At 42.1% G+C, this 1,124,137-nt stretch overlaps 14 protein-coding genes, 1 long non-coding RNA gene, 1 other non-coding gene and 1 pseudogene across 48 annotated transcripts in view; 8 read left to right on the top strand and 9 right to left on the bottom strand.

The window, feature by feature from the left end:
• Window positions 1-18,912: 18,912 nt before the first annotated feature.
• On the top strand, window positions 18,913-43,789 carry Traf3ip3 (TRAF3 interacting protein 3). Of its 8 annotated transcripts, XM_048357024.1 has the most exons (17): window positions 18,913-19,211; window positions 19,914-20,228; window positions 20,398-20,500; window positions 22,953-23,368; window positions 25,903-26,050; window positions 26,172-26,235; window positions 26,779-26,803; window positions 27,049-27,078; window positions 27,163-27,258; window positions 32,912-32,983; window positions 36,711-36,851; window positions 37,057-37,194; window positions 38,544-38,679; window positions 39,245-39,307; window positions 40,519-40,575; window positions 41,647-41,795; window positions 43,491-43,789. In XM_048357024.1, exons 4-17 carry the CDS (start codon window positions 23,012-23,014, stop codon window positions 43,581-43,583), a joined length of 1,569 nt encoding a protein of 522 aa, XP_048212981.1. In that variant the 5' UTR covers window positions 18,913-19,211; window positions 19,914-20,228; window positions 20,398-20,500; window positions 22,953-23,011; the 3' UTR covers window positions 43,584-43,789. The 8 variants fall into 8 exon arrangements, with proteins under 8 accessions (XP_048212981.1, XP_048212985.1, XP_048212982.1 ...); XM_048357028.1 differs by lacking the exon at window positions 20,398-20,500 and having other exon boundaries at window positions 19,914-19,962; XM_048357025.1 differs by lacking the exon at window positions 20,398-20,500.
• Window positions 43,790-43,824: 35 nt separating this feature from the next.
• Window positions 43,825-46,117, bottom strand: C11H1orf74 (chromosome 11 C1orf74 homolog). 3 transcript variants are annotated; one of them, XM_048356911.1, is made up of 3 exons: window positions 46,079-46,117; window positions 45,783-45,896; window positions 43,825-45,248 (listed from the first exon to the last, which is right to left on the bottom strand). In XM_048356911.1, exon 3 carries the CDS (start codon window positions 45,200-45,202, stop codon window positions 44,378-44,380), a length of 825 nt encoding a protein of 274 aa, XP_048212868.1. In that variant the 5' UTR covers window positions 45,203-45,248; window positions 45,783-45,896; window positions 46,079-46,117; the 3' UTR covers window positions 43,825-44,377. The 3 variants fall into 3 exon arrangements, with proteins under 3 accessions (XP_048212868.1, XP_048212867.1, XP_048212866.1); XM_048356910.1 differs by lacking the exon at window positions 46,079-46,117 and having other exon boundaries at window positions 45,647-46,044; XM_048356909.1 differs by lacking the exon at window positions 46,079-46,117 and having other exon boundaries at window positions 45,783-46,044.
• Window positions 46,118-49,207: 3,090 nt separating this feature from the next.
• Irf6 (interferon regulatory factor 6) lies at window positions 49,208-67,844 on the bottom strand. Of its 3 annotated transcripts, none has more exons than XM_048357112.1 (8): window positions 67,762-67,844; window positions 63,136-63,312; window positions 58,366-58,570; window positions 57,207-57,335; window positions 54,725-54,898; window positions 52,785-53,177; window positions 51,697-51,815; window positions 49,208-50,317 (listed from the first exon to the last, which is right to left on the bottom strand). In XM_048357112.1, exons 2-8 carry the CDS (start codon window positions 63,307-63,309, stop codon window positions 50,093-50,095), a joined length of 1,419 nt encoding a protein of 472 aa, XP_048213069.1. In that variant the 5' UTR covers window positions 63,310-63,312; window positions 67,762-67,844; the 3' UTR covers window positions 49,208-50,092. The 3 variants fall into 3 exon arrangements, with proteins under 3 accessions (XP_048213069.1, XP_048213068.1, XP_048213067.1); XM_048357111.1 differs by having other exon boundaries at window positions 67,505-67,810; XM_048357110.1 differs by having other exon boundaries at window positions 67,598-67,810.
• Window positions 67,845-91,228: 23,384 nt separating this feature from the next.
• On the top strand, window positions 91,229-114,924 carry Utp25 (UTP25 small subunit processome component). Its single transcript, XM_048357181.1, has 12 exons — window positions 91,229-91,415; window positions 92,221-92,260; window positions 92,918-93,164; window positions 96,426-96,596; window positions 97,361-97,449; window positions 98,677-99,087; window positions 100,998-101,217; window positions 102,689-102,891; window positions 105,172-105,354; window positions 105,482-105,594; window positions 106,487-106,732; window positions 113,245-114,924. Exons 1-12 carry the CDS (start codon window positions 91,309-91,311, stop codon window positions 113,486-113,488), a joined length of 2,274 nt encoding a protein of 757 aa, XP_048213138.1. The 5' UTR covers window positions 91,229-91,308; the 3' UTR covers window positions 113,489-114,924.
• A 60,451-nt stretch (window positions 114,925-175,375) lies between these two features.
• Syt14 (synaptotagmin 14) lies at window positions 175,376-297,546 on the top strand. Of its 3 annotated transcripts, XM_048357682.1 has the most exons (9): window positions 175,376-175,408; window positions 185,669-185,716; window positions 213,435-213,599; window positions 221,065-221,280; window positions 264,313-264,584; window positions 267,439-267,888; window positions 293,246-293,435; window positions 295,948-296,004; window positions 297,233-297,546. In XM_048357682.1, exons 1-9 carry the CDS (start codon window positions 175,396-175,398, stop codon window positions 297,544-297,546), a joined length of 1,725 nt encoding a protein of 574 aa, XP_048213639.1. In that variant the 5' UTR covers window positions 175,376-175,395. The 3 variants fall into 3 exon arrangements, with proteins under 3 accessions (XP_048213639.1, XP_048213640.1, XP_048213638.1); XM_048357683.1 differs by lacking the exon at window positions 295,948-296,004; XM_048357681.1 differs by lacking the exons at window positions 175,376-175,408; window positions 185,669-185,716; window positions 213,435-213,599; window positions 295,948-296,004 and adding an exon at window positions 216,517-217,579.
• LOC125359802 (zinc finger CCHC domain-containing protein 9-like) lies at window positions 284,208-285,072 on the bottom strand. Its single transcript, XM_048357684.1, has one exon. The coding sequence runs from the start codon at window positions 285,043-285,045 to the stop codon at window positions 284,230-284,232; it is 816 nt and encodes a 271-aa protein (XP_048213641.1). The 5' UTR covers window positions 285,046-285,072; the 3' UTR covers window positions 284,208-284,229.
• Window positions 297,547-347,325: 49,779 nt separating the features above from the next.
• Window positions 347,326-358,960, top strand: Sertad4 (SERTA domain containing 4). 2 transcript variants are annotated; one of them, XM_048357760.1, is made up of 4 exons: window positions 347,326-347,647; window positions 352,752-352,943; window positions 354,156-354,271; window positions 356,388-358,960. In XM_048357760.1, the coding sequence occupies exons 2-4, from the start codon at window positions 352,769-352,771 to the stop codon at window positions 357,147-357,149; spliced, it is 1,053 nt and encodes a 350-aa protein (XP_048213717.1). In that variant the 5' UTR covers window positions 347,326-347,647; window positions 352,752-352,768; the 3' UTR covers window positions 357,150-358,960. The 2 variants fall into 2 exon arrangements, with proteins under 2 accessions (XP_048213717.1, XP_048213718.1); XM_048357761.1 differs by lacking the exon at window positions 347,326-347,647 and adding an exon at window positions 351,613-351,646.
• Window positions 358,961-415,708: 56,748 nt separating this feature from the next.
• Hhat (hedgehog acyltransferase) lies at window positions 415,709-629,740 on the top strand. Of its 4 annotated transcripts, XR_007212567.1 has the most exons (13): window positions 415,709-415,763; window positions 425,864-425,996; window positions 435,672-435,739; window positions 447,041-447,154; window positions 455,619-455,813; window positions 460,221-460,436; window positions 469,089-469,260; window positions 488,183-488,333; window positions 511,216-511,251; window positions 562,534-562,735; window positions 583,595-583,739; window positions 627,327-628,004; window positions 629,008-629,740. XR_007212567.1 is itself a non-coding variant. In XM_048357272.1 (12 exons), the coding sequence occupies exons 2-12, from the start codon at window positions 425,906-425,908 to the stop codon at window positions 627,404-627,406; spliced, it is 1,470 nt and encodes a 489-aa protein (XP_048213229.1). In that variant the 5' UTR covers window positions 415,709-415,763; window positions 425,864-425,905; the 3' UTR covers window positions 627,407-629,740. The 4 variants fall into 4 exon arrangements, 3 of the variants coding, with proteins under 3 accessions (XP_048213229.1, XP_048213230.1, XP_048213233.1); XM_048357272.1 differs by having other exon boundaries at window positions 627,327-629,740; XM_048357273.1 differs by lacking the exon at window positions 460,221-460,436 and having other exon boundaries at window positions 627,327-629,740.
• On the bottom strand, window positions 437,416-437,531 carry LOC125360309. The gene has a single exon (XR_007212700.1). It is a non-coding gene; the product is annotated as a U5 spliceosomal RNA (small nuclear RNA).
• Window positions 629,741-635,903: 6,163 nt separating the features above from the next.
• Window positions 635,904-937,862, bottom strand: Kcnh1 (potassium voltage-gated channel subfamily H member 1). 2 transcript variants are annotated; one of them, XM_048357386.1, is made up of 11 exons: window positions 937,608-937,862; window positions 913,699-913,822; window positions 908,132-908,238; window positions 894,442-894,570; window positions 887,591-887,709; window positions 857,442-857,915; window positions 810,784-811,213; window positions 723,660-723,859; window positions 715,794-716,046; window positions 699,188-699,384; window positions 635,904-637,303 (listed from the first exon to the last, which is right to left on the bottom strand). In XM_048357386.1, exons 1-11 carry the CDS (start codon window positions 937,684-937,686, stop codon window positions 636,449-636,451), a joined length of 2,967 nt encoding a protein of 988 aa, XP_048213343.1. In that variant the 5' UTR covers window positions 937,687-937,862; the 3' UTR covers window positions 635,904-636,448. The 2 variants fall into 2 exon arrangements, with proteins under 2 accessions (XP_048213343.1, XP_048213341.1); XM_048357384.1 differs by having other exon boundaries at window positions 857,523-857,915.
• On the bottom strand, window positions 647,413-647,580 carry LOC125359590 (mitochondrial import receptor subunit TOM7 homolog). The gene has a single exon (XM_048357387.1). The coding sequence runs from the start codon at window positions 647,578-647,580 to the stop codon at window positions 647,413-647,415; it is 168 nt and encodes a 55-aa protein (XP_048213344.1).
• Window positions 937,863-955,896: 18,034 nt separating the features above from the next.
• LOC125359960 lies at window positions 955,897-960,530 on the bottom strand. Its single transcript, XR_007212627.1, has 2 exons — window positions 960,487-960,530; window positions 955,897-956,111 (listed from the first exon to the last, which is right to left on the bottom strand). It is a non-coding gene; the product is annotated as an uncharacterized LOC125359960 (long non-coding RNA).
• Window positions 960,531-961,935: 1,405 nt separating this feature from the next.
• Rcor3 (REST corepressor 3) lies at window positions 961,936-1,013,739 on the top strand. 11 transcript variants are annotated; one of them, XR_007212520.1, is made up of 12 exons: window positions 961,937-962,401; window positions 962,834-962,890; window positions 971,882-971,959; window positions 974,639-974,691; window positions 976,147-976,308; window positions 977,920-978,044; window positions 978,701-978,779; window positions 988,118-988,336; window positions 993,576-993,653; window positions 996,075-996,136; window positions 1,001,156-1,001,213; window positions 1,011,177-1,011,261. XR_007212520.1 is itself a non-coding variant. In XM_048356856.1 (12 exons), exons 1-12 carry the CDS (start codon window positions 962,233-962,235, stop codon window positions 1,011,519-1,011,521), a joined length of 1,665 nt encoding a protein of 554 aa, XP_048212813.1. In that variant the 5' UTR covers window positions 961,943-962,232; the 3' UTR covers window positions 1,011,522-1,013,739. The 11 variants fall into 11 exon arrangements, 8 of the variants coding, with proteins under 8 accessions (XP_048212819.1, XP_048212818.1, XP_048212820.1 ...); XR_007212518.1 differs by lacking the exons at window positions 996,075-996,136; window positions 1,011,177-1,011,261 and adding exons at window positions 1,010,128-1,010,261; window positions 1,010,483-1,010,625; XR_007212519.1 differs by lacking the exon at window positions 1,011,177-1,011,261 and adding an exon at window positions 1,010,128-1,010,625.
• Window positions 994,911-995,028, top strand: LOC125360271 (annotated as a pseudogene).
• A 5,917-nt stretch (window positions 1,013,740-1,019,656) lies between the features above and the next one.
• On the top strand, window positions 1,019,657-1,061,806 carry Traf5 (TNF receptor associated factor 5). 4 transcript variants are annotated; one of them, XR_007212539.1, is made up of 12 exons: window positions 1,019,657-1,019,794; window positions 1,044,498-1,044,716; window positions 1,045,987-1,046,044; window positions 1,047,231-1,047,332; window positions 1,049,789-1,049,953; window positions 1,050,978-1,051,055; window positions 1,051,373-1,051,447; window positions 1,052,585-1,052,677; window positions 1,054,005-1,054,145; window positions 1,055,824-1,055,992; window positions 1,056,590-1,057,267; window positions 1,061,786-1,061,806. XR_007212539.1 is itself a non-coding variant. In XM_048357038.1 (11 exons), exons 2-11 carry the CDS (start codon window positions 1,044,499-1,044,501, stop codon window positions 1,057,165-1,057,167), a joined length of 1,677 nt encoding a protein of 558 aa, XP_048212995.1. In that variant the 5' UTR covers window positions 1,019,657-1,019,794; window position 1,044,498; the 3' UTR covers window positions 1,057,168-1,057,270. The 4 variants fall into 4 exon arrangements, 3 of the variants coding, with proteins under 3 accessions (XP_048212995.1, XP_048212997.1, XP_048212996.1); XM_048357038.1 differs by lacking the exon at window positions 1,061,786-1,061,806 and having other exon boundaries at window positions 1,056,590-1,057,270; XM_048357039.1 differs by lacking the exons at window positions 1,019,657-1,019,794; window positions 1,061,786-1,061,806 and adding an exon at window positions 1,020,605-1,022,735 and having other exon boundaries at window positions 1,056,590-1,057,270.
• Window positions 1,061,807-1,072,804: 10,998 nt separating this feature from the next.
• Rd3 (RD3 regulator of GUCY2D) lies at window positions 1,072,805-1,075,201 on the bottom strand. 2 transcript variants are annotated; one of them, XM_048357826.1, is made up of 2 exons: window positions 1,074,906-1,075,201; window positions 1,072,805-1,073,096 (listed from the first exon to the last, which is right to left on the bottom strand). In XM_048357826.1, the coding sequence occupies exons 1-2, from the start codon at window positions 1,075,199-1,075,201 to the stop codon at window positions 1,072,805-1,072,807; spliced, it is 588 nt and encodes a 195-aa protein (XP_048213783.1). The 2 variants fall into 2 exon arrangements, with proteins under 2 accessions (XP_048213783.1, XP_048213784.1); XM_048357827.1 differs by having other exon boundaries at window positions 1,072,905-1,073,101; window positions 1,074,981-1,075,201.
• A 45,185-nt stretch (window positions 1,075,202-1,120,386) lies between these two features.
• The window catches only part of Slc30a1 (solute carrier family 30 member 1), a 7,473-nt gene continuing 3,722 nt past the window's right edge, over window positions 1,120,387-1,124,137 (bottom strand). Inside the window, exon 2 of the mRNA XM_048357002.1 lies at window positions 1,120,387-1,124,137. This exon is cut by the window's right edge and continues 916 nt beyond it. The gene's annotated coding sequence lies outside the window, so the exon portion shown is untranslated.

The following is a 1,124,137-nucleotide window of genomic DNA, read 5'->3' as shown; positions in this document are numbered from 1 at the left end:
ACTGATTTTAATACCCTGGATATTGTATATATGTGTATTGAAACTAGGGGAGGGAAAGGGAATACCAAAATCAGGAGACAAAGGATAAAAAGGACAAACTAATGCAATAGCAATACTTACAAAACTATATGATGTAAACCAACTGTACAACTCATAGGGGGAGAGGGAAATGGGGATAGGGGAGGCAGGGGGAAAATGAGGGAGAAGGTAACAAGTTGGATAAGAAATGTACTCATTGTCTTACTATGAAACTGTAACTCCTCTGTACAACACTTTGTCAATAAAGATATAACAATAATAAAAGATCAGATCATACAGGTCAGCTTCTCCCAATACCAAGCATGATTGCAAAGGGTGGAAAGTATACTGGAAGGATCCATGGAGTGTGTGTCTACTTACATATCCAGCATGAACTCATCACTCCCAAAAATAGGGCTTCCTTGGTGAGTGATGCGGGAATGTGGAAGCGTGGGGAAATCTTTTACCACCTGGAATGCAGCCAATTATGTCAGAGCAGGTTGAGCTGCTGGCCACATGGACAAGGAACGAGATCTAGGAATGTGAATACAGCTGGAATTTTCTTAGACATTCCTCAGCTAAGTGTGGTGGTACATATATATAAAATAATCCCAGCACTTAGGAGACTGAGGTTTGATACTAGCTTTGGCTACATATCCAGATCCAGCCTCAAGACAAACAAACATGAGAGGAAAGAAAGAAAAAAGGAAGAGAAGGGGTGGGGTGGAAGTGGAAGAGGCAACTAGCTCACAGCACACAGTTCTGCACGTAAGTAAAATGTGGTCTGATAGAGGCCTCAGTTTCTAACCAATCAGATTAACATTTGCAATCTTTAGAAGAAATGAAGTTCCCCCTTTCCTTTGGGAGACAGAGCACAGGGACTGATTTTCTAAAGGGAGGAAAAAATATTAAAGTGAACTTAAATTTTGTTTGGAAACAAGTGAAAATGCTTTCTAACTGAAGACTTTCCCCAGAATCTGAAGAGAGGAAGATCTCCAAAAGTAGGTCTGAGAAGTGAAACCATCTACACCCACAGAGCTTATTATCTTCATTAACATGACATTAAAATTCCATCGTCTTTATCAGTCTGGCTTTACTATTCCAAGAAAGTCTGGTCCAAGAAGATAAATGTTGCAAGTCTGGTTTAAAATGCTCAAGTTTTCAAAAGATAGCATCAAATGATTGCTACTCTTTGGAACCCTCACTTCAAAACCCTGTTTGCTTTGTCTTTACCAATCCCAATCTGCTGTGTACAATCCTTTGCCTGTCCTCATGAAGCCCCTCACTGAAGCCTGCCTTAGTCTAGACTCCCCACACTGAGAGGCTAAGGGGACTCTATTCAACTCTATTCAAGGTAGGGTCCCCTCATCTAGGTAAGTTATACCCTTGGTTTGATCTTATGAACAAATTACTAGAATATGCGCTGTACTTAAAAACTGATTTGTTGAGTCAGATGCTAGTGGCTCATGCCTGTAATCCTAGCTACTCAGGCTGAGATCTAAGGATCGTGGTCCAAAGCCAGAGTAGGAAAGTCAGAGAGACTCTTATCTCCAATAAACTACTCAGAAAAAAGCTGGAAGTGGTGCTGTGATTCAAGTGGTAGAGCATTAGCTATGGCCACAAAGAGGCTTAGGGACAGTGTCCAGGCCTTGAATTCAAGCCCCAGGACCAGCAAAACAAACAAACAAACAAATAAATAACTGATTTGTTGAATGGTAACCCCTTTGTCCTACCACTTAAAGATAATAAATATATAATATTTTAAGTTATTTGACACTCTTCTTAAGGAGGTCCTCTTCAGGGCCCTCGTTCATTTCTAACCTTCTCTCCAGCCCCTTAGGTATCTGCTGCTTTTCTCTTAAGTGTCAGAGGTTACAACAGCTGGAGCCAAGCTCCAATTTCAACATTCTTTATCACTGGAAGAGAACCACTTAAAAGCAGCTATCCTAATTCATTTTGTCAAGGGCACCAAGATATATACCCAGGATGTCTCTTCAAACCACATGTTGGCTCTTGAGAGAGTAAATTAGTTAGGACCCAGGATTTCTGAATAGCATCTTGGCCTACAACACAAAAGCCATGAAAAAAAGGCAATTGTTTCAGAACATCTTGTTTCATCCCTTCCCCAGTCCCTACTATTTTCCATAACCTTCCCATGACCTTGGGAAGTGGCTATGCAAAGGAAACCTGATTAGGAATGACCAACCAATCAAAACGACGTGGGGCCCAACCAATAAAGTGTACCTCTCAAAATACATAATTATTATGGGGACCACTAACCAGAACATAAAAAACCCTAGACTCAGCCACTGGGACACACACACACACACACACACACACACACACACACACACACACACACACACACACACACAGAGCCACCTGGGGAAGATAGGATAGGAGGGATTAGAAAGAGAGGATACATGGGGGAAGAGAGTAGCTGAGACTTCATAGAATTCCTGAGACAAGAACCTAAGAAAGCTGCAGTGCTCAACAGCCGAGCTGCACCACTAACAGGCACACTGAGCTGCAGTAATAAGCAGCTGTTTCCTGCTATGGGGCTGCAACACTAATGGTGTTTGCTGGCTGTTGAGCCAGGAGGGTAGTCTGGGCCCTGCCTACCACAAGCAACAGCAAAAAACATCTGTATCATTCTAACCCTCACTGCCGTGGAACTCCCCAGGCACTGTGTGTTATCCCAAAGTAATTCTGCTCTTACTGAAAGTATTAGTGTGCAGTGAAGCATTCCCCAGCCCATCAGAGGGAAGGTAGAGTCAGTCAGATAAGAAGTATAGCCAGGAGGAAGCATTTTGAGAAAAACTTGGCCCCTGAGAAATTTCTCAAGTGATGCCCACACACTGCCTTAAACACAGACTCCTCCTCCTCTCCCTCTTCCAGCCCTACTTTTTTTTTTTCTGGTTATTTGGAGATAGAATCTAGCAAAGTTTTCTGCTTAGACCAGCTCACACTGCAATCCTCCAGATCTCAGCCTCCTGAGTAGACAGTATTACAGGGAGGATCCAGCAATGCCCATCTTATTGGTTTTTTCTGAGATAGGGTCACACTTTCTGTTCAATCTGGATAGAACTGGGATCCTACTCCTTTCCCACACTGCACCTGGCCTTGTTGGGATGACAAGTGTATATATCTATCCACACCCAGTCATTGTGTTTCCCTGGTAGCTGGGATGACAGGTATCCAACATCATGCATAATCTTTGGTTGAGATGGAGCCTGCCTAACACCTTTGGCCCAGGCTGGCCTCAAACCATGATCTCCTGATCTCTGCCTCACAAGAGTTCAACTACCTACACCAGCTCCAGATATTCTTATATACAGTTTTCTGGTTAAACCAAAGTCATTTGACAAACACAATGATTTATCTTTGACTATCTTTGATAAAACTTGGCACTGACTACCAAGAAAAAAATAAGCCTAGGAGAATATTATTAAGTCTAACTAAGACTATTATACAAACTGGGTTCGTCTTGCTCATATGGATTTTGTTTTTGGTATTTTCCTTTTTAACCTTTGTACCTGTTGACTGACAAAACTCCATAGCTGTTGCATTCACAACAAAATAGTGGTGGCCTAGCTTTAAGGACACCTACAGAATACAGAGAACCAAAGTAACAAGGAATCTCAGGTGTGGTTAGCTTAGGCGCCAGGTGTAGTGGTTTCCATCTATAATCCCAGAAGCCGGAAGGCTGAGGGAGGATATATACATCAGCTTGCACAAAAGTTACCACAACCTTATTGGAAAAAATATTACTTCTCTAGAGACATGCCCCTAGCAACTGTCTGTTCAACCTCAGACTGAGACTTGCTATTCATCTTTGCTAAGGAGTAATGTTCAAAAATATCTGATGTAATCCTCCTTAGTTTTTGCCCTAAATAAATTGCCATTGCTTTAATCTTATTGAATACAGCTACAGTTTACTATGGCCTGCATAATCCCATTGCAGTGCCCTGCTCTTTCCATGTAAAGGTTACCTTATTCTTTGGAGAATCACTGTATTCCATTTTGTTAGTTTGCTTTTTAAGACCGAAATGTACTGTCTCAGCAATCCTCTTACCAGGTGTATTCCCAAGGCAATTAAGTCACCACCTGGTAAACCCATCTGCACCCCATGATCACATGCTCACCCTGTTGTAGAGCTGACTCCATCTTGATTAGGGAAACATGGTAGGAAATGTTGGGGGGAATAGAGCTGACTCCATCTTGATTATTAGGTCAACCTGACCCCAAAATTCTGCTTCTGAAAATGGCTTGCTTAACTTGTTATTTGCTCTACCCCGTGTCAACTTCCTACATCTGTGCCATGCTTGCTTCACTTGTTGTTTGCTGTACCCCTGCATCAAGCCCCTACATCTGTGCTACGCTTTTACATTTATAAACCCCAATTTGAGGACTGCTCGGGGGCACAGTGGCAGCTCTCGAGTCTGTGCTACGCCCCTGGCTAGGCAGTTGGCTTTTCTGCTTCCCCAATAAACCCATCTTGAGACTGTCTCTGAGTGGTGGACTCTTGGGGGGACGTGGAACCTCTCCCCACCCCCAGACCCCATAACAACACCAACATACACACACACACACACACACACAGTATGTAACATTATACAATGTATACAATAAAATATGTATTATAAGCAATAATGTGTATTACGTTATATATATTAATATGTTACATAGTATATAAATAGGATTTTATTCAGTCTTTAAAATAAAAATCTTGCTATTTGCAACAACATGGATGGACCTAGAGGACAGAAAGAAAAACACAGCATGGTCTCAGATGTAGAACCTAAAAATGTAAGTACATAAAATCTCAAATATGTCAAAACAGGAAGTAGAAACAGTTACCAGTGAGGGAAGGAAAGAGGATGAGGAGATGGAAGATAAATGGCACAAAGTGTCAGTAGGACAAATAAGTCTAGAGATCTAAAGCACAATGTACAAGTGCTAAAACCCCATCTTCACCCTCTTGAGATCCCTACTGGGATCAAGAATTTAACTGGTAGGGGCTGGAAATGTGGCTTAGCGGTAAAGTACTTGCCTACCGTGCACAAAGCCCTGGGTTCGAATCCTCAGTGCCACATAAACAGAAAAAGCCGAAAGCGGCACTGGGGCTCAAGAGGTAGAGTGCTAGCCTTGAGCAGAAAGAAGCCAGGGACAGTGCTCAGGCCCTGAGTCCAAGCCCCAGGACTGGCAAAAAAAGCAAAACGAACAAATAAAAAAATTAAACTGATGCTAGACAGAATGGAGTAAGAAAAGGCATTGTGTTTAATATAAGTTTTGAAACTAGTTTTAGGCTTAGACCCCAAATCCAGGCTTCCTCATGTCAGGTCCAGCTACTTGCCCCAACATATCAAATAAAGAGGCAATCATTGGTGAAGAACAGAGGAGATTTATTAAGCATCATGAGCTACCTCTAGAAGACAAGATTTCAACCTGTTTTCAGCCACTACAGGGTAAAGACAAGAGCTTTAGGGAGGTTTTGTTGGTTTGGGGGATTTTTGTTTTGTTGTCAGTCATGGGGCTTGAACTCTGGGCCTAGACGTCCCTGAGCTATTTTGCTCATAGCTAGTGCTCTACTACTTTGAGCCATAATTTCACTTCTGGTTTTCTGGTAGTTAATTGGAGATAAAAGTCTCACTGATTTCCCTGCCTGGGCTGTCTTTGAACCACAATCCTCTCAGATCTCAGCCTCCTGAATAGCTAGGATTACAGGTGTGAGCCACCAGCGCCCCGAAAGCTTTAGGTTTAAGGATGATCAATCACAGTCACTGGTATGGCTGGGTTGAGCGTCACCTTAGTCCTGGTTCCAGAAAGGGTTCTGGAAAAGTTATCACTGTTCTCACCCGAGGGGAGCACTCTGGTCAAGATTAACCAATCTTTGTTGCCCTGCAAATGAGGTTCTGCTGTTCCTTTCCTTGGGGGCAGCTTTCTCCAACTTTCTAGGTAAAGACATAGTCCCACCCTTCCTTCATTCCAAGGTGGCTTAGAACAAATAACACAGATATGAAAATGGAGGCAAGATTCTAGATGTTACTCCTGCTTTTAATTATTTCATGGGCCCAAGTAAGCAGTCCGTACTTTTCAACAAAAGTAGTTTCAGTGCCTGATACAGTTTTGCATGGCACAAGAGCCCTCAAGAAAACAATAACTCAAAAAGGCTGCTAGAGAGCAAAAAGAAGCCCGAGACAGTGCTCAGGCCCTGAGTCCAAGGCCCAGGACTGGCAAAAAAAAAAAAAAAAAAAAGGCTGCTAGAGTAAATTACTTAAATATTGAACACAAAGATTAGTAAACTGAAAAGGGTTGGGCCTAGGTATTTAACTGAAGAGAAGTAACTAGAAGGATAAAGGTTAGTTAGCAAGGTAGTTTTGTACAGATTTTCTTGGCCTCCATTTTCTGTCCCTGAAGAGAAGAATGTTGGTTTATGTTAGCTCAGGGAGAATACTTTTCATATGGGAAGTGAAGCTTTCCCCTTTAAGAAAAAGCTCTGGGATCAGAGTAATGTCCCTGCTATTTTTGAAGTGCCTTGAACCTAAATAGTCATTATGCCAGAATAGCATCACTTTAATACCTTCAACAGGAAGACATTAGCTAATAATTGTATAGTGGAAGTTTTGCTAAGGGAAATTTCAGGTTCTTTAAATACACACCAAAACTATGTGAAATAATGGATATGTTCATTAGCTTAACTGTAGTAATCCTATATATAAACATTATAACTTACAATTATGACTCTATTATGCATATTTTACAATATGTATCATATTATAAAATATGTATGATATAATTATAGAACACCATACATTATAAGGTACAACCCGTTATATTTTACAGATAGTGAAATGATAGTATTTGTACATGGTACATAACAATAATATATAGCTATCAAATATGAACACATTCTTTTAAAAAGTGCTAGATGGGCAGCAGCAGGTCATACAAGAGAACCCACAGGTACATTGCATAATGGAGAAGCAGAGGCTGGAAAGTAGGGACAGGTCCAAAAGCCTCACAGCCATATGGGCTGAGGCCCAAAAGCCAATAGAAACAGCAGTTGCCATGTGTCTTTTGTGCCAAGTCACCGATTGGCTAATAAGAGACCACTGGAGTGGCATGTTTCAGGGCTCCCTTACCATGTCCTTGGGCAGTCCTGATACACTCTGAACTCCAGGTAACAGAATGAACCCAAGAGGTACCCAGCCCATGACCTAAGAGCACAGACTACCCCAGACTTCCTTTCACCACCCTCCCTCCCTATTTGCCCTCAGGGATGGCAGCACCTGCCACTAGCTGAATGTAGGGGGAGGGGCACCGCACCACACAATTTCTTTCCCAATTCCCGCTCAGGGTTCGATTCCAGAACTACCACACGTGTGAGCCTCCAAGTCAGTCATTCACACTCTGGCCCAAGAACCAGAGGTAGAAGAGGCATGGCATCTGGGACTCTGCCCTGTGCCTGCAGTCTACTGTTGGCCTTGAGCTGGTCACTCTCAAAAACTGGTGCACCTCAGGCAGAAAGAAATGACAAGACAGCAGGAAATCAGGGCAGAGTCTCAGATCTGAATAGAGGTTAGGTTATATTCAAAGCTTTTCTTGACTAAACATAGTTCATAGAAACCCAAAACTCTTTGCTGCAAAATGACCCTGGTAACCTCTCTAGCCATATCTCAGGTCAGGCCACCTGACTTTCTCACTGCTTACTCAGTATTTACTTCCTTAGTCACTTATTGAGACAAAGTCTCAATAAAAAGTTCAGGCTGGCCTTCAACTTGTAATCCTCCTGCCTCAGGCATGTGCCACCATACCCCAGTTCCTATTCCACCATTAAAATGGCCCCATTATTGCCTCCTGCAAGAAAATACTATTCTCTTTACCCTATCCAGGGTTCCCAAGGTTAGAACTGATGATACATGCGAACTCTTCTATCTCTTGCATCTATAATTTTTTATCTGCCTATTCCTAGAATTACCATACTTTAAGTTTACCTTTTAATATTACTACTTGTGTCTACGTGGAATTATATGAAGGTCCTGCTGTATATTACTTAAGATTGCATCCTTGTACTAAATGTAGTTCTTGGCATGTATGAACTATTTAATGTTTGTGAAATTAAAGATGCATAGGTCCTCATACTGAGAACAGCTTTAGTGGAAACCGACCAGGAGAACAAAAACAGTTTGTATTTCAAATAGACAATAGATGAACAGATAGATAAAACTGTTCTTCCTGAATTCTAACCATTGCTCCTTGTACCCCAACATCTTGTTTTCTGCTTCTATTGGTTTGACTTTCTTTAACTTTGCAATCAAATTCTTAAAAACCATTCAGAAAGCATTCATACTTTACAATTGTTAAATGACGTATTTGTATTATAGAAGATACAAGAAAACTTACAGGAAGAAAAAAACTCTCAAACTATTCCAACTACTAAAATAAGAAATACATGAATTAAAAACTGAGGATCTTTTGAGGTAATTCTAGGGTCTGAACTCAGGGTTTCATTCTTACTAGGCATGCATTCTACTGTATAAGCCACATCCCACCCCCCTTTTTTTGCAGGGTGGTGGAGGAAAGAAAGATCCTATACTTGATGCTGCCTCCTCCTCCTCCTCCTCCTCCTCCTCCTCCTCCTCCTCCTCCTCCTCCTCCTCCTCCTCCTCCTCCTCCTCCTCCTCCTCTTCCTCCTCCTCCTCCTCCTTCTTTTCCTCTTTCTTCTCCTACTCCTCCATCTCCTCCTCCTGTACTCCTACTTATTCTTCTCCTCCTCCTCTTTTTTTTTCTTTTTGGCCAGTCCTGGGCCTTGGACTCAGGGCCTGAGTACTGTCCCTGGCTTCTTTTTGCTCAAGACTAGCTAGCACTCTGCCACTTAAGCCACAGCGCCACTTCTGGCCGTTTTCTATATATGTGGTGCTGGGGAATCGAACCCAGAGCTTCATGTATACAGGGCAAGCACTCTTGCCACTAGGCCATATTCCCAGCCCCTCCTCCTCCTTCTTTTTGCTTTAAGTTTTTTTTTTTTCCAGGTAAATTCTCCTATTTTTTCCTCCGGTGCCGGCCTCAGACTTCTATCCTCCTTACTGCATTCTCCTCAACCACCAGTATATGCTACCATGCCAGGTTTATTGATTGATATCTTTTGCTCAAGCTAGCATCCAACTTCCTTATCTTCTCCATTTCCAACTCACAAGTAGCTGGAATGGCAGGCATGAGCCTCCTGGCCTGTCCACATCACCCTGTTTGGCATCTTGCTAATGTACAGCAGCACTGAGACGGTAAGTTACTGGGAAGGCCACATACCTCTGGGCAGCTCCTGTGGACTTGCCAACTCTACCAATCTACTAAACCCCAGCTCAATGTCTTCCCCACTTCCTGAACAACTTTCTTGTGAGCACTAAACTACCTCTTCACTAAACTGCTCCAGCAAATCTAGTTCAGATCATTACCTTATATATATACACATATACATATACATACACACACATTGCTACATAAATAAATGTATCCATACAGGAAGATGATCTATTGCAGTATTCTCTATAAAAGCTAAAATTTAGAAATGTCAGATATCTTCATCCAAATAATTAAATTCCCCAATATCACTTCCATATCAACAAAATTATTGATAACATCATGCAAAAACTATCACATTTGAGCAATTGTGTTTTTACTTCATTTTATTAGCAAGCATATACATAGAAATTACTATATTCAGGCACCATTTTACTGTAGGAATGTTAATGCCTATAAATCCACTAAATAGCCCTAAGAAGTAGGTGTGCCATTATGATTCCCATTAACTGCCCTAGGTCACATATGGTTTGGTCTGACCTGAAACAGAAGTCCTGTGATCTACAAAGCTCTTACACTTAGGGTCACTAAGAGGCACTTCAAACATTTTTTCTCCCATATAGAATAGTGAGGCACATGTTATTGGGAGGCTGAGGTCTGAGGATAACAGTTCAAAGCCAGCCTGTGCAGGAAAGTCCATGAGACTCTTTTTTGGGTTTTTTTTTTGCCAGTCCTGGGGCTTGAACTCAGGGCCTGAGCACTGTTCCTGGGTTATTTTTTTTTTTTGCTCAAGGCTAGCACTCTGCCACTTGAGCCACAGCGCCACTTCTGGCTGTTTCTATACATGTGGTGCTGAGAAATTGAACCCAGGGCTTCATGTATACAAGGCAAGCACTCTTGCCACTAAGCCATATTCCCAGCCCACACATGTTCTTAAAAGATCTTGGTCCATTGAGTTGTGTTACATGAACTTAAAAGGCTACATGTTGGGGCTGGGAATATGGCCTAGTGGTAAGAGTGCTTGCCTCCCATACATGAAGCCCTGGGTTTGATTCCCCAGCACCACATATATAGAAAATGGCCAGAAGTGGCGCTGTGGCTCTAGTGGCAGAGTGCTAGCCTTGAGCAAAAGGAAGCCAGGGACAGTGCTCAGGCCCTGAGTCCAAGGCCCAGGACTGGCAAAAAGAAAAAGGCTACATGTTTTAACTTTTGCCATCATTCCACAAATAGAGAGGTTCTATGTGCTTATTCATTTTGTCCTATGTCCTGTAGATAAAATTATAAAGTAATGTCAGACAAAATATACTAACTCTCTGAAACTACTTTCCTTTCATACAGCTGTAGCTCTAGATGAAGGTCTGTTTTATCATAACCATTAGGCAGATGTTTCCAATTGCAGATGTTGCTATAGCAATAGTGATAGTTAATGCATATTGCATGTCGTGTGTAAACCTAAAATACCCTGCAGAGCAGGGATGCCTCTTCGTGGTAGGAATCAAACTCAGGGCCTCACAGACAATAAACACATACTCTACAACAGAGCAAAGCCCCCATGATGTTATTGTTACAGCTTTCCACAGAAAAAGAAACTTAGATGCAGCTGCATGATGGTGGCTCCTGACTCTAATTCTAGCTACTCAGGAGGCTGAGATCTGAGGATTTAAGTTCAAAGCCAGGCCTGGAAGGAAAGCCTAGGGGGCTTATTTCCAATTAACCAGCAAAAAAAAAAAAAAAAAAAGCAGAAGTGAAACTGTGACTCAAGTGTTAGAGCACTAGTCTTAAACAAAAAAGCCAAGCAAGAGCATAAGGCCCTGAATTCAAGCCCCAGCGCCAGCAGAAGAAAAAAAAAAATTAGAAGGTTCAAAGTTAGTCCATGAGACTTTTATCTCCAATTGTCCACCAAAATTCAAGTACAGAATGCTAGCCCTTGAGGATAAAATATATATATATATGTATATATATATATACACATATATATGTATATATATATATATATATACATATATATATATATATATATATGCTAGAGGCCTTGAATTCAAGACCTAGCATGGGGACATAGTAGCCTGATTAAAACATTCTATGACATTCCACATAGAGATGTAGAGGACAGGGACCTTCAGACAGAAGCTAGCTGGTGGTAAGACTATCTCTTTACTTGAATTTAATTAGGTCATTCAGAGCTTTCTTAATCTACTTTATCTACATTTTCAAGATCATTACCATAGTTATATGAATGACTCAAGTTACTTCAATTTTCACTCTACTATAGCTGAGGTGCCAGACTTTGAAGTCAGGCCCCACCACGTGAACCCCATTTTAGAATCGAACCCTGAGCCAATCAGATTTGTACCTGTGTTCTAATCTTGCTTGCACAGCTGATTGTTGTAACCTTGTTCTTTGCCTTTATAAACCCTGTGTAATCACAGCTCGGGGCTTCCTCCTAACCTCCGCTGTGTCGGTGGGTAGGACGAGGCCCGAGTTGGCAGCTCGTTAAATAAAGCCTTGCCTTGCTTTTGCATTTCGGAGTGTCTGAATCTCGGTGGTCTTCTTGGGGGTGGTCTTGCAACTTGGCACAACATTTGGGGGCTCGTCCGGGATAGCCCCAGAGACCCCGAGATCCCAGACTCTGAAGGTAAGAAAACAGCACTGTTCATTTGTCTTGTCCTGTAATTTGTCTGTCTGTTTTGCTTTTGCTTATACTTGTAGGGCGCGAGTCAGTTTGGTTTTTGGCCAGAACTGACCAGGAGGGCCTCCTAAACGAGACTCAACCCGCCCACCTTGTACTTGGGTCTGCTCCTTCTGCTTATCTGGCAGGAGGTTGTGGGCCAACTTGGGTCCACTCCTCCCGTACCCTGGCAGGAGGTTGTGGGCCAACTTGGGAGATCTCCAACTCGTAACTCGGGTCCACTCCTTCTGCACCCTTGCAGGAGGTTGTGGGCCAACTCGGGTCCACTCCTTCTTACAGGAGGTTGTGGGCCAACTCTGGTCCATTCCTTCTGCACCCTTGTAGGAGGTTGTGGCCCAGCTTGGGAGATCTCCAACTCATAGCTTTTCTTAGGCCTGTGTGTTTTCCTCCTTTTGTATTAATTGTTTGTTTCTTGTAGCCTTTTGGACTGAACATCTGATCAGAGCTATAGATAACGTTCTATCTTGAGGACCTCCATCTAGCCCCCTAGACTTGATCCTAGCTCACTGGAGGGAGGTTAAGGAGATAGCTCAGAACCAAGGTGTGGCCCTTAAAAAGGAAAAGTGGATCACCCTGTGCAAGTCAGAATGGTCCACCTTTGAGGAAATTGAGGGAGCTTTGACATAGGGAGGAAGCACGGAGGAGGAAATGTTTCTCGCTCCATACTCCCCATCCCAGTTAACTCTACAAGAGGAGGACTCTGAGGAAAATGTTTCAGCTGTGCCCTCCGCTCCGGAGGGTCCTGCCCAGTCAACTCGCTGGCGCCGACAGCCCAGGACACGGACGCATCAGCCCCAAGTCCAAGTCCTGACCCGCAGCCGCCGACAGGGTGGATGTAGGGCTAGCCCAAGCCACCCACAGGTGGCAGGGAGTGACCTCACCATGCTGCACTGTCATCTCTGTGTTGTTTGTAAGTCTAACAGTCTCTTTTGTGTCAAACCTGCATAGCTCATTGGAAAGATGTACAGGCGATGGTTCACAATCAGAGTGTGAGTGTCCACAGAAAGAACTCTGGGGGGACCCCCACCCAGCCTTCTTAAGCAGAAAATTATTTGGTATGCTAAAAATGTTTAATTAAAAAAATCAGAGCTAAGTATCAGAAATTTGGATTTAAAAGGATATATATTAAACTAATGGCATAGAAGTAAACTCTCATTAACTCTATGTATGTAGGAAGAAATGGCAAAATGGGCCAATGTTTCTCACTAATATATTGGAAAGCTGAATGGATAAGTATTTCTAATTGTAATTCTTGCATTAAGGAAAAATTGTCATTTGAGTTCAAAGGTCTTCATGCCATGCAGTAACTGGGACTGGAAAAAAAAAAAAAAGAGGCTCTTTTGAAACAAGCAGTCTGTAGGCAAAGGGCGGCACCTGGTTTCAGAATGCCTGTGAGCTTCAGTTTTTCCAAAGCAGATAAAAGCTAAAGTGTTGGGTTAGTAAAAAGGCTTTGGAAATCAAGAATACATTTCTAGATAAGAAATTTGGAAGTAAAATTGTCCTAAATAATTATCGCAAAGTGAGAAAAGGAGAATTATGGCTACCAAAATGTTTAATTGCCATTGCAGCTTCTTTGTAGGTTTTTTTTTGTAACAGTTTCCAGCAAGCCCACAGAGAAGCACAGGTGATTCCTACAAGTTTGTCAAGATCTAATACTGACCCTTAATAAGTTCCAGGTAAGAGAGCATGCTTAAAAACTACTTCTGTGTGGACCACCTTGTTGCTTATAATTGGAGTAAAGTGGCCCCTTATAAGACTCATTGATCTGAATCTGCGGTTCGAAGCCAGCCCGGGCAAAGAAAGGTCCCTGTGAGAGACTTGTCTCTAATCAGCCAGCAGAGTGCTGGGAACAGAGTGGTGTGGAGCTCAAAAGTGGTACGGTGCTAGTCTTGAGCTGGAGAGCTGAGGGACAGCACTCAGGCCCTGAGTCCAAGTCCAGTGGAAAGTCACTCCTCCTGGGACAAAAGTGATGGAGCATCCAGAGGCAGTAAGCCACTGCTTGGATGGCAGAGATGGTGTCAGATCCTAGAGTCACTACTGTTGGCCTTTCAAAAGTTAAAGCCAGGAAGTCCTAGAAGAATAGATCATAAGCATGCCTTTCCAATGCCCATGTCTGTCTACTGGGCAGGAATTTGCCAGTCATATGTGATAGTGGTTGGTAAGGGTAAGTTTGTTAAATGAGAGGATAGATTAAAATCTCACCCCCTGCATTTACTCAAAGCCCTGACTGGCAGTAAGAATTTTAAGTTGATACATCTGTTTAGGAAAGAAAGCTTGTAGACCTGAGATTGTGTTGTGTCCTTATTGAGATCTGTTAAAGGCCTGTCAGCTTGCCAATGCCCCCAATCAACAGATTAACCATGGTGGAGGGGACCCTGGATGGCATCGCCACTTGGGTTCATTGCTTCCATGCCAGGCCAGCTGACCCCTTTGCCCTGGATGACAACTACCGTGATGGAACATGGGAGGTCTCCAAGCACCCAACTCAGCCGCTTCGCCTTCGCCTCAAGAAAAGAAAGTTAGACTGAATATTGTTATAATTTTCTTTTTGCCTTCTTTCCTTACTACCCTGGCTAGTGTTAATCTTATTTTGGCAGCTCACTCCAAAGTGAGGTGAATCCTGCAGTCCCTTGGTAAAGTAGACTAAGGTTATAGGTTCCTGGCTAGGTAAGGTCAACGCCCCTGAGTCAGCCTGAAGAAATTACAGAAGATGGATGATCTTCACCCATCAGCCCCCCTTTAAAACCGAGGGACCAGAGTTATTTTCGGATACTACTTTTGGCCCTACTGACCCATGCCTTACCTCTATATCATCCCCTAGACATGCAAGCCATTGAAATGGACAGAATGGAGCCATGATTGGCTCCCAAGGTACCAAAAAGAAAAAGGGGGAAATGAGGTGCCAGACTTTGAAGTCAGGCCCCACCACGTGAACCCCATTTTAGAATCGAACCCTGAGCCAATCAGATTTGTACCTGTGTTCTAATCTTGCTTGCACAGCTGATTGTTGTAACCTTGTTCTTTGCCTTTATAAACCCTGTGTAATCACAGCTCGGGGCTTCCTCCTAACCTCCGCTGTGTTGGTGGGTAGGACGAGGCCCGAGTTGGCAGCTCGTTAAATAAAGCCTTGCCTTGCTTTTGCATTTCGGAGTGTCTGAATCTCGGTGGTCTTCTTGGGGGTGGTCTTGCAACTTGGCACAACAATAGCCACTTCCCATATAATACGTCTAAAATTTTATTGATGCCCTAATTATTTTTATTGGTATTGATACTTTTCCCCTCAAAAATGCACATATGCAAGAAGAGGCTTCTGAATTTACTTATCAAGTCCACTTGGGCTTCTAATTTATTAAACTATTTTCTTTTTTTTATTTTTTAGTTTATAGATCCTTTCCTTTTTTCTGACCATTTTTTAGAAGTTTGCTTGAAAATAATTGGATAAGTAATTTTTACTCTTCATTATTTATATAATAACAATTATTATAGCTATAAACTTCTCTTGGGCTATACACTAGCTGTACTACACATATAGTTGTCTTAATGTTTCAATTATCACTATTTTCCATGAATTTTTATTTGTTTTTTGGGGTTTTTTTGTTTTTTGGGGTTTTTTTTTGGCCAGTCCTGGGCCTTGGACTCAGGGCCTGAGCACTGTCCCTGGCTTCCTTTTGCTCAAGGCTAGCACTCTGCCACTTGAGCCACAGCACCACTTCTGGCCGTTTTCTCTATATGTGGTGCTGGGGAATCGAACCCAGGGCCTCATGTATATGAGGCAAGCTCTCTTGCCACTAGGCCATATCCCCAGCCCCATGTTTTTTGTTTTTGATACAGAGTCTTGCTATATAATCCAGGCTGGCTTTGAACTCATTACCCTCCTGCCTCAGTTTCCAAGTGTTGATATTATAGTTATATGCTACCATGTCAATAAATTCTTTTATATATTTTTTTCTTTATTGTCAAAGTGAAATACAGAGGAGTTATAGTTTCATGTGTAAGGCAGTGAGTACATTTCTCATCCAACTTGTTACCTCCTCCACAATTCTTTTTTGTTTTTGTTGTTTGGATTTTTTTGTGTATGTGTGTGCTGGTCCTGGGGCTTTAACTCAGGGCCTGTCCTTGAGCTTTCTGGCTCAGTGCTAGAGCTCTACCACTGAACACAGCTCAACTTCCAGCTTTTTTTGTTGTTTATTTTTGGTGGTTAAAATAAGAGTCTTACAGACTTTCCTGCCTGAACTGGCTTTGAATCATGATCCTCAGATCTCAGCCTCTTCAGTAGTTAGGATTATAGGCATGAGCCATTGGCAATCTACTAATAAATTCTTTTTATTTAATGTGAATGAATTCTTAGCAGTAGATTTGATAACCTATATATTTCAACATTAAATTGGTGGGAAAATTCTAAGACATTAAAAATGCTCATTGCTTCCAACTTCTGCTATTTGTCTAATTTTGTTATACTATGCCCAGATAATCTTATTGTAAGCAGATAAACTTTTTTTTAGCAGTTCGCTTTGGGGGGCTTGTTTTTTTATTAGTATGATTAATTTTGTAATGCTTCATGAACATTTGAAAGTAAATGTCTTTCTGCCTCAAAATAAACTGATAAATAGGTGATGACAAGCTCATTCATTGTTTATTCTCAAGCTCTGATATAAAATAGCCCTTGCAGGGTTGGGGATTTAGCCCAATCCAAAAGCACTTGCCCAGCAAGTACAAGGCCTTGAGTTCAATCCTCAGCTTGGGGTTGGGGGGAAAAGCTATAAATAAACAGCCCTTGCTGTGATCCAGAGCACATGATTAAAGCCTGCAACTCATGTGAGATGCACATAGCATCTCAATTTGTGCTCAAATCTAAAAGAGATGTTGACCTTTGTACAATTTCTTTTGGAATTTAATGGAGTCTGAATCATTGGTCTGAAGAAATTCCTATTGCAATCTCCTGTCCTTCCCTCTGCCCTAAACTCCCAGAACCCTCTCATTCTTCTAGGCCAATAAAATTCTCTAACTTGGCTAGACACCAGTGGCTCATGCCTGTAACCCTAGCTACTCAGGTCTCTGAGATCGAGAGGATCAAAGTTAGAGACCAGCCCAGGTAAGAAGAGTTAGGGAGACTCAATCTCCAACCAGCAAAATGCAAGGCTAGAGGTGTGATATAAGGGGTAAAGCATCCGGCTAGCAAGCATACTGCCCTGAGTTCAATTCCCAGAACTACTGGGGAAAAAAAATTATGTTGTAGCTAGGCATCAGTGGCTCATGCCTATAATCCTAGCTACTCAGGAGGCTGAGATCTGATGATCATGGTTCAAAGCCAGCCAGGGCAGGAAAGTCTGTGACACCCTTATCGCCAATTAAATCACAGAAAAAGCCAGAAGTAGCACTGTGGCCCAAGTGGTAAACTACTAGCCTTGAGCAAAAGGAGCTCAGAAACAGCACCCGGGCACAAAGTTTAAGACTCAGGATTGGAAAAAAATAAAATTAATAATAATAATAGTAATAATAATAATAAATCATGGTTTTGTCCACATTAAACACACCAACCCCTCTGTCCTCTACTCACGCTTACTCTCATGTGCCAAGTTCCACATTCAGGGTTGTGGACAAGCCCAAAGGAATGTCCTTCATCTCACATTCATGCCTAACTGTACATACTTTCCCTATTCTTTGTGGGTTTTTTTTTTTCTCCTTAGAGAACAGAGGAAGTGGCAGCAGTCAACAGGACTGAGAGGCCCCACATGCTCACGAACATTACACAACTACTTGAAATCTCACTACCTGCCTCAAATGTGTCAAACCTCACGATTCATAGAAGCTGCATAAATCATCCAGCCACCATGCTGTGGGATTCATTCCCATAAGGTCAACTCCAGTTGCAAAGCTGCTCTCTGCACTGGATTATTGGAATCATAATCTGTACTCTTACCTTAACTTTTTGGGAATTTCCCAACTAGAACATTTTGTAATCATTTCTTTTTAATAGAGACAAGTAAGGTCCCTTTCATTTTCCCCCAAATTTCCTTACTTTTTTTTTTTTTTTTTTTTTTTTTGCCAGTCCTGGGGCTTGGACTCAGGGACTGAGCACTGTCCCTGGCTTCTTCTTGCTCAAGGCTAGCACTCTGCCACTTGAGCCACAGCGCCCCTTCCGGCCATTTTCTGTATATGTGGTGCTGGGGAATCGAACCCAGGGCCTCATGTATACGAGGCAAGCACTCTTGCCACTAGGCCATATCCCCAGCCCCCCAAATTTCCTTACTTAACAGACTAGAATAATTTTTGGCAAGAGAAGACAGATCTACTCTTCCTCCCTCTATCTCCCAAAATCCCAAAGTTGCTTTTTTTTTTTTTTTTGCCAGTCCTGGGGCTTGAATTCAGGGCCTGAGCACTGTCCCTGGCTTATTTTTGCTCAAGGTTAGCACTCTGCCACTGAGACACAGCGCCACTTCTGGCTTTTTCTATATGTGCGGTGCTGAGGAATCGAACCCAGGGTTTCACATATGTGAGGCAGGCACTCTACCACTAGGCCATATTCCCAGCCCAAGTTGCTTCTTTTTGAAGCTACTCCAGAACTGTCCTTGGCCCAGAAGTCCACAAAAGACACAAGGTGCTTCAGAAGAGCAGGATCTCTTCCCAATCTCAGAATCTGGAAGAAGTAGCTAAAGGATAGGGAAAAACCTTACACAGAAAACTACCTGATACATGTGACAAGGCTACACTGAGGATGTCTTTTATGTCTTACTATCAAAAAAGCATTTTTTTTTCTTCTCATAAAAGCTGCAAGGTTTGAGTCTGACCCAGAGGCCCATCCTTATCTAAATCTAGAAATGGATCTTGACTTGAGACTGTCAGAGGGCTCAGACCAATTTGTAGTAGAGGAAAGGGTGACTGCGGTGCCCTCTGATGGGAGGAGCTCCTCAGCCCAGCCCTTGGAGGCCCCATTCTTCAGGGGCCCACTCAGATCTGCAGAGAGCAAGAGAGAGGAACTGGGGTTTGTGAGCACTGTGGCTTGATCTGCTTCCTGTTTCAGCACGGCTGCTTTGCAAGAAAAAAAACAGTATCAAGAAGGGAAATGCTCAGGAGGCCCAGAGCCATGGATTGAGCACTTGCTTCACCCAGACACATCTGTGCTACACCTGAGATCAGAGCCAAGATCTTCCCAGGGGCTGGAATGCTTTACTGAGCTGCTGAGAACAGAACCTGCGACCTGGAGGTAACTGGCAGAAGGATGTCTTGTGTCCAGGTTTGCTACCTTTGACTTTGGGGTGGGTCAGAAGGAACTGCACTACTCAAGTTTTCCTGGGGTAAAGGAGGCATAGAAATTAGATGTCAGAATTTACTAAGAGTGTCGAGATTTGGCTAGCCAAGAAAGCATTCTGTGTTGGATTCCTGCACTAGCCAGGCACTACGAAACAACGCCCATCACTCCTCTACTCCATCCATTAGCTTAGGTTTGGGGTGAGCCAAATGGCTTAGGGTTCAGGCTATTTGGTGGCAGGAGCATGAATTAAATGCCCTTCCATGGTTTTCTTCAAGGTAGCAATTCCCTTTGCGCAAACCTGTCTTTCCCAAGCTAAGGGGCAGATCCCTCTTCCTCAGCTCACACTCAGAGCTTGAACTAGGAAGGACAGACACCTGCAGGAAGCCATCTATCAATCTGTTTCCCTGCCAGGAAATGGCAAGTCTAGAGACGTAGACAAACAGTGAGTGACAAGTCACTGTCAGGTGAGGAGCAGCAGCCTGGTCTCGCTGTGGCAGTTAGGAAAGCCTCCCTCCCCTATACCGACTCTTCCTGAGCTTCCATTGGGCCCTTGCATTTTGCCCAGGGGTACCGCATAGATGCCAGAAAGCCTGGGCAGTGTCTTCATGACCGCTCTCTGAACCCCCCCAGGGATCAGTTCCTTTTTTTCTACAGCCTCTCCCTGTCCATCAGACATCTCACAGGGCTTCTTGATTCTAAGCAAGTAAGTATAGTCAAGACAATTCAGAAGGCTGGTATGGTTCCATTCAGTGGCATCACACTAAATCCTACCTGATGTAGGGAGAAGAGGATATGGAGACATGCCCTTCCCGACAGGGGCCATTTCTACAGAAACTCCGCTGAGTAATAAGACTTGATGTCTGGCCCTAGAGCAGCCACATTTAGTGGCTGTGTAGGTGGAGAGCTCAGAGGTACCTCATCTCAGGCCTGCCTTCCGCTCCACAGCCCTTTCCTCTTCACAGACAGAAGGTAGGAGGACTCTCGTAGCTGAACAGAGAGGGACCTCACACATTTTAATGGTGTAATGTGGGCACACTGGATGCCAGTTTTTCACTCTCACCTCTTCTTTGCCTTTCCGCTTGGCCACATTAAAATGGTGATTGTGTCGAGACTACAGAGAAGTCCTTTCTCCTTGTAGCCCAAACCCAGAGGTCAGAGAAACTGGAGCAGTAAAAGCGATTTCAAGCTGCAACTACTTTGCCTCCATTTGGAAAACAATGTTCCCCTTCAATGAAGAAGAGGTTAGAGGAATCAAAAGAAGAAATCAACCATTCTTAGTCCTAGGAGTTCCCATTTAGCTTGGAGATTTTATCTTATACACCGTCTTAAATATCCAATATCACAAGGATAATAATATATATTTATTGATTTATTTGTTATAAAATGGACATGTGTGCCACGTGTTAGATCTACGGTATGTATTTTTAAGGTAGGTTTTAGCCTCATTTTATAAATGAGAATACTGAGGCTTAGAGGTATTTACTAACTTGTCCAAATAACATCCCAGTGACAAAACCAGGATGTGAATCCACAGAGCCTGTTCCCAGAGCCAGGGTTCTCCTCCTTCATCAATGGCAGAATAGCCAGGAGTAATGGCCAGAGCTGCCACAAATATGGTAGGGCACCAGCACGCACCATCATCCTGAATCATTTATAACTCAGTATGAATGGGTCTCTTTGCTCCTTTCCCAAGTTTGTAAACAAAGAAAGTGACAGGTGGGAAGTCTAGGCATCCCCCAGGGAGTGGGAGTGAGGTGAAAAGTCTACAGAAAGGCAAGAACCACTCAGAGATGAGATGCAGAGGACAAGCACTGACAAGTCACACTGTTCTTCTGGGGCCAGCACTACCCAACACAGAGTAAGCTTCTCCAACCCTCAACTGTCAGACATCTGAGTGTGCACACAAGGCCCCTCCAGAGTGAGAGGTTACCCCAGCCACATCCCGTACAATGAGAAGTGTGAGGAGAGTGCAAGAATCCTGCACAGACTTAGACTGAGCATGGCTAGGCAGCAAAGGCCCAGCAAGGGGGCAGATAGGCTTGTCACCTGTGGAATCTGTTTAACCTATAAATATACCTGAGGGGCCAGAGATAACAAATGCCAGCTGGTTGTAGAGGCTAAGATATCCTCCTCTGGCCTACCCGGGAACTAAGCTGAGTGGGTAGTGAGGTCATAGGTCAGGGAGAAGAGGCAGCAGCTGTGAGGAGGAGTGCCTGGTCTGACTCCAGTGTGCAGAGGAGGCAGGGCCCAGAATTCCCCAAGCTCAGAATCCTGCTCATCCAAGTCTGAGCCCAACTCAGCATAACTCCCAGAGAACTGTGGGAGAAGGTAGGTGTAAAGGTCTAGGAAAGATCGAGGCACAGAAGGGGGAAAAACAGATTAGGGTTGGAGTGCTATGTGGACATCAGGTAGGCAATACCAGGAGCATGGAAGGATGGCCTTATTCCCTGGGAGCTTTTGGATACTATTTTTGCTTGGTTTTTTTTGTGTGTGTGTGTGTTTCTTTGTGATTGCAGGAGCCTTACTGAATATAAACCATACACTTGCTGATATAGATGAGACAATGTGGACCAAGGAAATCAGACATGGCATCAGACTTAGCTCTGACAAGAAAATTATTCTTTAAAAAATAATTTAAAAAACAAAAATTCTCTTCTCTGAGAGCTATTGATCCAGATACTCTGAGATGGGTTTGGACCAGCTATGGGCATGTGGCAGATACGCAGTCAATAGAGGTTTGGCTCCATCAGCAGCTAAGAGTCAGAGTCTAGTATTAAGCATGAAGTATGTGCCATGGGAGGTACCAGTGTGTCAGGACACTGTGAAGGAGGGGACCAGGGCAGGTTTTTCTCCTAAACTATGTCAATCTGGACCCATAAACTGGCTGCTATGACAAGCCCCGTCACTTCCTGAAAGGGATACAATCTTCCTGAAAGATCCTCCGGGTCTTGAGAAGTGTCACACAACGGTTGTATTCACAACCTGGGCTAAAAGAGAAGTAATGATGCTAACTTTCCCTCTTCAGTTGGGGCAGAAGAGGGGTCGCAGGAAGGATGTGATGGCAATGTAATTATTTCTCTCTAAGTCTTAGTATGGAACAAATGCATGCCATTCAAACAGCTAGATGCTCATTTTGAGTGAGGGGAACACACCAGGGAGCATTCCAGGACCTGAACTCAGAGCCTCCAACTCTTGCTTACAACTGGTGCTTTCCTACTTGAGGCACACCTCTTGTTTAGCATTTTGCTGATAGATAGTCTCATGGACTTTTCTTCCTGGGCTGGATTCAAACTGCGATTCTCAGATCTCAGTCTCCTGAGTAGCTGGGATTACAGGTGTAAGCCACTAGCATTCAACTTCATTATGGGTTTTCTCAACTATTTCTTATGTCCCCTTGACTTAGAGACATGGTTAGTTGTTAAGACATGAAAGAAGTGGCAGCCAGTGAGACCCTGCGTTTTTAGAGAGTGTGGATGGAGACTAGAGAAAATCAGGGACTGGCTTTTATTGAATTTTGTTAGTTGATTAAGGATTGAGCCCAGGAGTCCTGGCTCCCAGTTTGATGTGGTGGCATCCTGGGTTTTCGTGGGTTTTCAACCCATCTGGATGGATCATGCTATTTCTGCCCCCTGCCCTGGGGAGATGGTCATTTTTCTGCTCAACTTACAACTCCTCCCTCTTGGCATCTGGCAGATCCAGGCAGCTATTCGAGGAGCTGGAAGCCAAACACAACAGGTGCTGGGGAGGTCATCATGATCAGCCCAGACCCCAGGCCCTCCCCTGGCTTGGCCCGGTGGGCTGAGAGCTATGAAGCTAAGTGCGAGCGCCGACAGGAGACCAGAGAGAGCCGTCGCTGCCGCCCCAATATGACCACCTGCCGCCCGCTGGAAAAGGCGCTGAGGACCCAGCACAGGGAGCACCTCCAGAGAGCTCGACAACAGCAGTTCTTCAAGAGAAGGAACCTGGAAGTGGAGGAGAAAGGCCAGGCCTGGCATCCTCAGGCCAGGGAGCAAAGTCCCTCCAGGAGGCCAGGCAGAGGGACAGGCCAGACAAATGCACTCAAGGAGCTACTGTTCTGTGTCAACGGAATCTCATCTTCTGGACAGCAGGTGGGTCACATCCAGAAACATACTATGCTATGGCAGTAGAGGGAGCACCACAGCGATGGATAAGTTCAAGGTCACTATCAAGGGGCTGGGGATATGGCCTAGTGGCAAGAGTGCTTACCTCGTATACATGAAGCCCTGGGTTCGATTCCCCAGCACCACATATAGAGAAAATGGCCAGAAGTGGTGCTGTGGCTCAAGTGGCAGAGTGCTAGCCTTGAGCAAAAAAAGAAACCAGGGAAAGTGCTCAGGCCCTGAGTCCAAGCCCAGGACTGGCCAAAAAAAAAAAAAAGAGAGAAGGGTTTGACAAGGTCACTATCAAGTGACGTTAAAAAAAAAATCCCTTCTTGTATAACCATATATTAATATATTATCACTACATTTGCATATCTTAATGTAGTATATATATTAGCTTATAATGTTATAATGTTAGCATATAATACATATATGGATATGTATACATATATAATACATTAGCAGCTGCTAATGTATTAGCATATTTATATCGTAGCATATATTACTATGCTATAGTAATCTGCCATAGTGCCTACAAGTTAATAACAAGCCACAGAAATATATTTTTAAAGGCATTTTTGAAACATCTGTGGAATTATAATGATTCTACAGATTCTAGCCACTTGCTCATTCAGAGGACATTGTTGTGATGGTTTTGTTTGTTTAGCACTTTTTTTTTGTTTTGTCCTTACCTTTAGGAGAAAAAAGATAATTACAAAAGCAATCTCATTGCTATATCTAGTATACGCTCAAATTTCAGCCATCTATACATACCTCCTGCATATCTTACAGTATTCATTCAGGTCTTATCCATCAAATATTAACTGAAGGCTTATTATATACCAGGAACACAGTCCAGTCATCTTGACATACCTTACATACACACACACACACACACACACACACACACAACTTGTTCTGTAAGGCTATAGCACCCACTCATCTTCTCTTTTTCTTGCACCATTCCAGCTCCATTACACTGTCTGGCCCAGGAAGCCTTGCCTGGCTTCTCCAGGTCACCTCTGCCCAATGTGGACCTGTGAGATCATAAATCCTCTAAGTCTGTGTAACACACAGGGCACACTAGTGTGGTCCAGGAAGGAGCAGTATTGGCAAAAAGCAGGATATGTCAAGACAGCCTCAGCCTACAATCCACCTGCCTTTCAATGTTCTGAGTGCACTGATGGGAGGAATGAGCCCACTGTATTCCTTAGAAATGCCTGGCATTGTGCCTTACCCAGCCACAAGGCCATGGATTTGTTATACACAACAGAAGGTACTTTTCAGAGAAATTACCCTAAATCCTAATTGTAAACAAGAACCAACAGTCTACTTTTTAAGGCAAGAAAAGTTCCTGAATGTTGTTATGGGGGTGGGGGGTGGGAACAAGGAGAAAAAAGAACCAGCAACATACTTAAGAATTCCACCTCTACCTATTAATTCTTTAAAATTCCATGAAGATTGAATCAATCCACATGACTGATTCTTCTTAGCTGCTTAGTAGTAGGTTACCAACATAGACTTCTAAAATTTGTTCCAAAATGACCATAAAAAGAGCACACTGAATTGTGACAACCCTCCACTACTGCATAACTCCCTACTTTGCGTTCTCTTCACACAAAACCTCAATGATTCTGCAGCTTTGAGCAAGGGGGAAGGAAGCAGCTTTCAATCCGCATTGCACTGACAGGGAACTGAGACAGAAAAGGCAAGATCTGAATCCAGATTGTTCATTTGCACCTCAGGCTAGTTCTCTTTCCTTATCACCACACTGGCTGATGCCAGAGAGTATAACAAGATTTGAGCCCAGCTTCCTATTTACCTGCCTGAGGAGACCCATGTCCACCACCCAGAGCAAGAATGTACAAGAGCAAGGGTAACACTTCAAAGACTTGAGTGGACTACTTTGTTTTTCTGGGATAGAAATATTCTCAGATCATTCGGGTTACTATCACACATTTCCATATAATAGGGTAGCTTAAAGAACACAAAGTAGGGCTGGGAATATGGCCCAGTGGTAGAATGCTTGCCTCACATACATGAAGCCCTGGGTTTGATTCCTCAGCACTATATATATAGAAAAAGCCAGAAGTGGCTCAAGTGATAGAGTGCTAGCCTTGAGCAAAAAAGAAGCCACGGACAGTGCTCAGGCTCTGAGTTCAAGCCCCAGGACTGGCAAAAAAAAAAAAGAGCACAAATTTATTCTTCACAATTCTGGAGTTTGGAAGGTTCCAGCAGATCTGAAGTCTGGTGGGACACTTCCTTGTATATACATTGTGTTCACTCAGTGTGGGAAGCAGGCAAGGAAGGCAAGCAAGCTCCCTCGTGTCTTCTAACATACAAATCTCATTCATGAGGGATTCACTCTCTGACATAACTATTTCTCAAAGGCTCTGCCTCTTAATGCCATCACATTGGGAGTTGGACTGTCAGCCAACAGGATCACCGGTTCCTCTTTAGAAAATCATCTGGAAAATCTGCTAAGTGATTTTTTTTTCAGCATCTCTCGCTTGCTTTCTAAGGTGGCAGGAACCAGCTCTCAGGTGTTGCCAATTCAGCATCACCCTTCCATAAGCATCCAGGAGGATCTGGCTACTCATCACTCCTCACAGACAGAGGCCTTTCTACTGCAAGCCTCTCCCACCAAGAAGCCACACAGACACCACCGGGGTAAGAGCAGAGCTCCCTCCCTCTGGGGCTGGTGGAGAATCCTGCCTGTTAGCCCAGCTCATGAGCAGTGGAAAGTCCCTGTCCCTCCCCACTCTGAATCACCTTATCCTCTATCTCTCAGGCACTCAGACACCCACAGAAAAGGCACAGTCAACAATTAAGAATGATGCCAGTCAGCAAACCAAGTGAGTTCCGTTCATGTTCCTGACTCCAACCTTCACACATCTCATCCATTTCTCTTTATGTGTCTGTGGGTGTGTGCACGCGTGCAAGTGCATGCATGCATGCGTGTGCACGCCAGTCCTGGGGGTTGAACTCAGGGCCTGGGTGCTGTCCCTGAGCCTCTCTGTGTTCCAGGCTAGGGCTCTACCACTTGAGCCACAGTGCCATTTCCAACTTTTTCTCAGTATTTTATTGGAGATGAGAGTCTCATGGACTCTTTTGCGCAGGCTGGCTTTAAACCACAATCCTCACATCTCACCCTCCTGAGTAGTTAGGAGTACAGGCCTGAGCCACCAGCGCCCAGCCCACCTATCTTTTTTCACCTTTTACTTCAATTTCTCCATCTAGTACATGGAGAGAGGACATAATGAATATCCACATCCACTTTAATTGATGAAGACAAGGCCCTTCATCATCCTACTTGCTCTCCACAAGCAATTGCTTCCTAACTTGCTTGATTTTTTTTGGACCATCATCATGTTTTTCTTTTGTTTTTCTCTTCCCAGTTATGGAGTTGCAGTTCTGGATAAGGTAAGAAAATCCTCACTATGAAGAAGAGGGGCCAGATGGCATCCAAGCCCTGACATTCTGGTATTCCCTGATATACTCAAGATGGGATGGAGGGGCATCTTCCTGAATGAGCAGAGGGTGTTAAGCACAGAGGCAAGCACCATGTCATACTCAAGGCAAAGAGAACTGTTCCCCACAAGCCAGCTACGACTCTAGTCTATGTTCTAGGATTTCAGAAGACTGAGTCTTTTTCTCTTTCTTTCTAGGAAATCATCCAGCTTTCAGAGTACCTCAAAGTAAGTGGCCTGGCACATTATTCTTCCACATACCCCATCCTTCCCCTCCATGTTAGTCTTATTCTCCTGCATTTTGTACTTCAGGAGGCCCTACAAAGGGAACTGGTCCTAAAACAGAAAATGGTAGTTCTCCAAGACTTGTTGTCTACCCTGATTCAGGCCTCTGACAGCTCTTGGAAGGTAAGTGATAAAATAGTTGGACAAAGTTAATGGACTTCTTTTTTTTGTTTGTTTGTTTTTGGCCAGTCCTGGGCCGTGAACTCAGGGCCTGAGCACTGTCCCTGGCTTCTTTTTTGCTCAAGGCTAGCACTCTGCCACTTGAGCCACAGCGCCACTTCTGGCCATTTTCTGTATATGTGGTGCTGAGGAATCGAATCCAGGGCCTCATGTATACGAGGCAAGCACTCTTGCCACTAGGCCATATTCCCAGCCCCGTTAATGGACTTCTATATTACCCACATCATCCAGCAAGAACAGAGATTGTCTTACAACTGAAAAATGTTCAGAGAGCCAGGCTCCAGTGGCTCATGCCTGTAATCCTAGATAATCAGGAGGCTGAGATCTGAGAATCACAGTTTGAAGACAGCTTGGGTAGTAAAGTTTGTGAGACTCTTATCTTCAGTTAAGCACCAAAACACCAGAAGTGGAACTCAAGTAGTAAAGCACTACTTGAGCAAAAGAGCTCAGAGACAGTGCCCAGGCCCTGAGTTTAAGCCCCAGGACCACCACAATAATAATAATAATGATAATAATAATAATAATAGTAAATTATGATATACTAAAATACTTTTTCTCCCAGTACTGGGGATTGAACCTAGGGCTTAGCAAACATTCTACCACATGAGCTACACCCCATCTCTTGTGTTTTCTCTCTTTTTTGTCAGTCATGGGGCTTAAACACAGGACCTGGGCACTGTCCCTGAGCTTTTCCACTCAAGGCTAGTGCTCTATCAGTTGGAATCACAGTGCCACTTCTGGTTTTCTGGTAGTAAATTGGAGATAAGAGTCTCAGGGACTTTCCTGTTCTGGCTAGCATTGAACCATAAATCATGATCCTCAGACCTTAGCCTCTTGAGCAACTAAGATTACAAGCATGAGCCACTGGCACCTAGCTATCTCTTGTATTTTCATTTTGCTTTTGAGGCAGTGTCTCATTACCCTTGCCTGGACTAGCCTTGATCCTCAAGAGCCTACCTCTGCCAAGTAGCTTGGATCACAAGTATGAACAACAGCTTCATTCTGAAAAATAGATGAAGGGAGTATCACTGTTCTACATTTTTTCACTTAATATCTAGCTGAACAAAAGTCTGCTAAATTCTCCTATTTGCACACACATTCAATTTCTTGCAATACATTCCTTTGACATATGTGAAGAAAATTTGGTCACAAAGACATTAAGTTCTAAAAGGAAAGACCTTGCAAATTGCTTGAAAGAGTCTCAATGATTCCCAAGAGTCTTCAGACACCATAGGAAACAGGTATGTTCATGGTTACAAGCAGAATGGTGCTACTATTGAGATGATATAGTAAGATGCAGCATGAAACCTGCAAGCCCCCATAAACATTGTGCCCTACCAGGAGGAGGCTATGCTTAGACAGTGGAACTAGAAGGTAGAAAACAGAGACAAGAAAGGTACAGTGATATTTAAAAGACTTCTCTCTAACTTCAGTCACTGGACCCAGAGTTGAGAGGAAGTCATGTACATTGCAGAGTAGGAGCCTGAAGCAGACAGCAGTGTGTGCCAGGTGGTTTCTGGGGCCATCTACCTTAAGTTCATCCACTCATTTGTACAACAGACATTTGACAAGTTCTAACTTGCTGCTGGACCCTGTGCTTCACAAGTAGAGTCTTTGCTCTTAAGGAGGAAGAGAGAGCTATATAAAATGTAACTCCAAAAGCATATGATATGATTATGACCATGGTAGCCGGGCGCTGCTGACTTATGCCTATAATCCTAGCTACTCAGGAGACTGAGATCTAAGGATTGAGGTTCAAAGCCAGCCTGGGCAGGAAAGTTCATAAGACTTATCTCCAATTAACCACCAGAAAAACCTGAAATGGCACTGTGACTCAAAGTGGTAGAACACCAGCCTTGAGCAAAAGAGCGCAGGGACAGCACCCAGGCCCTGAGTTCAAGCCCCACCACTGACAAAGAAGAAAGGCTATGACAGTGGGGAAGAGAGGGAAGAGAGAATAGTTCTGCCTAAGGTAGAATAGGGAAGATAGGGAAGACTCTACTAGCAAGAGATCATAGTAGCTGAGTCCTGAAGGATGAGTCAGTACAGAAGTAAAGTTATAATGGGTAAAAGGAGTAAAAAGGAGAAAAGATGTTTAAAGAAACCAGATTGCTTCCTTGCCCAATTAAGAAAAAGCACTGAGTGTAGCAGAATGTGACTGAAATACCATTGTACTAAAGAAACCTCTTTAGGATTATGGGACTGGAACTTTTTCTGTTGAACAGTGTTTCAAATTATTTTTATATTTTTATTATCTTTAAGTAATATACACAAGATCATGTTTAAAAGAATATATAAAGCCCCTTCTTAAAGAAAAGAGACATTTATATGGGTGTACACACTCGTAAGTGAATGGGTATGGCTGCAAACTTCTTGGTCTCATGAGATACATGCTACCTCTGGTTTGAGAAACGCTGCTCTAGGCAAGAAGCAGGCCAGCAATGGAACTGCACCTGATTCTGGTTGAAAGTCCTACTTTCAGCACCTTTCTAGGTGCTTAACTCTTATCTGTGAAACTAAACTGAAAGTTAATGATCAGTAGTGAGGTTTGTTGGTTTTCTTGTTGTTTGTTTTGGTGCTGGTCCTGGGCTTGAACCCAGAACCTAGGTGCTATCCCTGAGCTTTCCCCAGCCCCTTCCTCATCAGTTGTACAGTTTGAAATCAGGGCCCGGGTACTGTCCCGGAGCCTCCTTGTGCTCAAGGCTAGTGCCCTACCACTTGAGCCACAGCAACACTTGCAGCTTTTTTGAGTAGTTGATTGGAGATAGTCTCACAGGGACTTTTCTGCCCAGACCTGCTTTGAACCTTGATCCTCAGATCTCAGCCCCCTGAGTAGCAAGGATTGCAGGCGTGAGCCACTGGTACCTGGCAAGAGTTCCTACTTTTCAAACGTGACAACACAATTCTATCATTCTATGGAAGCTTTGACTTCAATGAAGGGACGACCCTTCTCTGTGGTATCTGGGAAAATAATTAGATGAATGTGGCTAGAGCCAGGACTTGGACATCAGCCTGGTTCACACTTCACTTTTTCCATTTGGCCTCCCTGATTTGAACCTCCAACTTCCCATGCAGAAATGCTCCAATTAAGCTATTAGAACCTCAAGGATAAACATTCTGTTACCTCCATTCCTAAATGGACTCTGGACCTTTTGGATACCCATCAACCCTGGAGTGCTGCTGAGAACCTTGAACTGGTTACAGCCTTTAGAGTAGAAAGCATTCAGCAAGTTGATAAAAGTTGAACCAACATTGGGCAATATAAAAACAAGAACAGGATACTCTTGGGTTTTAAGATCCGAAAAGTAGAATCAAGATCTTGAGATGACAGAATGGCAGGGGAGTGGCTACAAGCCCTGTGCAAGCTCCACTAGAGCAGAGATGAGCTGTGGGCTGAGACTTCTGTGGGGAGTCGGTGGTGTTTCAGAGAACAGATGAGAGGCTGGAGGGGGAAACTAAGCAGAAGCAGGAGCTGAAGCCCTCAGACCAGCACCAGGTGTGTATAGCTTCCATTTTACTCCCTTTCCCACGGAGGATTAACTGTGTCCTCTGAGCCCTGGGATCTTGGGGTGTGACTGCCTAGAAGGTGAAAAGCAGCCCTGTAAAAAATGCATCTTCCCACATACTGTAACACTGGGCTCCAGTGCAGAGACAATTGGGGCTCAGATCAGGAAACTACATGCCCCATTTGCAAGAATTTGGCTACCAATTTCACGCCTGCTCTGGGAGTCTGAGAAGACAGAGCTGTGTACAAGATTTTGTTCAAGCCCCAAAACTTGGGTGGCCCTTTATCTCCACCAAAGGGACTAAAGTGAATTGTCTTTTATTGCAACATGAATGGAAAAGCAATCTAGGGTTGCACTAAAATATAAAAGCAGCTAGATGAGGCAAAATGCTGAACGAAAGCTATACTACAAGATGGGGAAGGGAGGAAGCTATTCAAAAACTGATCGGAGGCTGCAGAAATTGTTCAATTATTGCTTTGGGGGTCCTTTCCAAGCTCCAGAAGATAATTCTTAAGCTTGGTGGGTTTGATCACATTCTTTAGAAGAGTCCAGGCAAAGGAAAATGCTCAGAATTGTTAAATCTGAACCAGGGCAGGTGGGTGTAGCACCAGCTGATTTCAGGACCTGAGGATGAATAGGCCACTTGGGGAATGCAGCCGGTTTACCACTTATCCCAAGGCTCAAACAGTAGAAGTCTTTGTCCATCTCTTTCATCTGTCCCCAAACCCTGTGGTTATTACAGATGCCAAATCTCTGGCTCTCCAGCTCTTTCTCTCCCATGAGACATTGGGAAAAGCATTAATAGCAGGAGGCCCTTTAAAAAATTGTTTTTGGCAAAGTTTTTTGCTTTTGCAAAGCCAAGCTGAGTAACACAGGAAGCTGAAAGGGTGGAGGCAACCCCTCCCCCCCTTAGTATACACATGGTTAGAAGAATTAGTCAAACTAGATCAAAACAGGAGCTGTGCTGTGTGTTACCACTTCCTGCCTCCCCAAGGCACCCGGACACCCATCTAAGGAGGTAGACTTAAAAACAGAGGCCCCCTCTGCTACATCTAGACCTTTACAGACCTCAACTGCCATGAGGGTTGAAAACATCCAGGCCTCTGAATGGTAGGATCCACAATATCCCAGGTCAGAAGATAAGTGGAATTTCTAGAAACCACAAGCATTCCACAAGGCTTGGATGGAAAAAGTCAGAGAAAGAATATGAGAACCAGTTCCTGCTGAAGAGGCCCATGGCTATTTCTGTGGGAAACTTGCTACTGTTGCATCGCCTCAGTCCCCTGACCCCCAAAGCTACACCTGAGAATAACAATGCTACTTGGTAAAAAGGGGGGATGTCTACAGGTAGACTATAAATGGATAAAGGGGAGGGGCATGATTTTGCCACAAGGAAGAAACAAGAGAGAATCTCTATTCTCCCAGGAAAGGGGGACTGCTCTTCCCCCATCCCCCTAGCTTTACTGACCTTACTGGCCTTTTTTTTTTTTTTTGGTGCTAGTACTTGGGCTTAACCTCAGGACCTCACACCCTAGCTTGACTTTTTCCCCTCAAAGCGGGTGTTCCACCAGCTCTAGCTGCACCACACCTCCACTTCTGACTTTTTAATGGTTAAGTTGGAAATAAGAGTCTTGGATCTGCCTACTGGGTCTGGCTTTGAACCATTATCCTCAGATTGCATCCTCCTGAGTAGCTAGGATTACAGGGTGAGTCACTGGCAACTGACTTGACTGGCCTATTTGTTCTGTATAATAGAGGGGTTCTTTACAGATGATGGGTACAGAAGTGCCTACAGAAGAAGGAAGGACATCATGGAGGTAGGTATTCCTTCCAGTGGCTCTCTATTATGATACCTGAGCCATCTGCTAGAGAACCTCAAGGTAAAAAAAGGACTTAGGAGGCCAGTGTGAATCACCCTTGTCTCAGTCCAGAGCCTCACTCAAACATCCTTTGTCATGTCTGCCCCCACTCACCTTCTGAGATAAATGAGTAACATAAGCATTTGTGGCAGGCATGGGCTGGCAATAGAGTTCATCTCTTGGCAGATTACATTTTGTTACAGGCTTATTATCTCATCCTGTTTTCTCTAGGGCCAACTTAATGAGGACAAATTGAAAGGCAAACTAAGGTCCTTAGAAAACCAGCTCTACACTTGTACTCAGGTAAGCAAGCCTGCTGGAGGATATTTCCCACTCATGAATCTAAAGGTAAAGAGTACACATGAGCCTTAATCTCACTTTCTAGAAAAATGCTACCAGATAAGAATTAATACACCTATTCTGTTTGGAATTTTTTACTTTGGTCTCTATTATATTCGTATCTCCATCCTCCCCTCTTTCTCCTAGTATCCTTCCCTTTGCACCCTAGGAAAGAATCCTAGTTAAAAAAAAAAAAAAAAAAAAAGAATCCTAGTACTAAAAATGTTGTGGGCTACTGGGAAAGCCAGAAAATTCCTACATCTATAGAGAGTGACCTTTGATAAATATGTGTAGCATCCAGCTAACGCCACAGGTCCCAGTGTTTGACCAGATTCATTGGCTGTTACAAGAAAGTCTTGAAAAACTAATTTTTCTTCCTTGGGTAGTAGAAACTTGTAGAAGAAGGGTAAAGTATTACTCTTGGGTTTTTTTTTTCTGGAACCTTATATAGCTTCAGTAATCTCTTCATTTGACTTAATCTGGTCCTGCAAAAAGAATTAAGAAATCTGATTCCACACTTAAGAAGCGATAGATCCCCGACAGGTGAAGAGATGCAAAGTAAGAAACTTGGGGAAGAGGAACAGCAGGCGGACTTCACTTATTTGTCTTGGCCTCACCATTAAGAATTTTGCAAGAGAACAGTTTATAATATGACCTGCTTTGTTAGGTTCTTATGAACTTAACTTTGCTAATCAGGCTTTTTTTAATGTTTAATACCTTTTTATACTAAATTGTATAATATTTACAAACATTATAACAGAAACAAAAACAGAATAGTAGAGGCTATTTTTGAAAAGCCTGAGATAAGAATGCAATTTAAAAAAAACAAAGAGTACAATGAGAGGAACATTTTTTTCATGTAATCTACTTGCCATCAATTAGCTCCTTGGTGTTAAAAATCTAGATATATAAGTGCTTGCATTAGTACTGAGATATTTAAAAGGTCTGTTTGCTTCTATTGTTTTCAGTATTGTCACTCTTTATGCAGTTCAAGGTATTGTAGTACACAATCTGGAGCACTTTAGAAATCCCAATAGTGTAATAAGCCAGAACCTTGGTACTCTTCATGTGGTCTTCAGACCATCAGCAATGAAAGATCTTTCTGGAAACTATTAAAGCTAAAGGGAAGCCTACTGGTAGAGTGCTTGCCTAGCAATTGTGAGGCCCTGAAAAATAATAGTAATAATTAGAATTAGGGAAAGGAGGACATCATTTAAAAGCCTTAGTTTAAAAAAAGTAAATGTTAGCTGGACACTGTTAGAAATAGACACTTAGAGGCTCCACTAAGACTTACCAAATTAGAATCTGCATTTCAACAAGGCCCCCAGGTAATTTGGCTACCCATTAAAATCTAAAAGTTGTAACCTCTATGGTAGAATTTATGCTGCAAAATATGAAGTATAGGTAGTATTGCCCTAGTTCAGAAGATTATTTAGAAGGAAAGAAAATGAAAAAGGAGTTTTCATTTTGAGCTTCTTGGAAAAATAATTAGGGGCTTATTAGTAGTAGTGAAATCTAGCTAAGAAAATGAACTAAGCATAATTATGAAATTAAGCCAGGAATAGGAAATAAAATAGAAAGGTCCTACTAATTTCATAGGATTGTAGTTTTGTTTTGTTTTGTTTTGTTTTCCAGTCCTGGGGCTTGGACTCAGGGCCTGAGCACTGTCCCTGGCCTCTTTTTGCTCAAGGCTAGCACTCTACCACTTGAGCCACAGGCCACTTTTAGCTTTTTCTATATATGTGGTACTGAGGAATTGAACCCAGGGCTTCATGTATATGAGGCAAGCACTTTACCAGTAGGCTATATTCCCAGCCCCTCATAGGATTGTCTTCCCACTTTCTATCCTTTTAAAATGTCTTCCTCATAATGTCACATTTTAGTATAAATGGTCAAAACAGCACATATGTATTACCCAGTTTGGATGGTCAGTCTTGGCAACATAGCAAGCCAAGTACTTAGAGAAGTTAAAGTGACAGGTCTAAAGTGTTAGGTTTACCTGCACTTAATACTTTCTTAGCTTTAAGGGTAACAAATGCCAACCAAGGCTCTAAGAGACTAAAATATAATCAATCCAGAGGGCCATTCAACTCATTTTCAAGTGAGGATGAAACTGGCCAGTAACCAGTTTGGTTAAGTCTATCTGCCATATTATGACCTCAAAAATCACGCCTGGATCTGTTGTGGTTTTTTAAAACAAAAATTCCAAATAAGCTGGGCACTAGTGGTTCACACCTGTAATCCTAACTACTCAGGAGGCTGAAATCTGAGGATCATGGTTCGAAGCCAGCCCAGGCAGGAAAGTCCATGAGACCCTATCTCCACTACAACTACCAAAAAAGCTGGAAGTGGAGCTGTGGCTCAGGTGGTAAAGTCTTGAGCAAAAGGATCTCAGGGATAGCACCCAGGCCCAGAGTTTCAAGCCCCAGGAGCAACACCATAAAAAAAAAAAATCCACATACATAATACCTAATTCACATATAAATACAAAATTTCAGATGATTTCAACACTAAATGGAAATTGTTTCTATTGATTCCTAAATTTTCATTATCTGGATTACTGCTTACTCTGTGGGCTATTTAGAATTGATGGCAATAGCTTCTTGCCTTCTCCAAAGTTACAGGGCACAAAGATGAAGAGCATAGGTAGAACATGACTCCTAGTGAGTTAGCAAATCTGTTTTTTTGTCTCTTTTCCCTGTTACTGAAGCTAGGAGGAATATTAAGAAAGCATTTGTTTTAAAACATTAATTGAGTTTACAAAACATTTCTAAGTTCCCTGAGGCTCTAAAGCTTATGTTTTAAGCAGCAGAAACAGCATGTTCCCTGCTCTAAAGCTTCCAGATCAGTAAGAGAGAAATGCTCTATTCTCGGTAGAGCAGAACAATGGAGGCTTGCAAGGTGCACTGTGTGATCGCTTAGAAGAACCAACTCATCCATAAGGAATTAGGAGGATGGATGTAGTTAAGATCTGTCAGAACTGACACCACTTGAATCTTGAGCATGAATAAAGTAGGTGAAATGGGTAAGTGAGGAGCTCTAGGAAGAAAAAGCTATGTGAGCAATGGCAGAGGCCAAAAAGCATGGTGCTTGGGGAGATCTACCAGCCAGCAGTTCAGCTTGGGTGAAAGCAGGACAAAGACTAGCCTAGGTTGTAAGTTGCCAAGTCAAGGAATTTGGACCCGCTCCTTAGCAAACAGCAAGTAGCATGATCAGATCTGCACAATTACAGATAAGGAGACGATTCCATTAACCTATATATTAGCGTCACTGGTGTCTGAACTACGGAATTAAATGAAGGGATGAAGCGGAGACGGGTGTCAACTGTTTAGGAAGTTGATTTGATAAAGCTCAAAATCAGTTGATTTCTGAGTTAGGAAGAGAAAATTTAATGATGACTCTCTTGGCTTAGGGCTTAAAAGACTGGGTGGGTGATGATGCTAGTCATTAAAAAGAAATCACAGAAGGAATGAGTTAGAAAGGTGAGTTGTGTAAACACAATGGATTTCAAAAGCCTTTGGAAAGCCTAGGGTGCAAGGCCCAGGGTGCAGTGTCAGAACCTATGACACTCACCTCTTGTGGCCGAGGGGATTCTCCCTGGAAAGAAGATGCCTATCAGATCATGGTCCAAATTCTTCTCCTGTCTGTGGAGGTTCAATGAGTATTTGTTGAATTGCATCACCTTTTGTAGAAATATTCCCCTTGGGGAATGAAAAAAGTACTATTAGAGATGGAAGACCAGAAAAATAGCTATGAGCAGAAGGCCAAGGAGTCACTGCAGAAAGTGCTGGAGGAGAAAATGAGCGTGGAGCAGCGATTGGAGAGCACACAGGTGAGGATGCTGCAGTCCTGGGGCTGAGGACCTCAGGGATAGCTCTGGGCAACAAGGAGCCAGCTGCACAATGACCTGCAACTTCTCATCTAATGCCTTGAGTATTTGTTATTTGAATAAAGACAAAGGATGGGATACACTAGGCTTTTTCACCCTTCCTCAGTGGGGAGGCTTCCAATAGAACCCCCTCTCTGATCTTCCTCAGCGGTCCCTAGTCCTAGCAGAGCAGAACTGTGAGGAGTGGAGAGGCCAGTATGAAGCCCTGAAGGAAGCCTGGAGGACCTTAGAGATCCGGCACAACGAGTTGGACAATCAACTCCATGTACTTCAGTCCAAACTGCAGGTACCAGGGGAGGAGGACTAGGGTGAGAAAAACTGCAGAAAGCACTGAGCTTGGGGCTGGGAATATGGCCTAGTGGTAGAGTGCTTGTCTCGTATGCATGAAGCCCTGGGTTCGACTCCTCAGCACCACATATGTATTAAAAGCTGGAAGTGGCGCTGTGGCTCAAGTAGTAGAGTGCTAGCCTTGAGCAAAAAGAAGCCAGGGACAGTACTCAGGCCCTGAGTTCAAGCCCCAGGACTGGCAAAAAGCACTGAGCTTTTAGTACCAGACTGTTTTTAACTCTGAAACATAAATTTGAGGTTAGTAACGATGCCTGACCTGCTCATGCAAATGAGCTATTCATTGAAATGGCACTGTCCCTACACATAAAGCAGCCCAACCCCCTTTGCATTCTCATCAACTTACTAATGTCATAACAAATCTACTACAAGAACACTCTCTCAGTAAAGTATCAGTTTAGAATTGCACAGAACTATTTGTATACAACAATACCACTAATTTGCTTGTGAGGTATTAACACAGCCTAGCAATGTATTTTTTAAGAGATTACAATGGACTCTGGGCACCAGTAAAGATCCCAAGATTTCTAATCTGTTTCCTTGAAAAGTTAACCTCTTAATCCTTGGTTTCCTCATCTTTTCAAATAAAAGCAATAGAACTTATACCATAGGATTTTTGTATGGATTAAATATAGTAATCCATGCAAAGGACTTGGCATAATGCCTGGCACACATAAGCATTCATAGTATGCATTAGGTGTTGCTTTATGGAGATTTCACTTACATGGTTTGGATCTTTGATGATTTACCCTCAAAACTGATCTTTACAATTTTCCTAATCAGGGCTATAATAGCCTACTTGCTAAGAGAAGGTATGTGAGACTTTGCAAAGGAGGGAACTTCACTGGCCACTGTGCATGACATGAACATCTCAACTTTTGTCCTTTTCTTCCCACCACCTGTAGGGCAATTCTTAGGCAGTTGTTTGGGGATTTTAAGCTTAATTGTTTGTGGAAATGGCCCTATTCCCCCATCCCCAATTGATAATGATACAAAAAAAAAAAAAAGTAAAGAGAAAGCGAAAACAACTAGAAGTTATATTTGGTATGTCTTAATCTGGAAATTGATCAAGGTGTCCTTTGTGAATGAATATTAAAAACCGAATGCACTGTTATAAATGCTGAAGGATAGCAAAAAGACGGGGGTGGGGGGGAAATCTCCTGTTTTTATTTCCCTAACATTCTTTCTCTAAAATTCAACTATTTTCTGTAACTTTCCTCTTCCATGAGACCTGCTCGCTCCCTCTATGATCCACTAACCTGCTGCTGTGCGGGCCCCTCCTCCTTGCAGGGCGCTGACCGCAGAGACACACAGCTGAACCAGGCTCTGCGACTTTTGGAGATGGAGCACCAGGAACTGCAGGCCAAGATCGAATGCCTACAAGGGGACAGAGACTTGTGCAATGCCAATACCCAGGACCTGCAAGGTACCCTCCTCCTCAAAGGCCTCAGGAGCATAAGGAACCATAGCCAGTGAGCTCAGAGAAAAGCTGAGTGGAGAAAAAGCTTCAGCCTTCATTTGTTTGTTTGGCCTTATGATTTTATTTTTCCTTGAGGGAAAGGCAAAGCTATGTTAATCAGCCAAGACAAAAATTTATTTTGCTGCACTAGAGGTTCTTGTTGTATGAGCTCTCTTCTCCAGCCCATCCCTCTGTCTAAACTACAGCTGCTCCCCTATTAGTCATGTGTCAAGGCCACATTCCTAATTTGAAAGGGAAAAATCAGTGGAGACACTTGGCAGAATGAAAGCCTGAGTCCACTGAGAAAAAGAACCAGAGTATAAATACAACCCTTAGTTCAAACCCTGTGGTGCAGACCCCCAGTTGTTGAGGTACTTGGTTACTGTCTCCTTCTTCAAAACTGGGACAAGCAAATTCCACATGACTGTATCAAAGACCACAGACAAGACAGCACCTATTACTGATTTCCACCCTCAGGTTGTTATGTTCATTAAGATGGCTTCTAGTTTGGTTTGCACTGTTTCATTTTCAGATCAACTGAAGAGGTCAGAGGAAGAAAAACATGCTCTCATGACCAGAGTACAACAACTGCAGGGTAAGTTTCCTTTCCAGAACCTCAAACTGGCACAAGTGCCTTTTGAGGTTTATGGGGTTCCAGGCCCTCAAAGGACATTCAGAAGAGGGAGTAGAGACCTAATCTCTAACATATACTCTGGTTTCTGTGTCATATTCATAGCTCTTCATGAGTTATATCTTAACTTGTTGTTTTGTTTCCTTTCTATTTTTAACCTTATATGCTAATGATAACCACTTGCATTTCTATCTGATCTGCACATTAAAAAATATATTAGCAAGCCAAGCACTGGTGGCTCACACCTGTAATCCTAACTACTCAGGAGGCTGAAATCTGAGGATCGAGGTTTGAAGCCAGCCTAGGCAGAAAAGTCCCCATGAGATTCCGATCTCTAATTAACCATTCAAAAACCGGAAGTGGTGCTGTGGTTCAAGTGTTACAGTGCTAGCCTTGAGCACAGAAAGGCTCAGGGACAGCACCCAGGCCCTGAGTTCAAGCCCCACAACTGACAAATGATTAAGGCTGGGTCATACCTGTAATCCTAGCTATTCAGAAGGCTGAGGTCTGAGGGTCATGGTTTGAAGCCAGCCCAGGGAGGAAAGACAGTGAGATTCTTATCTCCAATTAACCACCAAAAAGCTATAGTGTGGACTTCTGGCTCAGGTGATAGAGCACTAACCTAGAGCAAATAAAGTTCAGATAGTGCCCAGGCTCTGAGTTCAACCTTCAGGCCCAGCACAGAAAAAGGAAAAACAATCCTAAATAAGCTATACGGAAACATGCAAGATCTTTGATAGCCAGATATCATGATGCACACCTTTGCTCCCAGATATCAGGAGGCTGAGGCAGGAGAACCTCAAGTCCAAATCAAATAAGGTTGGTCCCCTCTGAAAGCTTTGAAGGAAGGACCTATTCCAAGCCTCTGACAGATGACCATCTTCTCCTTATGTCTCTCCACATATTTTCCCAGAGTATATGTGTTCAATTTTCCCCTTCCTATAAAGACCCCAGTTTCATGACTTTATGTAATGAGGGCAGACTCTTATCTCCTAGGACGACAACATTCTGAGGTACTGGGGGTTAAGACTTCAACATATTAAATTTATGGGACAAAACTCAATTGTTAACAGATGGGAACATCTTTAGCAATTATGGTTCTATGCAAAAATCTGACAAGAGACTCTTGGAAATAAATCTGCTAGCACAGACAAATTCCTTGTGTTTTCCAACAGGTCTGCTTCAGAATCAATCCTTACATCCTCAAGAACAGGAGAAACTAGCAAAGAAAGGTCAGCTAATTTACTATCGCAAATTCTAAGATAATAGCTCTTTCCTTGCCTGCCCAGGGGCAGGGGGACTGACTACATGGTATCTCGGTATCCTGTCCAGTTCTGGGAGTCTCCCTATGGCAGAGATGTAGAGGACTCTTAAGGAATGATCTAATCATTGGCCCTGAGAACACTTTAACTAGTCACCCTTCCATTCTGAGAGATACATAAGCTGTGAAAAAGTACCTTCTACTTTCTCTGAAAAAATTTATGTTTATGTTAAACATTTCAATAAATTAATTTTGAACTCAGGGTTTCATGTCAATTTTTACACACTCGACTATACACATCACAATTGATTTCCCAGGCCCAAACCATTAAGTATTCATGTCATCTCGGTTTAGCTCTCAATAATCTGTTGCACATACACCCTGAAAAGAATTCCTCACTCATTTGGAAGGAACAATGGCTCCTCACTTACCACAACACGTTTTCTCCTTACCATCACTGGATATAACATAAAAGAGAAGTTACTATGCCCACATAGGATGGATAAGAAAATGATGGTTTCTGGTCATATGTATGGGTTAAAACAGTAAGGATAAAAACAAACAATAATCCAGAACTTCTGATTCCTGGTCCAGTGCTCTTTTCATGGAGACTAAAACTATCTTTAACCACATCAGATAAATTCTAAGATTTGAATGCCATCTTCAGAAATTTGAAATAAAAATACAAGGGAAACTGAGTAATACAGACACATGTAACAAACTTACTTGATACACAACCAAAGAAAATCAATAAGTATTCACCAATATCAGACCACACTGGAGATAAGCAGAAAAATAAGATGTCAACCTAGCCCTCAAGGAGATCAAACTCCAGTTATCTGTTTAAGTGGGCAGGGAAGGTCCCAAAGGTGGGGGGGGGGGGGGTTCAAGTCAGAGAATGTTTTTTTCTTCTCAGTCTAGCCAAAGGCAGGCCCACCCCAATTCCTCCCTATCCAGACTTCTGGAAATTCTCACTTGGTAATGAGGCCCCTCCACACAGGGGTGGGCCTTACTATCTCTGAGAATCTGGCTGCTTTTTTAGATCAGGCTTTACCAGAGTGGAATTCAAAGCCCTCCCACAAGGAAGTGAAGCCTGAGGGCACAGAGGAGAAAGATCTTAGAGACCAGCTGCCAAAGAAGACTTTACAGCCCCAGGCCCAGGAAAAGGAGTTGAGACCACATCCTAGGACTGTGAGTGGCTCTGGGGAAACTGATGGGAGGCAGGCAGAGGGCAGGGACTTCAGTTTAAATTGTGACTTAATGCCCAAAGGTACATTCATTTTCCCTAGAAAATGGCTTTGGATTGACTGGTCAATTTTTCTCACTTCCTTATTTACATAAACCCGTATCTAAGGTCTTATTAAGTAGTTTCCTTAGAAAGTCATCTTAAAGTCAAGCACATTTGATAAACAAATTAACTTCTAAAACTCATGCCAAATTGAATAAGCTTTATATGGTGTCTTTTAAATAGCAAAAACTTTTTCCTCTGTACATACTCACAAATACTGCAAACGTATCCCTGGAAATACTAATAAGCAATTAGGTTTTTGGGGGGGGAAATTGTACTAAAATCACTTCTGGGTCTTTTATGATATAAAAACTACATTTTGTGGGGGTGAGTGGAGTGTAAACCCACAAAACACTTGCACAGACACTGTTAATAAGAACATATATACATGTATAAAATGTAATATATGCAATATAATTATTCACTGGACACATTCCATTCCAAAAATAGGTAAGATAGCAGAAAGACAGACTGAAATCTCTGAGGAAGACTGGGAAAGAACAATGTTCATTCAAAAGAAGTGAAAGGAGTATCTTATTCAAGGCAGTCTCTCATGCCTGGGTCTATCCCAGACAGAAGGGGTAGTAATGACCTTGTTGATATTCTCCCCAGTGCAGAGAACTGCATTCAGAAGAGTAAGCTCAGCACTGTGAAGAGCTGAGCCACAGCCAGAAGGTCTATCCTGCACAGCCCTAGACAATGGTGGAACACAGCCTCCTTTTAGCCAAATCTTGTGGATAAAAGTCATCAGCCCACAAGAACATAGTCAGCCTGTACTACTCCTCTTGGGTTTTATACTATGCTGATAGGAGAGCAAGCATGAAAGAAACACTGGCTAATGCACCCAAGCCCAATTTCCATGAAATTCTTAGCATGAAAGTAGCAACTTACTACAAGTCTGATGTCCCTATCTAAAAATTCAAAGTCTAAAATGCGATGAATCCAAAACTTTTTACTCACTGACATGATGTTCAGAAAGTTTCAGACTGGGATTGGGACATGGTTCAAGTGGTAAAACACTTGTGTTGGCATGTCCCTGAGGCCCTGGGTTCAATCCCCAATTCTGAAAATAAATGAACAAATGAGTTAATGAACAAAGGAACAAAATTTTGGATGTTGTAGATTTTGAAATAGGTATGCTCAACTGGTAAAGCCTATGAAAAAGTTACAAAATGTGAAGAAAAAAAAGCCTAAATCTGAAGTATTCTTTGTTCAAGCAATTCAGATAAGGGATACAGAACCTGTATTAGCTCATATAAAAAAGGGTGTTCTTTTAGGCCTCAACGAAGGCAGGGACAGAGGGAGAAGAGCAAAAGTACTGAGGTACATGAACAGAGAATATAATTTTCCTGAGTTATCTTCCACTCTTAATTGTTCACATCAGTATTCAAGTGTCTAGCCCTTACATATAATTTAGTGTGACCCAGATCACTAGTGAAATGATTTTTATCAAAGAGGAAGTAGAACAGACACTGACGTAAAAAAACTTTCCTTTCCTGCCACCAATCCAAGGTTTTTTACTGGGCTACAACAGAGTTGTTTTTGCCCTGTTTTCTCCAACTCACTCATAACTGCCTTCTCTTGTCTTCTCTCTCCAGGGGCAATGTGACCGATGGCTCCCAGTGCTGATGGTGGTGATTGCTACAGTGCTAGCAGTGATCTTAGCCAACAAAAACAACCTGATGAGCTGACTGGCAGCCTGACTGCTGCCTGGGATTACAATCAAAAGCAAGAAACTCAGGTTTGGGTAACTTCATAGCTTGGGTTTTCCCTCCAAATGAAGTGGGATTTCTGACTTAAAAAAAAAAAATGTGTACCGGTTCTGGGGCTTGAACTCAGTACCCAGGCACTGTCCCTGAGTTTTCTTGCTCAAGGCTAGTGTTCTACCACTTGAGCCACAGCTTTACTTCTGGCTTTTTGGTGGTTAGATAAGAGTGCCTGCCCAGGTTGACTTCAAACCACAATCCTCATCTCTCAGCATGTGAGTAGCTAGGATCACAGGAAGCACCCACGTATTTTTCAATCTATTATAAATAAATGTCACTTTACCAAATTGTTCTTGGAATTTTCAGTTTATTCCTGAATGTTTTACAAACATGACACTTAGGTATCCCGGTCTACTCTCCTTAGAAATAAATAGGCAGAAACATCCATACTCCTTCTCCATTCTAAGACTACCATATTGAACAGGCTACTGCACAAGAGTATGTCATCCACAACCCTTCCTTTCCCCATGATTTCTTTCTACTTCTTATCCAGTAAAAACTAGAGACCTCTGCTAAGATGTCCTTGTGAAGAAATCACAAACATGTACTACCAATACTGTCATCACCACCACCCATTCCTATACATGACCAATTGATTACAGCAGTCTCCTTTTGTGTTCTCAAAACGCTTAAAACTGGCACTTTTTAGTCCTATTTGACACTGATAAACCAGAGGTGATTGTTGACTAAATACCTTCTACATGGAAGGAGAATTAAAGTCAGAGGGCCACAGCTGGCAGTGTGATTATCTCAGAAGAGATTCTAAGATCAGCAAAGTCATCCTGAGTCCTAAATCGAGTTCTGAGATCCTTCTCCCAGGTATTTAGAATATCACTCAAAGCTGGGAACAATCTCTCCGGGATACTAAAGGAATAGAGCAGGATTGGGGGTTGATCTCGCAGCCATGACATCCGGGCAGTGAATACTCGTAATGGAGTCAGGGCTAAACAGTTGTCATCAACTTGGTTCACATGAAAAGTATAAGAGACAGGGTAGCCCAAGAGGATGCCAAATACAGTACAGAGATTCCACTGTGAGGAATGGAGCCTGCTGTGGGAGGCTGCTAAGGATGGGGTTTTCTGCAGCCCCTGCAGATGTGTGATTATTTCGGTCACAAGAGCCTTCACATTCTGAAGCTGGTCCAAGGAACAGATAGAAGGGTGAGGCTGGGAACTGGAAACATCCACGAAGGCTATGGTCCCAAGGAGCACCTGCTCCAAATGCTGACATGCTTGCTTAGGATCCACAATTAGGCTGTTCTCTCCAATGTCAAGAATGTGAAGTCCTGAGGCCAGGAAGCCCAGTTCCTGCAGCTTCTCCAAATAGCTCTGAAGCACCAATACTCCTGCAGAGTTGCAATCATAAAGTACAGCAGGCTTCAACCCCTGGACCACAGCCAGTACCTCTCCAGCTAGATGGAGACAGGTAGATCGAGGTAAACCCTTTCTCTTTCCCATGCCCAAGGTCTGCTGAGCAGCTGCCACCAGCAACTGAGGGCACAGTGTTGACATGGTGTCTGGAAGCACCATCAAGCATGGTCTCATTGGCTAGACAGTTTCTTTTTCTGGGTCCCGACCCTTGAGGAAGAGCCTAGAAACAAAGTGGTAGCAGGGAAAATTATTAACGTACCAACAGTTTGGGGCAATTATTTTCTTCTTCCCTGTGATTTAGAAGATGGGGGTTACAAATGCTACCTGGTTTCTCTGGCTGATTTAGTCTTAGTCCCAAATTCGTCTTTCTAGCCTAATAGCCAGATGGGTGTTCTCTGGTTTCTATTCTGAAATTTTGTCCGTGGCAAAAGGACGTTCTATGATGAAAACCTTCAGAAGTTTGGACAGTGGAGGCAGCACAGCCTCTAGAGTTCTAGGACACAGCATTAGGTGCCAGTTGTATTCTCTCCACTGCCAGCTTCCCCTTCTGCTCCCGCCAATCGCTAGAATAGGACTCTCATTAAACTTTCACAGGAATGTAGCTAATAATCATCTCACCCTGGGTCAGAAAAATAAAACGACAACGGCTAGAACCGCAGGAGGATTTTATTTCAGCCTCCGCTGACTCCTCCGCCTTCCCGGCCGGGGAACATTCGAGACCTCTGGGAAGAAGTGTTCGCGCCAACACACGTACCGCAGGTCTGAGATTAGAGATTAGTTAAGGAGGCCGCGATCCCTCTCGCCGATGTTCGGCCTGCACTTCCGCTTCAGGGTCACGGGGGCTCGGGAGCTCCTTCCGGTGTCCTGCCTGCGGCCCGGAAAGGCAACCAGTGGCTGGCGACCCATCACAACACTGGGAATCCCGCCCGTGCGACCTCCCCGGCAACCACCTTAGTTCCGGAACAACCTGCTCAGCTCCAGGTTGGCGAAGTAAGCCTGAGGCAAACGAGCACCCAAGCCCGCCCCCGCCCGGCCAGGCCCGGCCTCTACCCTCTCCCGTGACGTCATCGCGCTCACGCTAACGCTGTAGATCGGGCCAGACCGCCTCACGGCTGGCCGGAAGTGAGCGCCGCCCCCGCCCCGCCTCTTCCGGTTGTACAGACCGCGGCCCCGCCCGTCCGCCTGGGGAAAGGGGCGGGGCAGAGTTGGAGGAAGGCGGAAGAGCCAGGGCTCCCCGGCCCCTTGTGCTGTGGGCTCCGGTGACCACTTGACTGAGGGACAGCGAAAAACAGAGTACACCACCGCATTTAATAAGGATGTCTTTAAGCCGGGGGGGGGGGGGGGAGGGGGGCGGTGAGTGAGGTGATGGTGGCAGGTGGCTCACGCCTGTAATCCGACATACTCATGAGTCTGAGATCTGAGGATCTCGGTTCAAAACCAGCCTTGCAGGATAAATCCGAAAGACTAATTAACCAGCCAAAAGCCAGAATTGGAAGTGTGGCTCGTGGTATATAGCCTTAAACGAGGAGAGCCAAGAAAGAATGCAAGACCCTGAGGGACCTGAATACTTGGGACTTGTATCTGGGGAAATGATCTTTTCCTTCAAGACAACTTGACATTTTTTGCAGGATATCCTCACCTGTGGGTGGTGCTGTAAAGCTTGTTTTTTTTGTTTTTTGTTTTCTTAATTTTGATGTTCTTAAATCCTAAATAGGTTGAGTTCCAGGCGGGAAGATGTCCAGCCCAGGTGGGAAGGTGTTGTTAATAGATGCTATGTATGCTCCTAGGCTCTGGAGGTGTATTATTGTACAAAACAGTCAGTAATCCTGTCTTCATGGTCAGGAGTCATTTGCAGATTTCCAGTGATAAATGATCACGGTTTTAGACCAGGTCATTACAAAGGAAAAGTTTTATTTGACGTAGGGTTTAACATTTTTATCTACCAGCAATTCGACCACATTCTATGAAGGGAAGGAGTTTGAGAAAATCCAGTTTGTGGGGAAATGGCCCACTAAAGGGAACTGTGGGTACTTAATTTTAGAATGGTTCCTTGATTCCCTTTGGAAATTAACAACAAATCCTCAATATGGAAGCCTTTCTTTGTTCATTCATTTATTACAGCAACAAATATTTGAGAACACATGGTTGTAAGATACTGTTGTAAGGACAAGGCAACAAATTCTAAGACAAACAACTGTTAACTTCAGTAAATTGGTAATCCAGCAGGATACAGATGCTAATATAGTTACAACGAACATGATAGTTCTGAAAGAAAACTTGAGATGCTATGGGAACATATATCAGGGAGTTAATTATATGAAGAGGCGACCCCAACCAGATTCAACATTGTCTCCCACTTTACCTATATTGGGTTCTTTATAACTTTGAATTCATCTATCATGATGGGTTGCACAGTGAAGAAAAGCCAGTGCTAGTGATAATCAAATTCCTTTCTTAGTCTTAAGGGAGTAGAAGACACCTAGTGAGCCACCCAAAGGAGACAGAAGACTGAGTGCCCAGGAATCTATCAAAACTAGAGGAAGAATGCTAGAGGTCAATCAGGAGACCTTTGCATGCACTTTCCCAGCATTCTGAAAAAGATTTAAATCAGAAAGAGTAGTGGGCTAAGAGCACATAAAAACCAGGCTGGGTGCCAGTAGTTCAGACCTATAGTCCTAGCTACTCTGAAGGCTAAGATCTGAGAATCCCAATTCCAAGCCATCCCAAGCAGGAAAGTCTATGAAGTTTTTGTTTTGTTGTTGTTGTTTAATCTCTAGTTAGCCACCAAAAAGCCAGAAGTGGAGCTGGAGCTCAACTGATAGAGCACTAGGGGGAAAAAAAAAAAAAGCCCAAGAACAATGCCCAAGCCCTGAGTTTAAGCCCCAAGACCAGCACCAAAAAAAAGTCCATGGGCTGGGAATGTGGCTTAGTGGTAGAGTGCTTGCCTAGCATGCATAAAGCCCTGGGCTAGATTCCTCAGTACCATATACACAGAAAAATCCCGAAGTGGAGCTCAAGTGGTAGAGTGCTAACCTGGAGCAAAAGAAGCTCAGGGACAATGCCCAGACCCTGAGTTCAAGCCCCAGGACTGGCAAAAAGAAAAGAGGAAAAAAAAGACATACAACATTCATCTGACACGTTTGTAAATTTCATTATATTCCAATACTAAAAGCTTGATCCTTCTTGGCATTTTATCAGCTGCTTATATCTTAAACTGCCCTTGCCCATTTAGATAGACAGCCTTGTTATCATTTCACGGGAGAAATGGAATCAGCCATAAGCACCAGTTGCCCTCTCACTTTAACTGCATGCTCAGCCGGGGAAGCCAAATATCAAGACCTAGTTCCTCCTTCCACTCAAAAAAATAAATAAAATGACAAGATAAAAAAAAAAACAAATGAAAACTAAAATTTTTCTCCCTTGTATAATTCTTGGTGTCTAAAAGCCCAACTTTTTCTTGAAGCCAAGCACTTGGCTTGAGCAGGTTCCACTAGGCCTCGGAAAGACCCTTAAGCCAAAGTTTGACTAAGCTGAGCTTTTAGGTTTTTAAGCTATTCCAACTCACAATCATTTGAAAAGCAGGAATTGGTTTCTGTAACAGATGGTTTTCCCTACTATGACTTGCCACTTTGTGGCAATCAGTATTCAAGAGGATTGGGGCTGCAGCCAGAGGTTTAATTTTCCATTTAGGTCTTGGAGCTTAAATTGTGTATGATTTCATTTTAAAGAGAAAGAGAAGGGTCAAGGCTGAGCACTCCTAACTAGATGTAAGACCGGTTTGAGGCAGTTTGAGACAGCTTTAACGCTCTACCCCACTTCTACCTTCATAGTTCACACCCAAATACCTCCTCTAGCAAAGGAGATGAGCAGGTTTGTGCCAAATGAGCCTTTTCCAGAAGATCACTGCCCAACCCTACTTCACCCTACCTTTGCTTAACACACCCAATACTTAATTCATCTCAACTACAAAGATTCAAGTGACAGGAAGACCCAAGTTAAAACTCCAAGCAGCAAAGCACTGTGGTACCTATGTGTAAGCTCAACGCTTGGGAAGCAGAGGCAGGAAGATAACAGGTTTGAGAGGAGCCTGACTTACAGAGCAAGACCCTATGTCAACTGTCCCCACCCTAGCCAACCCCAAAAAAGTCTACAAACAAGAAGTGTCCTTTTTGGGTTTTATATTCAGTATATTCTAGAGGCCCAGTTTCCTCCCAAGTGTTCCTCAGTAAAGGAAACAAGAAAAAGAGATCCTACCTCTGACCCGTACCACGGAGTCTTGTGTTCATTTATGGTACACAAGGTGAACAATGACAAGGTATCTACCTGACAGTCCATTCTTTCACAGAATCTCTTAAGCTTTCTGTCACCAGCTTTCCTTTCAAGGCTTGATTTATGAGTTTTTACTCCACAGGTCAGGTGACTTTCAGACTTTGGCTCCCATTTCTATTTAGATATAAAGCTTGGTTCCCAAGCAACCAGTCAGCTCCTCTCCTTCCTTCCCCCGTCAGGGAGCAAAATACCATACTAGCAGAACAGGTCAAACAGAGCTCAATCCTGAACAAATCAGTGCTTGAGGGAACTTTGAAGAAAGAAAGAACAAAAAATGTGGTATAAGAACAATTCAGAAAGATCTTGTTCTGGGCAGTTTTGCATATACAAATATAATGAAGTATTCTAGTCAGGCTTTAAAAGCTGGATGCAATTGTGGGTATCATTCTATTCTTTATTTATTTACAAGTATAAATGTGAAGCCCACACAAGGTCACACTTGAAGCAAAGCTGCAGCTAGAACACTGGTGTCCAAACTCCCAGATCAAATCTCCTTCTACTACATCATACTACCACTAAAAGGTGTAAAAAGAAAAGAAATTCTGACAGGTGATTTTCCATAAATTAAATCAACTTTTAAAAGCTCGGCATATTTGGATAGTCACAAAGTTCTATCAATGTAAGAGGAAAGAGATCTAAAAGCTGGTTAAAGCTGAAAAATAAAAAATATCAATATGTACAATATTGTAATAAAAAAAAGTAGAGGAGGAGGAGAGAGGAAGATGGCATTTGTGATTACTGGGCAGGCAGGGCAGGGGGCAGTTGCATGCTGGGGGCAGGCTGCATGGGCTGCCAGCTTTCCTGGGTTTGGAGGATGCGGTACAGCTGCTTGAGTTGCGTGACGATGTTATCTTTGATATCCGGAGTCGAGATCTGCAGGCGAACACTACCACTGTCAAAGGACCGTGTGAAATCACCAGAAAACATCTCGTAGATCATCCGAGCCACCACTGGTATGACCTGTTCAGGTACAGAGCATGCAAGGAGCCACTGAGGAAAAGGTTTTCCGTGTTTATTTGTTTGTTTGTCTGGTTGGTTTGGTGTTTGGCAGTACTGGGGTTGGAAGTGAGAGCCTGGAGCTTATAGGGCTTGCTTGGTCAGCTGGAGCTATGCCTCTTAAGCCATGCCTTCCAGCAGAAAAGGTGGGCTTTTGCCGTTTTGTTTGTTTTTTTGCAAATAAAATTCAGAGAGACTCTGAATTGTAGAGGAAGCAAGCAGATCCTGGGGAAGTCACCCACTCTAAAATCTAGATGCAATACACATCTTGACCTCTCATCATCCTGCCAAGGTTCATTTTAGAAGTTGGCTCGTCAGGTAAAGAGTCTAGATGTGGCATCACACCATATACCTAAATAAACGACTGCTTACCTAGCAAGAAAATTTTAAACCAAGTGTCATCTATTGCCTGCCTCGTTGTACAACTCTGAAGCAACCCCAAAACTTTTCTACAATAAGGTAAAAGAATATAACAACAGGCAGTGCTGGTGGCTCACACTTGTAATCCTACCTACTCAGGAGGCTGAGATCTGAGGATTGCAATTTGAAACCACTATGGCAGGAAAGTCCATGAGACTCTTATGTCCAGTTAACTATCAAAACAAAAAATCCAGAAGTGGCTCAAGTGGTAGAGTTCTTGCCTCGAGTACAAAAGTTCAAGGACAGTGCGAAGGCTCTGAGTTCAAGCTCCAGGACCAGCACATGCACGTGCGCGTGCGCACACACGCGCACACACACACACACACACAGTAACAGCAAAGTAAAATACAACGATAAGGTTATGTTCTTTGTGGTGTGTGTATGCACACACATGAGCACACTGGTCCTGGGGCTTGAACTCAGCACTGTCCCTTTAGCCATTTTGCTCAAGGCCACCACTCTACCATTGAGCCACAGCTCCGTTTTCAGCTCTTTTAGTAGAGATAAAAGTCTTACAGACTTTCCCGCCCAGGCTGGCTTGGAACCTCAATCCTCAGATGTTAGCTTCCTGAGTCGCTAGGATTACAGATATGAGCCAAAGCCACCTGGCTAATAAGGTTAAATTCTTTAAAACCTCCCCAAAATTTCTAAACAAAACTAGAAAAAGTCCCATTTCCTAAGGTTTTAGCAAAGCTTCAATGTTAGTAACAGAATGGAAGATAAGGTCTCTAGTAAAGCAGGTGCCCATTTTAACGATCTTGCATTCTCCAGCTTGATCCTGTATATAAGGCTTGTCTGATACCTCATCTGAAGAGATGAGAATACACACAAGTGAATAAATGCTAACTCAGAACTCAACCCAAACGTAGGGGCTGAAGCATTAGAGAAAAAAAAGGGGGGGGGGCACACCCTTAACTCCTCACCTGAACCAAGATGAGTTTCCTTTCCAGAGGTTTTCCATCTGGCCATTCTTCCCCAAAGCATAAGTAGATCTCAAATGGTGGCTGCTTCTCTATCTGTCCTTTCTGATGGGCAATGAGCTCTGCAGAGGATAGAACAGCAAACTTGCTACACTGGATCAATCCATATCCATTCAGCAAATACCATCTTTCATGCTGCCCAAGAGAATAGCTACTAGTCACATTTCAAATTAATTATAATTAAATAGCTCCTGTGTTACATTGGCCATACTTACATACTCAATCACCATGTGTGGTTAGGGGTTACCGTATTGGACAGCACTAATAGGCAATGTTTCCATTTTTCTCAGGGTTCTACTGGATATGATTGATCTAGACTTGGAATTCAAATCACATTGTGAAGTGCATATCTCAATATTCTTCCTAAATTATCTGCCTCACTTCAACACTCAAATATTTGGGGGAAAGGAAAAAAATGCAGGGATTTTGCTGAGTGTGATGAACAGGATCACCTACAAAAGTGAAGTTGAGGTTGGGTGCCAGTGGCTTATGCCTATAATCCTAACTACTCAGGAGGCTAAGGCGTAGAGGATTGAGGTTCAAAGGCAAAAAAGCTCCATGAGATTCCATCTCCAAAATAACCATCAAAAAGCTGTGCTGGAGGTATGACTCATGTGGTAGAGCCCCTGCTGTTCAAGCAAGCCACGCAAGCATCAAGCCCTGAGTTCAAACCTCAGAATCACACATATACATATACACACAACAAAGTTAAGCTGGTAATATATGGGGAAGTAATAGCAAAACTGACTCCTTCTTCTGCCACTGAAGGAGCCATAACCAAACAAAAAATAAGTTTCAAGCACAGAGCCTTGGAGCAGAGCTTCCTTCTTCATTACCTAGGTCGTGTGCATTTTTTCATAACCAAAATTCTGTTAGACCTTGACCTCCTCCAAAATAAACTTTTAGGTTAAGATCTTTGGTGGGCCCAGAAAAGAGGGAGGTGAAAGGGAAAGATATAAACTTATAGGGAACAATGTCCACCATCAACATTCTGAAAAAAAAGAAGAAGAGAAAAAAAAAAAAAAACTCACCACTCAAAAAGGTTTCCAGGCAAAATAGCTTGACCTTCTTTTGTCTCTCAATCAGGTTGGGAGCAACAAGTGATGGGGCACATGGCCCAGACCAGTATACTTTGCACTGGCACAGCCTGATGGCATAAATGGCATGACCACTGACCTCCAGGATCAGTCCTCTGTCCATGACATCCAGTAGCTTGCTAGTGAACAGCTTCTGCTTTTCATTGGTAATATGCTCTGGACCTGGGAATTTGACCTGCTCAAGGCTGACAGGACCAAAGAGCTCTTCCTGGTCAGGCATGGGACCCAGGTCTCCATAGAAGAGCCGGCAGCCTTGGGGGTTGCTTACAGTCATGGTCTGCCCATATTCCTTCCCACGGTACTGAAACTTGATGTCCAGGTCAGTCACTGCAAGGTGAGAGACAACAGTGAATCCTGGATCCATGTGTCTGCCTCCCCAGCCCTAAGGCACATATAAGTCCATCAAGATCAAGCCAGGTTTCAACCAACATTCACAAAAGCCATGGCTGAGCCAGGAACCATTGGCCCATGCCTATTAAACTAGTTACTCAGGAAGCTCAGATCTGAGCATCATGGTTCAACAGCAGCCCAAGCAGGAAAATCCATGAGACTCTTATCTTCAATTAACAACCAAAAAAGCCAGAAGTAGAGCTGTGGCTCAAGTAGTAGAATACTAGCTTTGAACAAAAAAGCTTCAGGGACAATATCCAGTTCAAGTCCCAGTAACAACTCCAAAAAGAAAACAAACAAACAAAGGCATGGCCATGCAACAAAAGGAGACAAATCCCAGGAATAGTTACAAAAAAAAAAAAAAAAAAAAAGGCTGCCTTGAGGCAAAGGGCTTAAGATCAATAACTATCTCCCCTCAATCACCATACCCTAAGAGCTAGAATTTCACTAAGTAGTATGGTATCCCATATTGTATTGACTAAACGTTCAAATATAGCATTGGAGGAAACTAAAAACTTAAAAATCTAGTGTGTATCTCAATTTTGGCTCCTTTTTTAAAAGAAGCTAGAGGAATAAAAAGAAACCCCAAGCCATCTTTCTGAAAATCACCCCTTTAGCACACACTCAGGGCCTGCTCTAATAAGATGCCATAAAAGGACAGTTTGCAGCAAAGTAAATTTTCACTCACCAAGCCTCCATTAATCTTGTTAGGCCTTTCAAACCCACTAAGCCTCTTGAACCAGACTCCTGTACTCACATCCTGGTCATGTATAATGCAAAAAGGGAAAACAGGGCAATGACATCAATTCTTCAAGATAAACTCACTGCTGGATGCCAGTGGCTTACACTTGTAATACTAGCTACTCAGGAGACTAAGATCTGAGGATCATGGTTCAAAGCCAGCTGGGCAGAAAAAGTCCATGAGACTCTTATCTCCAATTAGTTACCAAAAAAGCCAGAGGTAGAGCTGTAGTTCAAGGGGTAGAATATTAGGCTTTAGCAAAAAAGAAAAAAAAACTCCAGGGCAGCACCCAGGCCCTGTGTTCAAGCCCCAAGACTGGCATAAAATAAACAAAACGGGTACCAATTTCAAAAAGAGATCCTAAAGCCTTTCAAATTCAAGAGCCTTGTCACTAAATCCCCTGGTCATACCAATGGTGAATAATCTGGAGCTCTAATCAATCCATATATGGACAAGTAGGTACAGACCAGTTTCTTACTTCCCTGGTGATTCATTGGACAGCCAATAAGCAGACACAAAGTACCAGTAGGTTAAGTAACTATGCTTCATATAACAAAGAGGAGGCAGAGGGGGGTCTGAGGATACAGCTCAGTGGTACAGTGCTTAACTAACAAGCCAGGAGGCCTTGGATTTGATTCCTAGCACTAGTGAGGATAGATGCACAATGGAGGCAGAAGGCATGACAGGACAGGGACTACAAAGGGAGATGAAGCCTCAGCAATAGAGAGCAGGGCTTACTTACTTGGGAGAGAGCTGATCCACAGCTCTGGAGAGCTATGAAAGGGCTGAATAGGTGCCTGGGGCACTTCCATCTCCAGAGGCTCCGTTTTGGGCCACACTGCTTCAGGGCTACAGTTGCCCACACTGCAGTTGCCCACACTGCAGTTGCCCACACTGGCTGGTGCCATGGGAGAACCTAGAAGAGAAGGATGTGGTGAGCAGGCAGGGATCCCACACATGCACTTGGTTAGAGGCCCTTAAAAACTAACAAGGTCTGCAGACGAGAGTCAGCACTACTAATCCAAGACCTAATTTGATCTCCAGGCCCATCAATGATTCCTACAGCTCACAATAAGAAATATGATTCTGCTTCTAATCATATTATTTCTCCCATAAACCCATGGTTCTAAGAACTTTTTTTTTGCTAAACATTAACCTACAGACTGTTGCCTCTGGAGTTAAATTAGAAAGGGCATGAGGTATTTTGCTACAGAATTTGGTCCCACCAATTAAAGAGAAGCTGGCTGTCTTCCATAAAGTGAACTCAACTGAATTAATCACTTAGATTTAAGTATTCAGGTCTAGGAATGCTATTAAAAGAAACAAATACACTTTCATAGGCCTAAAATGTTTGGACGCATACTCCAAGAACCAACAAGATTGTCTCCACCATGAAAACAACTAGAAGGCCCAAGGACAAGTCAGAAAGAAAACCTTTCAAATGATTACCTTCTTGTACCATTATGAATTTTACACCATGTAAAAGTATAATCATTCAAAGGTATTCAATTGAAGTTTTTGCTTAGAGAGTAAAAACCTTACTCCTACTTCCCTATTACTGTGAAAGTTTATTCATTGCAAAGTGAACAAATCTCTCCTTCTAGTCTATTCTTCCATAATACTTCTTTCTCTGACTCAACCATGTTAAAATCATGGAGGTTAATATTTCTTTGAATCTTTGTGATCAATTTGGCTAAATCTAGGTATCTGGTTGTATTTTATGTAATATGTATATAATTTTCCAACAGTGTTCTAAGGCAACCCAAAACATCAGGACACATAATATTAGTTTTCACAAAATATGAACAAAACCAGGAAATCAAGATTCTGAATTTGTGTGTGTGTGTGTGTGTATGAGAGAGAGAGAGAGAGAAAGAGAGAGAGAGAGAGAGAGAGAGAGAAGAGAGAAAGAAAGAAAGAAAGAAAAAAGAAAGAAAGAAAGAAAAAAGAGTGTACTGGGAGTTGTAATCAAGGACTTGCACTTGTTAGACAGGCACTCTACTACTTAATCTATAGCCCAGCCTAAGGATGTAACCTTTTAAGAAGTAAGAATAACAGAATGAGTCAGGGGAAAGGATTTCCATATGTCCAATTCTTAAAACTTTCAAGGGGGAATGTAGCATGCCGCAATACTTGCCTAGAAAAAGTCATGAAATTTTCCTTTACCTAGCACTTGGTTCCAAAGATCTAAGTGGAAGAGTAAGTGGACAGACAGTAAGTGTTGTTATTTTACCTATAGTAAGTACACTACCCCAGAATTCTAGAGTCTCTCGATAATACTAAGTTTTCTAGGTGGGAAAAGTTATTGCACATGTCCCATACAATCCAGATGGAACTAAAAAAAAAAAAATCTTGAAAATCCACGGAACTAGATGCAAATTATTTGACAAGGATCACTTCAGTGAAGAGATGAAGATAAAGTACAACAATTCTACAGCTGTGTTCAGTGTCCTCAGAAAATGCATTAGGAGACTTCATTCCTACTGTTACACAGTAACTCCCACCCCCCAAGCCATCTTGCTTGGTGAATTTACAAGTCCATAAAGGGAAAGTTTCTGGCAGATAAAGCCTAGCACAACCTAGAATCAGCTAGAGAAACCCAAGTTTTCCATAATTTAGCTTAAATGGAATGGTCCTCATTAAGTAAGTAATACAGCCAGGCACTGGTGGCTCACACCAGTAATCCTAGCTACTCAAGAGGCTGAGATCTGAGGATCACGGTTCAAAACCAGCCTGGCAGAAAAGTCTGTGAGATTCTTATCTCCAATTAATCACCAAAAAAGCCAAAAGTAGAGCTGTAGCTCAAGTGGTAGAACAATAGCCTTGAGCAAAAAGTGCCACAAAAAAGAGTAATACAGAATTTATTCCAACAGAAATACTAGAAAAGTCTGCCTATAACATAAAAATGACATCTGTGCTTGCTCTGAAAGAAACTTGGCAAAAATAACCACTTATATGTTCATGTATAAGACTGAGAATTAATTTTTCATTTTTTCCTTTCTTTGAACAAGATAGAAACATAACACTCACCACACTGTATTGGAATCAATAAGACAGCAAAATTCTCTTGCCTGTAAGTTCTGCTTGCTAACAAACAGCCCAGCAATCTAAACCCAAGGCCCAATCGCTGCTCTGAAGGCAGTTGTGGACAACAGATCAGTATTCTGAAACCCAAACTCCTAACATCCTCCTTATCCCTCTATCTCACCTCCCTCTCCACTTACCATTGATGTTCAGAAAGGGGAAGGTGTCCTGGATGGGAACATGGTGTTGAGACTGATCGAGCTCGTCTTCCTCATCTTCTTCATCCACATCATTATCTTTCTCATCCCAAGGAGCAGACCCTGTGGATCCTACCCAAGACACGCAAGCCCACAATCAAGCAATTCAAGTCAATCAAGCAGTGCAAGTCACATTGCAGCTGACTCACCACAAGCTAAAGATTGCTAGCACACTGCATCCTCAAGGTAGTGTGCACCCACAGGTCCTAGCTAGAAAGAGTGAGAGAACCAAAGGTGTATGAACTCATAGTTCCAGCTCCTCCTACAGAATCCTAATGCAGCTATCTTCTCTTCCTCTACTCAGAACCTAAAGAACCCAACTCCCTTCTCCTAGAAAAGCCTGCACATGGGTATAGCTACACATTGACTTCCTGCACCTTAGTACCTCTTGTAAGGACTCAAGTTCAACTTCTCACCTTTATGAATTTAATGTGAGGTAAAGATCCCCTTCCGCATGGCCAGGCCTTACTGGGTTTACTGGACTTCATATCTAAATTATCTGGCTCCTATTATTCATTACACCTTGAGTAAACAGGAGGATCAGGTGGTGTTCTCGAAGCAAAAGTAACCTATCAATGAAACAATCTTTCATCTAACACTAAAAAACATACACAAAAAACTAACGTCTTTTATTTGTCATGCCAACTACTTACAGTAGCCTTTGGAACACAATGTAGTTGAAGAAACTCAGGTGCAAGAAGCCCAAGAAGTTGAATCAAGTCCCACAAAAGAGTCAAGTTATAATAGCCAGGTTTAAAACTCAAAACCTTCTACTAAGTTCTAATGCCTGCTTCACCTCCCTCCTTCCACCCCACCTCCTTCCCCGGATGGCTTCTCAATTTCTGAGAGGAGTGGTTTTACAGTAGAACTCTAGATTCTTTCTACTTTCTCAGTCTGTAAGAAGTCTTGGTAATAATCATTTCTCTCAATGAACAGGAAAATTTTGCTGAGTTTATACCACGTGTCCTCTGAGTTCTTAAGGAATGGCTTTCTTATTTTTACCAATCTTAAACTTTGAAAACTAGACTGCTTTTCAATCCATTTTAAGAGTGCAGCCTAGAATCTGGCATGATGCCACTTCTCACAGGCATCTCGGCCTCACCTGGGTTAATGATCGAGCTCTGGGGCTGAGGGATGTCACACACTTGATATATCTTCACTGGGTTCATGGGCACCTCCTTGGTGCCATCATACATCAAGTTGAATTCCCTGCTCTTGTTGAGAGCACAGCGGAGCTGGGCCTTCCATTTCGCTGGGTCTGGGTCATCCACCCCTTCCTGGTACTTTCCTGTCTCTACAGCCCAGGCCTGAGAAATCAGAAATGGAAGTGAGTGCTTACTATTGTCCAAAACTACAGCAAAACATATACACACACAACTGTAACTATAACTCATAATCTTGACCTTATAGACTTTTCCCCAAGCAATATTCCCCTAGAACCAGACAAAGCAAGGCCAAAGGAAAATTAAACTGTGTAAATGCAGTCTTTTGAAAGAGTCTTATCTCAAACTTTAGTACTAACCTGCCCAGACAACAATCAAGAGTTGAAAATGAAGAAAGGTTGGGGCAAAATATGTGCTGAAATATTCAGGGTAACTCTAGATAGCAGACTTCAGACAACACACACACAAACACACATACACACATATGTATACTGTGTGTGTGTTCATGTGCATGCACACACAGATGCCCATCCTGGGGCTTAAACTCAGGATCTGGGTGCTGTCCCTGAGCTTCTTTTGCTCAAAACCAGTTAGTGCTCTACCACTTGAGCCACAGTTCCTCCTCCAGCTTTTCTGATAGATTACTGGACCTAAGTGTCCCTGGGCTTTTCCTGCCCTTGCTAACTGGCTTTGAGAACCAAGATCCTCAGATCTCAGTCTCTTGAGTAGGAGGATAACAGACTCAAGCCACTGGCACCTCATTTCCTTTTATCTTTATAACAGGTTCTTAAACAATAAATATGGCAAGGGAATGGAAGAAGATATGGAGAGCAGGGCTTATTCTCCCTCTTTGCAGTATTAATCTGATATATAAGGGAATTGCAACAACCAAGTGCCTTTAGGACAGGAATCACAGTGTGAGGGTTCACCACAGCCCTATGTCTGAGGCCCTAAGTTCTAAAAAAAAATACCTATACTCTTCACCTCTCCTCCTTCCTTGAACTCCTACATCTCCTGTGTCACTGGGAAATTTCATGCTGTAGCCACACAAGTGGCCAGTGGCATTGGATTAAACCCTCTTTGACTCCGCTCTGGTTTCCAAATATAGGAACTCACTGTGCTATCCCCAGAAAAGAGGAATACGTCTCCCCAGTAATGAAAAAGGAAACCTAAGGTGTTCATTCTATAGACTATATTCCTCAGGAACAAAGCAGGAAGTAGAAACTCAACCCTACTTCCAAGTCCAATATGCATTTGTTTCCACTCACAGGACACCTATTTCCCTGGCTGCTAACATACTCTGGTCCCTAAACTTTCTTCAGGAGTATGACCTCCTCTAAAGCAGAAAAAGGAGCTGTCATTAAGAGAGAACTCAAGACAGGAAGCACACACTAAACTCTTTCAAGCCAACAGGGCATTCTGCCAACTACTCCCTGCCTTTGATTCTGACCACAGACTTCTTTCTCAAGCTGAAATTGAATTCTTCTACAGCATCCTTTAAGATCTGTAATCTCCCTCACTTACCTGCAAAGCCCCACAGTCATGAGAAAGATTCTTTCCAGAGTTAAACATCCCCCTCCAACTCTAACGTCTCCTCCTCTTCCTCCTCCTTACAGTCTTCCCAGATTTGGGTTGCGATATGGAATGAATAAGAGCTTTTAACAAAACTGTGCTGCCTTGGGTGGCTTAGCAAGCACCAGTGCACCTAACTGCTGCTCCATTCCATTCAACCCTAATGGAAGACTTCAACTTCACTGGCCCCTAGTGTTGGGGAGAAACATCTGCAGTTACCTGGTGTACTTGGCTGCTGCCTCCTCTATGTCTCTTCTATTTGTTAGGTCTTTATGTTTATGCTCACTCTGGCCCCACCCAGCCTGACTGGGAATGTGCAGATTTTGGCAGAAGCGTGTGAATTTCCATGGTTCCCACTACAACCCTGCCCTTCCATAGGGAACAGCCAGACTAACCCAGCCACAGCCCAGCTCTGGCTTACCACACCCAGAATGGTTATTCCAATGACATTAGGGACCCAAGGATAATGCAGCAGAGGGCCACAGCCTTTTACAAGTGTAACTTAAGAATCAAGGAAGGAGAGCCTATAAGATAGCACATGGCAAACACAGTGAATTATAAACACTATTTGTCCAAACTCATCCTGACTCTTGCTTCGGAGAGATTGTGATCACTGTGTAGGTCCTTGTTTTTCTTCCTAAAATGGAGATACTCCCTGTATTTTTATGGTACTCTACAAATCCCTTCCCATATTTTATTTCACTATATTCTCATAAAAATCCTAAGAGGCAGGCAAGATTCACTTCCTCTTCAGTTCTCTACAGGGGACACTGAAGCCCAGAGAAGTTATATGCCTTGCTCAAGACCACACAAGCAGATGATGGTTATATGGGAATTCAGGTCAGATATTCCAACTCCCAAAGTCAGAAGGGGAAGCATTAAGGCAGGAAGTACAGTAGGGGAAACAAAGACATGGGTTCAAACCTTGAATCTACCTTTTTGTGTGTGTGTGTGTGTGTGTGTGTGACTTGAGCTAGTTACTCAGCCCCACTGAGAGTCAGCTTCTACACATACATGAAAGCAGTTTCTCCCTTACAGGTTATAGAGAGAATGAAATGAGATTTGTGGACACAGGTACCCCATTCCATGCTAATGGCTCACTTGTGTATCTTGCTAAAGGCTCAGTTTGGGATCTGTAAATATCCTCCCTCTTCCCCCGACTTCCTTGTTCCTCCCTCAGCATTGTGCACACAGATACACAGATGCAAAGCTTTCCTCAAGCCAAGCATACAAGTCACCCTCAGGTGTAGTGCTCTCAGGATCCAGCCTTTTCCCCGTGAACAAACAAAAGCTTCGACAGGAAACCCACTTTCAGACCAAATCTCAATTGAAATCCATCAATTTTAGTTTCAGGCCACAGCGAGACGGGCTGGCCCATTCCCCTCACAATGCGAACCACAATAACTGGTGCTGGCTTACAAGTGTTGTCCTTAACATTTTCATACCATTATATGATATATAAAATAGACCTTATTATATATAATACATTGTATTATAAATAGATTATTTATATCTAAATTAACAGTGCTCATTTATATGCCTTCAAAATCACCTCAGACCAATATTTTATCTGCCTTTTCTCTTTTCACCTGACATAACAGAATCATTCAGGGACCACTGCCAGTATGGCTTTCCCCCTAGCTTTGAAACTCTCTCTTTTCAGCCCTATACTGATCCATTCTCAGCAAAAACTTGGAGGATCTACCTTGACAGACCCACAGTCAGGACAAGCTTACATGTTTGACTTCTAGCTAACTTTTCTGTGTCTTGGGCTGCAGGAACTAAACTACTCCTGTGATGAAAAGGAGCCAGCAGGGAGAAGTTGTGGTGTGGTGTGAAAATGTGGTCCATGGAATTACACTAAGCCTTCTCCCACAACCACTGCCCACCCACCTACTCCTGTCTGGAGTCAAGCTTTGGCTTCATATAAATTTTGTAAGATGCTTTGTGATCAAGTCTTTGCTTCAGTAACATAAAGTCACTATCCTATCTGAGCTACTCTTTTGTTAAGAAAGCATAATTAAGGCTGAGGATGTAGCTATGTGGTAAGTGGAAGGCCCTGGGTTCAATCTCTAGCACTGAATAAAGGGAAGGGGGAAGAAAAAGAAAGATTAAAGAATAAAAATTTGTAATCAAATCACATTTAATTTTTAAGCAGAGGATATAAATAGGGAAATATTGTTTTGTTTTGTTTTGTTTTTGCCAGTCCTGGCCCTTGGACTCAGGGCCTGAGCACTGTCCCTGGCTTCCTTTTGCTCAAGGCTAGCACTCTGCCACTTGAGCTACAGCACCACTTCTGGCCATTTTCTATATACGTGGTACTTGGGAATCGAACCCAGGGCTTCATGTATATGAAGCAAGCACTCTTGCCACTAGGCCATATTCCCAGCCCAATAGGGAAATATTTTAATACCAAAAGAATAACTTACTGAAGGCCTCTATACCCTCTATTAGGAGCAAACTAATACCTAATAATTCTGCCATGGTCTGAACAGCCATCTCTAAGCCTAAGCACTTAGTGTCAAGGGCTTGAGTGAAGAGTCAACCACTGACCTTTGGTAATTTTGGACAAGCACATCACTATAAACACTTATATAGGTTAAACTTACCTTGGGTCCTGTGATACATCAACTGTGTATCATTAACCAATGGAAAAGAATAAAGGGAAAAGAACACACACACACACACACACACACACACACACACACACACATCACAATGAGAAATTACTATGCTTGTTAAGTTTGGGTACCGTCATATATATTCAGCTTCATCAGAGCTTTGGATTTAGAGAAAGAAAAATAAAAGAAAGAAAAAAGCAGCTAGGCGCTAGGTGCTGGTGGCTCACACCTGTAATCCCAGCTACTCAGGAGGCTGAGATCTGAGGATTGTGGTTTGAAGCCAGCCCAGGCAGGAAAGTCCATGAGACTTATCTCAAGTTAATCACCACAAAGCTAGAAGTGGAACTGTGACTCAAGTGATAGAATATTAGCCTTGAGCAAACAAATGTTCAGGGACAGCACCTCAAGGCCCTGAGTTCAAGCCCCAGAACCGGCACAACAACAGCAAAGTAAGAAAACAAACAAATCCAAAAAGGTCTGAGAGAACTTGGAGAAAGAACAAAGAAAGTCCTTTACCTTAAAAATGGTGTTTTCTTCCTCTTGTTGGGGGCTATGCCGTGTAGCATGCTTCCAGGGAATCTGAAAGCGTTTGGAGTCTCTGTGTAGCCAGATGAGCCCGGGGTAGAGGCCACTATCCACCTGGGCCACCAGCCAGGGCTTCAGCCGGACTCTTCGAGGATGAAGGGCCATGGTCTGGAGGATTGAGGGGAGGGGGAGAAGTGGAGGGAGGACAGGAGAATTAGGCCAACTACTTCTGGGAACTTTTCCCAGCTATCATTTCTCTATGCTAGAGCTACAGTTTCACTCGATTACAGCAAAGAAACTAAATATGGGAATGAACTGTGCCAGGTGGGAAAGAAAAGAGGTTAAAAGGTTCTTTTGATTCTTATTCCAAAGCCATTTATATACTTCATGCCCTAGCCAAATCAGACTTATCAAGCAAGAAGATCGCATTTCTTCTATTTAAAATCCTGAGGCACAAAAAAGAAAAAAAAAAAACAAAAAGGTGATGTCATCTCCTGGGAACAGTCCTTCCTCAAGGGCTTTGGAAGAGAGGAGTAATTGCTCTTTTCAACCTCACCCCCGAAGAGGGAAGAGAAAGTTAGGGCAACAGGAAGGAGACTGGCAGAAGGCTAAGCTCTTTTTAAACAAGCCAGCTAAAAAGGAGTGGGAATGTTTTGGTAAGAAGTGACACCATCCTAAGAGAGAGAAGGAGATGAGTTGTTAAGTCCTGGGTTCCAAAGTCCTCACATGGGTGAGCAGGCAGACAGTCACCCGGATCTGAAAGGCTGGGTGAAATCAGCTGCCCTTTCTTTCTCTTTCCTTCTTTCTATACCAAGGGGGAGGGGGGAAAAAAGGTCTCCAGGATCTAAGTGAAGGCTTGGGGGACTGTAAAGACCAAGGCTTTGCGAATACCTTCTTTGCAACTGAGTCTGAGAAAACTAAGCCCTTCAATAATCAAATCTCACAGTTCCCAACCTTAGCAAAGAAAAAGCAGTCATAAGATAAGCTGTGCCCAGCAAGGCCAGCCTCCTCGTTTACTTCTGTTTATCTCCCCAGAGGCTGGCATGAACTGATTGGTTATAGGCGCCAGCCCGGGTAAAGTCTGCAATTGATTCTCATAAAAATACATGGGCATAGCAGATAACATTCGACAGCAGCTGGCACTCGGCAGAAAACAAAGACCTGCCCAGATCAGTTGCCTAAAGGAAAAAAAAAAAAAGCTCACTCACTAGAAATTATTTGCCTAGGATCTTATACTTGGGGCTTTTTGTATTTTCTTTTTCTTTAACATGAGAAATGGATGCCTGGAAAAAATAAGTTATTCAGCAAATATATTTTTCTCCAGCTACTGTGTGTCAAGCACTGTGATTGTTACTAAATAACAAAGTTCAGTGTTTTCATTAGCTATCCTTTCTTGAAAAAAAAAAAAAAGACATATCCCTTCTGGAGAAAATTTACATTGGAACAGAAAGCCTACAATGGCTTGAGAATAAGTGACCTTCCTATCTGGTTCTGAAATCAAAACCAGTTAAGTCAGCCCAAGATGCCCAAGACTCAGAGAGGCTTAGCTAAGGAGTGACTCCTGACATTTCTCCCCCCCGCCGGCCCCAACCATGTTCCCAGCAAATGCAAAGGACTGAACTCCAATTTAGTCTCTGGCACTTTAAGAGCACGGTAGGTCCCCTTCACACCTGAGCCTTCTGACCCAATTACTGAGTCCGGCAACAGTGGAAACCTTCCCCCTGGGAGCTCAGCTCAGTTCAGCAAGCAGGCTTTGCATGCTAGGTCCAAGTGCCCAGGTTCTTGGCCTTGATTTGGGGTGGTTGGTCGCGCAGCATGTGAAGCCATCAAACCATGGAGAATATATACACCTTATGTAAAAAAGAAAATTTCTTCCTGGGGCAAACTCTACCTTCTCTTCCCTAGTCTGAGCCCCAAAAGGTAGATGGGCCACCAAAGGAAAAAGATAGTGGAGAAACAGTAAGCCAACCAACCTAGTAAAGTTTGGAGAATTTCTATTGCAGTACTGGTTAAATGCTATACCTAGGCCAGTCACATACATGGAAGCCACCTCTTGACGGATCATGGACTTAACTGGTGACCACCAGGCCGCTTCAAGGAGCTGAACCTTCTGATAGGGTAGGAGGAGCAGCCACTCAAGAGATCAGTGATTAAAATCTAGAGTTCTCAGTGTTCTCCAGAGTGGCATTACACATGAGCAACTCAACTCAACCCCAGGGGATAGAGCCCCACTCCTCAGTCCCTTACCTCCCTAATTGCCAATACTCCCCACCCTCTAGAAAACAACCAAGAGTGCCATCACCTGCCATCTGGTAATGAGGACTCTTGGAACAAGTGAAGAGGGGAAAATGGAAAACAAAATGAGAGTGAAGAATGGTTTATTAAATCATATCCACAGGCTGCAATTTTCAGCAGCTATTAATGAGTGTCAGAAGGATTTCTGTTAGATTAGGGGAAATATTTACAATATGAATCTAAGGAGCAGGAATGCAGTATGATCTTGTACCTCCTCCACTCTATAACATAAACTGTTGTACATGTGCAAACTCACATAGACATGAAAAGCAATATACCAATGCAGTGTATTTGTAATGGTTAGCTGGGAACAGGACTATGGGCACTTATTCTTTTCCTATATACTTGTACAATTCATTCACATTCTCGAAATCTCAACTTTTTTAAAACACATTTCTTATGAAAGATGAAATGAACAATCTTTATATCTGTTTAGCCTCTTCAATTTCCTGTATACATGACATGCCTGGTTTCATCCTCAGGATCCTAGAAGTGATATTATCCTCATTGTACAGATGGATTTAATTAACATCACTGAAAAGTTAAGTGCAGTATCTGGGGTTCAGATCCCACGATCCCAAAACAGAATGCACTGTTCCAAATCCTGCCACTGGAGTCTTGAAGTCCAAGTCTCTCCAGGTTCTTCTACACTGAGAGAAAAAACAAAACCAACAGAGACCCACCCCCCCTGGAGGACCTACCAAGTGAGTGGGAAGGAGAACACATGACCCCCTACTCTCAAAAGCACCTAATTCAGAATTCTAAGTGTACTCCCCGCTCAGCTTTCATCTAGTTGAAATCAGCTGGAACTCTAGCTACCACCAGAGGAAAAGTTCAACACCCGTGTCTCTAACCGTCCAAACCATCCAAAGAACAAGGTCTTAACCATCCAAAGAACAAGGATGCCACTGGTCCCTTTCCCACACTGTGAACAAAGATCAGGGACCCATTAGGCCTCCCCAGGGAACTGTCCTGCATCACACCCCAGTTCCAGGAAGCAGTCCTCCATAAAAACCCACCACCACTTATTTTCACAATTCCTGCCTGAGCCACTTGCCAGGGCCACTACCAACTGAAAAGTCAGAATATGGTTGTTGATGGCTCCCAAACACAGCTGCCATTTTCTGCAGATAAGTCTTAGGGGCAGTCTCATTTCTTTTCCTTCCCTTCCTCCTACAGGGAACTGAAATGCCATTTAAGTGCCCAGGCTTCCCTCCATTAGGTTTGGTCCTGTTTGGGGGTAAATTCTGGGCCTCTAGCCCTAACTCCACATACACACCTTTCTTCCCCAGTGCACCAAAGTTGGAGGGTGTTAGGGAGCTGTCAAGCACTAGTATTATATATACACATTAAACTGCACCAATCCCTGTTCCGGTGCCTTTCTTCCCTGGATTCCACTCTTGATACCCACCAAGACAACAACAGGGTAGGGGCCTGGTGCCCCCTTTACCACAAAGCAGGTGCTAGGTAAAGAGTGGCACCCCAGGCCTCCTTCCCAATGGAGCCTGGGAGAGACTTTCTCCCTTTCCACGCACCGCCTCCAGCCCCTTCAGGCAAAGAGGGCCTCACCCCCAGAGCAGCCACGCCTGGCGCCACCCTCCCCAACACCTAGCTCGGCTACTTGGAAATCCAAAGGTGTCTCCCAGGCCCAGAGCTGTGAGGCCTGACTGCTACATAAATTCAGGGAAGGAAAACAAACCAATCAAAGATACAGATAGCCCTCTTTTACGATTTTCCCAAAACATGCCGGACCAGGGCCCGAGGGACTGGAAGTTCCCACCTGAGCCAGAGGCGAAGCAAGTTGCTCACGATAGAAAGAGTGCGGGGGATTGGGGGGGAGAGGTGAGGGGAGCGGGGTGGGGGCGCCCTTAGCTCCATCCGACGGAAAAGTGCAGGCGGGGGTGGGAAGGAGGGGGGTGTCAATTCGGCTGCGGTGGGAAGGAAAGCCAGTCGGCTGAGTGTCAGGTCCGGAGGCGCCCAGCACTGAGGAACCACCTGGGGATTGACAAGCACCCCAGCCTGGATAGGTTATCAGCCAACAGACGTCCTAAAGCCACGCTCCCATCTCCGCACCGTCCGTCCCGGACGGGCCCTTCCGCGTCCGGAGGTGTCGCCCTCTCTGCAGGTAGGCTCCGAGAAGTCGGCGTCCCTTCCCTACCTCACTCCCCAGCCGGCTCTCACAAGCAGACGTTCCTCCGAACCACGTCCACAGCTGAGATCGCCGGTCGCCGACGCGCCCCTCGACGGCTCGGCCCGGGGTCGTCGGGCGATGCGCCACCGGGGACTATGGGTTCCTCCTCCGGGTCCCACACCAGCCCTTACCTGCCCAACCCAGGTGCGCCGAGCTCACGTCAGCTCCCAGCCCCGGAGCACCCCAGCAATCCGCGCCACCTGGCCCCGCCCCCTCCAGGTGTGGGCCACGCCCTCCGCCCTTCGCGATTGGGCGGATGGCAAGAAATGTGATACTCCGCGTTCCTGAGCTGGGCAGCCCCGCCCAGCGCCTTCCCCACCCCACTCCCCCGCTTCCAACCCGGGCTAAGAAAAGTCCCAGGCCCCGGCCTCGCCCTACGCCTCAGGGTTGGTGGTCCTGGGAACTGGAAGCATTTGGGAGGTCAAATCTAAGTCGACTGGGTGTCTCCCAGCTTGTACGCCCCACAATTAGCCCGCGGTGTAGAGACAAGCACAAATAAGGGTTTGAGATTCTGAGTTGGCCCTGCTTAGGACTCCTGGGCCTGAGTAAGTGGAGTTTCCTGTGGGGAAGGGACACAAACTAGGTCTTCCCTCCCAGGACCGAATTCTGCCTTTACTGGAATTCTGCCTCTTTACCCCCTCCCCACCCCTCACCCCGACTTTGGGTTAAGTTGCTTCGTTTCTTCATTTCAATTTGTTGTCTCACCTATTCAATGGAAACAATAATGATTTTTTTAAAAAAACATAGCTCTGGATCCAACAGATGTTCAAACCCCAATGCCATCAGGTACTGCCAACTAAAGAAGGGTGTGTGTGTGTGTGTGTGTGTGTGTTTACCAACTAAAGAAGGTGTGTGTGTGTGTGTGTGTGTGTGTGTGTGTGCCAGTACTGGGGCTTAAATTTAGGGCCTTAGTTTTTTCTGCTCAAGGCTATCCCTCTGCCACTTGAGCCACAGCTCCACTCCTGTCTTTCTGCTGGTTAGAGATCAGATTTGTCAGCAAGCACTGACTTAGACCCATCATCTTCAGATCTCATACTTCTGAGTAGATAAGGTAAGCTTACAAATTTGAGCCAGGGACACCCAGCTAGAGAAAGTTTCTGATCTCTGGGTTTTCGTGTCTTGAAGGAAAAGGAGGTTAATAAGGTACCTGCCTCATAGGGGTGTTACGGAGGTTCAATAAATTATTAAATATAAATTACTTGGAATAGTACCGGATTAGGGTTACAACAGCACCTTATATACAGTGCCTTGCAGAATAAGAGGACATTCTTTCTTACTATCTGAAAATCAAGTGCTTATCCTTTCCATTCCTCAGCCATACAAAGCATACACTTTCTGAGAGCTCAAAATGAAACATATTCTCCACCACCAAGCACAGGTGAGATGAAGAATGGGTGAGAACGCTTATGTTTGGTTATTCAAAGTAATGAGGGAAGGTGAAGGTGTGACTCAAGTAGTAGAACACCAGCCTTGAGCATAAAAGCCAAGTAAGATTGTAAGGCCCTGAATTCAAGCCCCAATATAGAAAAAGAAAGAAAAAGAAATATGAAAGAAAGAGAGGGAGAGAAAAAAAAAAGAAAAGAAAGAGAAGGAAAACAAAGGGCAAGTGATGAGGAATAGCCTAGCACTCAGAGGCTGAGGCAGGAAGATCAAGAATTCAAGGCACGGGGCTGGGAATATGGCCTAGTGGCAAGAGTGCTTGCCTCCCATACATGAAGCCCTGGGTTCAACTCCCCAGCACCACATATATAGAAAATGGCCAGAAGTGGCGCTGTGGCTCAAGTAGCAGAGTGCTAGCCTTGAGCAAAAAGAAGCCAGGGACAGTGCTCAGGCCCTGAGTCCAAGCCCCAGGACTGGCATAAAAAAAAAAAAAAAAGAATTGAATTCAAGCCCAGCCTGGGCTACATGGCAAGTGCTTGTCTGAAAACAATGACAGTAATAAGTGACAAGGGATTATGGGGAACTGATATTATGGACTGAAGTGTGCTCCCCCCATCCATATGATAAGGCTCAGTCTCTAGTGTCATATGACTGCTGTCCTTTTAGAGAAACATATTTCAACATGCATGCATAGAAGGAATATGATGCAAAGAGACGATACGGGAACTTTGCCATCTACAAGTCAAAGACAGAGGCTTGGAATAAACAAATCTTTCCTCACAGTCCTCAGATCCTAATAGCACTTTGACTTTTTTGAACTCATAACCTCTAGAATGATGAGACAATAATATTAAGTCACCCCATCTGTGGTACTGTGTTACGACAACCCTAGTAAATTAAGAGAAGTGGGTTGGAGAGCCCCAGATTGGTAATAATGTGAGCTTGTTCCTAGCCTCAACTCAGCTTTGGGATGTAGCCATGGAAGGCCTGGGAAGGCAGTAAGGCCCTGAGGCCAGACTCAGCCAACCTGAGTCTCAACCACTGCCTGTGGCCACTGTTCCTCAATTCAGGGGAGGGGCTGGCTCATCCACCCAGCCCACAGTGCACTGCTGATGAGCTCATGAAACAAGCTGCATCTTCCTTCTGGCCCAGGTCTGGCTGCTAGACCCAAGTACACAGTCCAGCTTGGGTGTGTGTATGGATGTGAAGGAGGACCACCAAGAGAGTGACATTTCAGGGGAGCCAAAAACCTCATGGCATACAAATATGATCCCACACACAGGCTTCTCCTTTTGCATAAGCTGAAAATCCCGTGACTAAAGTGATTTCTTGGGATCATCTTTATAAGACATATTTTAGAATCAGGGAAATTCAAGTTAAGCAAGTTCTAAATTATCTGGGGGTAAAACTGGCTTAGAGATGTTTGACAAACATAATATTTTAAATATCAGGGGAATTCAAATAGCCCCACACTGGTGGCTCACGCCTGTAATCCTAGCAACTCAGGAGACTGAAATCTGAAGATTATGATTCAAAGCCAGCCCAGGCAGGAATGTGTGAGACTCTTATCTCCAATTAGCAACCAAAAAAAGCTAAAAGTGAATCTGTGGCTCAAGTGGTAGAGCACTAACCTTGAGCAAAAAACAGAGACAGCACCCAGACCCCGAGTTCAAGCCCCAGGACCAGCACTAAGTTTTTTTTAAAGGTTCACATAAACAATAAGCATCCAAACTCCTAAATTGTTGCATCCTCTGGACACCCTGGCCAACAGCTCTACCTGCCAACAGCTGCCCATTCATTTGGAGGAATCATTGGAGTAACCCCATCCTATTGGGCTCATTCATCTATTTTTAAGTGTCTGGCCTTGTAGACATCTGAATCTGAGTTCCCACATTGCACAGATGAGAAAACTGAGGCCCCAAAGAGGTCAAGTAATTTGCTCAAAGTTACATTGCAAAGCAGCCCCCCAAACCAGACTAGAACTCATACACAGAGCTTTTTCCACATGGACCCTGCTCAATATCCCTGCAGAATCTATTCAGACTGGCAGTGTACTGGTTGTTGGCTATTAAAACCCACCCACGGATCTAGGTAGGCACAGTTGATGTGCACAAAATGAAATCCTAACTCTCTGCTAAAGAATAAATGAAGCTGGGTGCTGGTGGCTCATGCCTGTAATTCAAGCTACTCAGGAGGATGAGATCTGAGGATCACAGTTCAAAACCAGCTCAGTCAGGAAAGCCTGTGATACTCATCTCTAATTAAAAAGCAACAAAGGCGGAAGTAGAAGCATTGCTCAAATTGTAGAATAACAGTCTTGAGCAGAAAGAGGTAACAAATAGCACTCAGGCCCTGAGTTGAATCTGAAGTACTAGCACAGAAGGGGGGTGAAGAGGAGGAAGAGGAGGAGGAGGAGGAGGAGTAGGAGGAGGAGGAGGAAGAGGAGCAGGAGGAGGAGGAAGAGGAGCAGGAAGAGGAGCAAGAGGAAGAGGAGGAGGAGGAGGAGGAATAATGAAAGGGGAGAAAGCAAGAACAATTCAGGTGGACATCAGAAGAAACTTCTGGGCTCTTCAAATAATGAAATCTGGTAATAGGCTAACCTCAGCGACAAGACTTGCCTGCTCTGCTTGGGCTGAGTGATAAGGACATTCTGTAAGCCTCTCCAAGGCCCTGGAGGAATTGGTTCTGTATTATCAAAAGAGCTCGTTCTGAGTGCAGACAGCCCTTGTGTGGCTTTGGCCTGTGATGCTGCTCTCAGTTTCCCTTCCATCACTGCTCAGGTGGAGCTCTGCTGACTCACCTGTGAGTCTGAGTTTCAGGTAGTGGGATGTACACTTCAGCAGAGAAGTTCTGATTCACAGCCACTGAGAACTGGGAAATTCCCCTCTGCTGCTCAGTCAGCTCTAATTTTGTGGGGAGGGGTCTTTTAGCTGCCCAGAAATTTTTAACTTGTGTCATAGCAGACATGCAATGATAAATCTATGAGATCCAAATCCTATTCTCTCCTAAATAAAGCAGAGGGTGTGGTAACTAGGAATCCAACCAAAGACTCGGGGCAATGGAGACTTCAGTCTTACTACAGTCCGTGATAGTTAATGATCACTGAGGCTAGTGGAGTTGCTGAAGACTGAGTGAAGGCATCAAGCTAAACAGTCTAGTTCGCCACCCTCTCCAAGGAAATCAGACTCCAACAGCCTTCTGGAAAGCATTCTGGAACCCCTGAGGTCTACTTCAAATCCTTTCTTGTGCTGGATTTATTTTTTACTCCATACAGGTATTTCAACCCACCTGGGCCACAGATGTGCATATTTCATTACCTAAACCACAGCCTGAACAGCAATGTACATTGCTTGTTGCTCCCTTATTGTTACTTCCTCTGGTCCCTTAACCTTCTGTGCATTGTATCCTACAATACACTCCAAATCCTAGAATCAAGAACACAGGGTAGGGCTGGGGATATGGCCTAGTGGCAAGAGTGCTTGCCTCGTATACATGAGGCCCTAGGTTCGATTCCCCAGCACCACATATGCAGAAAATGGCCAGAAGTGGCACTGTGGCTCAAGTGGCAGAGTGCTAACCTTGAGCAAGAAGAAGCCAGGGGGGCTGGGGATATACCCTAGTGGCAAGAGTGCCTGCCTCGGATACACGAGGCCCTAGGTTCGATTCCCCAGCACCACATATACAGAAAACGGCCAGAAGTGGCGCTGTGGCTCAAGTGGCAGAGTGCTAGCCTTGAGCGGGAAGAAGCCAGGGACAGTGCTCAGGCCCTGAGTCCAAGGCCCAGGACTGGCAAAAAAAAAAAGAAGAAGCCAGGGACAGTGCTCAGGCCCTGAGTCCAAGCCCCAGGACTGGCCAAAAAAAAAAAAAAAAAAAAAAAAGAACACAGGGTAATGTAGCAGGCTGGTGACAGAAATGTGTGTGTGTGTGTGTGTGTGTGTGTGTGTGTGTGTGTGTGTGTGTGTATCTTGTCTTCCAGCCAAAGTGGGACTCTAGTAAAACTCCTCACTTTAGTGTTCAGAGTTACTCATTGATGACTCCATTTTTATCCTTGAACCAAGCTGAGCACTGACAAGTGTTCTCAAACAAGCATCTCTATTTCAAAGTTGATCAATGTGGGAAGAAGAGGAGAAAAAAACAGGTGAGGAAATCATTTGGAAGTAAGCTCTCTCTCCCCATGCCAGGGTTCTTCCATCTATTCTTCTTCACCTTCAGTACAAATCTGAGAGTCTTTTGCCATATAGACTGGCTTGGGGAGTTTCCATTGGCTCTTTATACAAAATAGCTGAACAAGAAATCACAACGATCATGCATGTGTGATTTCATAGGTTTGATTGAAATAGTAGCCTGTGTGGACAGAGCAGTGGCCTGATTCTGGCTTCATGATCAATACCAAACAACCTACCATGTGATTCTAGGCTGCTCTGAAATGAGGTAATGGACAAAAAAGTGCTTTGAAATAGAATGATGGATGTAGTATGTGGATAGTAGCAAGTGTCACTGCTGTCACCTGTGGTGATTCCTTTGGGTAAATTATTCTCTGCAGGTCTCCATCAAGTCCTTAAGAGCAACCAGATAGGAAATCTTGTAGGCTTGGAGTTTCTGGGACAGTTCTGAGCTCAGACCCAAATGACAACCTGGACAGTTTGTTGCCTTTGGAAAAATAGGTTATGTATGTGGATAGAGACTCTTCCAGGAAACCAGTGTAGCAAGAAACTGGACAGCTATTCCATATGACTGGTTAGACTAATTCTTTCTACCCAGACCACTTCAATACAATGACAATAAGGGAATAATGGAATGTGTGTGTGTGTGTGTGTGTGTGTGTGTGTGTGTGTGCACAGATTAAGATAGGGCCAAAAGCATGGGAGGGAGATAAGTACATGCAAGGTATCAACAAAAATATTAGAAGCTACAACAAAGGAGGGCACACAAAGGGAGGGAGGAAGGATGAAAAAATGTAGTCATGCCATTCAGTATACACTATATAGAAAATGAACTATGTAACTTTGTGGGCTGGAATGAGAGGGGAAAACTAGGAGAAAGTAAAGGAAGGAATGACATTGTCCAAAAAAGAAATGTACTCTTTATCTGACTTATGAAATGGCAGCCCTTCTATATAACACCTTACTAATAACAATAAAATTATATTTTAAAAGTATTTGAGGACAAAATATGACAGAATTAAAGACTATGGAATACTGTTGTTGTGGCTGTATATTTCAGTACTACTTGATTTTAAAAGCAAATATTAACAAAATATTTTTATAATTACCTTTCTCTGTGTGTGCTGACACTAAGGCTTGAACTCAAGGCATGGGAGCTGTCCTTTAGCTATTTTTTTTGCCCAAGGTTGGCATTCTATTACTTGAGCCACAGCTCTACTTCCAGCTTTTTGATGGTGAACTGGATATAAGAGTCTCACAGACTCTCCTGCCTGGGCTGGTTTCAAACTTTGACCCTCAGATCTCAGACTCCTGAATAGCTAGGATTACAGGTGTGGATCACCAGTGCTCAGCAATAATTACATTTTTTGGTCAGTCATGGGGCTTGAACTCAGGGCCTGGGTGCTGTCCCTGAGCTTTTTTAGTCAAGGCTAGCATACTACCACTTTGATCCACAGTGCCACTTGAAGTTTTCTGGTGGTTAGTTGGAGATAAGAGTCCTAGGGACTTTCCTTCCCTGGCTAGCTTCAAATCTTGATCCTCAGTTCTCAGCCTCTGAGTAGCTAGGATTATAGGCATGAGCCACTGGTGCCTGGTGTGTAGTTTTTTTAAGGAAGAAGAAAGAATCTGTGAGGAAGCAGAGCAAATGCCACAGTCACCTTCTAGTTCCAGCCCGTTCTGGCTCTGTGATTTCTACGCTGAGACCTTCAGAAAAACAGATTGTACCTTGGAACATCCTATCTCAGATTTCCCTGCTCTCATTTCCTAGTTTTATGAGCTATTAGAGCCTCAGTTTACTCATCTCATAAATGACTAGACTGCCTACCTACTAGGGCTGACAAGAGTATTTAATGACATAAGTAAAACAATAATGGGCTTCAGAAAATGTTATATTCAATACTCCCTACCCACACCCCCACATCTGTCAACAGTGACATGACACAGCTCTGGGGACCTAGTATCTATTTGGTGAAAATCTGTGACATTCACAAATGTGTTCCTATATATTTATGTGTGGGGGCAGAAATAATACGAAGCATCTCCTTTCTATTGGCTAGACTAGGAGCAAAACTCAACTGTGTAAGCCAGAGCTTAATGAATAATTCCCTTGATGAAACGTGTCTTACTAGAGAGAAAGGAGGGTATAATCCTTTCCTGTGTTGTTTCACTACCCTTACTTCTGCTCCTTCTCTGTAGGACATTCTCTTAATGTAGTCTATGTGTCCAACCTCAGCTGAGATTACCTCCCTCCCAGCCCATTACCCTGTGGTTCTGTAGAAAAGGCAAAGATGATATCTACAGAAATTTCCCCTATCTAGAGTAGCTCTAAACTGGCCAAAGAAAGCCTATAGGTTCCCTTTCATCCTCATTTCCCCATGTAGCCTAACACTTTAGTTGCTTAGAATTCAAAGAAGTCATTTGATCTAGTTTTCATGCTTAGTCATGCTAACCCAATATTTTCCTCGATTTATATCACTTAAACTGCAGCTTGGTATAAGCAAAAGTGATAAGATCCATAAAACTACAGTACTGAACTCATGTAATTCTTGGCTGGGGGAACCCTCAGGAGCAAAACAGGCTAATTAGATTTTTCTAGTACAGACCCAGATCAGATCTCTGGGACTATCACACATAAAACATCAGCATTATTACTCCATTCATCCTTTAGTAAATGTTTATTGAGCATCTACTGTAAAACAGAGAAAAACCTTGACCTTTGGAAACATCTTGCTTCCTATTAGCTCCTCCTGTGCCTATCAAAGTCTCTGTTTAAACTTCTATTTCTATTCTTCTACTATTGCGATGATCACCTAACACAGCTCCCAATCTCATTCCAGTTTTTCCCTTTCTGAAACAGCAGCCTGCATGAGCTCTTATCTGCTCCTTTTCTCTTTCTTTTTCCCTTCCTTCCTTCCTTCCTTCCTTCCTTCCTTCCTTCCTTCCTTCCTTCCTTCCTTCCTTCCTTCCTTCCTTCCTTCCTTCCTTCCTTCCTTCCTTCCTTCCTTTCTTTCTTTCTGCCAGTACTGGGCCTTGGACTCAGGGCCTGAGCACCATCCCTGGCTTCTTCCCGCTCAAGGCTAGCACTCTGCCACCTGAGCCACAGCGCCCCTTCTGGCCGTTTTCCATATATGTGGTGCTGGGGAATTGAACCAAGAGCTTCTTGTGTAGGAGGCAAGCACTCTTGCCACTAGGCCATATTCCCAGCCCATTCTGGCCATTTTCTATAAATGTGGTGCTTTCTATATATGTGGGCTTCATGTATATGAGGCAAGCACGCTTGCCACTAGGCCATATTCCCAGCCCTGTCTGTTCCTCTTTGTTCTCAAGAACATCCTGTAATTTCCTGAATTAAGAAACTTTATCTACTTATGCAACAAATGTGTCTCATTCATCTTTCTACCATGCGCCAGGCTCTGTCCTAATGCTGAGGCTACAGCATTGAGCAGTAAAATAGATAACAATTTCTGTGTTAGCGGTGTTTGTATTCTAGTTGGGGAGGACCAACAATTAAAAAGATTAAATAAAGCATGTTAGGTAGTGGTGTGAGGTACAATAAAGAGAAAGACTAACCAGGAAGATATTTGAATAGAGACCTAAGACCTAAGATTGAGATAGATAGAAACTGTGTGGCTATCAGAGAGGGAGACTGGCTGCGAGGCAAAAGGTCCCTGAGACAAGAGTATGTTTGCCTGTTAGAACAGTCAGAGAGATTAGAGTTACTACAGCAGAGTAAGGAGGATACAAACGTGGTAGGCTATAACCCATCGGAGGCTTTGAGCAGGAGTGATAGGCCATAACTTGTTGGCAGGCTCATGGCAGCTGCTTTTTTAGAAGGAAGAAAAGGACCAGGCAAGGAGGCTGATTGGAAGACTCTTATTTATTTGTTTGTTTGCTTAGTGCCAGTACTGGGGCTTAAACTCAGAGCCACCATGCTTCCCCTTAAGTTTCGACTGGTACTCTATCATTTGACCCATACCCCCACTTCCAGCCTTTTGTAGTTAATTGGAGATAAGAATCTCTCCGATTTACCTGCTTACACTGGCTTCTAACCTTGATCCTCATGTCCTGACCTTGTAGAAGAGCTGGAATTACAGGCCTGAGCCACCAGTGTCCCACTTGGAAGGTTCCTTTCTGACTCTGGTTGCTTTTCCAACCAGATTCCTTTTGTCCAATCATACTGTCTTCCTTGAATATACTTTGCACCTGCTGATCATCTACCATCTTTGATGAAGTGCCCACCAGTCAGAATAGCTATAATAAGTAGAATGACAGCTACTTCTTATTAAGTACCAACAATTCCATTCAAACACTGTTTGTGCATTATCTAATTTCACTTACAGACAATACAGCATGCAGTGTTCATGTTTGGTCTTCATGTATTGGGAAAACTGACGTGGTGTTTTTTTTTTTTTCATTCAAATGGTCATTAGTTGAAAGGCTCTTGGCCCCAACTGGGGTGTCCTGTGGGACCACATTCACCAGGGGACCATGGGACTCCACCCATATCCTCTTAGGAATCCTTTGTGAAAAGGGGAATGGTGCCTAAGATGTTGCTTAAATGTCAATATCAGAGTTTTGGATAGAAAATGGAAGGAAAAAAACATGTCAAGTAAAAAAGTACTATTGTGGCTCAGAGGAGACTTGTGGGATGGTCAGGACACTGCAATTAGCTAAAGTATTTGTATGGTAGAACTAGGAAGAAAAGAAATCTGGAAAGCCTTCCTTGAATTAAAAAGCTAGATTTTTGTCCTATTTCCAATGAGGAATCATAAAGATTTTAGGTTAATAAAATACAAACAAAATGCCAGACACCAGTGGCTCATGCCTGTAATCCTAGTTACTCAGGAGGCTGAGATCTGAGGATCATAGTTCAAAGCCAGCCTGGGAAGAAAAGTCTATGATACTCTTATCTCTAATTAACCAGCAAAAAGTCAGAAGTGGAGCTGTGGCCCAAGTGGTAGAGCACCATCCTTGAGCCTAAAGGCCAAGTCCCCAGACCCTGAGTTCAAGCCCCAGTAATGGCACACAAACGAAAAATAATTGTGCAGGCAGAGCAAGGGTAAGTGGATCTAGAAATGATGACAGTTATGGCTCCTCAGAATACATACTTTCTAAAAGAACATACCAAGCTCTAGTTGATTATTGTCATACATAAATACAGATCTAGTTTTACCACTGGGAAATCTAGGCTTACATGTAAGACCTACCAAGTTAATTTTTTTTATAGATTTGCAACAAATATGTAAACACAGGAATCACATAAAATCCCTGAAGGAAAAGGATGGAGTGAGGATGATCCAAGGACATTAGATATATAATCATAATGAAACCCACCAAATGCCTTTTAAGAGTAAAGGTAATGTGGCAGAGAAGGTGAATTTGTTTGAAGTGCACTGTGCGTATGGAAATGTGACAATGAAACCCACTCATATTACAAATGTATGCTGAGTCAAACGTAAGGACCCCACAGGAACTTCAATCTTGGAACATGTCTTCTGGGGGATAAATAATCTTCTAGAGAGATAGGGATGGAGCCCAGTAATAGAAGACTTGGTTTTGCAGGCCCAAGGCCCTAGGTGCCACTCCAGTGCCACTATAAATAGATATTCTGAGGGCTCTGTCCTCCTAGTTTTTTCCCTGTGTTCTCAGCGTCTGGGACACAGTGGGTTTGTAATAGATCTCTACAAAATTAGTGGGTACAGGTTACTAACAGCATTCCTATTTTATACCTGAGGAAAACTGAGGAGCATAGAGAATAACCTCGACGACTACATTGAAAGTGGTTATGGTCATAATTCAGGTCTAAATAGACAAGTCAACACAACAGAGCTGGAATATGAGTAGTAACAGTTCTTTATCGTACACATACCCCACCTCCCAACCTAGGGCTGTCCTGGGCTCGGCTCCAACCTCACTTGAAATCCCCAGGGAAACTTCTAATCTGGACTACTTTTTCTCTATCTTATGTGGTTCAGTCCTAGGAATCAGAAACTGGACCGCCCACATACCACCTGTCCCTCCCTTGCACAGAGCCATCTGCATAACATTGAACTGCTAGTGGCAGTAGTTGCTCCCTGGCCTGTTATATCAAAAAATAAATAAAAATTTAAAAAAAGGACCCAGTGGGCCAGGCCTATGCTGGTCAGGTGCCTGCCAACTAAATCCCTTGGGAATAGCCAGGAACATTCAAAGCTCTATCTGCTCTAGTTCACTATTTATAAAACGTTCTTAGCAGAGCTTGGTGTGGTTGCTGCATACATAGAAATAGAAGACCATGGAAGAATTACAATATCAGAATTGAAGTCATCAAAAATAAATCAGAATTTCGACTAAGATCTCAACTGAAATAAAAAAGACACTTTCTTTCTTTTCTTGTTTCCTTCCTTCCTTCCTTCCTCCTTCCCTTTCTTTCTATCTTCCCTTTCTTCCTACTTTCTCCTTCCTTCCTTCCTTCCTTCCTTCCTTCCTTCCTTCCTTCCGTCAGTCAATAAATATTAATAAAGACTCTAAGTGTTCTTTATGCTCCATAACTGGCCAGTAATGATTTGACTGATGCCCGTAAACAGAGTGTAGCACACTTTAGTCTTATGCACTTTGATGGAGAAGGGAGCATCAGAAACACTGACCTTTTTAATAATTACGGAAATTCATGGGATTTTTCTCCCTTGCAGAATTCAAGTTAATATTTTATTGTAAAATGTGTTGTTCCATTTTTTTTTTTTTTTTTTGGCCAGTCCTGGGGCTTGGACTCAGGGCCTGAGCACTGTCCCTGGCTTCTTTTTGCTCAAGGCTAGCACTCTGCCACTTGAGCCACAGCGCCACTTCTGGCCGTTTTCTATATATGTTGTGCTGGGGAATCGAACCCAGGGCCTCATGTATATGAGGCAGGCACTCTTGCCACTAGGCCATATCCCCAGCCCTGTGTTGTTCCATTTTTATCCCCTAGCCAATTAGAGTGTTTTCTGATTAAAAATTTAAAATTTATATAGTAGGATATATTAATTGTACAAAATAATAGGTTCCATTATGACATTTTCATACATGAACATACAATACAAATTTATTGTTGTATTGGAGAATACAGTTGTCTGTGAGTAATTTTTACCAAATGAGTTATTATACAATCTTCTAGAATCCTGCCCGTTGGAGAATGGATGTGGTAGATGATGCTACCCCTCTACATAAGAACCCCCTGTACTCTATGTTTGGCCAGTCAGTCAGGTTCATCTTGGTTCATCTTTTTCTTAAATGTGTTTTGGTTTTTTTAGCACTTCAAGGGAGCTTTTTAAAAAATCAGTTTTAAAAAGAATTCTGTTCTAGCTAAAGTAAGCTGAGACCTGAAAAATCTTAAGTTTGAAGTCTGATCAGGCTTCAACTCCAATTAATTGCAGGCTTCATCTCCAATTAACCAGCAAAATGCCAGACTGGAAGCATGGCTCAAATTGTAGAGTAAGAAGGCTGAGGGTTAGCAAGAGGCCTTAAGTTCAAGCTCTGGAACCAGGGCACATATATTCTTAAAAGAGAAAGGAAAGTGTGTGTGTATGTGTGTATGTGTGTGTGTGTGCCAGTTCTGGGGCTTGAACTCAGGGCCTGGGTGCTATCTCAGCTTTTTCCACTCAGGGCTGGTACTCTATCACTTGAGCTTCCACTTCGGTCTATTTTGGTGGTTAATTGGCTTCAAAACAGGCCATGAGGGGCTGGGGATATGGCCTAGTGGCAAGAGAGCTTGCCTCATATACATGAGGCCCTGTGTTCGATTCCCCAGCACCACATATACAGAAAATGGCCAGAAGTGGCGCTGTGGCTCAAGTGGCAGAGTGCTAGCCTTGAGCAAAAAGAAGCCAGGGACAGTGCTCAGGCCCTGAGTCCAAGGCCCAGGACTGGCCAAAAAAACAAACAAACAAACAAAAAAAAAACAGGCCATGAGCCTCAGAATCTCAGCCTCTTGAAGTTAGGATTACAGGCATGAGCCACCAGCACCTGGTTAAGAAGTTTTATCCACAATGGCACAACTTGTAAGCAGGAAGCGGAAGCTGATCTGGTCCCATCAGGCTGACGCCATGCCTTCCCATTAGGTCATGAGGGGAACTGGAGGAGAACTGAAGTTTTGGACTGTTAATCTTACCCAGAGGCTTGAAGTATTATCCCAGGATGTGAATGTGTATGACCAGCTGTCTATCCTGGGGGTGCAAAGAAGGGGACTGGCTCTGTCTGTGAACATGACGGAGCCTGAAGGGCTAGGGCTAGATCTGAAGCTTTCAGAGCCTGGGAACTTCTCTGCGAGTCTCAGTGTCTGGAGGCCCCAAAGAGTTTCGCTCTGGCTCTGAGCAGACAGACATCGCAACCTCCCAATACCATGGCAAGTATCAGCTTGTCTTCTCTTCCCCGCCCAGCCAGGGAAAACTGTGGCATTTCTAGTTCAGGCCTAGACCCGTCCTGGCAGCCCGGATTCCAATGCCTAGGCAGGAAGCTGATCTCAGCCCAGTAACCATTTCTCTCTGGTTTTTGTCAGGCAGGAATTTCTATTCTAGCAACTAGGGGGTGATAAGGGGGAGAGCCATACGTTTCTCTCTTATACAGAGCAGTGAGTGAATAAAAGAGTATGGAGAAGAAGACAGGGGAGAAAGGGTAAACGAGCAAGATTGATTTCAGAGACTGCTTCATCCCCAAATCCTAAAACAAAGGAAGGAAGGAATTGGGGAGGCTGAACTCTCTGTCTTGCTATCTAGCCCCTAAGATGCAGCCCCTGGAGCAGGTGAGAAAGAGGCTGGGCCTGGGCAGATCTGCAGTCTTTGCTCCCTGGGGCCCCAAGGGAACACACCTTGATTCCTTCTATCAGGAAGGAACCTGTGTGTGTGTGTGTGTGTGTGTGTGTGTGTGTGTGTGTGTGTGTGTGTGTGAGGAGCATTAGGGCAGGGTTGCCAGATTTAGCAAAAAACAATACAGAATCCTGTTACATTTAAATATACAAATACAGCACCCTTGATTTGACCTGGCAATCTAAATAGAGGAAGTCAGCACTCAAGAGAACAGGACGGAGCCTGACACTCCATCACACTGTCCCTCCAATCCCAGTGAAGGACGGTCCAATTTCTGGACACAGATCCTTATCTCAATCAGCTCTCCACCGGAAGGCAAAAGAATTCCTTGGGTACTGGCTTTGCAGGCCACCGCCTGGGGCCCAGCCCACACAGTTTGGGCCCCTCTGACATCAGTTCTTAAACTCCAGACACTTTCATGTCAACTGTTACTATTCCACCTGGGAGCCCCTTTGAAGATTAAAAAGCTCCCCTGAGAAGTCAAGTGCTCTGTTGTTGTAATTAACATAATTAAAAGCATTTTCTCCTTCATGGTCCCAGAGAAACTTCACTTCTTGTAAGAAATACCTAACACATTCTCCCAGGAGATGGCCAGCCCATTCTAATCCAATCCCAGATGTGCTGTGTTCCCACCCTGTGCTTCCTTAGACTCAGTTGTTTTGTTTCACCTTGTTGAGAAGAGGCCCACACTACACAACCCTCTTCTGGGACATATCCATGTTGGAAACATGGTTTCCAACAGGTTGGAAACACCAACAGAACAGAGAACAGAAGATGAGGGCTACCATTTCAGCCCTAGCTCTGGCCCCCAGCAGAAGGGATACTATCTTATCTCTCCCTCCACTCAAGAGCCTTGCCTATGAGGAGCAAACTGCTTGACTGCCCTGTGAGGCTGTTACTGTAGTTTCCCTGTAAGCATTTCTCTTCTAAGTAGCCTGTCACATAATGGTAATCAGGGTAGCTAAAGGTTATGCCTAGAGGCTCTGTACTGAGGAGTCTGTCATCTTAATTATTTCTAGGATGTGAATCCTTCCTGATTTCCTGAAGGAGTCAATAAACTCTTCCATAGGAAGAGCCAAAGCATTCCATTCCCTAAAGGTCTAGTACAAAGGAGATGTTCATTGCTTCTAATTGGGTTGTGTCGAATTAATATATTAGTGACCTGCCATAGAAGCATCTCTGTCTCCCTCTGGATTCCCAGGGTTCGTAGTAGACAGCTGTAGGACTTCCTGGCATGCCTGCAGTGTGACTGGTATCTAGCCAAGACTTAAAGAAATATTCTATGTGGCCTCTGTTGGCAGTACAAGGTTTCTGTCCAAATGAAGTGCTCAAAAAATTTTAGACTATAAGCTAGGTGAGCTAGGAGCTAGAGGCTAGTGACTATAATCCTAATGACCTAGGGAGGCTGAGATATGAAGTCTGTGGTTCAAAAGCAGCCTGTGCAGAAAAGTCTATGAGACTCATCTCCAAATAAAGAGCAAAAGCCAGAAGTGGAGGTGTGGATTAAGTGGTAGAGTGCCAGCCTTGAGCAAGAAAGCTAAGAAAAAGGGCCTTGGCTCAGAGTCCAAGCCCTAGTACTGCTACATGCACACATGTGCACACACACATTTGAGACTGCAGACAGATGATAATAAATTAGCAAATAATTATTTCCCTCTCATCCTGAATCAATTTTTAATATCTTTTATTGGTCCTATCCTGAGTTCTCTTAGGAAATCACAAGAAAGAGCCTTGGGGCTCAGAGGAATGTGATCTCAAGACCTAGTCTTCACCACTCTTCTCCCCTCAACACACACACACACACACAGAAGCACTCCTGCACCCACACCCACCATGTGCACACACATATCTGGCAACAGCAGAGCCAACTCTTCTCCACTCTTCTATTTCACTGAATTTAACTTAATAGGAAAAGTGCTTACACAGCAGTGCCAACAATATAGTTGCGGCCCATATTGAGCACTCCTGACCCAGTGTCATTCAGCTTTGGCGTTGTAACATACCAGATGGAATAAGAGTACCCAACAGGCTCCATGACAAACAGCAACTACAAGGATGTGAGCTTCCTCTCAAGAAAGGAGAGGCTGTGCTGGTTAAAGGTCCTGAGCGTGCTCTAGGGCACAGCTGGATCCAGGGACAGCATGAGGCTGATGCTGAAGGCTCCTTCCAACCAGTCCCTTGACACCATGTGAGGCCTACACACATGGGTGTGAACATGTGAACTGAAGAGCTTGGACCTGAAAGAGCTACACTACCCGGAAGTAGTTCTGATGTAGCAAACCTGAGGGCTTAAGGAGTTAAGAGAAGGTGGGGACATAAGGAGAGACATGAGGGGGGTTGATGGGGAGACATCTGCTGTTGCCACCTGCCAACAAATTAGAATTCAGTAATGACCACCAAAGATGAATGGAATCAGCATCTTTGAGTGACTCTAGTAAACCAGAGAAAGAAAGAACCTCCTGCTAATCAAGTCACCTCCACCCCCATTGGAAACTACCTGGGCCACTGGGCACCAGTGGCTCATGACTGTAATCCTAGGTACTCAGGCTGAGAACTGAGGATTGTAGGGGGCTGGGAGTATGGCCTAGTGGCAAGAGTGCTTGCCTCATATACATGAAGCCCTGGGTTCGATTCCTCAGCACCACATATATAGAAAAAACCAGAAGTGGCACTATGGCTCAAGTGGCAGAGTACTAGCCTTGAGCCAGGAACAGTGCTCAGGCCCTGGACTGGCAAAAAGAGAGAGAGAGAGAGAGAGAGAGAGAGAGAGAGAGAGAGAGAGAACTGAAGATTGTAATTCAAAGCCTACCCTGGAAGAAAAGTCTATGAAGATTTTAGTTCAAATTAACCACCAAAAAGCCAGAAGTGGAGCTGTGATTCAACTGGTAGAGCAGTAGCCTTGAGCAAAAGAGCTTAGAGACAGTATCCAGTTCCTGAGTTCAAGGCACAAGTCTGGCACAAAACAATAATGATAATAATAATTCAGAGGGAGCAGATGAGAATGATAAAAGGATGACATTGATCAAAATGCATTGTGTTCATAAACAGCTTTGGTGAATGGCAATGCTTTTGTACAACTACTTAAAAATAATTTAAAAAATTCCTAAAATACTAATGCAGTCCTTTTAATTAAAAGCTAAAGCACAGGGACAATTTCTAGAAAGATTACTCTTCAAAACTGTACTTACTTAGGAAATAACTTCAACTGGCTTTTTTCTGCGAGTATTTTTCTTCAAGTATTTTCATTTTAAAATCAGGAATACATAATTCCGTAGCAATTTCTTTCCATTTTATGATACTTGGTATTCTAAACATACTTAGGTGTTACAGGCACAATTCCATTCAAAATTGTAATTTTTCTTTTGATTGTCTTGAACTCCAGGTCTGGGTACTGTCTCTGAATTCCTTTGCTAAGGTTAGTGCTCTACCACTTTGAGTCACAGCTCCACTTCTGGTTTTCTAGTGCTGACTTGGAGATTAGAGTCTCATAGACTCTCCTGCTAGGACTGTCTTTGAACTGTGATCCTCAGGTCTCAACCTCACGAATAGCTAGGATTACAGACATGAGCCACTAATGCTCAGCCAGGATTCTAATTATTAATTTATTTTTTTTAATAGCAGCAGCACAGGGCTGGGGCTGTATGTAGTAGCCTGATGGTAGAACACTTGACATTTGCTTCATATGCATGAGGTCCTGGGTTTGATTGGCAGCACCACAAAAAGTAATACCAAGTATGAGCACAGTGGGTACCTTGAGAAATAGTTTCCCTTTCTTTTCTCTAAGAGAAAATAATTCTCATAAATCATTACATTGACTGATGCTACTTAGAAGAGTCTTGATTTTCTTAGGCAAGATGGCATGGAGAAGAAGAATAGGAAATCACTCCCTCCTCTGTTCACCCGGTGTATGGCTCATAATTGCATGCCGTAATTTGTCACATAATAATGTTGCAGAGAATTATCAGTTTCTATTATAGTTTCAGCCTTTGTGTTTTGTTTTGTTGGGGATGGGAAGTCTGCTAGTCCTTGGCCTTGAACTCTGAGCCTGGGCACACTTCACAAATGGTTTTTGCTCAAGGCTAGTGTTACCGCTTGAGCCACAGCTCCACTTCTGGCTCTTTTGGTGGCAAATTGGAGATGAGGGTCTCACGGAGTTTCCCACGTGAGTTGGCTTCAAACCATGACCCTCAGATCTCAGTCTCCTGAGTAGCTAGGATTACAGGCATGAGCCATCAGCACCCACCAAGTCTTAGTGCTTTGTTTTTTGTTAAGTCTGTTTTACTATATAAGCCAGACTGGCCTCAAACTCACTGTGTAGCCCGTGTTGGCCTCCAATTTGCAGTTCTACTGCCTCAGTTTCCCCAATGCTGTCATGTAAGTGTATACCACTATACCCAGCTACTTTGGATCTTAAATGTACCCTGAAAGCCCATGAGTAAAAGACTTCATCTCCAAACTTTGTTAAATGATGGGAATTCTATTGGGAATTGGTGGGGACTGTGTGTATATTTGTGTAATGTGTGTGTGGGGGGGGCAGTGTAAGTGGGGATTAGAGCATTCTGGTTGCCAGGCAAGCATTACACCAGATCATTTTTTAGTTCAGTATTAATTATGTCAATGAATAAGCCTCACTGACAAAGGCCCAGCCTGAGAGTATATGGGGGGCGGGGGGCAGGAGGCTGGGAGGGGGAAGGGAGATCCTGGCTGCTTCTGTAGCCTTCTGCCTCAATCAGCTCATCATTTACCACAGGCTACTGGAAGAGATTGCATCACCATCATTCATACCCAGACAAGGCTGTGAGCTCTTTGAGTAGGTTGGCACAGATCCTATTCTCTTTCTTAGCTTCAGCTGTCAGCCTGGCACCTGGCAAGTATTCAGTCAATAACGTTGGAATGAATGGTAAGCTGATTTTATACTTTTATGAGTTAATGTGAGATTGTTTTTCTTTCTTTTTTTTTGTGGTAGTGCTCAGAGAGAGGCAGGATCACTTTGGGTGTGTGGAGAGGCATGCAGGTGTGCATGTGGTGAGAGAGCTGGTCTTGTATGAAGGAAGCTGTCTTCCAGAAGACCACTAGGAGGAGCATACGTAAGTGCTCATGAACCCTTGCATGCACACATACGCATGGGAGCAGCCGGCTCCCTAGAACTATACCTTTAAGTGTCTCACTGTCAGAGTTGCCCTCGCTATTATATTTTACCACGTTTCAAATGTCAGACATCCCCAGTATCTGAGATATGCCCTCCAATTTTGCTCCTCTCAGCTCCAGTGAGAACATCTCAGATAGTCTTCTGTTTAGTGTCTGTTCTTTGTAGCAGAAAATGGTTTGCCTTTCTGATAAATACATAGCTATCTATCAAGGAAGCTCATTCAAACCATATGCACAATATTTTCAAGGGATCAAAACACATCAGTGTATATAATTCACTAAGCTCATATTGGGATTACTACAAACAAAAACATACACTTGAGTCCAGCACCAGTGGCTCACACCTAGGATCCTAGCAATTTAGGAGGCTGAGAACATGAGGATTGCAGTTTGAGGCCAATCTGGACAGAAAAGTTCTTCGGACCCCTTCTCAAGCTGCATAGCCGGGAACAGTGGCATACCCCTGTCATCCCAAGCTACAAAGGGGGCTTGGGAAAACTGTAGTACCAAACCATCTCAAGCAGAAGAACGTGCAAGACTGTTTCTATGGAGAGAAGTGGTGTACACCTGTGATACCAGTGACTTCAGGAACTTTAAAAGGAGGCAAATTGCAACTCAGAGTGTACCTGGTATGACGTGACACACTATCCTAAAAATAGCCTAGAAGGAAAAAAAAAACAAAAACAAAACAGGACCAGAGGCATAGTTCGGTGGTGGAATACCAGATTAGCAAGTGTGAAGGCTGGAATTCAAATGTCAGTACTGTCACACATGCGCGTGTGCGCGCACACACATACCAAATTTGATTGGTTATCATTAGAAGATTTGATGCCAAACTCCCTATGTTGAAAATCAGTAATGAAAAAGAATCAAGCATTTTCCTTTCCTTTATGGACTGTATCATTTGGGAACCAATTGTAGGAAGGGGAAGTGAAGAAATGTTAGAACCTTAAGCCCTAAGATAGAATGTATTCATGAATTAATGAAACAAGATATTGCATGTTGATTTTTGTAACATCACAAAAAGCAGACATCGTAGGCCTCATGAAGTAAATAAATGTCAAGAGCTGGCAACCTGTTCATGAGAAATATGCAGAACAGCAGAACACATGAAACCAACAAAAATTCTTTAAAATAATGACATGTGATCATTAGAGAAATGACCATTAACTGGATAGATCATAATATTAAACAGTTGTTACTTTTTTAAGTAATTTTTTTACTTTAACAAAGTTTTAGTAAGGATTCCTTTTATTATAACAGGATAAAGTTTGGAGAAATAGAAAAGAAACTCTTCCTGTTCCTCATGCAGGAAAGACTCCTACTACTCCTTCCTTCCTTCCTTCCTTCCTTCCTTCCTTCCTTCCTTCCTTCCTTCCTTCCTTCCTTCCTTTTTTGGAGACAGTCTGCCTATGTAGATCAGAATGGCCTTGAACTTGAAATCTTCCTGTCTCAGACTTCTGAGTACTGGAACTAAAAGTATGTACCACCACACCCAGCTATTGTTGTCTGTGGAAATGATACGATGTATGGGGGTTGTTTAAAAATAATGCATGCAGCATGTTCAGGAAGAGTGGGTGGGTATATATCTAAAATAACATAACTTGAGTTGATCATTAACACAGTAACAGGTATGTGGAGTTCATTATTCCATTTTTTTCTAGTCTTTTATACATTGTCCTTGAAAATTTCCATATACATTTTTCTTTTCAATTAGTAAGAGGTTCCTCAGTATTCTGATATTCTTGTCCCAAAGGATAACCATCCATCTTCTGCCTCTTGAGATGAGTCAAATACCCCATGCAAAGCAACTTAACAATCCATTAACCTGCCTTTTTACATAAGCTAGTATAGAAGATTATTTCCTGGACTACCTCTAACTCTGCAAAGCTGTGAGTAGACGTGTAAAAGAAAACCTTAGAAAAAAATAAAGGGAAAATTGAGAGTAGGAGGAAGAAAGGGGAAGAACAAATTGTGTCTTTATCACAACTTCCTTAGGGTTCTCAATTTGGGTATAAATCTTTGTGTGGGCCTAAGCAATTCCCCTTTGGGTATCTAAAAGTAAGGTTAAGTTCTCGCTAATGGGTTAAACTTTCACAAAGGAGCCTGTGCTATGTTCTTGAAAGCTAATACAAATTTGGAGGAGAGAAGAGGCTTGTTTTCTATTACTCAGTAAGCCAATGATGAGAGCAAGGGTCCCTTTTTGGACTAAGCTTGAAAACAATCTCTACTTGTACACTGGATGACAAGGACGTGGAAACCAGGAAAGAGTAAGAGTTAACTTGAGTGTTTAAGAGATCATAGCTTTTTATAGACGGTCTCTGGAACAATACAAAGCAACTGTTGTCTCAGGAGAGGGAAGCTGAGGTATTTGGACTATGGTGAAAGAAGAAAAAAGTATGGTTCTTTATTGTATAACCAGGTTGTACTGTGGTCAGTGCCATAAAATGATATGATGACATTTTGTAAACAGCTGTTTTATGGAGCTAAGTGACTATATCTTTTATCTTGAAACCAGATGTCTATTTATAGATTCCTTGGCTGAGACAGCTGCTAGGCACTACTTGTCCTGTTTGCTTATGTTTACATCTTCTCTTCTCCACACTGGCCTCTCAGAATCCAAGTAGGTATATACTCCTAAATTGACAATAATAATCTAAAAATTTTATTACAACATGGATGGTGTGGCATGGAATTGATGTTTCTCTAAGAGCATGAATAAACACTCTCTTTTATGGATCTTGTCTTACTTTCAGCATTTGAGTGTGTTACTGCAATCAATAATTAAATACTTGGTTTTTATGGAACATATTGTGAATTACTCTTAGAGGCAACTTGTGGTTTCAAGCACCCCTGTATGTCCTGAGGCCAAGTCTGGTTTTGTTTGTTTGTTGTTTTTCTCTCATTTATTTTCAAAACAAGGCCTTGTTGGGAAACCCAGAATAGAATGTGCTTGGTATCCCAGCCTGGCCTCAATGATGAGATCCTCCAGAATGCTGGGATTACAAGAGTGCACTACCCAAGTTAGTTTATTTAAATTTCTGCCACGCCAATGATCAAACCCAGAGACTCACACATGCCAGACAAGTATTGCACGGCTGAACTACACACCCATCCCCCTATTTAGGCTACTATTTACACTCATGTAAGCCCAAACATTTAAAATGTACAGTTTGATCCATTTTTGGTAACATTCATTTGGTAACATACAAGATGTTACTTTTCCTCTCTGGATGTATTTCTACTTTTGTCAAATGAGGAAAGGTCTAGAAAAGATTCTGTTTGAGGGGCTCTACCACAACAGAAAAATAGGAGTGGAGTAAGGAAGGGAATCTGTCAGGCGGCCTAGCTCTTCATGTAACACACCTGGGTGTAAGATCCTTGAGGGTAAGCGCACAAAACACTAGAAAAAACCTAAGCTAATTTAAATTCTTTTTTTTGGTGCTGAGGTTTTCATTAAAAAAAAATTATTCTATTATTTATTTATTTATTCTTGCCAGTCCAGGGCCTTGGACTCAGGACCTGAGCATTGTCCTGGGCTTCTTTTTGCTCAAGGCTAGCACTCTGCTACTTGAGCCACAGCGCCACTTCTGGCCGTTTTCTGTATATGTGGTGCTGGGGAATCGAACCCAGGGCTTTGTTATGCACAAGATGTATTTGTCATGAGATGTGCCGACACTCCCCCAAAACAACATTTACCCTAAATGTTGGTGGGTGTTCGGTATAGTATGATGTGAAGTCTTTCCTATTAATTATATATTTACGCAGGCTGATTCCCACAAAGGAGAGGCGCAGAGCAAACGCCAACCCTACTCTATCCACCCCCTCTTCCCCCCCCCCCCACCCCCCAAAAAAACCTCCTTCCTGCAAGCCCATGCTGAACAAGTTCTGGGACTACGAAGGCAAGCGCAAGTACGCATGTGTAAGTACGCATGCGCAGGCACGCCTGCGCTTCCACAGAGCCCCGGCAGGGGGCAGAATCCCTCCCCTTCAGACGTTCTCACGCACTGTCGTACGGGCACGACGCAAAGCGGTTCTGCTTTACGGCACGGGGGCTTCCGCCGTCAAGGGCCGCTGCCGCCGCCGCCGCTGTCGTCGCCGGCGCCGCGGAGCCCACGTGCGTGTGTTGACTTCCGGGTGGGAATTTTGGTTTCTTGGCGTTCTCGCCATGGGCAAACGCCGGAGCCGAAGCCAGAGCCAGCTGCTCAGTACCCTGACGAAAAAGCAGAAGAAGCATCTTCGGGATTTTGGCGAGGAGCATCCCTTCTATGACAGGTAGGCGTGGAGGGGCGTGGCCGCGGCCTGCGGGGCGCCCGCCGCCCCGGGCTCGGTTGGCGAATCTCCCCCGCGGGGCTCCGCGCGCGCCTCGCCGCGCCCTTTCCCGCCTCCTTGGCGGGCCGTGTGGGGCCCCACGGGTGCCCGGCTGTGTGGCGCGCATCCCGGGGCTCCTGCTGGGTGGACTGTGTTCTCCCTGTCCGGGAGGTGAGTGAGCCCGGAGGACCCGCCCGCTACACGTGTGGTTAGGGATCCAAGGTCGTTTCCGCTTCGAGGCCTGCGGTGTCACGCGAGTCTCGTCCCGTTCCCCCCCCCCCCCCGTTACCGCGGCAGTGCGGACGGTGGGTCGTGGCTTCTGCTGGATATGCCCGGGATCCCTTGTGATCTGGGTGGATCTTGGTGTCCACCCCTGTGAGCTGCTTCTTTGGCCGTCTACGGGACGCTCGCTCTCGTGAAGACACTTGTAGGAAAGCCGGCACTAGGCAGCCTGGGCTTTTTAGCCAGACCCTGTCCCAAGCAAGAGGGGAAAGATTGCTAGCAAGAGGTGAGTGGCCCTGTGGCCCAAATGGTAGAGCACTATCCTTGAGCTGAATTCAGAGCTCAGGGACAGCGCCCAAGCCCAGAGTTCAAGACCCACGACCGACCAAAAAAAAAAAGGTACGTGCATCCCAGGACTCTAATTTGCTAGGTTGTAACCTTTCAGATGAGAGAGTCAGTTACTGTGTGACCCGTTTTTTTGTCATGTGATGTTCTTAAACTCATTTGCAAGTTATTGACTTGACATGGATCACCTGTTTCATTTCAGAGTTTCCAGAAAGGAAGCAAAACCACAGATTTGTCAACTGGTAATGCTTTATGTCTTTATACTAGATGAAACTGGGTTATTACCTTTAAGTTATATATAAAAACAAAGCTTGAATACAGCTCCACTTTTTTCTGTTTCAGATATAAACTTTTAGTAATACTGTTTAGTTTTATGTGCACATGTCTATAAAAAATTCCATTGTGATAGTATAGAAGCCAGAGCTGCAAACTATCCCAGGATACTAGACTGTTAGGCCTGTTGGGGAGCTCTAGGTGTATTCTAAGGGGCAATGTCTTTTTGTATGTGTGTGGGGGGGGGGGTTGCTTAGCATTAAAAAAATAAAATAAAATAAAATAAAGATCTCATTGTATTACAACAAACTCAGAGAAACTCCTCTTGTTCTTTTAGGACTAATGACTGAAACATAAGTTGTCTCATTATGACCTCTCTATGTTTTATTCTATTTTATTTTCAGGTAGACCATTAGTATCCAGAAGATGTAAGATCTTCTCAAATTGTGACTTGATTAACCTTAAGTAAATCTAGTTCTGGGCTTGGTTGGATAGATGATGCTGCATAATTGCAGAACAACTTTTGTATTTAGGGACGTCTCAATTTGTTGTCTTGATTATAATCTTAGGATTGATGATAGGAAAAGTACTCTGTTTGTTTGTTTAAATTCCCATTTTCCTTTAAGTCAGAGAGCTCAGATTCTTCAAATTCTGAGAATGAGTCGGACAATGAGCCAGAACAAGTTTCTGGGTACCACAAACTGCTTGCTACTTTAACACATGCTTCTGAGGAGGAGGAGGAGGAAGATGATGAAGAAGAGGAGGAAGATGAGGAAGAAGACGATGTTGTGGATGATGCAGATGTTAATGATGAAGATGACGGTAGTGATGTCAGTGTGGAAGAAGAAACAGAGTCCACTGAAATACAGGAAGGTAAGTGTTGGTTTTTGGCTTATGGATACATTATGGACACAGCCTTATGCAAAGCCTTATTATGTCTAAAGGGACATGGTGTCATGTGTGCCTTGAATGCTGACCTGTGAAGACAAAGCAGACATTTAACTTTGTTTGGTTTGCTTCTATTTTGAGAAGGTGCTATGAATGAAGAACACACACAGCAGAAAAATGCAGAAATATTATTTGCGCTATTTTAGTGATCAAGCCTAATCTCATGAGGTTCCCTGACTCTGAGGAAGATCATAATTCCAATATTATGGTTTTTCAGTATATTGAAGAGGTAACTACCTACTGTCTTAGGGTAACTTAAGTTTGATGGCAGACAGACATAAAAATATGTGGAAGTATTCAAGCAGTAGCTCAATAGATGGTGTTGAAGAGATGTAGAGTGATTGCACACTGCCAAGGCATTTAGGTAAGACATTAAAAGCTCAGAATTACCCAGATTTATAGGTGACTTTAACTGTAGAATCACCTTCATTAGGTGTGTTTTATATACAATAAGATATTCCTAACATTATATGATTTGATGAGTTTTGTCAAATTAATTCATTTATGTTGTTACCATCCAAATTAAGACAGAATATTTCCATTACCACCAAAATGTTCCATCTTGTTCTCCTGCTGTTAGTTCTGCACCCCAGACAACAGGCAACAACTGACCTGTTTGTTTCTCAGTATTATGTTGATCTCTTACATGAATTCATGTAAGTGGGGTCAAACAGTAAGAATGATTATGCTCTTCATTTGCTCTCTATGTTGTGATTCATCTATGCTCAAAGCCCAATCTGAATATATCTGGGTAACTTTTTACATCTTACTATGTTAGTTCCTAAGGTCTATTTTCCTTATATCCTCTTTTTCCCCCTCTATGCTTTAAGGTATGACATATCATTCTTATTTTAATAGATCAGTTTTTCTGGAGTAAAAATTCATTGCCTCAGATTTGGTCTTCAGTTTTGGTTTGGTTTGGAAAACTCTGTTGTTCAAGTTCTTCTTCTTTTTTTTTTTTGCCAGCCCTGGGCCTTGGACTCAGGGCCTGAGCACTGTCCCTGGCTTCTTTTTGCTTAAGGCTAGCACTCTGCCACTTGAGCCGCAGCGCCACTTCTGGCCATTTTCTATATATGTGGTGCTGGGGAATCAAACCCAGGGCTTCATGTATACGAGGCAAGCACTCTTTGCCACTAGGCCATATTCCCAGCCCTGTTGTTCAAATTCTTAAAATAATATTTACTGAAAAATTTTAGGAGATAGAACCAGGTACTGGTGGCTCCACCAATCATGGCACGTACTCAGGAGGCCAAGACCTGGAGGGTTGTGATTCAGAGCCAGTCTGGGTAGAAAAGCCCCAGAGACTCCAATTAGCTGGCAAAAAGCAGGGTTGGAGGCATGAATGGTAGAGTGAAAGCTGTGCAAACAAGCTGAATGAGTTGCAAGGCCCTAAACACTGTTACTAGCAAAAAAAAAAAAGTGTATGTATAATACATATTCATAAGAGCGTAGCTTGTATATTGAGTGCAACTATGTATGTGTGTGTAATGGTTTTAGAAATTTCTCTTAAGTTTTTTTCTGTACTAATGTGCCATGAATCCTTTTTTTATGTCTAATGGGAACATATGTTGTATTTCTGTGTCTTTTTCTGAGGATTCACATTTTGCTTTAGATGTAGCTTGAATTCAGGGTTTGTGCTTGCTCAGCAGGTGCTTTGCCACTTGAGCCATGTCTCTACCTTTTTGGCATTAGTTACTTTTCAGTGAGAATTTCAAGTTTTTCCTTGGACACTGAATGATCCTTATGCCTCCCAGTGGCTGGGATCACAGACACATGCAATTGTACCCACCTCACATTACCTTTCTCTTTTCCCTCCTTCCCTCCCCACCCCCTTTTTTTTTTGGCCAGTCCTGGGCCTTGGACTCAGGGCTGTATATGTGGTTTTCTGTATATGTGGTGCTGGGGAATTGAACCCAGGGCCTCATGTCTATGAGGCAAGCTCTCTTGCCAGTAGGCCATATCCCCAGCCCCCACCCCCTTTCTTTGTGGTACTAGAGTTTGAACTCAGGGCTTTGACACATGCTATGCAGGTGTTTTACTACTTGAGCCATACCTCTAGCCCTAGCTTCTTTTTTTTAATGCCAGCCCTGGGGCTTGAACTCAGGGTCTAGATGCTGTCCCTGAGCTTTTTCACTCAAGGATAGCATTCTACCATTTGAGCCACAATACCGCTTCTGGATTTGGGGTAGTTCATTGGAAATAAGAATCTCACAGACTTTCCTTCCCAGGCTGGCTTCAAACTGCATTGCTCAGATCTCAGCCTCCTGAGTAGCTAGAATTACAGGCATGAGCCACTGGCACCCGGCTATAAACTTCTTATTTATACTGTATTTGGTTCTAAGTGATTCAGTATCTATTTAATACCCCGTTGGTATACATTTCTTTTTTTTCCCAATCATTGTTTATCAGGATAAGTACAGCTTTTAACATCATTTCAGTTGCATCTTTGTGTACCATTTGAAAGGAAACTACCAGAATTGGGTACATTAGAGTTCTCCAGAGAAGCAGATCATATGTGTGTATAGAAGGATATGTGTCTGTGTGTATAGTATTTTTTTTCTTTCTTTATTGAGATTAAGTAACTGCATAAGTTTCACAGTACTTTTTAAGGAATTGGTAAATGTGATTGTGAAGGCTTGGCAGTTGCAAAATACCTGATGGGGAAGGCTGGCAGTCTTAAGGCTAAGGAAAGTATTATATTTCAAGGCTATGGCCCACCAGGCAGGCAGGAGGCCCTTGAGGAGCCACCATCGTTGCAATTGAAGTTCAAAGGCATTTGCTACAATTCTGCTCAAGGGAGATGAGCCTTTTCTTTTGTTCTTTTTAGGACTTCTACAGATTGAGTGAGCCCCATCCACATTATGGAGAGTAACACCTGCTTTACATAGAGTCTATGAACTTACATATGCATCTCATCTAAAATCATTCTCATAGGAACATCTCCAGTAATGTTCAGCCAAATATCTAGGTGCTGTGGCCCCAGCAACATTACAGAATTAGCCATCATACCGAGTCAGTAATCAAGCTTAATTTTGATGTCTGAGCCTTCCACCTGAATTATTTAAAAACTAAACAATGGCAACGATTGTCAGTGTTGTAATAGGCTAAAGAATTTGAGTTCATATGTCAAAAGAATCATAATTATGTTAATGAGTAATCCTTACAAAATATTTCTCAAAACGATAGATGTGGCCGTATCTGGTAACCCTGAAGGGAAAGATGGAGGAGAGCCGCCTGGGGCATCACAGAAATCCCCAGAGGAGTTCACAGATGGAAAACACGAGGCACTGTTCAGCCTGGAAACCAATTTTCTTGAGGAGCAAAGTGGAGACAGCTGTTCTCTGAAGGCATCACAAGGTCAGGGCACAGCATGTGGGGTTTGGATTCATAGGTGCTTAGTGCATAAGCACTGATCCGTGCACAATCTTCCTATTCAGGGAGGAAGAGCAGTAAACACAGAGCTGGAAAGCTGTATGTCTCAAATATACTTCTGGATTTTCAATCGTCAGCCAGTGTTGAGGACCATATAGTTCACAAGTTGAAATTACAACATGCAGTACCCTGAACTCCAGGCAGGAATATAGTATCTTGTCGTGCAAAACCAGTCAGTCAAGGAGCCTGACCTCAGGGATCTTGCCATCTACCAGATGAGATACTGCACATATGTGTATGTGTTGGGATAGGTGAGTGGGGCAGCATAGGGACTTGTGATGAGAAGAGTGAAGAGTACCTATAGGGACAAGGGCAGCGAACGCAGTAGGCCCTGGGAAATACTTGTTAGGAGTAACGTTATGCTCATACTAATTGGATGTGCAAAAATAAGATTGGAAGTTTTGGTTAAAAGGCTGAGAGACAGAAGAACTGGAGGACCATTTAGTTAGAAGCTGAAATTACAACATATAGTGCCCTGAACACCAGTGGGGAATGTCTTCTGAGGGTGAACGGGGAAGTAAGATGATCAGAGAGATGCTTTAGGTAGACAAACTTCAGTGAAGCTTTGGACTGGCCCAGGATCTGGAGGAAGTGGATGGCACCTTGAAGAACAGCGTATCATTCGTCACGGAGAACTAGGAACTCCCTGCCATTTGCACTGTGTGCTGACATTCTTTATTCTAAATCAGATCCGTTTCTGCAACATGTGAACAAAGAACTGAAAGAAAAAGAAGTTCAAGCTGTTGCCACAAACCCCAAAACTACCCACCAGCTAAAAGTAAGTGTTGCCTGGTTGGCCCATCAGCACCAGGTTTCTCCCGATTTGTTCCTATTCAGCAGTGTGTATTTAGTTCTGCACAATTTTATGTTTGGGATCCTGGGTCTGCCAGCTCCATGTGCATCTCTGTTGCCCTCTGAAAACCACATCCACCTCTGCACCCCTTCTTCATGCCCAGCCCCGGCTAACCTGCTACTCTGTCTCTATTTCTGTAAATTTATGTTGTAAAAAAAGTTAGTTAATGGAACCTTACAATATATAACTTTTTGAGATGGGCGGTTCGCTCAGTCTTAATCCCTGGAGGGCTATCCAGAGTTTTACAGTTGTCAGTAATTCCTTTCTTTTTATCACTGAACTTAATCTACTTTTGGGTCAGAAATTTTCCTACAGTGAAAAAAATTACCAAACTTGTATTGTGAAATATATTCCTAGGGTTCTAATTGGTGTGTCTCAAAAATAAGAAAAGAAAAAAAATTAAAAGGAAATTATTTTATGGCCAAATAAATTTGGACGACTGGGATAAATAAAGCAGATAGAATTTGTGTTTGTAACCATTAGTACTTAGTGTGTATTGCAAATCTACTTAAGGAGGACTAATTTCTATGAGAAACCAGGATTTGAAATCACAGCCTTGCGTTTTAAGCTCTTCCTCTCCTTTGGAAAACACCTTTTTTTAAAATGTAAAAACAGAAATTCCTTTTTTTTTTTTTTGCAGTATAAGGGCTTGAATTCAGGGCCTCAAAATTGCATAGTTTGGTTGATCAAGGTTGGCACTCTACCTCTTGAGTCATGCCTCCACCTTTTTACTCATTAATTAGAGATGGAGTCTAGACAACTTTTCTGCATGGCTCGTCAAGCTGCGGTTCTTCAAATCTCAGCCTTCTGTGTAGTTAGGATTACTGGCCTGAGCCATTGGTTCCTGGCTTTTAATTACATTCCTTATCTAAAGTTTTTACATTTTGGAGGCATCAAAATTCTTCAAAAGTTTTGATATTCAGTGGTGCTAGAGTATATAGTTAAAAAGCATTTAATTTCTAGCATCTCTTTTTGAGCTCAGCACTTCCTATGCTTGACTAGGAGTATCATAACATGTACTCTACAGTTTGGAGAGGATTAAATGAGATGATCTTTAAATCGTAGAACTTCTTGGTACATTATAAAGTACTGTGTACATGTCGGATAGTGTTATTCATTTCTAACTTAGCTCCTGATCTGTCTCTCCCCTAGTGGCCCATCCTGGGCCAGCTTGTCTTTTCATCCAAGTTTCAGAAGTTGGAAACATTTAAACCTCCAAAGGATATTGACTTACAGTCACTTCATCTCCAAAAGCCTCTGGAATCCACCTGGACCAAGACCAATAGTCAGTTCCTATCTGGATCTCCAAAGTCAAGTGGTTCCTTCACCCCTCTCCAGAAAGAGCTCTTCTTAATTATGAATTCTTACCGGGACCTGTTCTACCCAGAGAGGACGGCCCTGAAGAATGGGGAAGAGATCCGTCATGTGTACTGCCTGCATGCGATCAATCATGTCCTCAAAGCCAATGCCCAGGTGCTTGGTAACAACAGCAGACGCCGAAGCCAGAAACTTGGGGTGGGTGATGACGATGACTTCAGAGACCAAGGGCTAACGAGGCCCAAGGTGAGTGGCAGCAGGAAAAGCTTTATCCTCACGAAGGAGGCTGCAAGGCACTGTCATAGGTGTTGGCCCTTGGCAGACACATGAATGATCATTGACTGGAATAATGAAGGGATCCAAAAGTGAGGACTTGGAGTGGGTCATGTAGTAGCAGAGCATTGTTATGGCTAAGTGCAGTTTCTGACAGTGCAAACTAAAGCGCTACTTCAGGATGTTCTTCTCTCTCTTCAGGATGTTTCTCTCTCTCTCTCTCTGTCTTTCTCTCTCTCTCTGTCTCTCTCTCTCTCTCTTTTTCTATCTCTCTCTTAAGTAATTGTACAAAAGAGTTACCATTTACCAAAGCAATCTATTAATACAGTATATCTTGATCCATGTCACTTCTTTCAACATTCTCACCCATCCCTCCCCAGGATGAACTTTTAAAGGTAAACTCAGAACATACATAAATAACACCCCATTGCACATCTCTTCCTTATGATTTTCAGAATTTGATGTCATTTGTCCAGTCTCTGTATATCATAGCTGTAGACAGAGGGCCCAGATTCACAGAACGCCCTGCTTAAGGGAGAGGCAGACATGGACTAGAGTCAAGGATTCTCTCACTATGTAAACTGCTTCATGGGCTTTGAGGCTTTAGGAGAAAAGCCTATTAATTCTGTCTCCATTTGTCTTGGTGCTGTGGAGCTAGACTTGCTAGCTGATGTCTTAGTCTATATCTGCCCACATTGGAAAAGATTCATTTTTTTTCAGATTTCTCTCATTGAGCTTAATAGGATTCTAGGATTTAAATATTGATGTGGCTCTTAGAGACTTCTTAGTCCAACTGTTTTGTTGACTATCTGGGGAAAACAGAGCCTTCCCCGTAATTTAGTATTATAGTTGGGATAGTAACCTAGCCCTCTTAAGCCTTGGCATCCAAGCCTACAGTGCACCATTGGCTGAGGTGATTGCTTTTCTAGGGAGCTACTCCAGAGACTTGAACATCAGATTAATAAGGTATTCTGTTTTAATTCAGTGGCATTTCATAGACAAATAAGAGGCAGGGTACTGTGAAGCTCATTTATTATGGTGAATGACATGATTTATGTCCATTGATAGTATTGTGAACCATTAGGTAGTTAGAAGTCAACCATTTATTAACCATCTTTTGGTTTTGCTCTTGACAGTACTAAAAAGCAACTTAAAAAACTGCCAGGTACTGAAGGGTTGTGGTTTAAAACCAGCCTAGGCAGAAAAGTCTGTGACACTTATCTCCAAATAATCTCTAAAAAATCCCAATGTAGAGCTATGACTCAAGTGGTGGAGTGCTAGCCTTGTGCAGAAAACCTCAGGAATGCTGGGACTATGGCCTAGTGGTAAAGTACTTGCCCCCATACATGAAACCCTGGGTTCAATTCCTCAGCACCACATATATAGAAAAAGCCAGGAGTAGCACTGTGGCTCAAGTGGTAGAGTGCTAGCCTTGAGCAACAAGAAGCCAGGGACATTGCTCAGGCCCTGAGTTCAAGCCCCTGAAAAGAACCTCAGGAACAGTACCCAGGCCCTGAGTTTGAGCCCCAGGACATACACACACATGAAAAAAGCCCCGAAACAAAAAAACTGCTAAGCTCTGTGGGAGATAGAAATGAGTGCCACCTCTTTCCCTTAGAGACCTTGGCACTTAGTTCTTCTGAGTTTTGCTGGGAAACACATCTGTTACAGGCTAAAAGGTATTTGTTGATACCCAGAAGTCTCCATGAAGCCATGGAACTCATATTCCTTCGACATGGTACTATGTGTACAAAAGCTAGGTCCTGTACAAAAGTAGTAACATACACATGGTCCCTTGCCGGGGTCCAATGTTATGTCCAGCACTTTTGAGCTCCATTTCCTTCCCCTTGCCCACACCAAGGCTGCCATGGCCCTCTCCGCAGGTGCTGATCGTGGTGCCTTTCCGGGAAGCTGCCTTGCGGGTGGTGCAGCTCTTCATCAGCCTCCTTGAGGGTGACAGCAAGAAGAAAATCATCGTAAGCAATAAGAAGAGGTTTCAGGGAGAATATGGATCGGATCCTGAGGAGAGACCACCCAACCTGAAGAGGCCTGAGGATTACGATGCTGTGTTTGTGGGCAACATCGATGACCACTTCAGGATTGGTAATTTCTTCTTGTTCAAGACTCACATCCCATGGGACCCAAGGTAGAGCTGGAGCTGGGAAGCTTAGAAATGGCCATTCTCCCACCGGGTCACTACCTCAGCCTCCAGAGAGAACCAGTATACATTTGAATGTCCCTTGGCAAGGAAAGAGAGTCTTGTCCTGGCCCATGTGGTACACACCTAGAACCTGTATGACAAGAGTCTGCTGTCATTGCTGTCTGTACTGAGTGAAACCTGAGCAGGGTTTGTTTAGTGAGTTACAAGGGAGGGTAATCAGAACAGAGGGAAATGTTTCAGGCAGGATCCCACAGAGGTATTCGGGTGGCTGTGTACAGACAAACTAGAATTCACACAGACTTCGGTATGCTTGTAAGCACTTTGCTGTATTTGCCTAACACTCAGGAAAGAGATGTGAACTGGAAATAGAAATTTTTGTGTGAAGGAGATGTCATATAGGGTGAGCCATGGTCAATGAATAAATTACCCAAAGCTTTATAAGAGAACTGACACCAGTGGCGTATGCCTGTAATCCTAGCTACTCATGAGGTTGAGATCTGAGGATTGCAGTTCAAAGCCAGCACAGAAAGAAAAGTCCCCTAAGACTTTTTTCTCCAATAAACTACTCAAAAAGGCAAGAAGTGGCACTATGGCTTATGTAGTAGAGTGCTATCGCACTAAGAGGCACAGGGACAGTGCTCAAGCCCTGAGTTCAAGCCCCAGGACCAGTAAAAAAAGAGAACACGCTGAAAAGTGAATATAGTCTATGTAAAAGAGGTGTTTGGATCTAGAATGATAGGTAAGGATCTGATCAGTGATTAACAGTTAAGCGTGGAAGTCCTGGAAGCCATTATCAAGAAAGAGCATTTCGGGCTGGGGATATAGCCTAGCGGCAAGAGTGCCAGCCTCGGATACACGAGGCCCTAGGTTCGATTCCCCAGCACCACATATACAGAAAACGGCCAGAAGCGGCGCTGTGGCTCAAGTGGCAGAGTGCTAGCCTTGAGCGGGAAGAAGCCAGGGACAGTGCTCAGGCCCTGATTCCAAGGCCCAGGACTGGCAAAAAAAAAAAAAAAGCATTTCAGAGAGGGTGTGTTTAAGATGCATCTGTGCATTCTTGCCAGTGCTCTGAAAGTGTCCCTCAAATTAGTAACTGAGGGCTGGTGGTAATCTTAGTAAAGGTCATTTCAGTGGAGTCCTGACATTCAGACCAGCTAGCAATAGACTGAAATGTGAATGAGAAGCCTGACTGTAGAGAAAATTTTCTGGAGAAGTTGATTTGAAGGAATAGAAGAGAAAGTAGGAGCTTGGAGAGACTAGAGACAAAGGAAAGATTGTTATTAGTAGTACTTCAATCCCTTGGAGCACAGCTGTATGAAAGGGGAACATGGAGATGGGAGGCTAGGAGGAGGGAAGGTACTGGCCTCATGGTGACTAATGAGTTTATTTATGTGTCCTTGGTGTTTTCTGTAGGTGTGGCAATACTTCAGAGAAGCATCCGACTCTATGCCCCCTTTTACTCTTCCGACATCCTCATTGCCTCCCCTCTTGGCTTGAGGACCATCATTGGTGGAGAAGGAGAGAAGAAAAGAGATTTTGACTTTTTGTCATCTATTGAGCTGCTCATCATTGATCAAGCTGACATTTACCTGATGCAGAACTGGGAGCATGTCCTGGTAATGCAGTCTTTCACATTTAGAGTAGGACACTAATTCTTGTGGTTCAGCTTTGTTTTTGTTGTAGTGGAACTGGGATTTTTAAACTAAGGGCCTTGTGCTTGTTAGGCTGGCACTCTACCTCTTGAGCCATGGGCAACCTGGAATTCACATAGGTTTCAGAATAGCTGTAAGTACAACCCTAGCCCAGAGGAATATTATTTTTATTTAGAGTGATGAGAAATCCAGTGGTTGCAGTCTATAAGGATGAAGTCCAGAATACAACTCAGTTTGGAAACAGAAATACTCCACATTTTCTGGTTTTATCTTCTTTTCTATCCACAGAAATAGGAATCATTGCTTACTCAGTGATTAAACTATCCAGAAATGAAAAACTCCTTGTCAGCGCTTTCAGATCTTAGAAAAGATTACTTCCTTATAAGTCTTTCTTTGCAAAGAGAGGGGAGAAGAGAGTAGAAAAATCCTCTCAAGAAATCTCTTCACCTATTAACTTCTTATATAATTTATACTAATTCTCTTCTACCTGCCTAAAATTTTTTTTCTAATTTTTATTATCAAACTGATGTACAGAGAGATTACAGTTTCATACGTTAGGCATTGGATATATTTCTTATACTGTTTGTTACCTCTTCCCTCAGTCCCCCCTCTTTCCCCTTTCCCTCCCCCCCCATGAGTTGTTCAGTTCATTTACACCAAACAGTTTTGCAAGTATTGCTTTTGTAGTTGTTTGTCTTTTTTTACCCTGTATACCACTGTTTACCAGTATACACGGTTTCCAATATACTCAGATAAGATACAGAGATAGTGTAGGTACAACCACAGGAAGGGGATACAAGAAGATCATCAATAATAGAAGCTACAGTTACACCTAGCACATTGAAAGTAGTTACAACAGTGTATAACAATCGTTTCCATAACATGGAGTTCATTTCACTCAGCATCATCTTATGTGTTCATAAGGGCATAGCTATTGGGCTCTTGTGATCCTCTGCTGTGACTTGCCTAAACCTGTGCTAATTATTCCCTATAAGGGAGACCATAGAGTCCATGTTTCTTTGGGTCTCTGCCTAAAATTTTTTAAGCGTGCCATTTTGCTTTACAGCACTCTTTTATCCTCCTACCATATATGTGCTGTAAGTTTTGTTCATTCTCTACATACTCTTCTTTGAACTATCCTGACCATAGAACAAGGATTATTTTTTTAAGGCAGGTGGGAATTCACCTTAACTGCAATCCTAAGATCTGGAGCTGCCTTTTTTCTTTTCCACTTACCTTATTTTTTAAGTTACATTTAAATTTTTTTTTAGTTAATAAACTTTTATACTATGAGAGGGGTTTCATTGGGATCATTCCATATATGCATTCCATAGTATACAGTTTGAACAAATTCACACCTTCCACTATATTCTCATTCCTCTCTTCTCTTTTTAAACACCGTTTGGGTGGGTTTCATTATGCTGTGTTTTCATGTGTATATGTATGTGTATGTATATATGCACACATACACATATATGTTATACCCCTAGATTCTCTTCATTCCTCAGCATCCCATCCTTTCCCCCCTCCTTGCTCCGACTGATCTCTGCTACACAGTCCCACTTGTACATCATGTTCTATTACTATTACTGTCATCATCATCATTTTAGGTCTCCATTCATTGGTTAGTTGAACACTTCACCTGATTTCACAGATCAGCTACAGGCAGAGTTGCAATAACAGAGTTATGCAGCGATATCTTTGTGATTTACTTTCCTTTGTGTATATACCCAAGCAGGACTTAAGGTCTCAAGAAAGTTGGGACACTTGAAGGGAATAAAATAGGGAATAAACTTAATGTTCAATACTCTTCAGTGTATATTACCAGATGGAAATTTAATTAAAAGTCACATTGATGATTGTGATATTCCTTCATTTGAGGAAAGGTGGATGTAGTGGTTCTAGGCCCTTAATGAGAACCAAGTCATTGAGGGAAAGCTCTGTTTTTCATTTTATTTCTTTCCTTGTCTAAGTCTGTAGCTGAGGAGTCCATAGAGTGGCCAGGGTGGCATTTTAGAAGTTTCCTATAACAGGAATATTCCAATTGGTGTTGTTTTGTAAAGGTCCATCCAGGAACTGGCCAGTTTCAGCAAGTCACTCCCACCTGAGCTCAGTTTTCTTGCAGTAATTTGGGAGGTGTTAGAACATGGAGTTAACAGAGTTGACAGGCTTGTAAAATGTTTAGCCGTTCCCAACACATAAATGCTCAATATACATTAACTGACATATTATTTTTGCTCAAAGCATCTCATGAACCACATGAACCTACTGCCTTTGGACTCCCATGGAGTAGACTTTTCTCGAGTGCGGATGTGGAGCCTCAATAACTGGTCCAAGTACTATCGCCAGACATTGCTGTTTGGGGCCTTGCAGGACGCCCAGGTCAACTCGTTGTTCAGCCAGCACTGCAGCAATTTACAAGGCCAGGTGGGTTCCCTCCAGTGTCCTCTGGATCTTCCTGAAGCGCTGGTTGCTGCTTGGATGTGGAAAGGACAGGATGGGGTTGTGGCCAAGGGGCGACTTGCCTCCTAAAGTTCTCATGGACTCTTGGCAGGTGGCAGTAAGGAACGTCCCGATGACAGGCTCCATCAGCCACGTGCTGGTGCAGCTTCCGCACGTCTTCCAGAGGATGGAAACTGAGAACCTCTCATCAGTGATTGATGCCAGGTGACCTACCTCCCATTGGGCCTTTACAGAGATCGGACTTTGGTGTTCCAACTTATAGTAGGGTCAGGCATCACTTTTACTGATTATTGTTTACCAGATGAAGTAAGGTAACTGAACTCAGTCATGACCTAGGAGTTAACTGAAGCCCAGAGAGGCTGCGAGTTGGCCTGGGTCTTGTGTCTGCCTGCTGCCTGCTGGCGGGGTTGGCACAGTCAGTCAGGATTCCTTCTTTATTTCAATTCCCATCACTCTGCTTTGTGCCCCAGAATGGGCCATAATTATAGGCCCTTTAAGCAGCACTAATTTCCTAATTCTGTGTTTATTTCCTTCCTTTCTTCATTGTGTTTAGTTAGAGGATGGTAGCATAACAGTGCTTAGCAAATGATAGATGTTCTGGGATTAGTAGTTGACTGACTAAATGAACAGTATACTTCCTAGAATAATTATTCAGGATACAATGGCATTGTATCCATTTTTTAAAAATAGAGAATTGTATTGTCACTTAACTTTTTTTTTTTTTTTTTTTGGCCAGTCCTGGGCCTTGGACTCAGGGCCTGAGCACTGTCCCTGGCTTCTTCCCGCTCAAGGCTAGCACTCCGCCACCTGAGCCACAGCGCCGCTTCTGGCCGTTTTCTGTATATGTGGTGCTGGGGAATCGAACCTAGGGCCTCGTGTATCCGAGGCAGGCACTCTTGCCACTAGGCTATATCCCCAGCCTGTCACTTAACTTTTTAATGTACTTACCAAGTCTTACCGTTATATAATCTCCTTGAGAGGAGATAAGTCATATTAATCTCAGAGGAGGTAATCTCTTAACATGATACTGTCTGCTTAGTGAATGCTGTAGACTCTGCTCTAAATCATTACCTCTGTCCTTTGCCTTTTCAATCAGGTTTAACTTTTTCATAAATAAGATTTTGCCTCAGTACCGTGATGCCGTCATGTCCCACACACTCATCTATGTCCCTTCCTACTTTGACTTCGTGCGTCTCCGGAATTACTTCAAGAAGGAGGAACTGAACTTCACTCACATCTGCGAATACACCCAGAAGTCTGGTGTCTCCAGGGCTAGACATTTCTTCCTTCAGGGAGAAAAGCAGTTTCTACTCCTAACGGAACGCTTCCATTTCTACAAAAGGTAAAGCAGTGCCATGCTCTGGCCTCCTCTCTGAGGGGAGCAGTGCGAATCACCTGCTTCTCAGCTGGGGAGGTTGTGTGGCGTGCTGTCACGTCACATCATCCCTTCCCCTGCTACGCTAGCAGAGAAGTCAGAGGAGCTTGGGGCTGCCCAGACTCTTCTGAATGTCCAGTGAGCTTCTTGGTGGGTTGGCTGGTGGGAAGGTGGCTGTGGTGTGTGCCCCTGTTGACATGACAGGTTGCAGTCAGGGAGGACCTGACCCAAGGGTAGATAGACACAGGCCTATGTGTATTCTGGGCGGTGCGGGCTGAGCACAGCGCCAGGGCTCAGAAAGTAGCAGTGTTTCTGAGGCGGTGTGGGCGGTGATCCCCTTATCGTTGGGAACCAGGACTTGGTCTCCTCATGTTGACCCATGAAAGGAAGGTTCAGAGTTGTGTTTTGAAGATTCCCCACCCATTGACTTTGACCAGATACGTTGAGAGGGCTTTTTTTTTTTTGGGGGGGGGGGGCCAGTCCTGGGGCTCGGACTCAGGGCCTGAGCACTGTCCCTGGCTTCTTCTTGCTCAAGGCTAGCACTCTGCCACTTGAGCCACAGCGCCACTTCTGGCCATTTTCTGTATATGTGGTGCTGGGGAATCGAACTTAGGGCCTCATGTATATGAGGCAAGCACTCTTGCCACTAGGCCATATCCCCAGCCTGAGAGGGCTTTTTGTTACTCATTGTTTTAATTCCAAGTAGATAGTTAGTGATACTAGTTTGCTTACTCTGGAAGGAAGCTGGAACCTTGCTGGCCTCAGAGCTGTATTTATTGTTTTGCTAAGGCTTTCTCTGTTACCAAATAGAAAAATGTTTTTCTACCTTATCAAGATAGAGACTGCATTCTTTTTTTTTTCTTTCCTTCCTTCCTGATTTCAAAATGACATCAGGTGAATTTAATTTCTCAGTTTACTGTCTAACATACAAATGAGGAGTGCATTTTCTCTGAGACTCCCATGCACCTAATTAAAAGTCTTTTCTGTTAGATGATGTGCCTCAGTGTTGGGTCCTGTTTTTGTTTATTCTGATATTGGAGTGCTCTGCAACCATGTTCGGTTTTCCAGGAGGGTGAGGGATGGATCCAAGCAGCCTGCTTGGGCTCAGGAGAGCTGGCATGACCTGACCTTAGATATGCTGCTCACTAGCTCATCTGAGTAGTGAGTTGAGAAAGGACTAAATTTGTGTTTCACCAGTTCCATCCTTGGCAGACCAGGCTGCTTGGCCCAAGACTAATGACTAATGCTAATGACTGCTGGCATCATTATTTGCTTAGTTCTAATAAGTTGTTGTATCCAAGTTTTAGGGGGGAGTTAAAAGCCCTTGCCTTCCATTAGTTTGACAAGTGAAAGCAAGCCCTTAGAATGAAATGAAGAAATTGGAAAACCTCCCAGTGTGATTGTCTGTAGGAAGTGTGAACTAAGCTGGACTGAGAATTGCTCTAAAATATTTCAGCAGTTTTGCAAAGAGAGACCGTGTTGTCAAAGGAGCCTTTGAAGACAAGACAGCTGCCTCACTTACCCTATTTATTTACAAATGATGTTGTCCTCAAAGTTACTATAAAGATAAATCTCAGCATGTGTCATTTGCTTTTCCTTATTCCCTGGACCAAGTTAGTGGGTGTTTTCCTGTTTGTTTTCTTTTTAAACAACGCCCCCTCCCATGGTAAAGAATTTGAACTCGGGACTTTGCACTTACCAGGTAGACACTTCACCACTTGAGCCACTCTGCCAGCATTGAGGATTTCTTTTGCTGCCAATGAATGAAGCACAGTAATGTGCTTCAGATTTCCATATAGTCCTTAGTTTTAGGTCCTGTCAGGGGAGGTTGTTATATCTGTGATGAGGGCTCACTGGAGCCTTTGAAGCATATATGAAAGAAGAGGAAGGCAGTACGGGGAAGGGGATTCAAGATAGGAAGAACCAGCACTAGCTGCACCCTCTGAACAGGCCTTAGTCACAGTGTCTGAAGTATCTAGTTTCCATTGTGAGAGATCTAGCTTGCTTATTTGTGTTTCTCTCTATCTCTCTCTCTCTCTCTCTCTCTCTCTCTCTCTCTCTCTCCACTCTCTCTCCCTCCCTCCTCCTCCCCCTTCCCTCCCTCTCTCTCCTTTCCTCCTCTCTCTTTTCCATTCCTCCTTTCCTCTTCTCTTTTTCAACTTCCTTTCTTAGTACAAAGTGTAATGGTCTTCTTGTTTTATTTTCCTGATTATAAGGTAGTGCACAATGATTGTGGAGAACTTGGAAAGTGCAGGTGAAAAGGAGGAACATGTAATCTCATTGCCCAGGAATAAATAATCTTCAGTATACTTTTTCGTCTTTTACCACTGTGAAAAATAAGTGTATACTCGTGTGCATGCATGCAAATACCAATATCCAGGAGATTTTTTTTTTTAATACCAAAATTGGTGTGTGTGGGGGGGCGTTGTGTGTGGGTATGCATGTGTGTGTATCTGGATCTGGAGATTGAACTGAGGGTCTTGCACTTAATAGAAGAGTCTACCACTTCAGCCATACTTTCAGCTCTTTTGCTTTAGGTAGGGTATTTTTTTTGCCTAGGCTACCCTCAGACCATGATCTAGCTTCTTCAAACATGCCTCCCAGCTGGGATAACAAGCATGAACCACTATGCTTGTTTTGATTTTTTTTTTTTTTTTTGGCCTAGGTTGGCCTCAAATGGAGGTCTCCTATCTCTGCTTCCCAGGTAGCTAGGATTGAGAGCTTTTTTTCCCCCACATTTTATATTTTATCTCAAATGTTTTATGTGCTAATTGAAAAAGAAATTCTGGCTGGGCAACATGGCTCCCAGCTATAATGTCAGCTGCTCTGGAGATGGAGATGAGAGATTGGTCTTCAGCCCTGGCAGAAAGTTAGCTAGCTCTCAGTAAGCCAGGTGTGGTGGTGCACATGTGCCATCCCAGCTGTGCAGTCCAGTAGGAGGAAAGCAGTTTGAGACTAGTTCCAGGCAAAAATGTGAGACCTTACCTGAAAAGTAAAGCAAATAATGGGTAGAGATATGGCTTAAATTGTTAGCACCTACCTAAAAAGTGCCCTAAATTGAAATCCCTATTAAAAATAAAACAAGTTGCTGCTGGGCACAGTGGCTCACACCTCAAATCCTAGGTATGCAAGAAGCTGAGATCTGAGGACGGTGGTTTGAAGCCAGCTTGGGCGGGAAAGTCCCAGAGACTCTTACCTCTAATTAACCACCAAAAAGCGGAGCTGTGGCTCAAAAGGTAGAGCACTAGCTTTGAGCAAAGGAAAGCTAAAGGACAGTACCCGGCCCTGAGTTCAATGTCCACTACCAGCACAAGCAGACAAAAAAAATATTATATTGCAATTTTCAAGATGCCTCACCCCTGAATAGCTCAGCATCTTATCTCCTGAAAACAACAGCTTGCGTAATCACCACTCGTTACTACAATAGACCAGACTCCTGTGCGTGGTGAATATTCCGGTTCTTCTAGCTGTCTCTGGAGTGTAGCTTTCCCCAAGTCTTGGATCCAGTGAAGGATCACTTGTGGTTCCTGGTACACTTGTTTCCTTTGCTCCTGAGGTCTAACTTAGTCTCAGCCAGGGCAGTTTGCTCTGCGAGGCATTTGGCATTATCTGGAGGGATTTGGGCTTGTCACATCTTGAGTGAGTTGGATCCACAGGTGCAGTTCAACCCTGACAGTGTACGAGTCAGCCAGCCTCACACCAGAGTGTCCGAGTGTTGAAGCCCAGAAACCCTGATCTCGAGGAATCCTATTCTTGAAGGGTCCCCTCTAGTTTTCTGTAGAATGTTCCATGATTTGGGTTTGTCTAGGTTTGGGTTTTGTTTTGGTGGTAGTAGTATGGGTTGAATTTAATACCTTGAGCTAGCAAGGCAGGTGCTCAATCACTTGAACCATGCCTCCAGCCTTTTTTTGTTTTCGTTATTTTGGGATAGGGTCTTATGTTTTGGTCAGCGGGGAAGACCTTGATCCTCCTGTTCATGTTTCTTGTGTAGGTAGAAGGACCACATCCACTTTGCTTAATGGCCTGAAATTGCCAACTTTTTGCCCTGGCTGGCCTTGAACCACAGTCTTCCCAAACTGTCTCCCCAGTAGCTGGGATTCCCTGTGTGAGCCACCACACACAACACCCCGAGGCGCTTTGAAAGAGCCAAAACCCAGGCCACATCTCAGTATCAATTAGGTCACCATACCTAGGGATGGTGGCTACCAATAAATATTGATAAATAATTCAATGGTTTTAACATGTATCAGCTTGGGAACTATGAGTGTGAATTAAATTAAGTATAATTTAAAGATTAAGCCAGATATCAGTGACTCATGCTACTTTGGAGGCTGAAAACGGAAAGACTGAGGTTTGAGGCCAGCCTGGGCAGCAAACTTGGCACAACCCCCTCTCTCAATCCATAGCCAGGCTAGGCACTGTGGTACATGCCTATCATCCCAAAGTATATGGAGGACTGAGATTGAGAGGATCACAGTGCCTGGCTAACTCAGGTAGAAGAGTCTGAGAAACTGTCTTTAATGAGGGAAGCTGGGTGCAATAATGCTGCGTGCCCGTGATGTCAGCGACAGGGGGAAGGCTGAAAGTGGGCAGATTGCTGCTCAGGTGCTCACACAGGCAGGAAATGAAACCCCATCCTAAATAAAACTAGTGAAAAACTCAGGCTGGAGGTTTGGCTCATTGCTATTACACCAGCCTAGCAAGTATGAGGCCTCAAGTTCAAACCCCCAGTACTGCCAAAATAAAAAGAGTAAATAAAAGAGTAAGAACTTACATGAGAGTATTGTGTAATTCTCTACCTAATCTCACCAAGGAGTCACATAATACCAGTTTATCCCACTTTTGTGATGCTCAGTCAGCAGAGCCACCCATTCAAGGTGGGTCTGCTGCAAGTCTCCATTGTGAAGGTGCCTTTTCTGTGTTGCTCACAAGTAGCCTGTTGGGCGTGTAGCAGCATTTGCAATGGTCACATAATATTATATTGTTTGGTTACAGAATGAATTCAGTTTCCTTCTATTGAGCATGCCGTTGCTTTTCATTTTTGCTTTTAGTATTTGGCTCTCTATATCCCTGCATTCCACATTCACACATTCAACCAGCTGTGTTTTGAAAAATATTGTAGAGGGCTGTCTGACTTTCTGATATGTGTGCTGGAGTGGTTTTATACTCTTCTTCTTTTGTTTATTTGAGACAGGGTGTCACTGTGTAGCCCAGGCTGGCCTCACACTCATGATCCTCCTTTCTCGGCCTCCTAGTGCTGAGATTGCTGGTTTGTACCACTGTGCCTGGCTTTGGCATGGTATTCTCCAGTTTTCTACATATTAACCAGAGTGGAACGCAGTGTTGGCTGTGATAGCTAGTGCATAGAATTCCTTCTTTGTGGAAAGGTAAACCATAGAGTGAATTGCAATGGCATTTTGAAAGAGGATGTTCTCCAAGGAGATCCTGATGAACCATGAGATAAAAAGACAAGAAAAAGTTAACCTCTGAATGAAATAAAATTCCTGTGAGAGGGTAACACCATCAGTGTAGGAGAGACAGACTAGGGAGAAAAAAATCGGAACCTTATCATTGTAATCTTTTGCTTTGGAGTCCCTGAGGGAACATCTGACCTTGACTGTAGCCAGACGGTGAGTCCCTGGGGTCCCCACCCCCCAAACCCCACTGCAGCAGGGAAAGAGGTGCAAGTGCGGAAAGCTGTAGAAACTTAATTGCTTCCTCCTGATGCCTAATGGGACCTCAGGCAGGCTCTTGATGAACTTGAGACATCTGCCATGGAGTTAACATTTCTGCACAGTGACAAGAAAGACTAATGGGAGTGCATTTACAATTTGTGCTGTTTGTGTTATCTGCTGGGTCTGACCTCATCTCCATTACAGAACATTCTACCATAAAGCCTGAAGATGATGTTGATAATAAAATTAAGTTGTAAGTGCTCAGTTTCCTGGGACAGAATTTTAATCTTTGTCTGCTACCTTCTCTACTTGACCTCAGTTTTGCTGAGTAGGCTTGAGAAATACACATATATTTATTTTATTGTTAACTTGGCGTGGGGTGAGGTTGGGGGGTTTGCCTGCCTTCCAGCCAGTACTAGAGCTTGAACTCAGGACTTTGTGCTCTCACTTAGCTTTTTTCACTCATTGCTGGCACTCTTACCACTTGAGCCATATTTTCAAGTCTAACATTTTGCTGGCTAATTGGAAATAAGAGTCTTGAAGACTTTTCTGACGTGATTGTTTCTGCACCAAGATCCTCTCATCTTAGCTTCCTGAGTAGCTAGGATTACAGGCATGAGATTTTACCATTATCTTAGGCTGAACGTTAGGAATTTAAATATACATAAACTCTGGCTCTAACTAGGATAGCCTTTGCTTTGTGTGCTGTTTATTCCATTATTTTCCTCTTGTGGAATGAAACTGCCCTGTGAAAATCTTGGGTAGCTTTTCAAGGGAGTTGTTTCTTCTGCTCCACTCTGACAGGTATACCATAAAAGGCATCAGGAACCTGATATTCTACGAACTGCCGACATACCCTCACTTCTACAGTGAAATCTGTAACATGCTGCAAGCCACCAACAGAGGAGAGGAGGCCACGTGGACTTGCACCGTGGTCTACTGCAAGTACGATGCCCAGAGGTTAGCTGCCGTGGTCGGTGTGGAGCGGGCGGCCCAGATGCTGCAGTCCCAGAAGAATGTGCACCTCTTTATTACTGGAGAAAAGTGAGCGTGTGTTGGACAGCACCGGACGAGGTATTCAGTGTGACGCATTGGCCTTGTGCCCCTTGGGCCATTTCTGAGGACTCCTCCCAGGAAGGGTGGCTACAGGGATGAGCTCTTGGTCGTGTCCTGTTACCTGATGCTTGTGTGTTTTCAGATGATGTCCCTGGAAACTTCCGTGGCCGCCAAACTTTGTTAAATCTCAGCTTTCAGAGTTCCTAACTTCTACCTTTTTTTAAAAAAAATGTGGTTTAGCTTCTAATTTATTTCACTTGGAAAATTCTCTCAGATTTGCCGTTTGTTTTGGCACTTTCTTAAAAGTAAAGCATCCACGTCACAGCTTGTGAATCTTGGTGAGAAATTGGAACACTTGTCAGTGCTGAGTGTCATCTTAGTTTTCGATGGCACAGATTGTGGAAAACTGCTATTTTTTCCCCAGCCAAACTTTAAAAAAAAATCTTATATAAATATTCTATTCTACTTTAATTCAACATAGAAAAGTACATTCATTCACTGATCTTTTCAGAAGCTCATAATGGTAAAGATATTTAATTTAGTTCAGATATGTTATATAAAGTAATATCGCGGCCTCTAGAGTAGCTAGGTTTACAGATGTGAGCCACCAGCACCAGCATTGAAGTGATTTTAAATGGATTTTTAAAAAATTACAGATATGTAACCTGAACTGTTTGAGTGAGAGTAGGCCGTTATTCCCAGACTCTCTTTTTGGAAATACCAGGGTTTGAACTTAGTGCCTTGAGCTTGCTGAGCGGGCTCTCTCATAACTTAAGCCACCCTCTTACTCTTTTTTGCTCTTGTTATTTTTTACATAGGGTATTATTTTTGCCCAAGACCAGCCTTGGGTCCACAGTTCCCTCTACATATGCCTCACTGAGATGACAAGCATGCACAGTTAATGCCCAGTTTGTTTTGTTGTTAGAGTGTCTCAATAACTTTGTACTTATCCTGGCCTCAAACCTCAGTCTTCCCAGTCTTCATCTTCTGAGTAGCCAGGATTACCGGAGTCACTGGCTCCACCCCAGATTGTCCTTAGTGTGTATACTCCTCCAGTATCTCCTAGGACAATATCCTATGTAACCACAAAACTACCATACAAACCAGAAACTTATCCCCCAATACACTATGGCTGCCTACTACAAAGCCATTGAGGTTTTGCCAGATGCACCAGTCATGTCCTTGCTGGCAGAAGGATGCAGTTCAGTTACCACTGCCTCTCCTTGTTTGGTCTAGTGTCCTTCATTCTGAAATAGAGCCTCGTTTTTTCTTGGTTTCCTTGACCTTGACACCTGCAAGCATGACGTTTTGGTAGACTTAGATGAAGTGAGGCGGGAGCCGCACAGAAGCACTGTGAGTCCTCATGGCACCGCACTGGTTTCCCCCATCGTCTGCCCCATTATTGACACTTAACAACGACTTATCACACACGGCCTTTGGCAGACTTTTCTTATAAAGTTACCATGTACTAATCTATATTAGGGTGGCTGTAGTTCCTTTTTTTAAATTTAATCAGTCACAATCTGTTGCTATTATTTTTTTACTTACTGCTTTTGGTGGTACTGGGATTTGAACCCAGGCCTTGCACTTGCTAGCCCTAGCCCTGGTGCTTGGTATCTGATATTACTAATGGAAACACCTTAAAGCTGGATTCTATGTCCTCTTCAGATGACATCCTTTTACTTGGGCATTTTTCTGTATTACTTGGACATTGCTGTATTTTCTGACAAAAAGACATTCTAGGTTTCTCCACACCAACCTGCATTCCCCTCCCCCTAAGGCTTTGCACATGCTGGGCAAGTGTTCCATCACTGAGCTCTCTTTTTTGTGCCTGTCCTGGGGCCTGAACTCAGGACCTGAGCACTGTCCCTGGCTTCTTTTTGCTCAAGGCCAGCACTCTACCACTTGAGCCACAGCAATGCTTCCGGCTTTTTCTGCTTATGTGGTGCTGAGGAATTGAACTTAGAGCTTCATGCATGTAGGCAAGTACTCTACTGCTAAGCCACATTCCCAGCCCTCCTTGAGCTTTTTTGCTTAAGACTGCTAGAACTCTACTACTTGAGCCACAGCTCTACTTGGAGCTTTTTGGTGGTTAATTGTAGATCATAGTCTCCCAAGTGGAGATAACACTCCCAGACTTATTTTTCCTAAGTAGCCTGAGACACGACTCTTTTTGTTTGTTTGTTTTTTGAGATAGGATCTCAGTATATAGCTCAGGCTGGCCTTGAACTCATGGTACTTTTACCTTTGCTTTCCAAGTGCTGGGATTACAGACGTGCTGTCACCCCTGGCAGTCATACCCTCTTTTAGTGAGAAATTCTTTGGAAATCTACATTTGGATGCTTACTGTAGTGGTGCCACTCACCTGGCCCAGTCGTCAGAGCTTGGGAATATTTGCCACGTGTGCACATGTGAACAAAAACATGAAGTCACACTAGTGCCTCCAACTACAGTCTGAAACTAGAGGTCCTTTCTAATTTTCTTCCTTCCTAATTTGCAACTTCTCAGACTGTGGTTCCCTTATCTTCAGTGTAATAAGCCAGAGTTGGTATGTATTTTCTTACACCTAGATACACTTAAAATTGCTTATAAGAAAAAAAGTGATAACCATTGGGTTTTAACATCACTTAACAAAATATTTTAGCATTTGTGTTTCTTTTTTCTCAACATTCCACAGAGTTAAATTTTAGAAGATTTAAGTGATAAATAGAAGCCAACCAAGCTCATACTATTAGGAACATTCTAGGCCAGGTGGGGCACACATCAGTAATCCCAGTTACATGGGAGGCATAGGTAGGAGATGGAAGTGTTAATTAGCATGGCCCAGGCAAAAGTGAAAGACCCTATCTGAATGGTAAAGCCAAAGGGCTGGAGGCATGGCTTAAATGGTAGAGTGCTTGCCTAACAAGTAAGGACAGGGCCCTGAATTCAAACTCAGTAACACAACACACACACACACACACACACACACACACACACACACACACACACACACACACACACACACACACACCTTATACATGCCTTGTGGCTATTGACATCTTTGTGCTGCTGTTTCCCATCCAGTCTACATTATGAAAAAAGAAATGAGTTTGAGAAGTAGGAGGCAAGGGGACGGTGATTGCATACATCTTCTTGTTCTGTATTTTTTCCCCTGTGAATTGTAGCTCATCTCCTGTGGAGAATGATCACAATTCACAAGGCCTCCAGATCTTCAGTTCCTCTGGCTCTCCACACATCCATGCGCCTGGATTTCAAGTCCACAACGGTAGCTCTAGAAATCCACGCTTTCGTAAGCAGCCCTAGTGATCTTCACGTTGGCATGGCACCACACACAGGTCTGCTAGCCTGCAAAGCACACAAGGTGCAAGTGTGAGTCACGTAGTCCTCTCACTTTGTTCCTGGCTCAGCACCTGGAAAGAAGATGCTTCCACAGCAGCCCTGCTCCCGAGTGGATTGGAAGTTCAATCTCTGCAATGACTGCATGAAAACAATGCTTCACATCTGGTATCCTTACACCCACTAAGAGTGTGAGGAGGTCCCAGGACCGTGGGTGGTAATGCATGGCAATTATGCAGGACTGGAATGACATGCCATCTTGGTATTTTTGCTTTTTGAGACAGGATCTCACTGTACAATCCAGGCCGTCCCGCAGCCCACAATCTTCCTGCCTCAATTTTGCTTGATTATAGATGTTACTGTCATATGGGTGACATACTTGCAATCCTAACTAGGAAGCTGAGATCTGAGGATCACAGTTTGAAGCCAGCTCAGGCAGGAAAGACCATGAGATTCTTATTTCATGAGGCTTAGCAGCAAGTAGTGCCTTCAGAGTGTAAACAAAACAACAGCAAAGAAAAATAGAACAGACAAAAAGAATGGTCCTGATCGGGGGAAGGGACAGAAGTACTCAGAAAGTAAGACTTTCAAACTTTGTTTTCTTTCCACAACTTTTCTTTCTTTGAAGGGAAGGAAGCTTTGAGTTGTGAATGCTGTTCACAGCTGGCTGCACCACGTGCCATATTCAAACAACAAGAACAAGCTAATCACAGGGAAACCGCGGCGGGCGGGCGAAACAGCCCTCTGCTGGCTCCAAAGGGCTTGTAATTGAGTGCAGATGGCCTCTGTGGGGATCGCGAGTGTGTCCCCGACGACTCCTCACACCCCGAGGACTAAGTGGGGCTCCTGAGGTCTCAGCCCTGATTGTGCCCTTGTGGGGGCTAGGAGCAGGGACGAGGGAGGGGCAGGTGGTGCCGGAGCCTGCCGAGTGCCTTCTGCCCAGCCTTCCCAAGGCCACGTGAGCTGGGCTTCAGGCGGCCCAGCTTAAGATTTGACGCATGTGGGGTGTGAAGCTTGCAGAAGGCCTGGGGTGAGGGAGCAGCAGTTGTAAGTTCTTTATAATTGGCAGAAGAGCTTCATCGTGCAAGCTGCGGGGCGGGGGGGCGGGGGGGCTGTGAGACACCAGAAGTTTCCTGGAGATGCAGCCTGTTCCTTTCAGGGTGCTTCCTCCCAGGCACGGGGCTCCCCCGCTAGCCTTCCCTGCCTTTTCCCCTTCTCCTGTTCCCTTTCCCAATTTGTTTTTCCTTGCTGGTACTGCGGCTTGAACTCAAGGCCTCACACTTTTTTTTTTTTTTTTTTGTATATGTGTGCCAGTCCTGGGGTTTGAACTCGGGACTGTACACTTGTCTCTGAGCTTTTTCTTTTCTTTTTTTTTTTTTTCTTAAGGCTCACATTCTCGCACATAAGATGCAGCTCCACTTCTGGCTTTTTGATAGCTAACTGGAGATAAGAATCTCATGGTCTTTCCTGCCCAAGCTGCCTTCGAACTGTGATTCTCAGATCTCAGCTTCCTAAATAGATGTGCAAGTACTTCATCATCAGACTCCAACTCCAGACCCCTCACTTTGGAAGCATAGTTACATAGAATTCTGAACACATTTCAGCCTGCTCACCTCCTTTCCTCCCCTCCCACCTCCCCCCTCTTTCTTCCTTCCCTCTCTCTCTTTCTCTTTCCCTCTCTCTCTTTTTCCCCTCCCTCCCTCCCTCCCTCCCCTCCCTCCCTCCCTCCCTCTGTGCTCTTCCTAGGGTATGAACTTAAGGCCTGAGCACTATCCCTAAGGTCTTTTACTCAAAGCTTGGCACTTTGTCATTTGAGCCACAGCTCCACTTCTAGCCTTCAGACTTTCCTTCCTGGGCTGGCTTTGAACCATAATCCTCAGATCTCAGGCTACTCAGTAGTTAGGATTATAGGCATGAGCCACCAGCCCCCAACATCAGTTTTGTTTTTGTTTTTATTGCAGTCTGAACAACTAGTGGGTATGCAGCTAATCATAGTGAATGTAGTTTCTGCAAGGTGAAAAGAGCTTGCTTCCCTCCCAAGCCTCGTCATTCCTTCCTGAGTGGAGTGTCAGCTGAAAGGAGAAACATGCTTTTTTCTTAAAACATAGATTGTGAATTCTATAGTGTGTGCTCTAGCCAGAATTGCAATAAAACTGCATTTTGCGTTCTGTTTTAAAGCAGAAGATGTATTCCCATCCACTCACCACCTTCCTGCCTTCCTTCCCGAGGGAAACCGTTAGCTCTGCTCGCATGATATGATGTGTATTGGGGTGCAAGCCTCAGGGGCCCACCTATGTTCTGGGCACACTGCTGTCATTCCTGTGGGAGGGGGTGGGGAGCTGGAGGCCTGGGCTTGGAAGTCAGGTCTCAGCTCTGATGGTCACAAGAGCTGCATCTTGCTCAGGGATCTGAACCTGCCTCCGGCGGGCCACCAAGTCCAGCTGTCCTCTCACTGCCTGCTGTCCCCTCCTGACCCTCGCGGATGTTTTTTGCTGCTTCTGGCCAGGTTGTCGTGGCCCCCAGTTGGGCCTCTGCCAGCTGGCTGTGACCAGTGAGGCTCTGTAGCCTCCGGGGCACAGGGAAAGCAGGCCTTCTGCCGGTTGGCTGACTTGGGAGCTACTCTCAATTCCTGCCCATCTGTTCTCCCAGCTGAGCCAAGGCCAAAGCTGTTAGACCTAGCTGCCAACTGGAGAATGACACGAAGCACATCACCGAGGTATCTGTTCCAGTGGCCTGCCCTGCTTGTCCTCGCTGACCTCTGCAGCCCCTCCCACTGCCGGTTTGATTCTCCAGGGAGGGATGGCTGCTTAGGGCTCCCAGCTGGAATGTGTCCACGGATGTGCATGGCTTTCTGCCTTTGTGTCCTTTGTCATTCAAAACTAGTCCAGAGCTGGGTGTTGGGTCCTGCAATGCCCCTGATACACATGGCTCTGAGCCGGTCCTCATTGCTACTTCTCAGTGTTCTTGTTTTTATAAAGTAGGGACTGGTGTGTGTCAGCCTTGAGAGAACTGGGAGAGAAAAATGGAAGACCCATATGGCCTGCCTGGGATCCAGGTATACCCGGCTGCTCAGTAGCTAGCAGTATATATAGACCTTTCCTTCCACATAACAAAGCTAAAAAAAATGGAAGCATTTAAAGATTCCACTGTTACTTTATAATTATTACTTTACATATGTCAGTAAGTGATTTTGAGAGTGCTTGGAAAAAAGCTGTGGGGATTCACTCAGCAAATTCCATCCCTTAAGGATAAAGAAGGCTGAAAGTGTTATGTGCCATGAAACACCAGGTGGCGCTGTAGACAAATGCAGGAGGGATGGCTGCCCGCCCTCCCTCCCCCTCAGATTTTCCTAGAGCTCAGGAGCTGGGAGACCCCGAAACCTAGGACCCTGCCTGCCTGCCTGCCTGCCTGCCTGCCTGCCTGCCTACTTCCTTCCTGCCTTCCTCCCTCCCTCCTTCTATCCCTTCTCCTCTCCCTCTTTTTCTCTCCTTTTCTCTTGTTCTCTTTCTTTACATCTCTTCTTTTTTTTTTTTACTTGTTTTCATTCTTCATGTTTTTAAATAAAAGAAAATTACAGAAATGTGTGCTATTGTTCATAACGCCTTATTTAACTGTTCATGTTTGGTCCAGGAAACTATTGTTATTTTACCTTTGTTTTTGTTTTTGTTGTTGGTCCTGGGGCTTGAACTCAGCACCTGGGCACTGACCCTGAGCTCTTTTGCTCAAAGCTAATATGCTACCACTTTAAGCCACAGCATCACTTCTGGTTTTCTGGTGGTTAATCGGAGACAGCGTCTCACAGCCTTTCTTTCCGAGGCTGGCTCCAAACCATGTTCTTTAGATCTTAGTCTCCGGAGTAGCAAGGATTACAAGCACGAGCCCCCTGCTCAGGAAACTTTTTTAAAATTTAATTTTATTGTCATGGTGATGTACAGAGGGGTTACAGTTACCTATGTAAGGTAGTACATTTTTTTAAGAACTTGCAGCCTACTAGTTTTTTATTTTAAGAGTGAATTAAATTTCTTATCAAACATTGTTATCCCCTCCCTTGTTTAGGAAACTATTTTTATAGAGTAGTAAATGTTATGCTTTAAAGAATAGAAAATCGGGGGCTGAGGGTATGGCCTAGTGGGGGAAGGGAGAGAGGGAAAGAAGGAAGGAGGGAGGGAAAGAAGGAAGGACGGAAGGAAGGTCAGTCGGTCTCTGGTGCTGGTGCCAGTAGCTTATACTATAATTCTAGCTACTCAGGAGGCTAAGATCTGAGGATCATGGTTTGAAGCCAGCCTGAATAGGAAAGTCAGTGAGACTTTTATCTCTGATCAATTACCAAAAGGCTGCAGGTAGAGCTGTGGCTCACATGGTAAAGTGCTAGCCCTAAGCAAAAACGCTCAGGGAAAGCACCTGGACCTTGAGTTGAAGCTCCAGGATCAGTGTATGATTGTTCATTTCATTTTCTGATTCCTGAGCCAGATGGTGCCCCCGCACCCCCTCCCCTCTCAGGCTCTGGCTACTCCATTTCTGGAGGGAAGAGATTTGCTACAATCCTAACTAGTGGTTGTGTTTTTGTTTTTGTCTGGGTTTTAGTGTACATTAGTCATGGGGGGGGCGGTGTTCATGGTTACATTTTCTCTTTCCCCCTTCCCAAAACAGTTTCAACATCATTATTCTATTTCACAGACACAAACAAAACAATCTGCTCTGACCAAATTCATCCTTTCCCCTTTAGTACCTCTTCCACACACAGCTTATGTCTCCCTCACATTGACCAACAGCCTTCACCAAGGTTCTTCTTGCTATTTTCATTTATAGTTGCAGTGCATCTCAAACTTTGATCCTCTTTTCTCCCTTCCTCATTCCCTTTCTCTTCCTAAGCGTTCCTTTCGTTAGATTCATGTTCTGTGTTTATCCTTGCAGTCGCCTCCTTGAACCTGTCTTCCTGCCGTACCTGTGCTGCGGCTGGCATCCTCCTGACACTTCTTCCTCTTTGGTCCTCCTAAGAACACTACTTTCCAGGCCAAGAGACAATGGAAACCATAGGAGAAAACAATGCACTGACTCCTTACTCAGGACTAAGGCTTGGGTGCTTTGTGTGCACCATTTCACACACGGCCCTTGAAGCCAACTTAATATTTGCCACTGGTTTGCAGGGATAACAGATCTCAGACTAGTTAAGTAAGTCTTCCAAGGTTGAACAGCTAGTTAGTGGCCCAGGCCATAACCTCATGTGACTGGTTGTAGTGTGGAGGGGAGGGGGTCAAGCCCAGTGCTAGGATGGAAATGAGTCTGCCAAGGGATTTCTCCCTTTCTGCCCATGCCTAGACATTGTCAGTTTCTATCAGAGCCCTGCCTGTTGGCGCTGAGCTCATCCCTCCAACTCCCTTCTTGTTGCTTGCTTTTATTCAAGCCTTTCTGAGTCTCCTGGCAGAATCCTGACCTTGTAACCTGCCAGTCTTCCTAGCTGCACCTTTCCTAGCTGCACCTTTTGCCATGCATGTAGCCTTTGGAAAGTGGCTTGTGTTTTCCTTCCTTCCTTCCTTCCTTCCTTCCTTCCTTCTTTCCTTTCTTTCTTTCTTTCTTTCTTTCTTTCTTTTCTTTTCTTTTCTTCCCTCCCTCCCTCCCTTCCTTTCTTTTTCCCTTTTTTTTTTTTTCAGTCATGGGGCTTGAACTCTAGGCCTGGGCGCTGTCTCTGAGCTCTTCAGCTCAAGGTGAGCACTCTGTCACTTGAGCCACAGTGTCACTTCTGTTTTTCTGGTGGTTAATTGGAGATGAGTCCCACGGACTTTCCTACCTGGCCTGGCTTTGAACTGAGATCTTCAGATCACAGCCTCCTGAGTAGCTAGGATTACAGGCGTGAGCCACCGGCACCCAGCAAGGGTGTGGGTACGTTTTCTCTATCTCACTTTCCTTCTGGTAAGGTAGGGATGATGACTTCACGGGGGGTGGGGGGATCATACTGAAGGGATGAAGTGAGATGACGTATGTGATTTGGGAGTTCATTATTGGAGTTCCCTCCCCTTGGGCTGCCCACTGATTCATTCATCCCACCTTCGTGTGCTGAGCACCGCAGTGTGACAGGAAGTATTTTGGGCCCGTTGGACCCTGCAGTGGATGACAGACGTGTTTCCTGTACTCAGAAGAGTTTGTGTGGGAGAGGGAGAAAAAAGAAACAACTGAAAGCTGGACAGAAATACAATTTTAGAGGGTGTGAAATGTAGGAAGAAAATAAGATAAAAGAGCCGAGACCTCTCACCATCTTGTCCTTACTCAGCATCCTGAGTCCATCCCTACACCCACTGAAGCGTGTGCATCTCCTGCACATGGCAGTCTAGGCTTTTCTATGGGTCATCAGAATCTACCCTGGGACAGAACAGTAGCTGTGATCTTGCTCCTCGGTGCAAGAAAAGCTCCTCAAGTATACTGAAGAGGAAAGCTGACATTGTCACCCACACAACCACCTGACATGCCGTTTGGCAGGTGACACATCTTCACTGTGGATCTGGAGAGGGCAAAGGACACTGTGTGTGTGTGTGTGTGTGTGTGTGTGTGTGTGTGTGTGTGCGTGCGTGATGAAAACAGATGGAGGGAAATATCTATAATTTTTCAGCCAGAAAGATCTGTTCCCTACCACCACCCCCCCCCCCAAAAAAAAAATCCAAGGAGACTTCATGCAGGAGGCTGGACTTCTGGGAGCCACTTGGAAGCAGGTATTTTGTGTGAGGCCAGGAAGAGACCACACGAGGTCAGCTGGCTCTCCCTGTCCTGATGAGCCATCAGCCGCCTGCATCTCCCATCACTCGGGCTCCACAGTAGCAGTTTTCGTGCTTGTTTTCCTGCGGTGCTCGGCACCCAAGCACAGACTCTCCCTCCAGTCCTAATCACTTCCCAGAAGGTGGCCACCTCACACTCTGCAATTGGAGGTTTCTCCTTCCCGTCTCCATCCTTTGGCGGGGAGAGGTGTCGGCAGGAGGGGAATGGCAGGAACACCTGTCACAGAGTCCTTCCGGCCCCTGTGGCTGTGCAGGGAGGTTTCCCTGTCATTCTGTGTGAGGTGAAACCTGAGGCGAAGACTAAATCGAGCTGCATGAATTAACTCTCCAGGGTTGGGAAAAGAAGCCTTGAGGCTCTTGGGCTTAGAAAGGAATGAAACCCGGTGGTTATAATTTAAAGGCTGCCTTAGGCCCGACAGGAACCTGCACTAGAGGAAATGGCAGGCGAGTCCTTGCTCTGTCGGTGACAGAATTCCAGCTGTATCACCCTAGAAATCTGGCTCCGAACGTAGTAGCAGCCTTCACTCCATCAAAACAAAACAGAGTGATTTACTGAGACTAATCGAGGCTGTTTTCGTTGCTGTAGACATGCCTACAGATTTCCACCAAGAAGTTAACTAGTGCTCCTCTTGCCTTGGAGAACTTTCAGGGAGGAAGTAAACCATTTTTCAGGCCAAGAGAACTGGGTTGGCTTCTCCTGGAGGTAGAGAGGATGTGTAGGGGAGGATTGGAAGAGCAACCAATGAAAAGATTGAGCTTCGAGATCGGAAGGACATTGCCAATCCTTGGGCCCAAGCAGGGCTCAAGAATAGTGACATTGCCCTTGTTAGAATTCACAGAAGTCCTGATAACAAGCAAGTGATCAGAGGAGTGGGATGATGGAAAACGACCAGAAGGCTTTCTGAAAGGATGCAGACTTGAAAACCTGCACGAACCTGGAAGGGCTGACACTGTTTCTTGTCTATTAGGAGAAATGAAGTGCCAGGCAGAATAAATCTGCTTTCAAGAAACGAAATGAATGAGATGTTGCTTAGACTCCTAGATTTCCCAGCGCAGGATACATACTAGATTCAAAGTGTGAGTACAGCACCACTCTTGGCCTACAGGGGAACAGAGAGGGAAGCAGGAGGAAAAGGAAAACCCCACCTGGGGCACTGGCCATTCGAACATTGCACAGCCCTGGGTTGGAGAAGGTAGGTGGGTAACTGCTATGCTGGATAGTATATTGCTGTTAGCTTGGCCAGGGCTGCCATAGCAAAGAACCCAGACTCGGTGGCTTTAATACCTGATACTTTTCATTTCTGGAAGCTCAGGGTTGGAGCTTGGTCCAGGTTCTAGCCCTTGTGGCTACTTCTGGGACCAATCTCTATGGCTTGTCTGTGGCCACTTTCTCCCGTGTCTTTACGTGGCCTTTTCTGTGTGTGCCTTCATCCTAATAGTACAAGGACACAAATCATATTGGCTTGGGTCCCATTATAATGGCCTCGTTTTGCCTTATGTACTTCCTCCCTCTTGGCAAGCATTCTACCACTTTGGGCCTTCACCCTGCCCTACCCCTCTGATTTTACTTTTTCAGGCAGGATCTTGGCAATTTTTCTTCTCTTTCTCTCTCTCTCTCTCTCTCTCTCTCTCTCTCTCTCTCTCTCTCTCTCTCTCTTTCTCTCTCTCTCTCTTTCTCTTTCTCTCTCTCCCCCCTCCCCTCTCCTCTCTTTTCTCTCTTTTTTTTTTTTTTGCCTGTACCAGTCTTGGACTTGAACATTCCTACTTCCACTTCCTGAATAACTGATTATAGGCATGTGCAACCATGCCCAGCCTTATTATTTTACCTTTTTTGCCAGTCCTGGGGCTTGAACTTAGGGCCTGGACACTATCCCTGAGCTTCTTTTGCTCAAGGCTAGCACTCTACCACTTGAGCCACAGCACCACTTCCAGCTTTTTCTGTTTAGGTGGCACTGAGGAATTGAACTTAGGGCTTCATGCCTGCTAGGCAAGCATTCTACCACTCAGCCACATTTTCAGTCCCTTATTTTACCTTTTTAAAGACTCCCTCTACAAATATGGTCAAATTCTAAACTCCTCTGGGGGCTGGTGTTTCAAGACATGGATTGGGGGCAGGGCATGACTCACTATATTATTATATATTATGAATATCGATTGATACTCATGCTGCCATTCTGACCAGACCTCATTCCAAATGCAGATTCGCCAGTCTATCCAGCAAAAGGCCAGTGAGGAAAGAAGCCACACTTCCAGAAGAAACCAACAGGCCAGGAACAAATACAGGAGGTGTAGTTGCCAGAAAAAAAAGTTGAAAATTGGCCTCTTACCAACCTAGGTTTTTTTTTTTTTTCATTTTAGCATAAGCTTTGCTACCTTGTTCACTTGCCCTGCCAAGCAGCAGTACCTCCTGCAGCTGAGCCCCCGCTCCTCACCTCCCCCCTTCCCCCCCCCCCCCCCCCCCACCGCAAGCGCCGGGAGAAAGCATGCCAAGGTTTAGTTTTCTTCAGCCAACATAGAAGAAAGTCTGTGGGGCTTCCTCACAGAAGGTTGCAAATATTTTGCTACAGAAAAGTACCCAAACCTCTTAAGAAGCAAAAAGCCCTTTAAAAAAAAAAAAAAGTCCTTATTAGGCCACTTAGAGGGAAAAGCCCAGCTCTAGAAGAGTGTCCCTGTGGTGGGTCTGCAAGGGAGGGCAGCACAAAGGGAAGGACACACTGATGCACATAATAACTTCGCCATCTTGCATGGATACCATCTAGGGGTGCCTGGGGCTTCCTGTGGGGTCCATCAAGGAGAGAGCCCCGCAGACAACGCTGACTGCAGGAGGCTCCTTCCCTGCTCCTCCACTGCACTAGGTAGTGGCTGCTCTTTCTCCAAGAGAGATACAGCTTCCTGCCTTGGCCCGCCGGGCACTCCAGACATGGTCAGGTTTCCTGACCTGGCCCGGTCCTCCATCCTCATTCATCTCTCCTTAATAACGCATTTCACGGTGCCAGCTCTTTCCTCCCAGGACCTTGAACTTTTCTATGTGCTAGGTACTGCTAGATTGTTGTTGTTGTTGTACGTCATAGGGCTTGAACTCAGCGCCTGGATGCGGCCCCTGACCTCTTCTGCTCAAGGCTAGCACTCTACCCCTTGAGCCACAACTCCACTTCTGGTTTTTTTTCACTTAATTGGAAATAAGATTCTCATGGATTTTCCTGTCTGGACTGACTTCAAACTAAAAATCTCAGGTCTCAGCCTCCTGAGTAGCTAGGATTATAGGCGTGAGCCACCAGTGCTGAGCAATACACATTCCTTTAAAAAGAAGTTTTTTGAAATGTCATTTACATACAATCACCCATGTAAAGTGTACAAACAGTGGCTTTTAGAATATACACACATGGAAGTGGAGGTGTAGTTCAAGTTGTAGAGCACCAACTCAAAGGGAAAAAGCCAGTGAGAGTGCTAGGCCCTGAGCTTAATCCCCACTCCTGGCACAAAAAGGGAAGAAAAGAAAAAGAATAATCACAGATATGAGTAAACATTACCATAATCAATTTTAGGACGTTTTTCTTTTCGTGGCACTGAGGTTTGAACCAGGTATTTACATATGCCAGGCTAGTGTTAAACTATACCATGGCCCCTTTGTTTTTATGGCTGGTCTTGAACTCTTCATCTCCCTGTCTGTCCCTCCCAAGTAGCTTGGATTATTGGCATGCACTACTACACTTATCCTAATTTTAGAGCATTTCATCACTTCAGGAAGAAACTTCAAATCCTTTAGATATTACTCCTCCTTCCTCTCACCCTCCTCTCATTCCAAAGGAATCTAACAACTTTGTACATTTCCCTATTCTGTCTCTTACATATGATGAACAGTACAGTTGAGTGGTTGTTTAGCCTCTTCCACGTAGCCTGCTATCAAGATCCTTCCCTGTGACTGTCTATCACTAGGACATTCCTTTCCAGACTGGTTAGTATTCCGCAGTGTGGATAGAGCAGTTTGTTTGCCAGTTGAGGGCCATTATGTTGGTTCTACCCCTTGGTTATTATGAATAATGCTGCTATAAACTCTAAGCACAAGATTTTGTGTACACACGTTTTTCTTTTGTGCCTTTACTGAGCAGTGGAATTACTGACATATGGTAACTTTATGTTTAACTATTTCAGGACTTGCCAGGGACTGGGTTATAGCTCAGTCATAGAGCATTTATCTAGCAGATGTAAGGCCATGAGTTCAAGTGTGGGACATGCCAGGGCATGTTACATCAGAAAGAGGCAACTAGCTGGCCCTGCCTGTCTTCCAGCCCCGGGGTCACATGTGGCTATTACACTGGAACCCGGAAAGGCAGTTCTACCTGGCCCCGTCTCCCAGCCTTGGGACCACGTGTGGCTAAGATGGCGCCTGATGGTGAACCCGGAGGCGGTCCTGTGGGCTGTGATGTAGAATTAGGCTGCCTCTTAGGATTGGTCCCGGGCCTTTCCACCCTTGACGGACAGCTCAGGCCTCCCCTCACAGTCCCTAGATAGGTGCACGTACACCCCTCCCCTTCCTGTCGATCTTTGACCTGATTGGCTCCTGTGCCTTATTTAATAGCAGAACTTCCTCAATAAACCGAGACCTTGCGCTGACTCGGCTCCCAGGCTGTCTGATTGTCCTCCGGTGAGGGAGGGCTGGGTGCGGGCGGTCTGTTGACCCTTTCCTTTCTTGGCTCGTCCAGTTGGGGCGTGCCTTCCCCCGTCTCTCCCTCAGGTCAGGAGAGCGCAAGGGGGACTAAAAACCCCAACACACACACACACACACACACACACACACACACACACTCACAATATAGTGCTCAAGACTTGGTCAGACCATTCTGATTTTTTGTTTTGTTTTTGGTGCTAGTACTGTGGTTTGAACTCAGAGCCTCATGCTGGCACTCTACCTCTTGAGCCACACCTCCACTTAGAGCATCTTTCATATGCTTATTGGGACACAGGTCTCCCTTTCTGCTCACAAGATAGCAGGAGACTAGGCAGGTGCGCTATGTCTCCACTTTATAGAGGGGTGGAGGGAGGCCCCGGTGAGGAGATGACTGCTCTCGGAGCCAGCCAGGGCTGGACTAGGATGCAAGCTCTCACAGTGGGCGCCATGCTCCTGAATATTGAACCCCACTGTTCTTGAGTGACAAGATGGATTGGAGGATGACAGAACAAGAAGGCAGAGTGGACAGAGTACCTGGTGTGTGTGTGTGTGTGTGTGCATGCACACGCACCAGTACTAGGGTTTGAACTTCAGGCCTGGGCACTGTCTGTGAGCTTTTTTGCTCAAGGCTGACACTCTCCACTTGAGTCATAGCTCCATGTCTGGCCTGTTGTGGTTAATTGGAGATTAGAGTCTTACAGACATTCCTGCCTGGGTTCGCTGAGGTCTGAGGATCGTGGATTACAAGCGTGAGCCACTCCACCAGAGGACTTTTTTAAGAGAAGGAAGATCTACTGCTCAGCTTTCTATAGATTATGTTGGTTGCTGCATTTAAATCTCCTACCTCTCCGTGTGCAAATGGTTATTTTGTGGAAAGCGAGGAGAGGGCTAGGTTCTCTCATGTGTAAGTAAAAGCCTGAGTGAAAATAAAGGAATAGTCACAAGCTACAAGGCCAACAAGGACTCTCTCTGCTGGGGAGGAAAGCGGAGCCAGAGCTCATGGAAACATGCAAAGGCATCATAATCCACAGTACAGGAGCAGCCTGGAGCTCGCCAGCATCCGCATGGTTCAAACCAGCTTTATCTAGGGGCTGGGGATATGGCTAGTGGCAAGAGTGCCTGCCTCGGATACACGAGGCCCTAGGTTCGATTCCCCAGCACCACATATACAGAAAACGGCCAGAAGGGGCGCTGTGGCTCAAGTGGCAGAGTGCTAGCCTTGAGCGGGAAGAAGCCAGGGACAGTGCTCAGGCCCTGAGTCCAAGGCCCACGACTGGCCAAAAAAAAAAAAAAAAAAAAAAAAAAAACAAACCAGCTTTATCTGGACCTGGGGGCTGGAGAGCCCAGCTGCTTAAGCAGAATTGTGGCCAGATTTGTCCCCATGTCTTACCCATGCTGCCCCTATTCTTGGCTTTTTATCCAGAGAAACATGCGGGTCCCAATCATCCTTTGCTTCCTGTATTAACATTGAACACCCTGGCCTTTGTTTCTGAGCCTGAAGAGAGAGAAAAATCAATGTTCTCCAAAACAGTTCATCCACAATGGGCCTATTGGGATCTACCAAAGTGAAGAAGTGAAGGTAACGAGGAAGGCTGCAGGCCTGGAAAGCAGGCCTACGTCCTGCGTTTCCATTCTGCACCCGCAGCGTGTGTGGGCTGAGGGCGTGTGTTATCAAGAGGGCCAGAGATGGTTTAGGAGTGATGGACAATCCTCTGAGGACACGATGCCAGAGCATGATGAGCAGAAATGCTGAACAAGGTGCTGGCTGGAGGGAAAATCAATCTCCCAGGCAGATTACTTTGGGGAGAAGCCAAGAGAGGCTGAAACTGTCAAAGCCACAGTCATCTATCTTTCTTGCTGCTGCTGCTTCTTTTTTTTTTTTTTAGACCCTAGAATAAAATCAGATTAACCTCAAAGCTCGAGGTAGCAGAGCAACTCAAGCAGACCATGGCGATGTCTCAAAGCAGATGGTTCCTACAAAGCTCACGTGTTGTCTCCTCTTGGACTGTAAGTTTCTTAAAGACAGGGGCAGTGGCCTTTCTTCTGGAATTTATGGAGTAACAAGCTCAACATTGAGCCCCCAAAATCATCAAGCAACTTCCTGAAGTGAACTGGCTTAAAGCAGATACGAAAGGAAATTGCTTTTGTCTTTTCTACCCATTCTCCTGCCCAACCCCCCCCCCCTGCCCTTTTTTTTTGGTCCTAGTCCTGGGGCTTAAACTCAGGGCCTGAGCTTTTGTGCTCAAGGCTAGTGCTCTACTACTATGAATCACAGCTCTACTTCCAGTTTATTAGGGGTGGGGGGAGTGTTAATTGGAGATGAATCTCATGGACTTTCCTGCCAAGTCTGGCTTCAAACTAAACCTCAGATCTCAGCCTCCTGAGTAGCCAGGATTTTAGGCCTGAGCCACTACCACCAGCCTCCCCCACCAAACTCTCCCCCGCCTTTTTTCATATAAGCAAAGAGACTTTTCCTAATCTTCCAGCTGATAAAAGAAAATCAGATGAGTCCAATTCATTTCAATTCATGTGGGGTGAGATGATTACTTCTAAACAGAGAAGCACAGTGAATTTTGGAGAAGCAGTTGCTATAAAATGTTCAAAATAAAATTCTCCTTCCAGTAGACAGTCAAAGATTCTTCTAACTCATTATCTCACCAGTAGGCAGAACGAACCAAATCAAAAGAGAAAACAAGCTGCTAGTTGTTTTGTTTTTCTCTTATTGAAACTAAGCATGTGAAAGGATTCTTGCAAAGCTAGAAGGAGCTGTTGAGCAGTTCCAGGCCGCGTTAAGATCAGACTCTTTGTGGTTATGTTTCCTATTTGACAGAATTCATTTGCATTTCTGCTGCACAAAGTCATTTTCAACAGAGCAGTCAAGTTAATGTCTATCCTTAATCATTAGTGTCTAGGCCTTAATCATTAATGTCTAGGCCTTAATCATTAGTAATTAAATCTAATTAAGTCACTTCTTTTACCATTAGATGACCCTCAGATAGGCTTGTTAAACAATGACATAAAATGGCACATGGGACAGTTTTGTCCTGAGTTTCATGTGATGGATAATTTTTCTGAACGTACAGCTTCCTTCCAAGTAAGATATCATTTGCTTATCATATATGTATATATACACAATGTCATCAATGCTGAGCGTGGTGGTGAATGTTCAGAATCCCAGTGCTTGGGATTCTGAGCCAGGAAGATTAAGTGTTTGAGGCCAAATCTGGGGCTACACAAGGAGATCTGGTCTCAAAACCTAAAATAAATACATAAATAAAGTCATCATATATGCTCACACATAAAATCAGAAAAGTGTTTTTGGGGTAAGCTCATCCCAAGCCGCAAACCCTAATTGGGTTTTGTTGTTATTATTGTTCCAGTCTAGGAGCTTCAACTCAAGGCCTGGCTCCAACCACTTGAGCCAGACCTCCACTTCCGGCTTTTTGGTAGTTAATTGGAGATAAGAATCTCCTGAACTTTCTTTCCTGGGCTACCTTTGAACCACAGTTGTCAGATCTCAGCCTCCTACATAGCTAGGATTACAGATCTGAGCATCCAGCACTAGGTTCTACCCTGCTTTCTTCCCCTTGTTCATTTACTATGTTCATACCTCCTAATAAGTTCTCTTACTTTGGTGGAAATAACCATGTAGGTGAAGTGAATAGACTTATTTCTCTCTATCTGACTTATTCTAAGCCCCAGTTTTATAAGCCAACATTTCTTATGATGGAAGAGAATTCTAATTGTTCAACAAGTTCTTGTTTTGTTTGCTTTTTCCCTGGTGGGTCAGAGCGATTTCTCTGCATCTCCCCGCAGCTTAAATTGGCTATGCCAATACCATCAATAACACTCACTGTATTTATAGGCAAGTGGCATCTGACAGCAGTGGAATTGCTTGTTGAATGGCTTGGACTATATTCCTGCCCTACTGAACCAGAACTAAGAAACTCAGCCATGGAGTTACGGGAGCTTTCAACCCAGAGGATATGACTTAGGAAGAAGAGCCGCGTGTCTCGCTGATACCTTAAAACTGGCAGAGGCAGGTGAGAGGTGAGCACTTGTAACCATACCAGCCCAGGAGCAGGCACAGAACATTCCTCTGCTTCAACCCTATTTTACATGTTTTCCCTCCTGGGGGTAGGACACCCCAAGCAGCATTTCCCACAGGGACACAGGAGGGTCCTCTGGTTACTCATCATGCATTGTGTCTCTCCCATCCTGCCTTGGCTCGCAGTGCTGAGTTCTATGCTAGGAATTCTGTGTCCCCCAAAGGCCACCTGGAAACAACCACAGCATTCATTGCTGCCAAAGCTACTGGCAAGACAGCCACAGATGCCCGGTGCTGTCTATGCCCACAATGCCCCTGCTACGTGCTGTGGGGTAGAATAACCCACTCAATTCTTTCCGCAGCCCGGTCCTTTCTCTCACTTCCCGTACTCCTCTCACGTAGTCCCTGAGTTGCGCAACCCCTTCCTTGCTCCTTGCAGCCCTGAAATCTCAGCACTCAGGCTGAGGCTGGAGGATCCTGAGTTCAAGGACAGCCTGGCAAGACCCTATTTAAAAAAATATTTTTTTTCATGAATTCTTTCCAGAGTGACTTGTAGGAAAGGCATCTAAGAGGCCAATGCCATGATTTTCCCAGCATGCCCGGAGTCTGAATGCCACATGAAGCCAGCAGTCCTCAGGCGAACATGGCAAGAAGGCAGGGCAGGGCTCTGAAGGGGAGCTCGCTGCCTTTTCCTTAAGGCAGAGAAACACTGGGGAAAGTTGCCTCTAAATCAAATTTTCAATGTGGACTCTTGTTATTCAGAGGGAGAATACTCAAAAAGAGTGACCGGACAGCAGAGCCCTAGAATAAGACTCAGCTGTGTGGTTGATGAGTCCAGGCAAGTCAATCTATGCCCATGCCTCAGTTTCCTTTGTATCTATCACATGAGAATGGTTCTCTACAGCAGGTGTCAGAAGACCTCTTCAGTAAAGAGACATTCGGAATTGTTTCAATCTGTGGGTAAGGCAGCCTCAGTCACCACTACTCTGCTCTGCAGTTGTAGTACAAAAGCAGCTGCGAGGTGCGAGTGATTTTATTTCAATAAAACTTGACTCAGGGGCTGGGGATATGGCCTAGTGGCAAGAGTGCCTGCCTCATATACATGAGGCCCTGGGTTCGATTCCCCAGCACCACATATACAGAAAATGTCCAGAAGTGGCGCTGTGGCTCAAGTGGCAGGGTGCTAGCCTTGAGCAAAAAGAAGCCAGGGACAGTGCTCAGGCCCTGAGTCCAAGCCCCAGGACTGGCCAAAAAAAACTTGACTCAGCCAGGCACTGATGGTTCACGCCTATAATCCCTGCTACTCAGGAGGCTGAGATCTGAGTACTGTGATTTGAAGCCAGCTGGTGTAGGAAAGCCCATGAAACTCTTATCTCTATTAAACTACTCAGGAAAGGCTGTGGTGGAGCTGTGGCTCAAGTGGTAGAGCATTAGCTTTGAGCAAAAGTAGCTGGGGGACAGCTCCCAGGTCCTGAGTTCAAGCTCCAGGACACCCCCCCCCCCAAATAATAATAAACTTTATTCAAAGAAACAGAAAGTAGACTGGACACACTACCCAGCTTACCAACCCTGGCCTTCAATGCCCCTTGGAATATCAATAATGCTTTGAGATTAGGAATAAACTTTTAATGGAAAAAATTACATAGACTTAGAAGCGCTCAGAATATTAACCAAATAGCTGCAATTTTTGTTTTTGCATGACAATTATATTTAGTTAACAGCAATTATTTTGGCTGATGACAACTGAAAATGAGAAAACTCCCATCCCCATAAGTAACTAATTTGTGCCATGAACCAATAAGAAGCTGCTTTGAACTTCCATGCCTGTTTATAACTCCTCTCTAGTACCAGGCAATGTCAGTTGCTACTGAAAATGCCCCAGAGACAGGGCCATCAAATGACACAGTCAGTAGTGTATTCATGATACAAAAAAGTTGTCATTTAAAAACTAATCTTAGAGAGCCTTCTTTTTTTTTTTTTTTGCCAGTCCTGGGGCTTGGACTCAGGGCCTGAGAGCACTGTCCCTGGCTTCTTTTTGCTCAAGGCTAGCACTCTGCCACTTGAGCCACAGCGCCACTTGTGGCCATTTTCTGTATATGTGGTGCTGGGGAATCGAACCCAGGGCCTCATGTATACAAGGCAAGCACTCTTGCCACTAGGCCATATCCCCAGCCCTTAGAGAGCCTTCTATTTCAACTTTTTTTTTAATTGAGAAGGAGAGTTGAGCCAGGTGCTGGTGGCTCATGCCTGTAATCCTAGCAACTCAGGAGGCTAGAATCTGAGGATCTTTTGCCCATGCCAGCCTGAGCAGAAAAGTCTATGAGACTCCTATCTCCAATTAACCAGCAAAATGCTGGGACTAGAGGTGTGGCTTAAATGATAGAGTGTCAGTCTTGAAAAAGCCAAAGAGAGCATGAGGTCGTGCGTTCAGGGCTTAGTACTGCGCACGTGTGCATACACATATACACAAAGGAGTTGTATATATGGGCGTTGCATGTTTTATAGATAAGATAAAACTATGCTAGAATCAATTTACTCATCTTCTTTTTCTTGCTCTTTTCAGCCTTGACAACGCATAGCTTGGTAGGCAGCAATATGCTTCTGGTATTTTCCTTTTACTTAGACTACCTGACATCTGCCACATCTCTCCCAGGTTCTTTGCAGCCTCGCTGGTGACAGGCCAGGACGGTCTCCTTTGATTTGAGAGTGACACTTGAAACGGAACAAGAAGAAAGCTAAGGGAGGATCCTTGAACAGCTTTTTTTGTTTTGTTTCCCCTTTTGACGTGAAAAAAAAACAAAGCCTTTTCTGAGTCTTCACATTTTCCTTACTCTCTAGCAGACATACCCTCTACCTCCCAGAGCCCATTTTAGGAAGCTCCAAGGAGCCACTGGGTGCCTCTTCTTTTGCTCCTCCTGGCAAGTTTTTAGACTGATGCACATGATGACATTTTGCCTCTTGGTGACTTAGCGTCAGCTCCTTTGCCCGTGTTTCTTTGTTTTCCTCATAGACAAGGGTTTCCCAGGGCCCTTTTGGCTCCCACCAGTCCCTGCGCTGTCTCCTGGAGCTCAGTGGGCTGCTATGGCTGTCCATTGAGCAGGTACAACCTTCCTACTCTCCACCCTGTAACCAGAAGTAAGCTTGCATACCAAGTACACAGTTCATTTAAATGTACTGATAATAAGCACCATGATACTGGCAGGTATGCTGTAGATAATCTGCTTTTCTTCTCTCTGCCAGAGATAACTTGAATTCCAACAACATTTACTGAACACCTAGCATATGACAAGGATGCTTTAGCCCCCAAGGCATCTAAAGATGCCTATAAACAAACTGTGCGCCTCGATTCTTTCACAGGGTAATGAAAGAGACATTTGTACATTAATATGTCATTATGAACATCGCAGTAATTTTCTACAATCAGGTTAAGATCCACTATCGAGATTTAAATTCTATTACTTGCAAATTTTAAATGCTAGAGGCAGCCACGTTCAAGGATATTGCAATATAGCATGAATATATAGGCAGAAGATTGGGATGGGCCTCTCCAAAGTGCATTTCAATGAGAATTGATGCTTATGGTTTCTGTGAGAAGTGCGGGCTCAGACTTGGGGACTGGTGCATAGAGCAAGGTCAGGACAAATGGCCATCCATGGCGAAAGCCAAACCCTGTTCACCTGTAGAGAAGTCAGGCAAGGTGTGTGGTGCAGAACATGGAACGGGGTTTCCTATCTTGGGAGATGGCACCGGCCACTACTCCATAGGAATGGGAACACACCCCAGCTCTCGTCAAGGCATCCTCCTGCTGAACAAAGTGTTCCACATCTTCTTTTTTTCCCCCCATGGAGACTGAGGAGAGGCTTAGAACAAAAGCTCGATTTTTTTTTTTTTGGTGTATGTGTTAAAATTCTGTCTTTGATATATTTATTTCTGAAGTGTCATCATGAATTGATACACCCTTTCCATAAAACTTGAGATAAAATTGACATTCTCCTGACAATGTACCAAGATAGATCAAGAACTTATCTCAGTGTAATCTCCAGTAGCCACTCAAATGTCCTTGGAGAAACAAGGCAGGGAATGCGAAATGCTTCCCCCCCCCCCCCGCCCCAATGTGGTACGCTCCATCCAAAATAATTTGTCACGTGATCAGCCGTTTCTAAAATTGGAATTCTCAAATAAATTTACTTCAATTACTTCAAAACTACCTTCAACTCATTTCGAGTTGGCTTTGGGATATAGTACATCTAGACAGGAATATATGTTTATTTTCCATATTTATAGGTTCACAGGAGCTTAGCATTTTACCTGAGGCTTCCACTGCACAGATGAAAGGGGTGTTTAAAGAAGGAAAATGAAGCACTTGCCTAGGGTTGCATAGTTAGCTAATGGGAGAACTAAAATTAGAACTTTTTTTCATGCCACATTTCAAGCTCTGAGAATCATTGTAGAAATCCATTTAACTTTGGCACCCACAGTGTGTTACAATGGTAAAACCAGTTCTCCCCTCTCCTCCCTTTCCATTCTCCTCCTCCCTCTCCCTCTCCCCCTCCCTCCCCCTCCCCCTCCCTCTCCCTCTGCCCCCCCTCCTCTCCTCTCTCCTCTCCCTTTCCTTCTCCCTCTCCTCTTCTCCCCTCCCCTCTTCTCTCCTCTGCTTTTTTTGAACAAGGCTAGCACTCTACCACTTGAGCCTCAGCTCCATTTTAGGCTGTTTTGGTGCTTAATTGGAGATAAAAGTTTCACAGACTTTCCTGCCCTGGCTGGTTTCAAACTGTGATCCTCAGATCTCAGATCTCAGCCTCCTGAGTAGCTAGGATTACAGGTATGAGGCACCAAGCACTCTGCTCCACTGACACTTTTCATAAATGAGTACAAAGAACTTATGACTTTTGGTCTTGGAAAAAATATGCATAACTAAGCCACAAATCTGTCAAATATTTTCAAGCAGCATTCAAAATTTACCTCCGTTGGGTGCTGGTGGCTCATGCCTATAATCCTAGCTACTCAGGAAGCTGAGATCTGAGGATTACAGTTCAAAGCAAGCCTGGGCAGGAAAGTCCATGAGACTCTTAGCTGCAATTAACCACCAGAAAACCAGAGGTAGTGGTGTGGCTTAGTTGGTAAAGCACTAGCCTTGAGCTGTTGAACTCAGGGATGGCTCCCAGGCCCAGAATTCAAGCCCCATAACCGACCAAATAAATACATTTACCTTCTCCATCAATTCTTTTTGGACTAAAGAAACACATGGTACTCTGATCCTCTCAATATTGATGCATTTTTTTGCAAGAATTCAAATAGTTTTCCTTAACCTCATCCTATCCCTTTCTGTCTGGGAAAATAAACAACAACAAAAAAATCCCACTGGCCTCTGGGAAGCTCTTACCTTCTCCAAATCTGTAAGGGTGAGGACTGAAAGCTCACACTGTCGGTGCTAAAAGATTGCATATTTGAGTGTGAATGCAGAAAAAAAATAAAAACCAAATGACACAAAATGAAGCTGGGTACTGATAGCTCAAGCTACTCAGAAAGCTGAAATCTGAGAATCATGATTTAATGCTGACCTGGACAGAAAAGTGAAGTCCTCAATCTCCAATTAGCCAAGAAAAAGCCAGAAGTAGGGGTGTGGTTCAAGTAGTAGAACAGCAACAGCCTTGAGGCCTTGAATTCAACTGCAGTACTAGCATACACATATACAAAAGGGAAAGAAAGAAAGAAACAACCAAAAAACAATCCCGATACGAAATGGAAATTCTACTTCTAAAAAAAAATCGATATTGAATGCTTTTTAAGAAACTTTCAGCCTGTGAGCAGCATGGCCCATTTGCATCCAACCTCCTACTTTTCCTCCCCTTCAAACATCCTTAGGAGTTACACAGTTCCAGCCAGTTTCCCTTCGAAATTCATTGTTTTCTCAGCCTCCAGGACTACAAGAGGTTGTGGCTGGAGAAGGAGTGTCAGAGAGCCAGACACACAAAGAGCCAAAGGCTAGGAACATCACAAGACAAATGGGAGCATCCCCCTGAACCCCAGGGCCTGCTGAGCCTCCTTCCAGCTTAGGCATGGTTTTTCCCAACAGGATTTCACTCCCTTCCTTCCGGAAGAGGTGGCAGCAGAAAGGAAGGAGGGGAAGTCCGAAGAAAGGGAAGCTCTTCGCAGTGGCTGCCTGAGCCTTGTTCTGACAACTGAACTGATGGGGAAATTGCTCCTAATTAAATCACTTCATAAAAACAAAAAGACCCCATTTTCCATCTGAACGCATTTGCAGTTCTCACAGTGGGTGGTTTGTTGTTTGTAATGAGTTGGAATGGTTGAATTCCAAGTTTGTAGCCACTGATGGTCCACAGAAGCGGTGACTGTGTCTTGGCAGGCCCTACTCTGGAGGGTTAGGGCCCCAGGCAGGCTAACATGTGGCTGCTCTTTGTATTTCCATTCCCTGGGAGACTTCGAAACCAGAATGATTCTTAGTTTGCAGGTTTAGATCATTCTAAGCCAATAAAATAAGCCAATGAAAAACAGTAACACCTTTAGTTAACTGAAGAACCAGGCAAGGGAAGGCATCCTTTTGTGCAGATCTGCCTGTGATGGGAGAAGGGGAGTGGCCTCCGGCCATTGTTTGAACAGACCCAAGAGAACCATCTTCCTTCAGAGAACGATCTTCCTTCAGCGGTGGTTGCAGGGCAGCCAGGGTAGGTGGTGAACGTGAAGAATAGTAGAGTGCCGACAGCCTGGAGAAAACTTGTACTAAATGGCAGAGGCGCTCTTTACTGTCTTTAGAGATGAGGAAATGGAAAGTTAAGAGAGATGAAGAAGCTTGACCAAAGACCTGAAACCAGGGAGTGGGTGTGCATGGCTTCTGTGTGGCTAGAATTCTGTGAGCTGTGGTTTCAGTGTTGGTGTAGATGGAAACAACTACTTGAACTGAGCAAAATGGTTTTCTTTCTTCTTCTTTTCTTCTTCTTCTGTATTGGAGTTGGAACTTGGAGTCTTACTAGGCAGGTGCTCAACCACATTAGCCACACACTCCACCTGGTTTTATTTTAGTTATTTTTCAGAAAAGAGCTGATTTTTTTTTTGGGGGGGGGGACTGGGGCTGGTCTCAAACTGCCATCCTCCTACCTATGAGATTACAGGCATGTACTACAATCCACAGCTGAGCAGAACAATTTCTAATGTGCCAATCACTTTATACGCAGCTTAAACACCCCGAGATACATATTGGCCTGAATGGTCCCAATCCTTTTTGGTTTATAGAACCAATCTTACTCAAGAGTTCTGTTGCTCAAGAGTCCCTGAGCCCACATCTTTCACATTCTAGAACATTTGGTCTCTTGGGTTCTCTGTAGCCAGAGCCTGCTCCTGTACTTTCCTTCTTGAGCACCTTAAAAAAAAATAACAAAACAAGATGTGTCCTCTTATTTCTTGAGACCCTAGATAAAATTGACGTACTGCCTCCACCTCCCTCTCAAGCTTCCAGTTTAGTTCGACTTCAGTGGAAAATTCCACTGCAGCTTTCTATGTACAAATGAAAACTCTAATTATATTGAATCTACAGAGATCCGTTTTCATGGTTCTAACTGAGTTAGTCTCTGTGTTCCTGAGATTATTAGATGATGATGGGCCCCATTCTACTCGGTACAGTGGCCCCTTGAGAGAGGCAAATGGACAGGGGCCAATCATCTGCCATGAGTCAGAAATTTATGGCTTTGATCAATATTATCCCTACGGGCTCAGCATCTTCTGCCTCTTGGCTTCTCTTGCTGGCATTGAAGCAGTGGTAGCTTTTTCTTTCTTTCCTTTCGATTGGGAATAAATTCTTCCTTACTACAGTTTCCTTGAAGACCTTCACTGCACAAGAAACTAGAAATCAAACCGTGATTTGGCTTCTCTTCAGATATTTCTCATTTGGATTTCCTTGCTCTCCTCTTGGTTCCTCCTTGCTTACCTCCCAGCTTTTCTCTCCTATCGTTTCTCCCCAATCACATCCTTTGCTCTCCTACCTTCTCCCCCAGCCTCCTGTCCTCCCTGTAGTTAAACATTTTTCCTAATTCAATGACTATTGGTTGGGATAGATAACTGAGCACCTAAGATTGAAATGGTTTTTGTTCCCTTACCTAACAACCTAGTAGAAATTTCTCCTGTGTTGTCTTCTTTCCCCTTCCAATGCATACAGAGGCCTAGAAATGGAGGTTTCATTTAGCATAAGGAAAGATTCTCTCACAAACAGTAAGAAACTCTTTGAGGATCCCGGTTTTGTCATTCACGCATTAGTGGAAACTAATTCAACAAAACGACTTCTACTCTCATACTTAGCTAAACAACTGCCCTGTATAAGTACAGAATCTGACTAGAGAATGAGAAACTCAAAATATGTGGCAACCTCAGGGGAGAGTAAGAGCAATGTCCATCAAAAGAGAGTCTTAGCACCATGCCTCTCTCTTCCATACCTCTGTGACCTAGGCTGAAGCAGAAACTTTGGAGGGTTTGAAATTTTATTTTTCCAGCTGGGAAAGTCTTGGATCTCACTCTCAGTGACACTAGGTTAAATGTTTTCATTGAATGTCTTCCTCACTAGATAGAAAGCTCCATGAGATTAGGATTCCAACGTGTTTACAAGTGCCATCTTGGCCTGGTTGATATACAGTAGTGGGTAATAGATACTTAATAGATGGATAAATGAATGAGCGAGTGAATGAATAGTCAGATGCAAAGTGCTACAGGGGTAGCTATAATCTTAGCAATGAGGAAGAATGATCTCAAGTTCAAGGCCAGCACTGGCAACATACAGAGTTTAAGTCAGCTCAAGCTACATAGTAAGACCTTAGTTGTTTGATCTCAAACAACCAAGAAACCAAGCAACTAACCAAATAAACAAAGTTAATGGGCAAAGGTTTTAAATGATGAATTGAAGGACTGTTTGCCCGGAGCTTGAGATCAACCAAGGTAGAAAACTACTTTGCTGAGAACCAGTAGGGAGCCAAGCCACTTGGAGCAATGGCACTTCAAAAAAGGAATGAGTGTTTTCTGGCAGGAAGCGTTCCTTGAGCACCATGGCAAGCACCGTTGTGCTGTGCATGCTGGGTGGTGGGAGAAATTCTCCTTTCATTCTGAGCAGACTGGGAGCTGGCCAGGAAAGAGATGGTCAAGAGAGCTCTCTGCCTGTGATTGCTCAGGGTCACCTTTTGTTCCGCAGGACAGCGCCTTTCTTGAGAGCTTCAGTGGATCACTGGAGTTCTCCAGTAGGACTGACTGCTTTTACCAAAGGTTTTACTCACAGAATCCTGGGACTTTCTCCAAATGTGCTTGACAGTGTGGTGCCTATTCAGAGCAGTGTCTTTTTAGAGAAGTGTCTAGGCACACAGGCTGGCATGGTGTTTATAGGGATGATCTCCAAGGTAGGGAGGAGCCTGAACATCTCCCAGTGATCCCACAGGATCTGAGAAATCTGTGATAACTGTGTATGAGTGGCTACACAGGCTGACCTTATCTCAGCTTCCCTGGTTATAGCAGGTGGGGTTACTTCAACTGTCTTTCATCTGCTACTCAATACCTCCTTCCCCATCCCACACCCTGTACCCTTCCTTTCCCGGCATCCTCTCTTTTTCCTTTGTCTTAGAAGTAACAAGGAATCACGAGTTTGCCATGCACCAGCCTCTCTCTGCAGCGAGTGGCAGCTTCTGATTTGTGGGCTGCCACAGGAACAGCAGGAGGGCCATGGGAACCCTGGCCGTTCTGCCTGGCAGCCTTGTCATCCCCGGGCAGCCGGGGTTCTATCTGTGTCAACAGGAATCTGCCTGGGTATTATTCACGGAGCTGGACATAATGAATTCTGCTGCTTGCTAGGGCAGCAAATGGTAATTTTTTTTTCCCTTTGGCCAGTGATATTAGGATCAAGCTGAGTAATCGGATGTGTCCATACCCAAGTAATGTCCATTTATTAGCTTCTGTGGGAAGACGTACATTAGGAAAATCATATTTTGTGTGGCTCTGTAGCTGAGGGAATGGCTTGTTAAAAATTTCCACTCAAGCAACCTCGAGCGAAGGATTTATATTCCAAAGAGCTGGATCTATTTCACCATAAGTGTTTACTGGAGAAGTAGAAAAATCCCACAAGCGCAATGAGCTCAAATGACTCTCTCTTATGTCAAATCCCTATGGCAAAGTTAACCTTAGAGGGGGCGAAGAGCTGGGGGGTCTACAGAGAGGGCCACCCAGGGGAAAAGGCTAATACAGGCTGTCTTTCGACAGAATGTCAACTGGCTTTTTAAAATGGCAGCCTGGGATTGACTGCCATTGCCTATGAGGCTGCACAGGGGACACGCGCAAGCTTCTAAATCATTGGGAGAAGTGGTTACCCACTTAATTTCAGGGAGGGGGGAAGGTTACCTTAGTTCTCCTCAGAATTCGTCTCTCAGCAACTCAACTGTGACTGAGATCTCACCATTTCACAGTTGCTTCTTGGCTGGTGATTTGCATCTTTCCATGGTAAGATGTCACTAGAAAACCCTACACATTAACCCTTTGTGCACTGGATGATGCCAATCTGCTAGATCTGGTGCCCACCCCCCCCCCCCCCAGCCCCAAGCATTTTCAGCATGAATTATCTGAAACCTCTTGTTTGAATGAGTTTTCATGGGAAGCGGAACCACTGTGAGGCTCTGGGATGCAGTGGGGGTGGGGGATGGGAAATCAGAGGCAAGGCAGAGAGGGTAGCACCAGAAGGGCAAGAAGAAGTGGGTCTGAAAGCACATTGCATACACTCCATTTTTAATCCACAGTCTTGTAAGGGAAAATTCAACCAACAACAGTTCCAGTGTTTGTCATTTGAGAATTTATAAGCCTTTGGTCTCCACAGAGCCTCAGTGATATGCATAACAATGTCTTCCCAGCCTGCTTGCTTCCAGCTGTGGAGGGAAAGTGCAGAAATGAAGAGGAAGGTCCTGAGGTGAGGTGAGCCCACTATAGAGCTCCCAAGGTAGGCCTCAGTGAGAAGCTGCTGTCTGCTCCTCCTCCTCTGTTCCTCTCTGGGTCAGCTAAGCATGTCCAACACAGAAAGAGTTGCCCTTGTCACCCATCTGGCTTTTGTAGCTGTCAGTTTAGTGTGACCTGGTGTAATCCTTCATGTTTCCTGGATGACAGGAAGGCAATGCCTTCCACCCAGACAACCAGTCAGGAAACACAAGGGTGTCTTGCCAAGGAATCGCTGCTCTCAGCTCAGCCCCAATGGCCTTGGGTTCCCTCTGCCATTCCCCAGGTTTCCCTCCAGGGATTGGCTTGCTTCCCTTACCCTTCACAGATGTCCCTCCTGCCTACTCAATTTTTTTTTTTGGCTCTCTGTTTCCTCAAGAATAACTTCTGCCTAGGTTACCAGCTATACTCCTCCTAAAAGACAAACGCAGTCTGCCTCTTTGCTCTCCTCCCTGACTTCCCACCCCACCCCTCCCCCCCAAAAAAACCAGCCAGGATATAAAGATAAAGATGGATATAAACCATGGACAGAACACACAGTTTCCACAATTTTTACTTATTTCTTCTCATCACTGGTCCTCATTAGGGGCAAAGCTGATGCCAGTGTGGTAGTGTTTTTGGACTAGATCATGGTTCAGCTCTTGCCACAGTCTGAATCTGAAGTTTCCTTCAAAAGCCCATGTGTTTAAAGTCTTAGTCTCCAGCTTGGTGCCTATTGGTAGATGGTGGAACCTTGAAGACATTCAGACCAGTGGGAAGAAGTAGTTAGGTCATCCCGGGGAAAGGGATATCGGGACTCAAGCCCCTCCCCCTTTAGTCCTCTCTCCTTCCTTTCTGGCCACCATACGTGTGCATCTTGCTCTACCACATTGTCCCCCTCCCCACACCGCCCCCGCCATGACTTCCTCCCTCACCAGAGCATGATAAGCTTCATGATGTTCAACCCCCCCCCCCAAAAAAAAGGATTGTCTGACCATGAACTGCAGCCTCTGAAACCATGAACAAAAAATAAACGTGTCCTCTCTTTTAGCTGATTATCTCAGGGTTTTGTTTTTGGTTTTTTTTTTTTTTCTGTAACAGAGAGCTAACCTAATTTATTTCCTTGATACAAGACCAGTTCTCATGTATTCTGTTACAGCAATAAGAAGTGGACTAAGGAAGGTGCCAAGAACAGATGTAATGGTTGCAAGCTTAGGCTGGCTGCCTTGTGTTCTTAGAATGCAGCTCAAGCTTGTTAGAACAGCCTGTGAGATAGACATTAAGGTAACTGCGTAACTCCCCATTCTTTTCACTCTGTTGAAGCTACACGCCGACCTCATCCTCCTTCCCCATTACCATGTGTCAGGCCCATGCACTTCTTACTGTTTCCATGACTTATCTGTGGTGTGCCCTCCAGCACTCACAAGCCCCAGTGCTATTAAATCACCTTTTCAAATGGGCTTCCTCTCTAACAGGTGAAGCCCATATTTGATTTAAGGAAGAGTGATAACTGTGACGTAGATGGCCAGTACATCAGGACAATTTAACTATCTTTTCAATCCCAGGACGATTATAGTAATCTGACATGATGAACACATCCTGTTTCTTTTTCAAAAAACTTTAAAATCTTTTGTTATTATAAAGATGATATACAGTGGTGTTATAGTTTCATAAGACCGGTAATGAGCACATTTCTTTTTTGTACAATGTCACCCCTTCTTTTGCTCTCTCCCAGTTTTTCCCTCCCATCCCTACCTACCAGTTGTATAATTCATGTTCAATATAATGTTTAATGAGTACCACGGCTGCATTTATTCACCCTCTGTCCCTCCATATCTGTGTTCCCCCTTGCCCTCTGAAAGACAGATACATGAACAGGACAAAAAAACCAAAAGAAAATGAAAACAACAAAGAAAAAAAACTTCTTGTTTCCATTTCCTGAAAATTTGATGTGATTATCCCAGATTCTGTCACTTGACTCTGAAAAGGCTTTAGATGCTACCATCCAGATGGATACTAAGAAAACACTGCTTTAAAAAAAATTATTTTCATCTAAATTGTTGCTGTGTGGTTCATGTTTTGTTTTTGGTTTTTGGTTTTTGCAGGTGCAACCACAGGTGGAGTTGCGGGGAGAGACTTTTAGCAGGTAGGCTTAAAAAACTATTGAGCAGAATGGAAAAAGAAAAACAGGGAATTTGTCTAGTTTCTATAAAAAAAATCATAATTTTCCAGCTGAATAGGAAGCATCTTCTAATGGGAAGAAAAGAGAAGAGGAAGCAAATGAGACATCTCATCTCTTTTCTCACAGTTACTGTGAGATGCTCACCCAGTGGTTTGTAGTCACTCTAGCATCTGTCACACTTCAGTGACAACTAAAATGCCTTGGAGATAAGACAATGATGATGAGACCTGGGAAGAAATGAAAGAACACCCAGTTGCAGCCAAATAGCCCTGCCATCTATTAACAAATTATTACAGGCTGAAGCTGGCTTTAATGAGATTTTAACAAAAGAAATCTAGTCGTGTTCCTCTAGGGCAAAGAGATTTTATTATGGTGTGAATGATGAAGCGGGGTGAGAGGCCCTCTTTGGGAGTCCCAATAAAGAGGAAATGTGTGAGCCCTGCCCCTGCCTTGCCAAGGAGCTCTGACTCTTCCAGTGAGGGATTCACACAATAATGCTCCAGAAGAAGGCTTGGTTTGGGACATGGCTTAGAAAGCCAGGCAAATCTCTAGGAAAATTGTGTTGGACTTTTGTGTAGGAAAGCCAGGAATCTGTCATGCTTTGGCTATCCTAAAGGTCATCATGGAGTTTTCAGGAGTTTCTTAAAGCAGAGGACATAAATGGGTAGTACTCACCTGGAGAAACAATAGGGCTAACTAGAGTGAAAATCTGCCTCCTGCCATCTTATAAAAACCACTGGACTAATGATACACATCTAATGTTTTCCATGCATGGAGCAGGTAAGAGGAAGAAGGAAGAAGGAAGACAGTTGGATGCTCTAGACCTCCTGATGAACTGGATTTTCCATTTTTGTCCTCTCACCCCCTCTCATCTATGCACTAAATAAAAATATACAAGGGAGCCCATTACCAATGGCTCATGTTTGTAATCATAGCAGTTGCTACTCGGGAGGCTGAGATCTGAGGGTCTCAGTTTGAAGCCAGCATAGGCAGGAAAGTCCATGAGACTTGTTACTCCAGTTAATCACCAAAAAGCTAGCAGTTGAGCTGTGGCTCAAGTAGCAGAGCACCAGCCCTGGCACATACACAAAAAAAGGGACAGCACCCAGGCCTGAGTTCAAGCCCTCGTCCTGGCACTTTCTCTATATAATCAGGGAATTACAAGTTAGTAACATTTCTGTTACTCAGACATTCATTTTATTTGAAATAGGAGCTCCTAGTACTTCACTGAAGAATAAGGAATCTGAGGTGGTCCAAGAATGCCTGAACTGTTAGACAGTGTCATTCCTGGACAAGGGCCCCCCCCCCCCACCTGCAAGAGGATTTTAGAAGGTCAGTAAGGCGGGGTGAGTAAGCAGTCTGTCAGCTGATGATGAGTCATTGACTACTGACCCCTAGCCGCTAGAGTATGGTGCAATGTAAGATGAGGTCACATTTTGTGGTAGAGTAACAATCAGAATAACTACATACCATGCTGCCTGTGCCTCTCTTGAGACCAATGGCAGACACGAGCTGTTAAAATATTTAGTGTCTGATAAATGGGTGTGGAGTAGAGCAGCACTTCCTCTAATGGCTCACACTGTGAGAAAGATTTAATAGAATCGAAGATGAAGTTAAAATGACATTGAAGATAAATCTCAGGGGCATACATCTTTGGGATAGAAAGCTCATTTTGTTAGAATATGGTGCTATTATTAATATTAGCTAACATTTATTAAGCACTAAGTGCCTAGTACTGTTTCAAGTGGTTTACATATCTTAACTTAATGCTTCTCAGGTTATCTGTGATGAGCCAGTATTTTGTTTCTCACTATCTGTCATGGATAAATGCTCCTCCTCCTCCTCCTCCTCCTCCTCCTCCTCCTCCTCCTCTTCCTCCTCCCTCTCCTCTTCCTCTTCCCTCTCCCCCACCCCTCCCCTCCCCCTCCCTCTCCCCCCCCTCCTCCTCCTTCTTCTTCTTCTCTTTTTGGTGCCAGTCCTGGAGCTTGAATTTAGGGCCTGGGTACTGTCCCTGAGCTTTTTCACTCAAGGCTAGTGCTCTACCACTTGAGCCACAGTTCTACTTCTGGCTTTCAGGCTGGTTAATTGGAGATAAGAGTCTCACAGATTTTCCTGCCCCGACTGTCTTCAATCTTTGATCTTCAGATCTCAGCCTTCTACATAGCTAGGATTCTAGGTGTGAGCCACCAGTGACTGAAAGATGTTTTACCAAAGGTGCTTTGGTAAAATTCAAAATAGAGATTCATTACTAGACAAGCGAAAATAAATTCAAACTCAGGTATTATTTTGTTTCATTACTAGATTTAAGGCAAAATTACTCGGGCAAGTTGCTGTAAGTTCTAATGCAAGTTTCTAGATGCATATTCTTTTTCTCTCTGCTCATACTGGGGTTTGAACTCAGGCCCTTTGCCTGGCTCAGCTGGCATTCTGTCACTTGAACCACACCTGTAATCCAGATTTTTGCTGGTTATTCTGGGGATTGTGTCTTGATTTTCTGGCTTCAAACTCTAATCTTTGACTCAGCCTCCTAAGTATTTAGTATTATAGGCATGACCACCACTAAATACACATTCTTGCTATGCTTATTTCCCCTTGGACCAATAACTAGCCTTCACAGACTAGTTAGGGTCTATGGGCCATAACCTGATAAAAACGTTCATTAATTCATCTAACCCTCATGGAAAAAAACTCTTCCAATGTAGTAATATCTCCATTGTGCAGATAAGGAAACTGAGGCACAAAGCAGTCCTCTTGCCACTGAGGCCAAATCAGATCTACCAATTAGCCTTGTCAGGAGAAAAATCTCCATTTCCCCATCATAAAAAGGTGTCTGACTTAGCCATTGTAAAATTCAGAGTTGCTTAAGAAAAGTAAGACTTAGTGAGTAAGAATAAATACAGAGTGGCAACTCAGTATAGGAGAACCAGAAATGAGAAAACCACAAAAGAAACAGGCCACACTTGGTGATACATCAAGAATGACACCTTTTCTGTAGTGAAGGGTTTCAGATATGGGTTGGGAGCTGTCTGAGCTGGCTTGAGCCACCCACTTGGTATTTGAAAGCTTTAGTTGCTGCTTAAAAGGATGGATGGGAAGGATTAACAGTATTAGTCTATGTAACAAATGCCTAGCACATTGTAAGTGCTCTTTGTCTATTATTATATATGCATATGAAAAACAATTCCTTGCAGTACTTTCAGATTCCTTAATTGCTTCAATTTCTCTTGGCCTGACATTGACTGAAAGTCTAAATTAGAGGCACTGGTTGAATCCAGCAATGCTACAGTGGCTATAGCCAGGCCCCAGGTACAGAGTGGAGTTTATCAACCATGGCACTATTGCTATTTGGGGCTGGGTAATACTTTATCTTAGGGGCGTTGTGTGTATTGTAGGATAATGGCATTCCTGCCCCTCTATCCACTAGGGACCAGTTGCCTCTTTCAAGTTGTGATAATAAAAAAAATGTCATTGTCAAATGCCCCTATAGGAGGCAAATTTGGTCTCAATTTGAGAACCAATGATACAGAGAAAAAAGTATATTCATAGTATTCACTTTTACTTTGATCACTTTTCAGTTTTAAAATGTTTCTGCCTATTTTAATTCAGCTGGGAAAAAAGGAAAGAGGGAAGGGGTTAAAAAAAAAATCAGAAGGGAGCCAGGCACTGGTGGCTCACATCTGTAGTCCTGGCTACTCAGAAGACTGAGATCTGAGGATCGTGGCTTGAAGCCAGCCTGTGCAAAAAAAGTCTGTGAGACTCTTACCTCCAATTAACCGTCAGAAAACTGGAAGTGGAGCTGTGGCTCTAGTGGTAGAGCACTAGCCTTGAGCATAAAAGCTCAGGGACAGCGCCCAGGCCCTGAATTCAAGCCCCACGACTGAAAAAAAGATTATGTAGATGCATATATATATATATAATATGTCATTATATTGTATCATATATGTGATATATATCATAATATTATGATCATGTACATATCAGAAGGGGAATCGAAAGAAGAAAGAAGGCAAGGAAAGAGAAAAAGAAAAAAATACAAAGAGGACAGAGGACAGGCATGCAGTAGACATGACAGGGACTAGACAGATGTGTCGTCTCCATGAGTACATCTCCATCTGCATGTCCTCTCTGCACCTCTCACTCAACACCATCCAAGCGGAACTCAGCATGTGTCCCCCAGAAAACTTTCTCCTGCTTTGTGTTTCTAGTTTCTGTCACTGACCTCATCATCTATCTGATACTCAGGGTCTACAAATGTAAGTCCTTTGAAATGGGCACCCCTTATCAGCCTATCTCAGTTCCCAGCACCAACTTAGTTATTGGGCTTGCTGTTTGATGGTTTGAATCTGAAATGCCCCTCCCCTCCCCCAGGTTTTTGTGTTGAACATTTGGTCACCAGATGGTGGCATTATTTTGGTTCCAGAAACTTTAGGGGGTGGAATCTGTGACAGTAAATATTTGCCCAGTATACATAAGCCATATAAATGATATTAATTATGATGTTAATTATCATATTTATTTTCCCCTATGTAACTCCTATCTAGATAAACTCAACAGTGGTTCAAACATACACACACGCATGCACACACAAATACACACACATACACACCCTAAACTAGCAAACTAGAGATGCATGAAGAGAGCCCCCACTGAAGGAGAAATTCATAGAGAAATCTATGTAAGTCAGAAGTTTGCATTATATGAATAGCCTGGTGTGTGTGTGTACGTGTGTGTGTAAATGTATGTGCATGCATACATGTATGTGTCACACAGCAAGACAGTGATACAGTGTTCTGAAATCTTACTAGATTGGTTTCCAGTTCTACCTGTAACACTTTCTCTTCTTTGGCTGGTGGTTCTTATATTTATTATCACACAGTAAGATTCCAGAAGAAAAGTGAACAAAGTTTTGGGACCAGAACCCCTGACTACTTCACCAGGTCAGTCAGTGGCTTTCTATATCTTGTTCTGTTCCTCATTATTGGCTAGTTTTTGTCTAGGGTCCCAGGACTCAAAACTAAAATTGGCCTATTCTAATTTTGTCACAATTAGAATGCAAAAGTTAATTCTGACGAATACCCATCTAGGCAGATTTATTTGTATTTCTACTAACCATCTTAAAAATTAATTTCTGGCCCCATCCCATAACAACTGCCTGGTCTTCTAGACCTGGGCTTTTCTTTGGGGCTACCGTGTCCTCATGTGAACAACGAAGGTTTTGATTCAGATCAGTTTTGACTTCCCCTCTGCTCCCCTATTCTGTAGGTTCAGGCTGGCTTCGGCGTGTGTTTTGGTGCTTCTGAGGGGCTGGGGCCAATGACTGAATCAAGAGGAAAGAACATCCAATGAGTGAAAAGGAAGACATTTGCCAGATGCCAAGTAGGAGTTTATTCCGGCATATTAAATTATCATGAAGCACATCTATCTACATTTATGAAGAACAGGAAACACAGCCCTGCTTGCCTAAAGCTCTCATTTCTAAAGCATTCACCAATTATTCATTTCCTTCGTGAGTTCTTTAGTCCTTGGGGTTCTTAACACCAGGAATTTGACCGTGTTATGACATCCTCATAACGTGTGATAAAGATATTAAATATTTTACTATTAAATATATTACTATATAATTGGGCATGGCTTGTGGATAGTCACTCATTTATTTTGCTTTCAGCACAATAGTGTAAGACTTGGGTCATTGTTTGTTTTTCAAAAACAGATGTCTCAGATTTGCTGCACTTTCTTAAAGCAATACCACTGACCACAGAGCAAAACGTCATTCTCCTTTTATGCAGATGTTGTCAAAGAATACTGAAGGCAGGCAGATTGATTTTCTTAGCCCCTTAAGAAAGCGTTGACTTAGAAAAGCCTTATCACACTGTTTAGCTGACTACCTGAGTTAGTGTTCAGCCACTTCTTAGTGAATTATCACAAACTTAGAGGCTTAAAGCAACATAAACACATTAGTTCACTCTCCTACAGGTAGAAAGTATATGCCTGAACCCAGCTGGGCTCTCTCTATAAGATCTAGCAAGGCCCAAACCCAGCTGCTCTCCATCTGGCTCTTTTCTGGAGAACATTGGGGGTAAGGGCAGGGGTTCCTACCTCCTATCCATTTCAGGCCCTTGGAAGAATCCCATTCCTGAGGTAAGAGGATTGAGCTCCCATTTCCTTGCTGGATCTGGGAGGAGAGGCACTCTTAGTTCTTGGAGGTCGTTTACATCCTGTGACACAAGGCCTTTTCCTTCTTTAAGTCAGCAGTGGTGCACTGAATACTCCTTGTGTTTTGCACCTCTACTTCCATCTTCTAACTAAAGAAAAGCCTCTGCCCTTAAAATGTTTCCTCTGTTGTGTATGGTCCACCTGAATCAATAGCCTCTGAAGAGTCCCTTCCCTGCATCACCTAGATTTCCCTTTCAATAACCAGGAGCCTTGAAGGGCAGTTTTCATAATTCTGTCAACCCTAAGCTCTTACACAACTAAGCAAGTTATCTAATCTCTATTCTGTTTCTTACAGCTTTGATAAGTAGATCTAACTTTCCATTGTCAGACCACAAAATGAAACAACAAACGAAACAGAAACAAACATCTTTTTAACATGAATGAAACATAATAGCATCTAATTAGTATCAGTCTTGTTTTCCACTCCTTAGAACAGTGTCTCATTAAAAGAAAAAAGCAGAGGCTAGGAATGTGGCTTAGCTGTAGAGTGCTTGCCTAGCATGCATGAAGCCCTAGGTTTCATTCCCCAGCACCACATAAACAGAAAAAGCCGGAAGTGGCTCTGTGGCTCAAGTGGTAGAGTGCTAGCCTTTAGCAAAAAGAACCCAGAGACAGTGCTCAGGACCTGAGTTCAAGCCCCAGGACTGGCAAAAAGAAAGAAAAAAGCAGATAAGGTCTTGCTACATACCTTAGTAGCCTGGAGCTCTCTGAGACTCTAGAGGTACACCAACATACCTAGTTTGAAGGAACAGTTCTTGATGGGTAAATATAAATACTATCTGGGCCAGGTGCTGCATCTCTGTAGTCCCAGCTACTTGGGAGACTGAGGAAGGAGGGTCACATGAGCTCAGGATTTCAGGACCAGTCTGGGCAACATAACAAGATTCTGTCTCTTAAAAACCAACCAATGAATATGCATCTTGATTACAAAAAAAAAAAAATGAAGACTTCAGCTGGGCACTGTAAGGTTTGCCAGAAAGGAATCCCTTTAAGAGGTCCTGGGTTTCGGCATCGGATGTCAGGTTCATGGAAAGGAAACCCGCCACATGGTTCAGGCAGATAAGTTTATTGGGGGAGAGCAAACTGCAGGCTCCTAGATGGAGGCATGTGGAGACAAGAAGAGAAGGAAAAAGTGGAAGAGAAGAAAGAGGAGGGGACTGGCGTTGAGCTGGATTATATAGGGAAAGGCAGGAGGCACGACCTCAGCAGATAAGGAAGCGACCTCAGAGCCTGGGATCCTTTGCTGTCTCAACCAATTACCCCTGTGCCCCAGTTCCGCACTTCACATGAAGGGATCATCAATAAGCCACATCTGTGCATAATGCTTTCTTATACCCTTGCTGGCTCCTTGGACCCTAATTCTTCACAACCCTTCCAAGGGGGCAAGGTCTACTTACCTCATCAACTATATTTTTCTGCATCCTAGTGTTAAATGGAGGTCAATTATTCAGGATAAAACCAATTGCCTGCAACTCCATTGCAGTGAAGCTGTTGGTTTGCAGCTGTGACATTAAAAAAAAAAAAAAGATTGGGCTACAGGGAATCTGGTGCAAAGGCATTCTGACAGCATAAATTCCACAACATCAGTTTTACTGTCTCCTATGACTGGCTGATCCACCTTGCAGTCTGAATCAGCTGACTTATTCTCTAAGATCTTCGGAGTTACCTACCTGTTTGTGTGCATTGCTGAGAACACAAAGTCCTTTGAATCAGCGAGCTTGGATTTCAGAATTGTCAAGTTTTATGCCAGCCTCAGCTTCTATCCCTTCTATTACCAGGGGTAACTGGAAGCTGAGCATTAAGAATTAAATTCATTAAACATTCAGCAAACATTAACAACCTAACAGGAACTGAGTCACACCTGTAATCCTAGCTGCTACTCAGCAGGCTGAGACCTAAAAACCAAGATTCAAAGCCAGCCTGGGTAGACAATCTGAGATACTTTGATATTCAATTAATCACCGAGGAGCTGCACTTGCAGCTGTGGCTCAAGTGGTAGAATGCCAGCCTTGAGCACAAAAGATAAGGGGAAGTGCCTAAGACTTGAGTTCAAACCCCAGTACTGGTATGATCGCGCGTGCGCGCACACACACACACACACACACACACACACACACACACAGAGAATCAAAAGTGTGTCACTATAGGATACTCATAGTATAGAGGGGTATTAAATCATGCATACATCATTACTCCAAAACAATAATTGCAATCATACAGGTATGTGCAGAATTATTCAAACTAGAGACTGTACATTTCTGATGGTATAAAGAGAACACAGAGGACTTGGGTGGACAAGGGTCAGGACATGGAAGATGTATACATGAAGCAAGGCTAGACAGGGAAGTAAGTTGTCTATATTTCAATCTTATCAGTAATATTTGAGTGGTATTTTAAAATGTCATGACAACACATGCTTGGAGTGGCATTATTTGGGTCATACCAAATGATGACTAGGGGAGTTTCCACCCCTTTGCCCTACTTTTCCTGAAGCATCAACAGAGATCTGCAAAGAGCAGCTGAAAGATGGTCACAGTGTATCACGATGGAGCTTTATTTTTTTGCCAGTCCTGGGCCTTGGACTCAGGGCCTGAGCACCATCCCTGGCTTCTTCCCACTCAAGGCTAGCACTCTGCCACCTGAGCCACAGCGCCCCTTCTGGCCGTTTTCCATATATGTGGTGCTGGGGAATCAAACCGAGAGCTTCATGTGTAGGAGGCAAGTACTCTTGCCACTAGGCCATATTCCCAGCCCCACGATGGAGCTTTGATAAAAGATTCCATGCTGTGCCAAAGCTGGCCATCTTGTCAGCTGCAAAAAACCATGTTGCTAAGGCTGGGAGCAAGAAGCAGAAGGAAGCACAGCAGGGCAAAAGGAAGAAAGGAAGTGTGTGTGTGTGTGTGTGTGTGTGTGTGTGTGTGAGAGAGAGAGAGAGAGAGAGAGAAAGAGAGAGAGAAAGAGAGAGAGAGAGAGAGAGAGAGAGAGAGAGAGAGAGTATGTCCAGGGCAAGCTGCTGGCTAGAACTGTGTTTGTAGCCTGTCATTCAGTGTTCATCATTGATGTTTCTAGAGGAGCAAATAATTTAGTGGAGAGAGCTCATGTGATTTGCTCATGTTCCTGGGAGTGACGAATCACAAAGAAGGAGTTGGAGGCTGAGTAGCTTCTGTTAGAGACTGGGACTAGATATGCACCTCCACACTTACAGTGCCTAACTTTCACTGGCATTGCTCAGAGCAAAAATATGAACATTAGTACATCCAAGATAAGCCAGGATGTTTGAGGTATCAAAGGAGATTTCATGGAATTTGTAGTAACTGCCTCTATGATGATCAGATAAGTCCTAGAGGAATTACATTGCTGACTTCCTCCTATTGAATTTCAATTGTAAGTCACTAAATCAAAAAGCATTAAGCATCTAAACTTCTTTGGTAAGTATTCTATGTTTTTTTGTAAAGATCTGTATTTATATCCCATACTACCATCACTTACATCATATATTCTAAATCTACCACAGCCTCAACTGCACTTAGGAAAAGTTACTGAGCAAATAGTTGATGTTTTCCTAGATGTCAATAAAATGATTTGATCTGTTTAACATGAGTGTCTGTGATTGCTGAAGTTATTTTTGTAGCCTGGCACAAAGCTACTAGAAAGTTTTAATGCAATTATACAATTGCCTAGATATGTGTATTTTCATGTAAATAGTGTGTTATCACTGATGTCTCCCTTTCCCTCATCTCTGATAGGAGTCAACATTATATATAATCCTTGAGTTTTAAAAAATCTTTTTCAAATGATTTTTATATCTATATTTACTATTTTATTATTATTAGTAGTAGTAGTATCAGCACAAGTCCTGGGGCTTGAACTCAAGGCCTGAGTTCTGTCCCTGGGCTTTTTTTTGCTTAAGACTAGCACTCTATTAGTTGAGCCAGAGCTCTACTTCCAGATTATTTGGTAGCTTGTTGATAAGAATCTCACAGACTTTCCTTCCTGAGTTTGCTTCAAACCACAATCCTCATCTCTCAGCCTCCTGAGAAGCTAGGGTTATAGGCATGAGCCACTGGCACCCAGCTATCCAATTATTTTTATCCCAACCATTCTAGAATACAGTGTATGTCCTTTGCTATTACAACTGTCATCCACATGTCTTCCGGCCCTTTATCTTCCCCATTGGAGTAGTCATAAATCATTTGCCAAGCAACTATGAATTTTATGAACAGTATCTTTCAAAACAACAATCCCATGAGGCAGATAATAACTTCATTTTACAGGTGAGGAAGCTAAACTGACCCACTGAAAATTCAGATAACTGCTGAATTTACATAACCAGTAAGTAGTAGAGTAGAAATTGTATTGAGGCTGACTGATTTCAAAACCTGTGTCCTCCCTGAAATATTTCCCCACTCAATCTCTGAACCCTTCCCATGAATTCTGTACTTGTTATGACATCATTTTCCTTTAGCTCCAAATCCATTCATTTGCACTTAGCTTTGTGGTGCTAGAGCTGGAACTCTGCAAACTGTGTTCTGCTTTGCCAGCCGTCTGGGTGTTGGGCTTTGTTAACAAGATTACTAGAAGAATAATACTGGAGCCTGAAGGAGGGAGAAGAGACTTCCTGTGTGCTAAGTTCCTGTGAACATCATCCCTGTTTTTTGTCTCCCTGGCAGCAGCAGCTTTTCCCATCACAGCAGGTAAATTCGGGTTGCTGTGTTGTGTTTCATTGCATGCAGTGGAAATTCCATCACACTCCCTTCCAAGACCCAGCATCAGTGAACTGATTCAGACCCTAGCTAGCCCCTCCTCCTAAATGCCCTCATCACGTTTGTTGCTTCTTAGGACATCTATTCAGTTTCAGGATTTAATCAGCCCACCTCCTACTTGAGTTCCTCTAGGCCTTGGGGGTGGGTGATGGTTAATCTTGATTGTCAGTGTGATTGAATGGAGAGACACCTAAGAGATTACTAACACACACTTCTGGGTATGTCTGCGAAAGCATCTCAAGAGATGATTGGCAGGTAGGACAGTAACTGAGGGGGAAAGACTTGGCCTGAGTGTGAATAGCATCATTCAATAGGCTGGAGGCTCAGACAAAATAAGAGTAGAAAAAGGAGGAAGCAAGCTGGGGGGGGGGGGACGGTGGGGGGCAAACTCCACTCTCCCAGACCAGCGCCATCTATTGCTGCTGCCATCTACACGCCAGCTGCTTCAGACTTTCAAGGCTGATTCAGCCCAGTGCATCTTGGAAGCTTCCAGGCCTTCAGCCCGCAACTGGGACTGCACCATTAGTTCTTGTTCTGAAGATTTCAGCTCCTCAGACTGAGCAGCTACTGGGTTCTCTGTCTCTTCAGTGTGCAGAGAGCCATTGTTAAATTATCTAGCCTCCAATCACCTAAGACAGTGCAACATAACAAATCACTGTTATAATTACATCTGTTTGTTTTGTTCCCTTGGAGAGGAACAAAGAATGCTAGCATTCTTTCCTGTGGTTAACTTCATCATACCTTAGAAGGTGTGTGTGTGTGTGTGTGTGTGTGTGTGTGTGTGTGTGTGTGTGTGTGTGTGTGTGTTAAACCCTTCCAAAGTAGCTATTTGACAACTCTACACCTCATTAAAAATTCTGGAGAAGCCGTTGCTAAGATGCTTAATGAAGAAGCAAATGAATCAGCGAGGCCAGGAGTGAGACCTCTTGGATACTGGACTGCTCTACTTAGCTTTCCTCTTGAGGGCCAGAGCTGGGGGCATGGGCTGCTAATGAATCCTGACTGCAACCCCCTGGGGAGTGCCCTCAACTTCCTGGAACTAACTCAAGGTTCCATCACTTGTCAGTAATGTGGCCAATAGATAGGAGAATGAAGGGATATAAAAAAATGCAACTCTTCTTAGTGTCCTCCAGGTTCAGGAGGCAGATCCTGAGGCTGGCTCAGGGCCCGTCACTTTCTCCTTCTGTTCCTCTTGCATGTGACTCCCTTCTACAGGCAACTCTCCAACTGTCTTTTCCCTGGCATCTCCAGGAAGCCACTAAACTAGCAAGGCCTGGCTTTGGGATATGCAAAGATTCAGGTGGGTGGAAATTGACCTGGGGAGGGTAGAGGGCTAATACTGAGAGAAAGCTATAGCTAGAGGAACTGCCATTGTTTCTACTTCCATAAACTCAAAGCAAAGCAAAAACAGTCTACAAGGCTGTTTTCAGGATACAGTTCCTAAAAAACTAGTCCAATGAACACACTGGTTAGCAACACCCCAAGAATATTTTCCAAGATATTTCTGTTAGGTATTTTTTACCTAGTCTTTAGCTTTAACATGTCACTGCTCTGAAGCTAGTTTGGAAATCAGAAGCAACAACGGCACTCAAATTCAGCATATTTTATTTTCATTTTCCACTGAACTATAATTCTATAACTGAAAGGAAAAAGCATGAAATTACAACTTATCTTTGATTTACATAATAAAACTTTTAACTTTTGAGGAAAAGTTGTTAAATAATTAAAACCCTAAAAAGACTAATGAACAAAATAGTCATTGCCCATAACGTTCTGTATACTTAGAATTTGCTACTTGAGGTTTCGAAGACTTACTTATGGATACATTTACTTGTAAAGAAGTTTAAGTACTCATAAATGCCACTGGTACTATATCCTATAGTTTTGAAATAATAGCCACTTCATTTTTAATGAAAAAAAATTATACAATGAAAATCAAATATTCTTCAGTTTTCAGTATGGCTTATATTTGAAGAACTGAGGAAAGGTACTCACACATTTCCTGAGAAAATGGACTGCTTTGGGTTTATTTAGTTAATTAGTTGCTGGTATAAGGGCTGGACTCAGGAATTTGTGCTCTTGCTGGGCTTTTTGGCTCAATGCTAACCCTCTACCACTTGAGTCACAGCTTGACTTGCAGCTTTTTTAGCCTTTCATTGGAGTTGAGTCTCACAGACTTTTCCTGCCTGGGCTGGCCTTGAACTGTAATCCTCAGATCTCAGCATCCTGAGTAGCTAGAATTAGAGGCACGAGCCACCATAATCAAACTTCCCTCCATTTCTTATTTATCTGTGTGACGTTTATGAGGGAGTAGAGAACATAGAATAAACAAAAAACTTGATTCATGGTTGAAGAAGCTTAATTCTAAGCAGGAAGAAATCCACTGAAGAAACGACCAAGTCAACTTATTTTAGCAATGTTGTAGAGAAATAAAGAGCACCTGCTTTTGTAGTTCTCTAGGCTTCTAGCAAGTAAGTAACTTGGTTTTGCTGATCTTCCATTTCCTCATTAGTAAAATGGGCAGTAACAATAGCTATGCAGTGCTGGGACAGATGCCAGATTTTCCATAAGTGGTAGTTATATTATACCCAACTTAGAAAGCAGAACACATCTTCACATGGTCTAGGGCTCACACCAATGGAAGGACTATGATCAACAGGAAAGATAATGATGTGCATTTGTTCAGGTTGTCATGAGTAGGACTATTTCACTGAAAAGTGAAGTGGAACTTAAGGACCAGGGATGTAGAGCCAATTAATATGATGGAAGCCTTTCTGATATTTTATCCTCGTCCCAGAATACTGCTGCACATATTTGGAAGACAGATTGTCACACTCCCCTGTGACTACACAGTAGGGTGGATTTTGCTTCATTATTTCTATGGCAAAACATCTTACTTGTACGTCGTCTTCTATTTATAGGCATATTTGCTGGAGAGCTGTAAAAGTTTCAGGATGAAGAAAATGGGGAATACTTGGCATCAACATGTTCCGATTTTCTTGGAGTCAGTATAAATTGCTAAGAGAAAATGACAAAGACAGTCTTTCAGGAATATCTTAATTTGTAGGTTGTGGTATATGATAACAGCAGGTGGAAAGGCTACAGGTAATTTGAAATTTTTTTAATCAACACAGAGTGTACCTTGATGATATGTTTTGCAGTGACCATTACTTACATAATTCTTTGTCTTTTAGAGAAGCTAAGGGGAAAAAATAGTGTACTTATAGATTTTGTTATGTTGTTTAACTCCCATATTTTCTTCCCTCGTCCCTTCATGATGTTTTAAATCATTTCTTTTATAAAATAGGTAAGTTGTAATTAAGTGCATTTATGGGGAGTATTTTATGGAAACATATCTGGAAAAAATTCATAAAGAGAACTGAAAAGGGCTGACAGCTTTCAGGAGCTAAAATGTCTGACTTGTGGAAGGGTTTTGTGGTCTTTCCCACAGGCCAGAGGTGTCCCCTGAAAAGCATCTCCTGCATCTCCTGGCCGCTAAGTTGATCACTAAGCTTCAATCCCAGCATGCTCAGCTCTGGACATACTAAATCAGAAAAAAGGAAGGAAAGAGATTATGCTTCAAAGAAGCGGCAAGAAGTAAGTTGTATATACTTACAGGAGCCAGGGTACTTATTCAAAGAAGCTAGAAAATAAGACTAAGCAAGAATGTGTTCATTCAGTCATACCTACATTTAGAAGAGGAATAGCCCCGAGAAGCCTGGAGAAAGTAATGGTTCATATTATGTGAGACAGAAAATGCTTGAATAGCCAGGACAGGTAATGGCAGAAGGAAGTCAAAGGCATGGAGAGATGGGCATGCTGGAATATATATTACGTAATGTCAGGAAGCTCAGCAGAGCTTTCAGTAGGAGGACTTAAAGCCACAATGAGGAATGTGTTAATGACACATGTACCAGCACCACCAGGAAGATTATTATTGGCTCTTTTCTGTGGGCTAGGGCTGATGGTAGGAGATGTGGTCAGAACACCAGGCTCATCTTGAGCAGTAAGATAATGAGGTTCTGAGACACATAAACTAGTTGTTGACCCCTAACTGCAAGAAGCCATGGAAAAATCAATTATAATATTGATTGTTAAATTTGTAGAGACAGCCAACAGGATTTAACTTACAAAGGAGCTATGGAAATAAAATGGACATAACATCCCTGAGAAAAATAAATGGAAAACCTTCAAAAAATCAAAGTAAGTATGAGTAGTTGAGTGCTATTTCTTCAGTAAGAAGTTATAAGCATGTGATCCATTCTAAACTAAAGGATGGATTGTTCCTCAGGAGAAGTATATAGGAAAGATTTATCCAGACCATAGGTGACCATATGCTAAATATGGAGAATGCCCAGGCATTTGGAGAACTGTTGGTCACAGGAACTTGGGTGAGCTGGAAATGTAAAGTCACCATGGCTGCTCATTACAATGGTAGGATCAGAATTCATCCACTATGTAAGAGACTGTGGAAAATCAAGGAAACAAAATGATTTGGCCAGTTGCTATTAGCTAGCTTTGACCAATGATCATGGTGGCAGAAATAGCATCTTTGATTGAGGTCAATAACATGGAGTTCCAACTGAAAAGCCCTATCTAGTATTATCTGTAAATGTTTATCTTGTCAATCACAGAGACCAACATGGAGCTCACATCTGGCATTATTCTGTGAGACACCAACTATCCACTTGATGTTAAGTTTACTACACTAGATCTCTCCTATCTTGAAAAGGGTTAATGATTTGGAATCCTTAGCAGTAATATGAAAAATGATTATCTCATAACACTGAGAAAGCCCAAGTACACTGCCTTCCTTGATGAACAGATTTAACATTCCAATTTATATGCTTGCTGTATCTATATCATGTGCCTGAATCCTCTCACTAAAATCTTCACTGTTTTATTAGCTTCAAAAGGATACATTCAGTTTTTATCTGAATATGCTGCTGTGACTCAGTCATTTCCAATAAGATGTTTCTCACGCTCATCTTTCTGTGAATACTACTATCATTTTTGTCTCTTGTGCTTATATTAGAACTAACACTATTCAATCCTCTGTTTTGCCACTGTGTATATTAGGGTTGCAAGCGATAGAGTTTCCTACTCCAATTAGCGTAATAGGAAAAAAAATTACTACATGTATGCTGAGGTAGCTGACAGAATCAAAGAGCTGCAGAAGCTAGAGCCTGTTTAGGAACCCCAGGAATGGAACTAGCAAACTGGTGCCACCAGAAATGCCTCTTCTGTATCTATCTAGATGAGATACTTCCTTACTATTTTCCACAAGGCTCAGATCCTAGTAGCAGATTAAGGTCCCACCCTTTTACTAGATGCACTTTCAAAAACGTATTCTTCCTTTAGTTTAAATGCCAAGGAGGCCTTGCTATTGGTCTAGTTTACATCACATGTCAGTGTTTTAGACCAATCACTGTGAGTGGTAGATGTTGATGTTGTATTATTGCATTGGTCCAGCCTAAATCATGTACTAATATACTGTGTGTGTGTGTGTGTGTGAGAGAGAGAGAGAGAGAGAGAGAGAGAGAGAGAGAGAGACAGAGACAGAGACAGAGACACAGAGACACAGAGAGACTGGCTATTATATTAATCTGGGCTTCCCCCGCCCCATTTGTTTGCAGTTCATTTTTTATTCTGATTATTCTGGCTGAAAGTTCAGGAGGTCTATGGTCTAGGGACCTCATGTGGTGATTGATTGCCTTCTTGTTTGCAGCGTCCTCAAGGTGCCACCAAGCATCATACAACAAGAGACAGGGAATGCATGTGTGTATATGTGTCTGTCTCCTTCTTATAAAGCCACAAGGATCCAGTCATGGAGGTTTTACTTTTCTGAACTTTCTTCTCCCCAAAGACACACTTCTAAACAGCATGAATTGTGGGGAGGAGGGTGGTAAACCACATTCAAACCATAGCGGCAGTTGTACTCATCCATGTATTCTCAAACCCAGATGACAAGGGGGATCAGATGTATAAGAATTTTTCTGGGCATGATGATGCACACCTGTAATACTATTCATCAGGAGGTTGAGGCAAAAGGATCACAAACTGGAGGCCAGCCTTGGTTTCATATTTGTACTCCATCTTAAAAAACAAGCCATCTCTAAGGATTTTGTGAGAGGAAAGGAAATACATAAGCACAGAGCAGAAAGGTTCTGGAAAACATCAGACTATGATGCAATCTGACCCTGAGTCAAAGAGAAGGAGACTGGGCAAGTGAGAGAGAGTAGCTAGTGTTCACCTTGCCATGAAGTCAGTGGAAGGTTTGACAGAGTTTTTGCGTCATTCTGAGGCAAAGTTGGTTGAAAAATAAATATCTTTTCCCCATGGGATAGATCTTGTAACACTTATGACAGTCTTTTGCAGAATCAACCTGAAGGAACATGATGCTGGATCACCTAGAGCGGTACCTCGAGCCCTCAGGTGCTTGTGCAGAGTGCAGGGGGAAATCTCATCACCCTCATCAGTCCCATCTACAAACAGATGGCTGCCATCGGAGTGGTATGAATCTCCAGAAAGATGGGGTATATTGTTCTGAATAGATAAAACCAGAGCATCTAGCACACTAAATACTGTCACGATTCTACCATACCTCTCATCTAACTCTTCCTTTTGATTCCTACAGTTACTTCCATTGTCTATGCTTTCTCTATTTTATTCTTGGAGTACTCCAGCATCTTCTTATTAGCTTCTTCTTTTACTCAACACATGCTACACTCCACCTTGTAATATTCTGCCTCACTTTGAACATAACATTTTCTTAGAAGACTTTGGGGGAAGTCAGTCTGGCATTACAACTCTTTTAATATGACTCTTACTATTCCCCAGTCTACCCCTTTCCTCTTGAAGATCTCAACATCCTTCAAGAACACCATCATCCGTTTTTTGTTTGTTTGTTTTTTTATGCCAGTCCTGGGGCTTGAACTCAGGGCCTGGTTGCTGTCCCTGAGCTTCTTTTGCTCAAGGTTAGCACTCTACCACTTGAGCCACAGCGCCACTTCCGGCTTATGTGGTACGGAGGAATCGAACCCAGGGCTTCATGCATGCTAGGCAAGCACTCTGCCGCTAAGCCACCTTCCCAGCCCCCATCATCTGTTTTGACCCCAGCTTGTCTGGGAACCATAAAATTATACAAGGGGAAAGTCTCTATAACTAATGAGAAGATGGGCTTGGTGCTCAGAATGGAAAGAAGGAGTGAGAAGAGCACCGTGATGTCCCAGAGAAGCCAGAGCTAGCACACATGAAGGTCAGGACTGAAAATGAAGTAAGTGAAGCACTTAAAGAGTGTAAAATTCAAATGGGCTCTCTCTCTTTCTCTCTCTCTCTCTCAATCTCTCACTGTCTGGCCCCTTCTCTCACTCTCACCATCTCTCTCTCTCTCTCTCTCACTCTCACTCTCTCTCTCTTTCTTTCTCTCTCTGACTGTCTGTCTGTCTATCTCTCAAATATGCAAGTGCAGCAGACATAGAGTAGTATTCTGGACTTTTTTTTTTTTTTTGCCAGTCTTAGGTAATGAACTCAGGGTGAGCACTGTCCCTGGCTTCTTTTGCTCAAGGCTAGCACTCTACCATTTGAGCCACAGCGCCACTTCCGACTTTTTCTGTTTATGTGGTGCTGAGGAATTGAACCCAGGGTTTCATGCATTCTAGGCAAGCACTCTACCTGTAAGCTACATTCCTAGCCCCCTGGACAAAAATTTTAACCAGTTTGTTTTATGGCTTTAGATAGGCTGAAAACATAGCTCTTATAGATTAGTGCAGACTTTGTACAGAATACTTGGAAAAATTATATATTCTGCTCAAAGGAATATATATACTCTTATTTAATAAACAGTAATTATATGAAATAATGTCATATTGAGAGAATTAAGAATATTAACACTAGATTTAAACTGTGAAGATGGTTCATGGTGTAATCCTAGCACTTAGGTGGCTGAGGCAGGAGGATAATGAATTTGCAAAACTGTCTCATAAATAAAAATAAAGCAGAACCAAACAAAACAAAAAATACTGGATTCCTAAGGAGAAAGGGAACTGTTGTCCCCTAGTCTGTATGAGTGTATGCTAATGGTTTCCAGGGGTCCAGGGATCCTTGTCTAAACTTTTCCTAGACAAAATTCTGATGTCTGCAGAGATATGGTTCAGAATATGAAGTGACTCACTAGTTACTAGCCCCAGTAGAAAAGACCTATGGAGAAAACTTGGAGAAAACAAAGAGCTTCAGCTGTGATTATATAACTAAGCCTGAGACATCAAAGGAAATAAAGCAAAAGGAAATGACGCCTAGAAGACAGCAGAAAAACCCTTACAGGAAAAGAGAAGAGAAGCGGGGGAGAGGGGGAGACCATACAGGCCATGATGGGTTGAAAATTCACCTTGTTCCCTAGGCTGGGTTGTAATGTCCAGCTTAAAGAAATTCTATCTGAGGAAGTCTCCACTTCAGTGTCCTCTGTGAAAAAGGTCTTGGGGGTTCAGTTTAGGACCCATTCAAGTGTAAGGAGGCACACAAAATTCTGCACTATATGTACACACAAAAATTTTTAAGAGGGCTAGGAATGTGGCCTAGTGGTAGAGTGCTTGCCTAGCATGCACAAAGCCCTGGGTTCAATTCCTCAGTGTCACATAAACAGGAAAGGTCGGAAGTGACCCTTTGGCTCAAGAGGTAGAGTGCTAGCCTTGAGCAAAAAGAAGCCAGGGACAGTGCTCATGTCTGGAGTCCAAGCCCCAGGAATGGCCCCCCCCCAAAAAAAATGTTGTAAGAATATTTATTTGGGAATTGTGCTGGAGGAAGGAACTATTCTAACCTTCATTTCAGAATATAATTGCATATCTTAAATATTAAAATTACTTGTGAAAAGTCCAGAAGCCTTAGATAGCTAAAATATAAAGCATTTGGAGTAGAGAGGTCACAGTTCAGTGGCTGAATGTGTAGCTAGCATGTGCAAGGCCTTCATTTTGATTCCCAGTGCCACAACTGAAAAGCAAAATACAATTAAAAATGAATAAACAAATGAGGAAATCTATGCTTCTGGCTCCCAAAGGGAAGAACTGTTAGTAATTTAGGATAAATCCACCCAAAACTCTTATGCCTTAAAAATTGTTAATACATTTCTCCTCCTCCTTCTTCTTTCTTCTTCCTTTTCCTCTTTCTCTTCCTCTTCTCCTTCTCCTTTTTCGTTGGTCATGGGTCTTGAACTCAGAGCCTGTGTATTGTCCCTGAACATTTTTCTCAAGGCTAGCACTCTACCACTTTGAGCCACAGTGCCACTTCCAGCTTTCTGGTAGTTAATTGGAGATAAGAGTCTCACAGACTTGAGCCACAGCCCCATTACCAGCTTTTTTGGTAGTTTAAGTGGAGCTAAGAGTCTCATAGACTTTCGTGCACCCTTCTGAGTAGCTAGGATTACACCTGTGAGCCACTGGTGCCCAGCTGGTTAATCTTGTAAACCCGTGAATCCCATAGCTTCCTTTTCCTTATATCTCTTTCTCATCTTATAGGCTATCTCATTTTTTGTTGTTGTTGTTGTTTTGCCAGTCATGGGGCTTGAACTCAGGGCCTGAGCATTGTCCCTGGCTTCTTTTTGCTCAAGGGTAGCACTTGAGCCACAGTGCCACTTCTGGCTTTTTCTATATATGTGGTTCTGAGGAATCAAACTCAGGGCTTCACGTATGCAAGGCAAGCACACTACCACTAGGTCATATCCGCAGCCCCGGGCTATCTCGTTTTCAAAAATTTTTAAAGAATAAATGTGGATGAGAACAGATTTTAAAGCACATTTATTCATGAAATGACTATTTTTTTTCCCCATTCCAGATTGAATCTGGCTTGTAATCATGCTTCTCTCCATAGTCCTTGTGCCATTCTGTTCTCACACCCACTTTGTCATTGAGATTGCAGAAGCCAAGTTGAACCTCATTCTTGGAGTTGATTTTTTTTCTTTTAGCTTTGATTTTGCATTTTTACATCTCTGGAAGTGTTCAGAAACTTCAGTTGTCCCAAATGTTCTAAAATTCCATGGGGGCTGTCTCAATGTGGGCCTCTTATTCACACAGCTTGTTTAGCTCTTTTGCAATGCTCTTTCCATCTCAAGTTTGTAAATTATTTTTTTCTTGTGCTGGTCTTGAGGCTTGAACTCAAGGCTTGGGCACTCACTGTCCCTGAGATGTTTATTTATTTATTTGCTCATGGCTAACACTGTACCACCCAAGCCACAGCCCCACGTCTGGCTTTTTGGAAGTTAATTGGAGATAAGAGTCTCATGGACTTTCATGCAGGGGTTGGCTTCAAACCACAGTCCTCAGGTCTTAGCCTCCTGAGTAGCTAGGATTATAGGAATGAGCCACCAGCACCTAGCTTGAGACTTTTAAAGAACAGACCTGGGAAACATATTTGTTTCTTTATATTTTTCTCTGTTCGTTCCCTCTGGAACACTTACCAGCTAAACACTAGATGCCTAGGATTGCTGGGTAAACTTTAATATTTTCTTCTATTTTTCATCTGTCTTCTTTTCTGTTTTCTCAGTGTATGTTATTGATACATAATTAATTGAAAACAATAACTTGCATGTACTTGATGTGTGGTGTGGTAAATTCTGATTAATATAATAAACGTATGAAGCCATTGAAACAATCACATTAATGCACACCCCATGTCTCCAAGGACGTTCTTCCTTCCCTCCTAGTCCTACTTACTTCTCCCCATGCAACCATTCATCTATGGTCTGTCACTATAGATAATTTGTATTTCATACTCATATAAATGGGATTAGAGTCTTTGTTTTCTTTCTTTTTCTCACTTAGCATAATTGTTCTGTGATTCATCCCTGATGTTGTGGGCATCACTAGTGTTGTTTCTTTTAATGATTGGGCATGCCACAGTTTGTTTATCCAGGCAATGTTGATGAATATTTGAATTATTTCCAGTTTGGGGTAACTTCAACTCAAGCTGCTATGAACACTTACATACAAGTCTTTGCATGGACATATGCTGTCTCTTGCACAGATATCTAGATGAAGAATGACTGTATCTTCATATGGTAGGTGTATGTTTAACTTTTTATGAAACTGCCAAACCATTTCCAGAGTGTTGGCACTATTTCCATCCTTCCTAACTAGCAGTTTGTTTCAACAATTATATCTTCGAAATTTCAATAAATCTTCCTTATTCTTGGATTTCTCTCTCTGTTTTCTTTCAATAGCAGTCTTTGTTTAATGAGCTCTCCACTGTGATGCCAAAAGCAATGAGGACATTGATCATAGGCTTGAACATAAGCCCAAATACCCCTTTTCTCTTTGTAAGTTTATTTTCTCAGATATTAGTTGTAGTACCTAAAAGGTGACTAACATAAAAGTGGAGATTGCCATTAGCCAAATGGAAGTAAATTGGTGCTTAAAAGGTTTAGAATTATAGCCCAGGGGAGATTTGATGCAGGCATTACAAAGGGAAATATATTTACTATATTCTAGACTGAACTTTAAATTTAGGATTAAAATAATGTTGAGCTTAATTAGATCAATATTTAGTAATATAGGAATGCATTCAATAGAATATATTTTTGGTCAGGGGAGGAGTCTGAGAGTAAAAGCAAGACATGACTTAATATCTTGAATAGAACTCATTCTCTGCCCACACCTCTGCCCTCAAATTGGTTACAGTAAGATGCAAAGAAGAGAGTTAACATGTACTATATTATTTTAGTAAGTATATCTACTATGTGTCATACTTCCTATTGAAAGCCAAACAAAATATTTAGGTAAGGTGTTTTTTTTTTTTTTTCTGGTCCTGGGGCTTGAACTCAGGGCCTGAGCCTTTCTGTGCTCAAGGCTAGCACTCTACCACTTGAGTCATAGTGCCACTTCTGACTTTTTCTATTTATGTGGTACTGAGGAATCAAACTCAGGGCTTTATGCATGCTAGGCAAGCACTCTACCACTAAGCCACATTCTCAGCCCTATGCAGATAGTTTTAGAAGAAAAGTTAGATTACTTAGATATTCCTAGGAAATGTCATTTGTTGTTTTTGTTGGTTATGGGGCTTGAACTCAGGGCCTGGACACTGTCCTTAAGCTTTTTTGTTCAAGCTAGCATTCTACCACTTTGAGCCATAGTACCACTTCTGGTTTTTGAATGGTTAATTGGAGATAAGAGTTTCATAGGGACTTTTCTGCCTGAGCTGGCTTTGAACCACAAATCCTCAGGTCTCAGGCCTCCTAAATAGCTAGAATTATAGGCATGAGCCATATATATGTATATATATTATATATATATATAATCATTATGAGACCTAGTGTGTTCTCAAATTGGAAATGATCCCCTGTCAGCCTCTGGAATGCTGGGATAGCAGGCATATACTACCACACCCAGCTACAACATAACAATTGAAGCATATGTTGTGTTCAGAGTAACACAATTCCTAAGCTTCCAAGTTTCTGAATTTCAATTTGAAATGTATCATTTCAAATTCAGAAATTATGCCCCTACAAATCATTGTTCTAGAACTGATTGTTGAGGTTGAACTTTCGATATCCTCAGGAGATATCCCATAATTCTTCAGTAACTTGTTCTTAAAACAATATGGAAAATTATATTCCATGCTAAAAATTCCCTTTCCATGCTGAATATTTCCCTTTCATCCATAAGGATAAATAGTTAAGTAAAAAGAAATTATGCATTAGAAAAAGAACTACTAGGGAGATGATAATGAGAGATGCTAGCCTAGATGAAAAGATCTTAGTTCACTTTTTACAGTCACCAATGACTATCTGATTGTTGTGCAGATATTTTATACACATCAAAATTTAAGAACTACTGATACAAGGGATTCACAACACATTGGTCTATTGCAATTTATTCATTTAAAATCTATTGAGGGGAGAATGAGGGAGGAGGTAACAAACAGTACAAGAAATGTATCCAATGCCTAATGTATGAAACTGTAACCTCTCTGTACATCACTTTGACAATAAATAAGAAAAAAATCTATTGAGATTTTATTTTGAGCCAAATAATAATGGTCAGTGTTCTTGTATTAGATAAATGTAAGCAATAAGGCTTTAGTGACCCTCATAGAATTTCTCCTATGAGTTGGGACCACACATTTATAGTTACAGAAGCTAGAGCTATGACTGACTTTTTTCAGTAGCAGATTTTTTTTCATCTAACTTGGATTATCAACTTATTTTTGCCATAGAGTTCAATTTCCTTCTCATCTGTGTATAAGTGCTTCTAAAAGTTACTTCCTGCTTTCCACGTAAGTGGGTACATCGACTGTGGATTATGTGTTTATGTTATTTTTTTAAAGTTTATGGCATATTTTTGACCTTTGTGTGAAAATTGTTACATAGATATCACTTTTCATTATCGTGGAAACATTTAGCTGTGGGGGGAAAGGATTTAAATACAATCAAATACTCCTACTTAGAACAAATTAATATGCTTCTTTGTTATGAATAAGAACACTTAGCTACAGGATTTTTTTTAATCCTAGCAGGCAGTACTTGTCAATTATGTTGGGTTAAATTGGTGTATGTATTTGGAAGTTATGTTCAATCTTCCATGCTGACATCCCAATATCATGCTATATTATAGTTGTGGCTAATCAGATGGCTGGAGTCCTTTTTGTTACCCAGATAGGAATTATGGGTAGGTCAGGAGAAGCTCCTTTAGTGTTGGCAACCCAGGATCCTTGAGTGTACAAGGCCTGCAAGGACAGGACTGGCAGACCCAAAGATTTATAGTCCAAACCCAGAGAGCTAAGGGCCAATTGCTCCAGGCCTTAGAAGCAGAGACTTATGGCCCTTGGCACTCAGGTTGCAGGCTGATTTCTCTGAACGTCAATCACCAGCAGCCCAGACACTTGGCAGCTATCGTTAACCTCAGCTTCCAGCCATGGTGGGCAGTGGTGGCAGGCAACAGCAAGCAGCAACAGGCAATACCTGCTTGTACAAAAGAACTTGAAAAGGCTTTGGTATGTCCACAACCCTATAATGGCTAATATTATAGCATTTGGTCCGAAGTATTTTGGGACACTTGGCCCTTAAGTCTTAGGACAATGATGAACTCTTCTCATTACCAAGGCCCCAAATTCGTTGTCTTCAGCTCTTCACAGACTCACTGTCTCCATTATTTCTACCCAACTCTTCTCTGGAGTTCTTGAGCTGCCATCCATGATTGCTGTTGCCTCTACCACTGCTGCCACTTGTGTTACCCTCTTTGTATTACTCTACCAATGATAAAAATCACAAGTAGGCAAGCAAAGACTACTTGAGACAGATCTTTCATTTGGCCCAATACTGCAACATCTGGAGATAGCCTCACTGGGAGGGTACCTCCCCTCATAGGGAATAATTAGTACAGGTTTGGGCTAGTCACAGCAGAACATCACAAGAACCCAATAGCTGTGCCCTTATGAACACATAAGATGATGCTAAGTGAAATGAACTCCATGTTATGGAAACGACTGTTATATCACCGTTGTAATTATTTTCAACATGCCATGTGAAACTGTAGCTTTTTTTGTCGTTCCTCTTGTATCCCCTTCCTGTGGTTGTGCCTGCACTATCTCATCTGAGTACCCTGGATACTGTATATACTTGTATTAGGACTAGGGAAGGGAAAGGAAATATCAAAATCAAGAGACAAAGGATAAAAAGAAAAATGACTCCAAAAGCAACACTTACAAAACCATTTGGTGTAAACCAACTGAACAACTCATGGGGGGAGAGGGGAAGGGGGAGGGGGGAAATGAGGGAGGAGGCAACAAATTGTATAAGAAACATACCCACTGCCTTACGTATGAAACTGTAACCCCTCTGTACAGCACTTTGACAATACATAAATAATGATTCAGAAAAAAAAGCAATCTAGTAGCTATTTATATAGCCAGTAAAGGAGGTGTGGCAAGGGTGTTTGCACCAATCACGGCAAACCTTCCTGCAAAAGTAAGTCTGTGTTTGTGCCAATTGCAGGCTTTCTGTTGGGATACTAAAGGATGTATTCCCCCTCTGGCCTGGTCAGAAATAACTCTCAGGTAATGTTGAATTTGCGAAGGCACTGATGACACAAAGTCTGGTGCAAGCTGTTTAGAAAGCATCATGGTTGGGATGGTGCCTTCTGCAGCTGGAGTTGTGCTTTGGCAGCAAGCAGATGCACCTGCCATGCAGCTTGCTTGTGTTCTTGAAGTGCTCTGAGCAGTTGTTGTTGTCAGGAGGGCAGCCTGACTGGATGTTTGGCTGATAGTTTTCCACTTAAGGCAGCCAGATCACTAGGGGAATTATCTAAAAGCAGTCAATTAGAGAGTCAAATTGCCCCAGCCCCCAACATCTTAAGCTAATTGAAAAGGAAACTAAACATTAAAGGAGATGCGACAATAAAGACTTCACAGTCACAGTGGTTTAACAGTATTTAACAGAGGTTTAACAGTGCTTAACTTGTGCCCCAATATACTAGAGAGAGTTTAATTCCTCTAATCTGTTTCATTGTTATCTGTGTAGGGGTTTGGGGTTGTGGTGGTGGTAGAGTATTTTCTATGTATGTGTAAGACCCTGGGTTCTACCTCTAGATGCAATTTGCTGCAAAAAACTTAAAAGTGAAACTGCAGTGTCCTGCTCTGTACTGTTAGCCAATAGCAATGACCTCATTGAACAGTAAGAATCGTATAAGAAAGACTATAGAGGACGAACATAGTAAAATTGATGGAGGAAAGGGAAAGAAGTATAGGTAGCCCTTTGATCTGCGTAAAAGCCTTAAAAGATGTAAGAGAAGGAAGTATAGAGTAATAAGTTAGTGACTGTGATACTTGATCTCTTCATTATTTGGTTGACCCAATACTTCTTTAAAAAGATAAAATTGTACATACTAAACAAATTACTACTGTTCTCTCCCCACAAAGAACCTAGGTTATCTCATCAAATACCTATTAAATAACCTTTAGTAGTCCTTGCCTGAACACTATCATGTCATGTCATGTAGCTCTAAGGCTACGCTGCCCAATAAAACATGCATTAGTCATATGCAACTCTTTAATTTCAAATTAACTCAAGTCAAATAAAACTAAAAATTCAGTCCACATGACATTTCAAGTGCTCAATAGACTTCTGTGCTGAGTGGCTTCCACGTGGCTATAAATACAGAATATCTTCCTTGCCATAGACAATTCTTTTCGACATTGTGATCTAAAGGAACTGCAGTGAAGTTGCTGAGTTAGGGAAGTTCTTTGGAAAGAGAAGATAGACATGCTGAGACAGATGTCTAAGCGACAGATGTCGCTTGAGTTCTTCTACCTGGCACTCTCTTCTGAGTACTATCTTCCTTCCCCAGTTCATTACTATTCTGTGATTCTGTTATCTGGGCCTGGCAAGGATTAATTTTAGTGTCTGGCCTCCTGATTGGTCTGGAGCAAGGTATTTCACGTAAAATGACATAATATACCACCTTGCCTTTTTTTTTTTTTCTTTTTCGAATGTACAGACTTGGGGCTTCTGATTGTGTCTGGGGACTGATGTGAACCACCAATGATCTTGGGAGCCGGGTCGCTTCCTCCTAGAGACACCTAATCACTCTCAGCACACTCTGCTCTGGGCAATAGCCCTTCCTTAGGGATCCCTGCTTTTCAGCTGGAGCTCTGCTTTTTTTCAGTGCTGTTTTTGTTTCACTTCTTTTGTCCACAAACTCACTCTTTGACCCCCAACTAGACAAAAACCAAAACCAAACAAAAAACCCCAAGGAAATGAAAAAACAAAACATGCCCTCCCATCCAAGTGTTTTAGTGTTTTGGTCAATGACATTGCAATTAGATTTCAGCATGGATTTGGTGGGAAGCTGAGTTATCCATATGATATCCAACATTAGTCTAATACAAAATTTCCAACTAGTATTTGGCGACCAGATGTATATTATATATAGTTATATACTACATAGTATAGGTACTATATAGCATACATACTATAATACTATTTATTATGTATATAAATACACAGTATATTATATATAATTATACTATTCATGCTTTATGCTATATATTATTATATTTAAAGACAATATTTGTAGGAGGAATTGTGCATTTTAATTCAAGGGAAAATGTAACCAATACTGACTCATCTTAGAGTCTTGGTCTGAGTTCCCAGAGTTGACAAATCTGAGGCTCAAATTCATATTTCCCCAGCCTGATTCTCTAAACTAAAGATGGTGATATTAACCTGTGTTCTTCGAGTTCACATAACCTTGCAATATATGTAGCCACTTGTGTAATTGCTGGTGAAAGGATGAATACGTTTTTCTAGTTTTCAACATTAAGTTGGTTTTTTTTTCTTTTTAAAGGTTAACAATTGGATTTCTTTAGAGTTAGCCAGAAACCACAAACTATGAAATGTGGTTTTGAGTTCAAACCAATGTTTCAGAGGTCAAGCCTGTTTTAAACAAAGTTGTGAGGGGGAAAATGTCATTAATTAAGCATATTTTCCTTGCACCCCACAGATATCCATGGCGAACCCCCACAAAAGCCTCCACTCACACACATTTCCTAGAGCAAATTGACAGCGTTTTAGTGTTTAATGAATAGAATATGTATTTTGTTTGATCCTTCAATAACAATTCTGGTTTGTAGTCAGCTTTTGGCACAGTGCTGACTCAACAGGTATTCACTGAAGTAATAAAAGTGGATGTCTGTTGAGCTAAATGGTGACGGAGGGACAGGTTACATAAAAGCAATAAAAGATAGTTTCTGTTCTAGATTGCAGTCCAACCTCACTTACATAAGCGCAAAATATTTCCTTCTTTGTGTCAGTCCCCAATATAGCTCCATGGCTGTAGAAGTTAGCATTTTCTCCGCAGGGAAGAGTCACTAACTTTCCATTCCTTAATGTAGATCACACCCTCGACTACTTGCCAAGTACCAAATGAACTGGAGAGTTGGGTAAAAGATGGCAGGGAGTACTCAAGTCAAAACCAAGTGGCCAGTTGTTGTTGCTGTTGCTCAGGGTTTAGGTGGTTCGTGGTGGTTCCTAATGCTCATGGGTTTGCAAAAACAAAGTATTTTTAATGTGCATTGGACAAGTTTTTAAGGCCCTCTGCCAAAATGCCCGTCTGACTCCTTACCTTTCTGTGGCCTCAAATGTGTGTTTGCAATATGCAGACATATTTCAATTCATATTTCCAAGGAGGGCACCAAGGTCAGGGGCTTCTAAGCCTTATCGGTAATGAGGCTGTGTGTGTGTGTGTGTGTGTCTGTCTGTCTGTCTGTCTGTCTGAGAGTGAGACTATGTGTGTTAGAGGCAGAGAGAGAGAGAGAGAGAGAGAGAGAGAGAGAGAGAGAGAGAGAGAGAGAGAGAGAGTCCTCAGTATCCCCCCTCCCGTTGGTTTTGCCAACTATCTGTCTCCTTGCCCCATGGCGCAGATCTGAGGCGAGGATTTGCTCGATTCCAGGCAAAAACCCAGACCGAACCCCGAGAGAGCTTCAGGTTACCGGGTCCGAGGGCCGCGGTTCCGGAGGGGGCCTGGAGCCCCGCTGCCGGCGGAGCCCCGTCCGTCCCGGGAGCCGCGCGCTGTCCAGGGTGCTGACCACATCCCGAGCTCCCGCGCCGGGGCCGCGCCCGCGCCGCTGCGCCGGGGCCCTCGGGTGACGTCGCCCCCACCGCCGCCGCCGCCGCGCGGACCCCGCACTGGGTTTTTGAATCCGCGCGCGGGGCGCGGGGCGCGGGGCGCGGGGCGCGGCGGGGCGGGCGGGGCGGCGTCACGTGCCGCCGGCGGCCCCCGGAAGGTTCCATTTCTTCCCCGGCGCGCACACTCGCGGGGCGCCCGGCCCCCTCCCCTGCCCGCCGGGTCCTCGGCTGCCCTCGGGGCCCCGCAGCCCCGCCGCTCCCGGCGAGCCCCGCCCCGGCCCCGAGCCCGCGGCCTCGGCGCGGCCGCCGCCGCCCCCCCCACCCCCCGCCCCGCCGTCCACTTGGTGCGGTCCATGGCGAGCACATCATGGCGATTGAAGGTAAGTGGAGGCCGGCGCGGGGGCACGCGGGGAGGGGCGCCCAGCCCGAGGGGGCCCCCGCGGGGGCCGGGAGGCCGAGGCGCGCGCGGGGCGGGTCCGGGGCGCGCGGGGGTCCGCAGCGCGCCCCGGGAGGCGGCGGGCGCCCCGGCGCCGGGGGACGCGGGACTTCGGTCGCGGCGCGCTCCGGCCCTGGCGGTTCCCGCGGCCTCGGCTCCGGGGCCGCGCAGTGTCTGCTCCGGCCGCGGCCCTGCGGACCCCCGAAACCTCCGGGGCCGGCTGGCTGCGGGGAGCTCGGGGCTGCGCGCGGTACCTCTCCCTTTTCTGGTCGTCCTTCCGCGACCCCGACCGACCCAGCGGGGTCCGGCTTTGCCCGTCCCCTCCCCGACCCTTCCCCGCCTCCGCGCGGTCCGCTCTGCTGTGTTCGCCGAGGTGGGAACCTGGAAACCTGGGGTGAAGTTAATTTCCCCAAATGTTTCCCCCTCCCCGCCCGCACCCCCCCCCCCGCCCCCAGATGCTCAAAACTGCTGCTCTCAATGAAGGAGGAGTAAATACATCACACACACACACACACACACACACACACACACACACACACACACACACGAGATCTTGCAAATGTCAGTGCTTTAGTGCCATACTGCATTTTCAAAAAAGTAGCTTAAGTTCCTGGATGAGGTGGGTGGCACCCAAGTGTCTTCTTTTTGTCTTTCTCTTGTTCCAAACAAAATTCTGGAACTGGGATGAAGTGTCTATATTTTGCCTTTACAAAATTTTTTTTTTGGAGGAGGATGTTTTGAAAAATAGTATCACACACCTAGGATACTTCTATGAAAGAATATCAGGTTAACTCCAAGTACATTGGTAAACCCTGTGTGTGTGTGTGTGTGTGTGTGTGTGTGTGTGTATCCATACAGACTCGCAAGTTACCGAGAGCTGTGTGCATCATATTGTCTACACTGAACGTGCGTTCCTCCAAGTAAAACTTTTCAGTGTTCCCATCCCCGTGATCTGTCACATACTGGGAGTTTCTGAACCCCACACTGATTCATCTCATTTAAGAGACTAAAGTATTTATTGTATATGCAAGATACACATGAAGTCAGTTGTAAATGTCTCCCTTAGCTAAAGTGACAGGGAATAATATCTGCCTATGAATCTTTGACATTTCTGTTACCCAGAGTGGTCTTTCCCACACAGTACTCATTTCTAGGGTTTAAAAGTCAGGAAACCACATCCACTGATTAATGTACTATATTTTATTTTCTAGACCAACATATAAAGCAGTAAAGGTGTTTCTTGTAAATTGGTAAAGGTAAAAAGATTTGTGCAGAAGGCAAGGAAGAATGAGATAACATTCAGGTTTAGTCCTAAAACTGGTACTGGTATTTTGCAGTTTTCTCAATATGTCCATTCTTTCCTGAGGCAGTTAAATGTTATTAATTCCTTCCTCATGTCAGCTGTTGGTATTTTACTCTGTCTACTACATGTATGTTTAAAGAATAAGATTTTTGTAATCCTTCTATTCTAGAAATTCTTCGTGTGTGTGTGTGTGTGTGTGTGTGTGTGTGTGTGTCTGTCTGTCTGTCTGTCCTAGAGTTGAGCCCTGGTCATGCCAAGCTGTCACTCTAACACTGAGTTGTACATCCAGCCTGGTCTGTGTTTGAGGTACACTCATAAATTTATGTGTTTATATTTTGTTTTAAGGCTTCATGCTGTAAACCACTGTGCTGTTGCAGTCTGGCAATTAACATAGTTAATATGTTTCAAATAAAGATATCAAGTCCAGTGATTCTGCTTCTCAGCTTTTCATACACACTGTCTTCAGGCTATATGATGCAGTTTACTGAGCTCGAGATGTAGGCTGTCCTAGAGCTGTCTTAGAATTTTGGTTGCTCCAGAGTGCATTGTATCCAACATTTTTTTTCTCAATGAATTGGTTCTTAAAACCACTCGAAATGGCTCTTAAACCATTCATTCTTAAAAACAATTTATGCTTCATTCATCCAATTAGCTATATACTCTATATGTAGTATGCTTGACTTTGTGGAGCCATTACGGTGGGCAAGATCACGTTTTTCCCCTCAAACAGTCCAGGTTCTAGTATGTGTGGAGGGAGACATAATTTCAAAAATGCAGTTACAACTATGAAAATGGAACAAGGAAACCTGATGGGGATCCTTTTTTTTTTAGCCGATCTTGGGGCTTGAACGCTGGACCTAGGTGCTGTCCTTGAGCTTCTTTTGCTCAAGGCGAGCGCTCTACCACTTGAGCCACAGTGTCACTTCTGGCTTTTTTGAGTAGTTTATTGGACATAAGAGTCTCATGGAGTTTCCTGCCTGGGCTGGCTTTGAACTGTAATCCTCAGGTCTCAGCCTCTTTTGAGTAGCTAGGATTACAGGTGTGAACCACCAGCACCTGACTGGGGATGCTTCTTTTGGGGGTAGAATGAAGCAAGGAGTGCAATAGAGAGGATAAGAGTGATTGGACTACAGTGTAAACATGTGTGGAGATCTAACAATGAAATTCATTCCCTCCTCCCCCGTATAACTAATATAAACCAATAAAAAATAACAGTGTAATGTGAATGCAGGGAGATAGATGATTCTTCTTTGGTATGAAAATATTCAGTGATACAAACAATGGTTTTGAGTCTGATTGTTCTGGGGTTTTTTTTTATTGCTCTTTGTTAAGGTCTTTGTATTTGACCCTGGGTCCGCCATTTGGTACCTTTTATCTACCCACCCTGCTTTCTGTAGCAATAATTAAAGGCCTGCGAATTTCTTTGTACAGGACATGCTCTGTTATGTTTGAAGGTGACTGTACAGTGTTTTTCTTTAGTGCATATTCAATTTCCTACTTTGGAGAATCTGTAGTTGCATGTTTTAATACTTGGAATATAGTACTGGACCATTCCATTTTATTCAACAGCTGTACTGTTGAAGAGCATACAGTAGTAACCTTTGCTATTCTATCCTAGGTTTGTGCAACATCCTGTTGATGTAGGTTCACATTAGTATGTGCCCCATGAAGTTTCATTTTGGTACAAGGTGAGGTTGAAATCAACTCAAACCAGTTTGTTTTGCCAGGATTAGTTTCACGTGTCTGTAAAAGCACAAAACCAAAACCTCCAAACACTCAGGTCATTATTATTGGCTGAGCCAATTCTTTTTAGTTTTGTGCAACAGTTTTACTCCTTAAAATGTCATACTAAGACTTATTTTGACTACCTTCTCTTTATAAAGCTTTTATTTTACAGCACCAAATTATTTCTACCACATCATTATTCATTTGCTTTTCTTTTTTTTTAAAAAAAAATTAGGCCTTTCGGCAGTTTTGGGATCTGAACTCAGGACCTCATTCTTGCTAGGCACACACTGTGCTTTTTTTTTTTTTTTTTGCGCCAGTCCTGGGGAAACTCAGGGCCTGAGCACTATCCCTGGCTTCTTCTTCTTGTTTATTTATTTATTATTAAATATAATTTTATTATCAATGTGATATACAGAGGGGTTACAGTTACATAATAGTGCGTTTCTTGTCATACTTGTTACACCCTACCTCATTTTTCTCTCACCTTCCCTCCGTCCCGGCCTGCTAGTTGTGCAGTATTGTCTTATGAGTTTCGCTATTGCATTGGTTCGCCCTTTTTTCTTTGTCTCACCATTCTGATGCTCTCATTCCTCTCCCTAATTCAGATAAACATAGGTACAACACCCAGTGTACCAAAATCATGTACAGTAACAACAGGGGATAAGCCATAGGAGATTCACATAGAACATTTATCCCTGGCTTCTTTTTGCTCCAGGCTAGCACTCTACCACTTGAGCCACAGAGCCACTTCTGGCTCTTTTTCCCATATGTATATGATGCTGAGGAATTGAACCCAGGGCTTCATGTATACAAGGCAAGCATTCTACCACTAGGCCACATTCCCAGCTCCTGCACTGTACTCTCGAGCACACACTCAACTACTGAGCTAAGCCTCCAGCCCCATCCTCATCAGTCAGACATGGGATTGATGATGGTGACCTTTGACAGAGGTAAAGATGATAGTGTTTACCACCCTAAGTGAATGTCACTATTCAGATGAAGAAGTTGGTCCAGTGTTAAGGACAGGGGAACTTTCAAAAAGGTATTTTGAAAGATTGAACAGATAGCAGATCCCTGTTACCTAGCTGTCTGGTGATATCAGGGTAGGAATCATTGTTTTCGTAGCTGGTCAAGATATGCCATTATTGTCTAAAATACTAAGTTTACTAGTCAGGCTGACATCGACTTTCTCCTGGTTTTGAATTTTTCTCCTGTTGCGTACTTCTTAGTCTTCATCTACCTGGCCAAACGTTCTTTGTATTTCTAATCTCAATGTTGTCATTTGCCTACTTCATACCTGCTCTACACATTGAACGACTTTGTATCAGTTATTTGTAAACCTATTTTCCTAGTCCGATTGTAAATTCCCAGAGGATAATGTCTTACTCGTTTTTTGTATTCCTTATGTTTTTGTGTACTACCTGAGTATGACTTACATTTGTTTCTGAATTGTTTCATGGAATCCATACATTATCTTCAGCCCATAAAGATGTTGGGGTGTGTGTGTGTGTGTGTGTGTGTGTGTGTGTGTGTGTGTGTGTAACTTATGGTATAGCCTATAGTTTGCTACACACTTTCACATATGTTTTAAAAAACATTATTAGAATTCTAAGATTCTCATTAAAACTTGTTTTGGCCCTAAGATTTCTAAAATACAATTTGGATTTTCAGAAGCTGTTTGTGATACTGAATTAAAAACAAAACCGGTAGAAAGATGTTATTAGTCTTGAGTAAGAGCATCATACACCTTTTCTGCTCTCTTTTGTTATTGTTAGAGATATCAGTATTATATATACTGTATATCCTATATATTATATATAATATATATATAATTAGACATTACACCTATCCAAAGAGAGAGGTAGCAGAGAGATAATTTATTGGACATTTTATGTGTGGAGAAATTACAGTTCAATTTAATCTAAAAGTGATACTTTGACTTATGGCAGAGATAAAATTAAAAATTAATAGTGTTTTATAGCCATTTAAGACATTTGCATATTTAGGTAGGTTTACTTAGAGAAATCTGGACATACTTTTGAGTAGTTGATAGTTCATTCAAGCTTCTTTTTCTAATGTACTAAACAAAATCAGAAGCAAGTAGCAAAAACAGTTTTCATTTCTGGTATTTTAAGGTAGTAATAGATGTAGTAGTTCATGCTAATGGGAAAAGCAGAAAATGAGAATTGGTTTGATATATACAACGTGATGACTAATACCGATAGCAATTACTTCAAAATGATTATGTTTGTTCACAGTATGTATCCACAGTAGGATAGCATATTTTTTTTTTTTTTTGCCAGTCCTGGGCCTTGGACTCAGGGCCTGAGCACTGTTCCAGGCTTCTTTTTGCTCTAGGCTAGCACTCTGCCACTTGAGCCACAGCACTACTTCTGGCCTTTTGTATATATATGGTGCTGGGGAATCGAACCCAGAGCCTCATGTATACGAGGCAAGCACTCTTGCCACTAGACCATATTCCCAGCCCCCAGATTATCTTCTTAAATTGGACTTTTAGTTAGATGACTTCAGTAATACTTCCTCTTCCTTTGGCCTTTAATAATGAGAAAGTGCAGATATATGGATAATGTAAGATTGAACAAACTACTCTAAATAAACCATTTCAAGTTTTTGAGTAATATGATTGCATGCAAATTTTATATGCATGTGTATTATGTGCTAAAATAATATATGATAATATTTTAATTAAAAAATTAGAATCCCTGAATCTATGGGGCTGGGGATATAGCCTAGTGGCAAGAGTGCCTGCCTCGGATACACGAGGCCCTAGGTTCGATTCCCCAGCACCACATATACAGAAAACGGCCAGAAGCGGCGCTGTGGCTCAAGTGGCAGAGTGCTAGCCTTGAGCGGGAAGAAGCCAGGGACAGTGCTCAGGCCCTGAGTCCAAGGCCCAGGACTGGCCAAAAAAAAAAAAAAAAAATTAGAATCCCTGAATCTAATTCAGAATAATAGGAATTGTTAGGAATTTAATTACACATAAACTTCTAAGAGCCATACATATATTTTTATACATATATTTTTATATTTTTCATTTTTTCACATTTTTAGACTATACTATTTTGAGTTATCATTAAGTAGATATTAATGAAGTATTGAATTATCTTTACATTCTGAACTTACTAATGGAATAATGCACATTTCTAGTTTTAATAAGTTTTCTGGTATGGTCAAATGATTTTATTCTATATTCAGTTTAACTACAAAATTCAATTTAGTGGAGCATTTTGTGTAAGTATGTACTTTCTGAGTGATTTATTCTGTCATGTTAATGAGTTTCTCATAGTCCAAACATAATTAAAATGGAATTAAAAAAGTAACTCAACAGTTGGGAAGTGTATCCGTTCGTGAACAGTAAATTAGATTTTACATAATAAAATTTATACCTCCTAGAAAAATGATTGAATCGAATGCATAGGAGCTTGTCTGCATTGGATGAGATACTGCACTGAACATGCTTTGCAAATAATTAAGTACTCTAAGATAAGCTATTGCTATGGATAGAGATGCACTCATTCAGTCTGTGTGATGAAGTTATATTGGGGCATATCAGTCCCAAAGTTTAGTCCTGCTAGTATATACAAATATTATAGACAAAATGAATTTGTAAACTGATAGAGAAGACTTTCAAATTATTTTAATTCTACAATAACTGCATAGCAACAACCAAAAGCAAATGAATTTCAGTTTGGGATGATAATTCCTAGAGAGTTGGAAACTTCACAACTTTCTTTGTCTGTGTGTCTACCTATCTATACACTACCTAACTCATCTTATTCCTGGAAAAAATGGCTTAATTAGGGACTAATCTAGCCTAGTCTTAGGGCTTAAACTTTGGGCCTGAGTGCTGTCTCTAGCTCCTTTTGCTCAAGGCTAACACTCTACCACTTGAGCCACTTCTGGCATTTTCTATGATTAATTGGAGGTAAGAGTCTCATGGGCTTTCCTGCCTAGGCTGGCTTTGCACCATGATCATCAAATCTCAGCCTCCTGAGAAGCTAGGATTGCAGCCATGAGCCATTGGTGTCTGGCTTGAAACTTTGAACTTTGAGTGGGTTAAGTTGGGGTTGGAGGTGAAGCTTGAGTGATCAGTTGCTTGCCTAGCATGTACAAAGAGGCCCTGAATTCAATCCTCAGTACCACAAAAACAAACAAACTGAGTTATGTTGTTCGGAGATCTGGGGGTAGTTGACAGAATCAACTGAAGATATTTATAGTTTCATCTTTCATTATGGATAGGTATCTACATAAGAGTTAGCTATCACAGTGTAATTACTGTGATCTAGAGGTTAACTTCATGGCTGTGACTGCATTAATGGATGTATATTAGAAAAGAATCTTTAGATAAAGTGGATTTTAAGACATTGATAAAATAGCTTTTCAGTGTCAGGTCAAGAAGAAATAAATAGAAGGTGATTGATGGAAAGGCTGACAATGACCAAGATGCATTGTACATGTAATATGACTTGTGGAATTGAAATCACTTAATACAACTACTTAAAATAAGAAAAAAGAAGAAATAAATAGTTTGTAAGTTGTGGGGATGTAGGCTAATGGTCAGAATATGATAAATAAAATTGGAAAACGGCCCTCAAAAGAACTAAATCATGGGTTTAAGTCCCTTTTCGTATACCTGGATGTATTATAGTGGGATTATAATTCGAGTACACATTTTCCTTCTGTGAACATGGGGAAAATACATGTTTTGTAAGGATTTCTTTTCCCTTAAAGCATCCTGGTTACCCGATACATTCACAATTAAGTTACATTCATACACACTGTTAATTAATACTGTACATACATATACACTGCACATGATCATAGCACATGTGTGTGAGTGCCCCAGATATCTGCTTCCTTCTGTTCTCATTTACGCCAGCTGTACAGGTCTGTGCTAGTTTACATCGTGTTCTGTACATAGATTTGACTGCAGGAAAAGATGGTAACTTTGCGTAACCTTGTCATTGCCATGTTGCTGAGTTGATTGTTTCAAGAGGAAAGCCTTTGCAAATTCACTCTGTGTACATTGCCTTACCCTATAGAAAAATAATTTCATATTTTTTCATAAAATTGAGAAAAATTCGCTTTTTACTTCCTTAACTATGTTAAACATATTTGAATCTTTTTCTCCTGACAATTAATTAGTGTCATTGGGCAACTTTAGCCTTTGGTATCTCCGTTTGTACTGTAAAATAATAAGCTTGGTTTCTGAGTTCTAATCTCTCTCTCTCTCTCTCTCTCTCTCTCTCTCTTTGAGTGCTAGTCCCTTTGTTAGTTGTGTGGTTTAAAAATAAATTTGACAATTATTAATTGACTTTAAATTTAAGAAATAGTCTTATTTGGCTATCTTTTTATTTATGATGTTCTGTCAGTCAATACAGATTAATTTTATATTATAAAAACAGTGTTTATTTCCATTGTCCTTAAGCAGGTTTATTTTGTTATTGTTATGCTAAACCTTGTAAAACCACTGTTATATTTAAGATTGGCTATAGATGGTAAAGCCTAATCAATTTATGTTACATAGGTGAGAGAGTCTAGCTTTAACCTCAGACATTAAAACATACAACCTAGTCAACATGAATAAAGTACAAAACTCAAACTAATTTACCAATGTTGACTTCTAAAGAACATGCCTTAATGAGTATACAGGGGAAATACTTCTAAGAAGTAGCTTATAAAACACCATTGACTTCCAGTTCTATTATAGTTATTCTTATCATTTGATTCTTCTTATGTCTTGGAAATGGTTTCTTATAACTTGGTGTCTAGTTTACCAAATGGCAGTCATTTGTGTCTCCTCAGTTTGAAAGAGGTGCAGTATATAGGTGTATTTTATAATAGCTCTTCAATAAGCAATCCATGGTTGCTCATTGATCATATTCTAGTTAAGGTCATGTTTTATTCTGAGATTTTGCTGAAAAGTAATTCTTTTATGATCATAACTTTGTGATAATTAGGGATTGGTTTATACTATTGATAATAAGGAAGCAATGGCACTGTTAGAACCAAGTAAGGCTGTGGAACTAACCTAGTTTAGTGATAGAAAAATTACTTTCTAGTTTTTTAGCTTGGATTCTAGATGACCTACTTTTTAAAGTGTAAGACTTTTTCTGTAAGACATCTGTATTTCTTATAACTGGACTGTTCATAATAAGTTCCTATATCGACCTAAAATGACTAAATCATTTAATATTTTTATTATGAAAAATTCAAAATAATTCACAGTATAATAATGTCATATAGAACACTCCAAAATTTTATTTGGCTTACCTTAGAGACATGTTTGTAAGTGAAAAAATATATGTTTACATAGTGGCCAAGAAAATAATTCTTACAGTAAGTGTCAGCATATATTTATGGGATATAATGTGGCATTTTAATGCATAATACCACATTATACACGTGAAATGATTAAATTAATCCATTTAAATCTGTTACCTCCCCTACTTATTTTTTGCAGTGGAAACATTTAAACTAGAAGTGATTTGTCAAGAATATAATCACTTAGTATTAACAATATGTTTTACAATAAATCACAGCAACTGATTAATCTTGTCTGATGCGAACAGGACCACTCCCTCCCAAGTCCCTCACTCCAGCCTCTGATAACACCATTCTGGTCCCTGCAACTAGGAGTTGACCTTTTCAGATTATGGAGTTGAGATTGTATATAGTGTCTTTCTGTGCCAGGCTATTTCACTCAGCATGTTCTTCATATTTATTTATGTTGTTGCAAAAAGTAGAATCTCCTTTTAAAAGACTAATTTTTGGCTATATGTATTAGGTTTTTAAAAAATCATCATGCTCTATTAAATCTAGTCAGTTGGAATTAAGACTTTTGTGGACTTTTTTGCCTGGGCTGGCTTTGAACGTCAATTCTCACTCAGATTTCAGCCTCCTGAGTAGCTAAGATTACAAATATAAGTCACTGGTGTCCAGTTCATTCTAGAACTTTAGCAAGCCTCAATTTCTGGGTTATTGAGGAAAATTCTGAGTATCTGGCTGTCATATTTAATGAGGACTTAAGAGAAGAATTGTAAGCTTTTTTTTCTGAGATCATTCCGACCTAGAAATATAAATGCTTCTTTGTAGCAGTCAAATTCAAGGTATTTTCTGTGCTTTTAAACTTCTAATTTAATTTTTTAATAGGTGGAGAGAGGACCTGTGGAGTACATGAACTTATCTGTATTAGAAAAGGTAAATTCAATGCGCTGCATGGATTTTTTTTTTAACACTAAACGAACACTGTTTAGTACATAATGAACTTTAGTAAGATAGCAGATAATTTGGACTTATAAGGTGTACAATTCAACAAATAATAATATTCATTACTTATTATAGAGATGTGAACCTACATAAACTATATATTACCTATTTTGTGGCTATTGAGAGTTGTCACCGTATACTTAGTTTTGATGGATCAGTAAAGCTTGGTGTCTAGTATATTAGTTTATTTTTTGGACATGGTGATGAGGCAAAGAATGGAGGGTTTGATTTTTGTTCCCTTTCAGAATCTGGAATCTGAGTGCATGCTGATCTCCCATTGACTTCTGTTCTATTACTGTACCCCATCAGAGAGATGTGAGGAGTTGGTTGAAATTCAAATCGGGAGCATATCCAAAGACCACAACATCCTCTGACACCAACAGCTGTCTATGCTTCCTTAGAAGGAGCCACCTGACAACTGGGTGGTTCAACAAGGTGGCCCCAGGCAAGGTAATTCAGTTACTAGGCGGGAGGCAAGGAATCAGCTATTTTCTAGATTGGAAAGGGTCAGGAGAACCTTGGGAGTCCCCACAACTCTGCAGAAGTAATCACAAATCTGCAATGATGCACAGAAAGGAATGGATAGAGCTGGGGAAGCTAGGGGAAGAAATCCTCATACCTTTACGACTCCTGTCTCTTTTCAAGCTTGGAAAGTCTCTTTCTCTTGCATCTCTCTTGAAAACCGGCCTGGCCTTCCTGAGCCTGGGCGCCAACAAGCACCAGTCCCTACTCTGATAATTTGCCCTCAGGCGGTTTGGAGCAGTGCCAGTGTTTGTGAAATGCTGAATGATTGGCATGCCAGGGATATGGCAGCCTATTTTTAGTAAGTTTTTGACATCTCTGAAGAGTTTTAGAATCTGTAGAATTTTTTTTAAAGGTCCTTTTTAGGTGATAATATGTATTGTTGACATGGTCGTGCTAATTTTTATTTGAGTGTGTGTGTGCGTGCATGTGTGTGGTTTGGTCTCAAGGCCTAGGCAGTGTACCTGAGCTATTTTACTCAAGGCTAGCACTCTACCACTTCAACCACAGCTCCACTTCTGGCTTTTTTGGTGTTTGGTTGGAGATAGGAATCTCACAAACTTTCCTGCCTGGGCTGCATTTCAATCATGATTCTCAGATCTCAGTCTCCTGAAGATCTGGGATTACAGAAGTGAGCCATGGACTCCTGGCCTGTCATGCTAATTTATCTGAGTGTCACTGTCTGAAATTTCTATTTATTTAAAAACAATGTTTTCCTTATCAATATTTTCTTTATCAGCCTTTTCTCTGGCACCTCAAAGGAAGAAATTGAAGTCAGCTTGTAAACTGATTTCAAAATTGAGGTGGGAGGGATGATGAATTTGTACATTGTTTTTTTCTCTCTGTAAACATTTTTAGTCTTGTACTTTGGTATTTTAATCCAGAGCTACAGAAAATACCTTAAATACTGTTCTAGTTATTACTTTGTCCCTGTGAAACTTCTACAATCTTCATTATATGGGGCAGCAAGAGACACTATACAAACTGACTGTAATCAAAAGGGTTTAAAGAAAGCTATAGTCAGGTGAATCAAGAATCAAGACAAGATTAGAGACAGGTAGAAGGAAGGAAACTAAAATGTGCAGTTTGTCCTGTGGCTAAGAAAATAGGATATAAAGATAGGTGATGATCTGAGTATACATTTTTAGGTATGGCTCTTTTTGCTATTTTTCTTTTATTGCTATTTCCATTCCTAGTCAGATAGTTATTAAAGTCTGCCTTGTCCATGTTTCTCTGTATTAGTCTAGCTTTTTTCCTCTCCTCCTGTTTCTCTGTACAATCCTTATTCTATGATTTAAAAAAATGTAAATTTATTCACGTTCTTGGTCATGTCATAGAAAAGTGTCTAAAGCTATTTCCTCGGAATTTAGTATAGTGTTCTGTTCTTGTAGCTGTTTCTTAAGTATTTAAATATTTCCAGAGTTGAGGCAAAGGCTAAGACTTTTGTATTTAAGCTGGACTTTCACAGAGCAGAGAATATGAATGTTACATAAAGTAGAATAACTTAGCACCGATAATTCAGATAAAATGACATTTTTGACTTCACACTTTCTTTTCAAGCTGTCTGGAGTTTCCTTCAGTATCTCTTGCTTGCCTTTCTCCTCTGTCAGACTTACAAATATGGAAAGTACTAGGGCTTGGTCCTCTACTTACCTCAGTTTTCTTTCTTGTCTATTTGACTCATTTAGTTTTGCTCTTTGGAATTCCCCCTGAATTTATAAACCCTGTCCTTGAGTTCTTTATTTTTTAAGTCAAACTAAGTTATATTTCTATAACAACTTGACCTACTTGAAATTCAACTCTTTATTTTTCACATGCAAATGTCATCTTCTTCAGGTAAGTTGTCCGTTCTACTTGCAAAGTGCATTTCACATACATCCTTTTTTTGTCTGTTCTGCTCCTCTCATTGCAAATCTAAGTCTCTATTTTCTTTTGTCTAGACCACTTTAATACTTTTTTGTTTGTTTGTTTGTTTGTTTTGGCCAGTCCTGGGGCTTGGACTCAGGGCCTGAGCACTGTCCCTGGCTTCTTTTTGCTCAAGGCTAGCACTCTGCCACTTGAGCCACAGCGCCACTTCTGGCCGTTTTCTGTATATGTGGTGCTGGGGAATCGAACTCAGGGCTTCATGTATGGGAGGCGAGCACTCTTGCCACTAGGCCATATTCCCAGCCCAGCACCGATGACTTTTGAAAATGGAAATCATTTCATATCACTTTTGCTTTCATATCCACTTTCCTCTATGGATTCCCATTATGCCTATAATAAAATCAAGACTGCTTCACCCTGACCTATAAAAGTTTCATATGATCAAATCAACTCAGAGTCCAAATGTCATCTAAATATCATCAGCTCAAAAGTCTCGTCATGTAAATCATAGCAGTGAGAGTCTGGGTATGATCCATCCTTATTCTTCCTTCCTTTCCATTTGTGGACCTGTGGCACTAATAAGTGAGCTACCTATTCCCAGAGTACATTGGTGGGGGATATGCACAGAACAATAAATAGTTACAGGCATTATCGTTGTCAAAGTGAGAAAATGGAAGGAAGAAAGGAGTCATTGGTCCAAAGTAATTTTGAAATTCAACTGGGAAAAAAATTCTGCTAGATTTCAAGACATGGTAATATATGTGGCTTTTGGTTTCAAGACTGTTCTCTGAGTTTAAGAGTCTGCCTTTGAAGTTGCACCTACTGCGTTGGCAAGTATCAAAAGAGGAGAGACAGAGAGAGAGAAAGCCAGTGAGAGGGGCTGAGAGAAAGACAGAGCGTGAGGGAGCAGCAGCGAGGGAGTGAGCATACACACACACACACACACACACACACACGCACACACTCACAAGCATTAGAGAGGATATGGGGGAAGTGTAAATTCGTATAGCCATTATGTAAAATGGGATGTTTCTTCAAAAAATTAAAAATAGATACCATATGATTCAGCAACCTTACTGTGGATATATAATTCGCTATGGGAATGTCAGGGAGATAGCTACACTTCCCATGCTCATGGTGGAATTATTCACGCCCAGATACAGATAAGGAAAAATTCGCATCTGTACATAATGGGATAGTATTAAGAAAATCCTAAACCTGGAGGAAATTCTGTTAGGTGAAGTTAAGTCAGGAAGATAAATTTCTGCTTTTACGCTGTGGAATTTGAAACAGTTGAACTCATGGAAATACAGTGGTCTTTACTAGTTGAGGGTAGAGGTTGTTGATATAGCCATTTTACAATGCATACATATTTTGAAACATGTTGACTACTCTTATTTTCAAGTTAAACAAATAAAGCTTCAAAAATAAAAGGCTAGGTTCTGAATTCTGGCATGTTTTATTTTGTTAATGTATATTAAATACTGCTAAGAGGGCTACAAGGACAACACCCAGAAATGCTGCTCTTCTGATTGCTGATAAAATAAGGTTGCGAGACCTTACCCTCTTCAACGATTTAAAGTAGGGAGGTCAGTGGTAGTTACATTTAGGGAATGTCAGTGAGGGAGTTCATCCATGCCAGAATCTGAGGGAAGAGCGTGTCAGGCATAAAGAACAAGTACAGAGATGCTGAAGGGAGTGAGTACTTGTTTGGTTTGTCTGAAGAGGGCCAGTAGGTGGCTGGAGCAGAGAGGAAATGAAAGGGCTGGACAGGTAATATGAGACTAGATGGTTCTGGGTCTCAGCTTCCTGAGGAGCTAGGATTACAGGTATGAGCCACTGTTGATTAGCTTGGTATATACTTTTAAAGACTCCAACCTAGTAGATTTTAGATTGTCTCATATTTTATTTGATAGTTTATATGCAATAATGTGGACTAACTGTATTTATTCATATTTGTCCTCTTCTACAAAAGATAGTATGGTGTATACATTGCTTTGTAACTGGTTTAATTTAAAAACCTACCTCCTAGAATTCAATTCATATCAGTAGGTTGAGATCATTTCTTCTTTCTGTGTGTATTTTCTCCTAATACGTGAATAATTTACTGACTTAATTTCCTAATAATGGAATTGCTATGTTTAAATTTTCTGCGATTAAAATAATGCCATGGCAAATAAACTGTCCAGTACTTACTAGTGAAGGTTTGTTATTCGTTAGATTCTGAGAACTGAGATTGCTTTTAAGATTAAAGGGAGATTATTACATAAATTGTTTTAGAAATTGCAACGTTCTTCATTTTATGTATTATGCTCTTTTGTATTACCACTGCGGACATACAACTCTATCAGTAGAATATGTATTAAACTTTTGGGTATTTTTGTTGGCGTTGATGATGATCTGGTAAATAAAAATTGTAGTTCAGTGTCATTCAGATTTTCATTTCATTTTAGTTTCCATCATCTAGACAAGGAAATAACTGAGTGTGTTGACATGGACCTCTAAAATAGCTTCTTTGTGGCTTCTACTTCTGTATTGCACTGGAACTCATCAACTTAATATCAGGTTGAATATCTCTTTAAGCTCTGATTACAGAATGTACAAATACTTCTTGATATAATTTGAAGGGCACCAGAAAAACCTGCTTTTTCTGAAATGTCTCTCATAAGTGTTAGGTGGTTCATCATGTTTTGACACTTACTAAATTGAGATCCATTTAATCTTTAGAAATTTGTTTCAGAAAATTTACATGGAAAAAGCATTGTCAGAGTATATCAGATTGTTTCACCATCACTATGGAAACCAGGAAATTATGAATTTAAGGCATGATACCTGGAACAATGTGGTATCTGTGGGTAAGATAGGTGGGTAAGAAGCAGAAGTGGTACAATCTAGGACAGTATCCAGAATAGGCAGATCGGAGATGCCAAGGGCAGACTATTTATAGAACACTGAAAACAAATTGAATCTACTTTACAGTTCTGGTGTGAGTTGCTTGGCATTGTCTCTACTTTTTCCTCCCAAATGTAGAGAAGACCCAAGCCCCAGTTCCTCTTCTTCTCTTGAGATGAACAAAGCAGTCTGTGATCTGGAGACAAAGGCTATGTTAGTAAGATGGTCTTACTAGGTAAGGGATACTAGAATTCCTCCAACCCTTTCTCAGTAAATAACTCATAAGTTCAAGACCCTAGGGTTGAAGATGGGGCATGGCATTTCTTTTTTAAATTTATATTTATTTGAAAAGTATGAAGTTTGGCCAGTAAAGGAGCTGGTTTAAAGTTAGAGACGAGGAAGATATAGTTTTGAAATAAAGTAGAGCCAGTAGAAAGAAAGAGTCCACTCACTTTGCACTCGGACAATCTGAAAGATGCCTTGAGGACATCTAAAGAATTGGCTAGGTCCCACCGACCATAGGACTGAGAATGTCAAAGGGTAAACACATTTCAAAGACTTTCCTTTAAGAAGAGAGTGCCTCTGGATCACCTACCTGGACCAGGGCTCCTCAGGGAGTTGTCTCCCCAGGGATCTGTTCCACAGCGCTCAGCCACCCAGATACTAAGATGCTCCTCTAGAAGTGGTGTAGAGGGATCCAGCTACTGGTTGAGCTGTTGGCATACCTGGCTCTCGTCTATACGATCCTGACAGTTGTGGGCTCGTGGAGACACCCATTTTGGAGGACCACCTGGCACTGTGGAGCAGGGTCAGGACCCCCAACAGAGTGATGTGTCAATCTTGTGATTGTTATTATCTGCTAGGGCACATCAGTCTTATTTTTCTTCTTCAGTGATGCTTATCAATTATTTCTAGGCCTTCAATTTTTAATGTCAATTTTAGAATCAGCCTGCCAAATCACTTAATAGCTCTTTGGGGAACTGATTGGGCATGGCATTGAATCTTTAGATCAATCTTGGAATCTTTAGACTTGTTGAACTTGACATAGCAAGATATTTGTTTGATGCTTTTCAGTAAAGTTTAGACAGTTCATTTTTTTAAAGTTTTTATTATAAAACTGATGTACAGAGAGGTTACAGTTTCACACGTTAGGCATTGGTTACATTTCTTGTACTGTTTGTTACCTTGTCCCTCATACCCCCCTCCCCCCTCCCCCTGTCCCCCCCTGAGGTGTTCAGTTCACTTACACCAAACAGTTTTGCAAGTATTGCTTTTGTTGTTGTTTCTCGTATTTTACCCTTTGTCTCTCAATTTTGGTATTCCCTTTGAATTTCCTAATTCGAATACCAGTACACACTGTTTTCCATACACTCAGATAAGATTACAGAGATGGTGTAGATACAATCACAAGAAGGTGATACACGAACATCATCAATAGTAGAAACTACAGATACACATGGGATGTTGAAAGTAGTTTCAACTCTGATATAACAATCATTTTCATAAAATGGAGTTCATTTCACTTAGCATCATCTTATGGGATCATAAGGGTATAGCTATTGGGCTCTTGTGATCCTCTGTTGTGACTTGCCTAAACCTGTGCTAATTAGTCCCAATAAGGGAGACCATAGAGTCCATGTTTCTTTGGGTCTGGCTCACTTCACTTAGTATAATTTTTTCCAAGTCGTTCCATTTCCTTACAAATGGGGCAATGTCATTCTTTCTGATAGAGGCATAAAATTCCATTGTGTATATGTACCACATTTTCCTGATCCATTCGTCTACGGAGGGGCATCTGGGTTGGTTCCAGATTCTCGCTATGACAAATTGCACTGCAATGAACATTGTTGTGCTGGTGGCTTTACTTTGATTTTGTTTGTAGTTTTTTTGGATAAATACCCAAAAGTGGGGTTGCTGGGTCATAGGGGAGTTCTACATTTAGCCTTCTGAGGAATCTCCATACTGCTTGCCAGAGTGGCTGAACCAGTTTACATTCCCACCAACAATGAATTAGGGTTCCCTTTTGGCCACATCCCCTCCAACAACTGTTATTGTTAGTTTTCTTGATATATGACATTCTTACTGGGGTGAGATGGAATCTCAATGTTGTTTTGATCTGCATTTCCTTTATGGCCAGTGATGTAGAGCACTTTTTCATATGTCTCTTGGCCATTCTCATTTCCTCATCAGAGAAGTCTCTTTGTAGGTCTTTAGCCCACTTGATGAATGGGCTATTAGTTCTTTGCGGTTTTGTTTTGGAGGAAAGTAATTTTTTTAGTTCTGCATATATTTTAGATATGAGGCCTTTTAGACAGTTCATTTATAAGGGTTTTGCAGATCTTTTTGTTAGACATGCTTATATATATCATTTTTGTTACTGTAATAAAGGGAATATGATAGAAATATAATAAACTTTCCATGTATTTACTTTATAGATAGCCATATGGATAAACCATTCAAAATTTCTTTACATATTTTACTTTATCTGTGTAGGTAATCATACTATCTGTGGAAAGTTTCAGTTTTAGTTAATCCCTTCCAGTTACATAATTTTTGCAGCTTCTAAGGAAAAATAAATAAAATAGAAGCCAAAGGATATTCATTAATCTTTTTCTAAATGCTTGACCAAAAGTAACTTAAAAACTGTAACAGTAACAAGTGTTAGCAAGGATACAGAGAAATTGGAATCTTTGTACATTGTTAGTACACATGTAAAATGGTGCAGCCACTTCAGAAAACAGGCTGAATGTTTCTCAAAAAGCTAAACATAAAGTTACTATCTAACAATAATTATGCTATGATTATGCCCAAGAGAATTGAAGAGAATTGAAATCACATTATTATATAAAAACTTACTCATGAATGTTCATATTGCTGCCTTATTCATAATATTTAAAAAAGTCTAAATTCCTATCACTGGTGAATGGATTAAACAAAATATATCATCCATGGAATATCTTATTCATTATTAGGAAGGAAATGTGCTCTTTGCCTGACTTATATAACTGTAACCCCTCTGTTTTTAGCCTTTCCAAATAAAAATAATAAAAATAATTAAATTAAAGAATAGTGTTGATTCAAACAACAATATGGATTAGCCTTGAAAACACATACTAAGTCAAAGAGGTCAGGCTCATAGAACCACATAGTATATAGTAGCGGTAGACTTAAAAGTTACGGGGTTAGATAGATAATATAGCTTGATAGTTTTTTCCCCTTCCCCTTCAAATGTCTTCCAGCCCCTTCTCTCTTGTGGAACTACTGAGAGGAGGGAGTAAGAGACCACCTATCTGGAAATGTAGGTGATACATTTTCATATTAAGTTTGTGAAGTTGTAGAATTATGTTTGATGGTTGCAGGGCTGGATACAGATGGAATTGGCTTAGTGACTAAGCTTTCAGGTCTTTCCTAGTTGTAATTATCTAGAGCAGAAGAATAGTAAAGTACACTTTCTTCTAGTAGTCGGTACAAAGAATATGGGAAAGTTATGTAAATTTATAATTAGCAAATTCAGCCTTCTGAATGCATGGATTGTATTTTCCTATATGCTTCAATCAGGCTGGACAGAGGAATAAGTGGCAAATGCTTTGCATCACATTTCCCTCCCATGTGAAATGGTGCTGCTACTTATATTTGTCAGCTTTGAGTTACTTGAGGCAACTCATTTTCCAGTCAGAGGCTTTATTTAGCTTACTTTTGGAGGCTTAGAATCCTAGGTTAGGCTAATCCCAGACAAACCCTTAGTTTTTCCCCTGGTAAGGAGAGAATACAGTGGCACATGATGCGGGAGGACCTTTTGGTATGAGTGGTCATGTCTCTGCCTACAGCAGAGAGGAAGAAGGGGAAAAATGAGGTCCCAAAGTCTCTCATGAGTTCCATTTCCCAGTGGCCTAAGATCTTCCCACTCGACTCCACCTCCCCAAATTTCCACTACTTTCTAGTTAGCACCATTGTAGAGAGCAAATCTTTACCACATGGCTCTTTGGAGGTACATTTAGGATCCAGACCATATTCATGTCATCTGTGTTAACCTTGCAAGACTTCTGGCAGGACCAAGTGAAGTAAAGTACCTTTGTAGTCAGTCGGTAAGGTGGTTTATATGAACCATACTTAATACCTTAAGGAAAGCTAAGAGCTGCGGTGCATTGCTGTAGTCTCTGCAACTTGACAGGATGAGGTAAAAGTTGCTGGAGCTCAGGTAGAGATGGTCTTGGAACTTAACAGGCTGTCTCAGAGAGGAGACCTATTTATTGACTATATATGAATTCTGGAAGATATCTTCTAATTGTTTCTACTATACATTCTTTCAGTGATATGGTATTCAGGATTTTGAATGTATGAAAATTACTAGTAAAGCCGGGCAACAATGGCTCATGCCTGTAATCCTAACTACTCAGGAGGCTCAGATCCAAGGACTGCAGTTTGAAGTCAGCCTAAGCAAGAAAGTCCACGAGACTCTTACCTCCAGTAAACTACTCAGAAAAGAATGGAAGTGGCACTGTGTACTCTACTACTTTTAACCAAAAAAGCCCAGAAACAGAGCAGGAGTGACACACAAAAAATATTAGTGAGTTGCTAGCATAAGCCTTCTAAAATTTTCAAAAGTTCATTTAAATGATGGTGAATGTTTATAAGAAATATTTTGCTGATCTCTGAGCAAGTGGCTCCTAGTATGGAAAATGCTGATCCTTAATCTTTAGATATTGGTTAGAGAAAGTCTTCTATGCCATTTCTATGCAAATCTTCTGTTTCTGGATCAATGTTCAGCTGTAAGTGCTCTGCATTTTTTTTTGCAGTTTGATGTTGTATAGTTCCTATTACTTGTGGTTAAATAAGGTCAGAAAAATTATACTCTGTCTTGAGAAGTGTTATAAAACTTCACCATCCCACTTTGTGCTGCTCTGAATGTGATTCATTTGTCTGGCATGTGCATTCTGTATAAGCTGCCCATGTTATTCACTTAGGAGCCTGAGTTTCCAGATTGATGGATACATGTGTGGTGTTGTGTTCAAGGGTGGAAGGTGGTTATGCATAATAGTATTGTGTGGTATCATCCAAAATAGTTAGAACAGAGGATTGTGAATGTTTTTATCACAAACATTTGATAAATGTTTGGGGTAGTGGCTAATGTAAGTATCTTGAGTTGATCAATACATAGTGGATAAATGTACAGAACCATCACGCTATACCTCGCAAATGTGTACGATTATCTGCAAAATTGTGTTTTGAAACTGTAGTATAGTTCTCCCTTATATATTATTTTAGATTTTTCTGGTTCTTAGATATAGTTCCTTTTGGTGTAGTTCAGTGACTTCTAGGCAGTGCTAATAATAGATCTTGAATTGAAGGGATCTAGAGATTTTTTGTGACTGCTTTGTTGGCATACATTTTAAGCCTTTTTTTCCCCCTAGTTCAAAGAATTTCAATTAGGCCAAACATTTATAGAGCTTGATGGTAGCAAAGAATAGGGCTTTTGCTACTATAATTAAAATGACACTTTCATTTACAATTTAATAGAAAGTGGAAATCATGGAGCTATATTTTCCTTGATTCACTCTTATCATCTTTGAACTTCTTAATGAGAGATTTATGTATTCCCAAGGGAAAGAGCCTACCACATGGACTCATGCCCGTTATTTTTAGTTTTATATTCTAAATTGATGCTGATGTGTGTTATTTATTGTAGGCACTCACTGAACAAAGCAGACCCTTAGCATTTGAAGGTGAAGTGCAGGAGATAGGAAAAAATAATAGTAAAAGAATCTTGAGTAATTCTGATGAAAATTGACAGCCAACAGGTGAGGAAAATGGAAAGCCAGTCTAGCACCTCACTATACCCTGCCTTTCTCTGAAATACTACTATCTAAATGTACTATTTTCTCTTTTCTCCCTTAACTTATCTTTCTAGTGGCTGAATCACTTGTGAGTTTTCTGAATATAATACAGAAGTGTTTTGCACAATGTCTGTAAACTAACTTCAGAAAAATTTATAGCCTGTTTAGTTTTTTCTTTACCCATTTGCATTAGCTCAACTGTTACTTAACATTTTAACAAATCACAGTGATAAGGAATAGAAGTCCATATACTGTTATTAGGATAGAAGGGTGAGAATGTTTGTATCTACACAGTCCTAAGGAAAGAGCCTAGGCAGCATGCTTTTGCTCAAAATAGATGTTGCACTGTTGTACCAGTTATTTCTTTCATTTCTTTATTTTATCTCAGCTATTGCAGCTTTTATCTTTCAAAATTGGATTTAGATTTCAGAATTTGACCTTAAAGTATTTCCTTGTCTCTTCTCAACACATTCCGTTGTTCCTGTTGGTTTTTGGACCCATGGAATAATATAATTGTTAGTGTTCTTGTCTAGCAGTTGTATCCATTTCCTGAGTCAGTTTTGATTATCACCCCCTCATTTGTTTGTTTTTGCCTCATTGTATGACTGGTTAGTTTTTATTGAATGCAGGGTATTGTGTAACTTCCTTTGTTTAATGTTGGATAACTGTGGGGAGTGGGGAGTCCTGGGGCCTGAATTCGGGCTTGAAATCTTCCTGAATTTTTCTGCTCAGTGCTCTACCACTTAAGCCATACTTTCACTTCTCCTCTTTTGCTCATTAATTGGAGATAGTCCTCTCATGGACTTTGCTTTCCTGGCTGGCTTTTAACCATGATCCTCAAATCTCAGCTTCCTGAGTGGCTAGGATTACAAGCGAGAGTCACCGGTGCCCAGCTAATGTTGGATAATTTTGACTGGTTCTTAAGCTTTTCTGTGACAGTGTAATCTACCCCAGAAGAATTTCTTCCTTTTGGTCTTTCACATCTATTGTAGTTTAGATGTGAATTGTCTTCCAAAGGCCTTGTTGCCAGCTTGGGGCATCATTGGAAGGTATAGAACCTTTATTTAAGAGGAGGGGTTTTGGGTGGGAGACACCTAAGTTAAGCACAATGTGGCTGAAGTGGTTAAGCACCTGACTAGCAAGTAGAAGGCCCTGAGTTCAAACACCAATACTACCCCCTCAAAAAGAAGAACCAAAGAGACGAGATGGGGCCGAACTGGGAGGAAGTTAGGTCTTTGAGGGCGAGTCCTGGAGGGAATATTGAGATGCCGGTCCTTTCCTGTAGCTCCACACCCTTATCAAGATGGACTGGGTTGCCACAGGTCCAAACAGAAGGCCAACTGAAATGGACTGAAACCTAAAACCATGATTTCGAATAAACCTTCCGGTCTCTTAAGAAGTTGATTATCTCAGATAATCACAGTCACAGTGATGGACACTTTACAAAATCATATCCTACAGTTATTTTTCTGAGGTAAGATTTTTCAGGTACTCTATAAAGCTAGATAATTTTTTTAAAATTATCTGTCATGGGACTAGCCATTGTTTCTCACTCTATGTTAGATGTGGTTGCCTTTCTTTCTAATCAGGGTGCCTTGAATGGGCTTTTTTTCCCATATATTTTGTTCTTTTAGTCCTTAGGTAGTAAGAAAATTCTAATCCTTGTTACTCTTACCTGGAAGTAGAAAAGTGATTATCAGAATGGGGTCATGCTTGGTATTTAAATAGACTACAAAATATCTAGAGCAGAGATTTAAGGAGACTTGGAAACTACAAAGGATACAGAGACCTGGATTAGAGAAAAGGATATGACAGAATTTTGCTAAGAATAAAAAATAAATTTGTTTATTAAAAATTAAAAATTGGACAGTGTAGATTTATGAACGAAAAGATAAAAATCTGAGGAAAGCTATCCATTAGCCATCTATCTGATAGTTAAACTTTTGAACAGTTTATTTCTGAATGACATTAAAGTTTTAACAATCTAGAACTGACACAAATGTATTATTTTTGTATTATTTTTCATTTGAAAACAAACCAATAAGCATGGTTGTGCTGGTGGCATTAGTGTGAGCTGGTTTGTGGTTATTTGGGTAAATGCACAGTAATGGGATTGCTGGGTCATAGGGGACCTCTATCTTTAGTCTTTTTAGGAACCTCCATACTGCTTTCCAGAGTGGTTAAACACGTTTATACTCCCACCAACAGTGTAGTAGCATACCCCTTTGGCTGTATCCCCACCAGCATCTGTTATTGTTTGTTTTCTTGATAAAGGCCATTCTAACTGGGCTGAGGTGGAATCTCAATGTTGTTTTGATTTGCATTTCTTTCAGGGCCAGAGATATTGAACATCTCTGCATGTGTCTATTGGCCATTCTTATTTCTTTTTTGAGGAAGTCATTCTTTAAGTCTTTAGCCTACTTATTAATTGTGTTGTTGTTTCTTAGAGAGTTTATTTGGAGAGATTTAATTTTTTGCACTCTAAGTATACTTTAGATATGAGGCCCCTGCCTGATGTATAGCTAGTAAAGATTTTCTCCCATCCTGTGGGCTTTCTGTTTACCTTGCTAGCTATTTCTTTGCCATGCAGAAACTCTTCAGTTTGATGCAGTCCCATTTATCTAGTCTTTCTTTGATTTGTTGTGATTCTGGATCTTTACTTAGGAAGTTTCAACCTGTGACAAGGAGCCCTAGAGTTATTCCTGTCCCTTCCTGTAATATTTTCAGTGTATCTGGTCTACATTGAGGTCTTCCGTCCATTTGGAATTTATCCTGGTGCAGGGTGATATATAAGGATCTTGCTTTAGTTTTCTAAATATGTATAGCCAATTCTGCCAGCACCATTGCAGCATTGTTTACTTTAGCGGAGATATGGAATCAACCCAGATGCCCCTCAGTGGACGAATGGACAAGAAATTGTGGCATATATATATACAGTGGAATTCTATGCTTCCATCAGAAGGATGACATCGCTCCATTTGTAAGGAAATGGAAAGACTTGGAAAAAAGTATACTAAGTGAAGTGAGCCAGAACCAAAGAAATAGGCTACATGGCTTCCCTCATTTGTAATAATTAGCATGTGCCTATAAATCTACAAGTAAACCCAATGAATAGTAAGAGACAAAATAATTACCCCTGGACATGATTAATTAAACAGCATTCTAAACATTCACACAGTGAGAACAAAGGATATTATTCTCAGGAGAGGATCACAAAGGCTCAATAGCTATGTGCATATAACCACATAAAATGGTCCTTTCCCAAATGAACTCCAATAAATGGAAAGAAGAGGGTTTTTTTTTAAATTGTACTATTTGCAGTTCTTTTTCTCTCTCTCTCTTTCCTTTTTTCTTTGGTTTATTCCCTTTTGTCCCTGTTTTAATTTCTGTACCCTTTGCCTTATATATAGGTTTATGTGATTTGGGGAGGGGAAGGGGAAGCACAGAACCAGTGGGACAAAGGGTGAACCAATTCAGCAGATACTGCCTGGATACTACATTGGGAATGAACTGTACAGCTCGGAGTGGGGGAGGGGAGGTAACTGGGAGAGACAAGGGAGGGATGGCACTGTTCAAAAGGAAATGTACTCATTACCTGACTTATATCACTGTAACCTCTATGTACATCACCTTTCAAGATTAAAATTTTAAAAACCAAACGAATAATAGTAAACGGCAATATATACTCTATCACATAAAGGAAAACCAATTTTATATTACATTCTCAGCATGTGGGAGAAACTAGAGTTTCGTAAGGTTATGTTAACTAATAGATTGATGGTGCCATCTATTGGCTAATATGAAAATGTTAGGTAAATAGCATAATGCTTTCCACTGTGTGTGCAGATTAAATTTAATTCTTGAAATTTTTATTGCTTTAAATTCCCATAGAAATCATTTAAAAATACTAAGGTATGTTTATATATCAATGAATTAATGGATGCTGTCCCTGAACTTTTTTGTTTTTTGCCAGTCCTGGGCCTTGGATTCAGGGCTTGAGCACTGTCCCTGGATTCTTTTTGCTCAAGGCTAGCACTCTGCCACTTGAGCCACAGCGCCACTTCTGGCCATTTTCTATTTATGTGGTGCTGGGGAATCGAACCCAGGGTTTCATGTATACAAGGCAAGCACTCTTGCCACTAGGCCATATTCCTAGCCCATGTCCCTGAACTTTTATACTCAAGGCTAGTGCTCTACCACTTTAGCACAGTTCTACTTCCAGGAGCAGCAGCTCCTCCTCCTCCTCCTCTTCCTCCTCCTCCCCCTCCTCCTCCCCCTTCTCCTCCTCCCCCTCCTCCTCCCTCCCCCCTCCCCCTCCCCCCTCTCCTCCTCCTCTTCTTTTTTGTTTGTAGTAAACTGGAATGTGAATCTCACAAACTTTCCTCCCTGGGTTGACTTTGAACTGCAGTCCTCAGATCTCAGCCTCTTGAATAGTAGCATTACAAGCATGAGCCACTGGTGCCCAGCTTCTATTTATATTTTATAGTTAAATTTTCTCTTTGCATCCCAATTCATTTAATTTACCTATTTTTTTCATATAGCTTATATATGACAAATGTATTTCCTGATTTTAAAGTAAGTATATACTCAGTATCAAACATTTGGAAAACAAACATTAGGGAAACAATAAAAATCACATTGAATCCCTATACTTAGAGCCAACAGTACCATTTATTGAATTTTTTTAATTTATTTTTTCTTAACTGATTTGAAATGCCTTCTTTTTCATATATAGATTTATTGTATATACCAGATAACAGTGAACTTATTACTCTATATTACTATTGCATCCTTCTTGTTAATATCATATTTTTAATTGCAGCTCTGTAATACATTTTAATATTTGATTTGGTCTGGTCTCTTTTTTTTTTTGCCAGTCCTGGGGCTTGGACTCAGGGCCTGAGCACTGTCCCTGGCTTCCTTTTTGCTCAAGGCTAGCACTCTTGAGCCACAGCACCACTTCTGACTTTTTCTGTTTTATGTGGTACTGAGGAATCGAACCCAGGGCTTCATGCATGTAAAGTGAGCACTCTACTGCTAAGCCATATTCCCAGCCCTGGTCAGTTCTCTTATACAGCTTTAAAACATTGTCTTTCTATTCCTTATTATGAATTCCTATCAACAAATCTCTTTATCTTGACAAACACACCTTCATAGTATCCTAGATGAATATTTTTCATCCCTATCAGCCATTATATGTCTGTCTCTGCAATTTAATAATGTAAGGGATGTTATCTATAAATAGAACTCATACTTGAGATCTATCCAAGTTATTAGGTATGAGGTAATTTATTCTTAAGAGTATTCCATTGTATGAATGTAATTTAGTCTGGCTATTCACCCACTGATGGACATTTGTGTGCTTTCTAGTTCTATTTCTGATTGATTACCCACAATACTTTTATTTACATTTATGTTCAGATTTTCGTGTGGACATTGTGGTAGTTAACCTTATGTGTAAACTTGTACCAAGTTATTTGGTCAAATCCAGGGTATAAGTTGCTATGCAGTATTTCTTTTGTGTGTATGTGCCATTACTGGGGCTTGAACTTAGGGCTTGGACACTGTCCCTTAGCTTTTTGCTCAGGTCTGTCACTCTGCCACTTGAACCACAGCTTCACTTGTGTCTTTTTGCTGATTAATTGAAAATAAGAGTGTCCTGAACTTTTCTGCCTGGGCTAGCTTTGAACCACGATATTGAGATCTCAGCCTCTTAAGTAGCTAGGACCACAGGCATGAGCCACTGGTGTCTGGCTGCTATGTAATATTTTTGAGATATGATTTATATTTAAGTTAGTAGGTTTGAATAAAGACAGTTACCTTTTGTAATCTAGGTGGGCTTCATTTAATCTGTTGATTTAATCTGTTGAAATGCTTAGGATAACAGCCTAAAATGCTCATAAGAAGGAAGAAATTCTCCTTCTATACTGCCTTTGGACTCAAGACCACATGAACTGTTCTCTTAATCTCCAGCCTACTATCTGTTCTGAAGATTTGGGATTCACCAGCCCCCACAATCACAGGAGCCAGTTACTTAAAATTATCACTTATATTTGTATAACAATTGATTCTTTTTTCTTTCTGCTGTATATGTCCATTCCATTAGTTCTGTTTTGTTTTGTTTTAGCCAGTCCTGGGGCTTGAACTCAGGGTCTGAGCACTGTCCCTGGCTTCTTTTTTTTTTTTTCTTTCTCGAGGCTAGCACTCTACCACTTGAGCCATAGTGCCACTTCTGGCTTTTTCTATATATGTGGTGCTGAGGACTCAAACCCAGGACTTCATGTATACGAGCCAAGCACTTTACCACTAGGTCATATTCCCTGTCTATTGGTTCTGTACTAATGCAGTTTTGTTGTTGTTGTCCTCAGATTGGTTCTAGAGAAACAGAATTTTAATGTTTTCCCCACATTTGTATTAGTAGCAATTAGTTTTACACATCCAAACTTTCATTTTGGCATGTCTATATGTGCACACCAGTGTACCTTAATCAGATTTACCACCTCCATCATTCTCCCTTATTCCCTTTCCCTAAATCCCAGATCAGTTTCCACCTGTTTTGTTCTAGTTCTGTACATGAAAATCAAGTATTTTGACCATAGCCCTCTCCTCCCTCCAACTAGTACATGGACAGGGCCTGTTTTAATTACCATTGTTTTATTTTTATAATGTGTGTTAATTGTTCAAAGAGATTTTGGAACTTTGGACATGTGTACACAGTATTTTAATCACATTGACCCACATTGGTATTCTCATTTCCCCATCCCTATTACCCCCTATAATTCAATAGCTTTCAGTGAGTTTTATTTCCCTATCTTTACTCATAAATGCACTATAATTTATATTCACTTTCTTACATTCTCTTTTCCTTTCCTCAGTCTTCTCAAATAGCCTCAAAATTACAAATGTGTTTGTATATATGTAAAATATATAATACTGTCATGTACAATGTGTATATATGTATATATAATAAGATCCTCTGTGTACATGCTTCCCACATATGTGGGAAAACGTGACCTTTGACCTCCAAAAGTTAGCTTACATAATTTTATTCCTTTGGCCAAATAATGTTCCATTGTGTGTATGTGTGTGTGCATGTGTGTGTATGTGTGTGCACACATGTACCTATGTATTTGTGTGTATACACATACAGTTGTATAGCATCTGGGTATTTCCACAGGTTAGCTGTTGTAAATAGTTTTGGAAAAAAAAAGTGCAAGTGCTTCTATTTTATCCTGACTCATATTCCTTCAGCTATGTGCCCAGGAGTAGCACATGGTGTGTGTGTGTGTGTGTGTGTGTGTGTGTGTGTGTGTGTGTGTGTATGGTTGTTCTACTTTCAGGTTTTTAAGGAATGTTGATTCTGCTTCCCATAGTGGTTGCACTAGTTTATATTCCCACCAGCAGTGTGTAAGAATTCATTTTTCCTCCTATCCTTGCCAGCATTTGTTATGTTCATGATGCTAGCCATTCTGACAAGGATACAGAACATTTCTTCACCTGTTTATTGACTATTTGTACTACTTGTGAGAACTGTTTAGCTCCTTTGCCCATTTACTAATTGGGTGTTGGTTCTTTAGGCATTTAGGTTTTTCTTTTATAACCCTTTATATTAATTGCTTGTCAGATGAATCTGTCAAACATTTTTTCTCATTCTATAGGTTGCCTCTGTAGTCCAGTGACTCTTTTCTTTTCTTTTTTTTTTTTTTTTTTTTTTTTGCCAGTCCTGGGCCTTGGACTCAGGGCCTGAGCACCATCCCTGGCTTCTTCCCGCTCAAGGCTAGCACTCTGCCACCTGAGCCACAGCGCCCCTTCTGGCCGTTTTCCATATATGTGGTGCTGGGGAATCAAACCAAGAGCTTCATGTGTAGGAGGCAAGCGCTCTTGCCACTAGGCCATATTCCCAGCCCAACTCTTTTCTTTGTGATGTAGAAGCTTTTTAATTTGATGCAATCCTGTTTGTCAATCCCTGTTCCTGAGCTACCAGAGTTCTATTCAAGTTTCTATCCATGTTGATAGATTCTATTGTTTTCCTTATTCTTTCTTGTTGCAGTTTCAGGTTCAGGTCTTACATTAAGATCATTTATCTATTTTGAATTGCTAATATGTTGGGTGAAAGACAGGATCTAGTTTCATTCTTCTACATGTGGGCATCCAATTTTTCCAGCACCTTTGTTGAAGAGGATGTCTTGTCTCTAGTGTATGTTTTATTCTCTTTTGTAAAAAACAAAAAGAAATGGCTGTCACTGCTGGGTTTATTCTTGGGCCTTCTTTTTTGTTCCATTGGTCTTTCTGTTTTTTCATGTAGGTGCACAAACCAGTACCATGTTGTTTTTACTACTATGGATCTGCAGTATAGTTTGAAGTCAGTTGTGCTACCTACAGGTTGCTCTTTTCACTTAGAAATCTGAGGTCTTTTGTGTTACCAATTGGGCTTATTACTTAGGATTGATTTTTGTTTTTAAAATCTCAGTAAAAAATGTTATTTGAGTTTTAATTGGGATTGCAATGAAATGTTGATAGCTCTGTTTTAATTGGGATTGCATTGAAATGTTGATAGCTCTGTTTTAATTGGGATTGCATTGAAATGTTGATAGCTCTTGATAGTATAGCCATTTTCACATTGATTGTACAGATTCATGAGCTTGGGAGGCCTTTCCATCATCTGATGTGTTCTTCAGTTTCTTTCTTCATTGCTTTAGTTTTCATTGTAGAAATCTTTTATCTTCACATTAAGTATATTCCTAGGTATTTTATATTTTGTGAATGGGTTTTTTTCCCCTGATTTCTTTCTTATCCTTTGTTGGTGTACAGAAAAGCTACTATTTTTGTATGTTAATATTATGCCCTCCTCCTTTGCTGAAGCTGCATATCAGATCTAAGGGTCTTCTGCCTGATTCCTTAGGGTCTTTTATGTGTAGGATCATATCACCTGCACGCAGACAGCTGGATTTCTTCCTTTTCTATTGTATTCATTGTATTTCTTTATTTTACCTTTTGTTCTGGCTAAGTCAAGCACCCTATTGAGTAAGAGTGGGAACAGAATACTCTTGTAAAAAATAATCCTCTAACAACATACAAATAAAAAAAAAGGAATGTGATGTATACACTTCTAATCCCAGCTACCTGATCAGGCAATGGAGATAGGAGGATTGTAGTCCCAATCTAGCCTGAGCAGAAGTTGTCGCCTTACCTGGTAAACTAAAGCAATAAAGGGTTAAGGGCATGATTCAACTGGCACCTGTCTAGAAAGTGCAAGACCCTTACTTCAAACCCCAATACTAACAAAAAGCAACCAATCACTAAAACAAACAGCAAAGAAAGCCCCAAAAGATTTAAGATGAAATTATGTTTTCATAAGATTTCAAAGAATCATTCAAACTTATTGATACTAGGAACTCAACATTATTGAAAATCTGAGTATATAACTAAAGCCTTTATTTGAATGTTTAAACTATAGAGGAATGGCAAGCCCATTTCTTTTTAACATGACATTGTGAAACATTGCTTTTGAATTGTAATGTATTCTCATTAGTATTTCTTGCTATATGTTTTAGTCATTACTTGTTTTCTTTCTTTCTTTTTTTGACCAGTCCTGAGCCTTGGACTCAGGGCCTGAGCACTGTCCCTGGCTTCCTTTTGCTCAAGGCTAGCACTCTGCCCCTTGAGCCACAGCGCCACTTCTGGCCGTTTTCTATATATGTGGTGCTGGGGAATTGAACCCAGGGCTTCATGTATAGGAGGCAAGCACTCTTGCCACTAGGCCATATCCCCAGCCCCACTTCTTTTCTTTTTGAGATAGACTCTTGATACGTTGCCAAGGTTAGTCTCAAACTTGTTGGCTCAAGTAATTTTCTTGCCTCCATTTCCCAAGTAGCTGGATGTGGAAGTACAGGCACAAGCTACCATGAGTGACTTGGTCAGTCTTCTCGATGGACAAAGAAAGTTACCTTCCATCCCACATTAGAACAGTTCTTTTTTGTAGACAGGAGAGTGTGTGTGGCAAGGGCTTTTGCTATATGCTATAAGGGTAGCCTTGAATTCGTGATATTCCTGCCACATCCTCTTTTTTTTTCTCAAATTTTTATTATCAAACTGATGTACAGAGAGGTTACAGTTTCAAATGTTAGGCATTGGATACATTTCTTGTACTGTTTGTTACCTTGTCCCTCATGCCCCCCTCCCTCCCCCACTTTCCCTCCCACCCCAGAAGGGGTTCGGTTCACTTACACCAAACAGTTTTGCAAGTATTGCTTTTGTAGTTATTTCTCTTTTTTTACCCTGTGTCTCTCAAATTTGGTATTCCCTTTGAATTTCCTACTTCCAATACCAGTAAACACGGTTTCCAATATACTCAGATAAGATTACAGCGATAGTGTAGGTACAACCATAGGAAGGTGATACAAGAACATCATCAATAATAGATAACTACACATACACATAGGATGTTGAAAGTAGTTACAACTGTGATATAACAATTGTTTCCATAACATGGAGTTCATTTCACTTAGCATCATCTTATGTGTTCATAAGGGTATAGCTATTGGGCCTTGTGATGCTCTGCTATGGCTTGCCTAAACCTGTACTAATTATTCCCAATAAGGGAGGCCATAGAGTCCATGTTTCTTTGGGTCTCTGCCACATCCTCTTAAATTCTGGGATTAAAGGCTTGTGCCATCATACCCAGCAAGAAGTTTTCTAAACATTATTGATACCTGTTGAAATTAATTTTTTGCCTTCATTGAAAGGTTGTCTTTTCTCCTATGGCTTGTTAGTGTGATGACTTGTATTAATTGATTTCCTAATTTTGCATCGTAGAAATCAGTCTAATTTTTTCTTGCTGAATATTTCTCAATCCATTTCTGGATTTAGTTTTTAACTTTCGTTTGTTCGTTTTTGTTTGTTTGCCAGGCTTGGACTCAGAGCCTGAGCACTGTTCTTGGCTTCTTTTTGCTCAAGGCTAGCACTCTACCACTTGAGCCACAGCACCACTCCGGCTTTTTCTATATATGTGGTGCTGGGGAATCAAACCCAGGGCTTCATGTATGGGAGGCAAGCACTCTACCGCTAGGCTATATTCCCAGCCCCAGTTTTTAACTTTTATACTTATGCTTATATTCATAATTATATATTAATGTTGCTGTTACTATAGAAAGCTGCGTAGAAGTTATTCCAAGGCATAGTTACATATGTTAATAAGCATTTCTTTCACAGAACTGAGCAGAGATGGTATGGATGTGGAGGAAAGGGAACCCTAAGCATTTGAAAGAAATTGCTTTAGGTACAATGGAATTTTGGTGGTTTTCATCTCAATCCTGAAGTAAGCATATCTGAAACTGTGGTTATATCATGAACTGACTTTACTAGAATATTCTCCTTCAGTCAGTACTGAATTTTCAGTCTTACTTGTAGTATCTTAGCTTCATAGATCTTAATGGAGAAGGAAACAATCATTGAAAGAGGAAAGAATGACCCTAGACCTAGTCCATGCCACCTGTCATTTAGAGAATTTTGAGTAGGAAGTAAGAGAATTTGAACAGCAAACCCTAATTTGCTCAAAAAGAATGATATACTGTTTTATAGAAAGACTTGCCAGGAAAATACGTTTATCTTTATCTAAATTTCATTGGAATTAATTTAAAGAAAACTGTCCATGAAGAAAATCCCAGGAAATATTTGAAAGATTATTATCTGGTTTAAATATGTCATTATGAAGACATTATTAAATTGGAGGACTAAAGACGTCATTTTTCCATACTTCATAAATGTATTTTCCTAATGTTTTTCAGGATGGACTTGAGATTTTATTGTGATCTTTGAATGGAATTTGAACTTATAGCACTGTACATGTAGGAAATATAGCCCAGTTTGTTGATGGTTTGGCATGCGAAACAAGTGGGTGGTATCTGCTCCTCAGGCTGTCCGGGCAGCTGGCTTTCACAGACACAGTGTCTAATATTCTGAGATCTTAGCTTTGCTCATCAATGCTGCCTGTTCCTTTCCCTCTTGTAGTCCTGAGTTATTCAGCAGTAAATCGCATCAGTAAATGCTCTTTTCATGTTTTTAAAGTAAAATCCGGAGTTAGTAGTTCTATTTTACTATATTTCTTTTTTAAGTTTATAGTATCACCTTTACAGTTTTGCATCATTTTAATCGTAATATAAAACTTTCAAAGGAGATATTATTTGGGCAAGTGTTTGTTATAAAAGGCAATTTAAATAAATCAATTGCTCTTATCCCTAAATTGTCTCAGAATCACTGATAATTCTCTAATTATGTCAGACCAGAGCAAAAAAAAATGTAGAATTTTTCCAATTACAGTGAGAAAGCATATTTAAAACTAGTTAATTAGAAAACTAGTACTTCTTTGAAAATGAAAGTCGACTTTGCCAGTTCACATTTTGGTCAAGAGATAGAATTACATCTATTAAATGAATTATTAAAGTACCCATGACATAGAGTGAGAGGACTAGGGTTTCATGCTCATCAGAGCAAATCAACAAAACATCCCTTGTAATGCAGATTGTAAGTTGTCCATTCCATTTTTTTTGTCTTAAGGAGTTATAAAATATAAGCCTTTCTTAAAATTTTCACTAGCTATACAATGTGTAATAAGTAGTCTTAAACAATTACTTTAAAAGTTGTAATTTGTTTTGAGGTAAATAAATTAGAGTATGGTTGTGATACCAGTAAATAAAATTTAAGATGTAGTTTAATGGATAAATTTTTCTCTTAAATTTAATTATTTATATGAGTATTGTAGTATCTTTCTCAGAAACTACTGAAACATTTTCTTTGTAACAAAATGTAAAGTAGAATTTGAGTATATTCTTTTACATGTTGAAAATCAGAATGTATTTGCTCTTGCCTTAACTTTTATTAAAGTATAATTAAATCTCTTTTTGAGTGATCAACTTATCTGTAGAAATTAAGATGAATTTTACTATTACTGAAGCTTGAGTTTTTAACAAAAGCAGTAACTTTTAAAGTTTTTTGTAACTACATATTTTCATTTCTAAGTGTAAAGATATTATCAAACTGACTCGTTTTATATAGTGTAATCTTAAAACAAGTAAAATTTCTGTATTGTTCTGATCTTTTTATGTCCTTTTTTTACTTTGAAGAATGGTTTTTGGAAATGCATGTAGAATATCATGTGAGTAGTTATATTCTTTATTGAGCGGTACTAAAGACTATGTAACTTACTGTTCTAAAGAATATCTTTAGGTTAAAATTTTGGGTTTGTTTACTTATTTGAGATTGTTCTCAGTATGTAGTCTAGGATGACCTTGAACTCATGATCCTCCTTCCTCAACCTCATGATATGCTGGTCTGTGCCACTATACTGGGCTAATTTCTGTTTATTGAATTTTAAAATTGACATGTAACATAAGAACGTATTATTGCTGCTGGCTTCTAAGGGTAGTTCTAAAGTTAATTTTAAAATATTTTCCGAAATATCTTGAATATCAGGTCATTTGAAATAATAAATATAATTTTATTCCTGAAATAGAGATGAAAAATAATGACCCAAAGTTATTACTATTATTACTATTACTATTATTATTACTATTTGTTATTAGAAATTGTTACTTAATTTCTTGTCTACCACCATACTATTATTTAAAATAGTAAAGTCATATACATATGAATGAATGTTGTTTTTTTAAATTTCTACACTAGGGCTTGAACTCAGGGCCTATGCTTATTTGGCTGTTTTTAATTTTTTGCCAGTCCTGCAGCTTAAACTCAGGATTTGAGTGCTATGCAGCTTTTTGTGGTTAATTGGAGGTAAGAGTTTCATGGTCTTTCTTGCCTGGGCTGGTTTCGAACCGCAATTCTCAGATCTGATTTCCTGAGTAGCATTATAGGTGTGACTCACCAGTGTTTGGCTCTCACTTGGATTTTTCCAATAGTGGTGGCTGGTATTCTCCTACTTGAACCATGGTATTCTACTTGAACCATGCCTCCAGTTCTGACCTTTTTGCTGGTTAATTGGAGGTAAGAGTCTCACAGATTTATCCTCCTGGCTGCCTCCAAACTGCGGTCTTCCAATCTTAGCCCCCTTAGTAGCTGGGAAGGTATAGGAAGTAAGATTTTTCACTCACAATGTCTGTGTCAGCTCTGCGGTGCTGTGCGAGGTGTACTTAGGAGGCCCAGGTGACTCGGTAGTTGGGGTTGTCACTCGTGTGTGCTTGTGGAATGCCATGGTCATTATTTCTTTGGCCATGTGCTTTTATCTGCCCATTCATTGTTTGTAGCATTTCTATTAGCCTGTTGTCCTAAACACAATTATATATATCTTTTTCTGATCCATTTTGTGGCTTTTTCTGGTGATGATTCTTCATGTTCCAGTAATTTACACTAATATCTCAATTATAGTGCTTATTTCATATTATACTTGTTTATAGCTGGTATTTTCAGTACATTGAATTTTTTAAAACAAGGAGGAAGACAAAGGAGTAATATATAAATAAGCATTGAGGCAGAGGACAAGAAAAGTCAAGAGGAGAAAGAAAACATACAACAGTAGCTGGATGGGGTTTGAATTTTGCCTGTTCTGCTTACTAGCTGGGCACATGGTTTCATACTTGTGTTTCCCAGTTGACAATGAGGATGATGCTAGGATATCTGTGCAGATGAATGGTACATCATATATGCTAGATACTTTTATTGCTAACCTTCTTCACCTGCACTAGATTTGTCTCTCATTTAGTTTTGAAGGGACCTCAGGTTTTCAAACTGTGTAATAACTACACCTAGGTAACTATTTAAGGCATTACATTTCTGAGTATGTTTTGGGTATGGCTACGAGGGCAATTCCTATGTATATTTGATATTTGCAATATAGTTTTGAGACACTGCTCTCTTTTGCGTCTTCATGCTAGACATTTTACTTCTCTGGAAGCTACTGGAAATGCTGGTGATAATTGTTTAGTTTTCTTTTTTACTTCAGTTTTTGGTCTTATTGCACATTGCTGTTTTTATGTAATGTGCCACACCTTGTTTTATTAAAATACTGTTTTCTTTTCAGGCAATATGCTGGTCTAAGAACAAGACAGGCTGGACTGATATCTGGGTGTAACTTCTTAATTCTAATAAGGAGTTCTGTTTCTCAAGACCAGCCTGGCAACAAGCTATCAGTCCACTGTCTGTGCCCCTTCCTTATCTCTTACATTGAGTTTCTCCTACAATGTCACTTTTTCTTCATCTTCTTCTGCAACATTATTGACCAGCTTTAAATAGACTGTAATAACATAATTGCTTCTCCTGCTGGTATGCCTGTCTTTCCTAAATAATGAAAATCTAGATTACAGCATCAGTGGGTGACCTCATTTTGAACAACGGGTTAGGTGCTAATTACCATGACTTTGGGAGGAGACACATGGTAGGTGCTCTTGAGTGGTGGAAGAAAATAGAGTGGCTTTTAGATTGTAGGGTATATTTGAGGCTTAAGATTCATTCTTCACTAATACTTGTGAGGTACTAGAGACACAAAAATGTAATTCCTGGTTAGCCCCAAATGACTGATGTATTAACAATGGAAATACTGAAAGGAAAGAGAGATCGCTAGAGACTTCAGAAGTTGAAGAAGACTTTATCTTTTCTCACTGTACCAAAAAATTTCCTTTAGTAGTTCCACATCTTCTCTTGAGACTAAATGTTGGTAGTTCACTAGAACAAAGTTTCAGTGACATCTTGTCTGTAGGACTTCACACATGTCATCCCTTCTGCCTTGAGCAATGTTAACTTGCCTCATTCCTGTTAGATCTTAAAATATAACCAGAGCATGATACCTTTAGCCAAGCTTCCATGAACTTTCACCAATGGATGAGGTGTTCCAGTGGTGTTCATAGTTCCTCTTCTTCCCCATTCAAACTTTTATTGCACAGTATTCTAACTTCCTTCACTAGATTGTTCAAGGAAAGAAAAAACAAACAAAGTAGGAGCTGTGTATCTAACAATGCCTGATGCCCCCGAAATATTTGTTAGTTGAATGAATGAGTGGGGTATGTTAGAAAAGTTGACCATTCTAAATAAGGAAAGGAGAATGAACAAAAATAGAATTGTGGTATTGAATATGATTGATTCTTAGGCAGTGGAGTAGAATCATTCGACTGGAGAATATTTTGAAAAAGAGAATGGAGAGAGTTCAGAATTTAATAGGGAAAGGCCAGAATTTGGTAGGTAAAGGTCAATGAAGCAGGGAGATCAATAATAATAATACATGTCTTAATGAATTTGATAATTCTTATGCATGAGCAACAATTTTTCTAAATTGTGTTACCATTTTTAATACTTTTCAATGTATGAAACACTTGCTAACTGCTTATTTATAATAAACCTTTGTAAATTTGAATGCTCTTGAATATATTGAACAACTCATTAAACTCAATTTGCTTTTTATGAACTATTTTTAAAATAAAACATTTTAAAATAATTAAAGTAAGGCTGTAATCTAACTTATATATGGGAGATTCCTTCTTGCTTGTAGCTTACAGTAAAAATGCTTACAGCTGTGACTTTTTTTTCTCCAGTATCTCCAGAAGCAGTTGGATTTTTGTCAGCTGTTGGGGTGTTTATTATCTTGATGCTGCTCCTTTTTCTCTATATTAATAAGAAGTTCTGTTTTGAAAATGTTGGAGGGTTTCCAGATCTTGGTTCAGGATACAATACAAGGAAGAATTCACAAGATAAAATGTGTAAGTAACATGCCACTTCCTTTTGATCTGTACTCTGCCATATTTTAATTCATACAATGACATGTTGTGGGACACATAGTAAGCTTGACATAGTAAGCTTATATTTGAGTCACTGTTCTGTAAGAATGAAAGCACTATGAAGTAAACTCAGATATTATTCTGTGTCCCACAAAGGACAAAGATTCTGCATAAAAGTAAATTGTCTACTATCACAAATTAATGTTTTTCATCTTTATCATAGGCTTTTGAGCCTATAATATGAACATATATGCTGTAGAAAGAAGGAAATATCTTGGTACTTTATACAGGTTAAACTCATTGTCTGAGAGCTCTCTGAAAAGCTCCCTGCCCATTTCCCTCAAAGGCCTTTACCCAGTGGATGGCTAATTGTATTGCTTGGGGGAGGTATTTTTTCCCCTTGCAATTTAGTGTATAGATAAATTCTGCATCTAAAACGTAATGCTTCACTCCCTCCCATGACACCATCGGCATTATATTACCTAAGATTGCTAGGTACTAGGAAAGAAAGCCATGGCACTGTTCTTTTTCTTCCTTAGGAAGAAGACATTTTTTTTGTCACTTGTGGGTCTTGAACTCAGGGCCTGGGCACTGTCTCTGAGCCTCTTTGTGCTCCAAGCTAGCACTCCACTAATTGAGCCACAGCGCCATTTCCATTTTTTTGAGTGGCTAGAGATGAATCTCACTGGGACTTTTCTGCCTGGGCTGACTTCAAACCATGATCCTCAGATCTCAGCCTCCTGAGTAACTAGGATTGTAGGCATGAGCCATGGTGCCCCGCTGTGTTGTGTGTTGTTTTTTTTTAAATTATTACAGGAGTTTTTGATTGGTTGTTTCCAAGGACTGGGTCATGAAAATGTTACCAGGAGCAAGTTGGAATTTATGTAGGTGGTAACTTAGAAGAGTTTTGAGGAATAACAGCATAGGAACTTTGTCCTTTTTTTAAATCTCTATATTCATGTATTGGAGAAATTCTTTTCTAATAACGGAAAGGGTGGGTGATAGACCTATTACTTAAAATCCTATGGATTACTAACTTACATTTCCGATCTTTTGTATTGGAAACACTACTACTTTATGTGGTTTGGGCTTAGGTAAATTCCATGTTCCTCATAGTTCACTCCAGGCCGACTTTTTCAATCATTTATGTGGAATGAACTAGGTAAAGATGTCTTTATGAGCAGCCTTCAGTAATTCTCTGGGTCAGCATTCCCATTTGTCTAATTGCTCCTTAACAGTTTCACAATAACTTATAATTATTTACCATCCCAGAGTTTTTATTTATGTGAAAAAATATATAGTATTTTATTTGAAAAAGTAAACATTTTTATTTCTTTTTATTTGTTTATTCTATATATTTTTATGTTTTTATTCTATTTATTTATTTTAGTGAGGGGTTCTGGGAATGGGAACCAGGGCCTTGCACATGCAAGACAAGTGTTCTACCACTGATCTACGTCCTAACCCCGTGTGTGTGTGTGTGTGTGTGTGTGTGTGTGTGTGTGTGTGTGTGTGTATGTGTGTGTGTTGGTCCTGGGGCTTGAGTTTAGAGCCTGAGTACTTTCCTTGAAGGATAGCACTCTACTACCTGAGCCATGACTGGCTTTTTGGTAGCTAGTTGGAGGAAACAGACTCACAGTCTTAACTGCCAGGACTTGCTTTGAATGTCCATCTTCAGATCTCACCCTTCTGAGTAGCTAGGATTACAGGCGTAGGATAAGAGGAGTGAGCCACCAGCACCCTATTATGGTTTTTTTTTCTTAACAAGCAATAAAAATTTTCATATGTTAATGTAAGTAACATTTTTAAATTAGAAAAAAACTGTATTTTCCAATCTGAAAAGTTTGGGAAGAAGTGTGACAGTGTTTTGTTTATTACTTTGCAAATCTTTTTAATGATAGATGTCGAGCATGCAGCTAGATGCTAGCATTTGCTTGAACAGTCAGTCTAGACACTTGAAAACCCCAGGTTGCACTTCTACACAGAGGAGTGAAAATGTTACCACTTCCCTTATTTTTACTATTAAGCTAGTGTGACCTTGAGGAACCTATGATGTTACAAAGATGTTACTAAATTTCTGAGTCTTGGTAATTTTCATTAATTCAATAGAATTAACATTTACTTATAGAATTAACATAAAATCATATCTATTTTTTAATTTAATCTTTTGGCTGGGCCTAGGCCTTGGACGCAGGGCCTAAGCACTGTCCTTGTCTTCTTTTTGCTCAAGGCTAGTATTGTACCTCTTGAGCAATAGTGCCACTTCCGGCTTTTTCTGTTTATGTGATGCTGAGGAATCGAACCCAGGGCTTCATGCATGCAAGGCAAGCACTGTACCGCTAAGCCACATTCCCAGCCCCTCATATATGTTTAAATGCATCGGTTATGCCTTGCACGTGTCACTCTGCAGATGTCCATACTTATTCTTCCTTCTTCTTTCATCAGTGCCAGATTGCTTAGTCTCCTCTTAATTTCTTTATGTGAAATTAAATTGGTGGTCTGTCTACAAGTCATTTTCTTATGTAGACTTTTACTAAGTAAATTAAAAGTACATAATAAAAGTATTTTTATACTTCTTCTTTCAGGTATAAAACTTAAAAGAAACAATAGTATTTGAAGGGAAACGTTGTCTTGCTGCTGTTATAGTTACGGAGTGGGAAAAAGTGTCATTATGTTTAAGCCAAGTGGTTTGATTTTTGTTTTTTGGGGGTCTTTTCGGAAGAGTCTTTACTTCAGCTTATTTCTCCCAAATGAGATTAAGAGCCACAGTGTGAAACACTAATATTCAGCTAATGAATAGCAACACTTAACTAAATGTTAAACTCAAGTTCCAAAGTAGTGGCTGCTTTGAGAAGAGAAAATTCTGTGATTACGCCTGTTATGAGCAAAGACTTGGAATATGGCATTTTTCAGAACGTTTCAGCAGAATCTGCCTTCGGTGTCATCCTTGGTGGACACGATTAGCAGTGCAGTGGAAGATCTGACCACTGCCGTGGGGGAGGCCAGCTATGCTTTTAGTGACTCGGTTGCTGAGCAGGTGACAAGCATGATGCATAGCTTTCGCCCAGAAGAGGAAAGCGGCGTAGCACAGGAGGCAGCCACTTTACCAGAAGACTCCAAAAACACTGCTTGTCAGAAAAAAGCACAGTCCAATTTAGAACCCAGAACAAAGCAAGTCAATGGCGGTAGCACTTCAGCTTCAGAAATGCAAGTTCAAAGAATGCATGAGGGAAGATCACTCAGCTGTACTGATAGGCAACAGACTCTGTTAGATGATCAGGACACTGATAATGCTTCTGCTTTGAAAGGCCATAGGACAAGTGATAGAGTGTCTATTAGCAAGCAGAGTAGGAGGAGTGGGTTGGCTTGTCACGAACTTGAACTTGAACATAATGACAATTGTGAAACAGTTAGGTTGGTAATCTCTAGTAATGAAAAAAATTATTTAAAGCACTCAGGATACCAAGAAATGAAAGGAAATCAGAATCCCACCATTGACATAAACATACTATGTGAGCAAAAGAAGTTTATTGCTACGGATAATAATGAAGGAGAAGAGTATACTCAATCTCAACATGTATTTGTGGGAAAAGATCAAGAGAAAATGAGGTATTTCAACAAAGCTAAGCATCTTACTGACTTAGAGCACAGTGATCATTTAAAGAAAGCTGAAAAATACACTAAAAGTAAAGGAGTCAAAGGGAACGAATGCTCAGATAATGAAGGTTCTCCCAAAGAGATTTTGACAAGCAACAAACATATGATCCAGAAACCAGTTATGAAAGAAGACCCGAATCTGGCACTACCAGCTAAATTTCCGGGAAAAATCAAAGAACAAATGAATCCAACAAAATACTACAAATTGAAAGGAGACATAAAAACAAAGAAAAATGAAGCCAATTCTGCCAAAAAAGGACCAAAGAGTAAAGTTGAAAAACATTGTAAGATAACACTAGAAAAAGGTGAGGTCTCCTAATGTTAGCTTGAATGATGGAATTTTCTCTAATTTTTTTTAAATTAGGGAAACATCCAAATCTCTCAACTTTCCTGTTCGTGTCTGTATATCTAATTTAAGACTTTCCTGAGTCCTCTGACTTCAAGACATTTTTAGAACCATTCAGTTTTTTTCTACAGAACTTATAGATAATTCATACATATGTAGACTTCTGTGTATTGCACCTGATTAATACATAATTTGACCAATTTTTTGAGGAATCCTAAGTTTTCTTAATTATCATTTAATTTATAAAGAAAACTATGGTTTTCCAAAGTAGTGTGTCTATTTTAGTTGGAGTTTATTTGTTGAACTATACTTGCATTTAAAATTTTTGTATTTGGGGCTGCAGGTATGGCTCAAGTGATAGAATACCCTGAACTCAAATTCCAATACTGCCAGAAAAAAAGAAAGAGAAAAGAAAAAAATATATAGTTGTTTTCAACATCATATATTCAACATTGTTCTTCAAATCTGCCCATATTTTTTTCATAACATGCTTCAGAATAGCCTTATTTATTTAATCACACAATGAAACTTTTTATATAACTGTTCAAGTTTATTCTGAGTGTGCATAAACTATATTTCAGTTCGTGTTGTTAGTGCTTACTACTGATAATCCTTAGTCATTTTTAGTCATTGCTAATCTAATCACAAGGCCGCAAGTATACTGGCGTTTATTTATAAGATGTGTAAGTGACTTTTCTATAAATTCAGATTCTCGTAAAATAGCAAAAAATTTGGTTAGCAGCGGAAATTGAGGAAAGTATTCTTTAGTTCTTCTACATGACTCAAATAATAGATAATAGTATTTATCAATTATATGAAGGTTTTTAAAATGGAATAGAAGAGGTGGATCCTGGATGGATGGGCTCACTAGAAACAAATGTCAGTTTGTGAAAATGTATCCATTTAGAGTCTATCCTTATGGCCAGATGCTTTTTTTTGGGGGGGGGGTCAGATTCAGTATGTTTGGCATCCTTGGTTTAGTTCTGGTAGCCTTATTACTTAAAGTAAAGAAATAAAAATACAATTAAGCAACATAGTTTTTTTTCATTTTATTCAGCAAAGAATAGTAAGTAGCAATATAGGGTTTTAAATTTTGTTTTGCTTTGTTTTCACTAAGAAACAAAGTACCTAAAGAATGTACCTGAAGAAGAGATTACCTGTGAAAGAAGGAGTGGGTTGGAAAGGATGGGCGAGAATGTTGAAAAGGGTGACATTGATCAAGATGCATTCTGTTTACAAACTGCTTTGTTGAATGATAACTGTTTTGTACAACTACTTAAAGATAGTATATATTAAAGAAGGAGAAACTTAAATATCTCTCAGGTATTAGAGAATATAATCAGTACTAAACATAAAACACACTATGTTTCAAAAATTATTTTGACTGTTTTTTAAATAATTGATATTAAAGTGTTGCACAGAGGGGTTACCATTTCATAAGTCAGGTAATGAGTACATTTCTTTATAGGGACAATGTCACCCTTTCCTTCTGTTTCCCCCTCCCCTCCCTGCCCACAAGTTACATGGGTCATGTTCCACATAGTGAACACTGACTAGCATGATTGTGTTTGTTTACCCTCCCTCTTGCCCCCTCTTGTCCCACAGATGAAGCCTTCTTCTAGGTGCACTGTAATATCACTGGAATGTATGTTCTAGGTTCTGATACAGGAGTTAATAAGGTGTAGAATGAGGACAAGAGTTTCCTCTTCTATTTCAGAATGTGCAGCTTCTTCAGGTAACCCTTTGTAAGAGCTGAGATTTGAGTGTAGAGTGGGTACCCTCAGTGAGAAGTTGCAGCCTTCTGGCTGCTCTAAGATTACATAAAATATTCAGAGCTCTGGACTGGGGTAAGAAGGCCTTGTCAACCAGCTCTGCTATCATCTCAGTGCTGTCTAGCAGAACTTTTGATGGCCAAGTTTTATTGCATTGTTCTATATGGTGACCACTAGCCTCACACACTTGAAACTTCAAATAGGCTAATAGCACAGGGAATTAACCTTAAATTCTGTTTCACTTAAATTAATTTAAATAGACAACATGTGACTATTGGCAACATATAGTCCCTTTGTGACATACAATGTAGTGATTTATAACTATTGCTTGTGCTTTGGAAAATGATATTAAGTTTATAACTCTTAAAATTTGTTTGAGGAAATGGAGAGAATAAAAGTTCAAGGCCAATCCAGGCAAAACATAAACCAGGCATAGTGCATTCCTATGGTTTCAGCTAAGTGGAAGGTATAGGTAGGAGGACTGAAGTCATAGGCTCTGTGAGACCCTATCTAAGAAATAACCAGAGGAAAAAAAGGGGCTTATACATTAAGGAAGTGGAGGAGCACTTGCCTAACCTAACTTGTGAGTCCCTGAGTTCAAACTGCCAAAAGAAATTATTTGAAATTTAGGCATATTTAAATAGAACTTTCCACTCATTCCCTTTCCCAGGCAATACATGTTAGCAGTTTGGTATATATTGTTGCATAATATACTGCATATCTGTGTGAATATATTACATGAGGTATATGTATTTATCATGTAAATATAATTATACCTTGTATTTTATAACCTCTTTTCTCTTAATGTGTTGCCTGTAATTGTTCTTCATTGTGAGTAATCTGAAATTCATATCATTGTGTAGGTGTAGCAAAACTTACCTAACCAATTATTTACTACTTTCGTTTTATTTTGCTGTAACATGTATCTCAAATATATATCTTTGATTACCTGTCATGTATTTTCTTAGGCTGAATTCTTAGAAATGAGCTTGGCAGCTTTCTAGAAATGGATCAAGACTGCAGATATGCTTTGCCAATTTACTCTCTAGAAAATTTGTAATTAAAATTGCACCAAGATTGCTCACTTCTGCTTTATTGTTAGCACTGAACATTGCCAATTTTGAAAATAAAGGCCAAAATGAACATTCAAAACATATCTTTCAACACAAATTATTTGAATCAGATCTGTATGTCTTGGCAGAAAAATGCTTTGTTTGTATGTTACCTGTTCTTTAATGGCAAGAATTATAATTTCCTATGTATGCAGCAAGGTGGCAAAGCCCCTGTGACTAAGACAATATAATCAGAATATAGAAATTGACTTTTTTTCTATTAAAACATGAAAATTGTTTCTCTAAAGCTGAAAATGCAGGTGTGTGTATACATATACCTATATATTCTGCTATGCTTTAAATGTACTTGAAGGAATTTTCAAGAATTTCAGTCATCCTAAGGATTTTTTGGTTGTTAATTGGCTTTATCCTGTGTGATGATATATGTGTGTATATATACCTATATATGTTTCTGTTTGAACATGTGTTTATATGTATATGTGTATATATCTATATAGATATGTACGTATGCATATGTATATATGCATAAAACATGCATATATATAAAAAAACTTTGGTATACTAAAATAATAATTTCCTCTCCCTTTCATTCCAAATAGATAATTCCTATATGGATAAAGATGAGCATGGCTCATCCTCTGAAAGTGAAGATGAAGCACTGGGTAAATACCATGAAGCCTTATCCAGAACACACAATTCTAGACTACCACTGGTTGATTCTAGACAAACGAACTATGGCTGGGAAACAAGGCAAAAGTACAGTCCTTTATCTGCAGAGTATGATGGATACAGTAGTGAAGCATCAATAGATGAAGGTAAGACAGTTTATTTTTTAACGACACATCATCAGATTATTTGAATCTAAAATTTAAACACCTTTGGCTGAACAAGCGAGCACATGCAGTAAGTGAAGTCATATGTCTAGAATATAATTCATTCAAATTCAAAGTTTGGGTTGAAGTCAAAAATCTAAACCAGTACCAGAACATTGAGTGATTTAAATAATGTCATGATTGTAGCACCTGTTCCACAACAGGTGATATGTGAGCCATATGAGCAAGTGGGTCCTTGGTCTGTGTAGAAAAAACAAACAAACCAAGAACAGCAAAAAAAACTTGAACAGAACAGAAGTTCATTGCAAGGTGAAAGATAAAGCTGTCCGGGTAGATGGACAGGGAGCCGGGACTGGCTGCCCAGTCTCACTGCTCTGGAGTCTCCCTTGGTCCCCTCTTCAGGAATCTGGGGCCTGGGGAAGCATTGGGTTTTCTCCTTTCCCTTGTAGGCATTCCAGCTGGCTCCTGGTCAGGTGGGAGTAGATAAGCTTTCTGGAGGGATAGGTGTTTGAACCTCTGGGGGAAGGAGTAGCACAATTATCCTAAGATAATAAACCCACTGACTGCAGCTATCTCGCCATTGAGGCACTAACTGGCTATCTTTCCATCCCAAGCCTTTACCTAGCATACAGGAGGTGAAAGATGAGAATCTGCTGTACTCTCAGATGACATCAGTTCCCAGATACCTTTTTAGGAAGCCGATAGGGACTACGGGTCACATGGTTGAATTCCAATATGTAAATGTATACTTTTTCATTCAATATGGCCTCTTAATAACAGCCAAAGGCTTCACATGGCACACAGCAGAAGACATGGGATCTGTTTTTTGTGGGAGAGAAATATTGTCTGAGGTAGATTTGTTGAGAATTGAGTATTACAATATTCTTCAAAAACAGTTTATTGGATTATCAAGGATGTCAATAATTCTAAGGATAATTCCATCTCTAATAGGTTTCACTTTCTTTGCTGACATGGACTTTAGAACAAAACTTACATGGGAGGTACAAGTCCAGGTACATGTCCACATCTGTGTTTATATGTTTCTGTAGTGGATATGAAAGGTTTACCATTAAAGCATATTTATTCCTACATTTAAGTACATTTCTTACTTGATAAAAGACTCATAATTATCTTTCTACCCATATATGAAAAAGGACAATATATCATTTTTATTATATATAAACACCAACTATCCTTACTTGATTTTATAGCTATGATTTGTGTTTTAGTGTCTATTACTATTGATGCATTGAAGTTTTACCTAGTATGTAAGTTGTCAAATGAGCAAATTATCTATTTCAGTGTTTGGCTTCATACTAAGGAAACTGGATACAGTTTTCATGAATACCAAATGGTGTATGTGGTACATTTTTTAGAGAATATTTGGCACCTGATAGGTAAGTGACCAGTCAATGTAGTTGAAGATGAGAATTGTGAAAAACCAAGTGAGGATTTGGAACAGGCATGGGAGTCCTTAGTTTGAGATTGGTAACCAAAGCCACTTTCTTTCTACAGATGTAGTTTAGGCATTGTCTCCATATTTGCTCCTTTCTCCCTCCTTATACTGTGTCCCTCTGCTGTCTTGATTGTTCTTTCCCTGTAGTCTTGTTATTCTAGCATGGGTCCAGTAGTCTATAGGAAGAACAATGAGGAAGAAAGTATAAACTCTGTGGCTCTTGTGTTCTTGCCCTTGCCTTTGCAATTGGTATGTGTATGAGAGTCAACTTCTTATTTTGTTTTATGCACCTATTCTGCACTTTTCTATACATATCTGCTCTAAATTATTAGATAAAACACCATAGTGGATTGATTTTAGGCATTCTCAAGTTAGCTTTATATTAAACCTACCTTATTCAAAGAGTTATTATTTACATGGAGTTTTGACCAACTGCTGGCAAAAATCAATCAATTAATTAACAAGTCAAAAGAAATTGGGTTTCGTGTTTTAGCCAGTGGGAATTTACTGAAAGGTTTTCAGCAAGAAATCATAAGCAGATTGTGCTGTAGGAAGATGAATTTAGCAGCAAGAGAATTATTGGAAAGGATATCAGTTAAGGAATCTTCAGAGTAGCCTGTGAAAAATGACAAAAACAAAACAAAACAAAACCCTGAATCATAGTATTGTCAATAGGAATATATGAGGACAGGAGAGATAATACTGGATTTGGGAACTGAATATGTATTGGACATTAGAAAATTAGGAAAATCAAAGAAAGCACAGGTTTCCCTCATGAATGACTAAGAGAATGATGGAATCATTCATATAAGCATGAAATGTGGAGAGAATTTGTGGGTTTTTTGTCATTGTTGCTCTTGTTGGATACCTCATTTTACATATGTGATAAAAACAGGATATTTAAGCATTTGGAAATGGTTATCAACCATGCAATCTTAAATGGAGTTGGGAGGGAGGTTCTCAGACTACATATATTTAGAGATAGAAATGATGGGAGTAGGTTACATTGATAAAGAATGTATAGAGAAAAAAATGTTACAAAAAGAAGCATAACAGATGGCAAAAGAAGACAATTGGGAAACTTGTATTTTATTATCCATGGAAGGAGAATTTTAAGGAGGGTAGAGAGATAAATGATTGTGAGAATTCAGACAAACCCCTTCTTTCAATAAGGGCAAATCAATACCTTTAATTTGAGTTTTTTTGTTTTGTTTTGTTTTTTGTAAAATAGAGTAGTGAAGAAGCCAGATAGTGGTGTTAAGGGGGAGAGTGTATGTAAGCTAATGTACTTTTTTTTATTCCTGTGGTTTCTGGGACTTGCACTGAATGTCTGGACACTGTCCCTGAGCTTTTTTGCTCAAGGCTAACACTCTACCATTTTGAGCCACAGTGTCCCTTCCAGTTTTCTGGTGGTTAATTGGAGATAAGAGTATCACAGACTTTGCTGCCTGGGTAGCTTCACACCTTGATTCTCAGGTTTCAGCCTTCTGAATAGCTAGGATTGCAGGTGTGAGCCACCAGCGCCCAGCTCCAGACATCACTTATTACCACTTCTTCATTTAAGTTGAAGGAATTTGTAAACCTTACAGTTCACTTTCTTCTTTTCACCTATCAATAGTTACCCTCTTTCTGCATGTATGTAGTAAGGAGGGGATTTATTTCTTTTTTTTTCTCCTTATTTATTGTCAAAGTGATGTACAGAGAGGCTACAGTTTCATATGTTAGGCCTTGGGTACATTTCTTGTACTGTTTGTTACCTCCTCCTTCATTCCCTCCTCCCCCCTCCCCCTTTCCCTCTCTTCCCATGAGTTGTTCAGTTGGTTTACACTAAATGGTTTTGCAAGTATTGCTTTTGGAGTCGTTTATCTTTTTATCCTTTGTCTCTCAATTTTGATATTCCCTTTCACTTTCCTAGTTCTAATACCAGTATATACAGTTCCCAATGTACTCAGATAAGACACAGTGATAGTGCGGGTACAACCACAGGAAGGGGATACAAGAGGATCATCAACAATAGAAGCTACGGTTTCACATGGCATGTTGAAAGTGATTACAACAGTGATATAACAGTCGTTTCCATAACATGGATTTATTTCTGATACACACTTGCACCATCTGGTTGCACACCTGTGTTACTACCTCTACACTAACACTTCACAGCATCAGACTTTGACTAGGTACGAAGAACTACCATTTACTGAGATTCTACTGTGTGCCTGACTTTTAGTTTCTTTACCCATTGTCATTGTAATTCATTGTGGTAGGCGAGATTATCCCCTGTTTTAGAGAAACGAAGACAGATTTTTAGGTCAGTTACGTTACTCCAAATTGCACTTTTCAGGTTTACTGCAAAGCTAACATTATTTGGTTTGCGCTACTTTACTATCTCCATAAGTTTGTGTCATACAATGTGATTTCTTCAGTTGGACGTTGTATTGCTATAAATCTAGAGAACAGGTATTCTAGGAAAAAAGAAAAAAAGAGATGACATACTTGTTAATCACACTTTTTCCTCTAGGTGGCCATATTAATCTTTTAGTTTATTTTGAAAATACAAAAAGTGGTATCGTTAAGAATTTTGTAGGAAAACTCAACATTAAAATGTTTATTTCAAGGAAGTTATCAAATATATTTTGTTCACGGTTTTATTTTTACCATGTCACTATAGCCTGTCTTATTTTAAAAGAACTATCAGTTAAAATGTGTAGACATCTTACTTAAATTGGTCATTTAGACTAACCTCTAAAATTCCATTCTGGTTAATTAATACTTTCCATTTTTATATTAGATGGAGAATCCTAATTATGAACTTCATATGAAGATTGAATTTAGTCTTAAATTGTTAGAGCATTTTTTTTATTATTTAGGGATTTTCATTCTTACTTTACAGAAATTGCAAAGCTATATTGTTTATTATGCAAAGTTAAGTTATTAAAATTGTAAGGTGTTATTTGGGGATCAAACACTATTAATAATTTCCAGCCTCGCTTCTGTCTTAGAGTGTATAGACTACATATGCACAATACACTTACCCTTGATTTTCCCCTTATGGCTACACCAGAAGTTTGATGTGTTGATTTTGATGTTATCTTAAAATTAGAGCCACTAAAGCATAGTTCTCTGTTCCTTTAACTTTTTTTTTTTTTTTTTGGCAGTCCTGGGGCTTGGACTCAGGGCCTGAGCACTGTCCCTGGCTTCTTTATGCTCAAGGCTAGCCCTCTACCACTTGAGCCACAGCGCCACTTCTGTATATGTGGTGCTGGGGAATTGAACCCAGGGTCTCATGTATACGAGACAAACACTCTTTGCCACTAGGCCATATCCCCAGCCCCTCCTTTAACTTTTATTTTTATTTAAATTTTAAAAAATTTGCTGGTCCTAGGGCTTGAATTCTGGGCCTGGGCTCCATCCCTGAGCTTATTTTGCTCAAGGCCAACACTCTGCCACTTGAGCCACAGCTCCACTTCTTTTTTCTAAGTAGCTTATTGGCAATAAGAATTTCATGGACTTTCCTGCCTTGGCTGGCTTTGAACCATGATCCTCAGAGCTTAGCCTCCTGAGTAGCTAGGGTTATAGGCATGAGCCACTAGCACCTGGCAACGTTTTATTTTTAAAATAATGTAGTATTTAATATAAATTCTTTGTTTAGTTCTATTTATGTTTGTTTGAGTGACATCATGAAGATGTTGCTGTTAATCTTCACATTTATGTGTGTGTTGTGGGGCTTGAACTCAGGACCTGGGTGCTGTCTCAGCGCTCTTTTGCTTAGGGCTAGTGCTCTACCACTTTGTGCCACAGCTCCACTTCCTGTTTTTGAGAGTTTAATTGGAGTCTTACAGGGACTTTCCTGCCCTGGCTGGCTTTTTTTTTGGCCAGTCCTGGGCCTTGGACTCAGGGCCTGAGCACTGTCCCTGGCTTCTTCCCGCTCAAGGCTAGCACTCTGCCACTTGAGCCACAGCGCCGCTTTCTGGCCGTTTTCTGTATATGTGGTGCTGGGGAATCGAACCTAGGGCCTCGTGTATCCGAGGCAGGCACTCTTGCCACTAGGCTATATCCCCAGCCCCCTGGCTGGCTTTTGAACCATACTTCTTAGATCTCAGTGCTTAGTAGCGAGGATTACAAGAATGATCCACCAGCTCTGGCTCACAATTCCTTTTTTTTTTTTTTTTTTTTTTTTTGGCCAGTCCAGTCCTGGGGCTTGGACTCAGGGCCTGAGCACTGTCCCTGGCTTCTTTTTGCTCAAGGCTAGCACTCTGCCACTTGAGCCACAGCGCCACTTCTGGCCATTTTCTGTATATGTGGTGCTGGGGAATTGAACCCAGGGCCTCATGAATACGAGGCAAACACTCTTGCCACTAGGCTATATCTCCAGCCCTCATAATTCCTTTTTGAAGGTGATAAGTACTTTGATATAAAATACGTTAGGGATCTAAAATACTAAAATTAAAGATAGTACACATTTTTGGTGTTTCTTTAATTTCAGAGTTTTTGTTCATTAATGTTTCTTCTGAAAAGTTATTTGTTGTGTCTATGTTTTTACACTATGACCAGTTTTCTTTGTGCCAGTACAGTGGCTTGGACTCTGTGTCTGAGTGCTTTTCCTTAGCTTTTTGCTAAATATGACCCAGTGTAAGAGGAAGTTTTCCATCTCGAAAACGTTTTACTGCAATGATAGTATTTTGGAGATATTTTTATGTAATGAGATTGATTGCTCCTGAGAGGGTAGAATTTTTTTAAAGTTTATATTTCTTTTGTTTTTTACTGAAGTAAAAATACATAACATACAACCGCTTAAATCACTTTTAATATACAGCTTTGTGGAATGAAGTATTTTCACAGAATTGTGCAACAATCACTGCTAAACATCTCTAGGACTTTTCATCATCCTAAACTGAAGGTCTGTATTCATTGTAACAGCCTGGCCCCGGTGGCTGACACCTATAATCCAAGCTACTTAGTAGGCTGAGATCTGAAGATGATGGTTTGAAGTCAGCTGGGGCAGGAAAGTGTGTGAGCCTCTTTTTTTCCAATAAATTACAAAAAAAGGGGGGGGGAGAAGTGGAGCTGTGGTTCAAGTGGTAGAGCACTAGCCTTGAGCATAAAGGAGCTCAAGGACAGTCCAGGTCATGAGTTCAAAACTCAGGACTGGGGGAAAAATGAGTAACTCTCTAACTCTATTATTTCCCTTTCCCCGATGACCAGTATTCTACTTCCCATCTCCCTTAGTTGGATTATTCTAGGTACTAATAAATATCTGAGCTGTTGTTTCTGGCTTATTTCACTTGGATGATATCATCAAGTTTTATCTCTGTTAAGATAGTTCCTAATATTACTGGTTTGTTGAGTGTTTGTTTTTAATCATGAATGGGTGCTTAATTTTGTCAATTTTTTTTGCCTCAATTGTAATATTTGGTTTTTAAATTGTAGTTGCGTTAGTCAGATTTTCCATCACTGTGACAGAATGCCTTCAAAAAACAACTAAAAGGAAGAAAGATTTATTTTGACTCCTGGTTTTGGAGATTCCAGTGCCGTTGCTATGGACCTGTCCTGAGGCGTTCTGTGCGGAGGAGGTGGCTAGGCAAAGCTGCTCACCTCCTAGCAGCAAGAAGCAGAAAGCAAACCTAGAAAGTCGGGATCCCCTTCAACATCTGTTACATACCAGTCATAATAGTTTCTCATTCATTCTGTTGATGTGGTTTATTATATTGATTGCATTTTTATGTGAATATCCCTAAATTCCTAGAATAAATCCTACTTGTTCATGGAGTGAAATTCTTTTATAATTCTGCTGAATTCAGATGGCTAATATTTTATTAAATATTGCTAATATTTTATTTATTTTGGCATCAGTATTCATAAAGGATATTTGTCTCTAGTTTATTTTCTCCTTGTGCTGGCTTTGGTTTTGATATCAAGGTAATATTGGCCTTACAGAATAACTTAAGGAGTGTTCTTCCAGTTCTAGTTGTTTACAAATGTTTGAGAATGATCAGTGTTAAATCTTCTTTAAATGTTGGATAGAATTCATTGGCGTAGCCAGTATTTCCAGGACCATTTGTTGTGAGATTTTTCATTACTTCCTACTCAATGGCTTTATTTAATCTATTCAGAACTTCTCTTTTTTGGTACATTCCTTGTTATTTGTTGCTTGGAATTATTTTTGTTTTTGTGTGTGTCAGTGCTTTGTTTTCACAGTGCTAGGGTTTGAACTCAGGACTTTGTGCTTTGGGCTTGGAGCTTAGGCTTTTTTACTTTATTATTACTGGGAGTCCGAAGCTGCTTATCACAGAGTGTTGCATTCTGGTATGTACACTCTGTAGACAATGAGGGCTGGGCCCTCTGCTGAGGTCCTGAGCTCCTGAGATACTGAGGCAATCCAGGAACTGCCTAGTAGCCTTCTTCAGGGGCAGGGATGGTAGAAAAAAAATATATAAATCTAGTTTTACATAATCAACCAAATTAAATTTTAAAACGCAGTCCATAAGACCCAATAGCATAATAAAAAAATGAGCCTAACTATACAAGATAGCTTCACCATTTAGAATGTTGGATTTGTATATTTATGTACATATGTGAAAGCGGATTCAGATAACTTGAGGGGATGGGTAAGGTTGGGAGGGACAGGGGGGTGGGGGGGGAAGAGGGGAGAGAATGATGGAAGGGGTGACACTGCCCAGGATGCAAAGCACTCATAACCTGACATGTCCAGTTGAAACCTCTTTGTACATCTCCTTAAACGTAATAAAAAAATTAATAGGAAAAAAAAGAGTGGAAGGTAGGTTAATTGGAGGATATTTTGATGGTAATATAAGACTTTGTTTATCTCCACTGCTTTGGCAGCAGTAGGAGTAGAAAAACTGGAGCTATGGTTTGAAACCAGAATCAACAAAATTTGAATTCAGTATGGGGCTGACACAAAGTAAGAAATGTAGGGTAGGTTTCCTAGGGATTTCATTAACATGATATGATGAAGATCCTTATTAATCCATGTTAAAAACTCATTAACATGGTAAAATTAGCATAGGAATGCAGGTTTTCTGAACATTCTGTGACATCTTTGAGGTATAATATCAAGTTGGGAATTCACTGTGAAAGTATGGTTATTGAAAGGAAATCTATGGGCTAGAAAGAGGAACTTGGGAATCCTAACTATGTAGACAGTACTTAAAAACCATATATACAAGTTTCTAAAATGGTAAAAAAAAAAAAAAATGTGAAATTTACCTCAGTGGTGTAACTTAGACACCAACACATTTCTTTGGTAAATTAAAAAGTCTTGTCAAACCACAATCCATTTATTCAAAATAGTGCTAAATAAATGTGTAATGGGGCCTCCCCAAGGCAGGGGATCACAGTGTAATGGGGTTCGTGGGGGGGGGGAATCCCCCATCCCTCCAAGAGTCCACCACTCAGAGACAGTATCAAGTAAAAAGATGTGACCGGCAGGGTCACAGCCCAGACTCCAGAGCTGGAACCACAACAGTCAAAGGCCCACTGGCTGGCCAGGGCCAAAGCCCAGACTCGGGAGCTGGGACCGTGCACCCCGGGCCACACTCGGGGTCGGGTTATAAAGGCAAACACCACATGGTCAAGCCTGCCACACGCAGGTGGCCAATGAGGTTACAACACTCACAGAGCACGCCAGGTCACAAGCAGGTGGCCAGTGGAGTTACAATCTGCCTCATGGCAACTGTTTGAATCAACCTATCATTCTAGTTAGAATTGGTTCATGGATTTGCGGGGCTCACATGATGCAGGTGGATACGCCTACTCTTGGGAGGGCACAAGTTTAACCTTGAACGTTCCTTGAACCTTCCACACCTCAGGTGGTCAAGCAGTTTACACAATCTTATCACAGCCAAGGGACACTTCCCTGGATAGGGTGGGGGAGATCTTAGTGAGGATGGAGTCGGCTTCTGCTCTCTAATCTGAGATGGAGTCAATCTGACACCCCTCAACAGCCAATGATGGCGCTGGCCAGATCTGACCTCTGTATTATAAAATGGTTCCCGCAAATTAATTAGATTTTATAAAAATATATAAAATGAATTGAATACACTTAATTTAATTTGGAATTAATTTATTTCAGTTCTTTACCTTTCAACTTAACATGTCACATATGTTTAGTTTAGTATACTTTACACAAGGACACATTCTTTCTCTCTTCCCTTCTTGTTCTTCATGTAAGTAATATGAACTCTGAGAATTCTTGAAGGAATACTCTTTTCTGTGAGGTTAAGACTGGAAACAGCTTTCCTCTCACCATTTCTTATCTCTGAAGTAGTATTGTTATCTTAATAAAAAAAGAATCGTGAGTGGAGAGAGGCAGGATTCAGTCAGTGCTTGCTTCCTGCACATGTGGAAACTAATACTTAAAAGTAATACATGTTAATAAAAATTAAAAATACCAATAGATATAAATATGTCCAGATGGAAAAATGAAAAACCAGGGGAAAAGTACAGTATGAATTACTGGTAGGATTCACCGGTAAATGTACATACTTGGGGGTGGGGCAAGCCCTGGGGTTTGAATTCCAGACCTGGACTCTGTCCCTGAGCTGTTTTGTTGTTGTTGTTTGTCTTTTCTTTTTTGGTACTGGGGATCGAACCCAGGACGTTGCACTTGCTAGGCAAGCACCTTGCCACTGAGCTACATCTCAGCCCCCCTGAGCTATTTTTACTCAAAGCAAGTAGTGCTCTACTACTTGAGCCACGCTGCTTCTGACCTTTTTTGAGTAGTTTATTGGAGATGAGAGTCTCATGGACTTTCTTCAGATCTCAGCCTCCCGAGTAGCTAGGATTATAGGCATCAACCACTGGCACCTGGATTACACACTTTTCTAAACAGGAAAACTTTTGTAATATACATAAAAAAGTTAAATTATGAATTTAAAAACAAATATTTTAATCCAATGATATGCAAATTCTCATCTCCCTTTACTGTGGTGATTTTGAAGATGTGTTTGTTCATGATAAATAGTAGACTCTTCATAGAAAATTTTAGCAATAAATGAATGAAATTCTATTTTGCTAAACCAGAGCAGATTTTTGTAAATCATCAGGAGATATTTCATATTTCTTGTTTCTATTCTATGTGACTTTAGAACTAAGTTGAGGGAACTCAATATTTTCATTAATTCTTAAATATTTATTAAATTGTATTATATGTTTATTTGTCCTTGAGAAACTTATTTTTCTTGATTATATTTACTAATATAAATTGTATATTACAAAGAAAATTGCTAGAGTCTTCCTTTTTACTATTATCATTAAGGAGTTGTACAAAGGGACTATAATTCCATAAATCAAGTAATGAGTACAGTTCTTCTTGGACGATGTCTTAATAGTTCTTTTTTTTTTTTTTGCCAGTCCTGAGGCTTGAACTCAGGGCCTGGACACTGTCCCTGAGCTTCTTTTTGCTCAAGGCTAGCACTCTACCACTTGGACCACTTCCAGCTTTTTCTATTTTATGTAGTACTGAGGAATCGAACCTGGGGCTTCATTGATGCTAGGCAAGCACTCTACCACTAAGGCACAAGAAAAACCCCTTGTTTCCATTTCCTTGAGTTCATTTCAATAAATATTATTTTATATGATCAGATGCACAGGCATTGTGCCTTTGTGTCCCTCTCCTAAGAATGAGTAATTCATAGTAATTGCTAACGTAGCTTTTTTTGTTACAGTGTTAGGCATTGAACCTAGGTCCTCATGAAAGGTAGGCAGGCACTCTGTCACTGAGCCACATTCTCAGCCTCTAATTTTAAACACATTTCTTACTGAGTATTTTTTAAAGTAATCTTACTGAGATATATACATATATATTCAAAATTTTATTGTAAAGGATGTACAGAGAGGTTACAGTTATATAAGTCAGGCAAAGAGTACATTTCCTTTTGAACAGCGCACTAAGAAATCATACTTAAGAAGTCCAAAAGTAAGGAATCAGTGGAGCTTTTAAATTAGGAAAATCAAGTTCATGACTTTGTTTCAGTTAAATCAAACAATGATTGGCACATTAAAGTTGTACCCGGTGAGCACTATGCAGATACTGGGAATTTACAATGAATTAAAGTGAAATAAGCTAATGTATGGCCCCCAAAGAACACTCAGAGCCAATGAGGGCTGCTGATAATAGTACTTGCTGTATAATAACACTGCTTTAATCTTTTACTTACCTTAGCTGATTTAAAGTCTGGGCAGATTTATAAGCTATGTATGGACTACTAGTAACTCTGGCTTACAAATTAGAAACTTTGGCTATAGACATGAGATTTGGGTTATTCTTGTGAATAGAATTTTAAAATGTACAATCTGAGATCATTTACTAACAGAAAAGGACTAGGAATGGATGAACTCTGCTTTAATATCCTATTTAATACAGAATGAGGGAAATTCAATATCATACAACTAAATTATAGCAATTAGAATAAAAGTTAAGCTGCTTGCTCCACTGAGCTGACTTTAGTAAATTCCTTAATATGATTAAATTTAATTTCAGTTTTAGTATACTTATAATATATGTAATACTTAGAAACTTATATAGTATACATATAAACATATAATAAAGTAATAGCTATATTATATTCTGTAATTAATGAAGATCAGCATTGGACTTATGTACATAATGTAATGTTAGCAATTTGGTAATTAAGACTGCTTAAGTTCATCCTTGTTAGAGTAAGGAAACTGATACATACAGAATGTATACATATTTCAATATGCATACAATATGCCAAGTGTCTCCAGCTTATATAACAGGGTTACATTAACTATTAACTCCTAATTAGTGAGTGCTAATGTAAATAATTCTTTGAAGTATTTATTAGTTATTAAATTGTCCAAATGTCCAAATGTCTGTAACCTAAACATTTAAAGCGTTTTTGGATTAAAATGTAATAGTTTTACATATTTTGTTTTTGTTTTTGTTTTTGTTTTTTGGCCAGTCCTGGGCCTTGGACTCAGGGCCTGAGCACTGTCCCTGGCTTCTTCCCGCTCAAGGCTAGCACTCTGCCACTTGAGCCACAGCGCCGCTTCTGGCCGTTTTGTGTATATGTGGTGCTGGGGAATCGAACCTAGGGCCTCGTGTATCCGAGGCAGGCACTCTTGCCACTAGGCTATATCCCCAGCCCAGTTTTACATATTTTGGAGTAGAGTAATATTCCAGCATATGTGTTTAGCATGTGTAGATTAAATCAAGATGATTAAGTCTTCTATCTCTATTATTATTTTGTATTTGCAGCCTTTGAGTTTCTCTCGCTAGTTATTTATAAAATACATAGCAGGTTCTTATGAATTGAAGTTCTCCCACCCCCACAGTGTTGGTGAATACTAAAGTTGCTTGTTTCTGTGTTTGGTACCAGTTCCAACCTCCCACTGTCCTCCTTTGCAGCCTCTAGTAATCAGAATAGTATAAATAATTCTTAGTAGTGTCACCCTGAGCTACTCAGCTACTGTATTTCCCTTTCCTTCTGTTTCTGGGAGCTCTCACATGATGTCATGCAGTCACTCACAAATTAGGCCAGGACTACCACACTATTTTAATCTCTATTCCAAGCTTTTCCTTTGGTCAGTTCTGCCACCCAAGACATAATCAGCACTCATCTAAACTGCGCTACTTGGACTCTGCCACTATGACCTTCAGTAATTGATGTGACTGGTTCCTTTGCAAGTATGAGAGGGAATTGTCCTTTTGCATTATACTTAATTTGGAGAATTCTCTCCAACTGGATGCCTTGGGTGAACAGAGTTTAAAGGTAGTATTAATGATGGCTTTCTTCTGGGGACTATAGATGTTCCCAAAAGCACTTTGCAGGATGGAGTCATTTACTAGCCATCACTGGCACTGAGGACCACTCTTTTTCTTACAGAACACATACAGGACCAATTTGACCAACAGTGTTATCTGTAAGCTCCCAATTAAATGCAGGTCTTAATTGATAAAGGTATCTCAGATTTTTCTACTTTGTCATCTGAACATATGCCTTCGCTGTCTCTGTAAGAAAACTGAAAAAAAAAAATCCTTTCTGTAGCTGAACTAGATTCTGTCTTCACTGAATGGACGTCCCGTGCTGTCGCCATTTCCCAGTGGGCTGCGATCTCATCTGCGTTTCATTGCCTCAGATACCGTTGGATCCTTTCTCTCTACCCCATTAATTTCATCCTTCTCATATTACTGCGCCTTGATATTAATGGACTGGCAGTGGAGAGGAGATTATATTTGTAATATTATGCCTGTAATTTTGAATAGAACTACTATGAAATTTTCCTAATTGCGATGAGTTGGATGAGCAACGTTGCTCATATCTAGAGGGTATTTTTAAATGATGAGCTAAAGTTGAAGCTTCTGGGAAGAAGAACAGTCAGGAGATGCACATTTACCCTTGCTTATAAGAGTTATAAGCCGGCAGCTAATAGATTATGGGCCAAGGCACAATTCAAGTTATTGGTAGACATCTTGTGTTTTTAGTAGCCTCCAAAACAGACCTTTCTAGACTGTGAGCCAATTAACTTTCTTATTCTTTTAAAAGCAGGTAAGAGAGAAGTTTATACTAGATATTCAGCACTGTATCTTGACATGTTTAGCCAATTAACTTCAGTTTGGTAGATTCAGGCTTTTAAAAACATATTACTTACAAAAAGTTAGTTATGGTATTTACAGTTAAGGACCTTGAATAAAACTAACTTTATGGCATAGAATTTGTAACCTGAATTTAAGTGTAAAAGAAATCTCAATTCACAGGATAATTAGAGCTTTGATTTTGTTATTTTATGTATATATTGGATATTGGCAAAATTTCATGTAATGTGTTATTAGTTTGTGAACTTTCCTGTTTGAATCTTATTCCACTTGGTTTTTTCACCATTTAGAATTAATTTTCTAAGAGTACTGTAGCTGTCTTATTTATTTTTCAATTATCCTTTTTCAATAGTGTAAAGATCTAGAGTAGCTTTGCATTTTTAGCATTCTGTTGCAAAAAAGTATCAGTTTGTCATATAAAAAGAAAAATTAGATGTACTTTATTCATGTTAAAGTAACACCCAAGCTTTTTAAAGGCAGCTTTGACTTAGAGTTGCAAGCCTGAGGATATTGATTTGAATTATGCATGACTGTCTGGTGTGCGGTTGCATTAGCCTGCTGGATAGATAATGTAAACATGTTCTGAATTTTAAGCACATGACAGTATATGAGTGGCAGGTTAAAAATAGAACTAATAACCAAGTGCATATTTGGGAATTTTATTCTTACAGTGTAATACTATACAGAGATGATCTCTGCAAATGATTGAATACAATATAATATCTTGTTTTCTATTCTACAAATATAACATGCAATTGGATGAACATCCTAGGTCAGTGATTTTAAAAAAGTTTTTTTTGAATTTTTGTCAGAAAACAAACATGATAATGTACAAGTGAGTAAGGATTACCTTTTGCAGATTACTAGTTGATTGCTGAGGTGTACTGTCTCTAAAACAGCATTTAATCAATGAGCAGAAGTTGTTGATGTTCATTGTACCACCTTGCCATCAGTTTGAATTCTAGAACTGTAGTGAGTACAACAAACATAAGTTACAAATAGAATTTGACATCCTTGCCACTCAAAACTCTATACTTTTTGCTCCCATTTCAAATTGAAAAGAAAAATCAAGTTTCTAAGTATAGTTGTTATCTTTGGTGTTTTTATTTAATCTTATTTTATTTATTGATTTTTGTAGTGCTTAGTGAGGGGTGTGTGTGTGTGTGTGTGTGTGTGTGTGTGTGTGTGTGTGTGTGCGTGCGCTGGTACTGCGGCTTGAACTCAGGGCTTTGTCCTCGGACCCAACTTTTTGTTCACAGCTGGCACTCTACTACTTGAGCCATACATGCACGTACAACTTTTTGCTGTTTAATTGGAAATAAGAGTTTCTTGGTTTTGTTTGCCCAGGTAGCTACAAACTGAAATTTTCAGATCTTAGTCTCTTGAGTTGATAGTATTATAGACATGAGTTATGGGTGCCCAGCTAATTTATATTTCTGAGTATACAATTCCCCTAAACTTAAAATATTTAACTTTGAAATAGTAACTAATTGTAGAGCTTGATATTCAATTTTGCAGTTTTTCTACTGTATGTATTTACATGTGATGTGTTTGTAATATGCAGATTTGTGACTTAGTAAACTTGACCTATCTTTCTTTTGAATAGACAGCATTTTTCGTATTGATTAGAGCTTCTTAGCTGTTAACAACACTAGTTTTTGTTGAATGAAAAATATTAATTTGTGTGTTTAAAGTATTTTTCTACTTATTTTTATATTATTAATAGTGATCTTGCAAGTTTAGACTTTTAAGATTGAATGAGCTTTTTCAAGTTTTTATAATTTATGACTTCTAGTCTTCATAGTACATTCAGAAAGACCTTTTCTGTTTTGAGGTTTGGAAATGTTTTTCATATTTTCTTCTACTTGTTATGGTTTCAATTTTGACCTATAAGTCTTTGACCCTGTTCTGATTTATTTTAAGATAATGATCAAAGGGATCTCAGGATTTAGCTTTCTTTTCCAATTTTTTAGCCTTTTATCACTGTGTTATTTACCGGGAACTAAGTTTTTAAGTCACTGACTTGAAGTATCTATTACTTTTTCATGTGCTATATATCCAATTTGCTAACTTCTATTTCTGTACTTTATTGTATTCTCTATTCTTCATTCTGTTACAGTGTGTAGTATTGTAACATTTTTGTCAGTTTTTAGTGGTTATTATGCATTAATGTGCATTAATCAATGAGCTTATATTGAGTGTTTCTTGATTACTTTCCCACCCTGATTCTGATTACTAATGTGAAGTTTTACAGTGCTTCTTTACACTTCAAAGTATGTTTAGGTGTTTTATTTATTTTTCCCCATCGTGTCTACTTTGCAGTTTAGCAATCAAATAATTGTCCTGTGCCTTTGCTGCTTTCTTCTGCAGGCCTTAGCTGACCTGAGCCATCATTCTTTTGTTGTTGTTGGGCTTAATTCCTTCCTTTTCATGACTCACTTCTTCTGCTGTTAAAAACATTCTACTCTTCTTTGGGGGGGAGGGGGCAGGACTTACCTGCAACTTTTCAGTGCTCTGCTTAATCAAGATATCATAGCCTCCTAATCTTTTTTGGTTACATTGTGGTGATACCCTCTTTCCTTATCTGAGACATCCTCTTCAGAGGATGCTTCCAGAGCTTCACCATTCACTTCTGCCAAATCACCTGAAAGCTGTATTTCACTGTAGAGAAGAAATATTAGTAGCATTTTTGTGATAAAATGTATATAACATAAAATGTACCTATACAAGTGGTGTCTCATGTGTGTGGGATTATGTATTATTTGCTCTTTTGCCTCTGAGTGACATAAACACGAAGTTTTCAGCGGTTACCTGGGCTATAGTTTATGTCAAGGTTTCATTCTTGTTTGTTTCTTGTCAGTATTGGGCCTCATTAGGCAAAGCTTTATCACAATGGCCACACTTGGCCAGTTTTGTTTTGTAGGTTATTTTTCTAATATGGTCTTCTGATTTTTTTTTTTCCCCAAGCCTACCTAAAGCCAGTCCTCCTATTTATGCTGCTCTTATGGCGGGGATGACAGGCATGAATGACCAGGCCCGCCTCATTGATTGAGATGGGATCTTGCTTTTTGTTCTACTGCTCTGGAATGGCCATCTCACCAATCTCTGCTTCCTGACTGGATGGGATTCCAGGTGTGAACCAGTGTACCTGTCCGCATTCTTTTTAAGCTGTTCTTTGTTATTCTCAATTGTGGTAAATATATGAAAGAATAAGATGTATCACCTCGGCCATTTTTAAGTGGACAGTTTTTTTGGTATGAGGTGTATTTACAACATTGTGCAGGGGCTGGGGATATGGCCTAGTGGCAAGAGAGCCTGCCTCATATACATGAGGCCCTGGGTTCGATTCCCCAGCACCACATATACAGAAAATGGCCGGAAGTGGCGATGTGGCTCAAGTGGCAGAGTGCTAGCCTTGAGCAAAAGGAAGCCAGGGACAGTGCTCAGGTCCTGAGTCCAAGGCCCAGGACTGGCCAAAAAAAAACAAAACAAAACAAAAAAAACAACATTGTGCAGCCCTCACCATGGGTAGCCTTTTGTCACTTTAAAATGTGTGTCTATCTGCAGGTAGCTGTTTTTAAAAAGTCTATTTCTGGTGTTAGTATAGTTATTGCTGCTTTTTCCAACCTTTTACTTTCATTCTTCTGACTATAGGCACACTGCACATATATTGTAAGTTCCAGACTACTGCAGTGAAGCAGTATTACACTCTAGTATGTAAACATTTACTTCAGTATGGAATTGCCATAAAACCTTCCATCTATAAACAAAAACACAAAATTCCATAATTATTTGCAAAGTGCAGTTGTTTACTTGTTTGGTTTTCATTTTACGTATCAGTTGGTGGGCTTAGTGATGTTCCATCTTTTTTTTAAGACTCTCTTATTTCTTTACACTACTATTTTTTATTATAAGGATGATGTACACAGGGGTTACCATTTCATAAGTCAGGTGATGAATATATTTCTTTCTTTCTTTTTTTACAATGTCACCCCTTACATTATTATTTTTTTTTATTTTTCAGCTTGTATAATCTCACCAGTCAGTCCTTGAGCTCACTTATTCTTTCTTCTTCTATTTCAAATCTTTTTTTTGTACTGTTCTAGTGAATTTTTGTTATCCTTTTCTAGTGTATAATTTCTCTTTGGTTCTTTTACAGTGGTTAATCTTTTACTTATATTCTCTATTTGCTGTGATATCATGATCATTATTTGTTTTTCTGTAATCATGTTCTTTAGTTCTTTGAACATATTTATAGCAGGTCCTTTAAAGTCCTTTCTTGATACATCCAATATCTTATCATTCACAATTTCTGTTGCCTCTTTTCTGTTTTCTAGTGTGCCTCCTGATTTTTGTGGAAAGCAGGTCATTTAGTTACTAAGTCTGAGTACTGGTGTCATCTAGCTCTGAGCTTGTTACTGCTATTAATATGTTTACTTATTTAGTAAATGAGTGGATTGTTTTTCAGTGAAGTCCATTTCTTTCCAGCACTTTCCTGCCAGAGGTGGCACGAGTGTTCTCTAGCTTGAAGTATGCCAGCTAATGGTAGTTTCCATAGGTTCCTCTCCTCTCTCTTGCCACAACCATTGGTTAAATTGCGCTCATTGCCAGTTGATTCTTTGGTGCTTCAGCAGTAACCTGGAGCATAAATTCCTGTATAAACAAATCCAAGGAAATTCTACCTCACTTGAAGGAGCAGGTTCTAAAATCACTGACTAACTTTTCCCATTCTCTCCTGCAGACTAGCCTGTGGATGGATCTGTATCCAGCTGAATCTTAAAAGCTTCCCTTTTCACCATTGGTTTTTATACCACTGTTCTTAAGAGTCTCTTGAGGCTTGAACTTGACTTCTCCACACTCTGCTCTAAAGAGTTCAGGTCTTTCAGGAAGAGAGTCTCCCCCTTTTTAAGTCTCTGACTCTTCTCCTGGGCAACATCTCTGAACAAGGGCATCGGAGACGTGGTTGAGGACATGGGTGATTCCTCCATTAGGACCTCAGTGCTGAATCATGGCAGCCTGAGATCCTCTTGACTTGACTTTCCTAGTGTGGAACCACACTGACTTACAACCCAGGGCCAGCATTACTGGGCCTCCAGAGTTTTCATCCTTCCACAGCTAGTTGAGCGCCCCATTCTACAATGGAGGACTGGGTAGAAGAGAGGAATTCTACGTCTGATTGCTCACAATAGGGACTTAGCCTCAGCACGGGATAGATGGAGGCATGATGAGAAATGCTAGCATCTTCTCTTCCATGAAAAAAGCCTTCTCTGGGTTCCGAGGGGGACAGAAGCCTCCTGTTTGGGGCTGAAGCAGTCCTGAGTAGTTTCCACCTCACCAAGATGGGCTGAAAGGAAGAGGAAACAGTGTTGGCTCAGATAGCAAAAACTTTGGCCTTTCTCACTTAATTTTTATAGACGTTAAACAATAGATGTTTCCTCATTTCCACAGACTTTGTTTTTTAATTATTTTTATTCTTACCTGATGGCACTGGGATTTCGAACTCAAGAACTCATATTTTCTAGCTAAGCAACCCTTGCACCTTATTGTCCAGGGCTGACCTTGAACTCAGGGCCTGGACACTGTCCCTGAGCTTTTGTGCTCAAGGCTAGCACTCTACCACTTTAAGCCACAGCTCCACTTCTGGTTTTCTGGTGGTTAATCAGAGATCAGAGTTTCATGGACTTTCCTGCTCAGGCTGGCTTTGAGCCACAATCCTGCAGATCTCAGCCTCCTGAGTAGCTAAGATTATAGGTATGAGTAACAAGGTTAAATTGTCTTTCTTACTATATACTTTTCTTAAGTTTGTAGAGGAGTGAATTAGTGGAGCTCCACAAACTGTCATGCCACAAGTTGGTCTGCTGTTCATATTGTTTTAAGAATACAAGTTTACAGAATTTGCTAATGATACACTTATTTCCTAGCTTTGTTACATTCTAATTTTAATAACTTTTTTCAGGAAATGTAATATAAATAGATTTGAATACCCCTGTATACATTTTATACTTTAGGATTCTTTGTACATATTTTACATGTCAAAAAAAGTTGCCCTCTCACTAACAACATGTAAACATTGCTCTTGATCTCTTACTATCCCTCTTCACCAATGCTCATAGTTGTCAGATGTTTCCACTTTGGGCAGTCTTGTGAGTGGTATTCAACATTATGGAGTTTCTAGGAAGAACTGAGAAAGAAAAGGAAATATAACGTGTCAAGACTGAAAAGGCAGGGCTGGGGATATGGCCTAGTGGCAAGAGTGCTTGCCTCGTATACATGAGGCCCTAGGTTCGATTCCCCAGCACCACATATACAGAAAATGGCCAGAAGTGGCGCTGTGGCTCAAGTGGCAGAGTGCTAGCCTTGAGCAAGAAGAAGCCAGGGACAGTGCTCAGGCCCTGAGTCCAAGCCCCAGGACTGGCCGGAAAAAAAAAAAAAAAAAAGACTGAAAAGGCAGGTATGGAACAGCCATTGTTTGGAGATGATGTGATTGTATAGCTAGAACTAGAAATGTTGTATAGACAAATGATGAGGAAAGGTACTTTACTGAGGATACCTTTCTATTATTTCTAACACTCTGTCTCCATTGCTGGCTAAGAACATATGTACATTGTTAATGTCTGTGCGTCTTGTTCCTATTTTAAAGTAATGCCTCTGGTATTTTATGATGTTTGCCTTGAGTATTTGAAAGATATGTACAGAATTAAGGAAACTTTTTAAACTATTTGTACTCATGAATTGATGCTTAATTTTACCCTTTGCTGTTTCTGATCATCTGAGATTACACAGTTTTTATACTTGGATTTATGTTGTGAATTTTAATAGAAGATATTCCTTTGATAAACTAACTTTACATTCCTTAGATAAACCAAATTTTCCATGCTGTATTTGATTTCCTCTTGGGTTGCCGTTGGGTTTTTGCAGCTATAGGCCAGGAGGCGCTCTCTTTAAATGACATTTTTCATTTTGTTCTTGTTTGACTTTTAGAATTAAGGTTTTATTAAAGTCACAAAATGAATCTTGGAGTATTTTCTCTTTTTTTTCATTTCCCTAGAATATTATGTAAAATTAAGTGTCCGTTCTCCTAACATTTGGTAAAATCAATCTGTAAAAGTATTGGGCCTTAGGAGATTTTTTTTGGTGGAGTTTTATTGGTTGAATATTTAATTATTGTTAGCAGCATCAAGTATAGCAGTATATTCAATCTTATGATCAGGCTGAGCATCAAATTCTAAATACACTATATTTGGGGCTGTACGAGCTATAGCCTATATTTGGGTTCTCTATGAGTTATGTTCTTATTATCTACTCTCCAAAAAATTATTTTATAGGTACTCAGAGCTAACAATTGTAAAGCATTTTGCTTATATTTTGTTTATTACAAGGTCTCACTCAGGTCATGCTGGCCTGAAACTCACAATCGGCCTGGCTCTGGCTCCCAAGGGCTGGGATTGTAGAGATGAGCTGCCATGGCTTTGCTTCATCCTATCAGATGCTTTGTGTTTAATGTTCTGAGTTCTCTTGAGAAAACTACTTTTGTTGCTGTCGGTCCTTTTTATTGAATGCGTTTTTTAAGAACATAATTCTGACATTACTTTTTTTCTTTGAGTTTTCACTTCTACTTGCTTAAGTTGATTCTATTATCTTTAGTCTTTTTTTTTCTAACATATGGATTCAGGATTTATATCTTCCTCTTTACCATGTAATTGTATTCCACAGATCTTAATTTTCAGTACTGTAATTTTCATCTGGTTTCTACTTTTCCTACTTCCAATAATTTTTTTTTCAGTTCCTGAGCTTGGAGTTTGCATTTTCTGGCCAGTGTATTTGCATGAGTGTTGGTAGGTAATGTTCAGTGTTCATCACAAGGAATAAACATTTTAGTTCTTGGTTGCAAGACTTATAAATGTGCTTTGGTCAAGCTGTTGTTTTCAAATTTGTTATGTCCTTCCTAGATCTTTTTTCTGCTCTACCATTTAAACATGGGGAGAAATCCTTTAAGTCTCCCATGGTGATTTGAGTTTTGTTCCTTGGAATTCTTTTTTTTTTAATTATTTTAAAGTTATATTATGGGGATTTACATGTTTACAAAACATTTATCTTTCTGGAGACTTGTTCCACAAATCACTTTGGGAACTTCTTCAAAATTGATAATTTGCCAAGTACATATTTTCCCACACTTTACTATGTAATTTTACTTTCTACTTATTGCAGTATTTTAATATTCTTACATTTAAATTTATTTCAGCCATATGATTTTGATATATGTGCCCCAGTTTTTCTCTACTTCTTTTTCCTCTTCCTGATGACACATAGCATGTTGATGTAAAATGCCTAGAAAATAGAGTACTCACATTCTTTGTATAAGCATTTCATTCTCGCAAGGGAAAAAATGTCATTCGTTTCATTTTTTAACCTTGACACACAGTCTTCTTTTTTTTTTTTTTGTAGCCCCCACTATCTCCTTTTCCATCACCACATATTTAGCTGTAGATGTTTTTGGAGGATGGGAAGCTGCCTGCTGGCAGGGAGGTCTCTCCACTTCCAACCCACAATAAAAGTAATTCCAAGAAGTCTCACAAAAAGGTGGTATTACCTTGCAATGAGTCTAAGTAAGAAAATAGATACTTAATGAGTCTAAGTAAGAAAATAGATACTTAATTGCTAACTTCCCAGCCAGTGCACCAAATATGTTACCAACTAGAGCAGCTAAACAATTTTAATCCTTGCATCTGGCAAGAGAAGAATTCAGGCAAGATGCAAACATGAGTACAATAAAGGAGAAGCTTATTAGAAAAGTAATGTGGCAAAGAAAGAGAGAACAGATATACCTCAGGAAGATACCCTGGACCATCTGGGTTGTCTTAGTTCCATAGCTTAGCCTTGGGGTCATTAGTGAGGGTTGGAGTCCTTGAAGATGGCTTTCTGCTTGGTAGTTTCCTTTCTGTGTAGTTTCCTTTCTGTTTCCTGTAAAGTTGTGACACCAAAGATTTACTATTCCAAAGATTTCCTCATTCTTTTCTCCTTCATACTTTCTCATTCTTCTGTAATCCTTTCCCTTTATTTTGTCGTTGGGTAGACTTTGGTTTATCAGCTTATCTTGACATCTTTCAGTTCTGTAGGCCACAATCCCTGACTGGCTGGTTTGCTACCAACTCATTTCAGAAGTTTACTAAGTCTTAATTTTAGTTAAACAGGATAAAGTAAAGAAAATTAGCAAAATGAGAGAGAAAAACACTTCCTGCCTGAAATGTAGGAGTGGGTAAAAAAAAAAAAACAGCAGCTTTTCCATAGCCTCAGTATTTTCAGAGCTGGAGGAATACACATGATTGTATTGTCTAGCCACTTCCATCATTAGAGATGATGGGTATTGGATAGAACTAATATCCAAAACCTGACCAAGATTGGTCTTGGTATTAGTCTAAAAGAGATGTAACCTAGGTTTACACACAGCATGGGGCAATGGATGAGTTCTGGATTTCCATTTGCCAGGCATGCCCTCCCCTCTAGCTTTCAGTCTCTATTGAGTTTGTAGCCTCTTTGACATCTTCCCCTTCCCTTTCCCTTTCCCTTTCCCTTTCCCTTCCCCTTCCCCTTCCCCTTCCCCTTCCCCTTCCCCTTCCCTTCTTCCCAGGACCTTTCTATGTAGTCCAGGCTGGTCTTGAACCAGTGATCCTTTTGCTTCAGTCTCTAATGCTGAGATTACTTTCATATAGGACTGTACCTGACTTATGTTTCCTTATTCTGTAACTTACCATCTAAAAGGAGAAAATGGTGGAAGACAAATTCCTGCTCTATTTGGGACTTTTTCCTTCCTGATTCCATTTAAGTTTTTAGTTTGACTTTTGTAATATTTGTTAATTTCAATTTTTCTGTTGTCTTTTCTAGCAGTCCAGCCTCAGGATTAGAGAGCTTGGACAGAATATTGAAAAGTTACAGAGTTGTGTCTGAATCTCAAGTATTTTTTTTAAAGTGAAACTCTCTAATGCTAAACAGATTTTCAAAAAAGAAGATTCCTTTTCATAATTTATAGCAGCCCTAACAACATTGCTTTTAGAAAATAAATAACATGTTTTATTCAATTCAAAATGAAGCAGCTAAATGTTATAGATACTTCATAGTAGTTGAGATTTCAGGATCTTAGTGATCTGGCTTGTTTCTTCATTTAAAAAAATTACTTGTTTTAGAGGTAATATACAGTGGGGTTACCATTACATACATCAGGTAATAAGTACATTTCTTTCATTTTGCTTAGTATCAGCTGTTCCCTCCGTTTCTCTCATTCCCTCCTCGCTTTCATCTCTGCCCATGAGTTGCTTGGTTCACTTTCATCAATGTCCATTGCAGCTGATGGGCCCCGCTGCTGCACATTTTCACTCACTTTCCACTGATTCTGTGTCCTCCCCCTTCCTTCCTTCCAATGTGCCCGTGTTTACACCATAGATGAGGTAAAGCATACGGAGTCATCTAGACACAATAGGACAAATTACGAAAAGGTCCTTTGTTTTCTTCTTCATTTTATAACACTGGCCCAGAATACTTAAATGTTTATCTAGCATCTTAGTAGCAGACCACAGGTTCAAGCTCAGGTCTCCTCCCTCCTTGTTCAATATTCCTTGTTTAGTTTTCTTTATCCCTGATATACAAGCTGTGCAAATTAGCCTCTCAGCTGAAGGCCTATCGAGTTTCAATAACTTGCATAGTACATACCACAAAATACATAATAAAATAAATGTTTGTAAGGAACAGCAGGAACGAGACAGGTAAACTAGGAATTGCTGTTTTTCATACTTTCTTAAGTGCTACCACTCAGGAAGCACACTGAAGTCAGATGGGTGCTTTTTAATACAGGATCTTCTAGCATTTTCCCAAACCACAAAACCTGGTGTGGGATCTTTCATAGTAACCATGAGTTGAACTGCTTTTTCTGTTACTTCCTCATTTTAACTTCTGAGGTTGGACCTGATGCTAGTTAAAAATAATATAATGTTCCTTTGTCTTCACATCCATTTATCCTATTTCAGAAGGAACAATACATAACACCACATGTATGTGTGTATGTGTGTGTGCGTGTGCGTGTGTGCCTGTGTGTGTGTATTGTTTTTCTTTTTAACTTTTGGGTGGTACTGGGTGTTTTCTAGGCTGGTGTTGAGCCATTCTCCAAGCCCTTGTTTTATTATGGTCATGTGTATTATTCTTGTTTTCTTCTTAGAGACAGAATATCACTATGCAATCTAATCTGACCTTTAATTCACCGTCTTCTTGCCTCAACCTCCTAAATGTTACTGCCTTCTTATAGCTAGGATTACCTGCATGTGCCACACCTAGCATGTTTCTATTTTGCTTTTTTTTGTTGTTGTTGTTACTATTAAGTAGTTGTACAAAGAGATTTTTACAATTCTACCAGTCAGATTGCGAGTATAATGCTTCTTGATCAATTTCACCCCTTCTTCCTTTACATAGTAGTTGTTCCTTAAAGGGATATGTTCTTTAAAAGGCCAAATTTAACAATTCCTGTGAATCTTGTAAATTATGTCATGTGCAGAAACTGAAACATGATTTCTAGGTGTATAGATTTGTTTCAAAAAGTAAAATTATTTTTCTTTTAGCAGGAAGTCTGTTTTACCATACCATACACACTATGCTATTTTTAAAAGTCACAAAAGAAAATACTGAAAACTAAATTTCTAGATGCCACATTTGATGTTTAATTCCTGAGTTTCTAATGGGTAGTATAGTAATATGAATGTCTCTATAAGGTGCCAACATTTAATATAGCTAGGCATTTTCATTACTGAAGATTTTTAAACACAAGTTTACTTGGCCTTCAGATTTTACTCTGGATTGTTATATAGGCTTATTTTAATGATGATACATTTCCTCTTATAATAATTCCTATTTTCTACCCAGTGATTTAATGTCTACTCATATTTTTAAAATAATTTACTGGCCTGTTGGTTTGTTTAATTAAAGATACAGATTCCGTTATTTTAAAGCATGAGTCGTGGAACAGACAATTAGAAATTCATAGTGTCTAGATGGCTTGATTCCTGCCATGTCAGTTTTCTTACGTTTGATGAAATACATAAAGCAGATGTAGGAGAATGCTTGTCACTCGTATCCATGGTAACGCCAAAGATACTTTGGAACTCAGAGGCATGTAGTAAGCCACAGTAATAGGTCTCATTATAAGGGCAAAATGCATTAAAGGTTCAGGCATATGCTTTTAATTAGTTGCCGAAAATAGCTACAACTAGAGAATATGCAGTGAAATAGTAGCTTTCACTGCTAGAAATAATATAGGCACCCTTTGAAATTTAATAATTACCTTTTCTCTTACCAAAGGAAAGGTACATTCTGAATGCTCACAGTAGTGTGTAGTGTAGTTTCTGAATCATAATGTAGGCATGGCAGTGCCCATCGATTATGAAACCAGATGACTTTCATACTAGTACAAATGTAGAAATTGCTTAGCATTATCAATGCTGGTGTGTTGATACAGAAAGCACCACATAAGATTTTCCTAATAGGTGCCTGACTATCAAAGAAATGTACTTGGTGTCTATACAATGTCCAGGAATGATTTCGTGTATTTTTGTTTTAAATGCAAATGAAACAGTACCCAAAATTCTCATTGTTCAGGCATGCAACACTTTCAGTCTTTCTGGAGCATACAAAAATTGAATGGATTAAAACAGGGTTTAGAAAAGTAGACTAGAATAATTGAAGTATTTTTCTATTAGAGAATTATGGGGGAGAAAAGATTAAAAACTCTTTAAAGACAAAATTCTTACAAGATTTTCTTTTGAATTCCAATCTGTAAAGAATAATCTTGTATTGCATTGCAATTCAACACATTATTTCTTCCTGTTGCTATAGAAACTAATTCTGGTGCAGCTGTGATTGCTAATCAAAATTCTAACATTATACAATCTTTTTCCCCCTTAGTGCTTCATTTTATTTTTAGTTACAAAATAATATATTTTAGTGGTGAGTTCCTAACAGTAGTTAAAACATTAATGCAAAGACTTTTTAAATTTTTGAGCGTTTTTTCTTTGAAAATAAGGAGATACTCTTATTGTGTTGTAATATGAATAACAAGAAAACAAAAGCCTTTTTGCTGAATTACAAAGGTCTATAATTGTATTACATCAACATTGTGAAGCACTTAAGTGCTTCATAATCCTAAATTGCTACTGTTTCAACCATCTATTTTTGAAGTGTCTAGTTACTTGGCCATTATAAAAATGAAATAATAAAAAAAAGTCTTCATAATGCTTGAAGTCTTTTAACACAAAAATGCAAATGGAACTTCTTTATTGTTTAATCCTCAAATATTGGGATCACATCCTCAGTTAATATATAGTAAGTAAAAGCTTATTAGTTCTCATTCTTACCTTTATTGGTATATTGCTCCTGACAACCTGCACTGTTGCCTTCATCCAGGGTGAATCTATGTGGTTTTTACAGGCCACAATGAAATACCTTCTTTGTCTTTCTAAGAATATCAGGTTGTTTCCATTTCACATAGCAAATGTAAAAACTTATAACCAATTTATTTATAGCAAAAAAAGTTCTTTCTACACATACATACACAAATGTGTTTAAGCAGATTCTAAAATTTCTCTGTTATATTGTGAATTATAGTGTATAATTTATGCTTTTGTATATCAAGGCAAATGAATATGAAGTTTTTATTGCACATTATTGATTAATTTTAAGTGAGTTCACAGATGTGTAAAATGGTTTATTTCAAAACAAGTAAAACATGGTAAAAGTAGATCTGATTCAATAATTAATAAAATTTTATTAATATGTTACTTGTGTTTAATGATAAGCATATTATATATTAATATGTGAAATATATTTAAAATATATTTGTATGCTTATTGATGGAAGCATGTAAAATTCTACAAGCATATAAAATGTTGGAGTTTGGGGGAAATTGTTCTTGGAAATGAAGTCATCTCTGTCTTATTAGATTTGTTGTATCTCTTAATTTGAATACTGTAAACCCATGCAGGAAAGGAAGTTCATTCCTTAAGCATTAGAATTCTAATTATTTTATGGAAAACTTTCTTATTTTTATTCTATATGCAGTTGAATCTTTGAGGAAAAGTTTTGGGTCATGATTAATATTAATCACAAGCTAGAACCAAAGGAACAGATACAGGTTAAGATGGTCAGATAAGTTAGAGGATTAAATGACTTGATATAAGCAGTAATACTTGGTTGATATCTTTTGATTTCGGCTTCTTTCTTACAGATTTTGGAATAAGATGGCCTAACATTCTTCAATTTCTCAGGGTAGAATTTCTCCAAGTTGAATCCAAAAACAAATTTAGAATTTTTTCGGTGCTTTTTCTCAAGAACACTTAAAGAATGAAAAGTAATATAGGCTTAATTTCACTTCTACTTGCTTGAGACTTATAGGATTATTATATTAATGCTAATATAATGAATATAATAACAATATTTCTTGTTTGCTAAGCAAATTCTGTGAAGCACTTAAAATAGTAACTCATTTAATAATCAGTTCTTAGGGAGGGTGCTGTTACAATTCCTAACTAACACAAATGAAGGCCTTAGAATTGCCCAGCTAGTAAATGGTGAGATAGAATTAAAACCAGGCAGTGGAATACCCAGGCATACACACTTAGGCCTTCCTAACAATTATACAGACTATTAATATGTGTGTGTGTGTGTGTGTGTGTGTGTGTGTGTGTGTGTGTGTGTGTTTCAGCATTGGGGTTAAGCCCTGGGCTGTCCCTTAGCCTTGTCATTGAAGGTTTGTGCTCTACCACTTGGAGCTAAAGCTCTAACAGCTTTTTGGTGGTTAATTAGAGACAAGAGTTTCAGGGACTTTTCTGCTTGAGTTGGCTTCTAACAGCAATCTTCAGATCTCAGTTTCCTAAGGATCTGGGATTTACAGGTGTGGAACTGCCAGAGCTCAGCAGACTAGTAATTTTTATTTTAGCATATGATTTTGATACAAAAATAGGTGTCTGTTTGTCAAAGTGCAAGTGCTAGTGTTTACATTTTTGTTAATCACATTGGACAAAATATACTTCGTACTTTCCTGGCCTTTTTCTATGTTAATCACAGGTGACTTTGGTCCATATTCTACAATTTTGTTTTTTACTCTTAGAAGATAACACCTGCCAGAAAGCAACACATTCCTTCTACTTCGCCAAGTTTCTTTTTATATACTTACATATCTTTGATATTTATGAGACTTGGATTTGTATCATAGTGCTTACCTGTGCAAATTATTTTTAAATATTGTATTGCCTTGTATTTTACATAATTTTCTTTCCAATAGGTCTCTCTCTTCAGTGAACAACGTGAAGCTTTTAGATATCAGTTTTCCATCTTTTAAATTTTAATGTTGTGTGAAATGAGTACATATTTGGTACTTTTATCTATTGACATTTTAGACTTGATTTAGAGTCATTCAGAGCCTGATACAAGTAGTAGAAATATGTAATTTAAGAGTATGATTGATACATAATTCACATACTATGAAATTCACTCATTTCTAATGTGAAATTTAGTGATTTTTTTTTTTTTTTTGCTAGTCCTGGGGCTTGGACTCAGGGCCTGAGCACTGTCCCTGGCTTCTTCTTGCTCAAGGCTAGCACTCTACCTCTTGAGCCACAGTGCCACTTACAGCTTTTTTTTTTTTTTCTGTTTATGTAGTGCTGAGGAATCGAACCTAGGGCTTTGTACATGCTAGGCAAATACTCTACCACTAAGCCACATTCCAAGCCCCTGAAGGTTTTTTTCAGATTTGGAAATATTTTTCTGTACACAGTGAGATAGCTTGAGAATGGAACCCAAGTCTAAACCTGGAATTCATGTTTCAAATTCAAGCATAGCCTGCAGGCAATTTTATGCAGTACTTTTAGTGTGCCTATGATTTGACCACAAGCCACACAGGAGGTCAAGTAACAGTTTATCACTTTGGCATCATTTTGGTGCTCAAAAAGTTTCAAATTTTGGAGCACTTCAGATTTTAGACTTTTAGATTAGAAATAATCAATTTGTACTATGCTAGCAGATATATTTCTTCTATGCACTAACCATTGGAAACTATAGCTTACAGAAATACACCACTTATAGTAACATCATAAAATGAAATTTTTAAGAATGATAAACAATGCTTTGCACTAAAAACTAAAACATTGTTGAGAGAGTTGAAAGAAGACTTAAATGCAATCATCTCATGTTTACTGAAAGACAGAATTTTGAAATGTGTATTTTCCCTGTATTGATGTACAGATTGAAAGTGATCCTAATTAAAATCACAGCAGTCTTTTTACAGGAGTACCATGTGACAAACTCAAATTACTTTGAAATGAGAAAGACATAGGAAAAATGCAAACTCCAGGTCCTTTCAACACCAAATGCTGTCAAGGACATAGAACACTAGGAACTGTCTCATTCATTGCTGATGGATGAGAATGCAAAATGTTACAGCCTTTTTGGAAGACAGTTTGGCAGTTTCTTATTAAACCAAATATACTCTTAACCATTTGATCCAACAATTACACTCAAAGAGGCTGAAAATGCATGTGTGTACATATACATAGATGTTTGTAGAAGCTTTATCCACAATTGGCAAAACTTGGTTGTAACCAAAATGTCCCTTGGTGACAAATGGATAAATAACTTATGGTACATTAAGACCATAGAATATTATTCAGCACTGAAAAGAAATGAGCTGCCAATCCATAAAAAGACATGAGGCAATGTATAATACCAAGCAAAAGAAGCCAGTCTCCAAAGGTTCCATTTAGTATATAGTTCCAGCCCTATGACATCTAAAAAAGCAAAAGTGGAGACCACAAAACTACCAGTTGTCCACAGAGTAATGGGGAGAAAAGCAGATGAATTGGTAGAATACAGAGAGTGCTTAAGGCTGTGAAACGACTCTGAATGGTAGTGTAATTGTAGATTCATTATACAGTTGTCCAAACCCCCAGAATGTGCAGCACCCAGAATGAACTCTAGTGGACACTAACAACTCTGAGTGATAAGAATGTATCAGTGTAGGCTCCTTAGTGGACAGCTGTTGGGAGGGTAGTTGTAATAGAAGAGGCTGTGTGTGAGGATGGGTGGGGAATATCTGGCAACTCTGTACCTTCCTTAATTTTGCTGTGAACTGCTCTGATAAGTAAAGTGCATATTTTAAAAGAGAGCTGGAAAAGCCAAAACAATTTTAGGGGGGAAAAAGCACAGTTAAAAGAGAGGAAGGGCCTGGGAATGTGGCGTAGCGGTAGAGTGCTTGCCTTGCATGCATGAAGCCCTGGGTTCAATTCCTCAGCACCACATAAACAGAAAAAGGCACAAGTGGTGCTGTCGCTCAAGAGGTAGAGTGCTAGCCTTGAGCAAAAAGAAGCTCAGGGACAGTGCTCAGGCCCTGAGTTCAAGGCCCAGGAGTTGCCGAGAGAGAGAGAGAGAGAGAGAGAGAGAGAGATTGAGAGACAGTCATAACACAGTAGTCGATATACATATATGAAAATGGAATGAGGAAAATTGAGGGGATGAGTGGGTCTGGGAGAGATGGAGGAGAATGACAAGAGGGTGACGTTGATCAAGGTGCATTATACTCATCAATTGACCTAGTGAACCCCATTTGCACAAGCTACTTAGAGATAATTTTAACAAGAAAAACGAAGAAATTAAAATGGAGAACAAAATTGGAAACCCTATCTTATCTGATTTTAAGACTGTGAAGCTGCAGTGGTCACACAACGATGTAGCTCCTGTTGTCACTGTATTTGATTCTGGTACCCTTGGTATTTCATATGTGTCTGTATGAATTAGGGAAAGGAATGGGAACATCAAAATGGTGAGACAAAGGGTAAAAAGTGAACCAATGCAACAGCAATACTTACAAGACAGTATGTTGTAAACTAACTGGACAACGGGGGGTGGGGGAGGGGAAGTGGGAGAAAAATGAGGGGAACAAGTTGGACAAGAAATGTACTTGCTACCTAATGTATGTAACTGTAACCCCTCTGTACTTCATCTTGACAATACAAATTGGGGGGAAAAAAAAAGAGTATTGGCCTAAAGTTGGCCATATCAGTCAGTGAAGCAAAAAGAGAGTAGTCTAGAAAACGACCCCCTCCCTTCCCTTCCATATACCTGGTAATTCTCTTCAGCAGTTGCCCAGGTTCTTCTGTGGGGAATGCATGGTTTTGCTGCAGGTAGAGCTCCAGCAGCCGCGGGTCCACAGGGCGCCTGCTACCTCAGGCCGCATCTGAGGATGCGCACGATTCATCCCAGATGATTCGTAGCTAGGAGTAGACCCTAAAATCCTTGTGCCTCCAGCTTAGGCAGTGATTTCTTATGTAAAAATGTAAGTGGCATAAATCGTGTTTGAAACTTTGGTGGCTACATTAAATTAAAAACTTTCATCACTCACAAGGTAAAATGAAAAGACAAGGCACAGACTATGAGAAATACTTGAAAATTATATTTTATAAAGGACCTTTACATAGTGAAATGTTACAAATCAATTTTGTAAAAAACAGGCAGTTTGATTTTAAAAGATGCAAGATTTGGACAGGCGCTTCACCAAAGACTTATGATTGATTCTAGAAATGTATAACAATAGGTACAAAAGGCAGTTCAGCACTTGCCTGGGGATGGATTTATGCACATAAGGGACCTGTGTGGGGTATGAGGTCTTCCTACCTCCATTGTGGTCACAGCTACCCAACTGTACACATACATCAAAACTCTCTAAAATATGTGGGTAGTACTGTCTATAAATTATATTTGAGTAGATTTTAGAAGTAGAGTGCTTACTTCATTGGCATGCTTTTTTTAAAAAAATTAAATTTTTTATTTTAGTTTTTGCTGGTCCTGGGGCTTGAACTCTGGGCCTGGGCGTTGTCCCTGAGCTTCTTTTGCTCAAGACAAGCACTGTACCATTTGGGTCACGGCGCCACTTGCAGCTATTTTGAGTAGTTTATTGGAGATACGAGTCTCACACAGTTTTCTGTCCTGACTGGCTTCAAACCATGATCCTCAGACCTCAACCTCCTGAGTAGCTAGGATTACAGGTATAAGCCACTGGCACTGGGCTTATTTTGTTTTTAAAATATAATTCTATTGTTATTATTAAGGTGTTGTACAGAGGGGTTGCCATTTCACAGTGATTACTAACTCATAAAGCCTTACTTATAGAGAATAGCTTACATACCGTGCATGAGACCCAGCGACACAAAAATAAATAAATAAATGAATCAATGAACTGATCAACCTTGTAATTACTATCAGTAATTTCCTGTCTGTTTTCATTTAATTTAGACAATTTTATGAACTAATGTACTGATGTACTTCTGAAAGAAATCAAAAGCATTTTTCATATCTATTTTATTTTTCTGTTGGTCATGGGGCCTCGAACTCTGGGCTTGAGTGCTGTCACTGAGCTCTTCAGCTCAAGGCTAGTGCTCTACCACTTGAGCCACAGCGCCACTTCCAATTTTCATATTTATAATATCGTCCATTTGATTATTTAATCTGCATCAGGAGAAGGGTAGCTCTGGGGCTCAACCCCTTGATCTGTGTTTATTATGTTAGAATTATGTTAGTCCTGTATCATGGATCTGTTCCTTTACCCTCTACTTTTGACTACTTTTGTTAGACTTTTATGTTTGTTTTTGGAGGGAAATTTTTAAGTGGTAATTTTCTTACTCTTTTCCCACAATAGATATTTCCGTGATGTGTTTTAATTAGAAGAGTTTTTAAATGTAGAATGGGTAGTAATGGGTCTTAATATCATCTGCTCTTTGATTTTTTAATGTTAAAGCAAAACAGTGTGAGTTCAGGGTCTGTGAACCCAGAGGTAACATTGCCCTGCCAGTCATGTTGAAGAATTAGCTTTGCAAAAATTATCTTGCCTTCTATTCAACAAAGAGTTTTAGTAATTATGTTTTAGCAACTGTTGCTAGGCACTGCAGGTACAAAGATAAAAGAGTACCGGCTCTCACAAAGAGCTCACAGTTCTTACATCTGAACAAACAATTACAGTGTCTAAAGTAAAGTATGCTGTGAAATATGTAGGAACATTTACCCCAGTTTATATGCATAAGCATATTTGTTTGGAGTGAGTGATGTAACCAGGAAGATAGGAGAGAATGGGTCTTTGATATTTTGGGAGAACAATGTGAAATTACCTAAGAAAAAGTCAGGAGGACGTGAAGGGTGATCGTAGGTGGGGAGGGCGGGATTATGAGAGGCATTATAAAGGAGCATGGCACATTCAGGAAACTGATCTTGTTTGGCCATGATGGGATTGTGAGAGATGATGGTGTGAGAGCCCTGGGGACAGCTGGAACAGGGGCTTGCTTACTGAGCTGTTCTACAGAGCATTAGCAAACATTTAGAAAGTTGTCCTGAATGTTATGTGCGGATACTTAACATGAGCATCCGGAGTTAGTCAACTATATTAACCTGCACTTAACTGTAGTACGCGTAGTTCTGAAACACTTTCACCTAACACGATAAACAAAATCTTAATACTGTAGCCACAGTAGTGCGATTTAGCTTGTAGAGAGTTTGAGTCCGAACCTGACAAGTGTATGGTAGGCATACATCTAGGAATTGTTGATTAAAATGTGATATAAGTAAGAGTAAGAATTAGATACGGACATGGGCCTTGCTGGGTTCAATGTTGGAAAATCTTAGATGTTCTTCCTAGAAGAAATGGAAAGTTAATGGTAGATAGTAAAGTTTTCTAGTTCAATCTGATAACAACAGGTATCTAAGCAAAGAAGTAGAGCGAATGCAGTTGTTTCAAAATTGAGAAACTTTTTTGGTGTGAGAAAGTATGCACCTTGCAGTGTGTGGAGTTCTATTTTAGAATGCATGGTGTTTTATGCACACTGGAGGTGTAACTTGTTAGAGGTAAAGGTATTGTCAAGTCCTAGAATCATTTCAAGCAATACCAGTCCTTCAAGTTTCCCCTCCCCCAACACAGAGTATTTATATTAGCCAGACCGTAGGCAAGTACTCAGAAAATGTTACCAGCTCCTTTTCTGGGAAAAGGTGAAAGACTGCTTTGAATTATCACTGCGCTGTTTTTCCTTCTTTATTATCATTGAGGTCCAGCTCTGAAAGGAGCTATATAGTACCAGAATATTCCACCTGCCTTGCTGTTAACATATCACTACAGTTTTTTAAACCCTGGCTTGCCAGATTGTACTGACAGTGCAGACTTTTCAAGAGAAAACAGAGCTACAGCACTTACCTGTGCCATCCCTTTGGTGATGGGTTACAGCCACACATCCAGTCCAATACTTTCCGCTTCATACTGGACAAGGCGGATCATGTTAATACCTGGTGTCCTTCGATATTCCAGTTAGTGTGTGAAACTGACAGTAGGCTAGGGGATACTCCCAGAAAAGAAAATTGCTCAGTTTATTTCCCTTTCCTTCCCCCTCCCTTTTTCTCTCCCTTGCTCTCTTTCTTTGTCTTTCTTTTTGTTTGCGTGCTGGTACTATGAATTAAAACTCAGGGCCATGGTGCTCTTTCTTAGAATTTTTGCTCAAGGCAGTGCTCTACCATTTGAATCTCGCCTCCACTTCCTAGTCTTGTCTTAAAACCTTAAGCATCAAGAAATGAGAGCCAGGCTGGGGATATAGCCTAGTGGCAAGAGTGCCTGCCTCGGATACACGAGGTCCTAGGTTCGATTCCCCAGCACCACATATACAGAAAACGGCCAGAAGCGGCGCTGTGGCTCAAGTGGCAGAGTGCTAGCCTTGAGCGGGAAGAAGCCAGGGACAGTGCTCAGGCCCTGAGTCCAAGGCCCAGGACTGGCCAAAAAAAAAAGAAATGAGAGCCAATGAATTGATTTTTCACTTGAGAAAAATAGTTGTTCTGAATAAGATTGTACTGACAAAAAGTTGCTGGCAATATATGGAGTATGGTTTATATCAGGGATTATTTCAGATCATCAGGAGAATAAACCAAGCAAAGAATTCAGATTTCAAAGCATGGTACAAAAATAATCTGAACCCTAATTTCAAATAAAATGTGTGTGTGTGTGTGTGTGTGTGTGTGTGTGTGTGTGTGTGTAAAGGACTTCACTGTAACTCTCCTCAGTGTTTCCCAGGGATACTTGCTGGTATCAAGATCTTTTGAGCACCATTTGGTTTGTCAGGTTCCCAAAGTGTTGGGGTTCAGCTTTGGCCTTGAGGGGGAAGGGCAACGGAGAGCACTCCCGAGATGCCACCCTTCCCCCAGCCCTGGAGGAATGCGGAAGCAGGCCACAATTCTCTGGGTCCGGAACCAGAAGAACTGGCTTTGCAACCAGCCCCCCAACTTTCTCGCCAGCCCATGTGCCCCCCAGTCTCGCGGGCTTTCCCCCTGGGGTGGTGCTAAGCAAGTGACATTAGCTCATGAGGGGGTCCTATGACAAGGTCGCCAGCCTATCGCCAGCTCTCTGGTCGATGACCCCTTCTCTTGTCGCCCTCTACTATATCAGCTGCTAGCCCCTCCCTTATTAAATCAGATTTGCTCTTGAAGCGTCTCCAAGGTCCATGTACGCCTGGCTTTCTTCACGGGTAAGGAGGGAGGTAAAGCGATCTCGTACGGCCGCGTGCACCTGAGGTCTTTCCTGAGCCCCCCACTCCACTCTGGCCTTACCTGCGGGTCGGGTGACCAGGGGAGAGGGTGAGAAAGGGAGCGATTGGAGTAGAGGAGAGCCTGAACCCCCGCGCCAGGGGAGGCGACCCGAGCCCGGCACCCAAGCTTCTCCTGTTCTCTCCTCAATGACCTGGAAAGACTTACCCTGCTCTGGGCTTCACTCAAAGTTAGTACTTTTTTAGCTAATCTTTCAAATGGGTCTGAGTTATATAGTCAACTATGTTAAAGGGAGATGACAAGCTTGCCTGGCCTCCGTGAAGGAAACACATGGGTTGGTAAATCCTCCTTTTGGGGGGTAGGGGGGTCCATCATGGGGCTTGAACTCAGGGCTTGGGTATTGTGGCTAACGCTCAACCACTTTGAGCCACAGTGCCACTTCCAGTTTTCTGGTGGTTAATTGGAGATTAAGAGTCTCACCGACTTTCCTGCCTGGGCTGGCTTTGAACTGTGATCCCCAGATCTCAGCCCCCTAAGTAGCTAGAATTACAGGCATGAGCCACCAGCACCAGGCTGGTAAATCCTCTTTAACTTTGAAAGAAATATCCTATTACATGGTTAGACCCTCCATAACTTTATTAAAATGGCAAGTTTCTGTTTTTTCATATGATTTAATTTTCAACCCTGTCCTTTGTATATATCTTACCAAGGCATTATGTCATTCACCTCTTCTACTCTCGATCTACCAGTTTCTGTCATCTAAAGACAGTTATGGAATGATGAGGAAGCAGAGGTCTCTGCAGAACAGAGTGGAACATACATCTAGAATACTTTTATTTTCCTGAAGCAAGAAAGTAGAAGTGTTCCTGGATTTACCAGAGGAAAACAACCTGCTAACTTTTGTTCTCTTTGGATTGTTATGAAGGAAAAGAAAAAAAAACCCAACTACTTGCTAACTAATACTGAGTATCAAACACCAAGAATGTCTTAATTTGCTCAATTAGAATACGCCATCTGGAATAGCAACTGCAGTTGAAGTCATCTTCTAATTAAGCTTATGATAATCTGCCACCATTTTTCAAGACTTTTTTTTTTTTTTTTTGCTGGTCCAGGGGCTTTAACTCTGGGCCTGGGAGCTATCCCTAAGCTTTTGTGTTCAAGGCTAGTGTTCTACCACTTGAGCTTTTTTGGTAGTTTTAGTGGAGGTAAGTGTCCACAGACTTTCATTTCCAGGCTAGCTTTGAATTCTGATCCTCTCAGATCTCAGCCTCCTTAGTAGCTAGGATTACAGGTGCAGGCCATTAACATGAAAAGCATTTGTTTTTTGGTTCCCCCCCCCCCCCAGTCCTAGGGCTTGATGAACTCAGGGCCTGAGCACTTCTTTTTGCTCAAGGCTAGCACTCTACCACTTGAACCACAGTGCTACTGCTGGCTTTTTCTGTGCATGTGGTACTGAGGAATTGAACCCAGAGCTTCGTGCATGCTAGGCAAGCACTCTACCACTAAGCCACATTCCCAGCCCTTCAAGCCCATTAATGTTTTACAGTGGCCAACCTAGTGAAGGCATATACCAATCCTGTAATTCTGACATCTCTGCTTTTCCTCTGGGTTGCAAGATTAGAGTCCACTAATTGTCAACAGTACACACTGTAAACTCAACAACTGGCAAGCAGAATCTAAGGTACTTGGTATTATCTGATAGTATATATGGGTTTCTTTTTACTTTCTGTGTTGCATGTGTGTAGACATTTGACTGATTTTTTTTTAAACAACCTCATGTCTTATGACTTGGCTGAATTTACTCTGATAGGTTATCCCTAAATTATTTTTGGTTTTCTACATCACAGTCATTATCAGAGAGTGATGGCCGTTGTATTTCAATTTACATCTTTTCCTTACCTTACCACACTGGCTATGACCTCAGACACTTGGGCCCCGACATACTGTCCTGGCCACTGTCACTTGCTGTCGTCAGAGCTGACTCTGCCTTCCTCTGTCTTCCTCTGCCCCTCCCGGTAGCTTTAGGACTGAAAATTTCTAAGAGGGAAGGATACGTGGAAAAATTGTTATCTTTTTAATGTCTCGTTGGCCCATTAATTTGTTGTTTTCATTTTTTTCTTGAAATACATGCTTAGATCATGATTATTTAACACCATACCTTCCAATATATGCACTTAGACCTGTAAATTGCCTCTAAATGTTGCTTTAAACACATCCACAAGTATTTAAAGTATCTAAGTATATATATATGTATGCATATATATACATACATACATATATATATACTTATATATACATATGTATATTGTTGTTTTGTGCTGGTCCTGGAGCTTGAACTCAGTGCCTGGGCATTGGCCATTGGCTTCTTCCCTCAAGATTAGTGCCCTAGCCCTTGACCCACAGCTCTACTTCAGGCCTTTTGGTGGTGAATTGGAAAGTCACCTAGGCTTTCCTTCCCAGCCTGACTTTAAACCATGATCCTCAGAGCTCAGTTTTCTGAGTAGCTAGGATTACAGGCATGAGTCCCAGCTATCTTTTTTCTTTCTTGTTTTTTCTTTTCTGGAAAAGCTAAAAGCCTTAAATTTCTAAAGTCTGAATTGAATTTAAAGAACCCAATTGGAAAAGAAGATGGAGAAGAATGAGGAAGAGAAAAAGGGAAGAGGAGGAGAAAAGAACAAGGAGGAAGAGGAGAGGACAAGGAAGAAGATGAAAAGAGGAAGAGGAGGAAGAGAAAGGGAGGAGGAGGAGGAGAAGGCAAAAGAAGGAAGATGAGGGGAGGAAAAGGAAAGAAGAGGAGGAAGAGGAAGGGGGTAGAAGAAGAAGAGGAGGAGAAGAAAAGAGGACTCAGTATTGGCTTTTACTCTTTCTAAGTTCTGTAGGTCCCCTTTCAATGTTCTTTGAGACAATTAGCACTGCTAATTCAATGGAAGATAAAGCATGTTGGAAAAGAAGAACCCAAACTCTAATTTTTAAACAGTAATCTGTAATCCTCATGTTTCAAATCTTGTTAGCTCACAAAACTCACAACATGCACACCTGTTTCCTCTCTACTTAGAATAAGCAAGAAGAAAGCCAGTAGCTTTCATGAGCCCATGGGTACAGAAGGTAGCTGTCTATAGCAAACACACATGCTCATTAATTGCCCAAAAGTACACACTTTAGGGGAAACTGGAATGGAAGCTAGCCATGAGAATATTCTTCCAGATCTCTGTCCGTGGGCTTGAGGCAGTGCTCAGAACTAGAATTCTGGCTACTCTGTTGGCAGAGTTTTGATCTTTCAGCTTGGCTTTTGGGGGCTCTCATGGAAATCCTATGACCATGTATGTTAATGAATTTTAAATTCTGTACACATTTTCCTGTTCTTCACTTCTAAGAGTGAAATATACCATAAAGATGTCAGCCTGGCATTGTATTTTAAAGACTTATCATGGTAAGTTAAGGCTTTTAACACTTTCTCTAACCTAGAAAACAGTAGCAAAATCTACCCATTGAGCATAGTTGGAATCTTTGGATATCACAGACTTCCTTGTATAATTAATTTATGACTTGGCATTTGGAGTAATAGTAAATCTAAACAAATGCCAGATGACTAGAGCTTAGTTGTAATAAAGTACTAGATGATTAGCTGTAGCGAGGCAAGGATAATATGAAAAAACAAACTAAACAAAATTATACCATCCTGATTGAGCAAAAGGAAATTTTGCTGCTGAAGTGGTGGAGGGGGAGCCATGGAGAGGAAAATTTTGTAAGCAAAATGAAAACTGGGATCCAGTTGGTAAACTGAAGCATAAGAAAGGTGTATTCACCATCATGTTTGTTTCCTAGTCCTTATCTCTCTTGCTTGCTCCTTCTTGGCCTTTACATTGTCCAGGGTATCTACTCTTTTCTATATTGGTATGAAAGTGAAGCTAGGCTTCAAATTTCTAATCCAGTTATGATAATCCCATTTCTCCTGCTAGGGAAGGGTTAGTAATAGACTTACTGCTGTCCAGTAAGATCTATGAGTAGTATGCTGAGATTTCTGGGAGAAATCACCTCTTTTCGTAGGACAAACGTGAAGGACAAATTTCCCTTGGGACACTATTAATTGACTTCATGGTCCAGTAAGTATTAGGAATTACCATTTAGCTTAACCATGGGTGATTAAATTTGCATCATTAGAGGAAGTACTAATGCTTTATAAGTATCAGTTGAGACTGAACTTAAAAACAATGGCATATGTATCTAGTAGTTGTTTGGTGGTTTGTTTTTTTTAGCTTGGACTCTAACTAATAAGAGTTTGCTTTTCTCAGCTATCAGAGTGTGGGGCTCCTTAGTGATGTTTCAGATACCCAGACTCCTTCCATATTTCTGCTTCATCTTTAGTTTTCTTTAATTCATGGTCATAAGGTGGCTGCTGTGCCCTCAGACAGGAGGAAAGGAAAGAGCAAAGGAAGAGCCAATAGCATCTTCCTTGAAGCCTGGTTCTGGAACTGTGCCTGCATCTCCTTGGCTGCCCTTGGAATGCTGCTGTGGAGAGGACCAGAGTGTGCTGGGGTTCAGTCAGTCTGCTAACCGTGCCAGCCACACTTACCTACTCCATGTAAATGAATTGAGCCAGATAATTGTTTGAAGTTGCTGATCTCTTTTAATATTCTGGTGTTGGTGGGGGCAGGGGCTTCCATGTGGAATGTTGTTCAGTATGTATTCTCTAATTTGGCTTTGACTATATTACTTCAGTAAGGTGTTAAAAAGTTAATGTACTACACTTATAGATAAGATAGGAAGTTTATTCAAAATTAGGGCTCTGATCAAATATCTAAATTCATGCAAAGTTAATGCAGATGAACTAGACATGGTAATTTTTTCAACGAGGCTTTCAATTTTTCTGTAAAGTGTATCTATCTTAGGAAGAAAAGAAGTATATTGAACACTTGAACTCAACTCCTTAACAGTTACAATACAAACTACCTTTTCCAGGGCTTCTCTTGTTAAACACAGTATAACATGAGCAATGTTTAAGTTCACTATTTGATGCGACATTCCAAATTTATTTTATATAGATTAAGCTATTTTAAAATTATATACTAAGCTTTATTGATTCTCCCCCTCCCAACTCTACTCCATCCTTGTTCACATACATGCTTAGTCTCAATCACTGACAGCAATTAGGGAGGTAAAAATTAAAAGGATCAGCCAAGGGCTAATGCCTGTAATCTTAGCTACTCAGGAGGCTGAGATCTGAGGATTGTGGCTCAGAGCCAGCCTGAACAGGAAAGTCCATAAAACTCTTTATTTCAAATTAATCACCAAATAATGAAAATAAAAATCTGGGGCTGGGAATGTGGCTTAGTGGTGAGTGCTTGCCTAGCATGCATGAAGTCCTGGGTTTGATTCCTCAGCACCACAGAAACTGGTGTGTGCTGTGGCTCAAGTGGTAGAGTGCTGGCCTTGAGCCAAAAGAAGCCAGGGACAGTGTTCAGGCTCTGAGTCCCAAGCCCAGGACTGGCATTAAGAAAAACACCAAAAACACGTGGAAGTGAAACTGTAGTTCAAGTGGTAGAACACTAGCCTTGCTCCCAAAAGGACAATACTCAGGCCTTCTGTTCAAGCCCCAGGACCAACACACACACACACACACACACACACACACACACACACACACACACACACACTTAAAAGGATCATTTGAGAGTGAGAAATAATATTCACATTTCTACTGGGAACACCTACTGTAAACCCAGTAGAGCCGAGCTTTAAAAGGAGTGCAGACATGGGCCGGGGGTGGGGGGGGGGGGGCGGTTTCTCTCACAGTAGAGAAGTGACAGTCCAGCCTTCAGTCTGTGCTGAAGGTGGTGAATATCAGGGATTGGGCCTGGTTCCTGGGACACTTCATTTTAGAATTCTAGATTCATGTAGATGTAGAAAACAGTTCTGACCGTGCTATGCTAAATGCTGGGTTAGGTTTAGCCCTGTAACTTAAGACAATAGACAGGTGTTTATGCTTGGTTTTTTTTTTCTTCCAATGCTTTTTAAAAAAATTACTTTGACTAGAGAAGCCACAGATCAGAACAGAAATAAAGTATATATACTGCTATGGTTGGTTTGAGAGAGGAAAATGAAATAAAACAGCAAGTTCAATAAAACTTATTTTAATGGTATTTTACAGAATCTCTCCTAATATATGACTTTTATTTTTCCTGATCTTACCACACAGGAGAGGGGAGGAGAACCAGATTATTTTATTTCTGCACCTGAACTAGGCAAGAAGAAAACTCAGTTAGTAGATCTGACATCCAACTTGCCACAGCATTTTAATTTCCATTTTGAAGTTACGTGTGATTATTGTACAGTGTTCTCCATGTTGAGGCTAATGGGAAACAGTGACCAGATTCTTAATTATTATCAGGAAACTGCATTCAGAGAATGAGAAGAACGCCCCCACTGGATGAATTGCAGCCACCACCCTATCAGGATGACAGTGGTTCTCCCCATCTCTCATGTACACCCTCAGAAATCGGGGACGGTAAATGCGAATTTTCCCACTGCAACAACAGTCCAAGATGCTCCTATAACAAGTGCCCGAGTGAAGGAAGCACAGGTCATGAAATAGAAAGTTATCATAATAAAGGATATGAAGAAGATGTCCCAAGTGACAGCACGGCCGTCCTGAGCCCGGAAGTAAGTAAAAGCACACGGAAGTTTGAAAATGAATGTGATGTGGAGGGCAATAACCCAGTACTGCTCCCCTTGGGAGAAGGACGGGGTCCTCATATACATTTGTGACTAATGGGTGCCATTTCTGTCCGTAATGTAGCTATTATCCAACAAACTTGCCAGGGCTGTCCCAGATAGTTTTTAAGCTCCTCTCCTCCACCAAAGAATGATTAGTAGCTAAAGACAGGTTGCTGTCTTTTTTTTTTTTCTTAAACACTTTGTATACAATGTTCTGAAATTATCTTTTTCATTCATTTTGAGATCACTATTTGTATTTTTTATAATTATTTTATTTTGTATTTTTTAGCATTAAGGGGTACTCATTAATGTTCCAAAGGCCTTTCAAAATATTATTAATTTATGGAAAATGAGAGGGATAAATGCTGATCATTTTACTGATGAAATTTGAATTTATGATATCGTTTAACAGTAGTTAGTTGGTTGAGTAAATTTAAGTGATGTTTTGGAGCAAAAATATAAAAATGACAACAAGTATACCTGCTACCATGTCAAAGTATTGTCATATTCTAAAAAAGAATTTGTTTTAATCTTCTGACAGTGGCAAAAAATGTTAAGGCAATTTAGAAGTTTTCATAAAACATATATTTTTAGGGTTTGCTTTCCATATACATTTTGGATTACAAGTTTTTGCACTCTTGCTCCTGAAAACATTGATTCACACCATACCATGTCTGCATTCTTACTAGGTGAATTTTCTGAGTAGCAGTCAAAAGTACATAATGAAAATAGTTTCTCAATTCAAAGAACAATTAAGGTGCAGATAGAATTGTCTTAATGGAGGAAGTTCTTCCATAATTTTGAAAAGTATTTTTGTATCTTTACTGCTTATCTGATATTTCTAGTATTATAGTAGCTTAAAAATTCTAAATGGATCCCTATCAATATATATTTAATACCTATTTGCATATCAGTGTGTTATGGGTTTCCATGATCAATGTTTCTTTGTGTTCTTTCAGTTAAAAAAATTTGATATCTCTGCATTGTGATTTTGCTGTATAGGTAGCCCCCAAGTTATCAATGGAGCAAGGATTGTAGAATTAACAACAGCAGTTGCTGTAACGAGTTGTGCTGGAAATTTTCCTATGAGCTTTACCTAGTCCATTCACTTAATTCTACCAATCACATTTGTAAGAAGTAGTGTTCCTCTTTTACAAATGAAAAGTGAAGACTCAAAAGCCATTTCCCCAAGTACAAGCACCTCTTAAATAGAACTGTGATTCAAACACCCATGTCTGTCTAACTATAAGAACAAAAGAAAAAAAAAAACATACCACAAAGCAGGCCATCCCAGAGGACCCACAGAGACCAAATTGAAATGCTCAAATCGCATGAAAGAGCATGGACACGCACACGCGTGCACACGTGCATATGTGCGCACACACTTGTGTGTGCTTATACCTGTGTGTGTTCATCTGTTTGGGGTACCCAGAGGCCACATGATTCCACGGCTTGGGCTTTCCATCCAGAACTATAAGTACTCCTCATGCCGTCATAGTCTCTGTAATTTGTCTACCTTTGACCCATTTTCTAAGCTGTCAGCTTAGTTGCTATGTTTGGTGTATCATAAATTCTGCATGTGTCTCACAGTTACTTGTTGACCCACCTCAACGGTCAACTAAATTTTCCCCTTATGTCAGAAGCTGCTAACTTGTTATCTGCATTAGTACTTCTTTAGAGAATTCCTTTCATTCTGTTTGTTTTTGTGTCATTGAATGTATTTAAAGAACATGGCAAATGCACATTTTATAAATATTTAGATGTGAAATTCTGATAGCTTGGGCTAGAATCAAATTCACTCTTTTTTTTTTCTAGTTTATTTTGCATCCCTGTAATCAACAGTATGCATCAAATAGAAATTTTGTGTTTTTCTTGGTTTAATCCAGGCTGTTACTACCATACAGCCTATCCATATACAGGATTCAACTGATAGACAAGAAAGGGTTCAGAAGAACTCATACAAGGAGTCCATAACTCTGTTGATGGCCTCTTACTGACTAATGGTTTCAGAAAACTTTGATCCAAACGCTTTGAAAGAGAAAGGATTGTTTTCTTTCTACCTTTTTGAAGAATGATAGAACTCCCAATATATTCTAGATAGACTGGCATGAATTTGAGACAATTGCAGGGAGAAAGTGGGCACAGTTTCTATCTTTCTTCAATTTTTGAAATTAGAATTGGAATATAATATCTTGTTTTTGAATTCTGGCTAAAAATTGAAGTGAATATGGTCTAGGGTCTGGAGAAAAATACTTGGCTGCAGAAATATTTGAGGGCCTTTGTGATTATAGTTTCATGTTTTATATTCCATTGATTTAAGTTGAAATAAATTTGTGTTTTTAGAGGTGTACATTTTAGAACAAGCACTGAAAATGGAATCCAAGTTCTCTCTGCCATTATATTTCATATCTCACCTAAGGTTGGGTTGCCAGTTGTATGTAATGTTTATGTCTCAAGTAAAACTTGGTGGTCTTCTACTACGAGAGCAGATATACATTAAGATATATTTTTATTTACCACTTATAAAAACATATTTAATGTCCTCAAAATTATGATAGGGAACATCACATTCTAAGTGTGTCTTTATTATACTAGGAGTTTAGTTTAACTTACTGCTGACACTAATCTGGCCCTTCAGGGTAGTTTTTCATTGTAGCCGACTGCTAATTATTATACTTTCCATGTGATAGCAAAGGGAAATTGTTTTCATATCAAACACTAAAGAAATATCAGTCATTTGTTTACATGGGAGATTCAATAATAGAGTTAAAGACTGAAAACATTTATTTGCTTCTTTTAGGACATGTCAGCTCAAGGATCCTCTTCCCAGCTTCCTAAGCCTTTTGATCCTGAGCCAGAAGCTAAATATGGCACACTGGATGTGACTTTTGACTATGACTCACAAGAACAGAAGCTTCTGGTAACAGTGACAGGTGTCACAGACATCCCAACATATAACAGGACAGGTGGCAACTCATGGCAAGTACACCTTGTTCTTCTACCTATAAAGAAACAGAGAGCAAAAACCAGCATCCAGAGAGGACCATGCCCTGTCTTCACAGAAACATTCAAATTCAATCATGTTGAATCTGAGATGATTGGAAATTATGCAGTTCGGTTTAGACTGTATGGTGTACATCGCATGAAAAAGGAAAAGATTGTGGGGGAAAAGATTTTTTATTTAACCAAATTGAATCTTCAAGGGAAAATGTCATTACCTGTAATACTGGAACCTTCTTGCAATCATTCTGTGAGTATCTCATTAAATGACCTGGATACAGTTTATGTTCATGGTGTATATTACGCACAATGAAAAAATAACCTATAATCAACCCAACAACTTTATATTACTTCCAAAGTGAACATATCTTTACAAAAATTTTAATCCTTGAATAGGTAGGTAATTTTTTCTATAAAAGCTACCCTTGAAGATGGTACATGATTTTTTATTTTATTTTATTCTTCATACAGAGTTCCAGTCCAATATTTTACATGTCTGTCCCTTTGTTGACCATGTGCTAAGTAGTTGGCTGTTATATCACCTAAACTCCTTATAGAACCTATTGTTTTCTTTTGGGTCACAACTAGGTTATATGAGCTGAGGTTACATAGCTCAAGTGATAGAGCACATGCCTAGAAATTGTGAGGCACGGAGTTCATTTCCATAGAGAAAAACAAAGCACAAGCACCTATCTTATTTTCTGTATTGCAGAAATTATTTTGTGTGACTGACTGTGTACTGCTGCCTAGATCATGATTGGTTACCTTTCACTACCATGAAATCAGTTAGAAGAATTAAAACCTGACATTATTATACTTTCTATCCTTCCTCCCTCAGGTTGAGACGATCCTCTTGCTTCTACAACAGTGTTTATATCTGAATAAGCATAGTGATCTTTTGCTCTTGGAAAATGCTTTCTCAAGAATAAACTACTCATACTGGTAACAAAAAAGAAAACAAATCATTAACTTATAACTTTAAATGAAAAAAAAAGAATCACAGTAAACACACATACACACCATTATGAAACTTTTGAAAAGCCAAAAAATGAAGAGAAAAATCCTGAAAGCCATAAAGAAAAAGATACATTAAATGCAGAGAGCCACAATATGAGCTCACAACATGGAATTCCAGCTACTCAGGAGACTAAGATCTGAGGATCATGGTTTAGAGCCAGCCAAGGTAGAATAATCTGTGAGACTCTTATCTCCATTTCAGTAGCAGAGCCTGAACTAGAGATGTGGCTCAAATGGCAGAGCTCCAGTCATGAGTGAAAAAGCTGAGAGCTTGAGGTCCTGAGTTCAAGACTCAGTACTGGTACACAGACCAAAAAAATAACCAGAACCAAAAAAGGATAGTATCATGTCTCAGGCTACCTGGGGAAGCATGAAGCTGAGTTCAAAACCCCAGTACCATCAATATCAATGAGTACAGAAATAAAAAATAAATGTAAGAATAAAGACATTTCTTTACATTCCTAATTTTTTGAGACTTAAAAGATTTTAAAAAATAGATGATGTTTATCTACTGAAATGATTAGATGACTTTCTCTTTTTTTAAGTTAATGAGGTCAAGTACACTGACTTTTTAAATTTTATTTTTATTGGCACATAATAATTATACCTATATGTGGAGTACAATATGATATTTTGTTACGTTTTGTAAGTGATCAGTTGGTCTATTCAGCATAAACGGATAGATTTTAAATAATAAACTATTCTTGCATTCTAGAATAAAAAAGAAAAAGGAAATGTTTTCTATATTGATGCAGAGAAATTTCAAATACCATAGCTGTTTGGTTGATCTTTTCTCTTCTTTGCATTTTTCTCCAACTTACTTGTACTATAAAATCTCAGCACACCACAATTGTGAGGTTAACTTTCATAATTTTATGACTCACAAGTCTGATCATGAAAATATAGTATTAATAGTGCATGTGTATTTTCTAGCCAGGTGTGATTGCTCACACCTATAATCCTAGTATCACAAAAGTTGACGCCAGAGTGGGCTACATAGTCAGTTCAAGTCTAGCTTAGGAAACTTAGTGAAACTTTGTCTCAAATAAAATGAAGAAAGGGCTGGGGATCTATGAGACTCTGAGTTCAAACCATGGTATAAAACAGTATAAACATACCAGGCACTGGTGGCTCACACCTGTAATACTAGCTACTCAGGAGGTTGAGATCTAAAGGTAGAGGTTCAAAGCCAGACTGAGCAGGAAAGTCCATGGGACTCATCTCCAATTATACATCAAAAAAGCCAGAAGAAGAACTCTAGCTCAAGTGGTAGCCTTGAGCAAAAAAGCTCAGTAACAGCACCCAGACCCTAAATTCCAGCCCTAGTACCAGCATAAAAAAAAAGTATTTGTATATACATTTACATATATATGTATGTAATACATATGTGCATATGTATATATACATATACATATATATGCATGTTTGTGTGTTATATGTGTATATGTATGCAAATGCACATAGTATATGTATATATTATATACATACCTATATATATATTTTCTGCAGATGCTATAGTGTTAAATGTTTACTTTGCTTAAGTTTTAATAGTAACTGCATGGAGAAATCTCATTATTATACTTTATTTGACTGGGGTTTTCTCTCATTTTATAAAATATATATGTAAGAAATACATTACTTCAAAAACTAGGTATCTGCATGTTTTAACATGTTTTCTTGTGTTTTTTTTAAAAAGTAACTACTTATTGTTGTTGTAAGAATATTAGCCTTTTATCATGGGAAAGTCTGAATCAAGCCAAAGAATATAGAAATTACATATGATATATATTTATACTTTTATATTCATGGATAATAATAGAAAAAATGAATTATATATAAAAAAATTTAGCTGTACAGGGACTTATTGGTGAGTAGCATTGAGAGAAAGTCAGTATCACCAAAATGACTTTCAGACAACTAAACAATGTGTTCTGCTGAAAGTGGCTAAAATTTAACTTTAAGATAAAGATATAGTTTGAGTTATACCTCTCTTGCTCATTGGATGTCAGAAAATATACTAAGACTTAAAAACTGAGTTCTTTTTACTAAATAGGTTATGTAAATTTGGTAAACTATTTTGGAAATGGATTTCTCAGTGAAATGAGAGTATTAGGCCATCTCTATTACTGTATGACTCCACTAATATATATTGGGAAAGAAGTTAAGTAATAACAGACATGGGTGAATTTTGAATGAGTTTACATGCCCAATATATCACATTTTGTGGTGACTGTGTATTGTGTTCTCACTCTCTTAAACCTTATCAAAATTTCTTACCTCAGCTAATGCTTTCTACTTCCTAAAAATAAACTACAAAATTAGCATTCCCTATCTTCTTAGTAGGTACAGCATGAGCTTCATGGCCTAGACCATACCACTCCTGTTTGTTTTCAGGAAACCTGGATGTAAACTGAGCAAGCAAGCAGACATTGTGCTCAAGTTGTGCTTGAAGTTGAGGGTGAAGGGACTCTGGAGGTCAGAGTGCAGGATGATATTGGCATTGGGCTAGTAACAGTTGAAGTAAAGTCTATGGCACATCAGAATCTTGTGTTCTGCAGTGTGATTTTACACCTGATTCTTGAGAAGTTGAGCCATTAACCAGGTTGTCTACTTCTCTCTATTCCTCTGATTTTATGTTACAGTTAATTTCCAGTATTTTCAAATAAGAATGCTGAAGTAAGCATTTTGATTAGTTTAATCATTCAGCAACTGATTGTTTTAGTTATTCCTTACTCCATACTTAATAGCTGGGATGTTGTCAGATAGGAGTCCGGCTATTATACATCTCTCTCATAATCAGACTTTTCTCATATAACTTGACTTACTCCATGTGGCACTCAATTTAATATTAGTCTCCATTTAACAACAATAACAAAGCCAGAAGTGGAAGTATACGGTTCAAGTGTTAGAGCATCATCTTTGAGCAAAAAAGCTAAGGGAAAGCAAGAGAACCTGAGTTCAACCTCTTCTACCAGCCCGGGGGGCCGGGGAAGAGAATGGGGGTGAGAACAGGTGAACAGTATGTCAAAACAGAAAGGTAAATCCTCAGTTTACCTGTATAGAAGCCCTTCTTTCTCCAAGAACACTTCTTCTGTCTCCTGATTGTTCCTTGTTTTATAATCCCTCGGGTTGTGGCTCAGTCTCTCTGGCTGCCTGGCTGCAGGCTGCTTACAAAGAGGTAATATAGACTGAGAAAATTAGGGAACAGTTTATAGCTCCAGCCCAAGTACTCTGGGGTAAAGGAGAAGCTGATGCCTTTAACACCAGGGAAGCTGATAAGTCTTCCAAACAGACAGGCAGACCTGGCTGTGGGACAAATCCACACCATCTTCCAGCATGGGGTTTGGTAACAGTGTCATCCCCAGTGTGACAAGCCAGCATTGGAGAAGAAAAGCTTTCGCCCTAGATCGCAGAGAGCTATGGCAAGGTTCCGTGACTCCTTCTCTAGACTAAAGTACTCAGGGAATCAGGTTACTTTGCTACCTTTAAGCAGCCTGCAGGCAGGTCACAGGACTAGACAAAACCTTGGGCTTGGAAACCAGGGAATAAATGGTGCTCAGTGACTTCAGGTATGCATGCCTCAGGACTGCCACTGGAGGTATGCCTAGTCAAGGAGAGTCTTGGTTCTTGTTCAGTTGCCAGGGGCCCCACACCAACTCCTACAAGCAGCTTCATACTGGAAGACTATTTCAGGGAGAAAAAAAAGTTGTATACTCCTGTGGTAGAGAGCTCTGATTGCAGAGTGAAATGTTTACAATCGTCGTTTAGATACAGCCTGCAGCCAGGCAGGCTTTCAGACTGAGCTATAACTGAGGGGCTTAGAAATCAAGGAACAATGAGTTATCAGGGAGTTCTGTGACACCAGCCAGTGTCTACACTGCTCCCAGACATAGAGAGGGGGAGTCTTGACTCTGGCTCCAAGGTCAGCAGCCCTGACCTGACGAGTGAGCTTCATGCCTGAGAACTGTTTCAGAAAATAAAGCATCTCACCTCTGCTGGTTGAGAGCTCAGATGACAGTGTTTAGCTTATTATGAGTTCTCACAAGCAGCTTGCAACCAGGCAGGCTTTGAACAGAGCCACAGTGTGTAGGCTTAGAGGTTGGAGAACAGTCAGTGAGCAGAGATTTCTGGCATACCCAGTCATGGTGTTTGGGTGGAAGACTATCACCAGAGGCCAATGTGAAAACAGAAAGGTTTGACTCAGGCAAGGTGAAGGCTTCTGGCAAGAGCTAGGGAAGCAACTAAAGAAGGCTCAGCAGTTGGCAAAGCCATCCTGCAAGCAGCTTCATTGCCTGAAGTACATATCAGAAAACAGCACTTACTCCTGCTGGTGGAGAGCTCAAATCATAGGGCTGCCCAGTGATCAGTCTATATTACCTCCTTGTAATCACCCTGCCACCAGGCAGACCTAAAGACTGAGCCACACCTTGAGGGCCTAGAAAGTAAGGAACAAGCCAGAGACAGAAATAAGAAGTGTCCTTGGAGATAGAAGGGAATCTAAGGATTCAGCAATAGGAGCTCATGCAGTAGAGGGCCTGGCTGTCAGTGAGATCTGGTACCTGAGGATCACTGCAGGAATAGAACTGTGCTAGTGGCTGACAGTGAGTGTTCAGCATCTAGGAGCTATCTAATGTTTTTGAGGTCTTGCTGCCAGGTGAGACTTAGCACTTTGAGTACAGGAGTACTGGAGAGCAACCAATACCCTCCAGCTTTAGCCTTCCCACAGGTAACAAGCTGCTGAGTGGAATCTGAAAGAACTGAGACCTGCCAGCAAAGCACTTGAGTCCCTCAGTTTCCTACTATCAGTACAGAACTCATTCAGTTCTCTATAAGGAATATTAGAGGAATACCCCATGTGTAGTGCATGTACTGCCCCAGGGGCACAAACAGGGAAACCTGTTCAGCAATGGGAGCTTGACTCATGGATTGTGTGGGTAATAGTGGCTTCTAATACACAAAGGGGGAAAGCAACACAGAAGTAGATGACTGACTCTTTACTGGTAAACTTACACCCAAATCACATATAATACCAAGCACAAGAAAATATGAGAAATCCCAGCTAGTTCTCATCTGAGTGGTGCTGGGAGGGTCCAGGCCTGCTTCCTTGAAGTTGTAGACAAAAGCTTGACTATTGAGCTGTCTCCCAGTCCAGTGCAGAGAAACTGCACTACACCCTTCCACTACACAGCCCTACTTGAAATTTATGAATACTTCAACTTCTACATTAAAATATCCCACCAAGAAATTGGCCTTATGCATAAATCTCAATACAGGAACAAAAGAAATACGAAAAACCAAAGCAATACAAAACCTCCAAAGGTCAACAACACCACAGTAATAGACACTAAGGATAATAAAGGAAAACCCCCTCAAAAGCATACAAATGATTAACAGCTATGTGCACTGGTAGCTCATGCCTGCAATCCTAGCTATTCAGGAGGCTGAAATCTGAAGATCACAGTTCAAAGCCAGCCCAGGCAGGAAACTGTGTGACTCTTATCCCATTTAACCACCAAAACAAAGTTGGAAGTGGAGCTGCAGCCTAAGTGATAGAGGGCTAGCCTTGGGCAAAAGAGCTAAGAGAGAATGCCCTGGCTCTGAGTTCAAGCCCCAGTACTGGTAGACAGAAAAATAATGAAAATGAATGAGGACATGTATAAAAAGCTGAAGGAACCCCAAGAGGATACAAATAGCTGAATAATGTAAGAAAAACAATACAGAAAATGAAATAGAAATTCACTGATAATAGAAATCCTTAAAAAATAATCAAATCAAGGGGCTGGGGATATGGCCCAGTGGCAAGAATGCCTGCTTCATATACATGAGGCCCTGGGTTTGATTCCCCAGCACCACATATACAGAAAATGGCCAGAAGTGGCGCGGTGGCTCAAGTGGCAGAGTGCTAGCCTTGAGCAAAAAGAAGCCAGGGACAGTGTTCAGGCCCTGAGTCCAAGCCCAGGACTGTCCAAAAAAATAATAATAATAATAATAATCAAATCAAATGAAATTTTAGAACTGAAAAGCCTACCAAGTCAAATTAAAAAAAAACTTTGAAAAGTCTCTGTAGTAGACAGCATCACATTTAAGATAGGATACCAGGGCTTGAGGACAATAAAATAAGTACATGTGAAAATAAAGGATACATTAAGAAACCAAACTTAAGCATCATGGGCATAGAAGAAGGAATAATGAGGTGCAATTAAAAAGATAGGAAACATATTCAATAAAAGAATAAGAGAAGTTTTCTCTAGTCTTGGAAAAGAAACAGCAGCCATCCAGCTCTAGGGGGCTTTTAGAACATCCAACAGAGCAGGCCAGAAAAATCCCAGTCCAGTGGGTTGTGAGGGATGGAGGAGAATGATAAAAGGGATGATATTGATCAAGATGCATTCTACCTATAAACTGATTTATTGAATGATATCCCCTCTGTACGTACAAAACTACTTAAAGATAGCAAAGATACAAGTTAGACCATGAAATAAAGTTTTAAAACACTTGGCTTTAAATTTTTTTTAAAGAATCAAGTCAAGATATATCAGTTAAAACATCGAATGTACCAAACAAGGAAACATTACTGAACGCTTCAAGGAGAAAGTACCAGGTAACAAACAGTGGCAAGCCCATCAAAACAGCAGCAGGTTTCTCACTAGAAACTATAAAAGAAAGGACATGGAATTAGGTATTTCAAACACTGAAAGCAAACAACTACCAATTTAGGTTAATCTACCTAGCAAAACTATCATTCATAATTGAGAGACAAATAAAGTGTTCCATGACTTTTTTTTTAAAAAGCAACTTATGACCACTAAACCAGCCCTTGAGAAGTGATTTGAAGGAATTCTACATACAGAAAAAAGGACACAGATAACCATGAAAACAAGGGAGAAAGAAACATCTTATCAGATGAGTAGATAAGCAAATGAAGAACAGGAGGATACAAAACACTACAAAAACAAAAAAATAGAAGGAACTTTTGCATACTTTTCAACAATAGCCCTGAATTTCAGTAGCCTTGATTCTCTGATATGAAAATACATAATGGTAATGTGCATTCAAATGCAAACCCCAATTTTTCATGGAATACAAGAAATGCTTCCTGACAAAAACAAACCTTGCTTTAGAGTGAAAAGGTTTACCAAGTAAATAGACCCTGGAATCAGGCAGGAGTAATTGTACTCATATCTGATCAAGTAGAGTTCAAACCAAAATTAGAAGAGACAATGTTACTCTCTGTTAATAAAGGGAATAATCTATCAAGGGGAAATAGCGATTGTTAACAAATACACAAATTGTGTTGGCACACCCAACTTCATGTGTGATGAAGCTGGATTTAAAATCCTAGCATAATGGTAGTGGGAGAGCTCAGTACCACAATCTCACCAACAGATACGTCATGCATGCAGAAATATCAGCAAAGGAATCTCGGAAGTAAATGGCACCATCATTTGGACTCTCCAAGAGTTGCACAATATACATTCTGTGCACTCCAGGGAACTTACACAAAGTAGCGTATATTTTAGGACCTAAAGCAGGTATCTGCAAATATAAGGAGAATTGGAATAATCCCCTTTGTTTTATACAACCAAAATGGAATAAAACTAGAAGTCAGCAAAAGAAATCACAAAATATATTTAAACATATGGAGATTGGGCAACACACTTTGCTGAATAAGTGGGTCATTGAAGACAAAAGGGGAGAAATCCAGAAATTCTAGAATCTATTGAAAATGAAAACAGAAACTACCAAATCTTTGGGGGTCCAGTGAAAGTGGTGTTACATTTAAACCATGAATACTTACATAAAAAAAAGAACTAAAAGAACTACCTCTGAATAAGTACCCTAATGATGCACGTCAAGTTCCTACAAAAACAAGTACATGCCACACCCAAAGTTGTCAGACAGAAGGAAATAATAAAGACCAGAACAGAAATGGATGAATCAGAGAATGAAGAAACCATACAAAGAATGAATGAAATGACAAGTTGATTCATTGAAAAGACTGATAAACCCTTAGCCAGATGCAAAAATCCTGTAGGGGACATTTCAGGTCCAAACCACAAGAGGGGGTATCATTATTTACACCCATTTTGCAGGTGACAAAAACATACTGAAGTAACTTTAACTGTTTAACAATGTCACTGTTTAAGTGATTAGACAATCAAAAAATATTCCCAACCTTTTCTAAATTCTTTCCCATACAGAGGAGGACTACATTTTTTTATCCCCCCTCCCCCAAGTTCTGGATACTAATCAGATTCTGCCAATTAAATATGTTTGTGCATGATTTGCAAGATAGAGAAGGGGCAGAGGGCATCTTTTAACTGCGTCAGGCAGCCAAGTTCAGGTTAAGATCATTTCCACCCAGCAACATTCTAATAGCTAGTTTTCAGGTTCCTGAACGCTAAGAGGCCACTGGCAGTGGTGTGGCAGGCCATGGCTTGCTGATTCTTTGATTGAGCTAAGCTAGTATTTTGTAACTCATTTCTCTGTCTAGGCATGCAAATGGCAACTTTTGCTTCCTGCAGGACTGGCCAATATCCAGGTGCTCTACCTGCTCTTCTGACAACTTTGTAAGCTCTTTGTGTCTTTCTTCCTGAATACAGGAAGTGGTGTGTTTTTCCTTCACCAGACCCTTTCTGATGCAGTTCACAATAAAATAAGGCTTAGTTTTGACTTCAGAGTAAGAGCTCTAAGATTTTCCACATAGTAGCCCTCTAAATGGGTAACATGCCTATTGCAGAAGCAATCACTGTGACTGCAGGGGGTGCTGTACTGATGAGCCCATGAGCTAGGCAGTTTGATCTTCCAAATCACATTCGATGGGAGTTAGACATTTTAAATTTTGTTTTAGGCAGTTGATGCTATACTAAGATTCCATCTGTTGTTAATAGGGTTTGATTCTAGTTAAAAGGGTGGTCTTTTTTTTTTTAAGTATTGTTTCTGAGAATAGTTTCATTAGTGGAATGAGGTAAAAAGTAGTAGCCATTTACCTTCTTCAACTTGAATGGGGCTTCCAGGTGCTGGGTGCAGCATTGGATACATATGAACTCACTTACCCTCGGAGATCAGTGCTAGTACCCTCCACTTACAATTGAAGGCTGTAGGAAGGTAAACTGAATATGCAGGAAGTGTCTTGAGTTGAGATTTAAATCACCTGTCTGTACAGTCTGTGCTTTTAGCCATTCCTAAGTTCTTATTACATCTTATGATAATTTTGACCTAAAGGGTCTCAGTTTCTTACTTGAGAGTAGTTGAATTTGCCTAGGAACGTGGCTAGAACCCAGTCTAATGTATGAACATGTCCTTATGCTCCTGTTTGGCATTTTTTTTGTGGGGGGGGAAGGAGGCAGTGGATAGTCTGTTTATGTGATTGCTTGTTTGTTTGAATCAGGGTCTTACTCTGTAGTCCAGATAAGCCTTGAATTTGTAATCCTTCTGGCTCAGCTTTCTGGGTGCTGGGATTACCAGCATGCATCCTCCTTGCCTCAGTTTCCTGAGTGCTGGAATTGCAGACACATGCCATCTTGCCTAGACTCTCTCACCATTCCAAAAGAGAATCTCTCAGCACTCCAAAAATGTCAAGATCATTATTTTATTCCCTAAACACAATGGAAAATAGACTAAATAGACATGAAGTGAAAAGTAACAGTAGTGCCTTTTTATTCATCAGGGCAGGTATACTGCTCAAAATACATTTTAACTAAAATAATATGGAAAAAAGTGTGATACAGGTAGTCCCAAACTAACGAATTCTTGATGTTCCTGTGTTCATTTATAAGTCAAAAGTACAAGGTAACACTATTGGAAGGAAGTGATGGTTGGATCCTTAGGAGAAGAAACAACTAATACGATGCTTATTTAAATTTTAGTAATGTTTTGGTGGTTGAGTAGAATCCAGATGAGAGTCTTCTTTTTATCAGTCTGTTGCTATGTCTGAATTAGACCAGGCTCTCCTGGACATCTCTTGAGGAACCTTGAGTTGTGTTTCACAAAATTAGTGTTTATCTGATATGCTTAGTTTGCTGTGAGGTAGTTTCTAAAAGCTAATTTTGTTTACATTAGAAGGATGTGGGGGGATTTTAAAATAAAGATACTCAGGCCTTCATTCAGACACCTTGAATTAGAATATATTAGTGTCTCTTTAAAGCTCTGTAAGAGACTTTAATGCCTTCATTGCCATGGACTTGTAGAATCTACTTTATCTCTATTTATTATCTCTATTTATTCTTGACTGTTATTGCCTAGATACCCATTGCTAAAATGGGTCATTGCTAAGTTCTAAAACATTTGTTGGGTCTGACCATAATATTTAACCTGAGACAAATGATAACATTCAGAAAAATAATTGTAACAATTGCTAATGGAGTAAGATATTTATTTCAAGACTTCTGCTCAAATTACAACTAAGTAAACCATCACAAATCACCTTTAATACAATTAATTTTATCTAAAATACTTAATTTCTGGTGGGATTTGATTTTTCTTTTCTTTTCTTTTCTTTTTTTTTGCCAGTCCTGGGGCTTGAATTCTGGGCCTGGGTGCTATTCCTGAGCTTCTTTTGCTTCAGGCTAGCACTCCACCACTTGAACCACAGTAACACTTCTGGCTCTTTTGAATAGTTAATTGGAGATAAGGCTCATGGAGTTTCCTTCCCAGGCTGGCTTTGAATCACAATCCTCAGATCTCAGGCTCCAGAGTTGCTAGGATTACAGGCATAAGCTACTGGCACCTAGCTTTGGGATTAGATTTTATTAAGTAGTTGGAAATGGACAAGAGTGGAAAGTACAAAGCACTTCTGCATGCCAGTGTTAACCACTCTATTGCTTTAGCATTTCATTTAGATTTTTAAGTATTGGAATTGTCTTGATTTCTTAGAAGCCGACATATTTTGAGAACAGAAAAGGAATAAAATGCATTTTAAGAAGGACTGAAAGGGCTTGGAATGTAGCTTAGTGGTAGAGTGCTTGCCTAGCATTCACAAAGCCCTGGGTTCGATTCCTCAGCACCACATATACAGAAAAGGCCGGAAGTGGCACTGTGGCTCAAGTGGCAGAGTGCTAGCCTTGAGCAAAAAGAAGCCAGGGACAGTGCTCAGGCCCTGAGTCCAAGCCCCAGGACTGGGGCTTAAAGTGTCTTAATGTCTCCATAACTGGGGAGACATTAAGTTAATCATTAGTTAATCAGTTGTTAATTAGTTAATTAGTTGTTTCAGATCCTAGAACCTCAAAAATTGAGAGTTCTGAGTTGTACCCTTGATTTTTATCTCATTATCGTTTTTTCAAACAGGCCTTTTTGTGGGTCGATAGGGTATCACCTGCTGCCACCATCGCGTACTGTTGCTCTAAGGCCACATTGCGTGTGGCACCCTGCCGTGGCTGAGGTGTGTTGGTTGGCACAATTGAGTGCAGCCAAGAAGATGGACTCGGAGTAGGAAGTCCCTGTGGGTAGTTAGGAGGACTTCCTTGTCTCTTAAATCCCAGGTGTCTAACCTGAGGCTCTCAAGTGTGACTGTGGATCTGCCGCCACACAGAGAAGCTGCCGGATGCATAAACCTTTTAATGCTGTAAAATGTCGCTGAAATTATTACATGCCACTTCTTTCACAGATGAATTAGTAGACAGCCTGGTCAGATCAGAAGCTTTGTGATGTATAAAACCTTATAAAGGGAACTAGTCCATCAACAGACAAAAGTGTGACTAAAGCCTGTCTAGATGGAGTAGTATATAATTTCTGCATAAGTCTCTGTTTAGTGAATAAATACGTCACTGTATACTGGTCGAGAATCTTGCTCCAATAAAGGAGCATAAAGATTTTTTTAAAAAGGATTGACTTTATGGCAATGAGAAAACATGTCTCTCATTGTATGTAATGTATAATATCATTGAGTAGGTTTTCTTAGGATTCAACTTATTTAAACAAAATGTATTGTAGCACTAAAGACCTCAGAATTAAATTGTCAGGAAGTGACCATTTTATAATTTCCTAGACTTCATTGATCTTTTAGGAACACACAATTGGGGAAATGTACCACATGATCTATTACTTGTCCTCAAGACCATATTTATAGTGTAGTCCCACTTGGATATTCTGACATTCACACTGTAAAAATGATAAAAGGGATAAAAACAACATGAAAAGATTGGTTCCAAAATAGCATGTCATGATTAAGTGAAGTAAAAAGCATTGCTGTTTTTATATCTGTTAACATTTCATTTCTTAGTACATCTTCAATACTCTATGGAGATATGCAATATCAACATCATATAAAATAGCTGAGGTCAGTAGGAAGCTTCATGAAGCCTCTCAGAAATGTCCTTCTGTATTTGTACTTTAGGGAATGTATCATTTTGCCATTTCACTCATCAGTAACTTATTCATGACAATCGAAATTTGAACCAGAACCAATTTTCAAATAGTCTTCTTTGTGTCATAAGAGAATTATTACTATTTTAAAGTTTAAGAAAGGAAACTTGAGGTGATCATAAATTTAAACTGTGGTCATCATTATCCCAATTCCTTAGCTGAGAGTGTTTTAAAGATTTTTATCTGTTATAAATCAGCACACTTCCTGGGACTTGGCTTAAGCACTCAATAAATACTAGTTTTATTATTTCTGTCATCATCACAACAATTGTTTCTCTTGTCACCTTGGTTTTTTTTGGTAAGAATAGTTTAATTTGGTTTCTTTTTTGTGAGAATTTAGTGTGTTGCCATCACAACCTATTTTCTTACTATTAACATTGTATAAAATACTTTCTAATGTCTTCCCGTTTATATGGATACTTTTATCAATATATAGGTCGAATATGTTATAAAATGTGAAAGAAGATAGAAATTGTTAAATGATTTTATTTCCATCTGTTTGTTGTACAAGAGGAGTTTCATTGTGGTATTTCCATACACGTGGCAAATACCCTGATTAGAGTCACTCAACCCCTCTGTCATTCTTCCTTATCTCCATTTCCTTCTTAAAACAATTGGGTAGATATGTAAATTTTAACTTAATTTCACAATAGTATATATCATTACTGGTACTTAAGAGGTATCCAGTTTACTTTTATTATTCTAATAACATGTACATATATAGTGTGTATATACATGTACATATGTATATACATATCTCCTACATTTTTTATCATGGTTTGAATATGTCATGTTGCCCAAAAGGCTTATGTGTTGAAGACTTGATTCCCATTGTGCCAGTATTCAGAGGTGAGACTTTGCAGAAGTGATTGGGTCATGAAGGATCTGATCCAAACCACTGATAGACTGGATCTGTAATTTGATGTCGTTGTTGGGAAGAGATGTAAATTAGGAGATGGGGCCTATTTAGAGGAAGTAAGTCCTTTGGTGGTAAGATCTAGAAGGTTATACCTTGTCCCCGGCTCCTCCTATTATTTCCTGTGTTATTAGAGTCCTATTCCAAAAGTCATTACCTATGCTTGTATCTTCAAGATACCGCCATGTTTTCTTCTAGTCATTTCAAAGTGTTGCACTAAGGTCTTGGGTTCTTCTGGAATTGATTTTGCTACAACATGAGAGATGGGGACCTTGTTTCAATCTTTTACATGTAATAGCTTATTTTCTCTCAGCTACTATGATTTTGATAAGGTATCAGATGCTAATCTTTTGAGGATCTCTTATATGTGATGAGTTGCTTTAGTTTTATTGCTTTCAAATTTTCTGCTTGTATTTTACTTTCTGCAGTTTGACTGTCTATCTGTGTGTGGATAGCTTTTAGAGTATGCTATTTGGAGTTCATTGTTCTACTTGTATCTCCACATGATTGTCTTCCTTCAATTTGGAAAGTTTTCAATTACTACTTATTCAAGTGTTTTCTGACCATTTCCCTCTTCTGGGAGTCCCAAGATTTATATGTTATTATGTGTGAAGGCATATAGGTCTTTAAGGCTGTCTTCATTTTCTCATCTTTTTTTTCTTCCCACTGACTGGACATATCAATTTGACCTATATTCAGATTCACTTTTTCTTCCAGTTCAAATCTACTATTGATTGCCTTTATTGAATTTCTCATTTCAGTTGCATTTTCAAATGCAGAATTTCTGTTTGGTTTTTTAAAGTAATTTTTGTCTATGACGAACCACTTCTTTGGTGAGGCACTGTTCTCATATTTTTAATTATTCTGTAGATGACATGGATTTCATTAGTTCTGTGAATATAGTTAAAGGAGCTGATTATAAGTCTTTGTCAAGCTGAATGTCTAGACTTTTTGGACAATTTTTATTGAATGGTTTTCTTGGCGTTTGTTTACAATGCTTTCTTGTTTCTTTGCATGTCATGCTTGTGTGTGTGTGTGTGTGTGTGTGTGTGTGTGTGTGTGTGTGTGTGTGTGTGTGTGCATGCGTGCGCTCATCCTGGGGCTTGAAATCAGGACCTAGGTGCTGTTTATGAGCTTTATTTGCCCAAAGCTAGCACTCTACCACTTGAGCCACACTTCCACATCTGGCTTTTTGGTGGTTAATTGGAGATAAGGTTTTCATGGGCTTTCCTGCAAGGCTAGCTTTGAGCTACAGTCTTCTGAGTAGCTAGGGTTGCAGCTGTGAACCATTGCCTCCCTCCTTTAAAAAAATAAGGTGGAATTATTTTATTAATTTTCAATATTTTTTGTCAGTTGTATGACTTGAACTAGGGGCATGGACACTGTCTCTCAGCTCTTTTGTTCAAGGCTAATGCTGTACCACTTTGAGCCACAGCTCCACTTCTGGTTTGTGAGTGGTTAAATGAAGAGTCTCATGGGGACTTTTCTGCCTGGGCTGGCTTCCAACCACGATTCTCAGATTTCAGCCTCCTGAGTACCTAGGATTACAGTCGTGAGCCACTGCTACCCAGAGAAAAGGTAGAAATTTAAATGTTCTAAAGTACCACCTTTAGAAGCAGTCTTCACTCCCTAGTTTATTATTGTTATTGTTCTTGCACCTGCTTTTTGTTTGAAGACTTTCTTAGATTAATTCTGCATCACTGCTATTATTTTTTTAAGCAAATAAAAATATTCTTTTATTTCACAGTAAAAAAATAAAATTTTGTGACAACTTATAAATAAGTTTCTTTTATAATAAGTTGAGTGTTGGATCTAGCAAAAAACATAACCATTAAGAAATACAAAGCAATATACATTGTTTAGGGTTAGTTCTTTTTCTGCAAAATTTCACTTAAAAAAAAACTACAATTGTTACAATCAGGCAGATAACCACTTAGTTATGCCTAAATTCTGTTCCTTAGTATGTTTGTTGCTCTTTGTTGTGGTACACATCTGTAATCCCAGCACTTGGGAGGTTGAGGCAGAAGAAACACAATTCCAGGCCAGCCTGGACTACATAGTGAGACTCTTGTCTCCAAAAAAAAAGAAAGAAAAGCTTTCAGAGAATTCAATATTACACATTTCTTCAGATATTTTCTTTTTGTTTCCTAAACAGGGTAGAAGTACTCCTTGAAGGGACAGTGATATCCACAATAAAAACTTGCTTTTAAGAGTGCCCAGGATCATCTAACTGTAAAGCAGGTCTGGGTTGGGAAGTAACGATGAGGTGGCAATTAACAACAGTAGTAATCTTTATTAAAAGTTAACGACTTTTGGTATTTTTGTTTTAGGATTCTGTGGTTTAGGGACATCCAATATTTCTTCATAGTCTGCACTCATCCCCTTTGCCCAGCGACCAACTGTAACCACTCGATCTGGATTCTGACTCTCAGGGCAATCTTTCTTAAAATGTTCCACAGAGCCACAGAGTTTGCAACCACCACCATCAGCATAGACTCCTTTGAGATTATCAGGACAGGATCTGGACAGGTGCCCCATCTCTCCACAAACAAAACATTTTGCAAATGGAAACTCGCCCAGAGCGGGGTCAACTTTAGCTCTGCACTTGGTTATTTCATGTTCCGTGGACCCACACCGATAGCATATTCCAGTGCCCATATCTTGATTTTCAAGGGCAGCTGGGCAATCTGCAACTCCATGGCCAGGTTTCCTACAATGGAAGCATACCATTGCATTTTTCTTTGCTGCTTGTCTTTTTAATCGTCTTCCTTCCCGCCGATTGTCTTTCTTTAAAGCAACTGCAATTTCTTCTCTTACTTCCTGGCTGTTTGTTGCTATTATCTCTCCATTGTGAACCATCTGGGAGTTCTGTCTTAGGTATTCCATGAACCCATTCACATCTTCATTTAAGTACTCCTTTTTCTTTTTGTTCTTTTTATGCTTAGCCTGGTGTGCATCATTCTTAAGGGACAACCTACTGGCTTCAAGTTGTTGATGTTTTGGAAGGTTCTGGCTCCTTCCTTCTAAGGATCCTTTCTTCATGTCCTCCCATGATGTTGCAGACAAGGGCCTCTTATTATGGTTGGTACTAACTCTTGCCCACCTGGTCATGATGTCATCAGAGGTTCCTTAATTATCGCACGTGCAGCCTCGGGAGCAGCCGAGTCCACGCAACAGAGCAGCCCCGCCTTCCCTCCGGAGGGAGGCGGGCTGTCCTTTCTGCATCACTGCTATTATTTATCATGTATACCTACTGAACTCTCTGGTTCAATTAGTGGCCACTGAGTAGTTGGACTAAAATTTCCTTAAATAACTTAAATCTATAAATCTTTTAGTGAGGAAGCTCTATTTATTGAAGCACGCCTTCACTGTTCAGTAGCTAGTTTACGGCTATGTCTTAGCTTTTATTTCCCACATGCATAGAGCCTCAAGGTCAGCAATATGTAAACAATGAAGGCATTCTCAGGTCTTTTCTAGGCAGGTACAAAGCCTAGCACATGTGCATGGATGTCTAGTTTTCCAGGAATGCATGAGAGCCTTTCAAAGATGGCAGTGAACATCTTATAAGATTTTCCTCTCCTTGTTTTTCATCAACCTCCTGTTAGTTTCAACTAGTACTGCCCCAAGTAGCTTCACTATTGAACACTTAATAATTGTTTCCAGCAATTCCCGTAATACATTTATTCTGCTCCCATAGATCAAGGTCCAGGTCAAGTAAAATCAAGACAAAGACTTGAGATTGTAACCTTCCAGAGAGCTACCAGACACAGGTTAAGTTATGACAGTTCTGAATGACTGATTTTACTGTTAGCAGACTTGGAAGGCTCTTAGTTTGCAAAGGTTCCATGGATCTCTGGGTAATAGATAAGAAATAGAGCAATTTTAAATGCTACAAAGCTTTTCTTAAATAAATACTCCTCAGACTGGTACAAAACTTTGGTTACTTCAGAATTGAAAAAGTTTACTTTGGCAGTTTTTGCCGGTGTACATGTTGCTTTTATGACAGGAGAAGACTTCCTTACCTTACCCTTCTGTCCTTAAATATCTTGAGTAGAGATATGTCACCATCTAGGCCAATTTCCTAGAAGTCTACTCTGTCAGTGTCTTATGTGCATATCCTAGATGGACACTGGTAAGTGAAATGTGATAAAATGACCCAACATGATCATCCAATTAAAGAAAACTTAAGATCATGATTAGAAGAAAGATACAAGTCCCAAAATTCAAAGAATCAAAATTAACAAAAACAAGCTCACCTACAGATTGAGCTTAAGACTCTCTCCCTTATCCGTACTCCTTCCTCTCCACTCCTCCCACCCCAACGTTACATCACATGTGTCCAAAGTGCATAGTGGTAAAAGATACCATCAAGTTACCAAAATAAAATTGTCTTACAGTGATACATTTTTAAAGCACTTGCCATAGTACTCTCAGACTCTTGTGACTGGGCAGGATATGAACAAAACATCTCCATTTTTGATGGAGAAAAATGAGATTCTCAAGAGGTAAATCTTCTCAAGTCATAGAGCTAGCAACAGAAACAGGAGCTCAACTCTTTTGATTTCTTGCCAAGTATTCTTTATACTACTAGGTAATCAGATCGTTAGAGAAGATTAGTAGTAAGAAAGCCTCAACTTTGGTATGTTTTCTTTTTTTGTTTGTTTATATTTGTTTCCAAAGTAAGGTTTTACTCTCTATCCCAGGCTGGATTTGAATTGAGGATGCTCTTGCCTCTGCCTTTCAAGTTGTGGGATAACAGACATTTACTACCATCCCTGGCCTTGAGATGCTTTCTAGAAGAAAAAAATACCAGGCTATATCTGGTTGGTTATGTGAAATTAAAAGCCTAAGAAAAAAATCTCAAGATTTGGAAAATATGATGCGTGAAAAATATTTGACTATATTGTGACCACACAAAATACAATGTGAGGAAATGAAGATCAGGTTACTAGCAATGTGCTGAAAGAACCAGGGAAGAAATTACTGAAGATTCAAACCCCAAATATACATTTTGCTAATTTTCCACCAGGTGTCAGCAGCACTTTAAACAATAGAAATTGTAGGGACTATTTGGAAGTGACTCTGTGTGTGTGTGTGTGTGCGCGCGCGTGCGCGCACACGCGCACGTGCGCCAATCCTGGAGCTTGAACTAAGGGCCTAGACTCTGTTCCTGAGCATTTTTGCTCAGGGCTAGCACTCTACCACTTGACCCACAAGTCCACTTTCAGCTTTTTGGTAGTTAATTGAAGATAAGATTCTCTCAGACTTCCCTGCCTGGGCTTGCATTGAACCGTGATCCTCAGATATCAGCTTCCTGAGTAGCAAAGATTACAGGCATGAACTGGTGCTTGGTGAATGTCTAAATTCTTCAACTATTACACTGTCTTTCATTCCCTTTATTCTCATCATCAGATAGTTTGTACTTCAGTACTTTCAAAAATGTCCTATATTAGTTTGAACTGCGTTCAATATTTTACCTTCAACATTATTACAATCGTCTAACCTCATGTAAGAATATTAACTGCTATACTCAAGTATAAATTCTCACTTCCTAGAAGACTCAAAATATTTTGAAGAAACTGAGTCAGCAGGGGGCAGCACAATCTTACAATGTTGAAAATTTGGTCAACTGGCCATTCAGAAACAAGATTGTGTGGTTCCTGGGTTTTCAAGCATTAAACTCTTACTCAAATGAAATATTACTTATAACTCAAACATAGAGTGCAAATGAAAGCGGTACTTTAACAGAAGTCCTACGATATTTATCTATAAAATCAAATGTTGGAAGTAATGGGCTTGTATAATTTTTACATTAACTAGAGAAGCATAACATGAGATGAAAACATTACCAGTCTCACTTATAAACACATGCAGAAACCCAAACATTTTAAAACTCAATTCAACAAAAGAAATTAATTATGCCACATGCTGTGTGGTGTGTGTGTGTGTGTGTGTGTGTGTGTGTGTGTGTGTGTTTTCTTTCTTTAAATAGATATCCTAAGAGAACATGAGGGAAAAAACCTTTCAAGCCAACGTCATACCATGCAGAAATGTCAAACTGATTATGTTCATATTGAGTGCAGCAAATGTGGGTATATAACATTGTATATTCTTGCATATGGTATAAATTGTGATCACAGGATTTTTTTGTTCATGACTACTTCCACATGCTACTGTAGTCAAATGCGGGTGATGTGAAATCTTTTGCTTTTACTTGTTTTACAGTTAATTTTTCTTTTACCTTAAAATTTCTTAGCAGCTACACCAATTTTCCATTATTATTATGTAGGGCTTAGGAAAGAACACGGATTTCTGGCTTCTCTTTTCAACTCTCCTCAACTCCCTGAATGTCAGTGATGCTCAAGCAGTGTGCTGATGTATTCTTCCCTCTTCCCTGTCTCCTGCCAGACAATAGGACTGCACGCGATGCCCAGTGAGAAGCACAAGGCAGGTCCAGGGCGCACCCATTTGAGCCAAAGCAGCAATTTCACTCTCTCCTCGGGAACGTGGGTGAAGGCCCCCTAGGGAATGCAGGGACAGACGATCTGGCTGATTGCCTCTAGTTTATAACTATTTCTTCTGCCTAAGCGTCCATATCTTTTTCTTATGACCATAGAACCCTGATTTTACCTGGGGAACTGACCTACTCCTGTACAACAGGTAAAGACACCCTTGTCTACAACACATCCTGTCAGGAATGTATGTTTATCTCTTTGATGGTTTCTTTACCCTTGTAAAAACCACCAGGCTTCCTCCATGAAGGCTCCACCCCAATGATTTTTATCTAATTTAATGCCTTCTCCAAAGTTCCCATCTCGAATCACCAGAGTCAGAATAAGTGTCTACCCTCTTAACATGAACACATGACTTTAGGGATTCAATTCATGCATGAGTCAGAAAAGAACTCTGTTCAAAATGTAGCACAAACTTGCTTTCTCCAAAGCCCTTGTTAAATCTCCTGGGCCCTGTGCATTCGGGAAGCTGCCCTTTTTCTCAGAGGATTCAGGACTGTAGAAAACCATCTGGCAAAAAAAAAGAATGAAAAGACTACCTGAAAATGAAGACAAATTTGGGAAGCAAACTTAAGAAATAGATCAAGAGGAACTGGTTTCTGTGACAGGTTGAGGTCTGGATCAATGAGTGCCTGAAGTCTCCTTTGTACGAACATTGTTCTGTTCCCTTGTATTGCTGAACATTTTGTCACCTGCATTCTAATGCACACCATACACCCCTGTCTCAAGAAGATTGTCTCCCAGGATGCTCTGAAGTGTAATCTATTCATCCATGGCGCTCTTCCTCAGGCTGTCCAATAGATAACTGCTTTTTACAGCCTCTACCATTATTTCAGTCTGGCTCCTTACGTTGGCATTGCAGGGGGTCAGCAGGGGTCAGGATCCTGAGGGGGTAGGAAATGAGTCCTAGAGAAAGCTTTTCAGTAGGGGTGCTCTAGCTTTGCAGCAGTAGGCGATGTCCACCCTCTTCCCAATTAGCACCTCATGTACCCCCATCTCCCTGTTTTCAGAAAAGTGTCATGGAAGCATTTTGTGTATAAATAAAACTTAAAACGGAGTACCAACTTCCAGCCATAGTGAGAACAAGTTCAACAGAAATGTATTCACAATTCTGGTCATGATTATACAGTTCCATTTTACCTTAAAAATGTTGGGCCTGAATAGCTACAAGTAAGCTGGAATTGACTCAATATTGGCGAACAGCTCAGTATGTTTACTTCTGAGGCAATCTGTTGTCATTTTAATTGTGTGACTTTTCTGGATGAGTTTCTAAGTTCACACCTAATTGTAACCTCTGTGACACCGCCAAGGAAATAGAAATGACTGGCATAGGCACTAATCCTGGTGGTGATAAACATGATGCAGAGTTTCTTCATGTGTCTGAAAACTCAGAGCACTTTTTCTCTATTCTCACAAAGTTGTTTAGAATCCTTACCCTCTGGCAGAAGACTCTGAGGGAAGGAAGTAGGGACTATTACAAATAAGATATTCTGCAAGGTGGGAAGAAGTTTTACTTTGGGCAGCCTGTGGGGGACTATTCCTGTAAGTGGGCCGACTTATGATGGGCACTTATGTGACTTGGGTTATTCACTTGCAGTTCCTGGCACCCAGGCAAGCCCCAGTGATAAATTAGTGGCAGGTGCCCAGAGATTCAGGGGAGTGCGTGGAAAGGGGCAGCATGCCCCTAGGAGCCGAGCGAAGGGAGACCCACTGGAGCATGCAGTAGCCCCATGGAATTTGAATTCAGTATTATTACTCAGTTTACGTAGTGATTCTGTGCTGCTTCTCTATGCTCAATGATCTTAAAATGTTCAGCACTTAGGCCACGGGCAATGGAAAGGCCATGAGCTTAACGCATTTTCTAGGGTAGGAATTTAAAAATAAGACCTTTTAAAGAATTGGATTTTTTTTTCCTGTTGTTTAAATGCTACTGTATTTCAGCTGGGCTTACTTGAATACAATGTGATCACCAAGGATTTTAATGACCTTGCTTTCTTGTTGGGCTCAGAGATCAGCATTTTCACACAGTAATTGGACCTTAGGACTCAGGCCTTTCCTATCACTTCCTTGGTGCTAGCATGACCTCTGTGTTAGCAGACGGCCATTATCCTCACATCTTATTATCTGATGATGTTAATGTGAAAAATACTGTGTTATGTAGAATTGATTTCGCCATATTCTAACAGATGCCACTGGTATAATAGCTTAATGTAACAAATGCACCAAATATGTTCAAGCATGTTTTTGACACTATTTTCATAAGTGGTGATATATCCTAATTGAAACTTACTAAAATTATGTTTTCTCCAACTGTCATGAAAACATACCAAACCATGTGGGGTGTGTGTGTGTGTGTGTGTGTGTGTGTGTGTGTGTGTGTGTGTGTGTGTGCGTGTGCTGGTGATTTAGCAATATAAGATATATATTCTTTTTGGCTTCTTACTCTGATTTAGAATTAGATTTGAAAATTCAAGGATTTTATCCTTCTGAAGATTAGTCCATGGAGCTAATTCAATTTCCAAAGATGTGTTAATTCTCCCTCATGACATATTGTAATAGGTTTAAACTTGAAGGTTTAGTACAACATTTTAAAAATACAATATTAGAGGGAGTGGCCTGTCTGCCTACTTACTTCTTTCCTTCCTTCTCCTCCCTCCCCTCCCTCTCTCCCTCCTCCCCTTCCTTCCTAACCTATGTAATGAAGGAAGATTCTAGGAATTGTCAAAGAAAACCCTAAATATTTTCTTAACTACTACACATTTGTGTTTAGTATTCCCTTGCATCCTATAATCTTTTCTTATGCCTTTTTTCTTGTAAAACCCAACACACCTAGAAAAGAGTAAATACCAGAGACAGTACCACCTATTTCTGACAAAAGAACTACCATCTAGGTCAAGAAACTTAAAAATGGCCATTTCTACCACCGTGAATTTCCATTGTGCATTCTCTGGTCATTGTTCTTTTTCTCCCTTTCTCAGAGTTAACCACAATTTTTACTTGCATCTAATTACTGGGTTGCTTTTCTTTATAGTCTTACTACCTATTCATGTGCTTGGAGCACTATGGCTTAGTTTGCCTGTGGTCTTTGTTGTTGTTTTGGCTTGAGCTTTCTTTTTAATGTGCATAGATGGAAGTACACTGGAATCCTTGTGGGTTCAATAGTGTTCACTCAAAGCTACCTTTGTAGACACTGTAACAGCTTTCTTGGCTATATATATAGTGTTTTGTTGTAGAAAATCACAACAACTTGTTCATCCATTCTGTGGTCCAAACAGCATCCGGCACTAATAATGCTGTGGACAGTTGTCCATGTCGTTTGACAAACTCCACATATGTTTCTAATGGTGTATATGTGGGAGTGCAATTGCCAGCACACAGTGTATGTGCATCGTTAACGTTTGTTAAAGCAGTACCACTTCACACTCCCACCAGAAGAAAAGCTACTTCCATCTCCCCGTGTTCTCTTCACACTTGCTATTCTTCTAGCCCATCTGTTGCTTGTGGTACCTCCTGGTTTTAATTTCCATTTCCTTGATTGGTAATGAAGTCAAGAAATGCAGAGAAGTCTGTTGATATTTTCACTGAAGTTGTATTAATCTATAGATCAATATGGACACAATGTTCAAAAAATGGATCCTTCTAATACATTAGCATAGTTTATCTATGTAACAGTTTTCAATTTGTCAGTAAGATTCGTCGTTTTCCATATAAAAGATTTGCATATCATGTCATTCAATGTATTCATTTCTAGCTATCTTATATATTAATGCTAAAATTAAGTGATATATATATATGTATATATATCCTGGGGCTTGAACTCTAGGCTTGGGCACTGTCCCTGAGCTATTTTTGTTGCTCAAGGCTAATGCTCTACCACTTGAGCCACAGCTCTACTTCCAGCTTTTTGGTGATTAATTGGAAACAAGAGTCCTATGGACTTTCCTGGCTGGCTTCTTACCATGATCCTCAGATCCCAACTTTCTGAGTAGCTACAGTTGCAGGTGTGAGCCACTAGCACCTGGTTATGATAATTTTATCTTCCCTGTTCTTACTGTATTTACTCATGTGTTTACTTGGTTAGTTACTGAGAGAAGTGTGTTAATATTGCCATTGGTTATGAATTTCTTTATTTCTCTTTCTATTTATACAATTCTTACTTTATATATGTCGAGCCTATGTTTTGAAGTGTGCACAAATTTGCAATTATTTTATCTTCCTAGTGAATGAAATGATTTATTATCATTAGTGTATTTCACCTCAGTAATGGTTACTTCTTTAAAATCAACCCTGATTACTAATTATTGGTTTTAATGTGGCTACATCAAGGGTTTTGGTTTTGGGGTTTTTTTGGTTTTTGTTTTTTTTTTGGTTTCTGTATGTGTGGCAAATTTCACTGTTTTTAGCTTTTCTGCATCTCTATGTTTCATATGTTGGCTTATGAATAGGAGACAGCTTTATTTACTGAAAGCATGCCATTCTTTGTCTTTAAAGGCATGATTAAGACATTTGATGTGAGTGAATGAAAATCAGTGTCAGTGTTTTAGGTCAATAACCCTTTAGCCAACTTTCTCATCTCCTATTACTTTTTTGAATCCTATATAAGGAAAAGCTATCCAGGAACTGAAACAATTAAAGACAATATTTTTTAAACTGGTGTTTGGGAAATTTTGATGTACCAAATCTTGTCTTTATTGTGATTTACCTACCAAGTTCCAGCAAACATGTATTAACATTATATCTCTTAATACGTTTTGGTTTTGTTTGCAAAATACTATAAAAATTTCATTGTTGCTTTACAGGGCTGTGACTCCCAAATGAGCGTGTCAGAAATGTCATGTAGTGAAAGTACCTCCTCATGTCATTCTCTTGAACACGGCTCAGTTCCAGAAATTCTCATTGGCCTGCTCTATAATGCCACAACTGGAAGATTAGCAGCAGAAGTGATAAAAGGCAGCCACTTCAAAAACTTGGCAGCAAACAGACCACCCAGTGAGTGAAAAAATTTATTCTAATGTTTTCTGCACTTATGGGACTCTCAGCATTAGGGCTTCAATGCTATCATTTTAGTCTTAACCAATCAAAATGAAATGGCGAATCATCAGCTAATCTGTTTCATGTTTTCTATTTCCAGTCATTTGGGAAGTAGAAAAATTTGAAATTCAAAATATTAATTGTATGGTGACAGGAATCTTAATTTTTCATGGTATCTACAGAATAAGTTATCCCTATCATAAGACATCTTATAATGCCAGAAAAAGTTACAGGGTTGGTTTTTTTTTTTAAAGTGACATGCACAAATATGAGCAGAAATGTATGTATCTATTGTAGTTAACTGCAAATTAATGGTATCTTCTGTCTGCATGCAGTAATCTGAACAAATGTATTTACATCTACATTTTCCCTTTTTTTCCTCTGAATAATTTAAGAAGAAACGATTTCTTCACACATTCTTTTCCTTTAAAGTTATAGGAATGATGGGTGGGCTCAGTACAAGCATGTCTTTAGCATGTACAATGCCCTGGGTCCCATACCCAGCACCAAAAGAGGAAATAATTATAAACCATTGTTGCAGCACTGTCTGTTCTTAGATGAAATCAGCTTTACCAGTACCAGAGCATCTAGAATCCGCACTGTTAGTTACTTACCATAGGCGGCTGGAAGAGCAGGCAGGCAAGTTCTCTCTGCCTAGACTTTCTGCCTCTCTTCTTTCTCTCTCCCAGTTCAAGAGGGCAAAGGCTAGGTTTTAAGAGGACAGAGAAATTGTTCTCCAGCATTCTTCCCAAGCAGTTTGTTACAATCTATGACATCAAAACTGAGAACAGACCAATTTCTCTACATTCTCTAATATAAAGTTATTAATAGCCTGGATTAATATTTTGAAGGGCAATCTCAAGTGCTATATCAGAGAAAATTGGCTTCAAGATTCCTAGAGACTTGCTTAGTGCAGTCTTTTATTCCAGGTATCAACAACCAATTTAAGGAGGGGGGAGCTTTTTCATCCTCAAATTAAATGAAATTTGCTTTGAAACATCATAAAATTCATTATTCAGTGGAGGTGTAAAGTCATAAAAATATATTTGGTTTGTCCCAAGAAATGTTGAAAAACTTGCTTTTTGTGTATGTCATAGAATGCATCTGTCCCCACATTAAATGTGTGAAGGCTAAAATTAGTCACATTTCTTACCCTTAACGACTAATCTAATTCCCCTAAATCTGTTTTCTTTTTATAGATGAAGTTAAAGTTTCATCTATCACAGGGTAATTTCACGATGTAAGTCTGACAAAGAAGCATAAAAGAAAGCTAGAATTTAGTATTACTCCCTTTCTCATTTCAAGGAAAAAATTTAATGGGGGAAAATAAGCCATTCTTGAAATGAACAAACTCAAATGGCCTAGAGACAGCCTGGATGGGAAGTGTGGGTAGAAGCTAGGCCCAGTGGTGCCAGGCGGCTGCAGTCCTATACCCACCTGGGCTTCACACATCCAGTGTCAAAAGAGCTGGAACACTACCCCAGACAAGCACACCATAATTTGGGGTCACATGGAGCCACAAGCTACCAGTTTCCTTCTCATATTTTAGCAAATAGTTTGATACATTTTTGGACAGAGCGCGAAGTGGAGATGTGAAAGAAGCAGCAGAATGCAATTCTATTCTCCTAAAATAGAAAAACAGGAATCAGGCTCGGGGTTGTGTAAGAAAGATTCGCATATGCAACATAGAGTCTGTCTTTCCGATTAAAGAGTGAGTTATAGCATTTGCCATTGTTTAGGGATTAGATCCTCAATATAAGGTTATTAAGGGTGTTAGCTGGAGGCAGCTAATAAGTAAATGGGAAGTTCATTTTTTTTCAATCATTATGTGAAAGTAGAATGTAAAAGAAATATAAGATACTTTGATAAAGTAAAACACAAGACAGTTCTATCATTTGTTCTAAACTGTATGAAATTATAGTCCTTCATATATATCTAGGTACTAAGTTTTGAACTGTGTTATAAACTGAACAATCTGTTTTATCCAAAGCAACATGCAAGAGAAAAAACGAGTTTGATTTTATAGTTTGCAGAACTTCGTTTTACATTACATTGAAAGTAATAAAACTATTACTTTGAAATATTAAATATTGCATGGATAAATTTAAAATTTAGCATAATAATGATAACCCTATAATGCCTTTTAGTCAGTCTTTAGTAGTGTGATAATTTGCATGATTCTATGTTCAATGTGCTTTAGACCAAGAGGATGTCATTATAAAGATGTCCCCCTTTAAAACAGTGTAATTTTTGTGTAAGATTACACAAGGATGTTGAAAATTTTCATTCCATGAAATTTACCCAACAACCCTTTTGTTTAACCCTCTACCTGAATTAAAATGCTAAAGTTTGTGTTTTTCCACTCCAGTGCACAATGTTTCCTCTTTAATTCTGACCTTTGACCCTCTCTCACCCAACGATTGACATCTGGTCATTATTTCTTTTACTGCTTTCCACCCCCTGTTGTCAGATGGACTGTTCTGTTGTCTAAAACACTTGATAGGTGGACAGGTTTATATAATCCGAGGTGAGTTCCTGTAGAGGCTAATTGGATGTTGTCTTTTCATGCAAAAACAAAATATCCTAAAACTTGCCAGCAGTGAAACTGTCCACCATGTTGGTTTCTAAAAATATGCACATTAATTATCTGTGATACTTTAAATAAAACTAACTTAGAATTTATCTCTGATTATGGATGATGGTATTCAGAGTATTTACAAAATATGCAAAACTTTTTTTAAAGTTTTAATTTTTCCCACTTCTTTGTATTTTGATTTATACAACAGAAATAGATATTTGGTGAGAAATATTGCAATTGTCTTTGAAATTAGTTGCATTTTGATGTGAAGTACACATGATGGATCAACATGCTGAAGATCATTTGCATGAGTCGAGAGAACTTGAAAACACAATCTTTTAACGAGAGGATTTATCTACCATATAATCAGGCAATGAAATGTTTTGTTTTACTTTGTACAATGAACATCACATCAACTTTTTATAATTCATGAAAATAGTTAGGATATAATTCTTAAAATTTTACATTAAATTGGACCTAAAAGAAACCTTATAGTATTTATTTTAATTGAAAAAAAGCACATTAAATGTACTCTTGCATGAAACCAGAGGAAGTTTGACTTGATTTGCCGAACATTGAACTCTTAGTACATTTGGCTTCATTTTGGCCCTTAAATGTTTGGAATATATATTTAAAAACCACATCCATGCAGAGATTTTTTTGACATTTCATCTTAAGCTGTTTTAATGTCATCTTTGCATTCTTGTCTTCCTTTTTCCCTCTTCACCATTTGCCTTCATTTCTATTTGTTTGTTTATTCTTATTCTCTGAAAACACAGTGGAATGCTTTACAGTGTTGTGGCTAATTGAGCTTGCTAAGTGTTTATTAATGCTATGATGTCCTGCTTAGTGAAGCTAAATGGGAATGGTAATGGGCGGGGGTAGTGGGAGGCCAAGGATGGATGGGAAGGGTAAAGAAAGGATTATGAGGTATACCTTTAAATTCTATTATGGAGAAACAGTAAGGTGAAGATATTACTTTTCCCAGAATATTTTCAGCCTACCTAGCATTCTCTGTACTTAATTTTATAAGCATACATCAAAATGGAATTGGTTACATTTCCATTAGACATGGTATACACCATATCCTTAGAAGATGCATCTAATTAATGCCAATGTTTCCTGATTTGAATTCATTTCAAATGATATTTGTGGTATGTTGATTTTTTTTCTTCAGATACATATGTTAAGTTAACTCTGCTGAATTCCATGGGTCAAGAGATGTCCAAATGCAAGACATCCATCCGCAGAGGGCAGCCAAATCCAGTGTACAAGGAAACTTTTGTTTTTCAAGTGGCCCTATTTCAACTCTCTGATGTGACACTGATACTGTCCGTGTATAACAAACGCAGCATGAAAAGAAAAGAGATGATAGGCTGGATTTCTTTAGGTCTGAACAGCTCTGGAGAAGAGGAGCTCAATCACTGGACTGAAATGAAAGAGTCAAAAGGACAGCAAGTATGTCGATGGCATGCATTACTGGAGTCATGAATAGGATAAACAGGAAATTGAGCCAAGGCAGCATTATTTCTGATTACAACCCTGCTGTTTTGACCTGGTCACCATGAGAAGAGCTGTGCTTTAAAGAATCATACTCAACATTCTACCAAAATGCTTTAAAGTCTATGAGAAAGAACATCTAATACTGACATAAAGGAAGAAAAGATCTATCTCTGGTAGAGTTCGTTTGAGAGACTTACGTCACTATTGTTAAATTAACAATCCTCCAGAAAATTAATAACAGGCCTTTGATTTGAGTTTTACTTTATCAAAAGATCCAGTAATTTTATGGAAGATTATAAATGGTTTGAAAAATCCGAATTTTAGTTGCAACACTCTTTTCAAATCACCTTACATGTACTTTAACCATCTACCTACATTTCGACCAGCCAGTCCCTGGTATTTATAAATTTCTTTAATTTTCACCAACACTATTGTAAGTCATATCTAATAGTGAAGGGTTTCAATTACATTGGAGATGGGTCATTTCAGAAGGTGGTTTGTTATTTCCCTGCCCTTCATTTCTTTGTGCCTCATTTCTTCTCCAAATCTAATTGTAAGCTTTAGCATCTTCATAAAGTATTTTATGTGTTATTTTTAAGAAGTTTATTTCTTCATTTTCCTCTGCTTTTTGCGTGACCCAAAGAGACCAAATCATATACTGGTCCCTTGTAAGCCTTTTAGACAGGTTGTACTGTAGAACTACGTAACTTTCTGTTGAAAGCACTTCCTGTATTCTTGTATTCCAATGTAGGAAGCCAATAGAGCAGAATTTTACTTTAGAATTTCGTTCAGTGATTAACTCTACTACTGGTAATGCGAGGATTCATTTTTTCTTACAAACTGGAAAATACAGTAGATAGAAACTGTTTAAACTGAAAACAATTCAAGCTAAACAAAATTTGAATGATCTGCTCTAAGTACTTAATAACCAAAAGTGCATAACGCAGGTAGAGTCAAAATAAGAAACTCTTCTATCTCTAAATCTTCACTCTTACTTCAATTTCTATTGTGATATAAAGACAAATTCAAAACAGTTCTGAGATTTCTTATGAAGTTTCTAGTGACTTGTGACTAGGCTTTCTTCAACGTGATGTCATTCTGTGCCTTTCATGGAAGTTAAATTTGCTTATACAGCTTAGAAGTTGTATTTGCAAAATTAGGCCTTCAATTTTTATTAAATGTAAAGATTCCTCAGAACAGTGTCACTAGGTCTTTATTTCCTCGGAATTATGTAAAAGTTTTACTATGTCCTTATTTTTCACGGCAAGGCACTTCGATTTGTTGATGTTATATTTAGAAACTGACTAGTCAGAAATATTATAAAGCTATTTTCTTTTTAATTTTGCTTCTCACCTAATATATAAGTTGATACATATACTTTAGTAAATAGAGTATGTTCCATATATGTGAAAAATATTTTCTTTTTCTTTCTCATTTCTAGTTAAACTAGATGAAACATAACATTTACTAATTATTAAAAAACAGTATCATTGTTCCTAGTCCCCACTAAGTGCTGTATGTTATTTTAAACTACAATTTGTTATTACTATAGTAACGAAACCATGCATAGATATTATTTCTGTAGCTTGGCTGTACTGAAAGGCCTTAAAAGAAATTCCCAAAAGACCATGAACTCCTATTTTTTAGTTTAAAAAAGCAGCTCTATGCATTCATATACATTAATTATAAGAAAAAAGTAAATTTGAGCAACCTAAGGTATGAAAATGTTAGGATTGTATTAAGGAAAAAAATTCATCCTTTTTTGTTATATCAATAACTTTTTCCAGAACTTTTTAATATATGAATTAGGTTATAGAGTTACAATATGAGTCAAATGGCAAATACTTCACCTAAGTATTTGTCAATTATAGTATGGGGGAAAATGGAGGAAGCAAATTCTGCTGAAAAATTGAATCGAGTCATTTGACACTATGGTTATCTTTCTTGTCTTTGAAGCAACTGCCTGCATCTATCTATCTAACTGGTATCTATCTTCCTAATTAAAAAAAAAAAAGTTACCAAACTGCTTTGTAGCTGTAACAAAGTTTAATCAAAAACACTAATGAGAGTGCTGAGTGCTTTCACCATGAGTGAAAAAAAAAGACTTAATTAATAGTTATTTGTTAAATAACAATTTGACAAATAGATTTTCTTCAGACTATGCCCAGAATTGGGTGTAGGCTATGATAACACTAGAGCTTTACCTGATATAAGTAAGTATCAAATGTTATAATAGGGCCAAAATGTTAGCATCTTTTACATTGCAGGGGTGACCTTTCCTTCACGCCAGCTGGCAAGTCCTCAAAGATAAACTGTATGTGTAGTACACATGTACCAACCTAAACATAACATGACATGTGCATGTATAACTATCTGCAAAAGTGGAGGTACCTGGCTTTTTTTGATAAGTGAATAGATACACATGTCTCACATTTATGAACTCTCTTTCTCTATATAATTACTAGATGCTGCATTTGGTTTGGGGTGCTGTTTGCTGCCATTCTCCATAGACAGCAAAACATATATCTTTTTATCCTGTGGTTTGACACAGCTTAATTATTCCCTCAAATTGTCCATTCTTTTAGGAAGGGATTAAATAGCTAGAGTTGAAGAACCTACTTCATGTTATTGAATCTGATGTATGAGACAGTAGCATATTTTGTGCTTGAATTCACAAGACGGCTTCAGGGAAAAATCTTATATCACCATAATTGCAGCAAAAAGGGACCCACTGGTAGGCAGCAGAGTTGACTCAGAAACTTGAGACAGACAGCCACTTCTTATTGTTCTGCTAAAAAAAAAACCCTAAGTTTTATAATCTAATGAAATCATCCAGATAGAGCAATTGACTGGCATCTGTAGGAACAGCAGAGCCTAGAATTACAATCTCCCAAATGAGCTACAAAATGTAGTTGTTTATTACTACCCAGGAAATAGAGTATATTTTGCCTCAGTAAAGAATTTGCTTAGTGTGATACCATTTTACCTTTAGGAAACTTTCTTCTAGAATCTTGAGATCTCAGTGCTATCCACATTTTGTTAGAAAACAACTTGCATATTATGTAATAGTAATGGGGCCACAATTTATTTTTTTTAATGGAAAATCAGTGAAAACAATTTTCTAAACTACCCTGACTAATATGTATGAGTTTTGATATTGGGCCTAGTGGGGCTATTTCATCCAGACTGTACTGATGTCCCAAGCTACAAGTTAGATCATTTGCTGATTACTGTCATCATTTTTGTTTTGCTTATCAAGTGATGAATCAGAAGCATAATCAAATGACTGCAAGATAAGATTCCAACAGGGAAGAAAGAGTAGAACTTAAGATGTTCTTCAAGATGAAAATGAATGGGAAACCAAATGTTTGGAGTTTTTCAAGTACATTAAAAAACAAGGGAGACTATTGAAGTATAAATCTTAGATGGCCTAAGAGCAGTAATCACCAGTAAAGTTTCTCAAGGTCTTTGTTCACACATGAATAGAAATGATACAAATTTATTTGCATAAAATTTCCATTTTTACACTCTATACATTAGACAATTCATAGAGAAACCCACATCCATAGTTGTAAGTTTTCATTTATTTGCTTTCCATTCACTGTCCTTGTCTATGTTAATAAGAAAGACTGGTGCCTTCATTGTATTTCTTGTGTTCTTGAAGTTTTATTGTGTTTCTTCTACTGAGATTTATTAACACTTGACACATGTTGCTTACAGTTTTATTACGTACGTATCTATTTCCCTTAAGGTAATAGGGGAATGCCTTGTCCTTTTGTCTTTATGTGCTCCATGGCTTATGGTAGGCACATAATAAATCCTGAAGTGAACTAAACTCAGTATAGAAGAATTCAATAACACTGTTAGGTAAGTCTCATTTTGTCTGAATCTTGCATTATGAGTGCGCTTATTTTTTCATTCAGTTGATATATATTTATGAACGAATCAACTATATGTCCTGTGTTAATCTAAGCACTACAGATGCAGAAATAATAAATTGGAGAGGGAAACTCTTTGCCCTCATGGGGCAAGGTAGGAAAACTGACGCAGAATGGTGTAATTTCTCACCAAAGTAATAAAGTGTTGAGATAGAGGCATGCATAGACAACAGTCACGTTTCACAGAGAAGTACAACATGGTGGTCATGAAAATTTCCTGGAGAAAATGATCCCTAGGTTGGAAATTAAGAAGCCAATTTGGCATAGATTCCCATCAAAACTCCATGGACTTGAGGACAAAATATGAAATAGTGGTTCCCAAGCTATCATGTGCTTAAGCATTAAGACTTGGTTTGTACTCCAGAACTCTCCTTCTAGACATCCTGTTTTATTCAGTCTGGAGGGAAGCCCAAGAATCTGATCAAGCTCCAGTAGGAAACCCTGTCTGAGTTACATAGATAAGGAACATTGACATTCTCATTACATAAAATTATCAGTAGCAGTATTTAAAATTTCCCATAGATGAGATCTTTTAAGTGTGATAGTGATAAATAAGAAAAGTTAACACTAGCATTTGTAGTAATGATCTTTTCCTTGCATTTTTTTAAAAAGGTCATTTCATGAAAAAAAATTAGAAGTAATGTTTATGAATTTTTTTTACCATATCTCTTCAAAGTGGTCCTTGGCGTGATAGGTAAATTCTATTATGTTGTTAGTGTAGATTCCTGAAAATTTATTTCTTGTTCAACTAATTTCCTTTAAGCTGTCTTTACAATTATAGGCAAAAAGAGTCTGGGGAGGTGTTTATCCGCTGTTCTCTGTCAGTATAAGACCCATCTTTCTGCACATGTGTAATAGCAGTTGCATGTAGTGGCATTTTTGTGCTCCTTCTTATAGTGAGCTTGTTTGCTTGCTCACTTATTTCTTTCTCCTAATTGACTTCATCGTTATCATACCACCAGATGAACTTAAGTCCTGGATTCTGCGCTAGGAAAAGTGGTCTATCACTTCTATTCTGATCTTTATTTCCCAGATTGCTTTGTTCTTCCTTAGGATCCTTTATTTTAACTATAGGTTAATTACAGAAGCCTCAGGACCTCTGCTTCCTCTAAAAATAAGTGGCATGAATAAAGTTCATCTGAGTTTCTGTTTCCCTTCATTGTAGATGTAGCCATACGTCAGTCAGTCTCTGACACAGTACTTTTCATGAATATATTTTCCATTTTGATAGTTTTCTTTGTCCCGTGAAGACCTGTGATCAGCTTACTACAAAATGGAGGCTTTTGGATATTTCAAATAATAGTGTTATGAAATTGGGTTGATTTGTAACTGCAGATGTTTCACTGTGCTTGATCTGGTCATACTTTGAAGTCTGGTTATTAAATCTTAAAGTGATTGATGGAATAACCAGTTGATTCTGAAAAATAGATGTAAAAATTTCCCTCTTTCCTCTCCCTCTTTAGTATGGCTCTCTTCTTACCCATTGCTTCTTTATTCTTCCCTAACTTTTCTCCCCTTATTCTATACATTCACATTAGGAACCACAGTTAGTTCATCAGAGCCGGGTAATATTTATGAAAGTGGTACCCTCATTTCTTTTTTTCTGATTACATGGGCTGGACAGTAGGAGGATCAGAGCTCTCAGAGACTATAGAAAGAGCCAAGCCCTTCACTATAAAAGGCTTGTTGCTAGTATGATAGTAGTTGTACAACGTAAACTTTGAATAGTGTGACATACCTTTAAACCATGTGGAATGAAGTAGGGGCCAAGAAGGAAACTGACTACCAATCTATCAAAATTTCAGCCTCATTTTATTGTATAATTTTAATGTCTGGGTCCATAAAAAACAAAGCTACTGCTGTGACAAGATACTTGACATCATTTCTTCCGCAGCTTGATAGTCTACCTCTTACTTTGGCCTTTCATTTCAGAACTTCTTTCCATGTTCTTATTCTTACCAGTAAACCTGCTTTGACCAGCTAATATCTGAGTTTGTCTTTTAAGTGTTTAAGACAGTTTCAAAAGGAAAGATCTTTAGGTGGGTGCAAGTGGCTTAAGACTGCAAATCTAGCTACTTGGGAGTTGGAGATTGGGGGATTAGGATTTCAGGCATCTAAATTATTTAGGCATAGAAATTCTCAACCAGTGGCTGGTGTGGTGGTATATGTTATCCCATGCTAATGGGAGAAGCGCAATGGCTGGGCACGGTGGTTCATACCTGTCACTCCAGAAATAAAAGGAAGCAGAATTAGGAGGATCATGACATAGGCATGAGAAAGCAAGATTCAGTAACAACCAGTACAAAAAGGGACTTGCAGAGTGGTTCAAGAGGCAGAGCACCTGCTTAGCAAGCATGAGTTTGAACTTGAATACTGCTAAAAAAAAAATTCTTAACATCTTTCTGTTTATTCCTTTAATACGTGACCAATAGATGACATATACATTGAAATTATCATACATAAAATTTTTCCTGATGTATACTTAGGATATCTAAATTGCAATTTTTTATATATTCACAAATTCCAATGTCATCAGATTGCTTATTAATATTAAATATAACTCTATGATTTAATGAGAAAATAGGAATTTTTCCCTCATCAGTGAGATTTTTGTTTGCTTCTCTTTTCCATTCACATCTGGCTGAAGAGAGAGCTGTGAATCTCATTTGAAAAAGGCTCCATTTGTCATTTTATGCAGGTGCTGATCTCCTCTGTATGGTAGAATATTTAATGTATTTTGCAAGGAGGATTGAAACCAGGCATTATTGAGTTGCTCAGATTGGCCTTGATCTCCTAGTTCCCTGCCTCAGCTTCCTGACTGCTGGTTTAACAGGTGTGCACCACTACAGTTGGCAGCAGGTCTTGATATACATCCCTCTTCACAACCCCCATCCCCATTCATGTTGCCAACAGTGGTCCATAATATGCACCGGTGACTATAAAGGATAAGGCCTCAGTATTTCGGAACCTTGACATAGGATGGCGCCATCAGTCCCTAAATGCAATTTCCAGTGCACTGGAGCAGAGGTCCCCTTGGAAAGGAAGAATTTCAGTTCATGATTTCTCCTTCTCCTCTTTTGATCTTCACCCTTTCCTCTCTATCTTGAGCATTCTCTTTATTTTTTAAACTTTGTGAGAAGGCTTTGTAAAAACTATTTTACATATTTTTCAAACCAGTTCCAATAAACCAAAGTAAATATCATAGAATTATAGCAAGTCTTTTGGGAGTTATTTGAGGGAGATGGTGCTTGTTTTTGTTTTGATTCTACCCTTTTGGATAAACACTGAAGATACCTACAATATTCTGTAACTACATCACATTTGTTGTCTGAGGTTCCAGGATAGCTTTAGAACATAAACTGACTCTTAGTATTTAAGGACATGTGAACAAGAATTTGAATCACAAGTAGAAATTAATGATGGTATTTCTAACAGCATTTTGATCTTATAAATGTTACTTTAAGTTAACCAAGTAAAAAATTCCAATAGTAATTTGCATTAAAAAGGTTCATGTTTCCTCATAAATTTATTTAAAATAATGTTTGTTTTGTGGTGAAAATAATATAGTGGCAACAATTTTGAGGAATCTTTCTAGCTGATATAGTAGAAACAGCTGCTACACTTGGCTAGACTTTTACTAGTTTTGAAATAAGAAAGTATATAAATAGTACTTTTCAGTTATGTTAGTCTCAAGAAAGAATATTTATTACATGAATTTTAAGAGTCTTGATAAATACTGGGATCTATTCTTTTTCTAAAAAATACTCAAGAGATTCATCACTGCTCAGTACTCTTGCATTGTGCTTTATCAAAATAATGTAATTTTTGTGGAAAAATTTAATTAGTGGACTCTTCTATTCAATGTTTTCTTCCCTTACTCTCTCCCTTTCTGCTACCCTCTTCCCTCCCTCCTTCTCTCCTTTCCGTCCTTCTTTCCCATTTCATCTTTTGAAGCAAGAAACTTCCTTAACAGTATAGTTTCTACAGAGCTTTCTTACTTATTTTTCTAATAATGGCTATAACAGTGCAATGAAGATTAACTGCTCTGTGAGCAAAATTCTATAAGCCTAAAGAAGTACATTGCTGATTAACATTCCCTTTGGTCTTAAATTGTCTCCAACATATTTGCTAGTGACTCCAAACCATGAAGGGACCTTACTAATATACATACATATATATAATATCTGTATGGTCACCACCAGTGTTATAGTATTGTCACATGCCAATGTGCATAAACAGATGACTTTGTTGAATAACCCATTTTATAGAATGAGTGGATATATCTAATCATCTTCATGTAACTGAAAATGTGGCATATATATTATATTTTGTTTTCATGTCTACTTTTCTACTATCTTTACACCGATTGTCTCGGTGCCTTTTTCCTTTTGTATAATTGTATTACATAAAGAAATTTTATTGCTGACCTATGTGTAAACAATGTAAAAAATGTTAAAAAGTATACTATTTCAAGATGATTTTAATGGCAGTTTAACTTTCCAAAGAATACATTTTTTTGTGTAGAGGTTAAAAGTTGCTTCACTTTTATGTGAAAAAAAAATCTGTTCATGGCTTAGTACTCATATGGATAAATATCTGACATCTCTGATGATGATACAGAAAAAAAAATCAGCCCTCTTTCTTATCATTGGCAAATAAGTGTTTCATAACTGTTAAACAAAATAAAACAATGTCCATTACATGAGCAAAGATCAAGTGGATATATGTAAATGTTATTAAGATCTTGGGTTTGGAAAGTGTCATTTAAATGTGCTATAAATTATTGCTATCAAAAATGTTTGGATCATATTATTTTCTTTAATTAGAAATCAAATCTGGCCTAAAAAGAAAATAGACTCCAGACATCAGAATTGCTCAACAATTCCCTTCAAGTTCATGCAAATCAAGAATGAAACTATGTGGCTTTAAAATGACCTCACTATTTTAGCTGGTATATACACAGAAATATGCTATTACCTAGCTTGCTCTTCCCTTTAATGTAAATTTGTCATGTTTGATTTTGATTTTTGTTCTGTTTAAAAATACCATTTCCTATTTGGCAGCAGTATATCGATTTTAATTTTTTTTAATTAAGTAGTTGTATTGTTTCCAAAAACCTTGAGTTTAAGTACTTTTGATATTTCACTACCTTCTCCGTCTTATTTCCAGAAGCAACGATTTGTAACAACCAGCTTAAACAAATACTAGTGTTCAGATGAAAAGAATTTAAACATTTGGTGCTCTAAAATTGGCAGAGGTTAAAATTGCTAAACCACTTAATCTCTGCCTTTGAATCCCTAGTTCATTTTTTAAGCTAAATTGTTTTGAAAAGTGAAACACCAGTGCCTAATTTATCTGGTTTACTTTTTTTTTTCTTTTGGAAAAGAGTCATCTCTACTGAAACAGAATGAGAACATGTAACATTTTTGCTCAAAATAAATATATTCAGGATGTAATGTCCAGCCATGGTTAAGTAAGTTGTGCCTTTTCCAGTATTCTCTACTTCTTACCACCACCCCCACCCCCCAAAAAACTTGGATTTTCATTGTGAAGACATACAAGGATGAAGAAGAATATAACACACTTGCTCTGAGTGCACAAGAAAAGCTTTCTGAATGGTACACAATCTCTCTCGGGGGCTGGTCTATTAGTTCTCTGTAGTTTGCGGGGGAGGAAGCATTTGAACCTGGTTGGTTGTGGTTTATTGTCCTTCAGAGAATTACAGTGGATATAAAGTGAAATTCCAGCAGAAAATTAACACCTGGGCATTCTTGCTAGCAAATCAGTAAATTATCATTTTCTGTTGTTATGGAGGGATTGACGTAGTTACTCATCACAACATGTTGTATACTTAAGATTAGGTTTTAGTTGCAAATTACTTGTAACACTTTTGATCTCCAGGTTGCAAATTAAGTCCACTTTTTCTTTCCATAGATTAGCAAAATATTCTATAATGTTACAATCATTTCCAATTTTAAAATAAAAGGTCTTTTTTTCCTGTGTTGGTTTATAATGATGATGTTACTCTTTTTTCTTCCTTAGCCAACTTGAAGTAAGGAATTGCATTGATAGGTTTTCTCATGTTGATCTTGTCTTGCATACCAAGAATAAACCTCGTTGGTCATGATTAATAATTCTCATTCCTTGTCAGATTCAACTTGCTAATGTTTTGTTGAGGGTTTTTGCATGCATGTTCTTTTTTTTTTGGTCAGTTGTGGGGCTTACACTCAAGGCCTAGGCTAGCTCAAGGCTAGCGTGGTACCACTTAGAGCCACAGATCCACGTCCTGTTTTTGTGGTTAATTTTAATTAAAAGTCTCACTACTTTTCTGCCTGAGCTGGCTTCAAATGTCGATCCTCAGATCTCAGTCTCCTGAGTAGTGATTATAGGCATGAGCATGCATATTCTTAGGAATTAATCTGTCATAGTACTGGTCCTCAGAGAACAGGTTAAGTGTATTCCTTCCTTCTGTTTTTCTGGGGGACAAAACTGTGGAGAATTGGTTTCATTTTCATTTTTCAATGTTGAGTAAATTTTATCTGTAAAACCATTTGGGCCTGATGTTTTCTTATTAGGAAAATCATTGTTTCTTCCGTATTTTAATGCATGCAGGCCCATTCAGTACTGGAAATTGAAGCCAGGGTCTTATACTCTAGTCATTTGAGCCAACACCACCCCTACACCCTTTTATTTTTAGCTTATCTGATTTTTGAGATAGATCTCACTAACTTTGCCTACGCTGGACTTGGGTAAGATCTTGCCATTGCCTTCCAAGTAATTGTAATGACAGATGTGTACCACAATGCCTAATATTATAGACTTAATTTTGTGTCAGTTTTATTAACTTATGTCTTTAAAGTAATTGACCCATATCATTCTAAGTTATGGAACTTGAGGAAATAGAGCTATTCATAATCTTCATTTATCACCCTATTGCTCATAGCTTTGGTAGAGATATCTTTTCATTCTAATACTGGCAGTTTGCATCCACCCTCCCTCCTTCCCTCTTTCTCTCCTTTTCTGTCCCAGTCTCTCTTTCTCTCTCTTCTCTCCTCTCCTCTTTTCTCCTCTCATCTCCTTAACCCCTCACTTCCTCTTCCCTCCCTTCTCTGTCTCCCCTCCCCTTCTCTTCCTGACCTCTCTATATCATTGTAGCTAGAAATTTATCAATTTTCCTGATATTTTAGAGAACAATTTTATATTTTGTTTCCTTATTTTTCTCACTTTTCTTTTGCTTCCTTTGGGCTTCTTTTCTTTAGTTTCCTAAGGTGGAAACTTGGATGATTGGTTTTAGAGCATCCTTCTGTTTCCATTGAATGCATTTAAAGCTGTAAATTTCACTCAAAGCACTGCTTGCTCTATCGCCCTCAAATTTTGATGTATTTTTTCATTAGCTTCAAATATTTTTTAATTTCTTTGATGTTTCTATGATGCATGTATTAGTTAAGTACATTGTTTAGTTTCCAAGTCCACACGAGTAGTTATTGCTCAACTGTTTCTTATTTGCTTTTTTTTTAAGCATGTGAATGCCAGTGTCTGAGCGCCTAACATTGAAGCTGAAGTTAGAAGTTGTTATTAGCATAATCCCTTCATATGCTTCAGAGGTATTATTAAATCACTCATCATTATTCTGTGTATTAGTACCTCCTATAAATCCTCTTTTTAAGTTTTGCATCCTCTGGCTTCTTTTGAATCACCTCACATGCTTGGTCTATGAAATTGGAGCCTTTATTCTCCTGTCTGTTGAGAGTCTGAACATGAGGATTTACTTTATGGTTCCACATTTTATAACAGTATGTCTTTTTTTTTTTTAGTCACAAAATAACTATGAGGATTGAGTTTGAATTAAAAACAAACCCTCAGACACAACTTTTATTCATCCTATGTTGGGAAGTATTTTTAACCACTGGGTATATTTTGATTCCATTGCTCTTAAGCTCTACAATATAGAAAATGCTTCCACATTCTGCTAACTGGAAGTTGTCATACATTGCATGCAATATAGACATCCAGGGAGTTTGAAAGCAACAGTGAAGATGTTTCTGAAAAATCAGTAGTACTCCAGATTTTTTATTATGAATATTATTTTTTCTTTATTGTGGATGTCCTTTTTTTTGTTTTTTGAGTGACAGGATTTCTCTTCTCCCTTCCCCGTGTGTGTGTGTGTGTGTGTGTGTGTGTGTGTGTGTGTGAAATTGTTCTACTTTCTGGAGAATTTTAACCATTTAAAGTCTGAATCTGTACTATAGATTTTATGGAATATTTGTATTTGCATCTTGTATGAAAGGTTATTGTTTAAAACTATCCACTTCCCCCCACCCCCTGCTTCACTTTACTTAGCAATGAATAACTAAATACCTACTATGTGTTAGGAATTGTGTTTGGCTCAGGGAGATAAAAACAAATAAAATATATACCTCTTTCCCAAATGAAGTATGTGGTCTGGTGAAGGAAATGAAACAAGATAAACAAACAACAGTTACAAGTTCAGTGCTAGAAGTTTGTAATTTTGAGGAAGGGTTGGTTCTTCTTTGGGATGCAGAGCACATAGAAAGGACCGGACGAGGATTTGTCCTGACTTCGTTCTAGAAAGAGGAGGGCATGTTTTCTAGGGCATTTAGATGTGTTTGAACACAGACGTGAAGACATAAGGCAGACTGCATCTTTCCAGTACCAAAGTCATGAAGGACAGCAGGATCCTAATAATGCCGCACACATAGGCGAAGACCAGCATGTAAAGGGTCTGCTTGCTTTGCTATGAGCTTCACACGCATTGGTTGTCAGTGGAGAATTCCTATCGAGCTTTAAGCTAGAGAGCAACGTGGTGGGATTTTCATTTTGTAAAGGCCACTCTTATAGCAACGTGAAGAATAAATTGGAGCAAAGGAAAACACTAGATACTGTAAATAAGCTGTCCAGTCATGGAGATGGAAAATGTGGAGGGCTGGAAGTATTTGCAGAGGTGATATGGAAAAGGAGAGAGGGAGGATGCCCTGCTAGCAGGTCTTGTTGATTTATAGGTGTGAAGGATTGGATGAGAGAGAAAGGCAGCCGGAAGACTCAAGTGCCGGCTTGAGTGATTGGAAATAAGATTGGAAATAGTGATTGGAAATAGGCAAAGAGGCAGTGAGCCTCTGACAGAAAGTAAGCTGTCACTTTGCTTCAAGTGCTACGGGGCATCTCAGACAACACTTTCAATAGTTTGTAGTACAAGCTAGTCCAAAGCTCAGAAGAAAAATCAGATCCAATTGCATCAAGCCTTAAATTAACTGGGATCTAAACAAGTGGGTTTGCTGTATGTCCATAGTACATAGTTCAACCAGCGTGTGTTACATACATGACCATTTGAAACATTACTTAGGGAATAATCTAACTTCATAAGAAGGTGACATATTAGATGCCAACTGTTCTGCCACTTTTAAATAATATTGTTGTAATACACTTCAAAGGGGGTAGGGATGGGGCTCCTTGGATGAGTATATAGCATGCGCAAGGCCCCAAATTCAATCTGCAGCACAATAGTAATAATATTTCAAATACGTGTGGCACCTCTGACATTCTCTCTAGAATGTAAAGAGCAACCATAATTAACATTATGTTTATTTGAATATAAATCTTGATTATCAGCTTGATTGGATTAAGGATTAAGTGACCCCTACAAACCTGGCAAAGCATAAATCTTTTTCATTGTTGGTTAGGGAACTTGAACTCAGGGCCTGGGCACCGTCCCTGAGCCTGTTTGCACTCAAGGCTAGTGCTCTACTACTTGAGCCACAGCGCCACTTCCAGTTTTTTGAATGGTTAATTGAAGATGAGCATCTCACGGGGATTGTTCTGCCAAGGCTGGTTTCGAACCCGTGCTCCTCAGATCTCAGCCTCCTGAGTAGCTAGGATTATAAATGTGAGCCACTGGTGCCCAGCTAAGCATACCTCTTGGCTGTGTTTTGTGAGGTTTCCAGAGACAGCTCATAAGGGCTCTGACCTAATCAATGGATTGATCTCTTAATAGATTTATACGATGCTAGGTGCATTGGGAGGTGGTAAATGGCAGAAAGTGAGGCCCAACTGGAGCAAACAGGTCACCAAGAGCCCTGGCCCCTGCCTATACCCCTTTTCTCTGATTTGCAGGCAGAATAGTAAGACTTCCATCCGACTGCTGACTTGCTATGCATTCGGCAACAGATAAAACAGGCTAAATAGAAGGACCCAGGATTTACTGTGTACAACAGTTAACTTCTCATTTTAGCTTCATCAATGGAAAATGATTTCTAAGTGAAGAAATGGCTTCTAGGCAAATCAGTGGTGATGCAGAAACACATGGTCCTCTTGAGAAGGCAAGGGCATGGCTGGAAGTCTCTATGTTAAGTCCTGAGAAGATCTCAGGGTGTGCTTCACAGAGCTTTATACCCAGATGCTAGCTCTTGTCAGGAGCCTCTCCCTGTTAAACAACACCTTCTGAGCAGCCTGAGGGTGTTGTCTCATTGGAGCTCTCTGCTAATGTAGTTTTTGCCTAATAGAATAGATGGAAAGACACAAAAATCCCAAAGCTTTAAAAAATTACATTTCTTAAAATGAAAGGTCAGACAGTAAACATAAAAAGAGACCACTGCCCACTCCCCCCCCAACTCCTATAAATAGAAAGTCTTGGAAGTCTGCTTGCAGCAAAAGTGGACTCTTTTGTAAGCAGGAAGGAAACGTAGAGGCAGACATCTGGAACAGTGGGTTTACAGTGGCAGTTCTCTATGTGGTCCAGCACTGTGCTTGATGTGGAAGTCCATGGATGGGCATTTAGCCTGTCTCTCCAGACAACAGTTCTTCAGAATGTTTCTCAAGGAGCCTCATCCACATTTAGACCCACTTGACACAATGAGATCCTAGACTACATGTTCATGCCACAGGGTAGGGCTCTACGAGGTGGGTGTTGAGTGCATTTGGTATGTGGAGAAGCATAAACCCTGTGGCCAGAAGAGATTCAGCAGGTAGCATCACTGAAATATGGCCACCATAAACTGTCTTAACCTACATGTTCTTACAATGCTAAACAAATGGGAAAAAAAAGGGCTAACTTTGTGCACAGTAAATCCTGGCTTCTTATAGTTAATGTTTTTTATCTGTCATCTAATGCGCAGCAAGTCACAAGTCAGATGGCATTTTTAATAATCCGCCTGCAAATGAGATTATTGACCGCATTAGGTCAATATTTTCAGTAGTATTTGTCCCTTTTCTCCTCCCTTGGTTCCTAATAACACTTTCCTCGATTTCTTTTCAGCTCTCACAGCCTCTAAAAGTCCTTTAGACTCCAGTTAAAGCTTCATCTCCATAGGGCCCTCCCAGCTCCACCCAGACCCTGTCTTAAAGCCAGATTTTTTATTTCAGCAGCCTCCTATTTCCAGGCATCAAAACCTGTCCTAGTGCTGTAGGACTAACAGCCCCACACTTGGTGTCTGAGGAGACGAACAACTGTTCATTTTGCTCATGAATCTGCAGTTGGCAGAGCGTGGCAGAAACGTTTCATCTCTCCTTCATGCAGCATTAGCTGAAGGAACCGGCAGGCTGGCGTTGAGATCACTGGAGTGCGGTGAACTGGAGCTCACTTATCTGGCAGTGGTCAGGCTGTGAGTTGGGGCATCTGTATGTGAACTCTCCTGGCTCATTTCCTTACAACACACAGCCTAGATTGCAAAGCGAGCATCCTGAGAGAAGAGCCGGGAGTCTGTGGTGTTTGAACAGCATAGCTCATGAACCACAGTGTGTTCTCATCTACTCTCCATCTGTTGGCATGAGCACAAGGAACTGCCCTGGTACAAGTAGAAGGAATATAGATGTAATAAAAGATGGTGGCCCTCTGAGGAAAATGCCACCTATCACATTCCTATTGAGGGTTATTGCTTAGTTTTAGCCTATTCTTCTACAGGCTAAATGTGGATATTATTCATAAGTGTAGCTTCCAAAGGATATTTGGTACTGGTGAGGATCAAACCCCTTTCAAGGAGTAATGACTGAGGCATGGGGAAGAAATGCAATAGAGGCTAAAATCTCCCAGAGAAATGTTTAACAGAACCATCATTGCACATATTCTTTGTGCCTGCCAAATAGTTCTCATTGCTATCCCTTTAAATAGATTATTTATATGTGTAATTGCGTATATTGTCTCCTTTGATTACCTGCTACAATGCTCAGATTATCACTATCAAGAACTAAATTTTGCTGCAAGAGTTAGACTGATTTCTCCAATGCCTCAACACCTGCCAACAATTTTATGAAAATATTATGAGACCTTGATATTGTTAATTATTAACATGCTTGATTGGTCTTTCCCACCATCACATTTCTATGAGGAAAATCAATTCCTATATTCTTTTCATGATTTAACGAAGGACTATGTAACAGTCTAATTACGTGCAAAACTCTTCTAGGAACTCATTGATGAAAAGTTGATCCTAAGGTTCTCATTTGCTAAAGCTGTGTAATTAAAGCCTTTTAAGGAAACTTATGAGAGGTATGTAATACATATTGGAGACACAAACTAAAATGGCAATATTCTGTAGATGGAAGGAAGACAGTCTTCTTGAGACGGCCTAACAAACGATCAGCAACCAATTACTGATTAGTCCATTCTTGTCGCCTTATTACCTCCCTTACAGGTGGAAAGGGAAGAGACCAAAAAAGAATATATGGGATGTTCATCATAATGACTTAATCTTGCTGGTTAGGACCAATCAGAAGAAAGGTATCTTGCTTGCTGAAAAAGGAATGCCGCTCCCGGTGCTGCACAAGAGAGCCGAGAGGTAAATAGACAGCCTGCAGCCCTGGGGCCGTACAGCATTCACTCAGAGCAGGACATGTGACTTCTAAATAAAGGAAGTAGAAGAATTTTTTTTTTTTTAAGAAAGTAAAAACCTTCTTACGAAAAGGTTGATTCATAAACGATTCCTTCCTTCTAGGTTGTACTAGAATGTGTTTCTTTACATGCTTGACATATGGATGGAATGTTTTAAATCATATCAGTCATCATTAAAGGTTTAACTTTCTTGTGTGTTGTTGTTGGTTTTTGGCAGTACTGAGAATTGAACTCAAGGCCTGGTACTTACAAGGCAGGTACTCTACCACTCTAGTCATTCCTTGGGCCTTTTTCCCCCCTTACCTGTCAGTCCCAGTAGATGTGATTTTCCAGGTGCATTCCAGCATACCTAGCATGTAGCTTGAGATGGGAGAGTCTCACTCACTTTTTGCCTGAGTTGACCAGAATCCTCCTGAAATCCACTTCTCAACTAGCTAGGATTGCAGGCAGGAACCACCAGTGCCCAGTAAGTTTAAAAGAAATATTAGAACACCACATACTAACATGAGAAGTAAGTGTGCCTAGATTGACAACCTTGCATTGGAGCCATGTTGCTTTCACCAAGACCTTTCCACCATGCTCTACCCTACATCACAAAAGGGAGGAAACAACCTTATGAATATCAGACTTATAAACTGAAGCATAGAACCATTCATGGATGATTTTTTTTTAACAGTTCAAGTACAATTTTAGAAAACAGCCCACTTTCATGATGTAAGCTACCCTTAGGAAGGTAGCCACCGCAGTGCCTTGGCTTCCTCTCCTGGCTTTAACCATTAGCCTACTTTTCAAATTCTTGTGATCTCTTTGTGTTGATCTTGTGTCTTATTTTGTTACTGAGAACGTTTTCTAGATAAGAATCTGTCTTTCCCATTTATTGATTGTCATTGCTCTACAGGAAGTCTGTGAAGGTTAAAAACATGGATTTGGTTATTCACATTATTCAGTTTTTAGTCTTTGTTTCTTGAATCTATGAGGAGAGGCTTGTCATTGTCTGCTCATTCCCACTATAAACACAATACCTTTGTTCCCAATAAAGTTATTTCTCATTCTCTCTTGATTGTGATTTTGTTCTAAATGAGTCTTTCTTTGACAGCATTAGAGTGAAATGTCTTGAAGGGGAAATTGCTTCATGTGATAGTTTTGAAATAAAATGCCTGAAAGATGGGATTGATTGGAACTCTGAATGCATAATACTAACTAAGCGAAGGATATATTCCATAGGAACTTTGGGGGATGAAATCATACATGACTCACAAGGCTACATTGCAAGACCTCAAATGGAGATTCATGGAATGAAACTGAAATATTGTGTTAAAAGTGCAAGTGGGCTGGGCCTGGTAGATCCCAGCTACTCAGGAAGTGGAGATAGGAGAATCTCCATCTCAAGCCTTCCCAGGCAAGAGCTCCTGACCCAATTTGAAAAACAAACTAAAAGAATGGAACTAAGGGCCTAGTTCACGTGGCCCTGAGTTCAATGCCTAGTAACACACCAAGAAGTGCAAATACCCCAGAAACTATAGTGATGTGCCAAGCACTTGAGACATAGAAGTATCATTTGTATGAGCCTAAGTTTCATAGTCTTTATTTCTTAAAACCCAGTCATTGTTGGGCTGGGAATATGGCCTAGTGGCGAGAGTGCTTGCCTCGTATACATGAAGCCCTAGGTTCGATTCCCAAGCACCACATATGTAGAAAACAGCCAGAAGTGGTGCTGTGGCTCAAATGGCAGAGTACTAGCCTTGAGCAAAAAGAGGCCAGGGGCAGTGCTCAGGCCCTGAGTCCAAGGCCCAGAACTGGCAAAAAAAAAAAAAAAAACAACCTGGTCATTGTTTTTTCACCCTGCCAGCATAACAAACCACACAGTTGTTTCTACTTGATTTTGACATTGGGAGCAACAGAGTAAAATGACTCAAGCATATAGGAGGTTAAGTATAGAGGAAGGTAAAACATAAATAAGTAAAAGTCTGTTACTTCTTAGTTCTCTCCGTGTTTTTTCTTTTTTTTTTTTTTTTTGGCCAGTCCTGGGGCTTGGACTCTGGGCCTGAGCACTGTCCCTGGCTTCTTTTTGCTCAAGGCCAGCACTCTGCCACTGAGCCACAGCGCCACTTCTGGCTATTTTCTGTATATGTGGTGCTGGGGAATCGAACCCAGGGCCTCATGTATATGAGGCAGGCACTCTTGCCACTAGGCCATATCCCCAGCTCCTCTCTGTGTTTTTTCAACTTCTGTGTTCTTTGGAATCCCCTGGGGGTGGGAAGCCTATTAAAAACAACAACATGTTTTTTATCCCACAGAGCAGTTGGAATGTACAGAGAAGAAAAGTAATATGGCTCATTCCAAGCCAGGTGTGAATATGTAGGCCATGAAAGATTTGCTTATGTGGTTGTCTTAAAATGATTGTTTTCAAAGGTCACTTCAGAAGTTGTATGTGCAGATCTTTTTTCAGGGCGCAACTTCAGGGCATTCCGGTGACCAGTTTGATTTACCTCTAGAACCGGCTGAGTAGCTCTTGTTAAGACCCTCTTGTTACAGTTTAGATTTTAATAGTTCTCCTGTGAAGCTACTGGGAGGGGGTGGAACGTTTAAGAGTGGGCCTGATGGGTGGAAGTTACGTCATGAGGGACATGCCCTTGAATGGGACATATTCCCGCCATGATGTCCTGCCTCACTACAGGCCCAAAACAATATACTGAACCTCTGAAACCCTGCCCTACAAATCTTCCCTCCTGGTAAGTATTTTTGTTGCAAGCGGTGGCAATCTAAAACAACCTTCCTCCAAAAGCATTGTGAATGTTTCTCCTGAAGTACCCTGAACCTAAGACTAAATACTAATGTCACCTAGAATCCTATAATACAAAATGTACGCTTAAGCATCTTCAGGCTTTCAGTAAATGTGCGGCCTTTGGGGAATTTTAAAATACTGCTTGGATTTTATTTTTTATTGACTATTTAACTGTAGTTATATATTGTGTCATCTAAAAAATTACTTCAGTAATGTGTGTCTTCACTGGACCTATACAAAATGTTTATTTGAGCAGGAACTTATCTTTATCCCCGACACTGTTAGAATCTTCTTTGGACTCAGAGGTATGAAAGTGTGGATTCAGGTAACTTAACTTCCACCGTGCCACTTTGCACCTGCCAATCTCCAGCCAGAGTGCAGAGTCTCTCCACTGAGGGGGAAGGAGCGACATTACAACGCTCCCATCCAGCAAAACTTAAAATAACATTTCTGGATCAAGACTGAACCAAGACTTGATCCTAGGAAATGGACCTATATTTTCTAAGAGAAAAAGAGGATATTCAAATGGTTGATGAAGAATAACCTCAAAACTTGATAGCTTGAAATAAAAGCAGTCCTTTAGTTTGTGCATGAGTCTGTGAGTCAAGAATTGAAACAAAATTGCAAGGGAATGGGGTTTTTGTTCTATGCTTCATAACCTCTAGCGGCTCAGATGGGATGCTCCAAAACATTGGAGCTTAAGACTTCTGGTAGCTTACCAGCCAGCCACTCTGCATACATACATGGGTAGCTTGAGCATTCTCATAACATGGCCACCTCACTGTTGTCAAAGATCTGATATGGCAGACAGAGCTCCAGTGGCCAATGCAGTATGAGATAAGAGTGCAAGTTGCAAAGCTTTTGTTGATCTGACCTCAGGAGTCCCAGAACATCACCATAGGCGAGATTTGGTTTTATTCTCTGCATCTGAACCTACCAGCCATACTCTGCACCAAGAGCCAAAGTCCAGTGGGAAAGCTATAGGTTCCTACAGTGGGTAAAAGAATTCATCCCTATCCAATTCTTTAGAAAATTGAGGACTTGGGGAATGTGTGTCTCTGTATTTCTGAATATAAGGAGCTGTAAATCATTGAAGATAAATCCTTCAGGTGTCACAGGAAAATGTCTCAGTATAACAAAACAGAGCTTTCTCTCCTTCACCGTAAGTACCCCTGATACCCAGCTGACCTGAGAGACCTACTGTGTCTCCCATGAATTCAGTGACATTGGACATTGACCAGACTTTACTGAATTCTGTAACATTGATCTAAGTAGAAGGAATGGTTGGGTCATAGAAGTAAAAGTTGAGATCCCAGACAGACACTGGCATTCCCCTCCACCTACAGATAAGTGAATCGTCAGACTTGGGAATCTTAAGGATTCTCAACCATATTTGAAGAATCGAACTGCTATGTTTTAGATATGGTTTAAGTATGGGGACTTGGTGGTGATCAGAAGTGGGGCTGGTGGTCCTTAGGCTAGTTGAGGTTATGCCTTTGGAAGGGGTTTTAGAATCCCAGTTATTCTGTGGCTTCCTAACTAGCAATGTGATCACCCTGAGACGGTGGTACCACCCTTGCCTAGAGCCAGGCTGGTGACTCTAGAACAGAAAAAAAAAAAAAAAGCACATTTTCTTCATAAAGACATCTTTCCCTGGTATTTTGTTATAGTAACAGAAAACAGATAAGAACATGCACAATGACTTAGCAATACCGACAACTTCAGAGCTAGGTGAGGATTATTGATTGCTTCTTGGCCAGCTCAAAATATAGCAAGAAGATACAACTGAGCAGGGTAGTGTTTACCTGTAATCCCAGCTCCGGAAGAGCTGGAAGAGGATCGTGAATCAAGGCTGGCCTTGGCTGCTTACTGACATTCTGTCCCAAAAAGGAGATTCAGGTTCTGGTGCCTGGTGGACAGGGTCTTGCTATGGTGGATGAGACCCACTGATGATAGTTCTATGTATGACAAATCCTGTTTGTTAAATGATGAAGTTTGTAAAACATTGAAGAATATCTGCATGTGGTAAGTGTCCCATGTTAGGTAATGTTACTTTGCTGATTTCTTTAAAATAAAAATTACTGTATACATGTGAGACTGCTAAATTTAGTAAATAAAAGGTGTGATTCCTACTTTTACTGGGCTTCTGAAGCAACAGATAAACACTTGACATAGTTATTTCCTAAACAGTGACTTAAAGACAGCAAAAAGGAGAAGCATTGGTTTTAGAGAGAGCTGTGATTTTGCTGGGTACTAGTGACTCATACCTGTAGTCCTTACTATTCAGCAGGAAAAATCAGGAGGCTTGTGGCTTGTGGCCTGTCTGAACAACAACAACAAAAAAACCTACCAAGCCCCATACCAACCAATGTCTGTGTTCAGGGACATATGCCTGCCATTTGAGTGAGCTGATTTCAGTTCCAGGCCAGCACAAATAAAAACAAACAAACCTGGAGACCTCAATATGGTGGTATGCTTCTGTCATCCCAGCTATCGTGGGAAGCACAATAGCTGGGGTGCTTAAGTGGTAGAGCACCCCTTGCCTAGCAAGTATAAAACCCCAAGTTCAAACCCCAGTACTACAGAAAGTGAAAGAAAGAGACCGATCTGTGTTTTCAAATATGAGCTCTTGAGCTGGGTGCTGGTGGCTCACACCTATAATCTTAGCTACTCAGGAGGCTGAGATCTGAGGATCGTGGTTCAAAGCCAGCTCAGGCAGAAAAGTCCCCCCATGAGACTCTTATTTCCAATTAACCGCTCAAAAACTGTAAGTGAAGCTCCAGGCACTGAGTTCAAGCCCCATGACTGATAAATAAATAAGGATCAGTTGGAATGTGAGCATTTTTTCTCCATAGCAATAGCAGATAGTACATGAGCAAGTGGACAGTAAAATGAAAATGAAATATCATCTGGGGTGCAGGGGACTGAATCCATAGGAACAGTGAAGGAGATACAACTACATGATAAGCTTCACATTTGAATTGTTGTACTTTGTGAAGTTTTCTCAGTGTATTTAGACACAAGGTGTCAGTACAACCTTGAGTTCCATTAATTCCTACCAGAAGACCCAAGTAACTGAGTGAGAAAGATAAGGTGTAAAGACAGCAGCTTGTTCTCTCTATTCTCTGTTAAGTATTCTGCCTAATTACAAAGTACTGATGATTTTTAAATGCTGTAATATAAACTCAAAGGGGTGCTCAAAAATAATATTAAGACAAAGCACAAAGCCCTAGGAATGCTACAAAATGTATCCAATGGGATCGTATAACAAATCATATAGATTTTACAAAAACAATTTATATGGCAGTAAACCCCTAACTTGATTATGAATAACGTGTGAGGTTTTCTGTGGTTTGTTTCCAGCCTAATTAGAAGTCATGCATCTCAGACTATTAATAACAAAAAGCTATTTCTACAAATGCATATTATCGCGAACACATATCAGCGACCTGCTCAGCCTCAAGCAGAAGCTAAGCAAGTGTTTTCAATAGCAGATGAAAGAACTTATTTTTTCCAGATTGCCTCTTCTTATTACAGAAGTTTCATAGCATGTGCCAGTGGCTCATGCCTGTAAACCTAGCTACTCAGGAGGCTAAGATCTGAAGGTTGTGATTGGGAGCCAGCCCTGACTAGGAAGTCTGTGATACTCTGATCTCCAGTTAATCACCAAAAAGCCAGAAGTGGAACTGTGACTCAAGTGGTAGAGTGTTAACCTTGAGTACAAAAGCTAGGGGACAATGCCCAGGCCCTGTGTTCAAGCTCCAGTACCAACACCAAAAAAATAAAAATAAGAAGCACTTCATGTATGTATTTGCATCCCTTCCTTAACTGACTGTCAGAATATTATTGTGTTCACAGTACTTGGGAATAAAGCAGGTTGTTGCATTAATGATAAAAGGTCAAGTAACAGTCTTAAATACTGCATGTACTGAATCTTTGCTGACACCCTCAGTGTTTGTATAAATTTGTTGCATGCAAGTACATGCTTTCGTTTTGCAGTGCTTGAGATCAACCCTAGGGCCTTAGGCATGCTAGGTAAGTGCTCTGTTCCTTGGTAGATTTTTAACCTTCTGGGAACCCCTGCTAAGTTGTCCCTTCCCCTGGCAGCAGAGTGAATGACAAATGACTCCTCTCTTCACTTTCGCCCACACCATATAAACTGTCATCTAAAATGGGTTTTAAGGGTGCTTCCCTTATGGATTTGTTACAATGTCTGAGTTTTTGTACTACTTTTAAAAAGTAGATGGAAATGATATTTGTTATACGTAAACTAGTGAAGCAAAAGTGCTTATGAGTGGTTCAAAGACTTTTCTTTGAAATTTTATGTGGAGTAGAAATTTCTATGGAGAGGGGAAGGAAGGAAAGGAGGGAAGGAAAAAGGAGGGAGGGAAGAAGAAGGAGGAGGGAAGGAAAGAGGGAGGAGAGAAGGTGGAAGGAAGTGGGGGGGAAGGAAAGGGAAAGGAAGGAGGGAAGAAAAAGAAAGGAAGAAGAAATGAGGCTCCAGAGAAGAAGGAGAATGCCAAGGTAAATAAATTCTCCCTTAGAGCTTTTGCATACCACCATCACTAAATTGTCACACCCTTCTATAAGTAATCTGACTGTTACAGCCTGATTTTAAAATATCTTGCAAGTCGAATATGTTATAGTAACTATTTGATAAATGTTTGGAGAAGGAAGGCTGGAATGAAAGAAGAAATGAAAGCAAAAAGTAAACTTTATATCCAAATTAACATAAATGTCAATTGGCATGACCCTACTAGAGGCGCTTAACTCTACTTTTGTTTATCAGTTCACTGATTTCTTAATTTAATTGTCTATATCAAACATCTACAAGAATGCATTACAGATGCCTCCCTAGAGCCAAGAAGTAGTCTTATTCTGCAATTGTTTATAAAATACACCAGTTGATAATCTGTGCCACCCATTACAGTAAAGCTGATTGACAACTAGTAGAACTTTGTCTGAACTAATCAGCCCACATAGAGGGGAGTTACATCTTTCTTTCCTGGTTATTTAAGGAATTGGGATTTGTTTTATGAAAATGAGGGTGAATTTTTCATTGCTATTAAAATTTTATATTTGTGTAAACACTTAGAAAAGCTAGTCTAATGAGAATCCTATTAGTCTGAAATTCCTATTTAACCAGAACTTCACTAAGCTGTTCATAGTAATGGCTCTAAAGTATGCAGTATTTTGAAATGCATTCTGAATTATCAAAAATTTAATTATATTTAATATGGGTTTGTGCACTGGATTCAAATAATTTGAAAAGTGATGTTGCATGAAGAATCAGCAATGATTTTCAAGCTCTAGTTGATTTTAGAGATTAGCATATTTAATTATATCATTGTGCACGTAAAAAAACCAAAACAAAACAAAACTAAGGACACAGAGAGGTTAAGTGACTTGTCCGGTGTCAAACAGCTTAATGTCAAGGAGAAGTTGGAACCTAGTATACTGAATTGGCTGAATACTGTATCAATGGGTTGTCCAGACTGACTAATTCAATGCTTAGGAGATGTTCCTGAGCTCTTCTGCTTTTTCTGTACCCTATCATTTGAGCCATGCCTCCATGTACAGCTTTTTTTTTTTTTTTTTTTTTTGCCAGTCCTGGGGCTTGGACTCAGGGCCTGAGCACTGTCCCTGGCTTCTTTTTGCTCAAGGCTAGCACTCTGCCACTTGAGCCACAGCGCCCCTTCTGGCCATTTTCTGTATATGTGGTGCTGGGGAATTGAACCCAGGGCCTCATGTATACGAGGCAAGCACCCTTGCCACTAGGCCATATCCCCAGCCCTCCACGTACAGTTTTTTAGTGATTAATTGGAGATCAGAATCTCCTGAACTTTCCTGTTGGGGCTGGCTTGGAACTGTAATCTTCAGGTCTCAGCCTCCTGGGTAGCAAGGATTATAGGTATGAGCCACCAGCTCCCAGCTAGTTGAACACTTTTGTCTTCAGCTTAATTCCTCACCTAGACAATAGAGATTTTTTTTCTGTAATGATGTTAAACAATGGTAGGTCAAATAGCCAGTCACAGAAAGATCTGTCTGTCTTATGAAGTCAAATTAAGTAATTTCCTTTAATAAAGTCTAACTATTTTGAGATCAAATCTCTTCGAACAAACAACTCCCTCATTGGTATAGGGTCTGTTTATCCTTTTTATAGCTCTGATCTGGGCACGAGGTTGAGCATCTGGTACCTCCTTGTTAGCTAACCATGAAAAACAATAAGAGAAATAACTCCGTTCTCTTTTTCCCACTCTTAATGATCAAACTGAGCATCTTTATCTCATCACTATCTGACATCAAAGTCCCTCAACTCTAAAAAAGACTTGCAATATGCTTGTAAGTATATAAGCCCTGATTGTGAAGCTTTCTGCCAGCAGGTTTTTTTTCCCAAAGATTTATGTTTCTCCTGGAGTAAATAACATATTTTTAATTATTCATAATGTTTCTCCTGTTTTACCTCAAGCTTTCTCAGAGGCCAGAACTGCATTATGGCTCTTCTGTTACTATAAAAGCCTTAAGTGTGAATAGAAGATATATAGATATACATATACGTATGCATATTATATATTATATTGTCATTCTAGGCAAATAAAGTTAAACATGATTTGCAAATGCTGCAGTAAGAAAAAAAAAAAACACAAAAGCCGGAAACTGAAATTACACATCATTCACACAAGAAGATTTAAGTGAAATGTGCCCAGAGTTGAAGTGGAAATGGAAACAATTTTGTATGCCCAATTGCTCTATTGGAGGGCAGACCTTGATATGACCAGGAAAAAGCTTTATTTAGACTTGTGCTAGAGGAATACTCTACAATTGTGTGTGTCTTCTATGCAAGCTAAATTTGCCAAGCTGCCTTTTCTCATATTGAATGCTCAATAATTAGCCAAAGAGAGATACTTTCTCCATATGTCAAGGTTATTTGGAACATTTGCTCCAACATTGTCTTATAAATGTGAATGCTGGAAGTAGCCTCATGTGTGTTTATTTCTGGATCGTTGAGGTATAACCTACGTACAGTAGAATTAGACATTGTGAGTGAACATTGTGAGTTTCCATAAATGCACTCAGTCATAACTACTCCTACCAGCAAGATAGAAAACTGCTTCATCTCACCAAAATTCTCCTCTGCTCCTCAACTTTCAATCTGTTCTCCCACGTTCAGGCCCCAATAACCACCAATCTTTCTTCTATTTTACCTTTTTTTGAGACCATCATATAAATGCAATCAAAGAATAAATAATTGTGGGGCCTGGTTTTTTTTCCTCTTCACACATTGAATTTGAGATTTATCCCTGTGGTTATACATATCACTGTCTATCCCTTTGTGAAATATTCCAAACATGGGTGTACAGTTGCTGTAGCCACTCATCATTTGGTGGACATTTATTTCCAGTCTTGAGAGACTGTAAATAGCTGTAAGCATTTACCTACATTTTGTACACATAAATTTTGATTTATCTTGAATAAATCTCTTAGACTGAAATTCCCGGGTCATATGATAAGTGTATGTTTAATTTTTATCAGAAAATGCCAAACCATTTTCCAAAGGGACGGTCATAGCTCACATTACCACAAAACATATGAAATGTAGAATGTTTTGCTTCCTGGCCAGCACTGGCCATTGCAAGTTGTTTGTAATGTTAGTTATTCCCGTAGGTGTTGTGGTAGCACACTGAATTTAATGTTCATTTTCCTAGTTACCAAAAATGTTGAACATCATTTAATGTTTATTTGCCATATATTCATATATATATACATATTCATGTATGTCACACATACTCAAATCTTTTGCTCATTTTCTTATTTTGTTTATTTGTTTCTTTATTATTGGGGTTTAAAAATAACAATTCTTTACATATGATGTAATGTGCTTTTCTGTCCTTTGGGAGATAGGGGGCTTGCAAATATTTTCCTTCAGTCTGGGGTTTCAGCTGTTGTTTTGTTTATGTGGGTTTACGTTGTCAGGGGTGGCCAATAATTATTAAATTCCCTTTATAATTTTATCAAAATTCAAAGGACTCTAAAAGTGGATTCATTTCTGGATTCTATTTTTCTACCCTGATCTATAAAGCCCACCAAATACCACACTGTCTTCATTACTGCAATGTGATGATCAGCCTTAGAGTCATGTCATGTGAGTCCTAACTTAATCCTTATGTCTTAAGGAGTGGTGAGAAATGTGGGCACAGTGAGGAGTCCATGTCCAAACTACAAACACTCAAAGCTAATCTTTAAAGCACGTAGGGTAGCTGGGCACTGGTGGCTCACATTATAATTCTAGCTACCTGGGAGGCTGAGATTCTCATTTGAAACCAGCTTAGGTAGAAAAGTACATGAGACTCTTTCTCTCTAAAATAACTAGCAAAAGGCCTTGGAGTCATGGAGAGACATGGCTCAAATTGTAGAATTCCAGGGCAAGTGAACAAACTGAGCATGCGCAAAGCCCAAGTTCAAGTCCTAGTATCAGAATGGTAGACCAAATATGTGTGTGCATGTATGTATGTATGTATGTATGTATGTATGTATGTGTGTATGTATGTATGTGGTACATGGCCAGTCTATCTCCAAAGTGAGTTCCTTATAGAGTGCTAACTCTTGCAGAAAAGTCTTCAGCCTTCGATGCAAACTGAGCATCAATTGACAAATTTCCCCAAATACAAAGCATCTCCGGTGCAGAGAACACATGATCCATGGTTTATGAGAACCAGAGGCACTACATAAGTCATGCTCAAGGAATGAACTCTAAGTTCCTGTGGTGAGAGCCCACAATCTCTTCACAAATCTTTATAGATCTCAGACATTGATTATTGATCAATGGAACCACCTTTGGTTGAGGGGTTAAAAAAATCTTTGCATTCATATTCCGAGATACTACTTCACATACTAGAAATCGTTTCTTTCAAAGCTAAATATAAGCTTTCCATATGACCCAACAAGTTTGCTACTAGGTATCTGTCTATTCAAGGAAAGTGAAAATTAGTGCCCACACAAAGACCAGGAAGCGATTGTTCACATAACAGATTTATTCATAACAGCCAAAAAGGAAGAACAACCCAACTGTTGATCAATTAGTTAATCTATTAATAGAATGTGGCATATTCATACAGTGGAATAGCAATTTAAAAGAATGAACAGAAACATGCTATGCTAGCTCAACAATATTATGCTAAGTGAAAGAAGACAGATATAAAATTTGGCATACTGTCTGGTTTCATTTGATGCAGTATCTTTTGAAGGAGAGTCTGTAGAGGCCAGAAGTGCAATGATGGTTTGGGCTGAGGGATGAAATACAGGTATATTGTAAATGAGCATGAGGGAATTTCACTGGAGTAAGGAAAACACTCTGAAACTGGATTATGGGGCCAAGTGCACAACCCATTAAACTTACTAAAGGTCATCAAATTATACTTACGCTGAATGACTTTTATGTGAGTTATACCTCAAAAAGATCTTAAAATTTTAAGTGCCTGCTAGGTGCCAGTGGCTTATTATGCTGGTAGGAATCCTAGCTACTCAAGCGGCTTAGATCTGAGGATAGTGGTTCCAAGCCAACCAGAGCAGAAAAGAGAGTCCATAAGGCTCTTGTCTCTATAATCCAGGGGAAAAAAAGCCAGAAGTGGAGGTGTGGCTCAAGTGGTACAGCCTCAGCTTTAAGTGAAAAAGCCAAGCAAGAAGCATGAAAAAAAAAAAATCCAAGTGCCTGGTTAAGGCAATCACTCAATATGAGTGAGTTTCAAATTCACTGGGAATACTGATGCTCTGAACTAAGGTGGGTGGTAGGTAGAGTCTATCTTCTTTTGCTTGGGAAAAAGGTGTGGATTTGGAGTAAGCACAGAAAAGAAACAGAGCTGTACAGAGGGGAGATAGCCTTGCAGATTCCTTCAGCCCCTAGGCAGATACCCCCATACTTCTCAACCTTTATGATGTAGTCTCTCATACCATCACTATGAAAGAAACAAAGAGCTAGGCCATGGAAGTGCTTCGAGTGGTGAGATCTGGGCGTATCTTTACTCTAGTTTCCCACCATCTCCTTTTCCTCCTTCCTCCTGCGCCGTCTCTCCGCTGGAGATGTCATCTACTCCATGTCCAGGCAAGGAGACATGGCTCTCTTTTCTGTTCCAAGGTGTCCTATGCAGCATGGTAGATTCAGATCTCCCAGTTCTGTCCATGACATTTCTCTCCCAACAAAGCCTGGCTTTTGAGACTGTTGGCTCGTTAGAATTGAGCAAGGAGTGCTGTGTTTTAGCTGGTGTCTGCCAGTTCTCCCAGGCAATGGAATACTGATTCAGTGGGGAAAGACAACAGAGCATCACACATTAGAACTATCTTGGTTCAAACTTTTCAAAATATAGCTTACAAATGTACAAAGAAGAGTCTATTTTAAATGTTTTTAATTATGAGATTTAAAAGTTATTTTAGAATATTGTGAGAGCGAGGAGTTCACACACTGCAGGTGGCTGCTTAAACATGCTGAATGAGCAAACAATGATGCGGGTAGAGAATGTCTACTTGAGATTGTAAACTGATTTGTAGTCTATGTCTCACTGCGTATCAAGGGCAGAGCTTTCTTTCTCCAACCATGCTTGGTTTTAATTATTTTTTTAAGAAGGGTCTTGCCTTTTTGCCTGGGCCTGCTTGGACTTTTATCTTCCTACTTAGGTCTCTTGTGTAGCTGGCTTGCAAGGCATGCATCACTCTACCCAGGCCTCTTAAGGCTTCTTTTGGCATATGGTTCTTGGGATCACAACAGTCTATGACCGGGCAGACACTTTTATTTTAGGCCAACAACATGGTGAAGCAACATTGCTCATCTAAGGGGCCAAGAAACAAAAAAGGGAGGTGGCTAAGGTTCCACAAGCCTGTCTAAGGCATGCCCCCAATGAATGAAAGACTTTCCAGGAGGTTCGATCTCTTGATGTTTCCACCAATAACAGTACTCTGGCCCTTAGGATCCAACTGTAGCACAATTGAAACATTCTTCCTCCTCCTCCTCCTCCTCCTCCTCCTCCTCCTCCTCCTCCTCCTCCTCCTCCTCCTCCTCCTCCTCCTCTTCCTCCTCCTCCTCCTCCCCCTCCCCCTCCTCCTCCTCCCCCTCCTCCTCCTCCTCCTCCCCCTCCTCCTCCTCCTCCCCCCCTCCTCCTCCTCCTCCCCCTCCCCCTCCTCCTCCTCCCCCCTCCTCCTCCTCCTCCTCCTCCCCCTCCTCCCCCTCCTCCCCCTCCTCCTCCTCCTCCTCCTCCTCCTCCCCCCTGCCCCCTCCTCCTCCCCCCCCTCTCTTTCCCCCTCCCCTTCCCCCTCCTCCTCTTCCTCCTCCTCCTCTTTTCCTCCTCCTTCTTGATTTTGCTTTTGCATATAGGAAGTGAACTCATAGCACTTGCTTTGCAAGAGTCCCCCTACTGACCTACATCTCAAGACTTTCTTTGAAGTTAATTTTGAGACGAAGTCTCACTCATTTTCCCAGGCTGGCCTTGGACTTGGGATTTTTCTGTCTTAGCCTCCTCAGTAGCTGGGATTACAGGAGCACACTACATCCAGTTAGCATGATTTCCACCTTGGTCAAATGAATATACTGTGTAAAACAATTTTCACAACTAGACATGTATTGAACCACCCTTATATATCCTTTTCTGTAAAGCACTTTTTCCTTTAGGACTAGCAATATTTTTTTTTTGTCTACTTGGTTTTCTATGCATCTGTTATTAATTCACCTAGAACTCACTCAGGTATAAATCTCCTCTCAGTATATTCCACCATATTTCCTTTCTTCTTCTCTTTTCCTCTTCCTTGTTCTCCCTCCTCTTCCTAGTCCTCCTCCGGCCCCCAGTCTCTTTGCAGGCGTCTCTCCTGCAGTCCTCCACCTTTCTGCTCCAAGCAGAGACTCAGGTTGCCATCCAGGTCTTGCTGCCATCTAGACCTGCCGTTCTCATCATGCCGGGATTCACTTCCCTTCCTCCCGGTCTCATTTCTTGGATCTCTCCTAATTTACTTCCTTTTGGTGGCTCACAGGTCAAAGAAAAGGCAACACGGTAAAATTTCCAAGGCTCTGAATACGAGCCTTTAGCAATATCATCCTTCTTTATGACAGTGGAGCTGTAAACAGCTCTCTTTGGCAGCAGGAGTAATGTTCGGCTTTGTCAGTAGAGGGCCCTGGAAGGATGCTGCAAGGTATAATGAAAGGTACCAAAAAGTTGGTGCGTAGCTATCGCCAGGTGTAATGGGGACTCGTGGCTCTCACCCTGGCAAGTTTCTCCACTCAGTCTTTCTAAGCTCCTCCAGTCCCAGCAGCCCCGTGCAGCTCTCTGCAGAGGGTGGGCAGCTCCAGTTCAGCACACTCCAGGGGCAGCTTCCTGTAACTTGGTTTGGTCCATGGTACCCAGTGAACTTCAGCATCTTGTGAGCCAGGCTGCGTGCAGCCTCTCTGGTGAAGTCTCAATCCCAGCCCTTGCAGAAGAGGCCCCAGGTTGAGTTAGTCCTTGACTAAAGATACTGTGAATCAACCCTAGAGAGAATCATTGCTCAATATTCTTTTGTCCTTTAGGGTTTTCTTCCACCTCTTTTAGTAGTTAATCATCCTTTACTATTAATAATTCTTCACATTATTTTCCCTGCATCATGCCTGGATTCTAACTAATACACCTTGCCCCTCAGAAAATGTCTTCATTCTGTCCTCTTGCCTCACTGACTGCTTGGCAAGATGTACAATTTGAGGTTGAAAATAACTATGGTTATTTTGTGCTGATCCTGGAACTTGAACTCAGAGCCTGAGCATAGTCACTGAGCATTTTTGCTTGTGCTACAGCTCCACTTCTGGCTTTTTGGTGGCTAATTAGATATAAGAGTCTCACACACTTTCCTGCCTGGACTGTAGGTGAACTGTAGTCCTCAGATCTCAGCCTCCTGAATAGCTAAGATTATAGGTATAAGCCACCAATGCTTGTCTTTAAACATATTGCTTAATTTATTTTGATGAAAGGTTGGTCCTAGGGCATATTGCCTTACTTGAAAACATATTCTCAGGAGCATCAACTCCTTGTGTTTATGTTTAGTGAGGGCAAACCCCTCAAACAGCTTGGTAAGCAGAAGCAGTGTTGAGAGTCAACCTGATTCAGAGTCACTGATGTTCTAGAAAATACATCTACATTATGGAGTACAGTGGAAAATTCAGATACCTTTTTTTTAGATGAAACCTCAGTACATGTGCTCACCTTGCATACTGCAAGTGACTTAAGAATGAGAAGTTAAGAATGGCAACCAAGGAGTCACTTGGAGAGTGAGTGGAAAGGGCTTGACCTCATATCATTACTAAGTGAATGATTACATGATATCAGGGCCCTTGGGGTACTGTCTTTTCTCCAGAAACGCAAGCCCCTCCAGCTGCCCACAGGTGTATTTATTACCTGTCCATTCAGTGTAGCAAATACATATATGTATTGAATATATTAATGTCTATGTTAATGGTTAAGTTGTGCAAAACACCCCACCCCTGCCACCAAATGCACATGTTGAAACCTCATAGAGTGTGGCTTTCTTTGCAGAAATCAAGTTGTGACCAATACCAGTTAAGTTGAGCTCCTTTAGGATGGGCCTACTCTAATGAGTCTAGTATCCCCATAGGACAGGCAAATTTAGACGCAGGAGTACAAACAGACATAGAAATACAACTTTGTGGGTCACATGTGGTAGCATCCCCGTGGAAACCCAGCAGCACTCATGAGACAGAAGCAAAAGGATCACAAGTTCTAGGCCAGGCTAGTCTACTTGGTGAGTTCATAGCTAAATGAGCTTCATAGCAAGAGCTGGTGTCAAAAACCAAGGGCTGAAGATGTTTCTCAGTGGCAGAAATCTTTTCCTAGGGTATGCAGAATCCTGGGTTCCGCCCCCAGCATGGAAGAGAAAAGAAAGAGCATGAAGTCCTACCATGGGAAGAGGCTGGGCGGTGCTTCTGTAGTGTGTGTAATGCCAAGAGCCCCAGTGATGGCCAGCAGGCCATCAGAAAGCAAAGGAATGACAGGAAAGATTCTCTCCCTCCCAGCCCTCAGAAGGAAGCAGTGCTAGAATGTGTAATGTGTGTTTTCTCGTAAGGGATGGTCTCCTTCCCACATACCTTTCTTTTTCTTACAGCTATTACACAGAGTTGGTTATAGTTATAGTACACCATCTCAGCATAATTATTTCAATTGAATCATTAAACCCTGTATAGTTTCATATGTATTCTTATATATGAAAAGTTATAGGGGGAGATGGCAAACGCAGAGAATATAATTATTGGTTCCTTTAGGCTAAGGTAATGAATTGACTTTTCAAGAGATGGAAGGAATGAGACTCCATAACTCTTTCCAATTGCATGCCTTGTGTAATTTTCTAACTACTTCAAGTCTTTTCAGTTGGTATTTGTTTTGTGTCTCAGTCTGTGTTTTGTTACTATAACAAAATACTTGTGGCTAAGTGATTTATGAAGACAAGAGGCTCGTAGGCATTACAGATCTAGACATTTAAGAGCGTATTGCCAAGGGGGATATGGCCTAGTGGCAAGAGTGCTTGCCTCATATACATGAAGCCCTGGGTTCAATTCCCCAGCACCACATATATAGAAAATGGCCAGAAGTGGTGCTGTGGCTCAAGTGGTAGAGTGCTAGCCTTGAGCAAAAGGAAGCCAGGGTCAGTGCTCAGGCCCTGAGTCCAAGGCCCAGGACTGGCAAAAAAAAAAAAAAAAAAAAAAAAAAAAAAAAAAAAAAGAGCATATTACCTGAGCTTGCTCAGTCAGCACTGGGAGAGCCTTCTAGTTTGAATCCAACATGTCAGATTGTATTACATTGGAAGTAAATATATGAGGAAAAAGGAAGACAAAAAGCCACAGATTATATCAGTGTTTCAATCTGCACACTGAGACAGCTCATTATTCTGCAGACAAGTTTTTCGGCATCAAGGCCCGCTACATCGTTGTTTAGGTGGATATTTCTTCTGATTAGGAGATAGTTCCAGTTTCATTTGTAGTCACAGGTCCCTAAGCCAATCCACCTTTTGGATAGTTCATAAGTCCTGGAACAACATTGCCCAGCGGAGAACCAGTAGTCTTGCCAAACTTTGTGTGTGTGTGTGTGTGTGTGTGTGAGAGAGAGAGAGAGAGAGAGCGAGAGAGAGAGAGAGAGAGAGAGAGAGAGAGAGAGAGAGAGAGAGAGAGAGAGAGAGAGATACTGGGCTTGAACTCAGGTCTAGGTACTGTACTGTCCCTTAGCGGCTAGTGCTCTACCACTTGAATCATAAGCTCTACTTCTAGATTTTTGGTGGTTAATTGTAGATCAGAGTTTCACTAATTTCCTGCCTAGGTTGGCTTTGAACTATGATTCTCAGATCTCAGCCCCTCTTAAGTAGCTAGGATTATAAGTGTGAGCCACCAGTGCCCAATAGCAGAAGTATTTTAAGTGGAAAGGCAGGCCTACTCCTGCCCTGTAGTGCACAGATCCTAAGTCCACACAGCTATATGCACATCCTGTGGTCTTGACAAATGGTTGCAGGTAGGATGTGACTAGAGACACTTCATCGGGGAGCTGCCTCACTCTTATGAGAACAACTTGCTCTCCAGGGGCAAACACATTCTTCAAAACCAGCACCATCCCCTTATAAGGGCAATGTTCCCCTCACCTGACTTCCTCCACTAGGCCTCACCGTTTAAAGGTTTTACCACTTCTTAATCACCATGGATCTTTGGGAGAGACCACAGCAGTATGTCAGCCATCTTAAAAGACCGCACAGCACACAAAGCTATGTGTAGATCACTTGGGATCTGTGCACTGTAGAGAAGAAGTACACCTGCTTTCCCACTTAAAAGACTTCTACTGGTCAAGGAGTCTCAACTTGGCAATACTACCCTAAGACTTAAGCATGGCACAGAAGTTGTGTTGACTTAGAGATCTGTGGCTACAAATTGAATTGAAAACACCTACATAACAGAAAAGGAACCTCCTTCCTTCATTTCTTCCTTTCTCTTTCTCTCTCTCTCTCTCCCCCTTCCCTTCCTTCCTTTTTTCTTTCCTTCCTTCCTTCTTGTCTTCTTTTTCATTGTTTTTTAATTGGTGATACTAGAATTTCAACTCAGTGCATTTACTTGCTAGACTGGCACACTACCACTTGAACCATGCCTCCAGACTTGGTTTTTGCCACTTGTTTTGGAGATGAACTCTAGTGAGTTATTCTACGAGAGCTGGCTTTGAACTGAGATCCTCTAGATCTTATCCTCCTGAATACCTAGGATTACATGTATGAGCCACCAGTGCCCAACCAGAAAAGAAATTTCTAGTTAGTTATGTGCATATGTCTTGATACAAAGTCAACCATGATGTAGCTAGGATACTGAGCTACCTCTGTGTCCATATGTAGAGTATTTATAGAACAAGTGCCTGGAAAAGTCCTATTTACCTTCACAGGATTAAGAACTTCAACTCTGGCCCTTGAATCTCTGTACTCAAAATAGAGTCAAGAATTGTGAGATAGCTATACTAACAATTCAAGCTAAAAAACACTTTTCTTTGGCTTACAGTATCTGGGTGTTGCAGGCAAATGTAGAAACTTATTAACATGAATTATTACCCAGAGAGTTGACTGCATTTTCCATTTCACTTTGCTCATGTAAGCATGGTTTGAATCACTGGGTGAAAAATATTCCTCCCAACGAACCACATTTAAAACCTTGGTAAAAGTCATTTTTTTAATCTAATGACTAAATATAACAAATAATAACAGTGATTCCTTGTAGAGCCGGCACCGCTAAAAACAAAAAAAAAGAGAGAATTGTAGAGGTGAGTGGGATGGGAAGCAGGAACTTATGACTTGGTTCCATGTTCTTTTCTCTCCGCAGAACTTCTTAACTTTTGCAGTGCTGTGAGCTCCCATGGGAATCTATAGAAGCCTTCCAAAACCTTCTCTGAAAAAGGGTTTCAAATGCACTTTTTTTCCCCAGTCATGGGGCTTGAACTCAGGGCCTGGGTGCTGTCTCTGAAATTTTTGCTCAAACCTAACACTCCACCACTTGAGCCATAGCTCCACTTCCAGCTTTTTAGGTGGTTCACTGGAGATAAGAATCTCATGGGGGCTGGGGATATAGCCTAGTGGCAAGAGTGCCTGCCTCGGATACACGAGGCCCTAGGTTCGATTCCCCAGCACCACATATACAGAAAACGGCCAGAAGCGGCGCTGTTGCTCAAGTGGCAGAGTGCTAGCCTTGAGCGGGAAGAAGCCAGGGACAGTGCTCAGGCCCTGAGTCCAAGGCCCAGGACTGGCAAAAAAAAAAAAAAAAAAAAAAAAGAATCTCATGGACTTTCCTACCCTAGCTAGCTTCAAACCAGGATCCTCAGCTCCCAGCCTCTTAAACAGCTGGATTCATAAAACCCAGAGAACAATGGGGGGAAAAAAATTTCATTAATTCAAGACAACGCTGTCTACTGTGATTGCATTGGCTTACAACATATATGTGTGTGTGCTAACATGTTTGCACAGACTTACTCTTTCTGTGTTTTTCGATGTTTGACAGTTTGAGAGATAATCAGACATTTTATAGAATTTCCCTCAACTAGGATTTGTCTGATATTTTCCTCAGGATGAGAATGTGTCATGGGTTTTCGTGAAGGTAAAGAGGTAATTGCCACAAAGGCAAAACGCCACTCTACCCAAGTACATCATATCAAGCACACATACTGTCAATGTGAGGTACAATTGTGGCTGTTGGCCTTAACCACCCTGTCCTATTACCGTATGGTGGAGTTACTCATTTTCCCTCTACTAAACACACTTTTATACATTTCTGTAATTAATGACTATAACTAAGGAGAAAATAAGTTCTGTTATGCATGGCAATCTAATCCTTTGTAGGAATTTATGTGATAATCTACTCTTTTGTAGAAGCATACAAAGTCTACAAGGAGACTGGCTGGTCCACTCTTCACCTGCAGGCCAAGCCACGGGTGAGTTCCTGGATAGCCCACTTTTTGTTTTTGCAGTAATATTTTAATTTTCTTTTTATTGCTGGTGCTGGTGGCTCACACATGTACTTCTAACTACTCGGGATGCTGAAATCTGAGGCTCCAGGTTCAAAGCCATCCTGGGCAGGAAAGTCTGTGATATTCTTACCTCCAATTAACCACCAGCCAGAAGTGGCACTGTGGTTCAAGTGGTGGAGCCTTAACCTTGAGCAAAAGAAGCTCAGGGTCAGCACCCAAGCCCTGAGTTCAAGCCCCAGGACTGGCAATAATAATAATTATCCTTAAGTAGTTGTACAAAAGGATTTCAATTCAACATGTCCATTTATAAATACAAGTCCTGCTTTTAAAGATTTTTTTTTAAAAAGCAAGAGGACTCTACAGTCAACAAACTTCAAATTCTTAACATGCAAAATCCTGTAACCTAATCAATCAACAAACATATAAGCTACTTAAATATGTATTTCCAAGGCATTTATACCATGCTAAGTATTATGTTGAGTAAAGTGGTAAATAAATAAATAAATATACAAGTGGAGAGTCCAATGATTGAATAAAATACAAAACAGTCTCATGGCAGGAAGCAGTATGAAAAAAACAAAACATAGTGGTTATAAGTGGTCTTTTGTGAACTCCTAAAAGATCTAAGCTTACACTCTAGCTCCCTGGAAACTAACTAAGGCATACAACTGTAGACCAGTCTTTAGCCTTTCTATGCTCAGTCTCCATCCCTGTAAAATGGGGCTCATTATTCTCACTCTTCAAAATTGTATAAATTGAAGCATGAGATATATGGAAGACCATTTTCCTAGCAAGCATGAAACCCTGAGTAGAAACTGCAGGATGAGGAAGAGAGAGAGAGAGAGAGAGAGAGAGAGAGAGAGAGAGAGAGAGAGAGAGAGAGAGAGAGAGAGAGACAGACAGACAGACAGACAGAGAGAAAGGGAGGGAGGGGGAAAGAGGAAAGTTGTGCAAATCGAATGGTATGGAAAGCATCTGGTGCACACTAGATCCTCAGTACAATGGTTAATAAGCAGGGAATCGTTACCGATCCTACTTCAAGCCTCTGTAAATTAAATGTGTCTTAAATGATCCTCCACTGAGGAAACTGAGTGTAAACTATGCATACTGTGCATCTCAGGACCCTTCTTCTGCCTCCTTTTGCTCCCTCCATTCTCTCGGGTTTGTGACCTCCTTAGACATCCCCACTACCAGACCCCTTTGTCTCTCACACTCCAGAAGCAGCCAGTGCCTTGGTGCCTCTGCTCTGACACTGATAAGAACGACTTCTCCAGGTAGTCAAGGAGAGAAGAGACCCCCGGGGGGGGGGGGGTGCTGGCAGGAGCTGAGGAAATGTGTCTGTATACAGGACTTAGATCTCTCTGCATTTGTTTGTTTTAAGTGGTTGCTTTGCTGAGCCTATTACTGTAAAGGGTAATGATATTTGGGAATAAAAGTCTATGAATAAGTAATGCTAATAGGAGTAAAGAACCAGAGCTGCGGGATTGAAAGCTCATGTTAAAAATAGTCTGTCGTTTCCAACTCTGCCTACTAAGCCTTTTCCTTGACTGAAAGGTGCAGACAGTGTCTCAGTGCGAGGCTGCCACACAGAGGGCTGGTGGTTCCTGGCTAAGGGGAATGGGCCTCTCGCCTCTGGATCTGAAGCCCAGCAACTTCTTCATTGGGCCCAAACGACTTTCACTGGAGTTCTGGGGTGCAGGTTGTGAAACCCCAGCTCCAAAGCCCAGTAACTAGGGTAAAGAGTGGCAACTGTGAGTGTCTGCAAGCTTTTCTTTTTGTTTTAATTTTATTATCTTTAAGTAGTTGGATGAAACAGTTGCTGTTCAACAAGCAGTATATGAATATAATATCTCTATATAAATAATACTTTAATCAGTTGTCCCCCCTTTCATCTTTCTCACCCGTCTTTCCTACCCACCCCTTCCCTCAATTTTCTTAATTTTTGTAGGATATGCCTTGAATTTTATAACTGTGTTTCCTCCTCCTTCCTCTCTTCATTTGTTCATCCTACCTCATCTTGATCACACACACACACACACACACACACACACACACACTTTCAAGTTCCTGGTGTTTGTTTGGTTGGACTGTAAGTTAGCCTTTCTAGGAAAGTACATCATTTGAGTTCTCCTTTAAATCTACCATATTTTGTTTAATGCATTTGTGGATACTTGGATTCTATCCTGAAGTGTATATTTATATATCTATACATTAATTCTAGCTTCCCCATATATGAGAGGAAACACATCCGTTGTCTCTCTGGGCTTGATTTACTTCACTGAATATGATTTGAGAACACGGTATGTTTCTTGAGATGGTTATTCTTCCAAAGGCTCTATATACATTGTGAAGTGCACTGTTGGATTAGGCGATATATTCAGCGATCCGATTAAAGGCCTAGGAGCAAGATTGAACCCCAAGAAATATGTGAAGCTCATGATGAGAATTCATACCACAGGATGTAAGGCTTTATGCGTGTCCTTATCTGGAAGACCAGTCACATTGGAGTCTTACAATCCCAGCACAAATGGCTGCCTGACCCTGAGTTTAGTTCACTAAGAGAAAACAGACAAAGATGTAAGCAAGCAAAGACTTTGAGCTAAAAAAGAAAAACAAAAAACAAAAACCACCCAGCCTGCATACTAGGAAGATCAGATCCTTAGGACTGCAAGCCAAGACTTTCCAACCCCTATGAGCAGTGGCCTCAGATTCATTGTTCCAGTGGCGAAGGTCACAGGCTAAAGCGTTCTCCACATTCTGCCCCAGAACACAGACCCCACCGCCCCTCCTGCTTCCCCCGCCAAGCACCAGGAGTCTGTTAGGGCAGAACTGCACAAATGGAAACACCCATCAAATGCAGCAGGAATATTAACTTCACGAGGAAGCCTTTATATGCCATTACTTTAAAAAGGATTCCTTGTTAGTCCTACCATTAAACAATTAAATTGTCAGAGATGAATTCTGTGCATGTGTGTGCAGGATATGTGATTTCCCACTCAGGTGATGTCTGCTGCAGGTTGTCTCTTCTCTCTCTGTCTTCTCTCCCTCCTTCTTTCCATTCCTCCCCCCTTCCATTTCCCCACCCCCCCTCCCAATTTCATGCTTTATTTTTTTCCTCTTTACATTGTGGAAAATATACGTATCTCCCCAATAGCATAAGCAGTTTTTGTTACAAACTTTGACATTTTATATTATTCCTAACATCAGAATACAAAGGAATGTTCAAGAAGGAATTTGTTTCTAGGTATCCGCCGCCCCACTACAACTCCATTCTGGTACGTGATTTCCTTTCCTGATATGAAATATTAAAAAGATCAGTTCACTCCACCTGTGTTGAACCCATGGACATTATACCAAGAGTTTTAGGTCAAGGCTAAGGCCTACAGGGAAAGAATGATTAGCAAATGCTATGTTCCTCATATTTTGAGCCAACATAGGGACTTATGTCTTCATCACACTGATTTACTTCTCCTAGGTCTCTCTCATAACTTGTATGGCTTAAATCAAACATGTTTATGAAAAGTGGGTACCTTTCACCTCAACCCAGTAGAAAGAGCAGACTGCTTAAATTTCATATGCAATTCCATAATCAGTACTACATTCAAATCTCTATGCTTATATATACTTCAAATTATTACTTAATTGGAATATATTCTTATCAGCTACCAAAGCTCTCCTTTGAGGCCTTAATCTTATATTTTAAAAAAGTAAAAGCATAAAAGCTATATGTTCAGGTGTAAAGGACATGTTGAAATTGTATAAGGTCAGGAAATAGCATTGATGAAAATCCTCGCGCTCCTGAAAGATCTATGCTGGATTAACCACGTACAATGATCAGTCATTTAGTAAGTATAGCCTGGTTGTGATAGTCTCACATGTCATTTACCCACTCAGTTCATTTTAAACCTCATGAAACATTTAATCTGTCTGTTTTATGCAACATACCAGTGAGGTACAGAGGGGAGAGAGGGTCTGAATGAAGTTATGAGTAGACACACTTTCTCCAAAGATTGCCCTTGTTTGGAATGCAGTTCCACTCGGCTCCTATCTCTTTCACTAGCAGGGTGACAAAACTATCATTGTAGAAGCCTTCCCTTATTCGTCTCTGCACATTGCTCCTTCCCCCATACACAGGCACAGCCTCCCCTGACTTCTGTCTTCCAGTTTTAGCTCAGACGTGGCACACTTTTATTTGGTAATTTGGATTTCAGAGCTGATGCTATGGGCAGTATGGGCTTCAATGTTTAGGCTTTTGGCCAGGAAAAGGTGGCTCACATCTGTAATCCTAGCTACTCAAGAGGCTGACACCTGAGGGTTGCAATTTGAAGCCAGTGGGGCATGAAAGTCTGTGAGACTCTTATCTCCAATTAAAAACACCAGAAGGCCAGAAGTGGAGCTGTGGCTCAAGTGGTAGAGTGCTAGCCTTAAGTACAAAAGCTCAGAGACAGGACTCAGGCCCTAAGTTCAAGCCACAAGACCAGAACAAAAAGAGAGAGAGAGAGAGAGAGAGAGAGAGAGAGAGAGAGCTGAATAAATCCTCCTTTCTAAAGAAAAGATAGGACACAAGGTAAAATAACTCCCTAGAAAAACAAAAGGAAAATTGAAACAAAAAAATTATATTCTCAGCAAACACTCACATCACTATTATTCTTATTTTATTTTTATTATTTATTTTATTTGTATCTCAGTTTATTATGTAAAACGTTTAGGCCTATTTTCCCTCCAATGTGTATGTGCACACACACACATTCACACAATCACCGCACACACACTCTCGTAATCCTTCTACACTCTGCACTTCTTATAATAGCACAGCCATCTTGCTGGCTATGGAGATTTTTTTAAAGCTTAGCATGGGCTTTGGTTCACCCAGCACCCTCATTCTTGAAGCACTCTGTGAGTGTTCTTGTACACGTGGGGGACTAATGAGTGTATCCCTTCATGCATACACACATACACACACACACACACACACACACACACACACACACACACACCAGTGTCACCAGTGTGCCCTTCTATCTCTTCTCTGGATCTCCAGGTCAAAGGTCATGTTTCACTTCTTCTGACCTATCTTTTCCCTGAGATCTTGGGGTAAAATGGATTCCTGGTTACCACACTCTTTATTTTTTAATTTTTATTATCACAAAGAGGTTACAATTCCGTAAGTCAGGCTGAATACAACACATCCTGATCGATGTTGCCCCTTCCATCAGTCACTCCATTTCTCTCTCCCATCCTTAAGTTATGTAGTTCAAGCTTGACATAATATGCGTTGAATATAATGCATTATTTTACGTATTGTACAATATTAATAGCATCTAAACAATTTCCATAGAAATGATTAGTTGAAAAAGTTATCAAGTACATTAGAAGAACACCACTGTACAGATAATTGGTATATTTATTGTAAACCATTCCTCCCTAAATATTATTGTAGGTCTGCCAAACAGTACCCTGATCAGGGGACTATTTCTATTCAGAAGCAATACTTTATTGAGTTGCATTGCATCTGAAATCATGCTATTAATTAATTAATTATTAATTAGGAGTTTTGATGAAAGTTTTTGAAGCATTATGATACTTCTACTAAAATATGAATCTTCCTGAGAGAGATAACACTTGAAGCTCATTATCAACGATTTACATCTTCTCGGGGATTATTTCAGAATTATCTGATGAAATAAATCACGTTTCACTTGTGATGACACATAAGTAAATTCAGCACCATGAAGAAGCTCAGCACATAATTACTTCTAGGTTGTGCTAACGGGCCTGCAGAGACTGCCTGCTACCTATACTCCACCACCCCACCCCGAATTTCTTCTTCAAAGCTTAAGCCAAAGGGTCTTTGTGTACTGTGGATAAATACATTTATGATATTCATTAAGGTGTGACATGTCTTTCACTCTTGGATATCCTGAAAGTACTTTCAATCATTTTAATAAGTCTTAAGACTTCAACTTCAGTCTATAGAGAAATTACTTTTTTTTTTTTTCTCAGTTGTGCGGCTTGTACAGGCCTAGGCTCTGTCCTGACCTTTTTTTGATTCAGGCTAGTGCTCTACCACTTTGAGCCACAGCTCCTCTTCTGCTTTGTTGAGCAGTTAATTGGAGACAAGAACCTCACCTCTCTGGGACTTTTCTTGCCAGGCTGGCTTTGAACTGTGATCCTCAGATCCCAGTCTCCTGAGTAGGTAGGATTATAGGCATGAGCCACTGGTACCCGGCTTAACCTGAAATGTTTATAATTCACTCTCATATTCTTTCTCAGCAGGGCCAGAGTAGTAGTTGTCTGTGTTGGCCATCCCTGCCTGTCCCATACCATCCCCGGAGCAAGCACATCAGATTCCTTCTAGCCGTTCCTTCTCTTCCAGTGTGGGTTTACTTGGGCACACAGTAACTCAGCCAGTCATCCTCACCATGACTAGAGCCTGAAGATTCCAGCTCCTCCCACCACTCTAAGGCAGACCCACAGTGTCCCTCACTAGGCTGCCCAAAGAACTTCCTATCTGGTATTCCCAACACTATTCTTCACTGACCATCACTTGTCCTAAAGCTTGCTATCCACCATGCCATTCTCTGTTCCTAAACCCATACATTCTGTGTTTACCTTGTCCACATCTTTGCTCAAGTATCATCTACTTACTCTCACCATTCAGCTTCCGATATGAATGCTCCATCTCTATTTTTTTCTTTATTTTTCAATCTAGAAGATGGCTCAATAGATTCTAGATCTTATGTGTGTCGTCTATTTACTTTTCTCCTAGAAATGAGGTCCAGGGATTTCCCCCCCCCCCCTGTGCCAGTCCTGGGGCTCAAACTCAGGGCCTGGGTGCTGTCTCTGAGGTTACTTGCTCAACAGTAATGCCTTACCACTTGAACCACAGCTTCACTCTCAGATATTTTTTCATTTTTTGGTGGTTAGTTGGAGACAATTTCGTGGACTTTTTTTCCCTAGGTTGGCTTCGAAACATGATCCTCAGATCTCAGCCTCCTCAGTAGTTAGGATTACAGGTGTGAGCCACCATTACCTGGCAATTTTTGCCTTTTAAAATCTACCTTGTGTCTTTAGCACCTAGCAGAGAAAAAGCACTCAATTAATACATGCTGATTGAGCAATTGACTGACAGTTGTTTCATATTGTTACAGAAACTGAACAAGGATAAAATGAAGCTGCTCTGGTGTATGTATATGTGAAACAGGCAATTGTATGTCTGTTTTTAAAATTCCAAATTTGTTTGCCCCTTCTAGAATTTTCTTCCCTGATGCTCTCCATCTGCCTTCAGCATTGGAAGACCCAGAGATCTTCCCCAAGTCCTTAGGACCCAAAGGTACGATGCATTCCTGCCTGTCTGACAATCTCCTGCATACTATGCCACCAGGTAAGGCCATGCTCTGCGCCAGTTCACCTTTCCCCAACACAGTCCCTCCTTGCTCCTTCACTGCCCACGGGCTTGTCTGAAATGACAGCCTTAGGCAAATTAACTAAGTATGGAGAGTAGACCCTTGTCACTCTTTGGCAAAGCCACTTTTACCAAGAACTCCTCCACTTTCTCATCTGTCTACAAAACTCACTCAGAAACACGGCAGCAATTATGTACATTGCATATGTACATGATTCAACGATTGAGCTTGGCACGACACTGCAGGTGAAGTAAGAAGAAGATTTTTTCTTCCTACACTTACAAAGTTGTCAATATGGTGAGCGGCAAAAAACAAGCATAGAAATAATGGACCAATTTCAGTAGATTAGAATATAGCGGTTGCCATACGAATTCAAGGGTAGAATGATCATGTCTTTGGTGGTGGGTGATGACAGCCTGAAAGTGTTTGTTTTTGTTTTTTAAGAAAACAAAATCTGAAGTTGACCTTGAAGATAGGTAGCATTCAGTGGGTGGGAGTAGGGAATGAGTGACAAGTATTTCAGGTGGTGGAAACAAACTTGAGGAAAGGCTCATAGGTGGGAAAGCAAAGGGCATTTTTAGTGAAGGATAGATGTTCTTGTTTTCAAGAAGGTATGTAAATTGGGCTGGGGATATGGCCTAGTGGCAAGAGTGCTTGCCTTGTATACATGAGGCCCTGGGTTCGATTCCCCAGCACCACATATACAGAAAACGGCCAGAAGTGGCGCTGTGGCTCAAGTGGCAGAGTGCTAGCCTTGAGCAAGAAGAAGCCAGGGACAGTGCTCAGGCCCTGAGTCCAGGGCCCAGGACTGGCCAAAAAAAAAAAAAAGAAAAAAGAAGGTATGTAAACATAGAAAGCGAGTGAAGCAAGATGAAAATATATGCTAAAAGGCAAGAAGAAATTGATTTTAATTCAGTAAGCAGTGAACACTAGAGATTTTGAACTGGAGAATGACAAGGTAGACGCCAAGTTTTAAGATGAGTAATTTCCAGTGGAGAGTGGCAGAAAGGATTTCCATTCAGTTATCTAAAGGAAAGAACATTGAATGCAGAATGCAGAGGGAATGGAATGCCAATGTAAATGTCCTGGGGTGAGCAAGATCTGCCATGTCGGGTGAACAAAAAGAGACAGTCTGGAGTGATTGGAGCTTGGTGAAATGAAGGAATGCTTTGCAGCCTGCTGAAAGTCCCAGCATTTACTTCAAGTGAAAAGGAGATCCTTAGGAGGAGCCTTAGCAAAAAATAGACCTCAGTGGCTGTTGAGCCAAGATTTAACTGAAGGAAGGAGGCTGTTGATGTATTCCATGTGAGATATGGTGGTGATGGATTGGACAAGGGTGACAAGAAATGATCAGAGTCTAGAAAATGTTACAGGTGAAGCCATAAGGAATTCCTGATGTGTTGGATATAGGGTATCAAGGAAGAGGCAATACGACTGCCAAGTTTTTGCCTGGGCAACCAGAAATACAGTGATAGTTTATTAATGGGGATTCTCCATGGTAATACAGATGGAAGAAGCAGAGATGATCAGGCATAGAGTTTTAGCTCTATAAACATATGATACTGACTGGACACCTAAATGGAGTCTGAAGGTCAGAAGGAGTCTAGGCTGGAGATACCAATTGGATAGTCATCAGAGTTAAGGCAGTATGTGAAGATGAGCAACTGGATGAGATCCAGAAGGGAGAGTCTATATGGCAGAGGAAGGTGCAAGGTTTGAGCTTGAGGCAGTCCAACGTGGGGGTTGCGGGGGGGAGGATAGGAGGAGTGACTGTGACCCACCCAGAGAAGGAGACAGAAAGGAGAGCCAGAGAAAGAGGGGGCAGACCATAGGTGTTCTGCAAACCAGGCCAAAAATGCCCGAGCACCTGGTTCAAAGGCTGCTTATGGCAGTTGGTCCAGTAAGATGAGAACCAGGAAATGACCTTGGACTTAGCAATTGGGAAAGTGGTCCATAACTTTGACAAGAAGTTCCATTGTACTGATGGATATGAAAGTCAAACTAAAGAAGGTTTGAGATGGTCTGAGATGCCTCTTTTACGTGTTTTTAAAGCCAGTAATGTAGAATTTAAGAAAACAAACAAACAAACAAACAACTAATCCAATATGGGTATTGTGTCCAGAGCAATGTGAGTCAGATTTTACTTGCAAGATCTCTCTTTCAAATGAGAAAAGATGTGAAATGGAGTTTCAGTAGTTTTAAGTATGACAGTCTGTTAATTGAAGAAAAAGTCGACGCTTTCGGTGAAATTTTCAACTCAAACTATTTCAAGTTTTTTAAGCAAGGTTTTATCTTATGACCTCACATATGTACACACACAACACACACACACAAATGTGATGACATGATTGTTCTTAGCGGAGTACTGTCACTCATAAACAGCACTCACCCATTCCAAATCTTCCATTGTTAATGATTTATAGTTAGTTCTTATGCTAGAATGACAACTTACCAACTTTCGAAATGACTAGCTTTTCTACACATTCACATTGCCAACAGTTGGGCAGTGAATCTCAGAAACTAGCAGTTTAAAGATTAGAGGAGTATGGCAGGGAAAGCTGACAGTAAAACCCAACATCTGTGAGCAGGGCAGGGTCAAGTTCATGTTCAGAACCTCAAAGGGGGCTGTGAAGTACCATGTTTTGATTCTTGCGTTGTGATGTCATTTTGTTGTATCATTAAAGCTAAGAGTCTTTTCCACCCAAGGCCATGCCAATTTCCCAGAAGGCTCATTTCTCAGATGCGAAGCTCCAAAGATACTGGAGCAACCCATGCTGATTTTTAGTCTCATGTTATTTCTCAATTTTATGCTTAATTTGCTGCTTTGGGTTTTATGTATTTTGACACAGCCAAGTGTGTGGGGGGATTTCCCCATAGTCCTTTAAATGCTATAAAACTTTAATATAGGGAGATAAAAACAATAATAAGCCATGCCTCCAAGCCCTCACATTTAGTTATTTATTTGAGTTTAGACAAGAAGCAGTTTTAGATACTGATTTAGGTTTTCAAGTACTTGAACTGCTTTAAATGTTCCGGTGCCTTTCCTTGTCCTGCTCCCCTCTCCCAATAGCAATGATATCCTACCCTTAACCTTGACATATGAAAACCATTGGTTGTAAGGGGGAGGGGGAGGAATGGCATCTTTACAATTCTTAAATCATCATATAATGGCCTACATCGGGCACTAGCCAATGCAACTTTATATTGCTTAGAATGAGCCAAGTTAGATATTCTGTTCCCAATTTGAGGCATGCAATCCTGAACCGCCTCTTGGAAAAACTGAAATAATGGTCCTGGTAAGTCTATTGGGTTAGTCTGTTTTCAGCATAATTGTCTTCTCTTGACTTCCTAATACCCCTTAAAACCTCTGAGTGTCTTTAATGTACAAAGTTCAACAAAAACACCTTCAAACCAGATTAGTTCTAATTATGTTTTAATATTTGTTTGCTGCTTTATTGAATAAATCACATTTGCTTCTTTTTTTTTAAAAAAAAAAAGGAAATTCACTTAACTGCACGTCAATCACCCAAATTTTAAGTGTACAAATGAAATGGAAAACATTTATTACACAAATTTAATTACAATTCTAAGAAATAAACATGCAAATTAGATGGAGTTCAATTTGCAGATGCTAATCCTCATCCTTGAACTTGTTTCTTCCCTCCCCAGATTTCCAGTCTGTGTTGTCTCTTGGAGTCCTGGGGAGACAGGCAGCCAGAGGTTGGGTTTTTCACAGTCGGAGGAGCACTGTTTTAAAGAAGTGTTATATTTAGCACATCTGGCGTAGTAGCAGTAAACAAACATGATAGTCTTTGTAACACTTTTGGGCAGGTGCCTCCCCCTGATTTTATTAGGTCTGTGCCTTCCAAGCCTCTGCGTTCATTACACCTGAAATGACCCATCTCGACTAGGGAGGGGTCCCTAGACACAAATTAAGGATGGATGTTTAAAAAGAGAGAGAGAGGAAGAAAAGAAAAAAAAACCAACAGGGGAGGGGAAACCAAACCTCCAATAGAGTCCAATATAGGAGCAAACCCACTATTTGCCAAATGGTATGATTCTGAGGTTTAAATTATGTTCCTCTGGCCAAGGACAACCTCCTTTATTACTTTGTGTGTGTGTGTGTGTGTTAAACATTTTTTTTTTATTTCCTGGAGGATTTTCCCTGGGGGCTCCCCACCCAGAAAGAGTTGCCAATTCAAGTTGCAGCAGGACCAAGGTTGCTTTTTTTTTCTTCCTCCCTTGCAGCTCGGGGGCGGAGCGCGGGCGGGGGCGGCGCGCGGGGGCTGGCGGCTCGGTCCTGCTCAGACATCTGTTTCTCATCTCCGTTCGCCGTGGCAAGGGAGAAGAAAGTCTTTTGCAAAGGGTGGGAAAGGCACAGATTTTTTTTTTTTTAAATCACACGCACACACAACAACAAAACTAACCCCCCCCTCGACTTCCAAAAAAACATTTTTTTTAAAAAAGGAGAGACATCTCAGAAGGTTGCAGAGTGAATACATTAGCGGGCTGGAGCCGAGCCCCCAGGGCGAGGGCGGGAACCCGAGAGCGCGTGGGGTCTGGGTTGCGGGCTGGAGCTGGGCCCGCGGGTCCCCGGGCACCGGGCGGGAAGGGGAGGGGAAGGGAGGGGAGGAGACGGAGGAGGGAGGGCGGGAAGGAGGGAAGGAGGCAGGGGGCGGGCTGGGGTGGGGGTGAGGGGAAGGCGCCCCGTGTGCAGCCTGAGGAGCGGAGGGAGGGAGGGAGCGAGGAGGGCGGGCGCTCGTCGTGTTTCCCCCCCCTCCCCTCCTCGCCCCGGGGGCATCCTGCAGAACCTCTCCTCGGAAATCCACGGGGAAATGGCAAACAGGATTGACGGGTTTCGCACGCCGCTCGCTAGACACCGCCGCTCATTACCATAACCGTCTGCAGCGACGGCGGCGCAGCGCCCGGGTCGCGGCGGCGGGACCTGCCGGGACCCTCGCCCGCCGCGCGCGTCTGCGGCCACCACCGACCGGGCCGCGGGGCCGGGATCGCGACCCGCACGAGCGCGCACCGGGCGGCCGGGCTCCCGGCGCCGAGCGCCCCGCGCACCCGCGGCAGCCCCTGCGCTGCGGCCGCCGCCACCCCCGCTGACCCCCGCGGTAAGAGCCGGGCTGGGCGCGCGGACTGCGGGGGTGAGGGGGGGGGGCGTGCGGAGGGCGAGGCCGGGTCTCCGGAGGGGCTCCTGCCCGAGCGCGTGCACCCGCGCCACGCGGCCTCCCGCGCGTCCCCCCAACACCGAGGCTGCACTGGGATCCGCGATCGGCCGGAGCGCGACCGGCCACGGCCATGGCGGGGGGGGGGGGGGGACACGCCGGCTTCTCCGGGGACTGGCGACCACCGCGGTGCCCTTGCACAGGGCTGGAGTCCCGGTCTCCCCGGAGCGCTCCGGTTCCCGCCCGCGCGCAGGAGCCCTGCCGGGGTTGGGGACAACTGCTCGTAGGAGACCTTGGGGCTCTCGGGGTCGGCTCAGCCCCTCGTCCGTGGCTCGGTCGCGGGGAATGGGGGTTTGGGGGGGGGCACCCCTGGGCTGGACACCGCGGCATTGGCAGGTGGGGAGGGAGGGGTTACGGATGTCAGGAGCGCGCGATCTCCAGAAAAAAAAGAACCGCTGCCGGAGCTGACACCTCCTGTCCCCGCCACCTCCGCCCCCGCGCGCTCCTCCCGGGCTGCCGAGCCGCGCAGCGGGCGGCGGCGGCGCCTCTGTCCTCAGCTCACCTCCCCGCGGGGCCGAGGCCGCTGCCCGCAGCGTCCACGCCTCCGCGTCCCGTCCCCCCCCCCCCCCCTCCTCCGGCCCCAGCAACTTTCCCGGGGGCCGGACTGCGGCCGCGGGCGCAGCGGGCCCCGGCGGGGTGGGGGTGGGGGTCGGGGGGGGGAGGCGTCCGCCGGGCTCCCCGCCGCGCGCCGGGCGCTGGGCAGCGGGGGAGGGAGGGGCGCTGACCCGGGACCCGGCCGGCATCTGTGGCGGGCCGGAGCGCGGGCCCTGGCCAGCATCGCCAGAACCGTGCCAGCCGTCCTGAGTCATTCCCTTGGAATCCTACCTTTGGTGTTTTATTTCCCGTTTAAGGAAACTTGGCTTAAATAAAGGGTTCAGGGGAAGAAAGGAAGGAACAGGAAAGAATAACGATAGCACTTATTTCTCAGACGAGGTCCAGGGCTCTGGCACCTTGGGATACAACTTGCCTTTGTTCCCAGACACTTGGGTTGTTTACTTTCTCCTGGAGGTAGAAGCTGGACCGCCACTGCCAATGTCCAGGAAAGGGGCTGGTGCTGCGCCGCCAACCCCTAGGGGATGCCTGTGGCGACCTGGTGGGTGCGGCCAGCTGGCAGTGGATTGGCCCCTCAAACCTCAGACTCCCCCCACCTCACCCCCCCTCCCACCTTCGACCTAGTCTAAAGATAGCCAGCACCTGGGCTCTCATTCTGGAACCCCTTCATCTCCATATGCCCACCCATTGGCCATCCCAAAGACCCAGCCTGAAAGCTCTTGGCCTCGCGGTACTCCAAAGCAGATGTTCCAGGTGGGCTACAAGGACCTGCAAGAAAGCCATAGCTGTCTCTTTAGAAAGTGCAGGGGATTTTGTTCTGACCATCCAGCCCCTTCTGCCACCACCAGCGAGCGGGTCGTTGAGAGCTTGTAGGGACAATGTCGAGGTCAGGGTCTTAATTCCATCTGGGTGGAACATTCCAGTGCACCTGAACAGCTTTGGAAATGACAGCTTCTGACTTACCTGATTTCCGGGCTTGTAGTCTTTTCTCTGACTGCTCTAATGCTCTTAAGATGTTCTCTAATTACCAATGACAGGTAGGAGGAAGGCCGCTAAAACTGTGACCAGGAGCAAAAGTGAAGGTGCTTCTGAAGCTGTAGCTGTTTACCTGGTGTCAACCGCAACTATTAGCATCATAATGACTCCGTGGAAAGAGCTAGCCCAACTCATATGCAAAAACCAAATCAAGTAGAGAGAAATGCCTTGATGTCCAGCTGTCAGCCTTCTGAGGACCCTTGAGTGAGCCCTGCCTCTATGTCCACTTGGATGACAAAAGACACAGGAACCTGGACATAGTAGGTTAGGACTTATTTTGATCAATGTGCAGACAAAACACACTTTAACGGCTCCTTTTGAATTCACTCACTTAGGATGCTAAGGAAAAAGAAATATATATAGTAGCTATATTTAATATTAACAGTATGTAAATTTGTAGATTTGAATTCCTGAATACCACAGCAGCATTGTAATGTAAATCACACACATTTGAGAATACTGAGTTTGACTCTACATAGACTACAAATAAAGATGCGCATTAAACATTGAGTGCTTGGTGCTGTACAGTCCAGTGTTGTCTTCAACACTAAACTTGCCTTCTTAGTTTATTAACATCCCAGAGTAGCTTAAATAGACTAGGAAGACTGAGTTGTAAAATCTCCTCCTTTTGCTCCCAAATAATCCTAGTTCATTCATGTTTTATTCAGGCTTACATAAATCACTTGCAGAGCTCAGCCTTTCTCTTTTAGGGTTTTGTGTGTAACAGTTTCCGATTCAAAAAAGAAAGAAAGGGGGGAGGGAGATAGAAAGAACTTACTGAAATTAGATGTTGTAAACCAAAGAAACACCAATATAAAAACCATTATGCCACCTTTCAAGTTCAAATGCACAATGATGGCATTTTATATGCTAGAAACAATACTAACAAATAGAAACACTGAAATTCTTAACAACCAGCAAGGGCACCCCCCAAGTCATTAAAATATAAACAAACTCTGACTAACATAAAACATCACCGGGCTCATTAATGCCCTATTAAGCAAAGGTAACTGTGAGTAGAGACCTGCAAATGCCTTTCTTTCTAAGGGGCATGGCTTTCGTCAACCTGTCTTCATGTACATGTAATAAAAGTTCTGTGATAAAAAGGCTTGGATCTTCACAGAATTCACCATCAAAGTGAGTTGTAAATTTGAAGCTGGGAAATATTGTTGTCCTCAATCAAAGACTTCTGATTTCTATTTTTTTAAGCTATGATTTGCTCTTAGCAATAGCATTGCCTGATAGGATTGCCTCTTAGAATAGGTTGAAAAAATTGGACCATTTCATGAGTCTTCCTGGGAATAAAATATCATGAGCTCTGATACCTTGCTTAGATACAGAATTTGAGGGATGCTAGACAGAATGGCTGAGTTTGTGGAATCAATGCAAGTGAATTCTTTTAAATTGAAGACTCAAAAAAAATGGTATATCTTACTATTTCTTGGTAAGACTTAGCTAAAGCATTCCTCTCGTTCTCTCTCTCTCTCTCTCTCTCTCTCTCTCTCTCTCTCTCTCTCTCTCTCTCTTCCTCCCTCGCAATATGGTTCTCTGATATCTCTTCGGAAGGCATTTAAAAAGAGAAAGGGAGATTAGGTTTAGTAGCCCACACCAACTAGATCCTCATTCCACTGTGGACCTGGAGCCCTTCCGGGTCTTCAGTGGCACTAAGACTGAAGCTGAGACAGGGCAGAGAGAAGCCTAATGAAAGAGCTTTTGCTTCCAGGAGCTGCTCTGTTCGCCATAAGGACTTTATCTCTTTAATGAGGCCATTCCCCCTTACCCTGATGGTTTTCCTCCTTTCATTTGTAAGTGAACCCTTGTGATAGCTGGTAGGGAATAATAGTTTCCCCCCAAGACAATGGTAAAGTCATCCTTTCTCCATACCATTACAAGCTATATAATTTTGGAAAAGAAAGAGCAAACTAGACCCTTAGTGTATGTTTGAAAGATAATCTTCAGAAAGCATGCCTGGTATCACATTTGTGATAGTTCTTCAAACCACAAAGTGAGAGTAGAGATTTGAGTCTCCTAAAGGAATTGAGTGTTCGCAAGGCACCTGACACCACTAGTCTGTGGTGGTTTTGCTTATTTATTTGTTTTGTGTGTGAGTGTCACCCTGGGCTTGAACTCGGGGTGTGGTTGCTATCCTTGAGCGCTTTTTTTGCTCAAGACTGGTGCTCTTCCATTTGAGCCATACCTCCACTTAAGGTTTTTTGGTGGTTAATTGGAGATAAGAGTCTCATAGACTTTCCTGTCCTGGTTGGCTTCAACTGTGATCCTCAGATCTCAGCCTTCTGAGTAGGTAGTGAGCCACCAGTGCCAGGCTTGTCTTTTTGCTTTGATAGCAGACTCTTCTTCCTTACACTTGCCCTTGACCCTACCTTGAATCTCTTGAAGGACCGACTGAAAACATTTAGCCCTTCTGGCAGCATCTTCCTCATCAATAAGGGGGGGCAGGGCAGGCAGCATTACTGCAAAGACACCTCATCTCCCTGCAGACCCAAGGGAAGGGCATGAATTGGAGGGAAGGGCAGTGATGTGTGGCCTCTTGGAAAGTTCCTGCCTGCGTCTGGGCTTTGCAGTTTAAAGAGTTGCTGGCTGCCTCTGGCCCCAGAGCCCTGGCTCCTGTTTAATATTCTGCCTGCTCGGTTGATGTTGTGTTTGGCTCCTGTGGGACTGCAACTCACGGCTGGAAACTGGAGCCAATTTTCTGTCTTCATCTAGCAGTGTTTTGACTGGAGGCAGATCCAGTTCAGGCCGATCGGGGCTGGTGGAAACAACTACCAAGTGTCTCTCTGTCTGCTTCCCCCTCTGGGAGGAGAACGTGGAGAGAGCCCTAAGCGTGTGGTAGAGGAGACAGGGACAGCAGCCGCACAGAAGAACCTCTGAGCATCAGTTGGGATTAAGGTGGAGATGTCTGCCTCCCCCCCCCCCAACCCTTTTGGTTTGATTGATTAGTAGATTTCATCAAAGGAGACTCCCAGGGGATTGACTAGAAAATTGATTTTGCCTTATTAATAGAAAAGAAGAGCTAGGGTTTTGGCCCTGTCTTTTAGTGGTACATTTAATGCCGGGAAGGTCAGGAGGAAAATGTGTTTAGAAGGCAAAGCAGCAGTCTGGAAGAGGGCTGAGGGGAATGTGAGAACAATAAGGAGTGGGGTTTTAAAGATCTGCCCCTGACATGCAGATTGCTAAACACCGAGGCTGAGCTAATAGCAGCAAGAGTTTGCTCAGGTTTTCTTGGGGGGCGGCGTGGGGGGTGATACTCAGATGATTCTCGATGAAGGAGAGGACCTGGAAGTAAAAGTTTCCCAAAGCCAAAGGATGAAAATGTCAAGGCCAGCCTCTGGCTGGCTCTTGATCAGGGCTGTTTTCCATTTCTTTTCTTTTCTTTTCCCCACAGATCTGAGGCTGTCAGAGATGACTCTGGTTCTGTCCATGAATAGATTCTGTGAGCCCATTGTCTCGGAAGGAGCTGCCGAAATTACCGGGTACCAAACACTATGGGAGGCTGACAGCTACCGAGGCCCCAGCCCCCCAGGAACAGCACAGGCTCCGCTGCAGGGAGACCGGGGAGCGGGCCCCCCGCTGGCAGGTACAGCTCTGGACCCTTCTGCTCTCTGTGGCCAGGCTGGTGGGGAGGTGGTATTTCAGGCGCCCTTCTTGAGCCCAGAGCTATTAATGCTTCAGGGCTGTCTGGACAGTCATCCTAAGCCAGCCCTGGCTCCTGGGAGAAGACCAGAAGTGGTATTTAAATTACATTCCAACCTGCAGCTTGCCTGGACCCGGGCTGGCCTGAAAGTCATAAGGCTGTGTTTTGAGCAGAACCAATCCAAGTACTGAAAGTCAGAGTGTGGATTCTGTTGTTATTTGTTGTTGTTGTTGTTGTTGTTTTAACTCCTGGGGAACTATGTGGTTTTCTGAGTCGCACAGGCCTGTGTTCACAATGAAATCTTTATCCCAAGATGATAACATGAAATGATCTGCACAGGGGCTACAGCCAGGAGTCTCTTCTCTTTCTAGAGCAGAGACAATTGGCTTTGATTGATACATACAGACATATATATATATATATATATATATACATACATACATACATATATATGTATATATATATGTCTGTTTTCTTTAAAGAAACTAAAATATCAGGCAACATTCAGGGAACTCTGTTTTGCCAAAAAAAAAAAAAAAAAGGATTAAAAGCGATTTGTAGTCTAAAAAAAAAAAATAGATCGTACTTTATTCATGGTTGACATGTTCCATTTTCAAGAGTGAAAAGGAGTTTAATTACCCCCAAATTTAAATTTTAAATATTTAAATTTGTATTTTAAAAGAAGAAATGTCATAACTCCAGCGTGCAGATAACCATTTGTTTACTAAGCTAGAGCCAATAACACAGAAAGTGGTTTGATTACCAGTGGTTCTAAATAAAGATGTATATCTATTTAAACCGTGGTGTTAAGTGTTTTAATTGATGAAACAATTTGGAGGAATGCTATTATTTCACAGTTGCTCCATTCTTCCCCTTCCTGAATTTTGCCTGTGCATAGAATTAAGAGTCCGATTATTTAAGTCAATGTGGAAAGATGTCATTTTTCTAACCAATTGCCCAGAAGTCTTGCCTGCTCTGGCTCTCAAGATTCCATGTGATAGCCACTATTAAAGAGAAATGTTTCTTTTTAATCAGCACATGTACAGACAAAGATAGAGCCAAGTGTCTTCTAGAAGGAAAGGAAATGAAAGTATTTTGTTTGGAGAACCTCGAGCAAACCGCATGTCATTTGTCATATCTGATTTATTACCACAGGATCCCATTACAGGGGAATTTCAAATCCTCTAACAACATCCAAGATCTCATACTTTAAGAGGAAATATGTGGAAGAAGAGGATTTCCACCCACCACTCAGCAGCTGTAGCCATAAAGTATGTTTTTTTTAAGTCATTATTTTTATTAAGAGTTTAAGCTATTTAGTAACAGTTGCTTGATCCATTTCCAGAAATTAAATTGTTCCACCCAAGCAATGAAAATGAACCACTTCTCTGGAGGGCCCTGTGAATGGTTGTCACTTTTTTTTTTTCATCTTGTATTATTTTTCATAAGTACTTGAAGAGAGAGTCCAAAAGAGATCCTCTACCCAGAAATAACAAAATTATAGAGTGCACTGAAGGTCTTTCGTACTGATGATTTAATTTTTTCTTGAGTTGCACAGAGGGCTCTGGTTACTCTGCTCATTCACGTGCAGGAAATGCTCTTGTTCTCTCCTGCCATTCTCTCCCCGGTCTGAGCTCTCACCTGGCCAAGGCTACTTCTATGTGTGCCTGAGTAGGGTGGTCACCCACGGCTTGTCCTCCCCCGGGAGTGGTGGTCTCACCATCCCTTGATGGAGTGCATGCAGTACAAGCATGTACTTCTTCGTACATCTATTCCATGGGCTCAGTTTGTTGAAGACACCAGAGCTCACTTTTATGGGGAGGAATGGGGGGGGTCCCTATTATAAGAAAATAGCACAATGGGCAAAGTGAATGGGATGATGAACTAAGCATGAACGCTTTTGAAATATTAGTTCTATTTTTTTTGTAGCCTTCCTCAAAAACCCTGCCAAAGAAGGGTTGAAACCAAGGAAAGTATATCCCCAGACGGTTACCTAATGTACAGAGAAGCTTCCTGCTTGCCTCCTCTTGCCCCTAGACCCCCAATCCTCATCCCTTTACATGGTGTTTTTGCCCCTGCTCATAAAAAGACTCCAACATGTGTTGCCAAGTACTGAGCTTCTCCTTGCATGTGTGGTTTCTCTCCTTGCCTTTGGTTGGACTGGGCTGGTGGAAGTCACAGTTCCTCAGGGTATGCCATGAATTTTGTTGTGATTGTTGTTCTTGTTTAATGACCTGGGAGAGTTGGACACAGCCGTTTATTCTGTTGCTCTGTGTGGTGGCTGTAGCCCTTTCCTGGTTGCTACTGGATATGCACCAACCATCACCCAGTGTGGCCATCACGCAGGCCAGGAGTGAGTCCTCTCATGATCTCCTCAGCATCCCTTCTCCTACCCCACTCCAGAAGGAAGTCTTCTTTGGTCCTTCAACTAACAGAGCCTATCTGGGTCTGAGCCTCATTAATTATGATTGTCCCTTTCTCAAGCAAGGATAATTGCACATATGAATCTCAGAGGACTAAGAGGAGAGAAGTGAAAGCCAAATCTCATGTTCCTTAATGGCTAGACCATACTTGGAAGCACCTACATCTTGGCATCTTTTTAAAAGTACTTATTGCTATACAGTGTGTGAGTGCATGCATATTTGCTTACACACACATTTTTTAAAAGTTCAAATCGAGGCACTGGGAGTTCATACCTCTAATTCTAGCTACTCAGAAGGCTGAGCTCCAAGGATTGCAGTTCAAAGCCAGCCCAGGGAAAGAAAGTCTATGTAACTCTTAACCACCAAAATAAAGGCAGAAATGGAGCTGTGCCAGAAGTAGTAAAGCACACTACCCTTGAGTACAAAAGCTAAGGGACAGCACCCAGGCCCTGAGTTCAAGCTCCAGTACTGACAGCACTATGACTTGAAAATTCTCTGGTTCTTGGCCACACCGCTGTGCCAGGATAGGGTTGGGACATCCACCGCACTGGAGTCAGCCTCCTTAACAGCCCACAAGAGGCCAAAGGGGAGGGATGATGGGCCAGACAGGCCAAGAATAAAATGTATATACAGTGGTGAGGGGTTTTGGGGGGTGGGGGTGGGGGGAGTTGATCAGGCATGGGGCTTGAACTGAGAGCCTGGGTGCTATCCCTGAGCTTTTCTGCTCAAGGCTAGCATTCTATCACTTTGAGACATAGCTCCAGTTCTGGTTTTCTGGTGGTTAATTGGAGCGAAGAGCCTCACAGACATTCCTGCCTGGGCAGGCTTTGAACCGCAATCCTCAGATCTCAGCCTCCTGAGTAGCTCGGATTACAGTTATGAGCCATCGGAGCCTGGCAAGCGATGAGGTATTTTTATATTGTCCATCTCCTAAGCTTTCTCTTCCTTTGTTTTTCACTTTCAGACCATCTCCATTTTTGAGGAGCGAGCCCACATCCTTTACATGTCCTTAGAAAAGCTCAAGTTCATCGATGACCCCGAGGTATACCTCCGAAGATCTGTCCTCATCAACAACCTGATGAAAAGGATCCACGGAGAGATCCTCATGCAGAACAACTGGTGCTTCCCCGCCTGTTCTTTCAATGGCACTTCGGCCCAAGAGTGGTTCATGCCTCAAGACTGTCCTTACCGGAAACGACCACGGATGGCTAGAGAGGAGTGCGAAAAGTTCCATGCCTGCTGCTTTTACCAAGAATGTGGTGGTCACTACCTAAATTTGCCCCTTTCTGTAAATGCTAGTGTTGGAAGTGCCTCCGCCGCCTCCTCTTCCTCTTCTTCGTCTTCCTCTTCCTCTCCCCCTCTGCCTTTGCCGAGCTGTTCCCACCAGATGGATTTCCACGTAGGCAGTGCACCTATTTACAAGAGTGATAGCCAGATACCTGCCAATGAAATCTTTGTCACTAACGTCAGGTCGCTTGGTGTCCAGGAAAAGGCCAAATTCAATGACGAGAAAGCAAATAACGAGACCAGCCGAAATGGTGACCCCCTCGGCCATGAACCCGTGGGAAATGACCTTGATTTTGAATGCAAAGGCCAATTTTATGATTACTTTGAGACTGGATATAATGAAAAAAACAATGTGAGTGAGTCTTGGAAAAAGTCTTTAAGGAAAAAGGAGCCGTCGTCAAATAACAAGCTGTGCTGTAGCAAAGGAAATAAAATATGAGCCATCTTCTCGCCAAAACTTTGAAGCATGCACAGCACGATCAATCAGCTCTCATAAATTTTATTTTGAATGGATTTTATAGTTTTGTACAACTGATAAAATTATGCCACGAACATGCCATGTCGTTTTAATGCTGGAGAGCAGATTGCAGAAAACATCTGTAATAGGCATCAGCGAGCTACTTAGAAATGTGGTGATTTTTTTTTTAAACCAAGAAAACAGTTGACGCAAGGCTTAAACGAATATCTTAGTTTTCTTACCAAAAAAAAAAAAAAAAAGTCAGTAGACTAGATTTGGGGATAATGTGATCTTGTGATATTTTTCATTGTCTCCCAAGAAACCTGTCACTAGATAGGAAAGTTCAATAGTTTGCCAATTCATTCAGTCGTTCTTTGGTAAGCAAATCAATATAACCGCAAAAGATGGTCTGCTTCTTCAGTATGATACAGTTTGAGGTTTTTTTTTCCTAAATAAAAGACTGAAGACAGAGAGCTAGATGAAACGGCTTCGCAGCGCTGTTAAGTATTTGTATCTGACAGTCTCTCTGTGACAGAGGAAAGTAGGATGGGACATAATGAAACACCCGTTGAGGGGAGCAATCACCAGTCTTGGAGAGAGGTATTCCCTGGGAATTCCTGGCTTCACTGTGGCTGACGGGTGATGAGGCTTTTAGTGAGGTGGTATACAGGGCGATTTTTGGTGCCTTACTTTCTCTTAATTTTTGCAATGTGAAAATTAAGATTAAATCAGAGTTACAGCAGGGATTTAACAAAGAGGAAAAGAAAAACACACATATACACACAAACAAAAACAAAAAAAACACAGGGTGGATCTATATGGTTTGGAAACTGTTAACTTTGAACTATTGTGTTCGACTTTTGATTCAACATCTCTATTCTTCTTTTCTTTTTGTGCCCAGTTGCTTTGGGTTTGACATTGGGAAGAGGGCTTAGAGGAGACAATAGAGAGAGGGCTGTTAGGACTCAGCACTAGCTGCTTGACAGTTTCTGTGGTAACAGTGGTTGGTTGCTGGGGTTTGGGTTTTTTTGGGTTTTGGGGTTTTGTTTTGCTTTTGTTTTCTCTTGTCCAATGAAGTTCATGAACCCCGTGGCATGCATTATCCTTTAATCTGTTTCTTGCATCATTTCACTTGTTTAGATTATAAAAGCATGTGGTTTTTTATATATGACTTTTGCTGTTGATTAAGAAGCACAATGTTAAGAAATGATGTGGTGATCCATAAGGTTTTATCTTAAAGAATGTAAAGATGTTTAGTTTCTGAAAAGTTATTTTGGAGAAATGGGACTTGGGGTAGAATGATGACTGTGTATGTATTTGGCCAACATTCTTCTGCATTTGCAAGAGTGTTCAGGGCGGGGCTCTGAACACCCTTCTTCCGTTCATTCCAGCCAACTCCTTCCACTAAACTAATTCCCATTGCCAACATCACTAATTGACTTGGGCCCTTGTAACAGTATTTCACAGGAAACAAATGCCAAATGGAGGAAGTAGGTAAGTCCTCCCAGTTTCTCCAAGATAAATCTTTGTTCTTATTATGGCTATTAATATTAAATATGGGTCTCATTCATACAGTGTATGAGTAGGATCATTTGGACAATTGTCCACAAGGACCAATTTTTAAAACATGTTCTTGTGTTATAGCTAAATAGTCTAGTAATGTTTTGTCCTTTATTTTCAATATTTGATAAACATTTGATGTTGAAAATTTAGATGATAGATGCTTGTATATGAATGTGTTGTAATAAAGTGAGGTTTTCTTGATATATATTTATTAAAATGATCAAAATTCATTAAGGATTTTTTTTACATTTTATTTTAAATGGATGTTAGCTATAGTTCTCTTTTCCATTATTCTCTCTCCTCTGGGGATGGGGAAAAAGGAAAGAAATGTCCAAAACATCTAGACACTAGTGAATAAGGACTACAAAGGAATTTTCAAAATAAGACTCTTGAAGAGGCCAATGTTTCAAAATAGTCTTGTAGGTTTGTAGGTTTGTATTTCTGTGCCTTAAGAAGCACCATGTTCCTAAATAGTGTGATTAAACAAGGGTCTATCTTAAAGAATATAGAGATGGGGGCTGGGAATATGGCCTAGTGGCAAGAGCGCTTGTCTCCTACACATGAAGCTATGGGTTCGATTCCCCAGTACCACATATATGGAAAACGGCCAGAAGGGGCGCTGTGGCTCAGGTGGCAGAGTGCTAGCCTTGAGCGGGAAGAAGCCAGGGATGGTGCTCAGGCCCTGAGTCCAAGCCCCAGGACTGGCCCAAAAAAAAAAAAAAAAGAATATAGAGATGTTTGTGTGGGGGAAGTTTCTGAAAAACTTCTGTAGCATGAAGCTGTAAGTATGAAACCCTCAGTGAGTCCCTTAACAAAACGTCCTGTTAGATAAGATGGTGTGTGTGTGTCTGGACAGAACAGCTACAATTAGCACTAAAAGTAGCCCATATAATGTCTTGCCAGTGTTATACTCAGAAGCTAAATTTTACTTGATAAAGGGGAGCTACTTGGAGGCTAATTCATTTGTCAGCTGCAGCATTCTTATTATGAGCATGATACTACATGGAGATTTAGATGTGAAAAAAAAAATGACTCATCCTTTTGTTTTTAAGAAGCCTAGGTATCTCATGTATTCTTGATGGCCAAAGCAGGAACGTGATGGAGTTGTTAATTTTCTCCTTTGAAAAAAAGTATTGTTGGGGCTTGGGATTGTGGCTTAGTGGTAGAATGCATGCATGAAGCCCTAGGTTCGATTCCTCAGCACCACATAAACAGAAAAATCTGGAAGTGGCGCTGTGGCTCAAGAGGTAGAGTGCTAGCCCTGAGCAAAAAGAAGCCAGGGACAGTGCTCAGGCCCTAAGTTCAAGCCCCAGGACTGGCAAAACAAACAAACAAACAAAAAAATAGTATTGTTTTATTGAGACAAGGCCTTACATTGTAAATCAGGCTGGTCTTGAACTCTCAAACCCCCTGCCTCTGAATCTCGTGTGCTGAGATTATAGCCATACATCACCATAGAGGAGTAGATAAGCTGCAGCTCATGCTTCTGCTCAATAGAACCTACCAGAATTGCTCCTCACAACCTGAGTTAAGACCGTTAAATCCATCAGCATAAAAATCTGTCATTGCCAGTTATTTTGTCTTCTAGCATACTAGAAGACATGTCTTTATCAAAGCAGTCCCTAAAATATCTTTCCAGATGACAAAAATTTGCTTGTTGCTAGCCTGAGACCTTACCCATGTGACAGGAAGTTAGATTTTCCAGAGGAGCCAACACATTCCTTTGCAGTAAGTTAAATTCATGGCCCAAGTTCCGTAGGGCAGACTTGGAAAGGCTGAGGCGCCCTCTACCCTGTGCTTTGGCTACCTGTACCTTTGCCCCTTGCTCTTCCCCAAGGGATGTGATTGTATGTTCTTACCCAAAGCCTTAGTCTCTGCCTCTGGTCCTTCCTTTCTGAAAGTAGGTGGTTGAACAACATGGTCTGGCAAAAGCACCTTAAAAGAACAGCACTATTGGGGCTAGGAATATGGCCTAGTGGCAAGAGTGCTTGCTTCACTTACATGAAGCCCTAGGTTCGATTCCCCAGCACCACATATATAGAAGTGGCGCTGTGGCTTGGTAGAGTACTAGCCTTGAGCAAAAAGAAGCCAGGGACAGTGCTCAGGCCCCAGGACTGGGGAAAAAAAACAGCAAATGTCATATGCTTCTGCTCTTGAGAATCCTGTTTTGTTTTGTTTTTCTTCTTCTTCTTCTTTTGGTGCCAGTACTAGAAATTTAACTTGGGTCTTACATTATCAATTGGCTTTTTCCACTCAAACTTGGGCTGTACCACTTGAGCCATACCTCTACTTCAGGCTTTTGCTGACTAGTTGGAGATAAGATTCTGTCAGATTTGTCTGCCTAGGAAGACTTCCCAGACTGACATCCTCAGTAGCTGAGCATCCTGAGTAGCTTGATTACTGGCATGAGCCACTGGAAGCCAATTAACACTTGGCGGGCGGGGGTGGGGGGGGTTGTTTGTCATAGGGTTTTTTCACTGAGGCTAGTGCTCTACCACTTTGAGCCACAGCACCACTTCCAGTTTTCAGGTGGTTAATTGGAGATAAGAATCTTAGGGACTACCCTGCCCAGGCTTGCTTTGAACCACAGCCTCAGATCTCAGCTTCCTGAGTAGCTAGGATTACAAATGTGAATCACCAGAGTCTGCCCAGCTAACCCTGTTCTATACCTCACCTTGGAAGAATTCTAGGGACAGGATCCAGGAGAGGAAAGTAGGAAAACTTAAAACCAGAAGAAATCACTATCTGACAACAGATCAGTAATTAGAACAATCACTAATCTTTGGTATGATCTTGTAAGGCAATAGAAATCAGAACCATTACATGGTATTTTGTTAAACAAAAGGAATGAAAGTATATTTAGAGCTCACTAACACCATCAGGTGTGGCTTCTACTCTCTAGTTACACACCTGAATCCAGCTGCGCTTGGTCACTGCCTCTCTATATCCAGAAGACGGCACATAGGCCTTGCAGAAGACATGAGCATGAAGCGACACCAACCCCACAGGAACTATTAGACAGGAACACAAAGATTCCTATGTGATACCAAAAGGCCTTTATGTCTCAAACACATTGAGAGCAGGAAACACTTGAAAGAATTCATTGTTCGAATCCATGTTAATGATAGCCTCATACATTTGGAGTCATTTTATTTATAATTAAGCTTATCACCCATCCCTGCCAATTTTTACTGGGCCTTTTCAAGGACAAGGATTCAGTGTGGTTTAAACTAGATACAGAGCCAACCCGTGAAGAGAAAAATAAAATCCATATTTACATTTTTTAAAAAGAAGACATAATGTATAGTTTCTCATAATTCCTTTTAAGGTTGCTGTTGTTTTCATTCTGTGCTTTAAAATAAATGCATTAAGGCATTTTTTAAGTTGCTACAAGATGGCTCTGTTGTTTTCTTAGAGTCACAGTACATCAGAAAAGCATGTTCTCTTCACACTGCTAAAACCTCTGTTTTATGTGATATAGCTACATGACCTGGGGTGAATCAGTTATTAGTTTAGAGATTGCTTCCAGCCTGGGGTACATGCCATATTTTCGCTGGGAGAACTCACTTAGGAAAAGTACTTGCAAAGATGTAACTTATGAACACTTGAATCTCGCATCTTGCCATAAAGTGCATCAGCAAGTGAGGTTAATAAAACATGCTGTTTAAAATAGTCTGTAATTTCCTGTTTCTGCATTTCCCTTCAGTATCTGTGACAGGCTGAAGAGGGATGACTAAGCGGAGGGAATTTACACGAGCTAGTCTGGTGGTGTTTGCAAACCATCGCCAGGAGCTGCTTCATCTTTGGTAAACAGTACTCTGGTGGGCTGTGAGTGGGTTTTTTTTTTTTCTTTCTTCTTCTTTTTCTTCCCTTGGTGTTGATCTAGTTTGTTAATTTTGAAAATGCAAACTACTCATTCATTGCCTGGAAACACCTGCTTTTTGACCACAATTGAAGCTGACAGAAAATATGGAGATGTATTAATCATATCTTATAAAATTTCCCAGACTTCTCAACCCCATTTTGTAGCTATTCTCTTGATTTAAAAGGACAAGGAATCTTTGGCGTTACAGCACTTTGATCTCTAGACCTTGCTACAAAAGTACTTGACCATTTGAGCCATGCCCTGAAACCAGACCTGGTACATTAGTTAGTTTTCAGGTAAGGTCTTCTGTATTTTTGCCTGGGGCCAGCCTCAGGCTAAGATTCTCCTATTCATGGTTACTGTGGGACTGGCAACTACAGGTGAATACTATCACTTGATTTAGTTGTTGAAATGGAGTCACGGAATTTTGTTAAATGTTTTGCCATAGACTGACCTCAAACCATAACCCTCCTGATCTCAGCCTCCCAAGTACCTGGGATTGTAGTCATGAGCTATTGTGCTCAACCTAAAATAACAAACATTTCATGAAATGTCATGATTGGAGAGAATAATATACACAGAAAAGAAATCTGCAGAGATATAAATGGTGATTTTTTGCTTTCTCCTAAAATCCCCCAAATAATCAAAACTTTCAGGGGAAAAAGATTGTTGTACTCTTTGGCCTGAGCTACCCAGACTAGCCTGGCTTTTAGAAGACACTGCCTCCATCTACCTGGTTTTATGGAAATAACTGGGTCTTTGCCTCCATGGTCAGAATCGGATCTGATATTTCTAGACTTGTTTTTACAGATGCCCTTTTGGTAAGTCTAATGAGCTAAGATCAGAGGTGGCATGACCCCTTGTATCATTGCGCTCAAAAGGTGTGTAGATTGCTATACCGTGCACCTGCACAGCACTCTGGGACCGATGCTAGAAAACTGACAGCACCTTTGTGTGCTGACAAAGAAAAAATTGTGAATTGATGAGCTATGCAAGGGGCTTTGGGAAACTGTTAGGGAGTCGATCTGTGATCAAATACAGTGGGAGTCTGGGAAATATGTTGTGCATGGCAGTGAATCTTTTCTTTTTACTGGCACCAGGGTTTGAACTTCGGGCTTCACATTTGCTCCACTTGCTTGCTTGCTTGCTCAGCCAGTGCTCTACCACTCGAGCCATGCCTCCACCCCAGCTTTTTGCCATGTCTAGCAGCGTTTTCTGCAAAGGCCAGCACTGAAACAGGATCCTCCAGATCATAGCTTCCTGAATAGCTAGATTTACAAGTGGGAGCCACTAGTGCCCATTGAATCCAGTTTCTGGAACTGTCTAAAAAGAAAAGTTGTTTTGTTTTTTTTTTTTCCTTTGCCAAGTCCCTTTACAAAGACAAGAGAATTTAGCAGCTGAACGATTTTCTTTATGTGTTTGTAGGATCCAATACGTGATTTATCATTCTCCAAAGCTGGGACGGTTTCTCATGGTTCTCCAAGTCCATAAATGCCATCAAACCACCTTTGTGACTAGATGTAGGCATCAGCTCAAGACATTTTTGGTCCAGGCAAAGAAAGTTTCTTGTGATATGAGAATATAATGAAAGGCGAAAAGTATGCGATTTGGAGTCCAGTGGCCTGGAGGTAATCCCAGCTCAGTCATGTACTTGTACTACCTCGGCCTTGGCCGACAAGATTACACCTCCTACTGGCTTGATTTCTTTGATTGTACAGTGGGTTGGCTCATGGTGTCTACCTCTTAAGGCTGTTGGAATTAGAGGCTTTCATACTGGAAGGGCAACTCACTCACAACTGTGTGTGTGTGTGTGTGTGTGTGTGTGTATTCTGGATGTGCAGTAAGAGTGACTTGGGGAATTCACTCCATCCCTAGAGGCCCTGCAGGTAGGCCCTGATGGTACTTACACCTCCTTTGGTAGAAAGGATTGAGTCTCCTGGGCTCTATACAGCAAGCTTGAAATTAAACAAGGCTGGCATCAAATATCAGCTCCTAGGGCTTTTAGACAACTCCAAAAGTCATCACTGGTGTGCCTGAAGTATGCTTAATGTTCCAAAGAGTTTATTGCGAGTTTCCTTCAAGTAGCTGCACAGGAGAACCCATATCTAATTTCTTTACCTTTGACTGGAATTAAATCAGTTCTGGGTTAACATCACAATCTGAGAAGAAACTGACTAGGAAAATGAAGGCATTGTCCTTAATAAGTACAATTTACTTTGAAGGGAGAATCTTCTAGAACACTGGCTGTGGGAAGGGAATAAGAGGTCTTCCTTACAAGGGAAAAGATTTCTTAAAAAAAAAAACACGAAATGGACTCATCCCAGGTTTGCCAAAATTCAAGCCTATTGGCTGGTCCTTTTAGACCTAGTTTTTTATGTAGAAAAAATATATATAGTATTAATTTTGGGGGGGGTTAATTTAAACTCTCAAGTATTTCTTGTGCTTCTGTATCTAATAATGGAAGCTAAAGCAGATTTCTAGATAATCATAACTTTCGGGGCTCAGCCTTATCATAAAATAACTAGAATACTTTTTGCTTAAAATCTTTACGTAGTTGTACAAAGTGTTTCAATTCAACACACCGTTTTGTGAGTACTGGATCAATGTCAGCCCTTCCATCGTTCTTCCCCATCTCTCCCAAGCACACCCATTCCCTCCATTTTCCTAGCTCCATTGTCACATATGCACACAACTGCACCCTCCCACCCTTCTTCTTCATTGGTCTCCTCTCTTCCCCTGACCTCACCCTCTACCCAACACCTCAAGTTCAAATAAGTAGAATACAATTTCCACTTATAAGACCTAAGTTTAAACAGCAGATCAACAAGGAGATGATTATTGCTCTTTCAAATTCTCATTACCGCCACCAACCCTGCCTTTTATTGTTACCTTTTTTTTTTTTTTGGCCAGTCCTGGGCCTTGGACTCAGGGCCTGAGCACTGTCCCTGGCTTCTTCCCGCTCAAGGCTAGCACTCTGCCACTTGAGCCACAGCGCCGCTTCTGGCCGTTTTCTGTATATGTGGTGCTGGGGAATCGAACCTAGGGCCTCGTGTATCCGAGGCAGGCACTCTTGCCACTAGGCTATATCCCCAGCCCTATTGTTACCTTTTAAACTCAGCCTAATAGCTTCAACACAGGATGCCATTTAGAAAACGGTGCTCCTATTTCTTTCTGTGCATCTCTCGAGAGTGACACTTGCTAACTGGAGGGACCCAAAATGAGAACAAAATTGAGCCATGTGGTTTGAAAACAAAAAATGGGTACCAGGGTGTGATAAAGTCTAAGTAAATGTTGTACCTCGGTGCCTGGACTTCTAGGCAACAGGCTCCTCTCCTACCCATCAGGCTCTGAAGATCATGACAGGTACCAAGAATTGCCATTTGTGCCCAATAAGGGAGGCACCGAGAGGCCAGAACACCTCATCCTGTCCAGAGAAAGAAGGTTGGTCATCTCCAAACTCTTGATCTCTCATTGGAAACCTAGCAGGTATCTGTACTCCCAGTAGATGCTTGCTTGTGTTCCCCACTGAGCTGGATTCCAAACAGTCAGAATAATCGATTGGAATTCTCACCAGTCCAGCCTTGACCTTGGTGGTTCCAAGAAAACAATAGACCATGGGCATGGTGTAGCATTGTCTTGAAACTTGATTTGTCCCTGAACAGAAAGAACTCAAAAACTCTGGGATCATCTATTTATCTGAGTGTTGTAACGAATGAATATCTATACATGAGCAGAAGCCCTGGGATAGACTTTGTAAGAATTAATTCATTTCCGATTCTTACGCTCCTTGCAGATCAAACAACTCAATCACTCTAAATTTTTTTGAAAAAATTATTTTAAAAATTTCTTTCACAAACTGTTTTACGTATTGCCTTGAAGCCTATTGGGCTGCTCAAAGTGACTGCTGTTTCTTAGTCACACAATTATAACCAAGTTAGTGGCAGGAGCATTGGATTAGAAGTTACAAGATCAATCTGAACCCAGATCTGACACCCATGGACTGTCTAATCACCAACAGCCCTTAATATCTCTTTATCTGCACTGTCCGTTGGTCAAATGAAGTAGCTGGACTCGAAGGACTTCTAAGATTGCTCTCTTCTGACCCTAACATTCATCATTTTTAACTGCCAGGAATCTTTCTGAAGATCTTCACTTGAATTTTCTCTGCCTGTTTCCATTTCTTTTCTCCAGGATGCCATCTCCTCCCCCAAAAACTGCTTCTGGATTATTTATTTATTTATTTATTTATTTTGAGAATAAGGATTAGCCAGGCCCTGTTGGCTTTCACACTGAGATCTGAGGATGGCAGTTCAAAGCCAGCCTGGGCAGGAAAGTCGATGAGATTCATATCCAAATAACCACCAGCTACTCAGGAGGCTGAGATCTAAGGATCAAGGTGGGAAGCAAGCTGGGGCAAGAAATTCCTCCAGACTCATCTCCAATGAATGACACCCATCCCCCAACCAGAAGTGGCTCTGTGGCTCATGGAAGTAAGAGTGGTTGGTTGTCTTGAGCACAAAAGCTCAGTGACAGCACCCAGGCCCTGAGTTCAAGCCCCACAACTGAGGGGGTGGGGGAAGGAAGCTATGAATGGAGCTGTGGCTCTTTTTTTTTTTTTGGCCAGTCCTGGGCCTTGGACTCAGGGCCTGAGCACTGTCCCTGGCTTCTTCCCGCTCAAGGATAACACTCTGCCACTTGAGCCACAGCGCCGCTTCTGGCCGTTTATGTGGTGCTGGGGAATCAAACCTAGGGCCTCGTGTATCCGAGGCAGGCACTCTTGCCACTAGGCTATATCCCCAGCCCAGGAGCTGTGGCTCTTGAATGAAAGCTAAGGAACAGAGCCCAGGCCCTGAGTTCAAGCCCCAGCACGCAGAGCGCGCACACCACACCCCCTACCCCTTTGAGTTTATTCTATTCAGCTTGCCTTTTTTTTTTTTTTTTTTTAACTGCGTGAGGCTGCCAACCTATTGTCTGCAGAACATTCCTCTAGATAGGCTTAGCCCTTCTCCTCCTCGGCTCTCCTCCCCCTCCTCTCACCCCCTCCAGCCCATTAGCTCCACACATCCGGAGCCAGCCAGGCACAAAGCTGCTCCTCCTGGCGCAAGATTGTCCTCGCCTTCAAGCACGCAGGCGGGAGATCCGTGAACCCTCTTCGCCTTCACGTTTATGCGTAATAAAATAGCCCACTTTCCCCCTTCTTCTTTTTTTTTTTTTTTAATGAAGACAGTCCTTGCAGCTGTGACTATAACTGTTTTTTCTTTTTCCTTTTTTTTTTTCATACCAGCCAAGATTGTATTCCCATAACCCAATTAGTGTCATTTGGTGGTGGTCCAAGTGCTCCCCGGCACGAGTTTTAATTTGGGGATCCCCGGAGGCTACCCTCCACATCTGTAGCCGGCCTGTTCTTCCTCTCCCCGTATTTGCTCGGGGGTTTATGGGAGAATTAGTTGTGTGGTCCAGGAGGCGCTTACTTCCCTTTCCTCCGCAGGGCCACGGCGGTGTCTTGCGCGTTTTCATCAAGTCCGGGCACCTGGAGGGCGGGCAGCTCAGGCGACTGGAGGATGCCCCGCGGCCTCCCACCCCCGGGGGGGGGGCGCGGCCCTGCCTGCCTGCGGGGTGGGGGGGTGGGGGGGGAAGAGGTGGAAGCCAGGGAAGAAAGCTGGTGGGGGAGGGAGGCGCAGCTCACCACAGGTCCAGATTGGGCCGGCCTGGGGGTCCCCCGCGCGCGGGCCAGGGTGTCCCCACCCCCTCCCCGCGCGCCCCGCCCCCACTGTGGCTGCCGAGGGCTCGGGGCGCTCATTGTGCGGGGCGCAGGCAGCTGGCACCAGCTGCGAAGGGGAATTAGCATAACAAAGAGCCGGAGCCAGCGCCTCGCGGCCCGGCGGGGGCTCCGTGGAGAGCCCCGGGGGCTCGGAGAAGCAGCGCTGTCCCCAGCAAAGGCGCACCCCGAAATGCCTCGCTGGAGACCCCTCTGGTTGCAGAGTCCAGGCCTCCGGTGGACACGCTCTGCTTGGGTCCCAGGGTGTGGGCGACAGCGTTCTTGAATGTGTGTGTGTGTGTGTGCGTGGGTATGAGTGAGGATGCATCTATGAGTGTGTGTGTGTGTGTGTGTGAGATCGGGAGCGTGTCACCCGGTCCCTGCCCTCCCTCCCCCCCCCCCCCCCGCTCCCGCCCCCCGCGCCCTGGAAGCCCTCTTTGTTCATTGCTTCCCAGAACCATCCTCACCTGTTCCCAACCCTGGCTGCGTCCCGCCCTCAGAGGAGCACGAGCGTAGACTGGACACTGATGGCCCCACGCCAGCCCTAAGTGACCAAGAATACCCGGCTCTGACCTTGGCCTTGAGCGAGCGCCAGGATCGCAGGGCCGCCCGAGCCTGGGACTCCGGACCTGGGAAGCTGCTCCTTTGCCTTTGCTGGCTAAGGTCAAGTCCACTGAGCATCTCTGTGTTCCCAATGGGCCTTTACAAGCAGCCCGCGGGAAGAGAAGGCTCAGTGAAGTGACACCAAAAATCTCCAAACCAACCCCCCTCAAAAAAGACCCCCCACACACACACGTTTTAGAATGCTGCCAGATCTCTGACTGACCAGGCCTCTGAAAGAACCCCGGGTTCAGTGGGAACGAGGGGGTAGAGGAGGTCAAGTACCAGCAGCCAAGGAAGGCAAGAAGGCAGACATGGCCCAGACAAATGTTCTACAAAAATGCCTAGGGCATCTTCTCCAGCCCCCTGATCTCCTTGGTCCAGATCGCTGGGGTTTAGCAAGGTCCTCGGGTCTCTGTCCAGCCCCCCCCCCCCACTCCAGCTCCCAGGCCCCACCCCACAGGAAGGAAAGATGACAGCACAAGCCGCTTGCTGTCACGCAGGAGCTGCCGGCAGCCGCGCAGCCCCAGACTGGGTAGGAAGGAGGGAAGGGAGAGGCAGAGCTGCAGTCAGGGGGCCCGGGGGCCTGGGGAACCAGGGAGCAGCACCCCGATGTTTCTGCCCTCTGCAGGGCTCCTCCTGGGCCTTGCCTGCGAGCTCTCAGCCGCTTCCTCCTTGAGGGAGCCAGGTGTCTGTGAGCCTCTTCACCCACTTGGCGACAACAGTGCCTTGCTGGCTGACGGAGGGAGGGAGGAGAGAATAGAAATGAGCTGCCAGGCTCCAATAACGGCCAAGTTTCCCCCACTATCCCGAGAGCTGCCTTTCCAGGAATACAAGGAGCCATGGAGCACCTTGACATGACCAACTTCCAAAGGAGCCTGGGCTTACAAGCACCCTGGCCCAGGCCCCATCATCTCTTCTCACAGTCTGGGAGAAGAAGCCACAGAGAAAGGAAGTATCTGGTGGTTTCAGCGCCTCCTGTCTGCTCAGCTTTGCTCCCAGAGCACAAAGCCCTCTCACTGCTAAACCTGCGTGCTTAGAAGCCATGTGCTGCAAACTCTAATGGGGAAAGAAGTATTCAGGCAGCATCTGGCCCCAGAGGTGCCTTAGGAAAGAGAGGAGGGGGCTCGTGCGGGTATTGAAGCCCTGTGCTCCCCCCATACACACACCAGAGCATCGGGCTGAATTCTGAGGAGGGCTGGTGAGTTGGTGGTCGAATGGGTAGATGGTGGCTGCTGTTGTTATTCAGAGTTCACTATTCTCGTAGGTTCTAACAACTGTGTTCATTCTCAATAAATGGTTTCTTAATAATCGTTTTAATTAGCAGAAAGGCTGTCTTATTAAAGCTAATTAAAGGCAATTTGGGAACCTTATTTTCATAAAATTAGAGCAACAAGAGGCTGGAGAAATGGGAAATGTCTTGCTTCTCTGCAGAGCGGGCAGAGAGGGGCTAGGAAGGGCCACGAACCCCAAGCCGGGCCTGCAGGGAACAGGTGCCCAGCGTGTGAGTTGGAGCCCTTGGCTTGGGCGTAGCCTCTAACTTCTGGGAGGGTTCCTCTATCTACATCCTCCAGCCCGGTTCTCAGGGTCACCCCAAGCCCGGCTCCCCCTAGCCCCTCACTCTCCCAGAGTGTCATCCTCCTACCCCTTTTCACATGGAAATAGACCCTGCCGGCACATCTCTACCACTGTACTTCCTGGCTCCAACCTGCCAGGCGTCCCTCCTGGCAGGGGCATGCCCACAACTGCAGTTCTCTCCCCACCACCCTGTGACATCAGCCTTCTTCACCATCAGCCTCCCTCCCGGGCATGGAACCTCCCAGGCCTGACTTTCAATGGCCTCTAAACTCCACCTCCTGCTCCCTGTGGGGGAAACTTCTGCTCCGGTTCCATCTGTCCTTTTCGTGTCCTTTTATGCTGACCTGGGCCTCAGCCTCCCCCCGTTGCTTTTCACTTAGCCTGGGATTCCCGCCCCCCCTCCTGCCCTCTCTTCATCAGTCACCTGCCCTCCGTCAAGGAAGACTCCACACTTCATATGGAGCCTTCCAGGGCCATTGTAGTTTGTTCCACGATGGAAGACTAGAATCATAGATTGGGGAGGGGCGGCGGCCAGCTAACTTTTAGAGAGTGGGAATTAAGTGTGTGCTTTGGGATCACAGGCCTCAGTTATAATCTTGGCTGGGCAGAACCTTTGGGGTCGCCTTTGGGGTCCCTGAGAGTAGAATGAAGTTAATGGCAATGGCCATGCGGATACAGCTAAGTTGTTGGGATGTGTGAATAGATAGATAATGCGTGGAAGACGTGCTACACGGCACCAGGCACTGAACACTAATATCTCCTGATCATTGTTCTTCTTCCACCAGGCAAACAAGTCCCCAGCAATGCGATTCCCTGGGGATCTGAATTCTGCCTCCCCAGACCACTAGAAGCTCTAGGAAGGAGCCTTTCTCTCCAGGGTCCTTTCCAAACCCTTACGATGGGCCTCTTCTCTGGAGTCCATATACTTACAGTTTATAAGCAGAACTGCACATAAGGAAGACACTAGACAAGCTTTGTTCCTTGCCTCTCTTGAGTTCCCAACCTCCATCCTCAGTGGGCCTCCGTGTAATGAATCCATTCTGGCAGGAATCGCACGTTCTATCACAGCACCCACAATTCTCACCTGTCCCCTTCCCCCACTACAGCATCTTCTGGATCTAACCTTAACCATGGCAAAACTGACCACAGAGGAGGAGCAACACCTACCCTACTTGCGTTAGATGCCCGTTCTCCAAGTAACTGCTGAAGTAGAGGCCTCTGCCTTGATCACAGCAATTATCCCCAGGCCTTATTTCCTTCCTCCCCAGAATGCAAACCTGTGAGTTTGGGATGTCGAATTTGCAGCAGCCACCTTTACTTACCAGGAGCTGTAATAGAAGCCGGAGCCCGCACAAATGAACCAGCAGAGAGCCCCACATTATCAAGCACCGTGGTTATTTCCCCCATCGCAGCCAAGAAAGGGACTTATTTCCTGTCCCTGAGCATCTGTGACTTTGTCAGCCCCACCACAGCTTCCACAGGGACTGGAGCTACCCTGACACGTATGATTAAAGCCCCACGTTACACGGCAGTGGCTGCGCTTTCAAGGAGACAGAGGAAACCGCACAGGACCCCTGGGGCAGGACACAACGCTGCTCCTCAGAACATTCCTTTTAAAAAAGTTGTCATGAAATCCAATTAACCAGCTGGAAGGCCAGCGTGGGCAGGCCTCCTCGGGGTTAATAAATAATAGAACATGCCCTGCATTGCAAGGGGTATCTCTCTTCTCTAAGCTCAGAGGCTGTGACAAGCTCTCCCAGCAGGAAGAAACACGTTCCACCGCCAGCCCCTGATCCCTGAAACTTCTGGGGGTCCAGCAGTGAAGGTCCCATAGAGGGACCCCACACATACACCATGAGCCACCAGTTCATCAAACCGAACTTCAAGAGTGCAGGGAGAGGAGAGGCTGCTTGTCTGGAGGGAGTCCAGAGCATCGGAATGAGGTCTGGGGTTCTGCTCCCAGCTCCCCTTTCCTGCCTTGTTGACCCTTGGATGCGCTTTCTGCTTGTTAGGCCAGCCAGCCTGCACTGTTAAATAGAAATATAATTTCAATATAGACATGATTTTAGATTGCCTAGTTTTTAAAAAAAACGCAATGCTGGGTGCCAGCGGCTCATGCCTATAATACTAGCTACACAGGAAGTTGAGATCTGAGGATCATGGTTCAAATCTAACGGAAGCAGGAAAGTCCATGAGATTCTTATCTCCAATTAACCAGCAGAAAATCTGGAAGTGGAGCTGTGACTTGTGGTAGAACTAAGCTAAGGGACAGTACCCAGACTCTGAGTTCAAACCCCAGTACCAGAACAAAGAATGAATGAGAGAGAGAGAGAGACAGACAGACAGACAGAGACAGAGACAGACAGACAGACAGACAGACAGACAGATAGACAAGAAAGGAAAAAGCCAGACACTGGTGGCATATGCCTATAATTCTAGCTACTTAGGAGACTGAGATCGGAGGATTGTGGTTCGAGGAAGAAAGTCTGTGAGACTCTAACCACTAAAAGCCAAAATGGAGTTGTGGCTCAAGTGGTAAAGTGCTAGCTTTAAAGAAAAAAACAAAAAAACAACAACTCAGGGACAGTGTCCAGGCCCTGCGTTCAAGCCCCAGTATATACACACACACACACACACACACACACACTGATAAAAAACATTCAAATAAGCAGGTAAAGTTCATTCTATGGTATATTTTACTTACCCTAATATATATGAGATATTTTCACTTCAACATGTCACCAATATATTTATTTTACATTTTCTTTTCTTTTTTGCACCATGTGTCTGAAATCTGGTGTGTATTGTTCACCTACAGCACGTGTCATTCAGGTCAGGGCACATTCCACACATTCTGTAAGTGAGTACAACAGAGCTGAGGTGCATATAGATCACAAGAAATTAGGCAGTGACTGTCTACTTCCCCTGCACAGCTTTCCCTCCCTGCCCTCGAGACACCATGCGTTGCTAATTGGGACCTCCATCCTCTCCCATCCCTCTCATTCAAGGCCATGGGAGCACGGAAAGGCAATAGAAACTGCTGTCACTCCCAGTGACTGCCAGTGAGATTCCCCCAGACTCCAAAGGGCCAGCCCTGGTCCATGCCCTCCTGCAACAGTCCTGCTGCCAGAGGTGGGATGTTGCGTGAGGCCATTCTAGAGTGAGGAGAGCCAGGCCTAGGTAGGCAGGTCAGGGCAGGTGCATGTTGTATAGACAGTGATGTTCTTACTGTGTGTTAGGAGCAGAGAGCACAGAGCCTTTAATCCTTTGTTACCAGAGAAGAAGAATGTGGGTGGCAAGTAAAGTCTTGTCTGGGGAAAACACTGGCAGGAAGGAAAGCTGCCTGCCCGAGTCATCCCCAACCACCGTGCCCCTCTCCTCCTTTGATTCAGTGCCTGCTGCCACGAAGGCAGACCTGCTGGTGACAGCCGAGGCCCTTCCCAGGTGGGTGTGATCGGATGTGGATGTCAGCAGCCCCTACGCAGGCTGCAGCTGCCTGTCTCTGCATGTCGCACATCTGAGAGTACCCCAATGGGGAGTGCCTCTTGGATTCACATGTTCTGAAGCCTAACTTCAGATGGGAGGGCTGAGAAGCAGGAATGCTCTGGAGAGGGCCCTAGGCCGGAGCCAATGGCCGTGTCCTTCCCACCATACCTGTCCTTCTTCCCCGATTGCACTTTACTAGCTATGGCATGGAGGTGGGGGATGGGAAGGGGTGAAGGAGCGCTAGCCTGGCCCAGACAAGGTGTCCTGACTGGAGGTGGCCACTGCTGGGCACACACAGGTGATGTCCACTTCCTGGAACTAGAACAGGGCGTGATGTGGCTTTGGAGATGCTGGTAACAGGGAGAGGAACACCCATTTGTTAAGAAACTGAGGTCTCTGTCCAGCACTGGTGGCTCATCCCTGTAATCCTAGCTGCTCAGGAGGTTGAAACCTGATGGTTATGGCTCAATGCCAGCCCAGGCATGAAAGTCTATGAGACTCTTAACTCCAATTAACCAGCAAAAAGCCAGAAGTGGAGCTGTAGCTCAAGGGATAAGGTGGTAGCCCTGAATGAAAAAGCTAAGAGCTAAGCAAAAAGCATGAAGCCCTGAGTTCAAGCTCTCGTACTGGCACAAAAAGTGACAAAGCAATAGTTCCGAGGTCCTGGAGTGAACCAGGGCTTCTGGCAACTCCAGCCAGCTGCCATCTCTCAGGCTTTAGAAAAGGGAAACTGAGCTGGCTAACTGATCTCTCACGTGAATAAAACCACTTTACAGCTTACCAAAACCTTTCACCTCTATTAACCGTGTAATTCTGAATAGCTAGAATTACAGGCACGAGCTACCAGAGTTGTAGTTTGAGCGCTATTGGGGCAGGTGTCGTTATCCTGATTTTATAGGCAAGACAGGCAAGGCTTTACAAGAAAGGAAGGCCTCTAGTGGAAGGGCAGAGCCAAGATCAGCAGGCAGGATTTTTCAGCAGAATTTTCCAGAACCAGAGCTCCTAGGGATCTTAGAAAAGGGTTCTAATAATGTAAGAGTCATAGATCCCACTGGGAGTCAAACGGAAAAAACAACAACTTTGAATCCTTTTGCTAAATAAATGTACTTAAAACTTTGACATTTTATAGAAAATATGATGCATGCCTTGTTTATCATGGGGGAAAGGGGAAGAGAATCTGACTGTTCATGGGGTTTAAGGTACCCAGATGGTTACAAATTAGTACTCTAGTATAACACCTTCAATTGTTAAATTCTTTTTTTAATCCTTTTATTTTGGGCCAGTTTTGGAGCTTGAACTCAGGACCTAGCCCTCTTGTTCAACTTTTTCTACAAATGGCTAGCACTCTACCACTAGAGCCATACCTCTAGTCCATATGTTTTACTAGCTAATTGAAAAGGGGTCTTACAGACCTTTCTGCCTAGGCTGGCTCCAAACCTTAGTCCTCCGATCTCAGCCTCTGAATAGCTTGGATTGTAACTAGGATTACATCCATGAGCCACTAGCACTTGGCTCTAACACCTTCATTAGGCGAGGAACTGAAGCACCTGGGGGTGCTTGTTACAAAGGTCTCTTCAACCTTTGGCTCTGAATCATCTGAATTTATCAAGGTCCTTCCTTCCTTCCTTCCTTCCTTCCTTCCTTCCTTCCTTCCTTCCTTCCTTCCTTCCTTCCTTCCTTCCTTCTCCTCCTCCTTCCCTCCCTCCTTTCTTCTCTCTCTCTCTCTCTCTCTCTCTCTCTTCCAGTACTGGGTCTTGAACTCAGGGCCTTAGCTTTCTCACTCAAAGCTGGGCCTCTGCCACTTGAGCCGCTTCTACTCTGAGGCTAGTATAATTCTGGGCAAGTTTTTTTTCTGGTTAAGTGGAGGTAAGAGTCTCACAGCCCTTCCTGCCCAAGTTGGCTTTGAGTTCTTATTTTTGTGAGTAATATCTGTTTGATATTTCCTTTACCAGAAGCAAACTCAAGCTGAGTACTAGTGATTCATACCTGTAATCCTAGCTATTGAGGTTAAAGACAGCTAGGCAGATAAATCTTGAGACTCTACTTCCAATTAATCCGCAAAAAGCTGGGCTGGTGGTGTGCCTCAAGTGGTAGAGTACCAGCCATGAGTAAGCCAGCCAACCAAGAGCTCAAGACCCTGATTTCAAGCCCTGGTAATGAAACACACACACACACACACACACACACACACACACACACACACACACACTTCAAACATGTAAAATATTCATTCTAATGCTCATTTGAATATGACCTTATCCTCCCACATAGCTAGAAGTATAGGCATGAGCCACCAGCAGCCTGCTTGGATTCCTCTTTGTAAAAGAAAGCAAACATATAAAGCTGAAATCCTCCCATCTGGTTTGAGCATGAAGGGATTTATTAAGGATACTGAGAGGACTGAGAAAATGACTCGGGGCTGAGTTGCTTGCATGCGTCCCAGAGCCACACCGCAGATCAGCTGCCAGGGGAGCTGCCCCAGCCGGGGTTGGGAGCCAAATGCTGCCAGCTTCAGCCCACACTGTGCCTTCTGTGGTGGATACCAGCAAAATGGGATGACCTACTCTGGCAGTGCCCTGGTAACTCTGTTCTGAGTCAGAGGGGGGCTGGGTTGGTGGGGTTGGCATCTCACCTGTCTCTGTAGGAAGGGAAAATGTAAGTGACTTTATTTTACTTTTAATTGGGAAGGTTGTGGGGGGCGGGGGTGAGGCATATTCTGAAGAACTAGCAAAATACTGAGAGGGTATGGAAAAGATTGGGGAAGCCATCAATGCATGCATCACAGAATCTCCAGAGATGCTAGGGACATAGTCCGAAGAGGCTTGCTGATGTTTGAAGCCTCTTATTTTCATTTGAAGGACTTCAATTCATATGCTTTCTCTATATATCTCTATATGTACATGTACATATCTATATTCTGCAAACACACACATCTAGACTAGTTCCAAACTATGCATACACACGTTTGTGTGTGTGTGTGTGTGTGTGTGTGTGTGTGTTTTAACATGCCACAATCTTTATTTTGCTGGGCCCACCGACGTGAACGGGCCTATTTCAGACAAATGGAAAATCTTCATGTAGAATGGAGGCCCTGAGGAGAATATTTGAAGCAAATCCTTTGGGTTTTCACAGCCCTCAGCTGCACACACACAGGTCTTTCTAGAACGTAGGAAGGAAAGATAGCTCACTGTTCCGGGACAGGCTGTTATGCCTGTGGACTCTGCATAGTGATTTGAAATATCTCTTTCCCAACCAGGCACTGAAGGCTCATGTCTATAATCCTATCTACTCAGGAAGCTGAGATACATGGGTTGTAGTTCAAAGTCAGCCTGGGAAGAAGAGTCTGTGAAATTCTTTTCTCCAACGAACCACCCAAAAGCTGGAAATGGAGCTATGGCTTACATGGTAGAGTGCCAATCTTGAGTGAAAAACAAACAAAAAAAAAGCTAAGGGACAATGCCCAGGCCCTGAATTAAAGCCTCAGTACACACACACACACACACACACACACACACACACACACACACACACAGAGAGAGAGAGAGAGAGAGAGAGAGAGAGAGAATACCCCTTCCCTCTCCAAAGTGTCCCTGTTTGGATGACAAATTGCATGGTTATCAGGCAGTGTCTGGCCACTAGGATGTGCTGACAGAGATGTCTCTGCGGCCCGACCCGGCAGTTCCAGTGGCTGGATTGGAGTCTCTTGGGGACAGACTGAGCTGTCGGATGATTTATCTTTCAGACCTGTGCTCCCCTGTCCTACCTCTAAGAGTGAAGAATGGGCAAGGCACAGACATACAAATGGGCTGCTTTTCTAGCCCAGCCACATCCACGCTGAGGCCCCAAGCCTTAGGACCCAACCCCCGCCCCAATCCACAGTGCATGACATCTTCCCTTTGCATGAGAACTTGCTGGGGCCCATTTTCATGCCAGCTTGATGAGTTTGATGCTGGCTTTCATTTCCTATAGCCCTGCCTCATCCATCACACTGGGGCAGGTGAGGGGAAGAGCTATCCTAAGAATAGGGTTAGTACTCCACATCACACTAGCAGTCCTGAAGGGTAAAATATTGCCTCTCCTATCAGATGGCAGGGGATGGGTGTGGGGGGGGGAACCCCAAGGGCAGGAACGCTGTAAACTGGAGGACATCCACTGTGTCTGCTCCTCACTACGCCTTTGTCCACAGTTTCTGAGGTTCAAGGGAAAGTATAGGTATGAGGCATGTTCGCCTAATGAGCCCCCAGTTGGGCTGGCTGGTGGAGAGAGCTTTGTCCCAGCTACTCCCTCTCAAAGCAGTGCTGATTTTTTCCAGTCTGCCGGGGCCTCCAGGCTGCAGAGCAGACTCTTGCTTAATGAAGCACATTCTCCATCTGTGGTCTGGCTCTCCTGGCAGATCCAGCTGCCTGAGGCCTGGCTTTGGGGAAAGCAGTAAAGACAGTCCCTCATCCCAGGCCCCCCACGCCCCCCTGCATCTCACCAGGGGAACCACTCTCCCCCGCACGGCCAGCCTCACCCCACCCATGTTAGGGTAATGAGTTCCAGACCCCACACCAGAGCTACCCTGGAGGGGTTGACCTATTTCATTAAAACGACAGCTTCCAAAAATGGAGGTTCTGCTCCAAGGCTCTCTGCCCCTGGCTACAAAGACAGACTCTGGCTGTCGAAGGCCAGCTTGGACTTTGGCATTGCTTCTCTATCCGTGACTTTCTTCTGTCCCTCCCTCCTTCCCTTGCCGCCTTCTTTTCCAACATCTGTGTCCAGAAAGGAAGAAAAGCCCTGTTTGGACTGGCCTCCTTCCACTCATCATTTTTTTCCCCCCTTCCTTTCAAACGTCTTGTCTAAAGCAGAGTCAGTTACATAAACATTCCACCTCTTTCCATAAATTGGCTGCAATTTCTAAACAATAGAGTTACTGTGCAGAGAAAGAGAGAACTCAAGGCCACACCCCACAAAGGTTGGTCCCTGTGCCAAAGAGAACCAGAGATTCATTCTTTGAAAGAACCAAAGAGGAAGTCCAAAATCTTTAGGCCAGACCTTTGCTGTTATACTTGGAGCCGTTTCTTCCCCAAACCCCTGTCTCCCTGCCCCGCCCGGTGAGTCCATCCAGTCCTGTAGCATCATACCCTTTGAATGGATGCCCAATTTCGATTTATTTTTTTTCTTAACTGCCTGACAGTGTGTGTCACTGTGTCTCTGTGTCCCGAGGGGCAGAGCGTGTGGATGATGGAGCTGCTGCTGGTGGCCAGCAGTGGTGGCAATATGTATGTGTGTGTGTCCATGTGTCTGTGTGTCTTTTGGCAAGGATTTTAGAGGCACAACCCTTAAGATCTTGTTGCCTTCTTCTTTAAATAGAAACAGTTAGACCTCACTAATTCAGACCGTTTGGAGAAAAGTCCAGAGGGGAAGAAAAGTCTGACTTAACACAGTCAAGATGAGGCCTTCCCACTTCTCCCAAGTGCATCCAGTTACTGGAATGGAATCTAATCACATCAGCAGAGACTGTCCTGGACCTGCTCCATGAATAAATACCAACAGGTTGCCCTCGTCTTGAATATCTCATTAGTGGGAGGGCTTCGCAAGGTATGAAAACAGTGTTTTCTTAGGAGGCTGGAGATCTGAAACACGGGTAAAACTTCTCACTGGATTATGGAGCTGTCTCTTAGCTAGACTGTATGCTTTTGAAGGACAAGTTCTGCTATCCAGTAGGTCTTGTAGCTCCTGGCACACAGTAAGTGTGAAAATAAGGATTGTGTAGTGGATGGAAAGATGGGTGAATGGAACGAATAAAGCAGGAATAGAAGGATGGAGAATGAGCCTTGATAGAGGAAATTTGAGGGAAGTGTGTGTGTGTGTGTGTGAGTGTGTGTGTGTGTGTGTATGTGTGTGTGTGTGTTGACATTAGGGCTTGAAGGCTTAAATTCAAGGCCTAGGCTCTATCTCTTAGCTTTTTCACTCAGGGTTGGTACTCTACCGCTTGAGTCACAACTCCATTTTTAACTTTTTTCTGCTGGCTAATTGAAAGTAAATCTCACAGACTTTCCTGTTCAGGCTGGCTTTGAACTGCGATCCTCAGATCTCAGCCTCCTGAGTAACTAGGATTAGAGGTCAGCCCCCACCGCCTGGCTGAGGGAAACTTCCTGTTGGTCTCATCTGGATCAGGGTGGAGAGTGCAGAGCTGTGGCAGTGCTGTAATCCGAACCTGCGGCATCCCCTAGAAGCTATGGTGGTAGACTTGATCTCCAGACCAAGTGCTATTGGAAGGTGATGGATGGAAAGTGCCTTTCAAATGGAGCCTAGAAGGAGGTATTTTAGATGATAGCGGGGGAGGGGGCTGAGAAGTTGGGTGTGGGAAGGATCATGCTATCAAAGGGTACTTTAGGATCCCTGCCCTTCCTCTTCCTCTCCCTTTGTTTCAGCCATTGATATAGAAATTTGATCCTCTGAACTCAATGCCAGCTCTCATATAATGAGAGCAGGGTTTTAGACAATAGGAAGTCAAAGCTCATTAATTTTTCCAGGCGAAATAAAGAGAACAAAGTTCTCAGTCTCAAAGCTTGTCATCCCATCTCCATTCAAAACTAGCACTCTACCACTTGAGCCACAGCACCACTTCCAGCCTTTTCTGTTTATGTGATACTGAGGAATTGAATCCAGGCCTTCATGTATGCTAGGCAAGCACTAAGCCACATTCCAAGCCCCCACAGCGCCACTTCTGGCTTTTTCTGTGATGTATTTGGATATAAGAGTGTCAAAAACTTTCCTGCCTGGTCTGGCTTGGAACCACAAGCCTCAGATCTCAGCCTCCTGAGTAGCAAGGATTACAGGCATGAGCCAACAGCGCCCAGCTGAGGACGGGCTTTTAAGGGAAAGCCTAAGAGTTTAGGCATGACTTTGGGCCAGTTGGTGGTCCTGGATCTGTTGTTTCCTGACACAATGTCTAGCCAGTACATGACTTGCTGTCCTGAATGGTCCTTCTTTCCTGAGTTTTAAAGTCCTGTTTCCTGTGTGGGGAGCTAGAGGTAGTTCTCTTTTTTTGTTGTTGCTGTTTCCCAGCTTCTTCTTGTTATACAAATATGAATCACTGGAAAAAAAAAACTTTAATAAAAAATAGGTTCATGGGTTGAGGAATTTTATATAATAATCACACATGTTGCATTTTTACACTTAATATGGGAAAAATAATAGTATTTTAGCCAGGCACTGGTGGCTCATACCTGGAATCCTAGCTACTCAGGAGGCTGGGATCTGAGGATCTCCACTCAAAGCCAGCCTGGGCGGGAAAGTCCATGAGACTCTTATCTTCAATTTAACCGGGAGTGGTGCTGTCACTCAAAGTGGTAGAACACTAGCCCTGAGTAAAAAAGAGCTGAGGGACAGCACCTGGGCCAAGTTCAAGTCCCATGACTGACCAACAAAAGAAAAAAGACAGGACAGAGGACAGATGTCTCTGGAGGGGGAGCACAGCTGTGGTCGTCCTTCTGTGTAGGGAGTGTGGCTCAGTGAAAGGACTACACGGGCAGTGTCATGCAGAGCTGACATCCTGAAGGGATGCCTAGGAGGTGGGCCCAGATTTTGAGAGGTGAGACCTCACAGGGCCTTCTCGCACATGGTAAAAATTTTGACCTTGATCTTAAAAGTGAAAAAAAGTAGGTAACACGTAAGTGTTCTGGAGAATACTTTGATTGCAGTGAGAAGAACAAATTCAAGAGAGTTAAACTACACCTGGGGAGATAAGATATAGAAGCAAGCGAGGAGTCAGTGTATTGGAAAAGGATGGCAGGGAGAATGAAGAGAGGTAGCCATATGTGAGAGACATTGAAGAGAGATGACTGGTTGAGTCTGTTGATAGAAGGAAGGGAAGGACTGAGGAGAAATCCTAAATTTCTTTATTGAGAAAAAGGTAAGAAGGTGGAACCATTTGCCAAAAAAGAAAACACTAGGAAAGGTTCAGACCCATGGGAGAAAAGTCAGAGCTCAGTTCTGGATGTGGTAGAGTCACAGTTTCTTTGAGGCATCCAAGTGGAGAAATGAGCAGGCAATTGGACAAGTGGATTCAGACATCAAAGGAAAAGACTGGGTTGGAAATTTAAAAGTAGGAGATACCAACATACTGCCAGCGTAGTGTCTAACCCTGAGTGATAAATTCCCTCAACACTTGGTGACTTAAAAGCAACCACTGCTATCTCCTATGGTTTGGATGCTCTGGGACTTTGGACAGAATATGGAGCCGATGACTTCACTTTGTTCTACAGTGTCTGAGGCCTCAGCTGGGAGACGTGATGGCTGGGAGCTGGAACTCTCTGCTGTTGATGTTGGTTACTGGCTGCAATACCCACATGGGGCCTCTTTGTGTGGCCTGGGTTTCCCTACAGCTGGATAGATTGGTTCTAAAAGTGACAGTCTCAAGAAAGAAAGTGAAGTGGAAACTGTGATTCTTTATAGGACTCAACATTGAGGGTCATGTCTATCATACTTCCTTGGCCAAGGAAATAAAAAATCTGCCACCAACATTCAAGAGGAGGAAATTTAGACTCTATCCCTTGAGAAATGAGTATCAGTTACATTCTAAGGAGAGCATATGGAATGGGATAAGCTGACCATCCTCAGACAGTATAATCTGCCCCTGATGCTAATTAAAGATAATGTATAAGACCTCTCAAGGAAAAAGAATATAGACGATCACCAACTTTAGATGCTTTGATGTAGGATTTTGCTTTCCAGTGGTAGGGAAGCATATTCATAGAACTGTTCTCTTTTTTACCCTCTGTATCATAAATAATTACTTAAGTTATTCAACAGAATATTGCAAAATAGGATTTGTTTTAAGATAATTTTGCTTGAACATAGGCTAATGAAAATGTTCTGAGCACATTTTAGGTAGTCTAAACTATAATGTACAGCAGGTTAGTCATATTAAATGTGCTTCCAGCTTATAATGTTTTCAACTTAGGATAAAATTATCAGGCTATAACCCCATCATAATTTGCTGGGAGGAAGGGGGCATCTGGATAGATGAGAAAAGAGCCTAGAATGAAGGCCTGGAGTGACTCTATGGAAGGATAATGAAAAATCTATGAGGGAGACAGGGAAAGTACAGACAGGGAAAAGGAGGAAAATGAGACTACTGTATTACAGAAGTTATTCATTCATTCATTATTTATCTAGCCCCATAACATGCCAGACGATTCTGACATCATGATAACTACATTCTATCCTAAATATCCAGTTAGTTGAAGACTGAAAGAATTGCTTTGGGTGGAGTCATGAAAGTCATTGGTAGCCTTCATGAAGATGGCTTTACTGGATTTACAAAGAGGGCAGAGGCCATACTGGAGCAGGTTGAGGATTGAATGGGGCTGGGGAGAGGAACAAATGGATAGGGAAGGTAAATGCAGCTCTGGGTCCGAGGATAGATACAGAACTCTATCAAGCCAGGCATCTTGCATAGGCTCCTTATGTCCAGGAACTCATAATTTGGAGGGAGCTAAGGCCCCATATGATCAACAAAGAATCTGGGTGATTTTTTTTTTGATCCCTCAGTGTTATTTGGGGTGGTGGGGGGACTGAGAAGTGCTGTCTTGTGTACCTCCAGCCTCCAAATCTCAGCCAGCTACCTTGCTGCCTCCTTCACCCTCACAGACTATTCCTTGCTGAGCACATAGCTGGGCTTCTGGCCATATTGATTTTGATGTAGGCTATTCTAGTATCTCTTTTCTTGATGCTTGGACTCATCTCTTCTCTCTATCCCATTGCAAACCTCTGTGTCAATCTCAAACTCTGTCCCATCTCAATCTTCGTGGATATTCCGATCCATTTGCCACAGGCCAACCCATGCTCATCTGTACCGTGCATGATTCTGTTCTGACTATGTGTCCCAGTTTGTGTCCCTATAGCATAGGTAATCTCCAGTTACCAGGGTTGAGACAGTTCCTATGTTTCCATAGTGACCCTGAGCAGAGCTCAGTTTTGGGCTAAAGGTGTTGTAAGGTATCTCTCTCAGCCATGAGAAAACAGAGAAACCAAATTGTGAGTGGTCAAATTGGGAGTGTTTATTGGAGAGCTGACATCTGCAGATGGACTCCTGTCTCAAAGACCTGCAGCCCCTCCATACACTCAACCCTGTCAGAAAACTGAGCCATGAGAGCAGGAAAGGAAAGAAAGAGCGGAAAAACAATACCAACAAACCAGATCAGCTCCAATGGAGAGCTGAAGTGGGATGCCATGGTGACCAGAGGAGAGCCAGGAGACACAAGACAGGAGACACAGACATGAAGCATGGCGTGATGGTGCCTGAGCTGGTCTGCACCTAAATAGTGTCAGGGGGAGGGGGCAAGGTCACAGGAAACTCAAGAGTCTCCCAGGTTCAAGGCACAGGACTGACAGGTCCAGTAAACGATTGTCAACGTCCCTGCCCCTGGAATCCTCACATGCCCATCACCTGGGAAGAAGACTTCACCTTCTTCCATCATGAAGACAAGATGGCACCAGTTAAACCCAATTTCCTATCCACCATGTGGCCAAGATGGTGCCAGTGAGAACCAGTATCCCCACTTGAAAGGAAAGAGCAGAGGCCCAGTATTTGTTGTAGCTGGTGAATAAACAGATGGAGCCTCCCTGTGACCGGTCACACTTGCCCCAGGTGTTGTTTCCTGGGAGCTGCTAGTGGTAGAAGAATCTAGAATAGGATGTGGAATGATTTTCTTTTTCAAGAATTACATATACATTCCGGAGGAAAAGCAGGGAGAAACCCTGTCGGTGCCCAGGAAACTTAAGAGTTTATTATGGGGATGGGGATAGAAGGACATAGTTCCTTTCCTCAAAAGCACTGCCAAATAAATTTGACAGAACATACCAATCCACCACAAGAGCTAAACAAGCCCATTTAGTACATGAATAGACACAAAAGATTAGTCAAAGTAGGATAGTGGCCTCTGATAGTTCTCCTCAAATGAAATGTCTTAAGGCTGATGTGGGAGAAATAAGAAGTAGCATTTGTCAGCTGTGTTGTTGAACCCCACTGGGCCTCTGTTTTCCCATCTTTTAAGTGGGAATAACAAAAACACCTGTCACATGGAATTGTTAGGAAAAGTAAATGGGATCATGTTAAGTCACTCCTATTATCTGTGAAGTCCATGTTTGCAAACTGGTTTACTCACTAAAACTTATCTGTAACTTCCAAATAAATATTTGCAGTGTCTTAGGGGTCATCCCTGAACATTCCAAAAGCAGTGATTTTTCTAAACAAAAATTTTATTGTAAAAGTAATGTACAGAGGGGTTACGGTTACATAAGTCAATTAATGAGTACATTTCTTTTTGAACAACATTGACCCCTCCCTCATTTTCTCTGTTTTTCCCCTCTCCACTCCTCTCCCCATCCCCCACCAAGTTGTATAGTTCATTTCCAATATAGTGTCTAGTGAGTATCACTGCTGAATTGGTTGACCCATTATACCACCATTTCTGTGCTTCCCCTTCCCCTCCCGAAAATCAGATAAACTTATATACAAGACAAAGTGTACAAAATCAAAAACAGTGACTGAAAGGAATACACCAAAGGGGTAGGGGGAGAAGAGTAGGAAGTTCAATGTAAAACCTCTTGTTTCCATTTCTTGGAGTTCATTTTGATGAGCATCATTTTATATGATCATTTGTAGATTGCTATTGAGCTCTTGTGATCCTTTCCTAAGAATACCCTCCTTGGTTCTCACTGTGTGAATGTTTAGAGTGCTGTTTAAGTAAAGGATAAACAATTACTCTCGGACATGGTTCATTAAACAGCAGTAAAAATTTGAGTCACCCACCACTCTGTTTCCAGCTGAGGCCAAACAAAGCCAGCTAGGCCTCCCTAGCTTAGCTCCCATCCCATAAGCAAGTGTCTTCTTGCAGTCTAGTTTGTGCCATCTTCTTTGTTTCTTGTTGATTTCTCCATTTAAAATGGTCCCAACATCCATAGTGTGGAGGTATGTGCTATTCCTAAGCACAGGAAGGATGGGCTGAGCGCTACAGAAGACATGTGTGCTAGATCTACTGGTCAGGTGTGAGTTACAAAGACAGTGAGTATACCTTAGGCCAGGTGCTGAGGGCTCAGGCCAGTAATCCTTGCTACTTAGGAGGCTGAAATCTGAGGATCACAGTTTCTGCCCCAGGACAGGAAATTCTAGGTCGGAGGCCTGGGATACAAAGAAGAGCAAGGACCTTCCTTTTGTTGTTGTTGTTTGTTTTCTGTCTTCCTTTTTTTGGCCATCCCAAATAGCTCTCTTCCACTTCATTCTAGGAGAGGAATAAAAACCTCCTTCCTGAGGAACTTGGTTCCCCTGTAGAGTGAGGGAGGAGATCTCCAAAAGCCAGGCACAGAAGAAAACTCCAGATCACCTGGCCCCCTTAGGAAAGGCCCTCCTCTAGGAGGCCACGTGTGTCTCTTTCCTGTGTGGATGAAGCAGCAGGCAAGGGCAGAGGCGTTCTCCACATGTGGGTCTGATTAGACTCCATTCCTAAGGCTCTCTGGACTTGAACTTTCCTCTCTCCAGGAAGCCAGACAGCCAGTTGAGGAAAATCTGTAAACCTCTGCTGAGGCCAAGCTTAAAGAGGCAGCCCAGGGTGAGATGAGAAGCCTGTGGGCACTTGATCTTTATCAGAGCTCTCTCCACCTCCGGCCTCCTGCCAGCTGCCAGCAGCCCCTGGCCAGGCTCCTCCAGGAATTCAGTCTGAGGATTGTATTACCTTCTGACTTCTATTAGCACAGGCCAGCTGGGGGCAAGGACAGGGGGTGGCTAGGAATAAAGGGGAAGCATCCAGAGAGTTTTGTTATTTTCTTTCTTCCCTCCCTTCCTCCCCCCATCCATCCCTCTCTTCCTCCTTTCCTTCTTTCCTCCCTCCCTCCTTCCATTCGCTCCTTCTCTTCTTCCTCCCCTCCTCTCTGCTTCCTTCCTCTCCCTCCCCTTCTTCCTTTCCCCATCCCTCCCTTCCCTTCCTCTCCTCTTTCTCCCTCCTTCTTCCCTCCTTTTCCCAGTGGAGGTGTCCATATACCGGCAGTCTATTGTAATTGTTTCCCTGAGGAATTCTGTTTTGCTTTATGTGTTTGGAAAAAACTTTTCAGAAAAGGGGTCTGGTCTACAGGTATCACCAGCCCGTCAAAGTGGACTCGGACACCAGAGAAGGTCAAATGGGTAAGAGCATGCCTTTCTCTCTCCTTTCTGCTTTCTTTTCCCTTTTCTATCTTTCTTCTTCTCTGCTCAAAACTGGCAACTGCTAGACAAAAACCAAAAAAACAAAAGAAAAATAGCCACGGATCCTAGTACCTCCTCCAGGCATACTATGGTTTCATTTAAGAAACTGCATCCCTATGAGGAAAGGAGAAAAGCAAAAGAGATGGCTTGGTTTTTATGTCCAAGAGAAGATCCATCCTGTGGTTTATTTGTTTCTCAGTTCCCTCCAGAAAGGGCTGGGGGCAAAAGGAAACACTCCAACATAAAGCAAACACATGTCCTAGGCATTAAACAACAGAAGAGGGAACAGCCAGGACCCGGGAGGGGGAGGGTGGCTTGCTTCCAGACCTTGCTCAGCTGTTGAAATCAGCACCAGCAATTGGCTCTAGCCCAAAAACATCTTCCTCACCTTCAGAGCCTATCTCAGAATCTAACAATAATTTAAGTGGATATTCTTTGTCAAACTTTAAAAGCTTGGCATGTTCTATCCTATAATAACCCCTTCCCAGAAAATTTATTAAACTGCTTAATAAATTTCAGTGGTAATGTATGGAATCAATCAAGAGAAGAGAGTTTATTTAATCGTTACTTAACCTACTTACTTTTTTTCCTGGAAAGGAATCGGACAATTCATTTTCCCATCAACATTGATAAGGTTTTGGTAGACAGTGTGGGGTTATTGTAGGAACGTCCCAGTTTCCAATTCTTTATACAGTTTGCCTTTTTGAATATTGGTCACAAACAATACTATATTGGCTTGATTTTTTGATCATTATAATTTCAGATGGAGCTCAAACTATGCATTAATGTAGAGAAGATACAATTGGTTGCTCTTAATATTCTTTTTTTCCCTTTTTTTCTTTACTAAAGAATATGAGGGGCTGGGAATATGGCCTAGTGGTAAAGTGCTCACCTCGTGTACATGAAGCCCTGGGTTTGATTCCTCAGCATCACATATATAGAAAAAAGCCAGAAGTGGTGCTGTGGCTCAAGTGGTAGAGTGTTAGCCTTGAACAAAAAGAAGCCAGGGACAGTGCTCAGGCCCTGAGTTCAAGGCCCAGGACTGGGGAAAAAAAATCATGAGGATTTAGCTGGGCACATGGTGGTCCAGTTATAGAAAGTATTTTCCCAGCCTTTAAATTTTATTATTTATTTATTTTTCGATCATAGGGCTTGACCTCTGGACCTGGGTGCTGTCCTTGATCTCTTTTGCTCAAGGCTAAAGTTCTACCACGTTGAACCACAGCTCCACTTCCAGTTCTCTAGTGGTTAATTGGAGATCAGTCTCATTGCCTTTCTGCCCAGACTGCTTTGAACTGTGATTCTCAGCTCTCAGCCTCCTGAGTTTTTAGGATTGTAGGGGTGAGCCATTGGCACCTGGCTTCCCAGCCTCTTTTGTAGCTAAGTCTTGGCCAAATAGATGAGAGCAGAAGTGAGTGGTATGGGCATCCTGTAGGCCATTCCTTTAGGGAAAAGTTTGTAACCAAGATTACCTTTCTCCCCTTCCGGCTGGCAAGAGCTGGAGACCTGGGAGGTGAAGCCACATGTTGAGAATGGTAGAACAAGGAGAGAGACATCTGATTCTGCTACAAGATTCAAGGCTAGGCCTTCCATACCACAAAACCTCCACATCAGCCCAATACCTTTTACACTAATTCCCCTCCCTTTCCCTCTCCACCTGTCTCCTCCCTTCTCTCCTCTCCTTTCTTGTGCAGATCCTGGGGTTTGAATTCAAAGCTGGAGTGTTGTTCCTGAGCTTTTTTTGCTCCAGGCTAGCCCTCTAACAATTGAGCCACAACACCTCTCTCCACTTCTAGTTTCTTTGTTTTTCCTCATTAATTGGAGATGAGAGTCTGGTGGACTTTCCTGCTTGGACTAGCTTTGAATCAAGATCCTCAGATCTTAGCCTCCTTGAGTAGCTAGGATTACAGATGTGAGCCACAGGCACCTGGCTACCCAGATTCTTATGTAAGAACAATGTTGTTTGTTAGACCCATGTGGGTTCTGGCCTCTGGCTTAGTAGCTCCAGGTGTATTCTAGCCCATATCAGTCCCGGGCACATTTCTTCCTATTCCTTTCGCCCTCTTCTAGGCTTCATCTCACTGCCTGGTCCACCTCTGCCATTTGTTATCACCGTCCAAAGCTTCTCCAGCACTCCCTGCAGCTTCTATCATTTCCTCATCCTTTCTCCCGAGCTCCCATTCCACAGTCAATTCTCCACCATGGCCTGCCTGCCTTCACAATCTGTGACCTCCAACTTCCACAAAGAATCCATTCAAATACATGTTCACTCAGCGCTTACCATGTGCCAGTTTCTGCTCTAATTTCCTACCAATGTTAGTGTCTAAAGGAATTCCATCTCATTGAACCCTTGAAGTGTATGGTTTGATTTCTTCCATGTTGGAGATGAGGCACAGATGAGGGGGAATTCTGCCCACCAGTTCTGATGAGGACCCTGATGCCACAAACCCACTGTGGACCTAAGTGGAGCCAGAGAAGTCCTAGAGGTTACTGGAGACAATGGAAAGCCAGCCAGCCAATCAGAGTCAGCTGCTGGCTCTTCCATGTTGACCCCAGAGCCACCTGACAATGACAGCCTGCTCTGTGCAGGCCAAGTCACTGCAGGAGAACCGGGGCAGAGTGGAGCCCTGGTCCAAAGGTGCTTCTCCCTGGTCCAGGCTGCTGAGCTTTATGGGGCACAGAGAAGGAAGGCTGGCACTCTCAGGCTTTCCCTGAGCATCTAATTCTACTTACTCCCTCTGTTCGTTCCTGGAAGAGTTCAGTGCTCTCATAATAGGGATGCTGCAGAGACTTCTGTCTGCTTTGTGTAAGTTGCGTGAGCGCTAGTGAACCATAGAGCGGTAAAGGTTGTCGTTGATAGGCCCTCCACATCTCTTCCACCTTCCCAAGTCTGGCTTCTCTTAGGATTCACAGAGGCTGGTAACCTAAGCTCTGTGTTTTGAGACTGCCTTGCTTCTTGATGAGAATTAGGTTGTGACACTTCCATGTGCTGATACATGAGGCCCTGGTTGCTGAGCATTCACCAGAGAACCAAGCAACTCGAGCCATCCTACCACGTGGTCCTGCCTAGAGACAGCCGCAAGAATGGCTGGGCAGAAATGGTATTTTTCTACAGCAGGCTCTCAGGTTCTCAGTCGCAGCTTTGCAGGTATCAAGAGGCTGGGACTAGCTGAGCCCTGGTGGCTCATGCCTGTCATCCTAGCTACTCAGGAGGCTGAGATCTGAGAATCAAGGTTCAAAGCCAGCCTGGGCAGGAAAGTCCACAAGACTCTTATCTCCAATTAACTGGAAGTGGCACTGTGCCTCAACGTGGTCGAGTACTAGCCTTGAGCAAAAGAGCTCAGAGACAGTGCCCAGGTCTGAGTTCAAACCCCAGAACTAACCAAAAGAGAGAAAGAGAGAGAGAGAGAGAGAGAGAGAGAGAGAGAGAGAGAGAGAGAGAGAGAGAGAGAGAGTGATGATAGATCTCAGTTCTTCACATCCAGCTGTGGCTTTGGCCACATGGATGTTTTCATTCATCAGCTTCAGATGCACCTACCTAGGTGGCACCTCCTAGGCCCAACTAGTTCTGGTCTGGCCAGCTCTGCTGTTGTTTCGGGGGTCATTCCAAAAGGTCTTGGCTAGATCTAAGGCTTCAGAATGGTACCAACAATTTTATAGGGATCTGATTCCTGATATCAACTATTTCTGTTTAAAACAACTACAATGATTTCTGAACCCTTCTGAATTAGGGGGCTTTGGAACAAAAAAAAATTGCTGTGAGCATGGAGAAAATTCTAGCATTTGGCTGTGGAAAGATGGCAGTCATCTTTGCTGAAATGCCCATGAGAAGCTAGAAATGTTTGGTTTGGTTTTGCCAATAGTAATGTTAATTGGTCAGAGGGCTTAGATTTTTTTTTTTTTTTTTTTGGCCAGTCCTGGGGTTTGGACTCAGGGCCTGAGCACTGTCCCTGGCTTCTTTTTGCTCAAGGCTAGCACTCTGCCACTTGAGCCACAGCGCCCCTTCTGGCCATTTTCTGTATATGTGGTGCTGGGGAATCGAACCCAGGGCCTCATGTATATGAGGCAGACACTCTTGCCACTAGGCCATATCCCCAGCCCGAGGGCTTAGATTTTTAAAAACATGTTCTTAAAATGTTTTATTTCTCCAACAAACCTTTATTTTGGACTAGGGACTAGAGACTAGACACTGAGGTCAAATGAATAACCAAAAATCTTGCCTTCCAGGTGCTTCAGGGAAAACAGCCAAGGTAAAATTGAAGGTAAGTGTAGAAGAAGCACTTTAATTAATGTGTGGGAATAAGACCAAGTTTCGATTAAACTCACTGATAACAGTTAAATCACCCAGTTTTGTATAGATGCTGGCCTTGAATCTCCCTTGGGACTGATACAAAACAGGAGAGACATAGCCTTGCCCGTGTGTCTTACTGAAAAGCTTGTTTCATGAGCATCTTTTGTCAAATAGAGGGTTTGTTGTTTGCAAAGAATTATATTTTTCATCTTCTAAAATGTTTGGATATTTTATCATTCCAAACTAGGTGTTGGGTATAACTCATATACTGTTGCTTGCAGTGTGATACCAGCTGGGTACAGAGCACTCCAATTCCAGAAGGGTGCAGGCGGGGGGGGGGGGGGGCGCGAGGAAGAGCATCCTGAATGCAGAATTTGGAAAATTAGGCTTTTTAAGACAAAGTCTTGCTAGATAGACCCAACTGGCCTTGAATGTGCTAGAGAGCCCCGACTTGACTTGTGATTCTTCTACCTCAGACTCCTGAGTGCTGGGATTCTGCCCTACTACAGTTGGCTCTGCGGGCTCTGTGTGTGTGTGTGTGTGTGTGTGTGTGTGTGTGTGTGTGTGTGTGTGTGTGCCAGTCTTGGCACTTGAACTCAGGGCCTCAGCATTCTACCTGAGCTTTTGTGCTCAAGGCTACTTGAGCCACAGCTCTACTTCTAGCTGTGTGTGTGTGTGTGTGTGTGTGTGTGTGTGTAATTGGAAATAAGAGTCTCATGGACTTTGTCTTGCCCAGGCTGGTTTTGATCCCCAGATCTCACTCTCTAAGCAGCTAGGATTACAGGTTGTGAACCACAGTGTCAGGCTACAACGTACTTTTAAAGAGACAGTCAGCAGCTGTTGTTGTATACCTGCACCATGGGTTTTTATAATATCAGTCATTAAGTAGGTTTCTTATTTTAGCACTTAGGAAACAGAATTCTTCTTTACTTTCCTTCCCCAACTTTTATTTCTTTAAGAGGGAAGCGACATTTTCTATTTGGTTCACTGCTAAATCTCCTGCAATGAAAATAGACTCTAGTATATAGCTTAGTGTGTATATATTTTTTTCTTTGTTCTAGTACTGGGTTTGAATTCGGGGTCCCATACTTTCTTAGCTTGCTTGTTGGGCTGGTACTCTTCCACTGAACCGTCCCTACAGCTCTGGTTGTTTTCGTTTTTGTTTTTTGTAGTTGTTTGAGATGGAATCTAGCAGACTTTTCTACCTAGACTGGCTTTGAACCACAATCCCTCAGATCTTAGCTTCCTAAGTAGTAAGGACTACAGTTATGAAACACCAGAGCCCCACTTCAATATGTAAGTTTTAAATATTTTAAACGTGTTTCTTTTCTTAAGGCTCCCTCAGGTTATGAGATGAACTATGCACTGTGGAATGCAGGGTGTCAGGCTTGGTGGCTCCTGTGGTCCAGGCGAGACCCATGGTGGGGTGTTCTTGGTCACTGGCACAGAGGGGAAGAAGTAGCCTGACATGGAATGCCCTTGGAAGAGAATTCCTTTCAGGACATATCAATCAATCCTTTCAGGACTTATCAATCAATCGCCTATGGTGAGAGAGGAAAGTCAAGAACGATTCCTACATCCATCGCCAGACCACTTGGATGAATCACCATTCACTTAGGGGAGCTGCAGTCATTCAGGACAGCCCAGGCAGCAGCCCGGGAAGTGGTGAGCAAGAAGGCCAGTGAGCAGAGGTCTGAGAGGTGGCTGGCAGTCGCCCCGAGGCCCTTGCCAGGCCAAGTGAAGACTTTGAATGCCATTCAGAGCGAAGACAAGCTCTTAGAAGCTGTGTACTGTTCTAACATGATCTCATTTGCATTTGAAAAGGATCACTCAGGCTGCCTGTGTGGAACATCCACCACAGAAAGCAAGAAACAGAAAGAGGCTGGGAGAGGGGCTAGAGCCATAGGTCTGAGAAGGAGCCAGGTGAGAGAGGTTGTGGTCGTTTGAACCACAGAAGATTGGCTGAGGGAGGGGTGGGACAACTCAGGTCATGCCTCTCTCTCAGGTGTGCCAGTTCAGCCCATCCTCCATCGGCATGTCCCTCCTTGCAGTTCTCTGATATCCCCGCCACTGACATTCTCTCTGACCTGCTTTGCTGTAGTGCTGGCTGCCTCCCTCCCTTCTTCCCTCCTAGTTCTTATATTATTTTTATTCACTGTCTGTATGGCTCACCCTTTGCCCTCGCACTTTTCTTACTGATCTTTCCCCTCCCTCTCTTCCACTACAAGGCAAGGGGGTTTAAGTTGTGACTTGCTCCCGCCCCCCTTTGTGTCAGCATCTGTAAAAGGCATTTGCTGGCTACACGTGAAATACTTGGGTAGATGGTTGGAAAGTTCTTTAGATGAGAAAAGGGGTGCATATGCAAATATATAGTCCAGACAAGATTAAAGGACAGGGAGGATATACAATGTTCGGGAACTTTCTGTCTCAGGGGACTTTTTGTTACGATGCAGCCAACTTCTGATGGGAAGACCAGTAGGATGATGTTTATGTATGTAAGTCATCTCTTACAGCTAGACATGGGATTAAATTAAATGCTATTCATTTAAAAATAACTTGTGAATTATTACTATTTTTTTTTTGTCAGTCGTGGAACTTGAATTCTGGGCTTGAGTGCTGTCTCCGAGCTCTTCAGCTCAAGGCTAGCGTTCTACCACTTGAGCCACAGCACCACTTCTAATTATTTGGTTTTATAACAACATTATTTTCAAATGCATTCCCATCCCATTTCCCTCCCTTCCTTCTTTCTCCCTCCTTCCCTCCCTTCCTCCCTTCCTTCCTCTTTCCCTCCCTCCCTCCCTTCCTTCCTCTCTCCCTTTCTCTTGTGGTAGTGGGATTTGAACTCAGGGTTGTTTAAAAATATATGCTATCTTTAAAACCAGACAGACTCTTAATTTTGAATATTAATTCTGCCACTAACGGTGGCATCCCTCAACCCCAGTTTCTTTGTCTATAAAGTAGAGTTACAATTGTTTTACAGCCAGGTGCTGGTTGCTCATGCCTGTAATCCTAGCGACTCAGCAGAGGCTGAGGCTCATGGTCTAAAGCCAGCCCAGGCAGGAAGGAAGATCTATGAGTCTCTTATCTCCAGTGAAACCCTCCCCACCACTCAAGAAAAGCTGGAAGTGGAGCCATGGCCCAAGTACTAGCACACTAGCCTTGAGCCCAAAAGGCTCAAAGACAATGCCCTGGCACAAAACAAAAAAGCAATGCATTGCAACCGCCTGATCAGTTATTGCTAGAACAATATGACACAGGCACAAGAGCAGACAGGATCCAGCTCGGTACATAATAAGCTCTCAATAAAAATCAGCTTATTTTCTTAGGTGCTATGGTCTTTTATCCCTGTCAGCTGAACTGGTGACTCGCTTTTCTTCTTTGCTGCTCTTTGGGCTATGGAAAGTCTTTCTGATTTTGCAGATCGAGGGCAGTCAGAGGTCCTTGCTAGTTACCTGGTGGTTGTTTCCCAGGTGTAGAGTAAGGAAGGGGAGAGGGGGTAAGAGCTGAACAGACGTTTCTCTTTTGGCTTTGGACACAGGCCTACGGTGGAGGAGAATAAGTCCATGAGAACATTCTGATCTTTCCCAGCATACCTGCCTGTGGGTGACAGGGTGAGCGCAGACGGGTTTTCAGCAACAGAGTCTAGCTGTCAATGGGTGTGGCACAGCTATTTTAGTACCTTCTTTTCCTTCAGGAGAAAAGCCATTTTCAAGCCAGTTGCTTGCAAAGCATCAAGTGATGAAATACAGATAACAAATTGTGCATTTGTTTGGCTTCATGCTTATTACACCCCCAGTTCTGGAAAGCATTGCACTTAGCCCCTTAATAATCCCTCTCCCGAGATCAATTACTAGGATTTATCTGGTTCTTCCGAGCATAAAAGTGTTTTATTGTTTTTACTTTTGCTCCAAGTGAAGTGTGAGGGAGAGGCCAGGTTTAAAGGGCCTGTCCCCGGCAAGACGACGAAGCTGGGATCCCAAGCAGAGGGAGGGAGGCCCTGACTGAGTCCTCAGGAACAGGAAAGAGAGAACATTCAAAGGCCCCTCCCCTGAGGAGTGATCCTATCCCTTGGTCCAGATGTTCCGTCTGTGGTTATTTGCACAGAGTGTAGGTCTTTGCAGGTGCCTAAGAAGGCGGGTGCTGCTCTAGGGGAGAAGCTGGCAAACAGAGCTAAGTTACCATCGCCAACCAAATCATTTTTTTTTTTCCTCTAGAATTTCACTGTAATCCAAACCAGTTGAGCATTGGAGAAGAAGTAGGTACCATGAAAAGGGGTAATGGAATTAGCTTTCATGTTTTTCCAGGACTCTAAACCATATTTCCTGTCACAACTGTACATTATTAATACAAGGCATCTGTGAGCACAGAACTGCCTGAAAATGTGCACCCACCATCTCACATCTGGTTTCCATCATTTATTTCTGACATTTGTAGTTGGTTGGGGGTGGGGAGAGAGGGAATTAAACCAAGATGTTGCCTTTAACCCACCAGTAGTGCCTAGATGGAACAGAGAGCTGGAGTTCTTCACGTGGTTTCTGTATTAGGTAATATAATTATATTAATTTAGCAGCAAATAGCATGACTCTAGGCCTGGTGGGTGTAGGTCCACCCCCCCCCCCACTTTTATCCTGCCTTCTCTGGCTGCAGTAATTAGCTTCCTCTTGCTATGGGGATTAGCAGGACCATCCCCCCCAGTCTTGGAGGCTTGTGGGGAGTCTCTCCTGAGCTGTCAGGTGTCATTCTACTTACCCTGGGGGAGGGGGTTGCCTCTCTCTCTCTCTCTCTTTCCCCGCCCCTGCAATTAATTCATTCTCCACTTTGTCAGCCCCTCACTGGAGGAGACAAAGAGGTTTGTTGGCAAGGTGTCGGACCTCCCACCCCCTGCCTGGTCCAGCCAGGGCTCTTGAGCAGGAATGGCCCCAGGCACTGGGAGCCAGAGCCGCCTGGGTCTGAGACCAGCTCCAGACAGTCTATGATCAGATTTCAGCTTCTCTAACCACCGGAGGAAAGGAAAGAAGGCCCGGCTTGGCTTCCTCGGACAGGGTGGGGGCAGGGAGCCACTAGTCTGGCCTAGGCTGAGGGAGGGGACCCCCCAGAGGCACTCGCTGACCTCTGTCCATGTGTCTTGCCAAGGATCAGACTCCAGGACTGGACTGGACACATGTCCAAAGAAGAGGTGGCCCTGACCTTGAGGCAACTGGGCCACTTGGCCCCTACAGGCTGCCCGGATGAGGCAGGCCAGGCTCTGGCTTCACCATTCCCTTCCAGAAGGGCAAGCTCGCCCTTCCGCAGGAGCCTCCCTGCCCAGGCAGGCTGCCCTTAGTGATGCCTTCCTCAGCCTCAACAAGACCCCTCCCCAAAGGGACCCAGGTGACCTGTGGGATTGGAGGGTTTGGAGTCTGCTTTGGCAAGCAATGGCTGTTTCTTTCTAGATCCCTCAACTTAGAATTACAGGCTTTCTGTTTATTTCATTACTAGACCCTGAAAGATCATTCACCTCCAGCAGGCGCCTTCTTTTTTTTTTTTTTCCCAGATGAGAGAACTGAAAACCAGGCAGGTTTAGGCCTTTTTTTCTTTTTTCCCTCAAGGTCACAAATCTCAAGTTCCCTGTGCAGCTGCGACTGCAGGGGCCAAGTCTATGCAGCCATACTTTAGTGCTTCTGCAGCTATGATATGGGAAAAAAAACCAACCCCAAACCAATGAGGTCTGGCTGGGATGGGGGGACATCCTGGCCTGGATAGCCACAAGGAGGCTCAGCTGGGGGGAGCAAGGGGCTCAGATTTTCCTGGAGCCAGTCCACCAGCGGTCAGGCCACATGTGAGTAATAAAGGCTTGAATGTTGTGTTCTCTAGGCTGCCCCTCCCCCTCCTCCTGGCCCTCTTCCCTGGCCTTCACTTCCTTTTGGAGTCCCCACTGACTTCTGGGTGTCCACCATGGGCTCCATCTCAGAATAAAAGGAACGAAAACCTGGGGAAAGGAGCCAAGGAGGAAAGCCACAAACACGCATCTGGCTGAGGCAGATGGAGTTGCTCCAAGAATCCACAGAGCTGTGTACCGTGACGGCTGTTTGCAGATGGTGAGCTTCCAGAGCTCTGCGGCTCTTCCCTGCTCCCACTGCCCAGGGATGAGATCGCTGGGACAGGGGGCATTCTCCCCACCACACATTTCCTCCCTGCCACCCTTCCAAGCCCTTCTAGCTTCACCAAACACTGGGAAAAGGCAAGGGAGGCACTGGAATGCTAGCTCTCAAGCCCTCTCACTGGGGCCATGATCAAGCCACTTACCTATGGGAGCCTCAGTCTCTGTACCTGTTCCATGGGTGCCATGAAAAGGACCAGAATGAGGCCTCCTAGAGCGGGAATGAGGCACTGAGCACAGTTCTCATACAATTCACACTTGGACTCCTATGGGTCCTGGGACATTTTGCCTTTGTAGCTGTGAGCCCTTCATGCAAGACATAGTGGTCCACACTGTAATACCAGCTGCTCAGGAGCAATAAATAGCAGGAAGATCTCCATAGAGGGCCAGTCAGGTAAAAGTGTGAAATCCTAGTTGAAAAGAAACAAAAACAGAACAAAGCAAAAGCAAGACAACTGGGGTATAAGTCAAGTGGTCAAGTGGTAGAGTTCAAATTTGAGGCTGAGTACACTCCCCAAAACCCTCCCCCAAATATATTTTATGTGTGTGGGTGCTGGTTCCAGAACTTGAACTCAAGACCTGGGGTAGTCCGTGAGTAGTTTTTTTCCTTCCTCTCTCTCTCCAGGCTAGAACTCTACCACTTTGAGTCACAGTACCACTTCCTCCTTCCAGCTTTTTTGGTGGTTAATTGGAGATAAGAGCCTCATAGACTTCACTGCCCAGGTTGGCTTTGAGCCATGATCCTTAGATCTTTAGCATCCTGAGTAGCTATGATTACTAGCTGAGTAATCCTAATCTTTGGATTGATGCCTGGCCCAATGATGTATTTTATGACTATTGGCATAAGTATAAATATACTAATGTTGTATCTTAAGGCATTTTGGATTTAAAATTGCATTCTCTGTTTCTGACAGAAACCTGAAACATTTTCATGTGCTACAAAAGAGCTCTGGGCCTTCAGCACTGCGGGTAAGTACATCCAGCTCAGAGTCTACTTTTGAGGTAGCCTAAACCAAGAAGCAAGAGTAGGCTACCTAGGTGCAATGGACCCCACTAAGAGATGGGGTGATGGGGGAAGAAGAGAGTGCTGGCTCTCACAGGCTCTACCCCCCTCCTCATTCCTCCATTCCATGGGTAGGAAGTGCAATTCTACCTTTCTCTGCAGGGTTTGTGGGGACCAGGCTTCCTCTAATGTCAGCCATTCCTCTCCATCCCCTCTGCTCATACCTAGGAGGTAGATTGAGGATCACCTTCTCCTCTAAGTCCTTTTCCTCTTCCCTCTTCCTGACAGCCCTCTACCTTGCTTATATTTGGGTGTTTCCTGTCAGAGGTATTCCCAGCCCCTTTTACTCCTCGGCTAGGCTCTCTCCTTGGTCCAGGCCCCTGAGGCCCACATCTGTCTGGAAGTTTTGGCCTAGCTTCCTATTTCCTTCCTGCCTCATATCAGGACTCTTTAGCTTCAGAGAACCTCAGGAAGAGAATGGGTATGAGAGGAAAGTAGCTTTCTAGCAAGATACCAGATTCCATCTGGAGTCAGAAGGCTGCATCACTCAGTTATGAGGGCTCATAGTTCTTAGGATTCTCCAAGTACCAAGCTACTGGCAAGGACTCAAAAACTTCTCTTTCTGCAGTGGGAGGAGCTGGTGTTTATCAGACTGGTGTGTGCTCCCTCGGCCTCTTCAGACAGTGGCAGAGGCCTTTCCTGAGCCTTGGGGAAGCAGGAAGTCCCCAGCTGGGTGCTGCCAAGGCACTGACTGGTAAGATCTGAAGAAGGCATTCCTCACTGACTCCTTCAGGGACCGCCAGATTCCTTAACAGCTAATTACTGAGAAGTTGCTACTGCCTTGGGGGCTGACCTAGGCCTTCCTCTCCTTGCTCCTGGGGTCAAGGCGACTAGAGAGGCCCACATGCTTTACCATGGCCCTTTTCCTCCTCCCTCTGCTTTCTTTCTTTCTTTCTTTCTTTTTTTTTCTCTCTCTCTCAGAAACCAGCTTTTCCCTGACAAGTAGTTTGCAACTCCAAAGGAGCTGGTTCCTCTTACTGTTGAAACCAGATGCATCTGGAAGCAGTAAACTTTTCAGCAGGCTGAGAGGGAAGAAAAGATGTATTGTAGGGGATGAATTCACCTCTGGGACTAATTATTCTTTATATTTCACCCGTCACATTTACCATCCTCGTCAGAGCAAAAAGACAATAAATGATCTCATTAAAACCCAGAAAGATGCTTCTGCCTTCAAGAAGAATCTCCTATCAACACCCTGGTCTTTGACAGGGCCACACCAGGGAGGTGGGCAAGGGGCCCCAGGAACAAGGGATGCGTGAGACAGAGGTTTGTGGAGTACTTTTCCTTGTTTGAATATATTATCTATGTTTTCTAGCACTGGAAAGATCCTCCCATGTCTGAAGTCAAAGAGTTCAATGGTCACATTCTCCCCAGGGGTCTGTTCCCTGGGGAAGCTACTTTGTGGGGTTCTAGATTAGATCTCTCTCCCTCTCTCTCTCTCTCTTTCTTCTTATTAAAAAAAATAATAATGACAAGCATTGGTGGCTCACTCCTGAAATCCTAGCTACCAAGGGGGCTGAGTTCTGAGAATTGCCATTTGAAGCCACGCCTGGTGAGGAACGTCCATAAGACTCTTATCTCGAACTAACCAGCAAAAAGCTGCAAGTGGCGCTGTAGCTCAAGTGGTAAGCAAAGAGACAGTTCAAGCCCCAGTATAGGCAGATATACACACACATATTGAAGGACCAGCTGGAGTGGACATGCTCATATGGACAGTCCTGGAGGACTTGGGGGACACCTCAAGCCCTCCACAGGGGGCTCAGGCTTCCCACTACCACCCTGAACCTGAAAGACTGGACCGGGAGGCCCTTCGAACGGGCGCCTGTCCAGTCCACTCTATATTCGGGGTTGTCTGGTCCGCTCCTACACAGGAACGGGAGAGAGCAAGCCTCAAGACTGTGTGGTCTGCCCCCTCACAGGGGCAGGAGAGACACAGTCGAACCTGTAAACTGCGGCTCCCTCCTAACCTCCACTGTGTTGGTGGGTAGGACGAGGCCCGAGTTGCAGCTCGCTTAAATAAAGTCTTGCTTTTGCATTTCGGAATGTCTGAGTCTCGGTGGTCTTCTTGGTGGTGGTCTCTCGACTTGGCACAACAATATACACATATTTTATAGTTTAATCAAGTTCATTTGTATAGCACTTTATAGTTTACTAAGCACTTTAGCAGGTGATATTCCATTTAGTCTTTGGAAATGAGGAACCTCCTTACAAAGAATGACAAGGCTCAGGCTCTGAAAGAGAAGTGGGGATGCTGGGTCTAATGAGCACCATCTTGGCCACGTGGTAGATGGGGAATCGGGTTTAACTGGTACCCTCTTGTCTTCATGGTGGAGGAAAATGAAGTCCTACCTTCCAGGTGATGGATGTGCCTGAATTCCCAGAGGCAGGGGTGGGGACTTGGATGATAGGTCACTAGACCTGTCAGTCTTGTGCCTTGACCTTGGGAGACTCCTTGAGTTTCCTATGACCCTGCCCCGGAATCCTGACACTACCTAGGCCCAGGCCAGCTCAGGAGCTACCATGCCATGCCTCATGTCTGTGTCTCCTGTCTTGTGTCCCCTGGCTCTCCTCTGGCCATCGTGGTGTCCCACTTCAGCTCTCCACTGGAGTTGATCTGGTTTGTTAGTATTGTTTGTTTCTGCTCTCTCCATTTTCTAACAGTGTTAAGTGTATTAGAGGGGTTGCGACTCTTTGAGACAGGAGTTTACCTGCAGACACCGGCTTTCTAATAAAGACTCCCAATCTGACCATTCAAAATGTGGCTTCTCTGCTTCTCACCCACCGAGTTACCTTATAACAAAAGGTAAGATGGAAGAGCTAAAGTTTCTTAGATACTAAATGAGTAAGCCATGTTTTGCACTCATACCTGGTCCCCAAAAGCTCATGTACAAAAGACTTGGTCAGCAGACTAGGTGCTATTGAGAAGTGATGGAACCTTTAGCTTAGTGGAAGGCAGTAAAGTTAGATCCCTGCAGGTCATCTAGCTGCCTGCTTCCTAACTGCCACGAAGTGAGCAGGCTCCTCTACCATGTTCTCCTGCCACAATGTACTGCCTTGCCACAAGCCCAAAGCTACAAGGCCAAGTGACTAGACGGAAACCTCTGAACACAGGAATTTAGAAGGCACAACATACATAACCATTCCAGGCATGTTTAGTTTCATAATCACCTTCATGTATTTATTTGTTTCTAGGGAGTGAAGAATGGAGGGCCTTGTTGGTGTAGTGCTCTACCACGGAGCTACATTACCAGCCTTCATAACCCCGTCTGAGTTAACTGTACGTGTGGTTTTCCAAGGGTGGCTGATGGTTCGTGCAGGCTGACGAATGAACGGTTACGGCAGTACCCAGCAGATCCATTTCCACCCTAGCAGTATCCTTACTCTATTTTGAAGCAGGCAAAGTAGATTGATTAAGCCTCTGATCTAGCCTGTTTTTTCATTTTAAAAAATGTGTGTGCGTGTGTGTGTGTGTCTAAAGACAACCCTTTCTCTAAAGGTCAAAATGATCACATTTTGATTTAGCAAGCCTGAGTCCGTGTGTTTTCTGTGTATGCCAGTCAACTCCTAGGCTCCTCTAGTGTTTAGTGTGGGGCTAAGCTCTTTTAACCACCAGGCATCTACCTGAGTTGTACCAGTTGTTGATGAAAAAAAAAATTGTATGCCTCAGGCTGTATCTATGAAGAAAAAAATTCTTCTCTGAGTCTATACTCAGATCCTTTTTAAATGCAAGTTGAGACATAGTTTCCAAGCCTGTAGGAATCCAGAACAAAGCCTGGGTGAATGAGGGAGTGGAGAGAGGGTGTAGCTTGTAAGCAGGTGTCAACAAAAAGGACCACTTTTGAAATAAATGTTCCAATAAATGAAATCAATGTTTCCAAAAGTGCAGCAGAGAGGTCAGCAATTTCTTGAGGTCCTGTGGAAAGAAGAAAAGGCTGAAGGTTAGCCAAGTACTGGTGGCTTACACTTGTAATCCTAGCTACTCAGGAAGGTGAGATCGGAGGATTGTGGTGCAGAGAACTAGCCAGAGAAGACGAGTCTATGAGACTCTTATCACCAATTAACCAGAAAAAAAAGTCAGAAGTGGAGGGGTGGCTCAAGTAGTAGAGCACCAGCCGTGAACAAAAAAGCGAAGTGAAAATGTAAGGCCCTGAGTTCAGACCCCAGTTCTGGTACTCTCTCTCTCTCACACACACAAACACACACAGTGTGTGTGGTGGGGAGGGGGGCAGTGAGAAAAAGCTGAGGAAACCAACATTTTCCCACTCCAGTCTGGGAAGCAGACCTGCTGGCCCCCCACTGGCTGAGTGCTGGCTGGCTCCCAGAGGTGCCTTGGGAAGCCCAGAGATCAAATTGCTCAACCATTTCCTGCCTCACAATTACTTACCTGGGTTTTTAACTTGTAGAACTTGCTTCTTTCACAGTCTTAGTGCTACACTTAGTCCCCCTCCCCACCCCAACTCTGACAAGGGTGGGGGTGGGGAGTCGAGGTAGTGCAGAAAGAGTGAGGGGGGGGAGGGGTGTCTATGCCTTAGATCACATGTCAGAACCAGGAAGTATTTTTAGAAATCAGAGAAGAAGAAGAAGAAGAAAAAAAAAATCTCCTGGGCGAGTGGTGCCGATCTTACCCTGTTTGGGGAAAGTGGCTCATCAGAGTAAATGCCTTTTTTCTCTGATGGCTTAAGTATCCTCCCTGCCTCAGATGAGCAGGTTATTAAGGTAATGTTACCCTTTATTGCTGAAAAGCAGTGTAAATAGACACCCAGACTACAGAGATTACCTGCTTTCAAACTGCAGAAATGAGACACTTTCTCTTACAATTTCCCTTTCCACCAAATAGCAGATCCTATTTACTGGGGGGTGGGGGAGGGGCAGCCTTCTTCTTCTAATGACCACACCCATTCACTCAGACAGAAAAAGCTGGCAAAGTTAAGTGCAGTTATTATGTGGGCAGATCTTTTTTTTTTTTCCGAGAGAGAGAGAGAGAGAGAGAGAGAGAGAGAGAGAGAGAGAGAGAGAGAGAGAGAGAGAGAGTTTTCTTCCTCCTCCCGGGTTGTTCTGTTTGTTGTGGATTTGCTACTTCTCTTCAGGCACCCCTAGGCCTTTCTCACCAGCATGAGCAAGCTCCCAGTCTTAGGATGGATGAGGCAGGGTGTCATCTGTGGGACCCTCTGAGCCAGAGAAGAGGTCCAGCCAGCTGCCCTCAGAGAGCTCCCAGCTGATGGAGAAGGCACGGCCCTGACATGAGGAACCAAACACACGCACATGCACACATACATCTTGGCATCCACCATCCATACGGTACACATCCAGGCGGTACACATGTGCTTTCCAGCAAGCATTATATGCTAGCGTGCCTATATCATTCTCATAGAAAATGTCCTGAAGAGGGACACTGACAAACAACAGATGTCTCAGCGTGCTAGATGTCTGCAGACTGCCCCTGCGGTAGCTTGCAAAAGTAATCCTAGCTGCTCGAAGGGCTGAGGATCCCAGTTCAAAGCCAGTCTGAGTAGAAAAATCCTCGAGACTCTGCTCTCCAGTGAACCACCAAAAAATTTAGAAGTAGAGCTGTGGTTCAAGTGGTAGGGCACTAGCCTTGAACAAAAAAGCTAAGGCAAGGGACAGAATCCAGGCTCTGAGTTCAAGCCTCAGTACTGGCCTCATTCACACACATGCACGCACACAATGTTTCAGTCCTCTGAGATTAGAGGATGAGGATATAATTACTATTAACTCACCCAAAGTATGGAGTTGGTGAGGAGACAGAATCTTGCCTGGTAGCCCAAGCCTTGAACTCTCCATCCTCCTGCCTTATCCTGGTATTACAGGTGTGAGCACCACACCTGGTTAGCCCAAGAGAGAGAGAGAGAGAGAGAGAGAGCACCAAGCTCCATGCCAAGTGAATGAGTATGCATGAATATATTCGAAGCACTTCATATTAGGTGAGGAGAATGGCAGAAACTGCCTGCTCCTTCCTCACACACATTTCTTCCCCACCAAAGCACAATAGCTTCCCATAACCTCTGTAGCAGGATCAACAAGTTTGATGGAACTCCCAAATCTATTTCCTATTGTTAAGTCCCGTTTATTGAACAGAATAGCAATTCAACATGTTTGCAAATCATGGCGCTGCTAGATGCCAGCGCTGGCAGAGATTGGTGTGTTTACTGTATAGCTCGTCCAGTTAGGCTGCGGGACCCTGCAAAGCAGCCATGTAGAATTCTAAACAGCTGCAAACAGTAAGTTGAAAGCAATTTTTTTTTTTTTTTGCTAAGTTTCCAGGGGGTTATGTGGCATGGTGAAAAGTGATTCCAGACAACAAAAGGTACTTGCTTTGAGTGTCAGGACTTAGAGCCACTTCTGGATGCTTGCTTTTTTTTTTTTTTTTTCAGATGAACAAAAAAGTTGAGAGCCAAACAGTGTTGTGATTTTTGCACATTTCCATTGAGCGTTGTCTGAATGTGAACCTGAATTTGTTTTCCATTAGAAAAGCCCTTCTTTTCAACATTTTTTTTTTTGGGCCCAGTTCCCAGACTCTGTGGAAAATGCACAAAAGCAAAGATGTGGTTCATTTATGGAGGAAGATGGGAAAGCTAGAACTACTTCTCAAGCGTTTCCACAGGGTTCAAGCCTTCTTCAGAGGACTCAGTCCTTTAGCTCTGATGACTGTAGAATTAAGTCACATATGCTCAGCCAGAGGAGAGAGAGGAGCTTAGCTCTTCAGTGAATGCATGTCTGCAAGATATAGATGCAGAACTGGGAGTTTGGATAGTGGTCTACCAAGAACTACACATAACCTGTGAACAGCCATCCCCAAATAAGGATTTCCTAGGTCTCTCCTCACTTATAGCCATGCCTTGAATGGACATACGTGTATGGAAGCCTGGCTTGGGGGGCTGCCTGGCTTTGGGCCTGTCTAGCTTGAGGCCTGTCTGGCTTAGGGGTTGTATTTCTCCTGTATCTTGATTTGCATGTGAAGACTCTCTACTGTGGGCCTCTGCCTGAGACTGGAGCATTGTGAACACAGCCTGGATGCTGGTTTCCAGGCATGTGTACGAGTAGCCAGGCTGTCTGTTTTAGGCCCTTCTGTCCTCTTCTTTGGCATTGAGGTAGGCCTAGTCTGTGTTCCAGCCGCCTGGCTGGTTGCTGCCAGTTCAGTTTCCCAGGACTTGGGTCTGCTCCCAGTCTCACGCCTCACAAGGAGCTGGCTGGTTCCTGTTAGTATTTCAGTCTACCCCTAAGAGCGAGCGCTGCTACTGCCAAGAACTCATGAAACTGGATTCCCATGTGGCCCCTCTGATCAGACCCTCCTCGATCGCTGTGCTTGCTTGGAAACAGACGGCCATTATGCCACATCCCTTGGACTTGTCTGTGGCTGCCTTGGGAAGGGCTGTGTCTCGTCCATAGGTTCTGATTCCTGACTTTCCCTTCTCCCCATTTCCAGTGCAACTGGCTTTCACCTGGAATTCTAGGCAATGTGAACCCCTGCTTTGGAATAGTTCCTGATGGCCTTGACCAGTGCTAAAGAAAATAAAGCCTACTTGTCAACTGAGGAGGCTTTCCCAGAACCTTACCTATCAAAGACTTCAAAGCAAAATCCTCAAGAACATTCTAGAAGCTTTTTTTTTTTTCTTTCCTCAGATGCTTAGCTCAAGTCACAGGAGGTTTGATAATGTGGATTTTCAAATGTGTTGACCTGGCTGGGTTGATCTGGCTAGCCTTGATACCCTCTGAAAAGAAAGCTCTGGCCCGAGTGCAACTGCTCAGACGCAGATACATACCAATGGGTTTGGTTCTTTTGAATGGACATCAACTCGCCATCCATGAAAACAATCAGTAAAGTCTTCAGTTATGCCTCAGAGTATACTTCTATTTTCAAAGCTATTTTCCTTGAGACTTTCTGCCTGGAGGCAAATACTTGTTGATCAGTGTGTTATGAAGTGTTAGGCTAGTGACATGCAAAGCTGTTAACGACATTCAGATGGTTTTTATTTATTAATGGAGCTTTAATCTCCTCCTCTTTGAACCAACAATAATCTGTCTTGTAGTCAAAATGCAAACAGAAACAATTTATGAGTTGGCCATCATTATTATTTTTGGCTTGGAAAATTAGTTGACAACTGTTAAACAGATTGACATAATCAGTCATAACTTTGAAATATAGGTAATAACAAATGTACTCATCATCCCTCACTATTTTGCTTATTTCCAATAGTTAGAATCAACATAAATGTCCCACATAAAGATTTGTGTTTGTTCATTTCTGGTGTACACAAAAGAAATAAAACAGTATTTCCAACAATTTACTATTATAATTGCCTCATTGTTTTCAATGTATTTTGGAAATAAATCACTTACTGTGGTCTCATCCATTAATAAAAAGTTATTGCAGCTTGAAATCCTCTTTTGGCCGGGTTCTACAAAGAATAAATAAATGTGTAATTCAGTAAGAATATATTATGTACAATCTCAAGTCTTAGTCAAAGGAGTCCAAAAGCAGAGTTGTTCAAGATCCGCCCCCCCCCCCCCCATCAAGCTCATTTTTGTGAATTGTGGAACCTTTCTTTTCCTTTTTTTGCCAGTCCTGGGGTTTGAACTCAGAGTCTGGGCACTGTCTCTGACCTTTTTGCTCAAAACTAGCATTCTACTTGAACCACAGCTCCACTTCTGGCTTTTTGGTACTTTATTGGAATAAAGAGCCTCATGGACTTTCCTGCCCAGACTGGATTTGAAACTTTACCCTCAGATCTCGGCTACCTAATCTGAAGGATTACAGGCATGAGCCACTGGTGCCTGGCTTTCTTACTGGAAGTAAAATAGGTGAAATGGTGAGTGTGTGGTTTAAATGGTGGTAGAAGGCCCAAGACTTTCTATGAGCTACTTCTCCAATCTTTCCTTCCTAAGCATCAATTTCTTATGAACATCAAAGAGTTGTGCAAGAAGTTTTACTTTGACAAGTCCCTATACGTACACAGTATGCCTTGATCAGTCTCACCCCTCCTCACTCTCCCTCATCTCCTCTTCCCTTTCCAAACCAATCGCAACAAGACAACAAGATTCATTGTTTTATTTTCACACATGTACATGGAATAAAAAAAACTCTATTCTATATATCTATCTGTCTATCTATGTATCTATCTTCTATATATACTTCTTTCATCCTCTCTGTCCTCCACCCCCAACTTTCTCTTGGTACTCATACCCTATATTCCCCTAATCTTTACGCCACTGGTTGGAGTTCAGCTCTGGGGCAGGGTGGGAGGGGGTGCCTAAGTTCAAGTAGAGCAATGTGCTCAGGATAAGACACTTTCAGCCTAAGGCATTATTGGCTCTTGAAATGAATGTGTTACTCAAAGGGCAGCCACCGTGTTGACTAGATTTCTTGGAAAACTATGAAGCAAAACAAACAACAAACAAACAAACCACAAAAGCGATTTCCCGGCTCTTCCAGCAATTCTGACTAATCTTGAGTGGGTTTTATTTTTGTTATTGTTCTTTCCTTTGGGGAACAAATTAAAGTTGTGTCTTTATTTCCGCACCATGGAGAAACACAAAGACCAAGAGCCTCCCGAAAGGATGGTCCCGCTTCCCACTCCAGATATTTGCCAATAGCCACATAAGAGGAAAAACATGTTCTTGAAGGCACTGCATAGATGCAAGAGATTTGCTTTATAAGATTACTGAGCATTCCATTTCCATTTTTAAACTGAGTTGAAGTATGATCTGTAGCATCAAATCATTTACAGAGCAGGGTGATAAAAGCGTGACCTTTTCTGTCCCAGTCTCTCCCATTACCAGACCAAAGCCAACGGAGAACTCGCTCTACCCCTCCGCGGGAGAAGGCTTGCTGTGTTCTCTTCCCACTGACCCACTGAAGACATCTTCAGGGCATGGAGGAGCCCATCCCAAGGATTTATCCAGGCTGTTTTCACTGAGTGGCTGGGTGCCACAGTTTGAAATCTGCTTGAAGGATCATCCCTGAGCAAACTTTCTCCTGCCAGTAGCAATAGCCTCCCATAACTGTGATAAAAGAATTCTCACCAAGATAAGAGAGGGATGGAAAAGAAAACTGAGAACTAACACGTGTGTGTATGTTTCCTGCGGCTCCCCAAACAAAGCTCCACAGATTTGATAACATAAAACAACAGAAACTTAGCTTCTCATAGTTATGGAAGCCAGAAGTTCAAAAGCACAGTGCTGACAGGGTTAGTTGTTGGTTTGTGTACATATCACTTTGATCTGTATCTTCATATTGCCTTCTTTCCCTTTTTTCTCCTCTCCTCTCCTCTCCTCTCCTCCCCTCCTACCCCCTCCCTCCTTATCCTCTCCCCTTCTTTCCACTTCTCTCCTCTTTTTATGGCATGGAATTTAGGACCCAGCTAACCAAGCATAATCTCTTCTCAAGCTCCTTAACTTAATTACATCTGTAAAGACTTTTTTTTTTCCCAAAGAAGCTCACAGTCACAGGTTCTCCGTCTCTTTCTGGGTTACAGTGAGGGTGATGTTAGTGCCACTTAACCTCATAACATAGAAGGGAAAACAATCTAGTAAATTCAAATAAGAAGAATTTTGTAATTTTTTTTTTAAAGCAGGTAACATTGCCTGGGGTTGTAAACTGGACATGAAGATATCAGGCTGGAGTCTCACTGTTGTCTGTTTTGACTCTGGGGTCTTGTGCAATGTCCTCTCCTTGGCATGCCTGAGTTTTGCAGCTGAGACAATGGATTCGATAGGCCCAAGGGGACTTCCAGTTTGGTGTTCTATGCCTCTGCACGAGCAGAACTACCTTTCTCTAACTAGGTCTCACACGTGCTCATGAGCCTGCTTGTGGTACGAGGTGTACCCCACCCTACTGCAGACCTCATCAGACACAGCCCAGACTCAGCCGCGGGCTCCACCATCCCCATTGACACTGTCCCTGTGGTGGAAGCTAGCTTCTACTGTGTCGTTTGGCTTGGCTGGAGAAAGAAAGTTGGCAGCGCTTAGAAATGCCACACCTTTATAGGCTGAGGTGTTTTTTTTCCCCCCACATACTTCTTGGATTCCTGGATTTTGGAACACTTCTCCTTTTTATTTTCCAATTGTGCATTTCAGTATCTGATCGTCAGTGTGTCCAGGGAGCTTTCTGCTCCAGGAGTAGCCACATCACAGATGATATGTCCTGACTCTCAGATGATGAAGAGGAAGGTGATGGGAACAGAAGAGAGGGTTTGTAAGTTCCACAACATCATTTAAAAACGATTGTGTACGAGAAAAGGACAACACAACCGTACTCTAGGAAATGTCTGTGTGTTAGCTAATTTGGGTGAGTTAACTGAATCTTTTGTTGTTCTGGTACTGGGGTTTGAACTCAGGGCTTGTACTCTTTCCTTTTTTTTATTTTTAATTTTTTTGCTCAGGGCTAGCACTCTCTCACTTGAGCCACAACTCTACTTCCAGCTTTTTTGGTGGTTAACTGGAGAAAAGAATCTCATGAACTTTCTTGCCCAAGCTAGCTTCAAGCCAGGACCCTCAGATCCCAGCCTCTTGAGTCATGATGATTATAAATGTGAGCCTTAGCTTGGTCTTATTACCCCACACATGAGGGCAGGGCAAAGGAAGAGAATTGTCCACACTGGAGAAATTGCCTGTGATTTAAAAAAAAAAAAAGTGTAAGTATTATTCTAACACATCAGCTCCACGAAGCGCTGGAGTCTCGAGTGTGCCATTCACAGTTGCCCCCTCAGCACTGGGTTCTGGATCCAGCGCATGGTAGGTAGGCAAGCAGGCATCCCATTTCCGATTATGAATGAAAGTGAACATGAATCAGCTCTGGGAGGAGTTGAGATCGCTTGCAACATCCTCATTTCTGATTCACTTTCTTTCCTAAATAACTATCTGATGAGCTAAAAATAATTAGCAGTATCGAGGGAATTCGGCTCCTTGTTTTCTCGAGCTTCTTCCATTCTCCAAGCATTAAGGACAACCCCCTCTGACTTACCTGGTTCACAAATGGAGGTATTTTAGCACCTGCTTTCTCTTAAACTTTGCCTCCCTGTTAGGCCTACTGGAGAGCTCCCTTCCCAACAACACAGCTGGTCCGGGAGGGTCTGGTCTCTGCCATCACCTGCAGTAACAAACAAGGTCTCAGGAGGCCACCTAGTGGTCGCTCTGCATCCCTGCAGGCCCCATCGCTTCTGAAGGAGTTCTTGGAAGGAACAGTAGACAAGGTTAGATGGTCCACATCCTCAATGCCTCTGAGATGTGCCCCAGGAGAGCCAGGGGAAAAGGAGGTGACATAGGGTGTGGCTAGATCTGTCTGGCCACCTCACTTCCTCAGGAGTCGGTGGCCAAAGGCAGCTTGGGTGAGGCTGGATAACCCCAAAGGAAGTGATGTCATGGCCTCCTTCTCAGAGATGCCTTTGACAGTGGGAGGGTGGGGGAGAGCCCGGGAAAGTGCCAGAGTGAGACAGACAACCCTTGTTTCCCTGGGAAAGTCTGGATGTAAGAGGTCCTCGTAGCCAAGAGCCGCCGCCTCGATTTTGATCTGTCTACTTGAGTTACCACGTAGAATAGTCCCTTGGGGTCAGAGAACTGGAGGGATTGTGGGAAACACAGAAAAAGTTGATCCCAAGACAGCAGCGGTCAGGGGATAGATCAGGGCAACTCTGGGCAGTGGGGTGGAAATGAAGAGGAATTTGGGAGGTAATCATGAATAAGGAAGGACTGGGGACCTTCCCACTGGATTCTTGATTCTCACAGGTCCTGTGGTGGTACTGACAGACATCTTGGGACCATCTTCCCTCCCACTCCCTACTCATCCTGCAGACCCCACAGAGAAAGCTCCCTTAGTGTGCCCTTACTTTGCTAAGCAGATTCATTTTCACTGTAAGTAAAAACAGATCCTACCTGTAATCATAGCTACTCAGGGGGCTGAGATCTGAGGATCATGGTTCAAAGCCAGCACAGGCAGGAAAGCCCCTGAGACTCTTATCTCCAATTAACCACCAGAAAGCCAGAAGTGGAGCTGTGGCTCAAGCTGGTAGAACATCAGTCTTGAGAGAAAAAAGCTAAGAGACAGAGACCAGGCCCTGAGTTCAAGGCCTACTTTGGGCACACACACACAAATACACACACACATATACACACATTTTCAAGGCACATTGGCTTCTGCTTTTACTAAAAGATAGCTCTGTAGGATCCCTTCTCACGTGCTTACAAATTCTGCCTGTCTATTCCCAAATTTGCACATTCAAAACAAATATAACTTGCCCTTAAGTGCTCCGTCTATACCACATCTATGCCTGTCCTCCTCGCCAATGTCTCCACAGAGCAATTCCCTCTGACCCCTCCATCCTGACCTCCTTCCCAGCTGGCTTGGGTCCTAACCATTCCATGGAAATGGCTCTTTTGGAGATTGCCTGTGAGCTTCCAGCTGCCAGCTCCAAAGGCCTTATTAATAATATGTCAGCATTGATGTGTTCTACAGTCACAGCCTGGCACACAAGGCTGTCTCTTTATTTTCTTAGACCTGACCTCAGATCCTGAACCCGCAATGTCTACTTGGCTGTTTGCTTTCCCTACTTCAAGATAAATCTATTTTTCAAGTGATCTTTTGTTAGGAGTGGCTAATCAGGAGTTTCCTTCTCCTTGTTTCTCAATATTCTTTGGTTTTCTGTGGCGGCAGAGGCTATGTGGGGTGTGTGTGTGTATGTGTGTGTGTGTGTGTGTGTGTGTGTGTGTGTGTGTTCATGGGGAGTTAGTAGGGAAAAAGGATTGTGACATTTTAACCTACCCCGTAGGGACATCCTGTCCACACCAGCTTCCACTAGTGGCTGGCTTCTCTCACTCAGTCGTTTTCCTGGGACATCATTAACTCCTGACTTCCTTGTTTCCGTCATCACCTCTCTACGCCCCCATCCTAACTGTCCAGGCTTCAGCTCCTTCAGGGTTTTTGGCCACAGAGATCTTTCCCTCACCTGCTAAGGTGCCTCAGGGCTCTGTGCAATCACTGGAGGCCATGACTGTCTGGCTCTTCCAATAGCCTCAGGTATAGAAATTCACCCAAGGGCTATGGTGACACCTATCCTCTGCCATTGAGTCCATAGTCTGCATAAATTTGCTTGGCTGTGACCACAGTAGAAAACATATTTTTCAGGATAGGCATCATAGCTCATGCCCGCAATCTAGCTAACTTGGGAGACAGAGATTAGGAAGGTGGTATGTAGTTCAAGGCCAGCATGTGAAAAACGCTAGCTAGAAAAACAAGCCGGGCCTAGTGATGTGCATTTATAATTTCCATATCCAGAAGGTGTGAATATGAGAATCACTGTGTGAGGCTGCCTCCAGGGGAAAATGTTAGAACCTATTCTGAAAAATAATTAAAGCAATAAAGGGTTGAGGGTATGGCTCAAGTGGTAGAGCACCTACATGGTAAGTGCACGGTTCTGAATTCAAACTCTGATACCACTCAAAAGAAAAAACATGAAAAGGAAGCACATTTCTTTCCATCACAGTACATACCTACAGCTCAAGCAAGCGGCAGCTCCGTGAAGTAATGTTTATAAACACCTTGCAACAGACTGATACTTTTCTCTAATAACTCCACTTTATGACCTTAGAGTAGGTTTCAGCCCCTGTTTAGAAACCATTGTCTTAAGAGTGGTTAACTTGGTTCAGGGGGACGGCACCAGGCCAAAAATGAGGGGAAAGAGTGCACACTTGTTTTGTGTTGTCTCAAAATGCACAGCACGGGGAAGAAACGAAAAGTCTTGTCTTTCAAGCTGTTGTCTCTGCTACGAGTTTAAAATAAATCCATTTAGACATTCAACAGATTTTTAAGTTCTCAGTCTTATCTACTGTGTCTGGGAACAATGAGAATAGACTGTGATAACACAATAGGCAGACGGTTTAAGGAACCACAGAGAAAGAAGACCTTAGTTAAAATTTCAAAGCAATGTATATTCACTACTTAGCAGCTCCCATTATTTCGGTTACTCTTAGGACATGCTATTCCCATGTGATTAAAAAGGAAACTAAGTTGTATGCTGGTAGCTCATGTCCATAAATGTAGCTACTTGCAAGGGTGAGATCTGAGGATTGTGGTTCAAAGCCAGTCTGGGCAGCAAAGTCTATGGGACTCTCTTTCTTTTCCTGTCAGTCATGGGGCTTGAACTCAGGACCTGGGTACTGTTCCTGTGCTCTTTCGCTCAAGGCTAGCACTCATTCTACCACTTTGATCCTCAGCACCACTGCTGGTTTTCTGGTAGTTAATTGGAGATAAGTATCTTACAGACTTTCCTGCCTGGGCTGGCTTTGAACTGCAATCCTCAGCTCTCAGCCTCTTGATTAGCTAGGATTACAGGCGTGAGCCACCAGTGCCTAACACTCATTAACTTTATTTTACAGTCTTCTAATGTATTGCCCTGTAGGTAGCCAATAATGGCATACATAATACGTGACTAGATAAGAGAAGTTCAGAGAACTATAGAACACAGGAGAGAGTAGCACACAACACGATAACTGATAGAACAGTGAGCAGCTGGGCAGGGATTCATTTTGCCTGGGTGGCCAGAGAAAAGGAGGAGATGACACCAAATTGTACTCTGCATTCATTTAAACTTATGAGTCCGTTTTCAACAGTAACTTATGGGTAGTTTGAACTATAGTTTATTATAATTGTGCATATTATTTGCTAGTTATTTTGTGCACATTTGGTGGGTTCCTTGGATCTGGGTGAACGCTAGCTCAGTTTTGATTAGGAAAACTCCCCACAATACCAGGGACAATGCCCCTGTAGGTGGGGCAGACAAGAGCTTGTGCCAGGTGGTAAGGCTTACAAAGGTCCTTGAGTCCTACAGAATGGCTCTGGATGTGCAATCTTAACATTAGAAATGCAGCCTTTATGTCTTCATAGCCATTTGTATCTCTGTTGAATGAATAGGATTTCTATGGTTGAATCAGGACGGAATTGAAGAGTTTGGCCTAGTTAATCCCCTCTAAGCATCAGTCCATAGCCAGGAGAGTGTGGCCAGCATCTGGCCGCCTGCTGGGACAGGAGGCCATTCTTGCTGGGCCATTCAGATCTCAGGAACTGAAAGGATGAGAAAGAAAACACATCCAATTGAGACACCAGATTAATGACTTACAATTAAAAGAAGGCTATAAAGTGTGGCTGGTGGTTAATGACTGACATTTGCATATTCATTTTGATATATTTTTTTTTTGCTTTTAAAGACACACAGATTGAAGCGCAAATTGATTCCTTCTTTTCAATCTCAATTATCATCAATTTTGTTCAATTCGCAGCATTCCTGGTTTGCTTCCCACCTCCAGGTAGGATTCTCCCTAGCTTTGCTCAAACTGTCAGCCCCAGCAGCTCTGTTTAGATCTGGCCCCAGGCCCGGGAAGTCGGGTGTGTCCCAGACGCCTGACTCCAAGGCAGGTACCCCAGGCAAGGTGCATTGAGGAGAGGGAAGGAAATCCTCCCTGGGCTGCTTCCCTCTCCTCCCTCTCCAGCCCGGTTAAGTTTGGGTCTTGGATAAACGGTATATGACTGTTTATCTGAAATTCTTTTTTTGTGTGTGTGTGTTTCTTTTTCTCGTGGCTGGTACTCTACCACTTGAGCCACGTCCCCAGTTCTGGCTCTTTGCAGGTTAATTGAAGACAAGAGCTTTTCGGATTTGTCTGCTGGGGGTGGGGGTGGGGGTGGGGGAGGGACGGCTCCAAATGGATGCTCAGATCTCAGCCTCCGGGAGGAGCATTTGGATAACCCTGCACTTTTTATTCGTTCACGCGCTGGGCGGGCGGGAGGGGGCGCGCGCGGGGCACGGCGGCGGGAGGGGGCGCGAGGGGGCGCGCGCGCGCGCGCAGGGCGGGGGGCGCGCAGGGCGGCGGGGGCGCGCGGGGCACGGCGGCGGGGGCGCGCGCGGGGGGGGGGGGGGCCGCTCCGAAGGGCGGTGAGCGCCCAGGCCCGCGCGCCGAGGACTCGGAAGTGCTGACCGAGGGGTGCTGGGGAGTCGTGGCGCCGCCCGGGGCAGCCCGGAGGTTGGTAGCTGATGGCCGCTGGGGTCCTGGCGGGGGTGGGGGTGGGGTTGGCTAGGTGCTGAGTGTCCCGGCTTCACTTTACTCGGATGGAAAAGAGGAACTAAATCCAAGGAAAGCCACGCAGCTTTCGCGCCCCACCCCAGCCCTCCGGGGGCGGGGCCGGGACGTGCGCGGTCCCGCCGGGGACACAAAGGCGGCGGCGCACGCGCGCGCCCGGACCCCGGATTCCGGACCCCGGACCGCGGTCCGCGTCCCCGGGCTTGGCACCCCCTCCTGGTCCCCTCACCCCGCCCCGATTCCTCCCCCCCACCCCGGTTTCCGGCCCCGCAGCGCGGGTTCGCAAGTCTGTCCCCCTTGGCGTGGTTGGAGGCGCGGCCTAACTGGGGCGACTCCAGGGACCCCCCAGAGCAAGGGGCTTTCTCTGGCTGGCTGCTATGTGGACTCAAGTTTCCCTTTTCTGGTGACCACCGCCCATGGTCACCCAGGGCACCCGGGCGGCCTCCTTGCGCCTTGGCCGGGATCCTTTGCTGTCTCTGTCAGGGCTGTTCTGGAGAGCAATGTCCTCCGCGGTGCGGAGAATGCTTTGCGTTTCTCATTCATTCATTCATTCATTCATTCATTCATTCATCCATTCATTCGTTCTTAGAGCCCAGCCCCTACTTCAGTGCAATGGAGTGCCATGAGAACCAACGCAGAAGAGGGAAAGTTCCATTGAAGAGATGGACTTGGAAGAACGTTCACCCTGTTCTAGTATTGCCGTGTGAACTCAGGGCCTGGCATTTGCTAAGCTGGCTGGCACTCGACCACTTAGGCCAAGCTCCCAGTCTCCCCTTGTTTTGCTTTAGTTATTTACTTTGGATAGGATCTCGTCTAGATTTTGGGGCAGTCTTTCTATGCTTCCATGCAGGCTGGATGGCAGTTCTCCGGCCCTCACGCTTGGCTTATTTGCTGAAAAGAGGGCCTTGCCGGCTGCCCTCCAACCAAGATTGGGGTAGCAAGTAGTATGACCACTCTAGGGACCCTTAAAGTTGGCATCTTGAGTAGCTGGTGTTACAGGTGTACACTACCATATCCAGATTTCCCTTTTATTCTTCATGTTTCATCTTATATTGATTATACCCGCCCCCCCCCCCCTTCATGGGTAGGCCCTAGTGCCAACAGATGTTGTGTAACTTCAGGAGATGGAACTTGTTCAGTCCTTCAGATAGGTTCTTTCTAAACCTAACCCGGAGTGGGAAAGAGATAGCCCTGTCTCTCAGTAAAGAAAGGCTTGGAGGGCGTGCCCACCCCACAGACTCACATGTTCAGGGCTGAGTTTAAAAAGATCTCTCTTTGGGCTGGGGATATGGCCTAGTGGCAAGAGCGCCTGCCTCGTATACGTGAGGCCCCGGGTTCAATTCCCCAGCACCACATATGCAGAAAAACGGCCAGAAGTGGCGCTGTGGCTCAAGTGGCAGAGTGCTAGCCTTGAGTAAAAAGAAGCCAGGGACAGTGCTCAGGCCCTGAGTCCAAGCCCCAGGACTGGCCAAAAAAAAAAAAAAAAAAAAAAAAAAAAAAAAAAAAAAAGATCTCTCTTTGGATTAAACCCTGAGTTTTGTCTGGTCGTTACTGTACTGGTTTCTTAAGAAGTATCAGGGTGGTTCCAGCCTAGGATGCAGGCCACGGTCCTGGGTGAAGCAGTGGTGTTTGTGTTGGAAGATGAACTCCAGATGGCATCCGACACTAGTTGGCATTGCTTTCTGCCCTGCACTCGCCATGCCTCCAGGCCTGGCTGGAGGGGAAGTGCTCCCTAAACCATGCTCGAGGCACTTCCCTGTCCTGGGTGGGACTCAGGGTTCTTAACTCAGTGTGTGCGTGTGTGTGCACACACACTATGAACTTTGTTGAAATGGGTGTTTTAAAGGCACTGTAAAAATGGGCTGTAGATGTAGCTCAGTGGTAGAACTTTTTTTTTTTTTTGTCATGGAGCTTGAACTCGGCCTGGCCACTATCCTTGAGCTCTTTTGCTTGAGGCTAGCACGCTACCACTTTGAGTCACAGCTTCACTTTTGGTTTTCTGGTGTTTAATTGGAGATAGACTCATGGACTTTTCTTTAAAGTGTGATCCTCAGATCTGAGCCTCCAGAGTAGCTAGGATTGCAGGTGTGAGCCACCAGCGGCCTGGTGAACATTTATCTAGTATTCTTGAGGCTCTGGATTCGATCCCCATTATGGCATGTGGGGTGTGTGTGTGTGTGTGTGCGCGTGCGTGCGAGTGTGTACGAGCAATGTTATCAAAGTAGCATTAAAATCCCTCAATTTTGTGAATATGATATTCTGCTTAATGTAATAAGAAGCAAACTTCCATGCTGAGGCAATGAACTTCTGTCACTGCATAGTACCCGAGCCTGTGTGGATGATATTTTGCTATGATGCGGAAGCATCTGCGGTTTTGGTTAATGACAGAACCACCAGACTCCCTCATGCTACAGCTCATTCTCCACATTACGAATCCAATTTTCAGTTAGAGATTAGAAATAAAGATGGATTAGTGTCGGGATCTGAACGATCCCCTTCTCCCCGATCCCACGGGGAGAATGGTGAACCCCGAAATCTATGAAAGAGCACTCGGCCTTGCCCTCTGCCGGCGGAAGGCCAAAGGCATACTCCATGGACTTGCACTAAGTTGAGGAAAGGTTGCTGAAGCCTCCCCTCCCCCCAGTCCCCTCACATGTTACCAGGAGCGGGGGCGAAAAGGAAGGCATCAGGGACACGCTGCGGTGGTGGGATGCGTCTCAAAACTTTAATAGGGAAAGGCACTTATATAGAAGTAATGGCGGGAAAGAAAGGGGGCTGGCCAAAGGGCCAGTCATAGGCTAAGGACCATGTCCATCAAGTGACATCACGAAACTTCCTTTGTGGGCGGGACAACCCCATCATGGTGGCACGCACGTGTTCACCTCCCAAGGGGCGGAGGCCAGAAGGTGGGAGGACTTTTATTGTCCCAAGGCTGGTGGAAGGGCAGCCTTCCCCAAGGCCATAATAATCCCCAACAGATTAGGAAAAAAAAAAAATGTCTGAGCTCACACCCCCCCTTCCCCCCCCCAACCTGTGGGCATCTTGGGGAGGTTGAAGCCTGGTTTTTGTTGTTGTTGTTGTTGTTGTTGTTGTTGTTGTTACAATGAGCTTGGAGGTTGTTGTTTTTTCTTAGTTCTTGCTGGCCACACTCATTAGCAGTTTCGGGGGGACCTCCTTTTTCTGGAGTTCACAGTTGTGTCTAGTGATAGAAGTGTTTGAGAGGGAATTGCTGCTTGTTAATGCAACCTGTCTGCTCTGCTTCTTTGGGGGATGTGTTAGAGAATATTGCTGTGACACTGGGCCTGATATGGGGTATCCCCAACACCCTTCTTTATAGATAAGTGAACCACAGGGATGTTTGTTATTACTAAAGTAAGGGGGAAGGGGGAATTAATCACTGTATGCCCCCTGATATTTAAGAGAGCTTATGATGTTACCGTGAGCTATTTTATGATGGCGCGTGTGAAAATTCAGATGAAATAGGTAAGTTTTTCGAGTAAGAAGTTGGAAGGTATGAGAACTAGACAATCAGAACTGCAAGATCAAGAAACTGATTGTAGTTAACAAGAAAAATAACAAAATCTTACCATTAGAAAGAAAAATCCTAGGCCCAATGATTTCACTAGTGGAAATTTCCAAACATTTTTAAAAAATGAAAGGAAAAGTCCACTCCCTGTTTGCCTTTATGAGGTCACTATCCCTTGTTATTGAAGCTTTATAAGGATATATATGTATATGTGTGGGCGTGGATATATATATTATATATATATATATATATATATATATATATATATATGTGCATGCCAAGTGCTCATAAAAAGATGTGCTGGTAGCCTGTGCTTTTAATCCTAGCTACTCAGGAAGCTAAGGTCTGAGGATCATGGTTCAAAGCCAGCCCCAGGAAGGAAGGTCAATGTGATTCTTATCTCCAGTTAACCATCAAAAAGCTGAAAGTTGCACTGTGGCTCAAGAGTACTAGAGCACTAGCCTTGAGCAAAAAAGGCTCAGGGACAATCCCTAGGCCCTGAGTTCAAGCCCTATGGCTGGCAAAAAACCCAAACAAACCCAAAACAAAGATGTAAATGTCTTAAAATAATATCCAGTAAATCAAATCTAGCAACCTATAAAAAGGGCAATAAAGCATGACCAACTTGGATTTATTCCAGAAATGTAAACTTGGTTAAACATTAGAAAACCAATAAGTGCAATTAACCCTTCACAAAGATTAAAGGAGAGAAATATTTGATAAAACTCAGTGCTTATTAATGGTGATGGAGGATTTACATTGCTCTGCAAACAAATCTGTTGGTTCTGTAAATGACTATCCCAGGAGGTGTTTTTCAAAAATAGAAGTTGAGGCTCACACCTGTAACCCCAGTTAGCTGGAAAGTAGAGATTGGGAGAAGAAAACCAAGTAAAATATCTTTATGACTTTAAGGACACCAAAAGTACTACTTGTAAAGGAATATAGGTGTGAGCTTATGTCCATCTAAAGCCTACATAAAGATAAGGCAAATTACAGAACAGGGTAAGGTTTTACAATCCATATATCCAAACGAAGAACCCATGCCTGGCCTTTAGAAAGAATATCCTTAAACCAGGAAAAGGTGGACAGCTCTATAGAAAATGGGCAAATGTGACTTCATCGAAGAGCACCTCCACATTTCCACAGAACATGAAAATGTGAGCAAACCTCCTCTGGAAATAGGGAATTGGAAATTAAAGTTACAATGACATGCCATGTGCACATAACCAGAGTGGCTAAGATGGAAGAGATGGTCCGTGGGAAGTACTGGTTAGAGTATGGATAAAGTGGAACTCTTACACATGTCCAGTAGGTCTGCAAGTTAGCATGACTGCTAGGAAATGTATCTTACAGTATCTTTTGCTAAAGCTGGCCAAACACATCCCTTGTGACCCAGCTCTCCCACTCATGGTAAGACACTTAATGTGCAGCAGAAGTCATGTCTAAGAATATTCTCAACACTGAGGTTCATAATAGCTCCTAGTTAGAAATATTAGGGGCAACATGGGCAAAAAATAAGTAACTTGTTTATACAATGAGATACTACTCCATGCTACCAAAGATGAACAGATTCGGATCTTTCATAAACACGTGGTCCAGTGTCACGCATGGAAAGCTCGGCACAGTCACAATGCCATAAAGTGTGAGTACTTTGTGATTCCATGCATCTGAAATCTAAAACCAGGCAAAACTACATACATAATGGCGGCCGCTTTGAGTGGATAGTAGACAGAATAAAAGCTCCTTCTGAGGTACTTTCGTGGTAATTACTTGGATGACTCCACTTCTTCAAAGCCTTAATTTGTTTCCTATTGAATATATTTTAATAAAAAGTTTACTTAAATGTATGTTATAAAAAAAAAGTCACGGGGCTGGGGATATGGCCTAGTGGCAAGAGCGCTTGCCTTGTATACTTGAAGCCCTGGGTTCGATTCCCCAGCACCACATATACAGAAAATGGCCAGAAGTGGCGCTGTGACTCAAGTGGCCGAGTGCTAGCCTTGAGCAAAAAGAAGCCAGGGACAGTGCTCAGGCCCTGAGTCTAAGGCCCAGGACTGGCAAAAAAAAAAAAAAAAAAAGAGAGAAAAAAAAAATCAGCTCATTCAGCTTCCCCCTTACCCCGGGAGCTTAAGATATTGGTGGACCTGATTCTTGGCAACTAAAAAGGCTTTAAAAGAGGTTGAAAATTTTTAAGGAAAAAGAATGTCAGGTCTGATCAGTAGTTTTGTTGAAGGAAGGGTTTATAAAATTGACTCCTTTTGGGCAAGTCCACAGCATTCATATAAAAAGACTTAGCGCCGTGTTTGATTGTGAGCTCGGTGGCAAGTGTGGGCACGAAGCTGAAATGCTAACGTGAATGCTGGGCATGACATTTTGCTTTCAGATTTAATTTTCTTCCAATTTGAGTGTTTGAGGTTTATAACAATTGGATTAAACTGCAATCTGTTTCCGGTAAATCCTTTTAGTTGGGTGCTTTTTCTCCCTCGAGGTTTTAGTTGGGTGCTTTTTCTCCCTCGAGGTCCCGGCCTAAAAAGGTAAGGATGACATTAGTTTTCTGTTGCATCTGTAACAAATCAGTCCACACTTAGTGGCTTGCCACAGGTGGCCGGCTCTCCATTTCCATTGGATGTAATCCAACTATGGATTGAAAAATATTGGAAACAAAAGTTGCATTGGCTTTCCCTCCCCTGCTCTGCCATTTTTATTGCCTAAATAATACAATATTAAAAAACTATGTTGTATTTGGTATTGAAAGTATATGAGAAGATATGTCTAGTGTACATATTGATCCTGCACTTTTTAAAAATATATAAATGGGTATGTGCAGATCTCCATGTGTTCACAGGAGTCTTGGAATCATTGCCCTATGTGCACTAGGAAATTGATCGTTTTTGTGATTCTGGAGGTCAGAAGTCTAAGGTGGATTGGCAAGGCTCAGTCCTTCTGGAAGAACTGGGAAGGACTATTTCTATTGTTTCCTTTCCTAGTTTCTAGATTCCTCTTACAGTCCTTTGTGATTGTTTTCTCCATCTTCAAAGTACAACTCCTCTCTGTTTCTGACCCTTCTTCCTCCCTCTTTTATCTTTTTCTGTCAGCTCAGTGCCTGGACACTGTCCCTGAGCTTTTTCCTCTCAAGGCTAGCACTCTACCTTTTTGAGTCACAGCCCCACTTCCTGTTTCCTGCTGGTGAATTGGAGATAAGAGTGTTGTGGGCTTTCTTGCCTGGGCTGGCTTTGAACATCGATTCTCAGATCTCAGCTTCCTGAGTAGCTAGGATTACAGGTGTGAGCCACCAGCACTGGGCTCCTTCCTCCCTCTTATTAAGTGTCCACCTAAATAACCCAGGGTAATATCCTCTGTGGAAACGGCTGTCACTTAATCATGACTGCAACATAGTCCCAGGGATTCAGGCATGAGACTTTCCAGAAACACCCTCTTGGTGGGAAGCCCACACAGGAGAGCTTCATAGACTGGTTTTCAGTGTGGTGCATTGATATTTGTGCATTGAAGAAATGAGTTCGATTTCCATGGTTGGAGTGTAGTTTCTGAAGTTGAGAGTCAACAAGGGAATCAATCTGATTACAACACTGTTTCTGCATGTGTGAAATACCGTGGCGAACCCTCTCTGAATGATGAGCATCCACGAATAATAATGAATGACAGGAATGTGAAACTCGTCGTGTCAGATATGGAAGTACTCATGGGAGGGAGGCAGATGTATGGAGAGGATGCAGGAGGTAAATGTGGTCCTTTCTGTACATGTGAGAAAATGGAACAATGAGGCTTGTTGAGATTGGTTAGGGAAGGAGGGAGGGGGCCTAGGGGGGTGAAGCGGATCAAGATATGCTGTTTGTGTCTATGGACGTGTCAAAATGAAACTCCTTTGCACAACTAAATGGTGCTAATAAAAATGTAATTACCAACACAAAAGGGGGGGGGAATGTGGCTCAAGTGGTAGAGCACCTACCCTACAAGTGTGAGGCCCTGAGTTCAATCCCCAGTACTACCAGAAAAGAAAAAAAAAAGAATATTAAGGTGGCCTGGAGGAGGCTTCAGACTTAGATTTGGTGGCTGTGAATCTAAGCTCTGCTGTGGTTTACCAACTGTATGACTTTGGGCAGGTTTCTTAGCCGTTTTTGAGCTTCACTTTTCTCTTTTGTTAAATAAGGATACCCTAAAAACATGGCTATGATAATTACATAAGGTAAATTTTCAGCTTAGGAGCAGCTTTTACCAACCAATAGGAAAGTGGAGAGGGGAAAATGTTAGTTGAGGACATGGAGAAGCGATATGCTGGTACTGGTAGCTTAATGCGGGGCGCTACTGCTGCAAACGTCTCTGGCAGGAGTTTGTGAGTGGTGCTAGCCCACTTAGGGCTTCTATCAAGAGTTAAGAGTGGGCTGGGGATATAGCCTAGTGGCAAGAGTGCCTGCCTCGTATACACGAGGCCCTAGGTTCGATTCCCCAGCACCACATATACAGAAAACGGCGAGAAGCGGCGCTGTGGCTCAAGTGGCAGAGTGCTAGCCTTGAGCGGGAAGAAGCCAGGGACAGTGCTCAGGCCCTGAGTCCAAGGCCCGGGACTGGCCAAAAAAAAAAAAAAAAAAAAGAGTTAAGAGTTAGTGGTTCATGTCTGTAATCCTAGTACTTAAGGAGGCTGAGATCTGAGAATCATGGTTTGAAGCCAGTCTGGACAGGAAAGTTAATGAGACTCATCTCTAACCAGCAAAAAGCCCAAAGTGGGGATAGGGCTCAAGTAGTAGAGTGCTAGCCTTGAGCAAATGCTAAGGGACAGTGCCTAGGCTGAGTTTAAGCTCTGATACAAGCTTGCACACACACAGACACACACAGACACAGACACACACACACACACACACACACCCCACAGAGTGACTTTCTTCCTCTGATTCTACTTAGTGACCATGTAGTAGTAGGACTGAATCTGTGCATGGAAAATACAGAGAATTTTCTGTACACTTGAGTAATAATAGCACACTGATTTCATCGTAGCTTTGTCTGAAGAACAACAGCCGAAGAATAGAATTACAGCTGGGTGCTGTAATCCTAGCTACTCAGGAGGCTGAGATCTTAGGATCGTGGTTCAAAATCATCCTGGGCAGAGAAGTAGATGACACTCTTATCTCCAATAAACTACTCAGAAAAAGTTGAAAGTGTCGCTGTGGCTCAAGTAGCAAAACTAAACCAAACCAAACAACAACAACAAACCAGGTTTGTGTAGGGAATGACAAAGAAAATTGAATTTTTTTTCCAGTTTTCCAGACCTTTTAAGGTTTTTGACATTTTAAAACTCTAGTTATATTTTTAAATGTATACTTTTCCTTTTTTCTTTTTTTTTTGTTACTGTGGGGCCATTAAATTCTTTAAGACTATTCTGATTTGCTTTTGGGGTACATGGTTGAAATGAACAGAACAAAGCCAGTGTGGGTGGGTGGAGTGATTTTTCTTGGAAAAAGGGGACAAGAGTTGGAAAGAGAGGTGTAAGAAAATCTGTTGAGAGTATGTGTGGTGTCTGGGTGTTGATGTCATTGTTGTGTGGAGGTGACATTTGTGCAGGTGTGACTTGACTACCTCTCATTCCCTGGGGGTTAAGAAGAGAGGTAAAAGGAAGATTCACTAGGCAGAAAGCTGTTAAGTGGCCCCCAAGGACAGTTTGTGCGCTGTCAATGTGACCTTGGGCTGGCTATGGGAAGAGGAAAAAGAATGAGGCGATAAAGGAATCTGGCCAGGTCCTGGTGACCCAGTCTGTGGTTCTAGCTAGATTGGAAGACTGAGGTGGGAAGGATTCAGCCAGCACAGAAAAGTTCAGGAGACCTCTTCTTTTTTTTTTTTTTTTTTGGCCAGTCGTGGGCCTTGGACTCAGGGTCTGAGCACTGTCCCTGGCTTCTTCCCGCTCAAGGCTAGCACTCTGCCACTTGAGCCACAGCGCCGCTTCTGGCCGTTTTCTGTATATGTGGTGCTGGGGAATCGAACCTAGGGCCTTGTGTATCCGAGGCAGGCACTCTTGCCACTAGGCCATATCCCCAGCCCCAGGAGACCTCTTCTTAATCAATAGCTGGGTACAATGGCATGTGCCTGTCATCCCAGCTGAGATCAGGAAAATTGTGGTTCTAGGCCATAGCAGCCCCGGGCAACTCTTCTTGCTACATTCCAGGCAACTATTACGTGCTGGGAACTTGTAATCAAGGTCCCTTCTCTCTAAAGTTTCATAAGGAGAGATGGGTGTGTCACGTGTCTGATGTAGATTTTGCTGGAAGGCCATGGCACTCTTAGGAAAAGACAACTCTGAGTGTGTGTGTGTGCGCGCGTGTGTGTGTGTGTGTGTGTGTGTGTGTGGTGTGTTGGAGGCGGGCGGGAGGAAGTTCAACTGGGGTTCTGTCTGTGTCCTCTTGAACACGCGGGTTGACTCGGGAGTGATGGTGAACTCAGCGATGCTAAGGGGCTTCTTGGTGTGGTCGCATCGGTAGCTTCATGTTTTTTTGTCTGCTTCTCTCCCTAGGCACTGCGGACGCGGCACTGGGAGCCACGGTGGCCAGGCGCCATGCTGCCCCGCTGGGAGCTGTCTCTTTACCTGCTCGTGTCACTGGGCTTCCACTTCTATTCTTTCTATGAGGTTTACAAAGCGTCCAGAGGTAAGGATCTCAGCTTCTCTGGTCTCCTGTCAAAGCAGGAAGTGAAGAGAGTATGGCTGGAGGTGGAAAGTGGCCCTGAGGGCCAGGGGGACTTGGGCCTGCTCCGCTTCCCCCTGCATAACTGGGTAGTTTGAATCAGTGACCTGAGTCCGGGACATTCTCTGTCTCAATGCTTGCTTTCCCATAGTAGTTACTGTGTGTGTGTGTGTGTGTGTTTGCACGTTGCTTGCATGTGTGCACATGCTCTTTGGGTGGAAAGCAGGGCCTCCCTCACTGTGGGCACATAAGGTGCACATGCCCCCCACCCCACCTGTACTAGAAGTATTGGGTTCTGAGGTTGTGGAAGACCACAGAAGAATTTGCATTCCGAATTAAAGCATGCTCTGGCATTTCTCTTTCATTGATTCTCTCCAGGCCTGTCTCAGGCATATGGAGGCAACTTGAAGGTGTTAGAGACAGGAGGGAGCCACTGGCGCCTGACAACCACAGCTTCTACCCATCTGGCTTGCGAGTTCGTCTTTTCTGGAATCACACAGTGGAAATCATATGTAGTTTCTTTCATTTAGAAATAAGCACTTCAGGCTCCTCAAAGTTTGGTTGTTTTTTTAATTGTATTTCTGTCCTGGTGTGAGAACTCATCTTGGAGTTCTAGTCCATAGTCTGGATAGACGGCTGGTGAGTTATTCATTCACCCGTTCGAAGAGATCTCAGGTACTTCCAACTATTGGCAATGATGAGTACAGCTGCTACAAACATTTGCCATCAGGGTTTTGTATGTATCTACATTTTCAATGCACTTGGGTAAGTACTAAGGGACGCAGTTGCTTGATCATAGGGTAAGAGAGCTTATTTTTGTGTGAAGCCATCAAACTGTCTGAACACCACGGCTGTGCCATTTCTGCATTTCCACCCACAAAGGGTGAGAGTTAGCACTGGTCCACATCCTTATCAGCGGTGGGTGTTGCCAGAGTTCTGGTTAGGGGCCACTCTCATAGGTACAAAGTGCTGTCTTCTTGGTTCTCTATAATGACAGATCTTTACATTTCTCTAATGACATAAGATGTGAAGCATCTTTTATATGCTTCTGTATACATACATATATATTTTTTTGTTTCTGTATATATATGTGTGCATATATATATATACATATATATATATATCTTTTGCTTTCATTTAGATCATTTTTTTTTGCCAGTCCTGGGACTTGAACTCAGGGCCTGAATGCTATCCTTAAGCTTTTTCACTCAAGGGAGAGCACCCTACCACTTGAGCCACAGTGCCACTTGTGGCTTTTTCTGTTTATGTGGTACTAAGGAATCGAACCCAGGGCTTTGTGCATGCTAGGCAAGCACTCTACCACTAAGCCACATTCGTGTCCCTGTGTTAGATCATTTTTAATTGGGTGGTTTGTTTTGTTACTCTCTAGGTTTCAGTGTTCTCTGTATAGTTTGAGTAGCAAGGCCTTGTTCTCTGGCTTAGCTTTTTTCCTCCAAGCTGATGCTCTACCACTTGAGTCCCACCTCCACTTGTGGCTTTTAAAAGATTTATTATTCATTTACTTTATTGTTATTATAGGGGTGATGTACAGAGGGATCACAATGATATGACCCAGGTAATGAGTACATTTCCTTTCCACAGTGTCTGCTGGTCCCTCACTCTCTCCCAGTCCCTCCCTCCCATCTCCACCCACGAGTTGTATAGTCCACTTTCATCAGTGTCTAGTGAGCTCTTTCTACTGTACTTTTTCACTCTTTCCTCTTCAAGTGCTGTACCCTCCCCCCAACCTTTCTGAAAGTGTACACTTGAATTCATCATACATAAAATAAAGAAGATAAAAGCATCAAAAACTAAAAATTAAAGAAAAAAGGAGAGGGTTCTTGTTTCTATATCTACTGCTTAACTGGGAATAAGTCACACAGACTTCTTTTGCCTGAGCTGGCTTAGAACTTTGATCCTCAGATCTCAATCTTCTCAGTAATTGGGATTCTAGCTGTAGATACTTCTACACGTGTATTTCCCTAGTCTGTAGCTTGCATTTATATTTTTTTGACAGTGATTTGATTTTTTCAGTATTGGGATTTGAACTTAGAGCTTGTGCTTTTCCACACTTGTGTTCTATCACTCGAGTCACACTTTCAGTGCTGCTTTTTTTTTTTGCCAGTCCTGGGCCTTGGACTCAGGGCCTGAGCACTGTCCCTGGCTTCTTTTTGCTCAAGGCTAGCACTCTGCCACTTGAGCCACAGCGCCACTTCTGGCCATTTTCTGTATATGTGGTGCTGGGGAATTGAATCCAGGGCTTCATGTATACAAGGCAAGCACTCTTGCCACTAGGCCATATCCCCAGCCCCTAGTGCTGCTTTTATTTTGCTGGTTATTTTGGAGATGATGCCCAGCAGATTTTCTTTTGAACTAGCTTCGAATTGCACTAACAACCTCTTGACTGGCTAGGCCTGTAGGCATGAGCCACTGACACCTGGATCGGCAGTGTTTTAAATTCTAATGAAGACTAGCTTATTCATTCTTTACTTCATAGACCATTTCTTTTGTGTTGGGTCTAAAATCCATTCTCAAGACTGGGTGCCGGAGGTTCACGCCTGTAATCCTAGCTACTCGGGAGATTGAGATCTAAGGATTGCAGATTGAAGCCAGCCTGGGCAGAAAAGTCCGTAGACTCTTATCGCCAAGAAACTACCCAGAAAAAGCTGGAAGTGGCGCTGTGCTAGCCTTGGGCACAAAGAGGCTTAGTGGCAGTGCCCAGGCCCTGAGTTCCAGCTCCAGGACCTGCAATAATAATAATAATAATAATAATAAATAAATAAAAATAGGAAAGAAAGAAGTTTGGATTGATACAGTTATGATGGTAGGATGGCCCAGGAAAGATACTGATATCATTCAGTCTGAGTCTGAAGGTCTGAAAAGCAGGGTATCTTGTGTAAATCCCAGGGTGAGGACAGGAGAAGATGGAATGAGATGATCCTGTTCAAGTAACGAGGCCTAAAAACAAGGAGCTCACTCTTCCCCTCTCTACCATTTATTCCATTCAACTCTTCAAAAAGATTGGACAAAGCCTTCCTGCATTGGAGAGAGCAACCTACCTTGCTCAATCTGCTGATTCCAGTGCTAACCGATTGCATCTAAACCCCCTCATAGACACAGCTAGAAATCGTGTTTAATCTGGACACCCTATAACCCTGGTCAGGTTGACACCTAAAAGTAACCATCCAAATGGGTGCTGGGTTGTATCAACTGCTCATTTTGCATCTGTTGATGGATTTTTTTTTTTTTTTTGGCCAGTCCTGGGCCTTGAACTCAGGGCCTGAGCACTGTCCCTGGCTTCCTTTTGCTCAAGGCTAGCACTCTGCCACTTGAGCCACAGCGCCACTTCTGGCGGTTTTCTGTATATGTGGTGCTGGGGAATTGAACCCAGGGCCTCATGTATACGAGGCAAGCCCTCTTGCCACTAGGCCATATCCCCAGCCCCTGTTGATGGATTTTGCTTCTCCAGCCTGTTGCGGGGATGAATTAGGCGAGTCAGCTTCGCTCTGTGGAGGTTGGGCTTTTCACGTACCTGGACTCAGCTCAGCTGGCAGTTCTGCTTCCCGCGTTGTCAGCTGGGGCTGCACTTCCCCGGTGGCTTGATGGAGCTAAAGACTCCAAGATGGTTCACTTGCACGGCTGGCGCTTGGTGCTGGCTGTGCAGAGAGCTGCGCTGGAGGCTGGGGGCCGCGGGGTTCTCTCTACAATGGCATCTCCACAGGGCTCATGCTTCTCACAGGAGAAACCCCAAGAAGCAGCATTGCAAGGGCCCTGAAGGGTTAGGACTTGCTCAAAGCCCAGCCTGGGGAGTTGCTTGCCTGGGTCACTTCTGCTTCATGTGTTGGTCAAAGCAAATCACGGGGCCAGTAGAGATTCGCAGGGAGGAGAAGCTGCCTTCCTTTTTAGGCTGAGCCACATGCACTTATAGGAAGAGGAGGTATCAATGATGCTGAATTTGAAGTTTCTCCACCACACGATGTCATATTCCTCTCTCTCTCTCTCTCTCTCTCTCTCTCTGTGTGTGTGTGTGTGTGTGTGTGTGTGTGTGTGTATTGAACTCAGGGCCTGATGTTTTTTGTTTGGCTTTTTTTTTTTTTTTTTGTCTCCAGACTGGTGCTCTACCATTTGAGCCACACCTCCACTTCTGACATTTCTGCTGGTTGACTGGGCTGGGCTGGAACTGTGATCCTCCTATCTTGGCCTCTTGAGTAGCTGGGATTACAGGCACGAGGCAGCAGGGCCTGGCAGATATCACACGTCTTTACCCAGATGAAGACACTGAGGCTGAAAAATGTGATTTGTCCCAGATCACTCTGGAGTAATGCAATGAGGCAGAAGTCTCATCCACGTTCACCCAACTCTAGTCTTGATCTCTGTCTTTCTATTCTCTCACTCACTTAATGATACTTTGCAAACACAGCTTGTTTTAAAGCTGAAACGCCTTTGTCTGTTTTCCTACTAAACTTTCAGTGGGAAAAGTTTATTTCTGCTGAGCAAATGCTTTTATTTCTTTTAGTGTTGTGGTAACTGCGGGGCTGGAGGACCCTCTGAGGAGAGGCCCAGACTTCCTTGCTCCTCAAATGGCCCACATACTGCTGTGGTATTTGGCTAAGGATGGAATATTCCTTAGCCTGAAGCGTCTTTTTTCCTTTTTTTTTAAATTCCTGTGATTTTCCTCCCATTGTCAGTGCCAAAGTGTTTCTCAGGAGGCTCTCAGGAAATAGCTGCTTCTAATCCTTTCATCCGTTCAGCTCATGGAAGCCCGGATTTCCTCCCTTTGCCAAACCATGCTTCACCAACGCAGTGTGGAGCTTCTGGGATCCGTGTCTCAGTTCCTCTGGGAGAAAGTGCTACTTACTCACATTGAAGAAGTAGGTCACTGGGAAAATGCTCTCATCTGTGACCTTCCATCAGGCATTTACACCAGAGCCAAATGCTATGCCTAGAACGTACTAGAAGCTCACAATGTAGCTAAGTGCCGTGCCTCTGAGGAGTGTCTGCATGGCTCTTTCCTGGGCCCAGGGCAGCCTCCTGTCCACAGTTCCCTCCATCCCCCCGTTGCAGAATTGTGGGGCTGTTTGGGACAGCTGACTGATTTTAACTTTGCCGGATGGGATCCATCAACAAATTCACAGCAGGGATTTGACAAAATACCCGTTTGTCCCTTACAACCCTGCGACCGTGGGGGTAGGGGTGCTGGGGGAGGTGGGCTGGGTACCTGCTCTGCACTGTGTATTTTATAGAATAAACTTGGAAATAATGACTATCTCTGCCTAAAAAGAGGGCCCCAGTCAGCTTAATTAATGCAGTGCTTGAAATGAAACCACCAGGGAGAGGATACCATTGTGAGAGCATCCGCTCACTACCTATGGGTTCATATCACAATCTTCTGTTTCTTCTATTTGACAGTTTGTAGTTCTCTAGAAATCCATTTCATATAGCTCTGCAATTTGGTCAGTATATTGTGGTGCAGTTTCATTGGATTTCTTTGTCACTATATCTAGTTATCTTTCCGTGTGTGTATGAGTATGTGTGTTTTTCTTTCTGGCAGTACAGGGATTTGAACTCAGGGCCTTATGCTAGCTAGTCAGACACTCTACCATTTCAGCCATGTCTAGAGCCCTTTATTGCTTTAGTTATTTTTTAGATAGGATTGCATGCTTTTTGCCTAGGCCAATCTCAGACTGTTACCCTCCAACCTCTACCTCCTATACAGCTGGGATTGTAGGTGTATACCACTATTCCTGGCTTGAGATAGTCTCACTAACTTTTTTTTCCCCCCTAGTCCTAGGGCTTGAACTCGGGGCCTGAGCACTGTCCCTGGCTTCTTTTTGCTCAAGGCTAGCACTCTACCACTTGAGCCACAGCGCCACTTATGGCTTTTTCTATATATGTGGTGCAGAGGAATCGAACCCAGGGCTTCATGTATATGAGGCAAGCACTCTTGCCACTAGGCCATATTCCCAACCTCACTAACTTTTTATGCCCAGGCTAACCTCAAAACACAATCCTCCTGATCTCTACCTATTGAGTATCTGGAATTACAAGCATGTGCTACTGTGCCCAGTCCTGTCTCTTTAATTTTTTTTCACTTTTGCTGCTCACCCCCTCTTTGTGCTTATTGTATATTCTACTTCTATTTTCTCCCCACTTCCTCTTCCCTCTCTCCCTCCTTTGTTCTGTTTCTTCACTCCTCCCTCCTTTATACTTATTTCTTGTTTTTTTTTTTTTTTTTTTGCCAGTCCTGGGCCTTGGACTCAGGGCCTGAGCACCATCCCTGGCTTCTTCCCGCTCAAGGCTAGCACTCTGCCACTTGAGCCACAGCGCCCCTTCTGGCCGTTTTCCATATATGTGGCGCTGGGGAATCGAACCGAGAGCTTCGTGTGTAGAAGGCAAGCACTTTTGCCACTAGGCCATATTCCCAGCCCCTATTTCTTGTTTTGATCGATTGTGCCAGTGATCTCATTAATCTTTTCAGCTTTGACTTTGTTAGATTTCTCAATTGTTTCTTTTTGTTCTCTAATTCATTGATTTCAACCTGTATCTTATTATAGCTCCCCTTATTGTTTCTCAGGTTTGCTCTGTGTCTTTCTTACTCCAGCTTCATGAGTTGAATGCTTAGCTCATTTGTTTTATAAGGAATGTACATGTGCTGTTGTACTGATCATGGTTGTTTTTCTCAGCAGGATTTCTAGAGGAGGAACTATAAAATGGACATATGTGAATGTATTCAAGGTCTTTCTAGATACTCATGTTGGCCTTTGGGAATCAGTTGGAGCTGATTGGAGGTTCTCAAATGCATAGAAACAGTGGGACTCTTATTCGGTGATTGGATGTGCTCTTACCCACAAAGGCTTGTATCAGACTAGGGTGTGTGTAGTGTGTGTGTGTGTGTGTGTGTGTGTGTGTGTGTGTGAGATAGTGAGAGAGAGCACTGTATTCTTATTATTATTAGACTGTAGTTAGCCCCCAACCCAGAACTAATTTTCCATCAATGTGTTATTGTTAGAGGCTTTAAGGAAAAGGTTTACCACTATGAATCCTGGGCAGGGATTAAAATGCAAATTTCTTGTTAAGTAGGTAAGATAAGGACCTGCTGTGTCCTTTGGTTGGGGGTGGAGAAAATCAGCAGCTAATAATCAGGATTCATCAATGGAAATGACTTCATTTCTACACTCTCGTGCAGTTTTGCAGAGTGCTGAAATTTGGGGAATGGAGCCCAGGCACTAGATGAAAGAACAGCTGGCATTCCATAATCCCACGGTCTTCTCCGTGTGGCTGGAAGGGGGTTCCAGGCTCAGAAGGCTGGTATAGTTGCAGTAGTCTCTTGCTTGCCTGCATTTGCTTTAAGGTGCAAGCTCCAGTACTGCTGTAAGGGTGAGGGCGAGGGCCACGCTCCCTGCCTGGTTAGAGAGGTGGGAGGGCTGTCACTCTTTCTGGAAAGATGGGCTGTGTGGCAGGTTCTTGGCTTGTATTCTGTATCAACCCATTTCTGTGGCTGTGAATTTTCATCCAATTTTAATTTTGAAGGCAATGATGTCCCAAGGGCTCATGTATATTGAAATCACAAATTTATATCATATTCATATTGCATTTGTGCCAAGATGTCAGGCAAAGATGATTTGTAAGAATTGTCAGAACGGAAGCTGGGTGCTGGTGGCTCACACCTGTCTGAAATCCTAGCTACTCAGGAGGCTGAGATCTGAGGATTATGGTTTGAAGCCACCCTATGCAGGAAAGTTGGTGAGACTATTTCCAATAATCACACACACACACACACACACACACACACACACACACACACGGCCAAAAGTGGAGCTGTGGCTCAAGTGATAGAGTGCTAGCCATGAGCCAAAAAAGCGCGCAGGCCCTGAGTTCAAGCCCCAGGACTGACATGTGCACACACACAAACATGGTGAAGGAAGGTTGTTTTTGTTTTTGTCTAGAACTATGCTGCCCGATATTGGGTCTACTCTGCACACAGGACTAATGAGTATTTGAGATGTGGCTAGCCTCAGTGGACATGTACTGGTAAAGACGCTATGTACTTCATATTGCAAAGAATCAGTAAGGAGGGGAAAAAAGAAATATAAAAACAATGAAGGAAGAAAAAGCATAAGTGAAATGAATTTTCTTGTGTTTTATTTCACTGAAATTTGGGGGGAGGCATGGTAATGGGGATCAAAATTTCAGTGAAATACAAGAAAATTTATCTCACTTCTTTTTCCTTTGCTGCTCTTAGGAAGTCATAAATGTGAGTTTATTGGCTGTCTACTGGGCAGTGCTGAGCAGGAGCTCAATCTGATTTTTCCAGGTGTACAGGAGATCTTTTCCCAGCTCACGAAGTACCCTGATACCTGGTTCTTAGGTCCTGGCGGGAGACAGCAAGCACATCTTCCCCACTAGGGGGAGCTGTCTCCCAGCTCCAGGACGCTGGGCTTCCCGGGCTCCCTTTATTGCCTGCTGCATGCACATTTCAATAAAGAGGTCCAGAGGGTTTCTCCCTCCTAGTAGGTAAAGAACTTGGAGATTTCTGTTGCTCCTCTATTGGATTGAAGAACCTTGGCATTCATTTTCAGACTGTTTCCTCGGGCATGGAGATGCCCACTCTGCAACAGCACCGTCTAGCCTTACACACACACACACACACACATACACACACACACACACACACACACACACACACGGCAGCTGTGTGTGAGTCTGTGACAGAGGAGACTTGGGTTATGCTCTGGCCCTGGTCTCCATGGCTCTGCTGGAGCATGTGCAATGTAATGATTTGTGCCTGGTGGTATCCTGGGCTGCTGGTTGTCTTTTCTGTGTACAGCAAGGGACGTTCCATAAGGACTGAGCCTGGGGCTACTGCTTGCCTCTGGTAGGCATCGGTTTGTCTCTCTATCAGGGGCGACAGGTGTTGATTTTCCATTATCTTCCCTGTACATTCTTTATACCGTGCACTGTTTGTACCATGCCTGAGAACTAACCCCATAGCACTCATTACTTCCTGTATCAGGTATACACTCTTGTGGTTTCCTCTTAGTGGTACGTAGATCTCCCCCTTCATCGGGCCAGTCTTATCCCGCTTCATTCTTAGTATCTCATACTGTGCTTCATTGGACACCATTAAGATGCTTTTTGGATGAAGACTTTGTTACACCCTTAGTTTTGAAGCAGTTATAGGGCTGGGCGTGTTGCTCAAGTGATAGAGCAATTGCTTGGCATGTGCAAGGCCCTGAGTTCAAGTTCCAGTACTGCAAAACAGAGAAAAGGCATTTGTATTGTGTGCTGGCAAACATACTTTTCTCCCTGATTTGATGCCATTTTATGATTGAAAAACAGTCACAGTCACCATCATTGCGTGCATGGTCTGTGTCAACTGTTTTCAATATGGCTCTCGCCCGTCATCCTAGTGACTCAGGATGCTGAGATCTGAAGATGGAGGTTCAGAGACAGTCCTTGATAGAAAAGTCAGTAAGACTTAGGTCAGAGAGAAGCAGAAAAGAAAGCAGGTTTGCCACCTGCCACTTGGGCCACAGGCTGCTTTTGCTGATCTGTCTTGGATTTCTTTTAGTGCTTCTGTCTTTAAACAATTCCATTTTGTTTAGACTTGTGATTCATGCAGACTGTTTTTCTTGTCAGAACATGAAGAGGAACTGGACCGAGAATTTGAGTTGGAGACCAACGCTCTTTTTGGAAGACTAAAGAAGGTACAAAGTGGACAAATACTAAAAGCTTCTCATGTTTCAGATCTGATTTTGCTGTTGTGAATCCCTCTGGTGTTTGGAATTGACCACAACAACAGTTGGTTGTGAAGCACCAGTGTGCTCTTTGTGTGTCTTTCTGCCCATCTGTCTCTCTCTCTCTCTCTGGCTCTCTCTTAGTGGGGACAGACTAACAATAAATAAATGAACACGTGAAGCTGCCGCAGTTTGATGTAGATGACACAAGGATAGGTTAGTAGATTTTTCATGACTGGAACAAATACCATAGGCAAGGTATTTTATAACGCAGCTCTCTCTTAACGACCTCATTTAACCCTAATTATTTCCCAAGACAGGACCTTTAACCGCCATGGTTGGATTAATTTTCACCTCTTCAGACCTCATAGTGGAGATCAAGTTTGAACCCAAGAAGCCAGGGGAGACCCTCAAGCCCTATCCCGATTCCAGCAGAAGGCAGCAAGCAGGCTGAGACAGCGGCACATTAGATCGCACTGCGCCCTCTGCTAGGATGAAGTTACTTGTACAGTTTTAGTTTGTATAATCCTCCCCCCGCCCCTTCCCACAGATGCCAGTCTCACAAGTGGGGCTGGGAGATGCTCATTTCTGTATCTCCTCTGCCTGGAACAGAGCAGGTGGGGATTTTATTGAATGTGATCCTTCCTTCCTTCCTTCCTTCCTTCCTTCCTTCCTTCCTTCCTTCCTTCCTTCCTCCCTCCCTCCCTCCCTCCCTCCCTCCCTCCCTCCCTCCCTCCCTCCCTCCCTCCCTCCCTCCTGCCATGTTGCCTGCAAGCATTGTAGGAAGGTTCGTCTCTGCTCACTAAAGAGCCACTCTTCTAGGTTGGTCACCAAATCTTCTACAGTGAAGCAGCGTAGGCCAAAGGAAATGTCCACCTCAAGACATTCTCTGAAGGTTTTGGAGGCTGGGCTCAGGTTTATTTGCTTTACTATCACAAGCATGCTGCAGCCTGAGAAAATATTTAACCCACCCCATGTTGAACACCACCCTTTTCACTGGTAAACTATAGACTTATTTGTGCAGGGTTTAAACTCAGGGCCTGGGTGCTCTTCCTTAGCTTTTTTTGCTCAATGCTGGTGATCTACCAACTTGAGCCACAGCTCCAATTCTGGCTTTTGAGTGGTAAGTGTTAAGCCCATACCTTTTGAAGCCTGGGTTCCTTGTGTAGGGCACTCTCAATATTAGGAACTGTCAGGAGGTGGAATGAAATGGACATGTAAACACCCAGACCCCATATAAGTGATCTAGCAGGTTGCATTCTGAGAGAAGTTTATTCCAAAATAGGGCGAGCTGAATTCTTCACTTTGGAGCTGACATTTAAGGGGAGGCCCTGGGTAAGTGGAGGGGGGAACATTTTCTTCTCTCAGTACAGCTCCCTAAAAGTGGTGCCTGTCAGCATTTTTAAAAAGGTTATTACCTCTTAAAATCGTGACATGACAGTTGATAAGTCTGGGAATAAAAAAATAGAAGCAGTAGTTTAAGAGTCAGATCATGAGACACGACTAGAACTGCTTGAAAATTCTAGATGGATGAAAATTTTTATCATCACAATTCTGCCTACAAATTTTATAGAGTAAAGCTTGTTGTAAAGCAGGCTGCATAAAGCTTCCAATGTAACTGTACCTTTCTTTTTGACCACATGATTAGCCTTACAACAGTAAGGCCTCAAAAAATTGGCTGAAAACTCAGGTTTGTTCCTCTCCACGGAAATCTTTAGTAAAAGGCGAAAGATTTATACGATCTGAAGAGAAACCAGAGTATAACAAGGTAGCATGTAATTGTTTCTGCCAGTAGCTGCAACTCTTAGTTCACTAATGGTGTGTTTTTTTGTTTTAAATCTTGAAAAGATACTTACAGAGGAAAGTTATGTGTATATGGAATTCAATAAATAAAGTGTTTTTTTGGGGGGGGATAGACTGTGTTTGAAAGAAAAACTTGAAAAGATGACAGGGGACTGTGGGTATGCAAATGAGAAGTCTGAGTCATCAATTTTGAGTTTAACGAGCCACCACTAGGGGGCGAGGAGAGGCCTGTGTGGCTAGGTTCTAAGCCTTACCATGGTTGAAGTGTGGAAACTCTGCTATCTCTTTTGTATATTAAGACTTGGAGTCATATCCCTGTTGTCAAAAAAAGTACATTTTCATATCAAAATAATGATATAGTTACAGAAAGTTGCAACAATAGTGCAGTGAAATTCTGTGGATCTCAGTCTGGTTCCCCAATGGAGAATTTCATTTAGTATACATGAATTGGGCTTTCATTGAGATATTCCCATACATATTGTACTTTGATCAAATTTAGCCTTTCTATTATTACAGGGTGTTTTTTTTTGCATTTTCTGCTTTCTTAACAATATTTTAATGAGTTTCATGATTATATTTTCATACATGTATATGAAGCACTTTAATCATATTCCTCCCCCATCAACTTCCCCTAACCAGTTCCTGTCATTATTATTATTTTTTTAAGATCTAGATTCTGCATATGAGAGAGAACATGTGATATTTTGTCTTTCTGGGTCTGGTGTATTTGGATGTAACACGATGATTTCCGGTTCTATTCATTTTTCCTGCAAACAACATGACTTCATTCTTCTATGTGGCTGAATCTTATGTAATTATAAGGAACTCTTAAATCCAGGCATTTTACATGGGTGCCATCCACAGACAAATTGTCTCCCTTCCTCATCCCCAGCTCCGTGTATGTATAGTATTTATGTAGGTTATACACATAGCTAAGTTCCTTAGATCTTTTTGGTGGGAAAATTGCCTCTTCTGTTGCTATGTGATGGTTCTTCTCAACGCAGGTGGTTTCCTTTCTCTAAAGTCTACTTCATCTGATTTCAATATATCCTCTCCTTTTCGTTTTGATCAATATGTGTATGGTATATCCTTTTCCTTCCTTTACTTCAGCCCTCCTATACTGTTGCATTGAAGTGAAGGCCTTACAGATACCATAGCAGTGAATCATTTCTTAGCTGTCCATTCTACTCACCTCTCTCTTGCTCACTCTTTCTCTCTGCGGGTGTGGGCATGTGCCAGTCCTAGGGGCTTGAACTCAGGGCCTGGGTACTGTATCTGAGTTTCTGTGCTCAAGGCTAGTGCTCCACCATTTTGAGCTACAGCTCCATTTCTAGCTTTTTTAGTAGTTAATTGGAGATTAAGAGTCTCACAGACTTTCCCTGCCTGGGCTGGCTTTGAACCACAGTCCTCAGATCTCAGTCTCCTGAGTATCTAAAATTACAAGCATGAGCCACTGGTATTAGGTTTTTTGTAAGAATTAAAATATTTTATTATGTTTAAGTAGTTGTATAAAGAGGTTTTCAACTCAACATGTCAGTTTATGAGTACAATGCATCTTTATCCATGTCACTTACCCTTTTTTTTTTTTACATTTTTTGGGGGGGGCCAGTCCTGGGGCTTGGACTCAGGGCCTGAGCACTGTCCCTGGCTTCTTCTTGCTCAAGGCTAGCACTCTGCCACTTGAGCCACAGCGCCACTTCTGGCCATTTTCTGTATATGTGGTGCTGGGGAATCGAACCCAGGGCTTCATGTATACGAGGCAAGCACTCTTGCCACTAGGCCATATCCCCAGCCCCATCATTTACCCTTTTTAGCATCATCTTTTTTGTTGTTGTTGGTCATAGGGCTTGAACTCTGAGACTGATTCCTATCCCTGAGCTCTTCAGCTCAAGGTTAGAGCTCTACCATTTTGAGCCACAGTGCCACTTATTGTTTTCTGGTGGTTAATTGGAGATAAGAGTCTCATGGACTTTCCTTCTCCAGGTTGGCTTTGAACCACGATCCTCAGATCTCAGCCTCCTGAGTAGCTAGGATTACAGGTGTGAGCCACTGGCTCCCAGCTTCATTATTATCTTTTAATGAATGTATTCAATTTGGTTGGGATTCACTCAGCTTCTAGAATCTATACATTTATATACTTCAAACTGTAATTTCTGTTGAGTTTAACCACTTCTTCCCTTGTCACATGCTTCAGCTGCGAATCCCATCCCGTCAGTTGTTGAGTTAATGTTGCTTGCTGTCTGCTTGTTGCCATTCTTCAAGACAAACCGTGCCCTTCCTTCCACCTCTCAGAGCCAGATTAGGACTGCTGTTATCCCACACCTGTGGTTCTGAGCTGTTCTTAGTGGGAGAGATAGAGAGAAATGTACCTGGGCTGGGAATATGGCCTAGTGGTACAGTACTTGCCTCGTATACATGAGGCCCTGGGTTCGATTCCCCAGCACCACATATAGAGAAAAGGCCAAAAGGGGCACTGTTGCTCAAGTGGCAGAGTGCTAGCCTTGAGCAAAAAGAAGCCAGGGACAGTGCTCAGGCCTTGAGTTCAAGCCCCAGGACCAGCAAAATAAAAAATAAAAAAAAATTGTACAGCTTTCAGAAATGTCCCTTTGAGAGATCTTGTCTGGAAGTGGACGTCAGCATGTGGAACTGCTTTAAAGTGAGCTTTAGGCTTATCAGTACACAATTACTTCTGAAGAGACATGGTGGAAGTAGTCCGAGGAAGGAGAGGACCACGCGCTCTGAAGATGGGGTGAGTCCTGGTTCTATTTCTCTTGTTCTGTCCCCAGCTTCCCTCATCCCTCAGCTTCCCAAGAAGGCTGACTGTATCAATCTGCTTCCTGATGCTTTAACAAAATACCTGAAGCTTAGTATTGGGAATGAACAGTTTGAGGGTCTTAGGGGCCGGAAGTACTAGATTGGTAGCTCCGTCTTTAATGCAGTGGGAGCCGCCCGTGTGCAGGAGAGGCCAGGCCATGAGTTGTCTGTTTAGTAACAACCTGCTCTGCAGAGAACCAATCAGGCTCCTGTAAGAACCTCTAGTAACCTCTTTAGAAGGTGACACCCCCAGGGACCTAGTACCTCCTACTAGATCTCATAGTTTATAAATTCCACCATTTCTCAGCACTGCCACACTCATTTACATCATCTCCAAACAGTAGCACCGAGCATGCTCATCAGAGCTGCTGTCAGAGGTCAGGACTCTTGGATAGCTTGGGCAGCTAATGCGTGAAGGAGGCGAGTGGAAGAACTTTCCGCTCAGTTCCAATTCCCACCTCCCTCTTCATACATCAGGTAAAATTCAAGGAGAAAGGTAGTGTCTCTCCCTTATTTCCCTAAATGGACGACAGAAACATTAACTTTGCTTCCCCCTCCCCGCCCGTTTCTACTTTATCATGATATTTAAATTTGGCCTTCTGGCCTGGGGTCCATGTGGAGTTCTGTTTGGCTAGTGTATAAGCTAGCTGTTGGGAGGGTGTGAGGACTATCTGAGGACAACCCAAATCCCCTGAGTATGAGGACCGTATTAGAGGGCGTGGTCCCTAAATGGCTGCAGACCTTTGTTTCCCCTTCATTCTTACAGTGACATACTTTGTCTTTTTGGCATACTGGAGAGTTGACATTAATGGGATGTATGATTTATCAGCATGCCTTGGAGACAGAAGTCATAAGCTTGTGTAACTTATTCTCAGGTTATTCCATCCTTTTACATTTTCCTTATTGTAATCACTGACTTGTTTGTCAGCTGTACTCATTGTTTATAGCTCATTTTCTCCCCCCTCGTATACTTGTAGAAAACATGGCTAGTGTTTTTCCCGTTTGAGAAGTGTGGGGAAAAGAACATATTGAGTGCCTTTGGATTTCATATTGGAATTTAATGTTTCTTTGTAACACTTGATTCTTCAATGGTGTGAATATGACCTGACTATGGTTGTCGCCCCGTGTGCTGGTGATTAAAAGGTAGTATGAGCTGTCAGAGTAGAACCTTGTGGGAGATTGTTAACTCACCGGGGCATGCCCTCAGTAGGGATTGAGTTGGTTCTCTGGGGTCTCCACTTCCCTCTGGCTTCCTGTGTTATCATGAGATCCCTCCCTCCCTCCCTCCCTCCCTCCCTCCCTCCCTCCCTCGCTCCCTCCCTTCCTCCCTCCCTCCCTCCCTCCTTCCCTCTGGCACATGCTTCTGCCATGATGCCATCCACCACAATGTCCTCACCAAAACTAGCACAATTATTTTGAATATCGAGAACTCTGGCCTAAATAAAACTATAAGCCTATTTTCTTTATGAAGCACCCAGTCTCTGTCATATTTTCTCGGTAGCAGAAAATGGATGAATAAAGATTTCTTCTCTGTTGATTTCAGGAAGAAAGGGAGACAAGTCTACCCATGCTAAGTCTATCCATGTTAAACGAAGTATAGAACTCGGTGGGTAGAGAGTCTTAACGAAAGGAAGTCGGACAGTTTAGGATGGCAATTGGGTGGGAACTATTCAAAGAATTTACTTACCTTAATCAGGACCTCATCCTTCATTGAAGCCCTCTCAAGACACTTTTCTCTTCTTTCACAAAGCACTGTCCCTCTGCCATTATACCCTGGGCCAGTTTGCCTGCAATAGCGGGCAGAGGCCAGGCAGAGACGCCCTGGTGCACACAGTGTTTGTGTTGGTTTCCCGTGGTGCTGTTCTCAGCCTTGTCAGAGGAAGACTTTGCCTTTGCAGGATGCAAAAGAGGCTCCAGCACATACTTTGCTATTTATAGAAAAAAAAATAAGTTTTATGAGTGGGACCACTTGATCGTTCAGGAATTTTGGTTGAGAGAGACCATTGTGTCTGGAAATTGTGAGCCTGAAGATGATTTAGTTCAAATTAGTTTAGAAGTAGCAAAACAGCTGTTGAAAGAGAAAGAAAACGCTCCCAATAATTGCTTGATGAATCATTCGCCAGAGTTCAACCAGAGAGCAGTGTCTTCCATGCAGAATTCCTGCAGAATTAGTCTTCTTTTGTGTTCCTTGTCTGGGGATTTATAGGCCATTAAGGTGAGTTTGCTGCCTTTGAATGTGCAGGGAAACTCTTATAATTTCAAGAACCCTATAAAGGTTCTCTCTGATCACAGAGAGATCACAGCGCTATTATGAATTCACTGTGATCTCCAAGTGCACAATAAGCAAATAATGCTATCTGTGATTTGTTTACACAACATCTCTAGTATTTGTGCTAAGTTGTGTTTCTGAAGTGTGTCAAGTATGAGGGTAAGGAAGGTGGAAAATACATACACTTCTTTACTGTTTTATTCCCCCCGTGGGAAAGCCATGAATGAAAATGCATAATGAAAAATGCAGATGGGTAAGTATGCCATTTTCTGTTTGGTCTTAAAATACCAAAAGAAAAGTCATTGGATTTACCTAGCTGGTGTTTGCTTTCACGGGATAGGTTTATTTTGGAAAAATATTCGTCAGTGTGAATTATTATTATGAAAAGTTAGAGCTGAATTCCAATCAGAAGAAATATTTCTCCCAGAGTGTGTTAATTATGGCTTCATTGCAGACAACAATAGAACCTATTCCAGTCATTTTAAAAAGAAAAAGAATGATTACAAGGATTTAAAGATAGGTCAGGATAATTGAAAGGGCTACAGGAGTGACAAGAAGTGAGTTTCCAGAGCCACTAGACAAAACAGGCTGCACTGTATTCACACAGATCTTGTCTTAGGAGCCTGGTGCAGGGGGTACATTACCAAAGGCTGCCACAACAAGAAGCTGTGTCACCTCAGTACTGACTGACCCCGGAGTCTCCAGCATGGACACCAAAAGGCCCCAGCCACCCCGTCTTCCAGAAGAGTCACATGACCATATGTTATGTCTGTTTGCCTGAATTGTTCATTGGAAGCTTGGCAGTTTGCAAGGAATTCTGGGACATGTAGTTCTTGACAGTAATGTGGAATGTGTAGAAAGTCTGGTAGGGAAGAATGGAGTGGTGATGGTGGTGCCCATTGGCAGTGGCACCAATACAGAGGCCATACATGGTCTTGAGAAATGGTTAAGATGACTGCTTTTCTGCATTGCAGAGGCAATGGCTTTATTGAATATGATATTCCCTTTGTTAAGCCATATAGTCACTATACTTTCTTTTGACTGGGGTTGGGAGCTTAAACAGCTCAACTCTCTCATATTTCATCCATTTGAGAATGGGTAATGTGGAAACTTCCGGGTTTGTGCTTCTGGAGTTGTCAAAGCCACACACAGTTTATTGTTTGTCTATCTACTTGCCTAACAAATACATACATTATGCTTCATATATACCAGGCACTATTCCAGTTGCTTTCTATGTTTTAATTTGTTCTTTTTTTTGGTTGGTTGTGGGGCTTAACTCAGGGTCTGGGGTGCTGTCCCTGAGCTTTTTAGCTCAAAGTGAGCACTCTACCACTTTGAGCTACAGTGCCACTTCTGGTTTTCGGGTGGTTAATTATAGATAAGAGTCTCATGGGACTTTGCTGCCTGAGCTGGCTTTGAATTGTGATCATCAGATCTCAGCCTCCTAAGTAACTAGGATTACAGGCATGAGCTATAACACCCAGCATAATTTATTCTTACAAAGAAACAATTTCTTCTGTGTTAGAAGATTGCATTTGGACGAGACCTCTGGGCTCTGGTGGCTCACACCTATAATCCTATAATCCTAGCTACTCAGGAAGCTGAGATCTGAGGATGGTGGTTCAAAGCCAGTCTGGGCAGGAAAGTCCATGAGGCTCTTATCTCCAATTAACCACTAGAAAACTGTGGCTCAAGTGGTAGAGTGCTAGCCTTGAGCTGAAGAGTTCAGGGACAGCATCCAGGCCCCATGACCAACACCAACAACAAAAGAGGTTGAGACCATTGTGTAATCATTCCACTTTTCCCATGAGGTTTATTGAACCTTTTCCCACAAGGTTTATTCAGCTGGATTATTGGGGGGCACCATGCTAGGTGCATGTGTAGACAAACAGGAAGGAGTCTATAGGCTAGTAGAGAGCCAGCTCAGTAACTTGTAGCTGAAGTGTAATATGGAAACATAGGCCAGAGCACTGAATCCAGACTGTGAGCAGATGGCTTAAGAGTGGCATGATCAGGTATGCTTTTTAAAAAATATTACTTTGGTGCTATGTAGAGGGATAGAATGGAAGGAATAGGCCTCACTAGGTAGAAAATGGACCTCAGGATTCGATCTAGGAGAGAGAACAGAGAGGAACAAGATTTGTAGTGACTCCAGGAATTTTTTTTATTTGTATTTTTTTTTGGTTAATGATTCTTTGGTGAGACTCTTCCGTGACCTTTCACAGAATCTGCTTCATCTGTAGTTCTCGAGATTTCCGAACCAATAGGAAATGATCTCTAGTGCCACCTGTAGCTATAATAGCACCACACTCCTGACCTCTGCTCACTAGAAAGGACATGGTATATTGGTGGAAATCCAGTTGAGTGGTGAACTGATGTGGCTCAGAGTGAGTTTCTCTACTTGGGGCATTTCAACGGGTGCTTTGGGATTTTGCTTGACATTGGCACTTGAACGCTATTTCCATTGATTTGACTGGGGCATTTTAGCCACACGGAAGGAAGCCTGTGGCTTCCATTGGAATGGTCCAGGCAATACAAGAGAAAACACAGGATCAGGTCGGTCTGCCTGTCATGCGAGCATTCCCCCCGGCAAGGGGTGGGGAGTGACAGCGTGGATCTAGCCAGGCTTAAGGGTGATGAAACTTCAGGGCTAGAAGGAGGGCATATTTACTCTGTGGTGACTTGACACCCTACATCTTCATTTGCCAGGAATTTTTCCTTTTAACTTTTGGGGAGATTACCCTTCCCTCAGCCAGCACTCAGTCCATGAGTGGATGAGCACAGCATTCTTCTTGGATTTCTTTCCTTTTGCTGGACACTCTTGTTTCTATTCGCTGAGAGGACTCTTAGACACCCTGCTACTTCAGGCATTCATTTGACAAATAAGGAGTCTCAGATTCAGGTAGTTAAGCGACTGTTCCAAGTTTAAACCAGAAGCAAAAATATGGAGAGAACTTAAGTTGTTTGCTTTTTTCCTACTTCTTTCCTCTCTGGCCCCACTCTTTAAAAGGCTGTCTGAGTAGGTCGCATCAGTAGTGCAGATTTGAGTCGAGGGTCTTACTCTTAGGGAACCATTGTTTTTCTCCTAGAAAGAAAGTATAGGCACACAAATTAACTATAATAGAAGTCCTAGAATTGAGGTGTGAATGAAGAGGGAGTATAGTGTGGTCAGTGTTAGGGGCGTGCGAGCAAGAAGGAACCACACCTAAGAGGACATTCAAATTGTACTGTCCCCAAATGATGCTCAATCTCTAAGCTTTGGCTGTTTGGCTTACTTTCTCTGCTCTCATAGTCTGACATGAATCAACATTGGAAATATATATATATATATGTATATATGTGCATCTATATATATACTCTCTGGAAAATGAACATTTTATATGTGTAACTAGTATGAAATTGTCCCTTAATTCTCAGATTCAGAAGCATTTTTTTCTCCCTCTAAATCCATTTAAGTGGCTCCAAGTCTCATTTGCAGAGATGGGTGAGATGCTCACTATCCATTGTCATTGGAGGATTCTTTCCTCTCCCACACAATCCTGCTAGAAAATTCTGACTTGGTTGTGGCGCTGCCAAGCTGTTCAATTGGCTAAGCTCGCATGACCCTCTTAGGGGTGGCTCCTGGCTGGGTTTCTGCTCTCTGTGCTCAACTTGGCTGCCTTGATCATCTCTGGCACATCTGAAAAAGCCTGGCTATGAGGTGCTGGTCCCCAAGTGTTGTGATGTCCACTCCTGCCTTCCCCAGCTACAGTGTCACACAGCCATGGTGTCTGGCACCAATACAGGCCAAGAGCCCTTCATGGATACAGAGCTTCTTCCAGGGGACAGGAGGTCCACCTCTCATGCCTTCACCATAAATCTATATGCAAAGTTGTGAATTTCCCTATCCAACCGTCCTGCCGCTTACTTAAAGGCAATTAACATGACTTACCTTTAAGTGATGTAATTAATATCCAATTTCCATTTCTTAGTGAAGTGAGAAGAGTGAGTCTTGGTATCTGAATGGAGATATCTCCAATTCAGTGCTTGTGCTATGTGTTACCTTGGAGAAATGAATGGAAGCCTTCCAGCCTTGTTCTGTCTTTTACAACATGAAATAAGGATGCATTCTATCCCAGATAGGACCGTGAGGGAATCCACTTCAGTGAAGACACTGAACACTACAGAGTGGGTTTGGGAAATGGCAAGGAGAGCAGACCAGTTGGAGGGAGTTGTTGTGGGTGGGTTGGAAGGAAAGCATAGAAGTAGGTATTTGCTATTTGTACAGAATTTGGAGTCAGGTTGGCCTCATTTGTAGCTGTTCTACTCACTGGAGCTTGTGTTCTGTCTCAGACATATACTCCAGTCCCTCTGGTAATATCAGTTCTTGTTTTGATCTTTTTCAGGACCCGACTGATTTTGAATGGAGCTTCTGGATGGAATGGGGAAAGCAGAGGCTGTTGTGGCTTTTCCTTGGGCATATGGCAGTGTCTCAGCTCGCCATGCTGCTTGTAAGGAAGGTATGCTGCCATGTGGCATTTCCCTTTTGAAAGAAAAAAAAAAAAGAGTTCTCAGCATGTGTATTCCTAGCCTTGGGAACTTGAAAAACAGGACATTTAAGATTGAGGTGTCGGGGCTGGGGATATAGCCTAGTGGCAAGAGTGCCTGCCTCGGATACACGAGGCCCTAGGTTCGATTCCCCAGCACCACATATATAGAAAATGGCCAGAAGCGGTGCTGTGGCTCAAGTGGCAGAGTGCTAGCCTTGAGCGGGAAGAAGCCAGGGACAGTGCTCAGGCCCTGAGTCCAAAGCCCAGGACTGGCCAAAAAAAAAAAAAAGATTGAGGTGTCTTACATTTTCATCCTATATTTCCTTTCTTCAGGTTCTTTTTTTTTTAACTATTGAAAAATATGACAATTTTAGCGTGAGAGTAACGTCAGAAGGTTTACTCTTAGGTCATTCCTAATCACACTTTAGTCTGGTAGAGAGAATGTGATTTTGTTCACAAGTTTAGGAGAATGGGAATGATTTCATTTGGATATAGGGATAATTTTAATGTCACATAATGTGTGCTACTGTGGGGATTCGAGGGCCGACTTCCAGTAGTGTTTTGTTTTGTTTCTTGCCTTAGGCTGGGCTAGAGAGTCAGGGATTCACCAAAGTGGAAAGTTGCTTTTTTCTTCCTGTTCCCCCTCCCTTCTTTTCGAATGGTTTGTAGCTGATGTTCATGAAGGGAGTGCGTGCTTAGAGCTGTGCCACTGATGGAAGGAAATCCTGTCTAAGAAAGTGCATTACTTCACAGAGCTGTGTCATCCTTTGGGCCTTCTGCTGGGAAAGTCAAATTGAGTCTCAATAATGCCTTTGAATGGTTTCCTCTAGTATTATAGACGCAGGACAGTGCTGGATCAAACTTCTGTGCATGTAAAAATGCCTCAAGCCTGCTTGATGATATGTAGGAGTGGCTGTGCTTTATCAGAGCTGTTTTTAACGGTGTTACTCAAGAATGTTTTCTGTTTAGATGGTGATTGAGAAGCTAATTTAAAAAATGGTGCCAAAGGGGCTGGGGATATGGCCTAGTGGCAAGAGTGCTTGCCTTGTATACATGAGGCCCTGGGTTCGATTCCCCAGCACCACATATACAGAAAATGGCCAGAATTGGCAGTGTGGCTCAAGTGGCAGAGTGCTAGCCTTGAGCGGGAAGAAGCCAGGGACAGTGCTCAGGCCCTGAGTCCAAGCCCCAGGACTGGCCAAAAAAAAAAAAAAAATGGTGCCAGGTTCCACAACAGTAAAAGAATTTTATATTTTTCTGTTTTTGTGTGTGTGCTTAAAAATTTTTTTTTGTTATTAATGGAGTGTGCTAGATGTCTCTAATTTTGTTCAGATGACTGCAGAACCGGGAGAAATGGTAGCTACTATTGATGCATAACATATTGCTACTTTTGGTCTTTTATATAAATATACATATGAATAAATATAATGATACATACATACATGCATACATATATATATGTAAAAACGTGGACATTTGCAAAGGGGTTTCACAGAAGGTTGAATTGTGACCTCTTCTCAGAATTTGCTCCCATGGGGTCTGAGGACTTTCCAGGAAGGTGGCTCAGTCCTCTAGAGGCTGGCTTTTGTCCAGGATCCTCTGGTAGATGTTTCTTGCTACTGTCAATTCCTAATGTGAAAAAGTCAGTCTGCTCCTGAAGTGTACCAAGGGAAAACAAAATGCAACTGACCTGACTTAGAAGTCAACCCAAGAAACATGTTGGATTCCCTCCAGAGGCTCAAGGAAGTGGAAAAACCAAAGGACAGCCACCCAGAAGCCCCTGGGGCAAGAGAGCAGAAAGTGAGATGAAGGACAGGATGTCACTAGTTAAAGATGTGCACACACAGAACTTGGGCCATTTATTTGCAGCTGTCTTCTGAAGATTGTTAATTTCTCAGCTTCCCTTCCATCCTGGAAGAGAGAAGGCTCTCTATTGTACTACCTTTCTTTAAATAAAATATTGATTGCCTTCTTTATATCCAAGAGGTAGATCTTGTTTTCTAAAGTGACCACTTAATAAAATATCAGGTGTTATCAGATCTGAATGTATTTTAAACATTTACATCACTTTTCTGAGCAGACCTAATAATAAATAAAAGATTTTAGGGCTGGGGATATAGCCTAGTGGCAAGAGTGCCTGCCTCGGATACACGAGGCCCTAGGTTCGATTCCCCAGCACCACATATACAGAAAACGGCCAGAAGCGGCGCTGTGGCTCAAGTGGCAGAGTGCTAGCCTTGAGCGGGAAGAAGCCAGGGACAGTGCTCAGGCCCTGAGTCCAAGGCCCAGGACTGGCCAAAAAAAAAAAAAAAAAAAAAAAAAAAAGATTTTAAAATTATTTCACAACTTGGAATGGATGTATTTTCCTCCGCTATCTGTTTAATGTTTTTTCTTCCCACACATTTCTGTTTAATTGTCTTTTCAAAGTTTCCAATTTTCTAGAAGTTTAGCATTTTTTATTTCAACATAAAGCTTTTCTGCCCATAGATTTAATGCCCCTAAACTTAGGGAAAAAAGTTCAAATTCATTAATAATCAACAATCGCATCCTAGAACTGTCATAATATATCATTCATAGTTTTCTAGTTTGGCAAAACCAAACCAAAAATCCCCTAAAGATACCAAGTATTGGTATCTCACCCAGAGCGAGGGACCATCGATTGCTTCACATCCTCTGAAATGCATTACCTAGCAACATCAGAGGTGCCCGCCCACAGCTACCCATGCTGATCCTGACCCACTCCCTGAGGACTCTTCAGGGAACGTGAACTAGCATGTTCACAGAGTGGTGTTCATCATAGAAAGAACCAGAAGCAACCCAAATGTCCATTAGGCGGAAATGGATGGATTATAGTGTACTTATTTCATGAAGTTGAATGATATCCAGCCAATAATGATCAACATAGATGAATGTGTGAATCATAACCGCGTGCTATTACAAGTTGCAGAGAAAGAAATCAAATGGGATTCCATGTATAGAAAGCTCAGAAGTGCAAACTAAATGGTACGTTCACATGTGCAAACTCCAGTATTAAATGGGATAGCTGCTAGGGTTTAGATCTGGTTTGAGTGTGTCCTCTAAGAGGTTATGTGTTGGATGACTGCTCTCCAGTGTGGCTATATCTCTTCATTTAGTTTGCTTATTGCTTCAAGCTCGGCCTGGCCTTCTTCTGCCTGAGGAGGTAGCACTAAGGATCTTCAGAAGGCTGTTTCAGGACTTTGTTGAGAATTCCAAAACCCACATAGTACATAAAATGGCATCAGATGTATGTGCAACCTACATATATCTTCGTGTATAATTTAAGTAATCTATAAAGAGCTTATAATACTTAAGACAATGTAGATGCTAAGTAAATAGTTGTACTGTTTAGGGAATGATGACAAGAAAAAAATATCAGTGCATGTTTAGTAGAGGTGCAGCTTTCTTTTCTTTTCCCCACTGCTGAGGACTGAACTCTGAAGCTTGCACTTGCTAGGCAAGTGCCCTTCCACTGAACTAAATCTTCAACCCCTATAGGTACAGTTCTTTTCTGAATATTTTATATCCACGTTTGGTTGGATCCATGGATATGGAGCCTTCGAAGTATGGAGTGCTGACTGTATTTGAAGTATTTAAGAGCACTTGGGCAAATTATAGTCTTGCTCAAGATCTATATACTCCTGTAAGTGACTTCATGTCTTTGAACCTGGCCCTCAGTTGGGTGATGGGGATAGTGCTCTGGCTTGTTGGGATCTTGGAGAGTGTGTGATACGCAGTGAAGCTCAAGGTTATGCTTTGGTGTGATGAGAGCCCAGTGCTTGGTGGCTGGTGGTCTTGTCTGCTGGCATTTGCCCCTTGGAGCATGGGTCTGTGGTATTCAAGGAAGGAGATGATTGTCTTGAAATTCCAAACTTCTCAAGGGCAGAGGCCATGTCTGGTCATTCAGTCAATGTCTTCTTTTGAAGCTATTTCCAGCTGGTTCTGGAGGAAAGGATTAAGACACAGCATTCCGAGCTCACAGCTGAGTGAGAAGTTAGAAGTCAGACACCAATCACTCAGCTATGTCTGCTATGGTGGTGGGGCTGGATCAGCTACAATGGGTGCTGGGGTCAAGGAAGACACCATGTCGGCCATTCTGGTGTCAGGGCAGGCCCCGACAGAGGAAGCTTTGGAGCTGTGGCCTGAAGCAAGTGCAGCTCACATATTTGGCTTCCTGTGCCTTTGTATCAGGCATGGATTGACAGGTGGCCTTGTCTTTTTCTCTGCGGAGCATGGCTTCCCCAGCGTCTGTAGGATGGGTTTTGTGCGTTTTGCTTGGAATGAGGCAGAATGAGCATGGAGTCCTCCCCTCTGTGTGTGTCTCATCCCCTGTGTGACCACAGGCTTCACTGGTGTGACATCTGTGGCCAGGCACAGTGCTCTCTTTGTCCATGTCTTCTTGGCCCTCCTGTAAGAATAAACCACAGCTTTGGCCTAGTGAGCTGTGGCCTTTCAGCACCTGGGCTAAGTGTTCCAGATGGCCTTAATTTGGAGAGTTGTTTTTGGTCCTTATTCAGGGTGGAGGACTTGAGCTACAGTCATCTTTTATTTCCAGTCCTCTGAGGCATCATAAACCATGACCAGTTCTGGGGAGGGACTGGCTTTAATGGTTCTTGCTGCCATTACCAGAATCCCTGAGAGATGCTTCCCTCTCCATCTAAGATCTAAGCTCAAGTCTTCCTTTGCTCACACTACCTCCCACGCTGAGAGGCAGGCTACTTTCAAAAGCATATGGTTTCTTCGTCCATTTTTCCTTTTGGTTATGTATGACAAGTAGTGAAACTTTCCACTGAGCTCACTGGTTGAGGTTAAATGCCTTTCCTCCAAGCAGGACTCACAGTCTGGGCTTTGGCAAGACTCTATGAAGAACCAGGGCTCTGAGGCTGGAGGCTGAATAATGGCTCTGTGCCTTGGCTGTGGGTTTGTTATGCTTGGGCTGTGTGTGGTTGGGTTGCCTCCTTTCTCAGACACTTCTGTGGTCTTGCCACCACCTGAGGCACACTGTTCCATGTCCTCAGAACTAAAAATACCCCTGGGTGAACTTTTAAGAAGGCCAGCCTGGTGTGGGGTTGAGAGTGGCAGCTACTGTTGACTACAGAGTGGCTTTCACTGCATCCCTGGCTGCAGAACCACCATGTTAGCACCTGCCCCATGCTCCCTCCGCTCCCCATGGCGTGGTATGCAGAGGACTGAGAAGCCTGGTCCCATGGTTTTGGCTCGCACAGTGAGGCCACGGGGAGCAGGCGTGCTCTTCTAGCAGTGTCAGATCTATATAAGTAATAGGATTTCTTGTGTTGATGGTTTTCCCAGACTCTGACTTTTCTTTCCCGTGTGTCTGGCTAAGCAGGTGAAATCCCTTGATAGATAATAACCTTTGTTTTATCCTTGTGCCCAGGAATAGCTGTCTCATGCAATTGTTTGGACTCTAGGAGAGAGTGGGTTTCTTCCCTGTTTTCTTGGGGGAAATACACACACACACACACACACACACACACACACATCAACAGTAGATTATATGTGTGTGTGTGTGTGTGTGTGTGTGTGTATTTCAATAGCAGCTACAATTGATAGTGTAGTATGTTCTAAGCTATGCCCTGCTTAAGAATAGTGATTGAACACTAAAGAGACAAATACATTTCCCCACAGTGGGGACCACACTTCTGTGATACTAACTGGGGACAAGACTTGGGGCACAGATCATTCTAGGTCAGACTTTTAATGGCTTTTGGGGATTGGGTCCTAGTAGTATTTTTGTGAACAAATCTAGGTTTTAGTGGCGTTGTTATTCATACAACAGTTCTGCATAGGTGATTCTTGTTGTCTTTTCACTTCCTGTCCATCCTGAGGTGTATAGTTCTCTGCTGCAGGTCTGGATATTAAGGTTAGTGGAGAGCATGGGGTTAATGTGAAGACATGCCTGTGACATCTTAGAACCTCCTCGAGTGCCATATGCTCGTTCTGTTTGGTAGGAGGAAGACAGCAGGGAATGAGAATACAGGGCACATTTGTCTTCTGAGTAGCTTTCGAGACCATTATTAAAGTCCTCACAGAGTCTCTCATGCCAATAGGGCTTATATGGAACATTATTAAGTATTTCCTTAAAGGTTCTTCCAGCTGTTTTCCAAGTCCAGGTAACTTCCATCCGTGGTTAAGTTCCAAATGGATCCCAGCAAACAGTCTTTTTCCAAATGGATCAAATAGCACTTAATAAAAGTGTAACTGCATATTCACATGTACATTTAACCATACAAGTATGGAAAAGAATCCCAGCAGTCAGTGCTGTAGGTCATCTTAAAAAGAACCTTCTTTCTTTTGCATTTGTTAAAGTGATGTCTTAAAATAGTCTTTGGCAAACTTGTTCCTGAAAATTGGACTCTGCCCAGAGGTGAGCCAGAGGAGGAAAATGTGAAGCAAATTTATGTGGTTGTTTTCTGTGGGCAGTAGGATGGAAACATGGTAAAAAGACGAACGTCACATTTCTCTGGTTTTCTTGGAACTTAAAAGTGGCTGACCTAGTCTTGCATTTAACATGTCTTCTTTGAACTGGAGTACAGATGTGGGGACAATTAGTACTGAAGCAACATTTTGGGAGAGTTAAGTTCTAAGGATGAGATTTACAATTTCCATTCTGCTGCTGTCTTCCCTTGCTCATCTTTTTATTTTTATTTATTTTTTGTGAGCTCAGTGATTCATTCTCTCACTTGGTTCACTCACGGCTTTTCACTCTACCACTTGAGCCACATCTCCACATATGGCTTATTTTTTTGGGGGGGGGGGAGGTGTGTTAATTGGAGTTAAACAACTCTCAGGCTCATCTGCCCAGGCTGGGAATCCTTTGTCCCAGGGCCCTCAGATCTCAGCTTCTTGAGTTGCTAGGATTACAGGCACGAGCCACCAGCATCTGGCTCAAGACATCTTGTTTTTATAGGAAGACCTAAATCCATTAAGTCCCTACTCCTCGGCTCTGTATGTTTCTACAAACCACATTGTAAAATGCATGTTTGTGAGATGTTGTGTTTCCTCAAGGATAACTGCCAGTGCTTTAAGGAGCCCCTTCTGTGTGTTTATCCTATTCTAAGTGTTCCGTAGGGGTGGCTTATTTTATCTTCATAACCTCATGACGTAGATACTACTGCATGTAAAATTTTTACTCCAATTTTATATAGGAAGAATTGGAAGCACAGAGAGATCCATTAACTTGCCTAAGGTTATTATATTGTCTTAGGTTATACAGTCACTACCTGACTCCCTCTCCTCCCCCCCCCCCAAAAAAAAAACCCAACAAACCACAAAGACTGTCATTAGATATTTAATTTAAAATCTGTGGTCCAGACTTTACAGAGCCTCTTGGCATATTATACTTGCAATTTTAGATCCCAGGTCCAAACTCCAGGAGTTCTGCCAAATAAAGATACGGTGAAGGGAAAAAAATGGGATTTGTTACATAGCAGCCATGGGAATACAGAAGCACTTCAGTATACCTTCAGCCATCTTTGGGTGCAGATGACAGCTTTAGCTTAAAGTAGGCAGAGAACTGAGGCCAGGGGGCAAAAGGTATGTGTTACTAAAACAGTTCCTGTCACAGGTTGGGCTTGGCTAGCCATTATCTTAGTCCTTGTTTCTGGAAGGCTCCTGGAGAAGTTGTTCTTGCTTTATGGCTGAGGGGAGCAGGAACTAGTCGCGGTTATCTGGTCAGGACACTGGCCTGGTGAACAGTCTGACCTGACACGTTGGCTCTTCTTTTCCTTTTCCACAAGATGATAAGAAGGCATTGCTCGTCTGAAGGGCGTTTGTCTCCTCATGCCTTTCACTACAAAAGTCTTCTGGGCAAATCCTGTCTTTCTTGGAGCCCAAGGTGATGCGCCAAGTGAATGCAGGAGAGAATGGCTCGGTTCAGAGGACACTGATACAAAGTGGTGTCTGAGTGTCTAGCCTTTATCCTGCTTTTAATTCGTCTATGGGCCTAAGTAAGGAGTCAGTGTTTCTTGCCAAAGCAGCTTTTAAGCACCTCTTAAGTGTGGATGGCCCAGTGTTCTCATGGGTGCTCCCCAGATGCACTGCGCCTTCCCGTTGCCTTCTTCTCTGAAGGATGGTGCCTGTGGGGTGTGATTGTCCACAGTGGAGTGTTCACCAGTCTGGGGTCTGTACCATCTGTTGAAAAGTCAGCTTGGCATCACACTGTGTGGGGGTTAGAGGTTTGACTGGCTGTGGCTGCAGGCAGGAACAGGGGACTTGCTTCTGGGTGGCTCTGGCAGGGAGGGATTCTGGGGGTGAAGGTGGAGAGTGCTGAATTCCCTGGTTACTGGACTGGTAGATTCTCCTCTTCCATGTGGAATCTTTCCTGGAAATGCCCATGGACTCACTTCTGTCTGTCTCTCTCCCTCCTGCTCTCCTTTGTTCCTCTCACCGTCCACAGCACAGACCCTGGCTCCTCACCGCCTATGGGATGTGGGCCTGCTGGCATGTGCTGGGAGCTCCAGGTGTGGCCATGGTTCTTCTCCACACCATCATCGCCTTCTGTGTGGCTCAGTTCCGGTCGCTGCTCCTGTCCTGGCTCTGTTCTCTCCTCCTGCTCTCCACCCTGAGGCTGCAAGGTGTGGAGGAAGTGAAGGTAAGTGTCTTCCTCTCACACTTGGATTTTCTTTCTTTTGTTTGTTTATGTTTTTGTTTTATTATTGTCAAACTGATGTACAGAGAGGTTACAGTTTCATACATTAGGCATTGGATACATTTCTTGTACTGTTTGTTACCTCCTCATTCATTCCCCCTCTCCCTCCCCCTTTTCCTCTCCCCCCATAAGTTGTTCAGTTGGTTTACACCTAACAGTTTCGCAAGTACTGCTTTTGTAATAATTTGTCTTTTAATCTGTGTCTCTCGATTTTGGTATTCCTTTTCACTTTCCTAGTTCTAATACCAGTATACACAGTTTCCAATGTACTCAGATAAGATACAGTGATAGTGCAGGTACAACCACAGGAAGGGGATACAAGAAGATCATCAACAATAGAAGCTACGGTTTCACATGGCATGTTGAAAGTAATTACAACTGTGATATAACAGTCGTTTCCATAACATGGAGTTCATTTCACTTAACATCATCTTATGTCACACTTGGCTTTTCTTGGATGCCAGCAGATGCCTTTATTTTCAGACAGGAAGCAAACCGAGATACTTGATGGGGCTCCCTGTAGAGACGATTGAGGGTCGATTACAAAAAGGTCCGCTGTGTCCCGCAATCTTGTCTGATCCCTGTAAGCTTGTCCAAGGGTGGCCCTGTACTTTTGCTTCCAGTTTAGGTAGGCGTGGAGGGTATCAGGTGTCAAGACTGGAGGATCAGGAATGAAGGTTAAAGAGATGAACAGTTCTGTAAGTATTTAATTTAAACCAAATACTTCTACAAGTGTTCTACAAGTTTTAGGGGGTGATCTCAGCCATAATCTCAAGTCATCAATTGCCCACTGTGATTCCAAGACAAGTGAAGGCAAGTGATTTTATCCTCCTTTGTTGGTGAAAAGGGTTATTCATTGTCTGCTGATATAGATGATCATAGGAGCTCCTCATATTTAGGAAGTGGAAATAACATGTTTGGCCCCAAAGGCACAATCCAAGCTTCTGGTTTTTTGTATCTTTTGTTTTTCTTTTGAAATGATGGCATCTTGACTGATTCAAATACTTACCAGTTGTTTGTGCTAAGGGAAGACGACATTCGCCACACCATACTTCCATATGGTTGTGTTTGCATTAGTAAAACTTTTCTTTTGCAGAAGTGTACCTTCTTGTATGAACTGAAATGTGGTAGATTCATCAGGGAACTCAAATGGTGAAATTCCTTAGAAGGGCCAACTCACAGTACAGCAAAATGCACACCAGGAAAGGAGCACTTGAAAGGGGTGGGAGTAGATGAGTGAAGAGAGGAAGTGGGGAGGATCAAGTCATAAAATTCAATGCATGTCCTACAAAATTAAGAAAATTGTGAGAAAGGGTAGGGTTGGCATGGGGGATAATGATAATGCATCTTGATCAAGAAACATTATATTCATATACTGCATTGTTGAATGCAGTTCTATAACTATTTAAAGATAATAAAAAAGAAATTTACCTTCTTGGATTTCATCCCTTCCTCCTTCCCTCCCCCTCCTTTTTCCTATCTTGCTTTCTTTCTCTTTCCCTCCTTCCCTCCCTCCCATTCTCTCTCTCTTTCTGCCTTTCTTTCTCTCCTCCTTCTCCCTTTCTCCCTTTCCCTGGTTCTGGAGCTTGAGCCCAGGGCCTTATGTTCTCACTCTGTTTGCTTGACTGGTTTTCTACTATTTGAGCCATGCCTGTAGCACAGCTTTTTGCTGGCTAATTGGAGAGTCTCATAGACTTTTTTTTTGTTTGTTCAGGCTGGCTTTGAACCCCAGTCTTTTAGATCTCAGCTCCTGAGTAGCTAGGGTTATGAACCTCCAGGTCCTTGCTTCTTGGTGTTACTTTCTTAGTCACAATGGCAGTGCATTTTTATTCTGTGAGTGGATGAACACCGGATTTGACCTGCAGGGTGCTGGCTGACAGAGGAGGATATCTGAGGGCTGATGTTCAGCTGCCTGTATGGCTGAGCTGATGGCCGCTGTATGAAGTTTCCTGCAGTGTGCTCTCTGGCGCCTGTAGATGGTTTTCAGATCATCTGCTAGCATTAGGTTGTGTCCCCCGAATGGTGGTGGACTGTCTCTTCTGCCCCAGCGGGACCCCTTGGGTGGTCTGTGCTGCTTCTCACCCATCTGTTGATTTGCAAGTCAAAGAATCAACCTTGCCAGCCCAGGCGGCTGCTGGTTCTGTGTCTGCAGGGAAGGGAGCATTCATCTGCGTGGAGCCATGGGCTAGCTAGGGGAACTCCTCCAGGGAGCCGCTCACAGCAGAAAGGGAAGTTCAGGAACCCAGCTCTGCTCTGTGTGGCTCAGGATGCAGGGTGTTAGAGCCCTTCAGCTCCAGTCTCAGTCAGCTTGGCAGGAGGCAGCCTGAGAGTTCCAAACTCTGCCAACCTTGGGAGCTGCGTGCCCAGGCTGGGCCCCAGAGACAGCCAGAGACGGGTGCTCAGCCCAGGCCTGAGCGGGATTGTAGGCACAGGGAAGAGTCAGGCAGCTCTGCTTCCTTCCCTGTTTGTGCATTTATCCCACTCTACCCTCTTGTCTTCTTCAAAGTACAGCTTCTTCCTTTAATTTAATTTGTGATTGTTTTTTAGGGGAAGTCTTACTGTAGAGCCCAGGCTGGCTTGGAACTTTTGATTCTCTTCCACAGCCTCCCGTGTGCTGGCATTATAGATGTCTACCAGCATGCCTCTTCAAGGCATTTCTGTATCTCTAGAGCCACCCTTCCCAGCTCCCCTTGACTTGTTGTCCCTTCCTGTGCATCTCAGAGGGACAGTGCCAGACTGTACACCAGCTGTGGATTTCTCATGCTCATTTCATGTGATTTAACACGTCACACAATTCATGCTCTCATCTTGTAGCCTGGAATATAAACTCTTTCAGAGGAAGGACAATGTTCTCCGGCTCCAGTCACCACCATCGAGGCTGCTTCTCTGCAGATAGCTGCTCACATAGTACTTGTGGCTGTGAAGATGATGTGGGGTTAAAGGAAGGGGTGGGTGTCTTAATTAAGATTTCTAGGAGGGTATGAGTTTGGACTGGGGGCTAGCACTGGGCCCAGCAGATCCATCCAATGCAAAAGTTTAATCACAATAACTGAGCTTTGTTTGGCCATCAAAGGCCCTGAAGCCAATTAACTAATTAAGCTGTACACAGTTAATTGCTGAAGTTGTAACCAATTGGCTGCTTGATTAGGATGTAGTCAATTAACTTGTTTTCCCGTCTGCTCACTTTATGGTTGGCTGGAGTTCTCAGAACCTGCTCTGGTTCCAGAAGGTTCGTAATTTGTGAATCGTGTTTTTTGTTTTGTTCTTTTTTTCTTTCTCAGATAAACTTGAATAAAATTAATTGGCCTAAACATTTATTTAACAGGTGGGAGCACTTAATTGCTGCTGCACCTATGTTTCTGTCAGGAGCAATCATTTTCTGAACAGTTTATGAGAGTGACCAATCTATTGTTCTGTGTCTGTCTGTCTCTCTTTTGTAATATCACTCTATTAACATTCCTTGGCCTGGACATTTCTGTTTTGATATTCTTTCTTCAGTCAGTGCAGGGTTAGAACCTCAGTGATGTCCACACATGAAGTTTATTCATTCATTCATTCATTCAACCTGCCAGCCAGCCAAGAAGCAGTAAAAGCTTCTTTTTTGTGGACTCATCTCCTCTTTCAGGACCTTGCTATATCCTGTTGTTCTGCCTCTCCCATCTGTAGTCAAGGTAGATTGAATGGAAATGACTTAGGTTTTCTTCTTTCCAATTTCCATTAGAAAGCATACTGGCTCCTTAGGTCTGGTAAAGATCCTGGACCTAAGGATGTCTTAGCAATTTTCCAGTTTTGTTAGGTCTTAGAGAACTTGTCCCAGGACTGGGCCTTTGACTTTTGGCTAGCATCTGTAGCAGCTCGATAAGGCCTTTGTTTCAGAGACCTCTGAGTCTCAACAGCTTGATTAAACATGCATTCCACTAAAATGGAGCCAAATTAATAACAGAAGCGAGAAATCCCACGTGATATTATAGGCCATCTTAAGTCATCAGAATGGTTGAAAGAGCTGTCAAAGGATTATTGTACATAGCCAACCTCTATGCCATCCACTGGATGTATCATATAGAGGCATAATCAGGAAAACTTACATTATGAGTCAGACCTTATGGGAAGTTGATATCAGAGATGTTCTCTTCCCTAATGCTTATTAACTGCATACTTTGGTTTTGGTGCCCTGGCTTTGGGGATTGAACTCTGGGCCTTGGGCATGTTAACTGAGCACATACACTACCACTGAGCTCTGCTTCCAGCCCTAACTGCTTGCTTTGATAACCATTGAGATTTCCTTGATGTTCATTGTGATTGAACAGTTCCTTGCCATTCACAGGTTGTCATCTCCCTTTGCTTTTGCAGAGGAGGTGGTACACGACAGAAAACGAGTACTACTTGCTGCAGTTCACTCTGACAGTTCGCTGCCTGTTCTACACCAGCTTCAGCCTGGAGTTCTGCTGGCAGCAGCTGCCCACCACAGGCCCCTCCTACTCCTTTCCCTGGATGCTGGCCTACATCTTCTATTATCCCGTCTTCCACAATGGGCCCATCCTCAACTACCCAGAGTTCATCAAACAGGTAGTGCCTGCTGGGGACTGGGTTGGAGTTGTGTAAAGCAAGCCTCTGTCTGTTGGCTGTGAATATCCGTGCAACGGGATTCTTTCCACTCAGGTGCACCACAAAATGGAAGGCACAAGCCATTAATGGTCTGGAGCTTTCACATAATAAGTGATACCCATCAGAGGAGCAAGCCATCATAGCCAAGGTCGCATTGCCTCTGTGTCAGCTGGAGAGGGCCTGCCCTGATTCTTGGTACCTTGTGGCCACCGGGGTTCCGAACAGGGTACAGCAAGGTCTCAAGAGTTGATATCCTTGGCTGCAGAGTTCCAGAGAGAGAGAGAGGAAGTTGGATGATGATAGTGTCATCTACAAAAGTAGGAAGAGATTCTGTTGACACTAGCTAGTAAAATGTTTTCTTATGAAATATCCAGCGGTTGTCTGGAGATTGCTTAGGTGACCAAGGTGAGAAAATGGAGAAATTGGAGGCGATAGTGCATAGTTCAAAGACAATAGTGCACTTCAGGCCAGGGAGCTGCTGACGCCCTGGTTCCTGCCTGCCTTATCTGGACCAGCATCCATGTCAGATGCCCAGCTAAGCTGCTTTTGTCTTTCCCAACACACATTCCCCCTTTCTTAGACATCTCTCCTCTTCCCTCTCCCCCTTCAACTTGCTGTCTCCAGGGCCACGTTTAAGTAAATGTGTCTCAGGTGTTAGTCGTGGACGCCTCAATCAGTGGATCACAAGGAATGTTTCTACTCCTAACCATGGAAGCAACCAGTCTTGGGGTGTAGAGAATGTGTCCAGACACATGTAGGTCACACACATGTGTGTACACGTAATACACACATGTATACACATGAAAGATGTGCCCCTGAGAGAGAAGGTTCTTAGAAATCACTAGTTAAAATACCCAGGCTAGAACCTAGGGTGTTGTACTCACTCTTTTGGCTTGCTCATGGCTGGTGCCCTACCACTTGAAATACACCTCCAACTCAGCTTTTTGCTAATTGGAGATGGAATCTATGAGACTTTTCTGCCCAGGTTGGCTTCCAACTATGATTCTTAGTCTCCTGCATAGCTAGTATTATAGGCCTGAGCCACCAGTGTCTGCTGGAAATCACTTATTTTATCTTAAAAATGCCACTAAGTTATACATTGAGTTCAAAAGTATGTTTTGCATTATAAGATAATGTGATCACATTGTTTTGAAAAACATATAACTTTTTACCCTTTAGAAGTCTTCATGTGAAATGGATATTCTGGGCAAATAGAGGTGTAGCATAAGGTTTTGTACATTTCCGTTTGAGTGTTAGGTAGGCTCATTCTTTTGTCATCAAGTTATGTTAAATCATGATTGAGGCTGTGTTGAAATTAGAGTGTAGAAGACAAGGTGGACAGAAGAATGCTAATTGGAAGAACTCGTAAGCAAGGTTTTCTCTGGACAAATGCTTAGATCAACGAATGAGTGAATGGGTGGAGGAATGAATGAAAGGCTTTCACGTAGAAGAGTGGTGATACTGAAATGCACCATTCATTCTTGGAATGTTAAATCAATGCGGGGCAGGAGAGTGAGGCCTTACCACCAGGGGGCAGCAGAGCACTTCTGTGGAAAATGCAGGGTCCAGTTGGCACCGTAGACTCCAGATGAGAGAAGGAATGAGGCACATCCCCGGAGAATGCACCTGTCACCCATCTTTTCTTTTTAGCATACGCATTTACTTACAGGATGAGGGAAGTGCTGAAGGGGTAGCCAGCCAGGTGCTGGTGGGTCATGCCTGTGGCCAATCCTAGGTCTGAGATCTGAGGATGGTGATTTGAAGCCAGCCTGGGCAGAAAACTCTACGAAGCTCTAATCTCCAGTTAACCACCAAAAAGCTGGAAGTGCAGTTGTGGTTCAAATAGGAGAGCGTTAGCCTTGAGCAAAAAAAAAAAAGCTCTGGGACAGTGCCCAGGCCCTAAATTCAAGCCCCAGGATCAGGGGGTAGGAAGAGGGAAGAAAGAAAAGAAAGAGAGAGAGAGAGACAGAGACAGAGACAGAGACAGACAGAGAGAGACAGAGACAGACAGAGAAACAGAGACAGAAAAAGACGGAAGAGAGAGAGAAGAGAGAGGAAAGAGAAAGACAGAGGCATCCTCGTTAATTTAAGGACTACACAGTGTGAAAATGGCAGTTATACACAGGTAAAAATGTTGCTTGTTGCAGTGCCTTTGTGCCTCACCTTGGAATCCATTTCTGATGGCCCTTACAGTATCAGAAACATAGGTGCTAGTTACTTTTCTGCATTGCTTCTGGGGGAGACTCAGAGGCCTGGGGTGAAGAAGGCCCAGGGGGGTGGGGGGTCTTGGGCAGGCAGTGGCTGCTGCTTACTTAGTTAGCTGGGAGCAGGCAGACTGGGCACCTTCTTTGCCGAGGCTGTGTTCCCCAAAGGCTCTGCAGCCCAGCTCAGGGTTTGAATCCCTGTTATTCTTTGACTTGAGAACTCTTGGTGAGTTACTGTGTACCTCTGTTTCCTTACCTGTAGAATTCTATATAGGATCATTGTAAAGGTGAATTGCGTGTGGGGTGTGTGTGTGTCTGTGTGTGTGCGCGCGCGCATGTGCACACGCTTGAACCTAGGTACTGTCCTTTAGCTTTTTTTGCTCAACCACTTGAGCCACAGCTCCATTACTGGCCTTTTGCTAGTTAACTGGAGATGAGTCTTGTTGACTTTCTCCTGCCAGACTGGCTTTGGACCTTGATCTTCAAATCTCAGCCTCCTGAGTAGCTAGGATTACAGGTGTGAGCCACCAGCCCCTGGCTTGTTATGATATGGTTTTACATGGGTGACGTGTTGTGGCGAATATATAAAGTGTTAATTATTGCTGTGGTTGTTGTAGACTGAAGACGGTGGCACTTAATACAGCTAAGTTAAGGCCCAAACTTAAGCCCTGGGTATCCAGCCTGGTGGGTGAGCACAGATAAGATTCTGAATAATGGTCTTTCTGGATCTCTAGATAGGTCGTGCATTGGTTCCATTTGTTTAAAGAGACACCCAGCTTGCTGCTTAGATGTGGGTGGTGGCCTCTGAGTGATTGGCAAGGGCCAGGTACCCTAGAAACTCTGTTAAAGGTGTAGGTGTGTTCTGATTCTAGAAGGCACCAGAAACAATGCTGACCCTTCCTTCCTTCCTTCCTTCTTTCCTTCCTTCCTTCCTTCCTTCCTTCCTTCCTTCCTTCCTTCCTTCCTTCCTTCCTTCCTTCTTCCTTCTTCCTTCGTTCCTTCTTCCTTCTTCCTCTCTCTCTTTCCCTCCCTTCCTCCCTCCTTCCCTCCTTTCCTTCCTCCTTCCTTCCTTTCTCTCTCTTTTTTCCTTTCTTTCTTTTCTTTTCTCTCTCTCTCTCTTTTTGTACCAGTACTAGGGCTTAAACTCAGAGACTTGCCTCTTGCTTGGCTTTTTACTCAAGACAGGCACTCTGCCACTTGAGCCTTACCTCATTCCTGTTTTTTGGTGGTTAATTGGACATGAGAGTCTCACTGAGAGGCTGAGAATATGGCCTAATGGTAAAAGTGCTTGCCTCGTATACATGAAGCCCTGGGTTCGGTTCCTCAGCACCACATATATAGAAAAAGCCAGAAGTGGCACTGTGGCTCAAGTGGTAGAGTGATAGCCTTGAGCAAAAAAAGAAGCCAGGGATAGTGCTCAGGCCCTGAGTTCAAGGCCCAGGACCGGAAAAAACCAAAACAAAACAAAAAGAGTCTCACTGACTTTTCTGCCCAGACTGGCTTCAAACCTTGATCTTCAGATCTCAGTCGTCCTGAGGTGTGAGCTTCTACCTGGCTGTCACTGTAATCTTAACACTGAGCACATATTCCAAGCTAGCTCTATGTGGTCTAGCTCATTTCATCCTCAAACAATTTAGGCAGTGGCGGCGGCAGGGTGGTGGCGGGGGGGGGGGCGGGGGGGAGACAGATAGACAGAGACAGACAAAAAGAGAGACAGAGACAGAGACTTAGAGACACACACAGAGACAGAGAAAAAGAGACACAGAAAGACTATTGTTACTACTTCACAGAACGGCAAGGTGGAGGTCAAGGCTCATGGGATGTGGGTTGGGAGAAAGGAATGCAGGCGTGCACCTGCGTCAGGAATTAGGGAGGGGTGGGGTGTGGCCTGATGGACATGCAGATCTGGACCCTGCAGACCTGGAGGCCTGGCCAGACATCAGAGGTGACAGCACTTCCGGCGGCAGGCCCCGCGTCTGTCCAGGAGAGAACGGCGCATCCCCAGGCTTGGCTGGGGCCGAATGAGGATGTCAGTAGAGAGGGATGTGATCGGACACCTCAGAATGCAGAGAAGGCGCCTCATTCCTCTCGGAAGGAATAAGGCTCTGGCTAGCAGTCTCTTCACCCCAGAAGACAGAACCCAGGCAGGCAGGGACACAGGGGCTCCACATGGCAATTAGCTATGGACAGGACTTCTGTGTGCTATTCTGAAAGATCTGGATGACTCATGTGTGAAAGACAAGAACCTTTCATCTTTGAGGACTGTCATCTTCAATCATGAGAACGTCTTTGAAAGAGCAAGGCTTCCGTAGTCCCTTTTGTGCAATTTGTATGAAACAAAGTTCTAAAATACAATTCGTTTCAAAGTGCATTTTGCCGATGAGCTAATGTGTATTTTCTTTCTTCAGTTGAGTCTGAACCTAGAATTCCCACGACGGCAATTTCCAGTGGTCTTCAGGCCAACAGTCCCCCAGGCTGGGAGCATCTCAAATGGCGTACTTTGCATGCAGACCGGAGAGCGGCCTGCTTCTTAGATGAGCTTTGTGCAGCCGGTCTGTGCTTCCTACTGTGAACATAGGGTTCAAATGCTAACTTATTGAAATAAAAAAGAGTCCAGAAGACTGAACGCATAAGTGGACTGTGATAGTGAGTGATCCAACCATACAGAAAGACAAATAACCTAAGTTTTTAAAGGTAAAAGCAGATAGGATAAAGTTCGGACTGCTTCCTGTCTCCCGGTTGCTTTTGTACCATTGAGAAGTCTCCCTTGCTGCTCAGGCTTGCCAGGAGGAGGCATTCGGGATCTGAAAAGGAGCATGGGAGAGAGAAGCCCACTCCTCGTGGTCCTGGGGCGATGCCTAATGATGCTTTATTGAGCTTGGTAAGGAAGGTTTGGTCTGTGAGAAAGCAGGTGAACCATTATGGGGGGGGAAGTCAGTCAGCCGCAGTCCCAAGCTCATGGTTCTTGATCACAGATATTTGTGTGACTGTAGGTGTGCAAGATCTTGGGGAGAACACAGAGGACCCCTGAACTGACCTTGAAGTGTGATTGCCTGGAGCTGAGAGGCAGCTGGGAAGATGTTGTTGGCTGATTGCTCAGTAGAGCTGCCCTTCGGCCTTGTCCTGGCTTCTTTCCAATCGGATCCAGCTGTTGTCCGTTCTCCCCTGCTGGGGGCAGTGCGTTGATGATACGGCAAGGCCTCAGAGGCAGGTCTGGTCTTCAGGGGGCTTGAGCTTGGGGAAGGCTGATACTCAGCAGCCTGCGGAGTCTGTGCATCGTTGCGTTTATAGAAACCAGAGATACTGAGTTGTATGAAGAATATCTCCAGCTAGTGTTGCTTTTAAGGCTATTACCACATTTGCTTGGACATCACTTCTATGTAACAGGATAGGCACCAAGAAAGGTCTGGAATGATCTGGAATGATTTTTGGTGCTTCTTCATGTCTTGCCATGTGAATGGCCCTCATGTGAATGAACACAAGCATATTTAGTGTCCAATGAGGAAGTGCTTGCTTTGCAGAATGACATTTTCTCCACATATCCTCACGTGGTGAAGGGTCTAGCTGGCTATTGTCAGTCTCTTTCATAGGGGCGCTAATACCAATTCTGAGAGCTCTGTCCTTGTGATCTCATCAACCTCTCACAAGCCCCATTTTCTGATAGTACCTAACAAACCCTTTGTGTGTGTGCGGGGGTGGGGGGTGGGGGGGTGGGGGGGCGTGGTAAGATTTCATCTTAGGAATTTTGGAGGGGCACAAACATTGAGACCATAGTTTAGTTTATGTAATTATTTCCTTATTTGCTGCTGGATATTAGGCCCACATGAATTTGCTTTAAAGAGGCAGAAAAAGAGTTGAGAATGAAGAATGACCAAGTCAATGTATAGCTAAGATGATTAAAGAGAAATTAAAGAGAGAGATTAAAGAGATGATTAAAGAGGGAAGGGAAGGAAATCTAGAAGTGACTCTTATCATCAAGGAAAGGGTAGATACAGGCCATCCGGACACAAATCCCTTAGAAGAGGCACCAGGCTTCTTCTAAGAAGCAGGATAGAGGGATGCTCATATATTGGCCTCATTTCGCGGGGGTGGGGTGGGGTGGAGGTGTGTGGGGGACAGGGGCCTACGGGCTACAATTCTCCCAGTCTAGTAAACTTTCACTACTTTCCATTGGTTTCAAAATGGTCTATTTTAATTGCCAAGAAAATAACCACATGTTATCATCCAAAGATAACTACTGTTGCCATTTTGGTGTATGTTTTTCCAGCTTGTGTTTTTATGCACAATGAACGAAATAGATTTTACAGCTGTATAATCTGAAAGTGCACTCCTGCGCTGAGCCTGTCCCTGACTGTTGGAGAGTTGAGTTCTTTCCATTCTCTTTCTCTTCTAGAGAACAGGTAGGTTTATCATCCGTTGTAGGGAACCCAGACTGTTTCCATAGCTTTGCTATCGGGAGTAGTAGTGCTGCAGCAAACACAGGTGTGCAAATGCCTCAATTGTAGCCTGACTTATATCCTTTCAGCTGTTTGCCCAAGTGTGGTATCACTGGATCTGATAGTTCCATTTTTAATTTTTTGAGGAATCTCCACACTGGCTTTGTATTGGGTACAGTCGTTTACCTTCCTTTCAGTCGTGTACAAAGTTTCTTTTTCTCATATCATCTCTAGTATCTGTTGTTTATTCTCCTTATTTTCATTGTTATTATAAAGGTGATGTAAGAGGGGTTGTTTATGTTCTTAATGATGGCCATTCTGACCGGAGTGAGATGGAATCTCAATGTCTTTTGATTTGCATTTCCTCTCTGGCTAGGGATGTGGAGCATTTCTTCATGTATTTATTGGTCATTTGCACTACTTCTTTTGAGGATTTTTCTGTTCAGTTTATTTGTCCATTTATTGATTGGGTTGTTGATGCTTTGGGAGTTTAGTGTTTTGGGTTCTCTGTTCTGGTTTGAAATCCTTTATCAGATGCATAGTTGGCAAAGATTTCTCCCACTCTGTCTCTTCTGTCTAGTTATTATATCCTCTGCTGTGCAGAAGCTTTTTAGTTTGATGTAATTTAACTTGTCACAGAATTCCATTTGTCAATACTACTTGTCAAGCCTTGCTCTTGGCTGCTGAGCTGTTAGAGTTCTATTAGGAAGCTACTACCTATGCCACCTACAGCCTATGAGACTTCTAGATTCTGGAACTGTATGTCTAGATTATTGGGCACTACCTGTGCACCATGTAGTAGTACGGAGAGACCACACAGCCCAAGGTACTTGGGCAGAGCTGGATTTTTTTTTCTCGGTATTGTGCACACATAATGATTATACTTTCAGTAACAGGTTGAGTAGCTCTAACTGCAAAATCCAAAATGCTATGAAATCTGAATGTTTTCAGAGCTGATTTTCAGGTTAGGGATGGTCAACTAGTTTAAATAGTCCCACATCTGGAAAACGTCCAAGTCTGGACCAGTTCTGGCTCTAGGTGTTTTGTTTAAGATGGTCCCCATCTGATTCCAGGCATTTTCCTAGGTGCTCAGCTGGCAGTTACTTCAGGGAGGAAGAATGTGAAGAAGCTACACATACAAGGATAAAAATAGTTGCCAGTTATCTAGTGCTTATGGCAGGTCGGGCTCCGCTCTCAACACTGCACATGATCACTCGTGTTTCCATGTCACAGATGAGCAAGGCTCAAAGGCCATAAGGAAGCTGCTCAGGCTCATACAGTTCTATGGGTTCTGTTGCAATCTGGTCCTGGATTAGTCTGAGTGTCAAGTCCATGTTCTCTGGCTAGGCACATAGCTCAAGTTGGTTGAGGACTTGCCTAGCATGAATGAGGCCTTGGGTTCAATTCCAAGTACTGAAAAAATAATGAAGTCCTTGTTCTCAATTGTTATTGCAAAAAAAACCTCAATGTAGAATGATAGTTCGTTTTTTCCACTTTCCCACTCTCCCTTTCTCTTGCCAGATTTGTGCTTGTTTTTCACTTAGCTCAATGTTAGCGGCCTTAGATGTGACATGACAATGGGGAAAGGCAGATACGTGGGTACCTAGAACTCCATCCCCCTAAAGACGCCAAGGTCCCCAAGGAGAGAACACAGGAAGGATAGTTCCCAGCATGGGTTTTTCTGGAGCCGTTTCTGGGATGGAAGGGTGGACTGACAGGATTCTTGGCACCAAGGTAATGTGCTAGCACCATGCTAGTCTTCCTCTGGGACAGTTTTCCAGCTGGAACTTGCCTCCCCTGCCCATGGAATATTCTCAAGACAAACCAACTCAGCCTTTTATTTATAAAGAAGTGGCAATGATCATTTGTGAGAAGCTGATTAATCCCCCCGCCCCCACCCGGCTGAGCGGATGACTTAGAAGTTTTAGGAACTGAGGCACAACCTAATACTTTCTCTGTTGTTTCCACTTTAGATGCAACAGCCTGAACTCTGCTCGGTGAAGGACAGCCTCTTCATGCTGGCCCGGGGCCTGGGCCGCCTGCTCTGCTGGTGGGGCCTGGCCGAGCTGATGGTTCACCTCATGTACATGCATGCCATCTACAGCAGCATCCCCCTGCTGGGGGCTGTCTCTTGCTGGACTTTAGGTAATTGTGGAAGTCACCATCAGTTCCACTGGTTACTTGAGGGGAATTGGTTGTGGGGGTGCTCAGTGCTCAGAGGTACAATTGTCTTGAGCAAACTTCCCTCCCCCCCTCCCCCATATGCTGGTAGCTGGGGCTTAAACTCCGGTCTCATGCTCTCGCTTGACTGTTTTGCTCAAGGCTGGTGCTATGTCACTTCTGGCCTTTCAGTGGTTAATTAGAGATTAGAGTCTCATAGACTCCTGCCTGGGCTGCCTTTGAACTGTAACTAGGACCCCAAGTGTGAGCCACCAATGGTTGGCTTTCTCTCAGCTTGGTCTGGCCTTTGAGCAACGCTGTTTTGTTTTTAAACCTTATTGTCCTTACCGATGAAGATTATGCATGTGTGAGGTGCTTGGTGTGGGTGGTGGACACAAGAGCTGTGCTGTTTAGCCTGGGAATTGAGGATGTGTGATCCTCCTTGTTCTGGAATTTTCTGAGCTCCACTGGGCATGCATCTCCAGGGTGTGACTGGGTTGCTGAGCTGCCCAGTTTATTCTAAGAGGTAACAATACAGGATAGAGTTGGTCTGCAGGCTTCACCAATCTCAGTGGGCCACGATTGCTGGCTTATTAAATCTGGGTAGATGATCAGTTCTTAAAATGAAGCATACCTTTGCAGAGTTGGTGTTCAGATCCCAAGTGCCCATCAAAGGCCTGGGAATGAACTTCAGAGTCACACAGGCATAGGTTTGGAGCTCAGCGCCACCACAGTGGGCAACGTTTGATGGTTTATGGACTCTGCCTGGGTTTCAGAATCTTCTTTTTTTTTTTTTTTCAAATGAAACCTACCCTTGCAGAATGATTTTGAGGTGTAAATGAAAGGATGCACATTAAGGCTGTGCTTCCTGAAGTGCCTGGTTGATAGAATAAATGGTGTGTGCGCACACCCTGCTGGGGCTTCCCCCCTTTTACCTGCCTTTTCCTCCACATTGCCAGCAAGGAAAGAATGAAAGTCGTGTTTCCTCAGCAGGGCGTAGTCCCCAGTGTGGGATTCTCTGTGAAGAAACCATTCTTTATTCCTCTGGCCCAAACAGCAGAGCCCATGGCTCGGTTCTCAACCACATCTCTTCTCTTCCTTGTCTTGCTCCTTTGGAAAACTGTCATGCTGGCTGAGTTCTGCCTGAGGTCTGACCTCCAGCCTGTAGCTGTAGTGTGTGTGCGTGTGTGTGTGTGTGTGTGTGTGTGTGTGTGTGTGTGTGTCTCCTATCTCCTTATCTGTTTGATGATTTATAGATTTAAAAAAAAAATCTTGATTGTCCTTACTGTCACCTATTAAATCATGATCTTTCTAAGAGAGAAGAAGACTTTTTAGGACTGAAAAAATGCTGATCTATTTTAATAAGTCTCTTCTTTGCAAACAGTTTTCTTTTCTTTCTTTTTTTTTTTTAAACAACTAGTGTTGGGCATTTCCTTTGGCTACAAAAGGTTCTTTTAAAATGTTGACTAACGTGTTATCATTGCATATATGAGGTAGTGACATATTTCAATACATGTAGACTGTGTTCTGATCAAGTCAGTGTAATTAGCATTTCCATACTCGAATTGTATCTATGTTTGGAGTTTTCTAGCTCCTTTCTTATAGGTCTTTTTGTAGTTGGATGTTTTTATTTACTGCTTTGGAAGTACATTGACTGTGATGCTGCCCCTGAGTTCTTTTTTGCTCAAGCCTAGTGCTCTACCACTTTGAGCCATAGTGCCACTTCCAGTTCTCTGGTGATTCATTGGAGATAAGAGTCTCACGGACTTTCCTGCCTGGGGTTGACTTTGAACTATGATCCTCAGATCTCAGCCTCTTGACTATCTAGGATTAGAGGCATGAGCCACCAGCGGCCGGCTTATGGATACTTTAAATTCATGCTAAGCATGAATTTCAGTGTCTTTCATTTTCCGTTTGTGTCCTTTTTCATTCAAATCGGTGGGGATCTTAGTTCCTAATTACATTATCTATTTACTTATTTGTTCTTTTTTATACTAGACATAAAATAATTACAAAATTACAACACTAACTAAAGATAAAAATCACTAAATGACATTAATTACTTCAGGTCTTTTGGCTCTTAAAATAGATGCATACTGAATGTGAATATATTGTATTCAAAAGCCATTTGAAAGATTTTCAAAATGATAGGCAGTCACATTACTTATGTGATATTTGGTAAAATTAGTGTAATTTAGAATTTTGGATTTACTTTTGTGTTTTGATTTACCAGTGGTCATTTTCTTTCTAGACGTTCTCTTTGGTAATCACAAGGTCTTTATCATTTCTTTTCCTGCCTATGTGGTCATCCCTTGGTATCTATGGGAGATTGGTTTCAGGAACTCCCTTGGGTACCAAAATCTACAGGTTCTCAAGGTCCTTCTACAGAATATGTGGTATTGCTATATAGCCAATACTCACCTGCCCATGCCCTTTAAGAACCTCTATAGTACTTATACCCAATGTGATGTAAGTGCCATGTCAACAGTTGCTTCATAGGAAATAATTGTGCAGGAAATAATCATAATAAGAAAACAAGATCTGTACGTATTTGGTATGGGTGAATGTTTTTAATGAATGTTTTGGGTTTTTTTGCCAGTTGTGGGGCTTGAACTCAGGGCCTGAGCACTGTCCTTGGCTTCTTTTTCCTCAAGGCTAGCACTCTGCCACTTGAGCCACAGCACCACTCCTGGCCATTTTCTGTATATGTGGTGCTGGGGAATTGAACCCTGGGCTTCATATATATGAGGCAAGCTCTCTTGCCACTAGGCCATATCCCCAGCCCCTTAATGAATGTTTTGATCCATTGTTGGTCAAGTGCATAAATGCAGAATCCATGGCTACAGAGGGATGACTGCATATCTATTTCTTGCAACTATTTTATATTCTCTCTCTATAGGGGATGTAAAGTGTATGGGGATTTTCAATCTGGGTTAGTCTGAGTTTCCATTTGACTTTGGTTGCTTTAGGATTTTTGAAATTTTTTGGCGTGGGTGTTTAATATGTATTTATCTAGAGATAAATCTTTAATTAATTACTTAAATGATTTATGTTTATTTCTGTCAGATGCCTTGAGTTATTACTGAGTTGGTGCTATTTTGAATTTCTGGTTTAGATGTTGGGGAGGGGGAAGACACAGGCAGTCAGAACTGCATTTATGTGAGATCCCACTCTGACCTCCTGTGTATTGGGGGTTCCACAGGTTGTCCCCGGAACTCACAGGAGCCCCTGGAAAACCACGTTCTGTGCCCCTAGGTCCTTGCAAATGCTACCAGGGCAAAGACAAGCACTGCTGCCTCCTAATCTTTCTGCTTGGGATTTATTATTCCTGGCCTCCAAGGATTTTTAAAATTTCCTAAATAGCTTAGGTACACATTTAACAATATGCTTTTAAATATTTCATCCAGAAATTCTTAGTTGTTCTCCACTGGGGATTATTCTCTGCATGGCTGTAGTCTGTTATGCGGTCAGAAGTGGAAGTCTAACAGTGCCTTTTTGTAAGAGGAAGAACTATCTCTCAAACAGTACCCCCAGCAGCTCCATGGCCATCACTGGTCACATATCCTTGCAGCCATTCTTTACAGGGGAATGGGACTCCCACAATTAGCTGATAGCCAGGCATTTCTTTCAAGTCACTATGAGGAAGGAGTCAGACACTTGAGCAGCGTTGCCTGTCTGCTTACAAGGAATGAAGAGTTGCTTAGTGATTAACCAGTATTGTCCTTTTCTGAATATAAAATAGCACTGTTGTACCTTGGAAAAACCTTGAAGTAGTGTAAAAGGCAGCCTGGAAAATAGAAAAGTTTAATTTTTGTATGGTTGTTTCATACCATTCTTTAAACAATTAACCTGGGGCTCATGATTTGTTGGGTGGCCACATATCCAATTTCACAGACCTATTTTATATCTTAGCATAATTATTGATAGCAATATAGTTCCTTTATTTTAGAAATAAAAGGTGTCACAATTTGGGAAGTACAATCAGTTTCTTAATAATATTTTCTCTGCAATATACTCATTCTATTCTTATTCGAATCCTGATTTGCAAGATCAAGACTTTCAGATTAACCCCTTCCTTACTTGAAAATACCTTGGCACTGAATTCCCTTTGTATTTGACTATTTAGCATATGGGCCAGGCACTGTCATCCTCATTTCTCCATACAGCAAGTGTTCATCCAGTTCCAGACATTGCACTTGGCCCTAGGGATCTGAAGATGAATGGGACATAGTCCTTGCTCTTAAGATGCTCATTCTAGAGAGATGGTAAATGAAGAAAGTGGGCTTTCTTTCTCATTTTACGGGACTGAAATAGATGTCTGCATAGACTCAGGAGACAGAGGGCACAAAAGAGGAAGGTGTTATTCTTCACTTTCTTGCCAACTCAGGAAAGAGGCAAGGAGGCACAGAAGTTTCAGAGGGGAACTGTTGCACCAGATGGCTGTGACATACTAGGTGGACAGAGCTGGGGGAGGAGCTGGGCCCATGGCACCAAGGTTCTTCCTAGGATGGGTTACTCCTGTATGCTCAGAGAATGGTGAGCTCTACTGGATGCTGCTTTAGGGCATAAAGCTTGAGTGCTATAGTTTGGATATGGAATGACTCATAAAAGCTAATGTGTTGAAGATTTGATCTCCAGCTAGTGAGACTATTGGGAGACGGTGGGCTATTTCCTGAAAGTTACTAGGTGAGCAGATTTCCCCTGCCACACACTTTTATCACAGCATCCTGCAGGACTAAAAAAAATGGCCAAAAGACTGTGGACTGTAGGCTCAGAAGCCATGAGCTTCTTTCCTCTCTCTCCTCTCCCCCTTCTCTCTCTTCTGTCTCCTTGTCCTCTTCTAGTGCAGAATTTGAACTCAGGAACTTATGTTCCTGCTTGGCTTTTTGGTTTAAATATGGAGCTCTACCACTAAATTCACATCTCAACTTTTAGTTTTTTGCTGGGTAATTGGCGTCTCTCAGATTTGCCTTCTTGTGCTGATTTAGAACTGTGATCCTCAGATCTCAGCCTCCTGAGTAGCTAGGATTACAGATCTGAGCTACTGGTGCCTAGTTCCTTTGTTGGCTTGAGTGGAAGGTTTTCCTTCTGCCACGGCCTTTTCCTCCCTGCCCCGCTGCAGTTGCAGTTGAGTGTGAGGTTAGCAGGGAGCACAAGAGGACTAAAGGGAACCTCTTTGTCTCACAGGGAAGAAAATACACAACTGGTATTGCATTTCAAAGATCTCCATACTGAGCAACATTGTGCCCTTCCCGGAAGTGACCCCTCAGAGCATCCCTAGAAGAATGGAGCAACTTGGTCTCCACCTTTGATGTCAGTTGCCCTTTTAGTGTTGAGTGAGCACTAATATGTTGGCTCAGATGAAGGGATGTCGTGGGGATGCTGCCTGTGGAGTGCCAGTGGATTGGTGTTAATGGAGGTGGCCAGACATGCAGGTGAATGAGTGATCCGAGATCTTGCACGAGGCAGTTAGGGGAAAGCACACAGCTACCTTAGTCTATGACGTGATTCCTGCAGAATGAACAAGCCTAGGGATGCCAGTGGAGATGGCTTACTGTGGGATGCATTTGATGTGGTGAATCAAATGGTGAGGATGTTTCTGAACTCCAAGGAAGGTATTAAATCCTTTCCTAATGGGGATGGAAAAGTAGAGGTGGCTGCTTGCCTGTCAGAGCTCAAGTGCGTCTCTGTAATTGAGACATTAGGAGCTCCATGGCAACCAGGGGTGGGCAGAGGGGGCATTGGTTGTTTTTTTTTTCTTCTTCATTAATCCTCTCCTAGAGATGTCAAAATAAAATTTTCTTCCCATATATTTTTCTCCTTTTTTTTCCAGGGCAGTTCTGATGATGATGATGATGATTAAACATCTACTTCAATTTTCAGGGAGGCTGAGAGCTGTTGTAATCAGCTTCTCAGTAGAGATCAGGCTGTGCTGCTGAGATGTGCTGTAGAGGGACAGAACAGAATGGACAGGGAATGGGGGTTGGGGGGGGGTTGTACCAGCTCTAGATGGGTAACCTCAATCTCTCCTGGGACTATTCCAATTCATGGATGAGAAATATTTTAGCAGATGGACTGAAATGATAAGAACACTGACACTTGGGATATGAGTAGGTAGAAAAAGAGGAGCCAGCAGTTGCTAAGCAGGGATGCTAAGAAGTGGAGGAAGAAACGACCGGTCTTGTGAAGAAGGAAGTGCAGGGTTGTCAGACATTAAAGAGAGGCCCAAAATGAGAACAGAGTAGGGGCTGTTTTATTTTGGAAAAATGAGAAGTCATAGTTGGATTTGAGTTAGCAATGTCTATTTTTTTTTAAAAATCAGGGAGTATAAATTCAGGATTGAAGAAAATCAGAAGTGAGAAAATAGAGGCTGTTTGGGAAGAAGTTTACACTTGATTTTCACAACTAAAAGCAACCAGAATCTACTGAAAAAAGTGGTAGTAGTAGCGTTCTGAAGGAGGATGGATGGAAGGCTGAGTTCTGTTAATATGTCAGGAATATTCAGGAAGAGGATGCTGAATAGTTTATCTCCAGGTTTGTCTAGAAGGGAATTTAAAAAGGATTTAAGATCTTATTAGATATAGTGTTCCATTGTGTGTCACCCGCCAGGCAACTTCAAGAAAGCACATCGATACTGCACTGCTGGAAGCATTCACCCTCCTTCCCTGAACAGACACAACTCATAAATAACCAGCACCGGCTCCAAGTCCAGGTGCTCTGGGGGTGGTGGTGTCCCATTCCTGTCATAATGTTGATATTCTGGAACTACGAGCTCAGCGGTAGAGTTGGCCACTGCCAGTGTGCTTTGCATTAAATAATGACGTGAGGAAGGGAAGACATGGGAGCAAAGAGGAGTATTATTTTTAAATTATCTATAAATATTATACAACAAATAAAAAAATAGTGTATGAGTGCTTTAGAGCTGATGCCAGATTTGGGTGAGAACCGGGAAAAGTCTATGGCTTCCTACTGCATTTCCCCATCATTCTGTGTTCTCTGTGTGGCAGTGGCAGTGTTGTTTGGGGGTTGGAACCCAGTGCTAGGACCCAAATCCCCATTCCTGAGGGATCTGTGGCCTTGCTATCCTCTTGTCTTCTACCAACTAACAGGAACCACAACAATATCTGGAGACATGATAGGCGCCTTTGGGTTCTGTTTTTACTCCTCCCATCTCTACTTGTTAAGAGTAGCTCTGTCTCTCCTGTGTAGTAAAGACTGTTCTTCCATGCTGATGCTACCAGCTATCCAAAGGTAGTCCCAATGGGCTGGGTGATAAGGCTGTGTGATTTAGTGGAATCAATGTTGTGACTCTGATGGATGACTTTTTGCTGAGTAGCAAGGCTCTTAAATAAGTGCAGCATAGATTTACAGGAAGAAGAGCACACACTTCTGTGTTATTGAGGGCAGCCAGGCATTTTTGTTATTTACATATATATAATTGCTGGCCTCATTCTGGTATGTTCATTCATGAACCTCTTTCCTAAACCTCCTAATCTATATATTCATATCACTCTAACTTCATCCATGGTCCTAACCATCCCAAAAGACTGTTGGCTCTTTGGGGGACCTATTTATCAAATCATATGTGATAAATACCCCCCTGACATTTGTATCTCCTGAAATCTTCCTGTTATCCCTTCATGATTTCCCAGTGGATTTTTGGTACCTCAGCATAATAGATACGGGGCACTACTGTGGTGTCTGGGATTCCAAACACGGCCATAGTCCATTCTGCTCTCTGCAGTCTCAGCCACCATGTAGGATCTGGAATTGCTGATGAATGTACCCATATATGTAGCGAAGGTTAGATGGGGCAGACTTCTCTTCTCCAATGACAATCTCAGAATCCATCACCACACACACTGGTCAGGCTCTTGTCAATGTCTTGTAGCAGAATATTGCAGGGCTTTGAGAGTAAAAAGCCATGTAATATATCCCTTGTGAAATGCTGGTGTTCATCTCCAGACACATAGTGAGGATCATTGAGTAAGAGGGAGGAGGAAAATTGGCTTCTTGTGTACAGTAATTCCCTAAGTGATTTCATTAAAAGTGTCTTCTGGTAGGAACAGGCCTGGCTATTACACGGGGCACATTTCTCTCCCATTAAAATAAACAGCTGAGGCAGGAAAGTCTGTGAGACTCTTAGCTCTAATTAATCCCCAGAAAACTGGAAGTGGTGCTGTGGCTTAAAGTAGTAGAGCACTAGCCTTGAGTGAGAAAAGCTCAGAGACAGTGCCCAGGCCCTGAGTTCAAGCCCCACAACTGACCAAGCAAAAAATCAACCCTCCTCCCCCCCGAAACCAACATCCTGTCCTTATATGACACTTTCATTCTCATTTTTCTAAATCTTCATTCCTAATTCTATTCCTTCTTGCCCGTTCATCACCCCAGAGCTAGCTCATCCATGATATGATGGCCTTTTGCTCGCTCATAACATGGTGTTTGTCTGTGTGTGTGTGTGTGTGTGTGTGCATGCATGCCTCACCTGAGCATATGTGTACAGATTGGTTTACATGCTGTGTATATATTACTTGATGAGCAGACTTACAAGAAGCCCAGCACATCTTGTTATGCCCCCAAATGTGGTGCCATCTGTCTACCTGAAGCTTTTGTCAGGGATGGGAAATGGTTTTCTCTCATTGTGTGAGGTGATTTCTTTGCGGCAGGCCTTTGCCCTGGGCTGCATTCTCTTGTAGGACAGACATTTGGAAATAGGGGAAGTGAGTGCCTTCTGGAATGGAGAGGCCAGATGTTCATTGTCAAGTGATGACTAGGAGAAGCGCCACTGAGACCATGCCTGGCAGTGTTCCCCAAGCAGCAAACACTTTCCACACACATGCTTCTGAAGCCAGAGCAGGATGTTAATTTGAAGACTACCTTGTTCTACTTTTAATCTTATTATATAAATTTAGGACTAGGAAATAGACTCATTTGTCAACAGGGCCCTAAGATAAAGTAATTTGAGACAAGTTGTAGAATTTACAATTATACTGACTACTCCAACAATCCCATCTCCTATGGTATTCTCTTGAGCTACACTGTCATTCCCACCAGTCATGAATTCTATGTGATTTCCCCCGTGCTAACATTCTTAAGGGAAAATGATTAGTTAAGGTGTGTTAACAGTTCTTATTGAAGTTATAGCTTTGTAATAATGGGGCAGAACTCACGCCATGCAATCAAATTTGATTGTATGAAAATGTAATTAGTCTTGAGTAGTGTGTTGTATGAACTATTTCCTTCTAGCATTGTTTTTATTAGGATCTCTGTCTCACTCAGTATCATGGGAATAACTTAAAAAAATCAAGACCTGAGCAACTCACTTCCCTTTTTGACAGAATTCCAAATAAAACATGTCTCTAGCCACAATGGTGACAGCTCTGTGGCAAATATTATGGACTATAGATTCTAGTTACCTTGGAGGCAATAATTCTCATTCTAAAGTGGTCACTTAGCATTCTGATATGATTGATCTCTGTCCATGAGCTAGACTGATGTATACCTGTCTCCCCAATATAGATCTTTCTTCTAGGTGCTGATGGCTCAGGTTCCTGACCTTTAAAACAGAGGCCCAGCGCTTGGCTTGAGGTGGCTTGAAGGCATATTTCTGGAAGGCTAGTAGCCTTGACTTGTGGCTTCTGCTTCCTGATTGGAGCTTTTTTGCCCCTCCAGTCCTGGGCTTGAACTCAGGGCCTAGGCATGTGCCCTGGGCTCTTTGCTCAAGGCTAGCACCCTACCATTTGAGCCACTTCTCTGCTTCCACCTTTTTGGTGTTTAATTGGACATAAGAGTCCCACAGACTTTTTTGCCCAGATTGGCTTCGAACCTTGATCCTTGGATATCAGTTTCCTGAGTAGCTAGGATTACAAGTGTGAGCCACTGGCACCTGGATTGGGGATTTTTAAATGATAAATTGGTGTGTGTGTGTGTTTTAGTGGTTCAGGATAGATATACAGGAAATGGCCAGGAGGGGGCAGTAAAAGCTAGTCTTAAACAAAATTAGCTAGAAATTAAGACAAAAATTCATTAGCTTAACATTCATCCTCTCCCTGGCAATTTACAGAGTATTCACATGGGGATTTTTTTTTTTTTTTGGTGCTGGTCCTGGTGCTTGAACTCAGGGTCTGGACACTGTTCCTTAGCTTTTTTTCCTCAAGGCTAGTGCTCTGGATTTTTGCTGGTTAATTGGAAATACGAGTCTCATAGGCTTTTCCTGCCTTATTTGGCTTTGATCTGGGATCCTCATATCCCAACCTCCTGAGTAGCCAAGATTATAGGCATAAGCTCCCAATACCCAGATAGAATACATTCTTTTTTTTAAATGCCAGTCCTGGGGCTAGGACTCAGGGCCTGAGCACTGTCCCTGGCTTCTTTTGTGCTCAATGCTATCACCTACCTCTTGAGCTACAGGGCCACTTCTGGCTTTTTTTGTTTTGTTTATGTGGTGCTGAGGAATTGATCCCAGGGCTTCATGCATGCAAGGCAAGCACTCTACTGCTAAGCCATATTCCCAGCCAAGAATACATTTTTTATATATAGATTTTAAATGAGACTGTCATTCTGTTTTGGTAGATGGAGTCTCCCAGCCCCTTAATTTCCAGGTAGAGTGGACTGATTCTGTTTTCTGGTCTCAGCAGAAACCAGTACTCTGCTCACTATCTAGTTCCTGCTTCCATCTGTCTTTCGTGTACTGCCTTTATAGAATGACTTCTGCTTAGGGATGGTCTTGGTACCCTCAGCTTACTTCCTGATTATTATGTGTTGGCTACAAACAAAATCTGCTTAAATAAGGCGTGTGTGTGTGTGTGTGTGTGTGTGTGTGTGTGTGTGTGTGTACTTTTTAAACATTATTTTTTATGTTTAAATTTCATTAAAAATTTTTATGCTGGTCCTGAGGCTTGCACTCAGGGCCTAGGTGCTGTCCCTGAACTTTTGTGCTCAAGGCTCCATGTCTGCCTTCTTGGTAGTTAACTTGGGATCAGAGTCTCATGGCCTTCTCTGCCTGGGCTGGCTTTGAACCGCAGTCCTCAGCTATCAGTCTCATGAGTAGCTAGGATGTCAGGAGAGAGCCACTGGCACTCAGCCATGGAAGAGGACTCTGATAAAGGTTTGAGGGACTCCTCCAATAACTTGCAAATGGTGGTGACTGCACTTGCTGGGCGCCTCAGCCTGGGCTCTCATTTTTCATGTCCATCGCCTTTTCTACCTTTAAAAAAAAAAAAACAACGAAACACACCTCAATTTTCTTATAGTCTGACCTTGCTAAAACGCAAGACCAAATCTCATCACCTGTTTGACTTGTGTAAAGCCTTGCTTCTTAGCTTGACTGAGCTTGCCTTTCTTTCCTGTTACCCGAGCCCGGGTGTCTGCCTGTCTGGGTCCCCCGCTGTACCGGGCTGTTTCACACCCTCATGCTTCACACATGTCTTTTATCTGGCTAAGTCATTTAAAAGATTGCCTTTTAGAAAATTAAAAGAATTAGAATTCACCTTAGGTTTTTATTCCCCCAGGCCCAGCCAGGATCAACTCATGGCCGATTGTCTTTCATCTGTATTCTCTCCTGAATTGTTTTGAAGCTAACACTAGACCTCGTATCGCTATCCATAAATATTTCAGCAGTATCACTAAAGGATAAGAAGTCTGATTTTCTTCTGAACTCCATAAGTCTCAGATTCTGATTTGACAAGGGATTAAGGGGGGCAAAGGCTCTGACTTATGGTTTCTCTCTTAAGAGCTCAAAAAGATCACATTTCTTGAGTTCATTATTGAATGGTGTAAACCCCTGGTAAAAATCGGGTCTGTAAGATTATGAGAACAAAAGAAAGCTTTGGCAAGGGGTTAAGAATGAGTGAGGAGTCAACTCTGGTAGCTTATGCTTGTAATTCTAGTGAGTTAGGAGGCTGAAATCTAAGGCTCACAGTTCAAAGCCAGCCCCGGCAGGAAAGTCTTTGGGTTTCTTATCTACCATTAACCACCAAAAAGCTGAAAGTAGAAGTGTGGCTTAGGTGGAAGAGCACTATGCTTGAGTTAAAAAACAAGCCAAGTGAGGCCACAAGGTGCTGAGTTCAAGCCCCAGTACTGGTGCATGTATGTACGCGCACATGCCCATGCTCATACACATAATACTCAAGTGAGAGGAGGTATGAAAGTAAGCGGGATGGAAAGCTACATCTTCCCTGATAGAGATTAAAAAAAAAAGCCCTGTGGAATGTTTATTTGAGTCTCTTTGAAAGCCCAACCTGTTCACTGGTTGAGGTTTAGAAGTCCATGTCCTGAGTGTTAAGTAGAAGAGGGGTTTCAGCTCAGCATTTCAACACCAGCTGTTATTGAGATAATGTTGGTGCACCTATGTTATTGGTAATGAGATGCCTTTTCTTATCTGACTACATCCTAGGGAGGAGAGAAGGGTGGGACATTTGGCACCTGATAATTGTTTTGTAAAGTTAGGGGCACACACCTCCACCAGATAGCTCAAGACTCCTTTCTTCCGCCATCCTTTTGAGACATTAATCATCCTAAGCCTTGTTAAGACTGATGGAAACCAATTAATTTTTATAAATTCTCTCCTTAGATTCCTGAGGTTATTTAAAATGAATGCAGTGTGAACCCAAAGCTACTCTGGGATTTACTACAGTGGAGCTTGGCTCTTCAATTACAGATATTCCATGTGGCATGAGGATAATTTCATGGCCTGTGCTCACAGCTTGCAGAATGGAAGAGTGGCCTGCTTGGCATGGCACTGAAAAGAGTTCAGGAGACCCCATGGTTATATATAAAACACCAGCTACTCCTGCTGGCACTCTCCCTACCCACAATGTCTCTCTCAGGATACTCTGATTGTCATTTCCTCTCTCACCTATTATTGTGCCCCAGAAACTTAATATGCATATGATTTCTTAGGTACATAAAATAGGTCTTCCCTCCCTTCTTCTTTCTCTCTCTCTCACCTTTCCTTCCTCCGTCCTTCCCTCTCTCCTTCCTCCCTCCTCTCTCCTTTCTCTCCTTCCCTTCTCTCTCTTCCTCCCTTTCTTTCTCTCTCCTTTCCTCTTTCCTTTTTGGATGGCACTGGAGTTTGTACTTATTGGGCAGGTATTCTACCACTCACACCACACCCTTAGCCCCTTTTGCCTTTGTTATTTCTCAAATAGGGCCTTGCATTTGTGCCTACGTCCGCCCGTACTATGTGCGACCCTTCTATCTATACTTCCTGCCTAACTGAGATGACAGGTGGCACCCTCATGCCTAGATTTTTATTGGTGGGATGAGATCTTGCAAACTTTTTGCCCAGGCTGTCTCCCACCCCCCAGGCGTCCCCCTCTCCCCTTCTCTGGTATCTAGGACGAGAAGCATGCTCCACTGGTGTCTGGCTGCATTTTCGTTTTCTGCATGAACTAGCCCTCTTTAGCTCCATCTCACAGCTCCCTGGCTGCCCTGTCATCTGGCCCGGCTCACCCTTGGCCCAGTTCCGTGTCTGTGCTGGGAGTTGGATGTCAATGAGGAGACTTAGAGGCAGGACCCCCAAGTTTCATATTGCAGCAGAGACTCATTAGTGTGTGATCTCGGGTGAGTTTTGACACCTTTCCATATTCAAGTGTTCGTTCTGAGAGTTAAATGTGCTGTCGCATACTGCTTGGCATAGGGAAGCTTTTTGTTGTTTCTTTGATTTTGAGAGGGAATCTCATTATGTGAGCCAGGCTAGCCTGGTACACTAGTGATCTTCCTGCCTCAGCTTCCCTGGGGCTGGGATTGTAGACATGCACTACCTCACCTGGCTGGAGGCAGTCTTAGTTAGCAGGCCATGATATTCTCTGCAACTAGGTTGCTGTTGAACTTGCTCAGACTACTGAGTGTGTAGATACAAAAAAGGGATAAAATCAATGAATACTTATCTCTTATGTAGTTTAAAAGATCACTGATATTGTTGGAACTCTCTCCCCCCTCCCCAGCTCTCCATATTTCATTGTCACCCTCCCCCAAAGCCATAATCACTCTCTTGGATTGAAATAATGAAATATTGGCATTTAGGTGGGGCCTTAACAAAAGGTGGAGTTCAGACCGACAAAACAGAGCACGTGAGATGGGACCCTGCAAGTAGAGGAATGAATGAGTGTAGGCCAAGAGGCAGTAAAGGGTATACATTATCGAGGCACCCAGTGAGTATGGGAAAGCCAGAGGAGGAAACCTGGATTGGGGCTGGCCTTTTCTTTCCCACCTCTTCGCTTCTTAGTGGAAACCTCTAGCCACTCATCTGAGAACCAGAGCTGAGAGGAGAATAATAAGCAACATCGAAGTCAATCTCCAGTCCTTCGTGTCAGTTAAAACTGTAATGGGATAATATTGAAAGAGAGAAAATTGCTTGTTTCTGTAGCACATATAATTAAAATTAGAGAGAAATGGAGGCGCTTAGCAGGGCCCTTGGGCAAGGAGGGCGTGTCAATTCACAAAGCACTGGATCTTTGCTGAACTGTGTTGTACAGTGGTTTGCCATTAGGGTGTTTCTTCAGATAATGTGTCCCTACCTGGAATTCAAAAATGGGAAACACTTTCCCAAATTTTAAAGTTTTAAAAATAAGTTGATATTGTGTTCCTTCTTCTGCTTTTCCTTCTTAATTACTTAGAGTTTTTTTTCCTTGAATTATTAAGCAAGGTAGATAAATATGGAAAATTTACCACTCCAGTGTGAATGAAATGAAGGTTTATGAGTGGGAAGCAAATCAAGTTCATTTAAGTAGGTTCAGTTTGAGTTGGATATATGGTTACTGAGGCAAATTTGTCTTTTAAGATGCTTTTTTTGGGGAAATGATTTATTGTGATAAAACTATCAGGCCCACCAGTATTTCAATATGGGAGGACAGGAGCAATCTCACTGTTTTATATGACACATTCTGTTGTGTAGGTTCTGTTTAAATCTTGCCCTGTGTTGAAGAGGTAATTTTTTGTGTTACATTGCAGTGTAATATTGGGTTACCTAGCTCTGTTCTTATCTAATATATCAAACAAATGTCATATAATTTCATATTCATATATATATATACATGCACATACACACATACATCCAGAGAGAAAGAGAGAGAGAGAGCGAGCGAGCGAGAAAGAGAGAGAGAGAGAGAGAGAGAGAGAGAGAGCATGGGTGGGTGGACTGAGCACCTGGGTGTGTTTATCTCAGAAGGATGGAGCTCCAGGGAGTTGGGTTAAGACCTTTTTTACCTTCCTGATCTTCCTAGGACCCTACAGAACTCTTTCTGTCTTGAAAATCTGTTCTGTTTTTAAGTTTTGGAAGGAAAAAAAATCTACGTTCTGTTTTGGACAAGTTGAAGAACTAAGAATTGGAGGTAGTTTGTGGGCTGAGTTCAATACACATTCAGTAATGTCAAGGCAATAGCACACAGTGCTACTTCTCTTGGTCCCCCTGCCCTTTCCCCCCAGTGTTCTTTATACTTGGGAATACAAGGTCCCAAACCCACAGAAGACTCTTATTTGATAGCCTGAGTTTCATTAGTGATCGAATCCTCTGAGCTGATGATAGATCATCACTGCAGTTTCCAGAGCCACTGTGATTCAGTTACTTTTCAAGTAAGCATTGATCAGGCATCAGCTACATGTCAGATGTTAGGGGGACTCCAAAGATATGAGAAATATATTTTTAAAAACTCTTCAGGGCTCATGGTTTAGTAAAATAACTATACCTGGGTGCAACTATCATCTGAAGTGAAAGCCATTGGATAGGTCCTAAGAATAAGTACTGAGGGGCTGGGAATATGGCCTAGTGGCAAGAGTGCTTGCCTCATATACATGATGCCCTGGGTTCAATTCCCCAGCACCACATATATAGAAAATGTCCAGAAGTGGAGCTGGGGCTCAAGTGGCAGAGGACTAGCCTTGAGCAAAAAGAAGCCAGGGACAGTGCTCAGGCCCTGAGTTCAAGGCCCAGGACTGGCAGAAAAAAAAAAGAGTAAGTACTATTCAAGTTTAAGAGGCAGAAGGTGATTGCACAGATAACTTTTTGTTCTCTTCAAGCTTATATTCATCTTAGGGAAGTCTGTCCTTACTCCTGTTTTTAAGTACAGCAGTATTCGACACTCAGCACTTTCATTTTGTTGCCAGTACCCGGCACTTTATCACTTGAACCATGCCTCCAGTCCAACATTTTTGCTGGCTAATTGGAGTTAGTGTCTTGTGGATTTTCTGCAAGGGCTGGCTTCAAACTGTGAGCCTTCAAGTCTCGGCTTCTTGGCTAGCTAAGATTATAAATGTAAGCCACTAATTCCTGCCCATCCCAGCATTTCTGAGCTTCTTTCCTTTGGCAATTCATTCACAGCCAAGTGAGATAGAGGAGGGGAAAGGCACAAGTGTCTGTTATTGTGGACTTTTGCTAGAGGCAAGCCACATGAAAGCACTTGTATCTAGGAGTGTACAGTAAACACCTAGAGCGTAACTACACAATGAGTAACTGGTAAATGTCTGAGTCTCTGTGTTCATATTGTTTCTTGTCCCCATGGTGTGAGGTTCAATCCCACTTAGATTTTCCTTCTCTTATGAGACTCTAATGTTCTTATTCACCACTCCTTATCCACTTACACTACTAGCCAGGAGCCAGGGTGCGATACAAATATTAAATGAATAAGTCAAAGCCATAGTTGAGCTAGAATCAGAAGGATAGCTAAGATTTTGTTTAGAAAAGGAGGAGCTGGGCACAAAGGCTGAATTAAAAAGTGTTATGGCAAAAGACTAGAATAAATGAAACGGGAATGAAATTGATCATGAGCCCTTAGGGCCCACAGGGTCCCATTTGATCTGAGCTCAAGTCTATTTCTTTTCTTTTTTAAACTAATTTTTAATTTTTTATAAGGGTGATATACAAAGGGGCTACAGTTACATAAATCAAATAAGGAGTGCATTTCTTTTTGCTTAATGTTATCCCATCCCTCACTGTCAAGTTTATTTCTTAAAGTCTATCGCTAGTTATCACAGTTTAGCACATGCTTGTTGAATGAATGAGTGTCAAGCATGTGAACATATGTATGGATTTGGGGAGGGAAAGGGGCTAGGATAGGTAGACCCGAGCATAATTCTTGCTGCTTGAGATAATCTTTTAGATTAACACTCAGAAAATTTTAAAAGTAATTAAGAATAATCAGGGTTGTTTTTTTTTTTGAGTTTGTAATTGTTAGTATAAAGGTGATCTACAGAGGGATTACATTCTTTTTGGACAGTGTCACCCTTCCCTTGCTCTCTCCCCGTTTTCCCCTCCCATCCCTGCTCACAAGTGGTAGAGTTCATTTTCAACATAGTGTCTAGTGAGTACCGCTGCTGTATTTGTTCACCCTTTGTCCCTCACAATCAGATTTTGTATTTTTGAGCTTGACAAGAGCTTGTTCTGTTTATATATGTCAAATAACTTTCAATCAGGGTAGGGTAATTTATATTCTGATGCTGTTTTCTTGTCAGTTGTATGCCTCAGAGGCTGTAGCAAAATGTGTAGGGTCAAGTCTGCAACCTTAGACTAAATCTTACAAAGAGAGGCAATGTTCAGGTCGAGGGGGAAACAACAATGAGTTGTGTATTTTGCTTGGGATGATGACAATCAGTAGCAGAGCAGTTAATCCCACAGATGCCAACCCAAGGTAGAAAATTTAACATAGAAAATTTACTATTTAAATATCATTATGCAAGCTGGGTGCTGGTGGCTCATGGCTTTAATTTGAGCTACTCAGGAGCCTGAGATCTGAGGGTTATGGTTTAAAACCAACGGAGCCAGTGAAGTCTGTGACTCTTATCTTGCAGTTAACCAGCCAAAAGCCTGAAGTGGAGACATAGCTCAATGGGTAGAGTGCCAGTCTTAAGCACCAAAGCTAAGGGACAGTACCTAGGCCCTGAGTTCAAGCCCCAGTGCTGGCACAAAAAATCATTATGTATATGTTTTCTTCTATGTTTACGAAGCAGTTATTACAATTTCAAGGAAAACTCTATTTCAACCTTCTATATTTCAAGGGGAGAGGGTTAGAAGAATGAAGAGAGTGAGGCGAGAGAATACAGTCAAGAATTCAATGCATACCCTACAAAATTAAGAATGTAAGGGAAGGGGTTTTGGGAGGGATGGGTGAGAATGTTGAAAGGGGTGACTTCGATCAAGATACATTGTGTTCATAAGATGCTTTGTTAAAGGGCAACTCCTTTGTAGGACTACTTAAAGGTAATAAAAAGAGAAATGCTCAGTAACAAGTATATAGAGCACTGGTTGGGTATTATACATGTGTGTGTCTTCTTATATTCTCCACCTATAGTGGAATAAAATACCTCTCTGTTATCTTCAATTAGATTTAGCCATAGAGTTTGTATTAAACACACAAAATAATTTCTTTTAGCCTAACTCATGCATCACTTATTACAATGATGAAGATTTTGGACAAGTGACTCAAAAGCATGTAGAATCAGCTAGTTTTGATTTTAATGTTTGTATTTCAGATATGACAACTGCACAAAATTAGTGTCAAAAATAAAAGCATCATTTGCAAAGAAATGGAAGGACCTGGGGGAAAAAAATCATGTTAAGTGAAGTAAGGCCAGCCCAGAGAGACAAAGGATGGATGCTTTCTCTCCTGTGTGGAATCTAGAATTAATTAATAAATAAATAAATAAGTAAACCCTTTGGGGCTGTTTTTAAGCTAATACATATATGTATTGACTAAAATCTGGTAGATTCAAGGGAGAACTAAAATGATGGAATTCCTTAGAGAGGCTCACAGTCCAAAAAAAAATCCCCCCAACAAACCCAAATTAGCATTAAATAAGTAATTGAATGGAGAGTGGTTTGAGGATTGGAACAAGGCTCCTGGGCTGTTGCACAAGTCCTAGGAGACAGAGCGCACTCTTGTCCATATGTCTGATGGGTCCCTTTGCCTTTCAGGAGGACTGGCCCTGGCTCAAGTGCTCTTCTTCTACGTGAAGTACCTAGTCCTCTTTGGCATCCCAGCTCTGCTAATGCGCCTGGATGGACTCAAGCCGCCACCTCTCCCTCGCTGTGTGAGCACCATGTTCAGCTTCACAGGAATGTGGAGGTCAGTCGCTTGTTTATGAAAGCCTCTCTAGGATGACCAGTGATTTGCTTGCCTTCAGAGCGCTAGGCTGCCATTCTTTTTCTGCCCCTCACGAAAGCCACATTTTGTATAACCCATGCTCCTGGAGCCTCTCAGAATTGTCATCGAGCTGTCAGTTACGGGCAAGACAAGAAGGTGTCTGGGTGCCATGGACAAAGGGTTCTGTTTGAAGTAGCTTCTCGCTAAGAATATGCTGTTATGATCGATGATTCGATCGCTTTCTGTTTCCCTGGAAAATGACATCTGTATGTGAGCCTACTGATTTGACAACAAGTCTCAGGACATAGCACCAGCCAACAGTGCCAGGTGCTAGTTCTCATATCAGATATGGGCCATTTTAGATTGGTTGTAGTTTTCTTATCTCTGTAGTAGTAACAACAAGAGTAATGCCATTACCTATCTCCAAAGGTTGCTTTGAAGAATAAATAAACTAATGCATTGAGAGTAGCTGGCACATAGCAGATATTTCACAAATACTTGATTTTACTTTTATATTATTCTTGTGCTCAGTTGCACATACATAGATGTTTGTTTGTTTTTGGAGAGCTTTTTTTTTTTTTTTACTAATTATGATTTTGTTCCATAACTTAATGGTTGGTCTGGAATCTTTGTTCTGAAAGATCCCTTATCCTTCATCCCTGCTTTTTCTAATAGTGATTTTCCAGATGGACTTGCTTCATGCTGTGTTTCCACAAGTGATGAAATTGCATGTCTAATTGCAAACCTAATGTAAGAACCTCAGGGCTGGCAGTGGCCCACCTCTGGGAGTCAGAGCCTACTTACATTTTGCTCTCTGGGTATCTTGCTTGTCCTTCCTACTTCTGGCTCTGCTCAGAATGGCTACTCTCCCTCATTTGTAAGGCCCATTTAGTCTTTTTTTTTTATTTTTTGCCAGTCCTGCGGCTTGGACTCAGGGCTTGAGCACTGTCCCTGGCTTCCTTTTGCTCAAGGATAGCGCTCTGCCCCTTCTGCCCATTTTTGGTATATGTGGTGCTAGGGAATTGAACCCAGGTCTTCATGCATGGGAGGCAAGCACTCTTGCCACTAGGCCATATTCCCAGCCTCATTTAGTCTTATATTTTGTCCCTGTAGGCAGAAGACCCAAGTTCTTCCTACAGGTATGGGAAGAACTCAGCGAATATTGTCCTATCTCCTGTTTCTATGTGAGGGGAGTTATATAGTGTTCACCCCCCTGGTTTTACATAGTGACTTATCATAGATGCTGAGTGTATCTAAGCTTCTTTATTCTTTGGTTTGCTTTTGGGAGTTAGAAATTTCATTTGGCAGCTGCAAGGAATATCAAGTAATGGCTTTGATTGGTCCTTAATTATTTCATTGACCATCACATTGCCCTGTTTTCATGGAAAGATTGAGATGCTTAAATAGAAGGCCAGGAAGTGTTTTTGTTGTTGTTGAAAAGGTAAAGCTGACTAGAAGCTCTGTTCACTCTGATCTATTTGTAAAAGTAATTTCCCGAATCAACGGGTCCTGACCCAGCATGATTAGGGACATGTCACAAGTGTCGGTCGGAGCCTAGCATGCATTCTGATTTTTTTTCCCTTCAAAGCAAGAGATTGCATTTCCCATTTTTTGGCCTATAATATTATTTATTTATTTTCTTATTAATTTACATTGGTTATACCAGGGAGAGAGTTTCATTGTTTCCTTTCCACACATTTACCATGGATTCCGACCAATCTCCACCCCCTTGCACCCCATCCCTGTTCCCCTGCTTCTTTTCCCAAAAGAATTTCGACAGGTTTCATTTGCATAGTTGCAATTACTAGATTCTGACAATATTCGACCTCCTTCTTCCTCCTTGTTAACACAGCTCCTCACTAACTAATTCTTGTGAAACACCTCCTTGAGGACTTTGGCAGCATCTGTTAGCATTAGAAAACATGGCCCTGCAGGCCAGCTGGCTGATGGCTCTGTGTCCATAAATACTGGCCCACTGATTGTCACAGAGGCAGTTTAGACAGTTGACCACATTTTATGCTTAAAATGGCTATCCTTCCTTCCTTCCTTCCTTCCTTCCTTCCTTCCTTCCTTCCTTCCTTCCTTCCTTCCTTCCTTCCTCCCTCCCTCCCTCCCTCCCTCCCTCCCTCTCTCTCTCTCTCTCTCTCTCTCTTTCTTTCCTTTCCCTCCCTCCCTCTCTTCCTTCCTTCCTGGACTTAGGTCTAAGAAGAATTCACTCTTGAGACCATCAGATTTCTCAAGCTGGTGATGGAAATGCAGCTTGCAGACCATGGCATCTGCTCATTCAGTAATACAAAGGTTAGAGAAGATAGGAGGTGGGTGAGAAAGGTTCGAAACAATTTACACCCATTGTTTAGTGGTTACCTGACTTTCTAGAAAATCCACATTGAATGAGGTTTAGAAGTAAGGACAAAAGATGAGATTCTAGTCCATCATGTGAAAGCCACCCAACACACACATACTTGAATATGATGCTGGCCAATTGCACCGTCCTTGAGTCTACTTACAATGCGAGAAGATATGAAGCCACCATCAGGCTGTGTGAGAGGAGTCGGACCTCTGTATCACAGAACAGGCCATCAGCAGAAGAAAGGATTTGCCTTGACATGATAGAACCAATTGAACATCAAAAAAATGACCATTCACTCATATGGCACAAACATAAAAGTTAAGACCTGATGGGTCTATGTGTGGCTTTCTCTCCTAACTCTAATCGTCCATAGAATTCCTGTTGAAATATTTAGTCTCAGACCCCCATCTCCCTTTCAAGGAGTATTTGTATTCGCTCTTGGATAGTTTTGCTGTGGTCAGACATATAGATGTGAGAAATAGATAATTTTCTGCTCAATTTTGAGGTTTCATGTTTTAATTTAGACGAGTTAAGATCTGTAATGAGTATCTTTTGCCAAGAGTCATTAAAGATGCTACTGCTTGCCCAGGGTTCCAAATTAGAAATTTTATGATATCCTCTGACTTGATTTCCAGCCATGGAGGTGAAGTATGCAAAGGGATAGTTTTCCATGGTGGCTGATGAGTTATGGATCAATTTTAATTATCTCAGGAATCTTGCCTAGCTTTCCCTCTGCATTTCCTGAATTATGATGCTCCTAGGTCTTCACAGGCAAACTCATGCATCATTGTTTATCTCAGAGGAATTGGTGCTGCTTGGCAGTTGGCAGATCTTAATATATAGGAAGATCATTAGGCTGGGAGAGGGAAGAGCCTGAACCCCATTATTTCAGGGGGCCACTGATTGCATGGGCTTCAGGGACAATTGAGAAATTCAGGTCTCTGGTTAGAGAGTTGGTATAGATGGTAGATCCAGCTGTACAGACTGCTGTAACGGAGTTACTCCTGCTTTTGAATCACGTTCAGTCTCCAATTGGAAAGCAGGACGGTTGGCATGAAGTTGATGAGATGTATGCTATAATCTATCAGCATGGTTGGTGTGGAACAGGGAAGGGTGAGCATAAAGGAGGAAAGGTGGACCAGGTGCTGGTTCTCCTTTATTGCAGGTAGCCTAGTGGCTAAAGAGCTTGCGATTTGACTTTGTGACTACTGTGACTTTGAGCAAGTCATTTAAGCTCTCTGGGTCAGCCAGCCTTTCCAGTTCAGAAATGAAGAGAACAATACTACTTGTCTCATAGGGACAATAGCAGATGGATTGAATCTAGCATCCAGTAGGTTCTTAAGAATCTTTGAGGAGGTGTTGATTTCTTAACAAACCTAGAAATAACTGAGTTAGGCCAGGATAACTGAGTTAAACCAGGTTGGGAAATAGTGAGGATTGATGGGGGAAAGACTCCCTCCAGTCCAGAGCCGGAGGTGTGACAATTCACAATAGACCAGGGTGACGAAGTCATGAGCTCTGCCTTCAGAAGAGGGGCCTTGGTGGACTTACTTGGTTGCCTCACTGCCTTTTTCTGTTGGATAGAAGACTAAGAGCAGATTCTTGGCCCCAGGTGGTGCCTATGTTATTTCTTCTCCTTCTATCCTTCCATGAGTCTCAGCCTCATGGAATAAAGATGACCAGCAGTATCCTGGTGCTACTCAACCTCTATCCCACTATCCATGTAATTGGGAAAAATTGTCAACCTCCTTATGCTTCTATTTTCTGAGGTATCAAGATGGGGATATCATAGTACTTGCTTCACTGGGCTGTTGTAAGGGTCGAGTAAGATCATAAACTAAACCACTGAATCCAGGGCAAGCATTGTAGACAACAAACTCTTACTGAATCATCACATCTTCAGATATAAAAGTAAAATTTACACTGCTCCCTTGTCGCTTTTTAATTTCTAAGGAAAGACGGCCTGGTAAGTGTGTGGTTAAAGAAGGAGAGACAGTCTAAGGGGAGGATAGTAACATATAAATATCACAAGTTTCAAAATGGAAGCATTGGGTCCCTAAAACCTACCCTGGTATGGTCTCTTCCTCACCTCAAGCAACTAAGGAAGGTACTGCTTATTAATTAATATGGGTTTGTAGTTTCTAACTACTAGATATTCAAATAACTTCATACTTTGTGTGCCTTTTCTGACCAATTCTTCTTTCTCATGATCTGATCTCAACAGAGTTATGAAATATACTTTCCTTCTTCCAACATTCATGTTTGAAAAGTTCCCTTTTCTGTTTCCTCAGACACTGACTTCCAAAGAACTAAGTGGGAAGAAAATAGCAAGTTGAGGCAGATCTTTATGAACCACTGTTAGGTTTTGTTTCTGGATTTATGCTGTCCTCTCTGCTTCCTCGCTGTGTAGAAGGTTTCTGTTCGCATACAGCTGATATGGCAAGGCAACCCCAGGGCTCATTTCTGTGGAAGGGGTTGGTCACTGGTCATCAGACCATTGTGAGCACAGTTGAAGAGCCTGATAGTGTGGGTTTGGATTGGGGCTTCACTACTTATCACCCAGTTCTTAGTGACATTTAGGAAGTGACATTTATGCTGAAGGAATAGATGGCCATTCTTCTATGAAATTGTGATCACTAGGTCTTCAGGATAACAGTCTCAGATATTATGAATCTCTGTCACATGCATTGGCCTAGCAGTACTGCAGGTATACCATGCTGTGACTTCCCTTGATCTCTACCTCTTTAGCTCCCTGTTTTTTCTCATTAGATATCAGTGCCTGGGGTGCCAAAATATTATGCCTACCTGCAATTTTCATCAGAATACATTTGCCTTGTAAGGAATCAAGAATGAGATCTGTGTGTACACCTTTCCTACCTAATTACTGTCATTATGTGATCAGATATTGTGCTGCGTCCTAGATATCAGATGAGGGAGGACGTTGCAAACTTGAAGGAAGAAAAAAGAAATTCAGCTCAGATTTTGATATGAGAAGAGAGGCGTCTGACAGCCATTTATCTTTGGGGATGGAAATTTTCTGAGGGAAATGCTGAAGGGAGATATCTCATTCTCTTATAAATGAAGAGGGGAAATATGGAGATCTGGAACAAAACCTTTGTAAACCATATCCTCAGAACAGCCTCCTTATCAGAATAATAATAGTAATAATAATGATGATGATAATAGCAGCATAGCATCCATAAACATATTGTATTCCATTCATCCAGTTCTAAATGCTTTTTCATATTCAATTTAATTCTCCGAAGCCTCACTGTTGTCATTTTCACTTTGAAAATAGTAAGAGCTGAGGTATAGAGAAGTTGAGAAACTCCCCTTAAATCTCATATCTAGTGAGTGGTAGAGCTGAGATTTGAACTCAAGTTCATGGCTCCTGAGCCTGCTTCCTTAATCATTCCCTGTGACTACCTCTAGCAATGTGGAACTGAAGTACATTCCTCCCCAGTCTAGAGTGTGAGGCTTGTGTGACGGGATGTGGGAATCAGGGACATGATAGGCACCAAGTTCCAAACAAAGTATAATAGAAGTGGTTCTGGAGGGCTGCACTCAGCAGTCAGTTGGTCTGTAGGCCCCAAGGGATGGGGAGAAAGGGGACTGCCATTTTAACTTGAGTCATGGACCAGGTGACTGGTGTGGGGTCCATCTGGGCTATTGCTTTTATGTTATCCTCATCATGTTACAAATATTGGTCTAGAAACATTTCCCCTAAGAGAGGTGGGACTTCCTCTAGTGCCCACGGAGAACTGACTTTGTCTTGCCAACGTTTTCTATCTCCTTAATCTACATGGCCACCTGGTGGACTGAACTCACCCTACGCTGTTCATTCATCTCACTTCAGACTGAACCCAGTGAGGGAAAAGCATTGCCCCACGCATCCTTGGATCTTTAAAGGTGTCCCTGCATCCTCTGCCTAATTGTGCTATTTATAAGTCAGACTTGGCCAACTGTATTGCTTTCTGCCCCATTTAAGTTATGGGGATTAAATTCAAAGTACAAAATGCTATTCCTTTTGAGTCTTTACAGAATTTTTTGATGTCTAAATGTTACATTTGTGTGCAGTCATGTCATTCCTGATTTTTTTTTTTTGGTGATAACTTCAGGATATCCTTCTATAGTGCATCTAAAATTATTTATCCATTTAACATCCTTATTAGTGTAATGAATAGTTTTCATTGTGACATTTCAACCAGGCATATGATGTGCTTATTACCTGTAAACAATGGCTCTCATTGTGATATTTCACACAGGCACATAACACATTTACACTCTAATTATAGGCACATTTGCTTTGTGTTAGGATGGCAAGCTTACCCACCATCTTCATTCTGACCCACTGTCTGCATAGACACTCAACACTATACTCCTGTCTAATTACAGAATTCTCTGACACTGCTGAAGTGCTTCCTCATGAACAAAGTTAATGCTCCGTATTCTCCCTAGAAGAGTATTACCCGGCAAGGTAAAAGTTGAGCTGCATCCTCTCACTGTCATGCTTGGAAATAGCGCTTTATTCCTTAGCATGGCGGATAACCTGGCTGGAATCTGCCATCTTAAATTCTTCACACTCACTTTCCATGATGGTGAAACGGAAAAAGTCATTGTTCCTCTGTTCTTCCCAGGCAGCTCTTCACCAATGCATCTGACTTAGTTACAGACTTCCTAGTACTGCAGATATCTTTCTCTAGACCCTTATGCTATCAGGTGAAACACCACTGAGCTTTTAGAAGCCAGGCCAGGGACCACCATCACACCATCCTTACTTTGTATTTTTCTTTCACATAGTCAATGTGACTGCATTTAACAAGTCTTGCATTTATTAGATCATTGATAGCAGAAGAGTGGTTGGATTAACAGCTATATCAGCCTCTCCTGGGAGCTTATTAGATATGTAGGACTTTGAGTTCCACACTACTGATTCAGGATTTACTTTTGGGACAAGATCTCTTTGGAACCTTGCATGCATATTGAAACTTGGGTGCCAAGCTGTATGAATGCTCAAGGATCCTTGTCCCTGACTGACCATGACTGTAAATTACTTGGGTGATGGTTATGAGTGACCATGAGTACATTTAAATACTTAATGTCTATGTTCACATGAGCAATAGGATCAGTCTCCAGAAGAACCTTAATTGGGTCTCTTTACTGACTTTCCTAAGAAACGGGGACCACAGAAGGATTTAAGAGATGGTGGAGGATGAACTTGACCTGTTCCAAGGCAGGAGAGCACTGGAAGGTGTCTCTTTAATGGAATTGATAAGGAGTCTAGGAAACCAGACTGACTTAGAGGAGATTGACACAGATCCCTTACTGCTGATATGGAGGGTCCATGTAGGCAGGCACTGTATTTCTAGGAAAGATTGCCAGCTGTGGTGTACAGAGGATTTTCTAAGACGTTATTGAAATACACATCAAGGGAACCCTGCTGGTTTCTTCTGGTTGTGATTAATGGGTGAGTGAATGAGAAGTAGTCAGGCCAGGTTGCTTGTTGCAGTACTATAGGCCAGATTCTTCAGCTGGGGGTGGAGAATCGTGGTGATGTGAGAGAGGTAAGGAGAAACGGACACACATTCAGGCTTGAATTTGGAGTGTACACTCTTGATCAAGACTAATATTCTACCACACACCTCCATATTTAGCTTTTTACTGGCTAATTGGACATAGAGTTTTATGGACTTTTCTGCCCAGGTGTGCTTTTAACTGTAATCCTAAAATCTCAGCATCCTGAATAGCTAGGATTATAGGTGTAAGCCATCAGCGCCTGGCTTTTCCTAGGGTTTCTTAAAGTGATTTTCTACAACCAGATGGGTTGTGGTATATGTGAGGTGCTGCATTTCTTCCTACTCAGTGGCTGATAGATGTAGGAAATAAACAATATGCAAGTAACAAATGTTGAAGGAAAATGCAGCAAGGAAAGTGAGACTTGGGAAGGTCCGCAGGGGTAAGGGTTGAAGTATCCTTGGTAGTGTTTCTACAGACACAGAGTCAAATAAACAATGAGCCATGTCTTTTATGAGAAATAGAGATCGATGTTCTTACCAGCTTTGGTCACACAACCTATACCTCAACCAATTAATAGTGCAGGCAAGCATCCTTTATTCCAAGTGCTTTAGGCCCGAAGTGTTTCTAATTTTTTTTAGCAGTAGTACATCCCTAATCTGAAAATCTGGACTTAGAAATCAGATTTTGAAGCATTTCAGATTAGGAATGCTCAGCCTGTTCATAACTAGTTGTATATATGTAGACATATATATGTAGACATGCATTCATGCATTTGCTTCATTAACATTGAGCTCATGGCTCCCAGTGTTGTAACTCCTATCTGAATGAGGCTCATCCAACCCTCCATGTTTTCACCACTAAGTCCTCCACAGCCTTCTAACACTTAGAAATGTTACACAGCACTTCAACACTGTTCCTAGGAACCATTTTAATCAGCAAAATTGTAACCTTTTTCCTCACCCCAAAATTGCACACAAAGTGTGAGAATTATGGTACCAGATGTATAATAAACAGGTCACTCTGTTTGAGAGCTGAAGCCAGAGGTATGCTTTGGATGTTGGATGGCTTAAGTGTTTTGCTGTTCTGAACTTGTCTAGGAACAATGGCAAGTTGTTTCCCTTGTTGATTTGGGGGTTCCAGATAGATTTTAGTGAGCATGTAAACTCATGAATACTGATAATTGACTGGGAGTGACCCGAGGAGACATCACTGAGCCACCAACACCTCATAGAGATCTGGGAGAAAACACACGAGTCACATAAGTATCTGGAGAGTTATACAGAAAGGGCACTGGCTAGAGGCGTACCTCAAGGGCTCAAGGAATAGGAATGAGAGGTGTGAGTGTAATAGAGCAAGAGGTGAGCAGCAGGAGCCAGACAGGAGATGAGTAAAAACGAGAGAATTTTGTATAAGTCATTGTGTCTATGTTGGTTTTTCATTTCAGTTCGATGGAGGATATGGAGAGCTGTTGAGCTAAGTAGCTTTGTTCTGCGTGGAGGCAGAAGCAGAAACCAGTTAGAGGACACGCAGCAGCCCAGAGCCAAGCCACGATGCATTGGCTCACCATTTCCTTCTTGGCACCCGAGTTACTCGCAGTCACAGATGGAGCACAGCTCCTGGCTCCATTTTGGAGGGTCAGGAAGAGAGCTGAAGTTTAGGATTACAATAGCCAATGCTGCCTTCTCTGAAGATGGCTGAACTAATTAAGTGTTCATGTCCATGAAGCTGTTTGGCATTCTGCATTGTTAGTTTTGCACAATTCAAATGATTTCAAACAGAGCACACCAATAATTACACAGAAGAACCTTCAGTTCATTGCTTCTCTGAATAAAAGGTGCACATGGCTCTTTATTAAGTTTCTCTTTTTTATAACTAAGGTCCTAGTCTTTGAGAAACAGCTTTCACCCACCTTGAATGGGAAGGGGAACATGGTTTTGATTGCCCACATAAAGATACTTGTAGCTGAAGACTGAGAGAATAATTCATGTCACGTTGCTGTGCTGCTTTAATGAATACAGAAAATACTGTAGGTGATGCATTATTAAAGACATGCATAGCAGAGTTTTGGCGTACACAATCTGAGCGTGAACTTATTAGCATTTCACGTTGATACCTCTTTTAGATTTAATTAGATTTCAGGCTTCAATCGATTTATTAAATGAATTTCTCACTGCTTAAAAGGTATAATATGTTCATGACAGTAGCTTTTCATCACTCTCTTCTCATTTCCTCATGCGTTCAAGCACATCTCAGCTCTGTCTTGGATTTGAAGCCAGAGGTTATTTTCCAAAGATATTGCACTGCATAAACCTAGCCTCTTTTATGCTTGCAACTGTTGGAGCCATGGAGATGGGTTGTTTGTTTTCTTTTGAGAAATGTCTTTGTTACAGAGTTCAGGCTGTTGTTGAACTCACAGTCTTCCTGCTCAGCCTTCCATGTACTGGGATTACAAATGTGGACCTCCACACCTGGCAGGAGACATTTTTTTGTGGTTATTGCTATTGTGCTATCTCTGGGGCTTGAACTTAAGGCTTCACATTCTTTTTTTTAAATTAAATTTTATTGACAAGGTGATGTACAGAGGGGGTACAGTTACATAATAAGGTAGTGAGTACATTTCTTGTCATATTTGTTACACCCTCCCTCATTTTTCTTTCCCTTTCCTATTTCAGATAAGCATATATACAATATCCAGTGTACCAAAATCATATACAGTGACCACAGGGGGTACGCCAAAGGAAATTCACCTAGTACATTAAACATAGTGCCAACAATAAAATCCTCCTGTTCCCATAACCTGGAGTTCATTTTGCTTAGCTTCATCTTATATAATCATATGTTCGTAGCTCTTGAGCTATTGTGATCCTCTGATAGGTCTATCCTAGATGTTTTTATGTTTATATAGTAATTGTTTGGTTTTAGAGACGTACTGTAAAGTCACTGACCAAAACATGTAGAAATACCATTTGAAAAGAAGTTTGTTATTTTACAGACATGATCTCTACTGTTCTACCCTCCTTCCCACATCTCCCCTCCTGCAACAACCACATATCAGGGAGACCATGTGCCTTTGTTCTCTGTGTTCTAGACTTGTCTAGCTCAACATTATTTGTTCAAGATCTGACAATTTCCCTGTAAATGCCATTATTTTATCATTTCTAATTGCTGAGTAGTATTCCACTGTGTACAAGTACCACATTTTTTTGGATCCATTCATCTGTAGTGGGGTGTCCCGCCGGGCGGAAAGCTGGAGTGCAGCCCAATGTGCAAACCTTGGCGGTGCGTAGTCGCACCCCTCCTCCCCTCGCACACTTAAAGAACAACACGGGAGTCACACGGGCTGTCTTGGGGTAAGCTTCTGGAACTTCCACCGGTCTTTACTCAGGAGAGGGGTTTATATAACAGTAATGGCGGCAGGAAGGGGAGGGACTAACTGCATACTAGCGATAGGCTGATAAGCTGCCCATCATAGTGATGTCACAGAACTTCCTCTATGGGCGGTCATCACATCCTATAGGACTGCCCCTTGGGCCTGGCCCGGCGACATTTTCACACACACGTGGCCGAGGCGGAAGGCTGGGCTCGTTTGCTATCTCTTCCGGTTCTGGACCCGGAAGGGGGTAGGAGTGGCTAACAGCCAAGCAGCCCCAGGGCGGGAGAAGAGGCAGGCCTCTTGGGACTGCCCCTTAAAGGTACAGCCAGAGCCCAACAGTGGGGCATCTGGGTTGTTTCCATATTTTGGCTATTGTGAATTGTGCAGTGATAAACATGGATGTACAGGTGTCTTTGTCATATCCTTGATCCTGTTGTTCAGGATAGATGCCTAGAAGTGGTATGGCTGGGTCATAGGGTATGTCTGTGCTGAGTTTTTTGAGGAACCTCCATACTGTTCTCCAGAGTGGTTGTAGTAGTCTATACTCCCACCACAGTGGAGAAGGGTTCCTTTTTCTCTGCATCCCCTCCAGCATTTGTTGTTGTATGAGTTCAGAGTATAGGCCATTCTAACTGGAGTCAGGGGCTATCTCAGGGTTGTTTTAATTTGCATTTCCTTTACTGCCAGGGATGTTGAACATTTCTTCATATGTCTCTTTGCCGTTCTTATTTCTTCTCCTGTGACGTCTCTCTTTAGCTCCTTTGCCCATTTAATAGTTGGTTTACTGGGTTTGGAGGGGGTTAGTGTCTTGAGTTCTCTGATGGGCCTCACATTCTTGCTTGGCTTTTGTACTCAGGGCTGGTGCTCTACCACTTGAACCATACCACCAATTTTGACTTTTTGCTCTTTGCTTGGAGATAAAAGTTTTGTAGATTTGTTTGCCTAGGCTGCCTCAAACCATGATAATCAGATCTTTGAGTATGGCCTGACAGGGTGGCTTATAGGTTGCCTGCCACAAATGCACCTCTAGTAGATTTATCCTACCTGCCAATGTAATAATGTATAATAGTGTCATCCTTCTATTTCAGGGGCCTTTGTCATTGTGAATCAATCTGCTTTATTTTCACACAAAAGTCCCAGACCTTTATTTCTCCTGTGATGAGTATAGCATTGAGATTCTTCAAATAGTGGAAAATTAAATGCAGTGAATCAAACCCTGTTAGTGATTCTGAAGATAAGCTAGAGATCTAGATTATAAACTGCAGTAATTTCTAAGTGGTCAACCTTTTGTTCAGAAGAGTGGAAAAAAACACACTAGGCTCATTGGGGCATCCTGACCCCATCTGTGCCTCTGCCTGCCTGTGTGAACTCAGCCCATAGCTGGGGCATCATAGTCTCCATCTATAAAGTAAGGCTCCTTGTCCCTTATCCAAAGGCAGAGAGGTCTACTCCATATCTTGTGGTTCCTTTTAGCTTTGGGCTGAGGAGGATAGTGTGAAAGAGGGGATCAAATTCTAATTAGTGAACACTATGATCTAGATAACTAATGTCTGTAATATGAAGTAGAAGTGGTACTGTCATATATGGTCTTACATTCTCTGTGTGTTGTTTCTTAAAGTCAGCTGTGAACCTTGAGTTACCTATTACCTTTCTTCTCTCTCTGGTTCCTGAAGAATCTATAAGAGGTGAGAGAGAGAGAGAGAGAGAGAGAGATCAGCATATAAATGAGAAAGCAGAAAAATGAAGAGGCCAGACCCCTTCCTGTGCAGAAATGAATCCAGTGAATAGATAGGACTGAGAATAAAGAATATATCAGTAAATTTGACCTTTTTAAATTACAGCACTGGGATTTGAACTCAGAGTTTTATGCTTACTAGGCAAGTGCTCTTCCTCTTGAGCTATGCCCCCAGCCTTTTTGTTTTGTTTTCTGCTTTAGTTATTTCTTTTTAAGATGAGGTCTCGCAGTTTTGCCTGGGGCCAACCTTGAACTCTGATCCTCCTAATTGCCCCAGCTGTGTAGTTAGGATTACAATGGGGTACCACAGTTCTTGACCTAAATCTGACTTTTTGATATGGTATTGTCCCTCTAGGATGTTTAGCACACAGTCCCATGATCTGATGACTCATGTGAATCCTTCTGGGTATGAGATCAGACTCAGTAGATTTCTTTGTCTCTGTTCAGACCCATAGCCTAATCTTTGTCTTTGCAGTTGCTTAGTTATAGCTCAAGTCTCCTTCTCAGTGCGCCATCAGCACTGACTCATAGCTGGATCCTGCCAGCTACTTTCATGCTCAAAGACCACTTGGACCACAGGCTTTCAGATTCCTGGTGCTATGTGATACTGTGCTCCCAGAAGGCCTTCAAAAGCTATTATATCAGGCCTCCATGTACTTTACTGCTGGAAGAAGGAATTAGACTTAAAATCTTTAAGATTTTCTTCAGCTTCAAAATCCTTTAGATGCTGAGAATTGAGGTAGGAATTTGAAGTGCCTGAATTAGTATACTCATAAATTTGTTCTTACCCACTTAACCCTAGGGATTCTGTTCTTGTGTTAAGCAAATAGTCACTTTTCATGAGACTTTCCTCTTTAATAATTTCTTAGCCCCCTGAATTCATCCCTAATGATGGGAGCATAATCAGGATTTTAATTACTACAGTGGCTAGCTATAACATAGGGACATTGTGATACAAAGTGTTCTCACAATCAGGGAAATGGCTGTTAAATGACATATTTTTGAGTTCCTTTAAGGGTCCATTAGGCTAATGCTTACTTATAATGAACACACTCTAATCAGCTTCTCATTTCTTCTTCACTCATTTTGAAGTATTGTTCTGGAGATGCTTGAAGTGCTATTCACATCATTAATAATTAGGGATGCCACCTAGAGACAGGGTGCTCTTCTTAAGTACCTGCAGCTCTGTGTCCACATCTGCTAGACCAAGGGCAGGACCGACCAAGCCTAAGCAGGTGTAGGTAGGTATCCATCTCAGTAGATGGGCTGAGTACACACTCTCTCCTCCCCTCTCTCTTGGGTCAACCATATTCATCTCAGGCATCACTCTCATCTAAGATCAAACTTCTTGATGCTCATCTCGTCACCCTGGGCAATAGTCAGGCTGGTGTCCCTTCTCCTACACTCCTAAGTCCTACACAGGCTGCTCTCCTGAAGGCAAGCTTGATTTGCTGTGGCTCTGACTATTTGCTGACTACTCTGTGGCTTTGAAAGCTGCGCTCTTCAATCAAGAAGGAGTAATCTACCTCTGGAGAATGTGGACAGGAAGGATAATGAAGTCCCCAGTGTCTCTCAACTTAGAGCCATGTAATTATTTTAAATTGTTTTCATTGGTTGTTCCTCATACCTGTGATGCGATTTTTCACATTTCACTCTGAAGAAGGTCAGATCTTTGGACAGAGTTAGGGGAGAGGGAAGGAGAAGGAACTTGAAGCCATCCATTCATGTGGTGGTATACAGGACTTGAGGATGAGCTCATAGTGAGCCTAGCAGGACCTGCTGGTCACAGAATTGGAGGTGTGGTTAGGGAGGCCACATCTAGAATTCATTGATACTGAAAACGAACATAAAACAACCAAGAGGGCTGGGCTGGGGATATGGCCTAGTGGTAGAGTGCCTGCCTTGAATACATGAAGCCCTGGGTTCAATTCCCCAGCACCGCATATACAGGAAACGGCCAGAAGTGGCGCTGTGGCTCAAGTGGCAGAGTCCTAGCCTTGAGCAAAAAAGAAGCCAGGGACAGTGCTCAGGCCCTGAGTTCAAGGCCCAGGACTGGCAAAAACAAAACAAAACAAAAAAACACCAAAAAAAAAAAACAAAACCAAAAAACCCCAAGAGTGATGTTTAGCAATGGAAGAGGATAAACACATTTCCTGTAGAGCCAGGAAACACCTAATATGTGTTGCTCCCTGGATTTTAGAGGATGATCTTCAGTTATACTCAGTTGTGTCCTGAAGGGAGTTTGAAGGGTTACTGCCACAGAGCATGGTCCTCATTCACATTTTGGAATGGGGTGGGTGTCGTGTAGAACTGAAGTTTGAACTCACGGGCACTCTATTACTCGAGCCATAGTTCCAGTCCTGCTTTTTTGCTGGTTTTTGTGGAGATGGTGCCTAGTGGACGTTTTCTGCTTTGAGCTAGCCTCAAACTCCTATCTCCAGTTCCCAGACTCCTGAGTATCTGGGATTATAGGGGTGAGCGGTTGGCTCAAGACAGCCAGGAAGTATATGTGTTTCATTATGCATTCATAATGTGACCCTGAGAGGGATGGAGAAAGAACAACTTGGAGGAGTAATCCAGAGATACCAGGGAAGGGGTTCATGTGTAAACATATCATCCCAAAACATGCCACTTTGCCATATTAATTATTTTGAATAAAAGGAAGTTGAGAACCAGTCAGCACTAGACAAGTTTGTTACTCAATGGATAAAAATAAAATGTAAACTTTTTTGTAAAGGAAACTTACATTTATAAAGGAAATATTCATCTGTACCAGAAAGAGAGCTAGTGGGAGATAGCTTTTGTCAGCTGAGAGACTGATGTATACATTTCAGCACACATGTCCTCCCTTCTCCTTACTGTAATTTGCCTCCACACCTCCCCTAGAAACCTACACCGCTGTTTTCTGAGCTGTTGCTCAGGATAATACATCATGAGTCTCCACTTGGCTGCTTCATTGTGTCTCATAGTTTTGTGAGATTCCTGTATATCTGTAAATAATTAAAATTGCTTTCCTCCTGTCAATCTATTTTATGCAAATTTTAATTTGTAGTGAAGTGGGGATGGTGAGTCTAACTGGTGCCATCTTGACCACATGGTGGATACAGAAGAATTGGGTTTAATTGGTACCATCATGTCTTCATGGTAGACATGGTAGACATGGTAGAAGGGGAAGTCCCACCTACCAGGTGATGGGCATGCATGAATTCCTGGAGGCAGGGGTAGGGACTTGGACAGTAATTTACTGGACCTATTGGTCCTATTTCTTGAACCTGGGAGACTCTTGAGTTTCATGTGACCCTGCCCTCTGACTCTGACACTATTTAGGCCCAGATCAGCTCCAGTGCCATCATGCTTTGCCTCATGTGCAGTCTCCTGTGTTTCTTGTCTTCTGTCTCTTCGCAGGTCAACATGGCATCCCACTTCAGCTCTCCATTGGGGTTGATCTGGTTTGTTGGTATTGTTTTTCTGCTCTTTATTTCCTCTCCTGCTCTCATGGCTCAGTTTTCTGACAATGTTAAATGTATTCACGGGGCTGCAGGTCTTCAAGACAGGAGCCTACCTGCAGACACCGGCTCTCCAGTAAACAATCCCAAATTGACCTCTAAAAATGTGATTTCTCTGTCTTTCTGACAGAGGTACCGTACAACAATAGACCTGCCAAAAAAGAGTAGAAAAAAAGCAAAAATTCCCTCTATTTTGACAGATCAGTCTAAGAGTACTTTTTTATGCAGAAGGAACACTTATAAAGGTCATCCTTCAGTATTGATGGGCGAGTCTCAAGGAAGTACCCTGAAAGGAATAAAAAAGAGGTCCTCAACTCAACCTTTTAGATTCTTTTCTGTAATGGGGCATATGAATTTCAGGCAGAGACATAAGGGAAGGGACAGAGATGTATTCAGCAAGCAAGATAAAAGGTCAGACCTGCCTTATAGACAAGGCATGGCTATATAGGAGAGGAGAGTGTACACCCAGACATGGGTGTAGGCAAGTGACAGAAGTACTATTAAGCAAGTATTATGGCTGATCATTGTCTCAGTTATTGTTCTCTGAGGGGTTCCCGAGAAGTTGTTATTGCTGCCATCACTTTAGGGAAGAATCTGGTTCCCATAGATGGTCACGCCTGTTCCAGGCTGCAGTCACCTCATTATTATAGGTAATTGTCCTCCCTTGGGAGGTGGTCTGTCCTGGGAGAGACTCTGCTGTTCCCTGGGGGTAGTTTCAGTACCCTGTTATAGAGGTGTTATCTATTAGTCAAATCATTCACAGAATCCAGGGTGACTGCAGGAAAGAGATGCAGAGCAAAGGAGACAGATGGAGTGTTTTGTTCATTGGTGAGCCTGCCCGAGTCAAGACTCAGCGCTCGTAACCTCTATGTGGCGACCCACATATCCACACTACAGTCTCCTTCATCTCCTTCAAGTCACAACTTTGACATCATCCCTTCAGAATGAGGCTTACTGTACCAAGCTATTTAAAATTACCAGCCACCCCCCCACACTTTTTTCCCCTTTCTTTTTGTTGTGACACCTACCACCTCCTCCTCCCCCCCAACATACCATGTCCTCTACTTCTCTGGAATGTGTGTCTCTGGAGGATGGACAAGCCAGCCTTGAAGAGGTCAGTGTGGGGAGAGGCAGGGTTTGCTAAACTGAAGGGAAGAGTAGACGTGAAGAAAAGTAACTGAGAAGCAGGGGCACAATTGGGATTCCTTAGGAGGAAGGAAGTTAAAGTCAATCTGAAGTCCTGTCAGTTTAACTACATAATTGCCCTCCTCTCCTAATTAAATGCAGAAATGTTGGTAAACACTGATAAAAGCTCTCAGGAGAGAGAAGCAGATCTAATTTTAGGGTTTTATTTTGCACTCTTTGACTGGTAGTTGTCTCCGTTTTAGTATTTGTTTGATTTTATCTTCTCCCTATAATAGCTTCTTAGGAACTACCTTTATGTTAGGAAGCACTGCTTCTTGACATTTCTATCTTTTAGTTATATTCCTGTATTATCTATTTTATTCCTGTATAACAAAAACACACCTGTGAATGTATACTAGATTACACAATTTCTATGCTAGACTCTAAGCGAAAGCGGTGCAGTGGGAAAAGCATCAGTAATCTGTGGGCATGCGGGCAGGCCTTGGCTGCATTCTTCTTTGCTCTTTGACCTTAGGTGCTTTAAATAGCCTTTAAAATTTTTTCATTTTCATTTTTGTGGACATCAATTAGATGTACAAGGATGTTTAGTTTTCACAAATCCGTTGATGTGTATATAATTCTTGTTGATCGTCACCACCCCTTTATCATGTTTTGTCCTCCCCACCTTCTCAGACCACTCTCATCAACTTGCCTTGTCTCATTTTTCACACATGTAAATAGCTTTCTTTCGTAACACCATTTCAAACTTAAGAAAGTGAGAATTTTAATCTTTGTTCTACAGTCAGTTAATTTGTAAGGATCAATTGAAAGAATAGATACGGATGTAGTTTGTTACCAGCAAGATACTCTGCTTTCTCTCTGAATGTATGTACAAATAGAGTTCTAAATATTTATTATTAATATGTTTTGGATTAGTCTAGGACCTATTGTAGTCATTCTTACTTGAGTTTCAGACAATACTTAGAAAACTGACTGAAATAAAACCTACCAGTATATACTATTCAGAGATAGACAGGTAAGGCATCTTGATTTTTTTTTTTGTTTCAACTGATACCTGTGTTATCTTCTACCACCGACTAAATGATATCCAAATTTAGCAATTTAAATGAAAAAATTACCATACTTGGAGGTCATAGATCTGTGTGTTGCTTAACTGCCCATTTGACACAGGTTGAGGGTCTGCCATTAGGCACAGTTATAGCTAATTACAGGCCTGCATGAGCTAGAAGGCTTGTTTTCAAGCCTAGCCTCATGGCTATTGGCCCAAAAAATCAGTCCCTTACCTCCAAGGCCTTTCCTTGGTGCCATCAAGACAGTATTGATAACTTCCACCAGACTTGTGACCCGCATAAGTAATCATGAGGAGTGACAGGATCTGCTATAGCCTCATCTCAGGGTGAGATGTGCTTACTTCTGCTGTGATTCTCTTCTGTTCCACTTTGCTAGTCACACAGACTTGTCCTGCTACTATGTGAGAGGGAGATGCAGAGTGTGAACACCAGGCTGTGTGGATCAGCAAAATCCATTTTGGAAACTGGCTGCCACAGTTCTATATATGGAGATACAAAATGTGTTATTATAAAAGTATTTAAGAAATACCACTTGGCCATGCCTACATTCCTGGGCAGAAGACCCCAGTAGCTGGCAGAAGTCCATTTAGGAAGCTCCCCTGAAGGTACTCTACACCCATGGTTGGCCACGGTGACTTTAAGACCATGAGTATAAACACCCGTGACTTACATTCAAATAGTGCTGTGGTCGTTTTCATGACACAAATGGAATACACACTGGTGTTCTTTTATTGTCCTGGCTCATTCCTCTGTGTCCTTTACCTGTCGGATCATCTAGAACATAACTACTCTTGAGAGGTTCTTACTTCAAATCCATTGCCTTGTTTTACACCTAACTCTTGGCTCACTTCAAGTACTGTGCGGGGGCTTGTACTACGAGTTATGTTGGCTACACTTTCTCTGTGTGATGCTGGCTTAGAAGCGTGTGTGGTCTGGATAATGAGCTTGTGGGCACTTCTACCTGTAGATTAAATAGTGTCTAATTAAACTTTTATATTTTGTGAATAGGGATTATTATATCCATAAAGGTTTGTTCCACTTGACAGAATCGTGAAGAATAATTACAGATAGGATTTGTAATATAATTTGATAGATCCTGTGGTGAGAAACAAATCAGTCTTAGCTCTGCTAGTTGATATATACTTTCATTTGTTGCGTAAGTGGCTGAAAAAGAACAAATTGTCTTTGAAGTACTAATGGTCCTAAGCATTGGTTGCACAGTTAAATGAGCAGCCGAGAGCAATAGCACAAAATGAAAACATATGGCCACTGGCTTTCAGCTCAAACACTGTGGGAGTTTGAAAACGGAGTTGTTCCTAGATATCAAGTGCATGCTAGCAATTAGCTGGAAAGGTTCTGTTTTATGAGAGGGCCTCCTAGTTTGGTGTTTGCTGTTTGTGTGACATGATCATACTGTGTGTCAGGGATGTAGCCCCAGACTTCTACTGGCTTGTTAAGTTGTGGAATGAATTGAGGCTTTCTCCATGTACCAAGCGACTGTAGGGAAGGGGAGGGGCTTCATTCTCTACTAGCTCCCACGACTACAGAGGCCCTTCCCAAAGAAGAACACCCAGAATGCTGACCTTTCCCCCCCCCCCCCCGCCTTTTTCCTTTTCTCTTCTTTCTTTCCCTTTTCTTTATGGGGCTTAAACTCAGTATTGGGGCTTCAACTTAGGGCCTCATGCTCTGGTTCAGTCTTCTTGGTTCACGGCTGTTGCTCTACTACTTACTTGAGCCATACCTCCAATCTAGCACATTGCTAGTTAATTGGAGATGGATTTTTGCGAACTTTTCTGCTTAGGCTGGCTTTGAACCATGATATTCCAGGTTACAGCCTCCTGAATAACTTGATTACAGATATGAAAAAGATCAGATGTGATTTTTTTTTTTTTTTTTGGCCAGTCCTGGGCCTTGGACTCAGGGCCTGAGCACTGTCCCTGGCTTCTTCCCGCTCAAGGCTAGCACTCTGCCACTTGAGCCACAGCGCCGCTTCTGGCCGTTTTCTGTATATGTGGTGCTGGGGAGTCGAACCTAGGGCCTCGTGTATCCGAGGCAGGCACTCTTGCCACTAGGCTATATCCCCAGCCCCAGATGTGATTTTTTTTTTAAAGAAGTATCTACCTGTTGCCTTTCTAGTTGTCAGTTCATCTAAGGAAGGACTGTCTGCCTCAGTCCCTGTCAGTATCTAGCCTACACTGGAGACATCATAAGTATTTGTTGAAGGGGGGTGGTGATTAAGTTCTGTGTTTTCTGGGATGGCTTTGTGCCCCAAAGGAGCAAGATTTATGGTATAGTAAGCATACAATACTATGTTTTCTTTATGTTTTTCTAGTAATTGCAGTAAAAGTTAATATTCCTTGAGATTCATGAAATTGGAAATATTAGAGACTGTTTACAATATATAGGTTTTTGTGCATGTGTGCTGGTACTCAGGGCCTGGGCACTCTCCCTTAGCTTTCCCCCTCAAAGCTAGCATTCTACCATTTGAACTACAGTTCTACTTCTAGCTTGTTGGTGGTTAACTGGAAATAAGAATCTCATGGACTTTCCCACCTGGGTTGGCTTTGAACCTCAATCCTCAGATTTCAGCTTCCTAAGTAGCTAGAATTGCAGACATGAGCTCCTGGCACCTGGCAAAAATCTGTTTTAATCTGTACACATTACAACTTCCCACATTGCTAACATCCTCTTGCTACCTATGGAACAGATCTTTACTTATGTGGCTGAGTAAAGTGTTTTTTGTCTTGGTTGAGAATTTACAAAAAAATTCAGTGTAAATACAATTGTAGGAAGAACTTCACGTCACCTGGGATGATGTGAAATCAAATGAAACAAGTCAGCTATCTCTGTGGCAGATCTTTCTTTAGAGAATAGGATTGTGCAGAAGATTTAAAAATAGAATTTGTGTATCTTGAAATGCCATTTTTTTCTGAGTTACCTGATCATCTTGGTTAAGTGATGTGGTGAATGACATATTTTGGCTTTGAGTTTCTCTATTCTCTCCCAGCAGGGCCTATGATCTGCAAATAGGCAGTTAAGTACATAAAAGAATCTATCATTTGAAAGTGTCCCATAGGAATTGTATTTTCATATCAGCAGTCACCACTGTTTGTCCGATGGGGTGTTGCTCAGAGAAGGAACAGGGGTAGAGCTGAAAGCTAGCAACAGTCAAGCAGTGGGCTGGCTGCTGCACTTCCCTCCAGGGTGAATTCCCGTGTCTTATTCCCTAGAGGAACAGAATGAACTTGGATTTTCCTTAGGCAGATTGCCAGCCCAGAAGGCCAGTGTGTGGATGGGACATGACAGCCATCCTGTAGGTGTCAAGAGTAGTGATGATGCCTGATGGACAATAGCAACCTAATTCTGGCTACACAGTGCTTTCAGTCACAGCTGGACTCAAAGGGAGAGCAGGGTATTGGCTTCGAGCAAGTGGTTGGTTGGGAGAGACAAGCCTGGTAAGAAGAGAAACTTGGGCAATGTCATTCATATGGACTTAGACTTAGCCAGTTTGGTGGTGTGGGGAAGGCCTTGAGTTAAACAGTCTGCATTTGCTAGGGCTTATTTTCTGCGTGATGTGAGACTTTGGTGCATGGCACTGAAGCTTGTTTGGCTTCCGTGCTCAGGACAGATCCAGCCATGAGACAGGGTTGCTTCCTGGTGGAAGCTCCATGAACACCAACTGGGCAGAGCTTGGAAGACTCGCGTTGATCCTGCCCTTACTTACTTCGGCTAGTGTGGTGCTGCAATTTCTATTTCATTTATTTGAGCAAATGGACATTTAAGGCAACCAGCCTGTTGAGAGAGCATAAAGCACCTGGAAATCCATCTGTATGAATGTCAGTTCTAGGGAGGGAGTTTAGACTTGCTTCAATGCCCCTTTGGTAGGGAAGAGCTGTGGTGCTCACTAGAATCAAACAGAGAGCATGTTGAATTGCTGGGCTCTATCTAGTTCTACAACTTCTGAATCCATTTGCCTGAGGTGGGAGCCTGAGCACTTGTATTTCCAGCAATAATGCCATTACTGCTACTTCCGGGCCATACCTTGAGAACAGCTGCCATAGAAAAAATCTATTTTGCATGATACTCTGAATGTAAATTATATGTACAAGTCCTTCATTACTATAAATATGTTTTATTCATAGGCTTATTTTTGTCTCCTTTGAACAGGCATTTTGATGTTGGACTACATAATTTCTTAATCAGGTAAGTCAGTACTTTTTGTTGTAGATATCATTGAAAAGCATTTCTATTATGGAAGAATGCAAAGGAAAATAAATTCTCATTAAGTATCTTGATAAATGATGGTAATTGTATGCTTGTCAAGAAAATATTTCTCACAAGGTTGTGTGTGTGTGTGTGTGTATGCCACAATTATACATGCTTATATGACTAAGGAAATCTATATTTAAAGGGGTTTATATCTGAAGGTGGGTTCACCAAAAACTTTATTCCTACAAATAGGACACTGGAAAGATAAATAGGAAAGTGAGCAGTGTTGACTTATATTCAATCATAAAATGACCTATTAAACCGATTTTCCTCCACTGAACTTAACCTTTTAAAAATGAAATCTACTGCTTGTTTTACAATCATGAAGATACAATATTGTTCATAATTGAAAGAGATTACAGTTGGCAGTTTAGCTTCTAATTTATTGGTGATTTTTAAAAATCAGTTGGCTTATGGGGTATGTTAATTTCAAGTCATTACTAAATTAAACAGAAATTACATAGGAGCATACCAGAATATTAAGTATTTATTAAGATACATATGAACTTTAAATCAACTTTGCTATGCTTTCTGAGTTTTTCATATTGAGTATGTATTGCTCCAATAATGATAGAAATTTTTATTAAAATTTCTGTCAAAATATATAAGGGAAGCAGCAATGAAATCATTGTAAAATAAAGATGATAAGGGATCCAGAAAGCATGTGGAAAAAATTGCTTTCTGCCAATGTGGAACCAAATGCTAATTAATTCTAATAGTGGGCTGCAATCTGTGGATTCATTGTGGGCTTTGCAGAGGTCTCAGGAGACTCAATTCCCCCCTGGGATATGGCCATCTTGTTCCTTCTGGGTAAGATGCTATTTGAGGAGAAAGAACTATCATTTCTTTCTGTACTATCTTTTCTACTGGATTGCCTAACACAACCAAATGAGGGCATGCATCTCTAGTTGTCTTCTCCAGGGCCTCATTGAAAGCTACACCATTGGAATGTCCTCAGCCTCTAAGATTATACACCTAAGGAAGTTAGTGTCCAGGCTTTCAATTACAGATGGTAATGTGGAAAGCATTACCCCTGGCACAATAAGAGTAAATAACTTAAGCAGGAGATAAGAAGGGCCTCACTCATGGGAAAGGCAAGCATGAGAAGACCATATCTAAATGGATCAGCAAAAGCTATCTGAAAGTATTTCATGGAACAGTTTAGATTTTTGACTTGATGGCTTTGGTACTTGATACTCATGGCATGGAACAGTTCACATAATGTCTTATGGTAGATACAAGTCTATTCTTGCCTTACATTCCCTGCTAACTTTTGGAGAAGGATCATATCTTAGTCTCTGATTAGTGATTAAATTTAGAAACGTGTGGGATCCACCTTTGGTAAACATCTGTGGTAGGAGTGAATGAATGAAATGAAGCAGAAAGATCAGAGTATGTCAGATTGGGAAGGTGGTGCTCAGACATTTATTTCAGCAATTATGAATCCTATGTTGTACCATCTACTTGATGTCCAGAATGCTATCATTGGTGAAAATGGGGCATTGAGTTAGAGCTTTGCCTGAGCTTAGCACTTGTCAGGCTGTGGCCTGAGTGGCAGTTTGCCTGTGTGATCCCTGCCTCCCTTTCCTGGTCTCCTACACCTGAGAGGAAGTGGTTACATGGCCCTGATGTAGCTGGCGTTGGGACCCCCTTGCCTGGATGGGAGGCCTTTTAGGGCAGATTCTGGAAGATGCTCAAGTTAGTCGTTATCATCAGTATTGTGTGAAGCGGGCAGAACATGGGGTAGGGCTGAGTCTAGGAGACTTCTCTGTCCTGATAAATCCCTGGAGTTTTTCTTTTCTTTACTAAGGGAGGACAGAGCAAATCACCATGTGTTGTTTGTCTACTTGGAAATGAGAAGTCAGCTGCTCCTTGCAGACACCCACAGACTCTATGAGCAGGTCTCTCTGCTCCCCATCACATGATAGCATCCTCAGGGGGTCACTTTCCCATTCTGCTTCTCAGCTTCGGAGCAGGGTGTAGGAGTGGAGAGGGGGTGAGGTGGCTGCTGGCTGTTAGGAATCCCCCCAGGATGAATTGTGGGGGGGGGTGGGAATCTGGCTTTATTTGCAGCTCTCTTTAGAAAATAGGGTGTTTGTTTTTTTCCTTTCACAGTTTGGGAGGTCAAGCAATTGGGGCCAAACACCATTTATGATTGGGTACCTTGACAAGTGCTGTTTCACAGGAACAATGACTTTGAGGGCAGGTTGAAGAGCAGGAGGTGCAGTGGAGTGGGGGATAAGGCAATGACAGTGGCACTTCAGTGACAAGCTGTTATTGTTATTATTTTTTTCCTTTTCAATGTGAGAAGTCCTTGTCATCTGAGCACTGAAAGACATAAATTGTCCTTTAGAAGGCGGAAGCAGTGTCAGGCCAGTGGGGAGATGCAGAGTTAACTGCAGGCATTTGCCTATAGTGACAGCCATGGAGGAAAGCTTCAGGGGCTTGGAGAGCGAGCAAGCACTTGAGGAATCTTCTCTTTAAATATAATTATATTGTTATTGTTATTATTATTTGTCAGTCATGGGGCTTGAACTCAGGACCTGGAAACTGTCCGCGCCCTCTGTTGCTCAAGGCTAGCGCTCTACCACTTTAAGCCTCATAACCAATTCTGTTTTTGGTGTTTTTTTTTTTTTTTGAGTGGCTTATTGGAGATAAGAATCCTGCCTGGGCTGGCTTTGAACCATGATCCTCAGCTCACAGCCTCCTGAGTAGCTAGGATTATAGGCATGAGCCACTGGCACCTGGCTATGGTTATTATTTAAGGTGTTTTACAGAGAGGTCCCCATCTCATAAGCCAGGTAATGAGTACAGTTCTTGTTTTGGACAATGTAACCCCTTCCTCTGCTTCCCCTCGCCAGCTTCCCATTTCCATTCCTGCCCCACAAGTTACATAGTTCATTTTCCACATAGTGTATACCGAATAGCATGACTGCATTTGTTCACGTGACTTCTACCTCCTTTTCTGGGTCTCCTTTGCCCCTACTAAAAAGACACACACACACACAAAAAATCTAAAAAAAAAACCCTGAAAAGCGAAAACACCACCACCCCTCTTCTTAAGGAAAGAAAATACATTTCCCTTGGTAAAAGAGAACACATGGAAGCACTTGACATCATGTTTGTTTTTGTTTCTAGACGGGCTAGGTTTAATGGCTCCAACAAGCTCTTAGCATGTTCTCTGGGTTGTCAAGCTCTAGAAATGCTCAGTGTTTCCATGAAGTGTGGAACCCACAGCTCTACCCTGGTCCCTGTCGATCCAGGGAGGTAACCTGACTTTTCTGGGCTAACAGGAGTTTCCCTGGAGCCTCTCTGTCAGAGTTGCTGCCCTGAGGGAAGTGTGTCCTGGTTTGGTTCTTCGAGTCCCTCTCTGAGCTCTGGGGGCAGGAAGGAGCTGTCACACTGAATGAAATGTGAGCATTCGAAGTCTGGGTGTTTTATGATGACTGTGGGAAAACTTGGTACACTCCATCCTTCTAATTTTATAAAAATCAAAGCAAAGATTTTCAGAAAGTCTCCTGAGGATGACCTTGGAGGAAGACCATTGGCTGGCTTTCTTCATGGGACACTATAGTATAACAAGGAGCTGGGCGCTAGTGGTGCATACCTGTAATCCTGAGAGGCTGAGATCACAAGGATTGCAAGACCAGCTCTGGCAGGAAAGCTCTGGAGCCCCATCTCAAGACAGCTGGACACAGTAGCACCTGCCTGTTGGCCTATCTACCACAGGAGGCAGGAAATAAGACCCACCTAAAAAACAATCTTCAAAGAAATAACCAGGGCTGGAGACATGACTTACCGGTAAAAATGCCTGTTTAGCAAATGCAAGGATCTTAATTCAATTCCTACTACCATCGAAAAAGGAAAAAGGAAAAGGGAAAACTGACTAACTTGGAAGAGATTATAGAGTAAAATAACTCTGTTTATCATGTTAAAAAAAACCAGACTTTAAAAAATTTAGCTTAGTTTCACTCTGGCAGGAAAATGAAAATGATTTGTACTTAAAATTTTTATTTTCTTTTGCCCAGAGTTACACCCAGATGCCTCTCTTCTGCCTTTTGATTTTTTTTTAATCAGTTGTGGGGCTTGAATTCAGAGCCTAGGAATTGTCCCTGAGCCTCTTCCTGCTCAACACTAGTGCTCTACTACTTAAGCCACAGTGCCACTTGTGTTTTTTGAGTGGTTAATTGGAGATAAGGGTCTCATGGGGACATTTGTGCCCAGGCTGGCTTCGAAAGCAATCCTTAGATCTCAGCCTCCTGAATGGCTAGGATTATATAGGCATGAGCCACCGGGCACCTGGCTGATTTTTTTTTTTTAAGAGATAAGATCTCACTATATCATCCAGTTTGGTTCTAAACCCCTGGGCTCAAGCATCCTCCCTCTCTCTGCCTTCTGAGTGGCTGGGACTATAGGAGCCCACCACTGTGGCTGGCTATAGTTCCACACATTTTAAGTCAGATGGTGTATGTTGCTGTACCTCACTTCCTCATTCTGAGGTGGGAGAATAGTATTTAGGTGAGAGTGGGAGTAACCGTGGCATCCAAAAGAGAACCCGGAGTCACCTTTCTCCTGGGTTCTCAGGAAGGTTAAGCAATTATTCATCTTTGTGGCTTTGTGATATTCAAGTCTGTTAATTTGAAGCTCCAGATGAAAATACAACCCCAAACTCCAAGAAACCTTTCACGCTCTAGGAGTTAAAATGTTTAATTCAGTTTCTACCACACATATAGATTGTACCAATACTGATGTTCCAATGAATAAATGTATTTTTAAAAATAAAATTAAGAAGAGTCTCTGGTGATTTAAGCAAGGTCTTTGCAATATGCACATAGTTTTAAAGAGCTCTGGGTGAGCTCTGATGCCCCTTAGCAAGATGAGCTGAAAGAGCCACGGTCCTTAACCAATGCAGCTGGCTTCTGTAGTTGACAAGTCATTTGTTCAACGCTGTCCTTGTCACCTTCTTGAATACCAGACACACTTTCTTTCTCATAGCCCCCATTACAGGATAGAAGCCAGGCTCATCCTTCATGTCTGTGTAGCAGAGGCCACTGCGGTTTGGATCGTGAGCAGAGTGACTTGTAGGGGTTAGGTGGTACCTGGACTACCTTCTGGTGAGCATGAAGCAGTGACACCTGGCTTTGATAGGCAGAGGTGCTGGAATAGAGCCCTGTGCCCTGCCATGATGACCGGAATCCACTTGCTCTAAACCTAGTGACTGTTAGCATCCTCTGTCTGTGTCATTTCCTTGCTTGGCTCTGTGGAGCTTCTGGAATACTCTGAATAAATACCTTTTGTGGCTAAACTACCCAGAGTGTGTTGCAGGATGAAGCTGTGGTAGCTAAGACAGTGACTTGCCCCATCATGGCTCTGGAACAGGGGGAGGGCATGATCTGTAGTTGTCCCCCACTGGGCTCTTGAGCTACATGGCTTCCACACACCCAGAATTCAACACAACTTCAGCAATTTTTTAAAAATTTTCCATCTGTACTGGAAGCTCCCTATGAAAAGGCACTGGAGCAGATGCAGAAAACCAAGGCTCTAGTCTGCCCGATGTCTGTCTCGCTGCAGGGATTTTTGTGCAAGTCACTTTTCTTATTTGGGCTGGAGTTTTCTTCTGAGTGAATTCTGCCAAATCCATTGGAAGGTCCTTTCCAAGCTCAGCAGTCTCTGGTGAGCAGCACTGGGATTTCTAATATTAGATTGCAGCTTCTGTTGTCAAGATCTGTGCTAGCCAACATACAAGCGATTCATTCCATGTGGCTATTTCAATTTAAATTAATCAAAATTCAGTAAATCACCACGATATTGCGATAGGATATGAAATAAGTATTTGAGCTGTGCTTTCTGGTTCCCAGCACAGAACTCCTAAAGTAGGGCCACTAAGAGAATCTTTTGCTCTGTTGTTTGCTCATTGGCCCAATTCCTGACAGAGATCTCCTTTGTAATCCCCTGAGCATTAGGAGCACAGAGCTCCTAAATCCCTTGGAATTTCCTGGGTGGTAGGGATATCTTTTATTCTAACAGAGAAAATCTGGTTGTTTGTTTGTTTTGGTGGTCCCGGTGTTTTAATCTAGGGTCCTGTACTTGATAGGCAAGTGCTTTACCACTTGAGCCATACCTTTAGCATCTAAGGCAATATTCCTGGACAGTGTCAAGATGGCGGTAGGTTACTGTTCAGGGGAATCAACTGGGTGAATAGAGGGTTGGACTGTTCAGCCTCACCCATTCTGTCATCCTCCTTCCTCAGCGAGATCAGTAAGAAGGGACAAAGGCTTTGTCTATCACCAGTGGCCAATGATGTAATCAATCATGCCTATATCACAGTGAAACCTTCAGAAAAGCCCCCAAAGAACAAGGACTAAGGGCTTCCTGCTTAAGGAATGCCTGGACACGGCAAGGGGAGGGGCTCTGCAGTAGGAGCCAAGGTGTTCCTGAGATACACTGAGTTGAATGTACTCAAGCTGAGCAATTGTTTTCCAGACTGACTGATATCCTTTAATAAAGGCTTTTTCCTAAATCATCTAGAACCTTCCTGAAACGAAAACTTCTGCACTATATATCAGAATATGTAAATAAATACAGAGAATCAGTAAATCATTCTATTTATTTATTTATTTATTACCTCTAAGCAGTTGTACAAAGTGGTTTCAATTTAATAGGTCAGTAGTAAATTATTCTGTTCTCATAGCAACTCAGTTTTGAAAGGGACCACTTGAATCTTAAGGTTGAATGAAGTCTAGGTTTTTAATTTGTTTTTGTTTTTTGCTGGTCCTCAGGATTGAATTCTGGACTTAGGCACTATTCCTGAGCTTTTATGCTCAATGCTATCATTCTACCACTTGAGTCACAGCTCCACTTTCTTGCTTTTTGGTAGTTAATTGGAGATAAAGAGTTCCATAGACTTTCCTGTTTGGGCTGGCTTTAAACCATGATCTTCATATCTCAGCCTCCTGAGTAGCTAGGACTACAGCTCTATGCCAAAGTTTAGTTTTTGCGTGAGGCTTTCAGTTCAAGTGTTTTTGCTATACCCCAGGATATGCAAACTTGGAAAACTTTGAGTTATTTAAACCTTATTCCCCAAATCCCAGAATTTATATAAAAATAACAAATGAAAACCCCTAAAGTGGGTCAATCGCTTAAAACCTATGCAACTTTGTTAAGCACTAAACGAAGTGAGCAATCCTAATGACTATATGAAATTTATGGGAAGTTATGTTGCATTCTTAGGGACTTTTAGTAAGTGCTAGCATCTTCCTTAAAAGGTGAAGGTAACAAAAATGAGCTAGGTGTTTGATGTAGATTTCTGAAGATGGAGCAGATGGAGATGGAGTGACACTTGTTAACTGTGCCTAGGCTGCAGTGAAGACAAAGGTGGAAGGCTCAGAAATCTTGCTTAACACTTTTAGCTGGGCACTGATGGCTCATGCCTATAATCTTAGCTACTCAGGAGGCTGAGATCTGAGCACCACAGTTTGAAGCCAGTCCAGGGAAAGAAAAATCTGTGAGACTCTTATCTCCCATTAATTACAGAAAAAGCTGGAAGTGGCACTGTGGCTCATGGTAAAGCACTAGCCTTGAATGAAAAGGAGCTCAGGGACAGAACCCAGGCCCAAAGTTCAAGCCCGAGGACTGGCAAACACACACACACACACACACACACACACACACACACACACACACTCCAAAATTAAGCTGATGCAACTTCTGTTTTACAGAAGACAGCAATTTTACAACTATAATGACAATGGCGATGTGTGTGTTAGAGTGAAAGTCTATATTTGAAAGTGCTTGGCAATCCCAAACAGTGGGGGAATCCTCAGCCTATTCATACAGTGACTGTGAGCCTGGGAGGGTCCCCAGCGTTAAGACAAGGGGTTGCCCAGCAGAAGTATGGAAGCTTGCATCCACATAGGCCACCAGCAGTGGACTAGCCTAACAGGTAGAAGTACAAGGCTGTGGAGTCAAACCACCAGCATTTGACTCCTTACTCTGCCACACACAGCTCTTCACTTAGTAATGCATGTGAAAGACAGTGTCCTAACAGACGGCTTTTGTGGTTGATCTGTCATCCATCAGTCTGCAGAACCAGATGGTTCTTTAAAGACAAGGAAAGAAAGTACTCCTCATGTAGTCTCACACTTAATAGTCCCTCCATCCCTGTTGGTTGAATTTGAATCTGGGCGAAGTGTTCCCATGGCCTGCCGTGACTGGGCTGGGATGATCTCTATTGACAGGGCCTGGCCAGGAGCAGGAGGCGCATTGAATCTGCTTACCATCCCAGCCGAAGGTTTGCTCTTCCTAACACATCCAGAATAGGCAGAGCAATTAGCCCTGGTTTCACTTGTGCCCATGCCATTTAAGATTAAAAAAAAAAAAAACCACTCTAGAATCTGAAAGCCCACAGTGTCTGTTTCTAATTGAAAGGTTACTTGCAGACAATCTGTTTTTCGTAGAGTTACATTTGTATGTGTCTATTAATACACTTTGTCTATTGCAGTGAAATCCATTTTTGAAATTAAAAGAGATAATTATTCCTGAACCCTTTAATCGTTTTTTTAAGCAAAATAATGAGCTGGAAAGCATTTAGCCAAGGAAGTGCATCGGATTACACAGGCAAATGATTCTATTGGAATGAGATGCAAATATATGGTGTCGTCGTCCTATGCCCTCTGAAGGGAGGGTAATGCACCTCATTTTATCTCTAGGTTCTGTGACATTTTCATTGTCATCTGGTACTTCAAGGCCCCAAAGTTCTAAGTCCCAGATTGTGCATTTATTTTGTGGTCTTGGGCATTGTTTCCTGTTTCTAGGTATTCATTAGTTACTCGCTGGTAAAACACTTCAGGCTTTCGAGCCTCCAGCTCTGGTCTTTTTTGACTGTCTGCGTCAAGTCTGTGACTTGACTAAACTGGACAAGCTCCTGTCAGCACTTGAGAAAGCCAGGAACTGTGGGGTTCCCAGGGATTCACACCCCGGTTTCCCTAAATGACACATGTTGTATGATGTTCATCAAGTCATCAAGGCCAACGAAGGGGCAGAGTACCGAGCTACTCCCGAGTGGCTTGTTACCCAGTTAGAGAGGAAAGGCAAACACTTATAAGCTACTATGAAAGATGAAGCCAGGTAGAAATGCCTTAGCCCAACCTTCCAGAACCATTGTAGGTGGTGGACAAAGCTGAAGCCCTCCTGGGGAAGGTGGAGGAGGAAATGGAATCTTACAGACAGTATTTTATTAATTAAATGATGGGTCTTCAGTTCACATTTGATTTGCTGAACCCAAAGCTGGACTATTAATTTTCTTGACATTGTGCTGCTTTTTTAAAAAGTATATTGGCCAGGTCATTCTCTCTTCCTAGATTTATGAGCACCTTGGATAGGCCTCTTGTCTTCCTTTGTGTTTGAAAACCCCATAGCATCCAAAATAGCATTGTTCAACCCATCCATCATTCTCCCTCATCCTTCCAGCCCAACCCCTCCCTTCAGTTTTTCTAGTTTCATAGGATATACATTGAATGTTATGACTGCATTCTTCCTTCCCCTTCTTCTCTTTGTCCCCAAATTTCTAAAATTAAAATATATTGCTTCAGTTTCTCATACTACCAAAACTTACTCTGTTTTCAAGGATTCAAGAGACTCATACAGGTATATTTGAAATCATCAATTTTTCATGGTTGGTTCTTCTTCAGACATTGGCCTGAATTGCTGTAGTTGGAGGAAGAAGAATGGTGAGAGAGAATGGCCAGTCAGCTTTGTCCACACATCAGATGTGTGCTACCTTTTTTTTTTCTTTTTGTGGTTGTGGACCTTGAACTCAGGGCCTAGGTGTTATCCCTGAGCTCTTTTGTCCAAGGCTAGTGCTCTACCACTTTCAGCCATAGCTTCACTTCCAGTTTTCGAGTGGTTCATTGGAGATAAGAGTCTCATGGAGACTTTTCTGCCTGAGCTGGCTCTGAACCATGATCCTCAGGTCTCAGCATCCTGAGTAGCTAGGATTATAGGCATGAGCCACTGGGGTCCAGCTAGACTGGCCTTTTATAACAAGCTGTTGTGAGGGACATTCTTCCTTGCCTCTGTGTGTGTGTGTCTTCCCCCTTATGCATAGCAAATGTTTCAGCTGAAAATATGGTAATGGAGGAGAATGTATTTGAGTAGTATACCAATAAACACAAATAATGTACCAAATGAATAATACAAATTATATAAATATCCTCCAAGTCTTGTGACCAACAGCATGACCCCCTGTATTTTGAATTACAGAACCTGAAGAGAATCTTGGCTTAAAGTTAATTCCAGCAATTACTCAGCTAACAGCCAGATCCCCAGCTCTGAGAAAGCTGCTTCTGTGGGGACCGGAGTGCATGCATGTCAAATCTTGCCATGGCTGCCACTGGCTACCCATGTTCCAACGGCCAATTATTTCAGCTAATTTAATGTGTGTGTGTGTGTGTGTGTGTGTGTGTGTGTGTGTGTGTGTGGGGAGGTTCTTTTTAAAAATCTTTTTGTGTGTGTGTGTGTTTGTACTGGGGCTTGATGTCACAGCCTGGATGCTGTCCCTTAGCCTTTCCCGCAAGGCTAATGCTCTACCTCTTGAGCCACAACTCCATTTCCAGTTTTCTGGTGGTTAATTTGGATATAGGAATCTCTCAGACTTTCCTTCTTGGGCTGACTTCAAACTGTGATGCTCAGATCTCAGCTTCCCGAGTAGCTAGGACTATAGGTAAGAAGTACCAGTGCCCGGTTAGAAATGTCATCTTTTTAAGTGGGAGAAAAACTTTTAGAGTTTTAGTAAGCACTCTATCATGGAAGCTGCTACTATGAAATATGTAAATCATCAATATGAATGTTATGGGGTATTTGTGTAGATTCAGCTCATTTAGCACACAGACCCTCATCATCCCTTGCCCACCCAACCCACACTTCCTGGACTTCTGTTGTTGTTGTTGTTGTTTTCTCTTTTGGATGAGTCACAGCTTTCCTGGTATTTTGAGGCTGAGTTTCAGAGCATATTTCCTATGTTTCTTCACTGCTGCTCATTTCATCAGATAGAATGCAGCTACTTCCTTTTCTTTTCCCACTGGAGAACCCACCTGCTTGCGATTTTCCTTTGTGAACATGGCAGGCATGTTGGATTCAGCATCCCTTTCCTGTGAGTGGACTGGGGACTTTTCAACATCCTCTCCACTAGTGAATGTTTCTTTCCTTACTGTTTCTTCTGCTGGGGGTGAGAAGCAAGAGGGGCAAAGCTTCTCTTTCTTATTGTAGCTGAATAAGAGTTTGTGTATTTGAATCACCAGAAAGTTGATGTAAATGTGCATTCAGATAAAGCTCCCGGTGCTCCTGTACACCAGGAGCACAGTGGAGAATAGTTGTCAAATAATTGTCCCACATTGGACCTTTGCCAGGAAGCAGTGTTTCTGAGCACTGGCACTTGTGACATTCTGGATGAGTTAAGTCTTTGTGTTGGAGAGCTGTCCACTTTAGATGCGTAGCAGCATCTGCAGCCTCTATCCAGCAAATGTCAGGAGCATCTGCAGTTGTAGCTTCCAAAAATGTCTGTAGGCATGCCAGTTGCCTCTGGAAGGGAGGGAGGAGGGAACGATATTTATCTTGGTTGAAAACCACTACTATGTAGTAAATTTCCATTTCAGTGTGTTGTTGTTGTTGTTTTTTTTTTTTTTTTTTTTTTTTTTTTTGGCCAGTCCTGGGCCTTGAACTCAGGGCCTAAGCACTGTCCCTGGCTTCTTCCCGCTCAAGGCTAGCACTCTGCCACTTGAGCCACAGCGCCGCTTCTGGCCGTTTTCTGTATATGTGGTGCTGGGGAATCGAACCTAGGGCCTCGTGTATCCGAGGCAGGCACTCTTGCCACTAGGCTATATCCCCAGCCTGTTGTTGTTTTTTTTTAGTTAAACATAAAAGAGGATGTGTAAAAGGTGGCTCACAGGCTTCATGACTGCCATGATATCTGTTTATGGCCTCTGAGACAGTCCTGCCCAGCTGCCAGCTATCCTGCCTAAAAGAGATGAGCAGAATGAGCATTGAAAAGTAGGACTAGCCTACTGTACAATCAGTGAGAAATTTCCTTTCTAACCAGTGTGCAGAATGCAATCTGTGACCTGTGTGAACGGTCTTACAAAGCCCCTTCACCGCCTCTTGTGCTCCTACCTACTAACTCAAACATAGGGCCTGTTACAACCAGAAAAGAGTGCTGACCTCCCCATTTCCATAGTGGCATTTTGTCCCGGTGCCAGTTTCAAAGCCTTCCTTTCCTTAGAATCATTCATCTTCCTGTACCAATGTAAAGGCTGCAGTAATCACAAGAGAAGTAGACAGGAATGGGGGGACATGTGGACACCAGGGTGGGTTTCTGTGCTCAGTGTTCCACAAATTACCTGCTACACGTAAAAAGTGGAGACAGAAAAGGCCCTGTCATTGGTACTAGACACTGATGGCTTATGCCTGTAAGTCCAGCTACTTGGGAGGCAGATATTGAGGAATCATTATTTAGGGCAAGCCTAGGAAAAAATAAGTTTTTTAGATTCTATCTCAATCAATGGCTAGGCCTGCTGGTGCCCACCTTTTATCTCAGCTATAGGAGAAGCCCAGTGACTAGGTCCTGTGGCACACACCAGCAACTCAGGGAAACACAAGTAGGGAAGATCATGACCAAGGTGAGGTGTAAAGTAAAACCCTATTCTTAAAAAGAATCAGTGAAAAAAGAGGCTGGAGATGTGGCTTAAATCATGAGTACCTGTCTCAGGGCCCTGAGTTCAAATCCTAGGACTACTATAGAAAAGGAAAAGTATTTAAAAAAATTTTATTCTCCTCAGTGTGATACCAGAGATGTGGCATATATGAAATAGGAGCAATATGTCCTAAACAAAGGATAAGGATAGAAAAAGGAGTTGGATGAAATGAGAATGATTGCAGGAAAAGTAATTACTCAGTTACATAATGAAAATCCACTTGAGTGTGTGTAAACATCAGAACCAAATAATGAATTCCACAGGGAAGGCAATCTCGAGATGTTCTTCACACTGTGGAAAAACTAGAGAAATAAAATAAGAAACATCAAGGATTACCATAAAATTATGAGTGTTATTGAAGCCAAAACAATGAGAGATGCAGCAATAAAAGAAAATAAAAATAGATGGAAACTTTGCCCATGTTTTCAAGGTCTAAAAACCACATCACTGAAGAAACACATAGAGCCTCGTGGAAGGAGAGTGTACAATGCATCACTGAACAAAGGAAGAAGTGGTCTAAAGATTCAAATAGGGGAACAGAGTTACTAATAAGAAGTTAAAAAAAAGATGCCAGGGGCTGGGGATATAGCCTAGTGGCAAGAGTGCCTGCCTCATATACACGAGGCCCTAGGTTCGATTCCCCAGCACCACATATACAGAAAACGGCCAGAAGCGGCGCTGTGGCTCAAGTGGCAGAGTGCTAGCCTTGAGCGGGAAGAAGCCAGGGACAGTGCTCAGGCCCTGAGTCCAAGGCCCAGGACTGGCCCAAAAAAAAAAAAAAAAAAAAAAGATGCCAGACAACAGCTAGGTCACATGATGTCAGAAGACAATGAAACAAGATACATTGGATAATGAGAGGAAACAATTGTGCTTCATGGATTTTATATCCAGTTAAATTGTTCTCATGTATAAGTCAGCAGAAAAAAAATGTCTAGAAATGGGCTAGGGACCAGCATTGGCTAAACCCTCTTCTCACAGAGTCATCCTCAATGGAAAAGACCAATGGAGGAGATAGACATCTCAGCCACATGGCTCTGCCCCCTCCAGCTCAGCTGGTTGGGCTGGGGATGGACAGTTGTCAGACAGAACCTGTGGCTTAAGAGCTGTCATACTCACAATCTGGGCAAGCTGGCTTCTTCACTTTGGAGTAGTAAAGTAGGAAACATGGTACAGTTGATGTTGAGGACTGGAAGTGGGGTGTGGATGGCTCAGGGTTGCAAGGATGGAGGGACTGTCAAACCTGTGTAAATCCGGTGATATTCACATTAATGTTCTGGGCGAGGCAGAAACTGGGAGGAGGCAGAGGAAACTGATGAGAGGAGAGGGAGAGGAGAAGACACAGTTCTGAGAGACGCAGGGAAGCTATAAATGGACACAGAGCGTCTGTCCCATTACTTTTGTGCTTCCCCAAAGCCCTTCAACTCTGAATTTTGCCAGAGTCCTTACAATAAATCCTCCTGGATGTGAGAGTGTATTTCTTCTTTCCAGTGGAGAAAAATTCCCTGTGTAAAGCCTTTTCAGATTACTAAGGACTGGTGAAGTACAGTAGTACAGTACTGTGCAACCTTTAACTGAAAAAGTTATCAAACTGAAATACAAATTATAAATCAAATGATGAAGAAGTATGCAGTCCCTGGATTGATCTGTGGGGCTCTCCTCAGGTTTTAATATTTCATTGATCACTGATACCCTGAAGTAACTGGTCACTTAGAAACTCCCCTGATGACTCAGCCGTTCCAATGATGTAGACTTTTCGTGATGGCATTTGTGTGAAGCTTAAAAGTAAACAATGTGGTTAGGGATCATTATTCTTAATTTAGGTGATAATCCTATAATCATAAAAGATTTTCTAGAACAACCTCTCTCCCAGGTAGCATTTATCAGCAGAATGATAATTGTAATTTAGCATAACTACAACAGGGCAGCAAACTGTGAGCACACACACAGTGTTGCCCAGGGAAATAACTGGGGGAAAATACCAAAATATCAATATGGTTTTCTTTGCTAGTAGAAGAACTCGGTGATTTTTCTTTACACATGTGCATATATGTACACACATATATGTGTATATATTTGCATATGTGTACAATATATGTATGTAATATATTCTCTGTATATGCTTATTTAAGTGAGTATTGCTGGTGTGTGTGTGTGTGTGTGTGTGTGTGTGTGTGTGTGTGAATGTGTGTGTGTGTGAATGTATGAGCTAGTACTTGGGTTTGAACTCAGGACATCAAGCTGTGGCTTGGCTTTTCACTACCACACATCCACTTCTGGCTTTTTGGAAGTTAATTAGATATGAGTCTCGTGGACTTTCCCGCTGGAGCTGGCTTTGAACTGGTCTTCGGATCTCAGCCTCTTGAGTAGTTAGGACTTACAGGCCTGAGCCACCAGCACCTGGCTGGCTGTGAGTATTGCTTTTTAAATGAGAATAGAAACAATTTTTTTTTTCTTTTTTGCCAATCCTGGGGCTTGGTCTCAGGGCCTGAGCACTGTCCCTGGCTTTTTGTTCAAGGCTAGCAATCTGCCATTTGAACCACAGCGCCTCTTCTGGCCTTTTCTATGTATGCAGTGCTGAGGAATCGAACCCAGGGCTTCATGTATATGAGGCAAGCACTCTTGCCACTAGGCCATATTCCTAGCCCAACAATTAAAAAATTGGAAATAATACTGAGCAACATTTCCAAGTAAAGCCATAGTAATCAGCCACTAGGAATCTACAGAGCATTAGGTAGTAACTATTCTTAAGTTCTTTATAGATGTTAGCTCCCCCAAATCTTCCTGTGAATAGGGAGAATGTGAGGTTTTGGCCATTTTCTAAAATGAGGAGCTCCAGCTCTTTGAGACGAGATTTAGCAAGGCTATATGACTGAGGCTTTGAATTCAGGTCCAATTTATTCCAAGTTGGTCCCTCTCACCCAGTTCATTGCCTCTTCAATTAAGACAGACAATTAAGATGGGATCTGGCAAGACTGTGTCACGGCACTCTTAAATCACAGGTTAAATCACTGTGACATACCAGGAAGGGGTGAGATGGAGTCAAAAGGAAAGAGGTAAACAAACGAAGAGAAGAGCGGGAAATGCAGACAAGAATCCAGTGTGTATATCTTACAAAATTAGGAAGAATGAGGGAAAGGGTGGGAGGAGCAGGGTGTGTGTGTCTGTGTGAATGTTGAAAGAGGTGACATTGATTAGGATATATTGCATTCATAAACTGCTTTGTTAAATGGCAGCTCCTTTGTACAACTACTTAAAGATAATAATTTTTAAAAATTACTGTGGCTATGAGTAGAAGTTGGGAGAATTTAGGGAATTTCTTTATGTACCAAAAGAAAAATTATTTGCATAACCACTATTCCACCATTATATGATTTGGAGCAAGTCATCTCTTCTTACTGTAAGCTTCAGTTTCTTTGTGGAATTAGGAGCTTTGATCATTCATTTCTAACATCTTCTCACTCTTATGTTCTTTGATTTATAGAATCAAGCAAGGTATGGGGAAATGGGATTGTTTCTGCCCTGTGTTTTGTTTCTCTTGTTGTTTTAGCAAGGATTTGAATGGGAATTAAAGGAAAAAAAAACCAACGGGCAAAGTTTTAAAGCACAATAAAGCTGAATCAAAGAACATTTTTGTTAAAGTCTAGAAGGCAGTAATGATTATGCAATAGTCATTATGGGTTGAACAATGATTTAGAAATATGAGTTTGTCATGGGAATGGTACATTTTAATTAAAATTTTTCCATTCTAACCTGAGACTATTGTATATACACCAATACTCCCCTTAAGGACACAAGTTATAGACCTATTCACACAATTATCTTGAGCCAATTGACCTGGCCACAAGAGGATATCTTAATTTCTTTCTATTTTTATAACCTGAACACGGCAATTCCATTCTCCCTCTCAGGCTATATCCTTAGCCTTCATGGGATGTTTTTTCTTCATTCTAGAGAATTTTTGTTCCTCTTTGGTGGCAAAATATACTGTCAAGATGGTGATATGAACCAATGTGCATTGACTTATTGAATTCCTGGGATGATTCTGTGTTTTAAAAAAATATATTATTTCAGTTAAAGCTTTTGAAGTTGGAAGATAATATTATTGTTGCATTTAAAGCTCAAAGAGTTTGAGAGACTGTCTAGGGCTGAACAGCTAACGTCCACCCAGGAAGTTCAGCTCTGTGCCATGAATTCATAGTCACTAAGGTATTGTCCCACAAGGGACATTCAGGAGCCACTGATAGTAGCATATGTAACTGAGGTAGAGAAATTCAGGGTGGGTGTGGGCCTCTGTAGATGGCTTAGAAGGGCATCTCCAAATAAAATTGAGATTCACTCAAAATAAGTAAAGTTATCCTCTGAGAAAATGGACTCCACACATATTGCTTGCTCTAGAAAAGAGTACCCACCCACTTAAATGGGCTCTTCACTGGACTTTTCAGCATCCTTGTTAGTCTGAGAGTTTCATCTTGAAGCTGGGAATGATTCTATGTGTGGGGCATCTAGGCCAGCCATGTAGATGGTCCTCCCTTGTCTTATGTCTTCTGGGAGGGGGGAGGCCAGGAAGTCCATCAGGATGATTTGAGTGGATGGCCCATGTGCCCAGTGTCTCCCTCCTCTTGCTTTTTCTTTTCATCCCACATAACCTTCTGGCTGTTTTCTCTGCTTAATTCCCATGTGCATGGCAAAGGAAGGTGGAATTCAATTTCACGATGGTTAAGAGGAAGTTGTCACTGTTGATATAAATTACTATGGTGTCACTTTGCATTCTTGTGGTTATTCTGCATATCCATCTGTCTGAGTTTTTCCACTTCTGGACTGAGAATAAGCAAATGACAGTGGGTGTTGTTTTTTACTGCTTAGACTTTTGATTGGCTCAGTGCTGTTACACTTGGTTTACCAAGGCCATGGTCTTCCCTTTGGTGCCACTGTACTTGAAAACCACACTTTGATTTCTCTCCAGTACAGCAGAAATGCATTAGTTTCTTTCCCTGTTTCTGTATTTCAATAATAGATTCCGAAAATAAAATTCAGAACCAGTTTTCTTCCTTTAGAGTTTTATTATTAAAAAATCAAAGAAGTGAGGCACATGCAAGTTTTAAAATACAAGATAAAACAATCCAATGAAAGAGAAATGTATGTTATTAAATATTTTACAATCATGTTTTAATGATATTGGGTTATCTCATCAATGACAAGAACATTTCCTAAGACTTGTCACATTCACAAATGCCTCTGCTGTTCTTTTCATATGGAAATCAAAGTCCTTCTCATGCCTTTTTGCCTTTCATGGGTGCCTTGGCATCCTCCTGAGGCCAGCTAAAGCCACAGGGAAACTCAGTGTGAGTCACCAGAGGCCTTTGTCAGCAGCTGAGATGGGGTCTCATGTACAGTAGCACCAAAAAGGGAACTCCCAGGATAGCGAGACTACATTACTGAGTGGAGTGAACTTTTCATTCTGGCCTCTTCTCTGCCTCACCATGCATCGGTTATTCATTATACTTGGGCTGGAGTTTCTTCAGATTCATGAATCCACATTTCCTCTTCCTGATCCAGTGTATTTTGGTTCTTTCTGTTCCATCTCTTACTTGCTTAATAGACTCCCTTCAGAACCCAGCATATTTGTCCCTTCTTCAGGAGCTTCTCTGATCGCTAAGTCAAATTCTCTTCTCTCTTTCCAAACAGTATGTTCTACCTCGTTGGGGCCCCAGTACAGGTTTTTCATTTATTTTTGAAATGATTTGATTGCCTTTATCCCTGGTGGATGGCACACTCCCCTAAGACATGGGCCATGTATGGTTTTTGTTCATTTTTGTGTCACCAACATGTGAGGTTTCCTTGAACTATTGATTGAAGGGCCTGAGGAAGGGTATCTGCCAAGGGTTCAGCTCATGCATATTTTTCTCATCAGAGCCCCTTATCTTCCTCCTTATGGGTCCAAGTAGACACATTCTGTTAGATTTCATTCTCCTTGTTCATGCCAGCCTGGATTACTCTCTAATTCAACTGATTGGTTCAGATGACATATGCTCTGTACCAGACAACACACTGAGGCTAGAGTATCTGCATGTGACATGAGGCCTGGCCCAATACATCTCAGAGTGTGAGCTGCCTGAGAGCTCGGTTAGAAGTTTGAATAAAGTGGCAGAAAATGCAGAAGAATCATCGACTTGTTCTGGGGAAGCCAGAGAACATTTCAGGGACTAGGACTTGAATATTTGTCTGTGATATCACCAGCCTTGGCAGGTAGAAGAGGATGACATTGATAGGAATGAAGCAGAGGTGCAGAGCTTCCGTGGTGGGGATGGGAGCACGTGTTCGGGAAGAACAAGGGCCACTGTGTCTGGGTGCTACACAACATGTGATAAACGGCAAGGCCAGACTATAGAAAGGCTTGAGGAGCTAGGGTACTGGGCTTCGATCCCCCGGCATTGAGGAGCTGCATGCATTGCAATAACGAGATTAACAGGATCAGGTCTTACTATTTCAATGGGAAACCCCATATTGGTATGGGAGCATGGGTTAACTGATGGCAGTGAAGGTGTGGACAAAGATACATAAGGCCATGGCTTGTACTCCCTTGCTGAGCAGGGAGAAAGAAGGGCCTGAATCACTGTGAAGGAGGTGATGGAGAGGAGGGAAGGATCTGCAGACATAATGGAAGTCAATCACTGAGCCCTTTCTGTACCCTTTCTCATAGTCTCACCTGGCCTCAGTGGTCAGGAGATAGCAGAGTGGCTTGAAATACAATACAGGGTATTAAATTTCCTAGATTAGAAGGAAAAGGTTGTTGATCCACAATTTGAATAGAGACTGAGAAGAAATTTGAATTGGTTCTAAATGAAAAGGAAAATGATCAGATTTGTTAATAATATCACCAGAAAATGGCAGGGAAATGTGCAATTGCATTAAGCAGTAGCACTTGGAATGATGAGGGCATATCACTTTTATCTGCTCATTAAGGCAGGTCCTGAAGGGCTGCTTTGGTAATATTCCAACAGTTCAGTTGCTATTTTTGCCCACTAAAATTTATTGGTCACCCACTGTGTACATAATATGGAGCTGGGAGGAATATGATTAAGTGCATCATGAAAAATCTTGTTTCTTCCATACTTGTGGCAAATGTGAGTCCCGTTTCCCTCCAAATTGCTTTCATGTGTGACTTTGACCCCAGGAATTCCAGCACACCCCTGAAGGGCCTGTTTCCCTCTGAGCAGGTGAACTGCACCATGCAAGTGGTGGGCTCAGTGTTATCTCAGAGAGATAACAGAAGATTGGCTTCTAAGTGATGCACGGCATCCTAAAGTGAAGCTATGGACATACTCACATAGGCTGGGTATAAACAACTGTGCAACAGTGTGGCATGTGAGGGTTTCAGAAGAGCTGTAAGACAATCGAAGGATCTGCTGTCTCATCTCACACCCATCTGTTCCTCCCGTCATCAGAGTCACCAATGTCTCTGGATCATTTCCCCTCTGCTTTCTGTACTCACCCAATGGGCACTAAAGTGAAGGAGACTTGGAGAAAGCTCCCAAGAACACCCAGGCAAAAGGCCAGGCTCACTCACTAAAGCCAAGCAAGCAACTATGAACTGTGGCCTGAGCTTGACCTCTGTTGGGCACCTAGAGATAGGGTGCTGGGGCAGACAGGTGCTTGGGAGGCAAGGGTTAACTGGACTTTAATTGGTGGTATTCGTACACCCTACAAGAAGGCCTGGAGCAGAGTAGGTATTTAATAATTATTTGTAAGTTGTTTGCATGAGTGAATAAATAAAAAAACAAACAAGTGAATGATAAGTGGGATCTAATCCAAGGCCTGAGCAGGAACTAAGGGGCTTGCTAGCAGGGCAGGTGGGGATAGAAGGTGGAGACAGGTACTCACTTGTGGTTTGATGCTCAGGCACATACAAGGCTCTAGATCTCCCTGATTCATGGGGTGGGATGCATCTGGCAGACTTTATTCACTAGCAAGAAGGTATTTTGAATTTTACTGCCAGTCTCTGTGAAGGGCGGATGGCAGTGTGTGGTAGTGGTTAATAACATGATCTTTGGAGACTAACTCTCAGGTTTCAGTCTTGACTACTGAGACACCATCTTGGGCACAGCATCTAAGATTTTTGTTCATCTGTAAAGTAGGCAGAATAATAGCACCTATCTCATGAGGATTTTGTGAGGCCCCAATAACATAATCTATGTAAGGTACAATGGCAGCTACTGCAGTTTCTCTTATTTGTTGTCACTGTTATTATTTTATTATTGGAAATAGGATGAGGGAGGAATGGTAATAAATTGTCTGTATGTTCAAAGTATGTTTGCTGGAGGGCCTGTATGGAGTCCTTGATTATGAGACCTTTAAGGGATGCATTTTGACCATACTCTGACAGAGTATGGTCTTGGTGGAGGTGGGGGGAATTGTACTGAGAATTGGTGCTTATCCTGGCAGTCTAGGAAAAGCTGGCAGGGGTTCCTGAACTCCTGAAGATACATGAAGAAGAGTGTGGAGAGAGGCAAGACTATGAGATGTTATCTAGGTGCCAGTGGCTCACGCCTATAGTCCTCGCCACTTGGGAGACTGAGATCTAAGGATGGTGGTTCAAAGCCAGCCTAGTCAGGAAAGTCCTTGAGGCTCTTATTTCCAATAAACCACCAAAAAGTTGGAAGTGGAGCTGTGCCTCAAGTTGTAAAGCTAAAGCAGAGCACCCTCGCTCTGAGTTCAAGACCCAGAAGAAAATGGTTTGAAAGGATCATGATATCCATAAATGTAATGAGTTATTGTTATCAAATTGAATCACTTACATCTTGTAACCTAGAACACATATTCCAAAGGCTTGTTATGTTTGTACCCAGCCCTTACCCCACTCTTTTCCTATTAGAATCCATGCTGATTCCACGTGTGGGCCTTTGTGCCACTGGCTGATCTGTTTATTCCTTCTGTCCCCCATGATTGAAAGTCTACTCATCTCTTCAAGCCCAGCCTGTCCCTCACTTCTTCCCTGAAGCTGTTTGATTATCCCAACCACAGTTTCTTCTGAACTCCACAGTTCAGCCCTGGGTTCGTTTTCAGCTGGTTTGGGTTTCAAACTGCAGAGTAAACCACTTGAGTAGAAGAACCATGGTTAACTAACATGTTGCCATCCAAAAGTATGAGATAACTCTGTCTATATATTAGAGAAAGTGCTTTGAAGCTCAATATTGAAACCTTATCTCTAGCTTTTACTCTGTGTGTTCGTGTGTTCTTTTTTTTTTTTGGCCAGTCCTGGGCCTTGAACTCAGGGCCTGAGCACTGTCCCTGGCTTCTTCCTGCTCAAGGCTAGCACTCTGCCACTTGAGCCACAGCGCCGCTTCTGGCCGTTTTCTGTATATGTGGTGCTGGGGAATCGAACCTAGGGCCTCGTGTATCCGAGGCAGGCACTCTTGCCACTAGGCTATATCCCCAGCCCTCTGTGTGTTCTTGGGTGAGTTACTTACGCTCTCTGAACCCCAATTTTCTCTCAGCTGTAAAAGGATGATGCAAGTATCGACATCAGGATTGTTGTACACCTTAAAGGACACAAAGATACAAACTTTTGGATATAACAGTATAGTTCAGCCAAAAGAACAAAAAAATCATGTCGTTTGTGAGAAAAATAGCCCATGTTGCTGTGAGGGTGTCTTTACGTTACACCTATTCACCAATAGCAGCCAGTTATATCCTTGTCATTGGCTGTTTTAAAATTTTTACACTTCTTTCATCTGGAGCATTCATTGGAATTTAAGTACTGGTGTGTGTTCTGTTTTTAGCTGGAGTGGAGGTGAGTGGCAGATCATCTCTCACAATCCACTTATCTCAAGCACAGCATAGAAAGAGAAAAGCAAATAACAGTTACAACAACCAAGTAACAACGAACAGATACAGAAATAAAGTAGAAACTAAGTGCCAATCACTTATAACTAAATCTCTAACAACAACCATAGGAATGGTGGAGGGAATTCTAATATGAACCAAAACCTTTTAAGAGTAAGGAAAAATAAGGGTAATGAAATGGGAGATAGGGCTGAGAATATGGCCTAGTGGTATTGTGCTTGCCTCATATATAGGAAGTCCTGGGTTCGATTCCTCAGCGCCATATATATATAGAAAAGGCCAGAAGGGGCACTGTGGCTCAAGTGGTAGAGTGCTAGCCGCGAACAAAAAGAAACCAGGCACAGTGCTCAGGCCCTAAGTCCAAGCCCCAGGACTGGCAAAAAAGAAGAAAGAAAGAAAGAAATGGGAGATAGAAAGCAAAAAATGTGACTGTTCAAGAAATGAGAAGACAGATGAAACTGACGATCATTGTGCATATTTGTGTGTGTGTGTGTGTGTGTGTGTGTGAGAGAGAGAGAAAAAACAGATTTCATGGAAGAATGACTTTTGGAAAGGAAGAGTAACAAAAATCATAAAAGAATAATTAAAAGAATAAATATAAGGAAGAAAAACCACATGAAATAGCAGATATAAAATAAAATCTAAAAAAGTTTATGTTACCTCCGCCCTGGTTGGCACGTGCTGGCCCTAGTTGATTTTTCCTACCTGTGGCTCTTGACTCTTCGTTCGGTCTTCTGCACTGCATCCTTGGAGGGAGCAAAGGCTGGGGGATGCTTACCTTTTGTCGTGCATTTCCTTCACTAGACAGTCAGTGCTAGTGGTCTGGGACTGGACCAAATTTCCCTTGGTTGCTTGGGCTGGAGCTTACTGGAGTTCTATAAATTAGCTTGACTTAGCCCCTGGGCTGGCCAGCACTGAGATCCACTGTGGTCAGGGTTCTAGCCACCTCTTGAAGCCCCTATGGAGGATGGAGGGGCGTCCCAGCAGGTCCTGTATTTTCCACCTCCTACCCATTCAATGTCCCGCATACATTGCCCATCTGAAAGGGAAAGCAAGCTCCACTCTGTTCTGGGTTGCCTGCCTGAGCCCTACTGCGTGCATTTTCAACGAGCTTGCTTGCAATGCTGTCCCACCAGGGCCCCTCTGAGCCACAACATAGATGGCAGCACACTTTGTTGAGAAGTGCAGGGCTCTTCTCAAGCACCAGTACTCCTGCAGCTCCCAGCTGGGTGAAGTTAATTACCTTTCAGTGCTCCAGCTGTTTCTCCAGTTTCCCTCTCTTTCCCCTTTGCTGTGCTGCTCCAGGCTCAGGGCTGGTGACCCCTGTCTTGCCTTCTGTTTAGATAACCAGTCTTCCTATTTATCTCAGTCACTGTGTGTCCAATATCCAGCTTCAGTGTGTTCCTCACTCCCCGCCTCACTGCCTCACTGAGAAGCTGTTTGCTTTCTGTTTCACTTAAAAGTTACAGTGAGGCAGGCACTGGTGGCTCACATTTGTAATCCTTGATACTTAGGAGGCTCAATACTGAGGATCATGGTTTGAAGCCAGCCCTGCCAGGAAAGTACATGAGACTTTTATCTTCAATTAACCACCAGAAAGCTGGAAGTGGTGCTGCGGCACAAAGTGGTAGAGCACTAGCCTTGGGTAAAAGAGCTCAAAGACAGTGCCCAGGCCCTGAATTCAAGCCCCTCGACCAACAAAAACAAACAGAAAAAAGGAGCCTCTGTAAGCCTCAAAAGTGCTACTTGCTTCTACTTTGCTATCTTGGCTTTCCAAGCATTACATTCTGGATGGTTTGCCTGATCTTCAGAAGTGACTATTTCTCAAGCACGGATGTGAATGTCTAAAGACGATTGTAGAGCTAATGGACACTGGTGAAGAAGAACTCTGGTGTTATCTAGTGTTTAGCTTTGGACAGCAATGTCTCAGATCTTTGCAGGATTTCTGCATTCTTGTAGGACAGGCTGTGTACTCCAACCACCAAATGTTAAGAGCCTGTAGAAGGTGCTAGTAGTGCCCAGCCGTAAAACCCAGGGGAAGTATTGAAGTGGGGAGATTGGGTCTGACTGATGCCATCTTGGCCACATGGTGGATGGTGGGATCTGGCCTGTCTTCATGGCTGGGGAGGGTGAAACCCCCTGCTTCCCAGGTGATGGGCATGCCTGAATCCCTGGAGGTGGGGGAGGAAGAGGGCTTGGATGATAGATTACTGAACTTGTCAGTGTAGTGCCTGGGACTCAAGTTTCCTGTGATCCTGCCCCCTGCCTCTCACACTGTTTAGGCCAAGACTAGCTCAGGTACCATTATACTGTGCCACATGTCTCCTGCCTGCTTGTGCCCTGTCTCTTGGCTCTTCTCTGGTCACCATGGTGTCCCACTTCAGCTCTCCATTGGAGCTGAATTGGTTTGTTGGTATTGTTTTTGTTCTTTCCTCTCCGGCCCTCATGGCTCAGTTTCCTGTGTTAAGAGTATTTGCTGGCTGCAGATCTTTGAGATGAGAGTCTATCTGCAGTTGCTGGCCTTTAATAAAGACTCAAAATTTGACCTCTCAAAATGTGGCTTTTCTGTTTCCTCATGGCTGGATTTGTATCTGATTTATGGTACAACAGGATCAGCAGGGAGCAGCAGCCAGCTTTCTGTGGGGAGCAGCAGGGAAGAGAGGCCCTGGCCTGGCATGATTCTCTTGGTTCGGTACCATTTTAGAGATGACTCACATTTAGTCATTATGCTGAAAACTCAAACTCTATTAGATTGGTGGAGTTTTTGTTATTGTTGTTTGTTAAACTCTTTTTCCCCCCTGAATATTCCCTTAGGAAAGGCAATTGCTCCTGGCTCCAGAGACCAGCCAACAGTGACTTTAAAGTGATTAATGCTTTCCCCCTTCATTGTTTGAGATAAAACTTTATCACCACAAGGAACTACTTAATCAAAAACGCCAGGAATCCTCTCAGTTAGAAGAAATTTATTGGAACAATTCTTTTTTAATCTCAAGTCATAAAACCATTTTAAACTTTAAATGTCATAGCAACATTAATGAAGGATTTACTGGGTGGCGGGGGGGGGGGGAGAAACATATTGGTTCCCTGTATCTAGGGCTGCTTTGGTAACCAAGGTACCTTGGAGATAGATGCTTCTGCCTTTGTCCACAGACACAAAACCTTGCAGAAAGGAGACACTTCCGACAAATTCAGCAAAGGCAAAAGTTTGGGGACTAACACTTTGATATTTTTATTGATTCTCTGGCCATTAGAGTTGTATGTGAGTTGTGATTTTCTACAAAGTGGTTAAAATAATATTTATACTTGCTGACAGTCAACTACAATGCTAAGAGTCAAGTTTCTTTCTGCTTTGTAATCCTTGGCCAGTCACTAAAAAAAATTTAAAAAAAATAACGACCTCTACAGCCATCTTGTGTCTGGTTGGTGGCTTCCTCTCCATTTGTGTTCCCAATGACAGCTCTAACATTTTGCTGCCATGCATAAACAGACTTGTGAACAATGAGAGAAGCAGGTGGCAGGCATACGTTTCTAGAAAGCTCCTCTGGGCATTGGTATGTTCTACAGAGATTGTTTTGGAACAAGCTTACATCTTTGACAAACTGGTAGTGCTTTGTTTGCCTAAAATTTAAGTGACTTATGCATCATATCTGTCTCCTGAGATGTCTTACACTTCTGCCTGTACCCTTGCCTAGCTGAGATAGGGAATGGTGTGTGGGTTCTGAGATAGAGACTCGTGGGCAGGTCGTTTAGTGGGAAGTGCTTTGGAATAGACACTGAGGGAGTGAGAGAATGAGAGAAACATAGCTGAACAAAGGGAAAATTGAACTGCTGGATAATGCAACAATTTCTCTTCTTTGTTGGCCCCATGATGCCTTCATAGTTGTTCTGTCTTGAAACAAGGGAGCTAGACATTCATAGGCCTCCCCCTCTCTAGTTGTTGATGTGGGATTCCTCCAGGGAGGAGATTTTCTCTTGGATGAAGCCATTGTCTAGGGCAGAGGGCCATTTCTACAGAGGACTTCTGAGGCTAGATACAACCAATGAAGCAAATGGGAGCATTTGTATTTGCCTGGTGGTCATGCACTATTAACTCTGTTATTGCCTTTACGAGACCTTCCTTGGCTGAGTGCTGGTGCCTGGTGCCTGCAATCCTAGCCACTCAGGAGGCTGAGATCTGAGGATCATGGTTCAAAGCCAGCAAGGGCAGGAAAGTCCATGAGACTCTTATTTATCTCCAGTTAGCCATTGGAAAACCCAAGTGGTGCTGTGGCTCCAAGTGGGTAGCATTAAGCAAAAAGAACCCAGGGACAGCCCCAGAAACCTCCCTTGGCTTGCTTTCTGCTCTCCTTTCTGTTTGAATTCTGTGTTGGCATTGCCTTCTTTCTCTTTGCTGGACTATGAGATCAAGAGACAAATCTCCTTCATATGAAATGCAGTGTTTAGTACAGAACATGTACATAGAGTGATTTGCATGAGGAATTAAATACAGTTCTTTCCTTGTTTGAGGCCCATCAACCTTGCTTATTACCCTGACTCCTTCTGCCCTAAGACTTCAGACAGAGGGGAGAAGAAGGTGGACAAGGGAAGCTGTCATTGCTTCTTGCCCTTGGGGCTTTCACTGCTGCCCAGAAAAAAAAGGGCCAAAGATTGTTTCTTGGCCCACAGTAAGAACTGTCACTTTGTGTGGTGTTGGGCACCAGGATGAATTTTCAGTGTCATCCTTGGTTTTCTTCAGCTGTCAATTTGGTCCTCTGTTCACACTCTGCCTTTTGAGACTCTGAATGGTTTGGGGTAAGAAAGGTTACTCCACCTTCTGGCCTCAAGAATCTTCCAGATACAGGAGACAATATTTTTTCTTCTGTGGAGATGCTTCTAGAATCCTGAGGAAGCTAGACACACCCATAGGAAGTCTGGAGAGACTTCAGAAGCATGAGTTAAGTGCAAGGTAATATCACCCACTTAGATGTGGATTGGAGTTGCAGATCATCCAAGTGCTGAGGCTCCTGATTGGCCTCAGGTTTTGTCCTTCCCCATGCTAACTGCTCTCAGAACCTTGCACAGCACCTCTCTTTGAGGCCATTTTTGAACATCTTCATGTTCAGAAGTGGCTTAGTTTCTGGCCATGTGACCTTCTCAAGACAGGTCTCTCTGGACCTCTCTTTTCCCTCTAACACTGAGGATGAGCTCAGAGCTGTACAGTCTGCACTAGGCTGACTCCCCCTCTATTCTTCCTCTCCTCTCTTTCCTGTAAGTTTGCAGAACCCTGGCTCCTCCTCACACCATTACTCTCCAGCTCCATCCCACTCCTGTCTGGGATTGACGTGGGATGAGAAATGGCCCTGAAATTGTTCTCTTCTCTAGATATAAAATATTCATCATTTAGATCTCTATTTTTTATTGAAAAATTAAGTGGAGCAGACACTGTTTTCATTGTCATACATCACAGGCATTCAGAGCCTGCAGTGATTGTGTGGGGCAGAAGGCTGGCAGGGTCAACAGCATTGTGTGTGGAGGGCTGGGCAAAGGTAATGGATGTGATGACTTTTCCAACAGATTCTCATAAAAAGTAATAATACTAAAAATGATGATATTCACCATGATGAGATAAACCAGATAGACTAGTCATTTTCAAATAAGGATAACACCATAATGGTGGCATCTAATTTCTAAACTTTTGTTCTCAGCTGTGTTCTTGGCCCCCGGGTAATATCTGTCATGTGCAGAGATTCAATCATTTCCTTACTTCTAAGAAAAACATAGGCCTTTCTTCTGATTCACTGAGGGCTTCAGTTTGCTACTTTGTCCTGGTTTTGTATCTGAGCTTTATTTGGTCTTGCACCTGACAAAGTTGTGACTTTTGATGTTCACTGAGGCACTGGTCAGAGCTAACTGTCGTTTGCACCTGTAGTGATTCAGGCTTAAGGGCAAAGACACTGTTCTCTACAGTAGGGTAGAGAATGAGTTATAGGTGTGCCTGAAGCTGTGTGTGTGTGTGTGTGTGTGTGTGTGTGTGTGTGTGTCTATGTATGTGAGAGTGAAGGTGCTTAGATAGGTAGCTATCTGTTATTCAGATTCTTGCTTGCTATGACAAATACCTGAGGCATGCCTGAAGCTGTGTGTGTGTGAGTGTGTGTGTGTGTGTGTGTGTCTATGTGTGTGAGAGTGAAGGTGTTTAGATAGGTAGCTATCTATTATCCAGATTCTTGCTTGCTGTGACAAATACCTGAGGAAACAACTGAAAAGGAAGACAGATATCTTCTGCCTCATAGTCTCAGAGGCTGGATCTGTTGTTTCTGGGCTGTGGAGAGGCAGAGCATCATGGTGGAAGGAAGTAGAAGAGTTGAGTATCTTATCTCATAGAAGCCAGGAAGCAGAGAGAAACGGGAAAGGACCAGAGACAAGTTAGCCTTTAAAGGCACACACCTTACGACCTACTTCCTCTAACCAGGTTCCATCTCCAAAAGTTGCCACCACCTCCTAAAATAGTGCTACAAGCTGGAGACCAAGCCTTTAACACATATGCCATAACTCATAACAAATGTCTCAAGCCATAACAATGTCTCGCACCCATAAGGTTACGGGGGGGGGGGGGGCGTGGAGGGGTGGAGGGTGTCCTGCCTACAAACCAATAAAAGCTTCCCTCAAAACTCTTACATTTTGAGCTGGGTACAGTGGCTCATGCCTGATGTCTTAGCTACTTAGGAGGCGATTAGAGGATTGAAGTTCAATGTTGGTCTCGGAAAAAACAAACAAAGGTCAGAATCTAAGTTAAAGAACAAGCTGGGTATGTTGACATATATCTGTAATTCCAGTTATGGGAGGTGTAGGTAAGAATATTGAGATCCAAAGCCAGTCAGAACAAAATCACACAAAGCCCTATCTAAAGAACGACTAAAACAAAAAGGGGTAGAAGTGTGACTCAACCAGTAGAACAAATGCTTAGTAAGTACAAAGCCCGAGTTCAACCTCAGTATCACCAAAATCTCCCAAACAAACCAAACCAAGCCAAATAATAAAACAACATTGTTCACATTTGCAAACTCTTACCACAAAGAAAAACTGACAAGTTACCCCCAAAGAAAGAAGCTGGCTCCTTGCCATGAGATCCCCTCTGCCATTCCTGTTCCATCCACCCTGACATCAGAAGGGAATCCAGATGGACACAAAGAAGAGACAGGCCTAAAGAGCTTGTCCCCCTCCTCCCCAAGCCAGTGGATCATGCAATAGTTCCATTTGAGCTGGTGGGCAGTAAGAAGCTGAGTTTTAATCCATGAGTGAGACTGGCGTTGTGGGAGACACAGGACTGAAAAGTCCAGAATTAGCCCTTCATCCTGCTAAGGGAGTGGCCACACGTGAGTGGGAATCTGGGGGGAGAGAGATAATGGCATAGAATAGCTGGGAGCAGTTAGGGACATGTGATGAGAAGTGCCATTAAGTCACAGTTGGAAGAAGAGAGGTTCACAGGGGAGTTTGTGTTATTTCAAGCCAGCCTGTCTTTTCACACACAGGGCCTCGTGACCACTAGACAACAGGATTCAGCCATGTGGAGCCATCAGACATGTGGGCTGGAACCTTAGGGACTAAAGAATCGATCAGCTGAATGAATGACAGAGGCCTGATATGTATTAGTTTGACAGACACTTAGGAAGAGAATTCGTGCCAATCAGGCCATCTCAGAAGCCTAGAGGTGAATTCGGAGCTAGCAGCCTCATTAGTATGCGTGTGTATGGACTCCAATCAAGTAAGGGCTGGGAAGGTTATTAAACCCTGGGAGGAAAAGTGGGCCAGCTGAGTCTGATTAGTATTGATTGGAATTGCTTCCTACCAATAATGTTGCTTATTAATGCTGATGTTTAGAGTCCTTGTTTTTCCTAAGAGAAGCTATCTTTGTTCTTCCAATATCTCCTTCCTTTGCTTTTTTTTTGTTTTGTTCCTCAAAATGTCAATTTTCATTTGCAAAGGTGTTTTGTGAGGAGCTAGAGCTGTGGTCTGCAGAAGGTTGTTCTCCCTCCTAGTTGGTCTTCTCCCTTTCCTCACCTTCTCCTCGGGAGGGGCAGGAGGAGGTATGCAAGCCACTGCCCCACCAGCGACAGCCAGTGTTGTCCTGGGCTGTCTGGCCTCTGCTGTCTTCCTTCGGGCTTTGGAAAAATAAAGGAGCAAGCAAAATCGGAGGTGATTCTTCGGAATATCAGTCATATGAAGATGATGGGCTGTGCCTCTTTTACATACCACCATGTCTGGCTCTGGTTGGTCCCCAGATGTATTAGGTGCTTGAACATATAAACTTGTAGTACATATCCATTCTGCTGCCCTGAAAACATATGGTGCTATTTTTTTCTCTCATTACAATTTGGCTCCAAACATCTTTTCCATCCAGCAATGCACACTTAGACCATCAGGCCCAGATGGGCCCAAGCTCTCTAAGGAGAAAGTCTAACATGGTTCTCTTGCCTTTTTTTTTTTTTTTTTGCCAGTCCTGGGCCTTGGACTCAGGGCCTAAGTGCTGTCTCTGGCTTCCTTCAGCTCAAGGCTAGCACTCTGCCACTTGAGCCACAGCGCCACTTCTGGCCGTTTTCTATGTATGTGGTGCTGGGGAATCGAACCCAGGGCTTCATGTATACGAGGCAAGCACTCTTGCCACTAGACCATATTCCTAGCCCTCTCTTGCCCTTTTGACTGACTATGGGTTGATAGATAAGGTTGAATTTGAGTTGTAGACTAGTACTAAGGAGGCCAAGACTATGAAATGTGCTCAAGAATAACAATTGATGGATCATAGATCTCACTGAGCCAGGTATTCACAAATGACTATTGTTTGTTCTGGGAAAGTAAGTAGGTAAAATTCTGCATAAGTCAATACCACTGGAAGACAGCTCAAAGATGAGAGATTCTGAAAGCTAAATGGAGGAGTACAGCCTTGTGTTTATACAGATAGGGGGATGAAACCCAAATTCATGCACATGAGTTTTCCCACTGTCTGGGTTGACACCCACACTCAAGTGGGGCTTCTACTGAGTCCCCACCCTTGACGCAGGGGAGGTATGGAGGAGGAGAAAAAGAGCTCAGGAGGGAGGCTAAGTTATGTTGGGACTAACTTTGAGAAGAGAGTTTTTTCAGGAATGAAATGCACTTGAAAAATTATTGAGTAAGTAATACAGAGAAAAGAGGTTCATAATGAAGCCAGAGTTGTGGACTCCAGGAATTTCCCCTGACCATGTACCCTGAATAGACATGGCAAAGGGTAGAAAAAGGAGGTTTAGTACACGGCTTAAGCATGCCAGGGAGAAACAACACTTCATCGCATTTTCATCCATCTTTAGGGTATTGACATAAGCATTAGGTTAAACATGGAGAACTTGGGGGAGAGGGTGACGAGGTATCATTAGAACATTCCCCAAGTCACAGGCATGTTTAGAGGTGGGTGGTCTGGGGTGGCATCTGAGGTGGTCTTCCAGTCAATTTTCTCAGAATTGATCAAGTAATGGCTCTTCCCAAGTGGTGACAGTCATATAACAACTTCTCTGGAACCAGGGAAAATGAGAACTGAGGTAATAACTGTGTGTGTGTGTGTGTGTGTGTGTGTGTGTGTGTGTGTGTGTGTGTGTGTGTACATTGTATATATACATATACATATATATATATATCTACTCTTATTTTTTCCTCTAGTCTGTACCAATATCTGAAGATGATCTGAGTACCATACTTCCATGGCATCATGCCATGTATAAATCTCCTTTTGGTTCATACTTCTTTTTTTTTTTTTTTTGGCCAGTCCTGGGCCTCGGACTCAGGGCCTGAGCACTGTCCCTGGCTTCTTCTTGCTCAAGGCTAGCACTCTGCCACTTGAGCCACAGCGCCACTTCTGGCCGTTTTCTATATATGTGGTGCTGGGGAATCGAACCCAGGGCCTCATGTATACAAGGCAAGCACGCTTGCCACTAGGCCATATCCCCAGCCCTCATACTTCTTTCTTAATAGATTTGCCTATCACTTTCATTGCATTTTGTTTCTTGTCTGAATTCTTTTGCTGGGCACAATGACAGAGGGCGATAAGTACACTGACTTTCCAGTAACAAAACCCATCATGAATATCTTCTATCTGGGCAGCAGGTGAGGCCAGTTATTTGGTTATGGAGAAGGAGTGGACAATACATATAGCTGCTTATCTGGGTGGTAAGGAGTATGTGACTGGAGAAGGTCAGATGACACTGGCTGCTTTTCCTATGGGCATTTGGACAGTTTTCCTAAGAGGTTCAAACAGCAGTTTTCCTTGCTTGGCCTTTATCCATGTCTGGGAAAATGGTTGCACTTTTCAAGGACCTAGATCCTAGGGATCTTCTCTTAGCGGTAAGAGTGGCTGCTTATTCCTGGTTTTAAGGGATTTTTTCTTCTCACTGTGGTTTGAATTTCTCATAGCATGAAGCAGAAAGCCTTGTACTACAAGATATCCAGCAAATGATGGGCAGATAGATAAGAGCTGAATGAATGTAAAATGTGCTTCACAAAGCATGGTGGTGTCAGTGTTCCTTCGAGTTACAGAAGGAATTGGAACACGAAGCCTTAATGGAAAAGCTGGTGACTATCTTCTGCCACAAAATGTGTCCACAGAGTTCTTCGTGGTGACTCCTACTGGTGCTATTCCTTCTGTTATTTTATTTGAAAACAAAGCACATAGAGGTCCCAAAGATCAGACATTTGCCTGTTTCTGTTGTTTATAGTTTTAGTGATTCTAATCAGAGCACTGGCAAGGAAAAGAAATGAAAAATGTGCTACCAGGAAATAGGCTTGCTAACTAACCTTGGTTCTTGCTGCTTTTCAGTCCATTGTGAGGGGCTCCTTGTTGGAAGGACTTACAGTTAACAAAGAAAAATACTTTCATTTCTATGTGGGTAAATAACCTCAACTCTTTTCTTCACACCTCCAAAACAATGTGTGGGAAAGGGGTTGTTGAACTGTTCAGAAAGTTGCCATTTTTTCCCCAAGGCCAGGCCTGTGTGGGTTGGAGGTTAGACAGCTGATAAGTGATACATGGGGTTTCCTTAGGAAATGTTGTGTTGGAGTTAAACTAGCCCCAATGATGAAGTCCTCATCTAGAAGTGGTGAGGAGGGTGTACTATAAAGTTTCTATGTGTTTCATATCATATCAAGTTGTCACTGATGGGTTAGAGGGCATGTAACTTGGAAGAATCCCCTTTAGTCCATTCTTTGTCACTAGATGAACCTACATGGCAATGTGCCCATTGTTAATGTTCTGATATGGTCTCCTGGTGTGGGTACATGCAAACAAGTTGAGCAACAGAACCTTGGGTAGCATTTTTTAATTAGCCAGAAAACAATAATCTCATAGTAGAGGTTGCTAAGCAATAGATGTTATAAAAGTAAAAAGAAAATAAAGAGAATGGTTCCATTGGAGCCAAGGGAGAATAGAGTATGAATAACTGAGGTGGGGATGGAAAAGGATGTTCATGATAGATTAGATAGATCGTATACATCATATGTATGATGCTGTTCTTATAAAGATGATATCTCGGGCTGGGGATATAGCCTAGTGGCAAGAGTGCCTGCCTCGGATACACGAGGCCCTAGGTTCAATTCCCCAGCACCACATATACAGAAAACGGCCAGAAGCGGCGCTGTGGCTCAAGTGGCAGAGTGCTAGCCTTGAGCGGAAAGAAGCCAGGGACAGTGCTCAGGCCCTGAGTCCAAGGCACAGGACTGGCCAAAAAAAAAAAAAAAAAAAAAAAAAAAAAAAAAAAAAAAAGATGATATCTCTATGTAGAAGAAAAAAGATCAGAGAGAACATATACAAAGGGCAGTTATTTCTGGAGTTTTTAAACAATGTGCTTCTGAACCCAGTCATCCTTTAGTGGTAAGACAGAAGTGGAGATTATCAAAAAGGAAAATGCAAGTCACAGTGGAGGCAAAAATGTAATTGATAAGAGGATTAAGAGAAGGACACAAGATGTGTGTTCATTGTCTGTGGCAATATGGAGGTCATTGATAACATTGATAAATGTTGTTGAAAAGTAAGGGAGAGGAGAAGTCAGCTATCAATAGGTTAAGGAGTGACTGGGAGGGGAGATAGAGAAAACTGGATAACCTCCTCTGTCAAGATCTTGAAGTACTTGTCATATGAACAAAGCAGTTCAGATTGAGGCTGGAAGAAGTTCTGGGATTTAAAAAAAGGGCTTCTGAAATGAGAAAGTGTGGAAGAAGTGTAGGAAGTGAAGGTTGATAATGGTATGATGGAAGAGGTGAGAAGCATGTGCTATGGAACATATTCCTGCAGGAGGCAGAGTCAACCATCAGCATAGAAAGGGCATCATTTCTACTGTGGGAGAAGGAATGACTGGGTGAACAGGTACTGATGGAGACAAACATGTACAGAGCTAGGGAAGGAGATGCTGGTTTTGACTTCCTCAGAAAAAAAGTTGGTACACATTTTGCTGTGAGATAAGTCTGTCCCCAAACAAATGTTCCAATTCACTTTTTCAATAAGAGGTGCAATGTAAGTTCCACAAGGGCAATCTTGTCTGACGTGTCCCTGAATTTCTCCAGTGCGTAGTAAAATATTAACAGTGCACACTTTTCCCCCTGCTTTATGAGAAGCACAAATAGGCAGGTCATGGTTTAGGCTGGCCCAGGCATAAACATGAGACCCTACTCAAAAGATTACAAAAGCCAAAAGGTCTGGTAGACATAGTTCGAGGGGTAGAGCACTTGTATAGCAAGCGCAAGGTCCCAAGTTCAAATTTCAGTACTGCCCTTCAAAAGATAATATGATGATAGGAATATATGGTTAAAGGAAAAAAGTGGTATTCCTAATCTGTTCTTCATTATTCATGTTGTTCTATTAATGTTCAATATACTTTAGATAGCACAATCTCAGAGGAAATATCTAGAAAAAAAGAAAGTATGACCGTATGGAGATTTGGAGTTAGGTGTAAAATAATGGACACAGAAACAGAAGATACATAGCAGGCCTTGCTCCAGAATGGGCCTTTAGGGAGAGATAAAGTCTTCATCAATGTTTGACAGGCTACAAGTAATGAGCTATGGCTTGTTCCGTGATGCTTTGAGGAGGTACACCAGGACTGACTTGTGAAAGGAGCTGTGGCCTGTTCTCTTCCATCTCAGTTGTCTGGAAGTAGAAAAGATGGTTTCAAAAATGAAAGTCATGAGGTATAGGCTGGATGAGTCTTGGTGTGGGCATAATATAGAGGTCCATAGACCTAGATGTCTTTGTGGATCCTTTCCATTTCTAGTATTTCTCCATGCCAGCAATAGAGCACAAAGTCTTGGCCTCTCTACGTGATGGTGTTACAAGTTTTATCAGATTTATGAGTAAAGATGCTTTTGTCATCTTCTAGTGAACTGGACACTTTATTACCTAAAGTTACCATTGCTTTGCCAGTATCGTAATTAAGGTTCCCTAACATGACTCTGAAAGCACTAAATGTTGCTGCAGTACCATGTAAATAAAATCAAACACCAGATAAAGCCCTAAACATGATGATTAGTATTTCCTAGACATATAGTAGATATTTAAAAAGCTGAAAACTTCCATTTTTAGTGTTAGACCTGTCTTACCTATCATTGGTCAGTATCACAAAGAAACAAGCTGACTTTGTGGAAAGAGTGTTTTAGAATTAGAAAAACATGAATCGCAGTTTCCCTTCCACTATTATCTGCACAGCCTCTTCTATTCGGAGACAATTCAGATGAAAGGGAACATACTTCATGGTAATTTCCACCAGCCAATCCAAGTCTTACTGTCTGCTGCAGTGCAGAATAACTCTGCCAGCTCTTCCATTAGGGAAGTACAAACTTTATTTTCCTCATCAGCAAACTTGGGGGAAATTCTCAAGGTAGTTTTGCAAATTGAATGACACCTGTAAAATACGTCACACAGTGTCGGGCTCACAGCAAAGAGTCGGTGCTGTCGGGATCTGAACGATCCCCTTCCCCCCGATCTCACGGGGAGAATGGTGAACCCCAAAATCTATGAAAGAGCACTAGGCCTTGCCCCCCGCCGGCGGAAGGCCAAAGGCGTACTCACATGGACATGCGCTAAGTTGAGGAAAGGTTGCTGAAGCCTCCCCTCCCCCCAGTCCCCTCACATGTTACCAGGGGCGGGGGCGAAAAGGAAGGCATCAGGGACACGCTGCGGTGGTGGGATGCGTCTCAAAAACTTTAATAGGGAAAGGCACTTATATAGAAGTAATGGCGGGAAAGAAAGGGGGCTGGCCAAAGGGCCAGTCATAGGCTAAGGACCATGTCCATCAAGTGACATCACGAAACTTCCTTTGTGTGCGGGACAACCCCATCATGGTGGCACGCACGTGTTTGTCTCCCAGGGGCGGAGACTTTCTTTTCTGGTTGAGGCCAGAAGGTGGGAGGAACTTCCTCCCACACTACCCCAGAGCTGGCGGGGAAGGGCAGCGTCTTGGGGGCTCTGTGCCCTTCCCCATTCATGGCCGAAACTGAATTCCCAACAGGTGCTTTCTCACTTCTTTTTTACTAGACAAGATATTGAACTCAACAGAAATTGATTTCCTGATTATTAAACATAATGCTATTCCTAATATTTGATTATCTAAATATTGTTAGATCCCTTTGGTCTTATTTGAGCATATACAATCCTGTGAGACTGTGCATGTGAGCTTGGTATAAATTGTAAATATATGTCCTCCATAGTGTATCTGGGGCTCAAAAGGGACATCGCTGTTGAAGGGTGTGGAAGGGGGGTCCGAGACTGACTAGCGCCAGGGCCCTGCTTGGTGTCCAGGCCCCTGCCCCAATCCTGTGACAGCTTTGATAGCCAGAGGTGGCACCAGTGTGTCCTTGTTTCATTAACCAAGTTTATTATATTTCTCTATCATGTGCTCAAATGTCTCCTTGTTATCTACCAGTTGCATTTCCCAAAGTGAACTGCTCCACTGCACTTTTTAAAAGCTTGTTAACTTTTATGACTGGTTTTCCTCAAATGATTCCAGGGGCACAGGAAGGCAGTGGTAATCTTTCTTCTCTGACATTTGCTTTATAAGTTTGTCAGTGTTGTTAGAGTTACATTAGGATGGATGGCAACTAGCCATTGAGGTCAAAATAGAGTTCTTCCTTGTTTTGCCTTCTCCATGAATTCCACCCCATCATTATAACCCTCACACTCCCAAGACATACATACATACATATATTACTAAGCTACATTTTGTTTTGCTATAATTCATTTTCTTAAATGGTACCTTACAATATAGTGTACCTCAAGACTCTGGTCCTGGTAAGCCCAAGATGTTTTTTCCTGTTCTTATCATTCCTGTATCTCTTATTCTAGTGTGTCTAGCCCAGAGTGAGTACTCAATGTGTGTGTGTGTGAGTGCATATATATATATATATATATATATAAAATTGTAGTTATTAAGGTGCTATACAGATGGATTACCATTTCATGAGTCAAGAAACAAGTTTCCTTTTTGTGTACAATGCTACCCTTTCATTTGCTTTCCCCCAGTTTCCCCCTCCTGTCTGTGTCCATAAGTTACATAGTTCATTTCCCACATAGGGTATACTGAATACATGACTGTGTTTGTTCACCCTTCCTCCCTTCTTTTCTGTGCCACTCTTTGTTCCCCCCAAAAGAAAAAAAAGCAAAGTAAAAGCAAACACTACTATTACCACCATCAACAATCACAAAGCTTCCATGTTTCAGTATAGTTTTTATGGTCACATTTCTGTCACAAGCACAAATATACATACATGTGATGGGGGAGTTACTTGACCTGATTCTAATGGCCAGTTGCTGGAAAGTTATGTGATACAGTTATATGGGTGCAACTTGGAGTCACCATTTAATTTTATGCACTTTGATTCTAGAAACTTGTGCCCTGAAAGGGAGACATTTTACCTTGAGCACTGTCAGAAAGGAGTAGCAAACTCTAGCCTGCTTGCTGCTTTGAAAGTTCATCAGTACCTAAGTACTTGGCCTCATTTAGAGCCATAGGATTTCCTGGTCTTTTGCCAACTATTACTACACTCAAACTGAGATTGGATAAGGGGTCTTATTCTCAAGGGGACTTTGGACCAGAGCTTTCCAAAGAGCCTAATGTGAGCTCTCTTCAAGAGTGGTGTTGAACATGACATTGTGCAGTATTGACTTGCACTTGTGGCTCCTTGATATGGAGCAAGGGATGCTAGAGGAACCACTGAATTTTCTGCAGCAGTGGCCCAGAAGTAGTCCTGTTAAGGAAGAATACAGACTACAGAGACACCACTGAGGACTGTGTGTGGAGGAGGCAGAAGAATGGACTTTGGGCCAATGAAACCTAATACATGCAACAGTTGGGAGTCATCTTTGATGTCTGTTTCTGTTCTCCAAGCAGACAGACTCCTTGCAGAGGAGCTAGAGGACCATAAATTTCAGTGATCAGGCCATAGAAGAGGTTACTTAAATTAATGCTCTTGAGACCTTATTTATCTAAGACAGGATGCTAACCACATATCTACAGCCATTTGGCCACCTGTAGCTGGGGAATAAAGGGTTATCTCTCATCTTCTCTGACTGCTTTTCTCAGAGATATAAGTGAAGCATGTACTCTACAGCCTAAGAAGCTCCCTTCTTCCCCTTGACTCCCCTTGAGAAGGAGTCACTATCAGTAGCCTCCCTTCTTTCCCCAGTCCTGAGGAAGTGGCTACTGTCCACCATGGACTGCCATGTCAATGTCCAGCTCTGTGGCTGAAGTCTTGAGATTTCTTAAGACTTACTGCAGGTGTGGTAGTAGCATTTTTAACCTACAGAAAACTGTGCCTTTGCAACACACATAATGTCATCCTTAGAATGTCTCTATAAAATGTCAGCTCTTAAAATATTAATGTCTAATGCACACTCAAGAGTCCATTCAATTACCATGGGCTTTATTTATTTATTTTTGGTAATAAACAGCATCATCCGGGCAGCTCTGACTGCATTAAGGGAAAACTGCTTCCTACGCCATTGTTTCCTGAGCATGGGATGATGGTCTTGCTTTGTTTCCAGAACTGTTGCGCCAGCATAGTGTGTGAAACGCTCCTGCAGATTTATTGTCATTCATGCCCAAACTCAAGCCTTATCAGCTTTCTCTCTCAGTGCCCAGCTTTAAAAGGTATCATCTCTGATAGGGAGTGTGAATCCTAATTATGATAAACGAGAGGCAGTTGAAACAGTTCTGTCAAAGCTGATTTGTCAGCATGCCGATTTCAGTCCAGATAGAGAATGGCCTCATTATTGCCACCAGCAACCATTACACTTGGATTCATTTTTGAAAATCACTTCAGCATCCAAGACCTTTATTTTCCTTCTTCCTGAAGGCAGATTTGAATGACAGTATTTTGCAATTGGTACCCAGAGGATGCCTGGCTGGTGCTTTCTCCCCTGTCCTCCCCTTCTGGCTACTGAAATTCCTTTCTGGCTCCCCAGGATGGGTGTTTTCATGACCTAGGTGCTCTTTAAGAAAGGCCAGAATGGAAGTGGAAATGGAAACAACAGCATATGTATTAGAAATGGTGTAGAAGTTACTAATAGGAGCTGGTTTGTCACACTGAGGCAAGATGCACCATGGGCCATGAGTAACCTCTTCCCAATGCATTCTACACGTCACCGTGCACTTGAACTTTAGTTAAAAGAGCAGAGGCAAACTCATGGCTGCTGAGGGATACGAAAGTAGGCGAAGTTGGAAGCATTAACTAATGTTTCAGGTGCTCTGTGTCCTGAAAATCAATTAAGGAAGACAGATCTTCTACTTTAATAGAAACCAGTAGCAACACAGCACACTGCTGGGATAGATCATAACCCTTTGAGAGGATTTATGCTAGCTTGCAAATAGAAACCTTTCTAGAGACCTCATTTCCTAGTTCTCTCCTTCAGTTACTCTCCATGGAAAATCAAAGCCTAGGAAAGTGACCGTTCCTGAAGTCTATGACCCTAGCTTCTCAATTCCCACGTTCATTCTTCTCTATGTTCCAAGGCACGAAAAAGTGTGTGGATGTGTCTGTGTGGGTTCTTTTTTTCCTCTTTGTGTCTGTGTATTCTTTTCCAACAATGATTCCAATCCTATATTTCTGTGTTGACCAACAAACACTGTAAGGTTGGGAGTGACATGGGTGGTGGAAGAGTGGATTTTTGTCCCAAAGCTTATGCTACGTGATCCAGCAAAGGTTCAAGCACCTTCCTGTTAGCTTGTTGAAACCTTCCCCTCCTGCAGTATTTAATATTGATTTAGGCTTTTGAAGTTAAAGTAAAAAAGTCTTAACTATCCCAACTTGAATTTTGAAGCTTTGTAGCTTGGTAGTTTTGCTTTCTTTGATTATGGCTTCCTTTTCTTTGGTAATTTCTGGAAGCTTTCTTGGGGTAGTTGGGGTTGGCAGGCCCCCAGTTCTTCCTAGTCCCTGCCGGCTACCCTTCTTGCTCAGGGCATTTCTTATTGGTATCTGTGATTTGGTCTGACTTTGTAAATATTACTTTCCAAACCCCAGGGCACTTTCAAATGAGAAGCTGATGGCAGCAGGGGTGAACAATGACATTTACTTATGAAGCCACAGTTTCTAGCTAGAGTCATTCTTTTGTTTAGAGAATGACAGAGAAAGCAAATGAAAATGAATCAGAAAAAACATGAGAAAGAACAAGAAAAGAACAGGAGAGGAAAGAAGGTACTCAGGATTTATTGAAGACCCTGGAAATCCGTCTAACTTAAACTCTGGGGGAAGTACAAGGACAAAGGTGTATCATTCTCTGATATCTCCATATGAGATGTGGACTATTACTTGAGCTCAGACCCGATATCAGAACAGAGGGCATGATTACAGGACCCAGACTTGCTCAGAGTGAAGTTAACTGGAGAGGTGACTCTATTTTTGTGACTTCTAAGATAGAACTGGTGGCATAGGAGGGAGTTAGTTGAAAAAGGCTTTGATAAAGCCAGGTTGATAAGCTTTAATTTAAGATACAATGCACTCATGGTAAAAAGGAAATTCTTGACTACCATATCAAACTATATACCTCCTCTTCTTTTTCTTCCAGTTGTGCTTCTAAGCTGTTCTTTTGGTTGTTGTTGTTGTTTCCTGGTTGACAGTTGGCTGGATTTTCTGGGGTCTTGTCAAGGCCGTGGGCCTTGCCTTTGAAGGGCCCCTTGAAGCATAGCTCTCTGAGTCATTGCCCCATAAACTCGGATGGAGAATAAAATGCCTTAGTAGTCAATTCAGCATTTCTTTATTGCACTTGTCTCCAGAACACTTTCTTCCAGAGACCCCAAGGCATTCTACCAGCGCAATATCATTACATTTTACAAGTTCACTTTATAGAGGACATTTTCCCAGGAGCCATGATAGGTGAGTATGGAGATTAGGACCAGCAGGGTGGCACAGAGTGAGATGGGACTGGGAGGCAGAGATGGAAGGGCAACAGGCACAAAGATCAAATAGTGTAATTGCTAACGAGATGACCCATGTGCCAGGGGGTCCCCAGATTTGAGATGTGCTGGTGGAACAAAGGTCAGGAAATGTGGTAGAGGCAGAAGGATGCAGTCTTTCCCCTTCACCATTCCCCTCTGACTACAAGGTGGAGGGGATCATATGTCCCTTTGCTATTCACACACATCTGGATTTGTCCCTTTACTTCTGGATTTTGATGTACTGCCCCCTTTTATGTGGCCTAAAGAAGCTTGTAAGTGCTTTTTAACATCCTCCAGGGAAGAAGGTGGGAAGACAGGCAGGCAGCCAGGAAGTCTCCGTGGTTATTAAACTGAGTCTTCGAGGACCTTTTTATTAGTGATTAGACTCAGCTCTACCGCACTAAAGGGTATATACTCCCTTTCTGTCTCCTCCACTCAAGCCTCCAAAGAATCCGCTTTATACAGTGTTTATTTATAGCCACCAAATAGACTTGGACCAAGGAGCCCCGGGTATGGCTGAGGCCTCGATGTGCTCTCAAGCAGAAGGAGAGGTTTAGCAACCCCAGTGAGCGAGGTACTGGTATTCATTGACTCATGGGATGTCACACAAAGCTCATTTGAAAGATGGCCTCATCAAAAGTGTTGTTTGTTGTTTCATTTTAGACTCTCAAGTATGAAGGTTATATTACAAAGGCTCACATACCACCAAGACACTTACCATGCTGAGCATTCTTAGGTTGCTTCAAACTGGTAAAATAAATAACATTGTATATATGGATTTGCTTAAGGCCTGTCCTTACAGCAGTGGCTCATTATGTTGTCATAGGAGCTCATACTCAGGGAAGGTGTTGTTCATCCCAGTATGTATACCATGAATACACTAAGTGGAGCAGACTTTGGACAGGCTTAATTAAGAGATTAATAAGTAGTAGAGAGGACCAATGCCATGTCTTCTGGCTTCTAAGTATCACCCTCCTTCTTGCCCTGTATTCTTGTTCTGTAAGAGAAGACAGTTGGGCTGGGACATTCCTAACCTTGTAGCTACTCCCACAGTGAGAAGGATAGAGTGGTGGGGTGCTCAGCTTTTGGTTTTAGATGGTGAAGGTGGGAGTTCCATTTTTCTCTAGGCTGGAAGCTACAGGCTGGAGTTGATCAGCATAATACTTCAATCCACTGACTTGTGAGTTTTTGGAGTGAAAGATTTTTTAAAAATGAGCATCTAATTATGTAAAAAGATGTTTACATACATATGCATTAAGCATAGATTGACTTTAATTTTTATTGTAGAATTTCCTCAATACTCTGTTGCCAAAAAGGACATAGACTTCATAATAGCTAACCTTGCAAAGTTGCATATGAAACAACTTCATTCAGTAAAGGAGCTGAGAATTAGCTCAGCTCAAAATGCTCCCTCTGCTTTGGCAGTAGATGTCTCTTTTTGGAAATGACCAAGTCTGTAGTTGGCCATTAACCAACTGCTGCTTTTTACTTATTAAAATTCCATTATGACCTGAATTGGAGGGAACAATATTAAAAGTAAATTATATTATTTCATTTTATATATACATCTTCTCTTGAAAACTTTTTGTAAGCTCCTTTTGTGTGAAATAAATATGAGGCCTTTGCTACCCACAGGATGGAGATTTGAGTGGGTGGTCTTATCTGGCTGAAGAATAAAATATGGGTCAAGGTCAAAGCCACAGGCAGGGTTGGCCAAGGGAGTCACTGTCCATGAGAACAGGGCTGCAGAGAGCACCGAGAGCTCTGCTAAGGAATCTGAGCAGGTGCACCTCTCAGAATCTGGGGAGCCAAGCTGAGGTTCCCTCACCACCAGCGTTAAGGCTTGGCTTTGTGAGCTGTTAGAGACTCTATCGAAGCCAGGTGCCGGTGGCTCAGGCCTATAATCCTAGCTACTCAGGAGGCTGAGATGTGAGGATCGCAGTTCAAAGCCAGCCTAAGCAGGAAAGTCTGTGAGACTCTTCTCTCCAATAAACTACTTAGAAAAAGCTGGAAGTGGTGCTGTGGCTCAAGTGGTAGAGCACTAACCTTGAGCACCTTGAGTGCTCAACCTTGAGTGCGGCTCAGGGACAGAGCCCAGGCACTGAGTTCAAGCCCCAGGACCAGCACAAACAAGAGAGCGAGAGCAAGAGAGTGAGAGAGAGAGAGCAAGAGAGTGAGTGAGAGAGAGAGAGACTATAGTCTATAGTCTGCAAAAGATTACTATTTTTATTTTAGGCAGCAAATCTCTTGGAGTTAATATAATTCTAGAGATTGGGGAGTAGATGCTTTTGAATTAATGAGGGAACTAGGATCACAAGTGTATTGAAACCTTAAGGTTCTTCAAGTGTGTGTTTTCTTTGAGGATGGATGTCATCACTTATTGATGTACGAATGTATAATCATCCCTTGGTTCCTAATTGCTCTTAATGGGTCTGCAACAATGGTGACAATGTATCACAGGTTTGAAAGGCAGCAGAGGCTATAATCAGTGCATGAAAATTATGTTGCTGGCTATATTGTTGGCAAATAGCCATTATACACTACACTACACTACACTACACTACACTACACACACACACACACACACACACACACACACAGTCACATATTTAGCACTGTCTGAAAGAATCTTACCATTTAATTGAAATGACACTCAGAACAGATCCTTTGTGAATAGTGTTCAGTAAGTGGCTCACCTAGTATATGACCCACAGCATCAACACTGGTGCACTTACTATTGACTCTGTGGGTTACACAGCAAGTTGGAATATTCAGCTTTCCTGCAGAAGGTAGAAGATCAACTGGATTATGTGCACTGAGTAGGAATATAGAATCAGGAAGATTTGGGGAATATCTTCTAGGTATGAAATTGAAAAGACCAAAGTCATGGAGCTATGACAGCCCCCTGCATGAATTTGTCAAGAGAGCTAAGGGATGGAGAAAAGGAGACTCCGGGAGAGAGGATGAGGGAGCGTGTCATCTCCCTGCCAAGCATCAGGTAGTTGGAGACAGGAAATCTACAAATTCTCAGGTCTATGGGACTGGGAGAGCCACGCCCATCTGTGCTCAGGTGCTTCATTTTCTTATTTCATGGGGTCTTGGAATTACTGTGGAGGAAGTGTGGCAAACCAGAGAACTATTGTGTAGGCCTATGGACAAAAGGAGCATTGTAGCCAGGCACTGGTGGCTCACACCTATAATCCTCGCTACTCAGGAGGCTGAGATCTGAGGATCATGACTCAAAGCCAGCACTCAGTAAGTCTAAATGAGACTCTTCTCTCAACAACCACCAGAAAACCAGAAGTGGAGCTGTGGCTCAAGGGGTAGAGAGCTAGCCTTGAGCAAAAGAGCACAGAGACAGCATCCAGACCCCGAGTTCAAGCTCCACAATCATCATCAACAACAAAAATGGAACACTGTGATTTTAAGAGCAAAGTATTTACCACATGGACTATTACTACCACTGCCCCCCACTGCAGAGCATGCTCTTGAGGTTTTTTTTCATGGCGGGTGTGAGACTCTCTTTTTCCTTCCATGTACCTGCTCAACAGCTACCTCACCTTCTACCTTCTTATACTATTCTCCTGTATACATATACACATATGCCGTATATACGTACAGTATATACATATCCATGATCCACACATCCACACACATATATATCTTCAGGATGCCAGCCTGCTCACCTCTGCTTGCACAACTGAAGGTAACAATTTCATCTGCCCACTATTGGGCATTGTATTCTCTGGCACTGAATAGTAGCTAACAGAACTCCTTCACAAATGAGTGCACAAGTCTTCGGTACAAGACTCCTTTCCAACAAAGGACCCCCTCTCAGCCTAGTTTATAAAAAACTAGTGGGTGTTTCTGTGGAGACTGATTTGAAGATTCAATTAAATAAGGAGAAAAAGAGCAGTACAAAATGCTGCATTATGATAAGGAATGTAATGGAACATTGGAGATTGAGATTTCACCTCTCCTGTTTAAAATAAGTCTCATCTCCTGTGTTCATGAGTAGAAGTAGTGTGCATAAATGACCTGGGGTCTGGGCCCTCAGGAGAGAGTAGAGGGTACTAATAATAGTAGCATCTACATTTGATTTAGCTCCTCCTTCTGAATTGGAGTTTGCTATGTTGCACTGAATCCATGAGATGTTTTTGGATGAAGAAGGTGGAACTTGATGTATGCTCATTCTTTCAAGCAGCACCGTCTACAAGCAGGGAGCACACAAAGTCAGCCAGGCAAGGACAGACGTAGGAACCTTGGGCCGATGTAACCCCACATTTCTTCCTGAAGCAATGGTGTCCTTACTGTTGCTTTTCTGAAAAGGTGAGGTGCTGATTGCTTTCTTCCACTGGGAAATCAAGTTCACTGTGAGCACATCTTAGCAAGGGAGGCCCTAAGATTGCTCTTCTAAAACTGATTGTTTCCATTTTTATTAATCACAGACTGGATACAAGCATAGTAGAACCAGTAACCTACCTGTTCTCTCTCTTTGCCACACCTTCTAGAGATTAAGAGTGAAGAAAAGAAAAATTTTGCTTTGCAGTCTGGAAACTGTACTCCTTCTGATTTGGACAAAAGGGAAAAAAAAATCAGGCTTGTGTCCTTGGAGACCTAGCACATAGGAATTTCTGAGTAGAAAGGAATCGCAGAGATTTTTGTCAGCTGTCATTTTGAAGGCAAAGTAAGAACCATGGTTCCAGGAGATGCCTAAAATAGCTCTGTGTGCATGGTTATGGGGCTAGATGCTTCTTCCTCACAGCTCAGCAACATGGCCCTTTTCGAGCGGAATCCAACATCAGCCACCATTAGAACGAGGCATGGGTTTTTATTCTGTACTGGTTTTGCTGACATGTATAATACAGCTTACTTGTACGGAGTACATCCAATAAAACTAAACTCTCAGTATGAGAACAGGTGTGGGGGGCGGGAAGAAAGTATTAAATAAAAGTAGGATAAAATAAATAAAGCAGTCATTTCCGTTTCCTTTAACTGCAGTCATTGCTTATACTTTTAAAAATGGTCCCTCTCCCTCCCCCTTCCCCCCCACCCCCCCTTAACATACAAGCAGCTTAGGGCACTGATTGTGCATCCTGGGGCCAGGGCCTTTACCTCACCTCTGTGCGGATAGGAGGCAGCGGCAGAGATTTGTGGCCCTTGTCTTATCCCCTGCTGGAGTAGTTGACACCAGCAAACAAGCAGCCTTTAGGGGGCAGCAGAACACCAAGTAAGACTTATGGGCTTTACTGGCTCACTGCCGAACTCTTTCTTGTTCTTGGTGCAGCCTCCAGCCTTCTGCCCTTAGCCTTGAGAACCCCATCCTCTTGGCCTCACCAAATGGGCACCTTAAGGCCATTAAGCTACACACACACACACACACACACACACACACACACACACACACACACGACTTCTATCTACTCATCCTTTTCTTCTTTACATCCTTAACTTGCCGTGGTCTATTTTGTACCCGATCTTGATAACTGATTCACAGCTAGGTGTACCTGCTCATATAGTAGGAACAGTGTGTATGCCTGCTTGTCCTGTAATGCCAAACATTTCCCCAAGACATAAATTAATGTGGGGTAGCAGAAGGAACTTCCTTTAATATGAGCACCTGATGTCCACTTGCTAATTTGCTTATCAGGGTGGTCTCGTTCATGTACAAGAGAAAGTTTGGTCTTTGCTTTGTGTCTTTTTGAAATGGTTACATTCTCACATGCCTGTGGGCTGACTGATTTCTGACTACTGTGAAAGAGCGCTTTCCGAATTAGCCCACAGCTTTAGAGTCAGAGTGAGCTTAGGGGCCGTGGATGCCGAGCTATATCTTGGTCCTTTCTCTTCCCAGCTGTATAGATTGGGAGTAAATTAACTTCTTACCTTCAGTATTCTTACCCATAGGGGAGGGTTTCAAAGATGATTGTATAATTTGTCTTCTAAACTGGAGTGCATTTGAGAGGGAAGGATGTTAAAAAGCAGAGCCGGAAAGTAGTTGAAATGGTAAAAACAGATTTGATGCAGTCACTGTTGCAACAAGAGGAGAGAAACAAAACCTCAACATAAAACTGGGCTTGGTTCTGAATACAACAACGACAAGTTGGAAATGGCCAGCGAGTAAGGTGAGGGGATCACAGCAGCTTGAGGAAACACTGGAGTTCAGGGGGATTCTGATTAAACAGACCTAACAGGATTCTTGCCGACAGCACTCCGGGCCCATCAGATACAAGGCTTTCTCACAGGGATTTGGCTTCTCTCTGAACTGACTAAGCAGGATTCTTGCTGCAACTGAGGGACGCAGGATTAACAAGTACACACCTCAGGGTCAATATCTAGAGGTATTGGAGATGTTTGATCTAAACCTAGTCAAGATCAAGTCCTCCTAGGTGCCAGCTGGTAACTCATGCCTGTAATCCTCGCTACTCAGTAGGCTGAAATATGAGGATCGAGGTTCAAGACCAGCAGAGGAAGGAACGTCTATGAGACTCTTACTTCCAATAAATTACTAAAAAGTAAAAAAAAGCTGGAAGTGGAGCTGTGTGGCTCAAGTGGTAGAGTCCTCGCCTTGAGCAACGCCCAGGCCCTGAGTTCAAGTTCCTGAAATGGCACAAAGGAGAGAATCTTTGTCAAGGAAGACTTATAAGAAATAATTGTAATCATCTGGGTGCTGATTGGCTGTAATCCTAGCTATTCAGGAGGTGGAGATCTGAGGATCTGGTTCATAGCCAGCCTGGGCAAGAAAGTCCATGAGACGCTTAGCTCCAATTAACCAGCAAAATGCTGGAAGTGAGTTTGAGACTCAAATAATAGAGCACCAGCCTTGAGCAGAAAAGCTCAGGGAGAGTGCCAGATTTTGAGATCAAGCCCCAATACTGTCACAAAAGAATAATAATGATTACAATCATAGGAGCAAGGGGTTCTGGCGTGCTGTTACATAGAAGTATATATAGCGATGATGTTATGTTCTTCAAAAAGCTGGAGACTTTCTGGAAGCTTTCTCCATGATGAATGAATTTTGAGATGATATTATATAATGTATATATGTTGAAATACCACATCTTACCCCAGGAATATGTACAGTTTTTGTTTTTATGTATCAGTTGCACTGTATTTTGAAATTCTTTTTTGTGTGTGTGACTGATCAATTGTTTTTACACTTTATCCTTTGGCTTTTCTTCCTCCAAAAATCTAACATACTATATGATCAGGACACATGCTAAGCTGTTTGGGATGTTGAGGTAGCAGGTACCAACCATATAAAGTACCCAGCACCTTGCTTAGAATACATGTGTATTTGGATGCCAACTTACTATTTCTACCTGGAGGAAGGTTGGACAAAAGATCAGAAACCATCAACGACCCATGGCCTGTGGGTTCTTTAAAAACTGTGCTACATACAAGGCATCTATCCTGAACAACAGGTATCAAGATATCATAAAGACAGTTGTTTATCACTGCTCAATTCACAATAGCCAAAATATGGAAACAACCCAGATGCCCCACTACAGATGAATGGATTAAGAAAATGTGTTAACTATATACAATGGAATACTACATAGCGATTAGAAATGATAAAATATTGGTATTCACAGGGAAATGGTCAGAACTTGAACAAATAATGTTGAGTGAGACAAGCCTAGAACACAGAGAACAAAGGGTCATGATTTCCTTGATATATGACTGTTAGGGAGGGCGGGGGGCGGGGGGTACAGTAGAGACCAGGTCTGCAAAACAACAAACTTCTTTTCAAATGGTATTTCCACAGGTTTGGGCCAGCGACCTTACATTATGTATCTACAACCAAACAACTACTAAACATAAAAAGGTCCAGAATAAACCTATCAGTGGATCACAGTAACGCAACAGCTATGTACCCATGATCATATTAGACGAGGATAGCAAAAACAACTCCAAGAGAAGGACACAGGAGGATTCTTTTGTTGACGTTACATTTAAAGTTCTAGGTGAATTTCCTGTGGTATACCTTACGTGGTTACTGTATATAATTTTGGTACACTGGATATTGTATATATGCCTACCTGATCTAGGGAAGGGAAAGAAAAATGAGGGTGTAAGATATCACAAGAAATGTACTCACTGCCTTATTATGTAACTGTACCCCCTTTGCACAACACCTTGTCAATAAAATTTAATTTAAAAAAAAGAAAAGGAAAAACAACTGTGTTACAAGAAAAGCTTGTGCATAGTTCTTCAGGGTCTAGAGAACAGTCTTGCCCCTGTGTGACTAAGCAGCTATCTTAGCAATGGAGAACACACACATGCTTGGGATGGTCTTTCATTTGAGGTGGTAATTTAGCTATTTAGCTGTCCTCCTAGGAGTGTATTCTCTCTCTCTCTCTCTCTCTCTCTCTCTCTCTCTCTCTCTCTCTCCTCTCCCCCCCCCTTTGGTGCCAGCCTTGAACTCAGGGCCTGGGTACTGTCCCCAAGTTTCTTTGGCTCAAGACTCCCTGCACAGAGCTCCACCCCCAGCTTTTTATTTTTGGTATTTTAGTGGAGGTAAAAGTCTCACAGACTTTCCTGCCTGGACTGGTTTTGAACTGTGATCCTCAGATCTCAGCCTCCTGAGTAGCTAGGATTACGGGTATGTGGCACCAGCACCCAGTTGTGGATCTCTTCTCTTTACTAATAAATTCACTACTGCTTCTGTGCAAGTTGTCTGGAAAGCTGGAGGGACTGGCCTTAGCACACCTCTTTAGGGTACCACTCATCCCTTTCTCCCTCACATTCTTAACCATTTGATGGGATTTTAGCAACTGTGTTTAAATAATAGATTTATCATGGACTTAAGACTTGGAGCTACATAATACCTATCTGCTATGAAGATTGTAGCCAGCAACTTAATTGCCTTTCTGTGATTGTTTTCTCAAGGTTGAGTGAATCCCTTTCAGAAAGCCTAAGTTCATTACTTCTCTTCCTGCCTCTTGTAAGTGCCATTTTGCTCTAGTAATAAGAGCTCTTTAGACTGTGTGTTCATTTAACCTAAAGCCCTGAAGTGTGGAGGCTTGAGCTTTTGCCAACTCCTTTTGTGATGGAGAATTCGAATTTCCTGTGCTGAAAGCAGGGGAAGTATCCGGGTAGTGTGGTATACCGGACGCTGACAGGCAGTGGGGCCCGCAAGCCCAGGAGCAAAGGGTGTTGCAGGTGCCCCTCTCCACATGGCTCATCACCAACACCTCCTTTCTCTCCAGGTATGTGTACATTCCACTGGGCGGTTCCAAGCATGGCCGGCTGGGGACTCTGATTTCCACTGCGATGACATTCTCGTTTGTGAGCTACTGGCATGGCAGCTATGACTACCTCTGGTGCTGGGCAGCGCTCAACTGGCTGGGAGTTACGGTGGAGAATGGAATCCGGAGGCTGGTGGAGAGTCCTTGCATGCAGGAGTGCTTGGTGAGCAGGATCCTTGCGTGTGCAGTAGGGGACAGCTAAGCCAGGTGGGCGAGGCTTGGGAGGGACTGTGGCCATTTGATTCACCCACCACCAGCCATGCCTGCTGGACTAGTTCAAGGGCTATGTGCAAGAGGCAGCAGAGCTGGAAGAGAGACATCCGTAGTCATTATTTAAATGAATGAACGAATGTTGGTACTGTAAAAGCTATGAGTGTTTATTATGTAAAAAATGCCAAATCAAGACGAAGAAAAATGGCTTCTTAACAGAAACCGTGTTCATCCTCATTTTTCAAAATATTTTCTGTGTATGTGTACACACACACACACACACACACACACACACTTAAAACAATGCTATTATTCCAATGATGTGGTTGTATAGGGACTGCCTTTTCAAGTCAATGCATCTATTTCTAACCATCTCTTTTAATGGCTACACAGAATTCCAATATGTGGCATGCCATAGCTTATTTAATTAATTTCCTTTAATTATTTGAAGTCATCAGTGATATTGAGATGAACACCATTATCAGGGTGAATTCTTATCAGTAAAGTTAGCAGGCTAAAGGTTTTTCTCATCCTGAAGATTAACTTCACATAGTCTATAACAACATTTAACTACCCCATAGGCAGAAAATCAGTTGGAAATTCCTCCCAACAGCACATGAAAACACCCTTGCCAATGCTGAGGAGCACTGGTGTTTTTAATCTTTGATAAAGATTTTGAGACTGTCCATATCTACATTAAAAAGAGCCAAAGGTTTAAGACACTTTCCAACTCTGTAGGCAAATGATTGGAGAAGTTAGTTAAGCTCTCCCTTTATACTTTTTAAGCGATTTTAAACAATAAGCACACTTTTCATCTTGTAAATGATATAAAATATATATCATATATTGTATGTGGTATATTAGGATCTTGTCAGAAACGATCATTTCTGGATATGAGTGGTGTTCCTTGAACCCTGAAAATAGTAGCTAAAATGAAATATATCAGTGTCAGTTTTCACGGAAGAAAATAAAACAGAAAAAAATGAACTGGAGAAATGATTAAGGGCTGAATTCTACTCAGTACCATCAATCAAAGCAAATAAAATTAAGAAAAAATAAGGCTCACTGAACTAGAATATGTGTAAGTATGTTTCTTTAAAGATAGTCATAGAACAAATTGGATAGTTTCAAAAAAAATCAAAACGAATACAAAGCCCTTAGCAAAACAACACGTTTGGAGCTGTTTAAATATGTGTATACATATTTAAGGAACTATTTTTTACTTAGCAGTAGTACCCAGCAATTAACAGGCAAGAAATGCCCATTAATTCTAATAGAAAATAGTGTTTCAGTGAAAGCCATGGCTATGTAGTGTGCAAGAAAACCACAGGAGGTGGTATCTTCAGGATTGTAATCTTTCTCCTCAAGTGTGAACTTCATCTAAGTCTGAAGCGTTTGTTTCTATGTTCTTTCATGATGGGTCTCCCATCCACCTTCTATCTACCCTGTAGGCACTGAGGTGAGCTGTCATTTTGATATGCATTTTATATCAGATACATGTCTTGTATTTTGCACATATGCTGTTCAGTTTACATACTTGTTGAATGAGAAGATACTTGATCAAACTTAAAAAAAATGATTTGTCCTTTATCCTAGAAGCCTATAAGCTATTTCTTACTGTTTAGATGCATCTTCTCCGAATGCAGGGTCAGGACTACTGGGGCCCCAGCTTCCCCATGTCTGAGTTAGCCCCAGGCTCTTCATCCACTGTTGGACCGTAGGATAATCAACTACCTTGTTTCTTACATAGTTAAGAAGAGAATCTGATGTATTTTGCCAATTAATGACTGACATTGCCAACTCACACAACTTTTAAGAAGAAATTGTTTCCCGACTTAGTTTATTCTTCTTCCTTCTCTCTCCATGAATCCATCGTTTTAGTCAAAATCTTAATAAGGTCTGAATGCTCTGTTGGCATCTCATTTCATCTGATTAGTTGGTCTGGAAGCATTTTCATAATATAAGCTCCCTCTCTGTGCTGATTATATCCTTGGTATTATTATTTAGGGTTTTCCAGAGGAACAGAACCAATATTGTGAGTGTGTGTGTGTGTGTGTGTGTGTGTGTGTGTGTGTGTGTGTGTGTATGTTTATATGTGTGTGACAGAGAGAGGGAGAAGGAGGGAGAGAGACAGACAGAAAGAGACAGAGAGAGAGAGAGGAGAGAGAGAAATAAATAAAGATCAGCTTGTGTGATTATGAGGAGGATTTGAAGTTCAGACTATAAAGCTCAGGAGAACTTACAGTATAAATTCTAGTCGGAGTCTGAAGACAGAAGATCTATGTCCTAGCTAGAAGACAATGAAGCTGAGAGGCCTTTGTTTTCTAGTCAGACCTTTAATAGCTAAGGTGGGTTCTACCCACACTGGAGAAGGCAATCTGTTTGACTCAGTCTGTCGATGCAAATGGCAATTTAATTCAGAAACACCCTCAAAGATATGCTCTTATGTAATGTTAAGTTCATAAATAAAATTTAGCATGATATTCCTTTTCTATGGTGTATGTCTTTTACTTTTTTGTTGTTGTTGTTGATGGTGGTCATGGGGCTTGAACTCTGGGCCTGTGCACTGTTTCTGAGCTCTTTTGCTCAAGGCTAGTGCTTACCACTTTGAGCCACAGCACCACTTCTGGATTTTTGGTGATTAATTGGAGATAAGAGTCTCATGGACTTTCCTGCCTGGGTTGGCTTTGAACCTGGATCCTCAGCTCTCAGCCTCCTGAGTAGCTGGGATTACAGACATGAGCCACCGGCACCCAGCCTTTTTTTCTTTTTTTTTTAATGTAGATTGGCAGATTTTTTTAAATTTAAAAATTGGTTTTATTTTGCTACGTCATATTGGTACATATTTACACAATATAGCAGGATGTCTCAATACCTGTGAGCAACATATATTATATTGTCAAATCAGAGTAGCGTTTCTTGGCAGATTTTTAAAAAAGAGGTAGATTGGCAGTTATTTGAGTAACAGGGGCTATCAGTCTTTCTGTTTTGAATCATCTTCATCTTCCTCCTGAAGACCTATGTGAGACTCAAAAGATAATAAGCTCTACTGGTGTTGGTTGAGTGACAGTTGAATATTTCCCTAGGAGACTAGTCTGGTGGGACATCATAAACAGGAATCCTCTGGGCTTCTGGAATAAGACTGATAGAATTCCCTGAGATAACAGAAATGGCCCGCATACTCTCCCATTCTGTAACCACCATCCACGGGGAGCACTTCAAACATGCCTGTGACCCCTGAGATGCTGACTTTTAACATTGATTTCATTTCAATTATGCCCATGTGGCTTTGGCAACCATGTGGAGCAGTAGAGATGTAGAACCCAATCCCTTTCTGGAAAACATGAAAGGAACAGCAGCATTGTGTTGGGCACTGCATCCTTTAGAAAGATCTTCTTTTACCTTGCAGTCCAGCTGGCTTCTAAACCTCTTCATTCAGCTGTTCCAGAGGTGTCTTAAACATGGCATGTGTCATTTTGGCCTCATGTTCCCTCCCAAACTGGTGGTCTTAGCCAGCTCCTCTCTATCCAGTGCTATTTTCACACACATGGCACTGGCATCTAACTATTTGAATAATGAAGGCCCAAACGACTGAATTATCTTCACTCTTAACTGAGTACCATGCTCTCCCTCAAATCCACCCATACATATGGTACATTCTACTTTCTACAGCCATCTTGATTGCTCTGAAGTTTTCCTAATCCAAGATGTTCTCATTTCTTGCCTGGTCTACCGAATAAGTAGTTTCTCATTAGTCTTTCTGCTTTCACTTTCCTTCCCTTTGATTCATTAAGTACTAAGTGGTGTTTCTCAATAAAATATAACCATAGGTCTTTTTTTTTTTTGAAAAAAAAAAAAGCTTCTAGTGGCCCTCTATTGCCGTAGGCTAAGTCCTCAGTATTTAAGATTCCCTTCTTTGGTTTTGCTTTGTTGCCTCTTCTGGCTTCTGCTCCTCCCTGCCCCTGCCCCCTGTTCTTCTATCTGTTCATTATCCGGCCTCAGCTCCCCCAAAAGGCCCTTCCATTTTCTGGGATGCTTTTCCTGCTCTCCCCTTCCCACCACTGCTCATCCTCCAGATTCTACTGGAGTGACACTTCGTTTGTGAGCCTTCAGTCGGGTCTCTGCTATGTTCTCTTCTGCTGTACCTGTCACAGTTGTAATGAAATATTTTTATATAATAACTCGCTTACTCCCTTCACTGGACTCTCAAGTCTCATGAGGACAGACATGTTGTATGGATGACACTTGTCACAATAGCTGGTAACAATGCTTTGAGGGGTGAAAGAAGGAATAGATGACGTTTTCTGACTTCCCTGAGGGGAGTATAAGAGAAAATAGGTTAGGCAGTAATTTTATTTGTGGTAATGTAGATACTGTTAGGTCTAGTGATGACAAGTGCTATTTTAATGTTCAGTACTACATATACATGTGTGTGTATGTGTGTGTGTACATACTCATGAAAGAAAGGGGTAGGGAGGAAGTAGCCTTCGTGGTAGGTATGTTCCTATGTTATGAGAGAGGGGCTTATTGGCTGTGACTCACTGAGGCACACAGAGCTATAGGAAGCTGACAAAAGACATTTCACAGAGTACCAGAGCTGGGTAGAGGTAGAGGAGCTACTGCCACAGCAACATGTTTTTCTTCTATACAAGTACACTCCAGGGAGCTAGGATATGTGTTCAGCATTGAAATCTTTTAATGAGTGCTGACACTTGGAAGCATTGTAGAGTGACACTGTTTCTGGGCAATTGCTGATTCGGTCTGTTTTTCAGAGGAAGACACCATCCGGCTACTTGTCTGTGATTCTGCACAAAGGAAAATCTATACCTCAGACATCACTCACCCCTACCCTGCTTTCCCTTTCATTGCATCATTTAACTACATCTTCCTCTCTTAGCCCCTATTTTCTCTTCTTCACTCCAGGAATGCCCTACACACTGACTTATATCCTCTCTCTGAAGCAGTAAAAATTCTACTTATAGACTTAATTTAGGAACCATACCTCTAGTGGAAACCATCAAAGGTCAATCTAATGGTTCTGGAAGGGATTTTATATTCTGATATGTCAGAAGGAATCAAAAGACCATGGCTTTGCGGTAGGGCTATATTGATTAGTTTGATTTTGAAGAGATATAGGTAAGGAGGTCCAGTGAATTGAGAAATCAGCCAGTTTAAAAGAATAGTTGGTTATAAAAACAATCAACATACAAGACAATATGCTGTAAACCAACTGTACAACTTGTGAGAGAGGGAATTGGGGAGGGGGAAGGTGGGAGGAGGTAACAAGTTTGATAAGAAATGTACTCACTAACTTATGTATGAAACTGTAACCCCTCTGTACATTACTTTGGCAATAAATACATTAATTAATTTAAAAAAATGAGCAACAGCATCCAATTCTGTAGAGTTTTAACTTATGGATTGACAAGGTATTTATTAGCCTTATTAGCCTGGTAGAAAACTTTTAAAAATTTTCCCAAGGGTCAGTGGCCACAAACTCTCTGAGGAAATGTAAAGCAAACTTCTTTGAGAACAGTTGTGCTGGTTGATGACCTTCTATTCCTCCACTTCAGTTTATTCAAGCAAATAGAGATCATGTCCATATTTGACATAAATCTTTCCAGATCAGAACTCTCAAGACAGTGATCGAATATAGGTAGGTTTAACTGGTTCTTCACTTATTTTTCAATATTATATATTGAACTCAGAGCCTTACAATTGCTAAGAAAAATACTGTACCATTTGATCCATGATTCCAGGACAGGCCGTTACTTCTTAATTTGTTCAGTTTAAGAGAACAAAATTTTACCAGGCACTTGTGGGTCACGCCTGTAATTCTAGTAATTCTGTAATTCTAGGAAGCTGAGATCTAGAGGATTGTATACTTTGAGGACAGCCTAACCAGAGAAATATTCTTCTCCAAGATAACCATCAAAAAGCAAGGCTAGAGGCGTGGTTCAAATGGTAGAGTGCCAACCAGGCATGACGACTATAGAGTCTATTATTAGTCAGTTTCCACTGTGAATGGAAGTTTCTTGCTTGACTTCCAAACAGGATAATCATCTTTGTGGGAAATGCTTTGGATTAAAGAGGAATGGAATGGGAGTCTCTCTCTCTCTCTCTCTCTCTCTCTCTCTCTCTCTCTCTCTCTCTCTCTCTCTCTCTCAAAGCTCAGTGGTCTACATGAAAAAGAAACAAACTGATTTCCATAAATCTCATAAAATACTGATTGACCTAACTTTCATAAAATACTGACTGATTGATTGATTGGTCCAGGCATGGCTTAAAAGAAAGGTCTAGGTTAGAAATAAAAATGTGGAAACATGTCAGTGCTATTTTGGCACACTGGTAATATTTGAGGCTTTTGAGAGGGAGTCAGAGTGGGAGAGGTAAAAGGAGGAGAGACAGAGAGAAGGGGGGCAGGAAGAGGAGGAGGAAGAGAAGGAGGAGGAAGAGAAGGGAGGGAGGAGGAAAGAAGAGGCAGCTTGCAGGATTGAATCTTGGAAACACTAATATTTAGAAGCTCCCCCAAAAGGAGGAAGGACCAAGATGAGGGTGTGTTATGGAAGAGGGATGTGGATCAAGAGGTGATCTTACAGAAATGAAGAAAAGAGGCAATGCCAGGGATGGGGGAAGCCAGTGGTGGTGGTATTGAGAGATCACGTGAGGTCTGCCTTGGGGATAGTTCTGTCCCCGAGTCAGAAGACTAATGGAAGAGAAGTGAGTCGAGAGTCGTCACCTCTGTCCACCAGGAGCTTATGGTCTACTTGGAGATGTGTGCAAGCTAGTTGAGGCAGTCGGCATGTGCGTGGGTGGGGGTCAGCGCGAGCTAAGCTTTTGCTCGAGTAGGATCCCGAAGTCAGAGGTGAGGCGTGCTGTGTTCAGGTAGGAGGCTGCTATAGCAATTAGAGGAAAGGTAGTTGGAAAGGCCAAGTGGTGACCGTATGAAGGGCTTTGAATGCCATGCTCGGAAATCTAGAAATGTGAACCACTTAACCAAACAAGAGAGCCTTAAATTAACACATTAACCCCACACATCAAATTAGCCTGCTGGGCCAGCTGGTTAGCCCTCACCCGGACCTGTCAGTCTGGAGAAAATAGCGTGTGTTGTTGTGAACAGCATGTAGCTTGGTGGATTATGACCCTCTGGTACCCCCTCCATTATCTCCCCTCCTAAGGATCATTACCGATGCCAGGAGCTCACTGTGCAATTCACCTGTGACACATTTCCTTCTCTGTTGGAATCTGAAGCCAGAGACTTAACCCCTCTGGCCTAAGAGGTGGAATTTTGAAAATAATTCCACCTTTCAGTTCAGGTTTTTTAGTATGACAAAAGCATTGTCAAAAGTTCTTTTTTAGCCTTCCATTACTGAATCTGTCATCTGACGAAGGGAAAGCTTTGGGATAGGATCCACATGCCATCACTCCTGAATCCAGTACCCAGCAGCTCTTGGTTTTCTGCTCAGTTCAGGATGAAGCAAAGCCCATGTTCTCCCTTTGGTATTTGCCACCGTGATGGCACCATGGCCTCTTCTTCCTGCTAAGGCCATGGTGCACACTCCCACAGGGAACTTGTAATCCCAGAAAGTGTAAACAGATTGGATGCTAATGGTTGAAACTGACTTTTTCCCTCCCTCCCTTGGTCCTCCCCTCCCTCCCATCCTTCCATCTTGGGTGAAGATACTAGAGAAAGAAAAGAAGAAAAATCTTAAAAACATATAAGTTGAAGCTTTGCATGAGTCTTTCCAAGTCGGAGTCTCTTTTCATCCCAGAAAAATCTATATTACCCATTTGAGATGACAGATCTCGAGTTGTCAGTATGTCTATTATTAGGAGAGGTGGAAATAGCCCTTCACCAAAGAATGCGACCATATTTAGAGCAATATATATGTACAGTGTGTATTCACATATAGATGTGCTGTAACCATGTGTGTGTACAGCCTCTGTGTGTGTGTTCATTTTTTTTAAAGCTTTGAGAAGGCAGAGCTGTGTAGAACTTCCAAAATAAAATTCTAAAGTGTTTCTCATTCCTCCCAAGACCCAGAAATAAAATCTGCTTAAAAAAGCTTATTGAGCAGCTGCTGGCCTTGTTTGAGATGAGCTGGGTTGCCTCAATGTGTTTGTGATTACCAACATACATTGAAAGGCACAATTTAAGTTGAAGCTCCCCTCACTTTTTTTCCCTTGGGTATCAACTCCATAGTCCATCTAGTTAGATTGGAGAAAGTGCTGGACCTGAGGGTGATGGGGAAGACTGAGATATAAAAAGTAGAGGCTGGCATAGAAGTAATTGTATTGTGATGTGTCCTTGACATATAAGGTTAAAGTGAAGAATGAAGCATCATAGTTATAAGAAGCTGTTCTTATTTAAAAAGACACACAGAAACATATGGAAAGGCTCTATGCTGACATACTACTGATGCTTTCTTTGTGATATTTATTTTCTTGTTTCTGCTTACTCATGTTTTCTGCTTCTTTGGTGAACTCATCCTGTGGTCTTATTCAGGGCTACTGAATCACTGATTATACTGACTTACGCGTATGATCCCTGTTACTTAGGAAGCAGAGATTGTAGGATTTCTGATTCAAGACCATCTCAGGTAAAATGTTCATGAGACCCTATCTCAACTAATACACTAAGTGTGAAGGCTCATGCTTGTCATCCCAGGCCATAGATGGGAGGATGAAGGTCCAAAGCCAGCACTAGGCAAAAAGACCTTCTCTGAAAAATGATCTGGAGCAAATTGACTGGCTCAGGTGGTGGAAAACTTTGCCTCCCACCCAGCAAGTGGAAGGCCCTATGATAATTATTATTATTTAATAAAAAGATTACTGATCTAGAGCCAAGAGCAGGAGGGACTCACTCTCAGGAGGTTTTGCTTAGCTGATCCTAAATGCTTAATGTATGTTAGAAGCGGAAGGGATAACTTCGGTTTTGATTCGGGGTCCCCACAACCATGTATGAGATAACTGATCTGAAAAATTGGTCCAGGTGATGTGGTGCAATGTTCCAAAATGCAGTTGTACTCCATTACTACGTGAGATTTCGATCACATGATCAAGGTGGCCCAGCAATGATAGTTTCCAATTACCAGTTGTTTTTTCTGATATTGACTTCTGCCTTTCTAAAGTCTATTATTCTATTTATTTATTGTTTCTTCAATTATGTTTTTTTTAAAAAAAATAAATAGAACATCTTTTTACATAGGGTTTCAGCATCTTCGACCTATTTTTCCTAGTAAAATAATGGTTCTGTTTTGGGTCATTTCTGCACTCCATGTTTAGGATTATCATCAGACAAAATGGCTCACTGCCAACCCATTGAATAGAAGTGCTTTTCATTTCTGTGCAACTGTTTCCCCTTTTGGGTTCAGAATTGCCTCGCCTCTTTTGTCTGACTAGTTTACTGTCAACACATTTTTTCCACTCATCCCCAGAGGTGAAAAATCCCTCAGGTAGCATTTTCCATTTGGTCAGATGAGGGTGACCGTCTGCTGCCCTGTTCTTGCCTTTGAAGATCCCTTTTGAAGTCTTTCCCTCCTTTCTCACCTGGATCATTGCTCTTCTGATCTGTGATTCAGTGATTCTCCTGAACTTCCCTTCTCTTTCCTGTTCTAAATCCTTATTTCTTCTGACTGGGTCATTTCATGTTCTTCCCATAACTTTCTTAGGAAAGGATCATAGAAAATAATTTTTTGACAGTTTTTATTTCCAAAAATGTCTTATTTTATTCTCATATTTGATTTGTTGTCAGGGCATTGGATTTCCAGGTGAAAAGTAATTTATCTTAAATAATTTCAGCTATTTGTCTTCTAGCTCCTAGGTTTACAATTAAGAGATGCCATTTTGTCCCTCATTTGTTGGTTTCAATGTACTTTTTTTCTTTCTGGAGGCTTTATTAGAATCTTTGCTGTTCTCAAATTTCATTATACATGCTCTCAGTTGAAAACTTTTGTTATAATTTATCCAAGGTGTTGGGGTTCTGGACACCCCCTTTCTCCCCCCACGGGGAGAATGGTAACCACAAACTCTATGAAAGAGCACTCAGCCTGGCCCTCCGCCAGCGGAAGGCCAAAGGCGTGCTCACATGGGCAAACGCTAAGTTGAGGACGGGTTGCTGAAGCTTCCCCTCCCCCCAGTCCCCCCACATGTTACCGAGGGCGGAGGCGAAAAGGAAGGCATCAGGGACACGCTGCGGTGGTGAAAAGCGTCTCAAAGACTTTAATATGGAAGGGCACTTATATAGAAGTAATGGCGGGAAAGGGGGCTGGCCAAAGGGTCAGTCATAGGCTAGGGGTCACGTTCATCAAGTGACATCACGAAACTTCCCTTTGTGGGCGGGACAACCCCATCATGGTGGCACGCACGTGTTCACCTCCCAAGGGGTGGAGGCCAGAAGGTGGGAGGGACTTCTATTGTCCCAAGGCTGGTGGAAGGGCAGTCTTTCCCAGGCCATAATGATCCCCAACACAAGGAAAGAAAACCCCCTTGACAACAGAGGAGGACGGACACCTGGAGATCTGTATGTTCATGACCCAGATTTTAAATCAGTTTCTCAGCTTTTCCTCCGTGGGTTTCCTTTGACTTCTGTGGAAAAAGGTGTCTCTGTCTGGGCTTTGTGATAAGCTGGTGCATGAATGTTTTTCTTCTGTTTGGTATCTTGTAGGCAGGCATCTCAGGTCTGCCAGTTTCTCCACCTGCTGTATATTGTAACAATGGCTTGTGTGTGCTTATTGGCTATTCTCTCCTTCCTTATCTGGGGCTTGTGAAGGGAGCAGCGATGTTTGATCTATCATGTTTCAGTAGATATTCCTAGAATATCTCTCTTGGTGAGTCATTTTAGAATACTTTACCTACGTCTCAATTTTATGTTTTTAAAGTATCCAGGTTACTCTAAAAGCAGACATAATTCCGAGGCTGTTATTTTTGTGGTTGAACAGGATATGGCTGAACCTTAGCTACCACATGCTAGGCTTATTTAGTAGTCCCAAGGGACCCCAATGTTGCTCAGAGAGGGAGGGCCCCCAGGACCATGAGCAGCCAGCACTTGGGTGCAATCGTCATCAGACTCCCAACCTCCCACCCTCATGTCTGGATTCTTTTTTTTTTTTTTTTTTTTTTTGGCCAGTCCTGGGCCTTGGACTCAGGGCCTGAGCACTGTCCCTGGCTTCTTCCCGCTCAAGGCTAGCACTCTGCCACTTGAGCCACAGCGCCACTTCTGGCCGTTTTCTGTATATGTGGTGCTGGGGAATTGAACCTAGGGCCTCGTGTATCCGAGGCAGGCACTCTTGCCACTAGGCTATATCCCCAGCCCCTCATGTCTGGATTCTTTATGCTCAGGGGAGGTGGCCAGGGGCTTAGGTCATTTAGTGGAAAGTTTCCTAGATTTCCTCTTTCTTTTTTTTTCTCCCGCTTCTTCTTAATTTATGAAGTCATTCATGACCATTCACTCTTTTTAAAAATATACAGAGAAGGTGAAAAATCCTCTCCGATATCCCAGCAAATGAATCTTTTATTCAACTTGGCTCCTTGAAGAGCCAAGGAGTGTATTCTTTCATACCTTTACCAATATGCAGCTACGTGTGTACATGGTTTAAGAAACATAGTACTGGGTGCTGGTGGCTCCTGTCTGTAATCCTTGTGACACAGGAGGCTGAGATCTCGGGATTGTGGCTCAAAGCCAGTCTGGGCAAGAAAGTCCATGAGACTCTGATCTTCAAAATTACCTACCAAACAGCTAGATGTGGCGCTGTGGAGCACAAAAGCTCAAGGATAGCACCCAGTCCCTGAGTTCAAGCTTCAGGACTAGTGTACACACACACACACATGAAATATACAAATATCCTAAACTTGTACTTTTTCTCCCCATCAGTGATATATCAGGAAAATTTTTCTGTGGTAGTATAGCTATACATGGTCAGGCATGATATGGGAAGATCATAATTTAGCCATTTTTCTGTTGTTGAAAATTTAGGTCACTTCTATTTTTTTTTTCATTTTTGCAAATGTATCTTCGAGGATGATTCCAGTTGGAGCTTCCTTGCACATATGTGCAAGTGTTTCCTTAGTGCAGATACCAAGAAAGAATTGGCAAACTTATCTCCTGGCCAGATCTGGTCTACTGTCTGTTTTTTGGTGTTGTTTTATTTTTGTAGCTGAGAATGTTTTCTACATATTAAAATTGTTTGGTTGAATTTCTTTTCCCCTATAAGACACAGTAAATATCTTAATATGCATGGGCTTATTTCTGGGCTTTCTATTGTTGCACTGACCTAGTTAATTATTCTACATTCGCATACTGAAGGTTTAAAATAGTCCCTTTTCTGGGAAACAGGATGTTACTCTGTAGCCAAGGCTGGCTGCAAATCCATGATCTTTCTGCCTGCACCTCCCCAGGTGCTGAGATTACAGACATGTACCACCATAAATATAATACCTCTTTTTTTAGGGGGTGGGGTGTACTAGTGTTTGAACTCAGGTCTTTGCACTTGCAAGGCAGGTACTCTACCACTTGAGCTATACCTTCAGTTCTTTCTGCCTTTTAGGTTACTGGTTTTTTTATTTTAAGATAAAGTCTTGCTTTTTACCATGGCTGGCCTGTATTGTGATTTTGCTGCTTTTCCTGCCTATGAGCTTGGCTTACAGATGCATACCACCATGCCTGGCTTGCTGGTTGAGATGGGAGGGGATGGGTCTTCACTAACTTTTTGCCTAGCCTGGTTTCAAACCACAGTCCTTTGAATCTCAGCCTCTTGAGTAGGATTGTAGACATGTACCACCATGCCAAACTTATAAACGTTTCTTGATTCCTGGTAGAGAAAGTTTATAAAAAATGTTTTTTTCAGAATTACATCAGCTACGTTTGCCTATCGATTCTTTCTACAAATCCCGTGTGTGTGTATGTGTGTGTGTGTGTGTGTGTGTGTGTGTGTGTGTGTGTGTGTGTGTGTACTGTAGCTTCCACTCAAGGCCTTGACACTCTCACTAGCCTTCTTCACTCCTCTCTGCTACACACACTACCCCTTGAGTCATGACTCCAACCTGTTTCATTCTGGTTACATGGAGCTGGAGTCTTGAGAGATGGCTGCAAACTATGATCCTCCAGATCTCAGCCTCCTGAGTAGCTTGGGTTATTGGCACAAGCCACAACCAAAGGGAGTACATAGCTCTAACAAAACGTGAGATTCATTAATTTATAAAGAACAGAAACATATTTCTGAGATCCTCTGGATCTCAGCCTCCTAAGTAGCTAGGATTACAGGTATGAACCACCAGCAACCAGCACACAACAGTAGTTTGCATCCTGGAGACACATACTGTGTTTGGTGAACTGAAAAGAGAAAATCCACAGTATGTTGTGTTAGTTAGAGAGGATTCTGAATGATCCTGAGCAGAAGGGAACAGCCTGTAGATGGGCTGTGGCAGTAGAAAGCTATCAGTACAGGGTGGGGTAGTACCCCTGGCCAGAACATTGAGCAGGATCTCAGGAATGGAAAACATGACTTAAGTTCTCTGGTCTGAGAACCAGTTGTTTCTGTAATGACTCAAAAGTAACCCAAGATGCTTTCATATTGTACATAAATTTGCATGCTAAACTACTACTTCTGAAGTTTTTTTGCTTTTGTTTTTTTAACTAAGCTGGACATAACCTATGAAGCAGGAAACTCATTCAGGTAAATAACATTGTCTTGGATTTTCATCACTGTGGATATTTAATTCTCTCCAGGGAGCATGCATTATTTACACCTTAGGGACAGAGATGGGGACAATGTAACTGCATGGACTAGATAGTTGGTTGTTGGTAAGGGTGCAGTTAGCCACGTACTCTGCTTATGCATTCATGGCTGGCACTCTACCATTCAAGCCATCCCTCTGCTTCAGCTTTTTGCTAGTTAATTGCAGATAAGAGCCTCTGAGATTTTTCTGCAGTGAACTGGCTTTGAATCTCAATATTCATATCTCAGATTATAGGGGTGAACCTAGAAAGTTGTTTCAGTTCCAGCCACTTAAAAGAGGGAAGGATGTATTCCTTTCTGAGTATCTTCTTGCATCCATTTAGCTTGACTGTAGCATGATGGTGTAATGGAACTCAGTCATGAGAAAACAGAGAAGCCACATTTTGAAAGGTTGAATGGAAGCCTTTATTGGAAGGCCAGTGTCTGCAGGTGGACTCCTTTCTTAAAGACGAGGAGCCCAGAACTGAGCTTGAACAAAGCCTTTAAAGACAAAAACTACATGCTTACCATGGAGACAAAGTCTTAACCAAAGCAGACCTTATATGGAAATACTCAGGTGCAAGCAGAACTTCCCATCTAAGGAAGTAGCTCAGGGGGCAGAAACAGTCCATTTAGGGGGGTACACCTCAAAACCATTTAGAGAGATAACCAAGGCAGAATCAGAACATTTAGGGGAAACCAAAGGCCAGCATTCTCTGTACCAAAAGCTTTCCTAAGGCTAAACAGTATGATGGCTGCATATTCTCTGAAGCAGAGCTCTCCTAGCTCTCCTGCAAAGAATTGTGGGCTGGGAATGTGGCTTAGTGGTAGAGTGCTTGCCTAGCATGTATCTGCAAGTCAATGAATGGCCTCTCTCGCCTTTAGGCTTTTCAAATCTGGGCAGAAAGCCCCTTCCACCCAGCAAGGTACCAGGACGGCTGTGAGAAGAAGGCCAAGTTACTTAGACCCAGTCTCCTTACTTCAATGGGATTGAACATTAAGGACTCAGAGGATTCTTTGGCTTACTTATGACAGGGCAAGAGAGAGATAAAGATAGAGACAGAAGAAGAGGGAGAGGGAGAAGGAGAGGAAGAGAGAGACAGAGAAAGGTGTTAGATCATCATAGAGATGATAAAGAATAACAAATCAGGAAGACTGGGGATAGTTTCATCCTTCAAGATGTTGTTGGGAATGTGTTGGAGAAGAACAACTGATATAATATGGACTTCTAACTAGAAGTAATCAAGGTTTTTTTTAGAAGAGGAGCAAGTGGAATGTTCTACACATGAGCACAGTGATGAGACTGTGGAACTCGAGTCTTCCTGACCTCGAACATTTCCTGGGCTACGCTTCTTTGGTGTCACCTTTCCATCTTGAGGAGCCATCATCCTTCCACAGCTGCTCTCCTTGGCCTCCACCATTCTCTTCCCTTGCCATCGCCTTGTTCGTCTCTCTTACCCTCTGCTGAGCATTTTCATTAGAAAATGAAAAATTTTCAGTGATTATATGGAAGCACTGTGTCCAGCTGCTCAAACCCACCCAGTTTCCATTTTTAGCTTCTCCCCCACTCAAAAATAAACAGCCTCAGGTCCCACTTGCCAAGCCTTTGTCACAGTCTCCAGCAGCCATTCCTCTGGCCATCTGCTCCCCCAGATGCTCTGCCTGTCCCCTCCTCCCATCTCAGCCCCGAATGCAGACCCTCATGGACAAATGAGGGCTCCACCCAGCTCAGCGTTCTCCAACTCAGGCAGCACTATCTGCCTCCCACCCGGTGGGTGTGTGGTGTTTCCAGCTTCACTTTGGACCCAGATTCTGCAACCTGCACCCCCTAGGCCTCCTGCTTGCTGGCCACAGCCAATCTTGGGATTTCTAAGCACAGCATGTTGACTGGAAAAGATGGAGGGGTTGTCATGGAGATATGAATAAACATCTCACAGCAGGAAGTAGTTCCACAGAAGTTTAGTTCAGCTCTGAGATTTTGTTGGGTGGGGTTACATTCTACACCACTGGGAGCCAAGGCATTAGAAGGAAGTTTCAAGTCACAGCTAAACTGTTATTAAACAGTCCCTTCTGTCAGCTGTTCCCTGGGTCAGAGACAATGTTGCCAGAGGAACTGTATAGCTCTGCCCAGGCTTGTACTTCCTAGTTTGGCCTGTTTTGTCCATGCCAAAGCTCAGGTTCATGCGCTTGTGCTTGAACTAACCACATGGAGAGAAACAGCTCTAACCCATCTTTCTGTGTCAGGGACCCTGGGGCGAGCTGATTGCACCTGCATGAAAGCAGGTTGCCTCCTCATTCTTCCTTTGCTTGACATTTTGGGGTGTGTGGGTGCTGAGGCATGGCTTTGATGTTTATACCTTGTTTGTCAGTGGCTGGAGGCATTGGAGGCTGTTTCACTCTCAACATTGGTGGGCAGGGGAGGAAGGGGCCTAGCACTAGGGTGCTGAACACTTTCCCTGGCAGGGTTGCATTTCTGTGGGCCCCAGGGGAAAAGTGGGCATGTTTTCGGCATTGCTCCTAATGCCACCCTAGGCTAGTTCTGTAATGAACATGGAAGAAAATGATTCAGCTGTCTTAGTTGTTGAGATCATCCAAAATTCTTCCGGAACCATTCAAAGCATCCCCAAGGATGACAAAGCCTCTGCCAGCCTATTGAATTGCCACAGACCCTTTTTTTTTTCAAATTTTTATTATCAAACTGATGTACAGAGAGGTTACAGTTTCATACGTTAGGCATTGGATACATTACTTGTACTGTTTGTTACCTCGTCCCTCATACCCCCTCCCTCCTCCTCTTTTCCCTTTCCCCCCATGAGGTGTTCAGTTCACTTACACCAAACAGTTTTGCAAGTATTGCTTTTGTAGTTGTTTGTCTTTTTTTACCCTGTGTCTCTCAATTTTGGTATTCCCTTTCAATTTCCTAGTTCTAATACCAGTATACATGGTTTCCAATATACTCAGTTAAGATTACAGAGATAGTGTAGGTAAAACCACAGGAAGGTGATACAAGAACATCATCAATAATAGAAGCTACAGATACACATGGGATGTTGAAAGTAGTTACAACTGTGATATAACAATCGTTTCTATAACATGGCGTTCATTTCACTTAGCATCATCTTATGTGTTCATAAGGGTATAGCTATTGGGCTCTTGTGATCCACTGCTGTGACTTGCCTAAACCTGTACTAATTATTCCCAATAAGGGATACCATAGAGTCCATGTTTCTTTGGGTCTGGCTCACTTCACTTAGTATAATTTTTTCTAAGTCCTTCCATTTCCTTACAAATGGGGCAATGTCATTCTTTCTGATAGAGGCATAATATTCCATTGTGTATATGTACCACATTTTCCTGATCCATTCGTCTACTGAGGGGCATCTGGGTTGGTTCCAGATTCTCGCTATGACAAATTGCGCTGCGATGAACATTGTTGTGCTGGTGGGCCACAGACCTTTTCTATCCCCTTGAAAGACTGTGACCAGCACAAAGCTCTCTTGTGTCCTGATAAACTCATGTTCATGAAGTTCAAGTTCTATCTGTCAACCCTTGCCTTGTCTAATCAAGTTGGGAATTCTCATTATCATTCCTCATGGCTCTCCATTATACTCAGGTAGTCCCTGATTTCCTTTATAATTCCTCAATACAAATTCCCTCCTCAGGGGTGTTTTCAAGTGCTAGAGGCTGGAGGATGGTTGTGCCTGCCTTGCATGTGGCAGCCCACTTGCCAGGTGTAAGGGACCACAGAGGGGATTGCCAGAGGGGACTGCAGAGGGCGTGCAAAAGAAAGAAAGCATTTGAAGTGGGATGTTTAGAAAGTGCACTTTATTGGCCTAGCTAGCTAGCCCAATATACCTCCTGGCCTTGCCCATGTGGCAGTTTTCTCCTCCTTGGATTCCTAAGAATGGTATTTATCTCAGGGCTCTTGTCAGTGGCTAAGACCTGGTTGCAAGGTAAAGAGATCCCTAAGGTTGTTACAGTCACTTTCCCTGGTGTGTTCAGAGAACGGGAAGAGATGAGATGCATTGCATGGAAGACGGTAGCGGGGCAGGGGAGAATGCTAGAGGAGGTGACTCTAATTAAGAGAAAATGTACTCATAAATTGACTTGTATTGAATCCCCTTCATACAACTATTTAAAGAAAATAATAAAAAAAAGTATATCCTTTTGCTGTTAATTGTGATCAGCTCCCCCTTATCTAATTTCCACAGTTTCGGTTACCTGTAGTTAACTTCAGTCTGAATATATTACGTGAAAAAAAAATCCAGAAACAACCAGTTCATGTTTTAGTTGCTTGTCATTCTCAGTGGCTGGATGAATGTCTGTCTCCTCTGGAATGTGAGCCATCCCTTTGTCCAGCATGTCCAGGAGATACAGCTACTTCCCTTACTTACTCAGTAGCCCTCTTGGTTATCAGATTGGTTGGCATTTGTGTTCAAGTAATCGTATGTAGCAGGCCAATGCTACGTCACATTGCCTACCTCATTCACATCATTTCATCTCATCACACTGGTGTTGTATTATATCATCATCATCAACAACAACAACTTTCTCCTCCTCCTCCTCATTATAGTGGGAGATTAAGGTTCTCTGAAGAAAGCCATGTTCTTACAACATTTGTTACACCATATTGTTATAGTTGTTATTGTTCATACCTATTTGCTTTGATTTATAAATCTAACTGTATCATTGGCATATATGCATAATATATATGTTAATATATATTATAGTTTGGCAGAAACAGTGCTACTCTTTCTATTTTTGTGCTTCCTGTCATACCATAGTGAGTTTTGTCAGAGTCTGATGCTATTAGTTAAAACTAGGTTTGTGGATTTTCTTGGTCCTGGTTTATTTTATTATCTCCTACCCACTCTCCTGGGAGACAATCAAGAATTGCTTTTGAAGATCTTGATTTTTCTTTAAGTATTCTACTGTCTGTGTCTTTCACATTCTTGCTTACTGATAAAAAGAAAAAAGAGGTCTAGAAATGCAATTTTAGATGTCTTCCTTCCTATAATTGAGGTAAGAGGTTCCTTCATAGTTGCTGTTATTTTTCCCCCTAAGCAGAGATAGCAATTTATTGAATCACAACTGAGAGGCATACTGAGGTAGCCACAGAATCTAAGAAATATCAGTAGAAGCCAGATCAAGGGTGAGCCAGAACTCATATCTTGCTCTTCTCTGGTCCCTCCCTGTCTCCACCCACTGCCCCCCCCCCCTGCCTTGCCCCCACTCTTAGCTCAGCCCCCTCCTGTGGCTGGATGTTTTCCCTATGCCAGGCAACAGCAGCAAAGCCCTGCTTAGCAACCCCGCAGAACACCAGTCTTCTTTTCTTAGAGTCTGTTGATCTAAAAAAAAGAATAATTGTAATCAATCACTTCCCATAAAAGGAGAACCACCTTGAGCTTAACCAAGCTAAGTGTACTCTGCATTGACATTAATACAGGAGAGATCACGCAGGGCCTTTGAATCCCCCTCCTAGGATACCGAGGCTGGAGAAAACTGCCTAGTGTTGGAACAGAAGTGTTAAGTGTCTGAGTCACTGGGTCTCTAAGAAGTCAAGTGTGTCAGCAGTGGCTTCTTATGCCCATGAAGATAATTCGTAATTCCTTGATTTGTTCTTCTGGATTCTTTTCCTCCATCTCCTGGCTTCCTCTCACCCCAGCTCCCCAGTGACTGCTAATTGAGTCAGTAATACCCAGAAATATCTTTTTGTGCTTTAAAATGCAGAAGTTGGTAGATTAATGCCTCCTTGTTCTCAGAGGTGAGTAAGAAGCCAGTTTCTTCCCTTGTTGCTTTCATCTCCAGCGATTACAAGTGTACTTACCTTTACTTGGCCTTGCCTGACCCCATCCCCCAGTACAGGCTCATGGCCTCTTAGGTTGTTGTCATCTGGGACTTCTAAGCAGGACTTCAGGCAGCACTGAATCACTTTCCAGATCATTTGCAGACAGACAGCTCAGTCAGCATTTCCTGTACAGTTTCTCCACGAGGACACCATATTAGAATGTGATGGCCCTGAAAACACGCTCCTACGTGGTGTTGTAGGAGAGAAACATGATGGTACACTGTGCTTTATCAGCTAGATCTGAGCATCTAGAACAGCTCTGGGGCTGAGAAGAAAGGAAAAGGGGTGGTCAGGAATTCATTTCTCTAAAATGACCAAGAAAACGTTGACCAATGAATGAGCATGGACGATCCATACTAGCGTTGGCAGAGTCTGTGAGCCTTTAGTCTAGATTACTTTATCTTGTAAATTGCATAGAGCTGCAGACATTGAATCATTTAGGATTCTGTTTGAGGCCTTGGCTCTGTGGCCCCTCTGGTGGTAATGATTGGGAGGATGGCAATTCAAGGTAAAGAGATTGCAAGACCTTCTTATCAACAAAGAAGCCAGACATTGTGGCACATGTGAATAATCTCAGCTATGCAGGAGGTGTAGGTAGGATGATTGGTGTCTAAAGCCAACTCCACACTTGGCACAGTGAGCTTATTCAAGAGGGCTGTGGAACAAAGGCTATATTTACTTTATAAAACCCACCAGGAAACATTAGAAGAATGGAATGCAATGCAAAGCTAGGAAGGATGAGCAGGATTCTTTCCCATGATTGCAGGAAAGTATCCCTCCGGGCTTGAGTTCTCAGTCACTGTGATCAGCCACTATTTTTGGCTGCTCTTGTGTGCTGTCAGTCAAATGTGTGACCCAGGCTACAGTTCCAGCAGTGGAGTTTGCTATCTACTGCTTCTTTTTCTGCATCCAGGGAGTGGACTCAGGGTCATTAGTTCGCTTCCAGGTCAGGAAGAGAACATGAGGCATCACAGTGGGGGAGGGGGGTGGGGGTAGGAGGGCTGCGAAATCTTCAAGTGCTTCAGCTTTTATGCAGGTCAGAGGTAAGTGCAGTGTAGAAGGAAGATGCATTATAGAACAAGATGCATCATTTAGTTCCTCAGACTGGAACTAGCCTTGTGACAAGGATGAACATCTGGAGAGATGTTTCAATAGCGATCTGGCTCTGGGTTAGGCTAGTGGTCAGTATGTTTCAGTTCTAGTCCTTTCACCTTTGCAATGAGATGCCTTCTTACTGTTTTCCTCATAGGCCCGATACCTCTCCCCACCTGCTCGCCGTCGACTTCATGCTGCCCTTGCTTCTTGCTCCACCTCCATGCTGATCCTGTTCAACCTGGTGTTTCTCGGGGGCAATCAAGTTGGGAAAACCTACTGGGAGAGGATCTTCATACAAGGTAAATTTTCCAGCCAGTGTGCTTTCAATCACTTCCTTCTATGTATGCATTGGGTGTCAAAGATGATATCTGAGAGTCATTCATATTATATTCATGGTATGTGGCCTAGAAACATATCAACCAAGAACTACTTCCTAGATTTAGCTATAACGTTTGAAGTGTTCCTACTTCCTGATGTATTGAATATCAACTACATATGATACTGATCAAAATCTACTATTTCAACTGTGTTGAACATAACATTCTGTTCTACTAAGTTACCTTTCCAATTTCTTGATTCCCCCCCCGCCCTTATCTTTCCTGCTGTCCTTAACTCCCAGACCCTAGTATGCTGCAAAGTCTAATGAGTCCTATTTTACTTCCCTGAACATCTGCTAGAAGTATATCCTGGAATCCCACGGTGCTTTTCTGAAACTGGGCATGGTCCCTGTGCTTGCTATAGTTCTTGCTATGGAGATTTGTGTCTGAAAACTAATGGCCAGTTTTATGCTTTACTTTACAATAAGCAGATTGTCTCAGTGTCTCTAGGAAAGCCACACCTGCCACAGGTATAAAGCTAGGACATGGGAAACCATTGCAAGAATAATTGATCAGATGCCAATTGATTTTGATACCCTGGACATTGTATATACTTGTATTGGAACTAGGGAAGGGAGAGGGAACATCAAAATGGAGAGACAAAGGGTAAAAGGCAAACTAATGCAACAGCAATACTTAGGAAACAATATGCTATAAATCAACTGTACAACTCCGGGGGAAATTGGGGAGGAGGAAAGATAGGAGAAAAATGAGGGAAAAGGTAACAAGTTTGATAAGAAATGTACTCACTGCCTTACATATGAAACTATAACCCCTCTGTACGTCACTTTGACAATAAATAAATCAATTAAAAATAATTGATTATCGTTGACTTAAGATCACCATTTCCCTCGGATGAGGACTAAGACATACACCATGCCCTTAAGAGAACCATGGGAAATGTGGAACTAGTCACAGTGGACATTACTGGAGACAGTTCAGGTGTTCTATTTCCCTGATCAGAAACACAGCGTCATACTTTGGGTCTTGGGGAATCTTTGCAGGGTAGTGATGACAGGAGCCTGTATGGCTGGCCTTCATCTCCACCTTTGGGTCCTTAGAAATCCATGAGGCTTTTGCTGCAGCTCCTATTACACCAGAAAATAACCCTAACACAGCTGCCTAATTCTTCATGATCGGTCATTCATCTAAATGGTAGGTTTGGGGAGCCAGGCTCAATGGGGCCATAGAGATTCCTATCCTACTTTAATCTTGTCACTAAGAAACCCCTCTTTGATCTGCTTTCTGAGAGTTGCTTTGGTTGATAGTCTCTGAAAGGACCATATGATTTTTAAGCAGAAGCCGTCCTTTAGTAAAGATGGGAGATAATGGGATGGGAAGGATCTAAAGATGAAGGAGGATGATAGAGTCCATTTTATTTTCTTGTACCCTACCACAGAATTTAGAACAATGCTGAGAACATGGTGACTGGAGAAAATGCTGACTTGAGTTTACTTGATACCTAGAAAGAAGGCTCTAATTTTTTTTATTCAGCAAGTCAAATGTAAGCACTAAGAAAGTATAAGCTGAAAATTGTGGCACTTGCCTGTAATTCATGCAGCAGGAGGTTGAGGCAAAAGGATCTTGAGTACATAGCAAGACCTTGTGTCTCTGCCTCTCTGTCTTTCTCCCACACTGTGCCTGTCTGTGGGTTGGTCTCTTGGTCTCTCTCTCTCTTTCTCTCTCTCTCACACACACACACGCACACACACACAGTGTGGATATATATGTATACATATATACATACATATATATATATATGCACAAACAGGTAGCAGTTGATTTAAGGAATCTTCTGTTTGAGATGTATGGGCAGATTTTTACAGGGTATAGAGTGACTGACTTTCCACAGAAGGTGAAAAGTCACAGAGGAGGTACCATGTAACTTGGAGCATTAAGTAAGGATTTTCCAGTGTGCAAGAAGCCAGGTGTGTTGGAGTAAGTACTGTCAGTTGCCCTATCAGAAACTCTAAAACATTGGTAAGTTTTTAGCTTATATGTCTTGCAGTTCAATACAAATCCAATGGCTTATTTTACAAGCAATGATTTCAGGATGGAACATTTGCTTTGATTCTTCACCATATTGTTCTGGCATCTGGTCTTGGAGCTAGTAAATACTTAAAGTGGAAATAACACAAGACCTTTCTACTCTTGCCTCATTGGCCAGGACAAGTCATGTGACTGATCCAAATACAAGTTTGGGAGATGGGGAGAAGCAAGAAGGTAGTGGCATTTATCATTAATTAGTGGTACACAGGCAACAAGCTGGATCCTAAGAGGCAATTGAAAATCTGAGAGTAAAGGGAGAGGTGCGACTAAGACTGAGATGTGAGAGTCAAGGCATAAAGCTTGCAGATGAAGCGATAGGAGTGGACCCAGTCAGCTAAGGAGCTGCAGGGAGTGAGAAGAAAACATGGTGGGAGGCAAAGCCCAGTGCATTCTGGGGTAGGGGTAGGGGTGTAAAGGAAAAGATGGTAATCCTAAAGTGTTCCTTCTACTTCTCAAAAGCAGAAAGGTTACAGTGTAGCTTGACAGCACCCCTGTAGAGTTATCAGTCCCATGGAACTAGGGGTCTGAAAACCCTGGCCTGTGACACTGGAGGGTTTTCTCACAGTTGACTGTTTTTGTCCTCCTTGAACTAAGGAGCAGTGTCTCATAGACTCTGCTTCTCCACATGTGGAGGGCTCTGGAGTCATTTCTCTCCGGGTAGGGCTCTGAGACCAGGGAAGCTCAGAGTAGAAGGCATTTTGTGTGTCCAGTCCTTCAAATGGACCTGTTTCTAGATCCCAGCTGGTCTCTCCTGTGGGCCACTAGAGTCAGGGCATGTATGTCTGTTGGGGTTTCACCTCAATTTGTCTGTTTCCTACTGAGAGTCTTTATCCCGGAATGACAGGGTTTAGATATCTCTTGGAGGAAATGAACCAAGTGGTATGAAATCTTCCATCCTGGAGAACTCTAGATTTTATCTCATCACTAATTTTATGGATCTGATACATGATTGTTATGAATATTTATGTATTGGTGCAAAATATAATTAATGAGTCTGTTGGATGCTTCCTCAGGCCTGCTGGGGGTGTTAATACATGAGCTTTCTGAAATTTAAAAAAAAAGAGAGAGAGAAAAATCTGAATTCAGAAACTCATCTGGCCACAAATTCAGATAAGGGCTTGTTGATCTGTATGTATAGCTGCCGCTGAGTGAGCCTGATGGTCACTTGACCTCTTCCCTTTGGTATACAACTGATTCCTGTTGCACTAAGACCCATCTCTACACACCGAGCCAAATGCAATGGAAGCCTACCTGTGAGGAATGGAGAACAGTGAAGCTCAGGGTCCAGATTTCAAGATTTAATAGAAGGCTTCTCTTCTTTCTGTGCCATTAGGGATCGAGACCTGTTTCATTGACAAGGAAGAGATACTAGCATTGCATCTTTCTGATAGATCTCATAGACTCCTTAGGGAGTTCTGGAAGAGGAGAAAAGGGGCATATGGGTGTCTGGGAGACAGAGGTTGTTCAGATATTGAAATAGATCACAGCTAATGAGATGTAGAAAAGGATATACTCATTCTTAGGAGTCCCTTTCCAGCAGCCCTGATATTCCTTAGAGGTTCCTCGTGGTTAATGTGGTGATATTGTCTTAAGGCTTTCCTGCCTGGGATAGCTTTGAACCACGATTCTCAGATCTCAGCCTCCTGAGTAGTGAGGATTACAGACATGAACCACCAGGACCCAGCTACTATATACATAACATTTTTATCAAAATTTGTTACTTCTGTTATTGAGGTTAATTCAACAGAGAATAAGCAATCCATAATTTTCATTTTTAACAAAATTTCTAATTTTTAATGATTAAAATTTGCCTCAGGCTGTTTGGAGAATTTTTGTGAGAAGGCTGTGGTTGGAAATCAAATCTACCTGTCCACGCTTAAGAGGGATTGTGCTGTGTTATATCCTGCAGAAACTAGTGCAAGGTGTAAAGTACTGCTTAACACAAGCCTTCATCTCTTAAAAGCAGCTGGTGATGGTAGAAGTTTTGTCCTGTCTACCTGAAACCCTCCAACACTGATGTCAAAATTAACTTCTTCAGCAGCTATTTGAATGCTGCACTATAATCAAAGATGTCAGTGAGTTGTAACTTCACATCTCAAGGCTAGTCTAAAACAAGCTAGAAAGCTCCTACAGTGCAGTATCCATAGGCCTGGGGAGAAGAGTTTTAAGGAGGATAATACACATTGGGAATATATCCAGTCTTAACAAGGGCAGGGAGCTTTGTGGTGTTTGTCTGGGTGCAGGATGGTGGTCCTTCCTGGAAATCTTGTTTACTGTTGTCCAGGGAGGTCAACAGGCTTTCTTAAGATGATCCAAAATGTTTCCCAAGAGTTGAGGCCCCAAATCCTTCTTCTGAGGCTTTGTAGTGACAGGGTAGCTGATTCCTCATTACACACCAATTACACAGATACACGTGCATCTCTACCCATACACACATATGCATTTGTTTTTCCTTCATATCTGATCTAGGTCCTTTGCCAAGGAGATTTTTTTCTCTCCCAGTTTACAATGTGGGAAGAGCTAGTAATTTTCTTATATAGGCCAGAACCTTTCCACTCCCTGAATTTTCTTGCTACTGCTAGCTGAGAAAGGATAAAATATTTTTCCCCTCCCTGATTACTAGCTTGTCCATTTAGTTTATTCATCCCCTGATCCAAATGGTTCTGGTCAGGCATTTTATTTAAAGCTGAACTGGAGTATTGCACTGGAAATTCTAGAGGATTATGTTTAAATAAAACTCATTCTGTTCACATCTTCTTAAATTCTTAGGAGTGAAATCTCATCACTGATGGGAAAAGACAGGGGGCAGATGTCAGCATCTCAGAGGCCCTCCTTGGTGATTGCTTCATTTCACTGGCCCTTACCTTTCTTTAAGTGGAGTGTTTGTGCTCTCACTGATTCCTCTTCTGCCTCACTGGATCCTCTCAAAGTTTTAGAGGAGCCTGAAGAATAGGAACCTCCTGCCTGTTGTGCAGGTGGTGAGGCTCATTCATAAAGGTAGTTTGAATGACTGGTGCCTTTATCCATGGTTAAACATGAGTCCATTTGCTACCATTCTTGCCATCAGAACTTAAAACTCTGAGAAGCTTTGGTTTCTTTACTCTTTATCATATGGTCACCCAGATTTGGGGGCATCTGTTTTCCTGAGAACATTCTGGGACGAGTCACCAGGCACAGGATGCAAGAGACAAGGAAGAATTCTTGTGCCATGATGCACTGGGGGGATTTCTAAAGTAGCTAGAAAGAAAATTTCAACTTGAGTGTGTTGGAATGTCATTTTCCTGTGAGGAAGTGTGGAGTTTTTTTCATGCTGAGCGTTTCCTGGAGAGCTCTCACCTGTCATGGGTACTTCTGGTCAGTTTAAAGAGAAAGGATGCAGTAGGTAACGGCAAGGAGCAGGAACCGACGACCGCCCCCCCCCCCCCCAACTCCCCAAAACTACCTGGACAGCATCAATAAGTTAACTCTAAAAAGCCAGGACTGCGAGTGTTGCTCAGGAGGTAGTGCACATAGTTAGCATGTGCTCAGAATGTGTGACTCTGGGTTCAATCCTTTGAAATAGCAAATTTCTCCCACCAGTCCCCTTTGTGTTTTGTCATTCTCTTGGCCCTCTTTCCCTAACCATCATGATGTTAGCTATACAGGAAGCAGCACATAGAAATGTCTGGAGGTGCCTGTGGCCTTGTGTGAGGCTGGCAGGTTGAGACTTGCTGGGAAGGCAGGCAAAGCTGGCACTATCCTTGGGAGCAACCCTATTTCCAGCTGAAAGCATTTTGTCCCTACGTACCAGTCTGAATATCCATGGCTCACAGTGTACCCCTGCTCCCTGTTGTCTGCCTCTGGCCATTGTAATGCTCCAGCAGCTGCCCACTCGGGCCCAGAGAAGGAGGAAGTTGCTAATTTTAGCCCTATTTATGTCTCCAGGCAGCACGACTCGGAATTTTGACTTTTTTTTTCTGGTTACACTTTTATGTGACCTTGAAGAAAGAAAGAAAGAAAGAACGGAAGGAAGGAAGGAAGGAAGGAAGGAAGGAAGGAAGGAAGGAAGGAAGGAAGGCAGGCAGGCAGACTTAGGAAGTCTCACTGCTATCACTAAAAAAAAATATTTTTTTAAACTAGTGATGTCCCTAAGCTACTGAAATCTCCTAGGAAGCAGGGGTATGTAAGTAAGAGAATGTTCCATAACCTGTGGCTTTGGGGTGAGCGGGGCAGGGGGAGGGAAGGAAAACAGACAATGGAGGCATAAGCTTGGAAATAGAACTTTCTCTATTATCAGGATGTCCCTGCCCAGCTTTTGAGAGGCCCAATCATCCAAGGACTGTCACTTTTCTCCTGAGAGATCTAATATTTCTCTCTTTCCATTGTTAGTTTGTATGTTGAGTGGACAACACCATTTACTTGTGCTGATTGAGTCATGTAAAGGAAGGAACCATATCTGTGTGTGTGTGTGTGTGTGTGTGCGTGTGTGTGTGTGTGTGTGTGTGTGCCTGTCCTGGGTCTTGAACTCAGGGTCTCACGTTTGTTTTCAGCTCTTTTCATTGAAGGCGTGTGCTGTACCTCTTGAGCCACAGCTCCACTTGAGCTTTCTGGTAGATAATTGGAGACAAAAGTCTCATGAAGTTTTCTACCTGAGCTAGCTTTGAACTTCAGTCTTCAGAGCTCAGCCTCCTGAGTAGCCAGAATTACAGGCATGAGCAACTAGTACCCATTTGTATTTTGTTTTGGGGGGATTATGTATTTGTATTTTGTAGTTGTGTTTTGAGGGATTGTCTATCACAGAAAATTTGAAAGATGTCAGACAATGTAATGAGCCTAAGCATTTTCTGGTTATATAGGTCTGTTTTTGGAACCACTTCTCAAAATTTCATTCTTTTCTTTTCTTTTTTTTTTAAAACTCAGCCAGAAGAAACTGGATAAATTTTAACAAAATCATCCCTGGTCCTGTTTTAAAATTCTATTTGTGTCCATAGTTACTCATAACTTAGTTTTGTCATATTTGAAGCTAGTGTCTTGATTACTTTTCTCATTTCCTCGCTGCCCCGACACGATTGCTGGAGGTCTGGGTCACACCTTCCGCACTGATGTACAAAATTATTATCATCACTGAGGGTTTTACCCAAAGAAATAGAAGTACACGGTGAAGAGGTAGAGAACGTGGGAAGCATGTCAGCTTACCTGAGCTGGGAAAGCAGAAGCCTGTGCTCTCCTGATTAAGGTCCTTCAACAGGGAAAATTGCTGGAAGTAGAGAGCCTCACAGAGTTCTGCTGGCTGTGGCCTTGGTTGTGTGAGATACAGTGATAAAATACGATGTGATGCTGGTTCCAGAGCTTTGGCATATGCTCTGGAGACAAAAAGGCAAATGGGGCAGGGGGAGGGAGGCTGGGAATATGGCCTAGTGGTAGAGTGCTTGCCTCGCATACATGAAGCCCTGGGTTCGATTCCTCAGCACCACATATTTAGAAAAAGCCAGAAGTGGTGCTGAGGTCAAGTGGTAGTAGAGTGCTAGCCTTGAGCAACAAGAAGCCAGGGACAGAGCTCAGGCCCTGAGTTCAAGCTCCAGGACTGGCAAAAAAAAAAAAAAAAGTCAAATGGTCCAGGGGTGCTCCTAGAGGCTGATTTGAATATAAGACCAAACTTCTGGCTACCTCTTACCTTAATATTTGTCTCCTTAACTGTATTATCTTGGCAAGAGTCATCACAGAAGCAACGACATCAGAGGCAAGCTTAACGGATGAGTAAGAAGCAGGCTTGGGGGAAGAGACACAACAGGCTGAAAGGCATAGCGGCAAAATAGCACACTCAGGAAGCTCCTGGCTGCTCAGTGTCAAGGCAGAAAAGGACCCCAGGTATGGGATTAGTGACAAGGCTGGAGATCCCCAAGGATTCCAAAAAGCTTACATGAAGACCAGCCAATGAGGGCCATACATGCCAAGGACTATTAATTTCATCCTTAGGACTCTAGGGGCCAGGGGCACAGGCTGAGTCATGAGGATATTTGCAGGTGAACATCATGATTCTCGTTTCTGAAATACGGTAGTGAGCACGCTGACCCAAAAGGCAGCATTACTAGAAGCAGGAAGACCCGTCAGGAAGGGAGATCGGTGAGAGAACACAAGGGCCTCAGCTAAAGCTGCAAGGGACCAAAGGATTGGAAAGATGGAAGAAGAAATCTTAAGAATTCTCACAGGGTGGATTTTAGGGAATCAGCTAGGTTTTCTTAAATTTGTGCAGCTTAATGGTTTTGGTATTAGAGACAGGAAAAAAGTATACTCCAGATTAGATGCCTGTTAATCGTGGCAGCTCAATTTCAGAATTTGAGGAAAGAATGTCCAGGGGCCAGGGCTCATGCATCTAATTCTAGCCACTCAGGAGGCTGAGATCTAAAGATCACAGTTTGAAGCCAGCATGGGCAGGAAAGTCTGTGAGACTCTTATCTCCAGTGAACCACCAACAGCCAGGAGTGGAGATGTGGCTTAAATGGCAGAGTGCCAGACTTAAGCAGAAAAGCTAAAGGAATTCACAAAGCCCTGAGTTTAAGCCCCATTACCTGTGAGTACATACATGAAGGTGTGTGTGTGTGTGCGCGCGCGCACGCACGCTCGTGCGCGTGCACGTACATGCATGCACATATATACATATATGTGTGTATACACACACACACACACACACACACACACACACACACAGAATGACCACACTAGATTTTGTTTTGTTGTAGAGCTGACTCCATCTTGATTAGGGAAACATGGTAGGAAATGTTGGGGGGAGAAGAGCTGACTCCATCTTGATTATTAGGTCAACCTGACCCCCAAAATTCTGCTTCTGTAAATGGCTTGCTTGTTTGTTGCTTGCTCCAACCTCCTACATCTGTGCCCCGCTTGCTTGTTTGTTACTTGCTCTACCCCCTGCGTCAAGCCCCTACATCTGTGCTACGCTTTTACCTTTATTAACCCTGCTAACTGAAGGGTCAGGGCTCTCGATTCAGATCCTCTGCGTCAGTGATGATCGTGAACCCAGGCTTGAGCTTGCAATAAAGACTCTTGGGCGTTTGCCTCGGAATTGGCTCCTTGATGTTTTCTGGGGACCCCAAATCTGGGCATAACAATTTCTCCTCTCTTTGTTTCCTTTGCTCCTTGTTTCCTCGCAAGTACCAAGGAAAACGACAAAATCAAGGTCCTTTTAGAGATAAGCAACTGCCTGAATCAATATTTTCTAAAGCCATATTTACTCTGGTCAAAACTCATTTTATAGTTTCTTGTTTTCTACAGATATCTTACACATATTTTCAGACTTGTCTTTTTTTCTTTAAACATGGTAATAAGCAGTTGCTTTATCACCTGCATCTCAATATTTTAAATGTATATGTATTTATAGATGCTGTATTCTTTTATTGCTGAGTCTTACCTCATATCTCTTTCCTTCTATGTTTGGTTATCTTTGGTTTTATGCTACTCATTATCTTAATAATCAAATGTGAGGTATTTCTAAGGTCTAGTATGATATACCTTCCTCTAGATAAAATGGTCCATATTTGTATTCGAATGAGAGGATTTGGCCCATAGTATTATCCCCTTTGGTGAAGGATTTACTTCTTTTCCTTTTCCCTTCACCTGCACATACTATTAGACTCATGGCTTCTAGAAACGCCAGGATCTTATTCCATTACCAGAATAGTTGTGCCACAGCCTGGGTGGCCAGTATCTTCAAGAGAAAACATTCTTAAGAAATTTAATGTTGTCCCTGTAAATCCTTATTAGTGTAGCAGATATTCTTTATATTGCCAGTTTTTAGAACTGACTTACCTTATTTTATTAGCTTATTATTATTATTGTGTCAGTACTGGAGTTTGAACTCAAAGTCTGTGCTCTCTCTTAGGGTTTTTGTTGTTGTTTAAGGCCAATGCTCTTCCATTTGAGCCACACTTCTACATCTGGCTTTTGGCTGGTTAATTGGCGATAAGAGTCTCTCAGATTTGCTTGCCCTTTCTGGCTTCAAACTGTGGTCTTCAGATCTCAGTCTTCTGAGTAACTAGGACTATATGTGTGAACTACCAGTGTCTGGTTAGATCTAACTTAAATATTTTTTTTCAAATTTTTATTATCAAACTGATGTACAGAGAGGTTACAGTTTCATACGTTAGGCATTGGATACATTTCTTGTACTGTTTGTTACCTTGTCCCTCATACCCCCCTCCCTCCTCCCCCTTTCCCTCCCCCCCCCCCCGCCCCGGAGGTGTTCAGTTCACTTACACCAAACAGTTTTGCAAGTATTGCTTTTGTAGTTGTTTGTCTTTTTTTAACCTGTGTCTCTCAATTTTGGTATTCCCTTTCAATTTCCTGCATCCAATACCAGTATACATGGTTTCCAATATACTCAGATAAGATTACAGACATAGTGTAGGTACAACCACAGGAAGGTGATACAAGAACATCATCAATAATAGAAGCTACATATACACATGGGACGTTGAAAGTAGTCACAACTGTGATATAACAATTGTGTCCATAACATGGAGTTCATTTCACTTATGTGTTCATAAGGGTATAGCTATTGGGCCTTGTGATACTCTGCTATGACTTGCCTAAACCTGTACTAATTATTCCCAATAAGGGAGACCATAGAGTCCATGTTTCTTTGGGTTAACTTAAATTTTTATCTGGACATTTTAGGGTTCTTTTCTTCCTCTGAAAGGATTGTTCAGAATCGCATACCTGAATTTCTCAAAGCAGAGTTCATTCTTAGATTCTGTAGGAATCTTAGTTTTCACTTGAATCAAACATGCCAGTGGAGCATTCACGAAATAACCATCTGCTTCAGATATAACCAGGAGGTATTAGTCCAAGCTTCCTGAGTCAGTTCAGTATGGTTAAGGCCTGTACATAGTGACAGTCCTGCTATCCAAAAGCTGATAAATGATATAGCAAATATCCATGCAACAGAATATTATTAAAAAGGAGATAATGCTGAGATTCACAGTAACATGGGTGAAATTTGAAAACATGCTAGGTGAAAAAAATAACAATAAAACCAATTACAGAGGACCACATATTGAATGATTCTATTTATATAAACTGTCCAGAATAGACTAATCTATACCAACAGACAGTAGATTAGTAGTCGCCTAGAATGTTGGAGGGATATGGGTTTTGTAGGGTGATAGCTAATGGGCATGGGTTTCTTTTTTGAGGATGATGAAAATTTTCTAAAATTGATTGTGGTGATGGTTGCACAACTCTGTGAATATGCTAAAAGCCATTAAGTTGTAAGCTTTAAATGGGGGTAAATTATGTGTGGTATGTTAATTTTCTCAAAAAGCTGCTAAAGATAGTTTTGGTCTCAATAATGAATGGTCCAACCTCGTCCTTTTCCTCTCATTCTCCTCATACTTGCCCATGTGTCCATCTATCTACCCCTCTATCCATCTACTCTTTCTTCCATCAATCAATTCATTTATCCATTATTTACCTTCCTTCTATCCTTCTACCTCACAACATCCCATTTTCTCCTTCCTCATGTATTTTTTCAATTCTGTCCCTCCAAATTTATTGCTCATCAGCTAAAGACTAGGAATGATGCTAGCCACTGCCTTTTATTATGCTGTTTTGGCATTTCTGGCGTCTTGTGCTTTGCCACTTAGCATAAGGTGACTTTTCCAAGCTCTCCAGAGGAAACACTCTTTATCAGTCTATCCAGTAAACAGATGGATACATAGAACCCGGTGGGGGAGGGAGGGTTGTCACAGTGGAAAGTCTGTAAATACCTGGGGCTTTCAAAAATGGAAGAAGCACCCCAAACACATTTCCCCTCTGAGGAGTCCTCATAATGCTGTGTAGAACCTTTCCTGCTTTTGTTTATTTTCTGTGGCAACTGAATGTTAAATATGTATGACATGTGCTTCTACCTTCTGTCTGTGTTCAGTGTAGATGTGATGCCTGGTAACTGCACTCATTATTTACACAATGTGGAGTGATTTCAAGGTTGGCCTGGCCTAAAACAGCTTCCTTAATGAGATTGCTCCCCTTTGTGTCATCATTAATCAGTATGATGTAAGCTATCCCCTTGTCCAGCCTCAGTATAGCTATTTCCTTACTTCCTTGTCCTTCTGAATCACACCTGGAAAGCTTACTTAAAATGTAGACTCCTGATCTCCCTCTAAGAGATTCTGTTTCAGCAGGTCCAGGGTAGTGCCCAGGAATCTGAATTTTTGAAGAGTACCCCTAATGACCAAAGTTGTAATGCTCCTTATTTCTCCATGCGATATGCTATCATAATTGATCCATTGGTGACAAGGTTAGTTAGCAATATAGAGTCTCCTAATTTCCCTCCTAGTGCTCTGCAGATGCCATTTCCTCAAGCCTGGAAGAGTTGAGCCATAGTTAAGAAGAGATGATGTTCTTTGTGTGTTCTCTTACTTGTATGAATCCAGTATGCCCTGAGATTCTTGAAGGAGAACCCGTGTGGAGAACTTTCACGTGTCTACACAGATAGGCAATCCAGACAAATTGATCCAGAGTTAGAAGCGTATTGTTTAATGTCAGAATTTTGTCTCCCCTTGGTTTACTTGATAAAAACAACTTGAATTTTCAGAGATGAGAAAGAATGGCTTTAGGAAAAGATCTGATTTGTGCTACAGGATGGGATGGGGAGGAAGTTACTGTGGTGACAACTCTGAATAGAGATGAGATGACTGAGTTTGTGACTCTTGAGTAAGCAGGTGTTTTTTGTTTGTTTGTTTGTTTGTTTTAAAATGCCCCTGCATCTGCACACATTCAAGACACTGGGTAGACACATTTATACTGATGGATACAAATCCATCAGGATACCAAATCTCTCACCACCAAAATGCCTTTGTACAAGCTCTAATTGCAAACTCTAATTAAATACAGTCTATGGGACTGTATTTAAAAATACTTCTGAAAACCCATTCACATCCTTTCTTCTAGCTGTTTGGAAATAGTAACTACAGTTACTCTACTGTGCTATCCAGCACCAGAAGTTATTTCTCCTATTGGTGAAATTAACCAACCTCTCCTGTCCCTCCCTCTCTCTACTCTTCCTGCCTCTGATGTTTGAGATAATGATATATTAGTTCCCTGATTACTGACCATTACATACAATGTATGTATCCAAGTATCATACTACTATATAAAAATAACCACGAGCCAACCTTAGGCTTATTACAGCCATCCAATTTCATTTGGGAGCTTAATGTCCAAAATATCATTGATATGCACAAACAATGGAATAATTTAACTGATCATGAGAGGAAATGTATGACAATAGCTTTGTGTGTATGTATGTGTATGTGCATATTTTTGTGTGTGTGCATATGTTTGTGTGTGTGTTTTCATTTTTTCATAAATATGCAGTGATACAGGTTGGACTTTTAAAGTTAAATGACATCCCAACCCCACCCCTGTAGTAAGTGTCTGAGCTGGGCTGAGAGCCTGTGTCATTATCCTCAGTGCTATTTTTACCACATCCTATCATTAAGAAAATCCTAGTTAACTGTTTGGATTTGAAGGAATCCTACTTTGTTATTCCTTAGGGTGAGAATGATGAGCTGTTGAAAGTTAGTTGAGAAGAGCTGTGTAAATATTTCCCATGGGTATCTGTGGTTTGTGTTCTGGGAAGGAAGGAGGTATCCATTCAGGAGAAAAGGAAAGTGTAATCACTTCTAAAGGCCCAGGAAGTCTTCCTAAAAGAGATAAGAGTTGAGTTTTAATTTTGAAAGTAAGCTTGTGTTTAAAACAATGGAAAAGAAAAGTAGTATTCCTGTTTGTTTTTTGTTATTGTTGTTGTTTTGATAGTACTAGAGTTTGAACTCAAGGCCTCATGTTTGCTAGGCAGGTGCTCTACTTCTAAACCATACCTCCAGCTCTTTTTGTACACAGACTAATTCTGAGTTATAGTCTCATTTCCTGCATGGGCACATATCTAAACATGATCCACCTACTTCCACCTTCTCATTTTAGCAGGGATTACAGGTGCGCACACCACTACTAGCTTCTTTCTGTTGAGATGAAATATTGTAAATTCTGCCCAAGGTTAGCCCAGAATCACAATTTCCCCAATCTCATCCTCCAGTACAGCTGAGATTACAGGTGTGAGCCACTGTGATTGGATATTAGTTGACAAGTGGCCTTGTATGCCTGCTAGGTTGGCCTAGAACCATAATCCTCTCAACCTTAGCTTTCTAAGTATCTAGGATTATAGTCATGAGCCACTGGTACTCATATACAAGCTACTATGGAGGTAGAGTCATGAGGATTGAAGTCCAAGGGCAGTCTGGATAAAGTTAGTGCTATCTGGACAAACATAGAACCCTCCTTAAAAACAAACTCAAAGCAAAAGGACAGGAACATGGCTCTCGTGATAGAGTACTTGTCTTGCAACGCAAAGGCCAGAATTCAAGCCCTCGTTCCATTACACTGAAATAAAGGCATAAGTGGGCTGGGAATATAGCCTATTGGCAAGAGTGCTTGTCTTGTATACATGAAGCCCTGGGTTCGATTCCTCAGCACCACATATATAGAAAAGGCCAGAAGTGGCGCTGTGGCTCAAGTGGTATAGAGTGCTAGCCTTGAGCAAAAAGAAGCCATGGACAGTGCTCAGGCCCTGAGTTCAAGGCCCAGGACTAGCCAAAAAAAAAAAAAAAAGAAAATAAATGAAATAAAGGCATAAATATTATGTGCATGATGAATCAGTATAAATTTAAGATGCCTTTTTAGCCAATACTTAGCACACTGCAAGTTTTTTCCTTGTAATCTTTTTTAAATGCAGCCTTTTCTAGGCTAACCAACTCCATGGTGTGTAACAACATAGATAAAATTTACATGTATTTGTGCCTTATTTAAATAGAATAATAAGGTATTGTCAGTTGTGCCATAGGCTTATTTGAAAATGCAAATTGCCATCATGATTGATACACTATACAATTTATACATAATGCAATTTAGTGTTTGATTATGTGTAATTCCATCCTCTGGGGGGAAAAAGAAACTGCATCCAGTTGAATTGAGCCCAGGAGGAACCACAACGCACAGGTTCACACCTCACCTCAACTGTCTCTCAGCCACCTGAGCTCATTGAGTATATCATGATCCTTTACCTGCCCACACCTAGAGTTACACACTCCATCCAATCTCAAGTGCACCTGCCTCCAACACTTAGTAGCTCCAGTGTTGTAGCCCTTTTCCAACATGGAGTTCTATTTATTTTACTATTTATGAAATTTTTGTCATTTTATTCATGCAAGACGGTACTACTGTGTCTATTAGGTTTTTAGATGTCACTGGCAAGCTTTATTTTCTAGTGATACTGCATTTGAACTCAGAACGTGACCCTTGCTAGGCATTCACTCTACAACTTGAACCAAACCCATAAGCCCTTTTTGCTCTTTAGTTATTTTTCAGGTAGGGGTTCACTATTTTTTTTTTTTTGCCCTGGAGTTAGCATGGATCACATCCTCCTACTTATAGATAATGTGCCACCACAACAAGCTTTGTGTTATGATGGGGATCTCATTAATTAACTTTTTACTTTCTGGCCTGGGTTGGCCTTAAGTCTCACTCCTCCCAGTCTCTACCTCCAGAGTCAGTGGGTAGCTTTTGAATGTTATATCCCTTATTTTTCTCTTAAGCTTCATGATTTTAGTTGCACAAGTTTGTATAGTTTAGTGATTTTATGGACACATACCTCACCTTATATCAGAATGAAGTAGAGTGTTTCTTTTGTTTCTGGTTTCTTTCAACCTTGTGTTTGAGAGACTTGTCAGTATTGTTCTGGATAGCAGTAGTTCATTCATTTTGTTGGCCATATTGTATGCCGTTGTGTGAACATGCAACTGTTCATGTATCTATTCAACTGTGGATGGACTTCTAGGTTGTTTTCAGATGAGAACTTGAGTCTTGTGGTTTGCAATGCACACATGAACTCATTGGTACTGGACACAGACCCAGGAGTATCAAGATCACATGCATGTTCAGCTTGCATGGATGTCTCCGGCTTTCCAATGTGGGGATAGCAGTTTATGTGCACACCAATGTGCACAAGGGTCCCATTGCCTCCAAATCCCTCCCAAACCTTGGAATTAGCTGTCCTCTTCATTTTAAATCTTATTTCCTTGATGATTGACATTTCTGTAGACACTGAAACTGAGCCTTCTTGTGTGAGGTGTCTTCAGAGGGCTTCTGGACATTTAAAAGAGTTTATTTGGGAGTTCAGCCCAAATAGCAAGACCCGACCTCAAAAACAAAACATAAACAGCCAGAGGTCTGGGACCCTAGCTCCAGAGATGGAGAGCTAGAACACAAGGCCCTGGACTCAATCTCTATGCCACAAAAAGTTAAGCAAATCGCCCCTTTCTTCTTGATTTATAGGCATTCTCGATTCTTTGTAAGAGTCTTTTTGTTTGTTTTGTCTATTAAGAAAGTGTTCTTCAGCTATGAGACTTTCATTTTTTGCTCTTTTAATGATGTTCACCAATGAACATTTTTCACTTTTCATCCAGTGCCATTTATCAATCATTTTCTTCATTGTTAGTAATTTCTCTGCCCTGGTTAAGAAATGATTACCCACGGTCATGATAACATCACTCAAAATTACCTTTTAGGAGCCTTAAGAAACCTTTTTCATTAGATTTATAATCCACTTGAAATTAACTTGTTGTGTAAGGCCAGAATGGAACTGAAATTTTTTTGATGAGATCATTCTTGATACCAAATTTTGGTATCAAGGGATAGTAATTAGAAAGACCATCATTTCTATACAGATCTGCAGTGAAGGGACAATATTATAATACTTAGTGAAGATTCGGAATTCTGGTGATGGATAATGTAGCTCCTTCCTTCCTTCTTTCCTCCCTTCCTTTTTTCCTTCCTTCCTTCCTTCCTCCCTCCCTCCCTTCCTTCATCAGGACCAGTCCTTGAACTCAGAGACATGCATTCTCATTTGGCTTTTTCGTTCAAGACTGATGCTCTGTCATTTGAGCCACAGTTATACTTCTGGCATTTTGCTGGTTAACTGAAGATAAGAGTCTCTTGGTATTACAAATTGTGCTGCGATGAACATTGTTGTGCTGGTGGCTTTAGTGTGATTTTGTCTGTGGTCTTTTGGATAGATACCCCAAAGTGGGGCTGTTGGGTCATAGGAGAGTTCTATGTTTAGCCTTCTGAGGAATCTCCATACCACTTGCCAGAGTGGCTGAACCAGTTTACATTCCTACCAGCAATGAAGTAGGGTTCCCTTTTGGCCACATCCCCTCCAACAATTGTTATTGTTAGTTTTCTTGACACAGGACATTCTTACTGGGGTGAGGTGGAATCTCAATGTTGTTTTGATTTGCATTTCTTTTATGGCCAGTGATGTAGGGCACCTTTTCATATGTCTCTTGGCCATTCTCTTTTCCTCATCAGAGAAGTCTCTTTTTAAGTCTTTAGCCCACTTGGTGAGGGGGCTATTCTTTGCGGTTTTGTTTTGGATGAAGGTAATTTTTTTTAGTTCTGCATATATTTTAGAGATGAGGCCTTTGTTCGTTGTATGGCCGGTAAAGATCTTCTCCCAATTTGTGGGCTTTCTGTTTATCTTGCGTGCTATGTCCTTTGCCCAGCAGAAGCTCTGCAGTTTGATGCATTCCCATTTGTCCAACCTTTCTTTGATTTGTAGCCTTTCTGGGTCTTTGTTAAGGAAGGTGAAGTGAGCCAGACCCAAAGAAACATGGACTCTATGGTCTCCCTTATAGGGAATAATTAGCACAGGTTTAGGCAAGTCACAGCAGAGGATCACAAGAGCCCAATAGCTATACCCTTATGAACACATAAGATGATGCTAAGTGAAATGAATTCCATGTTATGGAAACGATTGTTATATCACAGTTGTAACTACTTTCAACGTGCCATGTGTAACTGTAGCTTCAATTATTGATGATGTTCTTGTATCACCTTCCTGTGGTTGTACCTACACTATCTCTGTATCTTATCTGAGTATATTGGAAACCGTGTATACTGGTATTAGAACCAGGAAATTGAAAGGGAATACCAAAATTGAGAGACACAGGGTAAAAAAAGACAAACAACTACAAAAGTAATACTTGAAAAACTGTTTGGTGTAAATGAACTGAGCAACTCATGGGGGGTGGGAAGGGAAAAGGGGAGGGAGGAGGGGGAACGAGAGACGAGGTAACAAACAGTACAAGAAATGTATCCAATGCCTAACGTATGAAACTGTAACCTCCCTGTAATTCAGTTTGATAATAAAAAAATAAAATAAAAATAAAAATAAGAGTCTCTTGGATTTCTCTGCCTATACTGGCTTCAAACCTTGAATCAGATCTCAGCTTTCTGAATAGCTAGGATTACAGGCATGTGCCACCAGCATCTGGCTAGATAGCATCTTCATTCTTGGTTACACTTGAGCCATTGACTTGGAAACATCTTGTTAATTTCTACTAAAAAATTATTTGATCAAATAAAAATGAAATCATTATTTATGTAGATAGAAACATAGATGATATCTACAATGATCTGGAATCCACCTCTCATATACAGAGTGAATCATTCCTTCATATTTTGTTAGACATTGTTGTGACCATGCCATTGAAGTTGGAGAAGCACAAATCAATGATGATCATGATTTATACTGGAAAGTGAGTTACTTATGGTTTTATATGAGCCACCTGCCTGCAGAATGGTGTTTATGTTGCCTTTCATTAACTCCCATATTTTTTCCACCAGACAGTTTTGTTGGTAGAGGAAACATCTTATTCAATTTAATGGACAGAATTTAAATACAACAGAGCTAATTGCAGAAGCATCTGGCAATGTTACACAGATGAACCAGTGTTGTTTAGGGCTGGTGGAAAAATGATATATTCATGTGGCAGAAATTGAGAGTAGATCCTTCTGGAAGTTTTTATATCATGCAGATTTATTTTCGTGGCTCTGAGCTGAAAACCAGACATCTTTACAGAATTATTTGGGAACTTGAATGTCTTCAAGTCTATCTTCTTCCTAACCTAGGATATGTCCCCTAGGGTACTATGCAGAAACCATAGAATTGTGGACAGTCAATACAGAAAGATTTTGGAGGAGAGATTCTGGCCTCATAATCCTCCTATTTTGGAGAAGACAGTGCTGGGATGTAGGGAAGAAAGTTTATCATAACCAAGCAAATCTAGCCTTTTCATTTTATTTATTTATTTATTGTCAAAGTGATGTACAGAGGGGTTACAGTTGCATACATAAGGCAGTGGGTACATTTCTTGTATAACTTGTTACCGCCTCCCTAATTTTTTAAACAATATATTTTATTGTTATTGTAGAGGTGATATTCAGAGAGGTTACAGTGACATAAGTCAGGTAATGAGTACATTTCTTTTTGAACCATGTCCCTCACTCGCTCCCAGTTTTCCCCTCCCACCCCCACCCACAAGTTGTATAGTTCATTTTCCACATAGTGTCTAGTGAGTGCCACTGCTGTATTTGTTCACCCTTTGTTCCATCTTTTCTGTGTCCCTCCTTTCCATTCCAAAGACAGATAAACTAACAAGGCAAAAGGAAAAGACAACAAAACCAGCAACAATAACAAAAAAAATCTGTTGTTTCCATTTTTTTGAGTTCACTTCATTTTTTACTCTGAGCTTCGTGCTTTCTTCAAGCGCTCAGTACTTTCCAAAGCATTCGCACAGTATAATCCACTAAATAATAGTTGTTGTTGTTTTTTTTTTTTTTTTTGGCCAGTCCTGGGGCTTGGACTCAGGGCCTGAGCACTATCCCTGGCTTCTTTTTGCTCAAGGCTAGCACTTGGCCACTTGAGCCACAGTGCCACTTCTGGCCATTTTCTGTATATGTGGTGCTGGGGAATCGAACCCAGGGCCTCATGTATACGAGGCAGGCACTCTTGCCACTAGGCAATATCCCCAGCCCTAAATAATAGTTTTGAGAGAATGAGGGACACCATTTATAAAGGAATACTAGCTGAGTGCTACTGGCTCATGCTTATAATCCTAGCTACTTAAGAAGCTGAAGCTGGAGGACTGTGGTTCAAAGTCAGCCAAGGCAGAGAAAGTATGCAAAACTATACCTCCAAATGACTAGAAAAAGGCCAGACTGGAGATGTGGCTCAAGTAGTAGAAGGCTAACCATGGGCAAGCAAGCTGAGTGCAAGCCCCAGAACCAAAAAATAACTATAGATAGATGGATGGATGGATAAAATAGTTTAGGAAATTTTGCACAGCATGTCATCTCATGAAAATGTGTGTTATACACTGTAATGTAATGTATACTGTGTGTAATAAGGCCATTAATTAGTCTTCATTCACTTCCTAAACATTTAACCAAGGAAAACATTTTGATAGAAAAACTTGGGAAGGCAAGGGGTACTCTTCAGGGAACCTACAGAAGGTGATGTGCCTTTGTCACTAGTGAAGCCTCTCCTGGAACTTTCCCTTGCTGCTTTTAGTCATGTCATACAGTGTGGTCCTCCAGGTGCAAATCTCCTTCAACTTTTCTTCATTGCTTTTGCCCAGACCTTTGCTTATGTAAATGAATTTGGTCCTCACCAGAGTCTTTAAAAGACTAGTTAAAAGCTGGGCACTGGTGGCTCACGCCAGGCTGAGACCTGAGGATTGCAGTTCAAAGCCAGCCCAGGCAGGAAAGTCTGTGAGATTCTTTATCTGCGATTAACCACCAGAAAACCAGAAGTGGCACTGTGGCTCAAGCGGTAGAGCACTAGCCTTGAGCTGAAGAGTTCAGGGACAGCGCCCAGGCCCAGAGTTCAAGCCCCATGACTGACCAAAAAAAAAAAAAAAAAAAAGCAGAAAAAGACTAGTTAGTTACTATTTTAGCCAGGCACTGGTGGCTCACACCTGTAATTCCTAGCTACTCAAGAGGCTGAGATCTGTGGACCACGGTTCAAAGCCAGCCCAGGCAGAAAAATCACTGTGAGACTCTTATCTCCAATTAACCTCCAGAAAATGGGAAGTTGGCACTGTGGCTCAAAGTGGTATAGTGTTAACCTTGAGCGAAAAGAGCTCAGGGAAAGTTCCCAGGCCTGGATTTCAAGCCTCACAACACAACAACAAAACAATTTTATAGACAAGGGATAAAAAAATTCAAAAGGTTAGTGTATTCAAGTTCACCTAACTTAGCAGGTAAGATATGCATCTTGTCACATCTGGCTGCTTCCTTCCCAGACTCTACCATTTGCCATTGTTCTTTTAAAAGTCAGTTTTACGGGCTGGGAATATGGCCTAGTGGCAAGAGTGCTTGCCTTGTATACATGAAGCCCTGGGTTCGATTCCCCAGCACCACATATATAGAGAATGGCTAGAAGTGGCGCTGTGGCTCAAGTGGCAGAGTGCTAGCCTTGCGCAAAAAGAAGCCAGGGACAGTGCTCAGGCCATGAGTCCAAGGCCCAGGACTGGCAAAAAAAAAAAAAGTCAGTTTTACTTGGTGTAATTTACAAACGATGAAATGTAGTCATTTTCAGTAGTGTATAGTATGAATGTAGATAATCATATATATCTGGGCAGTCCACAACCATCCAGAGAGAGATGGATGAACATGGTTAGGTTCGTATTGCAAGCTCTATCCTTTTATTCTCAGTTCCACCTTTAAGACCTTTCTTTCCTGCACGGATTTGGGCCTGCTTTGCCCCACTCAGGGTTAGTCTGGGACTTGGCTATGACTGAAAGGTTGATTCATGGCCCATCCTTTCTTGATACTCTTCTAGGTCCCTACTGACCAGGTACAAGTCTAACTTTGTGTAGTGTATGCACCAAGAACTTCACCACCTTGCTCTCCTCTGGGATTCTCTTTGCTCTCTCCAGGCTAGTCACTAGTTACACTAGTTACTCAGAAAGACAAGATCTATACCCAAGTTTTAGGCATTATATTACTCTCCTCTATAGTTACAACAGTTGGCACCTGCTCTTTAGGCACAACCCAGGGACAGAAGAGGAATGGTGGGAAATCACTCCTATGCCTCACCAAATTTTGACTACTCCACAAATTGCTGATTTCTTTTTTGTTGATTGCTCAGGTATTTGATGTGTGTGTGTGTTTGTGTGTGTGTGTGGTGTGTGTTTTAGTTGTAAGCAGAAGGAGAGAGAAGTTGTATTAGGAGGGTACTCTGATAGCAAAGCCGGAAGTGTTGATTTTTATGTCAATTGTTGACAATTGACAACAATTGCTAGCAATGTATGACTAATGACTATTGATGGTTTAGTTTTAGTACAAAATAACTCATACTTAGCAGCCAGACATTAGGGTCTTTTTTTTTTTTTTTTTTTTGTAAAACTCCAAAGAATAAGAGGAACTATCCATATTATTAGACTAAATCAGAAAAAAAAATGGTGACTTTTCTGGCCTGAGCCTCTTGCACTAGCAGGGTGAGTTTATTTTTCCCAATCACTAAAGGAAAAACCTGCATGTTCCTAATATAATGTGTTCCATCCTAATCTTTTAGGTCTAATTAAGAGTCTGTGAACATATCCCTGAGCTCTACTAGGGTTAGAAGTCAGGCAGAGGGCTGTAAGATAAGAAGACATTAAATTCCCCCCCACACCTTTTTTTTTCTTTAATGAAAATGGTATTTCCTGGAAAATTAAAAATGTGTTTCTCTCAAGAATATGTATAATCATATGAGGAAAATTTGAAAGCAACAGTGAAAGGAAAGTAATAATCCTATAGACCAGAAATAACAACCTAACATTTTCTCTGTGCTTGTGCATCTATATGTTTTATTTGTAAATTTACTATAACCATGGAGTATAGAAATTAGTGTGAGCCCAAACTACACATTTTATAGGTATATTTAAAATAACTTTGAGAAGCTTAATAGCCACATATGTATATCTGTAGTTTGTTCATTGTTCTAAAACAAAAAAAATGAGCATTTCAGTTATTCCAGTTTTGAGTAAAACGATACACTTCCTCCCCTCGAAAAGAACACAGGGGTGATTTCTCCTTTTCCGGTTTAAGTTTCCTAAAGTTACCATAGTAAAGCACCACAAGTGGGATGGCTTAGCTATGGGGATTTATTTTCACATGGTTCTGGAGGCTGGAAGTCCATAATCAAAGCTCAAGGTGGGATCCTTCTTGCTCTTCCCTGCACTGACAATAGCTGTCCATCTTTGGTGGTCCTTAGCTTACAGTCCTTCAATCTTTGCTCAATTGTCACATGATATTTTGTCTAGCTGTCTGTCTCTGTTTTACCTTCCTATAAAAGATGCCAGTCTCACTGGATTTAGAGTCTATCCGTATCAAGTCATCTTAACTTCCAAATAAGGTTGAGATCTCAGGTACTAAGGGTTATGGTTTTATTTTTAATGCAGCAGTCCCAACCCAAGCCATAATACTTGTCCTTTCCTGTCTTATTCCCATGCCAAAGCAGAGGGGTTTTTCCCCCCTCTATCCAGGGCATCTACTAGCTGCTATGACCAGCAGAGATGACTCAGAAATTAATGGCATATTCTGGGGATGTCACCTTGTGCAGTGTTCTCACCATTACCTTCCTGGATTCTTATATCCAAAAACCTTATTACCCCTTCTACTCTCATTTCCTCCCTTGCCCTACCCCCATGTCTCTGATGAGTAAGAGTTGGAGCCCTACTAGCGCTGACAATCTCTCTTTGGTTTTCAAATGAACACAAAGCTGAGGATAAATGTGAAACTGTGGTGAGGACACAGATTTTTTCTTCTTAAATTCCCACATTTCAATTCAGGAGCAATTATTGAACATCTGTTACGTATAGGCACTGGGCCACCTTTAAACATAACATCATTTATTTTAAATGATATGCAACCTTTCCTGATGAGGATACAGTTTTACTGTGTGACTTATACAGTAGTAAATTTCAAATAGGATTTTAATTCCTCATGGCAGCTGAAGGTAGAAAAAGTGTCATCGTGAGTCTGGCTGGGTTTTTGTTCTTCCTATCTTTAAAAAAAAATTTTTGTGTGTGCCAGTACTGGGGCTTGAATTCAAGGCCTTGTGCTTTCACTTGGCTTTTCTTTGGGAGTTTTACCACTTGAGCCACACATCCACTTCTGGCTTTTTGATGGTTCGTTGGAGATAAGACTTTTGTGTAATTCAAGGCTTCAAACCACAACCCTCAGATCTCAGCCTCCTGAGTAGCTGGGCTACAGGCATGAGCTACCCACACGTGGCTTCTGGCCCTTTTTTGATGCTTGAGTGCTTACAGCTTTCATGTCCTAGCCCTCTTTCCTCCTTGTGATCCAGCTCAGGGTGGGTCAACAAGAAAGGAAATTTGCTTCTTCCCTGATACCTGCAGGAAAGTCAAACCATGCAAACCCAGCTTCAATTCATTCTGGCCCTATCCCAACCATGGCATCAACCAAAGCCATTTACTCCTTCTGTTGCTTAAGCTGTTTTGTAATGCTTGGGTATCTGCTTCCCCAAGAAAGCCTCACTATATGAGTGACAACCTTTTCAGACTCTTGGGTGCATAGAGTCTCAGTAACACCAGTCTTGCGATTTGAACTGATTTTTGCAATCACAAATAAAAATACCAAGGGCTTTGCTTTCCTTAGAGGATCATGCATCCACTGTGTGTTTGGCTGAAGGAGATGTGAAGCTATGCATTTATTATTCAGGCCTTTTCTCTCCGGTGTACTTTGTGGGGTTGGTAATGGGGAGAAAGTTCTCTCTACTTTGCCAGCATTTGTCCCTCTCCTTCTACTATTGCACTGCTTTGGGTTCATCAATCACTGGTTAAGGTCTTAAATCTTGCCCTCAATATCCAGTCTGCTGATTCAGTACCATTTGATTGTTATCCAAGACCCTGAGTCTATATATACTTAGTGAAAGCTGATTGATTATGCATAATAGCCCGTGCATTTTATAATAGTTATTTTTTTCTCCAGGTAAGGATTTATTTCTTCCACAGAGAAATGAGTAGCTGTGTGTATTGCATGTATGCTAATACATAACACAATAATAATTTGAAAATTGCACAATGATCTGAATGTGCATTATGCAAAATGCAAAAATGGGCTGTGTTAGGAATATCCAAGTCAACATGCCTGCCTGCAGAAATGTTCAGGGGATTTTCAGTTCAGCTCAAGTGACACTAGGATCGAGCCCTTTAAAAACAGACCATTCTCAGCATAATCATTTTATAATTTATTCAGAATCAGACTTCCAGTTCTATTGGATTTTATGTTAAGTAACCCAATTGGTATATATGAAAACATCTTCTTATCATTTAATTCCTTGGAATCAGTTCAACAGTATAATATTGGCTTCAGCAAATACATGAGGAGGGCAGATGGGATAAATGTAATATAACATATATTTGACTATATATTCAGCTCTCGTATCTAATATATGGATATTATCCTCACATATGTGGCTGGCTTCGGATAGAATTTGGAATCTTGCTCTCCTGGATCTCTAATGACCTCCCCCTTCCTTCCTACATCTAGATGAGCCCAGGATTATTGACTGGGTATAGATGGGGCATTGAAGTATAGATTGCTAAGCATAGATCATTGCAAAGGGATTCATACAGTAAATCACTGCCCAAAGTCAGCTAAATTAGCCGGAGCTAAGCATCATGGGTGCTCCACGCCTGTAATCCTCGCACTCAGAGCACTGAATCAGAAAGATCTTAAGTTCAACGCCAGTCAGAACTACATAGAGAGCCTCTCACTCTCCAAAACCCAAGAGGTAGGAATGGAGTACTTTCCTAATATGTATAAGGTCCTGGGTTCAATCCCCAGCCCTGGCAGAAAAGGAGAGGGAAAGAGAAAAGAGAGGGGTAGAGGACAGGAGAGAATGTGAGAAGTGCCTATCCTAGATTTATTGTCAAACCTGGCAAGAGCCACATGGGGAGTGGAGTTAAGAATGACCTTGTCTCCTGAGCACCAGTGGCTCACACCTGTAACTCTTGCTCCTCAGGAGGCCAGCCCAGGCAGGAAAGTCTGTGAGACTCAGAGGCAATTAACTACCAAAAAAGCCGGAAGTGGAGATAGGACTGAAGTGGTAGAACCCTAGCCTTGAGAAAACTTCACTCAGAAACAGTGCCCAGGCCTTCAGTTCAAGCTTCAGGCCTGGCACAAAATTGGCCTTGCCCTGTCATGTGTGGTACCAGTCATGTGGTACCAATCAGCTGGTGTGACTCAGGAATTCTGAGGTGGTGAATACAGGCATCTAAGTTGGTACCACAGAAACCATGCTATTGACAAACCAAAGTAGCAGCAGCTATTTTGGAAATTAGAAACAACTAAATTGCAAGACTACTGTGTCACCGTAATCGTAGAGCCTATCGTAGGGCACATTCAATGGCAAGTACTAGGTTTATGGAGAGCTCTCTGAATGGATAGTTCTGAGATATTAAAGTACATTCTTGCTAGAGTTTTCCCCCTGCCTCTCAGTTTAAAGGGGAATGAAATTGTCCATTTTGCTTATATGATGTGATGCTGAGAACTAGGAGATTGAACATTGGAGTCTTCAGAAACAGCTCAAGTTTGTTGGGGTTTTGCTGTCTCACTAGCATTTTTATTTAGGCATCCCATTGAATGGACAGTCAAATGGCTCTAATTCTCATAATGATTTTTTAATTTGGGCTTGATAATCCAGATTTTAAAGTCAAGAAGGAAACAGGAGTTGTTGAGTTATTAAATGCCCAGAGTTAGTAAGCATCAGAACTCCTGAGCCAAAGGGCAGAGACCTTTTCATTGTCTGGAATTAGCAGTTCGGGTTCCAGAACTGGTCACAATCGTGGAGGTAGAGATGATTATTCCTTCCTTCTTTGTGGTTCCTCATCCTAGAGGCTACACTGAATTAGAGGAGATTTTCAAAGTTGTAAAATTTCATGAAAGAATTGAACCATCAGTTCATTTGGGGGTTTGACAGAAAGGATAGCCTGATATTTTTTCTTTCTTTTCACTAAAAGGACAAACAGTAAAGGGCCTTCAATTTTTAGCTTTGGAACTTAGCCAAGTATAAACACATTTAAGAGGAGTCGGATATAACTCAAGATTTTAATCAGAACATTTGGAAGCTCTTGGATAGGAGGTATTTTAAATCTCTTTCTAGACCAGCTGTATATCTTTGCATAGTTATTAATTCAGACAAGATAAGCCTTTGAACACGTCTCTCTTTACAAGTAGTAGAAAAGGAGAAGAATGAGCTAGAAGTACATGGACACCAACTAAGCTTGTAATTTATTAACATATGTGCTTCATGACAAATATGTTCTTTGCTTTCCTAGTTTGTCCGAGTGGACTAATATCACTTTACACATTCTTACATCATAAATTCAGAAAGAAAAAAACCAAAATCATCAGTCAAATGAAATTTTATTGACTAAATGTGTTGGAAATCCAGTTGGGATTTCATTTGTGGGAAGAAAGAGGAATACTCACAATGGAGGATGGATTAATGGGGGGGGGGCGGGTAATGGGTGTGGGTATGTGTATGCCAGTCTGGGTGTTGACCTCAAGCTTTCTTGTTCAGAACTAGTGCTACCCATTTGTGACACAGCTCCACTTCCAACCTTGTAGAAGTTCATTGGAGATCAGAGTCTCCAGACTCTCCTTCCAGGGCTGGTTTCAAACTCTGACCCTCAGATCTCAGCCTCCTGAGTTTGGAGGATTACAGGCATGAGCCACTGACACCCAAGTGGAGTAATTTTTCTTTTCTTTGTGAAAGATTGTGTCATGGAAGGAAGACAACACCTTGATGATAATTTGTTTAGCTGCTTCTCTATGAGGACTGAGTCTCCAAAGTTTTAGGTGCCTATTCTGTATAAGCAAGTGCTCCACCCTCCAGACTTAGAATGGTCATTGTGTTTCCTTCCCTTATCTTCCACACTGATCAGTCTCTGGCCTATACTTGGACATTAAAAGATGCATCCGTGGAGGCCCAGTCTGGAAACATAAAGATGGATACTAGGTATTTCAAGCAGAAAGAATTTAATATAGGGGAATGGATGACTATTAGAAAGAAGGCTGAAAGACCAAAAGGGGGATAGGATAGTAAGGCAACCCAGGTTCTAAGGTAGAAAACAGTGGCAGCCCACGGGCGATACACAATAGGACAGGGGAGATGCTTAGGATCTGGATGCCTGGAGGCAAAGTAAATCCCTTACAACTCTGAGGGGTGCTTCCTGGCTTATGTTCAACCAGGGAAGAGGATAAACTGCAGATTCAGGCCTCAGACTCTGAGGAAGTGAATACTGATGTTGTTCAGAATGTCAGGAGAACCTGGGGCCTGGAACCACTGCTGTCTTCTAGTACTGGAGGGATACTGACAAGGACTGGCACCAGGAAGGGAGTTGGTTCTTCTCCCTTGCTTCTTCTTTATTTCAACAAGTATAGCTTAGAATTGAGTAGCAAAACCAATCAGTGTCAGGGCCAGAACCAACCTGCAGAGGTACATCAATAACTCGTCAATAAATGTCAATAAAATAGGTACCTGGCATTGTTCCTGTTGGTCTCTAGTTTTCCAGTAAGGAAAACCTCAAGCCCACCGAAGCTATGATGGGAGGCCTGCAACAGCCCAGAGATTTGACCCTTAGAGAACCAAATAGGGTTTGGCTGAAGCTAATTAGCAGCATCCCTACTCTCATCCATCAGTATTGGCTCTTTGCTTTTTTCTCCAAGTGCTCATGGAAACTTTATCCAACATAACCCATCATGGACACAAGCTTAATATCCACCAGGCAATGACTGGGTAACTACTTTGTGAGGATGTGCTCTTAGCTGAAGGAAGACATAGATGTCAAGAGCTAGGGAAGTCATTGGAAGAGATGCGAGATATACATTAGTGACTCTGTCAGTGACCTTCCCGTGAAGCACAGGAAGAAAAGCTTTGCCTGCCCCACTCATCAATCAGTATTAGTTGGTGGGCGGATGGGATGAATGTGTGGAAGAGCTGAGGGAGCGAGGCGAAGGAAGAAAAGGAAAGAAAGGAGGGAGGGGGAAGAAAAGGGAGGAAGGAGAGATAGACAGAAGGGCAGGCAACAAAGCAACTCCTGTTTTAGTTCTTCAGCCTAAGGGTCCTTAGAGTGAAAGCATAGTGACGAATGGCCTTCCCTGACAGGATCACTGCAGACCTTTTACAGAAACCACTTGATGATTCAGAAGCAGTGTAACTCTTGAGCTGTGTCTAGAGCATTTGGGTGACTGGCCATCATCACCAGCTCCTGACTACGCAGGCTAGGGCCTGCCCTGTGTGCGGGAGCTCCCCTCTGACTCAGTGCTTCAGCCTCAGTCTTCAGAGGGCAGACAATTGTAGAACAACCTTCAAGGCTGAACATAGTAATAACTTCACACCCATAAATCTCCAGGGAAAGAGTACCAAACTGGTAGGAGAAAAAAAAATGGGGAAGGATATAAACGAAGTTACAACCTTTATTTGCTTTGAAGCAAATAAGAAGATGCTCTTTATTTTCCCTCATTACTTGATCCTGGAGATGAATACTAGCACCTTCACACATGCTAAACAGGTGCTAGACCACTGCCCCCGTCAGCCCGTCTTCATTCTTTTTTTTTTTTTTTTTTGGCCAGTCCTGGGCCTTGGACTCAGGGCCTGAGCACTGTCCCTGGCTTCTTCCCGCTCAAGGCTAGCACTCTGCCACTTGAGCCACAGCGCCGCTTCTGGCCGTTTTCTGTATATGTGGTGCTGGGGAATCGAACCTAGGGCCTCGTGTATCCGAGGCAGGCACTCTTGCCACTAGGCTATATCCCCAGCCCCCCGTCTTCATTCTTAGTGAGAGCATTCAAATGTGAAGTGTGACAAGGTAATGGATCCCGGAGTTCCACCTCATATTCCCCTAGTGAGAGACGTTTGAAATATCTACCCAAAGTGACCCAGCAATTTCATTTCTAGGATTTAAATTCATATGTAACTGACACGTGTACAAGAATCTTCACTGCAGTATGGTTTGTTATAGTTAAGAGTTGGAAGGGACAGAAAGGTCTGTCAGAAGCTACAGGTGACTGTATTATGGTACGTGGTACATGCAATCAGTGATTTTCTTTTTCTCGTCTAACAGGAAACACAAAGCAGGGCTATAGGAATTTTTATGGAACGGTTGCCAAGCTATAGATACTTAAAAATAAACGGGAACATTCAAACCAAGCTATATTTCAGAGTGAAAAGTTCTGTTTCTGTATGTGTAGAATCGGTGCGAGGATAAACAGGAGTTGGGAAACTGTAGGAGTTTGGAAAAAGGAGTCAGACATGCGGAAAGATTTACTTTTCCCTGCCTACCCTTTGGTTCTTTGGAATTTTATATTGCAAGTTATCTAGTTAAAAAGTGGATCAGAGTTGGGGAGGAAAAGTTCTTACCTAAATCTTGGTGGACTAGAGCTGCAGGGTAAATTTCTTTCCTGTTGAGCAAGGTTTACCTAGAGGATGGAAACCACTGGAAGGTACGTTTTCAGAGCAAGATTCCCCCCCATCCCACCCCGACTTGTACATCTAAGTACCCTTTTCTACATTTTCTTAGCAGTTTCCTCTCTAGACCCAGGTTCTTGATGCTCTGGGACCTGCACAATCGCCCTGGGCCAGTGCCCTTGCTGCCCGCTTCTTCCAGTCCGTGGAGGGATGAGGCCAGCCCTTTCCTTTCGGTGCACCCTAGCCCTTGGAATGATGCAAAGCACAGGGGAGAAGATAACAAATGTTGAGTGCTGACTCCATTCACTCACTCCCTCATTCTTTCATTCATTCACATTAGGAAACACCCTGAGTTCAGCATGTATTTTATTTTTTATATTTTTTTCTTGTCCCTTTAACTATAAGTCAGACTTTTAACACCTCTGATCTCCCAGCACTTCGCCTGATGCATTGCATGTAGTAGTAGTTCAGTAAGTATTGAAATAACAAGAATCACAAAACTGAATCTCAGATCATCTTGTTCCTGGCCAAATGGTGAGAATGGAGCCATGTTGTTAGCAGAGAGAGCACTTGGGGCCCTTAGAAGAGAGATGCGCCAGACCTAGGTCAACATTCTAACCATGGGGTCAGTTGACAGGTGCACTGGAACAGGGGTTTGGGGAGGACTGATATGAACCCTTCTTGAGCCAACACTTCAAGCCCCAGGTGTTGGGACCCCATGAGAGTAACCAGACAGATGTAGTTGGTCAGTCCAGATGCAGCTGAGGAACCTAGCTCCAGGCCACAGTGCTCACTCCTGCAGGCGCTGCCTGTTACTTGAGGGGACTCAAGGCGTGCACAGGAGCTGGTTCCATGCCCTGACGCGACCCACAAGCAAGGGAGCATCTGGAAAGCCTATGAAGAATCCATCGTGTAAACATAGCGCTGTAAGGTCACAAACATGGTCAGCCAGAAGCTGCGGCAGCTGAGACCCCCTTCCCTGGAGGCCAACCATGAACTCCAGTTAGAGCTGCCAGGAAGAGTGTCAAGAGCTGGAAAGAGGCTCCTGAGATCCTAGCCTTCTTCCATGGCTGCCGCTTATATACACGTGCCTGGCACTAATGCCATGTTGCTAACTAACCACACAGGTCGAGTCCAGGCTGCCTCACTTCACTTCTCTGAACTTCGCCCTGCCTTCTCTCCCTTGCGGACCTCTGGCTCTGGATGTTTTATACTGAGCAGAACAGAGGGTGAGGAAAAGCTTTGGGATTGTTCCAGATTGGCCACTATTTGGTCCTGCAGAGGCTTTGAGAGGATATGGAAATCCAGGCTGTGCAATTGGACAGGGCTGCCAGGAGGGCTTCTTGGTGTATGAGGGGGGGGGTGGGGGGAGATGGGGCGGACACATCCCAGCTAGGACAGAGCATACAGTAAGTAGTACTGGCCTGCTGTCCCCAGCAGACCTCCCCGCCCCCCCCTTGGGCCATCTACATGATGGAGGGGCTGGGGAAGAACACAGTGTTCCTTCACAGTGAGATCTTTTGAACACAGAAATGTCTTTTTCTGTCACCCGGGGTTAGGAAAAAAAAAGTGTGTGAGTCATTTTATACGTCAGGTAACTATCCTCTTAAGTACTTCACTAAAACTTTGCTGTATCTTCTGACGCAGCCACAGCTGGCTGGAACACTGCCTTCCGTTCCATGAGGCAAGGCTCCTCTCCCGCCTGCGTCTGGCCGAGTGGTCCTTCGGCCTGGCCTGTGTCTTGGCCTTTGCGAGCACTTCCCTGGGGAGGAGAAGACTTGAATCTTACAGGGATGTGATGGCTTAGAATCAAAACAGACCTTGGAAGGGGCTTCTGGCGCCACTTCCCATGGAGGCAGATGCCTTCCAGGGCTGCCCGCCTAACTGACAGGTTCCCTGTCCTGCCTGAAAGCTACATGCCAGGGAGCCAGGATGCCCCTCATCTTGTCAGAAGGCTCCAAATGTCACAAGCTCCCTTTGGTAGCAGCCACACTCTGCCTTCTGTAACTTCTCCCTGTAGGCCCTGGTTCTGTTTTCTGGAGCGACAAGGAATACATCTAATTTCCTTTCCTTGGGGCCTCTTGGTCTTCCTAGCTAATGGTGGCTCATGGCATGCCACAGGCTAGACCTTGTGGAAGTGGCATGGGAGGAGACAGTGTTGCTTATTAAGCCTCATACCTGGAATTCGTCGGGTCTAGTCATATGCATGTGCTGTTTGAGCTGAACACATGCTCCCCGCCTAGCCTCTTTTCTCAGGTTGCCTGAGATGATAGCACAGGGGCCAGGCACCGAACTGATTGTGTGCTCTCAGGGGGCTCCATGGAGAAGCCGGTCACTCGGGAAAATCAGAGTCCCTCCCCCCCACCCCCACCCAGGTGTGTGGTTTTGATAGGAGGTTCCATTAGTGTCTTTCCCCCCCTATCTTCTTGACAGTGAATTAAGGGCCCTTTGTTCCTGAACAGCTCTGGTGCCTCTCTCTGCCTCTCCCCCCACCTTTCTCATCCAGTCAGCCTCCTTTGTGCTTTGTGTTCCTGAAGGATGAGCAAGCTGCTGTCCCACAAGCAAGGGGCTGGGGAACTTGCAGTGTTTCCACCATAGTACCCCTGAAGCCTGCACACTCTTCTCATTTCTGTTGCTCACATCCCTCCTTATTCTAGCATCTAGGAGATATGATGCCTTTTCCAAACATTCTCCGTAAATGTTGGACTCACAGGTTCTTGAACTGATCTCTGTGATTCTGGTCTCTTTGGTCTGTCCAGTTCCTTTAGAGGAAAGCAAAGGACAGCTCGGTGGTTGCAATCAGTACAAATGAGAGCAATCCTTTGAACTTGGTATTCCTCCAGCAGCTATATCCCAGGCATAGCCAGCCTGCCCAGGAGCAAGGAAGGCGGGGGGGGGGGGGGAGCTCTACCCAGCCCAGCCCAGCCCTACTCCTGAAATAAAACCAGTGGCTGCTGGAAGGGGGCACCTAGGACTGATCTTATTCTATAACACCTCCAGCTTTCAAACTGATCATATTCCTCAGTGTGTGGATGAGCAAAATAGACTTTTGCAGAGACAGTGAAGTAGGAGCAGTGAGGTAAGAACAAAGCCATCTTTGACAGCAGGCAGGAACATTTCCTTCCTCATCTCAGTGGCCACTGACATTCATAGCCCACCATGGCTTCTAAGAGCTCTGGGAAGAGAGGTTTCTGCTACTGTAGCTGCTGCTGGGAACTTGGCCTTATCATCCTGTTCTTTGCTCTGAAATCTAAGCCAAGTAATTTGAAATCTTTCATCTAACAAGTGCTTTGGGAAAAGACCATGTCAGGCATGCTTGCTGATATCACCTTTTCAGATATTTGCATGGTTAAGGCAGCATTCTCTTTCCCTTTCCAGCTCTTTCTGGCGGGTTCCTTAGGGGTGGTAGGAATGGAGATGGAGTACATTTCCTCCCTTGATTGCGCTTGGTAAGTCTAGGTAGTCATGGTCAGTGCACTGTAGGTACATCTCCCCCCAGACACACCCATAAGTGCCCATGCTGGCTAATCTGTGCCCACTTCCCGCGCAGTTAACTTCCTGTCATGGTTTGTCATTGGGGGACTAGCCTCCACTGTTATTTTCAGTTCCCTGTGGTAGAGGCTGGCAATGTTATAAACAAGTACTCAAAAGTCAACAACTGCCGGACACCAGTGGCTCATACCTGTAATCCTAGCTACTACTCAGAGGTTGAACTCTATCTTAGCTACTCAGTAGGCTGAGATCTGAGGATCATGGTTCAAAGCCAGCCTGAACACATAAATCTGAGCAACTTATCTTTCAATTAGCTAGCATGAAGCTGTAGTAGGGCTGTGGATCAAATAGTAGAGTACCAGCCTTGAGAAAAAAAGTTTGGCCAAGAACATGAGGCTTTGAGTTCAAGCCCTAGTACCAATACAAAAAATAAATAAAAGGCAACAACTTGTATTTGTGTTTCTTTAGTCTCACTGTTGTTTAGTTATTGACCGTTTTCCCATTCACATCCTGGTCCCAGTGACCTGGGAAGAAGGTTATCAATTCCCAGATGCTCAGAGCTAGTTCTCCCTCTAGTCCACAGGAGAAATCTCCATTATGTTCTGGCTCACCTACCATCCTATCCCTCCCATGTCCCCCCTCTAACAGGAAGCTCAGCTTCTTGAGCTGGCTTCAGGGTCAGAGCACTTCACATGTCCAAGGATCCCTTTACCTCCTTGGGTCTCCTCCCTCCCCCAGCCCTGCATTCTTGGTACTTAGCTATCTTCTCAACCCTTTTCCATGGGTGGACTTGTTTATTTGTAGCGACCATGTTTTCTTCTTCACACTCTTCATGTTCCCAGGTATCCGTCACCAGATCTATCAGCTACTTCTCCTGTAACATGGGTCACAGACTTCTACCATGCCACATTCATATTGTTAGATTTGGAAACAAAAACAAATTCAGCTCCTTCTTAGTGTCAGCCCATCATCCCTGCCTTTGAGAATTCCTGTCTCCGTCCTTTGTGGTCTCTCCCTAAAACATTTGCCACCTGCGTATTTGGATCACATGGAACTGAACTTAAGGTATGAGTGAAATGCTCGATGGCCCTGTGTCCTCAACTTCCAGTGGCACATTCCTAGGAGGCCTCAAGTGAACGGGGCAGACCACCTGTGTCAAAAGAAAGCAAAGCCTCTTGCCTAAATGCACACAGTAGGTACTTATAAGTACAATAATCCCCTCATTGGTTCTGTTCCCGAGATTCCAGGGATCTGTGGTCAGTTTCAACCCACAAATATTAAATGGAAAATTGTATAAGTAAAACAATTCATAACTTTGCTATTGTGTGCCATTCTGAGTACAGTGATAAATCTTGTGCAATCCTGTCCTACCGGGGAAGTGAATCATCCCTTCATTGAGCATATTCATGCTATTGATGCTACCTACCCAGCATCTTCATGACTTGGTGACACAGGATTACCCCCAAACAGATAATTCTCATTCTGAGGTATCATCAGAAGGTCAGTAAGAGCCTAATGCCACATACTAGTGCCAGCATCATTTACTCTTTCATTTCATCATGTAAGCTTGTATTGAAGAACTATGAGCTGAGTGGCTCACACATGCAATCCTAACTACTCAGGAGGCTGAGATCTGAGGAAGCCAGACCTGGCAGGAAAGTCTGTGAAATTCATATCACCAATTAACCACCAAAAAGCCAGAAGTGAAGGTGTGGCTCAAGCCCACCAACCTTGAGTGACAAAATTAAGGGACAGTGCCAAGACCCTGAGTTCAAGTCCCAGATTTGGCACCAAAAGAAAAAGGAAAAAAAAGTAGTAGAATATGAGAAGTTATTACAGAGGCCACACTTAGGTAACTCTGCTTACAATATGTTGCTATAATTGCTCTATTTTATTATTGGTTGCTAACCTCTTAGACTACACTTAATTTATATAGACTTTTTATCATATACTTTAGTATATATAAAGTTCAGTACTGACCTCCACTGAGAGTCTTGGAATATACGCCTTAGGGATTATGGGAGCACTGTACTGATGTAGGTGAGTGGTATTAGAGCCATTTGATAAAGAGCCTAAATCCTAGTGCACCATCCTTTTGTTTCAGGAAAGTGGCTTTCTTTAGCTCATTTGCTAGGCAGCATCCACTGTCTTACATAGCATGGTCATGAATTAACAATGAACCACAGTTCTAATTAGACTGCATTAGATACCACAAGTTAAGGAAGAGAAAGAGCAGGGAAGCATGTTCTAACTGTGCAGCCTCTGGCCCCAGCGGCCGGAGTCAGGACAGTGGTACCCACCACAGATGACAGCTTTGTGGGAAAACAGGTGCCTCACGCTGTTGACCCTGGAGAGAGAAAGTATGTGTTTTCCAGCACCACCTTCTGCTTGTGCTGTCAGAATAAGAAAAATAATGGCCCTGGCTTGCTCCCCCCACCCCACAATTTTATGTGAAATGATTTTAGTTTATGGCAATGAGTGCATAGGTAAGCATCTGCCTGCAGGCTTGTACCGGGAGTTAGGGAAGGATGAAAAATACAGCGGAGGATGTGAAATTGACTGTGAACAATGTGATTTATTAAAGATTGCTGTTGGTGCTGGTTAAATTGTGCACACAGCACCTAGCAAGAGGATGCTGCTCTAGATGGCAGAAGGCTCCCTGAGGGCGGTCTCGCCGCGTATTCCTCTGTCTGCCTCTTGAATCCCCTGGGGAGGTTCATTGCATGGCTGGGGTGGAATAATTGTGGCTTTGACAGTTTAATAATGGATCATCCAGGCACTGAGAACCTGTGCTTCATTGCAATGCCCAGGCTCTAAACTGAACACTGACCAAGACAAAGGCCGTAAGCCTGCTCACCATGCTTCCTCTGTCACCTGTTCTGTCTTTGTAAAGCCAGACACATGCATGGAGCAGCCCCAGAAGATGGGGTGATCAAGTGGGTGAGTGGTGGCTGAGATCTGGAAGCCCAAACCTGCTATGGCTTGCTAGGAGTAGGGGGATGGCACAAGGTGTAGAGACCAGGGATTTAAAAAGAGACCTGTCTAGGAAGCAGGGTCCTAGTCTGAGCCTTTCTGGCACATGGCCTATATCCTGTTACTGTGTTACTGCTGTGTGAGAGCCAGTGTCTAAGCATACCTGGGAGTTATACAATCCTGTGAGCCATGAGTGGCTTGACGACCAATTAGCCACTAAACCTTGCAGATGTGACTTTCTTTTTCTGGACCTTAGTTTCCATATCTGTGGGGAGTAGGAAATAAGACCCACTTCTGGACACTGGTAGTTTGGGCTTGGGATCCTAGCTACTCTGGAAGATGAGAGAGGTTCATGGTTTGAAGCCAGAAAGGGGGGGAAAAAGGTGCGAAATTCCATTTCCAAAATACTCTGCACAAAGCAGTGCTGGAGGCCTGGTAGAACTGTTAATAAGCAAACCCTGGTAACACCCTCCCCCAAATAATAAACACCACCACCTAAACCAACAAGGGTCAGTTCTTACTTTCTTGCTTCTGTCCATATCATCATGTGTTTGGAAGTGGTCCCTCAGTTTGTAGACTTAGAAACCCAGACCCCCTTGCTCTCCGTGTAGACCTCTCCTTCAATAAGGTGCACATCTCTCTCCTGCCCTATGGCTTTATTAAGGTGGGGAATCTAAATTTAGCCATAGGCTTGCCTGTTGTTGGTCATCGTAGTCAGACACTGCTCTAGACACTGTTAACTGAAGTAAATGGCTCTTGAACACACCTCATTAGAGCCAAGATGGTAGCCAGTGCCTTGGGAGTGTTGCCTGAGCTGACAGCAGAGTGTGTGTTAGACGAGGTAGTTACACAATTCAGCACCTCAGCTCCTCTTACACGGAAAGGATTGATTTCTTAATGGGCTCGGAATTTATGCTGATTCAGCAGAGGCAGTCTTCTCGCTGCAAAACCCACCCGGGTGGTGAATGAAGACCGAGCACCTCAGAGGCCTCCAATGAAAGAAGGCATGATTCTGGAATGCATAATTGGGTACTATGCTCAGCAAGTTCCCTTCTCCCTGGGAAGGAACAGGATCCATCATTACTGGAAAAAAAATTGTATTTTCTTGTACCTCTTTCTTGCACACTACAAGACAGCTGTAGTCTAGGACATTGAAACCTAATATTGTGGGACTGTACTTTGCTAATACCCATTGTCTCCTTTAACACTTTCATGTCTATATTTCTTAAATTTATTTTTTTGTTTTGTTTTGTTTTTTGCCAGTCCTGGGGCTTGAACTCAGGGCCTGAGCACTGTCCCTGGCTTCTTTTTGCTCAAGGCTATCACTCTACCACTTGAGCCACAGCGCCACTTCTGGCTTTTTCTATATATGTGGTGCTGAGGAATAGAACCCAGGGCTTCATGTATCTGAGGCGAGCACTTTACCACTAGGCCATATTCCCAGCCCCCCTTAAATTTATTTTTTAAATTATCCTTAAATAATATACAAAAGCATATCAATTTATGAGTACTATGCAACTTGATCCATATCATCCCTTCCATCATTCTCTTCTCAACCTGTCCCAACCCCTCTTATCTCCTCAAGTTACCTAGTTCCACTGAGTATGTACATTAAGTATTATAACTGTATTCAGTCATCTTTTCTACCCTCATTTGTCTGTCCCCTGTCCCTTTAAGTTCCATCTGCCCTCAGACAAAACCTTTTCCAGGTTCCTGTTCCTCCTTTTGTTAAATTGTCAGTTAATTGTTCAAAGGAATTATACCATGGTGATGCACCCCTGCATATATCATACTTTTTATCAACTTCCTTGAAAATTGATGCATGATCTCATTCAACCATGGAATACAGTTGAATGAATTTTTGATCTTTTCTAATCTTTATTGTTCGAGAAGATTCCTAATACCCTCTTTGCAGTCTATCCTCTCCCCCCAGTTCCAGGTAGCCACTGAGGGTCTTTGGTAATTATAAATTAATTCACATGGTACATGGAATAATACACAATATGCCATTTTGCTAATGCATTCTTTTATTGATAATAATTTTATTGTTGTAAATCATGCATAAGATAAAATGTATTTTTAACTGTTTCAAAGTACAGTTGGTGAAATTTAATGCATTTACATTGTTATGCAGCTGTCACTACCTTTGTCTTTGGAACTTTACCTTCCTAAACTAAAACTTTATACCCACTCAATTTCTCATTCTTTTTACTCTGCTGGCTCCTAGTAACCACCATTTTCTGTTCTGACTCTATGAATTTGACCTCTCTGCCAACTTCATCTAAGTGAAACCCTTTATTTGCCTTTTTTACTTCAGTTGATGTGATCTTTTCAGGGTTAGTCTGTGTTGTAAATTCATGTCTGAATTCACTTCACTTTTAAAAACGTATAGCCTTTGTACGTATAGACTATACTCTGTTTTCCCATCCATCTGTCCACAAACACTTCGCTTCCACATTTTGTGAAAAATTCTGCTATAAACATAGTTGTACAAAAATATCTCTCCTAGTTCCTTCTATCAATTCTTTGGGGATATGTATGCTGTAATTCTATGTTTATTTTTGGAACTTCCATATTGTTTTCCCCAGTGGTTGTACCATTTCACAACATTCCCTTTAACAAGGTTTTTCATCAGAACTACTTCTTGTCCTGATTATCTCCACTTTGCAGAAAATTATGTTTGGTTTTTCACAGCCCTGCTTGATGATGGTCTTTTCCTTCAGTGTCTGAGCCTCTGCCTTTTGTATCCTTTCAGACTAGTTTAATTGCCCAGAGCATTGCTCAGTCATGATAACCTCAGGTAAAATTACACTGTGATTTCTCTTAGCTAGCTCTGGCTCTTTTCCTCTGTGTCCTACCTGTTTCTTATTAGCTCTACTTATTCTACAACTCAGTAATAGTCTATTAGCATCTTCATGATGTAACTACTTACATCTCATTAATTCCATCGATTATACCACCCACATCGGTCCTCTTAATTGAATACTGGAGTTGCTATACATCCTACTTATATGCTCTTAGCTATCACCATCAGATCTGTCCTGTTAATTATATTACTCAATCTTTTGCAAGGGTGGTCTGACTTGCTAGCAGGCTGTTCACAATATCTTTAATCTGTTTTCCTATAATTTGCTTCAATCTACCACTTGTTTAGACCTTGTTAGGTCAAGGAATCAAAGTCCGATGAGAAGTTACATACATATCCAGGAATCCAGCTTTGAGGGCAGAGTATGGTGGGGGCTTTAACCCTAAAGTGTGCTCTTCAGAAGGATCAGTACAGTGTCTACCAGGCTGTATAGGCCACATTAATGGGACCAGGGGCGTCCATTGGGGATGCCCTATAGAGCCTGGATGTTAGGAAGTTGGATGAGAAGAGAGATCATGAAGAAAAGGTGAGCAGGGAAAGGCGGGTTCAGGGAGAAGAAAAGACTGCAGTGGTTGGCCAGTTTCTATCAGAACCAGGTCCTATTTTGCACTTTCTTGTTAAAAACTGACAAGCTTGCATGCCCGTGTATCAAAGCAACCCTCCGCATGTTGCCCGCAGGACAGTCCATCCCTTTGCATTTCAGCTTTGGGGGACCTGTTGTCATCTGAGCTCTGAGGAGGACAGGCCTCAGCCCACACCCACCTCTGCCAACTTAGGCTGCATCGGTGCTTGCTCAGCAGCTGCCTCCATCAGATCTGTGTCTGCAGAACACGAGGAAAAGGTGATGTTAAGGTGGAGGACAGGAGCAGGTGCAGCACCAGTGCTGAGGAAGTACTGGCTGGGTAGTGTGGATGGGTGACTACGTGTTAGACTCACCATCATCCACTGTCCTGTGGGGGACAGGAAAAGCTAAGGAGGTCCACCAGCCATTTGGCTCACTGTTTGCATCGCAAAGGCCAAGGGAATGTTACATGTATAATAGAAAGTGTGGTAGAAGCCATGCTTCTAAAGCATTTTTTCAGGGCATTACCAAATCTGTGGTGATACTTTATTCACATTCATTTTAAAATACATTTTTGTTTGCTTACTGTGGATTTCTCACAGCTCTTCCTGATGAAAGTCTCCAGCCTCAGCCTCTCAAGGACCTGAAACTATGGACATATACCATGATACTCTTAAAAAGAAACTGTTTTGAGAGCTTCCCCTGTGTAGATGGGGAAACTAAGGTCCTATCAAGATCTCACAATACAGTCAGGATTCTAGGAAGATCTCCTAACTGCCACGTAGCTGTCTCTGTAGATGATATGCATAATAAGAGTTGGGAGAGTTTTCACAGCCCACATTGTATGTGTATATTATGACCCATCTCTGTCTGGGCATCCTTGGGAGTTCTATGAGCTGGGCAGGGATGAGTCTTGAGAGCAGGGGTATCAGCGACAGCTGTGCTGTGTCCCACTCACCATTGGTTCACCTCGGCTGCTGGCCTCTGCATTCTGTGTTTAGCAAACACCCTCTAGAGTCTCACTCCAAACACAGCTGACATCCTGGAGCACTTCTTGTGTCTGAAGCACCTCCCCCTCTCCGCCCATCCTGCTCCTCAAGCCCACCGCCAGACAGGCATTGACTGGTCCCCTGACACATGTGTATGAGTCACAGCAGAGAGATTTGAAAGCCTGGAAGGACAGAACTCTCTAGAAGCTCAAAGAAGGTACATGGCTATCCTGGGTTGATAGTGTCACTTCAAATTCGTTGTCTGGAACCTCAGAATGTCTTCATTTGGAAATGGAGAGTTTTTAGGCATAACGAATTAAGGTACTTTATAGGATGTTATTTGGGATCTGGGACCTTTATTCTGGGTGGCCTTGGAGGGGAGAGAATACAGAAAAATGTATGGAAGATAGCCACCAAAGATGGAGGCAGAATGTGCCACGGTCAAGGGAAGGCAGGAGCTACTGGAAGCTGGAAGAGGCAAGAAAGGATCCTCCTCTGAAGCCTTCGCAAAGGAGGGAGGCCTGCCAACATGTGAGCTCCGATTGCTGCCCTCCAGAACTTGGAGAGAATAATATTTCTATCGTGTAAGCCATGAAGTGTTAGTTTATTTTGATAGCCATAGGTAGCACATGCACCGGCAGATATGAAGTGAGGTCACAGGGCTGATCAGGGAATGGAAGTGCTTGGGTTCCTCTGCTGCCCTGCTCTCTCTTCCCTGCAGGGCCTTCGGGAATTCTGGTAGCAAGTGTAAGGAGCAAGGTGATCTAGGGTTTAGGAGGAAAAGTAGAATTGGATTTCTCTGTCACCACTGATCAAATGCTGGCAACCCCTCCCCCCCAACTCTATCCCTTGTTACCATTACCTCTGCCTTCCCTTGCGAGCTCACCATACTCAGGTCTTTATGTCATTCCACTTGATATTTATGAGGGCACTAGTGGGATGCTGTAGCCATGGTTTTATATGAGAGACGTATTAGCTTTCTCAAGGTTACACAGTAGGAATGGTGGAACAAACTTGTGACTTTCTCCCTTTCCCTTAACTATTATGTTATAGTCTCACCATTCATATAAACAATATTAACTAATGGTTAACCCAACAAGAGGAGAGGCTGCCAGGGTTCTGAGAGCCCCCACAAGGACTTCCAACAGTCTTCTTCCTTCTTTTCCCTACCTGCCTCCTCTCTGCATGACAGCAATGTCACACCACAACTGCTCCTTGGATGGCCTTGGATATCTGGACTTTAGGAGGTTTCTCTGGTAGAATGTTTCTGTCCTTTTTGGTGTGATGAACTATTATTTGTCACACATGGTTCTGTTGAAATGTTCTTTGTATACTCCACTATCTAGCACTTACTATATGGATCATAAATCCTCCCATGTGTTTGTCTTTCCCAAGATGGAGTAAGAGTGCCTTGACCATGGACTGAGTCTTTTGATTTTAGCTTCTAGTATCTTCTGTAGCACCTCTGGATCTCTAAAGTCCTCCACAAAAGTTGAAATAAGTGAAATGCATAGTAGACATGAAAATCATTAAGTAACAAATAGTACAAATAAAAATACTAATTGGGCTGGGAATATGGCTTAGTGATAGAATGCTTGCCTAGCATGCATGAAGCCCTGGTTTCAATTCCTCAGTACCACATACACAGAAAAGGCCAGAAGTGGTGCTGTGGCTCAAGTGGTAGAGTGCTAGCCTTAATCAAAAGACACTCAGGGACAGTGCCCAGACCCTGAGTTCAAGCCCCAGGACTGGCAAAAAATATTAATTTTTAAAAGAAAGAAAAGAGCAGATACTGTAAGGCCAGTATTTATAGGGACACTTGCTGAAAACCTTTGTGATTTGTGTCCTCCTTTTTTTGTGTGCTCCCAAATGGAAATTCAATGTAATGGTCAATCCATATTTTGAGATTGACAAGACTCATGAACATAATTTTTGTCTTTTCTGCTTTAATCTGTAACTACATATTCTTTGAGCACTTACCCCATTTCTAAATGTGGTTGTGTTTGTGATAGTGTACCCCTCATTTTATGGTGCCCTCGATGTTACTGTAACACCCTACTTTCTGGATTTCCATTCAGAGTAGACTTCCCAGGAGACATGTGTCTTTTGTAGACCACACCTTGTGCTGTTTTTCATAATGGAATTTACTCATGTGAGAGGTTCTTCCAGGCATCTCTAACTGTTCTTCCATCTTTGTCTCTCCCGGCAGGCTGGCCATGGGTGACTCTCTCCGTCTTAGCCTTCCTGTACTGCTACTCCCACGTGGGCATTGCCTGGGCCCAGACATAACTATGGACTGATGCTGCTGGTCTCTAAGGCAAATAGTACTTCATCCTGACCTCCATTCCAAGATAATCTCCAAAGGATTTTCTTCTGCTCATCTTCTGTTGAAGACACCTCACTCCAAGACCCACAACTTGAGCTCTCATAGAAGATTTACAACCAGACAAACTGCTAACTTTGGGAACTTAGACTCACTCAACCACCCGTTGACTGTTGAGCAAGCAGAGGTCCAGGACAGAAGTGTCTTACCCAGCTACACACGGTGCCATTTTTGCCTAGAACCCAGTCCCATGGGCCTTTTGGGCTCCATCTCTTTTATTCAAAATGGACATGAATTGAACACAGCTTAGTGATAGGCCTGGGCTCAACAGGGTGGTATTTCTGCAACATACTGCTGGTATGTTAGTGACACATGTGCTCCCTTTTCCACACTTTGCATCTGGAGCTGGGGAACCAGCACGGACAGGTTAGCTTCTTACCTCAAGTGGAGGTAACAAAGCCATAGTTGTGTTTCTATCGACCTAGACACAGCAGAGAAGAGCAGTTCTGTAGTGTTCCGAGGAGCCCACACTCCTTGGACTCCAGTGATTTGAACTTTATCAAGGTAATCTACATTTGGATGCTTGTGCCTGAGATTTGCAGAGATGTATAGATATGGTAGTTCCAACAGCTAATTGTTTCTCAATAAAGAAGCAGAATTTTAAAGCCAGCAAATGCACGTATCCACAGATGGGTGCTGTCAAGCAGGCCATAGAAAGTAAACATGGCTGCCTGTGGCCTCATCTATTCTCTACCTAAATCCCAGTAGGTATCATAATACTGGCTACTTTATCATCAGTGGTTTATATTGCTTCATTTTGATTCAAATAAAATGAAGTCCTTTTTGTTGTTATTATGTAGGTAATTTGTACTTTCCTAAAATTAATTTGAAGCAAATGTTTAAAATCTAACCACGGTTATATACTTCAGTGGTTCATCACCACTGCCCCATCCCCAGTTAGATGCCAGACTGGCTAGTAATAGACACAAGCTCTAGGGAGCACAATATTTCTGTTTGGGCTTTGGATTTGGGAGGGGTGGGGAGGAAAGAAACGTTAAAAGTTTAAATCCTTAGTGTATCAAGTTTGGGGAGAATATATGGATGTCATTGGGTGACAAATATAAAGTTTATGTGGATCTAATACTGTCATCTTTGTTACATAGCATTGGCCTTGGATCTTGGATGTAATTATGAACTCAATGAAACTTGAACTACTAGCATGCAAGACTAATCATCTGACTGCCCTGTCTTCCAAGAGAGATTGGAGGGGCAGGGGCAGATCCTCATGACCTGGGATGGTCACACTTTGAGTTACATGTAGCAAAGTGTCTACTTTGTGGAGATCTATAAATAACACAAAGGATTTGGGGCTTTTCTAAAGAGACCATTTACATAAACACAGGTTGTTCATTTCTTAAACTATATTAAGAGACTCAGTGGATGTATTTGAACATAATAATCCTAACTTTCTTTTAAACCATGTGATTCACATGGCTCTTGGGACTTAGTAAATGATCACTGGGTTTAGCTAATTGAGGTGTGATTTACTAATACGTATGTATTCCAGGACCATTGTTTTCCTTAACCTCTTACTGCTCCCAGCTGTAAAATGAAAACAACAGTGCTTCTTCCTCTCTGCATGCATGTGAGCTAAAACCCCGGAGATGCTTTAATCAAAGATCCTTGAGGTGCGTGGGTGCACAGAGAGGTTCCTGCTGAGGTGCTTTAGTCATGTCATCAGCCCTTGGGAACCTTTAGGCTTGGTGCTGGGAAAAGACTAGACCTGGTTCCCGGGTCACTTCTTGCCCCAGGATTGTTTGACCTTGACCTGGTTCCACAGGCAAGCCCAGGAGCTCCAGCACTACTGTCAGGATAGAGATCAAGGAGGGCAGCAAGACATTTGAAGGTTACAAGCTTCAGTCAGGATGATTAATTCTTGGAACCACGCAAGAAGACATAAAAGTATTATATGTTCAGATTAATTTAAGTGACAATTTGTTCTATTAAAGACTAGGTCTAGAGAGAAAATATGTCCATTGTACTTGTATGATCCATGTATTAGGAGAACAGAAGTTTGGGAAGAGGGTACTCTCATTAAAGAAACTGAGACTGCTTACTTTGTTATAAGAAATTAACCATAGTGCAGTGATTGTCCTTTTAGATGACACACTAAGATATATGCATATATTAGGGGTTTCTTCAGCGTGGCCAATGTGAAAAGCCAATTTCTCCTCTATCACTGGCTTTAATGCACTTTGATGGAGAATCTCTGAATCTTTTATGGTGTGTGTGTGTGTGTGTGTGTGTGTGTGTGTGTGTGTGTGTGTGTTTAACTGGGGCTTGAACTCAAGGTCTTCCACTTTTGCTTGGCTTTTTCACTCAAGGCTGATGCTCTACTACTTGAGCCACACATCCTCTTCTGGCTTTTTTGGTGGTCATTGTGGATGGGAGTCTCAGGGATTTGTCTGCCTGGGCTGGCTTTGAACCACAACCCTCAGCTGACAGCATTTAAGCTGCAAATACCATGAGCTAGGATTACCATGAGTTTCTAACTGGTACCTCTCCAAATCCTTTGTTCTGGAAATGGTTTAATTTAAAAAAAAAAAAAAGCAAAAAAAATCCTATTTTAAAGAAATTAGTTAAATCCAATTTGGCACCCAAAATGCAGTATCTGTGACAGCTCTGCTAGTCCTTTTGACTAATTATCAAAGTCACAAGGAGACTTTTTTTCACCATTAAGGGGATTTTTTTTAATGCGATGCCCAGGGCTTTTTTAGGGGACACTTTTGAAATAACTATTAGTCAATGAGAATTCTAAATAATGTCATCCTTAAATTATTTTAATTATGCTTTTCTACAATGTAGTTAAATAATAGGGGAGCACATCATTAAAAATACTGTCTTCAGACTGTGGCCCTCTGGGATCAAGCTGAGGCCCGTGTTTGGCTTGTACCGCACAGCTTCCTCATCCCTAAATTAAGTTGCCATGTCTGTAAAAGGAGAAATGCCATTTATGCAATATGGTCCACTGGGCATTAAATAAGAACTGGGGATTGTGGTGGCTTGCCATGAGCAAGAAGCAATACCTATTAAAATTGTAACTGTTGGTATAAAGGGCTTTCGAGGCATGAATATTGTCTGACAACATCAATGAAGAAAAGTGTGGATGAAAACTCATATTATTGACACTCAATAAAAGATGCAGTCAGGGACACATTAATGATTTTTATACAAACTTCAATCCAAACTGTTCAGCATGAAAAGGTTCACTTCTAAGTGGGAGGCCAACCTGTGTGCTAGATTGCCTGTCATGTCATTTCCAGCGACGCTAGGTTGTTCTGGGAGCATCCTTGGCTCATTGTGATTTGTCATCTTCAGAACTCATGTTGTATTTTCTTTTCTTTTAGTAGCCAATACTGCAGTTTTGAGCTCACAAGCACTCTACCACTCAAGTCTGCCCTCCAGCTTCACTTTTCCCTCTGCTTTATTATATTTTTCTGACAGAGTGTTGTGCTTTTGCCCAGAACCACTCTTTGGAGAGTGATCTTCCCATCTCCACCTCCTACCTGAGACAACAGGTACTTACCACCGCACTCAGCTTGTATATTTTAGGAATAGGAGTCTTGTTGGTTCTTTTTTGGTCTAGGATGGCCTCAAGCCATACTCCTCCCATCAATGTTTTTCACATAGCTGGGCCACTACTCTTCACTGAGTTTCAAATGTACTTGCCCTTGTGGTGTGCTAGGAAGTGGGCCTTTAAGAGGGGACTAGGTTGTTAAGAGGAATTGGTGGCTTTAGCATGGAGCTGGGTTGTAAAGTGATGCTCCCCTCACTGCTTGTCTTGCCTCTTGGGCATATACACACTTGCCCTTCTGTTATGAAGCAGCTATCTGCCCTCACCAGACAAGGCCACTTCCCAGTCTTGAGTACCAAGTGCCTAAAGGAACTTCTCTTCTTGATACACTATCCAGAATTCCATCAAAGCAACAGAAATTAGACTTAGACACAGATTCTTAAATTTCTGTACATGTGTACATCACATACAGCTCTACCTTCCAGTCACATGGCCAAGCAATTTCATATCTGTTCATTCCCTTACCCAGTGGTCCTTACACATGTCATCTTGGTGTCTTGAGAATTATAAGTTCTCCAGAAATCAACACTCTAAGTTCTATCCCAGTCAGAGCTTTCCCAAAACTCGAAAAGGAACAGAAGCTATCATCCTTCCTCTGTTGTTAAGTTCACATGCCCAACTCAATAACTTAACAATTGTGTAAGAACATGCAAAAGCAAATATCATGTATAAAATAGTTTATTACCATAATAAATAAAATTAAACTTTTTTGTTACAAATATCATTTGTGCTTGTTTAAAAATGTTGAGAATCATCAGTGGAGGGGCCCGCGTGTTCCTCTTTACATTCCCAAGCTGCAGACTTACGGTGGAGTTCCTGGCAGCATCCTTGGCTGACCACAAAAATAGTATCAGCACATTTGCATTTCTGTTTATTCGTGCTCATTTTGGACAAAGTGACAGATGCAAAGGAAAAAAGGAAAAATAACCCAATGGAGGATTTGGCAGGACGCAATGGAAAGAATGTTAATATAAGGAGAAGCCTCAGGATGATGAACTGCTCATGACAAGTGTCCTTGTAATGAGATGGTACATGTGGACAGTCTCCAACTGATGCACACATACAGTGTCTGAATATTAAGAGAATACATTCATTGGGGGTGGGGATCGCTACTTAACACAAAAGCAGTTTCATCTCCTGAAACAAGAGCGGTGAACTTCTTGTTAAACAACGAATGGATCCACTGGATGACGCAGAAGTCACAGAAAGAAACACACACACGATGACTCTACGACAAGTTGAATGGCAGGTGGAAAGGACACCCACCAGGTGGGGCACCTGCAGGGTCTTCAAGTCCAGTTTTAGAGGCTGCAATAAGTCTGATATGCTTCACATGAGAATACCGTTTGTTTCACTTGAAACAAATGTAAGCAAGTTAATTCACATTGATTCTTCTGAACTATGGGAAGCAGGAAGGAGAACGTCTCAACTCCAACTCCTTTGGAGAGAAAACCCAGCTTCCTCTGGTCATTCAGTGCTCAAAGGACAGTGAAGGCCCCTCCACTGGAGGGCACAGGAGCTGGTGAAGGTGTCTCTGACTGAAGCGAGTGAGAAGGCAGTAGTACATGGAGCAATGGCAATGACTGACAGAAGAGAGGTTGTCCAGGGGCTGGGGCAAGCCCTCAGTAGGCCTCTTATTTAAGCTACACGAGGTGAGGAGAGAGGGAGGGGCATTGGTGGCTCCATCACAGCTGGAGTTCCATTCAAGGGTCTTAAGGCTAAACATCTTTATTGCAAAACAGTACAATCTATTCATCAAGTGCACACGAGCAACTTGTATCTCCACCGGGACTCCTAGTGGCCCAGAGTGTGCATGTGAGATGTGATGGTCAGTGCAACTGAGGAAATGAGGATCTTCCTCCAGTGAAAATTCCTAAAGAGTTCTTCTAGGCCCCATGGCAACCTAGACAAGTCTGGAAGTTGGCCTAATACGTTCACCCTCCGCCTGAGGATTTGGAAGATGAAGCTTGCTGCGTGGGGTAGGAGGTACGGGGAGTGTATATTAACTCCACCCCCTCCCCAGCTACTTCCCCTTCTGAAAAAGGAGAGTATCAGGAAAGAAGGGGCTGCTGTGTGGCCAAAGCAGCACAAAGGCTCCGAGAGAGGAGAACAGACCCTGGGAACCAGATCACAAAGAATCAAAAGGAGAAATGCATTTCCAAAAAGCTTAGGGGAGACTGTTGAAATAGACAGCACTCTTGAGCACCTGGCCAAGCTGCAGTGTGAATGCAATTAAGTTGCATCAATTATGCTTTAGACCAGTTTCGCAGCCAAATGGCCATCTCCCTTTTCTCCTTTGGCCATTGCTTTATGCCCAGTGGAGGAGCCTTCTGTGGGTATAGAGGACCACAGGGCACATTGCTGGAACCAATGCCTCTGACCCCAAATACACCATCTGATTGGCCATCTTGTTCCTTAGACTTAGTTCTCTCATCCAGTCCACCCCTCCCTCGGTAGGGGAGAGCATGTCAACAAGCCGCCAAGTGACAGAGACAGAGGCTCTCCTCACTTCAAAGCAGTCTGTCTGTCAGCATGGATGCAGGGACATGGAGCTTTTCTGGAGAATGACATTCAAAGAAAGGACTAAGAGAGACCAAGTAACCAGGAGTTACTAGACTAAACAGGAAATGATAAAACACATCATACATATCCCCTCCAAAAGAGAAATAATGTCTCATCAAAATCTGTATCTCTCGGCATAATTGTTCTGGTCTAAATGTTTGATCTAATACTTAGCAACTGTTCCCCCGTTTCTCTTTGGCTATCAGATCATGGTAGGTAGTGGAAGGTGCAGGTCAGAGATGCTTGAAGCTTTCGGTCCCCGCAGGAGTGGAGCGTTTGCTTGAAGGAACCTGCATGCAGCCAGGTGCACGTCATAAAAAGAAAAGGAGAAACAGAATGGCTCATTTAAAAAACTTTTTTCTTCTTCAGAGAAAAACAATATAACAAAAACTCCTTAAAGTCTACGGATAGAGAAGAATAAAAGCCACACCTGTGGTGTGTTTAACTGTCCCTACAGGAACTCATGTGGGTCATGCAACACTGAGTTGAGTGGGTTCCCCTGCAGGGTCTGGCTTTGTAGTCATTAACTCCATTTGCATTAACCCTGGAACGTATTCCTGAAGCTTTCTTCCCCCACATAAGGCTGGACTTCTGAGCCTCCCCAGCAGCTCTGTCCCACAGATCCAGATGCAGAGTGATTTCTCAACAGACAGCTGCCTATCTCAGAGGCGGCTTGCTACAGCAGGACCTGCCAACACAGGTCAGCGAGGCCCTACATGAGGTCTATCATGGAGGCACAGCAGAGGCAGTGAGAAGTCTCTAGGGGTGGGCGGCTCTGAAGCTGGGTGTCAGGGTAACAAGGGGTCTTGCTTTGCCTTAGGAGTGACAGGTACTAAACTTTAGCAGCAGGTTAATGAGCATGTTTGAGGGCAGGTAGCCTGGAATGTGTGGAGGTCTCTAGGAGTTCCGATATTGAACAGTCTCTCCCTCGAGGACCAAGCGGCAGCTCAAATTCAAGAAGCCAGAAGCCTCCTGGCTCCACCCAGAGCTACGAGCCAGCATGATTCCACTCTAGGTGGCCACAGGAAGTTAAATCTAACAATGTCACAGCTTGGGGTGTGTAGAGCCAGGTCTGTAGGCCTCATAACTGTGCACACCCTTGACTTTCCAGGGCCTTCTGTGTCAACACTACATAGACAAAGGCTAAGTCCTGGGATGTATCCCAGCCACTAAGCAGGATTAAAAGGGGGTTGGAGGAAGACAGGCCTAGACAGGCAGCCTTCAGAACACTGAATATCTTTGGTAAGATAAGAGTCTACGGCAGCAAAGCAACACCAGGCCACGGTGCCAGTGATAGGACCTCACAGAGCAACGCGGATAAATGTGACCTGGAGAAGCCCATGCTGACACCCACACTCCTAACCCTGGCTGCAGGTATGCATCTGGGTGCTCTCCACTTCCCCTTCTCTGGTATCACTGAGAACAGCCCACGCTGTCCCCTCATCTGACCTCAAGTGACTTAAAGATGTCTCTGAGCATCATGGGGTAGGGATTCAAATGGTGGCGAGGCAGCTCTGTGCTCATGGCTCTGAGCTCCACCTGCTCCGTGGGCTGCAAGTTCTACAGCCAACTCTCATGTCTTTACTGGGACAGCTGAAAACCACTGCTTCATTCCTTTTCCAGCTCCTGAAGAGAGTACAGTCATTGCCCCGCCGTCTTTCTTTTTTAAACTAGGAAATAGAGAAGTTAGGTTTCAAATAAGGCCAAGCATAACTCCCAAGTATCCTCTTCTGATCCCATGTGGTGAACAAAAATCCCCATGAGAATCAAAATATAAACATAGCACTTGCTACAATCATTTTTCTGAGGTTGTGTGTGTGTGTACATGTATGAGTGTGAGTGTGCATGTGTGTGCCTGCTTTGTTAGTAAGCAACTCCGGGTACCTGCCCCTTCCTGCTGATGCTTCACACCCTGAGGAATGCCACGGGAACACTTGGGAGGAGGTCCAGAAGGAAAAGAAGCGACTTGGGCTATGACGCCCACAGCATAAACAAGCGCCTGAGGGTCCCTTGGGGCATCTGAGGCTCCTATCAGAGCAGCCGGTAGCCCACACAACAGGGAACCCCTGGAGCCAAAGGTTCTTCTCTAGACCCACGCGTGCCTCTCACTTTTCTCAGCAAGGAGACTCAAGGAACTTGGCTGTGTGGGGGGGAGGCTCTCATCGCGCCGCTGTTCAGCCTTGGCCATCAAAGACAGAACGCGGAAAGGTCTACTCTTCCCGTCCTTCAAGCTCTCCTTGTCTGAGCTTATCACAAATGATGACGGTAGAAAAGAGATGATGATGTCAGACACTGGCTGTACAGGGCTGGGGAATGCTGGGAAATCCCTCTGCCCACCACAGTCTTTGGGGGAGCTTGGGGAAGGAGGCCGAGCATGGTCTATATATGAGGAGCCCTTGGGCTCTCTTCTACCAGTCCCAAATGGATGCTCCTCTTCTCTGGTAGTTTTCATCTTTTATAAATACTATGGTAGTAAAAAAAATACTTAAAATGAAGGAAAAGACCTTTTAGACAGCAAGCCCCTTCTTCCAGAGTTGCGCGAAAGGCTGTTCAAATGCAGCCGCCATCTTGCAATGTGGGGCATACATTGTCTCCCCTACCGTTTTTTCCAGAGAGAGCGGGAACGTGTGAGCACACCTAAGCCATTGGTCCCACTTTGATTTTTCTGTCCAGAAAAGCTGACTTGAAAAACCATCGGGCATGTAGGCATGTAGAGAGGTGATGGTATCTGGGCAGGGGTGCAGACGTTTCTGTTTTTGAACTTGTTCTGGTTGTTGGTGGGTTTTATTTCACTCCCCCTTAAACAAACCTCTCAGCTGGCTCCAAAAATGTCTCTCTCTGATTCTGGGGACTGGGGCCTTGATATTTCAAACAGCTCCTGCGGAGACTGTGACGATCTCCTGGAAGTTAATATCCTGAGAATCTCCGAAAGCTGTTTCTCGATAGTGGTCATTTTGGCGTTTAAGGCCTTGATGTCCTCCTTCAGCTCATGCTTCACCTCCAGGACGGTGGCCTGCAGGGTCTGCTCGGGGATGGGGTAGAAGGAGTGCTTGACCTCGGCCAGGATGGGACTGCGGTCCTGGGGGCTCCTGGCCTCGCCCGCGTTGTCCAGGCGCAGGTCGCTCTTGGTGATGCCGCTGTCACACGAGTCGGTCTTCTTCAGCGTGGCCTCGCCGGACGCCTTGGTCCTCTCGGGGAGGGTCTCCATGGACTCGGCCTTGGACACCTTGTTCCAGTCCTCGCCCTTGCCGCACGCGTCTTTGAAGCGGGCCCAGCCTTTGCGCTTGGCGCAGTCACCCCCGCTGCTGCCCTTGGGCCCCAGGCACTCGGAGCCCGGCGCGTGCAGCTTGGCGTGGTCCGGCACGGCCGACGTGGAGGCCGCCTGGAAGGCCACGGGCGTGGCCGGGCTCTCGCGGACCGTGACCACGCTGGCCTTCACCAGCGTGTGGTTGGCATGCTCCGTGAGGGCGTTGCCCTTCTCCACGTCCAGCTCATCGAGATCCCGGCCCCCGCGCTCTGCGGCCAGCCTGGCTTCTTTCTGCTGGCGAAACCTCTGGAAGAGTCGCCGGACGGGGTGATCCGGGGGTAAGATCAAGGGGGCCTCGTTCTTGCGCTTCATGCGCTCTTCCTCCTCCCGTTTCACATCGCTGATCTTCCGGAACACGATCTGCGGGGAGACACAGACAAGCAGGGTCACTGGGTGGTGGCTCAGCCCCAGCTCGGCCATTGTAGTTCACCCACCCCTGTCCCGTCCGGCTCCCGGGCCATCCCAGGGCGGAGGCCCACCTCATAGCTGACAGCCCTTTCCTTTCCTTAATGCCAGTTCCTAGCTCTCCAACGGCAGGAAACGGAGGCACTGTCACCCTCTTTAGGGACAATCTCTACATTTCAGACCCAATGTAAAGCTCACACAGGTGGCTCATGGGAAAGCATTGAATCCTGCTGTCCATTCCCTCTCACGGACCTTATGTACCAATGACACCTAACCACCCAGCCTTCATGAGGCCCCTAGCCAGGAATCTCTGATAGAACCACTCAGTAAGCTTTCAGATAGGGCCAAGGAGGGTCATTTCATAGCACCCAGCATAGAGGTATCTAGTAAAATATGCATTGCCTAATACTAGTAATCATTCAGCAAATCATACATCATTAGCCTTGCCTGTGCTTTGACTTCTTGGTTCAAGCTCCTGTCACTGAATGGATTTACATTATGGCCACTAACCAGTAGGTGAGTGCTAAATCTTCAAGCTACTTACTTAGGACATAATAAATGGCTTTCTGACCTCCACTGGGAAGCATGTCTTCCCCAACCACTCATTGCTTTCATCAGCTTTGATGGCATTACCCTGCCTCCCCCTTATCTCCTCCTCAGTCCAGCCTCACATGAAGTCTAAAGGGCAGACCCATGTTAATGGACTCAGAAGAACCCTGTCCACTCTAAAGAGGGTGAGAGCAACCCAACTAGAGCCATCACAAGGATGAAGGGCTAAGGAAGTGTTTGACTCAGGACATTTATGGTCCTCTTAATCTCTCAATATCAAAGGTCAGAACTAGCTTGAAATAAGTTGTCCCAACAAGGGTAAGGAAAAAGAAATTCATCTAACATTGTGGGATTGACACAAAACTTATTGTGAGAGATGTTACAAGTGTTCAGGTGTGTTTTTAAAAGGTTTAATATTTATTTATGGTGAGTGTTGGTTGAGGGGGGAGCTACCCCCATGTTATTTAGCCTGAAATAAATGTAGACAGCATGTTCCCATCAAGGCCCTGCCAGCCTGGGCCTTCTTTAGGAGGAGGCAGGGCCCTCTGGGTCTACATTGCATCTTTGAAGTCTGCTGGCATTTTCTACCATGCCATCATGTGTATCAGAGGAGGCCCACTTGAATATCACTGCCTCAACCAATGGGCAGGTCACCATGTCTGTAGTTTCCTGTGAGAATCAGACAGTAATGTCAGCCTCCCCCGGGACACAAGGCAAAGGAGCTCTTATAGAGCTGCTGTGGCCTGGCAGTTTTGCTGATGTGGTGCTTGATACGTTCAGTGACTGTTTAGGAGAAGTTCGTCATGGAGTCTGTCTCAGAGGCAGCCATGACTGTACATTTTAACCAGTATTTGAGAGCTGAGTGAGCGGGAGTGGCTGAGTCATGGCAGTGAGGGTCTACGGCCCTAGCACCAGCCGCAGCCACTGCAGCCCCTCTGTCTGCTCTTAAGGTACTGACAGATCCCCGTGGCAGGACAGGTGTGAGCCTTAGGAATGGCAGGCAAGATCCCCAACCTGAAATGTGCTCCGGCTAGAGGCCTGGCCGTCTAGCTTTCCCTAAGGGTTCCATGAGGGTTCAATAGACGCGGTGAGAGAGGAAAACATTTCAAGTTGAAGAAAGACACAGTACTCAGCCTATCTTAGTCCATGTTCCTCAGATCCTCTCTCTCAAATGAGTCGAGTTACGTAGAACTGCTTCATATAAACACTAGAAGTCTATCATTATGTGCAATGGGGGTAACCCCTGCATGTGTGCATAGATATTCCTGTTCCAGGCTGCATAGTACCTCCTAATGCTATTGCTCATCCCATGGAGTTTGGGAGGTGGACGTCACCACAGAGGACGTGCTGTCCCCTCAGTGGACGGGCCTGGATCAATCCACACTCAAGACACGGTGAGTGGTGTCACATGCCCTGATCTCTGCTCAACCCTCCTTTCTCTAACCTTGCTAAATAAGTTCAGGTCCTAGAAAAAGGTCTGGGTTACTTTGTGTGAAGATCCTTCAATCTCATTTTCTACCCTGTTCTTCTAACCTGATTTCTATGTGACGTGGGATCGTTTCCCCAGCTCTCCTCATCTCTAGGTCAGGAAACCCTGTTGGCCCAAGCATAGATCAGCCATAAGTTCTTCCACAGGGTGCTGCAACACACTAGGAAAGACTTCACTGGATTGACTTTTTCCTTAGATGGAAGCTCTCTGAAGACAAGCCATGTTATGTTTTTCATCTTTGCCTCTTGTCTAGCATATGAAGGACTCAATAGATTGTCAATAAATAAATACCTATGCCAGTGTATGGATGGATTTTGGCTGCTACCCAATTTGTGAGGCCCAAGCCCTGGCAAAAGAAAGGATCTACACTCCCCTCCACCCTGCCCTCTCACCCCCCGATCTGTTTCTGATGTTTATGGTCTAAGGAGACAGAAGAGACTTCAGGTGGATTTATTCAACATACAATGTTTAGGCTCCTGAAGATTACAGTATAATGAAAATCCTAGTAGGCTTCCATGTTCATTCATCTTTGTTTCTTACTGACCTCATACTTATTTCATCATCTCTGTCTGACAGGTTTTAATTTTTCACTCTTATATAAGCTTAAAAAGATGAAATTTAGATGTCATCCTGAGATAAACCTTTTTTTTTTAATGAGGACAATGGCCCTTGTTCTTTTATATAAACTTGAATCTTCCTAGGGAAGTCACTCTAGTTTCATCAGAAGAGTCTAGAAGGAAATCTGAAGAGTGGAGTGCTTATTTTAGCTCTGCTACCACATGAGCTGGCCCTAAGCAAGCTTCCTTGTGCCTGCCTCCTGGCTAGATAGCCTATCCCTGGGTCCTATATGTGCAGTGTCTGGTTTATTTTTATCTACTGAACATTGTTATAAGATTTTATTTCAAGGAAAGATTCTAGGCCCAAACAATCATTTTGAAAACCATTGAAGGAGATAATCCCAAAAGATCCCCTTGAGAATGGAGAATGGAGAATGGGGAATGAGTGATTTTAACACTGTAGTTCTGTTTGTACAGGTTCATCTCCACACTCAAGTGAATCATTATCATACAGAGACTAGGCTTCCTGTGAGGAGGTGTCCAGGGTTCTCCATCATAATTTGACTACTGAGTAAAACAGAGTTTAGCAGGTGCAGTGACTTGCTCAAGGTCACATAGTTAGAAGCAGAACGTTAGGGTATGGGCCAGTGCCCTTTTCATCCTTCTAGAAATTCTTAGAGACCCTAACCATAGGGAAATGTCAGGGTCCGTTTGAGTGTATTCTTAAGAGACACAACTAATCACTCACTGGAAAGGCTCAGCTCTGGAGACAGACAGCCTCTGTTCCCATGATGAGTCCAGACACCACAACAGGCGATATCCACTTCCTTCCTGGATCTAGTAGCCAGAATCCCACTAGCCTCCAAGAGCATATGTATTTTTCTCTTGTCTGATGGATCCTGAACAGCTTATCCTGTCCCAAAATATAAGGGGTCAGAGAACTCCTCCAGGGCAGAGATAGCTATGGTACCTTGCTGGTCCAACTCAACATCCCTCAGAGGCTGCCCTAAGCAATTGCCTTTATTAAGTGGTTGTTGAGCTACACTGAGCTGACACACCAATCCTTAAGCTTCAGGGCTTTCTGAACAACTATTTTTAACTTTGTTTGATAAACCAACCCCTCCCCTCCCCAGGAACTGAGGTGAGTCAGGACAATCGACCATTTCTTTTGGATTGCATTAAAAGTGGGCCCAGCCTCTCTCAAGGCTAAGCCTTTCTCAACCATCAGTCAAGATTCAGCCAGAAAAGAGCAGGAGTCTTTTTCAAGGTCACTGAGCAAGAGAATACCAGTAGCTGAAGTAGAAGAAAGGCAAACACGGATAGGAATAGACTTCCTTGAAGCCTGATAGTTGGGGGATGTGGGATGGAGTAGAATTAAGGACGTTAAAAGAAAATAAAATGTCAATTCCCAGTGATTTGCATAGATGAGTAGATTCTGAGGTATGAGTCATAGAAAAGCATGATAAACCAAAAAGGAAATTATTTTGCTTTTTCGTTGAATTCACACACACACACACACACACACACACACACACACACACACACATACACATCCCTCTGATCTGAAGCACTCAGAATCAAGTAGAAAGAACACAGGCTTGGAACAGTCCCAGCCTGGCCACTAACTGGCCACTGGGTGACCTTGGGTGTGCCTTGTCCTTCGTTGGTTGGACTGGATCGATGGATCTCCAGACTGTCCTGCAGAACCTCCTGGATCAGTGTCATCTACTGAGTAACAATTGCCTGAGGCGGGGTTAAAACCTGGAGTGTGCCACAAGCTCTCAGATGATGCAGGCAGCCCGAGCAGTGTCTGAAACCCCAGGACCGATGCCTACTAGCAAGGTCATTGTCATTCTGCTGTCCTCAGTGGTGTGTGTGCTTTTGTTCCTGTGTGAGTGTACCTACACACTTCCAGCCTGCCTGTGTACTAGCTAGGACCCAAGTCCCAAGCCCTGGAAAGATGACTGAGGTTAATAGGTACTGTAATAACTTTTGGCTCCTTTCCTGGTCTTGACCAAGAGCTGGCTCTCTGTCTGCAGTGGTGGTGGGACACAAGGCAAGGCAAGTATATACTGAGCACTTGACTGCAGGCATGGGACATACATCAGGTGACCCCAGGAGAGCAGAGAGCCCCACCTCATGCCTCCTTTCCTCTCAGGGATGAGAACCATCTTGTCACTTGACTCAGGCTGTCTTGAGCTACAGAGAATTAGGAGGACAAGGCCCCACGCTTACAACCCTATAGAAATGGCATAGCTTTGCTCATGGTTTCCTCAGCCACAGGTCCTGACCACCAGTAACCCTGAGTGGTTTTATGGCAGACTATAAAACATGAAGATTAACAAGCTCAGTCATTTAAGAAACTTAAGAGTTGGAAAAACAAACTTCAGATGGGTTGATAGGATAAGGTAGTTGGTTAGATTTTGCTTTTAGAAAGGGATATTGTTTTACTATTTTGTTTCATTTGTTTGTTTTTGAAACAGTACTAGGAATTGAACTCAAGGCTTCATGCTTGCCACTTGACCCATGTCCTTAATCTTTTTGCATTTAGTTAATCTGAGATGACCTCGAACCTCTATTCTCCTATGCCTGTCTCCCAAGTAGCTGGCATAACAGTTGCCTGGCTTGTCACATTAATTTTACCCAGGCTGGCTTTAAACTGTGATCCTCCTGTCTCCAACTCCTGAGTAAGAAAAAAACCAAGTTGTAATATCTTCCACTTCCAGGATGATTATTTCTGTTAGTATGGAATCAAATGCTATGCTTTTTTCTTCCCGTGGCATCAAACATGGGAGATCCTGAGCTCCAAACAGAAGAAGAGGTCTCAAGAGGGGCTGAAGAAGATCACACTGTCACTGCTCATTGAGCCTGTACTATGCTGCCAGGGCCTAGTATTAGAAGGGGATAGAGTTCAGTCCTGCCATCCAGGGGATGCCAGGCTGCAGGCAAAGGCATCAAGTAGGCCCAGAGTGGGAGGAGTGCATGGAGTCGGTATGCAGTGATAGACAGCACCAGTGATCACAAGCGCTTCCAGTCAGGCAGATGAGATCATGTTCCTCAAGCCTGTTTCCTTATCTGTCCAATCAGATAATAGCACTGATTGGTAGGGCTAGTAAGTTTGACTACTTAATAATTGCTCAATAAATGCATTCTTTGTGAAAGTGATCCCTAATACCATTCTAGAAGAATGATTGGAAATTAGTGGGGATAAAAGGTTAAGGATTTGGGTGAGGGTATTTCAGATAGGAACAGCACGTGTCAAGACACAATGGCAGCCAAGGTAGAACAAAGTTTTGGGGTGGCAGGACAAGTGGCAGAGATGACACTGGAAGGAGAACTCAACTCCTATGTCCAATGCAAGCAGAAGACAGATGCTATCTCGGACCACCCTGCAGCAACTCCAACAGCTGTGTATGTTTATTAACTTCACTTTTTCATATGATGAAACTGAAGTTTGCAAAGGATAAGTAACTCCCAAAGGGATAGAGCTATGGAGCTATGGTCCAAACATAGGCCCTGGCCAGGCCCTGCTCTCCACGGTGTAGAGAACCTTCCAAAGGCCATTTGGAAATCGTAATATTTTTAGGCCATACAAAATTATCAAGACAGGCGATGGTCATAGGCAGCAGATGAGAAGCATAAGAGACACATACATGTCTGTTTTGCCGTGACTTCAGGAACTTTATATGGCCCATAGACTAGACATACATGCCACTGTGCTCAGAGAATGCCTAAGAGAAAGGAGTTTCTCTCAGTATGTGCTGATGACTTAAACTGAAACTAACCAAAAGCCAAGAAAGAGGCATGGGATGTATCCTAGCTCTGACTTCAAGAAGAAAAGCTGTAGATGAAGGGTGATTTCAGGCTTCTGGCCTTCACAGCTTGGAGAGAGAATGTTTCTATTATCTTAAGTCATCAGGTTTGTGGTTTTTTTGGTTATAGCAGTTGTCAGAGAAATAAGGACAATATTCCTTTACCACATTCTTGTCTTCCCATCTCCTGTTGGTTGGCCCTGGCCCAAGCACTGCCACAGGATCTGTTTCCTGCCTGCTGTTCTCATGCATGTTATATGGTTTTACAGAGGTATGTGTAAGGGCCAGGTATAGTGGCTTACCCTGCTATATGCTGATTGCAGATCCTAGGGAAATTGTTCTATCAAAGTCTTCTTTGACATGTTACATGCAAGCACCTAATTAAGCCTTGCTGTGGAGGAGGGTCCAAGATGGCTGAAAAAGAAGCAATCAGCACTGCCCTCTTCCCTTCAAAGAGCCAAAGTGACAGGTGTACAGCTCAGGTGAGTGACTGCGGGACAGTACTGGAAATCAGCAAGAGAGAGACTGGACTCTTGTGCAAGTCAGAGGCCTGGGAATACACAGCATGGTTAAAAGACACAAAATACCCGGCTCGACTCCTTTCTCCCCAGGGTAGGTGAGTGGAGGGAAGAAAGAGTCTCAGCTAACCACCACTGGATGCTGACATGTGTGGCTGCTGGGAAGTTTCACTGTCGTCACAGGCTCACGAGCCTCAGGTAAGTAACCTGTGACCCGTGCAGTGGCCATACATTGAACAGGATCTTCTGCCAGGCCCCAGTGCTATAGCCAAGAGGCATCTTGAGAAGTGAGTGACTACATTTGGGCTACGCTAGGTGTCATAAACCCCTGCATATTTCTATCTCTGAGACCCTCAAGAAATTCTACCTCACCGGCTGGAAGAGAAGCCACCTCAGGATCCCAAAGACCACTCTCAGGACACTTGGGGCCCAGTAGAATAACTGTGATGCAAACGTATTGGGTGGTACTATGGCAGTAGATGCTACAAAATGGAGGCAAATGGCAGGCCTCACTCTCAAGGCCCAATTGGGTTGTTAATTCTCTGAGGCTAAGGGTATGGTCAATCTTTGTGTGGCGTCATCAAGTGCCAGGACTAAAGGCACAAGGGCCCACAGAGTTCCCAGTAGCTCTCTCTTGTGTGCTGAGCTTAGGCCTGTTACAGACAGGAAACAGTGTGATTCCTGCCTGCAGTGGCCTGTTTAGGGGGGCTTTGAGCAACTCTTTGACTCCGGCTGTGACACACACACACACACACACACACACACACACACACACACACACACTGCTGAGTGCTCCAGTCCAGGTCCTGCTTCTTGGGGTACAGACAGGTGCAGGTGCTACCCCCATGCCTACATGATTCCCACCTCCCCTCCCCCTGCACAGGCCTACACCCAGTTATTAACAGGGCAAGTAGGAATTACCAGCCTTGAGAAACACTACAGTGCCCAAAGGGAAATAAAACTATTGTTGCATAACTAATCAGAATCCCTTGGATAGATCTTCAGGAGACATCTGCATATCAAGTAGGCCACCCTATAAAAGGGTGTGAGAGCCATGGAGGGGACCCTGGTTCTCACCGCCACCTCTTCCCGTGCAGCGTCTGGGCCCACACCATCTGGATCAGATGTACAGCCCATCAGATATGCAAATATCACCATAGGAACATCAGAACTATAGAAAAATACAACTATTTGATGCTTTCCAAAGATAGTCATACGGATGAAATCCTTGATGAAGAAATTAAAAAGAATTTTTAAAAACCCAGTGAGACCCACTAGGAAGGGGGCAAATAAATGGTTAAATGAAATTAAGAAGACTATGCATGATATGAGAAATTCTGCAGAGAGGGAGGGAGAGAGAGAGAGAAAGGAGAGAGAGAAAGAGAGAGATTCTGAAACGAAGAGCTCAGTAAGTAAAAAAAGAAAAATACAGTGGAAAATCTCCCTTGAAAAATTGAACGTTCACTTGATGACACACAGTCCTCATGTTGTGGGGTGCACTAGTTACTGTCATCCCTGCCACCATCACTAAGCAAGACCTTGAAATGTTTCTTGGTTCTCTTAGCTACAAGGACCAATGCTCACTCTGATCTCCTAATCTAGAGGACTTTGTAGGAAAAGGGGAGGCAGATTCCCATCCAAGTCTGAGACAGCCTGTCTTTTAATGATTCATCCACTGCCCAACTTGAGTGAAATCATGTAACAAAGAGATGTCTACTGAGCACCCCATGCTAAGCATTTCACATACCTTAGCTTATTACCTCTCAAGCCCATTAACTGCAAAGCCCACGGAGGAGGAACTATTATTCCTCCTGTGAAAGTGAGGAATCTCAGGCTGAGAGAGGTTAAGTCCTTTGCTAATGGCTTGTCCAGTCAATGAATGGACAGAATCATAACTTCAGCCAATGGATGTACAAGCTCTGTCACCAGGGTGGTTGACACCAGAGTGAAAGGGCCCGAGGGAGAGAAGAGCCTCATTTTTCTGAACCTGGAAAGACTGCTAGGACCCTGGGAAAAAAGGCCAAGTGACTGAGGTCCAAAGAGGAGCTTTTCTAATGGAAATAAGGAAACAAGCCAACTTCAAGCTTTGTCCTGGGATGTGCACTGGACCTCTTTAGTGACTAATGAGCTGATCACAGAGCGGCCAGTGTCGATGAACCAGACTTAATGCTGCCTCTCACATAGGCACCAGTGGGCTCCAGGTCTAGGAGCTGAGACTTCAACTCCAGGAGTCTTCATCTGTCTCTTGCAGCCTTGCCAGCTATGGACATAGGCATATTTGATTTCAATTCCAGCTGCCATATGCGGTAGCTCCTCATTCCCAGGCTGCAAGTGTAATAATAGGTCTCAAAACCACACATGTTTACACAGTCTCCAGGCTGACTGACGATGACATGCATCCTGGGTCTCTTCCATCATGCCCCAGAAGAAGCAGGGCCAGGTCCTCCCTGCAGAGGCCTGGCTATTCAGCCTGCCATTCTCTTCTGGCCACAAAAGTCACACACCAGGCCAGCCTATTATCAAGAGAGTTAATATATATCAGCACATCTGTGAAAGTGGTATTTTAACATTCAGGAAACAGTAGATGCAAAATGATGGAATTAGGGGTGCACAATCAGTGGTTGTGTCACTTCTACTGCCTTTGTTCTATATTTCTTTTGACACAAAGCTAATACAGGCCTGTAGTAGATGAGTACAGTCTCTCTCCTTTTTTCCATTCACACACACACACCTGAAATTGGTCCTGAATCCAATACAAAATAGGAAGGCGAGGGTGTCTGTTCCATGAGTCACGTGTAGCATCTGACTCAGAAATAATTTTTGGTCTCAGGCTCAGGAGTTGACATACTTTAAGGATCTGGAAATTTTAACATTCATGTCTACTTTGAATCAAGAATGTCTGCCATCTTCTTGGCCTTTAAAAATTGTTAAAATATTTAGTTTGATAGTCTATAAGAAAGAAGTCAGTAGAGGTTTCACATCGCTACAGATACATCCGAGAAGAGCCCTGTGCCATTCGTTTGAAGTCTGCCTCCAGATTGATGTCCCCACGTCCCGTGTCTTACTCCATCCAGAGCATAACCTTCCATGGGCCCTCCATTCGACGATTGCTTCCAAGTCCAGATGACCAAATAGTCCTTCATCCCCAAGATAGGATTAAAACTGTTGGTTCAGGCATTCTGGGATCTGCGCCCCTCTTAAATCCAAGGTAAATGACAAGAGGGATAAAGCCCCGGTAGATGGTGAACTGGCTGTTCTTGAAATGCTGCTGCAGCCTCTGCCTGGCCTCTTTGCTCATCATCACCATCCAAATGTGATGGCTAAGCAGCACAGCAAGGTCCCTCGCAGTGGTGGCCAGAACCCAAAAGGCTTCTGGGTGTTTTTGAGTGAACAGAGGCAAAGAGAGAAAACCCCTGCACACTAGCCCTGTGAAGTGGCTCCCCCACAGTAGCTGTAGGGAAGTTCTAGTGAGGTCTGGAGGACACAGAAGTGGGTTCAGGCTCAAGGGGAACAGGGCATCTGAGAGGGACAGTGGACCAAAGAAAGATTATGATGTAATGAGAAAGAAGGAAGAGAAGACACTTTCGCAGAAGAACTTAGCGGTAAAGGCAAAATAAAATAAGAACATCAAAAGAAAGGGCAGAGGACACAGAGCTACCAAAATGGCAGAGCAATGAGTCCTCATGTCCCCAAATCACAGAGACAAGCAGGGGCTTCACCCACATAAAGAGTCCAGATTATCTAATAATTATGGTCCTGGGTGTCAGATGCTAAACTTTCCTTGTGCTCCAAGGGCTGCTCTCAGTACTGTACACGTCATTTCAGTGAACCTGGACACCACCCTGGGAAAGCCCCTATTGTCATCCCATTACACAGAGGAAGATGCTGGGATCAAGATGTGGGCCGTAGCTTCTCTCTGCCATCCCTCCTGCATATTCCTATGCAGCAGCCTCTGCCTCCTTGGCTCTCACTGGGATTTAAGAAAAAACAAGGACTTACCATCTTTATTTGAAACTGGGTCTCACTGGTGTGTGTGTGTGTGTGTGTGTGTGTGTGTGTGTGTGTGTGTGTGTTGCCATTCTCACCTCCCATCCTACGTGTAACAGTTTCATACAAGACAAAAGCTGAATTTTCCTGGTAGCTCTTCATCCACACTGTCTCTGTACTTTGGAACTTGGAACTTTTTTCTCCCAACTGGGTACATTTTTAGGCCATTCTTGTAATGTACCCATTATACTATGCAGGATCGGCATGTGAATTAAGTGAGGTTTATAAAACACATGGCACTCTCTGACTGGATGATGTAGTTTCTGCCAGGCTCCACATTGGACTTCAAGTCCTACTTTCATCATCTTGAGAGGTCACTGAAGTTTTTTTTGCAGGGGGGAAATCACACCACCACTTGGCTAAAGAAGCTGTGTCTCATCAGACCTAGACAGAAGGGAACACAGACCTATTTGGATTAAGACTGGCAGAGAGATACTTTAATAACAAGAGTACAGGAGTGGCCAAGAGAGAGCCCAGGATCTGGAGGGATTGTGTTGCTGTACAAGGCAGCAGGCCGCAAGTTCCTACCCTCTCTTTCACTGTTCTCTAACTGCCATCCCCAATTTTCAGTGCTATCTCAAAAACACGTCACCAATAGACCTTATTATGCATGGTTTTTTTCATAGATGAATAAAAAGGCCACATAACTAGATGAGTATAGCTGGTAGCTGGCTACAACTATTATTTATTTCACGAAATGTGGTTGGAGAGGCCCACAGAGGTTACTTGGCTACTATGAGGGAGAGCTGGCCAGAACTTGAACCCAACCTCATTTTCCCTTCCTCCTGTCCAGCTGCCAAGGACTCAGCCACTGCTCAGCCATGGCTCTCAGGGATCAAGTTCAATTGGCTGGGACAGCGAGAGCAAGGAGCAGAAGGTCTCCTTCCCAAGTTGGGAAGGGTTTCTAGCTGCTCCCTGCTAAAAGTCAGCCATCCAACAAGTGAGCCAATTAAGGCATGCTAGGAAATGACAAGCCACCGAGGAGTCTGCCAGAAGACACATCTTTCTCTATAAAATGGCTTCAACAATTAAGCTTTCCTCAAGACCACCAGGAATCACAAACACACCAGGGAATTACAGGCGCAGCGAGCCTGGGGAGCAGGTGCCTCAGTCCCCCCTGGCACAGAGGACTCCTAAGTTCCCAGCACAGGCTCCCTGCAGCAGGGGTGGGGCGTGCAGAGCCAGCCGCAGGCTCTCACCTGGCTGCCCTTGTAGAGAGGGCACAAGCTAGGAAGTAGACTCCCCGTCTCTTTCAAGGGCTCTTCTTGGGCAAACACCCCACATTCTGCTGTCTTCCTCCCCATGTGAACCCTCTCGCTTTTTCTTATTTGTTTGTCATCTTTCTATTATTTATTATTTGTGTATTGGGGATTGAACCTGTGGCCTTATACATGCTAAGTAAGGCCTCAACTCTATGGCCCAAGCCACTGCTGTAGTCCTTGGCATTAAAAAAATTAAATTGTGGGGCTGGGGATATAGCCTAGTGGCAAGAGTGCCTGCCTCGGATACACGAGGCCCTAGGTTCGATTCCCCAGCACCACATATGCAGAAAACGGCCAGAAGTGGCGCTGTGGCTCAAGTGGCAGAGTGCTAGCCTTGAGCGGGAAGAAGCCAGGGACAGTGCTCAGGCCCTGAGTCCAAGGCCCAGGACTGGCCAAAAAAAAAAAAAATTAAATTGTAATTACAAAGGTGATAGATACAGAAGGGTTACAGTTAAATAAGCCAGGTAAAGAGTACATTTCATTTTGGGCAAGGTCACACCTTTCCTCCCTCTCTCCCAGTTTTTCCCTACTGTCCCCACCCACAAGTTGTATAATTCATTATCCACCAGTGAGTACCACCACTGCATTTGTTCAGTCTTTGTCCCTCCATTTGGTATTTTTTGTACTTTTTGTGTGTTTTGTTTTGTTTTTGAGAGGCTGAATTGGGAGTCTTTATTGGAAAACCGGCAACTACAAGCAGACACTTGTCTCCAAAAACCTTGCAGCCTCCAATATACTTGATACTGTTAGGAAACTGAGCCATGAGGGGTAGTAAAGAAAGAGCAGAAAAACAGTCTCAACAAAGCAGATCTAGTGTCATGGACAGTGAAAGAGGGAGGCCATGGCCACCTGAGGAGAGTCAAGAGACTCAAGGCATGGTGCCATATTTTTGTTTCTTGCAGTGTCTCACTAATTTTTCCTGAACTAGAATTGAACTCATGAGCTAGTCACATGTAAGTGCCTACACTAGTGGATCAATACTTTCATAGTTCTGATGGAAAAATCAGTTATGCCAGTAGTCCTGTGGGGTACACCATTGATTAGGGTGATGATAAAAATACCTGTAAAAATGCAGGGATTCAAATAACTTCCAGGCTATTCTTTTTTTGAAGAACTACTAGGAGACACATTCTAGAAAAAATAACACCCATGAAACAGCAGTGGGAGGGAGGATATTTAAGACAGAACAGATTAGAACAAGGTGACAGAAAGCTTCAGAAGGGATACATGCAGGGGACAAAAGAAATAACGTATTAAGACATACAGAAAACATTATTAATATAATATTACACAGGTATTAGGACATGTGACATAAATGAGTGATAGACAAATGGTCAGCCATGTAATAAGAAAGAAAGAAACAAAAAAGAAGGAAGCAGTGCAAGAAAATTAATTTTTTTACCTCCAGGAAAACAGAAAGTGCTAGTATTTTCTAAAAAAAATGTCAGGGCTGGGAATGTGGCTTAGTGGTAGAGTGCTTGCCAAGTGTGCATGAAACCCTGGGTTTAATTCCTCAGTGCCACATAAGCAGAAAAAGCTGGAAGTGGTCCTGTAGCTCAAGTGATAGAGTATTAGCCTTAAGCAAAAGAAGCTCAAGGACAGCGCCCAGGCCCTGAGTTCAAGCCCCAGAACTGACAAAAAAAAAGGTGTCAAAGGGCCAGGCACTGGTGTCTCATACCTAAAATCCTAACTACTAAGAAGGCTGAGATTTGAGGATTGAAGCTTGAAACCAGTCAGGGCAGAAAAGTCTGTGAGACTCCACTCTCCAATTAACTAGCAAAAGGCTGAAAGGGAAAATGTGGCTCGAGTGGCAGAACACTAGAGTTGAGCAAAAAGCCAAGTGAGAGTACAAGGCCTTGAGTTGAAGCCTCAGTACCAATACTGGCATAAAAAATGCATACATACATAGATACATACATACATACAAGCATACCTCACAAATGACAAAAGCCAAAGCTATGTGACGGCAAAGTTGGTGCCTTAGTTAACCCCTTACCCCATCTGGGCCTTAATGTCCTCTTTTGTCTACTGAATGGACTATACAAAAGGCTCAAGTCATATGTGCGAAGGTAGGACAATCTGGTTATATCAAAATTAAAATCTTTGATACAACAGGAGACCAATGATTAAGACAGGCTATGAGTTAGGACAGCAGTTGGCAAGCCAAGGCCTCTACCCAACCTGGCCCACCACCTGCTTCTGTAAATAAAGTGTTGTTGGAACACACCTGTGCCCACTTGTTTACATGCTGTCTGGCTGCTTCCGGGCTGCAGAGGCTGAGTTTGAGTAAGTGTACGAGGTATGGCCCAACCAATAATATTTGCTCGCTGGACTTTTACAGAAAGGGTTTGATAACTGTTGGCCTGAAAGAATTTTCTCAATATATACAGACAAAAGCAAATTAAGATGACAGGCCTGGAGATGTAGTTCAACAGTAAAATACTTGCTAACATGCAGACACTCTTGGTCCAATCTCTAGCACTGCAGGCAATTAAGCAAGCAAACACGCAAACAAACTCCTAAGGGCATGATGGTACATGCCTATAATCCCAGCAAGTGGGCAGTGGTTGGGAGCTTGGATAAAGTGGTAGAGCACTCACCTAGGAAGAAAAGACACTGAGTTCAAATCCCAATACTTAAAAAGAAAATAATTTTATAGCATTTCATTGGGTTTTCAGGAAAATGAAAAAAAAATAGATATCTGAATCCAATCCCCTAGAATTAATACAATTTTACTATTTAAAGTTTTAAAGTGTCTTCTAGAAGTATTTTTAAAAAATGAACATAGACTCTAGAACCCATAAAATAAGAATAAATATGTCAAGGTAAAAGATTAATGATAAAATGGGGAAGTAGTTGTCATTTGTTTTTTTTTTGTTTGTTTGTTTTTTTGGCCAGTCCTGGGCCTTGGACTCAGGGCCTGAGCACTGTCCCTGGCTTCTTCCCGCTCAAGGCTAGCACTCTGCCACTTGAGCCACAGCACCGCTTCTGGCCGTTTTCTGTATATGTGGTGCTGGGGAATCGAACCTAGGGCCTCGTGTATCCGAGGCAGGCACTCTTGCCACTAGGCTATATCCCCAGCCCAGTAGTTGTCATTTGTGACAAAAATAGTTCCCAGAAATTGTTAAGAAAAAATTGGAATTGATATTCCCATTTAAAAAAAATGAACACAGAGATAAAGCAAGGTCACAGAAAAGGAAATATAAACGACTACTAAAAACATGAAGAAAACACCCAATCTTACTTAGAATTAGATAAGTACAAATTAAAGCTACCATTGTTTGTTTCAATGATATGAGTGCTAAAAATACAGAAGTGTGACAAGCCATTTGTTGATAAAGGAATGAGGAAGCACGGACTCTGGTGAGTTTTCAACACCTTTTTAAAGGTCCCTTTCCTCCTGTGTGAAACAGTACTAAATACAGTACTTCATAAGATAGCTGCAAGGATGGAAAAGGCAACATATGTCAAATACCTAACGTGTACATAGTACATACTTCCCCAATGCTAAATAGTACTATTATTATTAACACATATGATCACATTCGTGTTTTCTTCGCAGACTAAGTGCTGTCACTGTCCTAGATGAGATCTCTGAGAGCACAGACAAGGACACATTTCTGTGTCCAGGTTGGAGACCAGCAGGGTCCAGAGCATGTGCTAATTAAATACCTGATTTTGAAGTTCAACAATGCATTCTTAGGCTATCGCAGCAATCCTCGGCTTGCTTGAGCTCTTCATTTCTAATTATGCTATGAGCTACGCTAGCCCCCAAAGCAGGAGGGAATAAGCCACCAGCTACAATGAACACCAGAGGGTGAGGTTTGATATTTAACGATGATGCTCTAAGCTGTAGTGGAGAGCATCTCTCAGTCAAGCTTTTGAGAGATGAGACATACTACTTTAGGATAGTCACATGCACTCAAATGTTAGTTTAAGGAAGCAAGACCTGGGCAAGGAGAGCTGCTCTGGGCCAGAGTAGATACCGTAATGTGAATTTCATGGAGCCACATAGCTCAATAGAGGGGACCCTTCCGGCCCACTAGTAGGAAGTTTTAAGATGGAGAACATCCAGCCTATGGGCCATGATGGGACAGACATGAGATGCTTCTTGTTGGCTGACTGTGGCCTTCTGCCTCTATCGATCATTTTGGTCGTTCTACAATGATGTTATAAATATCCAAACAGCCCCTGACAGATAAGGTTTCCTCTCCTTACAGGAAGGGAGAGGGCGTTCCAGCAAAACAATGCCCCACCCACCCCTCACATACCATGTTTCAATAGGAGGAGCGTCCTTGGCTTCCTGGCTGTTTCAATGTTTAGCTTATCATCTTCATTTCCAATAACAGTCTCTCCCCTGGAAGATTAGAGACCTTATGACTGACACCACCTAGGCCCCACACTGTCTTTCAGCCAGCTCACTTCTACTTCTGTCTCCTTGCTTCCTCTGATAAGAAAGGCAGAGGAGCCCGAAGAGGATGCTAGACCCAGTAGGGACTTCAGGAGGTCATCTTCCAGTCCTCTGTCTTCAGGCCTGTGACTTTCTAAGCTATTTTGTGCCAATGGCCATTCCTCTTGGCATTATTAACAATATGACAGTTGGCATTTGGTACTGCTTTATGCTTGACGAAAAGTTGGCACACACACTGTCTCATTTGGGATTCGGTATGTGGGGAAAGTATTCTTATTTTCTATAATTGAAGAGACAGAGGCTGAATGAGGCAAGATCTCTGGCTCTTCCAAGCCTAAAATATGCTATTGTCTTTTCCCAAAGTCTATGCAGTGGAGCATCCTTCTGTAGCCAGTTCTGGATTCAATCATCTAATGGCCAATTATATATACACACACACAATTGGGTCTGTTTTTATTTAAATCCAATTCCACTTGCTTGCTCCTTTACAGATACCGAGAGGAGCTGGTCAGGACTCTTTGCTCCTCTATACTTTTGCAAGTGATTCATCCAGAGCTTTCTCTTTGCTGGAATGCAAGTCCAAGCTCCTCTCCCCTTCCTGGCCAGCTGAGGTGCAGAAGTTGAAGGAAACTGGGGAAAAGGCTGAGTCTTTGTTTTCAAAGGCTGCAGGGAGGCAGCGGTGAGGAGGGATGCAGTACTTGCACTGCAGATGGAGATTCATCTCATTGGTGTTGAGAGCTTTCAGAAGTCGGACTTCCTCTGTCTCTCCTCTAGCATTCCCTGCCAGGCTGACGGTGAAGGCCTAAGCAGAGCTGACCACTGAGGATTACCTAAAATGGGCAATACCTGCCAGTCCCTGAAGATAGGGACTGTCAGCCATTCTTCTAAGACTTCCAGCCAAAACTCTCCAGAGAAGAGTCTGCTTCTCCAGGTATCTCTTAGGGCTTCACCTTCACCCAGGGTAACACACAGAGGGCTGCAGACAGACAGACATATCCACCTTCCTGGGGTGAGTAAGTTCTGGATACATTAGCAACCTCTGTCAGTGCAGCAGTGATAGAGTTAGGGATGGCTGTCAGGAACCTGGAGTCAGAATTCTAGTTCAGGGAGGCTGGAGGTCAACCTAGCCCTTAGGTAAAACTCAGGTGGCTGCAGTGGCCATAGCCGGAAGGGAAGGTGTATTTAAAATCACCCTCTGTGCCTGACACCTGTGCTGTGAAGATGTAAGAGGGACCCTGCTGGCCTACAGAGGCAGGCTTCCAGCTGTGAGGCCTCATGAGGTCTCCTTGGTCTTCATGCCCTCTAGGAGACTAGCATTTCCTTTGCTCTAAGGTTCTCTGAGGATCAGTTCCTTTCCTTCCTTATGCTCCATTCCCAGATCTCCTCCCACAACATTCTACTCACAGCCCCCCCCCCAAGAATAGTGCTCCCCCAAATATTCTAATCATGAGCAACATCAGCAGCACCGAATATTGCCATGTTCTTTGCACACTATTTTATTTAATGCTTACAACAGCCTAAAATAGGTACTTTTATTAGTCCCGCTTTCCAAACAAAGAGATAGAGACTTAGGCAGTTTGAATGGAAGCACTGAGATTCAAGCCCTGTCCCTTTGCCAATCAGCTCTACTCGCTGTCATTAATCTCATCCATCCTCTAGTCCACCCTTTCCCGCAGTGACTTCTGTAGCCAACAAGAGAAGTGTCTCTTCCAACCCACTCAGCCTTTGCTATAGCACCCAACCTACAGACGGTTCCTGGGTGGGAAGTGTTCCTGAGAGCGCTTGCTGAAGACTCCCATTCTAGAGCAGTGATGTGCTCAGGGGAAGCAAACAACCATCAATATTTGTAAGAGTGAATGCAGCAGGGAAGGTAGATTCTAACCAAGTAAGCAAAGCATTTAAAAGTCCAATAAAACTGACCTTTGCTTTAGCCACCTTGGGGATTATGACGCCTGCTGATTCAGAACTTGTTCGACAGATGCCTTATGATTTCATTAGAAACACAGGTTGCCAGGGCTGGAAAAAACTGCATGTCACTTTAGTTCCTCTGTGCTACAGGTGAGGAAACTGAGTAAGGGAGAAGGGTATCGATAGCCTCCAGACTCAGGAATGGGCTCTTCTGATTCTCAGACCAAGCCTCTTACCAAGGAGACAGAAGGCAAAAGAAGCAATACTGACATACTGGTTCTTATTCTTGGGTATCTATCACAAATATTACAAGTTAGAACACAGCAAAGACACTTGCACATCCACGACATCTATGTTTATTGCTATACTATTCACCATAGCCAAGCTTTTTTGAAAGCAGCCCAAGGTGTGTGTGTGTGTGTGTGTGTGTGTGTGTGTGTGTGTGTGTGTGTGTAGGGCTAATATAAGAAGGCACTTAAGGTAGTTTCTCATACATATTCTTGCTTGACCAATCTCTGAGAGAGGTCTAGTAGGGATGTCCAAGGGCATCAATGTCCAGCATGATGAGAAGAGGAAGTAGGTATCAGTGGATGGGCAAGGACCCCATCCTGGGAACACTTCCCACTGGGCTCTGCAATGAGATATCTGTCCTCTTCTCCCGAGCACCAAGAAACAACTAAGCCATTGCTACTTCCGGGCATACAGAGAGAATCTGCCTGTAATAAAGCAAGTGGGCATTTACCCTAGCTCCGCCCAGTCTCTTCCCAGAGAGCTATTTACATCAAGAACTGTTGAAGGACAGCACAAGCAATTACTGGCAGAAAAATCCCCAGCCGGTCTCTGCTCTACTCCCTCCACGTTGCTCTTTATATGGTCAGTAAAGTTGCCTCAGATTTGTGCTCGTGGAGGGTGGAGCTTACGTGTACATCCTGCCACAAAGCTGATGGCCACATTGGGGGGGGGGGGGGGTAAACAGACCCTGTTTGCTAAGCTTCAGCCCAAGGGCAGCTATGGGCACCGAATGTGTGCTGAGCCCAAGAACATTCTTTCTAAAATGTTCAGCACTAACAAGAAAGAGCTCATAGCCAGGACACTTCTTCACCTCCACATCTTTAAAAGGGCCATGATCATGCCTGCTACTGAGGGAGGAATAAACACCTTCCCTGCCTTCCTTCCAAATGCCAGCTGAATCTATTCAGGCAGTCACAGTCTTCAGTCTTGCAAAGAAAACCTCCTTCCAAGTATACTCAAATTACGACAGTGGCAAGTAATTCAGGTTCATGATGAGACTGGACATGATCATACACACATTGACACAAAGATTGGCGTGTCACACAGGCACAGAAACATACCTTGGACATAGGGAATATGCTATTCTTGGAGCAGTCTGTGATGGTCTCATCTGCCATGCAACCAAGGACTTTGCATGTCTCGTGACCACCCTTTACCTCTCTCTGGAGCTCATTTATGTTACTTGTAGCCGTGGCTGCTCTTCCCTTCCCCATTATGTTTCCACCAGTTCAAATCCTCCCTCTGCTGCAAAGGATTGAGGATTCTGTTATTACTGGGGCATCCTCCCAGCCAGAGGTGCACAGACCATTTTCAAACAGCAGTGCTCCCCATTGAGCTCTAATAATTAACAAGAGCCTTCTGCCCTGAATTAGCCTTTGATGTAAATATTGCCAACTTCCCAGGGCAGGATTGATTCATGGCTGATTCATTTCAGCTGAGCAAAGGGCTTGGCACAAAGCAGAAGCTCAGGAACTGTCTATTGAATGAATGAATCAATCTCTGAATGAACAATGCAGCTTTCCTATATGAATATCTGCCAAGTGTACAAAAGGAGGCAAGAGGGCTTTCCTGCCCCCATTGCTTGCTTCGCTCTTTCCTGTACACTCTGGTGGATGTCTGCTTTGTTTCGCAATGAGTCATTGAATTCCACAACAAATGTGTGTACAGGGTTAGCATAAAAAGAAATGTTATCTGAGGGTCAGATAGACGTTCCCTTCTTGAAATTTAAAAACTTGGGCACCTTATCCCAGTGAAGGACTTTCAAGTCCACTACTGCCTACTCTGTAGGTAGAGTCAGGATTCTTGGGGAGAAGTATGGTGCCCAAGAGAAGAGACTCAACTTGCTGAAGGGGAATTTCCCAAGGTCGGCTCTCCACAGACATGAGGAAGAAGGTGTTCCGCTCCTGTGCTCTCCACGGACATGAAGAAGAAGGTGTTCAGCTCCTGTGTGCTCCTGAAAGTCTGACAGCAGACTGATCTGGAAACAGCCGGCCTACATGATGCTGAGGCTTCCAGCACTACAGAGCCCAGATCCCACATGTGGGCCCGAGGAGCTCTCCACTCATGGAAAATGGCGGCCCAGGAATCCCAAGCCTCTAAAAGAGAACATTTCCTTTCTGTGCTTGGATGTTTAATGAAACAGTAAACATAATTAGATCTTTTGTTTACATGGTTACCATCATAAACAGCTTTCCTATTTACAGTTCCCATAAACTGACCCCTTAAACTCACAACTCCTGGACTGTATCCAGTCCTTTTTACTCTTGCAGTTATTGGACAGAAACTCTAATAAATAAGAACCACCTTAATCAATCTCACATCCCTTATCCCATTCAACTGCAAATACTAAGGTTGCAGACTGAAACAAAGAATCACTGCAAAGGGACTGGGCTCATTTCTGGAAAGATTTTCTGCAAAGATGCTTCCTTGCTCTTCTTGCAATAGATCCCCAAATCCAACATAAAAAGGATTTTGGGTATGTGCCCTGCAACTTTTTCACATTCTCTCACCAGTATAACTGTCATTTTCCTGGAAAGAGCCTAACGCAGAGGAGGACAGGTTGGAGGAGGCACTTGTATCCAAGACCCAAGACCAGGCAGAGGCTGGATAGTTCTGCAAGGGGCAGGCAGCTGAGAATCCCCTCGCACTTTGCTTTGTGTTATGCCTGGGGCAAAAGGAGGCATTATTAATAACCCACTCTGATAGGCTACATGGCCATTTCTGGAAAACCAATGAATCTGTATCAGATGACTCATACCCAAGCACTGGATGAGTTTCCTTCCCCTTCCTACCAGAAAAAGAGGAGGGGGAGGGACAAAGAGCCCAATTCTTTTGTGCCTTGAGCCCCAGCCTTCATGATCAGATTTACGCAATGTGCATTATTCATCCTAACAAGATTAACTTGGGCTCGGATACTAATCTCTTCCCTAAAAACTGTTACTGAGATATGTTATATTGGTTTTTATAGTAAATCTTCCAGTTCCAAAGTAGCTTTAATACTGACAGCACATCTAAATTCTGACTAGTCATGTTTCAAGTGTTCATAGGCACAAGAAGCTAGTTAGTTAGTGTACATCACGCTAGAGCCTTGAAGTATGTACAGTTTGACTGAAAGACAGCCCTCAAGAGGTCTGGGGTCAGGAATCTGAGATGATTCAAGGGCCTGTGAGGACCAATCATTTGCATATCTCAATGCGAACAAAATCATTTTGGGTGCTCTTACTGTGGTGGACAACAATTTGTAGGATTACAATCCCAATCAAGATCTGTCGAGTTATTTTGCATCATATAAAATTATCCACAACTGCATGGTTCAGTTTGATAGCCATGGGACCACTTACATGTACATTGAATTGAAAAGTTGCTGGGTGAGCTGAGTTGCATGCCTGTAATCCCAGGACTTGGGAGACTGAGGCAGGAAGATTTCAAATTCTAGGCCAGCCTGGGTTACATATCAAGACTTTGGTTCAAAATTTCAGCTGCATTAACCACAATCCCGGTGCTCACTGTTTAGCTCTGGTTAGAGGCATCTTAACTCTACAGAGCAGTGTAGGTGAATGTCCATTATCACAGCAACTGCTATTAAACTACACTGAACAGAACTTGAACCTGACTCTAAGAAATGTGAGGAATTTCCACATTCTGAGGGATGAACATTCTACTGCACATAGGCTTAGGAAATCATAGCAAACCCCAAACTGAATTATAGAAAAAAAAATAGTATCGTTTTTCTTGCATGACTAAAAATGTGGAATGAGATGGATAAGTTCACTGAGCTTTTTTTTTTTTTTGTAGTACTGAGGATTGACCAGGATCTGATGCTTTTGTTTTCCTATTTTGTTTTTTTTTTTGAAACAGAGTCTAGTTAACTTTTCCTGGACTGGCTTCAAACTTGAGAGTCCTTTTGCCTCTGCCTCCTGAGTAGCCTCCTGACTGGATTTCTTTTAACTGTTAGAGAACATGTTTAGTTTTTGGAACACAATGCTTCATGTATAATTCTGGAAAACAACCTGTGTCACCTCATAGAGTGTTGAGACAAAGGTCAAGTTGACTCCTTTCTCTTGGTCTTCTCAGCTGTGTGTGTATTTGTCATTATGTCCTTCTATTCTTTTCTCTGAGAAGATTTTCTCCTTCTTGAAGACAGGAACCACATTGCTCATACACACTCATAGCAGATGGGACATACTACGGCCTCATGAGAAGGTTGAGTGGACAGCACTGACAGAAGAAGACAGCTTGATAGAAGGCAGAAAGAGCACTAAGACACGAAGAGTTTTAGAAAAGATGACATTTGTTTTGATATCCAGAACTTAGAAAGAGACTAAAACAAAGGTATAGAGGAAGTAAGGGATTGGGAGTGAGAATTAAGAATTACTTTTAATTATTATTATTTTTTTGCCAGTCCTGGGGCTTGAACTCAGGGCCTGAGCACTGTCCCTGGCTTCTTTTTGCTCCAGGCTAGCACTCTACCACTCGAGTCACAGTGCCATTTCTGGCTTTTTCTATATATGTGGTGCTGAGGAATCGAACCCAGGGCTTCATGCATGCTAGGCAAGCACTCTACCAGTAGGCCACACTCCCAGCCCTCTTTTAATTATTTTGATTTTTTTAAAAAGAGCAATCCAAGAAGACAGAAGAGGGTAACCAAACGACACTCTCAACCACGGCTGACATTGCACTGACCTGACAACAAAATCATTTTCTTGAGAAAATGATAATTCAAAATAAGAATAACCACATGAAATGAAAGAAGTAAAGTCACTCATGGCCCAGTTACCATGACAATTGTGTCAACAAGAACAGGAGAAGAATATCTGCCATACTACTTCCTCTGGAACTCAGAGTTAGGAGGACGCCCCCACCCCACCCCAAGGGACCCAGTGATCTGTAGAATGGAGGAAAGTTGTATGCACAGAAGCACTCAACACACAGGAGCCAAGTCTGGGAACCCAGACTAAGGCCTCCTGTTTCATTTCAGAGCTCCCTGCACTAAACCTTGAGGCCTTTCCACCTAGAACTGAGTTTACACCCAGTTGGTGCTTGGTGTCCTGGGTGAGTAAACCTGCATATTTCCTACTAGCAGCCATGGGCTAATCTGATAGAGTGTTTTCTTAATTCTAGTGAAGATTCTGATCTGAATGCAAGAGTTCTGGCTCTTCAAAGCTTGCTGCTAGCTCTCTAAAGCACTTGGCTGTTTGGGTTTATAAGAGATTTTTAAGATGTTATAAAAATGCATTTTCTCTTGAGGTATTTTTGTGTTGTTTTAGAATAATAAGAACCCAGACATGACTCTGAGACTTAACAGGAGACTGTGTAAAAGTGGATGGCTGGAATAAAATTTCAACTCTTCCTCAAAGGAGGGCCATAATTGCTCCCAGGCACAATTGCTCCCTGGAGAACGGGGTTCACTCTGAGTCTCAGCCCCTCCCATTTTCTTGAGAGAAATCAGAATCTGCAGAAAGCACCTATCAGAAGTGGTGGCAAGTTCTGAGCTTTGCTCTTCTCTGTGCTCCAAGAAGGGACCACAGATGGTCCCAGCGTCTTGTCCTTGAGTTTTTAAACAGACTTAGGCCTTTGCCTCATATACTCAACCCAGTATCCATGGCTGCTGGACAAGAGTTCAAGCCCCAAACTCTAAGCAAGCCAAGGCCTTGGGCTGGATCTGCACCAGGCACTGTGAGCTCACAAAGACTTGAAAGGAAAATCTGCCCTGAGGCCAAAACATTTCACTTTAGACCCAAAGCTCTATGGCTTCACTGGGCTGAAGTCAAGCCTAAAGGCAAGCAGGAGAAAGTAGTTCATAAAAGATAAAACTCAGCTGAGAGAAGGGGCTATTGATTCTTCCTCAGGAGACCCCCTGGGGCTCCCAAGGCTGTTTTAGCTTAAAGTGTTTACAGCCACACACAATCACATTTTACTCTTCCATTTGTCAGGCAAGGATCACCTCTCCTACAACCTCCCCCCCCCAACACTCACTATTTTAAACATCATAGCCACTGATGTCCTGTTGATCAAGGAGATTCTTGCCACAAATCCACTGGTCAGTCATCTAGGGCTGCCAGAACTCTGTGGGAAGGGAGCTGAAGTGTTTTGTTTTGTTTTGTTTTTTTCAAATTTTTATTATCAAACTGATGTACAGAGAAGTTACAGTTTTATCCGTTAGGCATTGGATACATTTCTTGTACTGTTTGTTACCTCATCCCTCATACCCCCACCCTCCTCCCCCTTTCCCTTTCCCCCCATGAGGTGTTCAGTTCACTTACACCAAACAGTTTTGCAAGTATTGCTTTTGTAGTTTGTCTTTTTTTACCCTGTGTCTCTGGGAGCTGAAGTTTTACATCCTTGGAAGCAGAGGATAGAGGAATGCCTGCTGCTGACCTTGACTGCACAGATGAATTCTGCCCTCTGCTCCTGCCTCCATGTGCTCTGCCCTGAATCCATCACTTCTACCCATCAGAATTATCTAGACGTCTCTCTCCTCTCAGCCTCCCTGGATCTTCTGGGTCTGATTTGGCTTCCCTGTCCTGCTTAGCACAGCATTATTGACTCAATAAAAGCAACAGAATGAATGACTGTTCTCTCTGACACTTTCAAATATTTTAAAATTGGGTCTATAGCTATCCCGAAATCTAAGGGCTAGAACAGAGGTAAGAAACAGCCATGACAAAAGTATTTGGTACCTGATGGGACAGACAAGTAGTCTCAGGCTGCCCACAGCTATTGGCTCTTCCAAGAAAAAAATTCTATACCCTTAGGCTGGAAGAAGAATCCATTTACATAATGGTAGATGACCTCCAGGAAATTTCACTGTTTGTTTTATAACTCCATTTGTGAAGGGAACCTAGGCAATTTGGAAAAGTTCCATGCTTGCCTTGCTGGGGCTAATGTGCTTCCTTTTCCTCACAAACTTCATAGAAGGCAACTTAGCTTGATATAATCAACACCCATTTATGGAACGATAAACAGACTTCTGAAGGGCACACAACAGTAAGGGGAAGAATTAATCAGTAAAAATATTTAATCAAAGCACTTAAATAAATAGAGAAGATCAGACAGAAAACTGACAGGAAACCTGCCAGGCCTCACCCATAGCTGGTATCTCTCAAAAATCCCTCTTCTCCTTGGGGAAAAAAAAAGATAACTTATGTTTTTAAAATTCAGTAAAAAATACATGATATATAGAGCCAGGGGCCAGGGGCTCATTCCAGTAATCCTAGCTACTCAGGAAGCTGAGATCTGAGGGTCAAGGTTCAAAGGCAACAGGTCTGTTAGTGAAACTCCTAAATAAACCACCAAAAGCCAAAAATGGAACTGTGGCTCAAGTGGTAGAGCATTAGCCTTGAATGAAAAAGCTAAGAGACAGTAACCAGGCCTGGAGTTTAAGCCCTAGTATCAGGACACACATGTAAATATATGTCATATAGAGTAAAAGTGGGCCTCTCTTGCCCTTTAGCCATCAGCAAAAAATGTTCCTTTGTTAGCAGGATTGTGGCAGGATTCATGGTAGTTGATGTGAGTCGTCTCTGCTCTAGGAGCGACCATGGCATTTCTCCCCTGAGAGATAACAAACACAAGGACCCTGACACTCCATCATGGCCCAGCACACATTTCCCAGGGAAGAAAAATCCCTAATTTCTTTTCCCTTTATGATCATGTTAGTTGGCTTCCTTGATGATCTCCTCAAAACAGAGATCTAATGACAGAGAACTATCAGCCAATGTGCTAAGCAAGATTGAGACATAAAGACAAGATTTTTTTTTTTCACTCCTTAGTTTCTTTGGTTTTAGTGTCCTGGTTTCTTTGAGCTTAAAAGACACATACACACACACACACACACACACACACACACACAAGCACACATACACACACACATATCAATAATTCTCCAATGAAGAAGATAAACAAGTTAACCAGGGGCATTAAAGCAGTTCAGTGCTTGAAAGCTTTACACAGGGACATGTGTGAGATGAAGGGGAGTCGGGCGGTTCTCATGCTGTGGTTCCAGCATGCGATCCGCATGTGGGCAGGCCTGTGACCTGGACTCTTCACCCCCAGTCAGACACAGGCCGGTCCGCGTCGTGTCTACACAGGCTCTCACACTCACTGCAATGTCTGGGGATAAAGTCTGGTCTGTGTCATTCATAAGGAGACTAAAGTGGCCAGCTTATGTGAGTCATCTGTGATCTTACTTTTAGAAATGTGATAACAGTCATTAAAACGTACTGAACAGACCTTATCTGATTTCATTGGTATCAGTAAATTTGCGTTATACTTCCAAGTTTGCAAGCAAGGAAAAAAAATAAGACAGGGAGAGGTAGGGTAATTTTTCAAGGCAATTCTTTTTAGCATAATAGTTGTTAGTTCTGATATGCCGTGTGTGTGTGTGTGTGTGTGTGCGCGTGTGCGTGCGCACGTGTGCATGGACCTGCATACATGGACATGCATACATGCATGAGAGAAAGTATATTGGATACTGGGGCTTGAACTCAGGGCCTCATGCTCATGCTTAGCTTTTTCACTCAAGGCTGGTACTCTACCACTTGAGCCACACCTCCACTTGCTGACTTTTTGCTGGTCAACTTGGAGATAAAAAAAAATCTCTCAGATTTGTCTTCCTGGACTGGGTAGATGCAAACCATCATCCTCAGATCTCAGCCTCCTGAGTAACTGGGATTATAAGCCACCAGCAGCGAGTTTCAGTGTCATTTTTAAGACCTCAAACCACAGTGCCCAGCCTGCAACTCAGCCAAAAGTCATCAGAATTTCTAGGATAATATGTTTTAAGATTTTCAGATGATTCTAATGTACATTCGGGGCTGAAGAATAATGGCCTGGTACGTGGTAGGGTCAGAATCTGAATCTGATTCCAGGCTTGTACTCATTTTCCTCTGTGATATTTCAGTCATTAAGAAGGTTTAGGAAAACATAGGTGAACTGGCTTTCTTACTGGCTATAGCAGACTTAGAATTCAGAAAAGAGGAATCCACTATTGCTTACTTACCTTAATACCTTATTGCTTATAAATAGAATAAGAAATAATCTGAGGGGCCAAAGTCTTCCCCTAACAAACAAAAGAGCTCATGGGCTTTGTGAATAGGATTCTCAGATATATGAATTTTTTTTCCTTTTCATTACCATTAGAATCCAGCTAGATGTTGTGGGCTTTAGTTGGATTTTAATTGCAGGGTTGGCCTTCTGGGGCCTGCAGTGAGAGTAATGACTCTCAAAAGGCCATCCATGGCCAACAGCACCCTCATACCTTATCTGCTCAGACAGACAGTCCTGCTGCCAATTACAGTGAATGCTTCAGTTAATAGTCCTCATTTTCTAGGGCAAAACCATCCGGATTGAAACATCTTCCTCGGCAGCATTATGGGACAGAACATCCCCTCTCCCTGACTTTTCCTGTCATGAGGAAATGATGGAAAACAATTTTCCTTACTAAAATGCCCACTTTCCCGAGAGGCTGAGAGCCACCATAGCCACTTAAGATGAGACATCTTAGTTGAGATGTAAAGGCTTAGCTAATCAGCACTATCAGCCCATCACTGTCATTGAATTAACCCTTTCCTCCAGGCTAGATTATAGCTTCTCACTGCATTAAGTCTTCCCTAGATAACACTACCTCTTGTGACACTTCTGTTCCCAATGGCTTCTCACCGCTTATAGCCAATAGCTGCACAGCACAGACACATTTTGGTGTCTGAATTACTAGTGAAAGTATTTCTGAACTCCTAGGTATGACATATTGAGTTCCATCTTTATGAAGCTTAAGGGCATTCATTCTATTTCTTCTAAATTCATCCAAGATACATTCACTGCCCATGCGCCCTATGGCATCCTAGGAACTAGACAAAGCCCAGCCTCAGACTTAAGAAAGATTCCCACCTGGCTTGGAAGTTAGATACATGGAAGGTAATTATAACCCAACATGGTAGCTAAATGGTAGGACTACCGTGGACCACTTAATTCAGCCTGGGAGGAAGAGGAAGGGATGAAGGAAGGCTCCAGAACAAGAGAGGGTCTGAGTGGAGGAAATATATGCAAAGGCATCAAGAAGGAGAGAAACTTAAAAACACACTGGAGCAGTTCACTTCTACAGGATAGCCAGGATTATGATCGCCTCATTCAAGTTTCAAAGGGCTTTCAAGGCTCTTCACAAAGAACTTTTTAGCCACTTCTCCCCAATCCCCTGTGCTAGGGCTCCACCACCGCTCACAGCTCCTCAGTCAGGCCATGCACGTGAGTTCTTGATCAAAATACCCATCATGCCTCTCTGTCTATGAAGCTTCTCCTCATCCTTCAAAGTCAAGTACAAATGTCACCTTTCTGAGAAGACTGTTCTACCTCAGGGCAGTCACTGTGATGTTATGTAACAGTTTTCTGTCTGCCTGTCTGGGTTGGAAGCTTGTCTGCCTTCATTCTTACTTTCCCCATTTAGCAGCTAGGAGTTGTATTGTATGCTTTCCTTTCTGACAAAGAAATGAGAGAACAAAGGAACATATGAGAAATTCAGAATTATTTTCATCCATGCCAATGCAGAAGGCAGCCCCCTCAGTAGAGGCTACAAATAGGGCAAATGAACAAGATCCTGGTACTAGCCATTGATAAGCCAAGGATTCTCACGTGCCCAACTTCTGAAAAGAAGTCTCATTTGATAATTCACCTGTGCACAATCACAGCAAGGCTCAATAAATAAGGATACTTGGGAGCATCTGATTTTTTATGAATCCAATTACAACTGGCAGCTCAAGAAAGCCCCACCCCCCCAGATGCCTGGCATCATCCATGCAGAAGGAACCCTGCTTGGCTGTAACTGGACACTCAAATGTCATAGAACTTGGGCCAAGTAAATCACCCAGACAAGACAGTTCTACTCTTTAGTCTCAGTGCTGACATGATCAAGATCAGGCTCAACTCCTCTTGGCCCAGTTCATAGCACAACAGGGCATGCTTTTCTGTGGCCACAGCCTAAATTTCCTTCTCTAGACAAGGTATTACCAGAATTCACCAGAATTTATTTTAATGATGGTATCTTCAGATACAGGATGAGGTGATTAAGGAGATGGATTCAACTGCTCAAGTACTGTTCTGGACAATCAAAGAGGTAAGTCAAAGTGAAAAGCATGCCTAATGGTTCAGGACCATGGATAGTACCCAGGGCCCTCCATCAGGCTACTTTCTCTATTCCCTCAAGAGTACAACCCAGAAAACCCTAAGCAGAGGACCTTTCCCATATCTTTTCACCATAAACCAAGCAGCAAGAAGGCCCGAGGGCATGACTGTGAAGCTATGTTTGGTCTGGCCCAGTCACTATTTGGTGTGTATTTAAAGGTCAATAATCATTAATGATGGCAAGTGATTGTCAATGTTTTGCTGCTATGCCGGATTGGGAAGAACAAAAGTGTGTTTTCTTGCTCTACTACGAGTTCCTCATTCTGTAGATGAAACTATTCAGGTCATGAGGAGAGAGAGGGAGAGGGAGAGAGAGGGGGGAGAGAGAGAGGGAGGGAGAGAGACAGAGAGAGACAGAGAGACAGACAGAGAGAGACAGAGAGACAGACAGAGAGAGAGAGGGAAGGAGAGGGAGAGAGAGAGGTTTCAAAGATGGGGAAAGAAAAGATTTACTTCTATTTTCAGTCACCAAAGATTTCACTTGGTGAGTGTCCAACAGCGAGTATCTTGGAGTCTCTTACTCAAGCAGCCTACAGGAGAAAGTGTGTTGGTTACTTTTCCAATGGTGGAAAGGGTATAACTATGTACATGATCAGGATTAGATATTGATAATCTCAAAGCATTTATCTAGAAACATCATATATGCAACAAAGCATCCTCATTTCAAACCACACAAGGTCCTTTTTCATTAATGCAGGTAGGAGTTCTTTGAAAATTATTTGACAAGCTTTCTCTGGAGTCCAGCATTAGCTACTGCTTGGTGCTTCTGTATTTTTGTGTTTCCCTTCATATTTAAAACAAAAATGGTTGTGAAATAAGAAGCAATAAAACTTGCTGGGCACCTGTAGCTCACACCTGTAATCCTAGCTACTCAGAAGGCTGAGATCTGAGGACTGAGATATGAGGCCAGCCCAGGTGGGAGAGTCCATGAGATTCTTATCTCTAATTAACCACCAATAAAGTAGAAGTGGAGGTGTTGCTCAAGTGGTAGAGTACAGCCTTGAATAAAAAAAAAAAAAACCTAAGGGACAGCACCCAGGGGTCAAGCACCATTACTGGAAGAAAGAAGAAGGAGGAAGAAATGGAGGAGGAGGAGGAGGAGGAGGAGGAGGAGGAGGAGGAGGAGGAGGAGGAGGAGGAGGAGGAGGAAGAGGAGGAAGGAGGAGGAGGAGGAGGAGGAGGAGGAGGAGGAGAGGAGGAGGAGGAGGAGGAGGAGGAGGAGGAGGAGGAGGAGGAGGAGGAGGAGGAAGAGGAGACAAAATTAAAGAAAGAAACGCCTCTGAACCCTGTCTTCAGTGTTCACTAATCCTACCAGTATCTCAATGATCTTCTAAACAAAAGAGATTAACCTGAACTTGAAAGCAAAGTAAAGGAACTCCGGGTAAACCAGTAAGGCACGGCCAGTGAACTTGAGAGGTTCTAACACTGTACTCTCTGTGGTCAGGAGGCAACCTGCATCAGAATCACCAGTTGCTGGTTAAATGCAGACTCTTGGGTAATACCACATATCTACTGAATCTTATTCCTTCTGGGTTTGATTCCAAGTCTATACTTAAAAGTAAGCTCCTCAGGAAGGAAGGCTAGCAAAAAACTGCTCTTGGCTATAATGAGCCAAGGCCTAGGAGTCTGAAGACTCTTGGACCCTTTGCCCAACTTTTGTTTTTTTTTTTTGGCCAGTCCTGGAGCTTGGACTCAGGGCCTGAGCACTGTCTCTGGCTTCATTTTGCTCAAGGCTAGCACTCTGCCACTTGAGCCACAGCACCACTTCCGGCTTTTTTCTATATATGTGGTGCTAAGGAATAGAACCCCAGGCTTCATGTATATGAGGCGAGCACTTTGCCAGTAGGCCATATTCCCAGCCCTCAGTGAGACTCTTATTATCTTCTCTTAACCACCAAGAAGCTGGAAGTGCAATTGTGGTTCAAATCATAGAGCACTAACTTTGAACAAGAAAGCTTAGAGAAAGCACCCAGGCCTTTGAGTTATAACCCCCAAACCCGCCCCCCCTCACAAAAAAAGAACTGTTAAAAAGACTAAGACACGAATGTTTTTAGCAGCTTTATTCATAGTAGATAGTAGTCCCAAACTGGATAATACTCAAATATTCATCAATGGCCATTTTCTGTATATGTGGTGCTAGGGAATTGAACCCAGGGCCTCATGTATATGAGGCAAGCACTCTTGCCACTAGGCCATATCCCCAGCCCTCTTTGCCCAACTTTTGATGAGCTCTGTCTCCTGAATGTCTCAGTGTCTCTTTGTGATGACATCAGAACCTGAGATCACGTGAGAGAAATTCTCTCATTACCAGTGCCTGACCCAGAAGGAATTCTTCATGAATGGTGGATGAATGAGTGAGTGGATCTCAAGTGAAAAGTCACACAAAAGGACATGTGATTAGATAGGCAAAAAATTAAACAAATAAAGGCTAACGGAGAAATGATATATCTCAATATAGTAATTACCAAACTCAAGCTTGGAGGAGTTTTCTGCCTTGCTGACATAGAAATCATAAATAGATTTCTCTCTGGTCATTCTATACCATGTAATTGAAAAAGGAAAAGATGGTGAAAACCAATTGTTGACATTTCCAACATTTGCCAATTGTATATACACACATGCAAATTCTTTTCCTCTTTCTCTCTCTCTCATCACTTCTTTTCCTTTCCTTCCCCCCTACACACACCACATACACCACATACACACACCACAGAGCCATCCCAAGACCCACACGCCATACTTGAGATTGAGCAGCTTAGCAGAAGGAGCTAGATTCAAATGGAAAGGCAACAAGGAAAAGCAACCATGGATAGATAGTCCCTTAAGCAGAAAATGCAGCCCTACATTTGAATGGCTTTGCCACTGTCCATAGAGTACATAGATGGAACCAGCAAAAGCCTCACTGGAGACCAGCTGGGTTGGGCAAGCTGTTATTCTCTGAGCTCTCATTCGCATCCCAACTTTCCATAGGACCTTCATTAGGCACTTTCTTATTCGAAGCACTGTAATTCTGTAAGTTCCCCTGCTGCCTAAAGACTCATAAGCTGAAGTAAATACCTCCAGGTGAGAACCTAAGGCTACCAGAGTGGGGTTCCGGGGAGGAAGCTTAGTGGACTATACTGTGGCTCAGGTTGGATTATAGATGAGACCACAAAGCTAGGCTTTCATATGGGCAGAAGGGAGTTAGAAATAATGATTCCCCTCAAACATTCTGCATTTTAAAAGTCTCTGGAATGCAAGTGGAGAAGGGAAATCAGAGCACAGGATGTGTTTATAACCAAGAGACCAAATGAGTCATAATAAATGATTTTTTTCCTAGGTACGTTTTAATTTTATATCTGCATTTCTCCTGCTGCTGGACTGAACTTTGGCTAAGAGGATGTAAAAAAAAAATTACCTGTCCCGTCCTCATGCTTCAAAGTCAAAGCGAAGCTTCTTGGAAACATACTCCAAAGCTAGCATTCGATATTTAGGAGAACAATGCCCACCCTGACACATGGCAGAGATTGTGTAAACATGCTGCCCTATGCTAGGGAGCCTTCCAGCGTGTGAGGGGCTACCCCACACAAGAAAGCATACACGTGTGTAAACAAGGCATTGTTACACATAAAACCTCGAATGCACATACATTTTGGAATAAATCGTGAAAACACTTGTAGTTGACTGTCATGCTTCTAAATTACCTCACAACTTATTGTGAAAAGATACTAATCTATCTTATTTACAGATTAGAGAAAGATTATAGGAAATTAATAAGACCCTCTGTCCTTGATAAAGATGGAGATCCCTCTCCAAAATGTATTACTAGTACTACTTAGAGGGCCAAGACCTGAGGATTTCAGTTTGAAGCCATCTTTAGCAGAAAAGTCTGTGAGGGAGTCTTATCTCCAATTAACCAAGAAGAGATTGTTTTGTTCCCTCAAGTGGCAGAGCATTACTCTTCAGCAAAAAAACCTAAGGGACAGCACCCAGGCCCTGAGCTCAAGCCACAGCACCTTCACACACACACACACACACACACACACACACACACACACACACACACACACAAATAAAACTCAAACCATATTATTAGTAGTCCCCAAATTGCTCTCAACATTTGCAAGTCCAAGTTTTAAGTCAACACTTGAGCCAATTGGTGCTGTAGCTTTGACATGTAAGCTTGAGACTCAGGTGATTAAATAATATCTGCTGTCTCTCTCTCTCTCTCTCTCTCTCTCTCTCTCTCTCTCTCTCTCTCTCTCTCTCTTTTTACCTATTCCTTCCTCATTTGTAGATATAAACCATCTAGACCTGGGGATGTCAATTGAGGAATTGAGAATTTAGGGGCCCCCAGCTTCTGCCTAGCCCTCCCCATTCATCCCTGTAGGTAGCTCTCAGTAAGGCCAAAAAGCTTGCTCTAAAATAAGTCAGTGGTCTTGTCCTCCAGAGCAACTGTGGCATGTGGATAAAATTAAAGTAGTTGCACATACAAAGTGCTAAGGATAGCGCCTGTCCAGTAAAGCCTGCTATTTAAATGCCTGCCATTATGCTGATGATGACGTTTCAAAGCTACAGAGGACTATCATTGCTTCAAGCTAGACAGGGAAATGAGACCCATGTCCAAATGCCCTTCTTTCTCAATGGCAGGTACTATGGGTTTCCAAAGGGACAAGTTCAGGGTTAAGTCCCTGAATGTCAAAATATAGCTTGCCTATACCCCAAAGAGCTATTGACAGGGAGATGGAGGAGGAGGAGGAGGATGAGGAGGAGGAGGAGGAGGAGGAGGAGGAGGAGGAGGAGGAGGAGGAGGAGGAGGAGGAGGAGGAGGAGGAGGAGGAGGAGGAGGAGGAGGAGGAGGATGGCAGGTGATCTGAATTATCAATGGGGTTTCTTCAGAAACCTTTCTAAGGTTATCAAATTTGCCACAGACTGAGAAGTAGTCTCACTTCCTACCTCTGACCCTCTTCAGTTTTGAATGTAACTAGACATCAGTGATGAAACTTGCCATTTCCCCTTGCTTTTCTAACTCTTCTCAATGCAACTCATATTGTGTCTTACTATTTGGAGGAGTAAGTTGGGGTGAAATGATGCTGAAACGTCAAGATGTCAGATATGGCAACAAATGTCACTGTGAACTGCCTAGATCCCCTACCCGGCCTTGAGAGCTGCCTGTTCCAGGAGAAAGGCTATTTCCAGACTTGTGTCCAGCACTTAAAGACAATTTGGAATACTCACATTGCCTCCTCAAGGCCAATGGTAATTAAACCAAGTGGTTTTTCTGCTTTCAATAGGGATCAGTAACTATCTCAGTGGCCATTAGAGCCCTCTTCTCCCAACATCATCCAGGAAGCCCCAAGAGCATTTGCCTTACTTATCTTGTCTTTTACATTCTCTTATGCAAGAATGAGGATCCTGTTGTTCACAAGACAGCTGAATCAAGGACATGGAATGGGTCAAGTGATCAGAAAACAGGAGCAAAATTGTCTCCAGCCCATTATTTTCTTAAACCTTATTTTTCCAGCTTGGCTCCAGCATTTTAGGCACAGAAATGATGCTGATATATTTCTGGCTCCCTCAATACTTTCCCTAGGAAATATTACTTGTTAGTAGTAGTAATAATGTGTATATCTCTTTGTAAAATTCCATTATACTTGGAATACAAATTCTGCATCTGCTGCTTATCCACTGAGAAGTTGACACGTGCCCTCCATGGCCCTTAGCAGAAGGGGCAGAGAATGGGATCTGTTCACAGGCCACACAGTGGCCAGAGCCTCTTCCTTTAACTGTCACCTCCAGTCTCTCACAGTGGCTGACCCACTGCTCTTTTCTCTCCATAAAGAAATTATTTACAGATGTTTGAGAAAGGAAAAAGGGATGTGTTTATAGAAGCCAGGAAGGAGACGAACTAAGGGGTTTATTTCTAGTTACTGTGAGAGATTTCATAAAAGGTAGGATTTCCAGAAATGCCACCAGGACCTTGGAAAATAACGACTGGTATAAATCTAGATTATACATATGCAGCTGTCCAAATAAACGCCTGCCTTAGCAAGGCTCTGATAGAGTTCTCAAGTAAAGCCACAGAGCTCTAGGTACATTTGTTAAGACTGAAAACCATTACTTGAACAAACACATGGAGAGAAGTCTGCTCTGCCCTCCTCCTCCTCCTCCTCCTCCTGGCTCCACAGGGTATTCACCATCCGCATGGAGAAGGAGAGGTCCTGCTGTTTATCTCAGCCACGTCTGACTTCCTGTGCAAAGCTGACTAGTGCAAGGTTGGAACAAAAGCCTTGCTCTGGTGGGACTCAAGGCCAGGGTCTCATGGAGGACCCCAGGCATTTCAGAAAGTCATTTAGGAGTCATCATCAGAGGGGCTTGATCCCCCAAGAAAGTGGCAGCTGTCTCTCCCAGAACTGAGTCATACCACTGAGAGCTGACTGGATGAATTCCCTTGGTAGGATCTGCCTCTACGCCACCCCCCTAGTCCCCCCACCCTCACCAACAATCTAGGCAGCCTGGATTCAGAGCCAGCTCAGATGCTACTCAAGTACCAACTTAGCAGCCTCCATGTGACCTGTAAGACCATGAATAGTGATCTGGGAGAGGTGCCTGAGAGATAGTGGGTGGTTAGACAAGAAAGGGGAAGAATTTATACTCAAGCTGTGGGAGTCTTCCTGCTTGCTGGGGGTGGCACTCACCTCTGTCCTGGGTCTCAGACAGCCCACAGCAGACATCTTTGCTGGGAAAGTATTAAAGCAGCCAGATCATCTGCATGACCAAAGGGCTTAAGGGCAAAGGCTCTTGCTTCTAGGACAAGGCTCATCAGTCTTCAGTAGAGAGATGGCCTTAGTCCATTTATGCTGCTATAACAGAATACCTTAGTCAGGGTCGTTTGTAACCAATAGAAATGTATTGTTTATACTTCTACAGGCTATGCAGTCCAACACCAAGGTGGCATCAGATTCCATGTCTGGCAAGGGCTGGGTTTGCCTCATAAGCAGTACTCTTTGCTGAGTCCTCACATGATGGGAAGTGAAGGCAGGTCTTGGGGTCTCTTTTGTAACAGCACATATAACATTTGCAAAGACAGAGCCTCCTGACCTAATCACCTCTCAAAGGCACCACCTTCCAATGCTATCACCTTGAAGATATAGCTCAATATATAAATTAGGGGAAAGAGGACACAAACATCCAGGCCATTAGCAAGTCCTCCAATACTTTCTGGACTAGGTGACAGGTCATTTGGAATACTGGGCCAACATCTTTTTGAGATTAACTCCTCAGATGCCTGGGCTCCTCCATTTATAGGTTACCAAGACAAGCTCCTTTCTCCTGGCTTTCAGTGACAGAAAAAACGACTGATGAAATCATCGATTAAACAAAACAAGCTAAATGGAAAGTAAGCATTATGTAACATGGCCTCAGTCTTTTTTTCTCACTTCAAATTCTTAAAGAATATATACCTCTGACAAAGCTGTACAAACTGGAAAGATCGTCTGGGTGGAATTCAAGCAGGTGGGCTCAAGTTTGGGACATGCTCAGACCTGAGAAAGGGGAAGGCAAAGCTCATGGGAATCTGGCTGCAGCACTCCAGAGATTGTACCTTGGTTGGCTTAGAGGAAGACCTCAGGTGGTGACTGACAGCTGGCTCTGGGAGGGAAGGGAAAACTGAAGATGGCAGGCTGGTCAGGGCTGGGAAGAGAGACTGGCGTGGTAGTTACAAGACCATCTGATATGACAAACACATGGAGAGCAATAGGAAAGGGTGAAGGCAATTCGTAACTGCTTCATTGTTTTTATCCAGTGCAGGGTCTGGTCATGAGTTCTCTCACCCATGGTTTCCAACAAATTAATACTTGGAGCGTCTGCAACTAATCACTCTCTTTCTCACGTCTCAGAAGTCCCACTCAACTTCCCCTCTAGTAGACTCTTAAGGCTCCCAGTTCTAGCAGGCCTGGTTATAAAAATCTTGCAATAGGGAATTACAGACTTCAAAGCCAACATTTACATGTCTATCATTATCTACACTGCATTGGATTCTCAAGGATTAAAGCTGATTAACTCATAAAACAGATGAACTGGGGGGAGCGGTGGGAATCCATTACATGAAAGGATTTCCTGCTGAGTCCCTTTAACAGGATTTGCCCCTGCCTCCCTCAGTCAGTCCCAACTGCTCTCAGAAAACACCCATTTGTAGTCAGGCAACTCACCACCAGTTACCCCTTCTTTAGGACAACAGTGTTGGTTTATTGAACTTAAGCTTTCTTGCCACCGTGTTTTTAGGGCTTTTGTGTGTGCTGACTGTTCTGCATGAGATGTCCTCTACATGGCTCTCTGCTATTAGAAACTCCCAGATTAATGCTAGACATGGGAATCAAACCCAAGAAAAGACATAGACTCTTAAAAGGTACACATAAATATGCTCCAAATAATCTTAAGCATCTCAACACTGACGCCCACAGATGATGGCTGAAAGAAGAGGTTAGAGCAGCCATGGGGAGTCAGGGCATAAAGGAGATAGTTATGAAGCCATCATAGCTACCTCCCAGATCATGGAGATTATTCCTTGTGGCACTTATGTCTTATCTTTGAGCTGTCTGCATAGTGGACACTCAGTAGGCATGATTTCTCAGGCAGGTGCCAGAGCACTGACTGTACTCTCCATCCCACCGGCAGGCAACTAAATACATAATTTGGCCCTTCCTAAAGGAGATGTAGCTGCTTGCTGCTTAAGTAGTAGAGTCCAGAAAGCAAGGCAATCCAGGAACGGCCAAAGCCAAGTGTTGACTATTATCTTTCATTTTCAGTTTCATCATGCACTAACCTCCTCTTTCCTCTGGAGTATTCCCAATGGGAAGTAAAGAGAGAAAAACAGCAATCACCAGGCTGCAAGATATCATGGAGTACACATTTATAGTTAAGATGTTGGTGGGCAATGGTCTTAGGGCTGAGAGGGGCAGTGACAGAGCCATATGAGAGGAGATACTCCAAGGGAAGAGATTGAGCAAGACAAACAACAAAAAAGTAGGTCATGTGGTATATAATAATATAGTGAGCTTTGGTAGGCTGGGCATATGTTTTTGTCCTTTTTCTTCCAGAACCAAAGATTACATTCTTGTCTATCCTTTCACGTTTTTGGTATTTAGAACTATCAACATTTGTCCTTCATGCAATTGGTATCATTGGATCAATGAAAATTTCTTCTGTCCTGTGGTGATTCAGTCTTGGACTGCTTCTCTTCTCTACCCATAGTTACACCTCAAATATTCTCAGCCAATCTCATGGTTTCAAATACCCACCAGCACACTGCTGATGGCTCCCAAATTTACTCAGTAAGCCAAGAACTTCCCACTGAGCTCTGCATCTGATTCCCACCACCCCATCACATACCCCTCAATCTTGATCCTCCAAAAATGCCTAATTCATTAACAGCTCCATCATCCCAGTTAATCTGGCCCAAACCTTTCACTTCTTCACTCTGAGACACCCAAAGGAAACCCATGGCAGTATCTGATTACTCCTTACTACACGTCTGTTGCAACTCAATTGTCCTTACTTGTTGGGGATTCATCTTGGCCTTAAGGGAGAAGGGCGAGGAGAGCGCTCCCGAGACGCCGCCCTTCCCCTAGCCCTGGGGCAGTGTGGAAGTGAGCCACACCTATCTCCTTCTGGGTCCGGAACCAGAAGGGGTAGCTTTGAGACCATCCCCCACCTTGCGCCAGCGAGCATGTGTGCTCTCCTTTCGAGGGCTTTGCCCAGAGGGCGGCACTATGGGAAGTGACGTTAGCCCATGAGGGAGGTCCTTGGGAGCTGCTCTTGGATGGACAAGCTCGCCAGCCTATTGCCAGCTCATGCTCAATCCTCGTCATCACTACTATATTACTGTGAGTCCCTCCCAATTAAATTGGATTGCTCTCTGAAGCGTCTCCGAGATCCGTATGTGCCTGGCTTCCTTGGTGGGTAAGGAGGGAGGAAAAGGGGATCTCGTTTGGCCACGTGCACCTTAGGCTAGCCCGTGTCCCTTTGCTCCACCTTGGCTGCCCGCTGGTTGGGTGCCCAGGGGAGAGGGTGAAAAGGGGAGCACTGATAAGGGAGTAAGCTTAGCATTCCCGCACCAGGGGAGGCAAATCTAGCCCGGCACTTACTAAGTCACCACTGTTTCTTAAGTGGGTTGTTAGTGTTCCCTAACTGATCTCCCTTTCTAAAGTCTCTCTAGACACAGCTACTAGGTGGATAGTTGTAATAATGGATGGCACTTCCCCATTCAAAACCCTCTAAAGGCACTCCATCTCAGAACAAGAGGACACACACTGGCTTACTATATATGCCATCTCTAGGCTCTTAGCCACTGTGATTAATCCATTCCCTAACACCCTTTTTTTCATTACTTGTAGGAACCATATCTGGCCATGGAAAGTCTTCTGAGGTTATTTCAACTTGACAGCACCCAAACATACATGAGCATTCTCTGTTAGGCTTGTCCCACTATTTCACTGACATCACCCGGCTTCTTATCTCTGAATGGACATAGGTAGGGAGCTGATAAATCTCATTAGTAATCCTGACACAAAAGCCCACGGATAGCTTTCTCAACTCTAACTCAGAAAATGCTTATAAGTTTCATTTGGAAATTAGTCATGGGGTTTTAGCCAAAATGAAATTTTAGTCTAAGCTATCTATAAATTTAGAAACTACCTCAAATGTACTATAAGCATCTTGTCAGTACCTTGGACAGTGACCTCAACAGAGCAGGAGGAGGGTAGACTTTCTATTTCAAGAAGATTCTGCTCTAAGAAGCCTAGCTTTACTTTCCATGGGTAGAAAAACCCCAGTTGTTTCATCTTAGATTCATTCGTAAGAGTCAATCCCAGGATACTGGGAAGGAAAAATGAACAGAGACAACTAGCAAAAATTTAATCTGCAGGAATTTCATAGACTTAATTAAACTTGGGGCTGTGGGGAGGAATAAGAGCTAAGAAGAGAAAAAGTGAGACATTTTCATCCTTCCTTTATTTCTGTAGGAATAAATTATGTCCCAAAGATTGGAGGGAAAGAAGGAAGGAGGCGGATATGTTAGACACAGGGCTCACAAAGCAGGAGGGCACAGCCAGATAAAGATGTACAAAATAATCTAGTCCTATGCACTTACTTCCATGAATAAATTCAAGTATTGCTCACACATCAGGAAATACCATCTCTGAAAGGAATGTCCCACCCTGGTTTTCTTCAAATATGGTTGCAAACTCAACTCTCTGATAAAGCTCCTTTCATCCCCTATCTTTTTCAAATAAATGGACTTTTCCCTTCTAACAATAGTGACTATATTTAGACCTAAAGAAATATTAGCCACAGTATGAGGCCTCTGCCTTCCAGACTTCCCAGTTCTATTGCTTCTGGGTTTATTTTTCCTTCTGTTATACCTAAACCCTCAGTCCTATATCCTTCCACAAGCAGGCCCCTTCTGGAAAGCATGTGGAATTTTTCTTTCAGGCTGCTACTACTGTCTTTCCCCCTTACTCTATGTTATTTACCTATTGGGATTAAATTTGGTGAACCTGAAATATTCATTTGGGTTAGCTGACTTCTCTTCCCTTTTCTCTATAATTGAAGAAAAAAATCTCTGATTAAATTTAGAGATTAAAGAATTTTTTTAATTGAAGAAATCTCTGGCAGAACCAAACAGATTTGTGAGAGCCAGAAAGCACTCACAGTGTTTCTTTTACATGGCAATGACCTGGAAAGAGAAGGAAGGGGAGGAAGGGACAGAAGGCATTTCTACAACACAAGGGAGGAATCACAGATCATTGGGCCAAATTAGTACTTGAGGCTAATTTATGAGAAAAGTAAACTGTGCTAGAACCAACACTGTCAATCATTTCTAATGAGAGTGTTCAAGGTGACTGCTTTCTCCTCAAATAAAACCAATTCTCTAAGAGGACTAAATAATTTCCACCCACAGAGACATACGTTCATGTAAGTTGGTCCATTTCAGACTCTGAAAAAGTGGTCACTGGGATTGTTCCAATGGCTAGTTGTGTATATTGATGTAAGCAGAGGAGCTACCTGAATCATATCGCCCTAGGGTCCATGACATTAAAGACAAAAACACAAGAAAAAACTACACAAAAACTTTTCTTCATCTTGGCTTGTGTAAACAGTATTTACCAACGAGATGAATGAATTCCTTCTTGCTAAATGGAAACACACTGGCAAATACAACATATTCCGTATAAATTACTCAATAAATCCTGAAAAAGCAAGAGGAATGACAGAGAATCTAGGCCAAATCCCACTCCTCTTTGGCAGTTGTGTTAGTCCTTCTGCTTGTATGAATTGAGTGGGAAAAGAGATATTCAAAATGAGAGAGGAATGAGGATGGAAAAGGCAGCAGTTATAAAAAGATGAAATCAGAGGGAAAAGGGTGAAAAAGTGCAGCACTGCATGGACACTGATGAAAGTGAACTATGCAACTTGTGGGTGGAGATGGGAAGGAGGGAAAGAGAGAGAATGAGGGAACAGATGATAGTATGCCAAAGGAAATGTACTTATTACTTGGTGGATATAAAGGTAACTCTGCTGTATATCACCTCTAATACTACAATCAAGTAAATTAGAAAAAAATAGAGGAGGCAAGGAGGAAGAGAAATTGGAAGCTGTCCTCAGGCCATATTCCTTCCTGGGAACTTTTTCCCCTGAGATAAAGTCTTGCCTCATTGTCCATACTGGCCTTTAACTCCTGAGCTCAGTAGTTCAAGATCAGTCGGGGCCTGTCTCAGCCTCCTGAATAGCTAAGATTACAGCCTTCCCAGGGATCTTGGCACCCAGCCAAACATGAGCAACTGATTTGCCCAAACAATACTGCAAAGAAATGGGCAGAGACAGAGAAGGAGAAGCACAGAAACACTGGTGGTGAGTGGAAAGCCCTTCTGGAAGTTCTGCTCCATAAATGGATATCCCCACTGAAAGACATCAGTGGTGTGCATGGGCATGCACTGTGGATGGAGAACCAACCCTGCCTTAGCTTCCAAGTGGCAATAGACAACAGTTTTCCAGACACTAGGAGGCAAGCCAACCTGTTGATGCCCAGGGCACTTGCTGTTTCTGCAATGAGGTTCTGTGTTATTTGACAATAGTACAGGAGGGGGCAAGGATGGTAAAGGACTGGGAACTGAGGAACTGGGTTGAGGGATAGATAGAGAAAGCAACTCAATCAAAGAGAATGGCTGGGATTCCTGGCAGGTGAAAATCTTGCCTAATTTTCCTGAAGCCAATTGATGAGACACAGTGCTTTCAGAATTCCTGGGAGGGAGACTGCTGGGTGAGCTGCCATATCTGAGTCAGGAAGTCACCTGCTGGAGCTGAAGGCAACAGGAAATGGCACTTTACAAATGAAGGCCTTCTCAGAAACACCAAGTTAGGTCACAGAAAGGATGAAAACACAACAGAGGGCAAAGGATCATATCTCACCACCATGCACTCTGAGTGAATGATGTTACTTCTGGGAATTTGACTAGATTTCATTTTGTGTCTGGGAATTCTATTGGAATTGATGTCAGCAAAAAGGAAGCATTTGTTCAAGGTAGCCTTTGGCCAAAGAGTGATTTGTTCCCAATGGGTTCCTTTTGTTCCACCGGAAGCCCCGGTGAGTTTGGTCCATGTGAGGGAGATGCATAGCTAATGGGAAGTGGGATTCTTCATGTGGTAGCTTACAAGTCACAACTTCCTCTGGACTCCAGGGGGCAGCACACCAGCTAATGAATGTTATTTCTCCTGGTACAAGACTGGGAAGCCAGTGGTGCTAGGTGAATGGAGCTGAATTTGAAAGAGCACACATGGCTTGGGTCTGAGCCTACTGCCTCAAGCACTTGCCTGGGAAAAAAACCATAAATTAAAAATGCCCTGATTATGTCCTGGATGCCCCACCCTGTCAGCACTCATTTCTGGACAGGATCTCAAGGCAAAAAGTTTCTGGAAGGTAATTGTACCTGGGAGCTGGTTTAATTGGCTGCTGAGAGGCTAATTCAGAGCAAGAGGAAGAATAATGTACTTGAGAGATGTAAGTTGTGAAAACAGATTAGGAAGGTTCAGTTTGTAGAGTGTGTGTGTGTGTGTGTGTGTGTGTGTGTGTGTTTGTGTGCACATGCACGCAGGCCTGTGTATATAGGCGGGCACGCGCACACACACACGCGCGCATTGCTACAAAAAGATTTCAAAGCATTATCAGTCACATTATTTATAGATCCAAGAACTATATGCCAGCAGGATAGGAAAAAAATAAAAAGGATAAAGATTAAAGCCCCGAGAAAAATTAAGAGTCAACAGAGGAGGTCCTCTGTAAATGTTTCATGTGGTAAATTACAAAGAGACTACATAATAAAAGATGAGAGAGGTGAGCTTCTAGTCAAAGTAAAGGCTACAGCAAGTAGAAGACAGAGGTTTGAAAGGTGAGATCGTGAAAGGTGGCAGGGAGGCCTGGGTACTGGCTCATTCTCCACTTGTTCAGAGGCTGCTAAAGTCAGTCAGAGCGCCCTGGGAGACTTTCAGGTAGACTTGAGATCAAAGATACACTATATTTCCCAGGAGGACAATCGGCCTCTCAGAAAGCCCTGAGGATCAAATCTCTAGTCAGCAACTCTCTTCACAGAGAAAGCAGCACTATCATTAACACTCAACCTGGTTTCCCTGAAAGACTGAAAGTCTGCGTCTCTCCACTGGCCAGAGTAGACCTGACATTCCAGGAGAGCTGGTTATAGCACAACATTGGAACAGAGGAACCTTAAACCTTCCCAGGAAGCCAGGCTGCCTGCATGGGAGTGGCAAATCTAGGAGTCCCACATAAGAGCACCTGTTTCTTCTTAGGTCTGGGGACAAGATTGGGGCTAATATAGCCTCTGGCCCGCCAGTTGAAAGAGATCTTTACTGCTGTGGTTTTTGCCTCTTGAATGAACTTTGAAGGTTCGTGTATTTCACTAGGAGCTTGGTCTCCAGCTGATGGCATTAACTGGGAGATGGTGGAGCTTTAAAGTGGGGAGTGAGTAGGAAAAGGTGAGTCACTGAAGGGGCCAATCCTCCCCCTCCCCCTACCCCTAGTCACCATGAGGCAAGCAACTTTGCCACATGCTATTTGGTATAATATTCTGCCTTGCCATGGGCTCAAAATGACATAGCTCCCAGAGGCCAGTGGCTCATGCCTATAATCCTAGCTATTCAGGACACTGAGATCTGAGGATTGCAGTTTGAAGCCAACCTGGGCAGGAAAAGCCAAGAGACTCTTATCTCCAATTAACCACCCAAAAGCCAGAAATAGTGCTATGGCTCAAGAGGTAGAGTACTAGCCTTGAGTAAAAAAGCTCATGGACAGTGCCCAAGTTCAAGCCCCAGGGTAAGCATGCATATACGTGTGTGTGTGTATACACACACACACACACACACAACACAGCCAAGCAACCATTGACTGAAACTGTGAGCTAAAATAAATCTACCTTTCTTATAAGTTTGCCTTATAGATTTTTCAGCTCAATGAATACTAAAACACAATGTAAGAGAGGCACCAGTGGCTCACACCTATAATCTAACTACTCATGAGATCTGCGGATCACGGTAGAAGCCAGCCCAGGCAGGAAAGTCCAGGAGGCTCTTATCTCCAATAAACTACCAAAAAGCTGGAAGTGGAGCTCTGGCTCAAATGCTAGTGTTAGCAAAAATGTTCAGGGACAGTGCCCAGGCCTTAAGTTCAAACCCTAAGATTGGCACCACCACCCCCCAATAGAAAACACTATTTAAGTATTTGAGCTGCTACAAGTCTATTGGAGAACAATACAAACAATAAAGCAAGCCTTGGAATTGGAAGTGACCTTATTTATTCATCCTCAAAATAGCAAGTGCTTCCCCTGTGCTAGGACTGTAAGCAGAACCATGCCAGTATGACCCTGGAAGCCACTCTGCAATCTAGGCACTGAGCTAGCTGGAATTGGGAGCTTCCTTTCTCCTTACAGAAGGGACTGCACCTAAACTATACATCCTGGGGCCTGGGGCCTGCCACTCTTGGGGGTAGGGCTAGGGTAGGTTCGTGGTTCACAGCTTCTCATGGGTTTGAGGATTCTTCGGGTGCCAGGCAGCTGGCTTTCTCAGATCCTCTTATTAAATAGCCAGCATACCAAATACAACCTTCCCTGTGTATGCCTAATCTCCAATTAACCACCCAAAAGCCAGAAGTGAAGCTGTGGCTCAAGAGGTAGAGCACCAGCTTTGAGTGAAAAAAGCTAAGGGAAAGCACGTAGGCCTTGAGTTCCAGGCCCAGTACCAGCACACACAAAAGATAAGTGCATCCCAGGCTTTCAAGATTCCTATAATAGGAAGGACTGAAATATGCTGTTGGATCTTTTTAGCCTGTACATTCTTGTATTTTAGCATCCTAAAGTATAGTTACAGATGGACTCTTGCTTCTGGATGTAGCTAAAAAGATCTCCATCCACACATGCCATTTATAAAACTATGGTCACTGGACTTGAACACTGTGTATCTGGTATAATGAGGTGCCAGACAGGAGTCCTACAATACCAGGAGTCTCAGGGTCTCTTCATTCTGTTCCGGAAGTCATGGCCAGTGCAAGAATTCAACTCCACTGACTGCAATCTTCTGTTGCCTAAAGTCGGTCACATTCATCTGCTCCCACCACACCCAGATTCTTCCAATCAGAGCTGGGTGAGCTTTGACTTCCATTCCAGGATGTTCTTCCTCTCCAGCTGCTAATCTTAGAAGAATTTTTCAGGAGAGGCTTTGGGTTAAGAGGAGGGACCCTTCTAGGAAAGGGTCCAGCCCTGTGGCAGAGTGGTGATGAAGTAATAGGAAGAGAGGCTACTGTGGAGGAAGATGCTGTCCTCGAATCCCGGCCTGGGGTGGTGTTTTTCTCAGGCCAGCACCTTGAGTTGTGTGCCAAAACAATGCCAGAAGAGCTAAGACAGCTGCATAGAGGGAGAAGGTGAAGCGTTCCAGTTCTCCACAATCAACATCCTAGGATCGAGTAAGAGCTGTTATTGATAAACACACTGTACAGGCCCAGTGGAGAGGTTGTTCTTCAGGGCTGTCATGGTGCCCAATTCCAGTGGTTCCTTCTCCATTCGTATCACACTCCAATCAAATAGTACCTGCTGGGCTCATGCAAACCCAACCTGCCCACTCTGAGGCAAGGCTTAGGTTATATTTTCTACCTGGATACTCTGTTGTGATGTGTAAATCCCCTCTTGGGCTTTGATGTAAGCCTTGTAACAATTTTATGGGTAAGGCAGAGATGTGGCCCCTCTCTCTCAACTCACAGATGAGAAAACACAGGCTCTGGAGCTGATAGAATTTGCTGGAGGTCATAAATTGCATACAAAGACAAGAGCCTTGGCTTCAAGGTCAGCCCTCTTTTGAATCTCTCCCTGTGTCTCGCAAAGCCCCTCTGCTACTCCCTGGACTCCTGTCTTTCAGCAGAATGGCAGGGGATGGAATATGCAGATTAGGATGCCAGGCATGTTTTTCAGGCCTTGTGTACAGGATATACTGTGGCTTTCTGCAGAAGGGTACAGAAAACAGAAGGGTAAGGTAACCCTGCCATGGCCCTCCCTGGCTTTGAGAGTCTCCTGGTGTAATAATTTAGACAAACAACATCAGAGAGACTCAAGAAGCCTGTAAGACTTCGCTGCACACTGAGAGAGGGAGGGAGAGAGAGAGAGATAGAGAGATAGAAAAACAACCACTCTGAAGCATGCAGGGATTTAAGTAGAAAATGAAGGATTTATTAACTCAAGAGGAATTGCCAAATTGATTTTATGAAAATGGGTCTACACTATAGTGTGTTCCACGTACCTTCCTCCACTCCATGATTGAACTTGGAGCTGTCGTGGGGAGCTTCAGGGGCGTGGCCACAGGCCCAGCCTGCGTCCTTTCTGTCTGCTCTGTACAGCAGTGTTGCAGCTGAGTGAAAACCCAGGGCCTCAGGTACCTTCACCCAGGGGCACACCATTTAGATTTCTTCTAGAAGCTTTCATTTCAGTCTGATGTTTCTGGGTATGGAGTGAGGAAGGGCAAGGAAAGAGCCCTAAATTGCACTGTGTTTTAAATTCAGGTCCCATGAATTAGTGTTTAAGTTGGAAAGGACAGAACTGACACGTATGATTATATTTACTGGGAAATTTAATGAACAGACTCATAAACAATGAAGACCTGGGAAGCAGATAGGGTCATAAAGAAAGGTGAAGTGTGTCCCTATCTTTCATATGAAAATAATTGCTCTATCTAAGAGAAACCTATTTCACCTTTTTTTGTTGTTTAAAAAAAAAAACCCTTCTAAAGGGAACATTCAGTATTCTTGTTTCATTACTGAGAATTGAATGTAAAACAGCATTCTATCTAGTTCATTAGTATTACTTGATAGTGTAAGATTTTGTTCATTCTAGGTGTGTTCCTTATCATAAAAATAATATATAATCACTCAACTGCACCACAGAATTGTTATCCAAAGAACATTCTATAAATATCATTCAACTCCTGAAATGATCTCCGTTGACTGAGATGAGAGTGTGTGTATGTGTGTGTGTGTGTGTGTGTGTGTGTTCATCATGTCTTTGAGTCTATGACTGTGTAATGCCCTCACCAGCCATTTGATTCCAGTTCGACCATGAGAAGAAGGGTTCTGGTTTTATTCTGATAAGGGCAGAAGCAGGGAGGTGAGCTTGCTACACGGGCCAGCTGTCCTATCCACTTGGCGAGTGAGGACTGGATGGAATTGGAAGAGTAGTGTCTGGGCTATCTTAAGCCGTAAGCATCTCTTCATGCCTAATATTGGCCAACACAATCAAAATGTGGGATAGCCCACATTCAGTCTACCTCATGGTTACTTTTAAAACATTAGAAAGACAAAGGTAGCATTTACTGGGAAGTTATTAAGTACAGAGTTTCTAAGCTATAATCACTCTCTACCCTCAAAAGTCCTTAGATCTGTTTTAGGGACAATGCAGCACCTAGCATAGGGTGCGAATTAGGGAGAAATGTATTACCAAGGAATAGCAATTCCAAAGGAACTAACACAAATGTTATGGCACTGTATATGTTACATAATCTCAATAGTAACTCTGCCCAAACATGTTTCTCCCTTGGGAGACACCCGATCAAGATAAACAGGCAAAGGTTTCCCTCCCCCAGGACCCCCAACCCATGCAACCAAGACTCACCTAGCCCCTCTTAAGTGGGCAGCAGTTCTGAAGTGCTTTTCTAATGAGTTGGCTTGGAGGAAAGGTGGCCCTGGCTGAGCTATCTGACTCCAAACAGCTGACATGTCATCACCTATTTCCCAGATTCACTCAGATCCTCAGGCCTGAGCCTCTCACTGGACCCTCACACCACCTTCTTGTCCCACCTGCTCTCACTACCTCATCCTTCCAGCCATTTCCTGTTCACAGCCTCTCCTCACCCGGCTCTCTTGGCCCTGCTCCAGTTCCACGTTTTGCTCCTTGCTTTGTTCCTGTTTGAATTCTCCCATGGTGTTCAGGCTTATGTAGCTAGGTTCAGCCTTTGATACCCTGTAGTGTCCTGTCCTGTTCAAATATCATCAGTTCACCCAACACCTTGAGAAGAACCCCCAAAAGACAAGTCTTTAGCTCCTATGGATGATGGGAATGTCACCTCCAGCTACCTCAAATCCCAGGTGGGCACACTGCCTGTCCATAGAGGGCAGATGGGACATACAATACCCAGGAATGAGTTTCAGGAGTGTTTCCACTGGGCTGTTATGTAAGACAGAATAATAATGGATGGCCAGATTCTCATTCAAGAGCAAGAGAACACCAAACAGCAAAGACAAGACCTTGTTGGCAGTACCCAGTGAGCTTTTGTGATGAGAAATAGCTGTACACTATGCCCAAGGCCTCAGTGGCAGGGTAGAAAGGGGCCTTACAAACCACTCTTCTCTGAAGACCACCTCTGACCTTACATACTACCTGTTAGACTGGCCCCTGTGGGACTGCCTCGATACACCACTTGAGTCCTGGTCAATCACATGAGCACATTTCAACATGAGGAGGGTACCCTCGGCCCTCCAGGCCTCAGCATTCCTTGGCCTCTCTGATGCCCCTGCCACTTGGAGAAGAATAGACTCCTGGGTCCAAGCACAGGGAGGTATAGATTCCTTGTCCTTTCCTCTACATGGGCCAACCAGTGCTTGACACTCCAAGTGGGCTCCTCTGAGTGTTATTCCAATCAGCAATACAGCACGCTCTGGGTGCTTGCTTGTTAGAAATGCTCAATTCGAATCTACATGCTGAGAAGACTCTAGCTGTGCACACTGAAGATTGAGACACTAGTTTGCAGAGCTAACAAAGACACAAGTAGCAGCCATTTGTTGCGTCTACCCGAATGTTCTCTAGGGTCCTCCATGAGGACAACCAAGGTAGCTCATAATCCTACTGCAGGCATGCATATGAAAAAGTGGGCTGATTAGGAAAAGATGTGACATTTGAAGTCTGGGGGTTATGAGTTCAAGATTTGGTTTTGTACATATTGGCATATACCAGATTCAATTTTCCATATGGAAAAATAGGAGTACTAATCAGTATTATCAGATGAGATAGGTTATAAGAAACTGCTTTGCCTGAGGTTAGTCAGGTACAAATGACAAATGCCAGTCTGAATCTATACACATGGTACACACAGTAGACTTCTAAGCTTCCAGAAAGGCTACCTAGACATAGTTTCAGTAGACTCAGCTACATTGAGAACTTTCAAGGACAATAACAAATAAGTCCTGACAAGTTTATCTGGGACATGGAGGGCAAAATCAGACATAGTTTTGTGTTTGGTAGAAAACTGAGGCCAGACAAGGCTTAGGAATTTAATCTTCCTCCCAAATCTTCAGTTCTTTGAGCCTAGTCACAGGAAAGGAATCATGGTCTTCTAATTGCACTTTAAAATCTGATAAGCTGTAGGTGGTAGCTTATTTTGGTTGGACCAGGATGGAATTATTGGGGAAATCAAAGGATAAAGATAGGAATGACAAGTCAAGCAGGGACAGGTGGTGAGGAATGAGCCAATCAAGACAAAATTTCAGAGACCTCTTCTAATGCCATCTTGCTTAAGTATTGTTCCCTCTCCCCAAAGAAGACAGGATGGGAAGATACCCTTAGAATCCAAGTTTGTCAAAGCCAATAAAAATATGAGTGCTCATGTACTTTAGTCATTTCATAAATTAAGAACTTGTTCGGGTACAAGCCTGAGGTAGACCCCAAGTACTGCCAACTAGTCCCAAGAGGTCCTGCTAAATTTAGTAGTGTAAAAGCCCTACAGGAAGACCAGTGGAGTGGTGATGAGCTAGGAGGAATTTCCTGTGGAAAGCTTCTTGGAAAAGGCAAGAAGGAAATAGAGTCTGGGCTGAGATTTGAAGGCTAGATTGAGATTTTTGTTTGTTTGGCAGGGCTATGGTTTGAACTCAGGATTTCGTGCTTGGTGGGCAAGTGCATTTACTGCTGAGCCACACCTGGGGCCCTGTTTTTTTTTGTTTGTTTGTTTTATCTTGTTTTGATTGGTTATTTTTTGAAGCAGGGTCTTGCTTTCAGTACAGGCACATGCCTGGGTGTGATCTACCTGTGGTAGACTTTCCACTGTAGCTAAGATAACAGATGTGTGCCACCACATCCAGCTCTCAGTTGAGAAGGGTTCTTGCAAACTTTTTCTGCCTGCACTGGCCTTGAACTCCTCAATCTCAGCCTGCCCAGTAAGTATGAGCCACCAGCTCTCAGCTTGGATTGGATTTTGATAGGGGAAGGCGAGGCAGAATGGAGGGTGTCTCAAGACAGAGTACATATACAGAGCAAGTATACAGTGTGGTCTGTATCTGCCACCACTCAGCCAGACTGGAGTGTCAAGCAATAGTGGGAACACACAATCTGAGTTGCAACTGGAAATACAAGTTCTTATGGGGTCCCTGGGTCAGGACTTCATTCTGAGGCTGTCAGGAATTATCAAAAGAATTAAAAAAAGAAAATTACAGACAGAGCTAGATAGAAAATAAAGAGCTGTTCTGGACCATCTGGAATAAAGGCAAGTCCGTGACCCCCTGAGTTTTATTTACTACCAGCTCATCACCTTTGCCAGCAGGAAGACCTTGCTACTTCCTAATTCCTGAGATACAGATGCCCTCTACATTCTGTGACTCTCCAGTAGATGAATGGTCCTTCCTAGTACTAGGTAGACAGTGAAAGCCAAAGAAAACGATATTTTACCCCAAGAGTCAAGGTAACTAGTGATTAACCAAAGGCTTATTAGCACCTCATCCAAGAAACAGTGAGTGGGTGAAACCCAGACTACAAAAATAATACTCCTCCCAAGAAAACAAAGTTCCCTTTCTAGGTTCAACACCCTTAAAAAAGTAGGAAGGAGGAGGAGAAAACAGAAACAGAAAAGAAGAAGAGAGAATATCAGAAAGGGGGAGAGCGGTGGTGGATCCAATCATATCCCCTTCCAAACATGGGGTTGATGATCCTGAGAACCCAGAGGCTGAGACTAGAGCACATCCTCCCAAGTCCAGGACTGTGAGAGGCTATCCGAAGCTGGTAGATGCGAACCTGATACTTTGATTTCCAACCTCTGAGAAGCAAGAGAAAAAAGATTTCCACTGTCTAAATCCATTGGCAATCTATTAAAATGATCACAAGAAACTCAAATATATTTGGAGGTCTCCTGTCTGAGCATAGGTAGAAGGCACAGGGCAGGTATGACCATACCGCTCTCAAGAATCTTTCAGGATGATGGTTTTGTTTCCCTTGGGAAGCTGGAGACGAATGAGGAAAAAGCTGGTATTCTCCTAAGGAATAGCACAAATAATAGGACAAGCAAATAAAATGGGACTAAGAGAACAGTTGAGACTTGGAGTCTGGATGCCACTGAGGGCCCAATAAAGCCCAGAGGCCAGGCTCCTTCATGGGGTGAGGAGTGAAGAGAGGATGCAAGGCCTTCCCTTGGTCACATGTCCTGAGCTCAGCTCTGTGTTTGGATACTAAGCTTCCCACTATTTCATGAGAGGAGTGCCTCTGTCTCCTCAACCAAAGCCTGATGAGTTACTTGTAAACACCATGAAAGGTCCCTGGCTTGAGAGGCTCTGATGCCAGAGTACATGACAGGCCCAGTTTCTATTCTCAGGCCCCTTCCTACCAGTCCATCATAAGGAAGAATTCTGTGCTTTTAAAGCCAGTGGCCCTGAATGGAGAGCATTTGTCCTTTATAAAATGCACACATCCCAAATAGCAACTAACCATGATTTGACACTTTGCAAGGTTTTCAAGTTTATAAAATGTCAGGCTAATCTTTTATCCCTGATCCAAAAGAAGAAACAAAAATGTCATGAGCCAAACAGAAATGGTCCCATCCCCATACCACCACCACCACTTGGCAAAGGAATAGGACTCACTGAATAACTGGATCAAGGATCAGCTGTATGGATTCTGCAGCTCTAGTCTCCCTGACTATCACTGCAGGATTATTCAATGACAGAAACACACACACACACACACACACACACACACACACACAACAAGTAATCTGCATATAGACCACTGCATCAAAGCAAACAGGCCTCCAGCAGTGGGTGTGTGAGGGACGTGCACACACAAGTGCAAACAGCACCTGTTTCTGCAGGTAGCAAAAGCTTAGGAAACTAAGAAAGGACAGCTGCTCATGCCCTCATCCCCCCTCTCACCCCTGAGCACTGGGAGCAGTGGGAGAGAGGGAAGGAGGAAGCAAAGAACACAGGGGAACTGCCCTGGCTCAAGGGAACAGAAAACATCACTGCTAAAAGGTTGGCCCAAGGCTGGAGGAATAGCTTTGAAATGATTGCTTATGGATTCCAAGGAGTTCTCTCTCTCTCTCTTTTTTTTTTTTTTTTTTTGCTCATGACCACAGATAATTAGGAGCTGCCTTGAGCTCTAGTCAACAGGCTGAAAACATTCCTATTCAGGTTCCAACCTGAGAGAAATGTCAGGGAGGAATTAGGAAGTGCTTAACACAAAGCTGAGGATGAAAATCCTGGCTGCCCTCCAGCTGCCTCAACACGCCATGTAATAGCAGAACAAAGCTGCTCTGTTGCTAGACTCATCTGGCCAGGAGGTAGAAGGATTGGGAAAATAGGATTTGGCATGCGCGTCCGACCCTGGGTTTTTCTTCCAGCCCAGCTCCCAGTTTGGGGTTTGCAAAGGCATCTGCCTCACTGAGCAAGAAGTTTGGTTGTGCAGAGAAGCTTTCTCTTTTCACTAAGTAAAATTTGCAAAACCCAGATACTCTCCCGTAGCTCTCCAATTATGGTATTCTTTGCCTTTATTTCACAGGACTAATTTTTTCCCCACTTTGTACAATTCTTGTCCTCATATACAATGTTTTGAGTTCTCTTCACGGCCAAGTGGGTGCCAGATACAGAAGAAGAGCAGCATTATTCATACCTGCTGAACTTTACATAATACCTTCCTAATCTCTTATGAAATACAATTCCATCAAATTGCTATAAAAAATTCCTCCAACCGCTTGAATTAGAGCTTTATAGAAAGAAAGGATGCCACTGCTAATGTGTGATACACAGCTGGTAAGCATTTGTTTGTCTCCTTTCCTTCCTTCCTTCCTTCCTTCCTTCCTTCCTTCCTTCCTTCCTTCCTTCCTTCCTTCCTTCCTTCTTTCCTTCCTTCCTTCCTTCCTCCCTTCCTTCCTTTCCTCCCTTCCTCCCTCCTTTCCTCCCTTTCTCCCTCTTTCCCTCCCTCCCTCCCTCCCTCCCTCCCCCTCCTCCCTTCCTCCCCCTCCTCCCTCCTTCCCTCTGTCCCTTCCTCCCTCCCTGCCTTCCTTCTTCCCATCAGACTCCTCATTTCTTCTCTTCTTTCTTTTTTCCTTTGTTTGTTTGTACTGAAGGTTGAACTCAGGGCCTCGCGTTCTTTGAGTCACACTTCCAGCCCTGCGTTTTTTTTTTTTTTCTTCAATTCTTTGATACATTACCTTTCCACCCCCAGAAATCTTCCACTGAGTTCATCATTTGCCTGGAGAAGATCGCTAGGGGTGGAAAGGTAATGTGTCAAAACAAATGGACAGCTGCAAAATTCAGAAATGCAATTAAAATATCGAAAATGCTGTTGAGGGACATAATTGTAGCCTCTCAGAAGGTTGAGATCTGGAGGATTATAGTTGGAGGCCTGCCCAGGAAGAAATATGTGCTTGTTTGTTTCATGTCCAAGGGGGTGGGGGGGGGGGGTGGGGGGTGGGGGGGGGCGTCACTCAGGGTGCAATACCACATCATGTCAATAGGGGTTGTGAAATGTATGCCCTGCTCCAGCCTGTCTACTAAAGGGCTTTAGATGCTATGACACAAGAAATACCTTCTTCCGCCATCTTCCTCCATCTCTCAAGAAGTATCTTCTTTCACAATGAACCGGAAGTTGTTCTCATGTTTCGTTTAAGCCTCTGCAAAATCTGTCCACTGTCCACTGTGAGGTGCCTTCCACGATGCACAGGCATACCCAAAAGTGTTAAGTTCCTACTACTCCTCCGTCAAGACGTAGCTACTTCCTCAGTGCTGGAAAAAGCCTTGGATTCCTGGTTATTCTATCCCCATTCCTCCTTGAAGACTTCCAGCTCTAACTGGGCTTCGGCCTCTGCCTGAGTCATTAGGGACTTGCCCCAATGGGGAAACCCCAGTTAAGCTGGTAACTCAGCTACAAGCTGACAGGTCATTTCTCTGGCCTCTCATGATGGACAGAAGTTCCTGCCACAGACCATCACAAGGCTTTGGCCTACCTCTGTGGTAGCAGAGCTGATCCACAAGCCAAATAGAAACTTGTTGGGAGGATTACCCAGCCCCATTAGGCCCCATTTTTGGGTGATGTGAACTCATCCTCATTCCCTTCCTCCACCTCTGGGAAAACAGCCAAGATTAGCATGCCGTGAGTCATCAAGCTTTAGGATGCTTGCACAACACCCATACACACTTAGGTGGCACCCAAGGGCCTGCTGCTCTTATGGAGTTATATGAAACATAGTCAGGAGGATGGCAGCCTCCACAGGCCACAAGGGCTCATCATCAGTTGGAAATGCTTTCCTAGGAACAGAGATATGACAGCAGTATCAAAAGAATTAGAACAAGAAAATTATAGACACAGAGCTAGAAGGCCAATCAATGATTGTTCCTAACTATTGGAAATAGTCTTATTTCCTGAGGTCTTATTTACCATCTCACTGGCCTCCATCTGAGATCCTTCTACCTCCAGCCTCCCAAATGGCTAGAATTATAGGTGTGAGCCATTGGTACCCAGCTAGAATCCACATTTTAAGCTACCGCTCCCTACTGCCTCCATTTGATTTTTCTATGAACCAAATATTACCTCCTATTCTCTTCTGTTTTGTTTCCCCATTCCTATAGAAATAGAGAGAAAGCAACAGGTCTGTATCTATTATGTACAAGGCAACATACTTGGTATTTTATCATCTTTTTTCTTTGGGCTAGCCTTTGGGGTAACAGAAAAGAATTCGTTTTACTTGTTCAAAGCACGCCCCCGCCACTGCCTCAACAGGCAAGCAGCAGAGCCTAGATGTTAGGATTTAGCTGTAAAACTAATGTTCATTCTAGAACTTTATGGCTTTACAACTTTATAGCCAAACATAGTCTGGCCAACTGCAGGTTAAGCTGACTGATTATTTCCCTCAGCCAGGATCACACTGGGGTTGGGCTATGTGTTTGCTAGGGTCTTGTAACATCACATCCTGACTCTCTTGAGGAACAAGAGGACTGTGATTTGCATTTTGTTGTTCTGAAAAAATTTATGGTCATGTCACTCACATCATCTGTCCCCTTCCACCACCCTTAATTCTAACACTATGATTTTATTATCTCTTTGCCTTGACAGTCTAATAGATGATTTTAATTTCACAGAGGCCTTCACTGTGGAGGGATGACAAGGAAAACATGGGCTGTACAGAGATTGTTTTTAAAACTTATGCTCTGATGATTCAATAGGTAAGTGGATGACATTTCTGAGCACCTATCTTTATGGGGTTTCTTCTCATCGTACCAATCCTCCACATGAATTTCTTGGGGGAGGGGGGAGGGTGAACTGAAAACACTTCTTAATACCACTTATGAGAAGAGCTGTCTCCCAAACTCCAGTGTTTTGATTTTTCTCTGCTCCAGAATGAAATGCCCTTTGGTGAAAGTGGAATTCACATATCATATTCAGCAGTGTTCACTAGGGCAACTTCAGTTTTAGAAAGGTATCAGGAGGCCCTTTCTTTGAAAGTAACCCTGATCCCAGTTCCCTCTCAAACTCACCAGTTTTAAGCCTTAATCATGAGTTTTAAAATACATTCTGGGAAAGGAAGGAAAGAAGGGAGGGAGAGAGGGAAGGAGGGAGGGACGGAGGGAGGAGGGAGGAAGGAAGCGAGGGAGACATTCTGGTGGTTGGGCATGTTGGTTCTTATCTGCAATCCTAGCTACTTTAGAGAGAGAGAGAGATAGGAAGATAGCAGTTTGGTTTATAACAAAAGTCAGAAAGGTTCCATCTCCAAAAATGCCAGGTGGAGAAAGGTTTATGTCTATAATCCAAGCATCTCTAGAGGCAGAGGAAGAAGAATCATGTTCCATGGCTGACCCAGGCAAAAGAATGAGACCCTATCTAAAAAATAAACTAAGGCAAAAAGGGCTAAGGGTATGACTTAAGTAGAGTTTGCTTGCCTAGCAAGTGTAAGGCTTTATATTCAATCCCCAGTACCACAAAAAGAAAAAAATCCACCCTGCAAATAATTAACATCAGCAAACACCGCAAAATATATTCAAATATACAACAATATTGGCTTAAAAAAATAAAACCTTATATTCAGAGAATGAGAACCACCCTACCAATTACCTACATGCCAATTATCCCATGTGCTGACTGCTGGCAGTTACCTAATTGCTTGTCTGCAGCACATCATTTAATCTTGGTACATTTCATCTACTGTCCTAATGATCATCAGGAGGACCAATTCTCCAGCAGCTGGGAAGTGACTTCATTCTCAGGTTGCAAGGAAAGTAAAACGCAAGTGAAACGTTGACTGAAGAAATGAGTCTACTCATACATCAAGGGCTGGAAAGCATGAACTCAGATCCCTCAAGACTAGAGGTAGAGGTAGGGAATGGGCAGAAGGGAGAAGAAAGGGAAAAATATATACTGAGTACATGATTGATACAGGTCTATATCACTTTTTATTCTTGCTTGTTTTGGTGTATATGAGATCTCAATGACCCTCAGTAAGAAGGACTTGTTTTTAGCTCCTATTTATAGTGGCACTGTCCAGCCCAGAGAATTTTCTGCACACTGGAGGTCTATAAGACGAACTGTACCAACAGATGTTGAAGCCACTGTGTTCTCAGAAATCTTAGCAAACAACTCACTTAATTTTGCCAAGACTGAAACAGCCACAAGAATACAGTTTACTTTGCCAGAAAAAAATAACTACAAGAATAATTCATGCATGTAATGTTCTCATTCCCTATGCCCTATGTAACTACGAATTAATCTCAGAAGGACACAATAGGAGGCTGTAATGCAATACCAAAATGACAAGTCTTCCTCTTTTTTCCCCCTCAAGAAAAGAATGGCTACCTCATTACATAAAGTCTCACTACAATTCTTTTGGATCCCTACCAGGCGCAGAGGCATTTGAGATGGAAAGGAAGTCTGAAGGTCAATTAGCTGGACTTCCATAATCTTCCTGAGCATGAAGACCAAGGAGATGCCTCAACACCCTCAGATCAACAACCCCCCCAGACCACTCAGAGCATTTGATTTCATTCTTTGGAGAGCTCTGACCTTTTAAAAGACCTTTTGATTCACTAGGTACTGGGGAACTGAATTTAAGACCTCATGCTTGCTAGGCCGTTCCTACCACTTGAGCCATACTCACAATACTGTTCATTTGCTTTTTTTGTGTGTCAGTTGTGGGGCTTGAACTCAGGGCCTAGGCATTGTCCCTGAGTTCTTTCATTCATAGGCAGTACTCTCCCACTTTGAGCCAAAGAACCACTTCCAGTGTTCTGATGGTTAATTGGAGATAAGAGTCTCACGGACGTCCTTCCTGGGCTGGCTTTGAACCTCAATCGTCAGATCTCAGCCTACTGGGTAGCTAGGATTACAGGTATGAGCCATCAGCACCCAACCTTGGGTTTGTTTTTAAGGTAATGTCTTGCTAACTTTGTCAGGGCTTTTCTCAAACTGTGAACTTACTATCTCTACCAAAAAAGTAATGGGATTACAGGTGTGAACTTGCACACCAGGCTAAAGGAATGTCTTATACTATGCCAAAATTGATCAACAGCTTTAATTTCTCCTCTCCTCCAAAGAAAATCATTCTGTACATATAAAAACAAACCTACTGTAGTTTGAATGGTCATATTTGTTTTTTAAAGACAGATTTACTTGATCCATGATTATTTGATGATGATATCCTCCAAATAACCCAAAGTGCCTATTTTTTCCAACTTATATTATCAGCTACACTAGAAGCTGATTATAATCAACTTGCTTTCATAAAAAAGGAGTAAATAAAAAAAATAAACTTGAAGAGACTCCACTTGCCTAGAAGTAACACCAGCAAAGTGGTCCTTGTTCTTAGCCAAGCCAGGATGGACTCCAGATGCATGCTTCTCCCCCACCACCCACAGAATGCAAACGGGCAGAACCACAGAACCAGAAAAATCATCTAGCCACAGTCTCACATTTTGTGGTACACAAAGTGAGGCCCAAAGATCCCATGTCTTTCTCTTAGTCATCCTCAAGCAACGTCCCTTAGTCTGCACTGAGTGTGTCCAGATAAGCACTCAGGTCTCTGACCAGAAACTCACAACAGAGTGCAGTTCAAAGGACTGAAAAGTGGTACCAGTATATTTTAAATAAGCCAATGGTAGGTGTGTGTGTGTGTGTGTGTGTGTGTGTGTGTGTGTGTGTGTGTGTGTGTGTGTGTGTTGTGAGGCTTGAACTCAGGGTCTGGATACTGTTCTGTCCCAACCTTTTTTTGCTCAAGGCTAGTGCTCTACTACTTGATCCACAGTTCCACTTATTCCACTAATGGCTTTTTATTTTTTTTAGTGGTTAATTGGAGATAAGAGTCTCATGGACTTTCTTGACCAGGCTGGATTTGAACTGTGACTCTCAGATCTCAGCCTCCTGAGTAGCTAGGATTACAGGTGTGAGCCACCAGCATCTTTTCTGAAATTCTTCTTCCAACTGGAACACTTGCCTGTTCTATTTAGCAAACACTTCCTACTTCCTTTCTGTCTCCCTTTCTACCTGCTCCCTCCTTTACTTTCCTTGGGAGAGTCACAATTCATGAATTAACATAATAAATTCCAACTATCTTTCTCATCTAGTAGATATTCTGTTTTAGGCTTTGAATCCTTGGGAATAGGGATCTGAGAATTTTCCTGTTTTATTTATCTAGTCCAGTCAGCTGTCACAGGACAAGGTGTGATGAACAAAAGTAACATTTTAGCAGAGTCATAGGGTTAACAAGAATTTATCACATAATGATATTCTGACAGGGTGTCATATGCGTAGAGAACTATGTAAATTCTCATGGAGGAAGTTCAGGTGGCAAGGGTAGGCATGAAGAGGCATGGTAAAGAACAGGATTTGAGGGTTGAGCCACATGTGGGCAGTCACAAAAGCCATGCTGAAGTATATGGGCATGATTCTGTACAGGATGAGATTAATTCTCAGGAGGGTTAGGTTGGATGAATGGCCATAAATGAAGAACTGCTCTGAAGCAAGATGAAAAGCGGGAAATTAAGTTTAAAGTTCATCACATAATTCTTATGGGGTATGGAGAGGATTTGGGTTGGTGGGACTTCGTGATTTGAGAATTCTCTGAGGGTCCTGGGGAATGAAACAAAGGATGAATTCAGTTAGAGTTTAGGTAGAACCAACAGGACCTGATCACTATCCTGAGCCACGAGAGAGGAAAATGGGGAATCAATGGGGATATAATGTAATCAAGGCAGGGACTGTGAGATGAGGAAAGAGTTAAGGGGTGATGATGATGAGGTTCTTAGGGGACGATTCCTCTGACAATCTTTCCAGATGAATCTTCTAGGCCTAGAGCTACCTACCACACTACTACTGTTTTTACCAAAAGAAACTCAATCATGAAAATTTGAAGAAGAAAAGATAAATATTTTATTCTTCACAGAGGCAGATGGAAACATTCTGATGATTTGAGAGCAAAGGAAACAACTTTAACAAAATTTCTACTTCTTAAACTACCAATCATTTCTTAACACATTGGCAATTATAAGCAAAACAGTTTCTAGGAAACCATGTTCTATGCTTGTTGGGATTTTGTTTTTGTTTTTATTTTCTGAACCCAACTAAAGTATTTTCATATCTTTTAAGAAACTGTCCTTACCAGATGGCTGTCTGATGGCCTTGTATCACAGCAGGTCCCTGACACTAGAGAAAATTCAGTTTATAGTTAACAAGTGGCTCTATACAGCCAATTTATTGACAAGCAATCTTATGCGTTACTCATATTTTCAAAATTCTAGAAGGTCTAGATAATGCTGGAATAGAAGCTCATGTATACATGAACAAATCCCTTTGCACCCAAATCCATCCATCTTCTAATCTAACAATATTTCTTCTCCTCCCCACATTAAAGGAAATGCTCACCAGAGCAAGCAACAAGCAGAACCTGCTTAGAACCAACTGCATCACTTAAGTAAATGTGAAGAGACTTTCCTGAACCTAGTAATTACCCAAAATGCATGTGGGCAAGGAAAAGGTAGAAAAGAACTGAAATTGTCAGCTCACCCTCTTTCTCAGGTTGTAGGTAAGAATCAGGTTCCGGGAGAAGGAGTGGGAGAAGGCCGTGTAGAATTCCAGAACTTTCTGCAGGGCATCCCGCTTGATCACATGCAGGTCACAGTAGGTCAAGGCCCTAACATTAGCACAGGACTGGGCAAGGGTGGATTCCTTCCAGAACACATCTCCAAACACGTCTCCTTTCCCTAAGGAGAGAAAGTTGTCATTGAGGAGAGTGTCAGCCTGAGGAGTCAAGCCATCTGCTTTACTTCCCTCTGCTCCTCAGAACTGCTATCCATTTGGCATTCTCCAGCATGGCTTCAGAAAGGCTGAAAGGATTGGACTTTGAACCTTAATGACATGCAACTTAAGAATCTTTAGAACATCACACAGTACATGTTCCATTCCAGTGGACTTGTAATCACTCACTTTACCTCCTCCAAGAGTTATTTTGATAACATGATTGAAAAGAATTTCCTCCCCCTCCCATCATGCTTGATCACACCTCTGTCTTCCCCAGCACTGATCGTAACCTAGAATTAAATTATTTGTTTGCTGATCTGTTGTACGTCTCTCCACATGAGAGCTCATGTTTTCTTTCTCCGTTAGCACAGAACCTATCACATAGTTGGAGCTCCATGGATATTTTTGCAGGCAGAAGGGAAGTGAAGAAAGAAAGCTGTGATTTTGTATTCACGTACCAGCTGAGAGGTGTGTTAGGGTATTGGTGGGGAGTTGCTGAAGAATGGGAGAGGTCGCCTCTAACTTCTAAGTAGAAGTCAGCAATGTGTTCAGCCCCTCCCAGACTTGTTCATCGCCCTAAGGTTTATATTTGTATTGTACATCCTTCTTCTCTTCCATTCTTCATTCCAAATTATGCTCTTCGCCGAATACTTTTCTATCAGCATAAAAATATGGGCCCTATATAATGAGGTCTTGGATCTTCTATCTCTAGCATTCCATAAATATATTCAACAGCCAATAGGGCAGTGTTACAGACTGAAGGCTTATGTCCCCGCAATTCAGGTTGAAATTTTAATCACCAACATAATCATATCAGGAGGCAATGCCTTTGGGAGGTAATTAAATCATAAGGTGAGGTCCTCATGAATGGAATTCGTGCTCTTATAAAAGGGACCCCCAAAAAGCACTCTTGTGTTTTTTTGGCCAAAGGTGAGGATGGAATAAGAAGTAGGTAATTTACAACCAAGCACTGAATCCACATAGCTGAATTCCGGGCCAAAATTCTCCCAATCTCCTTTAAACATCTGTTTTTCATATCCATGGATATTCTTCCTGCCCTTCCTAGAGACCCATATTTTAATGTATGTCTAATCCAAAGCCTACTTTATTCCTGGCACAGACTCTGGCTATAAGTAGTTTAAAGTGTTTACTTGCTTTTAAATTTCCAGCACAGATAAACACAAATTTGAATCTCCAGGAAGCCAGAGAGGAATATATAGGAAGAAGTAAAGAAAAAAAAAAAAGAAGAATGTTGCAAAGGATGAAAAGAAGTGCATTTTGGTGACCTGTCAGCCTACCGCATCTGGATCAGCCAAGCCCCGCATACAGCTGGGATCCAGGTACCTGTGGCTCCCAAGGCTTAGGATGACAGCCATTTGCCTGATTAAGGTTAAGAAGGCAATTATATTTCTAAGCAAAGGATCAGACTTGACTTTTTCTCAAGCATCAAAAAGTGTCCACTCGGGCTGGGGATATAGCCTAGTGGCAAGAGTGCCTGCCTCGGATACACGAGGCCCTAGGTTCGATTCCCCAGCACCACATATACAGAAAACGGCCAGAAGCGGCGCTGTGGCTCAAGTGGCAGAGTGCTAGCCTTGAGCGGGAAGAAGCCAGGGACAGTGCTCAGGCCCTGAGTCCAAGGCCCAGGACTGGCCAAAAAAAAAAAAAAAAAAAAAAAAAAAGTGTCCACTCAAGTATATGAGAAACTCTGTGCATACTACCTCCTCTTGAGTACTTCCAAAATGTGAGCAAAAAAGCTAATAGAATCTAGGCATGGTGGCTCTAGCCTGTAATCCTAGCTATGGGGGTTTGAGATTTGAGGCCCACCGGGTTGAAAGGAAGTTTAGGAGACTCCATCTCAATCAATGACTGTGCATGGTAGCATGGCACATTGTCTGTCAACACAGCTATGGGGGAAGTACAAGTAAAAGGACTGTAATCCAGGCCACAGGCCTGGGCATAAAGGGAGACCCTATCTCAAAATGACTAGTCAAAATGGGCTAGAGGACTGACTCCAGTGGTAGACTAACTGCCTCACAAATGCAAAGCTTCTGAGCTCAGTTTTCCAGTGCTGAGAAAGAAAGCAAAAATCAAATGGACTGAATACATGAATTCCTAGTTCTCCATGTATCTGTGATTCTAATGTGAACATGCTTTCATTGATTTAATGTGAGTAGAAATTTGTTTGGGGTAGTTTTGAGATAAGTATGTGTTTAGATGACACTATTTAGATTACTTTGCCAAGTATTTCCCCCCAAAATATCAGTAATAAGGGTGGGCTAAGTTAGGACTGGGGTCAGTGAATGGGAAAGTTTCTTTCTATGGGATGCTAACTGCCTGCCAGCTAAAGTTGCTCATTCAGTTAGTGCTCCCTTGCCCTGAGTTCAAACCAATTATGCTGGCTAATTCACTTCCATGTGTTAAATATTCTATAGCCCTCCTACATTGCTCACAACTACCCACATGCCCTTTGTATTTATATAAAGAAGGTTCTTCTGAAACATTTTGGCAACAGTTAACAATGGATGCCATCCATTCTTTGCCCCAGTCACTGTTGCAACTCACATTAAGAGGTGATGCCCGATTCCCTTCCCCTTGAATCGAGGCTGACCTAAGTCGCTCGATCAATAGAATCTGGAGGATAAATGATGTTCTGAGATTTCTAGGCAAGCTCTTAAGCCCTTGAGGGTCTTGCCTGGTTCTTTTGGAACACTCATCCTTGGGACTGCTGTCTTAGAATCCAATCATCATGTGAGAAGCACAGTTTACACAAGAGGCCACATGTCAAGCTGAGCCCTCATCTGACATTCACACTCAACTGCTAGTCATGTTCATCAGCCATTTTGTTGATCCAGCCCAGTCAAGACTTTTAATGACTGCAGCCCTGGCCACCACCTTCTTCTACCACCTGGGTGCACACCCCTGTACCAAGCCATTGTGTTTCCCCCATAGCTGTGATGACAGACACATACCATGCTACCATGTCCAGTCATTGATTGAGTGACTGACCAACCGAACAGTAAGAGACATTGAAATCCAGAAGCCATTACACTAGGGTTCTCCACATAGCAACATATAATCAGAATACACAGAGTCATGGTGTGCTAAGGTGAAAGCTCATGAGAAACTACCTATTCCAACACAGCATCACAAATCCTCCCAGCGCTGATCTCCCACATTTGTCTCTGAAAGGACAAGACAAGAAAGAATAAGGGGGCTGGGGATATGGCCTAGTGGCAAGAGTACTTGCCTCCTATACATGAGGCCCTGGGTTCAATTCCCCAGCACCACATATACAGAAAGCAGCCAGAAGTGGTGCTGTGGCTCAAGTGGCAGAGTGCTAGCCTTGAGCAAAAAGAAGCCAGGAACAGTGCTCAGGCCCTGAGTCCAAGCCCCAGGACTGGCAAAAAAAAAAAAAAAGAAAGAATAAGGAATGACTCTTGTGAGGGTAGAGTTTCTTGGATATGCACATTGAATATTAATGAGAAATGTACAATCTGCAAAACCTGCAGTTGGGTATTGGGGTATAATGTGGTATAAGTAAGCCAGAAAATTGAGAACAGAAGCTTATTGGTAATTTGTGTGATTCTTAAGATAATCTCAATTATACTTAAATAAAATAAAATAATAGCTCTTCAAGAACATTTAACATATAAATTTAGCCATGGAAATCTAGTTTATAGGGGCTGGGAATGTGGCTCAGTGGTACAGTGCTTGCCTACCATGCATGAAGTCCTGAGTTTGATTCCTAAGTACCACATAAACAGAAAAATCTGGAAGTGGCGAGGGCTAGCCTTGAGCAAAACAAGCTCAAGAATAGTGCCTAGGCCCTGAGTTCAAGCTCCATGGCTGCCAAAAGAAAAATCCAGTCTATAAAGAACTTTCCTGGGGTCTATCTACCGCATAAAATGGACAATCACATTGTAGTTCAAACAAGCCATGAAATAAATAAATTTTTTAGAACTGACAGCCTCTAATAGTAAAAAGTTTTCCAATCAAAGATCTTTGACAGAAACAATAAATGGAAAGCAGTTCCGACTACAGAAAGAATTTCACGGTAAGATAATCACAATTAATCTGTGGAGTTTAGGAGTCTCAGTGTTGTCATAACTTGGATTTGATTTTCAATCAAAATTGAAAATCATACCATCTTACTTCCTGTCAAGGCAGCATCTTTGGTATAAATGATGTTATTGAGACTTAAGAATGAGGTGTCAGAGGACCTGTCAGACTCAAAACACCCCGAGATTATTGTGGCAAAAGAGAAATGTTTTGATGACACAAGTAACCTCGAAAGACTGTCAAGAAGGCTGCAGAGCAATTGGCAGGCTATTCCAAGTTACCTGCACCTCTGCGAATAATGACTTCCCAGGTCAGAACAGCATGGCAGAAGCCAGAACAAAGCCGCCACCTACAACTCTCTCTTGTGTACCAATCATTCCCTCCAGAACAAAAGGTACCTCATGCACTTGGCAATCAACTCCTCAGAGCAATCAGCTTATTGATTTATAAATTACACTGAGTGCTGGGTGTAGAATGTTAAAACCTAATGCCTGTAAAGCACCAACATTCTAAGGGGAGCTGGAGGAGAAAAGGAAGCCTGGGGAGTAAAGAAAGGCAGTCTAGTTAAAGCTCCAGGCAAACATCCCTGCGATAAGTAATCATTTTCCACTCCCTCCCCCCATTATATACTGCTGTCCTCACTGAACCTTCACTTCTGTGGAAGCACCAAGGCAGGGAAAAGGGGAATTAATGTATAATCATAAAGCATAGGTGGGAGGCAGGAACCAGGGCTCAGGTACAAAGGAAGAAGCAGGGGCCATCTTTCCAAGAGGCCCAGCTCAGGCCGCATTCCAGCCCCTGTGGACAGTTTGATTTAGTAAGGGTCGAAGGCTGGGATAGCCAAGTGCGGAGTCTGACAGGGCCAGGTGGGAGTGAGATAAATTGGGTTACTAGATTGAATACAAGAGGTGTTGTAACTGGGCCTTGAGAACATCAAACAGCTTTCCTGAGTGCTAACAGGTGGCAGGAAAGGATTCTATCTGAGCCCTCAAACTGAGTTTGTGACTCTGCCGAGAGGGTGCTGTGCATTCAAAGACTGGATCCCCAGAAAAGGTTGGGCAGGCCAGGGAGATGAGACCAGGGATGAACTTTCTGACTACTTCCCCTCATTATCTCCTATTACGTGGTTCTCTCTGGACTGAACTAAGCAAAACCATTCCTAAGGGAAAATCACTATCTGTGGCTAAAGTCACTAACAAGTTCTAGACTCAGACCAATTAGAAGTTAGCTATTCACGCATCATTTGGCAGGCACTGTTTGAGGGGCTAAGACACCATGGTGGAACAAACTGTGAGAGGCGGAGACAGGCATGGATATAAAAATATATTAGGGGCCATAAAAGGGGAAAGTGGAGGAGGAGTATCAACCAAGATGCGTTCAGTCAGGCCCTTTCTTCCATTCTCAGAGACAAGTCTAAGGCAGAAAAGGACTAGCCTCAGACCGCCAGCTTCCCAAGGCTGTCGCCCCTCCTCTGCTTTTCTAAAAATGGATCATTCTGTCAATGCAAGTTTCAGGGATGGATGGCTGGCTGCAAGCCTAGGTTCACCTTCCTGGGGGCTTATGCGGGACCTTTGTGAACCTTTTCCTTGCCTTCTCTTCCCTTCGTTATATGCGATCCTTAGAGTTCTTCCAGCTCACATACCCCATCCTGCTCCTTGGCCTGGATGCCTTCTACTCATGCTTTAAAACACACCCAAGCCTCCTCTCTAGCCCTTGGCCAGACCAGCTCCCGCTACACATGCCTTCTTCACTCTACACCTCCTCTAGAAACTTCCACCATACTCATAATCATTCAGCCCCATGGCAGGCACAGGGTAGACCTTGGTGATTGTTGTATGCACAAATGAAACAAGCAGATTCTTGTGTCTTACTAAACCTCTCCCAGCTTCAGTTTTAAAATGTGGAGACCATAACCCACTAAAGAGCTGTTATAAGGTTTACAAGTATGCAGCATACTTAACACTGTTCTTGGAATCTACTAGGTGCTCAATGAGTTTACAAATGAAGACACCTCTAACAGCCCAAAGATGCAGACACCACAGGGACCATCAGCCCCTATTTACAGGGAGAAAAGTGACAGCCTATAGGCTCCCAAGGTTTCCCCACACTGTGGGGTGGCCTCTGTGCAGGGAGAGGCTATGCAGCGCTCCCTCTGAGTCCCTGCCCTACAGGAAGCAGTTACTGAGAGCTGCCTTGGGCATGTACCCCACTAGGTGGAGGACAGAAGAATGACCTTAAGTAGCCATGGCCTATAGGCTTCTAGCTGTTTTCCTGAATCAGTTCTCTCCTCTTCATGGTGATGGAAACATGACTTTTATCTGAATCCAACAATGACCAGAAGTGAGACCAGATTACAGCTAGATGGGGCCATCTGTTCAAATTTGAGTCCTGGGTAGGTATGCAGAAGGGATAGGTGCAATTCTAGGGCATCTCCTCAAAGAAGAGAGTCATGTCCTGCACTTTCCCACTGGCAGCAAAGAAGGAGCAAAGTGTCTTAGACCAGAAGGCCAAAGGGAATAACCTGTTGTGGTAATGCGATCATCCAGAAGGTGGCTGGGTGTCTGGCTTCCTGGAGTTGCCACAGCAGTCCTTTGGCACTAGAACTGGCACGTGAAAGATGATCGTCAGCCTCATCTATTACTTGGAGGTTTTGTTGGGGCAGTGGAACCCTGTTTCCTCACTGATTCAGGACTCCCTGGCCCAGCAGGGCAGCCCCCTGCTTTGAGCTTGGTGTACACACATGTATTCTCTTACTTTCTGCTAGATGAAGATTGGCCTCCAACTGTCAGAAGGACTGAGAGGTGAGGTGCTGATGGAGACTGGAAGCTCATTCAGAGTGGAATCTCCTGAGCTCAGCACCCTGGAAGCCATCTACCTGCTTCCCCGGGCCAGCTCTGAAGGGACCAGAGATCAGGACTGCCAAGGTCTCCCTACTTCCTAGGCTGCAAGCACCTGCTACTTGCCTTTCTCCAGATGTGTTTCTTTGGGAACACTTAATAACCATTTAAGGCTATGGCTCTTGGCTTGCCTGAGACCATGGGGGAGAATAAACACATGACGTTTTGACATCTTGTAAATGTTGCCTTCTCTTATCTCTACAAAGCTACAAAGCTTTCCTTCTCATCTTTATCGCACAAATAAATGCTGCTGACAGTTCCTGGCCTCCGTTACATGAGCTATAGCTTACAGATGTGAGAACATACATCAAAGACAGACAGATACAGTAAAATCTCATCAAACTTGCCTTCCCGTCTGAGTCATGAAAATACGCTAACTGGAAGGAATAGAGCCTCATATCTGAGTGCCAGGGCCTGGCTGACTGTACTGGGGTGTTGAGTGCTTAGCTAATATGTTTTATTGGATTTCTATGCCAACAATGAACTTACCCTGGAAGTCCTGGCTTCTGGGACTGGCTTGCATTCCTCCTACTTTCCGGAAAGGCATCTACTTGGACAGGAAGTTTGTCTTATTTTAAGTTTTGTAGGTGAGCTCAGAGATGTTCCTAAAACATTCCTTCAGTTTGGAAGTCAGTACCATAGCTGTGAAGGCCTGTGATAGGTTAGGCACATACCTGATGGACAGCCACGAAGCATCTGTAAAGCCATGGGCCTAGTCACCAGTTAGTTGCATCTGATTCTGTGTCTCCCAGGCAGCTCTGAGATTGACAATCCCAAAGGAGGGGTGGTGTTTCATCGCTTCTACAGGTAATTCAATCCCATTTAACAACTAGAACTTACTGTGAACCAGGCAAAGTTCCAGCAGTTCAGGTGGCTAAATGAGAGCATATGAATTGTCTATATGTTCATGGGACTTACAAACATAAACATACAGCACGTAACAGTGAAGAATAAAGAAAAAAAACAACCACCCACATGTAATGCTAGGAAATGGCAGAAATAGGTCTCTGGAGATTTCATAGAGAAGATGAAAGTGGACATAGCCTTATGTCAAAGGCAAGAGAATTTAGAGATGTGAAGGACATGAGTTTTTCCTAAAGAGCAGGGGATGCAGCTACATGGTTGGGAATGAAAAGGGCTGGCTTGGGCTATGTTCATTCTATCGGCAAAACTTCCTGGTGGTCTTATTTATACTGGCTCTGCATTCTTACTGTTAAGAAAGGTAATTTGAGTGATTTGTCCCCACTCCCCGCTATTTCCTTCCTTGGGAAGGCAGCTTGACTTTGTGACACACTATTAACCTCTGATGAGTTTGGAAGGAGAACATGTATGCGTGTGGGCCAGGCCTTGGCTTGCTCCTCAGAAGCTGTAGGAAGTCTGTAGGAAGTCATACTCTCCCTATGGGTCCACAACCAAAAATTCAGGAGGCAGATGCACACAGGGGTGGGCTTGTACAGTCAGCACCATGACTGGGATCGAATTCTTGGAGGCAAATATACATAATGGTAAGTCCGTCTGGGAAAGGGAGTATTGTGACCTGTACTTGTCTTTCTCTTGCTTCATAACGTTGGGGAGATCTATGGAACTTATTGAGCACCATCTACCTCCCACATCTGCCCATCTTGGACTCCTCACCCTTATCTTCCACTCACACTGCCTCCTAGCCAACTGGGAGCAATCTAAATAGATACTTCTAGCCCTTGATTTGATCCTCCTATTTGCTTATGCCATTTACTATTGTTTTCTTCTCTTCATCCAAGGTATATCACAGTTTAATGGCAAGTATTATTTCTTAGTAGGCTAAAAATAGCACTGTGTTTTATAGTCCATAACATGTTCTGTGTAGTGAAATCCTATTCTGTGGAATTTGCAAGTGCCCTTTGTTCAGTCCTTCTCCCCCAGCTTCAGTGACACCCTGTGACCTGGCCTCCTGCCAATGCTGCTGCTGCTCTTCACACCTGCAGTCAGATAAGTGAAATTAGCAGAATGTCTCTCCACCAAGCACACAGATCACAAATCTCTTACTGAAAACAGGAGAAAAACTGCCCTGGCTCCAACAGATAAGAATTGAAAATGAATTTATTTTTCTTCTTTTCATTTTTTAGTAAAAGAATATAAAAGTATATTATAAAAATATTCAAATGTATTGAAAAATAGGAAACAAACACTACTTCTAAGGTCACCTGGCAGAAAACTTTGTTAACATTATGGTACATCTTCTTTCTTCTAGATAATAACTGTAGTTGTCTTAACTCAGATATATATATGTATATTCTAATTTTTAAATACTTAAAATATTTGATGCATTTCATGTGCTTATAAATCTTCCTCATATCATTATCACAACTGCCTGATTAAATGTAATTTATGACACAGCCAGTCCCTTTGCATAGACTCTAAAATAATGGAAAAAATTCCTTTAGCAAGATCTATTATAATAGATATCACATTAATTTTTTGCTCAAGGACCATAAACCAATTTTGTAAAAAAATAGTTTAAGCATAAACAGAATTAAGAAAGCCTGGCCTCTATTCCCACCCTTTCTCCATCAGGTAATGCAGGCATTACTTAAGAGAAGTGTTTTGAGGTTTTGACGATCTAGATTATTCCTATTAGAGCTCCTTGCAGGAGTGTAGATGTAATGTAATTGCCTCGGTTAATGGAACAGCTATATGAATATTAATGCTTGGTTGGAGGATGAAGAGGGACACTTAAGCATATTCCCATCCCCACAAGCTGAGTGTGAACAGACAATACTGTGTGGTGAGGCAGTAACACTCACCTGGAAGCTTTACCAGCCCTCGGGCAACGGAGGGCAATGCTCACCAAGGTAAGAAGGGCAGTGTAGAGGTGCACCCCATTTCTCCCTACCCCACCTCACAGGAATCTTGAGAAGGCACTTTGTGAAGGATTTAGCTTCTCCATCTTGAAAAGACTGAGGATTTGCACAGGACTGTTGTGGTACTTCTGAACTTTTGCTAAATAAACCATTTCTCTGCTGTCTTGGCTAAGAACTGAGAGGGATTGGTGGGGGTGCTGGATGATAGATACAAAAATAGATGACATATTTTTTTCTTATTAAATGAGTGAACACAACAAAGAAATGCTGTCAAGACATTTTTTTTCTGGAAAACAAAATATCATTCTAAATCGTATCCTAAAAACCAAAAGCATCTGTGAAAATGAAACAGTGCTTTCTCGAGATCTACCTGAAAATAAAAAGAAATCTCATTTTGAAGTTATCACATGCTCTTTTAAAGATATCTTGAAAGCCATACAAATGTAAGAAAGGAAATTAAAATCTCCTATAGTCTCACAAACAAAGCAATTCACCAGAACATGATGGTGAGCATGCTTTTAGGCTTTTATCTATGAATGTATTTCCTCATATAACTGGAATCACATTGCATTAAATTTGTATTCACCTACTTTATCCATCATAAGAATTTCTAATATTATTTAAAATTCCTTATAAGCATGTTGAATGACTGCAATCTCATTTCTGAAATGTTTTGAAATACTTGGTCATTTAGAACAAATACATGTTCTGTCTGTGTTTCTCCCTCTCTCTCTCTCTATTCTTTCTTTCCTTCCTTTCTTTCTTATTTTGTATTCTACCTCTGATTCCTAAATATCTGCCTCAAATCCTAGATTCTTTTCTTGGTGTTAGACCTACCTTCCCCTTCCTTCCTTCCTTCCTTCCTTCCTTCCTTCCTTCCTTCCTTCCTTCCTTCCTTCCTTCCTTCCTTCCTTCCTTCCTTCCTTCCTCCTTCCCTTCCTCCCTCCCTCCCTCCCTCCCTTCCTTCCCTTCTTTCCTCCCTCTCTCCCTCCCTCCTTCTCTCCTTCCGTCCTTTTTCTTCCTTTCATGCTAATGCTAGAGCTTGAACTCAGAGCCTGGGTGCTATTTCTTACCTTTTTTTCTCAAGTCTAATGCTCTACCACTTAAGTCATAGCTCCACATCAAGTTTTCTCATGGTTTATTGGAGATTAGAGTCTCATAGAGCTGGATGCCAGTGGCTCACACCTGTAATCCTATCTACTCAGGAGGCTGAGATGTGAGGATTGCGGTTCAAAGCTAGCCTGGACAGAAAAACTCCATGAACCTCATATCTCCAATAAACTACTCAAAAAAGCCGGACACTGTGACACTGTGGCTCAAGTGGTAGAGTGCCTGCCTTGAGCAAAAGAAGCTCAAGGATAGCACCCAGCCCCAAAATACAAGCCTCAGGACCAAAAAAAAAAAATTTTTTTTTTAATCTCACAAATGTTCCTGTCCAGGTGGCTTTGAACTGTGTGATTCTAAGATCTCATCCTCCTAAGTAGCTAGTATTACAGGTGTGAATTACCATGTTTGGCAAACCTGTATTTCTGAGTAGTGCTCAAGCGCCTAGTTGGATGTAATTGTAAGATGCAGTTAAATGCAGTGTAAGTTTATCACTTTCTCTTGGGCCACTTTTCCTCCTGACTTAACCTTTCACCACCAGCACCTCTGTTTCCCCCTCATTCAGATAGCAGAATTACTCTTTCACCTTTCAGTATTAGTTCTCCACACCCTGTAACTTTATGGGGACTCTCTTTCATGATTGTTCATCCTTCCATCTCTCCTAAAATTTGGCAGACTTAGCAAGTAAATAATCCAGACTATCCAACGTATTGAATTTCAGTAAACTAATAATTTCTCTGACATCATGTTTCATGTAGTATTTGGAAGGAAATTTGTGCTAGTAGCTCTTCAATATTTACAGTATAAGAAATTCAAATTTAACTGACTGGATTTTACCTTACTTCCCTGGTGTCCATGTTTACTGCCTGAACCTTGACCTTAAGTTTTCTATCATGTCACAGTTACCCAACAGTCTCTGTGTTTCTTGCTGTTAATTCATTAATCTCTGCAGATCGCAGTTCTGTCTGTCTGATACCCAAATCACCATATCTGGTCTCCTACTACCCAGTTTCTCATGCTGACATGTACAGCCAGCCACACAAGCCCAATCCCCTCTTCTCTTCCATCTTCTTCCCTCCACTTTTCCTTCCTCCTCTCCCAGCCCTCTTGACTCACCAGTCCACTAGAAACTACTATCCTCTCCCATATCCTGCAGGTCTCTCTCATCTGATTCTTTGAACCCTGGTTCTCCTTCTCCATCCCCCTTCCATATTTTATTCAGAACTCCACCCTTTCTCCTGACTCACCACCCTGCTTCTTCAAGGGTGGAAGGTAAATTTTCATGCTACTTCCCTGTCTCAAATTTTCCCTGGCTCCTTCATGCTCATAAGATAAAATCTAAACCCTTAACCTGGATCACAGGGTTTTTTTTACATCTCAGCCTCTGCCTGACATTTAATTCTATTCCATTTAGCCTCTCGTGTCTAGCATGAAATGTGCTTGATATCCATGCCCTTTTACTCTCGTATTAGAAGAGGGAGGTAAGTAACGCAATCAAGGCAGCATGGTGAGCTTAGCTGACTGTAGGAGACCTTTGGGGACTCTTAACCAGTTAGTGGTAACATACAAGACTGCAGTGAAATCTCTAACTCCAGGTCTAGGCCCCTTTTTACCAATTGATGCAGGCTGACCAAAAGAATGTATCCTGTCTTGCCCAACAGAATGAAAGAAAAACAAAACAACTAGAAAAGTAACAGGATGACCCATGATCAAAATACAAATTAAGTATTAAAATGGAAAAAAACGTATAAAAGTTAGTACAGAGACACTAAATCACAATGAAAGGCAACCATATAAATAATGAATTTACAAGACAGAAACCCAGGGAGATACTTCACCTACGTAAGCACAGCCCTGATGTTAGCTTGTGACTCATCCCTGTTTGCCAAGTACCAAAGCACCCAGGAAACACCTCCATGCAGAGGCAAAGAACATATATGGCAGGGGGAAAATGGTGGTTATGCCCTTTATTCTAATATCCGCAAAAGATTAGAAGAAAATTACCTTAAAAAATCTAATGAATTAAGAACACATGCCAAAACTCATTAAGGGATTTCTGAGAGAATTCCAAAAGAAGATTGAGAGGATGCCCTGTCACAATTAAGGCAAAGAGAACAGAGGAGAAGGGGACAGTAAGAGATTTCTAGCCTGACTTTCAACTCGAGAGGGATACTGCACAGATTTGAAGGATGATGGTTGCTTCTTTGTTTTTGTTTTGTTGGTTGTGGGGCTTGAACTCAGGGCCTGGGTGTTATCCCTGAGCCTCTTTGTGCTCAAGGATAACACTCTATCACTTGAACCACAGTACCACTTCTGTTTTTTTGAGTGGTTAATTGGAGATAAGAGTCTCATGAGGACTTTTCTGCCTGGGCTGGCTTTGAACCATGATCCTTAGATCTCAGCCACCTGAGTAGCTAGGATTACAGGAGTGAGCCACTGGTTCCCAGCCAGAAGCACTATGTTTGTTAAATTGCAAGCTTTGGTCAATGTCAAGAACCCAATTTAGAGCATCATGGTGGTCAATTTCTTTTTAATGTAAAAAAATAGAATCTAATGGAAAATACCATGTTGTATTTCCTTGTAGAAAGAGAAATACTGAATTTCGTAGACTACTGTGAGTATATATGTGTGTGTATTAGTTATAAATTTTAATAAATAGTTTTAATTACCATATATTAATTGTACAAAAGAGTTTTGTTGTGATACTCCATTATACATGCATATGAAATACTTGGATCAAATCTACCCTCTTACCCTCTACTTTTGCCCTCCTCTGACATTGCTAGTTCCTCTCTATTTATGCTCATGTCATAGAATCAAAATTGTATGTGGTGAGTTATATTTACAAAAAGTCTAGAAGACTTTCTTTAGATAGAGTTCCATTTCTGACACACACCAAAAAAAAAGAAAGAAAGAAAAAGAAATCCACTCAGTTACTAGGACTGATCATTTGCCTCATTTTGGGAGTCTATGCTAAAATTAAACAGAGAATCGGGTGGAATATTAGAACTAGAGAGAAGAAGCAATGTAATACAGCAGAATGTAAATGAGCACATTGATAGTAAGACACCAAAGAGCAAAAGGATAAAATAGATGAGCTGAGCCTTGGCCGTTTTTATTCCCCCAAAGCCTCCTGCCTATAATAAGCAACAATCCTTCCCTAGTTTTCTTCCTCATTGGAAAACTGGATACATTGTAGCTGTCCAGTTAATGCTTATCCAATAAACCCCTCTAAGCATTTACATTCTCTCTGTGGTAATGTTCTTCAGGCAGAGAGATGATTGTCTTTTTAACATCAGTCCCCTCCACTTGGAGCTGTTCTTCAGAGTAGCGTCACCTTTGGTCCACTCTGTGTCCCCATGCATACAATAGTGACAGCTCAGTAAGTTTTGGTTAGACTGAACAAGAGGGCACCAAAAGACAATAACAATCTAGTGCTAGTGCTAATACCCATTTTATATTTGAATCCCTTGGTACTAACTGGTTTCGATTGATTGATCCAAAGTTACTTCAATGGGAGGGAAACTACACTCACAACAAAATTCTAAACTTATGTTTCCAGTGAGAAAAATAGCTTGGAATCTCTTATTCCACTTGCCCAAAGGACGGGTTGACTTAAAGGATTTGTCACATCCTTTTTATAGAATAAGGGCCTCTTGACTGGTTGTTGAGGATACAAAGCTCAGACCTACTTTCCAGACCCAATCTGGCTCTAAGGGGAGCATGAGAGGTGCTTTTTTTCAGTTTGGTCAGCTTGAGAACAACAAACACTTTGAATCCAACACTTTGGAGCTATTTCAGAGGTCTTGTCTACATCGCTAACTGTGGGGAGGCCACATGCCCCAGAGGGCTGGATCTTGGGAAGCAGTCAATGAAGAGTGAGTCAAGCCCCGGTTGTTTCCCGCCTCCCCCCCCAAAAAAAATAAAGCCCAGGCTGAGGAGAAATGAGAGAGGAGTGGGAAAGAGTATTTTTCCTTTCTCTCCTCTCTTCAGCACCATCATCTTTTCAGGCCTCAGTCTAGGCCCCCAAACCAAATCACCAGCAGTTAGGGAAGGTCATTAAAGATGTCCTGTCCTGAGTATGCACAGATAAGGCAGATGGTCCTGGTACCCTGGTCTAGATTCCTGGTACCCAGTGCTTTATCCATGGGTGAAAATGCCCTACACCACTAGGTTATCTCAAATGTAGAGGATTGTTTACTAATCACTACTTACACTCTTGAGCTAGGCAATCCTACAGATAGCTATTGCCAATAAATGATTCTGTTTATCTAGGGCATCACTGATATTCAAGTAGAGATAAGAACCCTTTCCTTTTTGATAAAGGAAAGCAAAGTCATTCAGCTTTCTTTGTCCTATTCCTTTCAGGTAGTCAAATTTCACTGCTAGGGGATGAGGAAGCAATGAGGAGAGACAAGCTGCTGTTTTCAGAGACACCTCCCTCCCCAGTAGCTCCCTGTAGCTATCCTGTAGCTACCTCAGGAAGACAAGTGAGTTTCCCAAAAGACACTAATATTCTATTAAATACCAACATGTCCACCTTGTGTCTGTTTATCCACCCACATTCTCATGTATGGTGCACCAGCTTCCCTGTTCTCCCAAGGAGAAATTCCACAACTCTTGTTGACTTCTCCCCTGACCTTTCCCCCATATCAACTCTATCAGCAAGCAACTTCTCTTGGTTATATTTCATAGATATCTCAATTCTATATTCTTCTCCCCATCTACCCACAATCACAGTTTAAGACTTAGATAAATGTATCTCCAACCTGTTCTCCCTTTTCCCTTCTAGCCAGTCTTCAAGTCGCAACTATTGTTATCTAAAAGTGACTCTTCCCTGCTTTCAATTCATCTTTGTCTTCCCTAGGCAAATTCCAAGTCTCCCCCCACCCCCACACCCCGCCCCATGTAGTCCCTGTAGCTTCCAGGGCCTGCCGTGATCTACCTAAGGCTCAGCTTGCTCTTCAGCTTCATCTCTCTCTTGTTCTGTGTGCTCCAGCCACACCAAGTAACTTGCAGTTCACCACGTGAATCCTGTTTCTGTCTCTACAAGGATTCTGCACATGCAATCCTCTCTTCTTATAATACTCTTGTTGATCCCTTCTCTTCATCGTGCTAACATGTTCTCATGTTTTAGGCTTCTGTTGAAGTGTCATTTCTTCCAGCAAGCTTTCCTCCATAAAGGCTGAGTTAGATGCCCCTTCTACTGTAATGCAAATATCTACTTTTGGTTCATCTACACCACTAAATGAGGAACTCCCCGGAACACTTTTTCCTCACTGAAAGAACCCTAAGTGCTTCAAATGGGCCATGACACAAAGCAGACACTCAAGTATTTGTTGGAGAGATGAGTGAATGTTAGCAATTGGCTCTGCCCATGGTACAATCTCTAATTGAAGGGTAGGCAGCCTTGAGCTGCTCTGTAGCAAAACCCTTTGTGGAATCCATCTCCAAAAGACAAACACCTACCTAGAATGGCCACCACTTCATCATCCTGGATCACCTCGAGGGAGCCAGACACCACAAAGCAGAGGCTGTCAACACTCTCTCCGGCATGGTAGATGAGGTCTCCCGGGGCGCAGTGCACGGTCTGGAACTCCATGGCCAGGGCCCGCAGGCAGCCATCACTGGCCAGTCGGAAGGCGGGGTGCTCCTTGAACACCTTGCGGTTCAAGTGTACACAGATGTCAGCTCGCATGTCCTTGGGGCAGATCTGCAGGACCTGGTTGAGCAAGGAAAAAAAGAAGTGTGACAGTCAGCACTGGAATCTCCAGCCTACTTTTCTGGGCACTTTAAGGGGTAGAAGCAGCACTCATGAGATTGGACTGTATTCTAGTCAAGGTTCCTGTCCTCCATGGTGTGGGAGAGACAGTCAGTGCCTAAAACAACTTGTGCTCAACGCTTAAGACTCTCAATGCTGAGAATTCGGGCTGGGGATAGAACAAGTACTGGGAAGCAAGGAAGGGATGCTTAAACTGACATCTCCATAATGTATTAGAGGGATCTGTGTCACATTTCAGTAGAATGATAAACACATAGGCTCTGGGGAAGCCTGAGCCATCTAAGTGCAACTGAGGGGAAAGGCCTAGGAGATGCCATTCAGAGAGGACACAGAATGTTAAGAGAACTTCAGCTCATGATAAACCTTGTATCACATCCTGACAGTGACAGAGAAACTTTGGAGCAGGAAGATAATATGAGTGAACTTATATTTTCAGTAGAATATTGCAGTCTTGGAATGGAGGTAGAAAGTTCTGATGGCAGGAAGAAAGAAGAGAGTCCAGGAATGTAGTCTTAGAAACCAGACTCCTAGCCAAGTGCTGGTGGCTCTTGCCTATAATTCTAGCTATTCAAGAGGCAGAGATTTGAGGATCACCATTTGAAGCCAGGAAAGTCTATGAGACTCTTATCTCCAATAAACTACTCAGAAAAGACTGGAAACGGTGCTGTGGCTCAAGTGGTAGAGCGCTAGCTTTGGCAAAAGAAGCCCAGGGATAGCACTCATGACCCGAGTTCAAGCCCCAGGACTGGCCTAAAGAAAAAAACAAAAAGAAAGAAACCAGACTCCTGAATCTGCGCTGGCAAATAGTGAGAAGTGAGTGGAACTATGGTGAGTGGAGCCACTTGAGAAGTGACCAAGTTCAGATTCCATCCATGAATAAATAACAATTTCAATTGATACACAGTAATTGCACATACTTCAGGGGCAGGCATGGTGTCTTAATACATGTCTACAATGGATAGTGATGCACTTAGGGCAATCAACATATCCATCTCCTCAAATATGTATCATTTCTTTGTTGATTTGGGGAGAACACTGTGTTAAGAACATTCATAATACTCTCATTTTTTCACAATAGTCTCTGCTATTTTGAAATCTACAGTAAACTGATTAACAGGTATGAAATTATAATTTAGCAAAATAAGGTCTAGTATTATACAGCACTGCTGGTTAACAATAGACTAAAGAATATATTCTGATTAGAGACAAAGGTGCCATTCTTTTTTTAAAGGGGGAATGTACTGGGGATTGAGCTTATGCCCTTGAGCTTGCTAGGCAGTTGGTACTTTAACACTTAGCCTTACCTCCAGCCCCCAAAACACATTTTGCTTATAGAACTAACATGATATATTAATACACTGAATATAGGATGTTTTAAAAGAGATACATGAAGCAATACTTACTGAGCACTTATAGTGTGCCCAGCTTTGCTAAGTACCTCATTTTAAAAAATTTAATACCTATTTCCTGAACATTGTTTTATGCTCTGAGAATGTAGCAACGAAAAAAAATAGACAAAAGTCTCTACCCTCATGAAATTTACCATCTAGTGAAAGAGACAAATAACAAACAGAATAAATAAAATTTAGTAGTGCTGAGGTTGGGAATATGGCCTAGTGGCAAGAGTGCTTGCCTCATATACATGAAGCCCTGGGTTCGATTCCCCAGAACCACATATACAGAAAATGGCCAGAAGTGGTGCTGTGGCTCAAGTGGCAGAGTGCTAGCCTTGAGCAAAAAGAAGGCAGGGACAGTGCTCAGGCCCTGGGTCCCAGGTCCAGAACTGGCAAAAAAAAAAAAAAAAGAAGAAGAAGAAGAAGCCAGGGACAGTGGCTCAGGCCCCGAGTCCAAGCCCCAGGACTGGCAAAAACAAAAACAAAAAAAATGGAAAAAAAATTTAGTAGTGCTAAAAAGAATCATTAAGTGCCTGCTAAAGGAACAATAAAAGATAAACATAAAGGTGGAAAGAAGGACAGGACTACAGGTTTTGCATTTTGAAATGTCACCTGCATTTGCTTAGTCCTCACATGAACCCTATGAGAGATGTTATTATTGTTCCACTTTACAGTTGACAAAACTGAGGCATGGAGACACTATATAACTTCCTCAAAGTTGCATAGCTCGGAAATGGCAGCGCTGTGATCTCAAACTAGGTATTTTGACATCACAGCCCAGGTTAAATCCTATTCAATGAATCAATGGCAGCCATACAAAACAGAGAGATTTCTACTCTGACTGGAAGCATTGGTGGGGCGGGGGGAGGAATAAAAATGGCAGGTCATTTGGATCTCATCTTCCAAAAAAAATAATAATTGAATTCTGTGGCTTTTTTTAGAGGGAGAGAGAACTACTTCCCTGGGCTAATTTTTTTTATAAGAAATTACTGTGTAGCTCTTACATACAAAGCATTAAATAACACAACAGGACACCTTCAAGTGTACTTCACCAGAGAAAGCAGGGGTGCTTCTAAAATAATAATTCCTTGCCCCGGTCTGTGAATAAAGTGGGTGAGGGGCATAAAGCCACATGTGCTCAGTAGATAGTGTTCCTCCAGGTCCTGGGAATTTCCCACCCTTGCTTCTCTTCCCTAGCCCAAATCAGTTGCTTCTGCATCTTGGAACTCACCAGAAGTTTGGAAGTCCACCACCTCCCCCAAGTCAAATCTCATCTTGCCCTTGAGAGCTTCATCCCCAGTGCCGCTGCCCTCTCTACAGAGAGTGGCTCAAAGTGACTTGACCGCTCTAAACTTCCACATTAGCTATACAATTCAGACAGCTTGCTGGGTACCGGTGGCTCATTCCTATACCCTTGCTACTCGGAGGCTGAGATCTGACTATTGTGCTTTGAAGTCAATAAACACCCCTCTCCTTCTCTGGGAGCCTCTGCATTCTTTATCTGGTATCAAAGGAAGCAAACATCAAAAGAAGTAAGCACTATCTGGGAATGGAGAAGGAGGGCTGACTGAGGCCTGAAGGTACTCAAGCTGCCAAAGTTTGGGCAGAGTGCTTGCTAAGTATCTCCTACCATAAGGCTCCTGACAAACAAGACTTCTCCAGAGGTGCAGATTTAATTTGAGTCTTCGTCTCTCCAAGCAGATCGCCACGGAAGGGAAGCGTGCGTATGTCATATCAGAACTGTACTCAGTAGCTCAGAACCAAGATTAATTCTCCAGGTGACTTCACATGTAAATATTTTGTTTCCGCTGAGTTGGGTTCTGCCAGCCGGTGCTGCCAGTGAATGAAGCCTTGGCATGAAGGTAATGTTTTATTCATGGCACCTACCCCAGAGCCCAGGAGAGTACCATTACAGAAGGGGAGGAAGGGAGAGAAGCTGAAGTCCAGGAATCAGACTGCAGAGCCACTGGGCATTTCCATCACTCTTCCTGTCTTGGGTCCTCCACTCCTCCCTCAGAGGAGTCTCAGCTCTGAGACCCCAAAGCCTTCCTAGCTTGCCTTCTCTATGCCAGGCTCTGAAGACTATCCTTCTATCCCTTGAGGGCCCCACAGGCCATAGGAAGATATCACTATGGAGGCTCAGTACCTCCCCCAGCCTGGGGAGCACAGGGTCAAGGCTAAGACAGGGGCTTTTGGCAGACCTGCATTCCTCAGCACTCATTGGAACTTGAACTTCTCTCAGGCAGTCTTCATTTTTGAACTTGCATATGGCCTTTTGTGAGGAGACCATAGGCTGTTTGTGGCTAGTCTGGCCTCACGCCTGACACAGGCAAATGCTGCGTGCCTGTTGGTTGCCATCTTGACACTTATAACAGCAGCAGCTAAGGAAGGACACATTGTAGTCTAGAAGTTCAGAGTCCAAAATACCTCAGAGGTCATGTAGTCTTGAAGGTCACTGAGTTGATGTGGGTTATAGACATGGACATGAAGCTCGGAGAGACCTATGATGTCCTTAGTGATTGTTGAAACCCAGGACTCCGGTACAACTACCCTCACCCTTGAACTACCCCTTATCATGGACTACTCTGCCCCAGAATGGGAGTGGAACCAGGGAAAGGACAGATACTGGTGCTCTCCCCAGCTATTGCCTGCCATAGGCCCCTGCCAGGAAGAACAACTATCCTGGTCAGGCCTGGGCTCTGTAGTGAGTTGCTACCATTGAGTCCCTGGCCGTTCCCTTTCCCATCTCCACCAGGAACTGAGGCAAATGTCAGAGTCCTCCAGGAAAGCGAGATGGCCAGGAGGAGGAGGAGGGAGGGAAAATGCTGACTGTGCTGTCTCTTGTGGGCAGCTGCCCAGCCTGGCAGGGAGGATGAAGAAAAGATTCTTCCCAGACAACCAGACTTACAAAGGCGTCCTAGTGCCTGGGAAAAAACGAGCTCCAGGGCAGAGATCAAAGTTCCTTTCTGCTCCATCAGCTGCCAGGAACCCACAGGACCAACAGGCATTGTTGAGAGAGAGGAGCAGAAATAATAGACACGGTTGGGGCAGGTGGATGGCAAAGCCAAAGACTAAGCATGGTTCCAACGAATTCCCTGCCCCTCTGGGAAATTAGAATAACTTCATTTGAACTTATCCTTCCTTCAGGGGCATGTTTTAAATTTAACAGGGGAAGGGGAGACAGTTAAAAAAAAGCTCACAGTTTGAAGTGAGACAAAACTTTGCCATTCTTTATGAACAGGGATAATTAGTAAAATGAATTTGGCCTCTTGTCCTCATCCCTTCAACAAAAATCACACACACTCTTTCCCAAGGCTGTTGAAAAGCCTAAATAAGACACTGCAAATATTAGTTCTTAATAGGAGCTGGTGCTGTAAAGGAGTGTTATAGTCATCATGGAAAATATGTAAAGCTAATTCACAAATGAGTAATAGAAAGTCTGCGGAGTCTTTTCTCTATTCTTTCAATACCACCAAGCTTTCTGCACTTTACTGAATGCATCTGGAAAAATACAACTGTTAGAGAATACTAGGACTTAATATTCTCCATTTTACAGGTTGGAAAGTCGATGTTTAGCGAGGCACCTAGCTGAGCTGATACTTCTTCAGTCATGTTGGTTGATGATTAAGGCAGGAGCCCTTAATCAGCATTCCCCAGGTGTGTCTGTGTATCTGATGACTGAGATTGCCTGGACACTTGTTGAGAGTACCACAGACTAGGCTCAGTGCTCTGTAATAGATCTGAGATGGGGGCTGGGAATTGATCAGGTCTGACTACATCATAAGTGAGAGTTGATAGCCTTTAAAGGGAAGACAAAAATCTCAGTGATCAAGCTAAATCGTATTTTAAGGCAATATGCTTGAAAAGTATTTTATTTTAAATGTATATACATTAGTATTATGAGGAATGTACATTAGTATTTTTAGTATTATGTACATTAGTATTATTGAGATAATTTTATAGATGTGGGCAATATATTCTGAATAAGTTTATACCTTTCTGTTTCAAATAGCTCTTGGTGGATATACATGTAACTTTAATTTTATATAATGATGATAATAATATATGTTATACTTTATATAATACTTTAATTTTTTTCATTCCTCAGTGTCATTTTCTCCCTCCTTACTCCTTCAGATCAACCACAATCCTTTTTTTTACATTCATGCATTATTATTATTATTATCAATTTGAGGTCTTGGTTCCACAGATGAACAAAAGCATGTGATATGGCTTTCTGAGCTGGGCCTTAAACCCAGGGCCTGAGCACTGTCCCTGGCTTCTTTCTTGCTCAAGGCTAGCACTCTGCCACAGCAGAGTGGAGCCACAGTGCCACTTCTGGCCATTTTCTATATATGTGGTGCTGAGGAATGGAATCCAGGGCTTCATGTATACGAGGCAAGCACTCTTGCCACTAGGCCGTATTCCCAGCCCTTTTATTTGTAATAGTTTCAAGGCTTCAGATTGTACCTTAAATTCTTGGATCCCTCTGGAGTTTGTTTATGTGCAGGTGACAGATAGGGGTCTAGTTTCAGCCTTCTGTGAGTAGACAACCAGTTTTTCCAGCACCATTTGTTGAAGAGACTACCTATTATTTTGGCTCTGCTGTCAAAAATCAGATGAATATAGCTGTGTGGGTTTATTTCTGGGTTTATTCTATTCCATTGGTCACATCTGTTTTTGTGCCAGTACCATGCTTTTTGTTTCTGTGGCTCTGTAGTATAATTTGGTATTGTGATACTGCCAAAGTTGCTCCTTTTTCTCAGTATTACTTTTGCTATTTGGGACTCTTTTATGCTTCCATATGAATTTTAGGATCAATATTTTCCATTTCTGCAAATAATGACATCAGAACTTTGATGAGCACTGCATTGATTCTGTAGATTACTTTTAGTAGTATAGTAATTTTCACAATATTAATTCTTCCAATCCATGACTACAGGAAGTCTTTCCATCTTCTGATGTCTTTAATTTTCTTTCTTCAATGTTTTATAGTTTTCATGGTAGAAGTCTTTTAACTCCTTGATTAAATTTATATAGACTTTACTTATTTATTGGGACTACTGTAAATGGAATTGTTTTCTTTATTTCTCTCTCAGCATTCATTGTTGACATATACAAAATCTATATATCTTTGTATACTGATTTTATATCCTGATTCATTGCCAAAAGTATTGGTTGGCTCTAGAAGGTTTTTGGCAGAATCTTTTTAGTCTTTTAAAGGTAAGATAATATCACCAGCAAATAGGAATAATTTGACTTCCTTTTATCATTTGAATCTTTTTATTTCATTATTTTGTCTTATTGCTCTGGTAGGAACTCCAGAACTATATTGGATAAGAGTAGGGAGAGTGGAATTCTTGTCTTGTTCCTGACTTTAGAGAAAATGATGTTTTTCCATTTAGTATAATGTTGGCTATGGGTTTAATCATATGTAACCCTTATCATATCATGTATACTCCTTCTACTCCTAGTTTCTTCAGGGCTAATTATAGAAATGTTGACTTTTGTCAAAGGTTTTAGTTAAATACTTGAGATGATCATTTGATTTTTGTCCTTGATACTGTTTATATACTGTATTATATTTACTGATTTACAAATGTTGAACTATCCTTCCATTCCTGGAATGAAACCAACTTGATGTATGATCTTTATAATGTGCTGCTGAATTCTATTTGCAAGGGTTAAATTGAGAATTTCTGCATTTATGCTCATCAAAGTTCTAACAACTTCTAATTCCTCTTGGTTCCTATAAAAACAATCTATGATGAGCTAAGACAAGATCAATAACAGTACTTGGTCATCCTAGAAGCTGGGGAAAATGGAAAAAAATAGTAATACTAATTCTCTCCCTCTTGACTAATCACTTCCCTCTGATTTTTATCATCACCCAAATTTGGAAAATTATGCCATGGACAGTTAGACTTCTGGTTGGTTTTTCTCTTCTCTAGGAGATGCGTTTTTGTTTGTGATTCCGTAAATAATGGCTCTTCATCACTGGTCCTTCAGAAAGGCTGACCAGGAAGCAATCAAAACTTCTGGAGAAAGAACCTAGGAATCTATAAATACCTAGATGAATTCTGAGCCCAGCCAGGTATGATCGATCCAGTCACCCTAGAGAAAGCTGAATGAGCAACCCAAGTTGCTCTGATTTCTTACCTTCTCTGTGTCAATGCCTCTGGACATGGACCAGGTGGACACAATGTAGTCCATGACTCGCTCACTCAGTCCTTTGGGCACCTGGTAGAGCTTCAGGAAGTCCCGGACACTGTTGAGCATCTCATGGTACCTGTTGGTATTAGCGTACATCTGCTGGAAAATGGTCGTCACATTCCCAAAGATGGTGGCATAGAGGAGCGCTGGAGGCAAGGAGGGCAGAAGAAAAAAAGAATGAATGGCTCTAAACCAGTATCCCAGAACAGGCCAGTGACCAGAGCTGCCTTTCCTAGTGCAGACTTCTGACTTTCTTGAAGCAGATCCAAACAAAAAGTTTCCTAGCATCAGGTCACTAGCACAAATATGTAAGAGGCTGGACTAGGGTAGATGAGAGTTGATGTGGCTAGACACAGAGTTCAAACACATGTGGAGGGTGCAGTTGTAACCCTTGAATTTATAGTTCTTATTACAATACCTTTGAGATTTTGTAATTGGACTGAGGCCATCCATCCAATGTATGCCTACCTACTTCATACAAATCTAAAACTAAAACTATGAGCAAACAATCTTTATGAAGCTCTGCTGGATGCTAAACACAATACCACTTATAGGGGATGGGACAATGAATAAGACAGTGCTGACCCTCATAGAATTAACAATGTAGAAAGAAGAATTGACTTGATAAGTACATAATCATAGATAATTAAATAACTGCAAGTCTGCAGAAGGCAATGAAGGGAATGGTAACTGTGTTTTTCACTTATTGTGAAATTTTTGTTTTGCACTTACTGCTAACACAACAATCTGCTACTGGGAAGAAAGCATGGCTTTTGTATGGTGAGAATAAAACCAGGCCCCCTTTGAGATATAATAACTGTGTACTACAGGTTGCTACAATTCCATTTACATTAGTAGCTTGAAGGAGGGCCATTATGTTATTACAAGACCCCATCCTTCATCTCTAACTTCCATTTGCTCTTAAATGCTGAGCTTAAGATCCACCACTTCCAGGAAGTCTTCTGTAACATCCTGTCCTCTGTATCTGTTATGATTAAGGTGATTATGAGTGACCAAGTATATTTATACAGAGCTCCTATTGTACTATTTATGCAATCATACCTGACAGACTATATGATAATCACACTGACAGAGAGTGAGTTACTGCTTAAAGCCTGGACACATCTTTTTCTTAACATTGTAATCCTTAGATTCTAACTCTATTCTAGTACTTATGTTATATTAGTCAAGTTTATGTTTTTGCTCTTGCTTTCTTAAATATGTAAGTATTGATACACAATAAAGTTCATATATTCAAAGTTTATAATTTGATTGATCTTGACATATGTATATACTCATACACATGGGAATATACCATTACCAGATTACAATGGAGATGGCGAATTAATCCACTACCCTCAAATGTCTGCTTGTGACACTTGGTAATTCCTCCACTCCACCTGTCGCCACCCATCTTCCCATCCCCAGGAAATCACTCATTCCTTTACTGAGATATATATATATATATATATACATATATATTATATATGTATGTATATATATGTATATATATGCTTCTATTTTCTAGAGTTTTATATTCATGGAATTATATAATATGCACTCCTTTAAAAAGCTACTTTAAGACAGGATTCATGGGGCTGGGAATGTGGCCCAGTGGTAGAGTGCTTGCCTAGCATGCATGAGGCCCTGGGCTCAATTCCACAATACCACATACACAGAAAAACCCAGAAATGGTGCTATGGCTCAAGTGGTAGAATACTAGCCTTGAGCAAAAAGAGACAGTGCTCAGGTCCTGAGTTCAAGCCCCATGACTGGCAAAAAAAGACAAAATTGGTACACTATAAGTGTACACTATAATGTGTAAACTGAATGAGTTTAAGTGTATTTTCAGGATTGTGTATTATTACAACCTAAGTTTCTCCCTATGAAGAAATCCCATATATCCATTATCTGTCTTCTCCAGTGCTCCAAATTACTTAGTTATATGCAACCAAAAACCTACTTTCTGTCTGTATGATTTATATATTCTGGATATCTCACATAAATTAAAATCATTTGATGAGTGTCTTTCACATTGTAGCATGTGTTGGTTCTCCCTTTTTATTATTGAATAATAGCCCATTGCAGCAGAAAATTTACTCCATTTCATTTAGTCACTAATTTTTAAATGACTATTTGAGTTTTTTCTACATTGGGGGTATTATTAATAATGCTACTATCAGTGTTCATGCTCAAGATTTAGTGTGATTTATTTGAACCTATAAATCTACAAGTAAATATGTTGGGCTAGACTCTATGCAGTGGTTACAAATGAATTTACTGACATGTAATAGATTCTGTGGAGAGCTCAAATAGTATAATTTTTTTTTTAGAAAGACTAAGTCAAAGCCCAACAAAATCAATACCAGAAAATGGGCACATCCACGAGGGAGTGGGACTCAAGGGAGAGGGGTAGACAGATGACAAGAGGGAAAGGAGAAGGCAGTCAAGAATTTATTGCACATACCACAAAATTAAGAAAAATAAGAACAATGGAGGGAGTGAGAACATTGAAGGGGGTGACACTGATCAAGATGTATTGTATTCATATACTGCTTTGTTATATGGTACCTCCTTTGTACTTTTTTTAGTACTTTTTTTAAAGCCTAGCAATGCAAGGTTCCAATAGTGTACATCTATTATCATAGCTAGTTGGGAGACTGATAATAGATTACAGTTCCGGGCCAGCCCATTCCAAAAAGGCTGCCAGGCCCTTTCTCAATTCAGAGCCAGGAGCAGCACCACATGCCTGTCATTCTGAGCTACGTGGGAGTTGGAGATTGGCAAGACCCAGGTTCCAGGCCAGCCAGTCAGAAAAGTCTGCAAAATTCCATCTCAATGAAAAAGAAGTTATGTGTGGTCATATGTGCCTCCCATCCCATTTAAGATGGTAAGCATAAAACAGGTCGATAGGGTCCATATGTGCACACACCAAGAGCAAGCAAGACCCTACCACAAAAACAATCAGGTGAAGAAAAAGAACTAGAGGCATACCTCAGTGGCAGAGTGCCTACCTGGCAAGCAGGAGGCCCTGAAATCCAATTCTAGTATCACTCCCCCCCCCCAAATAAAAGAGGAAAAGGAGGAGGAAGAAGAAGAAGATGAAAAAGTGGAGGAGGAAGAGGAAGAGAAAGAGGATTAGTCATGGTTCAGAGCCTGAATACCAGATCTGCTGAAGTTTATATGGACTCGCTTCCTTGTGGTCAATGAATTTGCTCCTTACTCAATGAGCCTGCTAGGCAGTCCCGCTCCAGAGATTTCCTGATCCACAAGGAACCAGGGGTCACCAATAAAGAGTAGAATTTTCTTTGTTTGTGTTAGGATGGCTGCCAAAATACGAACTTATTTTCAAGCTTAGCAAGGTCGTTACAGCAAATTAATAATACTGCAAGGAAAACTCTATTGTCTATAATATAAGAACAAGACAGCAACTTCAAGACATTGCCAGGCTGGGCAGACAATCATGATGCTACATTATGATTTCTGACTCAGAGATGCTTTGGTCCTGATCCTTTTCTGAGACATTCTGGAAGATTAGAGCCCCTTAAATGGGCTGTATTTGGTGATGATGATGATGATGATGATGATGATGATGATGATGATGATGATGAAATATACTAAAATATATTGATAATTCTGCAATAATTTCACTTCCCTAATTTTTCATGGTGTTGCATTATATGTTTGACATCTTGATATCTATATAGCATCTGAAATTCTCCAAAACTAACAGTGAGATGACACACATAAGTCTAGTTGCCACCCAAGTGGGTATATAAGTGTGACGAGGGGAGAAAGGGCGGTGGGTTGTAACATCAGTGTGCTGAAAAGGGTCGTGTACCTTGCAGTACCTTGGATGGCACTGAATGTGGATTCATTTAGTTCTTCTATTTAGAGAAAACAGACTTTTTTTCCCAACCCAAGACAAAATACTGATTTGTAGAAGAGAACTTGTCCTTACTTGAATGGTTTAGATTTTATATTATATCATAGAAAGGTTTTGAGGTCTCATCCAAACAAACAAAAAAAAAAGAGTATTTTCTGGCCTTTCATTACAAATAGATATATAAAGTCAGGAGGGGAGGGCAGCCAAAGTTTTTGCATTCCTTCAAAAAATGTAGACCTTTTTTTGGTCTAAATGATAAACAATTGCAGTTCAAAGAGTTAAACGGCTAAGACATATTTTAAAATCCTTACAACCTTGGCCTGTCTTTCTTTTCTCCCAATTTCCTGTTGTGAAGAAGCAATGACTTACAATCTTATTAGTTATTTATTTCCATATTTGAACATGAAGCTTAAATTGCTATGTCCTGTTTTTGTGTGAGACATGATCTAATCAGCTGGCTTTGGAAGGAAAATTTAGTACTTTCCTACTCACCGCTAAATTCACAGTCATTTCACATGTACCTTTATTTACCACACCCTCTCAATACATGTATACCATCATTTGGGCCAGATTAACATCTGTGTTTATATCAGTACAACCAAGTGAAGGCTTCTCACAGTTAAACTACACAGTAGTGTATCACAGTAGACTTTTATGCAATGTTTTCTTTCCCCTATACTTATAATGGTCTTTATCTTTTCTTTGCTTAGTTTCCTTTTTCACTCACCTCTAAGATCTCCCAGAGAGATGTAAATCTCTTCTTAATAAGTTCAGACACAGTAGTCTGTCAATTTTATTGCTTCAAAAACTTTTGCTGTGAGCTTCCAAATTGTTGTATTACATCTGTGTGGATCTGTCTGCACTAAGTCAGAAATTCGTTTTACTTACTAAGGCTAAATCGCCTTGTTAGTAAATCCCATGTCTTCTTTCTTGAGTTACTGTTTTTCAGTAGACATTCTCTAGTAACTCTCTACTAGCTAAGTTAAGTATATAGAATTCTAGATTGGTAATCATTCTGGAAAACTTTTAGAAACATTTCCCTAGTCTTCCCTTGATCTTGGGAAGTCAAAATCATTCATATCCTCACCCTTTATATTAAACCTGTTTCATCTCTCTAGAAACTGTTTCCACAATGTTCTTACAAGTCTTAATACACCACTTATGGTCCCATCTTCATTCATTACTATAAATGGTAAACAAGCCCTTTCAACCTGAAAACTTAGGATTTTCATATCAAAGAAATCAAGTTTTCTTGGATTACTTCTTTTGCGATTTCAACCCCTCTACTCTTCTTCTTATTATTCAGATGTCGTACTCCTGGATTACTCAAATTTTCTTTATTCCTATCCTATTTTCTAGCAGTTTATGAGATTTCTTCAACTTTTATGCTTTTTATTTCATTTTTATTTACTACTACACCTCTAATTTCTATGGCATTTTGTTTTCTCAATGTCCCTTTATAATAACATTCTATTCAGTTACATATGTAGCATGTTTATTTTCTTAGAGGAGGTTCATGATATACATTTTAAAGTGTTCTGCCCTCTGCTTGGCTTTTGTTTCTTAATTTGTTTGTGTATATCTCTGTCTACTTTTCCCATTAGAGATACATGAAACTCCTCAGCTGCTCCCTCTTATCTAGTAAGTACGGACCTCTACAAATGTTTGATGTGGTTGAATGGGAGTTATTAGTGATAAAAAGTTTAGTGATTGTATTGGGAGGTTTAATGATCATAAGTTTAGTGTGAATGACTGTGGCTGTTAACTGAGAATTTTCTGAATGATAATCTCAGATAGTTTAATGTTGAACAACTCACAATGTCATCAAATTAAGATTTTCTCCTTTTGGACTACTGAGATTTTCAGGAATAATCTGTCCAGTAAAGGCTAGCAATATTCAGCACTCAAAAGCACTTGTAACCTTCAGTGTTCAATGTGTATACTTTCCCCAGATCTTTGTTTTTTATATGTACCTTTGCCTTCCATTACAGTCCAAGTCCCCTACCCAGAGACTAATCCTTGAGAACAAACCAGGCTTTAAAGGAGAGGGGTAATGGCCCAGCTGTGTAGACCAAGGGCATGTAGGGATCTAAAGGCTTCTTACAGACATTTTCTGCCAGTCTCCCTTTTCTTAGGCTTACCTTCACTGTCACTTTTAGTGACACTTATTGCAACAAAGTTTGAGTCGGTAGAGGGAACTGATACACATCAAATTATTTCATATTTTCCCATTGTCACCTTAGGGCTTGGTTTTATTGGTTTTTACCAATGATTGCCTTCTAGTTTTCAAGTGTTTTATTACCTTTCTCTTTGTCTTTATGGATTTATGCCTTGAGAAAAACTTCCTTTTGCTGTTGCTTCAATGATTTTCAAGTGTGTGTTCAGCCAGCCAGGTTTAACAGCAGCAATATTAATGGTTGACAAAGGCTTTAAGAAAGCACTGTTTTGAACCATAGTGGCCATAGGAAAGTGAAAAATACTTTCCAAATCTTTAAAATCAAGATCTCAGAGCAAAATGGTCACCATAAATAGCAATACCCTCAAGGGAAGGATTATCATTATTTAGCAGATAAGGGAACTGAGGTACCAGCTGAGGGCAACAGGATTCAATGAAGCCAGAATGGATGACCAAAAGATGTGCCACCTCTAGGTCACCCATTCAGAGTCACCTGCAAGACCTGTCATATGGTGTTTGGGGTGTCAGAGTGTCTGACTTAGTAGGTCTTGGATGAGTCCTAGACAAATTCCCAGGCAATGCTGTTATAATATACTGGGAACTTTGAGAGGCAAAACAAAGTTTGATAATATTTGGAACTGGAAAATTTCAGATTTGGGGAAATTTAAAAATGCTTAGTATTTGCATTTATACATACAATGAATTATCTTGGGTTTCCAAGGTGGCAGTATTGGGATGAGGTAGAAACGTTAAGAGGTGAGGCCTGGTGGGAGATGTTGAGGTTATTGGAGTATTCTTTCATGTGTATTTTGATGTAGACCCTCAATGTTATTTTCTTTTTCAGTTAATTGTCCTAGAGTCAACCGTCAAGATATTTGATACACATCAGACAGAATTTCCTTGAGGTGCAGAAGAGAGATGTTTTAAGCCAAGTTCGTGAAGCACAGAGACCCTCAAAGAAATCTCTAAAACCCATAGATGCTAAAAACTTTGACACACCAGCTAAAACACTGACTAGTCATTTCAAATGAATCTCTTCATGGATGAGGCAGGGCTTAAGAGAAAGTATAATAGCGAGGAGTGAGAACAGGAAGGAATAAGGCCAGGAAACCAGACTTAGTCCTTATATTTCATTTGATCCACATGACAACATATTCCATTTTGTAATGCAATGTTTTTGGTCTTTCTTGTTGTCATTGGTTTTGCAGTTTCTTATGTGGTAATGATGGAGCAGGTGTAATAACAATGTTTACATTGGCATAGTAACTGGCGGTGAACTTGGAAATTCTTAATTCCTATGAGTTGAAACTCCATGTCTGATGCTAAGCGAAATGAACTCTAAGTTATGGAAATAAGTGGTTTATCATTGTCATTGTTATTTTCAATGTACCATGTGAAATTATGCCTTTTTCTTTTGTTTTTCTTCCCCATGGTTTTACCCCTGATGTCACTGTAACTAATTTTGGTACCCTAGGTAATATATATATATATATATATATATATATATATATATATATATTTATTTATTTATTTATCGGAACTAGGGAAGGGAAGGGGAACATCAAAATGGAGAGACAAAGGGTAAAAGGCAAACCAATGCAACAGCAATACTTACAAGACAATATGCTGGAAATCAATTGTACAACTCGGGTAGAGGGAGGGAATTAGAGAGGAGGAAAGGTGGGAGAAAAACGAGCCAGGAGGTAACAAGTTTGATAAGAAATGACTGCCTTACATATGAAACTGTAACTCCTCTGCACATCACTTTGGAAACAAATAAATAAATAAACAAGTAAAATCCATATCTGAGACTCATTTTCTAGGCAGAGATGGGTAGTAACAAAGGGATGCTTGCTGATCAGTTCAGCATCAGAAGAGGATGTATAAGACTTGGTGCAGACTTTATGCTTTGGAGATTTTAAAAAGCTGCCATTTGGAATCTTAGTTCAACCACCCACTTCAGGATAATCATTTATCCTCTTCATATATAGGAAAGTTCATAACCACACATTATGTGGGGTATAATCAACAGTCAATAAATATCAGCAGTTAATACTAGGATAGTTATGGTCTAGAGAGGAACGATTTTCCCTAGTTATGTCCTAGAAATGCTCTTTCTCAAAGCTGATCATCTTAATTCAAAGAGCACCAACTGAAGACTCGAATAAGCCATATACTGTGCTAGGAAACAATGTGGTAATAAAGGAAAAATCCTGGGCTTTGAAGAGAAAGGAGCCCTCATTAGAGTCCTTGTTTCCTCATTTCTCAAAGGGGAAAAGAACCCTCATCTCTCAAGCTTACCAGGAAGAGTTGATGGATCTTAACAAATTCTCAACCCATTGCTGACTTGGGATAGACCTGCAACAAACCATAGTTTTCATTTCTGAACCACCTAGTGTTCAAATCTGTTCATCTAACAGCCCGTCTCTGGTTCCCTCATCTCTTAGATGTGACTGGGTATTGCCACTGTGATATGCTGGGCTGTGATTTTCCTTAAATAGAAAGATTTTCTGATGTAGAGAAGTAGTGGTGGAATTATTTTAGGGAAACTCTTCACCATATTTACTAGGGGCTCAACAAGTATTCTTGATAAAGGATTGAAAGGTCTAGTACAGAAAAGTTAGTTTATTCATGTTCAGTTATCCATGGCTTTCTCAAAGTGTAGTCTTATAACATCAGAACCACTGGGCCCACTCTAGACCCATTGTGTAAGAATCTTTGAAGGCAAAGCTCAAATGTGTGTGCCTGTCTGTGTATGTGGTTCAAATTCTCCAGTTGACTTTGAGGTCTATTAAAGTATTGTTCTATACCATACTATTTCCCAGTGCTTCCCCAAATACTTTTGTTTTTTGCAGAGTCAAGGTTTGAACTCAGGTTCTTATGCTTGCAAGGCAAGTACTCTACGGCTTGATCCATGCCCCAGCCCACGATGGCTTTTAATTACAATACCCTGTCCCAAGCTGGAAGGACTGTCAGAAAGAGAAACAAAGATACTGTGCTACACTAAGAATGCAGATGGCTGTAAACTTGGATAGCACAATGGCAGTGAAGCAAGGGGAGGAGAACACAATCCTACAAGCCAGCAACAACTCCATGCGCAGAAACTCAACGAGAGCGACTCTGCTCAGTTCTAAATTTTCTACTATCTCTTCATAACTCCTCAATTTGATCATCCATTGCCTTGGGCTCAGAAACTACCCATCCGCCATATGCAGAATACAAAACATATCTGCATTCTCCTATTTTATGACAAGAAAAGCCTGAAAATTCATATTTAATAGCCTGCTAAAAATAGCACATTCCTACACCACATCTAAACTTGGCCACGTTAGTGAATGTCACTTACCAAGCACAATTCTTACAGGGGGGACAGAAGGTTATTTTCAGCTACTTCACATCTGTGGAATAAAACAACAGCTCTGGTTCCACAGTACCCTGTTAACAATGCAGCCCACACCACCTCATTCCAACCAGGGTTTTAATAGCACCACAGATAAAAGCACAGCAATTTCCACAGGCAATTACTTCTGCAAGTGAATCAAGAAGGTCAGACACAGGTTGAAAAGGTCTTCAAATAATTTGCTACTTTTGTTTGTTTTGTGCTTCATGAGTTGAGGCTAGCAGGGAGGTGACCACTTAGGAACAATAGTGCTAGTTGTGAAATGCCCACTGGCTTGAAGGTTTAGGGCCCTGCTTCATGATTGGAGCCTGATGTTTCTACTTCTTCAGTGAGTCATCCAAGAGAATCTAAGGAAGGAAGCCATTTACAGTAACACATACATTTTAAAGCTGTTTAAACACCCATGGTTGGAAGTGGCACTGTGGCTCCAGTGGTAGAGCGCTATCCTTGACCTGAAGAGCTCAGGGACAGCACTCAGGCCCAGAGTTCAAGCCCCACAACTGGAAAACAAAAACAAAAACAAAAACAAAACACCCATGGTAACTTTACACTAATTTTCCAAAAGTAGTCCTTAATTATAAGCTCTCAAAAAACTCATATTTCTTCTGTGTCTCAAAACAACATTGAAAATGGAAATATTTCCGAAGATATCACTATCATGATGACCAAGTAAATTGAGACATCACAATGAATGAACACAAGACAGTAGCTTAAAAAAATTATTCCTTTGGCTCAGTGCTGGGGCTCATACCTGTAAGTCTACCTACACAGGAGGCTGAGATATAGGGGATCACAGTTAGAAGCCATCTGAAGAAAAAAAGTCTGTGAAACTTTATCACATTAGCCAACATAAACCTAGACTGGAGGTGTGGCTCAAGTAGTAGAGTAAGCAGAGTGAGAGCCTGCAGCCCTGAGTTCAAGCCTTGGTACTGGCAAAAAGATTTTGAAAAAAGAAAAAAAAAAGACTCTTCCAATGATAATACTGGGAAGAAACTAAATGCGCTTTGGCAATTGACAACTTAGATCTCAATATGGCTACTCTGTGTCGATTTTTCAATAATTATCTATCTCAGGTTTTCAAAGGAGATTTGAAGTCATTTGGCTGCTAAATGACAGTCATAGAATCTCTCTCCCCATTGCCCTTAAAATACTAATTAGCCAGAAGGCTAGATCTCTACCACACAGAATGCCAAATCGTAGAGATCTGTAGCCTGTCATTTCCAGCAAAGCTATTTGTGCATGAGTATGTGGTCCTCATCCTCACTGTGGTCCTAATGCTGTTTCTACTGCTGAATAGTACAAGGCAGATGGCTTCACTTTTGAGTCTAGACAACCTAAACTTTTGTCTTATAAAGGAATGGATGAGTGATAATTGAAGTAACAAGAACCACTGATTCTTGTGTAGTTCTTAGCACGTGGAAGCCATTGTTCCAACTGCCTTGCATACATGAAGTAAATGAATGGTAAATGAATGAAGTAAATGAATGAACATTGTAATGACAAAAAGCCAAAAGGATTATAAGAGACTTTCCAAAAGTCACACAGCCAGTAAGAAATAGATGGAAAATTCATACCTGGGCAAGCTGGCTACTCAATCATTCAACTGCTACCCCAAATACCTATCTAAATACTAAGTACATATGCCCAATGTACACCTGGTACTGTTCTAGCATTCATGAGCAGACTCATGAGCAGGTGGAATACAGAGATCGAGTAACTTGGACAGAACCAGATTCAAACTCAGAAAACTGTGAGCCTTTATACCAGGGTTTTCTAGCCTCCATACCACCAACCCGTGGGGTCAAATCACTCCTTGTTGTGGGGATGGTTTTGTGTATTACTGAATATCTAATTGTATTTCTGAGTTCTACATATTTCATGTCAGCAGCATGTCCCAGCTGTGAGATGAAAAATAGCTCTTGACATTGCTGTATGGCCCCAGAAGGACAACTTTGCTAGCTGTGGAGAATCAGCACTCTATACTTTGCTGTTGTTCTTTGATTAAATAAGCCTGTCAAATGAGGGAGTTAGATAAGAAGCAGGACTCGCTGGGGTCCTAAATTCTTTTGTGCTGTAGTATATGACTATGATCATAAATTGTGCCTACAGAATTGTAAAGAAAAATGAGAGTCCATGATATACCAGGTCCACTTTGTCTTTTTCATCTTCTTGCAGTTATACAATTCCCATCCCAATGGTAACGCCCATAACTGACTTTGGATTTTTTTGTACCCTCAGATATGTGTCCCACAAAGTCTTATTCAGGCAGGAAATAATTCTCTTGCCATGACTCACACCTTGAGTCCCTGTTGCTTCCCTCTATCCAAACTGACACATCATAGTGTCAGAGCTTCAGAGATACATAGTGACTCTTCCAGCGCTATGAGCCATTTGCTGTGTGACTTTGGGCTGAACAGCCTCTCTCAGCTCCTCTTTTTCAACTGTTAAATTAGGGTGGTACCACTTACCTCACTGTAGAATTTTGCTGGCTACTAACTGTGATGATACATATGAAGTATCCTGGGCAACAGATGCTCAATATGTGTCAGATTCTTGCTTTGTTATTAGCAGTCTGGATCTAGCTCACCACATCATTCTTCTTGGTTTCCTGGCCCATCCCATCCCACTTCCATGGTCTACTCTAGTGTGGTTCATTCATGATGAACAATAGGCCCAGACCCACTCAACACCCCCTACCTGGGGCTGCCACTGGGACATATTAAAATCATCAGGAGAATTTTTTTTTAAATAAAAGTTACATTTTCCTACATTTACCTGGATTCAGGGGAGGGCTGAGAAGAGGGTGAACACGTAGATAGTCTTACAGGCACCATTACCTCACCCCATCTGTTCATCTTCACACTCTGCAAGTCACTGCTAGATGACCAATTCTGAAAAGTCTGGTTACTTTCAAAGAATTTTTTTTTTAATGTTTAAGGTGAAGAGTGTGATGTCCTCATAAAACAGATTATAAAGCCATAGGCTGAGTCACAGAAGTGCACCATGCTAATTGAGCACTGATGATTCTTTAAAAATAAACAAATGAGAGAGTGTAGTTAATTGAAGAAATTACTACCTAACTTAATGGAGAAAGGTTTTCCTAGCTGGGAAGAAATAATCATAGGCTACATTCAGATTTTTACAGTCTAAGAAAATGTCACTCTCTCTCTCTCTCTCTCTCTCTCTTTCTTCTCTTCTTAGTTGGAAGAAGAAAGATTTAGGGAACAGTGTATAGACAAAAAGGTAATTTTAAGCCTTCAAGTTTGAAAGGTCATAATTTTTCGGGAAGAGAGATGGCTAGGGAGGGTTGGCCAAGTGTCTGGGAGAGAGTAGAAGCTTCACAGGGCATCAAACAGCTGTGTTGTGAGTAGCTACTCTGACATCTTGGACAGACTTCCTGCCCTGAGTCACTGGGGCTGCACCACAGTCAAGGTTATCCTGAGAGCAGAGAGGAACAAAAGATTATAAGCTAAGTAGTGACTAATATGTTGAATTTGAGGGTGAAAGGAAGATATAAAAACCATACTCAAGTCATATTTTGCTGTTGGATAAATTATTTACAGACCGTAATAAATTTGTCAAAAAATACCAGCAACCAAAACAATCCTTGGCTTCTACCGCTCTGTTAATACTTCTGCTGTTATTTTTGTTGTTGTTGTTATTTAAAGAGAAGTCACAAGTAGTGAATTCCTCCAACTTTCCTATTCAGTGTCACTAAAGAGCAGTTGACACAGCGGAAGCTACCAAGGAGAGTAAGAAGTATGTTTATAAAAATGTTCAATTATTCCACCCAACTTTTAGGACAATGAGTCTTTTTTTTTTAAGTAGACATTTGGCTACTAGATTGTTTTCTCTGGGTGATGTACCAGCCATGCAGACAGCCCCGGGAGATGCCCAGCAGGTGCAGAAGCCACATTGGAAAGGGACCCTCTAGTGCCAGTCATGTCTACGGATGACCGAAGCACTACCCAAATGTCTGTCTGCAAGGAACGGCTCCAAAATCCACAATCCACAGATATCACTAAGGTTAGTACTGTAATTGTTGTTTTAAGGCTGTGAGTTTAGAGATAGTTTACACAGAGTAATAAATAGCTACAACAGAAATTTGTCATGACTTAAGCATCATTTTATCAAGTTGGTTTGATACCATATTTGATAATTGCTTCAATGTGGCAGAAAAATGGCCACCCCCGGATGACCATGTCTTAAGGTCTTAAAGCCCATGAGCATGTAATCTTATATGGAAAAAGGAAATTTCCTGATGTGAGTAAGGATCTTATGATGGCAGGATTATTATGAATTATCTAGGTGAGTATTGTGTAGTTACAAAGATCTTAAAGATGGGGGTCAAGAAAGTCAAAGGGAGAAGTAGGAGATGTGGTGGCTGAAACAAGAGGTTGGAGTGGTGCAAGGAAGGTGTTGGAGGCAAGGGGTGTAGGTAGCCTCCAGGTGTGGGAAAAGGCCAAGGCACAGAACCTTCCCCAGATGCCTCCAGTAGGAACACAGGCATTGTGGTGCCTTGGTTTTAGTCTTTCGATCCCCAGAAATATCACTGGAGTGCTCTGAGCCTCACCTCGGTCCATCTTTGCACTCAAGTTGAGTCTCCCTCATCTTGGTGGTTCACACAGAAACATCTGGAGTCAGTGAGCCTCCCATCACACAGGAGAGCCAAGAGAGGGGAGTGTGGGGAGCCAGCTGGAAGGAAAGAGGAACACAGGACTGAACCCCCGTGCGCAGATAGCACATTCAGAAAGAGGCCAACAACGTGAGACCCATTTCAGATGGCAAAAGGAATCAAGATCATTCCAGGGCAGATAAGAGGGGGGAAAGAAAGAGTGAAGATTTAGGTGACAGGACATAAGTATTAGATACAGAATAAGATCAACACAAAATTCCATCTGTAAAAGCAAGAATAAGCAGAGACAGAGGCTATGCTATACACCCTCTCCCAGAGAACTGAGACGATCACAGCAGAGGCCAGTCCAGCCATCTACTTGGACCTGGAGATGGGGCTTTTCTATCCCTTCCTACTGGGGTCAGGCAGAGTGTGCTGTCCCATGGAGATATGCATGGGAAGCTTCTGCCTGGACCACATCTACTGTATGAAACACCTTCTTCATGCCAGCAGCTATCCGGCATGAGAGATAGACAGATGAACATGACAGTAATCTGGCCCTCCAGGAGCTTATGTCAGAAAAAAAGGAAGTAAGTGAGTTGTGAAAAATGCTACAATATAGCTTCTATTGTTGATGATCCTCTTGCATCCCTTTCCTGTGGTTGTACCCTCACTATCACTGTATCTTATCTGAGTACATTGGAAACTGTATATACTGGTATTAGAACTAGGAAAGTGAAAGGGCATGTCAAAATCGAGAGACACAGGATAAAAAGACAAACAACTACAAAAGCAATACTTGCAAAACTGTTTGGTGTAAACCAACTGAACAACTCATGAGCAGAGAGGGAAAGGGGGAGGGGGGAGGGGGGAATGAGGGATGAGGTAACAAACAGTACAAGAAATGTATCCAATGCCTAACGTATGAAACTGTAACCTCTCTGTACATCACTTTGACAATAAATAAGAAAAAAAGAAAAGTGCTACAATAAAGAAAAGTTATAAGGTAACAAGAAGGAGAGTCTAACTGACTCCATTTGAGGGGCTGAGTAAAGCAAGGCCTCAAAGATGAGACAAATCGAGAGTTCCTTCTCAAATTACTCTAATCCGGATGTGAGGGTTAAGTGGAAACTTTGAGCAAAGGATGGTCCATGTATAATCCACAGCAGACAAGGAACCTTGTTTGAATAACTGCAAGTTTCTCAGCATGGCAGGTGCCCAGAGCAAGGAGAAGAGATCTGCATGATGAAAGGTGTAGCTTGCCTAGAGGCACTAGGGGCTCCTTATCACTGTCCAATTCCTCCATCCTTGGGTTCCATGCAGACATGACAGCTTCTAACAGCATCTCTAGATGCAGATGCCACTCTGCTCATGGCACCAAGGGAGCAATTGGAGCAGCCCATGGCCTGTGTACTCCTTCTAACTGCCAGCTGAACGCCAAGATCACATCCACCATCTGTGTCTTCGCAAGTGACCCACTGGTGCCACGAGGCCTTTTAGACTTCTTATTTGATTGCCCAAAGTTATCAGTCCACATTGTAGATTTAACCTGCAATGGTTAATTCTGATACAGACTGTTTCCTAATAAGAATTTTCAGTTGACACAGATGTTGTAACATTTGAAATCGTTTCCATCTTAATTCAGCACACAGGAAGAAGTTTCACTGAGGGACAGCTACAGAGTCATACAAGTGCTAGGATGTGCTCCTCTCAGGAGTGAGATCATAGTTCCGGGGGTTGAATGACAGTCCTACTGCTCTTCTGAAACTTAAATTTCAACTCCGCCCAGACAGAAAGGGTTCTGCTGGGTGCCTTCATGAGGTTTGTCCTGGAAAGTCACTGTGAGTGTCATCTGCATGCAAGCCTGTGCCAGAAGGAGGGGTTCAAGCTAAGGGGCAAGCCAAACCCCCTGTTACTGGCCTTCTCATAGGAAGGGGGGAAGGAGGTGGGAGGTAAGAAGGAGGGGAGGGAGGGAGAGATATCATCTCTCTGTGACTTTTCTGATAAAGGCACTAATCCCATTGTGCAGACTTCACCCTCATAACCAAAGTACTTCCCAAGGCCCCATCTCCCTACTACCGTACTGAGGATTAGAGCTTCAACATCTAAATCCAGCCCACTGCTCATGGCGATGATAAAAGCAAGGACAATTTCCTGTCACTGTTTCATTTTTGAAGTGAAATTCATGTAACACAATCACTTTAAAGCCCACAATATTTTAAACTACCATTTCCAAAACATTCTGGTAATCCCCAGCGGCAATCTCATCTCTACAAGCAGTCACTCTTCATCCCTCTCCTCTCGACTGTTGGCAATCACCAATTTGCTTTCTGTCTCTATAGAATGTCTTACTTAATGTATTTTATTTCTCTACATCTATAGAGATAGTTCATCCATGGAGATCACTCCTACTGTCACCCATTTAGAATGGGTTCTGATCTCTTGCTAGAGGAGGTAGGAGCGGGGAGAGGGGGTGAGCCCCAAAATGGTAAAATGGGATTTCCTGAGCTGCATTTGGCAGCTAGTTGTTTAATCAGAAGCAATCCATTCCAGTTAAAATACTGCTATGTCTGGAACCAGAAGCAGTGCAATCATTTAATCTGGATGGAGTGGCTTTTGGACAATCACCGCTTCAGCTCCACAGATTGGTTCTTCACTTGTTCATTTGTTCCCCAGCATTTACAGGTAGGCCCTTGTGCTAGGCATAGTGAAAGTCCTTAAATACAATGCTCCGTATGACCTGATCACATACAAACAGACGGAAAACCATGCAATGTGGTCAGCGTTCTGTGAAGGGGTCCAAACCTAGCCTGGGGAGGGGTCAGCTGATGAAGGTGGGCAGGTCAAGGCAGCATGCTCATAGAAGTTTGTGAAAGACAAATGGGAATTGGGGTACTGATGACAAAGTAGGAAGACTCCCCCAAAATGCAAGTGGTTCAGAATCCTAGGTTCAGAATCCTGTATGAAGCCTTAGACCTGACTAAGTCATTGGTGTCTGCACCTAAGGTTTTCCTGCAAACCACTAGCATGTGCTATGGACTCATAGAAAAATGTTTCCCTATGGGCTGGTGATATGGCCTAGTGGCAAGAGTGCCTGCCTCATATACATGAGGCCCTGGGTTCGATTCCCCAGCACCACATATACAGAAAATGGCCAGAAGTGGCGCTGTGGCTCAAGTGGCAGAGTGCTAGCCTTGAGCAAAAAGAAGCCAGGGACAGTGTTCAGGCCCTGAGTCCAAGGCCCAGGACTGGCAAAAAAAAAAAAAAAAAAAAAAGAAAAATGTTTCCCTAAATACAATGAGAATGATAAGGCGGATCATTGAAAAGAGTCACACTTACTTGGTTCTCTTTTTTCTTTTCTTCTTTACCATTTAAGGTTGGAATAAATCCTAACGGAGTAATGAATTTCCAGGGTGTAGCCAGGCAATCAGTCAAAGAACCTGTTACGAATGACCAGCCTCTTCCCTTGCTAGGTTTCCTTTGACATTTCTTACAAGTCCTGTCACTCTGGCTAAGATCTTACTATCATTTCTACGTGTGCCTTTCAGTTCAGCTACACGAAACTCTGCTTCTGATGTCTCTCGCGTCTACCCCCTCCCTTACATTCCTGCTGCTCCCTCTAGAGTTCAGAGCCATTCTTCTCAAAGGTTCGCATTTCCCCAGCTCATCTATCTTCTCAAAACAATCTTTTGGTCCTATAATTGCATGCTTCAAACACCAGAGGTTCCCCATGGAAGTCTCTCCTTTGTAGAGACTAAATATGGCTCCCAAACATTTGTCTCAATTCCTCTCACACACAGGCTGGGTGGCAGATAATCCAGGATTCCCTTCTGCAGTATTCACTCTATCTATATCTGGGACTGGATTCTTGAGGCAGAAAGAAGCATAGGCACATGGCCCCCGTCCTTATATGTCCTAACTGTTACTGTCTCTGTTCAAGCAAGAGACCCTGTATTTTTGTCTTGTCCTGAGCCCCCCAATCATGTGGCTGCTTTAGATGTCATATCTTTGTTCATGTTCTCTCCACAGTCAAAATTGAATTTGCCTGCTGGACCCTGACTCTTCCTTCAAGACTCAGTTCAAATGAACCAAATCTATGTCAGTTTTCCCAGGCCCAACACAGGCTGTCCTGTGAACCCCAAAGCACTTGAGTTTTACTTCTGTTTTAATTCTTATCACACAATACAGTTGTATGCAACCATGCCTTTTTCCTAGCAAGCTTTCCTAGCATGGGTATGGGAGGGATATTCTTTCACTTCTGTTTCTGCTCCATGCCTGGCACACAATAAACTCTCAATGCATAGCTGGTGGCTTGAATGTTACCCAGTGACTCCGTGGTCCCCAGGTTCTCCTCTCTATTTGAACTGCTCCTGACTCACTGCTGTGCTAACTGTGCATCTCAGAAATCATGGCAAAATAAAAATAGGTATGAGGCAGACAATTTCATGAGGGCTGTGAAATTACTTTGTAACGTGCATGAAGTTCAGCTGTGGGAATGATAAAGACAAAACAAAAATCACCTCAATTTGAAAGTCACTGGGTAAGTGAGATTTTACCACAAAAGAAAAGTGATTCTCAGATGTATACAAAATTGCTTCTCAATTAGGTAAGAGGGGTGCACTGAGCTGTCCAAGAGCCTTGGGTTGCTAGGGTTGAAGACTCTGAGAAGCAGCTGGTAAAGGCAACTCCTAGCTCTTGGAGCCTACATGGCATGAGGAAGAGGTCAAACTACAAAGTACTCTTTCCCTGTCTTCGTCCTACAGCAGATCTTCATCCTCTTGAACATCCTTTGTTTCTTTAAAACCTCTATTACAACAGAAGAAGAACGGGGTCCAAATGCATTACCAAAAAAAAAAAATCAGGGTACTAGTGACTTATGCCTGTAATCCTAGATACTCAGAAGGCTGAGATCTAAGGATTGCAGTTCGAAGCCAGCCACAGCAGGAAAGTCTATGTGACTCTTATTTCCAATAAACCACTAGAAAACCAGAAGTAGCACTGTGGCTAACAGTGGTAAAGCTCTATAGCCTTGAGCAAAGGAGCTTAGGGACAGTTCCCTTGCCCTGAGTTCAAGCTGCACTCCCAACAAAACAAACAACAACAAGAGCAAATATTTGTTGAGTATTTTGTGCAAGTACTCTGTCACATGCACCACAGTGATTGTTTCAAACAAGCCTCATAGGAACCTCCTGTAGTAGATGCTGTTGTTTTCTCTATTTTAAATATTTAGAAAGTAAAGTTCAAAGAGGTTAAGTAACTTACTCCAAACCACACCATAACCAAATGGTAGCATCAAGATTTGAACTTGGTCATTTGGAGGCCTATGCTGGTCCTTGCTTCCCCAACTAGCTCATCGTTCACAACTGTCCCACTGCCTGCCCTGCAAATGAACCATATGTAGTGCTCTAAATGTGTCAGGTTCTCTCACTATGGCTTCTGTGCCTGTGTTTTTAGCCTATCCACAATCACAGTCACTGTGACCCTTTTAAATCAGGGTCTCGGATTGGTCTCCGCACTTGACTCTACTTGCAAAAGACTGCAAACCACAAACAGCTTTTGTTTGTGTGGGCTATATCAAAATGTGTAACATTTGAACCTAAACCTGGTAAAGTTTTCAAATATTGATTCACTTAATAACTCTGTACTCATTGCCTGTTAACAGAGGTAATATATTTTATAACACTAACAAGATGGTCTCAAAATAGAAAATAATGATTGAAAAGAATATTGTGATTCACATTTGGCCAAATCCTTTTCACGTCATTTTTTTTGGGGGGGAGGGGGGGCCAGTCCTGGGGCTTGGACTCAGGGCCTGAGCATTGTCCCTGGCTTCCTTTTGCTCAAGGCTAACACTCTGCCATTTGAGCCACAGTGCCCCTTCTGGCTGTTTTCTATATATGTGGTGCTGGGGAATCAAACCCAGGCTTCATGTATGTGAGGCAAGCACTCTTGCCACTAGGCCATATTCCCAGCCCTTCACATCATTTTTTAAAATACCTACTTCCCAGTCTGATTCGCTGTATCACTTAAGTTGAGGTATATGAAGAAAATATAGCCTTTCACAGTCTTACAGATGAAAAAGGAAGAGTAATTTAGTAGCTTTTTCAAATAACTGGGGCTATTCTCCTTTGATACTATGCTAAAATTTAACTTGAGGAAATCTCTCACAGCTCAGTTGGGGTAAAATCTGACACTGTATCCATACATTTTTCATGGAGCGAGGTCACGTGATGGGATAAATGGAGTGGGATATATGGAAGGGCAGAGTGATGGAAGAGGTGACCCTGATCAAGATGCATTGTACTCACAAACCGACATGTTGACGTGAAACCCCTTTGTACAACTACCTACAGATACTAAAAGTACAGGTATTATTTACACTTTCAGCCGGGCACTAGTGGCTTATACCTGTAAATGCTAGCTAGTCAGGAGGCTGAGATCTGAGGACTGTGGTTTGAAGCCAGCCAGGGCAGGAAAGTTCGTGGAACTCTTATCTCCAATTAACCACTAAAAGGCTGGGCTGTGGTTCATCCTTGAGCAAAATGAGCTCAGGGATAGCATCCAGGTCCTGAGTTCACGCGCAAAGACTGGCATCCCCTTCTCACACTGTGACATTAACCTACTGGTCCATCTCAGATAACGAAAGACCCCTTACCCAACATGATTTGGTATTGCTACACAATGATCATTTCAAATATTTAAATTGAATGACAAAAGGGGTGACACTGATCAAAATGCATTGTAGTCAAAAACTATGTTAAATGGTAACTCCTTTGAAAAGCTACTTAAAGATAATAATTTTTTTAAACCACCAAAAAATGGATTCATTGCATTTACAGATCTTTCAAAAGTTAACTCATACCAATCTCATCAAAACAGTATTTAATACTGGAAACTACTGAACTCATAATGGATGATACCAGTTTTCAATAGCTATCATTCTTGCTTAAAATCTTTTAACATTGGCAACATTACAAACTGTTACTTTCCCTGAAGTGATGGGTTCTCTTCCTGCATTCTCTACCAAATGTTCTACCAAACAATAGAGCCTGAATGGCCATAGTTTGTTTACCATCCATTTTCTATCAAATAAAACTGATCTTTCATGAAAACAGCATAAATTCAGCTTTAAAATCCAATTGTAAAAATGCTATTCCTTAAAATAGCCATATTATTTCTGTGTGCAGATAGAGTAGATATATCTTCCTCATTTTGTCACCCAGAATATAAAGATATCCTCAAGGATTGAGATTTATAGTTTAAATGAAATTGGCTTTAAAAGAATAAGTGAGTGAATGGCAGCAAGGCATCCAGTGACACGAGCACAATTTAGGACGGCCTTGATTCATGTTGTTATCAGCAGCTCTGCGCCAGCACTTTTGGTCCAAATATCAATACAACAAAACAGGAAAGTAATACCTTAGTATTATTAAGAAAATTGTTTTCACTTCGTGACTTCAGGTAAAGGTCCTAGAGACTCTCCAGATGCCACGGATCTTTGAGAACTGCTTCCTGCATACATTTCCAGTGTCAAATCACCTGTCACTTCCCTGAGGAAGTTGACTCTGTCCCTGTACAAACTTGGCATAGTACTTACAATGTTTTATTAAGGACAATTATGTCATCTTTTTGTTCCTTACAACTCCATGTTCTATTTACCTGTCCTCAGATTTCAATTATACCAGGTCTACAATAAGCAGTGGTAGTATCTATCTATCTATCTATCTATCTATCTATCTATCTATCTATCTATATATATATATATAGTAAGCAGTGGCAGCTATTTGTTAAATGAATGAGTACCTTGTTTGGCAGATGGTACGCAATTACACATCTCTATATCATATATACTCTTCTATAATCTTACCACCTCTCCTTCAAAAGGCCTTTATTGCTCTCTTCTTTTTTTTATTGCTCTCTTCTTGATCCTGATAGACCTTTGAGTCTTCTTTCTGAGATATGGTTCCTAAAGTGTTATGCACTTCTCTTGTGACACTCACTCTTGGAACACGGCCTTGCGCTGGGAGCAGGACCAGGCATCCCCTGAAGAAGACCTCCATGGAGAAGAGCCTACATCTGTGGATCATGCCACAGCTGAGTTCCCAGCTCGAATCCATGGACCATCTTGCTATGGCAATGCCCTAAGGGCAAGAACTCTGGGTTCTTGGTGCACTCCCTTCAGCCGTCATGCTCTGTCTCCTGGAAAAAGCACTTCTGTCCATTCAAACTCTACTAGATAAGTAAACAGCCAGGTAGCACTCACCTAGATACATGTATTCTGTGTGTAAGCATTTCATATGGAGAACTAAAATTCGTAACCATGCTTAATTGTGGTTATGAAGACAAAAGCATATGTGTAAAGAGGATTCTCTAACCATCTGAATGAACAGTACAAAAAGTACGCCATGCTTGTATTCTTTACTTTTTCTCTGCTCTGAATCTTTGCCGAACAAATTGATGTCTGTTGAGTCTGGTAAAAATTAGAGTTTGTATTTTTTCATCTTTTTAAAATTTTTACAGTTTCCACTTAACATTGTTTGATGAACAGAATTAGTTAGATAACTGGGATGTTTCTAATAGATCAAAAATGAGTTCTTCAACATAGCTCACTTGAGGTCATCTACACTGACCTCAGTGTTCACCTGTAGATGACTTTCTAGACCCCCTCTCAGCAGGTAAGCTCTCAGCTACTTTCTCTCTCAATGATAGGTTTATGGGGAGTGATCTACAGCCATTCTCCAGGTCTTTTCTCAACCCTACTTTCCTGATTTTACAAGGTAATTCCTTGCAAAGTTAATAACACTACCAACCAAGAGCAAAATGAAATAGTCAAGGCAGAACCTCATATCTTCCCAGTGCCTATTAGACAATAAAGTCCACTACAAAAGAGTCTATCAAAACAGATAAATGATGCAAGGTACATGGCCTCTCGCCCCTCAGGTAAAGGAGAGTTTGAAGGTCATTGTTCCTTTTCTTTTCTAAAAAGAAAGCACAGCTGCTGAAGAGAGGTGCAGCTGACAGCCTCCACTTCAGCTTTGAAGATTTCAACTGAGAACATCTAAGAAGTATTTTTCTTCTCACCAGGAAATTATCTGCTGAAGCAATTCTGTAGTCACTCTGAATACACAGAAACTAGAATGACTTATACATTTCTCCCTGACAACATGTGAAAAACAACTTTGTAAAAAGTGCTTTTGTTCAGAGCCCAGTGAGCAATTACCTGGCCCCTCCTGACCAGGCTGTATGGCACAGAGCCTGTGTAATACCTTTACCAGGCCGCATGATACCTGCAATTGGCACTTAGAGACTTGGAAGCTGATGAAAAATAGACTCTCCCTACAAGTGCCAGTTTCCTAAGCTAGTAATCCTAGCTTTAAATTTTCCTTGAGTAATTTTATGACTTCCAACTTTTTATTGGTTATTTTTGGTGGTACTGGGGTGCTGAACTCAGGGCCTAGTGCTTGCTAGACAGGCACTATACCACTGAGTTGTGCCTTCAGCCCTAATGCCAACATTTAAAAACAAACAAATAAACATCAGTTGCAGTTGGGTGTCCATGGCTCATGCCTATTATCCTAGCTACTCAGGTGACTGAGATTTGAGGGTCATGGTTAAAAGTTAATACTAGGCAGGAAAGTATGTAGAGTGGTATCTCCAATTAACCACCAAAAAGTCGAAAGTGGAGCTGTGGCTCAAGTAGTAGAACACTAGCCTGGAAAGAAAAAGCTAAGAAAGAGGGCCAAAGCTCTCTCTGAGTTTAAGCCCCAGCACTGCCACACATACACGTGTACACAAATACACACACAGTTGCAAAACCCTTCATGACCATGTATTTTCACCATAAATCTTTTCATGTCTCTAAAATGTTAATAAGTTTTTCAAGCATCTATACTGAGAAGTATTAAGATCAAAATAAATAAGACAACTTCTATGTGAAAGGAGATTTTACTATAATGTGAAAATGTGATTTTTAAAAAGTATTTGTACACTATGACTTAGATTTAAATATGACAACTACCTTAGTTCCAGTGAAATAAGAAGGGGAAGGACCATTCCCATTGCCCCAAAGAGGATCTGGAGATTCCAATGTATTATTTGCTGTGTTCACAGCACACCAAGAGGGCAGATCCAGAATAATGTGGTGGCTAAAATCATGGCTAGGGGGTTAAATACAAGTAGGCTCACAAACCATTTCCAGCAGTCTTCACCTTGGCTTATTATTTCAGGCAAAATAAACTTTTATTGGCTCAGTATTTTTATTTATAAAATGGGATTAACCAACACTTGTCTCAATAGGCTATAGGTGAATTCACGTGAAGATGGAAAAAATTCAACAAATGATGGCAACTGTCATCACTTCAAAAGTCCAAGGACTCACAAAGTAAATTCAGGAACTCACAATGTGATGCAATGGTAACCAGGCCAAGGAAATATCATAATTTTTTTAAAGCAACAATTTGGGCATTGATAAGGACTGCTTTCCTCTGTGTTGCCATAGTAACACCTAGGTCTTGGAGCACTTAAGGTACATGCCTTTATTTGAGGGTGTTATCTAACCATTCACCCTCCCCCCAAGTAGATTATGAGCTACAGGTCAATTTTGCTTTTTTGTCAAGTGCATATTTACTGTAAAAAATAAAATAAATCAAGTAGCTTCATAAAAATTGAAATGGCTCCCAGAATCTTCTACTTCGTATAACAGGTTCCCCTATGGATGTATCCCAATTTCACAAATTTCTACAGTACCCAAAACAACCTATTACTGAGACTGGTATATAACTTAGTAGTTAGTTTACTTAGCATGTATGAGACCCATGGTTCCTTTTTCAGCACATTCCCTCCTCCCATAAAAGCACCCATAACTTCTGGACAATCTACTGTAAAAGACCTATGATCTGAGTCTGCATGGATGTTTTATAATTTCCTCCTTAGATCAAGCTAAGGAGCTGTTGGCAAATACTAGGCACTAGAGAAATATTCAAAGCTGGAACAAGTATCCTAAATATCTTTGTGTGCTTTGATGATCTTATTTTACCAATTCTCCAAAGTCTTCCCAGATTTTATATTTATATTCTTCTTCTATTCTGGTTTGCTTTGTTAGCTTTGAGGATTCATGTCCCTCTAGAATATCAGATATTCTTATATGAAAATTATATTAAAACACATGAAGATAGATAAATACTTTTAAGGATAACCCAAAGGAAGTAAGTCAATCTCTGCATGAAAATAAAACTTGTAGATAAATATCTTTCAGAGATCACATTGACATTAACCAAAGTCAGAGGAAATTAAAGTTCTCCATACTTGATAGGGTTTTGGTTTTGTTTCACATACTCATCCCTAGAAGCCACCTCAGAAGGGATCACAGATATTTGATGTACTTAAATGTCATACATAGATATTCATATATATGTAATTTTACTTTACCTATCTATAGTTATATATACATATATGTGATACATATGTGTATATATGCTACATAAGTACACATACATGTATATATATATATATGAATCTAATATAAGTAAACAAGTATCTGTACTTTCCTGGAAAAAAATCTTAAATAGATGTGCAGTTCTCAAAAAACTGATATGCACATCTTAGTCTGGGATACTACTTTACCACCATCATTGATTGTTCTTCAAAGAGCCAGCAGGTTCCTAAACATTTTATCTTATCTTTCTCTTTGACTCCAGATTGGTAATGATCTCTAAACTATTCCTAAGTTTTAGGTAGCACGAAGAGATGACTATTTAAAAGAATTTTGGTAAATATGCCTACTTATAATGTGAGCCATAAGCACAGATAGATCTGAGAACAAATGTCTTACATTTACAAATCAGATTTCTTAGAGGAAGGTACAATTTGAGATTTATTCTACAGGGCACAAAGCCACCACTACACATTAAAATTAATTTTCCCTACAAAATTTCATGATACTTAAATCCTAATCCCTAATGAAATGGTGGGGGGGTGGTAGGTGATTCATGGTAGGAAAGGCCTTGTGAATTGGCTTGACTCCCTTATAAAAGCAATCAGTAGTGCTGCCATGCTCTTCTGCCATGAAGGACCTAGGGAAAAGATAGCTCAGGAATAAGGAAATTGACAGTCATCAGGCCATGAGTCTGCTGCCACCTTAATCTTAGACTTTCATGTCTCCACAACTGTGAGTAATAAGTTTCTATTGTTTAAAGTTACTGGTATTTTGTTATAACAGTCCAAACTGATTAAGACATCTGTCTTGTATGGCCAACAAAGCGAATACCCATACTCCTACCACGGTGAGCTTTTAGACATGTGTCACAAAGTGTTTTGTAGCTAGGTTGGACCTGGGATAGGCAATTTTCAAACCCACAGACTGTCCTTCCTTCTTTCTTATGAGTAATCCTTTCCCAAACTTTGGGTACACTAATCCTTTTTGTGTTCAATAAAAATAAATGACTACATATTCACATATAGGTACAAACAAGCTGAAAATTCTTTGATGCCTCAAAGCCTCTTAGTTATTTTGAAAAAATAAGACCAAGTATTAATTTTAACACCTTCAATAAAAGCACAGAGGTCATTAAAATGCATTCACATATGCCAAAACTCCATGAAGTATAATTAAATTTTAACCAGAACACTATACTGCATGAATTCAAGGGAAACAGTAATTGTTTCCTTTCAAGCAAATCTTTTGTTAAGAATGATTACTCATGATTACTGATTTCTGTCTTGAGCTTCTATGTCAGTTTATACTTATTAAGACAAATAAATTTTGATAACCCGTGAACTAAATGACTATACCCTTACAACATTTCTAGGGAAGAGAACAAATTTCATGTAGAGTGAAGAGAAGCTTGTACTTGAAGACTGTCTTAACTGACTTTCTTATTACTGTGACCAAATTACCTGAGAAACAAAAGAAGAAAGATTTATTTGGGTTCATGGCTTCAGAGGTTATCAATCCATCAAGGTAGGGAGGGCATGGCAGAGCAGAGCAATTTACATCATGGCAGATGGCAGCCAGGAAGGAGAGAGAGAGCACATGCAAGAAAGGGTCAGGACAAGATCTAAGCCCTTGGACACGCTCCCAGTGATCTACTTCTTCTGTCGCTCCCACCTCCTACTTTTTAACATTTCCCAATAATGGCATTATATTATGAATCCACCAAGGAATTAATCTATTGATTATGCTAAAAGTCCTCATGACCTAACCATCTCTGAAAAAATGCTCTCACAATGCTCTACAAGTATGCTCACAGTAAACTATTGTCCCAGGTGTTTTTGATCAGTTGACTTCACAATCAAATGAACTATTTCAGAGATGTAAGCAAACACTGGCTAGTGTTATTCCAGTGAAATCCAACTTTATTTTTTTTAGGAATGGCACAGAAGTGTGTGACATTACTGAAAGCAAACAATTAGTCTGCCAGGAAGTTGCCTTAAGTCTTAGAAGTATGCTGATGTAACTTTGCCAAAGTCCAAATTATGTTGACTAGGGGTAGGGGATAAATGAAGAGGCAGAAGAGTAATGAAGTATAGTAAAGCAGTGACTACAATGGATCCTGGCTAAGAAGCACTTCTCCAAAAGAGCAGAAATTCCTAGCTCAGGAATCCATGTAGTCTTCTCAGAGAGCAGTTGTTATAGTACAGGATGAGTACACTAATTGCTTGATGGCTTGTGTATTGGCCACCTGGGCTTTCATTGGTTTTCTGTCTCAAGGAAGAGGTACAGAAACAAATCAGATTGGTCATACTCAATTGTGTACAAGGCATTACCTCATTGCTAATAGAGGCTTTTGAGCAGGAACCTAAGGCATTATGGGAAGAAAAAGCATTTGGACAGGAACTGAGTGCATTATGGGAAAGAATGTTTGAGCAGAATCTCAGGTCATTACAGGAAGAAGCATCATGGTGGGTCACATGTGTCTGTCACATGTTGACTGCCATTTTTTCTGTCCCTACCTACCTAACAGTTCACCTTTTTTTTCTTCACAGAGTCAAGCAAAAATCCTATTCATCAGTGCCCCTCAGTTTAGTGTAGCACATCCTCATCTTCCTTCCAAACTATCTCTTCTTCTAAGTGCTAATAAAACAAGAACTCTAGACTAGAGATAGCCACATTAAACTAATACTGTCCTCATCATGAACTGGATAGAGGTAACAGGCTCAAGTATTTCTGCAGTGGATACAGAGATGGAAGGGATAAAGTTGCTGCTCTGAAAGAATTTCAAGTCTCACTGGGGAGACAGGTATGTGAATTGTACCGAAAGAGAAAAGCAAATGCTACAAAGACAAGAGAATGAACATCCAGTGCTGGCATAATGACAATGTAGTTGTGCTGCCGAATGCAACAAATCAATGAAGTGTTGGGGAAGCTCAATTCAATGCTGCTGACTTCTGTCAGGACCCTCATCATTTCTTATCTAGACAATTTTATTTCTCTTTAAATAGGCCTCTATGCCTCCAAGCACAAAGCATACTTTATCTATTCTAGTACATTCTTTACACACCATGTTTAAAATCTTTCAAGGGAACCAGCACTGTAGTTCCACGACTTACAACATTTTCCATGATCTAAATTCTGCTCACCTCTCTGGTTTAATTTCTTCTAAATTTTAGGTCACACTAAAGTTCCTGGAGGTCTTCAAAGGCTCCGCATTCTCTAATATATCTTGGCTTTTGCACAAGATGTTTCTTTTGTCAGAAACATCTTAATTTCTATGAGGCTAACTTCTACTTATTCCTGAAGATTGAAATCCCCTACACAGCTGCCCTAGGCTGAGTCACCTACCCTCTGCCTCCCAAAGGTCCTTGTATTTAAGTCTACTAAAGTACCTATCACCTTGCTTGTACTTTGTGTCTGCCATTAGTTATTCTCCTTTCTTCTTTTTGGAGCTAGAGTCTTGTTATATATGTCTGGTTGGCCTAGAACTCACAACCCTGCTGGCTCCACCTAACAAGTACTAGATTACATGCATGAGCTGTCATGGTGTTTTATCATATTGTGAAGTCTCTAAAGGGCAGGAAATTTATGGTTGTGTTACCAAAAGTTAATACAGTATCTAGTACACCAATCAATGACTGCCTTTCATTCAGTAAAGTACAGATCTAACAATTCGTGACAAAGGAGGAGGGAAAAGATCAGTACAAACAAGAGAACAAATCTCAAATCTTAAATCTTATTCTACCACTTCTGCTTAGAGACCAGAATAAAGTCATTAAATTGTTCTGAAGCTCAAGATTATCATTTGACAATGATGATTAAGAAGATTCATAAGAATTTTGGAATCTACCACACTCAGAGTTGCATGCTTAACTGGTTGATTCTTTACTGGGTTTGTGATTAGAGGGAAGTCACTCAGCACTTCAGTGCCTCATTTTCCCCAAGTGAAATGAGGATAATAGAACCTGTCTGATAAAGTGATTGGGAGTATGGAATGTATGTAGAAAAGTGCTACATGTAGCCATGAATATATACAAATATTCCTAATGTTATTACTTGGGCAAATGCTTTTTAAATTTCCATACAAATGGATTTTTCTTTAAAAATAAAATAGCTTTTTCAGAATTACAGTAAGCAAAGTCCCTGAGGGTAGAATAAGAAGTTAACAACAAATTTGACTCCAGTTTTAATGTAACATTCCATTCAATTTTATTTAGAAGTATTTTGTGTGTTGTTGTGTTGTGGTTTTTTTTTAACTCAGCAAGAGACTGTTAAAGGAAACAAATTGTATTTGTACTGGAAGGAATCACATAGCACTTGGGCTGGATTCCATCTTCCTGGTACAAATGAAAAGCTATATGACTCTCTGCCTAAGAGAGGTTCTATCTAGATTAAGGAAATGGCCTCAGGGCCAAGAGCAAGCAAACTAGGACTGGAAAAAAGGAGGGTATGGTCTTGTGTTTCTTGATCTTTTCTAGAAGATTTCTCCTGGAAATAATCATATGCTTATTTTCCTATGACAATGTAGGTCACAGTATAGATGTCTCTTGGTCATAGAATAAATTGCAATAGGCCATTTTTTAAATTCAGTTAAGGCAATGCTCAATAATGGTTCCAGAACTCTGTATTATTGTTTTCAAAAAATCATGCTAGATCTGAAAACAAACAACAAGAACAACAGCAAAACCCTAGCAGCCATTCTTGGAATGTTTCCAGTCTTTTTTTTTTTGGGGGGGGGGGGGCGGGATCAAGGATGAAGGGCCAGGAACAAAAATCAATGTGGGGCACGCCTGCCCAAACGCCTTGCATTGCTAAGAGGCAGTTTTAGCTGGCCCCACCTCTTCTCCAACCCTGGGGCCACGTAGCTGGTAGCCCCGCCTGCCTTCCAGGTCCGGAACCGGAAAGGCGGGTCTAACCAGCCCCACCTCCCGCCTCAGACCGTGTGTGCGCCAAGATGGCAGCGGGTGATGAACTCAGAGGCGGTCCTGGGGGCCGTGAAGTAGATATAGGCCGCCCCTTAGGGAGGTCCCTCGGAGATCCACCCTGATGGACAGCTCAGGCATCAAGTCACAGCCCCTACATAGGTGCACGTATCCCTCCCCTTCCGCCGCCCTCAGACCCACGTAAAAGAACAGCTCATTTTCCGAGTCTTAGCGCTAACTTTGCTCCCGGACGGTCTGTGTGTCCTCCGACCAAAGAGGGGCTGGGTGGCAGTTCGTTGGCCTTTTCCTCTTCTTGGCCCATCCGGGTGGGGCGTGTTTTCCCGTCTCACCTGCTGGACAGGAGAGCACGGGAGGCTAAAACGCCCTGACAAATCAAAAGCACTATGAAAGCAAAACTGGGTGCATTACTTCACCCTGCACTATATGTGTGGAAGACTAGAGTCAGACAGGAGGGAACTTCCAGTATGAAGGGCTTCTGGGTGACCAGTGCTGAGGCTCTGCTCTGAGCTCCATCAGAAAAGGACAACTTTGTGTGTGCTGGGACTGGGGCTCAAACTCAGGCCCTCATACTCTCATTTGGCTGTTTTGCTCATGGCTGTTAATCTACCACATGAGCTATGCTTCCAGCCTTGTCTTTTATTTTCTAAGAGCCAAAGAACCTTTAACTTAACATAGTCTTCCTGGGTTATAAATACTTCTGGAATGAAAAGCACCTCAAGATGTAATAGGAGATAGTCACAGGGACTTGGTATTGTCACCAAGTCCTACACACATGGAAGAGATTAAGGGCTACATGTAGAATGACAGGGCATGAGAGAACCCTGCAAACTTCTGATAGGCAGGTTTTAAATAGGACTTAACATGAACTCTTTTTTTTTTTAAACTAATTTGTCTCCAATCAAATATCCATTGAATGGTCTAATTCTTTTCACTGTAAACTCTCATGCACCTACTCAGTAAATCTAATATATTTGCAAGTTTAAGTTTGCCCCACCAACCTGTATTTCCCATTTTTTCTGTTAGTGAACAATAATACCAAGACATAAGAGTGCGTTGCTTTCTTCCCCTAACTATGACCACAGATGCTCAACTCTGGATGATACAAGGTCAAAATGATCTTCAAAAGTATTCTCTCGATACCGTATAGCACTCCATTTAAATAAGTACAAAATATGAAAGTGTTTTTTTTTAAATCTTTACAGAACTTTTCAGTTACAGGCATGTAGAGGACTTTTCTAGGTTGGCAAACAGCCAGAGGACACAGGTGAAAAGGAATGGGACATGAAGCAAAATGCTTACTATATGCCAGCCAAGAGCACACTCATTCCTGGTGAGCCAGGATGGGGGGGATGGGGTAGAGGAGTTCAAATTCACTCAGACTGACACCCAGGAGTGGCTCCTGGGTATCAAGTCCAAGGCCTCACCTATTAATTATCATCACCTTGAGGATGATAAGGTTGACAATGTTGTCCAGACCTCTTAGGAACGGTCAGTTCCTGCTGAGAATGAGTGCCCCACTATCCATATTCCCTCATTTGTAACTTTATTAACAAGCCAAAAAGTCAAAATTAAGAAGACAGTAGTATATCTGAGGACAAAAAAAAAGAGAGAAGAAAGTAGTTTTTCTCCAAAATGCTGTAAGTAAAACAAGTAAGGAATGTGCTAACAGGGCCTTCAAAATCAATTTACATGGACTTATCATAATCACAGGGTCAGCTCTCTTGGAGACAGCCAGGAAAATAGAAGATACCACACTAGACCAACTGATTGGTGCATAGCTCTGCTTTTTCTTAATTTATCTTAATGCGCTTCCAAGAAATAGAGGTGTGGCATTTTTCTAGACAACTAGACCATTCTGATAGACAATTAACGGTGTTACTAGCACTTGGTGCATTATATGCTGAGTAATACCCTTCAGACAACATGCTCCCCAGTTGCATCCTCTTGCATAATTTATTAAGGAACCAACAGCTAATAGGCTTACCTCATTAGAAAGTGAAAGGACAGAGCTAGCTATTTGACAAATGTTGAGAATCCTCCTATTCTTACTAAATGCCAATCATTCTATTTTGTAACTCTTCTTATAGATGTTATTAGTAGGTTTTTGGGGTGTTTTTTTTTTTTTTTTTGGCCAGTCCTGGGCCTTGAACTACAGGCCTGTGCACTGTCCCTGGCTTCCTTTTGCTCAAGGCTAGCACTCTGCCACTTGAGTCACAGCGCCACTTCTGGCTGCTTTCTATATATGTAGTGCTGGGGAATCAAACCCAGGGCTTCATGTATAAGAGGCAAGCACTCTTGCCACTAGGCCATATTCCCAGCCCCTATTAGTAGGTTTTTGAGTTGAACTTCTTTTTTCGTGCCAGTACAAGGGAGGGCTTGAACTATGGGCTTTTGCACTTGTGCTTAGTCTTTCTCCCTCATAGGTGGTGCTCTATCACTTGAGTCATACTTCCAGTTCTGTCTTTTTGCTAGTTAGCTGATGAGAAGAGTCTCAGATTTGTCTACCAGGCTTGTTTTGAACCACAATTCTTAGATCTCAGGCTCCTGAGGAGCTAGTATTATAGGTATGAGCCATTACTCCTGGTTGGAGTTGAAATTCTTCTCTCTTGGAAATTACATCTTTCAACATGTGACACTAGGAAAACCTGGGGAGGCCATGCATGCTTGGCTAATTAAAAATGAGCAAATGACAAATAATGTTTACCAATGAATAACAGGATCACATTCAGTTAATGCATGTTTGTGTATGAAAGAGCACAGCACTATTCGAACTGTAATAGACTGAAGACCACTGTTTGTTATATAAAATCATGTTTTGTTTTAAGAGCACATACTCTTTAGTGCCACCTAGTCTAAAACAGACATGCTAAACAGACATCTTACAGTCAATCTCTACCTCACATAAAACTTTTCCTTAGAAACAGTTCATTGTCTCTCCTAGGTGAAAAACAACTGACTGGTAAGAAATAATAAGTACTTAGTAGTTGAGCATATGATCAGTATATCAGTATACCAGCTAGATTTAGTGGTAAGTCCACAAAGAAGGATTTCTCCCTGAGTCATACCTATCAATTCCTTCAGCAACATCTGATGTCTTTGGGGATTTCTAGTAAGCCAAGGTACGACTTCCTTTTTGTTATAGCTGACTTTTTCTTTTTTAAAAAAAAGCAAAAATAAAACAACCTGCTAGGAAAGGAAAACAAAACCACTTTGGTCATAATCTAAGACAATGTAAGCGAAAATGCCTGACATCAAGCTGGCTAGCTTTCCATGTTGCTCTCATCTCTCAGCTTATGCACAGAGTTTTATTTAATTTGTTTTATTAATTCAGTAACATAGACAGGAATGGGAAGTCTTGGAGAACAAGTGAAGAAGCCATTGAAGTGGCCACCATGGATTTTCCAACCCATTCTCCTCCCTATTTGATTCACTTCCGCAAACATTTCCGAAGTACTTGTTATATGACAGGGCTATGCTGGTAACAAAGACAGGAAAGCATGGCCAGTAGCCCATGTGTTCTCCAAACCACAGGGATGCAGCATCCAGATGCATATTTGGAGGGATGCAGAAGAAAAATGAGTGAACATCGACTCTCCAGGACAAGAGTTTAATTAATATAATCAAAGCAAAACAAGACTAATTATAGCATACAAATATTGCCAATTAACCAACAAATATCCAATTTCCCCACAAATTTAAAAATGATGGCCTTTCCCATTGTTGAAGAAAGGAAAGGCAGTGCGAATCAGAAAAGCAAGTCCTCTCCACACCCTTTATGGGAAAGTCCCAAAGTATGTCTGCCCCTCAAAGTCCTCCTTTAAGTAATGTTAGATGTAAAAGCAAGTATCAAAACCTTATTTATGTGTGGAGAACATGAAGTTCAAATGCTAAAATGACCTGCTGTTTATGTCATGGTTGAAAAGAAAAGAAAAGCAGCCCAATGGCTATCCCATTCATTTAAGTCTTGTTGATTCCATTGCTAATCATAATCCCTGGTTAGAAGTCAGTTTTCATTACAGCCATTTGTGTGTCTCATGAAATTATATTATACTTACATTGGAATTTCATCTTTTAACCCTCCCCAAACTAGGAACTCCCAAAAGCTCAGTTTTCATGCATTCCCCACCTCATTTTCTGTATTTCTAGAAGTCTTTTTTTTAATTTTTATTTTTTTAGCATTTGCAGGGTGACTAAATTACCATGGGTAAACGCTAGATTGAATGTACCTATTTCCCCAAACTCTAAGTGTACAGTCCAAGGATGAAGAGTAGAAGACTGTGAGGTAAGTAGGGTCAGATTGTAGCAAATTGGAAAAACAATTTATGATAAACAACACTGCACTGGCCTAACAAACAAGATGCCTGAGTTTAACCCAATACTAAAAAAAAATAGCAACAAAACCCAGTAATGATTGAAAGATAATCTCAATTTCAAGTATACTAAAAGTTAAATGGCATGCACCTGTGTGGTAAAGAATTTACGATGTAGAACGATCACCATAAATCTCAAGTTATCAAAAGGCAAAGGCCATATCTTATGAACCCTGATAACTTTTACTTAAGTTCAACAAGGGATTTTTGTCATTCAGTAAATAGTTACTAGACAAACCATTTCTATCATTTTATAAACTAAGACCATGATTTGATATAGAAATTTTTAAGTATGAATTGTCGTAATTTTCCAGTGTTCATGTGTCTCTAATTTGCTTGTTGGTGGTCATATGGCTACATTCCCTGAGCCTTGATTGATTGATTGATTGATTTCTAAGAGAATAATTTTATTTCATGACTTATAAAATAACCATCCATCTAGATGTCAAGAAAATTTTATGTTGCTCCATAGCTCATTTATGTCAGTGAACAGGAAGATTATAGTTTATACCCTTGCCTATGAGATTGGGGCCTGGGCCAGCCAAGCATCAAACTTGTCTGGAGTTTCTAGGCAGCTGACCCTTCTTTTAATCATCTTGATGTAATATACATTTGCGTTGAGTCTGTTAAGACTCAATAGTCCATGTTAGGCACCTACGTCCTAGATCATTAGTGTTAGAGAAGTCTCTAAGCAACCCACCCACATTCAGTGCTTTGTAACACTGACATCCTTGGCCTTCCATAATAATCTCTACAGCTACAGTTGTTTATTTCAGGGATGGAAATTTATTCATATTTGAGCCGTAGTACCATCTTTTTGACCTACATTATGAAAAATCTGTATAAAAAGATAACTGTGTCCTTGGGGGCTCAAGCATGAAATTTTCTTTGTTCGTTGTAATGACACAGTATACTTTCCTCAAGTGGACTCCAGACTCATTTTTCTTTTCTACATTATACTACTCAAGTCAAACACGAATTCCTTAATTGCATGTGCAGAGCACACTGTCAGGTATTATACAGGTTACAAAGACAATGAGTGAATGATCTTGAACCTTGAAGAACTTAACAGTAAATGAGGAGAGTTCTATGTAGACAACTAATTACAATACAAGGCAGAGTGAAATTATTCTGCTTAAGTAGCTTGCTGAAAGGCAATGTGAAATTACTTCCAGATGGCTGAACTGTTACTTTAATGATGTGAATATTGGAACATAGCTTTATGAATTTGTGTGTGTGTGTGTGTGAGAGAGAGAGAGAGAAAGAGAGAGTATGTTTGTCTGCCTCTGTGTGTCTGTATATACTCTATTATATGTACATATTAAAATATTTATGCACGTGTAAAGAACTCCATAAATATTCCACTATGGATATAACTTAGATGATAAAATTTAAAACAATAGAATGGCCACTAAAAGCCCAACACCTATGTTTAGATGAATAATTTCCACGGGAGTTCATTCATTCAGATCACTATTACCTTCTTGGAGAGTTTGAACTAGACTACTCTTTGCAAAGCCATGGTTTTAAGCCATGAGCCTTTTGATCAAGCAGCACCTTAGAAGTTTAGTATGTATGCATTGCACTCATAAACTAACATGTTGAATTAGCACCCCTTTGTACAACTACTTGATAATATGAAAAAAGAAAACCAACAATTCCTTTCCCCTCAAAAAATTAATTGTGTCAAATTCCACAATTCTAACAATCCTCAAGTGATGTTCAACATTTACTTGACAATAAAAACAAAGATATTTTAAAAGAAGAAGAGGAAAAAGAAGAGGAGGAGGGAAGAGGGGAGGGGGGAGAAGGAGGAGGAGAAGGAGGAGGAGGACCAGGAGGAGGAGGAGCAGACTGCAAACAAAAGACTGCAATTTGAATGGGTGGGGAAGAGAGTTCCATCCTCCTTGCCTCTTCTCCACACTGGTCCAGAATCACCCATCCCTTCCTGCTGTCACCGACTGTGACTCAAGTCAGTGTCTATGGAGCACTTGGGAGACCACAGCAATGAATTGTCTAGAAGAAACAGTATACTGTATGACACCTGGCATGTTTCTGGGAAACATTCCCTCAAGTTGGCGAAGGAAGTTGAACTTACATGAGAAGGAAAGCAAAGCATTGAAGCACCTATCCCAGGAAGAAAGGCTTTCAAAAAGGAGGGAAACCTACACAGATAAACCTACTGATCAGCAGAAAGAGGGAGCGCCAATCAGTTCTTATCCAAAAGGAGTTGGATCCATCTTAAAGCAACAACCCAGGGCTGATCTGTGAGTCCTAGGGGGCTCCAGAGACAAGAAGGCTAACACTCCTTCACAGCTCTGCTTACTCAGCTGTGGCCAAGCAGAGACTCCTGAGGGGCATCAGGGCACCAGCTCAGGGCAGACCCCAAAAGCAAGCCAAGAGTTAAAACAATGCCACTCTAACATCATGATTTGCAGCAAGCGGAAGACATCATAACATCTTTGCCCAGAAGTCAGGGGAATGAATGGGTGCTACTTGTTAGCATTGTGGGGGACATGGCTCATTCCAGATGTCTCCACCATCTCTTTGGAATCTATTTGCCTCCAACAACTGTTCTCAGTAGCCATCTTTTCATGCACAAGGAGGCCACTCCAGAACCAGCAAGACAGAAGGCAGCTCTCTGTCTTCTAATGCCTTCTTCTAATGAAATTGACCTATTCACCTAACATACTATTTGAAATCAGTCTTGCCGGCCAAGTGTCCCCGGCAACAAAGCCAGGTGCTCTCTACTCTGGGGCACAGAGAAAGGAGTCCATCAATCCTCTTGATTGTACCCTGCAAGTCTTTGGGCAATGGAAGCTCTTGAGCCTAAGAGCTTCTAGTTAACGCTGTCTTCTCCCTCAAAGTGCTCTCAGTCTGACATAGCCAAGTGCCTTTTTTTTTTAATTTTCTCTCATTTAGAGCTAAGATGTGACTACAATTGCCAAAACAATCTGTCCCTGTCAGCCCAATAGTGTAGCAAGAAAACTGTATTATCAAAATAAAAGGTGCCTGGCACTTTAAAGCAAAGTTGAACCCTGAGTTTGAGAGCTAGGAACCAGAGCAGAGCTCAGGACTCCCAGCTATCCAAAGACTGGCAATGTTGTGACCAGACTGGAGTCCTAGCCCTGACTTTCACAATATGAGGGAAGTCATAGTATCTCTCTAACCCTCGGTTTTACCAACTGGGGACAATAAGACTCACTCAAAACCTCAGTATTTATTGGGTGCCTGCCTAGTACTTGCCAGAAAACATGCTAAAAATAAATGATACTCTGGTTAACAAATAAGTCTTGGTTTTTGACGTCACACAGCTTCAATACTAGCAGGAGAGAAAGGAAGTCATTCCTTAAATGGATGAATGTATAAATTATACACTAGATGGGTTCTGAAGGATATAAAATAACGTGCTGAGAGAGCAAGCAAGAGGCAGGAGGTTTGGGGGGACTTTCTTCCCGCTTGGGGAGAGAAGGCATCGCTAAGCAAAGGGAGGAGGAAAAGCTGGCCACAGGAATAGTGAAGGAGGGAGATTCCAAACCAAAAGGGACATCACTGGCAAAGGTCCCGAGGAGAAGGAAGGGCCTGGAATTCTTGAGAACTGAAAGGAGCTCAGGTGTACAGAGATAGGAGCTTGGGGAAATCAAAGAGAGATGGTAAGAGAGAAGGCTAGAGAGGTGGCTGGGCAAATCAGATAACCCCTGCAGAACCCCATCATTGTGACTGAGCACCTAGTAGGCCCTCATCTAATACAGCCTACATATAAAGGATTTGTTCAGCCAGCAGAATAAATTTTATTGGTCATTTAAGTGACTGCTAAGAACTTTTCTATTGCACTGATCCTAATACACAAATTACTAAGAAAAGTCTTTAAAAACCTCTTGTCCTTTGTGAGCCACAGAACAAATAGAACACTAGTTAGAAAGAGAATTTCACTCATAGGCCCTGTATTCCAGCCACCAAAGATAAAGATGCACCACTTAAAAGAGTGATTAGTCAAATATGCACATTGCAATGGAATCAGTAAGTTAATTATTTTCTGTGGGTTGCAGGTTAAAATCACTTCATAATTACTTTTCTCTCATGAACACACACTAGTTTGACTTATCAAAGAAATGGTGTTTAAATTTCTTAGGTACCCCATGTAAAGTATCCATACAAGCCAGGTGGAATGACATATGTCTATATTCCCAGGTTCTTAATACACTGAAAGGGAAGAATTATGGGCCCACGGCCAGCCTGAGCTACATAGTACAAAGGCAACTTAGAAATTCTAGGCACAAGTATGTCATTGCTTTACGCTCTAAAGAATTAGATTTCACAATTACATCTTATCTAGGTGACGTGTGTCCTCTTTGGGGAGCCTTGTCATCTTTCCCTAGTTTTAATATTTTTGCCATATGGTGGCTTCTCCAGTGGAAATCAAGCATGAAGAGAAATAGAAAAGGCCAGAATTTTCTTCCAAGGTAATACTTGGCAGCTGACACAGAAAGAGAAGGGATTTGGAGTGAGACAGAGCCGATTCAACCCCAGCTCTAACACTTCTGGCCATGTGCTTTGAGGGTCTCAGTTTCTCTTTGTGTCAAAGACAGATAATACTAACCCTATCAGGGCCTTTGTGATCCAAAATAGATCATTTCTAAGCCCTCTGTGTCCAATGTATGGAACAAAACAGACATGAATAACAAAAAGCTAGGTTTGGAAGGTGGTCTAAGTGTGGAATGAACCTAAGTCTTTGAGTCCAGGATTGCTTCCAGAGAGCCCGGTCCCTGAGACAGAAGCAGAACAGAGAGAGCTAGAGCTGGTCATGAGAGAGCACAGGTGGAACAAATCCCAGTCTGTCTGAGGGGAGGATCAAGGGCACCTTCAGTCCTTCCCAGTGACCAGGGGTACTGCATGGAGCCCAGACCCAGAATGGCCAGTAGAACTAATAGATAAGTATTTACCTTTAAGAACTTAAAAGCTGGCTGCTCCTAGCCCTGTCTTGGAGACAGACAGGACAACATTTGGGAGACATCTCAGGTATCACCATGATCCCAGCCTGTTCCTTTCTTGCCATTTAGCTCTGTCTTCTGGATTCATGCCCTGGTCTAATGGTGCCTTCAGACCCACATCATCCTGGTTAAAGTCAGCCCTCATTTCACCGGTCACTTGTGGATTTTCATTGAGCATTTCAGCTCTTCTTCTAGGAGCCAGGTGACATTTAATATCCTTAGAAGTAAAATGGGTTATCTAGGGGCAAATGAGACCAAAGTCTTATCATTTGTTACAATGTATCTGATCATCTTGATAAGTTTGATCACATCCTGGCTTTGAGGGGGGGGGGGCGAAAATTACATTATTCCAGAAACATGGTGCCCCTCACATCTATGATTTTAGGTTAAGTAGGAAAACCTCAGCAAATGACCAATTAATTGTCAGAGATAAAAAGGCTATTTGGAATCTACCCATTCACTTAGAAACCACAAACCTTACTTTATACAATAATGGGTTCCTTTGCTCAATTTCAATTTATCATCAAGTTATAATGAGAAAAATCATAGTTCCACAGAACTATGGTTATTCCACAGAATAACCAAAGCAGAAGGGATATCCCTTCTATTTATAAATGAGAGAAATTAGACTCCTAGAATGAATTGTTTCAGAGAATTCAGTTAGTTCAAGAAGAATGACTGATGGTAAAAATAAGGGAAATAGGGGAAGAAAAAAGCAAGAGAAGAAAGAAAAATTAGAGAAGAAAGGAACTGTGTAACCAATAGCCTAAGGCATAGCTCCCAAACTAGATCTGCAGAGCTGGTGGATACCCAGGAGGTTATGTGGGCATATCCTGTAGCAGAATTGAAGAGATGGTGGCACTGCTCATGTGTGGGAAGCTTGGTGAGCAGCTGGCAAGTGGTAACTGTCCACTATTCATACATCACCCACCTGAGGCTGGCCCATCCATGTGAACATTATATCTGATAGCCAGCCAAAGCATATATGGAATTGGGCAACTGTCCTTGGCCCTGTGTTTAGCATCATGACTACCAGGGAAAGTAATTTGGACAATAGACTTTTAGCTAACAGAAAAAAAAGGCATTGGGTTCATCTCTCAGCACATCCTTTCAAATGATCTCCTTATTTATTCCAATCTGATATTGCCTGGATATAAATGTCTGATGAAGAAGATTGGTAAAGTTATCAGTGTAGGCTGTAGAGGTCTCCTTTCAAGGTGTCTTCTCCCTATAGCTAAAGAGTACATAATTCAGGCCAGATACATTAACATCCATGGGTAAAAATGCCCAATGACAGCCAGAGAAAATGCAAAGTGCAAAAGGGAAACCAATATGTTGACTCACACAATTTTTCTAACCAAAGATTTTAAAAGATAAGAGACATAGACCCATAGCTTCTCAAAATTCTCACTATGTATTATCAGCTTAAGCAAAGGTTACTTTCTCCCCTTCTAGTGGGCCAATGGCTCCACCAAAGGCACAAGTATTACAACCATCACCACTGGAGCCTCCTGGGGAAAAGGGAGACATGCAAGCTCTGTATATCTTTTTTTCTTTCTATTTTCTTCTTTAGGCTAGCAATGAACAGATCAGGTAAGGGTATCTGGAAAATAGTTTGTCAGAGTCTCAAAGCTGCTCTCCTCTTACCCTGGAAAGCATAGCCCTGTCTCAGGAGGCTCATGGGGTACTCAGGGTCCCCTGCTGTCCCCACTCACCTGTATCTTTCTACAGCAGAGCCTCAAGAATTTACTGGAAATGTTGTGATGTTTTGAAACTTAATCTAGGAGGCTGAGTTCTACTGGAACCAACTTTTCCCCCTTTGTACTTTCTTCCTCCCTTGAGTCATCGCACCTGCAAGTACTTGAACTACAGTTGGAGAGTTCATTTATTTTTTGAAGAATAATTTCATAAGCTTTTAAAAATAAAGCCATTAGTTTGCTCCTAATCCAGCATGTCAGCTGGCTGACAGGTGATCTCATGCCCAGAGCAATGATGCTACTATTCTGAAGTCATCTTTGCCATTCACTCTAGAGATACTTCATGTCTATCACCAAAATCCTTTCCAAATGTTCTTCCCTACTGAACCTTGAGTCCTCAACGGGTCTTATTAGAGAAAACTCTTTGTACAGCTGCCATCAAAAAGTCTTATTTTCCATAGTAAGCTCATTGAACTAGTTCTTAGCATTGTCAGCCACTCTTTTTTTTTTTTTTTGTCAACCACTCTTTATAGAGAGATTTAGGGTGAAAGATGTTTCACATGGTGCTTACAAACTGAAGCCTTCCTGGAATCATTTCCACTCCACTTACTACAGGAGAGCCAGAGAAGCATAAAGGCCTGCTGTTCTTTGCTCTTTGAATGGATATTCAGGGAAGATGTCAACTGCTCCCCGCCCCCCCATTATTACCACCATATACCTGTTTACCTTGCTGACCTTGAAGGCAACTTACTTGAAGGGTGAGGGGGAAGAAAGCTAAGCAAGATAGAGCATTAGACCAGTGAACATAAATGGAGGCAAAGACCTTAGTCCAACTTCTCTATTCTTCATCCTTGTCTCAGCCACATGGACAAATCACTCTCTTGTGCACATTTTCCCCTAGAATTCTGACTTCTCCTTGTTCAAACATTTGTGGTGATCACAAGAAAATCCCCCCTCACACCACTCTACCGACACAACTTCCCACTAGGAGAAGCCAACTTTGGGGATGGTTCCTACTGAAGGGAACACAGTAGAGTTCTGCGTGGAGCTCTTCTGACATGTGTGTGCCTGATATTCACTGTGGGAGTGCTTACCCCCACAGGTCTGTAATGACAGCTTTGCATCCAAAATTTTAATCTCATGGCTAAATTGGATGTCCTGTCAGTTGAGAAGTCCTAGCTTAAAACCTCCCAGTCAAAGTGTAGTCTCCAAGCCAGGGCTCTTGTAAGAAATGCAGATCCATAACCCCTATCTCAGGCCCACTGCATGAGAATCCGCATGTTAACAAGATCCCTAGGTGATCTGATGTACATTAAACTCTGAGAAGCACTGACACCTAGGTCAATAGCTCACTGGGCATACCAACAATTGCAGCGTTTAATACCTTTGTTGCCATTTTTACTGATGGTGGGGATTGAACTCAGGACCGTAGAGATGCTATGCAAGTGCTATGAAGTATGTAACATTTTATAATGAAAGGCTTTATTTCTATAAAAGGAATTTTAAGAATCTGGAAGCAGAAAAAGGAAATAAATATAGGGGCCCAAACCCATAGGGACATTCCACAAATCATAGGGAAGGGTGGGTGCCTACCTTGTGGGTGAATAAGTCCAGGTCTTTAGATGTAACTCTAAAGTACTGGAGATTTCAGCCTAAGATCAAGAAAGCTTACCTGAATAGTTTCCATAGCTACAGGCAAGATTGATTGAAAAGTGTTCTTTTTTTGCTTCATTCTAAACAAATATCTGCGGGCATTTGCTTCAGTGATAGGTATTGTGCTGGATGCTAGGTGTGCAAGTAGAAACAGGACCCAAACTCCTAATCTTATAAGGAAGTAACATAGAAGAACTAATCAGGGGAGCAAAGCAAAGATCTTCATTCTATCCCAGAGCACTTCCATTTGGCTGAACTTTAAACATCCATGAACTGGAGGTATGAGTTGCCAGACAAGGAGATCAAATGCTCACCACGATGTACCCTTGGAAAGTGCGAGAAGGTCCTTCAAGGCATGTGTGTTGAATTAGACTTTGAATTGTATTGGAAGGTTCCAACATAGATAAAGAAGCACCACTATCTCTCCTCAATGCCCGCCCCCCACTTCCTTAAATCCATGGAAGGCTTCCTAAATAAGAAACTCTAAGTTCACACCAGCAAGGAACAGGGCTTCTGATATGCCCTGGTTAGCCCATCTATATGTTTACTAAATTCAGCTCTTCCCAAAACACAGAATTCCAGGTACTTTAGGGGAGAGGCAGGCGAGAAAACAGGTGGAGGAAGCTAGAATCTAAGAATCAAGACATAAATTAAGCTCTCCACTTTCACTAATGATGGAATCCAGGCCTAGAAAAGATAAAACTTTTATCCAAAGTCATAAGCCTTATTTGTAAATGTAAAATTACCATCAGGTCGCAACCAAGGAAAATGGATGCAGCACACTCAGCAGCAATTAAATTTTCTTGGATAAAGAGTTTGGGCAACAGGGAGCCACTGGAAGGTTCTGAGCTGTAGACTGACCTAGTCAGTACTACTTTTCTCTTGAGAACAGTAGTGACATTTTCAGCTAAGTGGCAGACATCAGATTTTTTAAAGGGATATTTGCAAGTGGTTTAGTGTGTAAGGTCTGAATGGGATCTCCAGCACTGGCTTGAGCTTTCTGTTTCTCCAGCCCTCTCTTCACAGCTCTCATTAGGAGAAAGGACAAAATCAGATGCTGATCCCTTGAAAGAGCCTCACCAACTTTCCAACAGGAAGGACTGCAGCCAGTAGAGCGAGGTCTGCCCTTCCCAGGGCAGTGGCTATGCAAAACACGATTGCCCTCAGCTCCACAGCACCAAGTGTTCTGTGTGAAGTTTTCTTGAACTGTGCCATTCAACCAGGCCCCTCTCCTGACATGTAAAATGGCCACCAATGGTAGGTTTTCAAACCTCTGGAGCAGCACACACATGCACCTTCCTCTGCAGGAGGTAGAGGGGTTACTTGTAGAAGCCAGGGGACAAGTACTGACTGGAACAGTAAAGGATGAAACAGTATATTCTACAGAGCCTGGAAAGCTCATGGCTAGAAAACAGAGCTAATGTACAAGATATTCACTCAGCCCTGTTCCCACATGCTTATATTATAGCACAGAGAGTGCATGCCTCCCTCATCCTCAAAGTCTAAAGTCAGAATAGTGTCTCTGACCCTTGGCACAGTAGCAAGCCAGGGCAGGGAAGACATAAGGTACAGCTAAAGAGTGGAGAGTTTGAGGGGCTATAAGACTGAGGTCCATTATGTGACTCCAGGCCCAGCTCCCATGTCCCTTCAAGGACAGGTTTTTTTTTTTTTTTTGGCGGGGAAAGGCAGGGGGAGGAAAGGGAGCAGGCATGGTGTCACACACCCATAGTCTCAGACTCTGGAGGTGGAGATAAAATTGCCCTTCTGGGAAGTTAGTGTGAAACACCATCTGAAAAACAAACTAAAAAAGAAAACAGACTAGAGAGTGACGCAAGTGGAAGTGTTAGAAAGCAAGCAGGGCCCTGTGTGAAGAAAGAGAAGGAAAGAGGGAAGAAGGAGGGAAGAAAAGAGGGGAAAAAGGGAAGAAGGGATGGGGAAGGAAGGAAGGAAGGAAGGAAGGAAGGAAGGAAGGAAGGAAGGAAGGAAGGAAGGAAGAAGGGAGGGAGGGAGGGAGGGAGATAAGATAAGGGAGAGAATGGAGGAGGGAGAAAGGAAAGAAAGGAGAAAGCAAAGGAGGAAGGAAAGAAGGACAGAAGGAAGGAAGGAAGGAAGGAGGACTTTGTAAGCCTAATATTGTATAACTTTTAGGAATATTAAGCTCGTATTACATTGTCACTCTTTTTTTTTTGTTTCAATTCACAAATAGTCCTCAGCCCTAAAGGTAAGAAAATTTCTAGAAGATCTTGAGCAACCTACACAGTCCAGTTGGGTTGCATCAGCCTCCCTACATTCAAAATCCAGTCTCCTCAATTCAGCAATACCTCCTTACTCTGCTTGGATCTGCATCATGGTCCAGAAAATGTCTCCATCTACTACTCCAAGGTAACAACACTGCTTTTGCCTGACTCTGAAGATGAGTTCTGTCACAGATGTTTCCATTTTCATTGTTTTTGTTTTGTTTTGTTTTCTAGTTTACTTACAATAAGAGGCAAATTCAAGCTCAGTCACCCATATCTAGAAGTGGAAGTCACTGACAGGGCCTCTGTTAATGAGTGAACAGGTCCAGTTTTATCCTTGCTGTTTCCCTGGGCTATACAGTTTCCAAGATTGAGCTAGGCTAGATGGTTTACTTTAAACCCAAACACCTTGGGCTTCCCACTACCAGGGCTATGATGATAAAGCTCAGAGTGTTCTCTCAGCCAAGAATCTCAGCTCTCTTTTCTCATGGTGGGCAGTATCACTCAGCCACCACCTCCCCCCAGTGCTGTTTTAAATACACTCACATCTCTGCTAACAGCTGCAGCCACTCTTAGTCACAGATAGCTTTTCACCAGTGCTCTTAGCCTGGTTCCAGAATTGTACTAGTCGTGCCTCATTAGTGGGCATATCACATCTCACATTTTAGCTCCACTTGTTTCTCAGTATCTGCTATCATATCCTGTCAGAGGAACTGAGAACTGCTCCATCAGAGGAACTGACATCACTCCAGACCTCAGCGGTACAACATTCCTCCCACTGTACCTGCCCCTTCTTACACTTCTCCACAACAATACACTACAGCTGTGAGATCACTGGGCTTGGGGATACGTGAAAATCTGCACTTAGACTTACCCTTCCTTAGGATCAAATAACACTGCCATGAGATTCTAGTACCTACTCTGCCAATAATTACCTGACTAGGAATAGGCTATTTTGTTGTTGTTGTTGTTGTTGTTATTGTTGTTTTATTGGGAGGCGAAGGGGGAAGGGGAGGGACAGATTAATCGGCTCCATTCCAAAAACCAGTTTGTGAGAATAGACCCTGCATGGAGTAGGGAAGCCTCCAGTTTCATGACAACATGAAATGATGTGTGACCAGATCTCCTTCCTAAAAGCCCTTGCTTTTGTCCTGAGTTATATCCCTTCATCAATACATGGCTTTCTCCACATTTAGTACTGGGCCAGAGGAAACATGGCCCAACTCAAAGCATTGGAGCTTGATATCATAAAACTTCAGGAGCATCACAGTCTCTGGTGTCAAAACCAAATGCAAGACTCATTGGCTTGGCCTGGGTCACCCTGCTCATGGTGGTTGATGACAGGTGCTTGTGGTTGGTATGGCAAGGGAGGTAGCCACTCTTGGTGAAAAGGGAGACAATGGGCAGGAGGCCTCTTAATGTTCTCTACACCCATGTGGGAATATTTCTCTTCTCAGTGAGTGCCTACTTCAATTCCTGGAAGGTGGAAAGCCTGTGGTAAATGTGAATTGAATGTCAAGGGTTAAAAAGCAGGAAGTAGAGGCATAGACGGAAACCAGGGCTGGTTCTGGAGGCCAGCTTTCCTGAGGGTAAACTCACTACCTGCAGAGTGCTTTTGAGAACCTAGGGGAAAGGGAATGCACTGCTGCATATTTGGATGTGAGGAGGAATGAGATCCTTTTGAACTTGTTTCCAGTGAACTTTGTATACCATCCTACTTCTTGACCTGAAAATGACAGTGGTTCCCTAACTAGCTAGTCAGATAGCTTCAGTGTCCCTTCCTTTCTGCTTTTAAACTTTCCCAGGTTTCTTCTATTTTACAAAATGATGGAAAATGGTCTTTCCTTCTCTTTCTAGCCACTTTATGAGCACAGCCACTGTAGTAGCTGTATGAAGGAAGCATTGGAAGGATGGCAGAGGGTAATGCCAGCATGGAGTAGACAGGGAGGAAAAGTGAAAGGAAGTTTCCTATAATGAAAGAATGAGTTTCCCTGGTAGTTTGAGCCAAAAATTATGATAAAGAGCACATGGCAGAAGAGACTGCTTACTTTATGGCAACCAGGAAGCAGAGAGACAACGCTTCTCCTTCCTCCTCATTGAGCCACAAATTCATAAATGGATTAATCCATTCATAAGGTCACAGCCCTTCCAATCCAACCACCTCCCAAATGCTCTTCCTCTGAACACTGCCTCACTGGGGACCAAGCTTTCAATGTAAGAGCTTTCAGGGGAACATTTATGATTCAAACCATAAAACTCATTTTGACACTATGTTCTAATTTCTGAACGGATACTAAAATGACCAGAGGCAACTGAGTCTATGGGAAAAACTAAAATCATTTCATTACTCTTCTCTCCAGACCTATAGTGGTCCCCTGAAACTTTCCCATTGCCGCGTGGCCTTCAGTGTTATGGACTTTTCTTGAGAGGTCTGAAAATATGGCAGTATTTAATATCAACAAAGTGAAGAAGGAAGTTGGTGCAATCTCTATTCTTTGGAGGCTTACTAAAGCAACTAGGCTCACCAAGTTCCAGTGAAAGACATCTATTTTTCTCATGTGGAATCCCTAAGTACCTTTATTGCCATTACAGTTCTCTAAGTGCCTGGCCAAATGCACACATAATTTGTTCTACCTCTAGTGTGTCACAGTAAAAATCAACTCAAAATGGATTAAGTGTGCCAATTTGCTGACTCTACCCTAATTTCTCCAGCGTTTACCTTTAGCTTTCAGCCTGGCAATTCTCTTTCTTGAGGAATATTTAGGTCAATCTAGAGTGCAGTTTTCCCCTGAATTAGGAGGGAAGGAAGGAAGAAGAAAGAAAGAAAAAAAGGGAGAAGGAAAGAAGAAAAGGAAGGAAGAAAGGAAGGAAGGAAGGAAGGAAGGAAGGAAGGAAGGAAGGAAGGAAGGAAGGAAGGAAGGAAGGAAAGAAGGAAGGAAGGAAGGCAGGCAGGCAAGCTACTACCACAAGGCTGGATTACTACGATTTCACCAATCAGAATAAATGGCTTGTTTGTAAAAAGTGCTGCTTGCTTTGGAGTCAAGAGGCCTGCTTTCTATAGATTTAGCTATGTTACCCCTAATTAGATGTGTAATTATGTGTTCACTTGTATGGAGAAGAGAAAGAAGGCACAGGTCGGGAGGCAGTGGGAAGGTTAAAGATCTGGCAGCTGTCTGAAGCAGGACCTTAGGTATAATGTAACTGGAATCTTACAGGTAGATAAATCAGCAAGGAAAGCAGTCCTGAGCCCAGCTCCCATGGAGAAGATGGATGAAGCTGCAACCTCAGAAACTGGCCAGAACTAAGGGCACATTTCCCTCAATTTAAAGTCACAGGAGGCACCATTTACCACATCTGCATAAGGGTCACTGGCTTCAGCAGCAATAAGGGGCCTCATCACTATTCAAAGGCTCCTCCTCCACATCTGTTCTCATATTAGCATTGTTCTATACCATACAATTTATCCAGTTCTTTATTCTACAAACAACAGAACAACTCCTGCATGAATGTCATTTTATTTACCTTCTTTCATTGTATTACCTATAGCCTGTGTAATCAGTCTTCATACCACCAAGAATAAGTACTTATTTCGCTCTTTTATTTTCTTTACAAGATTATTATCTCTAGATGGCAAGTAAACTTTACCTAAATTGTTACCATTGTTGTATTTCCAATAAAAGACTGCCTGCTACACAGGCACAAATGAATGAATGAATGAATGAATGGCCTTTCTTCTTTATTACCAATGTAAGGCAAACATACAAGTGCAAGAAATTAGATGCTGAAATAATAAAATCACTTAATTCTGTTCCCGAATTATAAGTTTATACATAAATTCAACATTTTCCTGTTCCTTTTAAAATTTTTATTTGTTGAGCATCTTTATGTTTTATTAGGTTTATAACTAAAAGAAATCCTTTTGATAATGTGTTAAAAGAGGTACCAAATTACATGTATGCTGGTCAGTTCTTCAAGAATACATCATAGCCTCCATTGTGTGTGCACTTGACAATAGAATGCCAATGTATACAAGGAAATATCAGAAAAAGGAGAGATAGGTCCATGATTTTAGCTGGAGACTTTACCACCCCTCTATCAGAAATGGACAGATCCAAGAGACAGAAAATTGGTAAGGACAAAGATGAACAATATTACCACCATTAATCACCTGAATATAATAGACATGTATAGGCTACTTTATCCAACAACCACAGATTACAAATTCTTCTCCAGCTTACATGGAACATTCACAATGGGCCACATTCATTGCCATAAAAGATTCCTTAACACGTTTAGAAGAATGGAAACTACATGGTGTATGCTCTTAGACAACAGCAGAATTAAGACAGAAATGAGTGAAACAGAAAGGCAACTGGGAAATCCCTCAAGGACATGGAGATTAAACAACATAATTTTAAATAACAGGTAGGTCAAGTAAGAAATCTCTGGATAATTTTTAAATACTTTATAAAATTCAGTGAAAATGAAAATACAACTTATCAGAGTTGGTGGGATGCAATGAAAAAAAATGCTTAGAGATGGGAAAGTGTATATACTCAAATACTGGAATAGTTGCCTTAAAAAAAAAAGAATGAAAGTTGTCATTTGTGGCAACATGGATGAAACTAGAAGACATTGTGTTAAGTGACAAAAGACAGGCACAGAAAGACAAACACTTTAAGTTCTCACTCATAAGTGAAGTTTAAAAAATTGGTCACATAAAAGAGAGAGTAATAGGAGGAAAAGGGATAAAGCAAGTTTAGACAAGGACCAAAAGAGAGTTCGATGGGAGGAATAAGTTCTAGTATTCTTCAGCATAGTAAGGTGACTGCAGTTTGCATCAATTGAACTACTGGCCAATCTGTTACTGGGGTTTGAACTTAAGATCTCACTCTTGCAATTCAGGCATTCTACCTCTTGAGTAACATCCTCCAGCCTGCAAAAATATTTATTTAAAAAAAAATTTTTTTTTGGCCAGTCCTGGAGCTTGGACTCTGGGCCTGAGCACTGTCCCTGGCTTCGTTTTTTGCTCAAGGCCAGTACTCTGCCACTTGAGCCACAGAGCCACTTCTGGCCATTTTCTGTATATGTGGTGCTGGGGAATCGAACCCAGGGCCTCATGTATATGAGGCAGGCACTCTTGCCACTAGGCCATATCCTCAGCCCCTTTATTTTAAATTTTATAAATAACTAGAAGAGCTTTCCAGTACAAAGAAATGATACATTATTAAGGAGTTAGAATTACTAATTATCCTGATTTGAATCTTATACATTATATGCATGTGTCAACTTATGATATAAATATGCACAATTTAAAAGTGTGTAAAAATAGACCAGAAATCAATAAAAACTAAAATGTATAGAGAATACAAAAGTGGCTTCTGTGAAAAAAAAATCAGTAAAATTGATTATATTACTTACACAGTCTAAAATTAAGGAGAAATGACAGAAATGAAAGAGAGAATATCACTACAAATATGAAAAGGGTGAGAAGACTAACAATAGAATATTTTAATTACTCTGGTAACTAAATTTGATAACCTAAATGAATGGAAAAAGTTTTTATAAGGCAACATGCCAAATCCATCCAAGACACACACAATCTGGACTGGTTTAATCTCTATAAAAGAAACTGAATAAATACTTAATATTCTGAAATTGCACTAGTCCTACATGGAGCCATCAAATATTTGAGGAAGAAATCATATAAATTATCTATAATGTCTTTCAGAAGACAAGAGGAGTATTTCTTAACTCACTCTACAAGGCCAGCATTATGCTAATACCAATACCAAACAAAGATATTATAGAAAACTACATGTCAATAACCCTTATGACCACAGGTGCAAAAATCCTTCTAAAAGTAGCAAGTTGAATCCAACAATGTGTAAAGAGAATTATCTGTCACTACCACGTGAAATTTATTCCAATTATGTGAGGCTGGTTCAACACTCAAAAATCAATTAATGTAGAACTGGGGATGTACTTCAGTGATATAGTGACTTAGCCCACAACAAACAAAAATAGAATTAACTAATGCAATCCATTCTATCAAGACAGAGAAGAAAAACCATATGCTTATTTCAATAGATGCAGTGTCAGCACATAAAAAATTGCCAAATCCAATTGCAATTAAATAAAAAAAAACTTGTTGGGTACTGGTGTCTCACACCTCTAATCCTAGCTACTCAGGAGGCTGATATCTGAGGATCATGGTTCAAAATCAGCCTTGGCAAGAAAGTTCATGAGACTTTTATCTCTAACTAACTACTAAAAAGCCAGAAGTGGAGCTGTGGCTCAAGTAGTAGAGTACAAGCCTTGAGAAAAAATAAAAATTTGGGACAATGCTCAGGCCCTGAGTTCAAGCCAGGACCCACACAAAAAAATTTTTTTTCACATGGTATGTTGAAAATAACAACAATGATATGCCACTTGTTTCCATAATTTGGAGTTCATTTTGCTTAGCATAATACTGTTGTGCCAAGTTGCAAGACCACCCCCAAGAAGACGACCGAGATTCAGACACTCCGAAATGCAAAAGCAAGGCAAGGGTTTATTTAACGAGCTGCCAACTCGGGCCTCGTCCTACCCACCGACACAGCGGAGGTTAGGAGGAAGCCCCGAGCTGTGATTACACAGGGCTTATAAAGGCAAAGAACAAGGTTACAACAATCAGCTGTGCAAGCAAGATTAGAACACAGGTACAAATCTGATTGGCTCAGGGTTCGATTCTAAAATGGGGTTCACGTGGTGGGGCCTGACTTCAAAGTCTGGCACCTCATTTCCCCCTTTTTCTTTTTGGTACCTTGGGAGCCAATCATGGCTCCATTCTGTCCATTTCAATGGCATGCATGTCTAGGGGATGATATAGAGGTAAGGCATGGGCCAGTAGGGCCAAAAGTAGTATCCGAAAATAACTCTGGTCCCTCGGTTTTAAAGGGGGGCTGATGGGTGAAGATCATCCATCTTCTGTAACTTCTTCAGGCTGACTCAGGGGCGTTGACCTCACCCAGCCAGGAACCTATAACCCTAGTCTACTTTACCAAGGGACTGCAGGATTCACCTCACTTTGGAGTGAGCTGCCAAAATAACATTAACACCAGCCAGGGTAGTAAGGAAAGAAGGCAAAAAGAAAATTATAACAATATTCAGTCTAACTTTCTTTTCTTGAGGCAAAGGCGAAGCGGCCCAGCTGGGTGCTTGGAGACCTCCCATGTTCCATCACGGTAGTTGTCATCCAGGGCAAAGGGGTCAGCTGGCCTGGCGTGGAAGCAATGAACCCAAGTGGCGATGCCGTCCAGGGTCCCCTCCACCGTGGTTAATCTGTTGATTGGGGGCATTGGCAAGCTGACAGGCCTTTAACAGATCTCAATAAGGACAACACAATCTCAGGTCTACAAGCTTTCTTTCCTAAACAGATGTATCAACTTAAAATTCTTACTGCCAGTCAGGGCTTTGAGTAAATGCGGGGGGTGAGATTTTAATCTATCCTCTCATTTAACAAACTTACCCTTACCAACCACTATCACATATGACTGGCAAATTCCTGCCAAGTAGACAGACATGGGCACTGGAAAGGCATGCTCATGAACTATTCTTCTAGGACTTCCCGGCTTTAACTTTTGAAAGGCCAACAGTAGTGACTCTAGGATCTGACACGATCTCTGCCATCCAAGCAGTGGCTTACTGCCTCTGGATGCTCCATCACTTTTGTCCCAGGAGGAGTGACTTTCGACTTGGACTCAGGGCCTGAGTGCTGTCCCTCAGCTCTCCAGCTCAAGACTAGCACCGTACCACTTTTGAGCTCCACACTACTCCGTTCCCAGCACTCTGCTGGCTGATTAGAGACAAGTCTCTCACAGGGACCTTTCTTTGCCCGGGCTGGCTTCGAACTGCAGATTCAGATCAATGAGTCTTATAAGGGGCCACTTTACTCCAATTATAAGCAACAAGGTGGTCCACACAGAGGTACAAGGTGGTCCACACAGAAGTAGTTTTTAAGCATGCTCTCTTACCTGGAACTTATTAAGGGTCAGTATTAGATCTTGACAAACTTGTAGGAATCACCTGTGCTTCTCTGTGGGCCTGCTGGAAACTGTTACAAAAAACCTACAAAGAAGCTGGAATGGCAATTAAACATTTTGGTAGCCATAATTCTCCTTTTCTCACTTTGCAATAATTATTTAGGACAATTTTACTTCCAAATTTCTTATCTAGAAATGTATTCTTGATTTCCAAAGCCTTTTTAACACTAACACAACACTTTAGCTTTTATCTGCATCGGAAAAACTGAAGCTCACAGGCAATCTGAAACCAGGTGCCGCCCTTTGCTTACGGGCTGCTTGTTTCAAAAGAGCCTTTTTTTTTTCTTCAGTCCCAGTTACTGCATGGCATGAAGACCTTTGAATTTAAACTTAGTTTTGCATCATACTGCAGTCTTGAACATGTTCACACTCACACATGCACACACACATTTTCAAAAGATCTTAAAGCACGCTGAATAAGCATCGGCCGTACATTTTAAGACAAAAACCTTTAACAAATGATTTTAGCATTCTCCAGCCTCATTTTCCAGGGCTTGATAGTTTTAGTAAAACATTTTTAGTCTTAGTAAAACATTTTAGCGCACCAAACAATTTTCTGCTTAAGAAGGCTGGGTGGGGGTCCCCCTAGAGTTCTTTCTGTGGACACTCACACTCTGATTGTGAACCATCGCCTGTACATCTTTCCAATGAGCTATGCAGGTTTGACACAAAAGAGACTGTTAGACTTACAAACAACACAGAGATGACAACGCAGCATGGTGAGGTCACTCCCTGCCACCTGTGGGTGGCTTGGGCTGGCCCTACATCCACCCCGTCGGCGGCTGCGGGTCAGGACTTGGACTTGGGGCTGATGCGTCTGTGTCCTGGGCTGTCGGCAACGGCGAGTTGACTGGGCAGGACCCTCCGGAGCGGAGGGCACAGCTGAAACATTTTCCTCAGAGTCCTCCTCTTGTAGAGTTAACTGGGATGGGGAGTATGGAGCGGGAAACATTTCCTCCTCCATGCTTCCTCCCTATGTCAAAGCTCCCTCAATTTCCTCAATGGTGGACCATTCTGACTTGCACAGGGTGATCCACTTTTCCTTCTTAAGGGCCACACCTTGGTTCTGAGCTATCTCCTTAACCTCCCTCCAGTGAGCTAGGATCAAGTCTAGGGGGCTAGATGGAGGTCCTCAAGATAGAACATTATCCATAGCTCTGATCAGATGTTCAGTCCAAAAGGCTACAAAAAACAAAACAATACAAAAGGAGGAAAACACACAGGCCTGAGAACAAGAAAAGCTACGAGTTGATCTCCCAAGCTGGCCCACAACCTCCTACAAGGGTGCAGAAGGAATGGACCCGAGTTGGCCCACAACCTCCTGCAAGAAGGAGTGGACCCGAGTTGGCCCACAACCTCCTGCAAGGGTGCAGAAGGAGTGGACCCGAGTTACGAGTTGGAGATCTCCCAAGTTGGCCCACAACCTCCTGCCAGGGTACAGGAGGAGTGGACCCAAGTTGGCCCACAACCTCCTGCCAGATAAGCAGAAGGAGCAGACCCAAGTACAAGGTGGGCGGGTTGAGTCTCGTTTAGGAGGCCCTCCTCGTCAGTTCTGGCCAAAAACCAAACTGACTCGCGCCCTACAAGTATAAGCAAAAGCAAAACAGACAGACAAATGAACAGGACAAGACAAATGAACAGCGCTGTTTTCTTACCTTCGGAGTCTGGGATCTCGGGGTCTCTGGGGCTATCCCGGACGAGCCCCCAAATGTTGTGCCAAGTTGCAAGACCACCCCCAAGAAGACGACCGAGATTCAGACACTCCGAAATGCAAAAGCAAGGCAAGGGTTTATTTAACGAGCTGCCAACTCGGGCCTCGTCCTACCCACCGACACAGCGGAGGTTAGGAGGAAGCCCCGAGCTGTGATTACACAGGGCTTATAAAGGCAAAGAACAAGGTTACAACAATCAGCTGTGCAAGCAAGATTAGAACACAGGTACAAATCTGATTGGCTCAGGGTTCGATTCTAAAATGGGGTTCACGTGGTGGGGCCTGACTTCAAAGTCTGGCACCTCAATACCATGTGAAATTATGCCCTTTTTCTTTTGTCTTTCTTTCCCGGTTTTTCCCCTGACATCACTGTAACTGATTTTAGTACCCTGGATATTATATATACGTGTATTGGAACTAGGGAAGGGAAAGGGAATACAAAAAAATCGAGAGACAAAGGATAAAAGACAAACCAATGCAACACCATACTTGCAAAACTATATGGTGTAAACCAACTCATGGGGGGAGGGAAATGGGAAGGGGGGAGGCGGGAGAAAAATAAGGGAGGAGGTAACAAATTGGATAAGAAATGTACTCACTGCCTTACCTACGAAACTGTAACCCCTCTGTACTTCACTTTGACAATAAAGAATGAAAAAAAGAAAAGAAAGAAAAACAGTGCTGAGTAAACTAGAGGAACATTTCCTCCACTTTAAAAAAAAAAAAATCCTACAAAACGAGAAACTCAAAGCTCCTGACCAAGATCAGGAGCAAGGTAAGGATATCCAGTGATTTTCCACATTGTACTGGAAATCCTAGACAGCAGGACAAGGTAAGAAAAGGAAACAAAAGGCATTTAAAAAATTGTCTTCAGGGCTGGGAATATGGCCTAGTGGCAAGAGTGCTTGCCTCATATACATGAAGCCCTGGGTTCGATTCCCCAGCACCACATATATAGAAAACGGCCAGAAGTGGCGCTGTGGCTCAAGGGGCAGAGTGCTAGCCTTGAGCGGGAAGAAGCCAGAGACAGTGCTCAGGCCCTGAGTCCAAGCCCAGGACTGGCCAAAAAAAAAAAAAAATTGTCTTCGTTTGTAGGTGACATGATTATTTATGTGTAAAATCTGAAGGAATCATCAATGACAACAAAATCTCCAAGAACTACTAGATGACTAGAGCATCATTACAAGATTTAAGATTAATATACAAAAAATAACCACATGTCAGCAATGCATGAGTGTAATTTCATACTGTAAATATAACATCATTTACTTTGACAACTGAAAAAAAATAAAACACTTATGTTTAAGTAACAGGATAAGCACAGATCTTTTATGAGGAAAACTATTACAAACAGCAGAGGAAAGAAATAAACAAACAGCAAAATAAATGGAGAGGTGGTTAATAATCATGGATAGGAAAACTCAACACAAATGGTCCTCAACTTATAATGGTTCCATTTATGATGTTTTGGCCTTGGGATGGTATAAAAGCACACCTACAATCACTATGTTTTCTACTTTCAGCACAATGTTCAATAGCCTACGTTATTTTTTTTTTACAATAAAATAGGTTTTGTGTTAGAAGCATTAAATGTGTTTTCAGGTTATAATGAGTTCAATTTAGGATGGATTTATTAAGATATATTCCATTTAAATTAAGAGGAATGTATAATGTCAAAACTCCAGCCTATAGTTTCAATGAAATCTTAATGAAAGTTCTAGAATGTTTTCCAGTTATTTTTGTGGCTACTGACAAACCAGTTCTAAGATTTTGATAAAGAGGCAAACGACCCAGAATAAATAACACAATATTAAAGGAGAAGAATTAGGGGACCGACTGTACCCAACTTCAAGACTTACTGTAACTGCAACTTGGGTGGGTGGAAATTGGCCCAACCCCATAGAATGTTCAATACCTAGAGGCAACTCTAATGCAAACTGTGAACCTTAGTGGATAATGATGTGTCAACTTAGTGACAGCAAAACACTATACAAGTCTAGGATGTCGGTAATGGAGAAAACTGCATGTAAGAGGGAAGGTGGGATATAGAAACTCCTGTACCTTCCACTTAATTTTGCTATTAACCTAAAATCATTCTAAAAAATAAAGTCTGCTTAATTATTTTTTCATTTGAAAAAAAAAGTGATCAAAATAGGTGACTGTTACAGGTACATGTGGAAACCAGGTCATCAATGTCCTTACAAAATGGTGATCCCTGCCCAGGCCTATCTCCATCTGAGTGTGGGAGAAAGCAGTTCCATTCCTCCTGGGGAAAGACACAGTCACAGGAGAGCTTCAGAGAATACTGACCTTAGATGCAGTCGTCTTACTGTGCCACCTGTGAATAGCATCTACCTCATTCCCCACATTTCCAGATTGAAAATAAAAGTAGCCCCCAGGAGTGCAGAGAGCTCTGGCGCAGGCTTGCAGATGGCAGCTCAGCAGAGCAATCCCACAGCCCCCACTCTGTTACTTCAAAGTATGGAACTCCCAAGATTAGGAGGGGAACTTTCTGACGCCTTTCCTATGAGTCAGAGAAGCAAGCATTTGGTGTGCTTGTGAGCAATCAAGAGAGGGAAGAAAACACAAACATACAGAGGAGGAGGAGGAAGAAGAAGAAGAGGGAAAAAATCACTCCTTTTCCGGCTGACTGGCTTTGTGAGAGAACTGCTGAGGTGCTTTTCTTTGTTTGGAAAGAAGAAACCCTGGCTTGCATGTAAACTACATCATAATTAGAAGCTACATCAGGAAAACTCTCTAAACTTTCTCAGCCCTGAAAAGAAAAAGCATCACCACATTATCACTCTGCAAAATGGAGTCATTAATACTGAAGAAAACACAGAAACTGTGAAAAGATGTACACTGCACCAGCATTTAGCAGGAACACACTACTTGCTAAGGAAAGATGAGTAATAAGCTCCTGTAGCAGTGTGGGGGTTGTGAGGAATAAATCCTGCTGAAAAAGCAGTCACCTCATTCTCTTCCTATAATTATAAATGCAGTAGACCAGAAACAAGTGCTACATATGATATTGGGGAAAGGAGCACTTAGAAAATCTTTTCAAACAGCAGCCTAGGAGGTTTTTTTAGAGAAATGAATATGAATGGATTCACTCCTAGGGGGTAAACTGAGTGCCTAATGTATGCTAATGAAGACAAAGGATGCCACAGGGACTTGCTTCTGAGATAGTGAGAGAGAAGAGCACATCTGTTTGGGCAACCTGTACAAGGCTAACAAAGCCTGTCTGTCTCCTACTTGTTGGCCCTCATTCACCAGAAGGACCCACATCTGATCTGGAGGTGAAGGAGTATTTCTGCGAACACATTTTGGCACTGGAACAACAGCACAAAACACATGCATTGAAACTTGTTGTTCGCCTTCTCCATGCGCCAGGCATAATGTACTTTATGCCCTGTTTGGGGATGGCACTAGGATTCTAGATTCAAGATGCATTTGGAATCTTAAGCCTACCATTCATGGGCTGCACAACCTTGAGTAAGTTGCATAACCCAGCCAGTCGGCTTAAAGAAATCCTATAATGTGTGGAAACCAAGTGAAAGGTGTAGGGGAACCCCCTTCTTTCAGTCCCTAGAAACAGCAGGATAGACAAGGTAGTGGGCCAAATAACAGAAGCCCAAAACAGCTTGACCTAGAGCTGCTTGACCTTGGCTAAAGAAAGGAATGAGGAAGACTACTTGGTTTAGGGGAAGTTCCAAGAAGAGAAAGATTTAAGGCTAATTAAGACCAGTCACACCCAGAACCTAGAATTGTATTGTTTTGAATACTTTCTTTACAGAGTTTACTGGAATTGTGATTACTAACAGCAATTCCATTTCTGTATGTCTGCCTGTTTGCTTTGCCTAACTTGCCAGACCCCCTGCTTGTGGTACTTGATTCTTACCTCATGACCCCCTGCGAGTGGTACTTGTAGTGTCGGCCTTTAAAAGCCCAGCCTTATTGGGCCCCAACTCTGTTGCATCCTGGTGGTGGTGAGCAGACGCTGAGCACAGCTAAATAAAGACTCCTAGCCCAATTAACTGAGTGCTAGTGCCTATCACCGTGGGTTCAAGGCCCATCTGGTATACAACATAATGAACACCCCAGTGTTATCAAGAGGGTTAAGAAGGACCTTGTGAAAGGCTTTGTAACATACAAAGAAAGAGGATTCACAGGAGGATGATATTCTGTCTTGAGAAGTCCAGGTTCATCAATGCCAAGCAAGCTTGGTGGAGGCTGAAATATCCAGGTAAAGGAAGCAGAAATGTGTAGTATGTTTTCATGTAAGATGTCCAACAGAAATGTGCTACCCGGATGAGTGCCTGAACAAGCAAGGTTCACTGAAATATTAAACATCAATGGTTAACCAGGACCTGGGTTAACTACTTCCCAGCCCAAGCTCTTATAACAAGCACTTAAATTCTGCTTTTATCGAAAGCACCTTCCCTCGGACCTATAGTCATCTGAAAGGTAACTAAAGACAAAAGAAAAGCTTGGCAGCTTGCCTTCACATTGCATCTGTTGCCCTTGGTATCACCAATACTACATGGGGACATGTACCCATTTACCTTTTTGGGTGCTGTTAGTTTTGAATTCCTGTAAATATTTTTGAGCTTTGTTTTGAGATATAGTTCTTTTAGTTAGGATCAGTCTGATTCTTCTAGGCTCTTTTTTTTTTAAGAGTTGTTAAGTGGGACCAAAGCAGTGCTTGATTTAGCACTAGCCATTCCCTACTGCCAAGGAAAGACTCACCTGAGAGTTCATCCCAATGCCCATGAATTCAGTGGGCCTGGTAGGGGCTGGCTCTCTTTTCAGCCTTTTAGAAACACCTTGCACTGTTTCCTCCCCGCTCCCTGACTTTGGGTATTTTCTTCATATGGGCTAATTAATAGCCTACTGAAAATTTGGAAAGATCCTCTGCCTAAGTGTTAAATGAGTCTCACTGTTGAGTCCTAAATGCCTTTGGCCTGCCATGATTATACCATGCCTCGAGACCACTAGTACACAGCAGAGCCTGGGTTCCTTCCTTTTATGGAGCTCAGAGAGGAGAGTGGAACAGCAGAGACAGCCTTTAAATGAATAATTATACAAACAAAGCAAAACCACAGCATGGGAATTGGGCTTGGCTAGAGCATCCCCACTCACAGAATAAGAAAGCATCTGGCTCAGACCATCCCGGGTGCTCCTTTCAGACCTGAGCGGAGGCTGTTCAGCTAATTAGTCTCAACAGAAGGGCAGTTGGAAGTTCTTTTGTTTCTTTATTTTTCAGTTATAAACATCTTAAGCATCTTTAGACAATTGCAAGTAGATAAGCCAAGATTATGGCTTCACTTGAAATGACAAATATGTTTTGTGAGGCCTGGTGGGCTAGGGAAGGCTGTGGGAGGTGTGAGGCACTTGGGTGTGTTTAGTCTGTTCAGAGGCTTTCTGGAACAGGACTGGGGCTGAGGTGGGAATAATAACTAGGGCAGTGGGTAGTGCTGCGAGAGGCTCAGTGCAGTCAGCCTCGTGACTCATTCTGGTGCTCAACATTCAGCCCAGGTCACGGCGGAACTAAGAGAGCATGTGAATGACCCCTGCAATGTCTCTCCTCACCAAGCTGACAGAAAGGTTTTAGGTACCTTTATAGACAATGGATAAAGGAATGAAAAAGTCTTTCCTTGTTGACAGGCTTTTTGTTTTTTTTCTCATATCTCTGTGTCTTCTTGATCCCCATTATTCCCATCCTCCTTCTCCTCCCAAACATAATCTGATTGAAAGAGGCCCAGCTCTAGGACCCTGTTATAGTCAACACTGGAAACCATTTAATAGAACACACACGCGCACACACGCACACACACACACTTCTAAGACCTCTGGGAGGGAATCTGTATATTATAGTACATAGGCAATTAATACCCTGCTCTAAGATGCTGTATATCATTGGCTTCCAAATCTATATCAGTCAGCCAAACTTCTCCCCTTAGCTCCAGCTCCACAAATCAATCCACTCATTAACATCTCTTGGATAGCTCAACAACAAAATATTTGAACCCAAACCATAAAAACAACCCATTCCACTTCTGTACTGGTCTACTTCCAGACACTCAGCTCCATGTCAGTCACTAGTATCATAAACCTTCTGTCCTAATCCTTCCACAGACACCTGATCTTCTTGGTTCAACCTCTAATATTCATCTTGGAACTTCCCACCCCTCTCCATGTCCATAACCACCCTTATCATGAGAGCTCAACTCGGCTCTCACCTGGCCAACCACAGCATCTTCCTTACAAGGTTACCTGCCTTTGTGTCACTGTCCACAGGCAGCAAGTGGTCAAGTCAGGTTGGGTTGTGTAGGATGATGGGAAGAGAGAAAAGCAAAGCCAGAGGCGATTACAGTGTACATAGGAGGAGTGATGTTTACCACTATCAAGGCTGTGGTAATGGGAAACTAAAGAGTAGATGACACCAAAGACCCTGTCCAGACAGAATCTCAGTTTCCCATGGAAATAGATGGTGCACAGAAAAAGGGAAGCAATGCAGGGCCATTCGGGCTTGGTATCTGGTAATATGGTGATGCTACCAAGAAAGTTAATGAGATCAGGAGACAGAAGTTCTTGGGAAGATTCAGAATCACTTTCTGAATATGAGATAGAGCAGAATGGTTGCATGCCATCCCATTTATCTGTTTCATGTGAGAGGATATAGTAGTCACTTGGTCACTTGGTCTGAGTGCTGGTGGCTTATGCCTGCAATCCTAGCTATTCATGAGGCTGAGATCTGAGGATCACAGTTCAAAGCTAGCCCAGGCAGGAAAGTCTGTGAGACTCAGCTCCAGTTAACCACCAGAGAACTAGAAGTGGCACTGTGGTTCAAGTGGTAGAGCACTAGCCTTGAGCAAAAAGAGCTCAGGGACACTGCAGAGGCTCTGAGTTCAATCCCCACAAGCGACAAAAAAAAAAAAGTCACTTGGATGGCTGAGCTGCTTGAGGCAAGAAGAGGCATCTCCTGGGTTAGGAATTTTTGAGGATATCATGCTAGTTTTCAGATATCTTTTCCTGCCTCTCCTATATAGCAACATTCACTGTCTCCTTCCAGTTCAGTTCTGTACCAGCCAAGACTTCTAATGATCAACAAGTCTCAAATAGTTAAGACTCCTAATTCCTCTTCTATCTGCTTGAGGTTTGTGGTTTATCTCCATTGACCAGATAGACAGGGAGATGAATGCCCATCCCCCACATCCAAATTATACAGAGCCTTCTTGGATAATGCATGGTCTATGTATTAACCCCTTCCTCACTGGTAACAATAGTAATAAACCTTTAAGGAACACACTACAATTAGCATGATATTTTCAGAGCCCGACTCATAAAACTGAAGTTATTTCAGGAAGAAATGTCTTCTTTCTGAAAATCATTTCTTATTCTCTAAAATTCCTGTAGCTCTTTGTGTGAAACCTTTTGTGTGTGTGTGTGTGCGCGCACATTTTGCTTAGGAGTCTTTTTCTAGACCATTAGATTTTAAACTCTTTTTTTTTTTTTTTTGGCCCATCCTGGGGCTTGAGCTCAGGGCCTGGGCACGGGTCCCTGGTTTCTTGTTGCTCAAGACTAGCACTCTACCACTTGAGCTACAGCACCACTTCTGGCTTTTTCTATATATATAGTGCTGAGGAATTGAACCCAGGGCTTCATGTATGCTAAGCAAGCACTTTTACCGCTAGGCCATATTCCCAGCTCGATCTTAAACTCTTTAAGACAGGTTCTAAGAATAATTCCCCATAGCCGGGCACAGGCCTGAGAATACAGGATGCCATACATAAACGATCAAGGAAGAAAGGAAGAAAGCAGAGTCCAAATAGACATTTTTTTTGTGAACTTGAAAACCTGAATGATGCGTAGAGCCTTGGAAGAAATGTGGCCAGATAAAAACAAAATGATGTCATAGGGAAAATTATAAGAGTGGAGAGATATATACCACAGAGGGAGTTCTCAGGGCTCCTCTGACAACGGCACTAAGTCTGGGTGGTTCCGTATAAGACAGTGGCAAAATCCTCAAAGGACCAATGTCCCCTCCCCTACTCTTCATCCATGGAGATGAGGGTCATTAACTTGACTTCCTATACATTGGGGCAAACCAACTGCGAGACAAACACACAAAAACCTGGACCCAAAAGGAATCAGAGAGTAAGAGAGAGTATGGAATATTTGGAGCTGGAGGAACCAGTCCTCAAAGCAGGCCTTCAGAGATTGTACATTCATCTGTTCAGATTCTGCTCCTGACCCACTCAGCTGCCCACAGGATAGGGGCTGAAGCTGGACCAAAGCAACTTGCCTAGGCCTTCTGTAGGCTTCCCAGACTGGAAACAGTGAAAGAACATTTACCATAGAAGTGGACAGATATGCATTGTCCTCTTTCTACCTCTTCAGCCTTTCTCTTCTTCTCCTCTAAGATCCAAGGCAGCTCCAAAATAAATAAGGCCACTACTGCTTCTAGTGACTTCAAGGAAGCTCCAAATTTGAAGTAATAGGGTTGCGGGTGAGGATGGAAATGAAAATGACAAGCTTTAGGAAAATCGTATCCACAGCAGCAGCAGCCCCTGACTTATACACAAAAGGTAGAGAAAACGGCTCAAAGCGATTTTCCCCTAACAGAGAATGAGGGACTCCATGGCTGACTGCTTTAGAACCCTACGTTTGAATGTTCTTTTCTTTCCTAGAGAGAGGCTATGAGTGCCTGTGGGGGTCTCAGAGCTCACAGCCAACCACTGTGTTCAAAACTGTATGGTTTAAGGGCAGAGGAGAGGAAGAGAGAGAGAAAGAAGATGGAGGGAGGAAGGAGGGAGGAAGGGAGGGAGGGAGGGAGGAAGGGAGGAAGGAAGGGAGGGAGGGAGGAAGGGAGGGAGGAAGGGAGGGAGGGAGGAAGAGGGAGAGGCCTCTTTAAAACCTTGTGAGTGTTGAAAGGGGTGACATTGATCAAGACATACTGTATTCATAGACTGCTTTGTTGAATGGCAACTCCTTTGTACAACTACTTAAGGGTAATAAAAATATTTTATACGTAGAGAATAAATAACAAAACCTTGTGAAGCTGCTTTGAAGCAATTTTGCCACGTAGAATGGAAGCTCTGGATTGATTCGTGTAGAAGAGTGAGAGGCTTTCCCAAGGAAAAGGGGAAAGGAAGGTAAAAGCCAGAGAAATGGAAGGCCATGCTTAAAGACCAGACAATGTGCAGGCCAGCTTCCCATCACTGTGACTAATGACTATGATAACCGATTTACAGGGAGGAAAGGAGAGCCCATGGTTCATGCCTGTAATCTTAGCTACTTGGGAGACTGAGATCTGAGGATCTGGGGTTCAAAGCCATGAGACTCTTATCTTGAATTAACCTAAAAACCGGAAGTGGAGCTGTGGCTCAACATGAAGGAGAACTAGCTTTGAGCAACAAAGCTCAGGGACAACACCCAGGCCTTGAATTCAAACCCCATGACTGACAAAAGTAAAAAGAAAGGAAAAGAAAAGAAAAAGGAAAGTCAAGGAAAGGAGGAAATGTTTACTTTGGGCTGTGGTTTCAGAGGTTTCAGTCTGTGATTGCTTGGCTCTGTGGCAGCACAGCACATCATGGCAGGAACACATAGCAGAGGAGGTTTGTTACCTCATGGTAGAAATGTAAGAAAATGAGGTAGTAAGGGACAGGAGTCCCAGTATCCCCTCCAAGGGCCAGCCTCCAATGACCTAACTACCTCCCACTTGGCTCCGCCTCCTAAAGGTTCCACCATCTCCCAATAGCATCAAGGCTACAGGCTGAACCTTCAACATACCCGCCTTTGGGGGACACCAAAGATCCAAACAATAGCAGACAGGTCTGATGTGGTCATTGCCATGAGCAGGAAGTAAAGTGGGAACCTTGGGCAGGAGGTGGATGCGGTAAAGTGGATGCAAAAGTGGGTCCAGCCTGCAGGAAAATAATTATGGCCCTGAGTAAAAATAATCCAGAAGTGATTTCAGAAAAATGACCACGTAAGTACTGAGATCTCCAAATAGAAGATAGAGAGGAAGGAGCCTTCCCTTTCCCAAACACCATTAAGCGCTTGCCTCATGGGGACCCAGGGCAATTTCTGCCTCTAGTTTAGGCCCTGGGCTACGCATTTCCCAAGTAACACCCATAAGTGGCCCAGAAGGTGAGGTGACCCAGGAAAGACCTTGATGAATAGACCTGCGGAAATATCACCATGAGCAAAGGAACCAGTGAGGGGAGAAAATGGAACCAGCTAACCTCTCATCTCTAATCCCCACCCCCATCAGGAACACATCGTCCCTAGCGCTGCAGACAAAATGTGATAAGGGCTGGAGAGTGATCTCCAGGATCTGCCCATCTGATCCTGTAGTAACATAAAACTGGAGGGTTTCTCCAGTTTGACCCAAGAAGCAAGAGATGCTACAGAATACCCAGAGAGAGAGAGAGAGAGAGAGAGAGAGAGAGAGAGAGACGGAGAGAGAGAGACAGACAGACAGAGAGAGATACAGAGAGAGACAGAGAGAGAGACAGACAGAGACAGAGACAGAGACAGGCAGAGAGATAGACACAGAAAGAGGAGGGAAAGAACAAATGAAGAATAAAGATAACACTCTTGTTGACCGTGCTATTTCTCTACATGAGTAAATGTGGCCCAATATTCCATCCAGTGACCCGGCCCTCACACCTCTGTGCTCACAGTAGCGGTGGGAGGAAAGTGGCTCTCTTTGAGGCTGAAAGGGAAGTCTTGGCTTTGGGAGCTGTGCTCATTCATCATCATTGCTGGCCAACCCGTCTGTTCCCCACAGTTGCTGCCCAGCTGCCTACAGACCTACCATATGGCTAAAAATGGTGCTTTGGGGCATCATTCAAATGCTGCATCTACCTGCCCAACTGGGAAGGAAGCCCATGATGAAGTGGGCCCTCCACCGTGAAGTGGAACACTATATCCCCAACCAGGGACAGTGCCAAGAGCTGCCCAGCTACTTTCTTTTACGTCTTCAGTATTTCTAGAATTCCTCCAGTTCTTTCTGTCCTTACTACCCACAGCCATAGCTCAAACCATTCTTTCTCTACCAAGACAGATCCAGGTGCCCTGTTGTTTCTGCCACTGACCTTGCTCTTTCAATCGAATCTCTAATAATAATTACCTTGACCCTCCCCCCCCCAAAAAAATCTTTGAATAGCCCCTCCTCCAGGGGCACAGGCTCCTTTCCACATTAGCTGTTACTTTCTTCTTAAGCCTGAAGTTTGTCGTTGACAGAATCTCACTGTGTAGACTAGGCCAGCTTCAAACTCACAATCTTTCTGCCTTGGCTTTCTAAGTGCTTGGTTGACAGGCATGCTCTACCACTGATGGGTGATCATGGACACCTTCTGGTTTATCTCATCCACTCCAGCCCAGCTACATGATCTCACATCTTGCTTTTCCAGTGTACCATATCCCTTGCTTAATTGTTCTCACAGCTCAATCTGTGTCAAATGAAGGAATGAAATACATATTGTCAAGCACTGACAGTAAACTACTCTCAACCTCTCTGAGAGGACTCACATGGCAGAATGGTATCCAGAGACTCTGCTTTTCTCCAGATTCGAAGCACAGTTAGGTAAGAGGATCCGTCTCTACCTGGAAAACTCAGCCACATTCCTTCCATCTCCTCCAAGCCAGAGGATTGGTGTAGTAGTTCATTACTTCAGCAAACTTTCACTGGCTTAGAATATATTAAAAAAAAAAAAAAAAAGGCTTTGCTACCAAGGAGGACTTTTGCTATGCTATGCACATAGAAAGTATTCAATAAACATTGGGGGCAGGGAGATAATGCCACAATTGAGAGATTAATATCCTATTTACCATCCCATTTGGAGTAACACCTCGAGTCAACTTATAAGACTTCCCTTTGAATCCTTTTAGGACAGTCCTGGCCCAAAGGAGCAGAACAGACCTCAAATCTACCCTGTCTGTTTCTCAGGAATGAAGGACACAGGTTGCCTTTTTTCTCTCCTGAGGCCCAGAAAGGCAAAACTGCTCCTCAGGAGTGAGATTTAGAAGTGTGTAGGTAGCATAGGGAGAGACAGTGGCCCAGCAGAGGTGACACCCTCTCCTCTTCCTGGGAACTCTGGGGAACGTGGGGTGGCCCATGGAACCTGCAGGGAAAGTTCTTGGAGAAGCAGAGACTGCCCGGCAGAGCTTGAGCCCCTCTTCTGAGAAAGTCAAGACAACAGCTCTAAGAAAGCAAAGGCCTTGAGGGCTCTGGAGCAGACCTGTGCAGAGGATACATTTCCATTCCCCTTGACGTGAGGCAGGAAGTAACCCAGCCAGATGCCAGAGCAGTTGAAACTCACAAAAGAGAGACCTCCATGAGCCTACAATGGGGCTACCAATTTCCTAGCCCCACTTCTAGTCCTCTTATACTGAGAAGTCTGTAATCTCTTCCTCCTTCCTCCTCCTCCTCGCTTGGGAAACAGGTAGATCAGACCTTATATCACAGAAGGCTGCCCTCTCAATTGGAAGTCAGGATTGAAGGTTTAGACTAACCCAAAAGAGTTAAGAGGCTTTTCCTCAGTTTCCCCTGGCTAACATACTTCCCTGTTCTCTTGTTCTGAGATCTCTTTATATACCTGGCCAGGAAATGCATACTTATAAGTTCAACTCGTAAGCCTCTAAGGAACAGAGGCATGTAGGCGAGCGAAGCAAGGCAAAGCCAAGTACTTTGCTCACTAATATGCATAATTAAGGTCATTAAGTTTAAATGTGAGAACATTCAACGGGAGTATATTTAAATAATGAGATAACTGCTTTGTAAGAAGCCTGATTAAAGGAGGAAAGTAACAGCTGAGTGGAACTGCAATGGGTGTCCCCTTCAGTGAAGAAGGAGAGCACCCTTCTTGGGTGCTCTTGACCAATAGGCAGTTCTGCAGCCTCCCTACCCCTTACCCCCTCGGGGCTTCTATCGCTAGTGGCCAAGAAGGCAGTGAGGAGAGGACACACTGAGAGAAAGACGGAGAGAAATTCTCTTAGAGGCATCATTACTTATTTCAAAGACTGCTGGTATGAGTAAGTCAAGAAGACCTGAGTTTCACAATGAAAAGAGAAGGTTCTGAAGTCTGGAGGCCAGTCACCTTCTCAGACTTCATGGGTGGGTGGGTGCCAATTTTGAAAGAGGGGTGGGGGTCAGACAACTTTGAGACAGTGCTCACCAGGCAACACCCACACTGGACTTGTGACCCGCAATTCATGACTCCAGAAGTGGTTTATTTAGTGCTTACTATATACTACAGGGCCATGCCTGCCAACAATTTCACAACACTGTATCTGGGCTGGGAATATGGCCTAGTGGCAAGAGTGCTTGCCTTGTATACATGAAGCCCAGGGTTCGATTCCCCAGCACCACATATACAGAAAATGGCCAGAAGTGGCGCTGTGGCTCAAGTGGCAGAGTGCTAGCCTTGAGCAAAAAGAAGCCAGGGACAGTGCTCAGGCCCTGAGTCCAAGGCCCAGGACTGGAAAAAAAAAAACAAAAAAACACAAAAAAACCACAAAAAAACAACCACTGTATCTAAACTTCACCAGGTAGATTATCATCACCTCCACTTTACAGTTGAAGAAGCTGTGGTTAAGAAGGCAATGCCAGGCTGTGGAAACTTTCCAAAACCACAAAGATAATGAGCAGCCAAAAGCATGCCAGGAGAATAGAAAACCATTTCAGACCTACCCAAGGATTCACCCCATCTCACTCTCCTCCCCAGGAAGTATCTGCAGTCAAATCTGTAAATCCCAGCTCATTCACCTCCTACATGACTTCAGGCAAGTGACTTTTGGCCCTACTCTGTTTTCCTGTCTGTGATATGGAAAGGGCTACTAGTCTACATCCTAGCACTGTGAAGAGAGAGCCGGTACAAGTTAAGGGTATCTGGCCCATGGTAAGCAATCTTTGTACTATCACAAATATTGCCATTGTATCAACTGACCCAAACGTAAAAACAGGACATCTGGGTACTGCTGAGCTTCTCTTCAAAGTGCCATGGGCTTGGAGTGAAATCTCTCCTTCTTCATGTGGCCACAATCCTCATGAGCAGTGGAGACATCTCCCAAGACTACACACTGGTTCTACATAGCAGGTCACTCCGGCCTCAGCTTCTAACATGCAGCCCTGACTTAGCTGAGACAACTACCAGTGATAACTCCTCTCCCTGTGCACAGCATGAGTGTGCACTGTGTGCATGCCATGTAAAGAAGGGATGAGGTGAACAGGCCTGCCCTGTCCTTGTTCCCAGTGGGGCTTTCAAAGGGGCGCTGTATGGAATATAGCCTAGTGGTAGAGTGCTTGCCTCATATACATGAAGCCCTGGGTTCGATTCCCCACCATCACATATATAGAAAACGGCCAGAAGTGGCGCTGTGGCTCAAGTGGCAGAGTGCTAGCCTTGAGCAAAAAAGAAGCAGTGCTCAGGCCCTGAGTCCAAGGCCCAGGACTGGCAATAAAATAAAAAAATAAATAAATGAAACAAAGGGGCGGCTGTGGGACGCTCATAAATACTTCTGAAGGCTTGGGTCCACACTCAGATTCTTGTGCTTAGCATCTGCATCGGGGAAGGGAAAGTGGCCAGCCTCCCTGTGCCTCCTCCACTGTGTTACTACGGGGATTACGGGGCATGCTCTGCTTGCTCAAAGATATACATCAGTGTAGGGAGCTAGAATTGCTTCTTCTCTCTACATCAAAGCCCTTTAGTATCTCAAGTCAGCCCTCTCTTCCCTCACATCAGCTCTCACTTGCACTCTTTCTTCCTCTTGCTCCTCCTTTTCCTCCATCTTTCTTCTTCTCCTTCTAGCTTCTTCCTCCCCTTCTCCTTCTTCCTCCTTCTCGTTTTTCTCCTCCCTTTTTTTTTTCCTTCTCCCTTACTTGCTGTCACATTTGCTTTTGGCTAGTTTCTGGGTCTCTGGGAGCACCTGGTTGGAAGGAAATGAGGTAGCCCCTACAGAGCCTGGACTGAACTCCCACAGGTAGAAGTCATACGTCTATTTGCATAAATAATGATGCCTACAATGTGACCTTGAGGAAGTCCTCTCCTGCCCCGACCTTGTGCTCAGCATCTAAGCCTGAGGATAAGAAGAAGGCCACTCTCTGGGCCAGGGCTGGGGAAAGCCTGCTGGGGATTTCATATAGAATGAGCAGCAGCAGTGCTTGCCTTCCACGTCATCACAGCAGACGGTATCTGTTGTGATGGTGGGGGCAGCAGGATGCTGGGGTCACATATCACTGTTAAATGCATCATAGCTCTTCCCAGACTGGCTGACTTCCTGTAACACACTGAGCACTCACCAGAAAGTAGTAGGCACTATCATTCTATACAATGAAAGTCTTGGCTCCTGCTTTCAGGAGTATTTCAGAAAAATTAAGAGATATTTTTCATATCTATTTTTGTTTCATCTTCATTACATGGAAAGAAATAACTAGCAATTTTTTAAATTGAAACTTAATTTTTAGACATTAAAACAAAAAATAGCGTGCCAAGTGGTTCACACTTACAATCCTAGCTACTTAGGATGCTGAAAACATGAGAAACGCAATCAAAGGCCAACCAAGTAGAAAAATCTGTGAAATTCCTCCTCAACCCATAGCTGGGTGCCTTGGTGCTCACCTGTCACCCCAAGGGACATGAGAGGCTGAACCTGGGAGGATCACAGTGCCAAGCCACCCTGGGCAGGAAATCTGTAAGATTCCATCTCCACAAAAGGGAAGCTGCGTGAGGTGGTATACACCTTAATGCCAGCAACAAAGAGAAGTCTATAGTAAGTGGATTGTGGCTTCAATACATGCTTAGATGAGAAAGATGATCACTGATCGTCTAAAACTAACCAGTGAGGAGCGAGGCTGGAGCCCAGCTCAGCAGTACTGAGTCAGGTTAGCAAGCATGAGGCTCTAAATTTAAATCCCAGGACAGCTGAAATAAAACCAGTTTATACGGATATTCCATCTTAAAAAAAAATTGGGGATTTATGAGCTACACGCCTTACTAATAATTCAGTGCTTTTTCTAACACTCACTCTCTCGAGGATGGATTTAGGAAGCTCGCCACACCTCCTTGCAGGCTGCTGAAGCAAGTGGGAGAGGAAGAGTGACTCCAGAGTGCATGGCTCTCCTCCGTGATGTCACACGAGGACATGATAAAATGGGCCTTAACTCTACAAACAGATGCCAGGGTGATCGAATCCATGGATGGCTTCAGGCTAGGGAGGCAATACACAGACCCTTGGACAAAACACCATAAACACAAGCAACAATGGGAATTGAGACTTCAAAAATTTTAACTTCTACACATCAAAGGACACCACAGAGAATGCAGAAAGACAGTCCACCCACAGAAAAGAGTACTTGCAGATCATGCCTGACAACCAAATGACCACAAAAATAAATTTAGAAGTATAACATGGTATATAAATATGAATATGTATATATGTGTACACGCACACACACACACACACACACACACACACACACACACACACATCTCCATCCAGACCCATGGAAGCAAAAAGGTAGAAATATATTAAATGAGAAACCCAGGGAAGCACTTAGCTAAGGGTAGGCATGGGAACTAATGGCCACTTCTCAGGGTTATACCTTCATGCAGTTAGGGAACAAAAACCCTCCTCAGTGCCAACCAATGATCCAGTAGGGATCATGGCTCTACCAGAAATCAAAGAATTCAGTCCAAAAGTCAATTACCAAAGCCAAGGATGCAAGAAATGTGGCCTCGCTGGCCAAAAACAAGCCTTGTCTAGTAGCTGCTACAGGTTGAGATGCTGAGAGAGGAGGGAAGGGAGAAAATACAGCACTACACAGTTCAAGGCAAGGATTTGAATAAAGAAAGGGGACTAAGTTCATTTCCATTATATTTACAACTTAAACTGGGGGGGGGAAACGAGGGAGGAGGTAACAATGTTCAACAAGAAACGTACTCATTCTCTTACACATGCAACTGTAACCCTTCTGTACATCAACGTGACAACAAAATTAAATGTAAAAAAAAAAAGATGTAAGATTCATCCCAATTTCAGAAATGACTAAAGGATTTTTATAAGTATAGTTTATGATCAATGAATTATGTTATTATTATTGTGGTTTGATAAAGCCATTTCTTATTTCATTTTAATTAAAAACAAAGAAAGGGGACTGAAATAATGAAAAAAGAAATCAAAGTGAACGAAAGACATATTCTCCTCCAGCATAGGTGATGGAGAACATTTTCCCTATACTGGAGCAAATTACAGAGCTTCTTCATGTCACTGTGGAAGACAAGAATAAAAAGAACACCAGTATTTTGGTGGAGTAAATGTCCCATCACAGCAAAGGAAGACTGCATTGCAATTGAAGAATCACACAGTGTGTGTTATGGATAGCCAGGAATGGAGCAGCGATGTGGGCAGGTTGAAAAACAGGAAGCTTTGAACACCTCAGGTCAACATGAGACATTGTCGGTACTCCTTAAACCATCACTTGGGCTCTAACGATATTGTTGACAGATGACAGAAAAAAGGAACCATTATTTTATTCCTGCTACTACAACTCTATTCCCTTTCTACATTCTCAGATCGGTGTTGTCAAGGAAAACGGCATAAATGTCAAGTCATGGAACTGGGTTCAAAAAAATCAACTACAGAAGCAGACGATGATAGAAATAGGCATTACAGGAAACCCTAGAAAATGAGGTTTCAATAACCTCTTGTCTTGAAGCTCGGTGTGTGCCTATGTGAGAACACTGAAGATCTAGTTAATTATCACCGAAAGGGAATGGCTGATTACCCACCCGTCTTCACACTATTTCTAAATGGCTGGCACATAGCAAGGGTTTGATCAATATTTGCTAAAGGGAGGGAGAAAGAAGCAAAGATGGAGGGCTTAAATCATACACTCAGCCATGTGTTCAGAAAGGCCTTTGCTCAGAAATCCTGTCTCCCTTCCACTTGTTAAGTTGCTGGATTTCAGCCAAAGCTTCCTGTGCCTGCATGCAATCATGGCTCAGTGTAATTGAACACCTGAACTTCCTAGGAGGGATGGAATAAAATAGGTAGTCAGAGGAGAAAGTGGTGGCCTGTGCTGGCTCCCCCACCTTCAGATAGACCCCCCAGGGGCACTCCCATAGTCCACAGCACCCATCCTTTGTGTTTTCCCTGCAGGACTGCACTCAGGCTGCTGTCCTTTGCTAACCTGCACACTGCGCCTGGTTTATAAGCATCCCTCAGAGTCTATTAGTGTTCTCCAATGGATGCATTTGGCTTCCAAAGCTGAGGACCCCTAAGGAGAAGCCCTGCTCCTCAATTGTGCAGTAATAAGCAGGAAGGGATAGTTCTCAGCTCTGGGTCTGTCACCTCTATATACAAGCCCAGCCCATCTCTTCTTCCTAGCCTTTTCCCTCAGAAAAAACAAAGAACCATCCTTGAGTGAGCGTCACCTGCACGCACAGGTACCCGCAGCTCTGTAGGACGCACTGGTGACTTTCCACATATTCGATTTTTTTCCCCAAGTGTCCTGTTCTTTCATTTTCTTCTTTCTACCAAGACCTCTTTTCCTTGCCAAGTTTTCACGAGCCAATGGTGGTCTTTTTTTTTTTTTTTTTTGTAATCACCACATAGCTATGATTCAGAGCCTGACCTCTAGCTGACGAGAGCTAAAATTATTCTCTCACACACATGCACATAGGACCACAATGGGGATAAGTGAAAATGGAATATTTTGTGGGTCTGCAAAGTCACTGCCAGGTGAGGATTTATGGAGCTAGCCCTGGCAGTGCCTATTTTGCAATGTCCTCACTGGAAGGTTTCCTTCTTGATATTTAGTTCTACACGACTCTTTATTAATTAAGTTCTTATATAAAGCACTGTGCTATCCCTATTTCTTGCTGCCATCTTCATATACAACACCTTCTCCTTGTCTTTCAACCCTCACCCAACACCTCCCAAAGTCCTTGGTGAAAGTTGTTAAATGTGTCCATCAAGTGAACAAACAAGCAGTACAGACCAAAAGTGGTTAAAGATTGACATCAGCATCAGCTACCAGGCCATCTGCAGCTCTAGCCTAGACACCAGAAAAGATAAAGGCTTTTGTCTTTATTGACACCATTTAATTCATAACATTCTTACTTAAAGATGAGGGGACAGAAGACCTAGAATAGCCAAAGCAATTCTAGGCAAAAGAAGCAGCGCAGGAGGAATCACAATACTAGACTTCAAGCTCTATTATAGAGCCTGGTATTGGTATAAAAACAGACCTGAAGACCAATGGAATAGAATAGAAGACCCAGAAATAAAGCCGCATTCTTACAGTCAACTGATATTCGCCAAAGGAGCTAAAGACATACAATGGGAAAAACATAGCCTCTTCAACTACTGGTGATGGGAAAACTGGGCAGCCACATGTAGAAAACTCAAAGTAGACCCTAGCCTATCACCATGCACCAAGATCAACTCAAAATGGATTAACAACATCAAAATGGACCTCAACATCAGACCTGAATCCTTGAAACTACTGAAGAACAGAGTAGGAGAGATGCTAGAGCTTATAGGCACAGGTAGGAACTTCCTGAACATAGTCCCAGGGGCACAACGGATAGGGGAGAGTCTCGACAAATGTGACTACTACAAAATACAGTTTCTGCACAGCTAAAGACATAGCCACCAAACTAGAAAGACAGCCAACCATATGGGAAAGGATCTTCACCAGCACAGCAACAGACAAAGGCCTAATATCCATCATCTACAGACAATTCAAAAAACTAACCCCCTCTAAACTCAGTAAACCAATTATTAAATGGGCAACGGAGCTAAAGAGAGACTTCACAGGGGAAGAGATAAAAATGGCAAAGAAATATATGAGGAAATGTTCAATATCCCTGGCAGTAAAGGAAATGCAAATAAAAACAACCCTGAGATACCATCTCACTCCAGATAGAATGGCCTAGACTCTGAACTCAGGCAACAACAAATGCTGGAGGGGATGCGGGGAAAGAGGAACCCTTCTCCACTGTTGGTGGGAGTGCAAATTAGTACAACCACTTTGGAGAACAGTATGGAGGTTCCTCAAAAATCTCAGTGTAGACATACCCTATGACCCAGCCATACCACTCCTAGGCATCTATCCTGAACAACAGGTTTCAGAGTATCATAAAGACATCTGCACATCCATGTTTATCGCTGCACAATTCACAATAGCCAAAATATGGAAACAACCCAGATGCCCCACTACAAATGAATGGATACAAAAAAAAAGTGGTACCTATACACAATGGAATACTACATAGTGATTAGAAATGATAAAATATTGGTATTCGCAGGGAAATGGTCAGAATTTGAACAAATAATGTTGAGGGAGACCAGCCTAGAACACAGAACGAAAGGGCATGGCCTCCTTGATATATGACTGTTAGGGTGGGCGGGGGGCAGGGGTACAGTAGAGACCAGGTCTGCAAAACAACGAACTTCTTTTCAAATGGTATTTCCACAGGTTTGGGTCAGCGACCTTACATTATGTATCTAAAAACGAAACAACTACTAAACATAAAAAGGTCTAGAATAGACCTCTCAGTGGATCACAACAACTCAACAACTATATACACATGATCATATAAGACGAGGATAAGCAAAATCAACTCCAAGAGAAGGACACAGGAGGATTCTTTTGTTGATGTTACATTTAAAGTTCTAGGTGAATTTCCTTTGGCATACCCTACGTGGTTACTGTATATGATTTTGGTACACTGGATATTGTATATATGCCTACCTGATCTAGGGAAGGGAAAGAAAAACAATGGTGTAAGATATCACAAGAAATGTACTCACTGCCTTATTATGTAACTGTACCCCTTTTGTATAACACCTTGTCAACAAAATTTAATTAATAAAATAATTTTTTTTAAAAAGATGAGGGCACAGGCTCAGGAATTAAGTCTTTGCTCACCTGTCTATTACATAGCAGAGCCAGGATTCACAGTCATGTTGGTCTGTTTGTGTGGCATGAACTCTCTATGCTCTATACCTTCAAAAATGAAAATGTTACTACTCGTGGCCTGTCTTCAGCTGTCTATTCAGCTTGACTGGTTTTGACAGGCTTCACTGGCAGTGGGGATGGCACACATCAATCACTTTCATTGTCATCAGTCCTCCCCTCAAAGGGGGACCATCTTGGAGAAAAGCTCTGCCTTTGATAGGAAGAAGCTGACTGATAGAATGGGCTGTGGTACCTTTGGTCTAACAAACCAAGAGACATACCCCGAAACTCATTAAGGATTTCATTAAGTCTGCATCTCAGTGCCTCTTCTACACATGGATATCTGGTTGATCAAAAGACTCAGCAAATCAACCTTACTGCAGCGTGGTGCAGTCCCTCTCTGGGGAGCTACAAGCCAGGAGGCACAAAGCAAGCACTGAGCTCTTTCTGATCAGCACATGGTTCTCTCTCCTCATTGGATGAAAGGGATGAGTGGTTGCTTTCTCTGAAGCCTTATCCTCCTGGCCATCTTCACTTCAGCTGGTAACTTGTATGGCAGCACAGACTAGCAGAAAGAAGGTGAGCTCAAGGGGGTTCTACCACTCACGAGACTGTGAGCTTCAGTGACCTCTGTGAGCTTCAGTTCCTACTCCTGGAAACTTGGGAAAGGAACAATGAAACTGTAACCCCTCTGTACTTCACTTTGACAATAAAGAGAAAAAAAATTTTTTTAAAGAGAGTTGAATAAAGTATGTGTATAAAGTGTGTATGCATACTATGTGTTCAACCATTTGTCAACCTTAATACTATTGCTTCATCTCTAAAAGTGATACAAATCCTATTCATTATTTACTGGTCAAATACAATTTCCCTTTCACGCTACCTTACAGAGCCAACCACGGTCTGAAGCATATCCCATGAGCATTTAATACCTTCCAGCCTCACATGGGTTTCCCTGACTGCATTTGTATTTTCCAAACAAAATCGTAAACAAATTGAGGAAGGGATGATAGCTTACTTTCCCCCTTTTCCTCCACTCCTTCTGTAGTTACTGAGCCTTTTGTAGACCAAGCAAAGTACTGGTGCACACAGCTGCTGAACAAAGGCAGATTGAAGTCGAGTTGGGAAACCTAGAAAGGTCCTCAGTGCCTGGCCCATAGATTTTTCTGAGTAAGTACAGTACAGTACTGTAAACCCTGACTTTTTCTTTTCCTTTGAGTAAGCCCCCCTCCCCCATTCCCATAGCAACCATCCTTCCTGGAGATGCATCTAACTTACTCATTCATCTGGCTCCATTTCACTAAAGCAACCTGAGGTCAGAGCTCCTATGCCCTGTTGCTCTGCTCTCTTCTCAGTGTTACACAGATTCTGGCACATGGCAGGCACTCAAATGAACACAGAGGTCTCAGGTCCCATCAACTTTAAGGATGGAAAGGAAAATTCTTCTCTCCTGTGGGTGATGTTTCTCTAACCACTTACATAAGTCAGTCTATCCGTTGAGACCCACAATAAATGCCTGGCAAGAAGCAGCTTAAAGAGGTGTGAAGTATGCTTAATCAAGTTCCTGAGATGAAAGTGAAGAGCTGGCCTTAGCTACTGTTCACCCACCTTCACCCCATCTCCTCAAGCCTGGAGAAATTCCACATCAGGGCCAGATGTTTTCATGTATGGTATAACGTGTGCTCTGTGGCTACCAGTACCAGCTTCTGTCACCGTGACTGGCAAAAGCAAGAACAGCACTGGGCTGGGAGACATGAGCCAGGCTCCACTTGCCTTTGGCAAGTCACAACCCAGTTTCCATATCTATAAAATGAATATAGACCCTGCCCACCTCCTAGAAATCTGAGTTTTGAAGGAGGCAACAGAAGTAATAACAAATGATTGGATTAGAGTAACATCTCTAGCTCAATGGAAATAGTATTTTTTTAAAGAAAAGGAAATTTGCAAATCATGTGGGTGCCTAGAAGATCAGAAACAATAATACCTCTCTCATCAATACCCCTCATGATCAGAACTTCCTAACTTTAAAGCTCAATGGAAATATATCTGCCCAGTGCAATCATCCATGTAAAAAAAAAATAGAACGATAGCCTCTCACTCTTCATATGCAAACGTATTTTTTCATTATAATTACAATTCAAAATAATAGAAATATCTCCCAGGAACTCTGCCTGCTACTCTTTCCACTGGCACCTTCTTTTTTTTTTTTTTTTTTTTTTTTTGGCCAGTCCTGGGCCTTGGACTCAGGGCCTGAGAACTGTCCCTGGCTTCTTCCCGCTCAAGGCTAGCACTCTGCCACTTGAGCCACAGCGCCGCTTCTGGCCGTTTTCTGTATATGTGGTGCTGGGGAATCGAACCTAGGGCCTCGTGTATATGAGGCAGGCACTCTTGCCACTAGGCTATATCCCCAGCCCCCTCCACTGGCACCTTCTGTCCCTGACTCTTTCATCTGTTTGCCCCAACACACACATCGCAGAGAACATTTTCTCCATGTGGTCTCAAAATAGTCAGCAGAGGAAAGAAGCAACAACACAGAGAAAACTCAGATAAAAACCCATTTCTGCCAACACAGCTCTGTCCCAGGATAAGGTATTTTGTGTCTTTGAATCTGTTTCCTTAGCTATAAATCAAGTCTATTTGCAGGGGTTTGGGGTAGTGAAAAGTTCCCAACATGACACCTGGGACACCTTCTATGCTCAGTGTATGACTGTTTCTAGTCCCCTCTCTCCATGAGGTAGGGGTGTAGGGGCAAGCTTGCTTAGTGCTCTTGGCCCCAAGTCTTTCCCAATGTAGATCTTGCCAGTCCAGCCTAGTCAGCAAAGCCCAGGAGGCCTCCCCCACCACATGAAAATAACTCCTCATCTATGAACTTCCCCAACTTGCTCTATGTAATGAGGTTACGTTATGTTTCGTTTTACAGGAATTTGTATCTAGGAAATTCACTTCCATATATATTTACAGTTGGTGACTTGCACATTAAACATGATACACCTCATTTTTTAAGTTCAAATTCTCTTAAAGTAGATCACACCTGAAGGTACTAGTGAATGGCTGAGGTATATCACTGTTAATTGAGTCCTATCAGCGGGCCATAGGAGAGGGCACAGACTACAGTAAGGAGAGAGCTACAGTTGTTGAATCCATTTGAAAACTCTGTGCTAGGTTCCTCCCATCTTTTTGGTTTTTGTGCCTACATGGTGTCTCCATTTTCAGTGGAATTAACAGACAAAGGCCAGAGTATTAATCAAGGATGAAGATGGATCTATCAGCCAGAGTGAGACTGGTTCCAAAGGCCGTCTTTCCCATGCTCCAGCAGCACTGCCCAAGCACAAAGGAGGAGTGACGGGGGGAGGGGGGGATCTATGGTCCCTGTCCACTGGAAGCTTGAAGTTTCCCTGGAGCTGGACAAAATATATAAGAAGAAAAAAATGTAACAATGATGTAGTAAGAATTCGAGAGAGAGAGAGAGAGAGAGAGAGATATCTACAGTGGAAGTAAATAAACCCCAAATAGGGCCTCTCAACACAAAGAGCACAGCAAATCTAACCAGGGAACAGGGTGGGAGTGACCAAGATTCATGTTTCTGGAACAGAGGAGGAAGGGAGGTAGATAACAGAAGAGGGTCTGGGATTATGTTAAAGATGGCGATACCCAATTGAAATGCATAGGGGCAGGCAGAACAAAAGTCAAACTCTAGAGAGAAAAAGAAAGAAAGGCAAGCTGATGCTCTGCCTAGGAAAAAACGTCTAAGAGCAAATGGAAAATGAATGATTATTTCTCCCAGAGAGTTCTGAATACTGCCCCACTTCCCAAAATAAGCATAAGCCAAAAGTGAAATTACATAGCATTCCCATGCTCCTAAGAAGGGAGCAGCAATGATTATTTTGTGTTTTTTCTAAGAACAGGAAAGAAACAATTAACTGAGAGGAGCAAGAAGTAATAGCTTTTATTAACAGCACTAAGAATTATGACCTTTCAGTGTAAAATTCTCAACACTTTCAAAGAGCTGCTACACATCATTCTCTTATTTCATCTTTACTTCCAACAAGTAAGGCAGATTGTCAGGATAGCTTCTTCACTCTAATCTACAAAACTGAAACAGTACAACCCAAAGCTTGGAGCAGATCTGTAACTTAAGTCAAAGTGCTTCAGATTTCAGATATGAAGAACCAAGCATTGATCTTCCCATTCTAACTGGGTACCAAGTGATTCATGCCTGTAATCTTAGCTACTCAGTTGGCTGAGATCTGAAACTGAGAATCAAAGCTAGTCCAGGGAAGTAAAATCCATGAGACTTCTATCTCCAATTAAAAGGGAAGTGGCTCAAGTGGTAGAGCATTAGCCTTGAGCAGAAAAATCCCAGTGACAATATCCAGGCCAAGGTCAAGCCCCAGTAACCAGCGAACAAACAAATTTATATCTAAAGGTGGGTGAGGAGTAACAGAGCAAAACATCTGCTGCTATCTTTAGAGGGTAGATGAATAAGAAGGGGGAAAGCTAAGGCAGACACTGCTGGCCATCCACTAATATCTGTTTTCTTTTCTAGATTACTGCATTTCTACCTGGGCACATGTCCATACAGAATAAAGGCTTTGTGTCGTAGCTTCTCTTGCCAGGTTATCTAATTCTAGCCAACAGGTTGTTTAAAAAAGTGATGTAGACAACTTCCTGGTTTTATTCTCAAAAGGAAAGTGTGTGGACAGCCTTTCCCTTCCTTCTTCTTTCTGGGGAAAGAACATATGGATGATGTTGGAACAGCCATATGGGATCCCAATATGGAAGTCATGTGTGAACACAGCAGAGAAGCCTGGGTCTCTGGTGTCTACAAGGTAGACAGATGAAAGCTCAACTCTTAGAAAACATGTTTTGTGACTCTATCCAGCAGAATAACCCATATTCTATAGTAAAGAGGCTTTTTTTCTGGGTGCCAATGGCTCATACCTGTAATCCTAGTTACTGAAGAGGATGAAATATGAGGATCACAATTTTATGCCAGCCTAGGCAGGAAAGATCGTGATATTCTTATTTACAAGTAACTACTCAAAAAAAAAAAAAGCCGGAAGTGAAGCTGTGGTTCAAGTGACAAAGCACTAGTCTTGAGTGAAAAACCTCAGGGCCTGAGTCCAAGCCCCGGGAATGATACCATAAAAAGGAGAGGGGGGCTTTCCCCATAACACTGAAGACACCCTCCAAAATTTTAGGGACTTCTCAATTATTCAGAATCAATGCACAGTTATATTTTCCCAATTGTATCCTATTATACTAAAATAAATCCTTGCTAAAAACTTTGAAGGAATATTTAGTACAAGACTAATGTGTCTCAGTGTCCTAAGAGAATCTTTAGCCCCCTACCCCACTTCCTCCTGGGAGGTATAATATATATTTCTTGCATTCCCATGAGTTTATTAGATGAGGATATCATGCAGATAAACAATGTTTCGCCCTATATGGATCAGCTATGGTCAAGCCTTAGCACACAATAAATAAGCATTACATGGGGAACTTGTGAAACTTGGGCAGATATCTGGATATCCAGGGCTAGCGGGAGGAGCTGGGAATTTTATATTTTCAAAACAAAATCTGAGATGATTCTGGAGCAGGGGGGCTGTGCTTGCCACCTGATAGCAAAAGACCATGTTGATTGTTTACTCGCAGCAAGGGCCACACCTAGGTGACCCGCACCATTTTAGAAAATCCACTTTGTACCAGGACAGACACACAAAAAAAATGGATGTTCAGCAAAGGTAACATGGAGATAAATAAAAGGGTTTAAATAAAGTCACAATGGAGGTAGGGAAAAGCTTATATTTGAATATAAGTGCCAATCCAAACTGAAAAGAGGTCACAGAACACATTGCTAGGCTGCAAATGGGTGAGGTAGCAGGGTCAGGAGTCTGGGGATGTAGGTTTCTAGGGTCCTACTCCCCAGAAATAAAGGTGACTAAAGCAAGCCATGAGGGGTGGGCCCTTTTGCTGTCTGGGAACATCCAGGCCTGGGAGGAGATTGCCTGACTGAGCATTGATCAGGCCCCACAAGAGAATGAGGAGTGGCTCTTTAGGATTAAACAGATACCCAAGCCATGCCCTGGGCACTAGAGTTGTCACAATTTTAAGGAGTGAAGATGGAACAGTTTGAAGAGAAAGAAGTGAATTCCAAGAGACAAGTATTGTGCATTAATGAGGCAAGAGTCTGCCCGTGAGGCCTGGGGGTGGAGTGTCTGGAGGAGGAGGTGGATGTCTGGACCCCCTGATGTTATAAGAAAAGAGGAATGAAAGCAGCTTGCTCAAAATGACAGCATGACACCAATGACATTATGAGGAGAAAAGCAGAAAAGTACAAGCCCATATTTAGAAAATGGCAAGCGTCTCTTCGCCATCAAATCCTCCTGGATAGACACCCAAGATAGGGCTATGTCCCTAACCTGATACTGAGATGGTCAATTCTTCCTCCTTTGGGGGATCCCTTAGAGGTTGGGGAGAAGTCCTTGTCACTAGCTGGTGGACAGGGCCAACAGCAACAGTCTTCTCCCTCCCACCAGCTTCTACCACACAGTCCACTGACTCCTTGGCCTTCACACCTCCGGTGGCATTCTCCAAAGCCTCAGAGTCCAGCCACATCCCCCTGCAACCTGTTGGGGGGGGGCACCCAGCAGCTGCCTGTTAGCTGGGGTGTGTTGTCTGCCAAATGTTCACTGGATGGTACAGCATCGCCAACACAGAGGAAAGACTTGGGTATGAAAAAGTGAGTCTATTCACCATCACCCCAAAACTGGTATAGTGGACCATGAAACACTCACCACAAGGAGGGCAGGGAGACAGAGGAGGGGCTTGCCTCAGGCCAAGCCAGCACCCAAGACTAGAATGTAGACATAAAACCAGGCCATTGGAGACACTTTCTATTCATGGTTTCATTCCTTCTGAATGCAATTTTAAACTCTTAACTGAGAAAGGTAAAGCAACATGCAAATATGTAGTTTTCCTGCTTCTTCCCGGCATGGTGTGGGAGATAAGCCAAGTTGTAATGAGATATTCAGAGCAGAGAGAAGTAAGGGAAAGCTTAGATCTTTGGTATTATGGCTAACTCGCTGCAACAGAGCAGACACAAAAATACTATTCTTATATCATTATAATATTCTGCTATTACCACTATTATCATGGTATGGAAAGACACACATGAGGAAAATGTAATATAATTGATAGTCCAGAAGCCTCCAAGATCTGAGTCTTTGCCCCTCTCAGGATTGCCAAGGTGAACTATAAGATGGCAACATAGAATGCAGATTGTGACTAATATTCTCATGCTAGAGATCTCAATGTGGGTGTCAATCAGACCTGGGGAGCTGTACAGGAAGAAGATAAGTGTATGTACGTGTGCACACATTGGCAAAAAATAAGAGAAAGGAGATTCTGTAATCTAATTAGACATCAGAAGTTGTCCTGAACAAAGGTGGTTGGGAACATGAGTTTACAAGGATAATCACCACTCATTATACAGAGCGCAGTAACTTTCTTGTTAGCACAAGAATTTGTCAGACATGTGTCACACAGGAAGTGGAACAGCTGTAACTGTAAGTGTCAGGTTGCTGAAAAATAGCTGGTTTGCTAAGCACCCAGTCCCCAAGACTGTAACATAATCTTGTTTCTTAAATTAAAATGACAACATCAACAAGCAAGACTACAAAAAGTTTCCACGGGGGCTGGGAATGTGGCTTAGCGGTAGAGTGCTTGCCTAGCATGCAGGAAGCCCTGGGTTTGATTCCTCAGCACCACATATACAGAAAAACCAGAAGTGGTTCTATGGCTCAAGTGGTAGAGTGCTAGCCTTGAGCAAAAAGAAGCCAGGAACAGTGCTCAGGCCTGAGTCCAAGCCCCAAGACTGGCAAAACAAACAAACAAACAAACAAAAAGTTTCCACAACAGGAATTGTTGGCTACTAAAGTTTGCCAGGAGAATGTACAATGCACCAGGAATAAGCATGGAGGGCTGCATGGAATCTGCCTCGTGAGCCCACACCATCACACTCTAACATCTGTATTGTTATCCCATCACCACCAAAGGAGCGTGGCCCAAGTCTGATTCCTCTCTCTCCTGCTTCCAAGTCCCACATTCTTGAGAAAGTGAGTTAACTCCTCCAAGCCTCTGCTTCCTTAGAAAACAGGGATAATATTCCCTAATGTAAACAGTCCTTGCAAGGGGCAGAAATCACGTACAATGCATTGAGCACAGTGTCTGGCAGGTAACAAGTATGCAGGAAACAAGTGTTGAAGACTTGTTCAACTAAACGTCACACACAGCTACACAATGCAGAGGAGATTCTGTGCATTAGACTTTTTTTTTCAATATGAAGAAATGGAAATAACACTTCACTCTAAGAAGAAGGGAAAAGAAAAGTGGTAATAATTGAGATTTCCCCTGGATACCCAGGAAATTATGTTCCCCATGGAAGAGTGGTTTGGAGAAAGGAGAAAAAAAAATGCTTATCATTATTATATGCCACCAGAGCTGTTTTCTTGTTCTTCCCAGTAAGAAGTTATAAAGAGATGTAGCATCTGAAAGCCCTTGGGAAGCCAGTGGAATGGGGCCCATTTTCTAACTGACCACTCTTAGTAAATTCTCTACAGTGGATACAGTGAGATATTCAACTCACAAAAGCATCTCATCTCCCTCCCTGCAACCTCTGGGAATGTTTGTCCTGCGCATGGTGTATCTGGGCTAGAAAAACACTGCAAGCAGGGCTGAAGGCCATGCCTGGTCATGTGTGACACCTGAAGTTCCATCCCTAGGGCCACAAAACACAAACCAAAAGCTGCAAACCCTGACTAGAAACAGGTGCGGTTAAGGCTGCAACCCTTCTAGAAGAGTAAAGGTCTTAAATTCTTGTTTGACATGAGAAAGCACCTCAAGTTCTAATTAAACAGAAGCAATTAGCCACCCACAGATCCTTAACGCTGCATCCCGTGGCCAGGCAATCATCTCTATTAAAACCCAGTTTAAAAGAAGGAGCAAACCTAAAAGCCCCCGTAGGCCCACAGTTCCTACAAAATCAATTACCCCCTTTGGATGCTTTCTGTAAAGACAGGCAATCTGCCTGCAGAGAAGGCTTTTACCAAAAGTCTGCTTCAGATAGGATGAGATAGCTGTAAGAAAGGAAGAGGTAAGTAGCAAATGCAATCATCTGGGGTAACAGAGTCCACTCACAGAGTGGGATGTGGATTTCTGGTCAGCTGGACAAAGCAAGTCCAGCTGCAGGTTCACATATGGCCTGGTTGGTAGGATAATTAATTCATAAACTCTGCAGTAAAGACCCACCTCACGCAAAAGAAGTTTCAGCCTGTGGTAGCTGGAATTCTGAGTGTCCTTCTGTGCAACCAGACCATTGTCCAAACCAAAGCATCTCTTCAATGTCCTCTCCCTGGCCCAATCTGTCCCTCAAGTACTGACCAAGCTCATTTGGCAGTTTCACAACAAGTCCAACCCACTCAAGCTTATTGGCTTTCTCTAGCCTGGTTATGTCCCTTCCAACTTAAGGCCCCCTTTAATGAAAGGGATTCATTGTTATTTGCAGCCAGAGATGGTTTCCAGTCTCCACAACAGCAACTACTAACACAGTGGTCAGTAGGGAAAATGACTCAGATTTAAACACCTGCCTTGAGAATGAGGGTGGGGTGGTTTTACAATCCAGCCAAGTTACTCTATTAATCTAGTCCTCTCTTGATCACACAACAGCCTTTCTTCCCAATGAGTGTTTGTGTGTTTCAGAGTTGGAAATTTTCCCAGCTATTGAGTAGACATAAAAACTGATGATCTAGACTAGCATGGTCCAAAAGAAATACAATTCTATTTTTCCTACATGCCACATTCCTTTTTTTCTCCCCAAGTCCTAGGGCTCAAAATCTGGGCTCGGGCACTGTGTCTGAGATCCATTTTCCTTAAAGCTACCACCTACCACTTGAACCACAGCACCACTTCTGGCTTTTTCTGTGATTAACTGGATATAAGAGTTTCATGGACTTTCCTTCCCTGGGTTGGCTTTGAACTGCAATCCTCAGATCTCAGCCTCCTGAGTAGCTAGGATTACAGGCGTGTCCAAGGGCACCCAGCTACAAGCCACATAAGAAAAATGATTGACTGTAATAGAATTACATTTAACTTAGCTTATCAAGATGATCATTTCAATATAATTAATATGAAAGATAATTGATGAGATTCCTTGCATATTTTTGTCACAAATTCTTTTCTCATGGCAGGTTGGACTGTGCAGATGTAGAGCTGGGTTTCAATTAACATGTAGCTAAACCTAAGTTAATAGTGCTGTAATGACATTAGGAATTTGCCTAGAGTTCATCTCAAGTGCACTTCCAAGGTAAGAAAAAGGGCAATGAGGTGAGAAGAAGAACACATTGTGGTAATCAGCTCACTGTGTCAAAGCATCACAAGGTATACCTTTTATTAGAAAGAAGCAAATTGTGTGACTTATGTAACGGTAACCCCTCTATACACCACCTTTATAATAGCAAGAAAAAAGAAACTAACATGAGGAAGATCTGCAATTCACAATTCTAGGTATACTTTACTAAAATGTATGTATAAGTAACACAATATAACTTTAACTTTATCAAAAACATAGAGACATACCAAATAGACCTTAAGAGAAATCACCAAAAAGTAATAGTTATCTCTAAGAGACAGAATTATGGATAGTCTGTACTCTTTTGCTTCCTAAATGTGTTTTTCAACACTGAGTTATCAGGAAAACTATAAAGTTAGTTTTGAGGAACAAAATATGTTTGTCATTTTAAGTTTCTATACCTTTGCTCTTTGCTGACACAACACATATTGCCCCACTGGCAGCTTCACTGTAGCAAAAGGCATGCTCCAACACCCCAGCACAGCCATACTTACAACCAATCATCATGATGGCCACTGCAAAGATCTTCTCTATGTCTGTGGACGGGGCAATGTTCCCAAAGCCCACACTGGTCAGGCTGGTCATGGTGAAATACAACGAGGAGATGTAGACAGAGTTTTTACTGGGACCACCTTCCCATTTCCCTGAACCAGACCCGTTAAACTGGTAAGGAGTGCCAATGTCCATTGCCAATTGGTAGAGCCAGCTGTTGTTGCGGATCGTCTTGGTGTCCTCATCAAAGATCTCATAGTCTCCAATGCTGTACCAGATGCAGGCCATCCAGTGTGCAGCCAGCCCAAACACACACACCAACAGGACCAGCACGGCAGCTCCATATTCAATGTAATGGTCCAGCTTACGGGCCACTCGCCCAAGACGGAGCAGCCGGACAACTTTCAGAGAGCTGAACAGGCTGCTGATGCCCTGGGAGAAGAGGAACACAACATCAGAGCAGAAGAACCAAAGTTGGCACTCCTTCCCCTCCCCCCGCCAGTACAGCTGTTTTTAAGCATAGCATATACACATTGGAGGCAATATTATGCAACCCTTAAAAATTAACATTGGAATTCTACTCCGAGGTGCATGGAATGCAGATAGCTAGTAGCTTTTTCCTTCTTAAATTAAGAAGCAACCAAGCAGACACATAAAACAAGTAGAATTACATTGTGTATGAGAAAACAAATACACATGAACACCATGTGTATCCATACCATTACTTATTTTAAGGGTTGAAAATATTTCATATTATTGAACATGAAATATTTTTAAAGTTACATTCATATTTCTTTCATATTACACAGTAATATACAATGGCATTCCTTTGTGCATAAGCATACAAAGTGTCAGTGAATGGGCAGGAAACACAAAAGCATTCACAATGTCTATGGCTATATTGTCAAGTTATGGAATTACAAGCAATTTTTGTTATATTTGTTACACATGTATGTATTTGCTTAATTCTTATAATTATGATCATCACTGTTATAATTAGAAAGAGGATATTTAAAAACAAACAGATGTAAGAAAAAACTTAATGAACTAAAGAACTAGCTGAGAAGAATTGAGATTGTATTCTCTCAAAGAAATTACAAATACTTGGAAAACTATATCACTTATGTCAGCCTACACCATATTAATCAGACACCATTTACTTAGACACATCAACTGAGGAAAGTGAGTGCTAGAAGGAACTTTACAGTTTTACTTGGTCATGCCTCTTCCCTAGCTAGCTGGCAGTCACAAATCCAACCAAGTCAGATCTATTCTCCACTTAATAGTTTTCTACTAAACAGCACTAAGGTGACAGAAAGAACTGCAGAACAGAATTCTGAGAAATGGAGCTGAGGCCCACGTGTGCTAGTACCATGCTGTGAATCTGGATGCTTCAGTAACTTCTGGCTTCACTTGTCTGGATAATGAAGAAGATAGACTAAATGATCTCCCAGTCTTCTCCACTCCCCCACAGACTCTCATCTCCAACAGATTGGAACTAAATTACAGAAGTCATAGCATGTAAAACCCCCAACCTCCCCAAATGGGAGGTTCCCAGATCAGTTCAAGAGGAATTCCTTTATTTCTTTCCTACCTCCATTAGGAGAAAATAAACAAGAAAACAAATAAAACAGAGGCATTTATCTGGAGCAATACTTTGTACAGTGTTTATAATGCAAAAAAAAAAGAAAAAGAAAAAAATCCTCAGAAAGATTCTACCCTCTGTTCTCAATACAATACAGTTTCTATGTCACCGCTGTTCTCACTTGCCTGTTCTCTTAATAACACCTCCTGCAATCCACGCAGTGGTCAAGTGTTTTATCACAGGTAGGACGAATGTGAATACATGTTTCCTGATGCAGCTCTTAAAGAGACTCACCATGAGTACATTTCCTCATTATGGGCACATAGCTGAACTACATTTCCCAGCCTCCTTCCTCTACCTGGGTGGGGCCTGGGACTAGTTCCTAACAATGGAACATGGCATAACACGGGCATCACTTCAAGGCATAACTTCCAGATAAGGCGCCTGTGACTTGAGGCTACTATTGAAGTTGGTGGATCTACAACTTTGAAATAGGCTGTGTCCCTGAAGGACCTTATAGAGCCTTCTTTTCATATCAACTTAAATTATAATGTGATGTGAATAAGGAAAAGTATGAAATTAGCACTGATCTTAACAATCACTTTCTCTGCCAAATACAGAGCCCTTCTGTTATATGAACACATAGAGTTCAGGCAGCACAATTCTGCAAGTGAAGACCACCTATCAGGCTTTGCTGAGTTGATGATATTAGGGTTTTGTTGTGGTGGCTGCTATTTGTGCCAGTCCTGGGGCTTGTACTCAGGACCTGGGTGCTGTCTCAGACTAGTACTCTACCATTTGAGCCATAGCTCTACTTCCAGCTTTTTGCTTGTTAATTGGTGATAAGAATCTCACAGAGACAGGAATCACAAAGACTTTCCTGCTCAGGCTAACTTCCAACTGAGATTCTCAGATCTCAGACTCCTAAGTTTCTAGGATTACAGACCCAAACCAATGGTACCCAACTTGAAGATGTTTCTCAGAAACAAATAACAAGACTCAAGGTGTAGCTCAGTGGTAGTATTTTGCCTAGTATTTGTATGGCTTTGGGTTTGATCCCTAGTAAGGCCAAATCAATCCAAATAATCAAAGTTTCATAGCTATAAATCTTGCAACAGTAATAATCATTTCTTATCTATTAATTTCGACAAAGTTCATGCTGCTACCAAGTCCATCAATTTTTTGTCTCTATTTCTCTTCAAGTGTTTTCGCAAAAGCCTGATTTGCAGAAAAGCTTGAGAAACTCCTAGTAGTAAGGTATAACACACTGGCGAGGGTAAACGGATATCATGTTTCCATGGGGCATTTGCATTCTGACAGGGGGCAACCTGAACAAACCAATTTCTAACAGTAGGAAGAAAGCACAGACAGCCTGTATGAAGGAGATATTTTGGGAGACAAAGGAGACTTTTCAATGACTCAGAAATCAAATACCATGTAAGCAGCCACCTACACTCCACCTCTTCCAAAGCAATTCTACTCTGGAGCAGAACTTAGTACCCAGGACAAAACTGTCCTCATTTTTCCTCACTTGTATTCAATCAGAGCAACATTTCTCTCTTTGAAAGGCCCTTGAAGGGATGGTCATCTCTTCCTGACCTTTGTCCTTGACAATTCCTTGCCATACTCCTTTTCAGAGATCCCATCCTATCATAAGTATTTATGGAAGGAAATTATGGGGCTCCATGTGTGTGTGTGTGTGTGTGTGTGTGTGTGTGTGTGTGTGTGTTGCTAGGGATCAAACTCAAGGTCTTGTACATACTAGGCAAGTGCTCTACTCTTCCCTCTTACATAACTTCCCAATGGCCATCATACATGTATCTACTATTCATAGGCCTTGTCATTCACTCCAGGTATATTGAGCATCCCTCGCTGGTGGATTGTATAAGAGCACCGTCATGCCTGCTCAGACTTATCTCCCCATTCAGAATGCCCGGGTGTCTCATTAGGGCCAGCTGGTATCCTCCAGTCTTGTCACTAACTCCACCCTGAAGTCCCCCATGACTACATTGTAGTCACAACCATTTCTCCAAACTGCATTAGGCACCATATCTTGCTAAAGGCAGAAGTCACTTATCAATTTAGAAGGCCCATACAGTCGGTTGGATAGTGTCACCCCTTCAAAACTCCATGTCGTTTCTAAGCACTCAGAATGTGACTTCACTCAGAGATCCGGTTGCCAAGGATATAGTTAGTTCAGGCCATACTGGAGTAGGGTGGACTTTCAATCAGGCATGAAGGTACTGCACTAGAGCAACAAAGGAATGTCAAATGGGCCAGTTACAGCAGAAGCTATGGAAAAGGCAAGCAAATACATTTGCCCACCACTCTGCTGATAACCTTGACTTCATACTTTTAGTACCCCAAACACTTCTCTTGTATGAAGTTTGGATTTATGGTCATTTGTTTGGCAGATCTAGGAAGCTAAGATACCTACACAAGGTTTAGAACACATTGACTTCTCAGAATAGGTGGAGTTTTCATTATTAGAGAAATCTTTCTCTTTCTCATTGTAAGGAGGATCTAGGATGATAAGAAACAAGAACTTATTCACCATGTTAATTATCTCTGAACACCAATTCTCAATTACACAGTGGTTGTGTAAGATCTCCTTTCTTGCATTAACAGCTGGAATTCTAGCTATTTAAAAGCACTTCAAGCTATTAATTTGGTTATTTTTTCTTCCTTACTTTCCTGAAGTTCAGTCAGTGAGATAAATAAAACAGAATTCTCAAAACTTTATTAAAAATCATACTCTAAAAACTTGACAGAGAGAGAGAAAGAGAGAGAGAAAGAGAGAGAGAGAGAGAGAGAGAGAGAGAGAGAGTCATATTTCCCCAGAGACTTCTTACAACAGAAAACCCATCTCACATTTCAAATATTTCCACAGGGCTCTTTGTCATAACCTGCAAATCAGAAAGAGCCAAGAATTTTATGTTGGGTCAATATAAATGAAGGGAACGCAAGAATCAATGATATCCAGATTCATGTCTGTAGGCCAACAACTAATATGAGAGGGAAGGCCTTGGAAATCTGTAGTGATGCACACTTACTAGTTGTCAGAAAAAGCAAGTTTTACCTAGTCATCCAGCCTGAATAATTAATTCACTTAAATTTAGCTTTATCTTGCCAATTTGGCTTTATCTCACCAGTGGTATTTGCTTCTGGTTTTATTTTTTCCTTAATTTCTTTGCTAGACATAAAAGTTACAAACTAAGGACAATGTATTACTGAAAAGAAATAGTCTTCCAAATCCTTAGATCTATATGGGATACAATGGTGGCCATAGCAAACTAGAACTCACGGTTTGGATGCTGTCCCTGAGCCTCTTTGTGTTCAAGACTAGAACTCTACCATTTGAACCACAGTACCACTTCCAATAATTGTTTTGTTCTTATTGCTGTTTATGTGCCAGTCCTGGGTCTTAAACTCAAGGCTAGCTCTCTACCACTTGAGCCACAGCTGCACTTCTGGCTTTTTGGTGGTTAATTGGAGATTAGAATCTCATGAACTTTCCTGTCCTGGCTGTCTGTGAATTGAGATCCTCAGATCTCAGCCTCCTAAGTAGCTAGGATTATAGGTATGAGCCATCACCCAGCCTAAGAATTGTTTTTATTATTTTCAACCCTATATTATTTACATCTACTCTTCTCCTGCATCCTACCTTACTAGAATCTCCTCTTCATAGTTCCTTCTGAGTCCTCTTGAACTCACCCTAATATAATGAGAAATCCTGTGGATTGTCCCCACCTACTTTCTTACTTTAATTGAAACCTGGCTTTCTCTTGGCACTCTGCTTTTCTCCATGTTTGTCCCTTATGTTCTGGAGTTGTGAGTAGGTAGTTTCACACTCTACACTTGCATCTCCCAAAGAAGGGCTCTTTGACACTCAAAAAATAAATCTCCCTTCTTTGAAGACAAGCTCTTCTCTAGGCTTCTAAAATAGTCCTTCAGCTACTGTTTTTTTCTTTTTCTTTCTTTTTGTTTTTATCTTTTTTTGCCAGTCCTGAGGCTTGAACTCAGGGCCTGGACACTGTCCTTGAGCTCCTTTTGATCAAGGCTAGCACTCTAGCACTTGAACGACAGCACCATTTCTAGCTTTTTCTGTTTATGTGGTGCTGAGGAATCGAACCTAGGGTTTCATGATGCGAGGCAAGCATTCTACCACTAAGCCACATTCCCAGACTCTTCAGCTACTCTTTGAACAAATTGAGCTTCTAATATGGGGCCTAGTTAAACATGGAATTTAAGCACTAATAACTAACCAAAGACAAACTAGACCCAATTTTTGCCATAGCAACACTCTCATTTGATTGACAGAGATATATAATAGAGCAATTCACTAAGATAAATGCTGTATGCTATATGTTATATTATGATAAGATGAAAAATTAAGTGGGAGCCACAAGAATATCTAAGGGAAGGAACAGCAACTCCAAAAGGTCCTAAGGTATAAATGGCATTGGTCACACTGTCTTTATATTAGGCTTGTAGGTTTTTGAAAATTAGAAGCACACCATAAGTGAGGATAATAATCAACATCTATCAAATGTTTCTGAACTACTGGGCATATAAAATACTTTATGTGCATCTCACACCATCCTTATAATCTGTTGAGGTAAGTATATTATATACCCAGTGTACAGATGAAGAAATTTATACAAAGATCATTTGTTAAGCACTACAGACACAACCTTTAATATCCTACCTTTAGAGTTCGAGCTCCTTGTGGATGCTGGATAAATATATGTTGGATGAAAAGCTAAAGCATGATTTATAAGAAGTTATGATAAGGCTGAGGATGTGGCTCAAGTGTTATAGTGCCGCCTACCTGGCAAGCATAAGGTACTGAGTTCCAATCCCATTATTGAAAATAAAGTTCAATATGGCAGTAAATGTCATAATCTGTGATAAGTTTTGTGATGTCAACTTGACTATATTCAGATATGCCTAGAAAATTGGTAATGTGTGTGTCTGGATGTGTCTATGAGGCTGTGTCCCAAAGAGACTGGTGGGGATTAGTGCAGTGAGTAGATAAAGCTTGCCTTGAATATGGACTGCATCACCCAATAGGCCAAGGATGGAATAAAAAAGCAAGAAGGAGAAAATACTTCTTTCCCTCTCACTCTTCCTTCCCAAGCAGATGCACTTTCTGTTGCTGCTCTTAGACACCAGAATCCATGTATGTTGGCTTTTAGACTCATTTTCCTACCAGTGGCCCCAGACAGGGGGACAACCTGGGTCTTTGGCTTTGGACTGAGGACCATGGTGTTGGTATCTCTCTTGGTCTGAAATTCCCTGTTTCTTGGCTAGAGCCACGTTACTCTCCTCAGCTTTTCAGCTTGCAGACAGTTGTTTCTGGAACTTTCCAGCCTCTTTGATCATGTAAGTCTACCTAATAGATTCCCAAATCTCTTTATATGTGTAATATTCTACTGGTTCTCTCCCCGGAGAACCTTGGCTAGGACATAGATTTATTACTTTATTAACACAAATTGGCTTGGTTTTTTTTTTTTATTAAAACAGTGATTACTTCAAGAATAAATGTTCCATGAAGATCTCCCCACTTTGAGAACTGCACAGCCACTTCAACTGCATAATGGAATCAATTGGCTTCCCAGATTTTATTGGAAGTTACTCACTGAAGCTTAAATATAATTTGCTTCTCCTTCATTATTTCAACATTTTACTTTAGGCTTGTTTAATTCGATTCAGCAATCATTTCCCAAAAAACGGATGTGGTATAGGACAGGAAAACACAATCAAGTGACACCAGTGACACAGAAACAAGGGAGACACAGACCCCTGCCCTCATGCTGTTTATAATTAAGCCCCAAAGAACACACAGCCTGAAACTTGTGATGCAGAGCAATCACAGGTTAGTTGCTGCTGTATAACTGAGTGGGTGCCTGCCCTGTGGTTAAGCAGACAAGGAATTTTCCTCTAGTTCATTCAGCAGGTCTGATGACCTGATTCAGAGAGAGGATGTGGTTAATGAATCTAAGGAAAGCTTTTTACTAAAAATGGGCTCATTCACATCTTTCTATTTGTTTAGGCCAACAATGTTATCCAAAAGGCACACTGCATTCTGCATGGAAAACAATTATTGAAGGAAGTTTAGAAATAACTGCTAAAAACACCTACTTCTGTTTACCCTGCAAACCATGTAGCCAACAGTCCTCTGTTGTGATATTATACATTGAGAATTTCTTTTCTTTGAAGGGCACTAAAAACTTAAATCTTTATCACTAGCCAAATAAAATCCAAAGAATAAGGAATCAAAGAATCTGCTTCTATCAAGCTCTCTATCCATCATCTCAGAATACAATATCTCAGGTTTTCTTCTTTCAAGGAAGGAAAATGAATTCAAGTACCAAAGAATGTATTTTCTCTCACATCAAAGGAAGCAAGAAAATCATGTTGTGCCCGCAGCTCTGATACCAAAACAGACTTAGCTATGATTTGTATCCGCTAGGGTAACACCCACAATGAATTTTAGGAGAGTCACACCCATAGGTCTTTTTGGCACTGGGACCAGAGTAGAGTCCTGGTTCACCTGTCACTTCCCTGGCCAGAGCTCCTGAAACCAAGCAGCACAGACATTAGGAAAGCATTATTTTGGCTAGGAAAAGTCTAGGAGGTAAGGAGCTAGAGCACTGACCACATGTGACATCACTCTCTAGTTAAAGCAAAGAGTGGCACGATTCTCCATGCAGTCTAATTTGACTTGGTAAGACACACACATTCCCTCCCCAAACATAATCCACTTCAGTCTCATCCTGACCCAATATCAAGCTTCAAGCAAGAAGAAGGGAGCCTCCACATAACACTGGAATTTGTGGTATAGGCTGCCAAAGAGGAGAAGGGAAGTGGAGGACGGATAAACAGTTTGGGGGAGGGATATGTGGCTAAGATGGGCAAAAGGTCCTCAGGAACCTGAGAAGGTTGGTATGGAGAAGGGCAGGTTAGCAGGCCAAGCCTCTGGGTTGTATCTACTTTTTTTTTTTTTTTTTTTTTTGGCCAGTCCTGGGGCCTTGAACTCAGGGCCTGAGCACTGTCCCTGGCTTCTTCTTGCTCAAGGCTAGCACTCTGCCACTTGAGCCACAGCGCCACTTCTGGCCATTTTTTTTTCTGTGTATGTGGTGCTGGGGAATCGAACCCAGGGCCTCATGTATACGAGGCAAGCTCTCTCGCCACTAGGCCATATCCCCAGCCCCTGTATCTACTTTTAAAAAAGGAACTATGCAGGGGGCTAGGGGTTTCCAATACTCAGGATGCAGCTCACTTGTGAGGGGCAAAGTCAAGCCACAGGGGGCAAGGGAGGCAGAGCATCCTCAAGAAAAGAGCCACAGAGCATGCCACCTGGGACAGGCTTGGCCCCATGGCATTTCTACATATGGCTGAGAAAGGGCCAGGAGAAAGATTTTCCAAACCCTTCGGTTTTAGGTAACAGGGACTGTCTTCCAGTAAGGATGAGGGCCAGTGTTGTGCCTTTCATGTTGTTCATGTTTTAACTCCGATCAGTTTTCACAGATAGACATCAACCTGCAAAGGCCATTCCTCCTTGCAGTTCTGCAGTGAGTGGCAAGGAGACTACCAATCACTCTAGACTCTCCCTTCCCTGAAGCAACTGACAGGCACACAGCTCATCTCTACTGCCATCTGGCCTTGTGGGGATGTCTCATTCTGGAGGGGGAAAAAATTATGGCTTCTAGTAAAAAATAAAGTCCTAAGGTTTCTGGAAGCAAAATAAGGATATTTTGCTCTTCTGTGTGGATTAAAATAATCTGTAGTTATGACTTTGGGAAATAAGCAAAGCAATAAAGAAGAAATTGTCTTCTGATTAGAAAGTAAAGACTACTGTGTACACACCAAAGCCATGTGTGTCCAAGCTTTGCTGGTTCGGTGAACCAAGTGCTGAAGGAAAAGAGAGTCACATAAAGGAGAAACTAGTTCTCCATGAAAGAGAAAAGATCTGAATTGTCAGAAAGAAGTCACCTCTACATGAGGATTAGTAAAGTGAGAAAAACAGTTCTCTTCTCTGTTAGGATATAAACCAAACCAAGTTTGATCAAGCATATTTGGTCAAAGCAGTTAGGAGGTGGCAGAAAAGGAAGCAGAGAACCTGGACATGAATTTGTGGACATGCAGGGACCCTGAGGTAAATAAAATTTAGTTTCAATTGATGTAGATATTGAAATCAAAGATGAATGAAATAAGGAAAGCACCTATATATTTATATTTTTCAAAAGGCTTCAAGAAACCAAGCACTCATCTACAACAATTTAAAATGATTAAAGTAACAGATATTCCACTTGGAAGTTTCTTTTAATGGAAAATTTGTATATAGACCTTATTCTAAGAAACCAATCTTACCCACCAATAGCAAATAAAATGCTACTGATAATTTATGAAGTACTTGAAGTATGCCAAGCAGTCCTAAACTTATTTTCAGATTTATTAACTCAATCCTCACAACTACCTTATAGGCCAAACACTATGGTTCTCCTCTCTGTTTTATAAGCATGTCTGAGCTCTTTATAAATTAACTGTTGGACAAGCAGCCACGAGGGATGAGTTGTGTGTTGATTGCAATCAGACTTCTAAAAATGAGCGCGGAAATCAAACTCTCCATGGCTATTCCCAAGACGTCAGCCAAACCAGTCTCCTGGTTCTCACATTCACTCAGAAAATTTTTCTCCAAAGTCAACCTGACAATAGTAGGAGAGAAATGATAAGTCTCCCCATCTTTATTAGCAGTGAGCAGCTGTGTGCACACAGCAGGCAGCAAAATGAAAAGAAAGTAAAACCAAAAACACTGGCAGAATAAGAAAACACTCCTCCCATCACCAAAGGATGTGTGCTATAAAAGTGTGGGGGGGGGGTGAGGTTAGACACAAGACTCTGAGGCAGGCCTCTGGAAACAGGCAGGCTGGCCTCCTGCCTGTTTCTACTACCAAGGGGAACCCTATATTCATGATTGGAGACACAATAGATTCAGGTTTTACACACACACACACACACACACACACACACACACACACACACACACACACCCCAGACCCGGAACAGGTTGCTGATTTCAGCTTTAAGTGCTGTTTCTCATTCAAACCACCTTGTCTTAGAAATTTAAAAAAAAAAACAACTAAGCATCAGAAGATCCCAAGATGTTCTGCCCACCCCCAGAAGAGGATACTGATGCCCAGGGAAGAGAACACACCAGCCTAAACACCAGTAGCTTGGCTGGGTTTACTCTGCAGGTTCTCTAATCTTTACTGGCTCACAACAATGCTATGAGGCAATAGCAGCACAATTCATAGGGACTTTATGGAAAGATTAAAAGATGAAGTACTGCAAAGGAGTGCTGGTGGCCATAGCAGAATTAGACAATTTTTAAGTCATGATGCATCTATGGAGAATCATTTAAACCTCTTCCTGGTGACACTGGAACACAATCTCCTATTTTGCAGAACACAACCCTCAGCTTCAAAGGCCCTGCAGGCAAGCAAACAGAGCCACCATTCCCAGGCCAGAAAGCAGATGGCTCAAGGAAGCTGCCAAGAGGCGGGGTTGCTAAACAGCCCAGATCCGAACAGAGGGCTGTGGACAGAAGCCCTGGCTCAGAAGTTCTGGGACAGCCTGGCTGTGGATCAGAAGGGGACCTGGAGATCAGCTAGCCCATGATCCTTGTTTTAGAGATAAGGAAACAGAGGCTCGGGTGAACTGGTGACAATCCAAACAGGGAGAGCAAATGACAAAACCAAGACACAAACCCCGCTTTCCTGACCTCCTGTGCAGTGCACTTTAAATTATCTATGTGGCCAAAGACAAGGCACAAGAGTGCACTGTTTTGTATTATGATAAAACCTACATAAAACTTACCATTTTACCCAGTTTTAGGTATACAGTTTGGTGGCATTAAATACATCTACCATGTTGTATCACCATTGGCAGCAGCCATTCTCTGAACACTTCATCTTTCTAAATGGAACCTCAGCACCTACAACCATCTCCCTGCTGTCTTCCCACAGCCCCTAGCATCCTCAAGTCTTTCTGTCTCATCAAATTTGCCTGTCCTCATCATCTTTTAAATATCCTCAATAGCACTGGATGTTGGTCCTCCGGTGCCTGGGATATTTCACCTAGCATGTTTCCAGGGCTCACTCCCGTTCTAACATGTCATGAATGTAGTTCCATTTTATGAATGTACATATATTCTGTGTTGTCTGTCCATCCATTTGTCCGTGGACTTGAATTGTCTCTACTTTTTGGCTACTGTGAATGATGCTGTTATGAACATGAGGTGAAGCAAATATTTATTTGAGTTGCTAGGCTGTAGTGCTTTAAATTGGGGGCTTTGTGATTGGAATTATTGCTTCATGCTAAAGTGCTTTCTTAGCATGTGCAAGGCTCTGAGTTCCATTCCCCTGTTCTAAAAGTTAAATTAAATGGATTTCAACAAATGGTTATGTAGCATTTTCCATAGGCTGTCACTGCATATTACAAACATGACCTTCTTTAATTTCTTATAACTCATTAGGGTAGCAGCTACTATGATCCATTCTACAAAGAAGAAAAGGTTTAGTAACGTACTGAAGATAACAAAATGACAAAGCCAGCTTACACCAAGCCACCTGGCTTGGAGTGGCTAGCAGGCCACAGTAGGGGATAGGAGGAAGTGTCATAATTAATAGGCCTTCCAATGGCTTTTTCACAGGAGTATAGTTGTCAGCCTCCTGATTCGGGACATTGCCACCTTACATCCTACCATTGCCCCCTACTTCCTAACTCTCCCTCCCTGCACCCACAGAGAACTGTTATTGTAAAATGTATACCCTCAGACATGCCAGGTACCCTCCTATCTCAGTGTCTTTGCACTTGTTTTTCCTCTGCCTGGAAAAAAAAAAAAAAAAAACATTTGTCCCTGGGTAGCTCTCATTCATCTTGGGGTCTTTTCAACTAGTATCTTCTCCAAAGATGCCATTTAAAATGACACACCATTTAATATGGTTATCTGCAACCCAAAAGACCCCATACCTCTTCTGTGTTTCCTTTTTCTCTGGGCATTGACCAGCATTCGGCATGTAGAGGCTTATAAGGTTTGTGACTGCCTCACCTATTGGAACGTACGCACTGTCCTGCTGAGCACCCATCACTGGTGTTCTGGTGACAGCATGGGAACACTGCAGGTGCAGCCAGCTTGCAGCAGTGCATACAAAGCATCCACTGCCACTGAACAGCTTACAGAGCTGCTCTCCCGTCATTATCATCCCACTTGATCTCCATACCATACCTGCCAGTGGCTTAGAGGAATCACAGCAGGAAGGTTGGACTTCAGATCCCCACCGTGGGTCAGAGCATTCTCCTGGTGGCCTGAGGCCTGGCTTGTGCTTTCTGGGGGACTTGGGGAGCACAGCTGGTGTCCCAGAAGCCTGAAGCAGCCCTGCCTGCCTCAGGGAGACAAGATGCCCTGCCCCTCCCTCGTGAAAGCCCGGAGGCAGAAACCATGTTTCAGAATCAGGAATCCCTTTCCATTGCTCCCCTGCAAGTAGGCCACTCGCATGTGATGCAGACTGTCACCAAGATGTTCCTGTTTTTGGAAACTCCTGTATTACTCATCAAACTGGAGATGCAGAGATGAACTGTGCTGCCTTCTCTGGGATTTAATGACAGCCCGAGAGCCCCCGAGCTCACAATAAACAAGGGAGCATCACAGTCCCAAATCAGTTCTTTGTTCTCTCCATCAGGGCTGATCTCCCTCTCTCATTTGCCCACCTCCCCACCCACCAGGACCTGAATCTCACAGGCTTCTCTCACCTCCTGTCTCCCCTCTTCTGCCCTTGCCACTCTCCACACTGCAGTTACACTGGGCACCTCCACTTCTCAGGGGGGTCTTGGTCTGTCTTACCACCTGTCCTTCATGTAGGCTGCCCTCATGGATCAAATGCTGTCTCCTCCTTCTGTCTCCCCCCCGCCCCCTTGCTTTACATTTGCCAAACTGCCTGCTCACCCTTTACTGTAAAACTCCTCTTTAACCTCCCGGCCGGGGCAGCCCTACCCCCACACGCCCAGTCCACATCCCTGCAGTAAACCCAACACTGTGTGACAGCCCAGCTGACTCGCCCATTCTGTCTCCTCACTACCCCACACCTGTTCACTTTTGTAGGGAAATTCTTCCCATCTCCATGCCTGGCATGAACAGGAACATTCCCCCCAAAATAATCACTAAAAGACTTTAGCAATAAGATTAGCCTTTGAGGGGGCAGCTTCTGAACAAAGGTGAAACATCTGCCTTAAACTTACCCACTATTCACAGCTTAAGCCTTATCCCATTTCTACCATGGGCGATAGCTGAGAATCAGCCAGTAAATTACATATATCTGATGTTCTCCTGACATACTGCTGGTAAAGGGGAAATAATTGGGTACATACTACATATCCAACAGCAGGGGAACTGTTCATTACAAATACCTTGTGTTAATTTAAGGAAAGATTATACAGTTACCAGTAAAGCCGAATGAATCAGGGATTCAGAGACCAGAAATCATAGTTTTACTGCCTAGTTGTATGTGAGATCTTGAGCATCTCACTTAATCACTGCGCAATCCCATGAAATGGGAACTCCACCTCTTGTCATGGGCTGTTGTGACAATAAAGCAAGGCGATATATAGATAGTGTTTAGGTGTCCAAGCACTATAAAAATACAAAGTCATTAAAATGATCATGATGACGATGATTACAGAAAAGAGTTTTCCAGCTCAGTGAGAAATGGTATGAACAAAAATATGCCTGATGACATAAATTGTGTGTGCATTTTAGATAAAGACTCAAAAGGAAGTAGGCAGAAATGAACATTTACTGGGCTAAGGCAAGGGTCAGCAAATCTCTTCTTTGGAGGGACAGATGGTAAATATTTTAGGCTTTGGTAACCACAGAATGCCTGTGCTAGCTATTCAACTTGGCCATGATTGCTCTGAGGTTGTCATAAGCCTATGTTCTAACCAAACTTCACCATGGACACTAAAACTGGAATTTCATATTGTTTCACATGGCACAAGATAGTACTATTCTCTCTGACTTTCTATAACTATTTAATAATATTTTTTTAAAAAAAACCCTCTAAACTCATAGGCTATATGAAAACAAACGATGGATCAGATGTGGCCTATAGGCCATAGTTGGCTGACCACTGGGTTAAAGTAACATGTAAGGAAAAAATTCTTTTGTTACAATTTTCCTTAATATTATTGCATGATTTTTTTTTTCTATTTTAATGGAGAAAAGAAGAGAACCATGAAATTCCTAGGGTGTGCCAGAGCCATTCAACACTGGCCAAGTTCAGGTCCAAACATGAGTCAAGTGGCCCTCCTGTCTTGGAATCTCACCTCATTCTCACCTTGGAGGCTCGAGCATATGGCTTGCCTAATCTTCAACTATAACCCTTCAAGTTTCCTTCCAATGTGCCAACACCTTCTCGTCCTCAAGACTAGCCCCTAAGCTTGCCTCCTCCAAGAAGTCTTCCTAAATAGACTTCTTTGCTTAATTAAGTAATTTTAATATGATTAAAACCACAGTCCTCAGTTGTTACATCCCAGGATACCTCTGTTTCCCCCCGCCCCAAAGACAAGGGGACCAGTGTGGGATCAGTGATTTCTGCTATTTTTCTGCCTCCCACAGCAGCTCCTGAGGCCTACGTACAGCACAGAACCTCAGAAACACTAGATGAAAGGTGAGAAGGCAACTTAGGCAATAAGGAGGGTACTAGCAGATGATCCAGGCTTCCAGCCCACCATTGAATTTAGTGATGGCATGACAGTGCTCTCTACAGATCTGCTGCAATTAGCTCTATTGCCCCTCACAATGGTTCATTATTTTGGCACAGTCTAAGCTTCTGCAAAACGAATTATATCCTGTGTACAGAGCCACTCACCCCAATTCTAGGACTTAGCAACAACATTATGAGATAACATTGTACCAAAACGCTGTGAATCAAAGGGCTGTGTGTAAGGAGATGTTTTCAAAAAGAAGAATGGAGAAGCGACCATGTGAAACTTGCCTTAATGAAACACAGTATTCTTCTGAAACCAGAAGCCAGTGAGGAAAAGACTGCCTAGCCACAGAGACACAAGTAGAACAAGAACAAAAACAAGTGTAAAAACAGTTTCTTCCTCTACGTTTCCGCTCTCCTAGCACCAGCAAACAACCTCTGCGGTCCCCCTCCAGAGCGCCACCTACTGCTCAGGCAAGAGGAGGGCAGGTGGGAAGCTCACTACCTATGTCTCACTTCCATTTAGAAAGTTCCTATGTCTCAAAGACCAGCTCTGGTCAAGAGCCCCAGAATGTGCCCGACTATTATCTGTTGCTTACTGTGTAGCAGATCCTGTGCCAAATGCTTTGCGCATCTCGTTTTGTCATCACCTAAGCCATTGAGTCGATAGTTTTGTCCTCCTTTTAATAAAGATATAGAAACTGCTGACAAACATTGACTTGAGAAAGCTACATATTGACTAGCCCCAAATGCCAGGTGCTAGAGCTCAAAACGATGCAAATCAAATGATCTCTGCCTTCAAAGATTTTTGCCCTCTAGTGGGAGAAAAAAATCATAGAAAGAAATGATATCTAAATATGTAAAGTGCTATGAAAGACATAAAAAGGCTACATGAGTAGAAAATCATTCCTAATAAAGAAAAGAAAGTCTGGCACTGGTAGATCATGCCTGTAATTCCAGCTATTAGGAGTCTTAGGTCTGAGGATTGCTGTGTGAGGCCAGTGTTGGCCAGGAAAGTCCATGAGACTCTTATCTTTAATTAGCCAACAAAAAAGCCAAGAATGAAGGTGTGGATCAAGTAGTAGAATGCCAGCCTGGAGTGGAAAAGCCAAGAGCACAAAGTCTGAGTTCAAGCCCCAGTGTATACACACACACACACACACACACACACACACACACACACACACACACACACACACACACAAGAGTTTTCCAGAAAGCCTGAGCCTAAATGACAGACTCTCCTGTGTGCTGTTTTATTAAGCCTACAGACTAAAAACACAAACACAAACCCACACATAGGGGATGCCAGAACAGCCTGGCTGGGTCCTGTTCTTAGCTCTCTGACAGCAACTCCTCTGGGTAGACCCCTCTTTATAGATGTGCAGTGTGAAAGGGGGTGGGGTAATGGAAGCTTGTGTGCATACAAAGGAACTTAGAAGAGAATACAGTAGGATTTGCTGATTGGGTGAAGCTGCCTTGAAGAAGCATGTCTTTCTAGATACTCCTCTGGCTACAGTTCTAGGGATTGAGAAAGTAGCACTCATCAGGCATAGGAAAGCATATCAGCCATAGGATAAAAAAGCTAACGCGTTACACTTTTGCTATAATGGTATAATTTTATTATAGTACCAAAGCCTTGTTGAAACTACTATTACACATATAAAGAAAGATGCTGTTCAGACCGAGGACTAAAGAAACACGATCATTACCAATTATCTCATTTTACAGCGTTAACTCCTCAACTGAACACAGGAGAACATTCTTAAATGAACAAGCCATAGGTTACATACCACTGTCCTTTTTTCTAGAACATGGTTCTTCTTCCCTCTCACAAAAGTCCTTCTTAAGAAGTTTGACACCCTTGCCCCATGGTCCTTTTGTGGCTGTTACCTGTCTACTTGTGGCTACTCTGTTAATCACTAAGGATAGTAGTTTATGGTTTGCAGTTCCAAACATCACTTTGGAGCAGCTCCCTGGGCACTGTTTCTTTATTCATGCAAATGAGCCTCTCAGCACCTGAGCAAGTGGTATTCTTCTCCCACTCTTCCTCTCTCCCTCAGCGCCCACTGCCTGAGTCATATTTAAGGACTTTTCATATCATAGGGCTGGACTAATTCAAAAATATCAAGCTCCCATAAACTCATCTCTTCCAGCTTCCCATATCTTTTTCCTAACTTCTTCAGTCCTTGAAATTCACCAAATACGTTCTACTTTATCTTTCCCTTTTTGCTGGCTCATAACTTTTTTTTTTTAATTTCAGTACTCATGTTAAACTCAAGGCCTTGTACTTGCTAGACAGGCATTCTACCACTTAAGCCACACCAGTACTTTTTGTGCTAGTTATTGTTTTTCCAACAGAGTCTTGCAAGATGCTTCCCTTTTGCCCTGGCTGGCCTGGGTATGATCCTCCTGTTTGGGCTTCCTATGTGGCTGAGGTAACAGGCATACACCACCATGTTCAGCTTTTTCTATTGAGATGGATCTTATGAACTTTTCCCATAAGATCATCTAAAACTTCAATTCTCCCAATCTCTGCTGCCTGAATAACTAGGATTACAGGCAAGGAGTATGATGCTAAGCTACTTGTCCATAATTCTTAGAAAATGTAACTTCCTTCCCCATAAAAGTTCATCTTCCTGTCAATCCACCCAACGTATATTTATGAAACCCTTAGGATGTATAGTTTCCTGATGTGGCACTGAGATACAGTGGACATTAAGACTGGTCATTGCAACTTTCTGGAAAAGGCAGGCAAGCTAATAAAACTCACAGAAAAGGGAGAGAAGAGAACATACAGAGATCTCAGCCAGGGCTGTAACTAAAGCTCATTTCCATCCCCCTCTACCATTATTTTTCAACATCCATCACTTTCACCTTGCTATTCCGTGCTCCCAAAAGTCCACTAATGTTGCAGAGTTGAGATCAATCCAGAGACTCTCTCCTAGAGAAGAATCACGCTGTAAGTTTATGACTGCTAATCTCAGTCCAGAGTAGAGCTGCAACTTCCACTTGGAGTTCTTTAGGTTGCACACTTCACAACCTCCAGAGTATGAGTCATGCAGACTCTTACGAAAATACTTGTCTCTACCTCTGGTGTACCACAGAAGTTAGACAAGCACATTCAGTGGCCTTAACCACAGTAATTATTATACGGGCTTTTGTTTGTTAGGATGCTTTGTGAACTCCTTTTCTAATATGTTGTTATGGTTGTTGCAAATTTCCATGCCCGATTTCAAAAGTTAGTTAAGCTCTTCATTGACCTAGCTAACAAAATCTATCAAATATCCTCAAATTCCCTCTCCCACACCTATCCTTCTATGTCTGCAGGTATCTGACTGTTTTCTATAGGTTTCGAGGAAGGACTGAGCCACCTTGGTTTCAGGGCGGAGCTCTCCTCCTCTGCTCTGGATTTCTCACACTCAGGGAACGCCATCTCTCCCTCTACTTAGAGTTGCTTCAGCTTTGCCTTTTCTCTGCCTAAACAAGTCTGTCTGGAGTATTTAACTCCCATTTCTTGCATGAAGAACAGTAAAAATATTTCTCCCCTTCTCTTTCAGCTCTCCCTAATTTAACCTGTTATACTAAAATAAACCCTTGTTAAGACCTCCATCTTGTGAAACTCGCCTGTTCATGACTCACTCGGAAATACATTTCATAAATGTATCTCAAGCTCCTGTGATTTAATAAGGAATCTGGAAAGCTGAGAAAATCTTTTTAACCCCTTGTTCAGTGACAGAGATGGGTGAGCCAGACAGGAGCAGGGTGTCACAAGTTTGGATATTTCTCTGAAGCATTTACAATCAAACTCATGGGAAATGTCTCTAACAAAACTAGAGTCTTGCATAGTGCTGGTGGCTCACACTTGTAATCCTAGCTATTCAGGAGGTAGAGATCTGAGGATGGCAATTTGAAGCCAGCCCAGGCAGAAAAGTCTGTGAGACTCATCTCCAATAAAATACTAAGAAAAAGCTGGAAGTGGTACTGTGGCTCAAGTGGTAGAGCACTAGCCTTAAGCAAAAAAAGCTCGAGGATAGCACTTAGGCCCTGAGTTCAAGCCCCAGGACCAACACACACACATGCACACACACATAGAGTCTCTAAGAAAGTATCTGAGCAGCATTCTTTTAAGATGCCAGGAGATTATCTACAGAGAATACAAAACTAAACAACAACAACAAAAGAATGCCAGTAAAAGAATACCTTGCATCTCAAATGACTTTTCTGCCAATTGAATTCCCAATGTCACCTCCTAAATAAGATAAGTAAGCAACTTTTTTATTCCATTTCTAGGCAGAGCTAACAACCTACTTTCAGCTCAGAAGCAACTACTACAGATAGACCATTGACCTTCTACACCCTTTAAGATTAAAAGGGACCAAAGTCCTCCCAAATTTTAGGGTATAGGTAATGTAGAATAAAGAGACAAGGAAATTAAAATTAATATTAAAAGGGCCAGACAGACATTAGATCCAAAAGCAAACACTGAAAATACAATTTTTTCCTTCTGTAAATTCTAATGAACTTTTAAGTCTATTCAACCAATTTTCACTTCGTAGTCATTTTCATCCCTAGGTATTTGGTCCATCTTTCATGAACTCACAACAAACTCAGACTTGTATCTTGTTTCTTGAACATATGGAATTCTACAGTTATAATTAGTTATCTCCTAATTTTATCTTCAGTATCTTTTCTGGGTTCATTTTGCTTGATTGGCTTTTCCCCCCTCTCAGTAGAATCATGTTTTTCTACTTTTTCATATGACTAGTCATTTTTTGTTTAAAATGAGGAATTGTATATTTACCTTATTAGGTGCTGAATATTTTTCTATCCCCATAAATCCTTGAGCTTTGCTCTGAGAGGCCACTAAATTATCTAATCTAGGATGTGATATACTTTGATTCCTTCCTCTCTTGCTTTTAAATTGTGTTAGGCAGAAATAGAGCATTTTTAATCTAGGGAGAAGTTGGGCCCAGTATTAAAACAGAATCCTTCTGAGTATTCTACCAAATGATGAGATTTTCCTACAGTGATTGGTGAGAACTATTTCTAGCTGTGTATGAGCGCCCGGCATTGCTCCTTCTAACCCTCTTGGGTGTTCTTTTCTTGATATCCTGAGGCTTCCACACTTGCATGCACTGATCATTCCTCAATTGAAGATACATGCGGGAGCCCTTTGCATCTCTCCAGGGCTTCCTCTGTGTAGCTCTTGTCTCTCCAATGCTCCACCTTGGCCTAATTGGACTCCTGGTTTCATATCCTCATGCAGAGAGACTGATGGTTTCTTGCCTGGCTTCCCCTCACTTCAGAATAGTTTGAACACTCTCCCCAAGCAGTAAGCCAGGGTAATTGTAGGGCTCAGATTGCTTTCCATCTCTCAGAGATCATTTTGTTTTGTGGTCTGATATCCAGTGGTTTAAAAACTATCTCTTCAGGGCTGGGGACATAGCCTAGTGGCAAGAGTGCCTGCCTCAGATACACGAGGCCCTAGGTTCGATTCCCCAGCACCACATATACAGAAAACGGCCAGAAGCTGCGCTGTGGCTCAAGTGGCAGAGTGCTAGCCTTGAGCGGGAAGAAGCCAGGGACAGTGCTCAGGCCCTGAGTCCAAGGCCCAGGACTGGCCAAAAAAAAAAAAAACAAAAAACAAAAACTATCTCTTCAAGCTAGGTGCCCAGTGGCTCACGACTGTAATCCTGGCTACTCAGGAGGCCAATATCTGAGGATCGCAGTTTGAAGCCAGCCCCAGGCAGAAAATTAACCACCAGAAAACCAGAAGTGGTGCTGTGGCTCAAAGTAGTAAGGCACTAGCCTTGAGAAAAATTGCTCAGTAACAGTGCCCAGGCCCTGAGTTCAAGCCCCACAACTGACCAAAAACCAAAAACAAACAAAAAGAAAAACCTATCACTTCATATATTTCTCCCAATGTTTTAAGTTGTTTTTGTAAAGTTGGTAGGTCTGGTTTCTGTTACCTCATATTGGGCAGAATTGGGTCTTTTCTATCCTCTATTACCACCAATCTCTCCCGCTTTGTGTTTAACTGCGTGAATGCAAATGCAGCATGGGTTTCAGCCTCTCTCTGGTTGTCAGACAAAAGTTTAATTGCTTCTTTACTTTTATTCCCCCTTTCAGAACTCTGTTTTCATCTACAGCCTTGAGCAGTTTCTGGTGTCAGGGACATTCTTCCGGGTAGACACTTTTTAATCAGATATGCCTCATGCTTCTCCACTCGTGCCAGGTCATCCTCCAAGGTCAACACCTTTTAAGCTACCTCCCTGTATCTCCCTCTTCTTGTCTTTCATGGCTTGGTTTTCTGTTGCCATATCCCTCTATTCTCTTGTCTTCAGCCTTTACTGCCTCCCCTAGCTACTACAGTGCTGTGGCCAGTTGTTTCTAAGCCGTGTATGACTCCTTCTCTACCAGCTGCATGCTCTACTGGCACTCATGTTCAGTCCCCAGCTGCAGACTCTACCCAAGCTCCTCTGCTTCTTCTGTCTGCTGATACAGGGCATTGAAGCTAGCCATGGGCAGGGGGGCAGCAGGAGCGAGGCACACACGGTAGGCAGGGCAGCCAGGTGCTGGGCTCAGCTCCCAGGGGAACTGCCAAGTGTTTAACATTCTCATTTACCACGTAAATAATATCTCCACTTCATCCCTTGATGTACTCTATTCATGAGCTCCTAAGTCTGAACATTTTCTGGCTGCTATGGTTAGTTCTTCTGTGACCCATACATTATTTAGTGTTGTGTGTTTGACCAGCTCATACCAGCTCAAGGGAGTGATTGTTAAATTTTCAGTAAGTTTGAGAGCCACTTGTTAAATAGTCATTTTTAGAAATAAAATTATGTAACCCTAAATCAATTATATAAAAATCAACTGTAGACGAAAAAGACTCTAAGACATTACTTTTCTATTTTATTGCATTTAATAATCATCCATGCTTTGGGGATTATTTCTATCTATGTGTCTGGAGAGTGACAATATTATATAACAGTCTGCTACCATGCATCTCTTCCTACTGATATTTAGAGCAGTCATCTTAGTAGCCTGAAATCAGCTAGAGACAAAGTACTTATAGATGTGAGCAAATTCTACAAATCAGGACTTTTTTCTTTTGGAAGAATGAGTTAACTGTGTATATATCTTACATGATCTGAATTTATTTTTTAGAAAAATTCATTTTGTAATTCGAATAAGCTTCTAAAATGCTAGACATGAGAGAAATGGTGGAATCAGTATCCATCCAATCCATGATCATGTCTTTAACAATAAACATGATGGAAAACATGGTAGTTCACCTTTGAGAGTCAAGGGAAGGAACAGAAAAACAGAATGGTCCTTAAAGCTCCATCTAGGCAGAGATACTTGCAACCCTACGTAAGCACTCTACATACTGTGTACACAATGTTGGCTGATAGTTCCACCCTAACTTTAAAACAGTTTCAAAACAGTTTCAGATTAGGTATGGTGCCACACATCTATAATCCTAGCTACTTGGGAGGAGGAGATGTGAGGACCATAGTTAAAACCAGAATGGGGGCAAAAACAAAACAAAACACCATAAGATTCTATCTGAAAACTAAACTAAAGCAAAGGGGGCCAGGGGCAAGTGTAGGTACCTGAAGTCAAACCTCAATACCATCAAAATAAATGAATGGGTTTTCCTTCTGTTATTTCTCTGAAAACACTACCCACCAAGTTCTAATAATAACATCATTTGAACAATGCTTCATGAATTACAAAGCATTGTTATATATGCAATATCTCTTGCCCTTAACCCTTAAGGCAGGTATCTGAAAGGGAACCTCTCATTCTGGTCTCTATGTGTCAGGTTTGTGATTCTCTTCAGCATCTGTGAAATCAGACTTCCTGCTCCACCTCTGTAGTTCCTGGTTAAGGAACTCTCATCTTTGTGTAAGTCTTCATCTGAAAACCTTGCCACCTCTTAAATGATTTCAGCTGTCCTAACATTACCTTTGTAAAGGGAAAAGATAAAAGATCTTGCTTTTAACAACAACAACAAAAAACTATCAAAATTGGCAAGCCAGTTTGTTGTCCGATAAAGACAATCATTTTAAGAAGCAGACAAAAAAAATGGAAAGATTGATTTTTGTTAAAAAATATATATTTCTCCGTGCACTAGAAAATGACCATCACGGTGACAATGATTTCAGTTCCGGAACACGATGAAATGGTGTTTGCTTCCCTGAGAAGGTTTGCGGCTGCTGGGCAAGTGTGTGTTCAGCACAAACACAGCAGTGATGAGGCAATGTGACTAACAATAATAAGACATCAGCTTGAAGTCTTCAGAAAAACCTCTCCCAGTGAATCCGTCATAGGTTTGCTTGAGTGGATCCTGACATGAATATTATCTTCTCTCTTCTTCACTGCCCCCAAATCTCAACACAACAGTAGACCTAGCTCTCTGCTCCATGTCTACTTCATCCTCTACCTTCTGCCATCTGCCATGCTTCACTGCACTTCACCTAGTCTCTCAAAATTCACAATGGCGCCCTACCCAACCAACTTCTCGTTCTCTAGCATCTACACGTGTGTATGGCTCACATAGCTACCCTTTTAGTCAACCACTCTCTATAACTTCGATATTCATTTCATTCTGCTCTTTAGCCACTTCAACCTGGATGCCACACTCAGAATTTCCAACATAACAGTACTTCAGTACCCACAGTGCATGCCTCGTGGCACAACAAATAGATTGCTTTTTTTAGCTGCTGATTCTTAGACTATTTTTCATAGTTGTGCCCTATGCTTGCCAATGGAAATTCATAGCCAGAAGAGACACTTTCTCTCCATCCCACATCCAATCTACCACCAAATCATGTCAACTGAACCTACACAACAAAACCTCACCCATCCACACCTTCCTGTCTTTATATTCAAACTTAGTTTCTACAAAATTTATCATGATTTCCCCCTCATGGAGTCCTATTCGCTTTAACGATTACATAGCATGAGAAATAGAATTTTTTTTTTAAATAAGAGAAAAAGTTAGCCACAATATCCTTATCTTTACTGGGGGTATTTCCTTGCAGTGCAGTCCTGGTATTGCATACTTTGAATTAGATTTTAATTACAGCAAACTTATCATTTTAAAGCCTGTTCTCTTTGAAAATGTGCTTGTACAAGTTTACCCATATCACTATTCTCTGAAGGTATTTTTAAATAGAAGCAAGTTTCATCCAAATGACATATTAATTATGTAGAATCAGATTGCTAGGTTGTATACAATGCCACATGCTTAAAGATGTTGCAAGGAACATTTCGGAGATGAGTGTTTTCCTTACTTTGAATTACTTCCAAGAGAATATTTAAAAGAGGGAATTAGGTCCAAAAGGCAACATTAGTATATTTGTCTTTCCAGCTATCATTATATTATTTTCTCACAAGTGTGTAACAATTTTCAAAGGATGGTTTGTCATTTTCACGTCAACCTTCCCGGCAATGAACACCATGTTTGTGGTTAATGTGTGTTTTAACATCTCGCTTCACTCTTTTCTACCCCTCCCCATAATCTTAGAGATAAAGCATTCCATCACATCTTTCACATCATAGTGTTAGCAGGAGGTTTTTCATAGATGCCCTTTATCATTGAGAAAGTTTTTTCTTTTCCTGATGAGCTAAGAAGTCTATTGTATCATCGGTGAGTATTAGATTTTATTGAACACTTTTGTGCATCTGCTAAGATGACTCATGTAGAACCTGTTCTTTATTCTATTAACATAATGTATTATAGTAATTTGAAAATATTAAATAAGCCACACATTCCTGGGATCAATTCCTTTTATCAAATGTTGAGTCATTTTTCTATGTTAAATCCTGTTGAATCAGTCTTTTTGTATGTTTCTGCATTTGTCTTGCTATTATTTCATTAAGCAGTTTTATGTGTTCACTTATAGGGAATAATTGCTATTGTTTTTATCAGAACACTATTAATTTCCTAGTTTTTTTGTCTCTTGTTTTTAAAGTTTAGCTTTTTGGATAGTATTTCCATATCTATAATATCTATGTATATTCTATACCAATAATCCATTATTAGAATTATTGCTTTATATAATTGTAGGTCTTTTAAAGAAATCAAAAGCAATAATTTTAAAAGGCACAGTTAAACAGCTTTTTCTTAGCTGGTATATTTTCCATTTCTTCTTGGGGATTTCAATTCAATCCAATAACCTTATTTCATTCTGGAAAATTTTACTTAGTATGTCTTATAAGACATGTCTGCTAAGGGCCAATTCTCCCAGTCTTTATTAGGAATATCTACATTTTCTTTTCATTTGTGAAGGGAACTTCTGATAAAGAATTCTTGTTTTGATAGAATTGTGTGGTGTTTAATTTAAGTGTTTTCAATGGGGCATTGTGCCATTTCCTGACCTCTATTATTTCAGGTGGAAAGTCAACTTTCACTGACATCAATCAGCCTGCTCCTCATTGTTTCTTGCAATTTCCAAAACTTTTCACTTTGTCTTTTGTTCTTTTTATTTCTCTTTAATCTTTGTTTCTTTTGTTCTCTAGGTTATATAACTTCTGTTCATCTATCTTCAAATTCAATTATTCTTACTTCTGCCATCCTAGATCTGCTGTTTAACCCCCTATGGTAAATTTTTCATTTCCATGTGAATTTTTCAACTCCAGAATTGTAATTTGATTCTGTTTTTATAATTTTTAGCTCCCTATTTATTGAGTCATTAATATCCTATGCTCTTATAATTCTTTAAACATAGTTTAATGCTTAGACATAGTTCTTAGATCGTGTGTATTCTAACATCTTTGAAGTCTTAGATTGCTAAAAAAAAAAAGTATGTCAGGACACTGAGAAGCAGTTTCTACTGATTGCTTCCCTCCCCCCACCCCACCCCCAAGCATAGACCATACTTTACTTATAAGCCTGGACATTATAGATCATATATTTTAATAACATTGGACATGGAATTTCCCCCAAAGGTTATTGATGTTCCACAGCTAGAGCTGCCTCTCTTTCAAGTATGTGAAGCTATCAAATCTCTTCCAAGTTACTTTTTAAAAAAGTTCCTATTCATTTAAAAATTTTAAGGCTGTACTCTTAAGTCTACATAGACTAGCAATTAGCCACTGACTGGACAGAGAAGATAAAGATCACAAACTTCACCCTGCCAATGAGTCTGTATGGGGTAGAAGAGTGTGTTCAAAGCTCATGATTGTAATTATAGCTACTCAGGAGGCTGCGACCCAGAGGACTATAGTTTATGACCAGTCTAGGCAAAAAATTTATAAGACCCCTCTCAAGTGGTAACTGGATGTGGAGATAGACTTCCCAGATGATGGCTTATTACAATGGACTTGTCTTGTGTTGTAGTTGATTTTAGATTCTAGTGTGCTTTCAAATATAGAGGCACATATTTCTAAGCAACTAACCAAATCTTGCAATAGTAGAGTATCATTACACTTCACATCATTTATTATCTATTATTTTATTCCCATCATCTTTGTGTATTTTTGAAATTTTTGTGAAAAAGGAAGACCATCATCCCAGCTACATGGCAGGCTATGATCAGAAGGTTGTAGTTTCAGGACAGCAAAAAGCTCCTGAAACCATATCAATGAAAGATGGTGGGTTTGAGGATGCATGCTTGTCATCCCGGCTATGGTAGAATGCAGAAAATAAGAGCATAGTGGTCCTGGTGCAAGTCTGGGCAAAAACTAAGACCCTGTCTTTAAAATAACCAGTGTAGCTAGTCACTGGTGGTTCATGCCTGTAATCCTCGCTACTCAGGATACTTATGATCTGAGGATCAAAATTTGAAGCCAGCCCAGGTAGAAAAGACCATGAAACTTTTATTTCTAACTGAAGTGGATCTGTGGCTCAAGTGGCAGAGTGCCAGCTTTAAGTAAAAAAGCTAAAGGGCAGCACCTAAGCCCTGAGTTCAAGCCCCAGCCCTCCCCCCCCACACACACACATAATGCAAAAATAAGTGGAGGTGTGACCCCATATTAGGGCACCTGCCCTAAGGTGCATAAGGCTAAGTATAAGGCTTTGAGTTCAAATCTTGATATGATGGGGAGTAAAACACTCTAAACCTGACGTGATGGCATACACCTATAACACTAGCCATTCAGAAGCTGAGAAAGAAGGGAAACATGAAACCCTGTCTCAAATTAAAAATAACAACAACAATTGTTTCAGGAATTTAGATTCAACATTCTCTTCCCTTCCTGTTTACTGTTCTATCTAGTTTACCCTTGAAATAACATCTTTTATGATTGGCAAGCTTTAGCCCAGGCTTTGAAACAATTACCATATGAGTACAACATGAAATTGGAAGTCCAATAAGGTATATGAGCTCAGAGATAAACTTGGTTCCAGACTCAGTCTGAGTCAGCCATGATGGAGAGGAACAGGTAGCACCTGCTATCATCAGGAAAGATCAGTGTCGAATGGTTGCCCACAAGAATCAACACGCTGTAGAGGACATGCTGCCTTGAGCCCTATTCCCAGAACTAACCCACAGTAACATGAGTTTTAGCACGTGATTAAGAGCCTGATGTCCCTGCCCTTAAGTTACCTCTTGGCTGGGAAAACAGCGCTTCCAGAATGTTTAGGACAGACAGACACACACAGGGTCTATAACCCATGTCTTATCTAAAAGATTTCCACAATGATGGATTGAACTGCCAGTGCTTGCCCAGAAGAAAGTTTTAGGAACTACATCTAGTCCAAAGGGCTCCTCAGTCCATGAGTGAGTCACAGAAGAAACAAAAAAATGAATCATCTCTTATCACATTCTGGCAATATGAAGAAAATCACCACCATGAAACAAGGAGCTTCAGTATCTGCTTTTCTTGATGATTGAGTAGGAGTCACCATGTAGGTCTCCCAAATAAATCAGGTCATTGATGTAGTGAAAACTTGTAAAAATATTTCTATCTCTGTGTTGGCTGGCCACAAATACTAACACTACTAGAAATGACATAATCTGCAAACAGGTTCTCTGCTGTAGTTTGTTCTAATAATCAGAGCCCATCTGGACTGTTAAAGCATAGCAGAAATGGGGCCAGCATTTCAGTGAGTCAGGAAGAAGTTCTTGGGAAACTTTCTATTTTTCCACCAAAGACATGTTCCCTCTGTTCAAGCCACCTTCCTTTTCCTCTTAGTTCAAGAAATGGAAACTGGAAACAGGTTCAGCCACTAAGAATTAATGGAGAGGAAGAGCCAGAAGAATACTTATGTGGACATGTGTGTGCAGGCATGTATAGACCTAAGTCTGGTATATATTGCAGGAAGTAAGATTTGAAGGTACGTTCCCAAAGCAAATGCCATTTTAATACCAAAGAAAAGGGCTAAGGAACCAGTCAATCAAGAATTTGAATATTTGAGGTTAGGCATGGTGGTGCCCTATAATCTCAGCTACTTGCAAAGTGAAAGGTATAGGATAGCAGTCGAAGGCCAGTCTGAGCAGAATATAAGCACCTAACTGATAAGAGCCAAAAGGAGCTTGGGATATGACTTAAGTGGTAGAACACTCACCTAGCAAGGACAAGGCCCTATGTTCAAACCTCAGAACAGGAGGGAGGGAGGGAGGGAGGGAGGGAGGGAGGGAGGGAGGGAGGGAGGGAGGAAGGAAGGAAGGAAGGAAGGAAGGAAGGAAGGAAGGAAGGAAGGAAGGAAGGAAGGAAGGAAGGAAGGAAGGAAGGAGAGGGGAGGGAGGGAGGGAGGGAGGGAGGGAGAGGGAGAGAGGGAGGGAGAGAGGGAGGGAGGGAGGGAGGGAGGGAGAAATGGATAGGAGACATGAATAAGAAAAGAGGAATTTGAAAATGTGTTTGGGGATCAAGAAATCTAATGTTTAGTCCAACAACAAAACTACTTTAAACAAATTTCTTACTCTTGACCCTGCTTTTTTTTTCCCCTGGGGATTGAATTCAGGTGCTTTAGGCAGGCATTTGCTGAGAAGGCACTCTGCTACTTGAGTGACTACTTTAGCACTTAAAAAAAAAAAAACTTGTTTTTTAGATAAGGTCTTGCTTTTTGCCCTAGCTAGCTGGGATCATCATCTCATTTTTTGCTTCTGCTGTATCTAGGGTAGCAGGTGTGTGTACCACCATATGGTGTCTCGTCTGTCGCCGTCAGGCTTTGAACCACAGTCTTCTTCATATCCACTTCTGATGATCTGCAATAACTATCTTCTTTTTTCATAAAAATACCAATGTTCGGGCTGGGGATATGGCCTACTGGCTAGAGTGCTTGCCTAGTATACATGAGGCCCTAGGTTCGATTCCCCAGCACCACATATACAGAAAATGGCCAGAAGTGGCGCTGTGGCTCAAGTGGCAGAGTGCTAGTCTTGAGCAAGAAGAAGCCAGGGACAGTGCTCAGGCCCTGAGTCCAAGCCCCAGGACTGGCCAAAAAAAAAAAAAAAATGCCAATGTTCACATGAAGGTGTTGGAGATATAATTAAGTTACAGATGCCGGTGGCTCATATCTGTCATCCCTAGCTACTTGGGAGGCTCAGAAGAGTAAGGTTGTGGTACAAGGTCATGTCAGACAGAAAATATCACGGGACCCCTTCTCAACTGATATCTGAGTGCAGTGTTGAGTGTCTATCATCCCAAGCTACACAGAAAGCTAAGACAAGAGGACAGTGGTTCCAGGCCTGCCCAGACAGAAAAGTCTATGAGATTCTGTCTCTATGGAAGGAAAACTAGACACAGTCATGCTCTATTATTGCAAGATATTATAAGAGCTCTCAAAAAATACACATGGGGGCTGGGAATATGGCCTTGTGGCAAGAGTGCTTGCCTCCTATACATGAAGCCCTGGGTTCAATTCCCCAGCACCACATATACAGAAAACGGCCAGAAGTGGCGCTGTGGCTCAAGTGGCAGAGTGCTAGCCTTGAGCAAAAAGAAGCCAGGGACAGTGCTCAGGCCCTGAGTTCAAGGCCCAGGACTGGCAAAAAAAAAAATACACATGGAGCTAAACTAAAATAACATTAATAATGTGACGACTCCATTGCCAACACCTAGGAAACCTATCTCCTAATGGTGGAATACATATTTAAAAGTAATCCATTTGAAAGCATTAACCTGAAGACACAGTAAGTAATGATGATGAACTTTGCTGCCAAGAACTGGAATTGGATTCTGTGTGGACAGAAGGCCAACAAGCACCCTACATAAATATTTCTATTTAACATGTGGCCCATCAGGAAAACAATATCTAGGGTCTAGGGCTATAAAGACAAAGAACATCAGGTTTGTAACCGAGAACCTAGAAAATACAATGGAAACTATGCTCTATGATATGCTGCCTGCTTGAATTTAGAATTGACAGCATTCAGGAAAGTAAATGCATTCCTTCTCTACGGTGGCAGTAGTGGACACTGGGCTCTCTATCCTGGCTTAGAAACCCACTTGGTTATAGTCAGATAAAAATAAAAGAGGGACAATTCACCCTCTTAGCTTTTATCTACAATGAAGTGAGATACAGAATAGAGCTAGGGCAGCAAGAGGTCCAATAGGAAGTGACCAGGAAGTAGCACTATTGCTCACTGTTGTCACCATTCTACAATACAGGTTGTTGTTTTTGTCTACTGAGCCAAAGAGTGGCATCTCTCTGTAAGTACCTCTGGCCTACCAGCAGAAAAGAGAAAAGCTTTGGGTTTTTTCAATCCATCTGCTTCCCATAAAGACCACGTGGTACTCAAGCTCAAGACTCTTAGAGACATTAAATTGTAATGTGGATTTTTTTAAGAAAAAATTAAATAAACTTTCAATGTGTTTATGAAGCAAAAGTAAAAGACACAAAACACTGAATGTGTGAACAGAAATAGACATCAAAACCAGGCTGTGAATTTTCTTGTTATAGCCATAAGCTGAGATTTGCTCTTTAGCTGGGATATACGCAGACAAACCCAGTGTTAGTCTATTGAAATGTATCCTTAAATATTGAGATGATTCTGATGTCTTCCAACCAGCCAAAAAAGTGCTTTTTTCAGGAGTAGAACCTCTAAAATACAGTCAAAAGAACTACCATAGTCCATAGGCTCCAGTGCCTCTTAAACTCAGTTAATTTTATGTATGCATGTATGCATTTGCTGGCTCTAGTGTTCGAACTCAGAGCCTTGAACTTGGTTGACTGGTGAGCTACTATTTAAGCCATGCCTCCAGCCCAGCTTTTTGCTGGTTATTTTGGAAAGGAAGTCTCAAAGACATTTCTTCTGCCTGGGCTGGCTTCAAATGGTTATCGTCTAGACCTCAGACTGTTAAGTAGCAAGAAATAACCACTGTGAACCAACAGCACCCAGCTAAAGTAAGTTTCTTAATGAAGACTAGTTTGAATGTTAAGGAACCAACCTGAAGAAGATAACACACAATGATGATCTAGAATAGCTGGTACATAGTACTTCAGGAAATTGAAAATAGTGAAAGTTTCCAAATACATTTAAAACCACTGGGGTTACAATGACTAATCTGTAGGTGTCAAGGATCTGTTTCTAGGAAAGTTCCACCCTATCTGAAAAGTCTTTGATAATGACCTAATGAGCCACTCTTTGTTTCCCATTCTCAATGATTTTCATAAGGAGCACTTTGTAAAGACTGCTAATTTCTTTGTCAAGTTTTTAAGTGATTTCTCTTCCCCAGTCCCTATCATTTCTTCTGTGCTGTTGCAGAAAAGCTATTGTGTCCCAAACCCACTGCCCTGCTCTGCACAGGTAGCTGCCTGGGCAAATGCTCAGCTCATCTATAGTTAACATAGCTTTCCTGCTGATCCTTCAGGGTGCATAGCTCCCCACATGTAATAAGCAGGATGGATTATACCTAATTTAGCTAATGCCAACCTATAACTAATTACAGCAGCAACTCAAATCAGGCTGGAGTTACAGCTTTGTCAAAGTGTGATAAACAGTCCGATTCTAGAGATTTACACAGCAGGCACGAGTGGATTCAATTATAAATATGAGAAGAGGTGTCCTGACTATTCTGTAACACTAAGCCTCTCAAGTCTGAACTACTGAGGAAGAGAGGACTATGGATCCTTGGGGCAAATGAAAAAGAATGAGGTGTTGTACTCCGAAGGGGCCTGATAGCCACCCATAGTATATCAAGTGTTATCCTAGGAGAATGATTTCAGGGTGTCCAAAGGTCAAGGAAATCTTCACAATAACCTAGACAAATCACTGATACACCACCCCAAGGGTGGCCCTGGGTAGATTACAAGAAGGAGAATTTCTTTGGGGTGTCCAAAGGTCAAGGGAATCTTCACATCAGTAAGATGGAGAAGCAACAAACCTCAACTTCTAAACTCAGCTCCACCCTTGAAGGTCTCTAAAATTTGAGAGCAGGTTATTTAACTTTCCTAAATTCTGTTTTCCTCATCAGCAAAACATAAATAATGCCAACCAAATACCTTGTACCACTTTGAAGATTCAATGTGATCACATTTGCAAAGCTCATGAAATCATAGGTTATTGGTGCCAAGATCAGTATTCCATTCATTTTGATTGTGAGAACCAAAAGTTAAATTTCATATATAAAGGTACAATGGACAAAAAAAAAAGTACTGTGCTGAAAAAGCATTATAAAATGGAGTTCACTTAGAATTCCACAATAACATGGGTAATCTACGCTATGCTATTCCTATACAAACTATGATAAAACATATGAGAGAACAAAATCCCCTCCCCAATCTGCCCACTCCAAAGATGAGATATTAAATCAACCCACTATCCTGGAGTCAAAGTCTTGGATGAACATTGTATATACTATTTTCCAAAAAGGTACACTGAATTCAAGACCTTCCACCATGTAACCCCATTCCACCTTTCAAATCTCATCTCTCACTCTGCATCAGCTTCCAAAGGCACCCTGTTCTCTGAACACACACACACACACACACACACACACACACACACACACACACACAGAGTACCTGTTCAAATAAGCATCTAGATCTTGGCTATAGTGTTAACACAGAGGATCCCTCTGCAGTCTTAGCTGTTGATGCTGCTTTTCCCTGGCTGAAAGCTCCTAGTCTCTGTGTTTATCAGCTCTTCAGAGTGGAACCATCCCCAAATCTTCAACAAACACAGCACTCCTTTACCACAGACATATTTTTTTTCTGATAAGTTTTAAAAGCTAAAGTTCATTACATATTTTCTACATCTTAAACTCCACTTTATAAGTGATTGCTAAAAGAAGTCTTACTGGATCAATAACTAGACTAGCTAAGCTAGTCAGGAGATAATAAAAATAGACCAAAGGCATACATATACCCAGATGTATTATAACATGAAAAGTCCTCTGTGGATCGCTGGGTGTTCGAATGCAGAATTATTCTAGCCAGGGCAGTGGGAAAAATGTGCTTGATCACACTGTCATCTGTCATAACATGTCTCCCCGCCCCAGGTCATCTGTCACCTCCACCATGAGGGATATGCACGAAGAGCTAGGAGACAAGAGAATATTCTGCTTCATTTGCACATAGGGTCTTTCTGGAGCTCAGAAAAAGTATGTATGTTCAAAATGGAGGGGCAAAATATGCTTTAAAAGCTAAGAAAAGACATGGATTTTTAGTAAGAGAAAAACTATGATAGCCTGTCAGTCCAAGCTTAATGACTTCCAAGATAGAAGGAATAAAGAAGCAACATTTAGAATATGAGTGAGATCATTATCCAAATCTAATGTTAATCCATCACCGGGGGGCGGGGGGGTGGATGATGAGGCATCACCATGCACCTCGGGAGAATCATAAAGCTACCAGTGTCAGGATTGAGATGAATAGATTAGGTATAGCCTGAGAACACGTATTCTCAACAGCCAACCTCAGTGAAAGAAAGAAATAAGTCCTCCCCAAACTAAAAGCAGATTTATCATATGACTCAGCAATCCAACATCTGGATATGCTATCTACAAAGAAAATTAAATCAGTATATTGAAGAGAACTGCCTGGTTGTGGTCATTGAAACATTACTCAAAATAGTCAAATTATGAAATGTTCTTAAGCACTTGCAAACCCAAAAAATTGATACATGTGTATGAGTGTATATACAAAGTTACATACATGGTGGAATATGACCCACTCTTTAAAAAGAATAAAATTCTGTTAATTTGAAACAACAAGCCAGAAGTGGGAAACCTCCCTTCCGCAAGGGCCATTCAGGATGTTTATAACATCATTTTCAGGCCAAACAAAATTCTCAGTAAAGCCAGATGACCCTAGGCAATCTACAGGTGTCAGTGAGAAGCTTATATGTCTGGCCCATCCAATACCAAATGATTTCCTGGGCCAAGATGCTCCCCATTTCTAAATGAATGTGAAGAATATTATGCCAAGTGGAGAGTAGAATTACCACCATGGAGATATTGATCAAAGAGTACAAAGTCTGTTAGATAATAAACAGTCAATGATACTGTGTTATATGTATAAAAATTGCTAAAAGTATAAATTTTAGGTTCTCACCACAAAAAAGTGATTAATAGGTACTGTGATGAATATATCAGTTTGATTTAATCATTCCACAATACACCATGTATCAAAATATCACATTGTACCTAATAAAATGAAAAAAAATTAAAGGATGGGAAAACAAAATGAGCCCTCAGTATTGCCTTCCTGGCCTGACCAGCAGACCTTTAGAGTTAGTTGTAATATAAAACCATTCCTGATGGAATGTGTATCTCTCTCTCTCTCTCTCTCTCTCTCTCTCTCTCTCACACACACACACACACACACACACACACACACACACACACACACACACACACACACCAAGGCTCCAGCAAAGATGGAGTATGAAGAATGCAGGAGGCTCAAGCCTCTATCCCCAGAATAAAGAGGGGTTCCCTAGTAGCAATGCAATGCTTTCTGGCACCAAGTATCTTTATGAAAGTAGTATTTGTCCTTTGGGGTCATTTTCTGTGCAAACCACAGCATTAAGCAGTACTGGTCACTAAATCCTAACTACATGCCAAGCACCACATTGGTCTACACATTATCTGGTTCCATTTTCACCACACTTTCCAGGAAGACACTATCCTCATTAAAGATGAGAAAACCAAAGTCCAAAGCGAATACACAATGTACCAACACTCCTGTCTAGTAGGTGACAGAGGCAAGCAGACACTAAATTGTCTTGCCTTTCTACATAATGGTGGAGGGTATTGTAGGGTACTGTTGTTTGGCCACTGGAAGATTCTACTTGCCAGTCTCAGGCTATACCTTGTTCTATACCTAGCTCAAACCTCTCAAATAGAAGAAACCATTTCCCAAAACACTGGACACCAAGTTCTGTTTCTGGTACTGTTCAAGCAATAACCACTGAATACACAGGGGATAAGAAGGTGTGTTTCTGCCATACCTTTCCCAAAACACATATTTACTAGCTCCTCTGTTCTAGCAATTTCTTTTCTAAAATACCTTTTATTAGCCTAAGACATAAATAAGGAACTCTATAAAATATTTAAATTGAAGTTATTTACAAGGTCCTATTCTGTCCTCCAAATGTTACCATGCTATTCATTGCTTTTTCTATGCAAATAAAATCTTCTAATTTCTATACATTTGTTTCAAAGCAATCTGGCTACATTAAAATCTAGCTTAAGGAGTCTCATTTTACTGCTTTGTATGCTGCTATTTTTTTCATTATGCTTCTCTTAATGAAGATTCTCTGGTGTTTTCTAAATAGCCCCAAATGGATCTGCCAATTTGTTTACAATACCCGTGTTTTGCACTCACCATTTGCAGCATGTTCAAGAGTCCATCTTTGGACTCTGAGAAGAGACTAGCTCATCTCCAGAATCTCTATCACATCTCTGCAGCTGTTCATGCTTTCAAAAGTTAGCCCTAGGCTCCGGCCATCTAGTTGCTCTCAGACTGAGGAGGATTCCACTCACTGAAGCTTGCCCAGCCCTTTCCATTTGCATCAGCCTTTCTGCACCATGGTCTCACAATTATAACAATGATAATTGTCTAAATGGTCTTAATATGTATTATTTTGATGAATATGAAAACATTAAAAATGTCAAGAAGCCAAAAAAGTCATGAAGGTGGCACATAACACACACAAGTATAATCACAGCTACTTAAGAGACAGAGATGAGAAGGATTGTGGTTTGAGACAAGCCTGGGCAAAACATTAGGAAGACCCTATCTCAATCAATAAATCAGGAACTTGTAAATCCAGCTTTGTGGATAACCATGGTAGGACAATGCAGGCAAAAACACAAGACCCTACTGAAAAATAACAATTGACATGGCTCAAATGGTAGCACACTTTGCAAGTACAGCCCTGAGCTCAAATCCCAGGACAGAAAAGGTCACTGGAATTTTAAGCAGTTTGGGATGATAATTATAAAGAACATTTATTGACTCATATCACTCTAAGGAGTTTCTCAATTAACTTGAAAGGAATATTTCCCTGCATGTTAATTCCCAATACCTGAACAGTGCTGATTATGTAGTTAATAAGCCCCAGGGACAATCTTTGTATGCAAACCTTTTCAATACATTAAGAATGTAACAGAGCACATAGAAAGGAACTACTTCTTAAAGGAAGTCTTAAAGTTCTAGTTTTATGTGTTGTCCTGGAGGGGTGAGGTGGGGGGGGGCACAGCACAGAGGAGTAGAGAAAGAAAAGCAAATGCAGTATAACAGTCAATGTACATATGTAAAATGGTATCTGGAAATGGGTGGGGTTAGGAGAAATGGGAGAGATGAATGAACAAGATGTATTGTACTCACAAACTAACATGTTGAATTGAACCTCCTTTGTACAACTACTTAAAGATGATAATAAAAATAAATAAATATTTAGCTCTTACCAAGGCCTCTAATATGGATAGCATTCTCTTCTCTCCTAATACCCTGAAGTATACTTTGGCTAATTGGTAAAACCTATGTCTTATCAGTAGACCTCCTGTGCATGAGAGAACACATTTGATTTAAATTTTCCAAAAAGTTTAAATACTCAGCACCTTTAGTATAGTTTCCACATCATTCATATTTCCTTTTCTATGGGTTGTGTGTATATAGCATACAGTTGGTAATAAGTATTAGATAATTCCAAGGCACCAGAATTATCTACTATGTCTCCTAGTTTGTAAAGGACTCAAGGCCAAGCAAGTCATCATCCACATTCATAAGTCATGGCTTCCCAAAGTCACCAACATGCTTTTATTTCAGACTCCATCAACAGACAGGAGATAATACCTTTAAATTTTGAATTCTCAGGGACTTTATAAGATTCAAAGAGGAGAATACATGTAAGATTAAACAGTATAGATGAGTATAACAATACTGTGTAACTATTTTCATAGAAGGAGAAAAGCACTGTTGTTGTTTGTTTTGTTGTTGTTTTGTTGTTGTGTGCCAGTCCTGGGGCTTGAACTCCCAGCCTGGGCACAGTCCCTGACCTTTTTTTTGCTCAAGGCTAGTATTCTACCACTTGAGCCACAGAGATACTTCTGGCTTTTTGCTGATTATTGGAGATAAGAGTCTCACAGACTTTCCTGCCCTGGCCTAGCTTTGAACTAAAATCTTCAGATCTCAGCCTCGTGAGTAGCTAGGATTGCAGGAGTGAGCCACCAGCTCTTGTAAACTTTCAAAGGGAATTTTAAAAGCATACATTAACTCAAACACAGAATTGCTGAGATTTTCTGTAAGTATACTAAACCAACCTGTATGAACAGCCGATATCAAGCACATTCAAATGATTATACCAACTGTATTTTAATTAAAATAGAAACATACTCTCTATGCTTACTTTTCCTCACTATCCTGAATTACATGATCTTGATTCACCTAATTTATTGTCTTTCAACACTGTCAATATTTGAGGACCTGCTCTCTTACTATGTGAGTATCATGAACTGCAATAGAAAAAGGCATAATTCCTTTTCTCTAAATTGGAATTGCCCATCATTAACCATATAAGAAGATTGTACATGTGCACAGAATAGTTTGTGCACAGAATTGCCAAAAAGAAAGTGACTTTGTCAGCTTGGTGGCCTTTGGGAAGAAGGTACCATCTCTGCAAGATTTACAGGATAGGCCCATTTCCAAGTTTTTGCTAGAGAAAAGCATCAAGTTCAACAAAAGGAAGCATAGTAAATAGATCTTCTTGGCATGGACATCTAATGGATGTCACTTCAAAAATAATGATGCAGGCTAGTGGTTAAGCCAAACTCTCTTAGATAAAGCACATCACAATCTGGTTTCCACTAACTACTCAAGGTCACATTGCATCAGAGGTGTAGCTCATGGGTTGAAAGTGTGTTTCTGAACCAGACAAATCCATATTCAGAGCCCCTCCAACCTCCTATTAGTGGAACTTTGGGCAAATGGCCAGTCACAATCAGACTCTCTTTCTTCATATACGAAATGGGATGGTAATATGCCAAGTTCATAAGATTTTAATGAGGACTTCAAGAGAAAAGCCACATGAAATGCTTAGCACTTAAGTTCTTTAAAAGTATTATCCAAGAGTGTCAGTTGGCTGTTCTTCATTCCTTTTTCTTTCTTACTAGGAATTCTACATTGTTAAGGCACAACGCACCAAGCTACCAAGTACAATTCCTTCATTCTGTCCTATGGAAGAGTGACAAGGTGACACAATGCTGACCAATGTGATGGAGGCAGAATCCATTGCATAGACATTTTTAAAAGCCCTTAAAAGCAAAAGGGGTTCAGGAAATACATGCTCTTTTGCCTTTTGCCAGTCTTCTTTTTATCTACTTATGACATGGACTTGATGTCTAGAAATGGAGCAGCTAGCCTATGGTCACATGGAAAAGGCAGGAAAATCACAGAAATTTCAGCCCAGAAGAACTTAAGCCACTGAATCAAAATTAGCAATTGTGTACCACTGAATTCCTAATAGTGTGCAAAGGTAAACAATGTCTATTTCCAGACCACAGTTATCTGGGTTTTTCTGCTATCACTCACCAAATTAAACACCTAAGTGATAAACATTATTATTTCTTCTCTTTTTTCTACTCTTCCTCTCCTAAATTTATTCCATTAAAATGCATAAGCCCAGGCTGGGAATATGGCTTAGCGGTAGATTGCTTGCCTACCATGCACGAAGCCCGGGGTTCAATTCCCCAGCACCACATATACAGAAAAAGCCAAAAGTGATGCTGTGGCTGAAGAGCTAGAGTGCTATCCTGGAGCAAAAAGAAGCCAGGGACAGTGCTCATGCCCTGAGTCTCAAGCGCCAGGACTGGCAAAAAAAAAAAAAATGCATAAGCCCATACTTTCTAAGAATTAGAAACAACTAAGTTCTATGAGGGCTAAAGCATATTTTTTAATGTACAATACAAAAATCTATCTAAATTGTTCCAAAACACCTTAGTCAACCCCCTAAGCTCAATTGGTTTTCACAATTTGGATAGTTAATAAGGTCCATCTACCACAATGTGACCAAAAAGCCATATGCATAGTTGAACAGTACCTTTCTTTAAGCACATGTATTCACCAGTACAGGCCAGATTTCTGCAAGGATGTTCAGGTCAATAGAGATTTTTGTAACCCATGAAACTCGCAATTTTTTAATGTATCTACCTTCTGAGGGCAAATAATATTCTATGGGGATTAAGTATACAAATACAATACACCTGGAGTAAAGGAGTCAGACCAGGTAGCAAAAGAGAAAGAATCTATGAGCTAAGCTAAAAGGGTAATGAAGATTTTGAGGAACAGATATAGTGATTAAAAGCAATTGGATAGGCATAAATTTCAGTATCATTGACCACCAACACTGATAAATTAGTAATGAAAATAAGAATAAACACAACATTTACTAAGAGACATTGATATGTCAGGTATTGATTGTTCTACTCGTTTCACCTGGATAATTCATGTTTCCCTCAGTTCCATTAAGTGAATATAATCATATGACAATATTTCAGGTGACCAACTGAGCACAGAAAGCTAAATATAATTGCCTATGTAATATGACTAGTAAAATGATTCAAATCCAGACAGGTGAAATGATAGCCCTAATAAAAACCAACAAGATTCTAACGTTGACAGTTAAAAAAATAATATCTGGTATTGATAGTAGCAGCAGGAAAGTTTGTAAAATTCTACAATCTGAGAGCCAAACGGATGATAGGTCTCAAATCCTTTAAAATGTGCATTCCCATGGTCCTATTCATTCTACTTCTAGTGTCCATCTGCTAGTAATAGTGGACTAATAAATTCAAATGATCTCTCCTTCTGAGATAACTACAAACCATAGACAGATTATTTTTTTAAAATCAGCTTGATTGTATTCATAATTTATCAGAATTTTAAAATCTATCAGATTTTAATGTGATAACAACAATCCAGAAAATGGTGAAAATCAAATAGAGAGTCCAGTGTTTGAACAGAGTATTTTCCTCTAGAGTATTTTTCCAGTTCCACTGAGGCAGCTAAGAGGCTAAAGACCTAAGGACTGCTTCTGACGGTTAACCTCTTTTATACAGGTAAACTCTAGAAACGATCAAAGAAAGGGCTCCCAGGGACCCTGCCATTAATTAGAACCAGGTAGATGGTTTCCAGAGCAAGTGAGCAGGAAAGAATATTAAAATATAGTTAAAAATCACCTCAAGCTTGAAGCTACATTGAGGTGAGTCTGGCTGCCAATGTTCCTGGCTCCCTATAAAAAGAAATTTTAAATATTTCCCCCCAAAAATGTAATTTATAGGCTCTAAAATAGTTCTACAGTCTTTAACATTGGATGTCTAGTGCATAATGAAAAATAACCATCACCTAAAATAATCTAGAGGAAAACTGAGAGAAATGAAAGAATTCAATAGCATGAGACCCGCAGACACTCTAGATTATGGAGTTATTTTTAAATAGACATTAAAATAATCATCCTCAATGTATCTGACAAGATAAAAGGTGAGATCAAAACTTTCAGCAGAAAACTTGAAACTGTAAAATAGGCCCAGTGACAATTCTAACTCTGAAAACTGTAAGAACTGCATAGGTCGGATATTCAATGTCCTACCTTCAAAACAATATAGAGACTGCAAATCAATAGCTTAAGAGAAACTCTGTTGTATATAGAAAATGAACTTAACAAAAGAGGATAACCAAAATAACCACCATCAATAAAAATGTGTGAAACCTCTTTGGTCATTCAGGAAATAAAAATCAAAGCTATATCTATAATATTAGCTACTCAGGAGGCTGAGATCTAAGGATCCAGGTTCAAAGCCAGCCCAGTTAGACAAATCTGCAATCTCTTATCTCCAGTTAACTAGTAAAAAGTTGGAAGTAGAGGTGTGGCTCAAGTAGTAGAGCACCAGGCTTGAGCAAAAAAGCCAAGCAAGAGCATAAAGCCCAGAGTTCAAGACCAGATGCTCCCAAACACAAAATCTTCAATGGGAAGCAACTGCAAACTCAGTACATTGGGTAGAATTAGATAAGCTAGACAAAAAATATATTGTACACATATATGCAAATATTACAAGGGAAAAGAATCAATATTGGTTATAAAGTCAAGCAAGGACCTACTTTGTGCAAACCACTCCGGACCAGTGTGTGCTGGTATTTACTGTACAATACAAATAATATCCATGGCCTTGCAATTCCATTCTTCTGATAGAACTGAGAGTACTAAGAGAATAAACATGAACATTCATGTAAAAACTAACCTAGATAACTATCAACAGTAGATCGAATTAATAAAGTGTAGTCCTTCAAATAGCATACATGAAACAGCACTCAAAACCATGTGCCCCAACCCTCTCAACAAAATAAGAACGCATAGATACATATTGTCTCACTTCACTTTTATACAATTCAGAAGTACACAAGAGCAAAGCAGTATTAGAAATCAGAATAGGAGTGCTAGAAATCAAGTAGCTGTCTGTGACTGCTGAGGGAAAGCTGTCTGCTAGAAGTCATAGGATCAGGGATTTTCTTCCTCAGAGTCCCAGAAATACAGAAAATCTTTTGTTTCATAATAGCAATTGGGGTTTTTATTAATAGACATTATTTTAAAAGCATTTTTAGTTTACAGAAAAATGACTGAGCACTGATTATTTCAGCTCTGATCAGTACAGGTCTTATCTGGAATTTCCTTCTCCTGTGGGTCCTCTGGGTGTGGACAGAGAAGAGGTAAGATCAGAGTGCAGGCCCACTCATCTTAGCAACCTGCAGTAGCACTTGGCTGAGAGAGATGATAGATGATACATAGAGAGAGACAGAGAGAGAGATACGTACATACATGCATGCATGCATAGATTATAGATAGATAGATAGATGTGTACATACATGCATGCATGCATAGATTATTGGTAGATAGATAGATAGAAAGAAAGATAGATAGATAGATAGATAGATAGATAGATAGATAGATAGATAGATAGACAGACAGATGGAATAGATAGGATAGGATAGGATTGGATCACACAAGTTGCTGTGCCTGTTAACGCAATGGACAAAACAAAATTGCCCTGTAGTAGTCTCACAGCTCATCTTCTTTTCCTTGACATTTCTATCATTTAATGTTTGTGCTGAGAATTGCTGCCACCCAATTATTTTGGTAAAAAGGGATAGAACCAGGCACATCGTAACTGTAGTCTTCACCCTTCATCTTCCAGAAGGAAGTCCTGCTAATGAGCATGCTCCTCTCGAGATAATTGTAACTCACCAGCAATAGCCAGGGGCTAATTTCTAGGATGTGAGCAATGCTGCCAGTTTGTCTCCACTCACCTCACCTCTCCACTGCCAATACTCTCTGGACCTTCTCCTTTGATTTATCTATTTATCAGTTTTATTCTTGCATAGCTTCCAGGAAATGGTGACTTAGAATGAGAGGAGGTAATCAAGGACCCAGGGACTGACATACATAGCTTGATTCCCTTGGCCATCAGGTTCTCTGGTGAGGCAGCCTAACGTGGCAGGAAAAAAAAACAAACCCACAGGTCTAGATAGAAGTCAGAAGACCACAGACCAATTTCAGTGCTTCAAGATGACTGCCACCAAGCCAACCTACCCCTTTCTTCTTATCTATACATAAAGACAACACCTGCTTTAGAGTCACAGAAGGCTAGAGCGAGGAGTGGTCTCATCATATAGGTAGAGCAGTGACAGGCACAGAGGTACAGCTGTTAAGTGACAAATCACTATTCTTTCAGTGCTGGTAGTTTTGTCACTGCCACATAGTGAAAGTGAGGAGAAGCTGCTGTGCACTATTCCTTTCAGCACCGTGCCTCATTTCTTAGCATCCCCCATGACAGAGAGGTGTCGGCAACTGTCAGTTTGTCATGGCACTAGTTAATTATACTGCTAGCTGAGATTACAAAGCTGGGTACAGAAGAAGCTCTTGGCCACCTTCTGGTTCTAGTGCACCAGAATTGTGATTCACAAGATAACACAATTGTCCCCAATCTCCCCTTTGCACATCTATACTCTAATAGCAAAAACTGATAAGCTTTCCTTAGAAAGGTAAATGATTTGTCAATAATAATTCCATCTTCAATTAACAGAGCACACTAAGCTAGTAGTCCACAGCTCTTGAAAGAGACTCATTTGGCTTCTGCTTCAATGTACCCATTCCAAGTTTCAGTTCATTCGGTTTCCAGAACTTTTGTCCTCTAAGTAGTATAAGCAATGTGCAAATATATTCCCAAACAGCCTCCAAAACAGATTATTACCAACAGACTGGAGAATGACGCACATGGAGGCCCATCTACATAAGTGAAACAAGTTGAGCCCAAGGATCATTTGTGTGGCTTAAATCATGGAGACAAGCAATATCTACAGGGCTGAATTCAAGATGGCAGGCAATGGCAACTTAACCAAGTCTTTTGTTAACCCAAGGCTATATGGGTCCAATCTTTTCACCCATTCCATGTGTGCAGGACACAGACACAGACACACACACAGACACACACACACACACACACACACACACACACACACACACACTGGTGGCAAGGCCACCTGCTCTGTTCCTTCTTCTTTGGTGGTCTCCACGGGTACATAGCTCATTGAATAACTGGGGACACCAGAGACAATTAAGCTCTGTGTATTTTTTTCATGAGAAATGAGTCCAGAATTTCCTCCACCCCACCACTACTCTCCTAGAAAAAGAATCTTGAGCAGAAGGAGCTACAACCTTATATTAGTAGTACACAGCCATTATCCAGGGTTAGAAGAGATCAAATGTTGAGTATGAACCCACTATGCCATAAATCAGAACATTTGCATATGTATTTATAGCTCTGCCTTTTCTGTTTATTGTTTTGGTTTTTAGTTTGGGTATTTTTGTGCTGGTCTTGGGCTTGAACTCAGGGTTCGGGCACTGTTGCTAAGCTTTTTTGCTCAAGATTTGCACTCTACCACTTGAGCCATAGCACCATTTCTGGCTTTTTTTTTTTTTTTTTTTTTTTGGTGCTTAATTGGAAATGAGAGTCTCACAAACTTTCCTTCCTGAGCTGGCTTCAAACATCAATCTTCAGATCTCAGATTGTAGTCATGAGCCACCAACATCCAGCTGGTTTTTGTTTTTGGAGACAGGGTCTTGGTATATAGCCTAGGCTGTTCTAGAACTCGCTTTGCAGTCCAGGTTGGTCATAGTACTCTCACCTCTACTTCCTAAGTTCTAGGATTGTAGAACATGGGCTTCTGTGCTCAACCTTTGCCAATTTTTAATGAGAACCCATGGATCTATTATCTGGAAAAATTCAGTGTCGTTGCTACCAATATCAAATAGGTTATTTCACAAACTCAAGTGGTTTATTTTTTATGTTAAATTTCATTCTCCATGTGATTATTAGAAGCTTTTATAGCTGGAGATATTCATTTGAATAATCTAAACCAAAAGCGATCATTTCTTCCCTTACTAAAGCACATAAAATTTTCAAGAAATGTAAAAGAATATCATTTCCAACATGCATCAAAATTCACTTTTAAGAATCCCAGCAATTCTTGAGAGATATTTCTGCTGGAAATAACTGGTAGTTACTTATTTAATCCCTGGACTAAGTCTACACAGGCTACTCTGAGAAGTAATCATTGGTATTTGAAAGTATATCAAGGCACAAACACATCACACACACAAAAGCAGGGGTTGGTGTACATCTAGAGCATCTGAGCATACAAATTCTTTTCTCGTTCTATATTTGGCAGCTTTTTGTAGGAAGAGCTGCAAATAGCTGGAGAAAGAAGCGGCCAGTTGTTCAGTTCTCCCAGAGGAAGGGACTGGAGTCTTGAATGACTGCTGGTACTGACCTGAAGACACAGAGGTACCATCATGCCCCCCCAGTAAGACACTGTCATTGGTTACACCTTCATGTTCTGGCCAGGATCAGTGTCCCTTCCAACTGTCTCAAGGCTGAGTCTCAGAAGCTACTCAGCCCTGAGGATGTGCCTCCAGATGGCTGCCTGCATACCCAAGCAGTTAATCCTTGGAACCCTCTGTAATCTGAGGCAATGAGGGCCCACTGCTGAACAAGGCTGAAGGCTGACCATATAACTGACTTATCTTAATCTATCTGAAGTATCAAGTAGGAATAGACAAAAAATAAAGGAAGAGTGACTCACAGGGAATGTAAACTAGATAAGGATCTGCCATCTTTCTTCACAATAACTTGACATCCTTGCTTTTTCAAAGATATTCATTCCTCACCACTCCAATTTCCCCTTCTGGCTACAACTGTCCCCCAGGTACCCATTCAGACACACTTACAGAACATTTATCTTCTTTTAATTCCTTCTGTTGCCTGCAAGACTAACAGTCCAAAGCATTGTAATCAGAAAACCTGACTCCTCCTTAACCACAATAAGTACCAGACTACTCTCAGAAAACGGTCACCTCTGAAATTCATTTTATCACAGAACTATCCCATTATAATATTTACCAAAACAAACAAACAAACAGGAAATGTGAGATTGTCTATTCCCACAGCTTAATTACCTATGAAATAGTCAAAGGTCTACAGCAAATGAAAGAAAAGGCTCCATAATTATAATAACCAATAGGTAGACATTCAGCAATTGAACAGCAAATGGAAGATTCACCAGTGCAATGGCCATGCATGGCTGCTTGTGCAGCTCCACCTCCCCAGAGCCAGCAGCTTACACCCCATATGAAAGAAGAGTAAGTAAGCCTTCGGTCTCTTCCACATCCATTCACTGACATGCAGGGCCTCCAAGCCCCCAAAGGACAGGAATAGCAGGCAGGGGTTACCTGTCAAGCATGCTCCCTCCATCATGCTACTTCTTGCCCATTTCATTACTCTTCCATTGACCACCCACATTTAATTCAGCTTTAAAAACATGACAACAAGGTCTGAGATTTGAGGGATGTACCTGACTCTCTCTCCCCTCCAGTGGTGGTGGAATCTGATCAGCAAAACCAATCTTCCCTGGATCACCCATAAAGGCACTAACCTCATCCACGTTCTCAAAAGCGTTGATGACATCATAGGGCAAACAGGATAGAAGGTCAATCACAAACCATGTCTTCAGGTAGTTCATGCGGATAAGCTTAGGGTCAGATATCACCTCCCCTGCTGGCCCAACAAAAGTAGTATGAAAATTCAGCACAATGTCCACCAAAAAAATTACGTCCACAATGCTATCCACAACCAGCCAGGCTACATTGTTCTGCCTGGTTTTAAAAGAGACATTGTAAGGGACCAAGATGGCTGTGTAGAAGGTCAAGATCAAGATGATCCAATCCCACGTGGTCTTAAAAACACAGTAATGTAAGATGATATGAGGGGGAGTCTTTGGTGCCTCTTGCTTGTATTGAGGAAGGATGTCTGAGCCCAGCTGCAAGACCTGTACAGAAACACATGGCAAGAGAGAACTAAGTTAGAATTTAATTGAAAGCATCTAACCAATCTGCATCTGTCATTCACAAACACTCACAATATTTTATATGGATCATTAGCTATAATAACCAGTGCTGGAGAAGTGTAAGTGAATGTGAATGAACACAGTAACAGAAATAGTCATACTGAAACAATGACAAACAATTATTTGGCTAACAATGAGCCAAGGTGAGTTCTAAATACTTCACATGCACGTATTATCTCACTTCATTCTAAACACAATATTAGTGTTTTATCCAATTATTGAATATGACAAGTAAAAAACTGGGACTCCAGAAAATTAAGCTACTTTGTTCAATAAATACTTAATGCTTTGTGTCAGAAACTGTTGAGGTATCTGGATATATGGCAATGCAGAAAAATATGGTACCTGCTCTTGAGAAGCTCAGTCTCATAGACCAATCAAGGATCATTTCAAATTGTGCTAAAAGCTGATTAAGAGGCTGGAGAAATGAGAGAATAGCGTGATTCATCAGTGTGACTGAGAAGGAGCAATGGAAGAGTCCTTGACCAAAATCCAAGTGATAACAAAGAACAAGCCTTTCAAACTCATATGGAAAAATTATTCTTGGCACACAGGATTACTGGCATAATGACCTCAAGAGGGAGAAGACTGTATTTTCAGAAAAGAAAGAAGGCCGGTGTAAATGAAGTGCACTGAGGCAGCTGGGGGTACATTTGAGGGGCTCCAAGAAGAAAGCAGAAGCCATACCCCCTTAACCCAAGTGGGTCATGGGGAAGCGTTAGATGTTATTCTCAGTATAATAAATGGAGAGTCTTATGCAAGGAAACAATAATTTGAAGCATGATTTTTAAAGTTCACTTGGCCTGCCATAGAAATAACAAATTGGGGCAAAGGATTTAAGAAAAGAATAGTTCCAAGATGCCTAGAACAACCTGGAGAAAAGATGGGGTGATGGGGAAAAAAGCTGACTAATTTTGTACATGGGTTTTAAGTAAGGCCACCTCAATGATGGTTAGAAGGAGAAGGAAGGAGAGTGAGAAAAGGTACAGGATTTCTTACAATTGGAATGAATAGATTCCAAGGACAAAGAAGTAGCAAGAGACAGAGCCAAGATCTCAAACTCAACCCCAGCTAGGTTCACAGCCCATGATATTCCTCATCTAAGCTGTATTTCCCTGGGTAACTTAGGGGGGGAAGCAGATTCTGTGCTGGAAAAGCCCAAAGAGGGCTGGCTGTAAAAGAGTATCAATAGGGCCTTCATCATTAATAGCCAAAGGCAAAATATTGGGCATCTGAGAACAGGCCAAGGTAAAGGGGGCACTGTGCATTGACCCTCTCCTATGTCATAAGACCTTCCTTTTACCTCTTGAAGTTGATGAGCCTGCTTTCTCTCTAGTTGTGTCAAGCTTTTAAGGTAGAAAAGGAAAGTGAGAAATATCCAGTGCTCACCTTGTGTATATCCTTGAACCAAAAGACTCCACCCTTCCTACCAATGCAGGTTTTCTAAGCTTGGCATTTCATTTTTCTCCCCCATGAAAAGACACTTACAGAAATGTGATTAAGAAAGCTTAGGTCCTGAGACCTCAGGCAAAAAAAAAAAAGAATAATAGATTGTTAAGAACCAATTAAGGGGGGCTGGGGATATAGCCTAGTGGCAAGAGTGCCTGCCTCGGATACACGAGGCCCTAGGTTCGATTCCCCAGCACCACATATACAGAAAACGGCCAGAAGCGGCGCTGTGGCTCAAGTGGCAGAGTGCTAGCCTTGAGCGGGAAGAAGCCAGGGACAGTGCTCAGGCCCTGAGTCCAAGGCCCAGGACTGGCCAAAAAAAAAAAAAAAAGAACCAATTAAGGGCTGGGGTATAACTCAGCCTACAACCCAGTAAAGTGCTAGCCTAGCAAGCATGAGCATCTAGGTTTGATCCCCAGTACTATTATTAATAATAATAATAATAAATGAAATAAAATCAACTGAGTGGAACTTGGCTTCTGAAAAGATAGTCTAACAGAATAATAAAAAGCCTTGGACATCATCCACAAAGCCACTGTAAAAGACTAAAAGGTAAGAAAAGAAAGTAAATCAACTAGGAATGAATGACACAGCAGTGAGTTCCCCGGGTTTTCTTTTTGTTCCAAGACTTGAAGCTGAAGAAGGCAGCAAGTTGAAAATATCTAAGTGTACAGACAAAAGCAGTCCCAACAAAGCCCATTCTCTCCAGCCAAAAAAAGGTGGGGGGAGGTGGGGTACGGGATCAGACAACCTCAAAAGACAGAAACCACCCAATAGAGAAAAGGCTGTGGCCATTCACTCACTCAGGCAAATAAGATTTCCCCTTTTCAAGTTCAGAATGAAGCAGTGAACATCCCATCTCTAAGGGGTACATCATACTAGAGAAGATCTTGCTGTAAACCTGGACTTCAACCCCTATCCAGCAGCAATGAGACCATCCCTAATACCCTAACCCAGGGATCCAGCAACAAGTTTAGTGGGGAGCTAGGACTGCCACTCCCAATTAACAATCACAAGAAGAAGCACCCCTCAAAGTGTTGATGGAGGCCAAATGGGAAATCTGTTCTTTCATCCCAATCAGACAGAAATGTGAAGATACTGACACTCTCTTCCACCATGTAAATACTAAAGAAAGTCATCGGAAGCAAAAGCTGTAAATAAGATCCAAAACTTCTAAAATAAAACTCAAAATGGCAGGGGTTTTTTTTGTTGTTGTTGTTTTTGTTTTTGGCCAGTCCTGGGCCTTGGACTCAGGGCCTGAGAACTGTCCCTGGCTTCTTCCCGCTCAAGGCTAGCACTCCGCCACTTGAGCCACAGCGCCGCTTCTGGCCGTTTTCTGTATATGTGGTGCTGGGGAATCAAACCTAGGGCCTCGTGTATCCGAGGCAGGCACTCTTGCCACTAGGCTATATCCCCAGCCCCTAAAATGGCAGGGTTTGAATAAAAAGAAATCACTCATTATATGAAGAACCATGAGAATATCAACCTCAATGTAAAACAATTAATCAAGAGATACCAACAACAGAATGACAAAGATGTCAGAAATATATGGCAAGATTTTTAAACAGACATCACAGAAATGCTTTAACAAGCACCTACAGACATGTAAAAGTAAAAATGTCTCGATAGAGAAAGACAAGATATAAAGAAGAATCAAACGGAAATTTTACCCCCCAAATATAATGGGTAAGCTTAACATCAGAATCTAGGCATTCTGAGCAAAGAATTAGTGAACCTGAGATGGAGCTCAATTTAAATTACTGTATTATCCTATAGTTGTGGTTCTGTAATAGAAACTATGCCACAGAAGCAGATAGACTGATTACATAATAGTAAAGAAGTCAATCTGCCAAGAAAACAGAATGATCTTACTGTGTATGTATCAAACAAAAAACATCTGTTAGAAAATGAGCAAAGAAGATAAGGTGCATCTCCGTGGTAGAGGACTTGCCCAGCATGCCTTTCCCTAGCATGTGCAAGGCCATGGGTTTGATCCCCAGCAGAAGAGAGAGAAGAAAGGAAAAGAAGCAAAGAGGTAAGAAAAGGGAAGACAAGAGGAGGGAGAAAAGAAATGGGAGAGGAAATAGAGAGGAAAGAGAAAATGAAGGGAAAGAGAAGGAAAGTGGAAGGGAAAGAGAGGGACAGTGAGACGAAGTTCATTAAAATGAAATAAAATAACATTCAGGTGCAGCTCAGTGGTAGAGCATGTGTTTAATATGATCAAGGTCCTGAGTTCAACCTCTAATCACATACATACATACATACATACATACATACATACATGTAACATTGAACCCTGTATCTGTGGATTATGGATTCCCATAATCCTAGCCACTTAGGAGACTGTGATCTGAAGATTGAGATTCAAAGCCAGCCCAGGGAGAGAAGTGAGACTCTTATCTCCAATAAACTACCAAAAAGCACAAAGTGGAGCTGTGGCTCAAGTGGTAAAGCATGAGCCTTGAGCAAAAAGGCTCAAGAACAACACCTATGCTTTGAGTACAAGCCTCAAGACTGGCACCAAAAAAGAAAAATAAAAGAAACACTGACAAACCTGTAGTAAGATTGACAAAGCAAATCAGAGAATATACAAGTTATCAATATGAAAAACAGAATAAGGTTATCACTCTAAGCCCTGGAGACAAAAAATTAAAAAAATATATATTAAAGAATCATTACAAATAATGCTACATATATACATCTGACTACTTAAAAAAAACTTCAACAAACACAAATTACCACAACTCACAATTCTAAAGCTATTAAGGAAATTGACCTTTTTTTCTCTCATATTCCCTTCCTATGGTTTTACCCCTGCTATTACTATAACTGATCTTAGTACCTCAGATACTGTGTACATGTGTATTAGAACTAGAGAAGGAAAAGGGAATAGTCAAATCAAGAGACAAAGGATAAAAGGACAAACCATTGCAATAGCAATACTTACAAAACCAGTTGATGTAAACCAACTATACAACTCATGGGAGGGGGGCGATGGGGAAAAATGAGGGAGGAGGTAACAAGTTGGATAAGAATTGCACTTGCCTTACATATGAAATTGTAACCCCTTTGTACTTCACTTTGACAATAAGGAAGAAAAAAAATAAAATGCTAAAAAAAGAAAAAGAAAGAAAATACAAAGGGAAAAAATAAAAATAAATAAAATAAAACCCTGGAGAAAGAAATCTTCAGGTACAGATTGCTTCAATGGATAATACTTCCAAGATGTAAAAAATAATTAAGATTGATCCTATACAATCACTTCCACAAAATAGTATCAGAGGGAATACTTCTCAATTCATTTTGTTAAATTAATGTTACTTAGAAACTAAAACTAGAAAAGGATAATATGAAAAAAGAGAACTGCTGCACATATCCCTCATGAATATCAATGGAAAATATATTAACAAGTAGAACTAAACAGAATTTGGCAATATTTAAAAAGAATGACCAAGGAGCTACACTCCTGGAAGGCAAAGTTAATTCAATATTTGAAAACCAACCCATGTTATATACAATGTTAACAGACTAAAGAAGAAATATTGCACGATCATATCAACTGAACAGAAAAAAATGGGTGTTGACAAAATTCAATAACCAATCATGATACTTGGAACCTCAAGGGAAAAAAAATCTCATAGAACAGAATTAGAAGAGACTTTTCTCAACTTGACAAGGAGTAAACCTACAACTAACATCAAGCTTAATAGGGAAGGATCAAATGCTCTCCTGTTAGGATGAGGAACAGGGTAGGTATCTGCTCTCACCACCATCAGTCAATATTATACAATCAATACATGTGTGTATATGCATGCATGTGTGTATATGTGTGTGTGCACATGCATATACACACACGTGTGCATGCTGTTACCAGTGGTGGGACACAGGCTCTGTGTTTTTGCTTGTTTTTTTTCTCTCATGGTGCTGGGCCTCCAGTCCCAATAAATATATATTTTTGCAAGAAAACAAAAAAGAAAATAAAAAAGCATTCTGGTCAGAAAGGAAGAAATAATACTATTCCTATTTGCAAATTACATAATGGTCTAAATAAAATATCCCCTAGCAATCTACATTAAAATCTCTAGGACAGGCAAGTTTAGCAAGATTGTATAATATCATGTACAAAAAATCAAAATTCATTGCATTTCTTTTTCTGAGTTCTATTATTATAGATGTGAGCCACTATGCCTTGTAAATTCAATATATTTCTTTATAATAGAAATAAACACTAAAATATTGTAATCATTCAAAAATCACTTAGGCATAACTATAACAAAACAAAAATGGGAGTAGAATGATAAAGACAACAAAATGTTGGTGAAACATCAAGGAAATAGACAGACATAACATGTTCATTATTTGGAAGGGTTAATATACTAAAGATATTCACTATCTCCAAGTTGATATGCAAGTTTACCACATGTCTATGAAAATGCTAGCAAGGGGGCTGGGAATATGGCCTAGTGGTAAAGTGCTTGCCTTGCATATGTGAAGCCCTGGGTTCGATTCCTCAATTCCTCGATTCCTCAGCACTACATATATAGAAAAGGCCAGAAGTGGCGCTGTGGCTCAAGGGTAGAGTGTTAGACTTGAGCAAAAAGATGCCATGGACAGTGCTCAGGCCCTGTGTTCAAGCCCCAGGACTGACAAAAAGAAATAAAAAATAAAAAAGAGTGAGGTGTAAAATGCTAGCAATTGCCTTTATTAGATAGATATGCACAAGATTATGCTAAAATTTATATTAAAAGCAATGAACTAGAACAGCTAAAGCAATTTTATTTTTTTAGTTAAAGCAATTTTAAATAAGAATAATAAAAAAGGTTTAAACTCATCAAATTATGTACATTAAACATTTGCAGTGTTTTATTTTTGCTATTTTGATTTATCTTCATTTTCACTTTTGAATTTTTTATGTATCAACTATACTGCCATAAAACTGGTAAAAAAAAAAAATTTAATGGGAACAATCAGTAAAGCTGATTTCAAGACAGTATATTTCAATAGCAATTAAGACAGTGTGATATTAACAGAAGAATAGACACACAGATTAATGAAGCAGAACTGAAAATCCAGAAATAGACTCATACACATATGCCCAATTGTATTTTTTTGGCAGTACTGGGTTTTGAACTCAATACTGTTCACTTGCTCAACTTGCTTGTTCAGCTGGAGTGCTATCACTTGAGCCATACCTCCAATACTGCTTTTTATCTGGCTATACTAATTTTGATGGAGTCTTACAGACTCCTGCCCAAGGTGATTTTGAACTTCAGTCTTCCAGATCTCAAGATTTCAGCCTGCAAGTTGCTAAAATTGCAGGTGTCAGCTAATGGTACCCAGCTTCAACTGTTTCGTTTTGTTTTTTTAACAATTATTTATTGTCGAAGCGATGTACAGAGGGGTTACAGTTTCATACGTAAGGCAATGTGTACATTTCTTGTTCAACTTGTTACCTCCTCCCTCATTTTCCTCTTTTCCCTCTCCCACCAATGAGTTGTACAGTTGGCTTACACTAAATGGTTTTGTAAGTATTGCTTTTGGAATCATTTGCCTTTTTATCCTTTGTCTCTCAATTTTGATATTCCCTCTCCCTTCTCTAGTTCTAATACATGTATATATAGTATACAGGATAGTCAGATGAGATACAGTGATAGCGTGGGGACAACCGCAAGAAGGGGCTTCAATTGTTTTGAGAGTGGTGTAAAAGATAACCTTAAAAAAAAGTGCTAGAGTAAGTAGACATCCCTAGGCTAAAAAAAAAAAAAAATGCTTAACCTAATTCTCATGCCTTGTCTATGTGTAAAACTGGAGCCAAGGAGCTCTTTCAGATTGGTTTTGGAAGGAGGGGAGAGGGATGAGGAAAAGTCCCAGGGGAGTAAGTTTGATCAAAGCACATTGTATGCATATACGGACATGTCAAAATGAAACCCCCATGTACAACCAATTGACTCTAATTTAAAAAAATAAAACAAAAAATATTCTTAAAATTGCCTCACAATAGGTTGTAAATTTAAATGTAAAGCTCTACAAGTTTTAGAAAATAAAAGTAGGAGAAAAATCTTCAGACTCTAGGGCTACACAAAGTGTTCTTAGATTCAAAAGAAAAAAATAAATAAAAGGAAAACAAAAAAGAAAAACAACTAAATTGCAACCTCTCCCTCTGCAGAAGACTCTTAAAAGGATGAAAAGACAAGCTATGTCTGAGAGGAATTACCTACAAATTACATATTCAACAAAGAAACAGTATTGGATGTATAGTATACAATATAGCATCTCAACCATAAAACAAGAAAAAGACAATTAAAAACAAGTAAAAGTCATGTCCATTTAACCCAAAAGGATATATAGGTAGAAAGTGAGCACATAAACAAAATACTAAACAACAATAACCACTAGACAAATATAAAATTACAATGAGCACTGGAAACATAGCTCAAATGGTATACCCAAAGGAGAGACCCTGAGTTCAAACCACATATACTGTTAAGTAAAAGTAAGTACAGTGAGATATTACAACATATGTATCATAATGACTAAAATTTTAAAAAATACCCCACGACCAACTAAAAATAAATAATAGTAACAATAATACCAAATGCTGGTGGGAAACAAGGCAGACCTGATAGCTCATGTATTGCTAGTATGAATGTAAAATGGCATAGTCACTCTGAAAGAGGTTGGTGACCTATTACACTGAGTGCACAATGACCACACAACCTAGCAATAAAACTCCTAGAGATTTATTCCAGGAAATCTGTACATAGCCAAGTACTGGTGGCTCACACTTACAATCCTAGGTTCTCAGAAGACTGAGATCTGAGGACTGTAGTTCAAAGCTAGCCCAGACAGAAAAGTGCATGAGACTTTTACCTCCAGTTAACCACAAAAAGTCAGAAATGGATCTGCAGCACAAGTGGCAGAGTGCCTTGACTGGAAAAGCTAAGGGAGTGCTCAAGGCCCTGAGTTCAAGCCCCAGTACTCACACACACACACACACACACACACACACCTTACACACACACACCTCACTCACACACACACACACAGTACATAAGGAATTATAATTGTTTTATTCATCATAGCCTCAAACTGAAAACAACCCAAGTATCATTCAATAGATGAATGATTTATACAAACTACGGTACATTTATATAAGAAAACACTATCATTAATAAAATGATACACACTACTGATAGCCTAGATGACTCCCCAGAGATTAAAAAAAAAACAATTCCAAAGATTACATGTTTGCAATTTCATTGAGGTAACATTCTTGAGATGAAGAGATTAGACAAATCATTATTTCTAGGGTTTAAGATGTGAGGGCAAACTATTTGAAAGCTTGAAAATAAAGTTTCTTTTCTGCATGATTACAAAATAAATAAACTTGGTCTTTCCAGAGCTGGTCCAAAAAATAAAAATAAAAAAGATGTGAGGGCAAGAAGAAAATGGGCACCAGAAATGACCTTGTATTGTTTGCTGTAACTCTGCCAATATTTAGTTAGTTCAAAGTAAGTTTGATTTTTAAAAAAATCAACCAAGTATATAAGATTATGACAGGAATAGTAAAGAGAAAGTCAGGAGTAAAACGAAGATGAGTTTTTAGAGATGTCTTCTATATTTGTAAGTAGATTTGCTGTTGAGAATAAGAATTCTGAAGAACCCACCAGCAAGCAGCCAGCCACCTGCTGACTGAAAACCAAAGTCATCAAGAGCCCCACAGTTCTATAGTTTAAACCCTTAAGAGAAATTGCCCTTTCAGAAAAAAAATGGCTGCTCCTGTGTCAAGACGATACAATCCAAAATTATTTCTAAATGGACTTTCCATTCGTAGTCTTCCCAGGACATTGTTAGGCCCTGCTTGAATGAGGCCTGAGTTGATGGTGTCTTCTTATCTCCCCAAATGCCAGGTTGGCCAGAGACTCTCCTCCTGCAGCTATTCCTACAATATATACTCAGCAAGAAATTGATGGAGGTGCTGAGGTATGAATGACAGGTTGATGAGGAATTGTATTCACTTTCTGTCTTCCTGTCTCTAGGATTCGGCCTCTTGTGTTTAAACCACAGGGTAATAGCACTCTAAAGGAGATTTTGATGCTAGGCCATTTGATTGGTAAAAGTGACAAATTCTCTTTCCAAATCTTAACATAAAAGACTATGAATAATTCCCATAATATCAAGGCTTTAGAGTCTGATTTTATATATATATAATATATTATATATATATATATATTTCACTCTAATATGACCTCTTTGCTGTTAGCATGACAGTGTTTCATAGAAAACAGAAATAAAATGAAAATTCTGCAGAACTAGTGCTTGACTAGAGGAAATCAATATCCTTAAGAAAAATCCCCTGACCACAATGGTATTTAGCATCCAATGAACTATCTTACGCCAATGGTCTTTTAGTACTATAATAACAAATGACTAATTTTTCATACTGATCAGAAAGAGTCCCATAACAGCCGCCTCAGCAGTAACAGGTTTTTTAGGGTCCTTCAATACACAGTAGGTTTTTCTTCAATGAAGAATATAAAAGTCAGACTCACTCGTCTTTCACAGTTATCTCACACCTATTTTCCTAATGTCTTTTATTGCATTTTTGAATCTTTATAATCACCCTGTGATGGAATTCTACAAATGGAAAAAAAAATGGAGGCTCGGGATAACGGATGTGAAGTGACTCACCCCAAGTCATGCTGGGGGTGAATAACCAGAGGAGTTGGGTGTGCAAGCCAAACTTCCATCTCCAGACTCAAATCCTTCCACTAGTCCCTCTATCTACACGGGCTAGTTTTCATAGCACAATGACATACATCACCACATCTCACGTTTCACCATGAGATGGAAAGGATGGTATGCTGCTTATTTACAGATTAGATGGTTGTTCTTCTTCCTTCTTGAAACACTGTCCTTGTTTGGCCTTCTTAATGTTACTCTCTCCAGTTCTAGTACCACAAATAGATGCAGCTCAGATACTGCTTCAAGAAAACATCCAGAACTAATTCCTCGAGAAGTTCTGTTGCCTCTGTCACCAGACAAGTACAACTGGGGCTCCATTCACTATTCACTAGTTCACTCCACAACTCTACCCCATGACTGTCATCTCTTTAAAATGTATGATTACACCCTTCTGTTCCTCTCCTAAGAATAGCCTCCTTTGGTCTCACTGTGTGTGAATGCCTAGAGACCTGTATAATTATCATGTCCTGGTGAATTTCTTTTCACCATCCAGTGTGTTTACTTGTAGGCATATTCTAGGTACCACAAATGAGGGAAACCATGCAACCTATGTTTCTTTGGGTCTGGCCTATTTCATTTCATATAATTTTTTCCAGGTCTTTCAATTTCCTTATGAATGGTACAATCTCATTCTTTCAAATGGTTGAGTAGAATTCCATTGTGCATATCCATTAATTCCCTAAGGGACATCTGGGTTCATTCCATATGCAATACCTATGTACATCAGATCATATAATATAATACTTATTAAAATGAACTATAGGAAATGGAAATAAGAGGGGTTTTTCCCCTTTGTTGCTGTCTTTGTTTTCTTTTCCTTTTGTCGTTTGTAAGTTTGTCTTTGGGAGGGAAGCAGGGGGCACAGAAATGGTGGGACAAAGGGTGGAAAATATAGCAGTGATACTCACTAAGTACCATGTTGAAAATGAACTATACAATTTGTGGATGAGGACAGGAGAGAAAACTGGGAGAGAAAGAGGGAAAGGGTGACATTATTTTTAAAATATGTATACTTTTCTGACTTATATAACTGTAACCTCTCCATCTATCACCCTTTCAAATACCAATAAAATTCATTAAAATGTACTATTATAATTCCATACTGCTAATTGTAGACAGTCTGTTTGTTGTACAGTAGAACTCTAGGACTTATTCCTGCCAACTGAAACTTGATATACTCTGACTATACCTCTCATTTCTCTCTCCTTGTAGCCCCTAGCAACCACTTTTCTATTCTCTTCCATGACTTTGACTATTTTAGAATTCTCATATATATGCTATTGTGTAGCATTTGTCCTTCACTGTCTGGTTTATTTAACTTAGAATAATGTCATTCAAGTTCATCTATGTTATTGCAAATAGCCACAGTTGATTATCTTAGTATTCTACTGGAGGTATAAGAATACAGTAAAAACATTTCTTTTTTTAAGTTGTTTTTTTTATTGTAAAGGTGGTGATGTATAGAGGGGTCAGTTACATAAGGTAATGAGTGCATTTCTTTTTAAACAATATTAACCCTCCTTATTTTGTTCTGCTTTCCCTCCCCAGAATGCCTCAGTCCCCCTACCCCACCCCTGCCAAGTAAAGAATTTTCTTTATCCATTCCTCCATCATTGGACTTGCTTCCATGCCTTCGCTATATCCAATAAAGTAGCTATTAATGTAAGATTATAGATATCTCTTTAAGATCTTGATTTCAATTTCATTGTACCATTCTTGACTATATAGACATAGATATATAGGTACATATGTTTAAAATATCAAAATCAAGAGCTAGAGGCTTAGGCATGTAATCCTAGCTTCTCAGGTTAAGATCTGGTGGATTATGATTCAAAGCCATCCCACACAGAAAAGTCCACTAGATTCAACTTGCAAAATAAACAGCATAAAGCTAGGCTGGAAGCATCACTCAAATGGTAGAGCATCAACCAAGTGAGGTGTAGAGTTCAAGCTCTGATACCAGCAATAAATATATTTACATATATTATATATACATGTATGTGCACATATTTCTATATCCATATAAATCCATATATAATGTATATGAATGTTCTTAGAATAAGCAAAATACAGACAAGAGATAATACGTGCTATCTTAGGGCAATATAGTAAATAAAAGCACTCCTATCAATAAATAAAAAAACAGAGCCCTCATAGACCATTTTTCATCAGAATAATTTCTAGCAGATGCACTTCTCCAGGTATGAAGTATTCTGCTATTGGTCAGCACTAATTGGATGCTTAATCTAAGCCCCACTGTAATCTAGTGAGACCTTTATATATCTTAGTTCAATTAATTCTCACAACTCCTTGAGGCACCTACTACATCCTAGAAGAAACTAAGGCTTGTAAAAGTAAAGTAAATTTGTCAAGACAGCGACGGTTTCAAGTGGCACATCCCATGCTGACACCCAGGTCAAGTTGAACTCCAGGGTCATAATTTAACCCTTTTGTTCTCATGTTAGGGTTTAGGCTAAGTGCAAACAAAATACAATTCAGTCCTATATAAGCATGCAAGGTAAATATTGGTATCCATTTTGTAGATAAAGAAAAATTATTCCAGGAAAGTTAAATTGACTAAAACCACAAAGCTAATTAAGTGAAGCTAAAACCGAAACCCAAGTCTAATTCAAAAGCCCATAGTCTAATCCAGAACTCAGAACTAATCAATGGAAATATGATGCAAGCAGCAATGTAAGTCTCATGTAATTTGAAATTTCCTAGGTAGCCACAAAAAAGTAAAAGAAAAGAGGCAAAAATTAATTATCATGATATGTTAACCCAATAGTTTAACTCAATATATCCAAAATATTGTGTCAATAAATAGTCAACAGATTAAATTATTTGTGAGATTATTTTTGCATCCTTTCTTTCCTACTACAAGCCCCATTTCAGTTGTCCAGTAGACAGACACGACTAGTGTTGAGCATATAGGGCAGGTTTATGTCATGGATTCATTGTTGCTTATGAGAACAACCTGAACTAGGTTCAGGAACCTTCTCTAAACAGTAGGTTTGTGATGGATAAGCCATACATACACTGGGACACAAAAAGCAGGCTAAGACATGTAAATTGTATATAGGTTTGTGTGTGTGTCATATAAAAACTTGTATAAGGCAGGGAGGTAAGAAGTTGGCAGGACATATCAACAAACAAAGAGATAGCTTACGAGACTATTTGAGAGGGGTCTTCAAGCACAGAACTTGAGTCAAGATAAAATTTTTCAGGCTCAGCCTAGAAACCATGATGAGCTATGTTTCATCGCTGATTGACCTTGGACATGGCAAGGTCACCATGCCTCTGTTTCTTCACCTCATACCACCTATGCCAGAGTAAGACTATGAAGATCAAATCAGAATATAGATAAGGGTGTGTGCTCATTTTTATATATTCTTGTGAATGTTGCAGCCATATTTGAAAAGGTAATATTTATGCAACTAAGAAGCAAAACATAAGTGGAAGATTCTGAATAAGAATCAGGAAGGTTCTATCAATCAGTTCAAGGAGCCTGAAATCTTTCCGGAATATATCCTATTCTCTAAAGCTGGGGTGATCCAGAAAGTCTTTGGCTTCCTTAAGGATCAAGAAATAAGAATAGGGGCTGGGGATATAGCCTAGTGGCAAGAGTGCCTGCCTCATATACACGAGGCCCTAGGTTCGATTCCCCAGCACCACATATACAGAAAACGGCCAGAAGCGGCGCTGTGGCTCAAGTGGCAGAGTGCTAGCCTTGAGCGGGAAGAAGCCAGGGACAGTTCTCAGGCCCTGAGTCCAAGGCCCAGGACTGGCCAAAAAAAAAAAAAAAGAAATAAGAATAGAAGATATAAAATGGGCCAAGAATAATAAATAAATAAATAAATAGATAAATAAATAAATAAATAAATAAATAAATAAATAAATAAATAAGATGGCTCTATTCTTTAAGACAAAAATAGCCTTCCAGATTCTGACCTTTATATTGTAATAAGGACAACCATGGCTTTAGTGTCTGATAGAGTTGCCACTAAAAGTTAGCCACAAGGAACTCAGTTTAGAACAAAATAAGAGTATACACAAAGTGCAACAAATAATGAAACAAGTGGTAAAAAAAAAATTGTGTATATATTTTCAAGTCAAACACTGGTGATTCATTCCTGTAATCCTAGATACTCAGGAGGCTGAGATCTGAAACCAATCCAGGCAAGAAAGTCCATGAGACTCTTATTTCCAAATAACTACTAAAAAGCTAGAAGTGTGGGGGCTGGGAATATGGCCTAGTGGCAAGAGTGCTTGCCTCGTATACATGAAGCCCTGGGTTCGATTCCTCAGCACCACAAACATAGAAAACGGCCAGAAGTGGTGCTGTGGCTCAAGTGGCAGAGTGCTAGCCTTGAGCAAAAAGAAGCCAGGGACAGTGCTCAGGCCCTGAGTGCAAGCCCCAGGACTGACAAAAAAAAAAAAAAAAAAAAAGCTAGAAGTGGAGCAGTAGTTCAAGTGATAGAGGGCCACCAGCCTTTCAGGAAAAACTCACGGACGTTGCTCGGGTCCTGGGTTCAAGTGCCAACACCAACACACAAACACACAGACACAAAGTACTTTAACAGCAGAAAAATAGAGAATGGGAGGCAACAAAATGATTTCTGAGATCAGGAAAAGCCGAGGTGTTATATAACTGTCAAGCTCTCTCTTCAAGGATGAAACATAAGACAGACAAAATTCAGCTGTTGCACACAGGAGTGTGCAATAGGTTGAGATATTAAAGGAATATAGTACAAGAGCTACTGCAGGAATGACCTAGTGTAGCTAAAACATAGGGGTGAGGCCTTGTTGTATTTTGAGTGAGACTATAGAAGACATTGAAAAATGAAGCTGGATTAAGAGAGGGCAGAACTAAATGTATCCTTAGTGCATAGGTAAGGATCTTAAGTACAGGAGGCTCATACTGGAAGATATTCTGGAAAGGCTAACCAGAAAGTCATGTGAAGGAAGATCTGGAAGGGACAAGCCTGGAGGCAGTGTGCCTGCTACAGGACCACTTCAAGACTCCAGAAAAGAAGGTGCAGTCCTGAAGCAGCACTGGAAGAAAATTTGTAAATTTTCCTGGGAGTTTAAAGTCCTGCCCCAACCCACCATGGCTATGATAGGCCCTAATAGGGGCCGGAAAAGTCAACAGCCTGAGATGACCATCTCTCAGGAAGAGCACCTGTCATCTCCCGGGATGCTGGCAGGGGAAGACACTGGAACCAAACACATAGAACTTCCTCTTTGAGAGTGACCCTGGTGTGCTCACCATGCCATCATCACCACCCCCATTGCCTTAGACATCCTCTTCTGTGGATCTCTGGAGAAACTTCAGTTCTGTAAAGTAAGAAACCTCACCCTGGCCTGTCCATAGGCATTCCCATATCCATCCACATCCATGCTCACAGCTTTCCATCCTCCCAGTACAGCTTCAAAAATCAGCTGGATTAGAAAAATAGGTTTTTAATCGTCTCTTGGGTTTGTATGACTACAAAGTAAGGACAAACTCCCTTCACATATTCAAAACAGAAAAGGAGATTTGGATGTTACGATGGCTGGATGGAGCACCAGTTACAAAACACAGCCTGATTTGGGGCCCAAGACATCCCAAACCAAACAACTGCTTAATTCCTGTCATAAACACCCTTCTCTATAAACCTGACAGGTGCTATTTTTAGAGCTTTTTCCATGATGCATTTGTTCCTTAATGGAAGTAATAAAGGCAGTGGGAAGCAATTAAAATATTAATCCATAGACTTTGCCACAGTAAGTCCCAACTCATGTAATACATTTACAAACAAAATGCCATAGTGAAATACAATTAGATAGCAATCTTGTTTTCTTCCGATGCTGCTGAGAAATACTTGAGCTGTATTCTTTTAATGTTGTGTCATGCTCTGAACTAGGTATTTATTTCCCTTCTTCATTCATTTAATGGCCATGTAGCAAGCTCATGTCATGTGTCATTACTGTGTTTGATGGTAAACAAGAGAGACAATGCAAGTACTGTCCAAGTCTACAGTGGCCTTTCATCCACTGAAGAAGGCAAATATGAGACAAAACATTCTTGTTGTCACAAGCACTCCAAGACTAAACTATACTTGCAAGAAGACTTTGGGAGGGGGGTCACTCAACTGGCCAGAAGTGGGCAGAGGCAATTGGGAAGATTTCACACAGGAAGTGTAAGATCTACATTGATGAAGAATGAGTAGTGAGCATCCTACCAAGACTATAACAAGAGCTTCCAGGTCAAGATATGTTCCAAGGCCCATAGATAAGAGAGGGCAACACATATGAATAGCACCTGGCTGGAGCAAAGAGTGGAGTGGGTGAATTCTGTCTTCAATTCATCATGTAAAATTTAAATTTATCCAAAGACACAAGAAGAAGATGATGTTAATGCGTTTTTAAGCAGGGAGTAATTAGATCAGACTTGTCTTTTAAAGCAGCATAGATTCTTACAACAATCTTTTAGGGTAAATAATATCCTTATTTCAGGCAGATTGAGGGACATTTAGAGAAGCTAAGTGAGGTTTACGAAATCACACAGCTGGAATGTAGTAGAGGTTTGGAGGAGGATTTAGGTCAGTCTGACTCCAAATCTTTTTCTTTTTCCACTGCATCATCTTGCTTCTAAGGGGGAAAAGAAGAAGAATAAGAGAGAAGGAGGAAGGGGAGAGGAAAGGAGAAAGAGAGAAAAGAGAAGGTAGGAGAAGGGCATCATCTTGCCTCTAAGGGGAGAAAAGAAGAAGAGGAAAGAAAGAAGAGAGCAAAGGAGAAAGAGAAAAAGAGGGAGGGAGGCTGGGGGAAGGAGATGAGAGGAGAGAAAAGGAGAGAAGAAGTAGAGGTGAGGGAGAGGAGCGGACAGGAGAAAAAGCTGCCTAAAATCCCCAAACCTGACTTTCAGCTAACTGTGACTTTTTCACCAAAATCCAATAGAATTGACCCTGATAGCCTTGAACATTTTCATTGTTCCTTCTTGACTTAAGTAAAGTTTATTAAAATATAATAAGCACATACACAAAAACAACCCTCCTAGGATAAAAGCAAAGAATTCTCTCAAAAATCCCACTCCTCAGCAAAAAGGAGACAGAAGCCCACAGCTCCTATGTGCCCACAGATGACAAGTCACAACATGGGCCAGGGCTGAAACACAATAAGAAGTTCCCTATCCAAGCATGTCCCAAGCTCATTTGCAATGTCCAGAGAAAATGGTCATCCAAAACCCCTTCAGGAATAGCACTACTAAAGCCACACCTTATTGTCCATTGGCAGACAGTTACAAGTATTTTTCAGAGACTCATCTCAAAAGGCAAAATGGGCTGAAAATCCAGGTTCTTGGGTTAAAAGTTCCTGTTGCCAAAATGACTTCTCCAGAGCTTCGTGTTGTGAAGAGCCACTGGGAAATTAACATTCCCCCCCACCTCAGTTGGAAGAGCCAAATGAAGTCATACCCAAAAGGAAAAAGAAAACCAAGAAAGGCAGAAAAACTTCCATTTCAGAAACAGGTGAGCTTGTTTCCCTAAAACATGGGGCATTTGGGATCACATAAATCCTGACAGCTTGGGTTTGTATTAATATTGATTTGGACCAGGAAAGTAAGAACTCTTACTGGCCTCAGTACTAAATGTACTGTGCCCTGCTCTCCCTACAGGCAGAAATAAACAGGCACCAGGTCATTACCGGGGACCATGAGCAGAAAGCTTAACTGCTCATATGTTCAGCAAGGAAATTTAGTTTTCCTTTAGTTCTGTCCAATCACCTGCCCAGGTAATCGGTCCCAGCCAGGCCATATTCCTGATGCTCCACCCCTCAAAATGACTAAAGGCGGCATTCCAAGCATGTAACAAAGGTCTCTGTTATCCTACTCACACTGAATCCTGTGCAGTGCACACAAAAAATAGCTACTCTTCCTTGCAAATGTAATTAAAATGGTAACATTAAGATTGAGCTAAACAAATGATAGTGCTGAATGTTGGTTATAGCAAGAGAAGAACAAACTCATTGTTTGTCATTAGGCAGACAGTATAAACTGGTCCGACCTTGCTTTTGAACCTCAGCAGTTTCTGACTAGTTTTTTTTTTTTGGCCAGTCCTGGGCCTTGGACTCAGGGCCTGAGCACTGTCCCTGGCTTCTTCCCGCTCAAGGCTAGCACTCTGCCACTTGAGCCACAGCGCCACTTCTGGCCGTTTTCTGTATATGTGGTGCTGGGGAATCGAACCTAGGGCCTCGTGTATCCGAGGCAGGCACTCTTGCCACTAGGCTATATCCCCAGCCCCTCTGACTAGTTTTAAACATTTATGCACTCTGTCTCCTAAATTCACTCCTATTAATCTATCATACTCATGCCAGCATGTATATTTAGAGAGTTAATAGCTAGCAGTGTGAACCAAGGAAATATAGGTCAACCTTTCACTTATATAAATATACTGAAATGCTGTTTTAAAAAAAGAAACATTTACTAAACCTCAAGTACAAGAAACTGAATAGAAACTGAAAACCAACACAGCCCATTAGAGCTAAAATTAAGTCAAGGAGTTTTTCAATAGCAAGTACTACTGGAACCCAGTATGCACTGTGGGCATCAGAGAGAGGGTTAGGTGTTGTTGTTGCTATTGGTGTTAATGTTGTTGTTAACTAAAACCAAGAGGCACATAAATGTAGATCCAAGGGTACACAGAAAGTTTATAAAATAAAAGGTAGGAAAACACTGACTCAAAGAAAGCAAATATAATATTAAGTAAAATAATACTTAAGCAAAAACTTGTAGTTAGAAACTGGGCTCTGGTGACTCAGGCCCGTAATCCTAGCAAGTCAGGAGGCTGAGATCTGGTGATCACAGTTCAAAACCAGGCCAGGCAGGAGAGTCCATGAAACTCTTATTGCCAATTAACCACCAGAAAACTAGAAATTGTGCTGTGGCTCAAAGTGATAGAGCCCTACAGCACACAGGCTCAAAGTTCAAGCCCCACAACAGACACAAAGTTTAGTCAGAATAAAGAAGAATATTAGTAAATGATCAGAAAAACATCCCACCAGAAAGAGACGCCTCATCTAACAGAAAAATAGCAAGGACTATGAACAGGAAATACATAGAGGAAGAAACCTGAAAGGATAGTAAATATTTAAACGGTTGAACCTCAGTAGCTATTAGGCTAATATAAACTGAAACAAATCTAATCATCTTCCAGGTTGGGAAAGCTTTAGAATTTTAACACTACAAAGTGGAGAAAGGAATTCAGGAAAAGGATTATCTTTTCAGACATTGCTTGCTAAATTGTAAAATATCTATGTGTATGTATTATTTTACAACAGATAAAAATAAGTAAGTTAGAAGCTTGACAACATTATAAATATTATATGTATATATGAAATATACATATAGGTCACCAAAAAGGATATATAGTTAGAAAATAAGTTTATGAAAAGATATTCAACATTTTCGACCATTACTAACATGCAAATTAAGATCAAAATGAGATATGACCATATGCTTAGTAAAATAGCTTTATTGAAAAAAAAATGGAAGTATCAAATGTTAGCAAGGATACAAGAAAGTAGATTTCCCACACATTGCTAGTGTGAATATAAAATGATCAGGCCAACTGCAACCGCTGAAAGCTTAGCAGTTTTCTTATAAAATGAAATAGACACATGTGTGTGCATATGCACATAATACCCAGCAAAGTCATGCATTTCTCCCTGAGAAATGAAAACATACTTTCACACAGAAACCTAAATGTTCATAGGAGCTTTATTCATACAGTTTTTTTAAAAAAAAAAAACTTGGAAACAACTCATATAATGCTTCCATGGATGACTAGTAAAACCCACAGGCATACCCATACAATGAAAAAGGGAGAAAAAAATACATTGAAAAAAACCTGGATGGATGTTAAGGATACAATACTAGATCATTCTGTATCGTTTCATCTATATAACATTCTCAAAATGACAGAGTTTTAGTGATGGAGAATAAATCAATGGTTTCCCAAAGAAAAGGGACAAGGATGAAATATGACTATAAATGTGCTATAGAGGGTTTTCATGATGGTAATGGAACAGAGATAAATATTGATTATGGAGGCAAGCTACACAGATCTGTGCGTGAAATAAAACCACAGGACTGGGGGGAATCGCACAGCAGCAGGGTAAGTGCCTAGCATGGAGAAGATTCTGGGTTCAATTCTCAATACAAAAGAGAAAGGAAATAAGGAAAGAATGATGGATAAAGGGAGGGGAGAAAGAGGGAGGGGGGAAGAAGCATGAGGGGAAATCTGAAAAGATACCCTATGGAATGGGAGAGAATATTTGAAAAACCATACATTTGATAAGGGATGACTCTCTAAAATGTTCATGGAACTCAAAAAACTCAATAGAAAGATCTAAAAGGGTAAAAGATCTAAATAGACATTTCTCTAAGAAATAACCCAAATGGCCAATAAAAAAAGAGGTAGATGAGAAAATGTTCAAAATCACTAATCATCAAACAAAAACCAGAGGTGTGTGATAGCACAGAATGTCTATTAGAACAATTATTAGCAGAAAGGTAGAACATAGAAAATGTTGGGGATAATGGAGAGAAGAGAACTCTGAACTATGGGTGGGGATGTAGATTGGTATATTTGTTATGGAGGTTCCTCAAAAAGTTAAAAAATAGAAGTATATATTCTACTAAAAAATAGAATTATATGCTCCACTAGTGGATACATACATCCAAAGGAAATCAAATCAGTATGTCAAATAAATATCTTCCTTCATGTCATAATTGAAGCATTATTCACAGCAGTCAAGATGTGAAAAACAACCTAAGTATTCAACGATAGATGAATGAAGAAAATCTGATGCATATGTATATATACACACGCAAATACTACTCAGCCTTTAAAAAGAATGAAATTTTGTCACTTGCAACAACATGATGAACCAGGAAGACATTACACTTAGTGAAATAAGTCAAGCATAGGAAGATACATGCTACAGAAGTAAAGACAATTGAACCCATAAAAGTAAAGCAAAATGGTAGTTACCAAAGAGCTCAAGGGGAGGGTGAGATCGTTGTGAAGACCTTAGCTAATAAACACAAAATTTCAGCTAAGAGGAAAAGGATAGAGGATCTTTGGTATAACATGGTGAATATAACAATAATTATAGTTAATAACAATGTGTTGTGTTCTTAAAAATTGCCAGGATAGATTTTTTAAGTGTTCTTAGCACAGAAACATGGTATGTAAAATAATGTCAACTAGCTTGATTTAGACAATCCACAAGGTATACATATCTTGAAGTATGTTGTTCACAATAAACATACACAAATGTTTTCCTTCACTTCTAAGCTGAAACAGATAGCATGGATGGCTCATGCCAAGAATCCTAGCTACTTGGAAGGTTCAAAGACAGCAGAACAGAAAAAAAGTAAAGAACCCTTCTCAAGGAGGAGCTGAATGTGATGTCAGATGCTTGTTATCCTAGCTTCCAGAAAGTTTAACACAGAAGATCATAACCAGGCAAAGCAGGAAGCAAAAACATATTTGAAAAATAAGCAGCAAAAATCAAGACAGAGGAAGTATGAGGCTCTGAGTTCATACCTAGTCCTGCCATTAAAAACAGTGAAATAAAGCAGGGTGCCAGCGGCTCACACCTGTAATCCTAGCTATTCAGGAAACTGGATCTGAGAACCTCTGTTCAAAGCCAGTCCTGAGAGGAAAGTCTGTGAGACTCTTATCTACAATTAACCATCAAAATCCAGAAGCAGATCTGTGGCTCAAATGGTAAAGTACCAGCCTTGAGGGAAAAAAACCTTCAGGGACAGTGCCCAAGCCCTGAGTTCAAGCACCAGGACAGGCATACACATACACACACACACACACACACACACACACACACCACTATACCCCCACATTACTAAACTTTTTTTTTCCTATTTCATTATGTCCTGCTTTCAATCAAAAGCCATACAGAAAAATAAAAGACAAAAATGGGGGTTTAAAGAAGCAGAGACAGAACAGATAAGGCTGAGATTAGTCTGGGAATTTAAAACAACTGTGATTAATATGCTAAGGGCTCTAGTGGATAAAGTAAGCAGCATGCAGGAACAGATGGGCAATGTAAACAGAGAGAGCAATTCTACAAAAAAAAATCCAAAAAGAAATGCTAAAGATCAAAAATGCTATAACAGAAATGAAGAATGTCTTTGATGGGCCAATTAGTGGATGGGACTCAGCAGAGAAAAGTAACTCTGAGCTGCAGGGTATATCAATTGAAATGAGCAGAGAGAAAAAAAATCAACTTTTCAAAGAATCAAAATGCATTATCCATAATCCATGAGAAATTTACATGGTATAAATATACATAATGGTAATATCAGGGGGAAAATTAAAAAGCAGAAATATTCAAAGCAATAATCACTGAAAAGTTACTCAAACAAATGCCATTGAAACAAAACAAACCAAGGCGTATCATATTAAAAATCAAAGATAAATACCAAACACATCCTCAAAGAAAATGAGAGGAAAGTAACACCTAGTTTACAGAGCAGCTAAGATCAACATCTCCTCAGAGAAACCATGTAAACAAGACAAAAGTGAACTTAAATACTTCAAAGTATTTGGACAAAAACAAACAAACAAACAAAAACAGCCACACCAGCCTGGAACTCTGCATCATGCAGTTATTCTCCAAAAGTATAGGAGATATAAAGATTTTTCCAGACAACCAAAAATGAAAGCATTTGTTAAAAGTAGACATGCCTTGCAAGAAATCTCAAGAGAAGTTTTTAGAAAAGGAAAAGTATACAGTTCAGACACATAGATATTCCTAAAGACAGCACAGGAAGAACATCAGATAAAGGGTAAGTGAAGGCTGGGAATATGGCCTAGTGGCAAGAGTGCTTGCCTCATATACATGAAGCCCTGGGTTTGATTCCCCAGCACCTCATATATGGAAAATGGCCAGAAGTGGCGCTGTGGCTCAAGTGGCAGAGTGCTAGCCTTGAGCAAAAAGAAGCCAGGGAAAGTGCTCAGGCCCTGAGTCCAAGGCCCAGGACTGGTTAAAAAAAAAAAAAGAGTAAGTGAAGGTAATAGTAATTTTTATTGTTTTTAATTGATTTAATTGATTTAATTGATTTATTGTTTTAATTGATTTAATTGTTTTTAATTGATCTAATAGATAATAATTTGATTTCTATAATAGCAACAGTGTACTTGGTTATACTTATGCATAATTCATGTTTTATGTATGTTTATTCATGAATGAAAGCAATGATATAAGAAACAGAATAAAGGAATAATTTGTTATAATAAGGTACTCACATTATAAAGCTGTGTAATGTGAACTTGAGTTAGTTGTAAATGTATATTACAAATTCTAGAACCACCACTAAAAAGGTTTTTAAAAAGTATATGTTAAATGATAAGAAAGGTGGGAAAAGTGAATGAAACATTTTTTAAATGCTCTATTAAAACCAAAAATGACAGAGAAAGAATGAACAACTAGCAGCAATGAATAGAAATGAGTAGCGGAAGTGGCTATGTGGCTCATGGAAGTGGTTATGTGGCTCAAGTGGTAGAGTGCTAGCCTTGAGCTGAAGAGCTCAGGTACGGCCCCCAGGCCCAGAGTTCAAACCCCATGACCAACAACAACAACAAAAAAAGTGAAAAGAAATGAGTAGCAACCTTAACATGTCAGCCCAACTATACTAATCATCTTTTTAAACTTCAATAGTCTAAATACACCAATTGAATAAAGAGATTTTCAGAGTGGTGAAAACACAGTTACAAGCACATGTCTAGAGAAACCACTGTAAAAGGCAAGGACAAATAGAGATTAAAAGTAAAGAGATGGTAAAGATGTACCTAACAAGCAAACATAATCAAGAGAAAACTGGAGAAGCCATATTAACTTCCAACAGACCAGACTCAGCAAACAAATTTATTGATGATACAGTGGCATTATAGTACTGATAGTAGTAACAATTCTCAGCTAGACACCAGTGGCTCCGGCCTGTAATCCTAGCTACTCAAGAGGCTGGGATCTGAAGATTGTGGTTCAAAGCAAGCCAGGGAAGAAAAGTCCCCATGAGACTCTTATCTCCAATTAAACCCTCAAAAAACAAGAGGTGGCACTGTGACTTAAGTGGTAGTGTTAGCCTTGAGCACAAAGAGGCTCAGGGATAGTGCCTAGGTCCTGAGTTCAAGCCTGACAGAAAATGAAAGTAACAATTCTCTAAGAAGATATAACAATATATGTAATATGTGTGAACTTAACAGATCATCAACATAAATAAGCAAAAATTTCAAGGAGAAGCAGATGAAATCACTCTTGTAGATAGAGGTATCCACAACCTTCTAGAAGTGGACCTATCCACAGGACATAATCAGTAAGAACATGGTGGAACTCAATAACACCATCAATCAACTAGATCTAGTTACATAAACAATTTCATCCGACAACAGCTGCTCTAATTTGGATCTTGAGTGTCCCCAAAGGTCCACGTATTGAAGACTTGGTACTTGGTGTGACACTCTTAGGAACTAGCAGAATCTTTAGGAGACAAAAGCCACTAGCAGGTCTTCTGGTCCCTGGCATTGTGTTCTTGGAGTGGATGGTGGAACACCAGTTCCTTTCTCTTTTGCTTCCTGGTCACAAGGTCATCCATTTCTCATCATATACTCCCCAGCACCACCATCTTACACTCCAATTAGAGGGCTAGACCCACTGTGTCTGTCACATGATGGGCTTGAACTTCTAAAACCATGCATCATAGTTCTTTTGGTTTGGTTGTTTGCATGGGCTGGGTTTTGGTGGTACTGGGTTTGAACTCACAGCCTTGAACTTGATAACCACGCATTCTACCTTTTGAGCCATATCCACAGCCTCACTTTTTCACCTGGGGCTAACATCAAACCTCAATCCTGCCACACAGCTAGTATTACCAGTGTGACTACCATGCTTAATTTGTTCTTTAAGATAGGGTCTTGCAGGGCTAGGAATATGGCCTTGTGGCAAGAGTGCTTGTCTCATACATGAAGCCCTGGGTTCCATTCCCCAGCACCACATATACAGAAAATGGCCAGAAGTGGCGCTGTGGCTCAAGTGGCAGAGGGCTAGCCTTCAGCAAAAAGAACCCAGGGACAGTGCTCAGGCCCTGAGTCCAAGCCCCAGGACTGGCATAAATAAATAAATACTGAAGAAACTGTTAAAAAAAAAAAAGATAGGTTCTTGCTAAATTTTTGATCGGGCTGGCATCAAATCACAATCTCCTCCTCTCAAGAAGCTGGGATTACAAGCATGAGCCTCTGTACCTCTGTACCCCAGATTCCTGTGTGTAAATCTCAGGTAGTGTGATACAGTCGTCCTTCACTGTATCACAGTTCACTTATTGCGGCTTCACTGTAGCATAGGTTCTTTTTTTTATGCTTAAATAGTGATTCTTCACCTATGCCGGGAATTATATTCCAGAGACCCCTTCAATAGGTGAAAATCCGCGAAGTAGTGATAAGTGAGCCACAATATAGCTAAGGACAACTGTACTAGGTGAGGGATTACTGTACAGGGACAGAAAACTTAACACAACAGTAAATGCATGTTTTTCTACAGTTCACATAGAGCAGTTGTCTAGTACAGCCATTCTGGGTCAAAAAACACCTTAACAAAATTAAATGTGCGTACACACACACACACACACACACACACACACACACACATGTTTGCTGTCAGAACACAGTGAAATCAAATTAGGAACTAAAAAAAAAAAAAAAAACACTAGAAAACTAAAAAATACTTGGAAATTAAATAACTATTTTCTAAATGGCATATGGGCCAAAGGAGAAATCTCAGAAGAAATTAAGATATATTTTTAGTTAAATGAAAAGAAAACTTACAGCATGCAATTCATGCAGTACATTTCTACCATTGAATGTATATATCAGAAAGAAGAAAGATCAAAAATCAATCACTTAACTCCTGCTTTAAGAAACTACAAAGAGAAGAGCAAACTGAACCCAAAGTCAGCAAACTAACATAAATAACAAAAATTAGTGTAGAAAGCAATGAAATAGGAAACAAAAAATCAGTAGAGAAACTCAATAAGAGCAAATGCTAGTTCTCTGAAAAGATCAATAAAATCAATAGGCTTTACCCGGGCCTACCCTTGGGATGAAATATTTCTAATATTTCAGCTCATATTGGAATCAATGTGTAATTACTTATAACAGATAGGTAGACAAAAAATTCTAACATCATTTCTTTAATTTAGTAAATCTTTTTTTTTTTTTGGCCAGTCCTGGAGCTTGAACTCAGGGCCTGAGCACTGTCCCTGACTTCTTTTGGCTCAAGGCTAGCACTCTGCCACTTGAGCCACAGTGCCACTTCTGGCCATTTTCTATATATGTGGTGCTGAGGAATCAAACCCAGGGCTTCATGCATATGACGCAAGCACTCTTGCCACTATGCCATATTCCCAGCCCTATTAAATCTAATTTTTAAAATAAGGTAAACAGTACTGAGCAACTTCTTTTTTGCCAGATGTGGTTCTAAGTGCTTGTATTTTATCAGTGAACACCACATCACAATGTGTGTATGTGTGTTTATGTGTATGTACCAGTCCTGGGGCCTGAACTCATGGCCTGGGCACTGTTCCTAAGCTTTTTTGCTCCAGGCTAGCACTCTACCACTTGAGGCACAGCTCCACTTCTGGCTTTTTGGTGGTTAATTGGAGATGAGTCTCACATACTTTCCTGCCTGGGCTGGCTTTGAACTGCAATCCTCAGATCTTAGGCTTCTGAGTAACTAGGATTATAGGCACTAGCTACCAAAACCCGGCTAACAGCACAATTTTTTTTCTCTTGTTTCTTTGTTTATCTGTATTTGAAAGGTAAGAGAAGCACAGAAAGGGAGAGACAAAGGATGAACAAACGCAGCAGTGGTACTCACTAGACACTATGGTGAAAATCAACTGTACAACCTGTGATTGGGGACAGGAGGGAAAAACTGGAAGTGAAGGAAGAGTAACCCCTCTTCACATCACCTTGATAATAACAATAAAAATTTTAATTATATTTTAAAATAGCACAATTTTTTGAAGTCAAATGAACAAAAGAAAGGTGGCAAAAAAAAAAAAAAACCCCAGATCAAAACAGGGAAGTAGGAACTGTATTTCTCTCTTATTTTGTTTGGCTTGTATTTTCTTCCATTCTTTTTCTCTTATCCTGTGATATAAGATGTACTGATAATGGTTACATTTACACCAGGGTATTTAAGCTCAAGATACAAAGGAAACAAATGATCTCCAAGGACTTTGTGTCTTCTGCTGAGAGGGTAGGCATGTTTTCCATTTTGCATGTAGGACAATGATCATGTACAGAAGGATGGCTATCTACCTCTCTTCTTTCAAGATCAAGTACAGTTTAAGGAGATGTGTATGAGCATCTAGGCATCAATCAAGGGGTGAACTGTAATTGTTAGTTTCATGTGTCATTTGGCTAGGCCACAGTACCCAGCTATCAGGCAAGCCCTAACCTATGTGTCCTTGTGAATCAATTTTGTAGATGTGATCAGCAGCTACAGTCAGCTGACTTTCAGGAATAGAGGAATATTTTCTGTGATCTGAGTGGGCCTCATATGCTTCAAAGGTCTTCAAAGCAGAACTAAGCTTTCCCTAAAGAAGAGAAAATTCTTCTGTGTACTTCGCTTTGGCAATCCCCAGAGTGTCCAACCTGACCTTTGAACTTTGAACTTGTAGAGCCAACTGCCACAATCACATAGCCAATTCCGTGTAAAAAAGCTCTTAATATGTAAATATCCCACTGCTTCTTGGAAAGAACACTGGCTGCTTCAGGTAGCTACTTGGAGAAAATATTCAGGCAAAGACTTACAATGAAGAGGTTCTGCAGCCATCTACAGAACAAATAGGCCTAATGTATGCACACAAGGAGCAACAAGGGGGGCAGTGTAGCCAGATGGGAGTGAGCAGAGGTATGGATCTGGGGAGAGGTTATTTTGTTAACCGTAAGATGCAGGGTGGAAAACCATTTGGTGTAAACCAACTGAACAACTCATGGGGGGAGAAGGAAAAAGGGAGGGGGGAGGGGGTGATGAGGGAGGAGGTAACAAATAGTACAAGAAATGTACCCATGGCCTAACGTATGAAACTGTAACCCCTCTGTACATCACTTTGACAACAAATAATTATTTTTTTAAAAAGATGCAGGGTGGAAAATGCAGCCTGTGGCGTGATAGCCTTTTTAATATTCTATCATAAGCCAAGCCCACAAAAAAATGAAATTGCCAACATCCAGTAGGGTAGGCCCTTCCTTCTCTAAAGTGATGCAAATGAATGTTCCCCAAGGCTGCCAGGGGCTGCTGTAGTCAACTCCTTCGACATGTGCTGCTGGTATGCAGAGCACTCACTGTAGCCACACCATGCCAGCAATTTCTACCTTGGCCAAACAGGACCCAGAAATCAGATCCAAAAGGACCACACAACCAGACACAGATGGGGTGTGGGGGGGATGTGCATGAACTGGCTATCTCCAGGCCAACGGACAGTTCATACTGCCACATTCAAGTAGATGAAGGTTTGCAGTGTGAAAAGTTCAATGTCCCTACCTGGTCCCACTCAGGTTCACTGAAGAAAGAAGAGCAGGCAGAACCACCAGAGGTTCATAGTGATTTGTGTGCAAGAAACCTGGTTAAACACCTTATCAAGGCTTCTCAGCCTCTCATTTATCCCAGCAAAAGAGAGAACATGAGTTTCCCTTACTATGAAAGTTATCAAAACAGTATTTTTTAGCTATATTAACCAGAAAGAGGTTGATGGTTATATAAAGTGAAGAAAAGACATGACTTCATTCCACATGCACCCATATGTCACAGTTATTAACACATGCAAATGAATTTGTTGTTCTTTAGGAAACATAATATATGCAAAAACAAGGGTTAAATGAACACCAAAAAGGTAATAATAGTAAGTTATAATAAGTTATTATAATGTTATTGTGTATTATTATATGTTATAATAATAAGTTATTGTTCTTCCTGTGTCTTTCCTATAGTATTATGCATTGTTCAAAGAACAAAACTGATTTTTTTTAAGTAAAACCTTTATGAGTATGAAGCACCTCTAGCTCCTTTCCTATGCCCTCAAAAACAGATACCATGCAAGTTGGAATATAGCTTTCTCTAGTCTGCTTTTACATGAGTGAAAATACAAGGCTTACAGGGCTGAAGTCACTTTCCCTAAGTCACACACAGTGGTTTGTAGCCCAGCCAAGACAAAGTTGCCTCTCCTCCCTTTCTACGGGTCCTGACGGTCCCTTCCAAGTCAGCACACTAGTTCTGTGCCATTTTCTCACCCCACATGCCCCCAAGAAGTGAGCTTTGAAATGACTACCCCCTGCCCTTACCTCTGCCAGGCGGGAGTGCTTGTGAACATTTTCACCCTTTTGCACACTGGGAGCCAGCTGCTGCAGGACACCCCTGCTGCTTGTCAGTGCTCTGGTCAGTCGAGCAAACTTCCCCCAGCCTGAAGGGTGTGGAAGAGCAGAAAGACACAGTCAACCACGTCCTGAAAAAGCATAGGCATTCACATCACCAGTCACACTGTCAGAAACAGACACCCCAAATGTCCTACTGAGCCTCCCATGAGTCACTCCCCACCCCCGCCAGCAAGGCTCCCGACTCCGAAAAGCATGTTCACACACTCAAAATGATGCAGCAATTTATTTTTCCCAGGCACTTGCAATTCACCAGGCTTACAGCACAAAGTAAAAGATAGATAGAACAGGGTTCAGTACCTTCCTACTAATATGGAAACTGAGGCACAGAACACCTAGACTGAGAAAAAGTCTAGAATTCAGATTTCTCCTCTCTGGCCCAAAGCTTCTCCACCAGTCAAAATATTTCTCTGATTTGTTTGTGTGGCTGCTTCCACGGCCTGATATGCAGACACCGAGCTAGTCCTGAGTTTTAAATGGGCACACTCATCAAATGGCCCTCCCAGCCATTTAGCCATTCCAAGACCAGGAGAAAAAGTGAATTCAACCCTAGCACGAGTGGAGAATAGTCAATAGCTGCCATTTGTCTGCTTGGGGAAGAAAAAAGGATGGTTGGGGACAGGTTTTTTTCCTGAGAATTGAACAAGTCTGAACGAGCTTTACTGCTCTGAAAGGCCCTTGAAAACAAACAGCCATTCCAATATGCAAAACCCCTGTCTGCCTCAAGGTTAAGATCATGGCAGCTGCACCCAGGATCCCTGAAAGCCTGTCGGATTTCTCCAGAGCAAGAACCCCAAAACCCTGGATGTGGGTGTAGAGCAAATAGAGTGTGAAACTGTTCGTATATGACAGCTCACAGCAGGACTGTGTAACTTTAAATTCAGTGCCTTGTAAAAGAAATCTCATCTTCCAAATTTTACCCTGGAGCATCTTTCCAAGACAGATGGAATCCACAAGACAATGTGATTAAGGAGAGAGAATGGCCTGCCTTTTGCACAATTTTTAAGAATCATGATCTGGATAAATTTTGGTCAATATCACTAAGCCAGAGGCCATATGTGTACATATATATATATTTTTTTTTTTTCTTGAAGCGCTGAGCTTTAACAAAAAGCTCCTGGTGCTTTCATCCACCTTGACCCCATGAAGCAGAGATGGAGGACCGCTAGTGTCACTTTGGAAAGTGGTGCACAGTGATTGGGCTGTGGGGGTTCCATTAATGTTAACAGGAGGTAACTCTGCAGGAGTCTTTGACGACTCTCCCAAATGGAGCTTTTATAAATTACTCACTGGAGTGTGCTATGGAAATGTAGACTACAATGTGTTATTGTTTTTTTTTAAATCTCTTTCAGAGTCAGGCTTTCCTCTCAGCTTAAAACAGCCTGGGCCTGAATTCTATAAATCTTTTCAAGAAAGGCAGAGGAGTATATTTGGGGGGATCAATTAAAAAAATGATTGGCACCACCCTATCACCACTACCTCCACCCATCCACTACCTCCAGTCCATCACCACTGCTGCCCCACAGGGAGCTCAGGGTCAGATTCCTTACAGGGAGCCCCTGAGAAGGAGATGCATGAAGCCTTGAGGACGGAGCAAATGCTACTACCATGGAAATCCAAGGATGCTGGAGAGTCCTGGAATGAAGGCTATCTGCTGAGAGAAGTTGCAGGCAATGAGTCAAGCCAGCCTAGGAGGGAGGCCATGTGGACTGCAAAGAGCAAGACCAGGTCAGGGCTGCCAGACCCTTTGGGGCTGACTTCTGGAAACCTGGCACTCCAGATGTGGAGCTAAAGGCTTTGGGTTTCAAGGTTGCTTTGGTCAGTTCCTTCCCTTGTTCCTCTCCCATTCTGCCCTTGAAGAATGGGAGTGTTTGTCTGTACTATTATGTGTTGTAAATATATAAACTGTACACACAGGATGCTCCCAGCCAGGAGTCTGCCCTGGGTCTCAGAGGAACCTTTGAACTTCAACTATTGAACCCTGTTGGAACTGTTCATTAATACTTTGGGGACGCCTGAAAATGGACTAAATGCAGCCTTTGGCACCAGGGTAGAATGCTGCAGTTTGAATATGAAATGTCCCCATAGGCCCATGTATTGAAGGCGTGGCCCCTAGCTAGTGGCACTATTCTGTGAGGTTGTAGAAATTGAGTAGGTAGAGCTTAGCTGGAAGAAATGACTACTAGGGGGTGGGAATATGAACTAGTGGTAAAGTGCTTGCCTTGCATACATGAAGGCCTGGGTTCGATTCCTCAGCACTAAATATAGAGAAAAAGCCAGAAATGGCGCTGTAGCTAGGTGATAGAGTGTTAGCCTTGAGCAAAATGAAGCCAGGGACAGTGCTCAGGCCCTGAGTTCAAGCCTCAGGACTGGCAAAAAAAAAAAAAAAAGAGACCACTAGGGGAATGTCTTTGAAGGCTGTGCCTCATCCCTGACAAGGTTGTGCTTCCTCTCTGCTATGAGATAAAAAATCTCCACCAGAATTATGTCATAAGCAAGAATAGTAACTAAAATGCTGACTGTGCATTGTTGTTCATATTTGCTTACCTTTCTGTCCACTCTCCAAGTACTCTCTAACATTTCTCTCTGTGACATTTCCTTACATTCAGCACTTGGCATGAAGCCAGCCACTCAAAAGACACTCAGAAGTGTGTGTGTGTGTGTGTGTGTGTGTGTGTGTGTGTGTGTATGAAATAATTGATAATTGTACATGAAGAACAAATACTTTTTTCCCCTTTCATTACCCTATTTCTGTCTGGGCTTTCAAGACATATAAGTGTCAAAAAATAAGCAATTTCACAAACTCTACTACATTTGGGGAGATATTTCTGTGCCTCCCTCTTTGGCAAGCATGTCTATACCCACTTCTCCAATGGCATCTCATGTAGAAATGTAACACTGAACTGAGCTTAGATGAAGAAGTTCCTACCCAGGGTTTCTCCAGCTGTGCCAAATGTCATCAGAAAGTTAGACATAAGAAGTACTATGGGTGTCATGGGAACACAGAAGGCAGTACATAATCAAGAAAACTGGGAAAGTGAGGTCAGAAGGGAAAAGGAAGAGTCAAGGGAGAAGAACAGAAGAAAGGGAACATGATATGTAATTTAACAATCGGCTAATGGATATTTCCTAGGCCCTTATTCCTAGCTTTGGGTCACATGATTGCTTTTCTACAATGACTACTGGTTTCAACTTGAATGAGCCAGTCGTAAGGCTATTTTATCCCACAAGCCTTATATCCTCTCTACTCCAGAAGAGATGGTTCTGGAATAAAGTAGAATTCCAGTTCCTCTGAAAATTAGTCCAGGATACAAGAAAAGACAAAGGGTGGACTGGTCCTAAGATGCAGTCACAGATTCTCTTAGAGCTGCTGATATCATAACCTAACATCTAGCAGAGAACAGTGGACACAGATAAATGAGCAGTGTGGACAAATGCCTAAGTGTCTTCAAGTCTCCTTTCCACAGTCTTTTCCCCATGAGTGTGCAAATATGAAAAAAAATATAGCATGACTTCTTTAGGTAATAATCACTAACTCATTACCCTTCCATTATCCTAAGGACAGAGAGATTAAATGCTTGTATTGGAGTGGCAGGAGGCTGAAGCTCATATCCATTTATGAGGGCCTCATAAATAGGCCACAGGAAGGCTCATGGAGAAGGGCTGGCAGTTACAAGAGCTTGCCAAATTCTACCTTCAAATAATCTAAATCTTTGGTCCTTAAAAAAAATCTATGGAGACTTGAATTTCTTTTGTCAACTGCATTTGACTAAGGTTTGACTCTACATGCAGAATTAATGACATGAATCTTTCTATATGAATTCTTTCCTTTAATATGAGATTACTTGGTACTGTAAAAGAGGTAACAAGAAGAGGCATATCTTTAGTGACTAAGATGTAGGAAAAGTTAAGTTCTGAGCCTCACATTCTAATTCTCTCCTATGCCCAAGCTGCACTACTCAGAATGGAGGATGATCAGGGAAAACTCTTGCAGCCTACTCTCAATGAAGAAAAAGTATAAGGAATGAATGAAAACTCTGGTGTACTATGGATCCTCCTTTTACCCAAGAATTCTCACCTATTACAGAACAGAAAAGCTTGTTCAACTTGCATGTGTCAGCACTGTGTCAGAGGGGAAATCAAAAGTGGGCATACAGAATGAAGAAATCAAGAGCCTAGTAGCTTATTAAAAAAGGATTGTGAGAACCAATAAAACAGGAAAGGAATGGAAGATCAGGCAATGTTCCCAGGGCCATCATTAATCTATAGAACTCTAGGTAGAAGGGGAGTGATGTCACACACAAAAATGGTCAAGTCTTAACTATTCCCTGTGCTTGTTCCTTCATGAGTTGTTTATGGAAAACATTCAGTACAAACTGGTTTCTTGCATCACTTTCAGGCTCCAAACCCCAACTTGATCAGAGAAAACAAAATCATTTTAAAGACAATTTGAGCACAGTTGACTTAAAGGACTAAATCTGGTGGTAGCAAAACAGTCCTCGAGACAATGCCAAAGAACAATTATTTGGTAATTTTCTTGGGTTATAGAATATCCACTCTTCCATTTCATTTCAAAAGTGAGTTCTAAACAAGCCTTGGTCAGCAAGACTTTTAAGATACTTAATGCTGACAGAGATGCTGTACTGCAAATCCAGCTGGTTCAGCTGGAAATGAACCACTAAGAGCACATCCAAGAAGAGATGTCAAGCCAGAACAATCCAGCCATATGGCAGCACAGTTTCCATCTAATTTCAATCCTTGCAGCCAGAACTGAAGTTTATAATTTACAACTAACAAGGTCTGTGAAATATCATGTTCTTCCATCATAAACAGGCTATTAGAAAATGTGACTTTGTCCTAAGCAGATCATCAAATCAAAGTGGACCAGGGGCATGGTGACACGACAAGGGGGAGGGACTAAAAGATATCTGCCATAACATTGGGTAAAGTCTGTCCTATAAAGTCATGTCTTGGAGAAAAGAGTAAACTTGGTCCACTAGCAGGATTCTTATATTAAGGGCAAAGTGTATGTGTAGCAAGATGTTCTAATTTTTTTAATATATGAAGCCACATGTTAGCCATGTTACTTCACTGATTTAAAAAAAAAGATTAATACTTTGCAAGAATATCTTGGCTAAAAGGGAGTAGAATGAATGCAAGAGAGAGAGAGAGAGAGAGAGATTCTTATCTGTAATGATTCATCACAGAGGCAAATTAAATGAAGCAGAGAATATTATTCCTGGAAAATAAACCTGGGGGAATCTCACTACATCACTCTGATTTATCTCTTCTTTCAGATTTCATGAGAATCAATAGCACACACTGGCATGGCAGATGAGGAACATTTTCCTCTCTCTTCAAAGAGAAAACTTGCAAAAGTGTAAGTCTCAAAATACCTGACTGCCTTAAAAATAATATTCATCAATAAGGAAATCCCCCATGAATAACTAACATATGCTAGTAGTAACAGATATTGCTCATGATTTTATTAAGTTATAAACAAGGGGCTTTTCTATATGATCGACAAATGAGTCACCTGTCTCACTGAGAAACTTTCTAATCAGAAACTAGAAACTGTTAATCACAAATCTGCAAGAAGAGAGACTTGAGGCTGGAAGACTGGTTAAGAGACTGCATCTTGGTAATCTTCAAAACCTGCTTTTGCAGGCTGAAATGGATTTATATTCAGCTGACAGACAGTTGGAAAAAGAATAGGATACACTGGTATACCCAGAACCATGGCCTAAACTCTATAAACTTAAGTCTCTAAATGTGCCAGGATTTAAAATACCCTCAGAGGACATAGGCCTTCGAAGACATCCACATAATGGTTTTTACATCTTCCTGGAATGCCCATTTAACAACCAAGCTTTGTCATATCCAGAATATTACACACAGTTGGACTATTCCCTAGATTCTACTCTTCTCATCTCTCTGCTGCATCTCTGAAGAATCACAGGAGTGGTGTTTTTTGATAGATCTAGAAAATTAACCCCAAAGCCACCTAGACCTGGCAGGTTAAACAGCTCCTGATCTCTTGGTTTTGAAGCTATAGAAGAGAGATATGAAATAGCACTACCTGATCCAAAATCCCTGAAAATATTATGTCCCAGGAAGCTGGACTTCTTCAAGGATACTTGTTCCAGAAATCCTATCATCTCCTTTCCTGAATTTCCAATGGTATTTAAACACTCCATGCATATGATATGTCTCCAAGCTGTAGTTATGGAGCTGATTAAATGACCCCCTGTGGAAACGTCACTCAAGACCCTGGCCTCACTAATTCCATGTTCATAATGAATTAACCACCCACAGACTTCATTAAGTCACCCCCAGAGGTAGAGATGTGGTAACATCTGCTATAACAATCTGGAAGTGGTAGAACTCATCCAGCTCTAAGCAAGTTTGCATGTAAGTCCAGTGGATATGACCAGGGCCTGCTCCATTTGTGCTACTAACATTCACCAGGTGAAAATCTGAAAAGATTCCCATGATACCACATCTGCTCTGCTTTCCTCCACCCATCATTAGAAAGGATTAAATTTCAAAGGTATAAGATAGACTAAATGCTTCAGAAAACAATTTTTTCTCTCTTCCCTTAATATACTGAAGAATGGCACAGTACTGTATCCAATACAAATGAGTTTAAATTTTGATCTTTGGACAGAGATTGCCTTGGCAACATCAAATTCTCTGTAGCAAAAGCTACAGTCAAGGAAAATAAAGGTAAAAATGCATTTGTACAAATTAGAATTACAAACCTTTGCATGAATCATCCTCAATTGGCTGCTTGAAAGCGGTTATGTCACTGAAAGTGCAAAGAAATAAAACCACTTTATCCTGTTCGTTGCGAATTGGAGCAATTTTCACAAAGAACCACACAGGTGTCCCTGAAAGGAATATTAAAATGTTGGTCAGTAATTTGCATTCTCATTGGAGGGACTATGGAAGCAAAAGCTTGGGAATGAATAGGTACTAACATTAATTCATTTTTAATGGCCTCATTCCTTCAGGTGCCAATGTGTTACACCATTAATTTTTTTCTCTTTCTGAAAAAAACTTTTATAGTGATGACTCAGTGGGGATTTTCTTCTGTTCAAATAATGTGGCAAGATCTGAGCTCTTAACCTTTGTAAGACAGTTAGGAAAGAGGTTTGAATTCCCACCTGACCTCATAAAAGAAATTTAGGTATGGAGACCTAAAGACTTACCTGAGACCACATGGTGAATAGTAAAGAATTCAGGCCAAGATGGGCATGGCCAACCATGGTCAAAAGACCATGCAAGCTCAAGCTTCATACTCTTCCCATTGCAAAAGGGCCCCACAGTGAAAGTCAATTTAGCAAGTCCATCAACTTTTCCTACATGTTCAATCAAGCATAGGCCAGAAACTACCCTTCTATATCCCCCTCCCTAAAATTAAAAATCTAAAGGTTCAATACAATGGCAAATGGCAAGACATGGAGGAACGTCCCAGGATTCCCCTAGCAAAGCCTCCCCAGAAAAGGATTCCAAGTTGGACTGTGATCCCATTAATGCCTTAAGAAGTTCAATGAATGTTTGACTTCATTCTCAGCTAGAGGACAAACAAGTTTCTCTATAGGCACTGTCCTCTTCCATACAAGGAAGTAGGCACAGAACACATCTGATTGACTTTTCTATGACAGAATTTCTCTTGCTTCCTACAAAAGCAATTAAATAACATTTTTATTTATAATTTTTTATTCTACTATATTCTGAAATTAAAGCAAAACCCTTTTTTTTTTTTTTGGTCATGGGGCTTGAACTCTGGGCCTAGATGCTGTCCTTGAGCTCTTCAGCTCAAGACTAGTGCTCTACCACTTTGAGCCATAGCGCCACTTCCTATATTCTGGTGGTTATTTGGAGTTAAGAGTCTCATGGACTTTCTGCCCAGGCTGGCTTTGAACTAAGATCCTCAGATCTCAGCCTCCTGAGTAGCTAGGATTGTAAGCATGAGCTGGTGCCTGGCTTAAATAACATTTTTTGCCCATAGCAGACATGGCATCAAGAAGGACCAATTAATTCTGTGATGTAAAAGTAAATGAGACACAGAGCTGTAACATGTTAGTCTCTAGGTAGTTTCTTATACCTTAGTTAATAAACATCATCTAGCAGAAAAAAACATGATAATGATGTGATGATTTTTGTATACTATTTCATAACCATTTTCAAATTAAAATCTAGTAACTATTTCACCATATGGCTAAGTTTTAGAGAGTTCTCTGTGTTCCAGGAACTGTGCTTGGCATGTCATATAGATTATTTTATGTTATGAGATATGGAACAGACAATTCACTGAATCTTGGAGATGAGTTCCCAGAGGTCCCCTGGGTCTGTCTCTCTACTCTCAATCACATCAAACTCTGAACAGACAAACATCTCTGAATAGCATTAAAATTAACCAATCTACCTTGACAAGAACTAGCTTACATATTTACATATATCATTTATTTACACATAAGTATGAATATTCCTAAAATATGTAATGGCAACACACAGATGGAAATCATTTCAAGGAAAACTCAAAAGGAAACATCACAGCCATTGGCCCTGCCCCCTTACAGGATTCAGATGTATCCTAACTAGTAAGACATTTAAAAAAGCTAAATCTCTTTTTTTGTCGTTCCAAAGAATCCTTGGTACAGTTATTTTTCAGAAGGAGTCCAGAAAACACTGCTAATTTATCGAACAAGTAATAAATCACATGAGAGGACCTTCTCTCATGATGTCCAATACCAGGAGCCTCATCTTGCTGGAGCCCTCACTCCCATCCTCTTCCCTGCTGCAGTTGCACACGCCAGGCGCTGCACAGCACACCATCTGGGCCTGCTGCCTGGGGACTTGTGCAGTTGGGACTGTGCCATCTAATCTGTATATTCCAACTACTGGGGTTGATGACGCCTCTGTCTCTGTCATCATGAAAGCCACTGTATGAGTAACATTGGGAGGCCGTTTGTATGTTTCCACAGTTCAAGCTTGCAACTGAACTCTCCCCATTTTAACAGGCCAGTCTGTTTAAACTTGATACTTCTCTCCACCAAACTGAATCCACTGCCCTCTCTGGAGATGTTTTTAATCGAATACATGGTACTCTGATCATTCTCTTTCTATACTGAAATATATACTGTGTGCCCAAAATTTCATATAGTTGGCATATATCGCCTTTGAGTTCATCTTGAGCGGATCAACAGGGTTTGTTGATGGAAGGAACTTTCTTTTCCCTGATCTGGTATTTTCTTCCAGAAGAACATCTTTTAATGTAACGTTCTAGGCTTTTCCCCCCTGAGTTTGTAATTTGGGAGCCCAGAACTGGACATCTTCTCTGTTCTGCATCATCCTTCATTCTGTAAAGATTAGGAGGGAAGTTTAGGGCAGGAGTGATGGCTGGTGGGGAGAAGAGCCTGCAGCTCTCCAATGCAACTTTTAAAAGGTAGATGAATCTATCTGTTAGTAGGATTCATTTCTAGAGATATATTCTCGACAAATATAAACTAAACTGCTCTTCAGGGCCAGCCTTATTCGTCACATGTAGTGAGACTTTAACCTCTTTTGGCCTGATTCCTATGCTTCAGTTGGTTCTCATCATGGACAAGGAAGGAAAGTGCTATGTATTTCCCTCCTCAAATCTTAACAACTGAGAATTATTTCCTTAAGTATATCATGATCCACTCCAAGAGCAGAGACCTGATCTACTTTCTCTGTCTCAAGAATCCTGTGCCACTAGCCCAAAGGCATCTAATGTCGTTTTATGTACAGGGCCACATGAAGCTGTCTCATCATGCCACTCCAGGAAGCACCACCAGGGAATGTGCAACAACTCTGCTAGGGCGGGCCCTCTAGACATACTTGCTGAGTTTCACAGACAGACAGCCTATGTCCACTGCCTTCAGACACTCAGACTTACCACTATCCCAAATTACCCTCATCCAAGTCAAGTAGTAACACAAGTAGAATTGACTTAAATAATCATTTCTGAAACCCTTCCAGAAGAGAACATGAGTGCCTCCTAGATGGCATAGGCCAGTAATTACAAACCCTTCCTCTTAAAAGCAGTGTTTTTATCTTCATTTCAATATATGCTTCAAGTGAGAGTGAACTGCCTAGGGCCTAGATATATCTACCCATCTATGTTCTCTCCCACCTCCTCTAGATGCCCTAAGGATACCCAGAAGCCATCTTCATCTGACAATGGCTTTCTGCTAGTGGAGGGCAGGACAGGTGGCTCCCGGAAGTCCCTCTCAACCCAGATTCTGCATCAGGTCTATTCCATCAAAACAGTAGACAAACCCAGATTCTGCAGCAGGTCTATTCCATCAAAACAGTAGATAGAGAATCAATGCACAAACATTCATGTACACACAAAGGGAAAACCAGAAAGATAAAACAAAAGTTCTGCCTTTCCATGCAAACATCCACTATGAAAAGACAGAAAAGCCAGCATCTGATGTTCTGCTTCTATAAAAATAACAAGAGTCAATAGTAAATCCTCTATTTAAGAAGGATCAATATACAAATCCAGGAAACACACAGCATCTTATAACACTACTTATGGCAGACACTGAGGCTGCTACTGGGGAGAGGCTTTTTCCAGGCTACAGATGCTGAAGGGGAAGGAAATTCCAGGCCAATCACTTCTTCCCAGTCCCACAGAGTTGCATCCCTATGATAACTCCCTTAGGGAATACAGTAACGAACCCTAAAACCTAACCTGGCTGTGGCATTCCTCAGTCCTGGCATCCAGATAACAGGGTACAAGGCTCACATATATGAGAGAATTTGGGGCCTCAATCAATCATTCTCCTACCCTGGGCTAATTCTGTACTAGGTCTCTGTAATAGCATCAGGACCATGTTCAGCAGCAATAGAATAAACCAAGCCACAATGATTGGCTTTTGGGAAGGGATGCACGGCACCGAGCCATTCTGATGAGTCCAGAAACTAGACTTGAAAAAGCAGACCAGTTGATCTGGGGGTCAACTTTATTAAGAAAACATGACAGTACAGAAAGACAAAGACAATACCAGGGAGAAGTAGTAGCCACTTGATATTAGAACATCTGAATTGGCATGCCAAAGCCCCGGATGAAGCCCTTTCCCTTCCTTTTCTGTGTGCCTTGACTATCACAATTTAACATTGCAACATCAGTTTCTCATTTCTAAAACAGAGATAATAGCTTTAAGGTCAAGTACAAATTTACACATTATAAGTCTGTAATGCTATTTCTTTTCTTTCTTCATTGTTATTCTTTTTCTTGTGATGGTCCTGGGGTTCGAACTCAGGGCATGAGCATTGTTCTTGGGCTATTTTGCTTGAGGCTAGCTCTCTATCACTTGTACCACAGCTCCATTTCCAGCTTTTTTGGTAGTTAATTAGAAATAAAAGTCTCAAGGACTTTCCTGCCAGGACTGGCTTTGAACTATGATCCTCGGATTTCAGCCTCCTAAGTAGCATGAGTCACCATTGTTTGGCTATTTTAAATTCTTCATCTATGGGATCAAAATGCCTCTTCTTGGGTGGATTGGGAGGGATGGGTGAGAAAGGGGGACACTGATCAAGATGCATTGTATTCATGAACTGCTTTGTTATACGGCAACTCTTTTGTACACTACTTAATGATAATAACTAATAATAATAATGAGATTCTCACAAACTGACATGTTGAATTAAAACCCTTTTGTACAACTATTAAAGGATAATTTTACAGTAATAAGAAATGTACCTTCTAATCTTTTTACCTCATGGAGTAGTTTGAATTGCTTACAAAGGAATATATCTCCCAGTATTTCATGAAATTCTGTTTTATCTGAGGGGAAAGAGCCCATCTAAACCATGCCAAGGGAAAAGCAAGAAAAATCAATGTTTAGGTTTTAATGTAACTAAAGAGCATAAAACAAAATTTAAACTAAGGAAGAGAATTTCACTGGTTGCAGATGAGAGGACTCAATTTTGTAAGAAGCCAAATCTCCCCATTTTATAAATCGAATGCAACTTCAGTCAGATCTTTTTTGTGCTTTTAAGTGTTTTTCCCCAATAATCAAACTCAAAATAGACTCAAATAGAAAAATAAAGGTATAACCGGAGCCAAGAAATTTTGGGGAAACCAGTAATGGCATGCATGAAGTAACCAAGAATCACTGCTACTGTTCCCCAAATAAGAAACAATGACAATAGTAGTAATCACTTATTGAGCATTTACAGTGGGCCCAGGTCCTGACATGCTGAGATCTACTAATCACAGTCCATACAGTGGAAGAGCTACAATGGCATCATCCCCCTTGTCGGTACCAGGAACCCAAGTAAGTAGCCTAATTCAATTCACATATATAACAATTTACAAAAGGAATTCCAGACAAAAACAAACCCATCCGTGTGTGAGAATTTGGCCTGGGGAAACAAAAGGATTTCAAACCAGAAAAGAAGAGCTGGATTATTTAGTAAATAGTTCTAAGTAACAACTGGATGATAAATTAGAATGCAAACGATACACAGTATAGAAAAGTAAATTCCAAACAATTTAATGTTCTAAATATTTTAACACAACTAGCATGGTACTGGAATGAAACAGTGGAAAAGTCTTTTTTTGTTGTTATTGAGTAAGAAGTGCTTCCTAAGTATACTATAAAGCACAAGATCATGAAGGAAAATAGTGACAGAAAAAATTTGCATTCCTATATTATTTTTAAAGTCTTTTAAAAGATAAAAGGAGCTACAGATACAGCTGAGTGATAGAGTACTTGCCTAGCATATTCCAACGTTTGATCCCCAGAAACACTAAACTAATAAACACAGATCTACATAAAGAAAAAAAGAAATAGGAATTGTTTTTAATATGTACATGATTTAGGATTGATATCCATCACATAATTAAGCAATTGTTTCCATAGGGGACAAAAACAGAAGAAAGCCATTTGTAAATAGGCAAAATATTATTGCTTTGCCTACTAGATTTATCTCCACTATTAGACTGCCTGTATCTCAGAGGCTGAGAGGATATGGCCCAAACCTAAGTCTACTGGAGGTAATCAATAAGCTCTTGGCTGGTGGCTTCTCCCATAAGTACTAGCTCAGCAGAACCACTGAAAGATGCTGTTCTTGGGCTTCTCAAACTGGAAAGTTGATCCAGTGTTCACAAAGTCTGGGCTAACAGCCACACCACAAATTATGGATCCACATGCAAGGGAGTATTGTCCAGAGGGTGTGCTACTTTTACCCAAGGCTGACATGTCTAGATTTTCTTGTTTGAAAATGGAAAGTACTATAGATTCACAAAAGAGTAGTCAAGTAAATACTGGCTGAATTGGTTCAATATTGTTAGCTACCATTGATGTAAGAAAACCATATAGCTTACTGAATTTAACTAATATCACAAAATATATAACACTATTACAGAAACACTAAGTGTACAGACTGGCCAAAAGATAGAATCCTTTAAAATAAGCCATCCTTGAAGACAGGAATAATATAGCCCACACACTTATTCCAAACCATATCATTGAAGATTTTTGCTATTAACTCCTAAGTCTCAAAAAAGGGCAAAAATTAATGCTTATCAATAGAAGATCCTTGCATATATTAAAACAAAAACTAAAGAATGAGAACTGGAGAAAAAAAAACCCAGTTTAAACAAAATCACTAAAATTGAGTAGAATTTATGGACCTAAAATCTGGACAATTAACATTAAGAGAGGTCATTTTAAATAGGTAAGAAAGACAAAAATAATTTCATCTTATCAGCATTAAAAACTTGTGAAACAAAGAAATTAATTGTTAGCAATTTGATAAGTTAAACGTTATGATATTCAATGCTGGTACAGTGAGTCAGACACTTATTCTGCTAGTGAACTTAAAAATGAAAAACTACTTGACAAAAATGCCTCAAGAACTTGTCTTTGACAGCACTCTGAACTTTCAGGAAATATTTCATACTACCAGTAAAATATCTTCATATTCACCTCAGCATTGTTTTCAATAAAGAAAAAGGAGAACCAGGCATTTGTTGCTTATGACTATTATCCTAGATACTCAGGAGGGTGAGATCTGAGGATTGAGGTTCAAAGTCAGCCCAGACAGGAAAGTCTTTGAGACTCATATCCAATTACCCACTCAAAAACTGGATATGGCATTGTGGTTCAAAGTGGCTAAGCACTATCCTTGAGAAAAAAAGAGCTCAGGGATATTGCCCAAGCTCTGAGTTCAAGCCCCACAACCAACCAAAAATTTAAAAAATAATAATAAAGAGAATGGAAAGTCTTGTAAATATTCATCACTAGAGAAAGCATTAAGAAAGTTCCTTCTAGCCAGGCACACATACCAATAATCCCAGCACAAAGGGAATATTGGTAGGATGATCAAAATATAGATAGGATGAGCAAAAATGCATGACCCTACTCAAAAATTAGCTAGAGCAAAAAAGAGCTGCAGCATGGCTCAAGTGGTAAAATACCTGCCTAGCAAGCACCAAGCCCTGAGTTGAAACGCCAATATGGCCAAATAAAAGAAAAAGTGCTGGGTGCTGGTGGTTCATGCCTGTAATCCTAGCTACTTCAGAGGCTGACATTTGAGGACCTTGGTTCAATGCCAGTCCAGGTAAGAAAGTCTATGAGACTCTTAATCTCCACCAAACTACCAAAAAAGGCAGTAGATCTCAAGTGGTAGAGCACTAGCCTTAAGGAAGTAGAGCCACCAACCTGAAGGAAGGAAGAGAGGGAGGAAAAGAAAAGAAAGATGGAGAGGAAGGAAGGGAGGGAGGGAAGGAAGGAAGGGAAGGAAGGAAGGCAGGCTGGCAGGCAGGCAAAAGATTAAATAAATACACGATTTATATGTGTCAAAATCTCAGACAAACTCAAGGAAACATACTAGAAAGTTATTAGTATAATAGTATGTCTCCGAGTTTTTAGGGGTGGTTTTCTTTATATTTTTTTCAGGTATTCTCTATGATTTAAAAAAAGTGAATTTAGAAATTAGAAAACAAAAACATTGTTTTAGATGGTGACATTTAGCTTTGTAAAATCTCAGCAAGGTAGACTTTTCTTTGATGGGGCTATATGCGGATTTAAAGGAGTGGAAGCTCTAATCAGAGGAACTTCAACGTTTGGGAGTGCATACAAACTCCTCCATAGTGGTGAAGGGTCCCATCTTCTCTTCTGGGCCAGTCCTGGGCAATGTGGCCCACACACCGTTCACCCCTCAGTTCTGATGCCCTCATTTCAAATCACACATAATTGTCCTTCGCCTACCTATTTCTTGGTGACTACCCAGTTCCTTCCAAAGTGACTGGACAAACTTCCACCAAACCAAACAGCTCCTCTTCATCACCTCTGGCACCTAGCTAACCCCTGCCATATTTTCCCAGAGGCCAGGAATTGTGTTCCTAGCCGGAAGTACAGGGCTTCCACTTCCGGAACTCTGTAAATCGAGAGAGGAAGCAGACACCAGGACCCTTATGATACAGGTATTCCCAACCTCTTCCATTGTTCCTTGGATAACTGTGTTAATCGTCTCTTACACTGAGAAGACCACAGTCATCCGGTCCCCAGGGTGCTTCCTAATGTGGCTCTCTGTCTCTCGATGGCTAAGTTCCATTCTGTCCCCACCTTCTGTCCAGCTGGACACATCTGAAATCTGATGATATGCTTATACCACTTAAGAGTCCTGATTATCCCTCACCTCTAACCTCTTACCCTCAACTGCTGCATTTAAGTGACCTAACAATTTCCAAATTCTTTTCCTTTGCCCTTCCTAATCTCTCCAGCCTCATGTGTTTATTTATGTTGCGAACTTTGCAATGGAGCACTTTGTAAATATGAGGCAATGCACTGGGTCCAAGGGATACAGCTTGGAAGATGCACACCTTGTAGGCATGGAGGCCAATCTTCCCCAGAGCTACTTTCTCTCCTGGCTACTCAGGAGTGTGACACAAGGAACACTGGGGAACAGAACCTCAGACTCTGCCCCAGACTTACTCTATAGATTAATGTGCTGCTATTCACAGGGGATCATTAAACACCAAGAAGCATTGCTGTGTGTCTTACCAACCTTCAGTGCTCTCTCATTCCTACTGCCTCTTCTTATATGCACTTCATCAGCCAGGGATACTCTTTGCCCAGGAATTCACAGACAACACTATATTAATACATAGCTCTATTTAAAGCACACAGCTGTTTTCCTTTACTTTAAGCCTACACTTCCTCATAAGCTACAATGCTTATTTTTAAATAGGTTAGGGGTAATAGATCTCACCTCCTGACCTTATCTGTTTGCCCTGTTGGTTAGCATGGTTTGGGACTGAGTAAGGGTATTTAATTTTTTACCCAAGGAAGGGAAGAACACTTGAGAAAATGGTTCATCTCGTGATAATACATGTTTTAAAATACTGTGGCAATGATGGACACCTATCATGAAAGTAATGCATGGAAAATCCATCCTTTTTTTTTTTTTAATCAGTACTTAGCCATCAATGATCCCAGTTAGGTGAGCAGGCCAACCTTGAAATCTCTGGTCCCAACAGTATAACAGCAAGACTGATAAAGTATACCAAGTTCCAGATGAAAGAGGACCACTTATCCTAAGGTAAATTTGAGTTAAACCCCCAACCTACTTTTTCACCACAAATGCCTGTTATTGCCCCTGTCATCAAATGTGCCTGCACTTGTGTCTTGGTTGTATGCTATCTTTCATCTTTCTTTCTTGCCTTTGCTTTATGAATAAACTTTCTTGGTCTCTACCTCTATGTAGTCTAAAATTCCTTGTTTGCAATAACATCACAAATTCAGTACCCAGGGGCCAGGCAGAACCCTCATCCCTTTAGGAGACCTCCAACCTGAAGCATTACTGATCCAGCAGCCATGTCACCATCAAGGTACTGGCTGTGTACCATGACTGCTGTGCCCACTCTTGCAAGTGTTGTAGGAGCAGATATTGTATATGCCCTTTCATACCTGCATTCCTAGAAATAAGCCCAATGCACTTGTATCCTTCCAAGGCTTATCAAATAATATAAAGTTTCTGTATTTTTCAGGAGAGAGTGAGAGATGGGGAGGAGGTTGGCATGCAGTGATCAGCTTCCTAAGGAGAAATCAGTACTGTCTTCCTCATTTCCTTGATTTCATGCCTCATATTTTATGTGCAGAGTTAGCTCATAGATAGCCTCTGCTGGCCCATTGGACACCTCTGTGCAAATTACAAAGAGAAGTTCTTTCCTAGCATATATGTAATTCAAGAAATGTATGCATGGAGGGTTTAGCAAGAAAATCACCAGCTGCTTTGCACATGGCCGCATGAAAAGAGTAGTTTGCAACTAGGTGTTGAGCATGCCTTGAGCCACATTTAGACTAACAAAAATGGCCACAGACAGTCCTGGGCCTTGGACTCAGGGCCTGAGCACTGTCCCTGGCTTCTTTTTGCTCAAGGCTAGCACTCTGCCACTTGAGCCATAGCGCCACCTCTAGCTGTTTTCTGTATATGTGGTGCTGGGGAATTGAACGCAGGGCTTCCTGTATATGAGGCAAGCATTCTTGCCACTAGGCCATATCCCCAGCCCCAAAGCGATACCCTTATGAACACATAAGATGATGCTAAGTGAAATGAACTCCATGTTATGGAAATGATTGTTATATCACAGTTGTAATTATTTTCAACATACCATGTGTATCTGTAGCTTCTATTATAAATGATGTTCTTGTATCACCTTCCTGTGGTTGTACCTACACTTTCTCTGTAACATTATCTGAGTATATTGGAAACCATGTATACTGGTATTAGAGCTAGGAAATTGAAAGGGAATACCAAAATTGAGAGACTCAGGGTAAAAAAAAGAAAAACAACTACAAAAGCAATACTTGCAAAACTGTTTGGTCTAAGTGAATGGAACACCTCATGGGGGAAAAGGGAAAGGGGGTGGGGGGAGGGGGGTATGAGGGACGAGGTAACAAACAGTACAAGTAATGTATCCAATGCCTCATGTATGAAACTGTAACCTCTCTGTATATCAGTTTGATAATAAAAATTTGGAAAAAAAAAAAAAAAAGAAAAGAAAAAAAATGGCCACAGAGCAAACACTGGCCCAATCTGAGCTCAGATGCTGAATTTAATTTTCAGCCATACCTACCTCACAGGGCTTGGAGAATCAAGCTCCAGGACTTAGGCACTAACCCTGAGAATCAAACTCAGGACCTAGGTACTGTCCCTGAGCTTTTTAGCCCAAGGCTAGTACTTTACCACCTAAACCACCGCTCCACTTTCAGCTTCTTGGTGGGTAACTGGAGATAAAAGTCTCATAGACGTTTCTGATCAGGCTGACTTCAAACTGCAGTCCTCAGATCTCAGCCTTCTGAGCAACTAGGCATGAGCCACTGATACCCAAAAACAATCATTTTTAATAGAGTCAAATTATACCCTACATAAAGTTTTCTTTCTAAAGTTAAAACTGAGGTAAAAAAAAATGGGTATGACCATAGTTACTCTTGAAAAGCTCTAACATCAACCACAAATGACAGCCCTGTGCTAGGTTGACAGACCACATTGGAGACTGCCATTGGTCCCTCAGCAACTCCACTACAATCACCACAGAGGAGAGAGATGCTGGCTGTCCAGCCCATAGGTTGAGCTAATTGGTTTTCATGGATAGTTGTCTTCTTAAAGTACTGAACTTCCAATGCCAGAATCACTCCTAGTGCACTAAGATGCTCCCCATCTATGCCTGTAGTTCAAAGTCTTCTCTACCATTTCCTACTTACTGTAGGGCACATGCCCACTAGAGAAATTGGTAAGTGATATTACTAATCATTTCAATTGTGTTTGAAACCTCTCACTCCCTTTTTGACAGTAGAGTTAAATTTGGGCAAGTTCATTGCATAGTCTGACAAAACTTAGAAGCAAAATATAAATGCAAGGCATTCTTATTTGTCTCTTTGTTTTTGTGCCAGTCTTGGGGCTTGAAATCAGGGCCTGGGCATTGTCCCTGAGCTTCTTTTTGCTCAAGGCTAGCACTCTATCACTGAGCCACAGCTCTACTTCTGCTTTTTTTCTGGATAGTTTATTAGAGATAAGAGTCTTATGGACTTTCCTGCCCAGGTTGGCTTCAAACCACCATCCTCAGATCTCAGCCTCTGAGTAGATAGGATGACAGGTGTAAGCCACCAGCACCTGGCTGCAAAACATTCTTTATGTGATCTGCCTGTCCAATTAGTGTTCTGTGTCATGGGGCAAGTCACATTATTCAGTACCTAAAGCTACACATGTGAAAAACTATTTATTCTCTCTACTAACTCAGGGTGTTTGTGCCCATGTCTTCTCCATAAGAAGGCCACTGTGTTCAGGTTCCTGGAAAGTAAGAGCTGTTGCTTGGTGTTGGGGTCCCCCATGGTGGAAGGACCAGTGTGGAATCCCTCCTAGTCTTTTACCTCATTGCTCCCATAGCTAATAGTGGGGCAGGAAAAGATCTACTGGTTGGGAGAGTATATTAAAGCAAAGCAACAACTCCAGTGCGAACTCTACATACAAAAACTATCCCTTTGGACTCATTGATAGCCAAAAACTCATCTCTCATAGCATAGGCCAGAAAGTAAATGGTCCTCTCAGAAGCCTGCTCCAACATCCCAGAGAGGAGGGAAAGAGAGATAAAAGCAGCATGTGCCCTTTGCTTTCCAGAGCAAAACATCAAACATCACCCAAATCTGAATGCCATCAAATAAATACTTCTCCTCGCATGCCATCTGGTCCACTCTGGAAATGTTCTACTGAACCAATAGCCTACCACTCACCCTATGTAGAAAAAGTTAGAGTTGGATTTATTTTTTTTAAGCAAAATGGTGTTTTGAAACAGAAATAAAGTACTATTCAACACTCTTAGAATCCTTCTAGTCCCATGAGGTTCCTTTCCATATTTATTGGTATAGCTATCTCCAAGAAAAAGCATGTTTTATTCTTGAGAAAGACTACTGACCTAAAAACCTCATTAACAACTTTGTGGAAGTCATCATAACCAAAACAAATACAATTATTAATGTATTGCTGTCAAGAGTATCTTCTGAGGCCAGCGGAACAAACTTTTCTCAAAAACTCTTAATTGGGCCCCCAGGGGCATTACTCACTCTATGAGGGGCTGTGGAAGATAAATAGAAAGATGGATTAGACATAGATTCTGTCCCATCTCTTCCCACCCCCTGGAAGAAGTCATAAGTAAACCAACAGGACAACAATAACTCTGACAACAAAGCAGATGAGTCCTAATTAGTTAGTGACAAGAACATCATCAAATGTTCCTATGAGTAACCTGGGTGTTCTTATCTCAATGTACCGGGTGGCTTCAGATAAGTACACTTCATTGATGAGAGAGAAACAAACAGTACACAGCAATAGAAGTAGGAGAGATATTCTACTATCCCAAATACATAAAGGTACGGCTGAGAATGGTCTTAATGGAATACTCACTGTTCTTCTTGTACATCAGAATTTCAAAGGAATTCATCTCATAATTCTCAAAGGTTTGCCGCACTTTTTCAATTGTATCTTTATCAGTCAGCTCACCATACATAAAACTGCAAATCAACCAAAGACTTAAAGTTAGCAAATCAAGTAACAAGTATGACAAGAAATGTATATATGTAACCGTAACCCCTCTGTACATCACCTTGACAATAACATTAATTTTTTTAAGTATTTATTATTCTATAAGCAGTGTTAAATATCAGCTCTACTCTATGTCCAGCATTATGATATACACTGTGGAACACACACACACACACACACACACACACACACACTTCCACACATACAGGCAGTGAAAACATTTATTGAATCAAAAAAGATTTCCTGATTTAACTATGAAAAATATTCCATCCCTGCCCTCCAAAAATAGATCTAACAAGAAACATACACTATAAAGTACCAGTAATCAATATGATTAATGCTGCAGAGGTAGCACAAAGCACAGGCACAGAACATTCTGGTTGGCTTGAGAAGGCCACAGTTAAGAGGAAAAGAGATCTAAAAAGCAAAGGGCCAGGGGCTGGGGATATAGCCTAGTGGCAAGAGTGCCTGCCTCGGATACACGAGGCCCTAGGTTCGATTCCCCAGCACCACATATACAGAAAACGGCCAGAAGCGGCGCTGTGGCTCAAGTGGCAGAGTGCTAGCCTTGAGCGGGAAGAAGCCAGGGACAGTGCTCAGGCCCTGAGTCCAAGGCCCAGGACTGGCCAAAAAAAAAAAAAAAAAAAAAAACCAAAGGGCCAGGTGTCCGTATCTCATGTCTATAACCCTAGCTATTCAGGAGGATGAGGATCGCAGTTTAAAGTCAGCCCAAGCAAGAAAGTCCACAAGACTTCTATCTCTACCAAATGCTGGAAGTGGAGCTGTGGTGTACAGTATTCAGCAAGAAATCTCAGGGACAGCACCCAAGCCCTGAGTTCAAGCACCAGAATAGGCAGGTACACACACACACACACACACACACACACACACACACACACACACACACACACGAACAAAGTAGAATTAGCTGAGAAAAGAAGAAACAACATCGTATGACCAGAAGGGAAATCTTGCAATCAATTCATAAAAAGTAGGCAGAGGTGATGGAGACTATGCATTACACACCAGGTAAGATAATTTTAACCTTAGTCTCAAGGTGACTGGAAGACATGAGAAGGTTTGAAACACAGGAGAAATATAAGCAGATTTTATTCTAGAAACACAACTCTGGGAGGGTTCTAGGGAAGATGGCTAAGTAAATTCACATCACAGATTTTTCATCTTCTAAAATGAGAGGAAGGGAAGAAGGGACAGAGGGCACAAAAATTCATCAACTGAACAAGGAAAGGAGAGCAATATGATGCTCTTAAAAACTAAGACATAACTAAAGAAACTAACATTCATTCACTGTCTTTGCATTTCTTTTTCCTGTCCCATCCCCCCACATTGAGGTCAAGAAAACTTAGAGAATAAAATCTTACATGTTTTAATAAATGTATCTTCACACTGCCTAAGTTTAGAGAAAATAATTCTAAAGAAGGAAATAAGCAACATATTTTTAAAGAGACAGAGAGAGTAAAACTCGGGATTTTTTTTAGATATATCTACTAATAAATGCAGGGAAACCAGGACTGTCTGTTTTTCCTGGGTCCTACACTGCATATGATCAGGGTTTGTCCTGGGGGGAAAAAATAGATTCTCCACTAAGAATAAAGCATGGTGCTGGACACTGTGTCTTGTGGCTTTTTGCTCAGGATGGAAATTCAAGAGCAAAAAGCTACCTCAGTGGAGCTGGAAGGTCCAGTTCTCTGACAGCTGCTTACGGACCCAACAAGCACATCTCAACCACCTGAGGCCCTCAGGCAAGGAAGGGCTATAAGAATCACTCTTCAAGCCTTAGGGACATGATTCCTAAACCATACACTTCCCATCCTCTGAATCTGTGTGCACCAAATAGAAGCTAAGTTTATCTTAACTCACGGACATTCACAGCTACAAAGAACCTCAGAGGTTCTCAATTCCAACTCATGACCTGAAGTTGAATCAACAAGCACCATACTTTGCTTGATACTGGAATACCTTGGACTCACTAGGGCTTTCAAAATCCAGCACCTGTTTAAAAGATCCCCAGCTGCTGACTTTATGAGTGTGTCTCTTTTATGACTTTTGCAACTGTATGTATCTTTTTTGTTATTTTATGGCCTTCCTCAGCCCACAGAGATGTGATTATTTGTGGCTGTTCTTGTGTGTTTCTCATATTGTACTCTGCTTTGGGACTGTACTCTTGACCTATATATCAGAAAAAAAGAAAACTGAGCCTGTTAAAATATTTTTTTTAATAGAACCAGGCACGGTGGTTCGTGTGCAATCCTATTTATTCAGGAAACTTGAAAAAGGATTGTGATTTGAGGCCAACTTGGTGGGGGCCAGGAAAGGAGGGGGTATGGAATCTACCCATGTCAACCAATAAAAAGTTGGACATAGTGGTGCATACCCGTCATCTCAGCTATGCAGGAATCATGAATAGGAGGATCAACATTCCAGTCTGGCAATAAATAAACTACTTGAAAAGGAAGAGATATGGAAGGCCCCCCAAACTATAATAACTGCCCCCTGAGAAAATTGCTGGACTCTTCTTTCTTTGAGGTTCCTTTCGAAATAGATAGTTTCACGACTTTCTTTTTATGGCTTTCCTTTCCATTTCAAATAAATTTACTGTGTTTCATTTTTGAAAAAAAAAAAAAAAGAATGAAAGCAAAGAAGGTTTGGAAGCATGACTCATGTGGTAGAGCATCTACCTATAAGGCTCATGGCCCAAAAATAAAAAAAGAAAGAAGAAGAAGTAAAATAGATCAAGAATAAATTATCCCTGCTTGAGAACAAGGAGGTTCATCCTCTTCTTTGTGAGCTGATTTTCTTTTTTTTTTTTTTTGGCCAGTCCTGGGGCTTGGACTCAGGGCCTGAGCACTGTCCCTGGCTTCCTTTTGCTCAAGGCTAGCACTCTGCCACTTGAGCCACAGCGCCACTTCTGGCCGTTTTCTGTATATGTGGTGCTGGGGAATCGAACCCAGGGCCTCATGTATACGAGGCAAGCTCTCTTGCCACTAGGCCATATCCCCAGCCCCTGTGAGTTGATTTTCTAGATGAGCAACCTCTCTTTAAATGAGTATTGATGTACATGATAGCCATTCCCTTCATGTATCAGAAACCTGAAATACTGGGTCTTCACACATGGGAAACTTCACAATTATATCTGTTTTGACCAGTCTTTTTCATTTAATGGTAAGTTTCCTTTTACATGACATGGATACTGAAGGTGGCAACAATTCATGAAAAAAAAAAGAAACTGGTTCTTTCCTGTGGTTTTACCCCCTGATATCACTGTAACTGATTTTAGTACCCTGGATATTGTATATACGTGTATTGGAACTAGAGAAAGGGAATATCAAAATGGAGAGGCAAAGGATAAAAAGACAAACCAATGCAACAGCAATACTTACAAAACTATATGGTATAAACCAACTGTACAATTCATGGTGGGGAGGGGAATGGGGAGGGCGGAAGGTGGGGAAGGAAATGAGGGAGGAGGTAACAAGTTGGATAAGAAATGTACTCACTGCCTTACATATGAAACTGTAACCTCTCTGTGCTTCACTTTGACAATAAAGGGGGAGTGGGAAGAAACTGGTTCTTGGGCTACCAGGAATATAACACAAAGATGTGTTTATTCTTAGGTAAATAACAGCTGAGTTATTGAATACATTGCTTAAAACTGGTATTTTTTAAAAAGCTGGAAGTCAGAAATTTCATCTGATATCCTGGGCATGTCTATTATAGCCAACAAGAAGAAAAAAAGTTAAGGACATGCTGTTCGGGTCACACTAAAAAGTGAAGCTATTTCTCGCGATTTGCCAATTGCATATGTGCAATCCAGCTGCAGGTGATGATGCAGATGTGTAAATGTACAGGCAGTTTGGTGGAAAGCAGCACTTTAATATAAGAGGATATCTGATTGCATGTAGAATCATAATTTCTAAATCTGTGACAGATGAGGAGAAAAATCTTGTATCTTCCAATGATCAGTTTTAAACTTTAAAATCATGAAGATATTTTCTAAACATCTAATACTTTTCACTAAACTAAAATCATTTTGCTGACTTAGCACATGAAACTGAAAATTAATGACTAGTCAGTCAGGCTTCGTGGATAAGTTTATTTCTTGATTTAACATGTTGGGAGAAATGATTCAACTGCATGCAACCGCCACTGCAGAGAGAAGTCTGAAGGAGATTAAGAGCAGCCAAAACCTATGCCGAGCACAGAGCTTTGCCAGGTCACTGCAGAGGGGTGCCTGGCAGGAACTAGGCTATGTGCCCAGCTCAACACCTTGAAGATGCTTTAAAAGAGCTTTGCTAACACCCAGGCCCAAGGGTACTGCTTGGTTAGTAGCCGTATAAAATACACAAGCTATGCTGTTAGTGCAATTTGCTAAGAGATCAGAGCATTGAAACTGCACAGATTGTCAGGCCACAAAATACTGGTTCTCTTCTCTTTTTCTGGAATAAAGAATTTTTAAGCGAAGTAGCTCCTACTTGTAATCTAAGCTATCCAGGAGGATGAGATCTGAGGCTCATGGTTGGAAGCCAGCCAAAGCAGCTGAGACTCATGAGACTCTTATCTCCAGTTAACTACCAAAAAGCTAGACGTGGATTGTGGATCAAGCAATAGAGTGCCAGCCTTGAGGGGAAAAAAAGCAAAAAACTAAAGGATACAGCCTAGGCTGTGAATTCAAGCCCCAGCACAAAGAGGGGGGGGCGGGGAGGGAAAAAAAGAATTTTGACTGAGGAAAATCTCTATGAACAACATTCTCATCTCACCAGGTGGTGGCTCACACCTATAATCCTAGCTACTCAGGAGGCTGAGACCTGAGTATTACAGCTCAAAGCCAGCCAGGACAGGAAAGTCCATGCAATTCTTATCTCCAATTAATCACCAAGAAACCAGAAGTGGCGCTGTGGCAAAAAGTAGTAGAACACTAATGTTGAGCAAATAGAGCTCAGGGACAGTGCCAAGTCCCTGAGTTCAAGTCCCACAACCACAAGAAATTAAAATTAAAAATTAAATAAATAAAAATTCTTTTTACTCTTCTTTAAAATGCTTGTAAAATTTTTCATTTAAACATCTAAACTATGATTTCACTTAATTTTATGTGCTTTCTAACTTTCACATTTAACTCATTCTAAAAAAATCTCATAACCTTCTGAGGTCACATTTTATAGATAAAATGGCTTGTCTGAGCTTTTCTGGGTTCCCCTATTTTACTGATTGCAAATTTATCAGTGGTTAAGGGCCATGTTTGTTTGAGGTCTTTGGTTTTCCCAGCACATGCATAACTAGAGATTTAGCAATACAAAATTATTAAGTGAACACTGAATGAGATAGAGGCTTCTCAATCAAGTACACCATTTTCCTTTTTTCAAAAGATAGCCTAGTAGATTGCTCACAAGCACAATCACAAACATAAATACCTGCAGGTGCTGCTTTTCTGCATCACTTCTGCCCTGTGATAGCCAGACAGCTTGCAAAATCCATCATTGCTGTACACAATCGGCCAGTCCACAATCTGGGCATTTCCCAAGACAAAATTAGTATCTGTTTAAAAACAAGAACAAGAAAAAAATAAAAAGGCATATGAGACAAGACATTCATTGAGATTCAATAAGGTCATAAATGTCATCCAATCTAGGTATTACTGCTTCCCTGTAAAATAGAGTCTCTTGGATGGAAATATGGTCTTAGGAGGAACACAAAAAAACAATGTTGGAATGGATTACAGCACTTAGTTACTCCTCCTCCATAACTCTTCTCTACAAGGTTTTGGCTCACTATGTATGGCCTTTGATTCACCTCACTTCTTGTGTTCTTTGCAAAGGACTGCTCTGAATGCACATGCTACCTAAAGTCTCTGTAGGCCAAGAACAAGTTAATAAAGGAAACATGTTTAACCCGCCAACCAAGGAATGCTGCAGAAACCCAGAAGATTCCCACAGAAACCCAGTGGATTTCTATAAGAATAAGTCCTAATTTTTCATCCCAGGAAAAGTGTATTGCTAATACAGAGAAAGATAAAACCCCAAAATAATCTGGGCTCTGTCCAGTATCTTAGCCTTGTCAGTCTTCTGGCCAAAAACATATGAATTGGTTTTGTTGATTCTGATCAATTCTAGAAGACAACCTTCACAGGGGGCACATGAAGGGAGAAGGGGCACCGTTCCCAGGAACACACACACTGTAGAAATAACTCCCTTCTGTGAGGTAAAGCAACCAGAACCTCCTTTATGTGACCACTTTGTAGAGAGTGCATAAGCTCCCACCACAGAACCTTATCACCAATTTTGAAATTGTGTAGCCACAGAACTGTGATGTCACCAGACTAACACTCACTTGGGATGAAGGGAGAAGTAGACCGGACATGGATGGCTGGCTGGCTTCCTGTGTTCTCACTACTATTGACACTTTTGAAAAAGTCTTCAATAGAGTCTTTGCTCAGAAAATCAACTCTCCTTCATTTCAAGCATTTCAATTGGGTAAATAACAAGTAGGATTTACATGCAATCACTATTTTAGCTTGACTTCCTCCTCTCCACAGAATTCCAACTCATCTTGCAAACATCTCAAAAAAAGAAATACACATATATGATTCTTTGATATAAATTGGACAATAATGGTCCTTATCTAATTGGAAGGTAAGGTTAATTTTATACTAGAATAAAATTTATATTCGCTCACAACATGGGTTACCACCTCTTCTGGGGGTGACTGGATTATATAGGCTCCTCCACCCTTCAAAAATAAGTTTGTTCCTCAATTTGGCAGGTTTGTAAAAGTAATTGAACTTCCTAAAAATATGAATGAAGGTAGAAGACTTCTTGACCACTTGCAGAGAAAGCAGGAAGGGAGATGAATCATCACCGGGCTTAGTAAGCCAAGAGATGGGTACAAAAGGAAGAGTAACTAAATACAGTAATCTATTCTTAAGAACAGTTAAAAAATAAAATTCAATTTTCAAGAGGTAAATCTGGAAACCAGGCATGGTGGTTCACACCTGCAATCCCAGCTGCTCCTCAGATGGAGCTATGAGGATTGCAGTTTGAGGCAGCTGAGACAAAGGTTAATTGTGGACTCCTCCTCAAAAACAACCCAGGTGTGGTGGCACACATCTGTGACTCCCAGATGTTTGGGAGGCAGAATAGGGGGACCAAAGTCCCCCAGACCGGGGGGGGGGGGCGGGGGGGAGACCCAATCCTGAGCCTTGCCTTTGGGACACTTAAGTGGGAGCAGGAGAAAGGGAACATTCCAAGCAGAGGATCCAGCATGAATAAAGGCAGGGCAACATAGAACAGGTAACAGGCTGTGCAGACAGATGGATGGCAGCAGGGAAGATGGGAGGAGAGCCTGGAGCTCAGGATGGATGGAGAGTTCTGAATGCCGGGGAGTTTCACTTTTGTCCTGGAGGCTGCATAATCCTTCATGTGTCTCCCCAATTAAATCACATTTACTGAAGTGAATAAGCCTTTAAAAGAGTTACAAAATTCACTAAATTACCCACCAAGTGTAAATGAAGTATAGTCAGCTTAACTATCTCTTCTGTTGACTCTTGAGATAGGAATTAATTTCCTTCCAAGCCCCTACCCTAGGAGGGAAGACTAATAAGTGTGCTTTTTCATGGCTAATGCTCTACCGAGAAGATCTGTGTAAGAAGAGACACAGCCATTTACAGATCATGCTTTGACTGCATGTGTTTATTTTCATTTATATCCTGGTATTCAGTATAAGTAAATTAATTACAAGGTGAAATCCATTAACATGAGAATATGGTAAAAATATGAATTTTTAAAAATATTAAAATTTCAGGAATAATACAAATGAAGTAGATTCACCAAAAAAAAGTCACTGTGAAAGAAACAAAAATAACAAGAAACAGAGGAAAATTTTTTTTTTTTTTTTTTGCCAGTCCTGGGGCTTGGACTCAGGGCCTGAGCACTGTCCCTGGCTTCTTTTTGCTCAAGGCTAGCACTCTGCCACTTGAGCCAGAGCGCCGCTTCTGGCCGTTTTCTGTATATGTGGTGCTGGGGAATCGAACCTAGGGCCTCGTGTATCCGAGGCAGGCACTCTTGCCACTAGGCTATATCCCCAGCCCAAGAAACAGAGGAAAAATTATTTTTAAAAATCCCTAATTAGAGCTGGGCACCAGTAGCTCAAGACCTATGATCCTAGCTACTCAGGAAGTTTAGATCTGAGGATTGCAGTTCAAAACAAGCCTAGGCATGCATGCATGTATGTACACACACACACACACACACACACACACACATACACACACAGAGAGAGTCCCTAATTATTATCCTCAGAGAGAGCAAAACAAAAGCAAGATATGGGGACTCAGAGAGAAAAAGAGCACAGAAGAAACAAAACTTTTGTAAATTAAAAATAAATACTAATTTAAAACTAAACAAGAATTAGAAGGCAAAATCAAATCTAATAGGAAGTAGTGTAGTCCTAAAAGAGAGAAAAGAAATGTAAGAAAAAATAATATATGGAAAATCCATTCAAGATGAGCAAAATGCATCCTACTAGGGCCAAAAAACAAAACAAAAGACTCCAAAAAGACCATAAGACATTAGTGTGATTAGTGTGTATGTGTGTGAAAATGTTTCTGTGTGTGTGTGTTTGTGTGTGTGTTTATGGGTGAAGGGGGGCTCTGGAGCTGGAGCTCAGGGCCTAGGCACTGTCCCTTAGAATTTTCCTTCAAGTCTACTTGTCTCCCACTTGAACCACACCTCCACTTCTGGGTTTTTGGTGATTAATTAGAAATAGGAGTCTCATGGACTTTCCTGCCCCAGGCAGCTTCAAACTAGAATCCTCAGATCTCAGCCTCCTGAATAGTTAGAGTTATAGATATGAGTCACCCAGTCAAATATATTATTTTAAGTAAATTAAAATAACTAAATGTGGTGGCAGAATAAACATATTTTCAAATGTGCAAAAAAAAAATAGAAAATTTATCTTCCACATATTCTTTCTTAGAAAGTTAGTTAACCTGAGGATATATACCAGCAAAATGAGAGTAGAGCAAGAAAAAAGACAGCCTAAGAGCCTATAAGAAAAATGGCTCCAGATGTAGAAATCATGGAAGGAATCTAATAGAAAATATTCAATACAGATTTTTTTCCTTTATTGTCAAAGTGAAGTTCAGAGGGGTTACAGTTTCATATGTAAATCAATACTTGAGCATATTTCTTGTTCAACTTGTTACCTCCTCCCTCGTTCCCCCCTCCACCTACCCTCTCCCCCTTTCCCTCTCCCGAACCCCATGAGTTGTACAGTTGGTTTGCACCAAATGGTTTTGTAAGTATTGCTTTTGGAATTGTTTGTCTTTTTATCCTTTGTCTCTCGATTTTGATATTCCCTTTCCCTTCCCTAGTTCTAATACACATCAATACAGATTTTTTTTCAGACAATAGAAGGCAATAGAAGGCAAATAGAAGGCAAAAAGAGGGCTATACATATTGAGGAAAAAGAAAATAAATAAAAAATATTTTAAAAAGAAAAAGCTACAATAGGAGAAACCAAATCACACTGCCACATCATAGATAGATGAAAAGACAGATAAATACATTAATTTCTAGTTTCTAAAACCAGCACACAGTCAAAGCATGTACTATCGGGGCTGGGGATATGGCCTAGTGGCAAGAGTGCTTGCCTCGTATACATGAGGCCCTGGGTTCAATTCCCCAGCACCACATATAAAGAAAATGGCCAGAAGGGGTGCTGTGGCTCAAGTGGCAGAGTGCTAGCCTTGAGCAAAAGGAAGCCAGGGACAGTGCTCAGGCCCTGAGTCCAAGCCCCAGTACTGGCCAAAAAAAAAAAAAAAAAAAAGCATGTACTATCATCCTAAGCATATGAATGTTATCTTATCAGCCTGACACTATAAATACACAGATGATAAAAGCTTAGAAAGGATAACAATCATGAGATGGTATCTAGAGCTGATGGAATAAAATAATTATATAAAGAAATACTTTACTTAAAGATAAACAGTAAGAGTGATATAATTATACCATCAGGAGGTAAGAGGGAGCAAGATCAAATGAGCCTCATGTAAATTAAGTCAAATATAATATCTAAAAGTGATAAATCAAGCAATAGTAGTAATGTGTATTATTCAGAGACACAACGGGCAATATAAAGAAAAAAGCTAAAATCAGAAGATATGGCCTTTGATTGAAAGGAGAGGAGAATCAAAGTATAGAATTATTGTTTTTCATCACAAACTCTTTAGTTTTGTTTTCCTTTTCTTGTTTTGTTTGGTCAGAGTCTTGCTGTGTAGCCCAGGCTGGCCTCAAATCTATAATCCTCCTGCCTTAGCTTCTTGAGTACTGGGATTGTAAATGTGTGCCATTTCAGTTTGATTTTTTAATAAGAATACATATTACTGTAATGAAAGTTTTAAATTTTTAATTAATTAAATCAGAAAAGATATATTCATTAATTAAAATTCCAATTTGCTAAAATGTGAAATGGATTTAATTTCAAGGTTGCAACATCATTTCAACTTACAACAAAAGTATTCTGATTCTCTTTTAAAGATATTCATCATTGCTCAGGCATTCCCACTGTTCCTGGAGTACATATGATAGCCCCATCTAGGGAAAACTAAGTCAACTATCATCTTCTTTAATTTAATTTATTTTTGCTGGTCTTGATGCTTGAACGCTAGGCTTGGGCACAGTCCCTGAGTTCCTTTTGCTCAAGGCTAGTACTCTACCACATGAGCCACAAATCCACTTCCTACTTTTTCCCTGCCCAGGATGGCTTTGTACCACAATCCTCAGATCTCAACCTCCTGAGAAGCTAAGGGGACAGGCGTGAGCCTCCATTGCTCCACTGGGGGCTTTTAAAAAATATTTATTTATTTATTTGTAGTCAAAGTAATGTACAGAGGGGTTACAGTTTCATAAGTAAGGAAGTGAGTACATTTATTATCAAACTTGTTACCTCCTCCTTCATTTTTCTCCACCTTCCTCCCTCCCTGACTCCCTCCCCACCTTCCCCGGAGTTGTACATTTGGTTTACAGCATATTGTCTTGTAAGTATTGCTGTTGTATTGGTTCGCCTTTTACCCTTTGTCTCCCAACTTTAGTGTTCCCCTTCCCTAGTTCCAATTTTTTAACTTAAAAATCAGAGAAATGGAAAGTTCAGTTAGAATAGAATCCTCAGATTGCTGATGATCCACTCAGAAAATAGTCACTATAGAATTTAAAATTCCAAAACAGATTCCTCTCTCTACTAACCTAAACAAGAGATTATAGTTCCCAGAGAACAGAATCTCCTCATCACTGTGTGATGGAAGATTTGCAAATTCTCTCTCTATCCAAAGACTTGGAAAGAATAGAAGAAAGAATTCTAGTTCATCGTCACCACAAAGCCTCCATTAGTGAAGAGATTGTTTTCTTTCTCCTTCCCCTATTTTTAACAAAAAATAATCTCATCTAATTCTAAATTTCAAACAGTGATGCACAAATACATTAGGGGCTACCCATATAAGCATCATGAAATGCCATGTGTCTTAGGAATAAAGGGATCCCATATAAGTGACATACAGCTATTCAAGAGAAGGGTTACTATTGATTGTTATTTACTCTGTGCCAAGCACTCTATTTACCCTATATCAAAAGAGATTTTTTAACCTTTTCAGCAATCTATGTGAAGTGGCATTATATTGTTAGGGATTTCAACATTTTGCTCAGGGAGAAATTGAGTCTCTACAGTTATATAAGAGCCAGTTAGTTATAAGTTATTTATTTAACCCTGGGTCTATTTGACCTTCCACTACATGCTTTTAATTGTAAGATTACATGGCATCCTTATTCTTCTTAGTACTAAAATTAGACCATTTCTGATTTACCAGCCTTCTTATAAAAATATAAAAATGTAATGAAACCTTTCACTGATGAGTCAACATTCTCATTATTGCCACTGGGCATCATTATTTTCCCGCACCATATACAATAATACCCTCAGGGAATAAGGATGTGAACAGAAGCAATTGTCCTTTCTCTGGATGCTTGGGCTCTGCTATCTGCTTCTCCAATATTTACCTCTTCTCTTGCTTGAAAACAATCAACTCTTACTTCTTAAAACTGGCTTATTTCTAGAACATTCCTACTTATACGCAGTCATACAAAGGAAACGAGGAAGGATGAATAAAATTGGAGAAGAGAGGTGTTTGTGATTGGCTCCCCATTTGACACAGCAAATGGCTGACACACAGAAAACCTGGCCAAATGAGGAGGCCTAGACCTGCATCCACTCCCCTGGGATCTACAAGTTCCTATCTTCCTTGTAGCTCCTGAAGTTGTATGAACAGATGGCTATTATTATCACAAAATGAGCTAATATTATATTCAAGGTCTTCATGTCAAACTGCCCAAGCCTAAAACCAACTGCAATAGGATGGAATAGGCAAATATTGGGGTTGAGTTGTAGGAGCAGCAAACCCAAAGAGAGAGAAAAAAGGGACACACAGGGAGAGACACACAGAGAAAGAACAGAAACAGAGAGACAGAGACATCAGTGTTAGGTTGGGGCTGGGGCACCAAGTTCTGTTCAATACAAGAAAATAAAACATAAGTTCACCAGCTACAAACTTGGACTCAGCAGGTCAGCTGGGCAGCCAATGGTCAGCAGACTAGGGACCATTGCCAGAAAATCAAGGAATTCAAGATGAAAATAGCATCCTGAATCAGGGACCTACAGCACCAGAGGCTGCAAATATCACTTGTTTCTTAGAGAGAAGCAATGAAAAGAGTAGAATTAAAACCCCAAAGAGACTGAGTTACCCAAAGACTAGTGCCAAGCTGGATCTAGAGTAAAACAGACTCCAAAGGTGGAGATCTCATATAAAATGCTGCATAAACGCTGATACGAGAGCTCCAAAAGTACTTTTGCTTAAGCAAGGTTTTTTAGTTCTTCCAGGTGGCTAGCTCATATTCTCAATGAAGTGAGAATGCCAAATACGAGAGCTCTGGTGTAGTGACAAATGCACAGACATTCAATCCACAGCCAAACATAAACAACTCTGGAATAATTTACTATTTCCCACAGTCAGAAAATGGAAACTTAATTTGAAGCCAAGCAAACTTAATTAGGAAAGTAGTCCACTGCTTGAACAAAACATCAAAACCACAATTTCCCATGCAAATAAATGGAAATAAAACCTGTATTCATGGGTGGAAGAAATCATATGGCTTAAATATCCACATTACCTGAAAGCGAGTATAGATGTGATACAGGCCTTGTCAAAATTCCAGTGGCATTTTTTTACACAGATAAAAAAGAATTCTATGGTTCATGTGGAATGCTCATCCAAACACACCTTCACACAAACATCCAATGTGGATATCATCCTCTGGCATTGAATGTCACCTAGCCAAGGTGACACATAAAACTGACCATCACAAAAGCGAATCCTCTTAAGGGTAACTTCTTCAGTAAGCTTTAAAGAAATTAGCAGAAGTCTGGCTCCAGTAGCTCCCAGATTCAAGGGGTGAGTACTACACCACGGCAGAAATGTGAAGAGACAAGGTTTACTGGAGGAAACCCGCGTAATCGCCGTTGTTTACAGAGAGGCTATGGCTGTACCAGCTGTCACAGAGCAAGCGACCTGAAACAGGTAAGGGGTTCTTATGTTTTAGAAAGAAAAAAAACTTTTTCAAAAGAGGGGAGCAAATGAATGATATGCACAGCACCAATGGGGTCTAAACAGGATCATATTGCCTCTGTTGCTGGAGGTATTCATGAAGAGGCGCACTGGTGTGACTGGCAGCGCTGGAAAACAGGAAAGGAAGGGACTTCATAATATCCTCAAGGGTCTTGGCCCTTTGGGATTTGGTATTAGGTTGGAGCCCATTTTACCTCATTTCTTCTATGTTTTTACTCAACTCGAGATTGTTGGAGGGTCAAAATAGTGTCAGCTCCACTACTGTTAGACTGGATTGTTGAGCATAGCAATGCCAATTCTCCTCCTCAAGGGTAGGCCTTAGCTTCTAGATCCTGAGTTACTGACCTGTTCCTAAGAACTGATGGGGCAGAGTGTAGCAGAGTCTGTTACAAGCAGGCTCCAAGTGCCTCCAGGAGACACCAAACTCAGGCCCTCTCTTAACCCTGCTACACAGACAGCTCTGAAAGCCAAAGGAGGCAGAGTATTTTCTTCTTGCTCTTGAGGTGCCTACTGGCAGCCTGATCAGTGTGATTATTGAGGAAGACATGAGAGGGGTAAAGAGAGAGGTTCAAAAGTATGCATTCCGGGCTGGGGATATGGCCTAGTGGCAAGAGTGCCTGCCTCGGATACACGAGGCCCTAGGTTCGATTCCCCAGCACCACATATACAGAAAACAGCCAGAAGCGGCGCTGTGGCTCAAGTGGCAGAGTGCTAGCCTTGAGCGGGAAGAAGCCAGGGACAGTGCTCAGGCCCTGAGTCCAAGGCCCAGGACTGGCCAAAAAAAAAAAAAAAAACACCAAAAGTATGCATTCCAACATCTCTCCCACAGCCCCAGGCCCACAGAGCTGAACGAACATAGCCACACAGTTCACTGTAGGGACCCACTGCCCTTAGAATCCAACCTGTCCTTGACATTGTTCTTTCAGGAGGTGCTCTGGGAGATTGACAGGAAAGTAAGCTAACAGGGTGCCTTTTACCCTTCATCCTTCTATTGGCTTCATTATTGACTTGATGCCTTGATTCTCCAGTAGTTGCAGGATCTCAGTTTTGCTAGCTGGCCCCTGCAGATTCTCCAGTAGCATAGCTGGACTTTTCACATAACAGCTCTGAGCACCCAAGAATGCAAAAGCAAACATTCAAAAGCCACACATTGAAGCTTAGGCCTGGAATTGGTACAGCATGTGTGTACACACACATACACACACACACACACACACACACACACACACACTCCCCAAAACTTTATATGTGTTCTTGGAATCAATAACCTTTAGTCAAAAACTAGGTTCTTAACATCCATGCAGTCATCCTTCCATGGCATTGGGGGTTCATTTTATAATCCCCTCCTAGGATACTAAAATCTACAGATGTTAAAGTTGGGTAAAATAGTCGAGTATAAGCAAAACACCTACATATATTCCTCTCAGGTACTTAAGTTACGCCTACATCATTTTAAGGCCTAATACAATGCAAAGGCACTTTACTGTATGTGGAACCCATGGATATAGAGACTGTGGGAGATGGGAGACAATGATGAAAGAGTGACACTGACCAAGACGCATTGTACTCACAAACTGACATGTTGAATTGAAACTCCTTCGTACAACTACTTAAAGATAACATGAAAATCACCATCATAATAACCCCACAAAGGGATATCAGAAGGCCAATGGTATATTTTTTTTTACAAGTGGAATGCATAACTTCTAGTCCATTCTAGCCCATTCTGTAGTGAGCCTGTATCCACCATCATATCACCTGAAGTGCTGAAGCTCTTCCTATGCTGTTCAGTAAAATGTGCAGGCTCAACCCAGCTGCCCTTGGCATGATTTATTCAGCATTTCACATCTGAAAGTTCCTGATGTCTCCAAGCCTTTGATGCAAATTAGCCAGTGTCTACTGCCTCTTTCTGATGCCTTTTTACTCCCTGAAAGTCTGTAGCCACAAGATTGCATGCAATTAAATGTAAGATTTCCTAAAATCAACCTTGCTCAGCCCACACAGTTTTCTTCCCGTTCATGGAATTAAGCATTCTCTTCAAATTGAAAAGTCTCCCTTCCCCCTATGATGAAAAGTTCCTTCCGTCCATGGCACTTGAGCCAAGTGCCACTGCAGGAGTTGCATGTGTCAGAATAATTCCAAACCTACCATTTGCCCATAAAGCATAACACAGAAATATTCTAAAAGGAAATTATAAGAAAATTGCTTTGCATCATAATTACCACAAATAACAAAGGAGAAACTAACTAAAGCAATGACTTAGAAAAGTGACTCAGTTTTGGGCAATTACACAGATAAAAGGCACATTTAGCAAGCAGTCCACATGAATTTATTTTTCCCTGCCAACACTGGTTATTTAGAGGACTGTAGTAAATATTTCACAATATACTTCTAATAACCTGCAATATTTTGCTTATAAGAACACACATCTTCCTGACACTGTTATGTTAAAGATTGCAAAAGAACCAGTGCTCTTATGAAAAGCAAGATTGAGTAAATATATATATTTCTTCCTTAGAAACAATTTCAAAATAGAAAGATATGATTACGATCAATAAGCCTGCATGCCAGTAGTTATATCTGTAGTTTTAACTACTCAGGAGGTTGGGATCTGAGGATCAGGGTTCAAAGCCAGCCCCGGCAGACAAATCCAAGAAACTCTTATCTCCAGTTAATTAATAAAAAGCCAGAGGTGGAAGTATGGCTCAAATGGTAGTGTCAGCTTTGAGTGAAAAAGCCAAGTGAGAGCACAAGGCCCTGAGTTCAAGCCCTAGCACCAATAATAACAACAAAAACAAAATAAGTGATTTGAACAAAAATTGTGTATACAAAGACCAGAGAAGACCAAGAAGGCATAATTTTATTTACTTGAACTAAGTAAAACCAAACCAAAAACAAATCACTTTGAGGGGGTGGTGAGGAGTGGCTCACACCTGTAATCCTACCTATTCAGGAGGCTGATCTAATATCTGCCATTCAGAACTGGTCAGAAAAATCTGTGGGACTCCACCCAGCAAAAAGCTGGAATTAGAGGTATGGCTCAAGTGGCAGACTGTCAACCTTGAGCAAGAAAGCCCTGAATTCAAGCCCCAGTACCCATCTGGAAAAAAAATCAAATCGAGATTGTATGATATTTGAGGAGAATGGGCAAAAAAAGAATGAGAAATCAAGAAGTTAAATCAGTTTTCTACATCTAAATAAAACACCTAAAATCTTAATATTGGCAAAAAGTCATTTTGTGGCTTTTATTTCTTAGCAATGAAGTTCCATGGATATGACTATACTAAATTGTCAAGGGCCCAATTTTTGTGTAAAACAAACTAAACTCCCAAGGGATTCAATAATTATTTGCTTTGCCTGTGATTTTAATATCCTACAGAAATGCATTTTTGATTAAGTCAGTAAATTACAATGGAGAGAGAGGTTTCAATTTCAAAAGAAAATTCAAACACTTCATTTGCTGAGTAGTTATTCCTAAGAACGTGGTTTTGAAAGCATGACTGTCATCTTCATTCAACATCAAATTAAGCATTTTTAAACAAGAAAAATATATAAATCAGTTTCATGCCCAGTATGGAAGGGAATGAAAACATATACAAAAATGGGATAGGGAGATGTTTTATCACTGAATGTTATTTTACTTAATAAGAAAAGTGATGGATTAAGCTACTGTATTCGTTTATGAGGTCAGTTGCTAAAAAGTGGTTTAATACCTTTATCAATCAGATATTTTATCATCAGCTTTATAATAATGATAATTTCCTAGCACACATATTATATATATATGTATATTTATATTTATATTATAGGTATGTTAAGGCTAGACCATCACTAAATAACATACAAAGAAAATTAACTCCCAGAAGTCAAAAAACAAGTGACTCAAGCCAGATATGGTGGCATGCACTTGTAATCCAAGCTATATGGGAGGCCACAGATGAAAGGATCTCAGTCTGAGGCCAGCCCAGGGCAAACCAGAAATCCTATCTGAAAAACAACTTAAAAAAAAGAGTTGGGGCTGGGGATATGGCCTAGTGGCAAGAGAGCTTGCCTCCCATACGTGAAGCCCTAGGTTCGATTCCCCACCACCACATATACAGAAAATGGCCAGAAGGGGCGCTGTGGCTCAAGTGGCAGAGTGCTAGCCTTGAGCAGGAAGAAGCCAGGGACAGTGCTCAGGCCCTGAGTCCAAGGCCCAGGACTGGCAAAAAAAAAAAAAAAAAAAAAAAAGAGTTGGGGGCATTGTTGAAGTAGTAAAGCACTACTTTCTAAGACAAGGCCTTGAGCTCAAGCTCCAGTACTACAAAAAATTAAAAAGTGGAGCTGGGGATATGGCCTAGTGGCAAGAGAGCTTGCCTCGTATACATGAGGCCCTGGGTTCGATTCCCCAGCACCACATATACAGAAAACGGCCAGAAGTGGCACTGTGGCTCAAGTGGCAGAGTGCTAGCCTTGAGCAAAAGGAAGCCAGGGACAGTGCTCAGGCCCTGAGTCCAAGGCCCAGGACTGGCAAAAAAAAAAAAAAAAAAAAATTAAAAAGTGGTTTAAGCATTGTAAAAATATTAATTAAAGTTTTAATTATTAAAAGATTTCTTCCTAAGGTGGATTTTATATTTGCCTCTTATGTTATTTAAATTTTTTCTAAGAATAGGATATTGCATTCACATAAATAGGAAAAAATACTTAGAAAAGATTAGTTTTATATGACAAATATTTGATCATCTACTCTGTCCCAGGCTTGGTAGGAGTATCATAACTATCCTTCTGAAAGCTACGCCTAACTTGCCCATTTCCCTGCTTCAATTTACATGTGGTATAACTCCATAGCCCAGTTCCCCACTCAGGCCCCAGTCACAGAAGACTAAACCAGGAGTGAATTATTGGCTCAACAACTTGCCTTCAGAGATGGGTCACTTAGAGTCTTTCTTCAAAACAAAAACTAAGACATGAAGGCCAAGAGGTCTATAGAGTTGACCTAGCATCTTTCACCACATACCTGCCAGTGGACACACAGTGAAAAGTGGTCTTGAGAAGGAAATGAGGAGTTTGAGCAAATACACAGAAGAGCAGCAAATGAGGCCATGTGAAGGAGAACTGGACAGACAGACAGACAGGCCAGAGATGGACAGATGGAGGTAGAGCCTATAGAGACAGACAATAAACAGGGACAGATGGTGGCAAACAGCCACCACAGACAGAGACGGTGACAAAAATAGATGGCTCCCACTGGCAGAAAGATAGCAACATGGACAGACAAATGGCAGACAAGCAATGGACACAGTTGGTAACAGACAAAGAGAGACAGGAAGACAGATGAGGAAAGGAGCAGAGACAATGGAGAAAGAGAGGGCATGAGCATGGGGAGGGAGGCCAGGCCAACAGCAAGTGCAAAAGCAGAATCCAGAGGGTACAGAATCCCAACAGCAAGAGTTGAATAGAAAGACATGGGATGAGTGAGAGACTGAGAATGCAACACCTTTGGAGACAGTCTATAAGAAATTGAGGCGACAGTTAGAATGGCCTATACTCTGAACTCAGGCAACAACAAATGCTGGAGGGGGTGCGGGGAAAGAGGAATCCTTCTCCATTGTTGGTGGGAGTGCAAATTAGTACAACCACTTTGGAGAACAGTATGGAGGTTTCTCAAAAAGCTCAATATAGACCTACCCTATGACCCAGCCATACCACTCCTAGGCATCTATCCTAAACAGCAAACCCCAAGATATCAAAAAGACATTTATACTTCCATGTTTATCGCGGCACAATTCACAATAGCCAAAATATGGAAACAACCCAGATGCCCCTCCACAGGCGAACGGATCCAAAAAATATGGTACTTATACACAATGGAATACTACATAGCGATTAGGAATGGTGAAATATTGTTATTTGCAGGGAAATGGTCAGAACTCGAACAAATAATGTTGAGTGAGACAAGCCTAGAACACAGAAAACAAAGGGGCATGATCTCCCTGATATATGACTGTTAACAAAGGGAGACGGAGAGACAGTAGAGACCAAGTCTATGAAACCAAAAACTGCTTGTCAAATAGTATTCCCCACAGGATTGAGGCAGCGACCCAACAGTATGTAACTAAAACCAAACAATTACTCAACATATAAAGGTCAAAAATTGACCTCTCAGGGGAATACAGTAGCTCAAAAGCTATGTATATACGTTCATATAAGACTACTGTCGACATATGGTCTAATATCGACATTACATTTAAAGCCCTAGGCGAACTTTCTTGGGCGTGGCCACGTGGCTACTGTATATGTTCTTGATACATTGTATATTGTATATATATCTACCTGACCTAGAGAAGGGATAGAAAAACAGGGCGTAAGATATCACAAGAAATGTACACACTGCCCTACTATGTAACTGTACCCTTTTTGCACAACACCTTGTCAAAAAATTTGTGTTCAATTAATAAATAAATTTTAAAAAATAAAATAAAATAAAAAATTGAGGCGAGAAAGATCAACAGTATGTTAGGGCTCATAAAACAATATTCCAGAATGAGATGTTCTGACATGTTGGGCTAGAGAAAGTATCAGAACCATACTCTCTCTGAATTTCCCCCATCATCACTTAGCCACCCACCTATCCTGTCTCTCAATCCTTCATGATCCTCTTTCTCTTCCACTTCCCCTGTTTACTTAACAACTGAACCTGCCAAAGAGGAACACAAGTGCCTTGAAATCTTACTGAAATATCAATTGCCAAGGAAGATTAACCCAATATTCCAGAAAGACTGAAAAAGATCAAATACTACACTGAAAGCCAAGAGAACTTTTCTGTGGCTCTATTGTTTCTAAGTATTCTAAGTACACTCATTTTCTCTAAAGTTCTTTGTTTTTAACCCTCGGACTCAAAGTCAATAGAGGAAAGAACACACACACACACACACACACACACACACACACACACACACGGGCCTTCCATCCATATACCTGGCAGCAAAGCATTTATCTCACAAATGAAGAAATGAGTGAAATTTTCACTAAGACAGTGGTTTTCTAAATGTCACGTCCATTGGAGTTGCCTAGAAGACTTAAGAAATTATGTCCAAGATTCCTGATTCACTAGGTTTGAGGTGAGACTTGAGAATTCGTCTTTCTAACAAGTTTCTAGAGATTCCACTACCAGAAATTAACCTATGCCAGTTTACTTAATCCCTTGCATAGTAGTGTCTACACTTATAAAATAGGAATGAAGATAGTACCCACAGAACAGAATCATTATGAAAATTAGAGGAGACATATGTTGAACCTTCTGCACATGGCCTAGCACAGAGGTATGAAAGGCCATAGGATTCCCCAAAGGTCCAGATTATAATCAATCATTATAATTGGTGATTTGAATAGCTGACTTATAATGCTTTTGATTAACTTATTTAACCATGTTTATCCTTGACTTCTGAGATTTTGCAATAAAAAAAGACAGAAAGGAAACATGAAAGTCTTGTACCAAGTATGTAGGTGGCCATTGACTCCAAGTAGAGATAGAGACCTGGCTTACAGCATTTGCCAAATACAGCAAGGTAGCTTTCAAGGTACCAAGGTGAAGTCCCAAAACCAGAAATAGAAAACAATCACAGCTTTGGAAGTAGAGCTATAGCTCAAGTGGTAGAGACCTAGCCTTCGGTAAGAAAGCTCAGGGAGAGTGCCTAGGCCCTGAGTTCAAGTCAAAACCAGCACACAAAAATAAATAGAGAGATAAATAAATAACAGAAAACAATCTCATCTTGAGAGGCAGTACTAGCCTGCATTGCCTGCTCCAGCATGCCACTGAGAAAAATCTTAAGGCCTAAGTCTAGAAATGGCTAGAAGCTTGAAGCCTCCCAAGGAGATGTAGCCTTCAGTCAGAGAGAACAGTTAGCAACCTCATAGGGTGGGAACTAGGAGAATGAGTATCACTGCCTCTCTCTCTCCTCCTGTCTCATGTGGTATGTTGCCCAGCCAGGGACCAAAAAGGAATGGCATCTGGAGATGTCCTCTGTACAAGCAAGTCTTGCAGGACACAGAGAAGATTGCAAAAAGACCAGACAGTGGCCCTAGCAATTCATACAGAAGATATGCAAATCATTAGCCCACATAGAGACTCTAATGACAGATGGCAGCCGTTTCAATCAATTCAGACCCACTAATGCTACAAGCAAACAAAAGTAAAAGAGAGGCCAGGAACTAGTGGCTCACACTTGTCATCCCAGCTACTCAAGAGGCTGAGATCTGAGGATTGCATTCAAAGCCAGTCTGGGCAGGAAAGTCTATGGAGACTCTTATTTCCAATTAACTTGAGCTGTGGCTCAAGTGGCATCCAGTTCCTGAGTTCAAGCTCTGGGACTGGCACCAAAAAAAAAAAGTAAAAGAGAAACTTATCTCCATTTCTTTACCATGGTTGTGAAGTTCAAGTCTAAGATATATGTTCCACACTCATTCTTGGTGTAAGACAGAGTTAAGCAGGAGAAAAGCATCAGGAAAGTTTGCCAACATGGTATCAGCTTTCCAAAGCTGACTCCAGCACTTTGAGAAAGCCAGTGGAGGAGGCCTACTCATCTCTGTGAGAAGGAAGAAATTAGGCCATTTCTCTTCTTCATCCAAGCAACAGAGCTGAGTACAGAAGTGTACACCTGTAATCCCATTACTAGGAAGACAAAAGTAAGAGGACCATGAGTTCAATGCCAGTCTGGGCTACATAACAAGACTCTGTCTCACAAAACAAAAATAAAAAACAAAAATCAGAAGCACCTGTTAAAGAGCTTGTAAAAGAGCCTCTAAATAGCTGTGAGAAATGATGATTTGCAGGCTCAATAATTACATTAATAATGATAGGACTGGCTCAGTTAATTTTCGAGCATCAATTTTATGCAGTACAGGACTAATCAAAAGAGTTGTCATTTAATTTACATAATGAAAATTGTAGTATGAGTAAGCAACCTGACTATTGGCATAACTCTATAATAGCCAATCAGAAGAACGTTAAGTAACTTGTCATTAATATAAGTGCTTGATGGTTACAGTGCAGATCATTGATCTGAGGGAAATATTGAAGTTGGCCAGAATGATATATTCAGCAAGACTGCACTCACATAAAGAACAACCAGAGCATCAAACAAATTCCAGCATCTAGAGTAAGTTAAAAATTCACAACAACAGATGAGGAACCCAAGACAGTCCACTAAAGATGACAGATTAATGAGATATGCCAGAGGAATGTAGTTTATTTTAAAGGAAACACCAACCCTATCAAAACAAAGTTCCACACTCTGTAATCTTTTTAGTAACTTACAGAATCTGGTCATCCCACATCCAACTTGACAAAAGAAAAAATATATAGCTATAAAATCCAAGAATAATTTTGGGAGAGGTGTGTTTGCAAGGGGAAAGTATTGAGTAAGGGTTGAGTCAGTATCTCTTAAATCTTTGGAGATATTTATAATGCATATTGGTCTTCATTGTGGATTCTTTCAAGAAACCCAACATCATAAAGTTTCCCTGATTTTGGAATCCCCACAAACAGTATCAGACTCACAGGAGATCTGCCATGCACTGAAATGATAAGCAAGCTTTTGCTTTTTGGGTTAATTTCTCTTTAATTTTTTTACTCTCTTAGCCAAATCTTTATCTTTCTTTCAGTCACGTTGTTTCATTTCTCTCACTGAAAGACAAACCCTGTACTTTGTAGTTCATTGGTCCTTCCAGCTTCAGTTCTTACATAATTTTGTGTCCCCAGAGTTTACTGCACTTCAAGTTAAGAAAATGAATTTCCTAAACACACAGAGACCAAAAAAAGAAAAAAGGAAAAGAAACACCAGCATTGCGTGTGCCCTTTGCACATAATCCTAAGGGTACAAGTCTTTCACGTCACTCGTGACCACGTGTGAGGGAGTTCACACAGTGAGAATTTTTAAACCTCAGTAGACCTAGCTCCCCAAAGGACAACAGCAAGTTTTGTTTCCATTTCATTTGGGTCATGTTCTCACTCATTACACAACCCTAAACAACCTCATTTCGTTAGTTACTAGATTGTGTGAATGAAGTCACTATTAAAGGAACAAGGACAGATTGGTATTCGTGGCTGACACCTAGGTACTCAGGAGGCTGAGATTTGAGGATGGTGGTTCAAAGCCAGTTCAGGTAGGAAAGTTCATGAGAGTCCTATCTCCAATTAAGCACCAAAAAGACAGATGTGAAGCTGCCAGTCTTGAGTGAAAAAGCTGAAGGGCAGCATCTAGACCCTGAGTTCAAGCCCCAGTACCAGTACCAAAAACAAGAAAGAAGAAAGGGAAGGGAATGGTTTACTCAAAGAAGAATTGTATAGAATGTCTCTCAAATCTAAGACTCTGTGATTCCATTTCTTGACCTTACCAGTCACAGTTGTAGCCACTTAGTGAAACAAAACCAAGACAAATAATATCCTGAATAGCCTAAAGCAAAGATCCAGTTTATGAAAAGGCTTCCTTTGATAAAAACTAATATAGATTTGAAATGTTTATTTCCAAGCCATTGACTAACCAAAAATAAAGGAGAAGGAAAAATGTGGGCAGCTTCAAATAACCACTGCCAAATAGGAGGCCCATCTATAAATGAGGTCTGGTAGCAGAAAGAATGAAACAAATGATTCAATTGACTTAGAATGTGTCTCAAATACATGTATTCTTTTCAGAGAATTTATTAAAATAGGTGGATTTCACTAAAAGTCATAGGGATTAGAAGCTTTATTGTCTTAGTTAAATCAAAAGGATTTATGCTCTCAAACCCCCAGCTAGCACCAGTCATTAGATTCAGGTTTTGAACAATCAGAGAGAAAGACAGTTGAAGGTTACCTTAGATCCTACTACAAGAAAAAAAAACTGTAGAACTGGAAATGATCCAGAATACCCTCCATTCCCCTTCCAGAGTCCATGTATGTTAACCAGTTTTCTGTTTTATAAACATTGCCATGGCTCAACACATCTATGAGGCGACACAACATTACCCACAACTCTCATCCTGTTTGCTAACTAATTATATCAACAACCTGAACCAACTTAACACTATACAAAAACACAGCTGACTTAGCAATCTGTAAATTATACATGTACATAAATCTGTACCAAAATGTGCTGCATTTCACTCCTGTTAATGTGCATGGATTCTTATTGGCACCTACAATTGCTTGATATAGGATCCCAAACACTAACCCATATGTTCTGCCTAGAAGGGGACCATTTCAAGTAATATTTTTGTAGCTTCCTGCACTAAGGTCTGCCAGCCTTCCTAACACAGATCTCCTATTTATTTCAGTGAACATTCTGACAATGAGTGCCTGCAGCCCTTCTTCACAAGCTATCCTGGAACAACAATTTCCAACATGAACATAAAGAGAAATTGGATTGGCTTTGCCTATCTGATAACCAAGCCAAGAAGATTTTAAGTGATCAATGATATAAACACAAGCAAACTCAAATTAAATGGGGATTCTTTATTCCTCCTGACCACTGGTAACAATCCAAATATCAGATAAGGATCAAATATTCCCTTCCGATGGTCCTCAAATACATCAAAGGAAATTAAAATTGACTTTAGCACCTGCAGCACCAGTAAACATGCAACAAATGTTCTTAAAATACATCGACAGGCCAGTCAAGAACCTTGAGCCAAGTTTCACCAGAATGTAACTTACTAAGAGTAAAGTAGTTTTCTTGTTTTCCATTATACCATGTCCGATCAGTATGTCCAGTTAAGGCTGGGTGTTATGGCTCACACTACAATTCCAGCAACTAAGAAGTTAGAAATAGAAGGATCATGGTCTGAGGCTACACTGAGAGGAAAAAGTTGTTGAGACTCTATTTCTAACAAAGTGGGCACGGTAGTTCACAGATATAATTAAAGCTATGCAGGAGACAGAGGTAAGAAGATGGCAGTTGAAGGCTAGCCCCAGGCAAAAGTATGAGACTCTACCTTAAAAAATAATAATAACTAAAGCAAAAGGGCTAGGTTCATGTCATAAGTAGTAAAGCACTTACTTGGCAGACAGAAGTCCCTGAGTTCAAAACCTTAGAACTACCATAAATACACATACACAACAAAATCAGTCAGTAAATTTCTGTTAAATGAACAGAACAGAAATAGCTGCTTTCTGTTCCCTGATCTGTCTTTAACTTTTTCTAATTCTGTCTCTTAATAAGCAAGGAAATTTCCTCACCTTAGGATTCTTAGTTCCTTAAGCACTAGAGACACTTCACTTTCTCTGCCAACTACCACAAATTCATGGTGATAGCCGGTGAGAAGTGACTTGAATGTGTGGTGCCCTTATCCTGCCCCACTAACTCCTAAATCACTGCCAAATGTGAAAAGCCCGCACTTTCTGAAAACAGAATTTGGCCTCTCCTTTGCCCTGTTATTCTGTTTGGATGTGGTAGCATGGCTGTTAGCCAAAATGGATGTTGTTCTTGTTGTTGTAACATTTTATTTAATCTCCACTGGGAAATCATGCTCCTTGAGGGAACTAGTGGCAATACAAGGGATGTTACGGCTTTGAGTGGTACACAAAGCACAACACTGCAGCCAAAGAGCTGAGGGTCTTGGCAGTTCTGCCCTTACATATTTGGGGATCTGTTTATCTAAACAGTGTGGAGAAGGAGGGACAGACTAGGTAGTATCTAGAGTTCATTTCATTCTATGTTTCTATAATGTTCAGACACCAAATATTCCATTTACCCCAAACAAGGCCAGTTCTAATCCATTACCATACAATGTACGTAGCCTTGCGGGGGTGAAAGGAATGGTGAAAAATAATTTCAAGGACCAAAACAATGGTGCTGCAAGAAAGTATGCATGAGGGGTGGAGTTAGAGCTCAATGGTAGAGCACTTGCCTATAAAGTGGGAGACCCTGGGTTCCATTAGTGGTACTGCAAAAAAAAAATTAAAAAGTAGAAAAATAGTAGAAAAGAAGGAAGAGGAGGAACAAGAGAAGGAAGAGGAGGAAGAGAAGGAAGAGGAGGTAGACAAAGAAGAAGAAGAGGAAGATGAAGAGGAGAAGGAAGAGGAGGAGGATGAAGAGGAAAAATAAGGAGACGAGGAGGAAGGAGCAGAGGAAGAAGAGGAGAGGAAAAAGAGGAGATGGTGATTAATAATAATCTAAAGGATGTCAGCCTAAAAGGCTTAATCTTCCTGGGACTCTGTTTTAATGTCTGTGAAAGAGCAATAACATCACATGGGACCACTGGAATAAAATACCTAATGTAAATGATTACAAAGTGTTGCTATTTAAAGGTAAAATGCTGTTTATGTCCAAAAATAGGCTAGTGGATTTTAGAAGAAGACAATCAATATTTTTAAATAGACTTTTTTCCATCACAGTAAAAACACAATGCATGAAGATACTGTGTTATTTCTTTTTTAGAGTTCACAATTTTTATTGTCAAGGTGATCTGCAGAGGGGTTACAGCTACATACGTAAGGTAGTGGGTACAGTTCTTGTCAATGTGGGAGGAGGTAACAAGTTCACATTTTTTGTCCACTCATGTTGACTGAATATTGTGAAAGGGATCACTAAAATGTACACCCCACACTTCAAGATCAGCACTTACTCCCTTGAAATAATAGGGGAAACTTAGAGTTCATCCAACTCACTCAAATACTGTGTTTATGTTGCTGATGCTGGTTAGTTAATTGAAAATCAAGCTTTGGAGACAGGTATTGAGGTGGTAATGGCAGTGGTAAAAAAATAAATTCACATCCATGTATTCTATCAACATTGAACATATACTTACACCAAGCAAGCAGCTCAAAGATCAACTACACCACACTGAGCTACAGATCCTCAAGGTCTTCCCTCAAGCCCAAAGAACTCAAGGCTGTAGCATTTAGGACTCTCCTGGGAAACCTATAAAGTATCAATTAGATAACAGAGTTTCTCCAGGAGCATGAAGGATACTGCCTCTCAACCAAAACATGAAGCTGTTGGTGGTACTGACATGAACACTGGCAATGCCATCCTCTAATCTGCAAGACTGTCTCCGTGCTCCCTGAGGAACCAGTCACAAAAGCAATTAGCGCAGGAACTCTTAAATAATGATTTGTATTTAAAACCTATGAAAACCTTCAATGTTTTCATGACAGAAAAGTTCATTATGGCTATTTGTTTAGTAATTATCACCACCACCCCCCTCCTTGCATTCCCAGGCAGATAACTGCGAATTGTTCTAAAAGCCACCTTAGTTAAATAAGGAAGATCTTAAAGGAAATGGTGATTGACCCAAAACACCCTTTCATGCTCTCATTCTTAAGAGGCACACGATAAAGAAATAACCGTTTCTAAGAAAGCACTTAACTAACACATACAAGATTTGCTATCCTAGTTGAGTCCTCGTGTGTGTAAATTGCTTTTTAATTGAAGTGTATTCGTGGCAGAGGTCACTTCCATGCCCTTCCTCTGCTCGCCTAACCAAAGGCCAACAGCATCTCATGGTTTGAACCTTAAACGCCTCAGGGTGGAAACTGTGTCGTGTGCACATTCTCAAACCCCCTCTCCTGAGTTAGCTCCTCTAGTGTCTGGGTAGGAGAATGTCATCCGCTAATGGAAGATGCTGGGTCCAGCCAGGGGCAAAATGCATCTTAGGCTCCGCTCCCTTCGTTGTATGTAGCCTTTGATGAACAGGTGTACTGTACGCGTCACCTGCCAAAAGCGACCACCTGGCCAGAGGGTGTTTCGCCCCTTCCCTCGGCGGTGGGCCCGAGAGGCGTTTGGAATTGCCCCCCTGTGCACCCCTGCTTCTACGACTTCGTGCTACGGAGGGGCAGACAAGGACTGCGGACAGATGAATCCATTGATAGGCTCGGTGAGTTTGGGGGTTTGTAGTGAGCAAGACTTAGGAGTTGCATAAAAAACGGGCAGGGGTTTAGAAGGAAAGGATGATATCAGATGTGTACCTGTGGCCGCTTGCACTGAACCCTCTCCGTGCCTGTGCCCTCCGCTTCCCACGCGAGTCCGGGCACATCGTCTGGCCCACGGGGGGCGGGGGGTGGGGAGCCCAGTCCACCCCACATCCCCGAGTCCCCAAGCTCTTCCCTGCACCTGAACCTCAGACTTGCCGCTTCAGGGGTGCAAGGTGGTGGAGGTGGGCGCCTCCATCCATCCACAGGGGGCCCGGACCCCCGAGTTACGGGTCTCTGCCACTGGCTCTCCCCGGGGAGCAGCTCGGGAGCCCCGGGACCCTTCGCAGCTCGGTGGTTCGCAGCGATCCCGGGGCGCGCGCGGCGTCCAGCCTCCAGTCACTTTTCCTAGTACTTTGCTTATCCGCTTTCTTGGAGCTGTGACCGAGGGGGGAGCAGGAAAGGGGCCTCGACAGCATCCCTAGACCTCTCCCCTCTTGGATAGGGGGCGCATCCGACCCCACCTCGCCCTGCCCACCTCCCCGGCCTCCCGGAGGCAGCCTCCTCCCTACTTCCCGAGACCCCGCTCCAAACACAGCTCCCCGGTGTTCTGCAGCCTCTGCTGGCAGCAGGGCAGCGGGAGGCGTCGGTAACAAAGGCATTGCTTTAATCGACATCACCATCACCACCATCATCATCATCACCACCACCACCATCATCATCATCATCATCATCAATCATCATTTTTCTAAAAATCTGGGTAACCGAAATCCAAATGCACCGCTTACCATTGGACCGCCGGACAATATTCTCCAAAAATGTGTTTTGCGGGGCCACCAGTCCCCTTCTGCCCCCGGCCATGGTCATGCTCGCCCGGCAGCTCGGGGTCTGGGGGACGTCCCCGCTCGACTCCTCACCGCGGCAGGCAGCGGGGCGCGCGGCGCGCGTGCGTCCCGGGATCCAGGCGCCCCATGCGCCCCACCGGGCCAGGCAAGGTAGGGGCGGCGGCTGGCTCCGGCGGCCACCCTGGCGCCCGCTCCGTGCCTCCCTGCCTGCGGGCCGCCTGGCCGTGCACTCGCCGCCCGCGCGGGGCTCGGCTCGCTGCAGCCGCCTCCGGGTGGGCGGAGGGAGCCGCGCGCCCGGGCCCCTGGCGCCCCCTGCCGGGCGCGCGCGTTCCCCGGCCGGCCTGCGGGAGACCGCGAGGGGTGGGGTGGGGGTGGGAGGGGGCGCGAGGGGAGGGCGCGGGGGAGGGCGCGGGGGAGGGGGTGCCTCAGCACCCAGGAAACCGCAGGCGGTGGCGGATCGAGGCTGGCACGGCAGCGGCACCCTCTGGGCTCCGCAGGGAAATGTGCCCCGGGTGCGCCTGCTGATGACCAACCCCCCCTCCCCAGCACGGTCACTAGAAGCCTTCGGGGAGCCCCGAGGTCACTTTTCCTGGCGTGCTTCCCACCTGCGCCCCCCACCCTGAGGACCTTCGGAAGCTCTGGGGTCGCCTTCCCAGCCCCCCCCCCCCCGCACTGGGTCTGCGGGACTCGTGAGCCTCGGCGCCTCTCAGTTTGGTGAAGCCAGGGGTTGGAACAGTAATGGCAAGAGGGCGGACTCGCGGGGTGACCGGCAGATTCAGTGGAGGCATCTCGGGTTGGCTTTACCACGGGTGCCCATGCGGTTCCACACTTGGTAAATTCCTCAAGCAACTTGTTAGCCAGGAAAACACACACGCATAGAATACATCAATGTATACCTTTAAATATATTAAAAAAAATTCACCATACAAAAATGTAATATGCAAACAAATATGCACACTATAGTGTGTATATTTCTATATCTTGTAATATAAACACAAACACTGTAGACACATATTAAACATCTTTAAAGCTCAAGCACAACCCCTCTGGTCTGTGTGTAAGGTTATGAAACCGGGAACAGTCTGGCAAACATGGAAACGGTGGACTTGTCCCCGACGCTGGCCCAGACTGCCATTCAACCTTGATTAATCAGCCGCCTGGTGGAAATCACAAATACCCAAATTTTCCGGACAGGAGCCAAAACAATCCTCCTTCATTCACTTATTTTAGGGGATTTCTACCTGCACTCTGTACTTCGCTGTTTACTACGTATTCCCAGTGTGGCCGAGGACTCACAGCCGTGCCACACAGAAGCAATGGGTTGATAGTTTCAGACTATATCAACAGTCAACCCAAAGGTTAAGAACAAAACTAACCCTGGAGCCTCCATTTTCTGAGTTAGCCATCCTGATGCGCCCTCATGGATTTCACACCATCCTGCCTCAATCTACTAATCTCAAAAAATAGAACCAGTTTCTTGCCCCCCTCCCCCGCCCCCCCCCCGCGAAAGCTCTCTGTATGATGAAGAGTGCTGGAGATGATGCGGGGGACAGAGTTTTACATTTTAAAGTATTATCCCAAGGTGAAATGTCATCGTTGGAAAGCCTAAATCAATTGGCCCATAACAAATTCAACCTCCATCTATTTGTGGACACCAAGTGAGCAGGTGACAGCTGTTAGTAGAGAGTCAGATACAACTTGAGTGGGCATTGAAACGAAAGCAAAGCTACACTTTTTCCACAGGATAGCATGCTACCCATCACATCAGGCACCCAGTTTACAGCTGAGATTTCTTAAACCCTAGCTCCGTCTAGTGGTCATTTGTTCTATTACAAATGAGATAATGGTTGAACTTGACTCAAATGTATTTGGTTGGCGTTTACGCAAAGCATTAACTTCATTTAAATGAAGCTCTTTAAGTTATTTATGCGAGAACATTACCAAAAGGATACTTTTCGTGACAATTTAAAAAAACAGGCACCTTTATCATCTTGCTTTTGGAATCAAGATAGAGAAACAAATAGGAGGGGACTCACTATAAAGAGTTAAAAAAAGAAAGTGTCCAATTTTAATAGGCTCCCAAGTTCCATTGCTTGAGTAAACAAAAAGAAAATGATGGTATTCACTTGTAAAAAAAAAAAAAAAGAAAGAAAGAAACCTTAGTAGACTACCTGGTAGCCAAAAGAATCAAAGAATACTCTCCATTTCATATACACTATGATTGTGGTTCTCAACATGTATTCTCTGTGTGTGTTTTTAAATGCTATAACTTTTAATGGCGCACTTAGAACATCGAGAAGTACACTAAAGAGGTGGCCACCTTTAACTACAGTGTGGCACTGTGTCATGGGCTATATCACCCCCGCCTCCTTGGCTGACCCTCAACACATCTGGCTGCAGGAACAGAACCACATTCTTTCCTCGTTCTCATTGAGATTTACAAGCCCATACTATGCACCATGGCTGCAACTTTCCTGGGGCTGGTATGGGTCACTATGCTTCTCATCTCTAACTTGCCATCTACTGTTCTCTGCTCTACATTCGATTTCAACACCTTCTCAGCTAAAAGTTGTGAACTCTGCCACTGTCACATTGGACTCTCAGAGGAAATTTTCATATTACAAATCTATCAAAATTTGGTAAGTTTATGAAGGATTTACAACACATTGTTATGCCTCAAGTAGTTGAGAGCTTCTTTACTTTTATTAACAAAGTTGCTTTCATATAAAATGACAACTGTAAGTAACTCAACAGAGTAACAGACAAAACTGCTTCTGTTCTTCTCTCTGCAGGAAACTACTACTAATAAGAAAGTCAACTGAGAAGGCTCAGAGTATGAAAGAAAAGTCCCAGAAAGATTCCCCCTAATGTTTCTTGGTTTCCCTTCCCTCCTGACAGCTGTTTTCTTGTTCCACCTCAGCATTTTGTTCACTTTTCTGTACAGCACACGTTTTTGCTCACATCACACACCAGAGTGAGAGCTCTTCAAAACAAGGACAAGCTTTAGCAATCTCTCTTATCACGAATGAAAGGAAGCCATGCTACAAAAAAGTAAGCTCACAAAAGGAATTGTGCAGAATGCTACAAAGAAAGACAGATGTGAGGGTCTGCAGATTGGCTGAGAAGAGTCCAGGAGATAACAGAAGACTCTCTGCCCAGCAACAGCAACAAGAAGACACACTGCCACACGCCTCTGGGAGCAAGTGGCATCATGTAGACAGGAACTGCATTTTTCCCTTCATGAAGACCACATGAGGTGTGGGTGACATATTTTGGAAAGCCAAGAAACCTCAGATAGAGGAGAGTCTCTCATGAATCCTAGAAGATGGGAAACCAGAGAGACAGGCTGGATTTTATCCTCACCAGCAACATAAACAGAGGAGAAGTTGAACAGAGATGATTTTTTTGCTCAACCACTGAGAATGAAATACCTAAAAGTGGAGGAATTCACAGAATGTGAAACAGTATGTGAGTTTACTTTGGTGGAAATTCTGGCCAGTGAATTTTAAATATACATATACATATTACACCCATCTGTGGCCAACCAAATAGACACTTTTTTGTCTGTGTCGATTGTGGGGCTTGAACTCTGGGCCTGGGCACTGTCCCTGAGCTCTCCAGCTCAAGGCTAGAGCACTCTACTACTTGAGCCACAGAGCCACTTCTGGTTTTCTGGTGGTTAATTGGAGATAAGAGTTTCACAGAGTTTGCTGCCCGGGCTGGCTTTGAACCACCATCCTCAGATCTCAGCTTCCTGAATAGCTAGGATTATAGGAGTGAGCTACCAGCGCCCTGCAACACTTTTTTTTTTTTAGGTCCTTGTACTTTTTATTTTTATTTTTGTTTTTATTATAAAACTGATGTACGTTAGGCATTGGATACATTTCTTGTACTGTTTGTCCTGGGGCTTGGACTCAGGACCTGAGTACTGTCCCTGGCTTCTTCTTGCTCAGGCTAGCACTCTGCCACTTGAGCCACAGCACCCCTTCTGGCCATTTTCTGTATATGTGGTGCTGGGGAATCGAACCCAGGGCCTCATGTATACGAGGCAAGCACTCTTGCCACTAGGCCATATCCCCAGCCCCCTGCAACACTTTTAACTTTTTGTGAAATTAGGTTATATCCTTCAAATCAACTATCCTTTACTCTCATTTCCTCTTTCTGAAAGAATTGGATGCTTAATATAACTCTTCCTCCCATGAAAAATAATTAAATTAACTATAAGCCTTATTTTATTATTTCAAAAAATTTTACACTCTAGCATCACAGGCACTATAGGTTCTCAAAGAGTGTTCATGACTGGCATCTGTGTCAATAATTCAACAGACATTTAATATAGCTGTATGTGCTTATCTTTGTTGTAATTTCTCTTCTTTCCTCTCTCCATTTGCATTCTAACTCTTGCTTTTTTTTTTTGTAATTAAACTACAGTTTAACTTACTCTCTTCACTGAAGACATTCCTTCCCCCTTCATGCTGACAGCTCATTCTCCCCTAAGGTCTTAAAGTCCTGTAAGTATTTATTCCTCCATGGAGCACATGTTTAAAAACTAGAATTAAGGTGAGAATTCATTCCGTTCCTGTTGCCACATCCAAACCAGTATTCTTCCCATTGACATAATATCTCTCTGACTTGGCAGTAATTATGACATTCTATTCCTCTTCACTTCTGTAAAACAAATTGGGAGAGGATGACTATATTCAGTTTCTAAAAGGTTAAGGTGCTTAGGGAAGTGTGGTAGTACAATACTGAGTAAGCAGTTGGATAAACTAGCAGTTGTTCTACAGTTCAAGAGAAACCTAAGCATAGAGTCAGATTGGAAACCATGAGCTATGACTTTCAAAGGAGGCTGAGAAAGGTCCATTCAAAGTGTGGAGACTTGGGAGAAATGGTTTTGTAGATGCTTAGAAAGAGAAAACTGTACACCATGTGGTATACACTATAAAGACAAACTGGAAAAAATACCTATTGCATCCAGTGACTATTCATCCATCTGAGTATGGGATTGGTGAAACCATATTACAGTGGGTTTAAAGTAAAGCAGAAACATACAGGTGAGTGTAGACTGAACTAAAGTGCAGCTACATACTGACTTACCTGACTGTACCAAAATGAAGGTCAATTACTTTAAATATTTTTATCTCCTATCTCAAAAACAATGAGCTTTTGGATATCTAAAGTCAGAAGGACTCTACCATATGCACAGAAATCAGTTGGTAGTGGTGGTTGGCAGCAGAGAAAACCCAAAAAAGAAACAGTGTTAGGATTTATATGGTGGTGAAGGCAGGGGATATGTGGAAAAGAACGTAGCACTACATCTCTGATGAACTAGGAATCTGGAAAAAAATAGGGCCTCACTTAAACTAGGGCACTCATTTGGTGTGTCTGAGATTTGTACTCTAGCTGTCAAGCCCAACTCAATCCGTGTTTTACCATTCGTTTTGAGATAAAATCTCACTTCCTAACCATGTGGTCACCTGAGCCAACATCTACTTATTTTTGGCTTCCCAACATTGCTGGGCTCACAGTACATTACTTTATATCCAGCTTCGTGCTGTGCAGATTGAGTCTCATGGGCTTTTCTGGAACAGTATTCTCCCATTCTCAGCCTCTTACATGGTGTTGGATGACAGATGTGCATCAGTATGCCTGGCTTTAAGTTAAGAAGGGGTCCTGTAAAGGCTTTGCCAGGGAAGAATATATTTTGAAGAAAGTTCCATGAGTTGCTGGAAAGAATGTGTGCTCTGCAGATCTCTGCTGGAATATCATGTAGGTATCTGCTAAGTCCTTTGGATCTATAGAGTCATTTAATTTCCTTGTTGATTTTTTTTTGGTCTAAGATTGATTGGTGAGAGTGGAATATTGAAATTACTATTATTGTGTTGTAGTCTATTTGAGGTTTTATATATAATAGTGTTTGTTTTTATAAAATTGAGTGCTCCAATGTGAAGTGTGTATATTTACAATTGTTATCTCCAAAGATTTCCATTGTAATATCTGCTGGATTGTTCATTTTATCCATGTGAAGAAACCCTCTTTGTTTCTTTTACTTATGGTTCAAAGTGTGCTTTATCAGATATAAGAATAGCTACTTCTGATTGCTTTCAAACTCCTTTTGCTTAGAAAACCTTTTCCCATCCTTTCACTATCACTGTATCCTTGTCTTTGCCAGTGAGGTACATTTCTGGTGGGAACAAAATGGATGGTTCTTATTTTTTAATTCAATCTGCCTCTTTTATTTAAATAATGGAGACCTCTAACATGTAGAGTTATTACTGACAAGTATACAGTAAATCCTATCATATTTTGGTTTATAGTGGTTGATTATTCTTTGATCTTCATTTGCCAGTCATCTAGTCAGATTCATTCTTGCTTACATTTTCATGATTATGTTTATCTTCCTCTTTTACATTTTGTTTGAATGTCGGTACTAGGCTTTGAACTTGGGGCCTGGTTGCTGTCCCTGAGTTCTTTTGGTCAAGATTAGCACTCTCACACTTGAACCATAGCTACACTTCTGGCTTTTGGGGGCTAGTTGGAGATAAGAGTCTCTTGGACTTTTCCTGCCCTGGCTGGCTTTGAACCATGATCCTGAGTAGCTAGGAGTATAAGTGTGAGCCACCAGTGTACAGTCATGTATTTTAAGTTGCAGTTCTAGGTTAGATGCCATGCTTTAGGATTTGTTTATTATGAAGTTTTTATTTCTCCTTCAGCTATTAAGAATAGCATTGCTGGGGCTGGGGATATAGCCTAGTGGCAAGAGTGCCTGCCTCGGATACACGAGGCCCTAGGTTCGATTCCCCAGCACCACATATACAGAAAACGGCCAGAAGCGGTGCTGTGGCTCAAGTGGCAGAGTGCTAGCCTTGAGCGGGAAGAAGCCAGGGACAGTGCTCAGGCCCTGAGTCCAAGGCCCAGGACTGGCCAAAAAAAAAAAAAAAAGAATAGCATTGCTGGGCAATAAAATCTAGATAGCAGTTATTTCCTTCAGAGCTTAAAATACATTATTCCATGAGTTTCTGTTGGTAAATCTGTTGTTATTTTCATAGGTTTGCTTTATAGGTCACCTGGTACATCTCTCACATAGTTTTTAATATTCTCTCCTTGTTAATTATGCCTACTATTTCACTATAATATGGTGTGAAGAGGTTCTTATCTTGCCTGTTTGGAATCCTAAAAGCCTCTTGTAACTATGAAAATCTCTCTCTAAAGTTTTGGAAATTTTCTGCTACAATTTCATTGGATGTTTTAGATGCCTTTAGCGTGTACCTTTTCTATGTCCATAGTTCACAGTATGAAGATCTCTCTAAAGTTTCAGAAATTTTCTGCAACAATTTCATTGAATGTTTTAGATGCCTTTAGCCTGTACCTTTTCTATGTCCATAGTTCATAAGTTTTGTCAAGAGGTCTTGCATGTTCCATTCAGACTACTTTAGTTATCCTTTCATTTTCTTCATCTGTGTGTTCTAACATATCTATCTATCTTATCTTCAAGCCTTGAATTCTACCTTCTGTTTTGATCAAGTCTGCTGGAGAAATTTACAGCTGAGTTTTTTAGTTGACTTATTGAGATATTCATTTGCAAATTTTATTTCTTTTTCTCTTTTGTGTCTTATTTTTTATTTTAAACATTCTTTACTTGAATTTCTTGCAATTATTTATTCCTGTTCTCTTTATTTTCACTGATCATTCTTACAATAATTTTTTAATTCTTTGAAATTTTTAACTACCTCATTATTGTTCCTGTAGACTTTTTACATTTTGGAAGGATCATATTGACTTGTGTTGTTCGTAGTTATTCTTTCTTTTCATTGAGATTTGCATATCTGAAGCCAAGTCATGTCAGAGGCTTTAATTACCTGTCTTCCAGTTGAACTATCCCCAATGTTCAGGCAGGACAGTGTAATGGATTGGGGGTAGGATCCATAGCCTAGTATTTGCCCACATGCTCAGGGCACTGAGCCTGGTCTCCAGGTCTGCCTAAATCACAGGGCTGGAGCAAAAACTCTCTGTAGTCTCTTGTAGAAGGATCAGTTGTTCAATTCTGGACTTCTTTCAGTATAGAAACTTCATTTCTTTGTGTGTGATGGATGTTGCTGAAATCCACATGGAGCTTTTATAGCCTGCCAACTGGGAAGGTTCCTGCTTACTCCTCAGCCTGCCCCCCTCCAATTTGTGTCCCCAAAGATAGCAATTGTCCAAACCCAAGAGTAAACTCCCCAATGCAGAGAGTATTTAGAGCAAACAGGGCTCTGGGCTCTGAACTAGCTGTCGAACTGAGGGATTTAAGCACTGTGCCTGTTACATTCACAGCTTATAGACCCCATTCAACAATTTACCTCCCTGTATGGAAAAGAAGAGTATGGAAGAAGTATAATTGTCAAGACCTGCCTGACAGTAAACATTCACTAGGAAGAGGTTCTCAGAGGCTGGTCTTAGTACTTCACAGACTCCATCAAGCAGTTTTCTAACATAGGGGTAGGAGAGGGACTGTGGAAGTCATGTTATTAATAGGTTCTGTATGTAGGGCTCTCCAGCCTGACTGGTAGAAAATACATGCCAAGATTTAGTTCCAAGAGGTGGGCTTTAAATTAACATTGGAAAAAATACAGAATTGAAGATAGCTATTCTTGGTGTTTTTAAGTCTCTTGGGGAAATCACTATGACTCTGTGTGAGCAGCTTTGGTTTGTTTATACTTCATTCTCTTCTTATCACAAGATTGCTCTCTTGATCAGTCTGGAGTCTTACCACCTCTGCATTCAAATGCCACTTTTGTTTAATCATATGGCCACCCTTTCCTGAATACATTGTCATTGTGCTAATAGGCCCTTCTCAGCTACAAGTCATTTATTATATTATCTTTTAGTAAGAACTACATAAAATAAACTATATAGAGAAAATACAAATTAGCTGTGGAAAGGAATGATTGACTATAGTTACTCACCCTGATAAAGAAGCAAATTATTGAGGAACATAAAGGAATCAGAGCATGTGTAGCTAGATAGCTTCTTTTTGGAACAACAAGTACAGAAATTTTTTAAAAGATAAATGCCAACTTGTTGTGCCATCTTGTGAAACAAATGCTAGGGATTCATTCCCTTCATATTCTGAGAACTGTAGAAAATGCTGCAGGCAACCAAAATCTTATTCTTGGAACAAGAAAATGAATATAGAAAGCAAAGGACCTTTATCTGGAGAACAGGCACTCACAGAAGTGTAACAAATAGCAAAAAATATGGAAGTTCTCAAAGTTCTTTTTGCTCTTATCTTCTTTACTAAAGAGAAGTACATTTCAACTCTAATTTTCAATCCTCATAAACAAGAAACTGACATGTAGTCATGTGTCGGTAGCTCACACCCGTAATTCTACCTGCTCGGAAGGCTGAGATCTGAGGATCACAGTTTGAAGCCAGTTGGACAAAAAGGTCATTAGACTCTTATTTCCAATTAACTATTAAAAAGCTGAAAACAGTACTGTGACTCAAAGTGGTAGAGCACTAGTCTTGAGCACAAGAGCTCAGGAACAGTGCCCAGGTCCTGAGTTCAAGCCCTAGGACCTGCACAGAAAAAAAAAAAGCAAGAGGGAGAGAAGTAAGAAGGGAAGGAGGGAAAGAGGGAAGGAATGAAGAAAGGGAGGGAGGGAGGGTGGAAGGGAGGGAGGGAGGGAGGGAGGGAGGGAGGGAGGGAGGGAGGGAGGGAGGGAGGAAGGGAGAAGAAAGATAGAGAAAGAAAGAAAAAGTAAACTGAAGTCTATACGAAAAATTTCTATTTTAAAGTTGTATGGCCAAGGTAAACTCAAACTAGAAGCACCATAGTATATCAAACCATAGGTACAAAAAGCCTAAACACAGGAAAAATATTTTTCTGATTTTGTTCAAAGGGATAAGTAATCTGTATTGAAAATCAAAGTTTAAAGTGATACTCATTCTGGACAATTGAAGATGGTTGGAACCTAAAACTGAGTTAACTATTAGGAACCAGAATGGGTAAATCAAGTAGGAAAAGATAAACAGGAGCGCATTTTTTAAAATTGTGGATGGCTTTGGATATGGGCCAAATGCAAACGTGCGGGGAGGAAAATCAAGAATATAATGTGTAGTTGGAGACCATGTGAGGAGAAGAGGCAGTAAGAATTTCATTATTACCATAGTTGAAAAGCATTTCATAAAAAGGTTGCAAAACGTTTGATTTGAAATCATTTGCATTTGTGTAGTGTAAACCTTTCCCAAATTAGGTTTCTGTTAGCTAATTTTATGGGCAAATTGTAGGGAATTACATAACTGTTTATAGATTTTTAAAGAAAGAACAGAACCTCAGGTGAGGAGCTGCAGACGCACACCCACTAAAGCCTGAACTTAAATGTGGGAGCACTAATACAAAAGATGAACCCTCACAGGGACACAGAACCCTTAGAGAAGGGCATAGGTTTTCTAGTGTTTGAGGTGACTTATTTCCAGATAAAAGATCTATAGCACACATGTGAGCAACATGAAAAAAAAAATCCTAAGCATGAAAAGTTTTATCTTGGTGTTAGAAATGATGGAATAGCTGGTACATCAAAATGGGATGGGGAACAATGGAAGAAGATTTGCAAATTTATAAATGGGAGGAAAATCACATATATGGGGACATCAAAAATAAACTCTTACCAGGTGCTAGTGGCTCACGCCTGTTATCCTAGCCAGGAGGCTGAGAGCTGAGGATTGGGTTCAAAGGCAGCCAGGGGGGAAAGTCTGTGAGACTCTTATCTCCCATTAACCACCAAAAATAGCAGAAATAGAACAGTGGGTCAAGTGGTAGAGCAACAGCCTCAAGCAGAAAAAGCTCAGGGACAGTGCCCTGGCCCTGAGTTCAAGACCGAGGACCAGCACAAAGAAAAATTAAGATGAATTCTTAAAATGTTAAGAGAAAGCAATGCTGTGAATGACAAAGTAATGAGGAGGAGACCAGATAGTAGTTTGAATTACCGATTCACTTCAAGTTTCTGGCAGAGGAAAAGACTAAAATCAGCTTCACAAATATTGACAGCATTTGAAAGTCATTTAAGGGACTGGTGCAGTAGCTCATGCCTATAATCCTACCTACTTGGGAGACAGAAAGCTGGTAAGGATTGGAATTCAAAACCAGCCCAGAGAAGTTCACAAGACTCCCTCTCAACCAATAGCAGAAAGAGGGTGGTGATATGTGCCTGTCACTCCAGCTATACAGGAAGTGTAATAGGAGAATCATTGAAGGCTAATTGCACAATTGGTGAATGAGTTAATGATAACAATAACCACAGCTGACACTTTGTGTGACAGTTGCTCTGCATTAGACAATGTTCTAAGTACCTAAATTAACTCATTTAAGTTTACCTTATGTGTACCTATGTGCAAGCCTAATTGAAAAACTAAACGGAAAAAAAAGAGTGGCATGGCTCAACAAGTGTCTAGCAATTGTGAAACCCTGTGTTCAAACTCCAGTACATATTTTTAAGTCATATTAGCATTTGCATTAGTTCAAAGAAAATGAAAAAGGATTGTGAACAGCTTCTTATGGAGCCTTGACTATTGTCATATTTCTTATTGCCACAAACACTTTCTGAGGATAACTTGTACGGAGACACTGTCAGTTCTAGTTGACTTTGCTCACTTATTACTGATTATTCTCCCTCTCCCTCTCCCTCTCCCTCCTCTCTCCTCTCTCTCTCTCTCTCTCTCTCTCTCTCTCTCTCTCTCTCTCTCTCTCTCTCTCTCTCTCTCCCCCCCCAAGGGCCTGTCAAGCGTTAAGCACATGTTCTATAACTAAGGTCTCCTCCCACCATCAGCCTTGATTAGTTCTTAATTTGAATAGTTCTTAAAGAGTCAAATGTAAGAAAATAAAACATTTGCCAGGAAAATAGAAGATACATTTTAGGAATGTTGGCTAAGGGTTCCTATAGGGCTCAGCAATTTGTATTCAAGGTTCAGATTGAAAACCTAAAGTCAGGTCACTATGAGAAGTGACACTGTGCAGTTAGGAGTGTCAAGACAGAAGACAAGGCACATGCCTGTAATCCTAGCACCTGGAGGCTGAATCAGGAGGATTGTGGGTTTAAGATCTCCCTGGGCCACAAAGAGAAAAACTTGTCACCAAAAGAAAAATGGAAGCAAATCCAAAGGAACACACAATGGAAGGTAAGGCGGCCAATATCTACAGTGGGGAAGCCAGGAAGGTTTCTTCCAACTTCTCCTATGAAGACCAGCCATCACAGTGCCATTAATATTTGAGAAAGTAAACTGCACCATTGATCAATAAGTTAATGGTAGCAACAATAACCACAGCCGACACTTAGTGTGACAGTTGCTTTGCATTAAACAATGTTCTAAGTACATAAATTAACTCATTTAAGTATACCCTATGTGTACTTACGAGAGAGGCACAGTTATTGCAAATAATTATTGAGCATTGAGGAAATAAACACATACACATCTCAGAGAAATGGCAAAGACAAGATCTGTCAGTTAATCAACAATGCAGCCACTTGCAATGTTCTGCCTTAGCAGGTGCATTTTAGTTTTCAGTAAATAAATTGGTTCTACCTTTTATCACATAATCTTCAGATCTCAGTCTATATACCTACAACTTTTCAGAATGCAATTGATACATCTCTGCTAGAATTTCTTATTGTAAATACTTTTTGTGATTTGGCATACACTTGATTTCCCATGATTTACCGACTGTCCGTATTGTTCCAGGCACTGAGCATGTGGTGGGAAACAAACTCATGATGGTTCTAGTCTTGATTTAAATAATGATAGGAATAACTCACTAGAGAGACAAGGCAGGTAGAACTTAACCTCTCTTCTTCTTGAATCCTACCAGGATATTGTACTACCTTGGTTCACAGCTGTGTGGAGCTCATCCTCACCACTACCTCTGAAACTGTATGGTTTGTAGGGCTGTGTGCCTCTACATTGCATGCTGCTCTTCTGTTTTGGATGGTGATATGGCTTCTTTCTTCTTTCTCCTTGCCATAGCAACTTCTGGAAGGTATCAGAGTGACGTGCCTTTTTTCTCTTCTGTGTTCAACCACTCTTTACATTGTTGCCAAGGGAAACCAGATAAGTATTAAGTGTAATATGAATTTAAATATCCTCTGTCTAGATAGAAAGTGCATGACTTTTATGACATTGTTTTGAACTAGCTTCAGGCTCTTCTGGCATTTATCAAAGGCTTTTTTATCAGGATTGAGGTTCTTAAGAGTCTAAACATCGAAAGGAGAGCTCAGATAAGGTTTCTTGGGAACCTGGGAGAAAGGCAAAGTTTTGTGGTATATAATATGATTGAGTAAGGCCTGAAAATCTGATTCCCCATTTGGTGAATTTTCTGTTCAGTCTGATGCATTCCCCTTAACATTTCTTGTAGTGTACAACTGGTGATAATAAATTCTCTGCTGTGGAAACTTCCTTACTTTTAGTTCATTCTCATAAGATATTATGGATTCAAAATGTGGAATGGACAGTTTTATTCTTTACTTCTTTCCTGGATCATCTTTTCTGACAAAAAGGCCAAAGTGTTAAATAACTTTTATAATGATATGTAATGTATTAATTTTTTTTTGCTGGCTACTTTTATAATTCCCTCTTCATTGTTAATAGTACATTGGTTATATGTTGCTATTTAGCAAATGATGCCAAGCTTCACATTTATCATCACATGACTTCTTTGGGGCATAGAAATTATTGACCTAGCTTTTTGGGTCCTCAGGCCTTGGGTCTCTCATAGGCTATATTCTTGTTGGGCTTGAGGGTGAAGAATCTGCACGACCCACACAGCTATTGCGTATTCTGTTCCTTGTGGGCTGCTGGCCAGAGGTCTCGGGTTCTCAGAAGCTATTTGCCAGAGGTCTCCCTCAGTACACTCACAAATAGCCATCTCCATAACACATCTTACAACATGGCAGCTTGCTTCATGAAAGCAAGTAAAGGAGGCTGAAGGGTATGTGGGGTGGGGCCTAAAGTGGCATTCTACTAGTTAGCTGTGTTCTATTTAATAGAAACAAGTTACTAGGCTCTTTCCACACTTGAGGGGAACAGATTATACACAAAAGTGTGGTAAAAGGGAACCATGTCAGAAACTGTTTATGCAGTATGACTATGGTATACTAGACACGCTTCCTTTGTTTTACTGAATCTGTATCTGTCTTCCACCAAACTAAGGATTTTTTGTTACCATTAAGAACCTCATTTTTGGGGCTGGGAATATGGCCTAGTGGCAAGAGTGCTTGCCTCGTATACATGAAGCCCTGGGTTCGGTTCCCCAGCACCACATATATAGAAAATGGCCAGAAGTGGCGCTGTGGCTCAAGTGGCAGAGTGCTAGCCTTGAGCAAAAAAAGAAGCCAGGGACAGTGCTCAGGCCCTGAGTCCAAGGCCCAGGACTGGCAAAATAAAATAAAATAAAATATTTTGGGCTGGGAATATGGCCTAGTGGCAAAGAGTGCTTGGCTCGTATACATGAAGCCCTGGGTTCGATTCCCCAGCACCACATATACAGAAAACGGCCAGAAGTGGCGCTGTGGCTCAAGTGGCAGAGTGCTAGCCTTGAGCAAAAAAAGAAGCCAGGGACAGTGCTCAGGCCCTGAGTCCAAACCCCAGGACTGGGAAAGAAAAAAAAAAAAGAACCTCATTTTCTACCCCACTTTTTTCTTTTCTTTTGGGACCACAACTGTCTATACGTTGGCCCTTTTGCTATTACTTCTGATGTTACTAAGGTTCTATTAACTTTTTCAAATAAATTTTCATCTTTTTTTCAGAAAAGAAAATTCCTATTGATCTAACTTGAAGTTAACAGAATCCTTTCTTTTTTCTTCTATAAGGTCTGTTTTATGAACTTTTCTTTCAGATATTATTATTATTGCTGTATTGGGCTTGAACTCAGGGCCTGGTGCTATCCTAAGGTTTGTTGCGCAAGGCTACTGCTCTATCACTTGAGTCACAGCCTCACTTCTGGTGTTTTGGGGGACAAGGAGTTGTTAATTGGAGATATGCGTCTCATGGTCCCATGGACTTTCCTGCCTGAGCTGGCTTTGAATCACTATCAACAGATCCTGACCTCCCACATAGCTAGGATAACAGGCATAAGCTATTGACGCCAGGCCAGATATTAAATTTTTAAAGTTATAAAATTTTCCTTTATGGGGCTGGGGATATGGCCTAGTGGCAAGAGTGCCTGCCTCGGATACACGAGGCCCTAGGTTCGATTCCCCAGCACCACATATACAGAAAACGGCCAGAACCAGCGCTGTGGCTCAAGCGGCAGAGTGCTAGCCTTGAGCGGGAAGAAGCCAGGGACAGTGCTCAGGCCCTGAGTCCAAGGCCCAGGACTGGCAAAAAAAAAAAAAAAAAAAAAAAAAAATTCCTTTATAACCTTTATAATTCATTTCTTCAAGTTCTTTAGCATAATAGTAACCTCAAAAAATCAAAATGGCTGGGCCTCTAATAACCTGTATAAAGATATCTTCTTAGAAGGTATTTAACCAATGTTTGTTGAGAACAAAGTACAAGCAGTATCCAGTCATAGGAAGCCCAGCAAAGAAGCAAAAAGTAGGTATTTGGTGGCTTGAGAAGTCAGGCATATTGATAAATTTGGGTCGTAGAATACCAAGAAAGAGTAACACCTCTGAATTCACAGACAATGGAAGTTGTTGCTGGTTCACTATAAGGGCCATCATGATCCATACATGTGAGTTTTAATGCCTTTGCATACTCCCCGTCTCTTTAGGGTGAACAGGACTTGTGACTTGCTTTTAACTAATATGATATAATAAAGATGATATAAGCCATTCCTGCAATTATGTTATTTAAGACAATTTGGTAAACAGACTCATTTTTTAAGTTTCTCCTTCCTGGTTTGGTGAAATCAATGGCAGTACTACATGGTAAAGAACCAGGTGTGTCCTCCAGGCTCCATCCAGGCAATAGCCAGAAAAAAAAAAAAAAAGATCCTTCAGCCTTATAATTACTCAGAAATAAACTGTGCCAACTACTCACATCTCTGAATGAGAACATTGCCTAGATAACAAACATCTTGATCTAGACGTCTGAGTTACAGAAACTGTAATTATTGTAGTTTTGTTCAAGGGCATTAAATATGGATAAAAAAATTATGCAGTAATAGAAACCTAACACACTGAACACTTACAGAATTTTGCTACCTTTTATTTTGCTGAGTGTTGTTGTTGTTGTTGTTGTTGTGTGTGTGTGTGTGTGTGTGTACTAATTCTAGGGCTAGAAATCAAAGCCTAGGCACAGTCCTTGACCTTTCTACATCTCCACTGCCTTTTTTCTAGGGGTTAATAAGAAATAAGAATCTCATTGACTTTCCTGCCCAGCCTGGATTTCAAACCACAATTCTCAGATCTCAGCCCTGAGTAGCTAGGATTATAGTTGTGAGCCACTGGTACCCAGCTGAGAATGGTTTTTTGTTTTTTGGGGGTTTTTTTTGGCCAGTCCTGGGGCTTGGACTCGGGGACTGAGCACTGTCCCTGGCTTCTTTTTGCTTAAGGCTAGCACTCTGCCACTTGAGCCACAGCGCCACTTCTGGCCATTTTTCTGTATATGTGGTGCTGGGGAATTGAATCCAGGGCCTCATGTATACGAGGCAAGCACTCTTGCCACTAGGCCATATCCCCAGCCCGAGAGTGGTTTTCTTAAACCAATTTTTGTATTGAATATATTCCTTTAGTTTTAGGAAATGAAATGTTTGGAAGAAAGCAGTATCTTAGTTTAGCTATCAGAACCCTGGGAAACCACAAGAAAAGCATTTCTTAAATGATCTTGTACCATTTTATCTACTCTGTCCATATAAATAAAAGCTAATTCAGTAAGTGTAGACAAATGTACTTTGTTTTTTAAAAAACCACAATTACATCAGAAAAGAAAAGAAATAATTTTAACAGCTATTGCTAAACTGATTTCTAAGAAAGCTATTAAGATTCACATTTCTACCAGTAATGTATACATATAATTTTCTCTATCTCCTTGTAATGGTAAATTCTTACCCATATATTTTAGTTGCTAGGCCTATCATATATAACAAAATAATATAGCCTAGGTGTTTTAAACAACAAAAATTTATGTTTCCACAATCTTGAAAGCATTTGTACTCAGGGAAAGCTGGACAGTGATCTAAAATAAGTTAATATATGCTATGCTTTAAATAATATGTACGGAAGCACAGGATAGTAGTCTCTTAAAATCTCCCTTGGAATCATATTTCTCTTTTATGTACATTGAAATTTCAATAAATCATACAGTTGGGCAATAACTCAGATTAGAAAGCAAATTATTCTCAGACAACTAAAAGTTATATATTAATATATGCTAAAGTTCTGGATACTTGGGTTTCTCATCATGCAAAATGAACTGTATTCATTTATTTAGTAAATACTATTTCAAAGGGTCTGTGTTATGTTAGAGACTAAGAATTCAGCTAGGTAAAGCCACTGCCTTCAAAGAGATGACACTACGGTAATACTAAAATGACCATATTTGCTTGCTTGCTTTAATGTATGAGGGACCAATGACCTGTGCTGCATGACTAATCTGTACAAAATGATAGGATGGAGAAGCTGGCAGTAGGGATTCTATTTTAGGTAGGATAACAGGAAAATCCTCTAGGGAAAGTGTTCTTGAATATTACAGAAACGGAAAAAAGACTAGGGCTATGTTTCGATGCACTTATGACAATGTCCACAACTTTTGCTTGTCCCCAAAAACATACTGTAGAAGCATAACCTAACCTACTGTTCTGATATTCTCAACTACTTATACCTAGTTATTATAAATTCCTTGTGTGGTGACAACGTCCATACAAGAATTTCTCTGCAGATTCAGAATGATCAGTACAAGTGAGTCACTAAAGGTTTTAAACAACACCTGGTTCAGGTCCTAGAGTGGTAGATGTCTTTTTTACAGTGTTGTTTTTTTTTTAAAATTGGAAAGGTAAATGTATTCTTTTCCTAAAGACAAAGTCAATATTCAATACAGAAGTGTAATTATCTTCTAGGTACAACCTTACCATCTATTTGACGCCCCCTGCTGTGGCATCCTGCTAACTACAGAAATATATTAAATCTAGAAGCAGCCAGCTCTGGGTTCTGGGAGAATACTTTTCAAAGCCTGGCTCATTCTTCTAATAATGTCATCCTTCCGCAACTCTCTGGGTTATAAAATGTTTCTGTGAAAAACCCACCAAAAAATTGTTTCCATCAAAAGTCAGATGCTTGTTAAACTTACTTTTTTCTTTAATCTTAGAATACAGCACGTTAAAATGCATAAGAACAGGCAACAGATGAAGCTTTGTTCTTCAACCAACCCCTAGATGCCTGCAGAGCTGATATTCAAAATTACCATGAAGCTCAAGTTGGGAAGACCTTTCTTCTTGCTTCAAAGTATTTCCACATCAGCCTCTTACCAAAGCACCTGGAGAGAGAGGATATTATGAGAAATGCAAACTGAGAAAGGGGTGGGAGACTAATCAGTATTCCAGAAGAAATGCTTTTCAAGGAGTTCCAATATTTTTAAAAATTGTTCCAAGGCATATTAGAAAGGCCTCACAAATACGCAATACTGAATAAGGAAAGAGCTGACCAAAAATTTTAAAGCAACTAGAAAATTCTCTTCAGACCTTACAATATGGATTGTTTTATTAATCATGAAACAGGATTTAAAGGAAGTTTGTATAAATGTAGCAAGTGGTATAATATCATTGTTGCCATTGTTTTCAATGATTAGTTTTATGGCTTGTAGCAATCTCTCATTAGTTTTTCCTACTATCTATCTCTCTTCCTTTTTCTCTCTTTTTCTGGTACTGATGTTTGAACTCAGGGCTTCACCCTTGCTAAGCAAGTGTTGTACTGTTTGAACCATGTCTTCATGGTTCACTGCTCCAGCTATTTTTTTGAGGTTGGATCTGACTTTTTGCCCAGAGCCAGCCTAGACAATCTTGTTTATACTTATTTATACTTCCTGACATGACAGGCTCATACCACCATACCCCTCTTTTGCTGTTGTTGGGGTTCTCATAAATTTTCTGCTTAGCCTGACCCAGAACCACAATCCTCCTGATCTCAGCCTCCCACACAGCTGGTATGATAGGTATATGCCACGGTGCCCACTGGTTGAGATAGTCTAGCCAACTTTTTCTTTATTGGGGGGGGGGGGGGTGAAGGGAAGTCCTGGGCTATGATTCCCTGGTTCTCAACTAAGTGAATAGGATAAAATATAAGCCAGGTTACGTATTCTTCTGGTCAGTCTCTCTAAGGGCTCCCCACATAACTCAAGAATGAAAAGCCATTTCCGAGGAGTCTTGTCCACCAATATCCCTATGACCCACACAATTCTCTGATCTCCTTTTTCACACACTTACTCACTCTACCCACCCACCCTAGCTTCCTTGCTTTTTCTTGAAAATAACAGGCCTGCCATCTTCTAGGGTCTTTGAATAGGCTGCTTCCCTTACTAGGAATGCTCACCCCCTACATCTTCATGGCTAACTCTATTGCCTTCCTTCTATCTTACCCTACATTTTTATGGTTTAGGGTTTGTTTTTTGTTGGGTTGTTGTTGTTGTTTTTTTTTTTTGGGGGGGGGGGTTTGGCCAGTACTGGAGTTTGAACTCGGGCCCTGGGCACTGTCCCTGGTTTCCTTTTGCTCAAGGCTAGCATACTACCACTTGAGCCACAGAGCCACTTCCAGCTTTTTCTGTATATGTGGTGCAGAGGAATAGAACCCAAGGCTTCATGCATGCTAGGCAAGCATTCTATGCCACATTCCCAGCCCCTGGTTTGGGTTTTTTTTTCTTTTAATAATAATAAAAAAGTCTATCTTTTTATTAGCATAAATTATACAAGGGAGTCGCTTTGAACTTCCATATATGCATACAAGGTACCTTAACTGAACTCATCCCACCTGTTATTTTGATACCTCAATTGATAAGATGTTGGATGTTTCAAAGAGGGGTTCAATTAGCTTAGAATTAGAAAGTTCTTACCAGGAGGCTGAGATCTGAAGATTGCAGTCTGAAGCCAGCCCAGGTCAGAAAGTCTGTGTGACTCTTTTATCTCCAATTAACCACCAAAAAACTGGAAGTGGAACTTGCATGACTCAAGTGGTAGAGTGCTAGCCTTCAGTAAAAAGGAAAAAGTTCAGGACAGCACCCAGGCCCTGAGTTCATGCCTCAGTACTGACACCACCACCACCGCCACCACAAGCAGCTATCACTAAGATCACCCTTGACTTGTTGTGCAAGCATTTGAGTTTTACCTCAGTGGACTTCTCTCCTGCCTGATGATTCTGTTTCTCATTGGCTCTCTCTAGATCTTTGCTTTGTTTTCCTATTTCTCTACTTCTCCCTCTTGCCTCCCCGCTACACACATGGATAACTGTTCAGGTCATTTATTGAAATGGTCATTTTTCCCTCCACAGTACTATGGTATCCTTTCTGCATAAACTAACTCCTGGTCAGCCTCACTAGTGCTGGAATTTCAGGCATGTGCCACCTTGCCCATTAGTGTACTTTCTATATACCCTATATCAGTACCATATTGGATTCATTTTTGTAGGTTTTTAAGTGTTATCTTTTTCAGCTAAGATAAATAACCTAGCTTTGTTGTTCTTCCACTCTCTCAATTATTCTCCCCCACCCCCAAATATTGGGGCTTGGGCTTCATTCCTGTGAGGCAGGCACCTTTGGTCCATCCCTCCAGCCCATTTGCCATGGTTATTTTTGAGGTATAGTCTCAATTTATGCCTTGGCTGTGATCCTCTTTGTTGGGCCCAGCCATGTACTTCTTCAGTATGTAGGCTAACAGAAGCATGACACCACACCTAGCCATTAATTGGGATGGAGTCTTTTAAACTTTTATGCTCCCCAACTAGTTTTGAACTGTGATCCCCTGATCTGACTCCCCAAAAGCTAGTATTATAGGCTTGACCTACTGTGCCCAGCTTTGGCTATTCTTGACTATCTCAATTTCCATATGAATTTTAGAATCAGTTGGTCAACTTATATACAAATACCCATCAGGTTATATGACCTGGTGGAATAATTGGTATTAGAACAAATCAAGAGATTTAGTGAAAACTGACATCTTTACAATAGTCTTCCAATCCGTGACCATTGTATATCCATTCATTTTGGGGGGTTTTCTCTAACTTTTCTAATAGTACATCTTCTGTACAGAGTTCTTACAGCCTTTCACAAAATGTATTCCTTAGTAGGGTGAACCAAAATGGGCCCCAAAGATCTAAATGCCACCTTATATGGAAAAAGGGTCTTTGCAGATGTGATCAAGGAATACTTATAAATGCCATAGTCTTTATATTAAGAGAAATAAAGGTAAATTCACATCATAAACAGGAGAGAGTAAAGACAAAGAGGTTGGAGTGATATAGCTTCAAGCCAAGAAATGACAGCAGACACCAGAAATTGAAAAGGACAGGGAACAGATTTACAGCTTCTAGAGTATGGCCCTCTAAAATCTTGATTTCACAGTCTGCTGGGCCTCCAGACTAGGAGAGAATAAGGGCTTAAAGCTACTGAGTTTGTGGTAACTTGTTACAGCAGCCAAAGGAAACTAATAGAGTAGATATTTGATGTTTTTAATGCACTTGTGTAGTTGAAACCTTAAAATAATTTTCTAATTGCTTAGTGCAATTATTACATAGATTGTATCTAGCAACTTGTTAAATTCATTTAATAATAGTAACAGTGGAATGTCATGTATAAACTATAACAGATTATCATGTTATCTGCAAATAACAAGTATCTACCTATCCAATCCTTACATATTCTCTTCTTTTCCATCATTGCCAGGACCTCTAGGACAAAAATGGAGTATATAAGAATATTTTATTCCTTCACACACGGTACTAGTGATCAAACCCAAAAGCTTTCCTCCAACTTAACCTGCCCTTTTCTTAACCCCTTTTCATGATACTGCCAATCACTGGACATTGCTTCTTAACCCATTCTTGCCCAACTTCCTTGCCTGGCTGCTTTTCTTTCTCTAGCCCTTTAGAGATAAGCATTCCCAAGATATTCTATGACTTTTCTATTCTATGGTGTCCTTGTTAACTGTTAGGAAACCATTTTAAGGCCTATTATTAGCTTTCTAAACCAGGTCGGCTTCAGGTGCATACCTTTTCTTGGGAGCAAAACAGAAACTGCCTTTTTTTTTAAGAAATGCCACATATTCCCACCTCAAGTACTTTCCTATATAGTCTGCTCTTTCCTATACTCCAGCAGAATATTTTCACTTAAACATGATGGTAACATCACTAGATCATCCCAATGTTTTGGCTCCTGATTTATATGAAGATTCATTTTCATAGAAAAGTGTTGGGGAGATTTTGCAGAGTTGAGGTGCAGGAAGGCTTGCTGTCAGAAGGCCTCAAGAGGGCTGGGAATGTGCTTTAGTGGTAGAGTGCTTACCTAGCATGTGTAAAGCCCTGGGTTCGATTCCTCAATACCATATACACAGAAAAAGCCAGAAGTACTGCTGTGGCTTAAAGTGTTAAGAGTGCTAGCCTTGAGCAAAAGAAGCACAGGGACAGTGCTCAGGCCCTGAAATTCAAGGCTCAGTTCTATGGAAAGCATGAACAGAAAGGTCTAGACTGTCCCTGGAAAAAATAAAAATAAAACAATCAACAAAAACAAAGCTCTAGAGTGGAACTTATCTTGGTGAATTCCCTCAGTTCAGGGTCTGGCTGGTTTTCATGTTACTGGACCAAAGGAGCTGAGTCATATTCACTAGAAGCTCATGTGCAAAAACGAAAATACCGATGTGTTAATTTACAGTGAGAAATATAACTGCCAATAGCTATTCAAGCTCAGTGTGTGTGTGTGGGGGGGGGGGGGGGGTGTTCATTCTCTCCTTGTAGAAAAAAAAAGGGCAAATTAAAATGTTATTCCAAACTGTTACCTGTTGAGAAAAGGAACAGAATAAAAGGCAGAGTTGTATGATCCAAATATTTATGGAATATCAAGCTTTGATAAAGAAATGAGACCATCTCCATTATTAGACCCAGTTTCTGCACCCAGACAAGATACTTCCTCCTCTAGACAGGGGACCTGCTAAATTGTGTCTGTGTGTTTAATATATATATGTGTGTGTATGTTATATGTCTAATATATATGTATATATGTTTAAATTTCGGTAAAGGCTTGCTGTAGCACTCAGCACAGAGAACAATCTTGGCAAGTGTTTGAAGACTATCCCATCGGTGCTCCCAGATCATCGCAAGGCACACTCCGGTGTATCAGCCAAGTCCTCACTTCCACTTACTAACGTGATAGCGCCCAACGCCGGGCAGCATGGCAGGCAGCAAACGTCCTCAATGCCGTGCTCCCTACTCTTTCACCCCACACGCAAATTTGGCCGGTCGTTCCCCGGCCCCTCTTCCAGGCCGGGCGCCCGGCCAGCACGCACGCCCCGGCCTCACCACTACCGGAGGACCGGGCCCCGTCGTGGATCTGCTCCGGGCCACCACCACCCAGGTCAGCGGGGACCGAGAGCGCGCCGGCCGGGCACGGGCTCCGTCCGCGCCACGCTTCCTCGCCCGCGGCAAGCGCTCCCGCCAAGAGCGGAGACGAGAGGTGGGGAAGAGTACGGGAAGGGGCCGCGGGAGGCATCGCCCAGAGGCGCGGCGCCGCCTCCCCGCCGCCCTCACTCTCCCGGGAACCAGAACCACCCTCCCCCCCCCCCCCCAAGTCCAAAGATCCAGAGACGTAAGCCGCGGCGCACCGACCGCAATGGCCGAGACGGCTTTCCCAGCGGGTTAGGCCTCGGGGTCTTCCAAGGCCGCCCGGCTACTTGCGCCAGCCGCGTGGCGCGGCCGCGAGAGAACTGGACGCAGCGCGAGGTCCCGCCCTCCGGCGCGCCCGCCCGGCCGCGGCCTCGGCCTCGGCCTCGGCCTCACGTCCCCACCCCCTCCCCCGTCCCCCACAACCCCTCCGCCCCAACCCGGGCGTTCCGGTCGCGCGGCCTCGCTCAGGCTGCCCGCGTTCCTTCCGCCCAGAGAGGGGAAAGAGTCCCGCTCGCGCGCGCGCCCCCCACCAAGGAAAGGATGTGGACGCCGCGGCCGCACCTCTGCGGCGAGCCTCAAGCTGGCCCGGGGTGGGGCGTGGGGGCGGGGCGGGAGGCGAGCGGGGGCTTCCCCGTCCCACCCCCCTCTCTCTCCTCCCCCTCCCCCCTCGGGCAGCCGGAACCTCCCTGCGGGGCGGAGTGATACCGCCGCGGCGTAGAGCGCGTCGCCCGCCGTGAGGGACGCCCAGGACTGCGCGGGGCGGGCGGCGACGGAGGGAGGAGGGCAAAGAGGCGGGACCGGGGCGGGTTGTTGTGAGACGACTGCGCTACCGCGGGACTCGAGCGGTTATGGCGGCTCCATATTAACACTCCCCTCCTCCCTCTCCTCCTCCTCCTCCTCCTCCTCCACCGTCTCCTCCTCCTCCTCTCCCTCCCGCCCGCGCTCGGAAGCCCGACTCCCCCTTCGCCCCGACGCCGGCCTCTTCCCCCTCGCCTCACCCCCTCCCCTCGGCGACCATGCCCGGCATGATGGAGAAAGGGCCCGAGTTACTCGGGAAGAGCCGCTCGGCCAACGGCAGCGCCAAGAGCCCGGCGGGCAGCGGCGGCAGCGGCGCCTCCTCCACCAACGGCGGGCTGCACTACTCGGAGCCCGAGAGCGGCTGCAGCAGCGACGACGAGCACGGTGGTAGCCTCGAACTCCTCCCCGCCTCCCCTCCCCTCCCCCAGCCCCCTCCCTCCGCTCGCCGCCCGCCCGCCAGCCCGCCCTCCCTCCCCTCGGAGCACGGGCGCTGCGGTAGCCTCCAACTCCCTGGAACTCCCCGGTGCAGTGCCGCGGCACCCCGCGACCCCCGCGCCTCCGCCCTCCGCCCGCCCTCCCTCCGTCCCTCCCTCCCTCCGCCTCGCCCCCCCCTCCCCGCCCCCACCGCTGCCATCTCCTCGAGTGCCCGGAGTTACCACCTCCCCGGCCGCCGCTGCTCCGCTCCTCCCTGCAGCAATTTTTTAAAAAAAATATATATTCATATTGTTTTATTAAGTGTCTTCCCTTTTCTTAATTTTTTTCTTTTCTTTTTTCCTTTTATTATTATTATTTTATTTTATTTTTGGCATTGCTTTGCAGATGTTGGGATGAGAGTCGGAGCTGAATACCAAGCTCGGATCCCTGAATTTGATCCAGGTAGCTGTATTTGCCCTAAGGAAAAAAAAATCCCATCTCTTCTTTTCTGGGCTTGATTTCGGGGGTGGAGGTGGTGATGGGGGGCGGGGGCGGGTGTAGGGATCCAGAGGTGGGGCTGGCCGGGGGATGCGGCTGGGCTGGGCTGGGCTGGACTGGGCAGGGCAGGGCAGGGCAGGGCAGCATCGTCTTCGGCTGGGCGGCTGTCAGGCTTGGCCGGGCAGTGACATAGGGCGTGTGGGCAGATGCATGCGTGCGTTGCAAGGTTAACATGGTTCCTTTTAGAAGCCACTTGCCTGCTGGTGCCATCGCCTTTCTGCCCCCGCATTGGGGTCGGGATGAGTGGGGTGGGGGGGAGCAGGCGGCTTTTGGTGGAGTCTGGGACTCCTGAGGGCTGGGGAACAGCGGCTGGGAAGCCAAGGGCTGGAGACGTGTGCAGGCTGGGGCGGGGGGGGGGGGGGGACGACCAACCTGCAAATGCCAGAGGACACACTGGTGGCCCGGGAGCCCACGGCCGCGCTCTGCATGGTGGGTGGCCGACGCCCGGGTGGCTGTCGAAGGCCAGCCCTGCCGACCCCCCCACTCAGGCGGAATTGCCCCCCCTTTTCTTGGCTAAGCGCTGTGGCTTCTTTTTGGCCGGCTGTGGCATATCTGCAGAGTGCTGGGAGTCGAGAAGGAAAAGGGGTGGGGGTAAAAGGGTTGGGGAGGTGCCCGTGGCACACCTCGCTCGCAAGCCAACCCTGGGAAGTCAGACCACAAGACAGTGGCTGCGGCTGCCAAGGAGACATTTTCTCCCGGAGCAGCCAGGTTCCAGCGTCCTCTGCCAACCCAGCTTGTGGGCTCCCTGTCTACTTTTCTCCAAACAGGCTCCCTGGCGGTCACGGGATTTCAGCCTGCGCTGGGATTGGGCGAGAGTTCCGCATATGGAGGCGCCCTGCCGGAGCCTCTGAACCCCGTGTCTCCTCCCTACCCTGCAGAGACTCTCTTTAGTATAGGCTTTCCAAAAGCTTTGAAAACCCTTCCCCACTTTCTTTCTTATACTTGCCCGCGGGTAATAACACTTTATCAAGAGTCTTGAGTTCTATATTTAATAGGGCTTACAGGTATTTTCTCGAGTGAAGCAGCCTGTTTAGTTAGTGATCAGAAGATAGATGAATATTTGCCTCACCCCTTCCCATTAGAACAGTGTAAGATAGTATTTATCAGCCATTTAAAGAGGTAAGGTAGTTCCTCCATTCCCACCCGGGGAAGGTAAAATAATGAACATTGAAAGGATTGTCAGCACAGTCTCTTTTCCAATACGTGAAAACAGTGATACAGAAGTGCCCACTAGGTTTGGATTACTTTCAAAATGACACAGCTATTAGTACATTCAGCTTATGTACTGTCAGCATACTGGTGGGCTTAAGTATTTTATGAAGCTAATTTTCCTTATTAGTGTGACTGGGCACTTTTACATGTGTCTGCCTTATGGTTTAGCTTGACATTTAGAAAGAGAGAGCATACCTTGGCTTTAGGATAGATGGAACTTAATTCCCCTCCCAGCTTTTATTTTTGTGCTCTGAACAAGTCCTTCGTCTCCCAAACCTCAATTTCCCTAGCTGTACAAACTAATGGAATTCTTGACAGGACTAGATGACTGGGCATATGGCAGTTATTCAGCAAAGATTAAATTTCATAAATATAAAATGATTCCCAGTATGTGTGTGTATACCTTTTTGACTTGGTGCTATCATTGGTACTCTAACTGCTTTTTATATACTGATAATTTTTTTTCCACGTTAGAACTCGCTAGCCAGATTTTTTAAGTTAATAAATGTACCTAACTTTTTTCCCCATTAGGGCTATTTGTGTATTGGTTTCCTAGAAAATTATGTACAAGTTGATGAAGTGACTTCTTAAGAGCCAGACTTCATGCTGGAACAAACTTGCACATACTATATAGCACCAAGAAGCAGTTTTTGCTTTGTTGTTTAATGATAAAGTGAACCATGCAACAAATTTAAGAATAAAAGTGCTTTCAGTTTATTCAGACTGTAATTGATATTCTTTATTAGGATAAGGATAAACACCATATTTTAAAAATTCACTTGTTTTCTTTTTAACAATTTCTAGTCTAAGAACAGTTTAAAAGTTGCCATTTTTGTGTGTGCTAGTAATGGGGTTTGAATTCAGGGCCTTGTGCTCTTGCTTGGATTTTTTTTTTCTTTCTTGACACTGGAACCACCACTGAGGATTGAACTCAGGGCCTTGTGCTTGCTAGGCAGTTGACCTACCACTTAAGCCACATCTGTTTTGTTTTGTTTTTGCTTATTATATAGATAAGATCTTGAGTTGTTACTGGAGATGACCTAGAGGTAGGATCCTCCAAAGGTCTGCCCTCTGGTGCTGAGATTATGATGATGAGAATGTAGGATGAATTTTTGTGGAGAATATTTTTATTAGAAGAAAGATAGTGATGATGATAGAAATTGATCATGTCCAGAATGAGTACGCTGATGAGAAGAATTGAGGTTTATGTTAGTTACTGAAGCTCAGTTGAAATCCAGTTACCTTAAGGGGTCATTTTTATTAATGTCATTATATTTTACTAATGAATTCTGATTATCTTTGGGCTGCTTACTGATTCTTCCTTTTACCTAGTGCCTATGACTGCTAACCTCATGAGGAATGGTTTGGGTGATGATCAAGTCTCACTGTGTATTATAGCCTTCAAGCGAATATAGCATGGTTACCTAGATGAACTATGTGACTTCTCCAAGCTTTAGTTTTCTTATTCATTAAAGGGAGATGATATCAACTCTATCACAAGACTAAAACTAATGTGTATGAAACATTGGTTTTCAAAATATTTTGCTTAAGTACCCATAAGAGAATTTTGAATAAATAGATTCACATATTTTAAAGTTAACATCTGTTACTTGCCATTCAGTTTAAATAACTGAAGAATATAACCACTGGTATATTTTAAAAAATAGCACTGTGAAACAAAGGTGTTATCCTTATTTAAAATACATCCAGTTAAATGTATTTACTATGGTGATATGGTATAATAGTAATCTTTTATAAAATACACTGATAGGCTGTTAAAATTCTGAAAGTTTACATTCTTCCTTCTTGTCTTTGGAATCATTTCCATGTATTTGCCCCACATAATCTTTTTTCCATAATATATTTTTATGCTTAAAAAGGTTTTGTTGATCACCTACCCAACTTTTCTGCTACTCTTGATATGTCCGCCTTTTCTTGGTAATATATATTCTTTCCAGCATAAGATTCTAAGTGTTAAATCTCTGTCCTGATTTCATACATAATTGATTAAAATTAGTCATTAATAATGTGTTAAGGTTATAGAATTTTAGACAGTGAGCTCTTAAGATTTGGAATAAAGAGATATGTCCACTTTTTAAATTATTTAAAGAGAAAAGTATTGTTAAAGTCAGATGGCAGAAATAAAATGACCACACAACATACCATTTTTTCCCTTCAGTTGAGAATTTTTATGTCACTTAGAGGAAGCACTTTATAGCACCCCTTTGGTATATTTAGTTGTCAGTGTCACTACTCTTGGATTTTGGATCCATTGTTAAGTAAAGTAATAGTTACATGAACATATACACTGCAATACTGCTGCAGTTGATTTGATAACCAAGTTATAGTACTTACGTTGTGAGTTTGTTGGACAAAAGGATGATTCATATCCCAGACAGGACAGAATGGGATTCTAGATTTCATGATGTGACTCAGATTCATATGCAATTTAAACTTTAGGAATTCTGGGATTTTCCACTTTAGTACTTTATAACCACAGTTGAATATGGGAAGTGAAGCCTCAGATAAGGGGGAGACTCTGCAGATGAGTCTTCAGGCAGATTGTCTTGAAAAGAAAACAGCAAGATTGAACATCTGAAAATAGTCTTGAAACTTCCTTATGCTCTTGTACCCCTGGAAAAGACTTTGCTTACCACAATTTGAAGCCTATATGTTTGGTATGTAAAGTCTAGTCTATAAATAGTAGAATTAGAAAATTTGGAGCATCTTCTGTTCTTTGTTGAGTATATTTGTTTCATGAACTCCATTGAAGCCCCTGTGTTTAATGCCTCAAGGAAATCTAAAAAGAAATATGCTATTTCTACAGAAATCCTAACTTTTCAAATTAATATGTTTATGTAGAGGAATTTTTTTTTTTTTTTTTGCAGTTCTGGTGTTTGAATATGAGGTCTTGCACTTGCTAGACAAGCACTCTACGGCTTAAACCACACACCCATCCTAATCAGATTATATTTTTGTTTCATAGTAGTTGGTTGTGCCAAGAGATGTAAATAATTTCAGAGATTAAACTTTTAAATATTTTAAATTAAAAAACTAACAGTTTATAACTATGTGTAGTCTTAAAGTTATGGTAGCAAGCTAAATTTTGTGTATTGAAGTTAATTCTGAAGCTTGGTTATTTGAGGAGTCAGATTCTCAGTGATTTTTCTGAATATCAAACATTATTGAAGTATAATCTTAGATACTTTCAGTAGATAAAAATAAACATTGGTTTCTGTTCTTTAAATATTTGTTTATTCTGACCTTTATACTGGAAAGTGTGAAACTTTGGATGCAAAACATCCTACGGGCCCTGCATCAGTGGCTCTCACCTGTAATCCTAGCCACTCTTCGGAATGAGATCCAGAGGATCCGATTCCAAAGCCAGCCTGGGCAGAAAAGCCCAGAAGATTCTATCTTTAAAATAACTAGTAAGAAGCCAGGCTGGAAGTGTGGCTCAAGTTGTAGAGCCTGAGCCGAGTGAGCAAGCAAGCTTGAGACCCTGAGTTCAAACTGTGGTACTGAGGGGAAAAAGGTCCTAAGGCATAGATGAGCTGTTTTTATAGTATAAGTCATAGTGTTTTCTCCTAATTGTTTACAGGAAAGGAATCAAACCTGAGTTATAAAATAGTTCTCAAAATGTGATTTTAGTTAGTCTCTTATTTAGAAGGATTGGTAAAAGAGGACATTAGCCATCTGAGTTACAGCCCTGTAGAATTTCATTCATGTATTTATGGATTGTTGAGGGATAGAAGCTCTTCTAAAGTGGGTGCTGGTGGCTCACGCCTATAATCCTAGCTACTCAGGAGACAGATCTGAGGATAGCAAAGCCATCCCAGGCTAGAAGGTTTGTGAGATTCTCATCTCTAATAAACTACTCAAAAAAGCTGGAAGTAGTTCAAGTGGTAAGAGCGCTAACCTTGAGCCAGAGAAGCTTAGGGACAGTGCCCAGGCCCTGAGTTCAAGCCCCACGAATGGCACACACACACACACACACACACACACACACACACACACACACACACAAACAAAAACAAAAACCTTCTAGGATAGAGTCAGAAAGGAACTTAAGGACAAAGACATTTAAATAGTCATGTACTAGTGATGATAATAAGAATATAATGCTTATCATGTTCAGCGCTTATAATTCATTTAATTTTTTGAGTAAATCTGTGAAGTATATGTGGTGTCATTCCAGTTTTTAGAAATGAAGAGTACTAAGGCACAGACTTATTAAGTAGGTTTCCCAGAGTGGCACACTTAATGATCTCTGATTCAAATTCTAGGAAGGGCTTTATAGTTCACACTTAACTGTTACATTAAAATGTCCCTCAGTTCCTAGAAGTGTCATTCATCTGTTGAACCTTGGATGACACATATATAATTGCAAATGTTAACATTCAGAATTAGGAAGATTAGGGAAAGAACATACTAGGCATTCTCTGCTATCACACAGCTTTGCCCTCCACACCCTTTCAACCTGTTAAAAGAGCTGTTAGTCCCTACTAAAACTTAGATGTCAGTTTCTGTCAGATCAGGCCCTAATTACAATAGATTTTTGAAGGAGGGACAATAGGATACTTTTAATTCCGACTTCCTATAATGTGAGAATAAGGTGGAAGGAAATCTTTGTTGTATTTAATATTAAATAAGGTTCAGATAATCTTGTCACCGTACATTGTGCACAGTCAGTTCTATTTTAAAGAATTGAAGTTTAAATTTTATCATGTTAGCTTCTGGTCAACTATACATAGTATTTCTAATTTCCATGGCATGGGTTGGCTGTTTTACATTTATTTATATCATGTTTAAAATTATATACATATATAATTTTATACATGGGTTTTTGGTTGCTTGATTTGTTGTGTTTTTGTTGTCATTTTGGTTGGTTAGTTTTATTTGAGATCAAGTCTTGCATGTAGCCAAGATTGTCCTCAAACTTGCTATTGAGTCCACACTGGCTTGGAACTCATGACCATCCTACCTTAGCCTTCTAAGTGCTGGCATTGAAGGCATGTGGCACTATACCCTGCTAATATTGAAGGTTTGTTTTGAAATAGGATCTTACTGTATAGTCCAAGGCTGGCCTTGCACTTACCGATCCTCTTGCTTCTACCACCCAAGTGCTGGGATTACAAGCATATACAGCCACTCCCTGCCAATATTAAAGTTTTAATGGACATTTCAAAATTTATTTATCTTAATTATAAATTTTAATGTACTTATTGTTTACATTTTTCAGATTCAGATTTCCTGTTTTTGTCTCAAAGATGTAACATCAATACAAAATATTTTGCTTTCATATTTATTTTGTAATTTTATTATTATTATTATTTTTTTTTTTGCCAGTTTTGGGCCTTGGACCCTGGGCCTGAGCACTGTCCCTGCCTGGCTTCTTTTTGCTCAAGGCTAGCACTCTGCCACTTGAGCCACAGTGCCACTTCTGGCCATTTTCTGTATATGTGGTGCTGGGGAATTGAACCCAGGGCTTCATGTATGCGAGACAAGCACTCTTGTCACTAGGCCATATCCGCAGCCCCTTATTTTGTAATTATTGTTTTCTAATACTTAGATAATATTCTTTTTCCTATTTTCTCCATCCTTAATTTTTTCTTACCATAAAATGCAGATTTAAAATAGTTTTATCTACTTATTTTACTAGTACTGTATGATTTTAACTAAATTTGTTGATTGAACATAGTGATATACCATGACTTAAAAAATTAGCCAGGCATCTGTGGCTCATGCTTGTAATCCTAGCTACTCAGAAGGCTAAGATCTGAGGATCATGGTTCAAAGCCACCTCTGGCAGGAAAGTCCATGAAACTCTTTTTGTTGGTAGTGGTAGTGGTCATGGGGCTTGAACTCAGCGCCTGGGTGCTGTCCCTGAGCCTCTTTGTGCTCAGTACCACTTCCCCATGAGACTCTTATCTCCAGTAACTACTCAGAAAAAACTGAAAGTGGTACTGTGGCTCAAGTGGTATTGCACTAGCCTTATACAAAAATCTCAGGAACAGAGCCCAATCCCTGAGTTCGAGCCCTAGGATCAGCAACCCCCGCCCCCCCACCCAAAAAAAATCATTGAATGGCACTGGTAACTTTGTATGAAGGTTGTAGTAGGTTGTTCCTTTTCCCCTGAATGAATGTTATTCCAAATGCCTTGTAACCTTATAAACAAACCATAACTTAACCTCAAAATTAATACATGATAGGAGTAAGTTTTGAGTTCTAGCCATTAATAGTAGCTATCGTTAACTTACAAAAGTAGGTTATGAATCAAGCACCAGTGGCTCACACATATAATACTACTCAGGAGGTTGAGATCTCAGGATGACAGTTCAAAGCTAGCCCAGTCAGGAAACTCCAAGAGACTCTTATCTCCAATTAATTACAATAAATAAATAAATAAATAAACCCAGAATTGGAGCTGTAGTTCAAGTGGTAGAACACTAGCCTTGAGCAGAAAAGCTCAGGAACAGCATCCAGGCCCTGACTTCAAACCCCAGGACTACCACACACACAAAAAACGTTACCATGATTCATAAAGTCATAAAAACATGTGGCAGCATTGCTTAATTTGTTGATAGTTTTAATTAACTTATAGCCAAAAATTAGGTAGAAATCATAAAAAGACTACCAACTATTAAAATTAAATCCTACCAATATATAATTGTTCCTGGGTAGCTGTGTTAGGCTTTCTCTTCATACAAAGTTGAGTTTTTCTGACATTCTAGATCTTAACGTACTAGAAATATATTAGGAAGGAATAGAATACTCATTATAGGCTGAGAATCACACTTTTAGATTCAAAAGTGTATTTTCTGATTACATTAAAAAGAAATGGCATTAATTTTGCCTTTAACTTACACAGAGTGAATATTTGTGTAAACCAGAAATATAATAAAATTAAGCTTAAAACTGTCAGATCAAACGAGGAAAAAAATTTTAAATGAAAGCAAACACTAGTACTCAAAATTTATAGTAATCTACACCTATTTAAATATGAGGCAAACTGAGCATTGCCAAGACCTGGCATTCTCTAGTTTAAAAAGAATGTTTTAATCTTGCTCCCTAAGTAATATAATACACTTAGGTCAAATTTATTACCTGGAAGTAGAAGTATATAATTCAGAAAGATTTGAGGTGGCCAACTGTCAACATTTGCAAATTTTCCTTTTCCTTTTTTTATGTATATATGTATGCTTATGTATGTATGAGTTTATTTAGCAGGACTAGCTTTTGAGGTTAGAACCTTGAATTTGGTGACATGAGCCATGCCCCCATCTCTTTCTGTTTTAGGTTTTCAGATTTTCTTGCTTTTTGCCCAGGACTGTCCTTGAGGTCTTCCTTCCTACAGCCTGCCAAGTAACTGTGTTCACAGTCAAGTACCACTATGCCTGGCTTGTTTATTCAGATAGAATTGCACTCGTTTTTTGCTTGAGCTGACCTGGATCCATAGAGCTCCTGATTTCTACCTCCTGAGTAGCTAGGATTACAAGCATGAGCCCCTACATCTGGCCTTAATTTTCATAAATAAGATACCATCATTACTGTGACTATGTTTTCTTTCTTTGGTTTTCTATCCTTTGTCTTTGCAGGTATTGTACTAAAACAAAATTTACTTTATACTTACTTGAATGTGAATAAAATCTATCATATTCATAGTAATTAATTTTTCCGTAGGTGCAACAAAGTATACAGATAAAGACAATGGAGGGATGCTTGTATGGTCTCCCTATCACACTGTCCCAGATGCCAAATGTAAGTTTTCTGAGATTGAATGTTAAGGTCAACAGTGATTTATCAACCAGTTCCATGTACGACTTATATTTGTGAATCTTTTAGATCCTCATAAAGTTTTTAATCCTTTTCAATGGAGGTTATTATGTTAGAATGCTTTTCCTTTTGGAAGATAGTGGGTTGATCATTCCAGTTTATGTCTGGCACATGAAGATTGAAAAAAAGTAGGATCTGATGGCATTGCTGCTTAAGTCCTCAAGCAGGGGAGGGAGTTACTATGTAGACATCTGCAAAGGCTTTTCCTCAGTCTATGAAGCTGTAAAGAAATAACTTCAAACTTCAGAGATCCCAGTATCATTACCATTTTAAAGAGGAAAGGGGAAAGAACTGACTTCAGCAGCCATCAGGTCAACTTTGTGCTCTCCATTTCTGGACGGAGACCTCCTGGATCATTGATCATGCACTTCTTGAATCATGGTGTGGCTTTAGACTTCAGTGTGATGTAGCGGACCTGATCCTTTGCGGCACATCAGATATAGGAAACGTGCAGGTAACAAACACTAAGATTACACCCCTCATTCAGTTGTCATTGAATTTGTGAAATAACATCAACAACACTGAGGAACCATTCTAGTGGCTATAAAATAAACTTGTCTTTTAAATGTAATTACTAACATCTTAAAGATGTCTCGTGGCTTAGTTTCAAGAAAACGTCCTATATATCATATACCTATAAGTCTAATGTTTAGTAATAAAATAAGAGAACTAAAACTTAAAACTGAGTATGCTTTTTCAAACCTGATAATCCATCCTGTTTAAGAGCTCTAGAACACTACCTACATGTGTCACTGGTGAGTTACCCTATTATGTGCCCTTAAGACATTCCTAATAGGAAACATGAAGTAGTTTGGCTTGGAACTGTATAAGAATCTGAAAAGAGACTGTGGATTTTCAATCAGCATTACATCCAAAGATTTCATTCACAAACACGTTTTATACAATGGTGCATTTCTTAGCAAAATCTAAAAATTTGGAAAGTTAATGTTTCCATGTGGAATGTTCACTGAAGGTCTAGTAGAGCAATGATTTTCAGCCCTGATTATGCATTGGTATTACTTTAAGAATCACTAACCTGGGCTGGGAATTTGGCTTAGTGGTAGAGTGCTTGCCTAGCGTGCACAAAGCCCGGGGTTCAATTCCTCAGCACCACATAAACAGAAAAGGCTGGAATGGCACTGTGGCTGAAGTGGTAGAGTGCTAGCCTTGAGCAAAAAGAAGCCAGGGACAGTGCTCAGGCCCTGAGTCCAAGCCCCAGAACTGGCTAAAAAAAAAAAAAAAAAAAATCACTAGCCCGACGCCCATGGCTCACACTTAGAATCCTAGCTGCTCAGGAAGCTGAGATCTGAGGATCGGGAATCAAAGCCTGCTCAGGCAGGAAAGTCTGTGAGACATTTAACTCTAACCGCCAGAAAACCAGAAGTGGCACTGTGGCTCAAGTGGTAGAGCGCTAGCCTTGAGCTGAAGAGCTCAGGGACAGCATCCAGGCCCAGAGTTCAGGCCCCACAACAGACAAAAAAACAACAACAAAAAAAACACTAATGTCTAATCTATCTCAAACCAATTAAATCCATATTTTTAGTGGTGAAGCCTGGGCATCTTATTTTTTTCAACGCTCTCTCGCTGTTTCTAAAACATAGCAAGGTTGAGAACATTTGGTTGGTCAATTGTTATTGTTTAGTTTTCTATCTACACAACTATAAGATACTATTACTAAACTTAGTATATATTGAGACCTATCATTTAAGTGATATGGATTCTAAGTAAAATGTAGTATTTGGACTTCCTGTACTGAAAGCTTAAATTGTGGAGATAAAATAGCATTGATTTAAAAAAAAATACTTGGTTCTTTTAGCAGTAACTGTTGTAATAGTACATCCATTTATTAAAGTGAACTGACCAGTAATAATAGCTAATTATTGACAGGTACTTAAGCACTTTTGTATATTAATTCCCTTAATCATAGAAGGAAGATACTGTTGTTGGTTTTGTTACAGGGAGGAAACTAGATACAAAAGTTCATATTACTCAACCAAAATCAGAAAACTAGCAACAAGCAGAAAATCCAGCCTGGTAGATTATAGCTAGACTAACTTTTAAGTGTGAGAAGGGGTCTTAAGACACGAGTCTCTTCAAATAAAGACTAATGGAAAATCAGGAAATCATAACTTTGAAGCTACCCCAAGCAGGATAGTCTATAACATAAGAAGACTCTTAACAATTAACCACCAGAAAGCCTGAAGTAGAGCTTAGGGATAACACCCAAGCCCTGAGTTCAAGCCCCAGCACCAGTGTAAAGAAAAGAAATTATCTTAGTATTTTACACTGTAATTAGGTATTCTATTGTCTAATCACAGTTTGGGCTTTTTCAGTATACAAAACTAATTACAGCAATATCAAATTTAGTAAATACATCATACATGATCCTAGAGATGTAAATAAAATTAGAGATACAAAATAAAATTTCAAACTTGTGAGCTTCTAGTCCTGTTTATATCAGTTTTTTTGTATGTGTGCATGGAAGATGGTTTGGTAATTGTTTTATCCCTGGAATAATAATTTGATCTTGCCATGTTAAAAGAAAAAGCAGACGTTGACAAATGATGTAAAGAAAATAATTATCTACCATTTTTTTCATTGCAGTGGATGAATATATTGCAATTGCAAAGGAGAAACATGGCTACAATGTTGAACAGGTATGTAGACAATCTTTTTTTTAAAAATACAGTCTCATTCTGTTGCCCAAGGAGCCTCAGACTCCTGGGTTCAGGTAATCCTGCCTTAGCCTTCCAGAAGCTAGGACTACAAATATGTATGTACCCTGCTTTTGAAGTAGGGATTCTTACATCTTATTTCAACTAAGTATTATTTCAGCCTTTATCATAGCTAATAGTAAAATTGGTAGTTTTGCTATCAATGAAGTGAAAAAAAAAGATAAAGTTTCTATAAACTTGAATTATTGACTAACTTTATAGTTAGTAACTTGGCAGTCTTTTTGTTGATAATCATTTTGTTAAATATTTTATTTGTTTTATCTAAACAAGTTATTTGTAGATTTTGAAGCCTTTGATTTGTCTATTTTGTTCTTAAACCTTGTATATATACTTGGTTTTTGTTTTGTTTTGTTTTTGTTGCCAGTCCTGGGGCATGGACTCAGGGCCTGAGCACTATCCCTGGCTTCTTTATGCTCAAGGCTAGCACTCTACCTCTTGAGCCACAGCACCACTTCCGGCTTTTTTCTATATATGTGGTGCTGAGGAATCGAACCCAGGGCTTCATGTATATGAGGCGAGAACTTTACCACTAGGCCATATTCCCAGCCCCGTAAACCTTGAATATATATTTGGAAAAGTTATTCTTTTAAAACATTTTTGTTTGTGTGTTGATTTTCATGTTTATGTAAAAGTCTGTTAACAAAGTACAGAAAAATCACTCTTAATATTTTAATGCTATATCTCTTGAAGAATGAAAATGTATCCTTTAAATGATACTTAGTAACCTATAATAGTAATAAATTCCTATTATAATAGAGGGAAATTGGAATTTTTGTAAGAGTTATTTCAGGCTTCTGACTTGGCAGTTGAGTCATTGAAGCTATTTATATGCATTCTGGTAATTCTATATGCAAAAGATTAAAAAAAGTTTAAAATATATGTGATAAAATATGAAACTTTAAAAGTTCCAGCTTATATAATACACTTCTAAACAGTTAAAACTTTAGGTAATTTCCTGTTGAGTCCCAACTGAGTATTTTTGGTTTTGAGTTAAAATTGATAGTTTAAGTATTGTTTTCATTCACATAGTGCTATACTGGATATTTTCCTGTTAATCTTTCCCCTACACATTGAAACATAGTATGTGTGGGTAAAAGTCTTATTTAAGCCTACAAATGTACTCTAGAAGTTAAAGTAATTTTTCTGAGATTCTGCAGCAAGTATGGAATGTATATAAATTTACTGCTCTGAAGCCCTTATTTAAATAAATAAATAAGTTCTGCTACTTGGATATTCCTGATTAAAAGTCCTAAACTCTCAATTTATCTTGAGTTGAAGTCATAGGCTTAAACTTTTAACTGAATTTACATTTAACTTTCTTAAGTATGATGGAACATAAATCCATTGAAACCAATGGGAAATGATTTCTCTTGAAAGGCACTTGGCATGTTATTCTGGCATAAACATAACATTGAGAAGTCACTTGCTGATCTCCCAAATTTCACTCCCTTTCCGGATGAGTGGACAGTGGAAGATAAAGTCCTGTTTGAACAAGCCTTTAGTTTTCATGGGAAGAGCTTTCACAGGATTCAGCAAATGGTATGATGGTTTTGATCTTATTGTGATTCATTCCTGAATGATACATTACTTTTGAATACTTCCTAATTATTCAATACAAAAAAAATCTGTTTTACTCTTTATTTTTAAAAAGCTTTTTGAAGTACTTCAAAGTATATTTGTATATGGTCTTTCATGCATGATAGTTATGAGCTACTTCATTTTTAATTGGTTGATTTTGACTTATGTATATAATAGTGACTAAATATTTGTTATTCTGGAGTTGTCATATTTTCACCCTTATTTTTGAATATTTCACTCTTTTGATAGTAGAATTTGTTTGATAGTAAAATTTTATTTCCTACTTTATGTAGTTTAGAAAAATCAAAGTCTACTTTTTAAAATCCTATTTATTTTAGGAGGCCCATTAAAAATTTTGTATTAATTTCAGTAATGCTATCTTTTGGCAGGTGAGGATGATTAGAATCACTGCTTTACATTTCTCATTCTTTAAATTTTAGTACAGTATCAAAATGGCAAAAATCTGGGGCTGGGGATATAGCCTAGTGGCAAGAGTGCCTGCCTCGGATACACGAGGCCCTAGGTTCGATTCCCCAGCACCACATATACAGAAAACGGCCAGAAGCGGCGCTGTGGCTCAAGTGGCAGAGTGCTAGCCTTGAGCGGGAAGAAGCCAGGGACAGTGCTCAGGTCCTGAGTCCAAGGCCCAGGACTGGCCAAAAAAAAAAAAAAAAAAAAAAAAAAAAATGGCAAAAATCTGAGAAGTTAATGCATTTTAATCAAGAGTGAAAATTAGGTGTTTACAAATACATCTAGGTTTCTTCCGTAATTGAAGAGAGTATTCTGTTGAAGAATTTGTGTACTTACTTGCCAATATTATCATTAGTCAGTTTATTCAAAGACTTCATTTAGGGCTGGGAGTATGGCCTAGTGGCAAGAGTGCTTGCCTCTTATACATGAAGCCCTAGGTTCGATTCCCCAGCAGCACATATATAGAAAACGGCCGGAAGTGGTGCTGTGGCTCAAGTGGCAGAGTGCTAGCCTTGAGCAAAAAGAAGCCAGGGACAGCACTCAGGCCCTGAGTTCAAGGCCCAGGGCTGGCCAAAAAAAAAGACTTCATTTAGTTAAACTGCATTATTTTCCATTTTTAAGACCTGAATATTAGTCCATAATAAAAAAAAATTACTGTTAAGAATTGAAGGCTCTTCTTAAACATTTTGCTCTGTGAAAGAGGCCATTATAGTAAAAATCCTGAATTGTAAACAATGTGGTGAATTTGATTATATCTTAAAAATTCTAACATACATTTGGAGGGAGCAATTGAGTAGCTTTTTAAGTAAATGAATATTGAATATTGACATGGCTAGAGACTTGTGAGAACATTGTAAGTTTATGACATCTTCCTTTTCCTCAGAACAAATAGTAAAATTGATTCAAATGTGTCAGTGACATTGGTGTGTTGGGATACTGTGACTATTAACAGCACTTTTTAGCTCATAATTTGTAAGGTAGCCCCCAGATATTTTTCATCTTTGTCTTTATTATCAAAGAGTAGTATCAATTATATAAAATATCTTGTTAATCAGAGTTTATGAATAAAACTTGCTAATATTAACAGGATTTCTTTTTAAGCTTCCAGATAAGACAATTGCAAGCCTTGTAAAATATTACTATTCTTGGAAAAAAACTCGCTCTAGGACAAGTTTAATGGATCGACAGGCTCGTAAACTAGCCAATAGACATAATCAGGGTGACAGGTAGGTTGGATGTCTTAATATAGTTACACTGTTAGGGACTTTGCATTGAATTGCTTATATTTCATAAAGAAAAAAAAATACTAGTACTTTAAGTACTTCTACTGTGACAGGCTGAGCCAAGTGGTTAGAAGTCTTAGTAGTGATAGTTCTCCTTCAACTAAACTATAATCACAAATGCTTTTTACTGTTGATATTCACTGAATATATTTAGTGTTAGAGAAGATATTTCTGTGGAAGATTCATTCCACATTTTCCTGTAGAACTGAAGTTCCCACTATTGTAATTGTCTTTCTGGGGGTATGAAATCATTTTGATTCTTGGCTTTTGTCTGATTTTAAATTCCAACTAGAGAACTGAAACTAGTGTTGTATGTGTTCTCTTTCTCATAATAAATTCCTTTCTAAATCTCTTTTCCATTGATTAGCTTTAATTTTTTAGCTAGAAATGTTTGCTAAAATGCTTTTTTAGGTCACAAAGAATAAATGTTTCAAACAGTGTAAAAATCTAATTTACGAATTCATCATCACAATGGAAGTTCTTGTTCTGTTGAAGAATATTTAGTAAAATTATTAGAAGGCACATTACACTTTGGTAAAAGAACTGGGATAAAATAAAATGAAAGAGAATTAAGTCTACTGTTTCTTTGTTTCTTTCAGTGATGATGATATGGAAGAAACACACCCAATGGATGGGAATGATAGTGACTATGATCCTAAAAAAGAAGCCAAAAAAGAGGTAATGATCATTAATAGTTCTTGTCATTGTTCTACAAGCATCATAGCTCATATTAAGAAATAACACTCTCTGTGTGTGTGTGTGTGTGTGTGTGTGTGTGTGTGTGTGTGTGTGGTCCTCAGGGCCTTGGTGCTATCCCTAAATAAGTTCTTTTTCTCAAGGCTAGTGCTCTACCACTTGAGCCACAGCTGCACTTGTGACTTTTTGATGGTTAATTGGAGATGAGAATCTCAGGCTTTCTTGCTTGGGCTGGCTTCAAAGTATGATCTTCAGATCTCAGTCTCCTGAGTAGCTGGGATTATAGGCATGAGCCATCAGCCCCTGGGTAAGTTAATATTTGTTATTTTTTTATGGTACTGGAGATGGAACTAGGTAGGCACGTACTCTTTTTTTTCTGAATAATTATTTATTGTCAAAGGCAGTGGGTACATTTCTTGTACAATTTGTGACCTCCTCCCTCATTTCTCCCTCTCCCCTCTCCCCTTTTCTCTCTCCCTCCCATGAGTTGTTCAGTTGGTTTACACCAAATGGTTTTTTAAGTATTGCTTTTGGAGTCATTTGTCTTTTTATCTTTTGTCTCTCGATTTTGATATTCCTTTTTCCTTCCCTAGTTCTAATGCAAGCATGTATACAGTATCCAGGGTACTCAGATGAGATATGATGATAGTGCGGGCACAAGGGGATACAAGAGGAACAACAACAAAATAAAAAGCTACGGTTTCACATGGCATGTTGAAAATAATTACAACAGTGTTATAACACTCGTTTCCATAACATGGAGTTCATTTCACTTAGCATCATCTTATGTGTTCATAAGGGCATAGCTATTGGGCTCTTGTGATCTTCTGCTGTGACCAGCCTGAACCTGTACTGATTATTCTCCATGAGGGAAACCATAGAGTTCATGTTTCTTTGGGTCTGGCTCACTTCACTTAGTACAATTTTTTCCAAGTCTTTCCATTTCCTTATGAATGGGGCAATGTCATTCTTTCTGATAGAGGCATAAAACTTCATTGTGTATATGTACCACATTTTCCGGATCCACTCGTATACTGAGAGGCATCTGGGTTGGTTCCATGTTTTAGCAATGACAAATTGTGCTGTGATGAACATCATCGTGCTGGTGGCTTTAGTGTGTTCTAGGCACATACTCTTATACTCAGTTTCATGTCCTATTCTGGCTCTTGTCATTACTTTATACTCTTCCATTAATGAATTTTAAAAATCCTTTTATCTGGCACATGGTCCCAGCTCCCGAGTCTGGGCTGCGGCCTTGGCCGGCCCGCCTGCTTTTTACAGATGCAGTTCCAGCTGCTGAGTGGGCCGTGACCCTGGCCAGTCAGTATAGTATACTTTTTACTTCCTCAATAAATCCATCTTTTTACTTGAGACTGTCTGAGTGGTGGACTCTTGGAGGGATGGGGGAATCCCCCACCCTTGGACCCCATTACATGTGGTCCCCTCCCTTGGAGGGACCCCATTACACTTCCCAGAGTCAATGTTTGCAGGAGTCTGTCTAGAAACCCTCCAGAGGGACAAGGCCAGTGTCTACAGCTACTCAGTGATGAAGGCCCATCTGCAGACACTTTTGTGAAATGGAGTAGCCCTCCTTTGATATTGACTGGCCATCTGAGGGGTCTTATGACCTGTCTTCTCTTTATGTAGTCCCTGACACCGTCTTTGGGACTCCAAGCCACTCAGACCAGATTATTATGCCTAGATTGACCTAGTGGTAGAAAATCACCCCCTGGACAAAAAGAAAGCCCAAAGGGAAGGAAAAACTTCTGATTATAGCTATGGCTAATCCAACTAAGCAGAAGGGAGAAGTATCAAGTTCCAAAGAGCCTCCTCAGTTCCCCCAGGATCCAGAGGATTGAGGGGAAGAGAGATCAGCTTCAAGTAACCACTTTCTTCCAACTGAAGGTATTCAAAAGGTCAATTGATCTGTAAAATGCTCTAATCAAAATTGGGCTGAGACTAGAGTCAAGCATTGGGTGGACTTGAGTCTTAGCTCTTCAGCAGAAAAGTATTTAGTGTGCTAAAATTTTAGCCTTGTTAAAATTAGCAAGCCCTGGTAAATGAGGCTGGAGAATGCTAAAGTCATTTGTTAAAAGTTTTGTCTTAAATCTTGGTTGGTCATCTGCAATAGTAAGATTGGCAAAAATACCTCTTGCCACTGGAAAATGTTTGGTCGATATTTATTTTGCACGCTTTGAGATCTTTGCACGAGTGTGTGTGTGGCATGCATGTGTGAATGTGAACATGTTCAAGATTAAAACTCTCAGTATGATGTAAAAATGTGTGTTTAAACTTTAAAAAGGTCATCAAGTTTGGGCATTACCAAATGTTTTCAAGGATTATTGCATTGCTTCAAAAAGGAACTATAGTTAAAAAGATTTCTTTAATTTGTGGTTGAAAAAATTTGGTATCTTAATGCAGAAGACTGTTTGCACTGTAATCAAGTTATCTGGTTTAGCAAAAAGGCATTGGGATCTTGAAATTTGTTTCCCTCCACTGTTAAAATTTGGGGCTAAATGTCAGAACTTTGGATATAAAGGTTTATCACTGTTGAAGAGGAGTTTTGGGTTTCTCAGTCAGAGATCAATAGAAAAAGACGGGAAAAACATAAGACGAGCCTATCCTTGTAATCTGGAGGTCAGATCTGGCCAGTGCCGTCATTGGCTGTTAAGGGGTGTCAGATTGACTCCATCTCAGATTAGTTAAAAGAGAGCAGAGGCTAGCTCCATCCTCACTAAGATCTCCCCCACCCCTGAGCTTCAGAGTTGAGGGCCCCACCTTCTCTGCTCAGAATCCAGGGAAGTTCCCCTTCAATGTGATAAGATTGGGTAAACTGCTTGACCACCTAAGTTGTGGAATGTTCAAGGTTAAACCTGTGCCCTCCCACGAGTAGGCCTATCCACATGCATCATGTGAGCCCCTCCAATTCTGAGCACCAATTCTAACTAGAATGATAGGTTGGTTCAAACAGACACTATGAGACAGTTGTAACTCCACTGGCCACCTGCGTGTGACCTGGCATGCTCTGTAAGTGTTGTGACCTCATTGTCTACCTGCGTGTGGCAGGCTTGACCATGTGGCATTTGCCTTTATAACCCAACCCCGGGGCAGCCCGGTGTGCACGGTTCCAGCCCCCAGGTCTGGGCTGCGACCCTGGCTGTCAGTTCGCTTTTTACTTCCCCAATAAATCCACCTTTTATCAAAAAAAAAAAATCCTTATATCTACCTGAAGTTGATACTTTACTAATTTCCTTTCTACTGATAAATAGTCTCAAATTCCTTGGGTTTTTTTTTTTTTCATCTCCTTCCCCCCCACCCCAACTTCGCCTTTCTTTTTCATTTCCCTTTCTCTTCTGCAGTACCTTTTATAGTGTTATATACAAACCCAAAATGTTGTATTAGTTACATTCTTACATTGGAAGGCATTGCAGAAAAAAAGTGACATGATTATGTGAATAGATGCTACTACAAAAATAAAGTAGCTTCCCATCTCAGGATAGTTCTTAGTGCCTCTCACATCTTCACCCCTAACTCTTCATTTTTTTCCCTTGGTAATATGAAAAGACATGATTCTTTTCAAGTGCGCAGGATACAGTAACTCTTTAATACATGTTTTTGTTTTATTATCTAAGCAACTATTATCCTATATCTATAACAACCATACTCTTTTTTTTTTTTTTTTTGGCCAGTCCTGGGGTTTGGACTCTGGGTCTGAGCACTGTCCCTGGCTTCTTTTTGCTCAAGGCTAGCACTCTGCCACTTGAGCCACAGCGCCACTTCTGGCCATTTTCTGTATATGTGGTGCTGGGGAATCGAACCCAGGGCCTCATGTATATGAGGCAGGCACTCTTGCCACTAGGCCATATCCCCAGCCCCAACAACCATACTCTTTAACACTATTTCACCCTTGAGTCTGCCTTAGCCTGTTTCTGTCTCACCATTCACTGCAACTGCTAGCAGATAAACCAGTAACCTAACTGCCTCAACTAATGATTGATTACCCATTATATTTTACTTGTGCTTATGTTATTTCATAGTACTAACACTTCCTTTCTTGGAAGAACTTATAGGAACATATCCTCTATGCACATGTGATGGATCCTCTGAGATAATAGTCCTCAGCAAGGTTTAGCATTGACCCCATAAAGGGCATTTACAAATTATGGAGCTGGTTTTTGCTGTTACAGTGATTATGGGATTCTGTCAGCTTATACTGTCAGAGTGTAAGCTGAGTTATATGTAGGGCCCCGGGATTATTTCAAAAGAAATTACTCTATTTTAGGGTTTACTTATTATCAGTTTCTCTAGATTGTGACAGATATGCTTCTGTTAGACTATAAAAGTATTCATTGTCTATTTGCCAATTCTTGATAAAATCAGACTCTTAAAATGTTACAGATCTGGCAATAAAGAGATATCATTGTGCTCTTGGTTTCATTCATCAGGTGACTAATCAGGCTACATATTTTCCATCTGTTATTGACTATTTTGTCTTGTTTAAGTGCATGTTTGTGTTTTTTTAAACCTCCATTGAATGTCAATTTCATAAAAATAAAAACTGTCAAAAATACTTTTTTCTTACTGGTTTCTTTATGTATCTTGGGTATCTTTAAGTATATTGAGAAGATCTTTTAGCAGTTTATGGTTTATCTATTTACTTCTGTAGGCTTGGGTCAACAGTTATTTCATCAAAAGCATGTAGATCTTCAGAATCCCATATTTTATGTTTTCTTTTTTTTTTTTTTTTTTTTTTGCTCAAGGCTAGCACTGCCACTTGAGCCACAGCGCCACTTCTGGCCATTTTCTGTATATGTGGTGCTGGGGAATTGAACCCAGGGCCTCATGTATATGAGGCAGGCACTCTTGCCACTAAGCCATATCCCCAGCCCTCTTTTATGTTTTTTTAAAATTTTAAGAAGTCGCTGATGTAGCAGTAAATAAGTTTGTGTGTGTTTTATGTAAAAATTTTATTATTTTTTAATATGGAAGTGGCTCTCTTTCAACTGGTCTGCAATACCAGTTCTATGATACATAAGACATATATATATATATGTGAATCTACTTTCTTGTTGATTAAATATCCCTTTCTAGTCCCACATCATCTTAGTTACTATAGCTATCTCATAAGTCTTGATAGCTGTCAGTTCCACTACTCAGTGGGTTTTTTATGAGTATGTATACCTTAGCTTAGGTATGTATACCTTCGTTTTTTTAAACTTGTTTACAGCTCTACAAAAACCCTACTTGGAGTTCCATTGACTATGTATAAAAAGGGGATAAATGAAACCTTTGTATAATTTATTTATAGGTGATTTTGAATACCTTTGTAAATACTTACGGTACCTAAAAATAAAAACAATCTTTCTTTTCATGTTTATCCTTTATTTTCTTCCCTGTTGAAATGGTTAAAATTGCCAGTATAATATTGAAGTTATGTAGCAATATTCTTATTTGATTTTAGAGAAAATGATTTTTATATTTCATCACTAGGATATTATAGAAGGCTTTTGATTCATTCACTTTGGTAGTTGGTTCTAGCTCTCATCTGAAACAGTTCTATATAGTTTCTATAGGTCCCTGGTCTGTGAATAATCTGATTCTTTAACAGAATACCTAGCTTCCTTCCAAGCAGTCAATCCTCCAGTCACTAAGTATATGCCCAGCTATTTCTGGCCCAGCCTTAGGAGTTATATACAGTGCTGTTTCTATTGCATGTAGATGAGTCACTAAAGTTTGCCCAGAATCAAGGAGAGAGGAAATAGACACTTGATGCTCAAGAGTAGGAACATTAAGGAGATTCCTGCCATGTTTTAAGCCTCCAGACCTAGAACATGGAATTTTTAGCTTTTTTCCATGTGTACTAAAGAAGAATATATGTTCTATTCATTATAAGATTTTATATGTCTACTAATTTAAGCTTGTCTGTTTTGTGATTGAAAGCTACAACTATTTGGTTACTTACTAGTTTTGTTCTTTTGGTCTGTTTATCTTACCAGCTATTTTATTCAACCAGTGGTTGAAAGAAATATTTTAAATCAGTTAAAACAGTAGTTAATAGGTACATACAAATCTAGAAGCCTTTAATCTGTATGCTATAACCCTTTCGTTGGTTGTCAGTTATTTTTACTCTGTCTAAAATAGCATAGCTCCATCCTTTTTTTTTTTTTTTTTTTTTTTGCCAGTCCTGGGACTTGAACTCGGGGCTAAGTATTTATCTGGTGAATTTGTTTTTTTATTAGCTTGCTTATACTTTCTACATTTTTGTGTTATCATATTGTGTATATGGAACATATAGTACATTTTATAGTTTACTTGAAGAGTTTAGCACATTTACTATTGATCATTATCATTGATGTGTTTGTATTTTGTTCTTACGTTTTCTTTCCATTTGACTTTTTCTCATTCTCTAGCTTCCCTTTCTTCATGGCTTGTTGTTGGGAGATTAGGAATTTAACTCGTATTCCATTGTTTTACTTTCTATCACGTATTCCATTATTTTACTTTCTACTGACTTGAGATGCTCTTTAATTGTGTAGACTTTACAGTATAAGATTAGGATCAGTCATTTTTTTGTTGGGGGAAAGGCTGATACTGGGGCCTCAGGGTCTCACTTGCTCAGTTAACTTGCTCATGGCTGGTGTTCTACCACTTGAGCTATACTTTAAGTCCATTTTTTTTGCTGGCTAATTGTAGATAGTCTTACAGACTTTTTCTCCAACTGCCTTCAAACCACAATCCTCCAGATCTGGTTCCTAATTAGCTAGATTTGCAGCCAGCAGTTGACTTTCTGATTACTTCAGAGCCCTTAGAACACTTTGACTCTGACTACCCTTCTGATTTGTATAGTATTTTGACCACAGTAACATCTTGGGTTTAAAAAAAAAATCTCTCATTAACATACGGTCAATGTTTATGGAGATTTATACCATTCTTTGTTGACTCAGATCCTTTCTGTGAAAATATTTGCCTGTTTTTGAAATACATCCTTTAGAAGTTCATTTAGTCAAGAATCTGTTGGTCATAAATACCTTTACAAAATCTGATTTTAAAATGTAGTCTTGTACTGTGGATTTGCATTTGTTTTACTGGGTGTCTGTAGTTACTCCCAGCCTGAGATACTTAAAACTACAATTTTGATTTAGGGCTTTTGGCCAGGAAGATGATATAAATTTAGGCCTCTAACTTGCCTGAAGGCAGACTAGTTAGGGATTCTCAGGAGAGATTTTCGAATTTTTCTGTTCTTTCCACAAAGCTGAGAATGAAAGAGGCATGAATCCGTTATCCTTTCCATCTGCAGAGCTGGGGTGCTTTTAGTCTACTTCACACAATGATTAAGTTCTTCCAACATTCTGACTTTGTTTTCCAATTATCCATCAAAGCCAGGAGCTTTTTAGGCAAATGCTAGCTCCCTTGCTTATTCCTTTGGATTTTTGCTTTCTCATCATTTCTGGCCTTGGACGAATTTCCTTATTTCCCTGCCAGCTCAAACATATTTTAGGAGTTCTACTTAGAAGACTGAATCCAGCAATTTTGGGGGTGCTAACACTCAGGGGTATTTTATTTGGGTATTAAGTAATAAATTATTCTCCATTGTAGAATTTTTTTGTGAATTTTACTCAGTTACTAAAGAATTACATTATTAAATCTGTTCAGTAAAATAAGCTTCTACCTAATAGATTAAAAGGGGCTTAAATACTTGTCTCAGAAGCATAGAATACTATTGCAAGTAATAATGCTATACTATTTAATATTTTATGGTCATCATTCTTAGAACCTTTAAGGAGGCATAAATTGATATTTTATTCATGGATTTGGAGTTTAGAAATACTGTCAGTTGATTCTGTGCCCTTTTTTCTTTGTTTTAGTCTTGTATCTTTTTCTTGTGATACTGGGAGTGTGAACTCAGGGTCCCCACTGGCTCAGCTTGCTTGATCAGCTGACACTCTACTGCTTGAGCCACATGTCCACCTCAGCTTTTGTTTGTGTGTTTTAATTTTATTGTGAAGGTGATGTACAGAGGGGTTACAGTTACATAAGTCAGCCTTGCTGCTTTTTTTTTTTGCCAGTCCTGGGCCTTAAACTCAGGGCCTGAGTACTTCTCCTGGCTTCTTTTTTGCTCAAGGCTAGCACTCTACCACTGGAGCCACAGCGCCACTTTTGGCCATTTTCTATATATGTGGTGCTGGGGAATCAAACCCAGAGCTTCATGTATACGAGGTGAGCACTCTTGCCACTAGGCCATATTCCCAGCCCGCTTTTTTAAATTTTTATTTTGGAAACCAAGTCTGCCTGAGAGGGCTTAAAACCCCAGCCTCTTGAGTAACTAGGATTATACATGTGAGTCACCAGTGCTCTGCTTATGCCTTTTAAACCTTTGAGACATAGTTCTTCAAAATAATTCTAAAAGTGAAATGTACCCTCTTTTTTTACTAGCTGTCTAACCTGCCACATGTAATTTCTAATCAGTCCCTTTTTTCTTTATCTTTTTAGGGGGCAATACCAGGGCTTGAACTCCATGCCTTGCACTTTTTCACTCAAGATGGTGCTCTGCCACTTGAGCCACACTTCCATTTCCTGGTTAATTGGATATAAGAGCATCATGTATTTTCCTGCCCAAGCTGGCTTTGAACCTCAGTCCTCAGATCTCAGCCTTTTTAGTAGCCGGGATTACAGGCATGAGCCACCGGCACCTGGCTTCTTTTTTGTCTTTTTAAAAAATATCATACATAATAAATTGTAGTTTGGGGAGTTTAGTTTCTTTGCCTTTTACTGTTTAGGGAAACTATATCCCATCTTCCCATTTGTTTTACCGATAGTATTTCTAAACTCCAAATCCATGAATAAAATATCAATTTATGCCTCCTTAAAGGTTCTAAGAATGATGACCGTAAAATATTAAATAGTACAGCATTATTACTTGCAATAGTATTCTATGCTTCTGAGACAAGAATTTATTAAGCCCCTTTTAATATATTAGGTAGAAGCTTATTTTACTGAACAGATTTAATAATGCAATTCTTTAGTAACTGAAAATAGGAATAGAATCTAACTTAGTATTTAATTTACTTATAGTCTAAAGGGCCTAGAAACCAAACTTTGATTGAGTGGATTAATCAAGAATATATTATGCTATTATTATGTATCTCCCCCACCAACTAGTGAATGGTTGGAGAGTGTGTTTGTGAGTGTGTGTATGCACACGTATGCGTTCATTTGAGTCTATACATAATAGATGGGAAGCATTTTTCAGATATACCTAACATAAACAGAACACAGTCACAAGCATGAAAGGACCAATTATGCTATCTTTATTTTCTTAGGGTAATACTGAACAACCTGTCCAAACTAGCAAAATTGGCCTTGGAAGGAGAGAGTATCAGAGCTTACAACATCGCCATCATTCTCAGCGTTCTAAGTGCCGTCCTCCAAAGGGCATGTATTTAACCCAAGAAGATGTAGTAGCTGTTTCCTGTAGTCCCAATGCAGCCAACACCATCCTGCGGCAACTGGATATGGAGTTGATCTCTCTAAAACGTCAGGTATTTTGTAAAAACATTTATTGTTTGTTTTTATGTGGTGCTTGGCTTGAACCCAGGGTTTTGTTACTATGGTTAGCAAGCCCTACCTAGCTCACTTTCATTCTTTAAGAGTTTATCTTCAGCGCCCAGGCCCCAAGTTGGAGCCTACGACTGACAAAAACAAAAGTTTATCTTATTTGCAAGTATAAGATACTAGACTTGAATACTAGCATTTCTATTTATTAGCTCTGTCATCTCAGACCAAGTCTGTAAGCTCACAAAGCTTCACTTTCTGCCTATGAAATTAGAATAATCATCATACTTCACTTGCAGATTGTTGGGAATTATTTGTGGTAATACATGTAGTTTATTTACCAGTGTTTAGCACATTTTGAATGCTCAGTGAGTGATTACTGCTGTTGTTGTCATCATTAGTAGTAGAAGCAACAGTACAGTTAAGAGTATCATCATCAAACACAATCTACTGACGTTTCTCTCAAACTCAATAGCTATATTTCCAGCTGCCTGAAGTTCCCCAAAAGATTTTTTTTCGCAATTTCATGTCTTTTGAAACATGAAAGTGGTCACCTTTGATTCATTCCTTGCCATTATCCCTCCGCTGACAACATCAGCCCAAGTGGTAACCAGGTTATGAGTTTTTTCCCCTGAAATTTCCTTTAAGTCAATCCTCTTGTTTTCATCCCATCATTGTTACCTTTGTTTCAGAGCCTTACCTCCATCACATTTCCTTTTTCTGTCCACTTCTCTAGCTCCATATCACATACTCACCATTATGAGTGTAATCAAGGCCATTCATCTTAAAACTCACCATTAGTTTCTACTTGCCTATAGCAGATCACAGTGTAGGCAAATCAGGATTTATAAGAAGGTAATGTTAAGAAATATGATATTCATTCTGAGTTAGGAAAGCACTGAAGGTCCTATGTCATATTCCTGTTTTTCAACTGTCTTTTTTGGGGGGGTACTTTAGGGATTATCATATTTATCCTTACTTTATATCCTTGGGTATTTAGAATACTCACCTTTAGAAAAATGTGTTTATTTTCAAGTTATACAATTAAGAAATTAATAGTTTAAAATATTGAAGAATTTGAAGTAAATGTATAATCTCACCAATAAAACAAAATTAGGGTAGTATAGGACCAAGATTCTCTTATCTTAAACATGTACATATTTTTCTATCTTTTGACTTAGGTTATTCACTGAAACTACTCTTCTATGTCTCTTTACTTTCCTCTCTGAATAAATACATAACACACTAGCTTCTTATTTCTTACCACCATTTTTTCTCTTATATTTTCTAATCTACTTTCTGCCCCATTCCACAACTCTGAAAGCTACCCTAAGCTCCTTATTTGTGAATGAATTGCTAGATATAAGGCTTCCTTCTTGGGTCTTACCTCCCTTGACTACCCAGTAGTAGTTGAACTGTCTACCTTCTTGGAATACCTTTCACTTAGCTTCTTTGATATTGGACTCTGTGTAATTTATGTAGTGTATGTGCGTGCGTGTGTGTGTGTGTGTGTCTGTATGTGTGTATATTGAGTGCTTATCCTGTAGTCAGATTCTTTTTCCAAACCATAACACTTCTCTTTCAAAAAAAACCTTCTAAAACAATGTCTTGAAAGTTCCCCCAAAATGAAGGAATTAGAGGTTAGGGATTTAGATCAGTGGAAGAGCACTTGCCTGGCAAATGCAAGGCCCTATGTTCAGCTCTGAAGAAAAACAAAAGGAATGAATAGAATGTAGCCTGTCACCTGCATTTATTCTTCATCCTTATTGTACTACTATACTGATGGGTTGTTTATATTGGTTTTTTAAAAGAAATCTTAACCTCCTGCTTTTGTTATTCATTTGATAGATGACATGGTAAACAGCTGCATAAATTAACTCATTTCTGCATTTGACACCATCTTTCCTTAGTTTCTACAGGGTTTTTTTTTCCATATTTTATATTTTAGATAGATACATATATAGAAACATGGATGCATAGGTAGATTTTTTGCGAATTGGGGGATACCAGTCCTGGCACTTGAACTCAGTGTCTGGGCACTATCCCTAAGCTTTTTTTGCTCAAGGATAGTGCTCTACCACTTGAGCCATAGCTCCTCTTCCAGCTTTTTTTTTTTTTTTTGATAGTTTAATGGAGATAAATGTTTCACATAGTTTCCTTCCAGCTCAGGCTGGCTTTGAACCATAATCTTCAGATCTCAGTCTCCTGAGTAGCTAGGATTACAGGTATGAGCCACCAGGGTCGAGTTTTAATTATATTTTTATTTTCTTTAATAGTTGTACAAAAGGGTTACCAGTCAACAAATCATTGTATACAGTACATCCTGATTGATGTCACCTCTTTCGTCATTCTCTACCATTCCTCCCAGTCTAATCCTATTGTTTTAATGAAGATTTTTCTTAATTACTTAATATTTCTCACTTGGGTTGTTAAATTAACCCATCCTTTCACCTCATTTTATTCTCTACATTACTATTGGAATTATCTTTCGAAAAGGCAATTATATCATGTAGTTCCCTTGTGTAAAAATCCTTGGTGTCCTTCAGTCTGTCAAATTCAAATTCTCATCTAACTTCTAGTTCATGCCCTAACATCTGTTTCTTCCTAAATGTCATTCAGCTGTGGCTGGGAATGTGGCTTAGCAGTAGAGTGCTTGCCTAACATACATGAAGACCTGAGTTCAATTCCTCATCACCACATAAACAGAAAAGCCGTAAGTGGTGCTGTGGCTCAAGTGGCAGAGTGCTAGCCTTGAGCAAAAAGAAGCCAGGGACAGTGCTCAGGCCCTGATTCCAAGCCCCAAGACTGGCAAAAAAAAAAAAGGAAACTAAATATTATTCAGCCTGGAATTTATTGTCTCTCCCTAGCCTGCCTAAGTCTTACTAATCCGTTAAAACTTGGTTTGGGTATCATCTCCTCTGGGACATTTTCTCTTGTCTTCCCTACCATCCATGTAACAATATACATGCAGACACCTTTATTCTATTGTTATCTCTCTTCTTTCGAGTCTGTGTTAGGTGTTTCAGCACTTTATCATACCTTTATGTTTCTTTATCTTCCCACTAGTCTACCTTGAGAACTGAGGCTTCGCATTTTACATTTGTATGTCTTTCTAAGATAGTCAACTAACTGTCCTTAAGCCATCCTAGATTTCTGTGTTTTCACTTTTTTAAGACCTATCTCTGGTGAAAAAAAAAAAAAAGAAAGAAAAGAACTTTAGATATGTTTAGTTTTCCATACTGAACAAAAAAATAAGGAAAAAAGTAACCTCTTAATCCTAACAATAGTCTAAGTAGACACTTAATAGTATTGCTAGTAGAATAGGACTATAAAACATGAGGACCAGGGGTGTGACTCAAGAGGTAGCACACTTGCCATAATACAAGGCCATGAGTTCAAACTGAGTATTATGAAAAATGAATGGATGAATGAATGAAGACATGATATAGTTTAAATTCAGATTGTACCTTCTGTATATATGGCCTTGGCAAAGTTGCTTTTTTTTTCTCTATGCCTTACTATCCTCATCGGTAAAGTGGTGCTGGTTCTAACAGAAGTAAGAATCAAGGGCAGTGTAGCCCACACCTGGAATCCCATCTACTATGGAAATTGAAATAGAAGGATCACAGTTTGAGGCCAGCCTGGGGAAAATAGTCTGTAAGACTCTATCTCAAAAAAGAAAAAAAACACAAGCCAGGTATGGTGGGTCATGCCCGCAATTGTAGCTAACTGGGAAGTAGAAATAGGTGGATTATGATCTGAGACCAGCCTGGGCAAAAATGAGAGAAATTGAGAGACAGGCAGACAGTATCAGTTCTACTTTCTTTGAAAACATGGATTTGTTCCATGGCATTTGATATGCTAGCAAATAATTTGAGCACAGTGTAAATTTTGTGTGTTCTTAAGTATGATTTTTGTCAGTGAAAAAGTGTCCCCAACTGACCTGAGTATATACCCACACACCTCATGTGAATCAGCTGCCTGAATTCACTGTGTGTCATGAGCCACACACAGCTAATGTACAACTTGGATCTGGTTTTAAGTAACCCTCCTTATATCACTTCACAATAACTCATAAGCTACAACCATTTTGATGCCCACTTCTGCAAGCAGCCTTCAGATCTTTTTCAAGGTAAAGTACAATCTTTACTGTATCATTTGTGAATTTAACTGTTTACAATATGTACGACTGTTTTTGTTAGATTCCTTTTCTTGATTGTCATTAATGAAGTTTTTAAGTGTTATGTTCCAGCCACCTTTTCCCCATAAGACGACCTATATTTTTATTGTAAATTTCACGTAGTAGAATGACTTTTTTTGGCAGTACTGGGGTTTGAACTTGTGCTTGCTAGGTGGGTGCTCTACTGCTGAGCCACACCTCTAGCCTTGGTTTTTTGAGATAGAGTCTTGTTTCTAGCCTAGTGTGCATCTAGATTGTGAGTCACCTATTTTAGGATTCCCATCATTGCTAGGATGACAGACACATGCCACTACATCCATCTTCCCTCTATTGAGATGGAGTTCATGGACTTTGCTGTCCCAACTAGCCTGGAACTGCAGTCCTCTCAATATCTGTCTCCCTCATGGCTTAGGATGACAGGCATACACTACTGCACCCAGCTGTGGGTTGAGAAAGGAAGGGCCTCACAAACTTTTCTGACTAGGTTCATCTATGATCCTTCCAATCTCAGCTTCCTAAATAGGATTACAGGCTTGAGCCACTGGTTCTCAACTAGTATAATGACTTTTAAGATTGCTTATGTTGTACTTACCCCACAGGGTGTTTGTTGAGAGTTAAAGGATTTATTATGTAAAAAATACCAAGGATGATATTACATGCTTAGTAAACATTAGCTACCATCGTAATTATTTTTATGGAAATTATTGTTCTTTGGGGCTGAGGATATAGCTCAATGGTAGAGTTCTTGCCTGTCCTATGAGGCCCAGGGTTCAACTCCCCCAGCACCACCAAAAAATGACTGTGATTTATGATATTCAAAGTCTTACTCAAAATCTATTAGTCTATTATTGCTTACACTAATTGATATGTTAGTTGAACAAGTGGTATATCACATCCAAAGTGTGATAATTATGTGTTCTCCTGAAATAAAATGTAAAATGGTTTATATATATATATATATATATATATATCCTTTCTGCTTATTAAGTACTCAAAAATATACCTGAGAATATAATTTAATTCACCTCTGGGTTATTTTATTTAAGGTTCAGAATGCTAAACAAGTAAATAGCGCACTTAAACAGAAAATGGAAGGTGGAATTGAAGAATTCAAACCTCCTGAGGTATGAAATTGAAAAATACATGTGATTCAATGAAACCTTGTTCTTTGAGTTATCTGGTGTTCAAATACCAGATACTTAGTTGCATGTTGTTAGTACTTCAAAGATTTCACAATATGAACTATCTATTACTTATATTTTTAAATTTATTATCTATTTAGTTAGTCTTTTGAAGTTTTTATACTTGTTATTTCTTTCCTTTTTATCAAGCAAAGTACTTAAGATAAATAGGAACAAAAATAGGCACAGTGTATATGAAAGCAAACTGGTGCCTTTCTGGATATATAGCAATGTTTACTCAAAGCCCTTTTCTGTCTATGTGAATTGGTAGCATAGTAAGAATAAATCACAAGAAAAGAAGTTTAAAAAAAAAAAACTTCATTTTATCAAATTATTTATCAAATTTATTTTAGTTTAAGAAATATGTCTTTTGGCTTAACTTCTGTGTAGATTTTTATTCTTCTACTTTTATTCCTGAAAATACAAAATATAAAATATACAATCTTAAGCCCAACTTGAGTTTCCACTGAAACCTAATTATGTTCTTGATAGTTTTGGTAATTATAGGAGTACTTAAATACCATTAGGGTCCAATCAAGTCTTTCTAGAACTTTTTACTGTAAAATATTTTCTCTTTTAAGACTCCTATGTTATAGTTCATATCTAGATTTTTCCTTTTGGTATATGTGATAGTCAAGTAGTCTTATTTTGTCCTAATGGAAGCTTTTTTTCCCTCCTAATCACAGGCTGACTGAAATTTCTACAGATGAAATGTGTGTAAAGGATGAAGGGAGGCAGGACTAGTACTTCAGAAATGATCTACTATATGCCATTTGATTATTAGTATTAATCTTTTAGAAAGGAAAATTTGCTATAAAGAAAGTTGTTTTTTGGTTTTTTGTTGTTGTTGTTATGGAAAAGCATGAAAAGTTCCTGGTCAGTATCTCATTCCAAACCCACAAGTAAACTGACATTCAAATAACATTTATTTATTTAAGGAAAGTATAATACAAAAATCACTTTTTTTCTATATGATTGCAAATTATTTTAAATTTTCTATTGAAATTATTTAAATTTTGTATTTAAATTATATATTAAAATAAAGAAAAATGTTCAGATGCCTATAATTTTATAACTTAGAAATTGAAAAGTAAATAACAAAAACATTACAAGGACATTAGGAATAACTTTATACTAAAAGTGTGAAAATATAAACAAAGAGTTTCTTAGAAAATGTTGTCCTTACCAAAAGAAAAACTGGTCTACGGCCATACCACCCTGAACACGCCCGATCTCGTCTGATCTCGGAAGCTAAGCAGGGTCGGGCCTGGTTAGTACTTGGATGGGAGACCAAAAGAAAAACTGAATAATGTATATAATCATTGAATAAAATGAAGAAATAGTTAACATTGTTCTCTCTCAAGAAAACAATAAGCCCAGATCATTTTCTCAAATTTTCCAAAAAAAATTATAGAAAAATTACATAAAGATGTAAAATATTGTAACATTTTATCTTACCTGTGTGCCACCTCTTTAAGCCATACAAGTTAGTAAAGCAGGTACTATAATTTTATATCATTAAGGTTAACTGCTTATTCAAAGTTAAACAAGTAGTAAATAATAGAATTCTCACTGTAGTTCAGGTTTTGGGAGTCTTCATTGGCCCTAGATTAATACATTTTATATTAGAAAAACGCTTTTACTTTTGAAAACTTTCATAGAATAGCAGAATTGTTTGTCAAGAGTTTTAATTCAGCTATTGGTTAAAAGTTACCCAATATTTATATGCCTTTGGCTTATTATAAAAATAATGGCAGGGGCTGGGAATATGGCCTAGTGGTAAAAGTGCTCACCTCGTATACATGAAGCCCTGGGTTCGATTCCCCAGCACCACATATATAGAAAAAGCCAGAAGTGGCACTGTGGCTCAAGTGGCATAGTACTAGCCTTAAGCAAAAAGAAGCCAGGGACAGTGCTCAGGCCCTGAGTAAGGCCCAGGACTGGCAAAAAAAACAAACAATAATAATAATAATAATGGCCAAAATACAAATTACCAAACTCTTACCATAATGTAGCATGTGTACACTAGAGTTTGAATATTACTTCGGGGTGACCTGTTAAACTCACCATATAATCTGAAAAATACAACATGTTTTAGATATCTAGAACATAGATCCCTAGGGTATATTTATATTTATCATATCTTTCCCATTGCTTTCAGGAGGAAGGCAGCTTAAGTGGATGATTAGCACTATGAAAACCTTGAAAAATACTGGAATTTATTGTTTTAGCTTTGGGTTAGGCTTGACCTGGTCAGAAAATATTAATAATTTTTGGAATCATTATAGTAGGTCATTAAATAAAGTACCTCACAGTTAAGGCGCTTTACTTATTAATTTGGTTTTATTTGTTGTTTTCATTTAGGGAAAAATTTGGTGAAGAAAGTCCATTCACTTCCACAAGTATTTATTGATCACCTATTTCATGTAAGGCACAATGTTAGGCACCATGGGAAGTATGTATGGGAAGGGGAAAACACATAAAGATGAGGATGAGATACGGTGATATTTTTCCACCTTTTAAAAAAACTTGTAATCTATATGTTATAAAACAAACTGATAAAAAAAAAATATGGTATCATTAACAAAGGAAATTGGTAGGGTCTAATTCATTTTGGCTAGGATAATCATGGAAGACTTTCTGAAAGGAAGTTTTCACCTGAGGTTTGAAGAGTAAGTAGGATTTTTGCACATACAAAAAGGGCAGAAGAGGTCATTTCAGAGAGAGACAATGCTGAGAAAAATGAAAAGCATTCTTTTTTTTTTTTGGGGGGGGGGCCAGTCCTGGGCCTTGGACTCAGGGCCTGAGCACTGTCCCTGGCTTCTTCCCGCTCAAGGCTAGCACTCTGCCACTTGAGCCACAGCGCTGCTTCTGGCCGTTTTCTGTATATGTGGTGCTGGGGAATCGAACCTAGGGCCTCGTGTATCCGAGGCAGGCACTCTTGCCACTAGGCTATATCCCCAGCCCATGAAAAGCATTCTTGACACACCAATCAGCAAATATTTTCTGAACTCTACCATGTGCTTATTGTTATGCTAACTGCTTTTGAGAATCCAATGGAAGGGTAAAACAATCTTCTCTAGAATTACATCCTATAGAGGAACGAGGTATTAGAGAGTTGTCAGCAAAGTTGAACAGGGGCTTCTTTGTTAGGGATAGGTAGGGCAAGGGCCAGAGTGTAAAAGTCCTTGTGAAAGCTAAAAGGAGAAGTAAGCTTTTTAAGTCAGATGTGAGAACCCTGTAGTTTTTCAATATAGGGAGTACGTACTGGAAATTTTTAATTGTAGGGAAATTATCCTAGCAGTGTAATCAGGATATATAAAAAGTGGCAAACTCCATAGTTTGTTGGGCTTAGTATTTTTTTTTTTTATTTTTTTTTTGCCAGTCCTGGGCCTTGGACTCAGGGCCTGAGCACTGTCCCTGGCTTCTTCCTGCTCAAGGCTAGCACTCTGCCACTTGAGCCACAGCGCCGCTTCTGGCCGTTTTCTGTATATGTGGTGCTGGGGAATCGAACCTAGGGCCTCGTGTATCCGAGGCAGGCACTCTTGCCACTAGGCTATATCCCCAGCCCTGGGCTTAGTATTAGTGGTAGAAATGAAAGTAAATGATAACTCCCAAGAACATTTCAAAGTAGAAAATCAGTGTGCCTCTTTAAAAGTATGTGAGTGTTAGGGAAAGAGGCAGCATGGTTTTCTGCTTGCATTTGTTTTGAGTGGAAATGGATAAGTAGAGGCAAGGAGATAATGAAATTCAAGAAGAAAATAATTGCACGTGGAAAGGGGTGATGGTTGCCATGTGTTCTTGGAAAAGTGCACAGTATCTTTCCATTGTGGGTATTGGATGGAATTTTCATCACTGGGCAGGAAGTTTAACTTGGTAACCTTTTCCACCTCTTTTGATTCAGAGGTAATATGAACTGCCATGGACAAAAATGAGAGATATATGAAAGCAGATTGATTTAGCAAGAGAAGGACTGTGAAAAAAATGATGAACTCACTAAGGATGCCATGGATTCATTATTCTAGGTGGCTCTTTGGGACTTTTCCAAGTATTATCATATTGTATTCTGATTTTATATTATGATTTTTAAACACTAGCACTTCAGACCAGAATTTGCTGTAGAAGAATTACTTTGTGGTATAACCTAGTTAATTACATCTACCACTGAGTTTTTGCTATCTTGATGTATTCTGGTTTCCTCTTTTAACTTCTATAGAAGTTTCTTGTGTTTGAAAGAAAATACAAAATCAATAAGGAATCTTGTATAATTATTTCCCCTACTTCTTCAGTCTTCCTCTCTTTTACTGATTCCATTTTGCTACTCAGACTATTTATCCTGAACTGTCTCCACTTTTTCTACTTGTATTTCCACCAAAGGTGCTTCTTGAAAGTTAACCTGGGGCACTACTACCAAATTCTACAGCTTTTAACTCCTGTTCCCCATGCCATTTTCAAAGCCCTTATTTTAGCTGATTGCCCCTCTTTCAGTTCCTTCCTTTTAACTTTTATAGCTACTATGATCTCTTTTCAGCTATAATTGTTTCTTAAGTAAATACAGGCATTGTATAAATCTTTATCTTCAGAGTTCATTATCCTCTCCTAGAGGCACATAGTCTCACTACTGTGTTCAAACTTTTCATCATATGTGCACTTAATTGATGCAGATTCAACCAGTAAGAGAGAGAAAAAAAGAAAGAGAACAAGATAAAACACAAAATGTTTGGTGATAGCAAATACAGTTGCTGGTAATTCTGCCTGAGCTGTATTTTTTGAGTGCCATAGTCTTGAACTAGAAACTGAAAATCCATTTCCTTTAACTTTAGTTTCTACTTACCTCCTATGTACCTCTAAACTGAAAAAGATTCTGCTATTAAATATATATACTACATACCTTTATACAATATTATCTATTCTATTAAATATATATATGACATACCTTTATACAATATTGTCTTGAATTCAAGTCAACAGCTTCATATAAAGGTCAGCAAAGAAACTAGTGATCTACTTAGTTGCTCAAGGAATATCTGCCTGTATGCCTCCCACGGCTGCCTTTGTAAGGACATAATTCAAGAGTAATTTGGAAAGAAAAAAAGTCCAGTTTTTTATTTAAAGTTTGTAGCCCAGTGTAAAAGCCTCACACCTGAGTTCAATATAGCTTCATTGATTTCCTTTGTAAAAATTTCTCAGCCCAGCACTGGTGGCTCACGCCTGTAATTCTTTTTTTTTTTTTTTTTTTTGGCCAGTCCTGGGCCTTGGACTCAGGGCCTGAGCACTGTCCCTGGCTTCTTCCCGCTCAAGGCTAGCATTCTGCCACTTGAGCCACAGCGCCGCTTCTGGCCGTTTTCTGTATATGTGGTGCTGGGGAATCGAACCTAGGGCCTCGTGTATCCGAGGCAGGCACTCTTGCCACTAGGCTATATCCCCAGCCCCTCACGCCTGTAATTCTAAATACTACAAAGAACAAGATTTGAAATTGGCCCAGGCAAGGAAGTCCATGAGACTCTTATCTCCAATTAACCACCAAAAAGGCCTGGTATGGAGTTCTGGCTCAAGTGGTAGAGCACTAACCTTGAGCAAAAGAAGCTAGACGATAGCACCACACCCCAAGTTCAAGCCGTAGAACCAGCGCACACACGTGCACACACACGCACACACCCCTAACATAAGCAAGCACATCAAAAACAGAATGAGTAACAAAAAAGGACTCATGAGGGGACAAAAAGGACCCTGAGAAAAATAAATGAAGCAAAATCGATCATGTTGTAAAGTAAGCCAAAGGATAAAGGATATTATCCCATTGTACAGTCAGAAAATATGTCAGCAAATAAAATTAACTAAGACCATTAAATAAGATTCACTAAATCATTAACTCTTTTAAAGAAACCAGTTTTTGTGTTTTATTTTCATATATCAAGTTATAATCAACCTTTTTGTCTTACCACATATTGAAATATTTGAACTTCTTTTAAGTTGGTTCCAGTGATCATCATCAGTGGTTGTCAAAGACTTGCCTTTTATAGCCAAGGGATCAGTACCTACAAAGTAACTCAGAATTAGCTAATAATTGATTCATGTTACTCTTCTTCCCATGAAACCTATGCTTAAATTTCTAGATTTCCCTCAGCATTTTTTTTAAAGCTTTGGTTTACCCCTTCATTATTGCTTCTATATGTGTGCCAGAATTTTTCCTATTTTCCCCTCTTTCTCTTTTCCTTTTGGCTATTGTTATTTTAGCCTTAATGCCAGTATCCTAACTTCTGAGGCTACCTTTTTTCCCTTTTTAATCTAATCCAGTGACTTCCATTATAGATCTCCCTCCCCACCATCCTAGATCTTTTTTTCTTTTTCAGTCATTTGAATTTTTTTATTCTTTGTTGTGTTGAGGGGGTCAGGGGAGGGTCTTTTCGTACTTTGCATGTCTCAGATCATGCTTCATCGGGAAGATTTGGGGAAAATCAGTCTCTGATATGCCAATTGACTAAACAGCAGGTGGCAACCTTGCTAACCCCTGCACACACAGGTTAAAAGAGACCCTAGATCTTTTTAACTTTTACTCTCTGTTTAACTTTGAATTCTTTATTCTTCCTTCTGAGTATTGACCTGTAAATAGACGTTTGTATGCTTGGTGAGAAAATTGATGTTGCAAGAAATGTAGTATAAAAACTCACATTGCTAAGACCTTGTCTGACATATCAACCCCCCTTCTCAAAGAAAACCTTCTTTCTGTTTTGCCTAGCATGTCCAGATATAAGTCACTTTATGTTGGCAGTTCCTTCTGCAGAACATTGCAAGCTGATATATCTCTTCACTCCATGCATGGCTGTTAAAGGTCCTTGAGTAAACCAAGTCAGTGGATATACACTAATAAAATCTGATTAAGTATTTGATATTGTTGTAATGAAGGCTCTACACTTAATGACTTTTTGACAAAATTTTGAGAAAGAATATTAGGAAATCTAGAGAAAAAAATAAATTCTTATCTCTCATTTTCTGCTTCAGGAATTAAAAGAAGTATTTTAGCGCTTAGGCCTAGCCTACATTCTGTACTAATATGTACTACTGTCTTGAAGTAAGAAATGATAGGTTTAATTTTTAATATGAAGGGAAGAAATTTTAGAATCATGGGTCCTGTAAAGAAAACAGTCAAAAACAAGGCTAAAATTACTGTCTGTAGTGTGTGAGAGGAAGTTGACGAACAGGTTTCTCAGATTTTAATGTCTCTTAATATGAATGTTGTTCATTCTCCCAAACTAGTACATTTCCCTTTCACTATCTTTTTATGTAAGTAAAAGGTAACTCAAAATATATTTTTAATCCTTCTAAAAATTCAAAGTCTAGAACTTTCATGTCTGTGATTTGGTTAAAAGTTAAAGAAAAATAAGCACTTTGGAAAAATGTCTGTCTTCATATCCTCATTAGGAAACTTCTGTTTAATTTTGTAGTCAAATCAGAAAATTAATGCCCGTTGGACCACAGAGGAGCAGCTTCTAGCAGTGCAAGGTATATTAAAGATATGCAGTTATTGTTATTAATAATTATTAACTTGTCATGAAAGGTGAATCTTAGTTCTTCCATTCCTATTGAAATGGATTGAGAAAGGGATATTGTGTTCCCCACAACGTCCTGGTGGCCAGGAATTTTGTGGATGTGGTATGCTGAGTCCATGTATGTACATTTAGAATCCTGAATAGCACAAAATGCATTCTCATCACTGAATAATTAATGATTATGATGATGATGATGGACAAGCATGACTAAGACATATTGGCTATCTGTGTCTCTGTTTCAGTATTCTTGCAGTTGGGTCATTCTTACTATATTACTCATTTATAACTTATTAAGATCATTAACTGTGATCTGTTTTTAGTTTCTGCCATTATATAATAGTGTTTCTCTATTTGATGATAAATGTCAGGTCATAAAAATATTAACCATATGCTTAACTTTAAATAAAACGTCTTAAGAGATCTACACTGGATGCTTTAGAGACCAGACTTTAAATACAAGTATACTTAGGCCAGGCACTGGTGGCTCACGCCTGTAATCAAAGCTGAGATCTGAGGATCACAGTTCAAAGACAGCCCAGGCAGGAAAGTCCATGAGAATCTCCAATAAAAACTCCTCAGAAAAGTCTGGAAGTGGTGCTGTTAACTCACGTGGTAGAGTGCTAGCCTTGTGCACAATAAGGCTCAGGGACAGTGTCCAGGCTGTAAGTTCAAGCCCCAGAACCAGCAAAAAAGTAAATAAGTATATTTAAAAAGAAACAAGACCAGGAATGGGGCTTAGTAGTAGAGTGTTTGCCTACCGTGCATAAAGCCCTGGGTTCGATTCCTCAGCACCACATAAACAAAAAGTCTGAAGTGGCACTGTAGCTCAAGAGGTACAGTGCTAGCCTTGAGCTAAAAGAAATGAGGGACAGTGCTCAGGCTCTGAGTCCAAGCCCCAGGACTGGCAAAACAACAACAACAACAACAACTTAAAACCTATCAAATAGTATTGTAATGTGCTACACATTAAACAATTTATATTATGAATACCCACATGAACTTGGATTTTATCATGTTTTAATTGTTTAATTTAGATTCTTTTTCCTTTTTATGATCAACTATGCAGATTTTTACAGGATTGTAGGGGTTATTTTTCCTTTTAAGATAAACTATCTGCAGAACTGATGTAATTTAAAATATGGTCTACTTTTGTTTTCTCTTGTTTGAGTCCTCTATGCTGAATAGTACTAAGAGCCTTATTTGGGTTAGCTAATATGAGAGAATTAGGCACTACATATGAACACATCTTTTAACACGTATTTCCCATTTATTGGCCAAGCATGATGGACATCCCAGATGTTCAGAAGGTGAAAAGTGAGAGGATCACAGTTTGAGGCCAGCCCTAGCAAGAAAGTTAGTGAAGCCATATCTTGACCAATAAGTTATGTATAGTGTTGTATGCCTCTGTTCCCAACTATATGAGAGACATAGAATAGAGGGTCACATTATGAAGCCAGCTCCAGGCAAAATGTGAGATCCTCATCCAAAAAATAACTATAACAATAAGAATGAGGGTTCATGTGATAAAAGCGCCTGCTCCTGCCTACCAAGTATGAGGCCTTGAGTTAACTAGTACCATCAAAAAAGTACATACTTCCAAGTATACATCAAAGAATATATTTAATACAAAAATGTTATGCAAATGTCATATCAGGTATTAGAATAATATAATTAAAGATTAATGAATAGATGACTACAGTTTGGTTATAGAGAATAAAAATTAGCCAACCAACATGATTTGAAAATGTCACATAATGGCTTCACTGGGATGGTGTCAGCTTCCTTTTGGTCATCCTGTGTGACATAGTCGTTTCCTAAGAGACATGATTGAAGCTATGCCGGCAGTACTCGTTGTCTGTATACTGAGCGCATCTATAAAATCATAGAATTGAGTTTCAGAATGATTCAGAACAAGATTTAATTACTTTATAATGTCAGTAATGGCTGTTTTAGAATTAGACTGATATCTTAAATTTTTATGTAAAAATAATGCTTTGAATGGCTATTCCATATTTATTTAGAACTGGTTTGCAGCAGTAGCAATTATTTGGGGTAAAAATTCCTCTTATTCATGTAAAGCCCATGTTATTATATATAGTATGCTATCTAATAAGAATTGAGCACTGACTTCCAGGGTTAGATTACTTATGTGAACTCTGTTCTTTGAGAAATTGTCCTAGTGTAAAGGTTTTCACATGAGGATCTCCTAGGGAAATTTTGGCTAGTACTTTTCTGTACAGCACCCAAAATATGATACTGTTACTGATACTACTTAAGTAGGAGAGTCCATTAAGTGTTATGGTTGATTGGATATTATGCAGTCTTCATTCAGTGTTAGGGCAGTGGTAAGATTTGTGTACATAGCTTGAGCTGTATATTTGGATATAACTTATAAGTATTAAAGTACTAATAGCTACAACCAAACATACATTTTCATTCTGAGGCTTATTTAGTATTATGCAAATTTAAAAAGTAAGCCTCTAATGCAGCAGTTTGTATGGAAATATGCATGCTCATAGGATTTTAAAAGTATTTATTTTGGGGGCTGGGAATCAGGCCTAGTGGTATAGTGCTTGCCTCACATACATGAAGCCCTGGGTTCGATTCCTCAGCACCACATATATAGAAAAAGCCAGAAGTGGCACTGTGGCTCAGTGGTAGAGTGCTAGCCTTAAGCAAAAAGAAGCCAGGAACAGTGCTCAGGCCCTGAGGTCAAGCCCCAGGACTGGCAAAAAAAAGAAAGAAAAGTATTTATTTTGGTAATACATTGATATCTTTATTTTTACTGGAATTTTGATTTTTCATTTGGACTTTTTATTTATATTGCTATTATATAAAATAAAATCATATTAGGCTCTTTGTGTTAGAGAGGATAAAAAAATGCCATTTGCCATATATGCTTCCACATTTAGATAATGACTGGAAGTATATCTCCAAACAGTATAATTATGTATATCTGAGTCTTGATGGTTAAAGGTATATAGTTACATTGGCTTCACTACCATCTATAGTTTGTTATTAAGATGCCACTTAGCAGAATTTTTTTCTTTTTATTTGTTTTTTTATGATAAACTTTATATAATACTACTGTAATGACCACTTCAGTTTATTAAAAAATAGTAAATTATGTTTTGGTTCTAGCATGTTTTAATTTGTATGTGACTTTGTATTCAAGACTTTGTATATTTTGGTTTGACATTCATTTGAAAATACTTGATTTTATCTTGCTCATATTAGACTGTTAAAGTGCCCTGGAGAAAGAAATAATGTCACTAATGCTACTATTGAGATTTATAATTCTATTACACACACTTTTATTATAACTCTTAAGACCAAACACATATTTAGATCATTTTCCTTGGTAGTACTTGAATATTTATTTCTCACCTTACTTTCCTATCTCATCTGTTCACATTGCTGTTAACCGTTAACTAGTAAGTAAGTTTTCCTTTCTTTCAAGTGAAAAGTGGATGAGAAATCAGGCTCAGATAAATAGAAATGTCTATTTATACTTTTGTAATCCATCATTGTGTCTGTGGTATCATTTGAGTAACATTCTTTAGAGAGTCACTTGTTAGCTTATCATTAATGTGGCTAGTTTTAGTGTACTTAAAATATTTGCCATAATTTCTGTCTTAGATATCTAAATTTTCTGATAGGAGTTAGCATTGAGACCAGTCATGTTTTTCCTTTATTAATATTAATGGTAAAATATCCCTTTTTGTGATTTGCATCATCTATAAATTTTTAGGAGTAGTTTTTTAGAAATTATTGTAAAATTAAACTTTAGTATTCATGTGATTAAAACTCCTTATTGAGCAAGAATTAAGAAAGGAATTAGATTTAGACTTTTCTCATGTAAAATGAAACAACAGTTGACTCTTCCACAAAACAATACAAATGTACAAATAATACAAAATACTCAGTAGGTAGGGACAGAAACATGGGATACAGTATTTGCCATTGCTATTTTAGGCCACCTATTAAATGTGTTAATTTTTCTAGTCTTTTAGTGCTGAAAAAAATTTTTCTCCATTTAAAATTTTAATACTCTTTTAGAATAAACAAGTTTTTCCAATTTTATCAAGATGTCAACTTCAGCTTTTAGCTGTCATCTCATGTAGGTAGAAAATAACAGAACTATGTTCAGGTGGTTATGCTTACAGTAAAAGATGTCTTCTGTTCCTTTAATTCATACATTTGATCTTTTTAAGGGGAAATGATGTTAGCAAATGATTAGTTACCTTCTTCATTGCTCACCAAAAAATAGAATTCATAAAGTAGGAGACAAAGTGGATTTAACAGTTGAAATATAATAAAATATAAGGATAGTTAACATAGTGCATAAATGTCACGAGGAAGTAGAAGTAAGAAATTCATATCTTGCCTCTACACTAATATTTAAAAAATAAGCTTTTGCTAAGTTTGTATTTCCCAATTATACCAAGTATATGTTGAGTTCAATAAATTTGTCATAAGAATCGGGGGGCACGGGGGGAAATCCCCTGAAATCCTGTCACCTAGAAGTACCTTGCCATTGCTACAATACTTTGCTGGATTTTTCTCTGTCCAAAGTCAGATTCTGGACAATTTTTAAACAATCCAAAAGCAGCTATCTAGCTGAACAAGAAAACTCCTCTGTTCATTATTGAAAAAGGTCATATAATTCTCCAGGAGTCCAGCCTTTGCTGAGAAGTGTGTAAATAATATTAGCAGTGTTCCAATTCAGAATTTGAAATAATCCAGATAGTGGCTATTACTGTTAATAAAAATGTCTTCTTTAAACTGGACATAGGTTGTTCACACTTGTAATCCTAGGTGGCTCAGAAGGCTGAGATCCGAGGATTGTGGTTCAAAGCCAGCCTGTGTAGGAAAGCTCATGAGATTCTTATCTCCACTTAACCAACAAAAAGCTGACAGTGGAGCTGTGGCTCAAATGGTAGGGTGGTAGCCTTGAGCAAAAAAATCTCAGAAACAGCCCAGGCACTGAGTTCAAGCTCTGGGACTAACATGAATAAAAAGGTCTTTAGAATTAAAGGCACAAGCGTGCGTGTGTGTGTGTGTGTGTGTGTCTCGTTACGCATATGTCGGGAAATAATAGAATATTGGTTGAAAATGTGGGTTTTCATAATATGTAATGATGTCCATATCCTAATGAGTTATATTTTTATGTTAATTCTCAAAATTTTTAAAAATACATATTATTATAAGGTATTATCTGCCAGCATAAAAAACCAAAGCATTTGTTATAACTTATAAAAATGAAGTTTAGAAATTTGACTAAAAATAGTTGTACTCTTTCCCTGAAAAATATACAGTTGTATATCTTGTATGACTCTCCAAATGTTTATTCCACCAACCTTTGAAAACTGACCTCTTGCTCTAGAGGTGAAATTTTAATTTAGCAGTTTTAGTTTAAATATACCTCAGTTTTAAATCTTCAGGAAGAGTGCTTGCCTAGCATGCATGAAGCCCTGGATTTGATTCCTCAAACCGCATAATCAGAAAAGACCTGAAATGGCGCTGTGGCTCAAGTGGTAGAGTGCTAGCTTTGAACAAACAAAGCTCAGGGACAGTGCCCATGCCCTGAGTTCAAGCCCCAGGACAGGAAAGAAAGGGAAGGAGGGATGGAGGGAGGGCAACCAGATAGCCTTATTTATTGTCAACTCTAAAAAAACAACAGACCACCCTTTCTCTCTGTAAACAAAAACAGAATGAAACTTAGGTAACTGTGATGGTACCATAAGTTACTTTGCTCCTTATATACTACCTACTACTAGACTGTCCTCTAGAAACCCAATTGGTGATTCAGTTGACCTTTTACTAATCTGCCTAGTTGCTGACCACTGTGTAGAAATTAAGAATTCTGTCTCCTTGCTGGTACCAGTGACACATCTATAATCCTAACTACTCCTGAGATCAAGGTTTGAAGCCATCCTAGACAGACAAACTAGGAGATTCTTATGTCCAATTCAAAACTAGCTGGTAGCAGAAGTGTTACTCAACTGCAAGAGCACCAGCCTTGAGCGAAAAACTAAGCAAGAAGAGCACAATGCCCTGAGTTCAAGCCCCAGTGCTACAATAGAATATACGTGTGTGTGTGTATGTGTGTGTGTGTAATGTGGGAGGAGGGATATATATATATATATATATATATATGGGTATATATATGAAATACACATAAATAGATAGAAAAATACAAATTTCTTCTAGCTAGAACATTCCTTTCAGCAGTGTCATTGGGAATATAAACATGATAAGTTCATCATGCTGGGTGCTGGTGACTCATACCTGTAATCCTAGCTACTCAGGAGGCTAAGATCTGAGGATTGTGGTTTGAAGCCACCCTAGGTAGCAAAGTCCATGAGACTCCTGTCTCCAATTAACCACAAAAAAATCGAATTGGAGATATGGCTTAAATGGTAGAACACTAGTCTTGAGCAAATGAGCTCCATTTGAATTCAAGCCCCAGGACTGGCACAAAAAGAAAAGAAACTCATCATATACACTTCTTGAAGTTTGAGGAAGAAGTAAAATAAAGCCTTATAGGAAAGAAAAATAGGATCTAATGACCACCTTGTGCAAACTTGGCATGTGGCAGTGCTGATGCTGATTTGTACTTCATTGATACTATTTCCAGGCCTTTTTCGCTTCAGAGTACACAGCGGAAATTATGGAGTTTGTCAGAACACAGTGGAACAGGTAGATATGGTTTCTGTGGTCCAGAGAAGACTGCCAACAAGCTCCAACTAATACAGAGACCCTCCCTGCCCATGCATCCTGTGGGCTGAGGGAATTGCTTTCTGGACATACTTGTTCTCAGAATCCTGATAGATTCTCAGCCAAACAGTATGTTTGCAGTATGGCTTGAGTTTCAAGATTTACACTGGCTTACATGAGTTAACATTAAACACACTTGGATGAACTGGAAAAAGGTATTGGCATACTATGTTTCAGGAAAACTAAAGTTTTTATAGGAAGTAGTTTTGAGTTAGAATCTATAATTTTGCAAATGTTATAATCTTGACTCCAACGGCCATTAAGCAAAAGAAAATTAAGGAGTGAAATATCAAAAGGAATGAAAGCATCAGAAATAGAAAGGACAGTTTATATAGAATCAGACTTGGGGACTATTTTGAAGTGTAATGTACAAGACATATTAAGAGTTAAAATATCTTAAGACTTGGAGTCAGAGTCCGTCTTAATGTTACTCATTAAAGAATACAGAAGATCTACACCTAATCTTAAGGCTTTTACTTCTAAACTTGTGTTCAGGCTTGTATTTCTAATGTGAATTAACTATCTTATGAAAATTAGTTCTCTAATATGGTGTCTCATTTCTAATTTATTCAAGTGCAGTTTTTTTCAGGTTTAGCATTTAGAAACTTACACTAGTGTATAAGTGCAGCAGTACTTTAATATCTTAATAGTAACTATTACCATGAAGTAACATAGTTTTTATTGCCATATAAAAAACCTCAGTGTGACTTTCTTACCACTAGAATTCATCTGAACTGTGAAGTTCAAACTGGAAATCATCCCCTAGACTAAAAGACGACTGCATTTCCTTTATGTTGATAAGACCTTTTATGTCGCTAATTTGTTTTCATGTGTGTATCTTTCTCTTTGAGAACTGAGAAAGTAAGCATAACTTGCAAACCCAAAGTTTGATGTTTAAAATAGGACACAGTTATAGGCTGATGATATCAGACCTCCTATCCAAAATCCTATAAGGTAAAGAAACTCTCCGTCTCCCTAGTTAGCCCTAGCCTGTTGAATGTAGCCAGAGATGCTTGCTCCCAAATTCTCAGTTTTAAGTAGGGGCAATATGTAAAAGTAGACCCATGTCATACTGATGATGTTTTCAGATATATATTTTATAGGAATTGATATTGATAAGAATATAGCATTTCTGCTGAAGGATTAATATATCCTTAGTCTTTCATTTGTAGGTATATAGATGTTAAATTCACTTAAGCCTCCTATTTTTTCTCATCTCATTAGTGAACTATTATCTGCTGTTATATTTTTTTAAAACTATCAAAGTATCAAATACAATTTTTGGCAACTTAAAATTTGAGCTAGGTACACTTAAACTTCTTTTAAAAGGCCTTTAAGGGGGCTGGGAATATGGCCTAGTGGTAAAGTCCTCATCTCGTATACATGAAGCCCTGGGTTCGATTCCTCAGCACCACATATATAGAAAAAGCCAGAAGTGGCGCTGTGGCTCAAGTCGCCGAGTGCTAGCCTTGAGCAAAAAGAAGCCAGGGACAGTGCTCAGGCCCTGAGTTCAAGCCCCATGACTGGCTAAAAAAATAAATAAAATAAAAGGCCTTTAAGGGCAATTACTGTCCTTTTGAATTTTACAGCACAATTAGTGATTTCAGTTTCATAAATCAATTACTGTCCTTAATTATATGGAAAGTTCCTTCATAAAAAGATAAATTTTCAAAGAGTAATATATACTCATTCTTAAATTTAAGGAAGTGAGGATGAGCACAGTGTTCTTCAGGTGGCACTGCTGTAATCTTAGTCCTCAACCTATCAAGTATATCCAGGAATCTTTCTAACTCTCAGCCTTTAGGTTTATTAGATAAGTTAAAATCCAATTCATTCTCCAAGATGTCTTTCCTTTTGTTAAATCTATGAAATGGTGATAATTCCGCTTTTGCTTTCTTATACTTTCCATTTGTTGCTTCCCTGGTGGGCTAGGCAAGGATTCATGTTGAAGTCAGTATTAAGCCCCAAATTATAATGCCTTTCTTAATGGGGGAACCATAAGGCTACACAAGCAGTCCATTGAGGGGATAAAGGAGATGGCTCATTCCCATCCAGTTTTGTTTACAAACGGTGTTGCTCAAATTTAGGTGACTGGCTACTAGGGAAATAAATGAATGTGGAATTGAGGATGGAACAAAGAATTCAATGCTTTACAATAAATGGACTATATTTGAGAGTTCAAGAAAGGATTGGAGAAAATAACTGAGTATGTAAAGACATGGTAAGTTTCTAATTGTTCAGTTGAAGGCAAGTGGCTGGCCCGATGAAATAACATAATTGATAGTTTTCATCTGTGACCCTGATTTCTCAGACCTGAGAAATGAGCAGAATTTATCAGAAAGGATTTTCATTGCTAGTATCTTTTGTGTGTGCATGATGTATAGTACACACAGCTCTCCTTATTGATCCTTCACCAGGTGTATTATTTACTTTGCCTTCCAGGTGTCCGCAAATATGGTAAAGATTTTCAAGCTATTGCAGATGTAATTGGCAACAAGACTGTTGGCCAAGTGAAGAACTTCTTTGTAAACTACAGGCGTCGGTTTAACTTAGAGGAGGTATTGCAGGAGTGGGAAGCAGAACAAGGAACCCAGGCTTCTAATGGTGATGCTTCTACTTTAGGGGAGGAGACAAAAAGTACTTCTAATGTGCCATCAGGGAAGAGCACTGATGAAGAAGAGGAGGTGTGTTTGTGTCTGGAATTTGAGCTAATATGAGTTGAGGAGGCACCATGTGGTGTTCTATAAGGTTAATTTGTCAGAAAACTAGCTAAATGAACATGCAAGGTTGACAATACACTTAATGGTGCATCTCTCATGACTCTTAAGTCATAATGACTTGCTAATTTCTGATTCTAGCAGAATGGAAAGTATTGTTTTCCCATAGACTTATTTTTATTTCCAGTATTAGCTGCTTACTAATAAAGATGTTTGTTTGGTAGCCTCATTGCTCTTTTGATTTTTTTGTTTTTTTCTTTGTTTTAGTTAAAATAAAAGAAGCTTATGCTTCCAATAAACACTGGTGTTATGTTTTTGTTTTGTTTTGATTTGTTTTTCCTGTGACAGCCCAAACTATATAGTATTAAGTTCATTAGGACGTACATCTCATACATGTATTTTTGTTTCCTCACCTCTAGGCACAGACCCCACAGGCTCCTCGAACTCTGGGTCCATCACCTCCTGCCCCATCATCCACTCCAACACCAACAACCCCCATTGCCACTCTGAACCAGCCTCCACCACTTCTTCGTCCAACGTTGCCTGCTGCCCCTGCTCTTCACCGGCAGCCTCCTCCACTCCAGCAGCAGGCCCGGTTTATCCAGCCCCGGCCAACTCTAAATCAGCCTCCACCACCTCTCATTCGGCCTGCTAATTCTATGCCACCCCGCCTAAACCCAAGACCAGTGTTGTCCACAGTTGGTGGTCAACAGCCACCATCACTTATTGGAATTCAGACAGATTCACAGTCCTCACTGCACTAAAAATTAAATTGGACAGTGCTGCAGTAACTTGACCCTACTATTATACCAGTGCTCCTCTGACTGATGTAAGAGAGGAAAGAGTAATCTTTCCTAGATTCTGAGTTCTGCAGAATTAGTCTGCAGACTAGGTCTGTGGCAGTGGACTAGTATACATGGGTGTCTAATTTTTTAGTTCACTAAACTAAAATATTATACAACAAAAAGCCTCCAGTTAGCCTCCTTTCTAGAATGTTTTCACCATTGTGATCTCATGAAAGGAAAAAAAATTTAGTATTCTGTATACCAAGGGTTTTTTGGGTTTTTTTTACTATATTTATTTTATTAAAGTTCTTTATATTCCTGCCTCTTCATAGTCAAGGCTCTTACTACCAGAATATTAACTTAGGAATTGTGAAAACTCCTTAAGTTTCTTAAGGATATTTGGCTTTTTTCTTTCTTCACTTATTTAATTTTTGAAAACATTTTCCTACGTTAGGAGTGCAAGAATAAATAGTTGGCATTTCAGATTTTGATATATGTTCATTTTATTCCTATTTTTAAAATTATAGCTCTATATCCCTTTTTTCAAAATATGTTGCTTTCTTCCTAAAGGAATTATAATGTATCCCTTTAAAAGAAAGCAATTTAATCAATTGCAAAGCAATTATATGAAACCACAAAGAATGTATTGACCTTACTACCCTTTAACATACAGTTTGGGGTTCTAGTGCAAAGTCTTTGTTTAAAGGTCACTGACCTCACCATCTGTCATTAATAAGAGGTTTGGAATACTAATTTTGCATATAAATGAGGACTTAATTTGTTGAATTATAATGTCTTTAAGATCCTTGAAAATGTAGTTAATTTTGGAAAAAAGTTTATGTTTCTAAATGCTACTTGCTTTTAACTAGTACTTGCCTACATTTGGAGACTTTAGATAAAAATTCTATTTTGTCAGTTATGTAGAGATGGTGGTTAATAGAAGCATTTAATTACAATATTGGTTTTTGTGTTTAGCTTCTTAAGATTGCCCTCATACTTATTAATATAGTCTGCATTTAAAATGAAGGGTGTTTTCTTGATAAATCTCTATTGTACTACTTGGATACATTTGCGTATTCCTTGCAGCCAACCTGTACTTGTGGGCTTAATTTACGGTTAAATCACCAACATTATTTCATAAAATGAATTTAAAAATTTGTTCTGTGTTATCCAAAGATGTATGAGTATTTTGCCATAATTGTGCTGTTTACTTGAGACCCTTTTTATAAAGACTTGAAGTCTTAGTTCAACCAATAATCATTAAGCACCTGCAAAAAATATTTTAGAAGTGATAGTATTTCAACAATGTGTTAACAGTGTTTTTGACAGAATGATTTCATATTGGAATCAGGACTTGTGCAGAGGGACATATCCCTTAAATTGCAGAAGTAGTGAAACATAAGGCCATTAACGCATTACCTTATCGCACTTAAAGCTACTTCACTGAATGGTCAACATGAAATGTCCTAATTTAGATCTTGAGAGGTCATGTATTCCCATAATACTAGGCAAAAAAAATCCCTTCCATTGGCTGTACAAACCTAAAGCGCTATTGGTTTAAATCCATTGGTATCAATTTTCAAGATTAGATCATTTCCTTTACATGTAAAGACCCTGTCTGGGCAAAGATCAAAAACATCTTCTGCAGGATATATTCTACTTACTCATTGGATCATCTTAAATAGTTCTTGCCCCAGGATCATACCAGCTAAAATTTAACTGATTTAAAATAATATTAAAGCATTTATACATACTTAAAAAGCCATGGGGGACAGTTATATATCCTAAAGCATTTAGATTGTCTTTCATATGTGCATACTAAACAGCTTTTCTTGTCTGGTCTTTAGTCAGTACACAGTACCTAGGATATGTCAGTCAAGTTGGTCAGCACCAGCATCTGTCCAGCTGTTCAGTGTATTGTAATTCACTTTAAATCTGTTCTTTCCAAGACATGGGCTAAGTGCTGTATCTGAGGGATGTGGTGTAATCTTATCTACATACACTAGAGCACACAGTAGAAAAACCTTAGCTCCATTAGTAATATGACACATGTATATAGTGAGATGTCTTTATTGTGTGCTTTGCATATTTTGTAAATATTTTGCACGTCATTATTTTCCTTTTTTGTTTAAGCAGTGTTTGGCCTGGAAGAATAATATGCTTGCTGCTTAATCAAAGGATTAAAGATTTAAAGATGTCTATGTCTTCTATTTTTATAATTTTATGTTGTATGAAGAATTTAGGACCTCTTCACTGTGAAATTCTAAATAATTGATTTTTATAAAAGCAAAACCTAGAAATCTTTTAATGACCATTTCATTAATTTCAAGATTATCTTTTTTTTTGAAAAAAATCTACACCAATGTGTTTTTATTACATAAGTAAAAATAAACCATACTGTTGATGCATCTGAAAAATTTAATGAAAAAATATTTTTCTATATGATTTAATTCCAGTGTAATATGGATGGAGGCAAACATCAAATTATGATCAAGATTTGTTCTTATTAATAAGCTTACAATTAAGTGATAAAAATAGAATATAAAATAAAAGTGAAAGATTTAGTATCTGTCTCAGTATGGACCTATGTTCTTGTTAGGAGTAGATGTAGGGAGTAAACCTAGTAAAGTAATTGTCATCTTTGAAATTTTGAAATATTTGTGTTAAAAATGCCAAGTTATTGTATTTTCCTCCTGTTATTAATAGGATATTACCCTTAAGTATTAGTAACTGCTAACTAGTGAGTATACAGATAGCAAGATTGTCTCAAAAAGAATAGTAATTTGACTTAGAAATCTGAGCAGAATTTATCTTTCTCTGTGTATCCGCAAAGCAAATGATGGATACAGTCTGATTACAGTAAGTATGAGAAAAGAACCAAGAATGACTTACTAGATTTTAAATTTCTTTTTATTTGGGTGGGAAGGGCTGGCCAGTCCTGGTGCTTGAACTCAGGGCCTGGGTGCTATCCCTTGTTTTTGTGCTCAAAGCTGATGTTCTACCACAGCTCCACTTCCAGCTTTCTTAGTGATTTACTGCCAGGCCTGACTTTGAATCATGATCTTCAGATCTCAACCTCCTAAGTAGCTAGGATTACAGGGCAGGGATGAGCCACTGGCACCCGGCTTAGATTTTTGAACCTAGACTGTTTATTACATTACAAGAAAATAATAAATGGGCACTGGAAGAAGGCAGGAGCCAATTTTAGAAATACTAGGAAATACCTACAAGAAACTAGTTTTAGAATAGCTAGTACATGGGAATGTGTAAATATTTGGGAATATATATTTCTGTTAAGAAAAACAGCTCACATAATGCACCCCAATATCTATCTTAATGATAGATAACTGCCTCAGTTAAAGAATATTACGCAGTGGCATATTCTAATAATGGTGTTTGAAAGTTAAACATTAAGGAATAAAATGTTTGACAATTGTCATTACCAGCTATAAAATAAGATATGATAAGGCAATAGGTCTTACAATGTGCAAACTTTTTAGAATCCTGAAGCAAGATACAGGTGAGGAATTAGTAAGGAAAAGATGGCATGAGGTGAGATCAAAGAACAAACTTCACAATGTAAAGAACACAGAAGCTAATGTTCCAGAATGCTTTAAGTAGTGTCTTTTATTATTTTAAGAAAGGTTATCTACATAATTTTATGAGGTACAATTACCAATAACAAGTAAGATTCCACACCATAAGATATGTCTTTGAGATTCTGTCTAGCTTATTGCTTGTAATAGCATTCTCATTTAACAGGATTTGAATTGCAGAGGGATTTACCCACAAAACCATCTAACACTTCACCCATGCCAAAGAGTTTGAAAACAGAATCATGGGGGGCTTGTCATTTGGTTAATATTTGCAAAGTAGTTGCACTAGCCTTTCCTAACTTTACTCAATTTCCTTAACGTGCCTCAGCTTCCTTTTCCTCATCTGAAAATTGAGAACAGTAGTATGACTGCCTAGTTTATGTTCAAGGTTTTTTACTTGTCCTTATAACCTTAATTAGGAATATGTATATTTTGACAACTTTTTAAATTTTAAGGCAATACAAAGAAGAAAAAGTCCAGCTTGGTTATGGTGCCTCATGCCTCTTATTCTAGCCACACACAAGAAGCTGCGATCTGAAGGTCACCATTCACAGTCAAGCTGGGGAAGAAAATACATGAGACTCATCTCCAACCAACCACCAAAAATGCCAGAAGTGGAGCTATGACTTAAGTGGTGGAGCAAAAAAAGCTCAAGGACTGTGCCCAGGCCCTGACTTTAAGCCCTCCCCAAACTCACTGCAATTACAAGACATGTAAAAACACAAAACAATTCTTTGCAGTGTGAGAAAGCCAAAGAGATACTAGTAGAAAGATGGGGATAAATTTATGACAAACAGCCACAGTAAGAAACTTTCCAACTCCATAAAGACAAAAGGTAGATGGGGAAAGCTGTTATCAGAAGAATGCCGTAATAATCTTTATGAGGGAGAAGTAAAAGCCTCCAGTGATTTCTGCCTCCTATGCCCTTGTGTGGGGGCTAGACCTAGGGACTTAACACATAACAGTATAACATTGAGTTTTATTTGTCAATTTGTCCCTGAATGAGCTTATGCTGTTCCTTCTTAATGCTTCAGTCTTTTTTTTTTTTTTTTGAAATGGAGAGTGTTGATGAAGGTTACAAGAGCACTGCTTGTAATCCCTCCTTGTAGGATAAGTACTTTTCCAAAGCAGAAATACTGACTAGGTTATCCTCCTGATTATCAACCGATTACAAAACCAAATAAGACTGGCTTGTGCCAATCCTATTAACTCCAGGATTCCTAAGTCCAAATAACTTTAAAGTCTATTTTTGATGCCATATGGTAACTACATAGAATTGACACGCTAATATGTTTTCCCAACAAGTGGTAGGAATGGTATGTATATTACTATTAAGGGAACTATCTGCCACAGTTAGCCAGGTATATAATGAAGACAGCAGGCCAACGTTTAGAACAAAACTAATTTCTCCAATCCTGAAGCTTATCACTCTATGGGAAGGGTGGAATGGGCGGATAAAGCAGGAGATGGGAGCTGGAACAAATACAGAAGCTATACAGAAGCTTTTTTTTTTTTTTTACTTGTGCTGGAGAAGATTCTCCCCACTCCACCCTACCTTACTTCCTGCCAATGTTCTTGTGGTTGTCAGTTCAGTGACAGAACTGAGGCAGTTTGGTTGAAGCAAAGGAACTAGGTATCATTGGGTCAGAAAAGACAGAAAACCCATAGGCAAGCTGACCACCCAGATCTGAGGATCAAGGTTCAAAGCCAGCCAAGACAGACAAATGCAAGAGATTCTTATATTAACCAGCAAAACCAGACAAAAGTAAAGATGTGACAAGTGATATAGCACCACCAACCTTGAACAAAAAGTCAAGCCAGAGAATGAGGACCTGAGTTCAAACCCCAGTACTGGCACAAAAAGATTAAAAAAACCAAAACCCACAGGCATTCATTTACTGCCTCAATGCAATACCTACTTGGTACCAAGTGAGCATTCTGTGTGCAAAGCACCCTGAGGTTTGCTTGTCTGAGAGTGGTTGCTGCTCTATCACACTTGGCATGTGGTCTATGGCAAGCAAAGACTTTCCGTTATTACTTGTAGTAGAGGTTAACGGTGCAACCTAAAACCTAAAGGGAGGATTTTTCCTCTTTGTCTGATCTCATTGGTATCTGAGTGATGGAAAGCATGACTCTTTGTCCTGTTCAACAACTCACAGCATTGATCAGTCTTCAAGCTGAAGGGCAGCCTGCAGGAGATGATGCACCCATCTGCTATCCCAGTAGGTTGCAACCTCACTTCTCTATCTGCCCACATTCATGTTGACAGCCAGGACTACATTCTACCAATTTATCCAGAAATTAAGCAACTGAAATTCTTGTCTTTTTATATCTGAAAAATGTTGTAGAATCTAGATACTCTCTATAGACAGTTAATTTCAAAGGTTGGGTTCTGCCTAAAGTGAGATAAAATCAAATATTCTCAAAACTCACTAAAATGTATCTTAATTTAAAGGCAGTTGTATTTGACTTCACAGCTATCATTTATTTGAAGGAAGGTGGAGTTGCAGCTAAAAACACCCAAACCTAGTTCCCAAGGTTCAAATTTCACCTGTTTCAAACTAAGAATTTTGCTGTTTAGGATAAATAGTTCAATGAGTAAGTTTTCCCATCTATAAGATGGGATTGATGATTAGGTAGATGTAGGTTAAATATTGACTATATTATCTTGTAAACAAGAGTGTTGCATTTGCAAGTATTTCATGTTTATTTTATATGGTTATTTATGTCATCTCATTTGCTTTCAAGAGTTGTTTTTTTGTTTTTTGTTTTTTTGAGGAAAGAAATCATGTCTCCTTTGTGAGATTGGGCTGGATCCCAGGATCTATCTTCTCTGTTCTCCCAGACATCCTTCCAGAACTCTGGAATCAACAGGGAGACTTCAAACAGGTCTTTGATTTCTACCAAGTCCCACCCCCAAATCCTTTATCTCCCCACTTAGACTCCTACTCCCTGAAGTCTAGTGGGTCTCCTTTCCCCAATGATAAAGACTTACTCTCTATCCCAGCCTAGGATTTAATCATATTTAAAGCTTGGGAATCAGTTTTGGAACACATTGACTGCTTCATTCAAATGGAGGGGAGTAATGGGGAGAAACAATTGAATCACAGTCAATGACAGTATCAGAGACCTAGGATTATTCATGTGTGCATACTAGACATTAATGCTCCAGCCAGTGGAAGAAGGACACACAATACATGGACTTGTATTAGGCTTGAGGGTAATGAGAAGAGAGGCAAGAAGTAGGTAACCATGCAGAAAGGCAGATTGTATGGGAAAATTTAGGTCCATTGAGTATCCACTCTGTGTCAGACATACAAGAATGCTGCCTCATTCAATTCTCACAAGACTGTCATCTGGATCAGCAGTCCCACCGCAATTCCACCAGGTGCCAGCTTCTCCATGGAGTGGCTAATACTCTCACTAACCAAAGGGTGGAAAATGAATTTCTGGCTCTTATTGAAACACAAGACACCAGGTAACAACAAGCTGACAGTGACCAAGTACTGTTCTACCAGACACTACCCAAGGGCACTTTATTGTCCCCGGTCCCTCAGTCTTTCCAATGATGTAAGCTCCACCCTGTCTTGTTTCCCTATGGGTATCTATATCCTCTCCGTCGGTAGATACCATTCGCCTGTCTTACTGATGAATAATTTAAGCTCAGGGAAACAAATTATTTTCCCCATGATTTGGCTATCTGACGAAAATAAAGCCACTAGAAATGGAAGGCTGGCCCATTTCATTTATATAGAAAGTTAATATTCCAGATGTATGCTCTTGATGAGAATACATCAAAAGAAAGGGTCCTGTGTGTATGAGATGAAACCTAGATTCAAGTTCTAGCTACAAACTGCTGGATGGGTTTGATCCGAAGATCAATCTGTAGATTGGAAAGGACCAAGTTACGTCACCAGAGTTGCTCTGAAGACCTTGTTGCCCTCGACACACCGCAAACTCTACAACTATAAGAGATGGCTCGTGTTAGGGCAACACAGTGACGAATTTGGACAACTAAGCGTGAAGATCTAGGAAGATGTGACTTTGAGCTAATGGGTGGAACATATGAAAGGATTGTCTGAGCCTAGTTCTCTGGTTGAAGAGTAAGACGCGTACAATTCAAATGCACGGACGGAAAATCAGAGGTGACTTCCATTTGTAAATAGTAATGGTTCTAGAAAGGTAGAGAGTTCTAATGGCCTGAGTAACCCTCGGCCTCATGCCAGACAGTTTCCCCAGGCTTCAGCCTAACGCGTCCCTGGCCCCCACCCGGGGCCCCTAGGAAGCCCTAGCCCTGGGCTTGGCCTCGCCCCTCCTCCGATCCTGGCCACGCCCATCTTCGCGACCGCTGGTCTGCAAGCCCGCCTGGGACTGAAAGCCCTGCCCAATCCCTGAGCTTGGTCACGCCCCTCCTCCAATCCTAGCCCCGCCCATCTTCGCGGGCGCTAATCTGAGCGCCCGCCCTGGCTGAGAGCCCCGCCCCTGCCTGGCCTGGCAGCCCCGCCCCTGCCTGGCCGCTGGCGGCTGGCCGCTCCCCGCTGCTCCCCGCGGCTGCCGCTGCTGCCGCGCTCCTCGGCGGGAACCCCGCGCGCCGAGTCCCACGAGAGTCCCAGTCCCGCCAGGTGGCCTCCCCGACACCCCACGGCTGAAGGCTGGGTGAGAAGCCTGACGAGCGACTTTCGACTCGTCCCCGTTCCTTTAAAACCGAAAGCGGGTGACAGTGTTGGTTGAGGGGCTGGGGGGGGGGGGGGGGGACGGGGCGGGGTCCCGGGCCTGGCCTTCTCGCTCGTCCGGGACCTGAGGGAGGCGGCGGCGGACCCGGGGCCCGGGGCCCGGAGGGGATGCCGTGCGCCGCGCCTCGGTAGCAGGGCAGAGGTGTAGCGAGGACGGGGACTCGGGGCGGTCCCCAGCCAGGGAGCTGGTTCCGAGTGCGAGAGCCAGGCTGAGGTACCGGTGCCCCCTCCGGCACCTCTCCACCGCCGCCAGACTTCCCGAGCAGAGTGAATAATCACGAGTGGAAACCTCAGCCAGCCCCACTAACACGTGCATATTTAAAGATGCGGCACCCCCTCCCCAGAAGGTGGTTCAAGGCTCTCAGAGGGGAGACAGTTGCCCCAGGGGATCTCGGCGCCCCTCGTCCCCTGAGAGGGTCTGGGCAGTTCTGGGAATTTAACTGTAGTTTTTTTTTTTTTTTGTCTTTTCTTTTTTGGTACTGGGGATCGAACCCAGGACGTTGCACTTGCTAGGCAAATGCTTTGCCACTGAGCTACATCCCAGCCCCAGTTCTGGGAATTTGTAGTGAACAACGTGGGGGGGGGGGAGGAGTGAAACGTGGGGGGGGAGGAGTGAAAAGTGGGGAGCGGAAGCCAAGTTCTGGCCGCGGGTCGGCTCTGGGACACTCTGGTCGGCTTTCTTTCTCAGCTAGCTTTCCCTCGTGCAGAGTTTACATATTTGGCTCCTTCACAGTTCCTTTCGTGAGAACTCCGTTTATCTCGTTGAGGTCGGGCAGGGCTGCCAGAGGCGGTCGTGGCATGTAGAGGTTTGTAACACTCGAGGTGAGACTCCGGGTTAGCTTGCAGCTACACCCTCCACAGCCCTGGACCCTGACCCTGACCCATGTCCTTGCAGAAAAGGCAGCAAGGAGCTAGTTTCAAGGCAACCATTCCTTCCTGGGCGCAGGTGCTCTGTGAGAACTGATGGGGGGTCAATGATTATGATTCTTTTCTTCAGAGATGTATGTGCTTTAAAGGGATTCCTGATAACATAAAATGCAAAGAAATTAGTTGAAGGACTTCTGGGAATTGCACAGTACTGAGTGTGTATGTGTGTGTGAGCTAATTTTAGACAGTAAGAGGCTGGCCGAAGTCTTCTCAGATCCTGAAACAGCTGTTTGCTCTGCTCATGCACACACACCAACCCAGACAGGGGTGTTAACTGCTGGTGAAAACCTGATCATCTGAAGGCACCTATCTCCATCTAACTGATTTGAACAAGACAGAAATTGCTTCAGGAAAGATATGTATAAGAAGGAAATGAAAAAAAAAATGTCTGGGATTTTGTCCTTGTAGGTCTAGGGATTGGATCTGCTGTCAGATCCTAGGCTGGCCCTCCCTGGAGAAAGCCTTCTGTCCAGACAGCAAGTGGGAGTGATGGAGGAAACTTTCCTAATCATCTGGTTGAGTTCTGGTATGAAGAAAAGCTGTGTTATCCTCCCCCCAGCTCGCATCATCTGAATAGCAGTGGGATGTGGGCTGCAGGGTGATGGAATCAACACAGAAATGGCACAGAGGCACAGCCACTGGAAGTATTAACTAACTGTCGTGATGGAGTGTTGCAGGGGTGATGATTTCCAGAGTGGGGGAGCTAACACCTCTGAGGCAGTCCTGTTAGGCTAGTAATGGGAAAGGTGCCTCATCGCTCAGACAATCTACATGAGCTTTGCTCTACTGAGAAAGAACTTGTAAGAACAATAACTCCTTGCTGTAAAGCACTTTCCTTTTTGGAGCTTTTTCTTGTTGCCCTTGTCTTCCATGGAGACTCTCATTTTAGTCTCCGTGGTTATCCTGTGAGTCAGGAGTACTCTCTAGTTTTTCCAGATGGTAAGGGAAAAGCTCTGAGTGTTAATAACCCTCTTGAGCTACTGATCCAGGCATGGGACTCAGAGTTCTCTGATTCAAGCTTCTTGCTTTGGTTTCTTCAGAAAGCCACATCTGCCTGCCTCTTCCTCAGTCTGAGGGATGGGTCAGGGGACCCAGATTCCCATTGTATCTGGATGGTGGGACCAACAACATGGAGCAAGTTCTGCTGGTGGCCATCCTTGTCCATTATATACACAGATACCACTTTCAGCTCTTCCAGCCACGTAAATTCTTTGCAAGACTGGTGTGCATCTCTGTGTGTTTCTTCAATCCTAGTTCAGTCAGCCTACACTGAAGCTGACTGAATTGCATTGAATTCATTTTTGTGTCTCCCTTTGGCTCTGAGCTGCTAGTAAAATTTGTTTAGATTCCAGGAACCAGAATAACATAGTATGGTTTAAAAATAGCCTATCTCATCAGATTAGCCCTTTTTTCACTACCTCCTTCTGATAAAGCAGAGACTGGTGCTTTACCTGGTTGCAAGCTGGGGCTCAGAAGTGACATGAAACATTTCATAGAATGTTGGCCCAGCATGTAGGCATGGACAGGACCCAAGCCTGTGTCTTCTGATTCCATCCAATTCCTGTGTTCTTCCTGTGATAACTTGTCTAAAGTCAGCTCGGGTGCTGCGCAGAAGGAGGAAGAGAGAACCCACAAGGCACTGGTCCAAAGCAGCCTGACAACTTGGTCACTGATGGGGGTGTTTAAAAATTAATAGACCAAGGGAGGGGAGCAGTGGCAGATCCAATCTCAAGAGCTTTTTCTGATCAGGTTATGACTGTTTTGGAGTTTCTCTGGGTTGAGTTCTTACCCCATTGGAGCTGTACAGGAGACAGGAGAGAAATAGAGGGGAAGAGGGTAGTGAGTGTGCCGGGGATAGAGCACAGGATAGAAGTGATCCCCAGGGATGAGGGCACCTACTGCTGTGCTGCCACTACAGCTGCCAGCTAAGAATGAGGGTAAGGAAGAGACTTAATGTTTCCTCATAAGAAAAGGCTTTAGGCCTTGGGCATGACAAATAGCTCTAGGAGAGGACCCTGGGGAATAGAAAACCAGCCTCTGGACGCATTCGCAACCCCACACTGACTGGCACACCACGGGTGGAAAGATCAGAAACTCAAGGAGTTCAAGTTGAGGCTCAAGTTGGGGATGGTGTGGGGCCTCCAAGGAGAAGGCGGGCTGATTTGTTTTGCCTAGAGAAAAGCTTTACTTGAGGGATCAAACAGCCTTGATCCATATAGCCTCTGGCATGCTCTGTCTATTTAAGAAATTGGGTGGAAGACCAGGAGGTAAAGTGAAAGTACTTATTAGTCCTGACAGAAAAAGTCTCCAGTGTGTTTCACAAAGCGTGACAGGAACACTTTGCATATTGGTATCTGCAGGCAGGTGGTAGAGCAGGCTTAACTGGTGCTGTGGCAAAAGCACTATGTACTTGTGCAGCGTGGACACTGCACGATAACCAGACATGCAGGGCCTCGGAACAGAGGGAAAGTAACTGCTGGTGAGCATCTGTCCTGAGATAGTGCTGGGGAAAAGTGACTACTTGCTTTTATCCGCCTGGTGCCTCATTGCCTGACACCATGGGCTCTGTCAGTTTCCTTCCTACCAATTCAGAACATGTCTGGAATTTTCCCCATCGCCTTTTCTTCCTTCAGTTGAAGATCTCCCCCCATCCAGCCCAGCAGACCCCCACCTATACTCCCGAGTCAGTTCTTGCCTCCTTCCTGAGGCAGGTTCCTTCTGTTATTCTCTCCTTCTACCCCACCTTCAGGTTCTGCCTTCTGCTCTACGCCTTTGCCATTAAACAGGATGGCTCTGTGTTTCCCCAGGTCATCTTCTCCCTGGTTCACCAACAAGCTTCTGAAAAGAATAGCCAGCATTTGTATCCTCTCTCACACACAGATCCCTGCACCTGCCCATGCTGCTCAGATTGCCCTAAGAAGGCTCGCAGAGCCTGGTAATCCTCTGTCGCCAGCCTAAGCTGCAGCTGTTGGCTGGTCATCTAAGTATGGCTCCACAGAGCCCACGGACCTCCTCAGTTTACCCTCGGGTTTCTTATCCTCTCTCCACCCTGCAGGTACCAGTGTGAAGTAGAGACTGTATCTAATCCCTCCCCCCCCCCCCCCCCGCTTTGGTGCTCTCAGTCACTCCCAAAGCTTAAATCCACACTCTTAAGGAAAAACTACTTCTTGTTTCTCACCTAACTTTATGTTTGGCCATTTTCTTTTTTTTTTATTGTCAAGGTGATACACTTTGATTTCTGATATTAAAAAGTCTTTGCTGTGATGTTTTGGGAGCCTCCAGACACCCATCTGGAGCCATCTCTTCCTCTAGAATCTCTCCAACTGATGATAGAGGTTGCTGCCATTACCCCCAGCCAATCCTGATCTAATCTATTTTCCATCAGGACTCGCCACCCTCTTTTCTGAGTGACATGAATTATCCATTCACTTATTTCTTGCCCAGATCCATCCGTGTTCTGTATCTTTTCCATACTGCTGCAGAGGCACTCCTTAATCCTTAGTCTGCTCAACACTTACTGTTTTCACTAATAGCAGAGTAGAAAAAGTGTAGGCTTCAGAATCTGGCAGGCCTGGGGTTGAACCTGAATTTACGACTTGCTAATTACAAGAAATTGTTAGATTCCCTCTGTCTTCCTACTGGTAAAGAGAAATGAAAATCTCTCCCAATTGGGGATGCTAGAAAGATAAGATGAGCCAGGATACACATAGAGTTGTGTTTAGTGGGTGTCCAGTAAAGCTTGTTTCTTCTTCCCTATAGTCTAATAGCACTAGAGAATTTTGAGGTCTCTGGGGAGCTGGAAAGTACATGCCTAGCCTAAGACACTGAATTTCAAATTAAAAACAGACCAGCCAAAGAACTTCCAGAACAGGAGACCAGAATCTAAGCTGCTGTCACTTGGCAATTGTAGATGAAGTGGGCCTTGGGGGACAGTAGGTATTCTGGGATGGCATGGGACATGATGGGGATACCTGGGCAGACAGCAAAGAGGCTAGGGTCCTAGGATTAAAGGCCAGGATTCTTGTCCTTACAAAGATATATGGGCAAACAGGTTGTGTTTGAGGAAGAATAGTTCTTGACAGGGAGCCAATGCAGGGACCAGCAGAGAAAATTGATTTGGGGAGGCAGAGAGAGACTGTGGCTTTATCTTCAGGAGTGGAGAAGCTTCTCTAGTGGGATCCAGCTGTGAAGTCAGAACAGGATAAGGTAACTTGTTGCAAAACAAGTTTTGTCTTTAGAGAGGCCCTTGATCTTGGAAGATGGGGAGCAGGTGGGTGAGGCTAAGCTAAGTAGTCATAATGTCTTTGTGCTATTATTAGTGTTCAGAGGGAGAGACTAGTCAGATATGTAGAATTCTCCTATGAAAACTTACTGTGCCTCCCAAGTAAATGTCATGAAAGACTAACATGCTTAGTAGAAGCAGAATGGAAGTGATTCTGAAACTGGATTGGGTGGGTTGGAGGGAAGTAGACAGGAAGTACCTACAAGGCACATTATCAGGCTACAGTGACCATCTGGATATGGGGAGAGGGGAGAGGGCTTTGCAGGAATGATGGCATCTTTTGGAGAATGAGCCCTCCCCAAGAAGGAGCTCTGGAGAAAGCAGCTTTGACAAGGGGAGATCAGCTTGGTTTGGGATATGTAGCCTTCAGAAAGCTTATGAGGTGTTCACATGTTGACCTGAAATAAGCAGTAGGAGGATGGGAGTATTGCATAGAGGAGCTGTGAGGGCTGGAGAGAGACAACAATTGGAAACAACAGTTGATTGTTTACACATGGACTTCTAGGCCAGCTCATGCAGCCTCAGGGAAAGTGTAGGGTATTTTTAAGTGTGTGTGTTAGATGGGGGGCAGGGAACGGAGGTTTAATCATGTCACATGTCTTGAGGACAGAGAGGACTGAAGACTGACCATTGGCTTAGTAACCCCTCAAATCTCTGAGAGCAGTTGGGGGATTGGAAGGGTGTAAGCTGGGCTGGGAATGGATGAAGGTAGGGGAGGAGGGTAAGGATGGAGTCTCTGTGTTTGGCAGGAGCTCTGTGGTAATCTGAGAGTGAAAATGTTTTGTTTTTCTTTCATCTTTAGAGAGACTTGAGACTGTTTGAATACTGAAAGGAAAGCGCCAGCTGAGGGGGGAGGTTGGTGGTGAAGAGGTGGAGATGGGAGAGAATCTGCATCAGAAGGTCCCTGGGAGAAAGGCGGGCATCCAAGGCTGGTGGGGGCCCTGGTGAAGAGATTTCCTTTGCAGAGATCACCTTTGCAGAATGCTCAAAAGGGCGAGGGCCAAGCAAGGGCCCCATACAGGTTGATGCCGGAAGTGGAGGTCGTTCTGGTATGATGACTTTTGTTTATTTCTGTGCAGTAGGAAGTCAAGTGTGCTGGTGAGACTGGAGGGAGTGGTCAAGGTTAGTGGAGAAGAGAAAGGTGTGAAATGGACTGTGAAAACATGCTTGAGCTTAAAGTGGAAAAACTAGCTGTATACACATTGACATAATGAAGTTCCTTCCAGTGGAACCTGGTACATGGGATATTTAGGTCTACTACTCAAAGGCATGTGTGTTCTGGACCCTGTCTCGGGTGATCTCTCCCCTTCCTTTAGAACATTCCAGGCCATAGAGTCTGAATTATTTGGTGGCTATATCTTTGTCCACAGGACCATTGTGATTTCATTAACTTTTTAAGTGTGTGTGAACTGTGTGTCTGTCTGAGGGAATTAATAGAATGGTCAAGAAGGGAGAAGGGAGAGAGAACTGCCAGTCTGAGATGATAGATCCATAACTTGATAAAGCAGGGTGGCTGTCCACATGCAGCAGTACAGAGCAGGTAGGGATGATGGAACCTTTGTGATGGGAAGTGTAGCTGCAACAAGAACCAAGGGCAGAGGGCTGCCCTGGCCTGGGAGTCCAGTGCTTACTGATGAGTCTTCTAGTGTAACCTTAGCCCATATTTAGTTCTAGCACTTAGATTCCAGTTATCACCAGGGTACTGTAGTGTCTTCATAGCTCTGCGTCCTGCAGCCCTGTTGTACTGTGACCTCACTCTAGTCTCCACTGTCCTTCTGTACTAGATGTGGGCTGTGGGCTCCGGGTTAAGCGGTGCTGGTGTGGAAGGTCTAGAGAGTAACAAGATGGCTCCCTTGGGAAGCTCACTGACATGTTCCTCCATAGCAGCCAGGCTGTCACAGAGTTGGATCTGAGGAAGAAGATCTGGGGAAGCTTTTGTGTGATAAGAGCAGTAATGTTTGCTTTCCTTCTTCTCATCCCCCCCCCCAATTGGTTTAAGTGATGAGAACAAGTCAATAAGTTCTTCTGGATAACTTAAAGTACCACAGGTGGGTTCTGGGTGATTTTGGTTGGGGAGTGAGGGCTCCCCCAAAGTCTTCTTTATGTGGAAGTGGGCCTGACCTAAGGCAGTAGTGGCCTTGGGACATGTGTGGTCAGGAGAGCAACACAAAGATGCCCGTCAGCTCTCCTACTCACTTCTCTTCACCAAAACTATTTGTTGTGCTGCCAGGAAAATGGGGAACCAGGAGCTGGGAATGTGACTTAGTGGTAGAGTGCCTGCCTAGCATGCATGAAGCCCTGAGTTCAATTCCTCAGTACCACAAATAGAAAAGCTCAGAAGTGGTGTTGTAGCTCAAGTGGTAGAGCGATAGCCTTGAGCAAAAGAAACTCAAGAACAGTGCCTAGGCTCTGAGTTCAAGTCCCAGGACTGGCAAAAAAAGGGGGGCGGGAACCAGAGGTTCCCTGACAACCATTTCTCTTAAAAGAAATTAAAAATCAGTTCCCCATCATTCTTTGTCCCTGCAGGTGCACTCTCTTGCCTTATCTCACCTGGCTCTTGTGGTGCCCCCTACTCTTAGTTGAGTCTCCCTGCCCTGTTAGGATCTATGGAAAATGCTTTCATTACTTCTTCCTTTCTCCAAGGCCCTTTCTCTTTATCTAAACTGCCTGGTTAAAGGTCACAAAACCTGTTTTCTCCCTAAGGCCACACAGAAGTTTTGGGTTTGTTTGTTTGTTTGTTTTAGCTTTGGGAATAACCTGCTCAACAGTGGAGAGCTGAAAAGGTTAAGGTTTGGAGTGGGGATGGGCAGTGTCGGTGGGGGAGGGGCATCATCCCGTTCTTCAGTCTCAAAAGGAGGATCACTGGCTGTCACAGTCAGAAGCTTTGTAGCCATTTCCAGTCCATTTCAGTTCTCCTTTGTGTCCGAGTGATAACAGAAGACATAAAGTGAGGCTCCTTCTATTTTTACTTTTCTGGAAGTAACTGCCCTTGCTGGGAAAGCAGAACCATCATAGATCACCAGAAGTGACCTTAAGTAGGGAGCTCCCTAGCTCTCTAGCAGGTGAGCATCTGGCATCATTAATAGAGCTGGTCTCTTCTAGAACACTTCCCACACACAGAATGCAGAGCCAGCTTGCTTTGGAGTCACTGCATCTGGGACAGAGGGGTCTAATTTTTCCTAGGCACTTGCCACAGTCTTTCCTCCTTTGAGCAATGGGATGGGTTTGGGGAATAACATAGCAGTGCCTTCCTCTTACTGCTGAATGTGGGTGTCAGGAAGTTAGCTTCTTATTCTCAGCAAGGCCTGAGTAGAGCTGAGAAATGGTTGGTTTGCCTTCTATCTGTCCATCTCATGGCTGGCAGCTTCTCTTACAAGTGCTGTGTTTCTTCTCCCCAGTTGCTCATGGCTTCAACTCTTACCTGGTGTGTCTGGTCTGCCTACCCCCATTCCTCCAGCTCCGTTTTACCTCCCAAATAAATCACTCTATCCTCTCCTGTTCTTAGTAGCTCTTCTTTACAAAGGCACCTTGGGGAAAGCTATGGGCCTTAGAGTCCTCCTAGGTATGCAAGAGCTCTGAGCCCTGTGCCTCTGTCTGATCTATTAACAGGGGGAATCCTAGGCCTAGAAAGAAGTCACAGAAGTCACATCAGGATACAGAGGAGCTTGTTGGGGGAAGAAACACCATTATTTTCCAGATGTGCTAGGGCTTGAACTCAGGGACTGGAACTTGCTAGGCAGGCACTCTACCACTTGAGCCACATCCCCTAGTCTTTTGATTTTGTTTTTTTTTGCTTTCATTATTTTTTAGGTAGGGTCTAATGTGCTTTCCTGGGGCCAGCCTTAGACATTGATCTTTCTATCTATGACTCTCCCACTAACTGGGATCATAGGCAGCTGGCTAATCATATCTGGTTTGGTTGAGATGAGATTTTGCTAACTTTTTTTTGGAACCATTAGCCTCCTGATCTCTGCCTGCCAAATATCTGAGATTATAAACATGAGCCATCTAGTTTGGCAAGAAGTACCAATTAAATCACACACAAGTGAGAGGCAAAAAGTAGTTGTGCACAGGAGAGTTAAACAACAGCCTGCAGTATTAATTTCAAGTTTCCCCCGAGCCTCTTTGGAGGACTTATCTTTCCATCTCTTCTTGTCCTACATCAAACATCATTGCTAAACAACAAGGAAGTTATTTGTAAAATGGAACAATATTTCATCCTTGGGCATGTTTTTATGGTGACAGATTCTTCATCTTTCCTGGGTCTTCCTGATATTTCTACATATAACATACTTGTAACATACTTTGTGAAATTCACATAACATAAAATAAGCCTTCTAAAAGTATACAATTCAGTGGTATAGAGTATTCTAGTATGTAATTCTTGAGGAGTTTTTAAATTAATCCTCAATATTATAAAGGAGTCATAGCCATCCCTAGGAAGCCTGTATGTTACTCAGATAATTTGTGACGTGTACAATAAATCTTTGAGGTATGAACTCATCTGACACAACCCATTCTGCTAGGGTGGTCCAGAAGACACCTCAGCCTTGAGGGGTCTCGGCCCTTAGCTTCCTCTTTTGTCCTATCTCACTGCTGTCATTTACTATCCTGCTTGGAACCTGGCAATGTCCTCTACTATCCTCTCCCTCAGTCCTCCCTGATAATTCATTTTTACTTCTAAAATGCTTCACAGATGTGGGCCACTGCCTTGGATCTGTCGGGGCTGGCCCTACCTGCCTTGGCTCTATTGTAGTCATGTCTTTCTGTAAATTCCCTGTGAGACATCCTTCATATTTACCATACCTTTGGAGAAAAAAAGATGAAAATCATAGGATAAAATTCCCAGCTATGGGGCTGGGGATATAGCCTAGTGGCAAGAGTGCCTGCCTCATATACATGAGGCCCTGGGTTCAATTCCCCAGCACCACATATACAGAAAATGGCCAGAAGTGGCGCTGTGGCTCAAGTGGCATAGTGCTAGCCTTGAGCAAAAAGAAGCCAGGGACAGTGCTCAGGCCCTGAGTCCAAGCCCCAGGACTGGCCAAAAAAAAAAAACCAAAACAACAACAAAAAATTCCCAGCTATGGTCTTCATTTAGGTTCTTTCACCATGCATTCCTCCCCTGCCAGCACACTAGCATCTCACAGACCTTTCTAAGTGTTTCCAACAGGAAGTTAAGATACACAGGACTCCAGTACATGGGTGATGGAAAAGGCTGGGAAGCCACACAGGAGACTGGGTGGGGCTGCCTGCAGATGAGCCATAGGAAAGCTAGAGGGGGAGAGGATGACACCTGGTGGTCCTGCAGTTCAGTGGCCATGGACTGTTCAGGCCTGTCGTGGTCGGAACAGGTTTCTCTGGTCGTGGCTAGAGCCACTGAGGACACCAGGTCACATGGCCCTGTGATGGGGAACAGGGGGAAATCCCCAGGTTTCTCCCTTCCTCCCACTTCCATCTTCTTCCAGAGCAAGAGTGGAGTGGATCTGGGTAGACAGAAAATGACACAACATGTATCTTTAATTCTATTCTGACCAGAGTTACTATCCTAGAACTCTTATGATACCCTCTGGGAAATTCTCTTATGGCTTTCATCTAGAAATGTTTCCTACTTTTACATCAGCTGAGATGCTTACCTCTTGGTGAAGTTGGTACAGGCATCACACACACACACACACACACACACACACACACACACACACACACACAGAGAGAGAGAGAGAGAGAGAGAGAGAGAGAGAGAGAGAGAGAGAGAGAGAGAGCTACACCTTGTTAGGGCTCCAGAAACTCTTTGTCTGAATCTCTTGGTGGCATCTGATGCCAGAATATTGTCATTTATTGCTTCCATGTCTTTTTCCTCTGCTCTTTGGAGGACCTCAAGGGCAACCCAAATTCTGTAGGCCTCTGCATTCCCAGGACCCAGTGCTGGATACAGCCTTCACTGTGACCTATATAGATAGATGTGCAGGTGAATGAACCGAGGGGTAAGGATAAAAGTGTGGATGATGTCTTGCCTAAGATTTTGTGGCTGGTGAATGGTAGATCCATGGTTTGTAAATTCTGATTCTTGGATCTACCATGGAGATCTGGCTCTTGGGATTATATCTTCAGCACTATAACGTATGTGTGTGTGTATAATTTCAATTAGTTAATTTTGCTGGTCCTGGATCGTGTGTATGTGTGTGTGTGTGTGTGTGTGTGTGTGTGTGTGTGTGTGTGTAATTTCAATTAATTAATTTTACTGGTCCTGGATCTTGAACTCAGGGCCTGGGTACTATCCCTGAGCTTCTTTTGCTCAAGGATAGTGCTCTACCACTTGAGCCATAGCTCCACTTCTGGCTTTTTTGGTAGTTTATTGGCAATAAGAGTCTCACAGAATTTCTTGCCAAGGCTGACTTTGAACTGTGGTCCTCAGCTCTCAGCCTTCTGAGTAGCTAGGATTACAGGTATAAGCTATCAGCACCTGGCTATTTTTTAAATTCCAAATGTTCAAAACCTTTATGAATCCAAGCAGGTTATGGAATGAGGGGGACTTTGGAGGTGGCATGGACAAAGACCTACCTTTCTTCCTTAAACCAAAGAGTAAACTAAGATGTGTCCTTTTTTGTTTTAACTAGATACTATTTATTATGTGTTCTCCAGAAGTGAATGGGTAGAAATATGTGAGTTATGAACTTAAATCGGGGCATCTACCACTATCCTTTAGAAATAAAAAAAGAATTCTCCCAGTGAACATGCATCCATTTATGGAATAAAACTGTAGCCTTAAAAAAAAATCAGAAAGCTGAGTGCTAGTGGCTCATGCCTGTAGTCCTAGATACTCAGGAGGCTGAGATCTGATGATCTTAGTTTGAGGCCAGCCCAGGCAGAAAAGTTTACCAGACTCTTTTCTCCAATTGTCTAGCAAAAGCTAGAAGTGGATCTGTGGCTCAAGTAGTAGAGTGCCGGCCTTGAGAAGAAAAAAACAATGAAAGGACAGTGCCCAAACCCCGAATTCAAGTTCTACCACTAGCACAACAAAATAAAAATTCAAAAATAAAAGAAACACAGAGTTTTTAGGGAGTAGGGAACAGATGGATAGGATTTTCTTTCATCTTTGTTGGCTTGAGATAATAACTAACTCCTCAGCAGAACGATTGCATGGTGCCCTCCATCACTGGCAGGAAAAAGGTGTTGTTGACTGCAGAAAGGTGTCATATAAGTTCTATTATTAGTAGTTGTGATTTTTCACCTTTTTTGTAAGAACTGAACTCCTTTTCTATTCCTGTTACATAAGCCATTATACACTGAGAGGAAGGTTTATAATAAAATGGAGTGCTTACTCATTTCCATGAAATAACTGCTGGGGAGTGACAGAATTCCAACTACAAGAGTCTAATTAATTAGAGAACCATATTTGTTAAGCAAAGCGATATTAGTCTTTGTAGTTGGGCTCTCCTGTGGCTGAACAGAGTGGGTGGAGGCCTAAGGGAACTTGAGATGCCACAGATCCTTTTATATACAAGAACAGCCCCCACCCCACCCTGAGACATCTGAAGTCCCTGTCTCACAGCAGAATATAGCTGCTGATTTTTCAAAAGTGTGAAGAGATAAAAACCTGATTTAATAAAAGTAAAGGCTGAGTAAGACAACAATAGACTAGAGAACAAGGTCAGCAGATGACAGCATGTTCAACAGGCATGGGAAATATACCTTGCTATCCAGCAGGAACAAGAATGGTGTCTGTGGGGCTGGGGATATGGCCTAGTGGCAAGAGTGCTTGCCTCGTATACATGAGGCCCTGGGTTCAATTCCCCAGCACCACAGAAAACGGCCAGAAGTGGCACTGTGGCTCAAGTGGCAGAGTACTAGCCTTGAGCAAAAAGAAGCCAGGGTCAGTGCTCAGGCCCTGAGTACAAGCCCCAGGACTGGCCAAAAAAAAAAAAAAAAAGAATGGTATCTGTGAGCGTCACAGTGGAGTGGGCCCTGCATTTCAAGCTGGCAAGACATTGACCTTACATAGCATCCTATCAGGGAAGTGCTTCCCAGATTGAGCTTCAGGGGTCCCTAGAGTGCCACAGCAGCAACTACTGTGATAGCATTACTGGAGAGCCATGTGTGCACATGTCTTCCCAACTAGAGTTCAATGATTCCTTTCCGTTGGTAGCTAGAAAGTAATCATAGTAGCATGGCAGGTCCTATGGACTGAGCTTTTGCCCAGAACTAGTGCAGCCCTGCCTGGGGATGCTTGATGCCTTTCAGGGAATCTGTACAATCAAAACTATTTTCAAAATAATGTTAGAGCCAGGCATCAGGAAGCTGATATCTGAGGACTGAGGTTTGAAGCCAGCAGGAGCAGCAAAGTCCATGGGACTCTTATCTCCAATTAACCATCAAGAAGCAGGAAGTGGAGCTGTGGTTCCAGTGATAGAGGCTACCCTTGAGCGGAATGCTAAAAGACAGCAGGCAAGCCCTGAATTCAATCCCTAGTGCCAACACACACACGTGTATGTGCATGCATACACATGCAAGTGTGCACATACACGCACACATACACACACACACCATAATAATAATGGCAGAATATTATGTGCCACTTCTGCTCTACTCACAGATGAATGGTGTGAGGTATGTTGCTGTAAAAGCCCAAATGTAAGAGTTTACCAAAAATCCAGCTGTGTCAAAGAATCTTCTGAATTAAATGACACCATAACCCAAATAGACCTAAGAGATATCTTCAGAGTATTTCCCTAACATGAACCATTGCATTCATTGACCTCAGACCTGATATAATGAAAAGTACTATGATTTCCATTGATCCTAACATTTCCTGAACTCCTAGAGTTTCAGATTTACTTCACAACCAACCCATTTCCTAACCCTACCCTAATCAGAAACCTAACCTTAACCATAACTAAATTCACACCCAAAGAGTAAAAGTTAGGAAAATAGTGTAGTGTCTATCAAAATTGACATTTATTTTGCTTCTGCTTTTAGTGGAACACTCAACTTTACCCTAAAACTTACCCTTTCTTAACCCTAACCCCTGGAACCAAAAAGTAACCCTCACTGTAATCTGAGTTATATGCAAATGCTAAATATACTAGTTTTATTCATACTGACTTTGATTCAACTAGTCTTTCTTAAAATAGGTTGCACTTTTACCCAATATCTTACCATTTTAATAACCCTAACCTTAATTGGAACACTGAGGCTAACTCTAAACCAACTTATACCTGAAACCTAAGATTATGAGAAATACTCACTTTCACATTCATCCCAACTCTTACACAGCTTGTAGTTCTTAAATTTACTTTCAGTTTGAGGCTAAATTTTCCATTTCCCTATCCCTAACCCAAAACGCGGCCAGAACCCTAACCCTAACCTTAACCCTAATGGCAGTTCAGTCCTAAAGTTAACAAAAACTATTCAAATTTTGATTCATCCTGAGACTCCAGTTGTCCTTGAAATAAGTTTCAATTTGTCTTAAATACTACAGATTTCCTGACTCTAACTCTGAAACTATCTTGTTCCCTAACATGAACATTACATCCATTGACCTCAGATCCTGATATCATGAAAAATATTGTAGTTTCCATTGACCCAAACTTTTCCTGAACTCTTAGATTCTAAGAAAAGTTTACGATTTCCATAGCATCTAATCCATTTCCTAATCATAACCCATTCCTAAACCTAACTGGAAACCTAACTCTACATTTAACCCTAATTAACACCAAATAGTAAATGTAAGAAAAATACTGTATTTTTATTCAATTTCATATTTATTTTACCTCTAATTGTTAGTAAAAAACTCAGTTTTACTCTTAAGCTTATTCTTCCATAACCTTAACCAGAAAAATAACCCTAACCCTCACCCTAATTATCCATGAATGCTAAAAGTAACATAAAAATACACTAGTTCTCCTTCATCCTAGATTTGATTCAACTCATGCTTCATAAAATAGGCTGCAGTTTTACCCAGTATCTTAGCATTGGTCTAATCCTAACACTAACCCTAACTGGAACACTGAGGCTGACCCTAACCTCACTTGTACTTGAATCCTAATATTAATAGCAGCATTTTATCTCATATTCATCCTAACTCTTATTCAGTGTTTAGTTCTAAATTTTACTTTGTTTGACATTAAATTTCCTCTTTCCCTAAGCCGTAACCTTGATCCCAATGATAGACTAATCCTAAAGTTAACAAAAAATACTCAAGTTTTGATTTGTCTTGATATTCCACTTGTCCTTCTTTAAATGAGTTGTAATTTGCCCTTAATCCTACAGATTCCTTGACTCTAATAACTCTGAAACTATCTGTTCCCTAACATGAAATATTATATCCATTGACCTCAAAACCTGATATTATGAAAAATACCGTGGTTTCCATTGATCCTATCTTTTCCTGATCTTCTAGATATTAAAATAAGTTTCAGATGTTCTTCACAATTAACTCATTTACTAACTCTAAACCTAAATGGAAACCTAACCATATCAGTAACCAAATTTCATTGAAGAGTAAATGTAAGGGAAACACTGTAGTTTCTACTGAATTTAACATTTATTTTGCTTCTACTTATTAGTGGAAAACTCAGTGTTATCCTAAAGCTTACCCTTCCCTAACCCTATCCCTAACCAAAACTAAAAAAGTTATCTTCAAAGAAAATGATCCTCAGAGAGGAAATAAAAATGGTTAATATTTATGCACCAAACAATAGAGCACCTAAATACATTAAATAATCACTTTTAGACTTATTGGACATGATAGACCCCAACACAATAATAGTAGGAAACTTTAACACTCCGCTATCACCAAATGACAGGTCAGCCAAACAAAAGATCACCATAACCCAAATGGAATTCATAGTCGTGTGCAGAGTATTTCACTTAACAACCACACAATTCACATTCTTCTCAGCAGCCAAAATTGACCATATCCTAGGATACACAAGCCTGTGCAAATACAAAAGGATTAGGTAATGCCTTGCATCCTATCTGATCACAATGGAATTAAACTAGTTCTCAACAACAAAATGTACTGCAGAAAACACTCAAGTGCATGGAGACTGAACAATACATTGCTGAACAACATGGGTCATTAAAGAAATAAACCAAGGAACCAGAAATTTCTTATAGCTCAATGAGAATGAAAACACATCATACCATGATCTCTGGGGGTACTGCAAAGGCAGCATTGAGAGGAAAGTCCATAGCTCTAAGTATGTACTTAAAGAAAACAGAAATAGTGCATTAAATAACCTCATGATACAAAGGCTAGAAAAAAAAGGAACAGGCCAATCCCAAAACAGAGAGAGATAGTAAAAATAAGAGCAGAAATCAATGAAATAGAGACTAACAAAACTATATATAAAATTGACTAAACAAAAATCTGATTCTTGGAACAAAATCAATAAAATTGACAGACTACTAGCTAAATTGATGAAGAGACTCAGATCATCAAAGTCAGAGATGGCAAGGGAAACATTACAACAAACATGCAAGAAATCCCAATGATTATGAAAGGCCTACTTTAAAAACCTATACTCAAATAAGATGGAAAATCTAGAAGAAATGGATAAAGTCCCAAACACATACAAACTGCCTAAGCTGAGCCAAGAAGATATAAGCCATTTAAACAGGTATAACATGCAGTGAGATTGAGGAAGCAATCAGGATTCTCCCAACAAGGAAAAACCCAGGTCCTGATGGATTCATAGCTGAATTCTCTAAGACTTTAAAGTTGAATTAACACTAGTACTCCTCAAACTTTTTCCATGAAATAGAAACAGAAGGATCAATTCCAAACGCATTTTATGAAGTCAGCATCACTCTCATCCCAAAACCAGGTAGGAATCCAACAACAACAACAACAACAAAAAGAGAACTATAACCCAATTTCTGATGAATACAGACACAAAGCTCTTCAATAAATAATAGCCAACAGAATTCAGCAACTAATCAAAATAAGCATACATTATGTTCAAGTGGGTTTTATCTCAGAGATGCAAAGGTAGTTTAACATACATACATCAATAAACATAATACATCACATTAACAAAGCCAAAGAACCTCGTGATCATCTCAGTAGATGCAGAAAAATTCCTCAACAAAATCCAACATCTATTTGTATTAAAAGAGCTGGAAAAGGTAGGAATAGAAGGAACATACCTCAAAATAATAAAGGCTGTGTATGAAAGATCAACAGCCAACATCATACTGAATGGTGAATAACTAAAACCATTTCCTCTAAGATCAGAAACAAGGCAAGGATGTCCACTTTTCTTCAGAATGGTTCTGGGATTCCTAGCCAGAGCAATGAGCAACAAGGCAAGAAAAAGACATAAATGGGATTCACATAGGGAAAGAAAAAGTATCACTATTTGCAGATGACATGATCTTATGTCTAAAGGACCCCAAAGAGGCTATCCTCATGCTCCTTAAACTAATGGATAACTTTGGCAAAGTAGCAGGATGTGAAATTAACTCACAAAGATCAGTGGCCTTTCTGTATATCAACAATGTACAAGCAGAGAGGGAAATCAGGAAAAACAAGTCCATATGCAAATAGCCTTAGAAAAAAATAATCTAGGAATAGACCTAACCAAGGAAGCAAAAGACCTTTATAGCAAAAATCATAAATATTTGAAGAAAGAAATTAAGGACATCAGTAAATGGAAAGACCTTCCATGTACTTGGATAGGTAGAATTAATATTGTAAAAATGACCATATTGCCAAAAATAGCTACAAACTTAATGATCCCCATCAAAATCCCAATAAAGTTCTTTCCTGAGATGGGGAAAACAATCCAAAAATTCATATGGAACAATAAACGACCTCAAATAGCCAAAGCAATTCTAGGCAAAAAAAAAAAAAAAAAGCAATTCTGGTGGTATCCCAGACTTCAAGCTCTACTATAGAGCTATAATAACAAAACCAGCTTGGTATTGGCACAAAAATAGACCCAAAGAGCAATAAAACAGACTAGAAGACCCAGAAATAAAACCATGTAATTATAGTTATCTGATATTTGATAAAGATATACAGTGGGGAAAAAAGATAGTTTCTTGGATAACTGGTGTTGGGAAAACTGGGCATCCATAAAAGTGTATCTCTGTTTGTCACATGCACAAATATCAACTCAGAGTGGCTCAAAATACCTCAACATCAGAAGCTAAAACTTTTGAGATTTTTTGCAAAGAGTAGGATAAACACTACAACTCATAGGCATAAGCAGACTTTTTGAAAAGAGTCCCAAGGGCACTGCAGATAGAAAAGAAACTTGACAAATAGGGTTATAACAAAACAAAGTTTCTTCACAGCAAAGGACATAGCTACCTACCTAGAAAGGCAGCCATCTAACTGGAAGAAGATCTTTACTAGCAACATATTAGACAAAGGCCTAATATCCAAAGTATACAAAGAGCTCAAGAAACAAACCCTTCCCAAAGCTAATAAACCAATCACTAAATGGACAAGGAATGACTTCTCAGAAGAAGAGGTAAGAATGGCAAAGAAACACATGAGCAAATGCTCACCATCCCTGGGCATAAAAGAAATGCAAATCAAAACAACTCAGATTTCATCCCACCCCAACATCATGAATTTGAACAATAACTAATGTTGGCGTGGATGTGGGGAAAAATGAATCCTATTGCACTGTTGGTGGGAATGTAAATTAGTACAACCACTTTGGACAGCAGTCTAGACATTCCTCAAAAAACTAAACATAGGTCTTCCCTACCACTTCTGGGCATCTACCCAGAACATCATGAGCCAGGATACTGTAAAGACACTTGCACATTCATGTTCACTGCTACACTATTCACAATCGCCAAATTATAGAAACAGCCCAAATACTGTAGCAATAGATGAATGAATCAAAAAAATGTGGTACCTATACACAGTGGAATTTTATATAGCCATTAGAAAGGATAAGATTATGTCATTTGCAGGGAAATGGATGGACTTAGAACAAATCATGTTAAGTGAGGTAAGGCAAGGTCAGAGAGACAAACAGTATGTGTTTTCTTTCATATGCAAAAGCTAGATCTAAAATACACTGGGACATGATAAATTATACAGGACTCTAGGCATTCACACACAGTGAGACCAAACAAAGTACACTTAGGAGAGGAACACAAAGACATAATGCCTTATGTGCATCTGATCATATAAAATGATATTTATTGAAATGAAATCCAGTAAATGGAAACAAGAGGTTTTTTTCTTGGTTGCTGTTTTTCTTTTCTTTTTGTCTTGTTTGTTTCTTTATCTGCCTTTGGAATGGTAACGGGGAATACAGCAATAAAGGGAAAAGGGTAAACAAATGCAGTAGTAGTACTCACTAGACACTGTCTTGAAAATGAACTATATAACATGTGGGTGGGAGAGGAAGGAAAAACTGAGAGAGGGGGAAGGGGCTACACTATCCAAAAAGAAATGTACTCTTTACTGACTTATATAACTGTAACCTCTCTGTACACCATCCTTATAATAATAAAAAATTGAAATAAAAATTTTGAAATTAAAGATATGAAGTGCTTTGTTTTGTGACAATCTGTGTATAATGTCAATATAAATCTTATGCATAACAGGTCTATGATATATTAGTACAGTATTTAAGCATCTATCTTTACAGATGATTCTTGTGTAGCTTATATACATACATCATTTTGCCTTTTTACTAGATGCCAAGTTTCCATTTGTTATTAAGAGAGACTATCTTTTGTTTGTTTGTTTTTGCCAGTCCTGGAGCTTGTACTCAGGACCTGAGCACTGTCCTTGAGCTTCTTTTGCTCAAGGATAGCACTCTACTACTTAAGCCAACAACACCACTTCTGGCTTTTCCTGTTTGTGTGGTCCTGAGGAATCACCCCCAGGGCTTCATGCATGCTAGGCAAGCACTCTACCGCTACGCCATATTCCCAGCCCTAAGAGAGAATATCTTTTTTTTTTCTCAATTTTTTATTATCAAACTGATATACAGAGAGGTTACAGTTTCATACGTTGGGCATTGGATACATTTCTTGTACTGTTTGTTACCTTGTCCCTCATGCCCCCCGCCCTCCCCCCCTTTCCCTCCCCCCCCCAGGTGAAGAGAGAATATCTTAAAGAGAATGATTGCATAGTACTACCAGTGTCATTTTGCCACAGGTCACTCACCTGTATTTATGTGAGTCTTCTTCTGGTGTCTCTGTTCTGTTTTATCCATCTATTTGTCTATTCTTTCACCAAAATGCTGATTACTGTAGCTTTATAATTACTTTTGAATTTGAGCAGTAGCAGTGTTTCACTTTTGTTCTTTTCTTTCAGTGTTGTATTGGCTATTCTGGATCTTTGGGGCCTCCATTTTTTAAGAATATTGTCTTAGCATGTTTGTGCTGTTAAAACAAAATACCAGGTAGTTTATAAAGAGCAGAAATGTATTTCTTACAGTTTTGGAGGTGGGAAGTCCAAGGTCAAGTTACCCAGCAAGTTTAGTGTCTGCTGAGGGCTGTTCTGTTTCCAAGATGGTGTCTTAAAGGGGTGTCCTCATATATCAGAAAAGAAGGGTAAAAGTCCTAGTTTCCTCCAGCCCTATTAGAAGGTTGCTAATCCCATCCATGAGATCTCTCCCTCATAGCTTCATCACTACCTTTTTTTTTTTTAAATGTCAGGCTTGAACTCTGGACCTGGGCGCAGTCCCTGAGCTCTTCAGTTCAAGGCTAGCCCTCTACCACTTGAGTGACAGTGCTACTTCAGGTTTTCTGGCAGTTAATTGGAGATAAGAGTCTCAGCAACTTTCCTGCTCAAGCTGGCTTTGAGTTGTGATCTTCAGATATCAGCCTCCTGAGTAACTAGGGTTACAGGCATGACCCACCAGAGCCTGGCCAACTACTTTTTTTTTAGTGACTTCATCACTACTATGTTTATTTTTCCTTTTTATTTTTGATGTTTTGGGACAAGGTCTCAGTATATAGTATGATCTTCAGTATTATCCTTCTGCCTCAGCCTTCCATATGCTGGAGTCATAGGCATGTGTGCACCCAGTGCCTGGCTTAATCACCTTTCAAAAGTTTCGCCTGTTGATACTATTACTATTACTGGGTCTTAAATTCCAACATAAGAATTTAGAAAGATACATTTATTCACATGCAGCAAACAGCTAGGCACCGGTGTCTCATGCCTGTAATCCTAATCACTCAGGAGGCTGAGATCTGAGAATTGAGTTTCAAAGACAGTCTGGGCAGGAAAGTCCATGAGATTCTTATCTCTAGTTAACCACCTGAAACCTAGAAGTGGAGCTGTGTCTCAAGTGGTAGAGTGCTAGCCTTAAGTAAAAGAGCTCAGGGACAGCACCCAGGCCCTGAGTTCAAGCCTCATAACTGATGGAAGGAAATAAGGAAGGGAGGGAGGGAGGGAGGGAGGGAGGGAGGGAGGGAGGGAGGGAGGGAGGGAGGAAGGAAGGAAGGAAGGAAGGAAGGAAGGAAGGAAGGAAGGAAGGAAGGAAGGAAGGAAGGAAAGAAAGAAAGAGTACAGAGTGCAATTCCTTCTTGTGCTGGGAAAGAGGTCAGATGGAAGGGAGAGGAACTGAGCTGAGTTAGTTCTGGGGTTAGAATGAGCCTGTTGCATAGGTTGCTTCTCTGAGAGCCCAAATTATATGCTGTGCAACACAAACACACTGGTTCTCAGGAAAGTGTCCCAGAGCAGCACAGAATATGATCTAAGGGCACAGATGTAAAGTGTTAACTGCCCTTGGAACTTGAGTCTACTGGGTAGATTAGGACAATGTAAGATTGGTTCTTCCTGTTTTCAGAAAGGTCGGTTGTATGTGAATGTGTGTGCATCTCCATCTTCAAAATTAAAACTTGTATTACATCCCAAGGGCAAATCATATTGAAAGGGGAACAGTCTCATGACATGCTGCTCACTTACCACCCTTGACGTTTTTCAGGAAACATATGCAGAAAGGAAGAGATGGAACTTTGATCTCAAACCTCAGGATTCAGAAAAAAAGATAAAAATCTAGCAAGCTCCTCCAGGGAGAAAGCTTATTTGCTGAAGAAGACCAGTAACTTCTTCTGCTTCTTTCTCCCAGATCAAATCCCACACTCAGCCAACTCTAACAGGTAGAGTCACTTGCAAAAGAGTCCAGCAGGTGATCTGAACAAAGCTGGATACCAGATTGGGCCACACATCTCTTACCCTGCTTATCAGGCCACACAGCTGCTCTGGCCCAGCTGACCCCCTCACTGCAGGAGAACCACTAGCATCTCCAGAATAACCAAACCACTCAGCTTTATAGAAGTTCAACACCCCCAGGGGCCACCCCAGTAAATTCTCCTATTTAACCATTTGGCACACTCTTCCAATACCACTTCCATCGTGCACTTGACAGTACCAGCCTTCTTGCTAGGAAGGCAGGCTCTTTTAACCTGGGGACAGGTATGTACAGGTGTGTCAATTAGGTGTGTATTGGTTTGGGGGGAAAGGTATAGAGTTTTCATCACATTTTGAAAGATACGGAAAAGTCTTATGCACACACACACACACAAATTACTGATTAGAGGCCAACACAAACACAGCTGTACTGTAAAAAAAAAAAAAAATCCAGACAAGAACATCAATTCAACAAATTGTTGAGCTTTTTCCACTCCACATGCCATTGTAGGGGTGAGGATGCAGTGGTGAACAAGACCAGATGTGAGCCATGAGTCACTGAGGAACACAGATACAAATCAGATAATCACATGCCATGTCTAGTGTCAAATATAGCTCGGAAGAAAGAAACCTGGCGACATGACCTTGTGGCTGTTCAGTTTTTCTGTGTGTATAATTTTTAAATTAGTAAGACATTTGTGTCAAAAAGTTCAAAAGGAATGTGTAGTGAAAAAAATCTTCCTTCTCACTCATTCATATTCCCAATCACACTCTGAAGGCTATGTTCATGTTTTATAGACTAAAGGGTAGTCCTTCTGCAGTTAGAGCAGGAGAAGAGAAAGGTTGCCAATAGATACTGCACTTGAAATGAAAGTTTGGTTTTGGGTTTTTGTGGGGGTTTTTTTGCCAGTCCTGGGGCTTGAACTCAGGGCCTGAGCACTGTCCCTGGCTTCTTTTTGCTCAAGGCTATCACTCTACCTTTTGAGCCACAGCGCCACTTCTGGCTTTTTCTATATATGTGGCGCTGAGGAATCGAACCCAGGGTTTCATGTATAGGAGACGAGCACTTTACCACTAGGCCATATTCCCAGCTTGAAATGAAAGTTGAAGCATGAGTGTGAGTTAATTGTGTGGAGACTGAAGAGTGACACCCTTCAGACAGAGGCTACTGTTTGTATAAAGGCTGTGTGACAGAAAACATGGTGTATTAGAAGAATGAAAGTCTGCTGGAGAGAAGGAAGCAAAGGTCCTTCTGGTGGAGAGGGCCAGTCTTGTAGCCTGTTTAATATTGTAGACTTTCCCTCAGAGTTCAGGGAAGCTACTGAAAGATGAGGAGAGATAATTTTGAATCACACTTGCATCTTGAAAATGTCACCTTGATTATTAAGCATGGAGAATGGATTGGAGGAGCAAGCAATTATGGGCTCCCATCTAATTCATGTGAGAAATGATGCAACTTGGTGTTTGTCTTCATTTGGGATATTCTAACTGATAAGATCTCATAGGCTGGGTAGTTTATAAGCAATAGAAATTTATTTCTCACAGTTCTAGAGTCTGGAGGTATGGGATCTAGATGCCATCATGGTCATTTCTGATGAGGTATACTCTTACAAGTTGTAGTTTTTTTTCCTGTATCATCATCTGGCAGTAAGAGGGCACTTTTGGCCTTTTTTTTTTTTTATAAGGACTCTAATCTTGCTCATGAGCACTCCATCCATATGGCCCAATACCTCCCCAAACCACATCTATTAACATCACCTGTGGGTTAGAAGTTCAACATATGAATTTAACAGAACTGGGGGCAGGAAATAAACATTCAGTTCTTTCCATTGGTGAGCAGAACAGAAGAAGAAAGGAAGAGATAAGAAGAGAGTGGGATTGATGGCAAGAATTTTTTTTTTTGAGTCTGTAAGACCATTCTGAAGAAGTTTAACAAAACATTTGTTTCAGTTCTCAATTTTAGAAGAAAAATCCAACATAGATAACAGTTTGATTATAATGTAGTTAACACCTGTCTGTGTTTAGCCCAAGCATGAGGCCAGACTGACAGGATACTTCGACATCCTGTAAATGGTTGATGGACAAAAACCCAAGGTCTGAGTCTTATAGAGCCTCTCATACCTGAGCAATCACCATTCCTTTGCCAGAGCCCCTAGTGGTTAGGAAGTTTGCTTTTGCTGCTCAAAAGTCATAGAATAACCATGTAGGGGTTCCACTAATAATGAAACAAGTAATGAACGAACACCTGATGGCTATAGTTGTTTGGGTGTTTTCACACTTAATTTTCCTCTTCAGAATGGCTTATTCGGAGGAGCAAGGAAAAGAGCCCTGTGGTTTTATTCGCCAGAATTCCGGCAATTCCATTTCCTTGGACTTTGAGCCCAACACAGAGTATCACTTTGTGGAGCAATTGGAAGAACGCTACAAGTGTGCCTTCTGCCGCTCAGTGCTTCACAACCCCCACCAGACAGGTTGTGGACACCGCTTCTGCCAGCACTGCATCCTGTCCCTGAGGTAAGTAAGCAGAGCCTATGGCTCCAGCCACAGAAGGCCAGCATCAGACAAGGGTTCCCAGTATCTGAGAGCAAACTGTGGCCACTCAAGTGTAATCATAGCTTAGGAAATTGCTGTGGTTAGCCACAGAACCACAGACAGGAGGGGTTCTCTCAAGGCCCTCCTCTGAGGTCTGATGAGTACTATTCTGTTTTGGCCATTCATTTGTGGATATTGATCTTTTCTTAAAATTTACACAGTACATGTCTTAAAGACCTACATACACAGTGTGATGGAAGGCTGTCTGTTAGGGAGGGCTTATAGCTCATGGTGCCTGTGCTTGCTCTAGTGCCTTACCTGTGCTTTGCCTTCGGGTAGAGGGACTGTCACATCTTCAAGGGACCTGGCTGCCAAGGATGCACTCACTCCTGGGAATCCGTACAAGCCTGTTAGCCAGCTTTTTTATCACTGTGATAAAAGACTTGAGATAATTAATTTACAAAGAGAAAAGGTTTGTTTGGGCTCAGTTTTGGAGGTTCCAGGTCCTGATCAGTTGGCCCCATTATTTTGACCTGTGATGAGGCAGCATATCATGGTGGGACTATGTGGTAAAGCAAAAAGCATTTACCTGGTCAGCCAGGAGAACAGTTCCACAATCTCTTTGTGGCCAAGCCCCCAGTGACCACGAGGCTCCTCCTTTTAAAGTCTCACCATTTTTCACCTTGGGGACCAAGTCTTTTAATACATGGACCTTTGGGAGACACTCAGCCTTCAAACTGTATCAACATAGGCCATGCTGTTTTGAGGGAGGAGACCAGGAGAGACATGGAAGCAGATGTTGGGGTTCCTTTAAGATAGGCATGCCAGTCTTTAAAAGGGGGTTATTGCGTCACATTCACATTTATTCACATGTTTGAACATTCAGCACCTATGGGTTCCAGGCACTTTGCTCAAATGAGCTCCATTGTATGAAGGTGAAGAATCAAGACCTGATGTTTGCCTTCTAGAACATCTCAGTCTAAGGCTGGAGACAGGTTATGGCACAGTACAACAAGCAAAGGACAGGGGGACTCCATGTTTGACTATTTCCTGGCAGATCCTGGAAGGCGAATGTGAGTTTTCAGACAGACTGAAAGACTGGGGAGGTGGTGAGAAAAGGGCAGAGGAAACATTACCTGAACACAAGGACAGGCCTGTTCGGGGTAGAGCACGGCTGGATTGCTAAGTCATTCTTGAAAGAACTGTTGAGATTAAACACCTAACTTGGCTCTATTTTTATTTTTTCCTCCAGAGAATTAAACACAGTACCAATCTGTCCTGTAGATAAGGAGATTATCAAATCTCAGGAGGTAAGATCAGTGTTTTGATTTGGATGACAGAAAAGAAGACACTGTCCTGGGTTCAATGAGATGTTGAAAACCTCTGGATCTCAGCCTCCTGAGTAGCTAGAATTATAGGCATGAGCTACCACCACCCATATTCTTCTGTGTACACCTGTGATGCATTTTGCAAATGCCTCCCACAAGTCTGTGCTTATTATAAGGGTCAGGAGTTGGCTTACTACAGCCTTGGGGCAAATCCAAACTGCCACCTGCTTTCACATTCTTAAGTGGTTGAAAGGATCAAAAGAAGGAAGTACAAAGAAACAAACTTTTTTCTTGCAAACATTTTTGTGAATATTTAAAAAATGTTTAAATAGAGATATATTTTAAAAATGTTTCACAAAAAATAATATGAAATTCAAATTCCATTGTATATCAGTAATGTTTTATTGGAACACAGCTATGCTTATTCATTTAAGTATTGTATATGTTAGAGCAGAAATGTGATAACAGAGATGGTTGTGATGTGGCTTGCACAGCTAGGAATATTTACTCTCTGAGCCTTTACAAAGACTTGCCAACCTCTGGTTTGTGTAAAAAAAGCAAGTTGATACAGCTTCACTGATGAGCTGATGATTTCCTATGAGATAGGAAGCTGAAATCACAGCCCTTCGTCACAGCTCCACCTCTTCTGACTTTTGACAGTCCGAGTTCATCTGCAATTACTGTCACTACAGCCTGCCCCCTCTTGAGCATTGAGTTATTTGGCTAGTTCTAAGTATGTGTCTGAAATAATCTTTCCCTTTCCCTTTCTTTGTGTGCCAATACTGGGGCTTGAACTCAGGTTCTCGTGCTCTTGCTTGGCTTGTTTGCTCAAGGCTAGCACTCTACCACTTGAGCCACAACTTCTCTTCCAACTTTTTTTGGTGTTTAATGGGAGGTAGGAAGATCATAGATTTGTCTGCCTGGGCTAGCTTTGAACTGCGATCCCCAGACCTCAGCCTCATGAATAGTGACGATTATAGCATGAACCACCAGCACTAGCTGAGTTGGTTTTTTCTTGGAAATTGGTGGTGTGATATTTCCATTCCAACCAACATTTGGAAGTTCCCATCTGACTTTTGAGATGTGTGAAAACCCAACTAATACCATCTTCATTTTCATTGTTTTCAAGTATTGGGTGTTAGTAAGACCTGTCATGTTTATCTTTTAGGTGTTTAAAGACAACTGCTGTAAAAGGGAAGTCCTCAATTTATATGTGCATTGCAAAAATGAGCCTGGATGTAATGCTAAGATTATTTTGGGACGATACCAGGTTGGTATTACTCATAACCACTGTCCTTCTAGTGACATGCACTAAACTGATGGCTCAGTTCCTGGGTGAGCATGGCAGAGACCTGCTGGGATGTCCTCAGAGCTCTCCTAGGCTAGCAGCACAGCGAGCCACAGTATCAGCATGCTGAGGTATACATTAAACGAAGGGTTCATTCTCCCTGGAGTGTTATATATGCTTACATCCTGTATTTTGGGTTAGGGATCATTATGCCAAAAAACGGGGTGTGGATACGCCAGGCCAAAGGGAAGCTTAAGCAAGGATGTGCCATTTGGGGGAACTGGGAAGAGTTCTGGAACACTGTGGCAGGAGCACAGAAAGTAATGGTTGTAAGGGTCCCAGCCAGCATACGCTCTGCTCCTGGTGCTGTGATGGCCTGCAGGGTGAGCTCCAAGGCAGGGTACAAAGACCAGGTAGGACCGAGACAAGATGCAGACAGTCAGGTGTGAAAGCATAGGGGAAGAGGAGTCGAGTTCCTGTGAAATGAAACTATCCTAGCTGCCTTTCCATCCATCTGGAGAAGGCTAATAGGAAGCCACTAATGTCACCCTGCCCGGGAGGCCCATATATGCTGCAGTCACAGGACAGTGACAAGACTCAGGCATCTTTAGCTTCCACTGAATTGCTTCCAGGCCACTGAAATTTTCCCCTCCCACCCACACAGTCTGAACACGTATTTGGAATGAGTCAGTTGTTTCTCTATCCACTACACAGCCTCCAAAGCCCCTAGGCTCCGAGGTAAATATATTCCTTAATAGCCTAAGGAATGCTTTGGAAGCTGGCAGGACTTTACTGTTTTCCCGTGACTGTCCTTTGCCCCACTTTTTGAATGACAGGTCCTACAGGAAGGCCTCTTTTCCAGCTTTGGTGTCACAAAGCCTGCAAAGGGAATGCGATGCAAATCGAAACCCATATGCAGTGAATGGACCACAGACTGGAGAACAGGCTCTGATTTCTTTCCTTCAGTGTCCTCTGTACTCCCAAATAATGCCCCCACCCCTCGTGTAGTGGGGTGTATAGCCTTTGTGGTGGATGTTCACTGTTGGGGTGTGGGGTGTGGGGTAATAGTACATTTTTTTCTTTAAAAAAAATAAAATGTTTTTATTAGTTTGCAGACACTGAACTCCATACATGTAATAGTACATTTTGAAGAGTCTAGTTTTAATTGTTATTGCCATTTGTTTCTTAGGAAACAATTGCTATAATCTTTATCATGCTGATGAAGCTGTTTTCTCCCTTGTGTCAGAGAAAGGGCTTCAGGCTGCTTCTGTTAAAATCCAGACAGTAAATATTTTAGACTTGGCAAGGCTATACAGCCTCGGTCACCATGACTGAGCCCTGCCACGTTGCACTTTGTGAATAAACAGGCGTCAGACAAGCCGTGATTTACAAAGACAAGTAACAGGCTAGATCCAGCCTGTGGACTTTGGGGTGCCAACTCTGCTTAGAAGGATCCTGCAGGGAGCAGCTCACTAAAACTCCCTTTATTAACTCCAGGCATGCCCTTTTCTCCTTCCTTCTTTTCCTCTGCCCCATCACTTTTACATCTATGCAGAGACCAGTGCAAGGTGCTAGGGGTAGGGATGGAGAGTGCACAAAAGAAACAAAAATGCAGCAGGTAGGTGCCCATTCATATGCCTATAATCCTAGCTACTCAGGAGTATGAGATCTGAGGCTACGTATGAAACTGTAACCTCTCTGTACATCAGTTTGATAATAAAAATTTGAAAGAAAAAAAAAAGAGATCTGAGGCTCATGGTTCAAAGCCAGCCCAGGCAGGAAGGTCCATGAAATTCTTATCTCCAATTAACTGCTAAAAAATGGAAATGGTGCTGTGGCTCAAGGAAGAAGGCCAAACTTGAATAAAAAAGGCTAAAGGACAGCATCTAGGCCCTGAGTTCAAGCCCCCAGTATGAGCAGAAACAAAAAAATGACTGGGGTTGTTAGCAAGTGCAAAGTCCTCACTTTAAACCCTAGTATCACCAAAAACATGTCTGATGTTCACGTTTATTAATACTAGGCATTGTTTGTAATCCATGTCTTGGGAGGGCTGAAATGGGAGCATTGTGAATTCAAAGCCAGCTTGGGCTACAGAGTGAGTTGCAAAAAACCAAACAGATGGGACAATAAAATAAACAAAATATCCTCAATGAACTAAAGAACTAATTGGCAAGCTTCAAAGAGATACCCCAGAACTGGTTTGTGAATATGAGCAGGTCACTAGATCATCTAAAGCCCCTTCCCATCTTCCCTTCTCCTCCTCCTTTCCACCTAGCTGCCCTCCCCCGCCCCCTTCCTCAGCAGAAGCAATGAGGTCCTCACGACAGCTGGAGGAGGCTGCCGGGCCTGCTCTGCCTGTGCCAGCCTCTCTGTTGTGCTGCCACTCCTGTCAGGCTGCCCACCTTCAGCCAGCCCCACCGGCCTGTTGTCCATTGCAGGATCACCTCCAGCACTGCTCCTTTCAGCCTGTGCCTTGTTCCAATGAGAACTGCTGTGAAGTCCTGCTCCGAAAAGATCTGAAAGAGCACTTGAGCGCCCACTGTCAGTTTAGAGAGGAAAAATGTCTCCATTGCAAAACCGACGTGGTTGCAATCAATCTGCAGGTATAAAGAATCATTGTCTTTATGGGGCTCACCTGCTGGGTGGTTCCAGTGAATCAGGTGGGGTACTTGAAGCACATTCTGCACTTACTTGTGTATGAATCAGGTCTAAAGTTTAGCAAAGAGAAGCTCCATGAGGTGCTCAAAGCTGTTTTTATGAGCATAGCTCTGTTCATTCATCAGTAATAAAAATAGCTTATGAAAAAAAATAGCTCATGATTTGTAGCCAGCCCAGGCAGGAAAGTTCATGAGGCTCTTATCTCCACTAAAACTACCAAAAAAAGCCAGAAATGGAGCTATAGCTCAAGTGATAGAGTACTAACTACCCTTGAGCACAAGAGCTCAGGGACAGTGCCTATGTCCAGAATTCAAGCTCCAGGACTAGCAATAAATAATAGCAATAAATAATAAATAACATTTGAACACCTGCTGTGAGTGAGTGTAGAGGGAGTAGGGGGAGGCCCGGGTCACAGGGAGGGAAGGAATTGCTGCCCTCCCTCCAGGCTCTGTAATCTACTTGAGAGGTGGGGTGAGTCAAGAAGGAGACCACAGGCACCTTTTATATGCAAAGGAGCCACACTGATAATTCTGCAACTCTACCTGCCTCCACTTAAGTACTCTTTTACCTTCTTTCAGAGTAACTAGAATATTAACTTTTTTGTTGTTGTTGCCAGTCTTGGGTCTTGAATTCTGGGCCTGGGCACTGTCCTTGAGCTTCTTTTGCCCAAAGATAGCAGCCTCCACTTTGAGCCACAGTGCCACTTCCGGCTTTTTCTGTTTATGTTGTACTGAGGAATAGAACCCCAGGGCATCATGCATGCTAGGTAAGCACTCTACCACTAAGCCACACTCCCAGCCCTGGAATGTTAACTTTTCAATTGATTTCCTATATACCAAGAAAGCAGACAAGTTTAATCCTTTTTAGAAGGAGGCAAGCTGTCTGACTTATATCCCCAGAGATCTGTGTAGGATCACTGGCCCTGGAAGAGAGCCTCTGCTTCCTTTCATGTCACTTTCTCCATTTCAGAACCACCTGGAAAACTTGTGTCCGGAGTACCCCGTTTCTTGCCCCAACAAGTGTTTGCAGATTATTCCCAGAACCAAGGTAACTGTAAATAATCATCTCCAAAGATTCTGCACAAGATAAACTTCAGGCAGTGGTTGTGATGTGTGTGATCAAATCCATATGCAAAGGCCTGAGGTTTACATTAATCTCCACAATAACTGTGTCTCTGTCTTTCCTTCCCCTTTCTCTGCAAACTTCTCAGCGTTCATCCCTGGGTTCCCATCCTTGCTGGGTTCCCTCCTTCTCCTGGATCTTCACCTCCTCCTATACCCTTACCTTCCTGCTTGCTACACTGAGACCAGGCAGCTGGAGAGTCAGTGATGAATTTCTATAGCTTGAAGCTATCCATTTTGTAGGTGAATGAACACCTTGCAGTGTGTCCTGAGGCTGAACAAGACTGTCCTTTTAAACACTATGGCTGTACTGTAAAGGTAGGGGGTGCCATTTTGTATCTGCTTTGATATTCCATTGTGTAAGTCGCTTGGCTAGTTTATTTTACTTGGATTCTGGTCAGGATATAGAAGGACTTTAAAGAGAGCAATTGTATTAATCGAGGTACTCCAGAGAAACAAAGCCAATGCAGGTGATATATACGATATGTGTGTATATATAATATATAAGTTGTGTATATATATTAGATGTATATATGATATATATTAGATATGTGTGCATTTAGATATATAGGGAGATTTGTTTTTGTTTTGCCATTCCTGGGGCTTGAACTCATGGCCTGGGCACTGTCCCTGAGCTGCTTTTTGCTCAAGGCTAGCACTCTACCACATGAGCCACGGGGCCACTTCTGGCCTTTTCTGTTTACGTGGTACTGAGGAGTTGATCCCAGGGGTTCATGCATGCTAAGGAAGCACTCTACTACTAAGCCACATTCCCAGCCCTATAGAGGGAGATTTATTATAAGACAATGGATCATTAGCAAGTTATTAGCAAGTGCAACATCTGCAAGGTGGCCACTGAGCTGGAAACCAAAAGGGACTTTCTAGGTTTCAGTTTTGAGTTTCTAGTTTCAGTCTTCTCCAGGAAACTTTAGTGCTCTTAAAGCCTTCCACTCATGGGACAAGGCCCGCCCACATTTTGACTGGGTAATCATCTTGAGGTATGTGTTAATCACAACTATAAAATAGCTCCACAGCAGTACCTAGATTTATTGTGACCAAACAACTAGGCACCACAGCCTAGTTACATAAAATTAACCATCATAGTAATTATTTCTGGGGTTGGAGACATGGACTAGTTGGTAGAGCACTAGCCAATAAATGAAAGCATCAGATACCGAGTTCAAATGCCAGTCTTAACCCCCCCCCCGCCCCCCCCCACACACAAAGTAATCATTTCCAGTTCTGGCTTGATGTGGAGAGAACCTAGGATTTCCATCTGGGTACTACAGAATCTTAAAGCTGGAAATGGATCCAGGTCATTTTTCCTGCCACTCACCTAGAAGGTTTCATGTTTAAAGTAATAAAGTCAGCAGAGTTGCTAAGCTTCTGCATTAGCAGCATATCCCACTGCCACCCCCTTCTCAATAACTGGACCTCTTTCTCTCTGTATTGAAGGACAAGCGGGAGAATCTGCACGAACACGAGCAGTCAGCCTTGAGGGACCACATGCTTCTGGTTTTGGAAAAGAACTTCCAGTTAGAAGGACAGGTAAACCTCCAAGGGACCACAGATGATGAGGAGCAATGGAATGGCTGGGGTTGGTTTGCTCTTAGTGGTTCACTGCTTCTCTGTTTCGGTATAAGTCAACTAGAGATAGATGTTTTTCTATTACATGGCTAGACAGGCTTTGTAGGATTATCAGACATTTCTCACTTAACAGATGAAGTAATAAGCTTAGGGAAATGCTAATGTGTTTATAATTTGAAGTGGCAGAATTCAATATCAAGCACTTCTCCTCTGATTCCCACTCTCCTCTGATTCATGGTAGACCACATTGCTTTCTCAACCTGTCCACATGCCCTTCTGTCATCACTACCTGGCACCCAGCAGGTGCTTGATACTCTTAAATGGGTGTGACCATAAAACAGTGGCCAATTATCTGTTCAGGGCACTGCAGGTTTTTATAAATTTTGTTCTAAACTGTCTTAGAGAAGCTTTACAACTTGAAAAATCAATACTTATTTCATACATACATACGTACATATTTTGTTGAGCTGCAATTATCAAACGAAGTTGCATCTTCAGATGCCTTATGTAATGCCTGATCATTCACTTTAGGCCTCAAATGCTGATGGTGATGAATGATTATTATGAGAGTCAACTATTTTGTTAGAACATCTCAGAAGATTAGAGTTCAAGTCCTCATAGGAAAGAACCCTATCCATCTTCAGAAGGGTTGAATTTTATTACTACAGATTATTTTATGGTGCCTGATTTTGTGTTAAAAGTTGGTGTTTGAAGCCAGATACTGGTGGCTCACAACAGTAATCCAAGCTACCCAGGAAGGTAAGATCTGAGGATTATAGTTTGAAGCCAGCCTGGGCAGGAAAGATGATGAGCCTCTTTTCGCCAACAGATCTCAGTCTCCTGAGTAACTTGGATTACAGTTGTGAACTACCAGTGCCTCTGTTTCCTCATTGAAAAATGTTTTGTTTTGTTTTGTTTTGTTTGAGGAGAAAAAGACCTAATGGATATACAAGGGTATCATAGAAATTCAGCAAATTCTAGCCATCATTAGTGTGCCTATAACATCTAACATGGTGGCAATCAGCACTCTGCTTGCTTAATAAACACACACTAAATGGACGAAGTGAACTAGTACAGTCAAGTGATGATCTATCACTGTGCGTTAGGGACAGAACAGGCTAATGAGAAATTCTGAGGCTCTATTGTGTTTGGAAGTACCTGCAAATATTTTCCTATAAATAAATATGTATTTTTCCCTAGAAGCACATTCTGACCTGCATGTACTATTCCAAATTACATGCATGCATTTCGGTGACCTCATTTTCCCCATTCACATTCTTGTTATTAGATTTCTGATTTATATAAGAGCCTTGAACAAAAAGAACGTAAGATCCAGCAGCTAGCAGACACTGTGAAGAAATTTGAAAAAGAGTTCAAGCAATTTACACAGTTATTTGGCAAAAATGGAAGCTTCCTCTCAAACATCCAGGTGAGATGGTTTTTCTTTTAACTTTCAAATAGAAACCTTTTCAAATATACAGAAAAACTACAAAGAACACTGCTGCCCATGTTCCCCTGTTGTCAATATTTTATCCCATTTACTTTAGTATTGGTACCCTTCCCCTTTCCTTCCCTCCACACCTTGAAAAAAGAGATAGACATGAGAGAGAGAGAGAGAGAGAGAGAGAGAGAGAGAGAGAGAGAGAGAGAGAGAGAGAGAGAGAGAAATATGTTGTATGTTCTCTCCAAGCTATTGAATATATTATGGCCCTTTACCTCTGTATATTTCAGTATGTATTCCTAAGAATAAAGATCATCTCATATAATACCCAGTACATTTAGCACTATCAGTAAATTTTAACACTTATATACGTTCCATAAAGTTTATGGCAGTTAAAGTCTCAATTAATGTTGGGTTAATATTACTCTGTTTTAGATACATTGAAGGCTGCTCTGCATTTTGTAGACAGCAAAACAAAACCATTAATTCCCTTAGGAAAAGAATGTTTTATTTTTTTAACTTTTTTTATTTAGTTAGTTGTAGAAAGGGGCGTCAGTTCAACCTGATAGTTCATGAGAGCAATGCATCTGGGTCAGTGTGACCCCTTCCATGGTTCAATGTCATCCTTCCTCTCATCCCCCCCATCCAAGAAATAAACATCACAAAAATATAGTCACAGAAGGTACTTTCTAATTCATAAATGGATTCTTAGTGAATAAATGTCTATCATGACTACAAAATTTCTAATGAAAGATTTTTTTTTTTTGGCCAGTCCTGGGCCTTGGACTCAGGGCCTGAGCACTGTCCCTGGCTTCTTCCCGCTCAAGGCTAGCACTCTGCCACCTGAGCCACAGCGCCCCTTCTGGCCATTTTCCATATATATGGTGCTGGGGAATCAAACCGAGAGCTTCATGTGTAGGAGGCAAGCACTCTTGCCACTAGGCCATATTCCCAGCCCTCTAATGAAAGATTTTAAGACACATACTTTGGGTGATAAATTTGAAAGCTGGATTATCCCAGAAAATCTAGGTCATATAATTCCCATACATGGTCACACATTTTACATGTACATATATATGCACAAACACATATTATACATGTGTATTTAGATGTATGTACATATATGCATACATGCATAGGTATAGCCAGAAAAAAGAAATGCATCATTTGATACTATCCCAATTCTGACCTTTTCTTTAGTATGACACTAGAATTAAGGCACTTGGAGGAAGATAGTTTTATTTAATCTCTTCCACCTAAGAGAGTAGCTGATATGCAGGCCTATTCCAGGCCTTCTGTTTCACATGCAGTGCTCAGGCCAAAACAAGTACCTTGTTCCAGCTCACTTGGACTTCTAGCACAGCAGGAAGCAAGTGGTAAGATGAGAGAAGAAACAAAAGGACAGATACATCAAAGTGAGTTAGGAAACCAAGAACAGAGAAATGTAAGGCGTAGTCAGATAAATGAGATAGAGAAACATCAAATATTTGGGATAGGAGTGGAGGAAGCTTGTCTCTGCTGCCCTTACTGCATTTTCTCTTGTAGACTAGGTTTTTTTTTCCATTTCATTAATTAATTGTGAAATGTGTGAGTTGAAAAAACTAATATCAATGAGTTACTATTATCTATATTTTTAATAATGTTATGATTCATTTTGTTCTGAAAGGTTCTCACCAGTCATATTGACAAGTCTGCTTGGTTAGAAGCTCAAGTACGTCAGCTATTACAGATGGTTAACCAGCAACACAGTAAATTTGACCTGAAGCCTTTGGTGGAAGCTGTTGATACAGTGAAACAGAAAATCACTCTGCTGGAAACCAATGATCAAAGATTAGGTATGTCTCATATTTTACTTCTTTCAGTAACGTGTTTGTCTTCATGTGTTCGTGAATGAGCAAACGCCTTGCCAGTCACATCTCTCCAAGAAAAGCAACAGCGAATCTGGTTATTTGTGAAAGAGCAATGAGATTCTGGCTGCTCAAGGAAATACCCGGGAGACCCTAAATGGGGGTGTAAATAGACAGGAAAAAGAAACCAAGAAATTCCAAGAACAAGGAGTGGAGTGCTGGTTTTTAAGGAGTGGAAAATGAGAGGCTAAGGGAGGAATGTGAGGGGATGATTGTTGTAGGTGTGGAAAAAAAGAGAGGAACTAGCTATTTAAAAAGCCTTCTATTTAGAATGGTGCGGGCTCATATGAGGCACTCAGTGACTTCTTGAACTATGGCAAGCTCTGGTTTCCAGTTTTCTTGACACCAGCTTACCAAGAATATGACAATCACTACATTAATATTAATATTAGTGGTCCACCTGTGGACACTGAATTCTGCCCACCTTTTGGATGCCAGGATTTTATTGGTTTTCTTCAGGTTAGCACATTTAAAGAAAACTTATGAGGCCCATGTTTTAGGCTAATTTTGGTTTTTCCTTTGCAGTTGTTTTAGAAGGGGAGACAAACAAGCATGATGCACACATTAATATTCATAAAGCACAGCTGAATAAAAATGAAGAGCGATTTAAACTTCTGGAGGGTGCCTGCTATAATGGGAAGCTCATTTGGAAGGTGACAGATTACAAGCTGAAGAAGAGGGAGGCGGTAGATGGGCACACGGTGTCCATCTTCAGTCAGCCCTTCTACACCAGCCGCTGTGGCTACCGGCTCTGTGCTAGAGCATATCTAAACGGAGATGGGTCTGGAAAGGGGACACACCTGTCCCTGTACTTTGTGGTGATGCGAGGAGAGTTTGACTCATTGTTACAGTGGCCCTTCAGGCAGCGAGTGACCCTAATGCTATTGGACCAGAGTGGCAAAAAGAACCACATTATGGAGACCTTCAAAGCTGATCCCAACAGCAGCAGCTTTAAAAGGCCTGATGGAGAGATGAACATTGCATCAGGTTGTCCCCGCTTCGTGGCTCACTCCACTTTGGAGCATGTCAAGAACACCTACATTAAAGATGACACTCTGTTCTTGAAAGTGGCTGTGGATCTCACTGACCTCGAGGATCTCTAGTCACTGTTTATGGGATGACAAGAAAGCTTCTTCGGTCCAAAAGCATGGAGAACACAACTGGCTATCATATTGACCTGGATTGACAGACTTAATGTATACTGTGTGTGTGTGTGTGTGTGTGTGTGTGTGTGTGTGTGCGCGCACACATATACACGTGCATGCCAGTGCTGGTGCTTGAATTTAGGGCCAGGGTCCCCACTCTTAGATTTTTGCTCAAGTCTGGCACTCTACCAATTGAGCCACACCTCCACTTTTTTTTTTCTAGTTAACTGGAAATGAATCTCATGGGCTTTCCCACCCTGGCAAGCTTAGAACTCTGATCTTCAGATCTCAGCCTCTTAAGTGGCTACGATTACAGGAGTGAGCCACCAGTGCCCAGCTGGACATCTGCTTTTAATATGTGAAATTAGCTTAAAACTTCTGAAGTGCTGTCTTCTTACATTTCACTATGTCTCAGTTTGAAACTTAAAACTCTTAGAATATTTATATTTCCATATCTCATGTAATGTGGTTAGTTTCTTGAAAATAAAGCCTGGGGCTTATCTCTTTTAGTGATGCTTAGTGAAGTGTCTTGGGCATTCTGTAGCACAGAATATTATTGAGAACAGAGTGCTAGCAGAATTTACAGTTGAAATTGCTTTTGTATTTATTATGTTTGGCCTGTTGATTCTACATCTATCTATAAACCCACAAGTCATCTGTTTTTCAAAAATAGACTCTTCCAGTTAAGTAGTTCCCAATAGGTAGTGATAAGACAAATTCCCTATTTAGACCAGATTTCTTTAGTTAAATGCTAATTTAATTAGTATACCTCTAAGTATTTTCATAAAATTTACCACCAGTCTGCACTTAACTTTGCAAAGCCACATAAAAGCTAGTAAATGGGGTAAGCATGTCATTCTCCCTACTGAAGCAATGTACAGAGTACTTCATGGTATATGTTTAAGGAAATAGAGCCAGGAAATAAAATCTGAAGCTCAGATTTTAATTGACTCAACTATATGAAAACTCTCATAGGTCAAAAATGGACAAATTTACTTTAATAAGTCAACCAAATAGATAAGTATGTGAGTATGAGTGTATATGTGTGTACACAAATAGTTGGCAAGCATTTTATAATAATTGTGAATTGCTGGGAAGGATGGGCAGAATGTATGATACCACCGAGAAAATGCTGTAAGTGAATAAAAAGAAGTTAAAATCTATGGAGAAAACCAATCCAACTTTCTACATGTGGTAGAAGTACTCCAATCCAAAATGACTGCTAAAAACAGTATCTCCTATTCTTTTGGGAGCAGTTGGGGATTTAGCTCAGTGGAAGAGTGCTTGCCTGGCAAGTGCAAGGCCCTGAGTTTGGTCCTCAACACTGCAAAAACAAAAACAAAAAGGCAACTATTCTTTTGGGAAACCTTTTGAATTTTCAAACAGACATGAAAATTGTCATGTATATAAACTTGAGGTATCTTGTTTCTTGCTGGAGTCTTGAGTACTTTGTGAAGAAATAGAAAGATAATGTTCTTATGATCTGTCTGGTCTCAGGGTGTATATACAAATCAAGATGAGTCCTTAGGTTTCATTTCACTGGTTGGAAAGGCATCATTATACCATTTACCATTAGTACATGTGGGTTGAATATTCAAGGACAAGATGGCCCTTGGTGGAAGGAACACTATAAAGCGGATCACTCCAGTGATAAACAGGCATCTAACAATTTCTCAACAGTTAACCCTAGAGCAGAAACATGACTTACTCGACCAGCTTCTGGAAATGATAGTAACTCTTCTATCTCTTCTGTGGATTTCTCATGATGCCAAAGGTTTATACATACTATAGTAATCATCTCGAAGAATTAAGTTCAAAGAAATAGGTACAGAATTTAAATATACTAAAGAACTACAGTATGGCTGCTGTTGAATTCTGGTACAGAATCAATGCATCACTTGAAACTTAGGACATATTGCTCTAGCCCACAAGGCCGTCTGGGGGTTCTGCCTATTGGTTTGCACTGTTTATAATCTTTGTATCTTCCAGGAAAGATCAAATTGTGAATAATTAATTTTCGGTAATTGTAAAAAACACATCTTAAAGTTAATGTCAAAATTCTGATTTTTCATTTAGCCTGCTTCAGTGCATATAATGTACATCCTGATGTGGTTTGCTTAGAAGTTTAGTATTTGCATCACTAGTGATTAAATCATCACAGAAAAGAAATTTTTAAGAAACCTATTACTTTTTTTTTTACAAAATAAAACCTGTTTTTTAAAAAATGGGATCGTCTGTATACCAGTGGCTCACGCTTATAATCCTAATTAATCAGGAAGCTGAGATCTGAGAATTGAGGTTCAGAGCCAGAGTGGGTAGAAAAGTCCCAAGGACTCTAGCCCCGACCAGCAAAAAGCTGGAAGTGGAGGTGTAACTCAAGCAGTAAGAGTGCCAGCTGTGAGTAGAAAAGAAATGAATCAAGAGTACAAAGCCAAGGTCAAGTCCTAGTGCCAGAAAACAAACAAAAAAATCCCTTTGGATCCATAAAAACTATTATTTCATGAGCTGTTGTTGTTGTTTTAAAAAAATCTCTATCACTAAGATTTAAATAGTTATCTCCATTTTGATCTAATGTTGATTCTTGATACAGTGGTGTAAACAAAGAATATCCTTGAGAAAAAGATGGGTTACAGTGTGGGGGTGTGGAGGTACATATTAATGTGAATACTGACCCTTGACATGGTCACAGACATTCTACTTACAGTGCCAGTCTGAATATAAATAAACAAGAAGCAAAGTACAAACTTCCCATGTCCCTGGACAACCACTGCACAGCACTGAGTCTCTTTTCTCTCCCAACATAGCTGGAGACATTGGTCTCAATCCTTTTTTTCTTTTTCTTTTTGATAGTACTGGGGTTTGAACTCAGAACTTCACACTTGCTTTAGGTAGGCCATCTATTGCTTGAGCCTTGCCTGCAGCCCTTTTTGCTCTGGTTATTTCTGAGATAGGTCTGCCTTTTTTGCCTGGAATACAAGTCCCATTTATACTTTCTGCCATAGCTAGAATGACATCTGTGAACTACACACCCGCCCAACTTTTCTGTTGAGCTATGGGGTATGGTGAACCTCTGTTGCCCAGCCTGGCCTGGAATTGAAATCCTCCCAGGCTAAGCCTACTAAGTAGTTAGGTGCCAGGTATGAGTGCAGCCCTCAAGCTGGTACAGATAAAGGTTAGATGGATGTGCAACAGTATGAAGTTATAGGCAAAAAAATACGTTTTATAGAAGGAGAGGAAAGAGGATCCCACAGAACATCTGGAAAAGGAACAGCCAGAGGTAAGAGTACCAAGATAGGTAGGAAGGGAAAACAATAAACCTTAGGAACAGCAGTTGCTCCCAACATACCCTATTTCCCCGCCCCCCCGCCCTCTCTGCCAGTCCTGGATTTGAACTCTAGGCCTGGGGCTCTGTCCCTGAGCTTCTTTTGCTCCAAGGCTGCACTCTACCTCTTGAGCCACAGCGCTACTTCCAGCCATTTCTGTTTACGTGGTGCTGAGGAATCAAGCACTCTAACACTAAGCCACATTCCCAGCTCACCATACCCTATTCTTGACCTCTGTAGACCCCCTACTACTGAGAATGCATCTCCTACTCTGGCCTGCTTTAAGCATCTTCTGCATTTACACTTAGGTACACAGTACTTCAAAGTCCACATCACCAAAATGGAAACCTTCCCTCTCTCCCCACCACTACCAACCTATTATCCCTCCTATGTCTTCTACTTCAGTTAATGATATCACCCAAGATGTTCTAAATTCCTCCTCACCTTCCCTATTCCATCTCCTAATTTGACCTCCAAAAATATCTTAAAGTTTTGGCTCCCAATTTGATCTCCAAATTTTCTTGAAGCAATTGTCACTACCCCTACTGTATACTTCTGGCCTATGTTAGGCACACACACACACACACACACACACACACACACACACGATAAAATAGATATCAGATACTACATAGATATGTATATCCTACAACTGTTCTGTTTTAGTTTTGCCTCTTTCAAATCCTTCCACCGTGCTGTCAGTTGGTGACCTAAAAGGCAAATTTGAGTATGTCTTCTTTACCCAGCCACCCTGTGACCCCACCACCCATAGGATAAAATGCAGCACAAGGACCTTCATGGACATCTCTGACCTCCAGCCTTAATATTTGCCATACGTTCTGAGTTTAGTATTGCTACATCAAGCTGTGACATTTCTCTCATCATGTGCACATGTCCACCTGGAATACTCTCACCTCCTACTTTACCTGGTGAATTTCTGCCCCTTAACACAGTGAATGGGCCTCACCTCCTCTGGAATGCCTTCCCAAACTAGCTCTCACTTGGCACTCCAAATATCCACTTTTACTAAACCGAAAGGTCTTGCTCTGCTCCATTCATCCATACTCAGTTGCTGGACTCCCCTCCTTCCCCCTCTCCCCCCCAAAAAAAACCCAATTGCTAATTAGCTATATATTTGCCAGATTCTGAGTGAATTTCAAATAGATATTACTCCAGTCATCAAATTTATCATCTGTGGCTCAAACATAATAAAGAAAGATAATCAGTGCGTAAATGTCCCCAGCTTCTATCAGAAACTTCGCCTTTCAACTTCTCTCCCCTGGCTCCTGAGGGGGGGGGGGGGGGGAGTCAAACCAGTTCCAGATGTTTGTGATACTCCCAAGGGCAAGATTTATGAAGAAAAAGAAAAACTAAACAGATCCACCTAAGGATTGGGGGAAATTAAAGAAAAAGAAATCTGAAACTGGGAGCTGCTGGGAATTGTGACTCAGAGCCTCTGTCTCCTTTTCTTCTAAGAGGCTGGCACTGAAAACTAGGATAGATTATGTTAGGCTATTTAAAATAAGTGGTGCTGTGGCTCAAGTGGTAGAGCACTAGCCTTGAGCAAAGAGACTCAGGGAGGGCCCTGAGTTCAAGCCCCAGGAGTGGCCACAGACACACACACACACACACACACACACACACACACACACACACACACACACTAAACATAGGGCTTGGAATATGGCCTAGTGGTAGAGTGCTTGCCTCGTATACATGAAGCTCTAGGTTCAATTCCTCAGCACCACATACACAGAAAAAGCCAGAAGTGATGCTGTAGCTCAAGAGGTAGAATGCTAGCCTCGAGCAAAAAGAAGCCAGGGACAGTGCTCAGACCCTGAGTTCAAGCCCCAGGACTGGAAAATAAATAAACATTTGAAACTCCATCGAGAAACTTGATTGGCTCCAGAGTTTATACAGTATTTGAAGAAATAATGGCATAATATAAATTGTGATAAGCATCTTAAGAAGATTCAAGGGCAGTGAACAATACTAAGGCTCCGGAGGGAGAAAGTAATTAAGGACTGATTGGGAAGGCGTTTATAATAATGGTAACACCATATCTAGTGTTCCTGTGACATGTCTTCTGAAATCCCTGAGGAGTTTCTTATGAAAACATTGGCAGCCTTGCCTCCCTTTGTTGCATAGCCATATACTCCCCCCGCCCCCAAGCAGACACTGCCATGAACAACTGCCAACTGAATACTATGGAACAGCTTTAATATGGAATAGTAACATCTGAAGCAAATATGGGAAAATACTAAAACATGATAAAGGTGGCTGAGTACATTTTTTATCACTTTATACATGTCTGTTAATTTCATATTGAACATTTTAAAGAAAAGTTGCTCTTTCTAGACTCTATAAAAATAACAAACTTCCCCAAATGAAAATGTATTAGCAAAGGCATACAACTTTTAAGACAGAGCTTATCAATAAAACCAAAAACTGGCTCAATAAACCTGAACAAGAAAAAATTCCAATAGACTGTATAAGGATAAATAAAATTTAATGTTAATAATACTACAATTTTATAGCAATAAATCTGAAAATGCAAGATTAAATGAATACTTTCATTTGAAAAAATTCCTTGGGAAGAAACAAAAAAAACCTGACATTTTAACAACGGTGAAAGCTACAACTTGCTCATCCTTAAAAAGAAATACAGCTGTCTTTAAGACCTAAAAATGTGGATCATCCACATGCTTTATCTATTTAAGGTAATGTAAAAGGAAGTTATCTGCCTGAGTCATTTTAGACCCAACACAACTTGATATCAAAACCAGACAAGGGCCAGGTGCCTGTGCCTATAATTCTAGCTACTTAGAAGGCACAGGTAGGAGGGAAGATTGTGCACAGCCCAGCTCAGTAGCCTATCTGAAAAATCAAATCATTTTTTTTTTTTAAAGAAATGTAGTGAGAGATGGTTGGCTCATGATACTTGGGAGGCTGAGAGCTGAGCACAGTTCAATGCCAGCCCAAGAAAGTCGGTGAGACTCATCTCCAATTAAGTGTGCAAGCACACACACAGTGGAAGTGGCGCTGTGGCAGAGCACTAGCCTTGAGCAAAAGTAGCTCCGGGGCAGCACCCTGGCCCTGAGTTCAAGCCCCAGGACTGGCAAACACACGAAGACAAGAAATCCAATGTATGAACACAGACACTGATGCTAAATTTCGCAGCAAACTGCATCCAGTAATGCACCCCAAGAAAGATACACACCCAAACTCTCAAAGCTAGTCCATCAATAGAAATATTATATATATTATCTAGTAAAATCTGGTCATTTCTCCTTTAAAAAACAAAACAAAAAAAAAAGAGCTGGGCAGACGAGGTAAAAGAACGAATTGCCTTAAAGAAAGAATACGTTGTTGCCAACAATTCCTGGGAAACCTTTGCCATCGGGCAACGCTCTGTCTCCGAACTTGACTGAAGCTCTTACGCCATGTAAAGTGAAAAGCTTGCCCAGGGAGGCTACGGAAGTCCGAGCCGGGAGACTTCCGCCCTCACTCGAAGCCAAGAAGCCTTTTATTTCCGCCCGTGTGTGAGCTGTGGTAGACAACTTCCGGTATTGGTTTGTCCGCATCTCAGGACCGGAAGTTCCGCCCAGCGGCCTCGCACAGCCCTCAACGTGGCCCAAGGATAGCTTCTTCAGGTGATCTTTTCCCGAACTTTCCTTCCTTCCTTCCTTCCTTCCTTCCTTCCTTCCTTCCTTCCTTCCTTCCTTCCTTCCTTCCTTCCTTCCTTCCTTCCTTCCTCCCTCCCTCCCTCCCTCCCTCCCTCCCTCCCTCCCTCCCTCCCTCCCTCCCTCCCTCCCTCCCTTCCTCCCTCCCTCCCTCCCTCCCTCCCTTCCTTCCTCCCTCCCTCCCTTCCCTCCCTCCCTCCCTCCCTTCCCTCCCTCCCTCCCTCCCTCCTTCCTATTGAGGGTTGAAGCGGATTCAAGTATTGAGGGTTGAAGGCCTCAGCATTTATGTTATGTGAGTTAGGTAAACAGTTCATTATACCTTTCAAAAATAATTTCGGTATATTCATTTACAAGTTTACTAGTGCCAGGTGTAATACCAAACCTAGTCTGGTCCCTTCAGCCAAACTTTGTTCTCTTGGACGTTGAAAACAAGTAAATACCTCATAACCATGTAGATGGGAGCTATGACTTATGCACTGTCCGGTGGGCAGGGAAAGGCTTTGGAGACATATCTAAATAATGAACAGGAGGGGCTGGGAATGTGGCTTAGCGGTAGAGGGCTTGCCTAGCATGCACGAAGTCCTGGGTTCGATTCCTCAGTACCACATAACCAGAAGCAATCAGAAGGGGCGCTGTAGCTCAGCTGGTAGAGTGCTATCCTTGAGCAAAAGAAGCTCAGGGACAGTGCCCAGGCCCTCAGTTCAAGCCCCAGGACTGGCAAAAAAAAACAAGGGGGGGTGGGGGAGTAGGAATTCCCATCAGTCAAGATTTATTGGGGCTGGGATATAGCCTAGTGGCAAGAGTGCCTGCCTCGGATACACGAGGCCCTAGGTTCGATTCCCCAGCACCACATATACAGAAAACGGCCAGAAGCAGCGCTGTGGCTCAAGTGGCAGAGTGCTAGCCTTGAGCGGGAAGAAGCCAGGGACAGTGCTCAGGCCCTGAGTCCAAGGCCCAGGACTGGCCAAAAAAAAAAAAGATTTATTGTAGGCCAAAGGCCTATAATAGGCCATGTGCAATAGGATTTCTGAATATTGCTCAAGCAAGATTTTTACACTTCTATTTGATTTAGGAGTAATCTAATCACAATCCTTGTTTTTAATGAAAGTAAACCGACTTACTGATTTAAGTGGGAAATGTTAGGTCCAAATAGCCAGGCGTACTTATCTTGAGGACCCAGACTGCTTTTGATACACAAATACACCTGTCAGACAGAAGCGGTTCCCTGGGGAATAGATACTAGGGTCCTAGAGTCCTTTAGATAGTTAAACCAGAAGAAAGGAACCAGAACTTCTAAGTTTTATGCTAGTTTTTTTTCTAAATCTTTCTGATAATTTTATTTACTACAGAATAGACTTCTCTTATTCAAGATAGAGTCAATCTGACTGAGAATGTGGCTTAGTGGTAGAGTGCTGTTTGCCTAGCATGAAGCCCTAGGTTCAATTCCTCAGTACCATATAAACAGAAAAGGCCAGAACTGGTGCTGTGGCTCAAGAGGTAGAGCTCTAGCCTTAAGCATAGAGAGGTCCTGAGTTCAAGCCCCAGGACTGGCAAAAAAAAAAAAGAAAGAAAGAAAGAAAGAAAAGAAAAGAAAAGAGTCAATCCACTCACAGATTTTTCTCTCTAATGAAACTACTGAAATTAATGAAATACACTAAGGATAAACCAAAATAATAACAGGAAAGAAAGGAAAGGAGGAAGGAAGGAAGGAATAACTTGACAGAAAAAAGAAATTTCAGAGTGACAGCTTGCCATGGCTTCTTCCCCAAAGAAGCCATACTATGAAAAGAAAAAGAGGCAGGGGGAAAAATTCATAGCCAGTTCAGAGAAAAGCAGCCTGAGAGTATGAGCAGATAATTCTGAGGAAAAACTCATGGAAAATTCACAAGTAGCAGCCCTCACTACTACCTGAAGCCTCCCCAGAGCCAGCATTTTGGTTTCACGGGGCAGACTGGTTAAGAAGGCCTTAGGCTGCTTTTTCATCACAAGATGAAATAAATGGAATTTTATACTTATGCTTACCTTAATAAACACAAGAAGGTTCTATTTGAGCTTGAGATACCTGGTCAGCCTCAGTGTTGAAATTTTTGATTAAATCTTCCAATAAATTTCTTATTAAATTGTTGAAGCCACTCAAGTCTTCAAAGCCCAGGAAAGTCACCAGCCCTTGATCTTTTATCAGTGCCTACAAGATCTACCACTTTCCATCCTATATTTCAAGGCCCTGAAACACTGCCTAAACCTCAGATCAAATTGTACGCTCCTTACTATGATGATTCTTTGCTCCCAGTGTCAAATACATCTTGGATTACTGAAAAGTAGAAATTCTCTAAGTTTAGTGTGTGCTGACTCAGGATAACCCCTTTCTGATTCCAGAAGTTTTATGTGATTTGATTTCAGTTAGTCCCTACAACAGTGTCTTGCAAACACTACTTAACTGAGAAAACAGAAACCCAACCATTAAATTCCTGGGCCAAGATCACTCATTTGTGGATAACACTGCAAGTACCCTGCTTCTGTCTGCAGCTGGGATGGGAAGTGAGACTGTGCCGTCTGCAGTCTAGGCCTCTTGTCCTGCCAAGAGCACCCTAGACAAGCCTAAGGAGAGGATTGCCCTTGCTGAGAAACCCCATCCTGCTCCTGTGAGCAGGAACTGCATAGGCCTTCCATGACCACCAGAGGGCCTTCAAGGGCCTCTGCCTGTAAGTGCAAACTTGGTTCCCAGAACCAGCTTGTGTCTGACAGTAGCATTAAACCTCAGATAAGAGCTAAGAATACATCACCAGTGGCCTGTTCTAGAGGTGAGTGTAGCATCCACACTTTCCTGCTACCTTCTCAGGAGAAAAGGTTCTGGCACTTAATACAAAATGGAAAGGGTCCTGTACAGCCCATCCCTAGCCAACAACGTCTACGTGCTCTGTTCTAGCTTTCTTAATACAGGTCTGTCTGTCTCTCACTCACTCTCTCAGATGCAGTACCTTATGAATGCCTATAACCAAGATCAGATAATTACCATCACATATGGTGTTCTTGCAGGTTTCTTTACGGGTTGCATTTCATCTCATCTCTAAGCTGTGCCTCAGTGTCACTAAGGAGATGATAAACATCTATCACAGATGATATCTGTGATCTCAACAGCCTTACAACCATCTGTCTCTGACATAAGATCATATAAAGCCATGGGAATTGTTCCAAAGGGCATTCATCTCTTATTGAAATACATCCATTCAGCCATGTGTTAGATTCACAGTCATGTAGGCTAACACAGGATCTTCTGATGTCCCCAGAAAGCCCACATAGAGTAAAAAATGGGGGGGGGGGGCGGTCAGCCATGGGCTTTAACTCAGAGCCTGGACACTGTCCCTGAGCTCTTTTGCGCAAGGTTAGTGTTCTACCACTTGGAGCTACAGCACCGCTTCTGGTTTCCTGGTGGTTAATTGAAGATATGTGTCTCATGGACTCTCCTGCCCAAGCTGACTTTGAACTGCAATCCTCAGATCTCATCCTCCTGAGTAGCTAGGATTATAGGCATGAGCCACCAGTACCTGGACAGATAGGGTAATTTAAAGCCATAAATGTCAGTTGTGGATACAAAATGAAGTCACTTGGAAAGCATTTTTTTTTTTGGCCAGTCCTGGGCCTTGAACTCAGGGCTTGAGCACTGTATCTGGCGTCTTTTTGCTCAAGGCTAGCACTCTGACACTTGGGCTACAGCGCCACTTCTGGCCATTTTCTGTATATGTGGTGCTGAGGAATCGAACCCAGGGCTTCATGTATATGAGGCGGGCACTCTTGCCACTAGGCCATATTCCAAGCCCTTGGAAAGCTTTGTTAAGGAAAAAAAAAATTGCTTGGGTCACTTCCGGGGTGTCTGATTTAACAAGACTGGGATGCAGTCTGAGCACTAGAATGATGATCTAATATACACCCAAACTTGGGACTTATAGGGCTGAAAGATTAGGACACTAGGCTTAAGAGCAGTGGTTAGGACGCCAAGCCTGGAGGACTGGGGTGTAGCTCAGTGGTAGAGCACTTGTCTAGTTTGTACAAGGAGTGGGGTTCCATTCTTGATACTACCACACAAGAGCCAGATCTGAATACTCCAACAAAAAAAAAAAAGTTGAAGGAGTCTTTCATATATTCAGTCAGCTTCTCATTATCTAGTTGAAGAGAAGACTGTCGGGCAAACATAAGATCTTATATTCAAGAGTTTTTTATAGTTTGCAAAGCATTTGATCTTATTTTAATCCGCCTGCAAGACTGGAGGGTAGAGAGCAGAGTGATGCTAATTGGATAGATGAGGAACAGGTGTCTCAGAGAGGTGAGTGATTTGCAAAGATGTAAGGCACATTTTGTGAGATCTATAATTCAAGATGTTTACTAGCCCCCAAATTCAAACAACCTTACGTGCACTGTTAAGCCTTTCTTCCTCCTCCAAGGAAGAGGAAAATCTGTTCATGGGTAAAAGTCAGGAAACATTTTAAGAGACGATGGAGTGGCAATGCAAAAATTAAAATGAACAATTAGAACCCTTCCTGAGGGATCTACATGAGGCTATTTCACATTAACATCATTTTTCTTTCCTTTCTTTTTTTTTTTTTTTGTCAGTCATGGGGCTTGAACTCTGGGCCCAGGCACTGTCCCTGAGCTCTTCAGCTCAAGGCTAGCGCTCTACCACTTGAGCCACAGCATCACTTCTGGTTTTCTGGTGGTTAACTAGAGATAAGAATCTCATGCACTTTCCTGCCCTGGCTGGCTTTGAACTGTGATCCCCAGATCTCAGCCTCCTAAGCAGCAAGAGGCATGAGCCACCTGCACCTGGCTTAACATCATTTTTCTATAAACAGAAGATTGCTCACTAAAGTGATAAGTGTATACTATAGTCTTCACATAAATCAGGAGCAGTCATTCATTATCGAGCCTGTGCTGTATTTCTGTAAGGTGACAGCCCTGTAGGTTTGTTCTTACCGGCATCACCTCAAACACATGTAGACTCGTCTTAGCACATGATAATGGTGAGGACGTCACTAGGCTGCAGGAATTTTTTCATCTCTGTCTTAATCTTAGGAGCCTCCTGTTTTATATGTGCTCTGTTGTTAACTGAAACATTTCTGATGCATAACCATATTCCTGGTGCCACTCCACCTCTCTCTAAATGTGAAGTCGGACTTTTCTCAAGGGCAGGAAAAGTCACTGGCAAAATAAGCATTAGGAAGCCAGGAGGCAGCTCACATCTGTACTTCTAGCTATTCAGGAGATTGAGATCTGAGGATTGTGGTTTGCCAGCCTGGACAGACAAAGAGACTCTTATCTCCTGTGAACTATCAAAAAGCCCAAACTGGAGATGTGGCCCAAGTGGTAGAGCACCAATCTTGAGCAAAAGAACGAAGCAAGAGAGCAAGTATCCAGAGTTCAAGTTCCAGTACTGTTTGGAACAGAAAACAAACAAAAGCACATTAGCACATAATCTGGACTTGTTTGGAACCCAAACATTTTGGCCAAAAATGATCTTGGGAAATTCCACCCAGAAGTCATCCAGGTTAGTTCAGAGAAGAACCGACAGCTGTTTGTCTTATTTACTTGGATACCTGCAGTAGCCACACTCCTGGCCCATCTCCATTACGGTTACTATGCATGTGGGTGCTCAGGAAATAGTCGATGGGTGAAGCGATGGATTCTCAAGAACTGTGGTGACTACCTGCAATATGCCGAGTTCATCCTAATAGATACAAACTGAAATTCAACATAGATCCTGACCTCAAAGAGTTTACAACCCAATGAGTAAGAAGTGAGTCACTGTTCTTTTATCTCTTTCCTCTGCCTCTGCTTAGGGCAAGCTCTGTCCATTCCTTTCTGTCTGTTGTAGTAGGATTCCAACTGAGGGCTTTTGCACTTGCTAAGTAGGAGCTCTATCACTTGAGCCACATCTCCAGCCCTTTTTGCTCTGCTCATTTTTGAGATAGGATCTTGTCCAAGATAGAATCTTTGTCCAAATAGGATCTTTTTAACCAGGGCCAACTTGAGCCATGATCCTTCTATTTACACTTCCTGTTGTGGCTGGAAGAAAGGCAGACACACTGTACCATGCCCAGTATTTCCTGTTGAGACAAGGTCTTGAGAATTTTGCTTGGGTAGGCTGGCTAGGATTACAGATGCAAGCCATCAGTGCCTGGCTGCACGTCCCTTAAAGTGTGTCTGTGAAATACCTACTGTGTGCCCAGAAGGTAGGAACACAGGCATGAATGACCTGGTCCCTAAATTTAGGGATTTTACACTATTGAAGGCAGTAGGACAGAAGGACCGCCTACCATGTATATTTACACTAGGGTGTTGTAAGTCAGCGAGGGAAGGTGTTTGGGGCTGTTCTGAGGGCACACGGGGGCACGCGGTGTGGAGAGGATGTGCAGCACGTGGAAGGAACACTGCCGCCCCTCTCTAGGCTGATTGCTGCGTATAACCTGTGACAGGCTGTAACACGCTGGAGCTCCTCCAAGATCAAGTGGGAAAATGTAGGCAAAGGTGCTTCGTTTACTGGGAAGGACGATTCACATGTTCATAAAGGAATTTATTTTTGTTTTTCCTTTTTCTTTTTTCTTTATTTTTTTTTGTGCCAGTCCTGGGGCTTGAACTCAGTGCCTGAGCATTATCCCTGAGCTTGTTTTGCTCAAGGCTAGCTCTCTACTACTTGAGCCATACCTCAAGTTCTTCTAACTTTTTGATGGCTACTTGGCTATAAGAGTCTCATAGACTTGGCTGCCTGGGCTGGCTTCGAACCATAATCCTCAAGATCCTAGCCCTGCGTAGCTAGGATATCAGGTGTGAGCCCCTTGCTCAAAGAAGTGTCTTGATGATGTTACTGTCTCTATCTATAACAATGTAATAGGGCTGAGTTATTTGGAGGAAAGACCTATTTCTTCCATTCTTTTGGCATTGCAGAGCAACTTCTTCGTCTGGTGGCCCTGTCTCCTTTCTCCTAAGGAGATCAGAACCTCAGTTCTGCATGCTTCTCTCCTGGGCTCTGGAGCCTGGACACTTCGTGAGAGCCTAGCCGAGGTTCCTGGTCCTAATCAGTGCCAGAAGTGACTTCCTGATGGCCGACCTAGCACCCAGCCCCAGAAGAGAGGAATATCTTGATCCTGGAATGCTCATCCCCCTCCTGGTACCCCTATCCCCAGCAGCAGCAGCAAACTCCAGCATGGACAGCATGGACTCCAGCATGGGCTTTGAGGTTCTGCCTTTAGGTTCAGCAAGAGAATACAATACAGCACAATAGAATGTGCTAGAAAACATTCTTTGTCTGTGAATATCTTTCACAGTCATAGAAAAACTCTTTACAACATTTATATATGCGTGTAAAAAATCATTTTGCTGCTTTTGCCTTGAGTATGATCATTTTTGTGTGTTTTTTTATTTTTAGATTCCAAGCTTACTTTAATACAATATGTAATACAATTCAAAAATGAGACAGGTGTCAATTTCCTTTTTTTTTTAACAAACAAGTCAAGCTTTTAACGTAATTTCAAAATAAATTTTGAAATAACAGTGTGTTTTTTCAGGGGCCCCTGTGAATATTAGGACATTGCCTGAGACTTAACTACCTGTGAGGAATGGCTTCAAATAGCCCTCGGCGCAAGGAATCATATTTTGGGAGGAGTAGTTAGGGTAATTTGGGTGTAGACCTGATATTAGTTATAGTACTAGGTATGGCCTGGTCCAGAAGGAACCTAGAAATCAGAGACCTGAGCTAGTCTGAAGGCCTTGCAGCTTAGCCTCGGGAAGGTGCTGTGGAGGCCAGCCACAAAGGCCGTGGTGCTGTGTAGTGGGGTAATACACAACCCCGCTGGCTCCCTTTTGTGGGAAGCAGCTTAGATGGCAATGCCAAGGGAGGGGTGGATCAGATGACCGGAGGTGCTTTGGTCTGCCCCATCATAGCCCAGGATTCAAGGACTCAGAGGCAGAGACTATTTCCACAGGAGCGATCTCTGGGTGGGGATCTGGCTGCAGTTTAAGGCAGAAGCATGGCCCTGTCTGGGCCTACATTTTTCATCCCTAGGCTGAAGAGTGGATGCATGGTATCTGCGGTCCTTGGCAGCTTGGCCAGCCCAGGAGATTGCAACACCCTTTCCCCATGGACCAGCAGAGGGCCAGCCCAGGGCCAGCAGAGAAGGGACAGAGAGGGAGTGGGAGGCCCTGACCTTGGGTGAGGACTTGCTAAGGGGGCTGGAAATTCTATTTAAAAACTGGGAGGAGGGCTGGGGATGTGGCTTAGCGGTAGAGAGCTTGCCTTGCATGCATGAAGCCCTGGGTTCGATTCCTCAGCACCACATACACAGAAAAAGCCAGAAGTGGCGCTGTGGCTCAAGTGGCAGAGTGCTGGCCCTGAGCAAGAAGAAGCCAAGCACAGTGCTCAGGCCCTGAGTTCAAGCCCCAGGACTGGTTAAAAAAAAAAAAAAAAAAAAAAAGGTCTGGGAGGAGAGAGGCGGGAAGCCTGGTAAGCCCCACCATCTCGGATCTCTACAGGAGCAGACTTGCCCTGGCTTCCAGGACTGGTGGCTGACGGGCTGGCCTCTCGCGCCCTCCTCGCAGGCGTCAGTCGGCCTTGGGTGTCCGGAACTCGGGCATGCTCCAGGTCCGGGGTGGCGGCGGGGCGACTCGCTCCACGTCCTCGGAGATGGTCCTGATGTCGCTGGCGAAGGGGGAGATGCGCGCGCGGGCCTTGAAGGTGCTCAGGCTGCCCCGGGGCCGCAGGCTCCACTGGCGGGTCAGCTTGTGGGCCTCCTCCTCCTGCTTCATCCTCTCCAGGACCTCTTGCAGCACCGTGCGGAAGAGCCGGGACACCTCCTGCACCTCCGGCTCCTGCTCCGCCAGCAGCTGCCTGAACCTGGGGCAAAAGGAAGGGCATGCGCGGTGGGCCCCCAGCATGCTACAGGGCCCGCCGCCCCCCCACCCCCACCCCATGCCGCCTGTAATCCATCCATTTCTGCCTGCTCCCGAACTCAATCGGCAGACCCTCGGCCTCACTACTGCCTCAGTGCATCCCGAATTCAAATCCCAGCTCTGCTTCTTCCTATGCCCACTGGGGCCACAGCTATGATTCTGGAAGGTTTGTTGGGCTTACATAGGTAGGGAGCCTGACACCAGCACCTAAGGGATCAGTGCTAGAGTATTCAAGGGTGCTTACTGGCCTTACTGGCACAAGGCTTTCTGGCTAACCCTCTTTCAGCCTCCTAACCCCCCACTGCCCTGTGTGATCTCTCTGCAATGCAGATCTGATTACATCACTGCCCCCTGCTACTCCTCAGGCAGCTCCCAGTCCCCTTCTGAGGCAGGGGCTGTCTGGCCCTTCACAAATAGCTCCTGCCACTTACCTTGAAGACCAGCAAGAAGCACATGGAGCCCCACAAGCCTGGGAGGCGCCTGGACCTTCTGGTTCCTAAGCTGTGCCTCTGCTTAGAAGGTTTTCCCTTAGAGTTCGAACAAGTCCTTCCTTCCATTTCTCCTTCCTTCCTTCCTTCCTTCTTTCCTTCCTTCCTTCCTTCCTTCCTTCCTTCTTCCTTCCTTCCTTCCTTCCTTCCTTCCTTCCTTCCTTCCTTCCTTCCTTCCTTCCTTCCTCCTTTCCTTCCTTCTTTCTTTGGCTGGCTCTGGGGTTTGAACTCAGGGTCTCATATATCACTTTGCTTGCTTGCTTGCTTCTTGGGATAGCACTCTACCCCTTGAGCCATACCTCCAGCCTAGATTTTTGCTTGGTATTTTGGAGATTGTGTCTCCTGGGCTGGCCTCTAGCATCAGTCCTTCAGATCTCAGCCTCCTGAGTAGAATTATGGGCATGAGCCACAGGTACCAGGCCTATCATCAGTGAGTCATTTAATACTTGCTTTCCTCTACCAGCCAGGACTCCACAAAGTTTTCAGTAGTGACTGGGGCAGAAAGTATAATAAAAGACAGCCTCCCCTCACTTGCACTTGGGCTGGAGAATGAAAAGGAGACCTTAAGGGGAATTTCAAAGAAAAAAGTGTATCTCCTAAAGCAATGTGCAAGGGAAAGATTTGAGGAATTTTAGAACATTCTAGTGTGGATTTGAACTCCTTATGGAGAGAAATGCCAATAAAGAACATGCATGGTCTTTGATAAAGAACTTTGCTTACGTTCTTGGCTGTTGCATTGGCTGCTGGCATGTTGTTGGCATTGACTTCATCCATCCAAGGGGGGCAGGGCCACACGGGCCATGGCTTCAAAGAGCACTACACTCATCTTCAAGACATTGCTGTAATCAAGTTCTCAATGCTCGGTGTTCAAGCCCCCCCCCCCCCCCCCACTAGCGTGGAAACTGGAATGAGAGGATAGTTGCTTCTCTCAGAAGGTACAACTGAAGAGAAACTGATGAAGGAGACCATTGTTGAAACCCAGAATACTAACCATCTAGAAAGTTCAAAGGCCTTGGCTCCTGCCAGCCACACCCAGCACCTCTCTCCAGTGCCTCCAGGAGCCGCTTCCAGCCTTCTGCAGAAGCTGGGCCTCACCTGGCACTCCCTGTACCTTTCCCATTCCTCTTGCTGCCTTTTTCCCTCTAACAGATAGCTGGGTCCTCCAGGCCTTAGGTTCCAGTCTTGGGGCCCCGGGGCCCTGCCCCTGCAGCCACCTCCTCTAGAGCCAGCCGCGTAGCAGCGGGCACCCATAGTGCCTCACTCACCTGAGGATGGCGGGCCCGCAGTAGGATGGGTGGATCTTGGCGCAGACGTCCTCCAGCTGCAGCCTCTCCCCCGGGCTGAGGTCGTAGGTGAGCCGGGGTGTGCTGGCCAGCCAGCTGTAGTCCACGCCCGTGCAGATCTTCCTGACGGCGTTGTTGCGCTCCCGTTTCTGCCTCTCTGCCTCTCGCATCTGCCCGGCCAGCTCCATCATGAGAGTCTCCAGAACCATCTCAGCTGGGCTCCGGGATGACAGCCGGGGTGAGGCCTCACTCCAGCGGAGCCATGGGATGAGGGACATGGCTCCTCCAGGCAGCACCAGGGGGCGTCTTCCCTGGGTTCCTCTGCCAGTTATGGAAGAACCCAAGAGGCCAAGTGGGAGAGAGGCGAGTTGGGGTCCAGGTGAAAAGACTTGGTACACGGTCCAGTGTGCAGCCTCCTGTGGGCTACTTAGCTTCTCCAACAAGTACCTCTGGTTCTATAGAACAACATAGGACTGTTGTGAGAAGTCATTGTGAATAAACTTCAGATACCGTGAGAACCACCTAAAAGTAATACACATTCACATATATAAACACACTCATTCATGGTAGACCCATCCTTAAAGCATCCTGGTTTTTGAGCCCAGAGAAATTGATTCTTGAGTCTCCACTAATTCTAAATAAAGCAGGAAACATATTGTGTATAATTGAGTACAATCTTACCACTGGCATTTAAGAAGGAATCACATGGGCTGGGGATATGGCCTACTGGCAAGAGTGCTTGCCTCGTATACATGAGGCCCTGGGTTCAATTCCCCAGCACCACATATACAGAAAATGGCCAGAAGTGGCGCTGTGGCTCAAGTGGCAGGCTAGCAGCTTTGAGCAAAAAGAAGCCAGGGACAGTGCTCAGGCCCTGAGTTCAAGCCCAGGACTGGCCAAAAAAAAAAAAAGAAGGAATCACACACACACACACACACACACACACACACACACACACACTGATGACTAATGTATTATGTAGCAACTTTAACTTCTCCTTTATTCTGGGATTAACCCAAATGAGTTAAGACAATAAAGATCGGGCTGGGGATATGGCCTAGTGGCAAGAGTGCCTGCCTCATATACATGAGGCCCTGGGTTCGATTCCCCAGCACCACATATACAGAAAATGGCCAGAAGTGGCGCTGTGGCTCTAGTGGCAGAGTGCTAGCCTTGAGCGGGAAGAAGCCAGGGACAGTGCTCAGGCCCTGAGTCCAAGCCCCAGGACTGGCAAAAAAAAAAAAAAAAGACAATAAAGATCGATCCAGTTATTTTATAGATGCTCACTGAACACTGTGGTCAGACCCTCTGTGAGGTGCTGAGTTCTGAGAGCTACGCACAGGTGCCAGGGAGATGATGCACACCCCTAGTTTCTTGCTCAGTTCCTGGGGAGGGAACCTGGCACAGTCAAGGCAATCATAAAGTGATGTGGCTGAGCTGAGATGGGTCAGCAGGAGCAGCCTGGCTGCAGAGACATGAGGGACCAGCTCCTAGCCAGGGAGGTCAAGGAATCCACTCCTCTAGGGAAAAATGAGGAAACAAGCTAGGAGCTAAAGGAGGATTTATCCAAGAATTGGGAGCTGGAATGTACTCTTATTTTTGTAGAGACCTGAAAGCAAGAGACTGCATGGTTGACAAACAAATAAGTCCCAGATTCTCCTCACTGAATCTAGAAGGTTCAGCAGAAAGAGGACATCTTGCCTGGACAAGGGGGAATGGGTAGAAAGAGGAAGTGGGGCATCTGGAAGAGCCACGTCAGGTTTTAGATCAGGAATGATAGTCACCTTGGCTATCATCAGAAGCACAAATGCAATTCTCCCCAGGACCAGGGCATACCAGAGATCATAGCTCATATCCATCCATCTATCCATCCTACCTGTCTGTCCACCCACCCACTCATCCACCCATCTATCCACGTATCCATTCATCCATCCACCTCATCCATCCAGTCATTCACCAAACCTGCTCTGCATAGAACCCTGTACGAGTATGATGGTAAGTTAAGGTTCTGCTGTCACATGGATGCCCTGCTCAGGCAGCCCCCTTTATGCTTTGCAGCACAGGTGGGTTCTCCAACTGGGCCACCTTCTACATGAGCCCCTGTATCTGAAGCCTACATCCGCCCTTCAGCCTGCTCTGACCCATGACACCTTCTCTGATTCTCTTCATCATCTAGAGTCACCCCTTCTTCTCCTCAATCAATTCGGACTACTTCAGCAACCGCAGGTACCTCTTGCAGGGATGTGATGGGTTTTTCCTTCTAAAGACCTGGAGAGCAGGGTCCCTGTGTGCCTTCACATGTGTACACATAAATGATGCTTGACGAATGAATCAACGATGAATGGCTGCTAGGGAAGTTAGGCTTTATCAGAATGTCAAATCCATGCTATCCCAAGAGTCCCATGTCTGGCGGACCTTACAATGCTGACATGATATACATATATACTCAACTTCCTTCAATCCTCTTTATCCCAGCATCCCCCTCCTTTCCCATCTCCCCTACTGCCCTTGCTGGTCCATTCCTAGTCAGCTCCCTTTGATAGTCAGGCTCCATTACAATTACTACTGTCAATCATCATCATCATCATCATCAGAATGTATATTCTTTTGAAATACCTTATAACACTATATTTACAAACAACTAAAAGTTACATATATGCAAATGTCCAAGAATTTATAAATTACAAAGGAAGTTAAATTGCATTGCACCCACAAATGGACACATTGAATTGTCAACTCTTTTGTACAACTACTTAAAGATAATAAAAAAATAAATTTTAAAAATTAAAAAAAAACAAAGTGTTAAATATAATATGTTCTCCTTCCTTGCTTGCAAATATACATTCAGATTCATGCTGAGAACTCTCGGCCTTTCTCTTCCAACCACCTCCCTTTTGGTCCATTCCTATAGCTGAAAGCTTTGCAAATCTGCCTCGGGACACCCCTGCCTTGGCACCCAAGGCCCTATGAACAGCCCCCATCAACAGCTTCTTTGCCACCTAGAGGCGTTCACACTGATGGGAGACTGGGCCATGGGAGGCACCTGCTCACTGGCCTCTGGAGGGCAAAGAGAGGGGACATTTATCTGGCGTGGGATTCCAGGTCTCAGTCCCTCATCTGGAGGGGGCATGAGCCCAGGGACAGCACATCTTCACTCCAAGACTTCTGGTCACAGGCTGGGTGAGTGAGGCCAAAAGAACAGCAGAGCAATATAAATGCAGCCTGGGGGGGCTTCCTCTTCCCTGGGACCTGCGTTGGCCTCAACAGCCAGGTGCTTCATTGGAGGACAATGGCTGGGTAGGGGTACATAAGTTCTGAGTTTTCTGTAGTATCAGAGCTTCTCAGCCCCAGGTGGTAGGTTCCGTGGGAAGGGGGAAGGTGTTCCAAACATTCTCCTCCCACCCACCCCTGACCTGCCAGGATCAAGGCTTTGATAGAGACAAGGCTTCTTCTGGTGGAGCTATTTCTGTCTCTCATGCCAGCTGATCTCCCAGGAGGCTATGGGGCAGGTCTGATTAAGTTCTTAAGAGCACAGGAGGGAGGGAGGAACAGGGGGAAAGCAGGGACAAGAGAGGCAGGCAGGCTATCCAGCCACAATCCAGAATTGACTACTTTATCTGCAGGTGCCAGTCCTGACTCTGTACCATTGGTCAACAGTAAGAGTGACCTGCCCTGGGCACTTGGCACGGTTGGCTCTGCCCTACCCTTGCTCTGAAGGCACCATCATGGCAGAGCCCAACTCCTTTGTGTCAGCTTCAGGTCCCTGGCACTCAGCTCCCCAGCGTGGGCTCAGCCATGCCACGGTGACCACAGAGCCTGCCTGCAATGGAGTCCTGCTTCCTTTCAGCCAGTGGCACTTACAGCTGGCCTCTGATGAATCACCATGGATTGAATCTTTGTTTAAACATAGTAGGACCAGCCACTGGTCCCTCGTGCCTGTAATGCTAGCTACTCAGGAGGCTGAGACCTGATGATCACCATCCAAGCCAGGCAGGAAAGTCTATGAGACTCTTATCTCTACTAAACCAAGATGGAAGTGCAGCTAGGGCACAATGGTAGAACTAACGTTGCACAAAAACAAGTTTGGGGACAGTACCCAGGCCCTGCATTATTAAAAAAGCAAAACAATGGGGCTGGGGATATAGCCTAGTGGCAAGAGTGCCTGCCTCGGATACACGAGGCCCTAGGTTCGATTCTCCAGCACCACATATACGGAAAACGGCCAGAAGCGGCGCTGTGGCTCAAGTGGCAGAGTGCTAGCCTTGAGCGGGAAGAAGCCAGGGACAGTGCTCAGGCCCTGAGTCCAAGGCCCAGGACTGGCCAAAAAAAAAAATAAATAAAAATAAAAAAGCAAAACAAAACAAAATACATCAGTACCATTGGGAAAATTTGAATATGACTGGATGTTAGGGAATGGTTATTAATTTCCCTAGGTATAAAAATAGCACTAAGAAGTCAGTGCTGGGGGCTTACACCTGTAATCCTAGCTACTCAGGACAGTAAGATCCTGTCTCCAAAAAAACCACCAAAAATCCACAAGTGGAGCTGTGGCTCAAGTGTTAGTGCTCTAGCCTTGAGCAAAAATAGCTCAGGGACTGCAGGCCCAGGCCCCGAGTTCAAGGTCCAGGACTGGAACACACACACACACACACACACACACACACACACACACACACACACACACAGAGAGAGAGAGCATTAAAATTTAGGTGATATTAGGAGGTGATGCTGAAATGTTTATGGATCTCTACAACAATTTACATTCAACTCTTTCAGAAAAAAAAACCCATACATATATGTACACAAAACAAACCAATAAACAGGACAAACATAGCAAAATGCAAGCCGTTGTCTTATCTGGAGGGATATATGGGCATTTACTGCACTTTCCTGCGTGCTTGCACATATTCACAATGTAAAATTTGTAAAATATCGAGGTGAGCCCTCCGCTTGGTTCCCCAGCACCTCTGCCGTGCTCTGGGTGCCACCATTGGTCTGCCGTGGCCCCTCTCCACCGGCAGGGAGACCTCGGGCTGTGGGTGTGCTGCACCAGCCTGGGGGCTGCAGACTGAAGCCCAGGCCTGGTTCTCATCACTTGGGGCCCAGCAAATCCAGGGCTGAGTGTCTTTCCTGTGCCTGCCGCTATGCAGGGCGCAGGGCTCCCTCCAGGGGGCGCCATTCAAGAGGAGAAGGAAAAGGAGCAGAGAAGCAGTGCGGTGCCCCCACACGGCACAGCTCTCCTGGGCTTCACCCAGGACACCCTGGGAGCTCTGGCTCATTCCTCTCCTGTAGCTCTGTTCAAGCTCATTAACCAGCGAGTCCTCGGCTTCCTTACTCATGAAAGGGATTAAGTACAACAGAATGGCCCCCTCCTTGGAGTCCCTGTGAGACTCAAATGACCAGAATCGCCATTCTTATGACAAGCAGGTAGACTGATAACTGAAGGATTCAGAAGGCCTTGCTAAGCAAGCAAGAGGCAGAGGCCAGGAGGATGGAGACTCAGGCAAAACAATTAGCAAAATAAGAAAAACAATTAGCAAGACTCCGCGCCAGCCTAGGCAAAAATGTGAGACCCTAGTCAGAAAAGCAACGAAAGCAAAAAGGGCTGAGAGTACGGCTTAAGTGACAGAGCAACTGAGTTCAAACCCCAGTACTGCCAAAGAACAACAACAAGGAGTTCAGAGGGCAGAAGCGAGGTCTGCGAGGATGTGCTTCCTCTATTCCCGCCTGACCGCTGGAGGGAACGGCGGAGACAGTGAAACCGATGCCCAAAGCAGGAAGAGCAGAACTGCTAGAACAATGGCTGAGGTCTGGGGTGGCTAACACCCCTCTAAATCTCATGGTCCTTTCTGAGAGTGTCTCCTTATGTCCAGGTCATCAGGGTGATGCCAGACTGGTGGCATGGCTCAAAAAGATGAACAAGAAGCTGAGGCACTGAGTTCAAGCCCTGGCGCCAGCAAAATACAAAACAAATAAACAAACAAACAAAAACCCTGTTATCTGAGGATCTCAGTTCAAAGCCAGCCTGGGAAAAAGTCCATGAGGAAGTAGAGCTGTGGCTCAATTTGTAGATCACTAGCCTTGAGCAAAATAGTTCAGGAACAGTCTCCAGGTCCTGAGCTTAAACCACAGGAAGAATGCAGAGGGAGAAGGATAGGGGGAGAGAGAGGGAGAGGGAGAGAGAGAAGAGAGAGAGAGAGAGAGAGAGAGAGAGAGAGAGAGAGAGAGAGAGAGAGAGAGAGAGAGCGAGAGCTGTAGTTCAACAAAGCTGTTTTTTGTTTAATCCAATGGACTTCAATTTAGTTCACTTACAGCATTCTTCTGAGAATATGTTCTAGGCTCCAAAAAAAAGCTTGCTGCAAGTTTGACCCCAGCTCTGCTCCCGACCTCCCCCAGCCCTGTGTTCTGGTTGGCACACGGAGAGCTGAGCCTCCTCCTTGGAGAGAAAGTTCTTGTGGGGGAGTCTCAGGATAGTAAAAGCCTTGCAAGGTGTCCTCTGTGCCCCTTGATGTTGCTCTCCCAACACCTTCCTCTCATTCCCCATGTCCCACTTCCTGCCTCTCCCCTTCATTATCCCCTCTTCCTCCCACCCCACTAAGGCTTCTCTCCAGCCTATTTATGAACATCTCTGAGGACAGCGAGTTTTCCATTGCTTCCTGGGAGACAGGACTGCCAGCTGTGGCTCATTAGAAATGCAAGGAGGACCATCCCTCACCAAAGGGCCAAGAGGCAAGAGGCATCTCTGGTCCCAGGCAGACAGGATAGAGATCAGGGATACTCAGTGGTGAGAACCATGTGGGAACAAGATCAGCACCTCCTTGCAGGAGAAAGGAGGGTTCCCACAGCTTCTAGTGGGTTCCAGGCCCTGTCCCAGTTCCCTGACAGCCAGTGGAAGAGGCAGTCTTTGCTCCAAGAGATGTTGATTTCTTGGCCCAAAGAGAGCCACACGCAAGGGGCTGTGGCCCTGGCTTGTCCACTTCGGCAACTGAGCCATCTTCAGGGCAGGGGAGGGGCTGTCCCTGGTGACCCTCGGGGCCTGTGGCCATTGAGAAGCGCCTGACACAAGCTGTCCCAGAGTCCAGGCTAACCTCATCAAGCAGCTGAAGCTACACCGTGAGTCTGGGCCGAGACTCTGCAGACAGTTCATAGCAGAGCTGCTCCCTTCTCTCATTCATCTTTCAACCTCAGCTGTGTTTTTCTTTCCCAAGGCCCAAGTCCAACTTCACAGAATGTGAGTGGACCTTCTTTCTTGTTGGCAACATAGAAAAATAACCTATAATCCATCAAGCCTGGTATGACTCAGCCTGACCTTCAAGTCCTCTGAGAACCACTTGGCAAAGATCTACTCATTAACCTGCACCTCAACAGTGAACTCCTCCCAACAGCCCACTTCTCACGCTACCCAAGAGGTAGCCCCGGGCCTGGCACCACTGGAGCCTGGCACAGGGCCTATCTGTAAGGAACATGGATCTCCAGTTTGGGGTCATAGTTCTCTCATTCACTACAACCTGTGAAGCAAGAGCTATATTTGTAGCATGCTTGGCACACAGTAGACACTGATAAATAGTTCCTGGATGGATGGACAAGTGGATGGATGGATGGATGGATGGATGGATGGGTGGATGAATGGACAAACCAGGAGGAGTCAGTCCTCCTCATACAGAAGTAGAAATGAACCCAGGGAGAACAAGTGCTCACTGCCAAGTGACCACAGTGGCTAAGGCTGTTCTCCAAGTAACTCTACCCTCATTTGAGAGTCACAATCAGACTTTCCTGCCAAGTGTGGTCATTTCCTTGGAGCTTCACCCTATACCAACCTGCCCAGGCCCATGTCCTAGATAGCAGGCCAGGACCTCAAAGATGGTCCCGTGGTTGAGGGGACTAAGGCCTACCTGTCACTCGTGTGTCTTGTGTCCCTCAACCTGACTGTGCTGTGGACTTACAGATGCTAAAGCTGGAGGATCAGTGAGAGAACCTCTAATTTGGGTTTACACACACACACACACACACACACACACACACACACACACACACACACACGTCTGTGCTCTCTCCATAAAAGCAGAAGAGATAATGGTGGGACTGGCTTCCTCACCACAGAGGATCCAGGGGCTGCAGCTTACAAGGGCAAGGACCGGGTCCTGAGGATACCGCTTGAGTCCACTCAGCTCCTACAAGCGATAAGGGCCGCGGGGGCCACCCCTCACTCTCTGGGCTCTGTTCCAGCCTGTTCTGTGGTTCTCAGGCTGCCACCTCATGCCAGGCCACCCCTCCTAGCTCACTACCATCCCAGCCTTGGCTCTACCTCTTTTTCTTTTTGTGCTGGTCCCGAGGTTTGAACGTAGGGGCTGAGTTCTGTCCTTGAGCTTTTTATCCCAATGCTAGTGCTCTACCACTTTAGCCACCGCTCCACTTCCAGCTTTTTGGTGGTTCATTGGAGATAGAGTCTCATGGACTTTGCTGCCCAGGTTAGCTTTGAACTATGACCCTCAGATCTCAGCCTCCTGAGTAGCTAGGATTACAGGTGTGAGCCACTAGTGCCCAGCACACCTGTTTTCTGAACTGACCTCTTGTGATGGTGTGAGCCGCCAGCACCTGGTCCGGCTCTGCCTCCTGCCCGCGGGGTTGGGGTACATGGGTAAGCCTCTGCCTCCTGGGGAGACTCCATCTTACCTGTTTTCCTGAAGTCAGCCACTGCCAAAGCCACAGGGAAAGTACCACTCACTCTTTCCTTCCCAGTCTGGGAGTAGTCTGGCTCTTTGTAGGGAAAAGCAGAAAGTTGGGCAGCCAGGGGTGGGCGAGGGTAGGGTGACTGAGCTACATCCTCCAAGGCCCGCGCCCCCCTTCTCCTTCAGGCTGCCTCCTTGTGCTTCTTGCTCTTTCTCACTCCAAGAAGAATTGCCAGCGAAAACAGCCCAGACAGGAGGAGCGATCCAGCAGGGCGGCTGTTTGTGGAGTGTGCCTGTCCCAGGAGGCTCAAGCCACTCTGCCTGCTGACGTTGGAGGCGTGCCCGCTGTGGTTGCCAGGGAGACGCACCTAAGCCTCTTTGCTGCAGCAGTATTATCTGATGAACTAGCAGCTGACCCGACACGGTTGCCTGAGACCAGTGTGAGAGAGTGCCCGGTGTCCAGATGGCATTCTGTCCCCTTCCTCCTCCAGCCAGCACTCCGTGTAGTATGGATTGTGGCGGGAGGGGGCGGGGGAGCCCAGAATGTACCAGCTCTTGCTAGATGTTTCCAGCTGCCTGAGACAGGCTCCTGAATGAGACTCTCCTCTTTCCACCTACTCTCCCAAACAAGAAGGGGTTCTTTGGGGTGCTAGGGGCCTGGGAAGATGCAGCTTTGCCTTTTGCATCTCGACCTTTCCCTTACCACGACCCTTTCCCATCGTCCTCTCTGTTGATCAAAATTCCTCCTTTCCTCAAGGTAAACTCCAGTGCAGACAGTGCCGATTGTCCTGGAGGTTTACCCAACCAATGCAGGGAGAAGAGGACACCTAGAACACAGAATGCGGGTTTGAGGAAGTTGGGATAGCATTAGTGAGTTACAGGGTCCTACTCCTGTCCTCATTACCCAATGTCCCTGATCTCTGGACACTGTGTCCCCTGTGCCCGCTTTTGGCTATGTATCACAGGTGGGCTAACCTGTGCTTAGCAGCCATAGGATAACACAGAAATAGGCATGCTGTTCTGTAGGGGAACCTCTGAATGGTCACAGCACTACACTGCATTACTGAGATCTTAAGTGACACTGCGCTGGGTACTAAGGGACAAAGTGACTTTGGGTGATTGTGTGGGGAATGGAACCGAAAGCACAGAAGCAAGTGGACTTGGGCCGCCCACCTGCCTGCACGTTAGTTATCCTGAAGCACAGCTGTGCATGCTCTGCAGCTGGTTTCCTCTGCTCTCCCTTCTTTGGACGTTCAGTAGTCAGGGGTCTTAAGCCAGGAGCTGAATCAGACACTTCTTTTGACAAGTTCACAGCACAAGTGTCCCAAAGACAGATCCATTAGGGGGTGAGGGATCCCCACATCTGGGGAAGCTGAGCTGACCTTCTCTGCTCCACAGTGCCTGGGGGGCCTGCACCCCTGGGTCAACCAAGGCCAGAGCAACCCGAGACACGTGGCCAGGGCTCTCTACAGAGCCACCCAGTGGGCAGGAAGAGAGGCTCACAGCCCAGGTGCTTGCATGTGCCTTCCTCGGTCTCCACACATCTTCACTCCTAGCACAGAGAAAAGGCCAGGCGTGCACCCCAGCTGCCTTTTCTGAGCAGCTGCCAGCAGCCCTGGGCAGCTGTGGGACTCAGAATTCTCTGCTGACCCTCGAGTCCCCTACCTGTTTATGCCGTAGTCAGGCGCCGGCGAGGCGCAGGTGCACCTGAGAACACCCAGGGCGGCTGCTCAGAACACTCAGCCGAGCTCTCCACACGCTGCTTCCGTCCCCCAGGGGCGCCTGAGCTGGTAAACATAGCAACAATGGTCACCTGTCCTCATTACTGGCCGTCTCATTCTCCAGTCAGCATCTCCCCTTCTCCCTGAGAGTCCTTCTCTTGGTGACTGGTAACTTGAAATGGTGTGTTTAACCCTCAAGTGTCTTGTATATGCCTTGCCCGCTTTCCTCCACTTTCCTACTGAATAAAGAGATTATCTTCCTTCCCCTTTCTTTCTCTCACTCTCTCCTGTCTGTACCCTCATTCCAATCATTCCCAATGGAACTGTTAGCTTTTTCACACACACACACACACACAACACACACACACACACACTCCATTTACTTGAGCACGCATCAACAATCATGGTTAACCCTATGGTCACATTTCTGCACTGGGGCTAATCCAACCCCCCCCACCCCCCACCAGGTTTGAATTCTCTTTTCGATTGTCCCATGAACTCCTGCAAAGCCTGGCACATGTGAGTTTATGTTTGATTTTTGCAACAATCACACTGTGTCTTTGATTTACATTCAGGTACTTACAAACAGATGTCAGGCAAATGATCATTAAACGCTTCATTCTTGTAACAGTCTGGGAAATGGGTGTTATTACAATCTCTGTGTTACACTAGGCAAACTTTAGTAGTGTCTAGTTCAGTAACCAGCCAGAAAGCTCACACTTAACCCAGGGGTGGGATTCGAGCCAGGTAGTCACTATGATCTCTGTTCTGTAGCTGCAGAAGCTCTGTGACTTTAGGTCCAACCCAAGTTAGGCCCGCAGAGTAGGGCAGCTTGGGTTGCCTTGACCACCCACAGGCAGGCAAAGACCTAAGGCGCTCCAGAACTTGCCGAGTGACCTTATACGAGTGGTTCTCACATTTGGGTGTGCTTCAGGATGCCGTGGTCGGCTCGTGGAACAATGCAGGTAGCTGGGCCTCACCCCCAGGTTCTGATTTAGTAAAGCCAAGAGGGAGAGGCACTGGGGGTCGGTCTTGCTCGGTGTCCTCTAACTGTGAGCAACAGCGACATCATGCGGTGGGAAGTGGGAGGAACGCGGGACGCGGTCCACCTCAGCCATCGCCACTTGGGCCATGGCTCGCTCCCCTTGGGGGGCCTTTCCTGGTGGTGAATTGGAGGTAAGGATCCCACGGATTCTCCTGCCCCGGACTGGTTTTGAACCGTGATGCTCCTATCTCAGCCTCCTAGGATTACAGCAGCTTCGAGACCCCACGTGGGTCTCACCTGGGCCGCCCCCAGCTTCCCGCCCGCGCCCGCCTCCCGTGGGCAGCTCCCGCGGGAAGGCGACATTAACCCTGAACAGCTGGATCGACAGGGCGGGGCCACGGGTGTGTGGGGGGGGGGACCACGTCCTCTCCGGGCTCCGCTCGGAGCCACAGTGTCGAGTCACCGTGCCCCGGCAGCTCCCCCGCCTCGAGACGCCCGCTCCCGGGCCCGGGCTGCGGGCTTCACACCCGGAGCCATCCGAGCCGCGCTGCCGCTGTCGGGCAGCAGGGGGCGCCCGCGGTGCCAGCCGGCCGCCAAGGGGGCCAGCCAGGCCTTGGGATGCTGCCTTCTCAAAGCCATGAAGGAACTGCCTTCCTCCTCCTCCTCTTCTTCTTCCCTCCTCCTCCTCCTCCCACTCCTCCTCCTCTGCTTCCTCCTCCTCCGCCACACACACGCACTCCACGCGCGCCCTGTTTCAAAAAGTAGACTGTAAGGTTATTCTGGGAGCTAAGGTCAAGAGACAGAGAAGGTCAGCCCCTAGCCCTGCCCTGCCCTGCCTGGAAAAGATCAGATCAATTAAATTAACAAGAAGCAGGTAACAATACAACATAAAACACTGTTAACCCTTCCCAAGTGGGTGAGAGGGACCGGAGGGAGTATCAGAGCAGGGAGTGGGGCTGTGGTATGGGCAGAACAGGGTAAGAGACCACTCAAAAGATGCCTTTGCTGGGCTCTGTAAGTTAACTAAAAGGCCCCCAAGTCTGTGTCTTTTGATCCGAGCTATTCGCTGCCGTAGTCCTATTTATTTATTCATTCATTCATTTTAATGTGTTGTTCCTGGAACTTTCACTCAGGGTCTGAGCCTTTTGCTCTGAATGCCTTTTGGCACTCTTATCACTTGACTGAGCCACTTCCAGCTTTTTCGGTGGTTCACTGGGGATAAAGTCTTAGGGACGTGGAGCTGGGAATATGGCCTAGTGTGCACGAATGCTTGCCTCGTATACATGAAGCCCTAGGTTTGATTCCTCAGCAGCACATATACAGAGAAGGCCAGAAATGGAGCTGTGGCTCAAGTTGGCAGAGTGCTAGCCTTGAGCAAAAAGAAGCCAGGGACAGTGCTCAGGCCCTGAATTCAAGCCCCAGGACTGGCAAAAAAAAAAAAAAGAAAAGTCTTATAGACTTTCCTGCCCAGGCAGACTTTGAACCACAGTCCTCAGATCTCAGCCTCCTGAGTAGCTACGATTATAAGCATGAGCCAGGGTACCCTGTTTGCCAAGGTCCTTTTGCAATTACCTTGGTATGTAAGTAAGACCGTTTTAACTGATCTTATACAGAAGAAGGCAAATAGCCCCTGAAACAGACAATGCCTTCTTCACCATCCTCTTAAAGGAAACAACCAAAACCTCAGATCTCCCACTAGACAACCTGTCCTGTTCTGGTCCAGTGATAAAGTGATAATTGCTCTGGAACTCCCCCAAGGACAAAGGCTGAGATAATGGTCAACTAGGCCACACTTGTGATTTGGGACTTTTTTTTTTAACTATATCCTCTCACCTCTTGCCCCAAATTCTCAGCATTTAACCTGAAGCCAAAGTCTGCACCTTGGAAGACAGTGGAAAATGTACTGACGTGGCTGTCTTCCCATGACTCTCATGTAATAAAGCTCCTTGCTCTGCCCTTTCTCAGGACTCTGCATTTGGCATATGGGGGCCAGTCGCCAGCTCTAACCTGGACTTTGGGCCTGGGGGCCTAAAAACCCAATTTCAGCTCCAGATCCGTTTGGATTTCTATGAGATCCCACGTGTTTCTTGTTTCAGTTGCCCCAGCTGTGAATATTACTAATATTAACGATTTGGGGTGAGTATTCAAGTCAGGGAATACATGTTCATTTGTTTCTCCGTTCATTCATTCATTCAGTGAGTATTGTCTGAAACGGTAACATGTAGAAATCCATCCTTCCGACGGATCAACAGAATGACAAACCTGCACCTGAGAGCCAGGGGCTCATGTCTTTAATCTCAACTTCTCAGGAGGCTGAAAACCGAGGAAAGTGGTTGGAAGCCAGCCTGAGTAGGCAAATCCACAAAACTCTGATCTCCAATTAACTAGCAAGAAGCTGGAAGTTGAGATGTGTCTCGAGTGAGTGAGCACGAGCCTCAATTAGAAAAAAAAAATCTCATGAGATGAAGAGGCCAGGAGTTGATGCCCCAATGCTGGCAAAGCTGGGGGGGGAGAACTGGACCCCCCCACCTCCGTAGGAGCTCTGCCATGTACCCCCCATGAGCATTCATTGAGAATGCACACCTGGAATATCTGTCTTAAACTGGAGCCAAAGGCGCGCTGCAGGGGGAAGGAAGAGGGTAGGCTGGCGGGGAGGGGAGGGGAGGGAATGCTGCAAGGGGGAAGAAGTAGAAAGCAGGGCATGGCGTGGGGGGGCAGGCTTGCCCTGTGTCCTCATCAGGCCCCGTGACCTCCCTGCTGAGCCCAGTTGCCTGCAGAAGCTGCTGCAAAAGGGTTCGTGAGCATGACTTACTTTCCCCACCTGGACCCCATTTGTGACGGCCAGTTCTGGGGCCTCCCTGCACTGTCTTCTCTGGTTCTGGCTGGCACCTCACCTTCTCCCTGACCCACCTTCTCCCAGCTCAGAGATGGAGATGTAGAAATGACCGCTAGCTGGGGAGATCACCTATGAGGCCCAGCTGAAACCAGCCAAACGCCTGCTTCCGGCTGAGGCTTCCGGGTGCCCTTTCTTCCGAGGGAGACGCAGGCAGGAGAGCCAGCCCCGGCCGGGCTTGAGGATGGCTTCTGGGCAGATGAGAGGCTGGGCCAGCTAGAAGTAGCCCCTTACCCCTGGCTGCACTGATCCACATGAGATGCCCAAGGAAGGCAGAGAGACGGGACGACAGTAAAGGCAAGCAGAGGCACTTGGACAGGCCTAACCTCTGGTACAGAGGTAGTTACCATTCAGACCTCTGACAGAGGCTGCCGTCTGAGCCAGATGCCCCCAAACACAGACTCAGCCCTAACTCATGTTATAGTTCTCTCAAGTCACAAGCCATGGCCCTTGTCCCTCTCACATCTTTTGTAAAGACTCAATCCTTAACGTCCCCGCTGGCACTGTCATCAGCCCGCTGGTGGCGCACAGGGCCTGGGTGCCTCCTGTGTATCCCGAGTGACTTGCTTAGCCAGTCTGGGCTCCAGTTCTACCAGCTCTCCAGCATCCTGTGTTTAGAGCTACTCAAGAGCAATTTTCTATGTAATTAAATGAACATCATTCTCCACCTCCTCCTCATTTTCTGGGACATGCACGGAATCCCTCTGCTGACATAGATGGGGTAGATAAGCTTCCATAGCTGAAGTCCAGCCCTCCACCTTAAAGGATGGAAGGGTGGTGATGGGCCAAGAGAAGAGATGAGCGCTCAGGCAGGGGAACTGGCAGGGGCAAAGGCTCTGTAGCTGGGGAGAGTTTGGCTGGGAGGGAAGAGAAGACCCGTGTGGCTGGAGTGCAAAACCAGAGACTGTGGCGGGGTGGGGGGAGGGGGCTAGATGATGCAGAGCCTGGAAAGTCAAACCAGTAACTTCTGTCTTTGTCCTAAGAACAGAGGGAAGCCATTAAAGATCCCCAAGCCTACGTGTGACACGATTAGATTGGTATTGGGTGAAGATCACATGACTATGTTGTATAGATAGGATTCGATAGGTCCAAAATGGACTCACAGCGTAGCAGGTAGATAAAGGGATCCCCTGGAGCTTGGCATGGGGTGAAAGACGGTGAAGTGGAAAAAAGAGGTGGGATAGGAGAGAAATAGAGAAGATCAATTCAGCTGGGAGCTGGTGGCTCACACCTATAACTCTAGCTACTCAGCAGGCTAAGATCTGAGAATCTGTGTTCAAAGCCAACCTGGGCAGGGAAGCCCATGAGACGCTTATCTCCAATTAACCACTGAAAAACCTGGAAGTATTGCTGTGGGCTCAATTGGAAGAGCAACATCCTTGAGAGGAAAAGGGAAAGTGTCCAGTATCCGAGTTCAAGCTCTAGTACTGGTGCACACACATACACACACACACACACACACACACACACACACACACATACAATCAAATCAATAGAACTTGGAAATTGGATATGAAGGGAAGAGGAAATAGAATATAAAAGGAAAAAGGAGCCTTTTGTATTCTTGCCTTCTTCCTGATTCACACTGGGTAGGTAGTGCCGCTAGTCATGAAACTTGGAAACAAATCCTGAAGACCATCAGGCTAAAGAGAAGATGAAGTGATTAAATACTCCATTTTAGGCTTATGAGTTCAAGGAATCTTTGAGTTTGGAGATATGGCTCAAAAGGCTAATGGCAAAGCACTATTCCAGGAAGCATAAAGGCCCTGAGTTTGAATCCCAATGCTGAATAAAAGAAAAGAAGAAACTTGGAGATATCTCAAAGAGGTGGATGTCGGAGGGAGAAACTCAGAGATCATTTGCAAGTTATGACACTGACTGACCCACAAATCACCCAGCAGATGCAAGTTCTGGTCCAAGCTCATAGCGCTTCTTTGGTCAGATCAGTGGGCTATACTGGAACTCTGTGCCCTAAAGTGTCTCATGAATGGCTTGGACCAGAGTTCTGACTAGCTCATTCTCTGGATCTATGAGAATTAAAGACTGCATTCCTCCAATCATGAAGGAAGGAAGTTTTCTTGTTTTAGGAGAGTGGCTGGCTCTGTTGGACTGGCCTTTGGGATATTTTTGGTCTGATCTTGGCTTTCTTTTCCTCTGTCAGATAGCAAACCACCCTGAGCATCTCAGAGCTTCAGACATTGCTTGGCCCGTGTGTGGAACGTGAGAAAGGTGAGGATCAAAGACATAAACTGGGACACAAAGCTGTTTCTTGCTACGTTCCCCCAAGGTTTTCCATTAGCAAAATGATTCTTCTCCCTCCCCCCGCCCCCCGCCCCGCCACCCGGACCCTAGCCTGCTTACCCTTGAACTTTCTAATGCCTGCACTCCTTCCAAAATGTGCTGCTGGGTTCAAGCAGTGTTTGCTTATTTCACAAATGACCCAGTTCCTGATTGTGTCCCAGGTTCCACTGAACTTTTCTGGCCAGGATAACCTGGGAAATGGTGTCTTCTGGAACTGTTTATCTGATGTGGGGCAGCCCTGCTCATGGATCTTGCCCAAGAGCGCAAAACCATTCCACCAGTGATCTTTGTCGCTGACCTAGTATGTGCTCCATGCTGGAGGCAAAGGAGCAAACCCCAGGCCCGCACTCGAGAAACCCTTCCCCCGTGGTTCTGAAGTGTCCCGTGGACAGTGCTGGGCTGAAGACCACCCCCTCCCCCATACGACACCCCTTTCCTGCTCACTCAAGTGTTAGAGCTGTCCAAAGATCCTAAGTGCTAGCAGCTTTCATTTACTGATGGCTTATTATGGACCAATCTTCTGGAAAGCACTTCCCAGACTTTACTATTCGCTCTCTCTCCAGAACCACGTGTGAAGTGGAGTCTGTTTCTTCTACTTCACACTTGAGAGCCTGAAGGAGATGAAGTCATTTGCCTGAATTCAAACAGCTGAGAATCAAACCTCAGTTTCATCTTCCAGGCTCTTAGCCATTCAACATTGCCATCTTTGCTGAGAGGGCTGAGCCTTTCCCGATAAACTAGGCCTCACCCCCCGCCCCCCAAATGCTCAACTCATGAGACCCCTGGAGTCCAGAAACCTGTTGACTTTTATCCCCAAACATCTGAAATGGTCTCAGGCAAAAATGGATTGAGTCCGTTGGAATAAATAAAACGTCTTGTAAGTCCCTCTCCATTCCCACCATCCGCATACCTTTTGTTTACATTTCTTCCTCTTCCTCTAGGGTGCTTAGTTCTATGCCACCACTTGCATTTGACAGGGACCTTTAAAAAAGCAAAGGGTTTAAAGCAACCAATGAAGCAATCACTTTTGAGCAGAGTAAATGGAAACAAAGTTCATTATTTTCTAAATTTACTTTTCTGCTGAGAGATTAAGATGTTGGCATGGTCCTATTAAAGAGTCCCAACCAGTTCAAGTTTCAAAGACCATCGTTCATCGTGCATAATAATAACATTTCTCTCTGCCCTCCGGACCTCGTCACCAAATCGAATGCATCAGACTTTCTCTACCCCGTGGGTCTCTTTGCCTGGATATGTTTCATTTGTTCTTCAAGTTCTAAGGCATCTTCCTGAGTGCTCCTACCACTCTGCCCCGTGCTCCGTGTGCATTCAAGTCCTCCTCTCTAGACTCCCTAACACCCATAACAGCACAGCACTATGCTCTTGTCTTTATTCTGCAATCAACCCACAGAAGGCATTCTATTTGTTTTGGTCTCCCCAAGTATCAGCCTGGTTTGTGTTAGGTGTCATTACATGGCATAAAGGTTGATTCATTTACTCACCTTATCAAATAGTGTGTGGAAGCTTTCATTGAGTATCTACCACATGTCAAGTTTCTAATGTGCATCATTATGAAGCCATGCCACAACCTTGGTGAGTAGGTCTGATCACTCCTACTTTAAAGATAAGCGGCTGAAGTCAGATCTGAGATCTGAGGATCACGGTGTGAAGCCAGCCTGAGCAGGAAAGTCCATGAGACTCCAATTAACTACCAAAAAATCCATGGCTCTTGTGGTAGAGCACTAACCTTGAGCACAAAAGCTCAGGAACAGCACCCATGCTCTGAGTTCAAGCCCCAGGAGTAACAAAGAAAGAAATAAAAAGAAGATAAGCGTACTGGAGCTCCCAGAGGATTGGGAACATATCAAAGAACACATATTTAGAAAGAAACTGAACCCCGATAGAAGAACAGGCCTTTAGCACTCCAAGCCCTGTCTCCTTTTCTTCTTAGCACAGACTTCAGCTCACTCCAAATTCCAAATGCTATAACTCAAAAGAAAACTCATTTACGAAGTCATTTGACCCTACTTGATCCATTTTGCCAAATGTAAAATGGGAAGAGAAAGAAGTGACTGGATGAGATCCCAGGCTTAGGAACTCGAGATAATATCATTTACAAATTAGGACAAGAAGAAACTTCACTTAAAGGATAAATAACCCTAAAGAATAAATCCTCGGTGGAAGAGTGAGTGGAAGGTCCCTCATTAATGATGGTTCCTCATAGGGTTGTTTTTGTTCACATCATGATGGTGAAGAATATCCCACCGTGCGCTGTGTTGCATGGTTGATGTTCACCATTTCCAGCTTGCGATAGGTTTGTGTGGGTGTTGCCCCGCTGGACATGGCGGAGCATCTTGGATGTGCAGAGCCAGGATAGCCTCACCTGGGTGGACGGATTGCTGGGATTGGGAGAGTACCAGCCTGCATGTGGGAGGGCACCAAGCTTCCCCAGCCCTTCACACTTGGCCTGGGTTTGCCTCCTTCTCCCCATGGAAGGAATCTCTCTTGGCCCCTGTCCTAGCTCACCAGCTCCTCCTGTTGCCACCCTGCTGGGGTTTCTCAGCTGAGAAAGCCATGTTCCCAGAAGGAGGCTAAAGCCCTGCTTTTTCCTACCACAGAGGAGCCCGGGCAGCAGGAACCTAGGTGAGAAGTGCCTAGGAAAAGCTAGTGAGGCTGTGGAGTCATCATCTTCCTCCTCCTCCTCCTTTTTCTTCCTCTTCTTCCTCCTCTTCCTTCCTCTTCCTCCTCCTCCTCCTGCCTCTTCCTCCTCCTCCTCTTTCTCCTCCTTTTCTTCCTCCTTCTCTTCCTTCTCCTATTCCTTGTCCTCCTCTTTCTCCTCCTCCTCCTCTTCTTCCTCCTCCTCCTCCTCCTCCTTCCTCCTCCTCCTTCCTCCTCCTTTCCTTATCTCCCTTTTCTTCCCTGTTCCTCCTCTTCCTCACTTGTTCTCTTCCTCATCTCTTTTTCCTTGTCCCTCTTCTTCTGGATCAAGGATGACAAGGGAATAGGCAGACTAAACAGAACGCCAAAGATACGGTATGAAGAAGGACGATGGGGGCAGGAGCGTGGACTCCTCAGCTGGTGTCCTGGCAGCTCTGGGAGTGAGCGCCTTGACCTTTCTCAAGCCAGCTGTGCTTCTCACCTCAGCCTCACTCAGGGTCTTGAGGCAAGGCACTTGCAGACCCCTGCGTTGGCTTGACGTGAGCCCAGCCAACCACTCTTGAGTACAAGAGGGAGGGAGACAGGCCCCGGAGGCCTAAAGGAAGATGCAGAGAAGGCCCGGGGCCCGGGCTGAGGAAAGGCTGGCTGGATCTTGGCACAAGGCCACAGCAAAGAAAGACATCTGAGGTGGCCAGCGGGCTGCACCCCAGGAAGAGCCTCCCAAGGTCTCAGGAGGGGCCACCCCACTGGTTTCCTTCCTTCTGGGCCCTGCTTGTAAGCTCCTCCTCCCCAGACACCCAGTACCCCCCCACTCCCATCCTCCCCCACCCTCCCCTGCCAGGCCTTCCTGCCTGTGCGCCCCCTCCTCTGCTCAGGACCAGGCACAAACCCTCCCCTGTGGATCCCGCCCAGAGAGCTTAGTGAAGGAGAGAGGCCATTGTCCTCCGGGGCTTCTCAGCCCAGTGTATCAGGAGGAGGTGGGTGGGACAAGAGTGGGTTTAGAGGAATCTTGCTGGGCTATGTTCTACATTGTACACAAAAGGTATGCAAATGCCATGCAAATGAGCACAGCTTCCATCTATTCTCCACTGTCCACCCACTCCCTCCTGACAGTCCCAGAATCCTTCAGGCTCATGGCCCATGAAACAGAGGGAGGCTTGTGCTGTTCTCACCTAACAGCTTTGGGGGGCTTTCCTCTCCTCTCCTTTCCCTTTTCCCACCCTCCCCAAGGCTCAGCTTTCTGCAATGTATGTTGTAACTGCACCCTTCCCTGCTGCACCCCCAGGGGGCACGCTTCCCTCTTCTCCAGTTAACGCCTTGGCACTGAGGTCTGCAACCCAGGACTTACCTGGAATCCATACCAATCCTTGACCTTTGGTTACCTTGAGTCCCAAAGACACCCCAGGCTCTGCCTCTGGCAGGTCACCTGGCTGGAGCACTGTTTTTTTTTTTTGTTTTTTTTTAATTTTTACTATATTATTATTATTATTATTTCTGTGAGGATAAGAGAAGTTGGAGTCCAAGGGTTCAGAATTGAGACAAGCAGCTGAGTTTAGAACTCAGTGTTGGCAGAGATAAAGGTCAAGCAGTTGCCTGAAGCTACCTGAGTGATTTCATAAACACTGCCTTTCTTCATAATAACCTGAGGCCCTGGCTTAGGAGCGATTTCAGGCTTCCCTACAGGAACAGAAATGAAGCATTCCCCCCGCCCGCCCAACGCCGGCATGCATCTGCCCATCCATGCTCTACAACTGGCCCTAGCAACAGCTTGTCCTGGGCCTGCCCAGCTCAGCCCTGACCTAGAAGGCCCATATTACCCCCAGCGTACCCCTAAATGAGGCCAGACTCAGTCAAGCCAGTGGGGTAGGGAGGAAGCCCCACCGTCTGTGAGACTGATTCTGCCTGAGACGGGAAATGCTTTCAAAGGCACGGTTGTCACGGGAAGGAAGCCACTTAGGGTGGGTCCCCAGGGCAGGCCAAGACTTTCCAGAGGGTGGAAGAAGTAAGAAGACCAGGTCTGGAATACTAGGGCAAGGCCCACAGACTGCTTGCAGCCAGGCTGTAGAATCCAGAGAACTGGGCTGGCAAGGCCTGGGCTGTCACTAACTCCAGCCTCTTAGGGACCTCTTCCACATACAGCCACACCTGGTTCGTGGCCAGGCCTCCAGGGAGGGAGTAGAAGTGGCTCTTAGTTCTGCCACTCAGAAGGCCTTTCCTCTGACGCTATGTGCAAAACCATCCTTAGAACCCAAGGGTGAAATTCTCTCTTCCTTTCAAAGACTTAGTTCCAGTGACTCTAACTTTCTGTTAGAGTGGTCCCCACTGTCAACTGACCTCATCTTCTTGGCTGTTGTCTACATTGATTTTTCCTATTTGCTCTCAGTAAAGAGAATTTGGAGTCTGAAAGTGATAAAGTCCAGCACACAGTGTCTCTTGCCACTCACTGGCCACCTCCTTTGTCAACCTAGATGGAAAACCCAGGAACACTGGCTTCCTCCCATACCTGACTTCTTTCCCCTGGTCCCAAAGAACAAGAATAATGATGGTGGCAGGCATGACTTCACTCACTTAATGGTTCCCTTTGCCAGTATCATTAGGTGTGTTACTGGTGCAATCAGCAGAAAACTTCCAGGAAGAGGATAGTCTCATTACTCCCATTTGCTGATGAGGAAACTAACACGTAACAAGCTCCAATATCTTGCTCAAGGCCTCTCAGTTACTAAGGACAGAGCCAAGGCTGGTATCAAAGCCTGACAGTCTCTAGAGCTGGCACTCTTAGCAACTGCTATTATCCCTGTTTCTTTGTCCTCCCCAAGTGCTCACGGGAGCAGAGAGGAGCCCACAGAGGGAGGGCTACATTAGCTTTATTATTATTATTTACTGTGGACCTATTATGGATTTGTTAGAGGCAATGAGAGAGTATGTGTAGAAGTCACTGCTTGAAGTTGTGTGAACAAGCCCATCTTCCATTTTCCCCTGCATCTCCTAAAGGTCCTGGAAGGTTTGGAGTCCTTCATCCTCTTCAGCGGGGCAAGAGGTACCCTGAACTATGTCTCCTTCCTCAAATCAGCAGACAGGAATTGTGGGAAAGAGGGAACAAGACCATATTCTACTGTGGGAAGTGAGTTTCCATCCATAGATTCATTCTAGAATAAATAGCACCACCCACCTTTTATTGGTGGGCAGACAGGAGGTGTCACTGTGACACGAATGTAATCCAGTAAGGAAGGCATCATGGATGAGCTCTCTGAATATGCGCCAGGCTGTTCTGGCAGCCGTGGAGAAGCCTTGCCCACAGGCCCCTGCCCACCCCACTGGCCAGCCCAGCCTTCCATTCCCAGGCTCTGGTTTCATGAGGAGTCTCTGACGCCTGTGGCCTGGGACGAGCTTCATAGGGTGTGGAGAGCCTGGACAGATGCTCAGTAGTTTAGTCCTGCCTAGTGGGAAATGGCCAGGACTGTTGAAGGAGGTAAGGTCTCTGTTTCCCGACTTTATTTTTCTTTTTGGTGCTGGTCCTGGAGCTTGAACTCAGAGCCTGGGCACTATCACTGAACTTCTTTTGCTCAGGCTATTGCTCTATCACTTGAGCCCCAGCGCCACTTCCAGCTTGTTTTGTAGTTTTTTGGGGATAAGAGTCTCATGTACCTTCCTGTTTGGGCTGGTTTTGAACCATGATCGTCAGATCTCAGCCTCCTGAGTAGCTAGGATTACAGGCATGAGCCACTGGTGCCTGGCTCATTCCTAATTTCCAAATCCTTCAAAGGTTGGTGTGTCACCAGTAGATGAACAAAGCGGTATCCGTTGAAGGAGTTGTGGGCAAATCTGCTAAGGCTAGACACAAACCTCCCAGCCAGGTCCTTCCCAGTATGCAACCAACAGAAAGAAGCTTTTGCTCACCCACAGTTGTCCAACATGGTTAACATCAATCACTCCAAACCGAAGACAACTCAAATGCCCATCCTTAGGAAAATGGATACATGAATGGATGACTTATATGTTAGACAGCAATGAAAAAGCAGCCTTCGTGAGACAGATGGTTGAGCGAAAGACACGAAAGAGATCTTACTCTAGGGTGCCATTCTGTGACGCTCAAGACCAGGCAGGCTTCCGTGGAAAAGCTTCTTCTCTCTGGGGGAGACATGCTTCCTGTACATAAGAAAGGCTACGAGGTATGAGGGGCACTCCATTGTTTGTGGGGGTTGAGGTTTTTTGCCTCTGTGTGTGTTACATATGTCACAAAGTCCATCTGATCATATATATATATATTATATAATGTATACACTCACAAACATGGTAGAAATATTAAGTTGCTTTTATTTCTGATTCATTTCACGGCTGGGAAACAGCTGGCTAGTTCAAGTCTAACCCAAGTCTATCTTATTACAGATAAAAGCTGTTTCTTCATGCTGTGGTCCAGGTAGAGAACCGCAGTTGCTCAACATCTTGGCCAACTGGAACAATGAGTTTTTGTGTGCACACATATGTATGCCCCTATGTCTGGACACGTACACACCCGTGTGTTGTGTATGTTTCATCTACTGATAAACAAATGTGAAAGCCCACATACTCACATACACAGCACCACTTGTCTCAATAAAACCTGCCGTGTGCCGGGCGCACAGTGCTGGGGACAGGCTGCTCCCCGCTCACACCCAGCTCGTGTTCTACAGATGTCAAGCAAGGCTTAGGACAGTGCATTCTGGGGGTCGTGGGAAAGGCTGTGTCTTTCTGACTTGGGATGTGGGGATGTGGTATAAGCACACTTTTAGTCTTACATGTTCAGCTCCTCTGTGGGGCTGGAAATGAGGGTGGGATTTGCACACACATCTCTGTCTGCCACAGATGCATTATCAGACAAGGTGTGCAAACCATTTGATTTAAAATAGTGTGCCCCACAGCCAGCATGGAAGATCCCTAGACGTCAAGTCAATGGCAAAGCAAGTATGCCGGGAGCCTGATGAGCTACCAAGTGAACAAATGTGTGTGTGCATGTGCACACGCGTGCACATGCACATACACATACATGCATGTGCTGCTACTGGGGTTTGAATTCAGGGATGGGTGCTGTTCCTTAGCGTTGTCCACTCAAGGGTGGTGCTTTACTACTTGAGCCATTGCTCCACTTCTGACTTTTTGGTGGTTAATCAGAAATAAGAGTCTATTCTGCTTGACCCGGTTTCAGAAAAAGGAGTCTCAATCTCAGCCTCCTGAGTAGATGAGATTACATAGGCAGGCATGAGCCACCAGCACCAGCCACAGTGGACAAATGTTGATACCTGGTCCTATCACCTTTTCTTCAGGTGGATGTCGGAAGGCCACATAACCTTCTGAGCCTCCTTTTCTGTCATCTGTGAAAGGAGATGGTCATCTCTACTGCAGACAGCATAGAATGGAGTGAATGAAATGGCTCTGAGTGGTTGTGGAATAAATAAGCTATTAGCATTAGTTAGAGATGGCGCATACATATCCTAACTGAGTCATCCACCCACCTCCCGCTCGAGCCTGCAGTACATTCATCCCTACATCCTCAGCCTCTCACGTAGCTCTTCAGACTCCTACACCCCCTGCCAAATCAGGACACTTCCCACCTTCAAAAGCCAACATACCTCCTTCAGTAAGCCTGCCAGGAAGAGCCTGTAGCCTGCTGACAGCCCTACTGGCTTCAGATCTCCACATCTGTGATGCTCCCTGAAGACTAGACTCGTGTCCACTCCAGCAGACACGAGCAGGGGCTGTCTCCCAGCCACCTAGCACCCAGATACCAGCCACTCTGGAACCCCTCCCACATGGCCTGCAGATGCCATGCTCCTTTCTAGCCCAAAGGGGTTTTGCATCTTTCAGTTAACAATGAAGAAAGCAGGCCATTTAATGCTGATCCCCCATTAAGTTGAAAGTTCAGCAAGGATGGAACAGGCTTGTGACTCTTCCTGGTACCAATTCTCAGCACTCTGCCCAGTGCCTGGTGCCCAATAGAAATATAATAAATATGAATGAATGGATGGATGGATGGATGGATGGATGGATGGATGGATGGATGGACGGATGAATACAGATTCTCCCCACCAGCTCCAGCTCCCAGCCTAAATCTGTCTACAGAACACTGCTGAGGTCAATGAGGATGGGCTTTAAGATCTCTGATTCCAACTGTGATATGGTTCTTGTTTTTTATACTTTGTTGAGGTTTGTAGTATATTTCTTCCTGGGTATGATGAGCCAGGAATCTCCAAGATTTCTATATATTGCATCCCTCTACATCTCCTCACCAAGGAACATATTTCTTGTAAGAGTAAAGCACCCTAAAGGCCCTCCCCCCATGGAGAGAGGCTGGGTGCTGGCCCCAACCATAGCCACAGTCTAAATATACTCTGCTTGCTTTGCATCCTGTTTGCTTTGAAGCACACCTGGCAGATGCGCGTTGCATCGCAGCCTGGGAGTTGGCCCTTCCCCACTCACTCTCCCACCTTTCACATATTCCTAATGCCTACATCTTGCTTTTGTCTTGGTCTCACCAGTGATGGTCTGAGCAGCAGCAGAATCTCCTACCAGAGGGCTGTGCCCAGGCCAGTGCTAAGTGAAAAGACTAAGGCTTGGCCACTGTGGGCTTCTTTCTGCAGGAACACATCACTTCTCTGAATGGGCCTTCTCCTTTGTAAAATGGGGGCTATGGGGTGATCACATGCATGTTCTCTCCCCCCCCGCCCTCCCTTCCCCCCCCCCCCCCCCCCGTCACGGGGTTGTATGAGTCAACTGTTTGATCGGGGACTGAAGTCGTGAAGGGCACTGGACCCGCTCATAGCACTGTATGCAGGAGACCAGACTGGAGATTGCCCATAGCCATACAAATGCCATCATAAAGGGTTCTGTGGAAGAGGGGAGGACTTCCCTCGAGAGGCGCCCATGCCAGCTCCTTTACAAGGAGGAAGGTGGAAAAGAGGGCTGCCTGTGAACTCAGGGCAGCCCAATCACAGGACCTTGATGAAAGCACATGGTGCGTGCTTGGAAGAGTTCCCAGCAAAGTAAGTATGAGATGTGTGTCAGCTGTTGTCATCTTACCTTTCATTCATTCAACACTACGTACAAGGCTCTGCCTTAGGCGTGGGGGTGCAGCAGTAAACAAAACTGACTGAAAAGCTACTCTTGGGGAGCTTCCATTCTGGAATGAATCAGCCAAGAATTCATCCTTCGGGAGCAGTCAGGCAGATGGGCTCATATATTGGATGAGGAGGTGGCATTTGCACAATGGGATGCAGAACAGGGACCCGGTGGCTGTAGGATATGGAGGATGGCTTCACTGTCGGGGCAGGGGGGGGGGTGGAGAGAGGGGGTGTGGTGGCAGAAGGAGCTGCAAGGTCCCTGGTGGAGGGAAGTGGCCCACACACAGAGAGGCACCTGGCCTTAACCTATCAAATCCTCAACGCACTATGGAAATGAGCAGTTTCAGGGAGAACACAATTAGATGGCACATGCCTAGCGCTTACTGGACACAAAACAAAAGTTAGTGCCCACCCCACCCCTCCTTTTCATCCCACAGGGCTGCGCTCAGTTCTGGGAGAAGTTCCTAGCATCCAGACCAGAGCAGGTTTCCCTTCCTGACCCAGGGCCCATCCTGCTGTCTCTGCCGAGATCCGGGCATGCTATGTGGGTTGGGCTCTGGAGTATGTGCAGAAGCCTGATGTGTCCTGGGGAAAGCGAAGGAATCTTAAACTAGTGCTGTGTGTGTGTGTGTGTGTGTGTGTGTGTGTGTGTGTGGTTTTGTCGTGGCCCCTTAGTCAGGGACAGTGGTCAGTCACTTCATTTAATCTGTCCACTATCTCTGTGATGCACACATGGACTGTGAGCCCCTGTGCTTGGTAAGTTCCCACATTTACCAGACACAGACATATAAAACCAAACCATTCTGGAAGCTGGGGTGGGGTGTGTGTGTGTGTGTGTGTGTGTGTGTGTGTGTGTGTGTGTGTGTGTACTCCTGTAATTCTAGGTATTTGAGGCTGAGAGACCTGACAGGGCATGAAGTCTGTGCGCCTCTTATCTTCAATTAACCAGCAAAAAACATGTGGAAGTGTGGATCAAGTGGTACAGCACCAACCTTGAACAATAAAGCTAAGGAACACCTAGGCCCTGAGTTTAAACCCCAGAATTGGCACACAAACAATAAAAAACAAGACAAAAAAATCCTGCACATCTGTTTAAATTTGAATTTCAGATAAACAATAAATCTTTTTCTTTTTTCTTTTTCCCTGTCTTGGGGCTCAAACTCCAGGCTTGGGAGCTGTCCCTGAGCTTCTTTTGCTCAAGGCTAGCACTCTTCCACTTGAGTCACAGTGTCACTTCAGCTATGTGGTGCTAAGAATTTGAAACCAAGGTTTCATGCATGCTAGGCAAACACCCTGCCCCTAAAACACATTCCCAGTCCATAAACCATCTCTTTCTACTTCTTTTTTTATTTATTGTCAGTTGTGAGTCTTGAACTCAGGGCCTGGGCCCTGTCCCTGAGCTCTTTATGCTCAAGGCTAGCACTCTACCACTTTGAGCCTCAGCATCACTTCCACAGAAATAATTTTCAAAATTAAGTGTCCCACCCCATTCCCTGTCACAAGGAAGGCTAAGCGTGCGCAACCCACAGAGCTTATGCTGTAATCAGAATCATTTCCTGGGTAGGAACATCAGTGTAGTGCGGGTACTGTGGATTTTTAAATCCTTCTCACCCTTTAAAAAGTCAGTACTGTCCCCCTTTTGCTAGACCCTTACACCCCTTACATACACCACCCATCCCCAAAGACTCAGAACTAGGGAGTCTCAAGCCCTTAGCCAGAGCAAGCGCTACACGTCCACCTCCAGGAGCTGCTTTGCTGGGCTTGTGAGCCTGGGGGCTCTGGGGGCAGACATCAGAAGTACATATGCTCACAAGTGGAGCCATCTGGACACATCTGGACACATCTGTGGGACTCTGGCCTGCCCAGTCCACCTCCTGCCTGCCACAACTCCTCAGTCCCCAGCTTAGCAAAAAGCTCTGCCCCATCCAATGACCCTGCTTGCCTTTTGTCTCTTTCTCAGCTCTTATCCATGGATCCCGGCCCCTGCCTTGATCTCCTTCAGACCTTGCTGGTCCACTTTGCACACACATAGGCAAGTGTGCACGGCACACTTAACTGTTCCTCTTGTCTTGCTGGCTCCATTGCTAGCTTCCATGTTGATCTGGTCTTGCATGGCAGATGAGATCTCCTGAAGGACAGGGCTGGGGCCTTTCAGATCAGGACAGAGGGGCAAGTGGGGGTTGGGTGGGGGGCAAAAATAGCTCCTTATCTGAGGAGAGGAGTGGGCAGGGAAGCATCTGGAATGTGGAGGAGCAGAGCCAGGCTGGACAGGAGCAATGAAGAACTCAACACCTAACAGTGGTACTGACTGGACAGGACTGGGAGTGGTGAGCACAGTACCCCTCTGGGTCTCCATAGGGAGTCCTTGGCCCTCTGGGATGCATTCTAAGTTCCTCTGGGATGGTGATAGACAAACACAAGACTCTTGCCTGAGCTCATACAAGAGTGAATGGACCCTAAAGACCTTGGGGGTAAGACTTGAACTGTCATTTTGTACTCATTTCATTCCTGTTTAGCCAATGTCTTGGGAAGGGGAGGTCTGGACCTCATGCTGCCCAGGTTGCTCACTGATTGGCTGTCCTCAGAAAACGCCTCCCCCCACCCCACTTCCATGTGCATCCGGGCACCTCCTTTAAACATGGCATCAACCCAGGGTTCAGCCATAAGCAAGGCCTCACCCCTGCCTTGCTTCCTGAGGCCATGGTCCAAGGCAAGACAGGGGCTAAGCTGGCTATTGCACTTGGAGCCACAGAGGCTGGGATCAGGATCACGGAGGCTGGGACTGTGGGGCCAGGATGGCCATCCAGCCTAGACTTTGTGCCCTGTGTGCTAGTGTAGACAATCTGGATACTGTGTGATGGGATCCTGTCCTTCTTCCCTACTGGCCCTGTCCCCCAACACACACAGATATAGACCACTGACCCTAAGCAGGTCCCCATTCAGCCCTCCAGGAAGTCCGGCTCACCTCTGTGCACTAAGACATCCCTCCAGAAGCATGAGTGTTTTTCCTCTTCAGCACATCCCAATCCCCACACTCTTCCAGCCCAGCTCAGGTGCTCACGCCCTGGCCTTGCAAAGCTGCTGCCCATCCTGGTCCCTTGATGGCAGCCTGTGACCAGAAGGCATGAATGATTTACCTATTGCTCAACGTGGCTCTTCCCCAACTACTACTACACTGTCCAAGGACAAGGGCAGGTCTCATATATAATTATTTCTGGCTATTGCCTTGGCAGTTAGTATTTTGTTTGTGTCATCATTCCTATTTGTCCCCATTCTCCCACAGAGAGTCACATTGGGTGAGAGCCTCCAATAAGAACTGTTTCCTCTACACTATTTCATTTGCTCTTCATTGTACCCCCTGGGGCGTGGACACTGTATCTCCTATTCTGTTGTTGTGCTGTTTTGGTTTGAGACAGGGTGCCATTACATAGCCCTCACTAGGATGATAGTGAACTTAAAATCCTCCTGCCTCTATCTTGCAAGGGCTAGAATTATAAATGTGCTTTGCCATACCTGGTTGTATCTCCTGCTTCTAAGAGAGAGGGGTGGCCAGTTGGGGCGCAGCAAGACTAGAATCACTACCATTTGATACATGCCACCCTCCCAGTTCTCTCTTCAAGGGCTTCCAAGATACCAGCTGACACGATCCCCATCCTACCTCCCAGGGATCTTCTTTGCTAGGTGTCCTAACAGATATGCAGGTGCACCTGGGCCTTGGCCCTGCACTTGAACCCTGGTGATGTCCAGGAGAACACCCATACTTCCATTCCTAGCCTGGGCTTCTCGCTGGCAGTCCTGACTTGTGCTTCCAGCTGCTACTTGACACAGCCAGTGGAGCCTGACAAACATCTCAAATGGACTGGATCGAATAAAGACTGTCCCCAGTCCCCATATCTTGTTCCTCCTTCCTTCCCCAACTCTGCCAGTGGATGCTCCATCCTGCCAACCCCTCCAGTGCCAGATCCCAAGGTCTTCTTGGACTCTTCATTCTTATATCCCCCAAACCCAACCCATCAGGAAGTTCTGCTGGCTCCTCTCTCAGATACCAACCCCAGCCTGCGCCTAGCCTCAGTCATCCCTTGCCTGGGACCCACACCAGGATCCACCTCCTCCCCCATTAGCAGTGAGAAGACGCCTGCACAAAGAGAAGCCAGCCCACTGTTGTATCTATACCCGGAGCCTGGCCATAGCTCCCTCTTCACTCAAACTCAGCAGAAGGCTGTATGATGGTGCTTGGGTTGTACACCCCTGTGTCTGGATGTTTCCTCTATCTCCATCTGCTCTCTCCATCGCTTCATCCACTCCAGATTCCTAGTCCCCAGCCACTGCTTGCATACACAGGTTTGTCTCTTCCTCCTCTGCAGTTATCTCAGCTGATCCCCCAAATACATATGAGGAAAAGTCCTTCACTGACCTAGCTGCCGGGTCAGGATTGCAGCCGGAACATGGCCAGCCTCAGCTACAAGCACTCTGGAGCCTCTTCTCCGATCTAGTTTACCTTTATTCCACAGCCTTGGGGACCTCACTTACTTGTGTCTAAGTGTTATTGCTTATTGTGTATAACTTAAAGCAACCCCCAGGTCAGAGATCCTCATCTTTTTTGTCCCAAGCAATTACATAATATAACACATAGTAGGTGCTTAACAAATACAGACTAAATGAAAGAACAGATGATTCCTTTCTCCTCTCCTGCGGCTGGAGCTTCGCAACGCTCCCTCTGGGAGACTGGCCAGGTGGACATATTGTGTTTTCTTAGCCCAGTGACCTGGGAACAAGGAAAGGAAGGCCTTAGAAAGGCAGGAAGCTGCTCAGGCAAGTTTGGCTGGCCCAGCTAACAAAAATAAAACCACCATCACTCAGCTTACTCAGCTTGAGCTGAGTTCTGAAGGCCCAGCTGTGACTTCTACCCACCTGTCCAGATGGGGGTGGGGAGGATGGACCCTGCTGAGTTTGTCACCCAACCTGTCCAAGTCACTAAGCCTCTAAAGTGCCCCACCAACCGCCCCAACCTGTTTCCTCCCATTCACTCTTCCCACAGCTTCTCCAAACACATCTCCACAGGGGGAGCCGGCTCGGGAGTCCCCACATCCACAGAGATCAAAGGACGCCTGCTTTGATCTGAGTACCCCTTACACTGGGCACTCGGTGGAAGGCAACTTAAATAGTATGCATGAGCGTTCATGCACGTGCACACACACACATACACACGTGCACACACTCATTTGGAATCCTAGCTCTTCTGGTAGAAAAGCTTTGCAAGTGAGAACAAGTTTTCTGTGTTTCCAGAATTTTTAATTCCTCATCCATAAGGAGGCAAATAGTGTGCTGTTTTGGGGGAGGTTGTCTTGAGAATGAAAAGAGACGGTGTTTGTGGAGAACTCAGCACTGACTCGGATACCCAGGGTCTGCTCAGGGGTGGAATTCTGTCCTCAACGTCCACTTCTGAGGACACGCCATGTACTGAGCAGTTCCACTGGGTACCATCATGATAGCTGGGGAGGTGGGCACCCCTCTGAAGAGACAACGGCACGATGAAGGGCTGCCACCAGAACTGCTGTTGGGACTCTGCTTCTGGATGGCAACCCAGAAGTGACCCCACCTTCTTGCTGTGAGAAATGAGTGGTATTTGTTGGGCAGAAACATCAGTTGGTGACTCAGGAAAGACATGAGGCTCATCTGCAAAACAGAAATAAGCTAGACTCCTGAAGCTTGTAGTGGCGTCCCCAAATTACCGATATTCCTTAAACTCTTTTTTTTTCAGATACTGTTTTTATAGAGAAACTAATTTTGATGGATGCATTTTTAAATTGCACACACATCCTCAAAAACATAGCTTGAGAGTGTGCCAAGGAAAGTCTTCTATATTAAAATAACAACTGCCATCTTATTTTTGCACCAAATGGTGTATACGTGTATTTAATCTCGGTTTCCTCACTTAACCTGTAGCTCAGCACAGGTGCTTATTAGCTCACGAGCCTGGTCCCTAACACTGTTTTGACATGCCTTAAGTAGAACCCACTGGCTATCTTCAATGTCAAGTACTTTTGTAGGTCCTGAGGACACAGCAAACAAAATGAATGAGACTTAATTTACCATGAGGGAAGGCCAGAAAGCACTTTATATATCTCACATGACTTTCATCATTTCCATGATGCAAACCAGGGGCAGAGCAGCCCACTTCTCTTTCTCACTCTGTTCCAGCCATGCTGGCCTCCTGATTATTCTGATCGCAGAAAGAGCCTGGGGGGAGACTTCCCACCCATCATGCTGTGCCCTAGACTCAGGCTGGCCCTTTCTCTTCATCCTGGTCCTTGCTCAAAGGGCCTCACCAGTGAGGCTTTCTTTGCTCACCCTTATAAAATAGGAGTCCCTTGGCCCTTCCCCGACTGTGCATTTCTCCCCACATCCCTCTATTCGCATGTGGACACCATGAGGACAAGGGTTTGTTTGGCTCTCTGGTGTGTCCCCAGCTCCCACAGAGGTGCCCAGCAATTGGCAGGCATGGCACTACTCTGCTAGGAGTGGAGCTGACAGGCGTGAGCTGAGCCGAGAGGCAGGTGGGAAGCCGACCAGCAGGCCATGTAGGTTTTCTCTTGCTAAAGATCTGGAGGAAGGTTGACACCCTCCCCAACTCCCCCAGCTCAGAAAGGAAAACATCTTCTCTACAACAGTGACTTTGACTTTTCTCTTCCTGGAGGGGAATGTAGAGACATCTAAGGAATTGTTGTCTGGAAAGATTTCTTCCATTTAGGAGGGGCGGCAGAACGACGATGTTGAACCAAGGAGGCCTCTGCATTGAGAGACTCAGAACATCACCGCAGAGGCCGGTAATTATTACGAGTAATCATCTCTGTGTTTCTGAATCACCAGCCACTCAACCAAGTCCTTGACAGTGCCCTTCCCCCCTCTGGGCCTCCCGGATCTCCTGTAGGGCCTCCCCGCCCCAGAGAGACCTTAAGAACAGAATCACACCCCTCTAGTCACCACCCCTCTCCACCCACTCTCATTCTCCACAGAGTTCAGTGGAGATCAAGTCCTAGGACCAAAGGCCAGCTGAGCTTCTCAGTTCCCCAGAGAGCAGGAAAGGAGCTACCTGGGCACGGAGAGAGATGGAGCTGAGCAGGAAGCAGAGGGGACCCCAGCCACCAGGACCCCCTGGGATAGACCCACCCATTCCCCCTGGGATGGACCCACTCACTTCTGACAGTCTCCCGTCCAAAGTGCTCTCACTTTCCACTCTGTTTATCAAAACAACTGGACTATTTATTCAGCATCTCCTTGGCCTGCTGGGCATCGCAGACTCAGTTTACCTTATGCACATTCCTTGAGGGTTTCAATAACCTAGCAGTAAGAATAACACGTCCATTTCTACTAGCCTAACAAGTCCAGCCAAGATAGAAATTACCTTCCCAGGGCCCTTCCCTTCGCAACTCAGCAGGACTTTCTTTGCAGAGGGAAGCAAATTTAACTTTGTCTTCATTGCCCAGATTCTCCTAATAACTTGAGTTTTGCTGAGGAGGGGAGGCGGGGCAATCACAGCGAGCAGGGTGAAAGGTTCCATTTGTAGGAATTTCGGGGATTTAGAATTCATTCTTACCCTCTCATGCGCTGGATTGCAAGATGCCTGCCAGCCACGGCCTCCCGGGCATGCACCCCCTCACAAGGCTGCAGGGCCTGTCTCCCCCGCAGCACCAGGGAGACTGGGCTTGCTCGGTCCCCCGCTACAGGTCACAGGGCAATGCTAGGACAGACATTGTGTAAATGAGGTGAGTGATAACAAAGGAGACCGGCTAGGAGGTCTAGAATGCCATTCTTAGGTCATGGATTAGCTAATCAGGAAGATATCCCCTTCTGGCCCTCTGTGTTCATTCCCAGGCCAGCATTTGTCTCTGTGCATGACTTACACTTCTTCTTGACCTAAGAAAGCTTTCTTAGCCAGGTACAGTGGCCCATACCTGTAACTCCAGCTACCGGGGATACCTAGGTTAGAGGTCCATAGTCCCAGGCTGGCCCCAAGCAAAAGGCAAGCTTCTATCTAAAAGATAGCCTAACAAAGAAAACGAGAGGGAGACTCAAATGGTAGAAAGCCTGCTAAGCAAGTGAAAGACCCTGAATTCAAAGCCCAGGAAAAGGAAAGAAGAAAAGTGTGTGTGTGTGTGTGTGTGTGTGTGTGTGTGTGTGTGTGTGTGTGAGAGAGAGAGAGAGAGAGAGAGAGAGAGAAAGAAAGAAAGAGAGAGGATGGAGGAAGGAAGGAAAGAAGGGAGGGAGGGAGGGAGGGAGGAAGGAAGGAAGGAAGGAAGGAAGGAAGGAAGGAAGGAAGGAAGGAAGGAAGGAAGGAAGGAAGGGAGGAAGGAAAAGACGTTCTCTTTCCTGGCTAAGTGCCAGTGGCTCACGCTTGTAATCCTACCTACTCAAGAGGCTGAGATCTGAGGATCGCAGTTCAAAGCCAGCCTGGGAAGGAAAATCTGTAGGACTCTTATCTCCAATTAATCACCAGAAAACCAGAAGTGGTGCTGAGGCTCAAGTGGTAGAGTGCTAGCCTTGAGCTGAAGACTCATGGACAGCACCAGGCCCAGTTCAAGCCCCATCAACAACAACAACAACAAAAAAAAAGAATTTCTCTTTTCCCAGTCTTACTCATGAAAAAAGACATTGATCTTGATTTAAGCTGACAGCTTAACTTGTGTTGAGGAAAATGTCCACTAGGGCAGCACATCACAGTAGGGGAAAACATGGGAGAGGAGGAGAGTGGGGCTTGTGATCTCCTTCAAGACATAGCCACAGTGACCTAAGACCTCCCACTAGACCCCACATCCGAAAGGTTCTATCTCCTCTCTGTGGTGCTGAGCTGGGGACCAAGCCTTTAATAAACGGGCCTGTGAGGGCACATGATTCTAACTGGAGCATACCAACCCTGACCCTCAAAGGCTCACGGCCACCTCACAGGAAATATGCTTCCAGCCCATCGCAGGATTCCCTCAAGTCTTAACAGATCCAGCATTGCTCAGAAATCCATGGCCAACGTCTCCTTCAAGACCTGAAATGAACTGGGCTGGGAGCCCCTGTGAAGATCTAAACCAAGTCATGAACTCACTTCCAGAGGGTACACGGAGGGCTAGAGGAGTAGAAAAGAGGGATGCCACCAAAGCAAGACAGAAACCCAGCAGGAAGGCATTCAGTCCTATAGCTCAGCAACAAGAGAGAGAGGAACATGGGCTCTGAAGTACATGAAGGTTGGCTGGTTGAAACCCACGTGGGCTCTCTGCTGGACTGGTGCGGCTGGCTGCCTGCAGTGTCTGACCAACTTGGGGAGATTTGCACAGAACTTCCTTGCGTTTTGCACTGTGAATTTCACAGCCTAGGAATCCCGACTCTCCTCAGGCCTGGGGAAATCACTACGGTGAGCTTCTATTCTAGTCTTGTGGAATTTTCTGCCTGACCTAGCCAATGCCTTCCACTCAGCTTTTTGCTAGTTATCTTGAAGACAGAGTCTTGTGGACTTTTCTGCCTGGGCTAGCTTCATACAACAATCCTCCAGCCTCTTGAGTAGCTAGGATGAACTAGGTCATAGATGCCCAGCTAAAGAACGTTAGGATTCATATAGGTATAACTTACGAATAAACACTTCATTTTTTGTGTTTATAAGGATGCAGCTTGTTGGGCTGGGAATGTGGCTTAGTGGTAGAGTGCTTACTTCATATACATGAAGCCCTGGATTCGAGTCCTCAGCAGCACATTAACAGAAAAAGCCAGAAGTGGCACTGTGGCTCAAGTTGTAGAGTGCTAGCCTTGAGCAAAAGAAGCCAGGAAGTGTGCTCTCACCCTGAGTTCAAGCCCCAGGACTGGCAAAACAAACAAACAAAGGGAAATAAAAACCCAGTAGAACTGTATCAAAGTGACCTTGTGATTTTGAAGTCTCATCTTAGAGGAGTGGGAGTTCCATGGACTCTAGATGCTCAGCAATATTGTTTTGTGTGTGCCAATCCTGGGGCTTGAACTCTGGGCCTGGGCGTTGCCCCTGGGCTTTTTTTTGCTCAAGGCTAGTAGTGCTCTACCACCTGAGCCCCAGCTTCACTTCAGGCTTTTGGGGTGGCTAATTGGGGATAAGAATGTCATAGACTTTGCTGCCCATCTGGCTTTGAACTGTCCTTCTCAGATCTCAGCCTACTGAGTAGCTAGGATTCTAAGTGCGAGCCCTCTGTGCCCAGCTTTCAGCAACACCTTTTAATCTGAGCAACGAGAGTACATGCATAATGATATCTGATGCGAGCTTTGCATTTTCCTAATGACTAAAAAAAGTGCAACATCTTGTCTTGCCCTTATTGGGCAGATGCATCCATCTTTTTAGGGCCTGTTCAAATCTTTTCCTGATGAAATAAAATGGATTCTTTAGTTAAAATTATTGTATTTTAAAGAATGCATTGCACATTTTTAATCCTTTATCAAATACAAGTTTTTCAAATCTAGTCAGCTCTCCAGATATATGGACTCCCTATTCATGGGTTCAAAACTACACCATGGGTCAAAATTATTCAGAAAAAGATTACAGCTGTACTGAACATGTTCAGGCTTTTTTTCTTGTCATTATCCTCACAAGCACATAACAACTATTTACATTGCATTGATGTTGCCACAGCCAAGTGTTACAAGTTGCAAGCACTCTGTAAATTGCTGAAGTAGGAGGACATGTGCTTTCTGTACATAGCATGCAATTTTATAAAAGGGCCTTGATCATACAGAGGGATTTTGATGTTTTTCAAGGAGATCCTGGAGCTGATCTCTCAGATACTCAGAAATGACTCTAGCCCTAGTCTATAGATTATCACTATATTTTCTTGATAGTAGTTTTAGAAGAACAGTATGTTTTCATCTTAATAAGGTCAACTTTATCAATATTTTTTCTTTTATGATGTAGGCCTTTATTTAAGGAATTTTTTGCTTAAACTATAATAGCAAATATACTGTTTTCTTTAAATTGTTTTATGGTTTTAGCTAACCCTAATGTTCAAAAATACAATTTAAAAACAATGGTCCAGTGCCAGGGGCTCATATCTGTAATTCTAGGGACTCAGAAGGCTGAGGTTTGAGGATCTCAGTTCTGAATGCTCTTCTCTCAGCAGACAAATTCTCCAGATTCTTTTTTTTTTTCTTTAGCTTTTTATCTCCAATTAGCCAGCAAAGAGCCAGGAATCAAGGTGTGATTAAAGTGGTAGAATAACAGCTTTGAGTCCAGAATTTATTTTTGTTATAAAAAAAAACCCAGTGCTTGTTAGCATGCAGTTTTTTAAATTGTTGAGTTTTGTTTTGCTGTTTTGAGGCCAGTCCTGGGACTTGAACTCAGAACCTGAGTGAACACTGTTTCTGCATTTTTTGCTCAAGGTTAGCCTTCTTATGTGAGCCACAGCTCACACATTGGCTTTTTGGTGGTTAGTTGGAGATGACAGTCCCTGGATCCTCAGAGCTCAGCCTCCTGAGTAGCTAGGATTACAGCCGTGAGCCACCAGCATTTGGCTCTGTGAGATTCTCATCTCCAATTAAACACCAAAAGAATTCATAAGTAGAGCTGTGGCTTCAGTGGTAGTGTGCTATTGAGCAAAAGAAGCTCAGCGATAGTATCCAGGCCCTGAGTTCAAGCCCCAGGACCCATTAAAAAATCAAAGTTTCCCCAGCATACAGAAGAACAAAGAAAATCATTGAAGAGGAACTGTGAATGTCTAATAAACAGGAAAATATACTCGTCTACTGGCATGCAGATAAATGCAAATTAAAACACAACTACTGTACAGCAAACAGTTGGCAAGAATCAGATTCAGATTAGAAAAGTCTTCAGGGGCTCTTCTGTTGGTAGGAACTGAAATTGGCAGAGCGATTTGGCAATACGGTATCTATTACCTAAGATGTGGCAAAAGGATGACAAAGAGAATTTCAGGTCCTTTCTCTGTCGATGTCAGAGGCAGATTGAACTTAAGTAGCTTGTCCACTAGGGCTGCATCCTCAGCCTTGTTCCTCCACGAGCATGGTGCTCAGTTGGATGTCCAGGGACCACAATTGCATTCCACTGTAACCGGCACGAGTTGAAACCATCATGAAGATGGCGTATTTTGAACTTCTGCCGAGATGCCAGCACCCTTTTAGGCACACCACTAGAACGCCACACAGGACATAAATACAAATGTTCTCCCCATTTTTGGTGTGCCAGTCCTGGGCTTGAATTTAGAGCCTGAGTGCTGCCCCTGAGCTTTTTGGCTCAAAGCTAGAGCTCTACCATTTGCACACTACAACTCCACTTCTGGCTTTTTGGGTGGTTAATTGAAGATAAGATTCTCATGGGGCTGGGAATGTGGCTTAGCGGTAGAGTGCTTGCCTAGCATATATGAAGCCCTAGGTTCTATTCCCCAGTACCACATACACAGAAAAAGATGGAAATGGCGCTGTGGCTCAAGGGGTAGAGTGCTAGCCTTGAGCAAAAGAAGCTCAGAGACAGTGCCCAGGCCCTCAGTTCAAGCCCCAGGACTGGCAAATAATAACAATGATAATAATAATAATGATTCTCGTGGATTTTCCTGCATTGAAATCCTTGATATCAGCCTCCTGAGTGGCTAGGATTACAGTGGGAGCCACAGGTGCCCCTCTCTTTTTACAGATCAATAATGCCAGCATAAGCACCTCAACCAGTTCCCTGATTCCAAAGGCCCTATTCTCACTGGCTGTATTCAATGACCTTCTTTTCCCAGGGAAACAAAATCAAGCTAATAGATCTCAAGTCCTGCTATCAAGTACTTCTTGTACAAAGCTGAGAGAATACAGGCATGGAGATATGACATGAAGGTCAAGTTTTGAGAAAGAGCCCTTTCCTTCCCTCTGTGAGGCCTCCATGGGAAATCTAGGAGTTGGAGCTTGTCAGCCATTGGCTTGACTCTCCTCCTTCAACTGGACTGAGTTATCAGAGCAGTTGTCATTATTGCCCAATAAACTAGAATGCCATAAAGCCAGCCCTGCTTCTTGAGATTGCTTCAGTCCTGGGCATTAGTGACCCAACAAAGGACTGGTGACTGCATCAACTGAAAGGGTTCAAACGATAGAGAAAAATCTGCTTTGGGCAATGGACTGCTTCATGATTGCATCCTTTGATTGCAAAGGATGAACCTGTTGCCAGGAACTCAGACTGTCCCCCAAGGACATTTCCATTCTCACTGAGCTGGCTAGCTCCTATCATAGGGTCTCCACCCTTGCAACTCTCTGATAAAAGGCTCTTTCCACAGAAACCCCAGGGACGTACATCCCACGGATTTTAGCAATCTACTCCAATACTTCTTTCCCATTCATGGAGCCTTTCCTAGCTATTCTATCTAAAATAACAACCACCCCCCACTGCCCTACATACACACTCCCACTCAATCTCCTTCCTTGCCTCCTCTACTGAAGATGTAGCGCTATTTCTTCTCCATTCTACTTCACTCTAGTCTCTGCTTCGCTGGCATGCTCATATTAACAAAGCAGGAATCAATGTCTGCATTTGTTACTATTTCTCTAGTTCTTAGATTAGTGCCTTCCTGATGCCTAACAGATATTTAATAAGAACTTGGTGAATGAATGCATTGATATGGGCTTCAGAGGCATACAAGGATATTCTGGAAACCTCCCCACCCCTACCCCCCAAAGTCCCTCATGATAACATATCCAAATCTGCACTACCCTGGGCGGTGAGGTAGCAGTAGCTTGTTGTCTCTCCAAACCACAAAGACAATTCCAGCAATTTCTGTAGGCTGTGGATAGATGGCTGGTACAGTGATCCCATCGCTGAACCCCTTGGGTGGGTGCTGCCTGCCCTCTTGTCACTGGGAGCTCTGGTAGTGAGTTTAGCAAAGGCAATATCTTGGATATGTTTTTTCCCAGGGTAGTGCAGATTTTGTCTCAGATGGCCTCAAGGTGTTTCTGTCTCCTCCTGCAGAGAGGATTTGTGACAAAGTCTCCTGGGGGGAAAACTCTGATTTAAAAAGGTAAAGAATGCCTATGTGCATCTGATCATACAAAACAACATTTGTCAAAGTGAACAGCAGGAAATGGAAACAAGAAGGGTGTTTTGTTTTCTTTCTTTTTGTTTGTTCCTTTATCTGTCTTTGGGAGGGTAAGAGGAGGCACAGAAATGGAGGAACAAAGGGTGAACAAATGTAGCAATGGTAGTCACTAGACACTACATTGAAAATGAGCTATGCATGGGCTGGAAATGTGGCTTAGGGAAGAAGCCCTTGGTTCGATTCCTTAGCACCACATAAACAGAAAAAGCCGGAAGTGGCGCTGTGGCTCAAGTGGTAGGGTGCTAGCTTTGAACAAAAGAAAACCAGGGACAGTGTTCAGGCCCTGAGTTCAAGCCCCAGGACTGGCAAAAAAAAAAAAAAAGGAAGGAAGGAAGGAAGGAAGCAAATGAGCTATATAACTTGTGGGTGGGAGCAGGAGGGAAAAACTGGGAAAGCAAGAAAAGAGATGACATTGTCCCAAAAGAAATGTACTCCTTACCTGACTTAGGTAACTGTAACCCTTTCTGTACATCACTTTTATAATAATGAAAATTAAAAATAAATCATCCTTAAGTAGTTATACAAAAAAAAGTTTGTTAAACCTATGTTTGTGGGAAGGGAAATCACAGAAAGGGAAGAACAAATGGAAAATGTTGTGCTCTTATAGCGCCGAGATTGTACTAGACACTGTGAGGTTGCCATCATAACTGAGAGCACAGAGCTGCTTGCACAGAATGAGCTCAGCTCCAGCCTCCTCCACTTGCCAGTTGTGTGGAAGTCCCTCAGTTCTCTCACCTGCAGTTCCCTCATCTTTAAATTAGACCGTATAATAGCAATCTGCTCATGAAGTGACAGAGGGGGTCCCAGAGTATAAAACATGCTAGAACAAAATGGGGTAGCTGTGTTTTAGTTGTGTCAGGTACTCTTCCTCAGAACCCTGGGAGAGATACATTATCCCCATTTTACTGATCTGTAAACAGAGACGCCAAAAGGTACGAGGTTGGAAGAAGAGGATAGAGAGAAAGAAGGAAAGAGGTCAGGTCCTAAGTGAAACAGAAGGAGACAATGTAAGAAAAAGCAAGCAGAGCCTGTTGGGTGAAAATACCCTGTATCACCTGAGGAGGCCTCGGGGGTTGGCTGATGACCATTTCTAATCGTGCAAAGGCAGAGTGTGGTGGTGAGCTCTCCTTTAGCTCAAGCCGGTTCCCATTGTCACACATGAGGAAGTTTGGACTCTCACCAATTCCCTTAAGGAATTATTTATCCCTTAGGCTTGATAGCACAGCACACAAACAAACCGCAAGGAGAGATGAAGGAAACCACTCATCGTACTTCACATTCATTCTTAGACTCTCCTTCCTGCCATAGACTCCACAGATTCACGCTTCACAGCCTTACTTGCCCAGTGTCAATTATTGCATAAACATTAAACAAGAAGTTATACTACCACCGATATGTCCAGTCCTTGTCTGACAAAATTATGAGTTTGAAATTTAACTCTAAGCAAAGTCTTTGTAACAATATCAAAAATGCTGCATATAGTATTTATTCACTTAGCTATGAAGAGTAGTTTACTTCTGCTGTAATGAACTACCACAACTTCAGAGGCTTCAAATAGAACAAACTTGTTTAACCTCTCCAGAGGTTATAAATTCTAAAGGAGTCACAGAAAATACAGGTGACAGGAGGGCTACCTATTTGGGGAAGCTCTAAATGGGACAAAGAAGAAATGTAAAAAGAGCCTCCTCAGAATGACACTGGAATGAATCTGTTTCTTGGCCTTTTTCAGTTACTTGAGGCTACCTGCAATCTCTGGCTCCTGGTCCCTTCCTCCATGTTCAAGGGTGGTAGAGTCACATCTTCATATCCCTAAGTACAAACCTCACTTCTGTCATCACTTCTGTCACCCATTTCTCATCTCAGTCATCACATCTGAATTTAGCTCTCCTGCCTCTTCTTACAAAGAGCCTTGATATATTGGATTCACGTTGGGTCCATCTGGCTTGTCCAAGATAATCTCCCCATCTCAAGATCCTTAATAATATCTGCAAAATCCCTCACCATCTAAAGTCTCAAGAATGTCTGCCTGCGGTGGGGTGGGGGGGGGGGGGGAACAGTAGAGACCAGGTCTGCAGAATAACAAACTTCTTTTCAGATGGTATTTCCACACGTTTGAGTCAGCGACTTTACATGATGTATCTCAAACCAAACAATTACTAAACAAATATAAAAAGATGTAGGATAGACCTATCAGAGGATCACAATAGCTCAACAGCTATGTACATATGATTATATAAGATGAGGCTAAGCAAATGAACTTCAAGAGAAGGAAACAGGAGGATTTTATTGTTGTCGTTACGTTTAATGTACTAGGTGAATTTCCTTTGGCGTACCCCATGTGGTTACTGTATATGATTTTGGTACACTGGATATTGTATATAGTATGCTTACCTGAACTAGGGAAGAGAAAGAAAAATGAGGGTGTAACGAATATGACAAGAAATGTACTCACTACCTTATTATGTAACTGTACTCGCTCTGTACATCACCTTGTCAATAAAATTTAATTTTAAAAAAAGAATGTCTGCCTGGTAGTGAATTGTTATCCTCAGATCTCAGCCTCCTGAGTAGCTAAGACTATAGGTATGAGCCACCAGTGCCTGGCTCTAAATGCTTCTTTACACATCAAAAAGCAGGTATTTTTAAAATGCAGATATTCTAAACTAAAAAAAGAGATTCCATTCCCTATCTTATCTACATTTATCTCAAATATTCTTGCTCTACATTCCCCAAAGACCTGTTTTTTCAGCATAATACTAAGGATATTAGGATTTTTGTTTGTCAATTTTTAACACTACACTGTTGATATGAAACATTTCTTGTCATTTGGCCACAAGATTGGATAACTGAGAGGACCTAAATTTAAAACAAAAAACCACCCACCACTTCTCTTCCCATATAATTCAAAATTTAAAGTAAGCATAACGTTACAAAAACTAATTTGGGTGGAAAGGTTCTGATTTTTCACCTGGTGACTACTTTTGACCTTTAAAAATATCACATTTTTTTTTGTGTGTGTGTGTCTTAAGCTTTGCTAGATTTCATGCCTTTCTATCAGTGCTCATTGGATAGAAACAGAACTCTTCATTTGGAAATTGCTTAAATGATGGGACAGTAAGCTACTTTTCTGCAACTAGAGCTCCTGCTGAGTTTGTTCTAGCTCCATCATTTCCTAGGTAGGTAATTTTGGGTAAGAGTTTTAAGATATGTCTGTGAAGCAGGAATAATATGAGTGAAGGTTTATAAAGAGAGGAAAATACCTTATATGTAACAGGTTCTCAGTGCACTTTTAACTATTAATAGTATTCTTTTTCTACTTTTGCTTGGCACCCATCAATATTCAACACCACTCTATTTATAGTGTTGCTCATTTTCAGGCTATTTCCTAAGGAAATAGATGGGAAAACCAATTCTGATCTTGTCAGTTTATAGTCTAGAGACAGGTTTTTAAATAGGCAAATACAAATGTTATAAATTACTAGATTTACAAGGAAAAGGAGTATCATAGGCTGTGGTGTGTGTGTGTGTGTGTGTGTGTGTGTGTGTGTGTGTGTGTGTATGCGTCTGTGGGGGGGTGCACATGCAAAAATGATTACCAATTGTTAAGGCAGAAATTTCTCTAAAACAATGTTATTTGATTTGTTGTTTATGGGGCACTGAGGAATCATGCTAGCAAGCACTCTACCACTGAGCCCACAATCCCAGCAATTATTTTATTTTCTTAGCATATTATTTTATAATTCAAAAGTGCTCAAATGGGCAATGCGTAGTGTACAGAATTGTTTTAGGGAACACTGTCAGATACTTAATTTAAAAATATTGTTTTAAAGGTAATACTTTTCTGACATACAGGTAGGAAAAACTACTGTCAACAGCAATGCTGACACCATTGGTTGTAGTTATGCATGTGTTCAGAAAGGATGCTTATCAATACAAATGTAGGAAATGGCTCTGGCTTTATTCACTAACTAGTGAACTACTCATTTATACTCCATTCTAAGTTTATCCTGTATAGTGCTTTGTCCATCTTCTCATTTATCCACTCTAAAATCAGCTTCAGTTCCTGTAAAATCAAATCCAAACTGGGTAGCATGGCATATTAACCTTTTATATCATCTCCTGCATTGTTACCCTCAAATCTTTACATCACCCTAGGATCAGTTGTTCAATCCTGCCCATCTTAATTTTTCCAAATACTTTTTTTAGACTTTTAAACTTTATGCAGAAGATAATTTTCATGATTTCTTTTCGAACAAAATTCTTTGAATATAGTATACAAAATAAAATGTTTTCTAATATAGCTCAACAATTTGTTAAATCAGTAACTTCCAAATATTTTTACCCTTTCTTTGGAATATATGCTGTATCTAATCAGATCCCTTTAACTATTATGTGTTGTAGTAGATGTTTTGCAACTTGTCTCCTAGCCAAGTTTTTGTTTTTTGGCCAGTCCTGGCTGGGCCTTGAACTCAGGGCCTGGGCACTGTCTCTGGCTTCTTTTTGCTCAGGGTTAGCACTTTTCCTCTTGAGCCACAGCCCCACTTCCAGCCTTTTCTGTTTAGGTGGTGCTGAGGAATCGAACCCAGGGCTTTGTGCATGCTAGGCAAACACTCTACTGCTAACCCATATTCGCAGCCCTAACCAAAAGTTTTTTGAAGAAACTTTTATGTGAAACTGCCTACATTTTGTAGTAGTCCCAAGGTTCATATAACCACCCTAATGTCCCAGATTTTGGTTAACAGTTTCAGACAACCAGTTACAAAATACTTCATAATCCTTATTAGTATCTATGCTTAACTTTTAAGGTACAAAAGGTTAACCATAACTGTTATTTGTAAACTTAATGGTTATAACAAAAAAATTACAGCCATTATTTATTCATGGGTTTTGTAGTGTTTTCCATTTCTATCGCAACTCTTGCGCACACTTTTCATCCATACTATCCTTTATACTGTCCTATATACTAAATTCCTTGTAAACAGCAATTTCTCTTTCAATACCTGAAACCCACTTCTATCTCATAACCCCCACCGATACCGGAGAGGCCATGTGCACAAAACAAAGTAAGTATTAAAATTAGTTTATTTTTCTACTTAACTTTTTAATAAATGAGAAGGAAACACAGTAGTCTGTCTCATATAGAACATTTATAATACATAACAATCCATAAAGCCTCATGGTGAGGTAGGAACAGCTTTGGAAAAATAACACAGTCATAAAACGTACAAAAGGTTAGGAAAAATGTTGCAGCACTAGACATTTTATCTGCATCTGCACTGAGATGATAACTGCATTTAACTTCACTGCATCCAGCCCGGAAGATGGGCAATAGCAGACACACAACACAATAGGGAAGTTTCTAAAGAATCACAGAATACACTGATACACTTCGTTGTGCTGTTTCAAGGCAGAACCATAACATGGCAATTGGTGTCATTTTTATATAACCACATATGAATTGTATGTTACATTCCCTTCAGCATCTTTATGCCAAAGACACTGACCCATAAAATTTTTGGTTTAAAAGTTTAAATTCAATAACATACAAAAGCTCTTGTGCCAGTGAAAATGACTGCTAAAATATTTCAGAGCTACGTAGTAAAACAAAATAGCATTGCCACATTTCGGTAGAGCTACATCGAAATAGTGCTATTACAACTCCTGTTTCAGAGACAGTGAAACACCGTATGACACAGTTTTAATTTAAAAAAACAACAAAAAACCCTCCACCACCTCCAAGACTTTAACACTGTTTTATCACTTAACTGAAACTCAGCATTAAAATAAATATTTTCAAATTGTAGAATTTTTCCCCCGTATCTGTATGTGAATGTTTTAAGACAGCAGGTTAATGACATGTTTATCATTCAAATGATAACCAGTTACAAAACAGTAGAAGTCTTCAATACCAGTTACCCTGCTAAATATTTCACACTAGGCTCCATTGGTCTTTTCCCTCAAAACTTTGAAATGAACTGAGAATGCTAAGAAGACACAAACATGTTACTTAACAGAGCCTTCTACCTACTGTCGTTTTTCCAAGGTGCACTTGACAGAAATTTCTCCTATTCAAAATTACATACCTAAGGGATAAAGTTCTTCAGCATTTTGTTTTCTAAAATGCTAAAATACATACAGCAAAAGTTTTGAGAATTTTGTTTTTCAGGCTCTAGTCCACATTTTTACATTTGTAGATAGGCTCCTTTGGAAAAAAAAGAAACAGTCGTGCCAGGTACAAGGTTGACAATGGAGAAGTCAATCTCTTAGTAAGGCTGCGTTTGGCTTGGAAAAATTTCTGATGTAGGTGCATTGGTAGGTGCATGCAGCACCTCGTTCTCAATAAACCTTAGAGACTACAGACACATTCCTAAATACATATTCTACACTGATCTTGCTCCAAAATAAAAGAGCTAATTAGGAGAGCTGTGACTTCTCAAACTGGTGCAATGTTACTGAACAGCATATTTAAACAATAGGATTAAGTCTCCAAAGAATTCAGGGTATTTCCCTCCTTTTCTCTCAAGCTATTTTGGAAAAGATAAATTTTACAACATTTAAATATAACAGTATGTCTCCCCCCCCCCTTAGAGACAATGCTAATAGCTAAAAATGGGTTAGAAAGTGCATTGTAAAGAAATAAATAATTCTCTGCTACAACTCAAAAGGTGAAAGTCAGTGGCCACTGATTTTGCAATGACAAAAGTCCTTTGAAAAAAGATCCCATGGTACCAATCTGTTACATGTAAGCTACTTAAAAAGTAAGAAAGTGAAATAACTAAAACCTAAATGCTATTATCTTCTAAGCACTTTTGAAAAAGAAAACACAGCCCTTGTTCCATGCTTCTATGCAATTCTAAAAAATTCTTACGCTGATGTCTTATACTTGGGTGTTAACCCACCTTTCAAGCAGACCCCAAACAGCATTTGTAAAGAAAACCCCATTGAATGTAATACATTTACTAGTTATCCTATTGTATCATTGTTGAAATGTTCACATAACATGAAGATCTTAAAACATTCTGTAAAATGTTAACTTAGGAATGTGCATGGTACAGTACAATTTGCAGCTCTTTTGTGTTTCTAGATAGATCCCTCAAATTTCATATTTAAAAACCAAAAGCCCAAACCTTTCTATAAAATTCAAAGTAACTACCGGTTAAAGAATTACACAATACTAGGTAAGAGCATCAAAAGATCAAGGTGTATATTGTAAATTGGCAGGTTATGGTTTTGGCCCATTATAGTAAATGCAAGTTTACAAACTACATTCCTCAAATTACCCTTCGCAATGGAAAAATTGGCTGTTCTTAAATAGGCCCATTGCCAGCAATAGGCTGATACCAGGGAAAAAACACACCATTTACCACAAAAAGATCATCCCTTTAAAAGTAACTGTATTCCAACACTTTCATCTTAAGACCTATTAAGCAATGCATTATTTCAAACCCCAAAAAGATAGCCTTCCCAAAAGTAGTGAGCTATAAAAGTTACTCAAGTAGTCAGAATACCTTGTTTCTAGAAAAATAGAGCTATACATGATAACTGACATTAATATCCATTCTTTTGAGGACAAAAATCTACACTTTCTTCACAAAGCATAACCCTTTCTATCAAGAAAAATATAACTTAAATACTCTTAAATATTTGTGTGACATCTATAGCAATAATGAAATAGCCAAGAATAATTTCCTGCTTCGATATTGTGATATCCTGCAGAATGGTCCACCGGTGGAAGAACTAAATAATATCAAGACACAGTAACTTGTAGAAGCTTCATTTTTTTCCTAATTATTTTGCTTTCTAAGAATTTAACATCCAAATTTTATTAACCATCTAATACTCTTTTCTCTCAAGTCAGCGGCTCTTGGCAAACCACAAGCATTGCTGATTGTGCTTGATCACCATGAAATGACTTAGCTTTGAAGTCTTATCTTTTTAAACACAATTTAGAAGATTACATTAATAGCTTGCCTTGAGCAAGCTAAGTCAACATTCTTAAAAATATTTGGATGTTTTGAGTAATCTTTCAGCTGTGTCTAATACCAGTCTTTCTAAGAGTAATGCTGGTGAACATGACCATGTTTTAGACCAACTTTGGTAGAATAAAAAAAGTTGAAAATCTCAAAATAGTTTAGTTGTAGTCTGCACATTAACATAATAATCTAAATAATGAGTTTAGTAAACTTTTTCTTCCCTGCTCTTATTCCTCATATGCCCTATTATGTGTAAACTATAATTCAGTTTGTTAATTATGTCAGTTTCTTAGATTAATACTCAGAAATATGGAATACAGAATATATCTAATCTTATTTCCTGGAATAGCCATGAGTCACTCTTAAAATATTCTGCCATTATGCTATGTAATGATCTCAAAGGGCAAGTAAATATTACCTAAAATGTCAAAGGAAACAAAGTTGTTGATTTCAAAGGTCTACCAATTATAATTCTAAAAAAGAATAACAATGGGGGGAAAAGAAAAGCAAAGAAATTCCAGTAACAATTTTATTTATCCCCCTAATTTTTAGCATAGGAAAACCAGAAATCAAATGTCATTATGCCATATAAGGTTTATACTTAAACAAAAATGTAACATAAGTGTTAAAAACTGGCTTTCAAAACTGTTACAGCATAGCTGTACTCTGCACTAGTAATCACAAAGTTGTAATATAGAACTCTGTTATGTAGTCCCATTATGTTCTTATAAAAATAGAATTAACCTGTGTGACCAGACAAGGACTTCAATTACACTACTTGGCAAACTTAGAGTTTCAATGGAGTCTTTTTCTTGCAGTTTTAAGCAAAAGTCAATTATCACATC

Source organism: Perognathus longimembris, chromosome 11, assembly GCF_023159225.1.
Source record: "Perognathus longimembris pacificus isolate PPM17 chromosome 11, ASM2315922v1, whole genome shotgun sequence".
NCBI classification, from domain to species: domain Eukaryota; kingdom Metazoa; phylum Chordata; class Mammalia; order Rodentia; family Heteromyidae; genus Perognathus; species Perognathus longimembris.
This window is presented reverse-complemented; position numbering and strand designations above follow the sequence as displayed.

Excerpts from the sequence above, each read along its gene's own strand:
- Traf3ip3 (XM_048357028.1), top strand. The coding sequence starts at position 23,012 with ATGATCAGCCCAGACCCCAGGCCCTCCCCTGGCTTGGCCCGGTGGGCT. Across the intron at positions 26,804-27,048 it reads GAGTTGCAGTTCTGGATAAG|GAAATCATCCAGCTTTCAGA; the intron begins GTAAGAAAATCC and ends CTTTCTTTCTAG. Across the intron at positions 36,852-37,056 it reads AGCGATTGGAGAGCACACAG|CGGTCCCTAGTCCTAGCAGA; the intron begins GTGAGGATGCTG and ends GATCTTCCTCAG.
- C11H1orf74 (XM_048356911.1), bottom strand. The coding sequence starts at position 45,202 with ATGAGACCATGCTTGATGGTGCTTCCAGACACCATGTCAACACTGTGC.
- Irf6 (XM_048357112.1), bottom strand. The coding sequence starts at position 63,309 with ATGGCCCTTCATCCTCGAAGAGTCCGGCTGAAGCCCTGGCTGGTGGCC. Across the intron at positions 58,571-63,135 it reads AAGAAAACACCATTTTTAAG|GCCTGGGCTGTAGAGACAGG; the intron begins GTAAAGGACTTT and ends CTGATTTCTCAG. Across the intron at positions 51,816-52,784 it reads CCTGGAAACCTTTTTGAGTG|AGCTCATTGCCCATCAGAAA; the intron begins GTGAGTTTTTTT and ends TATCCTCTGCAG.
- Utp25 (XM_048357181.1), top strand. The coding sequence starts at position 91,309 with ATGGGCAAACGCCGGAGCCGAAGCCAGAGCCAGCTGCTCAGTACCCTG. Across the intron at positions 91,416-92,220 it reads GAGCATCCCTTCTATGACAG|AGTTTCCAGAAAGGAAGCAA; the intron begins GTAGGCGTGGAG and ends GTTTCATTTCAG. Across the intron at positions 93,165-96,425 it reads GTCCACTGAAATACAGGAAG|ATGTGGCCGTATCTGGTAAC; the intron begins GTAAGTGTTGGT and ends TCAAAACGATAG.
- Syt14 (XM_048357681.1), top strand. The coding sequence starts at position 216,517 with ATGGCATTTTTCAGAACGTTTCAGCAGAATCTGCCTTCGGTGTCATCC. Across the intron at positions 217,580-221,064 it reads TAAGATAACACTAGAAAAAG|ATAATTCCTATATGGATAAA; the intron begins GTGAGGTCTCCT and ends CATTCCAAATAG. Across the intron at positions 293,436-297,232 it reads GGCAGCAAACAGACCACCCA|ATACATATGTTAAGTTAACT; the intron begins GTGAGTGAAAAA and ends TTTTTTCTTCAG.
- LOC125359802 (XM_048357684.1), bottom strand. The coding sequence starts at position 285,045 with ATGACCAGGTGGGCAAGAGTTAGTACCAACCATAATAAGAGGCCCTTG.
- Sertad4 (XM_048357760.1), top strand. The coding sequence starts at position 352,769 with ATGACTCTGGTTCTGTCCATGAATAGATTCTGTGAGCCCATTGTCTCG. Across the intron at positions 352,944-354,155 it reads AGCGGGCCCCCCGCTGGCAG|GATCCCATTACAGGGGAATT; the intron begins GTACAGCTCTGG and ends TTATTACCACAG. Across the intron at positions 354,272-356,387 it reads TCAGCAGCTGTAGCCATAAA|ACCATCTCCATTTTTGAGGA; the intron begins GTATGTTTTTTT and ends TTTCACTTTCAG.
- Hhat (XM_048357272.1), top strand. The coding sequence starts at position 425,906 with ATGCTGCCCCGCTGGGAGCTGTCTCTTTACCTGCTCGTGTCACTGGGC. Across the intron at positions 447,155-455,618 it reads CCATGCTGCTTGTAAGGAAG|CACAGACCCTGGCTCCTCAC; the intron begins GTATGCTGCCAT and ends CACCGTCCACAG. Across the intron at positions 469,261-488,182 it reads TGTCTCTTGCTGGACTTTAG|GAGGACTGGCCCTGGCTCAA; the intron begins GTAATTGTGGAA and ends TTTGCCTTTCAG.
- LOC125359590 (XM_048357387.1), bottom strand. The coding sequence starts at position 647,580 with ATGGTGATGATGAGCAAAGAGGCCAGGCAGAGGCTGCAGCAGCATTTC.
- Kcnh1 (XM_048357386.1), bottom strand. The coding sequence starts at position 937,686 with ATGACCATGGCCGGGGGCAGAAGGGGACTGGTGGCCCCGCAAAACACA. Across the intron at positions 857,916-887,590 it reads AGCACTCCCGCCTGGCAGAG|GTCTTGCAGCTGGGCTCAGA; the intron begins GTAAGGGCAGGG and ends GTTTCTGTACAG. Across the intron at positions 716,047-723,659 it reads GAGGCATTGACACAGAGAAG|GTCCTGCAGATCTGCCCCAA; the intron begins GTAAGAAATCAG and ends TTGCTCAACCAG.
- Rcor3 (XM_048356856.1), top strand. The coding sequence starts at position 962,233 with ATGCCCGGCATGATGGAGAAAGGGCCCGAGTTACTCGGGAAGAGCCGC. Across the intron at positions 1,001,214-1,010,482 it reads GCAGCTTCTAGCAGTGCAAG|GTGTCCGCAAATATGGTAAA; the intron begins GTATATTAAAGA and ends TTTGCCTTCCAG. Across the intron at positions 1,010,725-1,011,176 it reads GCACTGATGAAGAAGAGGAG|GCACAGACCCCACAGGCTCC; the intron begins GTGTGTTTGTGT and ends CCTCACCTCTAG.
- Traf5 (XM_048357038.1), top strand. The coding sequence starts at position 1,044,499 with ATGGCTTATTCGGAGGAGCAAGGAAAAGAGCCCTGTGGTTTTATTCGC. Across the intron at positions 1,047,333-1,049,788 it reads TTATTTTGGGACGATACCAG|GATCACCTCCAGCACTGCTC; the intron begins GTTGGTATTACT and ends TGTCCATTGCAG. Across the intron at positions 1,051,448-1,052,584 it reads ACTATGGCTGTACTGTAAAG|GACAAGCGGGAGAATCTGCA; the intron begins GTAGGGGGTGCC and ends TCTGTATTGAAG.
- Rd3 (XM_048357826.1), bottom strand. The coding sequence starts at position 1,075,201 with ATGTCCCTCATCCCATGGCTCCGCTGGAGTGAGGCCTCACCCCGGCTG. Across the intron at positions 1,073,097-1,074,905 it reads TGCGGGCCCGCCATCCTCAG|GTTCAGGCAGCTGCTGGCGG; the intron begins GTGAGTGAGGCA and ends CTTTTGCCCCAG.